Raw genomic sequence first — 1,103,071 nt, 5'->3', positions numbered from 1 at the left:
CACTTGCAATCTCTGCAATCCACTTGCCTTCTCTTTGGTGGTACCCAAAATGTAGTGTACCCCCCTCTAACTGCTATACCACACTGACTGAACCAGAGAATTCCCTTTCATAGCCTATGTTTCATTCCTCAATTTACACTGTTGGACAGATCATGCTTCTGAACACCACTAGCTGCAAACCACAAGAGGGGAGAGCTCTGTTGTACACAGGTCTTGTTCGTGGGCTTCCTGTGGGCCACTAGTTGGCCACTGTGAAAACAGGAAGCTGGACTAGATGGTCCTTTGGCCTGAGCCAGCAGGCTTGTCCTATAGTCTTACAAGGAGAGAAAAAACTTGCATGGATGCCTGTTCAGTGATATTTAGCAACACAATAGTTTAATGGCCTTAGGTTGTTTCAGTGAAGTCTACAGTTTGCTGCCTAATCTGATGCATTGCCTAAAACACACATACTTGGTATTCAGGTCTCTAAGGAACACTTCTGCTTTTATGGGTGGAAAGCCTTGGGAAAATTCATGCCCAGGAGACACAAAATGGGAGTGGTGGCTGTGATAACCCCAGTGACATCAGCCCTAGGTCCTTAGCTTGTTCGTCAAGGAGTTTCCCAAAGAATCTTTGAACAAAGGACAGCACAACTATCATCTTCCTGCTTCTGCCTAAATCTCTTGTATTGCTACAAGAATTTATCCCTGCTCTGATCACCTCAGCTGTCAAGAGAGGAAGCCAAAAACAGTAAATGATAATAGTGTCCCCACATGGCCCTTTGTGTCCTATCATAATGGGCTGCTTCAGATATAACATCAAACCTTGGCTTGTGCTAACTATAGCTTAGACACCCAACCAGGACGTCATGTTTCAGGCACACAAATTTAAAATATTAAGTGGTTTATCGTTGCCTTAGAATAAAATAAATGCAGGCAAACCATGGCTTGCTCGGTTTCCCAAAGTTGGTGCTGTGTGGTGGTGAGGAGACTGAGCTAAGAATCGGGAAGTCACAGGTTCACTTTGAAGACTTGAAAACACTGTAAAAAGGTCTTGTTATTTTATTGTTGTTGCTATTATTAATGTATTATTTTACGTACTATCTTCTGGCTGAATCCTAGCAGCACCAGGAGGAATAGCCCACCCCACAAATCAGGATTCCTCCACCTTATTATGTTGCATGTGTAAGACTAGGCCTCAGGCAGAATCTACCAAGCAGCTTATCAGCAAAGAAAGATGCAAAAACAATAAACTTCATTGTAATCCATTTAATACATTCTGCGCCTGTTCTGACTTCCAGCAAGGAATGAAGATAAGGCTGGGGGCTTAACTCTGTCATTTGCCTCTGCCGGGAAGGCTGGGAGGGGGGCATGTCTGGGTGAAACTGTCATTTTCAGTTTCTCCTTATTCCATCCTTAAATTCCCCCAGCAGTTTGTAGTTGGCTGGGTTGGTTGTTTTTTTTAAGTCCTCTTGAAAATTCATTTATCAGCATATAACTACAATTTTCTCCTAATATACACAAATTTGTACAAAGCAATCTTGCATAATATAGTGCAATTTTGTATGTTATTTGCACTAATACTAACATTTTTATCCACAAACACACCCTACTATGTGCAACTTCATACACGTTTGTTGGCATTACAAGATTCAGAGAAATGCAAATTTCAAAGGGTGGTTCATGTATTATTTCAAAAAGTGCAAATTAGGGAGGTTCGCCTTTAAACGTGAACTGAATTCTCCTGAGGCAGGGGGGAGCAAAACAGTTTTCAGGAGTTTCCCCACTCTTGCCCCTTCTGGTGCTACCATAAGTTTTGTATCTCTTTTGTAGGGAAGGTATACTTTTTTGTGCATTCCGTAATGCATATAGTAGGATGCATTTGTGCATAAAAATGCTTATATTAGTGAAAAAATGTACAAAATTGCACTATATTATGGAAGATTGCTTTGTGGAAATAGAGAAGTGTGTGCTCTCTGTTTGCTATCTTTATTTCCTTGATCACAGGTAGCACACGTGCCTCCATTGCCACAAACACGCAATCTCACATTAGAAGAACACACGAGCCCTTAAAAAACCAGAAGCTTTCTTGTTGGGTATAATAGGACAGGAACTACCAAAAGAGCAGAATAACTAGTTTACATATGCTACAACAGCAGCTCAGGTTCTACTAGCCCCAAAATGGAAGGACGACAAAATACCAACGAAAGAAGAATGACAAGTTAAGCTTATGGAATATGCAGAAATGGTGAAACTGATGGAAAGAATCAGAGACAATGATAATGAAAAATTTAAAACAGACTGGGAACCTTTTATGTTTTTTTTTACAGAAATACTGTAAAGATATGGACTCACTAGCAGGGGTTGATTAAACACTTACAAGTAATAAAATAAGATAAAAGGACAACATGGAATGAAATGGACTGTAAGATGTACTCATCAAGGAAAATTTGGTATACAACTGATAAGAAGATAAGAGCATTAAGGTGTAAGATTATCAAAATAAGATAATAATTAAGCAGAAGTAGTAAATATTAAAGAACCAGAAGGGGAAGTTGAGGAAAGCTATTTTCTTGTATATGACAAATGTTATATTGTGTTTTTTGATTGAATATAAAACTGTAAACATCCAGTAAAATATTTTTTTAAAAGAAGAAGAAGAAGAAGAAGAAGAAGAAGAAGAAGAAGAAGAAGAAGAACAACAACAACAACAACAACAACAACAACAACAACAACATAAGAGCCCTGCTAGATCAGACTATTGGCCCATCTAGTCTAGCACACTATCCTCTCAGGGGCCAAGCAGACGCTGATGGGAAGCCCAACAAGCAGAACTTGAATGCAACAGCAGTCTCCCCGCCTGTCTTCCACTGCACCTGTTGTCTCAAGGGAAGTGCTACTAGGAAATCTGCATAGGAATCTCCTTTTGACAATGGGCCGTGCTGCAGAACCAGCCCGTCATTTTTTTGGCAGAGAGGAAGGAATCAATTCAGCCATGACCTCATGTCACCACCCAGAGGAGGAGATCCCTTTTATTTTCAATTCGCAATGATGTCTCAGCCACTCTGCCTGCCTAGCAGGATCTAAGGAGTCACCGCAGCCCTTTTCAGGAATAACCTGCTGCCATTAGGAAGAAAGGGAGGACCTCTGGTATAGGACTGGCAGTGACTAATGTCAATATTTATAGCTCTTCTTCCTTTCCTTTGGGAAGTTCTTATGGAGAAGTCAGCCTGAGAACTTGATTTGTGACGACAAAAGACGGAGCCTTCATTCATGGCGAGGTTGACTTTGGCATAAGTTATCACCAACAGAAGATGAGATGATTAAAAACTGTGACTCGAATGCACCACTTCAGAATGGGGATAGGGAACTCACATGGTGGAACAGTCTCCTGGGAGGAAACCTGTACACAGAAAACCAGTATGTCATGGAGAAGAATATGCACACCATCCCTTCTCTCTGACATCAGATTCATTATAAGCTGGGATCTTGTTATTTATGTATTGGGTGTGGAAGATCATCCAGTAATGTAAACCCTCACCTGCAGTTTAAGTGGTACAATCCAGGCAGAGGCTTACCACTTTATCTGATTTGTGGGAACTAGGACTAGAGAGAGAATTCTGCTGTTGTTGCTGCTGCTGCTTTTAAGCAGAATAACCTTTGTTGGGTTGTTGAGAAAGGACTAAATTAACCAGTCGTCTGGAAGTGCCCTTGGTCCAGAATGGTGGCTTATGAAGATGTAGATCAACAAACAAACAAACAAACAAACAAACAAACAAACAACAGGTTTGGGGGTCACACAAAGCTAAAACGTCTCCTTCTGTCTCAGGCATGCTGAAACTTTTCGCTGATAATGATGAGGATTAATGGGCCCATTTTCCCCAGAAGGCAATAGAACTTCCTTGGAGATTCACACCCATCCTGAACAGGTGGAAGCTGGGAACATTTGCGTGATGTGACTGGGAACCGGGAAAAGGGATTGCCAAGAAGCAGATGGGGAATAGAGTAGAGGGTAAGGTAGGCAGGAACTTGGATCGTCCTGTTCTTGCTGGGTTTTCACAAACCTGGAGTGATGTTGCTTGGGATTTAGCACTGACTGTCCTTATTGCCCAAACCCTGTGATACCTGTTTAACCCGTACATTTGCAAACCAAGAGATTACACGTTTGGAAGCAAAGCTGATTTTCCTGCGCATCTGTCTCATGTACAGTTTCATTTTACATACATGAAGTACATCTGTATAACCCTGGTAAGTGCTCTGACATCGTTTTCATTGCCAGAGCACAACATTTCAAATTCAGAAACAGGAAGTGGGTTAACAAAGGTTCCGTGAGTCTTCTGCGTTCTCTGTTCTTGTGGAAATTGATTCTCTGTAAAGGCTGTCCTGGATTTCCCATCATTCAGAAAAAGAAAAATAATATTCTTTGGAAATTAGATGCCCATAAATGTGGGTGCTGACTCATGCCTGCCTGGAGGTTGCATCCTCTGAACTGAAAGCCCTTCCTTTGGATAGTGGGAAATGGGGTGTGGCTACCCAGTGGCAAGGGAAATGCAATCAACATGTGCTCAGAGGGAGTGGGTGGCATTCAACTAAGTGCTATGCAGAGTAGGCCCCTTGAAATCAGTCACACTCATTAATTTCATTGGGGCTATTCTGCGTAAAACAAACTCCAATACCATACATTGTCTCCTTTGCAATTTAATATGGCCATGCCAACCCTGAAACTGAGGCGCTGTGGCTAAATCCTAGCTCGTGTTATAAATGTTATAGCAGCAAAGAATCCAGTGGCACCTTAAAAGCTAACAGATTTGTTATGTCATAAGCTGTTATAAGGCTGTGCACACGCTAATCCATTTGTAGTGCTCAAATGTAGTTCTTCCCCCCATCTAAAATCATTCGTGCTGATCCTCAACACACTGCTTTCAATCTAGATTGATTCTAGATCCTGCCACCCACAAGATGGGGTGAGGATACTTGATAGGTTTTTGAAAACCCTCCCCTTGATTAGGTTCTCCACATCTTTTCCTCTCTGCACATGCTCCAGGCAAACAAAGAAGTAAGTGGTAATTGCATTCCTGGTCTAGGTAGGTAAAGGTAAAGCACACCTGGACGGTTAAGTCCAGTCAAGGGCAACTATGGGGTTGCAGCACTCATCTCGCTTTCAGGGTGAGGGAGTCAGCATTTGTCCATAGACAGCTTTCCGGGACATGTGGCCAGCATGACTAAACCACTTCTGACACAACGGAACAATGGAAACCAGAGTGCATGGAAACGCCATTTACCTTCCTGCCGCAGCAGTACCTGTTTATCTACTTGCATTGGCATGCTTTCAAACTGCTAGGTTGGCAGGAGTTGCGACAGAGCAACGGGAGCTCACTCCATCACGGGGATTCAAACTGCCAACCTTCTGATTGGCAAGCCCAAGAGGCTCAGTAGTTTAGACCACAGCACCACCTGTGTCCCGCATTCATGGTCTATACCCACCCACTCACCATGTCACTGGGCACGAAAATCATGGAAGTGTGGAAGAGCCCTTATAAATTTTATAAAAGCAAAGAATCTGATGGCACCTTAAAAAATAACAGATTTATTATGTACAGTGGTACCCCGGGTTACATACGCTTCAGGTTACATACGCTTCAGGTTACAGACTCCGCTAACCCAGAAATATTACCTCGGGGTTAAGAACTTTGCTTCAGGATGAGAACAGAAATCGTGCTCTGGCTTGCGGCGGCAGCAGGAGGCCCCATTAACTAAAGTGGTGCTTCAGGTTAAGAACAGTTTCAGGTTAAGAATGGACCTCCGGAACAAATTAAGTACTTAACCCGAGGTACCACTGTATTAGGTTTTCATGCCATAACATATCAGCTAGTCTTTAATTGATCACAAGACTCTGCTGTTTCTATTGCAACAGCCTACCATAGCTACAGATGCTTTCAGGCAAGTGTTTATCGTGGGATGGGTGCTCTTCATGCATATTTCTTTTGCGGCATCCATGCTGTCATTGGCAACAAAATGCCAACCCTCTGTAAGTTATTTCCACGTTAGGTGATCACAGGTCTTAAGATTGAGTTGCAGAAAACGTTTTGCAGCTGTGACTAGCCCTTTGTGCAAGGGGAAAGCCCCCTCTCTCTGCAGACTCCTACAAGCATATCTGTGCAGAAGTTGATGTTGGCACAATATGTAAGAGGGTGTCCTGTGTTGTCAATATAAATGCATGTGAATCATGTGCTTCCTCACATTTGATATCAAACAATGAAAAATATGTGTCCCAAATCTCTCTCGATAGCTTGTTTACTTGAGTTCTTAGACGTGCCCGAGCACACAGCTTCCAGATCCGTAAGGAAATCCTTCAGTGTGAAACTTAAACAAAAACACCATGCTCAACAACTGCTGCCTTTGCGGCTACCTGATAGTGAGCCCGTCACAGCACAGCACATTGCGGTCAGTACTAAGGAAAGAAACATGTTCTTGAATGCAGGCAAGTTCCCTTCTGTTAAGGCCCGGATTGCACAAACAACAAGCTGTGTTTAAACTCTACATGGGACAAAACTAGGGGGGATGGAAATGTACCATATTTTTCGCTCTATAACACGCACCAGACCATAACACGCACGTAGTTTTTAAGAGGAGGAAAAGAAGAAAAAAATATTCTAAACGAAACAGTGGATGTATGATTTTTGTTGTTCATGCTGTGGCCACAGACATGTGATCTGACGGTGAGTTTGGGGTAGCCCAATGCAAAAATCTTGAGGATCCATGTAAATCCATGCTAAAGTCGCCCTAAAGTCGCAGGGGCGCTGGGGGAGTGAACGGGAAGCAAGAGAAGGAGAACGATGCCTCACACACACACACACAGACACACAGAGTATCAATCCTAAAGTCGCAGGAGAGCGCAGGGGCACTGGGAGTGTGAAGCAAGAGAAGGAGAACGACCACACACACACAGACACACACACAGAGAGAGTGAACGGGAAGCAGGAGGAGGAGAACGATAGCTCAAGCACACACACACACAGCCCCTACAGTGGCTAATCCAAAATCGGACAGCAAAAAACTGCGGGCAGGGACAGAGAGCACGGGGTTGTTTTAAAGCAGCCAACCCCGCTCTGCTTCTCTCCCTCCTCCCCGGCTCGGCTCGCTGACAGGAGCCGCTTACACCCGCTTTGCAGTTTCAAAGCGAGCCACGGACTGCTCACAACTGCAGCAGATTCCCCTGCCATCCGTAGGCATTCGCTCCATAACACGCACAGACATTTCCACTTACTTTCTAGGAGGAAAAAACTGTGTGTTATGGAGCGAAAATTACGGTAATAAAAGCAGCCCTGGAACAGCAGGAAGTGTTGCAATTTGGGACTAAACACAATGAATTGGCTGTCCTATGTGATGCGGGGAGAAGGCGAGGCTGGTACAGCAGCCGGTGTTGCAATCTGGGGCTGAGGTTTATTGATTCAGTTGCTGCATCATTTAACAATTATGCAGACACACCACTTGACTGCAGCCATGCCTTTGCTCTTTGCAAGAAGCAGGAGCTCAGTTACCTGCATCCTTAGCACCTGCAACACCCATGAACAGGTGCTGAGCTTTAACTGCTGAGTACTGGATTTTATGCATTGATTTTTGTGATTTTGTGGTTTAGGTTATACTGAAACCCATCCCCAAGATAATATTATATAGGGTTGCCATATTTCAAGAAGTGAAAATCTGGAAGCAAACGTTTTCAAGCTTTTTGGCAAAATCACAAAAAAATGACGTCTTTGAGCTACATTTTGCCGATTTCCGCCCCGACACTGCTTCAGGCTGCAGTATTCTGGATATGGTAACCCTATCTTATATTCATAATAATAATGCAGTCATAGTAGTAGCAGCTGTAGAGAAATAAAGAACAGAGGGTAACTATCCTACCAAGGTTTTGCCCTTTCCAGAATTAGGATGCAAAGCAAGAAAACTTTCTGGCTGAGCCAGTTTTTCCTGTCCCTGCACATGCACAGCTGTTGGACTGTCCTAGAGCATGCATGCATGCACATTAAGGCATCTTGCTGCATTTTTATTCTCTTACGCATCCTTGTTTACTGTTAGCTCGATCCATCATCTATCCTGCCTCCTCATCTCAGCGTGAAACATTCTAGGTCCAAGTCCTAGACTCTAGGAAGCCTATGATTTCCAGAGGGAAACTGCAGGGTTTGTTTAGTTGGTGAGAGTTAAAGAATCTCACTGTCACTTGGAAGATGCCTTTGCATACTGCTTGCTGGGAACTGCTGGAGGGGAGGATGCTGTTGCTCTCGGGTCCCACGGGCATCTGGATGGCTGCTGCGAGAGCACAGGATGCTGGACTAGAGTGGGCCTGTGGTCTGATCCAGCAGAGCTCCTCAGGTCCGCAGCAGCTCTTTCCTTTTGCTTGATGGATGGTGTACACGGCTGCCCTGCTCACGGGGGCTGCTTATTTTCTGAGCCCGTGGCAGCCACCTGTTTGTGGTGAGTGGGTCGCCTGACTCATCCGCCATAAGCAGAAGCTTAATTTTGCATCCTGCCACAAGATTCCTTAATGTGGGCTGAGAGATGGCTTGCAAAATATCAGCTTCTGCTCACGGCAAATGCCTTAGACAACTACGTTGTTGAAGCTGCCACATACACACACAGGCTGGGGGTGGAGGGAAAGCAGCTGCTCTGAGCAGTGTGGCAACCTCGCGAAAAGCCTCAGGGGATGTTTGGGAAAGGGCCATAGCTCAGAGGTAGAGCATCTGCCTTCCATGCCAAAGGTCTCAGGTTCACTGCGAGGGAGTGCTTTGTCATTGTCAGCATTTGCACTGATGTGCATGCGTCTACATGTTTTTTTAAAAAAGTATTTTTTTATACATGCAGTTGTTTTAACTGTTTTTATATATGTAACTGGTTGTTGTTGTTGTTTTTTAATAATTGTATTGTAAATCACTTTGGGATGCCTCCTGGGAAGCAATTCATAAATGAATGAAATAAGTAAATAATAAACGCAGGGGAGGCAGAGCCATGTAGGTAGCTTGATCACCTTTGATGGAAAGGTGCAAGAAATGAAATAAATGGAATGGAAATGTTTGAAGGCAGAAGTCTGCTGATGTCACATAGAGTCCCACCCTCGTAGGAACAGGCATCCTGTTCCTTTTTGCAATCGCTGCCACCTAAATTCCTTTGAAGCTAAAAAAAACCGAGGCAGCAAGGGCTAGTTTTGAGAACCTTCTCTACTGACAAAATACTTAAAAGTCTTGGGATGTTTGCTTCCTCACCCCTTCTCTCCCCAAAGCACATTTTTTTAGCACCTCTGGGAGACGGGCAGATACACCACCAGAGGGATTATTAAGGGACAGGAAAAGCTTTATAGTACAGTTCTAATTAGACATGTTTTTACTAGTGAGTAAGTTCCATTGAACTCAGCAAGACTTACTTCTGAGTAGAGTCTACTGTACAGAAGTGACACACACATACACTATTTTTCTGGCATTTCCCGTAGCTGTAATTCAACTGTTAAATCTATGTTGACAAGGATGTTATGTTCGGTTATGAAATAAGCCTCTCCCAGGCATCATCCAGGTGGCTATGCAAGTCTTGCAGCTTTGCATCATGCATTAAGCCATGTCCACAGGTAAGCTATTGCTGGTGAAAAGACATATGAACAGCCCAATAATACATGTTTACCCAGAAGATTGATTCACTGTGCTCTGTGGGGCTTACTCTCAGGGAGGCATGCTTAGGATTGCCATCTAAGGCTGCTTCCACAATGCGGAATGATCAGTAGTGCAGTGGGGGAGGGGAAGGAGGACTTACGTCGTTAACACCGGTCTTGAAAGACCTACACTGGCTCCCAGTACGTTTCCAAGCACAATTCAAAGTGTTGGTGCTGACCTTTAAAGCCCTAAACGGCCTCGGTCCTGTATACCTGAAGGAGTGTCTCCACCTACATCGTTCTGCCCGGACACTGAGGTCCAGCTCCAAGGGCCTTCTGGCGGTTCCCTCGCTGCGAGAAGCCAAGTTGCAGGGAACCAAGCAGAGGGCCTTCTCGGTAGTGGCACCCGCCCTGTGGAACGCCCTCCCACCAGATGTCAAAGAGAAAAATAACTACCAAACTTTTAGAAGACATCTAAAGGCAGCCCTGTTTAGGGAAGCTTTTAATGTTTAATAGGTTATTGTATTTTAGTGTTTTGTTGGAAGCCGCCCAGAGTGGCTGGGGAATTATTATTATTATTATTATTATTATTATTATTATTATTATTATTATTAACCCTTCGTCTTCCACACCATGGGCCAAATGAAAATCACCCCCCATCAACACTTGGGGGGCAGGGGCGGGAAAGGGGGCTGCCTATAGAGTATTAGGAACAGAGTTTCTTTTCCACTTACAGCAGAACAGCAATTATTGGCTACTAAACGGTTCACATTTCAAAGCAACCTAAATGTCACTTGTGAAAATGCCCTTCATTTATTTTCACATGAGTCATTACTGGTTACAAGCAGCAGCTTGGAGAAGAGAGATTTTCATGGGCGGGGGGGATTGGAATGACAGAATGATTAACCCCTTCATATACACAGACATGTTCCAGATCAGGGTGCAGCTGCTGTTAGCTTTTAAGAAAAGAAAGAGAAGGAGAATTTTTAATATGGGATTCAAAGACACATTTAACACTGTATATTGTACGAGACGTACTGAGCAAACTGCAACCATCAGACAAGATGAGGCGACCGCCGCAGGTGGCAGAAGCCACATGGGCAGCAAATCTGGCCTCCGAGGAAAACATTGCCCATTGCTGTTGCCACAGGGGCAGCAACAGCTGCCGTGTGCTCCCTGGAAGCCAGATCTGCTGCCACAATGCCACTTCTACAATTGACTCTTGGCAAATGGGAGGTGCCTCTGGTTTCCTCCTAACCCTAGGGAGGAAATAGCAGGGACTGGCTTCTGGGGTCTCCTGGGCATGATGGTGGATCTCTTCCTGCCCCCCAAAAGCCTTTGATTCCCACTTCAACCATCAGGTAGGGTTGATTTGATTCTTCCCCTCTGTTCCTGGTTTAGATTTTCATTCACCCCTTCTTCCCTGGCATGTGTGTGCCATTTTGAGGTTCACCTCAGGTACCAAAATGTCTTTGCCCAGCCCTGATCTACTATGATCTTTATTTTAAAAATACTTATTTTATTTTATTAGCCTCCTTTGTACTATCCGTGTCACATTCAAACGTCTGCAGAAGAGAAAGCAAATGTACCCTGTGGTCAATGTAAGGACTGGTTCTTACCCATGTGGCAGCACGTAGAAGCAAACCACAGGCTTACACGCCCTCCCATGCCACGCAACTTGCGGTGAGAAACAGGTCATACATGTGGCTGGGGAATTAAAGTTTGCTCCTCTGCCTCGTGGTGTGGGTTGCATAGGTAAAACTGCCCTAGGTTACAACTTCACAGTATCTAGGCCAATTTAAGGAAAAGCCAGTGTGACTAAAAAATAAAAACCCACAGCAAGATCTGCCATGGACTTGACAGGAAGCAACATCGAGTCAAAACTGCGTGAATGAGGGTTACCTGCTAGGCTGGAGCTCTGCAGCACAACTTCATTCATCAGCTTGTAATTGTCTCAATTGTTCTCAAATTCAAGGAAACACATCTCTGTCCTTTAAGTTCCTGTTCAGTGGGGAGATAAATCAGGGCGGGTGCCCTCATTCTGAGAACAGCAACACACCTAGGGGAGTAGCTAGAAACTGGCTTGACGATGGAGTATAATTATTAACTACAGGACACAGAGTGCCCCAGCGTTGCACAAGCAACTTCAGCCCTATTGCGACGTCACACATTTCTTTTAGGTTCTGAAATACAAGCACAAGGCATGTTTGGAAATACATCCATTCAGATTGTTCCCACGGAAGCCGTTGAAAGCTTCACCAACTGAGTGGTCTCCTGATTATTTTGGACTACAACTACCATCAGCCCCAGACAGCATTGGCAAAGGCCAATTTAGTGTATGGGGCCATTCGGAAAGCTAATGTTTCCTGAAGTCTTCACCCCAGCAGCTTCTCTTGTCTTCTGGCCAGATGAGTCAAGATGTTTACTTAGTTATTACATCCACGTTCCAGAAGGGTAGCCATGTCAGTCTGCTGCAGCACAAACACCAAAATGTCTTGTGGCACCTTAAAGACCAACGTATTTTATTATGGCACAAGATGGACTTTTTAAATGGAGTCCACTTTGCCAGCTGCATCCGATGATGTGGACTTTACACCACAAAAGTGTATTCCACAAGAAAGTTTGCTCGTTTTTATGGTGCCCCATATTACTTATCATTATTCATATTCCGCTATTCCCACCAGAAGCCCAATATGGTATGTATGGTTCTTCCCTCCTTTAATCCCCACAACAACTGTGTGGTGTGGGTTATACTAATAGTTCCTGCTTCAAGGTTTCCTAGTGAGGTTCATGGATGACTGCGGAGTGGAATCTGGGTCACCCCAGTCTTTGTCCCTCACTCTTCCCACCACACCTTATGGGTATCACACAGGAGTGGCGTAGGAGTTGGTTGCCCAGAGTCAAACACCTTTCTCTTCACCTGATCTAGAAGTGAGGAGGCTGAATAGGAATCTTTATAGGGTCATACCTGGAGCCCAGTGATGTCTGGTGCCCATTAGAACCAGTAGGGTGGAAGGCAGGCAGCCAAACAGTAGGTTGCGCTGAAGCCACTGACAGGCAGAGCTAACTACTTCTAATGTTGTGCCCCTCCTCCCTGCTGAGTTCTACAAGGGCAAAATGGAGATTAAGGTGGAAAAAGTAAGTGGGAGGCTGGTTGAGGGGAGACTGGGTTGGCTGGTGGGGCAGTGCCCCATTGACCTCAAGGGACTAGCCTAGAGCCTTTTAGCTCCTTGTGTTGTCAGATCTCTCCTGGTGTGGAAACGGCATTAACACTCACAGCCCTCTGTAATGGTGGCTTTGAAAAATAGCTGAGATCAAATCTGCATTTCCCTTCAGCTGCAACAGCAGCAATAACAACAACACAATCTATTACAAAGGCTGCCCCTGGCCCTTCCCTTCCTTCTGTTCGTAATTTTTCACCACGCCTAATTGGGTAATATATATTTAGAATCATAGAATTGTAGATTTGGAAGGGACCATGAGGATCATTTAGTCCAACCCTCTGCAATGCAGAAATCTTTCACCCAACTTGGGGCTCGAACTCATGACCCTGAGATTAAGAGTCTCATGCTCTACCGACTGAACTATCCCTCATGAATATTCAAATGCAAACGAGTGGGGGAAGGGCTGTCCCTCAGTATGTTGATGCTCTGCTGGGGTAAAAAAACACAGTAATTGGGCCAGTGGTGGCTGTTTCCTGTTTGTTTGAAGGTGGAAGTGGAATGCTCCTGAGGCCCTTGGGGGCTATTAAGGAGGCACATTTCACGATACTTTTTCAGCCAGATTGCCATTACAACGACACAGCTAGAAGAAGGTTAGGAAAGGGTGCTAAGAGCCTATGGAAGGCAAAATCATGAATGCGCCACTCAGTGCGTGCCACTCAAAGCATGCTTTCATTCACAATGGCTTTTTTCATTTCAAAGACAAAGTGAAACCAAATAAGTTATGGTTGAATGGTCTGAGCACTATATGCACACTCTGTTCTGGTGTTTGATGCTGAGTTTCATTGTTGGTTAACACTACCAGGCTGGTAAAAGCACCTTGGCTAAACTCCAAGGGTTTAGCCCAGGCATAGGCAAACTCTGGCTCTCCAGATGTTTGGGACTACAGTTCCCATCATCCCTAGCTAGCAGGACCAGTGGTCAGGGATGATGGGAACTGTAATCCCAAACATCTGGGGGGCTGGAGTTTGCTTATGCCTGTTTTAGCCATATGATCAGTTGAAGTGTTTCCCACCTTTGCAACACTCATTCTGCTATTCCCACATACCTGTACTCACACATGATAGTAAGCTTTCTGTAACAATAGTAACCTGGTTCAAATGACCACCAAAACCATGGCTTGAGTGGTCAGGATTGAGTCTCTGCAAGCCTCAAGCTCTCGTACTCCTCTCCTTTGTACATGAGTAGAGTTGCCATATTTCCCAAAATGAAAATCCGGACAAGGTTGTTATGGGGTTTTTGGGGGGACGGGGGTCATTTTAAAAAAAATACAAATAGAGCCCTACTTGATATATGTCTGGGTTTTCCTGGACATTTTGCCAATTCAGCAAAAATCTGCCTGGACGCCATTTTGCTGACCAATTCCTGGACGTCGTATGGTAGCCCTGTACATGAGAAGGGGAGAGTGAAAACTTTGTCTTTCCTTTACAACAAACCACAGTTCTGTATTACAGTCAAATCCAGGAAACTCATGTTTGTTCTAACTAAAGTTTAAACAAAACAGGACCTGAAACTGTGATTTGTAAGCTACCTTTGGTTAGAACAAATCAAATGTAAAGTGAAACTGGTTTGTTTTAAAGAATACGTGGAAGCTTTCACTCTCCTCATGCGTGAAGGAAGAGAAGCATGCGCAACCCAGAGACTCACTATAGCCATATTGCCATAGCAATATTGTAGCACAATTTTTATAGCACTATGGCACCATAATAACATTATACCAGTATGGTACCAGAGAACTATACTTATCTTCCATTAACACACACATACATACTTCTATTTACATAGGAATGTGTTTTGGCAAAAATAAACAAGGCTCTTAAAATGGCACCCGCCACAAAGGCTATAATGAATCTGTGCTAAATTTTAAATGGCCCCACCCACACCTGCTATGTCACATGCCATGCCCATTGGGGTGGAGACAACATAGCAGATGTACACATAGAAAGAAAGCTCAATGCTCCCAACACTGTACAAAGCCAATTGCAATGGAAGAGCAATGACTAACCAGCCATTGCTATGAATCACCCATCAGGAAGCTATCTGAGAGCCCTTGTGGCGTAATGGTTAGAGTGTTGGGCTATGCCCTGGGAGACCAGGGTTCGAATCCCCAATCAGCCATGAAGCTCACTGGGTGACCATGGGCCAGTCACCATCTCTTAGCCTAACCTACCTCGCAGGATTGTTGTGAGGAGGAATGGGGAGGAGGAGAACCATGTACAGCACTTTGAGATCCTTGGAAGACAAAGGTGGTATATAATAAATGTAATAAATAAAACAAATAAGCACCGTATTTTTCGCTCCATAAGACGCACCCAACCATAAGACACACCTAGTTTTTGGAGGGGGAATGCAAGGGGGGGGGATTCTTTAAAGGGAGCGCTGAGCAGAGCCTATATGCATCCCAGGCTCTGCTTAGCGCTCCCTTTCACAAGCCATGTGGAGTGGGTGCGGCGCTTGCAGGCTTTTCCTTGAGGAGGGAGAAGGGCAGCCCATCACTGACGGGTTGCCCATCTCCCTCCTCGGGTAAAAGCCCCCAAGAGCCGCACATATGCTCCGCGCGGCTCTTTAAAGGGAGCGCGGCTCTTGGGGGCTTTTCTGGGAGGTGGCTCGCTGTTCTGGTTTCTGGGATAGCTGTGCAGCCTCTTCAGGGCAGCGGGATGAAGGCTCCCCACTGCCCTGAAGAGGCTGTGCCCGGCTAAGCCAGGAGCTTGTACAGCGAGAGGGAGAGCTGCGCAGCGATCCCTCTCACTGTTCTGGCTTCTGTGATAGCTGCACAGCCTGCATTCGCTCCATAAGACGCACACACATTTCCCCTTACTTTTTAGGAGGGAAAAAGTGCGTCTTATAGAGCGAAAAATACGGTAACCTCTAGTGATTGCACCAGTATAATATAAGGGTAGTAAGTGAGTTATTTCCTCTAGAAGTGGCGCTGAGCCTTGATGCCTTCTTTTTCCTCCAACACAGACCATGAAATGTGCCCTCAAATGCCCAAGTTGGTGCAGGGAAGTGTTTTACATATAAGCTATTTAATGTGTATTCAGAACAAAAAATATAATTCAGAAAGAAACATAGAATTGGGATTAGGCTCTTGGAAAATAGACACTCTTGCATCATCACTCTCAAATGATGAGGCCACAGAGAAGCACGTCCAAGCAACACGTCAGCAGTTAAATGCTTGAGCACATAACATGCAAATTTGAATGAAATACTGTGGTTGCATTAGGAAGCCTGGAAAAGGCAGCAGAAGGGAAATGAGTTGCTGTGGTGTCTGAAAATGCACATTACATCCTAAATGACAAACCCAGAAGCAAATCAAAGCGATGCCTGGGAAATAAGAGTGTCAGAGCGCTTGAATGCCAAGCTATTCAAGCCCACAAACTTGTGTCAAATATGGAAATCTCAGGTGCATGGAGGAGCCAGAAAGCACACCAAATTCTGAGCAACTTTTAAAGGTTTTTTTTTATTTAAAAAATGGTCTAGTGGGCAGACTATCCGTTTGAGCAAGTAATGGAATGTCATTAAGCCTGGGGTGGGGTAGATTGCTGCATGCTTCTACAACATGAACGGCGTTCCTAACCGTGACATAACCCAAAAATACCGATAATATTTATGCAACTGTGATCCACGCTGCCACAACAAAGACTAAAATTGCATGGTCTGCACATTTCTTTCCTATACATCACATGCCTTCAGTGGTTTGGAAAATACAAATTCTCTAGCAAAATGTGTGCAGGCTCTGCACTCAAAATGGCGGCAAAGTTCTGTATCCTTTGTGCTGGGCTGGGATGTTTTGCTGCCTGAGGCAAAACAGAAAACGCTATGCGCCTCCTACCTGCTGCATTCTATTCTTCTGCAGCCCTTCTCCTCTTCCACACACCCCTACCACTGCCACCTCCTCCTCCACAGCCCCCCAGTCTCCTCCACTTCCTCCTCTTCAGCAGCCCCTCCATGCTGAAGGAGGTGGAGGGTAAAAGGAGGCCAGAGAGAAGTCAGCGGTCACAGACAGCAGATCACTCCTCAGAAGCCATCAAATCTGCCATCTGAGGCAGCCACTTTACCTTGCCTCATGAACAGGACAGCCCTGTTCTGCCCCCTTCTGAAGCAAATAACTCATTAATTCCCCTTATACAGTGGTACCTTGGGTTAAGAACTTAATTCGTTCTGGAGGTTCGTTCTTAACCTGAAACTGTTCTTAACCTGAAGCACCACTTTAGCTAATGGGGCCTCCCGCTGCCGATGTGCAATTTCTGTTCTCATCCTGAAGCAAAGTTCTTAACCCGAGGTACTATTTCAGGGTTAGCGGAGTCTGTAACCTGAAGCATCTGTAACCTGAAGCGTCTGTAACCCGAGGTACCACTGTATTATGATGGTACAAGGCAGGTGGTCCACAGGTGGCGCTGTGGTCTAAACCACTGAGCCTCTTGGGCTTGCTGATCGGAAGGTTGGTGGTTTGAATCCACATGACGGGGTGAGCTCCCATTGCTCTTTCCCAGCTTCTGCCAACCTAGCAGTTTGAAAGCACGCCAGTGCAAGTAGATAAATGCCGTATTTTTCACTCTATAAGATGCACAAGACGCACCTAGTTTTTGGAGGAGGAAAACAAGAAAACAAATATTTTGAATCTCAGCAGTGAAAACAGCAATCCCTCTTGCTGTTCTGGCTTCTGTGATAGCTGTGCAGCCTGCATTCGCTCAATAAGACGCACACACATTTCCCCTTACTTTTTAGGAGGGAAAAAGTGAGTCTTATAGAGCAAAAAATATGGTAGATACCGCTGCAGCAGGAAGGTAAACGGCGTTTCCATGCGCTCTGGCACTCGTTGCGCCAGAAGCGGTTTAGTCATGCTGGCCACATGACCCGGAAAGCTGTCTGTGGACAAACGCCGGGTCCCTTGGCACCCCATAGTCACCTTTGAGTGGACTCAACCATCCAGGACCTTTACCTTTTACCTTTTACAGGTTGGCACACTATCACCATGGAAAGATCACTTTCACGTTGGAGCACAGGTACTTGGGAATTATGCAATGGATAAAGTGTGGGTTGCAAACATATTTCATCATCATCCAACATTAGTTTATCCGAAATAATAATGTTGAAAGTTTCTGGTCCTCATTTGGGTAGCTAAGTACCATTGACTCAGCACTTCCTCCAAGAAGCAAATGGGTGGAAGCCACTGAGTAGCACATGTGCCCACATCTCCTTACCGGCATACTAGTTTTACATGAACAGAAGTGTATTTTGGAAAAGGGGAAGAAATTACTACAGCTCTGAGCATTAGTAACCCCTTATTTTCTCCCTTTCTCATATAAAGCTCAGAAAACTGGATGGTGGTAATCTGCCAGCTGGGGTAACAGGGATGGTGGAGGTGTCCTTGTGCATGAAGTAAGTCCCCCCACACAAGGAGGGAATCTGCCTGCTGATTTATTGAGAGGACCCATCTATTGATGCAGCATGGCACACTGGACAGCACTGCTTGCTGGTGCTGCTTGCTGTGAGCTCTGCGATGTAGCTTCCATTCTCCCATGTACATGTGTCTCCCCACCCCACCCCCTCCCCTGCAAAATGTATTCGTTCATGGTCCAAATGCAGGTCTTGCTCCCAGCTCTCCTTGGGGAGCCTCTGGGTTCTTCAAGCAGGCCTCCTACCCACTGCACCATGGATGGTGGCTTGTGGGTGGGAAGGTGCTATGGCCTCTTTCTGGCTGCCTGGTCACGAGGGCAGCTAGGCAACAATAGATTCTGGACTTGAATATCTTATGAAAGCTCCCTGCTTTCAACTGTAGATGGGCACTCTCAGGCCCTGGGGCCAAATGAAGCCTATCTGTCCAGCCTGAGGGACTCTCCTCATGCCATAGCCTCTTCCCAGCCACACACCCCTCTTCCCAGACTTTGTCCCCCACTTGAGTGTTGCTGCCTGGATAGATTTTTTTTTTTTGAACTTTGATAATCCTTCATGTTTGCCTGGATGGAGGGTTGGGAGGGCTGTGTGTAGCCTGCTTTACACAAGTAAAATTCACATACGTTGTTCTTCCCACTTTTACCTTTGGGGCCGCCCAGCAATGGCTTGTGGCCCTTGGAAGGTTGTCAAGGAGGGACTGTGGCCCTCAGGCTCAAAACGGTTCCCTGTTGCACTGAGGAGCAGCCTCATGGCCATTCTGCTGAGTAGGCCCAAGCCAAGGGCCTACCTGGATGACACCACCACAACTGGTGCCCCTTAGGTGTGGAGGGCATGACCATAGGGTTGATGTGCTAATGTACCTGCACCTCAGTTTCTCATTTTATGAACTGAAGGAAGTGCTCCCCAACCACAGAGGCTTAAATCACATGGTCTGCAGAAGCCTCAAGTGCTAACTTTGCCAAAGTGGGGATGGGGAGAGAATATTATCCTGTACAGCTCAGACGAAAGAATGTAAGGAATTTTGGAGCAATGATCGGAATGGAGACAGACGTAACGCTTCTCCTCCTTGGGCTCTCAAACACACAGGCCCACCCTCTCTGTGAACCCTGATCTGTGGACAGATGAACTCATGCACCCCGCCTTGCAGCAGACTGCCGATGACGTACAAAAGGCATGACTCACCCATTCGACATTACTTGTCTTTCCAGAAGTATGAGCAACAAGGGAAGAGAAATTCCACCAAAAAGGGAAGTGTGTTCAGAAGGCAAGTTGGGATGTGTAGAGATCTCATTATTGCTGCTGATATTGCAATGCAGGGTGATGTACGATGGCACACAGGGAAGTCACTGGTCTGTACGTGCTCAGGGGCAGGGAAGAGCTCCGCAGAATATTCTCAAAGAAGTCAAGCGCAGGATTTTGTGCTGCAAAAATGTTCGTAAGCAAGGCCCCATCTGCATTAGACATTTAAAGCAGTATCATACCACTTTAAACAGTCATGGCTTCCCCCGAAGAATTAAATCTTCTTTATTGGCATAAAGAGAGTATGTCATATGCATGGATGAGAACATAACACATCCCCCCAGAGGATTCTGGGAACTGTAGTCTGTTAAGGCTACTGAGAGTTGTTAGGAGACACCTCCTGCGCTCATGTAACTACGGTTCCCAGAGTTCCCCAGGAAGAGGGATTGACTGTTAAACCATTCTGATAATTGCATCTCTGAGAGAGGAGCAGGGGTCTCCTAAGAACTCCCAGCACTCTTAACAAACTACAGTTCCCAGGATTCTTTTGGGGGAATCCATGGCTGCTTAAAGTGATAAAATACTCCTTTAAATGTATTGTGCAGATGGGCTTCATTTCACAAAAGACAGCTGCAGGGTACAGACATCGCACACCTAATGTTGATTTGTAAAATTGAATGGAAATGCTGACCTCACACACACATGCACACTCACACCCATCCCTCCAACTAGACCTACTCATAGTTCTCTCTCACTCATGGCTTAGGGGCAAGATTTGATGTGATATGAGAGATCCAGACACAGTTTGGGTGGGGAAAACGAATTTTAATTAGAAAACATGGTGTGTAAGGAAAGTTAAACCACCCCTCTCTCATCACCTAGTGCTGTGGTCCCAATTCAATTTGGATACTCACGTGGGTACCATTTTACTTATAAATGGTATTACAATGGCCTGCTGGTTCCTCCCACATCTGTCGCCATTTCTGTCACCTTCAGACTTGCAGAAGGTGAACTGCAGCACCTCTCTGTATCCACGGAGCACCCTGATTTCCAGTGTTCCAAAATGAGCAAGGAGCCACCACAGGTACAAAAGGCTCCATGCTTCATGCTCACCACCTGGAAGAATATGTTCTACCAGCAGCACCAGAGGCAGTAGGCTGGCACATGCTGGGAATCACAGATGGGCAGAGGACTGTTGTGCTCTGGTCCTGCTTGCTTGTACTTCAGTTTGTCAATCAGTTCCTCCCTGTTGGTGAGGACCAGGTCCAAGAGAGATGACCCCCTTCTTGCTTCTTCTACCTTCTGGGAAGTGAAATTGTCAAGGAGGAAATGGAGGTATTTGTTGGACCTTACATTCTTGGCAGAGTTCCAACAGATATCAGGGTAGTTGAAGTCTCCCATGACTACTATATCTCTCCTTTTTTTAATGTTTGCTAATCTGCTCTGGGACGCGGGTGGCGCTGTGGGTAAAACCTCAGCGACTAGGACTTGCCGATCGTATGGTCGGCGGTTCGAATCCCCGCGACGGGGTGAGCTCCTGTCGTTCGGTCCCAGCTCCTGCCCACCTAGCAGTTTGAAAGCACTCTTAAGTGCAAGTAGATAAATAGGTACCACTTTATAGCGGGAAGGTAAACGGCGTTTCCGTGTGCTGCGCTGGTGCAGGCTCGCCAGAGCAGCTTCGTCACGCTGGCCACGTGACCCGGAAGTGTCTCTGGACAGCGCTGGCCCCCGGCCTCTTAAGCGAGATGGGCGCGCAACCCCAGAGTCGGTCACGACTGGCCCGTACGGGCAGGGGTACCTTTACCTTTACCTAATCTGCTCCAGGAAGCCCTCATCCATGCTGCCACCCCCCCCCATGTTTACTTTTCATGCCTCAGTCCTTATCAGAATACCCAGCGATCCATGCACCCTGGCTTATCAGTGACAATTCTAGACCAGGAGGCAGATCTGGATCTTTTGATAGATCTTTGTGTGCAAATTGTCAAGAATTTACGACTCCCAATTGTTTAACAACAGCAGCAATACAATGACTCACCCTAAATTATAGTGCTGAGATGAAGTTAGCTTGGGGTAATCAGCAATGGATTTTTGTGTGTGGAAGTAACATGAGATCAGTTCAGTGATGATACTTGAAACGAATCCCTGGGATAAGAATGATTTAATCCTAAATTAATGTATTTTGCATCAGGCTGCAGGTGATGGATCTCAGGGTACTGATAAAAAACACAAGACAAAATAAATCCTGCAAGTCTGAAGTCTGCTCTCCTGTATTCTAAACTACTTAAGTGAGCTGTGTTTTGTTTTACTTTGTACTTTGTTTAATTTCTCTCTGCATCATCTTATTCATTGAAATAAAACTTGATTTGGAATTTGGAAGACTGCAGCTTGGCTGATTACTTCAGACCACCCTTCACTTTAACTCTCCTAAACTGGGCAGCTTTGGTAACATGCTCCAAGATTGAGGGAAACAGGAGATGAAAGGACTGCCAGACTCTTCCTCCCAGAAGCTCCTTTTAAGGATCTGCTGCAAGTTTCCTATTTCACAGGAAAGAACCCAAGGGCTGTGCAATCTCCCAGCCAATGAGTTTATATGCAGGGTGCTGACACAACTACCAAAGGGTAGGGAAGTGTGAATCTGTCAATTTCCAGTTCTCTCAGCGTCTAATTTCCTCAGACTTAAATTCATCTTTCCATGTCAGTTTGGAAAGGTGTTTTTTTAACCTCGTGAAAATTAGTGCACATTATTGCACATATTAATGCAAAGCTCTCCCAATAATCACTATTGCAAATTTCCCCAATGTACACATTTTGTTTTGCAAATCGTGTTTCCCTTAATGTTTGTCCCCATCATATACTTCCCCTGACAGTTGTCCCCAACTTGATATCAAGAAGAACGCTAAGCTAGACCAACTGTGTTTGTTTGTGCAGGGATTGTTTTCTATGGATGTAATTTGATCCTATAAGCTTCCATCTTCAGCCTGAAATGGTACAAGATGGAAGTTTCAGCATTCTGGCTTTTGAGCCTGGAAAGCCTTGGAGACCACCAGGACAGGGCGAGGACTGGGAGGATCCCACTGAACACCATAGTTTCAATGCACAAGCCCAAGATACTGACCTAGGCAGACTGATCCAATGCATCATTACTTAGAAATAATGCTCATTGTACTCAATGAGCCTTACTCCCAAGTTAAAAGACTGCACAGGGGTGCAGTGTTAGGCTAGCTTGTCCTTTAGCCCCTTCTGTTCTGAATGGAACATGGCGGAACCAAGATGAGGGACTATGATAGATGAGGGGATGAGGGACTATGATATCCTTGATAGTGTAGGAAAGGCAACTGCAATTCCACTTGTAGCTTACAGCAGATCAAGGAGCATATGCAAATGTTCTGCAAATTTGTGACATGGCCCTTTAGGTACCTATTAATGCCCTTACTTTCAGAGTACTTTGCTTTGATTGCTGTGATTGGCTGTGCTAAGTACCCCAGCACACAATGGACTTTGAGAAGTTTTACTGGATGGAGGAAACCATTTATCAATGGACTCCAAAAACAACCTCCATAACTGTCCATTTCATGCATGTGATTAAAGTCTTGATTTAGTGGTAAACACGTTCTCAGAATAAAATAAATAAATCATTTTCCTATTACTGTTCCATTATCTGAACATCTGCTATAGATAATTTGTGGTTAGTTAAACTGATTGTGGACTTTGCATGCACCACACTCACTTGTGCATGTACAGCCGCAGGCCCATGTGAATGTAAACAGGATTCCCATTGGTCCAAACTTCTGAGTATCCCAATGTTCCCCAAGGCTGTTTGACAAAGTGAATTTATACCAAGCACATTTAAATTTAGACACACGCTCACGTCCAGTTGATTTCAGCAGGGCCAATGCCCCGTGCTGAGATGCACAGGCTAAAGGGCTTTGCTAGGATGCTGAGCCCTGGCTGAAATGTTTTGCTGAATGAGGCCCCACACAAATGTCAGGCAACTTGCAAGCTTAACACCCCTAGGGGACGAAGGCCTTCCCATCTTTTTATAGATCGAACGAGGGGAGAAGCGGATGTGCCGCCATCCTCATTCCTGACTGCAGATCGAAGTTTGAATGCAGACCTCCACAGTCAACGATCCATTGCTACCTTGTGGAAAATTAATCATTTTCGGCAATGTAGTTCAAGCAGGAAAAAGTGTGTGGTGTGTTTGTGTGTATATATGTATGCTCCTGTGTGCCATGCATGATGTTACATCTGGTTGACCATCCGTGACCTGACAGCACAGTGTCAAGCTGTCATTGTGAGTCATGTCAGATTAGCAACAGGCTCTCAACAATTATCCAGCCATGTGAGCGATTCCAGCCCAACTCCCATCACTACAGAAATGTGAATGTTACACTAAGATGAGATCAAATGCCAAGCCAACACTGATTTTAATGTCCCACACCAGTTATGACTAGAACAAGACCGGGGGGGGGGGGAGATATCACCGAGGGTGTTTCCAGGGCAGAGAGAAAGGGCATACTGCATTTCTTGAGCCCATCAGGGGAGGACTTCAGGACAAAGCCTAGGGCCCCACTCAGCAGAATGAGCATGAAGGTCCTCACAATTTATTCTTTTCGAAGTAAATGAAGTAACACACATTACTATCCCAAGAACTTCCTCCCTGTAAGAACATTACAACCAGAGTCTAGGATTATCTAAGTGTGCTGCTGCATATATATGATCTATGATAGCTCACCAGACTAGGTTGCAGCCTCAGACCACAAAGCCGCTGGTTGAAAATCATAATTCTCTGAATGATGAGACACAAGGGGAAAAAACCCCCAAAGAGACTGAACTCCATAGAAACAATATAAACACAAGGCAAGATTTGCCCTCATTTGTTGGGGTGGGGCAGGGCTTTCCTCATGGCTACAAGCTTATGTACTAGGCAGAGGGGAATGAATCAACCCTGATTATTATTATTATTTCCCTTTCTCTTTGATACCTATTATTTATTTCTCCCCTCCCATCCTACCAGCAAGCACAATCCCTTGCAAACCAGCCTTCCATGGGTCCGGCCACATAAATTTAGCGCAGGGTGTACCACAAGCAGACAGGAAGGTGGAATAAAGGTCCAGCTCAACAAGAGATACCTGCAGAGCAGATCATCTCTGGGCGGCTCAGCAAGAAAGGCAAGCACCGGGCAGAAGGCAAAGATCCTCAGAGGTACATTCAGTCTGCCTTGTCAGGAATCACTCATGAGGTGGAGCCACTTTTGTGACGAAGGAATGGCCAACCTAACTCCTGAAAGACCGTTGACAGCAGGTATAGCGCAATGGTTGCCCTGTGGCACATTTACCAAGGCACAATCACTCAATGCTTCTCTCTGGAACCAGCCCACAAAGTGAAGGGTAAAATAGTGCCTCCAACTTCATACGCACAGAGTTGGCCCAGGAAAACACCTCTGACAGATTCAGAGCTGGCCCCGTGGGGGGAGGAGATGGTTCAGCTGGAACGGGACCAGGATGTGTCTTCTTTGTTGTCTGCCTCCCTTGATTGTCTGAGATCCTTCTTAGAAGGACAGTGCATAGCTAAATGATGGGATTCAGTGTGGGGATGGCCAACAACTTGGTTGGCTTTATAAAGGAAGATTAGACAAATTCCTGGAGGATCAGACTATCAGACTGTCTCCACCATAGTAGGCAGTAGACCGCTGAATGGCAGTGGCTGGGAATCACAGGAAGGAGGAATGCTCTCTGTCAGATAAGAATGCTGGACTAGATGGGCTCTTCTCAAGCTCTTACATTAACCTTGAATATATCTAGTTGTAGGGATGAGAGACACCAACCTTCATGTTATATATATACTGCATAGCAGGGCTGGAAGTTAAGTCTAGCTGAATAGAAGGCAACTTGTACATAAATATGTATGTATAGAAACAAACAAACAAATCCAGATCTTTGTGGCTTGTTAATGTACTCTATTAGTGGCGTTTTTAAAATATGAAGTTGATTGCTTTTTTAAAAACTGAGTGTGAATTTTGGGGAAAGTGGTACGAAAATGATTTCATAGAAGAAATAATAAGTTACTATTTTCCTGTAAAGTTTGGACTCTGCAAATCCCAGCACTCAGCTGATGGTTGGCGCTTGCAAAGCGTTGAGCAGATAGGGGGCTTTGCAGATGCCCACAATCAGATGATTGGTGTTTTCTGCAATTCCTCTTTCAGCCCACTCATGTCTTTACCAGCCATGGTGTCAGACATATGATCCCAGGTGTAGGGCAGGTAGGCCTGGCTTGGCCGAAATGGTCTTGTGGGCCAAATACAGAGGCCTGGCCACCCATGGGTTAGGCCCATGGGTCAGAGATTTCCCCAGTGCTGGTGTGGACCCCTCTTTGGGCAAAGGGGAGAAAAAGGGCTGGGCAGCCACTGTGATTGCCAGGCAGACTTGGGTTGGTGTAAATTTGAGGAGCCATCGGCCTTTGCCTGGGCAAGAGAGCAGTGCATGCTGTTGGTTACTTGGACTCCAGGTTTCAGCTTAGACCATCAACTTCAGGTTCCTAAGCTTAGTGGTGAGCTGGAAGACGAAGCCTAAATTGGGGGGTACCTTAAAGATCTGGATTTGGGGCTGCTGCTGTCCACTGTCCTAGCCCAATACTGATTATTTCCACACAAGCATCATGCAGTCAGGGGGGATCTAAAAAAAAAGTGACCATGATTGATAAATGAGCCCCCACCTAAAAAACCAAACCAAACCCTGGCTGTGTTAAAGCTTGTTAGGAACGCTTATTCTTTCTGTTTTGAGAGTTGCTATTTGACTTCAGCAGGGAGCGTGATTTGGAAATCAAACACAGCAATGCAGCAATTATCTGGTGACCTCTAGTGGAAACAAGCTGTCTTTCAAAGATGCAAAAATTGTTAGAAACTCTGCAGGCCTTTTCAAGAAAACAACCAATTAGCGGTAGTTCCACTATTTTGTGAGAGGAATTCAGGTGCATACCAGAAATTTGGGTTTGTGCAATTAAAGAGCTCTGTCACCCCAGTAGAACACATAAAGTGGATTAAATATCTAAGCTGTGTACAGCAAATATAAAATTGCACTAAAGAAAAATATAAAATCAGAAATGTCACAGAGAATTGGCCAATCACAGAAAATGCATCTAACCAGAAAGGGCTGTCAGCACAATGAATAACAATAATAATACATCATCACAATCACCACCACCATCATCACAATCACCACCATAAGATGATGATGATGATTATTATTATATCTTGCACACAAGTGAGCTGCATCTTTGAGGTCACGTAATTTTGCTCCTTCTTGTCAGAGAGAAAACAGTAGCTGATTTCCTAAGCAACCCTGCACAAGATTGCTCCCACATAAGTATATTCCTATCTACACGTTTATGCCAAAATAATACTGCCCAGGATTTCATCTATGGTTGCTTTTGCTTAAGTGATACCTCAAGGAGCGCAACACACATCCCTGCCTCCCTCAAAAACAGGTTGGTTTAGATTACTATGATTAAGTCCCATTGAAATAAGAATAATTTATTTCGTTTATGAATTGCTTCCTATGAGGCGTCGCGAGGCAATTTACAGTTAAACTGATGGAGGAAATTGGTTGAGAATCAACCCATCCAAGTGTTCTCGGGATCAGAGTCACTTGCTAGGAGCTGGGTCACAATGATTTCTACGCAGTTGCAGAGGCGGAAGTATATTAAGGGCTCCTCCACACAAGCAGTTTATTCAGTATTCACCCTTCTTTTCTTTTCTTCTTCTATTAATAACGAATGCAAATATAAAAAGTAATAAGGGTACAGAACCATGAGTAACACGGGTCATGATACAAAGGATCCAAGGAAAACTGGGCAAGAATGGGATTATTCATCGATGATATAGTAGCATACAGCTGGTGTATTAAATCTGTCTATAAGCAAGACTGAAACACAAAGATAGAACTCAATAGGAAGGGGAAATCATAAATAAGTAGGGAGATAAGTTACATGTGATTCCAAACATCCAGGGGCTTCGGTACATATGTGTGGTTTTTTTGGATCATGAGACATATAAGTAATAAATGGCCACCAAATAGCTGCAGAGTCTTCCAGGTTGGCCATGCCTCATTGTACTTTCAAATTAATTCAATGTTCATCCTGATTTACTTGCACAAAGTGCATGTGTTCGCAAATCTATGGCTGGTCTTTATTGAGCATTCATTCTGATTGCGTGTTGCTGCTTCCCTCACACCCTCCAACATTTCTCTGATGAAAATAGGGATGTCCCATTCCGTAGTGAACATTTTACTATTTATACCCCACACATCTTACTGGGTTGCCCCAGCCACTCTGGGCAGCATCCAACATATATTAAAACACATAAAAAACCTCCCTATACAGGGCTGCCTTTAGATGGCTCAGGAGTCGATTCGAATCCCCGCGACGGGGTGAGCTCCTGTTGCTCGGTCCCTGCTCCTGCCAACCTAGCAGTTCGGAAGCACGTCAAAGTGCAAGTAGACGTTTACTTCCGGCGGGAAGGCAAACAGCGTTTTTATACGCTGCTCTGGTTTGCCAGAAGTGGCTTAGTCATGCTGGCCACATGACCTGGAAGCTGTACGCCAGCTCCCTCGGCCAGTAAAGCGAGATGAGCACCGCAGCCCCAGAGTCATCTGCGACTGGACCTAATGGTCAGGGGTCCCTTTACCTTTACCAAACCCTGCAACATTTATCTGGTGAAAACAGGGACATTCTTTTACTCTGCAAGCTTGGAAAATCTTTACCATTGTTCTGCCTCCCACTCCACCCAGCTCTCCACTCCAGAAAACATAGGTGTTTGCAATCAGATAGATGCAATGTGTGAGATTCAACTTGGTGCGCATAGGCCCTGAGGTGAATAATATATAATACAGTGGTACCTCGGGATACAGACGCTTCAGGTTACATATGCTTCAGGTTACACACTCCGCTAACCCAGAAATAGTACCTTGGGTTAAGAACTTTGCTTCAGGATGAGAACAGAAATGATGCGGCGGTGGCACGGTGGCAGCGGGAGGCCCCATTAGCTAAAGTGGTACTTCAGGTTAAGAACGGACCTCTGGAACGAATTAAGTTCTTAACCAGAGGTACTACTGTAATAATAAAACTTGTTGGAGGTGCATAGAATTCTGTCATTGTGTCCAGCAGATGGCAGTAAAGTTCTTATGATTTCACTTCTGTTGGGTTACTGGAGGATATTTTCCTTCGCAGTTAAAATAAAAATAAGCCCGATAGAAATTAGTTTCTAGAGTGAAGATATTAAGGACGGAGCTACCATTTTTACATTTAGCTGCCACAGATCTACGGGGGAGAAAACGTTACTGGACTAAATCGGCCTTTGGCGTGATCCAGCAAGGCTCCTCTTGTACTGCCAGCCAGGACAAGGGCCTGTCTATGTTTTTATTTTCCAGTTGTTTTTCGTTTCCACGAGAGCTCCGCTTAAGCCAAGAGTGAGGTGGTGTAAAAAATAAATCCAAAATAAATAACTTGAGCCATGGAGACACAAACAGGGCCTCGACTTGACCTATCTACCATGACAACCTAAGCTTAGCAAAGCACGCAGAACCTTCCAGATCTGCTTTCTTTTATGTGTCCTGAACTGTTGTTGTTGTTGTTAAAAAATTTATACTGTCCTTCATCTGAGGATCACAGAGCCGTTTACAATATAAAAGCACAAAAATACATACCATAATAACAAACAAAAGCAATACCAACGCAGTTTAAAAGGCCATGGGTTGTTTAATTAGCCAAAGGCCAAAGAGAAAAGGAATGTTTTTGCCTGGCGCAATTCAGCTTCATTGGAGTTCTAATGTTATAAGAACGAGGGAGAAAAATACTTTTCTCTTTCCATGCCATGAATAATTCTATAAACTTCTATCATGTCACTTCTTACATTTCCTCTAAAACAAGAAGTCCCAAATGGTGCAACTTTTCTGCATTGGGAGGAGTTGCTTCATCACGTTAGCCATTCCCACCCACCCCTTTTAAGTTAAACAAAAACCACTGCAGAGGTGGAAAGATGGAAATGGGGAGAGGTTGTGATGTGGAATGAACCACAAACAGTATTCCTGCATGGTGGGGACTAAGAGATGTATAGCAAAAGTGGGGAAGGGCCATAAGCTCAGAGGGCTGAGAGAGAACACTGTCTGTAAAACCCTGGAGAACAGCTGCCAGTCAGGGTAGAAAAAATATTGCACTCTTGGATTCATAGAATTCTAGAGTTGGAAGGGACCCTGAGGATCATCTAGTCCAACCCCCTGGAATGCAGGAATATGTAGCTGTCCCATACAGGGATTGAACCTGCAACCTTGGTGTTATCAGCACCACACCCTAACCAGCTGAGCTATCAAGATGGACCCAAGAGTCTGAGTCAGTTTAAGGCAGCTTCCTAGGTTCCTATTGCTCCTGTGAGCCGTCAAGGCTGGAAGAATATAACCACTCAGGCGTCTCAAGATTTCCCTGTCCTTTCTACATCTTATAATCAACTATCTTGTTTGAATAGCTATTTGGATGTCTTAAAGGTAAAGATAAAGGGACCCCTGACCATTAGGTCCAGTCGTGACCGACTCTGGGGTTGCGGCGCTCATCTCACTTTATTGGCCGAGGGAGCCAGTGTACAGCTTCCGGGTCATATGGCCAGATGACTAAGCTGCTTCTGGCGAACCAGAGCAGCACACGGAAATGCCGTTTACCTTCCCGCCGGAGCAGTACCTATTTATCTACTTGCATTTTGACGTGCTTTCGCACTGCTAGGTTGGCATGAGCAAGGACTGAGCAACGGTAGCTCACCCTGTCACAGGGATTCGAACTGCCAACCTTCTGATCGGCAAGTCCTAGGCTCTGTGGTTTAACCCACAGTGCCACCCACGTCCCTTTTTGGATGTCTTATATGTGTTTAAATTAGGATTTATGGATTTTTCTTATTTTTAATGGGAGCTCGTTGTTGTTTTTCCTCTCACCCCTCTCACTTTCTTCTTTCGCATTTGCAATTTTCAAAAGGGGTTGTGGTGTAAGGCCTTGGGGCTGTTTAATCCCTTCTTGTACCTGCCATGCTGCTGTACTGTTGTTAAGGGAAAGGAAACTCATATATATATTTTATGCCACAAGATTGAATTAAGGGATCAAAAGCTTCTAACGTTCACTGGGTTATAGAATCCCATCTGGGTTTATTATATTTAAGCCCCTGAGTGTGTTTACACTGCCTTGATATTTGGTCCCTGGAATTCTAATTTTACAGCAGACCTTTTGCTTTGAAATACTGCTCTGCCCTTCTTTTTCTTGCCACCTAAATTGTGCTGTCTTCTTTTTTTCTTGTAGTAGTTATGGGAAAGGAAATGACAGAACAGTTATTGGGCCATATCCATCATGTTGCTAAAGCCCTTGTCATTTCCTCTTGGCTTAATTTGCCCTCGCCACCTGCATACTGGGAACGATACGGATCTCAGGTGGGTGCTGTGGGGAACCTGCTGTTCTAACAGATTGACTGGGAAGGAAATGTTTCCAGCTGGTGGCATAGTCTGTGGGCTGTCTCAGGCATCGCCTGTAAAGGAAGCAAAGGCCTGCCGATGGGAGAAGGTCTCCTTTAACATGCACAGAGAGAACATCAGGCAACACTTTGGTGTTCCTTCAGGAAGATCTGGAGCCTAGCTGCCCAGTGGGGTTGAGGAGCAGGCCTTTTTAAAGGATCAGAAATATAGAAGCTGAAAGTAAGGAGGGGAGTAGGTAAGGCAACTCTATGATTCTATGATTCTAAGGCAGATCTAGAGCTAGATTCAGGGAAGACTGGCATGGCCAGCCCTACCATTGGACAGAGTGCTTCTTCTCCCCTTTCTCCCCATTCTTTAAGCTTTAAGCTTAAAATTGCATTTTTACTTTGCTTATATAAGGCAACTAGGCAGGCCACAAAATATGGTGCTAGTGAGACCCCACCAATCTTTAAGTTGCCCAGGGATACTCGCTTTGGTTTCAGTATGCACATAAACAGCAGTCTGATTGTTGCTTTCTGTTGGCTGTATGTCTTTCTATTTTTCCTTTTCCCTCACTGGAGCACTTAAGACCCAAGATTGTATGATGTGCCTATAGAAAACAAATCTGTGTTGTGAATTGTCCTAAGGCACTTCATTTTAAATCCATTTACTCCCCAGCTTGCACTGAAAGCTTTTACTAGCTCCAAAGCAGCACACTGCATGGATAGACCGTATTACCACAGCAGGGGGCAGAGGGAGGTGGGTGGGTCAGGGCGGCGGGATGACCCTCCAGCTTTCCCCTGAGATGTTCTGTATAATCTCCACTTCTGTTGAGCATGTTGGCCCTCCCAATGTCCATCAAGGCAAAACAGACTTGAATCTTCCCATGATGACCCAAAAAGCAATGGTGCAAGAAGACGAAGAAGCTGGGTAAATGACATGGCTCCAGCTTCCTATGCTACACAGCTGAGGCAGTGCATTTCATTGCATCCTTGGGAGAAGAGTTCAGAAGACGGCGAATGACCCATTGGATGGAAATGCTGAAATGTAAGTACCACCTCCACTTCCTCCGCCTTCCAGCCACAAGGCTGGCCCCACCATTAGGCAGAGTGTGGAAGCTTGGGTGGGGGAGACATGTCCCCCATCAGTTGTTCCCATCCTCCTAGCAGCAGTGATGCTTGCTTGTTGCTAGCCTGGGCAGGCCAGCTGCCTGTGTTGCCCAGTTATTGTCTTCTAGTACAGTATTCTTTAATGCTGGGTCTTCAGATGTTGATAGACTACAACTCCCATCATCCATGCCACTGGCTGAGCTGGAAGCTACCTTGAGTCCCATCAGGGCAAAAGGAGGGGTATCATCTTCATCTTCATCTTCATCTTCATCTTCATCTTCATCTTCATCTTCATCTTCATGTGAGGGATTATGGGAGTTGTAGTCCAATAACATCTGGGCACCCAAGGACGAAGAACACTGTCTGCTACATTGCAGACAGCACTGTTGGGAAAGTAAGTGGACATGCATCTCAGAAGGAATTCTGGGTGTACATTAGGGATGGGGGAGAAATTAAACCAAGTTCACTTTTAAAGGTAATGTCAAGGAACTGCCATCGGGGCCAGAGGGAGAGAGGGGGCTCCAGAGGGATTCTGGAGAGCGTCCCGGGATGGGGAGAAGCAGCCCATCTTTTGGGGAAGGAAATCAGCGTAACACCAGTGGAGAAGGGGGGCAGATGGGGGAATCGGCAAGGCGGTCCCATGGCTCCTCACCGGGGACCAGTGGGGTGAGCACGGGTCCTCCGCTGCCCACACCCTCCTTGCGCAGAAGGCTTCCGCGCAGAGAGAGTAGGCGGAGACTAGGCGTCAAAGAGCTTCTTTGCTGGAAGAAGTTCAAGAAACACCCAATGACGGATTCTGCCAGCGATTGAGACAGCCACGGGCGAGTGGCTGTCCGGACGGAAAAGGTTCACTCAGGCAACCCAGCCAGGTGTGGCGCCGGTTTATGCACAAGCAACCCCTAGAACCATTACAGGTAAGCTTACCTAATTTGTGCTTACTGGAACAATACAAGAAACAAAACAGTTGTTCTTCAAAATTCGCAGTTCTCTGAATTTTCAGTGCTGTTTTCCAGCCAGATAATGCATTGACTGGGGTAAAGTATGCCTAGAAATGAATATATATTAGTGAAAATGACATGCAAAAATGCATATTCTAGAGGAAATTGCTTTGCAAAAATATGTAGCATTGTGAGTTGGGGATGGGGTTAGGCTGTATGCCTGAGTCCCTTCTAATTCCTGAATCCAGCAAGGGCTAAAACCGAATGGAGGATTCAATTGCTAGAATAGCCGGGCCAGCTTTTTGGTAATGGCCCCCTAAGCATGGGCCATCAAGGTAACAAAGGACGTGGCCCTGTGCCAGAGGAAAAATGAGTGGGGGGCCCCTCTCTCCAGTGTCTGGACTTTTCTTTAAAAAATTGCAAATGGATGTAGAAGTATGCAGAACTTAAGACTGGGAAAATGAAAAACTGAGGGAAAGTGAAGCTGATAAAGTCACCCATCCCTAGTGCATCTGCAATGCTTTGCTCTTATGATGCACTCTGGTGCTGCTGCTGCTGCATGGAGCATTTGTTTGAGTGTGCAGCAAGCAGGCACTGAGCAAGCTCTGGTGAGGTAGTGGAGGATGGAAAGATTTGTGTGTCCTGCCCTGTGCAGGGATGTTGTCTGGTTGTCAGTGCTGAAGTAAGATTCGACTGCCTGTTGTGTTTTGGCTTCTGCGCATTGAATGGGATGGGGGCCCGCACACCCCCTACTGCACTTTTCCGCAGGTGTCAAATGCCCTGAGCTAGTCCCTTATTTGTAGATGATCTCAGGGAATATTAAGACGAACTTTTATGGCAATGCAGCTGTGCCACCAAGTCCTCTGGCTTCTCTGCATTGAGTTAATGTTTTAAAACCTTAACCTAGTGGTTAACTTAGCAGTGGCGCCTACTTAGGTTATGCTTGTGGTTAAGAACTCTTGAAACAACCTGATCAACGTAGAAATAATTTTGCAGTTGTGAAGCATTCCTGTAACCTTTTTTTTGCAATTGGCTTGCTAGCACATTTTTATTGTTAACATTTATTCTTAATGTCATACTTTTGGTATATTGAATACATATAAGTGTTCACCCTACCACTGTATGATTCTGGGTTATATTAAGACACGGCAGGCATTGTTGCATCTGAGCCAGTATGCGGTATTAATTAGAATAGGGGTGCGGGTGGAACTGTAGTCTAAACCACAGAGCCTCTTAGGCTGGCAGTTCGAATCCCTGTGACGGCGTGAGCTCCTGTTGCTCTGTCCCAGCTCCTGCCAACCTAGCAGGTCAAAAGCACACCAGTTCCAGTAGATAAATAGGCACTGCTGCGATGGGAAGGTAAATGGCGTTTCTGTGCACTCTGGTTTCTGTCCCGTTGCGCCAGAAGCAGTTTAGTCATGCTGGCCACATGACCCAGAAAGCTGTCTGTGGACAAATGCCAGCTCACTTGGCTTGAAAGCGAGATGAGCGCCACATCCCCATAGTCGCCTTTGACTGGACTTAACCGTCCAGGAGTCCTTTACCTTTTACCTTTATTAGAGTGTCGGACTAGGACTTGGGAGATTTGGGTTCCAATCCCTGCTCAGCAATAATAATAATAATAATAATAATAATAATAATAATAATAATGAAAAAAATTAAATTTATACCCCACCCATCTGGTAGGGTTTCCCAGCCACTCTGGGTGACTTACAACACATTAAACAATGGTAAAACATTAGACATTAAAAATTTCCCAATAGAGGGTTGCCTTCAGATGTCTTCTAAAAGTCAGATAGTTGTTAATTTCCTTGACATCTGATGTGAGGGTGTTCCACAGGGCGGGAGCCACTACTGAGAAGGCCATGAAGCTCACTGGGTGATCAGGGCCAGTTGTTGTCTCTCAGCCTCACCTACCTTGAAGGGTTGTTGTGAAAGACACACTGGGGAGTGGGAAAGCCATTAGCAATATCCTGAGCTCCTTGGTGGAAAGGTGGGATAAATAAAAACGATGAATAAAATCGAGTAAATAAATAATTCGCATGGCAGAACTATTACTGGTCTCCTTTGGCAAGCACAGCGCTGTTGCTGCTGATAAAACAGGCCCTCCCTTCTGCTTAAGTGCTGTTAAACCCTGCAGGACTGCCATGCAAAGGAGACTTCCTGGCAAGAGCTCACTTCCTTTACCTCATTAAGATAAGCAAGGCAGACTTTTCAAGAGTTCACTTTTATATCTGTGCCTGGGGATTTACAAATCCTGTATAGGGTTTATCTTTCTTTTAACATCTAATGAGATATGCAAATGCAGCTTGGCATCAAACAGCTTGGTACCATTACGAAGAAGTTTTCAAATACAGGTGAGCAGAGGAGTGTAATGAATGCAGCATGTGTGGATTTATTGGATGGGCATATTATGGGATACTGACACACAGAAAAATGGAATTTGCAAAGCAGTTCCTGCCTGCATTTGAAGGGCAAATTAGTCTCAGTCTCTCTCTCTCTCTCTCTCTCTCTCTCTCTCTCTCTCTCTCTTCTTCTTCTTCTTCTTCTTCTTCTTCTTCTTCTTCTTTTTCTTCTTCTTCTTCTTCTTCTTCTTCTTCTTCTTCTTCTTCTTCTTCTTCTTTTCTCCTCCTCCTCCTCCTTCTAGGATGTAACAATGTGTAAAGTACATTAAGCAGTGGCATTGAAATGTTAATATTTTATCATTTTGCTCCCATAGTCTTCTTTCTCAATGGCGAAAAGGGCAATAAAATTTATGACAGCTGAGTTATCTGCTCACCAAGGTATAAAAAGCAGTCAGAAGACGAGACCGTTTCATGACCACGCATAGGTTGCTGTAAATCAAAACTCACACCTTTCCAGGAGCGTTCATTCATAAAGGAAGGAACGAAGCATGAAGAAGCTGGCATTCTCCCTCCTGTTGGTTTTTGTCTTAGGTAAGGCCCTTATCACCTGTAAATGTTCTAGATATGATGCCTTGGTCACCTCCAGACTTGCTATTTTGCAGGAGGGATTCACTCGCATATCACGTTTAGGGGGTCCTCCAGACTGAGGTAGGGTTTTCAGTGGGCAGGTGCATTCTATAAGATTTCTCTCTCTCTCTCTCTCTCTCTCTCTCTCTCTCTCTCGGCAATCACTTGTGACTGGGTAAGATTGTTTTCCATGTACACAGTCTTAGTGGTGTGTCTGTAAATGACTGTGGAGGCCAATTCTGGATCCACACATCCTTCTACAGTGGGGACAAAGGTTTATGAGCAGGAGTTGATCACAAGGAGGATTTGATGTGATAATAGTGCATTAGCAGTGAATTGATACTAGACTGACCACTCATCATTTTGCTTTGTCTCTTTACCCTGAATCTGACACTTGATATGCATATTTTTAGGACCCAGCTTATTTCTGTGATTACAAATTGTTTTAAACCATTTTTAACAGGGTGGCTTAATTGTTGCAACGCACACTGGGACCTTGGATGAAGGGTGCATAAGTACTACGACTACACTAATTCTGCAATGCTTCTTCAGTGTTACACATTTCTGCTGTCTAGAAGGACACTGTGGTGCTATAGTACAACAAGGGTGGAACAAAAAAGCAAACAAAATTTGGAATGTTTGCAGTGTGAAAAGTTACAGAATTTCAGCAGGGAGTTAAGAGACATGCATTGATTGGAAATGAAACTGTATGTCTGCTCTGAAACCTTTGCAGGTTCAGACAATACTGAAAGTAGGACTGAGTATCACCCCCCCATACCATCATGAGCACAAATCATCATGCACAATAAAAAGGATGTCTGGGGCGAGGGGCTATGTTTCTGCAAATAAGGTAGATGACAGTGCTCTGGTAGAACACAATTGTTTTTAAATTTTGGTGGGTTTGCAGTTAGGAAAGTGGTGGGGAACTATCTGCACAACAAGGTGTAGAACAGTGACTGATTGACAGGGGGACATATAACCTCCGTGTAAACAAATCAGGATGAATGCTCAATAAGCAGGTTGTCTGGAGGAACCACTTGTATTAGGACCTCCAATAATCAATTGAAAAAGACAGAACAAAAAGCAAAGCCTCTGGAACCAAGAAGATGAATGGCAATTTAGGATCTGTGGACAAGGGCCGTATCAGACATTGGAGGTGCAGGGGAAGAGATCTATGATTAGGATCTCCCACTTCCCTTCTTTCTTGGAACTAATTTGATGTATGCTGTAGCTACTTTGAAGCCTGAGGAAGTGATGCTTTGGGAATAAGGTATTTTACCCTTTCCTCCTTTGTCATTCCTTAACCTAAATCTTACCACTCCCCCCCCAAAAAAAAAAATTCTCCAAGATGGATGTCTGAGCAGGGACATGTTCCCTGTGACCATGGGGGCAGATTGCTGATAGCTGCTTTCCCCATCAGGAGTTTGAATTACCACTGGATTTGAAGTGTGGATATACTCAAATAAATAGCACCATGTAGACCAAATCATCTAAGCAATTTTGCTATTAAAAGTTCAAAATCAGAGTTACCTGACAGAATTATAACGTTTTTCTTTAGACTAGGAATGAGGAACTTACGGTTCTGCAGATTTTGCTGGACTCCACCAGTTCCCATCAGTCCAAGCCAAAGATGATGACTGGGCAGCTGGTTCCCTATCTCTGGGTTAGACAAATTATTCTTTCTAGGTCCAATTTTTACAGCACAACTGTCCTTTTTCCTTCTTCAGATAATAGTTTGCAGTGGAATCCTATGCATGTCCAGTCATACGTTAGCCTCATTAAGTTCAATGGAGCTTACTCCAAGGAAATGATTGAAATCTTAGGGTCGTATTCATCTCTACTAGAAATACAGTGAAAAATACGCAGGCTGTTATTTAGCTATATGCACATGTTTACCCTCTCTGTTTGCATCCTGTGATTTACTAGTGTTAAAAATGCCTCTGACATTAGCAAATGAATGCATAAATTCACAAAAATAAAGCAGCCATATGCATCAACAGCCATAGATTGCGGGGGGGGGGGGGGGCAAGGAAATAAAACAAAACTTATATTTCTTCGTCTTCTAGGTACTGCAGCTCATGTTCTGACACCCAAGAATGATACGAAGGAAGAAATGGAAACTGAGGCAAGTACCTGTTTCTGCATGATGGCAGGAAGAAAGGAGTAATTGATGTTTCTCAGACTTTACGAACTTAGGCTTTCTTAAAACTTAGTTTTCCACTTGAGGCCCCAGCCCAGCAATAACTACAGGTGAATGCATGGAGGCTCTTGCCTGCAATTCTGTCTTAGGTTATGCATGCAGTCTTAGGTTTGCATGCATAGATGACAGCCCCTCTGTCGAGACCTCTTCAGAGCTACAATACCAAGCCTCAGCTGCTGAAAGGGAATGAGGAAATGTTACAGGATCATCTCTTATCATAGAACTTCATGTTCTAAGAACGTGAAGTTCTACGACATGTTCCACGAGACCCACCCACACCAGGGTCTTAGGGTTGTGTGCTGTCTCTTCTTTTCATTGGATGCAGATATAGCTATAGTGCAAGGCCTTGACTGGAGGGAGAAGGATCCATCTTGACTCAGAGAAAGATGTTCCAGGGAAGGAGAGGGTCCTCAGAACAGCTGAGGATCCCATTCCACCACGAGACATCATTCCTTGACTCTACATGTCTCCCAATGACCAGGAAGGTCCACCCCACAGTCTGGTGGCTGGAGAGTTTTCAAAGCTTCTTATTTTCTTTCCTCACCACTGAATGGAACCTCAGAGAGACCACACAGCTTTTCTAAAGCATAGCTGGAAAAGACGTGGGTCTTATGGGAGACAGAACTTCCAAATTCAGACTGGAAAGAGAGAGTACCTTTTTAAAATGTGTGTGGAAAGTAACAGCAAATATTTGACTTACAGAGTGTGGGCGGCCATATTGCTGCCTCTTACTTTCCAAAAATGATATTGTATTTCATAATGATGTGGTCTTCTTTTTTTATTTCGGGGAAAGAGAGCTCTCAGAAAGCTCCTCTATAACCATGTCTTGGTTCCTTTTACTGCCTTACCTAGGCAGTAAATTTTGTTTCTAAAATGCTTGTTTCGTCTTTCAGCCTTTGCATTTCTCCTGCAAGACGCTAAGTTCCCCTCACTCATCTTCATCTTCAGGTATCTGTCTTTGAAATACATATTTAGAGCAGAAGAAGACATTCACTGAGTTGAATACGAAATTTGGGAGTTATGCTTACTTTCCCCTCCCAAGTCTGTATACACAGCATGCATTTAAACAGCCCCCCCCCCCATTATAAAATCCTAGGAACTGTAGTTTGTTAAGGGTGCTGGGGAGGTCTATTAGGAATACAGTTACTAGGGTGTTTTTTTGGGGGGTGATGTGCTTTAAACGTATGGTGTGTATGGAAGCTTGGACAAACTTTTTAAACTGTTATGCTACAGTCCTTCACATGTGTACCTGAGAATATGTTCCATTTAACTTAATAGGGCTTATTTCTGAGTAGACATGTGCAGGACTGCACTGTATATAATGTACAACAGTCAGACCATATGAAAATAAGACATAATGGAACCTTATTTCTCAACAATTTGGTGGTGGGGGGGGGGAGAGAATTTGGTAATATATTTCAGAGTTCTTGTTTCACTTTTCTGGATGTCAAAGAAATGGATACTTTGAGTGTGGGATTAATATATGTGTGTACTTGTGTATTAATTAATTGATTTATGGATAACCTCTTCCATGATGTGTCTCAAGGCAATTTACAAACAGCATAAAAGCAGCTAAAAATAGTTACCACTTCATTCATTTAAGTAGTCTTCAGTGCTAGTCATAAGGTCAGCAAGCAAGCAAGCATGTGCACACACACACTTAGACTTAAAGAATAAGTGCAATGCTAAAGATCTACCAAGCTCTTACAGTTTTGTGAAAAACCTTTTCAAAAAACCCGATACAAATGCTAAATATGAATTGTGGCTTCTTACACATTGCTTCCAATTTGTTTAATGCAAATAGACATTTGGAAAACTGTTATTTTTCTAACCTGCAGTCCACATTTATCTCTACAGTTCATACTTTGAGTCCATCAGACATTAAAGCAGTTGCTGCTATTGGAGGTTTTGGAAATGTGAGTATAACGTTGAGCGCTATTGGAAAAGGGATCAAAGGTAACATGCTCTTCAGCAAAACTGTATTTAATTTGAATGATGTTGACTGTGGTGTGAGGTTATAGTTTAGTATAGAAAATAAAATTTTAAAGTGCCCCCCCATGTTCCATGGGTGGTTTGTTCCACCTCCTGTCCCCAGTACTAGGGTTGCCAACTTCTGAGCTGGCTCCTGTAACTGTGCCTTCAATAGCTGCTTGATCTGCAGCAAGCATTTCTGTATCTCTGCCTATCTTTTCCATCAGCTTCTCAAACCAAATACATCTGAACGCCCTGACTTTCTTCCCAAGCCCTTCTAATATGCTCATTTTTTCCATTGCCAAAAGTGGCATTCACACCTGTGCAAAAAAAGTGGAGCTGCACATTCATGTGCCATATTCAACAAGAACACTGTCTGTGTGCCTCTGCATGCAGCGGTTGAGTATGCAAATCAATGGGCGTACATTCTTTTCCCACAAAGACTTGTACATGTGTAGAGAAGCAGGCTGCACATGAGTTCCATGCAATGTGTGAACAGGTCGATTATGGTGATGGAACCTGTTGAATGGACATGAAGCCTTGTATTTATTGTCTCCTTCGTTCCATAGTCAGTCCGTCACTAAGTTGCGCAGCATCTCCCTTTACCACTGATCATCTGGCTGTAGTCAGATGGGCCACCCAGCTGATCTGCACCAACCAGTTGGTTATAAGTGGATCGGCTGGTTGGACTGAGACGTGGCAGTGGGCAGAAGTTTTAACAACAACAACAATAACTTATTATTATTACCCCGCCCATCTGGCTGTGCTTCCCCAGCCACTCTGGGCAGCTTCCAACAAAAGAATGCTAAAAGCCATGAAGCTCCAAGCCCCATGCCTCCTTCCTCTCAAACCGTGCAAACATAAAGAGGGTGAGTGGGCAGAGTGGCCTTGAATCTTGGACAGCCTACCCTACCCCTAACTGGGCATCCCAGTCCTGGTGCCAGCTACCCCTTTCCTGGGAGACACCAACTTGCGTGGGTGGGGGGAACTTGTCCCAGTCGAAGACAGGAATACCATCACCAAGTTTGTAGCAGCCTCCCCCTTTACATTGCATATATATATATATATATATATATATATATATATATATATATACATACATATATATACACACACACACATATATATACACACACACATATATATATGTGGCTCTTTCCCTCTGCCCCTCATTCTGGCTACTGCTGTGCTCTCCTTTCTGATGGTTTCACTTCAGCCTCCTTGCCTCTGTCCAGAAAGAATACTGTGGCAAAAATCTGAGTCATCTTCTAGCCCAGAGGCCACCTTAATCCAGAATCCTCTTCACACTGTGGCAAAAGCAAATTCCTCTGGGACATGAGCGCAAGAGTCCTCTCTCCAATGATGTTTCCCTGCGACTGGTTTTAAGAGGCATATTCTGCTTCTGACAATAGGCTTTGCATGCACATCAGATATTCTGCCACTGAGCTATGGCCCTTCCGCTCAGTATTTGATGACCTGTTACAGAACCAGGAAAACTGGCAGAGCAAAACACAAAATCCACACGTAAACCCCAAATCAGTTATTCTCAGGACTTCATAGAATCGTAGAGTGGAAGGGACCACAAGGGTCATTGAGTCCAAACCCCTTCAATGCAGGGATCTTTTGACCCTGAGATTAAGAGTCTCATGCTGAGTTACAATCTCCTGTAACATTCAGCTGCAGTAAATAGTTCAGGGTTGGATTAGCAGGGCGACCAGTTGTCCCTGCCTGCTAGTCAGCTAAATTGTCTCAGGAAGGCTCCCTGCATATTCTCTGGTTTGTTTTCTGAGATCGATGGCTGTAGCAGACTTCTTGCACTTGCCATCTGTCACTGATTCTTAAAAGGGCACGATAATTCATGTTGACACTTGATAGCAAAGACCATCCAAGCGTCACCTACTTTATTAAGGAGAGATATCAGCCAGTTAATCAATAGTGGTTGGCAGGGTGGCTTGGGCAGCAGGGTGGCATCACTCACCTCGCTTCCCAATGCCAGGGTTGCTAAGGAGAGTGGTGAGGCAGTAGGAAGGTCAGGCGCAGGTGATGTAATTCCACACACTGGATTTGGCATTGAATGTCTAAGTGCATATCAATATATTGTATGAACATGCCAACTTTCAAAGAAGGTTAGAGAAATTGAACCTAAGCACTGTTGAGTTTTTACAGAATCCCTTTCCTGCATCAGTGTCCTGTTTTCCCCACCCTCATTTTCCTCAGTCTGCTTCTCCACCTTCCTCAGATTCCTCTTACAGTGGTACCTTGGGTTACAAACGCTTCAGGTTACAAAATGCTTCAGGTTACAGACTCTGCTAACCCGGAAGTAGTTCTTCGGGTTAAGAACTTTGCCTCAGGATGAGAACAGAAATCGTGTGGCGGCAGTGGGAGGCCCCATTAGCTAAAGTGGTACCTCAGGTTAAGAATGGCTTCAGGTTAAGAACAGACCTCCAGAAAGAATTAAGTTCTTAACCAGAGGTACCACTGTATTCCATTGCCTACTCTCCACCATTCATTTGATCTCTTGTCCCTGAACACCCAATCCCTTCAATTCACTAAACTCCAGGATCTTTGCCCATTTGTTAGCTTCCCAGTGTCTTCCCTCGCAGAAGGTAGCCTGCAAACATCTTTGTTCAATTAACACACCAAGCCACTGCACCAGCTTAGCCAAACAATGCCCAAAACTCCATTTGTTGGAGCACAATCCAATATGGAGGACTGAATTATACACATGCTCACATTTGTCTGTTTTGTAATACTAAAGCTTCACACGCACACTGAACAATAGGTCATAGCAAAACTTCACAGAACTACAGACAGGGCAGGCAGCCTTATTAAAATCACATTTGACTTATTCCTGTACTAGATCTTAAAATTACTCAGCTCAGCAAAGCTTCCTACCCTTTTTTATAAAAAGGCTTTTGGTTTTACAGGCAATCTCACAGGTCCCGTCCCCCCCCCCCCCCCCGTTCCCACAGCTATAGACAAAGTAAGAAAGGGTTACAGGAAAAGATGCCAAGTTCTGATGCATTTATCATTGTATATTTATTTACAGATGGGGGACACCAAGCTGGAGCAGCCAGACCTCCAAAGGTACAACTTTTCATCATGTCCATAAAACATGTTTATTACTAACACAGATGTGTTTCACAGTTGCTAGCTGTGAAAAAAGCATGACGGTGACAGGCTGGAGTCAGTGCAGAGGGAAACCCTAAAGATGTGGTTTTAGTAGCCAAGAGAAAAGTGTCTTGCCGTTAGACCAAAGAGGAATTCCTTCTACTTTACAATGAAGTCATGATCCAGAGACACTGGTGGGTCAGATTCAAGAGTTAAAAGAACAACAACAATAACAACAACAATAACAAGAGAGTCACCTTTACAGTCCAGAAAGCATGGCACACAAGGCGAAAGGGATGGGGGGAGAGAAGAGGAAAAAAGCAAATTCAAATGAAAACACCTTGCGTTTCATGCCATGACTCTTTCCGATACGAAAACATGAATTATTTCTGTTTATAGCACAGAGAGGGATCTTATCACGGCAAGCATGAAAATACCAACAGGTACGACTTATTGTTTAAACTTTCCCTGTTCTGTTGATTGTTTGACTTTACAGATGAGATCTCTCTTTAATTTAATCTATTGCCCAACACTTTATCAATAAAAATATGTATTATTTCTTGGCAACCAAAGGCCCCTATTCCCTGCTTTCTACCAACCCCAAACAAAGAAACAGGTTGATGGTTGCCCATTGTCATCTCATGTTCCTACAAGCAAATCCAAAGCCCACAAATTTACTGAACTGGGTGTATGTCTTGCAGCTCTTATTAGCAGGTGTAATCCTTCCGTGCAGTATTATTCCTCCCTTCGAAACAGCAGCGCAGTGCCAAGAAATGGGACCCTGTAAGTTCTATTTTTATTTGCTACTTCATATTGAACTGGAAGGCTTATTGGGTGATAAAATACACAGCAAATGAAAACTTTCTAGTTTCACACAACCAAGGAATGTACAAAAAAACACTCCACCTTTACTAGATCATTCCAGTGACCTAATTATTTTATAGACCGAATGCCTGGTCTCCTGCCTTCTGCTCAGTACATGCCAGGACCATATTCTGCATAGGAACTACATAGAAAACAGTCCTCTAGCTTTCTGCACTAAACAAACTTCTGCCATAGGTACCTAAAGAAAAGCAGAACCCCATTCTGTTCAAATTTAAAATGTATGATGGGTACATTGGCTTTCCTTGTAGCCTCTCGGGTGGGGAGGTGGGGCAGATTGTCGTCCCAGTCACAGATGGGGAGGTTTTACTGTGCTGTGTTCCAATAAAATAATGATGCCTATAATTAACAAATGCTGTTGTACACTTTGGCTGAAGTGTAACATTCAGTTCGGCCTGAGATTTTACTTTTAAAAGCATTACTGCCCCTAAGTACTTGCAGGATCAAGCCACATGACCTCATCAAAAACGATTAGGAAGGCGTTATAGATTTTTTATGCTGTTAGCATTTCATCTTTGTGCCTATAAAGAATAAAGGCTTGTTTGACGATTTCCCCTTTCCATTTGCGGTGCAGAGATCTCTTAGATCAAGCTAAAGAAATTGTGAAGAACATGAAAGGGAGCCAGGTATGTATACCAATGCCAGGGCCGTCTTACCCATAGGCGCTAGGGGTGCAGACCTGTCAGGGGCACAAGGCCAGGAGTCCGGGGCCTGAGAGTTGAGTCCAGGAGGAGCCCGCCCGTCGGTCGGAGTGCTGCGGCGGGCTCTTCTGCTGCAGGCGGCTCTGTGCCGCAAGTTCAGGGGTGACCGAGCCAGTGAATGGGCAACCAGGGCAGATCTTTACCAGGCAGATCTTTGCACTCTGGTGCCACATATGCTTAAGACAGCCCTAACGAACGCTATAGACCAGTGAGCAGTTGTGGCTCACAAAGATTTATTTATGTTTGCAATTGCCTCTCGAATTGATTTCGCTGTTGCTGACGCAGGGTGTGTGTTTTTTGTAGCAAAGTCAAAATGGTGCTGCTCCCCCGCAAGGGCTAATACTTTATAAAAACCTCCCTGAAGCATTCAGACACCAGTAATTTCTCACATCTACCTCCCCACCTCCAAAGTGAAGATGATACCACCTGAAGAAAGGTAGTTTGCAGGGCAGATATCACTGTGTGTTCTTAGTTGGAAAAATAGCACACACCAAATCTGGGAAACAGGGGTGGGCAGGTTTCATACCTGCGGGGTCTACTTCGGGGTTTTTTTTTAACTAGAAACCTGAGATCCAGTAAGTGGCATTAAATGTAAAACAGTGGCTAGCGGGGGTCAAGCAAGATGCAAAATGGTGGCTCAGTGGGCAGAGTCTATTGCCAGCTGCATTTGGACTTCCATAATATATGTTCAAATCTATTAGTAGTAGTAGTACTAGCATTTACCTATCCTTCACCCTACATTAAAACCCAATATTAAAAATAGTTTAAAACAACTTAGAATAAAAAGAATAAGGTGAGTCCTAAAAAGAGACATGGATACCACATTATTTGTGTCAGAGCTGAAGTGAATAAGCTTCCTATTGTACGTCCTCGTTTTGCTGGAATCCTCCACTCATACGCACCTTGATTCCTATTCCCTTATTAATCTGCAGTGTGACAGTTGTTTTTCCTTGTGCTCTTACCATGCAGCAGACAGATTACCAACATGACTGGAAGCTCATCACAATTTTCCATCCATGTCCTTTCCAAGCGTCCATCTCTCAGGTAAGAGTCCCATGTCTTGGCTTGGCAAATGGACCAAGGAATTAGGTTCAATAATATGGTTTAAAATGTTGATGTTATCATGGATAACAGCTCCACAGCAGATCATATCATTAAAATGTGAGTCTTTAAGGTGCTACAATATATTTACTTTTCTTCCAGCTTTGCCTAGAATGTACAAGACTCTTTCTTTTTAAATCTAGTCCTCTTTCCCTATTTCTTACCTTGTTTCTGATACCTCTGTATTCTCTCCTTTGCTTGCCCCACTGAGCCATTCAAGCATTCAGGGGGATTTATTTATTTATTTGCTCTGCTCTTGATACTTGAACATTTCTGCTTTTCTGCATACTGTTAATCAACTTCACGAATACCCCCATTTGGACATTGTTCAAATCAATTGAAGGTGTGCGTTATTTTAATTTCTGGTTTGCTTTTTCCTCCCTGACAATGCCACACACTTATCCTTAGTCCATACAACTCCTTCCAAAGAACAAAGTACAATTTTCATTTTGGGTCTTTTACCTTTGTGTGCATATTGCACCAAACAGCCTGTGTTATACGGCAGGCTCTGCAACATTCCCTCCTCAGGGCTTTAATCAACTCTCTGCAAATTACTTTGTTTGAAGTCTGCAGAGGTGATAACTGTATATGAATATTTGAAAGGCAATAGTTGCTCCCCGCTCCCCTCTCTCATTCTCTAAAATTCATAAGAATGCAATCCTCAAACTATTAGCTAAGGGCTACTCATCCAGTGATTAATCAGTCTTGGGAAAAGCCTAGTTCAAATTGGATTGTCTGCTCACCTCTTGATTGCTTCCTTTCAAAGTGCTGGAAGAATATAGATCAATATATTGCCCCTGGGTTCTTCCATTTGGTGCCATTCTAGGGACCTCTTTATGATACGTAAAAACATTAGATTCTCACTGCAGAGTTGATGGGCATATTTCAATTCTATGTAAGGTCAGAGGCCTTTCATTTTTGAAAATTGTGATTCTACCTCTTGCACTAATTGTTTAGTCTGTAGTTCCCAACCTTGATTCATTCACATATTGGTGAATGCTGGGGGACAGCTATTTTGTCAACCTTTTGTTTGGCATAAAAATAAACCATCACCTCCTCAACCACTCTCTAACACAAATCCTTTCACTTCCAACAGACAACTTCCCACCTTGACAGCATAAAACAACTTGAAGAAGTCTTGGATTTTTTATATGAAGAAGTAAGAGCTATTTCATAGATTTCAACACCTTTCCTCCCCCCCTCCTTTTTTTTGGTAGAGATTTTATTTCATTTTATAATGTCTATAAAACAGAGAGAACCATTATAACAGATGAAATTTAAAAGAGGAAAACAAACTACAAAATAGGCTTGTAGAATGAGTGAGTATGGCTGCACATGGTTTAAAATAACAAGGACCACATAAAACCCCCTTCCAATACCTGATTCAGATCGTAGAATCATAGAATGGTAGAGTTGGACTAGATGGGTCATCTAGTCCAACTCCCTAAATTGCAGAAAACTCAGCTCAATGTATTAGTTTGTTTATGTAAGGCATTTATATATTGCTCTTTATAATATCCATCTCCTATTTTAGTTTGCATTGCGGTATAAAACAACTCCCATAACACACACACACACACACACACACAGAGAGAGAGAGAGAGAGAGAGAGAGAGAGAGAGGTACCTCGGTTTCCGAATGTCTCAGTTGATGAACATTTCGGTTTACGAATGCTGTAAACCCAGAAGTAAATGCTTTGGTTTTCAAACACGCCTCAGAAGTCAGACATGCCATGTGGCTTCTGCTTGCGTGCAAGATCCTGAGGCCTAGCTGTTGGCTGTTGAGTTTTTGAACGTTTCAGAACTCGAACAGTCTTCCAGAACGGATTATGTTAAAAAACCGAGGTACCACTGTGTGTGTGTGTGTGTGTGTGTGTGTGTGTGTGTCCAAATCAAATTCAAATCAATAAGCAAATAAAACAGCGGACTGGTAATGTTGGAGAATACCAGTGGAAATGGGAGCAGAAACTGCCAATGTTCATTTATTTGTCCCTTGTCCAGGAGAGAAATCAATTGAGAGCCCATCCATATCTTGGCTTTATGTGGTCTGCGAACCCTTGTGTGTCGTTCATTCCCCCCTCAACTATGATGCATGATACAGCTACTGCCGTCCTGTACTTTCTGCTCTCCAAATCTGGAGATTCCTATTTGCAATTCCAAAGCATAGGGAGTCTCCAGATTTAGAGGGGAGAAAATGTGGGGCAGCAGTAGTTGAGGGAGAACACTGCATGGAGAAAGGGGCATTAAGAGAGGCACAAGGGAGTCACACTCTACACTGAGATATGGATGGACCCTGATGAATACAAGTGGTGCAGCCATTTAAGAGAAAATATTATGGTGAATGTGAACAGCCTACAACTGCTAGCTTTTCCTAATCATTTTTTTTTATCACTATAGATGCCCAAAGTTTTTGTAAACCTGGTGGATTCTCCTCTGCTCACAGTCTCACCTCTTCCACACAATGATCAGAATTATGTCAGGTAAATCCCATTTTATTGCAGCTGTTGATGAGCCAAGAGCTCTCATTGTGTTCCTTGCTGAGGAGCGTTCATTTTTCTCCAGAGGTGTTTTGTGACAGGGATATAAAAAGATTGTTGTACTGCATACCAAATCAATAGTCATCCTGACTGCGCTTCTGAAAGGGTTCACCGGTTCACCTTGGTCTGCCAAATATCCGTCACCTCAACTAATCAAAACTTCCAAAGCAAGCTGCTTTCTCTATGCTGGAAATTAGGACCAACTGTGGGAAACCTTCCCCTTTGACCCTACTCAGGCCATTTTGCCAAACTTTAAAGTCATTTGGTGAATCAGCTTTCTTCCACTACCCACATTTTACGTCATCATCAAATAACAGATTCTAGTTATTTATTTGGATATACCTGTGATGGTCTGTCTTCCTTTTGGAGTGCTGGAAGTTATTTCTGCAGACCTCTGAGAACTTTTCGCCATAGTTAGGGGAAAACACACCACATTATGTCTGATTTGGAAATGTTTTGATATGGGTGACTGAAAACTGTTTTTTGTATGTCAAATTCTAAGCTAGAGAAGGAGGGAGTGAGACTCCATGGAATTGCAATGAGTGCTTGTAGGTCATGTAGTCTGTCCACCTGCTCAGTCAATACAAGAACCACAGAGCTAGAGGCATCCCCAAGAGAATTTTTGAGAGAACCTCAGCAGCTATGACAGAGTTGCAGTTAAGGAGATGCTGGTCATGTTCTTTCCAGCACAATGCAATAGCTTCTTTATCTTTTAGAAGTGTGGTACTGTCTGTTGAGCCTATGGGGCATATGCCATGATTCATTGTGCTCAGAAGGCTAGCAAGGAAGTTCCACATTCCACATACCCAGTGCCACATTCAATAGAGTTTGTGCCTGCAGAAGTTTTGAAGGGGTGGTTCATTTCCAATCAATGTGTATAATTGCTGATATCGTGTAACTTTTTATACCATAAATGCTTCGATTTGATTTTGTCCTATATTCACTCTGATCTTATATTCTTCTTATTTTAATTCAAACAGCAGAAAGGCCTTTTCTACTGTGCAATAAAAAATTGTTATGGTTTATCCCCCTTCTCCCCATTTTGTTTGCCCTATGGCCCCTCTGGATATTAATCATGTGGTAGCATTGAGGAAGCATCACACAGCAAATTCTAGCAGAATAAACCCATCACGCAGGCACTGTTATTGTGTCAACAACATGTTGCTGAATACCCTCACAGTAAGACACCAGTCTGGAGAAGCCCTATGAAACATATACATTTCTAAAATGTGTAGAATCACTGCACAAATCTCTCCTCTCTATGTTTCAAAAGATTGCATGTTTATGAAAAGCTACAGCAATTTTTATTTCATTTTTGAATGTTTTGGCTTGGCTTGGCTTTTGCCAACTTCCAGGGATATTCTCCTCGAGCCATGCCTTTGTCCCAACGATTGTTCCAGTCTGGAGGTGGCTGTGTGGAGATGGTCCTATCAGGTGAGCACTGTGCAAGGGAGAACTCGCATTCATCTGTGTATATCTGTCCAAAAATTAATTTGAAATGACATCTAAATAGTTTTAGAATCTCGGATCCCTTTAATCTTTTTAGGATCATGTATGTATCCCTTTCATGTTTGTATTGCATTCTTCCTCCAAGGAAGTTATGGCGGCAGGGAATTGATGAATAAATTTGGTTTCCCCTCTTCAAGCAACAGAGTTGGCCCAGGATCAACTCTCTCCAGCTCAGGAATCTCAGTGCAGATGCCAGTGTGTCTACAGCTCTTGCGCATTATGGGCCTCCAAACACAAATAATATACAACCTTTCCTCTTTGTTTTCAACATAAATCTATCAGTTATGCAAACTGAGTAAAGCTGTCTAGTTTGCATAATGCATTTGCATAAGGTATGCTGCCTTCATTATTTCATAAGAATTTTGTGTCAGCAACCGGGGGGAGGCAGGTGGGAGTATATTTAGGAAGCTGCCTTATACAGAGTGTAACTGTTCGTCCGTCTAGTTCAACATTGCCTATGCTGACCATCAGAAAAGGTTCTTTCCCAGCACTGGAGGTGCCAGTGATGGAGCAAGCTTTCAAAAATGCCCTGTATATTCTAGTGATACATGACAACTGAAATCCCAAATTTTGTGTTACAACAACTGCAGAGGGGAGAATTGAGGATCTGTGCTATCCCAGCTGTAGCTAATGAAAGCTCTGTTTGCCAAGCTGGTTAATTATGTTGTCTCTACTGCAAAAGCATGTCAGAATATTTAGCAGGTGGCAAAAGCTGCCCATATCCTGTACTGTTAGCTAGCTGGGATGCTCCTGTCCCTGAGCTTTATGCAGGGTATGGAGGGCCAACCACGTGATCTAATTACTAGGTTTCTGCTCTTTCTAAGAAAACGGCCTTATGCAATTCACCTCGCAGCCACTGAGTCGTTTTCTAATGGTTGCATAAGATGCTTTTTCATGGAATTACTTTTGTGTTTTGACTGTATAATTTGATTATTCTGGTTTATTAGCAGTAGAGATGGCTCTGAAACTCATTTAAGCCATGGGCAAATCTGTGCATTGTGCTATGTTCTCTGTGGTTCGGGGACAGAGTTCATCCTGTTAACTGTTTGTTTATCCTTATATGCAGAATTCTTTGGAAAATCTGCTGGCATCAAGGAAGTATGGCCAGAAGGATGATTTCGCCGTGGTTCTCCAGACTTCTCTGCAAGAAGCAAATATGCCTCTTGCAAAAGTGAGTGTCAGCTATGGTTGAGGTGTTCCTTCTGGGCAATACCTGGTGGTCCTAGAAAAATAACTGTACCTTGAAGAGAGTAATCAGGCGATATGTTTTTTGGCCTGCAAGGGAAATCAGTTTTCCATGTGTCAGGGAAGACAATCCATGCAATCTAGATGATTTTTATTTTCTTCATATGAAAAAGGGAACATGAAAAACAGCAAACTATTTCCCCCTTTTGATATATATATATATATAAAAAAATTGTCCAGTAGCACCTTAGAGACTAACTAAGTTTGTTCTTGGTATGAGTTTTCGTGTGTATACACACTTCTTCAGATACCTGAAGAAGTGTGCATGCATGGTATCTGAAGAAGGGTGCATGCACATGAAAGCTCATACCAAGAACAAACTTAGTTGGTCTCTAAGGTGCTACTGGACAATTTTTTTATTTTTATATTTCTACTGCGTCAGACCAACACGGCTACCTACCTGAATCTATTTCCCTCTTTTGTTACTTTGACATTCTTTGAATACAAGAAGTTATTTTGTATTGTACAGCCCTTCTGTAAACTACAGCCCTTCTTTTTGTGAGAGCTTATAAAGTATTGAAAACAAGACTGCTAACTCCCAGGTGCCATGTTGTCAAATATTTGCTGGGTCGCAAGTGAATAATCATGACATGTGACTATTGGCGATGATGACAAAGGCTGATGTGAGATGGAGTCCAACAACATAGACCGATTGCCATTCTCAGTGGCATTTGCAGAGCAGCGCAGGTCCGGGAAGGCCAGGGTGGGTGGGCAAAACCCTCCTGTGCGAACAGCTGACCGCTTCATCAGCCTCAGCTGGTCACGATGGGTTTGGGATGGAGCAGGAAATTTGAAATTCAGTTGTGACCAACCTAAAAGGTAAAGGTGGTGATTGGACCTGGGCACACCTGGCTTCAGTCAGATCTGTGGCCAGTCCCTTTAAATCAACTACACTCAGAGGCAGCAGGGCAGTCAGTCTTCAGACATCCCACCTACCCTTCCCATATATTTGGCCCTGCCTGATGGCAAGTGGGCAGCACATGTACTATGGAACTAATTGGTCATCAGATTTGGGACCAGGGAGGAATTTGCCTGCAGACCAGTTAGGCCAATCTGAGGTTTTTGCCCACCTCATAACAATTGTCACAACTTGCTGGTGAAAGAAGGCATTGGGTTGGATCCTTAGTCTAAACAAGGGAGATGGGGGTGGGAACGAGCCCTACCCCCTTTTCAGGATCAAGTATCAGGGTACCCCGGTAAAGGGGTCCAGGGGGAAGGATTCTGTCTGAATGCCCCGATGGGGGCTAACGGCCCATAGAACTTCCCAAATGGTGTCCTGGAGGGATCACTCCATTTGTTGTGTGTCATGGTGGGATCCTTAACCCAGGATCGACTAGCAGTTGGGTTGGTTGATTCAGGATACATACCCAGTGCATAAGCCAAAACCTACTTACATCTGTAATCAATAAAGTTATGGCCCCAATTTGATTCCAAGATTCGTCATGTCATTTTTGTCTGCTTCCCGACCCCAGTAACCCCAGGTTCACTGGACATGGGCCCACAGCTAGAGGGAACGGGCAATGAATTCAAAACTGTTCTGTAATATTCTCACCAGAATTTTTTTTCTCTTCCAGGGCAGGCAAGATAATGACTATTCCGCAAAAAAGACTTCCGTGAAAAACAAATTTGCTGTTCTCGGAGTTGGACTATGGAACAATATGGTAAGAGGCACCAGAGACATTGGGATTGCTCAATAGGTTGCAGAGCATGGCTGTATGACCACACTGGCCCATGGGGGGGTCTACCGTTGGAGAGGGTATTATTGCTTTAACAGTACCGTGAAGGAATCAGGGCAACAATGAGAGGATGAAATTAGCTGGCAACTGCTTCTTTCACTGAGAAGAGCAAAGCTGAAATATCCAATGCCAAATAACACTTTCCTTTCCAGTTGCAAGTTTTGAGTTTAGCACCCTCCTTTCCCAGGATATTCCATTCCTCTACATCCCTACCAACACGCACACTAATTTCCCACCTCAGCTGACAGTTAGCATTCTGTGGACACTGAATAGGCTCAATCTTTACTGGACTGCTTTTGGCCCTTCCCTTCTTAAGGTATTTTGTTGCTGTTTTGCTTATCCCTGCCTCCCGGTCCTCCTGTAAAACTCTGGGTCAGGCATGCTATCCAAGACATGGACTCCTCAGAAGGCTGTAAAGAACTTTGTCGGCTCTGTGATCAGATTGACTATTTGTCTTTCTGTCATGGCTGCATCTTGCTTTTCCTGAGAAGAGGCACAAGGTAGATCACAAGGGTGTGTATCCCATTTCTTATCTTCATGGTGATGATCCTCTGAGATAGCGATTAGGCAAAGGTAACTCAGAGAGATTCGTGACAAAGCAGGAATTTGAACCCAGGTTCTCCCAGCCCCAAGTCTGATGTTCAATCTGCAACATCACCATTAACAGCCATTCATTTATTTCTGCCCATTTCTGAGGTTCAGGCATGGGTGCCATAGCTTATGCTCTTCCTCCATGGTTGGGGGGCATCAAAGCTTCTGAATACCAGTTGCTGGAGACTGCAGGAGAGGAGAGTGCTCTCGCATTCAGGTCCTGCACAGGTCACCAAAGGAGAGGATACCCTATCCCCACCCCCCCAAAAAAGCCCAATGAAGAATGAGTATGCTCAATGGCAATGAGATACTGACTGACTGTTGGGGGAGGGGTGGAATAAAAAACTGGTTGGGAAGGAAGAATGGAATAGAGCAAGGTTTCCCAAACTTGGATCTCCAACTGTTTTTGGACTACAACTCCAATCATCCCTGACCACCGGTCCTGCTAGCTATGGAGTGTCCTGGAGGATAGCAGAAGCACTCTGCACCAGTTCTAAAGGATCTTCATTGGCTCCCAGTACATTTCTGAGCACAGTTCAAAGTGTTGGTGCTGACCTTTAAAGCCCTAAATGGCCTCAGCCCAGTATACCCCCATTGCTCAGCCCGGACACTGAGATCCGGCACTAAGCACCTTCTGGTGGTTCCCTCACTGTGAGAAGTGAGGTTACAGGGAATCAGGCAGAGGGCCTTCTTGGGAGTGGCGACTGCCCTGTGGAACACCCTCCCATCAGGTGTCAAAGGAATAAACAACTATTTGACATTTAGAAGACATCTGAAATCAGCCCTGTATACGAAAGTTTTTAATGTTTGGTGTTTTATTGTGTTTTTAATACTTTGTTGGGAGCTGCCCAGTGTGGCTGGGACAGCATATAAATAATGTTGTTGCTGTTGTTGTTGTTGGTGGTGGTGGTGGTGTTGCTATGGGTCCCACTTGTAGACTATAACATCCAAAGTACTGCGGGAACATTCTCACCTTCTTCCTGTTCCCATTGTTCAAGACCACGTCCTGCACAGAACAACAGACGGGGAAAAAATTAATTGGAGGGTGGGTGGGTTGGTGTGTAGGTGTGTTGGAGCCTTGCTAAATTGGAAGGACCCCCTGGTGCAGTGGAAAGTGCTGTTTGCCCTGTTATGAAACAACTGAAAGCATTGGATGTACGTGGGCATCTATCCTGGAAAGAGGAAGCAAAACCATGTGATACAGCCATTAGCGGCACCTACAGCTAAAGCCCCAGGATGATCATTGTCAGGGGTTCAGGAGCAGAAGCACAGGGAAGAGGGGAGATGGAGAGCGAAGGGGAAGAATCTGAGGGCAGCGTAGGAGAAGATGACAGTGGCCCGAGAGATTCCATGAGCCTCTCCAGCGAATCGGAAGATTCACAGAAGGGGGCGCCGGTGGCCAGGGCAAGGGGGGTCCCAAGGGGGACACCCCAGAAGCAAGGGGCCAGCGGGGACTCCCAGAGCAGCAGTTGGAAATCAGGACCAGCTTCCCCACCGGAGCATAGTGAGGGGGAAGAGTCACAGGTATCGGGAGTAGCGTCTCCCCCAGCAGGGAGAGGAGAGGAGTCAGGGCTGACCACGCCTCCATCGGAGAGTCAGGCAACAGAGGGGAGGTCAGATCCGGCCAGTATCCCGGAAGAGGGAAGCAGTGACAGAAGTAGTGTAACGGTCAGGAGGAAGGTCACTGGGTTGGCGCGAGAGGCAAGTTCAAATGTACAGGAGCGCGGGACAGCAGAGAGTGAGGATTGGGAACCGGGTCCTAAAGCCCGCCGGAGGGAGGGGGAGGAGCTAAGCGACTCAGCGTCTGAGGAGTCCAGAAAGGGGAATGCCCCAGCGGGCAGGAGGACCCAGAGGAGGAGAGAGCAGCGGAAAAGGTGGAGCAGGGCTAGGATCTTAAACTGGTGTCATAGGGGAGGAGACTCAGACGGGACTTCGCCGATCTAGGGTTTAAGACGTAGGGCTGCACGCTGTGGCTTTGAAATGGAAACTGAACTTCAATAAAGACTTTTGTACATTACGACAGCCTAGCGTTGGTCCTCTGTGAGCTGGGACCTAGAGGCAGCTCTGACAATCATCAACTCCTATTTGCATACAGTTTACTCTAGTGCCATGGGCATTTTGCCCGGTTGGCCAAGAGATAAAGACTGGAATCAAGGTTGCAACCTTAGATGAAAAGAACTGCTTGCAGTTATCTTGATCTTCCTCTCATTTATAAACACCTGCAAGGATAACGTCAAAGTTCTTGTCTCAGCCCTCCTTTTATTGCAGGTTGGATGCCCTGATAAGATACAGGAGTGGGTTCTCCTCCTGGGTTATTTGGTTTGCATTTGATTTCTTTAATCAGGAAGGGGGATTGTGAGCTGATCATGCCTGAATTCTAATTTAAAGTTAGTTATGCAGATTGATAGACACGGCAAACAAGTGGCTGACTTTCTCTCTTGTGTTTTAGCCTTGAAATATCAGCCACTGTTCAGCTGAGCAGAGAAACTTGGATTAACCCTTTCCCCCAAAAAATGCTGTGGGTGCCCCCTTTCCAATGGTGGAGGAAGGAGGGTGTGTGGTGTGTGGTCTGCCCCAGGTGTCATCACTGAGGGGTGTGTGTGACAAAAAGAGGTTTTTTTAATGAAAAAAATTGCACTCATAAAACTTTTTAGGAGTGACGTGGTGGCTTAGGTGCCTGCAGGTTCTGTGCTGCCTGAAACTTCTGCCTACTGCCTCTCCCTCAGCCGCCCTACAGCCGAGGGGCAGAGAGGCTCCAAGCGTCGGAGAGGCTCGCCCCGCCCCCACAGGTGAATCGCCCCGCCCGCAGCTGCAGGAATCACCTCCGCACGAGGCACTGAAGAGGCTAGCTACGCCACTGCCCCTTTCCCCTGTCTTTTTCTTAAAGAGCCTTGCAACTGTGTGCATGTGTGCAGAAGACCATTTACCGAATGGTCACTTCTCACCAGGGTTCATGTTACCACTTGGCAATCTAGCCGTCTTCCAAGGAGGATGAATGCAGCCTTCTCCTTCCAAAGACCTCCAAAATCCACTATTTGGCAGGATGATGCTGTTGACTGACTTAAGAGGGGATGGTTACATGGAAAGGTAGCACTTTGTAACCAACCCTCCCTTATAAGCTACCCTACCTTTATTATTTTGATGCCCTATGAGCTCTTTGTATCCTTTGTATCCTTTTTGAAAATTACACTAATATTAGTAGCACCCTAGCATGAAAACGTAAGGTTTCCTTTACCAGGGCTGAAGGCCACCTTTCATATTTGCATGTAACACTAAACCATATTATGGCTTTGTGTGAACAAGCAAGCAAGCTGGTTGCACGAAGGGGAAATCATAGTCGATTCATTCCTCCCCTACTCCTGCTGTTGTTGTGCTGCTGGGACCTAAGCCATGGTTTGGCTTAGCATTATTCCCAAGCCAGACTCATGGTTTGTCTCCGCCAAACAAACAATGAGTGGTAAGCCAAGAACAATGCTTGCTTACTCTGTGTGGTTTGTCTGGAGCAAGACAAGCCATGAGCCTGGGATGTAATGTCAAGCCAAACAGATTTTCTCAAGCATGGTTGCTTGTTTAGGAGGAGTTTGGGTCTTCTACAGAGTTTTAGTGCCCACACTTTTAAAGAAACAAAGAGCCACTTCGCTGCCAACATCTTGGCTCTCGTGCTTCCAGGAGAAGTTAACAGAGGTTTGCATTAAGTTATTTCCCCTGGGTAATTTCTTTATCACTAATCTCTGTTGGATGGTTGGCTGCAATCTGTGCAAGGTCAGATGACATGCAAGATACTGTCAGTATTTAAAAAGCACAGGGCGAGTTTATCTGATCGCCATCTCTGACAAGGAGACTCTATTGCTCCCATCAGAACAGCATAACAAAGCCCACAAGCTAATGCAAAACTACCTCGGCCCATCAGAATGAGAACTAGTGTAACATAAAGGTCAAGAACTTTAAATAAGGTGACTTACGGCAATGAATGCTTTTCACGTTTGCACAACTGGTGTTTTAGCTGTGTTTTAAAAGGTCCATTTGATCAATGCTTTGCAAATTATCTGCACTGCTGATTCCCATCTTTGAAGTCTTGGTCTCTCTTGTCTTATTGGACTGGCAATGAGCCATACATTGATAACAGCACTACTCCTGGGGAAGCTGCCAGATCCTGGAGCAGCTTGGACTTGGGTGTCATTCTGCTAAGTCAGGGGTGGGAAATCTGTGACCCTCCAAATGTTGTTGCACTACAAATCCAGTCAACCCTGGCCATCACGCAGTCAGCAGAGAGCAGATCTCTGCCTTTGACTTATTCAAACCCTTGCACATGGTTGTACACAAATGTATTCAGAAGCTTATTTGCATACTGCAGTCATCACCACCGGATGTTTAATGCAGACAGTCTGATTATTTCTTAAAATGTATCTTTCATTTTTATTTAGAGAAAGAGTTAAGTTATAGTGATTTGGGAAGATGAATTCTATGCATACTGATGCTATTCTGTATGAATTACTGAAACAGTAATTGGGAGAAAGCCTGCTTATATTCAAGGGCTGTGCAGGTGGCTGGGACAGTGTAGTTGGCTTATTTTAGACTCTGGGCTTAATTGTTTTGTGGGGCCTTCCTCTCTAGACGGGAACACTTCATTAAGTTCATATTGTAAGCCATTCTTTGGTAGAGTTTCTGAGAAACTGAATCCTTGATTTAGACCTTCTGCAGAGTATAAATGAATTTGCTCTCCACCATAAAAATGAGTCTCAAAGCTTTGCTGCAGAACAGTCTTAAAATTGTTAAAATTAAATGTTACAAAATACAAATCAACTCATTGCTCTTAAACAGCAAACAGTGTGGTTCCAGTCTTCTTTTTAGTCTTTAATACAGTTCAGTAAACTTTCCTCTCTCTGGTCCCAGAAAGAGAGTTTATACATATACAAGCATATTGCTTGTTCAGGATTGCTGAGCTGCGCTTCTGCTGCTGATGGCTCCAGCACTAATATTCTGAGTTTTCAGGTTTCATCTTCCTGTTGTGAGAGATCTCTGCTTGGGTTCCTGGGATGAGTCATCAATTAGCCTTTAGCACTCCCCTTGCTGCATTTGCTATAGTTAAACCTTCTGCCTAATGCAAACCGCTGTGCATAGCATTTTAAATATGTAAAATTTAATGCATATTAAACAGCCCTTGCATCAGGAGCCTTCCTGCTCATTTTGCTCATTGGGCTCCTGTCCTATAGTCCTGCTAATATGGCATCAGGGAGGCACTATTCTCTAGAAGATCCTCAAAGTACCACTCTCCATTTCATTTCAGAACAATCAGTGCCCCACAACTCATATTTTCCCAGCCAGAGCCCCTTCCCCTGCTTCGTTCTCTTACAGGGCACATGGAAGGGCCTGTAATCAAGCAAAGCACTGGGCTGGTAGCACCACCCTCCAGCAAACAACAATAGCAAGATGCATTTTTCCTTGTGGGCAGCATTATAGTTTGAGCTGGTTGCGGCTGGCATGGAAGTGCTTAGTGATTGCTTTTCTCTTGGCCTGAGCAATTTAGATATCAGTCATCTCAGCAGGGTTTTGAGATGTTTTCTGTACCTGGCTGTAAAGACATTGTCCCTCTGGATGTGCCCCCATTTAATATAGTTAAGATTTCATCAATGCTACAAACATGCCCCTGCCAGATGGTGCCCAGTGCTACTCATGTCTCAAAGGAAGATGGAAAAAGCTTTAGTGACCCACAAGACATGATTCAGTTTTTTTGCAAGCCCCTTTTAGAAATTAGCCTATGCTTTTGTTTTAAAAGGAAAAAGTTTTTCTCTGGTGTGGCTGAATCTTTGTTCCTTAATTATTTAAGTATTTTTTATTTAAGTATAGTATAGTAGTTTTAATCTTAAACTTGTGGAAATGACTGCCGGTATTAACAGCTTGCAAATGCATCATTTTAATTGGCTATCCATTCATTTTCAGTTTCATGAAATTTTCATTTGCCCATGAGGTCTTATTTCTCAATTTTCAGTTTTTCTTCATTATATCCCTGTTCTATTCTCAATCATTATTTTGTGTGCCAGCCAAGCATGCACTTTTCACTTTTTTAACGTATCGATTCCCTAAATCTACAACGCTCCTCACAGCTCCATGATGTTAGCTTCCTTGAATCAAAGACAAAAAGTTGAGAAAAGTTGGAAAGCAAAACTCTTAGGGCAACTTCGAATGGTCATCCATTGCTGGAAGTGATCTGTTCTTTGTCTGGTTTTGCCTTCTGACTGACATGCTAGTTTTCTAAATGCAAGGAGTGGCTGGTTTTTGTTTTTGTTTTTAATTTTTTTTGGGGGGTGGCATTTTGTTGCCTGCATGAGCCGTCATCTACAGTCTCAAGGGCTTTAGTCAAGAAATAGGTTTACCTCCTCATCAGATGTAGTGGTAATTACTTTGAATTAGAACTTGCAGGTCTAGCCTACAAGAGGCTAAAATGCACCTTTTGAACTGATCTGCTGCCTGAGCCTCACAGTGCTCACATCTTGTCTTCCAGCTGTTACCAGATGGACAGAAGCAGCCCTATTATCTTGCAGAGATGCCCGAGGTGCGATGTCCTTCTCAGGTAGGAGCAGTTTTCTTTTATACATGCATTTTTGCATTTTATCTGTGTGTGTCCCCCCCCCCCCATCCCCAAGGGACCTCTTTCTCTAACAAATGCAATCCCCTTCTCAAGTCTTCTCAACCATTTCTAAATATTGCAGAATCACAGACTTCCTACCTCCAAAATGCCCATTTGACCGACATATTTTAATATCACTGCAGTAGAGGCACAGCTAATAAACTGTGGCTATTAGTCATGATGGCTGCATGATGACACCTCACTTTCAGAGACAGTATAATACGGAATGCCAATCACTGGATGGCAACAGCCGGAGAGGGCCATTCCCTTAATCCCCTGGTTGCAGGTTGGTGGGTTCTTGAAGCAGTTGGTTGTCCACTGTGGGAGCAGAATGGACCTTTAATTGGCAGACCTTTGTGTCAGTTTGCATTTCTTAGTGCAGAAAGTATTGATCTGATGTGTAGAGATCTTTTCTATTCTACTTAATTCAAGAGGGTTCTGGAAGCTTCTCAGTGTGAAAGAAACAAGCAGGAGGTTCATGATGTTTGGCTTATTCCTTCAGAGAAGTTGAGCACAGCTCGCTTAAAGTGGTTCTCTTATCTCTTTCCGTCAAGGTCATGCTGGCTATAAAAATAGGCTAGAAGGAGCCTGGGTTTCACTCTCTCTTTCTATCTCTTTTCCTTCCGGTGTAGTGTTCTGTATATAGTGTTAAGGTTTAGACTTGCTGTAAGTATTGTAAGTTTAAGTTAAGTCTGCTGCAACTGGATTTCTTATGGACAGTGCCAATCCTGAACGTATTGGATTTGTGACCATATGCTCATTTGCCTTCAGTAGCAGCAAAGCTCTGTTGGATAGAAGACAATTGCCTCCGGTCTATTTTTTGGGAATCCTGCAACTTGCTTTAAGATTTTACTCTGCTAACTGTATGTTGGAATCTGCTCTGGATCAATATTGAGTAGAATTTCATGACACTTTGATCTGATCCGGCAAAGTTCTTCTGATGTTCTTCTGAACCTGGCGAGAAGACTATACATTAAAAAAATAATCTTCCTTTATGAGCACCTTTACAGGAGATAAAGGCATTCCTCAAGAGTAGCCTGAGTGCCTTCACATTAGTAGTACTCAAGACATTTTGCTTGTCTGCACTGCATCAATCCTGAATGATGTTCATACTGTACTGGTAATGAGAGGAGAGAGACATTTCAAAATCAAATGTACTTTTCAGCCAATGTAAATTTTTCATTTAACGTTGTTCAGAAAGGGGAAATGAAAAAAGAGATTCAAAGGTCATTTGTGAAAATGGCTTTAGAGATGCCATTTCTCCCAGAAAAGAAAAATGCCATCATTGCTCATTTGCATTTATAATTATTCCTCTTTATGATTTATTTCTAGAATGCCTGCTCTAACTAGGTGCTATACATAAATCAATATGCAAGACATAGAAGGGAAGGCACGAGCTAGCAAGAGGCCTTCCCACTCAGAAAATTTCCAGACATCATGGCAATTTATCAGTGACCACCCATTCACACATAGTGTTGTATTCAAAGCAGTGTTAACTAAATTATTCCATCAGTGCAATGATTTCTTCCTGTGCATGGAACATTCTCCCCACCCCCACTCCATCCCTACACCCTTTAACTCTGTTCTGGGTTTCCCCCAAATGCTTCAGGACAAATTTAGAGATGCAATTATTTAGTTGAAAATTGCCCTTGTGTACTCAAGAGAATTCTGACTGAACTTGTCTGGACTGCGTGAAGTTGGAGAAGACAAAGGGAATGTTGCAGGATATCAAACCTGCACAATGATCATTTACAAAAAACCCCAAACAAACCCCTGTTGTTTAGATTATCTGGCAGCACACAAAGCAATGTGATATTTATTAAAAATTAGTGCTGACCCTTCTGAATTTTAACCAAGTTATGGCAAATAAAATTCATCCAGTTTCACGCATAAGGGGTGGGTGGGGAATTTCTTGTGTGGGTAAGATGGCTTTACTTGAGTTTTATCTGCTAAAGTAATTTCTTTATCATAGATAGATAGATGATAGATAGATAGATAGATAGATAGATAGATAGATGATAGATGATAGATAGATAGATAGATGGATAGATAGATAGATAGATGATAGATAGATGATGATGATGATGATAGATAGATAGATAGATAGATAGATAGAGATAGATAGATAGATAGATAGATAGATAGATAGATAGATAGATGATAGATAGATAGATATAGCTAGATAGCTAGATAGCTAGATGATAGATGATAGATAGATAGATAGATGATAGATAGATGATAGATATAGATAGATAGATAGATAGATAGATGATAGATAGATAGATAGATAGATAGATAGATAGATAGGCACACACACAGAGAGAGGGGGTGGTGGTTAATTAGTGTGATTCTATCTTGTATTTTTATCTTGTGAATTGCCCTGAGATCTTCAGGTGAAGGTCAGTATTTAAACAAACAAACAAAGCCTTCACCAACCAGGTGCTCTCCCGATGTTTTGTACAGCAACTATCAGTCCCAGCCAGCTGTAGTCCAAAGCATCTGGAAGGCACCAGGTTGGTGAAAGTTTCTCTCTGTCTTTGCCATGCTAAAGCACATGTGCCCTTCTTCATAGAGCAGGTGTGGGGAATCTTTAGTTCTCTAGATGTTGCTGAACTACATCAGTCCCAATGGCCAGGAATCATGGGAGTTGAGGTTCAGCAACAACTGGAGGGCCAAAGGTTCACCCTACCTGTCTTAGAGTCTGGCAGTCCATAAGCAGGCCATGGCCTCTGGAGATTAGAATGGTCCCTTTAAATCCAGAATTTGAAATGATTAACTCTGGTTGCTGAATCTGCCCTTCTGACTTCAACCATGGTGCGAAATGATGATTCCCCTCCCCGCCCTAATTGTTTTCATCACCTTGTCTCTGCAGGAGAACCCATACTTCTTCACATTCAAGAATAGCAACTACTCATCTTTCCCTGTGGAGCCACGAACCAAAACAATATCTCAAGTAGGGAAAGCTCCAACTGCATAATATTTTATTATTGCTTGCCTTTGGGTGGAGAAGACTGGGCATTTGACATAAGAACATTGTCTATCCCTTGCAGTTATTTTCTAGGGGGTGATGCTCTTTCTCTAGTCTGTTGAAGAAGTATGCATTTCTTTCTACTGGAACTGCTAAAGGCCATTTGTAACGTATTGTTCTCTGTCCTTTGTCAGCAAAGGAGCTTTGGGACGGACATTCCATGTACTGACCGCAACCCCTCAGACACAATTCCTGCCTCAGGTACAGATTTTTATCTCTGAATTTGCTCAATCATCATAGGTCCTGTCTTACCATAGCTGTCATTTTTTTAAGGGAAATTCCCCTAATCCGAATAGGATTCCTCACAAGAAAAGGGAAAAGTTGACAGCTATGTGTCTTATGTAGCTAATAGCTGGTTAATTGCCAATGTTGAAATAAGATTCAGCTAGTAGTTTGGTTCGATTCTGCTGTCTTGTCTTTTGCCTCAGGCAGCAAAATATATTGGGCCCTCCTAGCTACTTCAGAGGACTATTGCAAGGAGATAATATGATAACACCCCTCCAATGCCTGCCTTACGCTCATTGGGTAAAGTGGAAGATGACTGTGATTTTTTTTAATTGGTCAAGGTTGTTAATTTCATTTACAAGTGGGAACATCTCTGGGATGAGTGGGAGAAAATGATGGCATAGTAAGCCTTGGGAGGTATACTCTGCAAGATTCCAGGCAGAAGCTACCTTAGATATCAGGGATTGAACCCACTGGACCTTCTACATGAAAACCTGGTGGTCTGTCACTGAATAATGGCTCTTCCATCATGGCTAGGGACTGGGAACACGTGGGCATGGAATTTAGGAAGCTGTGGTACTGTAGTTCAGTGTTATCTAAACTGCTTGGCTGTGGCTCTCTGGGATTTCAAGCAGGTGCCTTTCCCAACCTTACCTGTAGATGCTGGAAATCAAACCAGAAACCTTCTGCGTGCAACCACTGAACTATAGCCCTTCCTCAAAGAACCTTGGTTACAGTCCTGTTTGGGGATAATCCACAGCCAGTATAGAATCTGCAATCTATTTTCTGAATAGTCTAAAAGCGGTACAATGGTGATTCCAGGGTCACTGGAATGTGGTCCTCCATTCATTCTCCAGTTGACTTATGTGCTTTTCATAGTGTGAATTATTGGCTTGGTATTAAAGAGTTTTCTCCTTGCTCACATGCAAACCCAATTTTCCTAAAGCCCAGTTTTTCAAAACTACGAAGTGTGCATCTTTGGGGGAATAAAAGTTTCCTTCTTATAACATCAAAGCACTAGCATAGTTGACTTAACCCCCCTCCAAGTTCTTTGGCAATGCTTCAGAAAAGTATTGCTAACCAAAGAAAGGATTATGAGCACATAGGAATGCAGGTGCTCAAGGCATTCTGCAAACAATGTTGTGGAAACTTGGTTACAGAGCAGCCTATAAGGCCTGAAATAAGTATTGTGGCTATCGTCCCAATAGTTTGGTTTAAGGGACTTGCACATTTGAGCTGTAACAGAGTATGGCAATGCCAGTCTTTGAGGGGCATCCTGGCCTTCATCTAAAATGACCCTACAACACTTGAGACTCATCAGACCACTGCTGGGAACCCTCAGGCCTGTGGGTCAAATGTGGGCCTCTGGACTTCTCTATCTGGCCTTTGAAATTCTCTTCAGGCCAGGCTGCTTACTGGCCCTACATTGCACCCCAAACATTTTTGCCTGGCTGAAATGTGGCCTTGAATTCTTCTAAAGCTTGTCTGGCTGGAGAACAGAGAGGGCTGTGTGAGTGTGAATGGAAACAGCACAGTGTACAAAGGGGAAAAGAAACCACATTAATGCTGTTGCCTCTCGCTCCACCCACCACCAACGTGTGGCCCTCAGAAACTTGCCCAGAAAGAAATGTGGCCCTCTCTGGGTGAAAATTATTCCCCACTGCTGACTGAAGATTGTCAGATACCAGTTCCTTGGATTTTATTTCAGCATAATAATTTTGTGGGAGAAAAATCCTAGCTTCTAGGGAAGAATAGTTGCAAGAGAATTAGGTATTCTGGTAAGTATCACATATTTGCCTCCGGGGACTAACAAGAGTTACGGCAATTTGGCAGAATATGAGTTTTAAATAAGATCTCAAGTTCTTTCAATTTCTTCTGAAGAAATATGTTCCGAATGTCAAAGATCTTCTTAAGAGTCCCATCACTCTCTCTCTCTCTCCCTTTCTTTTTTATAGTTCATAACTTGAGGCCAGCAGACATTAAAGTTATAGGCGCCCTTGGGGACTCAATAACTGTAAGTGCAGATCACCAAAATGTGCTCTATTAAAATGAGTGGTGTCAAAGCTGTTTCTGAATTCTGATCTGAAAAAGGAGGGATCTTCATGGCGAACTGAATTTCCCATTCTTTCTTCCGCTTTGTTCCCATTATGCTGCAGTCTTAATCTGGGATTGCCACCTCCATGGGCCATTGCGCATTTGCAAATGCTAATCGATACAAATGTATATATATATTTCAAACATTTTCCTACCACATGTCGACATTTCTTTGCAGAGGAGAACTTGACTAAAGGCCATTTTAAACATGTGACTTCTAACCTGAAAATCCCTTACTTGTGGAAGCTCCATGAAGGTGCTATAATTTGGGGGGGGGGGTGTCTTACCACATATGCAGTGCCTATGTGCTAGCAATGTACCATATTTTTTGCCCTATAGGACGTACCTTTTCCCCTCCAAAAATGAAGGGGAAATGTGTGTGCGTCCTATGGGGCGAATACAGGCTTTCGCTGAAGCCTGGAGAGCGAGAGGGGTCAGTGCCCACCGACCCCTCTCGCTCTCCAGGCTTCAGGAAGCTCTGCGCAACCCTCGGGAGCCCAGCGCCAAGCCGCGCCAGGCTCCGGAGGGTTGCGCAGAGCTGCCTGCGCTCCTGGGCTCCGTGCAGCTCTGCGCAACCCTCGGGAGTCCGGCGCCAAGCCGCGCTGGGCTCCCAAAGGTTGCACAGAGCTGCCTGCATTCCGAAGCCTGGGGCACACTGAAGAGTGCGCCCGGGCTTCGCGCAGCTCTCCGCAAGCCTGGGGAGACCGGCGCGGCTCCCTAGGCTTGCAGATAGCAGGCTGTTCTGGGGGCTGGGGTCGGGGGTTCCCCTGCGCTCGGGCTTCCCCCGCGCCAGCTCCGTGCCTGGGGGGGAAATAATTTTTTTTTGTTTATTCCCCCCCCCCCCAAAAAAAAGTAGGTGCGTCCTATAGGGCAGTGCGTCCTATGGGGCGAAAAATACGGTATAACTCAGTCAACAGCAATAACAAATTAATGTTATTTCTATCCCCCCCCTTCATAACCCTATGTTGCTTTGTTGCAATATGCTATGTTATTTATTGCTTCTGTACCCATCAGTATTCTTGAAATAAGTATTAATGGAAGGGCAATTATTGGTTTATTATTCTTTGATCAGCAACCATCAGTTTATGGATTTTAAATTTAGCCCTGGCCAATGACAGTCCTCCACTGCTTGCTTATCCCCATGATAAGGTAGACAGGATGCCAATGCTATTTTTAGGCAGAACTAAAATACTGTCAAGGTTCCTCAGAGTGAAAGTGGGGGATAATTCCAGGGGGAGTCATCTAAAGTGGCTTCTTTCCAACCATCCCATTCCAAATCAGTGAGCAACTTATTCTAAAAGGACTTTCCCAAACCCCTTTGTCCTCTTTGATATCAGGCAGGAAATGGAGCGGGTTCTTCACCAAACAATGTCCTAGATGTTCTGACACAGTATCGAGGCCTTTCATGGAGGTGAGTGCCACAAATCAAAATCTTTAGATATTCTGCAGTCTGTTCTTATTCTTTTCTTTTTGCTGGCTTTCGAAACCAATTCCAGTCTCCTCCTTGCTGACCTCAATTGCTACTTCAGAGGCATCTTGAGGTTGGCACTCTTAAAACTTGCACAAGCTGTAACTAGAGTCATGGCTCTGGCAGATGTGGCCTCAGGCTTCTCTGATGATATAGGAGTCTTCCTCTTGTTTATGCATGGCTTTGTCTTTTTTCAAGTTCCTGTGGATTGACTTATCTATTTCTTCAAATTAACGAAAGTACCTTTTTCTACAAATGTTCTGACTTTTCATATTCCCATCTTATTCATTTTTCGCTACAATGAGGACAAGTACTTGAAAGCAGCATTCAAATGGAGTGCGATGAGGCGACTAGAAATAGGATATACGCGTGAGAAACCTTGTGTCTCTAGATAATTTATTTTCTATCTTCTTACACAATATTAGTCACAAGCAGATAGCAGTTCCTTTCTTCCCTGTACAAAACTCGGGTGAATGGTGAAAGTAACAGTCCATTTACTGGTTCTATTAAACATGCTAGCTCAATTTGCCTGTAGCATACATTGCCTACTACCAAGGAATATTTGACTGGCAAGCACAAGAAACAGGGCCTTTTCAGTGGTTGCCCCATGCCTATGAACTCTTTTCCTAGATCATTGCATAAGGTTCCTCTACTGATGACTTTTAAATGAGTAGTAAAGAGTTATTATTTTTCTCTTTTGCCGGTGTTTTACTTTGCTATTTTTGCTGCATATATAATTTTAGTCTCCTAGTGTTGCTTTTAACTGCTGCTAAATCAGTAGGCACCAACATTTGTAACACATACTAATATAGGCTTGCTATATGTCTGGATTTCCCTGGACATTACTGGGATTTCAAAGGCGGAATTGACCTCCAAAGGGGGGGGGGATTTCTGAAAGGCAGCGTTTTGTCTTGGATCTTTCGGGGTGTCCTGGTTTTTACTTTTTGAAATATGGCAACCCTATACTAATATATGTCACACAGTCAAAAATCAGAAATGACAGACTAAGGACAGTCCTGCTTATTTGTCACTATTACAGTGAAAGCTTCTGACTTCAATTGCATTCAGACTCGGCATATATGGATATATTTGATGATTGCTTACTGGTGCATGTACATAAATGAAACTAATGCATAGAGTCTTCAAGAGGAATATTCTTAGGCCAAATTATAACTACCCCCTCCCCATTTATTAAATTGCAAGTCTATAACAGAAATCAAAACACAGCACATCAACCATGCATTGTTGTTTTTTAGCTGCTTGATACCCCTGTTGGCATTTTGCTGTTCTGGGCTGGCCGCAAAACCAGGACATTTACTATCATAGGGACTCTGCTCATTATATAGTTAACACAAGTTTCACAGGCATGTGGAGCTGTTATAAAACCCCACAATACCTATGAACAAAGACAACAGTGCAGTGTGTGGGCATATCATTAGCAATAAAGCCTCTGCCATATCATAGGCTCTGCAACCTGAGTTATTAACCATAGTCTTGAGAAGGATCCTGTGAATGGACTGGAAGCATTACAAAGACTTAGGAGGTAGGCAGCTGGTGATTACTGCCATAGATAGATAGATAGATAGATAGATAGATAGATAGATAGATAGATAGATAGATTGCCTTATAGAATACCATTGGGAGCCCCATTTCAATGCATGATACAAGTAAAATAAATAAAACAAACATTCAAACCAGCAGTTCAAGAAAGCGATAGCTGAGGATCGGAAACATCACCAGGGGGCACTCTGTGACTTGTTCCAAGCAAATCTTCTCTAACTTTGTTTGCTTTCTCCTCCCTCCCCTCCCTGCACACTCCCCCCCCCCAATTCTGCAGTGTTGGTGGAAATGAAAACATAAGCACAGTCACAACATTAGCAAGTAAGTGCCCATTTCCCTAAGGTTAGTGCATTTGTGAAGCTCTTTCATAATTTATGGAGCAAACTTGAGGAAATGTTCAGCAGGCTTGACAGACTTAAACCTCTTTGTATTCAGCATCCCAGACTGATGGGGGTGGAGGAGGGGCGGGGAAAGCCACCTCACAGCCAACACTGTAATTTGCTGTGCATGACTTAACAGTGTGTGTTTTATAATTTCCCAGGGTCTTAGTTGCTTCGAAATTCTCTGTGACTTTATATATATATATATATATATATATATATATATATATGTGTGTGTGTGTGTGTGTGTGTGTGTGTGTGTACCATAATTATTATTCAGCTCCTTGTGCAAGTTTTTATGGGGAAAAGAAAGGTGTCTTGGAACTCTTTTACAGGCAACCAATGGACACCAAACCACAGGCAGCTCATGGAACCAAGCAGTTACTTTAGTTGGGGGGGGGGGAAGCACTTACAGAACAGAGTGAAAGGCAGGGGCAGCCCTTCTCCCCCTCCCTCCACAGTGGCCTTTTGCCGAATCTCATTGATGCTTTTGACAGTGGAGATCCAGATGCCTCTGGAAGCTAAAACAGGGTGCTATGATGACAGCCATCTCCCATTGTTTACCCCAACACCTGACATTCATATTGCTTTTAAGCATATGTTTTTTATGTTGAGAACATAAGAGGAGACATAAAACATAAAAGAACATAAACAAGAACAGCATCCTGTTCTCACACTAGGTTCCTCTGGGAAGCCTGCAATGGGGCTTCAGACCACGTTCAGATGAATGTAGTTAGAAGCCTCCACAAGATCAATAGTCCTGCATAAACTATCATCACTACTACTACTACTATCATTTATTAATACCCCTTCCCATCTGATTGGGTATTAAAGTTTTGGATGGTGTAGAGACTTACAACAGTGTTTGTCCAAACATGCTTAGAAGAAAAGTTCAGGGCAGTGCAAAAGAGACATTGAGGGTGAAGTTTGTAGTTGTTGTTATTACATCCATCCATCCATCCATACATACATGAAACATCACTCCTCCAACATGTTCCCTTCCCAACACGTTGCTTGGATGTCTAAATTCATCCACAGAGCCACAGGTGTTCCATTTTGCTGTCGTGACTAATGGCTATGCTACATATTTGTCTCATGCCTTTTATGACCATCTAAGGCCACCCTTAGGGACCCTGTAGGGACGCGGGTGGCACTGTGGGTAAACCTCAGCGCCTAGGACTTGCCGATTGCATGGTTAGTGGTTCGAATCACCGCAGCGGGGTGCGCTCCCGTTGCTCGGTCCCAGCGCCTGCCAACCTAGCAGTTCGAAAGCACCCCTGAATGCAAGTAGATAAATAGGGACCGCTTACTAGCGGGAAGGTAAATGGCGTTTCCATGTGCGGCTCTGGCTCGCCAGAGTAGCTTCGTCACGCTGGCCACGTGACCCAGAAGTGTCTGCGGACAGCGCTGGCTCCCGGCCTCTAGAGTGAGATGAGTGCACAACCCTAGAGTCTGTCAAGACTGGCCCGTACAGGCAGGGGTACCTTTACCTTTAAGGCCACCCTAAATTAATGCTGTCAGGTGAAAAGGTGTTGCCTTTTGTTTGTCTTGAACCAGCTGCCGACCATTATTAGAAAACAGAAATATCTATGCTATTCATTCATCGTTTGGTACACCTCTATGATATCCCACCTTTCTTTTTCAGATATTCTTCGTGAGTTCAACCCTTCTCTGTTAGGCTATTCCAGTGGCAAAGGAAGCCAGAGCACATCTAATGCCTACCTGAACCAGGCTGTGGCAGGAGCCCGTGCAGAGTAAGACTAGATGTTGGGCATGTTTGTTTGTCTGTGCAGACCTGTCTGTTGCAGATGTGTTAAGCCTTTTTAGCATTTATCTGTAATGGTACTGTTGCAGAATGATAATTGGGAAGAAAAAAAGAAAATGCACTATCCTTTTATCCTGAGATGCTAAATCCTATTTTGAGAGAAGTTGATCAGTGACTGAAAGAGCATTATCTCCACATTCTGAGGCCTCATCCATCCTGTCATTTAATGTGGTACAGCTTCCTATACCTCCACTGATTCTCCATTGTCCATATGGTATTCTCCTACAAATTGCTCCTTTCTCACGTGTTTCCCTCCTTCAGTCCAGGTTTTCAGACACCAGGGAGAGGGTATGAGGAAATCCACATTGAGGGAGGGCAAAGTATGGGAAGGCAGTGATTTGGAGAATGTCATATGGACAACAGAGAAATGGGAAGTGGCACAAGAAGCTTACTATCCACATTAAACTGCCTTGAATCCCAACTTGGGAGAAAGGTGGGATATAAATACATCAAAGAAATAAAGAAAACAAAATGGCAGTGTGGGTGAACCCTCACTTCTCCACAAGTTAAGTCGAGTCTCTGATTATTTATCTCGTTCCTACTCCTGTCAAAAAAAAGGAAAAGGTTTCAGCAAGGCTGTCCTCCTTGGTTATTGGGTGACTGGAGTAAATGGAGCAAATAATCACACATCATTTAGGCACTTTCTCCAAGATGCTGGCAAAGGCTCTTTGACCACATCCCAACTCCAGTGTGAACAGAAACAGGAGCTCCATCAGAGAGTTCCCCCCTTCAGGACCTCAGCTATGCATGAGACACTTGCAAATGGGAATGAGCAGCTGAAAAACTCTGGCTGAGTTTTCTGTTTCTGCTTTCTCACTGAAAGTTGCATCTTCAACAATGTTTGTTGAGTAGATATCCAACTGGAAATGAAAATGTGAGGTGTTTCTCTTAGAGCTGCAATGCTTAGCTGATTAATTGGTGAGAGCAACTGGTGAAAACATTTTTTTATCCTCCCACCCAAAAAAAAAAGTTGCCCGGATTTAACCAGACAGCAGATTGTAAATCAAATCCTACATTCAACTCAAGTGCTTTAAAAAACAGCAACGGCAAGCATTTTGGTGGTACCCAATGGAGTGAATCTGCCCTCACGCCTTCCTAAATCTGTTGTGGGTTTCCCCCTAACCCTTCCGAGTTGATTTGGGGAGGGGCATGGGGGGAAAGGAGAGGAAGGGGAAGTTCTGTTGTGCAAATAGTGCATCTACTTTGCGGGATACCACTTATTTCCTCCTGCAGGACAACTGCAGTAACACACGTGCGCATCATCAAAAAACAAGGGATGCATGCTTTCCCCACTTTCGAACAATGATGTTTTCCTCATTTGCAGATTTAACAGATCAATATAAATGGGTTAAAAATCATTGGGAGTATGTGATTTCTGGTGCAGCGGCAGCTCTGACTCATCCCCATATCAATTAGCCCTGTGTGAATGTGGCCCTTCATGTCAGAAGTGGACCTCCCCACTTCTGATAATCCCCCCCCCCCCCGTAGCCACTTGAACCTTCCGCACAGAGATGCTCTTTTTCTGCAGAGTTAAATGTTATCTAGGGGTGGCAACATTTGAACTCGCCCTAGGTTGATTTGTCTCGAGTGTTTCTAAACGTATGTAGTCATGCACAGTTTGGTTTCTTTCTGACAAGGTGCTTGGCTCTTCTCCAGTGCTTCCACCCACAGAAAATAAGAGCCCCCTCTCACCTTGGAAAAACAGGGAATCCTTGTATGTCAGTCACAGTTTGTACCATATGCATTGATGCCACATAATAACAGTAATTTCACCGAGGTGATAGCACACAATAACAGAGCGCTGAGCTGATCACTCCAGCAGTTATCACCACCACCGTTGCTTTTTGAAAGTCATTATCTCTGCCGGCAGAATCCTTGCAGCTATCTGTTCCACTGGCACACAATATCATTCACACATCAAGGGTTTAGCTCCCTCCCTCCATCCCTGTGAAGGGAGATTATTAAGTAACAAAGCTGTCCATCCTGAACAGGCTGCACACTCCCTTCCCTTGACCTGCTTCATTGCAACCCTTCAGGATAGAATCGTAGAGTCAGAATCCAACCACCGGCAATGCAGGAATCTCAACTAAAGCACCCAGTGCAACTTTGCACTGTGGCAAACATAGCAAAAACGGATAACTCACTGCTGGGTTATCCATTACAAGGGCCAGCTCCAGGTTTGGGGGAGAGCCCTTGGTAAAATGGTGCCCAAAGAAACCCACAAACAGATACTGCTGCAAGTGGCCCAGTGCTGCAGAAAGGACCCAATCCTCCTGTGAGTGGTTAAGCTTGATGCCCCAGGGCTGCCACTTTTCCTCCCTAGCAGCAGCAGGTCTGCAGTGGCTCCTTTCAGCTGTCCTGATGCATAGTGATCCTGGAGAAGAGGCAACAGTCCAAACAGGCCCAGGACCGTCTTGGCTGGCTTCATGCCAGGCTGAGGTCATGACCGTGGGACAAAATTCTTCATTTATTTCATAAAATTTAGGCACCACTCGATTGCTTTTTTAAAAATAATAATAAAACATACATCAAAGCGGTTTACCAAAAGAATTAAACCATAGAATTATTGGTGAAAACAGTTAAAAGTCATTTGAAACATTCAAAAATCAAATCAAATCAGTGATAAACTAAAAGCAGATTAAAGCACACACCATCATTCTGCATATCTGGGTGGACTTGTCTAAACAAAAATGTTTAACCCCCACAACATGCTGAGTATGCCACATGTTCAAAGATGACAAAACAGGGTGCTAGTTTGAGAACCAGGCAAAACTGACTTGTACCACAGAGTTAGTGACCTGCATGCCTTCTTGAATCGCAGCCAGAAGAAGCATTCCCTGTGTGCTGCTTCTACCACAGAACTGTTATTAAAAGAGGCATAGTATCTCAGGATGCTACAAGCTTAGCTTAGCTGCTGCTCCCTCTAACAACCTGGAGGAAGGAGTTGGTGCAAGTTGGTGCAAGATTTGCACATTACAGAAAACTAGGACTCCAAATACCACAGGGGACGGGATGAAAATTCAAAATGTCCTTGATAAATTGGAGCACTGGTTGTTTGCAAAATTATACATAAGATTTAACCTGTTTCTTTTTCTAAAAGTGTAATGTATTACAAATTAGGGGGGGATAACCAAATGCATAAATTTAAAATGGGCCTGGTCAAAGTGGAATGGCTAGGACAGGGATCATTAAACATGATGTCCTCTAGGTATTGTTGATCTCCAGCTCCCATCAGCCTCAGCCAGCATAGCCAGTGGTGAGGATGATAGGAACTGTAGCCCAACAACAGGAAGGTCAAAGGTTAGCTACCCCTGGGTTAGCCTATAATGCTGCTGAGAAGCATTGTGAGGCTATGCTGAATCACGAGGGCAGATTCCCACATCTGAGCCAGTAACACAATGCATAGGGTCACATTTACTTTTTGCATGCTCAGAAAAGCTTGACGTGGAGTGATATGCAAAAAGACATGCAAAGCTCTGTGGGTTGTGTCAGCCCACCCAGGCCTGCCTCTGCACATAGCAATGGCTATTTTAGCTAGAGATCAGTCACAGGTGTGGCTCATGCCAGTGGTGGCTGCAAAAATAAACTCTGAGTCATCAGTGCAGCACTGCTGTAAGTGAGGCAAAGGCCATTTTTGATAGCACGAACAGAAGTGTTGCATGCAAGCCACTGGATTTAATTGTGCCGTTAGATTACTGTTATCATCTCTCCCAGCTCAGTTAGATGACAATAGCTGGGGATAATATTTTATGCCTACAGCTGATACCATGCAACCCTGAATTTATCCCGATAGAAGCTGTTTTCTGTTCCTGGCCCCAGGCCAGCGATCCACTTTTGCATATGGCAGGGAATTGCATGCACGGTAGAGCTGCTGTTCTATGGGCACATCCCATTGTGGGAATCCTACTGCACACAGAAAAGCAGAGCAGTTCCACGGCTCGGCATTCCTTGTGTGCCAACACATGTGGGATCATTCTCAGAAAGATTAGCATTGCACAAATTGGCAGGCCAGAGCTGTTGATGCGATCCTGCCTGTGCAAGGTGTCCCATATGCAGAAACAGGCACAGTAGTCATGACCTGTCTGCCCTCTGAGACTGGCTATTTGTACATTAAAGCAAGTTTAAAGATGTTTTCAAAGTTCTTTGTACACTGTTGAATGAAGTGGCTTTGGGGGGTGGAATTTATGGACACAGGCCAGTATCATTTGAATTAGTTTTCCTGTTACCATATTCGTTGGAACGACACTCCCAATGGCTGTACTGATCACAAAATTCTAATCACTTGCCTTATGTTTTTTATATTTAGAGGCCTCCTATCTCAAGCTAGAAAGCTAATAGACTTGATGAAGACTGATTCTGTGAGTTTCTGTTAATGCGAGCCTTTCTTTTCTTTTCTTAATGGGTTGCATTATCTTACGCGATTTCGCAAGGGATGGGAAGGGGAGGTTAAGGTCTTAAGGATGGAATGAAGGGTTCACTTTTTAATCAAATAGAAATGAAAAACACATAGAAATGGCTCACAAGGGATCCTTGACTAATTGTGTAATACTGTTTTTTTCTTTTTTCTTTAAAAAAAGTTGATTTGAATATAAATACCCAGAAAAACTACAGATAAAAGCCATATTCGTAGAAGAGGCACCCCCTCCTACTCTCACACAAGAGGGAATGCTTTTTTATTTTTATTTTTTTAAAAACCTATGGTGCCTGTTGTGATATATGCAGCCACCATCTAAAACTGGGATGGCAAACCTACGGTCTTCCAGACATGATTGAACTCAAACTCCCATCATCTCTGTTCAGCATGGCTGATGGTCAAGAATGATGGGAATTCTGGAGGGCCACAGAATCTCTTTCCCTGATTTAAAAACATAGAAAATATGCTTCCCCACCCCTTTAAAATTATTGTCTTTAATTTTTCCATAAAATTTTAGTCATGAAGATATGATGTATGAAGATATAATCCGGGAAGGGTTTGCTATTTCTTGAACCTGCCTACCATGCATTGCTGCAGCAACACAACATCTTCCAAACAGGGTAGACTTTTTTTTTAAAAAAAGGATGCAGATGCTGATGCAGGTCATTAATACTGCCAGAAGCTGCAGTGGCAAAGGTCTGGGCCGGCACGCAGGAGTGAGAGAAGAGCTCTGACGGGTACGATTGATAGGAGTGGTGGTGGTCAGATTTCTGAACCCTTTTTGAATATGGATCTTAGGATTTACATATCTGAATTAGCATGCTTTGGGCTGCTACGGTACTGCTTCAAGAGGGTGCCCAGAATGTCACTACTTTGCAGGAGAAATTCAGGAGCATACCAGAACTATAGTTTATTGCAGTGAATAAAGCACTCTGTTGCCTGAGCATGACCATTTTTTTAAAAAACACACAACAGAAAACAAAAAACAAAGGACTTTTTGCAGTTAGGAAAGTGACAGGGAAATGCCCTGAAGCGTGTGGGATGAGCAAATGATTAACAGGAAGACATGTAAACACCCTGCAAGCAGTTCAGGCTGAATGCTCATTGTTGTATAACTGCCCCACAAAGAAATCAGAATGATTGCTAAATAAAAAGAAGACAGGACATAATCTAACCACCACCTAAGTGTTGTGTATGCAAATCAGGATAAATGCTCGATAAACAGGATGTCTGGTGGAGTCCCTAGTGGCTCAGCAGTACACATCAGGAAAAACAGTAAACCAACTATTAAAACAGATGGGATGCCAGATGCTTCAACATGTAACTATTTAACAAGACATATAAACTTAGATTAGTTATATACCAGTTTAATCATTCTACTATCCTGCAAAGAACCCTGGGAATTTTAGTTTTGTTCTGAAGCTTAGAATTCATACATCTCCTGGGAAAAGGGGAGTGCTGCTAAACCAATTATGTAAATATGTACTATATAGGATCCCTGGATGGTTAAGTCCAGTCAAAGGCGACTATGGGGTGCGGTGCTCATTTCACTATATCTGTTAAGTAACTCATATAGTTGCCAGTTTGGGCCACTCAAGAAGGACCAAGCATCACTGTGATCCAGCGTTGCAGCTTCCAGGTGTGTGCCTGCAAATCATTTGTGCATTTAATAAGATGCATGAGAAAAGTTAAAAGCGACCCATCAAACTCCCCTGAACCTTCTGAGGTTGCATTAAATCACTGCAGAGAAACTGGGCTGACAGATTTCTGTTTTCGTTCCAATGTTCTGTTTCTACAGTACAAGGTGCTGAAGCGTAACCAATGATGCCGTTGCCCCAGGAGGTCAGCCTGGCGACTAGTAGCTCTCTAAAGACCTTGCAACCTGTGATCCTTTAGCTGGCAGCCCTGGAGATTGATCCTAAAACTTTATACATGCAGGCAATATCCCTTGTTACTGAGCTACAGCTCTTTGGCAGTGGTGTGCCTAGCATGCTTCTTCCCTAAGAGCAATTGTGCTTCTTAAAAATGGAGATCTAGAGCCCAGTTCCTAATGTGACAGTATACAACTAGGCATGTAGGTGACACTATAGTATCATTAGTGATTTGAAATAGGCCACTGCAAAGTGAACCTGTAATTTTTTGTTTTGTTTTATATAACCATGTGGCGCATAAAGACCTAATTTAAGATTGCTGCCCTGGTTTCCTAGGTTCTATAAAAGTCCAAAGGAATAAGCTGACTGTGCCCCTAAAAGAGCAATTTAATTAATCCTTTCTAGGCTGTCAACGCAAGTATTTTTCCTTCTTGCTTTTCATTATGTTTCATCTTCTTTATCTTTAATGTAGAAAATAAATTTCCAAGAAGACTGGAAACTTGTAACACTTTTCATAGGAGGAAATGACTTGTGTGACCATTGCAAAGATCCTGTAAGTTTCCAAGACATTATTTTAAAAGTGTTTTTCTCTGTTCATCCCATACAACACCCAGCAAGAAAATCTTACTTGTTTATCTGAGTGCTCATCCATAAATATTCCTAAGTGGTAATGGTGCAGATTGCCCTGGGGATACATCTACACAGGATCTGTCCTTCACATTGTTTAATATAATATTGGAATGACTCCATGTTATCTCTGTCCCGCTGAGTAATGTTCGGGTTTAGATCCGGTCCTACCATGAGGCAGAGTTAGGCTATCACCTCAGGTGGCAGATGTTGAGGAGCAAGTGGTGGCAGCTCCTCTGGCTGCTCCTTCTGAGCTCCCCAGGCCTTTCTTCCTATTGGAGTACAGAGCTGTGTTACGCCACATGGCTTGTATCGCACCTCTAAGAGCCTACTGTGTCAGGCTTGGTAGCAGACTCTGTTCAGTTACTAGTAATGAAATAAGATTGCCACTTGCTAGTCTATTCAGCTTCTGCCCAAACATTCCTGGTTTGCTTTCTCTACGGGGCAGGTGAGAGCAACAAGCCATCTGAACTGGGATTGTTTCTCCCGAACAAATCACGATCATGAGCCAATGTGAAATCATATTTTGTTGTTGACTTGCTGATCACAATTTGTTAGGGAGAACAAGACACAGTCAAGGTTTGGACACCATGACAAACCAAAGCTTCATGGCTAACTGAAGAAGAGCAATTATACACTGTGAGCTGGCTTGGCTTATCATCTTGTGATAGTGGAGTTAATGTCAGATGGGTTTAAGCATCTAGTCATGTCATCTTCTCTGTGGTGGGACCTAGAGGTCATTGAACCTGAAGATGATATCACACAAAAGCATATCTTTGAGAATTTTATTGTTGTGACTTCATCTTAAAGATAACTTTCTCTTGATAAAGTCAAAAGTTTAGATAACAGATATATAGATAATTTAATAATAGAACACTTATCGTGCCATGGATCCAGCAAATCTGAAAATCTGCCACTTCCTCTAAGCCCTGCTGCAATCTTTCAGATCAACCAGGAGTGGCAGGTTAGCATGCCAGATTAGCATAGGGAGAAAGAAGGTGGCTGTTCCACAGCTGTGAAAGTCTCTTCCCTTTTATGGGCACCACAACCTTTAGAAATATTGTCAAAATATTCAAGGCGGCTTGGACTGCAACTGTGGATGGCACCTTAAGAATAATCAGGTTATTTGCAGGTTACTTGCAAGCAGGTTATTTGCAACATTATCAGGCTATTTACACGTGAAAGAGCTTCTAGAAGAAGAAGAAGAGTTTGGATTTGATATCCCGCTTTATCACTACCCAAAGGAGTCTCAAAGTGGCTAACATTCTCCTTTCCCTTCCTCCCCCACAACAAACACTCTGTGAGGTGAGTGGGGCTGAGAGACTTCAGAGAAGTGTGACTGGCCCAAGGTCACCCAGCAGCTGCATGTGGAGGAGCGGAGACGCGAACCCGGTTCACCAGATTACGAGTCTATCGCTCTTAACCACTACACCACACTGGCTCTATGTGGTCTTAGGGCTCCCAGTCTCTTCATGTGCAGCATTGACTTCCTCATTCACTTCTGTGGCCAAGGCAGCTCCATCATACACATGTTCCGTTGTTCATACAATTGTTCATGCAATGTAAGTGGCAGAGTTAGCAAATGGAGCTCTGCGTGACTCTTTGCCATTACCAGTCATTATCCACCTTTAGGACTGAGTGGATTGAAGTTTAGTTCTGAATGCCTACCTGGAACCCTTATCCTAAATGTTTGCAATGCAACACAAGTGTTGCGCTGATGCACTGATAGTTTTGCCCCAAACAGCTCCATGCTCAGTTTGCCAGTGCAGCAAATCTTACATCTGCTTCTCACGTGATGCTTTGTTCTCAAGTTCCTAATCTCAAAATTTCTTACTTATTATGTCACTTTTAATCGGTGTGCACTCTCATATAAATTTTCCCTTAAAAATATGAATGAATAATGAAGTTACTGGGAAATAACTGAAGCAGGCTATGAGCAGGTCATTGTGAACACAACTCACCTCCCCCCTTTTTTCTTTCATACTATAGGTACTTTATTCCGCTGAAAATTTTGTAAGCAATATACAGGCTGCTTTGGACATACTCCATAAAGAGGTATGAAAGAATGCTTTGCCAATGGGGCTGGTAGGGGGAAGTAATGAGATGTTGATTTACTAGTAGTTGAATAGGTCACTCTAGAACATGAAATTATTTTATTTATTTATTATGGCAATTCAAAACTGGAGGATTCTCAAGACCCCAGGAGGTTGCCAAATTTGACTATTGGGCTATATTTGGCTTTAGGGGGGGGGGGTCACACATTGTTAGGTAAGGGACGCAGGTGGCGCTGTGGTCTAAACCACAGAGCCTAGGACTTGCCGATCAGACTTGTTCGAATCCCCACAACGGGGTGAGCTCCCATTGTTTGGTCCCAGCTCCTGCCCACCTAGCAGTTTGAAAGCACGTCAAAGTGCAAGTAGATAAATAGGTACTGCTCCGGCGGGAAGGTAAATGGTGTTTTTGTGCACTGCTCTGGTTCACCAGAAGTGACTTAGTCATGCTGGCCACATGAGCCGGAAGCTGTCTGCGAACAAACACCGGCTCCCTTGGCGAGTAAAGCGAGATGAGCACCGCAACCCCAGAGTCGTCCGCGACTGGACCTAACGGTCAGGGGTACCTTTACCTTTACCTTTTACACATCGTTAGAGAACTTACTTAAATGACATTTTGCCACAGACTGAATGATACACAGGTGATTGTGCATTGTGAACACACCATTTAAAGGATGTTTCTCCATTGCAAGAGTGTGGTGTATCACACCTCAGTTTTATGCATCCAGGCACCCATCTAATTCTTGGTAACACACAATAACATCAAACCACTGAAATGAAGCTCTTCTCATTCTTGGCTTGGACCATTGTCTATGAATTGCATAGTACAGCCCCTTCCATTACAGTTTAGGACCTAGCTTTGACAATCTTCCTCCCTATGACTTCAATGGCACTTAAGCTTTTAAGAACTAACGTATCAAGGAAGAGCGCTTCAGCCTGAATTAGGGATCCCTGAATGATTGGAGGCAGGGGGTGGCAGCCAATAATTTCCTCAGTTTAGTGTGTACTGTGCAGGCTGGGTCAGTGGACAATGAATATGTTATATTGATCAAAAGGCCAAATGTACTAAGAAGCTGGTACTACCTATTGCATTTTGCACCTACCTTTTGGCAGGTTCCTCGTACATTTGTGAACCTGGTCTCCATCCTTCACATAGCAACTCTGAGGAAATTGTATCAAGACAAGAGAGTTTACTGCCCGAGACTCCTCATGAGGTAGGGAATTGACTTCTCATTTTCATACAGTTCAGGAAACCCTGCAATATATCTGATTGAGGCAACTAGTTTCCATGTTCCATCTGTGGGTGAACTGCATTACACATGTGTAAAAGAAGAAGAAGGTGCACCTGCTATCAACGCTATTATTTTACTTCTTGAGGCACTTTCAATTATTTTACTTCAAGTGTGGTTGGATGGTCATTGTCAATGTACTGTTGCTTAATATTTTATCTTATTTTAATATTGTATTCCAGATTTTAATTTTTTTATGTATGCCACACTGAAATCCATAAAACTGTGGTGTCTGTTTGTCTATCTATCTGTCTATCTATAGGTGTGTGTTCTATATTCTAGAGTTACTGGCAGTCATGGAATTACTACTATAGCTATATAGACACACACACACATGCAGATATAAAATATTATCTTGACTTCCAGATATAAAGAACCGTGCCCATCAGTTTACATCCTAGATTACTGTTCATAATGAATAGCAACCACTGTACAGAGAAAGTAGTTAGTGCCAAATACAGTTCTGCAGCTCAGAGTGTTTGAGAAACATGTGAAATTTTATTGGCTTGCAAATTGAAATGCATTGCAATGGCAGTGAAGCTAGTATCCACCAAGAAGGAGTCTGCATAAATCACTGTGTGCTTGGCTTGAAGCCAGGCTGATTACTCTTCTTGCCTTCCTAACCCCTGCATTCCTGCACATAATGAATCAGGGCATTCGGGAAGGATAGAAAAGGTCACAGATATCTTCAGATAATCGTTTTTCTAAGGGATCAGAGGAACTCATCTTTAATCTCTTAGGCTCTCGTCCCAGTCCTTGTCTAGTTATTAGAATCTTGCGATAAGCCTGTGCTTGCAGCAAATGACATTTGTTAAAGAGAAGCTGTAAAGGAAACACACACAAAGGCAGTACACACAGATTGCATCCAGCCTTTCTGAAACAATGAAATGCCCTGCATTCATCAAAAGGGAATGCTGATTGCACTCCAGTGTGAAAGTTGCAGAAGAAGAGACAGGGGAGATCAGTGTTTGTGGAGAGACAAATAAATGCCCTGGTTGATTTAAACTATAATTCCTTTTTACATGATCAGAAGCCCAGGTAGGCTGAAATGGTGGAAAGTGAGTGGGTTCACTGCCTCCCATGAATGTAGCTAGGATTTTTGTGTGTGGGAGGGGTGGCTTTTGGGGGGGGCATAACCTCAGTTAGCTATGTATTTATTTTTTATTGATTTAGGTGGAGCAGCTGCCCCTCCCTGCCCCCCCTTGGCTATGCCCATTCCTCCAACCCTACTCTCAGCCTCCGTGTGTTGATCAGCACTGTGTCCACATACATGACATATGTGTACACAGAGCCAACACATGGAGATCAGGAATAGCAACAAGCAACACAATCCTGTCCCCACTCTGTATGTTCAGGCTTTGTGGACCTTACCATATGGAAAGGACTATAGTTGTTTGGAAATCTGCAAGTCTGAAGCAAGTTCAGGGATGAATTTTCTAAAATGAGAGGTTCTGCTGCTCGAGTTTTCCTGGCCTTCTGACTTAGAATCACAGAATTGTGGAGTTGGAAGGGACCCCAAGGGTCATCTAGTCCAACCCCCTGCAATGCAGGCATCTCAGCTAAAGCATCCAGGATAGATGGTCATTCAACCTCTGCTTAAAAACAACTGAGGAAGGAGAGTCCACAGCCTCCCCAGACATACCGTTCCACTGCTGAACTGCTCTTACTGTCAAAAAGTTTTTCCTGATGTTTAGTTGGAATCTCCTTTTTTGTAACTTGAAGTCATTGGTTCGATTCCTACCCTCCAGAGCCGGGGAAGACAAGCTTGCTCCATCTTCCCTTAAGATATTTAGGGGATGCGTTACTGTTTGAAGAGCCATGTACCATTTTCCTCCTTTCTAGATCTCTTTGTACCTGTGTTTTGAACCCCAATGATAACTCTACTGAAATTGAGACACTGGAGTTGTTTAACAAAAGGTATCAGGTAAGGAAACTTAATAATCTTCCCTTTCATCACATTTAGAAGCAGGTTGCCAGACCCAACTCCTCAAGTAATAGTTGCAAGCAAGCATCAAATAGATGAAACTTTCATAATAGGTTACCGTATTTTTCACTCTATTGGACGCAGTTTTTCCCCTCCAAAAATTGAGGGGAAATGTGTGTGCATCCTATGGAGCGAATGCAGGCTTCTGCCATAGCCGCGCGCAACCCCTCCGGCAGGGAGAGGCTGCACGGGGCTATGGCTTCTTTAGCCCTGCGCAGCGTCTCCCTGCAAGGAGAGGCTGCACGGGGCTAAAGGGGAAGCCAGAACAGCGAGAGGGATGCATCCCGCTCGCTGCCTTGCCTTCTTCCATAGCTGCGCGCAACCCCTCTGGCAGGGAGAGCTTGTGTGCAGCCTGTACACTGCTTTTTGGGGCTGGAGGGGGGATATTTTTTTCCTTGATTTCCCCCCCTCCCTAAAAACTGGGTGCGCCCTATGGTCCGGTGCACCCTATGGTGCGAAAAATACGGTACCTCTTACTTCATTCTTACCTCATGGCCACAGCATTTTCCTGCCCCCCGCCACTGTCCAGGCAATTGGTAGCGACATCAGTCACAGTATGGAGAACAGGGGCGGGTAACACCAACTGCTCCTGCCCCAGTAGGCAATGGTAGTGCAAATACTCAAACTTGGGCCAATCGTTGTTGTTTTACCTACTCTGTATAACCTTTTGACAGCAGGTTATATAGAAAAATCTAAGGGAGGTAGAAGAGCAGCAGCAGGTAAATGACCTTCATAAAGTTCTGCTAGGTGGAAGTTTCTGAGTTCTGAATTATTTATCCATGCAGTGACATTTGCTGAATAAATTTATACCTGAATTTTATGTCACATTCTCTCCCCCCCTTCTTTTTCAGTGGAAACTAGATGAGGCATGCTTGCCTGGCCAATTTTAATATTTTAAAAATGTCACTTTTCCTTTCCTCACCCTCCCTTTAGTGTTTCCCTACAGTACTGGGCATGTATTCACAGAGGTTTGTGGTAGCAACTGAGGGATGTTGATTACTTGGCAATGTATGAGACTTCTCAGTTGCACTACAACAGAAAACAGAAGCACCAAGACATAAGAAAGGATCAAGCATTTAATGTCTTGCGTCAGTTTCCACTGACCATGTGGAATCATAACTAAGGCCTATTATTGATCATGTTGGTATATTTCAGCAGGATCCTTCTCAATTTTTGGTTTGTAAGCTTTTCTGGGTTGACACTTTCCTCAGTTACTGACCCCATAGTCTCTGCTGAGCATCTGTCCCTGATGTGTCACATGTTCCTTCCAATCAACCTCTGCTGGAGAAAGGAAGTCTATTGCCTCTTTATCAGGTCTTTCGCGACACAACAGAACTAACTTTAGAAGGTTAATCCAACATATTTAGTCACAAGCCATGTTCTAACGCCATCTTATTATCCTATTTTGCCATGTTGTCTTGGTGCTTACCACAGTCTTCCTAAGCCTTAAGCTTAGGATGCCCAGAATACAAAATCTCTGGTATAATATTGAAAAGAATTATATGTCACCTTCTCTACTAAATACTGCAGAAAGGACAAATAGACTTGAAAAGACAGAGGAGCTGCTGTGTGCTCAAATAAGTATTAGGTGACCTGGTTAGAGGCAAATGAAGATTCAGGAAGGACATGTGTTTGGGGGCTTTGAAATGTGGTTTAGTAGGACAGTGAACAAAGGCAGTGCGGAGGGAGGAAGGGGAGCTGCAGGAGAATAGAAAATGGATTGAAACAGTCTGCAATTAATAAAAAGGGAATCTTTTTTTACCAGGGATTTCAATGGGAGAACTCTGATACCATAAGAGAGAGCTGCCATAGTGCAGCAGCTGAGAGTGTGAACTGTGAGCCTGAGGAAATCTGTATAGGAAATCTGTAATTAGATCTTCCACCTTGGTTATTAGCTAAAAGTCACCTATGGTGGGCTGGCTCCCCCCCCCCAAGAGCATCCACATCCCCTCTTCTCTCTCTCTCTCTCTCTCTCTCTCTCTCTCTCTCTCTTCCTGCTGCTCTTGGGAGGGGGACTATTGTAATATGTTGTACCTGGGATTGCCCTTGAAGATGGTCCAGAAGCCACAGCTAGTGCTGAATGCCACCCTGGTTTTCCACCCCCTACCCTGCAACAGTCAGCCAACATTACTTGGCCACTGAATGCATTCCTTGACCACTGTCTAGAGATTTTTCTTTGGGGTGGAGGTATCTTTCTGCAAACACTGACATCTCCCTAAGTCTGAAGAACTGAGTTCACTGGCAAAGTACCCGTATTTTTCGCTCTATAACATGCACCAGACCATAACACGCACATAGTTTTTAGAGGAGGAAAACAAGGGGGGGAAATTCTAAACGAAATAGTGGATATATGATTTTTGTGGTTCATGCTGTGGCCACAGACATGTGATCTGACAGTGAGTTTGGAGTAGCCCAATGCAAAAATCCTGAGGATCCATGTGGATCCATGTTTTGTAAACATGGAGGAGGGAAGGAAGGGGAACCATGGATCCTCTGCTCATGACTGCAGCAGATCCCCCCTGCCACTTGCAGGCATTCGCTCCATAACACGCACAGACATTTCCCCTTACTTTCTAGGAGGGAAAAAGTGAGTGTTATGGTGCAAAAAATACGGTATATATACACTAAGAGTTCCCCATCCCCATGTCCTAGACAATGTGCTTGCACCCTGCGTTGGCTATATCTCATTTTTAAAGCTGTGTCTTTGTCACACAGTAGTCTGTGTATTAGGCTTACATCTCAATAAGGCCCTGAGTGATGGTAGGAGCTAGTTCTGCTGCCTGCTGTGATGTTCCTCCCTGTTGCTCTGCATCTAAAAAGAAGCCAGGCGCAGCTTCAGGGAGAATAAACAAGCAAGCTGTTATGTACTGAGTTGAATAGGATCCAAAATGCAGCAGTCTGATTGGTCCTAGATCAATAGGATTCAGAATGCAACAGTCTGATTGGTCCACAGGAGCCACCCAATCCAGCTCCAGGTGGAAGTGAATCTGCAACCTGATTGGCCTACAGGAGAATCCCAGAATTAGCCAATCACGTGGGGCGCATTGTGTAAATAATGTATATAAAGCAGTCATTCTGAGGGAACTTCCATTCCTCCTCACCACTATGAGCTGAATAAAGAGCATGAAATCAACTCTCGACGCCGAGTATATTTCACAAGCACTGCTCAGAGAGGCTCAGAAGGAGGCTCTCTCCAATGGTGGTTTTAGCAGCTGCCAGAATGTTGGCTGCTATAGCCACCCAGGGCTTTCTCACCACATGGAGGCTCAGTGCACTAAACCTTTTCTCTACCCAATATTTCTTCATTGAGGTGTCTGGCTTCCATTTCTGGTTTAGCAGCCCTACTGTGGTGCAATGACTGTGGGTTTTGCTTTGCTAGGAGGGAATTCATGGCTTAGTCGAGAGTGGAAGGTATGACGCGAGGGAAGATTTCACAGTGGTTGTGCAACCGTTTTTTGAAGAAGTGAGAATGCCGGAGACTCCGGTAAAGTACAAAATTGCATGTATGCATGTGTTTTGCTTTAAACCGTTAATTTACTGTCCATGTTCCCAACATTTATAGCTCATTTAAATAGGAATAAGTTGTCAGGGTACATATTTCCACATGACTACGTGTCATAGGACCCTTTCGCCACATAACATTGGTCTGTGAACAGCTTGTAGTCACACTAACTTGGTGAATTTACACACACACACACACACACACACACACACACACACTCCTGTGTGAAATGGGGAGGGGTTTGGACAAGACCAAGTTAATAGTCTCAGGATGCCTGCAAATGTTTCCTGACAGAGGCACATCCTTTGTTGATGAAAGTACTGGATGGCCCAATAAAATTGTTTTGGAGGAGATGATTCATTCTGATTTCCCACTCTAGTCAGAGCAAGGGAGCCAGCTAGCTAGGTGTGAGTAAAGAACAGTGGACTGCCATTTGAGTAAAAGACTAAGAAAGGACCAGAGACAAAACAGAGACAGAAAGCTGAATTCAGAGCCATAAGCTAATAGCATTTTCAGGTACCTGCTACCTTTCTCTGCCCATTGGATGTGGAAACTTTCCATTGCAGTGTTTAAGCTGCTTTCTTCCAAAGGAAAAAAAACCAAACCTGGCTAAGTGCTGCATCCCTAGAACTTATCTGGAAAATGGAGTGAGGGTAACAATATATTCCTGGGTATGGGCAATCATTGTTCTTTTCCCACATATTGTCTCCAGTCTTAGATGCTGCGATGGAATCACAACAACAACAACAACAAATTTATTATTTATACCCCGCCCATCTGGCAGCCACTCTGGGCGGCTTCTAACAGAAAATTAAAATACAACGATTCAACAAATATTAAAAGCGATATAGTACAGTGGTACCTCGGGTTACAAACACTTCAGGTTACAGACTCCACTAACCCGGAAGTAGTACCTCGGGTTAAGAACTTTGTCCCAAGATGAGAACAGATATTGTGCGGCGGCAGCAGGAGGCCCCATTAGCTAAAGTGGTACCTCAGGTTAAGAACAGTTTCAGGTTAAGAACAGACCTCTGGAACAAATTAAGTTTGTAACCAGAGGTACCACTGTATGTAGAGAACAGCAGTGGAATGAGATGATGCAGATATTATTCAAACTATAATGTGAATGGCCACTGGGCTTCTCTAAGCTTTACACAGAATTATGTCACAGACCATGTCACTTGCATATCTTTGCCATTTGGTCCCACTGTTTATTTTCTTCATGCATCATGGCCTCTGATTACTGAAAGCTTAACCCACCAGAAATGTTAGTCTTTGAGGTACTAAAAAGGTAAAGGTACCGCTGCCCGTACGGGCCAGTCTTGACAGACTCTGGGGTTGTGCGCCCATCTCACTTAAGAGGCCGGGGGCCAGCGCTGTCCGGAAACACTTCCGGGTCACGTGGCCAGCGTGACATCGCTGCTCTGGCGAGCCAGAGCCGCACACGGAAACGCCGTTTACCTTCCCGCTGGTAAGCGGTCCCTATTTATCTACTTGCACCCGGAGGTGCTTTCGAACTGCTAGGTTGGCAGGCGCTGGGACCGAGCAGCGGGAGCGCACCCCGCCGCAGGGATTCGAACCGCCGACCTTTCGATCGGCAAGCCCTAGGCGCTGAGGCTTTAACCCACAGCGCCACCTGCGTCCCGTCTTTGAGGTACTACAAGGCTCTTAATTTTCCCCACCTTCCTGTCACCTTTTGAAAGCCCCATCATAAAGTGGTTGTCTCTTTCTTTAGGAAGGGTTGCCGGATTCCTCCTATTTTGCCCCAGACTGCTTCCACTTCAGCCAGAAGGGTCATTCCCAAGGTGCTCGGGCTCTGTGGAATAACATGGTAAGAAAAGTCTCTCTCAATGCAATCATCAGACCTCTAAAATCTTCCAGTGAATGTGATTTGCACCAAAAGAACCCTCCGAGAATTGCATCAGCTTGGCTGAAGTTCAATGATTTTAAAAAAAATATTTATTAAGTTTCTATTTTATCAAATTTAAACAAATCCTTATTATATTCATTACATATTTGTCTCATGGTTTCCATAATTCATTATTACTTCATAGCATTTATACATTTTCCCATTTACATTTCATTCCTTCCATTAATCACAATTTTTTAAATAAATATAAAAAGGTACAAATCCTTAACATTGCAAGTTTTCTTACAACCCTACTAGTGTTGTTAATTGTTTACAATTGTCTGTCAAATATTGTGCTGAACTTCAATGATGCTCCTGGCAGATTAGGGCTAATTGAATTGTTCTCTGTGGTAGATGTTTTTACATCAGACATATTTTAAAAATTACTCACGGGAACTAGCTCTGTAAACTCCTGAAATGTGCTTAAAGAAACTGATTGGATTGGGGCTAGAGCAGCGGTTCTCAAATTTTGTTCTCTAAGCCACATTTTCAGAATAGTTTTTTTTATCACGCAACACCACTTTTTTTTAATTGCAAAGAAATACATTGGAAAACACAACTAGGGTTGTCCTCCATATCACTTGAGGCTCTTGCTCTCATTTTGAAAGGATATTTATCCATATTCTGCAAATAAAAATAAAAAATATTTCTACATTGCACTGAAATGTTTAAATGTTTCTTTGGGTGTCCTGGAATCTTCTTGCCATACTTGCCATCCTCTCCTGCCATGCCAGCGTGACACTTCACGCCATTTGAGAATATAGGCAAAAATCTTGCAAATATGGCATTGGTTCTACCACTTGTATTCACTCCATTACTTCTAAAACAAAAGATCAGGTTTGCTTGAGTTTTTATTTCTCATTCTCAACTGTAGTCCAGTTACACATTCCCAAAGAGAAGCAAGCTACCGTATTTTTCGCTCTATAAGACGAAAGTTTTCGCTCTAGTTTTTAGAGGAGGAATACAAGAAAAAAAATATTCTGTTGTTGAAGAGGAAGGAGGAAGGAGGATAAGGCTAAGGCATCACAAGAGGCACTGCACAGCTCTCCCTCTTGCTGTTCTGGCTTCAGCGATAGCTGCGCATCCTGCATTCGCTCCATAAGACGCACACACATTTCCCCTTACTTTTTAGGAGGGAAAAAGTGCATCTTACAGAGCGAAAAATACGGTACTTCATAATAATCCAAATGCATGTGGGGAAAAGGTGCTATTCTCACCTGGCAGAGAAGCAGACACCTAGGCCTCATCCGTACTATACATTTAAAGCAGCATTAGACCACTTTAAACAGTCATGGCTTCCCCCAAAGAAACCTGGGAACTTTATTTTTTGTTAAGGCTGCCAAGAGTTCTTAGGAGACCCTTGTTGCCCTCACAGAGCAATAATTCTCAGGACGGTTTAACAGTCGATCAGTCTTCCTTCCTTCCTTCATCATTTTATTTGTATGCTGCCTTTCCATAGTTAAAACCATGTTCAAGGCAGCTTACAGCTTGGAGGGGGGAAATTACATACTGTAACTGCAAGGAACTCTGAAAATTGTAACTCTGTGAAGGGTAGGGGGTCTCCTCATATCTTTCAGCACCTGTAACGAACTACATTTCCGAGGATTCTTTGTGGGGGGCAGTAAGCTGCAGGGGTTTAACGTTGTATAATACTGCTTGAAATATATGGTGCAGGTGGAGCCTTAGAAACAAATCTGCTCTGTGACTATAAATGTGATGAATTTGATGAACGAGCAAACTGACCTGCAGGAGACATGGCCTGTGTGTTGACTCTTTGCCAAAGTCCTGTCTATTGCATTCTTCTCTCCCTTGTAATTTGCATCTTTTGCATCCTAAAGCGAAAGATGCAGCAGGATCAAATGGTGTTTTAGTTCAGAAGTCAATGTAACGATGAATCTGCAATTATGCATCGGCTTCTTCCTTCCCCCAAAGGTTATGCAGCTTATAGTGACTGACTCTCCCCTCCCTGCATGTTTTATTCCTCATCCCATGCTGACTCTTCTTCTTTGATACAGCTAGAACCCCTTGGGGAGAAGTCAAAACTGCAAGCGCTTGAAATGATGATAACCCTCAAATGTCCAGATCAGGTAAAGTGAATATTTAACAGTGTTGCTCTTATTAACTAGCTGATGCCCAGCATCATTTGATAGGTGTGTTTTTCCTTCATTCCTCGCTCTGTCCGTTGAAGAGACAAACTAGCATTGCTGCCATCTTGTTTCTTCTCTGGGGCCTATGAATTGCAGAAACTCACAAAGTGGGAAGGAAGCGCACCAGGCAGCTAGTTCTCTGGTGGAGCACATGCAGCAGTGGCTTAATTCACACAAACAGTAGGATGCTGTCACAAACTGATGGAGTTGGGAAGGGGATGTTCTTATTTTGATGGAGAAAGAGCATTTGCTGTTTTCCAGACAGGCCTGAACAGCAGAGGTTGGTCCATTTTTGAGGGTGCACTGCCCCACCAACCTCAGCCGATCCCCACCTTTCTGCCTTCTTACGTACGTTGGTTTATTTATTTATAAAAATATTTATATGCCGCTGTATATACACAGCAGTTTACAACAATATAAAACTTCCTCCTCCACTGTATCAGCTTCGTAGACATAGCTATCTCTGCACTCTAGGGCAATGTTTTTATTTTGACTTGGGTTATCCCGGTTTCATAGGCCCAGCCATACTTAATGACATACCGAAACAGCAACTATACCTACACCAGTGAGACCACTGCAGATTATGGAAGCCAGATGCTGTGTGAGGATAGAGCTCCATCCATCAACTTCCCTACTTCAGGTAATGCTTGACATCAAAGCCAGCCAAGGGAAAGTCCATCACTGTACTGAGTTCAGTGGGATGGCATTCTTTAAGGCAAGCAGAAATACTTGGTTTGCACAAAAGATAGGAGCCCTGTTTAAGCATTCACACCAGGAGTCGGACTGTGCTTCTACTCTGTCCCCGGTGTTGCATTTCTCTTGTCATGCAGCACTCAAGTTTTGCGAGTTGAGCACATGGATCTGAAAAGGGTTTTCTTCGTGTAGGCAGCTGCTCACACATAGGGGCTCCACATAAGCAGGACACCCAAATTTGTGGCTGTCTTGCTTGAATGGAGCCCTACAGGCAAGCAGCTGCTTGTTCAAGTGGCTACTTTTCCAGGTCTGTGCTCAACACATAGCGATGAAGCTGCAATGTCGTGGCTAGAGCTAGAAGCCCAGGCCCTGCTTCTCCAGTTACAAGTGAGTGCCCTTCATATAAATAGCGAATAGGGGTAAAGTTGTGCCTTAAAAGTAAGCAGCCTGATCCTTTGTGTGCTTATGTGGAAGCAACTTTCACTACGTTCCATAGGACTTGCTCCCAGAGAAGTGCATATAGGATTGCAGTCTAATTTATTTGCTTTTGAAAGCAAAATGATTAGCAAATATCTCAGCAATGGAAGAGCCAGACTGAAATACCCCTAAACTTATGGGAAAGTAGTATCTGGGATACAGCAATGTCTGAGCATCTCACCAGACCATAGTTGTCAACGTTTCCCTTTTTTTAAGGGAAATTCCCTTATTCCAAATAAGATTCCTTGCAAGAAAAGGGAAAAGTTGACAGCTATGCACCACACACAGGAGGGCAATTAAAGGCATAATGAATAGAGACACCTTCCAAGTAACGTGGGCTCCATTTTTTAATTATGTTAATGGCCCAAATCAAGAGCTGGTTATACCAACCACTCAATATTCTCAGTGGAGGGGTTATGTAAGGTAATAGGTTTGAACGTTGAATGTGTAAGTGTATGTCTAGAGACAGCGGATAAAACAAACATCATTAGCTGTACTGCTGGATAAGTGTTTAATGGTTATTGTATTTGTATTGGTTTAAAAACCAATAAAAATTAGTTTTTAAAAAAATCCTACTTCATGCATTTGCACAGCTGCTGAAGTAGGTTCTTATTTACAAAAGCATTTTTTGCAATGAGGGTATCTGCAGCACAGGGGTAGCCAATATTGTACCTTCCAGATGCTTTGGACTACAGTTCCTACCATCTCTGACCACTGGCCAAACTGACTAGAGCTGATGGGACTTACAGTCCACAAGAGCCCTACGGTGGTGATCCCTGAGTTAGTCTTTAAGGTGCCACAGGTCTCTTTGTCTTCCTGACCCTGCGGTGTGTTAGAACAGCTCCTCTCTTTCTGCAATTTGTTTGCATAACTTGCCGAAATATGATGATGTGACGCTTGCTCAGCTAGTTCATCAGCTTGCTTGCTCAGCTAGTTAGAAGGAATCATCCTTTCAGGTAATTTGCAGGCTGACTTGCTGTAAATAATTCGTTGCAACTTCAAGGCCTCATATACATTTCAGAACTTGGCTATACTTTTATAATGCTGTTAGTAGTAAACAAAGCTTGGCACCCCCTTAAATGCTATTAGAAGATGCATCCTCTCCAACTCATAGTTGACGTTTCATCCTACATGAAGCTTGGCTTGCTTTGTGTTGGAATACAGGTCTCCTGTGAGGTAAACTTCCAGTCCTGTGTTTTGCCCACCAGATGCAAAATAAACCCAATCCATTTTCACCCTTTCCTAGAAACCTGTGTACCTTCAGATGTTAAATGGGCATAAAATAAGAGCAGGATGCGGAGTGCGGTAACACTTCAGATACCCAGTCTAAATCATTATTAAGAATTAGTGCAGTTCAGGGTTAGCCATGATGGCACCCTTAAGATGATAACTTCCATCATCCCTGACCATGGGCCAAGCTGGCTGGCTCTGTTGGGAGTTGTACTGGAGGGCACCATGTTGCCTATCCTATACTGGGGTAGGATATCAGTCTTGGTGCCCTGGTTACCCCACCCACAAAAGAATTAAAATCCATATGGGCTGAATACTCTGTCTCAGCACTATTTAAAATGGGTATCCCCTAAACCTCCCAGCAACTTGAAAAAGTTTGGAGCACCCATATCAGTATTATAACCCTTTGGTGCATCCTTAACCATTTTAGAATTATATTCCAGTGCTGTAGTATTTTTAACATTGTTCCACTTATAGAGCTGGTATCTAATAATGCATAGGAGTGCCAGATATATATGGAACACCAACTCCTTGTGTTGTGCAAAGATTCAGTGCCGAACAGAATTAAACAGCCCGATCCTATCCTTTGGATTTTTTGATAATCAAAATCCTTAATGGTAGCTTAGGCATTCAGCCTCTTCACTGATAGATTGATCAGTATGTTTCTATCTTGCCCTACACGGCCATTGTTTTATTTTATACAAAACTGCTAAATTTTGTGAATCGGAGCACGTTTGATGTTTCTCAGCACTGGAGTATAAACATTCACTAATTCACATCCTATGATTAACATAATTCTCCTTCCTGTTGCAAATTTAACTACATCTTTTTCTTTCTTTCTTTCTTTTTCCTTATAGTGCATAGCTTGAAACCAGCTGACGTGCAAGTAATTGCTGCCCTGGGGGATTCCATGACTGTAAGAAACATTGCTCCTTTTGCCATCCCCCAAAGCGAACTGCATCACAGTTTGCTTGCTTAGATGGAGGAGGCTATTTGGCTTACATACTGGCTTGTGGCATGCAGAATACTTTAGCATGCCAAGCAGATGGAACATTTGCTACAGCCGGGGTGTGTGTCATCACTGATGGGAGATAGTGGCCACCACATTTATATGTAAGATGGCTGCATGCACCGCTCCGCACATAGATTTCCTTACTCCCAATCATCCACATAGCTAGCCAGAGTTCTTAGTGATGGTTCCAAGCAGTGCCAGATTTACATATAAGCTAAACAAGCTATAGCTTAGGGCCCCACTCTCTTGGGGGCCCAAATTTTTTTTTAAGGAAAAGAAAACTGGATGTACATTTTCAAAATATAAGATAAAAAACAAATAAAATAAAACCTACATACAGCAACAGTGTTTTGTGTTGTGTAGGCTCCTCTGATGTAAGTAGTGGGCCCCACCTACTAGCCTGCTCCCTAAAATATCACTGGTTTGCTCATTTCTATATATAGGGTACCATATAACATATATTCAACACACAAAAAGCGACAATTTGTTGTTGACAAAGGACAGCTGGACATATAAAGAGCCCCATTACCTTCAGTAGCTAAGGGCCTCATCAAACCTAAATCCAGCCCTGGTTCCAAGGCTCTAGAACTCCTTGCCAGTTGAGGTCCAGCTTCAAATACCTTCTGGCAGACCAATCAAGGGCAGCAGTTGCAGCGCAGTGTGGAAACCCCTCACACCCCAGAGGGCGAAATGACTTCACCATGGTGACCAGCCATTGCAACGCCTCCTTGGCCAGCTGCCATCGCAAAGTTTGAAATTGCCCTATCAGGTGCAAGCTGAGGAGTGGAGCCAAGATGGGGATGAAGGCTGACTGCGTCCAGTTGGCCCCATCTTCAAAGACCTTTCACCGTCCGGTCAATAAAGTTTTCTTTAAATAGGCCATTCCCCTATGTTATAAATGTGTTGAAATAAGTTTTAGCTGGTGTTTTTATTGAAGTTTTTCCTACCTGATATTTTCTGGGGATTCTTTGATATCATTGCTGTTTTATTGTATTTTATTATGTGTTTTATAATATTCTGATTATCATTAGGCAGGACAAAAAACCCCTAAAAATAGTCAAAACTCTTCCCCCAAATGCCACATTATGTAAAGTGCCAAATTATCATCTAATCCAGCCAGTCATTTGCGCACATGCACCAACTCCATTTCACATTCTCTGTATTATCCTGTACAGAGTGAATATGGGACAGGGTGTTGTAAAAGTTCATTGGCCTGATTGGGTGCCACTTCTCGATTAATTGCCCCATTTATTGTCCAGTTATCTCGAGTCATGCTGATAATGTTTCTAAACCCGGCTTCACGCAGCCATAAATCCTGTTGATGGAACACAGTGTACATAGCAACTGCTTTAGAGCTTTCAAAATGCCATGGAGCATCTGACAAAAAGGGTCAGCTGCCCTTGTTCTAGGAGCCCGAAGCCTTAAAAGTACACTTTTCATTATGAACAACAACAAAACAAAATACGTGAGTTGCCAACTTCATCTATCTCTTTGGTCTCTCTGAGGCAGGCTGGTAATGGCATTGGAGCAAAACCAAATGACCTGATGGATATGAATACGCAGTATTGGGGGCTGGCTTGGAGGTAGGTAACTATCCTTGTGATTTGGTCCACAAATAGCCACTGACTTGCATTTGTGGATATTTCCTCCCACATACAGTAGGCAGTTTTAGAGCATTGTGTCTGGTTTCGTCGCACTGGGCACTGAGCCTAGGGGGCACTGCAGGGCGTCACATCTATGATGTAGTGAATTGAGCAGAACGAATGGCAAGAGGTGGGGTGGGTGTCGAATCTGGGCCTCACACAGGGCACCACTGAAATTTGAAAGACCGAAGTCTGCCTCCCACCTAAATAAAAGGGGTAGGAAGTAAACAAAAGGAAACGCCACAATTATTCTGATAGGGAGACTAGCTTGTGAATGTTGAATTTTGAAACTCTTCAGCGCCAAGGTTAGTCAAGATATTTTGGCCCCCGAGGCAGAAAATCCCACAGGCACCTCTCTACATTATCTCCCTTGCAAAAGCATGAAATGTACTTTTTGGTGTTTGTCATTGTTCCTCTTACTGGCTAAAACTTGACTAAGAGGCTCTTTCTTTCTTTCTTTCTTTCTTTCTTTCTTTCTTTCTGACTCTTATTGCAGCATTGGAGGAGATGCTTCATTAAGGAATGTAACAACTTTGCCCAGTAAGTAAAAGTCAAGGGGTTGGATCCAGATTTACAAAGCAATCCTAAGAACAGGAAGCTGGCGGAATTTATGATGGCTTAAATTAAACATGCACAAATTATCCCTATTTCAAACTCCTTTCAGGAGTGGGACTACTGCGGCTGACCTGGCCTAAGCCTGGCAGAGGGAAAGCAAGCCTTTAAAAGGCAGTTTACTTACCGTACATCTCCCTTTTTGCCGGCATAAGTTCCACCAGGTTGCCAGGTCACATGACTAAGCTGAATGGAGTTAGGCTCCAGCCTAAATCCATTCTGCCTGGTGCCATCCTGCCACTCCCCCAGGGCTTGACATCCTCCAACATTTCCCCTACTTTGTCATCCTATTGTCTTCTCCAGCCACCCAGCCAAGATCTTCTCAGGTTCCTGACTCCGCATCAATTATTTCACTGATATACTTCCAAGCTACTTGCTCATTTACTAGAATAATACATGCTTTCTGCTTTCTGCTTACGAGAATAGTGCTCAAAGTGCTAACAACATTGAAACAACAATAAAACAATAACCAGTAAAGAATTTGAACAACAAGAAAACAAGAGGTTTTTTAAACCACCAACGTTATTATTTTCTTTCTTTCAGATATCCTCCGTGAGTTCAATGCTAACCTCACGGGATATTCAACTGGCACAGGAGACCTAAGAAAGCCAACTGCCTTTCTCAACCAAGCAGTTCCAAGAGCACCAGCTGAGTAGGTCTATCCACAGAATAGTGTCATGTGGAAATTGTTCAGCTCACGGCGGTGGTGTGGTGCATGCCCATCGCGTCATCCTCATGCAGCCCCTGCAGCATCACAAAGTGGCAGTGGACTAGCAGGGCTTGCTTGTTGTGCCTGCCAAGGGCTGCGGGCGGGCAGCAGCAGCACAGCACTACAGAGCTGGCAGAGCAGCAAGGAGCAGAATGCACCCCCAAAAATGCGCGTGGGGCCACTGCCCCTCTGCCCCCCCCCAGGTCACATCCATAGCCCATGTTTAACTCACTTATATCGCTTTGACAGCCATGGCTTCCTCTGAAGAATCCTGGGTACTATAGTTTGCTAAGGGAACTGTAAAGGTAAAAAAATAAAGGACCTCTGGACGGTTAAGTCCAGTCAAAGGCGACTATCTCATCTCGCTTTCAGGCTGATGGAGCTGGTGTTTGTCCACAGACAGCTTTCTGGGTCATGTGGCCAACATGACTAAACTGATTCTGGCACAATGGAACACCATGATGGGAGCCAGAGCACACGGAAACACTCTTTACCTTCCCGCCACAGTGGTACCTATGTATCTACTTGCACTGGCGTGCTTTCGAACTGTAACTCCATGAGGACTCTCAAGGGAAACCATGTCTTTTAAAGTGGTACCAATTAAAGTGGCTTTAAATACGTAGCATGGATGTGATCCCAGCCTAACTATGCCTTGATAGAAAGGAGGTGAGTCCTAAGTATTACCCAGCTTCTTTGTCTTGCAGTCATTCTGTGAAAACATGAAGGAAGTTGCTTTCATAGATATTTATCCATATGGTTCATATTTAGTACAGTGAGAGAAGGCAGGTGCTCCCCTTTCCCATGGTCTCATTTATTGTCTTTATGTGCTCAGATACTATGGTGATGTCCCTGAACTCTCAAAGACACACATATTAGAAGTCATTTCTACCACATAGTATTTACAGCCTTATCTGGCAGAGATAAAGTAAACTTGATATGGTTCCTGGAATACCATACAGCAACAAAAGGAAGAAAGGAATTACCTTACCTAATCCGACTATACCTCTCTGCTGATATGAAACCATTTTTTATTTTCATTTTCATTGTCGAAGAATGTAAATCAAAACCAAGAACCCAAAGTAGCATTTGGAATGTCACACAATCCTAATCATGGGAAAGAAATGAAATGTGTTTCAGCTCATTCCAAGCCCTGGAGCTTCCTTAAAAGCCTAATGTTTCCATTAGTCTTCTGGGTTGTTTTTTGCAGACTGCTTTTTCATGCACTTGTTTCAGTCAGGGACTATAGAGCAAAACTAGGAGCTGAAAAAAAGTAACTCAAAGAAGGAGCAGTTTTCGCTTGGAGGCCCCCATTCCTGGTTTTGATTAAGGTTTTGAAAGGAAATTTCAAATGTTCTTTCTGCTTTTGTGTGTTTTCACTAAAGTACCCCAGCGGAAGTGAGAATCTCTGCTTATGGGGACCAAAAGGGTGGAAACACAAAAAAAGAGGGCAAAGAAAGAGGACACCTTTGCATAAACTGTCCAGATGCTGTCCACACGCTAACTTTTGAGGAGCACCTTCAAGGCTCCTGCTCTCCCTTCTTCTGGTCCAGGACTGCCAGAGGACTAATTTAGGATAGGGGCTCCCTTGCTGTTAGAAATGAGTCATCAGGCACTTTCACAGATGACTCATTTTTCCTTGGTCCTGTTTTCCCAGTCCAGTTGTAAACAAAGACAATATAGTCTTAAAGTGCCCCCCCTGGGCCTCAGGAAATCCAAATTCCATTTTAGCCAATGATTTACCAGGTTAGATTGGGCAAGTCGTTTCCCTTTCTGGGACTGAAGTTCTCTCTTGGTAAAATGGGAATAGCCGCTTCTTACTGTACATACCTGTTTTTAAGGATGAGTCTACAGATATATTCAGGCATCCAATATATGCCCCGTGTCATTTTACCTTGTCCCCTCTTTCCTAGGAAATTACCAGACCAAGTAAAGCACCTTGTGAAATTAATGAAAAATGACTCGGTAGGTTGACAACATTCAAGAAACTTGCTTACTTGTTACATTATATGAAGGGTCGCCGATAATTGCTTCATGTCGGTTGGCAACCATGCATTATATACCTGTGTGAATAAGCCAGCAATGGTAACACGTGCATTCTTTTTTCTTTGCTTAGAGAATCAATTTTGACACAGACTGGAAGGTCATAACTGTATTCATTGGAGTCCATGATCTGTGCAACTATTGCAAAGACATGGTGAGTTATGGGGATGTTCTCAAAGCTCTGAGATGTTGGATGAAAGCCAGAATGGTGGTTTGCAGGGAATCAGTAAAGGCTTTGCTTTGTGATGGTAAAAGATGAAAACTCATGGCTTGGAGACCCTAATGCAGCCTAGATGGCTTGGGTGGAGGCTCTAGCTATTATTAGCACCAGAGCAAAGGTAGTTGTGCTGCCTAAAGGATCATTCTGGGTTTAAAAAATGGCTTTATGTGGAAGCTGGAAGGAGACTGACTCTCTTACCTGCTCTGGCCACAGTTTGCAGTGTTTTCTAAAGACACAAGTTGATAAACTCCACACTTCCGTGTGGTTCATTTTGGCTGCTTAATATTACAAAAGCCCTAGACTAGCCACACGTAAAAAAATTCTGAACAGCCTTAGCAGCCCACAACCTGAGTGTCAGAACTGTTAGACCAAGGAAATTCAAATTTTAGGGAGTCCCCATAGCTTTTTTGAAGTTGAAGATGTAGCTTCAGGTATCAAATCAACTCTTAGGATGCTGGTTTTGGTTAAAGATGGTTATGAAAAGAGGGTGGTCTGCCTCGCTTCCCCAACCACAAGATGTTCCAAATGTGACCTTCCTGTAGGGTTTGTTTCTTTGAGATGAAAGAAAGCGTTGGAGACTTAATGGTGCATTTGCTATACAAACAGATCATGTTGGAAATTTGTAGACCACTGAACATCCATTTCATTCTCTACTTTCTGACTCCTTCGCTGTCTTAAGAATATTCAGTATGTTATTTCTATCCCTCTCCCAAGAGCTAAAGGATGTGACGTATCACAGGCAGGGAAACATCCAGTCATCAGGGGTCCAAGATTGTGCAGATGTCAGATTATGCAAAAACAGTATAATTATTGTCCTGTCCACAATGATCGAGACAGCCAGATTCAGAGCATCTTGTATTTTGTCTTTTTTATCTTATATTTTTATGTTGTGAACCACCCTGAGATCTATGAATGAAGAGTGGTATACACATTTAATTAATTAATTAATTTTTTGGGAAAGGTTTTATTTGTTCATTGTAACTCTTAATTGGGACGCACAAATTCACTAGCATCATATTTTTTTTTTTAGCTACATCATGAATTCCATGTTATGTTTCCTAGTAAGGAGTGACTTGCATGATTAATCTCATGTCTTTATGAGCTTTGCAAAGGTCACTTTTACCTTTTTTAGGACTAGTAACTGTCTCTTTCTGCCTCCTACTTGTATCAGGATCACTATTCAGCTGTAAACTTTTCAAGCCGTGTTCAAAAAGCACTTGACCTTCTTCATGCAGAGGTAGGTGGCTGCTGCCTGGAGAGCATCTTTTCATTTTATTTTAGGATGTTGCTGCATAATCGCACAGTGGTTGTTTTTTAGGAGATTTTCAGAGCCATCGCTTGAAATGGTCTGAGGCTGACTACAATTTCATACTACCCACCCAACCTCAAGTGAGGTCCCATTTTACCACATTCGTACAATTTCTCAGTACTAAAGTGGTATTGTTTGGTTGGTGGAGAAATGCAATTCTCCCCTTCCTATACATGGACTCAAATAATGCACATACAAATCTACTATTGCTATGTAGGATTCAGTTAAATAGGGGTCATGGGACCCCTTCAAATAGCACATAGAATATGTCTAGTAATATGTGGCAAAGTCCTCCCTCTTCTCCCTGCCTAATCCGTGTTATCCCATTTTTTCTATATGAACCTAGCAGCAGGGGCAGAGCAAGGTGGGTGCGGCAGGTGCGGTCCCCCCCGGGTGTCACCTCCGAGATGCCAAAATTTTTGCAGGCAAAAAATAATAATTTGGGGGGTGGTGACAAGAAATTTTCTGCACCGGGTACCACCTGACCTTGCTATGCCACTGCCTACCAGGACCCTGAGATAATCTTCTGAGGCCCTTCTTCATTTGCCTCCTCCTCGAGAGGTACGGAGGGTGGCAACACGAGAACGGGCCTTCTCTTCAGTGGCTCCCCATCTGTGGAATGCTCTCCCCAGGGAAGTTCACCTGGCGCCTTTATTATACACCCTTAGGTGTCAGGCAATTACATTCCTTTTTAACCAGGCTTTTGGTTGATCTGATTTACATCCTATGCCCTTTTAACATGTGCTCTTTTGGGGGGGTGCTATTGGGTTGTTGTTGTTTTTTTATTATGTATTCTGTGATTTTATATATGGATTTTATTCTGTGAACTGACCTGAGACCCCCGGGTATAGGGAGGTTATATAAATTCAAATACCAATAATAATAATAATAATAATAATAATAATAATAATAAGGTCCTAGGTCTTCACATGATTTAGTTAGAAAATGTGTGGATATCCTGGAAAGGATAATATACACTTGGAGTGTTCTGTGCTTGATTGTGCAGGGAAGCCTTTAGCTATGGTATAAAACTCTCCAAAGGGATGTTTCAGTGACTATAGAAGGACATCCTACAAGCATTATTGCAAAGCCACAAGGGAGCCATGTGCCTGAATGAGTAATATAATGTGACTGGGTAGGGGGTGGTGGACTTGTGCCACCATATCACTAATTACTGTCACCAACTATATTCTGTAGGTGACCATGACACACTCACATTAACATTAATCACCATTATCTAATCTTCCTGGAAAGCTTCCATGTGGAGGGATATGGGGGAAAGTGGGTCAAACAAGATGAGCAATGAATCAGGCTCGATAGCTGTTTGACATAGAAACGACGTAAGTCCTGTGTTTCACACACTGTTGTCTCTTATAACTTAGTGCTTCCTTTCCCACCAGGTGCCAAAAGCTTTGGTGAATCTTGTGAATGCAATGGACCTTCTTCCTCTGAGACAACTGTTTCTGGATAGCAGATTGCCCTGTCCTGCTCATTTAGCAGTGTAAGCCAGCTTTGGTTTCTTCTTGTATCCATGTTATCCAAGTATATCTGGGCCATTCTGCTTGGCACCCACACCATCAGGTACTGAAGGCACATGGCTTCCCCCAGTGAATCCTAGGAGCTGTAGTTTCCCCCTCACAGAACTGCAATTCACAGCGTTCTTTGGGAGCAGCCATGTGCTTTAAATGTACAGTGGTGGATGGTGAGCAAGTGATCTGCTCACTGAGTGTTAGGTGAGATCCCAGTATAATGGTATGTCTAGGGATGGCTTTACTCTAGCACAGAGGAAGGGCTTGAAATGGAAGCATCTCTCAGACTGCAAATTCTTAATCGGCCAAAATGAGAAAAAAGCCCATGATGGAACAAATATAGGAAAACTTTCTGAAATGCCTTTGTGTTAGACATTTTGAGAAAGCTAATTACAAGCCAGCAGGATCTGTCATAACAAGCCATGTGTGGTAGCCTCAATATGTCATATTGTGCAGGTTGTGTTTTCCCTACCAAGTCACGATTTAGCAGATTTCCATGGAAAACAAAACACAGATGTAGAATAAATAGATTATATTTAGTCTGTCTTCGTTCCTTAGTATCCGATGAAGTGGACTGCAGTCCTCAAAAACCTTATTCATTGGTAAATTATTCTTTAAGGTCCTATAAGTTTCTTGGTTGCTTCCCCCCCCCCCAATTAGAGTAGTAGTAATCGCTCTGGATGATGCGACATGGGTGGCGCTGTGGGTTAAACCACAGAGCCTAGGACTTGCCGATCAGAAGATCAGCAGTTCAAATCCCTGCGACGGGGTGAGCTCCTGTTGCTTGGTCCCAGCTCCTGCCCACCTAGCAGTTTGAAAGCACGTCAAAGTGCAAGTAGATAAATAGGTATCGCTACGGCGGGAAGGTAAACGGCGTTTCCATGCACTGCTCTGGTTCTCCAGAAGCAGCTTAGTCATGCTGGCCACAGGACCCGGAAGCTGTACGCCGGCTCCCTCGGCCAATAACGCAAGATGAGTGCCGCAACACCAGAGTCGGTCATGACTGGACCTAATGGTCAGGGGTCCCTTTACCTTTACTAATTGCTCTGGGTATCCTTGGTTTCTTGCAATGGCAAAAGTGAAACATTAAAATTGTATTTGAGTCCTTGGATCCAGTATAATCCCCTACCATCACTTCTATAATTCTGATTTCTTTTATGTTTCCAATTCTGATTTTCAGTGACTTTTGACTTTCTACATGTCCTTATCTATATCTATCTATCATCTATCTATCTATCTATCTATATCTATCTATCATCTATCTATCATCTATCATCTATCTATCTATCATCTATCTATCATCTATCTATCATCTATCTATCATCTATCTATCTTATTTCAAATACAATCTCTAAGCAGTTTATGACATCCTAAAAATATAAAAATAAAAGGAAAACCCAAAAATACAGAAAAAATGTGTACTTTATAGCATAGATAACAATGAGATAATGTATCCTCTTAAACATCAGTATAACCTGAAACAGCCAACAGACAGTGACCATGATAACTACTCGTAGTTCCAAAATATGGCTTTATCTATATATGCTGTTTTTGTCCTGCACTCCCTTTAATTTCATATGCAGAGAGAATTGTGAGTGTGTTCTCACCATTCAAGAAGGCTCACCAGAGCTGGCGAGGATGAAAGAAGCAGTCCAAGCTTATCAGGTATATCTGCAAAGAATCAATATTGCCATTTTGCATGTTACCTGCTGTCTTTGTATGAATGTTGTTACATTATACCCCAAAGCAACCATATATTGTTCTTCTGGAACATCCTGCGACATGATTTAAAACTAGCACACTCTAGAGACAAAAATTGGATAACTGTCTCAAGTGAACCCCACCAACATTTCATGATTTGTTATAATCTGGACCATGTATATTATGTGTGTTGTTTCTGTGATGTTCTTGGCACAGAAATTAGTTTCCTAACAGTACCCTGGCCCACACTTTCTGCTAAATCATGGTTCAACATTATACCATAGTTTAGTGTGCCTTGAACTGTGGTTTGTTTACATCTTGCAAATCATAATATGAAACCATGGTCTGTTCTGTTTATTTTTATTCCACAGAGCAGTCTGCAAAGCCTAGTGGAGACTGGCAAGTATGACACCCAAGATGATTTTACAGTAGTACTGCAGCCTTTCCTGCAAAGCATCACACCGCCTCTTCTACAGGTGTGTCTTGGCTGGAGTGAATGTGGATGTTGCTTACCATATAAGAAAGCCTGCAGAGCTTTCAGGACATTCTGTAGGATCTTGAAATTTTAACATAAAGCTGTTATGATGCAATTTGGATTGAGTCTTGGACTCTGGGGGTGGCTTGATTATTCAGCATTCATCCTGCCTTGCTCATGCAGTGGTTAGACTGTGTCTGATCCTTACTGAGCATAGCGTGTGGTCTGTGAACACTGACCTATATTGAGGTGATGAGAAGGACTTCCTGCACAGCAGCCAGCACTTCCATGTGGGTTCACAGAACACTCAAACCAGTGGCCTAGTGTTCCATATTAGACTGCTCACAGAAGTTAAAATATGTAATGAGTTCCATTCCTGCACCTTTGCAGTGTTTGTGAGCTGAGATTACTAGTATGAAGACCCAGTACCCTTTAGTTTAGACCTGCACCAGCATTTCTTAATTTTCTCTGGAATTGGGAACATATATATATATATATACCAAAATACAAAGCACAATACAAAGCAAAAATAAGAAGAAGCTTTGTTAGCAAGGACAAAACCTGTCCTGCCATAAAAGAACCTTTCAGACTGAGATACCATGCAACTGTTTTCAAAAGAGGAACTGAAATGACCAGGGCTTATTAAAACTATAGATGAAGGCTGAGTATTCACTGTGACTGACAGTTGCTTTATTTGTCACTCTTAAAGAAACACCAGCAAGGTTACATCAGCTTTGAAAATGTTGACTGATTTCCACATTTTACATTTGTTGCAGCAAGTTGTAATTTGTCAGTTTACATAAATTGCTGTTTTGCAGTTTATAAATGTGACCTATCGTTCTGTTGTGCATCCTTTTAATTCATGTTTCCTAGTTCTTTCAGGCTTGAAGTAACTTTTTAAAAAGCAATTTATGCTGCAAGTAAAGTTAAGAAAAACTGTTGTGGCAACGCAAGAACTTTATTGACCTGAAAGAGCTCACATCAAATTTGACAGAATTGACACATACAGTGTAATGCCTCCACCCCCTGATATTGACTTGAATGGAATATTAGTTTCTAAAGAATTCAGGCAGTATCTGATAGTTTCAGACTAGACACTAAAGAATTCAAACATTTTCACTGGATTGAATTTTTGGGATTGTCTCTTTGAACCCCCCACTCTCTCAACCTTTTTTCAACCTTTTCAGGATGGACGTCCAGACATCTCTTTCTTTGCACCTGATTGCTTTCATCTGAGTCAAAAGTCACATTCCCAGCTTTCTCGGGCCCTCTGGAACAATATGGTAGGGCATGGGATTTGATAATTTTGCTAATGTCCTCTTATTTGTACAGTGTATATCTCCTGGATAGCAAAGACCTTTATGCCATAAAAGTATATTTTGCATATTCAGATTTTCTTCTATTGTCTTCAGATTATGCATTTATTTGTTTACTACCAAATAGAATTGCTCGGGAATTCTAAGAAACTAAAAAAATCTGTGCTACTTTGAAATTAGTGCGTAAAACTAGCCCAGTTTTGAAAGGTTTAGGCCACCATTTTGATTCAAGGTGGTGTCCAATCTTATCCAGACATAGACAAAGTTCATTGAACCATCATACAAAAATTGGTTGCAATTTCTTAAGGGATGTTCAAATTCATAGTGAACAAACAACTTCTAAAAATATATATAGTAGATATAGTAACACCTACGTACATGAGGCCTTCTAAGGAGCAGACATAACAATTATTCCCAAGGGGCTTACAGACTTGAGAGAAACAAGGAAACAACAGGAAGGTACATATGGAAACAACGGTAGACAGGAGAAGAATATATGATTATTTCAATTACATGTGTTTTGGATAAGTTACCATAAGAGCATAGGGAAAGGAGGGGTGACCCAAAGGCTTCCAGGAAAAGGTGAGATAATCCTTGCTCTCACTGCTGTGAAATTATTGTCCTGTAGACAGTTGCTGTGTCACTCACTTAGAATTTTAGTTAAATTTCAGTGGCAATAAAACTGAGAACCCTTGAGAAAATGAGTTTGCAAAGTGCCTCGGGGATCAAATTATGGAACAAATGCATCATAGTATTTATTAGTTTTTATTTTGAAAGACAATTATTAGGGGGGGAGGAGAAGAAACACTGTTATATAACCATTTGTTTTGTTTTGCAGCTTCAACCTTTAGGGAAGAAATCCATTTCCTTCAACTTTACAGATAATGTAGCCCTGAGCTGCCCAACTCTGGTAAATAGAGCATCATCTTTCAGGGCAAAAGGTGTCAAATGTGGGTCTCAGCAATCTAACACTCAAAGGATAAGCCACTGTCTTATGTGATCAATTATTTTTCCAACTAAGCCCTCTTTTTAGAATACAGGTGTCCCCCTACCTACGCACAACTGACTCACATTCAACTCTATGTGCGCGGTGCTGGGAAGTAATTAAATAATTCAGTTCAAACCAAGAAATGGCAGGAGAGAGCTGGAGAGTCCTTGTGGCTCATGAGGAGCCCCTCCCCGGAGCCCAAAGAGGACATCAGTGAGGGTGGAGGAAACCTCAAAGAGACCAGAGGTACAGCAGGGCTTTGTTTATGCTGCTAAGCCTCCCTGTCTAACAGCTGGTGTGTGGGGTAGCGCAGCAGCAGCAGCTGTTTTCCTGCACCTCCTCCAGCCGCCTGCTGGCCTCAGAGCTTCAATTCTAGTTGTTGGATATTTTTGGATGCAGTATTTTTAGTCTGGGTTGGTGAGAGAGCAGCAGAGAGGGTGTTTAAAGGGTGTCCCCACTTTACGTGATTTCCCTTACTATTATATATATATATATATATATATATATATATATATATATATAAAATATTTTTTTTTTTGAGTTTACATTATTTTGACCATAATCACAATCCATTAAGATCATAACATCACCTATAGCCTTGCTCAAACTGAGCCTTGACCCCCCCCCACTCCTTGGCTTTCATAAATATTCACTTACAATTTAGCATTTCTATATCAACCTATTTACCTTCTTTCATGCTTATAAAATTTACCATGATAATTGTAAAGAGGTTCCAAAAATTAACATTGCAAAATATTTTAACTCAAACCTGCAAACGTTTTCAAATGTTTACAATGTTCTCTCATATATTGTATAAATTTACTCAAGTCCTTTTCGAACAGCTCGTTGCGCTGCTTTCGGATCTTCCCCATCAGCTTCGCCAATTCTGCATATTCCATCATTTTAGTCTGCCATTCTTCCAATGTTGGAAGCTCCTGCTGCTTCCATTTATGGGCTAAAAGTATCCTCGCGGCTGTGGTAGCATACATAAAAAAAATTATATATTTTGGGGGAATTTCTTCTCCAATTATATCCAACAAAATCGCCTCTGGTTTTTTTATAAAGGTATTTTTAAAAACCTTTTTCAGTTCATTGTATATCATATCCCAGTAGGCTTTAACCTTAGTACAGGTCCACCACATATGGTACGTGCACAGGGGCCCAGAACACAATCCCTGCCTAAGGGGGGGGGGTACCTGTACTGAGTTTCATAGAAACTGCCCCCTCCCCCACACACACATAAGCTTTCTCTGTCAGAGATGGGAGCTTTCTGTCCCAGTTTACAACAATGAGTTCATTTGTGTATCTGTATGTACATTTGTTATGGCCCAGGGGTTACTAAGCCACATAGCAGAGAAAACAAATAGAAAGCTTCACCTTTCCACAATATGCCTCCAGTTTTCTTACTGCCCTTGCCAGTTGCTTGTGCTTCTCATCTCTCCAAGCAGAACTAGTACATTTCACTTGGCTCAGTTCCATAAACTTGCAGGTCTATTTACATAGACTAGGAGTGCAAGCATATGCACATTTACTCAGAAGTCCTTCCCAATTATGTGCAAAAGTTAGATTTTCCAATTTTATTATATTTTAATATTTATTTGAAAAATGTACAGATTGCTACACAGCTGAATGCAACAATAAAATTTCAATTAATAGGAGAGATAGAAACAGTTTTCCAAAGGAACTGTGATACTGCCCTGATTTGATGTCCTGATTTGATGTCCTTCAGGGTAAAGGTTTTCCATCCTTAAATTCTGGGCTAGGTCCACTTCCTGGTCTCTCTCTAATGGGTTCCTAAAGCCAAACTCTTCTTTCTTTCTGAGAATCATGATTGCAGAACTAAATTGAATTCATATTGGCAAGCCCCACAGACCTCAACTCTAATAAATGCATCCTTCTGGTGCTGGCACAAATTCTGCAGTATTTGGAGCTTGAAATGTTCTTCCTTTCTTTTAGCACCAACCATTCCTGGGAACCTACAAGAACAGCAATGGTTCACATTCGCCTCTGGAGCCCACACAGAAGCCAAGCCAGGTGATTCCTTTCTCATTTACTGTGCCTTATACATGTGAGCATAGTACTGAACATCTGTTGTCTACAGGATCTTTTCACACTTCACATAAGCACCCTGCAGTGACTGTTAAGGGAGGTGAGCTCTCTTTAGATGGATGCACCTGCAAGAGATAAACTTGACTTTTGAATCCTGCCTTATGGATTTAATTGTGCAAATGCAGCCAGCACCTCTTGCAATGAGCTGTTTGAAGACCAAACAAAATGAAGATTGTAAATCTATGTGCAAATGCTAAAGGTGTGATATGAATTATAAGTAACAGTACACTAGTGGCCAAAATTGTGGAAACCTATTGGGAAAAGTGTATTGCAGAGATTTGATGGCTCATAACACCACTTTTATTTGGAGTAATAAAATTATATATGAATGGAATGATAATTTAATGAAGAATGTAATGCAACAAAGTTTGTTCAGTTATCTGTATTCTATCAAAAGGTATAGCCAAATAACCAGGAAAATGAAGCACAACTTACTTAGGTTGATATACAGTAGCTTTCCTTCATTTGAATGTAGCCAATGAGCATGAGTGTTTAGAGAGCCAATTAGGTGTCATCTTGCTTTGGCAATGATCCAATCAGGTCACAGTAGGATTCAGCTATTGATGTTATATATTGGAGCTGAGAGAACATCTGTCAGTGTGTTATGTGATTGCTATGAAGTTGGTGGTTGTTTTTTATGTTCTTTCATTTAGTGAGCTTATGAAACATAATAAAATTAAAGAAATGGTGCAAAGAGTTTACTGGTTGCCCAGAAAGCGATGTAAAACTAGGACTACATGGTCGCATGCTATCTCTAGTATGAAGCCTGGGGATGAGGGCAATAAATGGAGGCTGCTTAGTATGGACCCCCAAAGGCTGGAAGTGGGGCTTTCTTGGGCTTCTGAACCATGACTTGAAGTTCTTGCATGTTCAATATATTTTCATTTCATTTGAAAAGCTTCTAATGATGTGTTGATTGCATTTGTCTTTAAGAGCTGGGGTAGTGATCTGTCATGCCCTGGACAGGCTGCATCCAAAAAAGCCCCAACATCAGGTGAGAAATAAGGAGATACAGAAAGAACACATAATGCAGAGTTTTACTATCTCTTTCTTTTACATTTTTTAAAGTCTCAGGGGGGGTGTTACTGCGACATTACCAGCGGGGAGGGAAACTGGTAGATAAACGTGGTCTTCTTTTTCATTTTTTATTTATTTCTAAGATTCTAGCATTTTTGTCCATTGCATTTTTCTGCTCTTGCAAATTCTGCATCTGTGAAGGCTGTAGACTTGTTTTGAAATTAAAACCAGTATTCTCAGAGCTCTGAAAAGAGTATCTTATCACAACCGTAAGTACCTTTAGGGCTGCTGTGGGTATAGATAAGGGTGGAAATGCTGTACGCAATGAATATTCTGTTCACTTCAGTGGAATTTAAGCTTCCTAACTGCTTGCAGGATTGCCCCCCAAAGAGAGAATTAAACTCAGAATATGGCAACCAAGATAATTCAGGATTTAGAAAATGCGTCCCGTAAGGAATATTTGTGCCATTGCTTAGTGAGAATGTTTTAATGTTTAGCATTGTTGATCTGCTTGTTACAATCCTATGCATGTTTACTTAGAAGAAAGCCCCAAATGGGTTTAATAAAGCTTGTTCCCACGTAAGCGTACATAGGATTGCAACTTAAAAGTAGCTTCCATCTCTTTAGTTTCCAAGTTCAGCCCATTCAGCATATCATTTCTGGTCCGTGTAGAATTTTAAGGACCCTTACCGATTGCTTGATTGGACTTTGTTTAAATGTATTTGTATCAAGCAGTTCGTGAATATCTTAACAAACAAACAAACAGAACCATACCAGTGACACCCTTCCCTTATGATGTCCTCCTTCCACCACCCCCTTATCCAGTCCACAGGCTACAACCTTCTGACATCAAAGTGATAGCTGCCCTCGGTGATTCTTTGACGGTAGGTCTACGGGATGCAGCACCCGGGGAAATTCTGCTCTCCACAAGGATGCTGTGGTATCAATCGACACCCAGTAATAAGGTTAAACTTAGCAAAGGAGAATTCATGCCCAGCACACTTGGTCCAATAAAAGGTATCATCTAAACGCTTTGGAATATTGTATGCTTAGCAGGACATTTCAGTTTGCAGCAGGGTGCTTATTATGAAAAGAACCCTGGGCATGGGTTTAGCCATCGTGGAAACCTGGTGCAAGTTGTAAAGATCACATCTGTACCATACATTTAAAGCACGTTGGGTGCATTCAACCGAACGCCATGACAGTTGTTCCATCAGCTTGCCAGACAGAATGATTCCCTCTCTCCTCTCCTGAACATTGTTCTGGGGGTTATCCCCACCCACTGAGCCAATTTTGGGGGGCTGCAGAGGGTGTGAGAAGGGGGAAGCCCCAATGTGCTAGCAGAAGTCCTTGCATGGGCTTTCGCTAGTGGGACTCATTAATTGAATCCCAGCCATGGCTTCCCCAAAAGAAACATGGGAACTATAGTTTTCCCCAGAGAGCTACAATTTCCAGAGAGAGAGAGAGGGAGAGATTCACATTTCAGATTGCATGATCCCCTTGGCTAATTCTGCTTAACATTATTCATGGCCTCATAAACCAGCAGCAATCATTAAAACTCCTTTCTCGTCATATCATCCCTTGCAATGTATATAATTTATATATATTTCATTTACAGGCTGCTGTAGGAGCCAAATCAACTGGTTTGGATGATCTAACCACAGCTTGGAGGGGCATTTCCTGGAGGTACAGCATTTGCTAGAATTTATCCCAGATGCTGCTGGAGCAAAGAATTTCATGCACCTTTTTGAAGAGTGCCATTATATAGATGAAAATGAGAACAGAAAGTGTATGTGACAATTACATGTCTGAGCATATCCTCATGCCCAGACATGCAATCTGTTCTTTTTCCAATAACAAGAAGCCTTATTAGTACCCTTATAAGAATATGCTGCCATCAAGCAATCTTGAGGGCTGCATATTGCACTTCTTCCCAAGCTGTACCTCAACAAATAATTTCTGAACTGATCAAGGTTTGAGATTACTTTCAAGTGAACAAGCTTGCACTAGGAGTGGCACAATGGAGTGGGAGGTTATGAAACAGCAACACACAGCTTGCTTCATGCTTATGTGCATTGATTTGGATCTGTTCAACTCAGTCACTTGGTGCAGATTTCCTTCCTTACACAGATTTTTGTGCAAGAATGGACATTTTACTAAAAAAAATTAAAGTCAGACAGTGGTCATTATTGCACAAAAATGTGGAAGAAGAATAAGATGGTAATTATCACACATTATCTGGAAACTTCTGACAATTGCTCAGTTGTCATCTTGCCCCGTATGCAATGAATGCACATAAATGAACATGTCTGAAAGGTGAATTTTGAGGCTACCTTGCTTTTTCAGAAATCAGAGTAATCTGCTTCTATTAGATCTTGGATCAATATGGGATTATATAGAAAGGAAAACTAAACGCGTGTGCAACCACTGAACTGCACTAAAAGGTTTAATGCGCAAGTGTGCCCTGACATTTAACACACACTCCTAAAACTTTAGAACCCCAAATATCTATTGGGCACCAACACAGTCTGGCCTCTCAGTGAACAAATGTTAACAAATCTAGTTTATTATCAGCAAGATCAGATTAAAGGAGGTCAGATCTCAATATGTACTACATATATCAGCATAAAGGGGAGCATTTCTAAGTTCTTAGCTGTGTGTTCTTGCTAGAGGCTTACATCTGTTTTAGCTGCAGGCCTATTTTACTTGATTTGAAAACTTTCCCTTCATTCACACTTGTTCCTATCCTTTTATCCTTAAAGGCTGGATGGCTTTCCCCCCATGGAGGTTTCTGTAGTTTTGAGGGACTTTTGTTCCTAATTCATCTCTACCCTACTCCTTGCTAATACAACTGTGTTTCTCGGACAGATGGTAGATGCCCTTTGATACAGTGTTAATTCCAGTGACCGATTTGGTATTATCCTTTTTTCTAGTGCTGGAGGTGATGAAACCTTGGAGACTCACACAACCTTATCTAGTGAGTATCTTTTGACATACCATGGCATGAAAGAGAAACATTCATGATGATATTAATCCTCTCAAAGCCATAATTTGAAGGTTTGTGAACAAGCACTGTGTTTACATGCTTTCCCCTCTTACGTGTGGGCCTTAATTGCTCACTTGCTGCTTGAATGAAACCATAGTTTGTGATGATGTCCAGATTGGCAAACCATTGTTTGAGTGATCCTGCCAACCGCTCCGCCACCCATGTTTTCATCCTGTGTTGCAATCCTGATTTGGAGAGATGACTTAAACCACCGTTTGCCAGCTTGGATGTCAGGGCAAACTGGTTTGATGCCAACAGAACAGAATGAATGAAGCCCTACGTGAGAGGAGAGGAGCACACAAGCACAGTGCTTGCTCAAAATACAAACGCAGTCAAAGCCTGTCTGATCTTGTATCGATGTGAGTGTTAAGTAATCACACACTGAACAGAGCAAGAACAGCTACAGAAGAAAACCAGGCAGCCGCTTGGGTGTAAAAATTCCATGGCTGTGTGCCTTACTTGTGTAAATAGCTTTGAGAAAGAGTCCTTGCCTGTACACCCTGAGATTTCCACTTTCCCAGTACATGACTTAAAGTGAAATGGAGATACTAATCAGTTAGTGATAATGTCCAGTAAATTGGCAGGCTGATCTACTCATAGAGAGAACGACAGGGTGATAGCTAAATCACTGGGATTAAAATTAAAAATAAAAAGCTCGCATCCCAGTCAACTCAGCAACCTGGTGCTCTCCAGATGCTTTGGACTACAACTCCCATCATCCTTGGCCAGCAGGGATGTGCTTGGAGTACACCAGGTTGGGGAAGGATGCATTGAAGATGGAGCTTGTTTTGCTGCTCAGCATATAAGAAGACAAGGGTAGTCAAAACAACAACACCTGGGCTAACCCTGATATTGGATCCCTACTTACGTTAAAACCACTTCACATGCTATATTCTTACAATCCCTGTATAGGAAAATTAGTGCTTCCTACCAATTCAACCCCAGAGTTGTCCGCGACTGGACCTAACAGTCAGGGGTACCTTTACCTTTACCATTTGAATTCAGTGAGCTACAGTGACTTCAAAGTATTTGTGTGGTGTTGGTGGGGGGTCCACTTTGAACAAAACAAATTGCACTCTTATTCCCATGCAAAATAAATTTCTGTGGGTGGTATTCAACTCAGTTTAACTCATGGTAGACCCAAAGAGCCCCCTGGTGAGGGGGTGTGGCCTGGGGGAGAATCTTCGCTTGGCCCCCACACCTGAGCCAGATGAGCCTCTGTTCTCACTCTGCATAAGGTACTGCACAGACATTTTGAACTGCAACAACAGCTCTGTTGAGGGTAATAGAACCAAAAAAACTTGATGGGGAAGACTTGGCTCTATTTTCTACAGTTTCCCCTATGCTAGTTAATGGGTTGTAATTTCGGGAGCATTCATGAAATGTGAGGTGGTTCTTACAGATTTAGCCCAACCGCAGCGTGGCTTTTGGGAGTTTGCAGTGGCTCTCGCTCACCATACCTTGCATTTTTTCCTTCTCTGCCAGATATTTTGAAAAAGTTTAATCCAAACCTCTCTGGCTTCTCTACTGGCACCCAGAATGAAGCGGCCGGATTCAACGTAGCAGTAGGAGGAGCCACCGCACAGTAAGACACACTGGGACAAGGAAAAACTGCCGCATTAAGCCTAAACTGTTGCCCCAAAGCTGAGGGTTTTTGCCTGCGTTTCACCTCATCCCCTTCTGGGGTGTAAATCTGGTTAAGAATCCAAGGATAAAGTCTTGCTATAAAATCTTTTTTGCAATATTGTACCTGTCTAAATACATTTGGCAACTCTAGCCTCTGAGGTCCTTAATCGATCACCTTTTGCCAAGCACTAAATTAACTGCAGAGGGAGTTATAGGTGAGGTGGCACGGCTGTGAAATAGTGCAGAGCTTCCAAGTGCAGCCTTGAAAATTTAGAGCTTTAGCTCCGAATGCACTCTGTCAGAGCCAACAAAAATAATCGATCTGAACTTCTCTGCTGTTTGGCTCGCATGCTAGCTGGTTGGCAGGCAAGTTGGCTGGTAGTGTCTTGAAGTTTGTGGTAGTCACCTGTGCAGACATTTTTTTAGGGAACTTAGGCTGTGACACACCATACAATTAAAGCACACACCCCCCTCCAAGATTCCTGGGAACTGCAGTTTGTTGCGAGTGCTGGGAATTGTGGCCTCAGTGAGAAGTCAACTACAATCCCCATGATTCCTGGGGAGATTGCTTTAAATGCCTTATACTGCATTTGCTGTTCTTGATCATTCCTTTCCTTGTGCAGCTCTTACTGGTCGTGAAGTAGCATTTTATAAAGCAAGAGGGGGAGAGAAGCCTCCCAATTCCAAGTCTTAAATGAAGGATGCTGGAGGAACTTAGACTTTGCAAATTCCGAGATGACATTACCTGATCTTGCTCGCCACTAGATTTCTGCCCTTCCCCAGACAGAACTGGGACAGAGCTCTCAGCAGCTTAAAGATATCAAAACACTCATTCAAATATGTATTTTGAGAGAAACTGCACATTTAAACATGTATTAATACAGTAATAATAATAATAATAATAATAATAATAATAATAATAATAATATAATATATTATTTGTACCCTGCCCATCTGGCTGGGTTTCCCCAGCCACTCTGGACGGCTTCCACAAAGACAATAAATACACTAAAATATCACACATTAAAAACTTCCCTGAACAGAGCTGCCTTCAGATGTCTTCTGAATGTCAGGTAGTTGTTTATCTCTTTGACATCTGATGGGAGGGCGTTCCACAGGGCATTGCAGCTCTATGTATGTTCCACATTGCAGCTCTATGTAGGTAGGATAAAAACCACATGGAAATGACACAGATCTGTCTTGCATATCTAACCCTCGACTTCCAAATACAATGGCACAATTGCCTAGTGGGCTAGGGTGGTACCCTTAGTGGTACAGCTATTACTGATGCTCCTTTTCAAACTGAGAGCCAGGGCAGTGCAGCCTAGTCTACTTCCTGGAGCTTCTGTGAGGATAAGCCAGGGTTAAATAAAGCATACACACCACCCTGGGGTCCTTGAGGAAGTGCAGGATAAATAAATACATGTGTACACTTAACAGTAGGGAATCTGAGAGAGAGCTTACTTGAATTTTGCACAAGAGCTCAGAGTAAGTTTTGATTACATGCTGGCAATGGACAAGTTCAATGAAAAGGACTCACGCAACTGGTCTGCTTACATGAAGAGTTCAATGTTAAAACGGAGAACTCATGCAAAATCACTGCTCATATTTTTCTGAAAGAAAAATAGCGACCTGTGGTGTTTCGTTTCATGGTAGTGCTGACACAATATTTGTGGTTCCTCATCTACATTGCTCATGAGAGTAAATGGGTGTTTTTTGCTCATTTGTTTCGTCCTACTTGGCAGCTGGTGACTGATCAGAAATGACTCTCTAGGTCACAGCGTGAACATCAACCAAGGACTCTCAGATCCTAGTTCTGTCCCGCAATGATGCTCCTTCTGTTCGTTGACTCCACTGAGCTTGCCATGTTTGAATGCTCTCCTTTTCTCTTTCCACAGGAATCTCCCAGCCCAAGCAAGAGGATTGGTAGCACTAATGAAAAACAGCCCAGTAAGTATCTGCATTACAGAAAATGAATGAAAAATCTCGCAGCTTGTAGAAACCACTGGGTAAGGAAGATACCTATAATATTGCTGAATGCAAGAATACAATAGTTGTGTTTAAGATGTTGGGTTATTATAAAAAAAAAACAGTCATCCTCTCTTGGTTAATGTATTGCAATATATGTGTTTAAGCAGTGAGGGTAGGCATGAAAAAATTTCATCCTCTAGCCACCTAAACCAACTTATGCTATTTGTGCTATTTTAAAATATTGATGCTGAAAATATTTAGCCTTGTGAACTGCCCCACCGTACCCCAAGGACTGGGATCCAAATCTTCCCCATCACAAGACATTGTATACAACCCATGTTGCAATGGTACCAAAATCAGAGATTATAGCACTGCTGCAAAATGCCCACAGAGCAAGTAGCTCATGACGAGTCCAGCAAAATGATCCAAGTTGCATGATAACAGGTCACACAAAGCCATCCCCTGATCAAACTGGTGTGACACAAGGGATGTTCCTGTCCAAATACAAAATACCAAGATCAAGCAGTCTCTGAATGAGAGTAAAGCCCATCCATAGGAGCCAACTCTTAGAGGCCAAGAGGGCTTCGCCCCCCCATAAAATATTTGAGGTGGCTGCCCCCCGCCAAATTGATGGCCATTGCCATTCAAATGGTGTGCATGCACCATGCCATGTGATTGATTTTGCAGGGGAGGGCTTACCTGCGCCACCCCGCCCCCAATATTTTATTCAAGTTGGCACCTCTGAGCCCATCCGTTACACCTTCAGTGCAGTGCCAGGGGCTGGATGCAGGCATCCTGCCACATGAATGGAAGGCACTAGGGTTGGGAGAGAAATCTGATTGCGTTGCCATCAGGCAAACTTACCTAAGTCACGCTTTCCAAAGAATGACCGCTCCCCACTTAAAACGGGGACGCGTGCAGCCCTGGATCTGGAGTGCCCCATCAGCATAGGCTTTGCCTTCCCTCAGGTGGGATACCTGGAGGTCCCCGCCTACCCCAGTGAGTTGTCCAATCCCACCTGGGGGAAGCATTGCCAGGGAAACCAGGCCAGGTAGGGGGAGGGATTACCTGCCCACACAATAGAGGGTGGATCTTAATTGGCAATCCTCACTTGGCTCCAGAGCTTCTCCAACCCTACCCACCCTCAGTTAATGTCTTCTTTTGCAGGTTAACTTTTCTTCATAGGTTTTGCAGGTTAACCTGTCTCCACAGGTATGCGGGCGCTGCTACGATAAGGTCGCTGTTAAAGGGCCGGAAAGGAATTTCCTTGCATTGGCAGGTTTCGCCTTTCCCGTAGCAAAACGTCACAACTTTGGCAGTATCAGGCCTTGGGCGGAATCCTTTAGTCCATCTTCCTCTTTGCGGCGGCGATACCAGGGTTCCCGTTAAAGGGGTTTTTGAAGGGAGGCTTTGGCCGTACGCCGAAAGGTCGTCATTGCTCTCCCCTGCGGCGGCGTAATGGGGGCGGCTATCTCTGCTTGAACATATGTTCTCCAGAGCTGGCCCATCCCCCACACACACACTGGATAACCCTGATGCTCCCTAGGTTCCTGGCTGGGGACTAGGGAGGGAGAACGCCCAATGCCTGAGCCAAGGTCTACCCACATTTGAAATTTAATAAAGTTGTGGCCAATTTAATCCCATAGCATGTTGTCTAGAGTCGTTATTCCACATGACGGGGGGGACCACTCGGGATCTGGGGACTCCGCCTGTCCACGCAATGAACCAGAACGCATCCGTCCTTCCAAATTCACACTTTCCCACATTTTGCAATCTTTTTCTTCAGTCAAGTAATGTGTACAAACATCCAGTATATTAGGGGGGAAAGCTTTGGGAAATCTGGATATTAGGCAAAGTTGCATACAAAAATGTGTCTAGGAGGAGAAATTTGCACCAAAATGCTGATGAATTTTCATGTGGACTTTTTAATTTATTCTTTTTTTAAAGCCACCTTTGCTTGGCTATCTCCACTGGTTGCCTATTTGCTACCAGCCCATGTTCAAGCTGTTGCTATTAGTATATATAGCCCTTAACAACTTGGGATGAGTGTTGTTTTTTTTTTGTGGGATTCACTTTACCCCATATATACCCACTTGACAGCTTCAACCTGTGGAAATGGCACCTTTGCAGGTACCACATAACACCCATTCCACATTTGTAAGAAATCCATCTTTCAGTGCAGCAGCAAACTGTGCTTTGGAACTCCCTGCCTGTTGACATCAGGCAGGCAGGAACATTCACTGTCTTCCTCTTGGTGCCTGCTTAAAGCAAGTTTGCTTAGGCAAGCCTCCTGAGACAGCTAGTGTTGATTTTAATCTTTTACAATATCTTAATACCCGTTTTAGGGGGACGCAGGTGGCGCTGTGGGTTAAAGCCTCAGCGCCTAGGGCTTGCCGATCGAAAGGTCGGCGGTTCGAATCCCTGCGGCGGGGTGCGCTCCCGCTGCTCGGTCCCAGCGCCTGCCAACCTAGCAGTTCGAAAGCACCTCCGGGTGCAAGTAGATAAATAGGGACCGCTTACCAGCGGGAAGGTAAACGGCGTTTCCGTGTGCGGCTCTGGCTCTGGCTCTGACTCTGGCCAGAGCAGCGATGTCACGCTGGCCACGTGACCCGGAAGTGTCTCCGGACAGCGCTGGCCCCTGGCCTCTTAAGTGAGATGGGCGCACAACCCCAGAGTCTGTCAAGACTGGCCCGTACGGGCAGGGGTACCTTTACCTTTTTAATACCCGTTTTAACTCTCTCTATATGTAATGTTAATATTTTGTTTTATATTGTTGCAAAGAGCTTTGGGTTGTTTGCCTGTTTACAGTCCAGCAGTATATGCATTTTTGCTAAATAAGTAAATAGAATAACAGTGGAGCAGAGAATGCAGACCTGTACTGTGATGAGTGTTCAGTAGCTTCAAGACATGCAAAATGAGATGGCTCACCTCTGGAGGGGAGTCGGCTTCCAAGAGCACATTGAGGAAATGTTTTTACCATGTGCATTTGTGCCCCATCTGGGTCCAATTCAAGTTAAGTGGTTATGACCAGGCAAGCCCTTTCTGGTTAGGGGCTTAATATACCTGTGAGGTTGCCTTTGTCTTTCTGTGGCATTAAACCTTCTTGGATAGACAAAAAACACCTTCTTAATATGATCTGTGCACCAAGGAAGGGCATGAAATGCATGTGATGACAGGTGTTCTCGGTGGCTGCCCCACATTTCTGGAACTTGTTCTCCCTGTAGGTCTGCCCGAGTGTCTTTTGGAAGCATTGCAAAACCTTTTTATGTTATTGAGGTTAGCTTTTGGTGGCTGAGCTCAGATGCAGAGGGAAAATGCAACCAGGGTGTCTTAACTGTGTTATTACCAACCTGAGTACTTTGGCTTTGGGAGACGAGCCATTGCAGGGAAGAAAGAGGAACCAGTGGCATCTATTGATGGATTGTTTGGTGGGGGCTGGAAGACAAACAAAAACCACTGCTTTCCCAAACCTAGGCCTGTGTGACAGGTGCTGAGTGAGGACTGACTTTGCTGTCAGTTGTTCTGTTCTTATTAGTTGCATTTAGTTGCATGTTCTTATTAGCTGCATTAGCTGCATACTGTGATAAGCAGAAAGAAGAATCCATTTCCTCTCTGCGTTTCTGCATTTTTCCTGCTTGCTCTCTCTCTTACACACACACAAACACCAGCCGAGTGGAAGCACTGACATTTAAGCAAAAGTCAGAGCAGCTCCTAGGTTTCAGAGCCCATGATCCTGGCCTTCTGAAATCAGAGAGGGAATGATGTCAAACACCCCCGGGCACCTCTTTGAAGCAAACGTGAACTGAAGTCAAGGGCCAGGAAAACAAATCCTATTAATGAAGAGAATTCAGCCCTGTTTGTGATTCCCAGGCCTTTGGTTTCCTTAGGACACATTCACCAATGCTTGTTATGTAAACTTGCTGCTCTAAAAATAGCCACCATCCATTCCTTTCTTTGTACTGCATGTTACAGAATGTTTTCCACTGAGTTACAGCTCTCAGCAGCCCCTATTGTTGGCTGGCAATGACGTAGGTTGAAGCAGCTGCCGGCCTTGGCTAAGCACAGCGAAGGCACCTATCTGAGGGCTCCTTCTCTCTATCTAAATGTCCACTCTTCTGGGCATTCCCTTCCCGTTTTTTCAACAGTCCTGGTAACGTGTCGCTGTCAGGGATTCTCAGTGACTCCAGCTACTAACAACTAGCATTCGGTGCATCATTGTGGAAAATGTTCTTTGTTTCTCATGCTTGCCTCTGTACAAGTGCCAAGGGCTTGCGGTCCCAGTTACACCCCTCAGCGCCAAAGTCCATTAGGAATAGAAAGCCTCCTGTGTCACAGAAGCCCAGATGCAGCTTAGATGATCACACTCCAGGGCAGCTGCCAATTTCTCCCCTGGCTTTTATTCCTTCTCTCTCTCTCTCTCTCTCTCTCTCTCTCTCTCTCTCTCTCCTCTCTGTTATTCAGTCTGACCCACCAATGAAAGACTTTGGATTTCAGACAGCAAAGGGGGACTGTGTGTGTGAGAGAGAGAGGGGGGGGAGGAGAGAGAGACAGTGCTGCTATTCTCTAGTATCTGTCCCATTAGACAAACCCTTTCATGTGGTAATGATCATGCAACAAGTTCAGCTCAAATACCTAATACCCTCCGTTGGGCATGCAATACTTTCATGCCCTTGAAAAAAGCTGTCACAAAGACAGCATAGGCATGGTGGCATTTCAAACAATGTGGATAGCATGCCATTGCAATTGCTATGTGCGACATGAGAAATATGGGATTGTGAATTTACTCTCAAATGGCCTTTTCCCATGGAGATGGACTGAGTGTGTACGTGCTTTGGCTTGACTTTCTTCAGCCCCAAGCAATGTCTGTAAAAATTCCGCAGCAGGTGAGCAGGGAGACAATTCCAGCAGTTCCGGAGAGTGGAATCGATGGGATCCTGAGCAAGTCACATCACTCATTACTCTCTTTGCTCCTCTGAACATCCGTGAACTACTCTGATATTGTAGTGTTTTTGTTTCTCACCAGAGCATCAACTATCAGGAGGACTGGAAGCTAGTCACCATTTTCATTGGAGGCAATGACCTTTGTAACTATTGCTTAGACAAGGTATGAAAGCTGTAGCTGGCTTGGTTTGAAAACGATAGTATTTCCTGTCACTTTTTATTTGAAATGAGCATTTTTGTCCTGATTGCAGCCCCAGTCCTCAAAGGTGGTGATTGGCTCTAGTGACCTTCCAAAAAAGAGGTTTGCCATCCAAATGGAAAACAACTAAGCCAGCCATTGGGGGAATAATAATAATAATCCATGTGCCGAGCTAATAAGTATTAAAACTATAGTTCTCAGTGGCCCCAGAAATACAATGGAGTATTTTGGAAATACAAAATACTTCTGGAGACACATTTTTTTATTGGGAGTTGGGACATAGTGAGGTAGATTTGGAGGAGGAGGGAATACCAGTCTTTTCTGAGAATTCTATTCAATTTTTTGAAAGACTCAGTCCCATTCTGAATTAAGTTTACTTGTGACATCAATAAAAATGAGTGAAACCAATACACCACTATGCCCTCACAATGTTGTGCCACTATAACCCCCCCCCCTTCCCCATTTATGAATTCCCCAATATGAATTCCAATTATAACATTCAAGATTATGAACTTGAATTCAAAATTCTGAGTGATTTCCCCTTTTTTAAAAAAATCACATTTCTGGATGAAAGTTTTGAAGCTGCATTTTGAATCTTGTTGCAAATAGTGGGCTTGATTTCAGCTCTTGAATTATGTCTACATCCAGTGTTTGGACGCAGAGAATCAAAACCGGCTCTCCCAATCCAGCTTTTCCTGATTAACTGATTCAGGCATCAGTTGTTTGTTTTTAATTCAGCTGGACTAGTAATTTAAGAATCGCGTCCAAACGCCGTGTGTGCTGAGTAAGTCAAATGCATGCTGCAACTGGGAAACAATTCTGCAATACTTCTTTCTAAATATATCAAGACTTTGCTAGTGCAAATTATATCCTCATATCAGTCTCCTTCAAGTCAAGCTATTCCATAGACCTCTCTGGTTTTGGGTGTGTGGGGATGGATTTATCTGCAACTTTTCATGCAATACTGAAAATGGATGACTGAGTGTTTCATTTTCTTCAGGAGACCTATTCAGTGGACAGATATGTTGAACACCTCCAGGACACCCTTGATATCCTTTACAAGGAGGTAAGACTTTAAGACACTCTAGAAGGCTGAGTTCTTGGCAACTGCACTTAAACATTTCTCACCCCTCGCCGAGTTTCCATCATCATGTTTCATTCAGGACCTTCTTTCAGATAGCTGGCACTGGTGCAGTCATATTTGAAGGGTAATCCAATGACCTTGATAGCTAATGACCAGGAAAGCGGTGAGATTCTACTATGGCGAACATGGTTGTATTTTATATGGTTTTCTTCACTTTTCTCAACGTGGAGCTAGCCCCTAAAGCCCTCTGCAGCAGGAAGATGCTGCTTCCTCAACAGCAGGCAGCAGCTTTGTCTACCGTGCTTATGGATGTACTCTCCAGCCTCCCCAATTCTATATTTGCCCTGACTTAGGGATATTTGTGCAGCAGAGGAGGAAAGGAGATGGGTGGACAAACATGATAACAAGCTTACCTAGCGTCTGCAACACTCCCAACTTCTTTCTTTTTCTTTCTTTCTTTCTTTCTTTCTTTTGTTACTCACTTTATTTTGCCCAAGACAACCCAAAGCAACTTATAAGTAAACAACCTCCCCACCCCATGTAGATACATTAATACCAAGGAGGAAAAGCAACACATTAAAAACATATCACCCACTTCTAAAAAGCCATATGTAGTTAATGGCTAAAGGCCTGGTTATAAGGGAAACTTTTTGCCTGGCGCATAAAGATAGGCAGTGAAGGTGCCAGGCAGGCCTCCCTGGGTAGAACATTCCACAAATGGGGAGCTGCTCCATGGCGCCTTCTGGACTTTTCATGGAAGGGGCACACGAAAAAGAGCTTCAGATGATGATTGCACAGTCCAGGTTGGTTCATGCTGAGCAAAATCACCGATTAATTTTCAGTCTGAGAGGAGGCAACTCCCAGCGTAACCGTAAGTTGCTACAAAGTGAAGTTGCTCTGTTTTCCCCTTACATTGCCTCGGACACAATATGTAGTGTCAAAGTTTGGAATAAAGATCTGTGGGTTGCCACAAGTATACAGTCAAACCCTGGCTCTCAAATGATGAAGCTTTATTGAGATGAAGGATGAAGATAAAACGAATGAAAGGGGAAAGGTAGAATGAAAGAAACAAAACCATTTGTGGGGGCTGGGAGGGCAGAAGGCAGCAGGTAGAAATAGTGCCAATGCAAGCAGTGGCAGTTAATTCTACTTTTGTCACACACACACACACACACACACACACACACACACACACTTTTGTGCTGAGTTCTACAAGGGCAACACTGAGGCTAAGGGGAAGGAAGCTGCCAGGCAGTCCCACCCCCTGAACTAGTTGTGAGTAAGCAGACAAGGCATGTGGGGGCTGTTTGAGGGCAGGCTGAAGTGACACAGCCCAAATGAAAAAGCCTCCACTGGTCTGCGCTGTTAAGTAACCTCAGCTAGTTATTGAAATTGGTGGCCCAGAGTCTCCTGGGTATTTTATTCGTTTTTTACTTAATAAATCGGTTTGCTGCCTGTCAAAATGAGGCAGTTTCCGAAGGTGGCATGCAAGTCTTATCAAAGAAGCTAAAGGCATACGATAAAACACAATGCTGCGATAAGCAGGAAAAATTAAACGGTGACATCCACTTCAGCCACCCAACAGAGAGTAAAACACACCTAATCTACACCTTCAGAAATATTGTTTTAAGACAATAAGAAGGCCGCCAATCCTATTTCACAACAGGAGGAGTGCCACCATTTGGGAACCACCACTGAAAGACCACTGTCTCTCAGGCCTGCCGACCTAATCTCGCTTCAGGAAGGGCACTTGAGGGTTAGTTCCACAGCAGCTAGCAAAGGCTCATGGGAGGGTGGGGGGTGGGGGGTGCAGGAGGGGCCGGCCGCACTGGGCGCAACATCTGGGGGTTAGGGTTAGGGGGCGCAAATTACTTGCCTTGCCCCGGGTGCTGACAACCCACGCTACGCCACTGGTTGTAGTCCAAAGCATCTGGAGGGGTTCAAGGTTAGAGAAGGCTGCTCTGGAGCAAAGGTGAGCAACCTTTTCTGCCCCTGAGGCCCACAAGGAGCAGTGGGTGAGTGCTTTTGGGCCGCATGCCAGCAGTCTGGGCATACACATATATATGCAAACAAATATATGCAAACCCACCTTTTGAAATCAGGGAAAGGTGGCTGTCACCAGTGTGGTCCTTGCTCTCAGAAGAGCCTTTCAGAGCTCAACTTTTAGGGGGATAAAAGGCCCCTTGGAAGCAGGATGGTGCAGACTATCACCTGCCAAGCAGCTGTTAAGTGGGTTGAGGATGGCATAATTTACATTCTGGAGGGGGGGAGGGAAGGTGTACAGGGAGGGTCATCTCCAAACCCCCACTTCTTGTATATTGTGCCCCCTGCAGCCTCCCAAATAGCTGTCTAGTCGTCTGAAGGAAGCACAAGACACAAGGTGATTTTAGTAGTGGCAGAGGTGACAGCAACTCCTGGTGGACCACACAGAACTTCTGTGGTCTGCAGGCTGTTGATTTCCCACCTGTGGTAGAGGCTTGTGGCAAAGTCATGCACATTTCTTTGCTTGCCATAAACAATTACTGCACAAACGCCATTGAACATCTAGCTCAACGTTGCATCAAGCTGGCTAATGGTGCCAGCCTGCAGTTATAGCTATAAAGTTTATCGCACCGACATAATATTTTTCGTTCATTGCCACTGGCCCTCTGTACATTTCCTTTCCTATTGCATGAAAACCAGATGTTCTCACGACTACTGATCTGTGCATAACCTCTCTGTGTTGCTGTTTGGCTCTGCCTTGTGCTCTGTGCATCAATATACCTGGTTACTGTAATCCCTGCAGCTCCCTCGGGCTTTTGTCAACATGGTGGAGATAATGGAACTCACTGGACTGCGTCAGATAGAAAGGGAAGCATCCGGATGTGTTCTTTCAGGGGCGTAAGTGAGCGGATCGCGCAGCAATCTGTATTGTATGCTATTTTTAGGGCCGATCTATACTTTTGTTATTCATAAAGCAACCGCAAAGAGCTTAAAAAACCTGTTCCCTGCAAGATGCTATTGGACCTGGGAGCTGTGAGGCAGCAGATGCTCTAATTATAATGAGGATATTGGGTCTGGTTTTTCCCTTTACTCATATGAGAGCAATCTTCATTGATTTCCATTAGAGCTGCAGCCATTTAAGAGAGTAGCTTTGGGCTTCTTGTTTTCTGTACGGATATTTATAACAAGGTAGACAGTGATTCACAAAGTCTGGCTGATGCTGGATCTCTTGTGTTAAGCCAATTTGAGACGTGTGTTAACCTGGAATCCATTTGTGTGTGCTAAACATGTCACAAAAATCCCTTTCCACTGTATGAAAGTGTGGGTGTCTTTCCCATCTGGACAGTGCCACTGTCTACCCAACTATAAAGAGGGTTTGGAACAGCAGAATCCAAAGGTCCAAACTGTTGAATCCAGGAGTTCTTATATCCCAAATAAGAACCATGCCTCTAGGCCAGCCTTCCCCAACTTGGTGCCCTCCAGATGTTTTGGGCTACAGTTTCCATCAGCCCCTGCCATCATGGCCAATGCTGGCTAGGGCTGCAGTCCAAAAATTCTAGAGGGCTCCAGGCTGGGGGAGGTTTCTGTAAACCAACAAGCAAGGCAAAAGTCCCGGGCAGCAGTGGGATTAGAACTTAAGGCCACATTGACATCATATATCTAAAGCACATTTATACGACACCTTAGCAGCCTTTGAGAAAGAATCCTGGAAACTGTAGCTTATGCCTAAGAGAGCTACAATTCCCAGCACCCTTAGCAAACTACAGATCCCAGAATTATTTTGAGTAACCCATGTGCACATGTGTGTATGCACACACCACAGGCTTGAGCACATTATTCTGATGTGTCCATTATTAAGCCATGGAAGAAATGTATTTTTAAAATCCAAGGCATAGGCTTTTGTATTCTCTGGTTCCACAAACATAATCACAAGGGTGGTGAACCCATGGGTCTCCAGATGTTGTTGGACTCTAGTTCCTTTTAGTATCCACAGCCAGTATGGCCAATGGTCAGGGATGATGGGAATCATAGTCCAACAACATTTGGAGTTTCCCAAGCCCTAATCTAATACTTTACATTCTTTCTAAGCTATTTTAAATCAAACCATCTTGTTACCTGCACTATTGCAGGGGGTTGGGCTAGGATCCGTGCTATCTAGGATCTGTGTTTATTTTAGCATCTCTCTCTTTCAGGAGCCTTTGCCCGTGTTTTCTAAACCCCCAGGAAAACTCCCCTGAACTACAGGAAATGAAAAGAATTAACAGAGATTTTCAGGTAAAGCAAGCACTTCCTTTCTTACTGATTTCAAGGGGAGGAATTTAACATCATGCTCTTCCGATCATTCTGCCAGCCCAAGCATTTTGGCTTGTCGGACAGAACGATCCCTCCTCTCCCCCCTCCCCACTTTTCCAGAGGTTTCTTCCAACCCACCCCCAACAATCTCCTTGCAGGGCTTCCACTGACGAGACTCATTAGCTAAATCCCACTCAAGATCATTGCACCCCTCCTGTAGAAGTCAAGCCTACATATTAATAGTGGACTAATAGTGTGGATCCATATGTAGCTAAAGCAGCATCACCCACAAGAAAAAAAAAGTGTCAGCAGGCTTGGAGAAACCCCAAGGTCTGCAGAACCACACACACACACACACACACACACACACACACACACACACACACACTCCAAGGGAAGGAACCTGAAACAGCCCAATGAGGACCAAGTGTGTTCAGATGCTACAGAATGTTGGCTGGGTATTTGAGGTTGTGTGGAGCGGAAAATGCAGTGGTTGACTGATGCCCAAAGGAACTAGTAGGGCAGAAAGGAGGGAGGCCATCAGTAGGTGGAGCCAGGGTCAATGACAGGCCGAGCCAACTAGTTTTGTTCTATCCTCCTTCCTGTAGAGTTTTTTTTACAAGGGCAAGACGAAGGAGGAGGGAACTGACAGGAAAAGCCACTCCTTGGACTAGATACAAGGGAGAAGGCAGGACATGTGGTGGGCTGCCTGAAGGCAGGCGGAGAGTTGGTGGGGCCTAACAGACCAGCCTCCCCTGAGAAAATGGCAAAGCTGACTGGAACCCTGAAGAGGAAGGTTCCGCGCTGCCACATTTTGTTGGCTTGATTTGGTGCTGAGAGTACCTGAGAGTGATTGCTTGTTTCAGCTGGCGTTGGTGATGTCATCTGTTTTCCCACATAAATCCACTCTCTTGCATTTCACGTTGTGCCTGGAGCTCAGTGACTCATCCTTGCCTCTTCTTCACCTCTTCTGTCTTAAGTATTTATTTGTGTTCTGTGTTTATCTGTTATGTGTTCCCCCACTGTCTGAGGCACAGTGGGAAGCAGTGAAGTCTTTTAGCCTTCTTGATGCTCATGCCCTCCTAATGGGAATCCCTGCTCAGGGAAACTCAGCCTCTGCCTCTCTGCTTTTCCATTTTTAGGAGTTCTTTTCTGGGCAGTTCTTTCTTGGGAGCCATCTGGCATTCCTGGTTACAGCTGGAAAAAGCTCCTGAGCTGAACTGGAGCAGTTTTACTCCCTGCCAACTAATTTCTCTTGATTGCTTTACTAGTTGACAGTGCTGCGGTTTTTTAGTTTTATAAGGATGGCTTTATTATTTTAATGATTTAATTTTTTTGTAAATTAAGAACATAACAGAGTCTGCTCAATCAAAAAGGCCTATTTAGTCCAGTATCCTGTTCTTACAGTGGCCAACCAGATGCCTGTGGGAAGCCTGAAAACAGGACCCGAGTGCAACATCACTCCCCTCACTTGTAATTCCCAGGAGTATTTCAGACTCATACAGTGGTACCTCTGGTTGCAAACGGGATCCATTCCGGAGCTCCGTTCGCAACCTGAGCAGAACGCAACCCGCGTCTGCACGTGTGCGGGTTGCGATTCGCCACTTCTGCGCATGAGCGTGACGTCATTTTGAGCGTCTGCGTGAGCGGCGAAACCCAGAAGTAACCCGTTCCGTTACTTCCGGGTCGCTGCGGGACGCAACCTGAAAAGATTTAACCTGAAGCAAACGTAACAAGAGGTATGACTGTACTGACAATGTGGTTTGTGGGGGGTAGTACATGGTCATTGTGGCTGATAGCCAATGATAGCCTTAATTTCCTTCAGAAGGCTTGCTGGGAACTAGTATAGAGATTTGAGAAATGGTGGCGATAATAGCAAGTTGGGTTTCTAAGCCTACCCTATGATTTGTAAGGATCTATCTCCTTTTCTTCTTTATCCTTGCAAGAGCTCTATGAAGTGGGTATTCCTGCCATCTGACTATCTCAGGACATAAGTTCAGCTAGTGTGACTTCCACAATGACCTTTAATGGGGTAGCTGTGTTGCCCTTACTGTACTTTGTCGCTTCTTCTCCTGTGACACCACCCCTGCATTTGGTACTCGTCCCTTTTAGTCCGTCTGGTCTGAGTCAGTACTTGTAAACTGGAGGGGAAAGAGCTAAAGGAGTCCACATGTCAACACTGACCTTGCCGTTGTGTACTTCCCAAACAGGAGAGAAGCGCAAAGATGGTCAACAGCTATGCGGAGCGGGAGGATTTTGCCGTTGTTGTGCAGCCGTTTTTCCGAAACACCATCATGCCACTAGACAGTGTGAGTCACCGTTTGCTACCTGCAGCATTCAAAGCAGTGTTCCAGGATTTGTTCTAGATGACAAGATATACAGGCTGAGGATTACATCATCCTTACAACCATGTAGCGTTGCAAGGGAAACTGAAAAATAGGCAGACAGATAGAACAGTCAGTTCCCACCATCCTGGCTCTGTGTACCATCCTAGAGGCAATTGGGAGCCAATACTGCTGATAGGATTACAGGCCCCCAGAACATATATCAATAAATGAATTGGACCACTTCTGGTTTTCAACATGCATACAAGAACTGGCACCAGATCCAGACCCCAGAGTGTCTAAAGGCCATTTGTTACTCACATATAACTGATATGATACATGCTACACGTCCACATATGACTATTCACACAAGCAGAAACAAATAAATCATTCCTCTAATTCATGGGTAGGCAAACTAAGGCCCGGGGGCCAGATCCAGCCCAATGGCCTTCTAAATCCGGTCCACAGAGTATTTTTACATGAGTAGAATGTGTCCTTTTACTCAAAATGCATGGGTTATTTGTGGGGCATAGGAATTTGTTTATTTTATTTTTTTCAAAATATAGTCCAGCCCCCCACATGGTCTGAGGGACAGTGGACTGGCCCTCTGCTGAAAAAGTTTGCTGACTCCTGGTCTAATTGTTCAAAACAGAAAAGGCCTTTAGGGGGAAAGGGAAAGGAGACCTGTGTAAAAGGTTGGTGCCAAGTCCAGAGAAATGATGGGCACGTATCAAAAGTAACTTTTTGAAATTGTTGCAGCACTGACATTGTCTTAGGACTGCTTCCTGTATGCATCTCTATCTCAACATCTCATCGCCGCACAATCTATCAACCGATGAATCAGAGCTGAAAATGTGAACGGCCTCTAAAATTTGAGGAGACAGCAAATGTTATGAAAGCACTGCTTTGGTGATTAATCTGTGATTCCGCACACCATTTTGCATGCTAGTCTTCACTCGAGGCTGCAGGCATTGAGAGATGAAGGAGGAAAGGAGATTTCAAAAGTGCACACACACCAGTTTATTGGGGCCCAAGGCTACTTAACCAGATAAAACAATGAAGAGTCATATGGCCCAATAAATATTACTGTATAAGCTTCTGTAGACTGGAGTCCACCATCAGAGTCCACTTCTTGAAGAAGCATATAAGACTATATAAGCAGCTTGTCTGAAGAAACTGGTTTAGCTTCTCCTGCAGAAGAAACTATGGACTAAGTCCTACTTAACTGGTTTCTATACACCCTTGAAGTCTCCCCATCTTTTCATTTATGTATAGATGCCTTCTCTTCATCTCTTCTTTGGTCACATGTATGTGTGAACTAACCATTATGGCTTGTGCTTCCAGAACATCATTTGATAATGTTTCCCATTCTAAGGAAGAGGCTGCTTCGCTCTCCAGTCTAGAACTCTGTGTATGTCACAGTGCACTCAGTCCATGTAATTACTGCTTTTGCAGGCCTCCCTGTTTGCAGCAAAGGATTATGCCCATTCACTGAAACAAATAGCTTATTTGCAGGTTGGAGAATTATGTCCTTGCATCAGAGTCACTGTGTCCTCCTCCCAAAGGCATCAGCATGTTGAAAGGACCTGGAGGCGAGATGCTCCGTTGATATTGCTGATTGCTGCTTATATGAGGCATAAAAGTAACCATTTATCATAAATACCACTTGGAAAAAGGCTTATTATACTGCCTTTTCAATCTAACAGCATTTAAAGTTGTAGAAAGCATGTACTGACATCCCTGTCGATAGTTGACTTAGTCGATTTTTACACATTATGCCAAAAAAATCAAAAAAAATCTATACCTAGCTGGTGGTTGCTGCAGAAGTGTATTAAACACAAAAACAAACCATGTGACTTCTTTTGAGAGGCAGGATTTGACTGTTGATTGGCTCAGCGCCAGGAGACAATGAGCCAAAAAAATACATGTGAAATGCCAGAACCTGACTAGTGAGCCATAAAATCTTTTCTGAAGATTAATAATTGTATTTTGTACTAAATCACAGGACGGGAAGCCAGACCTGAGTTTCTTTGCAGTGGATTGCTTTCATTTCTCGGAGAGAGGCCATGCAGAGATGGCCGTAGCACTCTGGAATAATATGGTAAGAGGATGGCTGTATGAATTCAAACATACTTGGTGGTACAGAAACCTCATATATAGGAGTGGATGGACGAACATCCTATTTACTTTCCCTATCAGTTTCACATGGGCTCATAGTCATAAGTCCATTCTGTCCTGTTTTACTAAAGATTGAAAAACACACATGGAAAAACTGTGTGTGAATTATGCACATTTTGTAATAACAACAATAATAATTTTATTATTTATACCCCGCCCATCTGGCTGAGTTGCCACAGCCACACTTGCATGCATTTTCCTTCCTAAAATATGCATTTGTGTATTTTCCTCAATGCATTTTCCAGTACAATGCAATTTTTTTTCCACATTTTGTGGAACCAAAAAGGTCCCAGAACCTCCAGAGGCAGCAGTTTGCTTTAAAAAGTGATCTGGATTAATTTCTCCTCTATCCTAGAGACACAGCTGTCCACTTTTCCCTTTTCTTGCGAGGAATCCTATTCGGAATAAGGGAATTTCCCTTTAAAAAAGGGAAATGTTGACAGCTATGCCTAGAGATGGCAACTAGCTGTAGTTACTGACTGATAATGGAATACATTCTGCACATGCTTGCAGGATTGTGCAGAGTTTAAAGATTATTATGATTTTATAATCGGTTTATTATTCGGAACAAGTTCAGTGGCTGCTGTTTGGCTCGCATTCGTCCTTTAACATATATAATACACTTATCGCTGTTGCTGCATCAACAAGGACCCACTTTTCTGTGTGATTTGTCTCAAGGCACCATTCATAATTCTGGAAATAGAATGTTGATGCCTTCCTGCTGAAACGATGTAATGTTTAGAAGTCCTCTTTATGTTTTCCTATGAGTTCTAGCCTATTAGAACCTGAAGCTGTTCCATCCCAGGATTGGTTAATTGTTTCTGTGCTTGCTGCGATCCCAGTAACAGCAGCTGTATAGATGGACACTATACAATAAGCACAGTGTGTAGCTGAGGCTTCCCCAGCCTGGTGCCTTCAGATGTTTTGAACAGCTACTGCCACCAGCTCCAGCCAACATGGCCTATTTCAGGTTGGGGGGAGGCAGGTGTGGTTTGACCCTCAGCCTCCCCAGGAGGTGGCAACACCTTACAGCCTCCTCGGCACTTACTCCACTACAGCAACAATAGCAGCAATAACAAACATTATTCTAGAACAGGGTTTCCCAAACTTGGCTCTCCAACTGGTTTTGGACTACAACTCCCATCATCCCTAGCTAGCAGGACCCATTGGTCAGGGATGATGGGAGTTGTAGTGCAAAACCAACTGGAGACCCAAGTTAGGGAAACCCTGCTCTACAATGCTGAACCCAAGAAAGAGAGACAGAAATCAGCCCAAACTCACATCCAACATCATAACCCAGCCTGCTCCAAGCCCTTTAAGGCTCCTATGACTTCCTGGAGATTTTTGCTGCGGTTTCTTCTGGTACTCAGAAACAGCTCCCCGCCACCCATAATACTCCAAAATACGTACGCAGCTTAGGAGGTGGGGCTTTGCAGATGAAGGTGGTCTCAGGAAAGACACCCATTCTCCTTACCTGCCACTAGGTGGCAAAATCCAATAAGGCTAAACTGAACGCTTGCGATGGTTTTGCAAAGTTACAAATCCCTATATGGTCCTTAGGGGTGAGATAACGGTGCTGTTTTTCTCCTACAAACCCCAAACAACTTGGGACCAGAGTACCTTAGTCTAGGAATGTCATATGACGGACTGATAGCCCCTGGCAAGTTATTTCCTCCATTGCCTATAAAAGAGCGGCCTGAGCGTTACCCTCATTTAAAAAAAATTAAGAGATGGCCTAGCAGGTGATCATAGCAAGAGCAATGTCATGACTCTCCAGCAAGCTTCATTCCAGGCATGACTGGTGGAAAGTGTTGCCTTGAACAGGAGGAAAATGGTACGTGGCCTCTTTAACCAGCACTTGAGGCCAAATTGCCCCTCAAACAAATCTGGTTGCTATGTCACCTCGGCTTTTGCCAAACTGGTTCCTTCCAGATGTTGAACTACAACTCCCATCATCCCTGCCTATTGGCCATGCTGGCTGAGGCGGGTGGGAGCTGGGATCAGGGCCACAAAAGAACTATAAGCAGAGTTTTTTATTTGCTTTTTGAGGAAGCCACGCTACCAGAAACAGAGTGTGTTTTCCCACCAGATGTGGAATAACAAAGTCATATTCCTAGTTCCTGGGTTTTATAATTGCCTCGCAGCTAGCAATCTCATACAGTTCTGGCCTTAGGTCAGAAGAGTTGTTGTGATCTCCTTTCTGTTTCAGGGTTCTTATTTTGTAACTTTCTTGATTTACCAGCATGGTTCACTTTCCTAGAGTAGCGAGGACCTTTTTCTTTGCTGGAGTAGAGGAATGAGAGCTCAGAGCGCTTTTAATTTATCTGCCTCCTCGCCTGAGGTTTTTCTGGGTCAGGGAATGTTGGAGTCTCCAGTGGAATTCTTGTCATCGCCCTGCCAGCAAAGGCTGCAAAGGGAGGGTGCCAAATCAGCGCATTCTCAGCTGCTCCAGCCAGCCACTTTTCTGGCCTTCCCAGGATTTTTAAGCTGTTCTGTTCTCTGTCAATGTACCATGTTGTCTCCCCTGGGAAGGGTTTGTGCCTGCAGGAGTCCTCTGTGCCAAAAAAACACAGGGTGTGCATGCCAGTATGCTTTGCTCAGCTACGTTCAAAATAAAGATGAGACCTACTGTGATCTAATGGATGCAGAGGCAGGGAAATCTGAATTGGGAAGCTGCTTTATATTGAGTAAGGATATTGGTCCATTTGTTTCAATATATTAGCTCGGTATTTTATACAGTGACTGGAAGCAGCTCTCCAGAGTTTCAAACAGGAATCATCCCAGTTATGTCTGGAAATCTCATGGATTGGCTGTGGACATTTTTTTTTATACAAAGCATGAACTGTGTACAGTCTTACCTTGGAAGTCGAACATTTTGGCTCCTGAATGTCGCAAGCCCAGAAGAGAGTGTTCTAGTTTGTGAACTATTTTTGGAAACCAAATGTCCAATGGGCCTTCTGCGGCTTTCGATTAGTTGCAGGAGCTTCCTGCAGCCAATCAGAAGCCGCGCTTTGGTTTTTGAACTTTTTGGATGTCAAACGGACTTCTGGAATGGATTCCGTTTGACTTCCAAGGTACAACTGTACTGAACTATTGAGCTCAGGCACTTTCAAACTGCCACTATTTTGCAGGTGGGATCAAATCACATACTTGAAAATTCAGGTTGTGCAATTAATGTGGATTTGGCACTCTCACTCGACAAACCTGCTTTTTAAAAAAGTCGGTTTTTAAAATATGGAAAGCGATAGGGAAATGCACTGGAATGAGCAACAACAATTGCTTGATGCAATGCTGTGCAGTAAATCCTCCAAAGAAATCAGTATGAATGTGTGTTGCCTTAAGTGACCAAGTCTCTGTTCACCTAAGAAATCACTGAGTAGTCTAGACCAGGGGTCAGCAACCCGCAGCTCCGGAGCCACATGTGGCTCTTTTACACCTTTGCCGTGGCTCTGGGGCGGATACTAGCGAGGGGAGGAGGCGCATTGTGCGCCCCGACACTCCCCACTGTGGCGGGCGCTGTACTGGCTTTGACGTCGCATGGGGGCGATGCGTGCATTAGTCACGCACCGTCCCGACGTCACCTTCCCGCCCGCCCGCCCGCTACATTGTAAGGGGCATGTACACTGGTCACTGTTTTGAAGGGGAGTGAAGAACACATACACACACACAATAGGTAACTTGTTAATTTAACATTTATTTCTATGAGGAGGAGTAATTCTGAGGGGTCAAACAAAGAAATAATAAAAATGTGACAAAAAAGTTATTTTTATAATGACGAGTTTTGTGGCTCCCAGTTGTTTTTTCTTCGGAAACGGGTCCAAGTGGCTCTTTTTGTCTTAAAGGTTGCAGACCCCTGATCTAGACCTATTGGTCTAGAGCAAGGGTGAGCAACCTGGGTGGGCCCTCCAGGCATTGCTGGACTACAACTCTCATCATCTCTGACCCATGGGGCTAGAAAGGGCTGATGGGAGTTGGAGTCCAAGAATATCTGAGGGACCACTGGTTGTCCATCCCGGAGATAGAGCAACTTGGAGGAGGAGCAAAAACTCTACCCTGCTGTGCAATTTCTTATAGTACTACAGTGCAGTCAGGCTTCAAGTCAAGTCCACAGGCTCCAATGAAAACGTGCTAAATGGTTCTTGGAGAGGAAGAAGCAAATAGATGGGTGGGAAGCAGGTCTCCCAACTAGGGTTCTTGCAGCATGCGTTTCCTATGTGCCTGGGAGTACTCTTAGCAGCACTCTGTGTGTTCAGGCAACTTAGAACTGCGCCCTAAAAAGGGCAGATAAAACTGGCTATATCCCCGTGCTTGGCATGGTTAATTTAATCTCCCATTTACAGCGCAACCCTGTTGGACAGGCTGTCCAAACATTGTGGCTTGCACACAGCATAAATGTGTAACTTCTGGATTACAGATCTATCCAGAATAACCTTCTGGATAACAGCCAGCACACCCCTACATTTCTGGCCAGCTCTGAAAGGCTAGGAATAACACTGCAATCCTTGCCTGGAAGCAAATCCCATTGAAATGAGAATCAGGTTGCACAGATCTAATCTTTTCTCATCCCTCTTGAGTCCATTAGGTTTCACCTGCATAAAATTCGCTTCCAGAGGACTACATTAGCTGCCACGTATTGAGGCCCTTCACTATACATTTGATATTTCATCCTATTAATTTGCCACTTCCCATGAACTCTATAGAAGCTATAAAAGGCTGCTTTTATGCATTGGAACTTAAGACATAGATTACATTTCCGCAGGGTTTTTATAGCCTCCTGTCATGACCTTAAGACAGGGTGCTTAACATTTTTAAAAAATCTTATTCTGTACCTGTAGAAAGAACACTTTCCAAGCTATAATTGTATAATATAGCAGAATACAGAGCAGTAATATATACAATACTATAATAATGCAGTAGGTATAATGATTGAGCATTGCAATTTAATGGTGATATTTTATTAGTGTGGTTCTTGTGGTGTATTATAACATACCCAGTCCCATGAAAATATAGAATTACGATTCGGGGTGAATTATTTGTCCTTTTTTCTTTCAGCTGGAGCCAGTTGATCATAAGCAGTCATACAATAACTTCACATATGATAGGTCGAAACTCAAGTGCCCAACCTCGGTAAGTAACAAAGGTCTGCAGAAACATATTGCCCCATAGCACCGACATAGGAAGAGCCCTCCTGAATCAAGAGATGGGGCCTATGCAATCCCATATCTGGTTTCCCCACAACAAAATAAACTTCTCACTTTTGATTCGTTGCATTCCTTCTGAAATAACTTTTAAATGGCTTAAAATGTGCCATCCCCCATTATAGGCTTTTTGTAGCATGAAAGGAATCTGGTTGCCCAAACAGAACTAGATAGTAAAAGAGGCAAGAGCCCAGGACATGAAGCGAGATTCTTTGGGATTCAGAATTGCACCAGTCCTGCTGCTGCTGCTAATGATGCTAATGGCTAGATTAAGACTTTAGAGGCCCTAAGTGTTTTGGTGCCCTCATATATATCTAATTCAAAATATAAACAATGATTAACTGTATATTATTAACAAAATAAAAAATTCCTTCCAGCAGCACCTTAGAGACCAACTAAGTTTGTTATCGGTATGAGCTTTTGTGTGCATGCACACGAAAGCTCAAACCAATAACAAACTTAGTTGGTCTCTAAGGTGCTACTGGAAGGAATTTTTTTATTTTGTTTCAACTACAAGCAGACGAACACAGCTACCTACCTGTAACTGTATACTGTATTATTAATTTCTATTATTACTATTTTATCATTTCAATTATTATTATATTATTATTACATATATATGTATGTATTTTTTTCATTTATTGTGGGAGCTAGCGCCATATGGTCCATGGTAAATCTGGCAATGGAAACATTCTGTGGTGCCCCTCTTCCCTTGATGCCCTAAGCCCATTCTTATTATGCTTACTGGTTAACCCAGCTCTGGGCAAGTGTGTAGGCATATAGGGAGCTACCTCATTGTGCCACTGGTCTTTCTAACTCAGTATTGTTTACACTGGTCGGAAGCAGGACCCAAGGTTTCAGACCCAGCTCTTTCCCAGCCATACCAAGCATTGAAGAGCATGATAATTAGAGCTTGCAATGGATTTTGCTTGTAAGCAGAACACAAATCAGGCCAGAAGGGTGAAAAGAAGGGGGAGGACTTGTCCTTGCCCTGCCAGTTTCCCATGGGGAAACTCAGTCTTTCCCGCTGAATCAGAGCAAACATCAGTTGGGCTGTCTCCAGACAAACATTTGCTCCGATTTATTGCAAAAGAGCCACTTTTCCAGGGAGAAAGTGGTGGGACCAAGGGCAAAACCACTCAGACCCAAGCCTAGAAGGTGCAGAACAAGCGGAAAATCACTTGGACCCACGCTTTCCAAGTGTGGGATGAGCCCTGAACCCTGCTGCTGTTATTTATAAGACAGGTGAAGAATAGAGCTCTTGTTCCTAAATGGGTTTAATTTATTAAACTGAAATAGTAGGTGCATTTAGGAAAAAATATGTTGACCTGGATTTAATCCCTAAACTTTTCAGCCTCTTTATTAAAAAAAAAAAAAAAAGTTTTATTTCACCAGGGTTTGTTAGAGTTGCATACCCCCAGTTGGAGGTTTAAAATAAATGTGCTAAAAGCAGTGTTGATCCACCGGAGGCCAAATGCAGAGGCTTCAAGGGAACATGTTGGTTTATAGTTCAGGAAAAGGTTAAGATGGTAAATCTTTCTGCTATAGCAGATGGGAAAATATTATTTTGTTGCTTCTGTAATTCATGGGTGGGCGGGTCCCCTCTTACATCTTTAGGTGGTGTAAGGACTGAATACTGTTCTGTAATCTGTGCCTTTCTGCTGCAGGAAAATCCCTTTCTTTTCACCTCAAGCAACAGCAAAGCGCAGGGTTCAGGGATCGACGCAGAGAACAATGGAGGCAAGGTGCCCTACTGGGCTGCGATTGTGGCGGCAACAGCAGGAATCTTGGCAGGAGCTCTCATTGCCTGGGTGATCACCACTCAGAGAGCCAGCAAACGCCCATATTCAGGAAACACAGCGACTGGAGAGAAAGTAACAACATTTTGAATTTTCACCTGCACCAAGGAGATCTAACACACCATCTACCTCCAGTAACACGAGGAAAGCAGTATGGGAGCTTAGCAGCAGCTTTTCACATACTATTTTTAAACCAAAAAAATTTCCAGCTAAAAGTGGGAGAAGAAATATTGGCTCAGACATCATGGTAACTGTTTGCAGACCAGAGCTTAGAAGATGAGATACATAGGGAGAGCTTATTAAAGTGAGAGCGTTCCAAATATATCAGCCTTCCCTGATTTTAAATAGGATATTTGTTATTGTAATGGAAACGCCAAGATAAAGAATGCTTCTATACGGTGATTAAATGGTCCGTGCATTTTGCATTCCCACTGAAGATTCATCCGCAAATGTCAGGTTTGCTCTCTTAATCCTGGCCTCTTAAATGGCATCTGGGAGCATTTAGTGAATACAATAATCAACAGTGTTACAAATGAAGAGCTATCAATTCTTAGAGTTGAGCCAAATAAAAGCCTTTCAAGAAGCCAACTTTTGCCAGTTTATTTGTATAGGCGGAGATAGAATCTCTTAGGTTTAAATTCTCACAGAAAATATATAGGAGAGCTACTTCCAAGAGGAAGATAAAAAGGTTAACCCAATTAATATGTCTGTTTTCATATGATGAGAGCATGGATTGAATAGATATGTGCAGTGTTAAGCATAGACATGGGATTGCATCAGCACATGCCCAGCTTGAGGTTCTAAGGCTGCATGTGCAGTAATCTGCTTCTATCACACACAAAATGTAGTTTTTCTTCAACTCAGAATTATTCATGCTTGTCCACAACATGCTGCTTTTTAATCTAGAATGATTCTAGATCCTGCCATCCATGAAGGCACGTGTGGTTACTTGATACACATTTGAAAACCCTCCCCTTGATTAGGTTTTTGCTCTCTGCACAGGCTCCCCACCCCATGAATGAAGAAAGAAATGGTGGTTGCAATCTTGCTATATGCCCACCCACAACATCAATGGCTAGGTGCACACACACACACACAATAGCTAGGACCACCTACATTTGTTTTCAGGTGAACACACTGTGGCATAATGCAGAATCAATCTGCAATGAACTTTTATTTTTGAAATGAAACCAGTTCCTTAAGAAGAGCTTTTCGGGGGCAAAAATAAATAAAAATTTGCAATAGTTCTAGATTGTGTGTGAACTACAGAGAAAAAACAAAATCTCCATTGATTTTTAAATAAAATGTGGTTTGTATGCAGCCTATATCAGGACCAGGGTCAGCACAATACACCCTCCAGCAGCCGCTTGGGCCTTAGTAGTCCAGCAGGACCCATGGTAGTGGAGCCAGCCTTGGCTCCCTTTCACAGGCAGCTACAAACCATGTTTACAATTTCCCACAATGCTCTGCAGCAACAAGGGCTCTGAAGGAATTTTCAAATTGTGGCTGTCTGGAGCCAATAGGAGGGGCAGGGACCTAGCATGTTCCAAGTAGCACCATTGGGGGGTGGGGGAACAGGAGAGAGCCCATAGGGGGGACCGTGTCAAGGCCTGAATCCAACCAATCCAGAGTTGTCACCATGATACCAATAGGCACCAGTCCACCCACCAATACCTTCCTATGGTGCTCACAAAAGATGTCAGTAAATAACCCCTCAAAAATCCACAAAGCCCAAAAGACTCTTTGCTCTCAATACTCAGTTCTTGTTTGCACTAGGTCGCCTTCTCTTACATACGCTTCATGGCAGCCATTTTGTGACCAGCTCCCATTGCACTTTCTCAAATTCCAAATGTGCACACTGGCACCAAAAGGACGATGAGCAGATATGCAGCTGCAGGAAGCAGGGTTGAACTCTCCATGTATCTGCCGATGTACAGGGTGTTCGGTCCTGCTTAGTAAAGGGAACTGGCTGGTACTCCCAAACCCTGCGGAAATCAGGGCTGAACTCCCTACAGATCAGATTTCTGAAGCTGGCCATTATGATGTCAGATGACTGGCGGATGGTCCTGCCCACCTGTCATAGTTGGCTTCCTGGGGTGGGGGTGATGAAGATCTGGCCCAGCAGGGCAAAGAGGTTCCCCACCCCTACAGCTCTCCAAGGCTACAGACAATAACCTTTCCCAACCTTCCTACCTGGTGGTAGGAACTTGGTACATTTTGTATACAAATGTGCTGTACCAAAGTGCCAACCCTTTTCATTCATAGCATAGATATGTGTGCTACATTAGAAATGCAGTTCTCCAGTGTGATGCCATCCATATCCATCCATGCCTGAGCAACAGCAACAAAAACAGCCCATTAGGATTCCACACACCACTGGTTCTGCAGTCTCCAACTCTGTCCAACCATCCAGGAAGGCCTGACTCTGACCAGGCCTATAAAATTATGCCTGGTTGACAGCTCTAGCATCAGAGGATGAATGTTCAAACCCCACGATTGCCCTCAAATGGCACGAGTTAAAAACAGTGCCGTTGATATTTTTCCTTTGTCTTTTGGTTTAGTGTGAGACAGCAGAACGCACAATTCAGCTGATCACAAGGGCTGCTAGTGATGCTCTCCTCAGGGGACAGGCTCAGCTGTCCAGCCAGGCCATACCATATGGCTCTCCTCCAGGAGCCTGTCAGCCTCTAGCAAGATCCAGTTAACGTCCAATTTTCCCAACCTCTGTGGCACGAGCTGAATTGTTGCTGCTCTCCCTACTGTGGCCACCGAACTGCTTTCCCCTATTAGTTCAAAGCCGCGTGTGATACCCTCCCTCTGTGAGGCTGGCAGTAATCGTTCTTGCAAAATAATGAAATGAGTCAGCCTGGCAATTAGGCTGTGTAGCTGAGCCACATTCCTTAGGCTGCCTCTTGTTTACATTAAACAATTAACAATGTAATAACACTTTGCCCTTCTGTCCAGCCTTTGTCGAGAGAATCTCAAAAACACTTTGCAAATGTTGTTGACATTTCCCTGACATTTCTCAACACCCTACAGAGTGGATTGGCATTGTCTGTTGCATTCAAACAAAGGCGAAGGGATGCGCTGAGGAATCTATGGCAGTGTAAAACCCTTACTGCCTGCTGTGGAATCACTATGAAATTTACTCTGATACAGAAGCTAAGTTCTCCTAAGCTGGGAGGCGCAAACTGTTAGGAGCCAGCAAGCACACTTGGAGTTTTGAGGAAATGCTGTGGGGGCATCATAAAATGGTTGCCAGAACACAAAATGGCTGCTATGGGAGGGTGGCATAACCAAAAATGGCTGTCGCATCTAAAAGAGCAGAAAAAGAGTCAGGAACACATAAGCCACCACTGTACAGAGAAGAAACTATTTCCACCTTCCCTCTGTCCAGAATGGAACAGAGGGCAGCTGTCTACCCCTGGCATTCAATGAGATGTAGGCGTGTTTAAGGGTGTGTGTTTGATTTAGGAGAAGCCCAGCCAGTACAACAGGAACTGGGCAGGAAGAGTAAACAATCTCTCGGGTATTGTGGCTCTTTAATGAGACATTTATGGAGACTTTCCATGGGTGTCACAGACGGTATTTGTGGGTGCGTTGGTGCCAGTGGGCACCATGTTGGTGATCCCTCCATGTTGGTGATCACTCCACTTAAACTCTTCTCTTCCTTGCCACTCACTCAGGGGGGACGCCACAAACCAAATTTCCCCTCTACCAGGTGTTTCCCCTAGGTGAAGGTCACAGGTCTATCTTCCACAGTGCCTGGCCTACAATTCCATATACTGAGTGAGTGGTACCTCTGCTCAAGTGACAACTCAAAGTGATGGCATCCTTCAGCAATGACCCCAGCGTGGTCAACCATGCTTTCCACAGAACCTCCTGGTGCTGCTAAGGTTCCTGCCACATTGCCAGAAACTTGGCATCTGATCATGGTCTGGTTTGGATCCAGATCCACTGCAATGATCACTAAGGAGGGTGAGGGGATAGCAGCCACCTGTTGACAACCCCATTTGTATGACAGACAGACAGACAGACAAACACACACACACACACAAACAGTTCCTTTACCATTACCATTTCCCTCACCAAGCCAGCAAAGCTCTCAAAGCCTTGAGAGACTCACAACGCAGCAGCCTCACGATGCAGCGGAACGGAGGGGATTTGATCAAAAGCTTGTTATTGTGTGCACAGTAAATGCGACGTCAGAGTTGCACAAACATCGCATTCACTGCAGGCAACTTGTCCTCCAGGAAGCTGCTGCTAGTCATGGCCTCAGTCTTCTCACCAAGTGCAAGAAACACTGTGAAACCAAGACATGTTGCCACTTCAGACGTTAAATTGCTAGCATCACTTGTGGAAATCAGGGCTACAATGTTTAATCAATTACTCAGTTCAGTTAATTAATTTTACACCTTCCATCAACTAAAAAGGTGTCATGATTAATAGGAAAGGTTATATACATACACACACACACACACACAAACAAACATAGTAGTTGTGTGAATGCATTGTGAATGCACTTATAAAAACTGCAGGTTGCTGTTGGCGATTTTCGTCCCTCACTCCCAGTTTATTTTGGGATTCTGTCTTCCCTCCCTTCCTCTCTCTCTGGAATGCCTCTTCTAAGAAAAAGACGGTGATTTATTAAATTTATATGACATCCCTTCACCAGAAGACCACAGAGAAGTTTGCAACATGCAACGCAAAGGTGCGACGTGATGCATCTATACTATATTTTAAAAATCAAAACAATGATCTAAATTCAATAATAATAAGGAATACATAATAAAATGCAAATTCTTATAGCAGCAATAGCATAAAAAGAGAAAATTGGCAACTCTGTGTCGAAAATACAAAGACGGCGAAACAATTCAAAAGATGCCTGCTATGACATATGTGTGCATTATTCTGCTTCAGAAATATTGTTTTTATCGTTATACACATTGATGCAAATTAATCACGATATTAAATGATTAAACCTCATATGATGGATGGATTAATATTTGAATAACTGAGTTGCCATCCTAGCGGAAGTGTACCATGGAACTGTCACTTCTAATCTGCCATGAACAGAGAGGCTGGAAGAGTGTACCTATAACGCTGGAAAATCTGGATTTCCTTTAGCATCTCAACAGCACCAAAGGACACTTAAGAGCATAATCCTATACATGTCTACTCAAAAGTAAGTTTCACTGAGTTCAGCGGGACTTTCTCAGGGGCAAATGTGTATAGAATTGTAGCCCTAAATGTCCCACATCCAGCCTATCCATATCTTATTAGGGAGTTCCTAGCACTCTGAGCTCTCCTGAAAAGCTGCTTGAGATGACCTACTTAGAGGTGTCACCGGAAGATAATCCCACAACCTGCAAGGATGCCAGAAACTTGAACTACTTGCTGCATTGGGGGAAAGTCACTTCCTATCATTGCTGACCCATCGTGTCCTTTGACCTCAGGCTGAGATTTAGTTAGGACTCCTGCCTCTGCGTTCTCTAATATCCCCCCAGCAGTATGCTTCAGTTTATATACTGACCGTAAACTCATTCTCCAAGTGTGGGTCCTTATGGAGCCAAAACAGCATCACCCATCAGAATCGGCAAGCTGCAACTTTTGCAAATATATGGGGGGGGGTGACCCTTTAGTGAGTTTAAAATGAATAAATGGAGGGGTGTGGGGAGATCTTGAAAACAACCCCATGCAGACAGCATGTTCTGTGGCAATGCAGTGCTGACTGACTGTTGTGGGGCAGGGAGAATGGACAGTAGTTTCCTGGAAGTGTGCAATGCTGGAACCTTGAACGGCTGCACATCACACTGCAACATTTTGTCGCAGCCCCCTACTTGTAGAAACCAAATACTTAACAGGAAATACTCTTCTGGAGGGGAAGATTCATCTGCTGTGCTTCATTGGTCACGTGGGATCTAGATCACCGGAGCCATCGCTACTTGTGTAAATTATTAAATCGTCACGCTTCCCTTACGAGCCAGAGTCCTTTCATGCAGTCATTTTCTGGAGCTGTACCACCGTTCCCATTCATTATGAGATTCTAATTATAGTTTAGCTTGACTGCAAGCGCAGGCTGCCTTTAGTTCCCTTTTCAAAATTGAACCGGGTAATTGAAAGTTAGGTCACTCTGGACTGTTTGCTTGCATAAAGCCAGGGGTGTCCAAAAGCTATTGGAAATGCATTAGTTCCTCTCCTCCCCCCCTCCCTCCCGCCTGGAATACATCCAGATGGAACACAAAGAAGGAGAGGATGGACGAAGCCTTCTGTCACCCTAGGAGCATGTGCTGACGTCAGCTTCTATGAACCAGCACTTTAATCATCGCACAAAGATTTTCCAGCCCTCTACCCTTACTTAGACATTTTCGGTACTCCAGTGTTAGAGTTCATGGGAGAGAAAACAGACAAGCTAGTTGCGTTTTGAATGCCTTTTTCATCAAAACTGCAATAGCAACCTGTGTTAGTTCTCCTGAAATGTGCAGTTCTGCTGGCAGATCAGCCTTGAAGGTTCATCCTACTCTTATGGGTACAGATACTGCAACTGTGGTCACAAGCTGACCCCCAAAGGGGGAAGGAGGGGCCCTGAATGAGGCTGCAATCCTAACCCCACTTACCTGTGAGTAAGTCCCATTGAATCCAAAAGTATTTTCTTCTGATCTGAATAGACATGGTTAGGACTGTGCTGTTTGGTTAGGTAGAGGTAGAGGGACCCCTGACCATTAGGTCTAGTCGTGGCTGACTCTGGGGTTGTGGCGGTCATCTCGCTTTATTGGCCGAAGGAGCTGGCTTACAGCTTCTGGGTCAAGTGGCCAGCATGACTAAGCCGCTTCTGGCGAACCAGAGCAGTGCACGGTAACGCCATTTGCCTTCCCGCCGGAGCAGTACCTATTTATCTACTTGCACTTTGATGTGCTTTCAAACTGCTAGGTTGGCAGGAGCTGGGACCGAGCAACGGGAGCTCACCTCGTCGCAGGGATTTGAACCGCCAACCTTCTGATCAGCAAGCCCTAGGCTCTGTGGTTTAACCCACAAATTGACAAAATTCTGAAGTGGTCGTGACTAAGGATATAAAATGCCCAGGGGAGACGGATGACGGGACACCAGCCTCACCTAACCTTCTGCCCCCCCAGCAAAAGTTTGATCTGCAAAAGCAGCATTGCTTTTCATGACATGGAGATAAGCATTAGCACCTGCTAGCAGGCAAAGCTGCACTTAAAGACACAAGAGTCCTTTCGAAACCATTCAGACCTACACATTTTAAAACACAGCTGAAACCAAATCAGTCCCCCTAGGTCACTTTGGTCCACACCGACAGGCAGAAGCTCTTCAAGATTCCAAGCACGGGTCTTTCCTGAATCCCAGCCTTGCCAAGGATTGAACCTATGCCCTTTTGCATTCAAAACACGTGCCCTATGAGTGGCATGACTTGCCATGTGACTTCCCTGAGGCTGGATTTCATGCTGTTCCAATAAAGTCTGACAGAGGGATGAAAACACATGTCACCAGCAGGATCATGCAGGCAGTCTCTCTCCACCCCAATATCAGTAGCAGGACGCTGATGGCATGCTCCACCTGGTTTATGTGATGCCATCTTTCAAATCCTGCTAAAGTGGTATGATAGGATTCAGATCGAGCACAGATGAAGGTGCAGCTTAGCTCCAACAGGTACCCCATGTTTGTTTACTTCCCCTTAGATTTCCTGGGGAACACCCTCAGATTTTCTTACCAAGAGCAATTCAGTCTCTGTCTGTCTGTCTGTCTGTCTGTCTGTCTCTCTCTCTCTCTCTCTGTGTGTGTGTGTGTGTGTGTGTTTCTCCCAGTCTGTCCCAGCTGCAGTCTCAGTTTGCACAAACACAGTTGGATGACATCATCCGCTGGGAATCAAAACATGCTCCATTCCAGGAGGAATCTCTGGACATTTCCTTGCTTATCTAAGCTCCCAGGTGCCAATCCTACCAGCAAAAGATAATCTACCAGGCTACACTGGTCCAACTAGTTTGGCCCACTCTAGCAATCTCTTTTTAACAATTAGAGTTACAGGGATGAGGTGGGGGGGATGGTGAATCTGTCCATTTTGGATTTTCTCAGTTTCACATTTTTACAAACTTCAGTTCAGTTCCCCACATTTCTGTATCCAAAAAGTTCTCGTGAAGATTCACCTGCATTTTAGTGTAAACTTCTCCTAATATACACATTTTTGAAGAAAATTTCCCCAAATATTTTAATTTCCCCTATGACAACACATTTTTGTATATCTTTTACATGAACATATGCACATTTTACCTTAGTATATGCCTTTTTGTACACATTACTTGCCTGGATAACTACATTGCAAAATTCAGAGACGTGGGAATTTTGAAGGATGGCTGCGTTTCATTTCACATATTGTTCCAGGTCGTGAGAATTAGGTGGGTTTGCCTTCACATGCAAACTGATTTTAATTTCTTCCCAATTTTTAGGAGGATGGATCCTTGAGAAATCATTCAAGGCAGCTGCCACTCCATATCTTGTCACAACACATACTGAACCTTGAATAACTTGTGGGAAAGAAGCCACCACAGAAAAGAATTGCTGCTAGGACCCAGGTGTTCCCTGTAACAGAAAGCCTTGTCCACCTAACCTTGACAGGAGGTCAGCTCTTAGGCCTCGGCTGGAGGAAAAGGACGGCCCTCAACATCAGTTGTGGGGGGGGGGAGAGCCTAAAGCTGTTGTCCTCATGCCCAGCTTATGAGGCATTTGGTTGGTCACTGTGGGAAATGGGGGGTGGGGTTAGACTAGAGTGGCACATTTGGAAACTGTCACTGTTACCACAAAATACCAATTTCACAGAAGAGAAACTGACAACGACATCTCCCCACCAACAAATAAAACACAAACCAAAAGAAAAAGTAGAAAACGTCACGCACTCCAACAGGCAACCCTGCTAAAAAAAGAGCATACCTGTCAAGTGTCCCTATTTTCCCAGGACAGAGTTACAGAGCCATAAGTGTGTGTGAGAGAGCAGCAGGGGACTTTGATGGATGTCAAGAATGGCGTCTGAGGGCTCTGTTGTGCTCACAGACATCATTTTGGACACATGGCCTTAGGCAAATCACTTAAACCATTTAAAAATAAAAATCTGAATTTGCTCACTTGTACAATGTGGCTGCTTTTATCAGCCAAATGCATTTCAGGGAGTTATGGATTCCTTTCTAAAGTTATTGTTTTCAGCTTTAAAAGGTAATGCAGAAATAACCAGGAACTATTGGGAGCTGGGTCAGGCAGTTCTCTTTCAGATTTAATCCCTTGCCACATTGTTTATTTGTTTTTCCATTTCCCTCTTTAAAAAAAAAAGGAAGATATGAGGAACTCTCTCAGGCTGTGTGCAATGGCTGTGCCCTTGGGTTAAAAAAAGAAAAAGCAATTGTGTGCAATGGCTGCAGAATGGGCAGACTCTGAGGCCAGGACTTGGTGGAACAAGTGAAAGATGAATTTAATTCTCTACAGTGCCAAGAAATTGCCTCGCTGCACACACTCCGAAGCGCACCAGAGAGAGAGAAGACAGGGAAATCAATAATAAAAATGATAGTAATTACAAGCGGACTACAGCTGATGTAAATGCTGTCAGTTGAGCCTGACAGCTGCTCTGGTAAGGGAGCCTGGCATACAAAATGGAAGTGTCTCCTCTACTGCTACCTCAGCAGAATATTTTCCCTGGATCACAGTACAGTGCCATATCATCATCAGTTGCTGCCATTTCCCTCACAGAGGGGGCTGAGGCAGATCGCAACAAAGAACTATGTCAGCATTCGTGTCTTATTTGTGGCAGGCGGTGTAATTAAAGAAGGATTACAAAGCAGACTCACCAGAGTTCCATATTCTTCCCTTCTTTTGTAGTTGCTTCTATTGCTTGGGATAGGAGAGAATCGTAGAAGGGACCCCAAGGGCCATCTAGTCCAACCCCCCCCCCCCCGCAATGCAGGAATCTCAGCTAAAGCATCCATAACAGATGGCCATCAAACCTTTGCTTAAGTACTTCTAAGGAAGGAGAGTCTACAACCTCCCGAGGGAAACTGAGGGAGAAATTTGCACCTCTAGGAGGAAACAAAAAAACCCCACATGAACTAGAACACAGTTCTTTGAAATTGGCACTTCTCTGAGTTTTGCGGTGCAGTTCTCCAACCAAAAAATAATGAGTTGTGAGTGCCAGATTCCCCTAAATTCCTGGGTCTGATAGGTGTTAGAAGACACATAGTATCTAAGGGTAGCCACATGTGGCAAAAATGCTCACAGTGCCTCTCCTTGAGAGAGAAGATAAAATGACAACAACAACAACAACAACAAACTATCCATTTCCTGCTGGGGTCAACCACCTCATGCTTTTGAATGACAGGGCCAACCATATCTTTTGCTCATCTTTTTCCAGTCTGATCTGAAACTGGCTTAAGAGTAATTCCCTCTCCCAAGGGAACCTTGAAAACTATATTTATATGAGGGGTGTTTAGGGCCTTTTAACAGAGGATTCCAGGTCTCCCCCTCAAACACTGATTCCTAGGAATGCTGCACAGAGCAATGATAATTTGTAGCTATGCCACATGAAGACCATCACTGTGCTTCCTGGGACTGATCAGAGTTGGACTCCAAGAGCATCTGAAGAGCCACAGCTTCTCTATCCTTCCCTTAGTGCACCCCCCCTAACATTTCAATTTAAATGCTTACGAAACTGCACTCTCCAACATAAATTTCAGGTTTTGCTCATCTGCAAAGCCTGGGACACCCTGCTTAGTCAGTGAACCTAAAGCACCTGTCCTATCCATATGAAGGAGGGAGAACACACAAGGATTCACCTCTTCAACAGAAATGGGGAATCATTCATTCATTCTCCAGGGACCACCAGCCTCTACATCTCTTGCGGCTAAAGAAATGCAAGAAGAATGGAAAACTAATTACTATCTGAGCTTCTCTGCAAAGCTTTAAAGTGTTAATTCCTTTCTGGTGATCTCTTCTAATTGGATCAAATTTAAAAGGCACTGAGCTGACTAGGGCTAGATATTTTGTGAGTGATCCACTGGGCAGTGGGGAGAGAAAGATTAGGTTTAATCAGGGTCAGCTCAAGGTTTTCTGATTTTGCTGCCCTGGGTGAATTATTGAGTGTACACCTTTTTGCAGGCTGCAGAAAGGTGTCTAATTAATGTTAGCTGATCTACAGTATGGTGTTCCAGATGCCCCAGTAGACTAAGTAAATACAAAGGCCTTAGAATTGGTCCTGAAAGCTTTGTCTGCTGGGCAATTTGTGAGAGTGGAAGGAGAAGGCAGTTCTGAAACTGTGGGGCCCTGGGCAGCCACCTGATCTCAATATACAACTGGAGCAAACAACTGGGTTTGATGGCAACCAAGAGATACTAACAGCACAATCTTTCTGTGTTTAATTCTCACCATGTTCAATGGGGCTTATTCTCTCAGTCAAGCGTGCAGAGGCTTACTGCAGTAAACTTACTTCTGAAAAGAGATGGGGAACATGTGATGACCTCCAGCTGTTATTAGACTCCCAACAGCCCTGGTCATAATGGCCAACAGTGAGGGATGATGGGAGTTGTAATCCAACAATATCTGAAGGGTCGTTGGTTGCTCCTTGCTGCTATAAAGCAGAGAGAACTTAAGGTAAGGTTACCAGACGTCCCCGTTTCCTGGGGACAGTCCCCAGATTTACAAATCGGTCCCCATACAAAATCCACTGAAGTTGAAAAGTGTCCCCGGATTCATTGAAAAAATCTGGTAACCTTAACTTAAGGGAAACGTATGGCATAAAATGCAAGTGATAGGTTATATTTGATATAAAATATACTGAACTGAAATGCTTTTAGTATGGATTGAGACAATTGTCTTCAGCTCTGGGTTCAGCTCTTTGTGGTCTCCAGACATTTATTTGACTTATAGTATGTCTAAATTTGCAGTTTTACAAATTTATAAATCCAATAAAAAGGATAAACATAACTTAGTCATGTTTATTGATTTCAGTGGGTGCACTCTGCGTGAAACTTAGTTGCATACTACCTAGTGTTTGCTTTCATGGTTATACATTTCCTAGAGTAGCATAAAAAGGTAAAGGTACCCCTGCCCGTACGGGCCAGTCTTGACAGACTCTGGGGTTGTGCGCCCATCTCACTTAAGAGGCCAGGGGCCAGCGCTGTCCGGAGACACTTCCGGGTCACGTGGCCAGCATGACATCGCTGCTCTGGCAAGCCAGAGCCGCACACGGAAACGCCGTTTACCTTCCCGCTGGTAAGCGGTCCCTATTTATCTACTTGCACCCGGAGGTGCTTTCGAACTGCTAGGTTGGCAGGCGCTGGGACCGAGCAGCGGGAGCGCACCCCGCCGCAGGGATTCGAACCGCCGACCTTTCGATCGGCAAGCCCTAGGCGCTGAGGCTTTAACCCACAGCGCCACCTGCGTCCCTTATCTAGAGTAGCATATGACCACTCTAGTTCAGCTGTGTCATCAGGGCAAGACTTGAGGACAAATGTCCAGTGGCCCACCTAGCAAAATAAGCAGGATGTCCCACAGCACAGCAGGGCTGCCTTACCACATTTTAAAATAGCTGAAGGAATATACATTACCTTGATGCCCCCACCCACTTAATACCATTAAGTCCAGAGTCTAAAATTACCTAAACTGCAGCACTGTTTTGTCACTATTTTGTGATGTGAAAAACTGGACAATTACTACTACTACTACTAATAATAATAATAATGCTCTCCAACACCCTTCATCTGTCTTGACTGTGCAATAGGCAAAAAGAGCTGAGTGATCCCAGCAGAAGAATGCAGATGAGGTCAATGCACAGTTGGAACTGCAAACCTTGCTTTACAAGCTATTTAAAGCTTCAAAACGCAAGAGCATCCTGAAAGTTGCATGCACAGCTCTGCAAAAATGCAGACTATTTGTTGCATATTTGCAAGGAACACAACTCTACCGAGACATTTCCCCCTCGGCTTTGATCTTCTTCCAAGAGATCCATCTGGCAAAGAAAAGTTCTGAAACTGAACATATTTCACAATATCGAAAACCTTTTGCTCCCCTGAGGATGTTGCCTGCTAGCCAGGGGTTCCCAGCCCATGAGTTAAAGTGAGGTGGCTATGCAGGCAGTTGGTTAACAGTGTCATGAAAGGTTAGCAAAGTGTTAATGTGTTATTGCAAATGCATTCTTGTTTTTACTCCTAAGGAGATAAAGGTTGGCCAGCTGTGGGTGCAAGGCAACTTGATTTGCAAGAGTTGCAGCTAAATCACTCACATCTGGAAACATCACAAGTAGTCAATATCTGCAAGAACAACCTGGAGAAACTTGCATGCCTCCAGCATTTTGAATCCCTTAGTACAGTCTATGTGGGAGGCACGTTTGCAACCCGCAGCGTTCGTAGCCTGAAGCGCCACGTCTGTGCACACGCGTGACATGATTCGGTGCTTCCGTTCCGGTACTTCCAGGTTCGGCGTGGTCCACAACCCGAAAACGTGCAACCCGCAGCGTTCATAACCCAAGGTATGATTGTACTTCTGGCACTCTGGGATTGATCTGATGGCTCTTTATAATGCTAATGGGATAGAATACATCAAATGGTTCATAAGGTTGATGTAAGGGGAGTAAAATGGAAATGGTCCTTCAAAGATGGACACAGAAACAATTAGAACTCAAGCGCTCATCCATGGCAGCTTGCCTCCAGCTCGTTAATGTTCTATTTCCATCATGAAAAGCAAGAACAAAATGTTCTCTCTTTGCTCTGAGACAAGGTTGTCACACAGGGAGGAAAATGGACTGCAGGGCCCTTGTTGCCTGTTCAGTAGATCACACCTTTGTCATAATCCAAATTTACACTTCTTATCTTTTGTCTCAACAGAAAAGTCTTGGGAGCAAGCCAATATGCCAATAAGCCAATATGAAAGCTGAGCTCCCTTTTTTTTTATTGACCTAAAATAAGACAGATGAGGGGTGGAATATGGGAGAGGGTGGAATAGGTAGAATGTTATATATGTTGGTGTTGGTCAGTTAATTACACAGTTTATACATCAGTTGGTCAAGAATTCTGCAGAAAATTTAGCACAGATTCTGCAGCCAGAAAATTCACACTTATTGATCTGCCCACGTTTGCTTCTGGTCCTGCACACCTCTGGCCTTTGGAAGGATCTCCAGAATGGAACCATTGTTGTTGTTGTTGTTGTTTAGTCATTTAGTCATGTCCGACTCTTCGTAACCCCATGGACCAGAGCACGCCAGGCACTTCTGTCTTCCACTGCCTCCCGCAGTTTGGTCAGACTCATGTTTGTAGCTTCGAGAACACTGTCCAACCATCTCGTCCTCTGTCGTCCCCTTCTCCTTGTGCCCTCCATCTTTCCCAACATCAGGGTCTTTTCCAGGGAGTCTTCTCTTCTCCATAGAATGGAACCATAGAATCACAGAATCATAGAGTTGGAAGAGATCCTGATGGTCATCTGTTCCAACCCCCCGCAATGCAGGAATCTCAACTAAAACACCCATGACAGATGGCCATCCAACCTCTGCTTAAAAACCTCCAGTAAAGGAGAGTCCATAACCTGCTGAGGGAGTCCGTTCCACTGTCTTATCATCATAGCACAGCTCTTACCATCATAAAGTTCTTCCTGATGTTTAGCCGAATACATTTAGGGAAGATGGCCCTCGGGCTGTTAAAAGTTCACCATCCCTGTCCTGACCCGCCCCCCTAAACTAGTCTGTTAGCCACAGATTCAGTAGGAAGATGCTATCAGTGTTGAAGGAAGTTTAACTTCCTGTTTGGTTGGCTTTGGTATGTGGAATGGGGGTGGGCGAGGTCTGTGCCTTCTTCCCTTTTGCCTTGGGTTGACCCAGCCTCCCATGGTGGAAAACAGTGCAAGGCTCATAGGTCCTTGATATGCAATGTCTCAGTCCTAAATTAAGTGCTGCTATGGCATGGCTGGCATGTTGCTACAGGGAAATGCTGTGCTCCAGTGGTTCTGCTGCTGTTGTGTTGGGAGGGGCAGTGCTCTGTTACCAAGATAAACACCCGAGATTACTTTACCTGTTGTCTTGGGAGACAGTAGTACAGAAATGCTTAATAATTCATTGCTCGTTCCATGAGACAATGAACCTCAAGTAACACCGCAGCTTGTGGACGGCCACAGGGCAGCAGAAAGACACAGCTCAAGCAAAGGCGATGGTTTCGGTGCTTGACAAATCCTTACCATTTCCAAAGGAAGTGGGAAACCATGACGACATCAGGATTATCACTCATGAGACTTGGTTGCAAACTCATAGGTGGGGAGAAACTACAGTCAAGTGGTTTTTAGCTCATTTATTTGCTATTTTGACAATTCATATTGTCAAATTGTCTCTAAGCAGTGCACAATGAGCTTAATAAATACAACAGAGATGAAACCAATGAAAAAATTGAATGCCTTAAAATGCCTGTTGAAATAAAAAGGTCTTCACTAGCCACTGGAAGTTCAACAGGGGGTGGGGGGGGAGGAGGAGGAGGAAGGTAGTACAAAAAGGCAGAGAAGGGGAGAAAGTAAAAAAGTGGGGAAGACTTGAAGGGGAATAGATAAATGGAATGATGGGCAACGAAGACTCCAACAGGTTTTCACTGAGAAATGCAGACAGGTTCCACACCTTATCAGTGGTAGTTCCCCATTTTTTTTCAATTTGCTTCCTCAGGAAATAAGTATTCTTCCCGCACGCACACACCCCATTGGTAGCTTTCTACAACTTTTTTTCTTCCTCTTTCCATTGTATTGGTGGTTTTATGCTGGCTTCATGTTTGAGTCACTACTATTTTAGTTCCCTTCTCAGACAAAACTGGGTGACCTAGGGCTTGTCACTGTTGTGCAGCCTACTTCACAGGGTCTCTGTCATGGGGAGGGCTGCGTTACACACCCTTAGCTGCTTGGAGGATGAGCAGGATAGAAACATAATAAATAAATAATAGTTGTTTGGTTTACTGGCTTGATTTCGAAGTTTTTGTTGTTTTTGTATATTCCATTTATTCATTGCTGTAAAGTGCCTTGCAAGAGTAATATCCAAACAAGGCAATTTTATATATGGAGATAAAAAGGTAAAGGTACCCCTGCCCGTACGGGCCAGTCATGTCCGACTCTAGGGTTGTGCGCCCATCTCGCTTAAGAGGCCGGGGGCCAGCGCTGTCCGGAGACACTTCCGGGTCACGTGGCCAGCGTGACGAAGCTGCTCTGGCGAGCCAGCACCAGCGCAGCACACGGAAACGCCGTTTACCTTCCCGCTAGAAAGTGGTACCTGTTTATCTACTTGCACTTAGGGGTGCTTTCGAACTGCTAGGTGGGCAGGAGATATATGGAGATAGATAGACAGATATAGATGTAATAGACAATAAATGCTGAGAAGTGTCTGCCCTTACTGAATACCTGCCTGTCCTGCAGCTGTACAGAGGCCTCTACCATAAACAAAAAATGAATTATCACTGGATGTTTCCAGGCTGGTGTGTGTTGTGGGATCGTGGCTCTAGATGCACCCAAGATTTCTGCAGCATACATACAACAACACTGACATCAAAATCTCAGCCTGTATTCCACCCGCCAGCACCATTTAATCTGGATTTACATGACCCAGGGGAAATCTGATGAACTGAAAAGAAAACTGTAGCCCATGAGCAGCCTACAATGTAAAGCGCTTGTCTGGAGGCCCCCATTTTGGTTTGCTATAAATGTGGTGTTAATCTGAATGCCAAAGCTGAGTTCTCCAGGAAACACTTCAGCTGAGACAAATGAGGAAGTTCTCAAACACATTGAGCATGAATCTAAATATTTATCAGGGGATTAAAGAAAAGCACTCTTTGTTCCAGCTCTGGCTAAGAAAAGAATAAGCGGCACTTGTTAATAACCAGCAATATTTAGAGTTTCAATAGACCTTTAAACTTTGAAATAGCTTTCTAGGCTTTTCTTTACATGGAGGGCAAAGTGAGCAGCTGTTGTGTTGCTCTTTGTATTCTTCTCCCTTCCATTAAAGCAACTTCATGCTCAAGAAAACTCTAAGATGTGCCTTCTGCTACCTCCCTTCCAGACATGATACTCTCTTCATCTCCAAACTAGGAGGTACCTCTGGTGCCTTCCCTTGCTACACAAGATCCTCCCTGATCAGGGGAGGCAGCTGGGAGGAGATCTGATGCTGAGTCCTGCCTCCAACACCTAAGCCATGTGGACACCAGCACTAAAGGTAAAGGTAAAGGTACCCCTGCCCGTACGGGCCAGTCTTGACAGACTCTGGGGTTGTGCGCCCATCTCACTCAAGAGGCCAGGGGCCAGCGCTGTCCGGAGACACTTCCGGGTCACGTGGCCAGCGTGACAAAGCTGCATCTGGCCAGAGCCAGAGCCACACACGGAAACGCCGTTTACCTTCCCGCTGGTAAGCGGTCCCTATTTATCTACTTGCACCCGGAGGTGCTTTCGAACTGCTAGGTTGGCAGGCGCTGGGACCGAGCAGCGGGAGCGCACCCCGCCGCAGGGATTCGAACCGCCGACCTTTCAATCGGCAAGTCCTAGGCGCTGAGGCTTTAACCCACAGCGCCACCTGTGTCCCATGGACACCAGCACTAGTGCGATACAAATGTCACCTAGCCAGCCCACCAGAAGGAGTGCTTGTTTGCATGCCCAGTCTCAGGACTCCAGCCATTTGCCATGCTTAATAGTGTGCCTACTCCCATCCTTCAAAAGGAACATGCAGGGAGCATGTTGCTATGTCTTATCTCGTGCTTAGCTCATGTAGCCTCTGAACCTTGCAACCTCCGACTTGTCTTATGTACCACTCTAATCTGAAAACAAAAGCTTCTGCCAGAAGCAGAGTTGTGAGTTCCATTCCTCACCAGATGGGGAGAGCCGGGATGAGGGAAATATGGGCTGTCATTTCGACATCTTGTGGATGCTACTCAAAGATCCAGAAGGACATCATGGATGCCAAAAAAAAGCTTGCATGCATGAAGCGTATCCATCCCATAATAAAAACCTATCTGGAAACACTGTCAAATTTGAAAGCCACCTGGAGGCTGCCAGTGCTGATCCAAACGTTAGAGCAGGATCTCTAGCAGGATTATCATAGCTATCATATGCCCCCCAAAAATCCCCATGTCCAGTTTTTGAGCCTTCACTAAATACCCAAGGCTGAAATTGCCAGGTTTTTGTGGGAGAGGACTTAGTGATGGCTGGAAGAGGCCAGCACACCATAGGAACTAAGAGAATATCTCAGAGGCTTTTGCACCATTGCTGGGTTTTCTGACACCTGTGGCACAAAAGGGGTTCAACATATCAGAAACTGTTCACGTGGCCTCTCACTAGGCAAGGGTCTATGTCAAATAAGAAACACTGTCAAATTTGAAAGCCACCTGGAGGCTGCCAGTGCTGATCCAAACGTTAGAGCAGGATCTATAGCAGGATCATCACAGCTATCATATGCCCAAATAAGAAACAAAATGGAGGCGCTGGTTCTCATCAACAGGGCCCGGCAGCTGATCTGGACCGGCCCGACAGGTGCTTGGGATTACCTGAAATTTTCAGCCATGATCAATCCTATACTTGGATAGCAACCCCCCCAAATATGCAGAGATCATATCACAAGCATGGGCATAAGGACTCCTGCCTAATAGGGGCTTCCAACCTTATTGTTATATTATCCAGCCAATGGTACAACATATTGGTTCTTTTCATGCTGCCGGCAGATCCATGCAATATCATATTGCTATCAATCTCCATTGTGCAGTCTGACAAAAAAACAGAGCAGTTTCTGAAGCCAACCTGTATTTCCTTTTTTCATAGCATCTGCAGCTTGTTCATATGCCTCAGGGTTATATCGTGCTACCATTTCTCACAATGAGTAATAACTGACTTCATAAATAGTGCCACTGAAATCAATAAGCATAGTAAGGTAGGAAATTAATGGTAGGAGAATCTGAGCATTAACACTCAGGCCCTTAATTTACTGTTGGCATCCTGCACATTGCAAAACAGGGTTATAATACATGCGGTGCTTCATGAGAAAAGCAAGGCTAGATTTTGTAGGGAGTGGGAAAGTGGTGAGAGACTGGGGAGAGTCAAATAAGGGTACCCTTGAGTAGGAGTGAGTAAACCTTTCAATTTCAGTTTCTCTCGGTTTCTCGTTTTTCCAATTTTAAGTTCAGTTCTCCACCTTTCCACAGCAGTTTGAGATGTATTAATGATGTATTAATTAATTAAATGACTTCATGCAAGTTCATCAGCAAATTTTTCCTAATACACTGTATACGTATCTAGGCAATTTTGCACAATATACACATTTTAAGCTATTTCCCTAATATGGTACATTTTAATGTTATTTTTACTAATATATTATGAACAGCTTGCCTTAATATATGCATGTTTATACAGATTGGCTAGAGAACTGCATTGCAAAATTCAAAGAATTGTGACTTTTGATGGATAGATGTGTTTTGGTTCATGCATTATTTCAGAAAGTGGAAATTGGATTGGTTCACCTTTAAAGGTGAACTGAATCAAATTTCTCTTCTATCCCGAAGCTTGAGGCATGAACCAGCATCATTCAGCATTTAGCCCGTACAGATAATGTTGCCTCCAAACTGACTCTGAAGTCAGTTAACCTGGGTGAGCCACGGGGCCAGCCCAAAACATTTTTCTGCCTGAGGCAAAGGACAAAATGCCCCCTGTCCCCTCGTTCCACACACTAGATCCAACTGGAGTGGATCCAACTGGCAATTGGACAACATCCGCCACTGCACCTGAGTCAACAAGGCAGCTTAGAAGGAGCAGAGCAGTGTAGCTTGGGTGGGAAAGATTGAGGGACTGTAGCTGCTTTCCGCCTCCCCATCGCCAAGCATCTTCAGTCTGAGGCAGCTGCCTCACTCTGTCTAATAGTAGGGCCAGCCCTGGAGAACTATAGCCATTAAGATCACACTAGTTTTGAAGTTTGATTGTAATTATTAGAGAATCTAGGTGCTTGAATCAGAAAAGCTGTCCAACTGGTTTCCCATTGTGAGTGCAGGGATTTCCTGGGAGTGGCAGGAGCACCCCTGTTTATTTTTCCCTTTCCAATTTGTCATATCCTCCCACCATGGTAGCCAAATGGCAGTGCGGAAAACCTTTAGACGTGCCCTACTCCGTAGTATGGTTCTACAGCAAGCAAAGGATCCTGTTGCAAACCGAGACAGCCAGACCAAAGCTGCAGTTGTTTGAAAGGAACCTATATCATTGGATAGGGTGACTTGGGGTTAGAGGATGCTGTTGGATGAGCCACTAGCTCCACTTTTCTTAGAGGTGATAACTGTGAGGCTGTTGGGGAAGGCCTTTGGAGCAGATCGAGCAGGAAGGCTGCCAAATGCAGAAGGGTATACGCATTACCATCTAAAAGCCGCCCTTGCGAAGCCAGAGTCTAAAATTGCCTCGTTGAGCAAATGGCTCGTAAGATAGTGCAGGTTGTCGTTAGCATGACCATGCTGGATATTATTGTTATTCTGCTAGCGTACAGGTCTCTTCAAGATAAGCAGTGGATTTCTATGCATCTGCATGCACCTTAGACAGATACACGCAGCAACCCCTCAACGGCTGCTGGTCTGAATGTATCCAGCAAGAAATTGTTTTTTCAAAGTTGATGGCAAGTTCAAAGTCATGTATGTTTTCCATCTAACCTTTTGAAGTGATTCATTCTCTGGTCCATTTGATCCCAATGAGAAAATATAATCCTTAGAGGGGTTTTTTTTTTCTTTTCTTTTGCTACGCTGTTCAGATTTTGGGGAGCTGGACCTTGGATGATTGATTTTATTAGAACAATAAATGAAGAGAAAGCACCAAGTCATTCTCTTTCAGCCATGTTTCTTCTTGAGGTGACAGCACAGCAGATTACAGGCATATGGTAAATTCCTAAATGCAACGAGCCAGCTTGGCTCACTTGGAACATAGCACTGATTCAGCAGTTGCTAATAAACTGAAGGCATACTTGCTTGGAAGAAAGCTTTGTGAGAATCACCCCAAAATATCTTAAGTTCAAGGGGATAATCAATGAAGGTGTGTGTATGTAGAAAGTGGGCGCAGATCCATTAACACAAATGGAACACTATTCCAATTTCAGGCAGCCTTTAACCAGAAGCATGCACACAAACAGCTGCCCTTCTTGCTCACAACCAGTTTAGGGGGTGCCATTGGTTGCAAGTGTCCTCCTCCTTAGCCTCAGTAGAACTTCAACGGGGAGGAGGATAGAGACAAAACTAGAACTGGTTGGTTCTATTTGTCATTCCCACCGGCTCCGCCTACCGTTTGTCTCCTGCCTTCTGCCCAGTGAGTACCGGCCACCCTTGTCCTGATACCATATTTAGTTCCTGCCCTTTAGATCAGAAGGGCTCAAGGACAAGAGTAGGCAGCTCTCCTTCCTCAGCGAAACTGAATTGCCCTATAAAAAGGAACCTTTTTATAGGCAGTAGGTAAAAGGCGGTGGAGGCAGTAGCATGGTGGTGGAGGAAATATCTCTGTGTTTGATGACCAGCCCTTAAGAGATCCTGCTCCCCCCAAGTGTAGAGGTGTAAACTCTTCCCCAATATTTAAGGAAGGCTCCACAGCCAATCTGGTTAGCTACTGTACATGGAATAAAGAGGCATCAACTTATTCTTTATCTCAGGCAGCAAAATGTATTGGGCTGGTTCTGATGAAGATCAGTCTCAGATGCTGAGCTACAACTGTTTGGAGCAATGTTTTTCAGAGTTTTGATACCTGTGGTACAGTGTGTTGCTTGTCTGAGTTCAACAGGAGCTGTACTTTGCTCTAGGGTCAAAAAGCTCTATAATTTTGTGGGAGCTGAGTGACTATTTGTGAGGCAGATTGCTGGATAATTATCCCAAATTAATGGCTGGCTGTCCTTTGTTGATAGATGCTAATGCTTAGCTCCTGGTAGCAGAGATCTCCTGGTTGCGGATAATCTTTCTGTGTTTTTAAAATGAGCTACTCATCAGAGTTCAATGAAGGTAGTAACTCTCTGCTAAAGGGATGGAAGAAGGTAGTGTGTGTGTAAGAGAGGTTGGGGCAGAAGAAAGAGAGAGGACTTAACACTTTTGAAAGCGATGCAGGCAGACGGATGTGAGAAAGCAGATCATTCTAGTTGGAGCTAGCTAAAACTGGGTTACAGCCTGGCCAAAGTTGTTCTCTGGAGGATCCTGCTTTGTAGGAGTGGCTGTAAGCCTCTAATGATGCAAATAAAAGAAATGGTATAAATATTCCATGTTGTTCTCTCGTCTGAAGGAAACCATACCCAGATTCTGCTGCTGGAACCTCTCACTCCTTGGGAATGGGAGAGTGTGCAACTTAAGGAACGAAGAAGAACTGTGTGCTGCTTCTGAAAAATGCAGAGGACTCCTGATCATATTGTAGGCTGTAAAATGTGACCTTTAAATGTGGGCCACAGGAAAGCTGCTTAATGGATTAAATATTTTTGAAGCTTCTCTAGTAAATATATAGGGCTATACATTGTAATATACATTGTAGTATACATTGTATACTTGCGTCCCACCAACCCCGGCATGTGGTCCCTTGAAGGTTGTGGGGAAGGAGACCCAGTCCTCCAACTGAAAATTGTCCCCCCACTCCGGTTATACACCCTGTCCTGGGAGGGGAGGAGGTGCTGGAGGAGACTCTTGGTGCTGGAGGAGACTCTTGAGAGTCCCATGGACTGCAAGAAGATCAAACCTATCCATTCTTAAGGAAATCAGCCCTGAGTGCTCATTGGAAGGACAGATCCTCAAGCTGAGGCTCCAATACTTTGGCCACCTCATGAGAAGAGAAGACTCCCTGGAAAAGACCCTGATGTTGGGAAAGATTGAGGGCACAAGGAGAAGGGGACGACAGAGGATGAGATGGTTCTCGAAGCTACCAGCATGAGTCTGACCAAACTGCAGGAGGCAGTGGAAGACAGGAGTGCCTGGTGTGCTCTGGTCCATGGGGTCATGAAGAGTCGGACACGACTAAACAACTAAACAACAACAACAAGGCCAAAAGACCACGAAATGCAAAGGGTTGTAGGGGTCTGTCAAGAAAAAGGTGGCTTCTGAAGAGACCGCATTTGCAATGCAACATGGGGTGGAATCTCAGCACGTACTTCACGTACTTACAAGTACCATTTGATAATTGTGACCAGCAAATGCTCATGTAAACAGTGCATGAACAGGAGTGACTCGCATCAAGTTACAACAGTCTCTACCAAACATGGCTTGGTATATGGCCTCTCTCCATTCTCCTATTTATTATTTCTTTCTGCTTCAGTGCAGGGTAGACCGTCCTTGCCTTAGCATCTTCCCCAGCTTCCTTTTGCTTGGCACTCTGCCTCAGAGCTTAATAAATGCATTCGTCTCATTCAACCGAGTTAAGAATACTTGGCATCTGTGAAAATCACCCCAGCCCGGTTGCCCAAGATAAACATTCCACAAAAGGAGAAATGCTATACTCAAGACCGTTTCGGAAAATGTTGCTGGGAACATTTGTTGAGGACATGAGAAGCATTCATCAAGGCTGGAAAACAGGCAAGGGACACAGGATGCAACCAAACCAGATTTTGTTGTTGCTGTTGTTTGACTAATAGAGATTGCTTTTTATAATTTTGTGCTAAGGGCAAGTCCTGCATTGAGCAAGAAATACAGCTAGTTTAAATTAAATGCAAATTACACGTAGATAGATAATTGCATGTAGGTAGATAAGTTGTAGGTAGATAAGCATGTAGGTAGATAAGTTGTATCTAATGTAGGTATATAAGTGTCAGCCCGGACACTGAGATCCAGTGCCGAGGGTCCTCTGGTGGTTCCCTCATTGCAAAAAGTGAGGTTACAGGGAACCAGACAGAGGGCCTTCTCAGTAGTGACGCCCGCCCTGTGGAACGCCCTCCCTTCAGATGTGAAGGAAATAAGCAGCTATCTTCTCTTTAAAAGACCTGAAGGCAGCTGTGTTTAGGGAAGTTTTTAATATTTAATGCTGTATTGTTTTTAACACTTGATTGGAAGCCACCCAGAGTGGCTGGAGAAACTCAGTCAGATGGGCGGGGTATAAATAAATAAATAATAATAATAATAATAATAATAATAATAATAATAATTTATTACAGTGGTACCTCGGGTTACATACGCTTCAGGTTACATACGCTTCAGGTTACAGATTCTGCTAACCCAGAAATAGTGCTTCAGGTTAAGAACTTTGCTTCAGGATGAGAACAGAAATCGTGCTCCGGCGGCACAGCAGCAGCAGGAGGCCCCATTAGCTAAAGTGGTGCTTCAGGTTAAGAACAGTTTCAGGTTAAGTACGGACCTCCGGAACGAATTAAGTACTTAACCTGAGGTACCACTGTATATAAGTTGCTTTGCATGCAAAAGGTTTCAGGTTCAATTGCCAGAATCTCCAAGCTGGAAAGGTGCTGTTGTCATTGTAGGCGCTACTGAGCCAGGCAGCTCCCAATGTTCCTGAACTACAAAAGTTTAGGCAGGGGTGGTTTTAGGGTAGCACAACTGGTGTAGTCACAATGGGTGCCACCCTGCAGGGAGTACCAAAACAAAGCTGAAGAACAGAGCAGGAGAGGTGAGGGGCACCAAATTTTAGCATTGCATAGGACACCACAGAAATTTGAGAGCCCAAATTCCACCACTGGTTTAGGCTGCAATGCTGGGGATTCATGACTTGGGTGCTTCCCAATACAAAACAAATGAACAAACTTCACTTTACTGCACATTTTACAAAAAAACAACAACCCAAGAAAATAAATTGAAGGTGCTCCCAGATGAAACACTTAGTGTTGGATTGTGTTGTTCCATTCCTTCACTTTTCATGGATCATCTGCATGACACTGTCATCCAGTTAGTGTCATTTGTATTTTCTCTGTGGTCCCCCCCTTTACTAGACCACAGAAAGAGTAGGGATGACATCGTGCCCAAATCATTTTGATCACTGTCATTTTAACAATGTGGTTAATGGCCATGACTGGAATGGGTTTGCTTCCAACAGTTTCCCCCCAAAAAATAAATACATACAGTTATAGTGCTACACCATTTAAAATATTATAGCCAGAAGCACATTTTAGCACTACCTAAAATGTGACACACCCTGCAGATGCCGTTGGGCTTCCATCAGTTCCAGTCAGCATGGCCAAAGCTGGGAATGATGAGAGGAGGATGGGAGCTGTCATTCAGAAACACCTGGAGGGCCATAGATTAACTACCCCTGACTTTAAGTATAAATTTGTTTAAAAGTAAATGGGGGCTGACGGGACACTGTGGCGCTGTGGGTTAAACCACAGAGCCTAGGACTTCCTGATCAGAAGGTTGGTGGTTTGAATCCCCACGACGGGGTGAGCTCCCGTTGCTCGGTCCCTGCTCCTGCCAACCTAGCAGTTTGAAAGCACGCCAAAGTGCAAGTAGATAAATAGGTACCACTCTGGCGGGAAGGTAAACAGTGTTTCCGTGTGCTGCTCTGGTTCGCCAGAAGCGGCTTAGTCATGCTGGCCACATGACCCAGAAGCTGGACACCGGCTCCCTTGGCCAATAAAGCGAGATGAGCACTGCATCCGCAGAGTCGGCCACGACTGGACCTAATGGTCAGGGGTCCCTTTACCTTTTTAAATGGGGGCTGAGATTCAGACAGCTTAAGTGAAATGGACCTTCTCCTTCCCCAAGCACAGTGGCTATATATGTCACACCCACTGATGAAACGTAGCAGGAACTTACATATGGAAAAAGTACAGTATCTGCAACAGTGTAGAAAGTCCTTTACAGTGTAGAAAGTCATTAGCACTTGGAACCTCGCAGCCAGAAGCACCCTTTACACAGATTGTGTGTGTTTTCCTCTCTGCCCGCCACAAACGTTAGAGCATTCACACATGCAGCCAGCCACCCTCCTACAGTCAGAATGGATGCAGCAAGCCAAAGTCTTAGCATATGATTTGCTTTCAGTGCTGGGTGGGCATATTCATTTAGCATCAGAAGAGTGGCATGAAGATGGATATTTGACACAAAGTTAGGACAGCTTATTTGCACAGAACTCTGCCGTAGATAGCTCAACGCCTCACTGAAAGGTGCAAAAGAGAACTGATTGTGCATAAGGAAGGGGAAGAAATTAAATTCAGTTCACATTTAAAGGTGGCCCTACCTAATTTGCATTTTGTTAAACTATACATGAACCGAAACACAGCCATCCTTTGACATTTGCACTGCTTTGAATTTTGCAGTGCTGTTCTCCAGCTAAGTAGTGTGTATAGAAATGCATGCACTGGACCAAAGTGTGTATAAAAATGCACATAATAGTGAAGATAACATACAAAAATTCATCATCTTAGGGGAAATTTGTTTTTCAAACATGGGCATATTATGCAAAATTTCATACAAACATGTATACTTGCAGAAATTCACACAAGAATGCTGGTGATTTTTCTTTTTTAAAAAATGAAATAAAATTGCACAGTGATGTGGAACTGAGCTTTAGATGGGAAGAATGAGAAATGCACAGAAACCGAAATTGACAGATTCACCCATTCCAAGTTCTGCATAATTGAGCCAACTAGTTTATTAAAAGAAATATGCCAAATGCTGCTTGGCACACTATTCTGCAGTGAAAAAGCTAAGACGCTGTGAGATTTTTGCTTCCTTGTCTTCACCCTCCAAGACAGTAAAGAATGTAATGTGCTTTTGAAGATCACTGTTTCTTCTAGGAACAAACTATTGATTTTACTCAGTGGTATGGCTATGTATCAGCAGCAAAGTCCTGTGCTCACAAGAAACTAACGTTCTTCAGAGCTCGGTTTGGCCAGAGCCTCATTTTAACCCACCTTTGGGAACTGGAACAAGCAACGTTTTGTTATTATTTTCTGTGAGCACTGAAAAGCATGCGGGGTGTGTGTGAAAAGCTAAGCTTGCCACCCACTATAGCAGAAAGGCACATTTATTTCTGTGCAACCAGGATCTGTACACTCACAAAAGTCAGCTCTGTTTCTCTTTTTCATGTAATCTAGGTACAGCCTGTAATATTTGAAAGAAGCTGGATACTTATTGAAGATAAAAGTCACTTCTATCACTCATTCTCCCAACACACATGTAGGGAAGTGGTCGGTAGATGCAAATCTGAGACTTGGAATGTCAATGTTCCTCTCAAAAAGAGTGATGCTCCCACAGTTTTGTTTTCTTTCTTGGGCAGATAAACAAACAATTAACATAGTGGTCTCATCCTCAAGTCACACAGGTTAGGTGGAACAGAATGACTTCTGAGAAACCCTGCACTGGCGCATTGTGCTGGTGGGGAAATAATTGAGGCTAGCTTAGCAATACAGGTAGGGTTGCCACCCATATGGCGGAAAGCCATATCGTCCTTCAACTCAGGCTGCAAAATGTCTTGAGCTGGCTCTGGAAGGGTGGAGCTAACATACTCATCCTCACTCTCCCTCATGCGCTTCTAACAATGTGGGGCATTAGACTATCGAAATAGGATTCAGACTTTCAAGATCCAGTTGGTACCATGTATCTCATGCCATTTTTTCTGATATGACCCCAACCTGAGATAATTATCTGGTGGGACAGTTGGTGGCTTTGTATTCACATATCTTTCCTTGGTAAAAAATCTGTTTTTCTGAGGACTGATCATCCTTCCCTGCAAATTTTCACAGCAGTGAATTGAGGAAGAGGAGCCATACTAAAATTCAGGTCAGGCAGCAGAGGTCAACGGCAACATTTAAGGTTGAACCAGCCCAACATTTTTCCTTCAATAATTGACGCAACACTGTCAAGGTTACATAATTTTGATCTTAATAGGTTACCTGACATTCCTTCCCTTTCCTGAGTCTCTATCAACCTCACCCAGCTGTGTTGATTGGGTAACATTAAATCCAGTTCTTCTGGAATATGTATTTTTTAACAACTTAAATCCCGCCCTTCCTCTCAACGGAGCTTGACTACAATGTGTGGCCTACTATTTCATCAAGACATAACACCACCTCAAAATTGTGTCAGGTTGCTGGCAGGTTGGGCAACCTGACCCAATGACATACGGCAAGGAGGCTGCAACCTTTGATTTATCATTTCGCTATGTAACTAAATCTGAAGTTTCATTCTGGGTCAAAAGGTGATGTCCCCAGGATTGTAGTGTAGTCCAGTGAGCCTGCACAGAATAGTCTCAGGTGTCATGTTTCCTTTTATCAGCAATTCCTCACCTGTAAAATGGGAATAATTTGTTTCCAATTTACAGGGGTGCTGTGAGGACAACTGTGCATATATGTGTTGTTGGAAATGGTTGGAGAATAAAATAAATATAATCAGTATATTGCAGCTTCCTTTCCCTAGTTCTCATGGAGTGTTTTCTGACTTGGTCCTGGAAATGTTGAATGTTACAGGAACTCACTTATATGCTTCTTCCCATTATGAACTCTATTTTAACTCAGATATACACCTTTCCAACAATTGTGCTTTCCCCTGACAATTCAAGACTAAGCAGGGCTTAGCCTGATGGAACAAAACAAATTTATTTTGCTTGAACCAAGATAAACAAATACTTTATTTTCTTACTCAGCCATGTGCTTATCTTCAGCTGCAAGTTTCATTGTTACAGGATATGAAATTAATGGTCAACAGTTATAACTTTTTCCTCACTTTGAATGGATCTTTGCCTTATGTATAATGTAGCATAATCATGTACAAAAGGCTAAGTTGACCATTCCTTTTCCTGCCTCTTGACATTCAGCAGTACATAGACTGGGGAGGCCGATGTTCAGATCTAAGTTCAGCCATGATGCTCACTGGGTGGCCTTGAGGTACTCAGATCTTCTTAGGCTAACCACCATCACAGGACAGTTGTGAAGATAAAAGTGTGTGGGACAGGGAGAACCGTGTATCTTGAAGAGAAAGGCGGGGTATTAATAAACTGGTAAATGTAATATATAGATAGATATGAGCCATATGGAGAATTCAATGATGTTTGCACCATTGCATAAAGAAACATTTCCTTTCATTTTAACTCTGCCTTGGTTATTGGCTGTATTTTATTCAGTGTGGTGGTTTTAATATTGGTGTTGTTTAAATTGTTGCACGCCATCTCAGGGCAAAAGTAGTAGGCGGTATAGAAATAAACGAATAATAAAACATTTCAACTTACTGCATACAGCCTAATTTCACCTAATTTTCTCTATGCTTTCCTATTTGTTCTCTTGAGGAAGGCCAGTATTAGTGGGATTCTCACACACACACACCTCTGTGTGTTGGATGAATTCTTAGGGCTGGGGACTGGGGGGCTACGTTTGCCCCCCCCCCAGCATATTACAGCCCCGCCCCCTTGCCATCAATGCACACTGCAGTCATGGCCTCCACTGTCCGCCACTTTTTATATTTGCATATTTTGAATGAGTGTAGCGATCCAAAGACTATCAGATCATGCCTTTACTAAATCACCTATTCATTCTAACTTTTAATTGCATTTAATTAATTGCAGTAATTTCCACTGCTGTGCAGAATGAAAAGGAAAATATACTGCTGTGATTAGCAACGTGTCAAAGTAAGATTGGAGAACGCTTAATGTTCTCTCCTCTTTCACCAACAACCTGGTTATTATGCTAGTTATTATGTATTATGAGCATATTGCCAAACAACAGAAAGAATTATTACTTTTCCACAGCATTGCAGTATTATCCAATTACAGGAGAGTTTGGAAAATGATGTCCTGCGTGTGTCACATTTTAATGACATATACAGCTCCTTAGTGGGGATAGGGATGATTTATTGAACACCACAGTTTCCATAAACAACATCTCCATTGGATTACAAAATCAAACATTTATATAAAAATTCACTCGATAATATAATATAATAAGGCTTTTCCAGTCTAATGGTGGTATGCATTCAGTTAAATAAGAATACTTTGGACATTACAATTAATTATGTTCTGATCTACCAAAGAGCAAAAAGTGTGACAGTTATAGATGTGGGAATACACTTTCATTTCCACATATAAAAACTATGAATTATTAAAAATAATGTGGTATACAGACAATGCCTACTGTACTCAAATAAGCTGAAAAGATTCAGAGGCCATAGAATATGGGACTAAGGGTATTCATGACAAAAGTAGTAATAATGATCATTACTATAATTATTATCTGTGTCATACACCCCTAGTTTCATATTCTAATTACTGTAATTATCACACTTCAGATGTACTGTATTGTGCAGGTTCGTCAGGCTTATAATCCGAAAAGAAAAGAAAATAGGGAGCAGTTTTTCCTGTTTTACACAATAGCAAAAATTAATGGATGCCCAATTAAAATTAAACCCAAATGAAATGTAAATTAACATCTATATATATATATATATATATGCACAGTACATATTTGATCTTGGCAACTAACATTTCCAAATGTTAATGCTAATAATCAAAATGTGGTTTCCAGGAAGAAAAGCAAGAAAAAATAATGAAACAAGCACCATTAAATGGCTATTATCTAAGGGGTCAGTGTATGCATCCTCTTGCTGGTTGGATGGACAAATATTAGACTAGTGGAAATGGTTGATGTGGGTTGATGTGCACTGTTAGTGCCCTGTGCCATTACAAACCTTTTCTGTAAGATTCAGGCTGTTCTCAGATAGCTGTTGCTCTAATCTTGTGTGGCTGCTGTTTTAGAAGCTTCTGTTGAAGTGAAATCCTGAGAAATGCGTTATTATGAAAAAGATGGATTATTGAAAATTACAAAACATATCCCTCTGTCACTTTATGAGACGGGTAAGAGAGGGAGAGGGAGAGGAAAGTATTTCTGCTATGGTGGCAGGAACTCATGGGCACAAAAAAGGAGGCAATTGTCCTGCAGTAATACCAATCAATACATGTTGCTTTGTCCCACAGTAACCTAGCGAAATGGACTTTAAATAAACAGTGCATGCAGAACTAACAATGTGATGGATTTTTATTTTTATTTTAATCTGAAAAGCGGGTGACTCAAGCAGGCAGGTAGGAAGCTGTGCATGCGTGTTGTTAAAATAATTAAAATTCCAACTTTCTTTTCTGAAAAGGGTCTTTACTCCTTTCCTTCTGGTAGATATCCTGAGTAATTTAATAATTGTGTGAGGGAAAGAATGTCCAAACATGCTGGAAAAGCTGTACTTGTTCAGTTTCAGCTTGCCATTGGGATATTAGAAGAAAAAGGTGGCAATCCTAATGTAGAAAGCAGTTTTCTTAAGTAAAGTAAATATTTTAGTCACTTCGGGAAGATAGACACAAAACTATACATTTCAAGTACACACAGCTCTTATGTACCAACATCCTTTTCTGACCCGGGTGGCAGTGGTTTGGTAACAGTGTTCCTAGACACCTCACACAAATTGCAGTAATAAAATCAAAAGCCAAAAACTAACTGCAAGATATCAAAATACAACAAAACATTAATAAAACATTAAAGCAGAAATATTGAACATTTGATCAGAAATTTAAGAGCTTGGCAGAACAAGCAAGCTTTCATGAGACTCAGTGCCACCACAAATAAGACCTGCTTTTGTGATATCAGGAGGTGATAATCTGCCGCTTGCTATACGGCCATCAAGGCCTCCTCTGAAGATCACTGGCACTTCACTGTTGGTAGGATCTGAGGTCTGAGTCAGTGATAGGCAGGTGGGATCCAACCTAGGAGCTCGCTCTTCAAAGTCAGAGAGGGAGAGAGGGATCTGGTGTATCCTATGACACTTGGGACAGTCTCCCAGGGCAGTGCCAGATTTACATATAAGCTAAACAAGCTATAGTTTAGGGCCCCACTCTCTTGAGGGGCCCCAAAAAAATTAAAGGGAAAAAAACTAGATGTACATTTCCAAAATATAGCATAAAAAACAAATAAAATAAAACCTACATACAGCAGCAGTGTTTTGTGTTGTGTAGGCTCCTATGTCCCAGAGTGTGGGTCGGACATAGGATTGCAGCCTATGTAATTGAAACATTATGTTATAGGAACTTAAAGCGACCAGAGTTGGTAATTTGGCCACCAGCTAGCTGAAGTGAATAAAAATACTTGAGCCTGACTATTTTGCTATGCAATACCCCGTTCCATTCTGCCTTATGAAGAGTTCTGTGTAACACAAAGACTGGCTCTTGAGATCAGCTCAATTAAATTTTCACAATTCATTTTTCATATTGCTTATTCTGAGTAAAAATATGAAGGCATAGAATATCACTAAAATGGGAAGGAAGTTTGTTTGACTTCAGCTTCAATCACCTTTCATTTCAGCTGCTTGCCTAGTCATTGTGGCTCATTACAGTGAATGGATCTCAGAGGAAAACACAAAAGGTGCTGGGTGCGATTTGTTAGTGTAAAAAGCCTTGCATTCCTGACATCATTAAATAAAATAGTGGCATGATGAATTTGGTTAAGTGGCTTCATTATGGCCCAATGTGGGGCACGCCAGAAAATAACTGTATTTTAATTTCATTGTAGCAATGAGTATAGAGAGGGGCAGAACGACTCTGGGGCTGAAAATATTGGGCTTTATTAACATCCCCTCACCCATGCAAAGAAACTCACACCTAATTGGATTAGAAGTAGTGCTGCGCTAAAAGAAATACCCTGCATTTTCCTACCCATTCCTTATCCATTAATAAGAAAAGAAATAACATGTGAAATACGAGAAAACAAATTGGTGAAATTCTCATGGATGGGGTGCAGAATTTTTGTTGTACTTAGCTTACTTTTAAGGTGGGTAAGGGGTGTTTGTGAATGTACGTACTTTCTTTCATTCCATAAGTTCTGGCTTCCCAGTTGTGGAATGTTCTTCACAGTGAAGTCTGCCTGGCCTTCAGTGAAATCTTTTCAGCACCAGGTAAGGACCTATCTTGCCCCCACCCCCCACCCGTGCCCTGCCAGGACTTTGCTGAACTGAGCTGATTTTGGTATATTGTCAGTGTGATCGTTATGGGGCTTGTTTCTGTGTTGCTCTGTGTGTTATATGTATGTGCGTCTTCCAGATGCACTGGAAGAAGCAAAGATCACCAGTGTCAAAGCAATGATTCTTCAACATCAACTCCATTGGACTTGTCATGTTGTGCGGATGCCTGATTATTGTTGTCCAAAGCAATTACTCTATTCCGAACTTAAAAATGGTAAGCGTAATGGTGGTCAACAAAAGAGGTTTAAAGACTCTGAAGGCAAATATTTAAAAACGTAGTATAAACACCGACAACTGGGAAACACTTGCCTGCGAGTGTTCCAATTGGAGAACAGCCTTTACCAAAGGTGTCATGGACTTTGAAGATACTCAAACTCAGGGAGAAAGGGAGAAAAGTGCTAAGAGGAAGGCATGTTTGGCAAATACACACCGTGATCAACTCCAGCCCAGAAATCTATGTCCTCACTGTGGAAGGACATGTGGATCCAGAATTGGCCTCCACAGTCACTTATGGACTCACTGTTAAGACTGTGTTCATGGAAGACAATCTTACTCGGCTACGAGTGATTGCCAAAGAAGATTTATGTGCATATATATGAATTGTAGGTTTTTTATGAAAACGTTTATAATTTATATGATTCTCGCCCCCCATTGTATAATGGATTTATGTAAGTCACTTGAATATCTTTCAGGTAACAAATGACTAATAAATCCAAATAACAACAACGTCTCCAGTGGTCCGCACTCTTTAGCAATTTTAGGAACTGATGCTTCCTGGAAATCCAATAATGTCCTTGACTGGGGTTTCCTGTAAGTGCAGAAGGCAGGAATGCTTCCTACTGCTTGCATGGCCTTGTTAAATTATTTTTAATGTATTTTTATTTTTAAAGAAATCAATACAATTTTTTAAAAGGTAAAAAGCAGGACTTCCCTCAAAAACAAAATCAGCAAGCACACCAATATCAGGCAATTAGTAGTCACCTTCCCTGGCTTCCTACACTTAAATTAAAACCTTAGGGAAGGTATCCTGATGTAACTCCTGCCATGGGACTTTTCAAGATCAGGAAGTGTAAGCAGCTCAGGATGTTGCAGAGCAGTGAAGAAATTACTCTTAAGGGGGGAAATATGAAAATGCCCCCTTGCAGTGATAAAGAGAGCTCAGTCTTGCACCCACTGAAAATTCTAAAGCGTCTTGCAAGAAAAACACAAGGAAACTTTTGAGAAATTGGAGGGCAGGTTTCCACACAGCACTAGTCCGAACTGTTCTTGGTTCTGCGTGTCTATCAACTGTGCTAGAGTTGCCCCTAAGAACAAGAAACAATCTTAAAATTATGATCAGTGGTACCAAATACATAGTGAAGCTAAAACTGGCATAGTTAAGGTAGTCTAGTAATAACAGAAATGCAAGCATCTGTTAAGTGGGCTCTGGGGCACAATTAGCTGAAGAATCAACAGATGAAATCTACAAGCTATAACCTCTCAGCTATCAGATAAGAATGCAAGCCTAATCAGAAAAAAAAATGTTGGTTCCACAATGGTGACTTAGTGAGAAAGCAGTGACATAAGAAGTTTTTGGGCAGCGGGGGAGGGGGCGTTGAGTGGTGTTAGTAGCCTACATTTCCTTATTTGGAACTGAGGGCCCTAGGATGATGATCCTCCCCATCTCTGTGGGATAAGAAGCATCATATAACCAACATGCTTAAATCTAATTAATGCATGAAGGGGTTAATGCCATAGAGTAAACTCTCCTGCCAGGCTTAGCTAAGTCACTCCTTGTCAGTTTGGGAGGAAGGGTTATCAGGCTTTAGTTGTCCTATTCCACCATGTGAACTCTGTCAGTAAGGAGGTGTGAGCAGGATGCTCCAAGCTTAGACCACATGGCTTAAGAAAGCCATCTTTGTTTGTATACAAATAATTTAGAAACATTTACCACTTTGGAACCTAGGTTTTACTGCCTGTGTTTTCTTACCACTGTGTGGGGAAAGCACATGAATTTGACCTTTGAAGAGTTTGTAAGTAAACTATTTTAACTTACCAAACATATTCTCTTCCTGTGCTAAGGGAGGAGGGAACTTTGGAAGCAATTAAGAAGGGGATTTTTTAAATGTCTAACAGCCTGTATTTCCATGCTTTACTTTGCTGCATATTTTGTTATTTTAAATCTCTGCTGAAGCTCTCTAATCAAAGAGTACTTGTCCCAAACCTGGATCTTGCCATCCAGAGAATTCTCTTTTTATCACATATCAGTGCATTTTTTTCCTTTAACCAAATATACAAAAACCAACAACCTCCACTTCTTAACATTTTATTCCCAGCATCATATTAAAATGTTTTAGGCACAAGCAGATGCAAGGAAGAAAAAGCTGATTATGTCAAGAGTATTATTATTTTTTGCATTTGTAATATGCTCTGTTTTGTGTGCAGTAGAAAAGAAAGGCATTATCCCTGTAATCCCCTGCTTCTCTTTGTCTTCACTAAAATCTAGGCTTTGCATGAAGCTCTGCCCTAGGAAAGCCATGAGCAAGCATGGAACAATTTGTGTTTCTTTGTTAGCCTTTCAATAACCCATTTCCATTGAGTGCCTGCCTGCCTCTCTCGCTCTCTCTGATACAAAACCAGTCTAAATAGCATAATGAAACCCATCAACCCACTGCCAAAGGCTTTCCTAGGAAGATTAACAGTAATATTATAATTGTTCTTAATTGTATTATTTATAAAACTATTACAACTGCAAGAGCATAGTGTGTATCCCCTTTTCTTAAAAAAAAAATTAAGTGACAAAGCTTATTTAAATTTTACTGGATTCTTTTTACACTATCGATGACACACTGTAGGGTTTTTCTTTAATTGCAATACATAAATTAGGACTCTGGGTAGTATGACAAAGTTAAGTACTTTGAGTTCCACTGAAATCAATGAGATTCATAAACAAGATATACCTTTGAGTTCAGTAGGGCTTAATCCCAGAAAAGTGCAGCCTTAGAACAGCACCATAAATAAATCCCACCAGTTTCGATGATAAGGTTAAACTCACATTTGAACAGCTCACACTCAAATCACAGGGACTTAAAGGGATTTAACTTTAGCCAGGTTATATTTAAAATTATTTGGCCCAGGACAGAACAAAACAAATGGCATTCTAAACACAGGCAACTGTTGCACACCAAATCAGGCAACTGGACAATCTAGCTCTGTGTTTCCAGCACCTGCTGCTACCTGATACTTTTAACTGATACCAGGAACTGGATGTGGGGGTGGAGCTAGCTTGTACAGCCCTCTCACAATTGTACCTTATTTCAAAGTATGGGGGTGTAGATCATCTGAACCCCCTCCCTCCAAAGTAACTACCATACAGCCACGTAACATGGCCTTTGACTTAAAAAGAGGGGCAAAACGGTTTCCATGCATCACAAGATGGTAAGCAGAGACAGCTGAAGCACATGGAACTGCCACGAGCCCTGTGAAGACCTCTTGGTGGGACTGGTCAGAGGGAGAGGGAGAATGGAAGTGTTGAGCTGGGTGCTGGGAAGGAGAAGAGTAATAATACTGAGAGTGTCGGGAAGGGGCCCAGTAGTCTGGCAGGACTAGTACCCGCCCTGATGGTGTCAAACAACTCAGAAGAGAAGGCAGAGGTCCCAGCGCACCTCCTAGAAGTGGGACCTAAGCAATTGGGGAGGCACCAGGACCCAGATTGGATAATGAACTGGTTGGTCAGACCCTGCCCCTGTCTCCAAGTTTGCATCCATTTGCTTGCCGAGTTCGGTCACTCACAAACCAAATCATGCAAATGACTATGCCTGCCTTGCTCTTCGAAAGGAAGGCAAAGTGGGCATGTCAGGTGTGGAGAAGATGTCTTGGTTTGTGCCTAGTCATGTCTCCCAGAGCTCTGTTTTGAACCACTGAACCATGTAACCCAGGGGTAGGCAAACTAAGGCCCAGGGGCCAGATCTGGCTCAGTCCAGTGGCGTAGTGTGGGGGGTGCAGGGGGGGCCAGCCGCACCGGGCACAACATCTGGGGGTAAGGGTTAGGGGGCGCAAATCCACGGGTTAGGGGGCGCAAATTACTTGCCTTGCCCCAGGTGCTGACAACCCACGCTACGCCACTGGCTCAGTCGCCTTCTAAATCTGGCCCGTGGACGGTCCGGGAATCAGCGTGTTTTTACATGAGTAGAATGTGTCCTTTTATTTAAAATGCATCTCTGGGTTATTTGTGGGGCATAGGAATTCATTCATTTCCCTGCCCCCCAAATATAGTCCAGCCCACCACATGGTCTGAGCGATGGTGGACCGGCTCGCGGCTGAAAAGTGTTGCTGACCCTGGTGTAACCTGTAACCTGATCTATGTTTACGCTGCATAGTGATTTTTTGAATAAAGCCTTCAGTAATAATTGAGCCAAGTGCCTGAGTTCTGTGCCTACAAGTTTGAGAGCCAGGAACTATGGTTACATTGGCCTTGTGTGACTGTAGTTTGGAGTGAAATAATCAACCAGGATGTTCACTTGCAAAATTATTTATCTCCTGCTCCACAATAGTGTTGTATTTCTGCTTTATTCTCCATGATGAAAAAATAATAATAATCAAATTTCACACGTATCTGCTTACTGCAGTTTCAGATGCATGATTGAAATTAGCTGTCAGCTTGTGGACCCACAGGAGTTTCGGCTAAAGACATATTTCTTAAATGTTAAATTTAGGCTAATCGGAGGTGCTATCCTTTAATTTAGCAGACTGGAGCTCCTAATACAGTTGATGAGATAAAGTGTGGCACTGGAGAAGATGAATACTAAGCCCCTAAGTGATATTATAACCTACAATTATGCAAGTTCTGCTAATGATGAATAATTCAAGTCTTAAGAGATTTTGGTAGTCTAGGGGGCTGCAGTTATTTCCAATTTACATTACCGTTGCTAGGTTTCATTGGCTCCCTAGTGTTGCAGCATAAAATAAATGCATGAAGTTAACAGACAGGATTCAAAATACAGAATTTATATTAAATGCAAGCAAACCCAGTGAGCGCACCAAAATATAGGCCCCTTGACTGATGTTGAGATGCCTGTAAGCACCTCCTCCTCATTAATAAACATGGACTTATTGGTCCTCCTTCTCAATAATAAATATAAGCGATTGATCTTGGCTACAGGGCATTGTCTTTTTCAGTTATGTCTGTTCAAGGCAAAGGTCACCACAGAATCAGGCAACACCGCATTGCGATTGCTCTGTGTTTCACCCTCCCACGCTACAGACTTGAGCTGAGCTGAAATTTCTCAAAGACATTTTTCTGAGAAAAAGACTGATATTCTTTATTTTTTTACCACTCCCCTCTAAGGGCCACTTTGCAGACTTTTCTCTACACAAAGCATAATTAAACTTCAGAATTCACTGTCACAGGATATAGTGGTAGCCATCAATCCAGATGGCTTTAGAAGGTGGTTACACATATTTGTGAAGATTCAAGCTATCAGTGGCTACTAGTCACGATGGTTATGTACAACTTCCAGTACCACTACTTTGAGAACAGGATGGGCCTGAACTATATGGGCCTTTATTCTGATCCAGCGTCACCCTTCTAATGGTCTTTTGGAATAAATATACCTAACTATTTAATGAATTTGGAACAAATATGGAATTGTTCCGTACTTTCACCTATTGGTATCACTTCTTATTTGGACCAGTTAGTAGAGTATCCTGGTATTTTAGTAAAGCATCTATCATTTGCATCAACATAAGAGGTTTAGAAATAAACAAAAGAATATCATTGGCAAATAAAACCAGTTTATATCTAACTGAATTATGTATTGCTCCATATATTGTTGTTTAATAGTGCAAGCCAAGGGTTTCACGCAAGTATTGAAAAGCAAGTGGACATCCTTGTCTGGTTTCTCCAAACAGTGATAAAGTGGCAGAAAACGTGCCATTTACTTACTCTAGATGTGGCGAATTATATAATGTCTTAACCCATTTCATGAATTCCAAAGGAAATCTGAACTCATTTAGTATAGCTACCATTTAATGCATGGGTAGGCAAACTAAGGCCCGGGGGCTGGATCCAGCCTAATCGCCTTCCAAATCTAGCCCACATATGGTCCAGGAATCAACGTGTTTTTACATGAGTAGAATGTGTGCTTTTATTTAAAATGCATCTCTGGGTTATTTGTGGTATATAGGAATTCGTTCATTCCCCCCCCCAAAAAAAAAATATAGTCCGGCCCCCCACAAGGTCTGAATGACAGTGGACCGGCCCCATGCTGAAAAAGTTTGCTGACCCTTGATTTAATGTTGATATATTTTGTGCTTCTTGTGTTCTTATCTTCCACAGCATATGTGTGTCTACCATGTACAACCCACGATGCCCCTGAAATATGTTGGGTCCAGATCACCACGAGATGTACGACATGGCAGCAAGACTATAAACTCCAGACCATATTCCTTTCTTATTGCCTCTATCTTATTCCACTCTTCTTGTCACTGTTTCCAGAAACACCACCGCGGGGTCCCACCATGTGGGAGCCTGTTAAAATAGCACACCTTTAAAAATCAACGTTTATACCAAGCAAGCCGACAAATTACCAAGAGAGCACACTGAGGAGTGGCACCTGCAACAAAATATTCAGTGTAGAGTTCAGTATTTTAGCCAACCAGATATAGCCTTTTCTAGGAGTTGGGGTATTTTATCCATTTTTGATTATGATTATGATTATTATTAAATTAAATTTGCCCTTCCTCCCATAGAAGTCCAAGGTGGCAAACATCAAAATGTTAAAACAACACAATTTAAAATACAATAAGAACATGTTTAAAATCTTTAAAAACAATTAAAAACCATTTTGAACATCTAACAACATTTCAAAGCAATCGTATACCCTCACAATTACTAATTTCAAGGTTGGGATGATCAGTATCTACCAGCCATTGAATCCCTGGCTAAACAAGAATATCTTTAAATTTCTCATGAAAGTTAATAATGAGGATGACAGATATACTTCATCAGGGGGGGTATTTCACAAAAAAAGTGAACCACCACCAAGAAGGCCCTGTTATGGGGCAGTGCTAACTGGGGAATATATAGAGGTGGCACCTCCAGCACACTCTCCACAAGATGGCTGATATTGTGGGAGCCACTCCCTTAAGTACTTGGGCCCCAAAACACCTAGGGTATTGTGTGCCAGCACTAACACCTTGAATTGGACTTGGTATCATAACTCTGCACCCAGCATGCACCATCCTAAGATTATTTCCAAGTGGAATACCTACCTTGAAGTAGAGACAGTCAGTAGGGATCTGATACAGTGACGCAAATCCATGATAAATCCTCAGAGGCAGAGGCTTTTGCCTGACCTCAGAAGACCCAGAAGGAGAGGGGTCAGTCTCCCCCAGTAGAGCAGGTTTGTGATAATGTCCGCCACATGGGCAGGACTGAGTTAATGGGATCTTTCACATCCAATCATTGCCCAGCTGGGAAACAGGGCAATGTATCCCATCTATGAGATCACTTCATTCATACTCTCCAGCAATGTAGGATCTCAGTATGGGAGCCACGATATCTCTGAAGAGTCTGTGCAAATGAAGTTATGCGCGCATGAAGTGTGACATAATTGGGGCACTTTTGGATGGAGAGTTTCTTGAATGTCAAATGCCCTGGCTGCCACACATTCCTCAGTGTTTTATTCTGACTATCCCTGTGTTGATCACTGCTAGTACAGAGGACAGCAATGTGAAGATTCATGGGGGAGCATTCTAAACTAGCTTGGCCTCTTAAACACTGTCAAAAGAAGAAAATATTGGCATAAAATTATATACCACAAACAAAGTATTTTTTTTTAAAGGAAGTTACCATAGTCAAATAAAAATACATCTCATCACAGTGGAAGAGACTGATCTTTGTCCCTGCTCTGTTTGTTGCTCAGATGCTAACTTTAATGCCCCTCTTCTTCCTTTTTAGGGTTCTTCATTCTGAAATAGGTTTGGACTGGGCAGCCCTTCAAACAAACAAAGAACTGTCCTCTGGCAGTCCTTCTATTCGAGGAATATCATCTGCAAAGCTGGACACATGGTCACCCTAAACAGGGCCAATAAAACATGATAATTGCTGTTTCTAGCTGAGGGTCTTCCCCCCTCCCCCGGGGCTTCCAGTTTAGATATATAGCTCCCTCCAGAGAGTACATTTGCTGCTCCTGAATTGGACTGAATGAATGCCCTGTGTTGTTCACTGTTTTTTAGGACTCCTAGACTTTTGTTTTATCACTGTTTTTAACTGTTGTGTTATAACGTTTTATTGTATATTGTTTTGCAGATTGCAGATTAAGTTTTACTGGGAGCCACTTCAAGAGGTTTTGGCAAAGAAACAGGATAAGAATTGAATGAGCAAATGAGATTAATAAAAAGGCTGGGATGGGAGAATCTGCTGTCTGGATACAGCTTTGATTTGGTCTGTAAGAAACAAGGAAACAGTAGTTCTCAGTCTTTGCAAAATGGCCATTCCAGTCTCTCTCTGTCTCTGTCTCTGCCTCTCTCTCTCTCATCCTATTTACATCCCACCTATCCTTCAAGGAACTCAAGCTGGCACACATTCCCCCCCCCCATTTTGTCTTCACAACAGTCCTGTGAGGTAGGTAACTGGCCCAAGAACACCCAGTGAGTTTGATGGCTGAGCAGGGATTTGAACCCTGGTCTCCCAGGTCCTAGCCTGACACTTTAACAACTAGTCACACTGGCTCCCCCTTGGGCTCAACTGCCTGATCCTTGTGTGGCAAGCAGACACCACTGAAGCTTATCTGAAGCACATACTTTCCCTCAAATAATTCTTTCAAGGGAAGAATGTGCATTGGATGTTCTTTAAAGGTACAGTGGTACCTCGGGTTACATACGCTTCAGGTTACAGACGCCGCTAACCCAGAAATAGTACCTCGGGTTAACAACTTTGCTTCAGGATGAGAACAGAAATCGTGCTCCGGCAGCGCAGCAGCAGCAGGAGGCCCCATTAGCTAAAGTGGTGCTTCAGGTTAAGAACAGTTTCAGGTTAAGAACAGACCTCCAGAACGAATTAAGTACTTAACCCGAGGTACCACTGTATCTTGTGTACACAGCCAAAGAGATCTCTCTCCTTCATTTCTCACCTGACACCCCAAGGCAACCAGAATAATTTGGGTTTGTATGAGAAGCAGCTTTGGCTATAAAACCATCAATATGATTTCCCAAGCACACAATTGCAATACCATTGCATTCGCTTTAGTAGGAGTGGGGACGAACGGATGCCTGAGAAATCTGATGGGGAACAGGCTCTGCTAGTGTTAATTCTTTGGACCTTCCATCTGATGTTCAGCCTGTACCATTGGTGAACTTTGGGCTTTCAGATATCAGCGGCACCCTGTGTGATGCTAAAACTCAGCGCCGCCCCCTGCCTTCCATTGTTTGTCACTGTTGCAGCACCCCCTGAAGTCCTCCCCTAAATCCGCCTCTGCCTGTACATACAGTGGTACCTCAGGTTAAGTACTTAATTCGTTCCGGAGGTCTGTTCTTAACCTGAAACTGTTCTTGACCTGAAGTACCGCTTTAGCTAATGGGGCTTCCTGCTGCTGCCGCGCCGCCGGAGCACAATTTCTGTTCTCATCCTGAAGCAAAGTTCTTAACCTGAAGCACTATTTCTGGGTTAGTGGAGTCTGTAACCTGAAGCGTATGTAACCTGAAGCATATGTAACCTGAGGTACTACTGTACCTGGAAATGAAACCTTGAACCACAGAAGCACCATCAATGGCTGTCATCCCAAGGAAACAGAACCCAAGATACATGCTGGGATGTCTGAAGCCTCTCACCATTTGGATATCGGATCATGCATAATGGTATATTTACCAATGCCAAATATGAATTTACTGTAGAGACAGATGTTAGGCCACACTTGGTAGAATACATATTGTTATGAAGTATAATACCAGACATTTCCTAGTTTTTGTGTACAGTGATTTCAGATACAAAGTTCCATTTGACATTGTAGGTTTATACATCAATAAGTTGTCAGAGTCCTTAAACACTCCTGTATGTCAGTGGGCAGGCTGGTACGGATCCACAAACAATGCACTCTGGTGTTGTTGGTGGGGTGTGGTTTTTTTTCCAAATAAGGAGGCCTTGAACTTTGCAGTTTTGTATGCTGTAAATGCCCTCTTGAATGCAGAATTAAACAAAAGGATAGCATAACCAAATCCCCTCGGTTAAAGAACATAAAAGTGAGATAACCAGAATGTGTTAGCATTCACTTACATCTCTGCAAGAGTCGAGTTATTTGATTAATTTGTTGCTTTCATGTTTGGCTTTTAAAAATCCTTTTGATTTTATTTCAAAGTGTAACTTAAAATTTAAAGTTTACGGAGACAGAACACATTTGTCAGAATTAAAAACCAAAACATGGTATAAAAATATTAGATATAGTGTCACCTACTTTATTCCAATGATTCATCTTCTTTATCTACATTCACCCTTTATCCCGCTTTTTGTGTGTTTTGTTTCAATTGTTGAATCTTAATGAAGCGTTTAATTTGCTCTATAAAAGCATAAAAAGTTATAAACATTGTGATCTTCCAGTTTCAAAGCTTGTGGCAGTGTCACCTGCATACTAATTGATAGCCTCATTTGTTTTCAGACAAAATAGTTTTTCTTCGGTATTTTATGAATATACGTGCATTTTGCTTTTCCTAATTTTAAGCCTTACATACTGCTCTTTGACAAGTCACTGATTTTAGGATCAACAGCCTAAATTGCTGTGTCACAAACAGTTGATGCTCAATAGTTGGATATGCTGTAGCACTGCTGGTGTTAATCACTGTGCATCCTTGGGTGATGGACAAGTCATTTCAACATCTCTTGTTCAGTGTGATATGTATGAAAAAACTTGCCTCTTTTGACTGTAAGTCGTAATTAACCAATCATGCTTGCAAATCATCTCAGAGTTTCAAATGACTTGGGTCTGTGGAGTGAGTATGTTATTAAAATGCATAATAATTCTATATCCCAATATTCATATTCCAATTTGTTCATGCTTCCTATGTATTCATAGTGGGCCTTTTTTTGTTTCTCAAGCATATCTTCAGTTCAGTTTTTTTTTTTAAATGCAAACCTTGGTTCTCAAAGTATTTGAGAAAATCAGGTGGGAGTGAAGAATTTTGGCTAAGCTGGAAGGATATGACCAGCCCAAGGTCACTCAGTGACCTTCAAAGGCTAAGCTGGGATTTGAACCAGAGTTTCCCTTGCCCTCTCAAACCACATCACACTGGCTCTACAGAAGTGCACCCCTCTTCTTACTTGGGGAAGAAGTCATTGTATTGTTGGGCAAGAGATTGTATCATTCTCTATTAAAAACCCTCATCACACTTTTAAACACCTTAGTCATGGCAAATTGAGAAGTCAATGATTTTCACAAATGTACACAACTTACTTGAGAGCTTTTCATTGTTTATGAGGTCTCCTGGAGAGCTTTTTTTTACATTCCTGTGAAATTAGTACTACTTGTTGTGCTCAGGTAACACAGAAACTGGAAAGTAGGGTTGTGACATCAAAAGTTTGACAAACAAGTGAGGCTTTGGAAACAAGAGGTATCACCCATTATTTTGTTAGGAACAATGAGGCTCTGGGTTAGGTCTCAAATTTTATCATGCAGAGGTTCCACAAGGCAAACATACACATAAAAGTTTAAGGCTTCCCAAGTGTGTTGTGGTTTTTTACCTTTTACCATGGTTATTATTTCGTATTTAGTCTATTCATTTCACAGGACCCTTCTTGTCCTGAGTGGGTGAGCTGGTAATTAGAAAATGAAATAAATGGGGAGCAAAGACAAGAGGGAATTAAAAAAAAACATTAAAACTGATAATTTACTATTTATAATTGTTTTTACCATCTAACAGCCAATTCCCCATTCCCACCACCCTTCTGAGTAATACCCCTCCCCACCCTCTCACTATATATAAGGGTCTGGTGACTTCTGTTTCAGTGTATCTGAAGAAGTGTGTATGCACATGAAAGCTCATACCAATAACAAACTTAGTTGGTCTCTAAAGTGCTACTGGAAGGATTTTTTTTTATTTTGTTACCATCTAACAGGTTGTGGTAGATGGCCCTGGGCTACTACAGCCAGTACTATTTTTCTAGAGGTGCCAAAACCCATGAACACCTCCCTCGTTCTCTTAGAATGCCAATGGCACCCACCTGAGAGGTGCTGTAACAGAGTTGCAGTGAGTTAGCTGAAAAAAACCCTGACTACAATTGCTGTGTCTTGTAGCTTCTGGCCTCTAACAACAGATGCAAGAGGCACTGGAGGAATAAAGATGCGTACAGTGGTACCTCGCAAGACGAATGCCTCGTAAGACGAAAAACTCGCAAAACGAAAGAGTTTTTCGTTTTTTGAGTTGCTTCGCAAGACGGATTTCCCTATGGGCTTGCTTCGCAAGACGGAAACGTCTTGCAAGTTTGTTTCCTTTGTCTTGCAAGTTTGTTTCCTTCTTCTTAAAACCGTGCATTCACTTCGAGGAGCAACTCATAGCACGCGGTGTGGTAGCCTTTTTTGAGGTTTTTGAAGACTTTGGTGATTTTTGAAGCTTTTCCAAAGTCCGTGCTTCGCAAGACGAAAAAATCGCAAGACGAAAAAACTCGCGGAACGAATTAATTTCGTCTTGTGAGGCACCACTGTATAAGTCAGCCCTAGTCCTCAGGTGTTGATAATCAGTGTAGAATAGCTTCAACAAGTGATTCATGGGGTCATTTCTATGCCAACCCTTGTGATGGATAAAGAAGTAGAAAACCATGTCCTCCTTTGCTTTGTAACTTAACAGTTGTGTAGAAGATGGAACTTAATTAGGTGCAGCTTATCACGCAGAGGTGAGGAAAGCTGTGCCTTCTGAAACCCATCCCTGCTACCCAATTATTTCAAGTCCAGAAACCCTGTCTTCTTGGTCATCCTATTAGCAGTATGCCAGCAATGTTATATCAAAAATGGCAATGTATAGGAAGCAGCAGGAGGACTTGCAATGTCCTGGCCTAAGGAACCTTTGCTTTCATCCATGACAAGCCAGGCTTAAGAGAAAGAGAAAGGATGATATTGGGGGAAAAGAACAAAGATGCAGAAGGAAAAGAAATAAGGAAAAGCAGAGACAGCTGGGGGGGATGCTAAATTATGGTCAGATGGCCAATTGCGTCAGCAGCACTCGCAGCAAGAGAAACAGACAGCACACAGCAACAGACCAAATATATTACAGGGGCTACTGTGGCTGGTAGAGTTGAGCTGAGCAGGGCGGGGGGAGTTCAGATTTTAGCTGCTTAGCATGGAGAGCAATACTTTTGTATGAGTGAAAGCCTGCAATTCAAGGGACAAAATAAATCAACCATCTCAGGCACACCTTTCCTCAAGTATACCCCATTTCATTTTCTTCTTCAACCTGCCTCTTCCTCAGCTAAGTTTATTTGGTAGTTTTCTTGGAGAAAAGCTTATTTATTTGGTAGGCAGATGATTGGCAAATAGCACCTCTGGAGATGGTCATTGCCCCTGCTGAGAGATAAACGATGGTGGTGCTTTGTCCCCACAGTCCCTGCCTCACTGCACTACTGCAGGAGCAGTCAGAAGACAGATTAAGAATGGGGCCACTGTACTCTTCCAGCCCATGACATGTGGTCATTAGAACAATACAAACATAGGAAGCCTCTTTCTGCACTGCAGTTTCTATTCGCCTGTTCCATGTGCCCTGGCTTTGGTTCTGCAAGGAATAATAAATCAAAACGTTTGGCTTGCAGTGGCAATAAGTGGACTGGAGCGATTGTATTCATAAAAAATAATGGCCATGTGTCTCATTGCCTTCCCTGGTTATAACTGGAACTTATCTGAAATTGGGAGCTTATAGCCACCCAGGTTACAGTCTAGTTTGCATATTTGCCAGGTATTTCCTCTGTGGAAGACACTGCTGCCACTTGTGACAAAAGAGAAGGTTGTTAAGCCAACACACAGAGGTGGGCAATCTTTTTGTGTGTGTATGGAGGACTGCATTTCCTCAGGGATAAACTGTTAGGTACCACTCTGATGAAGAGTGGGACGAGAGAAAAAGGTGGGCAAGGGATACCCACTTTTCTCTGTTATGTTTTTGCTACTCCTTCCTCTCTCTTTCTGCCACTCCTTTCTCCCCATCCCCTCATTACCTGCATGAAATAAGGAAAAAAGCTGCACCAAATTTAATTTTTATGCCACCTCTATCTACATTACAGTACTCAGGATGGTTTACAACCCACAGAAATGTCAAAATATACAGAAGAAATCCCATTGTCATCCGGTAACAATTCAACCAAAATTAATTAACAAAATTCAAACATTTTTTTCACACATAGCATTGCAACATAAAAGGTAAAGGTAAAGGTACCCCTGCCCGTACGGGCCAGTCTTGACAGACTCTGGGGTTGTGCGCCCATCTCACTTAAGAGGCCAGGGGCCAGCGCTGTCCGAAGACACTTCCGGGTCACGTGGCCAGCGTGACATCGCTGCTCTGGCGAGCCAGAGCCGCACACGGAAACGCCGTTTACCTTCCCGCTGGTAAGCGGTCCCTATTTATCTACTTGCACCTGGAGGTGCTTTCGAACTGCTAGGTTGGCAGGCGCTGGGACCGAGCAGCGGGAGCGCACCCCGCCGCAGGGATTCGAACCGCCGACCTTTCGATCGGCAAGTCCTAGGCGCTGAGGCTTTAACCCACAGCGCCACCTGCGTCCCTTGCATTGCAACATAGTACCAACAAAATATCAACAAACAATAAAACAAAATGCATCAATTACAAAAGAATTAAACAGTTGTGAAACAGAATTTTATTTCTCCAAGATATCATTTCATTTGGAAGTATTTGTAACCCTGCATCTTGGTTATATGTTTCGCAGACGACACAGTCTATTCTCATTTTTTTGTATCTGCTTTATGCTCTGGCATCTTATTTGTATCAGTGGCTTAATCTATGGTTCTGTTGAATTATGTCTTCAATTTTATTTTTTGTGGGGGTACAGCTGCACGAGCTGGAAGGCACTAATTTGAAGGTTGCACCCAGTGCGCGCTTTACTCAGAAGTAAACCCTCCTTAAGTCAATGTCCCTTACTCTCTGGGGTAAACATGCGTCATGCCCTGGAAATTAACATGGTGAGAAAGAAACCAGGCATAAGCAACTTGGCTGTGGCTGTGCTAAATTAAGAGCCTCACGTGAGTTTCTCAGCCACAGCAGCTGAAAGGCCACTCTTGGGGCACACAGGGAGAGCAGAGAGATGGAGGGCCAAGCAGCAGTGACCTCATAGGGAGACTGCTGCACAAAAATAACTGCCAGCCCCCCTGCCGGCGGACTTGGGAGGGGATAGGCCTCTGCAGGGCTGCTGTCACAGCCAAGGCACTGAAAGAGATGCAATCTTGGGGGGGGGGGGACTGTTGAGGGGGCCTAGTTACCACCACACTTTTGGTGGTGGTGAAAGGGTTAAAAAACCTCACCCAGGACTGCAGCATAATCTATAGGCTTTCTGATATTCCAGACTTACCCAAAAGAACACTCAAAATGAACTTTAAAATATGTATATTCCTCCAAGCCAAGCAAGTGTCTCTTGCATAAAGGGCTGCCACCTTTTTTCCTTTTCAGCAACAAGCATGGCCAGCAACTAGGGATGATGGGAGTTGTCGTTCAGCAACACATGGAGGGCCAAAGGTTCCCCACACCTGATTTATAGCTCAGTATTGTGTACATCTGACTAGCCGCAGCATCTCCAGGATCTCTGGCATCCTGCTTGGAAATGCCGGAGACGGAACTTGGGCCCTTCTGCATGCAAATCATAGGCTCTACCGCTGAGCCAGGGCCCTGTTCAAAGTACTCTGTTATTATAATTATATGAAATTATCTGCAGAAGGTAGAAAACAATACGCACGTTGACTGCACGCCCCTTTTCCACACTTGTCGATCACCTTCCATTCCGACAGCAGGCTGCACAAATACAGTGAACCCTAAGCAGAATGCCCAAATCCATGCTGGGGAATACCTTTATTGGTACCAACAAAACTTGTCACAAAAATAGTAAGCAACTTTTGGAAATGAGAACTGGGAAATTCAGGACAGGGCAACACCATACATGGAAACCACAGTTAATGCACGTTCAATTCCCCCCAAAGGATACTGGTCTCTGTAGCCTAGGGGTCGGCTACAGACCCTCAGACATTGGGGGGGGGGCGGACTATATTTTTTTGGAAATGAACGAATTCCTATGCCCCACAAATAACCAAGAGGTGTATTTTAAATAAAAGCACACATTCTACTCATGTCAAAACACCAGGCAGGCCCCACAAATAACCCAGAGATGTATTTTAAATAAAAGGACACATTCTACTCATGTCAAAACATGCCGATTCCCTGGACTGTCTGCGGGCCGGATTTAGAAGGCGAATGGGCTGGATCCAGCCCCCCCCCCCCGGGCCTTAGTTTACCTACCCATGCTGTAGCCTGTTAAAGGTGATGGGAATCACAGTTCTGTGTGGGACGGGGGTGTTGTAAACAAAAACTGCCCTTTTCCCTTATGGGGTATCCAGGAGCCCATATAGAGTCCTTATGTTAGGTTCCCTACTGGTAGGAGAAAATAACAGAGGCCAACCAGAGAATATTGAGAAGCAAAGAAGCTAGTAAGCTTGATCTTTATTGATCTGTTGCAACAGGGTGCTCCCCTCACCTGCAGAAAAGGAGGAGGAACCCAGAACAATGGCACGCAAGACCTTATATTTTTGAAATTGCCACCCTGTAGATCAAGACCACCCCAGAAACATCATACCTACATCACAGAAAAGGCGGTCTAAAACAGAAATTTGAATGTTGTTTTTCCTGTTTGCCAGGTTATCTGTTTGCCTTTCCTGATAGTCTGTCACCCATTAAAATGTTGATTACTCAGTTCCTGAGACAATGGGAAGGCTCCCTCCCCCCCCCCCCGCTCCTTCCTTGCAGGGAAAACATTTGGTCAGTTTGGGAATCAAAATGGTTTCAGGTCGGTCTTCCTGTGCTGATCTATCTACGTGCTTGGTTGGTACACTTATGAACATTACCATATATCTAAGGCGTCAAAATTCCTACCACGGGGGGCCTACAGTTCCCAGGATTCTTTTCGGGGAAGCCGTGTTCTTTAAATGCGTGGTGTAGCCCTTGCTTATTGTTCTGTGAATTTGGGAAGGTTTTCACTCCTCCCCCTTTAGGGAGTAACAAGGCTGCCTTTCCGCGCGAACTAAAACAGTCGATGAGGAAAGAGCAGAAATGAGTCTGGCCCTGTGGGGGCTTCTCTTTCCTATTATACGCGGCGCTCGAGGAAAGCTGCACGGTGTTCTGCGCGCAGCAGGCGTAGAGGCGCCACTTTGCATTTAAGCACTAGGCCCCAGCCCGGTTACCAGGAGACACAAGCGGGATGGAAAAGGGGAGGGGGGGAGGGAGAGAGAGAGCGAAGAGAAAGAAAGGCAGGCAAGCCGGGTGAAGCGCGTGCGCGCCCACGTGAGCGCCCGGGCGTACGAGCGAGAGGCAACAAGCGCGAGCCCGTCGCGCCTGCGCGCTTGTTGCCTCGGCCGGCGCCGCTCCGCAGCCCTCTCTCAGAGCCGAACCCGATACTCCCGCGCAGTTGTTGGAGTATAAGCAACAGCGGCAAGAGGCGCGGGAGGAAGGATCGTGGAAAGGAACTCGCGGCGCATGCGCGGCGGGGCCTAAGGCAGGCAGGAGGGTGGGGAGGAGGAGGAGGATTGGCGGACTCGGTTTCGTGCCTCTTTCTCTCCCTCCCTCTTCAGCGGAGCCGGAAAGCGAGTGAGCGTTGAGGGAAGACCCCCCTCCCTCCCCGCAACGCTCGCTGGGCCGGGCGCTTTGAGGTCCCGCGCTCGGGCGAGTTGCCGCCGGCGGCGGGAGGAGGGTCCTTGACGAGACGCTGTTGCTTTCGTTGCCGCCACCGCCTCCTCGCCGAAGCGCCGTCTCTCTCCGTCCCCGCCCGGGACTGAGTCCATTAGCTACAAAATGGCGGACGGGGAGCTGAATGTGGATAGTCTTATCACCAGGCTGCTGGAAGGTGAGCGCGCAACCCTCCTCCTCCTCCTCCTTGGAGGCAGCGGGGTGCGGAGGCCCGAGCGGGGAGGCCGGGGACAGGGGCATTTCTGAACCGGGGCGAGCGAAGTTTTTCCTCCTAAACGGGAGTCTTGCGGGCTTGGTGGGGCGGACTCCGCGGGCGTCTGAGAAAAGGGTGTATTGGGGCTCTTCTTTGGTCGTGTGAATCCCGTGTCGCGAGAATAGCCGCCTGCCTCCCTCTTCTGCCCCCCCCCCTCGCCGCCGCCGACTAATAACCTCATTTAATAAGCTCATTTAGGCGTTTGTTATCCTTGCCCTAATTGGGGGTGTGGAAGAAAGCGGTGGTAATCGCTGGGTACTTTAATTAAAGTTGGGTGCCTTTATCTTTTCCCTCCATATCCCACCCCCCACCCGTCTCCGGAGGAATAAACGCTCTCGCCGCCAGTACCTCTCGCTCCCATAACTTACTACGGCGGGAGAGGTAGAAAAGCGTAGGTAGAAGTACGAGGTTTCCCTTTGCAGTCTCATCCTTCCCACCCCCATTGCTTCAGTCGCTGTCAGTCTCTTAGCACTCCCCTGCCCTTGTGGATATATATATGTACTATAACTTCAGATTTATAAACTACAGGTTAACCCAAAACCCGGGATTCTCATTCTAAGGCTGCTTTTTGTTTAAAAATTCCACCTCGCTTTACTGCTTGATGGACAAAGATAATCCAGTGTCCTACGACTGCTTTCTGTCATAGTGTTAGTATGGGTTTGTTTGTTTTTTGTGCTTTGTCAGTGCTTTGTGATATTAAATAAGGGCTTGAATCTAAACTTTTTTCTTTCTTCTGCAGCTGTTGAGGTATATTTATAAATCAAATCCATGTGTCTTTCCTACTTCCCCCTCACAAAACACTCAAGCATTATCTAGTTCTGTCTCCCCCCCCCCAAAAAAAAATCTTGCTTATTGTTTCTGTGGTTATAAAGATGTCTATGAAACTTGGTGGTTTTCACAGTGTGTGAAAGCACAAGCTTGGTTTCTGTACGTGAGAAGGAATTGTGTGCAGGACAGTGAGCTGGCTAGTCGGGGAGGGACTCTGTCCCTCCTAGGTGCCTTGCATAGAAATGCATTAGACTGCTGCAGGGAAGAAGGAATTATCTGTCCTCCTTGTGCCAGGCCTCACCAGTGTAGTAACTTTTGTGGGTATGTTTTCAAGACTGTAACATTATTTAAAATAGTTTTTAAAACATATAGTGAAGAAACCTGCAGACATCCAATTCATTTTGTATTTTTATGTTGTGAACCTCCCTGTGATCTTTGGATGAAAGGCAACATACAAATTTAATACATAATAATAATAATCTGAATCCTGTTTGAAATATCTATCAAGTACAGTAAGTCAGTCTTGCAGTTTAGTTTTAGTACAGATAAGCTGACACTATATTGTGTTAACATTACTGAAACAGCAAAACTGAGAACTGTTGAAAATGTAGTGTAACTATAGGATTGTGAAATTTAATGTCACTTTTGTACAGGCAGCTTTGTCTCACATCCACTGATAGTTATCTCCATGTGAAAAGAGTTTTCCACACATGTATCTACTCTAATGGTAGAGTGCCTGCTGTACAGGAGCGAAATCTTTGAAATCTGCAATGAGTCTGTTTAGCAGTGGGCAGCATCACTGTATTGGCACCACCCATATTTTTTATTATTGCAAGGGGCTCCGCTAAGAATCCGGTCACAACTGTTCGGTGTGCAAGCAAGGGCAAGACATGCAGGGGTAAGGCTCGCTGAGGTGAGACATTTTAATAATAATTAACTATAATGGGAAAGGGGAGTAGAGAGAGGAAGCCAGAACTGGGACTAAATCAAGACATACCATCTTGACAACTCTTGCCTGAGAACTTAGTGGGGTTGCAAAGGTTTCTGCTCTTCAGCTCTGTGACTATACTACCAGACAGGCAGTGTTCTGAACACTTGTAATTTTCTGGATTGATGCCAGTATACTTATGATTTGGTTGCCAGTTGTATGTATCAGATAAACTGGAGGGTGACTATACTAACATTTCAGGTTTTGGATTTACTTGTGAGCTATAACTGCAAACTGTAGACAGTGCAGCCTTGCTTCAACATAGATACTGCTGTTTCAAAGCTTGGTTTTGATAGAACCATTTCTGAGTTTTCAAAATACTGGATGGGCTTCCTTTGTCTAAATTTTGTTTACTTTTCACATTTAACTTCCTGTCTCGCTGATACACTATACTGTGAGGAGCAGCCTGGATAAAGAGGATTTTTAGTTTTAAGGATTTGCTTTATGTAATTCAGACTGGTGATGGCATTTTAATTCATGTTATTTGACAATGCTGTTATGGTGAGATGAGCTTCAAAGTAAGACGACTATGTTGATTATTAGCTGGAAAATGCATTTTCAGTATTTCTGAGGCATGGTTTGTGGCAACCAGAACTGTAAACTACCATATCTTAGAAAAGCTAGTGTAGAGCAGGAAAAAGTGCAAGAAAAGGCCAGCCAAAACCTATAGAGAGGTTGGTTGGAGCATCATTTGTGAGGAAAAACTGAAGTGGGGCTTCTTAGTTTAGAAAAACAACTGAGCAGGATATGACTTGATTCTTGACCAGCATCCAGACCTGAAACTGAATATTTCATTATATTGGAGGGGGGGGTGTGTGTGCATGTGAGAGAGAATTTGTTATTGATTCAGTTCTAGAGAGCTGGAATAGGAAAATGGTTTATTCCTGGGGGGAGGGGGGAAGCTGCATCCCAAGGTACCACTGTATAGCCTTGTGTTTAAACAGTAGCCTGGTAGCCATACTGCTACTGCTGTAGTCGCAGCGGAATTCCTTAATCATTCTCTGCCTTCGCCCCTAAAAGTTTGTGCAGCCTAGTAACTGTTGTAATTGTATACCTACAATTTATATACATAATTTATAGGTATATACCTAAATTCATAGGATTTTAATATTTCTATACAAGCTTTATTGTCATTTCTATAAAGAAACTGCTGTAGCATTTCATCTCAAAATGAGGAAGCAGAATATAAACTATTTTAATGATAATAATTAATAAAGAAGCATCAATAAAGCTGTTTCCCAATGTGGTATTGTAATTGTTACTATTAATATATTTTGTATACTGCCCTTCATCCAACGATGATAGATCTGTTTACAATATAAAAACACAGAAATACATACCATAGCCAAAAACAAAAAGAATACACCCCCTTACTGTTTAAAGGGCCATTGATTGGCTAATTAAAGAAAGGCCTGGGAGAGGAGGACTGGCATCTAAAGATATGTAAACAAAGGCACCAGGTGAGCCTCCTTGGGGGAGAGCATTCCACAAGTGGGGAGGCACAGCTGAAAAGGCCCATTCTCCTGTTGTTGCTCTACAGACCTCTTGCAGAGCAAGCACAGTAGTGCATGTTAAAGTGTTATCTACCTCAGACTCACAGTGATGCTTAAAATCAAAACAAAATTTGAAGTGGGATCATTGAAGGAGACTTAGGTTTGCAAACTGGACACTCAAGCTGGGTATCTTTGCAATCAGTTATGTATGCATTTAATATGTGTTAATTGTGGTGCCAACAAGATATGTTTATATGAAGGAAAGGGGGTGTAGGGTAAATCCAGGGCCTGTTCAGAGTGGAAGGAAAGGGGGACCTTTTTCTGCCTCCACTTCTAACCACTCTCTGAAGACTGCAGAAGGGACCCTCTTAAGAATATGAGTGGGGGATGCATGGCTGTTTTTTGAAGCCTTCAGACTAGACCACATGAAAAATGAACATAAGGTTTTTAGCTGCAGTTCATTCATTTTCATCTTTGTATTCTTGTTATAAAAAGTGCGCCTAGACATTCCGATGTTGTGCGCATAACCTAGGTTTAATATGCTGTTTAGCTCCTAGCTTTCATATCTCAGTTTCTAACAATGACACTCACACACCAATCTCCATCCTCCATCCAGAAAAGCCAGAGTTCATAACAGAAATACTCAATGAGGGTGCAAAGCAGGACCAGTGAGGGGTGTGGGCTGGAGAGAATAGTGGGGTGGTAGTGAGGCCTGGAGGGCTATGTTCTGCCCATGGCCTTGAGGTTCCCTATCCCTGATGCATACAAATGTGTCAAATCTATGCTGGGAATGTGGAAATATTAGAACAGCCTTCCCTAACCTGGTGTTTTCCAGAACAGTGTTGTACTGCAATTCCTGTCAGCCTCAGTCGGCATGGGCAGCCACAAGGAATGCTGAGAGATGTAGTCCAAAATATCCAGAGTACACCTAGTTGGGAAAGGCTGCATTAGAAGAACCATGGCTTACATAGGAATGTAGGTATCTTAAAAATGAATGGAAAAGATTATTTAAAAATATTATTGTTGGCTTTAAGCTTTAATTGGATCATTTAATTGTACTGAAGGGAAAGCAAGTGAATATGACCCATTAGTAGTGATCCATATGTTAAGAGCTCAAATGTTGTTGGCAGAAACCTGGAGATTGGTTCAGTTTCTATCACGCTAATGAATAAACATTTATTATAAAAAAAATGAGTCAGAAAAGTGAGGCAATAGACTTTTAGGAGAAAATGAACTAGGAATAGGAGACCTAGATAATTTGTAGTACATGATGTTTTAATGTGGTTTGAAATATAAAGCTGTTTCAGCTTCAGGTGCCTAATTACCATATTTTTTGCACCATAACACTCACTTTTTTCCTCCTAGAAAGTAAGGGGAAATCTCTGTGCGTGTTATGGAGGGAATGCCTATGGGTGGCATGCCTACAGATTTTCCTCCTCTAAAAACTACGTGTGTGTTATGGTTGGGTGCGTGTTATAGAGCGAAAAATACGGTAACTGTCTCCCCTCCCACCCCCAACACCCAGTTTCCCTTTTCCCCTGAAATAAGTACCTTGACATTCTCTGTTTTAGTGTGTTTAACACACATGGTTGTGTTAATCTAAGTTCTACTTAGAGTAAGCCAAAGTTTGACACAAACATTAACTTCAGGTAGTCTACTCTGAGCATGGCTAACATTGGATACCACTTTTTCTTTTAATTTACCAATTTATGTGCATCTGCATCCCTAGAAATCCCCCATTGATGTAGAAGCTAGGTAAAGGTAAAGGTACCCCTGCCCGTACGGGCCAGTCTTGACAGACTCTGGGGTTGTGCGCCCATCTCACTTAAGAGGCCAGGGGCCAGCGCTGTCCGGAGACACTTCCGGGTCACGTGGCCAGCGTGACATCGCTGCTCTGGCGAGCCAGAGCCGCACACGGAAACGCCGTTTACCTTCCCACTGGTAAGCGGTCCCTATTTATCTACTTGCACCCGGAGGTGCTTTCGAACTGTTAGGTTGGCAGGCGCTGGGACCGAGCAGCGGGAGCGCACCCCGCCGCAGGGATTCGAACCACCGACCTTTCGATCGGCAAGCCCTAGGCGCTGAGGCTTTAACCCACAGCGCCACCTGCGTCCAGGTGTAGAAGCTACTACCTTATTTATCGTGGCTCCAAAATACTTTACAGCCTGATTTTTGTTACTAGAGGGAATGATCTTAAAGTTTTCACAAATAAAATATCCAGAACATTTTTTTAGTTTGAAACCACAGGTGTTTCCTTTACCATAGTGATAATTTCTCTCCCTCCCTTCTCTGTGAGCTGAGCTAAAACTCATTTTCAGTTTTCAAGTTGTGTAATTTTTACCCTCTTACAAGTATCTATTTTACTCTCTTACAAGTATCTGTATGATGCAGCAAGAAGCCACTTGCCTGTACAATACTGAATATACATTGGATTTCCACATTCTGAGATGCAGTAACATGGTTTAATAATCATACTAGATTCTTAAAACTGTAACTAACAGAGTGAATCACTTCTAGGACGTGCTTATAACTTTACTACTATCTTTTAGTAATGTCTTCCTGTTAAAACATTATCTGAAGTCATTGAAAACAGACGTTGATGACCAACTTACAGTACAATCCTTATACAATTCAGTATACCGAAGTATACCATGCATACACACACCTCATTGGGACTTTCTCCTATGGGTTAGGATTGTGCTTTTAATCTCTTGAGTTCTGTTTCCAAGCAACTTTTCCTAGCTGTCCTTCCTGCTGCTATGTCAGACTTGTTATCCTTAAGAAGTTGTAAAGCTGCCCTTACCAGTATTCACTCCATAAATTGTATCCTCTGCAACAGAACTGTGATAATCTCTGTGGTAAATAAATGAACAGGGGGCATAACTCTTGAAGACAAAAACAAGTTCAAGGTTCTAACCTTTGAATGCTTTTCTTTAAGAGTTTAGAACATGGGTAGGCAAACTAAGGCCTAGGGGCCGGATCCAGCCCAATCGCCTTCTAAATCTGGCCCATGGACAGTCCTGGAATCAGTGTGTTTTTACATGAGTAGAATGTGCCCTTTTATTTAAAATGCATCTCTGGGTTATTTGTGGTGCATAGGAATTCATTCATATTTCCCCCCCAAAATATAGTCCGGCCCCCCACAAGGTCTGAGGGACAGTGGACTGGCCCCCTGCTGTGAAAAAGTTTGCTGACCCCTGGTTTAGAGGTTCTGCTGTCACTTCTGAGTATCCTTTCCTAGAGAACTTACCGGTAACTGTACAAAATAATAAGTTTCTTTCCTCAACCCAACTTGGAAGCTAGCAGGGTGCCCAAGAGCTAGTATAGACTAGCAGCTGCTGGATGCAAGAGCTGTGAACCAGGAAGTCACCTGTTCACACGTTGCCTCTCCAATAACTCTTGGCAAGTCACTCCTTTACCAGTGCATGACCACTTGTTTATTTTGACTTATCTATACCCTAGCAGTTTGAAAGTACGTCAAAGTGCAAGTAGATAAATAGGTACTGCTCCGGCGGGAAGGTAAACGGCGTTTCCGTGCGCTGCTCTGGTTCGCCAGAAGTGGCTTAGTCATGCTGGCCACGTCACCCAGAAGCTGTATGCCAGCTCCCTCAGCCAGTAAAGCAAGATGAGCTCCGCAACCCCAGAGTCGTCCGCGACTGGACCTAACGGTCAGGGATCGCTTTACCTTTAGACCCTGTCTACTAATTGAAGTATTCACAGTATATCCGTATATATTTTATTTGTATATGTTTGTGCTCTGTATTCAGTGTACTCTCTCTGTTGAAACAGCCAAATGTTAGTCGCTCGCATGCCAGGCCTTCTCAGTGGATTGTTGCTGCTGTCTCTCACAAGCTGGAGGAGTAAAATGTTAGAAGCCAGTACAGTGGTACCTCCGGTTGCAGACAGGATCCGTTCCGGAGGACCGGCCGGATCCCGAGGTTTTCGCAACCGGAGGACCGTTTTTGCATGTGTGTGCGCGGCAAAACCTGGTAAAATACTTCCAGGTTTGCCGCTTTCACATCCCGAAGTTTACATAACCAGAGGTACTATTGTAATTAGATTTCTAAAATCTGCTTCAGTACCTGCCATGAGTCAGCAGCTGTTTTGGATCCATGGCCATATTGTGAATTTTGAGTAAGTGCTATCACAAATGGCTGTCATGTGGGGCATGACATTCACAAAATGACAGCTGCAATGGTTCTGACCAGTCACAAAAACACAAATTTCCTTTTAGAAGGAATCCTTCTCTCCTAGGACACAGAAAAGGAAACAAAAACAGACCCAGAGGAGGAAGAGAGGGAAATGCACAGCATAGACATAGCCAGGATTTATTGGGGTGAGGGGACGATGGAACCAAGCTATCTGCGACTTGATTGGTCAGTTAGTTAAACATTTTTATTTATTTTCTTGATTTAGGGGGCAGCTGCCCCCCTCCTCCCTCCTGGCTATGCCCATGATGCACAGTCAGAGAAATAAACATGCTCCTTCTTTCTCCCCCTCCCCATGTCACTTCATTTTACCGTTTGGTCTCATTGCTCTCCCTTGCCCTTTTCTGTCTTTTACAAGATACACTCTATCTCAGTCTTTCTTTACTTTCTGCTTGGGTACTAAAGTCAGCCTAGAAAGGTTCATGGAGTTAAAAGAGGAAGTGAGCACTTCACCTCTATGCACACTTCCAGGCAGTGATTGCGAGCTCTAGGGAGTCATCTTGGGTGCAGTTGCATCTACAAACACCACATTGTGAACACCAAGTATGTAGCAATATAAAGAGAGGAAGTAGTTATGGAGTGGGAGGGAATTCTTTGCACATGTGAATGTATTCTATACCTGGGTCAGTTATTGACCTTCTGTGGTTAGGAAAGACATGGCTCTCTTGAGCATTTGAGGGAGGTCTTGTTTGATGGTTCCATAATATGATTAATATACTATTTTTCTGCTGAGCAGTGTTCTGTTTGCTTGTGGTTTTTTTTTAAAGTGGATTGTTTGCTGTATTGGGGTTTTCTTACAGACTAAATTATGAGGTACAGCTATTTTATTAAATACCTAAAGTACTGCTGCTTTAGTTCCATCTGGCATAAATTATCTGTCTCATAATAAATTATCGAACATCTAGCCTGTGAATCAGCAGCCATACTTGAGATAGTTCATTGAAGATGTCTGGTCACTTTTGTAAAGCTGGTTATTTGAGATTGGGATCTACACAGTTTTATCTGACTTGGCTCTGACAAAATCTTCAGTTTTGAGGAAATATTTTAGAACTGCTACAAGTGAGCGATTGTTGGTTTTCATGAAGGAATCATTTTGTTTTTCAAAGAGAAACTCCATTGTGAAACTGCTGAATCACAACATATCAAAAAGTTACATTATGTTCATTGGGGGTTCTGAATAGAGTGGTGGTTCACTGAGACCAGCGGTCATCAACATGCTGCCGTGGGTACTGTGGTGCTCTTGGGGTTATCACCTGGTGCCCACAAATCCTTGAGCCCCGCCCCCTCTGCCCTTTCGGTCATGAGAAGATACAGTGGTACCTCGGGTTAAGAACTTAATTCGTTCTGGAGGTCTGTTTTTAACCTGAAATTGTTCTTAACCTGAAGCACCACTTTGGCTAATAGGGCCTGCCACGCCGCTGTTGCGCGGTTTCTGTTCTCATCCTGAAGCAAAGTTCTTAACCTGAGGTACTATTTCTGGGTTAGCGGAGTCTGTAACCTGAAGCATCTGTAACCCGAGGTACCCCGGTAGTTACCTTTTTCTTCCTTGAAAATACATAGAGCTGAAGGATAGAGTTGGAAGAAGCTTTCCCACTTCTTCTTTCAGCTCTATGAGCTTTTCAAAGCCAGATTACTTTCTCTGGATTTGACTTTTACCCAGATTGTGTGTACATGAATCTCTTTGTGTCTGGAAGAAAGAAGGGAGTGGCGCCCATGACACTTGCTGGAGAATCCAAATGTGCCCACAGGCTTAAAATGTTGGTAACCTCTCCCAAGACAATTACTGGTGTTTTGAAGTATCATTTTGGATATTTTAAGTTGTCATTGTATTGTCGGTGTACTGTTGTATACAATTGCCATTTAACTTCAACCTTTACCTCATAACTGAGAATCCCACTCCTTGTATCTGATGGAAATTTCAATTCTATAAAAGACATAGAAAGCTTATGCCATAATAAATTTTGTTAAATTTGAAGGTGTTACAAGATACTTTGTGTTATTTACTGCAGGAAAAAAACAACCAGATACTCATTTTGAAGTTGGTTTTTGTGCTTGTAGTTCAGAATCTGACCTTTTCCTTTGCGGTTTCATTTGTCCCACTGCAACTATTTTTGCATCTAGAAGTATGAAAATCTTATGCCAATGTGCAAGATGAAGGAATCTATGTTTAGGTTATGTATAATTTTTACTAAAAGTTTTTACGATTTTTTTTTTTTTGCTAACATTTACATGAGCATGGATCTCAGAGGTGAATGGATGAGCTCCTGTTAGAGAGGACAGAGAAGCTCTTCAGCTTCCTCTGTTTTTGCTTCATCAGAGCCTGTCTATAGAGGGGCAAAGGCATCACTGAGACTATCTTGTCTATACTTTGGGAAGTTGGCAAAGATAGCAAAAACTCAAGCCGAGTTTCCTTCTGACCTGTAGAGGTAGTAGAAATTAAATCCATTAATGCATGCAACCAGAATGCATGTAGAACTGTGTGTTTAGTCTTTAGTAGAAGAAAGGCATCACAGTTTTTTGAGCTGTTTGAGATACAGGTTGAGGAACTAAAATAGTGTTTCTCAATTTGAAGACCTTTAGATGTTTTAGTCTATAACCAGTGATGTGGGGTGGAAATTTTTCTGTACAATATATTCCATTTCTTGTTAATTCGTAGCAATGAATGAACGCCAGTTGAATAAATATCAGTCAAGCATGGCAGCTCCAAAGTTTTTTGCTTTGTTTACTAAATACAAGTAAAATGCTAAACTAGAGCATCAGAAAACTTTCTGGTGCAAACTGAACATTTTCTGATGTGAATTAACTCCTATGCAAATCACCCTGATTTGCATAGGAACATTTTCCAATTCTAAATGTTCTGGAAAACCCACATCACTAGCTACAACTTTGTCAGCTTTGGCTAGCATGGCCATCTTAGTAAAAAGGTAACTGGAAGGCACCACGTTGGGAAAGCCTAGTTTTTCAGATTAAATTGGGCTTCCTCATTTGCTTGAGCTGCCTGAGAGGGCTGAAAGCAGATAAGTGCCTCTCTGGATGAGCTCCTCTGTGAGATTCTAGATTTACCTGGGAACAGGCTAGGCATCTTGGGCTTTAAAAGCAAGTAGCTCAGAAAATGCCCTCCAAGGGCCATAATCTAGCTTCTCCCATTTGCTTATAAAAGAGGATTTGCTAGGGCATTCGTTTGCTAAGGGCACCTTGAAAAGCGATCATGACAAGTGCTGTTTCTGTTTCCTGATTTCCCTAAGGATGTTGTAGATTAGTGTTGTGGAATTAAGAGAGCAAAAAGCCTTGGCCAAAGTGAAATTTGAGAATATTATTACAAGTGCCCCATGGTGTTACACATTGAACATGGGGTTGCCAATCTGGTACTTTCTTTTAACATTTATGGGCAGGGCCCCCAGACTCTTTGGTATCATCCATGCATCCTAGGAATTTGTGAAGCAAAATGTACCTGTAGCTTTCTAAGCTATTTCTGTGAAATAAGCTAGCCTACCTTCTCCCACCTGTCAGTGTGAAGTAAAGTGAGTAAAGTCAGAGCTAAAACAAAATAAAAAAATTCCTTCCAGTAGCACCTTAAAGACCAACTAGGTTAGTACTTGGTATGAGCTTTCTTGGTATGAGCAGTCTGGAAAGAGAAGCTGCTGAATTGCAACTTATTACCAAACTTAAAACCATGGAGAGACCTGGTCTGAACAAAGACATTGGATTCTTATCTCATTATACATGACAAAGCCATTTTTCACCTTCTCACCCCTTGCTTTTTCCTGTAAGACCTATTGCAGTCGTTAAGAGTCGTCAACAGGCTCATCACAGCTATCTGCCAATCACCCAATCCCACCACCCTTCTGAGTAATACCCCTCCCCACCTTCTCACTATATAGAAGGGTCTGGTGACTTCTGTTTCAGTGTATCTGAAGAAGTGTGCATGCACACGAAAGCTCATACCAAGTACTAACCTAGTTGGTCTTTAAGGTGCTACTGGAAGGAATTTTTTTATTTTGTTTTGACTATGGCAGACCAACACGGCTACCTATCTGTAACTAAAGTCAGAGCTGTGATTGATAAGTGAGATGTTTGGACACAAAGCAATGGGAATCCCTGAGGATCCGAAAGAGCTTCTATTTTCCTTTTTTCCTTTAGTGTACTTTCCCAGCTTCTGGCTTATTTTCCAGTCCTTGGAATCTTTGTCATTTGCCCTTCTCCCCCCCCCCCCCAGGGTTCAGGATGCATCCACTCTGTGGTGGGGTCCTCTGAGAACAAGTAGTCAGTAGAGGGTTTTTTGTTTTTTTTTCAAATGCTGCTACATGATGTGTAAGGTAAAGGTAAAGGTACCCCTGCCCGTACGGGCCAGTCTTGACAGACTCTGGGGTTGTGCGCCCATCTCACTTAAGAGGCCAGGGGCCAGCGCTGTCCGCAGACACTTCCGGGTCACGTGGCCAGCGTGACATCGCTGCTCTGGCGAGCCAGAGCCGCACACGGAAACGCCGTTTACCTTCCCGCTGGTAAGCGGTCCCTATTTATCTACTTGCACCCGGAGGTGCTTTCGAACTGCTAGGTTGGCAGGCGCTGGGACCGAGCAGCGGGAGCGCACCCCGCCGCAGGGATTCGAACCACCGACCTTTCGATCGGCAAGCCCTAGGCGCTGAGGCTTTAACCCACAGCGCCACCTGCGTCCCTACTAGGTGGATGTAAACTAATCCCCCTGCTACCACAAAAGGCAAATGTGAAAACTTGGCAAAGAGGCTTAGGCATGTTTCCTGCTGTGCCGGAGCTAAAAACCAGGGACTTTTTAAGAATTCACTCTATAGTTAACTTATACAATGTTACACATGTCCACTCAGAAGTAAGTTTTGTGTTTAATGGACTTTGGTTTACAGTTTGTCTTGGGGGAAAACAGAATTCTTGCACCTCTAATGATCATCTGTCAGGCAGAAATTCAACAGACTATGCTTTTTCTTGCATTGCTGCTGTGCTGGACGTTAAAAATACTGGAGGGTGTGTGTTTTGACAATAAATTTTAGACTTTTCAGTTCTATTCCCCTGTGTTGTTAAATGTTTTCCCGTGCTCTTTCTCCTAGTACCTGTGCTCCCTTCTAAACTTATTAATGTGCTGCTATTTCATATCCTTGTCCTGGGCAAGAAGAGGAGACAGAGAATTTTGCATTGCCTTTAGGCCACTGCATAGCTTTGCTATGGAAGCTGGGGCTCAAATGAGTATGAGAGCCTTTATGCTGTATTAAAATGGGGCAATATTAGAGAAATCTGTGTAACTGCTGTTATGTCAGTGGCAATAGAGGTGAGCCGCATCATCACAAGTAGTCAGGTGAGAGATGTTTTTACAAATTTAGTATATAGTTTAGCAATGAGAAGCTGATTCATTTGTGAGATTCCTATGATGGTTCATAATAGAGTTAACAAACCGGCAAGTTTTGCCAATACAGCAGTTTTCAGTAAGTACAGGGGGAGGTTCATACAGAATCTGGAGCAAATTATGGTAATTCACAGAAACAAAAATGTACTACTATGTGGAGAAGTTGGTATTAGTTTCTTTTGATCAACATATAGACTAAACAGTATTGTTTTCTACGGGTTATTTTTATGAGACCTTTTAAATGGGATCATTTCGTTAAGGAAACAGAATATAATTTGCTTAAAATTGTATTTCTGTACCCACTTTTTTCCAGGTAAGTCCCACTGAACTCACTGGAGTTTACTGTTCAGAAGGATTTCACTGTAGATTCTAGATTCATAGAACTGTAGAGTTGGAAAGACCACCAAGGGTCATCTAGTCCACCTCTTAAATGCAGGAATCTCAACTAAAGCATCCATGACAGATGGCCATCCAACCTATGCTTCAAAATTTCCAAGGAAGGAGAGTCCACCACCTCTGTTCCACTGTCAAGCAGATCATTTCTTGGGAATTAAATAGTGGCCCTGAATTGCATATATTTTGTAGTTGGTTAGTATTTTTTTTTTTCAAATTCAGATTTTAAACTTTTGAACAAATGACATGCCCTCCAACTTTCACTGTGACTTTGTACTCAGTGTGAAATGTTTTGGTTCAGTTTATGGGGCTCTTGATAGATCTTAGAAAATTGTGATAGATCCCATATGGATCTACAATGTGCTTACTAGGTTGCCATTGGCTAGTGATGGGGGATAGAAAATTTTCTGTTGGTACATTTTTCCATGGAAAACTGAAGACTTTCTAAAAATGCATATAATAAATTACTGTAGTGCTAGTCAAAATAGATAGTTACATGTAATCAAGTTTTGGAGAGTGTGCATCCATATATGTGTAATGAGTGTGCTCAAAATGTCATACTTGCATTTTCAGTGTCTTTATTCTTCCCCAAAATAAAAACAGTGTAAGGAAATGTAAGCTATTGATTTGACAAATCTTAAAATATTTGCATTAAAATACTGTATTACAGCAACGGTTTTCCAGTTGAGTCTTTGATTTTGAAGATAACATTTAAACTACATAATATGTTATTCCCCCTGCCGTGAAATATTTCAGTTTAAATACCTCAGGTTATTAGAAAGTTCTTGAGATACTGAGGAAGTCAAATTAGTATGGAATACTTCTTAAAATTTTGCTTACAAAATAAAATGTAACCATGATCATTCAGATCCCAATCAACTTAGGAATTTAGTAAATCTAAACCAGAACTTTCTGGAAAACCCACACCATTGCTAGTAGTAACTGCATACTGTGATCTGGCAAGTGCCTGCCCTTCTCATAAAGAGATGAGATGGGTGGGACTCTTCATTTCAGCTGTTTTGCTGGGCTGGCATTTGGAAGCACTGGTTCGGGCTAGGGAAGCAATTTAGGTAGAACTGCATACAATAGTTCCCATAGGAAAATGTTCTGATGCCCTAGATTGATTTGCCTTAGCATTTTCATTTTATATATGTTTAGTAAATTAAGCTAAAAACTTTGAAGCAGCCGAATTTGTTTCAAGCGGCATCCGTTGATTGTGAAATAATGGTAGACTGAACCTGGGTCCATGCGGCTCTTTTTCGTTCTCCCCAGTGCTGATCTGTGATTCATGGGAATTTATTGTTACTACCAAACTTACAAAACTGACAATTTTCTAGAGAAAATTTTCTGCCCCACGTCACTGCTTGAAAGCAGTAAGAATTTCTTAAGAGGCCCCTACTTGTGGGTGCCTATTTAGAGGGATTGAATTTCATATCAAACTCACAGCCTGAAAGAACAGTTTATTTACTGTTTTGTAGCTATAGCCACCAGAGCTTTTGGTAACAGCCATCTCAAAGTTTTTCTGATTAATTATAAATACATAGTTGAGAAGCGGGGAGACTGCTGAACCACACACTATGGTAATGCTCCTTAAGAAAAGTCTCATTTTTTTTCTACAAAAGCTGCAATTACAGGGTCTGTGGATATGGCTGTGTAAACCCTTACCTTCCATTCTTTTGTGCAATTTTTCATGCCTATCACATCCATTATTCCCTAGTCAGCTGCGGCTGCTGCTTTAGGGGGTTGGGATGAGGGAATATATTGTAGTTGTCCAGGCAACCAGGCTGAAGCTCCTTGCCGCACTGGAAATTTCATTAACTGACATTGCCAGGTGGCAAGATTTTTGCCCTGTTCAGCAATGAACACATATAGTTACACGTGATTAGTTGGAGCTGGGTAGGGATTGGGATGTCACAGTGTTACTATGAATGAGATATGCTTTCCCATCCATGTTCTGCTGTATATAGTGAGTTTTACAGAACAGCATCGAACTTGTTCCATCAGTGCAATGATTTTTCCTTGCACAATGCAACACCACCACCCCAGCAAAAATAAAAAATAAAAAAATTACTCTGGTTTCCGTCACCCCTCTGAAGCATTTCTGCAATGAGGAGAAAGAAGGAAGTTCTGTTGTACAAGTGGAAATCCTTGTGCTGATGGAATACCTACATTCTTTTGGGAAGGTGTGTGCATAACTTCTGCCAGGTGCGAAAAGTGCACCACATTTCTGCTTTAGTCTTTACAGACAGAAAAAAAGCCATGACATAAAACCCAGCTAGTTTACTGTGTTGAGCTTTTACAAAAAAGTAAGTTTCTTTGATACAACATAAGTACAGTGGTACCTCGGGTTACATACGCTTCAGGTTACAGACTCCTCTAACCCAGATATAGTGCTTCAGGTTAAGAACTTTGCTTCAGGATGAGAACAGAAATCGTGCTCCGGCAGCACGGTAGCAGCAGGAGGCCCCATTAGCTAAAGTGGTGCTTCAGGTTAAGTATAGTTTCAGGTTAAGTACGGACCTCTGGAACGAATTAAGTACTTAACCCGAGGTACCACTGTATTTACTTTTTTGATAAACTCTTTTTGAACTTGAGGCCCAATTCTTTTCTTAACTTAAAGAGTAAGCCACCCTATTTTGTTTTCCACGGATTAATCTGGATATGTGACTCTTCATATTATGTAAAAGAAGAATTTGAAACTGGTAAAGTGAACTAAAGTGAATTAGTTTTAGGAAGGATCTTCCTCTTTGGTAAATGTTTTGTTACCTTGTTCTAACAAATGCATGCGTAGCTCCTTAAAATAATAATAATAAATAGTAATAGTCATAATAGGTTTTTTGTTTTCTTTCTGTTTCTTAGTGGGGAGGAAAATATGATTTATCTCTCACTGCCAAGAAAAAGAATGACTACTCTATGCCTCCCACCAACATGCTTGACTTGTGTTGTCTTTGCCATTTACGCTTATATCACCTGTAGCCTAGTACTGGATTTTTATGTAAAAAATATTGAGCACAGGAGGGCCTATGTTCATACAGCTTTTCAGTAAATACTAGCTTTTGCTTCGTATGATAATTTAGTAGCTTTAGTTTGCTTTCCACTATTACTGTTCTTACCCTTGGTTTGCCCTTAATTTTCTCTTGGTTTGCCCTTTGGGGATTGGCTTATTCGTAATATATATATAGAGAGAGGGGGGGGTTCTATTCTTGTTTGGGCATCCATTTCCTTATGGTGTTTTGTATTTTGAGAGACTGTGTGTGCCTGAATAAACTCTTGGTTTTTTTGTATCTTGTTGCATCTTGATATTCTCACTGTTTTGTGTGTGTGTGCTATAGCATCTTATATGGGATTTATATTCTTTGATTGTAATAGGCCAATATATTGTCCTTGTATGTGTTATTTCTATATTTTGCTTCCAATTCATTCCCTTTTGGTGGGCAGGGGGAGTAGGTGTAATTGTAGTTTTGTTTTTATTTTTATTCACCTGTGGGTTTTTTGAGCTGATTCACCCTATCTCTTTTGTTTCGGATGTCATTTATTTCTATCAGCCATATGACTTCATGTGGAGTATGTTTTATTAGAACTTTTAGCATCATTGTTATAGTTTGGGTTATTTCTTGACTAGGTGAGAACTGTTGGCAAATAAATGAAGTATTCAGAAGACAAAATGAGGTAGTTATTTCAGTAAAATTATAATCTCATGCAAGGCAGTCTAGTAGTGGTGCTGCTTGCCAGCATTGTCAAATATGTGAAGCAGTTATCAATAATTTATCACTTAAGTTCACTTCATATGACTGAACTACTGCTGTATTTCAGATGATAAGGACAGGAATCTTGAATTGTGCCAGCTTTGAAGTGCTTATGATGCAAACAGAAATAGAATTTTAAAACTGCCTTTGTGATAGACAATTGGATTATTTTAATAGTTGAGATTACAGTATATCGGTTAAGTTAGCTATCCGTTTAAGATGGGGACAGGCTTCACATGTATAAGTCTTTTTTGGAGGGGGGCGTCATTGATCTTCCCCATCAGTAATTTGAGATGCCATCTCACTGGGCCATATCAAAGATAGCATGCTAGGATATTGAAGGTTAGGTGACCTAACATTTCTGGTTTAATGGTAGTTTTGGGAATTAATGTGACAAGCTTCCTTTACTATACAGTTTTTTCCCTTATCTTGCATCTGTCTCCTCAGAGTATGCTATGGGGTAGTTTCCTAAGATTTTTGGCTAGCCAAATGAACATTTATGGCAGCCAGGACCCTATTCCTCTCCTGCAGTGCAATCCTTGGAACGTTTGCTATGCTTAGATGCAGTTATAGCATAGGATTGGGTTCTTGCTCCCAGCGTGATGGATAATTCTCCCTCTCCTCTTCAGATTTGAAGCTGCAGTAGTTGATAACATCCGTACAGTTGGGCTTGGCATTTGAGAACATTAGAAGCCAGCACAGCTATGGGATTCAAGTTCGTACAGAGCTTGTCTGAGACCCAGGGTTGGGAGTCTTGTTAGAATAAAGTTATAAGCTTGAACAGCATAAGTCTGGCAGGCTGCTCCCTGCCCAGCATGGGCCTAGTGGACATGACCCTTGCCTCCCTGCCAGCTCCAGACATGGAGCTTTTGGGGGGGGGGAGCAGGGACTTGTTTTAATTGTAGGGAATGTATCTGCTGCCCATTTCCCAAATGGCTAGCTACATCTTACTTTCCAGCTTGGTCCCGCAGAGGTAAATAGATATTCTGTATGCAAAGAGGAACTTAGTATTTTCATTCCTCCCTCCACCCCTCCCACAGATTTCATTCCCGACACTGGCAAGTGAAATAATGGTGCACAGAATGTGTCCATGTGGCTCCATTTCATTTTTTTTCCTAGTGATGATCCCTTCTTCTGAGATATACGCAAGTAAACCAGCTGTCAGCTTTTGCTTGATGGCAGTAATTCTTGCCAATAGGTGGCCAATTCACTATCAGTTTGGAAGTGAAAAAGAGCCATCCAAAAGTAGTAGTTTCTAAGGTAAAGGTAAAGGTACCCCTGCCCGTATGGGCCAGTCTTGACAGACTCTGGGGTTGTGCGCCCATCTCACTTAAGAGGCCAGGGGCCAGCGCTGTCCGGAGACACTTCCGGGTCACGTGGCCAGCGTGACATTGCTGCTCTGGCCAGAGCCAGAGCCGCACACGGAAACGCCGTTTACCTTCCCGCTGGTAAGCGGTCCCTATTTATCTACTTGCACCCGGAGGTGCTTTCGAACTGCTAGGTTGGCAGGCGCTGGGACCGAGCAGCGGGAGCGCACCCCGCCGCAGGGATTCGAACCGCCGACCTTTCGATCGGCAAGCCCTAGGCGCTGAGGCTTTAACCCACAGCGCAGTTTCTACATAGGTGTTAAATATGTAGAAGAATATACCTTTGCAGATACTTAAAAAACAAACAAAAAACAAAATAGTCTTGCAGGGACCTGTAAACTTCTTCCAGCATATCCAGGAAGGGGAAAGAAGGTTAGTCAAGAGGACACTTAGAACAGAATAGAAAAATTGTCTCCTAACAACTCTTAGTAAGTATTCAAGGGAAGGGACTTGAACCTATGGTTGAGGGTGGATGCATGCCATGTGGTTTAAACAACAAAAACAACAACAACATTTCACCACCACCACCACTACATTTCCACCCTGTACTATACAGGGATGTTTTAGTAGGAATGAAAGCGGGGGGGGGGATAATCCCCCCTTCCTCAATCTCCAGTGCCTCCCCCCAACTCTTCTGGATTACAGCTATTAAATACTCTGATTTGCAGGTGGCAGCCCCCAAGTTAAGCTTTTAACACTATAGGATGATGACTAGTGGCTCTTAGGTCTTGTCCAGAGAGTCCTCTGCTATCAGATCACTTTTAACACATCGGGAGAAGGACTTTCTTTCCGTCCTGAATAATACACATAGGATTTACCAGTTCTTTTTTTTCAAGCTGTCTGAAGTCCTGAGCTGGAAAGCTCGTCTTTGGAACTGGCACTACACTGCCAGCAAAAGAGAAATGTTTACACTTGCAACCATTAGTCCTAAAATACACTTCATAAGTTTTTTTTTCTGATTTCAATGGTATTTCAAAGTGAGTGTTCTCCAGAGTGCCCGAGTAAACCTGTGAGTTTAAAGGATAGATATACAATTTCTGAAAAGTCTTGAAGCCAGAGTACAATATAATTTTTTTTACTCCTGTTGCAAAAAAACAGAAATATGTGCAATGGTTAAAGTTTATTTAAGAATATATTATGTAGAACTTAAATTGTTAGTATTAAAGTTAAAAGTCTAAGTATCTGTTTAAAGTATAATGTTAGAGATAATGCCGCAAGCTGCAGTAGCTGTAAGGTACCTAAGAGTTTTGCCACTTGGAGAAATGAAAAAAAAACACCTTTGATCAATTAGGGATGCTTTAATTAATTAACATATATCTAACCTGTCCTTCATCAAAATCAATGTTATGCAACTTAAAACCATAAATATATAAAGTTCTGTACTCAATTTAAGTGCTGAAAGCACTTGCTACCTGCAGTTTTATCTTAGAGGCATTTGACCTTCAGGAATGTGCCTTCCAAAATAGTAGCTACAGCAATATGTACATACTTAAAACATAGTATGTTTTTCTCTAGAAATATTATCATATGCAAATCTATATAGATTCAAAACTTGAGATTTTCTGTTTAGTTCTTTGTTTGAACTATATGATGCTATAGGGAGCACTTAATTCATCAAAGCCGTTCATATTCATTTGTTAGTTCAATCCTGCTTTTCCATTTTTTAAAAAAGCAACCAGTTGAAAACATAATTAAGTTTTCAGATTAAAATACAGAGTTGGCCATAGGACCCCCAAAATGGGTTATGAATAGGACATCATGATTCAAATCCAGGATTGAAAACAGTGTCAACGTTATGCAGACACCTAAGAAGAACCATACTGAATTGGATCAAAGGCCCATCTAGTCCATTGCTCTGTTCTCACAGTGGTTAACCAGATGCCTGTGAGAAGCACATAAGCAGGATATGAACAGCCAGTGCTCAGAGGCATCCTGCCATTGATCCTAGAGGGTTGTACATTTCCATCATGACTAGCATCCATTGATAGCCTTCTCCTATATGAATGTGTATACCTGTTGAGTCTATGTGATATGGTAGACATTGCTACATCTGGTGCTAGCAGATTCCATGGCTCAGCTATGTGCCATGCGAAGAAGTACTTATTTTGTCATCAGCAAAATTGTTTACCTTACTGTTCACCCTTCAGTCCAGATCATTTATGGACAAATTTAAAATGCTGGTCACAATACAGGCCTTGAAGGGACCCCGCTTCTTGTATCCCTCCATTGTTATAGCTGCCTTCTACTGCTTGCTCCTTAACCAGTTTCTAATCCTGAAGAGAACCTTTTCTCATATCCCAAGATTTTTAAACCTACTCAGGATTATTTGGTGAAGTTCTAAGTACTGATGTCATCTGTTGAAGTGATGAACAGGATTCTTTCACATGCCTTCAGATGTTGGTCCTGATATTTCCTCAACAAGCAAATCCCTTCCACATTTATGAGTAGATAGGTTCTCTGGTGGGAGACTCCTTAGCCTCCTTGCTCCATGAAGAAGAGGAATTTTTTGTCAAGTAAGTACCTGCAGCACTTACTTGACACAAAATTATGGACCCCCTAAAGCATTTGGGCCAACGGTGAGGGGTAGTATCAGCAGTTGGAGCTATGCAGAAAGGCCCCTTTCTCCATGTGAGATAAATGTGGCTCAGATAGAACTTGCCCCCCTGGTTCTTGGGTCATCAAGCAATCCTAGTCAAGCTTGGAATGGAGAAGCATGCAAGGATGTTTCCTGTTCCATTGCTCTCAATCTTTGCTTGCAGTGTTCTGATGGGGTTGCCAAAATGAAACCGGGGAGGCTCATTAGTATAACAGTTTTCAAACCAATAAGGTCATACGACAGATCTGTACTCTTAAAGCTTATTCTCTTTTATTTGGACACCCGGTAAGTTCTTGATGGCAAACATTGTACATTGAGCACATTTTTATACCCTCTGCAGATAATAACAGAATGATGAACCATAGTGTGCATTAAAAGTGAATGCCTACTTTATTATGACTCTATCGATCAATGGATATGGCCCAATTCAGACAAAGCATTTTACTATAAACTTAATATCTGGATAAATGTTAACCTGGGAAAGGTGCAGAGAGAAGAAATGGCATGGCGCATTTGAAACAGCACAACCGGACACCTTCATCTGCCCCAGCTGCAACAAGATATGTCTCTCACATATCAGTCTTTACAGCTACAACAGGCACTGTAACCTTTGAACCATTTGACTTCATCCCAAAAGGCACACTCCTCCATTGCCTCCCAAGACGGACGGATGCCAACCATATGCTTAAACACATTTTGGTTTAATGTGCTTTATAAATGCTGAGGAAGGCAAGGGCTTACTATTTGAAACACACTGTTTTCCTTGACAGATTTTCATAGACCTGAATTTATCATTTGTATTTCAGTGCGAGGATGTCGTCCAGGAAAGATTGTGCAGATGACAGAGGCCGAAGTTCGGGGCTTGTGTATAAAATCACGAGAAATCTTTCTTAGCCAGCCCATACTTCTGGAGCTAGAGGCACCGCTGAAGATCTGTGGTATGTGGTGATTAATGTTGTATACTAAAGAACCAAAGCTTTTAACCTGCAAAATAATATTTGCCGAATGTTGCTATGTATTCAAAACATGTAAACAGTAAAGAGAAGCAAAACCATTTAACATGAAAAGATAGCCTGCTTATCCTACTAAAATGTGGTAATTTGGTACACTTTTACTACATTGAGTGATTTATATCCTAAATACTCCTGCCAAGTCTTAAGCTAATTCAAAACCTGCTGTACAAAGAAATTCTGTATTTAATATATAGTAAATACTAATCTTGGGTTTAATTTAGTTCCTATATTATTAAAGTAATTTAGGAGACAAGACTTAAGTGCTAAAACACTTCATATTTTCACAGTTATTTTTCAGCCTACTTGTGCATTCTTTTTTGGGTAAGACCCAAAAAGGGAGTGTCTTGCCTTTTGATGTGAAGGTCAAGAATGCTTGCTAAACAACTTTAGGCTTTGGGAGGAATGGCAACATGCCACTGCAGTTGCACTCTGAATGCCTTCATTTGCCTGAATCAGCATTCAACAGGAAGAGTTCTGCCATCACTAGCTGAGCTTCAACTCTTTGAGAGGCTGGAAGATTTCAGAGGGACAGTACAGACTAGAAAAGCAAATGCAGTTGCATCTGGGCTTAGTTTAGTTTAAATAGTACTTTATTAGCAGGTTTAAAAGCATTTGAGTGTTTCTAAGTGCATTCAAATGATAGGTTAAAAACATCTGTTTAAAAACATCTGTTTTTAACCTATCATTTGAATGCACTTAGAAACACTCACAAACTGATTTGTAATTGAAGTATTTTTTTACTGTTATTTGATATTTTTATCCTGCCCTTCCTCCCCAAAAGAGCTCATCAAAATAATAACACAATATAATTAAACATTACAATTAAACGGCTAAAACACTTTTTAAAGAATATGTACGATTCCTAGCTCCTTTTCAGACCAGTGGTATGTTTACTGTAGAGCTAAGTCCTAGAAAAAGGCATTGCCATTTATTTTTAAGGCACCAGCATGCTGCTCCTATTTCATTTATTTTAGTTGCTTATGGTGCTGTTCTGTGAAGTATAAATCTATTTTTGTATTTGATTTTTTAATATGTAATGCTTTTATGTTTAAGAGAACATTTTGTTCCTCTGTTAATTATTCTGTTTTTAATGCGTACTTGGTATTAGATCTTAATTTGTAATATTTTATTTTGTAATGTTTTGGTGGTTGCTTTTAAGGTAGATTGTAGAGCACTTAGCAATTTAAAAAACTGGTATAAAAATGATTTTAAATAGTAATAAAGCCCTATTCTTTGCAAAATCTTGGTAATATTAAAGCCTGCAATATAGCAATAACTTTTTGTGTGCAGCATGATAAAAACTAGTAGTTATTGCTTCTACATCTTTGCATACTAACAGCTGTCCACATGGAGATTACAAGATAGTAGGAAGTCAGTACAATTTCCTGACTGTTAGTAGCGGCATAGGAATGTGGGAGTGGTACTATTATAAAAAGTGTCTACAACAAGCATATGAAAAATGTAGCATGCCTTGAGGCCAAGAAGGTATCCGTGATTTATTTAAATACTTCAGGTTGTATCCAGCTAACTTCTACTTAGAATAGACCCATTGGAATTGATGGTCCTAAATTAGTCAAGTCCATTAATTTCAATGGGCCTACTCTAAGTAGGCTATCCTTGGATACAACTGTTAAACTTCTTAAAGTGCAACAGTATAAAATATTCCATTTTCAAGGTGAAAAGTAAACTAGGAGAAGGCTTGCCACCACCCAAAAAAATGTGGCAGCAAGCCTGTTAAACGGTACATCTTTAATAACTGTATTGCACTGATCCTATAGGATCTGAACTGGCTTCCTGTACATAACTGTTTGGATTTCAGAGTGTTAATAATATCTTGCAAAGACCTAAAAGCTTGGTGCGAGGGTATGTGAGAGAATGTTTTCCCCATTTTGTCCTGACTGGTCATTAAAATCTACCTAGAAGTGTGTGTTGGTGTCCATCCTCCCTGTCTCCCCTTTGGAAGCTGGTGGGGGGATGTTGGGGAGGGCCTTTTTCACTGCAGCACCCTAGTTATTGAACAACTTCCCCTCAGAGGCTTGGGAGGTAATAGTGGCGGGGTCTTTTTGATGACCAGTTAAAACCTGACTGTTTGCATAGGTTTTTGGCTCATATAATTTTAGCTTGCAGATCTGCCTGGTGGTTTACTCATTGTTGATGTTTATTTTATGATATATTATATTGTATTAAAAGGTTTATGTAATGTATACTCTGCCCTAAGAACTTATAATAGAGGTTGGAAGAGAAATATTTTCATAAACTTAGGTTGTATCAAATGTTAGTCACATACAGTGGTACCTCGGGTTACAGATGCTTCTGGTTACAGACGCTTCAGGTTACAGATTCCGCTAACCCAGAAATAGTACCTCAGGTTAAGAACTTTGCACAGCAGCGGCGCGGTGGCAGTGGGAGGCCCCATTAGCTGAAGTGTTGCTTCAGGTTAAGAACAGTTTCAGGTTAAGAACGGACCTCCAGAACGAATTAAGTTCTTAACCCGAAGTACTACTGCACAGAGTAGGCCTATTGAAATTAATGGACATAACGAAGTGGAATTGAGGAGGAAACAACCCCCTTAGTATTTTACCACCAAAGCAGAGTATATGTTTTGGTTTTTACTACCAACTGTGGGTTTTCTTCTAATAATAATTTCTTCTAATAATTGTTTCATAAATATATCTTCAATCTTAATTTTCGTAGGTGACATCCACGGTCAATATACAGATTTGCTTCGATTGTTTGAGTATGGGGGATTTCCACCTGAAGCCAACTATCTATTTCTGGGGGATTATGTGGATAGAGGCAAACAATCCTTGGAAACCATCTGCTTATTACTTGCATATAAAATCAAATATCCAGAGAATTTTTTCCTCCTGAGGGGAAACCATGAGTGTGCTAGTATTAATCGCATCTATGGATTCTATGATGAATGTAAGTAGAGTCTTATATAAATGTTTCTAGTAGTTACCCTTTTTATGAGATGCTTTGAAACTTGTAGAAAAATTCACTTAACAATATTGAATTAATACTATTTTATGTTTCTCTTTAAACTTGTGAAATAACCTCTGAATTGCCTTTGCATTCAGCAGTTACTTAAATAAAGATGGCACTCTTTTTGAATGGTCAGACTACTGTATGTAATGTGATTAAATAAATTGCTGCTCTTCTAATACCACCAGGTAAACGGCGGTTTAATATCAAGCTCTGGAAGACATTTACAGACTGTTTTAATTGCCTGCCTATTGCAGCCATTGTAGATGAGAAGATTTTCTGCTGCCATGGAGGTAAGCAGAACACACCTTTCATAACAGTTAAATTACTTGTTTCTTCAAAGTTTGGACAAAAGTCCAACCAATGAGTTTTCTTGTCCCTTACCTCTTAACTAATATCAAATAAAGTGAATTTGAAATGCATTATAATGCCAGCATCTAGAATATCATTGGTTTCCTATAATCTAGCCAGAGAAATCTTGATGAATGAGCATATACAGCTTGCCAGCAGGGTATAGCAGTTTGATTAATTTTTTATAGTCCTGAAGAAGGCAGAGGTTATAGATTTGAAGTGATGGGTATGTTGACCTCTGGGTCTTTTGACTGATTTTAGTGTTCAGTTTTAAATACTGGTCCTTTATCATTTGGCCTTCCCTCATTCTTCAGGCTCATTACAAAGATTGTGGTGATCTTAGCATTTTCAAGGCAACAGAGCATACATCCGTACCTCTTGGCTATCATTAAGGACATCAGCATAGGAAAATAGCCTACAGAGGAATTGATGAAGGATGTGAGAAGCCTCAAGGAAGCAAAACTTCCTGCTGAGCAGGAATTTTAAGTTACTTAATTCCATCTCAGGGATTTGCAGCACCCACATGACCACATCACTAAGTGGTCCTGCCCTTCAAGAAGGAAGTGCATTTACTAGCCCAGCTCAACCGTATTGGAGCCTACTATGGATAGTGCCTCTGGTCATCTTCCTGGGTCCTCGGAGGATTCTCAACCATTGGATAGAATGCAACGGTCATCTCTGAAAGAGAAACGGTATCCCTATTTCAGTCTGTTAACCGCAAAAATAGAACCATATCCTCAAGAGATCATGCTTCTATTCTGCTAGGTAGAAAGGTGCATCTCTTTGAGACAATAATATATTGGTATGAACAATCAGGAAGCCAGCTGGCTCAAAGGGAAACGAACTTTGGAGAGTAAACCATAACCCAATATTTCATTCAGAGTTTGAGCATTTGGTCTCTGGTCAGGCCTCCACATTTGACCCACCAGGCCATTTTCAGAAAGCCAAACCCACATGAGCATTGGGCAAGGGTGGGACTCCAAAGGAACAAATCAGAAACTTAAAGGTCCCAGTTGTTCTTGGATCTAGTATGGCATGCTTCCACTCACCCATCAGCTGTGATGGGCAGATTATCGTGCACCTTCAGCCCCCTCACCCATGGTTCACTTGCTTTGAAATCCCAAGAATCAGGGCTTTAAAGGGAATCTTTAAAGGGAATAGTGACATCAGGTGATAGACAGGTGGGTGGCCTTGCCCACCTATCAACTTTGGTCCACCAGGCATGGGGAAGGTAAAGAACTGGCCCTCTGGCCAGAAACGATTCCCAGCCCTTTTTCCTGAAAAGAGTGCTGATCAAGATGGGATAAATTGTGATATTCTTGGAATAAATTGCTGAAGTGTTGAAGAAGCCAAATTCAGAAGAAATTATCAGGACTCCCATTCTAGAAATAATCACAATGTGGATAAATCGGAACACTCAGCCATTATTGAAGCGCCTCACAAATACTTGGTTTGCTTCCTAATACATTTGCAAAACACATGTGTCACATGGTTGTTTCTGTTCTGTATCTTTTTTTGATAGTTGTACTAGCTTAAAGTCTTAAAAGAAATTAACCCTTTTAGTTTATGTGTTACAATGATATGGATAGATTGCTTGCAGGGACGTGCCTGACTATGTGCCGTCTGGATCCTTGCCCATTACAGCTGGTGAAATTGAGCCTGGGGGGAGGGTTATTTCCTGGTTGTGGGTGACAGCGTCATTATGTATGGGAGTGGTGCCTGCCACTTTGGTGGTGCAATCATTAGCGGGGGAAAGCCAGCCTGGTCACTAATACTCTCCATTGGAGGAGAGTATTTGAGAGGGTCAGGCTAGAACAACTACAGATACTTTTGGATAAGAATGATTTATCTGGATCGATACTAGTCTAGATTCAGAAACAAATTAGTATTGGACATCATGATGACCTTTATGGCAATAGGAGCAGTGAAAGTGCAAGCATACTCCTGCTGCTGTATCTCTTAGTGGTCTTTGATATTATTATTATTAGTAGTAATTATGTGTCCTTCACCAGCAGATCCCAGGGCAGGTTAAAATAGTTATATTATTAAAATAGTTATTTATTCCTGCCCTGTGGAACTCCTTGCCAATAGAAGTTCAGCAGGAGTCATCCCTGCTTGCTTTCACATATCTTTTGAAAACGCTGCTGTTCAGACAGGCTTGTAACATGACTCTTGCTACCAGCCAGTTTTCATTGATATCTTGATGTTTTGCTATTATTGTAATGTTGTGTTTTTATGTTTGCACACTGCCTATGAAAGTGTAGTTTGTAAATATTTCAACAAACTTGGCTCAGATATTTTCTCCATCATAGCTTAAGCTGGAGAACCACCCCTTAAAAATAATTGGTTTAGTAAACTTTTACAGCTTGGTATAGAATAAAAATAATTTTGTAACCTATATTGACAGAGGGAAATATCCAAGTAGAAGTCATCATTGAGGGAGGTGTTTCAGTATGCCTGCTACTTGAATTCAATTCTTTTTAGTGAAATAGTTGTCCTCAGATGTAAATTATTTTGCATTTGTTTAACAATGAAATTATTCCAAGTAAGGATCACTTAATTTAAAATTAAAGTTTCTTCATTATGAAGAATAAGTGTTCCTTGGGCATCTTGTACACCTTCAGCAATTTTATAAAAAGAAACAAACCCCACACTTGTGAAATGGGGAGCTCTTTATGCTTCCAATAAAGAATGGATGTTTTGTGCAGTTTATTCTTAAATGTTTAGAACACAATTGCATGCCCTCTGTTAGCAATTTTTTGTGATAAAAAATACTTTTATATCCATTTGCAAAATCTTAGAGATGGCCCTGTCTCAGTGTAATAGCTATTGAGCCATGAGGTGGGGTAAGAGCATAAAAAAATCAAATGGATATGGCTACCAATTGGATGGCATTACATTGGAAAATAAAGGAGTCTATTATTGTCTAAATTCTTTTCATTGACATCTTCTATGAACAATGAAAATGAGTTTTCTCATTCATGTTGTCAGGACTGTCACCAGATCTGCAATCAATGGAACAGATTCGAAGAATTATGAGACCCACAGATGTTCCTGACACAGGTAAGGCCCACCTGCACAAATTGCTGCTCACTGTAAATTATTTTAAAATTGTATTGTGGCATATATCAGTAGTGTGTTCAAAGAGGTAGTGAAACTTCCATAAGGATTTGCTGAGCTAATAATTTAAATTGGAATACAAGAAGGGGAGGTGTGAGGAGGTCTGAGAAACAAGTTAAAGGAAAATAAGCAATTGAAATTCTATGTGTTTTTAAATTGTTTTTAAGTTTTGTATTTTTGTATTTTTTTTTGGTCTATTTTTGTATTTGTTTTGTTATTGAAAATCCTAATAAATATTCATTAAAAAAACAACAACAAAGAGGTAGTGAAACTTCCCATCTGAAGGGTTTTGAGGAGCGCTATTATACTTGTGCTGTTTGGAAGCTAAAAGTCCTTGTTTTCATCATTTGAGGTACAGATTGAAAAGGGCCATGTGGAAGTTACCTAGTTTTGAACATAAGGGATTAGATCCAGACTTAGTTGCACTATTATTCCCTTGATTTCACCCAAACCTATATTAAATTGATTTTTGGATTCTGAAGAAGGTAGAGGGTGTGGGTGTGTGTGGGTGTGTAATAGAGAAGCAGCATAGCTTGTTAATTAGAACTTTTATGTTCTCTCTTTTAAAATCCATATTACATTCTAGAGTGTGACTTGAAACAATTTGGTTGTAAGACAGTAGTTGTAGGTAGTAGCCTTGGAAACTAAACTTAGTAAAGTAAAAATAAACATGTGTATCTGTATAGTACTTTATAGAAGCAGAAATTCAAATAGAGGATTTCCTGATTTCAAGTTCAACCCGAGTCCCTATGCAAGGTGGCTGAAATTTTGGCATATAGGAAAACCTTAGTCTTCTGTTGCAGCGCTAATGCTACTCCAGCATTAAACAGGAAACAGACATTTTTGGAGAGTGAGGTTCATACTAAATCCGTAAACATGAGGCATGCCTGAGCTACGATTTCAGGATTTTTTGGATCTATGGACATTCATTGATTTGCTTTCATTCAAAACAACTTGATTTTTCTTGCTGGAAGAAAGTTAAAGATACTGGCTCAGTTTGCACATCATATAAAGCTGTAGTTTAAAACAAGCTATGGTTTAATGTGATGTGCACATCAGACCACAGACCATAGAAAAAGTTTGCACTGTTGTCTCCAGTAGGAGTGCATTGCAAATCTATAACTGTTACACTTGTATAGCCTCATGTGTACAAAGTATGCATACCAAAATCTCAATCATGAGAGGTAAATATTTTGTACCTAAAAGAACACATTAGGCTCCTGTTTCTAAGACTTGTGCTCTTACTTTCAAGGCTTGCTCTGTGACCTGCTGTGGTCTGATCCCGACAAAGATGTGCAGGGCTGGGGTGAAAATGATCGTGGTGTTTCCTTCACTTTTGGAGCTGATGTGGTCAGCAAGTTCTTGAATCGTCATGATTTGGATTTGATTTGTCGAGCTCATCAGGTATGAATTTGCTTCTTTCTAATTTGGGATCTTTACCTTCTAGTTTCCAGAGCTCTATGTCATTTACACATACAAATATGGTGACAAGTAGGTGAGCTAGTGCAGATCAGGCTACAAAGTTAGCTATATCTAGTTTGTAGAACTGCCCTGAGATCTACAGATATAGGGGCAGTATACAGATTTAATAAATAATCTTAAATAATATTGAACACAAAGCTGCCCAAGCTGTCACATCCTCTCTGCACACATATTTCTGGATTTTGAGTCCTTTGTTTCAAAAATGTTGCAGAAAAACTGGAGGTCTTTGTGTAACTAGTCTACAGCACAAAGAATAATTTGCTTAAATTTATTTGTATTCTGTACCTGATTTCTGTACTTCAAATTACTTTTTTTACCTACTTCAAATTAGTTTCCTTCCCACCATGGAGCAGGCTTTCATTGGTGCAATTTACCTTGGTGCTTCTCTTGGAGCCCTCCATATACCCCTAAAATTGCTTTTGGGGAGGCAGTGGGGAGCTGAGAAGAAAGAGAATTCCCATTGTGTTTGGAGAAGCCAACTTGCATGATAATGGATCTTGCATAGAATCTTAAGTTGTGGTGCATTCATTTTGCTATGTGTTCTCTGAAAACTCTTAGACTGCAGGTTATGGGATAAACATTTTGGCTCAGATTACAGAAATATTTTAAGTTACATCAATATTGGTTATGTGTTTTTCTCACTGACAGGTAGTTGAAGATGGCTATGAATTCTTTGCTAAACGACAGCTGGTTACCCTATTTTCTGCTCCTAATTACTGTGGAGAATTTGACAATGCTGGTGGCATGATGAGTGTGGATGAAACTTTGATGTGCTCTTTTCAGGTATGATAAACATGGATTATAACCTCTATATTGAGAGGATAGGTCAAAAAGTTACTAGGATTGTATAGCTTGAATAAAACTAGAGTTAGCCGGGGCAACCCAGCCAATTAAGTGAGGTATAAATAATAAAATTATTTATTTATTATTAAACTTTTAAGGTGCACAGTAGCTTGTATCTCCGTTGTTGAAGGCTAGCATTCTCAGCAAATGTTACCATCTTCCTTTAGTTCACAACTAATCTTCTAATACCTCATTGCCATAGTATTACTAAGCTAAGGTGAATATTTGCCTGAATAAAATGGGATCAAGCCACTCTGTTGATGGAGTCTCTTGAAAAATAATTAATAAAATGGATTCCTCTGAACTGGCTAGGGGTGTCTGGTTCTCTGAGACTGCCTTAGACGGAGTCAGACCATTGGTTCATCTAGCCCAGTATTTTCTACTGCAGCTGCTTAAAGTCTTCCCTAGATCTTTTAACTGGAAGTTGCTGGGGATTACTGTATTTACACAAATCTAATGTGCCATCAAATCTAATGCGCACCCTAATTTTTGTGAACGTTATTTGGCCAAGGAAGGTGCGCATTACATTTGAGTAAATATGGGACCATCTGTATACAAAGTATTATGCTTTGACAGTTTGCTATCATCCCTACCTGGTTAGATGAGTCCACAGAATGGGTAGCCCTAGCTGTTAAATAATTCTTTTTGTACTTTGCAAATGCATATTCAATAGTTGTTGTAAATAGAAAGCCACCTCAAATGTAGACAGCAAGTTATACATTCATTGTAAGGCTGGTTTAATGGATATGTTGTGTTGGTTGGAAGAGAAGTTTATTCATCTTCTTAATTCATCCTCTTAAGATTCTGAAACCATCTGAGAAGAAAGCAAAGTACCAGTATGGTGGACTGAACTCTGGACGTCCCGTTACTCCACCTCGCACAGCTAATCCTCCGAAGAAGAGGTGAAGAAAGGAATATCATAGAAAACCCATCAGATCTATTAAGGACAAAACTCCATATATACAGTATATAATAAGTGTGCACTGTAAAACCATCCAGCCATTTGACACCCTTTATGATGTCACATCTTTAACTTAAAGAGACGGGTAAAGGATCTTTAATATTTTCTAGTTGACAGATGTGCAACACTGTATTGTAACAAGTATACTCCAAGCTCTAATAACCAACATAGAGTAAAATCAAATCTAAACAAATTATTTTGGTTGCATATTCACATCACAGTTTTAAAGTTGACCAACATCCCAATTTAAGCTTGATGTAATAGTTAAATCAGATGAGAGCATGATGTTTCATTTGTGTAATGTAGTCTTACTGTTGCTTGATTGCTTTTATTTCTCTTATTTTGTAGCTAGAATGATGGCAAAGTATCTAGTCATGTTTCCTGGCTGAAAATGATTTGTGGAAGGGATTTTTGGGGCAGCTGCTGTTCTCCCTCTTCCCAGTATTCTTGCTAACTAAATGTGTGCCCCTATAATAGGAGTTTAAAGACACAAACCAGTCTCAAGCTCATAACTTCAGTAATGCTCCTTATCCAGACAACCCAACAGTCAGTATTTCTCATGACAAAAAACTTATTACTTTTTATCTTAGATTGCCACAGGATGACTTTGTTCATTGCACCATTTTAAACTAACATTACACTCACAATGACACTTCATTTAACTTAAATAGGGCAAGAATGGTATTACTTATTAGTCGATAACTTGATTATGTGGTACCTTGCATTAGATTTTATTAGCATGAAACACCTTTTGGCATGCTTAGCTTCCTGATAATGTCATATTTGCATTAAAGTGCATTCTGCATAGCTCACCAAACATGAAGATCTTTCTCTGATATGCCTGGAAAAGCTAGCTCTCTTCTTCCTCTCCTCTTCCCCGCCCAACTGTGCACTCTGCCCCACCCTCCAGGAGGGTATATTTAAATGGATGTTGATCATTGAGCAGTAGGTTAACTATGGCTAGTGGTGGTTGGACTGTCTAATATTGCCATGTGAATGTTCTACATGATTGTAAGGCTTATGTCACTAAAGATTTATATCCTCTGGATTTTCATGATCAAGGTTCATATACTATTGTAGAAACTTCTGCTTTGTAGTGTACTATAGTAGCAATAATTTCTGTACATGATCAAGAGTTGATGCAGTATTTCTTTTCCTGTTTTCCTTAAAGGGTTCATATTGGCAAATGGCAAAGTGTAAAGAAATGTGCAAAGATTGTAAACAGATAAAAATTGAAAGGCAGCGACTTGATTGGAAATTAATACAATGTTTTTTTTATTGAACACTGTCAAATGTGCAAAGATTGTAAACGGATAAAAACTGAAAGGCAGGGACTTGATTGGATATTAATACAATGTTTTTTATTGAACACGGTCAAATTTATAAGATTACTTAGTAGGGAAGCTTCCAATTTAAATTATTCTAAATGTGCAACAATGTAGAACTCTTTAATATTGTCTTTGCAAATGTTAAATCGAGAATTCTAGCAACTTGCATTTAATGAACTGACACTTATTATGCAAGGGATTTCTGGCAAAGTGAAAAGTTCTTACATGGATTTAAGTCTCTTTTCTAATTCCATTTTGTTTTAAAACACATATTAAATGTAGGATTTTTCATTTAGTAAAGTTGTTTAATTGATTTGAAGTCTGACTGGTTATTCCAATCTTTGTTATGAAATAATTTGCCCTTGATGGCATACATTAATGAGATGCAGACAAAAGCTTAATATTGACACTAATATAGATTTGTGTTGGTGGATATTTAAAAATACAGCAGCTCTGTATACGTCACCTGTAGATCAATGGATAACCAACCATAGTTGCTCCCTAGCACTGTGGTGTCTATCATATTATCTGACGATGAAATGATGAACTTCTTGGGTCATTACTGTATGAAAAAAAATCACCTCAAAGAAGGTAAATGGAATGTGACAAGATGGAAGCAAAGCTTTGCCATATCCAGCTCTATTTTTTTTATTTTTTTGTAAAGTGGGTAACTTTGTCATTTTTACATTGCAAGAGCACCTTCATTTCAGATAATATAAAGGAGCCCAAAATGTGTTTAAGGGCAGTAGTTTAATATGTATGATTGGGTTTAACAAATTACTTTGGGAAATTGCTTTTACAACATTGCCCATGTATGCAGGCGTGCATGTGAAGCCATCTTGAAAGACAGAAACATTTACTTGCGCTGTAATTTGTATTCTTTATCTGTCCTCCACCTCACTTGTCACTACTTAATGTCTGATAACATACTGCAAATTTACAAATACCAATGAAACCAACAAAGAATGTAATGGCTAAAACCACTAGTTATAATAATTACCTGTAAACAACTTTTCTGGAAGCGTAGTCTTTGAAGCTACTTAAGACTGCTCATGATCAGTTTTTAGATCCTGCCCATGAATTACAAATGCTGGTCTCTGTAGGCTTGAGGGTGAGCTCTAGCCCTTACTAACAGATGTCACCGGGGAATCAAGTGAGATGTGTCATTTTCTTGGCTTTGCGATTTGTGTTAAGTATTTTGGCCAAGGGTGTGTAGCCTTTCTGTGTAACCAGAATGGAACTAGTGATGTATTTCAGCATGGTTCTAACTATTACTTTACTGTCCTCTCCCCTTTTTATCTTTCCTTAATAAAAGGAAACATAGACACCTTTTATTGCCCCCCTTAAAGCTTCTATGTCTTTTTTTTGTTTGTAGCATTCTCCTATAATTTACTTGTAAGTAACCTTTATTTACCGTAGTAACCTTTCGTTCCTACCATTGTTCCATCAGAATGTGTCATGTAAGCAGCTTATTCAAAGACAACCTTGTGCAAATGAGTCTAGGCTGCCGGATTCCTAAATAAAATTAGTTCACATGATAGTTTTTGAACAAATTTTACAATTGACCTGCTTTTTTCACATGTGTGACTGCACATAAATTGTTTGAAACCCATCGTGTGGATGCACAACATGACATCTGAGTTGGTTGTGTCTTGCTGGCTTGGAAGGAAATTTGAGTTTTAGGAATAAACTTTACTAAACCTCTTGATTCTGTATTCAAGTCTTGTTTTGCACACTGTAGCTGACTCAATCTCAGACCACCACATTATTTTGTAGACTGTTTCCCCAAACAGTCATGTTCCCCAAACGGTTGCATGTACCATTTAAATCCATTATAGATTTCACTGAAGGTTTCAATGCTGTTGATTTCATTAGGACTTCGTTGAGACATATTAAAACCATTTGAAGTATCTAGGGATGTGGAGAAGAGTTAGATAATGAAATGAGGGCAGGGACCCCACATCATCATTTAGGAGGAGATACAAAAGTGCAACAGAACCTTAAAGAGATGTTCAAATGGTACTGTTGCTCCAGAAACTTGCAAGATAGTGCTATTGAAAAGAGATTATGTGTAGAAGTGTTTCTTCCCAAAGATGAAAAATCCCTCTTGGAACCAAAACAACAAACATACATGAAAAAAAGAGCCCCCAGATTTAGGAAATTGTAGGACTGTTTTACAGATTGATATTGAGGTGTATTGATAAAAATCTGTTGGAACATTTCATTTTTTGATCTCCTTCCCAACAGTACTAATGGATGAACTGTAACTGGTTGTCGTTTGAGGTCATAAAATTTACTTGATTATGCTGGGGAATCTTTTATGTAGCATCATCATGGTACATGGCCTTGGTTGCATTTAGCTAATCTGCTTTCAGTTCTCTCTATGGAGCTAGTGGAAAAATCAATATGTTGCTCAAAGGTTTAACAAATTCTGTGACCAACCAGTTGAATGCTGTAATTTGTCTAAATTATGCAAATTTGCTTGCATAATTTAAGTGCTTTCTTGTTTTGCACAGTCTTGCTTTTGCTTGTCAACACCTCTTCCTCTCCTTTTCTTTTCTCCACTGGTCTCCTGTTAGGTATCTGTTTTCAGCTTTCTGTTATTCTCTTGCTACATACTGTAGCTGGGTGACCTTATCAGATCCCATGGCTTTAATGCCATTTATATGTTGATGACAACCAGCCCTACCTCTCTATTACCAGAACATATTCTTTTGTCCAATCTTGCATGTACCTGATATTTCTGCCCTGCCCGATCAGATCCAGCATCCTGTTTTTCACAGTGGCCAACCACACGTCTTCATGCTCTGCTTTTAGGCTTTCTAAAAGCAACAGTCTTCTGCTATACCAGGTTACAAGCCATTGCATCCAGTCTGCATGGCCTATGAGCTTACATGATGGGAGTTGTGCTCAGCATCTGGAGGCCATAATGTTGGCTATTCCAGTTCTATAAAATTGTCATGATGAATAGACCACACACCGTTAATTGGTCTGACTTCCTTTTAAAGGTATCTAAGCTGGAGGCCATCATAATATCTTGTACCTATAAAGTTTGGTTTGGTTGAAGTACTTCTTACAAGTTGTGAAACTAATGCCAATTACTGACATTGGGTGACCCAGCACTTCTACACATGATGCATAATTTGATAAACATGCTGTGACTTCTTTTGTGAACCACCCTGAAATCTGCAGATGGACTGTATACAAATTTAACATTTTTTTTTAATAAAAAATATATTCTTTATGGAAAAATAAAAAAGTACAAAATTACAAGTGCACAGAATAAGATAAGGCACGAGAAAGAAGAAATAAGAAATAGTACCCATGTAGAAAACAAAACACAAAAAAGACATTGTGTACATTGTAAAAGGTGGGGGGGGGGGGGGCTTGTAGTTAACCAGACCTTCATCTAATATGGTATTTATAAAAAATTAATTCCAAATATCTTTAAATTTGTCTATTGCAGGTCTATGTTTGTACACAACTCATTCATGTGTAGTGAGTATGTCCATATCTCCAATCATTATAGGGCGCCATTTTTTATTTTTCCAGTTCATCAATACCAGTCAGCATCATCAATCATCATCATCATTACTAAATGAAGAAAAACAAAACAAAATGCTGTGGCCTTTCCACTGCCTTCTCTCCCTTGTTTTACTTTCAAATTCTGATACATTGCTGCCTATGATTTTCTTCTAACTCTGCCACCTTCAGATGTCATCCTTTAAACAATTGAATTACTGCTGTCATTTAAAACTTAAACTCCTCCTTTAGAACGACTGCTTAGTGGTGACTGCATCATCAAATCCCTTCTCAAACTGACTGCTTCTAAGGTTTTTAAGTCAAAGGCTGTATAGATCTCATTCCCCTAATTCCCCCTTGACCAACTACATTCTTTCTGCAGCTCCCCTGTGGGGCTCAGGACCCCAGTTATGTCACCTGCAGAACTGGTAGCCCCTCACACCTTTTCGAACACCCTCCCTTGCGTAGTGTTCCCTCAGCCTCCTCTCTCTTCTCCTTGGGAGTTCTCTGGGCAGCTGTAGCTGCCATCCCTGGTCTCTGAGCTGCCCCCCTTGCCCCAAAGAGAGGTGCCGCCTCACACTGCCCCACTCCCTGGCCAGCACCATTCTCCTGGGGAGCGTGTAGCCAGGGCTGCTGCAACAAACAGCCGTGCAAGCCTTTGGGAGGCAGAAATGTAAGGGAATCCAAGAAGAGAGAGAAGGAAAGAGGGACAGAGGCCAGTGTTCTCCGCAGCACCCCTGACCATCATTCAAGGCACCCTAGGGTGCCATGGCACACTGGTTGAAAACCACTGCCCTAATGAAACAGTCACACTCTTCCTGAAAGCCTTGCCTGATTTTTCCTCGCATCAAAATTTTGATAGTTCGCCTCTCAAGGCAGAGACCTATAAGGTGCAACACACCTTGATGGTGCTATTAGAATAACAAAATTAAAGCCTGCTACATGGACCACTGACACAGGTATCATTTTACTATGCCTTCATTTTGAAACTTGTCTTCAAGTGGAAGAAACATGAGCCAGACCTATAAAAATTATGTGGAGTATACTGGGGGAGGCAGGCACCCGCTGTTCCTTTAGGAATCATGCTATTTAAGTATTAACACTTTTCGTAAGAAGGGATTTCCTGCATTCTAATAATTAGCTACCAGGTTCCACCCATCTCACCCTGGAAAGCATTTCCACCGCTAGGGTGCTATGTATAGACCTGCTCCTTCAGTAGTGTTGTAAAAGTACCCCTTCAAGTTTTCTGAGCTGTCGCTTCAATTTTTAATGTTCCTAACCATAGATAGCCGGATTGTCTTAGATTGACTGTTAAAACTTGCTCAGTTTTGAACAGGATTTGTAGCCATGTTGGCTTCATCCAGGGGCCGATTCCAAGTTAAGATGTATGCAAAAGAATCCCCATTAAGCTATTAGGTACATCACCATTTACTTTTCTCTTTAACCTGCTACTGAGTTAGTGCAAGTAACAGTGTAGTCCAGGCATGGCCAAACTTGGCCCTCCAGATGTTTTGGGACTACAACTCCCATCATCCCTAGCTAACAGGACCAGTGGTCAGGGATGATGGGAACCCTCCCTTGCGTAGTGTTCCCTCAGCCTCCTCTCTCTTCTCCTTGGGAGTTCTCTGGGCAGCTGTAGCTGCCATCCCTGGTCTCTGAGCTGCCCCCCTTGCCCCAAAGAGAGGTGCCGCCTCACACTGCCCCACTCCCTGGCCAGCACCATTCTCCTGGGGAGCGTGTAGCCAGGGCTGCTGCAACAAACAGCCGTGCAAGCCTTTGGGAGGCAGAAATGTAAGAGGGAATCCAAGAAGAGAGAGAAGGAAAGAGGGACAGAGGCCAGTGTTCTCCGCAGCACCCCTGACCATCATTCAAGGCACCCTAGGGTGCCATGGCACACTGGTTGAAAACCACTGCCCTAATGAAACAGTCACACTCTTCCTGAAAGCCTTGCCTGATTTTTCCTCGCATCAAAATTTTGATAGTTCGCCTCTCAAGGCAGAGACCTATAAGGTGCAACACACCTTGATGGTGCTATTAGAATAACAAAATTAAAGCCTGCTACATGGACCACTGACACAGGTATCATTTTACTATGCCTTCATTTTGAAACTTGTCTTCAAGTGGAAGAAACATGAGCCAGACCTATAAAAATTATGTGGAGTATACTGGGGGAGGCAGGCACCCGCTGTTCCTTTAGGAATCATGCTATTTAAGTATTAACACTTTTCGTAAGAAGGGATTTCCTGCATTCTAATAATTAGCTACCAGGTTCCACCCATCTCACCCTGGAAAGCATTTCCACCGCTAGGGTGCTATGTATAGACCTGCTCCTTCAGTAGTGTTGTAAAAGTACCCCTTCAAGTTTTCTGAGCTGTCGCTTCAATTTTTAATGTTCCTAACCATAGATAGCCGGATTGTCTTAGATTGACTGTTAAAATTTGCTCAGTTTTGAACAGGATTTGTAGCCATGTTGGCTTCATCCAGGGGCCGATTCCAAGTTAAGATGTATGCAAAAGAATCCCCATTAAGCTATTAGGTACATCACCATTTACTTTTCTCTTTAACCTGCTACTGAGTTAGTGCAAGTAACAGTGTAGTCCAGGCATGGCCAAACTTGGCCCTCCAGATGTTTTGGGACTACAACTCCCATCATCCCTAGCTAACAGGACCAGTGGTCAGGGATGATGGGAACTGTAGTCCCAAAACATCTGGAAGGCCAAGTTTGGCCATGCCTGGTATAGTCCTTTCTGCTTTTACTCAGGTGCTCCATGTATGTAAGGTTGCAACATCTGAGATATATAAGAGGGCTCAGTCCACCCCTGTTGCAGTGCATGTTGAGAACTACAGGATTGGAAGAAATGACCAAAGTGCACCAGGAAAGGAATGATGGTGGTGCTCTACTGGAAACCTGGGTTGACAACAAAGAATCGTGTGTTTGGGGTCAGACTGCCCCTTTTAAAATATTCTGCCCTACAATGTTCTTCCAACACTTGACTTGCCAGTTTGCTTCTGGCATGAAAAGCTGATTAAGGGTTGTCTTGTCCTTGTGTTGGTTAGATGCACTTGAAAATTGTGATGGAATAAGCATTCTAAAGCTTAGGTGAACCATAGGGACACGTTCCTATCCTGCACTACAACTTGGAAGAAAGGTTGGAGCTACTCCCTTTGATTGTGCTGAGCCCCGAAGGTGCTTCTCCTGTGCTTCTTATTACCCCCAGAGCTTAGCAAGATGTCAGACAAGAGCCTTCCTTTTCCTGATCAGAGACAACTACATGCTTTGACGGTGCTAAGGCCAGACAAAAACTAAGGACCTCTGTTCTTTGCAGAACCAAGTGGACACCAGCAGCGATAGGTAAAGGTAAAGGTAAAGGTACCCCTGCCCATATGGGCCAGTCTTGACAGACTCTGGGGTTGTGCGCCCATCTCACTTAAGAGGCCAGGGGCCAGCGCTGTCCGGAGACACTTCCGGGTCACGTGGCCAGCGTGGCATCGCTGCTCTGGCCAGAGCCAGAGCCGCACACGGAAACGCCGTTTACCTTCCCGCTGGTAAGCGGTCCCTATTTATCTACTTGCACCCGGAGGTGCTTTCGAACTGCTAGGTTGGCAGGTGCTGGGACCGAGCAGCGGGAGCGCACCCCGCCGCAGGGATTCGAACCGCCGACCTTTCGATCGGCAAGTCCTAGGCGCTGAGGCTTTAACCCACAGCGCCACCTGCGTCCTCCAGCAGCGGTACTTGGTAATAAATATTTCCAAGATGACAGTATCTCATGGCTAAAAATATGGGCAAAGATCCAAGGAGCTCCATGCACGTACACCAAATATCTTTTGTGCAAAGGACGTTTTGCTTCTGGCTGTATGCTGTATCTGATGCCAGTTAGAAATGTTTAAGGGTTTTTTAGTCAAAGACCTTGGCAAAATGTGCAATGCAGAAAAAAATGCAAAATATGAAGTCGTCCTGTGGGCAATTAAAAGGTGTCTCTAAAGAAATAAATATATTTTCATTGTTTTCTTAGGAGTAGTAATAAAGAGCTACACACTAAGTCATATATTTATCCATATCTATTACCAACTCAAAGGGACACAAGTGGTGCTGTGGATTAAACCACAGAGCCTAGGGCTTGCCGATCAGAAGGTCGGCAGTTCGAATCCTCACGATAGGGTGAGCTCCCGTTGTACGGTTCCTGCTCCTGCCTACCTAGCAGTTCGAAAGCACGTCAAAGTGCAATAGGTACCACTCCAGTGGGAAGGTAAATGGCGTTTCCGTGCACTGCTCTGGTTTGTCAGAAACGGCTTAGTCATGCTGGCCACATGACCTGGAAGCTGTACGCCAGCTCCCTCGGCCAATAAAGTGAGATGAGCACCGCAACCCCAGAGTTGGTCACGACTGGACCTAATGGTCAGGGATCCCTTTACCTATTAGCAACTCAGGTGCAAAAAACAGCTCCTTTAGTATTCTTCTACAAGTCACATTGGTAAACAATAAGGTCCTTATGGTAAGAGCAATCCCAAGCAGTATTGTGAATAGTCCTGTTCAACACAAAATCTGCATCCATTTTTTGTGCTTGGTACTATCCCTTGAAAATGTCTCCACCACACCCTATTTAGATCATATACAGCCCTACTATTTTCAATGGACTTGCACCACATCATTTTATAGATGTAGAAACTGAGCCTTGGTAATATTGCCTTGTCAGTTAGAATCCAGCAAATCCCTTTCTTCACTGAAATATTTATTTCCAGGATCACATTTATTTTCAAATTATTCTTCATCCCTTAATTAAATAGAAAAAAAACCAATGCATTAAAACAGTAAACATTGCTTATGGCATAAAAATCGGCCTCTGTCTATAAATGCAGAATGCTTAAAAGGGATAGAAAGCACAAATATCTGATCAGAGACAGAAGGATAAAAGTAATACTAAAGCATCATGTTGGCAGTGCAAGCTAGCCATGCATTTTTTTGTCCTGATAATGGACATGATTGTGGGTGCTCTTCCTACAGGGGAAAACATCTGTGAGGTCAACAGATAGTCAAGGCACCAAATTCCCCCTATATTTCACTTATTTTTACGATTTATATGCCACTTAATTACGATGTTAGAGAGAGAGAGAGAGAGAGAGAGAGAGAGAAGAGAGAGATAGATAGCCTGGAAGTGTCCTTGGTTTGTTTGGAATCAGGGCCTCAATACACTTACGGTAAAGGGAAATGGAGTTAAGTTTCAGTCCACCTAGTTTGATCTGTGAAAACAGCTGAACTATCAAGGCTTGCCTTCAATGTTGACTGTGGTCTAATAGTGCCCCCTGGCGTACAGCTAACTGTCTAAAGTTCACCGCTAAGATTTTTTTTTTCTATTTATTTAGTCTATTGAATTCTACAAACTAGAGAGAAATACACATTCAGTAATAGATCAGTTTGAGATTACATATATGAGTGCATTAAAATGTTGGCAGCTGTTTTTTTTCTAAGTAATAGCAGCTTGGGAGGTACTTTAAACAGAGAAATGACCATGTAGAGTGAAAAGAGTGCTTAACCCATGCCAGTGGAGAGGGGAATCTGCAAAATCCCAATCCCGCAGGGATACCACTCCAGACACCATAAGTTTGAACCCTTGGGCTTTTTCTATCACTCCAAACCCTTCTCAGATCTCTCCTCCCTCCCTCCTCTCTCGGTGCACCTCTAATCAATCAATCAATCAATCAATCAATCTTTATTATGATCAGAGATTAGCCACAAAACATAGCTTCTCTATTTTTACATTTTAAAATATGAGAGTCTAGCTGCTGTGGAAGATATATTTTACATACTGTGCTACTTTTGTGGTCAAATTCCTACATTCCAAAGTATGTCTCACACAATCAGCTTTGGAATCGTTCCCCATTCTCCATAAACACAACAACCTTTCTTTTGCTTTAGAGCCAGTTAGTTCTTTGCTAGACTTCATCAGTCCAGGAAAACCAAGGAACAGATACGTTCACTGCCTCTATCAGTCTATGGACCAAGCGAAGCACCGCAATAGGCAGAAGGAAGGGTTTTGTTTTGTTTTTTAGTTGATGAACAAACTTTCTTAAATTTCCTTTGCATTCATCCTCTTTCTGTGTATGAGACTTCAGATAATATTTGGGTTGCCATACGTCCAGAATTTCCTGGACATAGCCAGGATTCAGTTGTTGGAAACCGTGTCTGGGCAGAAATTGCTGTAATGTCTGGGAAAATCCGGACGTATGGCAGCCCATTTCGGAAGTGTAGATTTTTGAGAATTTAATTAAAAATAGCTCAAAAACTTCATTTTTTCCTTTGAGATTTTGCAAGAAAAGCTCAACAACTTTTGTGTCCAGATCTTCACTTTTTGAAAAATGGAAACCCTAGATAATCTGGTTTTAATTATTTTATCTGCAATCATTTTTTCTACTGTGTTTTCTTCTTGTATTGTCATTACTGGTGTGGATTATATATTTACATATTAAATTTATTAGTCGCTTGTCAACAAACATTCAGGGAGGTAGCTGTGTTGGTCTGATGCAGTCGAAATAAAAAATGACCGCTCCCCGCTTAAAACGGGGGGCGCCCTTTGCGTGGACGCGTGCAGCCCTGGATCTGGAGTGGCCCCATCAGCATAGGCTTTGCCTTCCCTCAGGTGGGATACCTGGAGGTCCCCGCCTACCCCAGTGAGTTGTCCAATCCCACCTGGGGGAAGCGTTGCCAGGGAAACCAGACCAGGTAGGGGGAGGGATTACCTGCCCACACAATAGAGGGTGGATCTTACCTGGTAATCCTCACTTGGCTCCAGAGCTTCTCCCACCCTACCCACCCTCATTAATGTCTTCTTTTGCAGGTTAACTTTTCTTCATAGGTTTTGCAGGTTAACCTTTCTCCACAGGTATGCGGGCGCTGCTACGATAAGGTCGCTGTTAAAGGGCCGGAAAGGAATTTCCCTGCATTGGCAGGTTTCGCCTTTCCCGTAGCAAAACGTCACAACTTTGGCGGTATCAGGCCTTGGGCGGAATCCTTTAGTCCATCTTCCTCTTTGCGGCGGCGATACCAGGGTTCCCCGTTAAAGGGGTTTCTGAAGGGAGGCTTTGACCGTACGCCGAAAGGTCATTGCTCTCCCCTGCGGCGGCGGCTATCTCTGCTTGAACATATGTTCTCCAGAGCCGGCCCATCCCCCCCACACACACTGGATAACCCTGATGCTCCCTAGGTCCCCGGCTGGGGACTGGGGAGGGAGAACGCCCAATGCCTGAGCCAAGGTCTACCCACATTTGAAATTTAATAAAGTTGTGGTCAATTTAATCCCATAGCACGTTGTCTAGAGTCGTTATTCCACATGACGGGTGGGGGGGGGAACCACTCGGGATCTGGGGACTCCGCCTGTCCACGCAAATAATAATTGTCCAGTAGCACCTTAGAGACTAACTAAGTTTATTCTGGGTATAAGCTTTCATGTACATGCATATCTGAAGAAGTGTACATGCTTATACTCAGAACAAACTTAGTTGGTCTCTAAGGTGCTACTGGACAATTTTTTAATTTTTTAATTTATTGTCAACTAACAGGTCTCCAAGTGACTTACAATGAAGAACATATACATAAATACCCTATAAAACAGAGTAGAATGCTGCTGGGCTAATGACATTGTGGTTTTTGGAATTCTATTCTTAATGTTGTAGTTACAGTGTTTTAGGGTTATTGTTGATTACTGTTATATACATTCTAAGTTTATATGCTGGAAGCCATCTTGAGAGGGGATGACCTGAAAGGTAGCCTGTAAATACTTCAAGTAAAAAACAACAGCACATTTATTACATATCAGTAGGATGGCTCTATGTGATTTCCAGACTTCCTCACTCACGTGTCTCCAAAAGGGAAGCTTTTGAGAGTCTTAGCAACAAGGCTCGCTTCCCCCTGATTGGCTGGTGCCTTTTCACCCTCTGGCCTAGCGCTTTAGGGCATCCTTTGCTTACCAGAGCGGATTGTTCAGTCCCTTGCGTTTTAATTGGCCAAGGCTTCTTGTGCCTGCGTCCTGATTGGATGTAGTGGGGGTGGCTCCTTGCCCTGGGTGACGCTGAGATCCTTTCTTACGGCAAATGAAAATGTCAGTGTGAGGAGATTATTTGATTGGTGGCGAGAGGTTGTGATCCAGCCTGTTTTCTTTCCCCATGCAGGTTGCATATAACCTGAGGTAATTGTCGCGCTTTCCTGATAGCTCATGTTTCTGGGTGCCACTAGCCGCAAATCCTAGTTCAGTCTTTGGCTCACGGATTTTCATGAAGGGAAACAAAAGGCCTGGACTGACTTTGTCAATCCTTTGTCTATGACAAATCTGGATAGTTCTCTTGGGAATGCCACAATGATACTGCTTCTTTTCAGGGAGCAACAGGCCGCTCTTAAGTACTTTCTGTCCCTTCACAGCATTGCTGCCTCCGTCAACCGCAGCAGCAGAAGCAGCAAGGTGGCAGCAGGGATAATCTTTTATTTATTACAGCAGATAGGGCTTCTTCAAACAAGCACAACATACAACAAGTTTCTTGTAGAGGAAATTCTGCAGTGATACTGCATTATAAATGGCACTGATATCCTTCGGCCAGAGGGAGAGAGCTGTGTCTAGCTCCACCCTCTGGGCCAAAGGATCCTGCTCCTGAAAATAAATAAAAGACGCAAAACATATACCCTCAAAAAAGGAGGGCACTGAATCCACAGAAGTACTTATAAGCACTGAAGGATACAAGGTAACACTTTTTGATATGTCCTTTATATGAAAGGATGTTTGTGGGTGGTTTTGCTTTTGTAAAAAAAAACAAAAACAAAAAACATGACCGCTATCACTATCCTCACAGCTCCTGGCAGCCATTTTAAATATAATCATAATAATATGAGTTTGCAGGTGGCTTACATAACATGACTCTTCCCCCCCCCTTTATTCCTCCCCACCCATACCCCTACCCCTGCTGAAAGGTCCAAAAGGTTGAATGGAGCTGGTTCATGTAAAATGGTAAGGCCACTATACAAATGGCTGCCATATTCCCACTTCTACTCATGCAGTTCTCTGTTGGAGCACCATTAAGGGATGTTGTGCAGAAAGGGTGGGGATCTCCCTGTGAGGATTTTTATCTCCATGTGAGGCTCTGTTTGTGCTGTTGACAGACACCTGTGCCTATACCACTTCCTCATTTCTAAGCTTTCCAAACATTTGTTTTTGGAAGGGAGGAGGGCAACCAAGTTTTGAACTTTTCAGATAGAGGGGTGTGGTTTTTTTCCAGGGGGGAGGCGATGGTGAAAAAAATAATAATGAATTTCCCTGATAATCCCCAGCACTGATAACTAGTACAAGGAGTGAGAGATACAGACTCCTGCTGCACACTGGCAAGGAATGTCCAGCTCCATCACACGAAAGGGTATGTGGGTGGGAAAAGGTTATATTTGGGCAGGAACACCTCAATTGAGTCAGGCAAGCTGAAATTCCTCCCCTTTTGCCAGTCCTTAGAAATCTAAGGGAGAAGTGTGCAAGGTGGGGGGTGGGGGACGACTCACAGGAGTAATAGATTCAAATGCTATGGTTCATGTTTACCAGTTTCGCATGTCGTGATACTGCTTTCAGGAGTCGCTGTTATGTGACATTTTTGCAGTGTGTGAATAACCAATTTAATCATTTTTCAAATGTGAATATTTAGATTCCATCCAATAAACATGGAGATTCATTTTCACTCAATTTAGACTACCCTCGTGACTCTGCTCAGGAACAATCGGACCTTGTTCTGATCTGTCGGTTATGGCCACTCCATATTTATTTGCTGTGTAGGTTTGCAAAAGGGGCTGGGGCAGAGTAGAGTGAAGCAGAAAGGAGAAACTCCGTAAAGAAAAGAAGGCAAATTGCCAAGTGCACAGGTTCCATACTTAACCTCACAAACTGTCATGGGTGCTGGTTGTAAGAAATAAAAATATTTTAAAGGCATTCCCTCTATAGGTAGAAAAGGGAAGCATGTGACATCAAAAGGGATGCAAGGCCTGGTTGTAAGAATGAAATAGTACCATTTACACTATCTTAGGGTTGCCATATTGCAGAAAGTAAAATTCCTGACACCCGCAAAGTTGTTGATAGCAAGTGCTTGGGAAAGTGGGGCTAATGCCTGTACAGTACTATTACATAGTACAACTTGCAGGAAGTAATATAAAAATTAATGGGAAAGAATATAAAAATCTGTTAAATAAAATTTCTCATAATACTGAAAGTAAAACTGGAGAAGAGAGATTAATGCCTCTCATGCATTATCAATTCAGCTAATAATTTAATTTTTATTTTAACAGGTAACTTCATCTAGAAAAATGAAACATAATCAGAGCTGCTGTCAGACACCTCCCAGTGTCACTGTTCGTATAAAATCAAGTGCATCCAGATCTTATCAGCAAAAAAAAGCTCTTAGCCTTAAACGACCGAAATTTAAAGATAACCAGGAGACCTATGGGGAAAACATTAATAATAAGAAGCCAAAACGGCCAAAAGGTTCATGTCTTGTAATTCAGCGTCAGGAAATGACAGCTTTCTTTAAGCTATTTGGTAGGTTCCTTTATAAATCATTTTGTAAAATGCACCAAGTATATGTGTGTAGAACTTCACATTCAAAAGCAGTTGTGTCCAGAATGCCTTTATGTGAGACATTTCGTCAAGACTAACCTGAAATTACCCTATAAGCTAGAAGGGGTATATGGGAACTTAAAACTGTATCTTACTGAGCCATACTCAAGACTGACTTCACTACATCATGATGGTCATCATGAGATACTGGCATGCATAATGTACTATAAACTAGACTATTTGGGTAGTATCCAGTGGTGATTGCCTACAGATGTCTTTGTAGATGGAAGAAAAAGTCAGTGGAATGATGATGAGACCATTTTTGGCACACAATTGTACCCCTTGCACTGCAGAGTGACCCCTTTCTAAATCTGCTCCAGAAGGTTGGGGAACCCTTCAGAGAACATTTAGGGGGAGCCTAGGGCACAGCAGGGGAGGGTGCACAAAATCGCCATTAGAGAATGGAGAGAGTGCTTCTATTGAATCTGTTAATTTAATATGCCTCCAGATGGGGTCTAAATATTGTAATAACACAAATAAGTCATTGGATTTTTTTAAAAAAACTTACTGGATTTTCCCCAGAAAGGTACGGTAAATTTAGACTAAAGGTGTAGGACAGGGAATATGTGCTGATATGTTGCTATGATGTAAAAAATTTGCATGCATGAGGAGTACCCATCACACAATAAACTCCCATCTGAAAGCAGCCTGGTCAGAATAACCTCTGCACTCAAATGTAATTCTCAAATGCAAGTAATTCTTTAGGTCACTAGTGAGAAACAGTTCTGCTTCCATTTGCCTGGAAGGGGAAGAGCAAATTATTTTACAGTGGTACCTCGGGTTAAGTACTTAATTCGTTCCGGAGGTCCGTTCTTAACGTGAAACTGTTCTTAACCTGAAGCACCACTTCACCTAATGGGGCCTCCTGCTGCCGCCACGCCGCCGGAGCACGATTTCTGTTCTCATCCTGAAGCAAAGTTCTTAACCTGAAGCACTATTTCTGGGTTAGCGGAGTCTGTAACCTGAAGCGTATGTAACCTGAAGCGTATGTAACCCGAGGTACCACTGTAATTTGTTAAAGGTTTGTCTTGAATTAATGCTTCTTGAGCGTTGCATATAATTGTATATGTCACAGCTGGCTTATTTTACAGATGATGACTTGATTCAAGATTTCTTGTGGATGGATTGTTGCTGTAAAATTTCAGACAAGGTAAAACTGGGTGTTGTCTTGAAAGTCTGTGGAACTTTAAGGGTGAGGAAATTGAGGATTTTGTTTCAATTACAGGCCAGCGCATTTGGGGTTGTATTCAGTCTTGTGCTCAGCAAATCATTTCCTCAGCATAACTTCTTCCTGCGCAATGGAATGACTTCCCTTTATCCTCTCTTCACATGCTCTCTATTTTGTTCTGGGAGTTCCTCCAATCCTCCAGAGCAGATTTGCGGATGGTGTAGGGCACATGCGGAAGAGAAAGGGGAATCATTGAATACCACCCATTGTGGCCCTCTGAACTGTACATATCTTGCAGATGCAACTATAAGTCCCTGTTTTTCCAGTCTGTGGCAGCCAAAACTAGAAGCTCCGGAGGCTGGGTTCCAGTTCATATATAATATGCAGGCTGTCCTTTGAAACATTTGTTTCAGATTAACCTCATGTTCCATTTCTCTTAATACCTATGCTGTTGTTTTAAACAACATTATTCACTTAAAGCTTTTTTGATTAAATAAAATTGTTTACTAGGAAGCTCCAAATGAATTCAGTGGGGCCAGCTTCCTAGATGAGCAAGGCATTTTTAAAAACTATGCTTCCAAAAATGTTTGATCACACTTAATCTGCTGAGACTGTGAGCTTCATGAATCTCTGCTGTTTTTCTGGTCAGATGTATGGAATACAAGGTGTACTAGAAAATGTTTTTGAAGGAAAGACCTATTTCCCCTTGTTAAGAAGCCATTCACAGACTTTGGCTCACCATTCTGCCTCGTTGTCAGAGGATACAACTATGTATTTTCTACTAGTTGTTATGCTCACAATCCCGCTTTCACTATACATATTGCAGCTAAAATATGAGGACCATACTGTTAATGCCAGATTCAATTAATGAAAATGAAGTATATGCTTTTCCCTACTGGTGAAAATATTTTTTAGGGAAATGTTAAGTCATTTTAAGAAAAAATAATAGCCAGAAATTGATATTTTACCTTTTCCAACAGTACCTTTTGGCAATGACTTTTGTTTATTTCAAGCGAGCTGGCTACAGTATAAACGAACACACCAGGCTTAATTTCTTTGTAGCTCTGTAAGTATTTTCCAAATATTATGATTACAGTTAAAATGTGTCAGAGGTTTCTTAAGAGTTTAGTATTTGAGATAACAGTGAAGTTAGAAATAAACCTTAGTGCACCATCAATTACTTATTTAGGATGGGGTCTTGACTCTTGAAGGTTTATAGCATGTTGGAGATTAATACGCAGGTGCCAAGACTATGGTGTTAAATTACCCGTTGAACCTAGTTTATTAGTTGTTAAACTGTCATTGATTTCTGCAGATAAAGACTTTTGTCTCCCAAAGCATCCTCCTTATTTGAAAAGCCCCGCCCCGCCCCGCCCCGCCCCGCCCAATAAAGGCTGCTGAGGGAGAAAAGCCCGCCACAGCACAAAGCCTTCATAAGAATCAACTGGGCTTTTATTTCCCAGGTGCCACCTTTGAATGTATCCCCTATGCTTCTACTTTGGCGATCACTCGTAGCCGAGTAAGATTGTTTTCCATAAACACGGTTTAAACAATGAGTCCGTAAGTGACTGTGGAGGCCAATTCTGGATCCACACGTCCTTCCACAGTGGGGACATAGGTTTCTGGGCGGGAGTTGATCGTGGTGTGGATTTGCCAAGTGTGCCTTCCTCTTAGCATGTTTCTCCCTTGTGTCCTGAGTTTGAGTGATGCAGATAGATTTCAAAAGGTTCATTCTGGGCAGTTTAACAATGAAACTGCATTCACCTGTACTTCCTACTGAAATTAATGAGAATATGATGAACGTAAATTAATATAAGACTAGACTCTTCAGCTGGGGTGTTGTTTGGAGAGTTTGGTTGCCATGGATTGTTGTTGTTGGGTTTTTTAAATCTTTATTTTAGATATTATTGTGATTTACATATGTTGAAATAGTTTGCTTTGGTTGGGAATTTTTTTAATTATTTATTGTTTATGACTACTTTTGTTATGTTGTAGTTATGTATTTTTTCATATAGTAAGCTTCCTTGAGCATGGTTTGAACTGTGGAAATGTGGCATGCACATAAAAGTATGTATGTATGTAATATTATTTAATACTTGAACATTTTTGAATCAATAAAACTGAAATTCTACAACCATAGCAGTCATGCTGCTCAACCATGTTGTGGAAATATTACATCAAGAAAAAAGGCATGAGATCTCCAGGAAATCTTTGCAAGTTTCTAGCAAAGTTTACATTTCATGTTCAATAGATTTGCTTGGAGTTTTGTTTTATATTTTTAAAACAATATTTTATATTGTTTTATATTGCAAACACATATGTTCCCCAATGTATAAAGCCATATGTTATAGCTATATAAAACATTATACGTTGCATGCAATTACTGTCCTGATATGTGTACAAAATAGTCCAAACAAAACACCTTCCTAAATGTTCACTCTTTATTTTCATTGAGCTGTTCACAATTCAGTGCTTTAAACTTTTGGCAAGCCTCTGCACCATGCTAAAAAAAATGTGTATCAAAATTCTCTACCATGGTAGTTTGAAATTCTATGCTGAGAGAGGCTGACCTGTATAAATTATGCAAAATTGGCAATTTTCTTGTATTCTTTTGATTTGCCTCATTTGCTCTGTTTCTGTTAGCCATGAGGGACAAGAATCCCGCCCACTGCATAATAGAAAAAATGATATTCTGCATACACTCTGGCTTATGATACTTTATTAAGCACTGCCCACACACTTTCAAACCTTTTAAGAAGTAGAAACATGCTTTCTGTATGCTAAACTTGAGATTTTCAGCATTCTTAATTGTGTGCCTATCTTTTCATCTGGTGAAAAATCATTTGGTAACATTTGTCCAAACTAAATTACTTCAGCACTTTGGAATGTATATAATTCCAAAGAAAAGTAGGAGGGAGAATCAACTTAGCAGTACGTATACAAATGAGATCAAAACCATATTTAAGTGAGTCATAGTCCTCATCATTGTAGGTACCTGGCAAATACAGTTGAAGAAGATGATGAAGAGTCAAAATATGAGATTTTCCCATGGGCTTTAGGAAAATCCTGGAGAAAGCTTTTCCCTGATTTCTTAATTCGAAGGGATGAACTTTGGAGCAAGATGGATTATAGGGCTATTGTAAGCAGACGCTGCTGTGAGGAGGTAAGGCGGGTATATTTTATATGCATCAAGAAAGAGCAAATGAATTTTAATAGGCAGATTCTGTTTTGTAAAAAGCTTCTTTCTGTTTTTTTACCAAGCTATATAAAGGAACTGTTTGTAAACATTATCCACCCAGTTATAATGAGTGGCTCAATTTAACTGCTGATTGATACTTTGCTTTCAAAACATTCCAACAAATTATTTACCTTCAGACAAAGCCCTTATCAGAAATAATGGCATTAGTAAATATTGGAAAATATGAAACCATTCATAGAGAATGTTTACACTGGTAAATTAAACAGAAAAAATACATTAAAATTGACCAAGTCTGCAGTTGTATTCACACTTATTTGGGAGTAAGCACCTTTAGAATCAGTGAACTTACTTTTGGCTAACAATGCAAAGTGCAAGAAAGCAGTTATCAAACAGCATACTTTGCTTTTATTACTAATGTGAATTAAGGATATAGTCAGACCATTGGTAAGGAAATGCTAATGCTGTTTTTTTCACGAAAAAGACCTTTATGGTACCGTACAGCCAGCTTTCCCATTAATGGATTACCATCAAACTGAGGTGAAAAGGGTTGCTACTTAGTAGAATAATCAGGATTGTGAATAAAAAAAATAGTTTGGGGGCAGGGCAATGGTAAACACATTTACAAAAAAAGCTTCCTGATTTTTACTCAGGAAAATGGGAGAAAATTAAAATAAAACCATAGAATGGAGACTTTCATAGTACCAACTGAGGTAATTGCAATGCATCAGATCCCCTTCAAAGAAAAGTTACAGTATTTGGGGTTCTCTGTGAATTTCCCAGAGGTACCTAGCTGGCCAGTGTGGGAAACAGGATGCTAGACCAAATAGGCCTTTGATCAGCAGGCCTGTTCTTTTGCCTGTCTGCTTTACCCATCATAAAACTAATTTCACCACTAAGAAATTGGCCTAGTACAGATGCAATGACAAACTGTAGTTTATTCTTACAATCATGGGCCTTGAGTTCACATGCTCCCCCTATCCTCTTTATATGCGAAGAGAGATTCAAATTTACTGGTTTTAAACCCATGTTTCCCAAGTTTGGACGAAACAATAAAAGACATTTAAATGAACAAGGGATAGAAGCCTTAAATCTTCTTCCTTCATGCATAAACCCGAAGCCATAGACTTAGAAGCTTCACTATCTCAAATGAGATTTTCTGTTACAGAATAGTTCACGGGTTTTTTTGGATGTAAAGTAGTACAGTAGTCTGCTTTCCCCACAGTTCAAGACAGGAGCCGCGTTTCATTTTCATGGAAGTTAAATGACGAACCAAATGTGTATGTAAAAATGCTAAAATACTAATGTATTAGTATTATCTCTCAAATGTTACATTATTTATCAAGTCGCACATTGTTTATACATGTATTAAAATAGATAATCAAAATTTGAAAAAATTAACAACTTTAATTATGTGTAATTTATTAGTCTTTTGTATACAGTGGTGCCCCGCAAGACGAATGCCTCGCAAGACGAAAAACCCGCTAGACGAAAGGGTTTTCCATTTTTCGAGGTGCTTCGCAAAACAAATTTCCCTATGGGCTTGCTTCGCAAGACGAAAACATCTTGCGGGTTTGCTTCCTTTTTCGTAAAACCGTTAATACCCGGGGAATCCGCGCTCCGCAAGACGAAGCAACTCGCGGAACGAATTAATTTCGTCTTGTTAGTAAATGAAAAAAATGTGTCTTTGTTCTAAGTTAATTAACATTCCCAGGAGTGGAAAAGTGGTTTGTTCAGGATCTTAAAAAGTAGTCCAATAAATAGCAGCTCATTCCTGCTCCCTGCTCTGTAACTGTTTTACTAGCAATTAAGAAAGCTAACAACACCAACTAATGATCCTTTGTGATTTTTATGCATTATTTGCTTGTTCTGATAGCAGTTCCATTTCAGTTTTTTTGGTTTTTTAAACACAGGTAATGGCTATAGCTTCGACACATTATATATGGCAGCGGGAGCGTTCTATTCATCATAGTGGAGCTACAAGAAACAATAGCAGAGATGGAGTACAGTTTCCTCGAGGACCCAATGCCACACCTACAGACTGTTTGCTTTGTGGGAAAAAGACAAGATACATACGTCTGGGATTATCCTCCTCTTCCTCCAATGGCACACTGGAAATGATGGAACAACATATACCTCAGGGATTGCATGACTCTCTTCCAGCTGGTAAAATACCTGAGCCATCTCTGTACTGCTATTCACAAGGTATGGTATGGTAAATGCTGAAGTAACTTTATTTATGCTACCTTCACAGCCCAACCTTAGCTGTGTCACTCAGAAGTCAATACCCTTGATTTAATGAAACTTGCTTAGGTATACTCAATATTCTCAGCAATGTTATTGCTATTGGTGTATAGGTTGAATCTACATCCTTTAAACCTCGTAGGTGGGTCATAGTTACTTACAGCCTCCTTGACGGAGAAAGGCCATTGTCATATGTGCAACATGTGCATAAATCACAGTTCTGGGCATAATGTTTTGCTCACACCTGCATCATTTGGTGGTGGTGTTCACAATCCAGCTTTTTCCTGGATGGAAGCTTCTCTCTGTCCCTGGTCCTTATGATTGTTCTATCTCTCCTTCTCAGTCATTTATAGAATGCTTCCCTTCCCTTCTAAATTGTGAATTTGGTTAATGATAGATTTTGTAAAATGAACTACAAGAAAAATCTAAGCCTAGCTACTTTATAGCCCCTTCTCAAAGCCACTCAACTCAGTTTTCCAGCAAATTACATCAAATATGAGCTGAGTTTTGTAAGTTCAATTAAAAGCGAAGCTGACTCTCCTACAAACATTAGTCCTGGGAAAGTGAAAAGAAATGTTAAAAGCATGTGTGTTTTTTCTGGATATACTTTTTTAAAATAAAAAAAATGATGAACACTGTCCCTGGAACCTACATGCTTGGTAAGATATGTGGTGTTACATGGAGTAATCAAGCAGTGTCTATCAAAAGTGATCAACTTTTTGCTTTAAAGCGATCCCCTCTAGTTCTAAGATAGCAATTCTACACTCCTCGTTGATTTCTTGGTGACTCCTTTAATTCAGATTTATGTTTATAGTGCTAAACAAATGTAGGGTGACACCTTCTGTTGTTAGTATAAAAGCACTGCTGTAAGAGGATCCTGATTTGTCAGTTCTTTATGTACAAATGATGGGATGAACTCAGCAGTTGGCAATGAAGTAGCATCTGTCACTCACAGTGAGTATGTGGGGCAATACAGCAGTTACTAAGTAAGGATTCAACTACCCAGCTGTAGAGAAGAACAACAGATAGCTCCCAAACAAGCGTAGCATTTCATTGGCAAGCCACTTTACAACTTTTTCTTTTTTATAGATGGAGAACAGATATTTTTCATCCTACATTAATTATCCATTGCTCCTATAGGTGTAACCCATCCTATAGAACACAATAAGCACGTCACGTTACCTGGGACAAACTGCACTGTAATCCCATTTGCATTCAATGTGAATTTCTTCCCTAATTTTTCATAGATTGCAAACATCTACCCAACAAAGGAAGAAAAAGTAGCTGCACATGTCAAGATAAAGCCATGGACTGGTTTACTGGAAATGAAGAATAAAAAACCACACTTCAGCCAACAACTTAAGAAATTATCAGGAAGCACAATTAATTGTCTGAATGAAATACATTTCACAATATATGATTTATTCCTTTAAGTTTTATATTTTGCTGAAACTTTTAGTATCAAAAATATTGTCAACATAAATCAAAGTTGTGGATTCCTAAATTGCATAAACAACAATGATATAATTTACAATTTAAATCCTGGTGAAGTGCAATCTTCAAATCAGCATATACCATTTGAAATAGTATTTGGATATGCCGGGTTAAATTTCCGCAGCTTGACAAGAAAGGCTAGTTTGGAAGGAAAATAAAACATCAGCATTAGTGATACAACACATAAGTAGCCAGAAAGCATAAGTATTTATTCATTAATTCCATTTTTCTTTGAAAAAGTAATAGTGCTTATGAAAAAATAGTAGTAATAAATGTATATCTTATAAAATATTTGCCAAGCCATTCTTACCTGTGTGCCCCACTTGCCAAGGGTAAGGTCTAGCAATATATGGTGGTTTTGTCTCATGAGAAATGAGAGCTGTTAAAATAAAATTTAGAAAGTTGTTGTGCAACACTCTTAATTCCAATTTCTGCTTTAAATAATTCTACCTCAGGACATTCTTTTCCACGTTGAACCCATTTGTTGTTCCTCTCCCTCCCACTTCTGGAAAACACCTTCTCTATTTCTTTTCTCTAGATAGATATTTGCTCTCTCATATGTCCTCACTCCTCAGAGACAATACAGTAGTGGTAAAGGTACTAGAAAGGTAGGCTAGAAATCTCAATGGACAATATTCAGTTGTGCCCATTCACGAGTGAAACAGATTTCTACTCTCCTCCTTTCTGCAGCCCGCCAGATATGCGCCAGAGATCCTGGTGATTCCCTGGAGCAAATTTGGGGGGCCCCATAGAGGCTGCAGGACAGAGGAGAGGAAGGGAAATTTCACTTGCTCAACACTGAATATCACCATCATAAAGAAGAATCCAATGCCAGGCCCTTACGGACATAAGTACAGTAGCAGATTGCGTACCCAGCAAGAGTCTGCTGGTGGTCAGCTCAGGCTGCATTTTACATGAAGGTTCACATCTCGACACAGCATGTGGGACTGCAACATTCTAGTGACTGCTACAAAATAAGATCTCATTAGAACTTGGTCCATACCATCATCTTCATTGTTCTGTTCAGCAGGAGTCTCCTCATTTTCATCATGGCAAGCTGATTCATTGTTCTTGTTCTGATTGGATTTCATATTGTGGAAAACGCCACCAATTTTCCAGGAAGCTGGGAGTACTATCCAATCTCTGTGTGTCACCTCAACTATCCTTTCACAAAAAAGGTTTATCTTGCTGGTCCGGATGGCTTCCACCAGATCAATAACCTGGGTGATACTTTTAGAAGAATTCAAATAATATATATTGCCAGTGAATAAATCTACACACATGCATAAATGCATAAAATATAATAGTTTGTACAGTGGTACCTCGGGTTACATACGCTTCAGGTTACAGACTCCGCTAACCCAGAAATAATACCTCGGGTTAAGAACTTTGCTTCAGGATGAGAACAGAAATGACAGCGTGGCAGCAGCGGGAGGCCCCATTAGCTAAAGTGGTGCTTCAGGTTAGGAACAGTTTCAGGTTAAGAACGGACCTCTGGAACGAGTTAAGTACGTAACCAGAGGTACCACTGTATTGTAAACCTATCCTATGCTTGTTCACTCAGAGGTTAGTCCCACTTCCAAGTAAGTGTGCATAGGACTGCAGTATTTCACTTGGTTAAAGAGCTATATTTAAATTTGACTGTAGCCAGCCCAAACATTTTTACTAAACTAGCTCTCTTGCCTGAACTACAAGTCCGTTTATCCCAAAGAGCAACGAAACTATAAAACATGACAAACGGCCATCAGTTATCACTTATTAGTAACTAGGACACACTGATGATGTAACTGACTAGCCCCAATGCTATCTAAACATTAATATTTTGCCTTTCCTCTTCAACTTAGAAGCACACAAGGCAGCATATCAAAAGTCTATTACAATAACATTTATACTAAAACCAGATCAGATGCAATGATTTCAGTCAAAACAACTTAACGAAGAGCCTTAGATCTGTATTTTCCCTTCTTGGGTGCCTGGCTTAGAGGAATATATTGCAGTTTGTTAAGTCACAGTTTCCCCAGTTTGGATGCCACAGGAAGCTGTTTTAATAAACCACATTCTTTTCATTGAAGCTTGATATGCAAAGGGAGATAGGAAAAGGAGGGAGGACAAGGAGGAGGGTTCAGTCTCAGTCCACTATAAATAACAGTATATCGGACCAAGATAATTGTGTCTATCAGTTATTATAGCTTTTTGGAAATCTGAAGTTAGGATAAATGTACTTTATAATAATCTTTAAGACCATTTATAAACAAACTGCATGAAGCCATTGCAAGTTTAATGAAGCTATCACTCCATGTAGCAGAAAGGAGCATGTAAATAGGCAGGATCAATACTTACTTTGCAAGGTATACTGCACAAACGCCCCCCATTTTAAGATTCGGGATAACCACAGATAAAACGTTCTGGGGCACAAGCATATCCAAAGCTATCTATGGAAGAAACATACATTTTTAAAAACTTTAAAAGGAGAATATAAAGGATGTGTTTTCTGTGCAAATCTATGAGGATATTAGAATATTAATTTGGATAAATTACATTAAAAGGTGAAAAGAAAGTGATCAGGGTAATGGAAAAGTCATGGTGAGTTGCAGTAATACAAAACAGCATTAATACTAACAGTAATAATATTATTATTTTTATTTGCCTTCCAGCAAACACTGAAATCTCGATATACCTTCTCTGTACTCACTAGAAGTAACTGCCCTCCCACCACCACCAAAAAACACAGCTAAAAACTGAAGCAGAAATTATCAGGATTTCAATCAAAAACCCTCACAAGTTTCTTTCTAATGGAGAACTATGGGCAACACAGAAGCCTTTTCTACTCATTGTTTCAAAGAATGAATTGGGTTGGAGAACAGAACTTACTCTGTTTTTAAAAACTTTAAAGGAGAATATAAAAGATGTGTTTTCTGTGCAAATCTATGAGGATATTAGACCAGCAGTAACACCACTGCTGAATAAAGTTTGAATCTAGTGTTACTTTATACCACCTTAACTTAAACCGGCTTCTTTTACATCAGCTTTTTGCTCCCTAACTGTACCATTACTAAGTACTTGCTTTCTAGCTTTGAAAAAAGATCAATCCACTTTTCTCATATCTCTCTTTTCTCAGGGGGAGATGTGATAATTCCAGAAACAGGATGCCTGTTTTGTTTCTTTGTTGTTGTTGTTTTTTAAAAGATACTTACTGCATCAAATGTTACATTTTTCAAAGCCTCAGCTGCTGTTAAAATGTCTTCATTAATGAAATCCACATTATCTGGCCACTCTAAAGGATGACTTATTTTCCATGCATCACGCCACCTCTTATAATTCTTTTTCGCCACTCTGTAGTGGTCTCTCCGGACTTCATAACTTACAACACGTCCCTGTGGCCCAACTGAAAACAAATAAAATCGAACCAAAATTAGTTCCTGCTCTCTTCATTTCTGCCAAGTTGAATAAATGACACAGGAAATGAAACACTAGCCTACCAGATATGATAACTTATTTCCTAATATTACAACCACTCAGAGCATAATGGCTAACAGGGCTATAAGCTTACATGACAGTAGGGCATTTATTATTATTATTATTATTATTATTATTATTATTATTATTATTATTATTAACATTTCTATACTGCCTTTGATCCAAGGATCATAGAGCAGTTTACAATATAAAATTGCAATACTATTATGGCACTCACCTACTTGAGTCATTGTTTATCCCCCACTGGCTGTTTTCAGGAGCTACCAAATTTTAAGTTGTAACATACAGCAATGCAATGTGCTTTAGCTGAAGGTCCATAGCTCAGTGGTGGAGCATCTGCTTTGCATGCAGAAGCTCCTGGATTCTATCCCTGGCATCTCCAGTTAGGGCTGAGAAACACTCCTGCCCGAAACCCTCAAGAGCTGCTGCCTTGTAGTGTAGTAGAATACTGAGCTTATATGGCCCAAGGGTCTGATTTAGTATAAGGCAAATTTGGTATAAGGCAAATTCCTATGCACCTGCAGAGAAGGAAGAGACGTGTGGTGGTGGCAGGTGACTCTCTACAGAGTGGGGCAGAAGCAGCAGTGTGTGGAAGAATGACTCATGGTTTCAGTTGTTTCTAGACAAATACACAGAGGATGGGAAACAAGCAAGAAGAAATTGAGCTCTTAATACAGGAAGGCAAATATGACCTAATAGACATTACTGTGGATATCTGCTATAGATCTCCAAGCCAGAATGAGGACTTGGATGTCTTCACCTGAAAGGAAAGCTCAACCTGACGATAACAGAATAAACAATGCAAGGCATGAACTGCACTTCAAGATAGCAGATTGTGTTGGTCACAGAAGTATGTCTGCACATTTATGCAATTACTTTGTGATAATAGCTAGGTGTAGTTACCAGAGTGCTGGTCCTGGCCTGGGACAGGAAGATAAAGGTAAAGGGACCCCTGACCATTAGGTCTAGTCGTGACCGACTCTGGGGTTGCGGCGTTCATCTCGCTTTATTGGCCGAGGGAGCCGGCGTACAGCTTCTGGGTCATGTGGCCAGCATGACTAAGCCGCTTCTGGCGAACCAGAGCAGTGCACGGAAACGCCGTTTACCTTCCCGCCTATTTATCTACTTACACTTTGATGTGCTTTCGAACTGCTAGGTTGGCAGGAGCAGGGACCAAGCAACGGGAGCTCACCCCGTCGTGGGGATTCGAACCACCGACCTTCTGATCGGCAAGTCCTAGGCTCTGTGGTTTAACCCACAGCGCCACCCATGTCCCTGGGACAGGAAGGCCCATGATTAAATCTACAAGCAGCTGTGATGCTGACTGGGCAATCTAAGGCTAATCGAAAGCTATTCCTGGTGCCTTTGTGATGTTTTTGTATTACAACCCCCATCAGCCCCAACCAGCATGCAGTGATGACCGGGACCTGCAGTCCAACACCACCAGGAAGGTAGCACATTGGCTCCCGTGAACTAATCACTCACTTAGTCCAATGCACTTTCCTGTGTTGTTTGTGGTTTTAAAAAATGGCATAGCCCCATGTTTGAGACCTCCAGGTACAGGGCAGTATATAAATTCAATAAATAATAATAATGTACAGCACCTTGAACTTCTTAGTGAAAGGCAGGATGTAATTTTAAAGGAGGGCACAGTACACCAAGGCTTGATTCTCACATTTAGTGTCCAAAGTGTCAAGTGTCAAGGTGCCTAAAGAGTGTTCCTATGCCCCAAAGTGCATCCATTCTCACATGCCAACATTTCCTCTGACTTCAGCCCTGTGTGATGAAATGAGAGCTCTGCCATTTTCTGGAAAGCAGCTAAAGTTCCCAGCACGTAGGACTGAATTTGAATAAATGAGAGTAATTCAAGAGTAATTCAGGGCATGATAATGACAAGGGGGACAATGAGAGAGCACATGTTTTGCGTACAGAAAGTTTTGGGTTTAAATCCTAAGCATACCAATTAAAAGAGACATATAGCATAAGATGAAGAACCCTGGAAAGCCACTGCCAATCAGAGTAAGCAATATTGGGCTAGGCAGGCAAGCAATCTGACCCGATACAAGGCAGCTTCCTGTGTTCTTAAAATGTGTGGGAGAGCTGGGATTCTGTCAACAGACAATATTTTACCTGCTCGTGATAGAAATAAACTCATACCACCAGACCCAGAACCTGCTTCCAGCACTGTGTCGCCTTGACTGATGTCCATTAGCAGCAGCATTGCATTAATATCCTACATGTTAAAAGAGCAAAGAACATAAATGTTTAGCTTAGCCCTTGTGCTTTATAGCAAATTTGTGCTTTTTAAGCAAATTGATAACCGCTGGCTAAGACTTATGGGGAAATAAGAATACTACTCAGCACTTATATACCATTTTACAGTGTTCAAAGTGTTTCACTTATATATCTTAGTAAACCCTTCAAACAGTGGGGCTATTAGGTAATTTTAGATTCTGAACCTAATGGTGGTGGTGGCTTAAGACGGGAAATCTCCAGATTTACTGCTCTAAAACCAGGGCAATCAGTGTTTCAGGTTTCTCTCTCTCTCACTGGCCTTTGTTCTGGGACCTGCCATCTGACCTGTAACCCCATTCATCACTTAGATTTTGCAACACTGTACTAGTAACCTTAATTCCGGGAGCCATCGGAGAAAAAGTGGTCCAAGCCATCATCAGGTTCCCCCTTAAGGCGCCTCCATCGCTATTGCTGGATCAACCCAGGCTGTCCCTGGAATTACAACTCCCGCCATCCCTGCCCATTGGCCAAGTCGACTGGGGTTGAAGGGAGCGGGAGTCCAACGACAGCTTGGGGGCGGCGGCGGCGGCGGCAAAGCTCTCCCACCTTGGGATAGGAGATGGTGGGTCCTCTCTCCATCAGCAACACAAACTCTTCCAGCGAAGGCCTCCGAATCAGGAAGGTGTGGCCCGTGGATGTCCGGAACATCTGCCCGGGGAGCTTGCCCACGATGTTGGCGTACTTCACCGCCCCCCAGGTGCTAGTCAGTACTCCGTCGGCGGCGAGTTTACACAGTTTCTTGAACTCGGCGTCGCGCCTCCGTCGGCTCTCCGCCAGGAACAGATCCCCGACCTGGAAGGGCGCGTTTTTGGAAGGCGCGTCCCGGAGCTCCTCGGAGGGAGAGTCCCGATCCGGCTGGAGTTCCTCCTGGGGAACGACGTCGGCGAAAGGAGGGGAGGAGGATTCCTCTACCACGGGCGGGGAAAGGAGCTCCCCGTGCTGGACCAGCTGGCTCAGCCTCTCCGAGGGAGAGAGCGACCTGTGCCACGCGCGCCTCCGAGCGACCGCCGGCCCCGGAGCCGCAGCAGAGCCGGCCGGCGGTCCCTCGGGCTCGTCCCGTCCATCCTTGTCCCCGGCGGAGCTAGAAAGCGCTCTGCGGCTCGAGCCTATGGAGCCGATCCCCGCGCGCAGCAGCGGCGCCCCTTGCAGCTCCCTCAGGTGGGCGCTCCAGAGACCTGCAGCGGCCACCCGAGGGAAGCCCAGCGTGTCCCTCGAGGGCGGCCGCGGCTGCTTGCCCGCGAGAGCAGCCCGACTCTCCCAGCTCGAAGCGCGCACCTCCAGCAGGCTTCCGAGGCGCCAGCACCTCATCGTCGCTTGCATACACGGCCGCCTCTTCCTGGACAAGGCGCCCCGCGGACCCTCCTCTCCTCTAGGTCTCTCCGACGGCCACCGCAGCGTTTGCACCGCTGCAGGTTCCCCCGGGCCGGAGGGCGGCTTGCATCGCTACGCACCGCGGTGCAGGAGCCACCGTGGATCCTGAGGACGTCGGCGAAAGTGCGGGCGTCTAGTAGGTTTCTAGTAGGAGCCTTGCAGGCGCCCGGGCTGAACAGCGCCAGGAGGGGTCAAAGGGACGGAGAAAGCGAACGGAACTCCGCGCGGCTCCCACCTCCGGTTCCGATTAGGCTCCTCGAGGGGCGGGGCCAGAGGGGGACACGCGTATTGGGAAAACGGAGCAGGCTGGGTTGGAAATGGGTGTAGGAAATGATTGTGCTTTCCCCCACCTTTAAAAAGAAAAACTGAAGAGGCGCACTACTGCGTTTCCGTGATAGGGAAGGCTGTACCTGTTGAACCTCGGTCCGCTGGTCTTGAAGGGTCCGTTCTCTTTCCCTCCCATATTTCTTCTTTTTAAATGGAGAAAAGCGCTAGCAACCCCCGGCAGCAAACAGAAGCTTGTCACTGGCACTCTTGAGTCTTCTAAATCGAGGCAGCTTCGAGCGGCACAGGTTCAACAGGCTCGTTCCTGCATTTTCATCGATTTCTACCTTTAGTAGACAAAGCTGCCGTATCAGGAAAACAAAAAGCCATGGTCGCCTGGCTTCTTTTGTACCCCCCCTTCTCCCCAAGAAAGGAGGCATGGTTCATTTAAAGCACCGCAATGGAAGAGAGCCTTTAAACTCTCCCATTGTATTCATAAATGCACATATTTCAATCTGGATATTGCGCTTTATATTTTTTTATACCCTCATGCCCCGCAAATGGAGGACTTTATCCGCTGCCAATGGAAAGCGGACGTTTTACTATAGGACAATGAGATCGTAGTCCCTTTGGGGAGAGGGAGCGCAAGCGTGACGTCAATGCCGTGCGCCGATCTAGCGCCACATGGCTGCCCACATGTCTCCCAGCGTCTGCAGCCTCTCTTCAGCGTTCCTGTGGATGCTCAGAATACCTACTTATTAGGTGTAGCATGATAGAATTATAAGTTTCTAATAATTCTAGAGTCTGTACGGGGAGTGTGTACGGTTGTCACAATGCACAAGTGTCAATCGAGTAATCATTTACGGCAGCGAGCCTATGCGCACTTATTCGGACACTTACCTGGAGCAGAGTGAGACTTCGGGGTGAATGTCTGGATTGCACTGTAAATCTCGATCAACTGTCATACAGCCAAATCAATACTTCTAAAGGGGAAAGAACAGTTCTTCAAAGAGACAAGTGCATGAACTAGGAGTGTCCTTACTGAGATGGTGCAGTGCTTGCAATGCTTTTTTTAAAAACAGATCATTGAATTAAAATACATTAAAAATAAAAAAAAGTTTTTCAGTCAACTACATACTGCAGCTCAAAAATCAATGGGGATAATATAAACAGTTTGTGAGCAATATTTTTGTGTTTTGTTTCTTTTTTGTTCTAAATAATTAACTTTTTTTAGTGGTATGATGTACCAATCTATTCTTAATAATGGGTGAGAATTCATCTAGTGGAGGATAGGAGTCGGAAACTCCTTGGCAGCAGCCAAGTGGAGACAACCTTCCTTCATCTGACATGAGTCCAAGCAGTTTGAGTCTTTCAACATAGCTTACTTGGTATTGCCATACAACAGCTGCTCCTTTTGCTGTCCCTCATTGAAGTGATACAAAATTAGAAGCCACATGAAACACTGTAAAAGAGTTGATTTAGATAAACTGGAGCATTCAGAGCAAATATAAGTGGAGAATACACCTCTGAGATGAAAAAAACATATGAAATTAAATGCAAAAGGGGCTTTAAAAGGTAAAGGTACCCCTGACCATTAGGTCCAGTCGCGGATGACTCTGGGGTTGCAGCGCTCATCTTGCTCTATGGGCCGAGGGAGCCGGCATTTGTTCGCAGACAGCTTCCAGGTCATGAGGCCAGCATGACTAAGCCACTTCTGGCGAACAGAGCAGCGCACGGAAATGCCGTTTTACCTTCCCGCCAGCGCACTACGTGCTTTTGAACTGTTAGGTGGGCAGGAGCTGGGACCCAACAACGGGAGCTCATCCCATTGTGGGGATTCGAACCACCAACCTTCTGATCGGCAAGCCCAATCACAAGCAAAGCCTGGTTTTAAAGCTATCTTAATTTCAAATAACCTGTTCAAATATGTGATTGGTACTCCAGTTAGACATTAAAAATTCCACCCATAAGGTTACAGGGGAACCAAGTATCTTTAGTTTGGAGCACAGCATTTCTTCGTTTTGGGGGTGTAATTCCATTTTAAGCCTGAATGTGTGGGGGGGAAATGTTTCAGTGAGCATGTTAGCCATTTTGAAACTGTTCAGAATTTCCAATCTGTTTGTAGCAACCAAATCAGGGCCCTGCCATGAACAGGTAAAGTTCTCTGCAGCAGAACCTTTGTCCCCCATTTCAGAACACAGCCACTTCACATGTGATTAATGTCTATCCTGCGCGTGCGAAGAAGATAAAAGGAGTTTTTTTTTTCTCCGTCACTCAGCTCCTTAGAGGAAAGACGGGAGTACGTGAAGAGGGATGAATAAGTGCAACAAGCACAGCCTCAGGCATGTCTACTCAGAGGCTAGTTGAGCGCCGCATCCCATAGTCGCCTTTGAATAGACTTCAACTAGCCAGAGGTCTTTTACTGCGCTCACTGAGGCTTACTCCCGGGTTGCAGCTTCAAGTCAGCCATAGCGATCGCCTAGCTTTCCTTTGTTCCACATTGCCGGCGCGTAACCGGTATGATGATTATTATTTTTTTAATAACTGGGTGGAGACGACGAAGTGCCTCAAGGGCCGCTATGACAGAATAGCGGTGTGCCAAACATGACAACTAGTTGCTTCCCAAGCTCAACCCCTAAGCATTGGATCCCGCGTTACAGATCCTGCTGCGGATCCCCACGGGCTTGCGAGCAAACCACACCATAGCTGTCAACGTTTCCCTTTTATTTAAGGGACATTCCCTTATTCCCAATTGGATTCCTTGCAAGCAGTGGCGTAGCGTGGGTTGTCAGCACCCGGGGCAAGGCAAGTAATTTGCGCCCCCTAACCCGTGGATTTGCGCCCCCTAACCCTAACCCCCAGATGTTGCGCCCGGTGCGGCGGCCCCCCCTACACCCCCCACGCTACGCCACTGCTTGCAAGAAAAGGGAAAAGTGGACAGCTATGAACCACCCGCTGGAGGAGCCAAGCCGCTGTGCCCACCCCTCGACCGACTGAGCGAAGCCCCTGCCTGCGCGCGCGCTTCCCCAGGCGAGAGGAGACGCCTCGCACCCCGTCAGCGCGTCCGAGCCGCGCGAGGCGGGTCGAGGCTAGCGCGCGTGCGCGGGGAGCAAGGGGGGGGGGGTTCCGGACCACGTGGCTGCCGCGGGGCCGCCCGCTTGCCTGCTGGGAGCAGAGAGGGCCGGGCCTCGAGTGAGGGAGCGAGCGAGCGCCATGGCGTCGGCGTCAGCGGCAGGAGCATGCTCGAGAGAAGAGGCCTCGGCCGTGGCGGCGGCGGCGGCGGCCCCCACCGGCGCGCTGCCGGTCTTCGCGGCGGCGGCCCCGTGCGCCTTCTCCCCCGGCGGGCGGCGCTTGGTGGCTCTGTCGGGGCCCGACGGGCGGCTCCGCGTGTGGGAGACGGGCAGCAGCCGCCTGCACCACGAGTACGTGCCCTCTGCCCACCTCAGCGCCGCCTGCACCTGCCTGGCCTGGGCGCCGCCGGGAGCAGGAGGAGGAGGCCGCCCGTCGCCCAGCAAGGTATCCCCGTCCCCCCGGGGCTGGAGGGGGTCGGAGCGGGACGGGAAGGGAAGGCTGGGCCTCCTTCGCCTCCCCCGACGGGAGGGAGCCTGTCAGTCCTCGCGGGGAGGGAACGAGGGGGAAGGCAGGAAAGGAGAGGTCTCCCCCACCCCCACCCCCCCAGAAAAAAAACCGAAGCAGCAGCGAGCCTTGCTGCTTCCTCACGTGCGACTGGGCCTCGGGTGCCCAGGAGGAAAAAGCAGCGCTTTTTGGCCTGGCCGCGTAGGGGGTGTAGTGGTTTTGCAATAGTGGGTGAGTGGGGGGTTTTCCTCCTCTTTCCCCGGTTCTTTTTTTGGGGGGGGGAGGGTTGAGGATTTCTGCTCTAGCGGGCCCCGTCCACCTCCACCACCACCAGGGCTCCCTTGGGCCGCAGCTGCAGCACATGTGTTCCGCTGTGGCTCCGCCCCGAGGCCGTCGCATGGTGGCTGGCAGAGAGGAGTTTGCGCCCCGTGCGAGTGGAATCTGCGCCACCAGGGCGAAACCGCATCCTGGCCTTGACTAGGTAGCCTAGCTTCGGTCTGTAAAGAAGCTCTGGGTGGTCGTTCTCTCCCCCCCCCCCCCAAGCTCTAAACAAGATCTCAAGTTAGGAACTCATGGAGTTACTTTATTCCATTTAAAAAAGCAAAAAACTATCATCTGCACTCTCTGGGAGTATAGTAGCTTTTCAGGTTTCACGCAGGAGGGCTGAATTTGGGGTGGTTTGCATAAAAAGCAAGCAGTGGTACTACTGAGATATGGCCCTCCTCCCCTTTCCCAATCCAATCCCTGAGTCCAGAGATGATGCTGAGGACTCAGCCTTGGGTGGTGTGTGTAAGTCTCTCCCTCTCTGTGTATAGGAAGCCAGTCTATTCCACTCCAGTGATACTAAGAAATAAATCCACCCCCCCCCCAGATCAAGGTAGGAGTGGGCTGCATCCTTGATAGCTTGGTAACAGAGGATGTGGGGCAGCCTTGGTTATGGTGGCGACCTTGGTTATGTTCTTCAGTGCACCCCTTTACTTCATCCTGTGCAAATGAATTCACTCCAGTGGGTGATCACTGTAGGGGTGTCAAAACTAGTTCCTGTACATCTCAATTTCTTTAGTGAGAGTAAGGATAAATGGCAAGGGAGCCGTGTAAGAGATACAGAAGCTAATTGCCAAATGGCACCTTAAACCTAGGTTTTGGCAATGAGATTTCTTATTGTTAATATTTTCATTCCTATACTGCTTTATGTTTTAAAGGAAAAAAGTCTCAAATCTCAAAACAATCGAGAATAAGACAAATTCATGCTTCAAGGAAAATATTTCAGATCCTTCTCTGACGTTTTGCTTTCCCCATATTTATTTATTTATTTATTTACCTACCTACCTACCTACCTACCTAATTTATATAGCTGCCCCATAGCAGAAGTACTCTAGGAAGCCAGTGTGGTGTAGTAGTTAAAGTGTCAGATTAGGACTTAGGAGATCAGGGTTCAAATCCCCATTCAGCTCATGAAGCTCACGGGGGGGGGGGGGGGACCCTTGGCCAGTCACAGCCTCTTAACCTACCTCCCAGGGTTGTTGTAAGGATTGCTTCAAAGTTTGCTTTTGAAGGCTGTAGCCTTGTGCTGCAACAGTTGTCCTCATTTGGCACATGGATGTTCTTCAGCAAAATCCCATCCCTGTTTATTCAAATGCAAGTCCTATTAAATGTGTATAGAAGGTTACCTTGGTGTCCTAATTTACTATTTTATTTATAACCTGCTTTTTCTGTTAGTTCAGATATTTTCTGCACAGTCCATCAGTTGCTCAGTATTGATCCCAATGGAACAGTGGCCTTGTGAGCTCTTTGTACTAAATCTGATATGTGAACAAATAAATAGGGGCAGCCTTCTCTATATCACCACATCATTCACAAACTTAGAAGAGTTTCCTTTTTATCTTGGTTTTCCAAGGAACGCGGCAAAGTTACTGCTAGTCTTGTAGCAAGTGGGAGTGCGATTTTGAAAGAATAAATTTAGTGTACATTTTTTCCTATGGTCACATATAAGTCAGTGTAAAGTACAGACATAAACTTTGTTTCTATAGGCACATTTGTTAGCCAATTCTGTTCAAAATGTTGCAGAACTAAAACACCCTTGATTGAACCATTCATGTTGCTCATGTTATTTAATAATACATAAAAATCATTACAGTTGTACCTTGGATCCCGAACGCCTTGGTACTTGGACATTTTGGCTCCCAAACACTGCAAACCTGGAAGTGAGTGTTCCTGTTTGCGTACGTACTTTGGAACCCAAACATCCGACGGGGCTTCCAATTGATTGGCTGCACCCTGCAGCCAATCAGAAGCTGCACTTTGGTTTCCGAACGTTTTGGAAGTCGAATGCGTTTCCGGAACAGATTCCGTTCAACTTTCAGCGTAGGACTGTATTCTTGATCAGAAGAATTCATGTGCTAAAATACCTCTAGTCACATGAAGCTTGTAACATCATGCATTCCTCAACACCTTTTAACGTATTAAAAAGGGCTACACATTTTTGAGAGGGAAGGCTTGCTACCAAGACTAAGAATGTCCTGGAGATGAGTATAAAACAGAATGCAGATTTCCTGGCAGCATTCAACTCAACCTGGGCAGTCTGTATTTCAGGGTACTTTCTTTCTTCTGTCCATGCCCAGTCCAAAAAGCCTCAACATCTCTAAAACTGACAGTGTTGGCTTTTGAAATCAGTACTTCATTCAATATGATTTACTTGTAACCTTAAAATTAAGAACCCAAATGCTTACTAAATTTGTTGACAAATCTTCTAGTATGGATAAATCTGAATTTATGCATGGAAAGGTATAATCATTTAGTGGAGAGCTGCTTTGTGTGTAGTTGGGGGTTTTTTTGTATTAAATAAAATTACTGTAGCAATTGTTAAAGCTACACACACATACTCAGACCACACACTCTGATTCCTTTCCCCACATCCTGATTCAGACATGCTGTGATTCACTGCAGTGTCTGAAGCAGGCAAAAATGGTTTGTATGAATTGTAATAAGATTCTAAAACAGAATCAGAAGCTGAGCTGTAAATGTTTCTAATTCTGATTTGGAAGCAAACAACCATTTATGTCACAGATGGTCAACCTAGGCCCTCCAGATGTTGTTGGATTACTCAGCCCCAACTAGGATGGATGGTGGTCAGGGATCATGGGACTTGTAGTCCAACAAGCTTAGTGTGGTTGTAGATGTTAATTTATAAGTAAGATTTTAAATGGGATGTGTGTGTGTGTGTGTGTGTGTGTGTGTGTGTATAGATATAGATATATAGACACACACACACACGTACAGACATATAAGTGATATGTATATGTTTTTGGTTTTCCTTTCTACTTTAGGTGCCAGAAACCAAAGTTTGTTCTTATGGCTTGTGCAGAGCTTAATTCAAAACAGTACAAACCTAAAATAAGTTTAAGAAAGTAGACTTCAGGTTTTCATGCTAGCAGTTCAAAGAGAATCAGCTTAGTGAGTTTATAGGTGAGAAATCAAATATGCTCTTTGTGTGGTGGTCTAGTTCACAGTATTGTCCAGACTGACACCTGCCATTCATGCTGTGTGTCTTGCCTATGCCTGAGACTCCTTCACTGGTGTCACTTGTGGGAAGGGTGAAAATCTTGGGTAACATTACTGCCAAACCTGGAAGGCAGATGTTGGTCTGGGGGCAGGGGATCCGGCCTGCAGAAAAACAGCAAAATAGAAACTGAAAGCAGAGAGGAGGGAATTGCGATTTATGTGGAACAAAACGGAAAAAAAGGTTTAATTTTATAAACAAATAGGGCACCAGAAGCCTTTGGGCAGGGAAATAGAAAAGAGAGGGAGTAATGGAGGGTGGGGCTCACATCCATGGTGGCAAGGAGTAAAACCCAGTTTGCAAGTAACACTAAACCAAATCTTGACTTACTGTGTGAGCATGTGGATTCCCAGTGAGGAGACCACAGCCGCTGCACTCATGCCCTTGTCCTGCTGCTGTGCTGCCGAGAGCTATGCCATGGTTTGGCTTAGTATGTTGTCAAAACTCACATTTGTGGTTTGTCTCATTCCAGGCAAATTGCAAGCTGTTTTTTTAAAAAAAAAAAAATTAAGGGAAAAATACCTTGGTTATTGGTTACAAGCTTGTGGTTTGGATGATGAACTAAGTCAAACCATTTCTTTACCCTGGGTAGCATGGTGGCAGCAGAATTGGGAGAGGAATGCAGCAGTGACAGTTTCCTCTCTGGGAACACCACACTAAGCCATGGTTTGGCTTAGTGTTATGAACGAACTGAAGCAGAGAGGGAAGGCTACATGCATACTACAAAGAGGATGGCGAGAGTAGAGCACACTGGGGGAGAGGATTAATAAAGAGATTCGGAGAAACAAGTTAAAAAAGAGAGGAGGGGTTCCTACAGGCTGCTGGAAGAAAAAGGAAGATAGAAAATCAGTTAAAATAATGAAGCTATAGCAAAAATGGTTGTCCATTGTTTACTTAGTGAGACAATCCTCCTGAGTTAATAGAAGCATAACTGGATCGGAATGATTTGAGTTGTGGCCCAATATTTTTTAAAGGTGGCAGTTAAGAACAACATTTCCTGTTAATTCATATTAGCTCTTTTTGTAGCCATAGGTGAATAACATACTTTTGGCATAGTCTTTTTAAATGAATAAATTGAAGATGATGCCTTCCTCTTTATGTGGCTGGGAGAGAGATTTTGCAGAGTATTTTTAGCTTGTTTTGGAGACAAGGAAAAAAAGAGCAAAATTGTGCTTTTAAACATGCTCTTGAACATGGCCCTTACTGGAATAAAGGCAACACTTAATACTGAGTATAGGTTGTCTCATTTGGGGAATAAAGCATTTAAAGCAGGAGCTTGGTTTTGTTCTGGGTTTTCTTTAAAATATACAACTAAGGCTCTAAGTTTATCCCCTTCAATGTGTGAATAAACTTTGTTTCGTTTTGCCCAAGGATAGCAAACATGGAGCCCTCCAGGTGTTGGAACTGCAACTCCCATTAGCCCAACCCAGTATGATCAGGAAAGATGCAAATTGGACTACAGCTTAACCTGGAGGGCACAATATTGGTTATCCCTGACCTTGCCTGTAAAACTGTAATTTAATATAGCCAACCAGACTATTTCTTCTGTCTTCATTTGATCGCTTTACAGGAAGGCCCTCAGAGAAAGAAGAGGAAATCTGAAGCTGCAGAAGCAGGTGAACAGTTAGATCTTTTGGCTATTGGTACTGCAGTTGGCAGCATTTTGTTATACAGCACAATAAGAGGAGAATTACAGAGTAAACTAGTAAGTATTACTTGCAACAACGTTCATTGTTTTTCTACGACTAAAATAAATTGTATTTTTCTTAACATAGGTTTTATTAGACTAGCTTAATCATAGCTCACATACAATGGTTCAAGCATTGATGCAGTTAGAAATGGAATTTGTAAAACCTGCAGGGTGTCATGGGAACTTGAAATGCCTGTGTTTTTGGTGAAATACATGACAAGATAAGAGAACAAATTACCCAAATTTCATGCAGCTGCTTATATGAATTTTACAGTGTGCTGCTTATACAGTGTGCTGACAGTGTGCTGCTTATATGAATTTTACTTGAAATTAACAAAGTCCTTCATAAGTAACTTATTTAGGTTTTGTAAAAGAATGTACAGTGGTGCCCCGCAAGATGAACGCCTCACAAGACGGAAAACCCGCTAGACGAAAGGGTTTTCCGTTTTGGAGGCGCTTCACAAAACAAATTTCCCTATGGGCTTGCTTCGCAAGACGAAATGTCTTGCGAGTTCCTGCGAGTTTCCCCCCCTTTTTTCCCCTTTTCCTAAGCCGCTTATCAGCTGATCTGCTAAAAGCCGCTAAACCGCTAATAGCACTAATCCGCTAAGCTGTCAATGAGCTTGCTTCGCAAGACGAAAAAACCGCTATACGAAGAGCCTCACGGAATGGATTAATTTCGTCTTGCGAGGCACCACTGTACTTCCCTGTCTGTGACTGAAAAGATGGGAAGTTAATATTTGGGTAAATTACAGTGTATATCTCTCTTGGTGGACCTGTGGTTTTTTAACATGTATATTAGTGTCCGGGTAAGTGGACTTAAAGGAATAGCAAGATGTATAAAGAATTCAAGGGGGATAATTCAAGTTAAGCCAGAAGCAGGCTGAAATGCCAGAAGGGTCTCATGACGCAGATGGACAAATTTTGCTTCCTTGATATTCTGGAAGTATTCCCTGATATTTGGGTAGTAAGTCAGTGGCCTGCTTCATGCATTTCCGCTGGGCTGCAGTTACCAAAAAGGTAAACAACTTCGGAGGGTGATTATAAATGTTATACAAATGCATAAAATATTCATACCTCCTCAATATGTCAGTAATAAGCAAGTTCAGGTACCCCTAATGGGGAACCTTTGGCCTGCTGGGCTGTTTCTAGCCATCTTTGCCTGCATGCCAATGATGTAATTTGATGTTACTTGTTAGTCATTTTAATCTGCCCCACCACTTTTCACAGTTTTCCTAGGGTTACATTGAAGTCACAGTTTGTAGTTCTTTGCTGTGGTTTTTATTGTACAATTTTTAAAGATACATTTGAAAATGGTACATTTTCTGCATCTTCTGTCCAGTTGCTAGAGGAGTTTCTGCAGATCCTCATATCTATGGTAATACTGAGGAGCCCCTTTCTTAAAATGATTCATTCAGGGAGAACTTGAAAAGTAGAAGAGCATGATAGAGTGGACACATCTCTTGTATGACTAGATGTAGTGATTATGGGACAGCTCAGGAAAGAGGTACTCAAACAATTAAAAACAAGGATATAATCATGTTGGTCCATAAGAGAGAGAAAAAACCCTCCAACGCCCACTCTTAGATAGCACCTTTATTAGTACCAACCCAAAAAGTCAGAAGAATGTGGCAAGCTGTTGGGCTCTTCAGGATTTTTCATTGGGCATGGTGTTACCTGGGATGGAGACAGTAGTTGGATGAGGAAAATTACTGTATTTTTTGCTCTGTAAGACTCACCTTTTTTCTCCTAAAAAGTAAGGGGGAATGTGTGTGTGTCTTATGGAGCGAATGCAGGCTGCGCAGCTATCACAGAAGCCAGAACAGCAAGGGGGATTGCAGCTTTCACTGCGCAGCGATCCCTCTTGCTGTTCTGGCTTCTGAGATTCAGAATGTATTTTTTTCTTGTTTTCCTCCTCCAAAAACTAGTTGTGTCTTGTGGTCTGGTGTGTCTTATAGAACGAAAAATACAGTAACTGCTTCTCAATCTAACCTACCTCACAGGGTTATTGTGGGGATTAAATTAGGAATGGGAGAACCATGTTTGTCACCTTGAGCTTCTTGGAGAATAAGGTGAGATATAAATGCAACAACAACAACAACAAATGACAACGATGATGCTACTACTAATAATAACAATCCATCTGTGTTCAAACTGCCTGCTGCTGCTATGTCTAGTTCAACCCTGGCTAACAAAGCCATGTGTTTTCCACTACTTTGTCCTGAAGAAGTTTGTCCTAAGCATGAAGTTACTGGGCGTGAATGATAGAGCACAGAGTAATCCACAAGCACCCCAGTGACAAATGTTTTTGCAAAAGTACTGAAGTGGCCACAGAAGGGTAGCAGAGATTGATCAAACCCCACTAAGGAAGTGATGTTACTTGCTAATAACCTTTTCTTTTCATCTAGAGTGGTCATGACCGTAAAATAAACTGTGTACGGTGGCACCAGGACAATGGCTGCTTATATAGCTGTTCAGATGACAAACACATTGTGGAATGGAACACACAGACGTGCAAAGTGAAATGGTGAGTCTGGTTTTAAAAACAACACAAAACAGCTACAGAGAATTTATTGCTGGAGTAGATGCCATACATGGAGGTTTAAGACATTTGGGGCGGGGGGGGGGGGGAATGGCATATTTTCTGCAGCAAATTATTTCCTCTATATTATGATGTGCGTGCAGTAAGAATTCTCATTCAAGTTGGGGAGCTTAAGGCCTTTACTTTATGTAGCAATTAAATTGGTGGCTGCTGTGTGGACGATAGGTTGTTTTGCTGCTAAAAGGATTTATTTGCGAGTTATTTTAGTTGCAATCAGGGAGCACATTCAGTGTAGAGAACATGAGATAAAAATCATAGGTATAGGAGAGATGAGATGTTGCAGGTGCCTGGAGGTGTTTATAGCTGTACAGTGATAATATCACCACTGATGTTATTACAGGAGTGAATCTGATTTATTTCAGATAGCTGCATTTAAACTCTGTCTTTGGGAGTATTTCCTGGATTCAGAAGAAGCTCAGCATTTTAAAGTTTCTTAAAGGGGGACGGGCAGGATAAAGCACAAGGTCTATTTATCTGTTTTGGTTATTAAAGCATATTTCCTGAAGATTAAAGCATGCAAACTTAATAGAAGACTTCCTGTGTTGATCAAGTTGTCCATTTGCAAAAAAGGGAATGTTTCTTCCTCACTTATTTTTTTCTGGCTTCTCTGAAGTTATTGAGCTTCTGCAAGGAATGGCTAAACCAAAATATGTATGATTTGGAATACCGGAAGACTTATGGAATAACGGAAGCCTTATGCAGATTTACAGACCTTACACATAATTGCGTTGCCTTCCCTGCTCAGCCTAACATTTACATGTTGCACTTGGCATACAGGCTACAACCAGTTGATGCATGTCCAATTGATGCGTGGCCATGCACCCACACATCATGGCAACTTGGAAGTGGCCAGAAAAGGGGGCGGGTCTGATTTATGCACACTTCACCATCACACACAATTACCTGGGATACAACCCACATGCAAATCGGAGCTTGCCTGTATATGTTAGCATACAAATGCCCAGACTACTGTTGTGTAGGTCTCTTAAGCTGTTACAAATGAGGCCAGTATTTGAGTGGGCAAATAAAACCCATAACAGCTTGGGACCAGTTCCAGGATTACCATACCAATTCGACTGCTTTGATCTGTGGACCCGGTTCTGTTACAGGTGCCACGTAATACTCATTCTACAGTTGTAAGATACTGTGGCAGCACCTGCACTTTGCAACTCCCTGCCTGTTGATAACAGGCAGGTTCCCTCACTGTATTCTTTTCACTGTATTCTTTTTGGTGCCTGCTTAAAATATTTTTGTTTACGCAAGCCTGTCCAGATATATAGATGCTGATGTGTTTTGATCTTTTAAATGTTTTAATTACTTGATTTTAACTGTTTTTATTGGTAATTTTAATACTTCTTGTAAATCACTTCCCATGGCACATTTAACACTCTTGAAACAAATGTTTTGAGGCTACAGAATTCTATTATTTTAAATGCCCCTCCCTTTATTTTTGCCATGGTATGTACTCTTGCCAGAGCTGTGCTCACTGTTCTTCCCATTCTTCTCAAACTTTCTAGCAAATGGAAAGGAGATAACAGCAGTGTGAGCTCACTATGCATCAGTCCTGATGGAAAGATGCTTCTGTCAGCTGGTCGATCTATCAAATTGTGGGACCTGGAGACCAAGGAAGTCTACAGAGTAAGTATTCACTTGGGGTAAATAAGAACATAGGGAAGATTGCTAACTTCTTATGTTGAACTGAGTTGCTTCACTTCATCCTGTTTAAGTAATATAATTTAAGATAGAGGTTTGCTGGAAGGTTTGCTGTGATGATACTGTCAATGTGGTTTCTACTGGCTGACAGTTGAATGAGGACATGAGATTCCTTGGCTGTGTCTGAGCACTGCCAGCAGCCTGTTCACCAAATTACATCTGCATTATGCAAAAGCATAGAGTTGTGTCCAGGGGTTTCCCTAAGCAGACAAAAGGCTCTTTGATCCAGAAGAAGACTCTTGTCTACTCTCAATCTCAGCTGTTACGTTTGCTTGATTATGTGGGGTCTCCCAACCTTTGGAAGAGTCTTTTTGGTGTGCTGCCATGGGAAAGAGTGGGTAGCCTCATCACACACACGCTTTTCTAGATTTTTAGTTAAACATAACATAAGTGTAATGCTAGAGTAGACCAAAATCCTGTCTTGTCCAGGGTTCTGTTTCCCATAGAGACCAACCAGGTACCTATGGGAAGTTTATAAGCAGGAGATGAGAAAAATAGCTGTTGATTGCCTTATACAACAATAGTTTGTCTAAAGCTTTCTAAGGTGGTTCCCAGTATAACACAACAATTTATGCTGATGAGCTGATGAGCTCGAAGCCTTTTTTCCCACTTAGCTATGTCTTAGTTCCTAAGGTAGATTTGGATATATCAAATGACAGATATACCCAGACCTATAAGTTTGTTTCTTTTGAAGCACACTGACCAATGCTTACCCTGTGCTTATTTTTCCACTAACTCTGGAAAAATGATTCCATTACATGCAGAAATACAGTACCTTTGAGCACATGAGGATGACAAGCTGCCTGTCCCTCCCACCCCAAGACACTGAAATGCATTATTATGCAAAACCAATTTGTAATAGGTTTCCTGCTATTCTAAGGAGCCTCTTTGATTGTTGAACCTGACATTTTTTATATTCCCTTTCTGGGAAGCTCTACAGAAAGATGGAATAGATTAACTCTTATGGAAAGAATAATGATTGGAGAAATAGAAAGCAATAACATCATGAGATAATGATCTGATTACTGAAATGCATTCTTAAAATGACTTGCTCAAGCTCACAAAAGAACATCATTTCTTTTTTGGATAAAGAACATCGTTACCAGTTTACCTCTTCATTTATCCCAAACACAAGACTTACAACTTCTGTTGCAATACATATAATCTTATTGTTATTGGATTTAAAAGTGGTTTTCTTTAATACTTGCCTTTCATACTAATCCTAAATTCATTTTCTTGTAAGAAAATCCCATTGATTTTGGTAGAACTGGTGTGTAGAACAGATCTTTTATCTTACATTTTTTAATTGGGTTTCATTTCTAAAATTTCTTCTCTAGCATTTCACAGGACATGCTACAGCAGTTTCAACTCTTATGTTCGTCACAGTACGGCCTCCCAATGAAAATCAACCCTTCGATGGAATTACAGGGCTATATTTCTTATCTGGAGCAGTGCACGACCGGTTACTCAATGTTTGGTATGTAGCTTTCCCCCTAACAATCAGTGTTGTCAGTTTGTACCCCAAAATATGAAATGTACTTAGAAACACAAAAAGCTCCATGATCAGAAATGTGGATTTTGGATAGTTGCTGTGAACAGATGTAATGAAAAACGTGGCTTCTATTCCTTCACAGTTCAGTGCAGAAATGAATTTCCAGGGTTCTCTGAGCATGTGCTTACGTTACACTATGGTGTCATTGTTTGGTTATTTTTGCCTCATTTTTGTCACTATTATATCTCAAGGCAGGTGAGATCAGACAGGAAAGAAAGGAATGCTGTAATGAGTTTCATGGCTACAGATGAGCCAATTCATATCGACCTGACAATGTCAGAAAGCAAAGAGGAGGTAAGGAAATTAACTCACCTATTGATTTTCTGATGCCACTGTGTAGAAACATTTTGGCTCAGTTCTGATCTATTTTGTATAACTGGAGAACTTAAAAAGCAGCCATTAAAAAGAAACTTTGTGATTTTAAATAATTAAGTTGTATTTATAGTAAATGTGTCTGATGAACATTTCATAGAATCATAGAGTTGGAAATGGACCCTGAGGATCATCTAGTCCAACCCCCTGCAATGCGGGAATATGCAGCTGTCCCATAGAGGGATCGACCTGCAACCTTGGCGTTATCAGCACTATACTCTAACCAACTAATCTATTTGACCACATTTATAGAAGTAGAGAAAATATCTGAATTATTGATATGGTAGTTGTTTTGTGATCTGATGATGTATTATTTCTTTTCAGCCAGTTAAATTAGCGGTTGTATGCAGAGATGGACAGTTGCACTTATTTGAACAAGTCTTGAATGGGTAAGTTGGTATTTAAACATACACACATCTCTATTTCAATATTGTGTTACCAAAGCATTGAAGAGAGTAGTGGGACAAATCTCTGTTGGCAGCAAGGTTCAGTTTGGATGTATCTGAAACACTGAATACTCTTTTTAATAGAGCCCAATATTTGTGTTTGTCTTATAATTTGATCTTTAATAGAAGTCATTTCAGCTGTACTTTTTGAATTGTTTTTAATGACTGAAGCAGAGAACTGTGAAATTGAGGGGGGCGATATTCAGGTTTGCCTCTGATTATCACTGTAGGCAAATATAACTTGCCTTTGTTAACCTGTCAGCAAAATGGCAAACTTGAGGCTTATTCTCCTTGCCATCTCAGCACATGGTAGCTGTAGTTCTCTACAGCATTCAAACTCTGAGGTAGTTGTGTTGATGGCATACTACAAAGAATTTGATTGGCTACTTGATGGTCTTTGGTTGGTTCTGTCAAGGCAAGCCAACCTGGGATAATTTTTTTTATGAAGGATTGTATACAGATTAATGCCTAACTTCATTCATTATGGAGCTTGAGCTTTGATTGGCAGTAAAAAGTAGCTTTGGAAGGTTGTGAGGCTTGCTCCCATGTTTGACTGTGAAGAGATTTTAAAACTGCGGAGACAGGCGTGCAGAATATAATATTTAACAGACTTATTTCCTTGCAGTTCCTGCAAAAAACCATTGACATCAAAATGTACAATCCAGGTAGCAACATCTGGAGAGGGAAGTGATACCACGCCAAAGCCAATCCCTATTCTAGCAGCTGCATTTTGTTCCGATAAGGAATCATTGCTACTTATGTATGGAAACTCCTTACAGCCTGTCATTGAGAGAGTGGTATGTGATGTCTTTTTGAAACTCAAAAGTTGATGCCTTGATACAGAATCTGAATCTTAAGTTGAGATTATTACTATTTCATGCTGAGTTTTATCTGATGCTCCTTGAAATATTTCAGGAAAGCTTTGATTTTGCTTCATAATTAAAAATTCATTAATTAAAAGTTCATATAGCCTCTTGTTTTTGCAATTCAGTTGCAATTAAAACTTTGTTAGCTTAGTTTAAACATAGGTTACATGATTGGGGGAAGTGGACAGCCTAAAAAGCTTTCATTCAAGTGTCTTCCCTGTTACTAAAACTACTTGGATACTGTGACTAAAAACTGTTACTGACCTGTGAAAGTATCGACATCTATTTTTGTGTCTCCCTATGTTGTAGCCTGTGAATACTACAGAGTCACATATGTGCTTAGTAAGAGACATTCAGAAGACCTTGATGCTTAAAACAGAAATGGCTGTGACAAAGGTAAGATTGAAATCTGTTTTTAAGTAATCCTTTTCATAATGAAGATGTTGGTTTCTTTGATATAATACATAGAGTAAAAAAGTTCATGGTGGCATCCCAGAATGTATTTTTAAATACACTGGTGTTTTTGTCTATGAAGGTGATTTGAACCTAAGATACAGTTCTGCTATGGATATGTTTAAAATGATGGATTTGCGAGTATATTCATGATGATAAGTGTGTTGTCTTTAAGAACACCTACAAAACTATTTCGTCTTCAGTTTCTTGATATTTTATCCACTTGCGTATTGGCATAGATGGGCGAATGTAAGCTTTCTAACAGTGAACTTACAGGGCTTCTTCTGCTACGCTAGCCACAAAGGAAGGGAAAGTTTAAGGTCCTTGAGTATGCTGTGATGACTTTGATCTTGGTTTCGCTTTTTGCTGAATTCCAATGATGACACATTTCTCTTGGCTGTCTGAGCATACCTAAAGGATGGAAAGCAATTTGTATATCTCACAGGGGCATGCCTCTCTGTTCTAGGAGCCCTTATAATTAGGATCCAAACAAAGCCCACCAAAATAGTAGACTCATTGTAAGCAGGATAGTTCCTTAATGAGCCAAATGAGTGTTGCTTAACGAGCCAAAATAATGCTGCAATCTAATCATCTTTGGGAATAAGCCCCAGGGAAATAGGTGTGGCTTACTTCTGAGTAGACATGCATAGAGCATTGTCCTGTAATTACTGAAAATATGTAAGTTCTGTTTTTGTCATGCATCTGGTGCTATTAGCTGTTGCTTATTTTGATATTTATCCGTGTACAAATTGAGCATGGATGGTTCCAGTGGTTTAGTTTATGACCTTTGGCGAAAACTCAGATTTCCAAAATGCAGACTTTTCTTGCAAACAAATTCATGTTAAAGTAACCATATCATTCAAAAGTTGTACCCAATTAAGTTCTACTCAAAGAAGGCCCACGGACCCACTATTGTGCATAAGGATTTTCATTGCATAAGTGGGGGGGGACAGACACTTCCACAGGTCTCAGTACAGGCAGAATAAAAGAAAATGTGGGAAGGCCATTTGAGCTTCTGCTACCTTGCTGTAAGAATGCAAACGGAAATCCCATGGGAAATTGCCATGCTTTTACTGACCTTTGATACCCTCCACCCACATACATGACTTAAGGAGTGATCAGTCTACCTACCCTGTATCTCCTGTTAATATGCTTCCTGGAAGGAGGGACTGGAGAGCTTGCCTTTCCCTAGCAGCTGCCCTTTGAATCTTAGGATGGTCTAGTGTTCCAAGCAATCAGTATAGTTTAAGTCACTAATAAAGGTGTGTTGTTGTTGTTGTTGTTGTTGTTTTTAAAAAAGTACTGAGGCAACTGAGAACTGGCATATGGCAGCATTAGCCGTTCTGCCATTGCAGCAATAATGGGTTTCAGTTCCTAAGGCACAAGAGATTTCAACAGGTTATTAGGATTTTTTTAAAAAGTGCATTTTAAAGATCATAAAATTTAAATTCTGGGTATTAACCTAGAATTTCTGTTATTTTTCTTACCGTTTAAATTGTTTAAATAATGAACTAGCTGCCAGGTATGTTTTCTCTTAAAAGAACAGTTTTGGTTTCAAGTGAAATATCTGTTGTGCAAATTAAATTGGAACAAGATCAAAATTATTGTGTAAAATAGGGGGGCAGTTGTACTCGTACAAACGCAGATATCTTTTCTTCTTCTTTTTTAAAAGGTGAAAACTCCCATAATCAACTCGGAAGTCAAAACGCTAATGCCTGGACTTCCTGGCCATAGTGCAGCTATCAAACCTTCATTTCGTGGAGAGAAAATGGAGACCAAAAGAAAGTCTACTGCAGCTGGTAGAGAGGTGAATTGATGTTTGGCCTAGAATAAATGCACAGCACAATCATCCATGTACAGTACACACTGTGGAGGAGAACGCACTTTAGATATTTCTTGAGTACACTAACTTTCACGTTGTGTTCTGGGATCCCTGTGGTTTCTCAACAAGAAGGCCAAATACAGTGGATAAGCTTCCTTGAAGTACAATTCTTTGCTTTCTCTTTTGCTTTTCTTTATAGTGTACATTTGTGGGGCAGTGTCGGGGCACATTCTCAGTTCACATGGGGCAGTGTTGAGGCACAGTGTGTCTGGCCAGTATGCCATATCAATGGCATATATACCTGTGAAGGTATTGCCACTTCGTGTGTATGTTTTGTGGTGGTGATGGGGAAATGATTGCTATTTGTTTTTAAGTGATTATTCTAACCAGACAGTTCAGAGGTTCACAAGAAGTGGTCAAAAGTTCAACCCAGGGAATTGAAACTAAATCATTTTATTTGTATGCTGCCTTTCCAAGGATGGCTTAGAATATATTTTTTAAAAAAACATATGTAACTACAAACATAAAAAGTCATAAACAATAAGCAAACATCAAAAAGTACAAAAACAAATTGAACAGTTTCCGCATAAATCATAAGATACAAGCTAAAGATACAAAGAATTAACATCCACCACAGTAACAACAGCCCCCCAAGCAAAAACTGCTAAAGAATACCCCACTTCCTGGTCATCAATTATCTCTTGATTGTGTTCTGTCCTTAAGCTTAATGAATGGCTGGTCTTTCAACATGCAACTGTAGTGCTGTGAAGAGGGATTTGGCTTATTGGTGGGTGGCATAAAAAGCACCACAAAACTTAATTATGGGGATACTGTCCTGTATGTAGTGCCCCTTGCTGCGCAAATAAGAATGACTTTTTCCTTGCTGTATAGGAGAGCATTGAAGACCGCCTTGGTGCAATGGATATTGATGTGATGAAAATGAAACAGTCAACAGGAGGCCTTCCACAGACGGACAATTTTGCAGTGCTTTTAGTTCAGGGTTTGGAAAGCAGTGATCCTGAAATACTAAATGTAAGAGTAAAGAGCGTTGTGGATAGGGAAGACTCCCTCTTGTACCAAATAGCCATATTTAGTATTTTATTTATTAGGTTTTATGTATTGCTTATGTGTAAGTCAACCTGGAAGCTTTATTGAATGGTAGCATAGAAATAATTAAATGAGGGGTTTGCTTTGGTTACTGCATGCCTGTTCATGCAGCAGGCTACCCACACTCCAGGGCTGCATGTTCCATGTGTTCCCTCTATTTTCAATGTTGTGGCTGTGAGTTCCGTTGCTTAAATGGTAGCACATGTTTTCAAGAGGGGGGGAGATACTGTAAACTTGGGGAACCCCAACATTTGCAGAAGTACCAAAAGAAGTCTTCATGAGGACTAATTTTGCTCAATCACCACAGAATGCTGTCAGAGCGTTTCATCCAGTACTGTATTGTGCACACGCAGAATGGAATTTCACTTGTACAAAGGGACCACCCTCCCTTGTGCACCCTCAAGATCCGCTCGGGAGAGTTGGGAGATACTTCGGAGCAGATTTGGGGTGTGCATGGGGGGAAGAGGGGAAGGTGAAGTCCTGTTGCGTGAGTGGAAGTGCATTCATGCAGTAGCTGTTTGGAATGAGCTGAAAACCTGGTGGGAGGGTGGCTGGACCTAAGGTGTTGTTGAGGAAAGCATGGCTGACAAGTTTAATAGTGGGCATGACCACTCCACGTTGAAACATTTTGTTGTAGGTCCCACTTGTTTTTGCATTATTTTCACAGAATTGTAGAGTTGGAAGGGACCACGAGGGTCATCTAGTCCAACCCCCTGCCCAGTATGGGGCTTGAATCCATGACCCTGAGATTTAAGTCTCATGCTCTACCAAATGAGCTGAGGGCTGTGTGTCTATGTCTGTCTGTCTGTCTGTCTGTCTGTCTGTCTGACTAGTCCAAGGCCATCTGATGAGTGGGACTTTGAACTTTGGCTTTACCAGTTGAATTACAGTGCACTACCCAATATGCCACACTGGCTTCTGATACAGGGCATTTTTGGTGCCAAGCATAAGCTAGTAACATGGTTCTTTCACTGATTTGCTTTCCCCTCTTTTAACAGAAAGTGCTTCAAACCAAGAAGGAAGCAATAATAAAGAAAACAGTAGCCAGAATGCCTGTGTACTCTGTCATTCCTCTGCTGCATGAGGTAAGAAATATTTTATTATAAGTCACTACAATACCAACATTACACCAGACTCTTAGTTTAAGCAAGGCAGACACAAGCTTTGTCATAAACTGGAATGGTATGTCTCTTTCATATGAAATGGGGTAGCCTTTAGTTCTCAAGATTCTGTGCCTTGTCAAGCTGAAAGCCAGTTATGAAAACAAGGTTAGTTTCTTGTCACATAAAACCTGATGCAGCACCAGAAGTGAAAATAAATGGTTGTTCTGAAAAATGGAAACAGACAGCACTGTATCTTAGTAATATCTGCATAGAATGCATTTCACCACAAGTGAACGTAGTTCATTGCATTATTCCAAGCGGAATGGCTGCCATGACATATTCAGAGGAGAATATTGCCGCTGTGCTACTTGACAGAAGTTAAGCTGTTCAGACTATCCAAATAATTTTTATTGGTTTTCATGTAAATACTAGAACTACATATAAAGAAAGAGACTTAGGGATCATAATTGCAGATAATAAATGGCAATCAATTTGGCACAACCCATCCCTATGAACCATCTCTGCTCGTTTGCAGGAGGCTTCTCTTTAAATTATATTTTGCTGTTCAGACTAGTAAACAGCTGTGTGTAGAAACCAAACCGATTTGTACACAAACCACAGCATGTTGTCTTGAATTCTCCCATTGGCTTTTATTCTGATGGCAGCTGAACACTGAAACATCACATTATGTTGTAACTTGTGGTTAAAAATGAGTGCAGTGCATGATTTTGAATTTTATATCAAGTTCCATTCTGCTTTCTCAGTGTTCAACAGAGCTGTCACACTATAATCAAACTTGCTGAATGATCCCTGGTTAAACCAAGGACTCACTTTGTGCAGCCCTTTGTGTAAAAATAAAAAACCAAGTCTGAAACCAGCATTTAACCAATGGACCAATATTTTAATAAGCTGATGTTGATAGATAAGGTCTTGCAATCTGGTTTGCCATGTAGTACACTGTTTTCTTGGTTTTTTTGTGCTCCAGTAACAAAACTGTGCTATAAAAAATACTTTATGATGACGATGAATAAAATATCAAATGGGACAGAAAGCTGAGTTACAAACCTATTTGGAAGCAAGGTTTTGAACACTTGAGAATTTATATTTGCCTTACTGAAGAAAACTGTTTATATCAGTCTTGTTTTAGCTGTGCCTGCTTTCTCTATTCCATTTTAGCTCACAAAAAGGCTGCAAGGGCACCCATATAGGTAAGCAGAGATTACATATTTTTCTTCATTAAAATGTGGAAGCACAACTCAGGGCGGCGGTCAACATATATGACATAATTCTGTAAAAGAATTACTATCAAAGGAGACATAACCAGCAGTTAAAGATCATAAAAACATCTGAAACTGTACTAATCGATATTTAAAAGGGAGGAAAGTTCCATATAACAGCTCTGATACATCCTTCTGTTAGACAGTGATAAATGATAGTCTCCCGATCCAGCAGTAGTGGTGCTTAAAAGAGCATTAATGTTCAGTTAGTAGCACCAGATGTGCATTTTGAGTGTGTATCCATTTTAAAGGAATGCAGCGTGGCTGGGTGACATCCACAGACAGATGTGCATCTGATTTACTTATCTTTCAGGCAAACTGATAGTTATTGCTATTTCAAATTCATCAATTATTAAAGATGACGGAATGGCTAAATCTGTCATAATAACTTAGAGCTGTCCTGGTTGATCTTTGCCTGACACCCTGGGGATCCAGGTGATTCTGGGTTAGATGGTCGTAATTCTGCATTGAGGTAGCTTTCTATGTGCACTTTCATCTGCTTTGGGGAGAAAAAATGTGAGCGAGGCCATGCTGCACTTTGGGCTGATGTAAATGCTACTGCTGTGAACTGTACTGCTTAGATGGTGCATTGTGCACATCATGATTTCTGACAGTTTCTTCATTTGTATCCCTTTGTGAAGTGGGCTGGGTTCTTCATCTTGAGATATGAAGCATGCTTTGTATTGTTTTTCTAACCCATGTCAGTAAATGCAGGTCACTCTCTTTACTCCTTGTTTTCCAGCGCCTCACAAATGGTTCGATGGCTAAAGGCCGTTTTAACTATACATGCATCTTACCTTTCAACAGTAAGTACTCTTAAACGCTCTCCTGTATCCCAACTTTGTGCTTCAATGATCCCATTTGTGTGACCTGAATTCTTTGCCTGTCCCAAAGCTCATGGTTCTGAATTGTGCTGATATTGAGACTATGGGCAGATCCACACCTTCACAAATTGAAACCCCACTGCAGCAGTCCAGTGACAAATAACAATGGTGTCTCTCATTGATTAACTTAGTGGTGTTAATCCAACCTGTGTGCCTATTCGGGCCTCCCTGTTTGGTCCAAATATGCCCACCTGCCCATCATCTAACATCAGGTGGGGAGAAAGGAAGAATTGGACACTAATTCTTAGTACCTGTAATACTTTTGCTTCATGGGAGAAAACCATTACTGATGCTGCTGGTCTCATGCCCATGGAATGGAATTTCAAAACTGGGGAGTCACCACAGAGAAGGCCATATTCCAGAAGATGAGACCCAATAATTGGTTGTCTCTTTGACATCTGATGGGAAGGCATTCCACAGGATGAGCGTCACTACCAAGAAAGCCCTCAGAGCTGGACCTCAGTGTCTGGGCTGAACAATGTGGGTGGAGACGCTCCTTCAGGTATACTGAGCATGAGGCTGTTTAAGGCTTTAAAAGTCAACACCGATACTTTGAATTGTGTTCGGAAACATACTGGGAGCCAATGTAGATATTTTAGGACAAGGAGTTACATCGTCCCAGCGGCTGCTCCCAGACACCAGTCTAGCTGCCGCATTCTGTATTAATTGTAGTTTCCAAGTCACCTTCAAAGGTAGCCCCACATAGAGCTTATTGCAGTAATCAAAGTGGGAGATAACCATGTACCACTCTTGTGTATATGTGTATATTTAATATTTATATTTAATATTTATAATATTGTAGCTGGCTTGGTGTTATAATAAAATGTTGACTATTCCCATGTATCTTGTTAAGAGACAAATGCTTTCTCCCTCTCCTTCTCCTCAGTTGCCAGATCTGGTCCCTCAGCTGGGAATGCTATATCAGTTAATGGAGAGCAGAGTGAAGACTTTGCAGAAGCTCTCTCGCTTACATGGGAAACTCTACCTTATTGTCACCCAGGTGAGTTGAAGTGGGTTGTAGGGCACAGGAAAACTATGAATGTAAGAATGGAGGGATGTTACATCTTACAAGAATCATGGCTTATACTCTCCTGGGTGTAATAATTGATTTTAATAGTACTGTACAGTATTTCTCACAGTCCTGTTGCTCCTTAAAAGCTAATAGTCGTGACATAAGCAGTTAAGAACTAAATCCCACATTGTCATCTTGATGACAATATATCCTGCAGTATGTATATTGGTTCAGCCTACTGTGAAGAATACACCTGAGCAGCTAACAAAGTTCTAGCCAATGGACGTTTTTGTCACAATAATGTTTTGAGTCTTTCAGATGCTAGAAGGCTCCTCATGATCTATTACAGAGAAACGAGGATATTTCTTTGGAAATATTTTGAAAGACGTATATGTCTCTGTGTGATTATTTTTATATTACAATAACATACTATTCTGGATAACTTTCTGGCATTCATTAAGTCTTACAATTTTCAAGAAGTGTTTCTGAGCATATGGGTAGAATCAGGTGTTAGAGATGCAAACATTTAATGTAACCGTCTGAAACGTCCACATGCTTTTAGTTGTATTGTAAACTTTTCTCATCCAACAGGAACACAACAAGCTCTCCGAGCAGCACTGCTTTTTAATTGCATGCAGTTCATTTTACTTTCTATGAAGTAATGCAAGTTCTACACATGTGGTAGAATGGCATCGTTTTATAAAATATTGCTACAGCCCCTGTTAATGCCATACATTTCTTTTCAGGTTGCTGCATTGGAACAGACTCAGGATGTGCCTGATGTCAACCAGACTGCAAAGCTGGTGTATGAAGAAGGTAAGGAAAAGGACTTAAGTGGAGGTGCCTTGGGAGCTATCAGGGAACAAGATGGGCTCTGTTAAGGCCATGGCCCCTTTGTTTCAGATTTAGATTTGTGCGTGTAGCATTTTGGTCTTATAGACTGCAATTGGTAAGGAAGAGAATGATTCCACATCGCTGAAATAAGCCTCAAATAGTTGAATCAGTTTTATTGCTGTGTTCATGTCAGGCTCTCAAAAGTTGCTTCCAGTATTAGTCTCTGCATGGAAGGGAGAGTTGGACTGAGCCTGCTGCCCCATGTTCAGCATTGCATGTCCAGTCCCCTATACTCATGAGTTCAGCAAAACATCTGAAAAGGCCGTTTCCATCCAGGCATACAATTATAGCCATGTAGGGGCCCTTTTCAGGTGTACCCTTGAACAAGCAGATGTTTGGGTTAGTGGGGACAGGTGACATGGTATAGACTAAAAAGGGGGAGGAGATTTTATATGAATCCTTAAGACTGCATGCATTTAAGGCTTTATATAAAATCTATATAAAATATATATATCCCATCAGAAATTGAAACGCTACTGCCGCAGTCCAGAGATCAAAAACAATGGTGTCATTGATTAACCTGATGGGGACTCAAGGTGGCTTGCAGATAATAAAGAAGCAGCTAAAACCCCCCAACAACAATTAAACATTAATATAATTAAAACACAATCTCACTCGTATGCGTGTATGTTTCATATATAAAATATCTATTTAAAAACATTATTAACCATGCCTAATTGTAGTGCCAGAGTGTTTGGTCAGAATAATTCTAGAAGTTGGCTGGCTAGTTTACTGGTCCTGAGTGACTAGAGGATTTGGTGAGGGTTAGAACCAAATGAGAAGCATAAAGGGGTTTTTGCTTCCACGTTACAGGCTGAAACCAGCTTGTTAGTCTTCTTTAAGAGGGCTTGGGGACTACTGTTAAACTTTGAACCCTACTGAACCTGTTTTTTTCTGCCAGCAAAATTGCTTTGGATCTTCCAAACTAATATAGCAATAGGTTAAATGAAAGAGTCTTTTAGCATATAGTAGTGCACGCTCATAGTATCTCTTTGAAGTAAGGTCTGTCTCAAACCTCGTGCATTCTGTCCTGACAGAATCATCAGAGGAAGGTTCGGATGATGAGATGGCTGGAGAAAATGATTCAGATGTAAGTAAAAGCTCCCAATTAGTTCCTTTCCCCACGCTTGGAGGTCAGGCTCTTAAAAGTGATCACAGTAGTCACGTGTCTCGTCACTTTCTCCTGCAGGAGAACTGGGATGAAGAGGATGAGAAAGAGGAAAGCGATGAGAACGATGAAAGAGATGAACTTTCAGGCGACGAACAAGAAATGGCTATAGAAAAAGAAATCAATGGGGAATCAGATTTGGATCCAGAAAATGAAAGTGAAGAAGAATAGCATATGCTTTAAAAGGGGGCGAAAACTCCTATTAACTGGCCTCCAAAACTTTCTGGACTGCCACGCTGAAAACCGCTTACAACACACAAGGGATACTTGGCCCCAACGGCTGTGATGGCATATTGGGACACTGTATTTCCAAGCCCAGAATGTGTAACAATGCCAGCCTTCTTATTCCTTTACCGCCTGTCCTATACTTCCTGGGATCACAGTGAAAGATTTTTCTTCTACATAGTAGGCAAAGATTACCCCCCATTTTCTGGACATTTCATTTTGCATCTTGAATGAAATAGTTTTACCAAGGCTCTTTGGATGATAAACTTGTTGCAGCTCAGTTTCAACAGTTCCAAATTCTGACGGAATGAAGACCACTTCTACCTTAGCCCTCTTTAGTTAAGTACTTTTCCAGTTGGCACCTTGCTGCATTTTTTGGAAGAGAATAAATATTTTTGTAAGACCTTAATGTTGATTGTTCTTCCTCTTCTCTCTCTCCGCCCATGTCCGTTCGCTCATAACCGAATTACTTAGGCCTTGGCAGTGGTACAATGCCAATCAGGCTGAGCAAAGTGTTTTCTTTTTGAAACCAAACTTTTTATATGTGTGTGTAAAATCAGTCACTTGTACTTCAGAAAAACAAAAGAAAATTAGGTTCATTGGTGGTTCCTGACCTCTTAATTTTAATTGAGCTTGTATATAAGTTTAATGCTGACCCAGATACAAGAGTCCATTTTTGGAAGGATAAGGATAAAAAAAAAATGAAAAGAGGGGGCAGATGCTTGTGAATAATGTAACACAACGCGTATACGTTTATTAGGAATTTTTAATCTTCGGGGCAGAACAGGGGTTGCCATTAGTTCAATTAAACTGAAGTGGTATGAACAATTTTTGAGAGCAAGGTTGGGTAAAGGTTTTGAGCCATTAACCAGTATAATGTACAGTTATTTGTCTATAATTGGAGCTGTTGCAACCAAATACTGCCCTCCTTTGTAAAGTGAATAAATATACATTGCCTTTATCATGTACTAGTCCTGTCATGTGTTGGGTTATAGTTGAGTGCATGCAAGCTGAATTTTGTACTAATGATGATTTATCAATTCTGTAGATTTATCACATATTCTTCCACTAGTGTTCACTCTTAGGTTTGAAATTACTTTTACAGAGACTCCTTTTTATGGAGTTTCTTGCAGGGGTGGGAGGCTCAGTAAGTTCTGCAGCTAATTATTTATTATTTATTAAATTTGCACACTGCCTTTCGCAGATCTTAGGGCAGTTCACAACAATAATGTGAATTATTGGAAATCTCAAGTATCACCTCTAAGTATATGGGTTGTATTAAAAGTTTTAGAGAGGCAGACATAGCTAAAACAAATACAGTCCCACAACAATTACTATATTCTGTATTTCCGTATCAATAACTTAAACATTCTTATTACATTGTTTATTCTATAAATTTAAGCAACTCAGTCCAAGTATTTAGATGTAACTTGCTTTGTTACTTCAATTTTGGCGGGATGTGTTTTTTGTGTTTTTTTAAAATTCATTACTGTGCACTCCTTTTCCCTCAAAATTAATTTAATATTATATGACAGAATTCTGACTCCACAAGAGTTAGGAGAATAGGTGTCCGGCACTATATGTGTTCACTGTGTCAGTCTGAACTACCTGCCATTTTTAAAACTGCAGTGAACAAGGCCACCTGTCAAAAACGAAAGAAAAAAGGTGGAAAATAGCAATTGTCGAAGCCACCACTACCACAGATAACAGTGCTTTCCACATAATGAAAGTATTACACAACCATTATAGATCTTTTGGCAAATGGTGCAACTTTGGCAACAGGCGAAAAAGTGGTTTGAGGACTGCAATATTCCAGGGTAGCTATGAAATGGTAATGTCATGTGGAAGTATTCAGAGGGGAAAACAGAGCAGGAACCTCCCTTGTTTCCGAATCCAATAGATCTGCTGGGCCCCATATCTGTATTTGAACAACCAAGTGATTGAGGAAATCATGGAAGCAGTTTTTGGACCACATTGAAATGATGTTATTAAATTTGTATACTGCCCTTCATCTGTAATGGTTCACAACACAAAATGGTGGCAATTCCTTTCAAATATGTCATGGACGCTTTTGTGGAAGCTTAATTTAGCCCATCCTCTACTACTGTATTGTGACTTTAAAAGGGTTTGGGTTATTCGTACACGTCTGAATCATTCTGACCAAGAGGTGCTACCCCATCTTGAAGGGCAAATTCCAGCCAGGCAAAAGCACTTTAGGGGGCAGAACAGAAACCATTGGGGCAAGACCTAGGTAGAGTCCCCAGGCATGGCAATTTTTCTGATGGCACAATAAACCTGCCTATTTTTTAAAACATACCACATGACGCACTGTTTCCTTACTGTTTCCTTGTTTATTCTTAACCTAAATAACATAAGAGCCTGCTGGATCAGGTCTGTGGCCTATCGAGTCCAGCAAGCTGTTCTCACAGTGGCTAACAGTGGCCTGTGTCAAAATGTCAAAAGATCTAGCATTTTTATTTCATTGCTTCCTCAAACTTAGTTTAAATGTATCACAGTTTGTTTATTGCTAAGGGTTTCGATGTCCAAGAACACTTCATTAATTCCCGGCAAACCCCACATAATTTTGAGTTCAGTGCAAAAGTTTCTTGTTCTGCTAGAAAGCTAGTTCCAAAGATGGCCAGTGGGTGTCAGATTAGTGCCACAGAATGGTGGGAAGTTTCTGGTCAGAAGTGATTGCAAGGTACTGTGGTGTACTTTGGAAAGACTTGCTTTTTAACATTTGAATTAGAGCTTTGTCTTAGATTTCCACTTCTGGGTTACCTTCTGCGTAGTGCAAAGCCCATGGGAGAAACTGATAGGCTCTCTGTGCTGGAAGCCAGTGGTTAAGTGGTTAAGCCCTATCACTTGGAAGTTCTGACTTGTTAACATTAGCCTGGAAAAATTCCACCACCATCCAAAGGCTTGATGTGTAGACCTTGTACCTCTACTAGTACCATACGATGTTCATTCATTGAGGCATCAGTCCAAAACTGGCATCAGAAGAGGAGCAGACCAGGGCATCTGAGCACCCAAGATTATGAAACTCCTTGCCTAGGGAGGGAGGGCTGTTTGGCACCTTAATTCTTTGCCTTCTCTCATGTACTCAGTACACTTCCTGGCAGGCATTTCTCCTGTTGCAGTGATAATTTTTAGAGAACTAACATCTCTTGCTAAACTGCGTTTATCTGTTACTGCTTCCCCCTAATTTTTACAAATGCAAATTGTAATCCTTGTTAGCCACGTATAGAAGAGCAGGTTAGTAAATTTAAGGAAATAAAAAATCTCTTACCACGTCTATGTGGCTAATGGGCAGTTTAGCCTGAAACGTGGATCAGTGAGCTCTCTTCCCTCCAGTTATTTTGGGATTAAGGCTGTCTTGTCTCTTCGCTGGGAGCACTGGTGAATGCAATGCACAAAACTGAGCACAGGGATGGGAACCTGTGGCCCTCCAGAAGTTGATGGGCTTCAACTTCCATCAGGAACTTATTGCAGGGGAGAGCACCAAAAAGCCTCTTTAGCATACAGAAATTACCATTAGGTCAACTTGGAGGTGACTGAGGCTATAGCTGACAAACCAGTTTTCTTGTGGCAGCATTTAATTGTGGCAGCCCTGATATTTGTTGCAACAATTTCACCCATTAGGCAATTTTTTTATCTTTTGCAGGGATGTCTGCAGTTTTTGTTACGTGTTCTATTCAGTTAACTAACGCATTGTGGTAGCTGTGGGTGGAAGAACCTTAATTTTATCTAGTCTTTTCACAGGTAATTTAATTTCTTACGTGGTTTAGATCCCACCTACTCTTAACGGTTCCAAAACTTTGCTGTTTCCACACCCAACAAAGCCACCAAACAAACAAAAACGTAGAGAGTAGCCTGGGTAACAAGCTTTGGCTTCTATTCCCAGCATCTGAATAGGCATGGTACTTCATGCAACTGCCTAATTCCCCAGCGATGCTCTTCACGCCAGTAATACAAACAAGACTCCTGGGGGTGCGCATAGCTGGACCTCATGGGAGGTGCTGGTGCAGTGGAATCTGTGGTCAGATATGGAAACTTTTCACAGGTCTTCTAAACTTATGAGCTGAGGTCACACAGAACTGCTTTTGCTTAAACAGCAAGCAGTGTGAACAGTCATATTCTTAAACAGAGCAGTGTTGCCTTTTCCTAGGGAAAACCGTTCGCTTGAGCTGAAGGTTTATAATTCTCTGCGAATTATCCCAAATATTTGCAATTCACATCGAGATGTGTATGGTGCCCTTGCACAACTGAACTCTTTTTAAGAAAGGGGGAGGTGGCAAGTTAATATCTCAAACCTGCCCCACATCTGCCTGCCACTTGCCCATCCATCCACTGTAACGTAAAGGATGGTGTAGAGTCTGGTAGCATTGGGGTAGATAGCAAACGAGTAAGAATCAGGAAGATGAACAATCCACCCTCAGAGTACAGAAAGGCCAGGCTAGATCTGCTCTGATGTCTAAATCACTACCAGAAAGTACACATTTTAAAAGTTTGTATGAAACATTAGATCTAGAAACTTTAAAAATAATAATTAAATGTTTCATTTACCGGAACTTTGGTTCAATGGTATTCTGTTCTAGAAACAATATTTTCTTCTCAGTATTAGCTTCATGCTATGCAAATATAAAACCTAATATGGAATTTGACACCCTGAGAATCTCAACTTTCCTTTCTTTCCTGACAAAGTGCTTGGAAATGTCAGTGTGCATTCTTCCATTCCTTTTGGTCATGTTTGTCTTACCATAATTTCCAGGTGTTTGTTTTTTTAAAGAAATCAGAGTCACAAAAGTGTAATTTTTTTTTAAAAAAGGTTTAAAAATATGAAAATATGTATTGCTTAATTTAGTCTGCCCAAAACCTCTCGGTAGAAGAAAAACACAATTGAGCACTGAACACATATGCTCTGGCTGAGCTCCAGATCACAGCTTTCTGGGACCAGGGGTCCATAGACAGTACTTTGCTTCTCTTCCACCTCTGTCCTTGCTATGATGCCTCTACTCTCCCCCTCTCTCTTACTATAAGCCATTAGTTGCAGTTACCATACAAGAGATGCAAGGGGGGCAGTAAGATTGGCTGATGGGGCCCTCTTAGTAATTGAAATTTTTGCATCTGTTTTTCAGAAAGTGCTATATCCCAAATTGCATTATACCAATGCTTCCGATTGTGCATTTTTAAATTGATAATACACTGTATTTTATTTTGTTTTAATCCACCATGGAAACCTGGTAAGAAATTAATAATAATAATAACAAAAACAATAACAACAACAACAACAACAAGAATAATATTAAAGTATGGTGTGAATTTATCCTGCAGATCACAAAGCCGCCCAATTCACATACTGGTAGCAAACAATCTATTCTGTACTTCATACAGAATGGCATTGATGCTTCCTACCCCTTCCTTTGCTCAGAAAAAGAAAAAAACCCCACCCCATTTTCATTTGTACATGGATGTGGAAAGGTTGCTCTGTTTTAATCTCTCTGCTTGTGACTTTAAAAACTCTCTTTATTATCTGGGTCTCATCCAGAGATTTCTCTCTCTAACCTGGCTTTCTGAAGTGCAGGCAATGAAACTGACAGCATCTATTGCTGGCTGGTATCACACTTCTGAGAGAGGAACCAGTCCATGCACATTGGATTTGCTCCTACCTAGTAAGCCCATTCTTTATATTCTGTCGCTGACCATTGGGGGGCAAAAAGAAATGATTTATAACCATGGCAACAGTTGCTGCGAGAGACTGGGATCAACAAGAATCTCTTTCATGCCCACATCAATGAGTTGAAGATGAAGAACCTCTCACATCCATTTGGACAAGACGACTAGTGCCACTTTTTAATTTTGATTGAGGTAAGTTCGCTTGAAATGTTAGACACACACACTCGGTAACTTGCTTAAGGGAACTTGTTGCTCTGAGCTATCTTTCTGAATTGGAGTTGAGTATTCCCAGGGGACTATCTCACCCTCTTACCTGCGAACAGACCCTCTTCTCTCTTCCTCATCCCACCACCACAAGTTGAATGGGCTTTTCTTCAACTGATTTAGAGTGCTTGCCAGAACCCATAGGAATCAATCGATGCTCTGGCTCTTAGCTTCAGAACTTTCTCTGCAACACAGGATGATTTTTAGGAAGAATGTTCCCTTAAGCTGTGCTTGTTTCATATCCAATAGTCATCCTGTGTATTCTGCCGCCTCTAGGGCACATGGAAAGCTTGGATTTGTTTAAATCTTTACATTTGAAAATACTTGCTGAGAACACTTCACGTACTTCTCTAAAAATCGTAGGAAATATCTGTATATCAGGGTTGAGTGATAGTAAGGGAGAAAACAGGAAAAACTTATTCATGCTACCCTCCCCCCACCTTGAGCCCCTTGAAAAAAAGCTTTAATAGTTAATGGTTAATAACCTACAGTGTAGCAATACAATTCATAGGCAAGACTATGGTATTACTTGAGAAGTTTTACTTTCGCTTGCAGTTCATGTGCTAAGGGGTGAGGAGGGACGACCATGCTATCAAGTGACAGCTGTAGCTATCTCTAGGACAATGCACACTTCCCAATAGTAATTAAATAGTACAGTGGGACCTCGGGTTACAGACGCTTCAGGTTACAGACGCTTCAGGTTAAAGACTCCGCTAACCCAGAAATAATATCTCAGGTTAAGAACTTTGCTTCAGGATGAGAACAGAAATCGTGTGGAGGTGGCGTGGCGGCAGTGGGAGGCCTCATTAGCTAAAGTGGTACCTCAGGTTAAGAACAATTTCAGGTTAAGAACAGACCTCCAGAACAAATTAAGTTCTTAACCCAAGGTACCACTGTATTGAGGGTCACGGGTGGCGCTGTGGGTTAAACCACAGAGCCTAGGACTTGCCGATCAGAAGGTCAGCGGTTCGAATCCCCATGATGGGGTGAGCTCCCGTTGCTCGGTCCCTGCTCCTGCCAACCTAGCAGTTTGAAAGCACATCAAAGTGCAAGTAGATAAATAGGTACCGCTCTGGCAGGAAGGTAAACGGCGTTTCCGTGTGCTGCTCTGGTTTGCCAGAAGCGGCTTAGTCATGCTGGCCACATGACCCGGAAGCTGTACGCTGGCTCGATCAGCCAGTAAAGTGAGATGAGCGCTGCAACCCCAGAGTTGGCCACAACTGGACCTAATGGTCAGGGGTCCCTTTACCTTTATCACTGTATTAGCATTTTGTTCATTCATTTATATGAATATTTATATACAGCTGACTCCCCGTTTACACGGGGGATACATTCCGTACCCCCACATGCATATGCAAAAGCGCGTAAAATGGGGCACTCACCAGTATCAGCTCAGCTGATGGGTGGGGAAAAACCTTCTCTGCCCTTCAGCTGTGCCAATCCATGGAGCCGTGCCATTCCTCCACTCATGAGAGCTGGAGGGACAGCGTGGGTCCATGGACTGGCACAGCTGATGGGTCCACAGAGTCATGTTGGAGGGACAACCCAGCTCTCACACAGCAGAGGGGAGGGGTAGATGCTGCTGCCATGCTACCCTGCACAGCAGCTGTTAGGTGGGGAGGCCTCCTGCTCACAAGGAGACCCTCCCCAGTGCGTGAAGGGGACGCCCTCTTTGGGCTCTGGGAAGGGTCTCCTTGCGAGCCAGGACTCCTCCCCAGGGTGCTCCCCATTTCCAGGATCCTGGCACCATGTGTGTGTTCGGTTGTGCACAAATACGGTGTGTGTAAAAGACCTTCACCTTACAGTCACTTGTTGTAGAAACTTAATAATACAGACATGAAATTTAAAATTACAATGTCAAAGAGCAACGCCATGAAACGGCAGAACAATAGCTAACAAAGGCAATCCTTTCTAACAGCACTGTTGTTCGTGATGGGGAACTTGTGACCCTCCAGATATTGCTGAATTAAAGTTCTCAGCATCTGTGACCACTAGCCATGCTGGCTGTGACTGATGCTGGTTGCCGTCTAACAACATTGGGAAGAGCCGCAAGTTCCTCCTCTGTTTCAGGTGCTGTGTTGTTAGACAGGGTATCCACGCTGCACCTTAAAATGAAGGTTTGGCTGCTGCTTCCCAGTGCTGTTGGTATTATACCACTTTAACAGCAGTGGCTTTCCCCCAAAGAATCCTGGGATCTGTAGACTGTTAAGAGGTGTTGAGAGTTGACAGGGGAACCTGTATTGCCCTCACAGAACTACAATTCCCAGAGCTCTATGGGAACAAGGATTGATCATGAACAGTAGCTCTATGAAGGGAATAGGTGGCAGTGGAAGACAGGAGTGCCTGGTGTGCTCTGGTCCATGGGGTCACAAAGTTGGACACGACTAAACGACTAAACAACAACAACAACAACAACACTCGGCACCCTTAACAAACAGTGCAGATGAGGCCTTAATGGATTTAAGTTCCCCTTCCGCAATGCCCACTCCACCATCTCTGTATGGTGGAACATTTATTGGGTTTTCATTTCCAGATAATTGGCTAGTTCCCAAATATACACCATCATTGTTCTCAAGCCATAGACATTTTCACAGTCACCTGACACTTATTTGAACAATCATGATGCACTTGATGAATTGAGCTATTTGTGTTGGTAAGAGCGGGAAAGCTTGGCAGAATGGACAGGAAATGAACCTGCTTTTCATCTCCTGAGCGGTTTTGCCATTTACATGTACAGCGCTCCCCACTGTGTTTCCTCTGTAAATGTCCCCTCATGGTTGCTCCCACCCGCACACCCTCTATAGAAACCTATGCTCCTTTGTTTCCATTTTCCATCTCCTCTCATCTTCTGTGAACAGGTTCGGTCTTTCCACCCATTGTGGAAACCCAGAGAATGAAAACCTGAATAGGGCTAACACGTCTGTCACTTTAAGCAATGTAAACTCTTCTCACACAGGAAATGAATTTACCATAAAGCCGAATGAAAATGGCAGCCCAAAATTCTGCCTCTTATTTAGGGGCAGAAAAAAGGAGGGGTTTTGTGTCTCATTTTGCCAAATATTATCCAGACGGAGGAGAATTTCTTCAGCAGTTTCTTGGCGATGGGGATTAACATGAACACTGGCAGCAGAAACAACACAGCTTGTTGCTTTTTCCCCCCTTTCCATTTTTCGTGGTGGGCTATTTTGTTTTGGTTTTATTGCTGCTACTCTTTGTATTGTCTGTGGTGGTGGCTGAAACTGTGGCAGGATTTTGCATTCTCCCCAATGCCCTGGAATTAGTGTCGTTATGAGGTATTGTGGGTAAAAAATGGCAGCAGCCAAACAAAGAAGGAGAAGGAGACTATTCAGTAAAATGGCTCTCATTACTAGACAAGGGTGAACTGAATAAAATTATCTGATTCCCGCCCCCCAAAAAACCCTCTCCTGAGGAATACAGGCTCGGCCCTACTTTTAAAGTATGATACGTGACTCACTGTGCCTGTTCCACTGACTTATTAGTATTTGAAGGAGCTAAAAGTGTCAGAATAGTTCTTCATGAGCAAAAGAAGAAAAAGCACTTCGGTATAGGAAGGAGAAGAAAAATGATACCTCACATATGGGTTCTAGAAAAACCTTGTAACCTCCCAACCACATTGTAATTTAAACTCTTATGTGCTGCCCGTGTGTAAATTTCTACACAGAATTCTTTGCTTGTAGATAGTTACTTGGTTTTCCAGGCCAGCCCTTGGCATTTTGCTGCCTGAGGTGAAGGACAAGATGGTGCCCTTCTATTCCACATACAAAATGTGACCAGGTGGGCAGTTGACTCTGCTTTAGTGCTGATGATGGGAAAACATCCTCCACTGCACCTGAGGGCAGCAAATGAGGGTAGGAGATGCAGAACAGGCTAGCTTGGGGGGCTCAGGGGGAATGGGGGTAGTGTTGACACGCTATTGACACCTCCAGCATCTGCTACCTGAGACAGCTGCCTCATTCTGCCCAATGGTAGGGCCAGCCCTGGCGCTGTGTGAAGCATCCCTAGAAAGAGGTTTGTAGTCCTTCTTTCCTTTCCAATTAGTCCTTGAATAGTCTCTGCCCTGACATCTAATGTTTTACAGCTCTGGGAATGTAATGATTTGTGGAGACCTCCCTGTCTAATTCCTGGTTATATACTGTTGGGCTTGTCATTACTCGAGGTGTATTACTGATTGCCGCTGCAGCTGGAATGTATATCTACCCACGTCTGTGTTTGGGGTGTTTATCTGATCTTGGAGCTGCTCCTGCTATTACTTGTCAGCATTGTTTATGAAGCCTGGTGGAATTAAATGTTATTGATTACAAGGCCAGGAGTAACTGCGAGATCAGCAAGTGGAAATTTAGGTAGAGATTTGTCAAAGGATGGGATTGCAGCAGCTAAAACTTTTAATTGGCTGTGCCAGGAATCTTTCCCACTAAGGCCAACCATCATGTGTTCCATTTTTGTGTGCAAGAATAATGGCCAAACACTGGGATCGTTTTCTCTACCCCACCCCCCACCCCAAAAATGCTTTGAGTGTCAATCTTTTGTATGATTCAAATGGGCAAATCTGTCAATTTTGGTTTCTCTTTTTCCCATTAATGAGTGCAGTTATTCACACTTCCGCCTCAGTTTGCATTTGACTATAAGTGTCTGTGTGTTCCACATGAATATTCATCAACATTTTTGTACGAATTTCTCCCAGTGTACGTGCTTACATTCAGTTTTGCCTAATATAAAGCAATCTCCCCCTTAAAATAGTGCATCTGTGTATGTTATTTTTATGAATATATGCATTTTTATGGATACTTTACTGCACTATGTGCATTTTTTTTAACCCATTACTTGGGAGGAGAACTGCATTGCAAAATTCAGAGATGTGTACAGTACATAGAATTGTACAGTTGGAAAGGACCCTTCCACGATTATTAAACCAAGAATGGATAGAAAAAGAATTTCCTCCCAAATCAGATTGCTTCCCCCTCCCCTTTAGTGTGTGCTGTGTCTTGTTTCTTCATTTTATAACGCAGATGTGCATTTACTCTAGTTGTCCAATGGTTGTGCAGGACAGTGGCCCCTACAGGAAGGAAAGCAGACCCCAATTTCCTATCACAATGTCTCAGCAAAACTGCTGTTCCATGTGCAATTGATAATGTTTCTTTTTACTTTCCATCAATACTGGCCAGTATTGGTTAAAAAGCACTTCAGAAGGTGAGGAGGAAATTAAGAATGGTAGGAAGGAATTCATTTTCAGTGGTACAGAGGCTCTAATGTGGTTTTCCCATGGAAAGGGAGAGGGAAGCTTCTGCTTGTTGGTTTTATGAGCATCAGTGATCTGACTTTTGACTGAAAATTCTTTAACACTCAGGAACTGGTGCTGACTTTCTTTCTCCTTTTTAAAGCTAGCATGTTGGCAGGTCGCCTGGTCTCCCCTGACACCCAGGTCCCACAGATCTGTTTGCATCCCATGTGCCAAATGCCTAAAAAAAGGAGCCAATCAAATCACGCCTGTCTAATGCATTAATGAATCTCCTTATGTGCTGCTTGCAAGCTTAATTCCTTAGCAAGTGGTAATGGTGCTTTTGTATCCAGCAAAACAAATCCAAGGAAGGGTTCAGAGGGGCAGGGGCAAATGATGTTTTGGGGAGTGCAGAACCCCAACATTAAATCTGCCTCACTGTGGAAATTCTGAAGCAATTCCCCCAAGTGTTAATTTGGGGCATCTAGTTGAGAATGGAGGTAGGTTGCTTTTCTTTCTGTCGTTGTTGCAGCAAATGTTCCCTTTGCTTTGTGGTTTCTGCCATTTGCCAAGTAGCTTTCAGCTGATTTGGGGGAAGCAGAGCTGAATAGGATTTATTTACTGCTCTAAAGTGAGCTGTTTCTTAGGGGACTCTTTAAGTGTTGTAAAAGCTAGTAGCCTGCTAGGCAGAGTGCACACAAAATGCACAGAAATGCATTGCTACGATCTGTTCTGCAATGGCACTGAAAAAGTGTGGAGGCAGTAAATTTAAACGTCTCAGAGTTAAAAGGATCACTTTCTTTGTGGCAAGTATAGGAAAGTGGGCAGTTGAGATTAGTGAGAATCCACTCACAGTTCAGATAAAAAGTTGCTCTAGTCAAGAACGTCTCTCTCTCTCTATGTCTGCCTTCCCTATCCTGGAGTATGTCTCTTTCCTGTGCTTCTCAGTTTGAACCAAATTTACCAAAGGAGTCATGAATAAAGACACTTTAAAATGCTGCAATAAATTAAAAAAAAACCCAGATGGCAGTAGGCTGGAAGACTAAACAACAATAATTTAACAATTAAACCAACCTGTGTGCTGAGTTTTCATCATATAGTTGTTTGCCACTGAAGGTCTTAACTTGGCATCTAAAACTGAAGTTAAGAAGGCACCAGGTGAACCTCTCTGTGAAGGCAATTCCAGAAGCTGAGGACCACCACTGAAAAGCCCATCTCCCTGGCTGCCACCCACTTGCCTCACTTCTGAAGGCGGAAGCAGCTGGAGAAGAACACCTCACCACAATCTGAACTTGTAGACAGGATTGGATGGGAGAAGGTTGCCCTTCAGATCAGTTTACGAAATTTAGAAGTAGAATTCAATTAAGTGTGGTTACACTGATCAGAGATGCCCCCTCTTTATTTTTTAAACACACATATTAATTATATTAATGGGCCAGATTTAAGACAACTCTGCTGATCTCTGAGGTCGGGCATTCTGGCCTATCTTCCTTGGCATTTAAACTGTCCTAATCTTATTTTTTTCATTCCACACATAGCAGAGTTATTTTGCCATTGAATATATTACCGGTTATGTGAGCAGACTGTTTGCTCTCCAGGTCCTGACCTGGCCATACATTGCTTGTGATTATGTCTTTTAGTGTTCCTGGTCTTGAATACTGTTCTCTTTTTGTAGCGCTGGGCACCCATTCCTTCTGCATATGAATGATGCTAATTAGTATATTAACCTTTTGCTTTATGCTGACTTGCTTGCTTTTGTATGAAAGGGGGGACTATTGAGGGGGTTTCTCAGTCTTTGGGTCATGACCTGTAATGACACGAAGTATTTTCTTTGCTAGTGCTGTTGATTTGGGTCATGACAAGCCCAGCAGACTCCAAATGAGTCTGAATAGTCTTGATGCTTTCCCCTTTAAAATACATTGAAGCTGCCGTATATTTTTAAATGGAATGCTCTGTCACAAGAGACCAGGGCCCTGCGGGATCTGACATCTTTCTCCAGGGCCTGCAAGACGGAGCTGTTCCGCCAGGCCTTTGGCCGGCAGGGTCCAGTCTGACCCCCTTCCTTCTTCCCTCTTTCTATGGTGGTATGTAAGTGGCCTCTTGGCTCCTTCTATCGGCCCACATGGGACCAGCATGGGTGGCCGGGCCTGGTGAACATTTAATATTCCTTACCCTATGGTTGTGATTCATGGGTTCCCACATAATTTTATTTTCATTTTAAATGTGATTTTGAATTGTATTTTAATCAGTCGTTTGATTTTGTGTTTTTAATGTATTATATATTTGGTGTTAGCCGCCCTGAGCCCGGTCTTGGCCGGGGAGGGCAGGGTATAAATAAATTTAATTTATTATTATTATTAATGAAAAGCTCTGTGTGAATTCTGCGAGGACGTGCCCTTCATCACACATATACCATACACACATAGATTTTTAGGAAGAGATCTTGGTGGAGATCTCTTGCTGTAGGAAATGAATGGATGCTTAGGGGCCTGTCTAATTCCAAGTTGGACCATTGGTCCATCTCAGTATTGCTTATACTGGCTTTTAGCTCCAGTGTTTCAGGCATGAGTCTTCCCTAGCCCTACCCAGAGATGCAAACGATTGAACCTGGAACCTTCTGCTAACCTACAACCCTTCCCGTGCCAGTTTATATTATAGTGGAGGTAATGAGGACCTCTCATTCCAGAGGGGCTTACAACAATTTCAGTAAAATTATCAGGAAGTACACAGTGTAATCATTAGACACCTTCCCCCATCCACTTCCTGTATTGGACCATCCATAGGTAAAGGTAAAGGGACCTCTGACCATTAGGTCCAGTCGTGGCCGACTCTGGGGTTGCGGCGCTCATCTTGCTTTATTGGCCAAGGGAGCCGGCGTACAGCTTCTGGGTCATGTGGCCAGCATGACTAAGCCACTTCTGGTGAACCAGAGCAGCGCACGGAAACACCATTTACCTTCCCACTGGAGCGGTACCTATTTATCTACTTGCACTTTGATGTGCTTTCGAACTGCTAGGTTGGCAGGAGCAGGGACTGAGCAACGGGAGCTCACCCCATCGTGGGGATTCAAACCGCTGACCTTCTGATCGGCAAGTCCTAGGCTCTGTGGTTTAACCCACAGCACCACCCGCAGACCATCCATAGGGAGCCATATATCTGGTTTTTGAAACATCATATTTTGTTCTAGCTTTAGTAATATTTCTTTTTCTGAGTTTCTATGTAAATAATAAAAGAATTTTAATATATTATGGATAAATCTATATATCCAAAGGAATAGTTCATGAATATTATAGAATGGTAGAAGGGCTAGGCATTGAATGTCCAGGGCTCACCTGTTCACTCTGAGCCTTAAGACTCTGCTGATTAGTGAGGAGTTAATCTCTGATGCTAAGCCATCGGAAGTGAAAGCTCTGTAGGAAGTTGGCTGCTGAGTCCAAGAGGAGAGTTGCACCTCTTCTCCTCCATTATGGATTAGCATTGACTACAACAGCAGCCAGTGTATTCTGTCAAATTATCCTTGAGGAGGCTGAGGCTGAGGTGCTTGGCCAATACTGGCGGCTGGACAGCTCTAGATATCTCCCCTTCTTTCCTTCCATACTGTTCAAAGGTTCTGGCCCTGCATGCGGATTGGATAGAAAAATTCTAGCCCATAATTCTAGTCTCCCCCAATACCTTAACTTAAGAGAAGACAAGTTTCTTTTTCAATTTACTTTTCGTTCTTACTAAGAAAAAATCACCGGCATCCCTTGATTTTTCTCAGGATATAACAAAAAAGCATTAAGTGCTGCTCATGTTCCTCTTGCAATCAGGCAGCAGCATCTACTCAGAGTGATATGAAGGAGCCTGCCAAAGGCCATCAAAAGTGTGTCTTATTTTGTTAAAGCAGTTTGCCTTTCTAATGTTTCTCAAAGCTTTGTAGCCTGAAAGCTGCTTAACTACTTCAGGGTGGATTGTTGCTGAACGAAACTTGGGTCCAGTAAAATGAAGGACTGCTACTGCCTTGAAGAATTAAAATATCAAAGATTCCCTACTATTAATTCTGCTGGGGCTTGATGCCGCTGTATTTTGCAAAATCCACAGCTTCCATCCCTGACTTCCTCTCACTCCAGCCACATTATGGTCCCCACATAGCGTTCTTAACAGAGCCAGTAAAACAGGTAAGAGAGCTGGGCCTGCTTCTGGCTCCTATAATTCAAGCACGGCCAACTTGGCTTTCTCTCCTGAAAATTCTTCTTATTCAAAATACTTTCTACTGTTAGCTCAAACTTTAAGATATTCATCTGAAGCATTGCTTTCTGACCTTCCAGTGAGAGCTGTTAAATTGGCAGGGCTAGGCTTTTGTGGTGGTGGCTGCAAACCTTTGGAACTCATTTCCTAGGGAAACATGCATGGTTTCATCGCTGCTAGCTTTTAAGGAAACTCTTAATTCAATCTGCATTTGGTTAATTTTTAACATGATGCGCTTTTAAAACAGTTTATTGATGCTGCTCATAAATTGACGGTATTGATGGGGGTAGGTTGTTGTTGTTTATTGTGTTGTATTTTAACTTTTTGTAAATTGCCTTGGGACTGCAGTGTGCCCTGAAACATGGGTTAGAAATCTTTTTAATCTTTTTCCTTCCTTTTTTGCTGTGAGACACCAGTTTGCCCTGATTACAGCTTCTTAAAGAACAGAGAAGGAGAGTAACCTTTAAGGAAGTGGAACATGTAATGATAGAGGCATCTTATTATTTCTATCCCTCTATCATCTCTGAACACAGATTTTTCAGGGTTTGGGAATACAGTACAATGCAAACCTGTGGGATGTGTGTGCATGCCATGGGCATGGAATGGAGCGGCCTCTCCTGTATAGCTCCTTCAGCTCTCTCTGCAATCTCTCTGCAAAAAATAAAATAAAACACACACACACACACACACACACACACACACACACACACTACCACCATGCCAAGTAAAAGCTGATTGTAATGCATGTACAGTGTGTAATCTTCCTTTTCTCTCTTTTTTTCTGCCTAGAACGATATCCCCTAGTTAAAGTTTGGAACTCTTGGGACTATTACAGTTACAAATAATATTCTGCAAGTGTATATCACTTGCAGACTTCAAGCCTAAATTCAAGACAAGAGCATGTCTCTTGCCTTAAATTTGTCATTAGTGGAGGAAAGCCATTTCATGTTTCAATGTAATAAAGTGCTATATAAATGACTGTTTTAGGCCAAATCCTTGCAGCCACTCTAAAAAATTCATGTGGGAGTCCATTTTTTAAAAATGTTTTATTCACAGTCTCATCTTAACCCTGTGTAGAGCCCATTAAGAGCTTATGTTTTCTTGCCCTCATCTTTTCCTCAGCTGAAGGAGCTTCATCTGGAGCTCTGGGCCAAAGTCAAAGTATACTGTTAAGCCACAAGAAGCCTAGTGAGGCTATCTTCAGATCACATGATTTTCATGCACGTAAGCAGTTCATAAAGGTATAGCTGGAGGAGGATGCATGGGTTTATTTTACAAGCCCCTGAGTACAGCATTCCAGGAATTAGCTCCTACCACTGAGTTTCCCATACTGCATTTCTGCTGTTTAGTTTTCGGTTAATGCTCCACGTGGAATAAGGCACGACAAGCACATTCTGTCACTAGCAAAAGCCACCTATACCAGGCTTCCTCAACCTTGGCCCTCCAGATGTTTTGAGACTACAATTCCTATCATCCCTGACCACTGGTCCTGCTAGCTAGGGATCATTGGAGTTGTAGGTCAAAAACATCTGGAGGGCAGAGGTTAAGGAAGCCTGACTATACATTAAAAATTCCCATTAACCTCCTCATTGTCCCTATGGCTCAGGTATTTGTTTTAGCTCAGGAGGCTTTCAAACGATGAATTGACTTTAGCTATTTGCCTTAATTCCTGAGCTACTACAGCCATGTCTATTTACACTCCAGAGGGGGTCTCTTTAATACTCAGGATGCGCTTTCCCCCAGAGCCAATTATTTGGCTCCTGGAGTGTCTCCCTCTACCACTTTATAAATTCTTGATTAAGAATCAATGCCTCCTTCTTGGGAGAATGCACGATTAATTCTTGAGTTGCCTAACAAGTGGAAGAGCAAGTCTTTTGAAAGAATTCAGCACGTATTCTGCAAAAGGAAGTCTTGCCGCATTCGCTTATTAGTGAGCTGGAATTATCAGCATTAATTCAATGATGTTCACTTTGACATCCATGAATGACATCTGCGCCAGCAGCTGCTAACACCAGTTCATGGTGGTTCTTAAGAAGAGATTGCTGGATCAGGCCATTGGCTCGTCTAGTCCAGCATCCTGTTCCCACAGTGGCCAACCAGATGCTTGTGAGAAACCCACAAGCAGGACCTGAGCACAAAAGGATTCTCCTTTCCTGTTATTTCCAGGAGGTGGTATTCAGAAGCATTAGCGTCTCTGACTACAAAGGCAGAGCATAGTCGTCATGGCCAGTAGCCACTGAGAGCCCTTTCCTCCATGAATTTGTCTAATCCTCTTTTAAAGCCATCCAAGTTGGTGGCCGCCATTGCCTCGTGCCATGCCTTGAAACCAAAGAAAGAAAGAGAGCCAATGGCTTTGATTTCATTGAATGTTGTAATTAACATTTAGGTCACAAAGCTTAAACAAACTCCATTTGGGATTGATTTAGGCCACATCCACACCATTCATTTAAAGCACTATTATACAGTGATACCTCGGGTACTTAATTCGTTCTGGAGGTCTGTTCTTAACCTGAAACTGTTCTTAACCTGAGGTACCACTTTAGCTAATGGGGCCTCCCGCTGCCGCCGCGCCGCAGCCACACCATTTCTGTTCTCATCCTGAAGCAAAGTTCTTAACCTGAGGTGCTATTTCTGGGTTAGTAGAGTCTGTAACCTGAAGCGTATGTAACCTGAAGTGTATGTAACCCGAGGTACCACTGTATACAGAAAGATGTTCAATAAAATATACAGCATTATAAGAACAATATAGGATGATAATTAAAGTGACTGGCTGATGGGGGGAAAACCCATAAAGAGTTGCAAAGGTCTTCAAGAGAAGCCTGAAAATCACAGGGTTGCAGAATATATTCTGGAAGAGTGTCCCATAGCATGGGGCCAGTGACACTAAATGCCTGACTTCTAGGGAAGGCCAGTTAGGCCTCTGTAACATGGAGGACAACTATTGCCTTTGAGCCATTCCCACTGTTCCACCCAACATCACCCAACAGCAACCATTTCCAAGCCCAACTCTCGGTACTGCTTCTCAATGATATGACAACAGATTCTTGTTTGCCCCTATTGGTGTCTTTCCTCTCTCTATCCAACAAGAGACAATGCCCACTTGGCACGTATTCCAGAGACTGAATATACTTGAGCCATGAATCTGCTTCCAGCAGCCTACAATCACAGCAGCATTTGACCTGGTATCTTGTCCAACTGCATAGCTGCTGGACATCATTGCAGGGTGAGAATGTGGCAGTATACAATTTTCTAGAGGGGGAAAAGGTACCATTTTGACCATCCTAAACATCCTAGGAACTGTTAAGTGTGCTGAGAACTGTTAAAAGACCTTTATTGCCATCATAGAGCTACAATTGATTACTGAACCACTCTTGGTATTGTAGCTTAACAGCTCTCAGCACCATTAGCAGACTACAATTCCCAGGATGTTTTGGGGGAGCTATAAGCGTTAAAGTGGCATCATAGTGCTTTTAAATGTAAGGGGGAGTTGTGGCCTCAAAATAAGAAGCAGAAGCAGAATTGGAACGGATTAACCAATCTGGCACTATCTCTCATGGTTTATAAATGGACTGTGGCTACTTCTCCCACAGCAAAAATAATATGCAATATTCATGCTTTGATTCTCCAGGACATACCAATTATATTTGGATTGCATGTTCTATCCATGCTTTACACTCCAGCTGTCAGAATGTAGTGTTTGCAGGTGCTCTGTGCCTGTGGGCAGATAGTGTATATATATATATATATATATATATATATATATATATATATACACACACACACACACACACACACACATACATACACAAGCCCCGAAACTTCCTAATACTGCAGGACAATTCCGCTTGTGAGGGGGAAGGGGGAGGGGGAAGGAAATGAAAAACAGCATGGGGAGTTTTTGCAAATGAGTGACTATCATGTAATCATCTTTCCTAGAATCTTGCTTCTATCAATAGTTTATTTCATTTCTCTTTAGCACTGTAGGCTACTTTAGAAGTCAGCATGCTCTTGCAGCTAGGACTGCAGAGTTTGCCTTCTGTGTCTCTGCAGGACCCTGTTCAGATTTTTGGTGGTGAATTATTAATCCCCTTCTGTTGCTCTAGGTCGGGTAGTAAGTGGCAGTTCTGTATGAAAAGTGGTCCTCTTTGTTGGGCTCTAATTGATGCTTATGTAATCTCCTTCTCCCTCTCTTTCCCCCCTCCTGTCTCTTGTGTGTGTGTGTGTTTACGTCCTTCCTGGGTGCAGTTTGAATGAGGCAGTCCTGTGCAGTGAGATTCCTTTTTTGCAGTTCACAGACTTGAAATTAAATAAACACAGGAATGGTTTCAAAGTGTGAGGGGAAAAGAAATTAGACTGGTAAGTCAGTTATGGTAGCTTCTGGATGACCTGTTTGTTGAGCATTCACCCTGATTTGTCTGCACAAAGTTTGCAGGAAGGTTAGATGTGCGGGCTATTTATTGAGCATCAGTTCTGATTTATTTGGAGGGTGTGTATACATTGCATTGAACGAATGTTATTCCATCCCACACTTTCCAGTGTATTACCCTGTCACTTTACTTTTACCCTGTACAGTGTTTTTTTGTTGGCTGGGGGCAGACTTATTGCACAAGAAATGTGATTCTATCCCACCCCAAAATAGTGGCAGTCTGGGATCAAAATATGTTTGCTGGAGAAGAAGTAGAACAGTTATGGATTCACCTGAAAAGAAGTGCAAGCAAGGCCTTTTTTTTTCAGCTGGAGCTCACCGGAGCTCAGTTCTGGCACCTCTCAGCAGGGCACCACTGCCATTCTAAGACAACAAGGGAAAAGTTGACGATGATCTCCAGCACCTCTTTCTCTGGAAAAATAGCACTGAGTGTAAGCATCCTCATTCATCACTGGTGGTGCCTACCTCACAAGGTTGTTTGGAGGATATATGGCATAAGAGTTGCAAGGCAATTTGAACCCTCAACCCTCAATTATTCCTTCATGAAGGAATACCCAATTTAGGGAAGGGTGTAACAAAGATATTATATCCTGCCATCAACAGAAGTTTGTTTTCTCCTCTCATTCATAAATAGAGCTTTCAAAATATGTGTGTGCGGGTGTGGGGATGTTTGCTGTTTTGTGAATGCTTATCGGATCTGGTTACAGGCGTGTAGAATCCCGGAATATCCAACCCTTTTCCATTGTTGTTTGAAACCCGTGGCTTCCTAATTGTCTGGTTGCAGTCAAGGTCACTCAAACAGCCAGGGAGACGCCTACCAGGAAAATCTCTTCCTCACTCCTGCATCTTAATACTTCTTTGAAGAAGTTGTTGCTATGCAGCCTTGTTTGTTCACGGTATGTGACACTGTTTGCCTGCTCTGTATGTATAACTTGTTAAGGGTGAGTCAAGGGTTGGCCTGAGACAGAGATCCCTGTAGCTTTCCAAAACTGCCATCTGACCTACAGGTGAAGGCAAGATCGCTAAGGGGGAAGACCCTCACAGCCAAGTTCTGCGGCTGTCCCAAGAGATGGCAAATTTAAAAATGTGAGGATCTGGTTCCTGAAGTATAGAGGAGTTTGCAAAGCAGGTGAGTGACCAGAACGGCATTCTCTTCTGGCTGCTCTCTGAGGACTAGGCTGTCCCTTAGAAGGCTGTTTACATTGACTGCACAGGAAATACATGAGTCGGTCGCACAGTATTCTGCTAGGGAGTTTGTTATGTAACTGTCATGTCATTTGTTGTTCATCCTTGAATTAGAGAGGTATATTTTGCTTCAAACCACTGTAGAACTCCCCAGAATCGAGGGTCAGTGCAAATATTATGAGGAGAGGGGGGGGGGGACTCCAGAGAAGGTTTCCTACCAGCTGAAGCCCCAGTGATTGTCTACCAACCCTTGGAGAACTGAGAACAGGCTGTTGAAGTGACCTTTGTCCAAAATATGACAAGAGTGTTCAAATGTGATGAGGAAATTGTGAGGGCAAGGAGCTACTTGACTGGTTCCCCTACCTTTAATTTTAAAAAATATATATCAAGGAGGGGTGAGGAGAAGAACCAGAGAGCTACATTTACCTCAGTGAAAGTGAGGTAAAGTTGCAAGAAAACAACATCATTCATTCCTCAACCCTTCAACAAAGCCACACAGAGTTGTATACATGGTCTCTGCTTTATCTTCACAGCAACCCTGTGAAGTAGGTTAAGCAGAGAGGCAGACAAGAGAAAGAGAGTATACTCTGTCAACCTACCACACTGTAGCCATTGTGCCTTTTTGGAGGTGAGTGACAAAAGGTGCCGCAAGTACTGTTGTATGATTGTAGGCATTTCTTGCACAATGTTGAGTGAGCTGCATGGAAGCTTAATTCTGCCATTAAGGATGAGCCTACACGGCCTGTCAAGTAGCCCAAACTGTACCATTTTTGGACAGGCTTTGGAATTGTACAGTGTACAGTGTCAGGGAAAAAACAATCTAGTAGGGGCATTTTGGTGCTGTGGTCTAAACCACTAAGCCTCTTGGGCTTGCCGATCAGAAGGTCAGGGGTTCGAATCTCTGTGACGGGGTGAGCTCCAGTTGCTCTGTCCCAGCTTCTGCCAACCTAGCAGTTCAGAAACACACCAATGCCAGTAGATAAACAGGTACCGCTGTGGCGGGAAGGTAAATGGCATTTCCGTGTGCTCTGGTTTCTCTCATGCTGCACCAGAAGTGGTTTAGTCATGCTGGCCACATTTTGCGGACAAACGCCAGCTCCCTTGGCCTGAAAAGTGAGATGAGCGGCTCACCCCATAGTCGCCTTTGACGGGACTTAACCGTCCAGGGGTTCCTTTACCTTTTACTTTTTGTGGTTAGTTAGCATAACACACATGAACACACATGCGGAGTAATGGTGGTTCCATTTGTTGTGTTCTATGCATTTGTTTTCTGTGAATAGTGTGCTCTTGTGAACCCAATGGCCACTCACCGCTTTACCCGGGGGGCGGGCGGTTGCGGCCCCTTGCTTTCTGCCTCCTTCCCTGGCAGCCAGGATACACAAGTGAAATTGAGGGATGGTTTTCCCGCCAAAATGGTCTGCTTCAAACGGCCAATCCGAGGCTCCTCCTGGAGGGCAGTGCCTTTCTCACGTACATGCTGCATTGCAATGTGGAGGTCCACCCCTTTCTAGGAGACATATGGTGGTGGCTGGGGTTATTTTACAGGGTGTATTTGGCGAGAGTGCATGTGTTTGTGTCTCAGGTACTGCATATACTTTCCCCCACCCCCGAGCAGAACCTAAAGCTGTCTCAGCTGAAATGGTCTGTCCTAGCTGTGCAGCATCAGTGGAGCTCTCACTGTCTTAGTTAGATGAGCTGAGGGTGAGGTGGCAATCCTGGGCAGACTCCTTAAAAAGAGGACAGTGTTATCTTCACAGAGGAAGAAGTTTTGCACATGTCTGAACCCTTCTGTTGGAAATGTGTGTCTCTAGAAAAGGGAATTCTACATGTGCTTGGGAGCACTCAGTCCAAGGTACCAAAATTCTTTTTAAAAAGTTGACAACCTCAGCTCTGGGTGAGACACCCCCGACTTCAATTCTAGCATCCCAGAATCAGGCACATTAGCAAGATGTGTTTCGTGACAATAGTTCACTGAGAGTTAATAAGTAGACGATTCCACTTTTCAGGTTATAATACAGCTCAGTTCATGCTTCTTTGGGGTACCAGAAACAGGAAGCACAGGTCTCCGTACACATTCAGCCCCAACTGAAGCCTTTATTTATTTGAATCTCTTTCAACAGTGAAAATAAAGCTTGGCCCTTGAACCCCTATACAGTGGTACCTCGGGTTACAAATACCTCGGGTTACAAACACTTCGGGTTACAGACTCCGCTAACCCAGAAGCAGTATCTCGGGTTAAGAACTTTACCTCAGGGTGATAACAGAAATCGTGTGCCAGCAGCGTGGCAGCAGCAGGAGGCCCCATTAGCTAAAGTGGTACCTCAGGTTAAGAACAGTTTCAGGTTAAGAACGGACCTCAGGAAGGAATTAAGTTCATAACCAGAGGTACCACTGTAGTAATTGCTCAACCGTTCCTGTTAAATGGTTCAGAAATTTCCCAAAATGGGTACCCATGACTACTCAAGCAGTAACTGTGGAGCCATCAAAGTGCAATGGCTTTCTGATGGCCGTTTAACTAAAAGTGTAATTTTAAGTACTTTATTGGGGAAGGGGAAAGCAAATTCTGAATTTGAAGCTTTAAAAAAATAAATCTGGATGTTTACTCAGTATGCCTCATGCTACTGATTGAGAAAAGGTTTTTCAAAGACTTCCTAGCTATTCATGTAAATCTGTTTTATTGACAGGAACAGTCTTCATTATGCGTTTTGGAAGCAAGCTGAAATATTTCCTGTTTCAGCAGGCCTATCGGGACACAGAAGAATCGAATCATTGTAGCATTGTAGGGACTCCAAGGGTCATCTAGTCCAACCCCCTGCAGTGCAGGAATCCTTTGCCTAATGTGGGTCTGTAACTTCCTGTTGAAGCAACAACTGCTTTTTATACCACAAATGCTCTGGCTTACTTTTGTCCCACTTTTGTCCTACATCACTCTTCCTGACAGCAATAATATAGCAACCTGGAGGGAGCATTGCAGAACAAGCATTGTATGCAGGGGGGTTGGACTAGATGATCCTCGGGGTCCCTTCCAACTCTACAATTATATGATTCTATGAGCAAACTAAAGCAGAATAAATTTGCCACTAATGCACTATTGATGTATCAAGAACGTGCTACAGAATACACTTGCAGGAAAACACCAGGAGGGGTCCTCTGTTTCCTCTTTGTTGAACGTTAGGACTGTAAGCTTTCCTAGGCAAGCACCAATCTTGTACTTAGTAATGAATTATGCACAGTGAGGGAACTATATCAATCAATAAAAATTAGTGACTGGAGCGGGGAGCAGAGAGAGAATTCTAAGGTGTCACTGAGTAGATGGATCTTGGTCCACTTTGTACGCAGATAGCAAATCCCAAGACTGTGCAAGAGTTAGTTTGCTGAAGTGTCATTTGCCTCTCCTTGCCAAATGGGTACAGTCTGAAGAAGCAGAGCTCTGCAAAAGCACAACTGGTGGGAACAACGAATGCTCAACACTGGCTCCTCCTGGCTTTTGAGAATTCCTGAGAATGTTTTCAGCGATGCCATCCTCCTGTCATTGACAAGCAGTTTCAGGGACTCTCAGCTCCTCTAAGGGATATGAGGCGGGCACTCCCTTAGCTCATTATTAGAGATGTTTGCTGGTTACTCTCTTCCCTCTCTAGAGAGGAATCCTTTTCTTGCTGTTACTTCGGGAGATGCTGTCTCATCTCTGACTTGGCAAGAGGAAACTTGCCGGGGGATGTAGAGAAGCTTCTTGGTGCTTGCAAAGACGGTTTTGCCCTGAAAGTGTCAACAGGCAGGTAAGGATCTCATCCATCTTGAAGATAGCGTCAGGTGTGGTGCAAAAGAGTCAAAGTGACACAAGAGTTGCAGCCTCCTATTTGGTGGCATGTGGAACTATAGAATTATCTGAGTCATTTAGCATTGCCAGCTTTGGCTTCCATGCCTTGTAGCATCTGTTTGTTTGCAGACAGCAGCAGCTCATAATGCTTTAATCAGCTCAAGAAATTGGAATGACTCTGGAGGGTTTCTGGTCAGCTGTGGTTACCCTATAGTAATTTCTTCTGGCCTTATAATCTGTTTGGACTAAATCTCCCTTCAGTTCCTGGCACCCAGCAGTCAGATAAGGATCTGAAGAAGTGGAGGCAGGTGAATCTTTGGTGAAGTTCCAAAATGGGTGGATAATGTGGGGACAAGATACATATCCCCAAGGACCAGTTGCTCAAGTTCAGGAACCATGGCTGGAGCAGCAGTTATATCGAGCCAGCCAAGTCCCCTGGGGGTTGATAAATGGGGTTTGTAAATGGCCATAGTAGCCCCTGATAAGCTGCAGGGAGCAAGGCATTGGACCCTGCCCCCGGAGTCCTCAGCTCATGGGGTGCCTTAGCAATGACATACTGGAGGCTACCATTCATTTACTCTGCAATAGCATGTCCTGCACGGGCTGCTGAAATATAAGAATGTTAAAAAGAATGCCCAATCTCACAATGGATCTGATCGTAAGTCTTTCAAAAGAGTTGTAACTGGAGAACATTCAGCCATGTGTACTGTACTATCCAAATAATATGTATCCAGAGTATACTAGTTATGAGGGCAGGAAGGATGGAAGAGAATCTGCTGCTCTCTGAACATCTTTGTAAAAGCATCTTCCAAGTCTGGGATGGGGAATCTGTGATGCTCTGGATGTTTTGGGGACCACAGCTCCCACAATCCAAGACCATTTGCCATGCTGGCTGGGGCTAATGGGAGCTAAAGTCCAACAACATGCAAGAGGGCCGTGGATTCCACACTTCTGCTCCAAGTATTTCCAAGCAAAATAAGGATAGCGATTGGCTAGGTACCACAAAAGAGAAATCGTATTGGGTAAACAGGGCAGATAGAACCAAGCAGACAGTGGTTTTTTATATCTAAACTTATTCACACATGCAAATCATCAGTGGATGTTGCAGCTATAGTATCACAGAACTGTAGAGTTGGAAAGGGACCCTGAGGGTCACCTGGTCCAATCTAGTGCCAAGAAGAAATCCTGCCCACAGCAGTCCCTGGGAGAGCTCAAACCACCAACCTTCTGGTTAACAGCCAGATACACTGAACCATTATGCCACTCAAGGGATGAACATGCTTGTATGAATCAGCCCTCTTTTTGATGAAGAACTGAAGAATTCTCACAGATTTGTTTTTGAATCCAGCAACAACAGTACCTGCAGAGCGATTATCTGGAAACTAGCTTTCTGGTTTTAGCTTTTGAGCAACTTCTGCATAAGATCCTGATCTAGAATTCATTGAAGTCAACAAGAAGTATTTTTGTTGACTTCGATGCCCACTAGGTCAGTCCCCCAGGAAGCACAAATGAAAAGAAACCTTCTGTTCTCTCCTCTTTGTTTTCCTTAAATTGTTCTGCAACTTTTTGCAGTCAATCAGCCAACCTTTCAGAAATTAGTATATCTTGGCCACAAGTGTAGTGGAGACTGTAACAATATGTACTCTGAAAACACTGGGCACAATGCTTGAATAATTTGTTGTGTCTGAGTCTTGGCACTCATTATTGGTGTTTAATTGCTCCTGAAGTTTGGATTCAGAATTAATCTCTCGTGCTCTCACTCTTGTTCCTACTCATGCTTCTGCTTGTGATCAAAGAGGCTGGTTACTTTGTGATGAATCTGATTTATGCAACCTTTTGACAAATTACTGCGGCCTCCATCCCGTTTGAAGAACCTTTTGGTAACAGAAGTAGCATATAAAGAGATGGCAACAACAGCAAGTTAGGGTTAGCATTGAGGGGAGCCCCAGATGACTACTGTGGAAATGGCATTTATTTGCAGAAGTACAATTTTCCCCCAGAGTGGCTGGGGAAACCCTGTCAGACAGGCAGGGTATAAATAAATTATTATTGTTGTTGTTGTTGTTGTTGTTGTTGTTGTTGTTATTATTAAAAACATATAACAAATGCACACACTCATCCATTGAGAACTGAGCATGCTCAGTAGTCATGCAAAGAAGAGTAACCATTGAAAACAAAAAATGAAACACATGGACGAGAAGTCCAATGTCATGCTTGGAGGGATTGGCTGTCTGGAAGTTTGAACAGGAACATTCTTTTTAGGAGGGAGGAGACACTCATTCCCTGATTCTGTTGCAGGTTCTGCTTTATTATCTATCTCCAGTTTGAAGGGTGCTTTCAGATGGGTGACAATGCTGCATCAGTGCTCTGCATGCATGCAAGGTTTCTTTTTGCTGTGTCCACACAATGTTCACATCAAAATGTTAGTCCATATGCTCCCATTAGAAATCTGTTGGTTTTTATTTACTTTGCTGTTTTGAGATAATCACCAAATGGGGGCTGTTCAGACATCAGCGTGAACCTTTTTTTCAGGAAGAGAAGAGAATGGAGCCAGGCACACTGTCCTTGCTCCTGATCTTCCTGATCTCACTTGAAGACTGGAGCTTGTGCACGTACAATAAATATGCAGGCAGGGCTTTATCCACACAGCCAGGAAGCCTGCTCTTCCCACTGTTATCTGCATACAGATATCTATGCATATGTTCTATTGAGCAGAATCTTTTCCAGCGTTCAAATAGCCATGGGGGGGGGGAGGTTGGGAGCAGGGACAGCGGATGGGATCGGGGATGTTGAATACTGTATCTTTATAAAAAGCACATAGGGCGCAAAGGAATGCATATGGAGAGGGCTGGAACCCAACGGCTCCTACCTTGACAGCCATACATTCAAGGGTCCTGCATACAAGTTTCTGTGTGTATGGTCTGGGGCCCTTGAGTATGTATAAATAGGAACCAAATAATGTATGTGCATGTAGGCTCCTTGCAGACATGACCTTCTGAGTATGTGGAGATCAAGGCTGCCTGGAAAGGGCTTCTGTGTTAGTATTTTTATAGCTGTTTTCATTGTGAGCTGAACACAGCCTTTCTGGAAGAAGTGGCAGGATATAAATTTTAAAAACAAATTGTTATAAGAAAGACTGAGTTCTCCCCCTCCTAGCAGCCTTATGCAAGGCTAGCGTGCCTCTTTGCTGCATCAGGGCAGATAAGCCAATGAAAGCCAGAATCGCTACGGTGACTTTAGAGCTGATTATCCATCAAGGAAGAGGTCAGGAGAGGAGAGGAGATTGTTAAGAATGAAGGGGGGGGGGCACCATCCACAGCTTCAACTCACTTAGCTAGTTCATAAAGATGCCCTTTATCTCATCCAGTCACAAGTTTTATGGAGAGAGAAAGGAATTCCTATGATTTTGCATGATAGAAACCCACGGCTATAAGAATACAAAGGAAGTGCAAGAGCTTATATATGTGTGTGTGTGTGTGTGTGTGTGTGTGTGTGTATTGTTGTTTGACACACTTGCTGCCAAATGGTTTTCCTACACTGCATGCTCTCCTTGCTAAGATGGGATTTTTGTTCAGCATGAAAAATCCAAATTGTCTCCACTCTTGAAACTTTCCTGCACCTCCATGTGATTAAATTTAGGAATTCATGTAGCAGAGCACAATACCGAGGAGAAACAAATGTAAATATATTGCTGCACGGGGAAGATGCCTGAGAAATGGTTGGCAGGCTGCAGGCATGATAAATGGATCAATAAATTAATAAATGGTCAACTCATCTAAATTTACAGTTAATTGGCTAGTATTTTATCCTTGCACATTTATTTTGTGTTGAGGCGTATACAGAGGTATTCTCAATATTTCATTTTTATTGGAAGAATGAATAAATACTTCTGGCCGCTCCATCCTAGGCTCACGCTCTCATGTCTTATGGCTTAACCAAGCATGAGGCATCCAATTTCTCCCCCTCACAAATCAATCGCTCTGGGTCCTCACCACTGTTGGTTTATTATGGGGATGACTCTTCCCTCACTCAGATCCTGTCTGTGGAATTGTCAAAGGTGTTTATCATCATAATCGTGCTTGCCTGTCAGTGAAATTAATGTGAATTTTACCATAAGCTGCAATATCTGCAGACCTAGGTTAGGTGTTTACTGTTGGATAGCCAGGCTTTACTCTCTTGAGCTACATGGTGTCGTCATCACCAGATGCTTGTTCTGTGCTTTCCTCAGAGTTCTTCCATCTCTCTGTTCAGATCACGGAAGATTTGAGTGGTGGTTTTTTTTTTTTTTTTTGCCTTGCCTTGCTTTGTTTTGCTAAGAGCGCAACAGTAGCACCATCTTCTCGGGTGACAATTGTGTTCCTACTACTCTTAGGACTTGCTTAAAGATATATTATTTTAACATATTTAGTGCAGGAATGGGAAATATGTAGGTCTCCAGATGTTGTGGTACTAGAACTTCTGTCCTCCCCAACCATTGGCCATGATGGGTGGTTCTGATGGGAGTTCATAGAATCAAAGAATTGTGGAGTTGGAAGGGGCAACAAGGACCATCTGGTCCAACCCCCTGCAATGCAGGAATATTTTGTAGAGCTCAAGTCCATGAGCCTGAGATTAAGAGTCTCATGTTCTACCAACTGAGCTATAACAGTGGCCCAACAGCACCTAGAGCTCTACAGGTTCCCAATCCCTGATGTGCATTGAAAGGCTTACTCACAACATCTCGGAACTTTGGGACACCTTTAGTATGACCTTTTCCAGTGACACCATTTTTTAAAGTGATCTTTTAATTTAATCCACTTATTTTTTTTTTAAGTGATCTTTTAATTTGTGTGTCTGTGTTGCCTTTTACAATATTTGTACTTTAGTCCTTAACTAATAACTGTACATTTTTTTGGCCTCCTCATAAGGAAATGATCCATGCATCTGCTAACATCAGGCATTCCTGCCATTGTATTGCAAGTCTCCGATGTGCAAGCAGCTGCCAGTTATAGGTTGGGGCTTGGATAGGGGTCACTCCTCACAGGAAGCCATGGATTACTATTAACATCTTGGCATGCATTTGTAGCAACACCAGAACTCATGGTGTTATGTTTGCTTTTCTTCCTCTAACGTGGAGATTATCTCTGTGTAGGAAATTGTTAATGTAAGTCCATTCACCCTCTGTTGTGGGCAGGTGGCTTTGTGGGTGGGCCCTGGACCTCCCTGGAAAACTGTCCTATTGTCAGCCAGATCATATTTCCGCCACCAATTGAGCCAATGGCAGCGGGAGGTAGTGGGCATTCCCCTGGGCCAACCAACCAATTGCGGCCCTTGGCGCCGCGCCCAGGGTTTTCCCCACTTGGCTAACTGGCTTTTTGGGTTTTTGCCTACCTCATAGCAATCATCACAACTTTGTGAGGCAGTTAGGCATTGGGTAAGCCTAGTCTTGTTTGGAGAGGAGGTTGTAGCCTCTGCTGCCCCTCCATGGGTAAGGGTAGCCTGTTAAAAGGATCCGGAAGAAGTGACTCCTGTCTGACACCTAGACAGGGGCTAGGGCCATACCACTCCTCCAAAGGAAACCACTTGGGGGATGCTCCGATTTGACATAGGTCACAGGGCATCCCCCTACCAGCTTCACCCGGCAGACGTAACCTCACATCTGTAACTAATAAAGTTGTGGCCTTATTTGACCCCAAACCAATATCCTGTGTGGTGTCTACTTATTTACACTTTAGGCTACAGGGTGGTCCCGGGGCCTCAAGACACAAGAAGCAGCCTATAGCTGAGAGTTCAGGACTTCCATTAGCTGATAAAGTGTAAGAATGTAGAGAATGCATCACCTGGGTTGCTTTGTCTTTGTTGTTGTTTTGTGCAGACCTTTGGATGTTCTGGGAGAGAAACAACAGCAGCTGTGGAGCCAGTAACAAGAAAGCCAACCAGTAGCCTCTTAGTTGTAGAAGTATCCTGGGTCCTGCCTTACACACATGGCAACACATGATGAGTTCACAGCAGGTAAAGATCTTTCTTTCTATCTTCCCGTATTTGAAACTTTCTGCTAGGTTATCACATATCGTGTATCTAGAGAATGCTCTTGCTTAAGATTTGTGTCTGGCTTCATCAGTGTGCCAGAATATACCATGAAAATCTCTCCATAAATACTTTTACTCGTTACAATACACCAGGAATGGGTAACCTGATGTTGGCCTACAATCCCCATCATCCCTGACTGAGGCTGATTAGAGTTAAGCAGCATCTACAGGGTGCCGCAAGTAAGGACATAAGAATGCTGCAGTTTCCGTCCTGACGTGTTCATTACAATCAGCTCTCTTTCTGTTACGCTGTACTTTCCACCAAATATTGTGCTACTGCTGCCAGCTGTTTAAAGTAGGTGATATAGTTTTTGTGTAACTTACTTAGCATGCAATCTTTTCAGTGTAAAGCAAATGCCAAATATAAAGGAAATGCCAAAAAACAACAACAGAAAACCCTACCAGGAGGTACACACAATCTCAAGATGATTAGCTTCCATGCAAATTTGGAGGAGCAGAAGGCCACTCACACAATGGGACTTTCTCAATTCCTTCCCAGCTCATGTTGACCTAGAGTCTGAGTGCGTGCTGAACCACTCACAAGGATATAAAATATGCAGTTCAAGCAAAACAAAACAAAAAATGTATTTATCCAAAACCCCTGCCCAAATCAGCCATGTGAAACTAACCCTGAGTATGGAATAGCAGTTTCTTTAGCAAACTCTGGGCATATCCAGACTGGCGCTTTTCCCATGTCTAGAAAGCATGAGTTTCAGTGGTTTTTTGCTTGTCCTTTTTTAAAAAAATAATTTTTATTAACCGGCCAATCAAATCAAATTAAATCACATCACATAAATTCCGAATTACAAAGCCGAATTTTAAATTTTGTTGGGGGGACCCATATTTCAAGATCCGAAGGGGGATTCTGATCATCTTCTTGCTACTGCGTTAATGTCCAAATCAGTCCAAATCAATCCAAACAGAGTTCATAATTCTATCCAGTCTTATCTTGCTGTTTCCACATCACATCTTGTTCATATATTTTCTCTTTTTTCTTTATGATCTCTTCTGATAGTCTCCATAAGCCAATAAACACCAATAATAATCCTGTGTGAATTTTTCCATTCTTCCAAAAAAAAAGCTTGTCCTGTGCTTTCTAGGCATGGGTCCAAGTGGTTCTGCCCTTGCCATGTTGCTTTCCCTTTAGTGATAAATTGGAGCAAATGTTGATGTTTGCTCCGATTCAGCAGTAAAGATGGGATTTCCTTGGGTGAAAGTTGTGGGGCAAGGGCAAGAGTGGATGAGCCCTCTTTTGTTTATCTACTCTGTACTTGGGTGTATTGTCCAACAAGAACATAAGACAGTAACAAGGGGTAGATTTACTATGAAACTGATGAAGCTTAAGCTTCAGGGACCCTAATCTTGGAGGGCCCCAGAAGCGACTTTAGTCCACATTGCTTAAATTATTTGGGTCTAGTTGACCAAATTTGAGTCACACAACTCAAATTAATTATTTTTGTTGCTGTATATATATCAACAATTCCAAAGTCTGAGAGTCAGTTCAAGCTTCAGGGCCCCATAAACATAGGTCTGCCACTGGACAGAAACATTTTTTTTGGGGGGGGGCACAGTTACAGACATATACATCCACTACTCTTTTGTTGTACACCTTCTTGCAGGGGGAGGGTATTGCAAAATGTTGGCATAGTACTGCATGAAGGTGGGACCTTATGATTATATTCTGCTTTTTCAATGACTGCAAGTGCTCTATTCCTGCTGGTCATGAGACATTTGTGCTGGCCATTCCTCCTGCTAACACAGTCTTCCATTGTGTCCCCTTCTGTACCTCTGCTGAAACTAGGCTTGAAATAAGCATTCTGTTGCAGCTAATTTAATAGGTTGATGTCTCTGTGTTTGTGTGGTGCCCTGTGCAAACGACAGTTTCTTCATTTTGCAAATGGGCCTTGAGGCCAAAAAGGTTGGTGACCTCTGCACTGCAGTCTGAACTTTAGTGAAACACAGTCTTCTTAAAGCAGGAGCACTTCCAAGAGGGAAGAGTGTCTGTGCAAGCAACTTAGGAAACAACCACGCACTTGCTGCTTCATAGACTTACTAATCCTTTGAATAGGCCTTTATACATGGAAGACTAGCAAGTGATTGCTCTGGCCCTCCTCTTTCATTTCATTCCTGTTGTTTTTGTTTTTAAAGCCAAGCACCGAGCTCCTGTTGCGATATATTGCGGGAGCATTCCCAAAGCGAAGCCTGGATGCAGGTCACTGAGAGGAGGGAGCATCGATTCCAATTTGCAGCTCTGTGGGAACGGATGGACGACAGCAGATGATGGTTAGGCTGGGGAAGACTAGGTGGGATTTGTGACCTGGGGGCCATTCCACACATCCTCCACAGTGTGCATTCAAGATAGTTTGTGTTCAGGATGGTATTGGGGCAGCTATATGCAACCTTTATTTCAGTACTGTTTGTCCCTGTAAGAGTTTCAGGGTGGACACACTAATCTCCAATTGGTGCATGTCCCATAATGTCTTGCTAAAATCTCATAACTTTTGACACCACAAAAGTTTTTTCAGGGTTGTGGGGGTGTTCGTTTTGTTTTGGTTGCAGTAACTTGGTAACCTTGGGGGAGCATTGGGGAACAACTAATAAAGCAGAACAATGTATGGACTGCCCTGTCCACTACTGACGCACCATTACTGCATCAGTAGGGTATTGCAGAATACAAACACAGAACTACACCAGTCTGGATGGGTCCTGTTCCTGTAAAATTAAAGCCCAGTTTGCAAGTGGGAAAATGAGATGCAGGCTGAAATTGCCTAATATCTAGCTGAGATTTTTATTCATCTTACAAGAGGTATATAGCTGTTACGACATGAACAAATAAAATAAAATAAATATAGCAGTAAGTTCCATAGAGTTCACTGGCTTTTATGCTTGTGTAAGTGTCCAAGGGATAGGCACACTGCCTTTGGTCACTTTAGCAAGAGTGACAATTTTTGAGGATCTCCAAGCATGGGGACCGTTTGACTTTTATCGTAGAGGAAGGATATATTTGGCCAATGTGCTGCAAATGTGGGGAGAGAGACAGGCCTACTCTGCTTCACATTCATGGCTTTCAAATAAACCCCTAGCGAAACTCTGCCCATTCCTTCAAGCAGAGCTGGTCAAAGACATTTGCTGCCTAAGGTAAAGGATGTATAGTATACAAAAGCCCAGCCATTGGCTGTGGTTCTGTTTAGCCTTCCATTTGGCAACTAGCTGGTGAGGGAAGTTCTAGCCAAACCAGCTGGCCACTGTGACCTTCTTGTTCTCTGCAGAAATAAGCAGGAGGGCTAAACCTGATTCCCCAATATGTGGGCCTGGTTGAGTAACCGAATGCCTCTCGTTAAATTCCCCTGCAGCTTCTCTTCATTCAGTTCTAAAGAAGCAGGCATGTTTGTGGGGAGGCAAAGGAGAACCTCTGGATATTAGGAATGGCCTTCTGAAGAAGAATACAGACAGAGCAGCCATGGCTGACCTTTCTCAGCTGCCTAGCCCTCTTCCAAGGCAAGATCCTAGTGAACTGGAGGTGAGCAGTGCAGCCGTGGAAACTGCACAAATCAAGGACAAGCTTAAGAAGAGGAGAATGTCTGAGGGGATCCATGCATCAAGCAAAGGTATGATGGATGCTTGCCTACTGATTCCGATAAGAAGCATTGGTCTTATTTGCAGTGATGTATAACAGCTCTTTGTGCGAAGCATTTCAAGTCCTTACAGCTTTCAGCCTTGCAACAATCCCTTGAGACAGATTTGCCATTGTTCTCATTTTACAGATGGAGAATGGAAACTGAGCCATAGTAAATAGCCCAGTGAGACTTATGGGTTCTGTTCCATTCCTAGTTCTAAAGCTCAACACTCTGTTAAACCACAGTGTTGAAAGCTGAACAAATGAAGGGTGGGCAAAATCTGCCACTGACACACACACACAAAAACTAGGAACCAACCTGGCAACGCATGTCTGCAAAGTGTTAGCACTGAAAACTGCAGTATGTTTGTTTAAAATAGAATAGTTAAAGTAAAAAAATAAAATAAAACCTGTTCTTAATGAAATTGTTGTGGATAAACTTGGGCTCCTTTGGGAGGAAGGGCAAGATAGAAATTGAATAAATAACAACTTTTTTATTTATTGATAGAAGTATTCATATACTGCCATTTTATTCAATATTACAAGGTGGTACAGTGGTACCTCGGGTTAAGTACTTAATTCGTTCTGGAGGTCTGTTCTTAACCTGAAACTGTTCTTAAGCTGAAGCACCACTTTAGCTAATGGGGCCTCCTGCTGCCGCTGCACCGCCGGAGCACGATTTCTGTTCTCATCCTGAAGCAAAGTCTTAACCCGAGGTACTGTTTCTGGGTTAGCAGAGTCTGTAACCTGAAGCGTATGTAACCTGAAGCGTATGTAACCCGAGATACCACTGTATACAGAAAGATGTTCAATAAAATATACAGCATTATAAGAACAATATAGGATGATAATTAAAGTGACTGGCTGATGGGGGGAAAACCCATAAAGAGTTGCAAAGGTCTTCAAGAGAAGCCTGAAAATCACAGGGTTGCAGAATGTATTCTGGAAGAGTGTCCCTTAGCATGGGGCCAGTGACACTAAATGCCTGACTTCTAGGGAAGGCCAGTTAGGCCTCTGTAGCATGGAGGACAACTATTGCCTTTGAGCCATTTCCACTGTTCCACCCAACATCACCCAACAGCAACCATTTCCAAGCCCAACTCTCGGTACTGCTTCTCAATGATATGACAACAGATTCTTGTTTGCCCCTATTGGTGTCTTTCCTCTCTCTATCCAACAAGAGACAATGCCCACTTGGCACGTATTCCAGAGACTGAATATACTTGAGCCATGAATCTGCTTCCAGCAGCCTACAATCACAGCAGCATTTGACCTGGTATCTTGTCCAACTGCATAGCTGCTGGACATCATTGCAGGGTGAGAATGTGGCAGTATACAATTTTCTAGAGGGGGAAAAGGTACCTGGCTTTTCTAATGACATTTTCAAGTTTTTCAGGCTGTTCACAACAACACCAAGCTGCTGTACGAGGAGCTCATTGTCCTTTGGGTGATGTACTCAGTGTATGCACAGACATTCAGGGGGAAAATGTCACATCCATTGTGTTTTGCATTTCCAGGCTTATTGAACTCTGTGGGTCCTCAGGGACTTGCCCTGAAACCAACCATTTCCAGATCTGCCTCTCAAAGACTGCTGGTCGCTTCCAAGCCCATGCCTCCTATTCAGAGCATCCCCACTACCCCAGAGGCTGACGGAGCTCGTGAAAGACAGCAGAAAGTGTTGGGAAACTGCTTGGAAGTTAGAGCGGACAACCGGGAGTCAATAGCAGACACTCAAGAGGTAGAGTCAAATGAAGATGCTGAAATGCGGTGGTGTTTCTGCCTGAGAAGATTTATGCTTCTAGAAGCATTTGGGTTCGCTTTATTGTTTCTGTTATTAAAAACTGAGGAGCTAATGTTTGCCGGCATGGCGAGGTTATGATGTTGGGTCAATTGCACCAAATCACATTTGATTTAGTCTGCAGCTGAATTGCAGAGTCTGTTGTACAAGCATAATCAAATTGGTATGAATGCGCTGTCTGTTGTGCAAATTGTATTTCTTTGAAGAGGGGCAGAAAATTACATGCAAAGGGATAAAATGTGTACTAGGAAAGAAAATGAATCTATGAAGCTACCTTATACTGAATCAAATCAGTGATCCTGCCTACTCAGCTGGGCAGAGGAATCAAGAGGCCAATCTGTTGGCAGTCGAGGCCAACAAGCCCTCACTAGTTCCAAAGTGACATTAAGGAAACATCAGTTCAGTGAGATACCTGGCATTAGAAATCTCTTCCTGATATGGGGAGATCCTCTGTGTTATACTGCACAGTCTGTGAGATATGAAGCGCCTCTGGAGTTAATAACTTGCAGTTAGATATGACAAATTGTTAAGTGGCATTTGCAGAGGACCAAGGATCCGGTGATCACACCTTATCATCCAGGAGCTGAGAAGCTGATGAGGGCCGGCAGGAGGAGCACTAATGTAAAAAATTAATAGACTTCTGAGAAGCAGATTTTGATGGAAGGTCGAAGGAGTTGCAAAATTGGCCGGAGCTCAAGGCTGTCTGGCAGGAATAATAGATACATCCTGGAGAGTGTGATCGAAATTTATTCCAGTAAAATATATAAGAAAAGAAAAAGGGAATAGAGTGTTGAAATTCTCCTGCCAAAGACAGGAGGAGGACAAGCAGAGGGCGCTATCACACTGCAGGTGACGCAGAGAGACCAAGATGTTGGAAAATGTGGTACTTCAGCTGAAATAGTCTATCTTTCATGCCACACAGAACTTCCCACATTTTTTCCCCTTGAAAAGTTCTGTGCAGCTCAAGTGCTTATTTTTCTGCATCAGTAGAATTTGGTTTAGAGAGTCTTCTTTTTTTAAAAAAAAGGGCTGATCTGTTCCTCTCTTATTCTTAGGGATTGATGCAGCAACTGTTGTTTATAAAAATATGTGAAGGAAAATGCGGTTAGTCTCAGGGTTTATCCACACTTCCACTGCTTACCCCGAGGAAAACTACTCTTTAGTGCTCAGTCAGAGCAAATGGCAATTTGGGTTTTCTCCAGATTGACGTTTTCTCTGATTTAGAGCTAAAGAGTGGGTTTTCCCTGGGAAAGGAGTGGGACAAGAGGACAGCCTCTCAGGCAAGTGCTTTCTAAGCAAGGGACCAGCCAAAGTGTTGATGAGCCATTAGTTTCCCCTGTACCACCTTGTTTCCACTGTGCCACATTATTCTTTACCACTTTCCAGGACTAATCCCAGTCCCACTTTATTTTTTGCTTAGAGGACTTCAGGTTTCCAAGGGCATGGAGGCTTTTTGTAGAACAGCAGAATTCACCTAGAAGTCCTACTGCCTCACGTGTGTTTTTTCTGATTGTTTTGACCAACCCTTAGTGAAGTGACTTTCCATGTCGCATTTTAGTTCATGCATTAAAGTGACATTGTTCAGGCAGTAGCAGCCTTGTCTGAGGACACATTACTACCAGCAGGTCAAAGTAGATTGGAAGTCCTGCTCAGGAGGTAGGAACAAATTCTAAGTGATTTTATATATATATATATATATATATATATATATATATATATATATATATGGGTCAAACCAGTTGCTGACTCTTGCACTCCATGAGCCTCAACACAGAGGTGTCTTTTGGCTACCTGCAAATACTGAGTGATAATGTCATTGTCCCGTGTCTTTTAAACCATGCTTTCATGCAGATCTTACATAGCCATGGTGAGAATCTGAGGAGGTCTTTAGGTACCGCTTTGATCCCACCTATCCCCAAATCAGCAAAGGCACTTGAAGAAGAAAATTCTCAGAATTTTCAAGAACTTCTTCCAGGCTCATCACAGTTCTTGCTGCAATCTGCTCCTCTTGTTACAGAAGATTCCTCTGAAACAAGGTAGATGGCTCCTGCTTTCATTTCCTTTGTTTATCAGACCTCTTGCACTGCCTTTGTTTCCTCTCTCTTTCAAAGCCTCGCCTGCAGTATCCTGCTTCCCCGAAGCTCAGAGGATACAACTTTCCCCTTTTATGTGAGCTCCAGCTCTCCATTGCATGACTGTGGCTTTCTGAGGCATCTCTGAACATAAAAAGACCCCTACTGGGTCAGATCACTGGTACATCTCTCCCAGAATCCTGTTTCCCATAATGGCCAATCAGGTGTGTCTGGGAAGCCCCATAGCAGACTGAAGGCAATAACCACCCCTTGCTCTAGCTCTCAGCAGCTACTCAAAGCCATAGTGCCTCTGGTGTAGCATAGTGGCTGAGCTACGCTTTAAGAAGTACCTGGTTCAAACCTCAACTCTGCCCTGGATTTGTTAGGTAGTCTTAAGCACGTCACTGGCCTCATTTACACAGAATGCTGGTCGCAAGCCATAGCTACTGTAGTGAAATTAGCCTGTGCATGAGCTTTGTGCTGGTGCATACAGCTTGTGCGCTTCCCACTTTGCTCCTTCCTTCCTAAATCAGGGAAATGAGCCATGGACCATCTGACATAGCATTAGGCGTGAGCCTCCATTCCAAACAGGGAGTGGAAGCCAAGATTTCTTCTTGACTATGCTTGCTATGCTTGGTTTGGGGAAAAGAATCAGGAGTCCTGGCTTGCGGAGTCGTGTTAAAAAGGGGAGAGACAAAGCAGGAGAGTGCCTGAGATCCATGCAGCTTTGTGCACTGGCCAAGCTGACTAAGCATGGTTTGTGTCAATTTTACATATGAGCATGGCCACTGTCTTCAAGCTTCCCTCCTCCCCATTAATTTCTAATATGGGGGCGATACTGACCTACTTTTTCAGATTGTTGAAGATAGTGTGTTTGTATGCATGTTGAATAATCTAAAGCACCATATAAGTGCTATAATATTATCTCTCTGGCAGAAACCTGGGTTCCCTCCTCCCACTTTGTTATATTCATATTTTTCTTTTTCTCCCAATTGTTTTAAGGTCGGGGACAGGGCCTTTCAATGCCGAGGACAGCACCCTCAATACTGTGGGTAGGTACAGGTCGCATATATGTTCTATCAGAAAATGTGGATGTGACTTTTAGGAGACATTAATGCTGAAAGCGGGACGCAGGTGGCGCTGTGGGTTAAAGCCTCAGCACCTAGGACTTGCCGATTGAAAGGTCGGCGGTTCGAATCCCTGCGGCGGGGTGCGCTCCCGCTGCTCGGTCCCAGCGCCTGCCAACCTAGCAGTTCGAAAGCACCCCTGGGTGCAAGTAGATAAATAGGGACCGCTTACTAGCGGGAAGGTAAACGGCGTTTCCGTGTGCGGCTCTGGCTCTGGCTCTGGCTCTGGCCAGAGCAGCGATGTCACGCTGGCCACGTGACCCGGAAGTGTCTCTGGACAGCGCTGGCCCCTGGCCTCTTAAGTGAGATGGGCGCACAACCCCAGAGTCTGGCAAGACTGGCACGTACGGGCAGGGGTACCTTTACCTTTACCTTTTTTAATGCTGAAAGCATCTTCCTAAAAACAACAACAATCCACTAGGTGGTGGTGTTAGAGATGCTCACAATGCTACTTCTATTAGAGAAAGGTTTGTGCATCCATGTTTCAAGATGCATACAAGAAGGCTTGCAAATGCTGTACTTCCCAGCATAAAACTGCAAACCAGTCTGGAGAGCACACATCTTGGCAGAGAATGTCCTTTTACCCTCTCAATGTGACATTTACATACATAGTAGCTTGGAGCAGCCTTTGGACAGGAAGGTGCTCAAGCAAAGTGAATGCATTCAGAAGTCTGAAGGAGCGATGTGGTCTTGCTGCTTGTCAGCAGGTAAGGCATATGAATTCATGTGCCCACAGAGAAAAAATGGAATTGAAAAGCTCCTCATGATTAAAAAGGATCGCAAGGGCTGGCAGGGACTGTTCATGTTCATCAAACCTGATCTTGCCGTGTTGACACAGGAGTTGCTAGACTTAACCAACCCTGGCAGATGTTTACCCAGTGTAGGAAGAAAGTAATTTCTCTGAGACAGAATTTGGGGGCAGGCCAATGTCGGGGTAGCAAATAAAACTGGATGATCAATCAATAAGGAAAGCTGCAATGTGGCAGCAGAAGGGAGGGCAGAACCAGGAAGCAAACGGAAGCTTCTAGGCCAGGCTGCGAGTGGAGCAGAGTTCTTGAACCAGAGGGGTCAGGATTAGAAAATAGGGAAATAAATAATACTTATTGGAATGAAAGCACCAGACAGAGAGTCTTCCTTTCAGATATATTCCAGTCAGAGTCATGGTAAGAAGCAGACAAGAGGCATGGGAGGACATAGGGGGCAGTCACTGTGATGTACATGTCAATGCCACATTCCTATGTCAGCTGTAAAATAAAAAAACACTGGAGAAAAGTTTTACTAATGCAACTTCTCCCCACACCCAAAAATTCTCAGTCTGTCTAGCTTTTGGGAGGAAGAGGCAGCCTTGAGAGCATGCATGGTGTAGCTTGCAGTCAAAGTGCAGACTTGGGTTCAAATCTCTGCTCAGATATGAATTGCTCTCCCCCACCCCTCTCTCTGTGTCTAATCTACTGCAAAGGGATTTTGTGAGGCTATAATATAGTCACGTGTACTGCCTTAAGCTCCTAGGGGGCACGACAGGATGTAAACGTGATAAAAGCATAAAATAAATAATAAAATAGACTGAACCTCTTTCTGTTGCCACCCTGCTGGGCTTTGTGGCATTGGAGAAAGCAGCCATGTGAAGATGTATTGCTGATCTGCTGAGCAAGGAAGGTGATTGTTTTTGTGTGGCAGCTTTAGTAGTAAAAGCACTCAGTAGGCTGGTAAGAACAGAATAAGAGAAAACGCTATTGATTTTTAAGCAGCATTGTTGTGTAAATTCCGATTAGTTTCTGGAGTGACTTCATTGCTTTTTAAAGCATGGCCTCTCTTAGTTCCCTGTGCCACAAGAAGCTCATCTGGAGAGCAAGTCCTGGGTTGTGTGTTAAGATGGAGGCTTTCACATTCTGCTCTCTGGGGTGATTGCCTAGTCAAAGGTGCTAATATCAAGGTGGCTGAGCTGCTAGCTTTGGTAATTATCCCACTTCAGGGGATGTGTCAGGAAGGGATTTATTGAGGCAACCGCTTCAAAGAACTGAATTCTGTTAAAATACCTCTTAATTCCCTATCCAAGAGAAAGGGGCATTTTCCTCACAGCACAAGAGAAAACATCATTTCATGAACAAAATCCTGATGCTCTCCAATGCATATTGTTATGTATGCAATGCAAACCTGAAAAAGTAGGAGATGAAATAATATTTTAAATAAGGTCAGAAGTGGGATGCTTCAGGCTACAGGGCCCAAAGCAGCCACCCCACTCTCTTTATTTTTCATCTGGGCCTTTGTGTTTTCCTTGTGGTCCTTGTTCGTTTTCCCACTTCCACTGACTCCTCCAAATCGGGCTTTTTGAATGCACACTCTGCTCAGCAATCTCACACAGCCAGGTGCCCATGGACTCCTAGATATGTAAGCAGTGAGATTCCTGTGGAGTGTATCTTCATAAACAGACAGAGATTCATTTAACACATTAAACCAAAGATGTTCCTGTATAGGAGATTCACTTCCTTTCCCATGGCCTACTCTAATTTGTCCATCCTTGTTCATGTCTATTATGTGGTTGGGTTGGGAGAGAGGGAATATCTTGGCTGGGTGGGGGAAATGGAATCTGGTTTATTAATTATTAAGGGGTGCACACACACACACACACACACACATGCATGTGCCTATCCGTATATATGTGAGAAGCATAATCTACATGGACATACACTCCAACATTTCTCCAATGAAAAATAGGGATGTCCTAAGGAAAAGTGGGTTTAAATCAGAAACTGGGACAGCTTCTGTAAATCCAGGACACTCCCTGGATGGGATGAGAGAAAAAGCACATACCTATTCATTTTGGCAGTGTGGCCATTAGAGCTTTCTCCATCTGACCTAAGCATTAAATATCCATATCAATTGTAAATTGTACAGAGCACCTGCCACAGTGTCTATGTTAAATAAAAGGCTAACATGACCACCTCTCTGAACAGGGCCAGCCCACCCATGAGTCAAGATGAGGCAACAGCCTCAGATGGCAGTGTCTACAGGGGCAGCAGATCCAACCTCCAAGAAATGTATCACCTGTTGTTCCCTGGTAGCAGTTACAGCTGTGGCATACTCCTTGGAGGCTGGATCTTCTGTCTCCTCAGCAGCCCCCTGCCCGCTGCCTCTAAAGTGACTTCTTGGCAAATAGGAGGTGCAATGGTCTCCTCCCATCTTTGTTCCTGATGTAGATCTTTATCCCCCTCCCTTGTTCTTGATGTAGATCTTCAATCATCCCTTCTTGCCTGGTTGAGGGGACACCATTTTGTGGTTTGCCTCAGGTGTCAAAATGCTTTGGACCAGCCCTGCCTCTGAAAATAGTTTAAGTGAATATGGAGTCATAGGGAAGTTAAGGAAGACTACACGTATTAATGCAAGACATATTATGGGTTGTTGGGTTGAAATAAATGACAGACGAGTGGTGGGTGTCATATGGGAGGCATCTCCTGAGCATGTGTTGGGGAGTCTCTTTTATTGAATATTACAGCATTGCCACATATGTGCTTGTTGCTGGTTGGTTAACACAAGTACAAAGCAAAGGTTGCATATAGGCATCAATGATCAATAGATTAAAGGCTGGGAAAGGGAACACAGAATTGGACAGGCGTGAAAACCTCCTTATTAAATTATAACTAGTGATTAATATAGCAAGACTTAAACAATTACTAATGATTAATATATAGCATTCATCCGTAGATGTGGTCAACCAAGCACTAAGAACAGGTCAGGATGCAATGTCTCATGAACTCATGGTGAACTGAACATAACTCAATATAGCTGGCCCAGGCAAGGACTAGCCCGGTATCAAAGTCTGACAGCTTTTGCCCTCCAGATGTTTTGGACTACAGCTCCCATCAGCTGCAGCCAGCACTGGCCAAGGCTGATTGGACTTGTAGTCCAAAATATCTAGAGGGCACCAGGTTGGTGAAGGCTTCTGTATACAATACTATTGAAGTGTTCTTGACAGGACAAAGGAAGAGGCTACTTGCAGTTGTTAGTCTGTGGGGATGGGCATCAAGAAAGAGCAAATACTTGAGGAACCGTAAGTAGGAGTATGACTGATATCTTCAAGGTACTGTCTCCTCAAAGGGATTATCTCAGGAGAGAGAGAGAGAGAGAGAGAGAGATAGCTGAAAGAAATAATTATCCTCAGGAACAAACAGCTGAAAGGTGTGAGCTTGAGCTCTCTGCCTCAAAAAGGAAAATAACCAATTTACCTAAGCTGATGAGTCACTATTCCTAAATGAGGGCTCATTTTAACTCCAGTTGATGGAATCAGAAGTAGCTCATATGGAACCAAGTTCAATCACAAAATCAGAGAAAGAGTGAAAGAAAAAGCTTGATGGATAAGTTCAAGGGTCCTTCTACCCCGGCATTCTTCTTCTCACAGCAGCCAGCCTCAGGGAGCTCATGATTAATGTGTGAAGGCAACAGCCTGTACCCAGTATCTGTTGTTCAAAGGAAACTGCTTCTGAACATGGAGTTTACAATAGCCATGGAAAGCCCTGTCCTCAATCACCAGTAGTAGAGATTGATTCACACCACGTATTTAAAGTGCTTTTACACCATTTTAGCAGCCACAGCTCCTCTGCCCCAAGGATTCCTGGTTTGTTAAGGGTTCTAAAAGGTGTTACAAGACACCTCACTGAGCAATAATTCCCAGCACCCTTAACAAACCACATTTCCCATGATTATTTTTTTTTTTTTGGGGGGGGGAGCTGTGAAGTGGTATAAGAGTGCTTGCATGGTGACCTAACATAATTATGCTACACGGAGTGCTATCTTTTATACTGACAGTCAGTTTTATTCACAAATGTTATGAGTGAGTGCATACTAGTGAGCGAGTGACAACTGCTCCTCACATCTTGTTGCTCGCTCTCCACACCATTAATACTTTTATAAACCTCTATCATGCGCCCACATCCTTCTCTCCTGCCCCCTGCAAGGTGACTCACGCACACACAAAAACTTTTAGTCTTTTCGCACAGGGAAGCTGCTTCATCCCCTTGTTTGGATTGCCAGATAAACATCATGTCTTTTTTTGAGTTGGGGTGAGCAGAACTCTTTGCACAACACCATCCCTCTGGTAGCAAACTCACGTGGTGAGTGCTGGTAGAAATGGAGTCAAATCAGGGCAACTGAGAAACAGCAGGTTGCTATTGGCCTGCTTGGGGACTCCTGAGGTTTTATAGTAAGCCCTTGCAAACTAAAGGGGATGGTGCATGCTCAGGGTTAGTTGGAAAAGAAAACCAGGGAAACCAAGGTAGGGGAAGTGCCGTAGCTCAGTGGTAGAAGGTTCTCACGTTCAATCCCTGACATCTCCAGCAAGGACTAGGAGAGAACCCTGACTGTAAAATCCTGGGGACCTGCTGCCAGTCGGAACAGACAACACTGAGCTCGATAAATGTTCTGACTCAGTATAAAGCAGCTTCCTATGTTCTCTATGTTCCTAATAGCTTGCTGTAGGAGGGCATGGCTGGTTGATTGGCTGGAGCCCCGAAAAAGGAGCAGGCTTTTCCAGAGGTGAGGATACACTGCAACATATTTTGTTACAGGTCCCACTTGACTACTACAATTTATTTACAAAGGTAATACAGTGGTACATCGGGTTACATACACTTCAGGTTACATACCCTTCATACAGACTCTGCTAACCCAGAAATAGTACCTCGGGTTAAGAACTTTGCTTCAGGATGAGAACAGAAATTGTGCTCCGGCGGTGTGGCAGCAGCAGGAGGCCCCATTAGCTAAAGTAGTGCTTCAGGTTAAGAACAGTTTCAGGTTAAGAACGGACCTCTGGGACTTCCGGTCGGCGCCAGCGTTTAATGGCGGTCCGAGCCTCGAGCTCCGAGGCAGGACTGCTTCGCTAGTTCGGGTCCTACCCGCTACGGCAAGCGGGGGACCCCTAAAATCACAGGCGCGGAGCCTGTGAACAAAGGAGATTCGGTGGGCACCTTTTGCGCCCCCCGGCACTGTGAGGGAGCCTTTTTAAAGGCTTCTGAGCGGCATCGGGGTAAGCGCGGTGCTGAGAGTCGTCACCCAGCTAGCGGAGTGAAGCCGCGTCGCCATGAACGGAGAGCGCCGATTCCTTCCTGCAATTGGAATTTGACCATAGCACCCGTGAGTAAGACTGAAAAATTAACGGGACATTAAATAAGAAATTTGGCTGAAAACGGGAAAGGCATAAATTAAGGAAGTCTGCCTTCCCGGAGCTGCATGAGAGACAAAGCAACGAAAATCAAGCTGCATTTGAAGGGAACTTTTCTATTTTTTTTTAAGCTGTCAAACTGACATCGGACTTAAACTTCCCCCCCGATAGGCAGGAGAAGGGGGGAAGGGATTGGGACATTGTTAACCTGCTGGAAAATTACTGGAAAATTAAGACCTTCCATTGCCAAACCCCCCCAGGTCGGGCTGCCCAAATAAGACACCGGGATGTGAACTGTCAAACTCTGCAGTGGGGGTTTGTTTGTAACAAAGTTACTGGACCTTAGATTTACCCTGTTGCATTTTGGCTACATAGAAGATAGAGACGTTACGGATTGGATATTGGAAACTACTGGCTACTGTTATACTTCCTTGCTTCTTTGTTTTTCTTTTTCCTTGCCATTTGGATACAAATGAATGCTCCCTCTAGAGGGTCTTAAGTGAAACTGTTGCACTTGGAAAAGTAACAGTGGGATTTTCCACTTGGAAATCAACTCTGTGAAAACGACCTTGAGGATATGAGTGCCCCTACAGAAGAGATAGTAACAAGGCAGAAAGCAAAACAATCCCACAAGAAAAGGGGCTCTATATCAGGAACTGTACCAGCTGCACAGGAAAAAACACCAGCTTCTATGGATCCTATGACTCAGGCACTACTTAAGATAAATCAATCCCTGGAAGCACTGACAAAGCTATCGACAGAGAATTCTAAAAAATTAACAGAGTTGACAACAAGACTGGACGTGAATACAGCTAGTGTAAAATCTAACACAGATTCTATAAATAGATTAATCCAGGAGAGTTCAGAAACACGAAAGATTGCAGAAAGTGCAAAAACAACGGCTGAAGAGACAAGGGAAAAGTTTGGGCCTATTATTAAAAAAGTGAATGAGCATGATGCAGCCCTCTCCTTATTGGAACTTCAGCGGAAAGAGAAGAATTTAAAATTTAGATTGGTTCCTGAAAGGGAAGGGGACAACCTTGTGCAATTCCTTACAGAGAACATTATAGCTTTCTGGCAAGAGGAATGGGATGAAGATGATGAATTTGAGATAACAACAGCGTTTCGACTGGGCAGAAGGCAGGATAAAAAACCAAGGGATTGTCTAATTACATTGAGATCAAAAGAAGAAAGAGATAAAATATTGAACTTGCACTATCAAAAGGCACTGGTGATCCAAAACTGTCAAATACAGATTTTTAAGGACATTCCCAAATATATTTTAGAGGTGAGAACATATTACAAAAGCCTAGCAGATCTGCTGAAGAAAAACACCATACCATTCAGATGGGAGTTCCCACAAGGACTGTCCTTTAACTTTAAAGGAAGAAAGATCAAAATAAAAACAATTCAGGACAAAGAACAATTTCTGGAGAGATACCTGGAGGATTTGCAGAAAGGAACTGTAGAGGAGAAAGAACCACCTGATATAGCAAATCTATCATTTGGACTTTTACCACCACCATCGGAGGAAGAACAGAAGCTTGGAGCAGTTGGAGGAACAGCTACTTAAATACAAAATGTCTCTGCAACTCCTTAGTTGGAATTGTAACGGCTTGAACCTTCCTCGGAAAAGACGACAAGTTTTTCACATTTTGAAGAGAGAACAATTGGATATAATATGTTTGCAAGAAACCCATATTGCCAGGATACATAGGAAATTACTGATAAATAAGAGACTTGGTCAAGAATTTATCTCATCAGACAAAGTGAAGAAAAGAGGTGTGGTGATCTATGCAAAGGAAAAATTGGCTCCAAAATTGATATTTAAAGATGAACAAGGAAGATACCTGGCAATTGAAATACAAATTCAAGGAGAAAAGATTTTGATTGTTGGAGTATATGCCCCAAATGAGGGGAAGGCCGAATTCTTTAGGAAGTTGCATGAGACATTAGTTGACTTTTTAGACTATAAAATCCTAATGATGGGAGATATGAATGGAGTTGTCTCAACAAACATGGATAAAGCACAGAGACAAGTGATTTCAAAAGAAGGGAGACTACCAAAGACCTTTTTTGAAATGACTGAAACAATGGACTTGATTGATATTTGGAGAACAAGGAATCCTCTAGAGAGAGAGGGAACTTTCTTCTCTGAAGCAAAAATGACATGGACAAGAATAGACCAAATCTGGATTTCTAGCAGTCTGGCGTTAAGAACAAAAAAAGTAGAAATATGTCCAAAAACGTGCTCCGACCATAATGCGGTGAAGATGGAGATGAAACTAACAACAACTGGATCCTTTAGATGGAGAATGAATGACACCCTATTTAAGGATGAAGAGATCCACAAGAAGGCCCTTAAAACATTAAAAGATTACTTTGAGATCAACAGGAAAACAGATGTGGAAAAAAGAATAATTTGGGACGCAAGCAAAGCCGTGATGCGAGGTTTCCTAATTCAACAGAATTCTATAAAGAGGAAGCAACAAAATGAGAAGAAGGAAATTTTTTTAGAAAAAATAAAAGAAGGAGAGAAGAAGCTGAGGTCCAAACCAAAGTCCCATGAGATTTTGAGAGAAATAAAGTTTTACCAGATGCAGTACATGGAGCTCATGAACCAACAAATAGAATGGAAGATAAAGCAAATGAGACAAAGAACCTTTGAATCAGCGGATAAATGTGGGAAACTTTTGTCATGGCAACTGAAAAAAAGGCAGAGAATGAACACTGTAACAAGTCTAGAAGTGGATGGAAAAACTATCCACAAACCTAATGAGATAAACAATTGTTTTCAAAGTTTTTTTAAGAAATTGTATGCACAAGGGCCAATCAATGAACAAGAAATAGAAGAATTCATCAGAAAATACGGTCTACCAAAAATTCCAGAACAAAGTAAAAGGATCTTAAATGAGGAAATAACAGAACAAGAAATAGAGGGTGCCATCCAAAATATGAAATTGGGAAAATCACCAGGACCAGATGGCCTGACGGCCAAATACTACAAAATGCTGAAAGAATGGCTGATACAACCATTGAAGGAAGTTTCCAATGAAATTTTGAAGGGGAAAAAGGCACCTGAATCGTGGAAAGAGGCTTTCATCTCACTTATACCAAAAACAGAGACTGAGAAGAATCAGGTCAAAAACTACCGCCCTATATCTTTACTCAATGTGGATTACAAAATTTTTGCAGACATTTTGGCAAAAAGATTGAAAAGAGTGTTGATAGAAGAGATTCATAAGGACCAAACAGGCTTTCTCCCAGGTAGACATATGTCAGACAACGTGAGGAACATTATAGACATTTTGGAGTTGTTAGATGTTGACATTAACAGGAAAGCAGTTCTGATTTTTGTGGATGCGGAGAAAGCCTTTGACAATATCTGTTGGACTTTTATGAAAAAGAATCTCCAAGGGATGGGGGTAGGTCAAGGTTTTGAAAACGGTATAGGTGCAATATATTCCCAACAAAAGGCCAAGTTAATTGTAAACAATGTGGTAACAGAAGAAATACCCATAGAAAAAGGTACACGGCAGGGATGCCCAATATCCCCCTTGCTTTTTATATCAGTCCTGGAGGTTTTGTTAAACATGATTAGAAAGGACCAGTTGGTTAAAGGAGTTCAGGTCGGAGTTAGACATTACAAATTAAGAGCATTTGCAGACGACCTAGTATTGACCTTGCAACAGCCAGACACTAGTACTAAAAGAGTATTAGAACTAATTGAAATATTTGGTCGAGTAGCAGGTTTTAAATTGAATAAACAAAAAACGAAGGTGTTGGAAAAAAATTTAACAATGGAAGAAAGAGAGAGTTTTCAGAATGAAACAGGCTTGGAAATAACAAAAAGGGTAAAATACCTGGGGGTAAACTTAACATCCAAGAATGTGAACTTATTTAAGGATAATTATGAAAAATGTTGGTCAGATGTTAAAAAGGATCTGGAAATATGGTCAAGGTTGAAACTTTCCTTGTTAGGCCGAATTGCTACTATTAAGATGAATGTATTGCCTAGAATGCTGTTTTTATTCCAGACGTTGCAGATTGTGGACAAGATGGACTGTTTCAAGAAGTGGCAGAAAGACATATCAAAATTTGTCTGGCAGGGCAAAAAGCCCAGAATTAAATTTAAGATTTTAACTGATGCAAAGGATAGAGGGGGGTTTGCCCTGCCGGACTTAAGACTTTATTATGAATCAGCAGCTTTCTGCTGGTTGAAACACTGGCTACTTCTTGAGAACACCAACATTTTGGATCTGGAAGGGTACGACAATAGTTTTGGTTGGCATGCATACTTATGGTACGACAAGGTAAAGGTGTATAAAAGCTTTAAAAACCATATTGTAAGGAAAGCATTGTATAACGTTTGGATTAGATACAAAGATTTGTTGGAAAGTAAAACCCCTAGGTGGGTGTCACCAATGGAAGCTAGGGAAGTAAAAAAGCTTAATATGGATTCTAAATGGCCAAAATATCATGAGATTTTAGAATATGATGGCGAAAGGGTGAAACTTCAGAGTTATGAGAAACTAAAGCCTAAGGTTCGAGATTGGTTGCATTACCATCAGATAAATGAGACGTTTAAACAGGACAGGAAAATAGGATTTCAGAAAGAGAAGTCAAAACTAGAAACAGAATTGTTGGAACCCAATACTAAGAACTTATCAAAAATGTATAACTTGCTGTTAAAATGGAATACACAGGATGAAACGGTGAAATCAGCTATGATTAAATGGGCACAAGATATCGGTCATGATATTATGTTTGCTGACTGGGAACAGTTATGGACCACCGGTATTAAATTTACTGCATGTAATGCCTTAAAAGAAAATATTATGAAAATGATCTACCGGTGGTACATGACCCCAGTCAAGCTTGCAAAAATTTATCATTTGCCTAATAATAAGTGTTGGAAATGTAATGAGACTGAAGGCACTTTCTACCACCTTTGGTGGACCTGCCCAAAGGTTAAAGCTTTCTGGGAAATGATCTATAATGAAATTAAGAAGGTCCTTAAGTGGACTTTTCCTAAGAAACCAGAGGCTTTCCTCTTGGGCATGGTGGGCCAAGTGGTGCTAAGGAAGGATAGGATTTTCTTTATGTATGCCACTACAGCAGCAAGAATTCTACTGGCAAAGTATTGGAAGACGCAAGAACTACCTACTCTGGAAGAATGGCAAACAAAGGTGATTGACTTTATGGGACTGGCCGAGATGACGGGCAGAATCCGGGACCAGGGGAAAGAGACAGTGGAAGAGGACTGGAAGAAATTCAAAATATATCTTAAAAATAATTGTAAAATTGAGGAATGTTAAGATGTCAGGGGGTAAGAAGTAAAGAATTGCAGCAGTAAACAAAAAAAACTTAAGAAATTTTTATGAAAGGGAATTAAGACAATGGACCTAAGGGTTGCTAAAGAATTATTAAACAAGGATGCAGGGATGGGGAGGTATGGGGGAGTCAAAGAAAAAAGGGTATGAACTGATGAGCTTGAAGTCATACTGTTTTATACTGTTTTTATTATTTGTTTGGAAAATTAATAAAAATTATTATAAAAAAAAAAAAAGAACGGACCTCCGGAACGAATTAAGTACATAACCAGAGGTACCACTGTAATAGCATAACCCACAGCTGACAGGAAATGGGAACAAGGAGGACAGCGCTTTCATTTGGCCTTTCTCTCTCTCTCTCTCTCTCTCTCTCTCTCTCTCTCTCTCTCTCTCTCACACACACACACACACACACACACACACCCCACACACAGCTCTCTGAGTCCATCTACACAGGGAGTGATTCAATCTAGTGGAGTATCTCCTTGGCACAGCCTCTCGATTTACATTAATACATTGTGTAATTTCTTGGCTCATGCTCTCCACAGTAACACTTGTTATTTCATACATGCTCGCTGCCCGTGCTAACGTGTTTCTTATGCTTTATTGGCTCATCAGAAACCAGTGCACCGGAACCTGCTTTCAGAAATGGCCTGTCTGCAACCTTGAAGGTTACTGGGTGTCCACTAGAATCCGTACTGCCATTAACCGCATCCTCTCCCGGTCTGGCTAAGGAAGGGGGCCAGCTCTCAAGTCCTTACCTTTTGAAAGATGACGAGTGGAAGGAGAGCAATGGAAGGGTATGCGCCTTCTATCCCCTTTCTAGTTCTAATGAGGGCACGTTGGTGCGGTGATGTGTATTTAACTAAGCCAAGGGAAAGGTATGGTAAGTTAGCAAGCAGTAGCGAGGGTGACTGTGAGTGACATTTGATTATTGCTTTTTAAATGATGCCACTGCAGTTAAGCATGCTGGTTTGGAATTGTAGGGATCAGACCCATACTTCAATGACTTGAATTGTCAGGTACCTGGGGATGTTTTCCAGTGAGAATCCCTCATCTGTAATCACCTTTAGGGCCACACAGACTCATGCAACAGAGCAAGCCTGATAAATTAATACTCCTATTGCCAGTGACCCATGTGTGATATCTCCATGACCCATTTGCAATATTAAGCACCTCCCTGGAAGCGCTAAACTCCATCTAAATTATCTCATGGGATTCCTTATAAGATTAAAAGTGAGAACCTTGTGCACATTGCCCTGAGATCTTTGGAAGAAGGGTGGGAAACAAATGTAGTAAACTAAAAGAATACAAAGGAAGATGTACAAATTGTATGCAGCTAGAAGAAATCAAGTGTGTTTTTATTGCATTAATCTAATTTGCAGAAAGAGCCTCGGAAACTTCCTTAATTTCTTGCATGTTTTCCTGCAGTGGCAAAATGATACATAAACCACAGAAGGGGCATTCAAAGTGAAGTTTAGGGATAAAGGAATTCATTAACAATTTCTGAGGATCTAGTCTCAAGTAATGCTGCCCTTCTACATTCCTGCTAATATAAATTGCTTGCCTTTTTTTACATAGCTCAAGCCAGATTCTTTTATCATCTGTTCAGAATAGTGCTTGCTAAAACTTTTCTCTTTCTTGGACTGAAAAAGCATTGGTTCAGCATTTTTTAAAATATCAGCCTGAAACTATATGTGAAATCAATTATATAAATAATATAAGCCACATGCCCTCCTTTTTCTGAAATTCTCTTGCTTCTCATCTTATATAATAGTCCCCAATCCCACCTCAAGTCTTCTGCCTAATATCTGCCTACACTTGTACTTTCTCTTTCAGCTGCATCCAACAAATTACAAGCAATCCTCATTTTGCGCAGGGGTTCCATTTTGGACCCCCACAAGCATTAGCAGAGCATGCAGAAGCTGTGCATGTGTGCATGATCATAAGTCATTCAGATGTACCTAAATTGGAACTTGCCTTGTGGGAAATCTGCAATCAGGTTCCCAATGTTGTTTCATCCCTGATAAATGCATTTGGGGCTGTGGGGCAAACTACTGTACAAGGGGAAGAACTGTAGCTCAGCAGTAGAACATTTGATTTGCATGCAGAAGGTTCTGGGTTCAATTAATGACAATAAGAATGTGTGCAGAGAAGGGTGACCAAGATGGTCAAGGGTCTGGAAACCAAGCCTTATAAAGAATGGTTGAGAGTGTTGGGTATGTTTAGACTGAGGAGACTGAGAGGAACTATGATAGCCACCTTCAAATATCTGAAGGGATGTCAAATGGAAGATGGAGCAAACTTGTTTTCTCCTGCTCTGGAGGGTAGGACCTGGACCAATGGATTCAAATAACACGTAAGGAGATTCCAACTAAACACCAGAAAAAACTTTCTGGCAGTAAGAGCTGTTTGACAGTGGAATGGTCTCCCTTGGGAGGCTGTGGACTCTCCTTCCTTGGAGGTTTTTAAGCAGAGGTCAGATGGCCATCTGCCATGGATGCTTTAGCTAAGATGCCTGCGTTGCAGGGGGTTGGACTAGATGACCCTTGCGATCCCTTCCAACTCTACAATTTTATGATTCTATGAAGTCATGTGCTTTAAATGCCCCAGGTGACCTGTGTGCCTGCAATGCCTGCTGCTCAGGTCCTCACAGTTGATGGTCAACTTGAAGACCCCTGCTTCTCTCCCTTCATATGGGTCTTTATCTCTTAACAGGTACCCCATGTAGCTCTCTGTGGCTAAAACCAGCACCAGGAAGGAGCTTTAAGTTGGGGGTGGAAGTATTTGGGGGAATGGAGTTAAATGCCCCATCTCCAACATTGCATTTCTGATTCAATCTCTTGGCCACTGCAGGAGCAGCCACTTTTAAAGAAAGAAAACAATGTGAGATCTAATCTAGATGATCCTCAGGGTCCCTTCCAACTTTATGATTCTATGATCTGTGATCTTCTATGGACTAGCCAGGAGCTCATAAGGAGGGCATTATCTTTTTATTGGCCACACAGCAGCAAATACATCTACTGAACACATCAGACATGCTTTTATTTTGACTATGTTTCCAGCTGAAACCCACAGCATTCCTATGTACTCAATTTAAGAAGAAAAAAGAAGACAAAACAAGAAAATTAACACATCCTCCATTTTGATGAAATATTTATCTTAGTTTCTAATAAATAAGGTTTCAAGAAAATGGATGAGTTCTGTTTGGGTTTGTGGAATCACATTACGCCAAGAGATTCCTCACTTGTGTGTAGAGTAGGGATGGAATTTTATGAAATTCTTGGTGTTGAGCTTATCTGTGCAATATTTTTTCCTGACTCCTGTCTTCTCCTTGATCTTGATCAGAAGTGAGGGTTTTTTTTACTAGCTCCACTAAATAATACAAACAACGTTCACATATGATACACATTATTATAAATATAACATTACATGAATGTTTATATGTGTATACAGTCCATGTTTCCTAAGGGAACCAACACATAAGCCAATAAATTCAACTACTGATATATCGTATCAAGAAACTTAAGTAAGAATACTTATACCATAATACAGCAAAAATCCAGTACTGCGTGAGGCTTGACTCTTTTATGCATGTTATATATACATAATATATACATACTTTTGTTTATAAATTTAAATATAATTTTGTGTATAAATATGCAGGCTTTTTAGAAAAAGAAAAAGAAAAAGATAATGTGCAAGCAGCTCAGACAGAAGCAAATGTTCAGTGTAAGAGGTGGTCCTTTGTGGTCAAAGCTTGATCAGGTTGGAAGCACCAAATTCCATGTATAGATACGTTTAAAATAGAGTCCTCTTCCATCCCTAATGTAGAACAACACACGTGTCCCTTATTTTTAATGCACTGTGTTTTGCTTTCGTTGTGTCCAGATCCACGTGACCATATCAAAGTCGGCTCAGGAGAAACTGCGCCAGAAGCAGTTAAAGGAGATAGAGATTTTGCGCAAAGAAAGAGAAAAGGAAAGAGAGAGAGAGAAGGAAAGGCTGACGAAGTTCGAAGAGCATCTACAGAAAACTGCTCGTGAAGGTATGTGGCGACTTGAGAAATAAAAAGGGCTCGTTATGCAGATTTCGTATGCATTTTGCATCACCCTGAATTTCATTTGCCTTCATTTAACGCGCCTTGCAGAGATCAGATGCACACTGTGTAAGTCAGGAGAAGAAGAAAAAGGTGACCTACCGGGTTGCTACCTTCTCCTGTCTATGACAGCTGCCTGAAAAGCTAACATCCCAGAGGTCCCCTTTGTGAGTGGAGGTTATGGAGGAGCATTCACATGTCTGCTCAGGAGTAAGTCCCACTGAGTTCAGTGGGGCTTATTCCCAGGGAAGTGTGGCTGTCTAGATGTTGTTGGAAGACATCTCCCAGAACCCCTGACTGGGATGGCCGGGGTTGATGGGCGTTTGACTCTAAGAACCTTTGGAGCGTCTATGTTCTCCATCCCTGGTGTATTGAGTGGCAGTCATGTGAGCCTCCTCTGTCTTCCACTGCAGCCTGCAGTGATATAGTCTACATACAGACTTGTCTCCTCACCTCCTATGTGAGAACTGGGCCAGTGCTGCAGCACTGTGTGAACTCTGAAATACTCCCACAACCCCGTCGTCTTCATTGAACATGACCCTTTTCTTAGTGAAAAGGTGAGATGTGTCCTTGTGTACTTTGCTTGACATGAACAGTATTGGAATAATGCACTTATAATGCTGGACAATCTGTGACTTTGACACTTATGCAGTGTATTTCATCAACGATTTCATTGCACTTCACAAAAGGTATGCTTAAAAACGGAGCTACCCTAGCAATGGAGAGACTGTCTAAGAAGGCAGACTGTAATAATATTATTTAAAAAAATTCCTTCCAGTAGCACCTTAGAGACCAACTAAGTTTGTTATTGGTATGAGCTTTCGTGTGCATGCACACTTCTTCATAATATTCTAGTTCCTGGACCATGTTGAATGGAGATCTATTCTCATCACTATGAAACACACCCATATTTCAGTATACCTGCAGCAATTACAGTCAAGCAACGCAGATGCTCTTGGCCAAAATTTATAATTTTATTAAATAAACTATAGCCAGGAGGAAATTTTCATGCGCAGGAAGCACTTAGCCATACAGTAAGAATCTCCCTGATTTAAACACCCTCCACACCCTTGAGATGTGATGCTTTTCAGATGAAATATCCAAGCTGTTACAATAGGAGTGCATATTTAAGATGGGGGAGGAGGAAGGTTTATGGCAGAGCTCCCTAAGTGATCTGATTGCAACTGACATGCAGTGATTGTGCTGCAGTATAAACTCCACAAAGGTCTGCAGCAGCAGCAGAGAAAGTGGCAGAGTCAGCACTCTGGCGGAACAAGGCTCTGGTGCAAGGTCACTTGCTCTTGCTCTTTACTGTGGGTGGGAGATGGAGGAATGTCAGTCCCAGAGAGCTGGGTTTATGTGGTGAGGCTATTTTTGCATACCATTCTTCAAAGTCCCATAGTGCCTACTATTGCTACTATTACAGCTGTAGGGGCACGGGTGGTGCTGTGGTCTAAACCACTGAGCCTCTTGGGCTTGCCGATCGGAAGGTTGGTGGTTTGAATCCCCACGACGGGGTGAGCTCCTGTCACTCTGTCCCAGCTCCTGCCAACCTAGCAGTTCGAAAGCACGCCTGTGCAAGTTGATAAATAGGTACTACTGTGGCAGGAAGGTAAACGGCATTTCCGTGCAATCTGGATCCTGTCCCGTTGTTCCATTCAGCCAGAAGCGGTTTAGTCATGGTGGCCACATGACCTGGAAAGCTGTCTGTGGACAAACACAGGCTCCCTCAGCCTGAAAGCGAGATGAGTGCCCCAACCCCATAGTCACCTTTGACTGGACTTAACCGCCCAGGGGTCCTTGTAATATTACTGCTACTACTTCTATTAGTACTTAAGCTCCTTGGAGAAAACGGTGGGTCATAAATGCAATTACTATTACTATTATTTCTCCAAATTTGCAGAGCACACTTCACCATGTCAATATGATTCCAAGGCGGTTTCAATCAATGCACTGAAATTAATATTTGTGGAGTGCCCTCCTTCTTCCCCATCAAGTGATGTGTTGTGGTTTACAGAAATGCATAAAATTACTATGAGCAAATAATATATACAAATGTTAAAAACACTCAGTTAACAAAAAACAGAGCAACAACAGGAGGCCATGCAACCTCTTGTTGGGGAGGCACACAAAGAAGGGCCTCAGATTATGATAAAAAGGTAAAGGTAAAGGTACCCCTGCCCGTACGGGCCAGTCTTGACAGACTCTGGGGTTGTGCACCCATCTCACTTAAGAGGCCAGGGGCCAGCGCTGTCCGGAGACACTTCCGGGTCACGTGGCCAGCGTGACATCGCTGCTCTGGCCAGAGCCAGAGCCAGAGCCGCACACGGAAACGCCGTTTACCTTCCCGCTGGTAAGCGGTCCCTATTTATCTACTTGCACCCGGAGGTGCTTTCGAACTGCTAGGTTGGCAGGCGCTGGGACCGAGCAGCGGGAGCGCACCCCGCCGCAGGGATTCGAACCGCTGACCTTTCGATCGGCAAGTCCTAGGCGCTGAGGCTTTAACCCACAGCGCCACCTGCGTCCCTCAGATTATGATAGTTAACTCCAAAAGCCTGAAAGACTAAAAAAGTACTTACTTGCTGGTGGAAACCAATTGTAGCCTCCGCTGTCCAGGCTTTCAGGGGAATGAAGTTTAAAGAGTGGGCTCCAGCATCTCAGGATTTGCTTGGAGTCATGCTGCTGTTCATACTGCTACCAGGTAAGCCCACCAGGGCCCACCACCAGAGAAGGGGACTCACCTGAGTACACATTTTACCTAGGCACCTCTCAAACCTGGAACTGGCCCTATGTTTTTTCAGCTGCTAGTTCCCTTCACTCTCTGCTGACTGCCCTGAATTACTTTCTGCAGGTTCCGGGCCACTTAAAAGCAACGGAACCACATCTGTTGGCCTCAGTCTGAGCAATCCCTGCAGAGCTCCTGTTGGGACATCCCTGAAGAAACGGGTGAACAGGCCCTCTCTGCCCAGCATCCCCGTCATCAACCATGACAGTAGCTTCCTCAGACATGCTTCAGGTGAGGCACAAAACAGGCTAGCAACAAATGCAGCTTTTATGGTTGTCAACAGCACTGGATAGAAGTATCAGGCACAAGCAAAGGCTCCCCCATAACCACAATGCATACTGGGAAAATAACTGGGAAAAGAAACTTCTTGCTTCAAGTATTATACCGGTAATCTCAGCCAAGCTGGCAATATCACTTTTTCCTTTCACTGGCGTTTTTCAGATCATCTTTTCTTGAAACATTTTTTTTTAAAAAATGAAAGTTGTATTGAGTTTTTTCCAATATTACATAAAACAGAATAAAGAAATCACAAACAACAAATATAGGACTGGCCCGCTTGTGGAGGATCGTGCCTTGAAACTTCTTGGGTAGCTCAGAAGAACTTAGTGTGTAAGAACTTGGTGTGTAAAAACTTGGTGTGTAAGATTCCAAATGTGGACGATAAAATGAGGTGCAAAATTATAAAACCATCTCTGTTGCTGAACCAACATGCATTGGTTCATGTTGCAGATATGGAAAACTGACAGGTTGCCTTAGGAACTCCCTATCTATTATGCTACTACAAAAAGCCAACGGGTTGATTGCAGCCACTTCTCTATTTGCACCCCCTCATTTTGTTTGTGGCCCTTTCCTTTTGGGATCGTGTAAGGCATGGCCGGGACACGGGTGGCGAGATGAGTGCTGCAACCCCAGAGTCGGTCACGACTGGACCTAATGGTCAGGGGTCCCCTTTACCTTTAAGGCATGGCCAGAGAAATTCTTTCAGCACGAGGGCCACATTTGCTTCTGGGCTTCCTTCCAAGGGCCACAAGAGAGTCTTCGGCAGGGCCAAAGTGAATGCAAAATTTGCCTTTGTACAGTGGACTGCTCCCTATCTCTTCCATTTTCCCCATCTTCTACTGAGTCATCTGGTACTAAAGAAATAATTACCCTCTATTTATTTACCTCTGGAGTTCTCCCTGCTTCTCCTGCCCTTTCAAGGTCCCTGTGCAAATAGCATATGACTCAGCATTCTCCTCTGTCCATAGAAAACTTTATAGTGATTATTATTGTTTGGCTTCGGCCTGCCGCTGTATCACCTTGTCTCGTGAAATGGTTTAGATTTTGCAGTCAAAGCAGGCTGCCAGGATGATTTGATATTAATGCCATGTCGGCACTTCACTGGGTCCTACTGGAAAGTTATACCTCTCTAAAAACAGATATGGTATTGTGTGGTATAATTGTTAGGCGAACAACAAGCCCTAATGTGAGATGCCTCTTCAATGTTGCAGATCAGCCAGATGTCACCAATAGGACATAGTGCAAAGGTGGGATGGTGCAGAGTGGGCTTCCACTGCCTGGTGCAACTCTGCCCCCACCAGAGAAGCCACTCATGGGACTTGGAGTAAATGGGATGTTCAGCCCAATACACACTTCGGTGAAAATGGTCTATTCTCACTGCAGTCCTTTCAATGGAATGCAATTCAAATAGGCATCTACAACTCCATGGGAACAGTAAAATGAAATATGACTCCTTATAACACCAACTTATTTGTAGCGTTAATTGTAATTTCCTGACTGCCAGTGTTAATTGCATTTATATGCCTGGCTGTTGTTGCTTCATACTTACAGCTAACTCCCTGCCAGCAAACCTCCAGGGTTCTCCGGAATGGGAAGAGGACCTCATAAATAGAGATGCCTTAGAAATAAGACCCTTGTCTTACCCAGAGCAGGGGCTGGTCGATGCTCTGAAGTGGCTCAATAGCAACGATTGGTAAGGAAAGAGAAAACTGTACCTTTCCCCTGTGCCTCATGCCATAAAGTTAGGTGAGTGGCCTTGTGGCTGCATGAAGGCTACAGTATAAAGTGAGATTCAAACTCACTTCCTCTGGTTTCCAGACAGCACACACTCCATCTGTTTTTGTCTCATTCCTTCCTTCCCACAAACCCAGAGAGGATACCAAATTGATGGTGGACTTTCACAAGCCCAGTTTGGGAAAACGGTGAGCTTGTTTCAAAAGGTTGTGGGCAATGTCAAGGCAGCCCAACTTGGGCCTTCCTTCCTATTTTTTCACCCAGCCCCATTAAGCCCCACACCCTAAATTCAACTCCATGGACGGTGTCCAGCTAAAAAGTTCTGCTAGGGAAACGAGGTGTAGTTGGAACTTCTCTGTCCTCCTTGTGCTGCCCCTAACCCTGTTCCAGGGTCTTCCCCAATCCTTGGGAGCTGATCTACGGGTCTCACAGGGGACATATGGGGAGAGGAGAGGGCAGGGAAATCCCATTGGGCAGCTGAAAGTCCTTGCAGTTGTGGAACTGTTCAGTCAAATACTGTCCCACAAGCTTCTTATAGCTAACACCCCTGTGGAGTTGTCCTGCTTTGAGTGGCTTTCTTGACAGCATGAAATCTATGTGTGAGACAAGAGCAATGCCAGCGTTTAGCTCTTGATTAGAATTTGGCTGCCAAGCAGCCACTTCCACTGAATAAACCTTTTTCAGAGACAGCTAACTGTAATTTCCCCTGATTTATCTGTACAGTACAATTTAGAGTACAGGACTTAGAAAACATGACCAAAAAGCCTTTTAAGACTTGAGTCTGGAACACGATAATAAGACCACATCATTGGCCAATAAAATAAAACTCAATTGCCTCTGCTGTCAAGTTTTGGAGAGTGGCGTTAAGGGCATTGTCAAGTTCATTTAGATACAAAATAAACACCAAGGGGCAAGAATACAATCTTGCCCAAAGCAGGTCCAAGAGATGTTGCTGCCTGAGGCAGAGTAGCACTAGTATTCCCACCTCATACACATTAAGCACAAGGGCAGGCAAGTTAAATTGGCACCTGAGGAAGAAACTCCCCAAAGCACCTCTCCTACTTGCAGGCAGTAAGTATCTAATAATAATTAAATAACAATTAGCTGCCATTTTGTGACACCCCAAATCAGTTACCTCAGGTGGCTTCCCCACTTTGTCTAATAGTAGCGCTGGCCATGACCCTGCTTAACACCCCCAGACATTGTAATAATGCACAGTGTTACCACATTTAATTTGAAATGTGTTATTCCCATAGATAATCCTACTTTTTTAAATATACAACTTGAAAAAAGCCTTTCCTAAGACACACCATTAGTTTTCTATGAAAATATAAAAGCTGTGCTTTCAAAAAGATATGGAAGATTCAGTCTTCGTTGCCGCTGGACCTCACAGTTAACATGATTTTTTTCTTTTTCATTGGATATATCTGCCAACCAGTGACAACAATTCACATGTCTCATGATGTGAGCGGTCGTCCACAAAGCTTATGCTATAATCCATCTGTTAGTCTTTAAGGTGCCATGATATTGTTTCTTGTTGCTAAGAGTACAAACAAATCTACCTTTCTGGCAGCTGTTGCTCTGGAATTTGTCACCTGTGCTCATTTTTGTCACCAGATCACCTGCAGATGGTGCTGTTAATTCAGAAAGGCAGAGTTGTGAGGGATTATTGGCCTTTAAAAAAAAGGGGGGGGGGGGACTCCACAAGCTTCACCTCTTGAGCCTCGCAAGAGAAAAACTTGCCATGCAGGTTTCAGCCCTTTCCAAGGATGGAGCCTATCATGTGGAACTAGTAAATCAATCACACTCTTTTATTCAGCTTAATTCATAGGAGATTCTGTCTAGCGCACAGTGGAATGTATTTTCCCCCAATAGTAGTTTTAAAACCATAGTGTATATGAGCTTCTGCTAAAATTCAGCATCTTTGCTTTTCTGTATTCCCAATGTGTGGCTTCTGTGACACGACTCATTTTCAGACTCTTTTACTGCAGTGAGAAATCCTGTTTCTGCAAAATGCCAGGCGAGACCAATAATTTCCCTTCTCTTCTCTCCCCCCATCTTTCTGATAATTGCCTCTCAGGCATCTGAAGGAGAAAGGACTCTTCAGCATCCGATGCTTGGCTACCTGCCATTCAGAAGTTCTCCAGTGTAGACTTCATGATGTTTCCTTGGCAGCCACAAAGGAGGTGGGAAATGTGCATTTAACATATGTCCAATCTATCTTCTCTTGTGGCTTACCTGACACTTTCCAATCTGTTTTTATTTAGCCAATGGGTCTCTGAGCAGCTTTTATACCTGTCTATACCTATTGCTGCCCAATATGCTCCTTATCTCTACTGGAAAAATAAGCAATTAATAAGCTGTGTATAACCTGCGTGGGGGAGGGGGGAATTCAGCACAAAATAAATCCATGCAAATTAATTAAATTTGCATGCATTTACTCACTTTCCACAAAGATGTCTGCTTCTGAAACTTAAGCTTTCAGTGACTTTTTACTCTATTTTAGCAAGGAGAATGGCAATGGAGTGAAAGAATAAAAGTTGAGTTAGTATCCATGGAAGAGCTGAGGTCCCACTTTCCAGTCCACTGGGAGCCTGGCCCACTGAGTCGATTTAGAAGCCATCCTCAGATGCTTAATAGCTATCGTGACCTAGAAGGTCACTTTAAAAAAATTACTAAGTTTCTCTGGATGTCTAGAGTGAAAGCCAGATAACGCAACCTGTAGTTAGCAATCTTCAGAGGCTTTTTTCCTGTCCACCCTGCACCATACTTCTGTAGGGGTGCTTCCCCATGGCTTTCTATTATCTGTTCAGTGCTGCTGAGGCATGCAAGTTTTGTCCAGAAAACGTCATCCTTATCAAAACACTGTCCCATATTATTTTCCCATACAATCCGGATTTACTGTTTCAATGGAAAATCCAATAAGTAAAAACAAAAAAGCAAAACCGCCGAAACAGCAAATCTGAAGTACCGTATTTTTCGCTCCATAAGACGCACCCGACCATAAGACGCACCTAGTTTTTAGAGGAGGAAAACAAGAAACAAGAAAGCAATGCAAAGCCTCTTGAGCAAAGAGGCAGGAGCGCTCCGACTGCGCTCAAGAGGCTTTGCATGGCTATCACTGAAGTCAGGAGAGCAAGAGGGATTGGTGCACATCGATCCCTTTTGCTCTCTTGGCTTCAGTGATAGCTGTGCAGCCTGCATTCCCTCCATAAGACGCACACACATTTCCCCTTACTTTTTAGGAGAGGAAAAGTGCGTCTTATAGAGCGAAAAATACGGTAAATGGAGGAAATATATGGGGTGGCCTTTTGAAGAGGACAGGCATCATGTGGACCTTCTGAGAAACTTGCATACATGAGCAATGCACTGATAATGCCTCTTGTGTGTCTCCATGGAGAATATAGAGATGTGTACGCAGAAACTATCCTACTAAGGTAGGAAAGGTAAATGTGCAAAGGTAAATTTTATATCCATTGCTTCAAGTACTTTTGCCTCTGGCCCCTCACACTACCGTCATGAGGCCCTTGGAAAGTTTTTCAGAAGGGAATGCAGTCTTGGGCTGAAAAAGTTTCCTCATTCCTGAGTTATGGCCTCTGCATCTTGGATTCTGCCATGGTTTTATATAATAAATATATTTTATGTATAAATGTAAGTGGCAAATATCTGTCTAAAATAAAGGAATGAAGAAGATAGAGAAATGTACTTGGGTTCTTGTACTCAAATATCCGTGAAGCATGTCAGTTACTGAGGACCCAAATGTGTATACTTCACTTAAAGCAGTGATTAGGAAAGGACTAGGGCCTTTCTGATGTATATCGGAGGTGGGTTGAAAGATACAGTTTAGTCATATATGTAGCTTTCGTATCTGACCTGATGTACATGCATTTTGTACATAGTTGTTGAAACCCAAATTCAGTATGTCTCACAGAAGAACCTGCAAGTCCAACCATGTTGATTCTGTCTCTTCTATCAACTGCATCTCTTTGTCTGAAATGCTTCCTCTATTTCCACCCAGAAAAAGGAAGAACAAAAGCTGATCTGAGCTACCTACATTTCCCCAAACCCAAATACGTTATGTGCTGGACTCTGTGAGGCAGCCAATTCTTGGATTCTAGGAGCTTATTTACCCAACGGCCACTCTTAACAGCTTTGCTGTTTATTTGATCGCTTAATGGAGAGGTTTTTATTGTTCTCATTTTAAACCCTTCTAATAAAAAGCAGGAGGTAAAAGAAGCCACAGGGGCCATTTCTACACTTGCTCATTGTTTGATCAGCCGACTGGGCTGTTAACATAGCAAAGTTGGCAAGACCATTAAGCTTTCTGTCATCTGCAGCAAATAATGGTTGGCCATTTGTGTAATTTGTGGTCTCTGGCTTCTCTCTGAAATTATCATGGATGTAGACTTGATTCCCTGTTAATGGGAAGGTTGGAGCATCTTCAAACTTTAATTATCTGAATGTGGGATTCAGTTCTGTGGGATTCAAACCCTCCCACTTTGCAAAAAGCAAAGTGTTAACGACAGGGTGTCTGTTTATACATAGAAAGAAAAATGGATGGCTTACTTCCCTTCCAGAAATCCCCCCTTTTTCCGGTTCATAGTTTTAAAAAGTAATATAAGAAATTAGGACTGATAAATATTTACAGCTCTTTTCAGGCATTGGTCGCTCACCCCCATCTGTCAGGACATTCAGCTCCTGTTAAGTATTGTGTGTGTAAAAGTGAGGAAAGCTGCCCAGAGTGGCTGGGGCAACCCAGTCAGATGGGTGGGGTACAAATAATGATTTTTTGTTGTTGTTTTCTCTCATGTGGAGCACAGCAGCAAAAAGTTCGTTAGTTGCTCAAACCAGTGAGCAAGCCTGACTTTATTATTTATTTTATTTATATTAAGCATTTATGCATGCATATGTTTTAAATGATGGTTAGATGCTCCTGATTTAGTACTCTCCTTCCTTAGGTTAGATCTGCAGGTCGTGGTGCCCATTCAGATGGAGCCATTATCAAAACTGAAATAATTCCATGTTTCTCCTATTCCTGATAGGAAGGCAATGCAGATGTACACTGCGAGTGACTCAACTTGATTGGCACATCCTGGTTTATTATCCACACTTTGATAAGAAGTGTGGCATTTTGTGGAAAATTACAAATAATTTGTCTTGCCTTTGGTTGGCGTGTCAGCATTTGCTGCAGCAAACAGGATCACATGAATGCGCAAACATTTCAGCTTGTAACGTTTTCATTGCCAGGTTAGCAACCTCCGGTCGAAAGTATCTCGGTTTGCTATCGGGACCTTAGCTGACCTCTTCAAGGCCATGAAGAAGCATATGGACCAAGAGGTTGAAGAGATTTCTCGGGTCCTTCTCCAGAAGGCAGGCGATTCTAGTGAATTCATCCAGAAAGCAGCTGATCAGTGCTTGGGCGTCATGGCGCAGAATGTGACTCCCTCACGAGTGATGGCTGCCCTCATGGCCAATGGAGTGAAGTACGTGAAGGGCCTTTTCCTCTGCATGCTTGTACTTCCTCAGTTATATCTGGACCAATTTCTCTAGATTTTTTTTCTGGGCCCTCACACCTCTTCTTCTTACCCATGACTTGTTCTTTTGAAGGAGAGTAGGGCTGCAATCATGCTGGATAATAAGGCACCAGGGTCATATCCCTGGGAGGTAAACTTTCAGGGGATGCATGACAATGATGGGTGGGGCTGGAGTCCAAAATGGGTGTGGTCACCCCATGCGCTCCCCCTCCTCCTCTACATCTTCTTCCTTGCCTATGGTTTGCCAGAGCTGAGGCAAAACACTCTCGCCAGAGATCTGAACTGATGGCTTACAGAGGGCTACTCCCCCTCCTTCAACCATTCCGTCTGTTTCAGCTGCCCCCTTTCCATTTTCCTGCTCCCACCCTCCTTTTCCGCCCACATGAAGTTAAGCCAAATTTCACAATCAGGTTTCACACCCCTGCAAGCCAGTTTGCCAGTTAGGGTCAGAACTAGCTGGGTTGGGATATCTTGGCTGAGGCAAGCTGGGGTAGCTTTGCAGTATAAGAAAAGTAGAGGTCTCATTCTTAGGACCACTGTGTTTGCAGCCACCGTAACCCCCTCATCCGGAAATGTGCGGCTGAACATTTGCTGACCATCGTGGAGCAGATTGGGGCAGAAAAACTGCTCTCGGGCAACCGGGAGGGTACAGAGCTTCTGGTGCAGACGCTGGTTAAGCTTGCTCAAGACTGCAATCAAGACACAAGGTAAACTGTCAGGCAAACAGCTGAGAGTCTTTGAGTGCATTTCATTGCAAGATGAGATGGACCAACCTATTGCCCTCCAAATGTTTTGGCCTTCCATTCCATTCAGCCCCAGCTAGCAAGGCCAATGGCCAGGTATGACGGGAGTGGTTTATTTATTCATTTATTCATTCATTTCATGAAATTCATATGCCACTCCATTGTAAAAACAAAAACAAAACCAACAACAACAGCTACACCAAAGAGGTTTGCAAAAAGAATCTGAACCCTGATCTCCCAGGTCTGATCTAGTCCAATACTCTCATCGCTAGAGCACATTGGTATATACATTCATTTTTATTATGAATGAGTGCTGGCAATGAAAAGCATTCTTGATGTCTTGAATTATGGTATACTTCCTTCAGAATTTGTGGTGGTTCTATTTTTCCGAATTATTTTGTGATTTGTCTTTTGAAGACATTTATATTTTACTCATTAATTGTGTATTTAATTATATTAATCGTATGTGTTAAATAATATTAACTATATTGTGAATGCTTTGATTTACAATATGGAAAAATTCAGTGTGTGGCTCACGGGTTCTGTATCAAAGTACTATCGTTGCCCACTTGGCCTGAGAGGTTGGACCACCCTGAACCAGACAAATGGCACTTTCTGAAACAGAGTCAAAATTTTGCCATCAAATGTTCTTAATTAACTTTTCCCTCCCTGTGCTAGATTTTATGGCCGGAAGATGCTGAACATCCTTATGTCCCATTCAAAATTTGATGGGTATTTGAAGCAGTGTCTACCATCACATGACTTGCGCGATGTCATGGCTGCAATTAAGCAGAAAGTGAGTATAGAGGGGCACAGAATGTGTTGGAAAGATTTGGTGTTTTATTTCCTCGTTCTCTCTGTTTTTGTTTTTATTTAGATTATTATTTTTTATCTTACTGTATTATGAAAAAGCTTTAATAAAATCTTTTCATAAGAAATATTTGCGCTGAAAGTGGAATCAGAAGATCAAATATATTTCATTCTTTGGTAAATAAAAATTAAGGGCTGGATCCAAGCTCAATCATGTTCAGAGCAAGACGTATAAAATCTCTCAGACTTGTTAGGACCAGCAGCAAAGCTCTGCAGAATGCCTCTCCTCTCACCAAGTTGGCAAGAGGGGAGGCATTCCACCATCCAGATTTGCTACTGGGCGGGAAGGAAGCTTTGGAAACTGATTCTCCTTCAAGAGAAGTGCTTTCTGAAGCTCCCCTCCCCACTGTAATCTGGTGGGCTGGCAAGGCTTGATGAGGCCTTCTCTGAACCTCATGCCCCCCTCCACTGTGGGGGTGGCAGGGGGTGTTTTGTCTCCAGTGCTGAAATGTCTCAGGCCACCCCTGCGCACTCACATCCCGCTTGCAGGCTTCCCACAGGCATCCGATTGACCGCTGTGGGAAAACACGATGCTGGAATAGATAGGCCATTGGCATGATCCAGAAAAGATTTTCTTCTGATCTTAAGCATATGCTTGTGCCCATACATCTCCTCTTCAAATGTTACAGGAAAAGTTTGAAAATACTGCAACTTGTCTATGTGTAATTTCACTCTTTGTTAAAATGCCTATATCAGGGGTCACACAACTTCCCAAGCGCCCCTGATTTTGATGGCAGCCATAGTGAAACGAAAGCATATTTAAAGCAGGCACAGTGTGGGGTGGATTGCTCCCTCCCAAGTCATCACTTTGATCAAGTGCAGAGGGGGCTATAACCCTCCCAATCCAGCTCCTTTCTATGGAGAAGAAGAAGAAGAGTTTGGATTTGATATCCCGCTTTATCATTACCTGAAGGAGTCTCAAAGTGGCTAACATTCTCCTTTCCCTTCCTCCCCCACAACAAACACTCTGTGAGGTGAGTGGGGCTGAGAGACTTCAGAGAAGTGTGACTGGCCCAAGGTCACCCAGCAGCTGCATGTGGAGGAGCAGAGACGCGAACCCGGTTCCCCAGATTACAAGACTACCACTCTTAACCACTACACCACACTGGCTCTCTGGAGGGTGTGTGTGCGTGCCTGTGTGTTTGAATAAGAGAGCGGGGCCAGAAACAACCACTGGGGCCACACCGACTGCTGGCATGTAGTGCTTGGAGGGTTGACCAAAGGCCAGTGTGGCCTTTGACTCAAGAAAGCTTAACCACTCCTGGCCTGTGCATTTCTCTATGCAGGGATTAGAAGACCAATCTTCTCAAGCTCCTTCTGCCAAAAGCCACAGAGGGTCGAAGAGCAGCAGTCTGACAACCTCACTGGACAGCCTGCCTTCAGAGGAAAGGTATGGAGCACCCCTTGGCTCTACTAAACTACTCTGCATGCTCAGAGCTGTTTTTCTTTTTGCTATCTTTTAGCATGATATGTTTTCATGGGATCCATTGTGGTTTCCTTCATTCAATAAAAATGACTGCTGAAAAGGCCCTTGATTGTGTTATTGAATGAAATTACCAGAAGCATGTGCTGCCCATCCCCATGAATCCTAACTCCTTGCTCTCTATACCTTAGGCAGGACCTTCCTGATTTCCTCCACCTCAGCCTTCTTTCACTTTCCCCACTTCCATTTTTTTGGCAGTCATCTTCCAGTTTGGCACATCCGATAACTTTACAGCCAAAGTGAATTATGTGGGTTCAGTAAATTAAAACATTTTGCTTCAGTGCATTATACATTTTGAATTTCAAAAATTGTATTGGTGCTGAGTTAGGGATGGAGGAAAAATTCATTTCAGTTTGCATTCAAAGGTGAACCTGCCCAATTGGCCCTTCCCAAAACAATTGAAGAACTGAAACATAGCTGACTTTCAGCATATGCAGTTATTAATGTTTTGCAGGACAGTTCTCCAATTGAGTAATGTGTACCAAAAATGCAGATACTAAAATGTGCATAACATGCATATATTCAAGAAAATAACATACAAAAAGCCATTAAATTATGAAAATTATGTACAAATATATAGCAGGCAAAACTGCATATAAAAGTGTGTGTATTAGGATAAATTCACACTAAGACATGTATGAATTTTCATGAGGATTTTTTTTTAACAACCACAAACTGATGTGGAAACGTGGACGAACAGAAGCTATGATTGAAAAAAATGAGAAACAGAAACAGACATTTCCCCCACTCCTATTCATGAGAACAATGTAATTGGGCAATGTAACCGAGTGCTGTCATTTAAGTACTATGAATGCATAACACAATGAATAAACCTTTGGTTCTCAATGCTAGCTCTGTCCCAGATGTCCTAAGCATCCCGCAGGTAGTGGCTCGCCGCTCGTCCCTTCGCAGCATCGAAATGATGGAGCTGCTCAAGGAGCTGAACAAGATGCTGGTGGCGAAGGAATTCCAGATGCGAATGGAGGGAGTGGCGTTGCTAATGGAGCACTGCAAGAACAACCCCCAGCTTGTGTCCTCAAATATCATACAGGTACTTGGATGCCATACATTTGGGTGCCAGTAGCCTAATACAGGTGACCCATTCATTGAGATTAGGTTGGGCCATCTTAATCCTGATTCCTTACTCAGTTTAACTGATGGGTGAACTATGCATTATGTGAGATACATGGCTGTGCCTTTAAGCACAGATTGGTAGTGTAATGGGGGAAGGAGGTTTAATCCTTGGCCCTACTGTGGTTGTGATCCAGATTTGGGGGCTCTGTACCTGCAAGTACAATAAAAGAGATCCAAATGGAAAGATCCCCTCTCCCAATTCAAATTGCACAATTTGGATTATGGCTACAGTGGGGAGTAAAGTTTCTGAGCCTCCCCCCTGTTGGGAAACTGTGTACGTGCAGCTACCCACACAGAGCCAATTAAGGTTTGGCAGACAGCCAGAAGGCCATGTGAAGGAGTAAGTCTGCCTGGTGATAACAGAGACATGGAGACAGCTCCCTGATTGATCAAGCTCTCTCAAGGGAATGATAATTAATGGCCTACTAACTGGAATGTGTTAGTTCTGGAGTTCAGTGTTCAGAGGTTCAGAGTTCTGTGTGTCAGTGTAGGAGTTGTGAGTCGTGTATGAGAGAGCTTGCTAAAGATCTGTGTTCTGTTCCTGTAAATAGTCCACTGCATATTATAAACACCTAACTACAAGTTCCTGGTTCCTGCTTCGTCTATCCTGTCTGCAGCCAAGTCGCCAATTGCTTCTGTGGATTCTGCGTTTACTCTGCTAGGTCTGGCTAAGGTCCTGCAACTAGTCAGAAAGTTGCGAAAAACCAAATAGGTTTTGCCATGCTAATATTCCATTTTGAGTTACAGCCCCATGCCAAGATCCCAGTGTGGATTGCTAGCTCTTAAATGCACAACTACATAGCTAATATAGCATATATTTTGCCCTTATGTAAGGGCAATGTTCAATGTGCTGCTGTTTCTGAAGAACCTTCGTAGCAGTTGCTGCTTCTTGGTCTCCATCTCTCTGTAAACTGTGGAAAGAAGAGATCTTGGTTTGTTTAAAGGTTGTATAGAGGAGTTAAAAACAAAACAAAACTGCTTACTTTCAAGAGGGCAGGGAGGTAACTATAGAGTACCACATCCTATTAATGACCCAAAGAATCAATCAATCAATCAATCAATCAATCAATCAATCAATCAATCAATCAGTGAGTGCCCTCCCTTAACTACATGTTGCTGATCCTGGCTTGATTATTCCTTCATCATCATAGAGCTAACTTTTGTAAAAATTCCTCAACATGATGCAAAAAATTAGACAAGGATATCACCCTATGTCAAACCAAAATTATCCCCAGTTTTTTAGTTTGGTTTGTTCGGAGCTATCTCTCCACTATAAGTTGAGAAATGGTAGCACATACAAAAGAGGTTCTGTTGGCTGTAAAGACACTGTATTAAAATGTTTTGCTTCTATATGTAGACTTATAACTGACTCTGTTTCCCCACTTTTCTGTGCTAACAGAGCAGTATGCTATTTACAGTAGGATTTACTTGTTCTTTTTTGTGTTAATAGATCTTTGATGCTTTTACTCCGAGACTTCAGGACTCAAACAAGAAAGTGAACCAGTATGCATTAGAGTCAGTTGCTTCCATGATCCCACTCCTCAAAGATGGTTTAAATCCAGTCCTGGTCTCTGTGGTGACTGTAGTCACTGACAACCTAAACTCAAAGAATTCTGGGATCTACAACGCTGCAGTAAAAGTGCTGGACAAAATGATTATTCATCTAGGTATTTATTAATTTATGTTTACCTTTCTATCACACCTTTATATTGCTTCCCACCAGAGATCAAGGCTGGACCCCATATGCCTCCATAGAAGGCTCTCTTATGAAGCTGCTTGTAGGGTAGGCACTTCTAAGGCTAAAATGAAACATTTTAAAATAGTTTTTAAGTGTTATAAAAATTATCTGAGACGAGGAGCAGCCATTGCTTGTTTATCTCAGAATCCAAGTTGTGTAGCTTGAGATCTGAGTCTATAAGCTGACCTCATGGCTACAGCCTAATTTGGTTTTTTGAGGGTTTTAATTTTCTTCATCTGCCTTACCCAGGGTTGGCTCAATACATTTTGCTGCCTGAGGAAGAAATGGAATTCTGTGTGCTGCCCCCTCTCAGGATACATTGAACCCATGGCCAGCCATGTTCCTTTGGCATCTGATGCAGAAAATCCTACTTCCACAAGCATTCCCCTTCTGAAGAGTAAAAATACAGTAACAAACTCACAGAGCAACTCTAATGAAAGAAAACCAACATAATTTATGACAGCTTAAGTTTAATATTTTAGCCCTTTTTTTGGTTTACAGCTTATGGGGAGATATGCTGGTTGTTTTTTTAAAACTGCTACTTTGGTTCTACTTTTCTCTACACAGAGTAAACCTGTTTTTGGAGCTGTAAATCTGCCACCTTTCCCCTGTGCAAAATTCTTACAAGAAAAGAAATGTTATGCATGTGGAATGAAGGCAGACTCAGAGCTGAAATGAGAGATGACCTTTCAGTGAGGGTCACTAGGGGAAAATGTTGTGCTGCTGTCAGGGAATAATGCCTCATTAAAAGCTTGTACAGTGTGGTTAAAGTGACTTGTCCTGGGTGATCTGTACAGTGGTACCTCAGGTTAAGTACTTAATTCGTTCCAGAGGTCCGTACTTAACCTGAAACTGTTCTTAACCTGAAGCACCACTTTAGCTAATGGGGCCTCCTGCTGCTGCCGCACCGCCGGAGCACGATTTCTGTTCCCATCCTGAAGCAAAGTTCTTAACTTGAAGCACTATTTCTTGGTTAGCGGAGTCTGTAACTTGAAGCGTATGTAACCTGAAGCGTATGTAACCCAAGGTACCACTGTACTCAGTAGGAGCAGATACATTTGTGTATTGCTCTTGGTACTAGGGTGTTCAGAAAATATTGATTTCAAATAGAATTTGGGTGTTATAAAATTAGCTTTATGTTGAAGGCTGGACCAACATATGCATTACAACTGTGACTAAGATGCAAGGGTAAAGCTATAATTTCAGATTTCAGGTGTGGATCCACATTTTTCATTGTTCACCGCATAAAAAATTCCATGCATGTAGAAATTTAGGACATCAAGGGGAGAGGTTCTGGTCCTGCCATCTCCCTGCCATGCTGGTTTTCTACTTGCAGGAAATATGTTGGAGAATATTAAGAAATGTGATGTTTCAGACCTGCGGTTTGAACCTGAACATTCTGCCACCACAATCCCATCTCACTCTGCAGCATGTGGAGAGATACAGCCCAAAAAGAGTCCTGAACATGCTTATTAGAAGGCAGGACTAAAGCCAGGACAGAAGCAAAGTATTGAACACTATGTAACTTACTTCTGAGCAAACATGTATAGGCTTACATAGTTAGGAGACTTTGACCTGGACTAATGAGCATGTTTGAAAGGTAGAATCAAGTAGAACTATGGGCTGGGAGCGTGGGATGGGTTTAGAAGGTTAGAACAAACCAATGGAAAACACTTGAGACACGTAGCTTGGGTCTCAGTAGCATTTTCCATCACAGCAGTTCTTCATGTTAGCCTGCTAAACATGGATTGGGATTGCTGGTGACTTTCAGCATGTTGAACCAGTCTTGTGAATGCTCTGCATGTGCTCAGATTGTAAATTGCTATATCCTGGAAGTCCTTTACAAAGCATATTGGATGTGGAGAATGTTGAAATCCATGGAAATAGTTGACTTCTATGAATATTGTCATGAAGCAGTTTTATGTTATAAAGGTAAAGGGACCCCTGACCATTAGGTCCAGTCGCGGATGACTCTGGGATTGTGGTGCTCAACTTGGTACCAAATCCGATTTCTAACAAATGTACAGCTGAGAACACTTAGAGTCAGAGGCATAAATAGATAATAATAATAATAATAATAATAATAATAAGAAGAAGAAGAAGAAGAAGAAGAAGAAGAAATTTTATTTATACCCCTCCCCAGCCAAGGCCAGGCTCAGGGCGGCTAACAACCAATAATAAAACAAGTTGAATGAATACAACTTAAAAACAAGATTAAAATACAACATTAAAATGCAGCCTCATCACAGGAGGAGAAAGGAAAAAAGAAAGAGGGGGAGGGAATCAAATTGACTCCAAGCCAAAGGCCAGGCGGAACAACTCTGTCTTACATGGAAAGAAATCAGATCCTACAGGGCCCTGGTCTCATGAGGCAGAGCATTCCACCAGGCTGGAGCCGGTGTTGGAAAAGCCCTGGCTCTGGTTGAGGCTAATCTAACTTCCTTAGGGCCCGGGACCTCTAGGGTGTTGCTATTTATGGACCTTAAGGTCCTCCATGGGGCATACCAGGAGAGGCGGTCTCGTAGGTACGAGGGTCCTAGGCAGTGAAGTGACCACTTGTCATTTCAAGTATGAGCATGAAATGAATGAATGAATGAATAGGGATATCAGTTGTTCATAGGAAGGTCACATGATGAGATTTGTTTACTAAGCCCCAGCATCTGGTGAAAAATATAGTGTACTAGGGTGATGATAGCACCTGGTCACATGATAAAGCTAGTTTCTATCAGTTTCCCACATTCTTCCACTTACCCTTTGGTAATTGTACAAATGGACTTCTCCTGGTAAAAAGTCATGTGTCTCCATCCCCCAAAATATTTTGTTCTTGTAGCTATATGGACATCCTAGTGAGTTATTTTGCTCTTGAAGTGGGGGATAGTCCCACAAATAAGCTTCTTCTGCACAGGTTCCATGGGAAGCCTTAAGTTATGAGTCTCAGCTAGCTCCTTCTCCTGTCTGTAGTCCATAAATATTCCCAGGCTGCACTCTTCTTTTGCAAAGGAAATTTATGGTTTGCTGAGTTCATTTCTGAAGAACAAACAAGCATAAATCCAGGTCTAAATGACGGCTTGTTCCAAATGTTGTTCTCCGTAGGCTGAAATTGCTGTTGCCAATAACTACACAACCAAGGACTGCTATAAATCCCAGGCCACGTGGATTTATGTTGGCAGTGGAAATGCAGTGTTGGGTGGGTAGGCAAGACATACTATAGGGTGATCAAGAGTCAGGACTGAAGTTGGAGCTAGCATACATGTTTCCTAGTCGGTTTGCTAATTTTCTTATAGGACAGATTTTCTAAGGACAGATTGTGCGTGTGTGAAGGAGAATGGCCACTGTGTTTGAGGTCAGAAATGAATTTGCTCCATGTTCTGATTTCTTGGAGACGGTGGAGCATATGGGCAGTCATCTAGACTCTTGAATTCTTTGCGTCCAGTCCAGACAAAGACAGTTCCAACCAACAGTCAGAGGCAATATGCTTTTGAATACCAGTACAAGTGGAGAGGGTGCTGTTGCGCTCAGGATCTGCTTGTGGCCATCCCATGGCCATCAGGTTGGTCAGTGTTAAAACAGGATGCTGGACTAGATAGACCTTTGGGCTCCTCTTACATTCTTACGTTATGTTCTTAATTTCCACAGAAATTAAAAGGATTTAAGTGCAACATGTGTTGTCTTCACACATTACTCATGGGGAGAAGGTTAAAATGGTGACAGTGGCTATGGGGGCCATGCATCCCAAAGCCACACTGTTCCTCCTGCCCTTCCTGTGTTCATCATGACTTGTGTAGTGAGGGGCCTTCCTTAACTTGAGGAGGCTCCCTGTGCAACTTAGAAAACGGAGTTCCCAAGGATTGGTTTTGGGACGTGTGCTTTTTAATTTGTTCATCATACATCTAGAGCTAGTGGTGAGCAGTGAAGGTGGCCATGTTTGCTGATGATACCAAAATGTTCTGGAAACCCAAAGCCAAAAAAAGATTGTGAAGAGTGACAAAAGGACCTCTCCAAACTAATTGAAAGGGTAATAAAATGGCAAATGCAATTCAGCGTAAATAAGTGTAAAATGATGCATGTCAGGGCAAAATAATAATAATAATAATAATAATAATAATAATAATAATAATAATAATAATAATAATTAATAATAATAATTTCACCATGGAACTGTAGCAGATAGCTTGATATTGATGGTTGAACCAGTGTGCAGCAGTCGTGAAAAAGGCAAATTCCATGTTTGGGATGATTAGGAAAGGAAGTGAAAAAAAGAACTGCTAGTATCATAACAAACAAAACTGTGGTACAACCACATTTGGAATTCTGTATACCATTCTGGTCACCTCACTTTAAAAAAAGATACAGTGGTACCTCGGGTTAAGTACTTAATTCATTCCGGAGGTCCGTTCTTAACCTGAAACTGTTCTTAACCTGAAGCACCACTTTAGCTAATGGGGCCTCCTGCTGCTGCCGCGCTGCCGGAGCACGATTTCTGTTCTCATCCTGAAGCAAAGTTCTTAACCCGAGGTAATATTTCTGGGTTAGTGGAGTCTGTAACCTGAAGCGTATGTAACCTGAAACGTATGTAACCCGAGGTACTACTGTATTGTGAAACTGGAAAAGTTCAGAAAAGGACAACCAGAATAATCAAGGGTAGATCAACTTCCCTATGTAGAAAGGTTGCAGAGTTGGGGGCTTTTTTGTTTAGAGAAAATAAAGTAAGAGGTGACATAAATTTATAAAACTATGCCTAGATGGAGAAAATGGATAAAGTTCTTCTCCCTGCCTCATAACACACCAGAGCATATTGATAGCCAATGAAGCTGAACGCTGGAAGATTTAGGACAGAGAAAAGGAAGTACTTTTCCAAACAGTGAATAGTTAAACTGTGAAATTCGCTCCCACATGAGGCAGTGATGGCCACCAAGTTGGAAGGCTTTAGAAGAGGAACAGACAGATTCATGGAGGAATAAGGCTATATGAGTGGCTACTGACCTTGAGGGATGTGTTCTGCCTCCACAACTGGAGGTAGCAAGCTTCTGAATACCAGTTGCTGTAAACTGCAGGAGGGGAGAGTGTGGTTGCACTCAGATCTTTCTTGTGGGCTTCCCATAGGCATATGGTTGGCCAATGTGAGAACAGGATGCTGGTCTAGACGAGTCACTTGCGTGATCCGGTAGGCTGTTCTTAAGACAGCTGTTTCAGAAAAGTTGCAGTTCCTGGAAACTCAGCTGACATAAGATAGAAGGATGTCTCATACTGTCTCATACGGAGGTCCACTTAGAGCGGTATGGCTTATTCATTTCTGAACGTCGTCATCGGCTGTGAAGGTAACAGACAGAACGTATTTACCTGCCTCTTAATCAGAATCACCAGATTTTAAAGCTGGGACCTTAAACATGCAAATCATGTGCAATGCCATTGAGTTCTGGCTCATCCTCTCTAGAATGCCATCTTAATTGCTGCATGTGTCTGTCAAAATCAGTGAACAAGGGCATACATAGTGACATGCATTTATTGTGCTGCCTCTAGATTATGAATCTCCCTTCCCCCAGGCAGTCACTTTTACAGTTATCTTTTGGAAGCCGTGTAAAGTATTTCTATTTGGACTAGCTTTTAACAGCCAGGGTGATGCTTTTAGCACATTTTATAATGTGTTTCCTTTTGCTTGGTGTTGATATTATTATTATTATTATTATTATTATTATTATTATTATTCAATTCTTGAATATATAGTTGTCCACTTGTCTATTTTAATTTGCAATCCACTTTTAGCTCAGTGATGAGTATGATGGAGTTTTAAGTAAATACAAAAAGAATGTGGAATGTTTTTGGTTTGTTTTTTTCAAAAAGAGTTTACCTCCCAGGTCCCTTAAACATTTGCCCCTTCACAATTCATGGCAGTCAAGAATCAACTGGAAAAAAGCAAAGCTAAGAAAACAGAAAACAGAAAATCAATTTTTTGTTTGACACTCTCTGTTTTCTGATGGTGATGATGTGTGTGCGGAGCCAGACAACATTGTTATTTCAGTGATGAATGAAAAGAATAGTTGCTGGCTTCAGAGGGATGAAAAAGTGCTTTGAAATGCTAATATAAGAAATAGAAGAGATGTGCAAAGTATTCATTATTGATGATCATTCACTTATTAGTACAGTATCCATAAAGACTTTACTTCACCTTTAAAACTGCCTTTGAAATTCATTTTAAACCAAGCACAATACATGTGTACTCCCCCTTTTCCCTTTGTCGTTCTGAAAAGAGCACCAACATGTGATTGAAAGGTGTTTAACCAGATCTATTTTCAGTAGAGGCAAAGAAAAGGGATGTGCTGTAGGGAAGCAATGCTTACCTTTACCTGCACCTAGGGATGGGATAGAAACTTGATTCAATTCACACTTAAAGGCGAATCTACCCAATTCACAATTCCTGAGGCAATAAAACAAACCGAAACACATCTAGTTTGGGAGATCTGCTCATCTTGGGATTTTGCAGTGCAATTCTACAAGCAAGTCATGTGTACAGTTATGCATATACTAGGGTAAAGTGTACATAAAAATGCATATAAGTGAAAATAGCATATCTTAGGGAAAGCTGCATACAAAAATGTGTTAGGAAAAACCCACACTAAACTGCTAGTGAATTTTCATGAGGACTTTAAAAAAAAAATGGGGGAAAGGTGGAGAACTGGATTTGAGATTGAAAAAATGAGAATTTGAGAGATCCGCTTTTCTCTAGATACAGATAACTTTCTGTCTCTTTCTGAAGGTAGCCCTGTATAGGGAATATTTCATTGTTTGATGTTTGATGAATCTTTTATATTTGTTTGAAGCCACATGGAGTAGCTGGGGCAACCCAGTCAGATGGGGGCGGGGGAGAAATATTAAAGTTGTTGTTGTTTATTTTCTTGGTTTATAACAATGTTCAAACAATGTGTTTCTGTCCCTTTCAGATAACCTTCTTCTGCTTCAAACATTTGCCAGCAGGGTGCGCTTCACCAGTGGTCGAGCTCTGCAGGGGATCACAGACCACCTGTCAGGTAACAAATGACTTCACTAAACTGCGGTACCCATGGCAATGAACAAAGCAATAGCTTGTATAACAGCAGGAGGCAAAGGGCTTCTTTCTTCACAGCACAATTTCTTTTACTGTCGTTTACACCTTTTTGAAGTGGAAGTGAGGGCTGCTTCTTGTCTTGTCTTTAGAGTGTGTGTGTGTGTGTGTGTGTATATATATATATATATATAATCACTATACAGTTTACTGTTACATATGAAGCAGAAAACTGGTTTAATCATAAACTACCAACAAGGATATCAAATAAGAATTTGTTTGCAAAGCCACATTAAATCACAGTTTCCTAGTTCCATTGTAATGAGAAACTGGTTTAAGAAACTGGAAGTTTTCTATTGTGGGTCATGAGGGAGGTAAAAGGCAAAGGTAAAGGACACCTGGAGGGGCCCAGGTGGCGCTGTGGGTTAAAGCCTCAGCGCCTAGGACTTGCCGATCGAAAGGTCGGCGGTTCGAATCCCTGCGGCGGGGTGCGCTCCCGCTGCTCGGTCCCAGCGCCTGCCAACCTAGCAGTTCGAAAGCACCTCCGGGTGCAAGTAGATAAATAGGGACCGCTTACCAGCGGGAAGGTAAACGGTGTTTCCGTGTGCGGCTCTGGCTCGCCAGAGCAGCGATGTCACGCTGGCCACGTGACCCAGAAGTGTCTCCGGACAGCGCTGGCCCCTGGCCTCTTAAGTGAGATGGGCGCACAACCCCAGAGTCTCTCAAGACTGGCCCGTACGGGCAGGGGTACCTTTACCTTTACCTTTTAAAGGACACCTGGACAGTTACCAGTAAGTCCAATCAAAGGTGACTATGGGGTGCTGCACTCATCTTGCTTCAGGTCGAGGGAGCCGGTGTTTGTCCACAGACAGTTTTCTGGGTCATGTGGCCAGCATGACTAAACTGCTTCTGGCACAACAGGACAGCATGACGAGTGCCATAGCGCACGGAAATGCCTTTTACCTTCCTGCCACAGTGATACCTATTTATCTACTTGTACTGGCATGCTTTTGAACTGCTAGGTTGGCAGGAGCTGGGAGAGAGCAAAGTGAGTTCAGTCCATTGCACGATTCTAACCACTGACCTTCTGATCTACAAGCCCAAGAGGCTCAGTGGGTACATTCATTCTCAATCAAACAAACCATTGTTTATTAGTTTCTTACATTCAAACTGGGTCACTTTTATGCACACACATGACAGAATAACCATTTCAGAAAGCACACCCATGCCTTTTAAATGTAAACTACAAAGCCACTTGCCACAGAAGCAGAAATTGTGACCACATTCCCAATGAATTTCTGATACTAGACCTGAGATCAGACTTTTTGTATTGTGACCCCACAGAACAGACTCAAGCCCCCAGACATGAAAGCAGCTCTCCTAATATCAAAGGTTTCAGTAAATTTTCCATCAGACATTTTGATTTTTGCAATCAACCTTTGACTCAAAAACTTGTTAAATCATTCTTTGTGAGCCACTGACCACATGGCAGGACTCATAGAGCGCTTGTCGCTTCCTCATCAGATATCACCCAAAGGTCATTGGTGTCACGGGAGTTTGACCCATCATGTACCCATTAAGAGTTGCAGTCTGGGAATTTGATATGGCCATTTTAGACAGCTCAATACACGAAATAAAAAACCAAGCCATCTATCATGGCATAGGTCACTAAAACCCAACAGCGTTCTAGAGCTATATATTTCCTGAGGAAATGTAGCATCGAAGTCTCTGGTTTCTAAGAATGATGGTCACTTAAGACCAGGAGCTCTTCCATTTAGTAACATTTACCTAATGAGAAAAGTCATCTATTCTATCTATCATTTTCTGTACTCTGCTTCCGTAGACTATAGCCAAATGCATTTTTTATACAGTAAAAATGAACGGTAGTGGAAAAATTGAAGAGTTATCAGTCATTGGGGTGTAGGATGTATGTGTTTATGCTTATCTTATTAATTGTGAGAGGTGGAAAAAGCATCGTAAGAGTAGCACAATTCTCCATGCACACAGGTCAGTAAGGAATGCCCATGGGCCTATGCAATATTCTGGGGTCTCCTGAGTGTCCCAGGAAGTGTTGCTGGGCTAGAAACCTGCATGTAGAGAGCCTGGTGCTATCAGAAGGTGCAGCCCCCTGACCTTCACTTCTGAAAAATTATTCTAAGTTTTCCTACCCCTGCCCTCTGGTGGGACATCTTTTATTTACCCGCCCCCCTCAAATGGCCAAAAATAGTTCTGACAAAAGGTTCACCCCCGCCCTAACTCCTTGCACAAGACGGCTATGCTTCTTGGATAACTAAAACAACACTGGTACTGAGGCTCTGTGTATATTTAGGACAGTTTTCAGTGGGTATGTGCAGAGCCAGCGTCAAACGTCAGCATGATTGAGCATTGGCCAAGAGTCCACATCACAGAAAGGGGTCCCACTAACAAACGCCCCCTGGACCCCCACTGAAAGAGGTGGCACATGGAGGGTATCTTGCCCAAGGGCCCTCCAAAACCCAGAACCAATGCTGGACATGTGTGATGGATTCCTTTGTATGTAGAGACACAGATTCTTCTTCTTAACAAACTTCTGCCTCCTGATTGTGTGACTATGTTCAAAGAAGTGAGCAACTCGTTATCTTTCATCTGCATTGCAGTTCTTGTGGCTTTTGCTTATCCACGGAAACCCCAGGCTGTGGAGCGTCACGTCCTTCCCATTCTCTGGTATTTCCTGAGCAACATGATTGGCAATGGCGTGCTACCTGGAAAGAGTGGAAACGTCAGAGCAGTGGTCTCCAAACTTGCTAAGAGCCTGCACAAGCAAATGGGACCCAAGCTTGAGGAGTGTGCCTCCAGCCAACCACAAAACGTGATCAGAATCCTCCAGGACCTCCTAGATGCGAAACTCCCATGAAGGAGACACAGTACCATCTCTGGGACAATCTACTGTTTGCCACTTCAAGAGAGATCAGAAAAAGAAGTTGCGGATAATGATACAGTGCTTGCCATTATTTATGTTATTTTTGAATATAATAACTAACTATGAAGAGTTTATAGTAATATTCCACTATGGAAAGTGTATATAATATATTTTGCAGTAGAATTAAATCCCGTATTTTTCTAAATCTTAATTTCCGCAACTTTTGTCTCGTAGAGACTTACAAGTTATTATTTTAAAAAATCTGTGTACAGTTGTAATTTTTATCTGTATAAAGCAAAGCACTTTATTTATGTAATAAATATGTGTCAAAGGAGGGAGCAAGGGTGACAGAGATGAACTTCAGTGGGCAACATGTTATACCATAGGGGGTTTGCCAATGCAATTGGGCATGTTTTTGTCTTTTGGATTACATAGTGATCTGCGATTGATGGCCTGGGTGTTTCCTGTTTGTGTTCCTATTGCACCAGGTGCACATCCACCCCATACATTTACAGCACATGGCTACCCTCAAAGAACACTGGGAACTGTGATTTACCCCTCACAGAGCTACAGCTCCCAGCACTCATGTCAAACTATAGTAGGAGGGCTTTCAAATGCAGTGGGCCTGACTTACCACATAAAGCAAGTGATTTAATATATAATATTATATGTCCCTATAGGTAGAGTAGTGCCCGGTCTTGAAATCTGCCATCTACAGGATTCACACCCCATGAGCTCTCATAATTTGTGTGTTATGCCTGAGGCCTAATTCCCTCTGTGGTGGTAAACCCATACTTTGCAGACGGCAGGAGAGGCCTCATGTGACTAGATGTGTCTTCAAAGAAAAAAATATAGCAAATAATAATAATAATAATAATAATAATAATAATAATAATATAAATAAATAAATAATTTATTTGTACCCCACCCATCTGACTGGGTTTCCCCAGCCATTCTGGGCAGCTTCCAACAAAGATTAGAAATACGTTAAAATGAAGCAGTAAGGAGAAGTGCCTAGCCAGTTCTCCATGTGCATGTTTTTGCTTTTGTTATGGAGAACATTTCAGTCATGCGCTTTCAGGAGTGCATGCAGGAGCCGGGCCCTGTGACTGGTAGAGCCTCGCAGGATTGGGGCCTTCCTGAGTTTGGCCTGGAAGGGCAAGGTGCAGCCGCACAGGTGAGGCTTGACAGAAGACTTGTAGCACCTATGGCAAGGGCCGGGAGGGATATATAAGACCAGCATTTCCCCTTGGCTCTTCACCACGGCAACATGCTACCCACCTAGCTGTGCTTCGGCTTCCTGACGCCTGGTATCCTGACTCTTGGACCCTTGGCTTCCTGACCCCTGGACTGCTGATTCCTGCTTCCCGACCTCTACCCCGGTCCCAACGTACCAAGCCGGGACTCCGACTGCCCGTAACCCGGACCGTGACATGCGCGCTCTCCAGCCTGAAGTTTGAAATGGTACCAGTTTATCACCTTGGTGAGAACTTGGCCTTTGGCAAGGAACTCGGGGAAACCTTTATAATCTGATGCCAGTTGGGTAGAATATGTGGTGTCAGATGGCAGTTGACTCATTGTACTATTGGGACCAGATTCTCATACCTACTTCTGATAAGGTCTAATTGCCACAGACTATTCTTCTTTTTTTTTTTTTTAGGGGACGCAGGTGGCGCTGTGGGTTAAAGCCTCAGCGCCTAGGGCTTGCCGATCGAAAGGTCGGCGGTTCGAATCCCTGCGGCGGGGTGCGCTCCCGCTGCTCGGTCCCAGCGCCTGCCAACCTAGCAGTTCGAAAGCACCTCCGGGTGCAAGTAGATAAATAGGGACCGCTTACCAGCGGGAAGGTAAACGGCGTTTCCGTGTGCGGCTCTGGCTCGCCAGAGCAGCGATGTCACGCTGGCCACGTGACCCGGAAGTGTCTCCGGACAGCGCTGGCCCCTGGCCTCTTAAGTGAGATGGGCGCACAACCCCAGAGTCTGTCAAGACTGGCCCGTACGGGCAGGGGTACCTTTACCTTTACCTTTTATTCTTCTTTTTATCCTTCAGGTACAGATTAGAAGCACTGTCACAATCCTAGTGTGGTTGACTGGTGGTGGAACCAGCAGCTCCATTCCTGTTCATCTTGTGATGCTCCAGCATGCAATTCATGTGTGATGTGAGGGGATGTTGGATACTTTTTTGTAATACTACATTCACATGGCATAATGAAAAAACAAACACCAAGTCAATAAAACTGCTAGCACATTTGGAAAGCTAAGCAGGGTCTGGTATGGTTTCAAACTGGATGGGGGATGAGATTCCTGCATCGCAGGGGGTTGGACTGGATGACCCTTGGGATCTCTCCCAACTCTACAGTTCAATGATTCTAAGTCCTGAAAATAAGTTCAGTGAACTAGGTAGCTCACTTGAAAAGTTTGCATTTGAAAGTGGTAGCTTTGCAGTGTAAGACCAAAGGAACAGCATTCCAGGAGCACTCTAGTCACATGAAACTGAGGAGCAGAAGCCACCTCATGATGATGTTAACACATCAGAAGTAGCTATTGCCACTAGGCCTCGCATGACTGTTTTGAGGTGGGTGTTGAAGTTCTGGCAAAGCTACTGCTAACTTCTTTATTTGTTTGATTATTTGTGTTGTGACCAGTTATACAACAGAGACTTCACCTCCCCACTCAGCTCACTTCACCATGCCAAGCTGAGGTATTTAGCTGTCACTTCAAAGCAGTTCTGTCAGCCTTGGACAAAAACTGTCCAAAGAAATCATTCCTAAGTAGAGAGGAGGAAGGGAAATAAATTAGAGGGCTAGAGCACAGGAAGTCAGCTTATATCAAGTCAGGCATTTACTCCATCTAGCTCAATATTGTTTACACCGACTGGCAGCTGGTCTCTAGGGTTTCAGTCAAAAGTCTTTTCCAGTCCTACTTGGGGATACTGGCGATTGAAACTGAGATCTTTTGCATGCAAAGTTTCTACTGTGACCCTTTCTGCAGGCTGTGATACCCTGTTTTCCCGAAAATAAGACAGTGTCTTATATTATTTTTTGCTCCCAAAGATGCGCTAGGTCTTATTTTCAGGGGATGTCTTATTTTTCCATGAAGAAGAATACAGTACACATTTATTGTCTAATTGTGAGTCAGCCAGACTCTGTCAGGGCAGAGTGAGCAGCAGGTGGCAACTTGTCCTGGCGGCAGCACGGGCTCTCTGATTTAAAGAGACCTCGCACTGCCTGAACAGCTCCATCTGCGCTGCGGCCAATCAGTGAGCTGTGCGGCGGCGCCCGCTGCTATGGTCCAGAGGAGTCAGAAGACGCCTTACGGTAGCTTTGGGGGCCTTATATTTCAGGGAGGCCTTATGTTCAAGGGAGGCTTTATTATTGGGGAGGTCTTATTTTGGGGGGATGCCTTATATTACAGCGAGAGGCAAAACTGGAAGTAGGTCTTATTTTCGAGGGATGTATTCCTTTCGGGGAAACAGGGTATGTATGGCCATCTGAAAATACAAATAAATATATTTTAAAGAAGTATTTGGACCTAAAAATAGTCTGTGAGAGGAGAGAACCTGGAATATTATATTACACACACAGTGCTTTTTTCTGGGGGGCTGCAGGAGGTGCACATACCTCTAAACATTTTGTGAATCTTTGTACTTTTGTCCATTTACTGTATTTATTTTCCCTGATTTGAACTATAAAATAGTGATTTTCTTGAGTCAAAATGAGAGTACCCCTAAAGCACACACACGAATCAAGTCACTCAAAGACAAGCATGAGTCTCCATAGTTTTTGTTTTCATCTGATATGATGCAGTATGTTGCTGTTTTCTTTGTAGTCCTCTCAACTCACCACTGCTCCCTTAACAGTGAAGTCATCATTGCATAACTTTCTTTGGTAATGTGGCAAAGAGGTTTGGAAAACATGGAATTCTCTGAGGTTCCCTCCACCTTGAAACAGCAGCATTCTGCAAGGACTCTGGAACTTCCAGGGACTCGTTCCAATACACTATTGTAAACAAGACCATTGTGGAATATAGTGATTGCGGTGATTTTCCGAAATGCTCTGGAGCAGTAAGAGCTGTGGAACAGACTCCTTTGGGAAGTGGTGGACTCTCATTTCTTGGAAGTCTTTAAGCAGAGGTTGGATGGCCATCTGCCATGGATGCTTGAGTTGAGATTCCTGCCTTGCAGGGGGTTGGACTAGATGACTCTTGGGGTCCCTTCCAACTCTACAATTTTATGATTCTATGGTCTACATTGGGATCTGCTGCCTGAGATGGTTGCCTCCTTTTGGAATGTGCCATGGGCTATATACATACCTTACTTTTAAAACACATCCTCTGCAGCAATCCCAGTAACTATAATTTACCTCTCACCGAGCTACCATTCTCAGCAACCGTGACAATCTACAGCTCCCATGATTCTTTTGTGTATGTGTGCACTTTAAACCTTTTCTGGAATAATAATAATAATAATAATAATAATAATAATAATAATAATAATAATTTATATCCCGCCCTCCCCGGCCAAAGCTGGGCTCGAAGCAGCTAACAACAAGTAAAAATAGCAGTCTACATAAAATCACACAGTCAATTAACTAAAATACATTCTAAAATCAATTCAGAATCAAATTAATGGCAACCATTGAACTAGAGTTCTATGAAGATTACAGAAGCAGAAGGGGGGGATTAAGAGATGTGCCTTGCCTTAATTATTCTACAAAGCAGGGATGAGAAACCTGTGACCCTCCATATAATGTTTGACTACAGCTCCCTTCATCCCTGATCATTGTCCATGCTGGCTGTGACTGATGGGAAATGGAGTCCACCAGCATTTGGAAAGATTGTTGAAATTACTGATTGGGGTATTAAAAAGCCGGCATGCAACTGACGGAAGGGGGAATAAATTTGGTTCATCTTGCATATCTACACCTCCCAAAGCAGCAAGGAGCCTCAGTTAAATCTGGTACACAGCCCTAATAAATGAGAACACTCTCATTATAGCTCATTATAGTCATAGTACCAGAACTCAAGGAAAAAGAAAAGAGAGCAGGAAACTGGGATAAAAACTCAGCTGAGAGTTCTCATTTTAGGTTGTCGTATAAAGTGAACCTTGGAGCTTCATGATAAACACAGAGGAGTATTTTACAGAGAAAGCACTTCTATTTTTCTCTTTAATTAAATAGGGATGCTGGTGGCAAGAGCAGTATTTGCTAATTCCTGACCAGCTGACTCTGAATTTGGATACCTTAATCCAGGCATAGATGTCAATTTGTTTGGGTCACAGCTTGGAAAAGGCCTACAAATAAAACGGCAGGTCGTTTGAATGTTTGGTACTTTGCCACATACTTGAAAAGCTCCCTATATTGGCAGCATCACCTTTCTAGAGCCCTGAGGTAATCAGGTTAGAAATAAAGAACATTTCAAGTGCCTGAGCCTGATCTAATATACCTGTTCTGGGAATAATAAATTAAAGACTTTATTGTGCTCCATATACTTTAATGGATAGGCATAGCTGTTGTTACATCATATCCTCAGGGATTTCCATACACCGTGTTCCTAACTGCATTCCATCCTTTGAGAATATCTGGCAAGGCACGATCCAATACCCTTCCTCTTAAATTCAACATACATATGCAGTTCTACTTTTCTAGAAAAAGAGGTGCCGGAACTCACCATGAACGCCTCCCCTGTTCTCTTATAATGGCAATGGCACCTGAGAGTTGCTAGAACAGAGATCCAGCGAGTTCCAGCTGAAAAAAAGCCCTGCATATATGTACAGGTAGGAAGAAGCATGGGAGTCCACAGGAGCTTTTTCCCCAGAGAGCTGCAATATAAATATTCCAAATAAATAAACACACAAGGCATATCAAGTCTACTATTTCTGGGTCACCTGGTGACAGAGCAGTGGCAAGGCCTAGGTAGACCTAGCCTCTAAGAAACTTGTATTCCAGGTTTCTTCATCCATGGTTCCTCGGTGGGCAAAGCTGTTGTCTATCGGCAAGTAGACCTGGCCTCTAGATGTCCTTTCCTGCTAAAACCCCCAATTATTTCCCCTTGTCTCCCTTCATCAGCCACTGCAGCACTCTCAGAGAGAAGTTTATTTCCATCTCCCCTCTGTTCAGAATAGATGGGATGGCAGGTGCGTAACCTTGGCATCCAGTTAATGTGGGCATGTTGTTCAATGTAGGAGAAGCTGAACCAGGGCAGACAGGAAATGAGCAGGAAGAGCAGGTCTTTAGTGCACCGTCAATTTCTGAAGCAATACGTATTGAGATTTTTTGCAGGTGCCATAGGATGTACTGGTGGGTACACTACTGATTCTTATGATGGTTTGTAAGTAGCCATTAAATAATATATAAATACAAGTGGGGCCTGTAATAAAATGGTGCAGTGTGAAGTGCTCCTGTTCAGGATGCCAGCCAGCCACCAGAGCTTCTTCAGAATACTCCATTCCATCCCCACATTCCCCAACAAACACTCAGAGTTCTGTGGTTGCTGAGCAGTCTTTGGGCCAATTGGGTCCTTTTTTCAAAGTATTTTTTTCTACTTGTGCAAACTTTGGGGTTCTCCAGAGCATAGGAGCCAACTTCCAAGGGACCATGTGGGCTTCGGCCCCCACAATAAAATATTTGAGGGGACTCCCCCCCCCAAGTTGATGGGCATTCCCATTCAAATGGTGTGTGTGTGCACTGCATTATGTGGTCGATTATGCAGGACAGGGCTTACCTGGGCCCCCCACAATATTTTATTCAAGTTCCAGATAATGTCTACATCCCTCTTGTTTCCCAGTGGCTCGTCACAGCTCAACGCGTGATATATATGGTGTTTTAATTTTGTTTGTCTGAGGTTCTGTTATGCCTGCTTCAGTATCCACGAAAAAAGCAATGCTTTGTGCAGGTTGGATTTTCAACTTTTTAAAAGTATAATAAATCCATGTATTTTAAAAAGGACTTTTGAAAATGTAAATAATAATAATAATAATAATAATAATAATAATTTATTATTTATACCCCGCCCATCTGGCTGAGTTTCCCCAGCCACTCTGGGCGGCTCCCAATCAGTGTTAAAAACAGTACAGCATTACATATTAAAAACTTCCCTGAACAGGGCTGCCTTAAGATGTCTTCTGAATGTCAGGTAATTCTTTATCTCTTTGACATCTGATGGGAGGGCATTCCACAGGGCGGGCGCCACTACCGAGAAGGCCCTTTGTCTGGTTCCCTGTAGCCTCACTTCTCGCAATGAGGGAACCGCCAGAAGGCCCTCGGTGCTGGATCTCAGTGTCCGGGCTGAACGATGGGGGTGGAGACGCTCCTTCAGGTATACAGGACCGAGGCCGTTTAGGGCTTTAAAGGTCAGCACCAACACTTTGAATCGTGCTCGGAAACGTACTGGGAGCCAGTGCAGATCTCTCAGAACCGGTGTTATGTGGTCCCGGCGGCCACTCCCAGTCACCAGTCTAGCTGCCGCATTCTGGATTAATTGCAGTTTCCAGGTCACCTTCAAAGGTAGCCCCACGTAGAGCGCGTTGCAGTAGTCCAAGCGTGAGATAACCAGAGCATGCACCACTCTGGCGAGACAGTCCGCGGGGAGGTAGGGTCTTAGCCTGCGTACCAGGTGGAGCTGGTAGACAGCTGCCCTGGACACAGAGTTAACCTGCGCCTCCATGGACAGCTGTGAGTCCAAAATGACTCCCAGGCTGCGCACCTGGTCCTTCAGGGGCACAGTTACCCCATTCAGGACCAGGGAATCCTCCACACCTGCCTGCCTCCTGTCCCCCCAAAACAGTAAAGTCTTCCCTCTAACTTGCACTCATAAAATGTTCTCTCTCTCTCTCTCATTGTGCTCCTTTGACCTGGATAGTCAGTTTAATATAGAGTCATAATCTACTGCTTGCTCTGCAGCAGACCCAGTATGAACTACGACCCCAGTTATCAAGCATTACCAGAAAAAGATCAGTCAGTGACAGTCGGGGCAGTTGTTGGCTGGCAAGAGTTCTGAACCATCTCAAGTTGCATCTGCCTCTACTGGAGTCAAGGCTGTTGACAAACAGAGTGTTCCACTTTCCACTCCATCTCACTAGTTTGACCTTTGCGAGGCCAGAGGGAGCAGCACTTGGTATATATACACAGAACATAGAAAAATCCACTGTCGGAGAAGCTAAGAGGCCCTTGAGTTTGCAGCCTGTCCTAAATTCTCCGAGGTTTTCTTCTTGTGCCACTACATCCCTTGTTATTTTTTAATACAAGCGAAAGGGAATTAAACATTCCTTTACAGTGAGTTCCCTAAAAATAGAACAGAACAGAACCTCCTGTGTAGTTTTAAATTGCCAGTACAAAGGACTTTGTGTGCTGTCTTGAATTCTTTGCCTTGAATTCTGTGCATGGACGGTGGGATATGATTTATTTATTTTTAATGCAGATCATAAAGCTGTTGATAAATGTAGAGCAATGGTTGCCATTCTGGTGCCTACTGGTGCCAGCGTGCCCACCAATAGCTCTTGTGGTACCCATGAAAGGTCTCAGTAAATGCCTCCTCAAAAACCCACGATGTAAGGGAGACCTTTTGCTCTTTCTGCTCAGTTTCTGTTTTCACTGGCTCAGTATTGGATACCAGGATTGGACACTCACCCTCCCTAGTGCTCTGAACAGAAGAGAGGTGCAAAGAGCTGCTCTCTGTGAATGAGCATGGCAGTGGCTGATGCAGAGGCCTTTTTTTCCTAATCATGGGGGTGGCTGATATGAGCGAATGTTTGCACCATCCTATTGCTTTCTGTCTTTCAAAAGATTTCAAAATTTAATTTTTAAATAGCATCTCTTCCTTTGCAATACATTGTTTTTTAAACAATGATACACAAGCAGCCATATCCAGCACCATCATAGATCTACAAATAAATTACAAACACCATTACTGATTCACTTGTTCTGTTGTCCAACATCTGCCTGCTTTTTTCTTCTCACTTTTATTGTGACTATTAAATTAGAATTGCATACATAAAGGGGGGGGGACAGTTCAGCTGAAAGAAAAAAAAAATCTAATCCTGTTTGGGCTTGGGAAAGACAATAATTCTCATGGCAATATTGTATAAAGAGGGATCAACTTCCCCAGAATCCATTCCTTCTGTCTCCTGATGCTTTCCCCCTTAAATAAGAAGTAAATTTAGCCAGCTTAACAAAGTGTCCCCCCCCCAATTCACCCAATCTTTCTGCTCTTTTAGATGTCGCTGGTGCTCACAGCACTTCTCAAAATTCCAGATGTACCCACTGGGCAAAAGGTTGGAGACCCATGCTATAGAAGGCAGGTACCTAGGATGAATTACACTGAGAGGCTGGCCAAGTGGACCATGTGAAGATCACAAGTGAGATTGATGCCGGAGAGGAGGGATGGAGTTTATTTTATATCACACACACACACCCACACCCCAAATGTGCAAGGCAATGCTTTGTGTAGTAAGAGAAACGGCACTATTTCTCATTTGGACCCTGAGAAATTCAACTGAAATTGCATAGTACTTTCTACAGTCCTTCACCTACACTGTCTGTTGATGTGGTTTGTTTTGAACCTTGAGAGCCCTTTTCAAATGCTCAGTAACACATAGATGGGAGGCACATTGTTATGTATTGAAGTTCTCACCCTGGCCACCAGGAGTATCGTGTATATAGTTTTCACTCAGGTCCACGTCAGTTACTTTAGGCGGGAAACCCTGGGTTGTTGTTACAATGTTGACAGCCGGCTGCCTATAAAAGCAGGCCGGCTGAGCCGTTTGCTGTTCAGTTCTGTTCCAGCTTACAAATAAAGAGCTGCTTTGGAGAAATCGCTGCGTCGTCTGCTATGTCTACCCACTATTTAACACACATGGTTGTTGTTGTTCTGTTGTGAGTGCTGTGCAGGAAGGAGCAGACACACACTCTGAGGTTGCTGAGTAACCAAGAATATTTTGCTTGTACAGCGCTGTTATTGCTGGCACCAACTAGTGGCATTAACTGTAACCGACTTTACAGTGACTATATCAGTAATGACTGTGTTCTACTTTCTCTTTGGAGGTAGTTTGCCTCTGAATACCATTTTCTGGGAATCACAGGTGGAGTGAGTACTGTTGCGCTCAGGCTTGTGGGCTTCCCATAGATGTTTGTGGTTGGCCACTATGAGAACAGGATGCTAAACTAGATAGGCCATTGACCTGATCCAGCAGTCTCTTCTTAAATCCTCTTGGAAATTAACTCTACATAGATTTAACATCTGAGAAACACCTGTTCGCACCATCAGCTTTGTCCATGTGCTCATGCGAGGAAAGGCTGCTCTGTGGACTGCTCACCTGGGGAGCTGTTTCGCTGATCACAGATGCTGGAAAAAGTTCAGTGACTGTTATAAATATGGCTGTCATCTCCCCAAGCATACAGTTAGGGTTTTACATGCCCGTCTTTGTCCTTTCAGAATTCAAGAATGGGAACTGGCTCAAAGTGTTCAGGGAACCACAAACTTCTCTCTCCTGTTTGCGGGATGCTATTGCTGGGGTTCGTGAAATTCTGCTCATGTGAGTAATTTTTGCCATGTTGGTGTTTTGATAAGTTTTGTAGTTCTTTGGTTGACAACATGAGACTGTCAAGGCATATTTGGACACTGGCAGCATGGCATCACATTCCAGATGCTTACTGTTTCAAGATAAAGCTGACCTCATGCCAGCGAAAACAAGGGATTCGCTAAACTAGCAAAGGTTTATGTCGTGCCTTTCCCTCTTTCTATTCCTTTATACCAGCAGAGGAAAAGATTCAAACATGCCCATCCCACCCGCCTCTCAGTCAATATTAATGGGTAAGTGTTGCCAATGCATAAGATGAGAGGCATTACAAATGTCTAACCTTGTTCTCCCTGCAGCCACAGGAAGCAGCCATTCCTGCAGAATTAATCTCTGAGCTGTTGCTGTTCACACCACGTCTGCCTTGCCACCCTTTGAAGATGACGATAAAGCTCAGCAGCAGGCTTAAAACTCCTGCAAATGTAAATATCTACTAACAGAGTTCTCCGAATCGGATGCCTTCCCCATTCACATCAGAGGGAAACAAATGCAGTACATTTCGATCCTATCCTTAGCTCAGAAATGTAAAATAAAACCTCAAAGGATCAACAGTTAGCAGTATTTTATTATTATTGTTTTCCTTTCTAGCTCCGAAGATGTCAATTCAACCTCAACAGAAAGGTATGGCCAGGAAAGGAATTACTAGCTCAGCTCTACCCATGATCATTTACCTCTGAGCTAAGCAGCCACTTGAGAAGGTGATAGATATTTATAGATCCAAACAATCCTTCTCCAGCTGTTGCCAAACACACAGCCAACTCTCGGTTTAGGGTGTCCACACTGTGGATGGGGGAAGAAATTCAGTTCAGTGAGTGTTTTAAATGTGAGCCTACCTAATTCACGCTTCCTGCAACAAGGAGTAAACTGAAACACAGCTATCCTTCACAATTTCCCGAATTTTGTGACAAACGTCTCCACTCCGAGACACGCATGCATTAGTGGAAAGTGTGCATTTAAAAAAGCTTGGACCCAAGTTTGCTGAAGCTATGAGAGGGGCAATGAGAGACACTACTGGGGCATAATCTTTCGCACCCACTCCATTCCGCAGACTCTTTGGCTGATTTAGATTCTCAGCATTGGAATTTCACACTGTCCAGAGTTTAAGGTTTAAGCTGTGCACATGCCAGCACAGCTGTTGTTCAGGTAATGGGCTGCAAATGAAAGGCTACATGAAGTCCTTGCCTTGTGGCTACGCCAACGGCAGCTCCTGGCTGGGAAGCTGACACCGCTGGAACTTTCTTGCAAGGTAATGTGGTGAGAAGCACACAGGAAACTTCGCAGTGTGTTAAGCTTCCTGCCAGGCCACTATCTGTGCGTTTAGAAACTAAGCTGGTTAGCCTTGCAAAGTGGATCTGCTCATGATAATCCAGGTTTAACCCTTGGGCTGAGGCCATGACAGTAGCAATAGTGAATCCAGGGCAGTGCGTGTTCAATCGAGAAAATATTTTTGAAAAGGCAGTTTAAAAATAAAAGACAATCTCTTAAAAACAACAACACGGGTATAAAATGAGATTGAATGCTGCTAATTCTTGGGAATTTAACTTCAACACATGGTTACATCCCCAGCTGATTGATTGATATCTACCAGGAGGGGGTAGCACACTAGTATATATAAACCTGCAAATATAGATCTAATGACTGGAGCCAACTCCAGGGGGCGGTGGGTGCTTCGGCACCCACAATAATATATTTGGGGGGGCTGGGCCTCCTCAAAGTCAATGGGCAAAGTTGAAGCCCTTTGTTGCGGGCACCTAGTCTTTGTTGCGAGATGGCACCTGTGGATCTCATAATGATGCAGAGTTGGTCTGCAGAGGGTGGGCTTATATATGCTGATTCACTTCTTTGTCTCCCAGCACCTTGACTAATGTGTCCGTCTTTTTCCTGGCCTGTTGATCCTACTTTGCCTCCTCACCTCTGTCCAGCACTCTGCTGCTTGAATCATCCAGCATTCACATGGCTCAGACCGTGTGATTGTCATTCAATCCCTGTGCTGGCTTCCTGCCTACTCCCAGAACCAGTACAGGATCCTTGCTTTAAATCCCAGTGTATCTTTGCCTCAGTTGCCTGTGGCAATTGCTTACCTGGTTGCAACGCTCTCAGCCAGCAGTGGCCCCCCAGTCATGGTGGCACTGCATGGGGCAGGAGAAGGCAGTGGTGAGGTCAGGGCAGTTCTGCCTTGCCTGCATTGGCGTCCTGCAAGTGTACACACAACCTTGGGACCCCAATGTCACCAGCTTGGAGCTCCCCTACTCTTGCCATGCCCTACCTTATCCTGATGAACACGGGCAGCTGCCTCCAAGAGAGTACTACTGCTTTTTGATCACCCCTTACATGCTACTGCTGCCCTCAGTCATATGAAGTTCTCTTCTCCATCAATAAATTTCACCTGTCCTCCTTTGCCGCTCCTTATGCTTTCAACCTGCACCTATCTACACGGGCTCACCTCTCTGGCTTAAAAAATGTTGCCCTGTTTTCTGTTTCTTGGTAACACAACAGCGTGATGATAGGGATGTGACAGAAACATGGGAAATTGCTTTTCAGTATATTGTTGCTCCATTTAGTAGCATATATAGGAATTGACAGAAATCTGACCAACATAGGGCCACTGAGAAACACGAGGAAGGTATTGTCATGTTTGGGGAACCGCAAGATTTGCAGATGTACAAAGATCTATTATGAAACCCAAAAAGGCAAATCTTTCCAAAATCAGTCCAATGAAGAAGACCCATGTTCAGCTATCTCCAGGAGTTTGCAACTGGAGACTATGTACAACTAAACAGTTGCACTAGCAGAAGTTAGATCAACAATTCCAGCTAGTGCAAAGGGACTCCCCCCCCTCTTTTCCCCACTATGCACCCTCCCCAAATCTGAGAACCCCCAGAGCAGTGCATAACGGGGTGGGAGAGGAGATTGTTCCATCAGTGCAAGCAATCTTCTTAACACTACTTTGAATATAATCCTATGATCTTAACTTCAAGATTACGTTTATTTTAACAATTTCTTGGTAGAAAACCACAAAAGTACAAATGCAATATAAAACTCTGCAACTAAAAAAGAAAGAGAGAGATAATTTATTCCATGGCAAGGCTTCTCACCGTGGCTTATAAAGCGAAGAAATGTAAGTTTTGAATATACATCACTGTGTAATTCATATTCACAAATATACAGACTTGGTGAAAAATGGAAATGGTATTTACACAAATATACATAGCAGTGTAACATAACTTTAAAAAAATACAGAAACTTTTAAAAAGCCAATAACCAATATAGAGTCATATAAAGCTGGTTGGTAGCAGAAATGTGGAACTGATGTGCTTATGTAATTATTCTTTAAAAAATACTTCATAAATAAATTGATGGTCTGCCTTCAATCTCAAGTGTAGCCTTATATTTAAGCCAGCCTTCCCCTACCTGCTGTCCGCCAGACTTTTTGGACTACATCTCCCATCAGCCCCAGTCAACGCCTGTGATTGGGGATGGGGAATGGGAGTTGTAGCCAAAAACATCTGTACAGCAGCAGGCTGGGGAGAGCCATTTTAATCCATATTAATGCAGGAGCAAATAAAGGACTCCTTTCTCTGGTGCCACCTTATGAACCAAATGAACATTATCACAATGAGAGAAAAACTTGGTTGATTGGGCCCGTGATCCCGTTCCATGAAATATGCAGATGCTTTTTGAGTGCTACTAAAAAGACCTGATTGGGCATGACACATTTGCTCTCATCAGGAATCAAGATGAAGCTTTTCTGTGATATAGAAGCAATGAGATTACACAGTGGCTAAGGCTACATCATCTGGGGGGGGGGGGGAACCCCAGACCTTGGAAAGAGAGCCTTATCTAAATCATTATTAAATTTCATTGATATTATTGTGCATTGGCTGCCTGCCTTTCGTTCTCTTTTTGAGTGAGCCCATGCAAAACTGAAATTCAGAATCCATTAGAATTCCCTGAGATGCCACCTAGTTTTATAGTCTACCTGCACTGTCCAAACACGGAGTGGCTAGCAGGTGAAATATCTGCTCATTGCAGCTGCCTATGCCATACCTTCTGCTCTGTTATGTTCATTTGCTCTGTAGACAAAAGTTATTCCTGATATTGAGAGACAGTCCATACTGGGGCAGGAATAAAGTGGGCTACCTTTTTTTTTTTAACTGCTCCTGGAAGAATAGTTCTTCATGCTTCCATTTCCTTCTAGGCACGAAAGAGTGGGAATTCTTATGGTGCAAACATGCCTTTTAGTGTGATCCTATACATGTGGGATGCGGGTGGTGCTGTGGTCTAAACCACTGAGCCTCTTGGGCTTGCTGATGGGAAGGTTGGCAGTTTGAATCCCTGTGAGAGGGTGAGCTCCTGTTGCTCTGTCCCAGCTCTTCCCAACCTAGGAGTTCGAAAGCACGCCAGTGCAAGTAGATAAATAGGTACCACTGCGGAGGGCGGGAAGGTAAATGGCATTTCCGTGCACTCTGGCACTCATCCCGGTGTCCTGCTGTGCCAGAAGCGGTTTAGTCATGCTGGCCACAAGACCCGGAAAGCTGTTTGTGGACAAACACAGGCTCCCTCAGCCTCAAAGCGAGATGAGCACCGTAACCCCATAGTTGCCTTTGACAGGACTTAACCGTCCAGGGGGCCTTTACCTTTACCTTTTTATACCTGTGTACTTGGAAGTAAGGCCTATTGAACTCAACGGGGCTTACTTTCAGGAGAGTGTTATAGGGGTAGCCTGCTGTACAGAGGTAAAAATCACATTCATTGCTCTGGCTGTGCTTGTTTTTGCCTCTGGCCCCACCCAATGCTGGCATGTGGTGCCCAGGAAGGTGGCCTTGGGGTGATCTGCCACTATCTGCTCTGTAAGTACTTCCTTGCAGTTCTCATACACTCTGTAGCTCACAGTGGTCCGGTCTGTGACCATGCAGGTTGGGGGATGATCTCTCCTCTTGGAGGTGAAAGCCGGTCAGGATGACCTTCAGAACTCAAGTTCCAAAGGTCTGTGATGCTAAACCAGGAACCAGTATTCATTCTTCTTTGACATGGTGAAGAAAGTGAAACATTGCAGCTTGGGGCTACACATGAAAATATTCTAGGTCCTGGGCCACAGCTTTCCAGATGCCAGCATTATCACTTCCACTCAGTCCTTCTGGAGTCCTTGGCCCACAATGTAGAGTTCAGGGTGGGAAGATGACTTGCCTGCTTTTCTGCCCTCAGAGGAACATTGACTGTTCCAAGAGTCCACCTCTTTCCTATGGCTCTCTTCCATTCTGCAAAAAGAGAAGACATTTAAGACCAAAGGCTAATGATGTATGACCTTTTAAAAGCGAAAGAATGGATATAACTTGTAAACTCATGATAGAACACCATCAGCAGCTATTTAGGTGTTTATTATTCTGTACAATCCAGTTTTAAATTCTAATTGCCTCATACCAAAATGAAGCTCCATTACATAAAAATCTATCACCATTTGGGAGCTAAGAATTATTAGCACAAGTCGTCAAAGGTAACCCAAATTCTGCATCAAGAAAAGTACACTTCTGTCATCTGTGTAAAGTATGCAAATAAAAAAAATAAAGCGAGGAGGACTATTGGTTTGTTTTAATTTTTGTTTTATTGTGTATTTTGTGTTCTCAATTTGTATTTTTATGTTGTGAAGGAAAGTATATAAATTTAATAAATAATAACAGTAATACTTGTAAAAAATTAAGCAAATGTGCACATGGTTTCATAACTGAAAGCTGAGATTTTCAGAATGCTGAATATTCACATGAAATTCACATTCACATGTGTTTCTTCATAGGTATATGTTTTATCACAGACTTTACCAACCTAGCACCCTCCAGATGTTTTGGACTACATCTCCCATCAGCCCCAGGAAGCACCTCTGGGTAAAGGACCTGTCTGTAGTGCTTCTCACACTGATGACACGAGTATATAATGTAACATATATCTGACTACTTCCCATAAATTAAGTAATTGCTGGACAAGGTAAAAAATAGATTGTGCTATCTGCATCAATATTTCATGTTCAAACAATAAAAGATAACATGATTTGGTACAAATGCAATTAATGAAAGAGCACCAATATACATATTGTTATGAGTTGTGGGTGGCCAGGGTTTGCGGGTGCCAGTTTCCCCTAAATTCCTGGGTCTGGTAGGTGTTAGAATTTAATCATTGCTTGGAGTGTTAAAATGGGCTACCAGACAGTTCTATGATTCTGTATTACATAAGAGGTGGGCCATTAACAGAAAATAAAGACTGTGGAAACTGGCAAATAGGTGGAGCCTCTCCTTGAGTTCTGAAATAGCTAGCAAAGATAAAGCAGAGTAGAGTTTAGGATTGCAGTGATAAGAGAAAATAATGGCCATCTGTAAAGCGCAGCAGGCTGAGGAGAGGGGCAGAGAGCACATTTGAGAGCAATGGTTGGGGTCAGCTTAAATCCAAGGCTGCTGTGGCAACTGGAGCGGCGAGAACCTCTTGGGGTATTGAAGCTGTGAACCCCTCCATTGTACGCTCAGAATGTATATTTGTGCAAATAAACCATATATCATAAAGACACCTGTGCCTCATTTTCCAAAAGGAAGCACAGACCCTGGTTAAACATTCCTGGAAACCGTGGCATCTTGCACCTTTCAGAGTTTGGGGTAGCGTTTATCAACAGAGAGTTAAATTTAAGTACTTGAATATACAAAATCTGTACCTGGATTTTGTGTGTGTCCTTGATCTTATCCTCTTTTAAATTTTGTCCTCTATTTCTGTGTATGTTATGTGGCTCCGTTAATGGAAAAATAATGTGGAGTGTGTGATAGGAATTTTATGGTCTTAGATATATGTCAATGTTCATAACCGCACATACATAGATCAACACAGGAAGGCCAACCTGGAACCATTTTGATTCCTAAACTGACCAAATGTTTTCTCTGCAAGGTCAAACTGGAAAAGTCTCCCCATTGTCTCTTTCCTCACAAATCCTGTCTTAAGGACACATTTAAGATATGATTAAGGTGTGAGCCTGTGACCTGGCCCAGAAAATAAGTATTTTACCACTACAAAAGAATGGCCAGGCTCCCCAGGCAATCCAATCAAGTAACTTGCCAGACAGGAGATAAACAACAACAGGAGAAAAACAATATTAAAATTTCTGTGATGTATGTGGGATGTATCTGAGGGGTGGTCTTAGGTTACACCCCTTCTGTAATGTATGCATAATGTTTCTGGGGGTGGTCTTGATCTAGAGGATGGGAATTTCAAAAGTCTTTATAAACCCTTGCACAGCATTTTTGTGGGTCCTCCGCCTTTCCTGCGAGTGAGGGGGAGCACCCTGTTGCAACAGATCAATAAAGATCAAGCTTACTAGCTGCTTTGCTTCTCAATATTCTCTGGTTGGCCTCTGTTATTCTCTCCTACCAATAGGGAACCTATGTAAGGACTCTATATGGGCTCTTGGATACCCCATAAGGGAAAAGGGCATATTTTTTATTTTACAAGTGTTTGGTACACCGTACAATCCTACACATGCCTACTCACACGTAAGTACCAGGGAGTTCAGTGAGTATAGGGTTGCTGTCTTATACCCTTAAAAGAAGAGTAAGAATAATATCCTGATGAGGTCCTGATCCAGTACAAATTTACCCTGTATCTGGAAAGATGACCCTAGGCTTTGCTTGGGGTCTGAGTCATTAAACCAGCTTTGTGGCCCTGAGTTAAGTGGAATATTTGAACAGTATTTGTTCAAAGCTCCTCTCCCAGCTGTTACCCCATGGAAAGGCCTTTAATCTGATAGCCATCATTGGACTAAAATAAACTTTTTTTTCTATTACACATGCACAAATCCTATTATGGATTAGCGGGATTTGTACGAGCAGAGCATCCGTGCTGTGAAAACGTGCCCCTCAGCTAAATTCCAGCAAAAGGCCAGCCTCATAAGAGCAAAGTAACTCCCTAACCCCCTCCTATTATGTGAGCAGATGGTTTCTGGTTCCCATAGCTTAAAACACCGACAGGCCATTCCCCTGGTACTTATGAAGCTACAACAGACGCCAGAGCTCTCTAATTGGGGCCAGTGACACATCTCTCTCAAGAGAGAGCCCAGAGTACAGGGAAAGAGCAAACGCTTCATTGGAAACTGATCCTGGGCGTTTACATAATCAGTTATTCTAGGATAACAACCCCCGGGCACTCTTCTGCCTCTTTATTGTTTTGTTTACAAGTTGAAAGGCTGAACCCAAGGTTGAAGAGAGCTGGTTAAACACAGAAACAAAACAAGGGATTAGAAGATCAGAGGTGCTCGGATAGCTTCTTTTTCTTCCCAGAATACATATTCCTGAGGTAAATCAGCAGGACTGCAATCTCTGCTGGTTTGAGGGCTTAACTGGACTCTTGCAGAAGGTTTAATGTTACAGGACAGGAAAGCAACAGTCCCATACCACTTCTTTCTCTTTTCTTTGTAATGCAAGGAAAATAAAATTATTCCAGGAAAGGTAAATGATGCCTTTAGCAATACGAATCCTGTAACGTCAAGTTAAAACCTGAGAATTGTTGGACAAATGTCTCAAACTGTTCCCAAGTTGCAATGTACCATGGCATGTTCATAACCACCTGAGAAACAGAATGTACCATCCTGTCAAGTGGTGAGGGGGGGGGGGAATCTACCATTTGGTATGCAGTTGTGGTAAAATTCTTCCCACCAGGAAGGCCTCAGTGCAAAAGGCACTAAATTCAATCCCTGGCATCTCTAGGTGGGTTTGGAAGTGTCTCCTTTCTGAAATCCCATGCTCAGTCAACGTACAGGATACTGACCTAGATGGACCAATGGTCTCACTCAGTATAGGACAGCTTCCTATATCCCTGGCCGATACATGTAAGTTTTAAAAACTTTTTTTAAAACATTGTATTTATGGTCGCCAGATTCTGCGCGCAGATTTGCAGGCGCAGACCACCCACCGAAATAAATTAGTTTGCTAGGAAAACAGCTGAAATTGGCCTCCAGGGTGTTAGGGCCAATTTGTATGGTAGCCCAAATTTGTATGGTAGCTTATCTTAGATTTTAATCGTTAAGCTGTTGTTGTACACTGCTTTAAATGTATATTTTATTCTTTTGAAAGCTGTCCCAGTTGTGCTTTTCGAGCTGGTCTTTGACCGTAATAAATTATGATGATGACATTGTATTTTAAATTGTTGTAACCTGCCCTGGAATCATAGGGTGAAGGGCAAGTAATAAATTTAATAATAATAATAATAATAATAATAATAATAATAATAATAATGTTCTGTCAAAACGCCCAGTGTATGATCAGGACACAACTGAAAACTGAAGGATGCTTCTGAATTCTCATACTTCATGCTATGAGCTAGTTCTATAAACAAATCATTGCAGTAGGTAACTCATGGAAAGGCACATAGGCTTTTAAACTGCAGTGTGAAAAGTAGCCCATCATGCATTTCTTACATCTGCATCCTACACTTTGCAGGGTGGGAAAGGGTCGCCGTTCAGTGGCAGAGGACCTGGGCAGAAAGTCCCAGGTTCCATCCCTGGCATCTCCAGGTGGGGCTGGTAGAAACCCCTGCCTGAAAAACTGGAGAGTTCAGAGAGCCTGACAGCGTCACTGTAACTTTGTGAAATAAGATATTCGAGGCATAAGGGCACTTAGTCAGGTGTCACAGGTGAGCAGGGTTTTAGAATCCTGGGTTTCCCACACCCACGCCCAGCATGGACTCACATGACAGTACTACGTGGAAAGCCAGTCAAGTTGGCAGCATGGCTGGTGGTGCTGATGTTGGGGTGGTTCCCCAGCTGTCATATGGGCAAATATGGGCAAGAGAGGAATGGGGGAAGGATTTGCTTCACTTCACTGTGCATTTTCAAAACCCATGTGCAGATGTAACACAAGGGAACAGGTGTTGTTTCTTTTTTTACCTATTCCTCACTCACACAAATCCTACTTGTAGGAAAGAGATATTAGCGACAGATATTGGTGCAACGTTACTTGCCTGGACTATAAGGCTGACTATACATCTAAATGCAACTTAAAGGCTTTGAAAATATTGGCTCTTACCTTGTTTGAATTAGCACAGGTTCACTACCAGATGTGGCAAAGAATGGCAGCGGACGCTGAAATCCTGGCCTGCGATCAGAGGAACTCCTCCGCACAAAAGGTTGGGGATTGGCAGCACTGAGGGACACCCTCCTCTGTTGATCCCCACATTGCCTGAGGTGTTTGCTGTTTCTCTGCACAAATGCCGACCCTTCGGGATGGTCCGCCGTAGCCTCTGTTGTGGAGCTGTTAGGTGGCAACACCGGCTTGGCTTCAAATAACGAGGAAGTGGCTGGACAAAATATTGAGCGTGTATTGCTGACAATCTTCAGGATGGGCGTCTGCTGCTCATTCCCAGAGTCCAGGTGATTTCGTAATCCTTTGTGCAACCAAGATGGGGAAGTTGGTGGTGATGGGGTTGTTGAGAAAGGAGGTGGGCTTGCTTCTCTGCGGAGTGCTGGTGGGCTGGACACTTTCCGGTGGGTTGGTGAGCTCTGCTGTTTGCGTCCCAATGGTGGGCTAGACAGGTTTTGTTGGGTTGGTGGGGAAGGCTGCTTCCTTTGTGTTGGAGAGCTTGATGCCCTGGGATTAGCAGGGGGGCTTGGCTGCCGGTGGGTAGTGGGGGAAGAAGCTTGGTTTATGTGCCTGTGATGTAGTGGTGGGCTTAGGAGCCTTTTCTCACTGGGGGGTGATGAAGGTGGTGTTCTTGCGGGGGACACCCGTTTGGTAAAGCCAGTCATTTTCTCACTTCCGCTGGGTGAATCAGGAGAGCCTCGCTTTTGAGCTGAAGGTGTGCTACAGTCTTTATTTCCTGGCTCAGGTGCATCCTGTTCTGGCATTTCTTTAGGATTTTGAAGAGCTATGAGCTTACATGTCTGCTTATACAGATCTGTAGTTTCTTCTACTTCATGTTCCTCTGGGGATGCTGATGACATGTCTTGGTTGTTATCAGACACATAGCTGGAATTCAACTCCAGGGAATATTTTCTTGGTCTGAAGTCCACCCTAGCACTTTTTGTTGCTTTGTTAGTAATGAGACTGGGACTGTTCAGATTCTTACTTGGTAACAAGTCAATGGAACACAGAGAAGCTTTCATTCGCTCAGAAATGTGAGTAACTTTTTTAGCGGTGAAATGCTCGTTTGTTTTAGCAATTTCTGAATAGTTTTCTCCTGTTGTTGCATCTTTTGGAGATGTAGCTGAATCAGGTGAGATGTCCATCAACATTTCAGGAGGTGGTGGGGGCAGGTCTTCCATGTCATCACTGTCATCGCCATCATCATCAGAATCCCCATTTGTGCCACTTCTGCTTGCAAATACAGGTGACCCAGTGGTACCCAAGGTACAGTGTGCTGGATTGATGTTTCGACAATTTATGTCTCCTATTGGTGAAACTCTATGTTTGTGATTTAAAGGCGCAAGTCCTCTAGGAAGTGGGAGACTGGGAGTGATGCTTGGAAGTCCAAACTTTCTGATGCATTTTATTGGGCCCAAAATTCTTACACTTGGAGGTTTCACAAGACTTTCAGCGGTGCTGAATGTTTCAATTAACTTCTTTACAGATTTGCGGGGTGGAGCACAACCAACACTGTTCAGCTTCTGTGTTCCAGGAAGCTCGTTTTCTTTCTTAGATGTTGGATCCATTGGGGGGGTGGTGCTTGTGACAGGCTTTCGACATTTCCTTTCACCAGTTTGTTGGCCGAAAGCATTTTGATCACACCTAAACAAAGGGACTTTATCTTGATTAGGCAATATGCTGAAGTTTTTAGCAAGAGATGCTTTCAGTTTCTTAGTGGACGATCTATGAATAACATGCTCAGAATCTTGCAAGTTAGATGGCTCTTTTGGGTTCAGTGATGCTGTCTTATCGTTTAGATCCTTGTTTCCATTAAGTGTGTAAAACATTTCCAGCCTTTTGTCAAGCCCCTTCTGAGTCCTTTGAAGTTCTAAAAGGGTTGGGTCCTCGGCACGACTTTTCAGAGACTCCTCTGACCTAGACCTTTTCTTTTTAACTGGTGCCTTCTGGCTTCCAGCTGCTGTGCTAGGCCGCCGCAGCATCTTCCCATTTTCATCTTCCACCCAATCCCTCTTCCCAGATTTAGCAGGGACAAACTTGATCTTTTCACTAATGGCATCTTTCATCTTGAGTGTAATTTCCTCATTCTCTGGGCTCTCTATCCGTTTGGTGGAAGGCCTCCGTTTACTATAGGTTGCTGCAGGCGAAGATGTGGGCTGTTCTTTAGTTTCCTTTTCAGACAGACTTAAATTGTCACCTTCTTCTTCAGACAAGCTACTATCATCACTGTCTTCATTTGTGGTTGACTCACAGTCTTTGAAACAACCACCCTCATGAATGACACCACAATTCATAGAGTTAGGAGAAGAGGTTTTGGAGATGTTTTGATACTGCAGAACAGTGCTTCCTGGAGCTACAGCTGAAGTAGGCATTACACTCTTGGTCGGTGCAGGTGGGTAAAATATATCCTTAAATTGTCTTTCCAGGGCACAGTCGTGGGATCTGCCTGTGGCATGTACTGATGTGCATGACCACTGGACTTCACCTGATGGCCTGGCTGGATTAAAGGATGGGTGGTCATGCAAAGAAGAATCACAATTTTTTTGCATTCCCTGTTTATCAAGAAGGTTCAGGTCTTTGACCGATTCGCTGTCAATCCCAATCCCACTGTCTTCAGAATAAAGAGTCATATCATCAGGGTGAGAGTGAGAGGGTTTGACTGCAGATGCTTCAAGGAGTTTTATTGTCCTGAGCAAGCGCTCATCAAAAGCTTGTTTTGCTTTCAGTTTTTCCTCCAAGCTGCTACCTGCAGATTGTAGAAAGCTACAGGACTCCTGCAGGGCATCAGATGTTAAAGAGGCCACAGTGCCATTTAACAGCTGCATCTTATTGACTGTGTACTGTAGCAACTGCTGCAAGAGATCTGGCTGTTCTTTCAGGTTCCCTTTGCCAGCTGGCCAAGCAAGATTCCCTCCCACATCTCTTAGTAGGCCTTCTCCATCTTGGGCAATTTCTCCCAAAAGATGGTTGATTTCATCAAAACGAAGGAGTAAAAAGCTCACCATCTGCTGCATAATTAGTTGCGTTTCCGTGGCCTGGTTGGCCATGCACAAGATAACCTCGTATTTGGAGAGGTTGGGGTTTAAATAGGCATAAGCATTTTGATGGGCTTTAACAAGCAACTCTGGGAAATCCACCTTCTCCTCTGCCTTGCATTCGGGTGGGTTGGGTTTTTCTTTAATTTTGCAATGACGGCCTTGTTTTCTCTGCCTGCTGCTCTTTTGCTTTTTCCCTTTCTTTGGATTTTGCTTTTCACTGTTTGCATCGTTGTCTTCCAAAGCAAAGCCAATTTCTTCCGATGCAGAAGAGTTTTGCTTTTTGACCTTAATAACCTCAACCATATGGGTGGGAGACACCGTCAGTTCAGATATGGCTATCTCAGTCTCTGAGATTACCCTTTCCATTTCCTTCTCTTCCTGGTCAATCTCAGGCAGAGAAGGATCCTCAGAGGAGGAGCGGAAATTAACATTTTTGTCCTCATCTGATGAATTTTCAAAGAAGTGATCTTTACTTTGAGTTTCTCCCTGGCACAACTCCTCAAGATCAAATGAAGAGGAGCATTTGATCAGCATTGGGAGCTGGGAACCTTCACCCTCTGGATCAACTGGCAGGATACCCCTGTTTAGTGACTTGATTCCATGGGCCACATTATGGTTAGCAATATCACTATGTGAAGGAGTGCAGCCCATTGTGCTCCTCTTCCTATCCTTCTGTACTCCTGAAAATATCCAACTGATCTAGGAAGGAATAAAAAGGCAGAAAAAACTTACAAGTTCAGTTGATGTTAGGATCTTATGCTTCTGATGAAGCTTTCATCTTGAACAGCCCACAGTTTGGTAGGTTGCCTTCTTAGCTATTACAGACTTCAGCGTTCCCAGTGCATCTCTCCACAAATGTGCACAGTGCATTCTTCGCCTTTGCAATCTCCCCTTTGGATGCAAAGCAGCAGCGCACAAGCTCCATCGCCTTTAGCCTGAGCTAGTGGATTAAGCGTGCTTGTGTTGTGTGTATCTTGCTTTTGCCTTGACAGATGTCTACGAGAAATAAGATTTTAAGCTTATTAGGCTAAGTAGCCCTCAGCTAGTTTGTTGCATTTATAAAAGGACTTTCTTGTTACATGCTGCATTTGACAAATTAGGTACTTACACATTACAATACATTTCCCCACGATGTCTCATCGCTAAGGTGCACTTGCTGCTTTTGCAATCCTAAAAAAAAAAAAGGGTCAGTTGTAAGGCAGTTCTTCCAGGAAATACCCATTTGAATGGCAAAGTACCACTGCATGGACACGTGCAAGGGCAAAGCATGACGTTGGGAGGATAATGTCAATCAGGAAGAAAGCACAGCACTTCAAGTCAAAAGAGGTAAGCGATGGAAAAGCCTATTTAGGTCATGCATTCGAGAGTGTCTCCAACCTTTCTGACCTGCAACGTCAAAGCAGTTTTCCTTCTGATGCGTCTCACACGTGCTTCAGCCACCCTTTCCTTCCCCAAACCTATGGTGCTACATTGCACAAGATTGTAAATGTCAAGAGTTTGATTCAGAGAAGATCTCTTGAAATTAGTGTACCAAAGGTAGTCATGCCTGTGTGAGCCCACTCACAGTAGGAATAACATTAGATGCAACCCTAAATAATTATTCAAAAGCAGTACCCGACTGAAGTTATAAAATTATGTGGTAAGTAATACAATCTTGTTGTGCTTCTGTGGCATTGATTTCAGGTTTTAGGTGGTGCGCCAGCCCCCCACTTCACACCGTTGCTTGGCTGTGGCCAAGTCACTATCGCTCAGTCTAACCAACCCCACACGACTGCTGTAAGATTAAAATAAAACAACTAATGGTTTAGGATACTGTTGTGATGATTAAAGGCTAAAGCTTTGTTGCAGCAAACAGAGGAGCAGACAGAAGAATGGAAATTTTGAAGGAGGGCTGAAGTGGGGCAGAAATTTTAAAGGAGAGGATGAAATGGTGCAGAAGGAAATGAAATGTTTGTTTGCTCACCTGTGCAAAAAAATACAAGAACATATTTATGCAACAGATCTTCTCCTTGTTTTTCAGATTAAATTTTGATGAGTTTATAACTTCACATCTACCAAGAGATGCACTGATGAGTTCTTTGAATGATACATGGATGACAGTTTGTCTGTCTGAATACTAATGAGGAAGATGACGAGGCTATATTTTTGAAGAAAAAATTGGAATAGCCATGGTTATCCACAGGCAGTTGGTATCTGCTTAATAATCTGCAAATATGACTTTTGCACATGTCATGCTGCCTTTTCTGGTGCCATTGAACATAATTTGAAAGAACGCTATTAATTTCAAAACAGTGAGGAATGCGCTGGTGAAGCTGATCCCTTCCCACAGGTCAACTCTGACAGATGGGTGGGATCACTCACTTTTCAGTCACCTGGCATCATCATGACATCAGATGATTGACAGATGGGTAGGGCCAGTGAATCGTCAATTCCGTTGCTACCCCCGATGGCAGCCTCATTTCCTGTCATGGTGTTTCCTGAGTCTCAGATGGAGGTGAGCGTTTAATGTGTGAAGTAGGAGTTGGAAGTAGGAGGGAAGATGTTAGTGCACACAACTTCATGCCAGTGTGGAAGTTACTGTGAGCTGCCAGCTGTGTGATATGAGGTAATGCATGTTCTTTGTACTTTTGTCCATTTACTGTATTTATTTTTCCTGATTTGAACTATAAAATGGTGATTTTCTTAAGTCAAGAGGAGAGTACCCCTAAACATTTTTTTTAAAGAAAAAAGGCAATGGGTAGGGCTGCCTACCAGTCAAAGTTGACTTGCAGGGTGGGAGGAGATAAGAATATAGACCATTGGGCCAGAAATATTTCCTGCCTTTGGTCTTGCATCTTCCCAACACAAACTTAATATGAATGTTTGTCAAATACCTAACATCCTCAAAAATAAAAAGTTATGCAACAGCAAAGTAATATTTTGTTTAATCCTTTAATCTTCTTTTTGTCTTCTTCACTCCTATAGTCTGGCTACAATATCTTCTTTTTGCCTTTAACTTTGACTTGGCGTACAAGAATACCTGCAGCAGTTCTTGGGTGGCCTATGAATTATTCACCAGAATTGCATATCTCGGCATCATGGTTGCATTTACTAATCTGTTCTGTGCCAAGAACTGGATGAAGACAAGCTGGTGCAGCTGATTAGTCTAATGAAAATTCCCTTTAGGTAATTTTGGATGGGTTCCATCTACTTTACATCCAATACAATCCAGAAATGTAATCTGTTTACATATTCTAGTCTCATGAACATTTTCACAGGGCATGGGAGATTTGGTATTGTGTTTTTTTACAACATTTATATACCACCTTTATGAATTATGCATCTATCACTTTTTCAACGTATGCATTATTTTTTACAGTTCTCATCCCATGTAACCTTACAATAACCTTGTGAGGAAAATTTCCAGTGTGAGAGAGTATATTATCAAACACTTACTGGGTTGGAAGAGAATCCACAGCTCATATATCTAATCTAAGTCCCCATTTGCACCATATATTTAAAGCAGCAGGGCTCCCCCCAAGGATTCCTGGGAACTGTAGTTTTTAAGAGTGCTGAGAGTTGTTAGGAGATCCCTATTCCCCTCACAGAGCTACGATTCCCAGAATTCCCTGGGAAGAGGAATTGGCTGAGGAGAATAAGGGTTTCATAAGAACTCTCAGCTCCCTTAACAAACCACAGTTCCCAGGATTGTTTAAGGAAAGTCATCCTTGTTTAAAGGTGTATGTTTAAATGTGTAGTTCAGATGGGGTCTAACACACTTATGTGCTGTGCAAAATAGCATTCTCAAATGGAGAGGCAGGTATCTTTCTGGTGCAATATGCAGGCAGTTGTTAAGGAGAGAACAACTTTCCTGATCACTCTCTCCCTATGCAGGTTGTGTCTTTGTGTTGATACACAATATCCACTTTTTCCTTTTTTGTACAGGACAATGATAGTTGGTGTTGAAGCAAATTTTACACACCCTACTTTCTTAGGATCTCTCCCTTTTGGACCTTAAAACATACTTCAGAATCAAATCAGATGGAGTCTCTTTCCTCCTTATCTGCTTCCTCTGTGTCTTCCAATATAATTGGGTCACTTTTGTCCGCTCCATTACAGGTACACCGCTTGTCTGCAGTACGAAGTGAAATAGATTATCTATAAAACCCCCTGGGATGAAGACTATTAGAATGGCGATATGTTTTAGTGGTGTTATAAAGTGTGCTGAAAGCAGTAGGAGCCTCATGTTCTCTTCATGCAGGTCAGTAAAGGTCTGCAATACTAGTCTTTAACTAGACAAAATCGAATGAGGTATGCTGAGATGTTTTACTGTGAAACACCTTCACGGTGTGTACAAGTACACATTTAGAGGCTGATTCAGGGCATCCAGCCAATTAATTCGGCATCCCACTTCCATTAGTTTTGCATGGAGTGGAAGTGAGAGGAACTTAGCAGCTGCAAGCTCATGTACAAGAGTTTGCTTCACTTAAAAGCAAATCAGCAAATCAATGTCAATGTAGATTGCGTGGAACAAGGAAAACAGCTGTGTTTTTTCTATTTCTCATGTGTTAAACCCGTAATTATCTGATGATTCATCACAGCACAAAAGAGCCTCCCTGACAATGGAACTTGAGCAATATCTTGAACACTAAATTTGCCGCTTTTTACATAAATAAAGGGTGAATCACAGCTGAGTGACAATCTGGTTAGGGGGCTTAATGGGACACCCAGCTTTATACATTACACCAGTGTTGAGAGATCTACACTGGCTGCCTCTTAGCCACTGAGCCAAGTTCAAGGTGTTGTTGTTGACATTGAAAGCCCTGAACAACTTAAGGCTTGGACATCTAACAGACCACCTCCCTGGGCAGAGACCAGGATGATCTTTAGAATCTCCCAAGGAAACCTTGCTGGTAAACCACAACCAACAGACTGTCACTTGGTGACAATGCAGAAGCAAGCCTTCTCAGTGATAGCACCCACCCTCTGGAAAGACCTTCCTCATGAGGCTGAGACAGCAATTACCTTTAGGTGCCTCTTTGAAAAGTATATCTTTACCGAAGCTTTCCTGGATTTCAGTTTTTAATTTTTAATTATCTGTTTTGTACGCTGCTCAATTTTCTTTGTGATGTATAGTTTCGATCTCGTTTTTAGGAAATTTTACAGAATGTCACTGTTGTGTTTTTATTGCTTTTATGTAAACTATTAGATATTTGTATTAAATTTTTTAAAATAAATAAATACTCTAGTGTGATGTAAGTATTCAGATTACAGAATCCTACCATTAGCCTCCAAGTATTTTAAAATTCTCTCATGTTCCCTAGTCTGGTGCTACTGCTTATTTAGCTGTTCATGTCTAAACACCCTACCATAAAACTTAGTTTCAGAATTAGCAGTAGATTTTGCTAAGTGTGGGGGCCCAACCCTTGTTTTCTTACAAAACAGTGCAAACAGAAGTCAACACTATTTCCAAACACTGTTCTGCTCTAACAAGCTATGCAAGTTACCAGTCTCATCTTGCCTTTCTTGGGGCGCCCAATAAAAAAATCTTGGCTGGGGAGGTAATTTTATAATAACTACCTGGCATTAAGGCTTCTTTCTCATGGGTGAGATGGTAAAATCTGTCTGACTATACCACTTCAGACTAAGACTGGAGCTCCTGCTGTTAATTATTAGGTTTTTATCTCACCCTTTTCTCCAAAGAATTCCAAACAGTTCCCTGAACACAGAAAACTTGAACGTCAGGGTGTTCTTTTAAAAACTCAGCTGCCTCCCTGTGGATGGTGGTGTCTCAGCTGGAGGTATTCAATCATATGATGTCCGTGCTTACAATCTGCGGTGGTGCGTTCAAGACCCAGGGTTGCCATTCCCATCTGCTGTACTCGTGCAAAGTATTACTTCTGGGATAGGCTTCATTTAAATCTAACATAGTCTGATTCTTAACCTCAGTTTTATTTGTGCACACACCCCTTATCAAATGTAAATAGATACCTTGGTAATGCAACACTCAGGAGGTTGTGGACTCTCCTTCATCAGAGGTTTTTAAGCAAATGTTGGATGGCCACCTGTCATGGATGCTTTAGATGATATTTCTAAATTTCAGGTGTTTGGACTAGATGACCCTCGGGATCCCTTCTAACTCTACAATCCTATGCACATTTACCCATAAATGCCAATGTTGTCAAGGGACTTAGATCCACACCACACATTTAAAGCAAATGTCCTCTCCCAAAGAATCCTGGGAACTGTAGTTTAAGGGTGCTGGAGACAGTAGCCCTACTAGGGGAAAGCCAAAGTTCCTAGGATTATTTTAGGGAAGTAATGTACTTAGACCTAACTTCTGAAACTCACATCATGCATATAAAGCACAACCAATGCACGTTTGGTTTCAGAAGTTAGGTCTTACTGAATTCATCTTATTGAAGATTCTTACTCCCAGGGAAGTTGGGTTGTAGCCTGTTTGCATATATGGCTGTAGTTCAAGGATAAAAATTTAAAATTAGCTGAGAGAAAGCACCATTAATCTGAATAAATATGCACATGCACTATGGAAACTTACTCATTTTTTTGTATTGTTTGTAGCTTTCAAGGCCAGTATTTTACTTTTCATTGCAATTCTGCACTTACTAGGGAGCAAGATCCAATGGCAGATTCTGCTAGAAAGGTGTATCGCAGCACCAACACTGATATGCGTAATTTAATAATGAAAAGTCAAAATGACTTGCTTTAAAATCAGTTTGTTTTTCAGAAAAAGACACTGCAGTATTATGTAAACATTCCACTGTCAGCTTTTTAGGCCACAAGTGCTGGGCACCACGAACAACTGTGGACATTTCCTTACACACCGCTGGCTGCTTTGAGCAAATGAACCATTACTTGCAGCGTTCTAAGGGACTGCTAGTGAACACACACAACACACACCTATATTGCTTTTTGTATTTGTTGCACAGGATGTCATTCTCTCTTGCCGGTTTTATCTGCGTTAGATTTTAAGTTTTCCTTTCGGTATGACTAACTGAACAAAAAAATAAATAATTTGCGGTGCTTCAAGGCGCTTTTTGCACTGCTTCTGTGACTGCGACCCTGTGCACTTTGCGACGTTTGTGACGCCTTTGAAGCGGTTTCCAAGCCGGGCTTGCTGCTTTCACCCAACCCGCCGCATTGTCATTTTTGCAGAAAACCACCAAACTGCGGAGAACGCGGCAACGGTGGCCGCGCGAAGCGGCGCGCGCTGAGCTCCGAGCCACTGCGGGCTGCGCGAGACTCCCGCCCCCACTCGCCTCTCATCCGCTTCATTAGCGAGGAGAAGCGGAGGAAGAAGAAGAAGAGAGGTGATGCTCGCAGGCGCAGGCGCACGAGGCCCGCGTGGGGAGGGAAGGGGGGGAAAGAGAGCCAAAGACCACACACACACAAACACACACCGAATGTGGGCGTGGCCTGACGCGCCGTTTCCTAGGAGCCGAAAGTGGAAGAAGGTCGAGTATGTAAAGCAGAGGGGCGGAGCCAAGGCCGCTCACTGGCTGAGAGCGAGGGTGAAGGGGCGGGGCCTAACGCCTCGACCTCTTGCTGCGCCTCAGGGATGGCGGGGGGGGGGGGGGGCGGCGCCTGGAGGGAACGGGGATTCATCCTTCCCCTCGCTCCTCTCCCTTGTCTCAGGGAGCCTCCGTTGGGCGGAGAGGACAGGTAAAGGCGCGCGGGGGGGGGGCGTGTGAAGGAGCCGCTGTCACCTTGGCTTGCTTTCCTTTCCGGCTGTCTCTGGGGAGGGGGGAGGCCGGTGTGTTGCTGGGGGGGGGAGGAAGGGGGCTGGGCAGGCGGTGCTGCTGCTCAGCCCCAAAGGCGAGGGGGGGGGGGAGATGCTGGAGGGGGCGGCCTAGGTAAGCCTACCTTTGTGATGTGATGTGGGGGGGGGGCGTGGCGCGGTGAGGGGGCCGGGGAACGTCTGAACGGAGCACTTTCTGGCACGCCCACGTGGAGTTTGTAGGCATGGTCCTTGGTGGGGGGAAATAGCGCTGCCGGTGGATTTGTGGAGAGGTTTTTTTGGGGGGGTGGGGAGTCAAGCGGCTCTGAAAAGGTGACTTCTAGTGGGGGGAGAAATGAAGGGCAAAGGTGTGTGGGTTGCAGCTGACGGGAAGGACGCGAGAATCCTCCGAGAAGTGCAGAGAGAGGGGCTTGCGTTGCTGTGCGCGTGGGCTCCGGAGGGACCCATTGGGGCCTGAGCTTGCAAAAAAGGCATTGGCATAAGATACACATGCTTAGGGAGAGGGGAGGTTGAAATGTATCCCTTGCTCTAAGGGAGGTCACCCCTCCAATCTCTGTATTTTTTGTCGCATAGAACTGCTGCATTCTTTTGGTGAACGTTCCCCTTCAGAGTCTCTCCCCCCCCCCTTTCCCACCTTCCTCAAAGCAATTTTGCAGGCAGTGTTACTTGTTTTGACTTAGTTAATTGTGAGCTTGGAGTAATGCCAGTTTGTATGTGTCAGGTCTCTCTCTCTTTCGGACCCCCCCCCCCCCACCTCTTGTTCTTTGCAGCAGCAGGGATAAAAGTCACACTTTAGCATAATCTAGAGGCTGGCTTGCATAGAGGGGCTTGCATTTAAGCACCACTTTAAAAAACAACATCAGCTTCTCAGAACTTCTGAATCGGAGTGGAAGTACTGTAAGAGGAAAAGAGTGACACTGCAGTTGCTTGTAGTTTACTATTGAAGGGAAGTAGACTAGGTGGGAATGTTACTATTTATATTAAAAAATAAAAACAAAATAAGGCAGCAATAACAATTTTTAGCATAAATGGCTAGGATTTCATGGAGATACTATCCATATATTCACAATATAATCCCAATACCAGTTAGTTTCTCTCATGGACTACCAAGTTTGGCTAATTACAGTATTCCGGAACACAACAGTTTTCAGTCGGTAGTATCTCTAACTCTTCTCTATACTATAAAATCACTTTACTTACTGTGTATGCTTTTACTGTGGTACGACTGCTCTCTAAACATGCACAAATATCACATGTTCATTAGTAGAACAAGAAGCCTCCTTTAATCTGTCAGGTGAAAACTAATTAACACTTTCCATGTCAAATTAGACTTCTAATTTTAAAGGACATATTAATCTGTGCTGCTCATGGCTCTGTAGATTACATGTGGTTGCCTTCTCGTGTTTACTTAGATTACTATGCAGTGTAATGTAAGTGCTATTTAGTTTTGATATTAAATCACATTTGGCAGATACATTTGACATTTGAAACTGTAGTGCTGAAACTTCTATGTGGAAAAGTTCGTTGTGGGTTGTACTGCATTCAGTGGTACATAATAACCCAATGTTTTTCTTTCATAATTTATTCAGAAAGCTAAGTTTTTGTTTCTAATAGCATTGACTTCTGCAGTCACCAAGTCATAGAAATTGATTCAGGCTACGTAGTTTGAGGGAATCCAGGAAATGGAATCTGTGATCACCACTTATTGAGCAAGCCAAATAACTGAAACTCATCCAGTAAGTGCTGGCTATATGCTTGCTTACTTTTTCGGCATCTTCAATAACATGCTTTCAGGTGGTGATTATGAAAATCAAAACTTATTCTAAAAGATGGCCAAGGGATTGGGGAGCAGGACTGGCTGTTACTTACTTGTCTTTGAGATTCAATACAGTTATCCTCAGTTCATCTTATGGATCCAAAGTAAGCAGTTCTGTACTGAGAAAAAAAAAGGGAGCTTCAGATCCCCTTTGAAGTTTCTCTGCGATATAGTCAATTTCCAATCTCGCCATCATTTTTCTTTATTTGTAAAATATGTAAATTGTTAGCATAGGACCTCTTGATAATGAATGTTCTTATTACAATTACTTCATGCTTCATGCTCAGGTAACTTTCTGTTCATGAATTTCATGGCTGAATAATGTTCCATGGCCTTTTAAATGTGTTCGTGGGACAGGGATTATTCATTTGTTTTTGTTTTATTATGTATTTTGTGTGCTCATTTTGTATTTTATGTTGGCAACTACACTGTGATCTTCAGATGAAGGGCAGTTATTTCCAGATAAATAAATGTGGTGCTTTTTCAAGAATTCTGAAAAAGATGGAAGACCTATGAGTAGGCATGCTGTACCACAGTCTATAGATGGATGGATACTCCAATCCCATAATATATGAAGTCCTTCCCATTCTATCCATAATCAGTTGGTAATAAATCAATCTCCTTCTACTATAGTAAATGGAAACAAGCATTCCTGCGAGGTAGTTGTGTCTGCAGTGAGGATGGGGTTTACTGGCAGAAATAAATGAGGCCATCAGACATGTCTATCTTTTACCTACTGAGTGATGGTTTAGGTAGTATCACAAGGTGAAGCAAGTGAGAACTTTATGGCCTACCCTGCCTCTTCCTGTCTTCATGGCTGAACTATCCATTTCCACTATGCTTGTGGCAACATTTTTCTGTAGGTTGTTCTAGCCACTCCTCAGGACCTCTCTTTAGTTGTTCCCATATCTAGGTGAAAGATGCCAAGGAAACAGCAAAGCTATAGTTGTCATAAAAAAGTATTTAATTTTGTTTTAGCATTTGCACTGTTTGCATGTTTTGCAAATGTTTGCAAGGTATACAGTGGTACCTTGGGTTACAAACACTTCGGGTTACAAACTCCGCTAACCCGGAAGTAGTACCTTGGGTTGAGAACTTTGCCCCCAGATAAGAACGGAAATCGTGCAGCAGCTGAGCGGCGGCAGCGGGGGGCCCCATTAGCAAAAGTGCGCCTCAGGTTAAGAACAGTTTCGGGTTAAGAATGGACCTCCGGAACAAATTAAGTTCATAACCCGAAGTACCATTGTACTTTATACTTCATAGCTGATGTACGTTGACTTCATTTTCCTTAAATGCTATTTACTTTCCTGTCCTTTTTTCTTACAAGTTCACAAGTTCCTGACTGTTATCTACATGCATGTCTTTCTGATATTCTTAATGAATAGGTTGTTAGGCTCCTTCCAGCATTGAATGTGATTTCATTTGACATGATACTTCCTAATTGGGGAATGATTTGTGGATGCGGGTACTGACTAGAGACAGAGCCAACCTATAGGCTGCTGAATACGCTCCTCATTATGACAACACTTAAATTGTTTCCTCAAGCTTTGTCCTAAGCAGAGAAGTAGCAATGATAAGTTCTGTAACATCTTCTGCTATAATATCAAATTTCCCCTCTCACTTTTTCAGTAGTACAGTAGTAAGGTAAAGGTAAAAGGACCCCTGACCATTAGTTCCAGTCGTGGACAACTCTGGGGTTGTGGTGCTCATCTCGCTTTATTGGCCTAGGGAGCTGGCGTACAGCTTCCGGGTCATGTGGCCAGCATGACTAAGCCACTTCTGGTGAACCAGAGCAGCACACGGAAACGCCGTTTACCTTCCCGCCGGAGCGGTACCTATTTATTTACTTGCATTTTGACGTGCTTTCGGACTGCTAGGTTGGCATGAGCAAGGACCGAGCAACGGGAACTCACTCTGTCATGGGGATTCAAACTGCCAACCTTCTGATTGGCAAGTCCTAGGGTCTGTGGTTTAACCCACAGCGCCACCCGTGTCCTACTTGTTCTCACTTCTCATTTGGGTTTGAGGGCTAGTGATACTGAATATATACCGTGTTAATCTAGGGCCATGACATTTGCAGCATGATGCTAAAGCTGAAAAGTGTGTTTTAAAAATATAATTATTGCATATTTCCCATGTCCATCTTCAAGAGGTCAGGGTAGTTGGACACTATTAAAAATATGCCCAAAATCTGTAGAATAAATATAAAAGCAAAATCAATCACTCTAAAGAAAGAACAATTCAGCCCAATTTCAAGGTTTCACCACCCAGGCAGTTCTAAAAATGGTATACATATTAAAAGTCTTCAAAGATAGATTCTGGAAGCCTACCTTTGGTTCCATCCACATGGGGCTACCACTGTGTTCTTCCTTTCTGACTTAACCTGGCTGTTGTTGTTTAGTCGTGTCCGACTTCGTGATCCCATGGTCCAGAGCACGCCAGGCACTCGTGTCTTCCACTGCCTCCCGCAGTTTGGTCAAACTCATGTTTGTAGCTTCGAGAACACTGTCCAACCATCTCGCCCTCTGTCGTCCCCATCTCCTTGTGCCCTCAATCTTTCCCAACATCAGGGTCTTTTCCAGGGAGTCTTCTCTTCTCATGAGGTGGCCGAAGTACTGGAGCCCCTTCCAGTGAGCACTCAGGGCTGATTTCCTTAAGAATGGATTGGTTTGATCTTCTTGCAGTCCATGGGACTCTCAAGAGTCTCGTCCAGCACCATAATTCAAAAGCATCAATTCTTTGGCGATCAGCCTTCTTTATGGTCCAGCTCTCACTTCCATACATCACTACTGGGAAAACCATAGCTTTAACTATATGGACCTTTGTTGGCAAGGTGATGTCTCTGCTTTTTAAGATGCTAAAATGTTCCAATAATTCCTTATGATACTTCAGATTGCACATGAGAAGAACCATGCAAAGCATGCAGGACTCAAGCCATTTAGAGTTTTAAAGGCACAATTGTTGCTTTGCAGAATTCCAAAACACACTCAGGCTGTGAGTCTGAGTGACAGGCAAGCCCTTTTCAGTTTAACTATGATTTTGAATTTGAAGGGGTGGCTAAGGTAGGCTAGGAATAAATGGAATAATAAGGGCAAATATGCCCTGAAGTTAAATGCAAACCAGGGAGAAACAATTTTCAAAGTCAATATCTCACAAAGTGTGCCCTCCAGTCAACCTTCAGCTACGTGCGCTGAAATAGCTTAGTTTTTGCGTGGGTTTACTTTTTGAAATATGTGGTATAAATAATTGTGCACACACATTCTTAATTAAAGAATTGTGACCTAAACGGCGTTTCCGTGTGCGGCTCTGGCTCGCCAGAGCAGCGATGTCACGCTGGCCACGTGACCCGGAAGTGTCTCCGGACAGCGCTGGCCCCTGGCCTCTTAAGTGAGATGGGCGCACAACCCCAGAGTCTGTCAAGACTGGCCCGTACGGGCAGGGGTACCTTTACCTTTATATTCTTCCAGTGGGAACTTGACCCAAATAAGTTATGTAAGAGCTGATTTGTCTTCCTCAAATTTCAAAGTATTACTGGGATCCGAATCTACCAGAAATAGTAAGATGAAGACTAGCTTATTTGTGTTTAATGGAAATTTTATAGAAATTTTAGGGGCTTGATTACTGTGCTCAGTAGTAAACAGTGATATTTGGTAACCCTACTAGATAATGTGTGAAGCTGTGCCATTCATTTACATGAGAACTTCAGGTTGTGTTCTGAATTTTTACATACATATTCTACCCCCCCCCCCCAATATCCTAGAATGACAAAACCACCTGCTATATATTAAAGAAAAATTCCTATAGGGTACTTTGCTTCAGAACATTTTCTGATACAAAGCTAAAAACTTTGAAATTGCCAGACTTTGAAATGGTAATGTATTTACAGCTGATTACGAATTAACGTACGAAATGATTTATTTATTTTTTGCAGGCAAAAAATGGCTTAGAAAATTTCGGAATATTTTCCACCCATCCCTAGTTAGTCAATTAAGACTGCTCTCTGGAAACACAGAATATATGGTGGTTCTGAACATACATCCTAGTATGTTTTCCATGCTTAATTGGCATTACTTTGAGCAAGTGCTACTCAAATGCACTGAAATTCTCTGGGTTTGTAAGACCTAATGTAACTTTTGTGTTTAAAGGAAAAGAATTGCAAGTAAACCAATTTAACACCAGGCGTATATCAATGTGTGGACATACTGAATAAGATAAAAAAACCCTGTCTGCTGATGGTTCTGCAGTACCATTATTTCCATTATTCCTATCCTACTTCACTGCCCCCTTTTCTGTCTCCTCACAAATTTTGTTGCAGAATTCTAGTGACCTAGATCACACCTGCACCATCCATTTGAAATGCTATTATACCACTTGAACAGTCAAGGACAATAATGGGAACTGTAGTTTGAGGGTGACCCCACAGAGCTGCAGTTCTCAGCACTGCTAACAAACTAGCTTTCTGTGGATTCTCCATGACTATTGAAGAGGTATAATAGTGCTTTAAATGTATGGTGTGGATGTGACCTTGGAGTGGTGAAATAATTCCTGAGCTGATACAATTATTTTGGACTTCAGAATATTTTCCATATATGTGGAATGTCTTAATTTTTGCAACCCCTGAGCTCATTGTGGGGGGGGGGGTGAAAAAGGGGCCTTTCCCACCATTGTCCTACATTCTGGAATGTGCTTTTTCCTTTCCATACCTGAAATTTCTGTTGTTTTAGCGTTTTGGGGTTTTGTATTGCTATATAGGACTTGGAGATTTTAAAAATTATATGTGGTTTAAACAAATAATAAATTGTACTCAGTATTTTAGCAAGTAGTAGTAGTTAGTGCTGTATTGCTAGAAAGAGTCTTTAGTGATTACAATCTTGTGCATATTTGGCAATAGAAGTATAAACTGCATTGTTGAATAGACGTTATAACACACCGTTGAGGGAACTCTCCTTTTTGTTTGTTAAAGGTGGCTTTCTAGAAGATGACCATAGAGGATCTTCCAGACCCTTCCATAGAAGGAGATCCTTTGACTAAAAGATACCAGTATCTTATTCCGGGTTCTGAAGATTCAATCACCTATTCTGTTTCTGCAGCACCAATGCCTTCTGAATGTGGTAAGCATAATTATAAAAAGGAATAACTTGTAACAACTGTTTTCAGAATGTTAAGTTGCGGAAGATGCATGCAGATGGATTTCAGAATGATGCACTCAACTCGGAAAACAAAGTTCATTTCGAAATGGTCTCATCTGTCTCCCGTATCTAAAATGTGTCAAATCCGCATCAAATCAATGTGCTAGATGCTGTAGAATACAATCAATTTTACAGTCTCCCCAAGCAATCAATTTATTATTCAAATAATGCATAAACGATGAAGATTTCATCTCCCAAAGTAACACTTATTCCAAAATGACATTTTCCCAGCACTCACCAGACAGCAATATTTTGGTGTGAGGCATCTATATTATTTGGAGTGCTGTGTGAAATAATTGTGGAAATATCACAGGAGCCTATTGGCTAGCATTCATGACAATGTATGTGTGAAGGAGTTGTGTGATGTAGTGAATAGAGAGACTGGGGAGATGGCTACTCAGGAAAAAAGTGCAGTGGGGTGACTGCTTCAGCCAGAGCCCATTCATTAAGTTAAAATTTGAGTAGGGGCACATTGGAAACTGCATATGCCTCAACATTTTACAGTTGGGGCACTTTTGTACAGTAGTACCTCGGGTTACATACACTTCAGGTTACATACCCTTCAGGTTACAGACTCCCCTAACCCAGAAATAGTACCTTGGTTTAAGAACTTTGCTTCAGGATGAGAACACAAATCATGCTCCGGTGGTGCAGCGGCAGCGGGAGGCGCCATTAGCTAAAGTGGTGCTTCAGGTTAAGAACAGTTTCAGGTTAAGAACGGACCTCTGGAACGAATTAAGTACTTAACCTGAGGTATCACTGTATACTTATTGGCTCGTCATAGCCTGCATTAAGGGTATGTGTGTATTTTTCATGTGAGCGCACATGAATTAAGAATGCTTCAAGCTGGCCCTGTATGTGTTCATTTTAATCCTTACCACAAATACAGCTCTGTGATAGCCTGAGGAAAAACAGAAATTCACTGACCTTCAGTTTCCATCACTTGGCCAAGTGAGGCATCTAGTTTCCATGCCTTCTAAAAATAGCCCCAGCAGGCTTTATTTCCCCCCGCCTTTCCCCTATTTCCCAAGGTTTTGTTAGTATTCTCTTAATGGGGAGGACGCCACTGGTGCCTTCTGTGTCATCGTCCTAATTATATTTTTCTCTTCTCCAGCTTCTGCATCCTTGTTTACCCACATCAAAGTGAAATGTGCACACAGGGCCTGAACCCTTTTCTTATGCACACATTCCTTCCTGCAGTGCAAGTTATGTACATGTTTCTGGCCCTGCGTGTCACAGGTTCATGCCCAAACATACTTTTCCTTTTCCTAGGTGCTGCAGGAGACACAATATCATCATTTGGGCCAGCCCCATTTCAAGCAGGGTTGATGATGCAGGGTTATTTGAATTACCCATGAGCACAACAGCTATCTTTGCAGTATGCTGCTAAATTTTAATCCCTTCTTAAACCCACCACTTGGGAAGAATGTGTTCAGTCCCCACTGGGAATGCTTGTTTGCTGCTTGGATTTCTTTAGAATTAAATCTCTCCTGTAGCGTCAGAAACTATGGCCGGTAACATTGCTTTAGTAATGAACTCTCCTTCATGTTAGTCTAGGTGGCCTCCTAGGACTTGCTACTTCCTTACCCAGCTTTTGTGGGCTATGATTGCTGTATATGACAGCAGCAACTGCATTATGATCCATACCTCAGCAATTATGGCATGACTTTTACAGGTGGCTCCAATTCACAAGGCTGTGTGGGAAAACAATAAGTATGAGACGGACCTCTCTGGTGTAAAGAAAGCTGCTCTCAGGCACCAATGTTTACTTTAAAACTTCTTGCAAAGATCTCTGACTGTGCATAGTATTAAATTCTTGGATTTGGAAGAAATAGTAATTCTTGGAATCTGTTGCTAGTGCCAGTCCTAAACATGCTTGCGCAGACACGAGCTTGAGTGCCCACAGGTTGTGCTTCAGTCTCATTCGAAATTCAGCACACATTGTCTCTATTTAGCTAGAGACTCTTTATTATAGAGTTGCCTTATTTTTTTTTGTCAGTTCCTGAATATGTTTCAGTGAACTGACAGATCAGGCTGATAAGATGGCGAACCACCTTGGCAATTCATCACACAAAGGTCTTGTTTAGTGATTTTACCCTGTTCTTCAAAATCTTAATTGAAGGCTGTATAGCAAGAACTGTGGGGAAGCCAGAGCACTAACATGCTCAGACTAATATTTCATGCATGGCCAAATTCATCCATCAAGAACTTGCAAGCCAAAAGTTTTCATGGTTTGGTTAAGGATTGTACCCACCTGAAATAAATAGCATGCTGCCAGGTAGATTTTCACTTTGAAAAGTACAAGCGTTAATCAGCGGTGACAAAGTGACATGTTAGAACAAGTGATCCAGCTCTTAATTATTGTAGAAATATCAAGTAGTGACTAAAAAACAAAACAAAACAAAAAAACATTTCTCCAAATTATATACATTGTGCTTGCTTGACAGTTGAATAGCCTGCTTGCTTTCAAGTGAATGTTTGTAATGCTCCCTATTTTCTATGTTGTACAGTCACTCCACAGTTCTAAGAACTCTCCAGTGCAAGGCTCTCTGTGAGAGGCAGTTCGACTCTAGCTCATCCTGAAGGAGATGTCTTACTCATGAGCACATTAACGGTAGAATGCCTTTAGTCAGGCTAGTAAGAGAAACTATATAAAAGGGCTTGTCAGTCAGCTCAGTATTTATTTCACTGATCCTCTGCAGTGTGCAGGGCTTTCCCAGTAGGCACAGCAGTATATCTCAATGTTGTTTCAATTCAGCATATGTTCCTTGAATGTCACTTTTTTAAAACATCAATTTCTCTCCACAAGCCCGCTTGATCTTCAGCATATGAAACTTCTTTCGTTTGTTGGCAAATACACTGATTGGCACACTATTAATGCATTTTTAAAGCTAATTCTCCTTCAAGTTCTTGTGGGAATAAATGCCTTAGTCCTGAAAAGAAAGTTGTGCATCCTGAGTTTATCCTGATTTGCTTGCACAGTGGTTGTATGTTGCCTTGTTAATCATTCATCCCATACTTTTCAGTGCATTTCCCTGTCATCTCCCTACCTGTGGAGAGTCCTAGTTTTTTTTAATAAAGTATATTTGTTGTACCAGGGTGACAGAGTGCTTTGATACACTTTCACTGTGCAAATCTTAATTTCCGGTATGTGCCTGAATGCGTCCCACAAAATACTGCCAGTTTGGAGGCAACCTCTTCCTTCACAAGTAGCATGGAAATGCAGTGGGCCAGCAGAGAGCCGATCCTTTTTGCACCAGTCTGCTTAGTGGACGGGACGCAGGTGGCGCTGTGGGTTAAAGCCTCAGCGCCTAGGGCTTGCCGATCGAAAGGTCGGCGGTTCGAATCCCTGTGGCGGGGTGCGCTCCCGCTGCTCGGTCCCAGCGCCTGCCAACCTAGCAGCTCGAAAGCACCTCCAGGTGCAAGTAGATAAATAGGGATCGCTTACCAGCGGGAAGGTAAACGGCGTTTCCGTGTGCAGCTCTGGCTCTGGCTCTGGCTCCGGCCAGAGCAGCGATGTCACGCTGGCCACGTGACCCGGAAGTGTCTCCGGACAGCGCTGGCCCCTGGCCTCTTAAGTGAGATGGGCGCACAACCCCAGAGTCTGTCAAGACTGGCCCGTACGGGCAGGGGTACCTTTACCTTTTTTACTGCTTAGTGGAAGGCTTTCCACCCTCTCAGCCTGTATTTCCATTCTGCCCATTGAAAAGGAGACTCCCCCCCTCCCCTTGTGGGAATCGTGGAAGTGCAAGCCACTAATAGAGACATGTTGAAAAATGAAAGAGAAGCAGGCTAGTACCGTATTTTTCCGTGTATAAGACGATGCTTTTTGCTAAAAAAGAATTAGGCAAAAATTGGGTGTCATCTTATACACGGATAGTGAATGCAGAGGGGGGACGTGTGATTAATGGCAGCAGCAAGAAGAAGATTGGCAGTGGCAATTGGGCAGGCAATTGGCGGCTACGGCAAGTGGGCAGATGGGCTGTTGGTGGTGGCGGGCAAGCAGACAATTGGCTGCAGTGAGGTGTGCGATCGGCAGTGACTGTGGCAAGCAATCGGCAGTGGCGGGCAGGTGGGTGAGCGATTGGCGGAAGTGACCTCCCCCACCCCCTAAAAAAGCTAAACAACCTTAATTTCTTAATTTTGGGTTAAAAAAATTAGGGGTCGTCTTATACATGGGGGCGTCTTATAGACAGAAAAATATGATAATTTTCATAGACTTGTTTACAAGGCTGTGATATATGTGAGTTTTAGAATCATAGAATCATAGAATCATAGAGTTGGAAGAGACCACAAGGGCCATCGAGTCCAACCCCCTGCCAAGCAGGAAACACCATCATAGCACTCCTGACATATGGTTGTCAAGCCTCTGCTTAAAGACCTCCAAAGAAGGAGACTCCACCACACACCTTGGCAGCAAATTCCACTGTCGAACAGCTCTTACTGTCAGGAAGTTCTTCCTAATGTTTAGGTGGAATCTTTTTTCTTGTAGTTTGGAACCATTGCTCCGTGTCCGCTTCTCTGGAGCAGCAGAAAACAACCTTTCTCCCTCCTCTATGTGACATCCTTTTATGTGACAGAATTGGGCAAACCAGAGCTTGAATCAACGTGGTCAACTTGCCACTGCTCCATACAAATCCTCATCTGCTTCCCTGCCCGTGTCAACCAGGGACATGTGCTCTTTTCTGTAATGCAGATGCATATACCCCATGTTGCTCATCATTCCTGGTCTTGTCACTGCTTGGTCTGTCCTCATGCTTGCAAAGAGATTTTAATATGAGCCAGCAGTTGCTGTTTTCTCCTCTATTATTGCTCATGCCCCTCTTCTTTTCTATTTCTTCTTCCCTAAGCTGACCACATTTGGGAAACTGCATATTATAAACTGGGGTCGTTCTTTCTCTTCTTGTATCCTCAGCACCTTACCAATGTATGAAGCTCTGCTTCATGTTGGGAAGAAGGCAATTGTCAAAGCTAATCTGTTTTAATTAGAAAAACCTTCCTTGCGTGGCCAAGGATAAGGGTGGTTAGCTCTCAAACTTTACCTGTTAATAGCCTTCCTGATGACTGACCTAACTGTGCAGTCACTAAAAATGTTTAATTGTGCCATAAATAAAACCAATTCCAACTGTACAGCTCTCTTAGTGCCAATAAATTGATCTGTTTATCCACTCCAACGCTGCATACATCAATAGGTTTTTATTTAACCCACATCCTTAAATTTTCTTAACTGACAAACAGATGCAGTTAACTAAGAAGTAAGGAACTGCTACTGCTTATTCCTTATGCAAACTCTGTAAATTCTCAATAGCTAGCAAAATGTTGATTAATTAGGCTAAGCTAGGTTTCTGATGAGTGGCTTCATTTCTGATGCTAATTATTCTGGGTTATATAAGTTAACTTTGTGTGTTAGATTTCCTCCTCCCCGCTCTGCTGCTGTAGCCCAGTATTCCAGAATGATTGCTGAATTAAACTTCACATTTTGCAGAGAGGCACACAACTCTTATGAGGACCAAACTACTTGTTACACGCAATTTCATATATATATGTTCCTGAAAAGATTCAAAACAAAACAGCTGCTTGAGACTAAAGCCCAGAGCAAAAAAAATTGGGAGTAGTGCTTAACGCTTTCACTGCAAGTTATATTTCATCTTAGAACTGCCTACCCCAAAACTTTTTGCTTTTCTTCCTAGATAGGAAGAACTACGTTAAGGGCTATTTTTAGAGGAAATAATGTCCACAAGAGACATCATCATTGCCTCAAAGAGTTACTTTTTCATTAAGCAAAAATCTGTTCAAGGGAATATTACACAGAACTCTGCCCAACAGTAGTTTGGTCCAGAGTTTATTCTTCCTGTGAAGTAATTTCTTTTTTCCTGAACTATGCTGTATAGAACAATTATGTGTTGATATTTGAGGCTTCTATTTTGTGGATATTCTTTATATTTTGTCTTTTCAATAATAAAGCTATAGTGTTTGCCATCAAGTCAGAGAATTTGTAACTGTTTGTTTATATGTACATCATGTTCACAAATTTGTTGGGCATTTCTTACTGCAAAGTACTTTAGAAACTCAACCTACTTTTTCTTATTCCCATAGAGTTCTCCTTTTTTGATCCTAATGATGCGGCATGTCAGGAGATTCTGTTCAACCCCAAAACATCTGTGTCTGAACTATTTGCTATCTTAAGACAATGGGTCCCCCAAGTTCAACAGAACATTGATGTCATTGGGAGTGAGGTGAGAAATATATGATGATTTATAAAGAAAGGTATTTTTTGTGTGTGTGCCTTGACTTCTTTGTGGAACTAACTAACTCACTCTGCTTTTATTTGAGAGCTAATGTTATCAAAATAGCATCACCTCTGCGGTGCTTTGGGCTTAGAAATTCAGCTGTTAAAATAAAACTTGAATTCTTGGTATTATATTAAAAGTGAGTGAGCACCACAAAAGTGGATTTTATCTTGTATTTTTATGCTGTGAACTGCCCTTAGATCTACAGATGAACTTTATGCTGTGAACTGCCCTGAGATCTACAGAGATCTATAGATTTCATAAAAAATAAAATAAAAAGTGTATTGGGTGTTAGCATATATTCCTAGGCTTTCATAAGCCTAGCAGATAACAAAGTTCCCTGCTGAAACCCTGGAGAGCTACTGCTATTCAGTATAGACAATGTTGAACTTGATGGACCCAAGAGTCTGGCATTGTGTAAAGCAGCTTTCTGTTCCCAAGATAGTGTTAACAGAAGCATAACGTGAATGCATTAAAGGAGAATATTTTGTTAATGTTGATGTTGTGAACCACCCTGTGATCTTTGGATGAAGGGCAATATAGAAATGTAATAAATGATAATAATGACAACAACAACATGACAATAAGCCATTAACTATCCCTTTGTTGCTGTGAAATGTATAACCAAATTGGTCTGATAATGTAATGAGATGAAATTTGTTGGCAGGCATTGCCGTGAGACTGAGATCTTTTTAGGTTAAATAGCTGAATCATATATGGTTCTGTTCTATTGTTTCTGCAGATCATTAAGAGAGGCTGCAATGTGAATGACAGAGATGGATTGACTGACATGACTCTCTTGCATTACACATGCAAGTCAGGGGCTCATGGTATTGGTGAGTGAATCAATTTGAGACCTTCACTGCCAGCTGTCTTTCTAGCAGAAGGAGAGGTTTCTCTACCTTTTCCACTGGCTGTGCTGCCACCGTGCTTAGATTGACGGGTTGAGGAGGGCTGTATCCTTGAGGCTATCCATGTACCCAGTGGGAATATTCTTTAGCTATATTAAAACTGCTAAGCTGCTTCTTGATCACAGAAGAGTTCTCAAAGATGCATAAGAAGTACAATCTCATGAACTTGTCAAGTAATGGTTAAGCAATAACCTTTTAGCAGCTGAGAAAAGCATGTACTGAATCGGCAGAAAGTCCAAGCAACAGCCTTTTGAAAACAGCAATGAACAATGCTGTTGAAGGCTTGCCATAAAAGGGATGGTTTTCATTAGTTAATGAAAGATTATTAAGGAAATGTGCCTGATTCCTCTTTCCATTCCTAAGTCTCTAGAGATTATTGAGTATCTGCATAATCACCCAATCTTCCATAAAAGTGGAGCCTGGAAGCTATATGGTCACGTCTCTTTGATTGTACTCAGTAGTGTGCTTGTTTGTGGTTTCTTCTTGCCAAGTCTTCTAAAGATAGCAGACTCTAAGATGAAAGCATCAGATTTTCACCTCCAGGGTTGTTGTTTTTTGCCTGTTCTATGTCTCTGTAAGTTTTGTGACCTTCTACATAGCACTTTTTGATACACATTTTCCCCTAGCAACACTGTGCAGGTGATTAAACACAATGCAAGTGATATCATTTGAATTGGAATTTGATTCTTAATCTTGAAACATGATTAATAAAACTATTGGAAGGATGCAGTGTGGAAACATGCTTTCTAAAATCACCTGACATTCAAAAACGAATGCTTTAAATTCTAACCCGGTCTCTGTTGGCTTTGTGTATGTGTGTCTATACATGCTTTAGAGCTGCGACTCATGATCCACTTGAGGTAGAGCATTTGCTTTAAACCTGTCTTACTCATATTCAAGCCAACAAGCATATCTCCCTTGGCACAAGTGTTCTGGTTTGATGTGCTTTGGCATTGTGCCGCTGAGTAAATGACCCACTCTGCCTGGGGTGGTTGTGCATCAGCCCTGTGCCATCATACCCAGTGCAGGGTAGGGAATATGATTCATTGTGAGTCAGCTCATGTCCCATCATTCCTGTTTTAAGATACAAAGGATATTTCAGCCCCTTCTCTTACTTCTGCAAACCAAGACTTAATTAAGCCTTAAATCAAAGCATTTTGAGCTGCCTGACGTGTCATAAAAATCCTACAGAGAAGCCACTTCTATGTAGAACTGAATGCAAAAGCCACATATAGGCTTTCCCCCTGCAAGTGCACATAGGAAGTCCTGTAAAGCTTACTTTCACTTTATTTTCCTAACTGTGTTCAAAGGCAATAACTGCCTGACTAGTCCTTAAATCTGTCTTGTCAAAGAACATCTTGCTTCAAATGCCTTGGCTTCATAACTGTTGCTGTAAAGTTGCCAACAATCTTTGGACATGATGTCCAATTACCTAACATATTGATACAGCCTGTTAAATAACCACAAAGCCAGTTATAAAGTGCCGTTTTTAAAAATCTGCTTTGCAGGGGATGTTGATACTGCCGCCAAATTTGCCTCCCAACTTATTGACTTGGGTGCAGATATCAATTTGAGGAGCCGTTGGACAAACATGAATGCTTTGCACTATGCTGCCTACTTTGATGTTCCAGAACTCATTAGCGTCATTTTGAAAAATGCAAAGTCAAAAGGTAAATATTGCCAAATGTAATAGCAATAGATGCTGTATTTCTTACCTGTGTTGATACCTTCAGTGTCACAAAACGGCTTCCCCCCATGTTATTTTTCTTGACACGTGTATGAAACTGACTGAAAAATGGAGCGTGATTTGCATCTTAAGGCATCTGTTGTGAGAACATGGTCCAACAGTCCAAAATGGCATTGCTGGTCCAGTTTGTCTCTTCCCCATCTGTGCTATGCAGTGAATCTTAGCTGTGTCTTGATGCAGCTCTGTCTTTTCCAACTTTGGTTCATCATCATTGACCGTTACATCATTGGTTGTGGGTAGGGGCATGGAGAACTTTACATGTCCACAGTTTGTCCTTTACAGTGTCCAGATAGTCAGATGCATATTTACCATCCATGTCCATCTGAATATGCTGACATTGTTAAAAAGCACATTTCTGCCATTCAAAGCTGCATATTTTGAACCTTACAAAGGTAATGCATCTTATGACAAAGTATGGAAAGCAACGTCAGAAGTGAACATGTATGATGTGCAAACTTTTCTCTATTCTAAATTTTTGTATCTTTGTTTGGAATTCTTCTTTCACTTTGTCATTTTTGTAGCTCAGTAGTAACATTCCATGTCAATTGCATTCCACGTTTTAATATTTTGTTGGAAGCCGGCTTGAGTGGCTGGGGCAACCCAATCAGATAGTTGGGTGCTATTGTTAATCTTTTTTTTTTAGCCAAGTAATATTTAAGAGAGCGAAGCCTTTATAAATTGCTACTGGGATGGGTGGGAAAATGCACATGTTTTGACTTGGTTCTCTGAGAATGCTGATTAAGTAATGGAAGAGTGAACAAAGGCAAACTTGTTTCAGTCACTGTTTCCTGACTTTTTGATCCCTCTTGTAGGAGAAGTAGTGTTGGAAAATCTAGCAAATTCATTCTGGAGAATGTAGGAAAATTTGTAGCACTTTTCATCTTGCCCTTTGGAGCAGAATCAGAGAGAATTTGAGGCTGTAACTAAATACTGTCACTAAAAAGGGTGTTGCTTATAATGGTGTTCCTGTGTTGCGTTGGTCTTTCTTTCCCTGATAATGCATCACTTACCCCTTTTGTGACACCCCCCCCCCCATTGTGTGCATTTCCTTGTTCACATTCCATATTGTTACCAGCTGCTGGCTTGAAAATAGAGTGCAATGCAGGGAGGAGAAGGAAACACCTGACATTTCTCCCCCCCCCCCAAAAAAAGCATTGTATTACATGCAATGTTTAGTTCTTGCTTGAATGTAAATGAACACATTTCTTCACTGGTACTGTTCATATAACTGTGCTGCTGACAAGCAACTCTATTTGAGTCAGAAGAGGCTGTGCAGGTTGTGGATCAGAGTCTGGATGCAGTGGAGGGATGAATGAAGGCCAATATGCTGATGCTGAATTGTAACAAGATGGAGGCTTGGTGGTTCCTTTGACTGGGAAATGGAGAGAAAGCATGTTTTTTATGGTGTTGTATTCCCCCTTAAGCAGTGGCTTTGTATTCTACGTGTACTCTTTGAACCATTTGTAGCGATGGAGCAACTCCTCTATGAAAAAAGGTTGCAGCGGTTTGCGCTTTTTAATTTAGAGAAAAGGCGCATAAGAGATGACAAGCTAGAACTTTATAAAATGATGTATGGTGGGGAAAGAGCCCCTCCACCCAATAACACTAGAAATCCTGAATATTCAGTGAAGGCGAGTGTTGGAAGATTCTGAAGAACGTCCTTCACGCAGCGGATTGTTAAATCATGGAACTCTCTCCCACATGAGGCAGTTTTGGCCATCAACCTGACTGGCTTTAAAAGTGGATTAGAGAAATTTGTGGAGGAGAGGGTTATTGATGGCTACTAACCATGATGGCTATGCTCTGCCTCCACATAAGGGGCAATGCATCTGAACGCCAGTGACTGGAAAACACAGGAAGATTTAGTGTTCTTGGGCTTGTATCCTGCTTATGGGTTTCCCACAGGCATCTGGTTGGCCACTGTGAGAACAGGATGCTGGACTAGACGGCCCATTGTCCTGATCCAACAGGCTCTTCTCACATTCTTGTGACCATTTTGACAGGGCAGAATCCTTTCTTCCCTGTTCCTTACCCTTGTTTTGATTTCAGCGTGACAGGTGAAAGGCATGTTTCTGTTTCAAAACAAGTTCCCAAAGAGATTTCTCCACCCACGCTGAGCCTGATCCAGGGATGGCAGCTGTTTGCCTGCTTATCTTCAGGGTGCAGTGATTTATGCAGTTAGCATCTCATAGCGCATTTCACCAGTTTGCCGGGCAGGGGTGTGATGAGGACTCGAGAGGCTTTCTGTCCCTCCCTCAATGGACGATCAGAAATTCTTTCCCCCTCTGGAAACAGATGAGCTGGACAGTGAGAGGCTGATAGCATGAGTCAACCATGAGATGGCATTCACATAATTCGGGAATACTGCACATGAAACTTGACTGCTGGACATTCTAACCTTGTTGCTAGGATCTTTTTTTCCCTTTCCCCTGAAACATCTTTATGCATACAGAGATAATCAGGGTGATTGCCAAAAAGATGGACAAACAGCTTCTGTTCAGATTGGCAGTCGAATGTTATATGATACTCCTAGCCATTAGGATCTGCAGCAACATGTTCTGTTCTCTTTGGTGCTAGGCAAACTTGTCTGCAGCTTGTTGGATATCACATGCCCGTTGTAATCTACTTCAGGAAAGTGAAGGGTTTACATAACCCTGAAAGGGAACTTTACTTGGTTGACTCCCAGAAGACTGAAACTCTCAGTTAAGGAAACTGAGATCGGGACAGTGTTGCAACAGCTGATTTGATTTGGCTCATGACATGTATTCCAAAATTTTCAGGGGTTTGATCTACAAATGGAATGCAGTTTGTGGAGCAACATCTCTCTCTGCTAATTAATCCATTGGAGTGCAGTTGTCAAGTTGCGTTGCTGCTTACAGGCAGGGATTTGCAACTGTCAGCTACATGGAATCATCATATTTGATAAATCTTCATGGGCGACTGTGGATGCCTTATTTTGTTTATTAATTTACATGTGTGTCAAGGTGACTTGCAAACATTTAACAAAAACAGCCGAAAGACAGTTTCTAAAAATGTAACAGAAAATAACTGGCAATAAATAGGTGTTTATTTTCTATTGTTTTTAAATCCTAAGACAGAAACCTTCTCATCCAGCTGGAAAAGCTTGTTAAAATGAAATGTCTTCAATTGTTTCCGGAAAGTACAAATAGTGGTCGCTTGTCATATCTCAACAGGCACCTTGATATTTTTTTTAAAAAAATTTGCTTTCATAATTGCATCCAATTTGGAATGCAAGTTGTAGATGTGGGAATTGACATTTGGATATGTAAATCCTTGGGTTGTTTCACCAGATGTCCAAGGGCTCTGTTCTTTCAATGTAGGCTAACATTTCCTTATATAGAAGCATCTGGAAGCTGGCCAGTACTGGAAGCAAAACAAACCACTTGCCCTCACTGGAAAATTGGTAACTCAGTATGTGGTAAAACAATTCATCAGTTTCTGCCCAGACGTCTGCACACTCCTATCCTATTTTGTAGCACACTTTCAAGTCCAGCTGAACTGTCCTTAAGAAAGAAAGGGTCTGGGTTGGTTTATACTTTTCTCTAATCAAAAAACACTGTTTTGATTTTCAAAGCACTTAATTTAAATATTGTCAAGTGTGTCTTTTTATAAAATTTGGTTATTTGTGTTGGTACAGGTATGCATTCACTTGTGCATTAAACCATTGAGATAGTTGAAGCACGTGATATAGCTGGGAAGGGCCAAACTAGATGTAACTCTAATTGTGTACAGGCATACATATGTGTAAATAGCAGCTGTAGCAGAGCCTGAATAGCATTGAGGTAACATGGGTGGGGAGGAAAAGTTTAACCCTTTCCCTACCATAGTCCCAATGAAAATCCCTTTCCTCAAAGCTGCTTCTGCACTTTCCTCCTAACGCAAATAGCCACTTGGGTTTTTTACCCTGCTTGGAACCAAGGTAGGGGAGAAAGGGTTAAACTCTCCCCACCCCCCACAAGCACCCTGCAGCCCTGATGCTGCTTTAAGTCCCTGTGGCTGCTATTTTGTATTTTAAAGCACATGCCAATTGCCTTCATGCATCAAATTGTTGCATCAAATTTGGCTATAAACACTGCTACTCTGGGACTGGTTAGTGCCTGAATGGGAGAATGAATGAATCCTATGTGTACTCCTTGACTTCTAACACAGAAGAAACATGGGATATAAATTATGCAGTTACTACTACTATAGCATTGACTGTATCATAAATTTAAAATATAACATTAAGACTAATAATTGTATTTATCATTGGAATTCAGATTTTGAATGAAAACAAAACATGGTACTAATCTAGAATGTTCAAAATGGACAAATGTTTCTCAATCCTCATATCTATCTGGTTCTTAATTATAGATGTGGATGCCACCTGCAGTGACTTTGATTTTGGAACAGCCTTGCATATTGCTGCCTTCAACTTGTGTACAGGAGCTGTAAAGCGTTTATTGGAACATGGAGCCAACCCGGCCTTTAGGGTGAGGTTTTGATTTGCAACCAATTTTGGTTCATCTGACTATATTTAACTCCCTCTTACAGGGAGATTGTCAAAATGTATTTTTCTCTAGTTAGATATTGACAAGTGAAAACTGCTTTTTATTTTTTTTTGCATGGGGGGGGGGGACAAATACTCTTATCTCTCACTCCATTTTAGGCTTGAACATATATTAGTCTTCAGGAAGAATTCAGATTCCTAGATGCCAGAATTGACTTTTTCTGAGCTGCACGACCAATTGCCTTGTATTTTTAAGTTTCCTGTGCTTTAGACGTTTAGCCGGAAAACAATTTAACTCCTGACCGCGGGTTATTTAATACCCAATTATCAATGTCACAGCTCTGTTTTTGAATCCTGTTCATCCTGTATCTCATTATCATAATCAAACTTGTTCATATTCTGCTTTTCCAGTTAATGCTCCAAGTAGCTTATATTGTAAGCTGCCCCTGTGATTCCCAGATAAAGGGTGGTATAGAAATTTAATAAATAATAATTATTATATGTCAGAAAAGCAGTTAATCAATATATAGACACATCAAAGCTAGTAATAAATATATCAAACACATTACATAAATTTTGGTTGATATCTGGCATTGAATTATGCAAGTGGAAGAAATGGGAATTCCTCTCCCCGCACCTGGGTGCTCCCCCATGTGCTCTGCAAATCTCTTCTGGAGGGTTGCCCAAACATCTGCAGCAGATTTGGAAGCTGCAGAGGAGAAAGGAAGGAGAAATCCTTTGCAAGTGGAAGTCCGTTCTTCTGTGAACAGACACAACTGGAAGTTACCTGCAGTATTTTATACCTATATTAGGTATAAAATACCTAATAAAATAAGAAAATGTTCACATTAACATTCCCTTAAGCACCTAAATCCACTCCCTTACTACTACGTGTTTTGTTCTACAGAATGACAAGGGACAGACTCCAGCAGATGTGGTTCCTGACCCGGTGGACATGCCACTAGAGATGGCAGATGCAGCAGCCAGTGCTAAAGAAATTAAGCAGATGCTCTTAGATGCAGTGCCTCTGTCTTGTGACATTTCCAAGGCCCTGCTTCCAAACTATGATAATGTCACTGGCAAAGATATGCTTGGATCCCTTGGCCTGAAGCTTGGAGATCGGGTTGTCATTGCAGGACAGAAGGTATGTCTAAAAACAAGCTGCAGAAGGGAAGCAGTACGATGGGTATGAGGAAGGGCCTACTGTAGATAGCAGTACTGGCATGGTATGTATCTATAGGGGGAAGCTTCCTAAGCTTTTCACTCTTGCAAAAAGGTTCAGTAGCAAAGGGTTCTGCAGGTTTTAACTCAGGGGTCTTATTCAGCTTGTTGGGTATATTGTCCTGATTATATCTTGGCCCACAGTTATTGCTCTTCACAGTTGATTCTGTTGTAACTCAGCCATACACACACACACACACACACACACACACATATATATGTTATACATATATATAACACATTTATTTTAGTGCCAGTAAGATTCACAGTAATTCTGTGCAAGTGGGATTTTTAGATGATGACAAACCCTGCTTCTGCTCTGAAATGTAATAACGTATAAAGTCATTTCCACAGCTGTCTAAGCAAACAGGAAATGAAAGCTGTACATAAAGCTTTGTTTCCACTGTGAATCTTTTCCACACATGATGCAGGAGGAAAAATCAACACTGGTTAGTGAAGTCTTCATTTGATTCTGGAAAAGTTTCTCAGCCATTTGCTGTAATGAGCCAGTGGAGATTAGTTTTTAAAGGGCATTCATAACTCTGCATCCCGTGGATAGGTCAGAGGATCACACCCACATATAAAAGTCATAAGCCTTGCCTACACAAGGGAGATGCAGCTGTTCTGTGTCCTAAAACCAATCAACACAACACTCTGTCGGAGTGACTTACTGGGGCTTTCAAAAAGTTGTTTTCCCACATTGTTGCTCATGTAAAACTGAAGAACCCTTTGCATTGGAAGAACAATTTTACAGACTATATGGATCTACCCTTGCTAGCAGAAACTTCCTGAAATTCATTTAAATGACTAATACTGGAATATGGGAATCTGCAAGTTACAAGTGCAATTGGTTTATTACCTTTTAATATAAAAAATGGAGTGGAATGTCCTGTGTGATTTTGCTCTTGAGGCACTTGTGATTTGTTGGAAAATACCTGTGTTGTATAACTGCTCCGGTTCATATTTCCAACAAATGAGTAAAAGACAGATTAATTCTTAGCCTCTCAATAAGTTAACTACTTTCAGAGTAGCACAGTTAGTTTTTCTTGGAGGAAAATAAATCTTTAGCTTTTTACTAATTAAGAGTGTTACATTTCTGATCATTTGTAAGTGGGTTTTTTATAGTTGATGGAATTTTTGTAAAATAACTAATAAATGTTCAGAAATCTCTGGTTTGTGTATTACATTCTTTACAAGTATGCTTAATTTAGCAGGAAGTTTGAATGAGCAAGGACTACATTTGGGAAGCTGGGTATCTCTACATCTTAGACTCTGGATGTTAAAACATTGTAAGCATCCATCTCTACATAGAATCAGAGTTCAAGGGGTCTTAAAGGCCATTTGGTCTGTGACCTGCTCAGTATAGGTGTATCCCCAATAAATTGCTGCCTAGCCTGTGCTTGAAGTCCTTCTGTGACAGAGAATCCACCATCCTCTTGATAACTGGTTCCACTGTTGAGCTGTTCTTACAAATGTTAAACCAAAAACCTACCCTCCTGTGATGCAAGCCTGTTGGAATAGCAGCAGACAAGTCTTTGCTGTGTTCAAATATCTGAAGGGTTGTCTCTTAGAAGAGTGCTTGTGTTGGGGTGGGTCAGATCCATGACATAAAAAATACTGCACTTGAACTCTTCCCCTCCCCCAGATACCTGTATTGTCTTCACACTGCTGCTCCTTTTTTCTTTTTAAAATAACCCATTACAAAGGTTGATGCATACTTTTTTACTCCCTCCCCTCTTAGGTTGGCACATTAAGATTTTGTGGCACAACAGAGTTTGCCAGTGGACAGTGGGCTGGCATAGAATTGGATGAACCTGAAGGAAAAAACAATGGAAGTGTTGGCAAAGTACAGTACTTCAAGTGTGCACCAAAACATGGTATAACTTTTTTTTTATTTGAGATGCATTGCCTTGCAGATGCTTTAATGGAATGCCTTTTTACTTGGCCACATATATATCATGTTAAGCAGTTTCCCCCACTTGCTGGATGTTTCTCTGATTGGAAATTGGACTTTTGGGCTTAAAATAAAATGCATGGTTCCTGTCAACAATTTTCAACAACAATAGTTTTGCTAAGTTGTTAGTTATCAGTAGTGTCCCCTTCTTTGCTTGCCATAGAGATAGTAATTTAGATGGATGTTTGCTGTGGATGTTACTAGTGATAATGTAAGCAGTATACTCTATCCCTCTGTTAGCTGTGATAGCCCTATTTCTTAAGAAAGATAATTGAAGGCTATAGTTAGGAAAGATGGCAGCGATGGCAAAATGGCTAGGACACAAGTCGTGAGGCCAGTTCTCATCTTAGTCGCAAGCTTGTTTGTGCAAAAGCTTAAGTATTCATTTTAGTGTGCTTCAACTCCTATCCACAAGAGGAAAGTAGAATACTTGAAGCAGCATTTAAGACTGCCTACAAAAGTGTCAGGTACTTGGCCGTTATTTAAATACTTGAACAGTCATAAATACTTGAATAAGGTTATCAAGGAGTAGCTGAGCTCTGCAGTTAATATCTTATATTTCTCTTGTGTGTCTTCTCTGCCAGGCATCTTTGCACCTCTCTCTAAAATAAGTAAAGCTTCAGAACACAAAAAGAATGCAAAGGTTTCTTCCTCGCGACCTTCTCCCACTGTCAAGTCCAAGAAAATTGATGTAACACATATAACGTCCAAAGTGAATTCAGGTAAGCATGATAGCATTAACGCCAAAGAACATATTAGGAAGATGACCTATTTTTCGGTCCAAAATCACTACCCATTGTTTGTAGGCAAGTGCTGTGTTGTGTCAGAGGCTAAATAATTAAAAATTGTATAATATTTGGTAGGTTTAGGTAAGATCAGGGATAAACTTGCTTTCCCAAGATGGTTTTTAAGATCTTTTCCACATGTTGTTGTTTTGAGTGTGTGTATTGTGGTACTTGTTTTACTTTTGGAAACCGCCTTGAAATCTAGTTACACTTACCTTTGTATCTGCAAGCCCGTTGATGTACCTGGGCTCCTGTGCTGAGGAAGAGTCAGCCCTAGCCCCCCACCTGCTGGAGCAAATAGGACTTGCAGATGAGGAGGAGATGCAACTGCGCTGGCCTCTGCGGATTTGAGAAGGCAGGAATTGTGACTCCTCCCCTGAAGTACCAGCAGCATCTTTTGTTGTGGTGGGCTCTTGTTTGTGAGCTGCGAAATCCTTTATAGATCATGTCCTCATAGAACATAGACAGCTGCCTTATACCAAGTCAAATGTTTGGACATGTGGCTTAGTGCTGTCTGCACTATCAGTGGCCTTCCATTGTTCCAGGTAGGAGTCTTGGAGTTGCTATGGACTCAGTTGGTGTGCATTGCATGTGCTTCACTCACTGAGCTAGGATCCCATCCTTCTCATATGTTTCTGTACACCCTCTTCTGTTTTGATATTCTGTTAGTGGTGCAGATTTTAAAAGATTTTTTTAAAACATTTAAATTGTGGATTCCTCAACCTCTCACCACCTGTTCAACACTGTCCTTTAAAATTTCCATAAAACCTGTCCCCTCTTACAAAGACTTTGGCTCTAGGACTCTAATAGTTAAGCCTGTCCATATCTCAGGAGGTGGGGGGGTTTGTAGTTATTTTGCTTGATGGGGAAACTGTTCCCCACCTAACCTTGACTCAGTAGAGCCACTGGTGAGAGAGACTGTTCTAATAGATGTGGGAACTAAGCATAGCTTTTAAAAATACTGTTTTTTCCTGTTGATAATCTTTTTAAAAGGAATGACATGGTTTGGGGCATTGGGTTAAATTTTAAAATTCAAATTCTCTGAGTAATGGCTGTTTTGTCAGATTTTCTTCTGGAAAAGTATTCATAAATTGATATGTAAACATGTTTGTTCTTGCTCGTCATGCTGGTCTTATTGAGGCAGGTCTGATAAACATCTAATAATAGAGTACATTCATGAATTAGTACAAAAAGCAGCTCAGCTGCCAGATGAAGCCAATAGATAGGCATTTAGTTGATAAATAATAAATTTCTGCCCTTTATGTTTTCTGCCAGAAAAATCAGCTGCAGACTTGTTCTCTGATATTAGTAGCATGTCTATCAATGTGGAATAGAAGACCCATGGAACATTACTAAGGCTGTTTACTATTTTCCATGCATAGATTATGAGGGATGCTACTGTTCTGACATAGGCTATTCTCTTAGATTCTATTGTAAAATACTTCTATAGGTAAATGTATTCAAAAGTGCTTCAAAAATTGTTGGTGCTAGTACAAATAAATTTGGGGGCATAACTTTATGTGATATTGGAAATCTGTGATTAGAATACCTTTGTGATTGAATAAATAGTAGTCATGCTGTTTTGGGGTATTTTCACATCCTTTGGTCTCATGAGTCTGGCATGTCAGCTTTTCAGCTAGGGCTGTTGTCCATGCTCTGGAGGTACCTTGTTTCCATGTTCAAGCCCAAGGCAGTGTGCCCTCGCATGACTATTTCCATACATGCTGATGTCAGGAGGAATGTTAAAAGTTCTTTAGGAGCAATTGGTGGAGTAGACAGGTGCTTTGTTCCAAGTAAAGCAAGTTGAGGACCGGGTTGTAGGTCTGTTTTGTATATTAAACTGAATACTTTAAATTCCAAAACCCAAAATGGGTAAAGAGATTCGCAAAACCACCACATATGTATGTAATATCCAGTCTCCCCACATGCTTTCCAATAGGTTGATGTTGCTCCTGGTATCATGTGGGATATTTGCACATACATAGCATTTTAAAGAAGTTCTGTAACCCTATTGATGGGTGATAAAAAAACTAAATAAAAAAAATAGCAATTAAGTACTTTTTTCAATCCTGTGCTGAAAAGGGGCAAGAAATAAGAAAGACACCTTAGTTCTGAATATTCATGTTTGTTCAGATTGTTATTGTTTAAATCAGGTCTGCTGAGCCCACAGTCCACATCTGGCCCACAAAACAGTTTCTAGTAGCTTAATAGCCCACTGCCCAAAATAGGCACTACTTCTTCCCATAGAAAAGTGCCTCTTCTCCCTCTGGTGCAGTACCATTTGAGTCAATGCCTTCTGAGTTTCCGTTAGAGGTTTTCTCAAAGTCTGATGCCTGAGATCGCTTAACTGGGAATGAACTTGGGAATCTTCTCATCCATTCAAGGCATAAGTTGTACCACTGAGCTTTTCATTATTTTGTCTTCTTGTGGGGAAAATAAGACTTGGTATTCGTGTTTTACTCATAGGTGTAAAAGGATGAGGGAAATCTCTTGATACGACTCACAAATTTTGTAGTAGTAGTTGGATTTTTAGGTGATCTTGTTCTGCTGCCTGTTTGCTCTCTGGAAGGTAGAAGAAGTATTACTAGACTACGATGGTTTCATTGATTTGGTTTGGCTCACAGGCTTATCTGCACTGAAAAAAGACAGCACCCCAGATTCCACATTTTTGGGCAGCAAAGAAGGAATGAAAACTCCACCTGGTAAAGAAGGTATGCGTTCTTTAGATATTTTTGGCTTCTGTACTTGGCGTGACTTAAGAGAAATTCCATAACAGTCTCTCCCAAAGAGAACCGTAGAACTATGCCACTTAAAACTATTTTGTTCCTGTATTCTGGCTCCATAAAGCCCTGTGATCACTTCACTAAGGTCTTATCCACACTTACCTTTCCTCCACTCTTTCTAGGCATGGCCTGTAATTTAAACTTCCATGTCCGAGTGCCCCCTCCCTCTGGAGCTTTAACAGAATAAACCCCAAAATCAGTGCAAACGTCAATCTGCGCAAAACCCCGAGTTGACATTTGCTCTGATCCAGCTTTGGAGAGTGAGTTTTCACAGAGAAAGCTCTGGCAGGGGTGGGGAGCCTGCTCTGCCTGGAAAAAGCGGGGCAAAAAGTAAATGTGGATCAACCCTAACAAGGAGGAATGTGGTGCATGTATGGGGTGTAGGGAATGGAATAGAGCAGAACTGGGGGGGGGGGGAGCTCAACTCCTTTGATGCTTAGTCCCTCTCTGCTGGCCACCCTTCCAGGTCACATCTCTAGATGCTGCATCCCACAGACCGCATTGCCACTTCAATCAGTTGCATTCCTTAACATGGGAGTCTCATTGTTATTGGCCGGAAGGGGATTTTTATAATGAACATGTGCAATCCTTCTTTGCAAGTTGCACTGCTTATGGCAATCTTGATAGGCCTTGCAAAATTCAAGGGCTCCCCCCCCCCGCCCCCATATGATAGCCATGGACACGCTAAGGTCACACATTGTAAGATGCTGTAGCAATTTAGGAGCTCTTTGTGATGTCATGATACAGGTCCACGCTAAAGCTTAGTACATGCAGCTGCCCCCCCCCCAACTCTCAGAGTTTCCAATACAGGTAAAAGGCTGCAATCCAACCTCCTCCCCTCCGCTGCTGTGGCTTTGCAGAGCAATAGCTCCACTGTCGCACCTGCAGCCCTGCAGCACGTGATAGATGGAGTCAAAGATGTTTGGGGCTACGCCATCCTGGAGCTGGTGCAGTGATTGGATCTGATGCCTTCATGTGATAAGCAGTGAGACAGGCTTGGGGTCAGACTCAGGCCAGGCTGGATCAGTCCTTCTGTGCGGCTGGAGCAGCCCATTTCAGGGGCCTTCCAATGGCTGTGACCTGCCAGCATCCCACCAGCAGCACTCCCACTTGCAGGTTTGGTGGGTGGAGGGGAAGGGCAGCACGGACGGAGTGAGGCTTGTGCTGGCTGGTGGGAGGCCAGCTTAGATGGGAGATCTGAGCAGAGCGATATCTTCACCCAATCCAGCCCTCTCCCTCCCCTGCCAGCCTGGCACAAGGGGGATTTCGACTGCTCTGTTGCCAAGATATCCAGTTTCATGGTTGAGATACACCAAGGGTCAAGATCTTAACTTAGAATAGGGCAGGAGAGGAAGCTATATGAAGAGAAAAGCTAGAGATAAATCTCTTTAGGCAGCTTGAACATCAAGATTTCACAAATTGAAATGAAAGTGATTTACCTCCCAATCTTATTTTATAGACTGGATTTTAATATTAATACGGTGCATAATAGCATGCAGTAGGCACTAATCCACGCACTTCATAATTCACCCGCAAAATGTCACACTCCCTGTTTCTCATCAAAGATTTAATAGATTGGCTATCAAAAGCAAAAGGCTGATGTCTTTTATTACTTGAGGCGGCATTATTTTTACAATTATGCTCGCTGCTTACAAGTATTACACAATATTAAAGTGGGTTTGAAAGACTGTTAAGTGGTGTCCATCATGAAAAGTTAGCTTTATGCAGATGGTTTCTTTTCTTCTCTTACTTGGGTGAATGACATCTTTGACATCTCCTGTCTTGTATGCATCTTTTTCTTTATTTTGTGTGTCTGAATAATTATTTGGTTTCTTCTTCTTTTTTTTTAGAAAAAGCAACTTCCCTTGGATCCAACAGCTCTTCCTCTTCCACTACATCTTTAGACAGCAAGCAGAATTGCTCAAAGAAGTGGAATACTGCAAGGAAAAATAAGAAGGAAGACTTGAAAAGCCATTCTGCTGCAACGAAAGGTATGCTTTCTCCACAGTTGCTTTTTAAATAGTAATGTGAAGACAGTGGTGGCACTAAGAGGTCCATTTCCTTTAAGTGTAAATCTGGGCTTTTCTTTCTGCAGCTATTAAGATAAAAACAAGTCATCTGCAGACTTCTAGATGAGTTTTTTGTAGTTGGAATATGGGTGGGATTACAAGGCTGAATTAACCATTTTGGTAAGTGCCACCTTGTGAACAGCATGAACAGGTCCTGTTGTGGCCAGATCTTCCTAATGTGGAAACTGCCTCTCCTGTTCATGCATCATCACATGGTGGTAGGAGAGTCCGTGTTCCTACCTGTATGTGTTTTCATACCTCGAGGATACTCAGATACTTGCCACTCATAAAACTACTATGATGTGACTTTCTATAGTACTTATTTGAGTAGGCTAACACCTTTCATACAGTTCTTAAGGTGTGTGTATAGACATGCCTAAAAATGAGAAGTGAAGCTGCTGTGGAAGTGGACCTGAAGTGTTTAGGTCAGATATAGACCTCTCTCCAGCATTCAGCTTAGGGGAAGCCACCTCTACCACTTGTCAGAAGAAACCAGCTGTACACAGCACTGATTGGCTAGCATTTGTGTCAGTAAGAACTGCCTCTCACAACTATCCCTGGAATACTTTTTCAACTTTTAGAAACACTGGCCTGATTTTCTATAATAGAAAGTGCTGAATGAACTTTTCAATACCCATATATGTGGCATTTTAAACAGTTGGTTAGAAAGGTAGACAGCCCAGCTCAACCACTGAGTGTGAGTGAAAAATGCACACTTGAGAGTAAGCCCCATTTAATTCAGTGGGACTTATTTCTAAGTAAACCTGCATATGTTTGGCTGTCTATTAATTAAAAATCCAAAGCAAGTGCATCTGTCATTTGCAGTGGGAAGCTGAATTCACCCTGCAGGAGAAAAAAAAATGCATCATCTTCTTGATTTGAAGTAATGTCTATACTTGGCCGTGAGTACTCCATGTAGCTTTCTAAATTATTATTCAGTCTTCCCTTGTATTATACTAAAATTAATTTAGAGACTCCTTTTCCAAGATGCTAGCTTTTTGTGGCTTCATGAATTAACCCCACAAGTGAAAGAAGGAAATAAATTTCCCATTGCAAATGGGAGCAGAGATCTGATTCCCATAGCCTGCTACAATTTTGCTCCTAGTTCTTAGTTTCTAAAACTTTTTGGGTATGCCCATCTTGATTCCATATAATTTGTGTATTTTAACTTAGCCTGAAGACCGCATAGGCATATTTGATTAGCTCTCTGGACTTGCTGCTGAGATCTTCTTTAGTTTTATTTGAGGCACCGACTATATTGGTTCAATACAAATAAATATTAATGGTCCTTTTCTCTTACATTATTCAAATATCTTCTCCATTTCCTTAAATCTGGTTGAACAGGAAGAAACAACACTTTTCCATCTTCAAGAAGAAATCCTTTTGATGAAGGGGAGATTCAGATTGGCGACAGAGTACTGGTGGTAGGACAGAGAACTGGAATAGTTAGATTTTATGGGACAACTAAGTTTGCACCAGGTAAGCTTTCTGCGTGAACATTTAGGGCAAATCTAGGATTGCCTAGTATATTTTAGATCTGTGACTGAAGCTAATACTTTTGTCAGAGAAAATAAAGCATTTAATTTGTTTCCTGGGCTTCATTTTTCAGAAGAATTCACATTATAGCTTCCAGTAAGAAACAATGTAAAATGTTAGTTAAATACTATAAAATACCAATTCAAAACAAATAAAGTGAACAATCCATGTAAAATAAAATCGGAAAGCAGATTCTAGTAAACAGAGATGCCAGAGATGAAGTTGGAATTTGAACCTGGAACCATCTGCATGCAAAGCATTGCTGAGCTATGTGTCCTTTCAAAAGCAGTTGTGTTGGCATTATAAAAGTATCAGCCAGCATAAAACCAAAGATTTCATTTTTTGCTGAAGAAGTCTGACCTCTGATAACTACATACACAAATTCAACTGCATTTGTTCAGCCCCCTCAGTCAAGTGTATAGTGCTTGCAGATAAATAATCTGAGTAATTTCAAAACTGTACTTTAGTATGCAAGGAGCAGGAAGCATAAGTGATCTGCACTTCCTGTTTTGGATATTTCCATGCTGAACTACCAGTCAACAGATGGTGCAAAGCTCATTAACTATTGTATGCGACTCTAAAAACGGAACACATTTTACTTGTCCACAGGGCATTTAGGGACTATTAAACTTTGCCTCTGCACACTGCACACACACACACGCACACACACACACCAATTATCACCCTGAACTTGCTTGGATTCGGGGGGTGTATGTGGCATTTATAGTTTATTCAGAACTGAAAACAATTATCCAAATAGCACCACTATTTGACACTGGGATTATAGGTATAGTGCTTATTTTGGTGTGTGAGACTTACCTTTACTACGTATGGTGCTTATTCTGTTAAAATAAATGGTATGGGTGGCTGGGGAGGGAGGAATCTATCTCAGAAAACCTCTGATGTGTGTTTTGACCTCAGGGAAAGCTTGCTCTTTTGCAGAAAAACTCCTCCCTGTAGCATCTTACTTCAGATGACAGCTTTCAGTAGTGAGCCAAGGCATATTTAGTTGCATAAGTGTTGCTGCTGATAAACTGGCAGAGAATCTGTCGCTATTTCTTTTGAAGGCAGGAAGAAAACAACTCTTCCCCAGCCGAGCCTTTTAAATGCATGATGGAGTTCTGGCTGCTTCAGCTTGTAATTAGCATTGCCCTTAAAAACTGCACCCTAAGCGCCAAATGACTTGAATTTTAATGTTGAGTCTTAATGGAGTTGGATAGCATGAGAAATAGGGCATTATGGAACTTTCTTCAGAATTAGCAAATGCAACACAGACTGTAGTGTTTAAATGAAAGTGTTGCTGTCTGATGACTTTCTCGGTGCCCTGTGAGGAAATAACTTTTCAAGAAAGCTCCATCAAACAATTTATTTGCTTCTTGCAGTGCACACTAGAAGGTTCTTATATCTTGGAAGACAAGTGAATGAAAGCAGCAGCAGTTCAAAGTATTGCTTGCACACTTTTGGATCAGGACGAAGAAGGCAGCCTTGACCGTGTACATTTAGAGACCCACAGTTCTGAAAGCTTTATTGCACTGTCTTACTTGGATGCACGGGACGTGGGTGGTGCTGTGGGTTAAACCACAGAGCCTAGGACTTGCTGATCAGAAGGTCAGCGGTTCAAATCCCCGCGACGGGGTGAGCTCCCGTTGCTCGGTCCCTGCTCCTGCCAACCTAGCAGTTCAAAAGCACGTCAAAGTGCAAGTAGATCAATAGGTACCACTCCAGCAGGAAGGTAAACGGCGTTTCCATGCGCTGCTCTGGTTCGCCAGAAGCAGCTTAGTCATGCTGGCCACATGACCCGGAAGCTGTACGCCGGCTTCCTTGGCCAATAAAGTGAGATGAGCGCCGCAACCCCAGAGTCGGTCACGACTGGACCTAATGGTCAGGGGTCCCTTTACCTTTACCTTACTTGGTTGCACAACACTTTAGAAGCCTCTCCTTCTCTGCTTTCCTTGCCTTTCTAAAATCTTTATATAGAGGAATGAGATTAAGTACTACTTCAAAAGTTGAAGCAAGATTTGGAGAGAATGCTTATTCATCTTGATCACTTCTTCAAGCTGATCTATTTAAGAGGCGTTCTTTTTTCTCTGCTCTCAATTCCTACTTCTTATTTGCTAATTGTAGATTTAAATTTGCCAAGAGCAGAATGCTTCTTTGGCATACAGGTAGATAGCTGTAGTGAGCAACAGCAAAACTGGAAAGAGTGCATCTTTGCCCTACCCGTGACTCTCTTAAAACATCTGGTTTTGCAGGGGTTTGGTGTGGAATAGAACTGGACAAACCTCATGGCAAGAATGATGGTTCAGTTGCAGGAATGCAGTACTTCAGCTGCCTCCCCAGATATGGTGTCTTTGCACCACCATCGAGAGTGCAGAGGTAAGTGCAGAGTTCATGACAGCGGGACAAAACGGGTTTGGCTTCACAGTTTGACCCAGACTACTTCCATCCATTTGGAGGGAAACCCAGAGGAGTGCCAGCACAAGTCTGCTACCAAATTATAGATCATCTCTGTTCTTTGACTAGATTAGTTGAGGGGAGCAATCTGTCTTTGGAAGGCAAAACAACATATATGCAAAGGAGATTAGATGAGAGCACACAGGCCAGAGGAAATAGGAAGTTGAATTACAGCAGGTGATGTGTGGGGAGTGTCCTGGAGATTGTGAAGTGGAAAGAAAATGAGCTGGAAGCTGATGGGGAGAAGCATAGAAGAGTGGCGCGATCGTAGCAGAAGAAATGGAAGGAGACTTTGGCAGTGCATTCTAAATTTCCAGAGCAGGGAATGGAACAAAGGGAGAAACAATACTAAATAAGAATTGGACTGTTCTTTTTCTTCTTCTTCACCGCCTTGAGAGAGAGAAGTGTTAAACATATTATTTCATTTGCAGGCTAGTGGGATCGCTAGACTCCCTCACAGATGTTTCATCAAGTAAAATGAATCATTCTCTCCCCGGTAAGAATTTGACAAGTACCTGATTTCATTGCTTCATATTACCTGTGCAAATTGCAGCAACTGTAGCTACTTGGGGATGGTGAGAGTGAAATGGGAAGGCCTCAGGGCAGGAGCTTTTTCCATTTCTCTCTTCCCTCCCATTTCACCTTGTTTTTCTTTAAAGTCTGTAACCCCTCCTTTTTGAAACAAACACAAAATGACATTTTAAAAGGCATTTTATTATTATTTTCAATATTCCTGCTCGGTTCTCAGAACTTCCTAGTGTGATTGCAAGGGGTTGCACTAGGTGGTCCTTAGGATCCTTTCCAATGCCAAAATTCTATGATCTTTCTCAGTGAAATATGGGCATAACCTTGCCTACCTGTTGTGTGGTTTTACTGCTGTGTTAAGTTGCCTTTGTTTCCTAAGACCCAGGCTCTGGGGCTGACTTGGCAAGATTTTGAGCTAGTCATTCTAGACACACCTCGGCAATGCTGTGCAGTGTCCATTACTTTCAGTGGGACAGATCACAGCTGAATGGAGCCTGAGAAAACAGCACTGTAAAAAAGGAACTGAATAAATGGGTGTTGAGGAAAGGTGAAAGACTTTGATTTTTGTGTGCTCTATGGATATTGAGGGGAAATAGGCTTAGATATTTATATATGTATGCCACTTAATAGACTGAATTGAAGTTTGTTTTTCTTATCATGTTCAGGTTTCCGACGAAGTTTTAGCACAACCTCTGCGTCTTCCCAAAAGGAATTAAACAGGAGAAACTCCTTTGTCAAGTGAGTGGCTCTTAGAAAAGGGAATACATGTGTTGTCTGCTATGATTAGATGAATTCAGCACTCTTTTTGTCTCTGGAGGCATGCATCTTAGTGATTAACAGTGCAATCCTATGCATGTTTAGCCAGAAGTATGTCTACTGTATTCACTGGAGATTACTCCCTTTCCAGTGTCTTTAGGGTCGTAGCCCACAGAGTCATTTTGATATTGTTGAATAACTCCCAACACTAATCCTGAATGGTTGTAGGAAGTCTCAATGGCAGTGATGCTTTTTTGCTTGCCTGCAAGTCTTGTTCCTGCACAGTGATGGCTGTCAGGAAAAGCTGGCTGTACATTTTAGAATTAATAACTGAAATCAGAATGGTAAAGAAATAGGTCTGCGCTAGGATCCCAGTTCTGAGAATTATTGTGCACATTCCTTGCCAGCTCAGCAGCTAGGCCAAAATGCTCCAACTGATACACACCAATTTTCCCACTACCTTTTAACAGGAGCTGGCTTAGGGCCAAACTAGACAGGACATCAAATGTGTTTTTGCATTTAACGCATTCTTTTAAAAATGAAAATGGTAGGTGAGTTGGGTTAATAATTATTGGGATCACAGCAGGCAAAGAGGAGACTCTTAACCCTTTCTTCCCATGCTGCAACCCTGCCAAAAAATAACTCTTTCGGAGCTGCTATTTGCATTGGTAGGAAAACTTCACCATCTTATCCTTTTGAAAAGCTTGTTGACCTTGTGGTACAAGGATACGCAGGCTTTTCTCTTGGGTTGATGATGAGCCTGTCATGTGGCCTTTAACTGAAGGCATGTTTTACCAGAAAGGGAGTTTTACTGCCATTGCCAGATCAGAAGCAATCTGGTCCATATCAGGAGGCCCTGAAGTCTTTGTCTTAGTAAGTCAGTGGCAGATTTCCTCTGTGTGCTATGCAATCTTTAGTATCTTGTGCATTTCACAAATGGTCCACCTGTTGCCTTCTTTTATCTGCCCAGGTCAAAAAATGCCTCCCTGCGACGCAGCTGGAGCAGCACCACTGCGGCCAGTGCTGAGGGGCCCGTCAAGCTTCACGAAGGCTCCCAGGTCCTCCTGAGCAGCTCCAGTGAGATGGGCATCATTCGCTACATTGGGCCCACAGACTTTGCTCCAGGCATCTGGCTTGGCCTGGAACTCCGAAGTGCCAAAGGCAAGAATGACGGCTCTGTGGGTGACAAGCGGTACTTTACTTGCAAGCCAAATTATGGAGTCTTGGTGCGGCCGAGCCGAGTCACTTACCGAGGGATCAACGGTGCAAAACTTGTGGATGATATCTGCTGAAAGCAAACTCCTCTAGCTCTTGAGATGAGGGCGTAAGAAATAAAGCACACAAGACAATCCTGCCATTGCCTGCATGAAGTTCTGCCTTACCCAAAGTCCTAAAACTGCATTTGTATAACACTTGCACAGCTCTAGCCAGATTGGAGTTGCATTATGACTCTTGAGGAATGAAATCTTAATAGCTTCCCCTACAGAACGGTCCTCACCTGAAAGCTGCTTACATACTAAAAAAACAACTTGGGGTTGAGCAGTCCTGTTATTTGAATAATCTGTTTTTTATCTGGCTCCATGTTGACATGCTTTGCTACTTTACAAATGATGTTTCCATCCCACATTCTAATGAAGCTGTAAAGTGACTTGAGATCGCAGAGCTTGTTAAACAAGCAGCAGGATTTGTCAACCTGCTAAACAGTCTTCACTTTCTTTGGGGAAAAAATAGCAATAAAAAGGGAGGGAAGTGACAGTATTTAGGGGGAAAATGTTGTGAGACAGGTAGCTTATTATCCAGACAGATCCTCCAAGCACAAAGCAACCAGTTGAAAAGAGAAAAAAATGTGCTCCTTCCATGCTACATACAGAAGCATCCTGAATAGAAGAAAGGGAAAAAAGAATAAAGCAGCACAAATATTTTCAGGTAAATAGTAAAAGCACTTTTTGTTACAGTATATAGAGATATACTGTATAATGGACATGCGTGTGTATTTTAAAGGCAGCAGCATGCCAGAAGCACTTTCCAAAAATGCCATTGGAACAAGTATTAATGCACTTTTATTTCTCCTTTCTGAAGAGTTTCCCCACTCAAGTTCTGGAGAAATTATTTTGTTAGTCAAGACTGAAGCCTGTAACACTGCAATGTTTTGCATGCATCAAATGCCCTTCAGCAAAGCTCTCCAGCCAGCAATCAGATTGGTCAACGGGTCATTTTAAGGTGAGGTAGCAATATTGGGTTTAAGATAATGTGTGCATGGATTTGCACCACCTCCTCTAGGAAACGTGCCCACTCATGGGTAGGTGATGAGGGAGCCTTTCTTCCTTCTGATTTTTGACAGTGTTCTTAACCTTGGTTAAAACACCCTAGTTTAGTCTTCTGGGAGGAGAAGCTTGTAGAAAGCCTATGGGAGATTCCATGATTGTTGCAGGTTCAAGTTTCCTCTTCCTCTAGAACCGCCACCTGGTTGACCTGGAACCTTTAGCTTGCCTTAATATGCCAAGCCACTGCTGGCTGAGTTAGGCCATATGGCAGCTGACCATCTCACCCGCAGGCCACCAGTTCCTGGCTCTGGGCAGAACATTTAAGAGAGACCTATATTTCGGTGCTTGAATCCCAAATATCCCATGTGCAATAAGAATTCTGTATCACTGTAGACGCCAACCTTAGGAAAAGCTTGTCACAGTGCTAGGTGTTGAAGCCCTTGCCATTTTTATATAATGTAGTTGCTACATTGTTGCCTAGAAGCATGATGTACCTTGAAATAAAAAAAAAAAACTTTTAAACATGATTATTTTACTGCACTATGCTTCTCTTTAAATAAGTGAGTGATTATAAATTTATAAATTGTATTGTTAAAAAATATATCTTATTTTAATTGTCATGGCATATTTTAACCCTTATTAAATGGATTCAGATAATTTAAAAGCCACAGAAGCCACTAAGTGGCTTCATCCTTGAAAATAAGGGGAAGAATTCAGTGTAGTGTTATGGTAACTGCCTCCCTTGTGCTAACAGCAGTCCTTGCACAGCCTTCCAGTAGTGGGACTCATTAGTTGAATCCTGGCCCAAGGTATCTTGTCAAATTGCACTCAAAAGTAAAACTACATTCTAGCTGTCTATAAAAGTGTATAGATAATATTTTTAAACATTGCTAGAACCATTTCCCCCTGATCTACATTAAGCACGACGAAGCTGCAATATTGCTTTATAGCTAATGGGTATTTTTAAACTAAGGGCAATGGTTGTAAACTGTGATTATAAACTTGTTCTTAATTAAAAGCCATCTGAAAACTGCAGAAATGCATTTGAGGATCCAGATGCACCTTGATGCACTGAATCTTGCCATGTCTGACATCTGTTTCCTTGGGTGTTTAAATGTATTTTTAAATGAGAGTGCTGTTAATGGTCGTTTGGTTTTAACGATGCCTGTTGCTTCTAAGAAAACTGAGCTATCACTGACCGAATATCCTTTTTTTGAATCGCTTTCTTATAATGTTAACTTGCACATTATGCATTTAGGATAGAAAGCAGCAGCTGTAATATAACAAAACAGATGTTTTAAACACCTTTTATGTTTGTAATATATTGATGTACTCTACAGACATGCTGATTTTGAACATAAAAATGTTTTGTGCATTCCCTATGTATTGGTCGGATGGTATCTTTCTTTTGCCCTCCTCTTCCTCTAGGGATTGTGACTTACAAGGTAAACATTGGTACTATTGAAAGAAAAATTCTTGCGCTAATATGAACTGCCTCATTTTTCCTATTTGCTCTTGCAGGTGTGTCTTAAGATCATGTCTGCCCAAACTATCAGCATAAAATCTACATGGCTTCAGTATTAAGAAGGACTGCTTGCAGAATGAGTTCTGCTGTATATTAGAAAGGAAATGAATATACCAGTAGGCCATGCATAGTCACCAAGGGATAAAATGAACTGAATATAGAAAAAGGTAACTACTTTATTAACCCAGTAACCCGGTGCCAGTATAATGTAGGGCTGTTTGTTGACAGGGCCCTCTCAGTGGCAGCTCCCCGTTTGCGGAATGCCATCCCTAGTGAGGTGTGGTCTCCCTCATAATTAACTTTCAGGATGATCTTAAAAACACCCCTGTTCACCCAGGTATTTGATGGGTTAAAGATACTGTTCCTGGCAACCTTGAAATTATTGCCTGTGAAGCTTTGTGGCTTTTTAAATGTTTTTAGATAACAATGTTTTATTTTTGATTGAATTCCTTTACCACTTTGGGGGTTGATGTGCTGGGCTCCTTTATTAGGAAGGGTAGACAGAAATATTAAGAAGAAGAGCTTCTCTGGAGTGAAATCCAACTTACCCTAATGATCAGCCAGGCCTTAAAAGGACATTAGTGGTGCATTTAGAAGAGCTGTACCTCCCCATTTCAATTAATTGTTCTGTAACCTGTATAGGAAATTTGTCACCTCCGCCAGGTAGCCTGGGTAACTTTCATTCTAGTTCAACAAGAACTTTGCATGACTTGGGGAGTCAAAATGGGACTTTATTGTTAATACAGTGGTGCCTCGCAAGACGAAATTAATCCGTTCCGTGAGGCTCTTCGTATAGCGGTTTTTCGTCTTGCGAAGCAAGCCCATTGACAGCTTAGCGGATTAGCGCTATTAGCGGCTTTTAGCGATTAGCTGTTAAGCGGCTTAGCGGCTTAGGAAAAGGGGGGGGGGGGAGGGAAAAAACCCGCAGGAACTCGCAAGACATTTTCGTCTTGCGAAGCAAGCCCATAGGGAAATTTGTTTTGCGAAGCGCCTCCAAAACGGAAAACCCTTTCGTCTAGCGGGTTTTCCGTCTTGCGAGGCGTTCGTCTTGCGGGGCACCACTGTATTGTCATGCTAAATTATCACTTGCATTTTACCCCCTGGCCAAGCTTAGCAGTTCATGTGCTGAATTAAAAGCCTCCTTGGTTTGGTGAGCCATTGTAGAGAGAATACACAGCCAGGCGCATGCTTTCCTTTACAGTCATTTTATTTTGTCTTCATGCCTTTAGCTTCACTACACTTGATTACAATACAAATACAATACAAAATACTTAATGATCATATATTAGCATTTTATCTTGAGAAGGATCCCTGAAACGCATAGGCCCTTGATTTATGAGCAATGTTGCATAAGCTTCTGTACAGATGTGACACACATTCCTAATGACAAAGCCTTGATACAGAAGGAGAGGCTGGGTACAGAAGGTTTAGACATAACTCCGTTGAGACTTCTGTGGGTGAGGTTACGGAGCTGTGAAAGGACATTGAAAAGGTAGTACTTGCTCAAGGTTTAGACGTATCTGGTGGCCTCACCTATATGAGCAGACACATAAAAGGAAAGTCTTGGCATACAGCTGCCGTACCTAGTCATGCACTGAAAAATGACTGGGAAATGCTCCACCAAAACCACTTCATTTTGAACTTCTGCATCCTTATGGGGAAAGGAAACAAGTGTGAGGGACGTTCGGTGGTGCTGCACTCCTATGCTCACTTGGAGGCAAGCCCCACAAAAGCTGAGCTGGGGGATGCTTTTGAGTCCTCCTGCACTGGATTGGGTGAGAAAATGCACTCATTGGCTACTCAAATCAACAGTATTTTGCACTTGAGCATATGGGACTCTTCCCACATGCCTAATGTCACACGAAGCAGAGTCAATTCTTAGATGAGAGTTGTCCTAAAACCTCTCAGAGAAAATAATTTTCTGACAGGTTTGTGGAGAGTTGTCTTTTGCCAGACTCCCCTAAACCATGACACTTGAAGGAAGTAATGGGCTATCTTCCAGTCCTTCTCTTAGGGTTAGGGAATGAACCAAACCAAACCTTTTCCTTGCATACCCTTTGATACCTTCTGGGCCAATTCTACCCCCCTGCCCCAATTGCTTTAGGATAAATGACCTTCCTACATTTAGTGCCCACAAATAGGGTAAATAACTTTGGGAGGCTGTTTTTGCTCATAGTTTTCTTGTATCAAAAGCTCCATTGTGTCTCCTGGCTAATCTCTGGTGCTATAAAAGGCCAAACGCAGACACTGAAGTGAACGTTGCACTGGAATTCCTGAAAGCCTGTGATTTTGCTCTCCTGTATAGTCTCTATTAAGATTTTAATGCTGTAGAATCAATGTGAGTCTCTGATGAGGTACTGGGAAATAAAAATACATTTGGAAAGCAGTGATGGTGCTCCAGCTGTTTCATACTCCTTGCTGCCTAACTCATGATAAAGTCATGGAAACGGCTTCTGCCTAGGTGGTGTCGTTAAAGGAGCAAAGCCTGCCTCTGCCAGTGTTTCCATTTATTTCTGGTGATACGGAAACCTCTGTCTGTGCCTCAGCTAACAAAGCATATGTGTTGATAAGCTTTATCTCACCAAGTATAAATACTACGAGCTGTTTTACAGTATTGTGACTGAAATCCTTTATTGCACACCTCCGCTGGGTGTGTAACAGGATTTAGTTTCATTTCCCTAATGAAAGACCCTGGATAAGTAGTTCTGCTGCTGAGAGTTGTGACATGCTACAAATGTGGCGTAGAACCTTCACAAACAAGTAATGGTATAAAACACAGCTCATTCTATACTTCTGAGGTTGCCATTCATATTTCTCTACTTTGGGTGGTGGTGATGGGGGGGGGAGGCCTGTTTTTAAGGAAGTTTTTCATGAGCTTTCTCCCACAACTGCAACACAAAAGGATGCTGTGCTGGAGAAGCTCCTGGCTAGTGCTTTTTCTCCCAGGAGTGGGTTGGACTGTGAGGCTCTTCAGTGTGCCTTGATGTTAATCACGCCCATGAACCAGCCAATCTGCAGTGGATTGTAATAACAGCACAGGAACGTGGCGGTCATCTGAGACAGTATAACATGCTCCCTGCTGTGAGCAAGTGGGACTTTCAAGCACAGCATCCACCAAACTATAATGAACTGAACACTGCCTCTGATTCGGTGAGTAGGCACACTTTTTTCAAATGAAGCATTTTTTATAGCTGCCTTATGAACTCAAGAAAAAAAATATAAATACCTTCAGTGGCTGTGATGGCTGGAAGTAGGCCCAGTACTTTTATCTGTTTGAGCTGCACTTCAAAGTTCTTGGTGGTTGTCCCGTGATGGGAGCAAGACACATTACTGTACAATGGGGATCCATGATTAGATTTGTCCAACTGTAATTTGCAGCTAAGGATTCAAGGCCATTCCCCATTGATTTACTGCTCCTCCAGAAAACAAGTATCTGTGGAAAGTGGATCTCTTTTCTTTATCACTCAGGAAGGTCAGATTTCTTCATTTATACATCAATTCCAATTGAATCGATGAGCCTTATGCAGTGCAATCGTGCACAGGATTGCGCCTGCATTTATTTAGTAGCTATAAGTTCTTGAGCTACGCAAGAGACACAAACCAATCTTCCTCTTCCTTTGCTCTGCTCATGGAAATGAATGTGGGTGCTAGGTTTGTATGCCCATATATACAGCTTCCATGGGGGTGATCCATTGCCTCAAAGTGTCAGTGGGGAAACAAGGATTATTAGTGGTCAACATGAAACTGCAATAGTGGTGTGGTCTCCTAATTTGTAGCACCATGGTTATGCAATAGAATCACAGGCATTACCATCTCCACTACTGCTTTTCTTTCTGCTGCCTGTGCTCATGCAAGAGCAATTCTGGGCCCCAGTTCATTGCAGGATATTTTGACAGATTGTTTCAGTTCCGATAGTATGATAAGATAAGCTGTGAAATATGCTGGATTGATGGTATGTTTGAGTCTGAGAATGCACTGAAGTTGGCAAGTAATTTTTACATCATATGCTCAAGTCCTGATTTTTCTGTGTGTGGATATTGACTCTTGTCAAAACAATGACTTAGAGAGCTGGCTACTGTGGTTGTTCTAAAACGTTTGTTAAAACACACTTTCTTTGGCGCATCTCCTACAGTGCCATGTTCGGCGCTGCAATTGTAATACTAAATAAAATCATATCCTTATTCACTGGGGAAAAACGGGAGTCAGCACACACCACGGCAATCAACTACTTTCTGTTTGTCTAAACTCTGCCCCATAGTATTAACTGAAGCATAATAGCAGTGATTTTATTGTTGAACAACCTGACTCTTACCACCTCAATAATCTTATTCTCTAGCATGTGGCATAACCAACTACAACACGAAGGATTAAGTATTAGTTGCAACTATTTGACCCTTGGTGTCCCACAACCACAACAGAGAAAAGGGGGAGAGGGCATCACCTTTTCAATCAAACTAAATCGCTGACTTTCACCATGTTCCTTAAATTCCTTCAATTTCCATCTTGTAGACCAAAGGCGTGAAAGCAAATGTGTTTCTGCTACCCTTAAGAGTACCACAATGGTTGTGCATGCTTGTGCAAGGGCCATGCTGCAGCTGAGTTGCTGTTTGGGTACGTGCCCCCTGGGAGTCCACGTTTTATCTGATTTTGGATTTTGGTGGGAGTGCAACATTTCCCCATCCTCTCCTCAAATCTCTGGCAGCAAGAGGGATTTCCCTGACGCTGCATCTGGCAGTACAGGGAAATCCCTGGACATTAAACTCTCTGATAGTGAGTCTCGAAACGGCACATAAACAACAGAGAAGGAAGCAGCGCACAGGGAAGGGCACAGAGAACAACCATGCAGATGACTTTATGCAACTGAGAGCGGGGCCTTGCAGATAATACTGTTGTCCTTGGGTGTTTTGAGTGTGTGTGTAAGGGGTGCGCGCGCTCTGACAAACGGAAGCTTCTTGCAGGTTTGAAAAGCAGAGCTTCCAAGGGTGGCACTTCAGAGCGCATTGGCACATTACAGAAGGGCATCTCGTTCTGCGCTCGTGCTTGTTTGGGTGATGCCGATGTTTGCACCAAGGCTTACGAGTCCCACAGGAAGAGAGTCAAAAGGATGGGATGTTTTCCGGGGGCCCTGGTGGGGGGAGTTGGCCTTGTTCCTAAGGGGAGGGCCCTCGCAGCTGCTGGCACAAGGGTGGGGCCGAAGTTTCCAAGGGCAAGCCCTGCTGTTGGTATCCATAGTTAACATTTCCACAAGGGAAATGGCGGAGCCTGAACAGAGGCACTTCCTTAACACTGGCTGTCAGCGAAGATGGTTCTAGAAGAAGGGAGGAGCTTGGCAGCCTTCCAGTCACAATGCTGGGCCCCAAAGTACAGTTCCCTTCATGCCCCGGACCTTCCCTCTCAGTTGCCTCTTTCTCCGCCTGTGAAGTGTTTTTGACAATGGGCTTCTCTGAAAACCAGGAGCCGTAGGTCGGGTTCCAGAGGTTGGTAGGCTTGTTTCTGGACCCTCGGCCTTTGTGGAGCTCAGTGGCCGGATTGGACTGAGTGTACGCCATGTTGACATGTCCCCCTTCCAGGGGGGCCTGTGTAGTAGCGCAGACTGATGGATCGACACTGGCTGCTTTCACCAGTGCCTTCCCTGTAGCGATGGCTAAGGCCAAGGATGGTGGTGAAGGCAGGAGCTGCTCAACACCTTTTTTCTCTTTCTGCGGCAAGACTAGCAACGGAGGGATTGCTTCGGGGTCTTCAGGGCGCACGGGGACCTTTTCTTCCTCCTCAATGCAGGGGCCATATTCCACTGGCAGAACTGTGTTGATCACATCAGGATCCTACAGTAAAAAAACAAGGGATTCAAAACATGCTGCTGCTTGCTTTAACTGCTTGACGCTACAGAGTGCTGCTGGAGTAATCTACCATTGCTTCGTGAAAAGATTTTCTCTCTCTACTAATGGAAGCATGCCCAATCACCCAATAAAATTGACTTTCAGGACAGCTATGAGGAACAACTACTTCCACACAGCGTGCAATTAATTAATGGACTTCACTGCCAGAAAGCAATTGGACAAATCTACAGAGGGCAAGTGCATCTATATACCTGTTAGGCCAGGTAACCTCCATACTTGGGTAGAGATGGTTGAATCGGTCAGTTTTGGTTTCTCTTAATTTCTCATTTTTCCAATCTTAAGTTCAGCTTGCCACATTTTCAGATCAGTTTGCAGTTTTCTTAAAACCCTCATGAAATTTCACCAGCATTTCACACTCTTTGGGGCAGGAGTCAGCTATTGAGTCCTGTCAACAGCAGCCTTGTGTCTGCTTCCTCCCCCTTTCTTCCTCCCCTGTGCCTCCATGCCTCCCAAAAGGGGCTCTGGGGAGGTTGGGAGAACCCCCAGAATAGCGTACAGGGTGAGGAAAAGGGAGGAAAGCAATCGGAAATGTTTTCCATGACAAAATGCTTCTAACAGCAAGCCATTGAATTCCACCCTTGTATGCAATCTTGCCTACATGTTTTTGCAAAGCAATTTCCCCTAAAAAAACTATGCACTAAAAAACCCAAGAATATATGCATTTTTACTGACATTTTATCCCAGCATATAGATCTTGATGCACATTACTTACCTGGAGAACTACATTACAAAATTCAGAGAAGTGCACATTTAAAAGGGTATATGTGTTTCAGTTCTCATTGTTTGGGAAACTGTGAATTAGGTACGTTCACCTTTAAATGTGGACTGAATTGAATCTCAGTGGCTCTAGTTGCTAGAGGGCCGGTGCAGGCGGGGGCAATTGCCTCCGTGCTCTGCTTGTGGTTTCCCATAGGCATCTGGTTAGCCACTGTGGAAAAGAGGTAGCTGGACTAGGTGGACTCATGACCTGATCCAGCAAGCCTCTTTGAATGGTCTTATAACAAACCTACTATTGAATAATATCTGTTATTATGCAGCAGAGCACTTAAATGTCTTGCAGATCTGGTGCAAAATGATGACCTCATTCAGACATGTTAGGGTGGGGCAGAATATAAATTTCTTGAGAGCAAAATTATTTTTTGCTCCCAGTAGCAGTGGACAAAGATAAGGAGCTGCTATCAGCTCATACTTGGATGGAAACATCTTACAATTCAACAATTCTGGCATTATTGCATTGATTGCTTTTCTGTTGGCCACTTTGACTGTCGTTTAGGGAAGAAAAGTGGGTTATAAATATTAAATGAGTGGAAAATTTCTTCATGTATCTGATTCTGGGATGTATTTCTTCAATGCAGGGTATTCTAAAGAAGTGTGGATTTACTGGACAGCACTAATGGCCAAGAGATTGGTTTTGAAAGCACTGAAGGCTCTGCTGCCCCTGGATTTGCTGCAATAAATCACAGAGCAGTGTCAGCTGGATGTGTGTAGAAAGGATAGATTAGAAGGACAGGAACAGCACCAGCAGTGAGGATCATGGGGCACTTGCTACTACCACAACAATGCAGCAGGTGCACAGTTTATTTGGCCACCTGCTGTTGCTGTTGCTCCTTCTCCTTGCTGTTGCTGCCTATTCAGCTACCCTATAAGGGACGCAGGTGGCGCTGTGGGTTAAAGCCTCAGCGCCTAGGACTTGCTGATCGAAAGGTCGGCGGTTCGAATCCCTGCGGCGGGGTGCGCTCCTGCTGCTCGGTCCCAGCGCCTGCCAACCTAGTAGTTCGAAAGCACCTCCGGGTGCAAGTAGATAAATAGGGACCGCTTACCAGCGGGAAGGTAAACGGCATTTCCGTGTGCGGCTCTGGCTCGCCAGAGCAGCGATGTCACGCTGGCCACGTGACCCGGAAGTGTCTCCGGACAGCGCTGGCCCCTGGCCTCTTGAGTGAGATGGGCGCACAACCCCAGAGTCTGTCAAGACTGGCCCGTATGGGCAGGGGTACCTTTACCTTTACCTATAAGCATGCAGACAGTAACCAGAATGAGAAGGCAGAAGAACACAGCCTCTTCCCCTTGCCTTCCTTGCACTCTCTTCTTCTGGATGATCATGTGGATTGGACCCAGAAGAAGAGGGCAAGCAAATGGGCACTGTAGATAGTGACAAAAAGGAGATGCTGTCCCACCGGTTTGGTCTTTGGACCTGCTGGCACGTGGCTTTCCTCTTCCTTTCCCTCTAGTGGGGAAAGAGAGCAAGCAGATGAGCCTGGAGCAGCTAATGCGTGGTTTCTTGTTGCCATGCACTTTGCACAGAGTAGAGCAAGATCCCCCGAGAGCAACGGGACTTGAGATCATTCCACCACTCTCAAGGGAATTGGACGGGGGAGAGCAAGGACGTGTCACCAAGTCCCATGTGCCAGCCAAGCCAGGCCTTGGGTGCCTGGAAGACTCAAAAGGAAATAAAAAAATTATTATCCGAGCCCTCAGGCTCCTTGTAGCAAGGACTGCAGCTTTTGAAATGGATTCATGATCTGATCCAATTCAGAATCTACCTGGATCAAATCATGTGAGGAGTCTGCTTTGCAGTCCCACCTATGGATCCACACACCCACACCCATCCCTAAACACCATCACACCCTGCGTCAAGGCAAGTTCTGAAAGGAACACAGGCTTGTTTTCTGGCTGGGCACTTCGTATTTGATCCATAATGGCTCCCAGATATGGCTTGCATTGCAACTGAATTCACTTCTTCAGGTGGTCTGGGGAAGGGGTTGGGCAAGAGTCAGAGACATTGGCACCAGGTTGTGCTCTGGTTGTCTTAGTTCACCCATTGTTTCTTTTCCATGTGCCCCTTCCGGTATTTCTTAGAAGAAACAGCATAAAATAATTGCCCTGAGAAGTTATAGATACCTGAGTGCAGTATTCAATCCTCTCCAATATTATGGCAAAGTTTGGCCGGTCTTCGGGCTGGTGTTGCCAGCATTGTGTCATTATTCGATACCTGCAGTGGGAGCAGAAGACCAAATGGTGAATGGCAGGAGAGTGGGTTAGGACAGTCTTATTTATTATACAGAATCAAACCGACTGGTCTAGTAGCTCAGTATTCTCGACACTGACTGGCAGCAGCTCTTCAGGGTTTCAAGCAACAGTCCTTTCTGTAGATGGCGGGGCTTGAATCTGCAAGCCCTCTCATGCAAGAAATGCACTCAGCCACTGAGCGATGACCCTTCCCAGGCTAAGGGACTGAGGCAAACAAGACTAAGCTGCTATAGGACACTCCTGGCCATAGAGGACACTATTGTGAGTTAGCATTTGGATAGGCATTGCTAAACATAGAATGTCTGAAGCTGGTGTTTTCTCAGTGATTATTTTATCCCACTATCAAATCAAAAGTAACATTGGGGGAGGGGGCTTAGTTCATAAATGGAACTCTGATTGTGTCCCTGGGATTAACATAGGTGAAATTTGGCTAAACTTAGTTCAAATGAGCTACACAAAAAATGAGCTAAAAGTGCTTGAAATGGAGCAGGTTACCTATTAGCTTGTTACTCAAATAATGCCCACCTACGTAAGGGGGAACACTGCAGGGTCCTTGATTCATTTCCTGGAAGCATGAGGACACACATTGTTATGTGAATTAAATTTAATTTGAGGCCCTTAGGCCATTTGTAAGAGAAGCGAAGGTGAAGACTCCTGAATTTTTACAAGAGGATGAGGACTCTGAACACGACATCAGCTGGAAGTCAGTACCCACCAAAATGGCAGTGACTGCAAAGTTAAACCATTACAGCTAATGAAAGAATTTATCCTACAGATAAACAGTGAAGCAAATTTTTATGAGGCTAATGGCACCATCCATGATAAAGAGGGACATATCAGAGGCTTGGGGGGACTTCAGGGTTTGCAGAACTCTCCCACTCTCCAAAGCAATCATCAGGGGGAAAACCTGAGAAGCATGGTCTGTGGTTATAGAATGCTGGGGGTTTGTTGTGGGTTGTGGTGTGCAAGATGGAATACAGGGATGGGGGGTGGCGGGATGCAATGGAATGGCACATCCTGGAAAACAACTTGGCTGGCTGGAACTCTGAATATGCTGCTCTACAGCATTTCGTTGGAGGTTCCAGTCGTTATAGCAGATTGGTGAAATATATGATACTGGAAAACAATCTTTGCAGAGTAAACATGATGAGAAGAGATGACAAGCTGAACCCATGAAGTAAGCAGATCCTTAAAAGTTTCCTACACAGGGCCGGGGCAGTTTTTGGGTGGATCCATCCTTCCTCCACTTGTTACGAACTCCAAGACCTCCTGGTTACTTTTGCTGGGATAGGGCATATATCCGAGAGAGAATATTTCCCACAGCAACACTCCAAATGACCTGGACACAAAAGAGAAAGAAATACGGTCACAGATAGATACACTGAAAACTACGCAGATATACTTGGATTGGGGCCAGTACTGGCAAAAAGCCTGTCATGTGGTACATCCATTAACGACTGATTTTGTTGACTATGAAATCCTTCTGCAGCATCAGAGTTGTTATGCTGTCTCTTCTTTCCATGTAGTATCAGAAGTCTCAGGTCACATGAGAAGAGTTTGTAACACATCGTGATTACTGTCTAAGTGCTTCAATTCCTGGGAAGGGCAATGCTGGCATTGGAAAGGAGTCGTGATATGGTGTCCTTCCATATGACTTCTGATACTACTTAGCACTGCAGGAAAGAGCCAACCTGCAGAACCCACATGGTTAAATGTAATGTTGGAAGGATCCTTGTGTTTTTGAAGAAAGGACATAGGTTGCTGCAGAAGAAACGTGGTTGCTACAGTACATTTAACCAACTGGCAGCAGGAGGCTTGAAAGATGGGTGGAAAATATGGAGCAGGCTTACCAGGTATCCGTTTTGGACGTAAATATCCCTTCCATGAAGGCCTCGGGGGGCATCCACTTGACAGGGAGCATTGCACACCCTCCTTTTCTGTAGTAACTGGCTCTGTTGAGAAAGTGGGGGGAATTTAGAAGATGAAATCAGACATGAATGCACAATCATGTGACCATGGAGGCTGATCCTCATTGTTCTGGAATTGACTGACAGGGTGAACTTATATGCCACTTCTCCACAATGAGCAATGCTCAAAGTGGCTTACAGCAAACATTTAAAACATCTAAACATATGAATTACACAGCATGGCAGTAAATTAAAAAATGACCAGCATCCAACAATTTAACAAACACAATTAATTCAATATTTACCAAAAAAATCTCAACAATCTAGGTTTAAATACAAAGCACAAAACTAGAGTTAACTGACATTAAAGTTTCTGATACTGGTTCTTCCTGCACTCCAAGAAGAAGAAGAAGAGGAGTTTGGATTTGATATCCCACTTTATCACTACCCTAAGGAGTCTCAAAGCAGCTAACATTCTCCTTTCCCTTCCTCCCCCACAACAAACACTCTGTGAGGTGAGTGGGGCTGAGAGACTTCAGAGAAGTGTGACTGGCCCAAGGTCACCCAGCTGCTGCATGTGGAGGAGCAGAGACGCGAACCCGGTTCCCCAGATTACGCGTCCACCGCTCTTAACCACTACACCACACTGGCCTGGCTTAAATACAGTTCAGAGGGCAGGAATTTTCTCACCAGGCTAAATGACATACAGTTGGCTCCCATATCCTTTCTCCAGAGGAGGCTGGCAACAGCAAAAGGCAGTGATGGTCAGTCTCTATTCCAGCCTCCTGGAAGCACCAAGTGCTGATGCAGGGATGTTTGGGGTAATGTGATCCCGCAAGTAAACTGGTTCCCACCCCGTTGGCTGTTTTTAAAAAGGCAGTGCTCCCCCCCCCCAAAAAAAAATGTTTAGAGGTACTCTCATTTTCCTACTCATATTGAAATACTGCGCCTCAATGAGGCCAAGCTTAGATTCACAAAACGTTTAGTGATATGCATACCCCTGTGTCCCCCCAGAAAAAAATCACTGTATAAAGGTATGAAATGTTCAAACCTTATGCCACATTTTTACTATAGCGAAAAATGTTCTTAAACAGCTAAGTTAAGTAAAAGGCCAAAGGGTAGGTCATCTGTCAAAACTGTTGAGTGGCCCTTCATTGCGTCATGTGATGAAGCAGTTCTCCAGCCTGACATTAGAGGGCACTGTGAGTGTTGATTTTCAGATGAGATGTAAGCAGATATCCACACACACAGTCATTAAAGTCTTCCTGGCACTTTCTGTAACTGCAGAATCATTAATCCCAACCGCCCTGGATAAATTCCAGGTTGGGTAATTACATTTTCCTGACCTTTCCCCCTCTTTTATATGCTGTAAACTAGAGAGATTTACTAATGACGCTGACATAGAGACTGAAAGTGACAGGGTCAACACCAAGGAGTATAAAGCAGAACACAAGAGTGGAGGGGGAAAGAGGGAGAAATGGGAGCGTGGCTGAGGATGCATTCACAACAGAATGCAGGATGATGGACTCTGAACGTGAATGGCGGAAGTTGGGGTTAGTCCCCAGTGTCACAGCAAATGCTAATACTGTCTGCAAGTTAGGATCTGGAAACATTACAAGTCCCCTGACCAGGGCAAAAATATAAGATCCTGCAAAGAAGTTTAGCCAGATAAACCTACCTTTTTTATGGAGTAGGCTTCCACTCAATGGGGCTAATAATAAACTGCGTTCTCTTACCTGTATATGTCCCGGGCCATCCCAAAATCTCCAATTTTAGCTATTCTTCCAGGGCCTTTACATGTAAGGAGGCAATTTCGAGCAGCGATGTCTCTAAGAAACAAAATGGAAAGGAGAATAAGCATGTGAAACTGCCCTTGGAGGAGCAACAGCTCAACTCATTGGAAAAACTAAGGACAAAACTAATTGACTATTGAACATTTTCATTCTTCTTATTTTTTTTGGAGAAAACCAGTACGGGAGACTCAGCAGCACAAGATTTAAAGCTCCACAAATCACTCCAGTTGATGAATTTAAGAGTCAGTGGGGCTAGCTTTAAAGCACACACCCACCCACCCACATACACACCCACCAGTAGTGCATCATCATCATTAATTTATTACTTCTACCCCGCCCATCTGGCCAAGCTTCCTCAGCCACTCTGGGCAGCTTTCAACAGAACATTACAAACAGAATAAGACTTCTAACATTAAAAACTTCCCTAAACAGGGCTGCCTTCAGATGTCTTGTAAAAGTCAGATAGTAGTTTATTTCCTTGACATCTGATGGGAGGGCGTTCCACAGGGCAGGCACCACTACCAAGAAGGCCCTCTTCCTGGTTCCCTGAGACCTCACTTCTCACAGTAAGGGAACCGCCAGAAGGCCCTCAGCACTAAGACCCTGGTCTTAATGGTCTGGTGGGGGACAGACAGCCATCTTTAGACAACCATGTATATTGCTCCTTTTGTGAAGCACGCAACTAACATTTCTCATCTCTCCCTCTCTCTCCTCCCCACCATCAGAGGCATCCCTCTGCTCACTTCTGCTGGCTCAGCCACCGCCACTCCACCACTTCAGACCTTCTGCCTGCTTGTGGTACCTCTGCCAGCAGAGCCTGATGGATACCACTGACTGAGGCATCCCAAGGGTCGGGAGGGGCTGACCCAGCCCAGGGTCTGCTGCATCCCAAGCCAGCATTGGCCAGCACTGGGTCTGATCCAGGCCCGATTGCCACACAAGCCTGAAGCTAACACAGGGATTGGGCACCCAATCTGCCTGCCCCCCTCCCACCTTCTGCCATGCAAGTGGCCAGGCTGTGGATGCGGTGGTAGCTCCACTGCTTTGCAAAGCCTGGTGCTGTCAGTGGCAAGTCTGAAGTCTAACTTGGGAGGAGGCATTGTTTTGTATGCAGAGAAGGACAATGTATTTTTAAAACGAACACCTGTAACCATGCCCTTGCTTGGCCAGCTTATGTTCCCTGATTCTGTTTTAAAAAGAGGATGCTGTGCCAATCAGCATCAGCCCTAGTGACCCACAATGTCCCCATATTAGCTAGGTCTGATGCTGGGCCTGTCTGATACCACCTCCATTGTCTGCTGCTCTCTGTGGGGGCATTTGGTCGACCCCTTGGAACTGGACCTGCACCACTTTGACTTTAGCTGCATCACTGACCCCAGAAGCTGAAGTAGAAGGTATGTCTTTAACTTTTCTTCTCCACCAACTGGTTTAAACACACACACACACACACACACACACACACAGCCCACCTTGGCTGGGCTCTACCCTCCCACCTTGGTTGAACAGCGAGATAAGGGCTACAGTTATTCAAACAGTCCTGGAAATGCCATATATGAAAATACTTTCAAAACCTTGTTATGCCGCAGCGAAAATATAATACCTAATTTGCTCCTCAAACTTCCCTTTTTTATATATATAAAAAATGTTCTGAACCTCTAGGGGGCAGTAGTGCACAACCATCCTCGCCCGTTTCCTGCTCCTATTCTCCCGTTAGTCCTTTTGCAAGTTAAGTCAGTCACACAGGGCGTTTGGAAGTGGTCCCTCAGCAACAAATGCTTCTGCTACTTACCTGTGAATGAAGTGATTTTCTTCCAGATATTGACAGCCGCAAGCAATGTCGCGAGCCACATGTAGCAAGTCCAGCATGCCTAGAGAAGAGGGGTGGCTCTAAAGAAATAATGCAAAGTATGACGCTTCAGAGGATTATCTTCAAAACCTGATAACTTTAAGCAAAGAGCTGCGTGGCTACAATAATATGTGCTGAATTGTTTCCTAATCCTTTTGGAAACTCCAGTTTGCATTTATTTTAAAGGCATACATTGAAGCTCGCATTGTTGCAAACATAGTGCTGCTTTTTCAATAGTTGGAGCACGATCACAGTGCCCTCAGCACCTCCACAGACCATCCTCTTGTGTCCTGGGCGCCCATTTAAACCTTTTCTCCACCATCCCTCACCATTTGCAACCTGCATGAAAAGCATTTTTAAAGAGGGAAATTATCCTAATTGAGACAATTCATATCAAATGTACTAATAATGGCACTATGCTGGAACTAAGCATGAAAGTGAATGAGGGCTGCTATTCTCCGATTCTGCTTGTGGGCGGGCATCTTACAGGCATCTGTTTGGCCTTTGTATGAACAGGATGTTGGACTAGATGTAAGGATGTCAGAGAATTCTGACAAAAAGTTTCACGCGTTTGTCTATGGCCAGGAACAGAAATCAGTCAAGTGAATACGATCAGGATTCAATCACATTGTTTGTGCTTAAATCAGCAAACATGACTTTTCATCACTGTTTTGATGTTTCCTTTACATTGAAATGAATGTAAGTTGCATAAAGTATGTAGAATAGTGGGCAGCAAGTATTGGGTGGAAACCAAATTGCAGTGGAACAGAAACAGCACTGATTGTGGTGAATACAGGCCAGAACAGAAACTGCTGTCCAACTAAGATGGGCTTCTGGCCTCTTCCAGCAGGACGTTTCTTGTTTTCTAAGTTGGTGAGAGGGAGATTTGAAGTGCATATTGTCTTCTAATCTGCGTTTATGTCCAGGGGAGAGGGACCGCACTGATTACAGCGAAAATCAGGTAAGACAGGCTTCCGAGAACCTAATCCCAATCTAGTGCAGCAGCAGAGATATATTGTATAGGCACTTCTGTAAGAAGTCAGAAAGCTTTGTGCCAAACATTGGCTTTCCCTTCCAGAGTGCTTGAGAGGGAAATTCTATAGCTGAAAGTTGTAACAATCCCCAGCTTCGTCCAACTAATGATACCCAAGAAAAGCAAAATACGAACAGATGTGACACAACACTCCTGTCATTGTTGTTGTTGTTGTTTAGTCGTTTAGTCGTGTCTGACTCTTCGTGACCCCATGGACCAGAGAACGCCACGCACTCCTGTCCTCCACTGCCCCCCGCAGCTTGGTCAGACTCATGCTGGTAACCTCGAAAACACTATCCAACCATCTCATCCTCTGTCGCCCCCTTCTCCTTGTGCCCTCCATCTTTCCCAACATCAGGGTCTTCTCCAGGGAGTCTTCTCTTCTCATGAGGTGGCCAAAGTACTGGAGCCTCAGCTTCACAATCTGTCCTTCCAGTGAGCACTCAGGGCTGATTTCCTTCAGAATGGAGAGGTTTGATCTTCTTGCAGTCCATGGGACTCTCAAGAGTCTCCTCCAGCACCATAATTCAAAAGCATCAATTCTTCGGCGATCAGCCTTCTTTATGGTCCAGCTCTCACTTCCATACATCACTACTGGGAAAACCATAGCTTTAACTATACGGACCTTTGTTGGCAAGGTGATGTCTCTACTTCTCAAGATGCTGTCTAGGCCTGTCATTGCCCTTCTCCCAAGAAGCAGGCGTCTTTTAATTTCGTGGCTGCTGTCACCATCTGCAGTGATCATGGAGCCCAAGAAAGTAAAATCTCTCACTGCCTCCATTTCTTCCCCTTCTATTTGCCAGGAGGTGATGGGACCAGTAGCCATGATCTTCGTTTTTTTGATGTTGAGCTTCAGACCATTTTTTGATGTTGAGCTTCAGACTCCTGTCATAAGCACCATCTTTTGCTCTTCTTCCTTACCTGCCCTACTCTTTGAGTATGTAAGATTGGAGAGAGCAGAATCCATGGACCTGTGTAAATCTTTGTTCTGTCCCTTTGTGGATCTCTGTGCAATCTTGGTACAACAGACCCAGGTGATGACATTAGAATTGCCCTTGCCAGGTAGGCAAGGCTACTGCTAAGTTTTATATAAAACTCTTAGTTGAAGAAGAAAAGCGCCTCTGCTGCCTTTTATTTGGTCTCCGCTAAAGTAGAGGCTCTTCTTTTGCCAAGGGCAATTTAACAGGGTAATTTGTTTGAGACATGAAGCATTTGGGCCCATTTTGTACAGAGATGCAGAGCACTGGGGTAGCCTTGAAATGCCAAGGAAATTCACTTTGCAGCTCCTTGCCACTCTTGCTCCCCAGATGAAGGGATGATGCAGCCAGCTGGAAACTGTGTGGTTGTGGCTCGGAGGGAGGGAAGGGCTGGGAGCATTAAAGCGACGCATCCCCTTGTTAGGTCAAACCTTCCGAAAGGTGACCGCAAAACAAACTGACTCCATTGTTCAGCATAATCACTGCTTTGAGCAACATGCTGCAGGACACAAAGAAGGGAAATTACTGCTTATCTACCAAAAACCTCTCCTGATTGCTTTTCTATGTGAAAAACCCTTGAGCAGGGAAGTCTTTTAACACCTTAGGAGTTTGTTATGTTCAGAGTATTTGCACATTTCAATTTCAAGAATCTGGACAGCTTTGGGTCTCTGCCTTTATCAGTCTTATGTCATTATTGGAGAAATAATGACCTTCCAACGGAGAATTTTCTGAATTAAGGTGAAATGCAAGTGAAGGAAATCATATTCAATGAGTATAAAATATAATAAAACATAAAATAAAATAAAATACAGTCTTAGACTATGTCGATTCAGATTGCTGGTGCAGGTTTACACAGTCAAAGAAGTCTCTCTTATCTGTATTCCACAAGGGTCTGTGTTTGTATTAAAACCCACATGGATGCACATTTTTCCTGCCAGAGCTTTGAGGTCTCATTTATTTCTCCAAAGATCTTGTCATGTGTTTGTTTTTTTCTAGTTTCCTCCATGGTGCTTGCTTTTGTACATTATAGCAGCAGGAACTGCTATGGTCTGACTTACCCTATCATATTTGTGTTAAGAGAGCTAATGCAGTGCTCTATGACTAGCCGCCACTCTTTGTAGCTCAGGTTGGCTAATGCTACATTCTGTCACTATGTGTGTCCCTGTTTCCTGCCACGTGTTTGGCTGTAAGGACTCATGCTGCAACAACTGCGTTGTGACCCGCAACAACCAACAATACAAAGCATCTTGCGCTCCTAGCTAGAGAGCATGAACGTTTAAAAATGACATCTACAGGCCTGCTTCTCAATCCAAGAAACCAACCACAGAAAAACAGCCACATATTGATTGTGTAAACTCACTATGAATAATTCTAGAGGGATAACTGTGTTAGTTTGCTGCAGAAAAAACATTGTGGCTTTTTTCTTGCATGGGAAGGGAGTGGACAAGGTGACCTATGAGCCCACTTTCAACTCCGATTCTATGGCCCTGTTTTTGTGTAACATTAAACCACGGTTTATCACTACATGGAGGAGTGTTGGACTCTCATGTTTCTACCTCCCCTTCTTCTGCCCAGGAGGGCTTTGGCCGAGTTTAGTTTTGCTGTCAAAGAATCTTCATCTAGCATTACGTACAAGCCAGGAATCCTGGTTTACAACAAACAATAGTTGATAAACAAGCCAACTTCAAGCTACAGAAAAGAGGAGAACTAGCCCCGCTGTACATCGGGGAGGGCTGTGTGGAGAGAGTCTCTTCCTTTAAATTCCTAGGAGTTTATCTCAGTGAAGACCTTACTTGGAAAATAAATACAACCCAGGTGGTTAAGAAAGCCCAACAGAAACTCCATCTCCTCAGAGTATTGCGGAAGAATGATGTCAATCAACATCTGATGATCTCCTTCTACTGGTCAACAATAGAAAGTGTCCTTTCATACTGCATCACGGTGTGGTACGCTGGTTTGACATCATCTGATAGGAAGTGCCTACAGAGGGTGGTGAATACCGCACAATATATTATGGGCTGTCTCGTGAATCCACTGGATGACATTGCGGAAGAACGTCGCCTCAGGAGAGTGAGGAAAATTCTCAGGGATGATTCACACCCTGGCCGGCACTTTCTTAATCTCCTGCCCTCGGGCAGAAGATATAGAAGCATGATTAGTTGCACCAACAGGGTAAAGAACAGCTTCTATCCATGGGCTGTTAGGCTGCTGAATGAAAAGATAACAACAGGGCAACTGACTTTCAGGTTTGGTGTGTGTGTGTGTGTGTGTGTGTGTGTGTGTGTCAGTAAATGAGGGGAATTAAGACTAAGAGAGCTGAGTGGGGGCTGCTCATGTAATCTCACTGGATACAAGTGACAATAAAGTATTTCAATTATTTAACTAACTGTTGCAAACCAGGATTCCTGATTCTTCTGGCCATGTAAGAGGTCGAACACACAAGCCCCATGCTTTGCTCAGGCCTATGGAGGCTATGGAAGTGAGAGCTGGACCATAAAGAAGGCTGATCGCTGAAGAATTGATGCTTTTGAATTATGGTGCTGGAGGAGACTCTTGAGAGTCCCATGGACTGCAAGAAGATCAAACCTCTCCATTCTGAAGGAAATCAGCCCTGAGTGCTCACTGGAAGGACAGATTGTGAAGCTGAGGCTCCAGTACTTTGGCCACCTCATGAGAAGAGAAGACTCCCTGGAGAAGACCCTGATGTTGGGAAAGATGGAGGGCACAAGGAGAAGGGGGCGACAGAGGACGAGATGGTTGGATAGTGTTTTCGAGGTTACCAGCATGAGTCTGACCAAGCTGCGGGGGGCAGTGGAGGACAGGAGTGCCTGGCGTTCTCTGGTCCATGGGGTCACGAAGAGTCGGACACGACTAAACGACTAAACAACAACAACATGGAGGCTCATCACCATCTCCCTAGCTGCTAAATCATACTGTAAAGTTTTATGCAGATGTCACCAACGAGTCCTTGAAAGCTAGCACATTTGTTGAGCCACAAGCTTTTGTGAGCCAGATTTCTCTTTTTCAGATGCGCGAAGTATCATTGTCAGTTGTTATGCGGACCATGAAAGCTCATTTTGAGCAGCTACAGGGATAGCTTTGAGTAGCCAAATGTTAAAAAGCAGAATATTGGGTGACATTTTGTACTCAGTGTTGGAAACAAGTGTTGAAACTACATCAAATATAATACTGTAAGCATTCAGAAGAAAAAAATAAAATACTATACACAGCCTTGATTCCCTATGGTGTGCATTGGTTGACTTAATCTGAGGTGGCTATTTTTGCTGGTGGCACCAATTATTCAGGGTGGTAAAAACAAAACAAAAAGGGATTGCTAGTAGATTAAAAAGGATGTCTCTAAAGTGAGTGAATGGGGATTAAAATGGCAAATGCAAGCAAGTGCAAAGTGATACATGCTGGGGAGAAAAATATACATTAATTGAGATAAATAACTGGCAGGGAGAGAGGGCTCATGGAGAATAGCTCAGCGAAAAGGTTGACCCAATATGCAGCTGTAAAAAATAGCTGAATTTCATGTTCAGGACTGTTAAGAGAGGGATTGAAAATAATATATCCAATATCATAATGCCTTTTTACAAATCTAAAAAATGACATTTGGGGTACCTTGTTTAATTCTGTTTGTTGCACCTCAAAAATGATAGTTGTGCAACTGGGAAAAGCAAACCAAGCAGATTAAGGAAGGGTTCCAATATTTTGGGTGTTTTGTTTTGTTTTTAAAAATGTGAGTTTGTGTGGGGATGTAATACAGTTATACAAAATTGGGCTTGGTGCGGAGAAAGTGGAGACAAAGAGGTTTTCCTCACATATTAGCACCTAAGGTCATAAAATGAAGCTGAAGACTGGGAGATCTAGGACAGGTAAAAAGAAGTAATTCTCCAAATAGTGCAAAGTTGAATTACAGAATTTGCTTCCACAAGATGTAATGATGGTGGCCACCAACTTTAAAGGAGAATTTTAAAACTGATGGAGGCTATCAGTCTGTGCTACAAATGGTGGCTATATTACATCATGCACAGGAGAGAGCTATTGTGCTCAGGTCCAGCTTGGGATCTTAGCAAAGCAGAATGCTGAACTAGACGGCATTCATCTGATCAGGCAGGCCTCTTCTTATATTCTTCAGTTCCTTTAAATCAGCTTTTATTTAAAACGGATTGTGTCTTTAAAAATAATAATAATAATAATAATTTCAGCTCCCCTAAAGTTGTGTGCTATGTGAGTTCATTACGCCCTGGATCTGTTCTGACATGACAGTCACTATTTAGCAGTGGCTGCAATTTCTCTGCATGACAGGAGAAAAAGCAATTATACAAAGTTATCTTTTTCATGAAGTCGGCCCTGGTCAGTAAAATGGGAAGACACTCTAGTAATTTGAAAAACACGTTTTAAAATGAAAGAACTACGTATGCTGATACCTGAGTGTCATTACTGGGGAACCCAGGGGAATGAGACTCACTGGGGTCAACACAGCAGACAGGCATTTCTGAACATACATTGCTTTCACAGCACTATTATTTCTGCTTTGAGTCAGTTCCTACTGAACAACAGCTTACAGTCTGCTATCAGCAGCTAGCAGGACACCAAGAAGAGGTTTTGCCGATTTGAAACGCAGGAGAGCTGACATGTTCCTTCAGGCTAGCTGGAAGGTGAAGTACAGAATACCCCTATACTGACATGCTCTCACCCTGTGTCACAGAACATGCTTCTGATATGCAGCTGACCTCAGCCTGCTAAGTGCTGAGCCTGCATTAACATGTTCTCAGTCACAACCAAAATGTATCGGTGCCATTGTCCTGCATAAAAGTATATACCTAGCTAAGCAGAGATTTTTTATGTACCTCAACCTGTCTTTTTGCTAACAAGCAGGGCGTCGCTTATCAGCTTCACATACCAGAAAGGCAAAGTGGCCTTGAAGAGACTAGAAGCTCCAAACTGACCGCTTCATGTAACAGACTACCAAAAATGCAACATTTTGCATGTGACAGAAGAAGAGTGAATTTATAAACTATCTGATGCCATGGTACAGATAGTAGAGCATATTTTTTGTAAACCAGTTAGAATAATAATAATAATAATAATAATAATAATAATAATAATAATAATTTATTATTTATATCCCGCCCATCTGGCTGGGCCTTCCCAGCCACTCTGGGCGGCTTCCATAAAAACCAAAAATACAGTAAAAAATACAGAAGTGAACATGAGGAGTCCACAAGCTGTACACACATTCTGTTATCAAATCATGCTGCTGAAAGGGATCATTCATGAGCTAAGCATGTAAACAGAATGTTATAAAGGTTTCTTGAATTTTGTATTCAGGGTCCAGAATTTGGAGAATTCCTCTGGATCATTTATTCTTAATGCAGTCTGCAATAAATTTGAACTCTTTCCACGACGCTGCTTTCTTTCTTTGGCTAAAGAGAACCAGCATATTTCCAGACCACCTTTATAGGGTAACAATGCTATTAGCATCCTCAAACAAAGACTCAGACTTCTTGATGCCCTTTTCAATCAGTTCCTTCCTGTAACACCAGTTCCTTGTTCAATATTTCTAGCAAGAATTCTATTCTCAAAATTATGCAGCAGCACTCCAAAAAATGAATGCGTAAATGTTATTTATTCATGACTGAGGAAGAGTGTTATATACCTTGAAAACTTGCAAATTTTGAAACAGTAGGAACAGTCTGATCCAAGAGATCTGTACCTTTCATCCAGTCCAGAACTGAGAAACAGGTAGAGTAACAACTGCAGCTTTATTATGCTGATATTTAGAATGGTAGTAGATTCTCTCTTCATACAGACTCCCCTACGTTCAAGTGAAACAGAAGATCACTTCAAAGATCTCGCTAGGAGTGCCAGCTTGGTCCCCTGACCGTGGGTGCCTGGCACCAAAATTTGTGGGTGCCTGGCCCCTTCATGGGGAATTTTGTGGGTGATCGGGCACCCAGGGCCCCAGGGAGTTGGCACCTATGGATCCTGGTGCAAGCTGGTTGCATGGTGAAGTGTTGCTCAGCTACCCCATCAGCACAAGACCTGCTCCGTGTTCATATATCTCCCCTAACAGTTCTAAAGTTCAAGAAAGGGTGGGAGAGGAAGAGCCACAAAACCCCCACAAAGATTCTTTTAAAGGAAGCAGTTGAGATATGTGAAGAAAATTAGGCTACATTTAACCAAGGGAGACCTACTTGTAGACAAGGACCTCAGATCCCAGCATTAAGCAACTGTTTCCTCCTTACCGGCCTAGGCCGTGTCTCCCTCAGGAAAGATTTCAAGTCTCCTCCAGCCATGAGTTCCAGCAGAATAAAGCGTGGCAGAGCCTGCAAGCTCACCCCAATGCAGCGCACGATATTCTGATGGTTGAACTTGCTGAAAAGGAGATGAAGAAACAGCTTTTAAATCAAACGGTAAATACTTGCTTGGGCAGATTTGAGAACCTGACAGCTTCAGTTATTGGTCTAGTCCAGGCATTCCCAAACTCGGCCCTCCAGATATTTTGGGACTACACCTCCCATCATCCCTAGTTAACAGGACTAGTGGTAAGGGATGATGGGAATTGTAGTCCCAAAACATCTGGAGGGCTGAGTTTGGGGATGCCTGATTTAGTCCATTTGCCAAAGCGTATCTACTCTTAAGGTATGGTTGCATTAGATATGGCAAGGTAGGAAAAGCATTTGGCTAGTGAAAAATTCACACTGGAGAACCACAGAATTGAACCCTTTAAATAATAATAATAATAAGCAAGCAAGCAAGCAAGCAAGCAAACAAACAAACAAACAAACAAACAAACAGGGGAAGCAACTGAGTGTGGAGGAAGATACTCAGATAGGGCTGGGAAAGACTCCTTTCTGGAACTCTGGAGAGCTGCTGCTGGTCACCGTAGGCAATGCACCGTAGATGAACCAATGGTCTGAACTTGGTTATAAGGCAACTTCCTCTGTTGCCACCTTCTCCCTTGACAAATGGTGAAGGGAGGTGGCAATGGGCTTACTCATTGCTACCGCTGAAAGTGAGCATTTGCTTTGGAAAACGTTATCCCTTTCGAAGTGGTGTTGTTCTTGTAAAACAAGGTAAAAACATGATTGTGTAGACAAGCCTAGCCAGACACTTAGAAAGCTGGTGTGAATACCTGTTTTAATATTGTAACGTTTTGAACGCTTCAAGCTATTGCTGTAATTTTTCTTCTTGATTTTCTTCTTTTATCTTTTTGTAAACCGCTTTGTTTGTTTGTTTGTTTACAGTCAAGCATGTATAAATTTTATGAACTAAATAAACTTAGCGGCCAAAGAGACATTGTGGGAGAATCTTGTTCCTGCCATAAACTCACTGGCTAGGCAACCCAGTCAGATGGGTAGGGTACAAACAAAACAACAACAACAACAACAACAATTCCTAGGCAATGCCCTCTGTCTCTCAGCTTCAGTCCCACCTCAGGTAATTTGGGGGTAATAATGCTGACCTACCTTAAAAAGTTGTTGTAAGAAATACAACAAGAAAAACCACTTTGAACACTCTTAAAGCATTATATAAATGTTATGTATTATTGAAATGGATTTCACCTGCATAAAAGCAGTCCAACAATCCCCCCCCCCACTGCTTTCAATTCTGCTGAGGTTGAAAGGCCATTGATCAACTTGAATTAACACACCTGATTATTAGAGCTTCCATGAGGAAATCCAGCTCGTCTTGCTCTGAACAAACCTCTGGCAAAGTCTAGACAAGAAAGAAGTAAGAGGAGAAACGTGAACAAACTGTCCTTCTCATGGACCTGCACGGACCTATTATAGACTCCATTCCTCTCACAAGGAAATTTTACAGTTGCTGCCTTTCTTATCGACAGAGGCACTCTGTATTTAAGAGCTGTAAAACAGGCAGAAACCTGTTTTCCCATCACTCTGTCTCCAAGCAAGAAAAAAACTCCAGTTGTCTGTTGATGGAACCACCCACAATAACGGCTGTAAACCTAGAAAGCATCAGAATGCAGAAGGGGAAGGCAACAGGAGATCATGCTATTACTTAGAGCAGGCATGGCCAAACTTGCCCTCCAGATGTTTCGGAACTACAATTCCCATCATCCCTGACCACTGCTCCTGTTAGCTAGGGATGATGGAAGTTGTAGTCCCAAAACATCTGGAGGGCCAAGTTTGGCCATGCCTGGCTTAGAGGATCCTTTCTAGCACCCAGAAATTCTTCAACTAACTGGAGTCTTTAAAGATGTGCCTGGGAATTAAAAATCTGCCATTGTGCTGAACTAAAAGTGATACTGATTTCTGAAGAGACATTCTAGATTCTTCAGTTTCCCCAACCTGCCATAATCAGGAGAAACCAAGATAGTGAACTCAGACATGCTGCTTTCATTTGATGAAATATGGCACCTAACAACCACCATGGACACTCGTCACTGGTTTTTCCACTTACTTTTACAGCCACTTGCAAGGGACTGGGGTCGCTGGGGATCCCAACCACCTGACCTTCGTACACCTCCCCAAAGGCTCCATGGCCTAAACCCCTAGACAAATCAGAAAAGGGAAGGAGGATTAAAATACCACACATATCTCAATATGTCAATTTCATACAAAACGGAGAAAGGTTAGGCCTATGTAAATCCATTGAATGCACACTGTCAAATGTTCATTTAGTGAAAATTCATTTAGGGAAAGAGAAAGAAGTTCTGCACCCCTGACATTTTGTGTTGTTCATTCCTGCTTCCCGCTTTATGGCAAGTTACAAACTGGTTACATGGAGTACTGTTAATGTAATGTTACCATTGGCACTAATCGACACTCCACAGAGGAACTTGTCACTAGCAACACCCTCAACTCCCTTGTTCAGTGGCACGGATGCTGATGAAATATTCAGAATTTGTATTTATGCATAAATTTGTGATGTTCCAACACCCTGAAGTCCACCCCAGAACTAAATTACATTGTATATGTTTTCACTGTGAATTAATCATTTTTGGCTCCTAGAAAAAGGAAAGGTTTTTTAAAAATAAAAAGAATAATCGCATAATGACACATTATACATTATGTTGACTTGCTGCTTCCAAACAACATCTCTGCCCATTAGCTACTATGGCAATAAATCACCTGTACTTGGCCAACCCCTTAGTTACGCAAAGGCCTCATTAGTGCAACTTACCCATAAAAATTACTGCTTCAAAAAAACATCCCCCAAAACCCCAACCATCTCTAACTATGGTGTCTACTATGGCAGCTGATCACTTATACTTGAGTTATGGGAAGGTCCATTCTCCCAACAAAAGGGGAATATGCTGGGCTGCCTTGACTAAGACTAAAATAGCCACGGCTTGATCGGGATTCTTTCTGTAATGAAACTGTAATGTTGTGGGCAGGATTCCTGCATCGCAGCGGGTTGGACTGGATGATCCCTGGGGTCCCATTCAACTGACTCTAAATGTAAGCAAGATGAACCGTGCCCCCCATCCCCACTGGTAGAATACATTGTGCGGGGAGCAGGGAAGCAAAATGGGCAAAATCCTGCTTTCATATGCAGTACAGGACAAAGTGAGGGGAAATTTGTAACAGCCCTGCTGGATCAGCCAAAGGCCTATGCTATTCTAAGGTCCTGTTCTCAAAGTGACCAGCCAGGTACCAATGGAAGCCAGCAAGCAGGACTTGAGTGATCTCCCCACTTGTGACTCCCAGCAAAAGGCAATAAGAGGCATTCTTCCTCTGACAGTAGAGGTAGAAGACAAGTCATCAGCTTCCGACAACTACTCTTCCCAGTTTCCCCCCTCTTTTTCCTCTGACCACTCACTGTTGCCCCACCAACACTCCCCGGACTCTGAGCCTTCTTCCCTTGGTGATTCCCCAGCTGGTTCCTCCCACCATTCATCTCCATCCAACCAGTCCATGACACTGGTTGACTGCTTCTACTGCCCACGAGAATGAGATGAAAAGGGATGCAGAGTTGGGTGCCATCTCAGTCCGCATCTTCAGATGACCTCATTCAACAGCTTTGAGTTGATGTTGACAAGCATGGGGGACAAGATGGAATTATTCTAGGGGGCCAATACCACAAACATTGCAGTCCTTTCTGGAACTGACCATCCAGCTAAAAATTAAACAACTACAGCATGGTGCTCCCAGTTCCCACCCACATAGTCCAATCAGAAGGATTATATGTTTGATGGACTCATAAGGATAACATGGATGATGGTATCGAAGGATGCTGAATGGTCCAAAAGAATCAACAATATCATACCCATCCATCTTTATTCTGGCATAAGTCATCTACTGGGGATATTAAGGTGGTTTGCAACTGCTGACTACAGACCGTGGCCTTAGCATGTTGGAAGTGTACAATGGGAGTAACAAATTCTGCATGGCACCCCAGACTCACAGCAGAGTAATTGTGTGCCAAAGCTAAGCATGATTACTGTAGATGTTGAACAATTTTTATAAAGTGGGTTTCGGGATTAATTATTTAAAAGAATACAGAAAAAGAGCAAATAAATAAATCATGCACCCTGTTAAGATAGATTTTCTCCTGTGTGCTCATTACACAAGTTTTGTGTCACTGCTCATTCCAGCCTTTGATTAATAAAAATATAAAAACGTTATACGTGCAGCAGAGAAGCAGGCAAATCTCAGGAGGGCTTTGGGCGTCCAGAGGCAGAACACGGCCACCGGGGCTCATTGAGTTGAAGGCTCAGCGTGTTTGTGGAGGTAGGTAGAGGAAGAAGAGGGAAAGGCAGCTATCACCCAATGTCTCACATGCACAGAGAGTTGCAACTGATTGGGTATATTTGTGCAGAAAGGAAAATATTGAAAGCAGGCTTGAAACACCACAGGAAACAGCAAGAAAAGTAAGCAATAAACACGAAGCACAGAACAATGCAGACAGTCTTCTCCTAGGGAAAAGACTGCATCAATAAAACAATTTCATCTCAAAGAACATCGCCAATTACTATTCTAGAAATCAACATAAAAAAGTAACTAAGAGATGGATTTTATTTTATTTTTTTGCACCTTAAGGGGCCATTAGGAGGAGATGACAGATTTCTGACAAGTGTGATGGACTGACTGTCTCAGAAGGAGGGGCCTTGCAAAACCTGTCTAGCTGAATTTTATACTGATAACTTAAAAACCAATACTGTACACAATAGTGGAGTCATCAAATTGCCAACAGACTTGCTTAGGACTTTTCCAGGAAGCTAATTTAAAACCATAGGTAGGTTTTGCACAGGATTTTCTTTCAATAGCAGTACTTGGGTCCTGGAATATTATGTTTTCCCAGGACCCAAACCATGATGAGGAAAGAAAGACAGCCCCCTACCAATTGCTCTTGCAACAGCTGGTTGCAAACTCATATTATACAGAACAACTGTCCGGGTTGGGGGTCTGACGGAAATCAGCGACGGGGAGTCTCATGCAGAGAAGCCAGGGAGAGGACAGCAACCTTATAGAATCAGCTGGAACCATATGAGCCTCTTGCTTTGCCTAATCCTTATAGGACTGATAGCAGCAATGCCTCCTGCAAGTCATCACCTGTGGTGGTGTCTCTGTAGAGACAAAAGTTCTCTTTCTTCTCCATGAAGCTTCTATGGCAGCACAGGCGATCAGAGTCAAGCAGACATGGCGTGGGAGATAGGTGGTTGCATCCCCCCTGAGTTTTTCTTTTTACCTCTGTTTTCTCATGGTCTAAAATGCACAATTCCAGCTGGGACTAGCCTGGGGTGGAGGTAAGAGCTTGGCACTTGGATCCTGCTACATTATTAGACCTTTGGTGCCTGAGCAGCAGCAGTAGCAGTACATCTAAGCCAACAATCGTTGCTATAAATTTTATTTTTTGGCTCTTTAATGGATATTGTCTGGTTCGAGTAAATGTTAGATGGCCTGTATTCTGTTCAGTTGGTAGCTTTATTTCAAGAGTGCCACAGCATGTACTGTGAGGAAGACTGCCTCACACTAGGGAATCTGAACCGACAATTTAGAGATTTGCCCCCTCAAACATGGGAACAAGATCCACGGCAAAGCTGTCCCCCCCCCCAATGTGCCCTCTGTGCAGATATAATAAATTAGGAGCTGCTTCTGCCTTGTGTTTTTCAGATGCTTGATTAAGGCTCCTAGCTAGTTCCTTGGCTTTTTGTACTGCGCTATAATTTCTTACTACACTAGGATCACACAGCATGCCATGCTCTCCAGCGAACAGGCATCATCACCACATAGCTTTACAAGCTGAAATGACATTGTCATGATAGCAGCTACCAATTACTCTTGACACAGGAAAGTCATTCTTACTGGCACAGGGCCACCATTTTTTAAAAAGCCGAATGTAAAGTGCAGCACACAATACCCTCCCCATTACTTCCTTCTTTCGCTTCCCTGGGTTCCCTGTCATGCTCCAGATGGATTAAAACTTGGTGATTTCCTCACTGCCAGTGTAGGGCAATGCCAGAATGCAGTGCTCCCTGGGGCCCATCTGGGCCTAAGATTCCTTATTGCAGACGGTGTACTCTTGTTCTTATTTTTATGTTATTTATTGAATTTATATACCACCCTATACTAAGAAATCTCAGGGCGCTTCATAGAACAAAATCAAAATATCAAACCACAATATAATCAAAATAAAAACAACAACCCAATAACACCCTCCTCGTCAAAGGGATGGGTGCAACACATGCTTCCAAAGTCAGACTTTTACAGGAAATAGACTGGGCCCTCTTCAGTTTGGCATGCTCACCGAGCATGAACAGTCCGGAGCTAAAACTCAAAACAGTGTGAACCTATTTCCTACAACAAATGTCAGAGCTGCCTCCAGGTCCCAGCTCACAGAGGACCAACGCTAGGCTGTAGTTATGTACAAAAGTCTTTATTGAGATTCAGTCTCCATTTTAAAGCCGCAGCGTGCAGCTCTACGTCCCGACCTTAGACCGGCGAAGTCCTGTCTGAGTCTCCTCCCCCTCCACACCAGTTTAAGACTCTCGCTTTGCTCCACCTCTTCCTAAATTCCTTTCTCCTCTGGGCCCTCCTGCCCGCTAGGGTCTCATCCTTCCTGGACTCCTCTGACGCTGACCCTGACGATTCTTGCCCCTCCTTCCGGCGGGCTTTAGGACCTGGTTCCCTATCCGGGCTACCTTCTGTGCCGCTCGCCTGTACCTTTGAACTTGGCGCGCGCGCCCAGCCTGCAACTTTCCTCTTAACCGTTAACTCGCTCTCCGATGGAGGCGTGGTCCACCCTGACTCATCTTCTCTCGCTGGTGGTGCATATGTGGGCTCTGACACCTGGGACTCCTCCCCCCCACTACGCTCTGGTGGGGAAGCTGGTCCTGATTTGCAACTGCTGCTCTGGGAGTCCCCGCTGGCCCCTTGCTTCTGGGGTGTCCCCCTTGGGTCGCCCCTTGCCCTGCCCATCGGCGCCCCCTTCTGTGAATCTTCCGATTCGCTGGAGAGGCTCATGGAATCTATCGGGCTGCTGTCATATTCTCCTACGCTGCCCTCGGATTGCTCCCCCTCGCTTTCCATCTCCTCTCCTCCCTGCGCTCCCGCTGAGTCCCTGACATCCATCCCCCCCTCGAAGCCCCCCCTTCCCCCCTCCCCCTCTTCTGGCGTGGGTTCCGGGTGCTCCAATGCTGTGGGGGTGCATGCCGGATACCGGTCTTCCCCCCTGGCATGCTGCCAGTCCGTGACGGGTACATCGACGTCGCTCTCCTCCGCTTCCATCTCGTTGCCGGCGTGCTCGAAACCAGGATCCTCCCCCAACCCGTCCATGCCCCCTTGTTCCCCCATTTCCTCTGGGTAGTCTGCGTGCCAGGGCCCTCTGAGCAGTCTCCTGCGCCACTCCTCCTCGGGTTGAGTGTCCCACCAATAAGAGCGCTCCGCACCCAAGTCTGAGACCGACCCCTCCGGCGAGGTAGTCTCTGGAACCATCTCCTCAGCCGAGGAGAACCCCTGAAACGTACTGGCTGAGAGTGTGGGGGTGAAAAGATATTCGTCAAAATAATCCTCCGGCATGGGCCTGTGTGGGAAGAGTGCGTGGAACTCGTCTTTGAGGTAGTGCTCCTCCACCGCATAGTACGGCACCCAGCTGTTGGCGCTGGCCGGGGCACCTTCCCTTGCGATGAGATATTCGACTCCCTCTTCCCCCCATCTCGAGTCCAAAATCTCCGTCACCTCGTTGAGTGGCCCCGCCCTCGGCGACCCCCCTGTCATGGGTGCATCTCTAAGCGGACTGGGAGCTGTTCCTGGCTCCTGAAACCTGTGAGGTGCCTTGTAGGGCGTTAGCACCGATCTATGAAAGACCGGGTGCATTCTGGAACCCTCCGGTAGTGTCAAACGGAAAGCCACTGGGTTGATCTGTGCCTCGACTAGGTAAGGGCCCAACTGCTTGTGTCCTAGCTTCTTCTTAGCTAAGGATCTGGCCGGCACTGCCTGGGCCGCTAACCAGACCCAGTCCCCTACCCCTATGTCCTCCCCCACTCTTCTGTGTTTGTCTGCTTGCATCTTGTATACGTGTTTTGCTAGGTCTAACTGTCTACGGAGCTGTTCATGGACCTCCTGTAACTCCTCTGCCAATGCCTCTGCTCCCTGTGGCTCCCCCTCCCCCTCCTTCTCTAAGCCCGGGAAGGTCCTGGGATGTCGCCCGTGGTTGGCAAAAAACGGTGTCACCCCCGTGGACACGTGTTGTGTGTTGTTGTAGGCAAACTCGGCCAGGGGCAGATAGTCCACCCAGGTCGAGGGCTGCTGGTTGGCGTAACATCTCAGGTACTGCTGCATGACGGCGTTGACCCTCTCCGCTTGTCCGTTGGTCTGCGGGTGTCTTGCCGACGCTAGGTTGACCTTGACGTTCAGGATCCCCATCAGCTTCCGCCAGAAACTCGAGATGAACTGACGCCCCCTGTCGGACAGGATAGACCGTGGCAGGCCGTGTACCTTGAACACGTGGTCTATGAACAGCTTGGCTGTCTGTTCCGCTGTGGCCACCTTCGCGCAAGGAATGAAGTGCGCCATCTTGGTGAACATGTCGACTACCACGAGTACTGCTGTTTTGCCCCTCGAGCTGGGCAGGTCAGTGACAAAGTCCAAGGCTACCCTCTCCCACGGTTCGGACGGGGTCTGTAGCGGTTCTAACAGTCCCGCCGGCGGTCTGTGTACTGGCTTGGCCCTTTGGCAGGTGTCGCACCTCGTGACGTATTCCGCGACTTCTCCCCGCATCTTGGGCCACCAAAAGTCTCTGGCTACTAATTCCACCGTCTTTTCCTTGCCGAAATGTCCGGCGCTGGGTGCGTCGTGTAGCTGTTGCAGTACTGTCGCGCGGAGTTCATCTCCCGGTACGTAGATGGCCCCCTTGCGGAGGAGCAGTCCGTCGCGTATCTGGAACTCGTCGTCCTTTGCCGTGCCGCTGCGCACCTCCTCCATCTTGGAGCGCGCGAAGGAATCTGTTCGCAGCTCGCGCCGTATCGCTTCCAGGTCTACTGTGGCAGAAGCGCATGCCCACGCCTTGGGTGCGAAAATGTGTTTGGCCGCTACCGGTGCTGCTTCCTCCAGATACTGCGGCTTCCTGGATAGCGCATCAGCCATGACGTTGTTGTCTCCAGGGATATATTCTATCCTGAAGTCGAAATCCGCAAAGAACTCCGCCCAGCGGATGTGTCTCTGGTTCAGGAACCGCGCAGTGCGCCAGTACTCCAGGTTCTTATGGTCCGTGCGAACTTGCACCGTGTGTTTGGCTCCGATGAGGAAGTGCCGCCACGCCTTGAATGCTGCATGAATGGCCAGCAACTCTCTGTCCCAGATGGTGTAGTTCTGCTCCGACTTGCTGAGCTTCCTGGAGTAGAAAGCACACGGCCTCCAATCCCCTTGCGGGTCTCGCTGCAACAGGACTGCCCCCACGGCTCTGTCGGAGGCATCCGTCTCCACCCTCATGGGCTTGCTGGGGTTCACATGCAGCAGTTGTTCCTCGGAAGCGAAAAGACGCTTGAGTTTCTGAAAGGACTGCTCCGCCTGCTCCGTCCAGATGAACTTCTTCTTCTTGGAGCTGAGGGTGTCCGTGATGGCCGCCGTCTGCATAGCGAAACCCTTGATGAACTTGCGATAAAAGTTAGCAAAGCCGACAAACCTCTGGACCTCCTTCCGATTGCGCGGGCCCTTCCAGTCCAGTACTGATCGTACCTTGGCGCTGTCCATGGCGATTCCCTTGTCGGACAGCTTGTAGCCCAGGAAATCCACCTCCGTCATGTCGAACTGGCATTTCTCCAGCTTGGCGTAAAGCCTGTGCTCCCGTAGTCTTTGCAGGACTTCCTTGACATCTCTCTCGTGAGCCTCCTGCGATTCCGAGAAGATCAGAATGTCGTCCAGGAAGCAGACACACTTCTTGTAGAGGAGCCCCGCTAACACGTGATGCATGAAGGCTTGGAAGCAGTGGGAGCCATTTTGTAAACCGAAAGGCATAACCCTATACTCATAGGTGCCCAAGGGCGTGAACATGGCCGTCTTCCACTCGTCGCCCTCTCGCATGCGTATAAGATTGTACGCCCCTCGTAGATCCAGCTTGGTGAAGATGCGTCCCTTCCTCACCGTCGCGAGCAAGTCGTCGATCTTGGGCATCGGGAAAGCCGTGGGCTTGGTTTTCGAATTTAAAATTCTGAAATCAACTACAAGCCTCTTCTGGGGCGTGTCTTTTTTCTTCACAAAGAACACAGGACTGCCCCCCACTGCTTTGGATTCTCGGATGAATCCCCGCTTCAAATTGTGATCTATGAACTCCCTGAGCTCTTGCAGTTCGTCTTCAGACATGGAGTACAGTTTTCCGGTCGGCAGCGTTGCCCCCGGCAGGAGGTCAATCTTGCAGTCGTAGGGTCTGTGGGGAGGCAGCTTGTCCGCTTCCTTCTCGCAGAAGACCTCCAAAAACGCCTTGTATTTGTCGGGTACAGCTTGCAGCATGCCCAGTTGTAGCTGTGGGTCATCCTCTTGCCCCTCGTCCTCCTGGTTAGTCATGATGCAATGTTCTGCGCAGTAGGAGGAGCAGAAGGTCAATTTACGCTGGTACCATGCCAATGCCGGGCTGTGCCTGTCCAACCAGCTCATGCCCAACACTATGGGCGTGTCTGACAGTTGGGTGACGTTGAAGCTGATGACTTCGCGGTGATTTCCAATGCGCATCACCATTGGCGGCGTTTGCTGTACCACCTGTCCCCCCAGCAATTCTCTTCCATCGACTGTCACTACTTTCAGGGGCATCGTGGCAGGCAGGAGCGCTATGCTATGTTGCTTGATGAAATCCACCCCCATAAAGTCTGCATTGCTACCAGAGTCAATGGTAATAGGCACTTCCATGGTGAGCCCATTGGGAAGCTGGAGTGTTGCGGTGAGCTGCACCACTGGTTTGGGCGGGAGGGGGTCTGTGGGCTGTAAGATTCCTGGGGACTGCTTCACTGATTCGTCTGGCTGGGCCCCAGCGGCTCTGCTTCCAGCCAGACTTCGTCGTTTCCCTGCTGCGGTTCCCTCTGCTGAGCTGCTTCTGTTACTTTTGCTGAGGCTGCATTGTGCTTGTGGAGCCTCTGGGGGCACTCTTTTGCCATATGCTGAGCACTTTCGCAGATGTAACACTTCCTGTTCCCTCTAGGAGGCTTCACCTTGGCTGCTCCTGGTGTGAGGGCTCTGGTCGCTGACTGAGCCTTGGCACCACCTATCTCCATCGGCTCCTCTCCCCCTCCCAGTGGAGGCGTGGATTGAGCGCGCGCTGAGTCTCTGGGGAAGAAAGGAGGTGCCCTTGCTGGCGTGCGTCCCCAACGCCCTTCATCTTTGCTCCAGGGACGTTCTTCCAGCCGCACACCAATCGTCAACGCCTTCTGGACCACTTCTTGAGTGCTCCGTGGCCTCTCCCCCCTTGCGATTTCGTCTTTCACAGCCCCGTTGAGCCCCTCCCAGAACAGGTCCCTCACGGACGCTGAGTCCTTTTCCCATCCCAGCGCGTTGACCAATGCAAAAAAGCGGGAATGATATTGCCTTACAGTGGCTCTGCCTTGTTTCAGACCGTGAATCTCTTTTCTAGCGACATCCACATCTATCTCCGATAAAAAACAATCGTCCATCGCCTTAATGAAGGCTTTTGCGTTTTGGAGGGCTGGATCATTATCTCTCCACAGATTGCGCAACCACGCTTTAGCTTCTCCATGGAGATGCGTTAGTATGAAGCCTACTTTCTCCTGCTCATCTCTAAAGTCCTTCTCCAGCAACTTTAGCGCAAAAACTACGTCTGCTCTGAAGTTAGGATATTGCTGCAGACTCCCATCGAAATGCGACACCAGGCTCCCCCCTCTCTTCCCGAGCCCGATCCCTTCTGATTTGGCTGCCGGTGGCCCCTGTTTAGTCAACATTTCCAACCTGTTTTGCAGATCCTTGCAGACAGCATCTGATTCCTCTTCTCTCCTCCTTGCCGCTCGTATTTCTGCGTTAAGTTGTACCACGGCTTCTTGCAAAGCTGCCAGTCGTTCTTCTGTAGTCATCTTGTGCTGCTTTTGTGAGCTCGCGAAGCACCAATCTTCGCCCCTCGCTGCGTCCTCTCACGTTGCGAGGTTCTTTGAAATTTGAGACAGGACTTACTGTCAGAGCTGCCTCCAGGTCCCAGCTCACAGAGGACCAACGCTAGGCTGTAGTTATGTACAAAAGTCTTTATTGAGATTCAGTCTCCATTTTAAAGCCGCAGCGTGCAGCTCTACGTCCCGACCTTAGACCGGCGAAGTCCTGTCTGAGTCTCCTCCCCCTCCACACCAGTTTAAGACTCTCGCTTTGCTCCACCTCTTCCTAAATTCCTTTCTCCTCTGGGCCCTCCTGCCCGCTAGGGTCTCATCCTTCCTGGACTCCTCTGACGCTGACCCTGACGATTCTTGCCCCTCCTTCCGGCGGGCTTTAGGACCTGGTTCCCTATCCGGGCTACCTTCTGTGCCGCTCGCCTGTACCTTTGAACTTGGCGCGCGCGCCCAGCCTGCAACTTTCCTCTTAACCGTTAACTCGCTCTCCGATGGAGGCGTGGTCCACCCTGACTCATCTTCTCTCGCTGGTGGTGCATATGTGGGCTCTGACACCTGGGACTCCTCCCCCCCACTACGCTCTGGTGGGGAAGCTGGTCCTGATTTGCAACTGCTGCTCTGGGAGTCCCCGCTGGCCCCTTGCTTCTGGGGTGTCCCCCTTGGGTCGCCCCTTGCCCTGCCCATCGGCGCCCCCTTCTGTGAATCTTCCGATTCGCTGGAGAGGCTCATGGAATCTATCGGGCTGCTGTCATATTCTCCTACGCTGCCCTCGGATTGCTCCCCCTCGCTTTCCATCTCCTCTCCTCCCTGCGCTCCCGCTGAGTCCCTGACAACAAACCATTAACTGAAAGCCAACCATGCAAACAGTGGCAAGTGAAATTTAGGCTCCCCCATCCTCCTCGAGGTTGGAACACCATTTGAGCATTTTAATTAGTTAGACCCAATTAATTCACAGTTCAAACATATGTGTTGGACACATAAAGCTTCATTAAGGATTGTTATTTATAACTCAGAAGTGCAAGAGAGATAGTGTACCCATAGACTGTAATGACTCTCATGTAAAGCATAAAGTTCAGAAATCTTTCTTCCCCACCTTCCCTGGCCTCCCCTGCCACTCAAATCCTTTGGGATGTATGTATTAAAATGTTAACAACTTTTAATTCTAACTGCTTCTTTGGTATGAATCAGCTGTTGTATTAAGTGTGAAATCTGACCATATTTGAGATCTTTTCGACCCCAACATATTTGACGGGCTTAATTTTTCTGCCTCTCAGTGAGGAATAGCCTTTTAGTGAAATCTTCAATTTGCATGTGTATTATTATTATTATTTAATGTACACAGGGGTTTGAGCATATGAAGCAACAACTGAATGTGAGGGGGTACACAAAGTTAGGGGGGGAAATATACACCCTCCTTTCTATACCCTTACAGGGTCAGCTACAACTCTAAATACACAGAGAAGGGTTAAAATTAACTTTCTCATACTGGAATTTACCTTAACTTGCTAATGCTTTCCCCCCAAATCGAGATCCATGTTAGACTGGCGCTGCTATATCTGGGTTTTCTAGTGCCTAGCACAGCAGGTGCCTTTGCTGATGTCACTTTTATTGCCAGAGACCCAGTCACAAGCACTGGCAGAACCTCCAAAAGGTCACTGCGCCAGATGTCGGTGCTGTCTAAGAGAGCCTGGGCAAATTATAGCCAGTGCCTGAGGAATTACAGAGCTTTATATATGATAGCTCTTTGGATCATCCATAGGAAGCAGGTGCCGAACTTTTCTCCCTTTCTGTCAGGCTGAACAACCTGAGGGGAGGGCAGAGATCCAGCTTCCATCCATTCTCCACTATCTTCACACCCAGAAGACCATTGCCACAGCAGCAGTCTTGTGAATAATGATGAGTGTGTGATACTGCCAGACAAAAGTAGAAGGCGCATGTGTGGATCGGCTTGTGCACATTTGCCGCAGAGCGCATCCGAGCATAAAAAAGTCAGCGAGGCTGGTTTACCTTATCAAAGAGATATTTTTCCGGGGCACCTCTTTGAGGTCACTAATGGATGTGGTCTTCCCTGCAAAGCAATAATTGGGGTTGTAGTCAGTCATAATGGTGGAGGTTCGCAGCTTGCTCAGTTTATACTCAGGGCTCTGTAACTCCATCTGCATAGCTTGAAGTTCCTGGTGTTTCCGACGGTACACTAGAAACAGAGCACAGTAAGTTAGGGGTTTGGGCTTTCATCTGAGTGCACCTTGAAAAGCAATTTGCACTAAGAGCTCTGGTTACTTCTACGCCGCTCAGTCTGAAGCTGGGGTTTCTTTTCAGCTTTGAAATTAAGATAGGAGGCGATGTAATACTTGTAGTTCATATGAGGCAGACAATCAAGTGCTGATGGATGGTTAGGGCCCACGGAGGTCTGTGCTGTGCTGTTTAGGCAGACCACCACAGAGTGACTGTCAAGGCAAGGTGTATGGGAGGGGTGCTGTGCACATACCAACAGTCGGTGATTGGCCAAGTGTCAGTCAGGCTGGAATCCACTCTCCAGGCCAGCACGAGGCCAATTTGATGTTGCGCTGGCCTGGGAAAACACATGTCAGAGGTCCCATGTCCATGTCAGATCACGGGGCACAGCAGGCACCATCCCACAAAGGCGCCCAACCTCAGAGATAAGTGTCACTGTTGAATGATATCACAGCTTGCCACAACTAGAGGCACCCATTCACCCTGTGGAAGATTGGAACTGCCTCACTCCTTGGTGCACCATCATGGATGTTATTTGTTACCACATTTATTTTGGAATGCATGTGCTTCTTCTTCCTCATATCTCTCTCTATCCACACACACACACACACACACACACACACACACACAGGCCCAGTGTCAGCACCCAACTTTCTCAGAGAGCTGCTAGGGCCACAGCAGGGCCCACACTAGCGCCAACCCTGGGTGCTGGGTCTGAGAGCCTCCCACCATGTAAAACTTCCTCCAGTACCCCAGAGTGCATGATGGCCTATTTAGTTGTAAAAGATTTTAAATTGCAACCAGGAGCCCATAAATGTAGGTAGTGGCACCTGCCCTGTGGAACGCCCTCCCATCAGATGTCAAGCAACTATCTTACTTTTAAAAGACATCTGAAGGCAGCCCTGTATAGGAAAGCTTTTAATGTTTAATGCTGTATTATGTTTTTCATATTTGGTTGGGAGCCGCCCAGAGCGGCTGGGGAAACCCAGCCAAATAGGTGGGGTATAAATAATAAATTATTATTATTATAGGTACCAAGAAAAGAAAAGAAGAAGTAACCATCACAAATACTCTTACAATGTATTTCTCTTTATACCCCACAGGGCCAAAACAGATGTGGCATTTGTCAGGTACTTTGGGCTTCATGTAAAGCTGTTGCTTGTTATACAATGCGCCCTCCTCTGAGCTGGATCAAGACCATGACATGGGGGGGGGCTTTAACCCTTTCCCCCTGCAATGAACCTGATTAGATCCAGCCCTCCCTTGAAGTTCGCAAGTGAAGGAAAGGCCCCATAAGGGATTTCCTCCCATTGAAAATACCTGGTGCAAGGCTATAGACTCAGGTCCCTATCAGACTCAGGGTGTGGTTTTTGCCAGCTGTCTGCAGAAGAAAACAACAACAACAACAACGCAGGACCAAACTGTGTGAAAGTCATGTCTAGCCCTTAATTTGCCTTCCACAGAAATGCCTTTGTTCTCCCCAGTGTAGAAAACTGAAATGGGGCTCTTGCAGAATGTGTGGCTCTTGTGCCCATCAATATTAGTGATGCATGTGATCTGATTCACATGGAGCACAGAATAAATAAATATTTGTGAGAAGAATTTTGGAAGGGTTTTAGACCTAGTTTTCTTTACTAATTTTCTGGTCCTTTCCTGCCCTTGAGAGTGTTTTAAAGGGGGCAACTAACATTTTGTGGATTCCAAACTCATCCATCAAGTCCTTGTTTTAACCTTTCAAGTTCCTGTGGGAGCATTACATGCCTAGGGGGGGAAAGTACAAGACTAGAATTAATTGGACATGCAAAAAGTTACTTTGAAAAAGTAATTGGAGCTGGGCATGAGAGTTCCCACAGCATGTTCTTGACTCTGGGCAGATTAACACAGTACTGCAGTACTTGTACTATAGTTTCAGCTCTATATCTATTCCAACAGATAAGTTACTTTGCTGTGTGCAAGGGGTGGAGGGAAAGCTGATGGAGTGAACCTGTTGTAGTAATAGGAGCAGGGATTTGAGAGCCTATTATCACGCCTCCACCTTTCTCCTATCGCAAGACTCTTGCTTTTAAGAACTATGCAAAAGACTCCTTCAGGATTCCGAGGCAGAAGTGCAAGATGTGTGTGTCCAAGAGGGGAACTTAGTCCTGCAACACAAACATGCAGCTTCTTTGTAATTTTTAACAAAGTAATGAAATTTAATGTGTGCTTGATTAGTTGGTTTGTTAAGATGAGGAATGGCCATTTTGTTGCTTGTGGGCCTGATCCAGTCCTTGTTGTTGTTTAGTCGTTTAGTCATGTCCGACTCTTCGTGACCCATGGACCAGAGCACGCCAGGCACCCCTGTCTTCCACTGCCTCCCGCAGTTTGGTCAAACTCATGCTGGTAGCTTCGAGAACACTATCCAACCATCTCGTCCTCTGTCGTCCCCTTCTCCTTGTGCCCTCCATCTTTCCCAACATCAGGGTCTTTTCCAGGGAGTCTTCTCTTCTCATGAGGTGGCCAAAGTATTGGAGCCTCAGCTTCACGATCTGTCCTTCCAGTGAGCACTCAGGGCTGATTTCCTTAAGAATGGATAGGTTTGATCTTCTTGCAGTCCATGGGACTCTCAAGAGTCTACTCCAGCACCATAATTCAAAAGCATCAATTTTTTGGCGATCAGCCTTCTTTATGGTCCAGCTCTCACTTCCATACATCACTACTGGGAAAACCAAAGCTTTAACTATATGGACCTTTGTTGGCAAGGTGATGTCTCTGCTTTTAAGATGCTGTCTAGGTCCTAGGTCCTAGATCTAGTCCTAGAGGTTCCTTATCTAGTCCCTAGAAGCAAGACCAAATTTCATTACTGTGATGAACTCAGCTAGATGGCCTTAGGCCAGATACTCTCTCTCACCCTCAGCTCCCCATCTATAATAATAATAATAATAATAATAATAACTTTATTGTACTCAGCCCATCTGATTGGGTTGCCCCAGCCACTCTGGGTGGCTTCCAACAGAATATAAAAAACATATGATGCATCAGACTTTAAAAGCTTCCCGATACAGGGCTGCCTTCAGATGTCTATGGAAGGTTGTATACTTGTTTATTTCTATGACATCTGGCAGGATGGTGTTCCACAGGGCAGGTGCCACTACCAAGAAGGCCCTCTGCCTGGTTGCATGTAACTTCACTTCTTGCAATGAGGGAACTGCCAGAAGGCCCTTGGAGCTGGACCTTAGGCTGAAGCCCTGTATACAATACAGTGTACTATAGTGCTGGCCTTCTTTGCAGGGTTATTTTTTAATGATTACAAGCAGCACAATGTATTTGAAGGATGTATTTGTTGTTGTTGTTTTTGCACTTTTAATTATGAGGGAAACTGGCATCACCACTTCCGGGTTGGCGCCTCCAGCAATGGCTGAATTCCTCTGATCGGGAGGAATTTGCTTCGTGGAAATTAGGGTGTGGCCGCCACGGCGAAGGCGGGGACCCACCAAAAATCACAGGCGGGAGAAGCCTGTGAACGTGGGATTTGGCTGGCACCTTTTGCGCCTCCCCTACTCGCGGGGAAACCCAGTTTCGGGGATCTGGAGCGACGTGGGGTGAGTGGTGCGGTGCTTCAAATTGACTGCTTCTTTCATGGAGTGAAGCCGCATAGCTGTTGTCGGAGAGCGCTGACTTTTTCCTGTGGACAATTTGATCTTAAAACAACTACCCGTGAGTAGAATGGAAATTGGATACAGACAAGACTTTTGGAAAAATTTTAAAGTTTATTTATAGAAATATTGTAAAATTAATGAGTGTTAGAAAAATGTTGGAATGAAATTATATGGCTTTAGTAGAAATGTTATAAGGAGTTAAGTATAAATAAGTATTATGGTATTAATGGAAGATAAGGTTAAAATAAGTTAAGTTAATTATATGACAGAAAATAGAGAAAGAGGGAAAGGAATTGCTGAAATAATTAATAGAAGTGGAATACAAAAAGGGAGGTGAGAGGAGGTCGATGAAACAAGGGAATGAAAGATAGGGCATTGAAACGGTATGATGCATGTTTTTTTTTAAACTTTTTTATGTTTAGTTTAATGTGTTAATGTTGTGTTGTGTATTGTATATTGTATTGTATTTTATTTTATTCCTTTTGCCTTTTTTCTCCTTTTTTCTTTTCTTCTTCTTTTCTTCTTTTTTTTGGTAAGATTTAAAAGTAATAAATATTATTTTTTTTAAAAAAGGAACTGGCATCACCCACCAACTAGCATACCCAGGGGTGTGATTTGAACATACACACCAATATCTTTGAAGTAATGATAATGATAGAGATTATGATCACACCAGGAATGGTCCATAACCAAGAATGTTTAGCTGTCTATAATTTGACCCAGAGAGACAAAGGAGAGCCTTTTAGGGAAGCAGAGGCAGGGATAAACCGGATGGGGTGCGAGAATTATAGCAATTTGCCAAAGCCTGCTCAAGTGATTTTCTAGCTGAAGCGGGATTTTAACACAGGTCATATACAAACAGCCTACTTAAGTAATCTATAAGGAGACAGCCAGAACACAACATGTGTGCTATTAATAACTTTTAAAAAACCTGAGGACTGCAATAAATCACTCCATCTGTCAATAAGCCAACCAATCAATACATTTCTCACTCCTTAATTTACTCCATTCCCTTAATTCAGCCCACTATGTGCTGCGTTGGTTGTATGTGAAACTAGAATATTCTGCAGCCCAGATAAAGCTCACTTCTATAACTGGGCTCCTCTGCTGCATCAACAGCCATTTAAAATGGTCACAACGGCAATCATTCTTGCTATGCCATTCTGGTGATTAAGGCCGGAGGATGCACCACATTCAGTGAGTATTGCTGATTTCAGCATGTTTTGGGTCAAGAAGGAACTCACCTATCATGATCCCAGAAAAGGCTAGAATCAGAGCAGCAACGAGGGCAGATGTCACTACAGACAAGACCAAGGAGAGGGAAGGATTCTTCGTAGGCAGTACAGGCTCAGCTGGAACAGATGTGCAAAGACAGAAGGCATTAAGTTGTTCTCAGCAGCCTGCTGTAGTTGCAAAATACCTTAAAAGAGATATAGACTATTAAGGTCTCTTCGTACATTACATTTTTGGAGTGTAACAAGGAGGTTTTTGGTTTTTTAAAAAGAAGCTTACACCTAAAAATACAATGTGCGAATGCAACAAACAGGTGTTTGAAAACACACAATTCATACAGGAATGGGTATTGGCTGCAGCGCCTACTGAGTGCACATTCAGTTGCAAATCCAGCTCTGTTATTGTATCATGCATGAAATTGTTTGGTTCATACGTCGTGTTAAGCCAAACCATGGCTCAGTGCAGCACACGAGCATGCATACTGCTGGGGAGAAGATCGCCGCTGCTTCACTCCTGCCTGGTCGTTTTGCTGTTGAGCCACATTGAGCTAGACCATGGTTTGGCTTGGTGTGCCATCCAAATCGAACCTCAGGGTTGGCCTGCTCATGAAATGGTCAACTCAGGTGGCAGATCTGGGCCCCAGAAGTGTGCTGCTCATCACTGCTGCCTTCCTACACGAGTGTGCCCCCACCTCCTCCTCTTCTGCCGTGGGTGCACCCCCACTGCTGCTGCTGCTGCAAATGCACTCTGCTGCAGACACGCCCCCCCCTATGGTGGTGGTGGTCAGTGCCAGATTTAGGTATAAGCTAAACAAGCTATAGCTTAGGGCCCCACTCTCTTGGGGCCCCCCAAAAAATTTAAAGGGAAAAAACCTGGATGTACATTTCCAAAATATAAGATAAAAGACAAATAAAATAAAACCTACATACAGCAACAGTGGCAAATGGCTTTAGTATATATCAGGTCCGTAAATTACCATATAGCATATATTCAACACAAAAATCAGCAACAATTTGTTGTTGGCAAAGGACAGCTGGACATATAAAGGGCCCCATTACCTTCAGTAGCTTAGGGTCTCATCAAACCTAAATCCAGCCCTGGTGGTGGGTATGTACCCACAGCAGAGGCAGTAGAGGTAGCAGTGGCAGTGGTGATGGGCAGTGGCGTAGCGTGGGGGTTGCAGGGGGGGGGGCGGCCGCACCGGGCGCAACATCTGGGGTTAGGGCAAATCCACGGGTTAGGGGGCGCAAATCCATGGGTTAGGGGGCGCAAATCCACGGGTTAGGGGGCGCAAATGCCTTGCCTTGCCCTGGGTGCTGACAACCCACGCTACGCCACTGGTGATGGGACATTTTGCCTCAAGTCTGCTGTTATTGTTGCTATTGTGTTATTTTGTATTTAAATTGTTTTACATTTCTTTATTGCAAACTGCCCTGGGAACTTTATGTGATGGGGTGGTACACAAATATCAATCAATCAATCAATCAATCAATCAATCGGAGGGGTTTTTTTAAAAAAAAAATTTAAAAAAAATAGTGAACAATCTTCCACTTCCAGTGCTGTATTATCTAATTTAACTCAGAGCTGAAACTGGCAGCTGCTTTGCATTTTGGGCCTGCCAATTTAACATTTTCTCCCTCTCAGCTTTTATGGCTTTTCTTTCATATCCATTGAGTGCCAATGTTAATTTCCTGATAGAAAACCATCTGTTTCAATGGCTTGAACTTAATTGAGGAAAGTGGAACAACGGGCCATTGGAGGGTCACAGATCCAGGAGAGCTGATTGAGGCAGAGGTTCACCCTGCTTTCTGCACAATGCAAAGATAGCAGATGGAATGAATGGGAGGGGCGGAGACAAAATACAGAGCCATGTGGCGGGAAGGCAAAGTTCGCTGTGGTATCTTAGGAGCTTATTGGCTTATTATGGAGCGTTGGGTACACAAGCAGGGTTATTTTTCATCCAGAACTCACTGGAACTCAGTTCCTTCACCTCTCAGGTGGGCACCATGGCCATTACAAGAAAACAAGGGAGGCAATCATGATGAGTTCTGGTGCCTCTTTTTCTAGAAAACTAGCACTGAGTACAAGAGTTTAGAAGCAGAGGCAGATTTCACTGGACAGCACTGATGAAATGAAGTGAAATTTTAGCAAGTGGCATATAGGTTGTGAGGGGACATAATATTCTGACAGGTAGAGAATTTTAAAGGAACCCATTGCAGGAAGCAGAATAGGTACGCTCTCATACTGAGATATTTTCAAATAATGTCAAATAATTGCACCACAGTAGAGGTAATGTATGTAGCACGATGGTTAATCTAACCTTCTTGAGGATTTTTTGATGATTTGCAGCCCACCTGCAGATTGAAGAGTCTTATAGAACAAGTATACATTTGAAAACGCAACCCCCCCACACACATTGACCACATGCAACAGATTCATATTACCAAAGGGATATGGGGCTGTGCTGCTGGCCCTTCCCCCAACGACATGCCCACCCACCCACTCCTCTCTCAACTCCACTCCTATGGAATGAGAATAGGTCTGAAGGGGGAAATGTCTCATGGAGGCTCCTCCACGGAGTCACCAATGGGTGCAGAGCTCCCAGTCACATGGAGGAAACTTCACAAGCACAGCTGCCTCCCTCTTCAAACTTCTGCTCAACACACAAGAGAAGGAATGGTGAGGAAGCCCAGAAGATGGTGCGAAATCAGTGCGGCGGCCAGTAGCACAACCCTGCTTCCCATCTGAGCTAAAGGAGGCCTTTCCTGTCCAGCTTCTTACCTATGCAAGAGACACCATCATCAGCCAACACATACCCGAAAACACATATGCAAATAACCTCCTGTGTCTTCATATCAATGTGGCACATATCGTGATCACAGTGGCTACAGTTCACATGCACTTTGATTTCGACTTCGCCATGCCCATCTGTCACTAGGGAACGGATGAAAGAAATATTACTAATTTGTGATCTAAATCACCCAAAACAGGGCACAGGCATACCCATAAAAGATTTGTAAGCAAGACAATGGTAGACTATCAGCTGACCTGAGGTGGAATGAGCTGAGGGGCCTTTGCTATTGTGTATTAGGCAGCCTATTATCAAGATGTTCATACAAATATTATTACCCCGTTGCTTAGAATAATGTCCAGTACTTCTAGTTTGGAATCATCCAGTTTACTAGAAGGCGGAAAACTAGAGATTATAGCAAAAGTCGCAAAATTTTGCAGGACAGTCTTCAAAATACATCAGTCGTGTTTACCCATTGGGTCTATATAGGTTTTTCATCTTTCCTTTAAATTACTTTTCAGTTAAAAAAAAATTCTCTGTCCTGGCTGCCTTCCAGACGAGTTCCTCTGAGGTAATTTTTTATTTTGGGGGGGCTGAAAGCAAGTGACTACCCCAATATGATCTCTATTACAGCAGCCTCCTCACTCTGAATCTCTTCCCTCATCATTGCAGAGTAAGATGGGGGTGTCTGTAAAGGGAAGACAGCTTCACATACAAACTTCTGGACTCACTGATTCAAGAAAAGAAATGCTATGCTATATCAAGAGCAAGATCTGCTGTTGTTTGGCCTGAGGTATGTACAAGTTATTGTCTTCTTTAAAGGCTTTCGCCATGCCCAATTTAGCACCTTAAGAACTTTCAGACTATTCCAGACATGTTGTCCATATTCAATCTAATACAGCCCTTCAAAAGTATTCAGATATTTTACAAACACATCATAACAATCACTCTCGCTGGCTGATTAAAATACCTTTTAATGCAGGGGTGTACAATGAACCATAATAATTATTAATAAAAGATACACCATCTTCTCCATCCATCTCAGGGTCATTGTTTTCTGCTGCATTGCCACCTACAGAAAACATGAAAACACCTTAAAATATCATTGTGATGCCAAGGTTTTAGAAGAAAAAAACACCACAACACATATAAAAGAACAACAAAGAGTCTTGTGGCACCTTAAAGACTAACTAATATATAGTAGCATAAGCTTTTGTGGGCCCCAGATTCCACTTCATCAGATGTGGGTAAGTAGATATATATATACCCTGAGTACAGAGAGAAGAAAAATACACACACCACATTTTAGCAAACTTTAGCCCCCAAAGCCAAGCAATACAAGAGACTGTCGCAGATCTATCACAGTTCCACACAGAGGACAAATGAATACAGAATCAAATACATGGCTGCGATCCATTCCTGACTGTCCCACTCTTATTTAATCTCTTTTCTATGCAAGAGAATAGGCACAAACAACACTTGTAAAATGACAGAGAGTCTTGTTGCACTTAACAAGGTTTACATATTTTGTTATGGCATAAGCTTTTGTGGGCTATAGACCACACCATCAGATCAGTGTAACTTTTTTATTTTGGAAGGCACCATATTTAGTCATACGGAAAGGAAATAACAGAATCGTCGAATCACAGAATTGTAGAGTTGGAAGGGACCCTGTGGGAAATTTCTCCATGTATTTAGGATCCTACCCCATGCATCTGACGAACTGGGCTCTAGTCCACAAAAGCACACGTCGTAAGAAAATGTGTTAGACTTTAAAGTAGCACAAGGCTCTTTGTTTTTGTGGCAACAGATTAACACAGCTAAGCCTCTGAAAATTTAAAATGGGAACACTCAGAAAAGAGTAGGGGGCCATTTTTATCTCTCAGGACATTCAATAGTAAGACGTCAGAGCTGCCATTTTCCCAAATACTTTTCAAGATGGATTCCAGCAATAATATGCTGAGCTGGAATTCATTAGTAAATCTGACTCTGAAGAATTTCAGCTGTACAGAACTTGGAGTGGCTAGCACACTATGGAAAGTCGCTGCCATTTTTAGGCTTTTTTTTTTTTTTAACCCAATTGATTGTGCTATGCCAATTGCTTACCAGTGGGAGTGCATCTCATGAAGTGGACTCTAACCCCCAAAAGTTTGTGCCACAATATTTGTGTTCCTTTAAGGTGCTACAAAACCCTTTGGGACAGAGCCAGATTAAGTTAGTTGAGCTTTGGTTCCACTGAAATCACTAGGCAAATTGATCATGTCTAAAGCCCCCGTTGATTTCAATGGGAATGAAGTTCAACTAACTTAGTCAGGATATAAGACATGGTGGTTGTTTTCTGCAGCAGACTAGCATGGCTACCCTTCTGGAATGTGTCACTATAGCAGGTAAAGGAAAAATACTAATTACCAACTCTACAAAATAAAGAACATCTGGCAGAAAACAGGACAACCATCTGGCAAAATATTAAGTGACTACTGGGTCATTTCAAGAATTTCAGTTTAATAAGTGGTTTGAATGATGCAAATGAGTATTTCAGCACAATCCTGAGGAGATCGACTGAGCAAAAAGATTACAATTGTGGGGGGTGGTAAACTGCTTTCAGGTTGTTGCTTTGTGACAATCAAGCGGTGTGTAGTTTTAATGAAATAAATAAAAATCTTCACAGTGTTGTTTGAGTGACAGATTGAAAATGCTGGTGTGTGCAAAAGTCAACCTGCTGTTCAAGGCATAGCAATAATCAGACAGGTTTTCTCTTTTATCATGTTGAGTCTATGGTAACTCATCTTTGGCAGATGCCATATATCAGGTATAGCCAAGGTGATGCTCTCCAGAGATGGTTGGGCTCTAACTCCCATCAGCCCCATCAAGAATGACCAGTGATCAGGGATGATTGGAGCTGAAGTACAACATCTGGAATGCACCACATTTGCTATTCCTGTCATGCAGATCCTGGGTTATTATCATGTACAGTACAGATTCCTTTCTTGTTACCCATTCTTAAGCCTGCCTAAACCAAATAACCAATCAGTCTACCAGTACCAAGAGTGCTATTTAATTTTAATCTCCTCTGAAGAAAGGCAGGAAATGAATAGGAAAACACATTTGAAAATTTAAATAATCGTACAAGGTTATTTTCAATTCTATTTTTCAGAAGCAGCATATATAATACACATGCAGTTCAGTAAGATTTTGAAATCAACTATCATTTGCTTCCTCCAGAGTTCTCACACATATAGGTGGGTTCCCCCCAACCATTTTGAAGTGGCAAACAATAGGATGGAGTCATCACAAGATGATTTTTGTTCTTGCATGAGGGATCATCTGAATGCTTCAGTACCTCTCAGCCATGTGTCAAGAGCAAGACATGCCACATTCTGGTCTAAACAACATTTCACGTTTCCCAGGATTTAGCACATCCAACATGTATCTGAGATGTGCCAGCATTCAAATAACCAACCAGCATGCACAAAACAACATTACCTCATGGAGATTTCTCCACAGCTGACACCACATCCATCACATGTTGTACCCAAATAGGAAACTAGTAGCATAAGGTGTAAGAGACCACCACAGATGAGAAGATTCAGGATGGCCCAAAAGATTGGAAGACAGGTAGTGAAAATTATTGTCCACCTGGTGATTTGAATTTAGGCTCTGACAGCTGTCATAATAGGCCTTCAATATTACTGTTGCAATTGACCTGTCTGGCAACTGGCAACCATCTGCAATGGAGTCAAGGACTGATTGTGAAGACTGAATTACTTGCTTTGTCTTGAGAGGTCAGTGCCTCTAGAGATCAAAGCCAATGCATATTTGTGGCACAACAGTCTTCAGGCAAAAGTTCCTTGATGCCATAAAGCACAGCAAATGCCTCCTGTTACTATTTCATCATTCATAAACACAAAACATCAAGAGGACACCATCATTATTCAAAATTCACAGCAAGATCTTGAAGGTTGATGGCATGTCCTTTTGAAAGAACTTCCACCATTCAGGACTGGTGCTTTTGGTTGCTTTTGCCAAGTTATTCAACATGCACTATCCCACCAGCATTTACTGGTGCATAGGCTAATAAGTACCAGAGCAGTTTGGCACAGCTGCAGTGTAAATTGCAGAGACTTGATGCCAAGTAAATCAATGCCAAGCCAAACACCATAACCCGCCCCCCCCAATTGATAGGGGCGCCCCTGTCGTTGTGCAATTCTCTCTCGCTCTGCATGTGTCCAGGGCAAACGTATGCAGCTGGAAGTGTGCTGTACTCATGCAAGTTCTCTGTGTGATCTAGAACCCTGTATGATCCGGGTTCTAAATCGTGTTGGGAGCCTGCGCTAGTGCAGCAGGAAGCCAACTTGCCCTGAACAGGTAGGAAGCCAGAAGGAGTTGTGCAATGGCAGGGTGGAGGCAAAAGCACGGTCCTACAGCCCCTTTGTCCTTGTGTTGACCCTCTAGGCAAGTAACACCTGAATAGAGCTTGCATCATGTTAATGTTCATCTAGCATTAAAAGGCAACATATACACAGGGGGTCAAGAATGCTACAGAAGCCTCCCGCCTCATCAGCATCTATAGCTGGAAATACTAAACTTCATATTCTAAATAAACAAGACCAATCTGCATAAGTTGTGCAGTTCAATGCTGCACAACTCGATTTCATGGAATAATTTGCTTTTTTAAAGAAGTAAAAAAAAAACCCAAACCCAGACCAAACAACAAGGTGAGAAAAGAACACCAGGGGCATTGTGCAGGGAAATTAAGTGTGCTCGTAATGAGGTCTGAAAGCTGCAGAGGCACCAGCAGAGGTAACCAGCTGAAGCCCTTCAGACTACCTCCTCTCTGCCCTCTGATCCTTTAGCACACCTTTAAACTCTTTTTCTATAGGTATGAGGGCTAGAAACTATGGGGAAGAGGGCACATATGAATTGGGATGCCCAGAATTCCAAAAAAGGGCCCCATTATAGCAAAGAATAGATTGGTACAACCTTGGCCATGCAGATTCTTAGACCCCCCATGCGTCAACACTTAGCACTACATGACATTCAAATATACAGATAGCTATTGATGCAAATAGAGATATGCCAGGTATAGGGAAATTTTGTTTCAGCAAAATTTTGCTGAGCATTAGCACTAAGGGAGGGGAAGGGACACCTTGAACACGAAGCCACTTTACCTATATATCCTCCGCCTCCTCCACCTGAGGAGCACCCCCCTCCACCCCCTCCGAAACCCCCTCTTGTCTCCCACCCCCACTTCTTCATGGCCTGGGGGCAGGATTTTCCTCCGGTAGCGCCTTCCAGCAAGGATTTTCCCGACCAGAGGAAGGAAGTGTTATCATTCCAGCCACCTCCACCACCTGCAGTTTAAAAAAAAGAAGAAGAGTTTGGATTTGACATCCCACTTTATCACTACCTGAAGGAGTTTCAAAGTGGCTAACATTCTCCTTTCCCTTCCTCCCCCACAACAAACACTCTGTGAGGTGAGTGGGGCTGAGAGACTTCAAAGAAGTGTGACTGGCCCAAGGTCACCCAGCAGCTGCATGTGGAGGAGCGGAGACGCGAACCCGGTTCACCAGATTACGAGTCCACCGCTCTTAACCACTACACCATGCTGGCTCTCCAAAAGGGAAAATAGTTCCAGTAAGTTCCCACTGAATCCATAAAATGCAGGAGAAACTCAGCTAGGGTATAGGTTCCTTACTGGAAAGTACAGAATTTGTAGAGCACAAGTCTCATCTATACTATGTATATACTTTTTTTAAAAAGCGTTTAAGTGCTATAACAATAATTTATTTCTTTTACTCCTCTCCCCCATCTGGCTGGGTTGCCCCAGCCACTCTGGGTGGCTTCTACAAAAATACAGAGGGAAAGGTGCGGGAAGGGAGGGAAGAACTACATCAAACATTAAAAGCTTCTCAAAACAGGGCTGCTTCAGATGACTACAACATTTTTTATAGTTGTTTAACTCTTTGCCACAGGGTGGGTGTGACTATCAAAAAGACCTTCTGCCTGGTTCCCTGTAATTTCACTTCTCACAGTAAGGGAACCACCAGAAGACCCTCAGAGCTGGACCTCAGTGTCTGAGCTGAACAATAGAGGTGGAGATGCTCTTTCAGGTACACAGGGGTGAAGCTACAGCTTCCTCTGAAGTAGTATGTATCAGAGCGAACGAGCGGGGGAGTTAGTTGCTAGAAATTCATTGCCTCTCTTTCAATGGAGGCTCAATGGAAACCTGACACACTTAAACCTGTTTTTGTGCAGTATCAGTCAAAGTGTACACATGCCTTTGATGCTGGATTGTGGAAAGTCAACATGACATTATGGTGCCAATAGGGCTGGACCTGCCATGTACCAGGATGATGAGGAAACAGATGAAAGCAGAAATTGTGCCTGAATGCTGCACCAAGGCTTTTAAGTGTCAAATCTAGTGTATCTTTTGCTTTAGGTAGCAAAATGTCTTGGTCCAATACTGGCTAACAAAGACTTTCTTTATATCATAACAGTAATATGGGAACACATATAGTATAGTCTCCGCAAATGATGGGTTAATCCAGAAGTTGGGCTAACAAGGGGAGAAACCAAAGCTTACTTGCAAAGCACATGCTTTTGTGTTCAGAAAGTGCCAGGTTTGAGCCCTGCCCCCTCCAATGAAAAGGATTGGGGAATAGCCCTCTGAGACTGGTGGGCTGCTACCAGTCAGAGTAGACGATACTAGGCTAGATAGTATAATAACCTGACCTTCTAAAGGGCAGCTTTCTATATTCCTGATTATTGTTCTTGCACTGGGTCTTTTGGAAAAGCAGCACAGAAATGGATCTATGAAACACAAAATTCACCTAGAAAACGGGATCTCAAAGAAGGCATTTACTTGAAAGTTTCAGAACCTAGGTCAGCAATGAAAGGACAGGGGCTGTTACAATGAACCCTATGTTAGGGTTTGACATTCCTTTGGTTTCTGTGTCACACTCCATTTCCTTCCTGAACTCTTTGAGGCATATTGTCAGGAGCTGGACTGAGGAGGAATGGTGAGGACCGCCCCCCTTCTCCTGAACCTTCCTGAGAACAGGAGGACAGTATAGATTTACAACAGTGGTTTGCAGAAGGTCATAGTTCAGAGGCTGCAGAGAGAAGAAGCTGGGAAATATTGGGAAAAGAGCAATAGGAAGAAACACCAGGGGAGAGACAGCTGACAGACTCGGTGTCTTTGGAGAGCATTCCTGACCCCCACCTCCCAGAACCAGGCGAGCATTGAAGGTAGTAGAATAGAAAGCTTAGAGGCAGAAAACTCAGATCAGCTGATGCAGGGATGACATAGAATAGGAGAGACGGAAGGGGTGGGACTTTACTCGGAGCAACGCCATTATCAAAGAGAGACTGCATTCCTTCATGTCTCTCTCTCTCTGTGAATATTGAATAAAGTACTTGGTAAGAACTCTTCTTGTTCATCTGCTCTTGGCATCTGCTTCTTGGCACCGTGGGAGGGATCGGATTCCCTGAAGCCTCATATATATTGAGGCAGCTGTTCTGATACTAGATATTCTCTTTTCCCTATCTCAGCAACCCCCAGCTGGAATCCACTATACAGTTGAGAGGGAATAGGCCCAGTTCACTCTAGAGAGAGCCTTTGCGTGGTTGGAAGAGGGTGTGGGCACCCTCTGTTTTGGACCACATAGATCATGGATGCAGACACCCTGTGCTACTGCATAATTGGCCCTCTATCTGAGCAATCTCTCTCCCTTTTAAGGATGGAGAATCACATAAATCAGGTGGGGCATCCACATCACATGTGACATTACCTGTGATGTGTGGGGGAGGAGTCTATTTCTGCTTCTGATCCATTTGGAGACACTGTTTGAACTGGGCCAATAGTCATTCTCCTCCACCAGTGTTTTAAAATTTCCAATGGCTAGGCTAAAGAGAGTGCAGGAAGCAGTCTATCATTGTGAAAGGCTGCTTGTTCTACAAAAATGACAGAGATCTTCCGTTTTTGATTCCATCTCATCAAGAGATGGATGAATCAAGCCTTTGGGAATTCAAAAGCTATTTTGGCTGGATTAATATAATTTAGTTTGGGTTGGTAAATAACTACATAAATATATTGACTTTTTAACATTTTGGGGAAATTTCCAATAAACTTATTAAAAGAAAGAGAAAAGTTGTATTATAATAATTAAAAATGATTGCCAAGTACTTGCAGTAATAATATAATATAATATAATATAATAATATAATATAATATAATATAATATAATAATACTGTAACCAGTGGGAATTGACCTACAATGGCTTCTAAAAAGAGAACAAGAGCTGGAGACATTCATGCACATTAGCAAACTAATTGGAACTGGCAGATAGTTGCTGCCCTTTGAACTCCCAACTCTGTGAGACATTCTTGGGTATGGGCTGCTGCTAAGAGAACAAAGTGATGAGGATGTCAGAAACTACCTAGCAGCCAGTCTTGCAAAGGACATTTACCCTAAAGTGCTTGAAAAGTGGGAACAAGCAAACAGTTCTTTTGTTGCCCCCACTGTAAATTCACAAGCCACAATCCTACAAAAAATCAAAGAGAACCGGGAGAAGGCCAAAAACATATGTCTTGATAGAGGAAAGCTAGATGTTGAAGAGGTTTTCACTTTAAAACTTGACAAGCTTTGTGACATCCTCAAATGCAAGTGTATCCCCCCCACCTATGCTCTGAATTTTGCTGCCCTGCAGATGCTAATTGCAAAGATGAAGCTCACATTAAGTGTACATGCCCTAAGAAGATGAAGATCTCTGTGAAGGAACTTGCCTTCATTAAAGGTCAGAGAGAGAAGACTGGTTCTATTGGACCACATCAGACTGGCTTGCCAGATCTGCCTCAGCATAACAGACAAGTTAAATAGCGAAATCGGCAAGATGAGAGAAGGAAGCTTGCTGAATATAAGCAAAGAAGAAAGCAGAATGCTTCAATAACATCAAATGAAATAATTTTCTCTGCTGAGGAAAATGAACAACAAATAGCTGATGCCCAAGATGGAAATGATGGAAGTTAGGAATTAGGAAAACCAAGCAGGCCTTCCACTTCTAATAAAAAGACAGATTAAAAATACACAGTGTTGCTATGAAGAGCATCAGATATAATGTTGGCCTGCGTGCCACAGTTGCAATCCCCACTGCTTCCTTTATGGATGGTGTAGCTGATCACAATAAAGTCAAGAAGGACCAAAGAAAAAGTTATGATAACCCTGTATCAGGAATTTGATTATCTTTGTCCGAAGGGTGAAATTGACTGCATCTTCTTGGACGGCTGTAAAGAGACAACTAAAGGTTGAAAGCATACATTTCAGATCAGCAGTTCCCCATCAACACCACAGAACAGCATTATTATGTGTGCAGTGAACCAGATGAAAGATCTCTACTGCTTCACTCAAAGAGAGAAAAACCAGCAGAAGCTATTGCTAATAATCTTGTAGATTTCACGAAGAAGTGCATGGATAAGAGCCTGCAGGCCATTGGAGGTGATTCTACAAATGTGAACACTGGCTGGGAGGGTAGTGACATGCATTGGGTAGAGGTCAAGCTTGGTTGTAAGCTGATCTGGTTGGTTTGTCCCCTCCACACCAATGAGTTACCCCTGCAACACTTGATCACAGCACTTGATGTGAAGACCTTGTCCGACAGCAAGTGGACAGGTAACACTGGCAAGATGCTAGACACTGTGACAGAACTTGAAGCTGATCTTTCATTCACCAAACTCTCCATTGAGGAGCCTCTTACTTCATGGAGTGACAATGTCATAAAGGATATGTCTACTGATCAAGTGTACGGGTATCAGATCACACACGTCATAAGGTCAGGTAAACGTCTCACCAATCTGGCCCAGTGAGCCTTTCAAGGTGGTTAACAACAGCAAACAGGCTATGTCACATATGAATGTAGACACGTGAGAGATTTGAGGGCTGCATCAGTGGCCAAGGAGAAAACTGGAAGCTGATGTCCACGAGCCATTCAGAGCAAGACTTAATGAAACTTCTTGTTTAAATTTCTTATTAACTGATGTCATTACTTTCTAATGTTGTTTTATGATTACAAGGTAATGTTGTATGCTTAGTAGGACATATTTTATGCAGAGAAACTAAATTATTAATAGGCATTACCTGACCTTTTCAGAAGGTAAAATTAAAATTCTGTGGTTTTTTCCTAGAGCAGCGTATGTGCTTTTTAATCAGACATAGATTTACCAAGCCAAATGTTGTCCAGCCACAAATAATAATAGCAGATTTGAATTCATCACACTGAAAAACATATTTTTAAGACCCCTCACTGAATAAATGTTTAAAAATTAAACGCCCTGCCCTAAAATGACATGCCCTAGTGTGGTGGTATCTACTCTTCAGAACCACTATCTTTTTGATGCTTATTGAAGACCTTCTTTTTTTTCCAACTAACATTTTAGGTGGAGATTTTTATCCCAGTCTGTATCTTTATTGGAGCTAAATGGCTTTTAAATAGGTTCTTACTGTTGATGTTTTTATTGTTAAGTATCCTCAGGACATTTTATGGGAAGCAATTCATAAATGAATCAATCAAACAAACAAATAAACAAACTATGGTTTATTAAGCCGGGAGAACCGTGTCTGAAAAGGATATAGAAGCACAAAAACATCAGAATTTTAAAAAAGGAAGCAGAACTGAAAAGAGACCTCTGTGGTAAATATTGGTGCATATGGATATATGCAAAATAAGACTGCAGAAAAAGTTAATGATCTGTGTGGAGGAAGAGAAAGTGCCTCAGCAATGGCCAGAATGGGAAGCATCCATAAAATGGTTTTTTTTTTTCCAAAGGAGCCCTGCTGGTGCTAAGGGGTATTGTACTAAGTAAGGTGGGCATCTCCTTTTTGAGGTAGTACTTTTAGCAATTAAGAGACACTGAGAAAGAGAGAACACTGGCCAGAATAGGGCAAGCATTAGGTATACCCTGTGTTAATAAAAAGCAGCAGATACTAGAAATTTGAACTATGCATAAATGGCATCTCAAAACTCTCCACCATATTTTCAGGTAGAGAAATCAGAGATACTACTTCCATGAATTATCTGACAGTTTCTCTAGTGGGGAGGCTGTGCTCACCATTAGCAAATGGCAGCAACCAAATTTCCCTCTTTTCTCCTCAGGTTTCTTTCTTTCTTTCTTTCTTTCTTTCTTTCTTTCTTTCTTTCTTCCCCCCCCCCTCTCTCTCTCGGGGTGAGGGGGATGTTGGTAGCCTGGTCACCATTTTGCATTGTCCACAACAACCAGACTTTGTCATGTACTGGGTCTTTGGTAGGAATAAATAGTGGCTGCCGCAATGAATGAATAAACATTAGAGAATATTAAGGGAAAATAAAGCGGCCTTCTTTTTCTAGTAGGCTGAGAAAGAAAAATATCTGATGTTTTCCTCAGAAAAATGTATTCTCTTCAGCTCTACTCAGAATAAACCACATAAAAATTGGATGAACATCTGGTAGTGTTCATAAATCCATTCTCCTTCAGTCTAGAATGATGTAGAACAAATACTGCATCTTGGTTCTACTCTCACAATCAGTACCGGACAGCATAATAATGGATCTTAAAGCCACACAGATAAACGCATCAGCAACGTGTTATAACTAACCTTTGTAATTTATAATAACAATGGTTAAAATAATAAAAGGGCTAGATTTCCCAATGTATGTAATGAATGTTTGCAGTAATATTCTGTATGAAATCTCCAGGGGCAAATAAAAAACCATTTTATTTTATTTTGGATTGGCATCAGTCTGCAATTGCTACCATTTTCTGATTCCATAGAAAATATGGCATTAAAATAATTTCCCCAAACTACTAATTGCAAGTACAAAAGATGGTTATATGTTATATAAGAGGTCGCTAATCTGGGTTAAGTGATCTCAACTTTATGTCTTGTTTGAGATTAATTTATATTCAAGAGTTCTCAGAAGCAGCAGATTATGCAGCAGAATTCCCAGTCCACTCGTTAAAAAATAATTATTTGGTGCGGGGGGGGGGGGGGGGAGAATAGATGATGGGTGAACTGGTCAAACAGTTGTACCTTTTCTACTTCTTAACCACCATTTCAACATAAATGTATTAAGGGGTAAATAGCTCACTTTTAATAAATGCCATGAACATTTGTGATCTGGTCAAGGTAATACAGGCCCTCTGGTTCAGCGGGGAAATAAAGTGACAGCTGTGGGCTCTAAGCTAACACCCATAACTCCTGAGCTATTCTTCTTTGCTAATGATAATGGCTGTGATCCAAAGAAGTTATATGAATGTACAGGGGAGAACCATATGGGCAGCCGGAGCTTTGTGTGATAAATTGTCACTGCAGCAGTTCCCAGGCTGAAGAGACAAGCTGCTGCTTTTTAAACTATAACAACTGCTTGTTTCTCTGGCGGGAGATGCTGATGCGGCAAATGCATCAAACAATGCTCTAGCCCATTGGGTGCTGCTTCTTTGGCTCAGAACCAAATGGCTTTTGCCAACCATCTTGTTATGCCTGGCAAGGCACTTGGAGTGAGTTAGTGGACGTTCCTTACCTGCGGCTCCTGGTTTCCCACTGAGCCCTGGAACAGATGTGTCATTCTCCAGTTTTTCTTGGTGAAATGTATATGCTTTGTCCCTGTAGGCCTTGCCACCACCTCCTGCTGCAACAATCAAGGGGACTGCCTTTCCATTTTCCATCTTGACAGGTGGAATCGAGAAACAAAGCTGGATTTTAGATGTGTCGGACATGTAAATAACAAGTTCGTTGCACTAAGCCAGCAACCCCCAGGCTTGTGGAGTAGCCCAGATTACTGCTGCATTATTTATCTGCCTGCATCCCAAAGATTAATTGTGACCATTAGGTTTCTCATGTACTGTAGGAGTAAAGAGCAGCAGTAAACAGTATTTGGCAATGGCGTGCACACAGGGATGTCAACAGCACCAGGAATATACAACATTTTGTGTAGTAGAACACAGTGGATCTTCTCCACAGGGTTTTGTTGCAACATACTGCTATTGCTTGCTAAACTGTGTGTTCTGGCATGTTAAAAAAAATATTATATCTCTTTTTAATTCCAATAAAAGTCCCTAGACATCTATCAAGTGGACATAGCCTTCAGAAGGACAAGTAGACATTAATAGGGGCGTCACTTCATCCCCTTGTTCATGTCGGCTGCCCTCTTCTGAACCTTTTCCAACTCTACAATATCCCTTTTTGAGGTGTCATGACCAGAACTATACAGAGTTTTCCAAATGCGGTCACAGCAGAACTTTCCATTCTTGATTAACCACAGCTTGTCATTTCAGCTGACCTTGAGAAACTTTTTAATAATCTGAGCTGTGGTTTGTTTGAAACAGGGCAACTTCAAATACTGGTTTATGAAAACCTTGGGCTTTTTCAACCAATCACAGCTAGGATTAACTAAAGTTTGTATTTTGGAAGTCATACTAAATGGGGGTTAATAGAGAATGAAAATGAAAGCTTCCAATCTTATTGCAGCCATATTGGAAGCCAAGGGGAGAAGGAGATGATACATGAACTCAAAGGTCACTGGTTTAGCACGATATTTAATCTGGCCCACAAACGTAAGCATATGTGTTATTTCCACACTAGTCAGCTCCTTTACCCAACTGTGAATTCCCGAAGCTTAGGAAAAGGTTGTAATAGTGGCAGAGAACACACTCTGCAGGTAGGGCTAGAAAAAGCCTCTGCTTGGGACCCTGGGGAGCCACCACCAGTCAGGATAGTGAAACAATGAGCTAGACAGACCATTGGTAATTTCTGTGTTTCTGTGGTCTGACTGTCTCACATAAGAAAAAGTGAGTTGGTGTGATGTCATCAAACAGATATGAGATAATTAAACAGCAACCTATATAAGCGCATGTACTGCAATTACCAGGCTCATTTGAGGGCAGGGGAGATCATACTCCCCCTAGTTCAAGCTGAAAAGGACCAAAAGGAAGGAAGCATAAGTAAACCGAGTGCCTCAAGCTGAAATTACAAAGCTTAATATTTGTATGGATGGTGGATATTTGCGTACCTTAAATATATAAGTTGCTCCTCCACCTCCACCACCACCTCCAGCCCATTCATAGACACTCTTATTTACTTTAATTTCATCTTCAACGACATTATTCTCTCCAATGCAGACCTTCTGTATAACTTGGTTGGTCAGAGTCTGTAAATAAAAATGTCCAGAATTATACCGTGGACCTGACATAAGACTTCACCTATCAAAAGCACCTCTGATTATGCCTCTACTGACTCTTACCCTTATTTAATATTCACAAAGCAACGGGCATCAGAGCAGATGTAAGTGTGGCCATGTCAATATAAGGGTTAGCCTAAGCATGCAGCAGAATGAGGTGGTAATGCAGAGGAAGAGCCCTGTGGTGGTAAAGTAGGCTGTATCATTCCAGTCTGTACATGGGGAGGATCCCATTACTGAAAGCTCTCCTACACAGAAAACACACAGAGAATGGGATGGGAAGAGAACCTTTCTCACTGATGTGCTAGATAATGCTGCACTGGCTCCCGGTGGAGTACAGGATCAGGTTTAAGGTGCTGGTTTTAACCTTTAAAGCCCTATATGGCCTAGGACCCTCGTACCTACGGGACCGCCTCTCCTGGTATGCCCCACAGAGAAACCTACGGTCTGCAAATAATAACATCCTCAAGGTCCCAGGCCTCAGAGAGGTTAGGCTGGCCTCAACTAGAGCCAGGGCCTTCTCGGCTGCGGCTCCAATCTGGTGGAACGCTCTGTCACAAGAGACTAGGGCCCTGCGGGACCTGACATCTTTCCGCAGGGCCTGCAAGACAGAGTTGTTCCACCAGGCCTTTGGCCAGGGCGCAGCCTGACTCCCTCCTCTGGCAACCTGCACAGAATCTTGCTTAATCGGTTGCCATTAATTTGATTTTAATTAATTTTTATAATGAAATATTTTAAATGTGTGACTATTTGATTGATTGATTATTTGATTATTGTTAGCCGCCCTGAGCCCGGCTTCGGCTGGGGAGGGCGGGATATAAATAAAATTTATTATTATTATTATTATTATTATTATTATTGCTGCTGTTTTTCCTGTAGGATGTTGGTTACATGAGAAAGCATTGAAAAGTGACAACCCCACTTGCTGATTGAAGTGGAACAGTCCACTCTAGCTCATTGGGACTCTGTTACTTTATTCTGCTCCATGTGTAGATCATGCCCTGGTCAATTGGCAAGGAACTGATAATGAGGCTAAAGATTCTGTGAAGAAGAACCTATTCTCTTGCCTATCTTAATTTGCTGCTTAATGCAATCATAAAAAAGTGTTAGGCAGCCCCATAAAGTGATAGCATTTTTTTTTTATCTGCAAAGAGATTATCGGAAAAGAACCCTTTCTTCCTGCCAATAATTAGGACATTTGGCCTTCATGTATATTTCAAGGGATTTTTCAATGAAGATTAATGATTGGAACCACCTGACAAGCAGGAAGAAACAAAGGCACTCAATTTGGAGAAAAGGTCAGTGGTAAAATGAAGAATACAGAGTCTGCTCCCAGCCCACCTAGAAGATCTTCCTACAGTGTGCTTCAGCTCAGCTTCAGAAATATGTAACTGGGGATGGACAGACCCATGAAAGTGTCGTCCATCCCAGTTCTGCACAGGGATGGAACTAAGCCCCCTCATTTTGTTTAAAATCAGAACAAAAACACAAAAGTAAAAAACCAACCTTCATTAGAATAAAATAAAAGTGCTTAAGATGCGCGTAAGGGCTGCCTCAATTTGGTAAGTTGGTAACATTTTTTCCTTCCTTCAAAGAAGCTCAGTTGTCTAGGTGTCCACAGCCTGGAACAGCTCGTGTGTGAGAGGCTTTGAATAGAGAAGATCAAAGGGAGTGCCAGGACCTGATGTGGATTCATGATCTGATCTAGGTCATGATCCACCGAGATTGAATCAGGTAAGTCTGCTTTGGAATTCGACTTCTGTACATTCCTCCCCCATCAACTAGGTGCAACAGAAATTGCACTACCCTGTGTGCTTGGCTGCAACAGCAGCAGCATCTGCTCCCCTGTACTAAGTACAGAACAATGTATTCATTAGGAGGAGTGGATAAATGCACATAAATGCTAAATCTGAAATATGCTGCCGTAGGTCCTGTAGACTGCCAGAGAAGACGCAAAGGGAGGAAAAGGAAAGGCTCTGAGATACATTGCAGAAGGTGTTGACTCCACTCGCTCTAGAGACTACTCAGATGCTGGCATAAAATGAGGCTGCTTCAGAAGACAAGAGTTGCATTGCTGTATTACTTACTTATTTATTGTATTTATATCCCACAATGTCTCCAAGGAGTCTGGTGGGTTTACATGGTTGACTCCCTTTCTATTTTATCCTCGCAGCATACCTGTGAGGTAGGTTAGCTTGAGAAACAGCAGCCCAAGGTCACCCATTGAGCTGAATGGGAAGTTGAACCAGGACCCCCCCACTGATGGTTCAATACTTTAGTCACTGTGCTATGCTGGATTAGACCAAAGGTCAATGCAGTCCTTCAACCTGGTGCTAAATAGTGGCCCGCCATCAGAGATGGAACTTTTAGTTTAATATTAGCTCAAATGCAATGTTTTTCAATAGGCCACTTCAGACATTCATCAAGGTCTGCTGTACACATGGCTATCTTATGATTTCTCAGCAGTTGTCTGCGGTATGCTACACTTGATGGTTGGCAACTGAGTGTGTAAAACCAACTCCACTGAAAACCATTTTATGTGAAATGTGGAAAGATGTTGAATTTCTTGCTATGGCTTTGTATCTGTTTTGGCACCCCACTGATGCTGTAATTTCCAAGCGATATGCATGCAGGCCAAGGCTTGGCCCTCCTCCCCATGTTGTTCAGATCAATTTGACCTACAATATTGAAATAAGAGGGAAGGTGGCCTTGGTCCCTCTCATGATTTATAGGCCAAAGCTCAGCCAAGGAACATGAAAAACAACATAGGCCTAGAAAGAAACTATATTTACAAAATTGCACATGCTGATGATTAACCAAATACAGTCCTGCTTTGAGGTGCTTTACCTTCATACGGAAATACTTTGCGAGGGAAACAGAACCTGATCTACAGCAACTTAATCTTAAATTTATGCCTCTAAAGTTAAGCTTGTTGATCAATAGCAGGCTCTCAGAGCTGGTCCACAGAAGGCTGTGGGTGCTATAAAAATCCCAACACCTGCTAACTCTAATTCACAGTTGGAGAAGGGATGGTTAATCAAATGACTTAGTGCAATGACCCAGAGAAACCAATAGATCACAAATGGATTTTTTTTTAAAAAAAAGAAAGACGACTTCATGGCAAAGACATAACTGATTACAATCCAATCAAGTTAAAGCCACTTCCACAAGTCAATGCAATCTCTTTGCCTCGATGAAAGAATTACATTAGCACTCAATAAATCTTTGCTAAGATTACAGTGCCCTGTAATTTAATGACTTCGTATATTATCGTGTGCTGCAATGCTCAGATTATGGATACAAAAAAGGAGACTGAATCTAGATAGACCACAATCCAAAAAATATTAACCTCTTGCATTTATGTGCATGGTGAGCGTGGATGTGAAAGGGGATGCACTATCCCCGCCTAAGGATTTTTTTCTGGTATCGCTAGGACCTTTGTAATGGAGTCCCCCACTTTCTTTCTTCATCCTGCAATAACAGCATAAGAATCTGGTGTCCAGACCCTAGTCATCTGAAATATACTCAAGGAAAGAACCCTGCTGAATTCTTAATGCTCAGTGGAAAAAGCACTGTGCAGTTCCAAAAAGAATCAGTTGTCTTGGAGTTTTCACGTAAGGGACACAAGCTAAGCTAAAAAAAAAAAAAATGTATTAGGAAAAAAAGGAACACACAACCTGAATTCATTCCCCCCCCCCCCAAACTCAGTAACATGAGAACTTAATTCAATGGTCTTGCGATCCCTTTCTTCCATTCCATTAATGTTCACTGAGTGTTATGACACAGAGAAGTGGAAACTACTGAAAGTAGCTCTCAGATTATTTAAATTCCTCTTCACAGAGATGCTACTACCTTCTAAAATTTCACCTCTGTGTTAAGTTCCCATGTACCATGTAGGAACACTCACCTCACAATGTAACATCATCACATCGTGTATTTCTCTACCTTTGGCAGTAGCAGCCAATAATACACAGGGGGGGGGGGACCCAGGAAGTGATGATGCTACACTGGTGGTTGAATGTTTTTACATGTAGCTCAGTGTTAGACCATGTGTTTTGCATACAAAAGGTCCCAAACTGAGCTAGATGGACCAATGGCCAGTCTTGGTATTAAGCAACTTCTTATGGTCCTAACTCCATCTAGGGATGCCATTTTGGTCCTACTTCTGACTACTGTCCTGCGTGTAGATGTGTCATTCCAGTCTCATTGCCAGGGCCATCTTGAATTTAAATTTATTTTGTTTAAGATGCACAGCCTTCTCTCATTGGCTCCTCAAAATGATCCCTGCTTAAAACTTTTGTTTTTGTTTCCTCTGCTTCAGTTGAAAGCCTCCAATTGATTAAGGAATCTTTAGTTGATTAACCATCTGCTTCTCACTGATTAATTTATAACATGTACATAAAAACAGCAAATTACCAAAAACTCCCCTAGTGGTCTATCTAAATCTGAGCCTACATCTCTCCACTATGGATGTGGGGAGAAATTTGATTCAGTTTGCATTTAAAGGTAGGCAAACCAAAGCAATTAATATATATATTAGCCAAAACTGCATACAAGCATGTGCTTATTAGGAGAAATTTGCATTGAAATACTGATGAATTATCATCAGTATTTAAAATAAAATAAAAATCTATATTGTAAATTACTGTAGAAATGTGGAAAACTGTACTAAGAACCCCTCCTCATTAGAACCATTGGTTGAACTGACCCAAGCAGGATGATTAAGGTCTGTGTGGAGATAAACTTTAACCAAAAGTATGCTTTATGGAGATCGAGAAGCAATAAGAGCTTTTGGAATGGCGCAGCAGTTAATTCAGAGTCACCATCTTGCCAAAGGATTTATAGCCGGGAGGAGGAACGGACTTGTTTTCAGGCTGCATTCCTGGTGAATCTCCTCAGAGGTTTTGAGAAAGGAGGCATATTGGTGAAGATTAATGACGCTAAGACTGTTCTGATGTATGGAAGTGATGTTATATGGAAAATGTCTGGATAGGGCTACTGGATAAAAAATAATATCCACGCAGGATTACAAACGGTTTTAACCAGCTTGTGGAGACTATCAGAGGTCACAAAGAGAAAGGAAAAATATATGAAAATAACAACAAGAGATGTGGAAAAACAATAAGAAAGGACTGGATAGTACTGTGAACATCATATGGTTAGATTTGTAGACATTAAAACAGCAGCAAGAAGCAAGAAGTTGATTGGACCCCCTTCGGAACTTGAAATATGGGTACCCCCAACAAAAAATTAAAATTCGGCTGTGTAATTTGGAATTTATGTAATTTGGTTTGATTTGATGTGATTGGTCGGTTAATAAAAAAATATTCTTAAAAAAAAAGAAATGTGGAAAACTGAATTTGAAGTAGGAAAAATGAGAAACAGTGAGAACTGAAATTGACGGATCTGTCCATTCCTAATCCACTCTTAATAAATAAGTGTGCCTTAACTCTCAAGGCCCAGATATTTCAATCCAAACAGAGTGTCTCAATGTGTTCATGGATGGGGGTGGGGGGATGGCCTTCATCAGGATGGATGATAACTTACACTAGGGCAGGCATCTTCTCCTTGTTGTCCCACCAAAATATACAAGTTATCATTCTTCTGGAGTTTAAATATTCCAACCACAGAAACGCCATGTGACCTCATGATACTGTTCTTCCCTTTGCCACCAGATGCCCCATAGCCTGAGACTCTGCAAGTAAAAGAAGAGAAGGAATAAGCCAAGGAGTGCCAATGGAATAAAATCTACACAACACGTACCATTGGTATCATTTATTCTGAGCACAGAATAACCTGGCCTTCCCCTGGGGCAGAAGTAGGATTTTTCAGATTTTTCCTCCCCCCAACTTTCCTTCCGTTCATCTTGGCTCTGCTGCAGTGAGGATACCTAGACTCTATGCTCTTTCCAAAACAGACAGATACAAGCAAAGGCTTGGCTGTCAGACTGAATACAGAGCTCCAAGCAGATCACAAAGCAGAGGGGATTCTTGGACTCTGACCCAATGATGTTCGTGTCACTTTCTGCGACCCAAGCAATCATTCTTCCATAAGGCAGGAATGGACGCAAGAGAGAAAGCAATGGCACAGGATAGGGTCCCCTGAACAGATGCTACGAGGAACAGGAATCATTGAGCTGATTTTCAGCAGGAAGCTATAATGGCTAATGAGGTGCACTATTGAGCAAGGCAAGCTGGCAGGGCTAATTGGCTGCAATTAGGAGCCATATTTTTCTGTGTATGAGTAGATTTTGCATATAAGCTATAAAGCTGGGAACCCAGAGAGACATGGTTAGTGCCTCATTCACCAGCTGTGAAGGATGAGGAGCGGCAAACCCTGGGTCACGGTTAATCCAGATTTGTCAAAGCCAATGGCTACAAAGAGGTTATTGGCCCGGCCATTGATAATAGGCTGCAAATTTGCAGAGCTCCTATGAATGCCAATGACCATCTTGTCAGAATGAGTAAAAGTTGCTAAAGTAATAGAAATGCATGAAAAATCACCAGAGTCAGAAATAGGGACTCACTTTTGCAAAACAGACATAGGTAAAAAGGTAAAGGTACCCCTGCCCGTACGGGCCAGTCTTGACAGACTCTGGGGTTGTGCGCCCATCTCACTTAAGAGGCCAGGGGCCAGCGCTGTCCGGAGACACTTCCGGGTCACGTGGCCAGCGTGACATCGCTGCTCTGGCGAGCCAGAGCCGCACACGGAAACGCCGTTTACCTTCCCGCTGGTAAGCGGTCCCTATTTATCTACTTGCACCCGGAGGTGCTTTCGAACTGCTAGGTTGGCAGGCGCTGGGACCGAGCAGCGGGAGCGCACCCCGCCACAGGGATTCGAACCGCCAACCTTTCGATCGGCAAGTCCTAGGCGCTGAGGCTTTAACCCACAGCGCCACCTGCGTCCCCACTGAACTTGGCTATAAAAAGCAGGGAGAAATTTTCAAACATATTGTGTTATTAGGAGTGTTGAAGGTTGGGGAGAGAAATCAAAGTGAATCCTGCTGATTCTTTTTCAAACTTCTGTTAATAGTAAAAGAGAGTTCCTTTTGTTTAAAACAGAACACCATTGCATTTGCAGAAGGCTGAGGATCTGAGGCGAGTATGTTGAGTTTCTTACATGACATTTGTATTTGCTCCAATACGCAAATATAAAACACACACATAACGGGTCAGTTATGAGGTGCTCACACATATTCCTTAGAAACATACGGACGGGACAAACATAGGGAGTAACAGATTGCTTCTCCCATGTAGTTTGGCAGAACGAAACCACACAGAATAATTGACAGGATAAGAATGCATTTTTGTTTTCTGGAAATGGAAGCAGAATTAAACATTTTCTAAGAAGGAACCTTTTAAAGGAGCTATTGTGTTTTCAGCAGCAGGAGCATTGCTTGCATGTATGTAGATTCTCTCTCTCTCTCTCTCTCTCTCTCTTTCTCTCTCTCTTTCTCTCTCTCTCCCCCCTCCTCCCTCTCTTCCTCTGGGATACAACTGAGGGGAGAAAATGGCTTTGCACACTGAAGAGATGATCCACAACGATTCACTTGGACCTGAAGATGCACAATCTCCACTTGCCTTTTTCTTGCAATTGCTGCTGTCTTCTCTTCTTCCTCACCAGCCTCCAGCCAGTTAAGACAAGTAAACCTTTGGAACCAAAGAGAACTTTGGTCCCACTTCACAGTAGATGCGGGAGAAAGCTGCAATCCTAAACCTACTCACATGAAAACAGTGGGACTTTTGCGTGGACATGCATACGATTGCACTATACAGCAATGGAATGGGGGCCGCTGTTTTAAAATACTTGCTGTTCCAGTTTCTGGGTCTGCTGGCAACAGTGCACAGGACTAGACACTGCGACTAGACACTTTCACTAGGCCTAAGTCAGGACAGGGCAATTTTGCTGCAACGGTAGAAGCAGCTTAGCACCCTCCACCAGAACTTCAACGCCAGAGTGGTGTTACTGCTCTGGCAAAAAGGAGAAACCTCATCAGGTCTCGGTACAAGGGGCAAGTGGTGTTCATGGGCTGGCAAAATAGGGTATGTAGTAAGGATTTTTCAAGGGTTTCGGAGGCATGGCAGGCAGAATGGCATGAGGGTAGCAACAATCAATGGTCAAATTGGCCTAGGCCCCTGTGGATGCCAACCATTTTAAGTAGAGACCATTTCTGGAATTTTGAGAATGTGCTATGGGTGCCAGTCAAAACAATGGCTGCCATATCCACAAGAGACAGGAACACACAATGGCCCAGACAGACTGAGATCTTTAGTGGACATGCTAAGAGGTACTGATGGCACCCACAGGCACTCAGCTAGAGACCCCCCAGGGAAACCCCTTTGCAATACTGAAATAAGGCATTAATAGTGGCTGCTTTCAGAACTGGGATGTCAACTCAAATTATTGTGCCTGCCTGATGTCCCAAGTAAGCTTGTGTTACTGGAACTGCGCAACAGGTTGTGATGTCTCACCGGCGCTGAGGATCTTGTGAATGACCCACCACAACTTTTAAATGACTGGCACTAATTATTCAAACATGGACATACAATACGCAACATCCCATAAAAATCTGTCAGTATATCAATGGCCTGCAACTTTTGATCTGCTTGCGAATGTATCATAGAACAAAGTCAGCCCAGGGTTGCTGGTGAATTTTGCTTCTTCCCCAGGCATTAACATTAAAGAAATGAGACTTCTGTGCATATAATTTACTGCTCCTCTATTTTGCTTCAGGGTTATATTTTAGATGCTTACATACTATATGCCAGTCTTGAAAAATTCTTCTCACCCGTTCCCCCACAGGCAAGTCATTCTTTTCTGGATGGCTGAGTGAAACATCATTAGTTTTTTCATTATCATCAATCGCCCTGAAAATGGGTAGGCGAGCAGATTTGGAACCTCTCTTAGTCCATTTTCCTAGACTCTTGCTCTTTGTTATTTTGTATGGCTGTAATACTGAGTCAAGGAGGGTGGTTCAGAACCCAACATTTCTTTTTAATATTATTAAAAATGTTATTAGGTTTCAATTACAAAAATCCAATATATACCACATTGTATCAATACCAGATTACCCCACACATTACTCATTAACATCAAAAAATAACCAAAAACACACACATTTTTACCTTCCCCCCCCCCGCCCAAATCCCCGGACTTCCCTCCACCCCCTCTTCTGGTTCTTTAAATAAACCAAATCATCTTACATTCCAGATCCCTTTACCCAATTTTCCAACTACTAAACAATTAAACTTGTCGACCCCTCCACACAAACCAAAACAGAAAAAGCACACATAAAGGCAACACAAGCTCTCAATCATACCTCAGATATTTTAAGCCATCACCATGGTTTTTCAGTAAGGACTTCTGCATTAAAATCAGTGGCACACTCAAAGGGTTTCAATTTAAAATGTATGGAATTCAGTGCCTGGGCTTCTCAGTGGCAGTGGAGAAAGTTATTGCTTCAACAGGGATATTTGTGTGAATGGTTATTGGCTGATTAACATCCTATATCCTTTTGGTCCATGGGGTCACGAAGAGTCGGACACGACTAAACGACTAAACAACAACAACAATCCTTTTAAATGTCATTGTGGGTGGGCTGGGTTTATTGGGTTTATTTTTGTTCTTGTTTTCATTATTTATTTTGTGTTTCTATATTGTATTTTTATGCTGTGAACTGACCTGAGATTTTGAAGAGTGGCACACAAATTTAATACTAAATAAATAAATAAAATAAACAAATTATTTAGGTACAAAATGTTATTGGTAACATACCCATTTCATTTAACATAATCATGTGGATTGTTATAACAAGCTGATTAAAATTAAGATTCTCAGGGCTTGACTAAATTCTTGTTTCATAACATGTGATATGATCAGGTGATTGGTTTTTGGAGTCCAAAATTCAGCACTGTTTTGTGCTTTAGATATATCAGAAAATTCTGTCTCAAAGTAATCACATATTAGGTACTGAAGGTGGCATATAAGAGGGGAAGAGGAGTGATGGGGAGCTTGTAGGTTTAAGGCTTGCTCCTGGCTTAATAAATACAGTAGTGGCTTATTAAGTTGGAATTGTTATGCCTGAACAAGGTATTAGTGATCCTTTTGAACTACTTTGGGTAAGATTTCTATTTCTGAATGAATCCTACTAGCATTTTAAAGTTTCTCAACTTAACCAAATTCTCTGTCTTTTTGGTACCTATCAATTCGGGACATGCTTGTGTGTGCAAAATGTGTCCCAAAGTGACTTACAGCAAAAACAAAAAAACAAACAAACATTGAAACCCCATATAAAATGACAATACAGCATACTTAAACATTATTCATCCAAGAATATATAGAAAAGACAAATCCAACCCATCCCACTAAAAAATGACAGGTGACCCCCCTAAAAAACACAACTCACTACCCTCTAAATTACATCCCAGTTAAACATCTATCATTGTGGTTTTAAATTGCCGCCAAACATCTTGAAAATATTTTACCTTCCTGGTTTTCCCTTTCAACTTCCTTTTAAAAACTTCATTCGCTTTTCTCTCTTTTAAAATCAACTGCAGCCATGCTGACCTGTCTTGGCAACTTTCTAATTACATATATATTGAATTTGATGGTACTGTGGTCATTCCATCTCAAGCCTTATGATTGTCAGGGGAGGCCCTGCTGGTGGTGCTAATACTGGGTGCTGTGTGGTTGGCATTGACCCATGACATGGTCTTTTTGGTGGTGGTTCCCCATCTATGGACTCCCCTCCCTGGTGAGCTGCACCTGTCTCTTTCATTACAGTTGTACCTTGGATCTCAAATGCCTTGGCTCCCAAACAAATCAGCTCCCGAACGATCGAAACCCAGAAGTTAGTGTTCTGGTTTTCAAACTATTTTTGGAAGCCAAATGTCCGACGGGGCTTCCACGGCTTCCAATTGGCTGCAAGAGTTTCCTGTGGCTAATCAGAAGCCACACTTTGGTTTCTGAACGTTTTGGAAGTCAAACGGACTTCTAGAATGGATTCCGTTCAACTTCCAAGGTACAACTGTATTTACGTCCAGGAGGAACTTACAAATATTCCACTTTACCCAGAAATTTGATTGCTGAAATATACTCATCCTGACACACTTGTCATTAGGTGTGAGGATATTTTTAGATGTTTTTGATTTCTTTTTAAAAACAGTTTTTAGATTTCTAAATGGGTTTTTTATTTTGTTTTCAATTGCCTTTGGAGAGGGCGCAAGGCATTGGGGAAGGGATTGATCTCACAGAGGTCTGCAAAGGTACATCCACAGGTCTTGTCAGAATACTCGGCAAGAGGGGGTGTTGGGATTCAGAACTTACTGGGTTAATTTGTTCTGAGTTGTGCCTCCCATTCTGACGTTTGGAAGGAGGGAGGAGCTCTACTTGTTGTTCTCTCTTTGTCTCTGAGAGAGACGGCCGCCATGAATGCTAGCAGTCCAGGAGAATCTGAGAAATGCTGAGCTGTAAATATTTTGCTGCAATAAAGAACTGATAAATTTGGACACACAGGTGCTTGGTGTGTTTGTCTGGATCTGAAGCAGACTGCAACAGTTTTGTTCCGCTGTGTTTTTACTCTGCAAGGCGAAACCGGAGAGAAGCAGGTCTGCGCAGCTTGCTCTGCTGGGAAGTGTGCCGGACCGCAGTAAACTGAGGCTAATTGGGGCTATAAAGTAATTAGCCAATAAAGATCTCGTCACATGCTGTCCCAGGCAACTTTGAGAAAGGGAGGAATAGAAATTGAATAAACACACATATGCATCTCACGCCAGAACCTGGGCACCACTCAATATTACTCTCTCCTTTGTCCATTTTTATGATCAAGTATTCTGATGGACAATCATTTGCTACATCTAGGAATATTCCAGGCAATCTTTATTTAATTCCTTGAGCAACTGCATGCCCTTAAGCCAGTCACTGTGGCAGGAACAATATGGTATAGATTGCAGATGTGTGCCTCTTTAAAACTTGGCAAACTCTAGCTCCAGTCCTTGGTGATAATGGGAAGGCAGTTTAGACACACTCCTTGATGCTCTCTTCATTACTACTTTTCATGCTCAAGAGATGAGCCCTGGCTTGGATAATAGGTTTCAGAGAAAAGGCTTGGAAAGTCCTCTGGAACTAATGAAAATAATAGAACTCTTACCTGTAAGTATTGGTTGCAGGCACTCTCCACACTTGTACACCTGGAAAATTATCCTCCGTCCCTACCACTACACTGAGATTGGAGTTCCTATAGGCATCATTGCATTGGGTCTGGGTGGGCCCTTGAGGTCCATTAGCACCACAAGTATTGAAGAGCCAATGATCTGAAAGAGACATAGAAATATACACTGAGTAGCAAATACAATCTTCTCTGGCTGTTGGTTCCTTTGTCTCACATTAATGGCAGTGAAGTGTAGAATCTGCAACGGTGAGGAAATACACCACGACTCTGTTTTCCAGTTCAATCCAGATCTGGATCCATAATTCTGAATCTTGTACTCTCATGGCCATGAACAGTGTACTGGACTCTGTGCAATGTATTCACAAGGCTTACACACACACACACACACACACACACACACACACACCAAAATACCAATAAAGATGGATAGAGAAACAGACTCAGCTATAAATCAAATGCAAACCTAAGCTGAAAAACTAGGGCCAAAATTGGGAGCAGAGAGAATAAGGGAAAGTAACACTGCCTATGTAACAATGGTTAAGACACAGACAACAAACTTTTTTTTGGGGGGGGGGCGTATAAGGATGGGGGTGGGATTGAATTGGAAAGGATGGGAAACAAACAGCTTTAAGGCCAGGTAGGGAACTGAACAAATGCCACCAAACTATTTCAAAGACGGTATTTACAAAAGTGTAGGGGAAGTGTGAGCTTGCTGCATCTTGAAGCTTTGCCTTTGCTCTTCCTAAACACTGTGTTTGAGAGTAGTGAATGAAATTCTACAACTCTACAATGAGCCAATTCCTGTCTTTGCCTAACCCTGGTGTTCTCCTTAAATGGTGTTGTAATTAATTGAAACACCTTGGAGACAGTCATTGCGGCTTTAGAGAGGCTGGTGTTTTGTTTCTGTTTTTAGTTCTGGATCGGCACAAATCAGCACAAATTGATTTGAAACGCCCCCCCCCCCCCCCGCTCTGTAGCAATTTGTAGCTGCCACAACCTAATCCAGATCTGGCACAAGTCGGCTACACAGCCCTAATTATTAGCTACTATTTGTAGAGATGAAGAGAGTGGATGCAATTAAACCTAATGACAATTGAGATTTATTAGCTGTTATTGCTTTTAGCTCCGCTTGGGCTTATGTTTTTCCGTGCAATCCAATGCATATTTATTTAAAACTAACTTATGCTGCATACAATGGGGCTTACTCCCTGGAAAGTACCGGTAAGTGTGCACAGGTTTGCAGTCTTCACTTGTTCTTATACTGGGTATTTTTATGCTGTTTTAATTGCTTCTGAAATGCTCCTTGTGGGCTTTTATAGCAGAAAGCCAGAGTGTAAAATGCCTTCATTCCCTTAAATTGCAATCAAATAATGTCTACTCAGAAGAAAATCCCTTTGGGGACAATGGGACTTATTCCTAGGTAATGAGCAAAGGGTTACAATCTTATAGTAATATAACATGTTAATGGCAAACATTCCACCATGTGCATATACAGCACAATCATATATAAATATCTGCATTCAACAGAAATAAACATTCAATTGGTCTACTTCCAAGTAAGTGGGTACAGGATGGGTGACAGCCATTTTACATCAAAGCTCACCATATACATTGAGCAGACACTGAAGTCAGAAAGGTGGGCAATCCAAAATGTTACCAACCAGAACAGTTATTATTATTAAAATCTCTTTCTCAATGGAACACATGAAAATTTCTAACATTTATAGAAATCTTTATATGGCATAATAGCTTTGCCAGCTTTTTTCTGAAACACCTTTGTTCAAATAATGGAAAAGGCTAACGTACTGTAATATAAATCACTAGTGTTCATAAATCATGAAATGAGTATTATCACTCAGTAGAAGCTTAGCCATAATAGATATTGGCTGCAACCCAAGCAAAGACATGAAGGTAGCATTATGTTGCAACCTTGCTAAAAGGATGCAGGCCTGAGTCTGATCATTGTCTTAGAACCACATGTATGTCATATTGGGTGAAAGCAGCATATAAACATAATAATTTGAATTTTTTTATTATTTTGAGAAAGACTTTGTAGACAGTTAACCACGTCTGTTCTGCAAGACAGTTGGTTCTGATGTGAAACCCTGGAGCAAAGGCAGACAGAATCTCCTGATTCTGCCCTAGATGGACCTACATGTTCCAGCATATGTCTGCTAAACTTTTGTGCCTCTCTTCAGGAATTTGTTTTGTATTCTGGAATCTATAGTTCCACTAAATATTCTATAATCTAATGGGGTGGTTGCAGTTTAGGTGGTCCTTGGACAAACCTATCCATAAATGCTCAGAGGCCTTCTGCAGTGGCTTGGCATGATGACATCATTAGTAAGGTACGGTGTATCACAAAAGTACCTGAAATGGTAACTGACCCTTGGAGTCCCTTTCAACTCTACAATTCTATTTATTATTCTATATTTCCAGCCCCTGTATAGACCTGTAAGCTCACTTAAATCATTTGGGGAAATTCCACTCCAGGCACCGCACCCTACAAAATATTATAGTGGGGTGGCATTTTCTGCTGTTTCCTCTGTACTGCGAAGCGCTATTTCCTTTGCCATATGTGAAGCTGCAACCTTCAGCTGTCTCACTGGAGACTTATCCTTTTTCTCAGGCCTTCCCTGATACGTAAGACTGGACATTGTTTTACATGTCTGAATCTTCTGAATTTGCTTTATTAGCTTTTGTAAATATTGTTATTTTCCTGGTTTTAGGTTGTATTTTCGTTTTAACATTATATTGTTTGTTTTTTTAGACTGTACACTGCTTAAAGATTTTTTTTTTGAAATATTGAGTGGCATATAAAAAATGCTTTTAAATAAATAACATTCATACAGCACAGTTCCTGTTAAGTCAAATCTGCTTTGGTGTGGCTTTGCCAGCAGCAGAACCACAGGCTCAACAACCTCTCTCCCCTGAATACAGCTCAGCATTCCACAACACAGTGACCACTGGAGCCCTAGAGCAGGAGTGGCTAACCTTTGATCCTCCAGAAGTTGCTGGGCCACATCTCCCATCTCTCCTGGCTACTGGCCATGCTGACTGGAGCTGGAGGGAGTTGAAGTCCAGCAATGGCAGGAGGGCGATGGGTTAGCCTCTCCTACCCTAGAGGCAATTAGTAATGCCACAGAGTAGCTGAACTTGTTTTAGTAATTCATCTCTAAAGTAGGTGCTAGGACTCAAGGGAATGAGTTATCCCTTTGTTCTGATGTTAGCCAGGTAGCTCATAACGCCAAGCCATAAAGGATGTAATCCCAATCTATAATATAAATGGCAGATTCACATTAACTTTAGTGGGATGTCAAAGGTGCTCACATAGTTCCTATTTTCACAATGCCTTGAGGAAAATAAGTGTGAAACCATACATGAGAATCTACAGAATTTCAAACTAATGGGGTAAAGGTTTCTAAATAGAGTGCTGCATAGGCTTCCAACATAAACCATTCCTGAGCCATTTTGATTGTTCTGAAAATGATGGATCTCGCACAGAAATTGATGTTCATCAGCTTAATTGCTAATAAGAAAACAGAGGGCCATCTTGCCGGCAGTCTTGGTGTCTTAACACTTTGTGATCCCAGTAGGCTTGGGCCAGATGCAACCGAGCATATGTTGAATAAAATGAGCAGGCAAAAACCTTATACCAGGAATAATAAGACACACTTCTGATATCTCTGGTGAAAAATTAAATGTACTCCTGCAGGTGGGAGCAGGCGACCTTGAAAGAAGTAAAAAGAAAGAGAGAGAGAGGGAGGGAGGGAAGAGAAAAAAACACCACATAGCAAGGGAGAAGATTAAAACAGGAAAAATGAAGGCATGAAGAAAAATCCCCACATCTGGTTGAAAAATAATGGCAATTTAGTAGTTGTTTCATATACCAAGTACCGGTATACCAAACTATTTTCTATATCAAGAGCCCATCCTTCATGTTGATTTCATTTCTGACATTGATGAAAACCGTCTCTGGACAAAGGAGGCATAAAGTGCACTTGGGTGCACATTAATGAGATAATAGGTGCACAGTGCCCTCCATATTCATGAACTTGTATTGATCAAGAGGCACATGACCTTCAGACTGAGAAAGCTTAAGCTTCTTTCCAGCCAAGGTTATGAAGGTGAAAATTACAAGGAACCTGACAATCTTTGACCTCTTTGGATGATGATGGAGAATCCAGCAACAGCAGTCCTATCCCTCTAGCCACCCAGAATGAATAAGAGGTGGGCTGCTCCTATTTGAGTGTTGGGTCTGGCGTATGACCAGGTCCTGGTGTCAGAGCATCATCCCCTTGTACCATTGTTGGAAAAGTGGCTCCGTATCTAATTAGCTGCTGCCCCTTCACGATGGGTTCATAGGATCAGGCAAGTATTTCTTACCCCTTTGACTTGCCAGTGTGCAACAGCCTATGTTGTTGTTTTTTCCTTCTGAAGATGTAATGTAAGCAATGTAATATGAGAAAAATACCCATTCTTCTTGACTCTGTTTTTACCTCCCCGCCACCTCCCGCCAAAAGGCAGATGATATTCAACATTTAACAAGCTAAACATCATGAATATAATAGAGAAGCAGAGGGAGATGGCAGGATCACACATATACTTAAGAACAGGCTGGCATACTTGATAAGGGGGAAAAGACAGGAAGAAAATAGTGTTTTGGGTAACTGCACTTTTAGAAAAAGGCAGCAGAGTTCAGATTGCCAAAACTAATCTAGGTGTAACAAAGAATTCACTTCTGTTTTTCCAGATGCATCAGGTTTCTATGGCGTATTTTATATAATCTCTCTCTAATATATATTTGTGTATGACTGTCATCATGCTGCAGTTTGTGCGGCAGCCTATAGGTGGCCATGCCAACTGCAGCATAACAATGGACCAGAGCGCAGCCCAGGTGAGCTGTTGAGGAAGGAGAAAAGTTTAAGTGATGGTGGAAGATGCTTTGGACAGCGATTTAGCAAATGGGTCTCTGAATCATGGCCTCCTCCCATTAAATGTTGCTGGAGGAGCATTTAAAGCAAGGTGGGAAGCACTTCAGAAAATGGTCTGGCAAAGTGCTCTCTGAAGCATCTCCCACCCTCCTCTAAAAGGGTTAGGGCTGGGCAAGCTGTGAGGGGAAAGGTGAGTGGGTGGGTAAGGTGTAAAGAGTAGGGGGGTTGGCGAGAGGAAAAGAGAGTGGGTTGGCCAGGTGTGGGAGAAGGGGGCTTGCAAAGGAGTGCAGATTTGGCAGGAAGGCGCATTGGGGAGAGAAGAGAGCAGGGGTGGCATATATTTTTACATTCACAGCCCCTGCCAAGGAGTCAAAGGTGACATACTTGGTTCTTCCTCCCTCTCCATTTGATCCAAAACACAGTGAAGTAACGTATTCTGAGAGACCGGCTGCCCCAACGTCACCCAGTGAGCTTCATAGCTTCAGTACGGGGAGGAGTTTCATCCCTAGTCTCCCAAGTTCCAAATCAACACGGTAGGCACCACACCATATATGTAGGGCAGGGATGGCCAACAGGTAGATCACAATCTACTGGTAGATTGCAGGGTGCCTGTGGTAGATTACGGTAGATCTTGGGACCCCTCCCACCCACCCCTAGAGACAACTTTGATCTCCCAATAAAAGCTTAACAACTTTGGTCAATCCAGTGGGTAATCACTGCCAGTTTTTTTAATAGTGCGAGTAGATTGCAGTCTCTTGTAAGTTGGACAAGCCTGAAACTGTATAGAGTATAACCCTCATAAGGTACATAGTTGTTGACATTCAAGTCCTGTTCATTTCAACCCAACTAAACTGTGCGACAAAGTAAATGTGATGTTAATGATTTGGCAGTGCTACCGCAGTCTGTGAAAAAGAAGCTAGTCAAAAGAAGAAGAAAGAAGAAGCTAGCTGAGAAAGAAGATGCATTACAATGTGAGCGGTACAGGCTAATCCTAGTAACAGTAGCTTGAGCCAAGAAAGGGGAGCAGTGAAGACAATTCAAAATGTTGTTAATGTGAACCATTTGCTGGGTGTGGTAACTTCACTTAGTAAAGAACTGCAAGTGGAGCGAGGTTAATTACCTTATCCAGTCAGAGTTATATGCAAAGGTTATCTTGTGGTGACTGTTGTGGGTGGGTGAAATTGCTGCCTTGTTGCATCCCTGCATTGGACCAAACATGGTTATGATTGTGCTGCCATATCAAAAGTGGCAGTGAGAATCTGAAAATCTGGAATCTAGAATCTGAAGTTAAGAATGTAAGAAAAGCCTGCTGGCCTATCTAGTCCAGCATCCTGTTCTCACAGTGGCTGAACAGTTGCCTCTGGGAAACCACCAAGTAGGATTCGAACACAAGAGGACTCTCCCCTCCTGAGGTTTCCAGCAACTGGTGTTCTGAAGGACTGCAGCCTCTTAACTGTGGAGGCAGAGCATAGCTATTGTGACCAGTAGTCATCAATAGCCCTCAACTCTATGAAATAAAATAATGATTTTTTAAAAAAATATTTGGATGTGATTCAGACATAAGGATGAAAGAATTTGGAAGCCAGTGTGCTGTCGTGGTTACAGCATCATACCAGGAGAAGGGAGGCCTGGGTTCAAATCCCCACTTAGGTGTGAAGCTCACTCAAGCGATTTTCGGCTCAGCCTAACCGGTTTCACAGGATTGCTGTGAGAACACAAGGTGGGAGGGAGAACCATGCAATAAATATTCCCCCTTCCCTTCCATGGCTTCACTCTGTCCCTTTGTTCTACTTCTCCTAGATCCTGGTTAAGCTAAAATAATTTTTAAACTAAATTTCAGGATGGAAGCATATGTTATTTTCTATCACTTCCACTTTCTTCAGTTCATTTGCATCTTCATTGATACAAACAACCGTTTAAAAAGCTACCTTTGTGTGTGTGTGTGTGTGTGTGTGTGTGTGTGTGTGATTGCATCTAGATTCCTTGTGGGTATGTTACTAGTGGTATTTTAATGATGTGCAAATTCAAATCCTGCACATTGCTAAAAGTCCTGCACACTGATAAACTCTAGGCAAACGCACAAAATAGCAATCTTAATACAATCATGATATGCTTGATCACACTGAAACAGGTACAAGCACTGCCAAAACAAAACAAAAGCAATTTGTACATGTAGCTTTGTTTATGTAGAAAAGTGTGCGTGTGTGTGGAGATGCAAATGAAGGAACTGACGGAGGTGGCAAACTGCATCCAAAATTCAGCAATATGAAATGGAAGGAGAAAGGATTCTGTACGCTGTGTTTTCACTTTAGAAGCGAAATCAGGGTAACTCACAACACCCAGAATGGGGAATAACTTCCAGGAAGGTGATTAGGGGTACACAGAAGAACCCCTAATCAGAAAGGGGAATTAGGAATAAACGCTGGAGCCAAGAGCTGGCCTTTTGAGTAGGTGACATTATTCTCCATTCCAATTTTTCATCCCCTTAGTTTATCACACCACTAAATGTATATGAAGATGCCATTTATATAGTCTGAATCTGAATATAAATATGAAAGAACTGAGTCACAGACTGATCTAATTCTCCTACCCACTCTGGGTAATTTCCATGAAACTCACATTGATCTAAAATCTGTATGTAACATTTGCCCGAAGCCTTAAGAATATCAAAACAGGTATTCAAAGCTCTTTTAAACACTGACTACATTGCCTCAGAGGAGGGCATTTCCATAAAAAAACATGAATGTTTCTCCTTTGTATATTATTGATTCCCCTTCCCCTCTCTTCCCTCCATGGACCGAGGAAAAGAAATCTTCTGGGTGTCACACATATGCCATTAAAACGTCATACAGATTGGTTTCTACAGGTTGCCACATGTTATGGTAGTTTTGAGTAATTCAATTTGGAGCACAGCTTTTGATCTCCACAGATGAAAGTAGCGGCGCTGAAATGGAACCCCTTTAACTAGCTCGAGAGACTGCAGTGTAGCATTTTCCATCTGCAAACAACCGTAATGCTGTTGTGCATTGTACTGGCAAATGCATGGCTCTCTCTTTGTTCTGCAGTGCAGAACACAGAGATACAACGTTGGTTGGATAATCTTATTACCCAGAGCACGCCGCATGCTGCAAGCCTCAGTCTTGTTTTTTTAAACAAAGTTGCTGAACAAAATCTCAGTTGCTCAAATTTTAAAAAGCAGCAAACTATTCCCTGAACTACTAGTATCATATCTGAGCTCTTAACTCTGAAAAATCAAGGTACAGACTGGGCCAGAGTTGGACCAGAAGGCAACCTCAGGCAAGGCACATCTTCAGCTTCCCAACCATTGTTTCCAACTTCTAAATACCTTGTTTTTATTGCACTTGCATTACTTTTTATGACTTTGAATTATACACAGTAGAGATGGGCAAATATACCAATTTTGGTTTCTCTCAGTTTCTCTTTTTCCAGAAGGTTCAGTTCTCCACATTTTCACATCGTTTTGTGTGTGCCTTTTTGAAGTACACATGAAGATATTTCAGCATGATTTTCTCCCAATATACACACTTTTGTGTGAGATTCCGCTTAACATACACATCTTTGCAAAGCAATTTCCCCATATATAATGCATTTTTAATGTTATTTTCACTATTGAAATGCATTCATATGCACACTTTACACTATCATGTGCATTTCTGTGCACACCACTGCTAAATTTGGAGAAGTCCACGTTCTGTACTATGCGTTTTTGTTTTGGAAATTGAAAATTAGGTAAGTTCACGTTTAATTGTGAACTGATCCCAATATCTCCCCTGCCCCATAGTCTACTTCAAACTGTTGGTGAAGATTCACATGACTGAATGCTCTGCAGGAATCAGAGCAATATATATTGGTTACCTAATTTGATAGTAAATAATGTACTGACTGAGAATTGTAAAATAACTAAAGGAACAAGACAAGGCTGCCCATTGTCACCCTTGTTGTTTATATTAGTTTTAGAAGTATTGGTGCAAAGAATAAGATGTAATCAAGAAATTAAAGGTATATGAGTGGGACAGACACAATATAAACTGAAAGCATTCACAGATGACATGGTGATATCTGTAGAACCAATAGAGTCAATCTCAAAAGTATTACAAGAGATAATTTTTTTTGCGGATGTATCAGGTCTTAAGATTAATAAAAATAAAACCAAACTCTTGGTAAAAATATGAATGATGAGAGTAAAAATAAATTACAAGATGTGTCAGGTCTAAAGACTGAAAGGAAGGTCAAGTATCTAGGTCTATGGTTAACAGCAAATAATATAAATCTATATAAAGATAATTATTTAAAAACCTGTGAAGATATTAAAAGAAATCTGCAAATTTGGAGTAGAATGAAACTTTCACGGTTAGGCAGAGTGTTTACTATAAAAATGAATGTATTGCCAAGAATGTTATTGTTGTTTCAATCAGTTCCGTTGATTGGCAAGATAGATTGTTTCAATGTATGGCAAAAAGATACTTCTAAATATATCTGGCAAGGAAAAAACCTGAGAATAAAATCTAAAATATTGATAGATGCAAAAGAGAAAGGAGGTTTCTCCCTGCCAGATATGAGATTATATTACGAAGCATTTTGTTTTTGTTGATTGAAGGAATGGATGACACAGGAGAATCCAGATATCTTAGATTTAGAAGGTCATGATAATATTTTTGGTTGCCACACCTATCTGTGGTAGAAAAAGGTGAAAGTAAAGGAAGGTTTTACAAATCATATAATCAGGAAAAATTGTATAGAATATGGGATAAATATAAAAACTTATTGGAGACAAAAACTTTGGCTCTCACTGTTGGAAGCCATAGCAGTAAAGAAAAAGAATAAGATAGAAGGTTGGGCAACTTAATAGAACTTTATTAAAGCAAGAGGGAGGTAAGTTTAAATTGAAAGAATTTAAGGATTTATCAGGAAAGTTAACAACATGGATACAGTATCATCAACTGAATGAAGCATTTAAGAAAGATAGGAAACTAGGGTTTGGGGAACAAATATCAAAAATGGAGAGATCTGTTGGAATGTAATGTTAAAGTGCTGTCTAAAATGTATAAGATATTATTAGACTGTCAAACAAAGGATGAGCAAGTAAAATCTTCAGTGATACACTGGGCAATAGAGATTGGTTAAGAAAGATATGGACACATGGGAAAGATTGTGGAATACAGATATAAAATTTATAGCATGTTGAAGCGAAAGGAAAGTCCAATGCTGTAAAGAAAAATATTGCATAGGAACCTGGAATGTAAGATGAGATGGTTAGACAGTGTTCTCGAAGCTACAAACATGAGTTTGACCAAACGGTGGGAAGCAGTGGAAGACAGAAGTGCCTGGCGTGCTCTGGTCCATGGGGTCACGAAGAGTCAGACACGACTAAACGACTAAACAACAACAACATGCTTTAAGAGAAACTATATGAAAATGTTATATAGATTGCATCTAACACCGAGTAAACTAGCAAAAATGTGTAAATCAAAATTGAACAAGTGTTGGAAATGCAAAGAGAAAGAAGGTACTTTATATCCTATGTGGTGGCCTTATAAAGCTTACTGGGAAATCATAGAATCATAGAATCATAGAGTTGGAAGAGACCACAAGGGCCATCGAGTCCAACCCCCTGCCAAGCAGGAAACACCATCAGAGCACTCCTGACATATGGTTGTCAAGCCTCTGCTTAAAGACCTCCAAAGAAGGAGACTCCACCACACTCCTTGGCAGCAAATTCCACTGTCGAACAGCTCTTACTGTCAGGAAGTTCTTCCTAATGTTTAGGTGGAATCTTCTTTCTTGTAGTTTGGATCCATTGCTCCGTGTCCGCTTCTCTGGAGCAGCAGAAAACAACCTTTCTCCCTCCTCTATGTGACATCCTTTTATATATTTGAACATGGCTATCATATCACCCCTTAACCTCCTCTTCTCCAGGCTAAACATGCCCAGCTCCCTTAGCCGTTCCTCATAAGGCATCGTTTCCAGGCCTTTGACCATTTTGGTTGCCCTCCTCTGGACACGTTCCAGTTTGTCAGTGTCCTTCTTGAACTGTGGTGCCCAGAACTGGACACAGTACTCCAGGTGAGGTCTGACCAGAGCAGAATACAGTGGCACAATTACTTCCCTTGATCTAGATGCTATACTCCTATTGATGCAGCCCAATGATATACAATGAATTGAAAATGATATTTAAAATAACATTTGTAAAAAAAACCCTTCCTTCTGGGAATTTTAGGGGTATACCTAAACAGTATAGAAATTAATTCATGCATGTGACTACAGCAACAAGAATATTATTGGTTCAAAAATGGAAAGAAGTCCCGACAAAAGAAGACTGGATACAAAAACTCATGGATTATGCAGAAATCACGAAACTTACCAGAAAAATAAAAGAATAGAAATGGTTTACTGAATATGTACAAATAAATCATAAACAGATAAGGACATTGGCAGGATTATTGTAATAACCTGTAGTTTCTTTAGAGTAAATAATTAAAGTAGATGAATAAAAGAATAAGTTAAGTTAATTCAGAATATGCAGGAAATAATAAATATAAATTTAAGGAACCGCAGAAAGAGAAGGAAGGAAGTCAAGTTTTGAAATGTTAAAATGATTGTAAAACTATTGAAATGTATATAACTGAAAATTACAAAAAAAGAGCATCTGAGTAGTAGTAACTCCCTGCTTCAGTGCCAGATTTACATATAAGCTAAACAAGCTATAGCTTAGGGCCCCACTTTCTTGGGCCCCCCAAAAAATTTAAAGGAAAAAAAAACCCTGGATGTACATTTCCAAAATATAAAATTAAAAAAAAAACAAATAAAATAAAACCTACATACAGCAACAGTGGCAAATGGCTTTAGATACCTATTAGGTCCTTAAATTACCATACAGTGGTACCTCGCAAGACGAATGCCTCGTAAGACGAAAAACTCGCAAAACGAAAGAGTTTTTCGTTTTTTGAGTTGCTTCGCAAGACGGATTTCCCTATGGGCTTGCTTCGCAAGACAAAAACGTCTTGCAAGTTTGTTTCCTTTGTCTTGAAACCGTGCATTCACTTCGAGGAGCAACTCATAGCACTCATAGTGTGGTAGCCTTTTTTGAGGTTTTTGAAGACTTTGGTGATTTTTGAAGCTTTTCCAAAGTCCATGCTTCACAAGACGAAAAAATCGCAAGACGAAAAAACTCGCGGAACGAATTAATTTCGTCTTGCGAGGCACCACTGTATAGCATATATTCAACACAAAAAACAGCGACAATTTGTTGTTGACAAAGGACAGCAGGACATATAAAGGGCCCCATTACCTTCAGTAGCTTAGGGCCTCATCAAACCTAAATCTGGCCCTACCCTCCTTCTTAGCTTCCCGACTTTCTACAGTGGTGTCTTTGTTCTCATTCAGCCTGCCCACCTTGCCAGCACAGCTCATTTTGTCCCTAAGCTTTAGTCCCAGCCAAACTGATATTTTGCTTCCCTCAGAGGAGACTATGCCAAACATCCCAAGCTCCCTGATTCAGTCTCTCACAATTAAGCGTGTTTATGGTCATTCTATAAACATCCCAACAGCTCAGCTGATAAAATCCAAAAGCTGTGTTGCCTCCATTACAAAAAAGAAAAGAAAAGAATGTCTAAATGATTTATAGTATATATAACAGAATGCCTGCATCTGGTTTGCAGAATTTGCTCTCCTCATTTCAGAGGCTGGAATAAAGAATTCATAAGACCCTGAACATAGTGACTCGCACATCCCTACGCAGTGAGGAACGTTGTCAGTGTGAGTCATTCTGAAGCTGAACTTTTCTGCTCTTGTATAGCCAAAGTTCAGTCTGTAGGTCTTCCATAGCCACTGTAAAGACTAGCCTATGCAACTGTGAGCATCTCAGAGGTAATTTTAGAAAACGCAGTCAGGTCTGCAGAGAGAAAAGGCACACATATTCTGCTGGAATGGAAAGCAATTTTGCAGTTCACAAATGTGAGCAAGCAAGTGTAAGGAGAATGGCAACAAGCATGTTAGCTGTGCCTCACAGGTCTAAGTGCATTAACATAAGTAGTTCTGAGCCAATGCTTAATTAAGCAGATTTGCTCAAGAAAAGCTTTTATTAAGATTGGAGAAGATAAAAGCATCACAACCTTACATGCACCATAAATGTAGCCGTAACTGGCCTAAAACATTCTCTCCACACACTAAGCAATGCATAATATAACTTTGGAACTTTCCCCCCAAAGAGGTAGCTGTATTAATTTTTTGTTGTTGTTTGGGGGAGGGGACATGCAAGAGTATTGTGCCACTTTAAGGACAGATTTATTGTGGCATAAGCTCTCATGGACTAGAGCCATGGTCATCAGATGCATGAAGAGTGATCCTCACTTGGCAGATATCCATCCCATTCCATCCCTCCATCACTTTTGTCCTGAACTTGGATGATCCAATGCCTATCCGACTGGAAATTGGGGCCACCCAAAAATAAGGTAGTCATATTGACATACTTTGGAGACTCCCTGGATATGCAGAAGTATATTAAATCAAAAGAAATAAGCAATGTAATATCCCCACAAGAACATGTGCTCAAGGAGCTTTCAGGATCTGTATGGAATACTGAGAAGAAATAAGCCATGGGATGTTGAGAGTTCCTGGTTAAAAGAAAAAGGAAAGGGCATAAATTGGCCTGCTTGAGTCCCTGGCAGCTTAAAGGGGAAATATGAGGTTGAATAAGGCCTATAAAATAACAGTCAGCCCATCCCCACATACAGAGAAGTATCTGGAGTGAGGAAAAGGGCATCTCCTCCATTTCCCACTCTTCAGAAACTTCTGCCCCCTATATAGTAATATTACCAGAGTTGAGGATGCAAAAGCACACATCATTCTAATAAGTCCGTGAATATTAAAAATTACTGAATGCTATAAACTACTAAATGCTTCGAGTCTTCTCCTGGGATAGAAGTCTTTAAGCATGACAAAGGTGTTGGTGGCCCATCAAAGGAAAATGCTTGGGTCTGTGAAATGGAGGTTGCCAGGGTAATGTGGGTGTTATACACACAGGAAAAATGTTGTCCTTTGCACCATCTTTTCAGTGTTTTTGCCTGGCTAGAATGTGTCCTCAAATTCTGATAAGGACTCTTATCTACCTGGATGGAGGGCAGAGAGAGGGATGTGAGTGTGTGGAGACTAGCCTACTGTACAAAGGTAAAATTTATATTAATCAGCTTACTTTTCCCTCTGTCCCTACATACCTCTGGCATGTTACTTTTTTGGTTGCCAAGACAGGAGTGCAGTGTATCAATCCTGCCCTATAGTCCTGAGCATGGGTAGGCAACCTAAGGCCCATGGGCCTGATGCAGCTCAATTGCCTTCTCAATCCGGCCCACAGACGGTCCAGAAATCAGCGTGTTTTTACATGAGTAGAATGTGTCCTTTTATTTAAAATGCATCTCTGGTTAATTTGTGGGGCTTAGGAATTTGTTTGTTCACCCCCCACCACATGGTCTGAGGGATGGTGGACTGGCCAACAGCTGAAAAAGGTTTGATTCTGTTAGCTTGTTTGCTTGGTCTCTAATCCCTATTGATGCCAGAGATGACATAATACCAGGAGGTATATATTTGCCACTCAATTTCAGGGAAGGAAGAATGATTCAAATTCACTATCCCAAATGTGCACTGAAGGCAGCCAGACAAAACACACCACCAATATCTTCCAAGAAACAGTACGGAAGGAAACTTTTCATTTCTGTTGTTTCTGCTTAATAGTGTCCCTGTGTGCAATGGAGTGGGACCTATAGCCATTACCTCCCTCAGCAATGAGAGGGACAAAGGTTAATGGTGGAGGGAAATGTAAAAGATGGCCTTCAAGCTAGCAGTGGATCTTCACAGAATCCAGGCTGTATATATATATACAGCTAAGTACAGAAACTGAAAGGATGTAGAATAATGAAAGGGGTAATGGGCCTTTCTGCTCTGTGGAAATTATTAAATGGCCTTCCCAGCAGTGCAAAAGGAGTACTGAAGGAAGACAGGGAAATTGCAGAGAAGCTAAATGAATCATGCATGGCAGCTTTCACTGTGCAGGATATTAGAGACACCCACATCTGAGCCGTTGTTTGAGGGGGAATGAAATCTAGACCACTCTGTTAGGGAGAAGTGACAATTGGATTAAAATTCTGGATGCCAAACTAAAAAGAAACAGCCAAGGAAAGGAGCATGTGAAAGCTTGCTTCTACGTGTGCGGCTGAAAGGGTTGGAGGCTGCATTGAACCAGCTGGGGACAGCCATGCAACCATGTGTGTGTGAGTGGGAGTGTGTGTGTGTGTGCCTGTGCCTGAACTCCCTCCCTCCTTGCTCTGCTCAAATAGGTTCCTACTCCTCTGGCCTCAGTGGCCTCAGTGGCCTGCTATACAACCTGTGTCCCATCTCTGTAGTGGCCATAATGGTTGCAGGCCCTTGTGCAAAATACATTTTGCTCCTCTCCTAATTTACTTCCATAGCACAGCTATATCCTTCTGAGTGAAGATGAAACATTGACCCAGTTCACACATAACATTAAGCCAAACCACAGTTTAGTGTGAATGTACTAGTGTGAATGCTCTCAGAGAGAGATTGTGGCCATTCTCCTCCTTCTCTAGTCCTCTTCCTGTACCATGGTGAGCTAAGCCATGGTTTGACTTAGCATGTTGTTGCAACCTAGGCTTGTGGTTTGCTCACTTCAGACAACCATAAGCTCTAGTCACTGTTTGCTCTATGGTTTACTGCTTGTGCTTTGCCGGGGTGGGGTGGGGAGGGGAGGAAGTGCCTAGGGAAGTGCAACTCCGGAACCATTTTTTAAAGCAGCAGACAGAATTTAGACCATCAGTATTATTGACAGAACTCCCTAACAAGGTTTTAGTGTTTTATTATTATTGCATATTTGTATGATCTTAGAATGTTGTACAGACTTAGAAGTGGCTTGGCTGTGAGTGTGAGTGGCTGTGACTATCATGAAGGGACCCTGCACTCCTGAATTTGCCATTTGCCTCGGCCCAGTATACCTGAAGGAGCATCTCCACCCCCATCGTTCAGCTCGGACACTGAGGTCCAGCTCTGAGGGTCTTCTGGCGGTTCCCTCACTGCAAGATGTGAGGTTACAGGGAACTAGGCAGAGGGCCTTCTCGGTAGTGGCGCCCACCCTGTGGAACACCCTCCCATCAGATGTCAAGGAAATAAACAACTATATGACTTTTAGAAGACATCTGAAGGCAGCCCTGTTTAGGGAAGTTTTCATACTTGATGCTTTATTCTGTTTTTAATCTGTTGAGAGCCACCCAGAGTGGATTGGGAAACCCAGCCGGATGGGTGGAGTATTAATAATAATAATAATAATAATAATAATAATAATAATAATATTACACCCAACGTGAGAGGCAGTTGGGAGACTGGGATAGTATAAATGTACTGTCAGGAGTATAGTCTTCTGACTATACTCTCCTAGTCACTCTTATGAACAGGGTGTGGAGTGTTGTTCTTGAGGATATTATAGCAGCAAGGGCAAAACCTGCCTTCCACTGGGTAGCCCAGCCAAGGGCCTACTGTATGTGTCCATGAAGAGCAAGCAGAGATGTACCACACATATGCACACCCAAGGCCCTTGAAATGCAAGAGCTGCCTCTTCTTGCAGAGAGACTTTGCTCATTACAATTATGGGCATTTTGCAGACAATAAATATTGACAAAACACTCTCCTTTACTTTGGCAGTCACCATAGAGGGTATCTAATCCCATCACCTATCCCAACACATCCGCCGTGAATGTATGGGAAACCAATCTTTTCGGGGTTGGAGCTGTTCACTCAGTGAGTTAACTGCCACTTAATATAGAAATACTATTCTGCAGACATCTTTATTGCATTATGCCAACAGTTCAGTTAGTATAATTGCATGTGAAGAGCCAACATATGTAATTTTCTTGTACTTAGTATTTGCTCCACTGTTCCTTTCAGCTCCTTCATCTGATTAACTAACGTGACTCAGAGGCCTTCCGAGAATCAGCCACATGGCCCTTGAAGCAGGACCTCCTCTAGCGCTAGACTCTAAAGGGCCTGTGAAAACCAGCTGTCATGGAGAGGGCAGAAGATGGAGCTGGGGTGTATGGGTGGGGAGAGAAACAACAGACGGTCCCATCTGAAAAACAAAGCAATGTGTCAAAATCTGATGTTGGCCACAGGAGGAAAATGCATTAATGAAGATGATGCAGACGTTGACAAGTTGACAAGAGATTTGAGAGAGAACTGGGGACAGGGGGAGGGGAAGAAGTTACTTCTTAACTGCTTAATGAGACAGGTCTTTTATCAACAGAGTTTGGAACTAGCAGGGTGCAATTCAGGGGGAAAAATGAGGCTTAAGCATTGAATATTTGAGAGCTATATTTATGAATATGCCTAGGTGAGCTAGGAACCTACCAATGTTACATACAGCCTTTCTTATTTGCCGTGTATGTAACAACGTCCCTCATTACAACTGGAGGGTGAGGTCTGCCCACAGTGGTCCTGCATCCATGAATTTGATTTACTTTGATTGTGTACAAGGGAAATCCAAACTGGGAGTCCAGGAAAAGCCAGAGATCAGAGGATGAGCCAAGAAACTGGTCTAGGTAGAGTAAAGAGGGTACAGGACAGAAACAATGTCCAGGAGAGGTGGAAGTAACAAACCACACAAGCTACATGAAGGCCATATGACGGGGGAGATACTGACAGCGATAGACTAAACTCTCAACCACAGAATAACCTTGTTGCTCAAACTGCTGAGCAGAATTGCAATTAAATTATCAACATTCCTGGGTCTCATGCCTCATTGGTCACCACACAAACACTATTCTTGCAACATTTTGAAGCAAGTGGTTATCAGTGCCTTTTTAGCACTTTGGGAGTGAAGGCTGTATTTTTTTTTAACAGCACTTGAAGCAGTACAATAGCAAAAATGACACAAAGTAATATTCAAAAGGAGTGCCTACAACAGCACAGGGGAATAAGAATGCAGCTATATTTACATTTCAGTAAGTAGGCTGTGGATTTCACCTCAGAATACGTGATATGTAGCCTAGTTGATTTCACAGCCATATGTGATAAGAGGACCCTATCTAGTGAGTTACATAACCAGCTAGAAAACTTGTCTGCTTCATTTTTCCTACTTGTTGTGCTACTGTAAAGGTAAAGGTAAAGGGACCCCTGACCGTTAGGTCCAATCGTGGACGACTCTGGGGTTGCGGCGCTCATCTCGCTTTACTGGCCAAGGGAGCTGGCATTTGTCTGCAGACAGCTTCTGGGTCATGTGGCCAGCATGACTAAGCCGCTTCTGGCAAACCAGAGCAGTGCACGGAAATGCTGTTTAACTTCCCACCGGAGTGGTACCTATCTACTTGTACTTCGTGCTTTCGAAATGCTAGGTTGGCAGGAGCAGGGACCTAGCAATGGGAGCTCACCCCGTCGTGGGGATTCGAACCGCCGACCTTCTGATCAGGAAGCCCTAGGCTCTGTGGTTTAACCCACAGTGCCACCCGCATCCCTGTTGTGCTACTGTACCATAGTGCAATTGTGAAAGAAAAAAGTGTCCATAGAAAAGGGCCTGAGGATTTCAGCTTTACAGGATTACAGCCAGAATATGCACAGATTTAAGCACTGCTATTTTTAATGTAATCTGCTGATTAAATAGCTAATTAAAGTATGCTGGTTGAGGAAACCTCACTCCTGGAAGCAAGTAATTTTGGTTACATGTACACTGTATGTTTAAAGCACATCTATACCACTTCAACAGTCATGGCTTCTCCCCAAAGTTTCCTGGGAACTGTAAGTTTACTCATCAGAGAGCTACATTTCTTAGAACCCTTAAATCGTGTCCTCCCTAAAAGAGGGCATGTGTTGCGGTGAGACCTGGAGACTGACCACTGAGAGGGGGTTGTACCCATGCCTGAGTCTGGGGGGGGGGCATCTGGAAGGTGAACATAGTCTGTTCCCGGCTTTTCGCCTACCCAGGTGTTCACCCTTGGCTGACCTATGCTGGTGCCCTGGGTCAGCGCTGCCTGCAAGGGTGCAGGGAGCTAGTTGAACCAGAGCCTATGCAACCACTCACCTACTGTAATCAATAAAGTTGTGGCCTAAATTCTGCCAAAAACCAAAACTAAAATTTGAGTCAAGTGTGACTTTATTTAGGGGGGTGGTCTCTGGGTCCGAACACACAAAAGCAACAGTTCCAACGATACTTTGGGGAAAGTGTGCTTTAAAAGCATGATGTGGATGAAAGAAGGGCGAGAGCCAGTAGATTCAGGAAAAGGACTTGCAGTGCAGGACATGAAGTGGGCCTGAGACCAGAAGCTCTGCTGGTAAACAACAGAGAATAGAAGGCATCCCCAGCATGTGGTGCCCTTTCCTCACTGTGCCTCAATAAGGCATTTTTGTATCCACCTCAGCAAAGAGACTGTGCTGCTGTGCTTCACTTTCACTCCTTAATGGACTTTCCGTGTCAAGAAAAAAGAGAAGCAGTACAGTGGTACCTCAGGTTACATACGCTTCAGGTTACAGACTCTGCTAACCCAGAAATAGTGCTTCAGGTTAAGAACTTTGCTTCAGGATGAGAACAGAAATTGTGCTGCGGCGGCAGCGGGAGGCCCCATTAGCTAAAGTGGTGCTTCAGGTTAAGAACAGTTTCAGGTTAAGAACGGACCTCCGGAACGAATTAAGTACTTAACCCGAGGTACCATTGTAAGCTCTGGAGCCAAGTGAGGATTAACAATTAAGATCCACCCTCTATTGTGTGGGCAGGTAATCCCTCCCCTTACCTGGCCTGGTTTCCCTGGCAACGCTTCCCCCAGGTGGGATTGGACAACTCACTGGGGTAGGCGGGGACCTCCAGGTATCCCACCTGAGGGAAGGCAAAGCCTATGCTGATGGGGCCACTCCAGATCCAGGGCTGCACGCGTCCACGCAAAAGGCGCCCCCCGTTTTAAGTGGGGAGCGGTCATTGTCGTACACCACCTGGTTCCCTGTAAAATTGTGTGAAGGAGACAATTTTAATGGTGATTGCATATTGAAAACCTCATCTGGAAGCCAAGTGTCAGAAGAAAGGGTATAGCACATGCTTGGCATGCAGAAAGTCCCAAGTTCAATCCTTGATGTATCCAGTAGGACTGGGCTTGGGTCTTGTTTGAAACCCTGGAAAAATGCTGCCTTCTAGTGTCAACAACACTAATGAGCCAGATGGACTTGTGGTTTGGATTTCTGTAAGGTAGCTTCCTATGTTCTCATGTAAGAGGAAAAGTGTGTTGAATGGAAAGTACTTACTACAAGACAGATCTATCTGGACAAAGGAGATGTGCAGCAAAGGAAGAGAAATGGTTGCAAATACTAAGGATGACACATATTAAAGGTAAAGTAAAGGTAAAGGTACCCCTGCCCGTACGGGCCAGTCGTGTCCGACTCTGGGGTTGCGCGCCCATCTCGCTTAAGAGGCCGGGGGCCAGTGCTGTCTGAGGACACTTCCGGGTCACTTGCCCAGCGTGACGAAGCTGCTCTGGCGAGCCAGCGCAGCACACGGAAACGCCGTTTACCTTCCCACTATAAAGCGGTACCTATTTATCTACTTGCACTTAAGAGTGCTTTCGAACTGCTAGGTGGGCAGGAGCTGGGACCGAAAGACGGGAGCTCACCCCGCCGCGGGGATTCGAACCGCCAACCATGCGATCGGCAAGCCCTAGGCGCTGAGGTTTTACCCACAGCGCCACCCGCGTCCCTGACACATATTAAAACTCTTCTTATATTTCTGTTTTTCACCTTCCAACCTTTATCAGGTACATTGGGGGTATTTATGACCAACTCTACATGTTCTCAGAAAGTTGTCACCTGTCTGCCTCACGGTCCTTTGTTCCCAAAGTCATGTCTTTCCCTACTTCACACTTTTATAGATCCTTAGTTGTCATAACTGTCTTTTACTTCTCTCATGCTGAACATCTCTGCCTTCTCCTGTGCTTCCTTTTCTTTCTCTCTCATTTATTTTCAGGAAACACACTTTCCCTCTCAAACCACTCAGCAAAGGATCTACCGGACTATAAAAGCATGCACTACCATGCTTCTTTTTATGGTGAAATCTCTACAGGATCTGCTGCCTCAGGGTAGGTTAGCATAGGCTACAGAGAGTATTTTCAGTACCAGAAGTAGATGGATTCGGGTACTGGCAGGGAGGAAAGTGGGAATTTCCAGAGAAGACTCACAGGCATTTGAGGATGCTAGAAGAGAAATCATTACAGGGCTTGTTGATAGCAGAGATTTCAGGGCTGACTATCCAGGTTCCTACTCAAGACATGCAGACAGAGGCTGTTATGTGGAAGTAAGAAAGAGATCTTTATTCAAACAAGCAATGGTGCAGGTTGGGAAGCAGACATAATGTTCAGGCGTCACAATTCATAGTTCAGGAACAAGGCAAGAAGTTCTGAACTGGACAGAAGCAATGGAGATGTCCCAACAGTTTTCACGCCCCGCCCATCAAGCTTTTACAGATGAGATGCAACACACTCACAAGACTCACTTTGTGGGTATGTCTGGAAAATCCTCCTGATTTCTCCAGCCCTCCTGATACAGCCTCTTGCATGGATGCTATCTTACAAATATATCATGAGGTTCACAAGAGGGCAATATCTCCTATGAATCTGGGGTTTATAAGTGGAATGTCAAATATTGACATGAGCCACCTCCAGCAAGTAAGTCAACCAAGCTACTCAGATGCATGTGTAAGTTGTCCTTTGTCACAGTGTTCTGCACACATTCTCAGTATCATCTCAATGCTCAATCATTATGAAGGTATGGGAATTTAATTAGTGAATATGATGTAGAAAAGCAACACCATTCAGTGGAAGAACTAGTATGTTTTCCTGGGTGGACCAGTCACTAAAGATGAGTTCATATATTAAGCATTTGTTACAAAGTGCAAGTGCAGAATCACACCCTCAGCTAGTTCCAGAGTCCAGAGTCCAATATATAGAGGAGTTCTCGGCACAATTAAAAGGAGCAGTGCTAAAAAGGGGTTTGCTCTGAACTGGTCTGAAAATAGATGAGTCTGAAAAGAATGAATATTCAACACTTTTTCTGGAATTATCTGACCTACCCATTAGGGAGATCAACAGGAGACTGCCAATCCCAAGCTGGTCATAGATATAGCATAAATTCCATTGAGGAACAATTAAGACAATGGAACTTCTCCAGATGTATGCCTACATCATCTAATGTGGTGCATTTTAGCTGGTTCTTCGGTTGTGTGGGCTGAATAAGTCTGGCCCAACCCATAGCCGCGGACATGCCTTGGACCTGGTGTTTACCTCTATGGATGTTGGTGATCTGACACTAAGTAAAAGTGAAACAAAAGAAGTGCCATGGTCAGATCACTTCCTGGTGCAACTGGACTTCTCTGCGACCCATCCCCTCTGCAGGGAGGTGGGACCAATTCGGATGGTCCGCCCCCGCCACTTAATGGATCCAAATGGTTTCCAGAGAGTGGTAGGGGATGCTTTATCCCATGTTGATGGCCTTTCAGCTGATTCCCTGGTGGCCCGCTGGAATGCGGAGTTAACCAGGGCTATTGACTGTTTGGCTCCGAAGCGCCCTCTCCGATTGCATGGAGCCCGGAGAGCCCCGTGGTTTTCCACGGATCTGAGGGCAATGAAACAATCTTTGAGACGGCTAGAGCGCCGGTGGCGGATAACTCATTCCGAATCTGATCGGACACAGGTTAGAGCTCAAGGTCGAGCCTACCAAGTGGCGATAGCGACGGCGAAGAAGAATTTCTTCACCGCCTCTATTGCATCTGCAGAAAACAGCAGCAGGAGACTTTTTCAGGTGGTTCACAATTTAGCGGAACCACCTGTAACATCGGGGCCCAGTACGGGCCACATGGTCTCCTGCAATGATTTTGCAAAGTTTTTTGCAGATAAAATCGCTCAGATTCGGGAAGAAGTAGACTCCACCGTGGGAGCAGGGCCAGGGCGGGAGAGTGCTAGAGTTCTGTCTAGTCAAGTTGAGTGGGATCAATTCCAATCTGTTACCTCCGAGGATGTGGACAGGCTGCTTGGACGAGTGAAACCAACCACCTGTCTCCTGGATCCTTGCCCATCCTGGCTTATAAAAGCTAGCCGGGAAGGACTGGGCGATGGGCTTCGTGGGGTGGTGAATGCTTCCCTCCGTGAGGGAGCCTTCCCAGACCCGCTGAAAGAGGCAGTTATTAAACCGCTTCTTAAAAAACCATCTTTAGATGCGGCCACAATGGCCAACTATCGCCCAGTCTCAAATCTTCCATTCTTGGGCAAGGTGATAGAGCGAGCGGTTGCCGAACAACTCCAGGCACGCCTGGAAGAAGCGGACCATTTGGATCCCTTCCAGTCGGGATTCAGGCCTCATCATGGGACTGAAACTGCCTTGGTCGCACTGGTTGATGATCTCCGGCGGGCTAGGGACAAAGGTGAGAGCTGTTTCCTAGTTCTGCTGGATCTCTCAGCGGCGTTTGATACCATCGACCATAACATCCTTCTGGACCGTCTTGAGGGGCTGGGAGCTGGGGGCACTGTCCTACAGTGGTTCCGCTCCTTCCTCCTGGGCCATGTTCAGAAAGTGGTGGTGGGGGATGAGTGTTCAGACCCCTGGGCTCTCATTTGTGGGGTGCCTCAGGGTTCTGTCCTCTCCCCCATGCTTTTTAACATCTACATGCAGCCGCTGGGAGAGATCATCAGGAGGTTTGGGCTGGGTGTTCATCAGTATGCGGATGATACCCAGCTCTACCTCTCTTTTAAATCAGAACCAGTGAGGGCAGTGAAGGTCCTGTGTGAGTGTCTGGAGGCGGTTGGAGGATGGATGGCGGCTAACAGATTGAGGTTGAATCCTGACAAGACAGAAGTACTGTTTCTGGGGGATAGGAGGCGGGCAGGTGTGGAGGATTCCCTGGTCCTGAATGGGGTAACTGTGCCCCTGAAGGACCAGGTGCGCAGCCTGGGAGTCACTTTGGACTCACAGCTGTCCATGGAGGCACAGGTCAAATCTGTTGGGGTTCAGAACTTACTGGGTTAATGTTTGTTCTGAGTGTGCCTCCCATTCTGACGTTTGAAAGGAGGGAGGAGCTCTACTTGTTGTTCTCTCTGTGTCTCTGAGAGAGACGGACATCATGAATGCTAGCAGTCCAGGAGAATCTGAGAAATGCTGAGCTGTAAATATTTGCTGCAATAAAGAACTGATGAATTTGGACATACACAGTGCTTGGTGTGTTTGGATCTGAAGCAGACTGCAACGGTTTTGATCCGCTGTGTTTTTACTCTGCAAGGCGAAACCGGAGAAGAGGAAGGTCTGAGAGCAGCTTGGCTGGGAAGCGTGCCGGACCACATTATACTGGGGCTAATTGGGGCCATAAAGCAATTAGCTGGCCAGTGGCAATTAAGATCTTATCAGATCTTCACAGGTTATGGAGGACCTAATTACCGCTAATAAAACTGTTGCTAAGAGTCTGCCGGTGAGCTTTGAAGTCTTGAAGTCAGCTTGGCAATAGCTGGAAGACGCTACTGAAGCGGCAGAGGTCTGCGTTCTGTGTTTTGCCTGCTGCAGAGAGGCAAGAGTTGCTGAGGCAGAAAGCTGGGAAAGCAGCTGAGAAATCGGGTGCCGGAGAGCTGACTGGTGAAACGTGAGTACAGCAGCTGGGGCCCCGGGAAAGAGGAGAGAATGGCAGACAGCCAGGTCTTTGAGGACGTTCCGCTTGAAAAGCTCACTTTAAGAAGTTGGGCAACCTGGTCCAGAAGAGTAAGGGGTTGGTTCCTGGTTACTGGGCTTTGGGATGTAAGCCAGAGAGAACCACTTCCCCTGAATCCAGGTCCTGAAGGGACAGACACTACAGGCTTTGAGGCTGCGTTGCCTGAAGAAAGCCAGCAGAGAATGCAAAGAGAGCTTGCTATGCTAAAAGCATGCGTACATGCATCACTTTTGCCCAGTTTGGAGGGCGTAAAGTCAGCAAGGGCTGCCTGGGAGGTGCTGAGAAGTTTGTGTGAAACTTCAGCAGGATGCCAGGGCCCTGGAGGAGTCATGCAGAGCCTGGAAATGGCTGAAGCCCCAGTCCCTGAGGTGCAAGTCGGGGGGGCTGAGAATTCCAAAAGCAAGTTTCAAAAGTTTTCCACTGTGAGTGCTGAAGTGAAACGCAGTTTCAGCGAGGGCAGGGCTGGCACAGAGTGCTCTTCCGGAAGAAGGGGGGCCAGGCCAGCTGAAAGGAGCCCTGGGCAGTATTTTTCCACTGGGGATCGTCGTCATGCAAAGTCTGGAAAGCGGCGGAGAGCTAGACGCTTCAAGGCCGGCCACCTGGACAAAGTGAAGATAAGGCCTAAAGAGTCGCGTGGGAACGCAGAGGCCAGGCCGGTCTCCATGGCAACGGAGGAGGCTACTTCTACGGAAGCTGCCAAGGTCCTGAGCAAGGGGGAGTTGGTTGCCAAGACAACCAGACAGAACTGCTGCAGAAGCCCAGAGAGAGGGGGCAGCGATACATTTGTTGCCAGTATGGCGTTGTTTGAGAACAGCTCTGAGAGACACACTGATTTTCGCTTTCTAATCGACTCAGCAGCTAACTGCAACCTGATCCCAGAGACCCCTGCAGTCGAGATGTGGAATTGCAAGGCAATTCCGGCTGGGAAAACTGTTCAGTTTGCAAATGGGGAAAAGAAAAATGTGACTAACATTGCAAATGCTTTGTTTTCTGTTTTGCAGGAGCAGATGGAAGTTTGCATTGTACCAGGAGTGCAACACTGTATTTTATCTGTGCCTTATTTGTTGAAAAAGGGGTTTAAGGTTTGCTTTGAACACGATGTTTGTACAATCTCCAAAGGAGGGAAGCAACTGGTCAGAGTTGCAAAGGGGCAGAATGATCTCTTCATTCTTAAAACGTCTCTGGAGGGTGAGGGGAAGGTTGAGAAAGCACAAGCCCTGCGTGCTACAGTTCCCACTCATGTTTCATGTTCTTGTGTGTGGCATAAGAAGACAGCCCATGCTTGTCTTGAAGAACTACAGGTGCTACCTGAGGTTTCCAAAGGCTGTAGGATTGAAGAATGTGCAAGAGTCCTAGATTGTCAGGCTTGCAGACAGGCAAAGGTAAGAGGGTGCAGTTACCCCAGGGTGGAGAGGGTAACCACAAAACCTTTTGATCTTGTGCACATAGATCTGTTGGGTCCCATGAAGGAACCAAGTTTGGGAGGGGCCAGGTTTCTGCTGACGATGCAGGATGATTTTTCGCAGAACACCTGGACACATGGTCTCAAATCCAAGGAAGATGCAGCACAGCTGATTAGGTGTTGGATTGAGGAGGTGGAACTAATGTTCTCCACCAGAGTCAGGGAAATTGCTAGTGACAGATACGCACAGTTTACTGGGTCTGCTTTGCAGAAGTTCTTTCACAAGAAAGGGATAAGTCACACAGTGACTTCTCCTCAACAGAGGGGGGTGGCAGAGCTCAGAAGTGAGGCTCTGGTTAAAGCTGCACAGGTGATGCTGTTAGATTCCGGGTTATCTCCGAAGTTTTGGATGGAGGCAGTTAAATATGTGAGCTTCACCTGGAATCGGTCCTACAATTCAGTGGTAGGAGACACACCGTTTTTCATGCTTCACGGGAGGAAGCCTCAGGTACACTTCCTCCGTGCGTTCGGATCAACGGCCTTGCTGCCGGTGCCTGAAGCTCTGCGAGGGCCAGGTGAACCCAAGTTCCAGAAAATGATCTTCTGTGGGTATGAGCCAACGGCTCGTGCATGGAGGTTTGCATATCCGTCAGGTGATCAGAGTAAGCTGCTGATCAGTAAACACGCTGAGTTCTGTAAGCAGGAGGAAAAGTCAAGGACCCCTGCCAGACGCGATATTCTTTCAGAATGTCTTTCTGATTCAGAGCAGGAAGGTTCTGATGAGGAGGAAGGAGAGCCAGGGGCTGAGTCTGCTGATGACGATCAGCTCACTGACCAAAGTCAGGAGCAGGATGGGGCATCTCCGCAAGTTGTAAAAAGAGAGCCCAAGAGTGAGCCTAGTTCTCCTGTGAGGGTAATTCCAAGGGTTCGAAGACGCGTTAAGTCAGAGGGGGAATCCCAGGATGCAAGGGACACACCTGCTGACCACAGTGAGTCAGAGGAAGTGCCTGAGTTTGTGCCCAGGCGGTCCAGTCGCACAACGAAGGGAATTCCACCTGAGAGGTATCAGGCCACAGGTGCGTGGGTAAGTTTCGCACAGTGCGAATCTGAGAGTTGTGAGGATGTTCCACAGATGCCTGACAGGAACGCCAGGAGAGGGCGCAAGGCATTGGGGAAGGGATTGATCTCACAGAGGTCTGCAAAGGTACATCCACAGGTCTTGTCAGAATGCTCGACAAGAGGGGGTGTTGGGGTTCAGAACTTACTGGGTTAATGTTTGTTCTGAGTGTGCCTCCCATTCTGACGTTTGAAAGGAGGGAGGAGCTCTACTTGTTGTTCTCTCTGTGTCTCTGAGAGAGACGGACATCATGAATGCTAGCAGTCCAGGAGAATCTGAGAAATGCTGAGCTGTAAATATTTGCTGCAATAAAGAACTGATGAATTTGGACATACACAGTGCTTGGTGTGTTTGGATCTGAAGCAGACTGCAACGGTTTTGATCCGCTGTGTTTTTACTCTGCAAGGCGAAACCGGAGAAGAGGAAGGTCTGAGAGCAGCTTGGCTGGGAAGCGTGCCGGACCACATTATACTGGGGCTAATTGGGGCCATAAAGCAATTAGCTGGCCAGTGGCAATTAAGATCTTATCAAGATTTCGTCACAAAATCTGTGTCCAGGGCAGCTGTTTACCAGCTCCATCTGGTACGTAGGCTGAGACCCTATCTGCCTGCGGACTGTCTCGCCAGAGTGGTGCATGCTCTGGTTATCTCCCGCTTGGACTACTGCAATGCACTCTACGTGGGGCTACCTTTGAAGGTGACTCGGAAACTACAACTAATCCAGAATGCGGCAGCTAGACTGGTGACTGGGAGCGGCCGCCGAGACCATATAACACCGGTCTTGAAAGACCTACATTGGCTCCCAGTATGTTTCCGAGCACAATTCAAAGTGTTGGTGCTGACCTTTAAAGCCCTAAACGGCCTCGGTCCAGTATACCTGAAGGAGCGTCTCCACCCCCATCATTTTGCCCGGACGCTGAGGTCCAGCGCCGAGGGCCTTCTGGCAGTTCCCTCATTGCGAGAAGCAAAGCTACAGGGAACCAGGCAGAGGGCCTTCTCGGTAGTGGCGCCCACCCTGTGGAACGCCCTTCCAGCAGATGTCAAAGCGATAAACAACTACCTGACATTCAGAAGACATCTTAAGGCAGCCCTGTTCAGGGAAGTTTTTAACGTGTGATTTTACTGTATTTTTGGTTTTTATGGAAGCCGCCCAGAGTGGCTGGGAAGGCCCAGCCAGATGGGCAGGATATAAATAATAAATTATTATTATTATTATTATTATTATTATTATTATTATTCAGGTCAGTTCAGGGACTCAGCAGAGGGAAGCAAGATTTTATCACTCTCTCTCAGTTGCAACAGAAACTGTGGCTCTTTGTTTTAATCTGATTTGCTAAGAAGGAAATGCTACAGCCTGTGAGCTATCAAAGAAGCCAAAGATCACATTAGTTGTAATTACTTTTTGCTGGCTCCGATTGATCATTGCCCTCCAAAGGATTTCACCGTGGTGCTGATGCTGCCAGTTCACCTGCCAGAAGCATATAGACAGCCATGAAACTTTCAACCCTGGCAGGATCAGGCCTTTGCTTCTTGAACTTGTAGCTGGGACTCAAAAAGGACAAGATTTAGTCATGCCTTATCTAAGGTTCAGGAACATACTTCTCATATTTATTTATGCCTTCTTTTCTGGCGTGTTCTTTTTGTACATTGCACTTTTGTTCCAAGGACTTTGAGGTGGCTTACAAGGTGTGTGTCCCCCTTCCCCCATTTTATCCCCACAAGAACCTTGTGATGTAGCTTTGGCTATGACCCACTAAGCTTCATGGCTGTGCAGTGGGGATGAGAACCCTGGTCTCCCTAGTCTTATTGCAACATTTCCACATTACGACTTGTGACTGAACACTGGGCTTCAGCCACAGAAAGGGTTAAAGAAAACAAGTAGGTTAAAGTGGTGATGAGTGACGGAGTTGAGCATCTAATTTAATTATAAAAAAATATTTATGTACTACTGTGACATTTAAAATATCAAAGTGGTTTACAACAAGAAGGTTTATATGCAATAAAAACCGTGTGAGCATTGAAAATCAGAGATCATCAACCAACACTTATGAAAAGACGCTTTCTTAATTGCCTACAGAAGCTTTGCAGTATAGAAAAGTTTTCAGCAATCATTTAGAGGTAAAACTGAAGGTGGTTTCTGAATCTCTATTGGCAGAGCATCCTACAGATCCAGGCCAATGACATTGAAGGCTCGGCTTCTTGTTGCTATCAAATTAGCCTCGCTAACTTGCAGGAGGACCAACAACGATCTCCACAATCAAATTGTAATATAAGCATTTACGAGGTCCTTACAGCACCCTGGGGACGCAGGTGGCACTGTGGGTTAAACCACAGAGCCTAGGACTTGCCGATCAGAAATCCCTGTGACGGGGTGAGCACCCGTTGCTCGGTCCCTGCTCCTGCCAACCTAGCAGTTCAAAAGCACGTCAAAGTGCAAGTAGATAAATAGGTACCGCTCCGGCGGGAAGGTAAACGGCGTTTCCGTGCGCTGCTCATTCACCAGAAGTGACTTAGTCATGTTGGCCGCATGACCTGGAAGCTGTACGCCGGCTCCCTCGGCCAATAAAGCGAGATGAGCGCCGCAACCTCAGAGTCGGTCATGACTGGACCTAATGGTCAGGGGTCCCTTTACCTTTTTACAGCACCCTGGACCTAAGTTGTTTGGGGCTTTGTAAATTAATACAAAGACCTTGAACCTATCTTGGCTGTAGATGAGCAGCTGGTGCAGATGCTTTAACAGCAGTGTCCCAAGGTGGACCATCCTATTTTGCCCCCTGAGGCAAAATGGGAAGCTGGCGTTGCCATTGCCCACCTCCCAAAGCCTTGCTTACCGGGATCACATGGCTGTGACATCACTGGAACCCAGAAGCTGCTTTTCCAGTAGTGGCAGCAGCAGGACAAGTGGGTGAGGTGCCCCCTGCCATGGGGAAGGTTAGGAGAAGCTGTGGCGGCAGTGAGATCTCACATGAGCTCCACAAGATCCCACCCAAAGCTACCACTTCTCCCCCTTCTCTGGTGGCAGGGGCAGGGGAGGGGCCCGCAGGGGTGCCACCCCTTGGGATTCGGCTAACTCAGTCCACTTCATAGACTCTGATGGTGTCATATCATGATCCCCAACCAGCAGTTTATGCACTTAAATTAATACACTTAGGATTTGGTTGAACTACTGAACTCAGATATTCAAATTAGACTCAAAGTCAGTAACATACACCAATTTACATTTTAATCATCATAAAAAAGAGAGGGATTTCATAATAAGGGTTAGAGAGATGGATTAATATCAAAGACGTCCAGCTTCTACACTCAGCCATGAAGTTTACTGAGTGTGTTTGTGACCTTGGCCAACCATTCAGCCTAACCTACTTATCAGGATTGTTGTGAGAATAAAATGAGGGCGGTGGGGTGGGGGGAACCCTGTACACCCTGTTGAAGTCAGAGGAGGAGAGGTGGGCTTAAAAGGTAATAGCATAAACTTTAAAATGCATTGTGAGAATTTGAAATTTCTGCCTCAGTACACTTTGAAATTAAACTCAAAGTGCATTTAATTTTGAGCTGATGATGCAGGATATTTCAGGTTGATGATGCACAACATACAGATTGCATCATTTATATCACAGATTACAGTAACTCGGGGGCCATACATAAAGTATTGTAGTAGAAATTTAGGGGGGAACTATGGACCTTTGTAAGAAATCAAAGAAAAGTTCTCTAAACTTCAGCTGTGCTTTTAAAATATGTATTCCTAATACTGATGCAGCAACTCAGAGCATGGTATAAAGTTAATCAAGTCTGAAAGGTGCTTTTGGTTATAGCACCGGACATTTCCATTCATCGCATGCAGCAATGACAGTAGTGCTGGGTGCCATATTGAAGAGGTACTTCTGATACCTTCTATACTGGTCCTGTTAGTAGACACGGATTAGTTGTTTGGTGGGTGGATCATCTCTTCCCCTCCAGAGCAGGCATGGGCAAACTCGGCATGGTGCTCTGGAGCAGGCGTGGGCAAACTAAGCCCTCCAGATGTTTTGGGACTACAATTCCCATCATCCCTGACCACTGGTCCTGTTAGCTAGGGATGAGGGGAGTTGTAGTCCCAAAACATCTGGAGGGCTGAGTTTGCCCACGCCTGCTCCAGAGCACCAATGAAATGCAAAAATCTGATGTATAGAGATGGCCAAAGCTAACAGGTACTAGAGATTAGAAGGTTCAGTTAAGGCCAGTACACAGGAGGCAATACTAGGTCCTGCTTAACAAGTGGTGGGGAGAACTGGGGAGGAGTGACAGGGACTTCTTTCTCTTGCAAATGATGTCGGGTATGGAACAGGAAGGAGTGTTGGGTTAATACACAGAGGGGGTCAAGCTCTCCTGTGATTGGGAATCTATGCAAACAGCTCTATGTGTGGAGGACCCTTATGCAGTGAATGCATGCCAGGGGGAGGAGTGCAGCCTCCTGCCCTCTCTCCATAAGATGCTTATTCCTATAAAATGTAATAAGCCCTAACACAAGAAAAGAAAAGAAGTCTGAATCAATATTTTCAGCCAATTTCTTTTTCTTTTATGGACGTTCATTTGTGGGAGGGATGGGGGGAGAATTGGTTCAGTTCGCATTTTGCTGTGAAACTACCTAATGAGTGCTGTCTGAAGCAACATGCAAAATGATCCTTCGGAATTCACATTTCTCTGAATTTTAGGGTGCAATTCTACAGCCAAAGAAACTGTGTGCGTAAAGAGTGTGCATAAAGATGCACAGTAAAAAAAAAAAGTAAAAATAGCATACACTTTTTGTAATATTGGAATTTATTCTGTGTTTGCCAAATTCTTTTATTTTTGTCATTTCTGAATTCACTGACACATTCTGTACATTGCATATTTGTATTTCTAAAAATCTGCATTTTGATGTTTTGAATGTTTGCTGTAAGCCTCCTTGGGCACAACTCACTGTAGAAAAGCAGCAGTCAGCCAGCCAGCCAATCAATCAATCAATCAATCAGTCAGTCAATACCAAAATGCATTATATTAGAGGTAATTGCTCTGTGTGAAAGGCAACACTGAATGCAAAAAATGTGTAAATTCATAGAAACGTGCATTTAAATGCTGACAAACTCTTGCGAAGACTTTTTTAAAAAAGCAAACTCATGCAGAAATGTTGTCCATCCCTACGGGGTTGTTGGGGAAAATGTGAGGACTTTTGTGTGGTGTTTACGCTTATAACATTATGAGGTTGAGTGCTGTTCTTCATTTTAACTTGCTTCCTGGAATGCCCATTGAAATATGTCATATCATGTTGTCTTCCCATGGACATTCTTGAAAGTGTGGCCAGACAGGGAGGCTGCCTACAGAGCACCAGAGAGCAGCATGAGCATTACTTTTTAATTAGGAAAAACCAAAACTTCACACCAGTCCCTTACAACCCAAAGGCAGACTCCCTTGCCATCTGTACTTCCTGGAAGACATTCTAAAAAGCGTGGAAGTCTGTGGAAGTCTGTAAAGCAGCACAAAGCTTTAAAGAATTTTAAGAAAGAGAACAGAACTTGACCAAGTTAGTAATGCCATCAATGTATACTTCAAGGAAAAAGCCAACCCCTTGCAACCTCTGAATTTCTCCCAAGATTGCATAAGCTGCAGGGGAGGAAAAAAAGCTCCATTCTTTCATATGGAACAAAGAAGTCCATGAAACTGGGGGTGAGGATCTGGCACAATTCTAAAAGATATTTAGAAAGCTGATGAAATACTGCACACCATGGTTTTATTTATTAACATTACTAGGGGCAGGAGGGACCTAAGAACAGGACAGAAGGCAATGGGAAAGATGAGGAGGGAAAAAGAAATCATTTGCAGAAATGTTCAGAGTGGAACACTTTCCAATTCAAAGGCCGATATTGATGTGTAAAGTTGTTCAGGTACCAAGCAAGAGAAATCAGAGCCCTGGTCTGCAGCCCAGCTGGTAGACTCGTAAACGCACAACGGGGTACTTTCACTTATTTCTGGTGGTTGTGTTCTCTTCCTTGATGGCTGGATGCCCCTCATCATAGAAGTGACAGTTCTGCATTCCTGCCGGGGAGCAAGGGAATCGGATTCTGCTACCACTCTGCAGGGGTTGTCTGTCTCTGGTTTGAAAATAAAGCTAAAAGGGACGACAGGGGGTGGACCGTTTCTTCAGCACGGAATGATCAGGTATTTACTTCCTCAGCACAGCCTAATTACACACCTGAAGCACAACACCAGACACCAACAAGAAGATGTAAGGAGCAAAGCAACACCAGTTATTTTGTGTTTATTTATACAAGTGATTTACTAGTTGCTCTTCAGCCCAAGCTGCCAGTTTTTCAGAGAATTAAAAATAAAAAGTACAGCATAACAGATACCAAAGCAGTAGAACACACCACAAGCAGAATTGATCAAATTCCAGTATGATCAAATTAAAAACAAATCAAAGAGCCTACAAGGCTAGGACAAATAGAGACGCTTTCACTTGGTGCTAAGGGAAAACAAAAACAGTGCCAGATGAACTGCCCTAGGAAGGGAATTCCAAATATGAGGTGCCACTGGTGAGAAGGCCCTGACTCCAGCCACCACCTGCCTCACCTCAAGTACTAGGATGACTCAGAGCAGAGCTTTAGATGCCAGTTTCAGTATCTGGGCAGATTCATACAGGAGAAGGTGATCCTTCAGGTGCCCTCATCCCAAGCTATTTAGGGCTTTAGGTCAAAACTGGAACTTTGCATTGTGCTTGGAAACCACCTGGAAGCAAGTGTGTTTCAAAACTGGCATAACATCCAGTCCCAGTTATAAACATGCTGCTGGGCTTTGCACTACTTTTCAAACAGTTCTCAAACGCAGCCCAATGTTCACATTGAAATAGCCTAAGTGAGGTGAAACCAGTGCATGGATAATTGTGAGCAGGCGATCTCTGTACAGGATTAGCCAGAACAGGAGAATTAGGCTCAGCTAGTGGAATATGTCTTGAGCCCCAGAATCTATTGGCACCTCTGCAGATGGGGCCAGTTATTGCCATTGTTATCAATGGACACTGGTGCTAATCCGTCCACAACACACAAAGACCTGATTGTGCTGCTCCTGGCAGCAGCTAGACTTGAAATTAACAAGTGCTGGAAGTCAGCCAATGGGTCCCTCCAATGGGTGTGTGTCTGAATAATATTCAGGATGTAGACTTTTCTGAGCATATTACGGAACATCAGAGAATAATAAAGGATGAAACAAAACATGACTGATTTGACAGAGTATGGTTCACGTTGCATTGCTACATGAATAAGAAAAGAGAAGGTCACCCATCCGTTAACACTTTAGAGAGGTAATCTGACTGTGGTTTGCTCTATAATGCTGGGTCAGTGTTTTTCAGGGTCAGTGTTTTTACACACTGTTGAATAGATCTGTCCAGAACAGGTGGAACACCACATCCCAGTCCAGGCAAAGCACCCACCTACCCATTTCTGTGTAATTTGTATGGAGCATTAATTTATTGGCTCCTATTCAAGCCATTACTGACTACAGAAACAAATCTACACTTCCACAGTTTCACCTGAATTTGATGAAAAGAGGAAACAGCTAGGTGTCATCAGCATACTGATGACAACTCATCCAAATCTTTCAGTAACCTCACTTAGTGAGTTTAATACAATAGTTCTCTAGCCCACCTTAATAAAAGAGTTAAGAAAACAAAACAGGAATGGAATCACTGCATAACCCTTATGGAGTCTCATTGGAATGATTGTTATGTCCATCCAGATTCCATCTTAAGAGCACACCATATGGCTTTAATGCTAGCCAACTTTTCCCTCTCTTCCCTGCCCCTTCTTGAATTTGCTTATTATCAAAAGATGGTACACATTTTATGATATTTTAGTTGGCCTAATAAAGGCATTGTCCTAATATGGAGGTGGAGGGACACGTGGTGATCTACGGAGTGAAGCTATTGGTGAGTTTTGCTTATCATGAAACCAACTGAAATACTAAATGAAGCTGAATTCTCTTTGTCTGCCCACTCATTTGTGAACTCTATGCCCTCCTCTGGAAGCCAATAAATTAAGAAAATGCCAGCCAGTTTTGATTTGGCTACAAAGTTTGGTATATATTTGCATATAGTTAATCTGCAAAGGCCTTCCATCAATTACCACACAACTGAGATTGCAAATGTTTGAATGCCAGACTAGATGGGATATTAATTGTACGATGACAATTAACATGTCTAGTTTTTAAAATTTAACAACAGGAGCAGCCAAAAGCAGGGGATGGGGCAGCAGCAATCAGATGAGGATCAGGAATATGATACGCAGGGAGGGGGAGTTAACACTTTCCTGCACATCACAGCTCCCCAGCTGCTATTCACCAAGGAGAGAAGTTTCCATCAGCATCAGATCAAACCTTACTGGCTCCTTGGATCACCTTCTCTTTCTACACCCTCTAGACATTTGCAGCAGTGGAGTTATAAAGGAGCAGAGTTCAGAGAAGCAGATATCTCTATCTGCAATCTGTCTGCTGCAACAAGGAATAAGATACCTGAGACCAGCTGTTATCAGAGTCCCTTGTTCAAAGCAGTACTTTACTGATCCGGCTCATAGTAAGTCAAGCATAAATAAAACTATGATTGTCACAAAATGGTTCCCTGATATTCATGCTACATCAATTCCCACCACCAACACTACTAAACATTCTGGGTCAATTCTATGACCTTTTCTGAGTGCGACACCCACAGCTTTTGACAGTAAGGGCTGACTAGAAGCTGCATCTTCTGGCTACAGTTGTGAGAATCAGCTCTCCAGAGAACCAATAACACCATCCTTGTAAGTTTTCCAAGGTAGCTTGCCTTCCTCACCCCCCTCCATTTCCCCAATGTTTGGCACAGTAAATATAAATAAATTTGAGCACTTTAGGAACGAATAATGCCTTGACCTGCTTTATTGCCTCTCGTATTGGGGAATGGCAACTCAAGTGCAAGCTTTCTTGCTGTACTATGCATGTTTTATACAGGACACGTTATAAAACCCACTCAGTGCAAGATGTACAGCCGTTGCGAGCTAATGTCAGAAAATCAAGCGCAGGACCAAGAATCTCCCTTCTTGTCAGCTCCATTGCAAACTGATTCATGGAACAACATTTCAGAAGTGCCTTTTATCTTTGAAAGTGCTGTACAAACACTCTAACTAATGAAAACAGCAGTGGGTGTTGTTAATATCTATGTTTACAGCATTTATCACGGCATTAATACATTTCCTCTGATATGCTAGGTCTATTTTTTTTATTAAAAAAAAGATGCAGAGTGCAGCCTGGCTACAGTAGGTCTACAAATTACTGGCAGCCCTCATCAGTCACCTGTATCTGCAGCCATCAGTTGCTTTCAGAAGCATCACAGAACATCAGAAAAGCCACTACTACTATCACCACCCATCGGCACTGCAACTTTTCCATATAAAAGACCCAGATGAGTCACCTTTGGACACAAGCCTGGCCAGCTCTTTCTGGGTGTCAAAGAAAACCAAGCCTTCACATTGTGATTAGGGTAAAAGTCTGCTCAACATCCCATTGATTAAGGCAAGGCAGTTGCATAGGTGAAGATGCTCCCATCAGCCAGACTCTCATCTGAGCTGATCCAATAAGGTGTTCTGCTTACATATATAACTTAACAGTTTTTATAGGAAAAAACAAAGCTATCAGAACCCGGTTAATATGAAACAACAAGAAACTAGTTTTGCAGGAAAACGGCATTGCTAGTCAAAAACACTCAAAGGTTCCATGCTTCATCTTTTCACGTTTCGCCCGCCTTCATGCTGACTCTGTTTTTCCATGCTAAGGGAGATGTGACCTCAGAGTGGAAACTCGAGCCCTGCAGACTCCATGTCCATGCATTCTGCTTCCACATGGGAAAAATACTGGGAAACTCCCAGTGGCTGACAGCAGTGCTGCACCAAGGGGACGGACTACTGTACCACACACCAGAAAAGGCAATAAACAAAGGGAAAGCACATGTGCCTTTCAGAGGCATTATGGGTTAGAGAAATGTATGCCAAGTCCATGGCAGATTGGATTAGTTATAGCAAGGATACAGACTTTTGATTTGCCATTGACTTTCCCACAGTGATCAGTTTGCCTTCCTTCAATGCATTCTTTTTAAAATAATAAGAATAAGAATAGGCATTAGGACACTTTTTTCTAATCATTTCTTTTCCAAAATGGCAACATTCCTGGTTTTGTGAAAAGCCTTGCCCTAGCTGTCCAAATAAATACAAGAGACATTTCACAGCCCAAACATGCCAAATTTGCTGAAAAAAATGTCACATTGTTTCTCTTTTCATCACCCAATAATCAATAAAGCACTTTACTGTATTTAATGGAAGCTTGCCCTTGTGAAGACTTCTGTCCACTTGGAATGATGATTCTCAGCAAGAAACCATTTCCCTACCTCCAAGGCCAACTGGTGCAGGATCCTGTGTTGGCCTTTCTGTAATCTGCCCTTCCCCCCTGCCTCTTTCAGTGAGCAGATTGCCTGCGTCCGGGCTGTTGTCTCGAGATGTCTTCTCTTCATTGACTGGAACACACAAAAAAACAGCCTGGTTTATGACTGTGCAGATATGGCGTGTTGGCCTGGCAAAGGGAGGACAACAACAGCTGGTGGTGGATCAAACTGGGCCAAAGGGTTTGCAACCATAACGCGTGATGGCGTTAAAAGGAAGGGCAGGCTGGCATCCATTGCTGCTGTGGGATCTGAAACAAATGGAGAGGAAAAAACAGGAGGGAAGCAGGGAAGAATACTTAAGATGCTAACAAGTGAAAGGAGATCAGCATGATTGGGGGTGGGCGGCGAATGCAGTGGCTGCTGTTTAATTGTCTACTTCCAACATGCATATTTAGCCTTTAAAACAGTGGAGTGCAATTCTTCTGCAGTTACAATGCAACAGCTACAAATAATTAAAAAATATATTCCCTTGTAGCTGCAGAAGCTCAAATTCAACTGTAGAGGCACTTGGCATTAGGACACCAGCAAATGGAATGCATTAGAAATAAGGGGTAGATTCACAGATGGCAGACGCTATAGAGAGTGGTTGTAAAACAGCGACAGAGATGCAGTGAGTTTACATCAGAGGAGAAACTGGATAAAGGGATATTTAACACACAGCATTACTGATTATCTCAATGGTTGGAAGATCAGGGGCAAGAAAAGAGAGCTTAAGCCTAATGTCCAAGAACAAGGAAATGAGACAAAAGCACAGTAGTTCATGCACTGCTGTCACTAAACAGCCATAAATGTTTAAATATGGTGGCAATACAAGTAATATGATAACCCCAGTGCAAAAGGCAGTGGAGTATTTCAACTTTACAAACGTGCTTAGTGTAGTGCAACATTTCTGATAGGAACCAGCTCCCAAAGATTCATAAAAGCAATGGTCTTTCCAGTCTGGAGGCAAAGGATCTTAGTAAATTGTCGAGCCTGAAAGCCTTGAAGGTTAATCCTAGAGTTAAACTACCCTGGCCAGAGAGGGGTAGGATTTGGTGTAAGTCCAGTGCTAATGGATATTGGAGATAAATCACTCTTGGGGATACGACCCCAGTGTAATAATACCAGGTATATGCAGGCACAGTGTTACACTGCTATATTTTTTATTTATTTAACTTATTAGATTTTTATACCGCCCTTCATCAAAAGATCTCAGGGCAGTTCACAAGATAAATCCAGACTAAATAATCTGAAGTAACCGCAGATCAGGTTCCAAAGCGCTCTTGTAAAACTGCCCAGCACTCCTGTACAAAAAGGCAACCCATTAAGACTCCCATTTTACAGATGAAAGGCACTGAGGCTGAGATCATTAGACCTAAGTAGCAAGGGACAACAAAACTGTTGCCTGAGCGACCACTTCAGTTTATTGAGAAAGCACGGCAGCAGCATCAGAGCCCAGAAGAGTCACCGTCTGGACGAGACAAGCCATTGCCCTGACTCAAGGCGATGCAGACAAACTGAGATGGGGGTGCCAGACTCCAGGCAGCAGTTTCTGAAATGTATGTGTCTCTTCTCCTACAAGCACAAAGTGAAATGGCACCATTCTACACCCACCTATATTATTATTCGCACTACTGATACAACTCTGATGGCAATGAGGCCAAAAGTAGGTAGCATCAGGGGTGTGGGGCAGGAAGAGAAATCTAACAGTGCAATCCTATATATCCATACACAGAAGCAAGCCCACTAAGTTCAATGAGCCTTACTCCCAGATAACTATGCATAGGATTGCAACAATTCTCTGAATTCTAAATCCTTTCCCGCCACTCCTCTCCTGGCTCCCAAACTAGCATGGCACTGCACTGGCAAAACAGATGGTGTAGATTAAACACTCCCATTGAACACCCCACCTTTGCCTGCTTTGTCCACACTGCAGCAATATTCTGGCTAACTCTGCTCTCAATCAAAACACAACCAGAGTGGTATATAATCTCCTGGGAAAATCATAGCAAGAATACATATGGCGCTACTGAAATTTCATAAATGTATGTTCATGATATCAGATTAACATTTGGCAAAATGGACATATATTTTCCTTAAATACAATGAAAAACTTCACTGCATGACATTCTATATATACTGAAATCTCCCTTCTGTGATGAGCTAAGATAAAACTTCTTTGGAAACGTTTTGCCTGGATTAACAGTTATCAGGATGGTTAGTATAGGAAGGAGACTTCTAGGCAGATGAGAGCTTCCAGACTGCTATTTTGTGAGTAAAGATTCCATCACATCCCAACAAAAACACCAAGTTTGTTTGTTTTTTAGCAAGGAAAGCGACAGGAAGATACACAGGAAAGTGTGGGAGAACAATTGTTTGTCATAACATTATATAACCTCCCTGCAAACAAATCAGAATAAATTTTCAGAAAATAACTGACCCTATATAATCTCCCTGCAAACGTTGTACAAACAGTTCAACAAACAGGTAACCAGGAAGGGACCAACAGCTCTTTTTTAGTTTAGTTGATGTTGGGATTTTAAAATTCTGGTTCTGGTTTAAAAACCTTTCTTTTTTCATTGTAGCTTGCGTAATGGAAATTTTATATTGAATTTTTTGCCTGACAGCTGCCAAGGCTGAAAACTAGTAAAATAAAGTTGATGACTGACTGATACAGTGCTCAACATTTTGGGGGCAACACCATGACTTGTACTGCTCTCACCTTGACCTGCTTTTCTCAGGGCCTCTTTGCACATGGTGTAGAAGTGCCAAAACAGGAAGCATGAATGAGCTGCACCTACTTCCACACTTCTAGTGTAACAAGTGAAGACTTTAGTCAAAAAGATATGTATTTGCAGTACCCATTGTACTGTAGCAGGCTACACATTAAAAAGCTAATCATAGGCTCGCTCACTTGTAAGATAGCAGTCCAGGCTGAGTGACACATTATCAAAAGCAATGATGGCTTCCGATCCAACTTTCCAGGATGTAACAATCTGAAGCCAAAACCTGTAAAGAAGAAGAGAAGTTATCAAATTCTGGCAGATGGAAATACTGCTTACCACAAATGCATTTGCTTTTGATATACCCAGCCCAACCTTTCAAAGACAGGGAAACAGTATTGACGCATAATGGGCATCCTGGTGTCAAACCAACCAACTGCTCCAAGGGGAGAGGAGAAGGAACATTCATCCAAACATGATGTATCAAAATAAGCAGTGGCATTATGTGGAAGTATGATGGTTCATATAATTCACCATGGGCAAAGAGTTCTTCATGGTGATATCCCTCAAACCAGCAGTGCAACAGGTGCTCTAACTCTGAATGCAATGGTGATAAATTGCTAATTTGCCGATTTTCCTGGTGGACTATTGCTTCACTGGGAACTTTCGCTGTGTAAAGATAAGTATTTCAAAGCCAAGTTTGGAGGAGGCAAAATTACATCATGTTGGTCTCTGTAGTCTGTAAGCCTCACTTATTTATAGTAGGAAACAGTTAGATTGAGAATTGTGGTCTGACTGAGTAGTTCTTGGATCAATTAAAATGCCACTGATTAATCGGGCAGCAGTCTTTTTAAATAAGAAGTGTAACTAGTTTTTAATGCAAGTACTTACAAAACCACAGCTACTTTGTTTCTGCTGTAATATGCCTTCCCAAAAGCATGGAATAATTGCTTGATGTTGGAATTAAATATGGGTCACAAAGACTAGAAGGAGACCATGGAAATGATGCTCCGGGCAGTGATCAATCAGGATGAATCTATGAAACAACTCTTTATGGTCAAAGGCACAACTCAGATGGAATATATAGCTGCTGAGGGTAGGCTTTGTGTGCTCATTAAAAGAATATGCAACCTTTGAGCTGAAAGGGAATGGTAGGGTAGCCAATGTTTGCATAAGTGCTTAAAAATGGTGCCAACAAATTTAATCCTGATGAACAATGACCTATAGAAAGATCATGACACTTTTTTTTATCCATAGAAAATATGGAGCCTTTATACTGGTGATAAGCCAAAGACATGAAGCTGTAAGATTATAGATAAGACGGAGCCATATATTTCAGGTCTGCGTCAATTTCACGTGTTCCATTTTTATTTAAATAATTGTTTTTACTAAGCATGTGTGTGTGTGTCTGTAGAACTTTTTTCTGGGGGTACACAGGGGTACACATATCCCTAAACATTCTGTGAATCTTTGTACTTCTATCCATTTACTGTATTTATTTTCCCCAATTTGAACTATAAAATGGTGCATTTCTTGAGTCAAAATGAGAGTACCTCTAAACATTTTTTTAAGAAAAAAGCACTGTATGTGTGTGCCTTAATGTACTGATTTATAAAAGCATTTTATCATAAAATATATTTTAATGCATTTTGATAAACCCTTTTTGAACTGAAAAGTGCACTGCAAAAATTCAGAGAAGTGCAAAATCCAAAGCATAAATATTCTGAATCACACATTAGTTCAGGAGGTCCTGATCAGGTCAAATCCATTCAGAATTCAAAGAAAATGGATTTCTCAAGCAGCCCTAGTAAGGATATGCATTCATCTCTGATACCAGAGCCAATTAAGATCTACCAGAATATTACCTTTGTAAAGGAGAGTTTGTTCAAAACAGAAATCCATGCCATTGGACATACTGGATAGTTTTCTCCCCACCCCTTGCCAATTTACATGCCAATTTGGCACAGTGGAGAGCTTCCAAGATCCCAAATATGCTTAAGAATCTTGGAGTAACTCCTGCAACTTATTCTTAGCTGTGTACTAGTGGTGGTTTTCCCCCTCTTCTGCGCTATTTTAATCCATCCATCTTCCCTGTTGTTGCAAGACTGATCCCCTTATGAGAAGTCAAGAGGCGCATAGGACTGGGGGGGGACGGACTAGAAGCATAACAATCCTGCTAAATGATAAATGGAGGCAAGCTTAAGAAAAGCTGGTCATACAAATTGCCTGCTAAATGTGATGGGTTAATACCTGCCCTCTGTTATATCTCTACAATCCCCATCAAACTGATGGACTAGCCTCATTAATTCCAGCTGAGCAGCTGAGATGTAGCAGATTGCACAATTTGTTCATCTTGTATTTAGCAGATTTCTTATGTGGTCAATTGGGGAGCAGTGCAAGGGACTCTGGCTTTCATTCCTCAAGACAGAAACACAGGATTCCTTTTCTATTCTTGCTTTGGACTGAAAGATCCAAAAACTACACGGAACTGTGCGAAATCGATAAGTATAAATCTGCACCACTGATTTCAAATGGGACTCTATTTTTCCTCAACGGGACTACTAGACCAAACTAAGCATGACATTAAAGACACTTGTGCTTGTAATGTGTACATTTTTAAAAAATGCGAACAGCTACCTCATGAAAGTCTAAGCAAGGTCATCGCCATGTTGGGTGGAGAGCGAGACCTTAACCAATTCCTATTTGCCATGATCTCAATGAATACCCCCTGCATGACAGAAACCTCCCTCCAAATGCTGCTACTTGCACTGAGCAGAATATTCTTATTGGCACCAATGGAATATTTCCTCTTAGTGCAAATAACAGCACCCACGGGGCAATTTTCACCAAGGGTTAACCACCCATCCCCAGCTACCATGCCCCCAGTCTTGCTCAGGCCTTCCTGGTGGTGACTACTTGCATTTCAAAAATATATACATTAACTGCAAAGTCACATTTAACATCAAATTTAGTTTGGCCATTGGGCTTTAGCTACATCCCCACCCCCAAAGAATCAAAGCTTCATATTACAGGGGCTACTAGGACTAAGTGCACCTGTAGCATATAGAACAAGACTGAAACCAGTTTCCAACAGTATTCTACTTTTGCATGAGACCTGTCAAACTTTATCTTGCAGCAGCTGCCTGCCCTTCAAGTCCTCTAAGGATAGGGGCCTTACAATAAGCAGCTCTTGAAACACATGAGGCTAGTGTTAGAAGGAAACACCCCCATCCCCACCCCCACCCCAGGTTTGGCGTTGCTAAATTTAAAATTATACTATGAAGCAGAATGCCTTGTATGGCTGAAAGAATGGATCACTTTGGAAAAAGCAGATTTATTAGAACTGGAGGGCTATAACAACAGGTATGGATGGCACTCCTACCTCGCATATGGTAAGATCAAAGTTCATAAAGACTTCAGTAGCCACGTAATTAGAAACACGTTATTTAAAGACTGGAGCAAGTACAAAACAAGACTGGAGCCAATGACACCATGGAGGCTCTCACCTCTAGAAGCCTATGCCATGAAAAAATTAAACATGAATAAGGAATGGGCAACATATAGAGATTTGATAAGGGAAGATCAAGGTAAACTTAGAAGAAGACCATATGAGGAAATAAGGCATTATGTCTCCGACAGATGGCAATACAGTGGTGCCCCGCAAGACGAATGCCTCGCAAGACGAAAAACCCGCTAGACGAAAGGGTTTTCCATTTTTCGAGGCGCTTCACAAGACGAATTTCCCTATGGGCTTGCTTTGCAAGATGAAAACGTCTTGCGAGTCTTGCGAGTTTTTTCCCTTCCCCCCTTTTTCTAAGCCGCTAAGCCGCTAATAGCGCTAATCCGCTAATCGGGATGCTTCACAAGACGAAAAAACCGCAAGACGAAGAGACTCATGGAACGAATTATTTTTGTCTTGCGAGGCACCACTGTATATACAACTTGGAAGTGCCTTTAACTCGGACTCGAAGAAAGGCTTTGCTAAAGAGAATTCATTAATGCATGAAACATTATTTAAAAAACAACAAAAAATTACTATCTAAAATATATAACCTTTTGCTAGATTTGGATATGATTGATGAGGAAGTGAAAGAGACAATGATTAAATGGGCGCGAGACTTCAGCCACACAATATATTTAAAGCAATGGGAGAAACTTTGGCAGGAAGATATAAAGTTGACCACCTGTAGTACAATAAAAGAAAATTTCATCAAAATGTTCTACAGGTTGTATTTAACACCAGTCAAATTAGCAAAAATCTGTAAACAGAAATCCAGCCTCTGTTGGAAATGCAACAAGGAAGCTGGGACAACAATGCATATGTGGTGGAGTTGCACCCCAATTAAGTACCTCTGGGGAGAAATACATGAGGAGTTGAAAAAATGCTTAAAATCCCATTAACAAAAAAAACAGAGGCTTACCTACTGGGCCTTTTAGGAAAAGAAATACTGTACTGAAATAATAAAAAAAGAACTTTCTTATATGTGACCACCGCAACTAGGATAGTAATAGCATCTAAATGGAAAGCTAAAGAACTACCTACCAAGGAGGAACAGATTCTCAAATATTTAAAATTGGCTAAATTAACAGCATCCATACGACAGCAGTCAAAAACAAAAAAACGAATGGCAATGCTTTGATGATTATATGACAAAATATTGCTCTAAAGAAGACATGCTAATATGCTTAGATTAAGAATGTAAAAGCATCAAAACAATAAATTATCAATGACATATGTATGTATGCATATAGAGAAAATAAAAAACAACCAGAATGCAATGATAAGGGTAAAATTGATTCTAGAGAAAACGAGTAGCGGTGGAGGGAAGTTAAACAGGGTGGTGGGTTTATTTTATTTTGTTTATGTTCTTTTTCTTTTTTGGATATTGTATAATAATTTAATGTATAATGATTTAATGTTTCTTTTCTGTTATGTATTATTTCTTTTTTTAAATTAAATTGTATGATGGAAAATCTAAATAAAAATACAAAAAAAGAAAAAAAGAAATACACCCCTTCCCCCGTGCAATACTTGCACACTGAGTGGGCTTGGGTTCTCTGGCCCATTTTTTTCTATTTAATTTGTATGTATGTGTGTCTGCATCCATTCTTTAAAATCACATTAATTTTTTTTTAAATTACAAATCTTTGGATTTCACTGAAGCAAGTCAATAAAATTGCTAGTAACAGCTTCAGTAGTTTTCTCTTACGGGGCTGATCTAAGAAATTTGTAATTATGTTCATCATGTGCAGGGGGTGGGGAAGGGTAGCTTCAATATGACACAGAGCAGCTGAATTTCTCCTGATCCACTCACTAAGGATGCCCTTAAGACTTCCAGATAGTGTTACCTGGCCTCACCTGGAGTCGCTGCCTATATTTTGAAATGTACTGAGGCTCGGCCTCCAAGGCCTCTAATCTGTCTGATCGGTTACCAAATGATGACAGGGTGGGATAAGAATTCTGGCCATTAAAAAATTATTATATTAAAATCAGCAAGAAAAAGCACAGTACCGAAATCCCTACATGGGACAGAAAAGAAGGCAGGTAATTTCAACAGCCAACGCCCCTACCCTCAGCTTTTGCTCATAAAACAAAAAAAGCATGGAGGGGGCTGTACTGTTCTATCTCTCTTGATGAAGAGTTCCAGAACAGCGGGACCACTTATGAGAAGTCCCTGGTAGAAGCTAACCTAGCCTTCTCCCAAGAAGGATTTGGAACAGGAGCTAATCTGTAGATCTTAGATGTGTGCATGTATTTGGAGGGATCATGGGACTGGAAGGGGAGGAACATGGGTAAGAGGAAGTTCTGGAACAGGACAGGAACCCCAGTAATTAGACCGTAGCCTTTGCTCAGAGCTTTGGTGCAATTGTAAGCACAATCTCCAAGAAATAACTTTGCCTCTTGGAAAAAGAAGGGATAAAGCCTGCAACCCTGGTTTTCTCACTCTCACTCATTCAGGGAGTGTTTGCATGCCTTTTTGGTACAGTATTGTCATAGGGTACCAGAGTGTTAGCAAATGGAGGCAATAAATAGTAGTATTTAGATCGTATTGGGGATATGAAGGGAAAATGCAAGCTGCAGAACTGTGCCAGGCAATAAATTCCTGGGTTAATTTATGTAAACCACCGTGGCAGGCTAGCTAAGCACAGTGCCATTAAGGAATAATGGGCAACCAAGTACTGAGCCGTTAAGGGCCATTGGCGATGCAAAAAACTTTCTGTCCCTGTCCCCCACTGAGGAGTGGACAGAGACAGGAGAACTGGCGGGTTGCCAAGGTGAAGGGGGCGTGATGTCACAGAAAAATGCATCCTTTTTGAAATCTAAAGGTTGTTCTGGGAACAAGGAGGAGGAAGTAGACAGAACCATATTGGCAATGGCTGGAGGAGGCTGCATCAAGAGCCATGACTGACTACTGCTTTGGACCTGAGCTTACTGAAGGTATGAGAGGGTGACAAGAAACACTCTTAGGGGGACTTCCGAGTTGGCGCCATCGCCGAATGGCGGACTCCCTCCGAGCTCCGGAGGGAGCCTGCTCGGCAGGGGCTGGGTCCTACCGCGTCGGCGTCGCGGGGACCCTCAAAAACCATGGGCGCTGAAACCCATGGGCATGGTGACTCGGCGGGCACCGTTTGCGCCCCCCCAGCCCGTGAAGGAGCCTTTTTAAAGGCTGCGGAGCGGGTGCCGGGGGGGGGTGGTGGTGCTATGAGTCCTCCGCTTCCCCTGCCGAGCGAAGCCGCATGCCATTTGGCGGAGAGCGCTGACTTCTTCAATTGAAAATTCGGATTAAAAGAACAACCCGTGAGTAATTGGAAACTGGACTTAAAAAAGGAAAAAAAATTTAAATTAGGAGCGAGCGGGGGAGGTGCAAAAAGGAAGTCAGCCTCCCCCCTGTTGTAGAGGATTTAAAGCAAAGGATTTAACAACTAAGATCGAGTGCTACCTAAGTTTGATAAAGCTATTAATTTCACGATGGAAAGCTATAAGATTGGGCTGGAGGAGAAAAGTAGATGTGAGCTAAAATGCAACCCCCCCCCCCCCGGGACCGGGAGCGATCCGCGAGAGCGCCGGGAGAGGAGAAACAGAGGCTTTGACAGCTGTCAAAGGAGCTGTCAAAGCTGAAGAGTAAAAAGAGAACTTTGTTAGGAGGACTTTGCCGGTTACATTTGTTACAAATTAGATACAAATTGTTTAAAATAAGGAATAACAAGTTACTTTGACTGTTGGGTGGATCTGGAAGGAAACTGAGTAACTATAACCCCCCTAGAGGGGCTATGGGACACTACAAGTATTGTTGCCATGGAATTTGAACTGGATTTTTTATCTCCTGGGAAACTGCAGAAATGGAATACTATTTTGTCTACAGAGGTCTCTACACTAAAGGAGACAATAGACTTATCTATTGAAGAATGGAAGGGACTTGACGTAAAGTTTTGTTCCTGAATAACAAAGCCTCTGTAGGAGATTTTAGAAGCTTTTGGAATTGGAACATTTTTGCAGGAGAGCAGGAAATGAAACTAGAGAAAAATGAGGAGAGAGAACAACAAGAACAACATGAACAATAAGAATCGGACAAAAAAAAAATGGACTTTTTTGAGATAGAATTTCTTCCAAGACTGGACGCTTGAAACCAAAGATGATTAAAAAGATGGCAAAGACTATTTAAAAAGACGGCAAAGTGGATTTCTGATGGATTTCGGCCTAGATGTGGGATCTCCAGGATGACAACAGGCATTGATGGACATTGGGGAACGCAACCGGGAAAGGGGGGAGGGAAATTTGGAATCCAAAGGGTGTTAAACTATACTTTATTCTTTTTTCTATCTTTTTTAAATTTTAATCTGTTCTGCATACTAAAGTGGGGAACTCGTGGAAGGGAGCGAGGTCGATTTTAGGGGAGGGAAAAACATTCTTAATATTGGGTTAATTGTAATAAGTTTAAAACTTGGGGTAAGAACTTGTTGAATTTATTTGAAAGAATTGGAATACAAAAGGGGGTGGGGTGGGGAAGTCCTGGAAAAATGTTAATGAAAATAAGATTATAGAATGGATGTTCTATTTTTTCATTTTTCTTTTTTGTCATATTTGAAAATGCTTAATAAATATTATTAAAAAAAAAAAAAGAAACACTCTTGGGGTATACTGTTCTGTATCACCTCCATGGAAAACTCTAGGTGTAAATATGTGTACAATAAACCATATTTCTTAAAGCCTCTGCTGTGCCTCAATTTTCCCAATGGAAATAACCTTGGGGGAGTGTCCGGAATCCCCTGGAAACTTGCTACAGCCTGGCAGAGATTGGCGGTGGGGTGGGGTGCACAATCTTTGTAACAATATGCTTGAAAAGCGAGGATTCCACAGGCATAATAGCTCCCAGGGTAAATTTTTAAAATCAGTGGAGAAGAATGGTGAATGATAAGCTGTTACATAGCTCTGGAGCGCTGCCAGTTTATAAAATGGCAGTGTGGTTCCTTGCGTTCTGTAGATTCCGGGAAGTGAGACGCTGAGCTACTCAGGCTGTGGCTTTGGGGATCTCACCATCGTCAGCTGTTAAGTTGGCAGCCTAACGGAGGATTTGGAAGCTGTGGTGAACGCTGAAAGTGCTGAGAGATGAGGCAGGAGTGGCAGAGTTACAAAACATACATGGCAGCACTTTGGAAAAGAGCCTTCCATTCAACATTGATAGTTCAGTGTGAGTGCATGCAGGAAAACGTAATCCCGGAGGCTACAGAAACTCCTTTCCCCTCTATCCACAGTGCATCAATGTCCTTGGATCTGACTTTGATTGTTTTTATTGAAATGGCTCCTAAGAAAGAAAAGGGAGTCGTGCCCCAAAGGCCCAGAATCAGCATAGCTTCATGTGATCAGTAGTATAATGACAGGGCTCCTGCAGGGATTTGCTTTCTTTCTAGGCAGACAGCAAATGTCTTACTAGGCAGAAAGGGGAAAAAGGAGGGGGGAGAATATTCAAACTACCTGCTGAATAATTGTAGAACCGGGGAAAGCTTAATATTTAAGCTTGAAATTGGCCTTGGGTGAAATCCGGCAACTGTTCAAATACTGAAGAGCAAAGGATGAATAAAACCAGTTAGTGTTTTTCCCTCCCTTCCTTTTTTGCTGTTGCTTGTTCAGCATCAAGTCACAATTTCCTCAAGCAGTCAGGGAGCCTTATCAGGGATACTTTTTGTTTGGCCTGTTATTTAAAGAGGTTTCCATCCATGAGGTTTGTGTACAGGTTTGTAACTTCCTTTATTCTCGGTTTATTTTAGTTGTCTATGCTGAAAGGTCAATTTGCAAGGTTTTGCAATGTGCTAACTGTGGGAATGTTCTGGGGTGCAGGAGAGGATATACCTGTATTGACTAATTATATCCTTATCCAACTTGTGCTAATAAGTTCCCAAAATATCAGCAGAGTTTATATACATTCCCCTTTAAGTTCGCAACGGTAACGTCTGCACAGGTTCGCTAGAACCTCTATAATAATTACTCTGGTAATTTCCCCTTTTGTTCCCTCTTAAAATACAAGACACGACACAGTCTTTATAAAAGTATAAAAGAGTTTACTCACGTTCTGTTCACAATATGATCCCAGAAGGCAGACAGCTTTAAAAAGGTTACATACACTTAGAATCTATCTTATAGGAAGATACTACTGTCCTCGCTTGGCTGAGAGCCAAGAGGGCATGTTGCTCCTTCAGAAGATGAAGATGAGAGAGAGAGAGAGAGATATGGCTGCCTGCCCTGTGCTTTTATCGTTTACCTGCACAGGTGAGGCCACACCCACCTCTGGTCACATGCAGAGGAAGTCCGTCCCCAGGAAGTTTACCTACTTGCTAGACAGACAGCCCTCCCCATGTTCTAACATGTACACTCTAGGAATGTTGTCATTGACTGCTCCTGTGTTTACATCCCACACTAACTGCTGAATTCAAATTTTACATACATCTAAAATTTCAAAATTTGATCAAAAGCGTGTTTTTTTAAGCCCATAACTCTATGCCCACTTATCTAGGAGTAAATGGCATTGCACTGAATAGGACTTAATTCTGAGTAGACATATATAGGATTGCACAGTAAGCTAGTCAATCCAAGTAGTAGTAAAAAAAAAGTTTTTAATTACCCTAAAAGCGCCTAATTAAAATACTTAAAATTAATAAAAATACCAAAAGCTTAAAACATATCCTCTATCAGTATAACTCCCTGCTGTTAAATGTCAATCCATGATATGAATTTCAGTACTGAAACTCATACTGCTCCCATCATATGGTCTGAAGGAACATGCAACCACCACCTTGCTGAAACTAAGCAAGTCTGGATCTGGCAGGTGCCTGGATGGATCTGCCTGGGAGCCACATTTATGCTACCATGAGTTCCATGATGAAAGAACGATGGGGTACAAATGCAATAAAATAAATAAAAGCGTTTCCTAAAGTATGTTTCTGAATCACCAGTCTGGGTCAAGAACTGGAGTCACCACAATGACTGCCTTAGCTGAGATTCTGTTTAGCAGTCAGAATTTCAGAAAGTAGTGCTGAGACAGCCATCAACTGAGAGTGTATGTGTGCATGGATTTTTTCTGCATGCAAGTGAGAGAAAGCAAGCCTGTCTCCCCGAGCTGCCAGTTTGAGAAGGTGCTGGAGGGGACGACAACGTTGCGTGCATGATGTCACGATGTCCCAACATCACATGCATGACATCAGGATGACGGGAGGAGCCAGGGGTGGAGCTGAACACAGTGGCCACATGGTTTCAATGGGCAGTGGCACCTCCTCCTCCTCCTCTTTCTCTTGGTGCTGCCACCAGAGGGAGGCTTCTTCATTCCTCCTTCCCCTCCATGGTAGCAGGAGGAGACAGTCACTGCAGCAGCAGCATGGTAGGCTCTGTGCTTTGTCTTCACACTCTTTGGACATGGGGGGGGGCAAAATGGATTAAGCCCCCTGGAACTGGCACCCCTGCCTCCACAAAATACAGTGGAACCCCTGTTCTCGAACCGCTCCATTCCTGAACGTTTCAGCTCCAGAACATTGAAAATCTGGAAGTGTTCTGGTTTTCTAACATTTCTCGGAACCCAAACGTCCGATTTGGCTTCCGATCTGCAATAAGCCTAGCTGTCAGCCAATTGGAAGCTGTGCCTTGGAATTCAAATGTTTTGGAAGTTGAACGTCCTTCCGGAACGGATTATGTTCAAATTTCAAGGTTCCACTGTACATAGAACCATAGAATTGTAGACTTGGAAGGGACCCCAAGGGTCATCTGGTCTCACCCCCTCTGCAAGGCAGGAATCTCAACTAAACATGCACATGTTCCCCACGTGTCTACCTTTTCCATTCATTTCAAGAGAAGGGACGGCAATGTATTCACAAAGGAATGCTTATGCGGAGGTGTCGGATAAATGAGGAAGCTCTTGCATATATGGGTTGGGGTTCAAAGAGCCACTTTGGCTCATGTAAGGGGCTTAGTGCAATTTCTTATTCCCCCCTCCTAAACAGTCAACACTTGCCTCTGTCCCATCCCATGCTATCTTACAAAACAGGGTCTTCTGTTTTCAGAAAAGCAAGTTTTGAGAACCACAGAATTCACCAACTAGGCTTCATGATTCTCTGAATCCTGGCCTCAGTGCATACCGAGACTCAGTGTTCAGGGGAGGTTGCTGAATTTGGCTGGTGAAAGTCTGTAACACTAAAGAAACATATGAATTTTATTTTAGAACTGTTGTTTACAGTCTGTATTTAGTAGTTCATTTGCTCCTAGCTGTGGGCTGGCAGGGAACTTTTCCTCCAGAGTGGAGACCTCAGCTGGTAGTTTTTTGTGTGTATAACCTTTTGGCACCTTTCCTTTAATAAGAGTTTAGGCCCTGAGGCTTAGGGTATCTTTAGAGCAATTTAATGCTGGCTTGCAGGCACATCAGTCAGGATCATGCAGCTCTCCTTAAACTACAACCCAAGAATGGCTCCATAATCATTACAATCAAAAATCCATTAAAGTCAAGGATGGCTATCAAAAGGGAAACATGAGAGTCACTCACATACACTCAGAGTGAGATAATCAAGAGAGACTCAGAGACCTACAGAGATAAAGAGAGAGTCCTGCACACACTGTTCCCCAACTTTTAAATGATATTTCCCTGAATGACAAGGACTGTTGCTATCTTGTGTGATTATTCTCAGCCTAGCTCTGGCCTAAAGTGCCTTGGCTTGATCAACAAACTTTATGAGCTCTGACTGCAGTCTGGCTGGAAATTCCTATTTGCTACTGAAGCACACATACAAATGAGAAGTGACACCCGTATACCTAGCTGAAGTGAATACAGTGAATAGAGATGTCAGAGTCAAGTTCTGTCACAGATGGAGGGCTTTCATTCAGAAGTGAAATTAAGTAGGCCTTTACAATCCTAACAAGCTTAGAGTTAAGGCCGAGCCAAAAGAGGGAGGCTGAGCGATTCCCAAAAAACTTCATACCCCACCTCCCATGAAACAAAATGTAACCCCAAGTTCAGCAACTGGGACAGGCCCATGTAGATGGGGCAGCTGGGTACATTTGCTCTGGGCCCCAGAAGGCTAAGTCAGCCAGTGGGGGCACACCAGGGGCCTGCCAGATTTATACTGCTATGCCAAGAACAAGACTGCCACCCCGGGCCTCACGCGGGCCTGAATTGGGGGCTGTAAAACAAGACAGTGCTTCTTATTGATTCAAAGTAAGGCCAGAAGGGATTGAATTCAGTGATTTAAAACCACCTCACTTTTTCACCAGACTAAATTGACCCTAGTCAAAGCAGAGACTGGACCAACCCAAAGTGCGTCCAGGTAACACCTGCCTTGCTGCCCAGCAGTTTCCCTGCCTGGACTGACGGAGCTTGTCTCATAGGTGGTGCTGAAGACTGATTTTGAGGAACTTCAACATCCATGCCAAGGTGACTGGTTCAGGGGTGGATCAGGACTTCATGGCTGCAATGACGACCATGGGGCTATCCCAACATGTCACTGGCCCAACACATGTGGCAGGCCACACACTGGACTTTGTTTTCTCAACTGAGCAAGAGAGGATGATCTGAAAGTGGGGGATATTGACATAAGTACCTTGTCATGGTCAGATCCTGTTAAGATTGAGTACATACCACCTAGTATTTCTCTGTCTCGCCACCATTCCCCAGGATTTTAAATCTAATGTAAGCTACCTTGTAGAGTCAATGAGGTATCTGTATATATACAATGTCAGTATATATATGATGCGTTCAACAGTTTGTGTGTGTGTCTCCAAGTCCACCTCCTCCATAGCCCCTGGAACTGTGTACCCTCTTATCCAATTCCTTCCTTTCATCTTCAGCTAGCTTTATCTTAGCCCAGCTAAGCTTCAGACACATTTCTAAGAGTGATCAATCCAGTAAATTCCCAGATCCAAGGACCATCTAAAGTTTCCCCTCTAAAGACCAAGTAGACTTACCCTCCCACACAACAAAGACAACCTGATACAATACAAAACCCCTAAAATCACACACATCAAACTTCACAACCACAATGTTGCAATTATCTTAGAAATGCCAGTGATAAAAAAATAATGCAGGAGTTTGAAACAGACTAGCCATATGGGAATTTTGTGGTTCAGAGCCATGTCTCACTTTTATAGGCTTTCTTTAATTCCAGCTATAGGAAATGATTCCATTTGAATTCCATTTGCCTTAAGGGTAATGAGTGGCGATATGCCCCAGTTCCTGCTAGTTTCATGCTACGCTAGGCTATTAATGGAAAGCATTAAACAATGACTTTTATTTCTCCTCACTTCTGAGCAAAATGTGAGTCCAGAAAAGCTGCTGTTGCTGCTGCAGCACTAATGCTCACCAGGAATAGAAGTAAAAGAGCATTAGTGATGCACCTGCATGCAATGGAATCAATTCCAACTGGACTGCTGTCACTGATGTGGGAAATAAGACCATTAAAAACAAAGGAAGCCCATCAATTTTGCACATATATTGTTTTTGCCTTGATAAAAAGGATGCAGATATTGCCAATGTGTATTCCCCTGGGTTTGCTCCATGGGAATCTGCATTGAAACTGAATTCAGGGAACTGCTTCACTTGTTATGATTTTCACAGGGAGTAATGTGATTCTATGCAGGAAAAAGCAACAGCTACTATGAAGAAAAGGAGAATCTGTCTGATTCCAACAGGCTCTGCATGTTGAAATAGACAGAGTATAAGGATGACAACTAATCCACTCATCCTCCTTGCCCCAACGAGACTGCTGTTATGCAAGGGGGAGAGCAGGGACAAGGCTGTTGGCCCTGCCTCCATCCGTCACATGCCCCTCTCACTGCTTCAGCAGACCCCCATGCACTGGGGGCCGAATGCCTGCAGCAGGAAGGCTGCTCTACTTGAGTTGGCTCCCCAAGTGATACCAAACTCTGATCTTCCAGGATCTACACGGTGGAAGCCTACCAGAGTACTGGGCTGCAGGAATGGAGAAAGAGATATGCAGGAGGGGATGGGAACAAAGGACTCCTCCTGGTTGTGCCACTCATGTAATAGTAATCACATGGGAGTGGGAGGGGTGCAAGTAAATAGGACTCATAAATTTCCAGTGCTATCCTCCATCTCTCTCCTCCAAAGCAAAGGAAGCACCGTAGCCTTGCCCTGGACTTCGCACCAGGGTCAACGGCTTAATAGCAGTGTGCCTTAGTTTCCCAAACTAATTGATTGTCTCCATATTAGCCAAAATGAATGCAACAACTGAAACCTAAGGAAGAAATGAATTCACGTGGGCACCTTCATTTCAGTTCTTTCATTTTTGTTTTAGCTTTCACTAAGGTGGTTGTTTCAAGTACGAAGCCTTGCATACACCAATACAATAGCTCTTATTCAGGCATTAAAAACCCCAAATAATTAGAATCATGGGGGGGGGGGGAGGTGCTAGCTGGCCCACTCTCTCTGACTCATCTCTGTCATCCAGCCCCACTGCCCCATGAGTTGGAGGAGAAGGTCTGCAGTGGAGAGCTTTGGGGTTAGGGTTTTTAATTACATGATGCAAACTTGAGGATTAAAACTTGCCAATCCAAGGTACTTTCCTCTAATCTTCTATTCAGATACCAACATGTATATAATTTATTGCAATGTGACAAAACCACCCTTATCTAAACTTATTTTAGTTAAATTTTGTATCTTTAGTAAATTGCAAGACTTGACCTGTGCTGGTATTTTCAGTGCGATTCCTAGAAGACCAAAATCTAAGCTGCTTCTGCAGTAGGTCAATTTAATTAAAGTGTAATTTAATTAACTTTGGCATGGGTAAATAATTTACTTTATTTCAGAGCAGCCAAGTGAGAAGTTCCCAAATGTTAATGTGTGTATCACATGGAGTCCAGCACTCTCTCTCTCTCTCTTTCTGCAACCACATGTCCATAGAAAGATAGCATGTGGCTATCTACTGCAGATATTGTTTTTCTGTATATCTACATATAGAAAATCACAGCAACCTACATTATAGCTTCCCAGTTCTATTGCTATATGCACTTACAACAACCCTTTGTATGTTTGCAATGTTTGCTTGATTCACAAATATCGAACCAGGGCCTATTGAAAGCAAGCTGACTTCTGAAAACAAGCAGCAAAACCTCTGATCCTTCATGAGATGTCCAGATAACCACTGTGTCCAGTCCTCCAAAAATGGACCAAGTTTTTCCTGCGTCCAGCTACAATTCTTTGCCTGACGCTCTTAGAATCCAAATTTAAAACTGGCTCCAAATTTGTCTACTTCTCCCACTAGCTGGAAGATGTTACATTTCCAAAAGGCTAGAAAGAAATTCCTAGTTATGAAGGGACATTACTTTGTTAAAGTCAGTTCCTGGCAACTATCTGTTTCTCTTCAAAGTCATCAAGGCAGAATGATCTCATAGCAACACTTACTATCATTAATTCAGATTAAGCACCATACTTCACCAGTAAGAATGTACTGAATGCAGTGCTCAGAATGAACCAATTCACTGAATTAATTAAAAAAAAATCTCTTTAATACATGTGAAAGTAGTTCCTATAATTTCTATGTGAGTAGAATGTAGTAGTAGTAGTAATAATAATAATAATAATTTTATTATTTATAGCCCGCCCATCTAGCTGGGTTTCCCTAGCCACTCTGGGCGGCTCACAGCACATATCAGAACATACTAAAACATCAAACACTAAAAACTTCACAATACAGGACTGCCTTCAGGTGTCTTCTAAAAGTCAGATAGTTGTTTACTTCCTTGACATCTGAAGGGAGGGTGTTCCATAGGGAGGGTGCCACTACTGAGAAGCCCTCTGCCTGGTTCCCTGTAACCAGCAGAAGACCCTCAGAGGAGGAACTCAGGGCTGAACGATGTGGGAGGAGATGCTGCTTCAGATATAATGGGCCGAGGCCATTTAGTTCTGCTGTGGAGGAACTTTGGGCTATTTTAAAAATTCAATTCCATTTTAATTCAATAATTTATATATATAGGCGTTTCACTGCACTTAACTCAGTTTGATTGTGGCCATTGCACTTACCATTTTTATCTATCTGAAAAGTGATGCTTCTGTTTAAGCTTAAAGGTCATAATTGTTGGGGGAAATTAATAAAATGATTACTCCTATTATACCGTGTGATGTTTTTTCAGTTCTTAAGTATATTTTACACTTTAGCAAAGCAGCTTGTAAAATTCTGAAGGCTAGAAAAAACGCTGAGGACCACATGAATCAATTGTGTGTGAGTGAGCGAAGCTTCTATTTTAACTACAGTCGTATCTTGGAAGTCAAATGGAATCTGTTCCGGAAGTCCGTTCGACTTCCAAAACGTTTGGAAACCAAAGTGCGGCTTCTGATTGGCTGCAGGAAGCTCCTGCAGCCAACCACAAGCTGTGGAAGCCCCATCAGACGTTCAGCTACCAAAAATAGTCCGCAAACTGGAACAGTCACTTCTGGGTTTGCAGTGTTCGGGAGCCAAAACGTTCGAGAACTAAGCTGTTCAAAAACCAAGGTATGACTGTATTCTGATATAGGAATGTATATAGTATAGTTAAAAATTAGGGGGTAGTTAATCCACATTAAGGAATCCTGCATATACATTAATGATAGGCAAAATCCTCTAAGCTTGATTGGAAATCAGTTCAGTACAGTGGTACCTCGGGTTAAGTACTTAATTTGTTCCGGAGGTCCGTTCTTAACCTGAAACGGTTCTTAACCTGAAGCACCACTTTAGCTAATGGGGCCTCCTGCTGTCGCCGCGCCGCTGAAGCATGATTTCTGTTCTTATCCTGAAGCAAAGTTCTTAACCCGAGGTACTATTTCTGGGTTAGTGGAGTCTGTAACCTGAAGCGTATGTAACCTGAAGTGTATGTAACCTGAGGTATCACTGTACTTGTGAACTTCTTTGCTTTGAAAACTTAGAAAAAGCTTGCCTATTTTGCTAAGAGTTTGTTCCCAGCTCCTAATGTTGGCTCTTAATGACTTGTCACACTTCCGCTTGTCCCATGCTTTCTAGGCATGAGTCTGAGCCATTTTCGGTTTGCACTGCTGCTTTTCCTGGGAAATCAGCTCTTTACAACTGAATCAGAGCAAATATCATCCTGCGGAAAACCCAAGTGATGTTTGCTGCAGTTCAGTGGTAAAGAGAGAGGAGAATTCTTTACCACTGACCTGGAGGCAGTGGCATAGCATGGGTTGCCAGTGTCCAGGGCTACACGGAGGAATGGAAACATTCTTCTTCCTGGGGAGAAGCGGTGGGATGAGTGGAAGTCTGGATGAGCCTGTTTTGCTTTCACTTTTGCTATTATAAAACGCTTTTTAGTGAATTATCAACTGCCTCTAGAAATCATCTATTTTTCATCCACATTCCGGATACTAATCACAGTTCAGATAGAGATATGCAAAAGCTTCCAAAGGGTGGTTTTTCAGGCTCAAGAGAACTACATTTAGAACTTCCCAGCCTAAATATGGATTGTAAGTGACTTGAGGCAGAGATTTGTGTTTTGCTTACGTTACTCTGCAAATAACTATTTCACACACCATATTTCTTATAGACTAAATATCGGACTTTGCACAACCTGATCTCTCTCTCTCTCTCTCTCTCTCTCTCTCTCTCTCCACCATATGTGTGTATACATTTTAGAGCCACTTTTGTTATAAACTGTTACCATTTAATTTCTTTAGCACATACCTAAGGGAACAGGATATGACTTTAGCTCTTCCACATACTTTTGTTTTTGAACATATTTTTAAAGCACTCCTGATTAACTGAATGCACTGACTGCTTCCATATATTGTTTTATTTCCCCTGAGATCACACAGAGTATATACATTATAGGAACAGGGTAAGTGCGCCATCCGAGGAAAACATCAATGTGATTATCATTCACAAACGTGCACAGATGTGCACCTGACCATATAAAAAAAGAAAGCAGTAAAATTATGTGTAGAAAGTTAATGTTAAGACAAGCTATGCAAGCATATACCACACGTATACAAGCATGGATGCAGTTAAAGGGGGAAATGTTACCATGGCAACACATAAATAAATTATTACTCCTAAATGATGCTAGCAAAATACTAAAGCTGTCTTCAAAGAAGAGCGTAGATAAATGGAACACAGCTAAATGAAATGAAGCAACTATGTCTTCCTATGGAGAGAGGAATGACTAAATAAGACAAATGTTGATATTTTTATCTTATATATTAATTATGCATCCCATGTCAGTGTCCCCTTTGTATTAGCAGCCTTTGTGTTCCTTCAAGAGTCAGAAAGATGAAAGACACTTTCTGCATAATATCCCAGGAGACAAGGTAGCCCATATAATGAAATCCATTTTTTCCCTAGGGCTTTAAGTTGAACAAAGAGATAAGGCTTGGGCCCTAACAATGCAACAAACAGTAAATGTATCCTTTGCAACAAGGGCTTATCAAGACTGCGACCTCCCATATTTCTATATCAGGCACAACCAGGAGTGTGGGAAAGGCCCTGAGATGAATAGAAACCCTTGTGGCTTCCAGCCAATTCTTTCTTTATTAGACAGATTTCCAGTTAATAGTCCCAAATGGTTAGATGATGCATGCCGTCAATGAAAGCAGTAAGATGAAGGTTTTCTGATAGGTAAGGAAAGCTATGTGTTTGAATGCTACACTCATCAGAGTGTGCAAAAACTGGTGAGACTGTTTTAGATGAAGAGGGGCACCTGTTTGTGTGTGTGTGAGAGAGAGAGACAGAAAGTTTGCTAAAGATGAAGTCACTGGGATAGTGGTTCCACTGACCTGGAGGCAGTGGCATAAGGCCACATGGAGGGATGGAAATGGATGGAGTAGGCATGCACATTCAACTGCCTAACGGCGTCCACATCATCAAGGAAATCATAGGCACAGAGATTAGAAGAGTTATTCTGTTGTCTGGAGAGGTCACTTCCTGGTTCGCATGGAGAAGCCATTTTCAATGGAGCCCAGCAATGGAAGCATGCAGCCGTATTGAGGCAGCATTGGGTGTTGAAATCTGGCACCCTTAACAATTTGTTTTTAAATATTCTTTATTAAGTTTTGCATTGATTAATTATATACATTTTCCATTCTTTCTTCAAAATAAGTTAACTTATATGTGAATATAAACCAAAATAAATCAATACTTCTTCGCAAGTGACTTCTCTCCATCTTATTGCGGCTTATCTTCCTTATCTTTTTAACTGTGTTGTTTTCCTTATTTCACTTCTGCAAACTTCAGTCTAAACACATCCTAGATTTTGTTTAAGAAGAATGTTTTTCCAGGTACTCTTTAAAACAGTCCCACTCATTTTTAAACCTTTGTGTAATGGGTTAAGGGGCTGCTTGTGCGTAAATGGTTGAGTTCTCAACTCATGCAATCAGTTTCTAAACTCTCCCAGTCCGCGGAGCCATGGATGCATGGCTACCTCAATCGCTGGCAGAATCCGTCAGTGGGCGCTTCCGGAATTTACACCAACATAAGAGTTCCTTAACGGAAACTCTCCTTCTGGATTCTCTGCGTGACAGTTTCCTGCGCGGAGTAGGCGTCCCCAGCGGAGGTCCTGAAACCTCTCCGCTGTTCTCACTGGAAGTATCTCGGAGCCATCCCTCCGACTGAGTTTCTGCGGGAACTCTCTCGCTCCCCCTGCTGGTTCCTTCCTCAGCATCCAAGGGTCTCCTAGCCTCCTTGAGCCCTTCCACCACCTGACTCTCCGATGGCAGTTCCCTGACATCCACCTCCCCTCCAGGACCCCCCTCACCCCCCGTTTCCCCCTCTTCTCTGGGTGGTGAGGCTGGGAACCCCCTGAAAGAATCCTCCTCATCTTCGGATGACTCGAAAACCGCCCTCCACCTACTACTGTCCCTTCTTCCCGAATAGTCTTCCCCATCTGATTCTTCTTCCTGTTCTTGTCCTGATTCTGGGAACCCCTTGAACTCCCCTTCTTCGTCAGTGGTGCCGAAGTGTTCCTCCCAGAACCTAGCCAAGGGCTGAGGCTTCCTTGGGTACCGGAGATGAAACGTTCCTACTAAAACCTCATCATCAACCGTTTCTGCTGGTACCCAGGTATTTTCGGACTCTGGTTCCCCTTCCCATGCCACTAAGTACTCCACCTGTTTACCCTTCCACCGAGAGTCGAGTATTTCTGCTACATGACTGCTGCTTTCCCTCTCTTCTACTTCTGGTGCCGCGGGAACCTCACCTTCACGTCCCAAAAATTCCCGCCCCTCCCGGTATGGTGACAGTAATGACCTATGGAATACTGGATGCAGTTTCATGTTGTCTGGCAACCTGAGTCTGAAGGCCACCGGATTGACCTGTTGTATAACTTCGAAGGGTCCCAGTCGTTTCGGCCTCAATTTCTTGCACCCGCCCTTGAATGGCAACCCTTGTGTTGACAACCACACCCGGTCCCCCACCCTTATGGTCTCTCCTTCCCTTCTGCTCCTATCTGCCTGCTTCTTGTATTCTTCCTTGGCCCTATCCAAATTCATCTTGAGCTGTTGATGTATGGCTTCCATTTCTTCCACGAAATGTTCCGCTGCCGGTACGCTCCATCTTTCCCCTCCTTCCCCTGGAAAGGCCCTAGGGTGACACCCGTAATTGGCCATAAATGGACTCATGCCCGTGGACACATTTTCCGCGTTATTGTAGGCGAATTCGGCCAGGGCCAATTTCTCTACCCAATCATTCTCTCTGTCATTTACATAACACCTCAGATATTGTTGCAGAATACTGTTTGCCCTTTCCGCCTGCCCATTTGTTTCTGGGTGTCTGGCGGTCGAGAAATTGACCTCTACGTGCAGTAAGCTCATGAGCTTCCTCCAGAACCTGGACGTAAATTGTTTCCCTCTGTCTGAGACCACCCTCAAGGGGGCGCCATGCAACCTAAAAACGTGTTCTATAAACAACCTGGCGGTTTCTTCCGCTGTCACCACATGTGAGCAAGCTATAAAGTGGCACATCTTGGTTAACAGGTCTCCCACTACCATTACCGCAGTCTTCCCCTTGGATTTTGGTAAATCCGTCATAAAATCTATGGAAACTGCCTCCCATGGCCGTTCGGGTGTGGGTAATGGTTCCAGCAACCCCGCCGGTGCCGCCCTCTCCCCCTTTGCTCGCTGGTAGCGGTCGCACACCCTTACATACTCTCGTACATCTTCCCTCACCTTGGGCCACCAGAACTGCCTGGTAACTAACCACATGGTTTTGTGTTGCCCAAAGTGCCCTGCGGTGGGGCTGTCGTGTAGTTGTTTGAGTACTCTACCCCTCAATTCCCCTTCCGGTATGTACAATGCCCCTTTGTAATACAATGCCCCGTTCCTTTCTTCAAACCCCCCTGTGTTCTCCCCGGCTCTCCTGAGCCCTCTGAGCTTATCTTGGGCGTATTCATCGTTCTCTGTCCCTTCTACCAGTTCCCTTTGCCCCACCAATGCTGCCCCACAAACCCAGTGGTCCTCTGGGATAATATGCCTTTCCTTGGGCGCTCCCTCCCCCTCCATATACTCTGGCTTTCGAGAGAGAGCGTCCGCCCTGACGTTCTCTGGTCCCGGTACGTAGCGAATCTCAAAATGGAATTTGGAGAACTCCTGTGCCCATCTCACTTGTCTCTGGTTCAGTACTCGGGCCGTTCTCCAATATTCCAGATTTTTGTGGTCCGTGCACACCTGGACCTTGTGCTGCGCTCCAATCAGCAGGTGTCGCCACCACCGAAACGCTTCATGAATGGCGAGCAGTTCCCGGTCGTACACTGTGTAGTTCCTTTCGGATTTATTCAACTTCCGCGAGAAGAAGGCACACGGTCTCCAGTCCGACGCATCTTTTCCCGGCTGGAGAAGCACCGCCCCTACCGCTCGATCAGATGCGTCCGTCTCTACCCTCATCGGCTTCTGTAGATCTACGTGCAAGAGCTGTTCCTCCGGCGCAAACACTTTCTTTAGCTGTTCAAACGCTCGCTGCGCCTCTTCCGTCCAGGCGAATTTCTTCTTACTACTGAGACAATCGGTGATGGGCGCCGTTAAGTGGGCAAAGTTTTTGATGAACTTCCGATAGAAGTTTCCAAACCCCAGGAATCTCTGCACGTCCTTCCTGGTTCTGGGTGTCTTCCATTCCAGTACCGCTTGGACTTTACTGGGATCCATGGCCAATCCCTTGTCTGACAAACGGTACCCCAGGAACTCCACCTCTCTGGTATGGAACTGGCACTTCTCCAGTTTTACCCACAGCTGGTTTGCTTGCAGCCTGCTTAGGACCTCCCGGGCATCTCGGACATGCTGCTCCTCGTCCTCTGAGTAGACTAACACATCGTCTAAGAAGGCCACACAGTTCTTATAGAGCAGAGGTCCCAGGACGTGATGCATGAAGGATTGGAAGCAGGCTGAGCCCGCCTGTAATCTGAAGGGCATAACGAGATACTCAAAGGCCCCCAAGGGGTGAACATGGTGGTCTTCCATTCATCCCCCTTCCTCATCCGTATCAGGTTATACGCCCCCCTCAGGTCCAGCTTGGTAAAAATCTTTCCCTTCCTCACCCTGGTCAGAATGTCGTCAATCCTGGGCATGGGAAAGGCCACTGGTTCTGACACTGAATTGACGGCCCGGAAGTCCACGACCAACCTGGGTTTTTTCGAGTCCTTTTTGTCCACAAAAAACACTGGGCTGCCCCCCACCGCTCTTGACTCCCTGATGAACCCTCGTTTCAGGTTCTTGTCTATGAACTCCCTTAACTCCTGCATCTCCCTGTCCGACATAGCGTACAGTTTGCCCACTGGTAGCTGGGCTCCCGGGAGTAGGTTAATTTGACAATCAAAGGGTCTATGCGGGGGCAGTCTATCTGCTTCCTTCTCGCTGAAAACATCACTCAGGTCTGCGTATTGTGGTGGTATTTCTCCCTTTTCTCCCACCACCATCCCTGCCAGACTTGCCCTAGCCAACCCCTGAGTTTCTCTTCCCTTGCAGTGTTCTAGGCAATGAGCTGACCCAAAAGAGACTGTCCGCTGGTGCCATCCCACTAGCAGGTCATGTAACGCCAGCCAGCTCATTCCTAATATGATGGGCGGCCCCGCCAGGGTGGCTACGTGAAATGCAATGACTTCCGTGTGCCTTGCCACCCTCACTGTCATGGGGACCGTTTGTTGGCTCACTTCCCCTCCCAGAAGTTCCCTCCCATCAATCGTGGTCACCTGCAAGGAATTCCTTAAGGGCAGCGTCTGTATCTGGTGCTCTGATGCAAACTCCTTACTCATGAAATTGCAGGAGCTGCCTGTGTCTAACAGGGCTTTTATCGTGAGTGGATGTCCATTGGGTAGCTCTAGCAGCACCTCTACGACTAGAGCCGCTCTTGGGGGTTCAGGCTTGGGCACGTTCACTGATCCTTGGCCTGGCTGCTGTGCCCTGTCGTTGGCAGCCAGGCGTTGGCTTTTACCTGCTCCTTAACCCCCTCCTCCTCACTCCCAACAGCTCCCACCATTCCTTGCCATCCCTTCCTTTGTGGGCACACTCTGGCAAAATGTCCTGGCTGTTGACAGAGGAAGCATCTTTTGGCGCTCTTCCCCTCCTTCTTCCGCCCTTTGTTGACGTTTGAAATTCCGCGCGCGCGCGCAGTCCCAATCTCCATTGGTTCCACTAGCGGGGAAGGTTGCTCCGGCATCTCAGGAATGCGGAAATCACTCCAACGCTCTCCTCTCCCCTCCCGCTTCTCCAGAGCCCTTGCCTCCTGGCGTGCTCCAATCGCAAGAGCCGATTTGGTCAGCTGATCCATAGACTCCGGACGGGGCGCGCGGGAAAGTTCATCTTTCACTGCCGGGGCTAGCCCTTCTTCAAACAGCATTTGAATCGGGTCCGAAGACAGGTCCCACCCCAATTTATGTATGAGCATGGTAAACTGTGTCCAATACTCTCGGACGGACTGATTCCCCTGTTTGCATGCCATTAACTGTCTGCGTACCATGCCCTGTTCAATCTGGCTGGAAAACATCAAGTCCATCGCGATAAAGAATTTCCTCAAGTCTTTTAGGGCATCATTATTCGATGCCATCAGGGGCCTCACCCATTCTCTAGCTCCCCCCTCGAGGTGCCCAATCACAAAAGCCACTCTCGATTCCTCATCGGCAAAGTCATCAAACTGCAGGTTCAGTGCGTACTGCATTTCTGTCTTAAAGGCTTGGTAGCTTCTTGGGTCACCCCCGAATTTCTGTACCAACCCCGGTACCTTCCTTGCGATGGGGGTGGGCTTCCCCTGTGCATCCTGAGCTCTCCTCTCCTCGAGACGCGCCGTTAGCAGTGCCAGCTGGTGTTCCAACGCTCTGTTTCTCTCCTCCAGAGTTGGTCCCGCTCCAGCTCCTCCCGCTGCTCCGTCTCCAGTTGGGTTGCTCATGATGCCTCTCTTTCGCACACGCAGCGTCGAAGACTGACGGATTGCTGTAATGGGTTAAGGGGCTGCTTGTGCGTAAATGGTTGAGTTCTCAACTCATGCAATCAGTTTCTAAACTCTCCCAGTCTGCAGAGCCATGGATGCATGGCTACCTCAATCGCTGGCAGAATCCGTCAGTGGGTGCTTCCGGAATTTACGCCAACATAAGAGTTCCTTAACGGAAACTCTCCTTCTGGATTCTCTGCGTGACAGTTTCCTGCGCGGAGTAGGCGTCCCCAGCAGAGGTCCTGAAACCTCTCCGCTGTTCTCACTGGAAGTATCTCGGAGCCATCCCTCCGACTGAGTTTCTGCGGGAACTCTCTCGCTCCCCCTGCTGGTTCCTTCCTCAGCATCCAAGGGTCTCCTAGCCTCCTTGAGCCCTTCCACCACCTGACTCTCCGATGGCAGTTCCCTGACACTTTGGTTTGGTTGATTTCTAATTACTTCTGTCATTTTTGCTATTTCCAAATATTCACACAATTTGATTTGCCATTCTTCCTTTGTAAGTGTTCTATCCCTTTTCCAATTTTTAGCGATCAGCATTCTTGCTGCAGCTGTAGCATATAGGAGCACCCTCCTTTTATCATTTGAGATATCAGTTGTCAGACTACCTAGAAGAAAGGCTTCTAAATATTTGTCTAAACATTTTTTTAAATTCCTCATAGACAATGTCCCATTTTTTAAAAAAAATTATCACAACCCCGCCACTTATGGTACATTGTTCCTTACATTTGCTTACACCTCCAGCATGCTTTTGAGTTTGTTTTATATATTTTTGCCAATTTGCTGGGGGTCATGCATCATCTATATAGCATTTTCATAAAATTTTTCTTTATTGTGTAGCAAGCTATGAATTTTTGCCATCATTTTTCCCAATCATCCATCTGGATGGAATAACCAAAGTCCTTTGACCATTTGATCATTGCTTCTTTGACCTATTCATCCTTAACCTCCCAGTCCAGCAGTAATCTATATATTTTGGATAGTATTTTCTTTTTATTTTGAAGTAAATATTTTTCCAACTTTGATATTTCTGTGTCAAACCCAATTTTCCTATCTGCTTGAAAACATTGTTGGTGGCATTGTAGCCAATTCGAAAAGCGATGTTTGATTTCTTCAATTTTTTTTAGCTTAAGTTGGTTTTGCTCTTCCTCTAGAATTTCTTTGTAAGTTACCTATTTTTTCCCCATGTTCTTCCTTTATACTAAAATGGCCTCTAGAGGTGATAACTACCAGGGTGTCTTGGGTTCCAGCAAATTTTTATACCTGTCCCATACTGTATATAATGATTTTTGAATTATATGATTTAGAAAGCCCTTATGAACTTTAACTTTTTCGTAGCCTAAATAGGCATGCCACCCAAATCTATTGTCCCATCCTTCAGTGACCAATATATAGTATTTTGCAGAGTCGTCCATTATTTTAACCAACAAAGGCATGAAGCCTCATAATAGAGCTTTAGGTCTGGGAGCACAAAACCCCCTTTCCCCTTAATATCCGTTAGTAATTTATGTTTAATTCGGGGTTTCTTCCCGTACCAATTAAATTTCGATAACTCCTTTTGCCAATCCCTAAAGCACCCAGCCTGCCCCCCCCCCCAATTGGGATCATCTGAAATAGAAAGAACATTTTTGAAAGCAGATTCATCTTAATTGTTGAGATTCTCCCCCAAAGCAACAGTTTTAACGTGTTCCAAATTTCTAAATCTTTTTAAAAATCTCTTTCCATATCTTATTATAGTTATCATTAAATAAATTTTATTTTATTTTATTTTTTCGTTATCATCAAACCAGACTTTGTTTGTAATTCCTGTTTTTCTTGGTCCTGCATATTTTTTACCAGCAATTTTGTTTTGCTTTTGTTCAGTTTAAATCCTGACACCTGACGGAATTCATACATTCTTTTCAGAGTTTTTGATATGCTTTCTAATGGATTTTCTGTTGTTATTATAAGATCGTCCGCAAATGCTTTTAACTTAAAGGATTTATTTCCTAGTGTAATCCCTTTTATTTTGAAGTCCGTTCTTATTGCCTTTGTCAGTGATTCCAGAACCATGATAAACAATAATGGAGAGAGTGGGCAACTTTGTCAGGTTCCTTTTCTTATTTTGAAGCTCTCTGATAATTCATTATTTATAATCAATTTAGCTTTTTGGTTCTTTATTCCCCCTTCGAATATTTCTGCTAACCACATTGATTCTATAGTTCTTTCCATAAATTTCCATGAAACATTGTCAAATGCTTTTTCGGCGCCTACAAACATAAATGCTGCTTGCTTGCTGAGTCTCATTTCTAAATATTCTAGAATATCGATCACCATTCTCATGTTTCTAGATTTAGGTAGGTAGCCGTGTTGGTCTGACGCAGTTGAAATAAATAAAAAAATTGTTCAGTAGCACCTTAGAGACCAACTAAGTTTCTTCTGAGTATAAGCTTTCGTGTGCATGCATACTTCTTCAGATACACTGAAACAGAAGTCACCAGAACCTTATATATAGTGGGAGGGTGGGGTGGGGTTTTTCTCAGAAGGGCAGTAGGAGATGGCTGATTGACTCAATGGGTATGGTAAACCTGTTGACGACTGTTAGCAACTGCAATTAATCCTATAGGACTAATTTGTCCTCCCACTATATATAAGGGTCTGGTGACTTCTTTTTCAGTGTATCTGAAGAAGTGTGCATGCACACAAAAGCTTATACTCAGAACATTCTCATGTTGTTGCTCATTTGTCTACCCTGTAGAAAACCTGCTTGGTCTTCGTTTATAACACCTTTCAATATTTTCTTTAACCTGTTTGCCATCACATCTGCAAATAGTTTATAAACATTGTTCAAGAGAGATATAAGTCTATAGTTTTTGATTGATGTCAAATCTGTTTCCTGCTTTGGAATGAACATTATAAACACTTCTTGCCATGACTCTGGTATCTACCCCTCCTTTAGGATCTTATTCATGACTGTCTTAAGTGGTGCTGAAAGCACGTCTTCCAACTTCTTATAGTAAATTGTTGAGAGTCCGTCCGATCTGGGAGATTTTCCTAGCTTCACCTTTGTAATTGCTTGATGAATTTCCATCATTGTTATGGGATAGTTTAAATATTCAATTTTATCATTTGTGATTTTTGGAAATTTACTTTGACTTAAGTATTTTTCTATTTTCTCATCAGCTTCCTTACTTGCTTGGTAGAGATCTTTAAAACATTTTGGAAAACTTTTGCTTATTTTCTCGGGTTCATCAATTATTTCCCCTCCTTCTATGAGTTTTTGTATCATCTTTTCTTTTCGTTTCTTCTTTAACCGCCAAGCCAGCATTCTATCTGATTTGTTAGCAAATTCAAAACTTTTGTTTTAGCCATTTTAATTTATGTTCAATTTTGTGGTTTAAAAATATGGAGAACTGGGTTTGCAACATTTTGATATTTTGTTCTGCGGTCTCGTTTTTTTGTGTTTTTCAGCCTTTCTAATTTGTACTTATCTCTTTCCTAATTTGCTCCATTTTGTTTTCTCTAATTTTCTTCTGGATGGCACTTTGTTGGATACAGAAACCTCTCATAACAGCCGTGCTAGCATCCCATATTACTTTGATGTCAGTTTCCTGATTTATATTTATTTCAAAAAATTATTTTAAGGCCTCTTGTGCTTTTTTTTTATTGTTGAAAATATTTTCATTCATTCTCCATCTCCATCTTAATTTTCTACTGTTTCTCAGCTCTAAGGTGACTGGATTGTGGTCCGAGATCAGTCTTAGTTGGATTTCTGCTTTTTTTGTTTTCAATATTAGGTTACTTGATAGCCATATTGCATCAATTCTCCCTGCTGACTGTTTTGTATCTGAGAAGTGAGTAAATTCTTTCTCGTTTGGGTGTTTAAGTCTCCATACATCCTGTAGATTGAAGTTCTCAACCAGTTGGAAGAAGGTCATTGGTAATCTTCCTCCATTAGATTCTTTTTCTCTAACCCTTAACAATTTTGTGCCCAGGGCAATCACTCCTGAGGTTCCCCCCACACTATGCCACTGCCTGGAGGTTACTTTTATGTCCTAATTTATACTCTGCTTGGAAATCTGCAAATAAAGTACATATTACCAGCAGTGCAGTAGTTCCCTCTGGAGTGCAGAAGCACATCATGACAGCTTCCATGCCTACAAGCTTTTGCCATGACCTCCAGTACAGCCCATAAATACAGGGAGTTGTGCTGATCATATAGAAAGAATTCATTTTTGTGCTAATGCAAATGTTATGTCAGTGCAAGAATTTCAGTTTACCAGATGGAAAGATCCACCTCCTCCCAAAACATGCTGTTCTGTGGATTCTCTTGATTCCCACTAGACAATTTTAGGGGGCGCAGGAGGTGCATGAGGAAAGAGAGGGGGGAAATCCCCAATGCACAAGCACAGGGCTTCCGCTGACAGTGCCAATTTGGTGAATCCCACCCTGTATCTATAGAAGTAACACAGCTGACTACAGTCATTTCCTTGTTTCCTCTAAGTATGTTCCAATGAATGTATGGGTGCTTTTGCCTGCAAAGGTTCCCTGTACAAAACACACTGAGCTTTAACAAATAAATCACGAGCCAACTGAAATGTCATCATTTAGTTTTAAACTGCTAGAGCAAAGTAGGAACCCTATTAAAAAAACCCCGTATAGCCCTGCTTTATTATTTCCTTCACTCTACAACTTCCCAGAGCTGCACTACCCTGCATTCCTCTTCCAGTGCACCAGTGAATGACTATTTTCTCCTAGAATGCCTAGAGTAGGAATCTAGGCCTTGCTGACTGCTTCGAAAGCCATCTTTCTTAGTCATCATGTGGAAGTGCAAGAGGTGAAGGGACTAGTGTTTAAGTTACCAGTTGAAAGTTAATTCTTTGCACACAGTTGGTTGGTGAAAGCCAGTGAGGAGAAAAGGGGTGTTCAGCTGGCTCAGGCTTTCAATACCTCCCCCAGAAAAGAAATATATGGTGGCTGCTCTGCCCACAAGTTAAAAGCAAGTTGAGAAGGGGGTTTGGCTCTTGTTGGTTGCTCCAATATGGGCAATTTTCTGTCCTTCTCTCAAGAAATCCAGACATCCATTAAATTGAAAAGGGCAAAGAATGAAAAAGAAGCATGATGTCTCCTACCTGTCTGATACATCCGTGAGAGGCCTGAGCATCTTCTGCCACACCCCCAATCCTTTTCTATTTTCCAAGTGCCAGAGTTTCCTGCTCTGTTCCTTCCCAGTCTTGTTCTCGACAAGGACCAGGGAAACATCTCCAAGAAAGATGCCTTGGAGGAGCCATGACAACCGGAGCTACAAGTAAAAGATTGGTACAAAGCAAATTAAAACAGGGTAATCACAACTAACAACCTCTTCTCTTCCACTTCCACCCATGTGGCCACCAAATTCCTTCTTTCCACCGTTCTCCTTAAGGATGAACCGCACTGCAATACACTGGCAGTGGAAAACTTATGGTCCATGGAGTTCCCCCATTGCAGAAAATATTTTACTCACTCTCCTCTTAGCAAGTGCTGTGCAGGTTTGTTTCCACATAGCAGCAGCTTGGGACTGCATAGAACATAAGAAGAGCCTGCTGGCTCAGGCCCATGACCCAGCAACTGATCTCAACCAGATGCTTATGGGAAGCCCCAAAGGAGGAGCTGAACACAACAGCACTCTCCCTGCTTGTAATTTCCCTGCAACCGGCAGCCAGAAGCATATTGACTCTGACAGTGGAGACAGAATATAAACATTGTAGCTGGTAGCCACTGATAGCCTTATCCTCAATCAGTTTGTCTAATCCTCTTATAAAGCCATGCAAGTTGGTGGCCATCAATACTTCTTGCAGGAGCAAATTCTACAGTTTAACTACGTGCTGTTAGAAGAAAATATTTGCTGCCTGGATGTTGCCTGTGGACATCACCTCTCCTTGCCATGCCATATACACCATGCAGTGTTCTACGGGAGCTGCTGTGCAAAACAATGGATATGGCAGAGATATTTAGGGGGCCATTTCAGAGAAGGGGCTTTTAGCCCATCTTTAAGCATTGGCCTCACCTCTCAAGTTCCGCTGTCACCCCCTTTGCTTACGACAGAGTGCTTTGCTTTCTGTATAACGTAAGTGGTCCAGGAACAAAAGTCCTGAATTTCCTTCAGTGCAGCGCAAGCATTTGTTCATCTTATTCCAACTTGTCTTATGGCCACTTCCCACATTATATTGTTTACATAAATATTTAACAGGGTGCTATTCATTCAAGTGTCATCGTGGTTTACAGCACTAAAATAATACAATACAAACTTCTTATTTTAAGATCCGAACCCCCAAAAGCAATGACAGTGAGCGGAAGTGAAGCTAAAAAGAAACCAAAGAAGTACAAAACAGCAATTAATGCCCCCAAACCAACTGATACAGAAAGCATTTCACTTGTTTGCACAAGAGGCTATCCAAATTGCACTTGAAACAGAATTCCGTAATCCTGCAGCTGCTGCAGAAAATGTCTGTTTCTGGTGGAGATTTCTGTAGTCTCTCCATGAGACAGAATACAGAGAAAGGGCTTATGAGAAAATCTTAAGTGCTGGGGAGAGGGTCATATGGGAGGAGACTTTCCTAAGATCAGTGCTTTTTTCCAGGGGGACACAAGGATATGCATACCCCTAAACATTTTGTGAATCTAAGGGGCGAAGAAATTATTATTATTTTTTTTTAAAAAATAGTTTCTTCCCTAGCATGGTGAATCGTCAGTTTCATTGCTACCCCCGATGGTGGCCTCATTTCCTGTCATGGTGTTTCCTGAGTCTCAGGAGGAAGCGAGCGTTTAATGTATGAAGCAGGAATTGGAACCTAGCATGGTGATTGGTCAGTTTCTTTATATTTACTGCAACCGCCCACCCCGATTTGAACTATAAAATGGTGATTTTCTTGAGTTAAAATGAGAATACCCCTAAACACTTTTTAAAGAAAAAAAGCACTGCCTCACTGCCTAAGATAATCCATTTAGGGCTTTAAAGGTAGGAATGAACACTTTTACGCAGCACCCTCCATGCCACAGTACAGACCCCTGTGCTGCCCCCTCCCCTAGGCTAGTTATGCTACTGCTTTTACCTCTCCCAGAAGCAAATTTGCAGCCTCTGCAAGATAGGTATTTGGTCTCATCCAGCATGAACCTCTTTATATTATGTTCTTCAAAACAGGTGATAGATATGAATACCAATCTGCACCTGTAAACAGGCAGCCTACCACGTTCTATATTAGTTGAAGTTTCCAAACTGTCTTCAAATTGGGCCCCACACAGAGTGTGCCATAATAGACTCATACAAAAGAAATCCAAGCATGAATGACAGTGCCTTAGCCTCTATCCTCTAGCAGCAGGCAAAACCAGCATGTTAGCCAAACTTGATTACAGGCACTCTGGGTGCCACCTGCCACCTGGGACTCCAAGGATTCCCAGCCTGCAAAACTGGTCCTTACAGGAGAGTCTGACTCTGTTCAGAACAGGCATATCCCTAGGCTGCCAATTCAGTTTATTCCCCTCTACAATCAGTTTCATTTTATCTGGATTGATCTTAACTTTATTCCTCTTCATCCAGTTCACCACTGATTGCAGGTGAGCATTGAAGCACTGCAGTGCTTCAGCTGGATGTGATGAAAAGGAAAAACAGAGCTGGGTTTCATCAGCATACCGATGCCACTAAACTTCCTATCCCCTGGCAACCTTTCCCAGTGTTTTCGTGGTGTTGGGCAGCATGGGAGACATTACTGAACTCTTAGAGAGGGAGGACTCTGAGGGCCCTGCTCTTGCCACTTACCATCTGGCCTGGGGCGGGGCCTGAAGCCTCAAAAGGTCTGCTCTGCTGCCCAGGAGGACTCCCCTGTGAGTGTCTGAGGGCCCTGCTCTTGCCACTTACCATCTGGCCTGGGGCGGGGCCTGAAGCCTCAAAAGGTCTGCTCTGCTGCCCAGGAGGACTCCCCTGTATGAGTGCCTGAGGGCCCTGCTCCTTCCTGCCACTTACCACCTGGCCCAGGGACGGTTGTTGCCACTGATGCTGCTACTGCCCAGGAGGACCCGGAGGGGTGCAGAGTTCTTTTTAACATGTTTTAAAATGTTCCTTTCCCTTTAGATTTTTTATATATGGGGTGGGATGCATGTTTGGGTGGGCTTGGGAATTCATTAGATTTTGATGAATTTGTAATTTTTGCAGTTTTTATTTGTATTGTTTTATTGTTTTCTGGGTTGTTTTTGTTTTTTGTTTTTATTGTTTTAAGGTTTTATTGTTTTAGGCTGCGAAAGAATAACATTAATTGCCATCAATGGAGGCTACTATGAGGCTTGGGATTGCTACCGTGGAGGGGTGAGGGAGGTATGGCGGTGGGGGCAGATGTTATAGGGGAAGGGGATCGAGATATGGATATGCTCGTACCCCTTCCAATCTGCGCCTCATCCCGAGGGACGAGGGTAGGGTGAGCAAGGACTACTCACATCCGTCACTGGTGCTGTGCAATGCCAGGTCTATAGGCAACAAAACCGCCACCCTATGAGATTTCTTTATCTCGCAGGGGGTCAACCTGGCTTGTGTGACGGAGACCTGGGTGCGCGAAGGGGCAACAGTTACCTTACGAGAGATGGCGCCCCCGGGTTTCTCCGTCCTCCCCCAGTCCCGGACTGTGGGCCGGGGGGAAGGGTGGCATTATTAATCCAGGAAGATTGTCCTTTCAGGGCTCTACCATCGCCATCGATCCCCAGCATTGAATGTGTTGGCCTAGTGTGGGGCTCCAAGGAGAGCTTGGCTGTCTGGCTGGTGTACCGGCCACCTAGCGCACCAGCAGCCACCCTGTCAGCCCTATTGGAGGCAGTGGCTGGCTGGGCCTTGGAGTTCCCTAACCTATTGGTATTGGGGGACTTCAACATCCATGCTGATGCCACTCCCTCCTCACAGGCTCTGGACCTGGTGTCTTCCATGGCAACACTAGGGCTCTCCCAGTTTGTTTCAGGCCCCACACATCAAGCAGGCCACACCCTGGATTTGATCTTTGGCGTAGGTATAGATATGATCATGTCTCCTTCGATGAAGGTGCCATGGTCTGATCACTACGCTCTGAAAGCCAGGATTGACTTTCCACCCCCACCCTGCTTAGGTGGCGAGCCGATTTGGGCTTGCCCGCAGAGGCTGATGGACCCTGATAGATTCTGCCAAGCCTTGCGGGACCTTGCTCCCCCTGGCGACTCATTGACTGAGCTTGTTGAGGGCTGGAATATCCAGCTCCTTTTTTTTTTTTAATGATATTTATTAGAGTTTCACATAATACACAAAAGTAAAAAACAACAAAACAATTTCCCAGAAAAGATAAACTAGAAAAGAAGAAAAAAAAGAAAGAAAAAGCAAAATTAAAAGACATTCAACATTTACAGTCCTTATTTTCAATAACTTTTTTCCGCGACTTCCCCTCGCCTCCCCTTCTTGTATTCCATGTCCAATTATTTGTTCAACAAGTTCTTATCCCTAATTTTTAACCTTAATTTATTATTATATTTAATTCAATTTATATATCAAATTTTAACTTATATACATCAATCATTATACTTAAAGACTTTTTCTAAAATCGACCCAATTTCCCTTCCACGAATTCCCCATTTTTATACTAATCACAAAGCAAAAAACGAAAAAATAGAAAGAATCAGAGTATATTTGTACACCCTTTGGACTCCCAAATCCCACCCTCCCTTTCCCGGTTTCGATCCCTGAACCATTGTCCATTAGTCCATCTGCTATCAGCCTGGAGACCTCACGTCTGAGGCTCTTAAATCTCTCTCAGTTCCTCTCTGCCGGTTTTTTTGATAGTCCTTTGTATTAAACACCAAGTCTCGGAGGGGCTCTGTCCCGATAATGTCCATGTTCCTTCCAGCCAGACCTCCATATTTAAAGGTGGAGCTCAAATCTTGTTTCTTAATCCTTTTAATTCCAAATGTCCCAAAAGCTCCAACTTCCACCTTAATATTTTCTTTTTTTATCAATCTTGACAGGCCTCCAGCTCTTCTTTGCCTTCTGCAACATTACAGCCCCTCCTTCCTGCTCCTCCTGTTCAGCATATATCTCTTTCTCCACTTCCTCAAATTTCTCAAATTTCTTTTCTTGTTCAGCTGCCTGGACTTTGTACATCAAGTCCTTATCCAACTCAGTAGATTTATTTACTTTTGGCTTCAAAGTTGTGACACTTGTAGACAAAACATGACTTTGCTCTTGCAACTTTCCCAAGAGAAAAAAAACCTCGTCCAGATCAGCTAGTATTTTTCGACCTATATCCATTCTTGTAATGTCCCTGAACCCCCTCTAGAGGGATTCTGGTTATTCAGTATCCTTCCACTTCCAACCCAAAAGTCAAATTAACTTGTTTCAATTCTTCTTTATTTTCAACAATTTATAACTATATTGTAACTAATGTAACCAGCCAGAACATCAGAAACAAAGTTCTCTATTTTTTCCAACTTTGACAGCTGATTTGACAGCTGTCAAAATCTTCTGTGTCTCCTCAACAGGCTCCTCTCGCGGATCACTCCGGGTCCCGGGGGGGGGGTGGCACTTTAGCTCTCAAAGTTAGCTCTTATCCTCCAGCACAATTACTTATACTATCAATCCGTGCAATTAATAGCTTTGTCCAATAAAAAGGAGATGTTCTCTCGACCTTAGTTATTTAGTCCTTGCTTCAAATTGTTTACAAGGCGGGGAGACGGACTTCCTCTTTGCGCCTTCCCCGATCGTGCTGAATTCAGACAAAAAAAATCCTTCTTTTATAAATCCAATTTCCATATTACTCACGGGCTTTTACTTTGGGTCTAAATGTTCAAAGGAAGAAGTCAGCGCTCTCCGACCATGGCATGCGGCTTCCCTCAGTAGGAGTAGCAGTCGACTCTCAGCACTGCGCCTCTCCCCGCCCCCCGTTCCGAAGCCTTTAAAAGGGCTCCTTCTCGGGTCGGGGAGGGCGCAAATGGTGCCCGCCGATTCACCAGGTCCACAGGCTTCAGCGCCCGTGGTTTCCGAGGGTCCCCGTGTCGCCGCGGCGGCAGGACCCATCTCCTACTGAGCCGATTTCCTCCGGAGCTCGGAGGATGGCGCTAGCCCGGAAGTCTCTGGAATATCCAGCTCCTGGCAGCCATCAATGAGATCGCATCGAAGCGCCCTCTGCGACCCCGCAGAAACCGGGACCTCAGACGGCTAGAGCGAGTATGGTGGGGTGTCCGTGACGGAGCCTCAAGAACATCTTATAGGGCTTTTATGAAAACCTACGAGATGGCGGTGAAGGCTGCTAAGAAGTCTTACTTCTCGGCCTCCATTGCATCCGCTAGCTCTTGCCCGGCACAATTATTTAGTATAATCAGGTCTTTAACGTCCCTTGAGGGACAGCCAAATTTAAATAACAATTTGACACATAGCTGTGAGGCATTTGCGAGCTTTTTTGTGGAGAAGGTCGTGTTGCTCCGCCATGACCTCCCTGCCAATTTGGATACAATAAAGGAACTGGAGGCCCCTCAACTGTCCTCGGGTCCAGTATTGGACCACTTCGACCGGATATCCCCAGCCGATGTGGACAGACTCCTCCGAGCTGGAAAGCCCACCACCTGTCCTCTCGACCCGTGCCTGTCTTGGCTGATTAGAGCGTGTCCAGACGAGGTGCGGGCCCTCCTGGGGGATAGCATCAATTTGTCCCTTGGCACGGGGACATTCCCAGGGGAACTGAAGGAGGCAGTGGTGCGCCCGCTCTTAAAGAAAACATCATTAGATCCTTTAGATCTATCCAATTGCCATCAGTATGCCGATGACACCCAACTCTATCTGTTGATGGATGGCCATCCTGACTCGGCCCCAGACACACTGACCAGATGCTTGGAAGCTGTGGCTGGATGGTTACGTGGGAGCCGGTTGAAGCTAAATCCTTCGAAGACAGAGGTCCTGTGGCTGGGACGGGACGATATGGGATTGGGGGGGGGCAACTCCCATCTCTTGCGGGGGTGCAATTAGTGCCAGCATCGTCCGTTAAGAGTTTGGGTGTAATCTTCGACACCTCCCTTTCCATGGAGGCGCAGATTGCAGCTATAACAAAGGCGGCATTTTTTCATCTCCGCCAAGCTAAGCAGTTGGCTCCTTACCTCTCTCGCCCTGACCTAGCCACTGTGATCCAGGTTTAAGGTGCTGGTTTTAACCTTTAAAGCCCTATACGGCCTAGGACCCTCGTACCTACGGGACCGCCTCTCCTGGTATGCCCCACAGAGAAACTTACGGTCTTCAAATAAAAACATCTTGAAGGTCCCAGGCCACAGAGAAGTTAGGCTGGCCTCAACTAGAGCCAGGGCTTTTTCAGCTGTGGCTCCGACCTGGTGGAACACTCTGTCACAAGAGACTAGGGCCCTGCGGGACTTGACATCTTTCCGCAGGGCCTGCAAGACAGAGCTGTTCCACCAGGCCTTTGGACAGGGCACAGCCTGACTCCCTCCCTTGGCAATCTTCGCGGAGCTCTGGCCCAATGGTGGCCAGTGGCTTGAATTTAATTAATTTTATAATGAATGATTTTAGAGTGTTGTTTGTGCTGTACATTTGTACTGTTTTATTGTTGTTAGCCACCCTGAGCCCGGCTTCGGCTGGGGAGGGCGGGATATAAATAAAATTTATTATTATTATTAGAGCAGCGGTGGGAAAGCTCTGGCCCACAGGCCTAATTAGCAGCACAGTTTTTCCAAATGCCCACCAGCCCCACACCTAACATTAGGTGTGACTTCAGTCAGGTAAAGATGCAGCTGCAAAAGAACAAATGGGTGCCTAAAGCACACTCCCAACTATTTCTTGGGAAGCAGGGCTTGCTGACAGCACCTATCATAGAACCATAAAGTTGTAGAGTTTTAAGGGACTCCAAGGGTAATCTAATCCAGCCTCCTGCAATGCAGTAATCTCAACGAGATCATACATGACTGGTGGCCACCCAACCTCTGCTTAAAAACCTCCAAGGAAGGAGAGTCCAAAACCTCCCAAAGCAGGGGTGAAATGAGGCTTTAATCCACCAAGGTCAAAGACCACCCAAGTGCATTTGCACACACAAAGGCTGGGAGCCTCAATGGTGCCCCTCTGGAGGCCTCACCCGGTGCAAAAAAGCCAGCTAGGTCCCCCTCCCGGCTGCAGCTTTGCCTAAAGGAGACTGTTCCACTGTTGAACAGTTCTTACTGTCATGAAGTTCTTCCTGATGTTTAGTTGGAATCTCCTTTCTTGTAACTTGATTCCATTGGTTCGAGTCCTACCCTCCAGAGCTGGAGAAAGCAAGTTTGTTCCATCTTCCATGTGACAGCCTTTGAGATATTTGAAGATGATTGGTGATGACAACAAACCTCTCTGAAGCTGCCCACCTTCAAGTATGGTTTAGGTTCAAACTGTGCTTGCAAATGGACATTTTCCTTCTGCAGACCAGCTTCGAATGCTGCTTTGTTGTTCTGTGTTGGAAAAAATATATCCATTTGCAGGCATGGTTTGAATCCAAGCGGTATCTGCAAATAGACAGAGCAAGCGTTCACTGACAGCCACCAATAAATTGATCAGCGCTAACAGTGACCCTCTTTTATTGTGGAAAGCAATAAAATGTTTTGTTTTTCTTTTTTAAAAAGAAAATAATAATCAGCTGCCATCATAATGCCACCAAGTAATGGACAGGTGGGTTGCCCCACCCACCAATCTAAAAATGTCCTTAGAGAGTGGGCCAGTTCTGGATCCAGTCCTCAGGATGAAAAATATTCTCTGCACTTGTCCAGAATGTTAGTTGGTGGCAAGTCCAGGTTATATATAATTTACAGTTCTGAGGGCTTATAGAACAACCAATTTGTCACTTTTATTAATTTATTTTTGCCTAGAGGGATGGGTGCACTGAGAAATCCTATCAATTATGCTTATTTTCATGGCTGAAACTAGTTTCTTCTACTGATCTTTCTCTTGTCCCCAGTCCCAACTTTCAGTTCCCATTACATGTTTTAGCTGTTGAGATTCCCTCCCCATTTTCTTCCTGTGATCACATGCATTGCCAAAAAGCCAGGTATTGAATATTTAGCAGTTCTTATTCCCCATTAAATACTTTGCCAGAGTTGTCCACTCAGTTCCCCCTTAAATGCACATCCTCCTATAAAATGGGAGAATGTTAATGCCTGTGTTATCCAAAAGAGCAAGAATCCCTCTCTCCCTTTAGACATGGCCTAATAGATACAAGTTAAAATTGACAGCCTTTTCAGTAATGAACTCTTTTATATTCAGGCAAGCAGTAGAGATGAGCGGAAAGTCTGCAATAAGAGGGTGTTGCCAGCAATTACACCATCATCCCCCTTGATATTCCTTTCAAAAATTAGGTTTTTTCCACTCCTCTCTGCAGGTTATTATAGACTTTCCAATTATGATCCAGAGGTATTTGGATTTTTATTAATTAAAGTACCATACCCCAAAGTGGTCCCAAGGATTTCACTTGGGTTTAGTATAACCAAGTCCCTCTGTGACCCTTTATTCCTGCATAGAAAATTATTTCCTGGTGTTTTCTCATTTTAGAACTTGCTGGCTCTCATTGTCAGGTACAAAATGTAATCCTTTACAGTTTGGGCCAGTCTCAACACCTCTGCATTATGAACACTGCAGTGTACAGCTTTAAAAGCAGCAAATTCTCTGCTAATAAGAAACAGCAAATGAGGTGTGGGTGAGCACACAGATTTAAGCAACTTCAAACTAAATGCAACTTGTGAATACTAAAAGGAGTAACTTACTGAGGCTACAATAAATAATAGACTTTTTGGCATCAAATGGATAATAAGAGAACTGAGCCTTTTATCAAAGCAGTAGTTGTGTTGTTTTTTAATCTCTATTTTTAATTGTTTCATATGCAATAACTATCTCTTAGAGAAGCTTTTGCCAGATATTTTGGGTCAACCTCAGCTCCAGCTACCACAGCTGTGCTGGCTGGGGTTGATAAACACTGTAACCTAAAACATCTGAAGGACATCAGGTTGGTGAAGTCTGCATTATGTGCAGGATCAGTCCTGCTACCCACTGACTTCTACTTGGCATTTTTGTGTGTGGTGTGCGTGTAAAAATAAGGTGCTGGTACGCGTATCTTCATAAAAGAACAATGGATGCCAGCACAAAATGGCTGCCATGGGCAATACAAAATGGCTGCCAAGGCCAGCAACAAAAATGGTGCTGGTACTCCATACTGTTGACGACCATCATACACAAAAAGTACTGCTGCTACTTTCCCCCAGAAGTCTCTGGTGAGGAATTTGTTCTTTTCTGGTATAATAGTAAGGCCATGTGCATGCATAGACCAAGAAAAGGGCACCTCTCTAATTTGACAGTATAGCTTTTGATATTAAGTCCATTTCAGATGTTACAGAAACCCTATAACTATGCATGGAAAATGTGTGAATGTAATTGCAACAGCAGGCTCCTTCCCTGACCCACATGTTCATTATAACATGTAAAGCTATGCATGGAGGTATTTACACTTATTCTATTCAATCTTGGCTGGTTATGGGAGGAGCTAGCTGTTGCGATTCCACTCCCACCTTCCCATGCACTTTCAGATGTTATAAAAAAGGACAAACGTTGAAAGCTTTTTAAAAGCACAAGGAAACATGTGGCCTTCCTGACCATTGTGGCATGACATAGTACAGCAACTTTCCCCGACTCCTAGGCTTTATCTCACCATTCAGACACATGATACCACTGCTATCAGCAACATGAGAATTGATATGTTATGGTTTGGCAGGACTCATGGTAAGAGCTCCAGAAGAACAATGACCCTAACTGTACATTACACAGAAACATATAACCATACCTGGACAGCTGAAAAGCTGCTTTGGGATGCTATTTTTTGGAGCAGAACATTGCCCAACCTTTGGATTGAGCAATGAATGCTGATGCACCTTGTGCTCCTGTGCATTAGTGCACAAAGAGTAGTTCGACCCCAATTCATCTTACATTTTAGTACTATAAATATGTCACTTAAATCTACCCTGAATACCTTGATTGATTTCCCATCTTCCTACAATCAATCATGGTAAAAAATCAAATCAACTTGGACCATCCACATCAATGCTTTTAAAACCACAGCTTCTGAAAGTGTAACTTGGGCTGAAGGTGTACAAGCGGCATGAAGAGAGCCAGGGTCTCAGATTTGTTTATTTTTGTTTCTTTTAATTCAGAAAGCAGAGAGCTGACTGACTCCTGCCAACTGAACACAATGTAGGTGGCCTCTCAAATTATGCTGGCAGATAGTACTGAAGGCAAATGATGCCAATTGCCTTTTGTTCACCCTGCACACAACCAAATGAGTATTTTACTCTCTCTGTGTGTATTTGCTCTCAACAGGAAGAATGTAGAATGTATTGCTAGGGTAGGTCAATTTGCACAACCAAATGAAGTAATCCCCCCTCCCACCATCAAGTATTTACCAAAGTGCCAGATTAATAATAATAATAATAATAATAATAATAATAATAATACCACCTTTATTGTCAATGTACAACCTGTGTACAATGAAGTTAACCAAAATTAATCTAGCAACCCCGGGGAGGTTAAACTCCTTAAACTGATAGGCCAGAATTGGGTCAGGAGCAACTCCTAATCCCTACAAAACCTTATTTGACAGTCTTGCTCAGTCATCTGAACAACTAGGAGACCTATTCCTTCTGTCTATTTGGGCCCCGCCTGATCTCGACAAGAGCCCCATGGGGTGTGGTAAAGCAAGGTAGTGCTATGAGAAGGTCCGGGGAATAACTTGCTTCAAGATTTAAGAAAGGTCTGAAGCCTTTTGGTCTCATCCAGCCTTTTGGCCAAATTATTATTCCTTGCCTCAACCCCTTCCTGGGAGGTCTTAAATAGGCAGGACTCTGGCTTGGAGGCTAGTCCTCCTCCTCCTCTTGGACAATTCCCTCCAGGACTGTTGCCTGAGAATTGAAGGTGAAGAGCATAAACTTCTGGTGGACGTGGATCTCAGAGGTTATGATTCAGAAGCTTCTGTCTCAAGGGTTCACCCAATCTGATAGGCCTGGACTCTGGCCCAGTCACAATGCTGGCACTTGGATTGATTTCCACCTCCTTTGCCTCTAGTGCTGTTGCTTCTACAAATTTGGTTATCCCTTCTTTATTTGGGTCAGAGCCCCGGCTGCTGCATGGGGTGGGAGTCCTCACAACCTTGCCCCCAGTTGCCCAGGAGCCAATATTAGGCAACAGAGATGCCTGTCTCTCGAAGCTTGTTATCAAACATATTAGACTGAAAGCATTTGGTAAATTGGAATGGATGCTGCAGTTTGCACACACGTCAGCTGCTTGGATGAAAGGAGTTATTGGCATCATACATGGGAGCTCAGCATATCTGCAAAGAGTAAATACACAGGCTGTAATGAACTGGCTCAGATTGAATTAGCTGGCATGCTGCCTGAATGGATGCCTTTGGCTTTCATTTCCACAGTTCCTAAGCTCTGTAGTAGGACATTCCAAGGCCTTTAACACCTGCTGAAGTGAACAAGAGCAGGCAATGATCTGGATGCCCCAAGCCATGATGCTCCAATGAGGCTGGCGTTCATTTTTCAGATGATGGCAGATGGCACTCTCTGTGTGCAATGGAGCCTAAAGCAGACTCTGGGCATGTTTAAAAAGATATGAATCTAGGATCTCATTGTTATTGTTTCTGGGTTCTCCCTCCCCTCCCAACCACTCCCTTGATATATATTTCCAGTAGGTTATTCAGAAGCCAGAAACACCATTAAAGAATGTAATCAACCATCCTGGCCTGACATTGTCTCATCAGTGCTTTGAAAGCCTTACTGATTCACTAAACAGAAAGCTGTACAATGAATTAGGAGAACTCTCTTGTTGGTTTAGTCCAGGGGTTAAAATAAATTGCACTCAGGCATAACTAGAGCAGCAACGATGCCTGTGTTGAACTGTGATTACCTCCCTGGGCAGCCTATCAGGCATGAGATGCTCCTAAACATCACTCTAAACTACAAGATCAGATCAGATCAGATCAGATGGGTTCTTGATCCTATCGGTTCCTTTGAAATTGCATAGAATGAATCAGAATTCATTTCCAGGGCATGTGGTAATAATTACTCAAGACAAGCATGCAAGTTGCTGGCATCTTTCACATGGAAGAAATAAGGACATAAGCTATCACTGGACATTCCATATCCTTGGTATGAAGTTTGAGTCCATTTATATTTGCTTGAATGAGAACAAGCTCTGCTTTTATAACACCGGAGCTCTGAAGAGTAAAATATGAGTAACCTTGGATGGATACATTATGTTTTCATCCATCATATATCGCTGGCATAATTAATCCTAGTGTAGAGGAAATTCAGCAACAAAAGTGGTTCAGGCAGTTTACAAGATTAGAGTCGCCACCTGGACCATTTGAAACCTTTCTGTCAGATTTCTGCTACCTGGCCTGACACACTTTCTCGCTGATATTAGGCTATGCATAATCTGAAGCCAGCACTCCTGTGTACTTAACATATGCAAAAGAGCAATGGCCTTATTCTTCCTACTCTAGTAGAGGTGGCAACCTAAGCAGGAAGGTCGCCTATGACAGCTGCTTAGTAATTAAAGTTTTATCATGCTGGAGGCTTCTGACTTCTCCATTATCTATTGCATGGCTCAGGCAGGCAGATTGAAGAAGAGATTTGTGAGTAGAGAAGTTTGAAATTTTGTCCTCTAATGTGAATGCCCTGATTTGGCAAACGGAAGCTCCATATTCAGAAAACTCAGAGGAAACTTAATCATACAGTAGCTGCATGGAAGGGGAGATAGCAGCTGCAGAAGAATATATTTCAACACTGATCTAGCAAAGATTTAGATGGGTCTAATCCTCCTGTGACTTGTGACATCTCTACAAGGTCAAAACATGTTTTATGGGTGGATAGATGGATACATCATTAGGGGCATGTAGTTTACTATCACTTGCAATGGAAACAACTTTTGCCTGCTGGAGTAGAGGGAGACTCTTTAAAAGAGGCATATATAAAATATGAAGGTTTGACATGCAGGGAAGTGCTTATCTGAAATATTCACACCTCTGCACAAATTGGGTTGGGGCTCCTTTGAGTTAGGGAAGTCTCTGAACATTTTATTTTCAGAAAGGACGAGTAGTGCTATGAGAGCAGTATTTTACCACCCTGCTTCTGGTCACAGGAGCAAAGTGAATAATGGAAATCTAATCCCTTCTGGTCTTTCCAATGAAAAGACATGAATCTGCATAGGGCAGGAGTGGCCAACATTTTGGGCAAATGGATCACAAGTCCAAGATATCAGACAGGGCTTCTATACTGCCTGCTAACTAGCGTGTGTGTGTGTGTGGGGGGGGGGACATACATATAAGGCTAAAGGACTGGTACAGTTATCAAAAGCCAAGAGTTTAGTGTGGACTGTGGCACTTGTCCTTTTGCCTATAAGATCTAAACTGCAATAATGTGCCACAACAAAAAGCATCACCATGTTGCCTACATCATAGGTACTTCCAGGTAGTTAGGACACATGATTTGCATGCAGAAGGTCCCAGGTTCAATCCTTGGCATGCCTAGGTTGTTGTTTTTTCCAATGAACAGGTGATGGGAAAGGACTCTGTCTGAGAACTTGGAAAGCTGCTGTAAGTCAAAGTATGCAAAACCAGGTTAGATATACAAGCAGCTTCCTGTGTTTCTCATGGTGCAGGTGGGGACACCATTTCTCAAAACCCCATACTATCGTAACAGTAGACATGAGGATTGTCCACACTAGAGCAAAATCTGGATTTGCACCAGCCTGTCTCCCCATCAATGTTGGCCATCCACAAGATGCCCTCCCCATCTCAGTGTCGTCTTGGACTCTTCTCCCTTTAAGTGTGAGGTTCTTCAATCCTTGGAAAGTCTGAAATGGCAAGGATTTAAAAAAATGTAATGGGGGGGGGGCAGAGTTCAGGGCAGCACTAGGATGGGGTCTACATTTTGCTCCATGGTGGACAAGTCCATAGTGTTTTGGGGCAAAACTACTTTCCCAATCTCATATATGTTGGTTAGCTACATTCTGAACATGAAGCAAACTTTATCTGCTGAGGTAACGACATAGAAGTCCAGCTGTGGTAGCTCCTGTTTGAAAGAGTGCTGGACAGGTGCAGACTCACCACAGACACTTAGGCATAGCCAAGAACCCACATCCCTGGACATCATTGAGGATTAGGGGGCATGGAGTGCTCCTACATACACGGGACCAAGATCTGAAGTTTCCCCCACTCATATCCTTACAGGAAAAGTGAAGGGGTTTATGTGGGAGACTTGGTGAGACAGGGCTCCAAGGTGAAAACTTCCCTGAGACACTGAGTTCGGTTCAACATCTTTCTGAAATCTACTATAAAATTCCAATTGCTGGCCTGATTGTGAAATGCCCATTTGAGCTGTCAAAGCTAAAAGAGGTTGAGGGGAGGAGAAAAATTTTAACACGTAAATCCAAGCCAGTCCGACTGGGAAATGCTGGAGAGGAAATAAATATGGGAAAGCAGAATTTTAATTTCGCCATCATATTTTCCAGCTATAACTCCATTATGAGGATGATCACTTGCTCCTATCCTCCGGGATAATTAGGGGGCAAGGACTTGCTCCTCTCCTTGCAATAGGCTTGGAATGATGTTGAATTATTCTGGTCACATAGATTGATTGCTCCAGTAAAATAGTCTTCGAAGCCTCAAGCCAGGGCTTGTTCAGAGCCGAGGCTTCTGCACAGTGTGAAAAGAAGCAAGAACCATTGCCAAAATCTGTTGAGTCTTTATTACCAACAGCTGCAATGCTGGATCTGCATGGGCGACTTTTAAGTGTCACTGGGAGTGACAGAGGTGGGGCAGTAATAGATTGCAACTTTCTCTTCCCCTCCTCAACGCACTTTCAAACACAAGTTTAATTATTCACCCTGTTTATGGACGGGGGAGGGGGGACTAACACACCTTGGGAAATTATTCACCCGGCTTCTGACAGCAGGCAGATTATGAGAAATATTCACACTTGCTGGTCTGTGACAAAATGGAGTTTTAAAATATTTACATTTTGCATGTGCTGCAGGCATGAAGGAAGGAAAGGAGAGAGTCTTGTAAAGGAAGAAGCAATGGTAAGAGAGGAAATTGAATAGGAGTGTGTCAATATGTCAATCGAAATTGAGGTAGCAAGTGTCTAATTGTCTGAAGAAAGACGTCCACTAGGAATAAATGCAATCAAATAATACAACATAAAAGTCTCCTAACCTAAGCTCAGGAAGAAAAATCACTATAGCAGAGGGATGTTGTCAGAGAAAAGGGGAGCCAAGGGATGGTGCAGACAGTGTGGGCATGCATTAAACACAGGGTTACTAGTTTGGATAAAGTGCGGAAAAAGGGTCACCTTTTTCAACATGAAGTGGAGTGCGCAGAGGATGGGAACAAAACCTGCTTCCTCCCCTGCTATATGTTCCTGCTTTAAGGTATCCCCCCCCCCCCCAGCCTGGCTCCAATACTGGAAGTAAGCAAGTCTCAGGGAAAAGGCCTTAAGGAAGTGTATCACGGGAAGTTTTGAAGGAGGGGAGGGAAAAGTTTCACTCCTCCCTGTGTTTTATTTATTTTGTAATGGGAAGGTGTAGGTGTGTTGCCTGTTTGGGGAATGGTGGCCCGAGCATCATCAATTTGCCGTCTGTGAAATGGGCATTTTGTGCTACCGATTTGATTTTCAAAGGCCAAGGCCAAAAAAGGTTACGAAACCCTGGCTCATGCTCATTTTGCCCTTTTCCATTACGACTACTCCATTCTTTTCATTCTGTTTTCTTCCATTAACTTCTCTAGTTATAGAGATTTCCCCAGCTGCCTGGAGCAGATTTGGGGGAGGGTATGAGGCATGGGGGGGGGGAGCCCTACTGCACCAACAAAAGTCTTTCCCTGTGCACAAGGAATTAGCTAAATAGTTCCTTATGTATTCTCTCTGCTCTCATAGCAAAATGTTGACCCCAAGGTGACAGCTGAGGGAAGGAGGGTTCACCTAGAAACACAGGAAGCTGCTGTGGTCAGACCATTGGTCCATCTAGCTCAGAATCGTCCTCACTAACAGCCAATGACTCTCCAGGGTTTCAGACAGGAATCTCTCCCACAGCTACCAAGAGACACCAGAGACCAAAACCAAAAAAGTGTAACTTCTTGCATGCAAAGCAGATGCACTATTGCTGAGCTTTCTCACCTCAGCTGGAATAACTGAGGACAGTGGGCACACCATCAAGCTAGTCTATTGAGCAAGTTCATCTTATGTTGAGTTACACTGCAAGAACTGGATTTGCCACCCTTCCATAAATACTTGTTTCCATTCATATCTCTGGTGAATGTTAGACAAACACTTGATCCTGACAACCTCCCAATTACTGTGGCCATTCATGCTGTGTGTATGCCTCGGTTTTGCAATTATGCACCTAAAACAGCAAGAGGAGAAACTCTGCAAACCAGGTCAAACCCACCCCCAAACAAACTCTATTCTTATTAGAGTTTCTTATTAGAGAGTCTCTTCTGAAATCTGAAATGTTGTTTTCCAGGAGTGGGGAAAGAGAGGGGACAAGGATACAGGTGCCTTTGCTTGCCTGTTGCAACACTGTTTTTATATGGATTTCACTCCCAACACATAGTTATTTGTCCTCAACAATCTTCCTTTACCACAACCTTCACCAACCTGGGGTGCTCCAGATGTTGGTTTTTTGACTACAGTTCACATCAGCATTGGATGCGGCTGGGGGATTTGGAGTCCAAAGCATCTGGAGGGCACCAGGATGGCGAAGGCTGCTTTACAGAGTTTGCACTGAGACTTAAGTCTCTCAGAACTGTGGCTCTAAATGGGCATCTATAAGAATTCACTGAGCTCCACTTTCTATTTGAAAATGTAGAAAATGTTAGCATTACTAATACAAGTATAGAAAAATCAAACTTCAGATATATGGATGCAATGAATCTGAACTCTTTGGGTACTTATCCAGGATGCTTTTGTATGACCTAGCAGTTCCTATTTGCACAATTCTGCTGTAATTATTCCAACGCACTCTGCAGCACTAGTGGCAAAGCGGTTTCCAATTTTAATTTTATACGCCTCTTGGGTATGTAATTTTCCTGCCGCTGCTAAAGAGCACCAGTGATTTACATCAGCGATGTTAATTACTTCTAAAGGCCAAACATGACAGTTTTCATTCCCTCCTTACTTGAGTGAATTTATCATTCACAGAAGTACAATAGTCATTCTAAGGAATGGGCAGTTCTGGCTGTCCCCTAACCTACGATGCTCCTGTCCCTGTACAAATTAAAAAAGAAATCTTAAGGGGAGCTTTAAGTCTGGCACACATTGATCTATCATCCTTTCCCATTGGTCTAGGGATGAGTGAATGTGTCAATTTGGTTTCTCTCCATTTTTCACTTTTTCTAGCCTTAAGTTCAGTTCTTTACATTTCCATATTCATCTGTGTGTCTTTTTTAATAAAAAAACTTTATGAAAATTAATTAGCATTTTAATGTGAATAATGCCCAATATACATATTTTTGCAAGCTATTTCCCTAATATAATGCATTATTTGTGGGGTTTTTACTAATATATGCTTTTTTATGCATATTTTATCCTAGTACAAACATTTCTGTCAACATTACTTAGCTGGAAAACATTTCAGATTTCAGAAAACTGCAAATTTTGAAGTTGTGCTTCAGTTCATGTATTATTTGGGGAAGTGTGATTAGGTAGGTCTGCATTTAAATGTGAACTGAACCCAATTCTTTCACCAAGTTTCTTACACAGGACTCTCCCACTTCAAACCCAGTTTTGAATGGCGCTTTTTGTGAGTCTTCTTTTTCTTTAGTCAATAACTCCAGTTCACCAGTGGAGGCGCTATTTCTCACAGCTGGTTTCAAACTCAGGGTCCCAAAGATCAGTTTCTAAAGGTGAGAGAAGAGTGGAGATAATGGGTCCTCCACTCTTTGCTTGATAAACACAATTGCTGTGTATTTCACTTGGTTCCTTGCACGTACACATTCACAAAGGAATTCACCATGCTGCCCACAGTAAACGGAAACATTGGTGAACATGTAGTAACGATTGTCTTTGCTACTTAAAGTACAGAGATGCTCTACACCACTGAAAGCAGCAGCCCTTGGAATGGAATACCCGACTTGTTTGGAGGTTCTAGCAGGGGAGCGCAGCTATCGTATACCCTTGACCGAAGAACGGTACATTCCTTCTATCTGGGATGGTCATCTTCTTCCACCGAGCGCGCAGCTTTGGGAGGGATGCACATGGAGCGGTGAGGGAGGAAGGGGACACCTGCCTAGCCAGCCAGATCAGCCGAATCAACCCTGGCGATCAATGGGGTGACAGATGTTGCAGCCAGATTGCCCTCACATTTTGGAAGATAAAAGGGGAAAAATATTTACTTTCATTATTATCATTCTGTGTGCAGGTGTGGGTGTGTGGGTGTCTGCACATATGTGTGTTGTTGTATGCAATGTTTGGGAGGAAATAAGACGGTAAACAACAAATAACAAACTGGGGACTTCCGGTTGGCGCCGGCGCTAATGGCGGCTCGCTCTCCGTTCTCCGGAGAGAGAGCTGCTCCGCGAGTTCGGGTCTGACCGCTACGGCGAAGCGGGGACCCCTAAAATCACAGGCGCGGAAGCCTGTGAGCAAGGAGACTCGGTGGGCATCGTTTGCGCCCCCTTTTACTGCGAAAGAGCCTTTTTAAAGGCTCCGGAGGAGCATCGGGGGAGCGCAGAGCTGAGAGTCGCTACCCAGCTCGTGGAGTGAAGCCGCATCGCCATTAGCGGAGAGCGCCGACTTCTTCCTGTTATTCGGACTGAAAGAGATTCCCGTGAGTAGGATTGGCAACCCTTTCGGGACTTTAAATTCAATTTCTTTTAAAATTTGGCCGAAAGTGGGGACGGTAAACAAAGGAAGTCTGCCTTCCCCAGATTGCATGACTGCTAAAGCAACGGACTTAGTAAGCTGCAATTGACATCTTTTAAGGGACTTTTTTAAAAAAAGGATTAACCCCAGCATTGACTTAAGTCCTCCCCCCTAGGGAGCAGGAACGGGGGGGGGGGGTGAAAAAGAAAGGAAACCTGCAGGAAAACCTTTTAAGAGACAATCTACCGCAGACTCTATCTCTGGGAACGGACTGCCTGAGTGATACACTTTGACAGGGAGCTGTCAAAGACATTGCAAAGAGGAGACTTTATTTGCTACAATTTATTGAGACTTTGTAAAAATTATATGGTTGCAACTAAAAGACTGAGAGAAGTTTTTTAGTAACTTTTCCCTCTGAGGGCTTTTGGATTCATTGTTTCCTTGCTATATTGAAGGTCTCAGCTCCCTCTAGAGGATTGGAAGTAACAGTTGCAACACGATTGTTAGTCACTGGCTTTTTCCATTCAAACCGGTTCCTGTGAGAACGACCTTGGGACATGAGCGGCCCTGGAGACGAGATTGCAACAAGATCCAAGTCCAAGGCAGCACATAAGAAAAGGGGCTCCTTATCAGGACTATTGCCAACAGGCCCAGGTGGACAGGAAAAGGGAATAAGTGCATTCATGGAGTCAGTGACGCAGGCATTATTGAAGATAAATGAATCTTTAGAAAGGTTGAACAAACAGAGTACAGAAAATACCAAGCAATTGGCAGATCTAACGGCAAAATTGGAATTGAACACGAAGAGCGTAACGTCTAATACACAGATTATACAACAGCTGGTAGAGGAGAACGCCACAATAAGGAAAATTGCAGAAGAGGCTAAATCTACTGCGGAATCTACACAGGAAAATTTAGTTCCTGTTTGTAGGAGGCTTGACCAGCATGAGGCGACCCTTTCTTTATGGGACATGCAGCGTAAGGAGAAGAACTTAAGACTTAGGTTGGTTCCTGAGAGTGAGGGGGACAACCTAGTGGACTTTCTCACAAAAGAAATTTCAGGCTTTTGGCAGGAAAATCTAGAGGGAACAGAATTTGAGATTACAACCGCCTTCAGATTGGGTAGAAGGCAAGGCAGGAAGATTCCAAGGGACTGCCTGATTACATTGAGGTCGAAAGAGGAGAGAGACAAGATACTTAGTCTGCATTACCAGAAAACACTCCAGATTCAAAACGTCTCTGTGCAAATCTACAGGGATATCCCAAAATATATTTTGGAGGTGAGAACTCAGTTCAAGACTCTGGTGGACCTGCTGAAGAAGAACAACATACCTTTCAGGTGGGAATTTCCACAGGGTTTGTCTTTCAACTTCCAAGGAAAGAAAGTTAAGATAAAGACTGTACAAGATAAAGAACAGTTCCTACACAAACACGGAGAAGACCTGGTGAAAGGGGTCCTCAACTCAACTGCAGATACAGACTTGGGGAATTTGACATTTGGACTCAAATCACCAACGGACGAAGAACAGCTGCAGGGTGCAGTTGGAGGTAACTAATTTACAATGTCTCTGAGAATTTTAACTTGGAACTGTAATGGACTGAACCTTCCCAGGAAAAGGCGTGAGGTTTTTCATATTTTGAAGAAAGAACAATTGGATCTGATTTGCTTGCAAGAAACCCACGTGACAAGAGCACATAGAAGATTACTTATAAATAAAAGATTGGGACAAGAATTTATTTCATCAGATAAAGTTAAGAAAAGAGGAGTGGTGATATACGCAAAAGAGAAATTGGCTCCAAGACAGATTTTTAAAGATGAACAGGGCAGAATCTTGGCAATTGAGATACAGATCCAAGGAGAAAAAATTTTGATACTTGGAATCTATGCACCAAATGAAGGGAAGGCAGAATTTTATAAGAAATTACATGAGACATTAACAAATTATCTGGATTACAAAGTGATTTTATTAGGCGATATGAATGGGGTTGTATCTACAAATATGGACAAAGCGCAAAGACAGGTGATCTCCAAGGACGGGAGACTACCTAGGACTTTCTTTGAAATGACTGATAACTTGGACTTGATCGACATTTGGAGAATAAGAAACCCCCTTGAGAGGGAGGGAACATTCTTTTCAGAATCACAGATGACCTGGACAAGAATAGATCAAATATGGATTACTAGTGGGATGGCTCCTAAGATAAAGAAAGTGGAAATCTGCCCAAAGACATGCTCCGACCACAATGCAGTAAAGATGGAAATGAAAACAACAACAGCTGGCTCTTTTAGATGGAGAATGAATGACACCCTATTTAAAGATCCAGAGGTGTACCAAAAGGCCCAAAAGACTTTGAAGGACTATTTTGAGATAAATCTAAGGACAGAAGTGGAGAAACGTGTGATCTGGGACGCAAGCAAGGCCGTGATGAGGGGTTTCTTGATACAGCAGAACTCCTTGAAAAGGAGGAAACAACAGGAGAAGAAAGACAAAATTTTGGAAAGGATAAAAGACAGTGAAAAGAAACTGAGATCCAATCCAAAGTCACATGAGATTTTGAGACAAATCAAATTGTATCAGAAGCAATATATGGAATTGATGAACCAGGAGATTGAATGGAAAATTAAACGAATGAGACAAAAGACATTTGAATCGGCAGATAAATGTGGGAAACTCCTGTCATGGCAATTGAAGAAGAGACTGAAATTGAACACAGTTACAAGTTTGGAGGTAGATGGAAAGAATATTTCGAAACCAAATGAGATCAGTAACTGCTTTCAGAGCTATTTCAGAAGACTGTATGCACAAGGGCCGGAAAACGAAAGAGACATTGAAGAATTTCTTAAGAAATATGGATTACAAAAAATTTCGCAACAAAGTATGGCGTTTTTAAATGAGAAAATAACTGAACAAGAAATTGAGGGTGCCATTCAAAACATGCAACTGGGGAAATCTCCAGGGCCAGATGGACTAACCTCCAGATATTACAAAGCCTTGAAAGACTGGATAATTCAGCCACTTAAGGAGGTTTGCAACGAGATATTAGAGGGGAAAAGGGCACCTGAGACGTGGAAAGAAGCCTTCATCACACTTATACCAAAGACTGAGGTTGATAAAAAACAGATCAAGAACTACCGCCCTATATCACTACTTAATGTGGATTACAAAATTTTTGCAGACATTTTGGCAAAAAGACTAAAGAAGGTGCTGATGGAGGAGATTCATAAAGACCAGGCAGGCTTTCTCCCGGGTAGGCATATATCTACTAATGTAAGGAATATAATTGACATTATAGAAATGCTGACAGTGAACATTAATACGAAGGCAGTTTTAATTTTTGTGGACGCGGAGAAAGCCTTTGACAATATATCTTGGAAATTTATGAAAAAGAATCTCCATGGGATGGGGGTAGGCCAAAGGTTTGAAAATGGTATAAGTGCAATTTATTCTGAGCAAAAGGCGAAGTTAATTGTAAATAATGTGGTTATGGATGAACTACCTATAGAAAAAGGGACACGTCAGGGGTGCCCAATATCCCCATTACTTTTTATATCGGTCCTGGAGGTCCTGTTAAATATGATTAGGGGAGATCAGCTGGTAAAAGGGATTCAGGTCGGAGCCAGACATTACAAATTAAAGGCTTTTGCAGATGACTTAGTACTGACCTTGCAAGAGCCAGACACTAGTACCAAAAGAGCTTTGGAATTAATTCAAGTATTTGGCCAGGTTGCAGGATTTAAGTTGAATAAACAAAAAACCAAGGTATTGGAAAAGAACTTAACAAATGTTGAAAGGGAAAGATTCCAAGAGGAAACTGGGTTAGGGGTGGCAAAGAGTGTAAAATACCTGGGGATTAACATGACATCTAAGAATGTGAACTTATTTAAGGACAACTATGACAAGTGCTGGACTGAGATAAAGAAAGATTTAGAAATATGGTCAAACCTGAAGCTTTCCTTGTTAGGTCGAATAGCAGTGATCAAAATGAATGTATTGCCTAGAATGTTGTTTTTGTTTCAGACACTACAAATTGTTGATAAACTGGACTGTTTCAAGAAGTGGCAGAAAGACATATCTAAATTTGTCTGGCAGGGCAAAAAGCCCAGAATTAAGTTTAAGATACTTACTGATTCTAAAGAAAGAGGGGGGTTTGCCCTGCCGGACTTAAGACTTTACTATGAATCGGCAGCTTTCTGCTGGTTAAAAGATTGGCTACTTCTTGAAAATGCAGACATTCTAGATTTGGAAGGATTTGACAATAATTTTGGTTGGCATGCATATATCTGGTATGACAAGGCTAAAGTGTATAAGGGTTTCAAAAATCATATTGTCAGGAAAGCACTACATAATGTATGGATACGGTATAAAGATTTACTGGAAAACAGAACTCCCAGGTGGCTTTCACCTATGGAGGCTAAGGAAGTAAAGAAACTTAATATGACAACCAATTGGCCGAAATACTCTGAGATTTTAGAACAAGAAGGTGGTGAATTTAAATTACAAAGTTATGAGAAAATAAAGTCCAAGGTACGAGATTGGCTCCATTATTTTCAAATAATGGAGGCTTTCAAACAAGACAGGAAAATTGGTTTCCAGGTGGAGAAATCGAAATTGGAAACAGAATTGTTAGAACCCAATACTAAGAATTTATCAAGAATGTACAACTTGCTGTTGAAGTGGAATACAATAGATGAGACAGTGAAGTCTGCTATGGTTAAATGGGCACAGGACATAGGTCATGACATTATGTTTGCTGACTGGGAGCAGTTATGGACCACAGGTATTAAATTTACGGCATGCAATGCCTTACGAGAAAACATTATGAAAATGATTTATAGGTGGTACATGACCCCAGTCAAGCTTGCGAAGATTTACCATTTGCCCAATAACAAATGCTGGAAATGTAAAGAGACTGAGGGTACCTTTTTCCACCTTTGGTGGACCTGCCCAAAGATTAAGGCCTTCTGGGAAATGATTTATAATGAAATTAAGAAAGTGCTTAAGTGCACCTTTAACAAGAAACCAGAGGCATTTCTCTTGGGTATGGTCGGCCAGTTGGTGCCGAAGAAGGATAAGAATTTCTTTTTGTACGCTACTACGGCAGCAAGGATTCTTCTAGCAAAGTATTGGAAGACACAAGAACTACCCACGTTGGAGGAATGGCAGGCGAAAGTGATTGACTTTATGGGACTGGCAGAAATGACCGGCAGAATCCGCGACCAAGAGAAAGAGACTGTGGAAGAAGATTGGAAGAAATTTAAGATGTATCTTAAGAACTATTATAAAACTGAGGAGTGTTAAAATGCTGAGGGAAAAGAAGACGTAGAATTGCAGCGATAATTGGGTTTAAAAATTTAGGGTGGAATAGAGAAAGAGGACAAATTTATATTTAATTGGGTAAGATAGGTTGCTGAATAATGGTACTAAACTAAGGATGCAAAAAGGGAAAGGTATGGGGAAGTCCGGGAAAAGAGGGTTATGAAAATAAGGTCAAGAAAATATGAGTTTGTTGTTTGTTTGGTTTTATGTTGTTTTTTTGTTTGTGATAAAAAATTGGAAATTAATAAAAATCATTTAAAAAAAAAAAAAAACAAATAACAAACTGGAATGGAATACCCAACACTGCCCAAGCCATTAGTATTTGTAGCTCATGTCATTCAAATAAAAGGGTGATGTGAAGGGCCTGATAATAGCCAGACATACATCTTTTTTGACAATCTAAGCACCTTGCACACTTTTCCAGTTTGCAGCTAAGCAAGTATACTTACCTCACAGGGTGAGTTTTTCATGGGAGCTGGAAAAACAGCACTAGTCACCACAACTGTTTCTGCAGCTGGCATCTCACTGGTGTTAAGCAAAAGTGCACATTCTGGGAGGGGGCAAAAGGAGGGGAGAGAAGAAGGAGAAGTAAATTTGTTACTACTTTGATGGAACATTTGTGCAGCAGAACAGACTATTTGGTTGTGGGTGGGTGTGCACACACAGACATGCAAATGTCAGGTAGACCCTTATTATAGAGGGATAACACTGCTGAAGTCATTTTTCAGTATTCTTTGGATGTAGTAATGCAGTTTCATATACCCCAGGGCCTCACCTTCAGAATTATACGCAAGCGACCTGCCAGCTTCTCTCACAAACAATGTTTATCCCTGACTTGGGATTTGTTTTCTTCACTTGCTCCGAATCAAAAAGCATCCAACTTTAAAAAAAAATTGATTTTGAGTGAACCTCTGCCATTATGAAACATGCAAAAGTAATATTTCACTGAAGCTTGAGGCTGAAGGTCACTTCTACCATCATCACGGCAACATGAAGAGAACTCCAAAAGAACGGAAATCTTGGCGCTGTGAATTGCTCAGGGCCAGCCTGACACATTTTGCTGCCTGAGGTGAAAGACAAGATGCCTCTCGTCCTCCTGCATTCCATCTGCTGGAGCTGACTGGACGGGCAATTCAGTCTTACTTCAATCCTGGTGATGGGGCTAGTGCCTTGCCACCACTTCCTGCCGTCAACATCTGCCATGTCAGATAGCCACCTCACTCTCCCTAATGGCAGGGTATTGGAAATAAATAAACCTTGGAAATTTTATTCTCTTTTCAGTGACCTAAGACAGTGGTTCCCAATTAGCTAAGAACTGCGGACCCCCAGTTTTTCAAAAGCCAAGCCATGGACCCCCGACTTTTGAATTTTTTTATATCTCTATGCAGCGCTATTTTTCTAGAAAAAGAGGTGCCAGAACTCACCATGGACTCACCCTTGCTCTCTTATAATGGCAATAGCACCCACCTGAGAGGTGCCACAACTTGGTTCCGGTGAGTTCTGTCTGAAAAAAAGCACTGTCTCTATAGAAGTTTTTGTTTTGTGAATGGTGCCACAGGTGGGTTATGTGGACCTCCTGTGGCCCGTGGAACCACTGGCCTAAGACAATTAAATTAGGTCTATCCCCTTCCCCCTGTAGTTTGGTACAACTCTGACATACCTTTCAAACAAAAATGGCTATGTTGTGGATTTCCAATATGCCACAGATGGGCCTCTTGGGAAGTTGATGAACTTTGAGTCCAGCCACAGTCTTCATCTTCAAAGGAGCAGTAGAAGCCAGAGGGAAGTTTTTCTGCAAGGAAAATTGCGGGAGACAAAGATCTGACCAGCAATTCCTGAGCACAGAATAAAGGGAAGTGTTTCTATGGTTCTTCTTGGGTGAGCAGATTGTTCCTTCACAGTGCTGCACCAGCAATGATATATGGTGCTTTTCCCAAGGACTCCAAGAGGTTCAACAGCCATTACTTAGATTACCCTGCAAGGTAGGGTAATGCTATTGTTATCTATAGGTTATAGATGGAATCAGGGCTCAGGTTGAGAGATGGTGCCATTCTCTGAATTTTGCAGTGCAGTGCTCCAGCCAAGTGGACAAAAATTCATATACCATGGTAATATATGCACCAAATGTATATTTCACATTCAAATTTACATTATGTTAGGAAAAATCACTTTCCAAAAATATATTAGGCAAAAATGTGTGCATTACTAAAAAATAAATAAGAAAAAAATCACACTACAATGCTGATTAATTTTTATAACTATAAAAACCCACAAATTTCTGCAGAAATGTGAAGAACTGAATTCAGGTTTGGGAAAATGAGAAACTGGGAGAATGGACAGTGACAGATCCATCTATCTCTGTACGTAAAGTTCCCTGTTACTGTGTGTGTTGAAATTAATGCGGAGCAATTCCTGATATCGACAGCACTTCTTGATTACGTGCCATCACTCTATGGGGGAATTTTTACACATTTAATGTATTTTACATACTTCAAGGTGGAACTGAATGTAAAATATGTAAAATGTACATAAAATATATTGAATACTTAAAATTCCCCAGGATAGTGACAGCACATCACCATGATCCACAGCACCCAGTGGGACTTGCAACATTAATTACAACACGCTTAATGGCACTTGTAGGAATCTGGAAGTACTTTTAAAAACAGCAGCAGCAACAACAAAAAATCTAAAATAGTTACTGGAAACATGGTGAATGCTCAGCCAAGCTTATACTGTGAGTTTCTGTAAATAACAAGGGAAATTATGAGCTCAAACACAGTCAGTTCGTGCACCCCTAGTTTATTTCAGGTGATGTAGATTGCATATGAGAGCAGCTTCATCCACCTGGCCAAACAAGACTGCTTCTGTACCAGTCATGAAAGCCAGATTAGAATGCATATATGACCGTTTATTTATCATTTCTCTATCCTGAACAATCAGTTTACTTTTAAGAGGAATTTTCAGCTTCCCATAAATATTTAATGTACCTAGCACACGCATACACATATTTTTTTTTCCTTTAAAGGGATGTCATTGTATCAATAACTGAGAGTAACTTGAAGTACAATGATATTCCATGTGAAATAGAAAACTGACATACATACTTTTATTTTTGGAGGCTGAATTCATTTTCACAATCAGCATATTCTTAGTGCATTTAAGATCTTTTGCCCAGTTCTTGTTCCTCATTCTTGGTTTTCAATCTGTATACATTCTGATACAGGTTTTATTCCATTTCAGATTCTATGCTTATGTTTTATTACAATTTTAGGTTTGGCTTCGTTTTCCTTGTTTTGGTGTAAATGACCCAGAGAATGTTTGTTACTTGAGTGGTATATAAACAAACACATATGAGGGTAACAAAGATGAGACCTTATCCAGTCGAGTCAACCATTTGCTATGGGTGCAAGCGCTTGATAAAGGCCCTGTCTACATAGACACCTTTATTCACTGCAATGCAGCCAGTGGTCCATATTGAAGTAAGTTTATATATGTAGATAGGCCCTATCCATTGACATGAATGGCAGAGATGGGTGGATCTGTCGATTTCAGTTTCTCTCAATTTCTCATTTTTCTAGTCAACTAAAGTTCTCCACATTTCCACATAAGTTTGCCATAAAAAAGTAAAAAAAAAGTGCCATCAACAGGATTTTTGTGTGGTTTTTTTCTTAAGCACATACATTTGGGTATGCAATGTTGCCTAATATACTTTTAGGTAAAGGTAAAGGACGCCTGGACGCTTAAGTCTAGTCAAAGGTGACTATGGGGTTGCAACGCTCACCTTGCTTTCAGGCCGAGGGAGCGGGTGTTTGTCCACAGACAGCTTTCTGGGTCATGTGGCCAGCATGACTAAACAGCTTCTGGTGGCGGTGTAGTCTAAACCACTGAGCCTCTTGGGCTTGCTGATCAGAAGGTTGGCAGTTTGAATCCCCACGATGGAGTGCGACAGGGTGAGCTGCCAACCTAGCAGTTCAAAAGCATGCCAATGCAAGTAGATAAATAGGTACCACTGCGGTAGGAAGGTAAACAGTGTTTCTGTGTGCTCTGGTTTCCATCACAGTGCACCATTGCACCAGAAGCGGTTTAGTCATGCTGGCCAAATGACCCGGAAAGCTGTCTGTGAACAAATGCCCACCGCAACCCCATAGTTGCCTTTGACTGGATTTAACCGTCCAGGGGTCCTTTACCTTTTTAATATACTTTTATTACTTCAAAATAATTACCCCAAATATAATGCATTTTTGAATGTTATTTGCACTAAAAAGTGGATTTTATGCATGCTTTGCCCCTGTATGTGCATTTCTCTACACATCACTTCGCTGGAGAACTGCTTTGCAAAATTTGGAGACATGCACATCTTGAAAGATGGCTTTGTTTCGGTCCGTATATTGTTTCAGGAAGTGTCAGTTATGTAGGTTTACCTTTACATGTGAACTGAACTGAATTCCTTCCCCCATCCTTAATGAAGGAGCCACTCACATAGTAAGGCAGCCATCACCAAACCATTGTCACCCAGTGCTTTTGGGCTGCAACTCTCACCAGCCCCATCCAGCATTGTGGAGAGCGCCAGCCTGTCAAATACTTCAGTAGGACCTCCCAGTTTGCACACACAGGGCTGTGAATCAGAGCGGCTAAATTCATCGTTGCTACTGCATACCCTTGTACTTTTATTCTTTCTTTTGTAGAGACTCTGTTACTTCTAAAATTCTGCTTTGGTAAGAATCATGTGACACATTCAACCTTTTTTTTAGACCTGGAGGTATTTCTTTTTTTAAAAAAAAAATCAATGCGTTTTAGTGCTTGCAATTTTGAAACTCATATTTATTCAATTACTGTCTTGTCATATTAAGAAAGCTTCTATGCAGAAAGTAATATGGATTTTTTTAAGACATTGGATTCCTCGCTAAATCAATATTAAGTCTAATATACTCATGCTCAAAGTGTTAGAGAGGTTTGTGGCTCTGCAAAACTCCTCTCTTCTTTTTTACACTGTTTCCTCTCATTCTTGCCATGGTCCTGTTAAATGAACATTTTATTGTAGCCTGCCCTATTCTTAAAGCTCAGAGTGGGAAACAAGATTTTCTTATGTTGCTGTTGTTAATTTATTTAACATGAAAACATTTACCCTTTTAACAAGTGCCCAATGTCACTTAAAATATAAAACAATAAAATTAACCAACTATAGTACTAATTGTTTGTTTGTTTGTTTGTTTGGTTGGTTGCTGCTGTTCCCATTTTCACCTTTGAAGACAATGAGATGGACATGACAGTACTAAATAAAACTCATGAGTGGCGATGAACTGATTTGCTTACACCAGAGGCTACCTATATATTTGCCTATCCATCTACCCTAACATTCAAGTCGTCTGCCCCTGAAGTTTTGCTGAGCATTCCTTCTCCTCAGTCCAGACAGCCATCTGAACTCAGCTGCACACAAGGATCTCTTGCACAACAATTCCAATGGGGGGGGAGGGGAGAGAGAGTTATTCTGCATGCACAAACAGAAGTGTGTACAAATCAGCTATGTTAACAGAAATGAATGGAGAAAGCAATCAGGCCAGACACCTCCATGAGCACATCAGAGCAATTGTGCATGGAGGGAATTTTCAAATTAGGGCAGATGTGGTTTTGTTGCTAGATACAGTACTTGCAGGCTTATTCTTCTAAAATAAAGAGTTCACATTCCTTCTCCACTCTACTCCATTCAGAGAAAGCAAGGGCAATGAAAAGCCACTACTCAATGATGTGAACTCTCAATGGCAATGAAGTGCCACATCAACACCACACTAGGTACGTGATCTCTTGTTGACTTGAGATTATTTAGTAGGAAGAAGACATGGTTTTAAATGATCTCAAGCAGCTCATTTTGAGGTTCACCAACCACCCCTCTTCTGCCAAATGGTTTGCCTGAAAATTTTTTGCATAGTTCTAGAAAAGTATTTTATTATAAAGTTCTTCCATGTTGTCCCTTTATAGAAATAAAATGGCACATTCATTCTACTTCCATTGGGATTTTGAACTCCGAAACACAGAAGATTCCATCCCCACTTTGTGATTATTTTTACTTCCCCTCCTCAGGCTAAGTTCTGAATAAAATGTCACAAGTAAGTATACCCAGAATTCTCCTTGAAACAGCTCAGCATGCAGTCCAGCTGAATTCACTTTAGTGCCTGCTATACAGTATACAGAATGGTGTAAACAAGCCAGAGCAGTCAGAAGAAGACATCTAAGCATCAAACACTGCCTAGGGCCTGGGAGGTGGGGAAGCGGCAGGAAAGCTTATTGTGGAGCGAGAAATAGTGATGTATAAAAAGAGCAATTGCTAGCCCAGTGTACCACTTTCTTCTGTCATAAATATGTCTTTATGAACCTCTGGCTGTCTTGTACTATGAATGCACAGACTTCTTCACTTATTGTAATGCCTCCTACATGTGGCAAACCAATGACAGCTATTTATTGCAATTCCACTGCAAGCTTTGTAGTTTCTAGCTCATGTGTCAGATTACATTGTCTGGATTCTTTTTTTGGTTTGCACAGATTAGACTCTTATTAGCACAATCCTGATTAGCAAAGGCCTTGCACAGAGCTCACAAAAACACTTTCTGTGGTTATCATTTACATGTCTTGGTATGTTTGCATGTGCATTAAATATCAGATGCATGAAAGAACCACCATGGCTCCATTGCTACCGACCATGACCTTATTCTGTTGAGAATTTAAGGATAATTCAGGCGATAGAAAGAGTTTTGAAAAGTGAAGATATACAGGGCCAATCTTGACGCTCATAGACCACTTAAGGAACAATTGAGCACTGGGATGATATTCGGAAATATGGCTCTGAATTTTCATAAAAACACCTCCCTATAAACTGAGACTATAAATATTATAGTGATGACCATAACACCAAGGTTAGTTGCTAATTATGTTTGCCATTCCAGCAATGTACAGATAAATGAGCATAATTTTGGATGAATCATTTCTAATGTGGCTTTTACCTTTTTTTTTTTTTTTGCTTCATTTATGGATTTATTTTGGTCATCTGTGGATTTTTATCCAATTGATTGCAACATTCATATTTGCTGCACGTAATGTATCTACAAACTCCAAGTCACATTCCTTCACCTTCCTCTATAAATCACATAAGTAGCTAAGTCAAAGCTGCTAAAAGATCCTCAGAAAGTTCATATCCTGCAGTATCTTTTAGGAATGAAATTAATCCCCCATACATTTGGGTAGAACCACTAAAAGTGAATAAAACTTGATAGATTTGCCCCATGCCCCCAGAAGGTTAAGTGGTCCTCCTTATTATACATCTTCTCAGAACCAGCCAACCAATGATGTGAGCTGAGGCAGCTGCTTCTGGCAGCACTTGAGAGAAGAGCCACCAAGGATGAAGAAGAAGCTGCTTCCTGCTGCTGCTTTGCATGGCAGGGTTGCCATAGCTACTGTGTATGGCAGCAGTGGCAGCGGCTTCTCTTCCTCTTCTTCCAGGTACCACCTCTCACAGGGCAGCTTGGGTGAATAGGCATGCTGCTTTCATAGTCTATGTACTAGAGCAGAAAACCTATTCACTGTGTGCCCAGAAAGCAGCAAGGGACTGCCTCACTGCTGGCATCCCTTCACACAGTGACTATGAGGACTCTGCCTTTTAAAGCAGCAGCGGGGCAGAGGCTTCCTCTTCCACCTTTTCACCCTCCTTCTCCTTCCTTGCTCACTCATTTCCTTGCTAACTTGCCCTCCCTCTATGTGGTGGCAAGTAAAGGTAAAGGGACCCCTGACCATTAGGTCCAGTCGTGACCGATTCTGGGGTTGCGGCGCTCATCTCGCTTTACTGGCCGAGGGAGCCGGCGTACAGCTTCCAGGTCATGTGGCCAGCACGACTAAGCCGCTTCTGGCGAACCAGAGCAGCGCACGGAAACACCGTTTACCTTCCCACTGGAGCAGTACCTATTTATCTACTTGCACTTTGACGTGCTTTCGAACTGCTAGGTTGGCAGGAGCAGGGACTGAGCAACGGGAGCTCAGCCCGTCACAGAGATTCGAACCGCCGACCTTCTGATCGGCAAGTCCTAGGCTCTGTGGTTTAACTCACAGCACCACCCGCGTCCCTCTATGTGGTGGTACACACACTTAATTACTTATAACTGATACAATGCAATACACATTCAGGGGGTGCGAACTTAAAATATTGGCGGGGGGCAGGTAAGCCACACCCTGCATAATCAATCACAAAACATGGTGCATGCACACTATTTGAATGGCAATGCCCATCAACTTGGGGGGGTAGGTACCCTCAAATATTTTAGGGGGAGCCTGAAGGGACCTCTGCCCCTAGGAGTTGGCTTCTATGTTCAGGGGCTATATATGAAGTTGTGAACTAGTCTTAGACAAATTTCACACTCTGGCTAAAGATGGGAACTGTCTATCGACACTATGGGAGGTACCCTGGCTTGAAGCCTGTAGTTTTGCTATGTGTGTTGGTGATGATGAAGTGGATTTCTGACACACCCTTCACCATAAGGTCTGGCCGCAGATTACAACAACAAAACCAGCACAATTTAAAACAAAACCAATCAACCATGCACAACAATCAGCAGGTTAATTTACAGCTTTGTGGCATGTCACAAAACTTACTTTTCAGCTGTCAAAGGCCAGAGTAAAGATGCAGATGAATAATGACGATGTTAGGCACAGTTCTGCAGGGAGGGAGTTCCACAGTTTTAAGGCTACCACAGAGGAAGCTCTCTCCCATGCGATTACTCAAACTTCTAAGGGTGATGGTGATGATCATTATGCAGGCCTCTGCACTTTTAAGGTTGGAGAGCAGAAGTTTCGAGATATGAAAGAAAACCCCAAGTCTCGAAATATCACCCTGCCCATATTCTAGGCTGTTCTTGTCCCTCTGGGCAAGGTACTGGTCTCAAATTTCCTCCACCCAGTAGAGTTTTCTCACAGATGTGTTTTCAGGCACATTAGTGACACATTTTGAGAAAGTGGGAGAATACAGCCAGCCAATCATGAAATTGCTGCAGGAGAAAGAATACCTGCTTTGCACATTATATCCAGCAGCACTTTGAGTAATCCAGAAATGACTGTGCAGATAAGTCCTCAATTTGCAGAAAACTTTTTGTATTTATGTGGAGGAAGAACACTGCAATATTACAGAAATGTTATATTGCTATTTCCTTTGTGGGTAGTTTTGTGCTGGTTCGCATCTACCAGCAAAGTTCAAATGAATCAGCCTTTTTCATCATAAAATGGCCTCCACAGAACTGTCAGGAGAACATTGCAGTCACCTGCTCGTGTTTCATCTAAAACTCACACTACTCATTTCCTGTCTCAACAAGAGGATACGGCAGGAAAACTCATTCCCTAAATCTCATTCTGCACACTTCCACCTCCCACACACAGTGAGTGAAGCTTGAATCACCATGTTTGATGGTGTTTCAGCTGCGCAATTCATGTTTGCTGTGCCGATTCATGTTATAACCTGGGCATGTCTATCCTTCTTTCCATTCCCTTTTTGTCACAGTAACTTTTCCAGATGTCAGAGTGCTCCCATTTGCAACCCTTGGACAAACTTTTAATTGACAAAAGCCTATTTCTATGAAATGCCACCTCTTTGCCTCTTTGCACAGGCTGTCCATGTACAGCTCTGATATCATCCCCTCCAACATTTCTCTGATGAAAATAGGGATATCCTATTCAATTATTATTATTATTATTATTATTATTATTATTATTATTATTACGCTGCTCATCTGACTGGGCTGCCCCAGCCACTCTGGGTGGCTTCCAACATATATAAAACATTAAACATTAAAAACCTTCCCTATACAGGGCTGCCTTCCAATGTGTTCTAGAGGTTGTAGAGCTACTTATCTCCTTGGCTTGGTGGTCGCATAACTCCATACCCTCCAACATTTCTCTGATGAAAATGGGACGTCCTAAGGAAAAGTGGGACATTCCGGGATCAAATCAGAAACCAGGACAGCTTCTGTTAATATGGGACTGTCCTTGAAAAATAGGGACACTTGGAGGGTCTTTTACATGTCCTTGAAACTTCCCCCTCTTATTCATCATGAGCTTGATTGCTTTGTGTCCCCACCCCAAAGTGACCAATTTGCCTCTCATTTTACACCTACTATCTATATGTTGCACTTTAGCACCAGAAATTATAGGCATGCACTGGAGTTCTGAGTACTTCCTGAGTTACGAGGCAAATGGTGTCATTTGGGCGGGGCTTTTACATTCCAGAGTCAGATTCGGTTTTTTATTTGTTTTATTTATTAAATGTATACACCACCTTTCATCTGAGGATCACAGGGCGGTTTACAGTATAACAGTAGAGATTGTATTATTGATGAGGTGTCTCAGGTAAGATCAGGAGTTTCCAAGTCACTCTGTAGATTCGAGTTTCCCCAAAATATTGCTGTTTTACCCTATTTGTTTATTTATTCATTCATGTATTTCTGAAGCAAAACTAAGCCGACTAGGGAAACAGCATGAGCAAAAAGGGTGGAGAGGCATATGCCTTGTCAGGGTGGATTCTTTCAGTGTGACAGGCAGGTCTAGGCTTTAATCACAGTGAATTATTTTCTCAGTGGACTCCAATTCCTGTGTACATATTGTTAAAGCATATTTCTGCAGTTCCATGCTGGGGTCCCCACCCCGCCCCCACCATTACTCTTCCCCTATGCAAGTTGAAGGAGAGATCTGACTCTCTCCCAGGGAGAAGAGGCAGTATCACAAAAAAACAAACAAACAACTGGTCGCAGCAGCCTGTTCCCATCAACAACCTTTGAGGTAACAAGATCTGAGTCGGGAGGCTGACATATACCTCATTGTTTCCTGGGGATCCATGTTATCCTCCACCCCATGATTCCTGTTATACCCACCCCAAAATGTTGAACTTTGCCCATATGGAAGAACCATTGACACCTGACAGGCTTCATCCCTTCAGAAGGGGTGACCATGCCTGCAAATTGCATCTAAGCCTGCAGAAAGCAAAACACACTTTCTTATTTTTTAAAGAAAGGTTCGCTGCACAAAGGACCCCTGGATGTATCTCCCTACAACTGGGATTAACCTTCGATTAATCATGAAAATTCCACCCACTTCTGGATGGGGTGGGAATTATAGCTATTGTTAAAATCCTCATTATAGTGAATGGGAGGTGGGCAGAAATTTGTTTTTACTGTAATTCGCTCTACGCGGGGCTGCCCTTGAAGCTGTCCCAGAAATTCCAGTGGGTGCAGAATGCTGCAGCGAGGCTCCTCACGGGGTCTCTGCCATGGGAGCATATTCCCCAGTGCTTTTCAAACTGCACCGGCTCCCGGTAAAGGGTCAGATTTAAGGTGCTGCTTTTGACCTTTAAAGCCCTTCACGGCCTAGGACCCTCGTACCTACGAGACCGCCTCTCCCGGTATGCCCCATGGAGAGCCTCAAGGTCCATAAATAGCAACACCCTAGTGGTCCTGGGCCCTGAGGAAGTTGGATTGGCTTCAACCAGAGCCAGGGCCTTTTCAACTCTGGCTCCGGCATGGTGGAACACTCTGCCTCATGAGACCAGGGCCCTACAGGATCTGATTTCTTTCCGCAGGGCCTGTAAGACAGAGTTGTTCTGCCTGGCCTTTGGCTTGGAGCCACTTTGATTCCCTCCCCCTCTTTCTTTTTCCTTTCTCCTTTCTCCTCCTGTGATGAGGCTGCATTTTAATATTTTAATGTTTCAATATTTTAATTGTTGTATTTTAATCTTGTTTTTAAGTTGTATTCATTCAACTTGTTTTTATTATTGCTTGTTAGCCACCCTGAGCCCAGCCTTGGCTGGGGAGGGCAGGGTATAAATAATTTTTTTTAATTATTATTATTATTATTATTATTATTATTATTATTATTATCCAGATCTAAGCAGTTCCGAAACAGGCTGGGCTGCTGCTCAGAGCTACAGATACAAAGAAAATCTCGTGACTAGCGTACAAGAGATACAGCTAGAGCAAAACGAACACCTGGAAATTCTCAGGTCTTGATGCACTGCTTGGGTAAAATGGCATAACCTGTACTGAGCCACAGGTCATTGATTTCAGCTTTAGCCAAAAGACTACAGGAACATTGACTGGCCGTCTATGCTTTCAGAAGTTATCTTAGTTCTTGCCCATATTCCTTTGCACTAGGAAGCATTATCCAGAATGTACAAGAGAGGCAAGAATATTCCTTTTTTAGGAGACACTCAATGATTGAGCTATGCTTCCCCCACAGGGATAAAGCTAGATATCACATTTGAAGCTAGAGGCGAAAAGCATCCTAAGTCAGACAAGGTAGTGACCTCGATTTATTTGAATGCAGTCCATGTATAGCATGTGCAAGCATTCTAAGCATCAATTCAGATTCCCTGATGTGTTTAGGAAGGCATTATGTCATTCCCATTGGTTTAAGATATTAGGAAATAGTGTTGATTTTTAATTTACTTACTGCACAGCTGTCCCTCGTCCTCTCCCTCTGTACAGTCTCTGATGAAGTCACACACCTGTCCCAGCTTGATCACAGTTCCATTCCAGCAGCTGAAGGAACTCTGCAGAGCCATTTTAGGACCAGAAGGAGAACCTGTGTAAAAGAAGAGAGATCCGCTGAAATTTCTCCACAGCAATTTGTGCTGCAGTATGCTTTGCAGCTCCACACTGTCCACGAAACAGGCCACAATAATCCAGAAAACTCTAAGGCCAATTTAGGAAGGGCAAAAATTCAACCTACATTTCCTATACTCCCAAGCTAACATAATAACTGAAGTGATCAAGGTGCCGTTGTTCTTTGATTGTGGGTGTCTTTGCAGTCCTGGGCTCATTTGAGAGAAAGGGCAGGATAGAAATTCAATAAATAAATAAGATCAAAACTTAAGACAAACCTAGATGTTAAATATGTCTTATCATTTAATATGCAATTTTCATAGAGTAACCAATGGGGCAATGGGGAATGTGTGTAGGGTACATGTAAGTCTTTCCTTCCATGCTGTGTATAAGAATGTGATGAATTAACAAAAGGGGACATAATGCATTTAATAAGAATTTGGATAATACGTATTATAAGATGGTTAAGCATTAAGCTCATTGTTTGCAACAAGCAATTAATTCATTTGCAATCAATTACGATTTTCAATTAGTTAATTTATAAATTGCTTCCCTTGAGGCAATTCAAAGCAGTTTAAAATACAATGACACATGTAAGACAGTTAAAAATAGCTGCATATAAAAAACATTTAAGAAACAACTATAAATGTTAAAAACAGTTTTTAAAAGCATCAGATACATGAAATCAATTGAAAATTGAAGCCAGATATCAACTGGGATAAGGTTTATAGAAGGTTTGTTGATAGAGGAATGTCTTTAGCAGGCGCTGAAAAGGCAACAGAGAAGGTGCTTGTCTGGTTTGCCATGGGAGGGAGTTCCAAAAGGTTGATGCCACCATACCAAAGGCCCAATTCTGAAATCGTGCCCGCAGGATGCCCACTCCTGCAGAATGATGATTGATTGGGTATGAGGTGAGCTTTTAGATATCCTGGTCTCTGTCCAATACCAGCACCTTGAATCTAGTTAACTGGAAGCCAGTGCAATTATTGCACCAGCAACATAACATGCTGTCAATATTCTTCCCTGGCGAACAGCTGAGCAGCTGCATTTTGCACTAGCTGCAGCTTTTGGGTCAGCTCAGCTTACAGCCATTACAGTAAACCAGTTCCTTTCTAGAATGAACCTTCCGTGCCTGAATGGGAACTTTTGGGTCTCACTGCAGCTCCCCCCCATTCATCTCACTGCTTTTGTAGTCCAAGGCAGGTAGCCAAACAGGTCTAAAAAGCACCTGGTGGGCCACCATGCCAGGTTATTAGGATTGCATTCAGCTTGATATGTCACATATTTTGAAATCCTGCTTTGAAGCAGGCAGATTGTGAGAAGGAACAAATATGCCCCAGCCCAAATAGCGTTGTGCCAATGTATGAGCCACAGGCTTTATGTTCCCTCCTTTTATGAAAGCAGTCGTCTCAGGGTCCAGTCAGTGGTCTGGGAGTGTTGCAGAAATACCAGAGCTAAATAGGCATGGATTCACTGGCAACCTGCACTACCAACCCCCCCACTGCTTTATCTCTGGACATGCTGGCTCCTAACCTGCGAGAAATGTTGGATGTGGCTTCTAGAGGAAGGCAAAGGGAAACGCTGCTGCTTCACATAAAGAAACTCCAATAAACACATGGAAGAAGTGAACTTCAAGTGGTTCCGTAAATCGCAACCTAATAATGCATTTCCTTCACCACCTCCGGGACTATTGCACTATTGAGAGAACTCATTGCTTTGAAAAAAAAGACAAAAAGCTGGTGTGCTACTGTTTTCTTTGTTCTTGCTTTTATGTGGATGAATAGAGTTCAATCAGCAACATAGTCTCTTTTCATGGAAACTACTAAATCCCTTAAAATTCTTCTAGAAAGTTAAACGAACGGGAGATGCCAAAAGTAAGCCATGAGCTCCATAGAATTGTAAAAGTATATAAATAAAATATTTTTATAGACTTGGCCCTTCTCCAGATGTTAAACCCTTTCCCTCCAGTGCTTCCCCCAGAGAAAGAGATAAAGAGATGCATAAATGCAACCCAAAGGATGGATCTGGCCAATGTAACAAATAGAGAAAATGAGTTCTGTGATTAATAGTAGTAGAGGATAGTTTGCACATGCATTTTCTCTATACATAGGCAGGTGTTTACAGGCCTGGTAAAAACTTTTTTTTTTTTAAATGCATTTTTATTAAAGATTTTATTGGTTTACAAAAGTATGTGCAAGGTCTCTTTTTTTAAGTAACATTTTTACAGATCAGTTTCATTTGTTGAGACATTAGTGTTACTTTAGGAAGAAAAGGGGGAAAGAGGTAGAGGGGGGAATGGTGAGTGGAGTTGGGGTTGGGTGGCAATGTTTCAGTTTTACTTAATAGATGTGTGGGGTTTTGCGTCAGTGTCACTTGTGCAGGTTCTCTGCTATTCACTTGTGTTCCTTTGGTGGTGAGAGAGGTTGGGGTTGGCCTAGGGTGTGGTTGCTCGTTTGTGATGAGCTTTGTTTTTGTGTGTGAGTAGGGTGGGTGAGTGTTTTGGATCAGGTTAGCCATATAGATTCATATGCTGTCGGTGGATTCTTGTCATTGTCTTGTTGGGCTGTGTATGTGATAAAGGGAAGCCATAGCGGAGTGAACGCATCTTCTATTTGTCCCTACCCAGACATGTAAAGCCAATATATTCTAATGTATGTCTTAAGCTGCTGGTTTTATTTATATTCTGATTTTTTAAATAAAAGTTACTTTTAATTTTGACATTTGCTGACAATATATGTGCCAGGGAACTGCCATCGGAGCCAGAGGGAGAGAGAGGGCTCCAGAGGGATTCCGGAGAGCGTCCCGGGATGAGGAGAAGCAGCCCATCTTCTGGGGAAGGAAATCAGCGTAGCACCAGTGGAGAAGGGGGGCAGATGGGGGAATCGGCAAGGCGGTCCCATGGCTCCTCACCGGGGACCAGCGGGGTGAGCACGGGTCCTCCGCTGCCCACACCCTCCTTGCGCAGAAGGCTTCCGCGCAGGGAGAGTAGGAGGAGACTAGGCGTCAAAGAGCTTCTTTGCTGGAAGAAGTTCAAGAAACGCCCACTGACAGATTCTGCCAGCGATTGAGACAGCCACGGACGAGTGGCTGTCCGGACAGAAAAGGTTCACTCAGGCAACCCAGTCAGGTGTTGCACCGGTTTACGCACGAGCAACCCCTAGAACCATCACAATATGTTTTATAGCTTTGCAGAACTGCTTAAGGTTTTATTTACAATTAAGCAGCATACAAATTCTGTTAAATAAAAACTTGATCATTATACAGTTGAGCCCAGTCTGCACATGATGTACAGAATGAATACATCATAGAGAAAGATTCTGCCTGTTGTCCCTACACTCAATATCTGCACATCCATCGCCTCCTCTGTGCACAAAGCCTAAGTGCACACAAAATGGGTGGACATTTGAAGGCCAAGGGCAGCCAGCTACCTTTCCACACGTAATCATTTTGCTTATTTGGTAAACATGTGCAAAGGGCTTGGAATGGCTGGAAGCTAAATGTGTGAGCTGACTTGCTTGAAAACTATTAGACTAGAACCAGAGAGCTCCTTATGGAGCAGAAAGCACTTCCAATCATGCAAGAGAACTGTCTCTAGTCTCAGCTGATTTCTGCCCCACCACATCATCAAATGCCCTTCCACAAGGTTTTGGGGAAAGGGACAAGGGGCTGCAGTGGAAAGGTGGAGGCAGGCATGGTCCATTGCACAAGCAGAACTCACCTCATGGTTCACTGGATCTAAGTCATTGTGCTGGAGGTGATGCGAGGAAATATGGTTGAGAGTCCTAGAAGACCTGCTCTCTGCCTTGAAAGCCTTTTCCAACCTGGCCTGGGCGAGTGGGGCCCTGACTGACTCCAACTACAAAAGCTGAGGCTGCTGAACAGAATCTTGGGCTGGGGTATTGTTTGGGGGATTCTTTTGTCTGTAGGATTGTTGTGACTTTTTTAAAAAAATCTTTATTTTGGATCTTGTGGTTTATGTGGAACTTGTTCAGTTTGGTTGTGTACATTTTGATGTTTTGTTTATTGTTTAGGACTACTTTTGATATGGGGACGCAGGTGGCGCTGTGGGTTAAAGCCTCAGCGCCTAGGACTTGCCGATCGAAAGGTCGGCGGTTCGAATCCCTGCGGCGGGGTGCGCTCCCGCTGCTCGGTCCCAGCGCCTGCCAACCTAGCAGTTCGAAAGCACCTCCGGGTGCAAGTAGATAAATAGGGACCGCTTACCAGCGGGAAGGTAAACGGCGTTTCCGTGTGCGGCTCTGGCTCGCCAGAGCAGCGATGTCACGCTGGCCACGTGACCTGGAAGTGTCTCCGGACAGCGCTGGCCCCTGGCCTCTTGAGTGAGATGGGCGCACAACCCCAGAGTCTGTCAAGACTGGCCCGTATGGGCAGGGGTACCTTTACCTTTACCTTTACCTTACTTTTGATATGTGTGTAGTTATGTACTTTTTTGTTAGTTGTAAGCTGCACTGAGGTTTTAACTTTGAGAAGGTGCCATGCAAATAAAATGACTGAGTGATTGATTCTGACTATGATGTTACATCTTTAATGACCGATTTAGTAATACAGATCTTCCCCTGATCTTGCACGCTGTATGTGCACAGCATACTTTCAAGACAACGCTGACGCAAGCAATGAAGACAGATACTTAGCACTCCCGTTTTTAACTACTGGGAATATGGCATAAGGCAGCACAGGACTGAGACAAATCTAGACACTAGGAAAGAACATGGCCCACCTGGGGGAAGCGTTTGTGTTCCACGTGTAAAGAATGGGCTACCTCATATGTTTCATATGTTTCACTGTATGGATATCCTATGGGGAGGGAGGGATGGTTCTACATATATATCAGCATTTTTGTACCCAGAGATTTGGGGCAGTCTATTATGTGCAGGTTCAAGGTATATGAGAATGGGCTGAGAGGCTGGGCATATTTGCCGCTTAAGAACTTCCTTCATATGTAATGATCATTCACACTATAGATATCCATGTCATGAAAAAGTAATGTAGGAATAACAGGGATGTTGGAAGATTCTAACAGAAATGGAAGTGAAAATTACTGCTGTTTGCATTTCCCTCTGTGGTCAGGAATGGAAATAAGTCCAGCAAATGCAAACATCGTTGTGCTTGTTTTTTAAGTCCACAAATGATACATAATTAATTAGTTTTTTACATTGTTTTTTTTATTGGGGTAACAGAGTCAATTGCTTACTGAAACCCTTTAGTACACAGAGCAAGCAGAATTTGGTTAGTGAATCTGGTTAGAGAGCAGATTTTACTTGTTCCAGTCACACAAAGAGAGATTCTTGTAGAGTAAGAAAAATAACAGCATAGTTTATTGTAGGAAGTACCGGTACATAACTTGGATAGAAAAGTTTCTAGTTCTCACCTAATTAAGTAATCTAAAGAAGAACAAGGCAGCTATGCTCTCAGAGGATAGCTCCAACAAGACCTCTAATCTTGAAGTACTAAGAGTGAAGTGTGAGGAGGAAGCTGTAAACTAAAAACTATGGTTTACTTTGAATGAGCAGTGTGCTGGTGCACACTGTTGAAAAGCTCTTGCTACACTCCTCTCCTGTTCCACAGAAAAAATAAATCAAAATATTGACATGACAACTTAACACTGGCTCATGGTTTGTTTCTTGCCAAACAAACCACAAGTGGTAACAAAGCTTCGTTCTTGGCCTATTGCTAATGGATTGTTCAAGGGAAACAAATCACAAGCCCAGGTTCCAACTTCATGAAAAAACCAGATTCTGGCTTGTCCCTTGCTGTGTGGTGGGACCTGTGGAGTGTGAACTGTTCAGCAGGATGCACTGTCATGCCTCCTTCCTTATTAATCTGTAGCATGCAAACTGGGCCATTATAAGTTAGTATCTGTTTTACAATGTACTAACCATAGCCTGTGGGTTAAACCACAGAGCCTAGGGCTTGCCGATCAGAAGGTCGGCAGTTCAAATCCCTGCAACGGGGTGAGCTCCAGTTGCTTGGTCCCAGCTCCTGCCAACCTAGAAGTTCGAAAGCACGTCAAAGTGCAAGTAGATAAATAGGTACCACTCTGGCGGGAAGGTAAACGGCGTTTCCGTGTTCTGCTCTGGTTCACCAGAAGCGGCTTAGTCATGCTGGCCACATGAGCTGTATGCCGGCTCCCTTGGCCAATAAAGCGAGATGAGCGCCGCAACCCCAGAGTCGGTCATGACTGGACCTAATGGTCAGGGGTCCCTTTACCTTTTAACCATAGCCCTAAATAACCAGAAAACAGGCTGTTTTTATCAGAATAGGGCACAGGATTTGCTGCAGATTGGATTTTTTACTGGAACAAAAAATACCCTGTGCACCTTCGGAAACCTTAGGGAGAAACACTTATTCTTGGTCACACTGTGCTAACTATCCAATTATAAATTTCTCTCAGTTGAAAAACAGCAACAAAATCATATTCCTTAAAATGTTGCCTCAATCAAGGGGGTTGATTTGAGTACTGTACCATTCCATCGGAATATTGATGTAAACCACCAAAGTTGCATTTCAACTTGGGTCAAATAAAGGCACTAATTTCCTGATAAGGACTTCCAGCCTCCAGAGAGATCCATCACACTTGCAAGCAACAGTGACAACTGAAGCTCCATTAATTGTAATAGAAAGAGGTGCCAGTACGAGGATAATAAAACTATCAAGAGAGTATAAAAGCCACCATGTTGGAGAAATCCATTCTTGAGAAAGAAGAACAGAGCAACTTACAGTGCAATTTTATACCTGCCAACTCAGAAGGAGGTCCCAATGAATTTGGAGGCTTACTCCCAAGTAAGCAAGCACAGGATTGCAGCCTTCGGCAGCAGAATCGAACGGGACTTACTTAGTTCTATTTCACCTCATTCTCTTAGAATAGTAATGGCACCCAACTGAGAGGTGCCGGAACTGAGTTGCAAAAAGGCCCTGGTCTTACTGTTGATTAGACATGTACGAGATTGTATTGTTAATGTACATGTTCTCACCACTCAGAGAAGGATGTACAAAGTATGAAAGGCACGATGTCCTTGCCTTCCTTGTTTCCCACTTGCAGCTCTGCTTCTCCCTGGGCTCTTTCCTTGTACGAAACTGTGTTTGAATGATGCCACATCAGTAGCCCATCAGGGCTGCAAATCCTTCACGATGACAACTCTGATTTCTGTTTATACAATAAAAGATAAAACGCAGAGGCAGTACCTGAACCCCCCTTGGCAGAATGAGCCATTGTTTGCCTGACTCATCCAACCTTGCTAAACAACACAGCTACATCATGTTTCCTCAGTACTACAGGGAGTCGGGAATCACTAGTGATTCAATTAGAGGCGCACTTGATACTTTTATTTATATTGCCTGACAAAACTAAAAATTAATGAAGCGTGAGGGAAAACAACCACTATTTTCCCCCAAGATGATTTTGCAGTGTAAATCGGTTCAGGAGGGGGCTTTTTTAAAAAATAAAGGGCTCTGGTTTCTAAACAGGGTACTCTGTATTACAGGCAGCTTTTTATATTTATTTATTTCCTGTAAGTTGCTCTGTTTCACTGAGCACTGCCCTTGTGTTTTGATGAGGGTCACTCACATCATTGCTTAAAAGATCTGATCTGAAAGCTGCAGGAGGGGAGGGGAGCTATGAATTGCCCCTCCTACTGTCACTGCCTTGCCGTGGCGAAGGGGCTTGAAGAACTCAGAGAAGCTATGAACTATGCCAAGCAGGGCACCCAAGATGAACAGGTCATAGTGGAGTTTTGACCAAACGTGATCCACCTGGAGAAGGAACCGGCAAGCCACTCCAGTATCCCTGCTAAGAAAACTCCATGGACAGAGACAACAGGCATATAAAAGTATGACGCTGGAAGATGAGCCCCTCAGGTCGGAAGGCATCCAACATGCTACTGGGGAAGAGCGGAGGACAAGTACAAGTAGATCCAGAGCTGATGAAGCGGCTGGGCCAAAGCTGAAACGACGCTCAGTTGCGGATATGCCTGTAAGCGAAAGGGAAGCGAAAGGAAAGTCCAATGCTGTAAAGAAAAATATTGCATAGGAACCTGGAATGTAAGAACCATGAACCTGGGTAAGTTGGATGTGGTCAAAAGTGAGATGGCAAGAATAAATATTGACATCCTGGGCATCAGTGAACTAAAATGGACGGGAATGGGCGAATTCAGTTCAGATGACCATCATATCTACTACTGTGGGCAAGAAACCCGCAAAAGAAATGGAGTGGCCATCATAGTCAACAAAAGAGTGACAAAAGCTGTACTGGGATGCAATCTCAAAAATGATAGAATGATCTCGATACGAATCCAAGGCAGACCTTTTAACATCACAGTAATCCAAGTTTATGCACCAACTACTGGTGCTGAAGAAACTGAAATTGACCAATTCTATGAAGACTTACAACACCTTATTGAAGTGACACCAAAGAAGGATGTTCTTCTCATTATAGGGGATTGGAATGCTAAAGTAGGGAATCAAGAGATAAAAGGAACAACTGGCAAGTTTGGCCTTGGAGAGCAAAACGAAGCAGGGCAAAGGCTAATAGAGTTCTGTCAAGAGAACAAGCTGGTCATCACAAACACACTTTTCCAACAACACAAGAGACGACTCTACACGTGGACATCACCAGATGGGCAGCATCAAAATCAGATTGATTATATTCTCTGCAGCCAAAGATGGAGAAGCTCTATACAGTCAGCAAAAACAAGACCTGGAGCTGACTGTGGCTCAGATCATCAGCTTCTTATAGCAAAATTCAAGCTTAAACTGAAGAAAGTAGGAAAAACCACTGGGCCGGTAAGATACAATCTAAATCAAATCCCTTATGAATACTCAGTGGAAGTGAGGAACAGGTTTAAGAATTTAGATTTGCTGGACAGAACTATGGATGGAGGCTCACAACATTATACAGGAGGCAGCAACGAAAACCATCCCAATGAAAAGGAAATGCAAGAAAGCAAAGTGGCTGTCCAATGAGGCCTTACAAATAGCGGGAGAAAGAAGGCAAGCAAAATGCAAGGGAGATAGAGAAAGATACTGGAAATTGAATGCAGATTTCCAAAAAATAGCAAGGAGAGACAAGAAGGCCTTCTTAAACGAGCAATGCAAAGAAACAGAGGAAAACAACAGAATGGGAAGAACCAGAGATCTGTTCAAGAAAATTGGAGATATGAAAGGAACATTTCGTTCAAAGATTACCATAATAAAGGACAAAAGTGGTAAGGACCTAACAGAAGCAGAAGACATCAAGAAGAGGTGGCAAGAATACACAGAGGAATTATACCAGAAAGATATGGATGTCTCGTACAACCCAGGTAGTGTGGTTGCTGACCTTGAGCCAGACATCCTGGAGAGTGAAGTCAAATGGGCCTTAGAAAGCACTGCAAATAACAAGGCCAGTGGAAGTGATGGTATTCCAGCTGAACTATTTAAAATTTTAAAAGATGATGCTGTTAAGGTGCTACACTCAGTATGCCAGCAAGTTTGGAAAACTCAGCAGTGGCCAGAGGGCTGGAGAAGATTAGTCTACATCCCAATCCCAAAGAAGGGCAGTGCTAAAGAATGCTCCAACTACCGCACATTTGCACTCATTTCACATGCTAGCAAGGTTATGCTTAAAATTCTACAAGGAAGGCTCAAGCAGTATGTGGACCGAGAACTCCCAGAAGTGCAAGCTGGATTTAGAAGAGGCAGAGGAACCAGAGACCAAATTGCAAACATGCGCTGGATTATGGAGAGAGCTAGAGAGTTCCAGAAAAACATCTACTTCTGCTTCATTGACTACGCAAAAGCCTTTGACTGTGTCGACCACAGCAAACTATGGCAAGTTCTTAAAGAAATGGGAGTGCCTGATCACCTCATCTGTCTCCTGAGAAATCTCTATGTGGGACAGTTAGAACTGGATATGGAACAACTGATTGGTTCAAAATTGGGAAAGGAGTACGACAAGGCTGTATTTTGTTTCCTTGTTTATTTAACTTATATGCAGAATTCATCATGCGAAAGGCTGGGCTGGATGAATCCCTAGCCGGAATTAAGATTGCTGGAAGAAATATCAACAACCTCAGATATGCAGATGACACAACCTTGATGGCAGAAAGTGAGGAGGAATTAAAGAACCTTTTATTGAGGGTGAAAGAGGAGAGCGCAAAATATGGTCTGAAGCTGAACATCAAAAAAACGAAGATCATGGCCACTGGGCCCATCACCTCCTGGCAAACAGAAGGGGAAGAAATGGAGGCAGTGAGAGATTTTACTTTCTTGGGCTCCATGATCACTGCAGATGGTGACAGCAGCCATGAAATTAAGAGATGCCTGCTTCTTGGGAGGAAAGCATTGACAAACCTAGACAGCATCTTAAAAAGTAGAGACATCACCTTGCCAACAAAGGTTCATATAGTAAAAGCTATGGTTTTCCCAGTAGTGATGTATGGAAGTGAGAGCTGGACCATAAAGAAGGCTGATCGCCGAAGAATTGATGCTTTTGAATTATGGTGCTGGAGGAGACTCTTGAGAGTCCCATGGACTGCAAGAAGATCAAACCTACCCATTCTGAAGGAAATCAGCCCTGAGTGCTCACTGGAAGGACAGATCGTGAAGCTGAGGCTCCAATTCTTTGGCCACCTCATGAGAAGAGAAGACTCCCTGGAAAAGACCCTGATGTTGGGAAAGATGGAGGGCACAAGGAGAAGGGGACGACAGAGGATGAGATGGTTGGATAGTGTCTTTGAAGCTACAAACATGAGTCTGACCAAACTGCGGGAGGCAGTGGAAGACAGAAGTGCCTGGCGTGCTCTGGTCCATGGGGTCACGAAGAGTCGGACACGACTAAACGACTAAACAACAACAACAACTTTTTTTTAGTGGTTGACATATACAATTTAGGGGGCTGCAACACTATACATTCATGGGAGTGTCCATTACATAAATCTGGGAAATATACACTTATGTAAACAGATGTATACAGTGGAACCTTGAGTTGCGGACGTAATCCGTCCTGAAGGCACGTCCGAAACCTGACGCGTTCACATCTAGAAGTGCCACATCTGCACACACGCACGGTGCAATTTAGTGCTTCTGCATATGCGCGAGCAGCGAAACCCGGAAGTAACCCTTCTGGTACTTCTGGGATGCTGCGGGACGTAACCCGAAGCGGATGCAACATGAGGTATGACTGTACTGCAGAATGGGAAAGGAACCACCAAGTCCAAGAGGATGTCAGTGTGGTTTATGAGCAGAATCGAGGAAACTCTTGGAAACAAGGTTTCTTTCAGAAAATGGAAGTCTTGCTGAAATGTGGAGGACAAAAAGAATCATGAACTTGCAAAATAAAAGATAGAGTGCAAGAAAAAAAAAAGGATTTGAGGAGCACGTTACTATAAACAATTTTAAAATGTGTAAATACATTAGAAGCATGAAATTAACTAGGAAATTGATTGGGCCTTTGGATGACAGGGCAATTAAAGGTGTGATAATGGAGGAAAAAATGGAGCTTCCAGAAAGACTGAATAAATTATTTCAGCTGTTTTCACTATGGAAGAAGTAGAACGTAACCTTGGACCTGAACTAACTTTCTCAGGAAGGGAGCCTGAAGAACTGAAGCAAATAGTGAAAGGAAATTATATTCTATGTCTCATTAACAAATTAAAAGCACTAGGTTCTCGTGGTATACACCCAAGTTCTTAAAGATCTCAAATGTGAAATGTACAGATATTCTAGGAAAAATATGTACCATATACCTAAGATAGGCCTCTATATCTGAGGACTGAAAAAGAGGCCAATGAAATGCCCTTTTAAAAACGTATCCGGGGAAATCTGGGAATTTACAGGCCAATTAATTTATGGGAGAAAGCATGGTTAAATATATAATTGCCAAGCACATAAAATAACAAGTTTTCCTGAAGAAGAATAAGCAGAGTTCCTCTAATGGTAAGTTCCATCTAACTAACCATTGAGAGTTCTTTGACAGTATCAATAACCATAACTTCACATATACACTAATGGGGTCTGAACTGATGGTGGCTGACAAGAAAACACACCTGGAATTCATGGTGCTGCATACTGACTCAATTAAAATGTTGGCCATCAAGGCCCACTGGTGTTTACCATGTTTTTTGTGGTGGCTATCATGCGTTCTCTGCCTGGGTAATTTTGGAGTTAAGAACATGTTGGCTGGGCAGCCAGGGGCAGACTTGTGCTGTGGTAAAAAATGGAAGAAGTGTTGTCCATCAACCCTGCTGAAAGTAAGCCTCTGATAAACAGAAACCTATGAGGCTGCCTTATACAGAGTCAGACCTCTGGCCTAACTCAGTAGTGTCTGCTCTAATTATCTCCCCAGGCTTTCAGATGGGACCCTTTCCCCGTCTTAGCTGGAGAAGCCAAGGAGTGAACCTGGGACCTGTTCCATACAATATATGTGCTCTATCACTGAGCTCATTGGTGAGATGAGCACGGGGGGGGGGGGGGGAGCTAAATTCACTCTCCCACTTCCACAAGGATGCATGAAGTGGCTGACAGTAAAACGCTTCAACAAAATAGAAATTATTGTCAGAACAGTTCATGACTGCAGCAAATGGAGCCACATCTAAAACAGTAATTTGAAACAAAACAAAACAGCACAGCAAATGCTAGAAACCCAAGGGCCAAAGGCTTGCAGCAACAAAGTAAGTTTCCAGTAAACACCTGAAAGTTAAGAGATACTTGGGCTGAGCACACAATACCAGCACAAAAATGCAGCTAGGCTGTTCTTTTTCTTTAGTTTGCAGGAAAACTCAGCCAAATGCAGCATTCCATTATAAATGACTGGATAGGCACAAGACAGGATATGGATTGTGGATAACGGCGTTATCCAGCAGTGGGGGCACACTGGATGCAGAGAAAATGGGAGCGTGTACAGAGCCTTAAACAAAGAAACTTCACATCCATTTGACCAATGAAAATATTTCGTACAAATGCTGAACTTGGAGCAGACTGCTCTTTCAATAAAAGACTTACTCTAATACAGGACTATCCTCTGGTAGTCCTCCCTATACTGGACTGCCCTCTGTAAAGTAGGGCACAGGGCCACGCTAGCACTGAACGAATCCCCATGTACACAGATGCTACCTAACTAGAGGAACACTAGGTAAAGGTAAAGGAACCCCTGACCATTAGGTCCAGTCATGACCGACTACGGGGCTGCGGCGCTCATCTCGCTCCACTGGCCGAGGGAGCCAGTGTACAGCCTCCGGGTCATGTGGCCAGCATGACTATGCCACTTCTGACGAACCAGAACAGCACACGGAAACACCGTTTACCTTCCCGCCGGAGCGGTATCTATTTATCTACTTGCACTTTGATGTGCTTTCGAACTGCTAGGTAAGTCCTAGGCTCTGTGGTTTAACCCACAGCGCCACCCGCGTCCCTAGAGGAACACTAGTCCTGCTCAAACATTTTTCTCATGCAATGAAGGGAAGGGAACAGGGGTCAACTAGCTTGCTCTGCTCTTCCTCCATCTTGGCCTCACTGCTGCTTCCATTGCCCTCCTTTTGCTGCTCTGTACTCGTAGAGGCTCCCTGTCCAGTTTAGAACCCCAATGGTGCAGGGCTCTCTGTTACTCTGGGAAGCTCTGAAAGTTCAGCAGGATCCCTGCTGAGAATATTTGTCTTCCAATGCAAGGAGAGCGACAGCGATGGGTGATGTGGATGGAAGTGAACCAGTAGGTTCGGCTAGGGTGCCCCCCACCCTCCCTCATGCAATTCTAATCATGTGGGGGAATTAAATGCCTGAATAGGGTTGTTGAAACAGACAATCCAGAGCCTCCTTTGCTTTCTGCACTTCCCTCCTGGAATGCAGAGCTTTTGAGTCTCCCAATGGCCATTGATCGCAATCATTTAAAAACCATCATTCTCAATCAGCCGTCAGGAAATTTCTACCAGCTACTGCTGTGAAACAACATACCGCATTTGTCTGCTCATTTATCACAGTTGACAAGGAGCTTGAATGAGCTTAGATATGCATTACACACACATACACACTTGTATTATATAGGTCAGTGTACACAAGCAGCAGCAACGTACACTGTGTGAGTTATTGGGGGTTTATGTCACCAGATAAATTGCTGTTCGGCTCTCCTGGTTACATATTCAGAGCATGCCTGCAGAAGGGGTGATTCAGACAGAAAAAGATTAGATGGCAAAATATGTATGAAAAGAAAAGCTCAAAACAAATTCCACTTTGTTTTAAACACTTGAACATTCAAATAAATGCATTTGTATTCCAGCTCAGAGGCTGGGGCATTTAATTAATTTTTAATTAGAATGATTTATTTGATATTAAAAAATGGACATTTAATTTTCCATTCCCAACTAGTAGAGCCTAGGAGACAAAAACTGTGTGCTCTTGTCCAGATCCTGTCACATGCAAAAATAGACAATGGAGAAAGGGGTGGGGGGGTGGGAGGATGAATTATTTTGAATAAGGATCAAAGTAAAAATTTGTGGGAGACATCCTTTATATTTACAACTGTGTTTACATAGCCTGTGGTATCCATAAATTGCATCAGTCATTAAGCTGTAGAATGGCTGGCTAGCTGTCTTATAAATTATTATTTAAACAGTAGCATTAAACAAATGGCACTTCAAGCTGCAACTTGACAGCAGAAACAAACTACTGCATGGAGGCCCTACGGATTTATTAAGAATCCATTCCTTGATCCTAGCCAAGATTTTAGAAGACTGCAGCTGTAAGCTAGTCTTTGACTGGATTAGCAGGATGGAAAGCAGATTGGGAGGAACAACCAGAGAATATAATAATAATAATAATAATAATAATAATAATAATAATAATAATTTATACCCCAGCCACTCTGGGCGGCTCCCACCCAAATATTAAAAACACAATACAGCATTAAACATTAAAAACTTCCCTAAACAGGGCTGCCTTCAGATGTGTTTTAAAAGTAAGATAGTTGCTTATTGCTTTGACATCTGATGGGAGGACGTTCCACAGGACAGGCGCCACTACCAAGAAGGCCCTCTGCCTGGTTCCCTGTAACCTCACTTTTCACAGTGAGGGAACCACAGAAGGCCCTCGGTACTAACAGCTGTGTGCGTCTCTGTATGTTAACCGGATATATTAAAAATGTCATTCTGCAGGAATTTCTCCCTTGTCCCTCATTCTCTGCAGAAGGTCCAGGATGTCTCTTATATCCCTGCTTCGCCAAACAAAATCTGATCATATCGTTGCACACCATCCCAATCTCTGAGCAGTGTAATAGTCAAGGTGCGCTTAACCGAGGTACTGTGATGAGAAAGCAGTTAGGACCATTGTTCTGCCTCACAAAACTGCTGCACCATAAGAGTGAACTTCTGAAGTCCTGAGCAAGCAGATGAGAAACAGCTCTAAACTATGGTTTGTATCTTGCAAAGCTGGAGCCTCAAACTATGGTGTGAGCTCTTCTCTTATTAGCACATAAAACATGGTTTTATGTTATGTCTGAACCCAGCCAGTAGCAATCGCAAGCCAGAGCTATTGTGAGAGTAAGCAGTTTTTTGATTTTAAAAAAAATGATTATTAGTTTAAGGGAAATGCTAGGATCCTTCCGCAAAAGCCAGCACAGCGCAGGTATTGCAGAGCAAATGAACGTGGAATACAGTGGGTGAAGAAGAGATTTCAGCAATGTGTTCCATCTAGTGGGAGGGGTTCTTGGTGCTGGGGTTAAGTATGCAAGTGACCCTAGTTTAATATAGTAAATTTCGGAGTATGTATTTGCATGCCCCTTGCTACATTTACCAGGACTGATATTCAATTAATTTTAACACAGAGTAGACCCACTGAATAATAGTTGAATACTACCCTAGGGGCAAAGCCAACCTGACTCCCTGCTATGTTAACCCCCTAGAGCTTCCTCTTCTCACCCCCATACAACTATCAAACTTCCTTTTCACCTTCCCAACCCCATTTCTGAAGCCACTTCTCTTCCATCCCGCAGCTCCACTTTGCACCCATTTTTAGCTGCTTCTTCCTCTTCCCACACATTTCAAAACAGCACTGAATTGCAATCAATGACATCCAAATGATCCTAAACACAGATGAAAACCTGCTCCTTGATATCAGGAAACATGTTAAATTTGGCTAGGATACCTTAAGAGGTTTCCAAATGTATAGCCAACAAACTACCTTCCAAAGTATACGGTAGGTTTAAACAGCCTGGGTGAATAGGTACCAGCTGGCACACACACAAAGATAAAGGCAACTGGGAAGGCTATTCTACAACATGGGTGCCACTACTGAAAAGGCCCTTTATCATCTGGCTATACAGAAAGAATGGTCTTACTTACACTGAGTAATCACCTGAGTGACATTCCACAACAGGAATGCACAAGGTAGCTAATAAGATGGTGAATAACACAGATTTTTCATAAGACACAGGCTCTAATCAGGTATCCTGTAACATTCCAGAAAAAAACCAAATTATTTACATATTTCTCTCTTATCACTGAACACTGACCAACCAAACAGAAGAAGGCATCTAATAAAGAACAAATAATTGAGAAGTCCCTGATTGCTAGGATAATGTAACAAAATGCGGTATCAGCAGAAACTCTTTAGCTTGCCCTTCTTGTGATAACTTTCTGTGTGGCCTTCCTAGTGTTTTAGGGCCTGTCATTGATAATGCTCTGCCTCCAGTTACCTTAAGCTACTTTTATTACCATCCCCCTTGAAAAGATTTGGGGAATGGGAAGTGCAGAGTGATAAAAGAGGTCTGCTCAAGGTCATCCCATGAGTCAATAGCACCACCTGGTAATAGAAAAACAAGAGCCTTAACTCCCAAGTCACTCTAAGCACCATGTTTAATAGAACCAATAAAATCTCTTTGTGCTCAGTCTTTAAACACCTCTGATTCAGAGACACCTGGATGCTGACAACAAAACGGAACAAATGAAATTGAACAACAGTAATGAATCCCCCCTGAGATACAAGGAGGATCAAGGAGGGCTTCACTTTTAATTACCAGATTATGGGTTTCCAGGATCCAGGTTATCTTTTTAATGCCACATTTTGGCCAAGGCGATGCAAATTAGAGCACAGCGCCAGGCTCCGAGACACCTTAATTAATTAAATATTGTAGAAATACGCCTTTGTTTTGAAAGAATACAGGGAGTGCTCATGAGGCAAAGCTTTGCGAACAGCTATTTCCGGCGGCTACTTGTATACAAATATAATTAAAACGCTATTCTCAGTGCATGCTAATGCCAAATGCCACACTGGGGGCTAATTTCGCTTCTACTGAAGCTCTTTCTGCTTTAATGATGGGAGTGGGCTCCGTGCTCGGCAGAATGAGTTATAGAGGCATGGAATGGGGAGAGAGGAAGGGAGGCGATCGCTTTTTATTGGACCCAACAATTGTTAGGAGGTGCCGCAAGGTCTTGAGCTTCACTGAACTCTTCAGCAGAGCATAAAAAGCAGAGGATTCTGAGCACAAAAGTGCCCCAAAACCTTAACCTGCTCGTTTGTGTTTCAGAGACAACAGAGAAAAAACCCTCCCTTCTTGCTTGCCTCCTGTCTTCTTATGTACAAGTTCTACTGGTTTAGGTGGCAGCACCAGTGGCAGTAACTGGGAGGTTTTTTGAGGGTGGTTCTGGCAAGAGCTCCCTGCATCTGTTATGGATGTTGCTTCCACAAAGTGACATGGCAGGCTACAGGTTGTAGGTTGGGTAGGGTAGGTTGGGTGGGTGCAAGTTCTGGGTCCTATTTTGCTCCCTTTGATGTTTCAGGCAAATGAAGGTGTTGGGACTCGTTGTTGGAGGCGAGGGGAATGAAGATAGAAAGCTTCCTGGTTACTATTTTGCTCCATGCTTGGTATAATCTGGCTGAAGAACAGAAAGTGACATGCAGCTGCTGTGGGCTTGTGTGAATGGAGCCAAAGAGAAGCCCTGTTTGAAATGTCACACAATGCATCACTTTCTAAAATGACTTGCTTTCTAATGCGGAACCTTTCCTCCCCAGTATTTGGAATATGGATCCAAATCGTGCAGCTTGATTGTATCGGTAATTTGAACCACTAAGCTAAAAGATTTGGAGAATTTTGCAAAGGTACCTCCTAATAAGGTGTGGAAATTGTTGGCAGCATGATATTACACTGCAGATAACTCCCTTAAAACTATAATTAAATAAAGATTTAGAGCACAAAGCTGCCCATGTTTCACTCTCTCCCTTTTTTCAATTATAATAGTTGATATTGGATTAATATTTATCTTCATTGTTCTATGAGAAAAACAAACAGGGGAAAAAAATAACTGTTTGGTTGTAACAAACTACCTTGAAACGCTATTCCCTATTAATCTTGCACAGAAATGAGGTGGATTTTACTGTTTTTTGCTAGGGTGCCCATAAAACGTGTCATTTTCTCCTGTGATTTGCTTAGTAATCAATGAACAGCTCCTAACAACACATTGTTGAATTAACAGCAATCAGCAGCGGAAGGAGAGCTCTGCACTGAACGTAATGAGACCCTCTAGCATACATTATAAATCACTTACACAGATTGCGGATCTGGGAAAACTTGTTCTCTCACCTTCACCCCTGTCCCCCACACTGGGAAAATGGGACACATGAATCACAAATTTCATTCTGTGATGATCACCTCCCCATCCCACCCATGCCAGGAATTCATCAAATATTTTACATCTTCACTACTGCAGATACTATCCAGGTAAGAGGATAGTGACTATTGTATTATATGGAGTGGGGAGTGCTCCTGTGGGAGAGCCATTGAGAAGGGAAATGTGACTCTGTGTGGTTTACACTACGAAGCAGGCTTGCAATTCCTTTAATATTGTGCAAGTAACAATGGGACTATTGTCATGTGTCCCGTGAAAATATCATGGAGGGGATGACTGGATCATGAGGAGGGAGCTTGGGAAGCTGCAGCTGGATGACCCTAGCAGGATGGGGGAGGTGAAAGTGGGACCCTAATAAGTGTCTGAGTCCAGGGACAGAGCCAGAAGTCCAGGGAGTGAACAGCTGGAGCCAGGGAAGGGACCAAAAGGGTTGGCAGAGGAGTGTTTCGCCCTTGGGATATTGAAAACAAAAAAAATCCTTCCAGTAGCACCTTAAAGACCAACTAAGTCAGTTCTTGGTATGAGCTTTCGTGTGCATGCACACTTCTTCAGATACACAGGATATTGGGATATTGGCTACCCCTGGTCAGATACCTCCTCCTGTCAAAGATAAGCCTTTGTGGTGTAGTGGTTAAGAGCGGTAGTCTCGTAATCTGGGGAACCGGGTTCGTGTCTCCGCTCCTCCACATGCAGCTGCTGGGTGACCTTGGGCTAGTCACACTTCTCTGAAGTCTCTCAGCCCCACTCACCTCACAGAGTGTTTATTGTGGGGGAGGAAGGGAAAGGAGAATGTTAGCCGCTTTGAGACTCCTGAAGGGGAGTGAAAGGCGGGATATCAAATCCAAACTCTTCTTCTTCTCTTTCCAGGTGACAGAGATTAAACTGGGTACAAAGCTGATGCCAGCACCACCTCCACCTACAAGGGCATAGAGATGCCAGCATGAACAAATCTTATAGACCCAACTCACTTGAAGGAGTACCTAGTTGTTTGCCTAGTCCTGGAATTCTGGCCACTTGTGCTAAGAGCTGTGCCTGCCCCATTCTTCAAAAGTAAGGTACAAAGAGCCTATTGCTTGTTGGATCAACATCTTAGCTTTTACTTAGCCATGTATCTATACTTTTTATGTACCGTACTTGCTGCATCTTGTAACCTGTGGACTGCCTATGCATTAACAACATTAAAGCCTTTGGCAGAAAGGCAGAGTTCAAGTTCTTCCTTCGGCAGTAAGGACCAGGATGATGATCCATTAGAGTGGCTGAACCAAAATGCTCTCCCTACTGCATGCCAGCTTCAGTCCACTGTCTTAAATCTTAAATTAACCAATTGAATTGGTTAATTTAATCTGATGTCATAGTCACACTTATTTCGGAAACAAAGACATGACTCTTCTGGCTGAGGAATGAACTAACATCTAAAAATCAATGGTGCTTCCAAACATATTTTAAACAGTTTAGAAGATGAAAATCTTCTCTAGCTCAGGTTAAAATTCAAGATGGTGAGAAATCTAAGCCTTTCCTTCATTCCTTCTCCCACTTTCCTTGCCTCACAACCATCTACAGATACACTTCCAAATTCACCCTGGACTCAGTGGGTGGTATCCAGTAAATCTGTTCAGTCTGTGAACAGATTTCCACTTGTGCAGTAGTACAGGTGCCTTGCACCCTGCCCAAATCTTCTCTGGAGGGTTGGGAAACCCCAAAACAAATTTTGGGGGTTCACAGTGGGGGAGGAGACAATAATTACATTGTACAAGTGGAAGTAATTGCACTGATGGAACAAGTTAGTGGGATCCTGCCTATAGAGAGGGATAGAACCTTGTAGTGCCTACATTGACATCATTGAGAGGGACAGGGTATGAAACAGGCTTGGCATTGGATTTAAACCACTGAGCTGTTTCCCAAATTGGGGAAAAATGGTGTGTGTGTGTGCGTGCGTGCGCTTTTTAAATAACCTAATTCTGAGCCTGATTTGGGGTGGGGATTTACCTATCACTAGGTAATATCTGTATTTTGATCATCCTATGTGAAATTAAACTTCTTTCATCCATAGCAATAGCCAGTGGCTTTGATGTTGCTTTCATGGGGCTGATCTGTCGAATAGTATGGGGATTTTGTCAGAAAGTCCTTAGCATAGGGACATAAATGGAAAATGAATACACAAATGAATTCTGGAGGCAGCCTAAAAGACATCTGTGACAAGCCTCTCACTACAACGCTCTCAAAATTCTGCTTCTCCTATCCCACACTTGTTAAGAGTAAACACAAATGAACAAGAACAGGTGTGAATAAAATTCCCAGTTCCAGCTGTATCTGCATAACAGCAAGCTGTATGAGATTAAAGCGGGAGAGCTAAGGCATAACCTACAGAGGATTGCAAACCTGTCTTCTGTTTCCCCATGTACTTACTGTGGGATTATTATTATTATTTTTCTATTCTAAAGTATAGCTATGACATGACATGAATGTTTTCTTTGTAAAAAAGGCACTCATAACAGTGAGTGTCTCTGATCATGGATAGATGTGGATTGAGCAGGGCCTTGCTGCCAACAAATTGAGCAGGCGTACCCACATAGAGGAGCAACCTTGATTTGAATTAGCATGGCACATTGGGCTGAAAGTGGGAGGGACATATTGCTACCAATATGTATATAAGCTTTGTTTGCATGCCATGGAAGGCTAAACTATGGCTTTGTACATGGGCAGGCTCCCAGAGAGAAGCTCACAGCCCCATTGCTTCTTCCCAGTATGTTTACTCTTGTGCTAGGCTAAACCAATGCTTGGCTTTTGTGATTATAAGCTGTCTCCTCACAAACCGTGAGCAGCAGCCAAGAACAAACCTCTCCTCTCTGGGAACCCCCACATTTATATGGTCCCAACATCATTAGTTTGGCTTACCGTTTCAGGTGAAATATGGATACAGAGTGTGGTCCCAGACTCCCCTATTTTCATTTAATGCAGTCCATCCCTTAGCTCTATAATCTATACTTGCAGTCACTTCACGGGTAGTTTGCTTGAAACACGTAGCTGTTGTTTCAGCTGTAACTTCAACAGAAGCCCTTGCTACTGCAATGTGAAGTACACCACTTCCAACTTGATGTAGGAACCTAACTTTGCTCACTATCTCGGTCACTTCTTGCAATTCATCTGGCATTCCCTTTGTAACAGTAACCACCATATTTTATACAAGCAATAACGGAGCACAGCTAGATTAAAGTTAAAAATCCTATGCACATTTCTCCCTGGGAGTAAGACTCATTGAACACAATGGGGCTTCTGAGTAAATATTATACATAGGGCTGCGCTATGAAACTCCCTGCTTCAACCTTCTATGCTGTTTACTCACACCAGCCTCTAAATTAATTGTGCAAACTAGTTGTGCAAACAAACCACAAGGCTTCCCCCTCCTAGTTTCCCCCAATATTTGATTCCCATCTCCAATACCAATATCCGCCTTGTCAAGAAATCAGCCTCAATGTCTCCACACTGGGCCAATTTATGGCATAGCAAATGTGTCTAAAACTCAGGAGGAAACAAGGCAGCAGCTGCTACTGCCTTTGGTTCCTGGTAAGCGTGTTTAAGTTTGTAATGAATGTGGCTTCTGGAGGTCGCCTACTACTAACATGACAGCCTAACACAGCAATGGGAGTCCCAATACCAACAATAAAAAGTAATAAAACTTTATGTGCTTTTGAAGATTTTCTTCCAAAGCCCTGACAGGGAGGCAGTGCACAGGCATGTGATATGATTTCCCTCCTGCTGTGCTTTGAGATGGCAGAAGAAAAAAGAACAGAACCCTAGCAGTCTCATGGATCCAGCCACAGATCCAGGTTTTATCTCCTTACAGGTCTTAAGCAGAAAGTTACAGAGAAAGCTGCTTTATTTAATCCAGAGGATCTATGCTGGACATAACTTATTAATGAATCCTATAGCAAAGCAAGCAAACCAGGCATCCCTTGAGAATACACACTGTAGTAGAAAAGAGCTTCACTTATTTTAAAGGTGCAAAGTAGGGAAATTATGGGTGCATAGCAAGTGTGACGCTTTCTCAGTAAACAGCGGATAATCAGGTAACTATGAAGAAGGTTAGCCTACTTATTGAAGGAAAATGGCTTCTTATGTCCTTTATCTTGGAGGAAAGTGGCACATGTGTGCATCATGGGTTGAACCTATACATTAAACTGCCTTGCAGGATGCTCTTGCACAGAGTAGAAGCAATGGTGTGATAAGTAAGACCCAGAACATACAATGGAATAATAGCCAGCAATCTGTCTTTCTGCCATTGGTTGTATTAGTTGTGGGTTTGTTTTTACAGATTTTTTAAAAATTACAGTACAATTAAAGTAACATACAAACCAAAAATAAAAAGGCAAGTAAAAACAGAAATGGAGGGCATGGTGTTTTGACACGCCACATTACAGTTCATGATGCGTAAGTCTCAGGGAAAGCTGACCAGACACATTCCCTTGTATTTTTCTTCTTTAGCATGTTCACATTAATATACTGCCAGCTCAAATAAGGCCAGAGAGTGCAAAATTACTAATCCATTGTTGTATGGAAGGTGATGATTTCTTCTTCCAGTGCCGAAGGACCAAGAGCTTGGCTGACCCTCGTACCTGTATCACCTATAGCTTCCAAATAGTGGGGATGAGATTCAGAAAAACATGTACAGTACATATTTGAAATATGGTGAAATTTCCAGGGCTAAAATTAAAAGTTATCAAGATTCCTGCCCCCCCCCCCAAGGTGCTTTCCTTTGGACACCTCTGCACCATGTGGATAAGGGATCAGATTTATGTCCCACATCATTAGCACCTCAGGTATTAGTTATTGAAGAACTGCTCTGCACCAATCTGCCTTGCATATGCTCCCTTGTAAACAGCTTATCCAAAGCCACCAAGCAGATGAATGTGGGAGGCACAGACTACCTAAAACAAGGGAGAAGGCACGGAACCAGTGAAACAGGAGCCAGTGGAACATGACAGAGGCTGAATGGGTGAGTTATTTACCTTCTGAACTGGAATGAGTAACGTATATGCACACAAACACACTTTCTTGCATCATCATCATCATAATAATAATAATAATAATAATAATTTTTAATTATATTCTGCCCTCCCCAGCCAGAGCCAGGCTCAGGGCGGCTAACATCAAAATATATAATACATTAAAACAAAAATTCAGCAATCAACTGAAATACAGCTTAAAATCAGATTAAAGATCAGATGGCTACCCACAAATTATAACTATAGGGGTTGGGAACCTTAAGTACTCACCAGGCTCAGCTATTGTATGAGCTGGTGAGAATAGTTAAAGAGGCCACTTATATGCAGGGTCTTGTAAGAAGGGGGGGGGGGGTATCAGACTGGGCCCGGACCAAAGGCCTGGTGGAACAGCTTCTTCTTGTCAAGTCCCACAGGGCCCTGGTCTCTTGCGACAGAGCGTTTCACCAGATCGGGGCCATGGCCAAAAAAGCCTTGGCTCTGGTCAAGGGCAGTCTAACCTCCTTGAGGCCTGGGACCTCCAAGATGTTATTGTTTGCATACAGTAAGGTCCTCCGTGGGGCATACCAGGAGAGGTGGTCCTGCAGGTACAAGGGTCCCAGGTCATATAGGGGTTTAAAGGTTAAACCTGCACCCGCTGGAGTTTCTGGGTGAATTCACCTGTAAAAATGTGGGAGGGGAGGTAACCATAAACTTGAAAAAAATTAACTATCTTGCCTTTCCCCAGGGTTCTCAGTAGACTACAATAAATCTTTATATCTTTTAAAGCACAGCAACCTAGCAGTCTTGCATGCAGAAGGCCCCAGGTTCAGTCCCTAGGTAGGGCTGGGACAGACCCATCCATCAATGTAGACAATATTGAGCTAGATGGTCTAAGGGAGCTCCCTATGTTCCTGTTAAGTTGAACTGAAGGGTTCAGCCAGCCTGCTTATATAGAGCTCCACTACAACGCAACAGTAACCACTTTCTGTAACTATCCAATCATTGAACGTCACTTTCAATCCCTTATTTGCATATGTGGACCTGAGTGAAAATTTTCTACATGATCCCCCTGTTGGCCCAAGGTGAAAACTTCAGTACATAACAGTTCCACCTTGCCCAGGGCCACTCTGTACATTTTAATAGGGAAGAAAAGATTTTACCCGGGTTTCCTACACCCAGAACTCAAAACCACTGTGTACTGTATTACCACACTAGCCGGTTTAACATTACCTTGGGGGGTGGGCAAGTCTCGGGTGGCTGTAGTTAATACTATGGTGGCTTAAGCACAATGAGGGGAACGAATCACTTTCACCTTGGACCCAATTTCAGTGTCACGTATAATGGAGTGGCAGCTACCAGAAAGACTCAAACATGAGTGGAATGAAATTGTGCATGAATGTTTTCTGGCAGGGGGAATAGATCTGCACCAGCCATGCATGGTGGGTTTGCTGCCAGATGGATTTATGGCTGTTGTTGCAGAATGCCTGGCTTTCAGCTTGGTTTCTGAGAAAGAAAATCAGTGCTGGCCCAACCTGGCTTCGGCGCATGCTGCCATCGGTGAGCATAACTGTGCACTATTTATGCTTCCAGCCAAGTGCTCTGAGCACTGATTATACCTTTGCGCTCCCAAGGGAGATGCTGCTTGTCAACCTTACACACCATGTTGAGCTCCAGGGGCTTATTGTGCACGACCCTGAACACCCAAGAAGCGAGGCTGCTGAATGCTGGTGACCTCATCCATCAGTCCAAAGCCATTTTTCTACATGTGCACTGACTGAGACAACCTGCCATATGTGCTGAGTGAACATGACGGCACCTCAAACCATGAGTCTCAAGGGTTAGAAAAAGCTATTAAAACACAACTTGTGGTTTGGGCTATATATAATTAGGAGCTTCTGAGAAACTTCTGATATTGAGCTAGGACTCCGCATGTGCAGAAATGGAAGGAAGAAGAAGTTCCAGCAAAAGAAGACTGGGTAAATAAGATAATGGACTATGCAGAACTTGCAAAATTAAGAGAATCTAATGAGGAGTGTTTTATGGAAGAATGGATGCTGTTAAGTTGTGGGTGAACATATCAGACGACACAGCGATTCTTCAAACAGCTCTTCTTTATTCAGATGCCAGAACAGAACTGAACTGAAGGCCTTAGTCAGCCTGCTTATATAGAGCTCCAGTACTTTGTTACTGTAACAACTTTCTAAAACTATCCAATCACTGAACGTCACTTTCCATCCTTCATTTGCAAAACTATCTACAGTATCCCCCTGCTGGCCCAGGGTGAGAACTTCAGTACATAACAGATGCCTTTTTCAGACTACTTAAAGAAATATTATAATATGATGAACTTGCGAGCAGGATTTGAGCTACGAACAACAGAAGCTTATAATTATACAATATTATCACTATAACCACCATTATAATATTCTGGTTATGATTAGATAGCTAGAAGATAGGGTGCAGCCGAAGGGGACAAACAACAACTCCATAGAAAAAGGGGTCGACAAATATAAGAGAAAAGATGAAATTGTGTTTAAAACGTTGAATCATAATTTTTTTAAAAAGAAACTTCAAATATTGAATTTGAAACACAAAATAGGGGGGAAAGAAGGGGGACACATGCATTATATAAAAACAGCCCTGTGACCGACCTCTGCATATTTGCAAGCCCTTTATATGTAAAAGGAACAGAACTTCAGTAAGAATTCAGTGAAAATTCACATTGCCTCATGATTGTACAAAGAAAGCAAACAAAGAACAGTCCAAATACTTGGGATTTCTTACCTACTTACACAAGATGTGTGTTTTTTTAAAAAAGGATAACAGCTGCCTCTGAATATCTCTGATCATGTAAAAAGTTATTTTAAACAATCTAGCACTTTGTGTAACCTGTCTTGAGGGATAGAATGAACTGGAATTGCCCTCGTATAAGTACTGACTAATTGCCTCATTAATAACATATTGCCAAGCACACGTATTTTGAGCAATGAACAATGAAGATTTATGAGAGAGCATTCAAAACAGCTCCCTTACATTCCTAAGGCTGAGAATGGAAGAGTGGGCATCCCATTAATAATAATAATAATAATAATAATAATAATAATTTATACCCCGCCCATCTGGCTGGGTTTCCCCAGCCACTCTGGGTGGCTTCCAACAGAACACTAAAATACAATAACCATTGCATGGACCAATCTAGGAACAAATCCCAGAGAACAAACTGCTTCACCAAAAGCCATAGAGTTGGATAGGGTTTAATGCACTCTTCCCCAACATGGTGCCATTCAGATGTTTTGGCCTCCAGCTCCAAACAGTTGGCTGGGGCTGAAAACAGTTGTAGTCCAAAACATCTGGTGGGTACCAGGTAGGGAAAGGCAGGTTTACCGGGTAATAGGTCAATCAAACCGAATTTGGCTTTTGACACTTGAAATGTATATTTTTAGGACCTACTTTCTCCTTTTTCCAGTAATTTTAAGTTGTTTAAAATTGTTTTTAATATTGTGTAGTACAGTCACAACTCGGGTTACATACACTTCGGGTTGCGTGATTTCGGGTTGCGCACCGCGCCGAACCTGGAAACACCGGAACTTCTGGGTTTCGGCGCATGCACAGAAATGCCGAATCACAACCCGCGTGTGCGCAGACACGGCGCAGCGGGTTGCGAACATGCTTCCCACATGGATCATGTTCGCAACCCGAGCGTCCACTGTATTGTATTTTAATATTAATGTTGTGTTTTAATTGTTGTAACCTGCCCTATGACCTTAGGGTGAAGGGAAGGTAATAAAATGTTAATAATAATAATAATAATAATACTTTTACAGAATTTGGGTAACAGAGCTTAGCGGTGCAAGAGGAATGCAAAACTGCTAGCGTTAGTGAATGTTATAAAATAGTCAAATGGTAGGAGTTAGATAACACTGGAAGGTAAGGAAGCAGCCAGAATACATTCCAGATATCATGATATATTAGCATATCTTGGTATTTAACTGCTGATATATCACAATGCTGAAAACCAGATATTGCCCAGCCCTACTAATGATCTTCTGTTGCCCTCCTCTGTGAAGTCACTTTAATTTGTCTACTTCCTTCTTGAACCGTGGTGCTCAGACCTGGACACAGTACTTCAGATGAAGTCTGACTAACGCAGAATAAAGTGGAAGAACTATTACTCATTTCTTGGAAACTATAGTTCTATCAATCACTATAGTCAATCACGTTTGACTTTTTTGGAGCGGAGCCACAATTTTTTTTTTTTTTTTTAAATTGAGATGTATGATGGGGGGGATGTGTGCCTGCTTCCTATTTCACCACCAAGGCCATAGATGTGTGGAAAGTGGAGGAGGGAGGGGGGGTAGGGCATGCATGAGGGATGCTGGAAGGGTAAGAGATTGTTCCACAGTTCAGTGATGTGCTTCACACTTTAGCTGCCAAAATGTTCACTGAAGGTCTAACAGTTCTTAAGGTAACTGAACTGTTTGGATAGATCCATCACTTCTCTTGGATGCACTCAACTCCCCCCCACTGCGGCCAAATTGCAAAGCAACAACAAAAAGTTTATTGAGATTGTAGTGTTATGAATGTGCATATTTCTGATAATATTTAGGTAATTTATGCTGGAGGGAGTTGTCAAAGTGTTGACACTATTTTTGAGAACTGTCTCATGATAGGTTGGATGAAGATCTTAGTCAAAGCTGAAGATACAACCCTAGCATTCAATTGTTACCTCTCTTTTAACAGGTTATGAAACTTGTGTAGCAACGAAATGGAAAACTCCAATTTCTCTTCTGTGTTAGACTGGTTTTGTAAAATACGGGCAATAGCTGGTGTGTGTAAATATAATATAAAATGTAAATGCAAGTGTGTGTAAATAGACAAAAAAGAAAAAAGAAAGGAAAAGCTAGAACAACAGATATTTGTGGGAAATTGGATTTTGTTTACAGTATTCATTACTCATATTTGCAAGATAACATGCATTGATATACTTTGTTCTCCCTTCTTTGTGCTTTATGCCATATTATATATTGATAAGTAGTCAACTTTTATCTTCTTACTCTTTGCATTTTGTATATCTATTTTCTTTTCTTTTCGTACAAGTACAAAAAGGCTGCTAACAATGCCTCTTTCATACCACGTGCAACTATTTGCAACAACTGCCAACCGTCTCCAGGCATTGATCTACACAGTTGAACGAGTCCAATATGAATCCACAATGAAGTATACAATCTGAAGAGATGGAAATGTCCAGGTAAAGAGATGTGCCTCTCCTGCAAAATATCTATGTCAGGAACCACAGCTTCAAAAGTGTGACTCTACAAGCTTGTACTTGTTTGACCTCAAGCTGCTTAAATTTCTTCCTGTGCCAGTTTCCTGTACATTTTCACTTGGCTTTCCTGGCCAAGAAGCAGTCACCAACTGTGTGTGTGTGACTTAGTTTCCTGAGGCTTAGCCTCATCTCCCAGTGCCGTGCTCACTTAACACAATGTGGAAGCACTGCACCAACTATAATGAATGTCTCTAGACCAATATTAACACACCTGCTGCATCTCAGAGCCGCAGTCCTTAATCCATAATGCATAGAAAATCTACATTTAGAAAGTTCAGTGAAATAGCAGCGGCAAAAATTAACTGCCCTGAAATCTGTACCTGAACCAAAGAAATGACTCTTAAATTGGCCATCCAACTTTGCAAAGTGTTTCTTTGAGCAGCAGCAAGAGGCAGGTTTCCATGCGGTGGCATTTGCACTCAATGCCCTGAGCTCCACTTTGATGGAATCTTCCCTAACCTCCTCCCTCCAGATGTAATTACTGCTGTTTTTTAGTGAGCCATATAATTTTTGAAGAGCCTGTCACCGAGGTGTCGCAAAAATGATAGAAGTGCCTTGCCCCAGCATCTAATAGGGATGGAATCAATGAGCCCCCGTCCCAGAGGCAGCAACACATCACAAAACGTGGGGCCCACTGAGATTCAATACTAGCAAGTTCTTCACGGATAATAGTCATTATGTTAGCAAAAGTGACAGGACTGCAGCAGACCTTTGCAAAAAGTTAAGGGTTTTTTTTAAGAACCAGCAGAAAAGGCATATTGGATTTATAATCTTGTGGACCAGAGTCTCACAACTAGAAGGCAGCCACAGAGCAGGCAGCTGCAGAAGAATAAGCCTTGAAGCTTCTTGCTTGAAATTAATAGCAGATCAACACTACTAGAGGCAGTGGGAGACTGAAGAACCCTGTGTGTACAGGGGCTTTCTTGTCACTCAGGCAGAAGCACACTGCATGCGCAGTGGGGAATGCCTCTGACAAGGTATCATATAATCAAAGTGCCCTGTACAAATGCATCATTCCAAACCTGCTTCCCTCCCCTTAATGGTATCACAAAGCATATGGGAAGAGCTCAGAGTAACTCAGTGGCTGGGTGCTTATTGTTTTTTATTGTATCCCCTGGATAATCGAACTGGAGATGGATGCAGGTAGAGACAGGATTTGGAACTGTAGCACTACATGGGTGGTAGGGTACATGCTTTGCATACAAAAGGTCCCAGGTCCAATCTCTGGGTTGGCAAAGACTCCTGTAGAGATGCTTGAAGATTTTGATTTTTTTGTGATGAACTGACCTGATCTGACCTGGGAGAGTTCTGTTGCACAAGCAGAATGGCAGCACTGGATACAACCCCTATGTTCAACTCCTAAGTGGAATTTGCTGCCAAGGAGTGTGGTGGAGTCTCCTTCTTTGGAGGTCTTTAAGCAGAGGCTTGACAACCATATGTCAGGAGTGCTCTGATGGTGTTTCCTGCTTGGCAGGGGGTTGGACTCGATGGCCCTTGTGGTCTCTTCCAACTCTATGATTCTATGATTCTATGATTCTATGATTCAAGCAAACTGGGTCAATTGAAGCAAACTGGGTCAATTGGGGTGTGTGTTTGTGTGTGACGATAATGAAGACTTATGGCAGTTTACATTCTTATGTTAACTGCAGTTTTGACCATTTGCACCACTTAACATAAAACACTTCTCCCCTTAAACCGATTTCTGCAGCAACTTAAATGACTACTTAATGTTTGTTAAGCACTACGCAAGTGTTAAGTTGATGTTGCTTTCTCAACTGTTAATGGTATGGAAATTAAAGTTAATGCCAAGTTTACATTAAAAATTACATTGGCTATTAAGCTGACAAATTAATCTGATTTACATGAATTTGCAAACTGATTTGATGTTCACTGATTAATGCAGTAAATTAGATGCTTACAAATCCCATGAGTGACGATATGAATCACAAAGTCCCATATTCCATGTCAAGACTTCAGCGTTGGATGCAATAAGAGAAGAGTGAGACTTTCGTACTTTCAGATCTCATGGACCAGAGAATCTCACCGTGGGATCAGAATTAGGTTCTGCACTGATGAGAGAGGACTTGGAGACATCAAAATTGCTCTCCCATATCAAACACCCCAATACCATATGCGCAAACTTTCTGAACTCTATTTAGGTCTATGTTACACCATTTTACTGATTTAGGGAAATGACAACTATTTCTTCTGAACATTTCACAGATGGCAATAGTAATCACACTCCTCTCACACCCAGGATTACTGCCTGAAGTTGCCTACTTTTACTATTACATAGAGGCTCAAAACATCTGCACTTGGAACCCTTGGTCAACCACCAAGACACCCGGGGCACTGACAGGGCCCACAGATGAGTTGGCACTCATACAATTTCCTCAGTGCAGGTATTGTAAGCAATATTTAATGGCAGCTTGTAGCCATCTGACCTTGGCTGGTGTGGCCAAGTAAGGCTACATATACACTGCAATTTTAAAGCACACACAAAACACATTTACCCCCTCAAAGAACATGCTGTAAAGGTACAGCCTAATTGGGGCTGGGGCTGTCATTAGCCCAACCAGGCAGCTGCCTAGGGAGCAGGCCTGAAAGGGGCTCAGTATTGACCTTTGAGGGGCACAGTTTTATACAGATTACAGTGGTGCCTCACAAGACGAAATTAATTCGTTCCGCGAGTTTTTTCGTTTAGCAATTTTTTCGTCTTGCGGAGCGCGGATTCCCCGGGTATTAATGGTTTTACGAAAAAGGAAGCAAACTCACAAGACGTTTTGATGGCGGCTAACAGATTGAGATTGAATCCTGACAAGACAGAAGTACTGTTTCTGGGGGACAGGAGGCGGGCAGGTGTGGAGGACTCCCTGGTCCTGAATGGGGTAACTGTGCCCCTGAAGGACCAGGTGCACAGCCTGGGAGTCATTTTGGACTCACAGCTGTCCATGGAGGCACAGGTTAAATCCGTGTCCAGGGCAGCTGTGTACCAGCTCCATCTGGTACGCAGGCTGAGACCCTATCTGCCTGTGGACTGCCTCGCCAGAGTGGTGCATGCTCTGGTTATCTCCCGCTTGGATTACTGCAATGCACTCTACGTGGGGCTACCTTTGAAGGTGACCCGGAAACTACAACTAATCCAGAACGCAGCAGCCAGACTGGTGACAGGGAGCGGCCACTGAGACCATAGAACACCGGTCTTGAAAGACCTACATTGGCTCCCAGTATGTTTCCGAGCACAATTCAAAGTGTTGGTGCTGACCTTTAAAGCCCTAAACGGCCTCGGTCCAGTATACCTGAAGGAGAGTCTCCACCCCCATCGTTCTACCCGGACACTGAGGTCCAGCACCAAGGGCCTTCTGGCGGTTCCCTCACTGCGAGAAGCCAAGTTACAGGGAACCAGGCAGAGGGCCTTCTCGGTAGTGGCGCCCTCCTTGTGGAATGCCCTCCCACCAGATGTCAAAGAGAACAACAACTACCAGACTTTTAGAAGACATCTGAAGGCAGCCCTGTTCAGGGATGCTTTTAATGTTTGATGTATCATAGTATTTTAATATTCTTTTGGAAGCCGCCCAGAGTGGCTGGGGAGGCCCAGCCAGATGGGCGGGGTATAAATAATAAATTATTATTATTATTATTATTATTATTGATCTTGCGAAGCAAGCCCATCGGGAAATTCGTCTTGCGAAGCACCTCGGAAAACGGAAAACCCTTTCGTCTAGCGAGTTTTTCGTCTTGCGAGGCATTCATCTTGCGGGGCACCACTGTATTGTTTGTTCTATCTTGTAAATTGATAATACAGTCATACCTCGAGTTGAATGTGCTTCGGGTTGAGCATGTTCGAGTTGTGCTCCGCGACAACCCGGAAGTAACGGAGCACGTTACTTCCAGGTTTCACCGCTCGCGCAGACGCTCAAAATGACGTCACGCGCATGTGCAGAAGTGGCGAAACGCAACCTGCGCATGCGTAGACGCGCCGTCGCATCTTGCATTCCGTTCGGGATGCGAACGGGGCTCCGGAATGGATCCCGTTCGCATCCTGAGGTACCACTGTATTTTACTTTTATATTTTGATTTTGTCATTTTTGAAGTAATTCATACTTTTTATGTCTATAAGAAACAGGCTGTAGAGTTGATTGGAGGTTATGTAACACACACAGAGTGAGAGAAGGGGGAAATGCGCCTAATTTTAAATCTTCCAGTAACATTTTAATCTTATTTAGAAAATATATTCATTTTTCTAATGAGCTATGGCTGATTATAAAATGAACATCTGGAGCTCAGTACTGCAAATGAAAGGCAGAAAAAGCTTAGGAGCAAGAAAGCAAGGTGGGTTCTTCACAAAATACCTTTGTACACAGAAAGCATTTGAAGAACAGGATTCTTGTTGGAACTAGCACTGAGGGAGCTGGATGTGGTGCTTCTACTTCAAATGATATAAACTAAGATAGAAGTTTTACAAACTGAATTGGAGTTATTTCTGGAAAACATACAGAGGAAAAAGAGGGTGCAGTCAGAGTACTGCAAAGTCTGCAAAAGATGGTACTGTGCCTGACTTGAATTACAGTGACCCTACTAGCTGGCCTATTGCAATGATAATTTGCAAGAACTTATAATAAAATATGAATGACAGCAGGTTGTATCACATGCTTTTCCCAGAGACTAAAAAGAAGAGTTTCTCCTACACATTACAAAATATGGTGCACCAACCCTACAAGAAGAAGGTTCAAAAGACTGGAAGAACACTCGAGCAATTCTGTCTTCACATGAGAGGAATACTGACCATTTAGAAAGCTATCAGACCTGAAGAGAACTTGAATTGCACTTACCTGAAAACAGTATTGGCAACAAATCTTGGAACACCTGATTGGTTTGGTCAGAGTTCTTTGCATGCAAAACCTGACATTCTGTGGAACAAGTGAAAGGTTGTACAGTCCTAGCAATTGATTTTTTAAAAAAGTTGCAGAATATCTAGCCCTTTTTGAGCCTCTCGTAAACGAACATTTGCAGAGATTTAAAGTTCAAGAAACAATGGGGGAAATATCCAAAACGAGCTTGCACAGCTTCTGACAGGTGCTGTAAAGCAGAAAATTTTAGCGCATACAAACTCAGCCAAATACTACTCAATTATTCTGCATTGCACACCTGATGTTAGTCATATTGAACAAATGATCATGATTGTATGTTACGTTGATGTAATCAAACTGTCAAATTAATGAGATGTCTGAGCCTGAGGTTATCATAATAGAACATTTCTTGGGATTTGTTCCACTAAAGGTAGCTTTATGACAGAAACTCTTCTTGGACGCTTAAGCAAATTGGATTACCAATTGAGAATCTGCATGGTCAGGGTTATGCTAATGGGAGCAACATGGAAAGCAAAGAAAAGGGTGCACAAAAAAGTCCTGGACATAAACCCACTTGTCTTCTTGTGCCCTGCTATGTAGAAACTACAATGATGCCACATAGCGTTGTCTAGAAACAATTAGTTGCTTCCATTTGGTTCAACAGATCTATAATTATTTCTCTGCATCGACTCAGCATCGGCAAATTCTAACTAGCCATGTATCAGACAGACATAACTGTTAAGCCATTGAGCATAACAAGATGGGATTGTCGGATCAATGCTTTGAAACTACCGAGATATCACCTTGGTAGTATATATGATGCTTTAATATAGATCTTTGATGACACATATCAAAGAGATGACACATATCTAAAAGGTTTATCTGGAAATATTTCTTGAACTGACGCTAAAGCCCTTACTGATGCATTTGTAAGTTCAAGTTTGTGGTATCTCTCGTTACATCCTTTTCGAAGCCATCTTGCAAGCAAGCCACTACAAAATAAGGAAGCTAATGTAAATTCAACCACAAGCAAACTGCAAGTGACCAAGATTTACACCTTGTGGACTGCAGGTGTGATGATGGTTTTCATCAAGTTTCAATAGATGCTACTAAGATTGCAAGCAGCTAGAAATGCTACAAAACCTTGAGACAGAACAAGTTGGAAAAAGGAGAAAGAAATAGCAGTTTAAGTATGAGGGCCAAGAAGAAGCACCACAAGACCTAAAGCAGAAATTCAAAGCGGCGACTCAGCTACATTAGTAAAGATGAAGCGCTTTATATGCATTATGGCACTGTGGAGTCCTGTTTTTTGCCAACGGAATTTCCCTGTATGAAGTTTACAATGCGTTTAACTGAATTGCTTCTTTGATGTATCTAGATCCAGCCCAGGTTTCTACTATATGTCTTAGACATGCCGTTCAATCTGTTGAAGAGCAATTCCAACAGCTACAGCAATATAGTTACCTATTTGGTTTGCTGTATCAAGATATATATATCTACTGAAGATGTACTTAAGACCTACAAGGATACTAGTTAACTTGGCAACTATATCAATTGAACATGCCCAAGCATCAACACTTGACCTGAAGGAATCGGTGACAAAATTTGCAAAGGAAAAAGAATGCAAAGTGAGATTTTGATGTGCTCGAAATTGAAACATTTAAGAGACTAACATTTTTGCAATTCACAAGATCATTCAAAATGATTTGTGTGCTAAAACAATCTCTTTTGTATTCGAGAATGATAATCAAAGATTGTTGTATTACTTACTCTTGCAGTTTAAAATAATTTAGCAGCTTCAAGTTTTGTGTTTTCCATTTTTTCTACAAGACATCTGTTTCCGAAATTCTAAGTTAGCAGTTTTTTTGGCAGGGGGTTCAAGTATTTAGCTTTGTATAGGGTGCAAAATAGCCTGGAATCTGTATTGAGCCTAAGTGTGGGAAAGCCACTAATAGAGGATGGGGTCCACCTCTGTTCATTTTGCCAAAGACTCCCTCAAACCTCAAGCTGGACCTGATTGTGCATTTTTACAATCTCTTCTCTTCCCACTTCACGTGATATTGATTTACTCCATCTGTTCTGCACTGTTTTAGAAGCATAAGAAGGCTTTTACTCTACAAAACAGAGTTGCCCTATTGTAATGTGTTAACACCAGCTCAAAATAAAAACTGTTAGGCTATATACTTCATTGTTGCCTTGGTGATCATGCTTAAGATTTTGCATGGCTGTGTACTAGACCTAGGATGTGTCTTTCCCCCTAGCCTCAGGGTATTCTTCCAAATTCCCTCAGGGCAAAGGAGGTGGGGTAGAAACCTGAAGAACAAAAATTCTAGCAACTTTCAATAAAACATTAAAAATCATACCCCAAATCTTTGTCAAATGGAAATAGAAACAATGATACACCAGTGACAGGTATAGAAAAATCAGCGATTATCTGAAATAATACACCCCTCGTGTGTGCACAAGATAGAGACTGGCTAGCTTATCTGAGAGCATGCTGATAGTATTATATTCCTTCAAATTTTGCTCTGGATTTCAGGGTTCCAGATTATCTGATCTTTCTTCCAGAGCAACACCAAAAATGAAAGAATGGTGGGTTGCTAATGTTTTGATTTTCAGACTTTTTAAAGATGGCTGCTTGTAATTTGCTGCAAGCTTACATACAGACTACAGATTGGTAATATCCAATGTTAGTCTAAGACAGAGTAGACCCACTGAAATTGAAAGTCAAAGTATTTAGGCGATTCCAGTGGTTTACTCCGAGTCTTACTAATATAGACTATGAGTAGGAGTGAATGAATCTGTCAGTTTCGATTTCTCAGTTTCTCATTCTTCCAGACTTAATTTGGTTCTCCACATTTCCACAAATTTTTTTATTTTTTTAAAAAAGGTTCTTATGAAAATTTGGCAGCATTTTTGTGTGAATTTCTCCCGATTCACTAATTTTTGTGTGTAGTACTGCATATCTTCTCCAACGTAATGCATTTTTAATGCATTACTATGTCCATGTTATGCACATTTTACTTTGGTATATATATTTTTGTATGCAATACCTGGCTGGAGAACTACATCAAACTTTGGAAAGTGAATTTGGAAAGATGGCTGTGCTTCAGTTCACATATTGTTTCAGAAAGGGCAAATCAGATATTTTCATATTTAAATGTGAGCAGAATCAAATTTCTTCCCCACACCTAGCTTTCACCCACTGTTTAAATCACAGCACCAATATCCTGATCTGATTACAACAATATTCCTTTTATAAAAATTGATTAAAAGTGATTTAATCAGTGTTCACATGCACTACAGTTGATGAGCTAAGTTGTAAATAGGGAAGGTGAAATTTAAAACTGCAGCAGATATGTACCACTTCCAAAAATAATTCTCTCAATTAAACTGGAGGGCATGTGGAGAAGAATGCAAGCCTGAGTGCATTCAGGGAACAACAGAACCATACCACCATGCAATTGACTTCATACATGATTTTTATTGTTTTTAAATCATAACAAACGAAAAATAAAACAATTTACATCTTATTGTCACAGATTCCTTTCATTGAGACTTCCTTCAACTTCCATCCATGCCCTTATTTAACAAATTCACGCAAATCCTAGTTTATATTGATATTATTTTCTCTTTCCTTTTCTTTTTCTCTTTAGATAATATTCCAACCTTTTCACAGAGCCTTTTTAAACCCAACTAGCGTTATCTGACCCTCACTTATATTATCCACATACTCCACAAATTTCCCCCAGTCATCAATGAACCTTTGGTCTTTTAAATATCTAATTTCCCCCGTCAATCTGTCCATCTCCGCGTAGTCTAACAGTTTTGCTCTCCATTCCTCCAGCGTCGGTATGTACTGTTGTTTCCAATTTTGAGCTAATAGGACCCTTGCGGCCGTTATTGCATATTGAAAGAATTTACCGTCCTTGTTCTTTATATCACTTCCTGCTAGTCCTAACAAAAAGGCCTCCGGGTTTTTTTCAAAGTTGTATCTTAATATACTCTTCATTTCATTATATACGCTTTCCCAAAAACCTTTGACCTTTCTGCAGTCCCACCACATGTGGAAAAAGGATCCCTCTTTTTCCCTGCATTTCCAGCATTTGTTGCAAGTTTTATATATTTTTGCTAATTTTGCAGGTGTTATATACCATCGGTAAAACATCTTCATGAGGTTCTCCTTTAATGTTATACAAGCTGTAAATTTGAGGGTTTTTTCCCAAAGTTTCTCCCATTCTTCATAATATATGTTATGACCGATGTCCCTTGCCCAATGAATCATCACCGACTTCACTTCCTCATCTATCAAATTACACTCTAATAGCAGATTGTACATTTTAGAAAGGATTTTATAGTCATTATTTATTATTTCAGTCTGGAATTTAGATTCTTTATCCGCATAACCTCTCTCTTTAATGTCTTGTTTAAACATTTCGTTTATTTGGAAATAGTGTAGCCAATCAAATACTTTTTCTTTAACCTGATCGTACGGTTTCAGTTTCCATGTCCCCCCTACTTTTGTTAGCAATTGTTCATAAGTTATCCAGTCACCTCTCATATTTACTTTTTTCACGCTCATAACTTCCAATGGGGATAGCCAGTGTGGTACTTTAGGTTCTAATAAAAATCTATTCCTCTCCCAAACTTCCATCAGAGGGCCTTTAAAGATGTGTGTTTCGAAACCCTTGTGTTTCCTCTTCCCTTGCCATAAGTACGCGTGCCATCCTGCTCTGTTGTCGAATCCCTCCAGATCTAATAGTTCCTTATTTTCCAATTTTATCCACGTTTTCACCCAGCAAAGACACGATGCCTCATAATATAGTTTCAAATCTGGCATACCGCCATGCAATTGAACACCAGCCACTGGGAAACAACATCAGGAGAAGGCTATGGTGCTCATATCCTGCTTTTGGGCTTCTAAACCACAGAGCCTAGGGCTTGCCGATTAGAAGGTCAGTTGTTTGAATCCTTGTGATGGGGTGAGCTTCTGTTGCTCGGTCCCTGCTCCTGCCAACCTAGCAGTTCGAAAGCACATCAAAGTGCAAATAGATAAATAGGTACCGCTCCGGCAGGAAGCTAAATGGTGTTTCCGTGCACTGCTCTGGTTCGCCAAAAGCGGCTTAGTCATTCTGGCCACATGACCTGGAAGCTGTCTGCGGACAAATGCCGGCTCCCTCGGCCAGTAAAGCGAGATGAACACCACAACCTCAGAGTCATCCGCGACTGGACTTAACGGTCAGGGGTCCCTTTACCTAGGTACCAGGTTGTGTATAGCTGGGACTATACAGGTCTTTGGACAGATCCAGAAAGCTTCTTCCTTTATTCTTAAAAGGATGGGAGAAATCTGCTTAGTAATTTTGTGTTACCAACCAAAAAAAATCAAGTATCAAGGGAAATGTTAGAGTAGATGACCATCCTTCATGTGAAAAATTCAAGCATCCGTTCACACAAAATTAACGGTTTGGTTTGACAGCACTAAGCCGAAGAATGTAAGACCAACTGGAGTTAAACCAATACTACAGACGGCATGGCAGTAAACCCTAATAGCAGCCATAACAATAAAAATAGTCATTACAAGTACCTACTTACGTTGCAGAAATATACTAACTTACATGGGTGCAAGTCGCTTCTGAGTAGGCATACACAGATCCCACTGTTAATCTATGAGCTAATGAATCTACAGTAGTTGCACCCTGCAGACCAGAGGTGTGCTGCAATCTGGGGAAAGTCATTGAAAGTTATTTCATTGCCAAATGGTCCCATTTAGGAGGAGTTACCCAATAGTAAAAAAGCAGCTAGGTCCAATTCAGAGTAGACCCACTGAAATCAGTGGAATTAAGTCACAGAATCATAGAATTGGAAGGGACCCCAAGAGACATCTAGTCCACCCCTGCAATGCAGGAATCTCAGCTAAAGCATCCATGGCAGGTGGCCATATACAATATTGGTTGCTGAGTGAGAGGTTAGATCAGTAAGGTTGTTGTGCAGGGATTCTGGGGGCAAATTTACCCCACACCTGCTGCCAGAGGCAATTATCTCATTTTATTTAACAATAGAGCCAGTTCTGTGCCTGGTTTTTGTTTCATTTGCTTTAAAATGTATTCTTCCTCTCCCAATCTCAATTCAAACTTTTCAACTACAAGCGTAAAATAAACTCACTCTCCTTCCAAAGAAAATACAAATTGAGATTTGTAGGATTCTGTGAATGTAGCCAATTCTACCTTGGAATTCCATCTGGCGTGGTTTATACATGCCTATTCCAGACCTCAAGGCTTCCTACAGTACATATATCATGCCACCATTTTATATAAATAAACTGTCAAAAAGTATCATGATTTTCTGATCCTCTAAAATGACTTCTTTTGATCTGGAGTCGAGTATGGACACAAATTGCATACACTACTGGTCTAACGCTGTCCTGAACCCCAGCCTACCTGGAAGCGAGTCAGTATGTCAAGTCCCCATTTTAGGGTCATTCCACATGTCCAAAGTCCCACAGAGATCCTAGGGCATCTAAGCTAAGGTCCCTCAACATGGGCAGTTGAGCAGACACAGCCCCTCACCTCTGCTGCCCTTTTATACTTTGCATGTTGATTGCCGCATCTGGGCTTGATGAGGCAGGTGAGGAATCACCTGCCTCCTCCCAGAGCTAGCGAGCCCCACCTGGCCAGCTGGAGAGCTGGGCTGTGGGCCCTTGCCTCCTGGAATGGCCCTCCCTCTGTTCCCTATACCTCAGAGCCCACTATGTTTGTGGAGACAGGGGCCCTTCTGGCTCTGGTGATTATGGGTCCTGCTACTCTGGTTCTTGTGCACTGAACCCCATTCCCTCGTCCTCCTTTGTCACCCCATGACAAAGTACTCACCCCATGAGTACTTCCTACACCAACCGCTCCTTCCCTATCCCCAGCTTGACCCAGTGTGTCCCAGTCCTGGCTACACCCCTCGCTGGGGTCCTCTTCCTCCTCCCCATTGTCCTGCCAGTTCATGACAAATGTAGGCTCAGCTGAAAGAAGGTCATAAAAGATATAATGATAATGCCATGTCACATATACAAATATGATGCAGGAAATGTCTGGTGTGTAGCGAGACAGTGGGAGTTTGGCAAGTTTCCATGGCTAATCTCATGCTTTCCCACAATCCACCTTAGGACATGTTGGGGCCAAGCCATCCTTGCAGATGGCTACCAAGTGATAACCGCTAAAGTTTGCCTAACAGTTAGTAGAAGCAATTGTGTGACTGCCCCATAAGTGACAACCATTGGATAATAATTGCTAGATGTGTGGTAGAAGGCGCATCACTTGCCCATTTGACTTTTATTGTTGGGCCTCATGCTATAAAAAGCAACATCCATGACAAATTCCTAGCATGTAAACAGATTACAGCAGCTTCAAAAGTTCAAAGTAACAAGTGATAGCTGCAATTAGCATACAAATAACATAACAGATGATCTCGCTGTAAATTAGAACATCGCAAACTAAGGGCCATTTCTAATTAAAGCTGGACATAATGAAAGATGTGCATAGCAAATTCTAGCAGCATTTCTCCAATTAGCTGTTTAAAATTATTAAAGTGTGACAAGCCTATAACCAAGAAACTTGCACTGATTTTATATTTAGATAAACAACATTTAGTGTTAACTGCTTCTAATAAAGATGACATATTGACTTACATAATGTAAGAAAATACCATTTGGCTGCTGTTACTCTTAGGAGCTTATTGCATGTAAAACATCTTGCCTGTTAAAAACCACACTAACACTGGGTGATCTTAAACAACTGGATTTGAAATGAGACTTAACTGTAAGTGGATATGCAGACATGAATCAAAGTCCAGGGCAAAGGCTGAGATTAGTATAGATCTTAACACTATTTCCATCAATGCAGCCTACGGAATACACAGTGAAGTCAGAACTACAAACAGATGGCTTTCTAAAGATATTAGGCACACCCACCAGCCTCTTTCCTTGGGAAAACTCCATTAAAATGAATTATCTTATGCAACCTCCATTCCTCTCAAATCCTTTTAAATCACAGCAGAGGCTCCTGGGGGATGGTGTCCATTGTTACTTATGTATGTATGTGTTGTATGCAATGTTGCACTTGCAGTGATTTAACAAAATGATACAGCTCATACTCATGGATACAGAAAACAAAGCAAAGTAAGATAAATGTGTGAATCATGCTTGTTAAGGGAATAACTAGACTGTGACATAGCTGTTAGTGCACTTACAATAGGAGAGTTGGAGCTAATATTTAAAGACAACTCGATTTGTTTCTCCCCCCTCCCCCCGATAAAAGCTTTGCCAAAGCATTTCCCCTGAAGCAACTAGAGGGGTGGTGTTGAAGAATAAGAATGAATTGGGATCTAGGAGAAGATGCAGAGACTCTAGAATTAGAATTTCTCTTGGAATTTCAAGGAAACAGCCTGGTAGGAATCTAGTTCCACTAATAGCTCAGCTACTTTTTTGGGCTAGGATTTCCAAATGCCACCCAAAAATCTGCTTGATCTATGGAAATCTGGCAGAAAAACGCTTTTCCCTGGCATAGGTACTGTATATATGCAATGTCACTTGCTAACCCCTGCAGATTAAGCTATGGCAAAAGGGACACACATAAGCACTACTAAAAACTTTGTTACTGAAGATCCATCTACAGTGGTACCTCGAGTTACAGACGCTTCAGGTTACAGACTCTGCTAACCCAGAAATTGTACCTCGGGTTAAGAACTTTGCTTCAGGATGAGAACAGAAATCACGCGGCGGCAGCAGGAGGCCCCATTAGCTAAAGTGGTACCTCAGGTTAAGAACAGTTTCAGGTTAAGAACAGACCTCCAGAACGAATTACGTTCTTAACCCGAGGTAAAGGTAAAGGTACCCCTGACCATTAGGTCCAGTCGTGACGGACTCTGGGGTTGCGGCGCTCATCTCGCTTTATTGGCCGAGGGAGCCGGCGTACAGCTTCCGGGTCATGTGGCCTGCATGACTGAGCCACTTCTGGCAAACCAGAGCAGCGCATGGAAACACCGTTTACCTTCCTGCCGGAGCGGTACCTATTTATCTACTTGCACTTTGACGTGCTTTCGAACTGCTAGGTTGGCAGGAGCAAGGACAGAGCAATGGGAGCTCACCCTGTCGTGGGGATTCGAACCACCAACCTTCTGATCGGCAAGTCCTAAGCTCTGTGGTTTAACCCACAGTGCCACCCGCGTCCCTAACCCAAGGTACCACTGTACATAAATCTTCCAACCTCTAAACAATAATGCTATAGGTTCCACACCACTTATGCCCAGAACAATTCTACAGTACTCCATGGCACTTTCAATTAATTAAGGACTTGCATTTGCTAGTTGCCTCACAGCATGCCTCTAGGTTACATTCAATAATTAAGGTTTAAATGAATATAAAACATAGCACTGAATATTCTAAACAATTCAATGAAAAGAACTCACTGCAAACAAACAGAGTAAAGTTGCACACCTGCACTAAAATATCCTGATCACATAAAAAGAGATAAGCCAAGGCCGATTCAAGCCAGCCAAAGATAAGCAAAGTATTTGCTGCAAATTTGTGCAAAGCTTTGCATCTAAGAAAAAATATAGAGGTAGGTGGAATGTGCAAGTCATGTCTCAATCAGATGCTGAAAAGTCAGAATTTGAACTAAACTATGAAAGGCTCTACAGAGATGTCTTAGCAGGCAGCACTGCAGTTGTTGGGCAAAGATCAGGAGAATGGTGGAAGGGTATCCCACCTGGCTAGTTAAGTAAGATGAGCGCCGCACCCCATAGTCGCCTTTGGACTTAACCATCCAGGGATCCTTCACCTTTTACTTTTATTAAAGAAGTAGGTTCAACAACCATAGCTTTGTTGCATATTTAAGGGAAACCTCCCAGATGCTTTCAACTACATTTTCTGCAAGTATCAAGCCACTAAAGAAATAATGTAGGGATATTATGAGATGACCAGCCAATTTTTGAAATCACAAGGGATGGAAAATTCAAGCATAAAGGAGAGGGTGAGATTTATAAACAGGAGAAAGAAAAAGTAAAATGTACGGTAAGTATCCAACTCTGATAAGACAAGGATTTGAAGAATTACTCCCTGGACAACACTGGTAGGCACTGCTAGCCATTGGTAGGCATTTTTTTTAAAAAATGAGTTTGGTTTCACAAATCCTATCCATGCCATCTAAGATAGTGGCTGCCACCATATCGAAAGGCATTTAACTCCATAATTTAATTATGGACTGTGCTGAATAAGTACTTTATTTTGTACATCCAGTTCTACAGTATTTAGTAATTTTGGCAATCTTCGGTAGATGACAAAAACTCACACGTCTACCATCTAGATGTGTGCAAAGGGGCAGAAAGAATACATAAGTGACTGCCAAATATCCAGAGATTTGCTATCCATCACTGGAGACCTTTTCCTCCTGATATTTGGACTACAAGTTCCATGAGCTCCAGCAAGCACATCTCATCAGGGATGATGGGAATTATAGTGCAAAACATCTGCAGGGAATCAGGCAAGGGACTTTGCTAAAGATATGCTATCATGACACTGAGGAATCGTTAATGAAGAGCCAATAGGAGTAAATAAAAGAAGAGAAGGCAAGATGAGGAAGGGGAAAACACAGTCAGAGGTATAATGTGAGGGAGCTACCTGCATGAGATTATTAGGGCTGCAATCCTATGAACTTGAGTTGAGTAGGATTTATTTCCAAGGAGATAGAATTGCAGTGCAAGATAGCAAAGCAAGGTAGAGGAATCTATTTCCTCTACCTTGTTTTGCTCACTGGAGAAAAATCTGCTTTATTTTCACTTGTTGTCTCTTCCACACAGATGACATGAACATCTGTAGCTATAAAAGTAAGTGCAGATCTAGACAGATGCCTTGAAAAAAATAGTGCTACCTGCTGCGGACCAGCTTTTCTGCTCAGAAGAGCAACTGGAACATTGAGAGAATTTTAAAGGAAAGAAAAGCCAAGGACAAAAGACCCCGGTTATATTTAAAACACTGCTGGCCCAGTCAAGCCTTACTATTGAGCCAAAAACCCCCCCTCATATTTTCCTTCCCTCCTCTTGAATTGAGTCCCCGAATTCATATTTTTTTTCCTATATATACCAAGCATGCCTGGTATGTAATTTCACTACTGAAATCTCATATGTTTCTGGACTGGTTTCATTAGTTTTCTCCAAAACAGAAGGCAAGTGAATACCGAACAGTCAAAATAAATTTGTGCCTGCCTTTTTCATTATCTGTATCCCTTATCGGTACGGATACTGAATCTTCCTTTCATAGAATCATAGAATTGTAGAGTTGGAAAGGGTCATCTACTCCAACCCCCTGCAATGCAGGAATCTCAGCTAAAGCATCCATGACAGGTGGCCACCCAACCTTGTTTAAAAACCTCTAAGGAAAGAGAGTCTACCACCTCTCGTGGGATGGAAAGTGGAGAGGCAGTGATGGCAGTGATACAATACTGGTTGCTGAGTGAGAGGTTGGATCAGTAAGGTGGTTGTGCAGGGAGTCTGGGGGCAAATTTACCCCAAACCTGCTGCCAGAGGCAATTATCTCATTTTACTTAACAATAGAACCAGTTCTGTGTCTGGTTTTTGTTTCATTTGCTTTAAAATGTATTCTTCCTCTCCCAATCTCTGCTTAAAGAACTCCGATGAAGGAGAGTCCACAGCCTCCCAAGAGAGTCCAGTCCACTGTTGAACAGCTCTTAAAGACACTACCCTCTAACTTCTCCTGCTTTTTCCTGTTCTGATAGGGACGACTCTTGAGCCCCAGGTGGGAGTGAGTCAACATTCTTTCTGATGGTTTAACAACAGTGATTCAGGGTCTTTAGTAAATGATGCTATCTACAGAGTGCTGAAGCAACAGAGCTGCCTTCATGCTTTGCACTCTTTCTTCAGGAATGTCTGACTGACTTACTTTTTAAAATTAAAGCTAAGAGTCTGGGGGCCCTGCTGACCCTGTCCTCCTGCAAAGCCGGTCCGTCTATTCATCTGTCTGCAGCTTAGGCTGGAACCCATGCACAAATCACACGCATCCTCAGTGGGCCACTTCCCACAGACGTTTTCTTGGTGGGCCACACATAACTGAAGAACCACCTATTGAGAGCCTTCCACATGTACCTGCACATACACTCAGTTCACCATCAGAGGCTCTGCTCTGTGTTTCCCTGCCAACAGGACCTTTTCAGTCATGGCACCTAAACTGCAGAATGGGCTTCTGCAAGAGGTCCAGCTGTTTCTCTTTCTGTGAATTGGGGGAATGTGGCTATTTCAGCAGGCATTTAGGATATATGTTTATTGATTCAGGAGTCAGTTTTCTATTGTTGTGGGTTTTGTTGTCCACAATTGCTGTTTTGTGGTGGGCTTTGTTGTTTTGTTGTTGTGTTAGTGACTTTGAAAGTCTTTAAACAAATAAATACATGTTGCAATCCCTAGGAGACAACAAAGACAGGCAAGTGGAGCTACCTTTTCCCTAGAGGCTGCAAGTTATATCAACCTGCTTTACACACCTTCCCCACAGCATGCACATGAGAACTTCGTTTTTGACTACTTTCCCTGTGGCACAATCCTCTTCCCTTTGTTCAGATGAAAGAGAACCTACATACAGGCCTTTCTTTTATTGTTTTCTTGGATAAAAGACCTCGATCAATAAGCAGAAGGTAGCCACTGCCTTAGGTTTCATCTTCAATCCCAAGGTACATTTTGGCTGCCACTCATTTGCTGCTTTCATGAATTCTACATGTTTCAGGAACTGTGCCCATAATAAACAGAACTCTTAGTCCCATCCATCCAGCTTTCAAGGTGCTGGAATGACAAATAACTTTGGAAACAGCAAAGAGAAACAACAAGAATGTTTTCCCCTCCCCATTTGAACACCCTAATAATGTTAAGTTGCTTTGCTGAAATATATTTCCTAATGCTATATTATTTATCATACGTGCACTGAAAACTCAAATTGCAATGCAGAACAAACAAAATGTAATCATGGTCATTAGGCATGTGACAAGTTTCCAACTCAATAATATTAATTAAGCACAGTTCCAGTTCCACATTGGAAAAACACTACCTCTGAGTTTTGTTTTTTACAATGTTTAGCCCCCTTCTCCCCCCGCAAAAAAATTAAGAGCGATTTTGCCAGGGCCAACACTGGAAAATTCCATAGTCTTCTTTGGTGAGTCCACAGTGTCAATGCTGAATGGATGGAATTGTCTTTAAAGCACCAACTTTCCAAATTGGTCAGTGAAACGTCCTGCCTTGTTGTAGGGCAAATCAAATCCCTCCAACAAGCCCCCTCTTAATCCTTGACCAAGGATCTTACCCAACGTCTTAACCACCAAAGTTGTGACGATTGCTATGAGGTAGGCGAAACCTTTAGGAAGGGCCATTTAGTCTGAAGGAGAAATTCCTCCCTGGCCCCGAATGTGGCGAATGAAAGCTCCATAGCAAGGTTCCATACTAAAGGCACCAACCCCTCTGGTGGGTGGCTGTGAGCCATGCAACAAGAGAGGGTGGGTGGGAGATACAAAGGCGACTACTGTGCCCGGGTGAGGAAATGGACCTTATTTAAGCCAAAGAAGCAGACCTGCTTGAAGACTCTGGCAGGAGTCCCAGTCAGCTCCACCCAACCAAGGCTCGCCATCAGGGGCACTTGTGATTGGCTGTTTCGCAGACAGGCCAAATTCAAATCCTTATGGATGGTAGAAGATGATGTGATGTCTCCTGCTGGCCGTTGAGAACTGCCCCAAGGAGCTTGGCAATGGCGGAGCAACACTGCCGTGTCACACAACTGCTGTGTCATGTAGGAGGGGGAGCAGACATAGTTGAAATCTAAGCACACACTTTAGGGGATAAGCCCCACTAAAAACCACAGACAACTCATTTCTGAGTAAACATATTTAGTACCATTGTGGGATTCTAATGGAGAATATAGCACTGTACTGTATTAAGTTCGCTGTGCAACCATTGTTCACTCCACTGCCAGCTAATTCAAGAATAAATTGTAGAGTAATTCAAGAGTAATTCAAGAGTAAAGTGTGGAAAGGAGTTGCATACGAAGCACTGCTACTCTGCTGCTAATTAAATTGCTATTTCCTCTTTACTGTACATGTAAGAAGATAGCAGAGACACATCCATCCAACCTGCCATTTTGAAGGGTGCTTTGTGATGTAGCCAGACCTTCAAAAGCCAATAAATAGGAGAGAGAGAGGCTGCTTTGCAGCAATGTATGGTTGCCTTGAGGGTTCTGTGATGTGATTAGGACAGTCAATGGAGTTTTATGACTAACAACAAAAAGGAAGGGTGCCCATCATGAGCAAGAAGAACAGCCTGACCCAAACTAAGATGGAATGAGCAAAAGACAGCATCTGCCAAGGAGAATAAGCCACTATGAGACCACAAAAGCTACGCAGGTTCCTCGAGGCAACCGTTTGCTGAGAGAGCAATACAGCATAGAAAAGCGTATCATTGTGGAATCCTTCTGTTAATTTATAGCTCAGGAAGTACTAAAATAAATTGCCATAGTACATGTTCTGCATAGTTAGCCTTTATGAATTACGAATGCATTATTAAGATTGGAGCTTTTTGATCTGTATTGATATTTCTGGAGCAACATCACTCTTTACTCCATGCAAAAAAAGAAAGAAAGAAAAGAAGTGTTTAGTGCTTACCAAAGTCAGTACTGCACAGAGAAGTATGCACTGATCATCTGCAGAGAGACCACATTTTATCACCATTCATTAACGAACCCAAATGTGAGACCAAATGGATGGTTGGAGAGGTGTGTTAAAAGTAATTAATCCATGCTAAATGACTTGGATGTGCGCACCATTGGGAATGTTCAGCCATGGAATGAAGATATTTGCATGGCTACACAACTTGGTAGAGTAGCTACCAATCACACATTTGTTTTAGCCAAATAGCAACTGCAAATTTGCAACTAGACAAGCAGTGCCTTCATCTTCTTCAAGCTTGCACACTGCTGAAACACTATCCTAGTTCCCTGCCTTGTTCTTTAATAGTTGGCAATTTCCCTAAATGGGGGACGCAATGAATACTATGGCAGTTGCTTAAGTGTGCTCTTTTCTCTCTCTTATTCTTTAATAGTAGGAGTTACAGATAGGTAGCCGTGTTGGTCTGCCATAGTCAAAACAAAATAAAAAAATTCCTTCCAGTAGCACCTTAAAGACCAACTAAGTTAGTTCTTGGTATGAGCTTTCGTGTGCATGCACACTTCTTCACCTTCTCACCCCTTGCTTTTTCCTGTAAGACCTATTGCAGTCATTAAGAGTCATCAACAGGCTCATCACAGCTATCTGCCAATCACCCGATCCCACCACCCTTCTGAGTAATACCCCTCCCCACTTTCTCAATATATAGAAGGGTCTGGTGACTTCTGTTTCAGTGTATCTGAAGAAGTGTGCATGTACACGAAAGCTCATACCAAGAACTAACTTAGTTGGTCTTTAAGGTGCTACTGGAAGGAATTTTTTTATTTTGTTTTTAATAGTAGGAGACACAGGATGAACTTCAAAAGCAGTGGTCGCAGTAAGCGTTTGGACTTGATACCCCGCCTTTCACTCCCCTTAAGGAGTCTCAAAACGGCTCACAATCACCTTTCCCTTCCTCCCCCACAACAAACACTCTGTGAGGTGAGTGAGGCTGAGAGACTACAGAGAAGTGTGACTAGCCCAAGGTCACCCAGCAGCTGCATGTGGAGGAGCGGGGAAGCAAACCCGGTTCACCAGATTACGAGTTTACTGCTCTTAACCACTACACCACACTGGCTCTCCATCCATGACCACATGAGACTCTGCTATCTTCTTAGCTGCCAGACTCTGCTGCCTTCTGGAAGGGATGCTGAATCCCACTCCCCAATTCAGCAGCACTCAGTGGTAGTCGCCTAGCAAACTATTGCTGCCAGCAAACCATTGCACAAACCACCATTGTGCTCCACACTAGCCAAGATGCCTGTCCTGGGATATTAAACCTGGGAACTGCATAGCAACTGCCAAGAAGGGACAGCTGCATATACTGTCAACACAGTTCCATCCTATAGCAGATGCCTGTCTGAGGTTCAAAAAAAGTATGTCTAAAAAAATAATAATAGAAGAGCAGTGAGAATGGAAAGCAAGTGCCAGAGATAAACAGTGTAGGAGCCACTACCAGAAAGTCAATTAAATTGTTGAGGAGCTGGTAGAGGAGGAGCATTTAGTATGCTTCTAAACAGGTATGTTTCCAACTCCAGAATAATAACATGAGTACTGCACTCTCACTAGCTAGGCGAAAGAAAGCTAATCATTTTTGTAGGGCACTTGACAACCATTTTAAAGAGTAGGCTACTATATTATAGTATGTTACTAAAGGGCATTACAGAAAATATGAGCTGTTTGACTCCATGATAGAAATTTAATGCCTTAGATTTCCCTGATCTTTCAGAGCTCAAATTCTCTGGCTTAATGTTTCATTAATGCAAGTACATGAACATAATGCACATTTTCTTATTCTACACCTCAGGGGTTACTAGTGGCTACATATAAATCAATAACAGCAGTAATGGTAACACTACAGGAGCAATGAACTTGAATATTCCATTACTTCTTATTTATCTGCGTAGTAAGGGTAACAGAATCAATATATGAAACCATGAATACAGTTGGAAAGGTTCGGGGGCGGGGGGATAGAATAGAGTAGTGAAGAATATAAGAAGAGGCTTCTGGATCAGGCCAATGGCCCATCTAGTCCAGCATCCTGTTCTCAGATGCCAATCAGATGCCTGTGGGTTTATGGGAACCCCATAAACAGGACCTGAGCTTCTTGCCTCTCGTAGCTTCTTTGACTCTGCTTAACTATGTTTCCACGCTTTTGGTCCTGACAGTACCTCTATTGATCTGAAGCATATATAATACTGTAGTTTTAAACAAGTCCTGGGCATTGGGAAGAGAATTCGCTCTCTTGACTTTACTATTCAACTTCCCTTTTACCTATCGCCTCATTTGGGGAAAGTGTATTAACTTAGGGTCTCTGTGTGTGGTTTGGGAGCTGCACAGTCAGGGAAATAACAATACTGTCCAGGGTTGTAAAGACTGCGGGAAGAATAATTGGGTGTACTCTTCCCACCTTGGATCAAATCTATGCTTCCAGGAGTCATAAGAAAGCTGCAGAGATAGAGCAGGATAGTGCGCAGCCCGGAAATGATCTCTTTCAGCTTCTGCCTTCTGGAAGAAGGTAAAGGTAAAGTAAAGGGACCCCTGACCATTAGGTCCAATCATGACCGACTCTGGGGTAGTGGCACTCATCTTACTTTACTGGCCAAGGGAACCGGCGTACAGTTTCCAGGTCATGTGGCCAGCATGACTAAGCCGCTTCTGGAGAACCAGAGTAGCACACGGAAACACCGTTTACCTTCCTGCTGGAGCGGTACCTATTTATCTACTTGCACTTTGACATGCTTTCGAACTGCTAGGTTGGCAGGAGCAGGGACCGAGCAATGGGAGCTCACCCCATCGTGGGGATTCAAACCGCAGACCTTCTGATCGGCAAGTCCTAGGCTCTGTGGTTTAACCCACAGTGCCACCCGCATCCCTTCCTCTGGAAGAAGGTACAGGGTTATAAAGACTAGGACTAGCCGCCTGAGAAACATTTTCTATCCAAATAAGATTTTGGTTTTAAACGCAGTGAAAGGTAGTCTCTATGGGAGTATATTGTATTTAATTATGGGGTATCAGAGTTTTTAGGGGGCTAACCAGGCTGGGATAGCTAGGATTGCAGGCTTGTTGGTTTTGAATGGCTGATATAGATTTTTTCAATTTTGTTGTTCTGTATGGGACAATGACAATAAAGTTTATCGTATCATATCTTTCTCTTTGTTCTACAACCAATGCTGCTTTGTTCCTCCACAATCATTCTAGTAATCACCACCACCCCTTACATTTATAGGGCTTATTCGATCTTTCTGCCATTGCTCTTTGTAATGACCCTCATTCACTCTACTATAATTTAAGTGAACTGTTCCAAACATAATGGGCCAATTTTGATCTGATCATCTAGTTCCTCTGTCTTTGTATTTAGTCTTTCATTTAATCATTTTTATGAACTGATTGATTGCCATTGTATTTAATCATTTTACTTAATTAACCGAGAGAACTATTTGTTTACATGGGCTCTCTGTCTGTTCAGTCAGCTATGTATTTGTTTATGAATTCTTCCTCGGGCTTGCCTATTTGATTATCCCCAGTCAGTTAAATTTACTTCATTAATAAATATAATTCTTGCCTACCTTAAAACCCACTAACTTGTCCACCTTTCACATGTAACTGTTCTGCAATTACTTGATTCTCATAGCTCATTTTTACTTTCCCCCTCCTCCTTGTTTATTTCTATCTCAACCCAATTCTTCACGTGCCTTGATTTTATATTCCCAATTAATCCATTCAGTTCTCCTCTTATTTTCCTTTCCATATTGCAAGCATTTATTATCGAGGGTGTAGTAGAAATTTGTATGACTGCATATATGGGAGGGAGTATATATGCTGACTCCTACAAATTTGCAATTCTTAAAATTAGGATCTGGAGCACCACAGGGGATGCCATTTACAAAGCATTGTTGGAGAAGATTAAAGAACATAGTTGCTGCGGAGACAGAGTCAGTATTATTCCTAAACTGCCCTCTTTTCAAGGATTTCTTTGGAAAAATGTTTTAGGATAATATGCTTTTGAAAGAAAATAGTCTGGAATTATAATGCTGGTCTTGGAACATTAGGCAAAGGTAAAAGGTAAATGACACCTGGATGATTAAGCACAGACAAAGGCGACTATGGGGTGCAGCGCTCATCTCGCTTTCAGGCCAAGGTAGCCAGTGTTTGTCCACAGACAGCTTTCCAGGTCATGTGGCCAGCATGACTAAACCGCTTCTGGCACAATGGAACACTGTGATGGGAGCCAGAATGCATGGAAATGTCATGGAATATTACTGCTCCCTCTTCCCTCTTCATACCCTTCCTTAGTTTTCCCTTTCTTGCTTTGATCTTTCTATTTCCTCTTTATTGTGGTTGTTATTGCTTCATGTGTATTAGAAAATAAAGAAATTATATAAAAAAGTCTTACTTGCCAGTATTAATAATTCAACCAGACTTTAGAAGGTGTGTCTTTTTGGGTCATCTACTACACTTTCATAACATTTTAGGGATATTTCCATAAATAAATCTGAGAGCTTAAGTCTGACAACTACTCTGGGATTTTGCTTTGTTAAAAGTGATATTTGGATCCAAAACAGGCTCATGAGGAAAAGAGTTTATTTGGGGTGTGTGTGTCATTTTTCACATATGCTCAGATATGGAAATAACATGTCTGAATGTTATGAATATGGAAAGAGCATATTGGACTTATGCCCTGCTTTTGAGCTTCCCATTGGTAACTGTTTGGCCACTGTGGGAACAGAATGCTGGTCTGATCCAGAAAAATCTCATCTTACTTTCTTACAGTTTGGATTCTAAGTCACTTCTTTATGTGACATTATGTCTAAAGTACACCAGTTTTGCTGAACATGATTCCAGCTGAAATCCTGTTCTGTAGGAGTATATATCTCCCAGCTCCGCTTACTTGGAAATATTCAATTCAGTGGGACATAGAGTCATGCATAGGACTGCACTGCTGTAAATTAGGATCCTAGTGTACTATGTAAAACTATTAGTTTTCAGACACACAAAAACTGAGACCAGACAGCAATCCACTAACAAACTGGTTTAGTGCACAGAGCTCTCTCATTAAGTTAGAGAAACATTTGGGTCTTAAAATAGCCTCTCTTTTTTGGTGAGGTATTACTGGTCTACAATTTCAGTAAATCCGAGCAGTTAAAATGCCACAGAAACTAAATGACCCCAATTAATGGTAATAAAAATAAATTTGATGCCGAGAAAGAAGATAACGGAGTTCATCTCCTTACACTGAATCAACAGCTTTTCTCTTAGGATTGGCTTTAATTTAAGGGCAAGGGCAAAATTAAAATCATATGTAGTGATTTAAAAAAAGGATACTTTATGGCTCTGATCACTCTTCATTTCCAGCTGTGGCAAAGTAGGAGTGGAAGAATTCTCTTAGTACCTCATAGATTCAAGACTGCTGTGGGTCATTAATATTTTGAATTTTAAGTAGTATTTTATTTGAATCCATGCACTGATGTAACATAGAAATGTCAATTATCACCTCTCCTTTTAATGACACGGATACACCCTGTGAGCCACATTTATGTTTAAAGAAGAACAGTGCAAATATAATGATGGGGTTACAATGCATGTTTCAAAAACTCATAAAGCAGCCTTAAATGAAATTCAGATTTATTATACCTAAAGAAAATAAGGGTTCTTTTCAGTTACGATGTTTCCACATTTCAGCAGCATTTTGGATTTCGTTTTTTGTAGTCCTCATGAAAAATTTGTCATCATTTTAGTGCAGATTCTTTCCTACTAAACACATTTTTTCTATGCAACTATGCCTAACACATTTGTTGTTGTTGTTGTTGTTTAGTCATTTAGTTGTGTCCCCATGGACCAGAGCACTCCAGGCACTCCTGTCTTCCACTGCCTCCCGCAGTTTGATCAAACTCATGTTGGTAGCTTCAGGAACACTGTCCAACCATCTCATTCTCTGTCGTCCCCTTCTCCTTGTGCCCTCAATCTTTCCCAGCATCAGGGTCTTTTCCAGGGAGTCTTCTCTTCTCATGAGGTGGCCAAAGTATTGGAGCCTCAGCTTCACGATCTGTCCTTCCAGTGAGCACTCAGGGCTGATTTCCTTCAGAATGGATACGTTTGATCTTCTTGCAGTCCATGGGACTCTCAAGAGTCTCCTCCAGCACCATAATTCAAAAGCATCAATTCTTCAGTGATCAGCCTTCTTTATGGTCCAGCTCTCACTTCCATACATCACTACTGGGAAAACCATAGCTTTAACTATACAGACTATCGCACAATTGCACTCATTTCACACACTAGCAAGGTTATGCTTATAATTATACAAGGCAGGCTTAAGCAATTTGTGGGCCGAGAACTCCCAGAAGTGCAAGCTGGATTTGGAAGGGGCAGAGGAACCAGAGACCAAATTGTAAACATGAGCTGGATTATGGAGAAAGCTAGAGAGTTCCAGAAAAACATCTACATCTGCTTCATTGACTATGCAAAAACCTTTGACTGTGTTGACCACAGCAAACTATGGCAAGTTCTTAAAGAAATGGGAGTGCCTGATCACCTCATCTGTCTCCTGAGAAATCTCTATGTGGGACAGTTAGAACGGGATATGGAACAACTGATTGGTTCAAAATTGGGAAAGGAGTACGACAAGGCTGTATATTGTCTGCCTGTTTATTTAATTTATATGCAGAATTCATCATGCAAAAGGTTGGGCTGGAAGAATCCCAAACTGGAATTAAGATTGCCAGAAGAAATATCAACAACCTCAGACATGCAGATGACACAACCTTGATGGCAGAAAGTAAGGAGGAATTAAAGAACCTTTTAATGAGGGTGAAAGAGGAGAGCTCAAAATATGGTCTGAAGCTCAACATCAAAAAACCTAAGATCACGGCCACTGGTCCCATCACCTCCTGGCAAATAGAAGGGGAAGAAATGGAGGCAGTGAGAGATTTTACTTTCTTGGGCTCCATGATCACTGCAGATGGTGACAGCAGTCACGAAATTAAAAGATGCCTGCTTCTTGGGAGAAAAGCAATGACAAACTTAGCATCTTAAAAAGCAGAGACATCACCTTACCTAACACATACATTTATGCAAAGCAATGTTCCTAAAAGTGCATTTTTGTAATTCTTTTTTACCTAATATATTCATTTTTTGTATACTTTACTTGGCTGGGAAAACTGCACTGAAAATTCAGGTAAAGTGCACTTTTCAAAGGGTGGCCTGTGTGTTTCAATTTACACGGGGTTTCGAAAAGCGAAAATTAGGTGGGTTCACCTTCAAATGTGAACTGAGTCAAATTTCTTCCCCATCTGCACTCAAGGTGCACCGATAGACTAAAGAGTTGAGGAATCTGATGGGATATAAAAGCATAACCCACCTACCTCATGCTGCACAACAAGCATTGAATTGACCTATAAAATCTCCTTCAAAGCCATTTTAGTGGCACTTATTGAACAAATGGCTTATATTATTGTAACTAAAATGACGTCCCATGCATGACAAGTGGGACTACGTAGTACAGAAGAAAACACACACACACACACACACAAATGGGGCACACGATCCTCAGTGGCTATGTAGGGGGCTGTTAAAGGCTTCCCCAGCTTCATATGCTGTGCTGATGTGAGACTCTTCCAACAAAACAACCCTGACAGCTGCTGCTGAGCTTCTGGAGAGAGCTTTGCTTGCTCGCAGATACCTTGAAAGCAATTAATAGGATCACTGCTGAGGAACTTCAGATGTTAACTTTTTTTAAAAAAAAAAAAGGCTCAAAAATATGCCTTTCCAGTTACACTTCTAAGCGTGAGATCCTAAAGCTAATTGCTTCCTCTCAGGCCTGCTGAGCTTGAGAAAAGATGCTTTTATCAGACATGCCATACCATAAACGCTCACATATTTTAAAAGCATTGTGCTCTTTTCTCCATTCTTAGACGAAAAAATCCCCTGCTTAGCCACGTTCAATTTACTGATGTTAACTAAAAACAATTACTTGTCACTTAGTTGTGCTTATTACTGAGTGCTTTAATTTAATTAAGTTTTTTGTGAAATGATTTAGTAAATTAATTACTCAAAAATGAAAGAAAGTATTAGTAAGAAAACTATTAAATGCCATTAATAAGTCAATACATTACTCAGGAAATGAACTCAGCTTTTATTACTAGGAATTGCCATCAATTACTAAATATTGCTGTACCAATTACTGTACTTGTGGAATGGAAAAATTATTGGGTGACTGTTAATAATGTCACTTACAAATTACAATGGCAGAAAAGTGGTTAGTAAATTATTTGCTCTGGGTTCACATATTAGTGGGTAACTTGTCACAAAACAATTATTCCTTTTAAAAAGAACCTTGAAGTGAATAATGTCATGCATTTTACTGGGCTCCCGTCTGCCAGAGCAAAAGGATGAAAGCTTATCCTTTTTAAGAAAAACGGAAATCAGAATGGTCAATGAATTAAGAAACTTAAAGCTACTGATATTTGGCCGCAGTTTATGCTTGTAGAAGACTCTTATGAGACCTGTATGCAATAGCTACCATTGGTTCAGTAAAACATATTGTACTTTTGACACTACATTACTGATACCACATAGTGCTTTTTCAAAAGGATAAATTTTAGTTCTGGCCTTACAAAGATGAAAAACACAGCTCATAGAAGTCCAGGCTAGCTTTTGAGCTGATGTCAGTGGGCTACTTACAAAATTCACAAATGCTATTAAATCATAGAAACATCCCATGAGGCAGAGTCAGTTCAGACACAACCGCTTACAGGTCTGCCACCCACCTCTGAAAAGTGGTGTTGTGAGTAAATAAAGTGTGATACAGTATGCATTCAGGGCAAGTACCCAAATTACTATTATTAAGGCAGCTTTGCATGGAAACTTCTTGTAGTAAAGCAGCTGTTTGCAGTTGGCTCTTTCAACAAAAAGCAGAAAAGCTGTAATGACAGGAAGCAGCCAATCTGATAGTTGCAACACCAAGACCCTTTAGGATGCAAAGAAGGAAGAGAAAATGGTCAGAAACACACCAGAGGTCCAAAGCATTGGGCCAAATGGAACAAGCAAATGGCAAATCCTAAACTAGACCACACATCCAATCCAGGGAACAAATGCAAAGCCAGGGGGCAGGGGACACAAAGGAGCACGGCCAGCTCCAACGAGCCATACCCTTCCAACAGGGTGGGTATTATTACTGATATAGATATTATTATTACCTTAGATCAAGTTAGATGGATCATGACTTACTCCGGTTATCATAACAATAAAGGAAATAAAAAGGAAATAAAAGGAAATAAAAAAATGAGCAAAGAAAAGCATAATTTTAGAGGAAGTAACTGCAAAGCAAAATTCCAGCAAAGGATCCAGAGACTTTCGCTGTGTTCACACACCCATTTATTCAGCATTCACTGCGTTTCTAGTGCTGGGTTTTCAATCTGTGTTCACATGGCATTAGGCAAGACCATGAGTAGGCAAACTATGGCCCGGGGGCTGGATCTGGCCCAATCGCCTTCTAAATCCGGCCTGCGGACAGTCCGGGAATCAGCGTCTTTTTACATGAGTAGAATGTGTCCTTTTATTTAAAATGCATCTCTGGGTTATTTGTGGGACATAGGAATTCAAGCATATATTTTTTTCAAAATATAGTCTGGCCCCCCACAAGGTCTGAGGGACAGTGGACCAGCCCCCTGTTGAAAAAGTTTGCTGACCCCTGGGCAGGACACTATGTATCCTGTACTTTTTCGTAAGATTCTACTGTTTCATGTGTTGTTTCTCAAACCAGCTTCACACGGATTGAAGTCCTTAAGCTGTTCTTAATTTATCTCTAGCCTTTGAATAGGATAATTGCATCCCCACTGGTCAAAGCTTCCTGTTGTGTGTGTGTGTCTGTGTGTGTGTGTGTGTGTGTGTGTGTGTAGAACTGAACTGAAGCTATGCTGATGTGAACAAATAGGGAAATAGGTGAACTCATCTTTAATTTAATTACATAGGTGGGACTCCATTTTAAGAACTTTAAATGGTGGGCTTGTCTCCCCCTCTTGCTTTTTATTCCCCTCCTCCATTTCTGAAAAGGCAGCATTTGAAAGCAACATAGAGATTCATTTGTCCCCTTATTGCCCTTTTGTTGAAACTTTGATGGCCCAAAATGAGACATCACTTGAACACCACACACCTCCATTTCAAAAGGTCAGTGCCTGGGTTGTATCCAGTGAAATAATTGTGCACATAGGATGACTTCTGTGAGCTCAGTGGGTTTTTCCCTCCCCATAAGTGCTGCCCACAATAACCCCATATCTTCTCTGGAAGGTTGGAGGAGAAACCCCAAAGCAGATCTGAGTGGGTGGGTTTCTACCTACAAAATTCATTTAGGCTGTGTTCACGCTCTGTTTGCTGTGCACTCACTGCATTTCTAGGGCTGAGTTTTTAATCTGTGTCTGCACAATGCTATGCAAAATGCGTATGTATCCTGTACTTCGTTGTGAAATACTACTGTTAGAGAATGTTGTTTCTCAAAGTTGCTTCACACCAGTTGGTCCTTAAGCCTTTCCTGATTCATCTCCAGCCTAGGTGTGACAAACTGATACACATCAGACATTAATTGCTCTGTTGTTGTGAGCAGTTAGGGGAAAGTGCTATGAAATGCAGGGGGGGGGGGGAGGACAACTTCACTGAGCTCTAAAGACTGTAATATGAACACCCCCGTAGTTTAATTCAGCTCTCTGCTCCAGGTTCTGCTTCCTAGAAGGTGGGTTCCTACAGCTCTGCTTCTTTAGCTATTTAGACAGCATTAACTGGCAGGCACTGAGTCATTCTTCTGCCAGGCAAAGAAACAGAACCTACTAGTCTTTTAATACTTTTATGTTTCTCCTTATACATTTCCATTCTAGATTTAAGTTGTTGCCAGCAGAAATTGCAAAACTGTCCATCTGGTCCTTCACAGCGCCCATAGATATGAATTAAGTTACCTAAACACAGCTGGATAACAACTCCCACTAGGCTTTAAAGTACATCATACTTCACAGATTGCTTTTACAGTTTTTAATTTATCCTAAAACCACCACAGTGGTAGAAGGAAGTATTGTTATTTTTCTTTGAAAAGGAGAAACCTAGAGTAAAAAAAATAAAGCTTTGTTCTAGCAAACGGCATCAAAAGAAATTGGAAACAACTTCAAAAGATTTATTCAGAGCTAGAACTGCAACTTCGGCAACTGTCTTAATATCACGTAACAAATATGTGGTACAACAGGAATATAGAGCCTCTTAAGTTCCTAAACCAAGGTTACCTCTTATCCTCTCACACACAAACATTCTGTGTAATAAGAAGAATGCCTCACTATAAGGCATGAAACATACTGTGGTAACTATAGAGTTAAACATTATCTCCAGGTACTATGAGTTGGAGCTATCTTGCTTCATATGAAATCAGTAAGAACTTAGCACATACCTACTGCAAGTTTTGAAATTACAGCAACTAGTCAGTGTTGAAACCTGTTAACATGCTTCCCCCCTGCTAGAGTTCCACCAGGTTCTCCTTGTATTGTGTACCTGTTCATTCTTACCACATTCACATTAGTCCCAGGGTCAGATTACAACCTGCTGAGATTCTAAAATGTGTCAAGTTTAAGTGGTTCCCACAGCATTGACAAAAAATGTGTATTTATCTAACAGAAGGGACAATGAAAATATAAATAATCCATAGTCTGTCCTAGCCACCCATCTTCAGATACCCACACCTGAACCCAGCAGTCTTGAACCCAGCAGACTGTGGGAGAGGGCACCTGGTCAAGGGGATGCTATCACAATAGACCACTGCAACTCTGCCTTGCATAACCCTCCCAGAGCCTGGCAAGCAAGGCGGAAGTGCTGAAAAAGTTGTGGTTGTGGAAGTGAAGTCTGTGTAAGATCAGTGGCGTAGCGTGGGGGGTGCAGGGGGGGGGCAGGCCGCACCGGGGGCAACATCTGGGGGTTAGGGTTAGGGGGCGCAAATCCACGGGTTAGGGGGTGCAAATCCACGGGTTAGGGGGTGCAAATCCACGGGTTAGGGGTGCAAATGACTTGCCTTGCCCCGGGTGCTGACAACCCACGCTACGCCACTGTGTAAGATGCGTTCAACCTGTACAACTTTGGTGGCTCCCTAAAAGAATCTCAACAACCTAGGGAGTTTTTGAACCTCTTTTTCTAGCAAAAAAGCACTGGTTACTGAAAGACCAAAACCCAAGCCTTGCAGCATCCAGAATGCCAAATTTTTCACATTCATGAGCCAAGAAATATTATGCACAAGTAATTCAGATCACCAAATCAATCAAGTTTGATTGATTAGAGACAACATTGAATTTCATTTGACATCAGTAAGAGTAACAACCTATTCAAAACAGAGTCACAGACTGCTGTGTTAAATAATGAATACTAATGACAGGATAGGGCAGAAAAGAAGAAGGAAGACTCATTGGATATCACTAGGTTGTAGGGAAAAGTAGGGGACTGGGATTCAAGAGGAGAGATGGAGCTTTAGGTAGATAGAAAGTGGAAAGGACCCCCCCCCCCCAGTTCTAAATATGGCAGGCATTGGTTTCATTCATTTAAAATTTCACTGAAGGTAAAATCATAATTATTCTTAACTTATCGATTTGCAGACCCTTTTGAGAAACTTTTCTTGTCTGATTTTGGCTTTATCTCAAACAGACCCCCAGATTTGATTTGGATTTCTACACAGGCAGTATTTTGGTGTCATCTCCACCTCCAACCCATCTGAAACCTTTTCTTATGTGTTTCTTATTTTCCTTATATCCCACCCTTCATTTAGGGAGTCAAAATGGTCTCTTGCTTTATCCTTGCAATAGCTCTGTAAGGTAGAACAGGCAGAGGCACACAGAGTGGGTGCCTGGCCCGAGATCCCTCACAGTATATTATGGATGAGATGAGATTTGGACAAAGATCTCTTTGGAATCCAGTATGCTAAGCACTACACCACATTGGCTTGGGAACACCTACCATGGGAATGAGTTGACAACAGCAGCATATTGCCATAAAGAGACAGACCATGCTCAGACATAAACTTCATTATGTTCAGTGGGGCCCTGGGCCCCTACTCCTTGATCACTGAGGATAAGACTGGAACCTGAGACTCCAATCTCGCACACACTTACCAGAGAACAAACCCCACTGAACACAGCAGGGCTTGCTTCTGAGTAAATATGCATATAATTGCACTGCATGTAAATAAAGATAAAATTCTATCCAATTTTTGTAGGAAACAACAACTGAGCTGCTTTATTTACTCTATTATGAGCACTTGAACAAAACAATTGGTCATGCCATTAATAGTTTTCTTTTCTATTCAGTGCCCAAAGCAGCACCGTCTTTCTATTAGTGCAGACACTAGTGGATTTGAGATTAGGATGAAAGCACTGAATGGAAAAAAATATATTCCCCAAAACATTTCCATAGGCAGAATTTTTACAAAATAAAGCATATATGTGTATGTGTGCTACTGTGCCCACAACCTTGTAAGTGGAATACATTAGAATTAGGGTAGGGAGAAAGACAGAATCTTTACCTGTGCTGCAGTTCTTCATTGCAAAGGAATCAATGACAGCTACACTTCTGTTCCCACTAGCAATATATTCCAAGGAGATCCGAAAAGGTTTCTCGAGGTGTCCAACCCTTTTCTGGAGAAGCACCCATCTGTTTTCATTGCACACCAAGAAGAAAGAACAGAAGAAAATCATGGTAAGGAAAAGAGCTAGTTTGCAAGAAGTGCAGTTGAAAAAGCAACTGTTCCACATCTGCCTCATCATATTGGCTCTCTACTAGTCTGCTTTTCCATTACTTTTCCCCAACACAAGCCCTTGCTTTGTTCCTTTTTTTTTTTTTTTTTTTAAAAAAGAATTTAAAGAGCAAAGATTTCTGGAGAGCCAAGATGTTACTAGTAGTATTCAGCTAATGACACTCCCCCCACCCCCCACCCCTTCTGATCTGTCACAGTTCTGTGCTTGGAGATCTCTTGCAGATGTCTATGCATGCTTTAAAAGAAACACAACTTTTGTGTGTATGTTTGCCCCCCCCTTCCCCGCATGAATGAAGCTGTGAAATATGTAACACATAGGAATGCTTTAAATACCATCTCCCCATCTCAATCTGTTATTCAGATTGAGAGCAGTAAGTTTCTCTCAAGGGGTTGTTGAGTAGCTGTAATTCCCAGCCTTACATCCCTAAATTACAGATAGGTAGCCGTGTTGGTCTGCCATAGTCAAAACAAAAAAATATCCTTCCAGTAGCACCTTAAAGACCAACTAAGTTAGTTCTTGGTATGAGCTTTCGTGTGCATGCACACTTGGTATCTGAAGAAGTGTGCATGCACACGAAAGCTCATACCAAGAACTAACTTAGTTCGTCTTTAAGGTGCTACTGGAATGAATTTTTTTTGTTTTATCTCTAAATTATTTTGCTTCACTCGGTCAAAATGCATCTCCTTCCCAACACTACTATAAGCTTTAAAATTAAAACAGGCCATTTTCCCTTTTAGTTTTATTCTGCCTTTGGTTTTTTAAAAAGGGAATTAATGGGTTTGGAAACCAAGGTCATGAACCAAGGCACCACACTCTACACAGGTAAGCATCAATTCCTGCCTTTCTTAAGCTGCTTAAAGGCTATTTATTGATCTCAATGGAATGGCACAGAAATAATAGGAGTGTACAGGCTTGTCCATGTCACTGTAAATCAACCCACATAGTGGAGGGCTCAACTACACCGGAGTTTAATGTGTATTTGTAGCTGCCTCAGGTTTCTTCGGCATTGCCCACAAGATGTCCTCTTCATCCAACTCGCAGCCTGCACTTTTGTCCCATTAAATCAAGATTTTTCCAGTCCAGGTTAAATCTGGTAGACTTTTTTTTCTAAAACAGTGTGCATGCACAGGTAGACAAATACCTGTGTGCGTTCCCACAACATGGGCCTCAAGTTTCTGGGACTTGCAGAGTGTGGGGGAGTACTAAATGAGGGGAGGGGACGACAACACAGAGCACAGATACACCCCAGCAAGCTCCACCCACTAATATGGACTGGAAACGTCAAGAGAGATTGCAGAGGCATTAAACCAAAAGCACTGTTGCATGGGCAACAGCACACAAACATACACACACATTGGAAAAAGGCCCATGTATGCATTAGTGCCCTTGTGTAGTCACAGTCTGGGTTGTTCATGCACAGCATTTTAATATATTTGTAACATGTTGTTGTAGAGGTGTTGTTGTTGTTTTAAAAAACAATATAAGGCTAGAGATAATTGCTTTGCATGGAAATCAGATCAGTTTGAAAGTAGGCCTGGGAAAGTTGTGGCCCTCCAGATATTACACTACAACTCCCATCAGCCCCAGCCATGATGAGAGAGAGAGAGAGAGAGAGAGAGAGAGATGGATTGGGAGGGGGAGGAAATCAATACTTCCTAAGTTATATACAGTGGACCCCCCGGATACAAATTAAATTCATTCTGGGGGTCCGTCCGCAACCCAAAAAGTCCGTAGGCAGAGGCGCCGCTTCTGTGCGCATGTGCAGCAAAACCTGGAATTATACACTCCCAGCTTTGCTACATTCGTAACCCAAAAGTTACATATCCAGAGCGGTACGTACCTAGAGGGTCCACTGTAATAGGGGTAACTAGACTACACTTCATTCAATTGGAGGAGAAGAGGTTCATTTCAATACTGAACATTTTCATATGCATGTGGCAGCCGTTAACAACCCCTCATTTTTTAAATGCATTATTTAACAGAATTTTTATACCACTTATACCATCATCAATGCCTCTAAATGGTTTACATAAAATATAAATAAAAATGATTGATAAAATACAATGTTAAGAATTTGGTCTAATTTAAACAATAAAATTAGGTTTTAAAATATTCTATTCTATTAAAAGTATATTGCCACATGTCTCTTGAAATAGTGGGACCATTATTCTATAAATGTCTAAATACTGCTGTTTTTGTGGAAAACACAATTGAGTTTTTTGTTCTCTTCTGTTTTAATTGCAGCTGGAGTTGTTTTGAGAATGTTTCTAATGGGCCTTTTCAGGCACCTGTTCTTTTGTTTCCTTACTGATGACCAACTGCAATAAAGCTAAACAAGAAAATCTTACTAGCTTTTATATGGTTTTCTTTTCTCTTTTTGGTGACCCAGAGGAATCTGTGAAGAGAAATTAAAAGTGCCCAAAGAAGAGGCCTGAAAAAAAAGTTCCAAAACTTCACCAACAAATATTTCTCCTCATGTCTACCCATTACAAAATAGTCATGTTGAGGCATCTAATCATAAGCCTGCATTTTTATTAAAGCTTATATGTTTAATCAGGGCCTGTATCTTAAAAGACCAGTCTTAGAAGACCAGTTGCCTAAAAACCTTGGCAAGATATTTTTACTCCTAGACAAGGGGCCCCCCTGATTTATAGCAGAAAACAATTCTCAAAGTCGTAAAAAGGGAATTACAGGCTGACAGCCAAGGTTACACTGACCCTACAAATTAAGGGTGGATAAATAGTAAAATGAGCCATATCTTCTTCCTAAGGTTAAGAAGGTCAAGAGCAGTGAAAAAGCATCTAGCTGGCAGAAACAGAACATTTTCTGGGAAATCTTTTCTAAAGCTGTTTGTTTCTTAAACTAAGATCCTTTTAAGATTTCTTTTCATTTTAAAAGGTTATTTATGTATTAAATATATTAGTTTAAATATAATTATGCAAAGGATTTAAGAAATGCTAGATTCTTATTTCATATAGTTGTAAGAGTTGTAACTATCCTGAAATTAAGTCAGCCACTAGCCAAGCCCCTTGCCAGACAGAAGACGCCAATCGAGCACTCCTGATATATGGTTGTCAGGCCTTTTGTTTAGAAACCTTCAAATGAAGGAGATCTCAATGTTGATGTGAACTCAATCTTTGACATATGCATAAGATAAAAATTCAAGATTAATTATCTGTTTTGGAAGGCAATAGGGCAAGGAGGGCAAGAGGTGAGCTGGTAATTAAGATTCCTTGTTGAGACACATGTAAGATATATTACTACTTATTTGTCATTTATAGATAGAAGAATATATAGCTTTTTATTTTCCATAAAAGGGCAAGAAGGAAATGGGTGTATCTTTTGTGATTGGCTCTAGCAAACAGCCAATAGGAATTTCAACCAGGCTGATTGGACAGAGGCAGCCACAGGAGGAGCAAGGGGGCTGGATTAAGGAAATATAAGTGCTGGCCAGAATGGCAAGAGGCCAGGCCAGAGCTTGGTAACCATATACCACTGTGCCTCATATTTATTTGTCTGACAAATAAATTACTATTTTAATTTCTCTATTGCTGCGTTGAATATTTCATTCCAGCTAAGCGTTAACCACAAGCAGGGTGCTACAATGTTTCCGGTTCCTTAGCCGCTTATTAAGCCAGTACTGTCATATGGCTAGAAGAGAGGGAGGGAGGGATACAGGAGCCACTACAGGAGTTTCTCAGCTTAGACTCCTCCCTCCGCCATCTTGTTCACTATTCCATCAGGCTGAGAAGGGATGCAGGGCCCCTCCATTTGTGTAGCTGAGGGACTAGAAACATTGGGCTCTTCCTCTCCCATGTGGTCATTTGCAAAAGTTGTTGTTAGCCAAGCCACTTATATAACACAAACAGAGTCCAGAGAGAAAAGGTCTCGTAAAACTGTACTGGGAAAGATAGGGGGAAAACAGTGTATAATTTGAGAGGAAAGGATCAGGGAGGATTTGTCTTCCTTTGCTCAGGCCTTGTACCTAAGCTGGAAGACATTGAATTAAACATATGGAGGAAAGCTTCTGCAGAACTACACAACCAATGAGAGCACATGCTGCCTCAGCGACAATCATGCCACTTTGCCTGGTTGCTAAGCAACATCTACACACACAAACACACACGCCTTGGCTAATGTTAACAGAAATAACTCTTAAGTTGCAAACTAAGTGATCCCTGCTGTTGCACTCCCAACACATAACTATGCCTGAGGTCACTAGATATCAGTGTTCTTAGTTATCCAGAAAAAAAGCCCTCTGAAATATTTTATCCCCATTTTGCAGACTTAATAACATTAAGTTTGCAAAAAAGTGGGACCTGTAACAAAATATTGCAGTGAGGAATGTGCTCAGGGTGCCATGCATTCTTCAAGGAAACTCTGTTGCATCCATTCCCCCTTTCCATGCTTTTCTTGTGCTTGAATTCTGCTTGCTGGTTTCCCTTGCTTGCTGAGAACAGGATGCTGGACTAGACAGGCCCTTGGCTGATCCAGCAGGCTCTTCTTGTATTCCCTAATTTGCACTATCATTAGTTGCCATTTGGACTGGGGAGTTCCATTTTGCTCTATGATTCCTATTCCCTCAAGAGTAATATGACTACCCTGTGGAGTGGTGTTCTCTAAATCTTCAATGACATTCAGTTTCTCAAAGCTTCTAATCCTGTGCAAACCCTGGACCTCTGGTGTATAGCACCAAGAATTTAATATAAATTAAAGAACAAAGATAAAGAGGAATGACAAACTGTAAGCATTTAAAAGATGCATTTTTTAAAAATGAACATAAGAGTCAAGAAGGCAGGGCAAGGAAACCAAAAGACATTATCATATTTATGAGCCTGAAAAATGAGAGAAAACGAAGATACCATTCTTTGTATTATTATGGATAAAGGAAGACCAATGAGCAGCTAATTGCAATCATCAGACCTGCATACAGTAAGGAATAAATGAGAATTTTAGTGGTATCTTCAGAAAGAGGGGAAATAATTCAGAAATATTTAGAAGTCAATAATAGCATGATTTTGAAAGGGCCTGAACATGCAATAAAGAAGACAAACTTTTATCCTTGTTACAAGACTGGGAAGCAAAAGATCCAACCCCAACTGGTGCAAAATTTGCAATGCAGTATTCTCTAAATCATTACCAATAACAGAATGTGAAACTTATCCAGCAACACTGATTTCCACAAGCTGGAAGCCTCTCTGTGTGCAGATGTGCTAGCAGATATAAGAGTATGATTTACAGGCAAGAGACATGAGGAGTCCCAAATACAGTTCAGCATGAGGCTTCCCCATGCTCTTTACCCCAGTCTTGCCTGAGTCTCTTAAAACTCTGGCAACAAAAACAGCTGGACCCATGTCACATGAAGCCCTCATAGAGAATTATTCCTTCAGAAGCACGGGGATATGATTTACACTGAAATGCGGGAGCATCTGTGTGTCATGCGAATCATTCCTTACTGTTTCCAAGACAGATGGATTTTAATTCCAGGTACATGGTAGCCCTCAACAAAATGATTTCTGTTTCTCTGCTACTACTAACCCCCTGGCTAAAAGTGTCATGAGTTTTAGGAATTGCTTCTCTGAGTTACTAGTGCAATAAACTTTACTTTCAAATTCTCCGGTCTCCCATAGTTTACCGCGGAAACTATATTAAATTTTCGGTGCTGATGCTGGGCAGGTATTTTATGCTGCTGGAATTCAAGACGGTGGAAGGCTCATTTGGGGCCAGATTAATTTAAAAATCTGCAACCTGAGTGCCTTGAAACTGCTTTGTTTCTGAAGTGAGTGATTCACATGAGGAAAGTGGCAGTGGGGTGGGGTGGAGTTCAGGCCAGTTATTGCAAAGTAGTTTCCCCGCATTGGAAACGAAAACCCCTGAAGCACAAATGCATCACTAATTGCCTTTTTTCTTTTTAAAGCAGCTGTCTTGGCAGAGGTGACAGACTGAAAACCCCACAGAGAACGATTTGTCTTCGATCCTGGCAATGAGGCTGGGCTTACCCACATTTCAGCATTATGTAGCTGTTAATGCACTCTTTTGCCACTTGAATTGCCACTTGAGTGTGGAGTGGTCCGCACTCACACATATTTAAATTTGAATATGAGGAGCAACTTTGGTCTTTCCCATTCCTACCAGTAGGCATTCCTTTTTGTGCATTCCTTATGTCATTGGTTCTGTTATGCTACCTATTCTGTTATGACATGGCACTCACACAGCTCTTTGCATGCTCACCTTGCTGTTATTGCTTTTTAAATCCCACTTAGGAGTATGAAAAGGCAATTGTGAAGATGTTAGTACAGTTTTCTGGTTTTGTGCAAAACCGAGGGATCAAAAGAAATATATACACTATAGCCTAAGCTCCTGATACAGTTGTAAATTCTGAGCACACATTTTTCAGATTGCTGCCCAATGTATATAGTGTATAATTTTTAATGTAATTTGCATGTGCAGTTTTCTGGTTTTGTGCAAATATCAGGAGGGCTTCACTTCATAGCTCAGAAAACCTGGCACTTTTGACTAGCAGTATGTTGCCTTCGAAACTAGAATGCCAAAGGAATGGAAAACACCTTGTCTTGTAGCTTCATGTGGTACAGGACAATTCTTTCAGCTGCTGTGTTAACTATTCATATTTCCATCAGATTTCTATTAGACATATTTCACCACTTTTGATGGGATAACTTGTTTTATAAAATACCCTGCTGCTGAGCAAAGGGTTTTAAAACACTGTATTATATATTCAGTTAGTTTATATCCTACTTTCCTTCCATGGAACTTGAATTGAAGTAGTGCACATAAACTTCTCTGGACATGTTGAAACAATTGAAGGTGTGAGGGAATTACGTATTAATATATCTTCTTTGCTGCAAGACAGTTCTACATACAGACTATACTTCCAATGACAAGAGAGGGAGTAAAATTTATTCCAGTGGTTTACCTTTGATATGTGCATTTTATGTTTACTTCTAAATTATATGTCTCTTAAGTTCTAGCTCTGAGAGTACAATTTTATATACATGTTTACTCAGATCCAGTGAGTTTAGTGGGACTTCTCCCAGGTAAGAGTGCATAGGATCTGCTAGGATGTGATACAATTTGTGTGGGGTTTCTTTCTTTCTTTCTTTCTTTCTTTCTTTCTTTCTTTCTTTCTTTCGACCTGAACCAGCTTTTCATTATTCATTCCCTCTCTTCTCTCCTTGAACTAAAATGTGGGCAAAGAGAAAGTTGAATCTATTTGCTCTTAATCTAGAACTGATTGATGTTCATCTCCAAAGGCATAAGGAAAAAGTTAATACTTTGAGTATTTCTAGAAGTCGACCTAAGAATGGGTTTCCATTAAAGGTTCCAAAAGGCAAATATCCTGTATCTCAGACCTAACACATGGGAATGGGAACCCCAATGCATATTTATAAGACTCTTGAACTCTGATATACTCCGATTTTGCTTAAGGTTCCCATAAACATTTATTTTAAGATATCCACTTATTATTTAAAGCCTGAATCTTATTTCTAAGTGCTATGGCTTCCCATAAGTTTTTTGCTAAATCGAAAATGTCGAAAGCCTTATACAGTTACCATCTGCTGCAAAGACTATCATGAAGAAAGGCCCAGTTAGAAATCTGCCCCAGTGACAGAAACCACTTGAGTATAGTGCCAAAGGTATGAATACAACAAAATCACATACCCCAAGTCCTTTGGGTCTAATGACAGAGGAAAACTTTTGATTCCACTTTCTTTTCAATGACCTGACAGGGATATATGAGACTACTGAAGTGACAAATTTTACAAGGACTTTCGTAGCCCCTTAATGGCAAAATGGACTCAGCTAGACTGGTAAAGAAAAAGCGATTTATATGTGTTGTATGTGCGATATAACATTGTGCCGAAGGTACACGGGTGGCACTGTGGTATAAACCACTGAGCCTCTTGGGCTTGCCGATCAGAAGGTCTATGGTTCGAATCCACATGACAGGGTGAGCTCCCGTTCCTCTGTCTCAGCTCCTGCCAACCTAGCAGTTCAAAAGCACACCAGTGCAAGTAGATAAAAAGGTACCGCTGTGGCGGGAAGGTAAACAGCATTTTTGTGCGCTCTGGCTTCCGTCACAGTGTTCCATTGTGCCAGAAGCAGTTTAGTCAGGCTGCCCACATGACTCGGAAAGCTGCCTTTGGACAAACCATGAGCGCCGCAATCCCATAGCCATCTTTGAATAGACTTAACCGTCTGAGGTCCTTTACCTTTTTAAGAACATTGTGCCACCAGATGACGACATGGAGTCCCGTTTTTCTCTACTTGTTTTCCCTGTTTACATTTACAACGTTTTAAAGTGAAAGGCTTCTTTGATGTGTCTAGATCCAGCCAATGTATGTTACTGGAAGAGTCAGTAAAAAGTTGATGGAAAACAAGCGATAATGGATGAAGCAGTGAACTCTTTGAAAACAGACGTTCAGGACATTCTCTTTGAAACTGCTAGTTCTGAGAATGATGAACTGGGGCCCATAGGTGGAACAAGGCACTTCCTCCTCCAGTGCTCAGCCTCATTTGCCACCTGATAGGTATAGAGGAATAAATTGCTCCCTCAAATTAATGTGTAGCCTCTTGAAACAAAAGCCTAAGAGGTGCAACAAAATATAGTATTTCTTTTTATTTAGAATATTTGTTATATCCTGGCTTCTGGCTACAAGAGTCTTCAGAATGGCTTCTCGGCCATGGCACTTTCCTGTGGAATGCCTTCCCATCAGATGTCAAGGAGATAAAGAACTACAGTGGTACCTAGGTTAAGTACTTGATTCGTTCTGGAGGTCCGTACTTAACCTGAAACTGTTCCGAACCTGAAGCACCACTTTAGCTAATGGGGCCTCCCGCTGCTGCCGCGCCGCTAGAGCACAATTTCTGTTCTCATCCTGAAGCAAAGTTCTTAATCTGAGGTACTATTTCTGGGTTAGCGGGGTCTGTAACCTGAAGCGTATGTAACCTGAAGCGTATGTAACCCGAGGTACCACTGTACACAAGTTTTAGAAGACATCTGAAGGCAGTCCTGTATTGGGAAGGTTTTAAAGTTTGGTGTTTTATTGCGTTTTTATATGTGCTGGAAGCTGCCCAGGGTGGCTGGGGAAATCCAGCCAGATAGGCAGGGTATAAATACAACAACAACAACAACAACAACAACAACAGCAACAACAGCAACAGCAACAACAACAACAACAACAACACAGATTTAAAAGCAAATGCAATAAAAGAACAATAATAGCACAATAAAATACAGAAGAAATGAAAGTTTAAAAACAGAGCAATTCTTAAAACCATGCGCAGCAACAGGATGCAAAATTAAAACAACCCAAAATATTGGTCAAGTAAGACTGTCTTGACCACTTGCCAAAAGACTACAAGAGGGAGCCAGTGGCTGTGGCTATGAAGGAAATAAGATGGCCACTTAAACTCTAAGCTGTGCTCCAAGGCCCAGAAAAACAGCTTGGAGCTAAAGCCATTGCTGCCTTAAAAAATTCAAAAGAATTCAAAAAATTCAAAGAAAGGAGAGAGGAATGCAAAAGCATTCAGAAAAGCTGAAAATGAAAGTCCTCACTCAATTCTTCCTGCCCAGTGATAGAAGGCTCACTTCAATAAGGACATTAATGCAGGCAACAGCCAAAGATGGCACCACTCTTAAAAGAGGCCTCTTCCTTGCAGGAGAAAGAAAATGCTAACAATATCTTAAGAGTTTGCAGCACAAGAAACCATAAAGGAGCTTATTAAAAATACTTGGAAAGAGCTAATGCTTCTAGTGGGAACAAAACTGACAGAACTTAGCACGATGCTTGACTCTTTAATAGAAATAACTACAGCAACAAAAGAATTAAGCCAAATCCATGACAAAAAGATCAAAGAATTACAAAAAAGGGAAATATACAGATATACACAACAAGCTGGAAGATGAAGAAAATCGACAAAGAATAATTAATTTACATTTCTTATTCTTTTGAAGAAAGAGCAGAAGAAATTGATGCTGTACAATTCATTGCCTCATGGCTTGAACCACTGCTTGTAGTCCTGATTTTCAGTGGGCCCACAGAGTACAGTGGATGCTCGGGTTGCAAACGTGATCTGTGCGGGATGCATGTTTGCAACCTGCAGTGTTTGAAACCTGCGTCTGCGCACGCGCGGGTTGCGATTCCGCACGTCTGCGCATGAGCAACCGCCAAAACCCGGAAGTAACCTGTTCCTGTACTTCTGGGTTTCGGCAGTCCGTAACCCAAAAAAATGCAACCTGAAGCAGCTGTAACCTGAGGTATGACTGTACTTGGACCCAAACAGAGAGGGAGCAACCCTTTGATATCATTGTCTGTTTTGCTCGTTGCAAAAAGGAGGAAATGTAGAACAAACTGAGGAACCTAATATATTCATAACTTATAAAAACAGCCCAGTTATGGTGATGCAGGATCTGGCTTCTGAAACACTGGGGAAACCAGAGCACACAGAGCACCGCAGCGGTATCTATCTATCTACTTGCACTGGTGTGCTTGCTCTGGTTTCCGTCACAGTCCTCCGTGCGCCAGAAGCTGTTTAGTCATGCTGGCCACATGACCCAGAAAGCTGTCTGTGAACAAACGCTGGCTCCCTTGGCCTGAAAGCGAGAGGAGCGCAGCAACCCCATAGTTGCCTTTGTCTGAACTTAACCATCCAGGGGTCCTTTATCTTTACCTTTTTTACCTTCAATAGTACAAGGAAAGAAGTTGCTCGGTGCCAGAGGGCAAATGGGTAGGACTCCCACACCCCCACCTCACCTGCCAGGAAGTTAGAAGGACAATAGTCAAGGTGGCCTTTTGTGAGCTGAGCTGAAAAGCAGGCTGAGAAAGAGACATGATTGATCTGGACCTGGATCCAAAGCTGTGATTTAACGGAGGAGCAGGACCTTTTGGGGGTATTAATGCTGTGAGCTGCTCCATCCTAGGCTCAGGTTGTATATACTGTATGTGTAAATAACCCACATATCAAAAAGAAAGAATTCCTAAAAGTCCTGACCTTTAGGGGCTGCAATCCACAAGATCTGGAGGGGACTATATTGGCTACCTTTGTGACATGGAGTATGTTCCAGTAATCCAGCCTGGATGTGTCTAAGGCATGTGTGAATGTGCTTTTCCCAGGAGAGCGCACATATTATTATTATTTCCATTTATATCTTGTCTTTCATCTCAAAGGACCACATGAGCTGAAGCTGTGCAAAGGCACTCCTGGCCATAGCAGCAACCTGAGCTTGAAACATGGAATCCTTATTTCCACATCTAGCTGATATAAAAATATTGGGGAAATCAACATAGATTTTTGTGGGTGGCTGGTTTTTTTTTTACTTTGTGTAGAGATTGTAAAGAGCCTATTCCAATGTTCCATGAAGGGCTCAGATGTCAATTAGTTTAATTAGTTAGATTAATGATCTTTTGGAAGCATTTGCAGCACCTGGACCTACTGTGGAGCATTCAGATAACAACCACGCGTTCTGTATTCTACCTTGGTCTTACAAATCAAAGCACTCATGATGCATGGGAAATAAGTCCAAAAAGAAACTGAGTGAATTTCTCCAAAATAAGATCATATGAAGGGGTTTTATCCAGGGAATTAATAAATGAGTTTGTTCTGAATTCAGTTTCTCTTGAAACGGAGTCCCCTGCATTACCTTGCTCACAAGTTCTTTTTGTAAAATAGACTTCCTAAAATAGACTTCTGTGTGTGGGAGGTAACATTTGGACTTGTTGACAGACGTAGAACAAAAACCAAAGGAATGATAATCATTTCACACCTTTGCTGCACGAAGAACATCACAGCCATTATCGTGTTCACTCTATGACACTCATGTATGATCCTACTATTTAATCCCAATTTTACACATTGAGAAAGCTGCTTACTCACAACTACACAGCGGGTTAACGCTCGTCTATGATTTAAACCCCAGACCAGAGGTATAGCTAGGAGGGGTGGGGGCACTGGGCGCCACACCGCAGGGAGCGGCACTTATCAGCCTGCAGTGCGCCCAACCCAAGCGTCTCTCCTGGGACCTGCAGCCTCCACCCTGCCCCGCCAGGAGCTGCAGGCTCTGCCCCATGGGTGGCTCACCCCGGCCTTCAGCGCAGGACAGGTGTGCTACCCCAGGTGCCCAAGCAGCTAGCTATGCTGCTGCCCCAGTTTCCAACAACATACTTTAACTCATTAAGAGTGATGAATACCTTGAAAAAGACTGTCCATCTCTTGGAAGACAAAAGGCCTGCTATAAATGTTATACCAGGTAGATAAAAATCTCTGACAAGTTAGATGTACATTAGCCACACAGCTGATAACATATTTAAACCAAGTCACAGGTACACGTCAGGGGTGTACCACTAATGCTGGTCATACATAGGCTTCAGTGACCCATTTTAAATTTAATGTCTGCACAAAGTCGCACATGACTGAAGTTTTTACCCTAGTACTCAGATTTAATGAAATCTACAAGCCATTCCATAGGGACGCGGGTGGTGCTGTGGGTTAAACCACAGAGCCTAGGACTTGCTGATCACCCCGCGATGGGGTGAGCTCCCGTTGCTCGGTCCCTGCTCCTGCCAACCTAGCAGTTCGAAAACACATGAAAGTGCAAGTACCGTAGATAAATAGATACTGCTCTGGCGGGAAGGTAAACAGCGTTTCCGTGCACTGCTCTGGTTTGCCAGAAGCGGCTTAGTCATGCTGGCCACATGACCCAGAAGCTGTATGCTGGCTCCCTCGGCCAATAAAGCGCGATGAGCACCGCAACCCCAGAGTCGGCCACGAATGGACCTAATGGTCAGGGGTTTGTTTACCTTTACTTTACAAGCCATTCCACACACCCCTCCCTATTTTAGCTTTAATATTATAGCCCGCATTGTAGCGACACAATCAGTAGCTAGTCTAAGCGGGACATCATAAAATGTTCAGTTTGTAATATTTCTTTTCAATTGTTTTATGTATGGGACAGAGCCCCCTGCAGTTGGTCACTGTTATTTTTTTTTACAGTTTGTATAATCTTTACACCAGGCCTTAAAGATTCACTTGAATTGGGGTGGGGTGGGGACCAGCAACAGTCGCTTGAGCCTCTTAATTAATTTTGAATATAAAATTGTGTAATGTCCACTTGTCAAGCTGAACAAGAATGCCACAACAAACAAAAATAATAATATCCAGGTTGAGGAAAAAGAAAAAAGAAACAAAAGCTAAGCGACGTCCTTATCATTCTACCCATGACTCAAGAGAGTGTCCTTGTCACAAATGCATTGAAGTGTGTGAATGGGGACCTCGCATCTATCCCTAATGCTCTCTTGCTTATAAATGTGTGGCGACAATAGTTGTGTCAAAGTACTTCAGATCAGCCTTCCCACTCCTCCTTAATTCCTTGCAGTTCCAAAGAAATGAAGAAACGATGAAAGCCAGTTTCATAGAAAAGGCAACGTGTTAATGAGAGATAAAAAAATGGGTGGGCTGGGGTGGGGGAGAGGAATATTGCCAGGATTCTGACAGACTTCTTTGCTCTCAGACTAAGGAATGGATCTGTGACAGAAAATCCAAATATAATCCCTCTCCCTCCACAGATATTGTTCTGTATTTACAGCTGGTGAAACGGCTCCTCCATAACAATGCTGCTCGATCAAGTCGAGCAGAAGGAACTATCAACAGATGCTGTATGAGGTGTGAACAAATGACATCCATTCCTAGTTGCAGCAACAAGGAAATGAAAATGGGGGGGGGGGGGGAATACTTGCCTCGGCTGGCCATCCCTGTTGAGGGAAAAGAGGGGAGGGGGAGTGTGAAATGAGCCATAGGAAGGCTGTCAGGTCCTTTCCTCATTAGATCAGATAGTATGTATGTGGCATTTCACTATGATTATTTTTAATTATCCTTGTTAAGTTTATTGCTCTTTATTGATCTTCAAATTACCAGGAAGGAATGATAGCAGTTGGGTTGTGTTATTGAGGCTGGTTATCTGCTTTTTTTGACAGGATCTATTTTTGACAGAAGCTAATTAAACTTTAAATTAGTTTGTTTCAGTGGTTCTCAAGGCATGAGCTAGGGCACCCTAGTGAGGAAATGATGGTAGTCAAGAGAAGTCTAGCTTTTATCTGATGTCTTCCAGTGCACACTCTAACAATAGACAGAGTGCCTCAATTCTTATGTCATCGAGGCTGCAATCCTGTGCTAACTTATCTGGGAGTAAGTCCCACTGGGACACACTTCAGAACAGATATGCATAAGATTACTTAGTAAGGAGTGTTTTCAAGCCTCAGTTTTTCACAATATGCTTGCTTTTGTGCATAAGGCCCTTCAAGGGCTTCAAGCTTGCAAGGGGCCCATGAAACAGTGGGTGACTTCCGCAAGATTAGAATCAGGATTATTTAGTACCATAGAACCTTCCACCAGCCTGAAAGAAATCAGAACAAATACCCAGTTCTGCACAGTCCATTATAAGCGTCTTAACAGAAACTCCAGTTACAGATAGGTAGCCGTGTTGGTCTGCCATAGTCAAAACAAAAAAAATTCCTTCCAGTAGCACCTTAAAGACCAACTAAGTTAGTTCTTGGTATGAGCTTTCGTGTGCATGCACACTTCTTCAGATACCTGGTATCTGAAGAAGTGTGCATGCACACGAAAGCTCATACCAAGAACTAACTTAGTTGGTCTTTAAGGTGCTACTGGAAGGAATTTTTTTTGTTTTAACAGAAACTGCCTCTCCTGCCTTTTCCAACTGCAAATGCAATTCATTCTTACCTGTTTCTTATCATACTGATAAAACTGCTTCATCAGTTTTTTTATTGGCAGGTTCTGTTCACCCAATGTATGAAATTAGATTTGGTCTGCCCCGCCTGTGATCTCACCTGGCTACAAGCCCATCTGGTAGGGGAATTTCTGCCTCTCAGCCTAACTCCTTCCTGACAAGCAATTTGTATTTTGTTCTGATTATGTTTGGTAAGGATTAAATAGCTATTACCTTGACGTATCCATTGACATAGATAGTTTAATTGACAAAGATATTTTAAGTGTTAACATAATGGGATATCCACTGTATATAAATCAGTTTCAACACTTTAACTTTTGTATGTTATAAAGTATGGTTGTGTCCCCCCCCCCCTTGATTTTACTGTTTTATCTTTTGTAAACCACTTTGAGGTTTTGAGGTTTAATGGGGGGGGGGTTACGATCAAGCAGTGTATACATTTTACGAAATAAAGAAACAAAATAAATAGATATATCAGAAAGCACTTCTGTTCTTACATTTGGCACTTTTAAGAGTCCAAAACAAACTGATAGTGACATGGGGACAAATAGAAGACGATACCTTCACCCTGGTATGGCTCCCCTTTATCACATACGCAGCCCAACAAGCCAACGACAAGAATCCACCAACAGCATATGAATCAATATGGCTAACCTGATTCAAAAACACCCACCCACCCCACTCACACACGAAAACAAAGTTCAACACAGCCAATCAAAAACAAGCAACTGCACCATAGGCCAACCACAATTTCTCTCACCACTAAAGAAACACAAGTGAATAGCAAAGAGAACCTGCACAAACGATACTGACACAAAAACCCACACATACATTAAGCAAAATAGAAATATTGCCTCGCGACCCCACCCCCACCCACCAAGGCCCCCTCTACCTCTTCTCCCCCTCTTTTATCTTCCTAATGTAACTCTAATGTCTCAACAAATGAAACTGACCTATGAAAAATGTAACTTGAAAAAAGAGACATTGCGCGTACCTTTGTAAACCAATAAAACTTTAATATTTTTTTTTATATAAAAACACTTGATGTGCATCGAGGTAGGTCCATGTTAATGTCTCCATATTGCAAATGGCGACTGAGTCTGAAAATGTAAAAACTTGTGAAAACTGAATTCATGGCAAAGGTGATATTTGAACCAGGGGATTTCTGGTTCACAACTCATTTTTACATGCCTTTACATGCCACACTAGGGGAGACTATGTAGTAGAGGCTGTAACACAACCTCTTTACTCCAAGCTTAATTCAAAGAGCTAGCTAAATGGTTTGAGTCCAGAATCCCTGGCACCTGCCTACACTCCTATCATCCTGCTGGCTCTGTAATGTATGTTGGAAAGGTTATTATCCAGGTCTGGTTGGTTGGAATGTGGGTGTGATTGGTTGGGATACAATGAATCATTCTCCAGGTTTGCTTGGTTGGTTGCACTTAGGTTATGGAACATCCTATCCTGAGAGGTTCATTTGGTCTCCTCCCTCTTGTTCTTCTGTTCTCACTTTAATACATTTTTTCCCCAGCAGGCATTTGGCCTGCAATGGAATAATGAAATGTATTGATCTGTTTTAAGTAATTTTAATGTGTCCGCTCTCTCCCTTTCATCAATATTTTTCCTTTGCAGTTTACAAATATTTATGCTTCTTTTTCTTTTTTCTCTGTTGTAAGCTGGGTGTTATAGTAGTGGAAGGGCAGGGTATAAATATATAAGCATATAGTAGTCTGTAGACTTTATTTTCTAGCTGGTTTCTCCTAACATCCAAGGATGCACCAACAGTGCATGGAACAACCTATAAGACAGAAAAATCAAGGCTGTGATCAATAGGTGCCAACTCCCTAGGACCCTGGGTGCCCAAACACCAACAAATTTGGTGCCAGGGCCATGCACACTGCATGGCACCCACGGCCCCAGGGATTCACAGTCTTGGGGCCAAGTTGGCACTACTGCCGTGATCTATATAGTCTCTTATCATAGAATCACAGAATAGTAGACTTGGAAGGGACCCCAATGGTCATCTTTCTAGTGCAACCCACTGCAATGTAGGAATCTCAACTAAAACTTCCATGACAGACGGACTTTCAAACTCTGCTTAAAAACCTCCAAAGGAGAGTCCACCACCTTTCAAGGGAGTCTGCCCCACTGTCAAACATCTCTTCCTACCAGTAAGTTTTTCCAAATGATTAGTTGGAATCTCCTTTCTTGTAAATTGGAATTGATTGGTTTGAGTCGTACCCTCCAGGACAGGAGAAAACAAGCTTGTTCCCTCTTCTACATGACAGCCCTTTAGATCATGGTAGGCAAACTAAGGCCCGGGGCTGGATTTGGCCCAATCGCCTTCTCAATCCGGCCCGTGGATGGTCTGGGAATCAGCATGTTTTTACATGAGTAGAATGTGTCCTTTTATTAAAAATGCATCTCTGGGTTATTTGTGGGGCATAGGAATTTGTTCATCCCCCCTCCAATATAGTCTGGCCCCCCACAAGGTCTGAGGGACAGTGGAAAAAGTCTGAGGGACTGCTGAAAAAGTTGCTGACCCCTGCTTTAGATATTATATCTTATCTAAGTCTCATCTTTTCCAGGTTAAACATCCCTGATTCAGCCAACTGTTCTTCCTAAGGCTTTCCAGTCCCTTGACCTTCTTGGTTGCCCTCCTTTGTTTTTTTTTTTTTTAAATATTTTTATTAAATTTTCACATTTTATCAAAACAAACATACAAACACATAGACAAAGACAACACATATAAAATTTCATAACCTTACTTTCCTAACCCCAGTTCTTGACCTCCTCCCACCCCCCCTTCATACATCCTAATTCAATTAAATTAACTCAGCAAATTCATATCTCTCATCCTTTGCATATTATTATTGTATATATATATATATATATATATATATATATATATATTTTAAAAAAACCATTTACTTGGCCAGATTTTACTTATCCAATTTTCTTATAAATATTAAAGCCTTTTCTAAGGTCGACTCGAGTTCCTTCCACAAATTTCCCTTTAATCTTAAAAATAGGTCATAGTAATCAAACACCAAAGTCATAAAGATTTTAAAACAAGTTCTCCTCCCCCCCCCCCCCAGCCCCGGTTTCTGTCCCTTCCAAATGTCCCCAAACAACAGTTTTTAGCCTGGGTTCCTCACATCTGAGGCCTTTAAGTCCTTGTCAGTCTCTCTTTGCCGATCTTGTTGATAGCCCTCCTCATTGGTCCTCAGGTTTCGGGGAAGTTCCAGTTCGGTCTCATCAGAATTTCTTCCATCCAAAGTGCTTGACACCAGCTGCTGCAGAAAATCAACCAATCCATACTCCAATAGGAAGCCCCAGTCATATTTCTTATTTCTTTTAAATTCAAATATTCCAGATATTCCAGGGGCTTCCTCCCTCCTCATTCGCATCTTTCGCAGATTTGTAGTCCAAGGGTCTTCTTCTTTGTATTCTAACAATGTAGGCTTGTGGTTGGTAGTCTCCATCTGTACTGGCCCTTGTTCACTCTCCCCCTGTTTCAAAGCTATCTCTTCTGATTCAGCTGCAGATTTTTCCCCAGTCAAGTCCATTGTACCTTCAGCAGAGTCATTTATTTTAGAGTTCAAGGTTATGAGTTGTTTACTCATGACCGTAGTCTGCTCCTCAGTTTTCCCACAAGGAAAAACATTCTTTCTAACTCTGCCTGTAATTTTCCATCTGCAGCCATTGCCATGTTTCAATGCTTCCCCTAGGGGGATTCTGGTTACTTAATAGTCTTTTCCAATAGCCCTTTACTTTGTTACTTCCCTACTTTATTTCCAACCACCTTAGTCCAAATGTAACAAATTAAGTCCAAAAAATGTTAAATAATAAAGTTTTTAACTTCCGCTGCCCGTTTGACAGCTCCTTTGACAGCTGTCAAACTCCTCGTTCCTTTTTCTCCAGCTCACATAAAGGACACCCCCGGGTCTGGGGAGGTTCAAACAAAAACTTCTAGAAATCCACTCTTACTCTCCAGCACACGTCTTCTTCTGTCAAATTTGTGCAAATATTATCTTTTACAAAACACCAAAGAAAGAACTCTCCACCTTAGTTCTCCGATCTTTGCTTTAAGTTTTCTGTAGGCAGGGGGGTGCGGACTTCCCTTTAGCACATCCCCCGATCGTACCGAATTCAAGAGTAAAATTTTTAGAGTCCAAATTCCAATCTACTCACGGATTAATTAAAGTCCAAATTTCAGGGAAGAAAGTCAGCGGTCTCCGGCAATGGCTCGCGGCTTCGCTCCACTGCAGTAGCGGTCTACTCACAGCACCACGCCACTCCCCGTACCCTCTCCGCAGCCTTTAAAAAGGTCGGGGGGGGCGCTTTAGGTGCCCGCCGAGTCACCAGGTCCGCAGGCTTCCGCGCCTGCGGTTTCTAAGGGTCCCCGCGTCGCCGTCGCGGTAAGACCCGTCTGCAATGGAGCCGATTCCCTCCGGAGCTCGGAGGGAATCCGCCATTACTCGGATCGCGCTAACCCGGAAGTCCCCCTTGGTTGCCCTCCTTTGCACACATTCCAGCTTGTCAATATTCTTCTTAAATTGTTTTAAGAACAGATCCTTCTCAACAAAAAATACAGTTGGAAATGATTTCAGTTTAAACTCTGATGAAAAGAATAAGCCATTTGACAGCTTCCAGTTGCCTATCTATTTAATTCTACAGTGGGAATCTTGTATTATGAGATTCTGCAACTTCTTCAGAGCTTTAGTTAGTGCTGCTCTAAAGCCAATGTAATTTTGTCGATTGACTTCAATCGTTTCCCTTCAAAACTTTAATTTCTATATTAACCACTGATCCAATTGCCGTCATCTCTGCCCTGACCCTGTAAAGGCTTTATTCTATGAGCAGATTTGATGGAATCAAGTTCAGAAGGCCTGATGCAATGCTCATTAAAGTATAGTGAAGTCTTGTAACAAAGATTAATGACAGTTGGACAAGATCCTGAATGGGATCAAAGAGTACCTGAATGGCCTTGAAGGGATGACGGGATGCACACGGAATGATGGGTCATCTGTCAATATAAGATCAGCTTTACTGAGCTACAATGAAAGAACATCAATCCAAATGTCCTGTATCCTACAATGGCCAATAAGGGAATCTACCAAAGAAGAATGAGTCATGCCCTTATTTACTGCCAACTTCAATTTCATCATTTATTGGCACCCTTGGTCAGCAGAAATTGATAACCTATAGATAGTTATTTTGCTCATGGATGCCTAACGTGGTGTGTGTCTATGCATAAGAGAAAGAGAAAATTAGTGACTGACAAGACAAACAGAGGCTTCACATTTAGCTAAATGTTTTACTTTCCACCTAAGTTATTAACACAGTTTTTTTTTTTAAAAAAAAAAAAAACCCAGACACTAGGAGCAAAAGTGATAAATCCAGGAATTCTAAAGAGGAAAAGGAAAATCAGGATTAGGGCTGGCCTTCAATCCTTTTTAAATCCTTGCTTATACAGTACATACTTACCGGTATATGGCAGATATCACCATCTGCAGAATACTCTTCATCCACAGAATTCCTTGGCTCCCAAAGTCTGATTTAAAATCTGACTTTGTCACTGCAAAAGGCAAAGCTGTGACACAGGTCTCCCCATCCACAAGCCCCATGCACATCAGCCTAAGCAATTCCTAAACACATTGTGCCATAAGCAGAGAACAAACACATTGCTGAAAGATGCCCGTTGGCTGACTGTTCCAGACAACTCATGTCTTTGCTAAAGTGAGCTGCATGGTTCTTCTGCAATGGCTCATTTCAAGATTGTGTGTGTGTGTGTGTGTGTGTGCGCGCGAGCGCGCGTAAGGTAAAGGACCCCTGGATGGTTAAGTCCAGTCAAAGGAGACTATGGGGTTGCAGGGCTCATCTCGCTTTCAGGCCAAGGGAGCAGGTGTTTGTCCACAGACATATATCTATATATATATATCTATATATATCTATATATATATAAATATTAGGGACGCGGGTGGCACTGTGGTCTAAACCACTGAGCCTCTTGGGCTTGCTGATCGTAAGGTTGGCGGTTCGAATCCCCACGATGGGTGAGCTCCGGTTGCTCTGTCCCAGCTCCTGCCAACCTAGCAGTTTGAAAACATGCCACTGCAAGTAGATAAATAGGTACCACTGTGGTGGGAAGGTAAATGGCGTTTCCGTGTACTCTAGCACTCATCTCAGTCCTCCGTGCGCCAGTAGTGGTTTAGTCATGCTGGCCACATGACCTGGAAATCTGTCTGTGGACAAATGCTGGCTCCCTTGGCCTGAAAGCGAGATGAGCGCTGCAAACCCATAGTCGCCTTTGACTGGACTTAACCGTCCAGGGGTCCTTTACCTTTACCTATACACACACACACGAGAGAGAGAGAGAGAGAGAGAGAGAGAGAGAGAGAAAGTGTACCAAATGCCTTCCTAGCATTCTATCTCCAACCTTTCATATAAGATGAGATATTTCACTAGGCAAAAGTTAAACCATATTGTTTCTAGTGGCTAACCATTCTTGCTTTACAGAAGTGTTACATAACATAGACTTTCTTCTTGAGACACACCAGTGCACAGACTAGTCAGTTGCCTCCACAGGACACAATAGCCAAGTTAACTAAAGACAGTAACATTTACTATCGTATTTTGTGGAATATTTCCTTTTTTGCCATTCTATACCAGAGAATGTCTACCAAGATAACCCTCTGTGCAAGTAATCTTGGGATTTACACTTTTTGCACATAAGGGTTTGCTGTACGAGCTAGTCTATACGCCTCCAGAAGTAAAGCTGTAGAAGATGGAGAATATGTTCCTTTCATTTCATGTTGGAGATGGATACCAACAGTGCAATTCATGCTGATGCATTTTTGTAATTATGCTGTAGGTGGAGTTTCACATCTCTGATGTACAAATAAATTAGATTTTTTTGTATAATGCTTCCTTAACGCCTGATTGCTTTTCAGTTTCACCTCCTTCACACTCCTCTTCTTATTGTATATACACGAGCCTAATTACAATTAATTTTACTAAGTGAACTTCACTAGAATAGAATTTGTATTCTATGAAATCAGAAGGCAACAAGCTGCTAGGAGAATAACAAGTAAAATCTTTACTTCCAGAATGCTTTCAAACGTAAGAGCATTGTGATGATATGAGGCAGCTAATACTCCAGACAATGCTACAAAGAAAATCATTCTTATTTCATTTTACCAACGGGAGAACTGCAACACAGAGAGTTAATGTGACTTGCTCAAGACTGGACAGAGGAGTCTACGTGCATGCAACACTAAAGGCATGGTTTGCAATCACACGAATGGCTTTTTCAAATTAAAATTAAATACCAGGTGTGTAGGGAAGAATACTCCTAGACAAATGTGGAACTGCTGGACATGTTAACAACCCAAACCAGGACAGTGAGTATTCCAGCTAGCAATAACTCTGATTCTTCTGAATGCCCAGGTTCTCCCAAGTGGATTTTCATTATAATCCATTTTGGTCCCCTACATTTCCCCCATTCTGCATCTCCAAGACAACTCTCACACACCAATATCTGATTTCTCTATGAGACTACCAATCACAACGAGGTGTCCCCATTTGGCTGTTGGGATACTGCCAGGGAGACAAAGGCCATCATGCTTCCACGTCGTCTCTGGACAATCATCGGTCTCCCGTGGAAACAGCATCAGTCAATTAGCGACATGAGCCTCAGACGCATTCCAAGACTCATGCACGGCCTTTTCGCAGAGTTTGCACAACGGAAGATTCACCCAGAAGAGCATATTTACAGCTTTATTCAATGTTGGTCAGAACAAAGGAAAAACATGACTGCTTGCTTCCATGTTGAGGAAAACAGCCAGAACAAAAGCTATATACAAAACAGAAACTCCCTGTGAGCAGGAAGTACGCAGGCTTAACACACACAACAGCCTGTTCCCTTTTTAAGGAGGAATGGAAATATCCTAACATCCTCCCCCTTTCCGTGGAACCTGTACTACCTGTGGTTCAACCCAATTGCAACCTCTGTACATAAACCACAAGTTGTTCTCTACTAACAACCTTACATAACAGATCAGCAGGAATTTCATTTCCTGGCATGTAGGACACCTGAATGAGTCCTTTCTGAATGCACTCTCTTGCATGATGTAACTTAATCTGCAAGTACTTGGTTCCTTGCTTGCAACTCTCATATGAATCAGCCTGTATTTTAAGATAACCTTGGAGTTGCTGTTCCAGGTGCTTTTGTCCTTTGAAGTATAATGGGAGGTTGCCCAGGATGAGGCCTTTTCTGTGCATTTGGTTTTATTGTTAGCTGCTTAGCAGAGCCTCTTTGGTTCAAAAGCCTGGATAAAAATATTTGTACAACCAAGCAACAACTTGAGGATAGATTCAATCGAGAGATCATTTTATTTTGTACAAAGAACAATTTGGAATTGCATTATTTTTGCAAAATATGAGTCATAAGAAAAAAACCTCTCTACATGAAAGAAATATTAAGGTTGCAATCCTAACCCCACTTACATGGGAGTAAGCCCCAATGAATTTAACAGAACTTGTTTCTGAGTAGACATGGTTAGGATTGCTCCCTAGGACTGCAATTCTATACCCACTTACCTAAACCTTATGGAACTCCGCGGGTACTGTAAAGTATAGGATTGCACTATCTGACTAAGGTGGCATGAACAACAGAGATTCCTGTGGGGAAAAGGCTAACCAAACAATTACCCAAAGAAGAATGTAGAGTAGTCACCACAAAGTCTGAAAATGGGAATATTTTGAATTAATTGAACTGTTTAATGGCATCATCAAGGAGACCCACTGAAATTAAATTGCTATTACAGAGTGCAGAGGTAACGATTCACAGTAAGGCTGAAGAGGACAGTAAATGTCAAATTAGCTTTGCATTTATGGTCCAACTAACTATGTTGTTAAAAAAAACCAACCACCCCCCAAACACTAACCCCTTTTAATGTTACAAAGAGGAGATACTGCATGACGTTTATTTCACAGTTCTTTGAAATACTATTCTTAATATAGCCTGGTGGGTTTTATGATAACATATTTCAGAACAGCATGTCAATTAATTAGATTAGTGATTAACTGAAGTACACTTTGGGTCAGAGAATAGTTAAAGGGATATGTATGTGTCTTCTGGAGCAATGACTCTAATCCTACCTGACTCTGAAACTATGTGAAAATGCGCAGTTAAGAAATGAAGGGCAGCTTTATATGACCTACAATTTCTTGTTTGAATTTGGAAAACCTCAGCTCACATTTTAGTGCAACTGAGGGCTGAGTCAAGTCACCTGAAGTTTTGCCCTGTGCATGCAGCAAAATTAATGGGAACAATGGGTGCATGGTTCACTGGTGTCAGAAAAGTGTTTCCTCCACTGCATTACTTTAGTTGTATTGAAACTTCTGAAACAAGAAACTATGTGAATGCCTAATCATTGATATGATGCACTTCTCATCTAGTTCAGAGCATTTCATTTTAGCAGCAAAAAAGAAAAGAAAAGAAAAGAAAGAAAGAGCTCTCTGTTGGCACTTTAAAGCAGTGCACATTTTCAACATTTCTGCATCCCCTCCTAAATATTTTATTTTTATGCATATGAACGTTTTTATCCCACTCTTCTGGAGCCTACATATCACTCAGGGCAACCAACAATTAAAAGCAACCATAAAATATAATAAAAATTTAAAAATACAATATAATAAAAACAGAGATAATTGCAGCAGATAAAGTAGAGACATCAGATAAAATGTATCAGATAAAACCAACAAATGCCTAAACAGTTTTGCTACGTGGCAAAAAATGGATTTTGCAAAAGATGTTGTGTGCATGTATTCATAGGCATCCACATAGAGAGAGAGAGACACCATTTCAGCTTAACCCTAGTATTAGTCCATGTTTCAGTAATTCCTAAGCTTCTAAGTAAGGAATGAGAAAGCTGTGGGCCTCCACATGTTGGTGGAATACCACCCCTGACCATTGGCCATGCTAGCTGGGACTGTTAGGGATTGGAGTACATAACATCTGGAAAGGCACTAAGCTGGTTTTGGCTGCTCCAACAGAGTTTTAGGTGACTTGTTCCATTAGCACAAATATTTACACTTATGCAGTAGAACTTGCCTTCCACAATCTCCTCCCTCTGTGTGTCTTCTATATTAGTAATGGGCTTCCCCTCAACTCTGCGGATCAAATTTTGGGCAGGGCATTGGGGGGGGGAGAAGAAAGTTCCAATGCACAAGCACATATCCTTGCACTGACAGAACAAGTGTACTGGATAGGGCCCTTAGTGTTTAAGAGTGAACAGCAGCAATTCCATAGAGCTATAGGAGAGGGAGAGAGATAGGACTCCATCAGCTCTGCCAAAATACCTACTTCATCTAGTTCTCCCCTCAGCAGTCATCTACAGTAGCCATTCATCAAGCTACAGGAGAGGAATCTCTCCATCAGCTTCATCTGGCTCCCCCCCCCTTGAAATCTTCCCATTTCAGCCATAGCTTTGTGGCCAAATTCGCTCCCCCTTTCTCCCTCTCAATCTATTTTCCTTTCGTGTTGCAATCTTCCAAATTACGAGCCTAAGGATAGGGACTTTCTTATCACCAGCATTTATGAACTGCTTTGGAAGCCTTTTTGCAGGGAAGGCGCTAAAGGGTGGTATAAACATGTTTCAAACAAACATAGTTTGTGTGGGCTGACGTTTTCATTCACTGTGTGCTCAATGAATTGCACTGCGATGTGATCAGTGTCATGATGACCCAAAGAGGTCTGATGTCCACAGGTGCCCCAAGGAGATATTTACACCTTTTGTCTAGACTACCCAAGCAATATGCCCGCCCCTCTTTCTTTGACTCGGGGGGGGGAGGGGCTTCACTTCCAAACATTTGACAGAGGACATTCCTTAGCAATTCACACACAATGCCTGAATAATTGACTGTTGCCTAATATCTTTCTTGGGTGGCACTGTGATCTTCAGCATATTTAAACCCATAGTCAGTTACAGGTCTTTGCATTTTTTCATTCTTTGTAGATCTCATTTTGAATATCCCTTCGAACCTATTACATCAGCAAGGTCTGGATGACATCATCTGCCCATCTGAAACTGCAGTATAGCATTCCGGTTGCTTTTGTGATCTGGTTAATATATCCTGGGCATGGAGGACTTCAGCAGCACCAACCTTACAGGTTTTTTTTTCCCTTTTGTTTTTCAGGAAACTCTCGAGCACATGCACTTTGCCTTTTTCATCAAAATTAAGATTTATTGACTCTTAAGGCCTCTTGCTCTGACTTCAAAGTTTCTTTAACAAACGTGCCAAAAAAGCTACCAGATTGTGTTTGTCTGCCAGGAAGATCAATCAATACTGCTGAATAAAATTTCACCTGTGGATCACAGCTACCTTTGTATCTACCCAGCTCAAAGGTTTTGTGAGTTTTCAGCTTGTTACTCGGTGTTCAAACTCCTGGATGATAGAAAGTTCAGAAGTGCCTGCACTAGCACTAATACATTTTGCATGAATGTATAGTGTTGGGAAATAGGAAATCCCAGCTATAGGGGGAGAAAAAAACCTGGATGCTGATGGAGTCAGCATAGTGTAGCAGCCAGAAGAAAGGTGCATGAAGAGAGAGGCCCCTGGGCCATGTCTACATCGCCACAGTTGATTGTGTTTGTCAGCTACTCTGCCTCCGCAGAATGGAGAACTCGCTATTCAGAGTCTCTGCATCCCTCAAGTGCCCTGAGATTATGGTTTTGCCAGGCATCCTAATTAAAGGTACTGTTGCACACCACCCCAGCCTCCAAGTGGCGAGAGATTCCAGGCGCTTACACAGGGTCCGTGTTTACTTTTGGGAATGAGGCACAGCATTCATGGTTTATTTACAAATGTATAGAACTTGAGCCTGCTATGGAGGGGTTCACAGCATTAACACCCAGTGAGGGTCTTGCTTCTCCCATAGCTGCAGCCGTGGATCCAAATAGACATCAGCCATCAGGATCTGACCCTCTCTCCAGCTTGCTGCCTTTCATAGCCCGAAACCTCCCCCCCCCCGGGTCAAATCACAGCTAACGTGAAAGCTCTAATTCAAAATTTGCCTTTGTCTTCTAACTAAAATAATAATAATTCCTTCCAGTAGCACCTTAGAGACCAACTAAGTTTGTTGTCAACTTTCAATAAAAAGGTAAAGGTAAAGGTACCCCTGCCCGTACGGGCCAGTCTTGACAGACTCTGGGGTTGTGCACCCATCTCACTTAAGAGGCCAGGGGCCAGTGCTGTCCGGAGACACTTCCGGGTCACGTGGCCAGCGTGACATCGCTGCTCTGGCGAGCCAGAGCCGCACACGGAAACGCCGTTTACCTTCCCGCTGGTAAGCGGTCCCTATTTATCTACTTGCACCCGGAGGTGCTTTCGAACTGCTAGGTTGGCAGGCGCTGGGACCGAGCAGCGGGAGCGCACCCCGCCGCAGGGATTCGAACCGCCGACCTTTCGATCGGCAAGTCCTAGGCGCTGAGGCTTTAACCCACAGCGCCACCTGCGTCCCTTAAGCAACTTTCAATAGTGTATATCTAAAAAAGGGGAAAATATATATCTATTTTTGGAACATCCATCCATCTATCAACTTTATCCAATACTTCTCTCCCACACTTTTCTGTATTTTACTGATATGCCGATACACCCACCCACATTTTGTGTGTCTGCTGAAACACAAATTAATTAAGCATGAATAATTGTGAGGCCATTGGAAGCAGGGAAACTATTTTTAATGTATATTAACATCACAAATCCTAAGTATTCAGTAGCAGGAAGCAGCCACAGGTAATGAGGAATCAAGCCATATCAGTAAATTACAAATAATTGGACAGCAGGTTTAGAAGAAAGGACATGGGCAAATCTTAGGGCTGAACGCTGTCCTTTTGGCGTTACAGAGTTCCGGACATAAATTTTGCTTGCAGACATGAATGAGCAAGTCCTTAGCCAGTGGATGCCTAATGGTAATAATTACACCAGTGGTGAATTTGGCTGTGTTCCTATGGAGATTCATGACCTTCTGTTTAGCAAAGGAGCTTTTAAACGTCTACTCCTCTTACTGAGAGGACTTGGCATCCTGATGAGATAAGTGGACATAAAACAACCATATGTAGTAGGTAATGCCCCATTTAAACAGTCACATTGTCACAGCTAGAGAAACCATGAGTGCCTGGAGTTAATGGCATAAGTTACATTTCTTGCTTACTGAAGTGGACCGTGGCAATTCCAGAATTTGTCTAGTAAATTTGGGATCTGCGAGGGATCAAAGATTTTCAGCAAGAAACAATACGCAGGAAAATAAATGGACTTCTTGAGGGTTTATAAGGACATGATGATGTAAAACAACAGGCACGTCAACAGAAAATCTAGCAGATTAGTGAACTGAAGATCACTTAGCTGCATTCAGTCAGATCGTGTTGATAAGCTTATTCAGCATAATGAAGTTGCTTTTATTTTATTAGTCCTAGTTAACACTGTCCCCCCCCCATAAATCAGTCCCAACCAGTAAGCAAAATCACTGAAACAGCAAAGACAAAAATGCTGTAATAACCCAAACAGCAGGTATCGATCCTGTGCAACCTACATTAATTATTTAAGCCGTGGTTTCCCTCAGTGGTAGTAAAATCAGCCTTACAGATGTTTGTCACTTCATAGCAAAGTCATAAATTAACCTATAGAGTTTGAGTAACATCACTGATCCATAGTAGCTCTTAGGTGTTTTCTTGTTTTCCGTATCTTCTTTGTTGTCTGTAGATAAGAACGAACCTGGAAAACATTTCTCGTTTAGGCTTAGCAAGAGGAGATGTGGTAAAACCTAGGGGTTATATCCAGTGGTGACTTCTGCTATGTCCAGATGGGACACCTGCTTTTTGTGTGGACACCCCAGCTACCCCCTTAAAAGTTGCTCCCCAGAATGGAAGGATCCTCTGAAGCAGTATTAGGTATGATACAGAAGATGGTGGTAGGTAAGGGAAATCGGGGGGGGGGGGAGAGATTGGTGTGTGAGAAGTATTTTCAACTAGTACTAACCCACCACTGGATAAAACCCTTTGTGGGTGTATGTGGGATGACCACAAACTAGAGAAAAGCATCCAGGTATTCCTGTCCCACTGCTGCCTTCTTCTTATGACCTGCCTTACTACTGCTCTTTTGTTGCCTATGCAAGCCCTGGGTGTGAAAGGAACCATTGCTTTATAATGTCTGTATTGTATTGCATGGCGAGGCCCTGAGCCTCACCTCATTTCTTAGATAATGAAACCCATAGACACCAATATTTTGGGTTAGTGGGATAAATAAGGCCACAACTTTATTGGTTACAGATGTGAGGGGTATTGGCTTAGGCATTGGAACTGAACCGACTACATCTGACTCTTGACTGTCATGTAGGTAGTCTCATAAGGGTCAACCACCAGTAGGGGAGCCCTGTTGATATACATCAACTGCGAGTTCCCCCAGGGTCAGTGATGGGGGCGTGGCATGGTCCTAGCCCATACCCGGGCTTTGGACAGGATCCACACCCCTGGATCCCTTTAACGGAATACACTTAAAGAGGAGAGGCAGCTGAAGGCCACAACCTCCCCTCCCACAAACCAGGTTTACCAATGCCTAACCGCAAAGTTGTGACGATTGCTACAAGGTAGGCGAAAACCACCTGGCTAGTGCCAATTTTACAAGTGGGAAAATTACTACCTGGTCCCCTCAACAGGTGACCAACTGTGGTCCATAGCAAGGCCAAGATAGAGAAAACAGGGCGGGAGATCCGACGCAGGAGGAGAAAAGGAGACTGAGCCCCCGGCCGTGTGGATGTTTAAATCAGGTAAGCCACGCCCCTGGTAGACCAGATTGGTTGGCCGTGGGGCGCGATGCAGCCGAGACTCCCAATGACGTGGGCGGCATCGCCACGCCCCCCGCTGCACACAGGGAGTGCTCGTGGCCAGCTTGCAACTCTGTCCCCCTGGGAAGGTGAGTGGTTCTACCATACAAATTCTATTCAGCTTGAGCACTGAACAAAAGCATAAGTTTTACCTTCAGGGAGATTATTTATTTCCTTCGTCCTGCTTCCACGAAGGCTCCATGGTGAAGCTGTAAAAAATGCTTTCACAAATACACAAGTTGACAAAACTGTCAGGATTTAAAGTCAAGTCTTAAGTGCCATTGACTGCAGCAGAGGAAGGAAATCCTGCACATTTTGAGAATTTTTGAATTTTGTTTTTGAAACTCATAGTGGCGGAATTGGGCTTTTTTCTTTATTTTAAGGACATGAATGCCTCTCTGAGATCACCTCTCTTTCAAATCCCTCTTCTGTGTCTACCTTCTCGGTGAAGTTTTTGGCGCGAGCACCTAGTCCCCATGCTCTACTGTAATGATGCCTAACAATGTGTAGCTAAAATAACCTAATATTATGAGAATAGTGCTGAAAATTAAAACATTACATGCAGTTGCCTCCAGCAAAAAGATAAATAGTATGACTATAACATAGTTACAATCTTATTTAGACTGCAACATATGAAATCATTTACAAATATTTTTGTTTCGTCTTTCAAAAATAAGTTCCATCTCTTGCTCAACAAATTCATATTTGATTTAACCTCTTTAGGTCAACCTCAGCATGCTAACTTGGATGAAACTGCTGAATGCTATAATTTAGCTTGCCAGACACCATACAATTTTATACTTTCAGCCCCAACACATAAATTCAATAGCATCCAGAATTTTTTTAAAAAATATACATTCTCTCCCCCCCTCCTAAAAAATAAATTGAAGCAACATCCTGAGAACTCCCTAAAACCAGTTTCCTTTACTAAATATATCAATATAAAAATACTACATTCACCAATAGTTTAATTACTAGAATTAAACAACTCGGCGATAGAAAGTGTTATGTGGAAACAGACTAGTTTTACCATATATTATTTCTTTGAGTACCTGTCCCTCTATCAGTTTATTTTTCCATGCTCAGAGCTGAATTATTGATAATTCAGGATCAATGATAGCAAAAGCTCAGCAGTATCCCTTTGTCACCCCACATGAACGAACATCTCTTAGAGATGAAAATATCAAGTCTATTTCTGTCCCATGTCAGTTTGACAGGTGCTCATTCATAAATCAGTTCTGTTCCATTTCTACAATTAATCTGAGATTTATTTATTAAAACCTGAATTAATTTACATAGTATTTTATTACAAAACAAATATTGAAAGATAGTTGGTGTTGTTGCTGCTGTTATTAAATTTATTACCTGTCCTCCCAAGGTTGGTTACAACAATTTCAAATTCTAGAGATGGAGATGGCAGACTGAACATCTTCTTTCAACAGTTTGTCAACAGAGATAATTATGTGCAGGTTAATGATAGCCAAGCCATAATCCGTGGTTATCAAATTGCTTTGGATAAATAGAGTGAACAAGGGATTAAACACTGATGCGCCAAAAAAGCTGCTTTCCATGCCAGGAGACCGAGGGGGCTTGGGACATTTGGTTATTGGCCTAGAGAGGGGAGCTATCTGTAAGACTTGGAGGCCTGCCACATATGCCTTCATTGGCCAAGTGGACCGATGAGAGGTTCTGGCCAAACTGAGGTATGCTGATTTTTGTATAAGTACTACTACCACCACCACCACTACTAGCCCGTATTGGCATAAATTAAAACAGTAAAATCATAAAATCATACAAAGTCATCCAAAGACATCAATAATCTAAACACATACATACAATAGATAAAAGACTAGATTGAATAAATCAGGCAACTTTAGATTTAGCTTGAAAGATAAGTACCCCGAAACAATCTTGGTAGTTTCGGGAGTATCATCCTTCAGCAAATATCGCATTACAGACTCTTTGTAAATCAATATTTTGAGCTGCAAGGGAGTCACTAGGAGATCTCTGCGATGGGTGTCGAGAAGAGGGAAACCCAAAATTATGTGATATATTGTATCTGGTGTTTACTTATTACAGGAACAGAATCTGTTCTGGAAGGGGATTTTTTGAAACCTTCCAAACAATACAGATGAGGGGAATGCATTTAGATGAGCTAGCATAAAAGCTCTGCGATGCGATAGAGCAGGGATGTCCAAGTCCCAAGAGACTGCGATCTATTCCTGGGAAAAAATTAGCAGTGATCTACCCATTTTTTTGGGGGGGGGCACAAAGTTGTTGAGCTTTTTTTTAGGGGGGCAGCGATAACTCCATCTTCGAAATGAAGGACAGAGAGAGGGGCCGAGGCCGGATGATGATCTTTTCCCCATCGCTAACACCAGGGGATCAACCTGCTGATTGCGGTTGACTGGTTGGACATCCCTGCAATAGAGTATCTAAATTATAAAAGTAATTAGGCATTACTCCATGGTGGGGCTGCAATCCTGAGTAAACAGATGACTACACAAAAAAGGCTGGGAGGGGTAGAGTTTTTGGATTTCATGATCTAGCAGCCTCTGCTTGATGAGGGAGAAGATTTGTGACTCATCCAATAGAAGAAGGGAATCTACAGTATTGCAATCCCTATTTGCCTGAGTTTGAGGGTAATATCAGAAAACCATGTAGAATTATGTGTATCTCTCAAGAAAGAAGTTAGTAAACTTTCCAGGTCTGTATTAAAATGAATTTTTAGATAGTATTTGAAAGTCAAAATCCAGCCCCTAGATTCTAGGAGATGCTGGCCTAACTCTGCACACACAGCCAGATAGGAGACACATTTGGAGCTCCCAGAATTTGTCGGAAGAAGGATGCCTGTACGTCCTTGACTTTGTTGTTAAAGTCAGTTATCCATAAGGGAATCCCATAAAGGAGTTGTGAAATTTTTTGAGCTATAGGCCCTAACCACTGAAGGCACATTCTGATTACCATCGAGAAAACAGAATCATTTCATTCATGCTGCGGAGCATTTAGCTAAGTTGATTATCCTGTTACGATGGGTCTCCTATTTTAGATTGAAATAAAAGGTGATCCCTAAGTATTTAAAGCTTTTATCTTGGTTCGATTTCTTGATCACCAATACACCATTTAGATGGATGCCAACTCTTTGAAAAGACCAAGATCTTGGATTTTGAGTAATTAATTGCTAGGTGATTTCCTTGACAGTAATGAAAGAATGCTTTTAGATACCTTTGGAGCCCAACATTTTCCTAGGTGTGGACAAGTCACGATCAACGCTTGCTGTTTGGGTGTCCGTCCTGAGTCTGTAACAGCAGCAAAGCTCTGTAGGCTGTATTGTAACTTTGTACTTTCTTCTGATAAAGCATAAGAATTGGCCATTTTGTCATTTTTGACATCCTTCTTTGGTATCCTTGCATCAAACCACTCGCACATGGATCAGGACGGTCATCTGTATCTGGGTCGTTCTCAAATGTTCATCTGCTTTGTTTCCAAATATCAGAATATGTGTTTGTAGCTGGTTACTGCGTCTTCAGTCCACTTGCTATTATATTTATTATAGTTGTATCCCCTGGGAGCCTCAATCGTAGACCAAGCCGCCTTTCTGATCAGTACAGTGCAAAATACTGTTTTCCCCTCCAAAGGGCTTGTAAACTTACAGGATGTGTAAACCTTTGCTGTCAATCAGAAAAAGAAATAACTAAATGTGCTGAACACTGTAATAAAGAATGTGGGATCCTTTAGAATTTTCCCAGAGGCTGACCTAGTAGATGCACATTGCTGATTCTATGTTGTTGGCTTCGCTTGTACTTAGGTTTAGCACTGCAAAACTCCACTTTTTGTTAACAGAAAGAAGGAGGAAAACTCATTGATTTAAAAGGTAACTAAAAAACAACACTCAAGTGTTGGGAAGTTGATTTATCATTTGAAACAAAAATCCTCCGAGACTTCCGGTTGGCGCCAGCGCTAATGGCGGCTCGCTCTCCGATCTCCGGAGAGGGAGCTACTCCACGAGTTCGGGTCTGACCGCTACGGCGAAGCGGGGACCCCTAAAATCACAGGCGCGGAAGCCTGTGAACAAGGAGACTCGGTGGGCATCGTTTGCGCCCCCTTTTACTGCAAAAGAGCCTTTTTAAAGGCTCCGGAGGAGCATCGGGGGTGCGCAGAGCTGAGAGTCGCTACCCAGCCCGTGGAGTGAAGCCGCATCGCCATTAACGGAGAGCGCCGATTCCTTCCTGAAATTTGGACTGAAAGAAACTCCCGTGAGTAGGATTGGCAACCTTATCGGGACTTTAAATTATATTCTTTAAAAATTCGGCCGAAAGTGGGGAGGGTAAATAAAGGAAGTCTGCCTTCCCCAGATTGCATGACTGCTAAAGCAACGGATCCAGCAAGCTGTAATTGATATATTTAAGGATAAATTTTTAAAAGGACTAACCCTAGCATTGAGCTTAAGTCCCCCCCCCCCTAGTAAGCAGGAACAGGGAGGGGGAAGAAGAAGAAAGGAAACCTGCGGGAAAAGTTTTAAAGGGACAATTTACTGCAGACTCTGACTCTGGGAACGGACTGCCAGGGTGAAGCACTTTGACAGGGAACTGTCAGATGTGTTGCAAAGTGGGGACTTTATTGACACAATTTATTGAGACTTTGTAGAAATAATATGGTTGCAACTAAAAAGACTGAGAGATGTTTTTAGCAACTTTTTCCCTCTGAGGGTTTTTGGACTCATTGAACATCTTGGCTCCCTCTAGAGGGCTGAAGGCAACAGTTGCAACACTGACTGTTAAAAACAAAGTCACTGGATTTTTCCATTCAAGACCTGTTCCTGTGAGAACGACCTTGGGACATGAGTGGCCCTGCAGATGAGATAGCAACAAGATCTAAGTCTAAGGCAGCACAAAAGAAAAGGGGCTCTTTATCAGGACTATTGCCAACAGGTCCAGGCGGACAGGAAAAAGGAATAAGTGCATTCATGGAGTCAGTGACGCAGGCATTACTGAAAATAAATGAATCTTTAGAAAAATTGAATAAACAGAGTACAGAAAATACTAAACAACTGGCAGATTTAACGGCAAAATTAGACTTGAACACCAAGAGTGTGACATCTAACACACAGATTATACACAAATTGGTCGAGGAAAACGCCACAATAAGGAAGATTGCAGAAGAAGCTAAATCCACTGCGGAATCTACACAGGAAAATTTAGTACCGGTTTGCAGGAGGCTTGACCAACATGAGGCGACCCTGTCTTTATGGGACATGCAGCGTAAGGAGAAGAACTTAAGACTCAGGCTGGTTCCAGAAAGTGAAGGGGACAACCTAGTGGACTTTCTCACAAAAGAAATTTCAGACTTTTGGCAGGAAAACCTAGAGGGAACAGAATTTGAGATAACAACTGCCTTCAGACTGGGCAGAAGGCAAGGCAGGAAGATTCCAAGGGACTGCCTGATAACATTGAGATCCAAAGAGGAAAGAGACAAGATACTAAGTTTGCATTATCAGAAAACACTTCAGATTCAAAACGTCTCTGTGCAAATCTACAGGGATATCCCAAAATACATTCTGGAGGTGAGAACTCAGTTCAAGACTTTGGTGGACCTGCTGAAGAAGAACAACATACCTTTCAGGTGGGAATTTCCACAGGGTTTGTCTTTTAATTTTAGAGGAAAGAAAGTTAAGATAAGAACAGTACAAGATAAAGAACAATTTCTGCACAAGTACGGAGAGGATTTGGTGAAAGGGGTTTTAAACTCAACCTCGGATACAGATTTGGGGAACTTGACATTTGGACTTAAATCACCAACGGACGAAGAACAGCTGCAGGGTGCAGTTGGAGGCAACTAATTAACAATGTCTCTGAGATTCTTAACTTGGAATTGTAATGGACTGAACCTTCCCAGAAAAAGGCATGAGGTTTTCCACATTTTGAAAAGAGAACAATTGGATCTGATTTGTTTACAAGAAACCCACGTGACAAGGGCACAGAGAAGACTACTTATAAATAAAAGATTGGGACATGAATTTATTTCATCAGATAAAGTCAAGAAAAGAGGAGTGGTGATCTATGCAAAAGAGAAGCTGGCTCCAAAACAGATTTTCAAAGATGAACAGGGTAGAATTTTGGCAATTGAGATACAGATTCAAGGAGAAAAAATTCTGATATTTGGAATTTATGCACCGAATGAAGGGAAGGCAGAATTTTACAAGAAACTGCACGAGACATTAATGGACTATTTGGATTATAAGGTGATCCTTTTAGGCGATATGAATGGTGTCGTCTCTACAAATATGGACAAAGCACAAAGACAGGTGATCTCCAAGGAAGGGAGATTACCTAAGACTTTCTTTGAAATGACTGACAACTTGGACCTGATTGACATTTGGAGAACAAGAAATCCTCTCGAGAGGGAGGGAACATTCTTTTCAGAATCACAGATGACCTGGACAAGAATAGATCAAATATGGATTACTAGTGGAATGGCTCCAAAGATAAAGAAAGTGGAAATCTGCCCAAAGACATGCTCCGACCATAATGCGGTAAAGATGGAAATGAAAATAACAACAGCTGGTTCCTTCAGATGGAGAATGAATGACACCTTATTCAGAGATCCAGAGGTGTACCAAAAGGCCCAAAAGACTTTGAAGGACTACTTTGAGATAAATCTGAGGACAGAAGTGGAGAAACGAATGATCTGGGACGCAAGCAAGGCCGTGATGAGGGGTTTCCTGATACAGCAGAATTCCTTGAAAAGGAGGAAACAGCAGGAGAAGAAAGATAAAATTTTGGAAAAGATAAAAGACAGTGAAAAGAAATTGAGATCTAACCCAAAGTCACATGAGATCTTGAGAGAAATTAAACTGTATCAGAAGCAATATATGGAATTGATGAATCAGGAGATCGAATGGAAAATTAAACGAATGAGACAAAAAACATTCGAATCGGCAGATAAATGTGGAAAACTCCTATCATGGCAATTGAAGAAGAGACAGAAATTGAACACAGTCACAAGTTTGGAGGTAGACGGAAAGAACATTTCTAAACCAAATGAGATCAGTAATTGCTTTCAGAGTTATTTCAGAAGACTGTACGCACAAGGGCCGGAAAACGAAAGAGAAATGGAAGAATTTCTCAAGAAACATGGATTACAAAAAATTTCGCAACAAAGTATGTTGCTTTTAAATGAGAAAATAACTGAACAAGAAATTGAGGGTGCCATTCAAAATATGCAACTGGGGAAATCTCCAGGGCCAGATGGATTAACCTCCAGATATTACAAAGCTTTGAAAGACTGGATAATACAGCCGCTTAAGGAGGTTTGTAACGAGATATTAGAGGGGAAAAGGGCACCTGAGACGTGGAAAGAAGCTTTCATCACACTTATACCAAAGACTGAGGTTGATAAAAAACAGATCAAGAACTACCGCCCTATATCACTACTTAATGTGGATTATAAAATTTTTGCAGACATTTTGGCAAAAAGATTAAAGAAGGTGTTGGTGGAGGAGATCCATAAAGATCAGGCAGGCTTTCTCCCGGGCAGGCATATATCTACCAATGTAAGGAATATAATTGACATTATAGAAATGTTGACAGTGAACATTAATACAAAGGCAGTTTTAATTTTTGTGGACACGGAGAAAGCCTTTGACAATATATCTTGGAAATTTATGAAAAAGAATCTCCATGGGATGGGGGTAGGCCAAAGGTTTGAAAATGGTATAAGTGCAATTTATTCTGAGCAAAAGGCAAAGTTAATTGTAAATAATGTGGTCATGGATGAATTACCTATAGAAAAAGGGACACGTCAGGGGTGCCCAATATCCCCATTACTTTTTATATCGGTCCTGGAGGTTCTGCTAAATATGATTAGGGGGGACCAGCTGGTAAAAGGGATTCAGGTCAGAGCCAGACACTACAAATTGAAGGCCTTTGCAGATGACTTAGTATTGACTTTGCAAGAGCCAGACACTAGTACCAAAAGAGCTCTAGAACTAATTCAAGTATTCGGCCAGGTCGCAGGATTTAAGTTGAATAAACAAAAACCAAGGTACTGGAAAAAAACTTAACAAATGTTGAAAGAGAGAGATTCCAAGTGGAAACTGGGTTAGTGGTGGCAAAGAGTGTAAAATACCTGGGGATTAACATGACATCTAAGAATGTAAATTTATTTAAGGATAACTATGATAAGTGCTGGACTGAGATAAAGAAACATTTAGAAATATGGTCAAACCTGAAGCTTTCCTTGTTAGGTCGAATCGCAGTAATTAAAATGAATGTATTGCCTAGAATGTTATTTTTGTTTCAGACATTACAAATTGTTGACAAACTGGACTGTTTCAAGAAGTGGCAGAAAGATATATCTAAATTTGTCTGGCAGGGCAAAAAGCCCAGAATTAAGTTTAAGATACTTACCGATTCTAAAGAAAGAGGGGGGTTTGCCCTGCCGGACTTAAGACTCTACTATGAATCGGCAGCTTTCTGCTGGTTAAAAGATTGGCTACTTCTTGAAAACGCAGACATTCTAGATTTGGAAGGATTTGATAATAACTTTGGTTGGCATGCATATATCTGGTATGACAAGGTTAAAGTGTATAAGGGTTTTAAAAATCACATTGTCAGGAAAGCACTATATAATGTTTGGATACGGTACAAAGATTTACTGGAAAATAAAACTCCCAGGTGGCTCTCACCTATGGAGGCCAAGGAGGTAAAGAAACTTAATATGAGAACTAATTGGCCGAAATATTCTGAAATTTTAGAACAAGAAGGGGGTGAATTTAAATTGCAAAGTTATGAGAAAATAAAGTCCAAGGTACGAGATTGGCTCCATTATTTTCAAATATTGGAGGCCTACAAACAAGACAGGAAAATTGGTTTCCAGGTGGAGAAATCGAAACTAGAAACAGAACTGTTAGAACCCAATACTAAGAATTTATCAAGAATGTATAACTTGATGTTGAAGTGGAATACATTAGATGAGACAGTGAAGTCTGCTATGGTTAAATGGGCACAGGACATAGGTCATGACATTATGTTTGCTGACTGGGAGCAGTTATGGACCACAGGTATTAAATTCACGGCATGTAATGCCTTACGAGAAAACATTATGAAAATGATTTACAGGTGGTACATGACCCCAGTCAAGCTTGCGAAGATTTATCATCTGCCCAATAACAAATGTTGGAAATGTAAAGAGACTGAAGGTACCTTTTTCCACCTTTGGTGGACCTGCCCAAAGATTAAGGCCTTCTGGGAAATGATTTATAATGAAATTAAGAAAGTGCTTAAGTGCACCTTTAACAAGAAACCAGAGGCATTTCTCTTGGGTATGGTCGGCCAGCTGGTGCCGAAGAAGGATAAGAATTTTTTTTTTGTACGCTACTACGGCAGCAAGGATTCTTCTAGCAAAGTATTGGAAGACACAAGAGCTACCCACGCTGGAGGAATGGCAGGCGAAAGTGATTGACTTTATGGGACTGGCAGAAATGACCGGCAGAATCCGCGACCAAGAGAAAGAGACTGTGGAAGAAGATTGGAAGAAATTTAAGATGTATCTTAAGAACTATTATAAAACTGAGGAGTGCTAAAATGCTGAGGGAAAAGAAGACGTAGAATTGCAGCGGAAAATTGTATTTTAGGGTGGAATTGAAAAGGAGAATGAATTTACATTTAATTGGTTAAGAAGGGTTGCTGAATAATGGTTTAAAATTAAGGATGCAAAAAGGGAAAGGTATGGGGAAGTCCGGGAAAAGAGGGTTATGGAAATAAGGTTAAGAAAAATATGATTTTTTGTGTTTGTTTTTATGTTGTTTTTGTTTATGTTAAAAAATCTGGAAATTAATAAAAAAATTATTAAAAAAAATAATGAAACAAAAATCCTCCTTTCTGTTATTGGCTCTCTGGAGACAATGCCAAGTATTTTTATTTTTATTTTAAAGCAAGAGTAAACTTGAAATACCAAGTAAGTAAAATAATATCACCCGGGATGGGGTAGGAAAAGCAAGAGACAGACAGAGTATTCATATTTACATAGGGCACAAAGCGGAATAGTAAGAGGGCCTGCCATTTTTCACAGTTCTCTCTAATTTGGTGGCTTGTGGTATGCAAACATATTGCATACAAAATGGCATGGTAGTAGATCTGGAACTGACTGAAGAGGTAATAAGGCTGGGAAACAGCAGGAACTCCCGATTCCTGAAAACTTACATTACTCGTTAATGGAGCAACTGGCTTTATTTACTGGCCCATTTATTCTTATTTTGCTTTTCCAGTTACTGTTCAAGGTGGCTACATGAGGCCATTGCCATTTGTTTCTTAACTCAGAAGTTTCTTATGTGTTGGGTTCAGAAAGGAGAAGGGGGGGGGAATGGCTGGTCCCTTCTTTTATTCCCCCCCCCAACCGCCATTAGAAAGGAAGTTCTGAATTATTTGCTTTGAAAAATCAAACCATGCAACAAGGGAGCACCAACACTGTAAATGCAATGATTCACACAAAGTATACTTTGCACAAAGCACGTGCACCAATTTCCTTTCATTTTTATGATATATTTCAGTCAGCAGTCTTCCTCCATCTGTTCCAGACCATCATGCCCCACAGTGCATCTGGGGAAGGAAGGAAGAATCCTTAGATGCACTGTGGGATACAACAAAAGAGACAGAGGATTATTGCTGTGACCACAGATAACTGGTGTAGAATAACTGTTTAAATATGAGGGAAGGGAAAGGATTGGAAAGGAGAAGCTGATAGTGTGTCTCATAGGTTGTTTTGGTTTTTTTAAGGTAAATCTACCTTGCCAACAAAGGTCCGTATAGTTAAAGCCATGGTTTCCCCAGTAGTGATGTATGGAAGTGAGAGCTGGACCATAAAGAAGGCTGATCGCCGAAGAATTGATGCTTTTGAATTATGGTGCTGGAGGAGGCTCTTGAGAGTCCCATGGACTGCAAGAAGATCAAACGTATCCATTCTGAAGGAAATCAGCCCTGAGTGCTCACTGGAAGGACAGATCCTGAAGCTGAGGCTCCAATACTTTGGCCACCTCATGAGAAGAGAAGACTCCCTGGAAAAGACCCTGATGTTGGGAAAGATTGAGGGCACAAGGAGAAGGGGACGACAGAGGACGAGATGGTTGGACAGTATTCTCAAAGCTACAAACATGAGTCTGACCAAACTGCGGGAGGCAATGGAAGACAGGAGTGCCTGGCATGCTCTGGTCCATGGGGTCACGAAGAGTCGGACACGACTAAACGACTAAACAACAACAACAAAGGTAAATCTGCTGCCTGCTGAAAAGTGCCAGAACTTTATGCCCATTTCTCTGTGCCAATTTTATCTCTCTCTCAATGTGCCAAAATAGATCTCAGAAATTCATTTTGCATGACCCTAAGAAAAATGGTGATTTCCATATTCGATATGGTATAAAATGATTCATAATTACTCCTTGACTACTGAAAGTCCCACTTAAACTACCTCTGGTTTAGACTTTGGCAAGATCTGTCTGGGTTTGCCTTCTTCGTCTTGAAGTCTAGAAATAAGGTTTCCTCCTTTGGTGTTTTTTTGCTTTTTAAATGAGATGGCTCCTAGGATTCAATGGGAGCTCCCAGGCTGAATGTTAAAAGTCCATATTCTGCAAATTGCCAAAGACCTTTTGCCTGCACGGACTCAAACATACTGCTTCTCCCCACCTCTGTGCATCAGATCCCATCTGTTAAGTGAAGATAACAGCCATTCCCTGTCTCTCAGGGATGAGGATAATCACATTACCGTTTGCAAGGTACTGCTATAATCAGTATTTTATTACCAGAAAGGTAAGAGGGCACAATATGAACAAATGGGTCCAAGGCACTGAAGCAAGGAGAGAGAAACAAATTGCTCTGGGTTGATTTTCTCTACATCTTTCAACTCTCCACTCACCTTTCTCTGACACTCAATCCTACTGCATTTCAGCCGTAGCAAATCCAGAACTGGAGACAGTCCTGTTTCCTTTGCATTCAGTAAAAAGCACTAGCACATCTGTGAAGTTGATCATCATGAATGACGCCACCAGGAGTGGGGGGAAAGAGACACAGGAACCCGTCTATGTGGGTGTACAACCAAGCTGTATAAATGACCAACCAGATGAGATGGCAGCTCCTCTTTTGCTTAATCAACCTTGATTATCTGTCTTACATTTCCCTGTAACCTTCAGAAGAAGTCCCATCCATTTTGTACCATAGAGGGAAAACATCCATGGAGTTTGTTTCTTCTTCACTTGTCCTTTAAACACACCATCCAATAGGGAAATGTTTTAAAAGGCTGATACCATGACACATAAGATAAGGAAAACTCCCTAAATGATGTTCATTTACACAGGTAAAAGAAGAATACTGAACAAGAATAAGTTCACAGCACACGGCTTCTTCCAAAGAATCCTATGAACTCTAGTTTGTTAAGGGTGCTGGGAACTGTGTGTAGTGTTCTTGAGACCTTAGTTGTCCTGCATGCTAAGTCCTTGGTCATAAATGAGAAGCGCTTCAAAAGGGATGTGGGGATCTCCAAAGAACTGCAAGAATGGACAACTGTTCAGTGAATGTTTGATTTCAATGGCCATTTCTTTTGATTTAATGTATTTGTAACTTTTCTATCCCAATGCTCATCGCACATGATTTCGGGGTGGTTCAGATTTTTTTTAAAAAAACAACAACAACAAAATAAAATAAATATATTTTAAAATACAACCACCCTCCCATCTGTTCAATATTTCAGCCAAAGTAATCAAATGCCTTGATGCACAAAATAAACATCTCAAAGGCATATAATGGCCAGTTGAAAACACTGACCTTGAGAGACAGTCGGTTCAGAGAGGAGAGTGATTTGTAGCTGGGGTCTTACTGCAAGGAAGTCCTCTTGGCAAGCCACAAATATAACCTCAAGGAGCAATGAAACTACCAGAAGAATCTCTTCAGGTGACCTCAAGGCCTGGGCAATAGTATATGGGGTGAGATGCTCCTTCAGGTATCTAGTCATTTAGGGCTTTGCTCTGGACCTGGCAGCCAGTACAAATCACTGAGCAATGGTGTCATATGTTTCCATACCCACGTCCACTAGCTCACATATATGCACAACTGTGTTCATCTGCATGCCATAAAAGCTTCTGTATTGTCCTATAGTCAGCTATGCTAAATCTTCCACCTCCAATACTCTAGACAAAAGATTTGGTTTTGCTTACGACGTTCAGTAAATGAAACAATTGTTCTATGTTTGGTGTGATGCATAAGGAAAAATGTATGCCCATACTTAATTAAAGGTCGGAGACAAAGTAGGTAAGAGCTTCAAGAGAGATAGGAAACAAATGAAGCAAATTATAGTTAACAACTTACACTGTATGAAAACAGATTTAGCCCAGGGACACTCTCATACTTTTTGCTACTGGAAATGAAATTAATATTGATTATAGTTCTGATAAATGATTTAATTGACCGAAAACTATGAAAACTCATAATTTAAACGGTATTTCTAATGCATTTTCTTTCTTGCTTGGTGCATATAAGCATGTAAGTGACTTGAAAGCAGCACAGCACTGAAGCATCATAAATATTACAAATGTGAATGGTTATGACCTGTCTTTTTGGCTCAGCTCTAAATCACGGAAAAAGTAATAACAAAGGGGTTTAAAGCTTTAAAGTTTGCAGAATGCTGGTGAAAAACATGATTAAAAGTCTAAAATGGGTATTTATCAAAATACCACTTAGAATATGAGGAAATGCATTGATATGAGTCTGCTATTGCACATTAAACTTTGCCTCAAAGGCTCTTGTACAGCCTCAAAGGTGCTAAACAGACATTTCAAATGGAGCTGAAAACCTTAACAGCATGGAACATGCATTAGGGAGCGAAAAATACATACCTAGGCAGGTGCTGAGCTGGGACTGAACTTTGGCTGAGCACTATAGGTACTCCTAAACATGGCCACTACTGCAAGCTGTGCAAGAAACAGCCATTAAAAACAACTCCAGAACACCCCTTGGGTGAAGGCACTGGTGGAAGAAGAGGAATGCGGGGGGAGCACACCGCCCCTGGCAGCACGATCCCAGGGGTGCCATCGCGGCTGCCCCCCCCCGCCCGTGCTGGGCGCCCCACCCCTGCAGACATCACGTCACGCCCCCAGGATGCGCGCCACACTCCTGTGAGCGGCATGCCCTGCCCTCAGAACGCGCATCAGCTCCGCCCCGCCTACTCTTCACCCCCAGTGCTGGTGCATGAAGCTCCGCCACTGGGTGGAGGTGGGAAAATGTGTTATTTGCTCTTTGCACTGTCCAGTAAGGTATATGTATTTTTATTTATTTTAAAATGGATATCTTTCATGGGTGAAGCCAAGATTTATGTTTGTGGGGGGGGGGCAGGACACCCACCTGTCATCATCCTCTGTCTGGCTCCGTCTAGCAGATTCAGAATGAAATGTCTCAACAACAGTTGCTTTGAATTACTTTCTTTTGAACCCAAGCGCTCAGAAAAATCTCAAAATCTTCAGTCATTTGAAAACTAGGAAGTTAAATTAAAAAATTAACATCAAGGAGTACCTTTCATGTAGTTAACGATTATATTTTGCAAAATTAGAAAGAATGTGTCTTTTTTCATCTTATTTTTTTAAAAAAAATCTAAACTAAAATAAGTTTTAGTTGGATTTGCTGAAATAGGATTTGCTCCCATCCTTCTGTGAAGTGTGCCTTTGGCCCATATCATTCCTTTATTGGCAGTGCTTGGCCTTCCTGCACATGTAAACATTACTGGTTATTAGGAGGACTGTATTATAAACTTTATTAAAGCATAAATAATATTTATACTGGAAACCTCTTTCAGAAATCTGTTAGGTCTCTTAGGCTAGAAGTAAGAAGTTACAAGAGAACAAAATAACTTTGAGTCACACTGCATGGCATTGGCACAAATCACTTCTAAACAAGCTAAATTAGGTCTAATTGAGCAGCAGATGTCCAATCCCTTGTCTGGAGCTGGTTTACGCTCATTATTCTAATCATTTAAGTCATCGTTAAAGAGCCACTTCAAAGTCCTCTAGAACTAGCCCTGTGTTATACTTTGACTGTCAATAGGGGGGTGAGCATAAGCACTCCCTGTGGAACAAAAATTAACAATTTATCTTTTTTTCTCCTTTATGAAGGAGACCACCTCTGGGGGGGGAGTGATTCAAGTGGCTGAGCCCCTGTGCCCTACGAAGCTTCAGGTGCTAATCAGGGCAAATTATCAAAGCCTTTGTTGATTTCATTCCCCTAGGGAAACAAAGACAATGCATACTCTCGCTGAAATACAGGTGGTGCTACATCAAAATGTAGCACCACCTGAATAAGAAGGGAGGGGAGGTGTACACATTTGCATTTCCAAAGAGGAAGAGGATAAAAATGTTTGGGAGAAAACACCTTTATGTTGTTTTTTTTAAAGATATTTATTAAGATTTTGTATAATAAAACAAGCATCACAATCAAACAAAACAGAAAAATACAATAAAAAAACAGCACAATCAAGCAAAACAGAACAATACAATAAAAAACATAGAAAAAATAAGGGAAAAAGAAAAAAAAAGAAAAGAAGAAAATCTAGTTTTTTACTTATTTATCTTTATAACCCTCTTTCCTGACTTCCTCACATCTCCCTTTTCTGTGTTCCCCTTTACACAATCAAATTCAGCAATTCCTTACCATCTTTCAAATCTTATTCAATATTATACATTTCAACCTATTATGTCTCCGGTTTTTCCTTTCTTTTTAAATCCATTTTTACATGTTCTTTATAACTTAATCCCTTGTATCATTTTGTTTAAATTTGACATAATATTACTCTGGTCTTTTCACCCTTTTCTTTTAAAACATTTTTGCATATTCCTTTTAACTATGTCACTGATGCCATATTATCTTTATATCCAACCTCATTTTAGCATTCAAACATTTTACAATGTTTTTGGAGATAGTCTTTGAACTTTTTCCAGTCCTCTTCCACTGACTCTTCTCCCAGGTCTCGGGAGAAAACACCTTTATGAAAAGGAACCGCACGATATATATTTGTTCTGCTGTTTGATGCAATGAGCGCTCACGCTTTATATTGTAGGTGTCCTTTGCGGGGTCGCGCGCGGTGCTACAGTTCTCAGGGAACTTACTGGCAAACAGAGACTGGCTTGCCTCTCAGTGTTAATTTTGGGAGGTTCACGCCCAGCCTCAGTAGTCAAGTTTCTTGCTGGGAGGTGGGGCTAGCCCCATTTGTAAATAGGGGGTAGAGCCGACAATAGCCAGGCAGTCGGCTCTGGCGATTCACCCTCCCTACCCTCCCTTTGTTTAATGTTTCTTGTTTGCAGGTTAACTTTTTCTTCCTGTTTAGCGGGCGCTGCTACGGTCTTTGACTGGTTGCTGTTGAAGGACCAGGAAGAAATTTTTCTGCATTGGCAGGTTTTATCTTCCCTGTAGCAATTCATCACAGTTATGGCTGGCTTGGGTGGAATCCTTTAGTCTTTTCTTCCCTATAATAGGGGTAGGGTGTGGGGTGTGGGGTGAAGTGGTGACTCACCCCCCTGAGGCGGTAATTCCAGGGTCCCCTCTTAAAGGGGTTATATATAATGGGTGTCACTGGCCATACACCGAAAGGTAGTCAATGAACTGCTCTGTGTGCAGGGATATGGGCTGGGCTGCCTGCATACACTTGCATATCACAGAGCACCCCCATATCCTATTTACCCTGATGTGCCCCAGTTCCCTTGGCTGGGGGGCTGGGAGGGATACATGCCCAAGGCCTAAGCCAAGGTCTTCCTACATTCGGAAGTTTAATAAAGTTGTGGCTTAATTTTAATTCCATATAACGTTGGCAGAGACTTTATTCCTTACTTATGATCCCTGGGGGCTGGGGCTGTCGCCGCCTAGTCACACAATTACTAGGGTCTGTTTTTGTTTTTGTTTTGTTTTTCTATTAAAGAAAACTAATTTCTATTAAAGAAAATTAATTTCTTAGTTTACAAAAATATGTGCATTGTCTCTTTTTTCAAGTTGTGTTTTCTACTGATCAGTTTCATTTGTTGCGAGACATTAGTGTTGCATGCAGTATGTGTTGAAGGTTAGGCAAATGGAAGCTGTTGTGATTAAAGCCTGAGGAATCACAGTTGGAGCTGTAGGAGACAGGTCAGGCAGACTGTAGCTTGAGACATCCTGGCTGATATTGGCTGTGACTAAGACTCAGGTCCCCTGGATTTGTTGTGAACACTTATAGGTCTTTCAATCAACAAGATGACCCTTCAAAACTTACTTAGTGCGTTGAAAAGATCATTAGGTTTGAAATGATTGCAGGGTGTTGTTTTTTTTTTTTTAAAAAAAATGATAATCTCTAGAGAGCAGAGATGAGAACTTCAAGAAAATACAGACTTCTGGCACATTTAATGATAGCAACAACAAAAAAGTCTTATGGCACTGTAAAGAATAATATATATATATTATGGCATAAGCTTTAAAGCCTACTTCATCAGAAAAATGACGTATTTACCTGTGTTGCTGGTATACAGATTGTATGTAACCTGTAATCAAGGGGCTACAGCCCATCCTAGACAATGATACGTCCCTTTCACAGGCCTTGAGTGGTAAGCCACTGCTGGCTTAAACAACCCCCTAACCTGGAACAGCTACTCACTAGCAACAATAAGCCACAGCAAACAAAGACAGTACCCTGCAGCAGACCCAGATGCTAACTTTGCCCCCCATATCTACTGAGGAAACACTAATACAGGTCCTGATGATGCCAGCCCCAATGCCACCTGTGCATCTTCCAATAGGATGGCCATGTGTACTACTTTGCCAAGGACAGCCCTCTATTTGACAGGCTGTCAGAAGACAATTCTCTGAAGGAGTCCACAATCTGAAGGGCTTTCTGTGTGATGTGTGGCTTAAAGATTTTTGAAAAAGCAACACAGAGAGATAGAGACCTTGAAGTTGGCACCTGGGTGGCCGAGTGAGGAGGTACACAGGGCACCCAGTCACAGCCTTTCCCACTATGGTAAGTTGTGCTGCGCTACTTTTACAGTCTAGAAATTGTTATTAATTTGCACCATGCACACCTTACCCTATGTTGTGTTTTATGCTAATCAATGTCCTCTGTTGTGTTAGGTTGATGCATGCCAGAATTGGCCAGCAATGCCCTTCTTCACTCAACAGAGGTCAAACAGGCCAGCTTCTATTCAAAAGGATAACTGGACACAAATCCGACATTAGAAATGGAAATATTCAAAAACCAGTGGGGGAACATTGCAGTTCTCCCGGACACTGCACCACTGACCTTCAAGCAGCTAATCTTGAACAAAGGAATTTAAACGAAAGACTGCAATGGAAAGCCACTGAATGACAATTTTTCAAGAAGTTCAGTCTTATCACTTGTGGGTCATGATTTTTAATCACAGTACATGTGTTAACTAACTTACCAACCCCCGCATGTTTGTGCTATCACCTGCAAATAACTTTTTGCTACAGCAGGCTAAAATGGGTACCCACCACTGGAAATCTGATGATAGGTTAATTGTAAAATGTGTAAAACATTATATTTCCTAGATTTGAGAAGGCTACTAGAATGCACATTTTCTCTCTCTGGATAGACCAAGGCACTATGAAAATACTGCCCGCCCCCCTTTCTAGTAGTATTTAAGTGTTTGGGCAAGGCTGACAGTTTTACATTTTTCCAAGATATATACTGAATATACCGATAGTTATTTAAAGATGTGCTGCTTAGAAAAATACAAATCTTTTTCCTAGGTTTTTTTTTTAAAAAAAGAATAAAAATGAAGAACTGGAAAAGAATGTCAAGAAAAGAATACATATTTTCTAAAACTGGGATGGAGAAACCCATCCTGGGAACATAAAAGAGAAAAATAAAATTGGATATTATTGGCTTTTTAAGAATGTGGGAGCAGATGCTGTAATTTAATGCTGAGTATCTTTTCCTGTGGCTGCTAAAATTTGTCGGGTGGATGCTGAATTGCCTTTGACTGTGAAAGGATGAGAACAAGTACAAAGTGTGCACCAAATATGTAACAAATAGTTGCTTCTAGGGAGAGGCAGCTGCTTTGAAAAACAAATAGCTTAGATTTTTCAGAAAGTTACTGGAAGTATAGGAACACCTGTTGTCTGTAGAACAAATGTAAAACCAAAGCATATTTTACACAGTTGGACATACTGGGACATTGGTGTGATGGGAACAGCTCAACTGTCAGAAAAGACTAAAAAATGGTGCTGTGATACAGCTCAGAGCTTGCTGAATGAGTGCTTGCTATTGTCTTCCATAGTGGTGGTGGTTTGAATGATTTTCCCTGTAATTTTTGGGTGTCATTTTTAAGATAAAGCATCTTAAGAGCCATTTGTCTGAGTATCAGTATAGCAATATTTCTACTCCTGCATTATGAATTGTTGCTAGATTTGGTAGTGGAAGGAAATTATTATACAGGAAGGTGTGATGTGGAATGTGAGAGACCCATGCTGATGTCTCCCATGAAACAAAACATCCTGCATTCACAATGCTGCCATTGAAATTGTCCCTGAATACAAACAGCAAACTGCAGGTGAATTTTAGATCTCTTATTTATTTTTCCCACTGTGATCCGATTTATGACATAATGGCATTATTGTCTCTATTTATCATGCTATCATCGGATTGCGTGCAACACTTTGAGGCAGAATGGCCCCAGGTGGGTGAAAGAAGTAGTCACCAAAGGTGCAATTTTCAAAGAGGCTTGGAAAGTTCAGTCCATAGACTTTCTGAAGATGGAATGAAACCAAACAGTACCATACATAATAAGAAAGCAATTTAGTGTGTGTCATAAATCTAGGAAAAAAGCATAGATAAGAAGCTGTACTTTATACCTGTGAGCTTTGTTATTGCAGCAGGTGAGGAAGAAAATTGGAGCAGATAAAGGTAGTGCATAATATACCGTAATAATAATAATAGTAGTAATATTTATAGGGTTGTATTCAGTGGTAGCTTTCACTCGTGAAGAGAATTTTGGCTCATGCAAGATTTTGTTGAGCGCTTCGTATTTGCTGGAGGCCCTTGCATTCATCCTGAATGTGTATGTGTAGGGCTATAGCTGTTGTTGTTGTTGTTTAGTCATTTAGTCGTGTCCGACTCTTCGAGACCCCATGGACCAGAGCACGCCAGGCACTTCTGTCTTCCACTGCCTCCCGCAGTTTGGTCAAACTCATGTTGGGAGCTTCAAGAACACTGTCCAACCATCTCGTCCTCTGTCATCCCCTTCTCCTTGTGCCCTCAGTCTTTCCCAACATCAGGGTCTTTTCCAGGAAGTCTTCTCTTCTCATGAGGTGGCCAAAGTACTGGAGCCTCAGCTTCAGGATCTGTCCTTCCAGTGAGCACTCAGGGCTGATTTCCTTCAGAATGGATAGGTTTGATCTTCTTGCAGTCCATGGGACTCTCAAGAGTCTCCTCCAGCACCATAATTCAAATGCATCAATTCTCACTTCCATACACCACTACTGGGAAAACCACAGCTTTAACTATATGTAGCTTTGTTGGCAAGGTGACGTCTCTGCTATAGTAGCTAGGCAGGATTAACAAAAACTGGGAGACATACCTTGTATCCGCCAAACTACTTTCCACTAGTGAAATCCACCACTGGATATAGTCCATTATATCTAAACGCCTTATTCAACAGCACACTATGACAAATGTTCTGTCCATGTAAGCATTTCAGCTTGTCAGATGGAATTATTCCCCTCTCCTCCCCCTGCATGCAGCTCAGGGTGTGTGTGTGTGTGTGTGTGTGTGTGTGTGTGTGTGTGTGTGTGTGTCCTGACCTTCCTTGAGCTATTTGGGGGGGCAGGGAAGAGAGGGTGGAAAGTCCTGTTGCACAGGTGGAAGTCCTTGTGCAGGGTTTCCACTGACAGGACTCCTTAGGTGAATCTCATTCCAGGTGCTGTACAGAACGGGCCTTTGAAAATGACACATCCTGTCCACAAGCCTGCAGTCTAAGGAGCAGGGAATGGGCACAGGAGAGAAGAAAAGATGCAGAGATTGTTGTGAGTTGCATAATTCATTCATTACATATCCCTTTGCCAAGTAAGAATATACCTGTGTGTCCAGGGCAGGATGGGTGTTGTTAGGGAATGCAAATGTGATCACATTATCAGACCACTCATTTGGCTATTCAGAATGTTTCTTTGGGATTCAAAGTTTTATAAGTGGGCATACAAAACAGCTGCATAATGTACAGATACCCTATCTTCCCAGCACTTTTCTCTTGCAATTCTTTCCCTTTTCTCTTTCATGCTCATCTTTAGTGGGATTTTAACAATCTGACAAGGGAGTTTGGTCCCACTATTTATCCATGTCTACTGAAAACTCTGGTTATTTTTAAAACAAACAAGATGCAGACATGCAGAGAAATAGTGTCCTTTGTTGACATCTGGAGGGCAGACTATGGGCCAAACCACATGTGGAATTAAAGGTATTTAAGTGTCCCTCCCTAGGGCTAATAGCATCTTTGGGGGATGTTTGGCAGTGTTTTGGTGTGCAAGGCAAGGATTAGCCCCCCGTCTCCATTTTCTGCTCCCAATACTGCCCCTCCATGCCTGCTATTTAAACTAAGGAAAGCAAATAACAATGACCTGTATAGTTCAGCTCTACATTAAGGTGACCCACTAAGGATAGCAAAAAAGAAATGCTTTCCCCCCAATTATTGCACCTGATTGCCTGGGATACTTAGGGGTACATTCAAACTGGCCCCTAGAAGCAGCATTGTATTGAGACACATTGCAAAGAGAACAAGAAGAGGACTGCAAAGAGGAGGGGTTTAATAATTGCAAAAGAAATGATTGACAAGGAAGACTCATGTCACCTGCCAAGTTGTCAATTGTGGTGATTAAAATTCACGAGACACAAAATTATTAATGAAATCTCCCAAGTGTTTCCTATATGAAAAGGCATCCATTATATATATAAAAATACTGTGTAGTGCTAACTGCTAAGGTACTTAAGCGGGTCAGACACATCAATCATCTTAGCAGACTGAAGCTGGCAGGCAGCAGAATACTGCCCTAGCTGGCAGTAGTAACCAGTATGGCGGGGAAAGAGCTGTAGAGTTACCCTACTAAAACGTACATCCCTGCAGCTCACCTAGACAACATACCTGGTTCCACCCCACCAAACCAGCCACTACTGCTGGCTAGACCAGCAATAAGGCTTCCTCTTTCTTCATTTAACATTCAGATGCAGTTTGTTCTTAGTATGACATGTGGCTGTCATTTTCTGTCCTGTTTCCAGTCCCAGCCCATCATTAATTTGTATGCCATGGAATATAAGAACAATACACAAACACAGGAAGATTCCTGCTGGATCGGACTGAAAGCTTCTTTAGTCCATCTGTTTTTCACAGGTGACTATGGGAAGCCCACAAGCAGAACTTGAGTGCAACAGCCTCACCTGATGCTGTTTCCCAGTGACTGATGCCATTGTACCTGGCATCATGACTGGAACAGTACAACCTTCCAGCTCTGCTGCAGTGATGGGGCAATTTGGATCAACTCATGGTGCATGCTGTTCCAAGCTCCAAGCAGTGCAAGATTCCAGGGATTCCAGGCACACTTACCCAAGCTAAGCTTCTCACTTTTCTCCCCTAAGCCTTGGCTTTCTCTGTAGACTGAAGGGGGCCCCACCAGTTTGCCACATCACACCTTGGCTTATCCCCCAGGCTATCACCTCCCAAGGAAGTTAACCTTGATTTATTAGCTTTCAACACTTCCAGTGGGTTAGCATTGTCTAGCACACAGCTTAATACTCTTGGGCCTGGATTAATATGCAGGAGTCTTACACCCAGTTTTAACACTCCAAGCATTGATTAAATTCTAACCTTCCCTCGATCTGGAGATTATAGTGGTCTAGCACCCACAAGCTCAGAACAGTATTATCTCTTCAGTCATCTTCCTTTTGCAGGCCTGAATAGTTGGAGGAGACAAGATGGTTGATGACTGCAATGCTCAGATAGTGACAGCTTTGATTCTCTTTGAGTGCCTTTACAGCTTAAATGATACTCGTTATTTCAGCATTTCCTCAAGTTTGTATTGATTTTCTTGTTCTCTTTGTTGTTGTCTTACTAAAAGGCATGCAGGGCAAATTCAAGTATTCATTTTCCTGTGGCCTTGGAACAGTATCACATTGTAAGTGTTGAACTTAAGATAATTTTTCCATGATCCACAGGCACACAATGCAGAAGGGACAGAATCTCTCTTAATTTGATATAGTTTATTTGTGCTGACCTTGCACAGTGAGCTGTTCCCAGCATTGTGCTTTTTAAGAAGTTTGGATTCCTTTTCATTTGCTAAGTGCACTCTGTTGTTTAAATAAAGAAAAAAAAATCCAGATTGCATGCTTCTGTATCCAGAACAAAAAACATTTCTGGCATGGCTTATTGCAGGATGCTAACATGAATTATACAGGATACAGTGGAACCTCGGTTTTCGAACGTAATCCGTTCTGTAAGACCATTCGACTTCCGAAACAGTTGAAAACCAAGGCGCAAAGGGTGGTCTGCCAATTCAATAGAGAAAATTGTAAAAACAGCAGATATACGCAGCAAAAGTTGTTCAACTTCTGAGGCGCGTTTGAAAACAGAAGCATTTACTTCTGGGTTTTCAGTATTCAAAAACCAAAACGTTCAGCAATGGAGACGTCCAAAAACTGAGGTACCACTGTATTAAGCATGTTGAACATATAGGATTTAGAATTGTATGGGCTCCTTTTGTATGTCTGCTCCCTCATCAGAGCATCTGTTCTTTGGTTTCAAAGGCAAAATCTGAGATCAGTCTGAATGAGGGCTGATTCATATAGGCACCAGAGTACATGTGGGTCTCAAATTGTGCACCGCACATTGGATCTTATCATAGTGAACCTATCAGTGTGCACAGATATGTTGACCATCCCCATGGATCTACATGATTATGTGAACTGCACTGGAGTTTGAGAAAAAAGTAAACAAACTTCTTTTCTTCTTCGGCAAGCACTCGGAGCCAAATAAGAGTGACTTCCATGAACACAGTCTTAATGGTGTGTCTGTGGGTGACTGTGGAGGCCAATTCTGGATCCACATGTCCTTCCACAGTGGGGACAGAGGATTACGGGCAGGAGTTGACCATGGTGAGGGTTTGCCAAGCATGCCTTCATCTTAGCACATTTCTCCCTAACGAGGAAGCCGTTTACAAACCAGCCTGTCTTTGCTGAGTGCTGATCTGAGAGCAGACCCTATTAGGGCAACAAGCCTGAGTACAGGCAATGACTGATTGGTGTGCATCCAATTAATGCATGATCATGCAAATGCACACAGTGCTAAACCTGGAAGTGACCTGAAAACATCACTAAAATATGGGTGGAATGGGGGTGGAGTGGAATGCTTTACACAGGCTCTGCCAATGTGCAGAGGGATCAGGAATGTAACCCCTGCGCAAAACGAGGACTTCCTGTACTCTAGTCCTGGGGCCCACAGCAAAAAGGAATTATTATTGCAAGGTTCAATACAGTCCCAGGTGTGCATTCTATTTTTAAAAACTAGGGACACATGAATATAATAGCTTTCAGGGTGCAAGGAGCCATATCTGTAAATGAGGGACTGGAAATATCAGTTTTGAGGGCTTAATGTCGCCTTCTTGCCTGGTTCTCAGAACTCACACTAGGCCACTTCCTCACTGGCTCAAGTGTTTCTGCCTGGCTGGAATGCATCCTTGGTTTATGACAATTTGTCTGGCTTGTCTGGATGGAAGATAGAGAGGTGTGCGAGAGTGCATGTAGAAACTAGCAATGCAAGGAATGGAGAGCAAGGACCAGCCTTAGGGCTACATTAAGAATGAGGTTACATATGAAGGAAGTAGAGAGGATGAAGCAGAACCGTAGAGGCAGATACCTGTGCTGCTGGATGGAGGTATGGAAGGTTGATCTTCCCCAGTGCAGACTTGTACATAGCTGAAAAAGTTGTGTCTGTTTATTTAAATCCACATATAGTGTCTTACATCACCATTCCTGGTTGGCGGGGTGTCAATGAGATGACTGCAGATTTGTAGCTATGTAAATGAATGTAGAGTTTTACCCAAATGTCATTATTCTCTTCCTCTCCAAAGCACACATTTACTGATGTCAAAAACTATAGTGCAAAGAAAACTGTAATTGCAAAGCTATCTTTGTCCTTTGAAACACAAACTTCAAATTAAACATCTTTAATTTTCTGTCAGTTTTCTTTGTTTAGCCAATGCAATTGTTTACCTGAGAAGAATTTATAAAACAGCCGAAGGTAGATTTCCTTCACTCAGGAAAGTGTCAGCAGATCCCTGTGAGACATCAATCTCTAATGGGGTTAAAACAGGTGTTATGCCTGGATGGGAACTACAGTATTTGGGGCCATTTTTTTTTAAGGGGGGGGGGTAAATAAAACATAGCCCTCTGGGTATCCTGAGGGACAGTTCTTGTTGCTTGTGACATTATGAAATAAAAGGTTAAAGCCTATTTGCATGACCTACAGTAGCAAAAGAAATAAGAAAGCAGCTGTACATAATTGTCAAAAGGCTGACATTTTCAGATTGTACAAAAACCTCAGGTAGTACACTTTTCTTCCCACTTTAATCCCAAGCATCTGTTTCAGAAAAAAATAGCCTTTTCTAGTCTACTGCAGATGGAAGGTTTTCATCAAGTAAGAGTCAGTAAATTCTCTCTCTGTGTGTGTTCTACATAGATTATATCTCCATGACAGTGTGGCCACATTACAAAGGGTTATTTTAAGAGTTTTTTTTCAGGAACATTATTTTCAGGAACATTATTTATCCACTTTTTTTCCTGCCACTTGACACAAATCACAACTTACAATTAAAACAGCATACAACACTACAAAGTACCATTTTTAAAAACACATCAATCAAGAACAACAAAAACCATTTTAAACAAGAAGGCTAATGAAACACAAAATAAATCCCTATTCAAAATATTAAACCCACCAGCTGAGAAGGATAGAATCATAGAACCATAGAACTGTAGAGTTGGAAGGGACCCTGAGGATCATCTAGTCCAACCCCTGCAATGCAGGAATATGCAGCTGGTCCATACAGGGATCGAACCTGCAGCCTTGGTGTTATCAGCACCATGGTCTAACCAACTGAGCTATCCAGGCTGATGCTCTAAAATCTGTTACTACTCCAGCTAAAACTGGTAAAATACTTAAAAACAAGCAAAAACACAAACTGATGAAAAGGAGGACTCCCCTGTGTGAGTGCCTGAGGGCCCTGCTCCTACCACTCATGACCTGGCCCAGGGCGGATCCTGACAGACCTCATAAGGACTGCTGCTGGCCAGGAGGACTCGGAGCGGGGTAGTGTTCTTTTTAAAATGTTTTAAAATTCTCTTTTTTCCCTTTTGATTTTTTTTTTTTGTGTGGTGGGTGGGTGTGGGATGGATGTTTGGTTGAGTTCAGGAATTTGTTTTGATTTGTTTGTATTTTTGGTTTGTATTGTTTTATTGTGGGTTTTTTTTTTTAAGGTTTTACTTTGTTCTTAAGGGGAGGGGTCAGAGTTGTCGGGGAGTGGGTCCCAGCCAACTGCCTTGGTCGCACTGGTCGATGATCTCTGGCGGGCTAGGGACAAAGGTGAGAGCTGTATCCTAGTTCTGCTGGATCTCTCAGCGGCTTTTGACACCATCGACCATAACATCCTTCTGGACCGCCTAGAGGGGCTGGGAGCTGGGGGCACTGTCATACAGTGGTTCTGCTCCTTCCTCCTGGCCGTGTTCAGAAAGTGGTGGGGGGGATGAGTGTTCAGACCCCTGGGCTCTCACCTGTGGGGTGCCTCAGGGTTCTGTCCTCTCCCCCATTCTTTTCAATGTCTACATGCAGCAGCTGGGAGAGATCATCAGGGGGTTTGGGCTGGGTGTTCACCAGTGTGCAGATGATACCCAGCTCTACCTCTTTTTCAAATCGGAACCAGTGAAGGCAGTGAAGGTCCTGTGTGAGTGTCTGGGGGCGGTTGGAGGATGGATGGTGGCTAAGAGATTAAGGATGAATCCTGACAAGACAGAAGTACTGTTTTGGGGGGACAGGAGATGGGCAGGTGTGGAGGACTCCATGGTCCTGAATGGGGTAACTGTGCCCCTGAAGGACCAGGTGCGCAGCCTGGGAGTCATTCTGGACTCACAGCTGTCCATGGAGGCACAGGTCAATTCTGTGTCAACGGCAGCTGTTTATCAGCTCCATCTGGTACACAGGCTGAGACCCTACCTGCCCGCAGACTGTCTCACTAGAGCGGTGCATGCTCTAGTTATCTCTCGCTTGGACTACTGCAATGCGCTCTATGTGGGGCTACCTTTCAAGGTGACCCGGAAACTACAACTAATCCAGAATGCGGCAGCTAGATTGGTGACTGAGACCATATAACACTGGTCTTGAAAGACCTACACTGGCTCCCAGTACGTTTCCAAGCACAATGCAAAGTGTTGGTGCTGACCTTTAAAGCCCTAAACGGCCTCAGTCCAGTATACATGAAGGAGCGTCTCCACCTCTATCGTTCTGCCCAGACATTGAGGTCCAGCGCCGAGGGCCTTCTGGTGGTTCCCTCGCTGCGAGAAGCCAAGTTACAGGGAACCAGGCAGAGGGCCTTCTTGGTAGTGGCACCCGCCCTGTGGAACGCCCTCCCACCAGATGTCAAAGAGAAAAATAACTACCAAACTTTTAGAAGACATCTGAAGGCAGCCCTGTTTAGGGAAGCTTTTAATGTTTAATAGGTTATTGTATTTTAGTGTTTTGTTGGAAGCCGCCCAGAGTGGCTGGGGAAACCCAGCCAAATGGGTGGGGTATAAATAATAAATTATTATTATTATTATTATTATTATTATTATTATTACTACTATAATTATCACCTGATGCCAATCACCTGATTGCCCCATCTGTATCATTCCATGACACCCCAATCTCTGAGTGGTGTGAGATTCTAGGGGTTCCAGGCACTCAGCCAGGGTCCGTGTTTTCTTTTGGAAATGTGGCACAGTAGAGACAGTGTTGTCCTTATGATATATGGTTTATTTACACATATATACAACCAGAGCCTGTGTTCGAGGGGTTCATAGCATTAACACCCCAAGAGGGTCTTATTTCATCCAGAGCCACAGCCTTGGGTTCCAACAGAAAACAACCATTGTGCTCTGACCTTCTCTCTAGCTTGCTGCCAATACCAGTCTGCAACCTTATCTTTCCTCCCCCTTCTAGTTCACATCACAGCCAGTTCTCGACTATGAACTCTGGCTTTTGTTGTTCTGTCTCAGACGTGGAGAGGGGCCCCACCCATTTGCCTTCTGTCACAGAGCCCTGTCTCCTTGACTTCAGTAATGGCTCATTGTCTTTCTTTTGTTTTCTTATCGGTTCATCTCCCAGGTGATTACCTCATGAGGAAACTGTACTGGCTTATATTTTAACCCTTGCTGGATCCAAGGGTTCAGGAGGGTTGATTAAATTCTATTACTTATTGGGTCCAGTAATTTAGAAGTGCCTGGCATCCACAACCTCATAACATTATTCTCTGGCAATGACTCTCTAGGGGGTACTATCTAGCCGTATCTGGAGATGCCCCAGATTTAACTTGGAACTGAACCTGGAACTTTCTGCAAGCACTCTACCACTGAGCTATGGCTCTCCCCCTATTTTGATGCCAATTAAAAAGAAAATCTTCCAAGTTTTTATATCAAGGAAACAAACACTGTGCATTCAAAATAAATTATGCAAGTCAGTAAGAATAATCTTGCCTTGGGCTTTCATTCCCGCCAGTGTAAATAAATGCAAAGACAAACAAACAAATCAGGCAACTGAAGAAATCTGTAATAACCAAATGATTACAAACAATTGCTTCACTTTTTGATTCCAATTTGTGACTACTATGTTGCTGTATCACACTAGAACTACACGTCTTTAAGGTGGTGCAATCCCCCAGTCAGTCAGGCGGCTGTGCAGATCTGCCACTGAGTCATCACGCTCAATTTAAAGTATCAACCTGATACACATTTGCCACAGCAGATAAATGGCAACAGTAGGATATCCATTCCTACAGGACCACAGAACACTGGCAAGACTTTTCCTGTCTGTTGATTCACCACAGTAACTAAAAATCAATTCATTCTGTAATAGTTGGGTCATACTGCAGAGAAAAATACCTGCTTGTTCTTAATTAGAAATGGAACCCACTTTCAAAAGAAAGATACTTAGAATGCCATATGATGAAGGATAGTAAATAAAAATTACTTACTTTCTATAACAACGTTTTCTGTTCCCCCCAAATCCCTGAGTGGCTTAAGTGCAGCTTTCCTCCCTGAATTATGTTTTCTGTCATTGATTCACATCAGCCCTTTTGCACAAGTAATTCTATACAAAATACCTTTAAGGCAGGGGTGGCTAACCTGTGCACTTCTAGATGCAGTTGGACTACAACTCCTACCATCCCTGACCACTGGCCGTGCTAACTGGGGCTGATCGGTATTGGAGTCCAAGAGCATATGAGAGCTATTAGGTTCGGCATTCTGCTTTGAAGGAAGTGAGAGGCAAGTTCTTTAATTATAGTCCCGTGAGACTTTGCAATTATTGAGCAAGGAATTGAGTCATAAGGTCATTAGATAATGTGAAGAACAGCAGGATTAGGAAGGTAAGCTACCAGACAGTTGGGCTTGATACATCAGGAATGGAACATCAAAGTGCTGAAATAGATATTTAACAGCAGACATGTGTGGGAAGTCCTATTCACAGCTGAGAAGCAGTATGGAAGAATGGTTACATTTGCAGGGGAGAGGCAAAGCTTTTCTCTGTTATGTAAGTACATATCTGGGGCAGATGACTGGGGAAAGAGTTTCAGGGGAAAGCAATCACTAGGCATCATAGCAACCTTACATAAGGAAATATCTCTTCCTTTGTCCAGTTTCTTTTCTGCAAATTTCCCATTGTGTTACAGTGACCATGATCCCAAACACTGTGTTTGCAACTCCTAGACTTATAGTGTATTTTTGTTTAAATATATATTTGTTTATATAAAATATCACAGGGCAAGATATAGCCTAAAAACACATATTACAGTAAAAATGTCTAACACCAGTGAAAGGTAGCTGGCAAAGAATCTCAGGTTTTAAAGGCCTGGCTGAATAATACAGTTTTTAGAAGATGCTGAAAAATAAGCAGAGATGATTCCTGCCAAACCTCTATTCCACAGGCCTGGCACACTAAAGAGCTAGCCCTGGTAAAGTCTAGTCAAACCCCAGAGACATGTGGGACCACCAAAAGTGCTCCAGCAGAAGACCTTAGCCATCAAGGTGGAGTGTAAGAAATCAGGTGGTCATTAAGGTAAATTGGGGCTTTGGGCCCAAGTTGTTTCGGGCTTTGGGAATTAACTCAAGAACCTTGAACCTGGCCCAGAGGAAAATCGGTAACCAGTGCAGCCATGGTAGCATAGTCTAGACCAGAGATCTCAAACCTTTCCAGACCCAGGACTAACTTTTGGCCCAAGAATGCATTTGGGGACCCATTTCTTAATCTTTTACCATATATTTGCATGGTGGGAGTGCTCCTGTTGTGACCCACCTTGATCAGGCTGCAACCCATGAGGCAGTCCCAGTCTACCAGCTGAAGACCAATGGTCTTCAAGTTTAGACAGAGCAGAAAGTCAAGGGGCAAATCCAAGGAAGCAGTTCAGTAGTTAGTAAGCAACAGCTAGTAAACAAATTGGACTAAGGTATCTGAGAGATCTCCTTGCCCCTATAAACCTGCCTGTTCAATGCAGTCATCTACAGGGGCCCTCGCTGTGGTGATGCTTGTTCCACAAGTTCATGCCATGGCAGGTTGCAGTATGTTCTTCAGTGCAGTATCACATGCCTTGTGGAACACATTGCCACTAGACAGGCTTTGCAGTTCTGCACATCTTGTTGGATGCTTTAAAACTCTACAGCAGAGCTTTCCAAACTGTGTGTTGCGACACGTTAGCATGTCAGCTGCAGTGTGTAGGTGTGTCGTGTGAAGGCTCCCTAAATTCCTCCTGGGGCTGGAAAGGGGTTAGTTTAACCTCTGGTTTGCTAGTAAAACTGAATTACTGTGTCACAAAATGATGCATGTCTAAACTGTGTGTCACCAACATGAAAAGTTTCGAAAACTCTGCTCTACAGGCTTTTTCCAGAAAGATGAGCTGATGTGGGCAGTATCGGATTTCTCTTTGGAAAACTGTTTTTATTTGTTGCACTTTTATTACAATGATATTTGGTAATATTCCAAACATATAATTATGCAAACCTGCCACAGGCAGAATACAGAACTGCTGCAATGGTCAAGCAGCCTTCCTGCTTCCTTATGTAGGGTTGCTAGAAAACAGGGATTCAGTCAGATACAACAAAGCTGAATGCCATGTCAATCCTCCTAGCACAGGTGTAAGCTAGCCAGAATAAAACTGAAAATAAGTCTTCCTAGTAGCAGATCTCACCTTGCTTCCCCCATATGTGCATACAAATCGACATCTAGATTTCAGACACACCAAGAAACCCAAACTGACCTGGTTACCCTGGTAATTGTTATGACTGCTGGCCAACCTTCCTTTATTAGCAACATCACTTGTTTTGTTTTTTTTTAATATATTTTATTAAGGGTTTTCTTGTTTTACAGTGTAAGTGTAATGCCTCGTTTTTTTTTTTTTTCCCGTGCAACATTTTTACAAATCCATTTCATTTGTTGAGGCATTAGGGGGAGAAGAAAAAAGAAAAGAAAAAAAAAAAAGAAGAAAGGAGGGTGGAAGGAGGGGAGATGGATGGGGGTGGGGTGGGGTAGCGGTGTTTCTATTATGCTTAATGTATGTAGTTTGGTGTCAGCGTGCTTGTGTTGTTCACTTGTGTTCCTTTGGTGGTGAGAGAGATTGGGGTTGGCCTAGGATGTGATTGTTTGTTTGTGATTGGCTGTGGTGGTCTTTGTTTTCGTGTGTGAGTGAGGTGGGTGGGTGTTTTGGATCAAGTTAGCCATATTGATTTGTATGCTGTTGGTGGATTATTGTCATTGTCCTGTTGGGCTGTGTATGTGATAAAGGGGAGCCATACCGGGGTGAAGGTGTCTTCTTCTGTTTGTCCCCGTGTCAGTTTCAGTTTGTTAGTTAATTTTTCTAGTAGGGCTGTTTCCCATACTATTTGGTACCATTGGTCCATGCTTACTCCTGACAGGTCTCTCCAGTGTCTGGTTATGGTGTTTCTGGCTGCTGAAAGTAGGTGGGTTATGAGTTCTTTGTGGAGTAAATGGGCATTGTTGTCTTGGAAGATGTTTAGTAGGGCCAATTCTGGGGTGAAGTCTAATACTTGCTTTGTTATTTTACATATTTCTTGCATGGCTGTTGTCCAGAATAGTTGGATTTTGGGACACTCCCACCACATGTGGAGGTATGTGCCTGTGGAGGTGCACCCTCTCCAGCATTTTGGTGAGGTTCCTGGGTGTATTAGCGCTAGTTTCCTTGGTGTTAGGTACCACCTGTAGGTGAGTTTCAGTGTGAGTTCTTTTCTTTTCATTGATATGGATTTAAAGGGGGGTTTAGACCACATTCTGGTCCATTGAGTGGGGTTAATCTCATAGCCTATGTCATTCTCCCATTGTTTTTTGATTGCATCTAGGGGATTTGCGGGGACGCAGGTGGCGCTGTGGGTTAAAGCCTCAGCGCCTAGGACTTGCCGATCGAAAGGTCGGCGGTTTGAATCCCTGCGGCGGGGTGCGCTCCCGCTGCTCGGTCCCAGCGCCTGCCAACCTAGCAGTTCGAAAGCACCTCCGGGTGCAAGTAGATAAATAGGGACCGCTTACCAGCGGGAAGGTAAACGGCGTTTCCGTGTGCGGCTCTGGCTCGCCAGAGCAGCGATGTCACGCTGGCCACGTGACCCGGAAGTGTCTCCGGACAGCGCTGGCCCCTGGCCTCTTAAGTGAGATGGGCGCACAACCCCAGAGTCTGTCAAGACTGGCCCGTACGGGCTGGGGTACCTTAGGGGATTTGCGGGATTTTGGAGTAGTATTTTGTATATTGCGGATACCGTCCCTTTACCATTTCCCTTTGTTGTTAGGAGGAGGTTTTCAAAGGTTGTCAGGGGCCTAGTTGCTGCTGATTTTACTGTTGGGTTGTTTAAGAGGGCATGTAGTTGGTGTTGTGTTAACCAGGGCATTTGGGTGTCTTCTAGTTTGTCTTGTATTTCTTGTGTTGACAAGGGTTTGTTATTTTTATAAAAGTCTATTAGGCGATATAAGCCTTTGGTTCGCCAGGCTTTTATCTGGAGGTTTTGTGCTGCATGGTGGAATAATGGGTGGTACGCCAGGGGGATTAGTGGGGATGGGGTTGGGGATAGTTTGCCTATTTGTGTTTTCCATGCTTTGAGCATGGTCTGTGTGTACCTGTTAAGTGTTGTGGGAATTTTCTTTAGTTTGTTTGGGAGGAGTGGGTATGTTGTGGTGCAGGTATTTTCAATTGTGTCCCTCTCTAGGTGTACCCATTGTTTTGTCTCATCTTCTAGTATGTATGGAATTATATGACATATTTGGTTGGCAATGTAATATGCTTCTATGTTGCGGATTCCCCATCCTCCTTCTGAGGTGGGGAGGTGCAGGTATTTGGGGCTTATTCTTGGTTTTTTATGTGAGAAGATGAAAGAGTATAGTTTTCTCTGCCAACTGCGGAGTTGGGTTGAGGGGATCCAGATTGGGAGGGTTTGGAATAGGTAGGTTAGTTTTGGGAGTGTGATCATTTTGATCATGGCTATTTTGTCTGAGAGAGTGAAATTCGTGTTATTCCATCTCTTTAGGTCTTTGTTAATTTGCCGCCACAGGGGCTTGTAGTTGTGGAGGTACAATTTGTTGAGGTTTCTGGTTATTTGTACCCCTAGGTATCTGAACTTGGTGTGGCAGAGTTTTATTTTGGTGACCTTCGTGAGCTCTTTTTGGGTGTGAGGAGGGGTGTTGAAGCACATAGCTTCTGACTTTGTAAAATTTACCTGTAGGCCCGACACCATTGCAAATTTGTTGAGTTCTCTGATTAGGGAGGTTGCTGTGCTTATGGGGTCTGGTGTTGTCACCATTAGGTCATCTGCAAAGAGCCCTAATTTATAGGTTCTGCCTTTTATTTCCACTCCCTTGATGTCTGTGGCTGCTCGGATGCGGATTGCTAAGGGTTCCAGAGCCAGGATAAATAAGAAGGGAGACAGTGGGCATCCTTGTTTCGTGCCTCTTTGGATAGCTATAGTATTAGAATCCATATTGTTAATTCTGCATTTTGCTGAGGCTTGGGAGTATATTTGTTTGAGGATTTGTAGGACGTTGGGGCCAAATTTCATGTTAGTTAGTACTGCTAATATGTATTTCCACTCTAAGCAATCAAAGGCTTTGAGGATGTCTAGGGACATAATTGTCAATGGGAGTTTCGTTGCCTTGCTGTGTTCGATCAGGTTCAGTAGTTTCCTGATGGGGTCTGTTATATTGCGGCCAGGGACAAAGCCAGCGTGGTCTGGGGCTATTAACTTGTGTAGGAAGATTTTTAGGCGGTTGGCCAAGATTGATGTGAATATCTTGTAGTCTTGGTTTATTAATGAGATTGGGCGGTATGATTCTACTTTGAGGCTGTCTTTTAGTGGTTTTGGGATGGAGACTATTTTGGAGTGGGTCCAGGTTTTGGGGATGGGGCACCCTTTTATGATGTCGTTGAATAGGCGGGTCATGTAGGGCATCAAGGGTTCTTTGAATTTCCTATAGAATTCTGCTGTGAAGCCGTCTGGGCCTGGGGCTTTGTGTGGTTTCAGGTTTTTGAGGACCACATCTATTTCCTCTGGGGTGATAGAGCTGTCCATGAATTCCTGTTCCTCATCAGTTAGGGTAGGCATGGTCAGTCCTGCTAGAAATGTTCTGATTTCCTTCTCTGGTGGGTTATGGGAGGTGTATAGGTTGGAGTAGAATTCTGCAAATTCTGAGGTTATTTCTTCAGGGGAGGATGTTATGTTGCCGTCTTTTTTGGTGATGCAGTGTATTCTTGTTTTGAGTGCTTTTTTCCTACATCTATTTGCTAGTAATCTGGAGTTTTTCCCTCCATATTCATAGAAACGTTGTTTAGAATATAGAATGCTGATCATTGTTTTGTTAATTTCTAGGGAGTCTAGTTCTCTCCTTTTTTGTTCTATAAGTTTGAGGAGTTTTTTAGATCCTGTTTGTTTGTAGCGTGTTGAGAGGGCTGTGATGTCTTGTTCTATTTTGCTAATTTTTGAGGAGGTTTGTTTTTTAAGGAATGTTTTCTCTTTTATGCAAGCTCCTCTGGTGACCGCTTTCATTGTGTCCCATAGGAGGGGGGTTGTTATATTGTCTACATCGTTTTCCTTGAAGTAGTTTTGGAGGGTTTTTGTGAGACTCTCTCTAATTTGTTTGTTTGTAGTTAGGATGGGACTGAAGGACCATGATGGGGTGGTTTGTGTTCCTTCTCCTATTTTAACGATGACTTCTACTGGGGCGTGATCTGTGATTTTAATGTTACCGATGTTTGTTGATTCCACTGAGGGGATCAGACCCTGTGTGAGTAGAATGCTGTCCAGTCTGGACACTGTATCATGACGTCCCGATTGGAATGTATGGCTGATGTCTCCCGGGTTTTGCTCACTCCAAATGTCGTAGAGACCCCTGTTTTTTAGCATTTTTAGTAACTTGTAAGAGTTCCTAGTTGTTGGGGGTTTCCTTCGGAGGAAGGTTGCCCATGGGGTTGTAGGGTGGATATCTTTCAGGGATATGCCTTTCATATTTAGATTGAGGTCCCCTCCTAGGATTGCTTCCCCTTCAGAGAAGGAGAGGAATTTGTTTAGTGTCTTCTGGAAGAATTCTAATTGTTTCACGTTTGGGGCATATATGGAGCCAATTGTCAGTTTGATTTTACCATCTAGTGTCCCTTTAGCGAAAATGAATCTGCCTTTTTTGTCCCTGAGGACTGTTGTGGCAGTGAAGTTCAGGTCTCTACTGAGTATTATGGCTACACCGCGAGCTTTCCCTGAGCCTCGTGTGACCCACTGCTGACTGAAGCGGGGGTCGCTCAGGAGTTTGCTGCCTTTGGGTGGGTTGTGTATTTCTTGTAGGAAGGTGATGTGTGGTTTCATGGTGTTTATGTATGAGGTGATGCGTTTTCTTTTGATGGGGTTTCCCAGCCCCCTCACGTTTAATGTAATTGCTTTTAGGTTAGCCATCTTGCTTATCTATTATGTGGGGCGATTCCCTGCCAACCCGTTCGGGTTGCCTTGTGTCTCTCTCTTCATGTTGTTTAAAGAACCAGTGGGGTTGCACTGACCTAGGGTGTGGTGGGTGGGGGGCTAATGGGATTAGAGTAAGATTTGGGTTAAAGAGTAGGGGGTAAGTTGTAGAGAGTTTCCTATATGTAGTCATATAGGTGTTTGTTTGGGGTATTTTGGGCCATCTGGCATTTAGCCGGTTGGTCCTAGGTCTCAGCTGGTGTGGAAGGCCGTGTTCAAGGACAGGCCGTCCCCCCTGTTGTTTGCGAGAGGGGGAGATCAGTGAGACAGTGTGAAGTGACTTTGTAACGTCGCTGTCAAGTATAAGGTTCATGAGCAATGTTGCCAATGTTGTGAGCAACATTGTTGGTGTGTTGGTGTGTGGGTGTGGGTGCTGGTACGCTCTGGTGCCACCATAGTGCTGGTTGGGTATCAGATTTTAGCCTGATTGTGGGTTGTGTTATTGAGGTTGGAGGAGTTGTTTTTCCTTAGTATGGAGTATGGGAATGTTGAAGGTGTGGGTGGTGGGGAATGTGGTTGAGGTCGTCTGGGCTGGTGTTGGGGTGGGGATTTCTGTGGGGGTGTGGGGCTGGGGGGATGTTGATGGTGTTAAGTAAATCTATGTTTTGGGGGGGGGAGAGAGGGGGAACGGGGGGGGAATCACCAGTCCTTCAGTTTGTGGCTTCATTCAGCTGCGGTTGTTGTTGTTGTATGGTTGTCCATCTGCGATGAATTGGTTTGGTTAATCTTGGTCTGGTTTCTTGTGTCGTATGGCCGGCGGGGTGGTTCTGAGCATGATGCTTGTCTGTATTGGTTTGCGTTGTTGTGCCGCTTCTGTTGTTTCCTTTTCTTCTTCTCTACCGTCGTCCAGTTGTTTGCTGTTGTTTCCTCGTGGTTGGGGCTGTCACTTGGTGGGTTTGTCGGTTGCCATTCCGGTGGGAGGTCGAGTTCAAGGTTCTTTAGTAGTTGTAGGGCCTCAGATATGTTGGTGGCCGTGTGTTGTGTTGTATTAGTTGTTACAATGAGGCGGAAGGGGAAGCCCCATCGGTATTTGATCCCGGCTTGTTGGAGACGCTGGGTGAATGGGCGCAGGCTTTTCCTCCGGTTTAGGGTATCCTGGGATAGGTCCTGTAGGGCCAGAATGGGGGTTTCTCCATATCGAAGGTTGGTTGAGTTTCTGAGGTTGTTCCATACCTCTTCCTTCTTTTTGTAGCGCGTGAAGCATACAATGATGTCTCTTGGGGGGGCGCTGGGTTTTGGCATGGGTTTTAGGGCTCTGTGAGCCCTCTCCAAGTCATCTGCCTCAAGTTTCAGGCCTGGGATTGTGTTTTTCAGCCAGCGTATAATTAGGTCTGCTGGGCTTTTCTCCTCTGTTTTTTCAGGAAAGTTGCGGAAGCGGATGTTACAGCGTCTATTGCGACCTTCAAGGTCGGCTTGCTTAATTTTCATCTCTCTGTGTTCTGCTTCCATTTGGTTTACCAGTTCGTCCAGTTTCTTGTTCACACGTGCGTTCTCCTCCCGGTATTGCTCTATTATTCTTTCTTGCATTTGGTTCTTGTTCTCTAGAGCTTCCACTTTGGAGGTTAGATTGTTGATTAGTGCCTGCATGGGAGCCATTGTGGCCTTCAGTGTTTCTTCTAATCGTGCTTCTAATCTTGCTTCCATTTCCCTCAGATCTCGTTTCGTTACTGGGTGGTCGTCATCTTGAAGGGGAGTTACGGTATTGGCATTGTTTGCCATCTCCCTGGTTGGTGTCATCTCAGTCTCCCTAATGGTTTTGGTTTGAGGTTGGCTTGGCATCCTCTTGGAGTAGGGCGTGTGGTGGTTAGGAGTTGTGGCAGTGGTGATTCCTGGGTATTGTTGGGTTGCTGGGCTGATCAGGCGTTGCCGGTGGCTTTTACAGAGCGTTTGGATTAGGTGGTCATTTGTGTCACTTCTAGCCTGTGTTTTAAGAACTTGTCTAGAGTTTCTGTGGTTGCCTCAGCGTTGCCGCCAAAGCGGGGGGGGGGGGGGGGGCGGGCAGGTAAGTAGAGATGGGTAGACTAACGGACAGACAGTTCATATAAGGGGGAGGGGTTAGCAGGTAGAGATGCAAGAGATTAGAGGGGTGGGGCCAGGGAAAATATGTGTTTAGGAGGGGGTTGTATATACCCAAAAAGGGTATTGGGGTCCGGTTAAGGTGGAGGTTGGGGTTGGGGGTGCGCTCAGAAACAGAGACAGACAAATAGGCTATATGTAAAGGGTGGAGGGAGAAAAAGGAAGAAGAAGAAAGAAAGAAGAAGGGGGGAGACGGGGGGAGAGGGGAGATTGGAGTAAAAGAGAAGAGAGTGAGAGAGACAAAAAGAGAGTTGAAAGAGAGAGGAGAGATAGTACAGTAATATCGGCGGCATTAGATTGCCGCAGTAGTTTTAGCTATAGTTTGAGGGGGGCAAAGTAGGATATGGTGATATGAATGTGTGTATGTGTTTCCTTTAGGGGAAGGGGGGGGATGGAGAGAGGGAGGAGGAAGAGAAAAGGAGAGGAGGAGGGGGAAGGGTGGGAAAAGGAGGGAGAAGAAAAGAGAGGGGGAGAGAAGGGAGGGGGAGGGAGGGAGGGTGAGCTGTGGCAATGGTATGGGGGGGAAGTCTTATTTTAAAAGAGGGGGTGGGGGAAAAGGGCTCCCCCCTCAAAAACAAGCTGACGAACAGGCTAAAAAGGGGGTGTTGATTTTAAAAGATAAAGGGGATAGAGAACAAAATTGGGGATGGAGAAAGGTGGGATAAAAGGAAAAAATAAAGGGGGTGAAGGGAGAGAGAGAGGAGAGAAAAAAGGGAGAGAAAAATAAACGGGGGGGAGTATCAATAGCAATAGCAGTGATATGGAGGAAATTTTTGTTTAAAAAGAGAGTGGTGGTCGTGGATGGGGGTGAAAGATCCCCCCCTCAAGAACAAGCTAACAAATAGAATAGAAATAGAAATAGAATAGAGGGGGGGGATTGTGTGTTTTTTTTAATATATATAAAAAAAGAAACCTATTTTCCCCTAATTATTATTATTATTTTCTGTTTGAAAAAAGTAAGGGTGGCTGCTGCAGCAGTGGCCCCTCTTTTAAAAAGAAAAATGATCAAAGTAGGTATATGGGGGGGGGGGAATAAAAAAAAGGACTTTTTTTTTAAACAAAAAAAAAAGGGAGAGGGGGAGGAAGGGGTTAAAAAAGGATATATATATTTTTTTAAAAAAAGGGGGGGAAAGAGGGTAGTTTCTTCCTTTCTGCGATCTCCTTTGTCATGCGGTTTTCCTCTGTTTTCCGGAGGGGTAGGCTCCCGTCGGCTCAGCCACGTGTTTTTTCGGAGCCTGTTTTTTCGGAGCCGTGCTCACCTACCTCTCCTCTTCTTTCCCGTCGGCAGAAATGGGGGGCAGCAGCGGTAAAGCTGGGGCTCTTTTTTCTTTCTTTCCTTTTCTCCTTCTTTCCCCCTTTTCTCTTCTTTTTCTCCCTCTCTGCGTTGGCTGCACTGTCCTCCTGGTTTTGGAGCTCCTCTTAGCTGTTGGGGGGGGGTCGGGTGCCTTTCCGGGTGCCTTTCCGGCTCAATCTCAGTCCTGGGGGGGTGTTTTGGCTCCTTTGATGGACCCCCGGGCACCCCCAATTCCTCTCTGCTGGCAGTGCTGGCGGCAGCAGTCCTGGGAGTCCGGGAGTCGGCCAGACAGAGCCTTTTACTCTGGCTGGCTTCAGGAGCTCTTTTCTGCTGTTGCAGCCGCCATGCTGCCTCGCCGGAAGTCCCCAGCAACATCACTTGTTAATAGCCTTGATAGTTGATTGATGTTTCCTTAATGGGAGTTAATGTTTGGGAGATAGTAGAAACCAATCTGTGTGTCTAAATGAGATACCTATCAAAACCTTGAAAAGCTGAGGGGCGGGGGCTGATGAAAAAGAGGGCTGGCAGTTTTGAGTGAGTGAATGAAAGTGTTGACTGAAGGCACTCTGGGATGCAGGATCAATATCTCTCTCTCTCCCTCCCTCCCTCCCTCCCTGGGGATCTGGTATGAGAAGCAGATCTCCTGCCTGGAAAGAGCACATGCTGCCTGTTTCCTATTATGCTAAGCAGAAACTACAAAAATACCATTAAGTCTTCCTCACCACTTCCTTTAGCCATGTTGAGTTGCATTGTCCCTGGAATTTGTTATAACCCCCTAGTTCGTATTTAATGGGGCCTTGTAAGCATGCAGAATAAATAAACAAACAAAAGACATGGTCCTTGAATACTTTATTTCAGTTGCTGTCTCTTCTTCCACTTTAGAGATTTCTCATAAAACCATAGAATGGAACAGTTGGAAGGGACCCAGAGGGTCATCTAGTCCAACTCCCTGCAATGCAAGAATCCTGCCCACAGCCATCCCTGTGTGGGCTCAAACCACCAACCTTCTGGTTAACCACCAGATACACTGACCCACTGTGCCACAGAAAGCTATAACTTTTCAACTGCACCTCAGGTCAAGTTGTACTCCTGATTGCGTTCCACAGATGTGGGGCCACCACTGAGCTGGTCCTGTCCCTGATAAACACCAGGTGACTTTTAACGGCGTGCAAGAAAGAGAAGACTGCCTTTGAGACCAATCTTAAGATCATAGCTGTCAACTTTTCCCTTTTCTTGCGAGGAATCCTATTCGGAATAAGGGAATTTCCCTTAAAAAAAGGGAAACTTTGACAGCTATGCTTAAGATCAAGTAGGCTCATAAGGGTGTAGATAACCCTTCAAATACCCTCACCCTAACTATTAGGGGCTTTAAGGATTAAAAACCAGAACTCTGAAATGAGCTTGTGTTATATGTGCAGGCTACCTGGTTTCCATAAGCAGTCTGGGAGCTCCCTGCATCCCTGCATCAGCTAAAGCTTCTGGGCTATCTACAAAGGCAGCCCAATATCAAGATTCAATGTGAAACAAAACTAAATCCTTTCCATAAGGGAAAATAAACATTCCTGTTCCCCTTCTCAGAAAATAAAGATTCTAGTCCGAGCAGGGTCATTGCCATTGTTCTTAATCGCAGAGTCACCAAAACCAGTTCCCACTGCTCCAGATACCTAAATTAAATTTCAAGTCCGGGGGCATGACTTCAAGGCTTGCTTGATCCCAGACAACTCTACCAGAAGAATCAAAGGAAGGAACAGAAAAAGGAACAAGGTATGCGAATGAAGCATTTGTGCAGAGTCTGGGATTTTAAATGCCAGATGAAGAGAGATCTGGCATTCATTTGAAGACGGGGGTCATGGGGGTTATGTTGCTTTCAATTTGGCTTCATAGCACCTTTGGAGAAGTTAGTGACTTTCACAATACTCTAGGGATAAAGTGAACTCTTTCCCAACCTCTATATCACAGCCTCTGGTTACTATAATTGTAAGGGCTTGTGAGATGTGATGGTTCTTCTAGCTGCTCGGTAGACATTTGAGTTGGTTTTATAAAGCGTACCTTAGCCGTGTAGCATTTAAAAAAAATTATTTCTAATGGAAAGCTTCAGTGTTGTGTGACCTGTGGCTAACGATACTTGCATGAAGATACAGCTCTGTAAGGAGGAGAGTGATAAGGTGGGAATCTGAGATGAGAAGCTATTGCTTTGACCATGTGTGACCAGAAGATAATGGATAGCCCTACCTTTAGGCAGAATCAAGCAGCTGATTTTGGGGGCAGAGGTGTTCATGAAAGGACAGCAAATAGTCTGTTATTTAATGTACTGTATTATTATTGTTATTAGGCAAAAGATTCATCCCCTTTCCAAGAATGGAAGCATGCCTTCCAATGATCAGGCCTGGGCAGATTTTTAAACAAACAAGTCCTTTTAATATCACCTCATGTTAGGACAGTTACTGCTTTTTCCTGCTTCTTGTGGTCAGCTTGTCTGTAACCTGTGGTCCCTGCTAATTTTTAGGCTAAGTTCTCAGGATAGAACTAAATGTTAAGCCTTTTCCACCGAGCCCTCTCATTGTGTAAAACAGCTATGAAAGATCAGAAGGATGTGTGTGATGGGGTGTAACCCCTTCCTTCCTTTACCTGCTCAAAATTCCTGCCCCACCTACAAGCTTCTCATTTCACAGCATGTAAAAATATTGTTATAGTAAAGGTAAAGGTAAAGGTAAAGGACCCCTGGACTGTTAACTATGGGGTTGCAGTATTCATCTTGCTTTCAGGCTGAGAAAGCCGGCGTTTGTCCACCGACAGCTTTCCAGGTCTCATGTGGCCAGCATGACTAAACTGCTTCTGGTGCAATGGACACCGTGATGGAAACCAGAGCTCACGGAAACATGGTTTACCTTCCCGCCGCAGTGGTACTTGTTCATCTACTTGCACTGGTGTGCTTTCAAACTGCTAGGTTGGCAGGAGCTGGTACAGAGCAATGGGAGCTCACCCCATCATGAGGATTCGAACCGTCAACCTTCTGATCGGCAAGCCCAAGAGGCTCAGTGGTTTAGACCACAGTGCCACCCACGTCCCTACATATTGTTATAGATTGGGGGGGAACCCCCTAAATCCTATATTAATAAATAGTAGGATTTTGATTATTAGGGATGTGAAGGGAGAAATACAAGCTGCAGAGGAACTGTTAAACTACCCTATGCAATGCAGCAAAACTAGGGCCAGTAAGAAACAATACAGGGCCATCGAGGGCCATTGGCAGTAAAAGACAACTGTCTTCCTGCCTTGCACCAAGGTGTGAACAGAGACTGGGGATATAGATGGTTGCCAGGGTAACTGGGTGTGAGGTGACAGGAAAAGAGACTTTTTAGCATGTTGTTCGAAGAAGAGGAGAGATGGGGATTCATCTTGGGCAGGTTGGCTGAAGGCTGGCTGGGACTCCAGGGCTGCACTGCTGTGGGGTACAAGCCCCTCTTGAAATGACCATGCGGTAAGATCTGGACTTCCTCAATGCAGAATGAAGGTGTAAGTATGTAAATGAATCATATTTCTTAAAGCCATGACAGTATCTGCTGTGTCTTAATTCTCCAAAGGAACACAGACCCTAGGCAAGGGCCTGGAACTCTTGCTACCATTTGGCAGAGATTGGGGGGGGGGGAGGTCAGCCAACTTTTGTAACAATATATTCCAATATATTTTATCTCAAGAGGAGAAAAGCAGCTGGGTGTTTTGTATGTGGAATTTTGAGTAAACAACAGCTGAGAAGGAAAGGTTTAGACAGCTGCTTTCTTCCCTCACCCTACTGGTCCTCAGCTCAACCTTAAGCTACTGCTTTACATAATAAAAGAAAGGCTTCAGGAAAAACAATAATGGAATTGCAATTAACTTATAGTTCCATTTGCAGGCTGCAGGGGGTGGGAGTTATGAGTGACTGAATGCCGACTGAAGTGGTAGTGCAGCCCTGACATAGCTTTACTACCTCAATGAGCAATAGGACGTGTGTGTGTGTATAAAGTTTTAATTTAGGGAACAACTATCACATGTTATTGTAAATGTGACTGCAATTCAGAGATAATAAGGACACTTAACATTTCCATAGTGCATTAGAATATTCAAAGCACTTTAGCTGGAGCTGAACTAATAGGAAAATGGGAGGAAGTTAATGTTTGACAGTATATGGGGGAAATCCTTTAAATTTGGAGGCTGAAAGGCTGTGCAGGCTTCAATTTGAGAGGCTTGTTTGTTCTTGGTTTTGTTGTTGCTGTTTTGTGGATCCCATGCAGAATCATGCAAATTGACGAGAATCTGTTTTGCTTCTACTGGATTCAACTTTTACACAGTTGAAAAGCAAAGAATGTGTGTGGGGTTCGTTCTTTCTTTCTCTCTCTCTCTCTCTCTCTCTCTCTCTCTCTCTCTCTCTCTTTCTTTCTTTCTTTCTTATCATCTGGGGGGTGAGGCTGACACATGGGAGGGTGGAGTGGAGAAACCACTGCTAGAGGTACCTGCAGGGCTGGTCCAATGCATTTTCACACCTGAGGCAAACCATAAAATGGCACCCTCTGTCCCCACCAGGGATGAAAGGGTAAGTGAACAAGGGGGGTGATGAAGATCTACATTGGGATCTCATGCCCCAGTGGATCCTGCTGCTTGGGGTGGTTGCCTCACCTTGTCTCATAGGTGGGCCGGCATGAGGTGCCTGCAACACTCTCTCAAGATTCAGTCTGTGACCAAAGAGCTCAGGAAGTGGGTGAGCCAATTTCCATTATGATGGAACACCAATTTGCTGGAGAAGTCCATCTGCAAAACCTAGTCAGAGGCAAAAATGTACCAATGGTGCCTTTCAATAACTCAGCCGTAGTGATTTGTAGTCATAGGCAGAAACAAATTAATTATAACTACTGAGCTTTTGCATATATACAACTATGTACTGTAAAAGGCTTTCTAATCCAGGATACATCTTTTTTCTGTCATAAAAATAATAATATTTAATTATCAATATTCTGACTTAGTGAAAACAAAAGATTTTCCCCTTCAATTGCAATTCCATAGCATCACAGTCCTAAAACTAATCCCGTTGTGGAATATCCCGAAGAGAGTTCATACATTTGTAATTGCTTAAATTGCTCTTATTGCCTTGGGATTCTTGTATGATTGAAAATGGATGTCCTAAAACACACCAGATGATGGAGCAAAAGTCCAGTCCAATTTGGCTTCATTTATTTTATAGCAAAAGGGCTCCAGTAAGCTAGTTCCATCGATATTAATAATACCCCCAAAGAAATTTAGAAATGCAATGACTCGTTTTTTTCTTAATGTTGAAAACATTTATTATTATTATTATTTGCAGGGGCTGAAAATAATAATAATATCAGTCTTCATCAAACCTTTTCTGAATATGTGTTATAACGAAGTAAGTAAAATGTGCCAGTTTGGTTATTCATATAATAGTTCCACAGCCTCACTTCCTTTAATAATAATTTAACAACGAAAGTTTCAGAAGTCTGGATGGGCTATAAGAGTAAAGTAGACACTGACTCTGCAGAACCATGAAGAATTTTTTTATGAGAGAAAGCTCTCTGAGGATTTTGAATAGTTCAGGTTTGGGGGTTTTTAAAGTTAAGAAAAAGCATCCTTTTTTTAACAAGGCCTAGAGGGAAGGAACCATATATAATAAATAAATAAATAAATTTGATGGCGGGAGAGAATATTGAATCAAACTTTTGACAAGTCACCCAAAAATATTTTGGTGTGAAACTGAGTTGCAGTTTTGAAGAAAGGTCAAATGTGTCCAAACATTCTGATCAGTCACGGCTCCCAGCAATACTCAACTCAAGCCATCTCATTATTATAGAGTCCAGTGTCTTTAGTGCAAGTAAACAGAGTTGCACAAGAAGTTCCCATTCTTAACTGGTGAAAGCTTGTGAAGGTAGGCAAACAGAACTTCTAGTTGAAGCATCAGGAAGTTGTCACTTCAGAGCTCTCTTTTCACCCCCTCCTAGCTAAATGGAAAAAATGTAAATGAGAAATACAGGACACAGAGCACTTTGATATCCTGCCATAAATCCATTTTGCCATTTTACGATTCTGCTAAGATATATTATACAAATAATGCATTTGCATTTCCTCTGGGTTCTATCACACGTTTTAAGTCATGGCTCTTTTGTATATCATGTCCCAGCAGGTGAAGATCAGCATTACATAGTAGAAAGAGTCTAATTTTCTGCTGCAAAAACTGATGCTTTCTAGATCAGAAAAAGAGATCTGTTTAAAGCTATACAGCCACTGAAATGGAAACCCTGATTTAATAGAATTATAAAATCACTGAATTGCAGAGTTGGAAGAGACCCCGAGGGTCAGCTATTCTGACCCCACTGTACTTCTGTAGAATAGCATTAGTGGGGTCCCCCCCCCCGGCTGCATCACACTGTTGACTCATGTTAAGCTTGTGTTCTACCCCTAGATCATTTTCACATGTACAGTGGTACTTCGGGTTACAGACACTTCAGGTTACAGATGCTTCAGGTTACAGACTCCGCTAACCCAGAAATAGTTAAGAACTTTGCTTCAGGATGAGAACAGAAATCGCACGGTGGTGGTGGTGGGAGGCCCCATTAGTTAAGTGGTACCTCAGGTTAAGAACAGTTTCAGGTTAAGAACGGACCTCCAGAACGAATTAAGTTCTTAACCCGAGGTACCACTGTACTGAAGGCAACCCTGGTGCCCTCTAACGTATATTTGTGCAGCTTCTTGCCTATGTGCAGAACCTCACATTTGTCCCTATTGAAATTATTCCCAGTATGGATATGTAAAGAAGGGCAGATAATAAAAAAGTCAAAGTTGGCAAATTGGCTTCATGTTGGCATTATCAGTAATATGGCTGAAGGTTGGCCAGACGTAGCCAGGTGGTGGTGTTGCCTTTGCTCCTATGGCCAGAATGTGAAAAAGCTGCCACGCTAAGGTGGCAACACCCATGAGATATCCTTTCTCTCCCAAGAGATTTTTTTTTTGGGGGGGGGTTCCTCCCCCTGGAGGGTGTGTGTGTCATCATCTGAGCTCTTTTCCTTTCTGTTCGGGAGCAAACAGAGGTGGGGTGGAACTCCGATTCCAGTCCAGGTTTTCCTTCCCACTACTCTCCTGCAAACCACTGTTTCAATGTGTAGCACATTTCTCATAAAACCATAGAGCTGAATAGCTCGAAGGGACCCTGCTGCATCTTGTTTCATCCACATCAGTTTTCCAGCACTTGGAATGTTTGTTATGCATTAATGTGCATGTGACTAAGCTGTATCTCATGTCATTGACTTTCATCTTTCAGCATTTGGAATGCTATCTATGTCTTAAATAATACCCATCAATTCCTGTTTTTGGATGGCATTGCACTGCCCGTAAAGCAGAAACAGGTTCTTAGTTTGGAGGTATTTCTGGATTTGCTGCTGCTCTTTGGTGGAGGTGGCCAGGAGTGGTTTTATCAATGAGCGCAAGTGCCAGGAAAGTCCCTTTGCAGAAAACATTGTAAAGGCAGGGCGCCATAGCTGAAAGGGCACTGTCCCCATTAATCAACTACCTCACCTCCCAGGAAACTGAATATAGTTCCCATTCACTCAGTCCTTGATAGCCAGTCACAGTTAGGATGTGAAAGGCTGAAGTTCTCTCTTGCATTTCCCCCATAGCCAGCACTAGGCTCAAGGGAGAGCTTGACCCTGAGGTGCTTTATGATGTGCAAACAGCGGTGCCCTGGTGTCTCCTGCCAGCAAGCTTCTTAGGATATGGCAGAGTGGATGGCAGAACAATGGCAGGGATGGATGGCTACACTCTGTACTCCTTAATTCCCCCAGAATGCTTCTAGGCTTTAATTCAGGGCTTAGAGGCATTTTAGGGAAGTGGTGAATTCTTTTCAGAACGCTAGGCCACATTTCTGAATATACAAATAAAGACAGGCACCTCCAGTGGTGGGCCCATAAACTTTGCTGCACCCTGCCAGATGCTGATGGCAGGCCTGATCCTCCCTGCACCATGGAAGGGGGAAGCTGGGAGCCCACTCTTGTTATGCTATTTCTACTTTATATTCCCCACTATTTACGTTCACCATCATTCTCTAGCACAGGGATGGAGCACCTGTGACCCTCCAGATGGATCCCAACTCCCATAAGACCAAGCCAGCAAGGTCAATGGCTCTCATGAATTGTGGAAGCAGCAGCCCATCAACATCTGGACAGCCCCAGGTTCCCCACCCCTGCTCTCGCATGACAAGATTGTCCTTGTTGAAAATATGGGACAAAGTGTTCACTAAATATGTGATATACATGGACCGTCTCAAGTCTCTTATCTGTTATTTATGCAATTATAAAATTGCTTGTCGTTTTTCTTTAGGCGTTTCGGGGTTGTTTTGTGGTATCTGATAACACCCACAAGCACTGCAATGCAAATTCTCTACCCAGAGATCTCATATCACTTTGGGGCTCAACTCAGCCAAGTCCTAATTTGTAGAGCTTGGCCCAGTCTTGTGCTTATTAATGACTCTGGAATAGCCAAGATGCTTGAAAGTTAAGACCACAGTCTCTAAGGGGCAATTAAAATCACTGTGCTTCTAAGCCTTGTTACAGGGTGGTCCAGTTCAGTAAAGCACATAGTTTTCACACTGAAAAATTATAGCAGCTTTGCCTTGGGGATAATTAAACTCATATCGTACCCGAAAGTTACAGCACTTGGAAGCCTTTGTATATCAAGCACTGTTTTAATTAGAAGGCAGCTTGCATATTTCTTTACCTCAAACAATTTACTCCCTTGAGCATCCGGGGTGGGGTGCATGTGAACCTGGTTAAAATGCCCAATTCAGTTTGTTTCCCTACCCTGTACATTACCCACTTGTACAATAATATGGTGAAGTTGGACAGCTTTGTGGCTTGCAAGGTGCTTTGTCAGCTTTAATGAGTTATTTCTGTGACCCTCAGAGGAGAGAATTATCCCCATTTCCCTGGTGGTGATAACTTAGATACACCAAGATTATTTAGTAGCCCAAGGTCACTTCCATAAAAATCAATGGCTGAGCCACAAACAGAACATAGGTTGTGACTTCTGCTCCTTTGCTCTCACCGCAGTTTAGTTAGGAAGGACTCCATATAATTTCACACAGCCATACAATACGTTCAAAGCACATGGCTTCCCCCAAAGAACCCTGGGAGCTGTCATTTACCCCACACAGAGCTACCATTTCCAGCACTCTTAACAAACTACAGTACCTACAAGTTAAGTGTTTGCCGAATACTATTTTCAATGTTTATTACGCTGTCATTGGAGAAAGGAACTGAATGCTTCCATAATCCTCAATCTAGGTCTATGGTTCCTGAATCTATAATAACACAAAAATACACACCACAATAACAAACAAGCCCCTGCCACCACCCCCACCCCCATTTAAAAGGCCATAGTTTGTTTAATTAGCCAAAGGCCTGGGCAAAGAGTAATGTTTCTGCCTGGTGTCTAAAGATATGTAATGAAGGTGCCAGGTGAGCCTCCCTGGGGAGAGAATTCCACAAGCGGGGAGCTACTGCAGAAAAGGCCTATTCTCATGCTGCCACTCTCCAGACCTCTGGCAGTGAGGGCCTCAGATAATGACTGCAAGGTCCGGGGTGGTTCATATGGAGAGAGGAGGTCCTTGAGGTATTGCAGACCTGAGCCATTTAAGGCTTTATAGGTGAAAACTATTGGTAGCCAGTGCAGTTGGGCCAGAATTGGCTTTATATGTTCTGGCAAGCAACCCACCTATCTGACTGGGTTGCCACCCTGAGATCCTTGGAGGTGAAGTGGAGGCTATAAATGTAATTTTATTGATAAACAAATAAAATTTGTGAGTGGACAGGATGGACATTTTATTTACATTTTGGAGGATTCTATGTTTAGGTGAGGGATGCGGGTGGCGCTGTGGGTAAAACCTCAACGCCTAGGACTTGCCGATCGTTAGGTCGGCGGTTCAAATCCCCGCGGCGGGGTGCGCTCCCGTTGCTGGGTCCCAGCGCCTGCCAACCTAGCAGTTCGAAAGCACCCCCGGGTGCAAGTAGATAAATAGGGACCGCTTACTAGCGGGAAGGTAAACGGCATTTCCGTGTGCTGCGCTGGCTCGCCAGATGCAGCTTGTCACGCTGGCCACATGACCCGGAAGTGTCTTCGGACAGCGCTGGCCCCCGGCCTCTTAAGCGAGATGGGCGCGCAACCCCAGAGTCGGACACGACTGGCCCATACGGGCAGGGGTACCTTTACCTTTACCTTTATGTTTAGGTGACAAGAGGAATGAGATACCTTTGTGGTTTCTTCTGGCCTACTTATTCTGTGACTTAAAAAGCATTCTTTAACCATGTTCTCCACCACTTTCCTAACTTAACTGAGCATGAGTCATATGAGTTGTACGTAACCCGTGCTGTTGCAAAAAGATACTGCAGAGGCAATTTAATCCCGCAGCGTGTAAGCCTCAGACAGCTTCATTGATGAACGATCCAAATTGCATATTAAAACCACCAGGCACAGATCTATAAATGCCTCCAAACGAATATCCAAATGATATTGTATCTTGGCAAATGTATGAATGTTATTTACTGTGGAGAATTTACTGTACTTAATACAGGTCAGCAGTTTGCAGGCCAGTACTATATGGCACATACTATAGTCAGGCATAATAGACTTTGGCATTTAATTAAAAAAGTAAAGAGCTGTTTTCAAGGACCAAATAATAAACTTCATCTTATTCCCATTGAAGGTTAACAGAAATTAAACTTAAAATCAGTTGAACACAGAAGAGGGGATAGTATATATGCCTTTCTATATTAAACACAGAGCAAGCACCATCACTAAATAAATTCAAGGTTTTCCTATTTCAGGTACTTCTCTCTACTGCTTCCCATTCTGTTCTACTAAAGGTTTTCTAGGCTTTGCTTTGGTTGTGCTTTGAAGCAGGCTAACTGGGAACTAGGAAGAATGCTCCCTCAGCAAGACATAGCTCAGTGGCAGAGGACATGTTTTGCATGCAAAAGGTCCCAGGTTCAAGACCCAGTATCACCAGGTAGGGCACAGATAAATCTTCTCTGAAAAGCTAGCCAATAAGGGTGCCTTTGGACATGGAGTCTATTTTCCCAGTTATAATGCTAGCGCTTCCATAATGCAAGTGTTTTCTAACATTCATTTCACACGGCAATACCTGCTGCAGTATGGAACTATGCTCTTTTTGTCCCACAGACTGACATGCCACATTAAATTGCATTCACACCAGTTGGCATGGTGTAATTGGACAACATCACTGGACAAGCCCCCACCTTTTCTGCATGTGTGTGTGTTCGGTTGCCCCATGATCTACTATGAAAACAACAGGAAATAAACTGTATGCCAGTATACCACCCCAAATTTCATCACTTTACTCCTGTGATTTTCTGGGTTAATGAGGTTGAAAGCAGGTCTCCCCCCTTTCTGGAATCAATTAACACAGGAATGAGCACGAAACTTTCACCATATAGATTTCCAGAAGTGGCTTTTCTGACATGTGAAAGCTCAAATGCAACAGAGAAATTAAGTTAGGGAAACGCTGGGGAAACATAATGAACTGCTGTGTGAATGCAGCCTCTGTATGCAGCGGGTGGGGGGGGGGCGCACACATAATTCTGGCTTTTACTAGAACCCTGGGGTCCACCAATAAGAACCTGGTGCAAAATGTAAGGATTAAAAGAGCACACAAATTCACATAAAATCAGCATATGCTGTGTGCCGCATGCCGTTTGCAAATTTGTGTCCATTTTTGTGGGTGGACTGGAGGACCCAAAAATAAATCAGGGGCCATACACAAGGAATAAGATGCCTCACAGATGACATGTTGACAGATGAAGCTTTTCCTTTCATTACGGTTCCATACTAGAAAAACCTGCCACATAGCTGTTAAAGGCAAAAGAGCCCTACTACTCTCCCCTAATGCCAACCCTAAACCCTGCAAAAAAACCCCAAACAAAAGAACCCCAAGTTTCATGAGATGTAAATCACCTATGCTATTGTCTCTCGTTCACGAATTGCTGGAAATACTACATTCAGTGTGATACATGGTGTGATATTTCAGGTGTTGTGGGGTAGGATGGGGTGAAAAGGAGATTTGACATTTACAGCAGCCAAGGTTCAGATGCCCAAGCTTGGATAAATTGAAGGCAAATTGCCAAAAGAAAGCACAGTGTATTCTAAGAGCATTTGGAGTGGTTGTTTGTCTAGACCTCATAATGACAATTGCAATGTTTCCCACACAGGTCAGACAACCTTTTTTCTTTCTTTCTTTGAGCAAAGCAGATTTGGGCTTTTGACATTTAAGGGTCTACACCCAGCAGCAGCAACAATCTAGCCCTAAGGATCCTCCTATATTCCTCTGCACCCATGGGTGGGAAATCAATTCATCATACTCTCCCCTGTCAACTTTACAGCTCCCTCCCAACTGCATTTCCTTTTTGAAAAAGGTACCCCATGACAAGAAAATGGATAGCAACACTGCACTTCAGTGCCATGCTGTGCTACAGAACTTTCTCTCAGCCTTCTCCCCCAGCATCATGAGTATAACACCACTTTGCAGGGTTAACATAACCATGCTCCCCAACCACAGTGCACCCCCTGCAATAGGAATATGCTAGTAAAAGCTTTTATTTGCATTAGCATGCTAATTATGGCAATGTTTACACACTCAGTAAAAAGCAACATAAAACTAAAATAAAATGCCTGAAATGATAAAGCCTTATAAAAACATGGTTGAAAATAGTTCTAAGTTAGAAAGAGCATGAACTTTACAGCTACCGTGTGCTTTTGGGTGGGCACACTACCACACAGCATCGGATATAGTAAAATCCTTATTAGTTGTTTTCTCTGGGCAGCAATCAGTTTTCTACAAGGGAAAATGCAAGGAAAGCTTAGTCATGAACCAGAAGTCCCTCAAAATGAACCAGGCATTATCTTCTCCGGTGGCTGAGTCTGACAGAGAAATAGCTAAACTCGTATGTGCACCTTGGAGAGGTCAAAAAATGGCTTCAAATTGAAGCAGGAAGTCTTTTCTCCATTTTCTGAAGGAGAGTCTAGCTGATTCATTATAAGGTGTTATGAGCTTCTGGGAACGCTTGCTTTGCACATGGTGAGCTACTGAACTGCATATAGCAGCATCTGCCTGGGCAACTGAATACCCCCAGCTCCTTTCTGGATTAACCTCCATCTCTCTTCTAGAGGTGGATGCTGGATTTTCCAGGAAAGAAAAGTCACAGGAGCACTTACTTCTCCTTCATCCTGAGGCTGAGGAATGTGTGACCCTCCAGAAGTTGTTGGACTCAAACTCTCATATGTCTAAGTCAACATGGCCAATGGTCAGGGACGATCAGAGCTGTAGTCCAGTAACTTTTGGAAGGCCTACAGGTTCTGCATCCCACTTTTTTGTCTGCCCATTTGCTCCTGTCCCTTGGTTTGTCCTGTAGACATAGCCCAGCCCCACTGGTTCATATGCATCAGTGCCAGCCATTTCTGCTGTTCACTATTTCCCTTTCTCAAACATATCTTGTGAGAGGGTGGAGGTGGGAGAGAAGAAGGAAACTAGAAGCTGAGAAGGTTGGGAATGGTAAAGGACTGCCTTGAATCCCTCTGGGCCACTTTCTCAGCATTCAAAAAAACTCATGGGGAGAACTGAGTTGCCCTAAAAGATTGGCAAGACTGGGTCCATTCTGGAAAAAATGTGGGGTGGGTAGGGTGTTCTCTACTACAGTAAAGTTATTGGGATACTGGGCTAGGTTTTGCATGCAGAATGCAAATAACAAACTTAACAAGAAACAATTACTTTAGCAAAGTGAAGCAAGTTAGAACTTTCTTTTTTCTTTTTTTGCTTAGAAAACCCTCAATGCCAATTAACCTCAGATTCAAATGTGCACATTGAGCAATAGCAACTGCTGCTGGGATAGATTTAAAACTGAAAGAAAGGCAGGGGGAAGCCATTATGTAAAGATCAATAACAAACTTAATGAAAATTAGAACACATTTTGTGCCCCCTTGGAAATTGTTTGGGGATTAATAGCGTGCTTGTCTTTATTTCCCTTCCATCAGCTCTGTCATTCTATGGCACGTCTGCCCTGATGCAATATAGCTGTGAAACCGATAGTTTTCAACGATCCAGAGCCATGCTAATCCTCTGACATATGACATGGTTTACATACATAAGTTGTTTGAAGGAAAGAGATGGAGGGCAAAAGATTACACGATCAAGTCAGCTGTTTACACATGGATGTGTGTATTGTCCAAGTGTCAATGGAATTACATTTATACTAGCCTTCTCTGGGCAATGCTAGCTGAATTCAAGTGTAAGCCAATAATGACTCTATTTGATCTACGGTTGAAAATTGATCAAAACGAGCACAAGAGCTTTCTTCATTTCTCTGTTTATTTGTAACATTTATATATCCCCCTCAAAGTGGGGGGTTTTTTTTGGGGGGGGGAGTTCAAGTGGTTCAGTTTCATTTGGAGGAAGAGATCACAGGAGACTTATGGCATTTCTGCAGTATTTGAGTCTATTTATAAATAAACTGGTTGAGCATAGATGGAGGAGGCACAACCTAATCAACACCAGCAAATCCACAGCCCCACATTAAATCCCCAGAAAGGCACCCCTGCATCTCCAGACAGCTCACAACCCAGTCCCCCTCCCTCAAATTCTGTCCTGAAATCATAGTTTCTATACAACAGCCTTCCTCAAGCTGGTGCCCTCCAGATGCTTATAATTCCTAACTTGAATGTTCAAACCTCAACAGACCGTGTGAAAGATCAACTATGGTTTGTTTGAAACAAACAGTCAAACCAGAGTTTAGAAACCTGCCTCATTTCAACTCACCATAGTTAAGACTAACCACAGGTTAGAGCTTAAAACACAGATAAGTATACAAAGACACATAAGAGCAAACTTTTTGTGGCTTTTGTAGATCTCACATCCGCTTTTGACTCAATCTGTAGGGACAAATTATGGCAAAAACTAAATGACACAGATATTGATAGACGACTTCTCAAAATACTTAGAGAGCTACATTCAGACACCACAGTTAAAATCAGAACTGGGATGTCAGGCAACTATACTGACCCACTGCCACTGGGGAAAGGGGTTAAACAGGGCTTTTTGTTAGCGCCGTTCCTCTTTAATTTCTATATAAACGACATTTTTCAACATATGGCAAAGTATAAGTCATCAGCCCCTGCCCTGGAAGGCAAACACCTGAATATACTGCTATATGCTGATGACATGGCGGTCATGGCACTCACTCGAAGGGGCTTTCTCAGCATGCTGGAGGGACTCGCAGCTTATTGTTCCCAAAACTCTCTAAAGATAAACTATGATAAAACAAAAATTGTGGTATTTACTAGAGCTCGCCACACATTTAGATGGTCTCTAGATGAACACAAAATTGAACAATGTCTCCTCTTTAAATACCTCGGTATCACTTTCCAAGCTACATCTAGCTGGTTTGCCCACTTCAAGACTGTAGCCCTTCTAACACGTAGAACAACTGGTGCTCTGCTCAGCTTTTTTTATTCGAGGGGTGGGCAACTGGTGACCCCGGCACTAAAAACTTTTGTTGGAAAAGTGATTCCACAGATGTTATATGGAGTAGAACTCTGGGGATGGAATCAGAAGCTGTTAGAACAGCTTGAAACCTTCCAAAATTTTTATCTCAGAAGAATTCTAGGCCTCCCTCAGAGTACTCCGGCAGCTCTCCTAAGAGTGGAAGTAGGACTACCTTCTGTGTCTGCTAGGGCCCATTTAAGATTCTTGCGTTTTTTCATCAACCTTATAGATGCCCCGAACACCCTATTGGCTAAACAAGCCTTTGTATCATTACAATATAATACCACTTGGCATAAAAGTCTATTAGACATTCTATCCAGATACAACTTACCAGAGTTTAATACTCTCAAATTGTGGAGCCCTGATAAAGTTTGGGAATGGATCTTTGAAAAAGACGCCTCTTTGGACTCCACCAAGATAAAAAACTCTGGGTTTCCCTACTGGTTCCTACGAGTAAAAGCAGTTAAAATCTGTGCCAACTACTTGGTGGAGATCACTGATCCCACCCTTCGGAGAGCTTTCACCATGGCACAGTTTCAAACATTGCCAACTGCTTATCTGACCGGTAGATACACAAAAACCCCAGTTGAACATCGTTTATGTCCTTGCTTTATGAAAATTAAACAGGATCTTACACATTATTTCCTCTATTGCCCCATTTACTCGGGCTTTAGAGACGCATTGTTGCAAATTATACCCATCTCTATAACCAGTCCTGAAGATAGAGTAAAATTTTTGTTAGTTGATGCAAACCCACGCATTACCCATGTGGTAGCGGTCTTTGTGATGAAGGCCATGAAAGCCAGGGAAAGATTTATGAACGACAATGTAAAGACCCCTTCATCGTCTGTTTAACTCGCTGTTTGTTTTCCCTCCTTTTCTACTTTGTGGGAAGAAGGTTTTGCAATGAATTTTAATATTTTTAACTACTGATTTTAGTGTTGATTTTTGTGCACACGCATGGTCCTCACAATAAACGGATTTGATTTGATTTTAAAACACAGCTTAGGGTTTAGAGTAACCAAACTGCGGTTAATCTAAAAGCAAGGCAGAGGCTTCTGATCTCCTTGTGGCTGTGCTGGAGGAGGACAAATGTGAGGGCACGAACCCAAGGTTTGCTGAAGCTTATTCTTGTAACACTAAATTATGGTGTAGCACTGCATCCAAATGCAGCCGCTGATAAACAAACTACAAAATCACCTATTTGATAACACAAACATAATTAAACAATAAGCTGTCTGAAATATACTAACACTGCACAAAACCACTCCCCAAGACAGTAATGCTCATTGCCAACAAACTCTCCTAAATAGATTAGGGTTGCTGTGGAAATACCATAAACAACTATAGTGCTTAATTAAATATTATCATTTGTTCCTGTCTCAAAGATCCAGGGCAAAACCAAGGCTAGTGAAATAAAAATAAAGAAAGGCTTTATTGTCTTTCTAATCTAACTGATTCACTTTGTCCTTAATATGATGATCATGCAGAAATTCACCAATGCCTGAAAGTAGTGGGAATGCAAAAGTTTCAAAAGTCATTGAGTGGCATTCGTCTATTTCTTACATAAAGTAGACCTGCTGAAATTAATGTGCCTGACTTAGTCACAGCCATTCATTTCAGTGGGTCTGCTGTGAGTAAAACATAGTTAAATGCCATTCCTTGAACGCAGGAATGGCCTTTTGAATGAATCATACTGCCGTAAATCCTTAAAGCTGAAAAAACTGCACATCCAGTATGACACAATGCATGCATTGCTTAACAACTGGAAAGCAAGGAGCATATTACAATAGCTAATCCAACTGAGGGAGATAATGATTCCACAATTAAAACTGCCCCCACGGAGAGTGCCTTCTCACTCAGAGTCTGCATGTGTGTATTTTGCTATCTGTTTAGAAGGCCTGATAATGTTGAGATTGGCCTACTGGTGATGCTAGCTTGAGCTTTCTTTGTATTTAGCTGTTGTGGCAATGCTTCCCTCTCAGTCTTTTCACCTTTACTTTTTGTTTATTTGTTTTTTGTTCATAGTTTTCATTGATTTCCAGATATACAACTGTGACTTCTTCAATCTGTATCCACATGACACAATGTATAAGAACGAGCACTAACAAGTTCAAAAAAGGCAACAAAGAAAACCAAAAACAAAAACCAAAAACAAAATCCACATGATATTTACCATCCACCCCAAGTTACTACAAGTGGAAACAACAGTCAATAAGACTGTTAAAGTCATGGGTGACAAAACCATAAATAGCTGTTTGAAATATTAACATGAGAATTCCAGGTTTAAACAGTATTTCAAAATTGTGCTTTATTGTTGCCGGCTGCTTGCTTTCTTCCCTGTTGTTTTCCTCTCCTGAAACCTTTCCTCAGAGCAGCAGAGGGGGGATGCATATGCTTTAAATGAAAAACAACTTTAAAATATATATTTCATCTGCTATGTTGGCTTGTTTTACTTTTGTAAGCCCCCTGGGAACCATATTTGGTTGAAAGGTAGGGTATAAATAGAATCAACAGGTATTCTGACTGAACTGAAAGATCCTACAGCATGTTGAAACATGGTGGATCTGATGATACTTATAGGTAAGGGAAAGACCACTATTAAAAGGCCCCAGTTTCTGTCTGTATCAGCGTCTCCTCTCTGTCAGTCAATCTTTATTACAGTCAAAGACCAGACAACAGAAATCTACCTCAGCATAAAAGCGCAGAAGCAGTAGATAAAACTGAAAATTTCATATATACTTATTTACATTAAAAGTAAAACTTCATCAACCACAATCTGCAATACAGTGTCTAAATTCAGTATTCATTCACCAACCATCGCTGTCACCACAGCCTGTCTTGTCTTCATTGCCATAAAACAGAATTTCGCGACAGGCTTGGTGACGTTTGGGTCTTTGTCAGCAAGAAGGTATTTAACAGAAGTTTCCTCTGAGTGGCCAGGTAGGAAAAGTTGAATTAACTCTCTTTGGATATTGCCGTATAATGGGCATATAAGAGAACGTGGCCAATTGTTTTGACTTGGATGTTGTGATATCTGCCCTCTAATAGTGGAGGGCATTAAAGCGGGCTCATTTCTCTTCTCAAAGGACTGGGACTCTAAGTAAAACTACTACTTCAGCTGTCAAAAGGTGAGTCGGAAGGAGGCTGGAGGATAGGTGTGAGGGGAAAGAATCCACAGAGATTGAGAAGCAGTTTTTACTCGAGGTGGATTGGAATAAGTCATTATTTTTTTGTGGACGCGGGTGAATAGCTAATGGTATTGAGAACTCAGATGGGGTATGGGTTATGACTAACTTCTGCATTGCAACTTCAGAATCCTAACAGTGTATAACAAAAATCACCCCTATATTACACAGGCAAAATGACTACTAACTGGGAATGAAAGGATCTCCCACTGAATTAGAGCACAGCATTAGAGCACATTTAGCTAGTGAGAGATAGGAAGCTATTATATCACAACAACACACTCATATACATATCTATTCAGGCGTAATCCCCACTGAGTGCACTGGGACTAATTCCCATATGTGAGTTTAGAAAAAAGTGGGTACTACCTTGTCTTCTGTTTATGTACGGATGTCTTCTCCTGTTTATGTATGGAAACACCACAGAGTTAATGGTAAATGAAGTGACTGTTGACTGGGAGCCTGCATAGTGTAAAAGCTAACTCCTGCAGCAGCCAGGCCACACCTTGCAGTCCTCTCTCTGGGAGCTGGCCTACTGGATCATAGCTGTTTCTCTTAAAGGAGCCACGTAACAGATACTTAATTGATAATACTGCAAGTATAGGAATGCAGTCCAAATGGCGCATATTTGCATATTCTCGCACTGCCAATTTATAACCCACAAGGTCATTGGAGAACCCCATCTGTTTCCATCTTATTGGACACATGATGCCATTGTTTGCAGAGCACAAGCCTACTTTATCGCAAACACCTGCCACACTTCTTGTCAGCATGAAATCACAGGAATATGAAGAAGGCTTGTCTCATACCAGGTACACAATATGCTTCTTGGCTGCAAGCCAGGGATTAGTTCTGAGTTTCTAAAAACCCTCAGTTGATACTCTGCTTGATTTATTAATGTTGGTAAGATACAGAACACCAGCAAACAGAGCTTTGGATTTTCTTGTTAGGACCCACCTCTTCTGAACACCTTTATGTGCTTGACAGAGGCTGTTATTTTTACCTGGTCTTACATCATACAACGATGTGTCTAATGGACCACATCCTCCCTTCTCTTCCATTACAACCAAGAATATCTCTCAGATATGTCATCTACTTGCCAAGGCCAAGAATTGATACAAGAAGAAACAGTATTAATGTTTGATGCATAGCAATTCACCACACTCGAAAGCCTTTGGACCAATGCCTACACTTGAGGTTTAGCATAAGGTAGCAGCTATTCACAATGTGGTAAAAAAAATAAAAATCAAGCATAGAAAAAAATAACAGAAATCAAGTATGAAATGTTGAAACAGATACAAAGAGGGGACCAGAGACATCAGCAATACATTTAGATTTTAGATTTTGATATAATAGAAATTATAAGAAGTATATAAAAAAAATAAAAACACATGGCTACCCATTATTTTCCAGGGGGATGAGCTGCATTTCCAGTGAACCTTAGTTTGTAAAATGCTGCACACATTCCTACTTTTTTATTATTATCCACAGCCATTTACAGATTGGGGTGTCAGGGCGGGGAGACTGGTTATGTTCTGCATTATTAACACAAACAATACAAATTCGCATATTAGTTAGTCATATGGTTTGATGTTAAATGTATACAAAGAGTCAGCAGAGGAATACCAGTTCAGGCTAGGATCCTGCTGTGAGGGGGTCCTTAACCATTTGCCCACATTGCAGTCTAAGTGCAACCCTGATATCATTCCAACTGTATTATGGTTGGGAAAGTTCCCCCTGCCCCAGCAATAGATTGGGATTGTAGTGGAGAACAAAGGTGTTAAACAGTGGCGTAGCATGGGTTATCAGCACCAGGGGCAAGGCAAGTAATTTGCGCCCCCTAACCCATGGATTTGCGCCCCCTAACCCGTGGATTTGCGCCCCCTAACCCGTGGATTTCCCTAACCCCCAGATGTTGCGCCCGGTGCGGCCGGCCCCCCCTGCACCCCCCACGCTACGCCACTGGTGTTAAAGACCCCAAACCCCACCCACAAGGGTTCTATTCTGAACCAGCCTCCCTGTACCTGGTTGTAAGATAAGCACTGCATGTGAGGGAAAACCATGAGATTGGCATGATGTGTAGCTTAACACCACAGAGTCACGGAGTTATGGTCTAGGCTAGGGCGGTCCAACACATGGCCTGAAGTCCACTTGCAGCCCTCAAGGCCCTTTTTGCTGGTCCTCAGCAACATTTGATGCCCCCCACAGAAACATGCTGCCTTCCCAAAGCTGGGTAAGTGAGGTTTCTGAGCTTTGGGAAGGAGGCATGAGGGCTCTGAAAGGGTCCTTACATCCCCCAGCCTCCTTCCCAAAGCTTAATTAGTGCTTTCCCAGCTTTGGGAAGGAGGTGGGGGAGTTCTAGGACCTTGCCAGAGCCTTGCATCCTCTTCCCAAAGCCCGTTGCCTTGTTTATTTAGCTTTAGTAGGGATATGTGCAGCCCACTTGGCATGCAAAGCTAGACTGCCCTAGTCTAGGTTAAATAGGAAATAAATGACGCAGTAAAGAAAGGAAAGTGTGATTTGCTGTGCTAATTTCCCCCCAAAAATGTTCTGAGGATAAAAATTAAAATGAGAGAGTATTCATTAGTGCTCTGAGCTAATCATATTTAATTTAATTACCATACAGGTGAATTTTTGCATGCTGAGATCATTTACATAACAGTTGTACTAATATTTGCAAATGGCAGCCAGTTAAAAATCACCTGGAAGTATAATGTCTAAACAACTATACTTTCTGAATATGATTAACCATTAGTGTGTAGCACAAAGGAAAAACAATCCTTAATCAAACTGGGGGAAAAAAAATCTCATCTCCATTTCCAAAACTTAGAAGCTTTCAAGCGGAATAATGAGTTGACACACAAAGTTGATCGCATTTAAACTTTATACTCTGTGGTAGAGCATTAGCTTTGCAAGCGGAAGATCATGGGTTCAGTGACCACTGGAATCTGCAGGCAGGGTTGGTAAAGACTCCCGCCTGAAACCCTGGAGAGCTGTTGTCAATCAGTGAAGACAGAACTGAGCTAGAAGGACCAACAGTTTGCCTTGGTATGAGGAAGCTGTTCCTATGCTCCTGTGCTTCTAAGGTGGAGGGGAAATACACGCTGAAGTGTGGGCCAAATTCAGAACACAGTTGCATCTCTTTTCAGAAAGGTAATGTCAATGGATTACAAAGAAATTTGGCACAAATAACGCATGTCAGAAATAGGCCCACTAGTTAATATGAGTACACACACACACACACACACACACACACACACACACCTCCTAATGCTTTGAGCAATATTAACAATGCAGGAAATGGATGTGAGAAAGGGCTTCAAGACATCTGCAAGATATCCATTTCCTTTTCAGAAACCTGATATTTTAAAGTGACATCAGACATAATCTGTTAAGATGCCTTCAGAGGCCAACTTCTATGGAATCAGATATAAAGCTGTAGCCAAGGTTAAGATTTATGAAGGCTAATAATGATATGAAATGGAGTTTTGATCTCAAATTTCCTGAAGTGGAAAGAAATGTTGGCTTCAGCCCACGCCATTTAGAAACAGAGTTGCAGTCGACATAGTGGCTCAGGAGCTGCTATGCCTTCATGGCCCAGAACCTAAGCATGTTTTACTCAAAAGCAAGAATCCTGTTCTTAGAATTTTAGCCTTCTAAGGGTGGATGGAACTGGCTATATATTTCATCTTCTGCTGGAGAGCTGGAGTCATCAGATTAATTGTTCTTTCCCTTGTGAATTATTATTATTTATTAAATTTATATACTACTCTTTGTTTGAGGTATTACGGTAGGTAGTGTAGTGGTCAGTGTTTGAGTAGTACAGGAGACTGCATTCAGTGCTACATTCACTGCAAGACAAGCAGAAATAGCAACCATATTCCTCCATATACACTTATTCCCGATAACTGCTCTGCACACTGGTAATCATTTGGCATAGACAGCAACAACAACAGATGCTGTTTATGCCAGATACCTGTTTAAATCCAACTGGAAAAAAGCAAGAATTTGCACCAGCATATCCAGGAGTGGGGGGTGGGGAAGGAGCATATTTTATTAAGAAAGGGGATGTTATGATAAGGCATTATAGAAAAGACCTGTGTGCCATAATAACACTTTACATATTTCCATAAAATGCTATGCAACAGTGTAGCTGAGAATGGCACTCAGGGGTGTTATATTGTCTGCATTAGGCCTGGCGTTTAATTGAGCCCCTGCTTTATAAACAAACACCACAAGCTGAAAAGTGGTTTTCAGTCAATTAGTAAAGCGTTAACAAGCTAGAAAAGATACCTGAGCATAATCCAGTGTGTTAGAACAAACACACACACACAGAGTGAAGAGGGCCTTGGGGGAATTAAAATATCCGTCATGGGAAAGCTGGACGGTTACAGTAGTTGACAAATTAACTGTGGAACAGACAGCACATCACGCAGGGACCAATTCTGCTATGGGGAGTAGGAGGTCACTTATGCCAATGTTAATCAGGCAAGCTACAGAGGGAAGAGGAACTGGCAGGATAGAGGATATAGCTGAAAATGCCTCTTCCCTCTGTTCAGATTGGTCTGTATAACTAATCTGTCAACGTGAACCAGGGATGGAGAACCACCATCAGCAGAAGGGCCACATTCCCCCGTCAACATCCTTTTGAGATTCACACGCTAGTGGTAGATGGGGGCAGAGGTGAAAGTGGGTGGGGGCAGAGCCAAACATGGGAAGGGGATTGGATGTGTGACTCTGCTCAGTTGGTAGAATATGAGACTATTAATCTCAGGGTTGTGGGTCTGAGGCCCATGCTGGGCAAAAAGATTCTTGCATTACACTAGATTGTCCTTTCCAACTCTACAATTCTATGATTCTTACCTTTGCACCACTGGCTGCATTTCAGCCATGCAAAATCCAGTTATTTCCACATGCACACACTCCATGCACATCTCCCTCCTTCCTCCACTCGGGCAAGCAAGAGGCAACAGTACAGTTCGAGGACACATCTGAGACAGACAAAAGCACTCAAGGAAGGAGCGGTGGAGGGCTGGTACGAAGTGTGGCCTGGGGCAGAGGGAGGCTTGGGACTAATCTACACTGGTCGGTTATAACGTTAGAAATGTTACCACCAGAAATTAAAAAATAACTAAGAACATTGTTTATGTACGGTCTAACAGCAGCTCCTTGTAGCAAGGAACTGGAAGAATGACACGCTTCCAGAGATTACTGACTAGCAGATACTCATGTTAGAATATCTACAATTAGCAAAACTGACGGGATCAGCTAGAGGAACATCAAAACAAAAAACAACTAGAGAATGGATAATATTCAAGAACTATGTAAAACTTTATTGTACAAATAATTCCATATTAGCAGAAACTGAGTGATATTTGTAAAGAAAACGATTAGAGGAATATATACAAAGTAGAAAGAAATTATATTATACAACACAAATCTGTGTTAAAAAGAATGTTTATATTACTGTGTAATGAGAAGGATGGGAAGGATTGTGTTGATGAACACTTTTATTGTGTAAATAATGTTGTCTTGTCTTTTCTTTTCCTCTTTTGATTTTTTTACTTCGTATCTTTGTTATTTCTTTATTTTTTATTTTTCTCTTTTTTGTTCCTTTAGAAATTTTCTATTCTCTACATAATTTTCTTTTTCTTCATATGTAAAGAGATAGCATATAATGTTTGTAAATATATATATATATATATATAAATTTTTAATCAATAAAGAATTTAAAAAGTGACACCAGAGGGCGTTGCAGAGCTGCAAGTCACTGACAATGGAAAAATGAATTGAGCAATATATAATGATGGATAACATTATTTTCAATAGCGTTTTTACAGATCAATGTAGATCCAGCCTTGGTCTAGGCAGAGTGCTGAAGTCTGCATAGAGAAGGCTGCATTTGGCACCTGGGCCTGAGCATTCCCCACCACTGCTGCTCACATGATGCCTAAACCTTAGCCTGCCGCCATTTGCAAATGAAAATAAGTCAAATGGCTACACATGAACAGAGAATGTAACAAGATTGGGAACAGTTGGTTTGGGAAGAAAAGCTCTTTCACAAAAAGATATATTTCCTTGCAATCAAAACACCCACTCTTGCATTTAGACTTCAAGTCTGGCAGGTGCTGGGCCTTCAGTGTACATCTGGAGCTGCTTTTTTCACAAAACATTCTCCATTCACTTAGTGATGCATGGAGGCCAACAGATGTGCACCTGTACTGTTGTAAGCAGGAGAGGAACCTCCAGCCCCTGACCTCATCTCAAATCTTAAGGTGCCCCATTTGTGCATCCCGTCAGGTGTTTTCCACCTCTTTCTGTGTAGCTTCAAAAAGAAGCAGGATTTTTATTTCATAAAAATAAATTGCTGTGTGAGCCCCCCCCCCACTGCATGATTTAAGAACATAAGAAGAGCCCTGCTTGAACAGACCAGTGGCCCATCTAATCTGGTATCCTGTTCTCACAGTGGCCAACCAGATGCCCGAGGGAAGATCCTCAAGCAGGATCTGAGCGCAACAGCGCTCTCCTCACCTGCGATTCCCAGGCATAATGTGGAAGGAAAACATAACCATCATAACAGACACTGAGAAGCTCATCCTCCATGGATTTGCCTTATTCACAAATTTGTCTAATTCCCCTGACAATCAGTTTTACAGCTGCTCTGTCAGCTTTCAGATTTTAAGTGACAACAGTCTGGTGCTGTATACTGGTTCAAGTGGAACCCGCCCCCTGTTTGTACAAATCCAGCATGTCTCAAAATATCCCCCGGTTTATAACAAATTCAGAAGCCTCATCTCACCCATGCGCTGAGACTGCACAGCTGTTCCTGTCTTCCTAGCTCTGCACATGAAACTCGTAGCACTAGAAACTAGAATACATAGGCTAAATTTAAACCTTTTCCCATGGCTTCCTAAGCTAGGATTTACACGCCACAGATGACTGCTATGGCCATGCATTCCTTCCTTGCCACAGCCATGCTCAACTCTGGCACAGCATAATCCCATGCATGTCTACTTGGAAGTAAGCCCCATTGAGTTTAATGAGACTTCGTTCCAGGCGTTTATGTACAGGATTTCAGCCTAATAGTGTATTCATGCCTTACGTAGCACTCTGGTCTGGCCTACAATCAACTTCCCTTTCCATTTTTGGAGCAATTTTCTGAAACCGACAGCTTCTGCAAAAAAACACCAAAAAAAAAAAAAAACCACATCTGCCCATGATTTAGTGATCTCTGTATAACTGTTGAAAATTTACATGATAAAATTTACCTTCTGGTATATCATTTAGCAAAGCAGGAGAAAGGAGTGGGGTGTTAAAACTGAATAGAAATTGCACTTAGCCTGGGGCGAGATGGACATCAGCGTCTCATGTTTCTCTTCCAGACTGAAGGGGGGAAAGCGGGCCTGTATTAGGTGAAATAGCTCTACATTAGTTTCCACACTCAACCCTCCATCTGCCACATGCTGTTTACATTAAGGCTGCAGGATGTGAAAATGCTCGGCCCACACAGTCCCTGGTTCCGCATATTTCACAGCACATTAGGAAAATGAAATATCTGAAAGGATGACTGCACTTTTGGCTGGTAGCTCAGGGCCAGATCCAGGGCCTACTGAAAACTCCTGGCAGACTCCTGTTGCTTTTAACACACAATGAAGCAGACCCCTCAAGACTACCAGTGTGACAAGTCACATCTGCATAAATCCTCATGGAGTCAGTGAGACTTGCACAAGGGGTACATGGTGCAGGGTTGCTACCTTAATGAACAGTTGAAACTTTTTGGGGGGTGGAAAGTGTTGGCTATTTGCAGTTTAGTAGCGCTGCAGAGAGCTTGCTGGGGAGACCATGCATCACAAGGAACTCAAAAATAACTTTAACAAGGTTTTAATAACAAAACAAAAACTCCTTTTACACTAAAGATAACAACAACAAACATGACCCAAACACCAACCAGGGTGGTGAGAGAGCTAGGTGCTGCCTCTTATATACTATACCCAATTGCTGACACAGCTTGATTAACACAACTCAGCAGCACCTGCTATGTTTCACAGCTGTAAGACTGGGTCTCGTTATTTGCCCTGGCCCTGGCCCTTAAAGACATACACAACTTGTGAAACAATAATGAACCTTCACATTTTAAAGTGACCATTCAACAGAAAGTGGTATAAAGTATCAGGGTTGTTTCCTGACACCAGGCCCAATTCATTTCAGGGTTTTGACAGCTTTTTGCATGCTTTGGATGGAATATATCATGCCAATAAGGCAACAGCCATTGCACCTGGGTGAATGAGCTACAGAAAAGCAGCTGTACAGGCTATGCAATCTGCACTGATCCTGACAGGGGGCTAGTGCAGGCTGAAGCCTCTAGTGCAAAAGGAGTCAAGACATGCAACACTGTCTTGACTACCTGCACACTGTCAAGCACTGTGCAGGTGCGCTTTCAGACATGTTGTACACACTTGCTTGGGAATGAGAGTCATTATAATCAACAGGATTTACTCCTTAAGAATGTATGTGGAAGTTGCTAGGCTCAATATAGTACCTATGAGGACACTGCAAACAATTTGCATCCACATTTCTCAAAGATCCCTTGGGGATGCTTTGTGCATTATGATTTTCATTCAGGTGAGTGCGCTTGCATATGGGAATAATCTGTACCTCTGTTTATGTGCAAATTAGCAATAGTCATGCTTGCCTTGTGGGAGCACTGCTCTGACTAAAAATTGCTGGATGGGAAGTATGAAGAACACTGCATTTAATAGAATTGCATCAGCATGTTTGCCTTCGCATTTGATATAGAAAGGCTCTCCCAAAAGCCCTGCGGGCATAATATTTGAAAGCTCCTTATTGCATCTCTCAGGTCAATTGCACAAATTTAGTCTCTTTACCAATCCCAGATACTACTGCGGGAAAATGGGCCTTTGAAAAATATTTTTCTTTAAAATATGCATAGCCTGTTCTTCATAACCAAAAAGGCATCCAATAGCAGGTTGCAATGTTAAAGCATTTCACACACACACACACACACACACACACACACACACACTATAAAAACGTAAACAGCAATAAAAGTTGTCAAATTTCATTAGCAGCAACAACACATCCAAACACCTGGACAAATAGGTAGGTTTTAAACTGGCAGCCAATACACATGATAGTCAGTGCCATTCTTATTTGAGAGGGGAGGAAATTCTAAACTTGCAGCACTCTTCCACATTGCCACGGGAAGATGTGGCACCGCCAAAAGATATAAAATAATAGGCAGCTCTATAAGGGAGCAGGCACTCTGCCAAGCAGCTAGGCCCTAAGCTGTTGAGAGCTTTCTATGTCAATACAAGAACCTCATATCTGGCTCAGCAGCCAACAGGCAGATAGTGAAGTCATCTCAGTACAGGTGGGAAGTGTTCCTGGCAGGCTATCCCACACAACAACTGTGCTACCTCATTTTGTACCACCTGTAGCTTCCAGGCCAGCCTCCAAGGCAGAGTGCATTGTAGCACTCCAGCCTTGAGGTTACCAATATACAGTGGTACCTCTGGTTACGAACGCTTCTGGTTACGCACGCTTTGGGTTACGAGTTACGCTAACCTGGAAGTAGTTGCTCCCGGTTGCGAACTTTGCTCTGGGATGTGAGCGGAAGTTCCACGCCAGAGGCGTGCACGCACAGTGGGAGGCGACATTAGCGAAAGCGCGCTTCAAGATAAGAACCGTTTCAACTTAAGAACAGACCTCCAGAACGAATTAAGTTCATAACCAGAGGTACCACTGTATGAATCACTGTAAATTGCAGTATTTACTTCTGCGTGCAAGGCAGGGTCAATAAACATTGTGTGTGTGTGTGTGTGTGCGCGCGCACATGCGTGCGTCTGAATAACCACTCAATTTTCCATGAGTAATTCTACAACGTTACACTTCTAGATTGCTCATGATAGCAGATATTTCTGCACAAGCAAACTCTGAGGCAGAACATTAGTACTAATTGTAATATGCAACCAACTTTGGACCTGAAAAGTATGCTGCATGCTACTGCCCCCTAGTGGAAGGGATTAAACAACACAAGATGGCCATAGAGTTGGCAGGGAGCTATTCATTCATTCATTCCATCCTTCTACTAAGACATCAAAATGCTGTACTTATAGGTGGATATTATCTTATCCACCCTGTGAGATAGGGTACTCTGAAATTTTGCGAGTGGCCAAGGCTGTACCTGCCCTCCAAGAGCTGCACTAGTTAAGTTTCCAGACACAATACAAAATGTTGGAGATGGCATTTAACACCTTAGATAGCTTAGGTCAAGGATCAGTTAGGGGCACCCTCATCTCTATGCCTCAGTTATGTTGGAAGCTTGGCTGACGAAGACTAGAAAAAGGACATTCTGCAGCCAATGAGGTGTGGTTAGCCCCTTCCTTTTATGGTGTTTCAATATTGGTTAATTGTTGTTAGTCACCCTGAGTGGTGTGCAGGCACCAGAAATCCATAAAAGGGGATTTGAACCCAGTTCTCTCAAGCTGAAGTGCAATGTTCTAACCACTAGACCGCCCTGACTCTCTGGTCCAACTCTCTCTCAGATGGTAAAAGTAAGCATTCACCGGGCAGCCAGAGGTCAAGCTGCACAAAATGGAAACGTCAACGCATCTCACGATAACTAGAGAAGTGAAATCAGAGCTTAGAGCGCCACATGGCTCAAGTTAGTGAACCATCCCAACAAGCTGCATGGGAAGGCAATATAACTGAACTCTTTTTCTCCCCTAGATATAAAACCTTTGTGAACCCCAAACGTTGCCATCAGTTAGGTTCAGAACACTGGAAAAATACATTCACACTAAGTAGTCCCAAAGCTGATTTTATTGGAGGCACAATTTCACAACGTCAGTATTAGGCCCATTTGTCAACAGATGGGGGGGAGTCTTTTAGGTCAGATACAGCAGCCATTTTGAATAACTGCATTCGCTGTGACATAAGAAATCGTTCTGGAACCCCTAATAGATTTCACCAAGATGGTTAAAAAGTCAGACAACATCTCTAATCCTTATACAGGGCTTCCCAGCAAAGTGTAGTCCTGGAATTCCATATTGCGAGAGATACTTTATAATCTATGCACACAGAAGAAATGAGGGAGATTTATACTCCTGTTGTTGGAATTAATGACAATTACACATGTACCCCAAGGACAATGGACTCCTCCATCTGTAAAAGCACGAAATAAAATTTATAGTTCAGCATTGATATCATCACTCGCATAAAACCTTAATTACACTTACAGAGGAAACACTAAATACATCATTTCAGTGCTTTATGTATACAATGATCATTTGAAATAATTGCTAATGTGTAATAATAATAATGTGAAATTTGAAATACAGTTAATGCCTTTAACTCTGAGATTTTTCCCTATCCCAAGAACAGTAAGTGGTAGGGGGGGTAGTTTTACTACTTGAATTTTTCATTAAAGGAACAAAGCAATACATCTCTCTCTCTGATCCCAGGAGTACCATGTCACTGAGCGTGGCAGGATAACTATATCTGTTCCCCTCCTTCCTGAACTAATACTAAAACAGATTTACTTTTAGTATTCAGTAGTGGACATCTGGAAAAACCTCCTTTCATTTCTCATTTGCAGCCTGATTGATGGGTCTTCACTCTATAGCTGCACTATCTTGCAGTGGAACGAGATGTGGAATATCAGTGCACAGGACACCCACCAACTTTTTGTATACTTAACTAGGAGCCCCAGAACAGCTTCTTGTAGGAGAACGGGGGAAGTGGTTTCCTGAGAGAGGGAGTTTAATACAGTGGTACCTCAGTTTAAGAGAACTCCTGTTTAAGAACAATTTGGTATACAAACTCTGCAAAACCGGAAATAGTGTCCCAGTTTGAGAACTTTGCCTCGGTCTAGTAATGGAATCCGAATGGTGGAAGGGCACCAGTGGCGGGAGGCCTCGTTAGGGAAAGCACGCCTCGGTTTAAGAATGGTTTCAGTTTAAGAACGGACTTCTGGAATGCATTTAAGTTCGTAAACCGAGGTACCACTGTAAATGCTGTTACTGTATTTTTATGCTGAGATCTTATATTAGTGGGCTGGACTTTTCTTTTTTTAATGGTAGAGGAGGTAATTTACACTGGAGAAAGTCCATAGGAGGAACGGAATTAAAATCCCTCTTTCCTGATCTTCAGGCTACCTACTCGTCTTACAATGTATTTTTAATCTTTATTGGAAGCCGCCCAGAGTGGCTGGGGAAATCCAGCCAGATGGGTGGGGTACAAATAATAAAAAATTACTATTACTATTACTATTACTATTATTATTACTACTACAAAGCAGGAACTGTTCCATTATACCAAAAGTGTTGGGAGGAGGAGCAGGATTAGAGAAGTAAGTGCATGTCCACACAATGCGTTCCCTGTTCTCCAAACTATGGTTTGGAGGATCATAGAACATTGCATCTGAATGCAACCTTAGTGCATGGTCCTCGGGGACATGTACCGTATTTTTCGTCCCATAGGACGCTCCGTCCCATAGGACGCACCTAGTTTTTTTGGGGGGAAATAAAGAAAAAAATTTTTTCCTTTATTTCCCCCCCAAAAGCAGGTCGGGGAAACCGAACCAGGTCGAGGAACGGCGCTGCGCCTCCCTGCTGTCCCCCGAGTTTGTGGGGCTGGCCGATGTCTGCCTCAGGCGGCAGGCTGCTATCCGCAGCGTGGGGAGCCCTGCGGGGAACTCCTGCAGGGCTCCCCACGCTGCGGATGTCTGTCCGGCGCGCAGGGCGCTCTGCTTCAGGGCACCCCGCCAGACGGGTGGCAGGCTGCTATCCGCAGCATGGGGAGCCCTGCGGAGAACTCCCGCAGGGCTGCCTAGGCTGTGGATGTGTTCCCGAAGCGGCGGGCGCTCTGCTTTCAGGGCGCCCAACGCTCCAAGAAGCAGGCTGCTATCCGCAGCCTAGACATCCCTGCAGGACCTCCTGCAGGGCTGCCTAGGCTGCGGATGTGTTCCCGAAGCACCGGGTGCTCCGCTTTCAGCGCGCCCGGCGTTCCGGGAAGCAGGCTACTATCCGCAGCCTAGACAGCCCTGTGGGAACTCCCGCAGGGCTGCCTAGGCTGCGGATGTCTTCCTGAAGCCTGGAGAGCAAGAGGGGTCGGTGCGCACCGACCCCTCTCGCTCTGCAAGCTTCAGCGAAAGCCTGCATTCGCTCCATAGGACGCACCCAGATTTCCCCTTCATTTTTGGAGGGGAAAAAGTGCGTCCTATAGGGCGAAAAATACGGTAAATTGAACAAGGTGTAAGATCCTGCAAAACCCTGACCACATGTAGGCTAGCATGACTTGGGAGAGAGAATACTGTCAATTGAAGCTCAATTGTGCCATTGCAAAACTACTGCCGGATTGCAAAGTAAGGGAATATCCCAGAAGAGAGGTTTATGCTTTTCTCCAAAAATTGATCTGTTAACTGAGAATGTGCTTTGTAAACAATAAATCAGAGAAACTGGAAGCAATCTAATTGTTCGTCTTGTCCAGCACCCTTGCTTCATGACATGACAGAATGGGAAATAATAGAATTAATCCTGAGAAGCCTTTGCTGTGCTACTACAGTATTGTTATCCCTGCTAGCACTCCCACTTTCAAGGAAAATCATCTAATTGTAAGGCTAATCTGTACACTCCAACTATAATTTTCAGATTCTGCTTTTATTTGGTCAGTTTCACCATTATCCCAGCTTCCTAAGCAATGCTACTACTCATATGCACGGCCCAGTTTTTCAGAGGCATGAAAAGGACTGAGGACTAAAGATGGATGAATCTGTAAATTTCAGTTTCTCTCAGTTTCTAATTTTACCTCTAGTTCTCCACATTTCTACATCAGTTTGCAGGTGTTTGTTTGTTAGTTTGAAAAATAAAGTCTTCATGAAAATTCACCAGCATTTTCGTCTGAAATTCTCTCAATAAGCACAATTTTGTGTGTACTTTTGCCGAATATGCCCAATCTTACCATTTCCCCTAATATAAAGCATGTTTTGTATGCTACTTTCACTAATATCTGCATCATTATGCACACTCTGGTATCTGCATTTTTGTACATGTTACTTGGATGGAGAATGGCACTGAAAAGTTCAGAGGAGTGGGAATTCTGAAGGAGGTCTGTATTTTGGTTTGCATATTGATTCAGAAAGTGCAAACTGCATAGCTTTCCCTTTATATGTGAACTGAATTTGTCTCCCATTCCTGGAGGACCCAACTCTGTCTCCTGCAGATTTCTGCAAGCTGGTTTGCTTATTAATTAATACAACTGTCGCTGGTGGAGGAAAGAGGGTGCAAGGGCGTGGTGTGCACCGGGTGTCAGCCATGAGGGCAGGTGACATCACCGCACCACCGCCCTGCTTGCTGCATGAGCAGCGTCCCCAGACGCTCGCTGTGTGGGCAGCAGGCCACTAGAGACAATGCTGCCACGGGCAGCTAGTGGCACCCCCTGATGCTTGCCGTGCAGTCAGCAGGCAGCTAGGGAAGCTCCCCACACAGACGGCAAGTGGTGCCCCTGATGGTCACAGCAGTCGGCTAGGGATACTCGCCGTGCGGGCGGCTAGCAGCGCTCTCCACTCTCACCACACGGGAGGCGGGCGGCTAAGGACGCTCGCTGTGCAGGCAGCTACCCAAGCACCCGTGAAAAGGATCTAGGAGTCTTGGTTGACCACAAACTTGACATGAGCCAACAGTGTGACGCGGCAGCTAAAAAAGCCAATGCAATTCTGGGCTGCATCAATAGGAGTATAGCATCTAGATCAAGAGAAGTAATAGTGCCACTGTATTCTGCTCTGGTCAGACCTCACCTGGAGTACTGTGTCCAGTTCTGGGCACCACAGTTCAAGAAGGACACTGACAAACTGGAACGTGTCCAGAGGAGGGCAACCAAAATGGTCAAAGGCCTGGAAACGATGCCTTATGAGGAACGGCTAAGGGAGCTGGGCATGTTTAGCCTGGAGAAGAGGAGGTTAAGGGGTGATATGATAGCCATGTTCAAATATATAAAAGGATGTCACATAGAGGAGGGAGAAAGGTTGTTTTCTGCTGCTCCAGAGAAGCGGACACAGAGCAATGGTTCCAAACTACAAGAAAGAAGATTCCACCTAAACATTAGGAAGAACTTCCTGACAGTAAGAGCTGTTCAACAGTGGAATTTGCTGCCAAGGAGTGTGGTGGAGTCTCCTTCTTTGGAGGTCTTTAAGCAGAGGCTTGACAACCATATGTCAGGAGTGCTCTGATGGTGTTTCCTGCTTGGCAGGGGGTTGGACTCGATGGCCCTTGTGGTCTCTTCCAACTCTATGATTCTATGATTCACCAGCAGGCTGGCTAGCCCCGCCCCCACCCCGCTCCAGGTGCCGGGGCAGGTATCTCCACCCCTGACAACTGTGCCAAATCTGAGCTGCTAGATATGCTAGATCTAATGTCTACCAGCTGACATTGTAAGACTTTTAGATCTGGGGTACCTACTTTCTTGGATTTAGCAAACACCCTTAACTGCTAACTTACATTTTCATTCAGCATGACTATTGACAAAGTGCTGCCTGAAAGGACTCCTGCTTTCTCGTTGCCTTCTTTGAACTGGGCTTACTTAGTGGAAATGGGGGGCTGCCAGGATGTCACTATTTTATATTTCGTTGGGCATTCTGGGGAATGTTAAATGGCTGCCCACCGCTCCTGTTTGGTACACCAACATGTGACCGCAAGTGCACCCTACCAAAGTACTGGGGGGCCATGACAATTGTTGAAAGAAGAAGAAGAAGAAGAGTTTGGATTTGATATCCCGCTTTATCACTACCCAAAGGAGTCTTAAAGCGGCTAACATTCTCCTTTCCCTTCCTCCCCCACAACAACACTCTGCACCCAGCAGCTGCATGTGGAGGAGCGGGAGCGCAAACCCGGTTCCCCAGATTACGAGTCTGCTACTCTTAACCACTACACTACACTGGCTCATTTTTGACACTGGGGTTGCCCAAGAAGATTAGAATTTACAAGTGAGGCACTGTACACATACACCAATATGATATGGGACATTATAAAATGGGTTTTGCTTTGAGCATCTGCTTAAGAATAGGATTTGAACAAGTATGAGTACCAGAATATCCAATCTCATTCTCTGGGACCTAATCGATGTTTTCTGGGAATTAATACCGGAGTCCCAGGGTATGGTCATAACAATTGGACCATAAAAAGCAACTCACAAACATAGGCTGATATTTTTTTTAAAAAAGAAGAAAATAGCGCTAAGATATTGGTGAATTTTCATAGAGATGCTTAAAAAAATTGCAAAATCATGTGGAAATGTAGAGAATTTAATATTAGAATAATAAAAATCAGAGAGAAACCAAAATGGACACATTTATCCATCCTAGCACATAGCAACTAAGACCCTGCAACTCTTCCACTGAATCTTGTCTGGAAATGGAGTGTTTCATGGTGAAAGATTCCCCCCTGCTCCCCACAGTGGTCCTTTAAGACAGGGATAATGATTTGCTGGAAATGAAAAAAAAAGTTTAAAATCTCCTAAAGGGATGCTTAAAAATGATTTTATAGGTAGCATTCAAACCCAGGGGAAAATTTAAATAGAACTGACCTCACCATAGAAAGCTTGGCTAAGTCAGATTCTACAACAATGTCATTTAGCCTAATTTGAATTAAGCCTTATCCCCATATGGTTTACTTCCATTAAACCAAACTAACAGAAAGCTATAAGATTGAATTAACTGCTCCATCTTAAAGGACTAGGTGTCCTTTAATGATAACCCCTTAGCTATTTGCTCCTACAAACACAATTTGGACTGCCTGATTTCTTCCTTACATTCGATTTTAATCCAATAGTTGAAAATGTGAACTCTTAACTGCAAAGACACTTACTGCAGACCAAAGAAGAATAAAATATAGTATATATAAGGTACCCAAAATGAATCTAAGCATTTTGTTATGAAGCCTTTTCAGTTCTATACCATCCTTATATCACCACATTTTAGCACCGAACCAAATCCGCAGGTACAAGTGTAGCTTTATTGTTTTTTAGTTCAAAAATACGAGGAAATCTTGTTTATGCCAAAAGCGTAAGTAAGCCATTTGCTGCTTGCTTTGCTTCAGTCTAATTGATTGTAAATTATCCCTTCAGTTTCCAGTTTTAGAAAATGCATTCCCCAGATATGACTTGTTTAGTTCGGTGGTCATTAATTTTCCAAGCATGTTACCACTTCCAACAACCCCCAACAGGTCAAACAACAATGTTAATTCCAACTTTCAGGGGAGTAAAACAGGTCTGCATTTGGATCTCCTTTTAATTGTTATAATGAAGATACAACCTTATGAAATGGTGTCGAGTCCTCCGGTCCTATTGTCAATGTGAATAAATTATCTATTTCCTTTTATACAGGCGACCCAGTTCTCTAGTGTGCAGGTGAACTTGGGAGAGCTGTTGGTAGCATAATGAAGTTTGGTAAAAATGGGTTGCTGACAATAAGCTACGAAAACAAGAACTAAATTCCATTGCCTGCCAACTTCAAAACCCATAAAATAAAATTCCGTTGAATGCCAAATATAAAATGCAATATGCCATTGCTTGTTAGTTGTGAAATACCATTGAAAGTACAGTGAAATTTCAGCAAATATGAAGATAAAAATCTAGAGATATTATCAAAATTTCAAAAGATATTGCAAAAGATGAGTTTTGAGATCAGGTGTGTACCTGAAATTTACAGTGTACCCAAAAAATGTTTCACTTGTATTTATGGAATACCTATGTATTTATGGAATACCTATGTACAGTAATAACTGCGCACAGTGGCTCTAGTTATAGAATGGAGATGAACTTTCCTGTTAATATTGGGCTGCTTACTGTGGAAAAAAGCTAATATGAATGGATGCATCTCCTATATACAGTCTCTTATGAACCTGCAGTAGCTTTCTATCAGCTACTGAGCCAACTTTTAAGGTCTTGTTACTTACATATAGCCCTAAACAACTCTGCATCAGATTACCTGAATCTGGTAATCTGCACCAGATTACTTCTGTTGTCCAATAAGGGTATTAGTATCTGCAAATATCTACAAATAGATACCTACATGGTAGTCCTACCATAGCCTGTTGACAATCAGCTTCTGGCGAAGCCAAGGAAGACTTTATCACTGGTAGCACCAGAGCTGTTGAATGCACACCCTGCTGAAATATGAGAGGCCTCATTTGTATTGTAGGGACGCGGGTGGTGCTGAGCCTAGGGCTTGCTGATTGGAAGGTTGGTGGTTCGAATCCCCGCGACGGGGTGAGCTCCCATTGTTCAGTCCCAGCTCCTGCCCACCTAGCAGTTCGAAAGCACGCCAAAGTGCAAGTAGATAAATAGGTACCGCACCAGCGGGAAGGTAAACGGCGTTTCCGTGCACTGCTCTGGTTCGCCAGAAGCAGCTTAGTCATGCTGGCCACATGACCTGGAAGCTGTCTGTGGACAAACGCCAGCTCCCTCAGCCTATAGAGCAAGATGAGCGCCGCAACCCCAGAGTCGTCCGCGACTGGACCTAACGGTCAGGGGTACCTTTACCTTTACATCTGTATTAGCATTCCTGCAACTCTTGAAGACACACCTGTTCATTCAGGCATTCCCTTCAACTCTTGAACTGAGACTCTTGTTTTCATTGCTATGTTTAAATGGAATTACTTTATTGCACATCTTAACTAATGTTTTAATTAATTTGTTTTTGTGTGTGTTTCATTTAGGGTGCATTTTAACAATACAGAGTAATTGCTTTCTATATTTTGTAAACTGCTTAGAAACCTATTTAAGCCCCATAAATAATAACAATAATAAGTTCTATGCTGGATATTTATTTTTATTGTTGTGAAACAGGACAAAGGGGGAGGGACTTCAGACTGGAGCTTGTATCATCATATCCCCTGGTTTCTCTTGTTAAAATTTATTAAAGCACCTACTACTATTTTTTATTTTTTTTTACAGGAAGACTGCAAGCTACTATCTAACCCTTGTCAGATCCTAAGTATTATAAAAGTCTACAAAGCTGACTTCTCACTTCTACAAAGATCTTTTGTGAAAATGTATGCAACAATTCTAGCGGTAAAGAAAACAACAACAACACAGAAACAGGAGGACTGTTTTTTGTTTGATTCTCCAGTAAATATAGAAGGGCCTCTGCAGGGAAAAGCACCATTTATTTATTTATTTATTTATTTATTTATTTATTTATTTATTTATTTATTTTCCTTTAGCTTCAGAAATCCTTTCAGAAGCAGAAGAGATTTGAAATAATGTTGGATTTGTCACCCTTAAATTAAAAACGTTTTCTCGGTATCTGTGATTATGACAAATAATTAATAGTAGGTCCATCAAGAGGTTACAAAAAAATTGTAGATCACTTAATTGTGTTGTTTTAACCGACAGATCAAGTCAATTAATAGATTAAGAAACACAGAAGGCAAAATCCCAGGATAACTCCAAAGCCTTCTTTAATCAGATCAGGTTGTATCACCCAAAAGAGTTTTTGTTTTTGCTTTGCTTTGTTTTTGCTTCTCTCTGCACCACCAGTTATGGATTCTTTATCCCTAGAACGGAGTTGACGCCACAAAATTACATCCCTTTGCACCCCTGGGAAATTATGCAGTTTCCTCAAAAGCCAGCGGTACCACATTACAGATGCAACCAGGAATTGTAATGTGCAATCAGGAAAATCAAATGCAATGCAGCCTTGTCCCTAATTTCATGTATGCAGGGGAGCTTTTTCCATAGGTGGGTGGAAACTGCATGTGAGAGCTCTCTCCCCCTGCTATGAAGTGGTACGGTCTGGCAGTGGTTCCATTACATACAAAATTTGCAATAGAAATTAATTCTAAAAGTTGCTTCATGTGACTGGTTTATATAAGTACATAAGAGCCCTGCTGGATCAAACCAAAGGCCCACCTATTCCAGCATTCTGCTGTCACAGTGCACAACCAGATCCCTTGGGAATCCCACAATCAGGCCACGAGCATGGGGAAACTGCTGTTCTGCACATGCACTGCTTTGTGGGCTTTCCCAAGAAATCTTGTTGACCACTGTGAGAGCAGAGAGTATGATTGTATCTACCTGACGCTTTGTTTTCCATTCCCAATGAAAGGTCAGTTTTGGCTCTGCCCACAGGTTGAAGACCGGCAGCAATGCTTTGGGATGTTAAGGCTCCCAAGATTCAGTCTGCAAACTCACCAAGCTCGAAAGGTTAACCCAAGTTATAGAAGGAAAAAATAAACCCTATGTCCCAGACATATAGAGAGAAAAGAAGAAAATAGAACGAAATACAAATGTGCTGCAGCTGGTCATAAGGGCAGGGCTCTCTTTAGCAAAGAACATCTGGAAACCAAAGCGTGGCTTCTGATTGGTTGCAGCAAGCTCCTGCAGCCAATCAGAAGCCGCAGAAGCCCCTTTGGACATTCAGGTTCCAAATGAATGTTTGCAAACCAGGTTTGTGGCATTCAGGAGCAAAAACGTCCGAGTTCCAGGGCATTCAGGATCCAAGGTCTGAATGTATTGGTGAAGATAGCATACAGAAAGTGGTATATTAGGGGAAATTTGCATTAAAATGTCAATGCATTTTCATAAGGCCTAAAAAAACCCAACCTCAACAGGATGTGGAAATGTAGAGAACTGAATTTAAAATTGGGAGAATAAGAAACTTACAAAATGAAACTGACAGACTTGCTGGTCCCCCCGATTTGCTAAAACCTACTGCTCAAGCTGCTGTCAAAAGCACAGGAGCAGAAGCCAGTAAAAAGATTTGGCAACTCTACAATTAGTGCATTTTCGGTAAGTGATAAATACATAGCGTACAGGTTATTTTCTTAAGTTACCAATGTCAGATGCATTTGTCACAAATCTTGCTTGCTGTACAGGTATCAGCTTCCTTCCCATTTGGCCTCAAGAGAAATTTGTGCAGTCTCATTCTGCATAACTTGTCATTCCCTGCCTGGACACAGCCCACTAGCCACATGTGGTGTCATCAATAAATCTCCTGGTTTTGCTGGCTGCTGGAGACTTCAAAAACATGCAGCAGGCCGCAGGGTACGGGAGGGTTATATTCAGCATAGTAGGTCAGTTGTGCAGGACTGGTATTCAGCCAGAAAGCTTATGCGCTTTAACAAGACTTAAGCAATACAAAGCATTACCTCCATATGTTTGTGAGTGGTTCTTAATCTCTACAGTTGACAATACTGATTGATGGAACAGGTTAGAAAGGCTTTTAAAAAATAAAAGATTATTGTATGTGTGTTTTGTCTTTCTCTGCATTTTTATCTGCTTGCATAACTGATAAAAGTTCAAACCCAGCAAGATTAGGCAGAACTCCGCTTACTCTCAACAGAGTCAACCTTTACTGCTGTTTTTTCAGCTGGAAAATTAGGTTTGGTAAACCTATTAAACAAGGGGCAAGAAAGCAGCTGCATTTGAGAGTTCTGTTTTCATACAGAAAAATAGTCATGTGGCTTCTAGATGCTTTTTGTAAATAACTGGCAACTATGTTCAGTGACTCAGAGAGTTAAATGGTATAGAAAAGAGGCCACTGAAGACTCTCGCAAACTGTCAGCAAGGGAGCAAGAGCCTTTGAATCCTACTCTGGTGGGTCTGAAGTGCCCACTGAGCCTGTTTTGCTGAACAGTAAATCAAAATACTGCTGTGCAAGATGTGAAAATCAAGATTGTTGCACTGACCCATTTCTCAACCACGTATAAAGCAAACTGCTAAACAGCTGGGGGGGAGGGGGGACTCCAGTCATGTGGGGATGAGACAGTCCTTGGGGCAAAGTGTCATTGGTTTTGACGACACTATCTCAGATTAAGGGAGATTTTGCCAGATTGCCTTGATTTTGTCCCCAAACTGACAGACAAAGTGTTGGACTAGCCTCCACTGAAATGGAAAAGAGAGTGGCCAAGCCCCTGTGCTCTGGGCTGTGCTAAGCCAGCCTCTCAGTGTGATGTAGTGGTTAAGAGCGGTAATCTCGTAATCTGGGGAACCGGGTTCGCATCTCTGCTCCTCCACATGCAGCTGCTGGGTGACCTTGGGCTAGTCACACTTCTTTGAAGTCTCTCAGCCCCACTCACCTCACAGAGTGTTTGTTGTGGGGGAGGAAGGGAAAGGAGATTGTTAGCCGCTTTGAGACTCCTTCGGGTAGTGATAAAGCGGGATATCAAATCCAAACTCTTCTTCTTCTTCTTCCTCTCCTTCATCCTAACACAATCTGGGCAACATCCTGATGCACTCATACCTCAAGTTACGTCTGTTTCATGTTACATTCCTTCAGGTTACGCCCTGCAGCGACCCGGAAGTACTGGAAAGGGTTACTTCCGGGTTTCGCCGCTCACGCAGACGCACAAAATGACATCACACGCATGCGCAGAAGCAGCGAATCGCAACCCGCAGACGCACTGCTGAGGGTTGTGCTCTTTTCATGTTGCGAATGGGCCTCCGGAACAGATCCCGTTTGCAACTAGAGGTACCACTGTACTCATTAATGAACAGTAAATAAAATCTTTGCAGACCATTGCCACCTTAAATCTAGTATCAAACACAACTCTCCCCTTTAGTCCTTTAAAAAAGTTGGTCCCAGATTCTCAGACCCTTCCAGCAAATGGTCCAGCAGACCACGCTCGTTTGTCTTGTAATATTGTATTATGGCTGTTTTTCTGCCTTGTCCTTCCAGCAACTCCTGTAGCTACACTGGTGCCAAACGTATTGCTCTGCTTTCCTTTGGATCACATTGGTGAGGCCGAGGGGGGGGTCTTGTCATCTGGGCAGCACAGGACCTCCATGCACACTGCCCAGGCTTGCCTCCTTGACCCCTGGGGAGGTCACTTCATTGCTGCTAACACAGCAGTTTGGCTTCACCCCCAGAAGTGCACTCCATTCTCTCTCGAGACAGATGGATGCCAACAATATTTCCAGCCTCTGAACTACCTACACTTTATGAAAGTGATCCTGCAGACAGACACTCTGCCTCATTTGATCCTGGATTACCCCACCTTGGTCCTATACTTTTGCATCTAGCATTGCTGCCTGGTAAGAGTTCTACTGTGGCCTAGGATTGCCAGATCTCTGCACCTTTATGGATAGGCAAAAGCTATTCCTCCCTTCTTTCTTTTCTCATGTCTGATCCTTTAGCTTATTTCCCCCCCGCTTCTCCCCTCACCTCAGTTTGCTCTCTCTGCCTCCTTTTCTCTTTCCCGCTGTTCCTGTCTAGGTGCAGCCGTGCACGACTCATTTCCTCTTCTCCTTCCTTTCGTTTCTGGGGTAGCTTTCAAATAACTAGACTGTGATTTTGTATCACAGCCTTTTAATAAAACTCATTTCCGTCTTTGTTCTGTTTTGTCTCCCTGGAACTCTACGGGGAGTTCCACTATCTGTACCAAAGACCCTAAGTTGCCCATGCTGTGCACGAGTTAAATCGGCAGTTGTGCCACTTTCTGTGCCAACTCTATTGAACTGACAGCAGCCTGTCTTTTGGCAAGAAATGAGCCTGGGGCTGCAGATGGAGGAGTTTTCCCAGCACCAGACTTAATTTTCCATTCATCTATCTGTTGTTGCTCCTGGGGAGCTTACTCCCTGAACACGGAAAATAGGCTCAGAAGTCTGCCCATGCCTGATACATCATATTACATTCAACTCACCTACAAACTATGGAAAGCCTGCAATCTTGCTTTCTAACAGATCCTCTATATTATTGGCACTTGCTTAACATAGGGTGATGGGGATATCTGGAAAAAATGCAAGTATCAGAACCAATTCTTAGAAAATTCAGCTACCTGGATTTTACACACACACTCCTTGACCCTCAACACCTACTGTAGCAAGAGCTCCTGTAAATTTCCCATGCCTCATCTTTGCAAGAAAACACCTTAGTCAGCTTCTCTGACAAAATGCAATAAGAAAGCATGGATATCTCTCCACTCCTGGCCCATTTGAGCACCCTTGGAACTGCTGATGAATTTATCCTCTTCTGCAATATAAAACCTCTTTGTTCATCACGGTTCTTTTTAAAAACACTGATCTTATCAAAATCTTGACCCTGGATTCAGTCAAGAATAGAACTGAATCCATAGTCAATGAAATGTCTGCCAGACTTACATGCTTGTTTATTTCAGTTCTAGGAGCTTTCCCAGAGGTTTTTTTAATCAATTGGGATCTTTCAAAATCATTAGATATAAACACTACGGTATGATCTACTTAAAAAAAAATGTTTGGACACCTTGTGCATATGTACACATGACAAAACATAATGTTTTTGCTTTTGTGATTCATTGTATTTTGGTAATAATGCTTTTATTGTGAATTGTATTTTATACAGTATTTTGATGTTTATGTAAACCACCCAGAGAACTTGGTTGGATGAGTTATCTAGAAATGGAATGGAATGATTAAGTGTGGACAAATTTAACACTGGAGAACTACTTGAGCCCTCATTATAAGATTCTATTTAATATTGGGGGAAAGTTATTACATCTTCTCAATGTACTAAAACTAAACTAGGCCAATTAATCTCATTTCTTCTCAGCCATCTTGCTTTCTAAAGCATTCATTTCCCTGATATTATCAAATTCATCTGAAGCTTGCTTACATTCTTTAAAAATAGTCATGACTGCAACTTTAGTTGATGTCAAGGACAATATGCTTCTGCTCTTACAACCTAATATAGAATTGGCCTTTAAAAAAGAATAGCTATCCTGTAGCTCACTTTTTGTTTCTGAGCTAGTGCACTTTCCTTATATGCAATTAACTATTTCCTTTTAATTTTTTTAAATAGAAAACAACAACACAAAGGAATGGCACTGAAGGAAGGACACAGAAGCATGAAATATTAGAGCTATAACCTTTTCTGAACATTACCAAACCAGGATGCCCAGGCAGATGCTCCTAATGCCTGTTGGTGCTGTCACTGAATAGTAAGACTCTAACTTCCATGATTTAATGTGGTTGACGGGGCTGACTTGGTGTGTATTATCAAAGTAGATGAGCTGGGAGGCATTTATCTCACTTGGTTTTATTCATTCAGGTATTCAGTGCAGAACCAACCTAGATCAGAAGGCTGGGGAGTGGGAGTGGCTGTCATCCGATTACATCTCCCTCCCTTGCCAGATCAATATTCAGAAATAGAATTTGTACCTGGTTTTTCAGTTGCAGATTACAACCCGAGATGTCTGAGGTGGCCTCTGAGGTTTCTGGAGACCCCCACACCAGGTGTTGGTGCTTTAGATCCTCAACATCCATGCTGGGGCTTCCTCAGGATGGCCTCTGAGAGGCTATATCTGACAATTATCAGGCTGTCTCTAGCAGCACGGGACTGGGTGGGTCCAGGAGATGGTGAATTCCTCTGAGTGGCCCTTTAAGATAGTTCAGAAGCTTCCATTAGTGCAGATCATGAGTGTAAGAATGTTGACTGGGCCAGCCACCTGGGATCACATAATATTAATCATGGAAGATCTTCATTGGCTGCCTCTTTATTCCCAGGATGTATTCATGTTGCTGTTATTGACCTATAAAGCCCTTAATGACTTGGGTCCTAGGTGACTGAAGGAACACTTCTTCCTGTGTCAGAAGTGTTCTCCACTTCTTGGAGGTGGCACTGAGATAACAGAGTGTCTTCCCCCTTGATGTATGCCAGATGCAAATTATTGTGACATCCTGGCACCAGGCAAATACCTGTCTTTTTGTCTTTATGGGATAGTAATCTGCTACTAGGTTTTAAGCTGTAATTTTAATTTTATTTTTTTACCTGATCTATTCATTTAATTGAATGTCTTGTTGTTGGAGATTTTTGGATGCAAGACAGGCTAAAAATAAAGACTCATCTCTTCCTTCATATCTTTGGTGGAGGGCAGGTTTATATGCAGAGCCACCTGATTTATTCTAGGACAGGGATTTCCAACTTTTTGAGCCATGGGTATATTCACAGATTGCTGTGGGCACCACGCACACCCATGTCTATTGGCTTCTTTCAAGGCAAATTTCAACACTGCAAAGGGACTCTGTGGGCACCAGGGAGAGCTTCTGATGGTACATATTATAGGGGATAGATTAAACTCAGTGCAGTTTGTGCTGGTTTAATGCTAAATTGAGGAAATGCATTATGTACATTTCTTTTTCTTCCATGGACTGCAAGAAGATCAAACCTATCCATTCTTAAGGATAGGTGCTCTGAGTGCTCACTGGAAGGACAGATCGTAAAGCTGAGGCTCCAATACTTTGGCCACCTCATGAGAATAGAAGACTCCCTGGAAAAGACCCTGATGTTGGGAAAGATTGAGGGCACAAGGAAAAGGGGACGACAGAGGAAGAGATGGTTGGATAGTGTTCTTGAAGCTACCAGCATGAGTTTAACCAAACTGCGGGAGGCAGTGGAAGACAGGAGTGCCTGGCATGCTCTGGTCCATGGGGTCACGAAGAGTCAGACATGACTAAACGACTAAACAACAACAACAACATTTCTTTATTTGAATGTGACCCACCCTGAGACCATTTGTGGTCAATGCCTGGATACATACATACATGCATACATACAATGAGAGAACAACAGGGACTGGAAGCATTAGAGCATGTGCAGCCATGCACTTCATTGAAACTGTAGAATGGAAATATGGGTGTGTGTCTTGATAATATTTATTGATAGGTGGCCATATATTATAAATAATTAAATACATTCCCTTGTCTCTATTTTGAAGCCATCACTCAGAAGGGAAAAAATGGGGGGGGAGAGACAGAGAGATAGAAAGAACAGCAAACTACTGGGGGGAAATGCTTCAAGGAGCAACATTCAAGTCTATGTAGCCACAGCTGGCAGAAGGCCCTTCATTTATTTTTCTTGGCATCTGTCAATGAAATCAAAGTGAGTGAGTTGTGCATGCCACAAAACCACCGTATATCATGTTTAGCAGTAACCTTCAAAACTCAAGTGCTGTTTTGCTGTTTAACATGCCAAGTACAGTATTGCCTTGGTATCTAATAAATATGAGTCCTGCAGACATTTCATCTTCAGCCCACCAGTCTGCATATTTATGCTGCAGTTTTGCATTCTGGGCTTAGGAACACCTTTTTCTTTTCTTTTTTGCTATACGGCAAAATATTCAAACAATGTCTGAAGAATATACTCTGAGCAAAAAGTACAAATTGATACTATTATTAGGAAAGGCTTATAAACAGCAAGACTTGCCTCTGCTGAACCAGGCAGAAGGCCAAGGGAGATTGGGATGAATCAGCCCTGACGTAACCCATCATGTGGAAGGGAGGGAGTGGGCAAAACTCTCCCACCAACACCTGAGCACCTTCCTCACCTCCATCATACATGCATGGGCAGAGTGTCTGGATGTCACCTACGCATGTACAGTTCAACACACAGAAGCAAATATCACTGTTAATTTCCTCGGGAAACAGATTGTCCAGAACAGTCCTCTGTGGTGCTCAACTGCATGTAGGTTTTCTCCTAAATATACCCCCATCCTTCGGCAGGGGGGAGGTTGCAATCCACAGCAGAAGACTGTCATGGGAGCAGGGATGGGGAGGACAGGCTCCTTAATACTTCCCCTGCCAGCAGTTTTCATGTTAAAATTGCCCATTCCAGGTCTAGATTTATTGTGGTTTGGCCTATGAAAGGCTTTGTAAGCTGGGAGAGAATTGGCTCTGCTTTCTGTTCATTGCCACCCATGTACCACAAACAAAAAACCCGAGTGTGTGTAAGGAAGTGGGCTAATAAACATTCTTTCGTGGGCTAGAAACTTTTGTGGATTTAGCTGCAAGGCTGTACTTGAATTACCATAATATAATAACTTTATGCAATGGTTACTCCAGTCCAGAACTTTTGTACGCTACAGAAAATTAGAAGCCTGAACAGCGACTGTAGGATTGTCTCCAACTGGTGCAGAGAGAGCATAGGTCTTGACTGAAGTATGGAAGGAAAGAGTCAGTCAGTGTCTTTTTCCTTGAGACCCATTTTTTATGCGAGAGAGAAGAGGCTAGGCTAATTTAACTGACATGGACAATCCTACATCAGTTGCAGTGCTCTCTGCTTATTTCTGCCTCCCAGACAATGCTCAAGCCACACAATTGCAGTTACAATAATAGATTATGAAAAAATAATTGCCTTGCTCTTGCCTCTCTCTCTCTCTCCTCCCCCCTCCTTAGCAAAGTGATTTATAGGAACAGATTGCCCAAAGCATTCTTTAAGCAGCACAATAATACAATGCAGGAGCTATGTGACTAGTACCATTAGGGAATAATCTGACACTATTATGTACCCCGGGAGTAATTATATCAGCTCTTTTAGCAGCCAGATGGAATAATTGATTTCTTTATTACAAAAGGATCAATAAGAGTGCAGAGCCTGCCTATCATTTGCTGCAGCTTTACCTACCAAGAGACAAAGAAAACTGCAATAGATGACAGAAGCGACCAACAGGATCAGAATGCAACGGTGGTGCTGGTTCCCCTTTGCAGTTCCATCTTCTTGCAATAAATTCAATTTCAGTCACTTGCATTATCCCAATGAAAAAGTTTTGTGGAATTCAATAGGAATTAAATCAATACAGCTCTACAGCTAGAAGTTTTGCCAGCCATCTATAGAATGTAATACAGCAACCTACAGAATTCAAAAGCAGGGAGGCAGCTTTCTGTTTTAAAAAAGCCACATTTCACTGGAGAAGCTTGCTTGCTTGCTTGCTTGTGTAGGTGGAAATGAGTGAAGTGCCCTAGCTGAGGGTCCTTACAGGTCCTCAGAATTAACAGTTATTTGAAGTGTACTACAGTGCATTAAATGCCATTAACAAACACCGTCAGTGAGCTAGTCGATGAGAAGCAAGTACAAGACAGGGCTGCACTGAATATTTGCTCATTTCATTTTTCAAGGCAAAAGTACAGCTTTGATGGTGTGTGAAATGTTTCCTGCAAACACAACACTTGTACCTTCCATGTGGCAATATCAGCAGCTTTTTTCAGCCACTGGTTCTGTTCTCTGTGGCTGCTTTGGGACTATTTCTCTATCCTTTCTCCCTCCAGAGTTGATCCCAAACAACTGGGCATCATTAAATGAGCAGTGTCATAACGATACTGCATGACCCATCTGATTTGGCTCTGTGATTATCCCCTTTTGTTGTCTGCAAAGTTAAGGGGACTTCTCCACAACCCTTTTACTCTGCAGGGAGGTGGGACTGATTCAAATGGTCCACCCCCCGCCACGTAATGGATCCAAATGGTTTCCAGAGAGTGGTAGGGGATGCTTTATCCCATGTTGATGGCCTTTCAGCTGATTCTCTGGTGGCCCGCTGGAATGTGGAGTTAACCAGGGCTATTGACTGTTTGGCTCCGAAGTGTCCTCTCTGATTGCATGGAGCCTGGACAGCCCCGTGGTTTTCCACAGATCTGAGGGCAATGAAACAATCGCTGAGATGGCTAGAGTGCCAGTGGAGGATAACTCATTCTGAAGCTGACACGGGTTGGAGGTCAATGTCGAGCCTACCAAGCGGCGATAGCGACGGCGAAGAAGACTTTCTTCACTGCCTCTATTGCATCTGCAGAAAATAGCAGCAGGAGACTCTTTCAGGTGGTTCACAATTTAGTGAAACCATCTGCTCCATTGAGGCTCAGTATGGGCCACATGATCTCCTGCAATGATTTTTACAAAGTTTTTTTGCAGATAAAGTCGCCCAGAGCCAAAGTGTGTGGGCTTAATGCAGTGGACAGAGCAACACAGAAGAGCTCATAAGGGGTGTGGTTTGGGGTGTGTTGTGAGGCCTAGATGGCCACTTCCAGCCCACAAGCAGAAAGTTCCTGACTCCTGGACTGGATTAAATTTGGAAGGATTGTCTAGTTCTGCTTATATAAATGGGAATGCTGGCATTCCCCTTCTTGCCTTACTAATATGAAGGGTTGGAGTGTGTTAAAAAGTTTGCTGAGCCATAACTCTGGCCCCTGCCAGCATCTACCCAGGGTTTCCACCAGCCATAAATTTATGTGGATAGCGGAAGAAGGCAAGCACTTGCACACAGACCTCTATCTACACTATTACGTTTCTCCAGTTCCAGGAATCCTGTTTGATCAGCATTTCAGAACACAAGAAAGTTTCCATACATAGAGGTCCATCTACAAATGGCAAAGCCAGGAGAAGCCATGCATTGTTGAGGGCAGGACCAGAGGCTTGTCTTACATGGTGAGCCATGAAAACACATATCGTAGCATGTCTTATGCAAGTAACTCTATTCAGCCATAAACTGACTCTTTCCACTGAAGTTGACCACTGGACTGTCCTGCACAGGAAAGACTATACAAGTGCTTTCTGTTTGAGTTAGCTGCCAGAGATGATCTGTAGGCAGCCATAAGAATTGAACTGTGATGTGGGAATTTAAGCAAAGAAGCATGTCAGAGACCTGGGCCAAGAAACAAGTAGGAATCAGAATGGAGGAGCAAGCAGAAGTCAGATCAGTGAACAAGCAGAAACCAGCACAAAAGGCCAAGGCAGATGTTGAAGCAAGAGCCAGTGCCAAAGAACAGTTCACAAGTGTTCTGTTTCAGGAAACAGCCTCAGCCAGATGGGTTCGTAGCCAAGCATGGGGCTGCGGGCATGAGTACAGATTCCAGCAAGCAAAGTAAGACAAAATCAATCATGATCCAAGTTCAAGTAATAACAATAACAATAACAATTTTATTATTTATACCCCACCCATCTGGCTGGGTTTCCCCAGCCACTCTGGGCGGCACCCAACAGAACACTTAAAACAGAATAAAACTTCAAACATTAAAAACTTCCCTAAACAGGGCTGCCTTCAGATGTCTTATAAAAGTCAGGTAGTTGTTGATTTCCTTGACATCTGATGGGAGAGCATTCCACAGGGAGGGCGCCACTACTGAGAAGGTCCTCTGCCTGGTTCCCTGTAACTGGTTCCGAGTGAGGGAACTGCAAGAAGGCCCTTGGAGCTGGACCTCAATTTCTGGGCTGATCGATGGGGTGGAGATGCTCCTTCAGGTTATGTTATTATAAAGCAAGGTAATGTTCAGGTTCTAATAAGATGAAGTCAAGCAGAAGCAGGTAGCCCCCTGGATAGCTCCACATGGAGCTCTCATAGTCGGCAATATTCAGCAGTGTACCAAAATAAGATGAATTGCCATATTCAGTAATAAGTAAACCCAGACTGAGTCTTAAATAGAGCTACAACTCCATCTCAACAGCAACCTCTGTTTCCAGTAAGTTAATCCTTTTTTTATTTCAAGGGGCCTTGCCCATCAACTTTTACTGTGCAGGGGAGATTGTGGTTCTGCTGGGGTTTTTTAATTGGAGTCTTCAGAATCTAACAACATAATCTCTTCAGGATGGAGAACTGTTGGCAAAATGGGCTTCGGAGACATCCTCTAAATCTACCTCCACATCCTGCAAAGATGAGAAATTGGACCTAGAAGGACTTAACAGCGAAGCCAGAAGGCAGAACTGAAGATCAAGGAAAGGGATGTGTCAGAACTAAGAATATCTTGTTACTCAGGAAAGCCTTTTTACAGTCCTTCCTGTCCAGCAGCAGCTGATTGGCTACTTAACTGTTTTGGTACCTCAATTTTGCACCAAATTGGTGACAATAGAAATTCCTTATGTGCCCATGGGAGGGTTGTCAAAAGAAATACAGTAGGACTGCCATCATACTGCTCTTATCATATTGTCAAATTGCTTTGTTATGCTTTATGGAAAGTGATTTATTGTATAAATAAAATAAACAAATTATTAAATAGGATTCAAAATCAAGATACCTTAATAGATCAAAACTGCTGGTGAGAACACCTCTTGGAAAAAGGATTTATGCTCCACAACAGAAATGTTTCATGAATAATGATATCATATGAAACATTTTAGAACTTATCTTTCAGACTTTTCTCCTACAGCCTACCCTAGACTCACAGTTATTGGAGTTTTCAGAAAACGGTTGTAATCCTGTACACACTTAGGAGAAAGAGCATACGAAGATCACTGCTGGATCAGGTCCATCTGGCCTAACAACCTGTGCTCACAATGGCCAACCATATGCCTATAGGAAGAATACCAGCAAGACCCAAACACAAAAGTACTCTACCCTCCTGCAGTTTACAGCCACTTGTATTCATGTTGCACCCAACAGTGGATCTAGAACATAACTACCATAGTAGAGAATTGATCGCCTTATCCTCTATGAATTTGTCTAATCCTCTTTATAGCTTTCCAAGCTGGTAGCCATCCCTACATCTGGTGGGAGAAAATGCCATAGTTTAACTGGGTTTTGTGAAGAAATATTTTCTTTTGTCCGTCTGGAACCTTCCAACATTCTGCTTCATTGGGTCACCCTGGGTTCTAGTATTTTGAAAGGAGTACTCAAATAATGCTTACTTTTCAGGAGACCTGGCTAGACAGACATGGATAGTGTAAATGTCATGTCCAGCTGGTCTCATGTCAAAGTGACCCTCTGAAAAACACAGAACCCATTTGTCCTGGTTTTCTTTTTTTAAAGTGCCCAGTGTTTCTGGTGTCCCCCACAGCTCACGACAAATCTAATTAGATGGAGCCAATCAGTTGTAGAATACAATCATGACTGTAACATTTTTAGGCATTTCAGAAACATGTATATTAATGACAGAGGCAAGAAGAGACCCTCTTCTGTGTTCTGCTGTCTCCACACATGCAGATTATTTTATCAATTGTGTGAGAACAGCAAGCTGGATGTTTTTTCTTCTTGAAGTGCCCATTGACACAGCAAGGAGCACAGTTTCTCTTATATGGTCTTAATACAGGCTCCTGCTTTGTCGCATTACAGTTTAATCCCCCCTCCACAAGGGGCAAGCAAAAATCTTTGCTTGGCTGGCTTAACCCCAATCAAAGAGTAGTGCCTGACAGCTCTTGCTTTTTCTTCCTCCTGTAAATGGACATGAACTGTGAAGACCTTATCAGATATTAATACATGTTATTCGGGCTAACGGGGGAGAAAAAGACACTTGCTGACACAATGAGCAACTTGAGATATGAGAAAATCCGACCTGAAATTAATTTATCGCCATACTGCCTTTCAAGTGCATTAATTTCAGTGAAACACATTTTCTGCTTCCATTATGGAACCTGATTGTCAGAGGTGTCAAGTAGCCACCTCTTCCCTTTAGAAATTAGTGGGATTTGAGAATGTTCATCTCTTCTGGTAACCAGACTCATGCGCGAATGAAAATAGACTAACATTACCCCAAAGCCTCATGTTCTCAGTTCAGGTTTCAGTGCAAACCCTTTTATTCTCTCTTTCTGCTACAGAGAGAACTGGCTTGTATTCATAAGTCTGGATCTTACAGGGCCAAAGAATACTGATAGCAAGAAATGAGCCAACCTGCCAGGACAGGTGAGAAGTAGGCGATTAGATATTTGAACTGTTGTCTAGGTTAGGGATGCTAAATCTGGCCATGGGATGGGATGGAACACACAGCCACAGGCTGGAGACCAGCCAGCTTTCATGTACCCAGAGTAAGCAGGAGAAGGATTAAGAGCCTTGGCAACATATTCTCTACACCAGCCTTTATCAACCTGGTGCCCTCCAGATATTATGAACTACAATTCCCATCTGTCACAATGGAGGGCACCAGGTTGGCAAAGGATTTTCTACAAATGGTTCTAGGACAAGGACAAGTAAAGTTCATTGAGGCAAAAACTAGAATGAGTATTAAGCCAGCAGAATTTTGTAAGCCAGCTGTGGGGAATCTTTGCAGGCCAAGATCTGCATTACCCTAGTGGAAATATTTTGGGAGCCACATTTCACTAGTGAGCAGGCCCAGACACACAGACAACCACATACCCTTACCACAGAGCACCACACATCCACAGAATCACACCCACAATGTTGTCTGCCTCTGATCCTTGCTCATCTTATCTGTGCAAATCAGCTGAGGGGGGAATGATAAGTGAAAACAGTCAAAAAGTTGTTTTAATTATCCAAAACTGTTCACATAGGCTATTTCCCCTCTAAAATCCTGAGAGAACACAGCTTGCTTTTCAGTCACCTGGCAAGCAGAAAGGATCTTTTATTTTGCTAACTTAATTAGTAGTGATAAGCCATCCTTGATCCACAGCAATAATGCTACCTGTGATTGCAATTTGTTTTAATTTCACATACAGTGGTATCTCGGGTTACAAACACCTCGGGTTACGAACACTTCAGGTTACGGACTCTGCTAACCTCAGGTTAAGAACTTTACTTCAGGATGAGAAAAGAAATTGTACGGTGGCAGCGGGAGGCCCCATTAGCTAAATTGGTACCTCAGGTTAAGAATAGACCTCCGGAATGAATTAAGTTCATAACAAGAGGTACCACTGTATACACTAATGGGGTCTGAACTGGAGCTGACTGACCAGGAACAAGATAATGAGGTCATAGTAGATAGTCCTAAGAAGACTTGTTTCAGTTGTCAAGATCTTTCTAAAAATGTTGCATGAGCGTGGCTCTAGACGTGGCCACAATGTTCCAGAGATGACCTGACCATACATTAAAATAATAGCACAGGCATGGGCTACAGTTCTTTGGATATCAGCCCCTCCCTCAGCAATGTAAAAGTTCATTTCATTGGAGATACATCTCCAGAACATTTAAAGAAATCAAAAAAACCTAATGTACACTGATGTCTCAGCTGCTCATTTCCATAGTCACATTAAGAATTCTCTTTGAAGGCTGCCCATTCTCTATTAAATTATTTATAGTTTCTCATGGACACTGTATCCCAAAGACCAAAGTATTTTCACACAGAGGCAGCACTTCACATGAAGAGGGCTTTATGCAAGGGGAACAGCCCCAATCAATCAAAATTTATACTCCAGATAAAAGGCAGCAAAATCCTCATTATGCATGCTAGAAGGCCATTCATTTTTCTGTCCTGTAAATAACTGTGGGGACGGATAATGGACACTTGACACCTGCTTAGATCATCAGCTGGTGTAGTCAAAGGGATAGTCATTTATCTGCCAGATTTAACATCCATGCAAAGCAGTGTTCAACTTTAATAAGTGGTTGGTGGCGCTGTGGGTTAAAGCCTCAGCGCCTAGGACTTGCCGATCGAAAGGTCGGCGGTTCGAATCCCTGCGGCGGGGTGCGCTCCCGCTGCTTGGTCCCAGCGCCTGCCAACCTAGCAGTTCGAAAGCACCTCCGGGTGCAAGTAGATAAATAGGGACCGCTTACCAGCGGGAAGGTAAACGGCATTTCCGTGTGCGGCTCTGGCTCGCCAGAGCAGCGATGTCACGCTGGCCACGTGACCCGGAAGTGTCTCCGGACAGCGCTGGCCCCTGGCCTCTTGAGTGAGATGGGCGCACCAACCCCAGAGTCTGGCAAGACTGGCCCGTACGGGCAGGGGTACCTTTATCTTTACCTTTACTGAGGAGAAGAGAGTGATACCCCCTCCCCACTGTGGCAACCAATCATTCGTTTGAGTGAAATCCCAGCTCATGGAAAGCAGAAAGGGGATTCTCTTCATGCAGCTGGGCATTTGAATCCCATAATACTAAAGGCCTTGAGAAACACCTTCTGGACTACAGACTACAACCTCTGAGTTGGACAGTGGAAACACTGACATTGGTCAACAGTGTTCCCAATGTCCAACTCAGAGGTTGTAGTCTTTAGTCCAGAGTTAAGATTTAATGCAGTGGCAAATGCAGAAAGAAGCCTGCTAGCAAACCAAGCAAACATTTGTGGACTGATCTGCCTCCCTGCACTGGTCCCGGCCAAAGTTAGCACTTTCCACCACCACTGCTCCATTTAGCACTACTCACAAGCGGGCAAGTGAGAGTATTTAGGCCTTTTTTTGGGGGTGGGGAGCTCACCACTGAGCAGGCAAAATTTCTGTTTTGGAAAATTGGTCTGTTTTCTTTACCTTCGACATCTGCATTTTCAAAATGTGGGAAAGATCCAGGAAAACAAGATGGGCTTGATGGGTCTTATGATTCAGGATGTTGGCCTAAGTGGTGTCAATGGAAACTTCAGCTGTGGGGCTAATAGCAGCTGGGGGGAGGTGTGTGGAACAATGTTCATCAGGACTGCCATGGGGAAGGGTAGAAATCTGCCTCCCACTACACTACAGGTGGAGAACTGGATCTTAGCAGCAGGACAGATGGTTATCTACCCCACCAATTGTTGGCCATGTTTGACAGGTAGGCAGCTCTATCAACTGGCATCACAATGCCTCCCCCCCCCTTTAATTATCTGCAGGTGTCTTCAGAAGCCCTTTTCAAAGAACTACCTTGAGCTCATTGTCTTCAGAAGCCCCTTTCAATGTGCTGGGTAAGATAGTCTAAACTGTGGTCCTAATCCTGATAGAAACACCAGCTCCTGATACTTGTTTTTGTTTTAAAAAACATGCACACAACTCCATATGATATGTTTAGCATCAGACGTAGATTTCCCCTCCTAATTCAGTTTTTACTACTTTGTTTGGAGTACCTAGTATCCTTGTTTAGTGACACACACACCCTCCAATCAGTTAATCAGCTGTGTCTTCCCATACAAGAATAAGCCAGCATGGCTTACTGCTATAATCATTATCTCTGCAGCCTGCCATGTTAAACAAAACAAAAATATATGATCACTGGTTTGAATTATTGTTCGCAGTGTGTATTCTGCAGCCATGAAGGTAAACTTGGTAATCAGAACACCAGGAATTTATATTGAACATATATTCAAATTGAATTCTAAATTGAACAAAAAACATTACTTTAAAAGCATCCAGAATGAGTTTGCTCAACTGTGCCCCTGCTGTTTTGCTGCTAACCACAATCTAAGAGAACACACAGAGAGTCTGACAAATTGAGACATCACTGGCAATTAATCTTAATTACACAACTGGAAGGGGATATTTCGGCTGGCCAGAGCCCAGAAACAGCAAAACGCTTTCACTTGATAGAAAACCTGAGCATTCTTCTTGATACATACAACCTAATACTTTAAAAAAAAAATGCTGTCAGAAATAAAACCCCTCATTGATTAGAAGCCCATCGGGAGGCTGAATTAATGTTTTTCTACATGAACTAGATTGACAGATGAGTTTCTGATTTCTTTACACTTCAGAACAGATACGGTTCAGAAGAACATATCCTTAGAAAAAGGCGACTAATTTCCCAGATCTTGGAGTAAGATTTGTGTAAAAGGACATAGTCAGACATCAAGGTAGAGCTCCAGTTTGCACCCAAACCTTTCACTGGGGGGTAACATGGATATCAGGATATCGACAAGGTTTGCTACACTCCATTCAAGACAATACTCCTGTCCCTTTTAAGAGATTGCAACTGAGCCAATATTCATCAGATGTAGCTTTTACCATCACTGCATCAGTATGATGAGGAAAACTGTCCTTACGGGGGTTTGTTTTTCCCTGCAGAGCACTTAAAAGAAAAATTAAGCCCTGCCCCAGATGGATAGACTTTGCCAATGCTATTTACTACTACCTTTTAAAGATATCAGGCTATTAAGTAGTAAGAGGTGAAAGAGCACCTGCGTCTCTCAGGGCCGATCTGCATATTGTACTAACAGGACATAAATTTCAGGCACTTTGCCAACAGAGGACACAGAGAAGACAGTTGTTGGGCTGCACACTTAAGCTCCCCATTGGTCTTACAGCTGTACTTTCTCTCCAGTCAGCTACTATCCAGGGACCAGGAAAGAAGAAGGGGAGCTTCCTTTATTGGGTTATCCAGCCTGATGCTAAAGCAAAACTTTTCATAAGGAGTGGGATCAAATGCAACCCCCTTAGTTTGGATCTCCTTTAGTTTGTTTGTTTGGTTTAACACATGAATCATAGAATTGTAGAGTTGGAAGGAACCACAAGGATCATCACCTTTTGCCCCATATGGAACTCGAACCCACAACCCCAAGATTAAGAGGCTCTTTGTTTACATAGTTTTCACATTTCCATAGATATATGTATGTCTTCTTGGACCTATGTGAAATGCTGCAACTCTGTGCTGAAGCATCTGCTTTGCATACAGAAGCCCCCAGGTCCAATCCAATTGGGAGCTCTCAAGTGGAACTAATCCTAGCAAGGATTGTATCTGGTGCTGAATACAAGCCGCATTTGCAAAGAAACAAATCAGGAGTGTGTTTTAAGGCCCCCAATAGTTCATTTCCATCTGCATCTTTACCTGCTCCATGCCTGACATAATAGATAATGTCAGGTTTGGGTTAGGTGGGCACGGCTTGGCAAAAACAGCATCACAGGTCAAATTATGACCCCAGCCAGGCCTAGTTGGATGTGTAGCCCAGACTTTTCTCATGGAATGTCAGTGGGATGGGTGAGCCCATCAAACACCAAAAGATGGCAGACCACATCAGGCAGCACTTCCTGAATGTAATTTGTTGACAAGAGACACATCATGCAAACTGCTGTGATTGATTTCTAAAATGTGGGACAAATTCTGGCTAAATCCATCTCTTGGGATGGCATAGGGGAAATGATTTTAGATATCACTCTCCCAGTACAATGTAAAAAAGATTCCCCGTGAGATATGAGGCTGCTTCGCCTAACACCTCTAGTTGTTGGGTTTTAGTTTTTGCTGTTTTGATTGTGTTTGTGTATGCTGCAGCCCACCCTGGGGACCTCTGCTGAAGGGGGGTAAGAAATGCAATAAATAACCATAATACTCCTCAGCATCGCCTAGTAGGGCTAGGAAATAATCCCACCTGTAGTCAGTATATGCAATACTGAGCTAGATGGATCAATGGTCTCACTCAGAGTAGGGCAGCTTCCTGTAACCTCATGGAGCAAATGCATGAGGAAGAGGTGGGATCATGTCTTTCCTTCAGCAACACTGCATCCCAGTGGCCCAGCCCTGACCTCCATGCACATAGCTGAAGGTCTGAAAGGAGGCCTTATTTATGGAAAGCATTATGAATCAGCTTTCTGCCTTCAAAGGTGCCAAGGTAACATGCAATAAGGAAAACAGTACAACAATAAAAAACACTTTATAAAAAAGGAACAAAATCAGACAGCAGAATTTAAAAAACCATCAAAACCAGATGAAACAAAACAGCTCATCTAGCACTAGGCAAAGATGGAGCCAAACTGGCCTTCCTAAGAAGAGAGTTTCACACTCAGGATGCTTCTGTAGAGAAGGCCTTGCCCCAGGTACTCACCAACCTAGCCTCTCTTGGTTGTACATACAGGCCTCTGGTGAAGATGAAAAAATTTGTGCAGGCTCACATGGGAGGAGCTCTTTCAGATAGTTTGGCACCAAATCATCTAGGGCATTATCAGTAAGAACCAGCACCTTGAATTGTGGTCAGAAACAAATTGGAAGCCAATGCAGTTGTCATAAGACCAGTCTGACAATTTTCACACTGGTCGCTATTTCTAAACACTCGTCCACAGCAGTCCTCACTCTTTAAGCTTTATGCATGCAGGTGCTTCACATGATCTAAACACCTTGCACAAACATGGTTCCCATGAACACACCCAGCTTACATACGTGGGCAGCAGAAAGGGGCAGTGGGAACTACACTGATATGGATAGAGCCCAAAGTGCATTCGTATCTTCTGGAGTCCTCCTGTGTTGTGGCTGGTGGAAAGAGGTTTCCCTGGGACTCCAACCCAGACAACACTGGAAATACTGGGCCGTCCATCATGAAAGAAGACACCTGGGCAGGTTAATTCAAATCAACGTACTATATCACTTACACAATTGCTGAAGACAGCACAAACACTTTGAATGGCAATTTGCAACATTTGTACATTTCTCGTGCTATTGTTTGATGATTAAGATTTCAGACAGGAAAGCAACCAGCAGAACAATGTGAAAGAATTACCACTGCTAATCAGAAATAATCAAAATATAGGCATGGATAAAAAGGAAAGTGAATTATCTGAAAGTAGGATTGGATGTAAAGAGTGGGTGGTGGGAGTAAGTATGAGCGCACTGAAAGATATTAAGAACAGCTGGCATAATCATAAAAGCCCAATTTGAACTACAACTGACAGAATGGAAGTTATTTTATTGTTGCAGCAGCATTCCTTCTCCCACTTAATCCACCTAAGCTGAAGCATTTGCACAATGAAAGGTGGAGCTAGGAAACAGTCTACAGATGCTCCCACTCCTACAGATTCCAATTCTTAATTCCTTAAAAAAAAACACCCTAATCCTCTTAAAGCTAAATTCAAGTGTTATGCATATTAAAATATTATATAGTATTTATGTTGGACCTACCCGTGCTTTTCTCTGCTCGGTATCAATGGGATTTTGTTGTGGCTTTCATTGGCATGGATAACCTGAGCGACATACTCCCCACTTTGCTGGAAGTATCTGTAGACAGCCACCTGCACAGTGCAGTCTTCACTAGTGCTTTTCAGCCAAGGGCTCAAAATGAGGAAGTTCGTGCTTTCTGATGTACTGAGGTATAGGAACGAACCTGCAATGAAAGAGAAGATAAGAAGCTGATTACCCTCCCCCAAAGTGTAAATGATAACAAGGATTGTTGTCCAAACTAGGGCTAGCAGCTTCCTTTACCTTGAAAAACAACCATTCATTCTAGAGTCAGTTATTGGATTGTTCATCTAAAATGCCTCTAAAGTTTGGCAATCTGCACACAAAACCTAAATCGACATTCCAGGCTCTGAAATGGAGCCAAGAAGAGCTACTGCGTCTTGGCATGTATGAGGAAAGCTGATGGTGCCATAAACCCAAATCAGTAAGAAATCTCAGTGCCAAGACAGACTCAGGGGGCTCAGGCACAGAATACCTGGCATATACTTGGAAAGGCATTTCTGGAACCATAGCCAGATTCTCATTAGTCCTCCTGATTGTAACAAGGAATATACCAAGGTTGTAGCTATTGTCAAATTATCTTTCTTTTCTTTTCTCCTGGAACTGTCCCTAGGAATTTGGAGTAATGTGTTTACTTAAACATTTGCCTTACTTGCTGATTGAGAAATGTGAACAACCCTAACCCATGTCTACTCAGAAGGTAGTCCTATTGACTCCAGTGGGATTTATTACCAGGTTAGTGGGATTAGGATTGCAGCCCTAGTTTCCATTAGAAGAAGATCAGTGGAGGATCGTGTAGTATTTTGGTTTATTTAAAAGCATGCAAGTTCAGCAGAGACAGCTTAAACATTCTAATAGACAGTGAGATTTGCTGCCTCACATCAGTTCTTCAAATACAGACAGCCTCCAAGATGCTAACACAGCCCTAATAAGGTTGCCATATTTTGAATAGCAAAAAAAGAGGACACATTTGCTGATTTCTACTTTTAACTATAGGACGCAGGTGGCGCTGTGGGTTAAAGCCTCAGCGCCTAGGACTTGCCGATCGAAAGGTTGGCGGTTCGAATCCCTGCGGCGGGGTGCGCTCCCGCTGCTCAGTCCCAGCGCCTGCCAACCTAGCAGTTCGAAAGCACCTCCGGGTGCAAGTAGATAAATAGGGACCGCTTACCAGCGGGAAGGTAAACGGCGTTTCCGTGTGCGGCTCTGGCTTGCCAGAGCAGCGATGTCACGCTGGCCACGTGACCCGGAAGTGTCTCCGGACAGCGCTGGCCCCTGGCCTCTTAAGTGAGATGGGCGCACAACCCCAGAGTCTGTCAAGACTGGCCCGTACGGGCAGGGGTACCTTTACCTTTACTTTTAACTATGGATCACTATAACAACTCTACCCATGAAAAGGGGGACTTGTCCTGGAAAAAGAAGAAGAAAGAGGAGGAGGAGGTTGTGTTTGGATTTGATATCCCGCTTTATCACCACCCTAAGGAGTCTCAAAGCGGCTAACAATCTCCTTTCCCTTCCTCCCCCACAACAAACACTCTGTGAACTGAGTGGGGCTGAGAGACTTCAAAGAAGTGTGACTAGCCCAAGGTCTAGTCACTCAGCAGCTGCATGTGGAGGAGTGGGGGCGCAAACCCTGTTCACCAGATTACGAGTTTACCACTCTTAACCACTACACCACACTGGACAAATGGCAATCCTACAACTCACTTCCCTTCCCTTTTCTCTGTATCTACTGGTAACTCAAACTTCAGTCTCTCTCTGTCTCTGTCTCTGTCTCTGTCTCTGTCTCTCTCATTCCTTTCATAGACACTTTGCTTAGCTCATCCATACCTAGTGGGGGAAACCCCCTCCTTCAAACCCAGCTTTGAGAATACATAGGCTGTGTACCAGTTTAAAATGCAGAGAATTTCTTCTTTTTCACAGTACAGCATTTCAAATGGCATTTGCACGTCAGCATGGCTTGATTTGTACCAAAGTCCCCTGCTGTATGACCACCCCAGTGGGTGGAGACCAGACGGGCAGTTCCCAATTTGGAATGAAGTTGTTTGGGGGCAGGGAAAATGCATCAAAACACAGTATTTCACAAGAAACAACAGGCTGCAAATTGTGACTTGTTGTGTGTACATGGCTTCCCAAACAGTAATAGGTGTGTGCAGCACATATTGTTAGGATGTGCACCCAGGGATTTTTATTCATTTATTTATTTCAGTGAAGAATGGGGGGTGAGGCAACAAGACGAACAAATAAGGACAACAAAGAGGCAAAAACCTAGCAAAACAACCCTAACAAGAGTGGTCAAGAAGCCAAAAGAGGGAATTTTTCTTGCAGAGAAAAGGGCCCATGCCAAGCTGACTAGAGGCAGGGCAGATCTGGAGGGCTGCTTGTTTTTTGTTACTCATTTTGGAGAATGTTGTCTGTCAATGATAAGGCAGCCCTAATTTGCAGTAAAGGGCATTTTATATGCTAAAAGCATTTCAATATATATATGCTGTGACATTTAGCATACATATGACATCCAAGGGAGAAGTGGTGGTGGTTTCATACCAAAGTGGCAAACTGAGTTGTGAGGCAGTTTGACAACATTATTAAAGCAGTAATCTATTCATACATTGCCCAGAAGTCAGTATTACTGAATCAAATATTGCTAACTTCTGAGTAGACATAATATGTGCTGCAAAAGTGTTGCATACTGAATCGACAACCCCAGAGAGAAAAATATAATATTAACGCTAATAGAAGAAAAGAAAGAATTTTACTATTATCCACAAACACAGTCTAACATTTCTACAATATTTTGTTCAGGATGAGTGCTTAATGTAATTTCATTACTACAGCAGTTTGTTCTGACATTGTTATTTTACATGCACCTAATCCATATTAAAGAGTTTTGTTATTATCTGGTACATCAGTTCTCTTGGAACTGACTTATTCAAATAAGGTGGCAGAGATTTATCTGAAGGATAGAAATAAATTTTAAAAAATATTTATACATATTTCAAGTTGTGTTTAAGTTCAACATTTTAGTCCTCTATAGATTAAAAAAAACAAAGCTGTGTATGACACAAAACAAACAAAAGATATATACTTACTAATCAAATATATGGAAGGAATATAACTACTTCAACCATTATACAAGCTGCCTGCTTGTAGTGAGTATACCAGATGCATTTTGGGATGAAATAAGCTCTTGCCTATAAACTCATGCCACAATACAGTTGTTAATTGAGGGACCATGCTGCTTTAAGTTCTAGAAAATACTAGAAGGCAAACACCACAAAGAGACTGCATGAATATTACTTAAGGCAAGGATAGGGAACTTCGGGCTTTCAAAATGTTGATGGACTCCAACTCCAGTCAACCCAAGACAGCATGGCCAATGACCTGAGATTATGGGAGCTGTATTCCAAAACCACATGATGGTTTGCCTGCTTTCTTTGCCAGCCCATGCCCTAGGAGCTCTGTCTGCCTGCAGCCATTCAGAGGAGGCTCTTGGCAGCTTCCCCTGTCATGGTCATGGAGAACTCAAACAGGACTCTGTATCATGCACTGAAAATTACATTAGTTTCCCCAGTATCATTCAGAAAGGTTTGGCTTCTTGGACCATGGCCTCTGTTCCCTTGAGGAAGGACTTCTGGCGAAGGATGGGTAATAGCTCATAGCGGCTGGAAAGAATGAGTTTGCTAAGAGTTGCATGAACCTGATCAGGAGAGCTTTAAACTAAATCCTGAGGGGAAGGGAGACAAGATTACAAAAGACAGAACACCCAGTACTGGGGATAATAGCTTCAACTGATGCACAGGAAACTAAGGTTGTGCTTCAGAAACCTGCCAAAGGGCAGGAAACTACAAGAAGGAAGCAGCTAGAGAGAATGACTCATGATTTCAGTTGTCTCTATAATACTGCACAGCCTATAGGAAACAAGCAAGACGAACTTAAGCTCTTGATACAGGATGACAAATATGACCTGAAAGGCATTGCTGAAACCTGGTAGGATGAGACTCATGATACGAATGTAAAAATTGAGAGTCATAACCTATTCTAAAGAAGGAGAAGAGGAGGAGGAGGAGGAGGAGGAGGAGGAGAGTTTGGATTTGATATCCCGCTTTATCACTACCCTAAGGAATCTCAAAGTGGCTAACAATCTTCAGGAATAGACCAAACAGGAAGGGAGGAGTAGGAGCATTATGCGTAAAGGATGAGTACACTTATGAAGAACAGCATGGAACTTGCAGCATGGAAGGCAGATTGAGAGTATATGGGCAAAAATTGTAGGAGAGGGAAGTAACAGTGACCTTATTGTGGGTGCCTGCTATAAACCTCCAACCCAGATTGAAGACTTGGATGATCCTTTCCTACAGCAGATTACCAAACATTCAAAAATAAGAGGCATAGTAGTCTTCTGAATAATCACTTTTCTATATGAAAAAAAATTATCATTTGGATTGCCATGTTTTCCTATTGTGCAGAGGTAAAAACAGCCTCTGGCCAGCCAAGGGGCTTTTCCAGAATGCCCATCTCATGTGTGATGGGAAGGTCCTTCATATGTCAGAATGTCAGAAAATACATTTTCATTTCTGCAGAATTTACCACCAGTCAATAGCATGTTTTACAATCATGTCTTTCAACCTTCTACCGAAAACCACAAGAATTAAAGCTCTAAATCATGTAGATTTAATCATGTATCTCTCAGAGGAATGCAGAAATCACTGAGATGAGAGAGAACAAACTGATCTCAGCTGCTCGCAGACATATTTCTGAAGGCTGAAGTAATTGCAAATTATAACCTTGCTGATTCACAGGATGTTTGATCATTTTTTTGTTTCTTACAAAGAAGGGTTTCTTATATAATAAAAAACTGAAAAGAAGCTAGGCTGTTTCTTGCTCAGGTTGGGCAAAGCTATGCAATAGAATGTTACTGAACATTTCTGACTCCCTAATAGTTGGATGCCAGCTATGCCAGCTAGCTAGCATGGCACAGATTGGGCCCTCCTTGCTAATAATAATAATAATAATAATAATAATAATAATAATAATGTGGCAAATAGTTGGAGTCAAGGGTGAGCCCAGAAGTTTTGGTGGTCCACGGGCAGAGTTCAACGGCTCTGGAAAGCCAAGGGATGGATCCTGTAACAAACACTTCAGACTCGTGTCATTGCTGCTTACCTGAGTGATGGTCCCTGTAGCTCTGATTTCACTATCACCCTACCCTACCATGTCCTGGTAAGTGCTGGTGCTGGGAGGTTAACTCTGTGCTCCCACTCCACCTTCTGTCTTCTGCTGGATGGTGCTAATAGTCCAGCTAAACCAGCCTTCACAAACCTGGTATCCTCCAGACGTTTTGGACTACAACTCCCATAAAGTCCCATCAAGCACAGCCATACTTGATAGGTTCTTATATTCTATTATCCCACCAGGCCTGGCAAGCACAGCCACAGTTTTCATCCCCAAAATATGGAGGGAACAAGTTCTTGAAGGCTGAGGCACATCTTCTCCAACAATGATGGAGCATCTCAGTATTAGAAAGAAAAAACCCTGAAGATGCTACCAGTGGAGCACAGAGCCTGAAAAACACAGGGGTGGCCAACTCCCAAGAGACTGCGATCTACTCACAGAGTTAAAAACTGGCAGTGATCTGCCCCCTTTTGGGGGGTTCAGGTCTGTTGGACATGCCTGCCGTAGAACAAGAGACGGAACAGCTCCTTTATGAGAGCCTGACACAACAATGTCACTAAAACTTTCTCCTGTGCTCTCTGCAGTCCCAGATGAGGGCAACGTTCTCCAGGGCTTTTGTTTGGGGTGTGGTACTCCTGGGGTCATTTTATGAAGATAGTAATTAGAGTTTTGCCCTGAAAACCCACTTTAGATTCTTATTGCCAAGGCTGCACATTCAGATTGTTTCTCATAATGCTGGTTCAAAAGAATCCTGCACAAAACCGCTCTATTTCACAATCCAGTTGTTATTCCATTGAGGATCCTTGATAATAAATCTCTTGTAATAAATACCCTGTTCTCTAAAATAATTCATTCAAGTCAGCCAGAACTCCTGCTAAATATACATGCACTGGGGCATCTAAATCTTCCTTGTTTTCCCATTGTAAAAAGTATGACGTTGGTGATCTAACTGAGAGTTCCATGTCAGAATATGGGTTCTTTTTTCCCCTAAGAAGCAGACAGGCTTTCAACAACAACAATACTAATAATTTTATTTATGCCCCACTCATCTGGCTGGGTTGCCCCATATCTAACATATGAACCACTGAGCCTCTTGGGCTTGCTGATCGGAAGGTCGGTGGTTCGAATCCATGCCATGGGGTGAGCTCCTGTCACTCTGTTCCAGCTTCTGCCAGCCTAGCAGTGTGAAAGCTAGGTACCACTATGGCGGGAAGGTAAATGGCATTTCTGTGAACTCTAGCACTTGTCATGGTGTCCCATTGCACCAGAAGCAGTTTAACATGCTAGCCACATGATCTGGAAAGCTGTCTGTGGACAAACACCGGCTCCCTCGGCCTGAAACGAGATGAGTGTCGCACCCCATAGTTGCCTTTGACTGGACTTAACCATCCAGGGGTCCTTTATCATTTTACCATACAGGAAGGAAGCAATAGCAAGGTACAGTAGACAGGGTATTTTTTTTCTAGTGCTACATGCATAAGATATAGAATTAGATAAAGTACTATTCTGCCAAAATAGTCTCTAATTTTTCTGGGATACTAGTTAACAACAACAACAACAACAACAACAACAACAACAACAACAACAATCAACTTTTTACCAACCCCTCACCATAAGGTCCCAGGACCTTTGTTTATAGAGAACTATTCAAATGGCAAATGACCAACATTAATTTTTTTAATAATCATTCTCTATGGAATTTCCAGTCTTTATATTGTCCTCTTGGCAATCACATATTAGTAGTAGTAGTAGTAGTATTCTGTCATTTTAATATCACACATGAAAAACTCAGACTGAGAATATGGAACTTGATCAAGGCTATTCAGGGGGACTATAGCTTAAACACAGATCTTGGAAATCCAAATCCAATGATCTCACCTACTGGACCACACTTGTACACAATTCACTTGTTAGCACAGTGATGTGGGAGCTACATTTGCTAGATTCCAAAGTCCTTCAGGAACATCTGTGTGTAACTGATGAGCCTGCTACTTATTCCACCCTGCCATGGTAATATATGAACATGGTCACCAAACTGTGTTGACCCACTTCACATGAAAATATGCTTTGCTTAGGAGAAATTATTTTCTATTTCTATAAGGACTTCTAATGATTTCTGGAAAATCAACAGAGGCTTCCAATTTGGAGATGAGACAGACATAATTCCTCTTATATCATCATCCTTCTTGTTGTTGTAAATTCTAATGTTAACTACTCAGCATGGACTATAATTCTTATCTCAGTCATCTTCAGACCCCTTTGCAGTGACTGCCAGTATTCCTGATCAGTTCACAGCTTAGCTGGGATTTGGCTGAGTCCAAGTCCAGTGCAATGGACAACCTTAGTTTAATGTGTCTGGAATGCATTATCTGCCACCCCTGTGAAAATCTACTCAAAGATAAAAAGGCTCTGGAAAGTCAAAGTATCAATTTCTATGTGTTTTAGTTGTGACTCACAAGAAAAATTGGCAGCATTTTTCTGAGAACCTAGACAGCATGTTACCGTTGTTTAGCAACAACATAAAAAATACGACCCATTTATCTTTCATGGGTAAACCAGCAGACCAAATTAGAAGCTGGCTCCTAATCTCTTCAACAGTTTTTGATTTTCTTCCAGTAATATAGCCTGCGTGGAACGTTGACTGGCAGATAGTCGCATAAGTCTTTACTACAGATTTTTTAAAGCTTCATATTTAACTTCCTTGGACTTCATTATTTTTTATCTTAACTGGATACAGCTCTAATGAGGCCCTTGGGGATGATCCAGGGTGAATGAATAAGAGAGAGAGAACACTACAGCTTCAAACAGATTTCCCCCCTCTCCTGATACCTGAGCACCTTGAGAATAAAACCTTAGATGAAAGGAGCCTTCACGGAATGTGTTGCTAGCATCATGTTCTACCATGGGCACAATTAAAATGAAATGCAAACACCAGGGCACTGCAGCAGCCCATGGTAAAGGCCCCAAGGTAATGCAGACTGTGCAGCTGGTGAATCTGATTAACACGCTGAACCGGTCATCACAGGCAGAATATTTACCATGAGAGGCACTGCAATGTTTTGCCATAATCACCTCTTTAATTAAAGTGGGTATGAACCAATGTTATGCCTCCACAGCACCTGTATGAAAGAGATGAGCACTGGGAATGATTATATAATCAATTGGTTTAATTTTAAATTAATTAAAGACACACTACTGACATAGTAAAAAATCTGTTGTCAGAAACCACTGGATGCTTTTTCAGAATGCCATTCACAATGGTCATTCAATCTACCTGTAAGCAAAGCTGGGTAAGACTAGTGGTTAACCCAGCTCAGAATTCAATTTTCCTCTAGATATAATGAGGAAATTTACAAGCAGGGTGCAGAGGTGATGTGCATTGCCCATCTGTCTTAAGTATCTGCGGGTCAGGGCTTGCCATGGGCATAACTTACCAGCCATCTTGTTCCCACATATAAAGAAACATAGAGCAAATATGAGAATGGTGGTGGTTAAAGGAACAGCCAGCCTTTAACCTTGCTGGCTGTGGGAAACTGGGGTTCCCATGACAGGCTACCATTGTTTCCCCACCATTGCCCCATTTCAATATCACTTGAGAAAGCAAGGAAACCTGGGACTCAATGATGTCGCATCATGCTATGTTTGGCTTTTCTACACTTTACTGTAGAAAAAAGAATACACTCCAGCACGTGGTGTAAGAAAGAGTACTTTGACATGGAACCCATGGGGCACACACTGCTTTGTTGTGTGGGGTGTGGGGAATGAAGCCAAAATTTGGCGCACACACACACCCCATTCTGCTTTCCCAAAGCCAAATGAGCAAGACACCAGGCTTTGGGAAGGAAGCACGAGACTCTGGCAGGGTCCTATAGTGCTCCCACCTGTTTCCCAAAGCTGGGAAAGCATTAACTAGGTTTTAGGAAGGAGGATGGAGGACTCTAGGACCCTGTCAGAGCCCTTATATCTCCTTCCTGAAGCTCAGTGCCTCCTTGCTTGGCTTTGGGAAGGGGGGTGCGTGTCAAATGCTGTCAAGGGCTGCCAAAAAATGCCCCAAGGGCCACATGTAGCCTTTAGGTCATGTGTTGGACTGCCCTGATGTAGAAGAACCTCACACATTGATTGTATCCCTGAACTAACTGTGAGTAAGTCATAAAGGTAGATACTTCTCTGGGCATAGCTGCTCCTTGGGAGAAGTTGGGACACTCTGGATTAAATTTATTTGTATACTGCTTCCTAGATTGTCAATCTCTTGTTGATCCACTGTTGTTAGCTGAATAAATATCACTGCTTGCACATATTTTAGGAATGAGTGTGTATGGTGGGAAGGCTGCTATATAAATACTAAGACAGATCTGAAAAGAGAAGACAGCCCAGTCAGTAGAGCATGAGACTCAATCTCAGGTTCATGGGTTCAAGCCCCACATTGGGCAAAATATTCCTGCATGGCAGGGGGCTGGACTAGATAACCCTCATGGTCCCTTCCAACTTTAAAATTCTATGAATCTATGAGACATATTTGCAACACTGTTGCTGCATTTAACCATTATTTAAATGCACCCACTTACAGAAGGAGAGCAAATGGATATGAATTTGCTGGCAGTGTTACACAGCAGGGGTTTTACTTCAATTCACTTTTTATTTAAACCACAATGGCCTTGGTCAATAACCCTAACACAATTTCTCTCAGAACAAATAATGAGAATCCTAAATAATGCTTTTCCTAGGCCATTTATGGTTAAATCAGAAGATTCCCCCTACAATTATTTTCTTTACAATCAGCTCATAATGGTTTTCTTCATGAATTAGTTAGTTATATTGTAAGTTGCTGTTTATTAATTTGCTGTTACTCCAAGCCAGATGCAGAAAAACATATTTAATCAAAAGCTCAATGGAATTAATATAGCTGACACTAAAATATATTTAGTGGTCTCTAATTGCAGTAGCATTCAGTAGGAGACAAATGAATTAATCTTACACTCAAGGTTTTTCTCTAATAGTTGCCAGACTGTTGGCAGCATTTCAAAATTAATGGCATGAAAGTAAATGGATGTTTTAGAAAATGAGTGACAAGGCAGGATCACTCGACATCAAAAGATGTATTCTTGTTGCTATTATAGTCAATTTCATGGGGAATGTACAAGAAAAGACTAGCACAAGGTATTTAAATATCCAAGCTTTCACTGCCTGTCTTTAGAGATGGAGAAGAAATTTGATTCAGTATGCATTTAAAGCTAAATCTATCAAATTTGCACTTTCTGAAACAATATGCAAACCAAAACACAGCTATCCTTTGAAATTCACACTTATGTGAATTTTGCAATGCAGTTCAACAACCAAATTTTACAAAAATGCATATATTAGAGGGAAGTGCCTAAAATGATATTAGTGAAAATAACACAGAGAAATGCATTATATTGAAGAAAATTGCTTGCAAAAATGTGTCCATTAGTCAAAGTTGTATGTAAAAATGTATTTATTAGGAGATACTCATATTAAAATGCTGATGAATTTTCATGAGGGTTTTTTAAAAGACAAAATCGCAAATGGCTGCAAAATGTGGAAAACTGAATTTAAGATTGAAAACATGAGAAACTGAAAGAACCAAAACTGACAAATCCTGAGATTTGGGGAATTGGTGTTAAATCTGAAATAGAAGTCCTACAAAATAAATTTATGAGGCAGATTTGTGGGCTTCCCTGCGGGACACCGGCAGCCCACCTCAGAGCTGAGTTGGGCCTCCCCTCTCAAGCAGCCAGAATTGATCTAGCCTATCTGAGATACTGGAGCAGGCTAAATGCCTTTGAGGATCATATCCTTACTAAGCTCTGCTGCTTAGAACAACTAAGGACAGGGGGCTGGGCACAAAAGCTCCAAGATAAGCTTAGGCCTTATAATCTCCAAATGGAGAACTACTTAGCCCTTAGCCCACATGACCTTAGAAACTGGATTTTTGATCAGGATGCCAACCATGACAGCATCCACCATTATTCTACTTGGTGCACTCTGGTACTCACCACGGTGTCCCGTTGTGCCAGAAGCAGTTTAGTCATGCTGGCCACATGACCCAGAAAGCTGTCTGTGAACAAACACCGGCTCCTTCGGCCTAAAGTGAGATGAGTGCTGCACCTCATAGTCGGCTTTGACTGGACTTAACCGTCCAGGGGTGTTTTACTTTGTCTTTTTACCTTTTACTTGGTGTATTGTATCTTTGAGATGAAAAGAATCCCAAGAGCAAGCCTGCCAGTTAGGTTGTTCAGTTAAAGAAGCTTTAGTATAGTTGATCCATGTTGGGACAGATGTAGGTGCTTGGTCAGTGTGTACCCAATGGTACACCCCCCAAAATGGGTTTTGCCATACTAGATTCATCAGGGACCTTTTGGTACACACTGACCAAGCTTCTAGCTCTGGGACTACTCAGGAGCCATGAGGTTGTTTAGCCTGTCCTTTGCTTTGCCTGTGAAGGCGTTTTCTGACATCAACACTGGCTTTAGGTTTCAATCAAATCGTTTTTTGAATTGTGCCACCAAAAATATTATTTATGTGGTCCAGTGCCCCTGTAATTTATTGTATGTGGGCAAATGTTCTAGATCTTTAAGGACTAGGATAGGGGAGCACAGATGTTGTATGAGAAATGCTGTGACAAGTGTCCCTCTGATGGAACATTATTTCCAGAAAAAGCACAGCGACACTAACATACAATTTTTTGCCATTTGGCGATTGAAGAATTAATACTGAGAAGGTACTCTTGAGACAAGGAATTTCATTTAGTCATCTTCTTAATATAATCACACCACATGGGTTGAATACATCTTTGTTTTGGGCTTTTTCTTGTAGTAGTTCTTTAAGAAACCCTCAGTGTTTCACAGTCTCTACTCATAAATGTCCACTAGTGGGCTTCCTCTGTGCTCTGCTAGCCAGCAAGCAGCAGTTGCCTCTACTTATACCCAATGTGGGACCTTGTTCACTTCACAGGTGAGTCAGCCTCCTCATGGCCTGGCAAAGTTTACACTATATTGTTTGGCTTGGGTTGCTACCATTTTCTTTTATATTGTCAGCTGAATAAGGAGTATCTCTTTGAAATTGGGATCACCAGGCTCCAGTCTTGTTTGCTACAGCTGCTCAACTGCTCCCAATAATTCCCTTGCGCCGGAGATAATGAAAATATATTATTAATTGTAATTCTGTACTTATCTAGGTGATTCTGGAGTACCGCTTACATGTACTGCATGCCTTGTAATAGCGGGTACATTGTGACGAATACATTCATTGTACTTTGCTTGCCATATATTGTGTCTTTGTATGCTGGCCTGAACCCCTGGTTTTTTCTATTTGTGTATGTTGTTATACACAATAAGGGTTCCTTATTTTTGTGCTAGAAGCTTGAGCAAAGCAGGGGTGGTTCAACCCTGACAGAAAAATGGTGGTTTTAAACAACGCAAGAAGTTTTAGTCGTGCAGGGGTGGAGGAACACTGGAGTTTCTTTTAAAAAATAAAGAATCAAACTGGTTAGAACATAGAGAAAAAGCAGGAAAGGGTACAACACAAAAGCAAAAACCAAAAAGCTAACACAACAGAGCCTTTCCAAACACCCTTCTTGTTAAACTCAAACCATGGTTTGAACTCACCCCCTGCTCAGGCCCCCTGCTCAGTCTGACCAAACTGCGAGAGGCAGTGGAAGACAGGAGTGCCTGACATGCTCTGGTCCATGGGGTCACGAAGAGTCGGACACGACTAAACGACTAAACAACAACAACCTGCTCAGGCCAATCAAACCTCTGCCATTGTTTAAAATGGGGGGGCACATATTGCTGGACTACAACTTCTATTATCCCTGACTGCTGGCTATGCTGCCTAGAATGATGGGAGTTAGAGTCCAGCAACACCTGAAGAGCCACAGTCCACCCACCTCTGGTTTACAGTGATATAACTCATGTTGATTGTTTGGAAATGGCACCAGTCTAACACATGGAAGAACCCCCTCAGTATCAAGCACAGACATTTGATCTCTAATTGCTGGAGTTTCACATTTTCTATTAACATTGCCCAGAAAACCAAACTCAGAAACAAAGCAAGCTTAGCTACTTCAGTTGACCATACTTAGAATGCAGAGCAGGCTTCCTCAACTTCAGCCCTCCAGATGCTTTGAGACTACAATTCCCATCATCCCTGACCACTGGTCCTGCTAGCTAGGGATCATGGGAGTTGTAGGCCAAAAAGCATCTGGAGGGCTGAGGTTGAGGAAGCCTGATGTAGAATTTTAAGAGTCAACAGCAAAATAGTTATTCTAAATATGAACTTCATCTTAACACTGCAGGGGAGATGGGTTTATAGGTTGTTTGTTTTTTGTAAGAGTAAACAGCTCCGACAGATTAGAGCTGTAAAGCTCCTTAAAAGGCAACATCCACTGGGGGCCTCATGAAGAATAAATAAAGCAAACTATTTCATGTTACTGACTTTGATGAACAAGGGAAAGCATTTTCATCAGGGTTACAAAATAAAAAGCTATTAAGATGTAGTACACTTCACATTCTGCTAACAACACTTGAGGCCAAGGGTCAAACTCAAAGTGAATGTGATATAAGCTCTATGTCTCCTCTTTGAGGAAACAATACCAGCTGTCAGAGGAGATAGGTATCCCCCCCCCCCCCCGGCAGAAGCTTTTTTGGAATTATGCTATGTCATAATATAGTCACTACATTGCATGTTGTTCCAAGGGCATTCTGGGGATCAAATGCTGGCCCCCAGCTACCAAGAAGAGCAGCAATAAGTTTAAAAAGAGAGAAATCAGTGCTAGTGACCCAACACCACCAAGTGCACCCGTGAAACTTTTTTTTTTTTTGGGGGGGGAGATCATTCTCCTGAAAAATCTATGTAATTTGAACTCTGTCTGCCATTTTCACCAATCATCATATTGGGGTAGGCCATTTCATCTCAGCTCTACCTCTCCTATGTCAGATGTTCCTTGTAAAATCACATGCCTTCATGTTCCTCAAAGCACCAGGCACATGGATTGCCATATACAGTGGTACCTCTAGTTACGAACTTAATTCGTTCTGGAGGTCTGTTCTTAACCTAAAACTGTTCTTAACTAGAACAGCGTGCTTTTGCTAATGGGGCCTCTTGCTGCCACTGCACCACTGGAACACGATTTCCGTTCTCATCCTTGGGCAAAGTTCTTAACTCGAGGTAACTCTTCCAGGTTAGCGGAGTTTGTAACCTGAGGCGTTTGTAACTCAAGGTACCACTGTACTTTGCAATGTTCATCTCAGGGAGATTTACCTGCTCTCATAAACATTTGCATTTCATTGTCTGGAATCATTATTGGTACAAATATTTATATATACAAATTCTGTCAAGGCATTCCAATGAGACACTTTCAGAAGGTACATGGCAGCTGATTGCTTTTTAAGAAAGCTTCCTATGGCTGATAAGGAATTTAGCTTGTTGCTGCTTCTATGTAATTTCTATGTCAAAACAACCGCACTGATGGCTACTTTATTTTTGGGCCCACTTCAAGGTGCACACATGAAAGCTTTCAACTACTTACAGCCCAAATATCTGACTAGCATTCCACACTGACTCTCTCATGTGTTAAAATCAATAGAGGGGACCCTCTTAGTAGTCCTACCACCCTCAGAAGTTCAGGTTGTGGTGGTCTGGGAGAGGGATTTTCTTTTACAGCTATCAGGTTGTGGGATTGCTTTCCAACAAAAGTGCACCTGGCACCTTCATTATATGGTTTCCACCATATACTGAAAACACTCCTCTTTACCCAGGCTTTTGGCACCTGAGAAGTGTGTTTTCAGGACACCCCCCATTCTGGTGAGTGCAATTTGTTTTAAATGGTCCGTATAGTTAAAGCTATGGTTTTCCCAGTAGTGATGTATGGAAGTGAGAGCTGGACCATAAAGAAGGCTGCTCGTCGAAGAATTGATGCTTTTGAATTATGGTGCTGGAGGAGACTCTTGAGAGTCCCATGGACTGCAAGAAGATCAAACCTCTCCATTCTGAAGGAAATCAGCCCTGAGTGCTCACTGGAAGGCCAGATCGTGAAGCTGAGGCTCCAATACTTTGGCCACCTCATGAGAAGAGAAGACTCCCTGGAAAAGACCCTGATGTTGGGAAAGATGGAGGGCACAAGGAGAAGGGGACGACAGAGGACGAGATGGTTGGACAGTATTCTCAAAGCTACTAACATGAGTTTGATGAAACTGTGGGAGGCAGTGGAAGGCAGGAGTGCCTGGCGTGCTCTGGTCCATGGGGTCGAGTCAGACACGACTAAATGACTAAACAACAACAACAAAACCTGCCTGGATGGTGAAGGACAGGTAAATTGGAAATAAATAAATAAATAAATAAATAAATAAATAAATAAATAATATGATATTTTTATTATTGATGATGGAACCATTGAACTGCAAGGGACCTCTAAGGTCATCCATGCAGGACATCTAATATTACAGTATCATGATGGGTAGCAACCCAGCCTCTGTTTATAGCAAGATGGAGTCATCCACCTTCCACCTTTGTTCCACTGTCAAGCAACTCACAGCGTTAGAAAGGTTTTTCCAAACAATCTTAAAGGCACTTTAACTTTTGTGCTGTTGCTGCCTTGAATTTTCTTGTGAAAAAAGGTAGGATGTAAAATTTACAAATCGGTATCACAACAGCATCACGGTATCTGGAGAGAGAGGAAATTATTTTAACACAGTGGAATGATAAACCACATATGATGGTAATTACATTTTACTTGCTTTGCCCTTTTCACAAAGTTAATTTCATACTTGCGCACTGTCTTTTAATATGATGAGTGTACTGTCAGCTGTGCACTTTTCCCTCTGTGTGCCGGATTAATTAGCTGCTTGGAATGTTGGTTGCCTTTTCTTCCTCAGCAAAATACTTACATTATGATAGAGAGTTGGTGGCTGAGTATGTTTTGATTACAGTAGCCCAATGGTAATTAAGATTATAGATGTTGATTTTATGTTGGTTTTGTTAATTTCACTCTCTCTGACAGTTTCATTTCAACCTCCTTGTTCTGGAGGTTTTGCTGCCACTGAAATACTGTTTAAAGTAAGCAGAGAGGTACATGGATTCCTCTTGGAAATGGAGGGTGTCTGCTGCCATGTGAACAGTACCAGAAGGGGTCTATCTAGTGGAATCACAAGGACTTATTTCCTTCTGGAAATCAGAACAGAGGAAAATTTTGGGGTGGTTATTTGTTATTGTTTAGTCATTTAGTCGTGTCCGACTCTTTGTGACCCCATGGACCAGAGCACGCCAGGCACTCCTGCCTTCCACTGCCTCCCGCAGTTTGGTCAAACTCATGTTCATAGATTCGAGAACACTGCCCAACCATCTCGTCCTCTGTCGTCCCCTTCTCCTTGTGCCCTCCATCTTTCCCAACATCAGGGTCTTTTCCAGGGAGTCTTCTCTTCTCATGAGGTGGCCAAAATATTAGAGCCTCAGCTTCACGATCTGTCCTTCCAGTGAGCACTCAGGGCTGATTTCCTTCAGAATGGAGAGGTTTGATCTTCTTGCAGTCCATGGGACTCTCAAGAGTCTCCTCCAGCACCATAATTCAAAAGCATCAATTCTTCGTCAATCAGACTTATTTATGATCCAGCTCTTACTTCCATACATCACTACTGGGAAAACCATAGCTTTAACTATATGGACCTTTGTCGGCAGGGGTGGTTATATAACAACATGTATAAAATAATAGTTTACAAGGAATAGTCTCGCAACTTCCCCACAAGGTGGGCCACAACCTGTGAGAATGTGGAGACTTTTCTTTAAGTATTCCTTTATGTCATTCAGGAGGCCCTTGAGGAAGCAATAACTTTCTGACAGTAAGAACTGTTTGATAGTGAAACGGACTACCTCAGAAGGTGGTGGGTTCTTCTTCATTGAAGGTTTCTAAGTGGAAGTTGGGTGGCCATCTGTCAGAGATTCTTTAGCTGTGATTCCTGCATTGTAGGGGGTTGGACTAAGTGACTTTACAATTCTATGATTCTAAGAGGAGTGCCATCCCTATCACATGTGGACATAAAGTTATTAAAAGAGAAACACTGCTGCCCTTTTGGCAATGATACCCTCCAGTGCCCCCCAATTCCCCTTTCAGCCCCCATTCTGGCTGAAAGAAAGACCCTAGGCTCCATTTTGATCAGCACGATATCTCTGAGAAATTGCACCTCCTCCCACCAATCTGATCTGGGGCCTGATCCATGACTTTGGATTAGTCCCAACCTGGATCTGCCCCTAAACTGATTTGGATATAGTATTTTAAAACCACAATTACATAAAAGGTCAGTTGGGGGACAGTGGGAGGGGGAGGCATTGTGCATCTTTCCCTGCTTCCAACCACACTGCCGAGAGCACAACTGAGTCTTCCACTCACCATCTGGGGAACCAGCAGGAGAACACAGCCAAAATTAGCAGGACTGAATTTGCTGCTAACCAGTTGGTGAGCAGAGGATTCAGTCCTGCTGGATACTGCTTTACCAGGGAATGTGCTGGCAAAGCAAACCCTGGCAGTCAGCAGGACTGAATTCTCCCTTCACCAGCTGATGAGTGGATGGTTCAGTCCTGCTCATTTTGGCTCTGTGTGCATGTTTCCCTGCTGGGAACAGGTGCGCTTAGCCCAAAAACACTGCACAGCTACTTCCCAGCACTCTTGCAAACAGCTGCACTTGGTTCTTTGCAGAGGCTGTCTGCTCTTCCAGACCTATTTTTAGAAACCTAGCTGATTTGGAAATTTTAAAAATTCAGAAAAATGGATCCATTTCAGGCATGCACCAGGTATCCTGTTAGTTGCACAATTTTAAACAGGTAATTTCAGAATCATATGTGGGAGTGGGATTGCCCATCTTGACCAACAGAGCAATCAATATTTGTGAGAGGAAGACAGCACGATTAAGAAACTGCATTCATCTTTGTTTGTTTTTTTTGTGGGTCCCAGGTAGGGATGTGCATTAAAAAAGACAAATGAGAAATTTTATCACTCTTATCAAAACTGTTTGCTTCCCTCTGAATTCTTTGGATGTTTCCTCCAAGCTGAAGGCCCCAAATTAATATTTTAAACACTTGGTTTGTCAGGTACCAGCAAAATGGGCTTCATTAACACTCTAAGTAGGGCGGGTTTGGGTAATCTTTTGTAAGATGGCACTTGTGCAAGGCCAAAATCTGGTGCCCCCAAATGAATCTTCCCAATTGTGGATCTTCTCGATTTTGTGCTCCTTCAGCTCAGTACCCTTTGCAGGGGAACTGCCCAAACCACCTTAAATCCAATGCTGCTGTAAACCAAGCACCTTTCTATTTCTGCCTCCTCCATGTATTTTTTTTTTTTTTATAAATATTTATTAAGCATTTTTTAAAACAATCAAAGACATAGGTAATAACATAGTATTTTCAAATATCCATGTTTAATGCACCTCCTTGGACTTCCTCACAGCTCTTGCTCCTGCATTCTAGACTTATAAATTTTGCTAGCAAATTATTAAATTAGTTCCATTCATATGATAAAATTTCCCCAAATTAATTCTCAAATTTCGGAGTTTAAGATCACACTTATAAAGTACTTAATTATACAATACTGTTTAACCAAAATTTATCTTTTCTTCCAATTACGCTTAAATTTATGTTTTTTATGTTAGGTTTGTTTAAGCCATGTTGTTACTAATCTTACATCTTTCTTAACATTCATACAATTTACAATATTTTTGTAAATAGTCCTTAAATTTGTTCCAATCCTCCTCCACCTCTGCCTCCTCCATGTAGTCCAGTTCTGTGGAGCTGTATGATATGGTGTATCATGTGCCCCATAACACTGTGCTCCTACTGTTGGCTAATATTAGGCTGGAGGAAAAAAAAACAACAACCCCAGCAGTTGCTCTTTACAGAGATGTGTATTCAAATTGTGTACCTCCATACGTAGGTGTACTTTGTACACTGCAAGCAGTGTTATCATTGCTTTATTTGGCAAGTTGCAATTATACCCAGGGAACAAGCTTGAGAACCTCAGGTACCAGAAACACAACAAAGAGGCATGGTTTTTAGACTGTAAGCATAAAGGCGGGACTTTGTTGTTTTTTATATGGTACAGCACCTTGAGAGTTTTTTTATTATTATTATAAAGGCACATAAAGGTAAAGGTACCCCTGCCCGTACAGGCAGTCGTGACTGACTCTGGGGTTGTGCACCCATCTCGCTTAAGAGGCCGGGAGCCAGCGCTGTCTGAAGACACTTCCGGGTCACGTGGCCAGCATGACGAAGCTGCTCTGGTGAGCAAGCACCAGCGCAGCGCACGGAAACGCCGTTTACCCTCCCGCTATAAAGCGGTACCTATATATCTACTTGCACTTAGGGGTGCTTTCGAACTGCTAGGTGGGCAGGAGCTGGGACCGAACGACGGGAGCTCACCCCGCTGCGGGGATTCGAACCGCCGACCATACGATTGGCAAGTCCTAGGCACTGAGGTTTTACCCACAGCACCACCCGCGTCCACAGGCACATAAGAGACAATAAATATTATTATTACTCCATTAGGGAAATTTTTCTATGAAAAACTTATTTTGTTCTAGCAAGATTTGTATTATATGCACTGATCAAATCACTGGGGGTGGGGAATGGATATAAAGATTCCAATATTGTATTCTCTTAGAACTATATGTCGTCTTAACTCAATTCCTAAATGACTCAACTATGGTTTATAGCCCAGCTGATACTCATTGAACTGAAGTTAATTAAAACTTAAAATGCAGCAGTGAAATTAAAGCTTTACCGCTGAATTTAAATAATCCAGCACAGTTGATCAGTCAAGTTCAATGCAGCAGGACCTCAACAAAATTGTGTTCCTTCTCTACTTGTTGTTGTTGTTGTTTAGTCGTTTAGTCGTGTCCGACTCTTCGTGACCCCATGGACCAGAGCACGCCAGGCCCTCCTGTCTTCCACTGCGTCCCGCAGTTTGGTCAGACTCATGTTTGTAGCTTCGAAGACACTATCCAACCATCTCGTCCTCTGTCGTCCCCTTCTCCTTGTGCCCTCCATCTTTCCCAACATCAGGGTCTTTTCCAGGGAGTCTTCTCTTCTCATGAGGTGGCCAAAGTATTGGAGCCTCAGCTTCACGATCTGGCCTTCCAGTGAGCACTCAGGGCTGATTTCCTTAAGAATGGATCGGTTTGTTCTTCTTGCAGTCCATGGGACTCTCAAGAGTCTCCTCCAGCACCATAATTCAAAGGAATCAATTCTTCGGCGATCTGCCTTCTTTATGGTCCAGCTCTCGCTTCCATACATCACTACTGGGAAAACCATAGCTTTTACTATACGGACCTTTGTTGGCAAGGTGATGTCTCTACCTTTTAAGATGCTGTCTAGGTTTGTCATTGCTTTCCTCCCAAGAAGCAGGCGTCTCTTAATTTCGTGGCTGCTGTCACCATCTGCAGTGATCATGGAGCCCAAGAAAGTAAAATCTCTCACTGCCTCCATTTCTTCTCCTTCTATTTGCCAGGAGGTGATGGGACCAGTGGCCATGATCTTCGTTTTTTTGATGTTGAGCTTCAGACCATATTTTGCGCTCTCCTCTTTCACCCTCAATAAAAGCTTCTTTAATTCCTCCTCACTTTCTGCCATCAAGGTTGTGTCATCTGCATATCTGAGGTTGTTGATATTTCTTCCGGCAATCTTAATTCCGGCTTCGGATTCATCCAGCCCAGCCTTTCGCATGATGAATTCTGCATATAAGTTAAATAAGCAGGGAGACAATATACAGCCTTGTCGTACTCCTTTCCCAATTTTGAACCAATCAGTTGTTCCATATCCAGTTCTAACTGTAGCTTCTTGTCCCACATAGAGATTTCTCAGGAGACAGATGAGGTGATCAGGCACTCCCATTTCTTTAAGAACTTGCCATAGTTTGCTGTGGTCGACACAGTCAAAGGCTTTTGCATAGTCAATGAAGCAGAAGTAGATGTCTTTCTGGAACTCTCTAGCTTTCTCCATAATCCAGCGCATGTTTGCAATTTGGTCTCTGGTTCCTCTGCCTCTTCTAAATCCAGCTTGCACTTCTGGGAGTTCTCGGTCCACATACTGCTTGAGCCTTCCTTGTAGAATTTTAAGCATAACCTTGCTAGCATGTGAAATGAGTGAAATTGTGCGGTAGTTGGAGCATTCTTTGGCACTGCCCTTCTTTGGGATTGGGATGTAGACTGATCTTCTCCAATCCTCTGGCCACTGCTGAGTTTTCCAAACTTGCTGTTCCTTCTCTACAGTACTGCGTAATGTTGTGTGCACTTTGTGTGGAAGGCCCCAATCCTGATTCCTTCCGCAGGGTTTATTCCTCTGAGCACAGTAGGGCTCGCTTCTTCCTTAACCATAAAATAACCTCCATATGCTGGGAGAATTAAAATATCAGCAGACTTGAGCTTTATTCAACTAAAAAATTATGTGAGCAGAAAGCTTACACTTGTGCAATGGGACTTCCCTTCTTTGTGCGCCCAAATCTGTTCCAAAGGTTTGGAGTAAGCCCCAGAACAGATTTAAGGGCACATGGGGAAAGGGGAAATCCCATTGCACAAGTAGAAGTAATTCTGTTCATGCAAGGAGTTACTTATCTGGTTCTGAATTAGTGGGATAGAACTGGCAATTTAACCTCTGGCACAATTTACCTGAAAGGCCTGCTAAAACATTCCTGTGGAGCAAACATTTGTCCCTCTTTTCCATAGGCTGCCCACTGCCTGAATAGCAGCAGCTTTGGCATAACTTCACTCAGAAACTGGGCTGCTTCTATCTGGGAAGTGACCTCACTTACTCAGGGATCAGGTAGTAAACATGATTTATGTCACAACACCACACAGTCAATCACATTTGTGTATGTGATGGTGAAGTCATAAAGTCAATACAGAGTAAGTAGAATTCCTGGATCAGTATTGGCTTTGCTCTGAACAAACCATTTGTCCCCTTCTGCAATGTCGAAAAATGAAAACAAATAAACTGCTGTGTGGAGGATGCTTTTTTGGAGCTGATAAAAGTTTAGGGAAAAGCAACTCCCCTTTCAACTCAGCCCTAGTAACTAGTTGTTATGTTTATGCCAATATAAATGTATGAGAACAAAATGTATATGAATAATACAAAAGAGACAGAACAGTTCTTTTTGGCTTTTATTCAGAGCACTTTGCATAGCCCAGTACAGTCACAAAAACTGGAAAAACCAAAGCATAATATTTAAATTTGTGAGTGTTTCTGAGAGCATAAGAGAAAAACATGTCTGGTATATAGGTTGAATATAGGGGCCCAAAATATAAGGCCCCTATTTAATCTAGTGCTGGGAACCAGAATAAATATGCTCACATTTGTTCCCTAGTGCTGTTGATTCTTTTTTAACTCATTAGTGTCATGTTTTTTCTTTCTAGTTAGCTATTTGATTTCTGAAAAGCTGTGCACACTAATTCTCTTTTAAGTGAGTTCCCCCATTATGGAAATCCTGACTATCTGTTTGAATGCTATGTCCTCTATTAATCTTCCGATTCCAGTTAATAGCCTCTTAGCGCTGTGTTTGAATTAATCCACCACTTGCACAGCAGCTTGGTTGCAGAAAACTGAGCCCTGGAAGTTGACAGATTCAAAGAAGTGCCGGGGGTGTTGTATCATTAACAGTTGATTGAAAGGAGAATTCTGGCTGGCACAGTGTCTCCCGTCAAAGTTATGCATTGTGGGCCAGTATGGGCATAACACTACTGTTATGTACTGAGTTGAATAGGATCCAAAATGCAGCTGTCTGATTGGTCCTAGAACAATAGGATCCAAAATGCAGCAGTCTGATTGGTCCTAGAACAATAGGATTCAGAATGCAGCAGTCTGATTGGTCCTAGAACAATAGGATTCAGAATGCAGCAGTCTGATTGGTCCTAGAACAATAGGATTCAGAATGCAACAGTCTGATTGGTCCTAGAACAATGCAGCAGTATGATTGGTCCGCAGGAGCCACCCAATTCAGCTCCAGGTGGAAGTGAATCCACAACCTGATTGGCCTACAGGAGAATCCTGGAATTAGCCAATCACGTGCAGCCCATTGTGTAAATAATGTATACAAAGCAGATATTTTGGGGGAACTTCCATTTCCTCCTCACCACTATGAGCTGAATAAAGAGCATGAAATCCACTCTCAACTCCGAGTATATTTCAACTACCAAGTTCAGAAACTGTGGCAAGCTTCCCTAAACTGTCTGGGTCATGGATACATATAGAATTGGGAGAAAGGGCTGTGGGCACCACCCAAAAATGGCTGCCGTGTGGGTGAGTCCCATCTTAAAATGAGAAGACACACTGGATCTTCTTTGCATTATATTTATACAGGATTCCCTGCAAACCACCACCTAATTAAAGCTTATGATGGCATCTATAGATTGCTCAGTAAGGTTAACAGATCCAGGGCTTGCTAGCAACACCATGACAAAAAGGGGGTGGGGGTATCAAAAGCACTATCACAGATCTTCATGATTTTATCAGGGCATGCCCCCCAAACTGCCATCAAACAGCTGGATGTATCTGTAGATACAAGCACCATCATGAAGCTCCTTTAGGATCTGTGTGTCAGTTTTTTGTACAACCTCGGTACTGATAACCTCCATATTTGTTATGGTCCAGTCAGTGGAGGCAGAGGAAATCTGTAATTTGATGGTGGCTTGAGAGATCCTCTACTAAACCCTCAGAACAGCAGACTAGTTTAGAAGGTGGAGCCCTGGCTGCATAGGGCAAACAAGTCTGTTTTCTAACACCTCACCCCCTCCCACCCCCCAGGTATCTGCCACTTGAGGTTCTTTCCACCTGATATTAGAAGACCCACCCCACAGAGTGAGAACTTTAATGTCAATGCAGAAAAAATGATTCCAGAAATCATGTCAAAATGTTTACCGTATAGTGTCATTGTCAACTCTGCAACTCTAACCTCTCCCACCCGAGTCTCCTTTTTATTCTTCTTCACGGTGTACATCTGTATACTCTTTTAGTACTGCAGGGCAAACTGATTTGATCTGGGAAATTAATTTCATGTTTGCGCTGCTTTTTACAATTCAATAAATAAACAAATAGAAAGTGATTTCCAGGGCTTCATTTATGCATTGCAACTGGTATCAAGTTTGCCAGCAACAAGAACTTCGAGTTGCTTGTTTACTGCCTTTTAAAAGCAAGCCAAATACAAAATTAATTTCCCAAATCAAATAAAAGATAACAGCCAGGACACATTTCCTACATGTCAGGCTTTAATCTCACTTATGCATTTGTTGTTATTTTCAGTAATGTTGTATCACATATAATTAGAAAACGGAATCCTTTGGAGAGAAAACGTTTTCTGATAAATTGGACTAGTTCACAGTGTACAGGGCTGTGAGATCCCAAGCTGTGTTTCTTGATATCTGAATGCCTTTGTGAGGATATACAATATTCATTTTGTCTTGCATCCACCTTTAGGGTGACCAAAGACCAAAGAGGGCCTTTTGTAAAAGAGGTGTTACATACTATCATACAGAGAGAAAAACTGCACCTTTTGAAATTCCTCTATGTTTTTAAGGTACAAAATTGTCCTCTTGACCTCCTATTGCATCTGTTTATCCTACCTACTGCCTACCTACTTACTGCCAATGAGGTGCAGGTTTATAGGCTGTCTACTCTCCCATAGTTAGATGTCACTCCTGCCTTTGTGTCTATTTTGGCAGTACTATGACAGGACCTAATAATATGATCCACAACATCAGTGGCTCATTCACCTGGTCATCCTCCATTGTGATATCTGCCATTATCATCTCCCAGTGACACTCTTCTGCATTCTACATTGGACAAACAGGCTAGGCCCTATGCAAATTATTCATTTTATTATTTATTTAGTTACATTTATATACCACTCTTCATCTAAGGATCACAGGGCGGTTTGCATAACATAATAACAACAGTTCAAAAGGCCATAGATAGTTTAATTAGTCACCTGGGAGAAAAGGAAAGTTTTCACCTGGTGCTTAAATATATGTAATGAAGGCACCAGGGAAGCCTTCATTAATAATGGACACTAATCTGACAACAGAAATGGCAATGTTTCCAAATGCGGGGCGAGGTATTTCAACTTCCTTGGGTGCTCTATCCTAGTCCTAAAGTGGCCATTTTTGACCAAAGAAACTTCAAAGAGATGAATCCCTTAATTAGCATTCATCAATAGGTTTAATTATATTACCTGTGGCATGAATCAGGATAAAGGTTTTATTGCTCTATGTATGTTAATTAGCTCACCGATGCCAACATATCTCTGTGCTAACCCCCAACAACTGGTTTGTGAATGGCCACTGTTAATAAAATCATTGTTATGGTCTGTACCTCGTGTATTCAATTTCCCTCTGACCTTACGAGTAACAAACCCACTCAACTGTGTGTTTATATGTGTATCTGTATCTCAGGATAACACTTCATGCACCCTCTTCATGAAAGCATATGCTGTGGCAAATTTGTTAGTATTTAAGCTGCCACATGGCTCTTTTTTGTTGTTTTATATAAAGTTGAACACTTGGCACTAGTACAGAATCAAAATTTGAGACTTGAGATGCCAGTGGATGGGCCAGTATGGACATGGCCAGTGCTGGCAGGGATGTAGAGGGTTTGGCTGTTTTAAGATCAGACTTCTGTGAATATGTGAATGCTAAGCTCTTTATGAATTCTATCTCATACAAATGTTCTCCTTGATAGTTGATGAGCTGAAAAATTGTGTGTGTGAAATAGGACATACAATGAATCTTTTCTTTTTTTCTTTTTACCTTTTACCCTTTTTAAATCAATAAATCTATGGTTAAACTAGACTATAAACTCATGCAGCATCTCTATATTACTTGCTAGCCCACTATATCATCACATTGATTATTTACCCATACAAACATCATGGGAAGCCTGAAAATAAAAAGGAAGATCTCCCATTTAATAGGACTCATTGTTCCATTTTCCCCAACCTATAATCCAGGCAACATGACCAGAATTCCTATTAAACCTACCTGCCTAGGCTTTCTCCAAAGCAACTCCATTTCTACAATAGTGTTTTTAAAATATGCATTTAACATATTTTAGACAGCAAGCCAGTACACTGTAGAGCTATAGTAACTCATCATGATTTTAAATCCATAAACAGAATATGAAATATGTCATTATAGAAATCCCCCTACACCAAAGCTATGATTTCTATTTTAGAATACGAATGGGAAAGCAATGTGCATTATTATGTTGATTTTAAAGCTACTCAGTCTTCTAACTATCTTCAGTCACTTTCCAATCTTACTTAAATTATCTAATGAGAGACAGATTTGGACACTCTGACTTCTCATCATTCCACTAGCTCTCTGAACAAATTATCTTTAGTTCACTGACATTCTAATTTGCCAGAGAGAGACAGAATTGTACAAGGAAGTTTCTGATCTATAATATTTATCTTGCTTGGCTACAATTATTCCTGCCTCCATTTCAACCATTCACCACTGTACAACATGAATGAGGAAATACAATTCAATTTGTTCTGAGCTGGCTGAAGATAGCAAGGTCTTATTTAAAGGCAATCCTGTAAGGCATTAAAACTGCATTCCAAACAATGTTAATTTTAACCAGAAGCATATAAGAGAACTGTCAAAAGAATTGACTGGACAGCTGAGAAGAATGGAAATGAACTAGGAAGTAAAAGTCTGACAGCTTACTCTGAAAAACAGTACGATTCATTTCAACAGAGTTTGCTACAAAAGGGATTTTATTCAGACAATGTTTTGGGGAGTGACCATAGGAGTGGGATACTCATATCAGTTTTGGTGATCTTTGCAATTTCTCTGGGGGATGATTGAGCAGGAATGGCCAATAATTTTCACTGACAGACCATGAGTTTAAGAAATAACACAACACATGCCAAACTTCATGTCGAAAGAATCCCAAAGTGGGAATTTACCACACCTGGAAGAAATGCTGCACATTTGTGGCTATACTTTTAAAATAGAAGGTGGGTCTGATTCTCACAGTGGCCAACTGGATGCTTTGGGATGCTTATGGGAAGCCCAAAAGCAGGACATGAAGGCAATCTCCTGCTGCTGTTCCCCAGTGACTGGTATTTGGTCATGGAGGTTATATATAGGCATCGTGACTAGAAGCCATTGATAGCTTTATCCTTAATAAATTTGTTTAACCCCCCGTTAAAGCTATCTAAGTTGGTGGCCAACACGGAATTCCAGTGCTTAGCTGTACACTGTGTGAATAAGTACTTCCCTTTGTAAACTCATCTTCATCCTCTCCAGCTTGCATTCACTACTTGGTTAGGAAAGGAAATATTCAGGGGAGTGAGTTTGTTCTGTGGGATGTTCAAGCGTGTGATTCTGGAGAGCTGAATAATATTTCATGCTCTTATCACCTTGTATAAGGTAATTGATTTGATACATGGTTAATTAGCAAGAAGATACAGAATCAATATTTGTATATCAGGGACTATTTATTTTATTTGTATTTTTATTACAGGGCTATATCCTTCACAGGAGCAATTTATCGACGTGTCATTTGCTGTTGCCCTGTTGCCCTGGGACTAAAGTGAAGAATTGATGCTTTTGAATTATGGTCTGGAGGAGACTCTTGAGAGTCCCACAGACTGCAAGATCATCAAACCTCTCCATTCTGAAGAAAATCAGCCCTGAGTGCTCACTGGAAGGACAGATCCTGAAGCTGAGGCTTCAATACTTTGACCACCTCATGAGAAGAGAAGACTCCCTGGAAAAGACCCTGATGCTGGGAAAGATGGAGGGCACAAGGAGAAGGGGACGACAGAGGGCAAGATGGTTGGACAGTGTTCTCGAAGCTACGAACATGAGTTTGACCAAACTGCGGGAGGCAGTGGAAGACAGGAGTGCCTGGCGTGCTCTGGTCCATGGGGTCACGAAGAGTCAGACATGACTAAATGACTAAACGACAACAACAAAACTTTCAAATGTCCAACACCTTGGCAGATTAGAGCAGGGATAGGGAGCAGATGACATTATACTCCAGTTCCCATCACCCCTGACCACTGACCATGCTGGCTAGGACTGCTGGGAGTTGGATTCCAATAAGATCTGCAAATCCATGAGTTTCTCATTGCTGGGTTAGCAGAACACTGGAGCAGCTGACTAAAAAGTTTACAAGCAAGAATTATATATTTCCACTGTAGACTCAGAGGACTATTAGATGCATTGTTTTTTGTTTGAAAGACAAACAATGCATTTAGCTCTATGTTGGCAATTTCTCTGTTGTTCTGTATTTTATGTTTCCAACTAAAGAATTAAAGTGATTCTGTAGGTTACGTTACTATTATCACTGTCAACAGATGGGTAAAATTATGACCATGGGTGGAGAGTTATTGATCTGCAGTACCTGTTGCCCGAACCTATGAAATTCCTTGGTGTCCCTGGTCTAATCCCAGAAGCAGACTGTGTAGTGGGTGGTGTGGCAGACCTGAACTCACAACATTTGTGTCATTGCTGTTTACTTGAATGGTGCAAGGGCAGGGCAGGTTAGTGGTGAAATAAAGGCTGTGCAGATGTATTGGCTAAGCCAGTCTTCCACCTCCCCCCCCCCCCCAGGAAGATACCTGTGTTGACGGAGCCTGGAGAGCTGCACCACCCTACAAAGCCAGCCACTCCTGTGTAATCCAAAGCCAATGGCCCATAGAGCAATGGCACAATTTTGATTATATTGAAAGTCAAAGCAAATATTCAGTGCATTGTAATGCAACAAAGAATTGCACTTTTTCATTCTTTCCCCCTTTTTCGCAATCCACTTTACTGGTCTGTCACTTAAAACTTTGACTATTTGGCTTTCTTAGTTTGTTGCTTGGGAAAGACAATGATAAATTTGATCAAACCTCTGTTGTTATTGTCCTTCAAAGGAAAAAAAAAAAAAAACCTCACAGCAACCTTTCTATTGATCCCTGGGTTCAGTAAAAACGTGTTTTTACAAAGCCTTATTTCTGGGGCTAAATCGAACTGACAGGAACCCTTTATGGGAGGAAAACAAACTCCCTAAGGAATAAATGAGGAAAAAGCAGCAGGGATCTAAACTGTAATGCAGCAATGAATTGTAAACACTAGATTCTCCCACTTTTTCTGAAACACTCAACCTTTTGGGATTTGCCTCCACTGCCAATCAGCAGCTTCCCGTATGTTCAATTATAGTTACTGTGCCATGAGCTATTAGTGGGGCTGAATCTGGAAAGATTTCACAAGACGTTCACAGCTCCCTCTTTGCCCCCTACCTTTTCTTTAAGGAAAAAAATGTTCCATAGTTTACTGAAAAGAGTAACTGCATACTGGCAACATATCACCACTGAGCCACAAACTACCCCAAGGGAATAGTTCAAATTTGCTGTCCATCAGCATCAATATTTAAAAGTTGCAAGTGTAACACTGTGGCAACTGGTAGATTTTAGATTACACTCCTTTCCAGTTTTCTTTAGGAATACAGCCCTTATGGTTGCTTGTTAGAGTTACTATTATTTTTTATTTTAAAAAATGAAATTGTATTAAGATTTTTCACAATACAATAAAAAATAAACTAATCTAAACAAGAGAGAGAGATAAAGAGGTAGGAGAATGTAAAGTCCTTTCTTATAAGTATATCTTAACCTTTGTCCCAGACAGAAAAAGGTGAGCCCTCCCAGCTCTCACCTGGGAGCTTCCCTTTCTTCCCCTAGCTTCTCACCCTGGGAGATCTCTGCTTCCCTGTCTCTCACACAAGGTCCTTCACCAACTTTCCATCAACTTCATCTGCATGCAATCCAATAGCCTTACTATTCTGTGTTTCATTTATTTTTTGATAAACAATTTTCTGTTCCACCTTTCTAGTGCAGACAGCTCACTGTGATGTAAAACCACATGATCATAACATACATTAGAAATACAATACAATCACAACATTAGAAATAAAGCAGAGGAAGTGACTACAGACAAAAACCTGACTTTTACAGGAAATACTTAGCAAGCAAAAGCCCATAGGACTAGATTAATCTATCCACTAGTATGCACTAATTTGCCTTCAGTATTGTGCACTCCTAGAATCAGCATTACTTATTTGACCAAGAAAGGTTTGCCAATAGTGCTAAACAGCATTCATAATAAGGTAGATGTGCTTTCTATGACTGAATCATTGTAGCTAAGCATTAGTAGAAAAATCTCAAAGACTTGTGTCTAAGATCATGCTCTCTTTAATGCTTATCAACAGTTGATGTACTAGAATATGTGTCCTAGACGCAATCTCATTCAATTCAGAAGTTATGTTCCTTATCCTTTGACCTGCTAATTCTCCCTCTCAGGGGAAAGAAACTGCTGCTATGATGGCTTAGAGGGACCATCACAGAGCAATGGATGGAAGTCTAAGAGCACAGGCTGTGTAAAATGAAATAATGCTGAAGTACTGGGGGGGGGGGGACCACTGGAAAGATTGCTCTCTATTGTTATCTTTACAAAAACCAACCAACCAATAATCTATAAATCTAGGGTTGTCTCCAATCTGGGTTTATTCTGAGTATGGCTGATCTTAGGCAAAAAAAGCACTGGTTTCTTCCCAAATGTTTGCCTTGAGGGTAAGTGGGAGAACCTCACACCCAATACCAAAATTCAGCACTGAAATCTAGGAAGTACACGGCAAACAAAGCAAGTTAATCTATCTAGACATCCATGACTCCTGGCATTTTTGTAAGAGCACAAAGAGACTGTGGCAGATGGAGACAATCTAAGGGCTAGAAGAACATAAAAGGCCAGTCTATGGGAACAGGTTTGCACAGTTCACAATTGTATTTGGACTGAGAATGCGGACAAAACAAAAGCCAAGAGTTTTATGGATGTCATGAAGGAAGTAGTAATCTGGCTGGAATCCTAGTAATCCCCACTGAAAAACTGGCAGAGGAAGAAATCGAAACTGTTCTAAAAGCCAAGAAAGCAATGAAGAGGGACTAGTTCTAGCTATCATGGGGATTCCCCAGACTGCAAATCATAACTGTAGTTAGAAAGCTTCCACTATATATCTGCTGCTATCTTTGCAGTAAGAGACAAGAAAAGGCATTTAAATGGACAGCCAGTTCTCTCCATTTGGCACTTGAAACCCTCTTGGCAATGTCAGCAGAAAAGTAAAGGACAGAATTTGTCATGGAGGCAAGATAGCATTCTTCTGGTATAGATGTTGGCAGGACAACATACAGGAGCTTAAATGCAGATTTCCATACTAGGGCTGCGTACAGACTAATCCATTTGTAGCACAAAAATGTAGTCTCTCTCCCCCCCGCCCCTCCCCCAATCTGGAATGATTCATGCTCATCCTCAACATACTGCTTTCAAACTAGATTGATCCTAGATTTTGCTGTCCACAAGAATGGGTGCGGTTAATTGATATACATTTGAAAACCCTCCCCTTGATTAGCTTATCCACACACCTTTTCCTCTCTGCACATTCCCCGGCAAATGAAGAAGGAAGTGGTGGTTGTGATCTTGGTCTACAACAATATCATTGGTCTGGTGTGAATACACACATACCTTGCCAGGACTACCTGCAACCTGTTTTAATCTGTTTTCAAATGGACACACTGAGAGGTAATGCAGAATCTACCTGCAATGTGTATTTATTATTATTATTTGGAATGAAACCAATTTCTCAAGAAGAGCTTTTCAGAGGCAAATGAAAATATTCAATAGATTCTAGATTGTGTGCGGACTAGATTGGGGGGGGGGGACAAGTACTCTGGTCTCCATTGATTCTAGAATAAATGTCATGTGTGTGCAGCCTAGATATATATATCACAAGAAGATTAAAACAGGAAAAGATGACATCTTCATGTTCTGTCAAAAACAACCTGATAAAGAAAAAATAAGTCAGGTTTTTGGGGTACAGAACTAATGAACTGTACTATAGATGGATTCACTTCATGGCAGACATACATGAGACTAGTATTAAACAGTTCCCAAAAGATGGATAAATCTATCAATTTCAGTTTTTCAGTTTCCCAATCCTTAAAGGATAGTTTGCCATATTTCCAGTTTGCCCTGTTTTTAAATTTAAAAAAAGCTTATCAAAATTTGTCAGCATTTTAGTCTGCATTTTTCCTCATCTATTCATTTTTGCAATCCATTTCCAATAATTTAATGCATTTTTATGTTCTTTTTCACTGATATGCATTTTAATGCACATTTCCCATAATATATGCATTTTTGTACATAGTTTTCAATTGACATAGTGAATCCTAAAATTCAGATAAGTGTGCATTTTGAAGATTGTTTACATGTGAGAATGAGGTAGGTTCACATTAAAATGTGTATCAAACGAAATCATCCCCATTCCTACCCATGAAGCCAAAACCAGATAAGCAATACATGTTGTACTCTTCTCCTTAGAAATCTAAGTTGAATATGAGAAACCACTCTGTTTTCAACATTAACTTGAGTTATTTTTTGGCTCTGTGGGCATTGTGTAGGCAAGCCTCAAGGACTGAACACAATAATATAAACAAGCTACTCTGTTGTCAAATATGAATTGACCCCAACTACATATACTCAAGCAGTTGCTTGCCTGCACAGTTTGGCAATCGAACAAACACTATTCTCTGGAACTTGTGCAGGGCTATCCATCAATGTGCCCTGAACTATTGATTTTATTAAACACCTACCAAGATCAATTTGTGCGTGTGTATAGCTTTTGTCTTGCTAGCCAGCTCCAATCTTATTATGTCTGCAGTACTTATGCCAGCAGACAATTATTTTGTGCCACCTAGATAACAAGCTGATAATCCAAGACTCTGGAAGAAAGGAAGCCAGCTTTTCGTACAAGTACACTGCAGTTAATAAAGCACAGGTGCTTCTGCCTAAAGTAGGGCGACCATGAGGAAAACCACACAGTCCTGGCTGCCATGCTGTGCTGGTATCTGTCTGAGAGCATGAAAGCGGAGGAATGAAGTCGATCCCAGAAATTACAAGTGTTTACTCCAACGGCCGGGAAGTGGCTTCCACCGAAGCCACCTCAAATCCAATAAGCCTTACTGAAACTTTGATTATAAGCAGAATTATAACTCCATTACTGTAATCACTGTGGGGAGGGAAAATAAGCCAAACCGTGCACCAGGCAACACTAATTGGGAATTAGAAGACAAAGGGAGAACATATGGCTGTTCACGTAGGTGCAAAAGACTTTCTAATTTCTAAATTAAATTAAAGGAGGGGAAAGAACCAACAAAGATATTGCCATTGCTTTTGAGGTATTGGGAATTCTCAAGCCTGAAAGAAAAAAAGCCTTCACATTACCCATAAGTACTATTCAGGTTTGTTAGCTTTTTGTTCACCTGTATTGCTCCTGTACTTTTAATAGCAGCCTGAAAAAGGTGCTGGTTTGTTCAGCATTTTTTCATGCCAGGAAAAGGCTTTAGAGCCTAAATTTCTGAATGTCAGGTTGTTGTTAAAGACAGAGGAGCAGGGCCACTAAAAAAATCTGGCACCCCTACTACTGTTATCCAACATTAATTTAACACCAATAGCAGAGCTCTGATGTGTTGGTGTAATCTGGGAAAAAAAATAATGGGTGAAATTGTTGGGTCATGTCTTGAGCAGTCTGTCCCCCTTGTCTGGATTCTGTTTAGAGAAAGACTCAGCTGCACTGAGTGGTTAGAAATAATTCAAGGCTAGAGATGGAAGGGAGAGACAACCCTGACCAAAGAAGAATGGCAAATCAAGTTGATGGACTATGCTGAGATGGCAAAATTAACTGGGAAGCTCAGGAATCAAGAAGACAAGAAATTCAAAAAAGAATGGGAAATGTTTATCATGTATATGCAACATTATTGCAAACAGGTCAAAACGTTAGCAGGATTTTAAACACACTTGTAACAGAAAGTACAGATAAGTCAGGAAGATGAAAAATTGGAGAAGTATTGATATGCAGTTGAAAATAGAATTAAAAGGACCCATGGATGGGATGGAGGGAAGACAGGAGAGTCAGAGTATTCTCTGTATTTGGATTTTGTACTGTTTTTTTTAAATGTATGATTATTATTATTTTCTTTTTTCTTTTTCTTCTTTCTTTAACTTTGAAAATAAAATATAAAAATAAATAAATAAATAATTCAAAGCAAAATGCCTGAAACATAACTCATCCATCCTCCTTTTCTCTAAGCAATGTGTGCATGTACAGTGGGAGATATGAAGCCAAGGCTGGATTCAGAAGCAGTTTACAAGTGTGAGGTATTGGCAGGTATTTGCTCAGTGCAAGTTATCTTGCTGAGGGTTACATGCTAGTATAGCATGGAGAGTTAGCATGATAAAATGCTGGTGGGTATCTCTGTAAGCTTCTATCTTAACCAGGTTTAATTCTAAGACCAGAAGAACTGCACTATAGTAGATTAGTTCATGATGTACCAGCATCTCTTACTGTTTATATAGCTAGGGTATTTATGCTTGTCTTGTGCCATGAGACAATAAACCTTTCATGCTTTCATACTTTGAACTGAACTGAGTGGGTAAGGAGTTTTCTTAACCAGGAACTCTGGAAAAGGCTGACTAATGGAAAGCAAAGGAAGACTCTGGTGTTCTGCTGGAAGATGGTGCATACTCTGCTGATCACATTGGTCAAAGTGTGGTGTAGTACCAACATCAGATGGTGGGCCCAAGTCAAACAGGTTATGGGCCAACTGACTTCTGCAAGTGTAATGTGATGTTGCTTCTGCAATCATCAAACCGAGACACAGCCCTGTATAGTAGTATCAGCTGCAGTTCTATTGTTAGCTCTTGTCATGAGTCCTGTGGTGAGGCTGGTCCAATCAGGACAGGAAGTAGGAGGAGTTGGAGCCAGGTGACCCCATGAAGGGGCCAAGTCAACTGGGATGGGTTTCAGAGTCAGCGAAGGAAGAGGATGCCAACCATGATGCAGATCTTGGGAAAGGGTGCCAGCCCAACAATGCCTGGGTTCCTGTCTTGCCCCCTCTGCCACAGAGCTCCTCTGGGCTCAAAGCTCCTGTCCATGGAGATATCAGAAGCCATGGCGGACATGGAGCTACCAGTGCCAGGGTAACGGACCTCTCAGGTCCAACCCTCTAGAAGGAGTGCTCACTTGATGGCTCAGTCCCAAGACACTTCATGCTTGCCTCATTAATGCTGAACCCACATCCATATAGCATGGGCTCAAGAGCCATGTCAGCTGATGAGTAAACTTCTTAGCTTGCGAGTCATGCATTATACTTGCTGTACTTGCTGTGAACCCTTCCCTTCCTTTTGTACCCTACTGATTTAGTCAAAAACACAACTTGAGTTCCAGTTCTTCATCCAGCGGGAGCCAGGGCAGCCCTTCCTTAACTGAAAAGTGCCTTTTCACTTAAAGGGCCTAGTCCACTCCATTAGTATTCCACCCTGGTCTCACTGGGGCCTCTGTAGTAGAGTCCTCCAAGTCTGAAGACAGCAGCACTGCGCCTTCAGTCTGGAGTAGTACTTGCACCACAACTCCTCTGGGCTTCTAGGGCTGACCCTGCATGCCATTTCCCTTCTGCTTCAGAGTCCTCACCCTCATACCCTGAAGAAGGGGAATCTGACTCCAGGGTCATATGTACTTATTTGCATGTACACCATGGGTTGGCAAACTAAGGCCCGGGGGCCAGATCCAGCCTTCTAAATGCCAAATAACCCGTGGACAGTCAGCGTGTTTTTACATGAGTAGAATGTGTGCTTTTATTTAAAATGCATCTCTGGGTTATTTGTAGGGCATAGGAATTCGTTCATATTTTCCCCCAAAAATATAGTGTGGCCCCCCACAAGGTCTGAGGGACAGTGGACTGGCCCCCTGCTGTGAAAAAGTTTGCTGACCCCTGATGTACACAGTGGAAATTCTTACTGGTCACCAGCAATTTTGTTTATTTGAATTCCTTTCCTTCTGCAGTTGGGTGTGAAAGAAAGAAAGAAAGAAAGAAAGAAAGAAAGAAAGAAAGAAAGAAGATGGCACATGTTAGGTTTTAAAAATATATTTCTAGCACTTTGAGTTTGGTCAGTGCAATCCTACGCTTGTTAATTCAGAAGAAAGTAGTCAATAAAATATCTTCCCCATTCCCCGCAAATCTCCTGAAAATTTCACACACTACATGATGTGCAAAACTCAACACTCATAATTGCTTTGAGCGTAGTAAAAAAATTCTCACCTGTTCAGACAGTGGGCAATTAGGTGCTAATTTAAAGAATGCATTTCCCCATTCATTCCCAAACCTGTAATCTTTCCTCTCCCCACCCTGCAGCAATCTGGATTAATTTGAACAAAATTCAAGTAAGTTTTATATTGGTTATTAACTTTCCACCATCATTATGGGAAGTTTACACGGCTAGAAATAAATATGAAAGTCTCAGTGTACTTAAAGACTATTGGAACCCAAATCACAAACACTGAAGATCTGCTCACCATGGAGCTCTCCTACTGATAAGTCCTGTTTTGATTTGCTTTAAATTACATTCACATAAATAAATAGCTAAATAAATGCTGAATCTTGATGAAGCAAAACTGAGGTTATTAACAGGCTAATCGTTAAGCATGCCTCTAGGGCAGCAGGCTGCCTCTAGTCAAAACTTCATTATCTTTCCAAATTCTGTTAACTAAGTAAATGAGATGACCTATTTACTTAAGATATAAATTTAATTAGGAGGCTGATTTATTTATTCACCTCTCATCAATAACATCCTTCATCAATGTAGTTGCAGTCGTGAAGAGGTAAAGAGGGAGTGATAACTCCACACTGCAGGTACCAGATTATAAAGTGTCTTTTTTCGCAGCTGAATGAACTGTCTGCCGCAGTTATGACATTTCTTGGGCTTTATTGAACCAAGTATCATATTCAGGGCTTGTTTGTAACTCCTGGAAACTGCCTCATAAAGTGCAAAGGAGGAACAAGATACCCCTGGAGAAGACCTGATAACATGTATAAGTCATTTGCTTCATACAACTAGAACTACAAGGATTGACTTCTGTTCCTTCACACACCAGCAAGGCACCTCAAATTAAACCATCATACTCTCACTTTGTACACGCCTCTCCTGATCCCTAGCTGATAGTGATGGTCAGGCAGTGGGGAATACCTTTAAGCCAAGCAACAGGTAGATCAGCAAACAAATCCAAAACTAAAGCTGACCAGGAAATGCCTTAAACAGTTGTTCAAGCGCTAGCCAGAAACCTACTAAGGTTGAAATATTGCTGCAGAGAGGTGCATAGACTTAGAACTGCCTTCCTAGGGGTGTTTAGTTCCTGGGTTAAAAGGATTACACCTCTATTACCTGGGGTTGCATGGGGGCAATAAGGGCAAAGCTCATGGCATATGTACTACTGCAGTAGGTGGCTGGTGCTCATTAGGACTTGTGGGGCAGAGGACAGGGAGACCAACAGTTATGTGGAGTCAAAGCAAGTGACAGGTGGAGCTTGTGACAAGCAGGTTGGTTGTAAGCAAGAAGGCAGGCAGACCTTGCTGCAGCAGAGACCCATTCACCCTTATGAACCAGCCTCCACTGACTACTGTGTCTGGACTAGTGTGCTGAAGGCAGGATGCGGCGGTTGTCCAGCAGTTGCTTCTGAGATAGTCCAGGCAAAAGGTCTCAAGCAGTGGCAGAACCCTCAGTCTCTGTGAATTACTCTTCTGAGCCAGAGGATGAGTCTGGGTCTTGGGCCATGGCACCTCATTCAACATGCCTACCCATTCATGATTTCAACCCCCTCCATTGCTCTTCAGCTTGCTGCAGCTTTTCACCTGCTAGATGCTAATCTTCCTAGTCAAACACAATAATCTTCTCCAGAGTTTTTGACCCAACCATTCCCTGCCTCTGATGTTCATTTCACCTCTTTCATCATTTGGTTGCAATGTAAGTCTTTTTTCTAAACTGTTATGCTGTGGAGCTTTGGAAAAGCTGCCATGGCCTGACTCACATCTTCCTCTTTTGTTTTCCCTTTTGGAAAGGGGGGGGGAAATGTCTTTAAGGCAGCTTATATAGATGATGGGTGGTATTCAACAAAATTTAACTCAAGCATAGGCCCATTGAAATTAATGAGCATGGCTAAGTTAGATCCATTAATTTCAATGGTCTCCTCTGAGTAAAACCTAACTGAATGCCATCTTTTATATTTAAAATATGAGGTTATCTACAAATAAGCAATATCAGCTTAAAGGAAATGGAGTGGGATCAAATATGCTATGATATTAAAAAGTGATGACCACTCTTGTTTGCTCACTTGGATGTATAACGTGGAACATCTTAGAGTAAGGTGAAGGAGAGAACAGCAAAGGCATACTACAATCAGAGTAAGGAAAGGACGTGAAATGTTGGCCTATATCAGCATGTACATCAATGAATTGGATTTAATCACTTGAAGCGGATTTAATTTGTTTTCAAAATGGGAAGATGATGAACAGGGAAATCATTCTTGGAGAAAATTAAGCCACAGTCAAATTAAGCCCAATTGAGCCACAGTCCAGAAGTCTGCACTATAATGAACTCCTCAGTCTTAATCAGAAACAAGACTCTCCTTTGCTTATAAAAGCGTGGCTTTTAAAAATTGTAGGAAATTGTGACAGCATAACCAAAAGGATCAAAACGGCTACAGAAGCAACGAAAAGTCGGCAAGCTGTAAGATTCCCCATCCATGCCATTACCACAGTAGGTTTGTTCAGCTTCCTACACCAGCTCCTTCTCGGGAGGAGGTGCATGAGAGTACTGAATACTCCGAGGAGGGAGGGGGAGTGAGTGCCCCGCAGGAGGAGGGGCAAGTCTTGGAAACACTACCTCCATCCCCTCAACCAAGAAGGAGTGAGAAAAGCAGGCAGCAGAGGGGATAACAGCCAGTAAGGAGGAACAAATGCCCGAGATAACGGCCCTTCAATATTTAGGGCTGAGACAAAGGAACACACAAGATCTATTAAACTTTCCTAATGCTAGAGCACAGCTTGAAAGTCTGTGTAGTAAAAGGGGGGATTAGCAAAGCCTGCATTGTGTAGCAAAGAACAGAGGTTTATCTATGTGCATCATCCGAAGTGCCTCGGGGGGGGGGGGGGGGGCTAATGTACCAAAGCTTTCTTTCAAGAAAAGTGAATGGGATAACCTCTAGGAGTTGCAGCTCAGTTGCTGGAGGGCAGGACACCCTGCCTTATATTAAATAAAATTTAACATCCTCTGCTAATCTTAATATAGCCTGCTGTCATTTATCTGGTATGTATCACATTATTACGTTTTAGCATCCCACATATGTGATTTTCAGAAGCATTCCTTAAGGATGCTGGCCTGAAAAATAAAAAAATAAATAAAGATTCCTCCTGCTTGTAAAGCAAGTAAGGTGTCAACAAAAGGGTTTTCGCTTGCATGCATGCATTGTACTTCACTTAAATAGCTAATGTCAACCTTGTAGGAGGGGGAGATACAAGATGAAACACTTGTTCTAAGAGCCAGTACTTCTTCTGCACTTCAAAAACTGGAAAGAATATAAATCAAGGCATGATATAAACTGACAAAGCTAATTTACTGCTTGGCACTTTCATTTCAGTTGCGTCTTTCTCGATCTCCTCAGCAACTTAACACGGCCTTTCCTTGAAAGCCATATAACCACACACAAAAAAAACCCCCCACACATTGAAATTTATGACTGCCTAAAAGGAAAGGTGACTCATAGGAATGTTGCGTTAACAAAATGGTGGATGAGAGCGAGAGAGAGACCAAGTGCTTGCTCTGAACTGGTTCTAATGATCTAATGACTAATACCATCCATTAAGGAAAGAAGGTTAAGAACTCCCTAGTTGATTAACGTCGTTCCCTTATCTGTGTTTTTAATAAAAGTTTTAATATATATCATTCCTTGGCCATCTATGTGGTTAATTAAAACTCTAAAAGCTCCCCAAGTGTTCATTTCACTCGGTCGTAAGAAATATTAAACCTAATACTTAAGCCAGGGAAGGGTGCTGAAGTGAAGCCAAAAAGAAAGGAAGAAAAAATGCTGCTGCTGCTGTGTCTGTTTACCAAAACACATTTGCTTAGTGAAGTGAGCAAGTGATGGGGCTGCCCATGGAACTTGAAATTGTTTTGTTTTGATTTAATATATATCATTTATGCCCTGCCCTTCATCACGTGACCACAGGGTGGCTTGCAGTAATTAATTAAAGTATGTGCATACCACATATATGCAAACACATCAATCCATACAGTAGTTAGGCAGGGACCTGAACAGGTGGCAAGTTCGTTCACAAGATCAAGGTGGACATGGATCCAGCCAAGGAGTGTTTTGCTGAGGGTTGAACCTGAGACATTCTGCATGCAAAGCAGATGTTCTACTACTGAGCTATGACCCTTCCCCGATTTCTCCCTCAATTTGTGTGTGTTCAGAGCATACTTCTGGAAATATTTGCCCAAGCACTGTGAAACTTCTGCTGTTGTTTGATACAGCCACTTTTCCCATTTCAATGTCTTCCCTTCTCGCTTTACTCAAACATCTCCCTCTTCCATTCCTCTGCTACCTCATGTAAGAGAGATAAGGCATGCAGAGCCCTCAAATAATCTATAGTACCTTCACACAATGTATTTCACTTCTGGTATGAAACACTGTCCTCAACCCCTAGTAAGTACGTATTTTGAGAAGTTTAAACTGCTGAGAATTGTGTTGTAACATTCAGGCAAGTGTGAAATATGTGATAATATGTATTTACAAGTGTATTTTCTCTCAAAGTATGTATTTAAATGTGTGTCTTATCTCAAAATACTTATAATATGCATTCTGATACATCTGCAGTGCTAGGAACTGCATTGCACGTCTAGAGAAGTGTGAAATCCGGTGCATAGCTAAAATTCCAATCTGCACATTAGTCCAAGAGGTGTAGAGCAGGTCACTTCATATAGCAATTCACAAAGATTGAATTCCTGAAGCATCCCTAATGACACATGCAAAGGACCAGGCTGTGAGTCTGATAAATGTTTGCCTTCAGTTCTTACCTGATGACAAGCAGGAGGAGACCAGGAAAAATGTCTGCTTAAGGAAGGAATGTATCTGAGCTAAAATGTTTTGGTTTAATGTTTACCTCGTCTGATTTATTATGCAGTAGTAATGGCTGCTTTTTCATTTACATCATGAACTGCTTTTCAGGGAAGCTGGTGTAAATAAGCTTTTATTTCTTCCACAGTATATTTTAAGGTCTTCGGATTAAATACACTTGCACACAAGCTTAGTGTGCATACTTAAAGTGCTACTAGTGTAAGCCCGGGGTGTATTTAAAATGATCGAGAAGCTTTGAATTTCTAGCACAATGTTAATTTTTTGTTGAAGGTTTTCCAAGCAACAGAAAATACAACAATCCCTTTCCTGTTATGGTATGGTATGGAACAGTATAGTAATCACAAATCCCTGATGATTTGGATGCAATTTCTTTCTTTCGTTTTTTGCAGACATCTTCCCTTAGAAAGCATCCAGTTGTTTCATACAAGTTACAATGTATAAAAAAACTGGAAAAGCAAGCAGCTTTGCCAAGGAAATAAATACTTGCAACTGTGCGTGGGAGTAAACTCCATTTAACACAATGGGACTTACCCTCCAAGCTAACATGCATTGGTTTCTGCTGCTAATTGTTATGTCTCTGCATGGAGGCGCCATCACATGTAAGTATTTCTCAGCAGTCTCCACGTTGCTGCTGTAATGAATAAAGCAACTCTGATTCAGGAAAACGTTCATGAGAATCAACGAGGTCTTTGATAGGTATGGAATTCATTTGTAATAATTCTCTTCTCCTGGCTGTTTGCCTGGCTTCTGCTTACACTGGCCTGCTGCAATTCTACACAAAATGTGTTAATTTAGATTTGCTGTGCCTATCACAATCTCTAGGTGTTTAAAGCCTTGGATGTTAAATCAAAACTGTCAGAGACAGACAGAATCTCCTCCCTCAAAGCACCTTCCCTGTCCTAAAGCAAAACAACCAACTGTCAGATTGAAACATACCTAATAATACATCTTGGGCATTCTGCAATTAATCTCCCCAGCCATAAAGCATAAGCTTAGCTCCTTCCCGACATATAGCTCAGATATTCCCATAACAACTCCCCTGCGCTGGAAATAATTATTTGTGGCAGATATGTTTATTACGGAAATACGTCTTAGGCAACACAGCCAAGGCATGATTGCTGAAAGCTAGGAGTGAAAATGGGACGATAAGGGTGTCACAAGGCAACAGGTTTTCTCTGTAGAAGTAAAAGGGAAGCATGTGTATTGCATTGGTTTTATACTTCAGTGCCTCTAAGCATCTGCACTTATCCTACTAGACCATTTGGGCTAACCATCAGCACCATAGTATTATAAAATTATATGTGACTGCCATCTACAAAAGACTAGATAGCTCAGAAAGAAACTCTAAAGTGCAGATTGTTTCCCCAAGGCCTTCATTTCTTATTTACCAAATTCTAATAATGTATATAGCTTTTTTCTTCTTCTTTGGTGATCACTCGTAGCTGAGTAACATTGTCTTCCATGAACGCAGTCTTAATGGTGTGTCTGTAGGTGACTGTGGAGGCCAATTCTGGATCCACGCATCCTTCCACAGTGGGGCATAGGTTTCTGGGTGGGAGTTTATCATAGTGAGGGTTTGCCAAACATGCCTTCCTCTTAGCTTGTTTCTCCCTTTCATCCTGAGTTTAAGCATCTTCAAAGTCCATGACACCTTTGGTAAAGGCTGTTCTCCAACTGGAATGCTTTGCAGGCCAGTGTTTCCCAATTGTTGGTGTTTATACTACATATTTAAAGATTTGCCTTGAGAGAGTCTTCGAACCTCTTTTGTTGACCACCAGCATTACGCTTTCCATTTTTAAGTTCAGAATAGAGTAGTTGCTTTGGAAGATAATCAGGCATCCGAACAACATGACCAGTCCAATGAAGCTGATGTTGAAGAATCATTGCTTTGACACTGGTGATCTTTGCTTTTTCCAGTACACTTAACATTAGTTCACCTGTCTTCCCAAGTTGGAGTTCGAGATAGCATTTATAAGTGGTCCATGTTTCACAAGCATACAGTAGGGTTGGCAGTACTATAGCTTTGTAAACAAGCATTTCTATTTCCCTGCAAATGTCCCAGTCCTCAAACACTCTGCACTTCAGTCAGAAGAAAGCTGCACTTGCAGAGCTGAGGTGATGCTGGATTTTGGCATCAATGTCTGCCCTTGTGGGATAACTGCCCAGGCAGGAAAAGTGATAGACATTTTCCAACATTACATGGTTAAGTTGGATTTGTGGTGCTGCAAAGGGGTTGCTTTGTGCTTGTTAGTGCAGCACTTTGGTTTTCTGGATATTGAGCAATAGGCCAATCTTTTCAGAGATATTTAGGATAGTTTGGAGGTCATCCTCTGAGTGTGCACACACTACATTGTCATCAGCATATTGAAACTCTGTGACGGAAGTTATGGTAACCTTATTTTTGCTTTCTGCCTGCTCAGGTTAAAGAGCTTTCCATCTGTTTGATATAAGATTTCTACCCCGGTGGGGAGTTTCCCTTTGACAATGTGTAGGATCATGGCAATGAGAATATTAGTGTTGGGGTGATAATACTTGCAGTAGCCACATACTTGCAGTAGTGTGGCCGTTGCTGAAAGGTGCTTCCATGTGTTCATGGCTCAACACAGCCACAGGGAAGGGTAAAATCCACCTTTGGCTGTAGTGTAATAAGCTCCAGTGGTGCTGATTTGGTTGCTTACCACATGATATAACCAACCCATGTTGGACTCCAGTTCACTCATATTCGTAGCCACACTAAATTCCAAGTATTCTAAGAAGTGCTCTCTCCTAGTCATTAATCATTTATTCAGCTCCAGGTTAAAATATTCCTCTACTCTAATGTTTTTGATGAGATATGATGGATGGGTCAATTTTTAGAAGCATCAGTCTTATGCTGCTTGGCAATTCCTGATTATTTTGTCTCTTTTGTGCGAAGTCTTTTTTTATTATTTAATGGAATTTATTTTTGTATTATTTTTGCTTTTATTTTTTGTATATCTCAATTTGTTGTACAATGCCTTTAGTCATTTTTTTTAAAAAAAAGCTGTCTAGGAAATTTAATGAACTAAACTCTGCTGAAGCAATTTTCAGCAGCAATTATATTGCTGTATGTATACGAGTTTGCCCAGTGACTCCACAGCTGGCGAGACTCAAACCAATGTCTCTTGGATCAAAGTGCAGCTGCTTAGACATTGAACCAAACTAGCTACAATTGCTTTCTAAAGTATCAGTACTGGCCATGGTCAAACAAATGGGGAAAGGCATTCCCAGGAACTATTAGAAGAGATTTATAACTTTGGTTTTGCCTAGTATAGAAGAATGTCCTGGTTCTACAAAGAGTGGGGATGGAGGATATGAAGGACAGAACAGGTAGTGATTCTCCATATTATTTCCATCTGCTCCTGTCTTCTGCCATGACTTGCTGTTCTGAACACACAAGGCAGGTGTTTCAGTTTACTTTGCCTTTAAGAGGGTCCATTAACCTTCAGCAACTTCACTTCCTTCAGAGTCCTATGTCTGTCTCAGGGTTTTAGGAGAGATTGGGTGAGGCTCTTCTCCCTTTGGGAAGTCCTGACCTCTTCTCATAATCAGGAACTTAAGTTCCAAATAATATTGTTTAGCCACTTCCTTCAATCAATTCTCATACAATTCCAAAGTTTATTTATGCTTTTATTCTCTCCACATACACACGCTCACACAGTTCATGCAATTGTAAGGCCAGAGAGAACTAAAGGCTGGAGTCATCTGTCAACAGTTCCTTACAGCGGGGATTAAAATAAATAAGTAAATCAGGTTTCAGAGCTAGAGCTAGAGGACCCACAAGAGGCACAGACCTTTGCCTAGCAACGCCACAGCTGCTTCAACATGTCTAAGTATATTGTACCTAGGATGGTAGCTAATTCTGTGTTATCTAATCAAAATTGAAATGGTGTGACCTTGTATGTTTCTTATCATGATCTATTGGCTTTTATTTGTTTCTAGGTCCTTTAATTAGGGATGGGGAGAAATTAGATCATGCGTCCTACTTTATATATACAGAGCTGCTTTACTGACATCACCCTGCTAATCAAAAAGCAGCATAAAAAGATGGGACCGTAGTCAGTGTTGCAAGCCCTCTTTCTTTAAATCAACATGGTTTTGCAAACATCCCTGCTTACAGCAAATAGGCTTAAGCAAAAGGTTTTATGATGAAATGTAAAATGTTATTGAACATATATTAGAAGAAAATGAGGCTTTACGATGCTTATATTCCAAGGGCTTACATTTCAGGCTTTAGTATTCATAGAGGAAGAGGATGAAGACAGAAGAATAAAATGCAAAGCCAGCTGAATGGCATATATGTTTATAACCATTCCAATATGAGTCGTTCAGAATCTTGCTTCTGGGATAAGGCCTTATTGGCCACAACAGGTGTTGCCTTTCGGTCCTCCTTATTGTTTCCCAGAAGCATCTGGCCAACCGCTTTTAGAAATAGGATGCTGAATTAGATGAACCCTTAGCTTGCTCTTTTAGTTCTCTGTTTTACATCTTTCAGCTATAAACCTTAGTTTAAGAACGGAGAGCATTTGTACAGGTCTCTGTTGGAAACTTGCCTCCTCTTCTCAGGCATGTCGGGGCCTGTCTCCAGTGACCTACCCTGGCTGGCATCCCAGCAGACCAGGGAGATCTTGATATAGGCGACACCTCCCTGCTTGAAAGGTGCACACCCCCTTCCTCTCTGCATAGCAGCAGGAGAAAGAAGAAGCAGTCAGAAAGTCTATTTCATCTCTAGTTTATTTCTGACTGTACAACTGTACAAAAACATGACTGCTCACTCAGACTTCTCCGAGTGACCGACTCAGACTTCCTTCACACAAGCAACAGGAAGGTCTCATATTACACAAAGAACAAATCCCTGTGAAATCCCTGGAGCTTCCTGTCCCACGGTTAGCTCCATCATGTGATGTAAACATCCAGCTGCTTGTTCGCAGCTGCGTAGTAGTCATATCCCAACAGTCTCCACCCCAGTACCTGCCCCAAACAGCTGGGCTCTACCCCAGACTAGCTCTGGAATAAACTCAGTAGTCTGCCCAGATTATTTCTAAATTTTTATTTCCTGAGATTGCACACACAGGGAGCCTCAGGTTCTATTAAGTAACATAACCCTCCCATCCTTCGTTTTCTCTTTATGCCTTTTTGTTTTCCTACAGATTTTTTCCCTCTCCCATTGTCTTATCTTTCCTTTCCCTTCATTTCTGCCTTTGCTGGCATCATCTCACATCTTCATACTCCTAACTTTGAAAGTTTTGAAATTTTCAAACTTTGCCCTTTAAATATTGGAGAGACTAACTAGGGCATATGACCCAAGATCAGGTTTGTGATGGAAATTATAGACAGTTTTATACTCTAGAGGCAGATTTGAATATGTTAATGTAGATTTAACAAAGAGTTTTCCTCCAGCTAGAGAAAGCTGCACAGAGTATGGAAATGGTTGTTCTCAGGTAAGTTGCTCAGGAGTTCTCCACAAGGAAAAGTAAATAAAAGAAGATTTGGTGGAGCAAATCAAGCTAGCGGAATGCAGATTTTGCTACTTCAATATATTTCTCCTACATCAAAAATAAATCAAACACGCTGACTGCACTGTTTTTGTGACTCCAGCGAAGAATTTATTAGACATTTCTGCCACTCCATATTGATTTTACATAAAGTCATTTAGAATCTCTCACTTGCTCGGTTGGTAAGAAAAAGTGGGAAAAGATGGGGATGAATATTAAGGTTTTAGGTTTGTAAAGGAATATGAAAAATGCAAACTATATTTTTTATTAACGAAGTTTTTTTTTTATTAAAAAAGCTATGTTTTAAAATTTTTCCTTAAAAGCAGCATTTAGTAAGCATATGCATTTATATTTTATCTCTCTTGGAGCAATATTTAAATCTTCCTGTTTACCTCAGTGTTGTAAGCAAAACTCATCTGAATTTTGTACCTGAAGCTGTTAACTTTTTCCCCAAATGTCCATTTCTCCAGGATCTGAACACAAAATCACTCTCTCCTCTCATGGTCTCGAGCAACTTGTATTTAGAACCATACTGCCATTGACTGTTAAGGCAGAACATACCTAAGTTGGGGTCCAGTTCATACTGTGCCATAAGTCCTGTATACATAGATTTCAATGCACAAAGGAGTTCCAGATTTCATTCTGTGAGACAATGGCTGCCTGAGTTGGGGAGAAAGAGCAAGGGGAATGATATCTCGGTATATGTAAAGCCATAACACAGTGTATTTTCAAAGTTAGTTTTCAGATCATTTTGAGGGAGGCATGCTAACTCACTGAGAGCCAGTGTGGTGTAGTGGTTAAGAGCGGTAGATACGTAATCTGGTGAACTGGGTTCACTTCCCCGCTCCTCCACATGCAGCTGCTGGGTGACCTTGGGCTAGTCACACTTCTCTGAAGTCTCTCAGCCCCACTCACCTCACAGAGTGTTTGTTGTGGGGGAGGAAGGGAAAGGAGAATGTTAGCCGCTTTGAGACTCCTCAGGGTAGTGATAAAGTGGGATATCAAATCCAAATTCTTCTTCTTCGTCTTCACCTTATTAACCAGCCGCAATGGCTATTTTCTTCCTCCATTCTGGAAAGCAGCATGTCTCTGAATTCCAATTTCTACAAGTGGGGAGGAGGGCTATTGTGCTCACGTCCTGTTTGTGGACATCTGGTTGACCACTGTGAGAATGAGATGCTGAACTAGATGGACCTTTGGCCTATTCTGGCAGGCTCTCCTTACATTCTTATTCTATTCTTTCAAACGTAGTTTACTGAAGCTTTCTCATTCATATGCCCACAAAACAAAGCATGTGCACATGAGCGCGACCACGCACACACCAGAGGATGTGATTCAATCTGACATTATTTGTTATATGAGACAAATGCAGTTTTGTCTGTAGAGGGTGGAAAACCTAACAGATAAGGATTTATACATCAACCTGTAGTCTGTTTAATACTTAGCTTATCTAGATCATTGTTTAAAATAGTGTTAGGCTATTCATCTTTCTGTCAGCTAGCAGTATATCATTCGGTAGGAGCACTGTAGGAAACAAATGCTCCTTGTTCTTTGAATTAAAGTTTGTTTTGTTCCCGTTTGTGACATGTTCGAGCCCTTAAGTCACAACTCAGATGCTGCGCATGCACAAAACAGACCTCACTCTGGCAAAATGGATATTTTCGCAGCTGAACTTAAGAGAGCTACAGAATTCAACTTAAAAATCCCCCCTCTCTCTTTCTTCAACTTTATAGGGATGTGGAACCTGTGGCCATCCAGAAGTTGTGGGACTCCAGCTCCCATAAACAGCATGACCATTGGTGAGGGGTGATGGTAGCTGGAGTCCCAAGAATATCCAAATGGGTAAAAGCAAATTTTGAATTTGAATTTAATTGAGGTTACTCCTCAGTATGCATATATATGATTGTACTGTGTATTAGAGAATATTTAGATTCACTGAGCTGAAACATCAGCAAAGATACAGGATAAATTTATTATTATTATATTATTATTATTATTATTATTATTATTATTATTATGCTTTGCAAAGATACAGGATAAATTTATTATTATTATTATTATTATTATTATTATTATGCTTTGCATAATACCCTGTATAATTTTAAAGCCCAGTAGTTTCAACATTAGATCAATAAACAAAAGTTATAATATTGGTTGATTTGCTGTAATGGGTAATTATGGTACTGCGACCAATCTTGTTTAAAGCCTATGTAGGCCTCTAATCTGATAGTAATCTTAGATTTATAGTTCTTTAAATTCACTGATGCCTCCCCCACACAATGTAACTCTACCAATGCAACCTCACACAAAGAGCACCCCAGCCTCTTTCTTCAATGCTAAGCAAATAAATCAAGTTAGATTACACATTTGTAGATTTGCAGTTTGTTTTACATGCAGGACTGAGCCTTTAACTCAGCAAAATGAATCAGACTACTTTAGAAGGTGGAATTTAGAGGGATAGATAATTGATTGATTGCTGAATCATCAGTAGAAATTGACATCTGAATGGTGGAGAAAGACATTAAAAACATTGGTCCTAGAACAGAAGGTGACTGGTACTTGGAGTTGTGCCTCAGGCAGAAAATTTCTTGGGCCAGCAACACTGTTCACTTGAGGTACAATATGCATTTTTTGTGTTTAATAATTTGATCATCAAAACCCCCACAATTAAACTCATTAATAAATCAAATCAAACCATCAAGGGTTTTTCTAATCATAGAACTATTTACAGCTCCTATAAGACTGATAGAGATATCTCTGTCTCTATCAATATGTCTCCATTCCATGCAACTGGTCAGGCAGTTAGAACACAACATTTTTTTAAAAGCTGCGGTATTACCAAAAGCAAACTGCACATTACATACTACAACATTGTTTAGAGAGGGGACATAAAAACAATATCACTGGAGTCCATTTTAGTACACTTGTTACACTTTGACACAGCACTAGGATAACATAAGATGGCCCTTCATTTTGAAGCTAGTAAAAGCAACATACATTTCCAGGGGAAGTGCTCTACAATGAGTCCATGAAACTGTTCAAAAGACATAAATCACCATAAGGGAATTTGAAAGATACTGCAACACCCCACCCCCAGTCTCCAAGCAGTGAGAGTTTTCAGCTAGCACATACCTCAGGTTTGCTTTCTTTAGAATGAAGGTCACTGGAGTCTTTGTGATATATGCATTCATTTATGCGTATATACAGGCTGGGCGTAAGATGGAAGGGCTCTTAACATTAAGTCTCCAGAATATCCTGCTCCCCCATTAGCATTTGATTAAGCACAGAGAGCAAGTCAGCCTGCTGTGACTCTTCCCAGCCCAGTCCATTAAAGACCTTATCCTGGGTGGAAGGCTTGCCTACCTTCAGGAAGCAACTCCAGCAGGTAGTTTCCATAGTACCCTGTCACCTGTACTCTTTAGTCATGCAAAGAGATGCTTAAGAGACTTGGCTACAGCCTTTAACTAAACCAATAGACTGCTTTGACTAATTTAGCAGCCTTTATCTACTTACAGATTTAAAACCACAGGGTTGGAAGGAACCATAAAGAAAGCATCCAGACTAAATTGTGTGTGTTTGAATCAATACAGTAATTCATGCTCTTCTGATTTTCCATTTGTACATGTGATTTTGTATTTATTTATTTAGTTTTCTTTCTATTCTATTCCAAATGTTAAGAGCACTTGATATCTATAAAAGCACCCAGTACTTGGACGCTGTCTCTGTAATATTGAGCAACCTATAGATAGAATTCAGGAAGGGACTATACAGACATAGGGCTACGCAGAGAAGGCCAGTCGCTATTTGCAGTGGCTCTTGCAGAATTCTTCAACATAAAGCGAAAGCAATCTAGACATAGTGCGAGTCTGAAATCTGCTTCTTCTGGAGTCAACCACTAACAATGGATTCCATTCGTAAACATTATTGGTTCTGGGCAGGATTGCCAACTGACACCCCCCCAACCCCCCCCCCCCACATCTGCCCTGATTGTTGTAGAGATGAGCAATAATAAGAAAGCACTTTGTACGATGAAAATTATAACAATTCCTCTCACAGAAACTTACTTTTGGAAAGGGCATTAAGCATATTGCAACTTACACCATAAAAAAAAATGAAATTGCAAGTAATAAAATGAAAGTGTTCACAAAGGGCATTTGTATCTCTGCACAAGCTGCTCTTTCTAGACATCTTTGTACATGTTATTGTGACTGATACCCTAGAAACACAATCAGCAAGTAATGACTTTATTTGCCTCTGTCTTTCCTTGGATCCTGGGAGGATTAATAGCTGTAGTAATTATGCCCTGCACTGGAGAGAGGTTGTGATATAGGAGGCAGTTATAAAAGATCCATGGCTGACATTACAAATTATCAAAAGCTGGGATCAGTTGTTGCATATGATGTACACTTTGTGCAAACTATTTTTTTAAAATCACCTTTGCAACAATAGTGCCCATTCTGTAAGAGCAACTGAGTTACAAGATAACTCAAGTAGCCCGCATTCATTTAGCAGCATTGCCTATTATTTGTATGACTTTGGCGAATTGCTTCAGTTCTATACCTCTAACTTTAAATTGTATTTATTAAAAACACTCATTTATATAGTATGTTTTTATTGGGGATTAGTGGTCCTTGCCAAATCACATCATGACAGTGAGCTCATAATACACATGTGAAAATGTCACATGTTTTGGTAAGTTTACTGTTTTATACACTTGCTAACATTGCACCAATAGTTCAAGACTACAATCCTATATCCATCTGAGTGTAAATTCCATTGAATTCAGTGGAATTTACTTCTATATACAGCCCAGCTGGGGAACCCATGACGCTCCAGATGTTGCTATCCTAAAACTTCCACCATCCCTGACCATTAATCAGGACAAGAGTTAGGGGTCAACATCTGGAGGCCCCACAGGTTCCCCACCCCTGATGTACTGGATGAAGTTGCATATTTTCTGTTTCATGAAAGAAATGTACTGCTTTTCTAGGTCACAGATAAATTTGACTATTGATTAAAGCTGTTTTATAAAATGGACTTGCCAGGCCTTTATAACAGAATTAAAGTCCCTGCATTTACATCAACAAAAGACAAATCTAGACTAAACCTTGCCTCTTATACATCCTATGTAAAAGCAGTGGGTGGAATCCAACACAGGGCTAAGTGAACGTTCCATCACTTGTCTTCCATTGCAAGTGTAATGGAATGTCTCCCTCCTCTCCTCCCTCAGCACGCCTTTAAATCTGTTCTAACGGTTCCCTCATTGAATACCACTCAATCTCAATAACTTACAAGGAACAAATTTGTCACCAATGCCAATTGCCAGACCTACAATGATTATACAGGCTCCCCTGCACTTATGCAGGGGCTACGTTCCGGGCCTCTGCGTACTTAAGTGAAATCCCGCTCTCTCTCCAATCCAGACCAAAATATGTAGAGTTGAAGCTTTGGAACCAGCTGGAGAACACACAGGAAAGCAACTGCTGCTGCTGCTGCTGCTGCTATGCTACCCTGCATGTCAGTTGTTAGGCGGGGAGGCTGAGCTCGCCTAAACAAAGCCCTGCTGCACCTCAGATCTCTTCAAGGCTTCCTCTGCCCTCAATGACATCCTCTTGCAAGCCACAAGGACTCTCCAACGCTTTCCCACCATTTCCTGATATGATCCTATTTACTTCCCAGTGGTTGAGTGTGAGTTGATCGCATGTAACTGGGGTGACGGCTGTATATTATTTCAGCAGGTAGATTGAATCATTCAACAGAGCAGAGGAAATAAGGATTTGTCTATTACCTGGCAAGCAGCAGTACATGGTTGTTTGGCTGCTTCCACTTGGTGTATCATGAGCTTCAGGCGAGTCCAAATGACATCACAGGAGGATATGGAGCAGGATTGCCTAGTAGGGTGCGCTATATTATTTCTCATCTCATGTATTTGTATAACAGAGGTGGTGGTGGGGTTTTGGAGGGGGGAGTTGTAGCTCCATTTTTTAAAAATTTAACAGTAACATAATGAATAGTCAACTCCTTGCATCCTTCACAAGGTTCAGTTTAGCAGAACTGAAATTTCTGTACTTTTTGAAAACAAAAAGGTAAACCGTATGGTTATACAGAGACTGCAAATACCACAAGCTGCTGTAAATAAAATAAATCTCATCCAGGATTGTGCTGGTTCATAAAACACACACAGGAAAATAAATTTAAACCCTGTCAAATTTATGAAAAATATTTGCAAGGTATAATAAACAGTGATATTCAATTCTAACATTACATAAATTTAGCTAGTTTGAACGTCCACTATTTACTGGGGAAGGATTCAAATTTCTACTTTTTAAAGAAAACAGACTATGCTTATTGAATTCTGAAAATATTGATGCAAATTCCAGTATAGAAAGAGGACGATATATTGTGGGGTTTCCCCCCCTCTTTCTACATTTCGATTTACAGCTCACCTTAGCTCAATAATTCATGGTAGGTAACCATTCACAAAACATCAGTAGTTAGTTAGATGGATGACTCCCACTCCTCAAATAGTTCATAACCTAATATGTGAGGAAAACTAAGGAGATGAAATACTATAAAAAACACAAAACTGTATATAAAATATTTACCCTACTCACCTATAGATCCTTTTTCATGCAACACTCCATGATTAAATCTCAATTCAGCCTTCCTCTGGAGGTGAAACTGTTCCTTAATCCAAAACCTTCCTGCATCCAACAAACATTCTTCTGCGAAAATTGCAGCTAGACCTACTTTTCATTCTCTGTCTGCTATCCTATACACCAGGCTATCTAGGGCCTCTATGTTAATCATAACCATCTATGAAGAATGGTGAGCAGTTTGTGTCTATATTCAGCATAATATATATGTTCCTATTTGGTTAACTGAAAATAGTTGAAAATAAAAGCACCACTATCATAATGTCATGGCACATTTAGAATACTGTGTGCCATTCTGGTTGTATCTTATTATAACAGAGAACAGGATTTCCAAAATCCCAAGAGGTTTACATTCTAAAATCAGATAAACAACAGAAGAAGTAAGGGAAATGGAGACAGGAGCAAATGCAAAGAATGTATTATTATTTTTGTTACACTTAGTTACCATCAGGTAATATACTACTACTAATTCCTTATTCCTTGTCCATCTGACTGGGTTGTCCAAGCCACTCTGGGACTAGGGTGTTGTTCCAAGGACTCTTTCTGGAGGTTCATCAACATGTATGTCATGTTCAACCAATGTACTGGCAGGGATGCTGGGTGGACGAACCTGGGGGTAGGATACTGACCCCATTCAGTGAATTCCTTCGCATTGCAGGAGGTTGGACTAGATGATCCTCAGGGCACCTTCCAACTCTACAGTTCTATTATTCAAACTGCTAGGGAGATGGGAAGAGTCTGGAAAAGAAGAGCACCTCTTCTGTGCACCAGCACCAGAGAAGGCCAGACAAGGAACTACTGAGCTATATTTTGGGTACTAAAAGTACTATTGAGTGGGACCACTGGGCGGACAGTCAAAAAACCTAATCCATGGAGGTTACCTTAATGCCTAGGGAGAGAGACGTCTGGCATTGTTGGAGGTAACTATTAGGGTGTGCTGTGAGCACTTAATCCCTAATAAAAGTTGTGAACTAAACACTTCATTTTGGATGCCTACATAACAACAACAACAACAACAACAATTTATACCCCGCCCATCTGCCTGGGTTTCCCCAGCCACTCTGGGTGGATTTCAACAGAATATTAAAATATAATAGTCTATTAAACATTAAAAGCTTCCCCAAACATATAGGCAGAGAATGGGACAATCCACCAGTCTAATGATTCTGAAACCCCACCAGCCATCTCTGAGTCCAAAACGGTTTGTTTGCAGAGCTGAGCACATAAAGCACACCAGTCTCATATGGATCTTAAAGGCCCTCTTATTAAACATTAAGCTTAATGTACTCAATATTGGCACCATAAATAATATTCAGCACTCCCTCCAAAGTTCATATGACAGCCCAAATCAGGTATCTGAGCATTCATCTGTCGCCTGAGGATGACAGGGGAGTACTTGACACTGACAAAGCTTTTCTACTCTTCTCTTTGCCACAGCAAGCATTTATAATTATTGTACAACTAACCTTGCCTGTCAACAGTTTCCACATCATCAAGCCTAACTGACTCTGACATTTCTGCATTAGCCTTTGTATTGCGACATGCCTATCTTTCTCTCAATTTAAATTCTTGTCAATGTATTTACTGTGAATTAGAGTGGTCTGCAGTGAGACAGGTGCCATACAAACCCAGCTTGCTGACTCTTTCCCACTCAGTAGCCAGAGATCTGGAAATGAGAAGTGAAAGTTGAGTCCTCCAGAAGTGAGCCGGGTTTCAATAACTTTCTGAAGTGCATTGTAACTGGGTTACTCTTAATCTGTTCAGCAACAATTAGCTCTCTAAGCCGCAACAGCTGCATGATGCTGAGGCTTTCCAGATGCAAGCAAAGGAATTAAATCAAGAGCTAATTCAATTGGAAAATTGGGTGTAATTATGGAGAATGTGGAGTCTGTTAGGCTCCTTGTGGCAATTGCTCACTATTTTAAAAATAGCATAGTGGTCTTCTGCACAGTGTGTGCTGCATACAGATAGGTAGCCATGTTTGGAGAAATCTCATTTAGTTTCATGAAGATAAAGATTTAATGTTATTAGAAATGTACTTGACGGCATGAATATGAACCTCTGCTCACTACCCGTTTATTGGCAAGAAAAAGAATAATCCAATATCACTTGTGCATAGCATAATAATACTTTGCACTTATAGCAGCTTCCATCTGGAGAAACTCAAATTACTTTGCTTACAACAACAGAGCAATTCTCCTCTGAAGCCAGCAATGGAATTGTGAGCAGTGTCTATCCTTAAACTGAGCAGGTCCTTCTTATCAGTCTGGTGACGGGTTCATTAGATATATTGACTAACGGGCGGTATTGTTTTGTGTTTGGCTCATTCTACGAAACCAAATAAACACAAGAAGATCCTCAGTATATCTGGATATCTTCTGTTGACAATTAGTGAAGTTTATTTGCAAGTAAGGATGTTTAAGTATGGAATGTAAGCAAAAATGATCAAATTATATTTTGCAATTGCTTGGTATATTTCAATATTAGGAAACAGAAAGAACAAAAGGTCAAGTATGAGCAAACCTGAGGACTTCAGTCTAGAGCAAGTTAATTGCACTTAATTGTTACTGAAATGAAGATAAAAATTGATGTAGTAATGATTTATTAATTCACTTGTATTTATTAAATCTTATATTTATATATAGGAGTGGATGCAGCAGGCACCATTCCCTTGCACAAAGATGCATCAACCTGGACCCACCTGGTCAAGCTCTCCCTGTCCTGGCTAGTTGAAATCAGGACAAGGGTTGAGAGAGCAGGTTGTAGGCAGAAGGAAACATCTTGTCCATTTTTTCAGGACTCTGTAACTGAAACTGATTTCACAAAACTGGACAAGCTGTTGCATCTGACACTTCCTGAGTTTTACAGTAACAGTGGAATACAGGTATATGAAAACAATAGTGGCATAGGAAGAAATCCAGTTTTAATCACAATTTTCCCCAGGGCTGGGAACCTCAGGCCCAGTGCAAATGCAACCCTTCGGGCCTCTATATATGGCCTTTGGGAATCTCTCCAGGTCATGTCCTGTCTCCTCAGGCTACATGCCTCATTTGCTCTACATTATCCATCCCTTCCTGCCTGGAGAGTGTCCTTGGATTCTGATCATGCTTCTTGGATGGAAGACAGAGAGGGGTGTGTAAGCATGTGTTGACACTAGTCAGCTCTAAAAAGGTAAAATTGTAATTTATTGCTCTACCCAATTTTGCCTCTGGTCTAGTAAACCTCTGATATGTGACCCCGAAAGGCTGCCCCAAAGTGAATACAGTCCTTGGTCAAAAAGATTCCTTTTGCACGATTTGCACGCTTTAAGGTCAAGCAGCGTTGTGGGAAGAAGGGGTCCTTTGATAGCTTATCCCTTCCTTTCCCCATTAGACACATTTCCGAAATATACAGAGCTGGCATTTAAAACAATAACCCTTTTAAAAATAATTCAGTCCCATTCCCAAGAAAAACAAGAGAACCTCCACAAAAAGCTATTATAATTCACTGCAAAAGTTCACGGTGGTATAATGTGGCCTCTTAACTTCCTGTTTAATATTCATACAGACTATAATACTTTTAATAGTAGTGATTACATAATTAATAATTATAGCAATTATTATAACAATAGGCATAAATCATTTTCCAGACTAGACAAGCAGGGTGCTGGAACTGCCTTCTTTCTCAGAGGTTTTGGAGTCAGCCTTTAATAAGGTCAGTGGGCAGTTTATAGGACTGCAAGGTGCCTGGGCTTTTTATTCAAGAAGGCATTTGCAGTATGATGCCTCTGCCCACAAGATCTGCAACCCTACACACATTTATTAGAGAGTAAGGCTTGCCAACAAAGGTCCGTATAGTAAAAGCTATGGTTTTCCCAGTAGTCATATACGGAAGTGAGAGCTGGACCATAAAGAAGGCTGATTGCCGAAGAATTGATGCTTTTGAATTATGGTGCTGGAGGAGACTCTTGAGAGTCCCATGGACTGCAAGAAGATCAAACGTATCCATTCTTAAGGAAATCCCCTGAGTGCACACTGGAAGGGCAGATCGTGAAGCTGAGGCTCCAATACTTTGGCCACCTCATGAGAAGAGAAGACTCCCTGGAAAAGACCCTGATGTTGGGAAAGATGGAGGGCACAAGGAGAAGGGGACAACAGAGGATGAGATGGTTGGATAGTGTTCTCGAAGCTACCAGCATGTGTTTGACCAAACTGCAGGAGGCAGTGGAAGACAGAAGTGCCTGTCGTGCTCTGGTCCATGGGGTCACAAAGAGTCGGACACGACTAAACAACTAAACAACAACAACAAGGCCCATGGAACACAGTGGAGGCTCATTTCCCCTCCTCTTCCTACAATTTGTAAATCTGTGGAAGGAGGATGTGGGTAAAGAACAAAAGTGACAACTTTGGTGATGGCAGAGGGGGTTAAACTGAGCTGGGCCTTTCCAACCTGTAGAGATTTCTCAGAAAAAGCCAGAGCTTTCCCCAATGTTTCTTTCTGAAGGCTCACAAAGAGTTTGCCTATTACAAACTGTTGAGTTTTCCCCATTTCTAGATGGATGAGAAGGTTAGTGGAGAATAAGTCACTGTGAGGGGAAAAAGAAAAATAGAGCATATTTTTAAACGTGAAAGAGGAAGAGGAATAAGTAGTAAGGTCGTTTGAGCCAGAGAAAGGAAGAATAGTGATTTGTTGTCTTCTACACTTACCACGGTGTGTACTGTGACTAATAAGGTTATTTTAGCTACAGAGAAGTGCTCAATAACTCAGCACCGTCATGAGAAACTGTTTGGCTAGGGTGATAAAAATGGCTTATTATCAATTACACAGCAAGTTAATTAATTTTTGCCAGTCAACTTCCTCATCAAGTCTTTCTCACTATAATGTGCATTTGTTTTTCAATTAACTGAGTATTTAGTGGGGGCGGGAGGGGCACTGCATCTTCTTTAACCACATACTGAGCTGACAATAAGATGAGTACCTGGAGGACATTCTATTAGCACTGAACAACAAGCACTGTCATGTCTGGCCTTACTCATTCAACCACCTTTATCCAGAGGCAACACCAACTGGTAGCCCTCCTTACCCAGGTGTGGAGGGGTAGGCTGAACCACAGGGCTATGGGAAGTAAAGTTATTTCTCCTGACATAGTGCAGCAATGCACAGTGGCCTCCATCTACCAAACACATTGGTTACTAAAGGTAATGAGGAGGAACAAGAGATCTGAACCTACTTACTCCATGGCTAGAGAGCACTAGGGATTATTATTATTAAAAACTAATAATAATTCTGGCATCCCAAATTAAGTGTTCCACATACTGTAAAGTAATATGCTTCCCAACAGTTAACATTGATCTGCAGAGAAGGGAACATAATGCCTTGTTTTGCAATTAAGCCTAAGTGCACAGTAGAGATATGTACAACAGTACCATGCAATGTAGCATGTTGGCCAGTAATTTAAGTGGGAAACAATGCATAATTAAGTGTCGTGTCCTAATCACTTGAGAGATCTGTGATAAAACTCATTTTCAAAGAGAAGGATGTGTGTAGACCCACATGCATGTGTTGGGACTGCAAGACCCATCCTTCCACAACATTTGCTGCTACCAGCTTGGTTTAAGGAAAGGCAAAAATGGGACAGCTGCTTATTTTTTTTTTTTTTTTTTATAATAATTTTTATTAATTTTCCACACAGATAATAAACAGCAATATAACACAATATAACTTCATACTCATCGGTTCATAACCTTTTTTCTTTGACTTCCCCATACCTCCCCATCCCTGCATCCTTGTTTAATAATTCTTTAGCAACCCTTAAGTCCATTGTCTTAATTCCTTTTCGTAAATATTTCTTAAGTTTTTTTGTTTACTGCTGCAATTCTTTACTTCTTACCCCCTGACATCTTAACATTCCTCAATTTTACAATTATTTTTAAGATATATTTTGAAATTCTTCCAGTCCTCTTCCACTGTCTCTTTCCCCTGGTCCCGGATTCTGCCCGTCATCTCGGCCAGTCCCATAAAATCAATCACCTTTGTTTGCCATTCTTCCAGAGTAGGTAATTCTTGCGTCTTCCAATACTTTGCCAGTAGAATTCTTGCTGCTGTAGTGGCATACATAAAGAAAGTCCTATCCTTTCTTAACACCACTTGGCCCACCATACCCAAAAGGAAAGCCTCTGGTTTCTTAGGAAAAGTCCACTTAAGGACCTTCTTAATTTCATTATAGATCATTTCCCAGAAAGCTTTAACCTTTGGGCAGGTCCACCAAAGGTGGTAGAAAGTGCCTTCAGTCTCATTACATTTCCAACACTTATTATTAGGCAAATGATAAATCTTTGCTAGCTTGACTGGGGTCATGTACCACCGGTAGATCATTTTCATAATATTTTCTTTTAAAGCATTACATGCAGTAAATTTAATACCGGTGGTCCATAATTGTTCCCAGTCAGCAAACATGATATCATGACCTATATCTTGTGCCCATTTGATCATGGCTGATTTCACCGTTTCATCCTGTGTATTCCAAAAAATGGGACAGCTGCTTAAACTGTCCACCATAATCTAATACAGAAAAGTGGGGTTTTCATTCCAGCCTTGAGTCTAGTGCTTCTCAAGTACAGATCTCAAAACAGTTTGCAAAAAGCCAGATCCATCTCTTAAATGGACCACTGTACAGAAAAACAATCACATCTATCTGCCTCACTTAGCTGAAACTGAAGCTGGTGCTATGTGGCAGAAAATTGAGGTGGGTATCAGCTTATGCTCTCCTGAAGGGACAGAATGGAGAATATTAACTCCACAATCCTGCACCCTTACATGACTGCATAGTTGCTGCCCTATATGCTGGAACATACTCTCAAAATGTGTTTGTGATTGTGCCTTTCTTTCTCCAAATCCCTCAGCTTTTAGTGGTTTTTTGTTTTGTTTTTGCTACTGCATTTAAGTTGGATGCATATTAAGCAAATAAGAAAGGCCTGCTGGATCAGGCCAATGGCCCACCCAGTCCAGCATCCTTTTTCCACAGTGGCCAGACAGATGCCTGTAAGCAACCTTCAAGCACAAGAGTACTCTTCCTCCTGCGGTTTGCAGCAACTGGCATTCAGAAACATTACTGCCTCTGGCCATGGAAACAGAGCGTAGTCATCATAGTCAATAGCAAATCGCTAGCCTTATCCTCCATGAATTTGTCCAGTCCTTCCAAGTCCAGTCCTTTTACAGCCTTCCAAGTTGGTGGCCATCATTGCCTCCTGTGGGTATTTTGCTATTGTGAAATGTTTAGATTATAGACTCCCCAGGGCAGAGACCTTTTACCTTATCGTGGCAACACTATAATATGCCGCACATACCTGATGACACTATATAAATGCATTAGTAAGATAATAGCAACACAGTCCCAGACTGCAGGTAAGAAACACATTTCTGAAATGTTCCCCTACATTGAAAAACCATCTTTTTTTATATAGAAAGAAGAGAGATGGCTGGTCAAGAGGCCCTCTCCCTGATGTGCAAGCTTTCTTCTTGCATCAAATTTTTTAAATTTAAATTTAAACCTTCACCCCATGCTAGTTATTATCTGATTGGAAGGGACTACATTGGCAATGTATGTGAAAACAGCAACCAACATACCACAGTTAAAAGCACAGTAGCTAACTGGTTATCCAGGTGGGGGCTGTTCACATTGCCTCCATGGTGTACATGAGCGCTGCATCCCCCTTTTTGAGACACCAAAAGCAGACAAATTGCAGAAGCTGCCTGTTCTTTAAACAGCAGGTGTAGGAGGAGTCCTTCTGGGGCTACAACTCCCTTATTCCAGGCGATTAAAAAGGTTGATTTTGGAAAGAAAAAACAACAACCTCACACAATTCTAGAGGAAGACTGTTCTGGCAGATCTTGGCATTTGTTTATAAATGGGATCATTTATCATGTTCATTTACTAAGCTGTTTTTAAATAGGACCTCCGGCCTTGTTTAACAGACATTTACTTTATTATACGAGCTAAAAAAGAAAGTCATTAATTTTTAAAGAAGCCGCAGCTTTTAAACAGAAACATCTGGCAACTCATTGTATTTGCTGAGCCCATCAGAATAAACTGAAAAATCAGTTTCCTGAGCTGTTAAACCACTTGTTTGGGATTCATTTGAATGAAAAGCAGCATAGAAATATAATAAATCAAATCAAATCACTTATACACATACATTACGTGAAGGCCTCTCACTTGACTACTTGCCATTAATTATGTTTGAGGCAGGACAGGCATCAGCATTCTGGAGCAACTGCCCAAGTTTGCAGTTTTCCACAAAAAATATTATATTATATGTTTGTTTTTCTTCCTTAGCTAGCTAGCTTAGCACCAAGGTATCACAAATCACAATCTGTTTACAAGAGTCAGATGGCTCTAAGTCCATCTCAACTAGGGATAAGGGAGAAATTCATTTCAGTTTGCTTTTATAGGTGCACCCACCTAATTTACACTTTCAAAAACAATATGTGAAACAAAACATAGCCATCCTTCAAAATTCGCACTTCTCTGAATTTTGCAGTGCAATTCTGCAACCAAGTCATGTGTACAAAAATGTATATACTAGGTTAAAGTGTGCATAAGAATGCATATGTTAGTAAAAACAGCATACAAGAGGCATATGTGGAACACTAATTTGCAAAGAAGGAGAAGGAGAAGAAGGAGGAGTGTATATTAGGCAAAATTGCATAGCAAGTTGTGTACATGAGAGATTTTGACAGGAGCGAGCCAACAGTAAATCACACTGAACAAACGGATATGCACAGGATCTGTTAGGCCTAATGAGCACAGTGACTCAAATCTTGCCCAAAGCAGTTGCCGAAACTAAAGGTCCCCACTTCCCTACAGCTGGCTATGTCTCCTCCTGTCCAGGATGTGTTCCAAGCAATCAGAGACTGCGCCTGCATGTCTGCCTTTGCTCCTCCTGCTTCATGCCTCTCCTGGTTCTGGGAGACCAGAGGGGAGGGGAGCTTTTTGCAGCAGTAGGGGTAGACACCCATGACTCTTCACCAGCCTGACTCATCTCTGCCTCTTGGCCTCTCTCCTCGCCTGCTTCAGCTTCTGTCTCTGATTCCAGACTTCTCTCTGCCACAAACTCTCCCCACTGTTCAGTTTTGACATGTCCTCTTCCCAGTCTTCTCCCTCTGACCATTCTTAGCCATCCTACCACCAATCTCTGAGCCTTCTTCCCTTGGGGGTTCCCCAGCTGGTTCCTCCCACCATTCTTCTGCATCCAACCAGTCCATGACATATTTGCACTAAAATGCTGCTGAAGTTTCATGGAATTTGGCTGGGTTTTTAAAAATATTATTTGTAAACTGATGAGGAAAAGTGGAAAACTGAAGAGTGGGAAACCGAGAAAAACAAAAAAACGACAGATTTGTCCATCCCTAATCTCAACCCACCTCCAAGTGCCTCCTTCAGCAAACTGCCACCAGGTCTTGGTGCTGAAATGGCACATTGTCAATTGGATACCAAGCTAAATTCAGTGCACTGGTACTGGTGCACAAAGCCCTAGACAGCTTGAGACCAGAATACTTTAAAAAGTTTCCCTCCTTACATATCCAATCAATCACTGCAGATAACATCTTATCCAGAGGTCCATTCTATACAATATAGGAACTGGGTCTTTAGCAACTACCCTTTGGAATTCTCTCCTGTTCCAAATAAGACAGGTCCTATCTCTGTGTGTTTCTTTGGCACCTTCCTCTTTCAACAACCATTTAAAGTTGCAATCTTTATCCCAGTCTGTTTTGTATGTGGAATTATTATTTTATGAGTGTAACTGTTTTGGAGTTCTAGAACTGTACAGTGGTACCTCGGGTTACAGACACTTCAGGCTACAGATGCTTCAGGTTACAGACTCTGCTAACCCAGAAATAGTACCTCAGGTTAAGAACTTTGCTGCAGGATGAGAACAGAAATCGTGCTCCCGCAGCCCAGTGGCAGCAGGAGGCCCCATTAGCTAAAGTGGTATCTCAGGTTAAGAACAGTTTCAGGTTAAGAACAGACCTCTAGAACGAATTAAGTTCTTAACCCAAGGTACCACTGTATATTTTATTGCTGTAACCTATCCTGGGACCATGTGATAAACAGCAGGTAAGAAATACAATAGAGTAGACTTAAACCAAATGATCACAACAGGGCTACAATGCTCTAATCCAGCCAAGCTTTGACAACCAGGTTCAATCACGCCGACGCAGTGTTCTATTATTTTCATTATCATTCATTGCTTGTTAATTCCAGTAAGTGAAACGAATATCTCAATGGAGTAGTCTGATTCATCAGAGTCAGATGAATAAAAACTGTTTGGCCCTCTGCCTACATAAACTCCAATTAGCTAGTGCTTTGTAAAATAAGACCAGCCAGCACTGTTTCTAAATCATGATTTTTATGATAATTATATTCTTAAGATCCTATGGAAATGACTCAGTGATGTAGCACGCCATACACATAATAGAAAGATATCGAAGAAGACATAGGCAAATAGCTAGACATAGTTTCTTGTCATTTCATTGTGGGGGGGGGGAGCACTCCTTGCTGATCACTTTAACTGAATTAAAGCAAACGTAATAATTATCTACCTTCGAATTGAAATAAACTCTCAGAATTGAATACTGGGATGGCATCTCTCTTATCTTCTTAAATTAGAAAGCTGCCCAGCTGATGACGTCAGCCATTAGTTCATCACCCCTTCCCCTGAGGATTGTTTAACTACAGCAGGAGTTCCATGGTGATATAATACTTTCAAGATGCATTTACAATGTATCTTACTATACAACTTCTAAGCATTATGCAGCATTATGTTACATAGGGGCATTTTAGAAGTAGCACTTACCTGGTAATGAAATGTGGTATGTAAGAATATTCAGAAATTTAAGAACAGTTCAAAATCTACATCTGTGGTCCACGTATTATATTAATGACTTTAAAAAACCCAACCTCTTTCCCTATGGCATAAAGCGTTTTGCTAACATTACAGGTGACTTGGCACACATTTCAAAAGTCAGAACAGCTATGGAACCTAACAGATGTGGCAAGCACAGTGACAAGGTCCCTTGCTGGAACAAAGCCAGGAACTTTATGGAGAGAACCTTAATAGATAACATCCTTTTGTTTACTCCTGTGTCCTCACTGCTACCCCTTTCCTTCTCAACCCATAATGGACTAAGGAGCAATCCTAACTCCTGCCTGACAGCAGTGGAGCTGAATAGAGCCCCCGCCTCATCTGAAGCCCACAACGAACAGAGCAAGTGTGTGTGTGTGTGTGTGTGTGTGTTTCATCTCATTTTTTCAATGCCAGGTTCAGGCTGCTGCAGCAGAGACTCCTGGATCAGGTTCATTGCCTGTACCTGGACCACTTTTTGATCTTGACCTATTTAATGGTTTTGTTTGTTTGCTTGCGTGCTTGCTTTGCTGACTACTGGTGGCAGAAATACCACAGGTGGCAGCTTCAACCCACCAATGCAGTGCAGTGATGACTTCCGAACTAGTGGATGCCCATGCCAGCAGAGCTTCGTCAAGCTCAGGCAAGCAGAGACACATACACTATAGCCACACACACACACACAGACACACACACTGTGTGGCAAATTGGAGGTTTGGATTGGAATTGGGATGCTGGTATGGAAAATACATCAAGAGACATGGAAGGGGCAGATTTGGCAGCTTGGTTTTCTAACCTAGATGCACAGACTGGTTTTTGTTTTTGTTTTTAAATTACTAAAGTTCTGACATCAGTCATTGTCCATTTTAAAAAATGTTGCTAATTGTGCCCTAACATGCTTTAGGGTTTGCAGTCCATCTTTAATATCTATGCTATAGATTCTATGGCTTGGATTCTAAGTTCTAAGTCCTTCATGTAACGGTAGTGTTGACCCCTGCCAGTTCCCCCTCCATTCCCAAGTGTCCTCCAACTCCCAGGAACAGATTTTAAGTGGGAAGGCAAGACAAGAAAACTTTTGTTTCATGACTGAGAACTCTGTTCTGCTTACGGAGTAAAACTTAGAATCCAAGCCTGCATCTTCAAGTACTTGTCTTGCAACAAATTACCATGGCTTTATTTTCCAGTTCTGAAGTGTTTCACTGAAACCCTTTCCCCCATACTCAGTGCATATATGAAGGTTGTTGTTGTTTAGTCGTGTCCGACTCTTCATGACCCCATGGACCAGAGCACGCCAGGCACTCCTGTCTTCCACTGCCTCCCGCAGTTTGGTCAGACTCATGTTTGTAGCTTCGAGAACACTATCCAACCATCTCTTCCTCTGTCGTCCCCTTCTTCTTGTGCCCTCAATCTTTCCCAACATCAGGGTCTTTTCCAGGGAGTCTTCTCTTCTCATGAGGTGGCCAAAGTATTGGAGCCTCAGCTTCACGATCTATCCTTTCAGTGAGCACTCAGGACTGATTTCCTTAAGAATGGATACGTTTGATCTTCTTGCAGTCCATGGGACTCTCAAGAGTCTCCTCCAGCACCATAATTCAAAAGCATCAATTCTTCGGCGATCAGCCTTCTTTATGGTCCAGCTTTCACTTCCATACATCACTACTGGGAAAACCATGGCTATACATCACTACCATGGAAAACTCCATGGACAAAGACAACAGGCATATATGAAGGTGCGTTGTATAAATTATGATCATGCCCTAGGAATGTCACTGATAAGAAGAGTGGTAGCAAGTATTAGAAGGCAGAGCATGAGGTCTTTGTGCTGCTAGGACAACATCCAAAGAAAGGTACCAGTGTATCCAGGAATGGCCCAACATGTGCATCATGAAAAGGTAGAATTTCAGGGCTAGCTATACTTGACTGGACTTTGCTGATGAAATGCCTTTTCCCACCATCTCATTATATCTGATCCCAAATTCTACCTACCTAGTTGGACGAGCCCCCTACTGTGTCCAGAAACTTGTTCTAGAACCTGCTACTTGCCCTATTGGCCTGCCAGTAGATTGAGAACCTGAATATCATTGTCCTAGCATTGGTTGGAACCAAAGAAAATAGAGAAACAGGTTATAGGATGCATCTGGTTACTTGATGCATATATCACAGGTTTTGTGAATTTATGTAGACAAGGGCATTTTACTAAGCTGCGAAGCATAATATTACACATATACTAAGCCTCTACTATTAGTGCCTGGGATGGGAGCAGATTTTAACTTGAAATATATCCTCACTTGAAATACCTTTACAATCTCCAAAAGATTCCATGTTTTCCCATGAAGTTATATAGGAGAGGGTTATGGGTTACAGATAAGGGACACTGTTGAATTGAGGAAAAACCTCCTTCCTCCTTTGAAAGCAGTGGTCCAAATGCCTGAGTTATTTGCATTTATGGCAGAAAGTGTAGGGTGTGCAATTTGTGATGCTGCTAAAGTTCGTGCAACACATTGCCCTGTCTTGGACATGGGTGATCATAGCATCAAGAGAAGAGGGGAGTGGTGTTGTTGTTGTTTCTATCTCTTTGCACTCTTCTCTTCCCTATAAATCTATGGAAGCCACTCACTTATTTAAGAGACAGTAATAACTGATTCATACTGAAGGGCACATAAATAATTATTTATACATACTTATGACAGACTAGACATACTAAATGTTTTCATTTCATTCTATATAAGAAGCCATTCAGATCACAAAAATTCTAGGTAATTAAGTAACACACACACACACACACACACACCTCTCAAGAAGATTAGCAGACTAACCCACACATATCCCAGTTCTGTATTTTAAATAAACATAAACCTATTGCAAAATTAGCAGGCATATGCAAAATTAAACATGTTAATCTACGGGTACTGCCTTTTTGGCGAAAGCTCATTAGAGCATAAAGGCTGTACTAACAAAGCTTCCACTGTGTCACTAATGAGGCTAATGCCTCTGAATTAGCTAGTTTAAGAGTGAATATTTTCTTTAAGCTATAAAGGAAGTTCCTCAGTACTTTACTTCAAAAAGTCAGGTACATTTGCCATGTGTTAACACCTCTGTTATGTCCTTATTGGAGAAGCTAGTATCCTTTCAGATTTTCTTTATATAAGCTATATTGTTACATTTCTTTCTAGGTGGTCTATACTGATGTGCTGAAACATAGAAGAGACCATGAGACCATGGAGAAATCACTGGATGGGGTTCCCAGAGCAAACAATGTGACAAATGCCAAGATAAAATTTAAAATTCAGCTCTTCTGCATTTTTCTGATGCAGCTGATTGTGTGCTATGAAGACAAAGCAGAAATGTTCAGTCCTGAACAGTCTTTACTGCTAAGCAAGGCTGGCCTATCCATGAGGCATGGTGAGGCAACCATCTTGGGCAGCAGAATCCATGGGGCAGCAAGATCCATGGCCTCCAAGGAATGCATTGCCCACTGCTGCCACAGTGACAGCAACAGTTATGGTGTGCTCCTTGGAGGTCAGATCTGCTGCCTCCTCAGCAGCTTGCCCCACAATTCAGCCTCTTGGAGAACAGTCTCCTCCCACCCTTGTTCTCACTGTAGATCCTTATTCCCCGTCGTTTGTTCCTGATGCAGACTGTCACTCACCCTTTCTTCTCTGGCAGGGGAGGGACATTTTGTGGTTCATCTCAGATGCCAAAATGTCTTGGGTCAGTCTTGCTGCTAAGGCATCTCAGTGACACAGGAAAGAGTCACTTTCAAAGTCACTTAAAGTACATCCAACACACCATTAAAGTGCATGGCTTACCCCCCAAAGATTCATGGGAACTGTAGTTTCCCACTCCCAGAGCTACAATTCAAAGTAGGCTTAACAAACTACAGTGCCCAGGATTCTTTCAGTATTCCAAGAATGGTCACATCGTAGATGCGTATAACCACCGTGTGATCTTTGGCTGAAGGGTAGTATAGAAATTTAATTAATTTATTATTATTATTATTATTATTATTATTATTATTATTATTATTTAATTAATTAATTACAATAAGCCATTATTATATTTCTGGTTTTATTTTTGGTTCCTTTCCTAATTAGCTTTTGCATAGCTGTTTCACACGCTGGCACGCTGCCCATTCCTTATTTTAGCATCTTACATATCAGGGGGAATAGTCCTGAGAACGACATCTGAAAATATAGTGAGAGCTATGCAAAACTGGTTCTCAGATATGTGGCTGCTGCCTTCAGCATTGTTTCTTTTCTTTGCACTGAATACAATCAATGTTACTCATCTGACTTGAACTACCCAACTTCTATGTACACTTTTATCTTTCTATCTGGGTATTTCTTATTATATTCACTCTAGGAAGTTTGATGTTTCTTTGTTGCTTATTTTCTTGCAAGCCAATGCCTTGATTTATTCTCTCTAGTTACGTTAATATATAATATTTTGTTCAGGATTATCGCTTTATTATCCTGTAGTGTCTCCCTCATCCTTCTCTGTCAAAAGGACCATAAATTAAAGTCAGCAAGCATTTACAGTCCAATAATTCATTGTCTCTGAATGCTAATATTCTCACTGCCTAGCTAGGTCCCAGAACATTTTGTCCTGCGACCTTTTCGTCTCAGTACCTCTGTGAGAAACAAAAAGGAAGCATCTAACTAACAGAGCATGTAATTCTTTTACATTTATTGTAACTTCATCAGATTTGGAGAGCTTCAACCCCACAAAATAAATTTACATCTCAGAGAAAAAGACAATCACTGTTTAGACGAAGTATATATTTTTTCTGCTGCTCATACCAACAATATTTATATCATACAGTTACAATATGATGGCTCAGGAAATGTCCAAAACATTTGACTAATTAGAAAGTTATCACACTTTCCGCATAGCAAGTTAGTTACAAATGGTTACCCACACAGATCTGCATACATAGAGAAGGTGCAATAAATCTGGAGAACATTCCTTCTAAATAAAATTCAGTGAACGGATTTGTACAAGAGTCACATGAAGTCACATTCATCAATTTAACTGAATTCATTTAAAGCCACTAGAGAGACATATCTAGCTGAGGCCTGAATCCAGAGCCAAATCAGGATCCATGCCTCATTCGAGTCAGGATGAGACAGTAGCAGGTGTTATCCTATGCTAGGAATGTCTCCCACCAGGATCTTCAAACAGAAATAGATGGTGGGACAAATTTACTCCTCCTACTCACCATCTATGAATGGAGTTGAAACGGGAGGCAGCTAATTGGAATCACATTTTCAGGAAACAAACAGTAGGGGTTGAAAATACTATGCCTAATTATTTAAGATAGAAGCAGACCACACACAATACTTCTGTGCCAAACAGCTGTAAGCAAAATGATTTAAAACTGAATGGAAAATGCTCGCTGAAAAAGCAAATTTTTCAAGTCATCATCTACAGACAGAAAAGGAAACAGCTAGCTGTGAATCACAAGACTACAGTTCTCCTGAAGAGGCTCTGTCAGGGTTCACCTGGAGTTTTAATGGTTACTCCCAGCCTGCTTATCTGACTCCACAGCCTTCATGCAGCATTCCTAAAGCAACCCTTTTAGCGCCATTCCCCTTTTGGGGTCATCACAGCATTTTGAATTCATAACCTGCTAATGAAATGTTAGTGAGAGTGATCTTAAACCACAGTGCTCTAATTATTTACACCTTAGAGATAGTTCACAAATGTAGTCTCTTCACCAAATACCATCCTCATGATCAAATTTCAACTTGTGTGTAATGTGACTAGATACTTATTCCACAGTGGATTACAGCAAAATATCAACAAAATACAGAACAGGTCAATACCAACATTTCTTTTAAAAAACAAAAACAAATTTTGAACGCAGTAGGTGATACACCACAGTGGTAACATTACCTAACCTCTTCCAAATGTTTGCACAAAATGGTTGACTTAAACTGACACTGAAATCCAAGTAAAATTGGTGGCAGCCACACTTCTGAGTTGCAGGCTTTACAGAGGCCAAGCACTACCAATCCAAAGACTTCTTTTGTTGTCATGACACCATGTACTTCCCCTGGTGGTGAAACAACAAGAAGGGCCTCCTCCAGAGACAGGTTGGTAAAGAAAAAGGTGTTCCCTCGAATTAAAAGAGATAAATGGAAATGCTTAGTTTGAATTTTTATTCCCAGGAGTTCCTAGAGGGCAGCCCTGATACTTGGGATAGTGCCTTCTCCTGGTGCGCAGTGGGGAAGAGCTAGAAGAGCAAGGATAACCCCTTAATCCCCATAATGACACATGGCTCAATAATCCCACTACTTCCCCAAGGAGCTATCTGAAGTTTGCGAAATTGAAAACAGCCCAAGTGAACACCAAAGCTCCAAAGGCAGCTGTCTGTGCTTCAAAATCTCTGCATAATACCACTTTCACATGCTTCTCACAGGCATCCCTTTGGGTCCCTCTCTCCTTCTGAAGGGAAGACCACAGAGGAAGAAAACGCAGCCATGGGAGAATCCACTGCTAGAGTTTTCCAGTTCATTGCCCTTCTAGGGAAGTAGTAATTTTAATGTCTGCTGACCAGCTTGTTGACCTCTCCTGTCTGAATAGGTGTGAACCACCTCTGGGGATGGGATGGGGAAAAGATGGAGCAAAGGCAACGTGAGGAGGAGAATGGAGAGGTAAAGAAATTTAAGAGCAAGAGGGGGAAAGATGTGAAGAGGAAAAGCTGAGCTCTTAAGCAGCACAGCTATGTCTCAGCCTTCAAAGTGGAAGCGCTGGTCTGGAGAATGGGATGGCTCCTCCATCTAGATGAGGCCATTTGAAGAAGGACCTTGCCTGCATGCCAGGAGCAGGCACCGTCCTAAATTCTAAGACTGCCCTCTAGGATCCTCTGGGGAATAATTAGCAGTTTAATTAAGGAGCTTTTGTCAGAAGTCACAAGAAGTTTGAATGCCATTTGCATTAAGGCCCTGCAACTGAATTCAGAACACACACTTGCATGGAAATAGCATTGTTACACCATGGCCTGGTGTTGATCCTGAAGACATTTGAACAAAGAGGTTATAGCAAAATCTTAGGGCAGATTTCAATGTCTATGCTGTTTGTTTGGTGGTTGCCATTATCACACAATAGCCTGTTTGCTTAAAGTTTCGTCACATATTTGTCTTGTCACTTTCTAACATTTGTTAACAGGAAGTCTTCACATGTGTATCACAGCTTGTTAAGAGATTTTTTTGAATCTATTCATTAACATATCAGTTCTGGCTTGGGTTGTACAAGTTATACAGGTAACACATCCAGAGACTAATTGACTTAAAATGTTGTTCATAAGATTGCATGTCCTTCTTATTAGTCATGTAATTTTTTTTCTTGTAACCTTTCATAGCAAACATTTTACATCTGCCCCAACACCTGCTGAGAAACAGACCATAAGCTCAAAATAAAATCCTATTCCTTTTGGAGTAATAAGACTTCGACCATCGTGTTCAGTGAATACAGATTGTTATTCTCACCTTCTGCTGAATTTTCAGAGTAATCCCTCTCTGGGCCATCCAAAAGATGGAGCCGTGAGAATTCATCTGCACTCATTCGGTGCCAGGATCTGTTATGTCCCTCCTTCATCGGTGGGGAATATTCTAGATCACAGTGTGATTCAAAATTGCAGTCAAAAACTGGAAAAAGGAAAGGAAAACAGAAAGAGAACATTCTAAAATAAATAATACAACTAACTCTGCCAACAAACAACAGATATTTCATTGCCATTGTTATAATTATTTTGCCCATTCCACATTAGGAAAACAGACCATATCACCATATGTTGAGGATATGTATTTTCTCACTGTGATTCAACTTCAGTCTGTACTGGGAAAGAAAATAGATCTCTACACCTAGGAATAAGATTTAGGAAAAGAAGCACATATGGCTAAGCCGTGCCATCAGAGCTACTGCTCCTATACATCTATTTCTATTTCTGTTTTATTCCTTGTTGAGATGGGCAGTCCATCTGCAGAAAGAGCAGCACAGAAACAATAAGAGGAGCAAACCAAATTAACGGCACCATTTCAAACATAGCATGTTGCTCTCCTTACTCCTTTTTCTTCTTTTACTTTGTTTTCTTAAAGAAGCACTAGATGAGGTGTGTTTTTCCTTGAAATTGCAGTGGTAGTGTGTTTTAGTTCTGCTTAAATCTCCCCCCCCCTTTTTTTGTGACTCGAATTATGTTTACCCTCAGTCTACAGTTGGCCTAGAAATTTCAGAACTTTGGGGGTGGAAAACTGCTGCTCTTAGGAGATTTTCATTAACATCTATTCTTCTCGTCCCAGGATAAGATTAACCCAAATAATTGAAGTTGACACTAGCCAAACCAGCCAAGACATTTTTTAAACTTCAATTAGATTCTCTATTAAACATCTCATTTCTTTCCAGCCTGCATAGATTTATGATCTTCACCCCATTCTCTTGGAGGCATCATACCTTTTAATCCTAAGGTTAATACCCTCGCCCTTTCTCTGATCTATTTCAGATAATTCACCTGTTTAATGACAAAGTGAAATGAATGAGCCTTTTTACATTTTTCATTCTACTTTCTTTACCATACCATACTTTTGTGACATTGCTAGCACCTTGTTCACTCTGGGTACCCAGCAATAACACACCACCAAGCAGCACATCAACGAGGAGAGACATTTTCAAAGCAAGGTGGGCCATATGTGTGGCAGCAGTATGGGATGCCCGCCATACCTACTCTGAACCTCCATGTATTTATCAGCTTCATGCGCATGCAGCCCTGTTATGTGTACAACCTGCATAAGTTCTCTCCACATAAATGGGGAAAACTGGGTTCTTAGTTGCTTAGGGAGAGCCTGTGCATGTAATAAATTATATATGCATAGTCTCTGTGCACACAAAACTGAAAGACACACAGAAGTCACAACTGAGGAAAGTAGATACAATCCTGCACTCGTGCCCACACATTCAGTATACACAGTTTCTAACAGTGTGGGCTGGGTTTTCCTTAATATCAGAATTACTTCTTATGCCCTAAGCTATGGTGTCATGCTCACATTTGACTGTCTCTTTAGTCTGTGATATGTAGGCACCAGCATGTGGACAGTCCTGCTTTTGGGTGGCCTCAGCGTCCCTTCCAGCTCTATGATTCTAGGAATTGCGAGGAGGTGAAGCTAAGCAGGTAAATGAGCCCAAAAAATAAGTGAGTCAGCAGGTAACAAAGCAGCTAGGCTGATAAGTTTGAAAGGAGATGAGCAGAGAGGCAATGAAGCATGGAAAGAAAAGGGCGGTGTTAGGGAAAAGCCTGGGGGGGGCAGGGACCCAGATCTTTTGTTCCAGGCCACAGATCTCCTGCCCTTCCCCAACTCCCCTGATTTGTTTGTTTTTTTAATGTGTCTATAGGCTGGCCAGTCACAAAACATAGTGCTGGTGAGACTGCAGCCACCCACCATATTAATTTATATTTTACCTTAAAATACACATAAGCAGCAGTCCTTTTCAACAGATTTTGGGCTGAGGGGAGACTGTTTCCCAAGTTGGCTGCCACATAAAGGGCCCTCCTCTAGATCAGGCATAGGCAAACTTGGCCATCCAGATGTTTTCGGACTACAACTCCCATCATCCCTAGCTAACAGGACCAGTGGTCAGGGATGGTGGGAGCTGTAGTCCCAAAACATCTGGAGGGCCCGAGTTTGCCTATGGCTGATCTAGATCATTGCATGACTTCAGCAGACTGCGACACAACCAGGAGGGCCTCATGAAAATATCTTAGTAAGCGGACAGGTTCATAAAAGGGAAAGTGTTTGTTCAGGGACCATCCATTCCACTCTTACCAACCACCTACTAAACCTGTTTAAATAGCAGCTGTTGGGGAGGGCACTAGCTTCTCTTCCTACCCCCATCAAGGCCATTCCACAGGGGAAGAAGAGGTTCAAACTCATTCCACACCCAATGAAAATTGCCACCCCTGCACATGCATATGTTATTCTCCCCAGCAGAGAAGCCTCAATTCGCTTCTTATAAAAATACAGTAACAGGCACTTAAATTGTACTTGGTATCCATAAAATTGATGTTTCTAGGCAGGCTGCAGTAAGACAGGCTTTAATTTGGTCATGTTAGTCTTTCTCAACAGTGCTTTCAATTAATGTTCGGGCCTATACTGGAAAATCAAAAGAAGGAATGACAAAATCACTACTGCCTAATGTCTGGTACATAGTATCTCATTATTCTCATAAGATTAATACTCCATATTCCTGGTCTGGTCTATCCTCAATACACGGAACTTTGAAAGGGATTTCAAACAGGACACATTTTCCTTTGAAAGGCACTGTATTTACTTTATGTAGCTTAAAGGTACGCTCTTAATTAAAAGCTGAGATGAAGCTAAGATTAGGAACCCAATTCAGCCAAAGTGCACATTATACATACTGTATATAACCTCATTTGTAAGCTGCCCATTCTTTTGTTCCTACCATTTTTTAGTCTGCTATCACAAAAATGTACTGTAGAAAACATATGATTTCTTTTAGCACTTGTGAGTGGTGAGTTGTTCATAATTAGAATTACTATTTATACAAGTTGAGGAACATTTCTAATGCAACATCACAAAGTCCTGTTTCAGTGTATGCCAAATACTTGCTATTTAGCTTGGGTGTGGTGTGAAGCCCTTTGAAGCTGTTCATGTTTAAATAAAAGCCACCTTTTCCTCCAAGCTGAGGAAAGAAAATATGTAAGGGAAAGTAATTAAATTTAATAGAAAAACCAGGAGAGTTTTCCTTTTTATGCCACCTCTAAAAGACATGACTAGATATGGAATTTTAGGAAGTAGCTACAGTGCATACTCAGTAGCTTTGTGCAGTGAGATTTCCAAAAGATTTATATCAGTATATGTTTATGCAGCAGCTGTATGAAATCCACAGATCGTAAAGCCTTGGGAGGAATTGCTACGGTCCGGTGAATCACAAATCCAGATTCTCCATTTACACTAAAACAAAAGGCTTTCCTTTTCAAGTCTTTTGCCAAAGACACCAAAAGTTTAGGAAACTACAAAAAAGCGACAATTTATCACAAACTGTCTACCAGCACAATTCATCAGAAATCATTTTTTTTTGTCTTCGTTAGAGTTGTTCTTCAGAAATGAATATATCTCTGTATCAAACTGAAGCTGCAATCTTTAGCATAAGTCTAAGGCGTAAACCTTGTTTGTTTGTTTGTTTGTTTGTTTGTTTGATTGATTGATTAAATTTGATCTCATTTGAGATCGCAGGATGGTTCACACCATAGAAATACAAAATGAAAATACACACCCCAAAACTCAAGAACAAAAAATGTTGAGGTCTGTGGGATTTACTAAACACGTTCAGGACTCGACTGCCATGGTAAATATTGTGCAGGGGAGAGAAAAGGTGAATATCTTAAAAGAGAAATGGGTGCATAGCACAGAATGAGAAACGACACGCACAAAGCTCAAATCATCTAGTCCAGTGGTTCCTAATTAGTGGTCTGCAGATCCCAGGGGGTCTGCATAACCCACCCAGGGGTCCATGGTACTTACCCATCAACTGTCCAGGACATCCCGTTTGAGGGGGGCCTGTACTCTCACACAAGATTGCAGCACCCAAAAAACATACATTTTGGGAAACCATGCTCTTCCACAAGTCATGTGACATGTTGGAAGGCGAGGTGGCTCCATTCACATAACAAAAACTACCACAGAGATACCACTGTTTTCAAAAGTAGGGGTCCATGGTTTGACTTTTGAAAAACCAGGGGTCTACAGTACTTAGCTAATTCAGAACCACCGATGTAATCCTGTCCATTCAAGATCTGACGCTTTAGTTCTGAGGTGTTTTGAATGGACAGGCCTCTGAGCATACTGATGTGCCCGTGTTCTGGCATGCTGTTTGGTCAGCATGTCTAGACTGCAAGTATCAGGCTGTTATTTAATTTCATTTGCATTTTTATTGGCTGTTCTGGGGTATGAAGAGTTTGCTGGGAAACCACAAGCATGTGACCCATGATCAACCTCATGCTCCCATTCCAGGGGAATTCATATACTCCCTTTCAATATATAGCCCATGTTCACTACTGCAAGGAGCAAAGCTAGGCCTATAATTCACACTGGCCTGGGCAAGTGTAATCCACAAATACTTGCATAAGTACAAGCAGTATGGACAATGCTGAGACATTTTTACTACAGTAAGTCCTGCTAAATAAATATTCAAGGATATGCATTAGGGAGGAGACAGTGTTTAAATTGCTTTCTTGGGAGAAGTACTGTTTGGTGAGCCCTGGGGACCTCTATTAACACTGGCTAACCTCTGTATACTTAATTTATAATGCCCATAAGCTTTTAATTCATGACAGGGAAGTGACATATTGATTTTCCAGTTACTAATTTCAAAAGCAAAGCCAGTTTGAAAGTTTCCCTATTTGCCTTTTGACAATACCTCTCCCACCTCCCTAAGAAGGTGCATGAAGGTGCATCCTGCCCCCTGACTCTTCCCATTCTGGTAATTGAATGTATCTTCAGAGACCTAGAATGGGAAGGCAGGCATCCACACACATCTGGGAAAGGTGATCCAACTGCTAGCATTGATTTCAGTGTGGGATAATTGATACGTTTGTTCTTGGGGTCAAGGAGTAATCCTGGGGTGGGAGCTGCATGGGCAAGCTGAATACATGCAGCAAGGAATTAAGAGATGCACCTGAAGATTCACTAGGAATGGAGATGGGGCGATCTCTTCCTAGACCCTTTCAAGTAGAGGGGCTAATTTGCCCTGGCTCTAACATATATGGGACTGGAGGTTTTCACAAATAACTATTTGGGATTTAAATTTAATTGAAATTCCTGCATTGTAAGGAGTTCGACTTGATGACTCTTGGGGTCCCTTCCAACTGTACAATTCAGTGGTCCTGTGTCTTTGCTTTTCAATGAGACATTGCTAAACTAGTCCAAATAAAACACCTGTGGCCTGGTGTATCTTTGGCCAGGGTTCTTTTTCATCCTAGAATCACATTCTAATCAAGATCAGGAATTCTGATCCAGGGTACATTTGAGAAGGCTAAAAAATATTTAGGTTCACTGGTCACAAAGTGGTAGTGCAAGGGCAAAGTCAGTAAAAAAATCAATGAAATGAAATGAAATAGTGACAGATAAAAGTGGAGATTAGAATAATCAGCTGCCAATTACTGACATCATTTTCTATGGATATCTAATCTTTATTTAATAATGGCTAAATTCTTTGCCACAATAATTTTTTTTGTGGTAGGGAGTTCCAGAGTTCAGCTTTAATTCTATAGATCTGTAAAGCTGCAATGGAAGATGCTCAATAGCTTTTGTGGAGGAAGACAGCCTTGAAGTCTAAAGAGGAGCTCAGCCTTTAAAAAACCTGCACTCAATCTTTTGGGTGTTAACTGAAAATTCGAAGGTCTGGGTTGTCTGAGCACATGAGATGAACACGTCTGAAATCCTGGAAAACTGCTGTCAGTCATTGATGGACCAATGCCCTAATTTGATATAAGGCAGTTTGTTGGTGTGTGTCACTTTTGCATGGGTTCAAAGTGAGTCTACTCCATCCTGTTCCTTCCTTAACTTGTAATTTTCTTTTTAAATCCACATGTAAATTCAGTTATTTGCATATTTTCTCTCAAAATATGCTTCTCTAAACACATTGCTTCCAAATATACCTTTTTTAAAAAAATGCACGTTGATACTTTCCCTTTAGCTGAGAACTATATCAGAACGTTTGAGAAGTACAAAAGCTGGTGGATAACTATCTGCACATTAGTCTGTGATATGTAGATCAATTCAGTTCCTATAGGAATTCAAAAATATTGAGTCGCTCAACCATTCCTACATGTACTAGAGTAGATATTGGCTACAGGCCTAAAAGAGCAGGAAAGGGATTACTGCTTCTGTTTGCCTCAGTAAGTACAGGAGGGCATGAGAGTACAGTCACTGAGTCAGCTAAGCCAGGCACTATCTCTCAGATGAACCTTTTTTTAAAAAAAGAAAAGAAAAAAAGGATAAACTTTTAAGGATAAGGATAAACTGTGATACTCTCATGTGTTCCCTCTTAGGCTCTTTGAAGGTAGGGTAGGATATAAGATGTTGTGAACTGCCTTGAGATCTATGAGCCTCTTGGGCTTGCCAATTGGAAGGTCAGTGGTTCGAATCACCGCAACGGAGTGAGCTCCTGTTGCTCTGTTCCAGCTCCTGCCAACCTAGCAGTTCAAAAGCATGCCAGTGCAAGTAGATAAATAGGTACTGCTGTGGCAGGAAGGTAACCAGCGTTTCCATGCACTCTGGTTTCTGTCACGGTGTTCCGCTGCGCCAGAGCAGTTTATTCATGCTGGACACATGACCTGGAAAGCTGCCTACGGACAAACACCGGCTCCCTCGGCCTGAAAGCGAGATGAGAGCCACAACTCAAGAGTCACCTTTGACTGGAGTTAACTGTCCAGGGGTCCTTTACCTTTACCTTATAGGGTGGTATATAAATTTAATAAATAAAAATGACAAACAAACAAATACAGTATCAATTAAAAACAGCAGATAAACCACAAAAAATGGCAATGGTAAATTAATAGTAACACATTCTAAAAACAAATCAAATTGAGTAATAAGGTTAACCCGTGTCATGCAATGCAAAGTTCACCACAGTTGCAGAACACAGATATGAGAAAAGTGGCGGATGCATTCAGAAAGAAACAAATTTCACAATCTTCTCAAAAGGTTTCTCAGTACTGGGCATTGGTCCACATGTAGATACCTGAACTTGTATCATATATATGGAATGGTCAATTTGTCTTAGCTATACTAAGCACTGGCATAGCATTGCATCATTTATCATTTTATGAATAATTTCACAGCAGAGTGGATTAATAATTACCTCAGCTGAGCCAAGAAGTAAAATACAAGGCTGGGTGCTGAGCATCATGTAAGCCTCAAGTTAGAGTACTATCAGCAATGGAAACTGGAGATGCAACACTAAGTCAATACTGAGAGAATGTTTAAGAAGCTCTTGGCTTCAAGATCTCAAGCACCTGCCAATATGAGAGGGAGTAAGTGCAACAGGCCAGTGAGAAAATCATTCTAAGAACTGGGAACCTGGCCGTGAGCCAACTGAAATTAATTGAGTGCCTTTAATGACCTCAATGGAATTTGGATTGGCTTTGAAAGAAGGGGTAGGCAATAGTGGAAAATTTACTGACTATATGTTGCCTTGCCTTGAGTAAAACAAAGTGCATCCGTTATAATCTTGGGGAACGGCACAGTTTGGTCAGTCCAGATGATGCCATCACATCTCAAGTCCTAAGTATACTTACAGCAGAGTTTTCCCAGCCTTTTCATGTTGGTGACACACCTTGTTGACATGCATCATTTCGCAACACAGTAATTCAGTTTTACTAGCACACCAGAGGTTAAACTAACCCCTTTACAACCCTGGGAGTGTTTGTGCAACACACTTACACACTGCCGCAACACACAGTTTAGAAAGCTCTGACTTACAGGCAAGTTTTGTGCCTAGCCCTATATTTCTACTGGCAGTGCTTTTCTTCTAGAAAAAAAAGTGCTAGTACTCACCATGACGTTGTTACAGTAAGTGCCAGACTTTTAAACAGTGCTTTTCTTCTAGAAAAAAAAGGTATACTGCATGCCCTTGAGTACCCCCAGAAAAAGAAGAAGAATTTGGATTTGATATCCCACTTTATCACTACCCTGAGGAGTCTCAAAGCAGCTAACAATCTCCTTTTCCCTTCCTCCCCCACAACAAACACTCTGTGAGGTGAGTGAGGCTGAGAGACTTCAGAGAAGTGTGACTGGCCCAAGGTCACCCAGCAGCTGCATGTGGAGGAGCAGGGAAGCAAACCCGGTTCACCAGGTCCACTGCTCTTAACCACTACACCACACTGGCTGCTGGGCTGGGGTACACTTCTGAAGTGGTAAAGATCCCCCCCCCTCTTCCTGAAACCTCCCCTCAAAAGCTCTGACCAATGCCATAAGACTCCTGTTCCAGACTGGTTTGGGAGGAGTGTTTTTTAACTTCATGGCACACAGACCCTTGAACATAAACTTGTCCTCAAGTTTGCTTATTTCTTCTTTCCTCCTAATCCATTTTCTTTTTGTGTTGTGTATTTTTATATTGTAAAAAATAAAATAAAAATAAAATTTATATTGTGTGGGGCGTGGGTGGTGCTGTGGGTAAAACCTCAGTGCCTAGGACTTGCTGATCGTAAGGTCGGCGGTTTGAATCCCCGCGGCAGGGTGAGCTCCCGTCGTTCGGTCCCAGCTCCTGCCCACCTAGCAGTTCGAAAGCACCCTTAAGTGCAAGTAGATAAATAGGTACCGCTTTATATTGGGAAGGTAAACGGCGTTTCCGTGTGCGGCGCTGGTGCTGGCTCGCCAGCTGCAGCTTCGTCACGCTGGCCACATGACCCGGAAGTGTCTTTGGACGGCGCCGGCTCTCGGCCTCTTGAGCGAGATGAGCGCGCAACCCTAGAGTCAGACACGACTGGCCCGTATGGGCAGGGGTACCTTTAGCTTTACCTTATTTTTATATTGTAAGCCAGAGAGGAAAAATTTTAAAAAAACTTTCTGTAAACTGCTTTGGGTGGGCGTGGGGGGGATAAAAATTATTTAAATAAATAAAATAAAAGCAATCCTCCCTGTAGGTTTCTATAACATCTTAGGGGCTCAAACAGGCTAGTTCTCTCAACCCTCCATCCTTGCCCTCGAAATTCTCAGTGTTTGATGGCTCAATCATTCTCACCATTCAGATTCTGGAACTCATAGCTCTTTACTGCTCCTTCTTCCTTTTAACTTCTAAACTGATATGCTTCTGTAGAGCTACAGATGCTACTGCATATGCATAAACTACTACTTTAACTTTTGCACAGCCCTATTTCACTTCCAAACTGATAGACAATGGGCTGTTCAAGTCTGGCATTAGAAGGAAGGTGATACTGAATAAAGAAGCTGTGTTCTGACTGACATGACCAGTAATCAACATCAGTTATTCATCCACTAATGGAAATAGGTGGTATTAACAATAAACAGTGAGGAGTGCGTAAACACCTGTTACTATATCATTCCTGCTGCAGTTTCAAAGAAGCTGATGACTTTCTCTTGTGACTATAATATGCAGTTTTAGAAATGCAGTCAAGACTCAAGCATTCAACGTTTCCCTTCTCCTCTGTGTATGTGTGTGTGGGTGTGTATTGCAGGGGAGGGGGAATACTATAAAAAATAATTTATTTCAGCTTTCAATCAATTAACAGAACAAGGAAAAAAATAATTAAGAAGACTAATATTTCCTCACTTCAGCAGTGCCAGTCACTTAATTAGAAGGGTCCCATCAGACTATTAGGCAAACAAAGTTTTAATAGAAGTTTTTATTAACACACACTTGTAATCTTAATCAGGCAACAAGGCTGTGAACTGTTAGGAAATGATTTATTCATTCCTTATATGGGAGTGGGGAGATCTTTAGAAAAAGAGGCCTGTGAGGTTTGAAAGGCCTTAAACAAATAGTTTAACCGCACTTTAGCTCAGTTTTAAAATCTGCAAAATGGCAGTGTGTGCGCATTAATGGGGCAATATTCATTTATGTACATGCTAATACAACAAATGGAGTTATGTTAGGGTTTAAACTTTATTTAAACTTCTAAACCAAATATTTTATGCTGGATGAAATGATTAATATATTAGAAGGCACAAGAAGAAGAAAAATATGTTAGCCTAAGACGAAACTAGAGGGTTCTCATTGTTCAGGTGGATACAAAAGCAGGGAGCAGATATTCTCTGCCATTTGAACAAATGTGTACTGTACAACATAAAAGGCTAAGACATAAATTTAGAGAAATATGTGATGCCTTCACACACGTAGGTCAAACTTTTTCCTCAAGCAGATAATTAGAGGCTTGGGGTGAGTAAATCTTATTAGCCTTTTTCCACCTCATCTGTTCCCACAAGAGGCTGGCAATAGATTCATCCTCCTTCATCTTCCAAAAGGAATGCTGAATATAGCCTTTCCGGAAGCCACAAGGACTGCAAGAATGCCTATGCAGGACCCATATTACTCTGAAAGAAACCATTATAATAAAGTCCATACTGACTCCATAGTGAAGTCAGACGCCAAACATCAGTTAAAAGATGGCGCCAGTGACTCACATGCCCTTTTGCAGTTGGCTTACCAGACTGGTGTTTTCAACAAACCAGTGATGGCAAGTTTTGCAATAATTACATCATCATAATACCATTTGAAGTGTCTGCAATTTCTCCTGCTTTGTCCATTACAATTATGTCAGTGCAGGAACCAAGGATGCTGCCTTGTACAGAGTCAGGCAACTGGTGCATCTGCTCTGTGTTGTCTACATTGATTGGGATTTCAGGCAGGGGTCTCTCCCAGTTCCACCAAGAGTTGCCAGGGATTGAACCTAAGACTTTCTACATGCAAAGCAGATGCTCAGCCATTGAGCTATGGCCCTTCCTTTAAACACAGACAAGTGGTACCCGACCCACAAAGAGAACTAGCTATATTGCCATTTGAATAGGCTGTTCATTAGGGTTGCCTGTCCTAACACAAGATATATTTGTTTTAATTTTTATTGATTTAAAATGCTTTCATACCACCCTTTGCAAACATCTTAAGGTAGTTTCCAACATTCGGTATTTTAGTTATTTTTTTATGAATATACTGTAATGCCTTCAATATGGTACTTTGAGAGTTCCCTTCCCTAAGGATCTTACAGTCTAATAATAGACATTTAAAAAGTAACAAAGGAAGGGGAGGGAGTCAGGGGTAGGATATGGGATTGTTTCAGCTACATATACTTACAGTAGTAGCTAGGGAGGAAAAGGTTGTTCTCTGTATATATATTTATCCCACCTTTCCAGCTAACAACAAGCTTCCAAAATGGCTCACTATCAACAAAAAATAATACATAGTAAGATTCTTTTTAAGGCAGTGAAGACTAATGAAAATTCTGAAGGGAACAATTATGTGAAATGTCCATTTCCAATATTGCCATATGGAAAGCCAGGAAACTTCACAGAACAGTGAGCCAGAAAGACATTGGTTTAGAACACACCTTTCCCACTGCTGATTGCTGGTAGCTCAAACGTACAATTCAGATTCACAATTCACAATTTAGTGGCAAAAGCAGAAAACCACTGTGTCGGTTTATACTTTGGCTATGTCATGTTTTTCCACACTATAATTCCTGGGGATCTTGCCATGGCCTAATTTGATATAAACAGTCAAAAGTGCCCCACCACCATTTTTTGTTTTGATACCTAGTATTCCTTCTACAAAGTGCTAATATTGTATTGCAGTAGTAATTCTCCCAAGAAGAAACTGCAGTGAAATTAAATCACCGTATAAATCAGCAAAGGGGAACCTGTGACCCTCCAGATGCTGTTGGACTCCCAACTCCCAGCCAGCATGATGAATGGTCAGGTACGATGGGACTGTTAGGAGTGTCTTACTCTCGTGTAGGACCCAGGCAGAGACACATGCACGGCTGGCATGTTCTCTCCCTCCTGGTTGATCGTTCGGGAGCTTCAAAAGCTTTCCTCTGCCCAAGCATCACAGCGACTGATGCCAAAAGGCATTAGTGCACTCAGGGATCAGCAAAGTATTTGCGTTTTGTGTAACAGAACTCAGTAGCTCAGCATTTGGCTAATCTATGTTTATTTACATATAATACACTTGGAACATTCTGGCTTAGCTCCTTCTCATCAGACAGCAAAGAGAAAAAGAACAAAGGACAATAGTCCCACTTCACGGAACACAGTAACATCAAAACATCCTGTCTCCACCACTTCCCACACTGTGGAATGAAAACATACACCATCATGTGATAGACAACAATCCCATGACTGAAGACATGGAGAATGAATCTCCAACAGGGACTTGTAGGCCAGCAAGATATAAAAGGTCAGAAATTGCCCATCCTAATCTAAAGCAAAACAAGGAAGGTTGTATTCAGTAGCACAGCAGGTCAGAGTGTGTGTTTTGCTAACATTACCCTTTTTCTCAATGCCCAAATTTAGGTTGGGCACTGATGGATGATTGTTAGTATATGATGATAAGGTTAATCTTCTCACAATGGGGCTCCCATTTTTGGAACTGGTTTGGGGTTATGGAAGAAATGGTACAAAATGACTCATCATGGAATTGTACAGTTAGAAGGTACATCTAGTTCAACCTCCTACAATGCAGGAATAACATATGACCAGTTTCACCCATATAAACCTCCCTGTGCCTAAAGAACTGCAACTGAACCCTTGCTCATTTATCTATTTGCCAGCTGAAATCAGTAGTGCTCAGAGTAGGGCATTTTGTGGGATATCTTTTTGAAAGATGATTTCCAGGTAGAGTCACTACTTGTCTTTTGCTGGATGGTTAAGACTCTTCTATTTGTCAAGGCATTTTAACACACTACTTCGGTCACTAACTCATTTGAAGCAGCTATTTTCATGCTACTATTTTTGTGTATTTTTAAAAAAGTTTTAAAAACATATTAAACTTATTGTTTATCATTAGGGCTATGTGTTACTTTAAACTGTTAATGTTGTAATGCATAATTTCTGTATGTTACCATGCCAAAAATCTGTTGCTAATAAATTCTACAAACAAACAAACAAACAAATAAAATGGCAGTTTTTCATTTGAGTGATTAACAAGGTTATCAAATGAATGCACTAAGGTGTGAGCTCATCTTTAAGTTAACAGAACACTGGATGATCACCTGAAATCATTTATGATGTGGCATTATTTTAGGAAACACCATCTTTGAAAACTTATCTAGGTGGTCATTTATTTTAACATCGGATCATTTCCAAATTACTGGGAATGCAAGATGGATGTACTTACAGTGCCGCCCTCTGGGAACAAAGGAAGGGTAGGAATCTCTCATGACCCAGGACAAATTCCAAGCAGTAAAATCCAAAGAACGTGGAGGAATATTTGTTGGAGATTCTGGAATGTTGACACCTACCAATAAAAGAAAGAGATCATGATGCAAAAAAAAAATAAATGATATAGTAATATAAGAATAGCAGATGCCAACCAGAAAAATAACAACATTCTGTTTAGTACATCTATTTAAAATTATCCTTGCAAGTGAGCATGAATAGCAATTAACCAACATTACCCAATAGTAGCAGTATCAATAGCAGAGTAGCAGAGAAACTGATATGCAACCGTGAGCTACACATTCAGTGCCATATGCAAGACCAAATTACTGCTGATCACCTGTGGGGAGAGGGGTGAGCAGTGCTGTCAAAACTGACAGCAATGCCCCAACTGTTCAGTGGTGCACATAAAAGCAATGACACCCCAGGCACACTGGGCAGTAGTTGCCAGCTTCCTCCCATACGAAACCTTCCCAGAAGTGAATTGGGAACAGAGCAATTACAATTGTTTGAAACCTGGTCAGCTTTGTAAATACAAATTTAATTAGCAGCACAAACTTTTCACCAATCTAGGATGTGAAATGCATACCATATCTAACCAGAGAAAATGCCAACCTATGATTCTGTACTCGCAATTGCTATTGTGGGTTAAAATCAGAGCTGAGTCAAAGTGAAGTGGGCATGTTTTTCATTATGACTTTCATCCATGCCTATGGTGTTGTGAAATTGTTTTCAAAATTCTTCAGTTGGGTGCTCTCATCACCACATCCTAGGAAAGGGTTTGCTGTAAGGGCTTTATTCTCTATCCTGCTATGAAGGATATCATCATAGAACAGACATGCAATCCAAGCGTATGGCTCTCAATATGATAAAGGCTGAAACATACATGAGTGCTGACGTACAGGCACCTGTTCGTGGTAGGAAAGTGAAACACAGCAATCAAGACAAGTCACAGAACGCACACACATCTGCACAGATGTTTAGTGGCAAATATAATTCCTACTGTTAACCACTGACTTGAACTAATAGGTAAAATACTGGAAGCCCAGATTTGCAAAATATAATTGCCAGAGTATGAAATAATATTCCTCCGTTCCATTGCCATCCACAGCCAGGACTGTAAAGTTAAAAGTAATATTTACTTTTTTTCTTTCCATAGGGAAGGAAAACTAACTCCAGCACAGAACTGCAGGCAATATCATCTGGCTGAAGTAGCAGATTCTTGGCATGAGGTCTGACCTCGGAGCATTTCTCACTTGTTACTTTATTTTTAGTCTCTGGAGAGTTGGCTCATAGAGCAGGTACCTTCACACCCTGCTGAATTTCAGTGTCACAAATTAGAATGTTCGGTATAAGCCTTTGGGGATTATCATGTCCCAATGACCCCACATCAGCTGTGATGGTATATTTTCATCTCTATCCACTCCAAACACCTGCCAGGCCAGCATGATTCTGAAAGTGTGAGATTAGCACTTCTGCTGCTCTGATCAGGGAAGCAGGTAAACTCAACAGAAAACAGGGGCACAGAATGTAGGCCATGTCATGGAGGCCTTTTACTCTTAGCTCCTACATTTTAATAGCTTGTGTTTGACAGCTTAATTTTTTCTTTTCATGTGTAAGTAGGAAATTGAAACTGGTAGAAAACCAGCCTGATTGCAACAGAAGGCTAGTCCTCACTTTCTCACATAACTCCTATTGGCTTCATGAGGAAAATTGCAGCAGTCTGCCATCAGAACAATTCAACATAAAATTGTATTTTGGTCTTTCACTTCTAATCTCTTGTGTCTCCTGCTAAGCTGTTCTCTGTGCTTGGAATGACCCCTATCAAAACTGCTCTGCCTTAATATGGCTTCAGGCAGCCACCAATGTAACATACGCCCCTTACTTGCCAGAAAAACCAGGTATATACACACCAGGTATATATACACACACACACACACACACACACACACACACACACACACACAATGCCATGTACAGCAATGCCAGCCAAGTGCACGGCAAACCCAAAACTCCCACACCCCACCTCACTCCCAGTGCTAAACCTTGCTGATATATTCTGCCTAGAAAGCAGGCAAGCTGTCATAACACAGAGAGGTACAGTGATAGCACGGACTCAGAAGACCAGCAGCAATTCTTCCCCAAACACCCATGGCCTGTGTTATCATTAAGCCAACTAGACAGCCACCTAGAACAGACCTCAGAGGGGTGCAGCACTGAAATCTATAGTTTCATATAGATTAGTTTTTGCTATATCTTATAAATTTCTGATAATGTGGTTGTGAGTTTATGGGCAGGGTTAGGCTGTATGATGCCTGAGCCCCCTCTAATTCCTTGATCCAGCAAAGGTTAAAATCTAATGTTGAAACCTTATCCTACTGTTCAAGTAGCTACACAAGGGCCATAATGCCCCATAAGCATGAAAAAAAAAATGTGCAGAAGTTGTTTGCAATGAGGAATGGCAACTTGTCACAGCAAATAACAAACTTCATGAAGATTACGTGACAATATTACTCCCAGATATTCCAGGGCTTCATTGCAATAGTCCCACAAGACTGAAAGAAAATGCCTCTGAGTGCTCCCAAAATAATCCAATGAAAAATTATTTTTCTGGATATTCTGTGGTTGGAAAAATGCTTTCCCTTTTCCCCCTCACTGTGTATCCTCTGGAGATGCAGGACTCAAAGTCAAAATATACTGAGGAACTTTAACTCTGGTTGGAACATGCAACTACCCTTCCTGGCTCCCTGGTTTAAGGTGCTTTATCACTTTTCTGCAGCCATACTAACCTTTTAAATAAATGAATGAATTACAATGGGAGGCTGACGGCTCAAATTTTAGTAGCCGGGAGTTTGGCAGGGCACATTAAACCATGAAGAGAAGGCATGCTGAACCTCTCCAAGCTTTTTCATTTAAATTCTGCTTTAATAACTATGGGCATTTTTGACATTCCTGCCTAAAGGACAACTTAGAGCCAAATACTGCTCTCAGATACTCAGAGACTAGTACTAGTACTCTGGACTTGAGAGAAACCTTTCATTGGTATGCTTATATGATGCAACATATAAGCAAGGGATGTCTAAACAACAAGAGGTGTATAATTCAGGATTGCCTGCAGAATTATGTATGTCCTTTAGCTGTTACGCCACCATCCAACTGCAGCTCCCTTTCTTCTCCCCCTCATCACAGCCCACTTCATTTGTCCCCTTCCAAATGAACTACAATGCCAGAGTGGCTAAATTGAGTATGAAAAAGCCACTGCTTTGTTTTTTCAGAGTTCTTCATGCTAAGAAATGGGAGGTCCTTGTAACATCTCTGGTCAGTTTTGGGCACTGGGCCAGGTCAAGGAGCTTTGACAAGTCCCAACCCCTGCTGCTGACCACAAGACAATTAATTCAGGTCGGAGTTTCCCAAACTTTCTGAAGGAAGGCAATTTTCACTCTTCTGGCTCAAAAGGTTTAGTGTAAAGAGTAAAAGAAACCTACCCATGTTTCTGGGAGAGTTCTGAGCATGTCTGTTTCATGGGAAGCTAATTGTGCTGTATCCTTGTACTGAACGTCTTTATGTTACCTCATCACATCTAGTGCAAAGATGTGGTAGAGCTGCCTAGCCCCAGCAGGGAATGACAGGGACAGAAGCAAAGCCTGAGCACAAAACTGTGCAGAGATGCAGTGGGCAAAAGCTCCTCTGAAGGCCTATGTACTTTGAGCGCTCAGATACTTTGAGTGCTCAGATGCCTTCATTTTAAAAAGAAAAAATCATTTCTCACAGCACAACAGCAGTCTCCTTATGGCGCACTGGTGTGCTTTGGCCTGCGGTCTAAGATTTACTGATGAGGCCTAATCCTGGATTCTATATATGCAAGTAATTTGCATTTTCCTCAAGAACACAAGTGCCTTTGGAGCACAGATCCCCATGCCACCAACATCAACATGAGGATATTTCTGTGAGTAAATGATAAAACTTCAGGGGATGCAAAGCTGCCCTGAATGAGAGGGGTTTGGGAATGCAGAACATTTAAATAATTCAAACCTATTGTTAAAGCCTTTTGCATATTCACACGAATGGGTGCCTAGAATATGATGAAACTTTTCAAATGAATACTGTCAAAGAAGGAGGCGACATAAGATCATGTTTCGAAAAAATTCAGTGGTGGTTGCTGCTAGCAACCCACCAACTCCCATTGTTTCCAGAAAATGCAGGTAGTGGGTACCTGTCATATCTCGACAGGAATGCAGAAAAGGGGCAGTCACAGTCAAGGTCCTGTTCCAAGTTACTGTGGTGCTCTTGATCTTATCTCAAACACTAGATTCACTAGATGCACAGATACTGAAACAATTTAAAGGGTTTGATCCTCAACACCAACGATCATAGAAGCAAACTCTTGCAGATTTTGAAATGTGGAGACATTTATTATATGCTGTAGGTCAGAGCTCAAATTTTTTTCCTTTATCAAAACAAAAGGTCACTAGGAAGTCCCAATGAAATGAATGGCAAGGTTCTGGATGTGCTATTGCATTTACATACAGGTGAACAGGGATGCGGGTGGCGCTGTGGGTTAAACCACAGAGCCTAGGATTTGCCGATCAGAAGGTTGGCAGTTCGAATCCCCGCAACGGGGTGAGCTCCCGTTGTTCGGTCCCTGCTCCTGCCAACCTAGCAGTTCGAAAGCACGTCAAAGTGCAAGTAGATAAATAGGTACCGCTCCAGCGGGAAGGTAAACGGTGTTTCTGTGCGCTGCCCTGGTTCGCCAGAAGTGGATTAGTCATGCTGGCCACATGACCTGGAAGCTGTCTGCAGAAAAACGCCGGTTCCCTCAGCCAATAAATCGAGATGAGCACCGCAACCCCAGAGTCGGTCACGACTGGACCTAATGGTCAGGGGTCCCTTTACCTTTACAGGTGAACATACACACATGAAGTTCGCTAGTAGAAAATGTACTATACTGCAAGTTTATCTTACTACTGCACTCGAAGAACTGCCTTAGCTGTTTGTATGTTAAAGATAAAAAACAGCATAGCATGTTGAGTCCCTGGATATGAAAAGCAATTTATCCAGAATGTAGCTGCTAGACTGGTGACTGGGAGCAGCCGCTGAGACTACATAACACTGGTCCTAGAAGATCAAAATTGGCTCCCAGTATGCTTCCAAGCACATTCAAAGTGTTGGTATTGACTTTAAAAGCCCTACATGGCTTCTGCCCTGTATACCTGAAGGAGTGTCTCCACCCACATTGTTCAGCCCAGACACTGAGTCTAGCACTGAGGGCCTTCTGGCAGTTCCCTCACTACGAGAAGTTAAACTACAGGGAACCAGGCAGAAGACTTTTTTTGTAGTCATATCCTCCCTGTGGAATGCCCTCCAGGCAGATGTCAAAGAGTTAAACTATATACATTTTTGGAAACATCTGAAGGCAGCCCTGTTTCAGGAAGCTTTTAATGTTTGATGTTGTTGTTGTTTCCTGTATTTTGTGGTTTTATATTTTGATTTTAATCTGTGAACCACCCTGCGATCTCTGGTTTATTGAATATAGATTCAATAAACAATAGCAACAACAACAACAACAACATTTCTGCTGGAAGTTGCCCAGAGTGACTGGGGCAACCTGGTCAGATTGACGGGGTATAAAAATAAATTATTAGCGGGAGTAGGAGTATCATGAGTATTATGACTATTACCTCCTTGGCTCTTTGGAGAATAGCAAAAATACTTTAAGTAATAATGCTTTAGTGTACAAAGTGAGTCTGAGAGGAAACCAAGGTGCGGATCAGAGATAATAATAGCAGCTGATGGCGAACCTCACAGTCAAACCACACTTATCAATAAAGTATTTTTGTTTGCTTGTTCTGCAAGTTTAGAGAACATGTAGACAACATTTTGAAACATTGTATTCGGGAGGATGCCTATTCCCAGCTATTGAAGACCAAGAACAAAACTTTTGTAAAACAGCAAATTTGGCCAGAGCAAAACTTCACCTTATTTCTAGGCACTGCTGCAGGTTCATCCTTTGGGTAATGTGTTTCTGCCAGGTAGGATACCAAGGAAACAGGCATTTTTCAAAGCTCTAAAGTGCCATAATAGAATTGTAGTTTCAAGATTGTAGGTCAAATTCCACTCGGTTACATACTGAGCTTGGGGGATATATTGCAAAATTACTCTCAAACAGTTGTTTGAATAAAAGCCAGGAATTCATCGTAGTAGTAATTCAGGGCCTCTTTATTCATTTTCCACACGAGCGACTCTAAGAATGGATGCAGAAAGCAGAACTCTTACAAGTATACTTCAAAAAGCTCAATTACAAGAGTCTAAGTAGGTCAGGGGTACAGAGTTTCTGCCTTTGGAACAAAAAATGAGAGCCTCTAATTATTTCCTTACAAACACCCTATGGGCCATATTTAATTTAGCTCCACTGTGATTTTGGTACGACTCAGGCCCATCTCCTTGGCTAGACCTGCTATGCCAAATCCATAGATTCATTCTCAGAAGCAGTTTTCATAAGGCCCTGATTAAGCAACAGCCCAGTTACTTCCCAAATAGTTTGCTTAAAGGAGAAAGGTCTAATCCAGGAGGGAGGAACAGGCTACAGTGGTACCTCAGGTTAAGTACTTAATTCGTTCTGGAGGTCCGTTCTTAACCTGAAACTGTTCTTAACCTGAAGCACCACTTTAGCTAATGGGGCCTCCTGCTGCCGCCGTGCCACCGAAGCACTATTTCTGTTCTTATCCTGAAGCAAAGTTCTTAACCTGAAGCACTATTTCTGGGTTAGTGGAGTCTGTAACCTGAAGCGTATGTAACCTGAGGTACCACTGTATTCCTGGCTTTCTATTTTACTTTTTCCTGCCTTGTGCTCCATTTTGTCACTACTTGCTGAGAACTAATGACTCTGTGAGCCCATTTTACAGTAAGCGTGCATCTCTGTGCATGCAGCAAATAAACGCCTGTATCAACACTCGGGCCCTTCTCTGATAGTCAATGTGGAGTGATGTAATATGCATGGAGGTGAAGGACAGAACTGCATTCAGCAGACCATGAGAACAGACTCTAGAAATATACCTACTGTGTACACATGCAAGCCCAGTATTAGCTGACTCTCTGATCCTTTGCATGCATACCCATGTATGGTATGTTCTCAAAGTCTCCTGTGAGCACAGAAGGAAGGAGACAGACCCTTGTGGAGACACATAGAGCATGATGGGGGATGCACTTCTCTTTCCCAGCCTAGTTTTTCCTGCCCCTGCAGCCAAAAGAAGAGCTTTGCTGTTGGTTCAGACCAAAGACCCATTTAGTCCAGCACTGTGTTGTCACAGTGGCCAACCAGATCACAGAATCATAGAACTGTAGAGTTGGAAGGTATCCCAAGGTTCATCCAGTCCAACCCTTTGCAATGCTTATAGATATTTCCATGGACGCCCATGGAAACCCCCACAAGCATAAGATGAGCACAACAGCACTCTCCAACTGGTCATACTGGTAAGAGTAGCCATTGGTACTCTTATCTTATATGAACCTCTTTATACACCTGCAAATTTTGCAGGGTGTGTGTGTATGTGTGTCAGTTTTACAAGTTTCAGACTGGCTCTCCAATATGTTCCATGCTTTTTCTACTCTTTACCCCCTGAAGACCATGGGCCATTTCTGAGTTAATCTGAGGGGAGCTTGGGAGAGCTCATCCATCTTAATAGTCACCTGACAAACAAGCTGGCTACATGGTTGGTCTTGTCTATGAACTCCCAATGGAAAGTCACAATTCAGCCACATTTCCCCCCACTTATTTCAATGAGAGGGGTAAAAAGCATGCTTAATCCTGCTGTGTTGAAATAAATGGGGCGGAAAAGTGCTGGATTTTCCTCTAGTTTGGTTGATTCCTGTACTAGTTTGGCTTTGCCCGCTGTCCTAGCAGGGTGCATAGCCTCAGACCAAATATTCTCTTTTCCTTTTCCAAAATGCTCAGTGACAACCCATCACTTCATCTTTTCCAGTTGGAAAACATGTTAAATAATGTATTACGTTACAATGATTTTATGTCACACTCTGAAAGCTTGATGAGTGCAAATAAACAGTATTCTGGGTGTCAGAAAATCTGTATTGAACTCTTGCCGAGAAGGAGGAATACAGGTAGCAATTAGTAGGTGGTAGTAGATGCCAAGATGTTTCTTGAGGCTTGAATGGAATGTACTTTTGGAAACATTTACAGTGACTGACACTGTTGACTGACTATGATCAGCCTGAAAAATTATTTCGTTAGGCCTCGTAATGCTTAGGAGCATGCTCTCCCCTCCAGACCCCCAAGAGAATTAAACATAAAGTCTAACAGCTTGTAAATGCTTTAGTATTCCACTTGCCCAAACCCCAGTTCTTGCCAAAGCCTGGACTTCACATAAGGGAGCGTGAAACACCTTTGATCCTCTTTTTCACAATTTGTGCTGTGCTAATGTTGTTAATAATGCCAGCTACTACATGGAAGAGACAGCCAAATCTACATTTCCACCAATGTCAGCTTGATATTTTCATTACAGATGACTATAGAAAATCCAGATTAAAGGCTTTGAATCTGCTTTTAGTTTCCTTCAAAAATGGAGGAGGGAATTGAAAGCATCAGATAGTATCAGCAGTGCTGTGGAAATGTTGTAAAAGTGCATAACTATTTCCTCCCCATGCCTTTCTCCAGTCTAACTTCCCCCCAGAGACATTACTATTTGCCCTACGGAGGGAAAATAACCATAGATGCATGTTTTCCCCAAGCAGGGATAGGAATAGGATCTGGGGGGCACCATTTTAAATGGGAAAATGGTACAGGGCTAAAGGATTTACCCGCTGATCCTGGCACCATAATGCCAATCCAGTTTGAGATGTTAAACAGCATAGGTTTTAAAGATAAGGAATGTTAAGAAGAGAGTGCTTAGACACTGAAGTTGTCCATCAACAATTAACACCTGGGCAGCAGAACGAGCAGGCGCAATGGTCAACATTCCCCCCACTATGGCAAGATGTATTGCATTTATATCTGAAGTAACGAAATTGGGCAGATTCAACTAGCCTGTTCTGACAGCGGGAGCCCTGTGCAAGGTCTCCCACTTGTGGAACAGGGCTTCCCTCGTAGGTTCTGGAGGATCAGTGCATGGGAGGGGAAGGAAAAGGTAATTCCATCCAGCAAGCCGAAATGCTTGGGTTGATGGAACAATTGCCTTGGAATGACATTGCATTCCATCCATTATTTCTAAATTTGCATCCATACAAACAAAAAGCATGTGTAAAAAAAGTAAGCAGCCCTTGGTTCCTTTGGAGGAAGGGTGGGGTATAAAACAACAACAACAACAACAACTCATGCAAATCTTTATCCTGTCTGTGATGATGCATAAGTGGCTACACTTAATTGTTCATATTATTATTATTATTTTAAATGCTGGGAGGGTTTTAAAAAATATAGATTATTCCCACAACTGCCATTAATCTACAGTTTGAATTGTACAATCCCCAAAATTGCACCTAATACTTCCCATATCATGTGTTTTAGCTCTCAGTGATGTCTCCATTGGAGAATAAGCAGCTGAAGGGTGAAAGATTTCCAGGCTTCCAGGAAATATGATGGCTGCCGATGCAAAAGAAAAGCAGCCATGGGACCTTTAGAAATCAGAACAAAAATGTAACAGGCATGAACTCTCTCTCTCTCTCTCTCTCTCTCTTTATATATATATATTTGTGCACAGCAGTTCAGAACAAATCTGAACTTTTAAAAAATCCTTCAGTAGGCCCATTAAACCTAGTAGAAAGTTTAAAATGACCACCATATATATTTATTTCATATATGAGAGAGATGTTTTCTTTTATTAGCTTTGCTCCAGCACAGATCCAAAAGGGGGATTTCAGAAACTTCAGGCCTGGTCTGAGTCAGTTTATTAGGAAAGAGGTTTTTTTTTATTGCACTACTCATTGTCTCCCTGTGGATATATAGATTGATGCTGTTTTTGTCTCTTTTGTTTTCTTCCTCAGATGCAATGTATTCCGTGCTCTTATGGTGTGTGTTTTTAATCTCCAAAGTCAAAATAGCTAATTCCCCCCGCCCATGCTCATCCTACCCCCATGTGAAAATAGTGCACATCTTTTTACAATCAACAATGAATGCAGCCCATCAGGCACTGCAGTGGTGGGCCCCTATGGATTCCAGGCATGTGGAACTTACCCAGAAGCCATGCTTGCTGGATTGATTCCAACATATATCTCGTTCTTTGTTGTGGAATTGTAATCGCAAAAAGGTATCAAACAGTATTCCAGAAATCCATGAGCTTTCTATTTACTACAACACTCTTGAGTGTGCTTTAACAATTACATCTGCAAAGCAGCCCAGGTGGTTATGTACAAGGGAGCCACACAGGATGCAGGACATGGGAAATTCCAGGGAGATTAATGCACTATTGTTAATTATTATCATCATCACTTTAAGAGGTGGGACTTGTTACGGACAGCGGCTGGAATCAGCATGATCAGCAATGTTGTGATAGCTCTTTTGACCCAATACACACAAGGGGGAATGCAGTGGTACTTTTTCTGTTTTCACTTTTAGATGCTAGAGGAAGATTGGGAGGGATGAAGCACTATGGGAAAATTAAACTTAAAACTCAGAAACAGTTTTGCAATGACTCTGCCAAAAGAGCATGGACACACTGAGCACATGCACATGTTCATAATGTACGCCATGAATGCCTTGGGCCGAGGGAATATTTATGTGTTAATACAGATATGGTATATGTGGATGTCAGGGAACTGCCATTGGCTCAGAGGTGAGGAATAGAAGGGCAGTTGTGCTACAGGGAGCCTCTGAAAATCTTGCGAAGCAGTTCCTCTTCCGGGGAGGGGGAAAGCCCCACCTCTAGTGGGGGAGAGGTGCAAGGACCAGAGGATGCTGGTGGGAGCCTTGCCCTCCTGGGCAAGCCGGACAGGAGGGAAACATGCCCTTGCCATCGCCCATCCTGTGCAGTAGCCTAAGGCGCAAAGAGGGAAGGAGAAGGTTGGGGGTAATGAAACTCTTATGTTGGGGGAGGTCCAAAAAAGACCACTCCCGGATTCTGTTAGCGATTCAGCCAGAAATGAGCTTTGGAGCTCTTCATTGTAAATAGTTTGCACCAAAACAAAACCTGTAAAACACAGGTTTGGAGTCCTGCCTGGTTACTCTTGAGCAACCGCAACAGTCATCTGACAGTGGAGAAGTTTGATATAATCACTCACAAGTGCCCTGTCCTGCAACGCACAGCCTGGTCAGCTCCCTGGTTTCCTGTAGAGCTGTGGGCTATGAAGCAAGTAGGGTGATGGGTAAAACCAAGTGGCAAGTTAAATAGCAACTATGACTTAACTCAAGCAAGGAAACATTTTTGCTTCTATTTTTTGGCAATGATGGCAGCAAAGCAAGCTCACTTTTCTGCCACCACTGAATGCTCAGGGAGCTGTCCAGCAGAGCATTTTTTTTTTGGGGGGGGGGAGGTGAATGAGTTTTTAAGAACAGACACAGGAAAGGGTGTTCTGGGTGGAATCCTCGGAAGCCTGCTGTGACAAATTTGAAAGGTGCTGTGAGGGTAAAGTTGCTCATATGCCTTCTGAACTTGATGCGGGTAGTGATGGTGATACAGATCCAGTGTAGGTGTCCAGAATATCACCTAGTCATTTTGCTTGGGAATGGTTTCAGTCAACGCAGCCCAAAGATGTGGATACTGTCCTTGATGGATGGATGCCAGCTAACTGAATTCTTAACCCTTGCATTTCTTTCTTTATCTCGGTGACATTTGGTAGCATTGACCATGGAATCTTGCTGGACCAGCTTGGTGAGGTGAGAGTTGGGGGCACTTTGATAGGGTTGGTTTCAGAAAAGGGCGTTGGGTGTCTTCTGTTTGGCTTCATAGCACTCGTGCTGTGAGGTCCCTCAAGATTCCATCTTGTCCCCCATGTCCTTTGACTTCTGACATCAGAAGCTGGCTGCTTCTTGTAGCAGAGCATTTGAAGTAATAGGCCATCAATATATTAATGGCACTCAGCTCTATTCCTCATTGTCCTTTGAGTCAGGTGAGGTTATACAAGTGCTGAACTGGTGCTTGGATTTAATAACAGGCTGGATGGGACCAATACACTGAGGCTGAATCCTAACAAAGCAGAGGTGCTGGGGGTGATTGGTTTCAATTCCCAGGAATTAGTTGTGCAGCCTGTTGTGCATGGAGTTGAAGTTCCCTTGAAGCTTGGAGTTCCTCTGGTTGCAGCAGTGTCACCCAAGGCCATTGTGCCCTCAGTGGTGAGGAGTGCTTCCTGCATCAGACCAAAGTCCCAACTGGTCCAGCATTCTATTCCCACGGTGGCCTGCTAGATGCTTATGGGAAGTCTGCAAGCAGGATAAGAGCACAATAGCACTTCACTTTTTATGTTCTCTAGCAACTGGCATTCGGAAGCATAGTTCCTCTGATGCTCAAAGTATTGCATAGTCATCATAACTAGTAGCCATTGGAAGCTACTAGTGTGGTGTAGTGGTTAAGAATGGTAGTCTTGTAATCTGGGGAACCGGGTTCGCGTCTCCGCTCCTCCACATGCAGCTGCTGGGTGACCTTGGGCTAGTCACACTTCTTTGAAGTCTCTCAGCCCCACTCACCTCACAGAGTGTTTGTTGTGGGGGAGGAAGGGAAAGGAGAATCTTAGCCGCTTTGAGACTCCTTAAAGGGAGTGAAAGGCGGGATATCAAATCCAAACTCTTCTTCTTCTTCTAATCCTCTTCTGAAGCTGTTGAAGCTGGTGACCATCTCTACATCTCGTAGGTACAAAACTCAAATCTCTTTCCTTTTTCCCTGGCCAAGTTTAAACAGCAAAAATGTCCTTGCAACTCTCCTTGTCGCAGTGGCTTTATTACAAACCCCATACTGGCAGATGAGTGGGACATATTCCAGAAGTCTGAAGTAGCTGCCTAATGGTCAGCTTAACGAGCCATTGTTGCCACTGTGAATGATCCAGTTACCAAGTCTACTTACTGCAGGGGCTACGTCATTAAGAAAGCATGTCAGGAATGCTATCTGCAACCTGTTTAATTTCTAAAAACTGAAAACATTCAGACCATTAAAGCTAATGCCACAGAATGCTCCGAAGTTCCATTATATATGCACAATGGAAACAAATTATGATAGCTGTAGGGTACTGTACTTTTGAATTTCTTGCCTTTTGTGTGTATTGCCATTTATTAGAGTCATTAGGGTTTGGGGCTGAGAAATACCTTGGCACAAAGATAATGAACTCACAAGATGTTTCTAATGCAGAAAGAATACTGGGCATTTGTTAGCAGGAAAGCTGTATTACCCCTAGAAACAGCCAAAGAATGAGATTACTATTTCCATCTAAAATCCAGCTGTCTTGGCAGTAACAATAAAACCTTGTTCATATTCCCTTGACTGGGAAGGATGCCAGTGTGCTTATGTTGTCTGTTTTCACTGCAATATTTCTGCTTTGCTTAAGGTAAAGGATATCATCTCTGGCTACAACCGTAGGAAATTTAAATACATAGGAGCATTTCTCATGAAAGTTTTGTAAGTGTTCCTGAAATGAAGGCCATAAAACACCTGAGTAAAACATGAAAAGCTCTTATCTTCACACAGATAGGCACCTCGGAACTGACTGCAAATGGAAGCTGTAGACGAGAAAATTACAGTACCTCATCATTTTGTTTTCAAACTGAAAAAGGGGGTTTATAGGAGAGAGATAGGAAATATTGGGAGATCTCTCTTAGATACACTACAAAATGCAGGCCACAACATTCCTTTTCCTCAGCTTGTAGGCTGCTGCTGCCAACCCATCTTTGTGGCTCTCTAAGATAAATCTCTGCACTGGGCTTTCTTAGGGGATTAGACAGCCTCACTCATTTATCCAATTCTCATACTTCTTATACCTGGCATCTGAACCAAATACCTGCCCGGTTAAGGTAACAGTGAGGCTGGTGTTGGCATCATGCTGTGCTCATAATTCATATGGTTTTGACTGTACCTATGGTCCTTTTCTTTCTTTCTTGCATATCTCTGCCAACCTTAGATGCAGAAAAGACTCCTGTGTAGTGATGCCATAAAGGCAACACCTCACCGTGTGCAACATGTGTGTGCACAATCATGTAAAACAGAGGTGGGGAACCTAGTGCCCCCCAGGTTTTCTTGGGCAACACATCTCATCATTTCTTAACATTGGCAATTCTGCTGGAGGTTGATGGGAATGGGACAGAATCTGGAGCACAAAATGGTTCTTTTCCCCTCCAGCAGAGTGCATTGGGGATTATTTTCAGGGCTACTCTACTAGGTGTTATTCTGCCCCTTGTCAAATATTCTTATTTGGTTTCATTGACACTTACAGCTCTCCCAGAACACCAACAAAGTTTCAAGCATCTGTTGTTGTTTTTTAAAGCGAATTTTTAAACACATGTTGTTGTTGTTGTTGTTGTTGTTGTTGCAAAAAGCAAGCGTACTTTATGTGGGCTTCCTTTAAAGATAATTCAGAAACTTCAGTTAGTACAGAATAGAGATGCCAAATGATTGATTGGGTTGGGGCTAAGCATTCAGAGAATACTATGCTGATATTACATCAGCTCTATTGGTTACTTGGTTGCTTCCACGTCCAATTTAAATACTGCTGTTAAAGCACTAAACTGTTTTGGGCTTTTTGAAGGGCTGTGTGCAGCCATATGAACCTTATTAGGACTTGAGACGAAGAGGCCAGGCCCACAGGACCATGGGGACAAGGGACAGGGCCTTTTCACCAATGGCCTCAAATCATGAAATGCCTTCTCAAGGGATGTATGTTTAGCTCCTTCAATGCTTGCTTTTAAATGAACCTTACAATGCAATCCTAAGTGGGAAGGGGAGTGAAGGTGGGGAATGAAGTGCTGGACAATCTGGCCCCTCAAAAGTTCTACCCACTTCTGCAAGTCGGCAGGACATGGGAGCAGGGGAAACATGTTTCTCTCCATTCACAAATAGTTGTTTCCCCCCTTAATTTTCCCTACCCCAAGTGAAACCAGTGGGGAATCATCTACAGCAGCTCAAGTCTGCTGTTAGTGACAAGCCTGATCCTGAGGACCCTCAGAAGAATGAAGGAGCTTTGGATCCAAGAAATCCAAAGTCCCTCTTGCCCTGCCTTCATCTGACCCCTTGAATGCACTGTTTTGGAATCTAATCCTATCACAGGAAAACTACCACTGGTGGTTAGGGATGGGAGCAGTGGTGGATTTACAGGGAAGTGCAATATGCACAGAACTAAGTTCCAATTGGCTGAGGGCCCTCCAAGGATACCTTTGAAATATGACTACAAACAATGAACCGCCATTGCTGAATTTCAGTATTTTCAATTGTTGCATTGTTTATACTCTTTGCTGACCAGATTCTCTTTACAGATTCCCATTAAAGTGATTACTATCTGTTGATGCTACAGCCACTCCCCACCCCCTTTACATTTTGGTGGAAGAATAGCTGTGAGTCGATGTATCATGTGGCTGACTGGCAATGAAGCATTGTTAGCCCTACTCAGACTATAGCAATTGAAATTAATGGGCCTAAGTTAGTAATGTTCATTAATTTCAATGGGTCTACACTGAGTAAGACTAGCGTTGGATGCAAACCAATGAGTTTGTGTTTCAAACTGAAGTTACTGTTAAGGGAGCTTCTTTTGAAATACAAAGAATCCTCACTGGGTAGGCAAATGCACTCTGTGCATGCTCATGCCATTTATTTCTGAGGCTCTGTTCAGCCAAGGCTAGGTGGTTCTGGCAAGCATGATGGTTCTTTTATGGATTCAGAGGCAATTAGCATGCTTATGGGTAAGAAATACAAAATTTATTAATGCACAGCAAGCATAAACATAACAAAGCACAAAGGCATCTAATCAAACAGACACATAAAGCATATTGCTATGTAGTTAGGCAAAACTAAAAGAAACACAGTGAACAGCATACCTCATGCACTTTCTGTTGCTGCCAGGGAAAATAAACCCTTACTGGTGAATTTAGTGTAGAATATACATAACTATGCATTTAGATCATTTTGTGCAACAACTGTAATTCTCACAGCTTTGAATTTACTCGTTGGCCATTTTTGTGACTTGAAGCTAAGCATTTGATCTGCTTTACTGGAGACAAAATCTGTGTGATTAGAAAGGCAATCTTTATTTCATATTGCTACTGACAAAAGAAAAATACTGAGCCTAGATAGGATGAAGAGATAATACATTTAAAAAAACAACAACACACCACAAATTCTATTGATTCCTTTCTTCTGTTGGTATTTACTTCATAATATTTTTAACCATTTTCACTGAGGTAGCTTGAAGCATGAAGCCATTAGTCCTATTGAAGACAACAGGATAGTTGGCTTAAAATTCTGTTTGGTTTGTGAATCTAGGTGGTAGATCTCTGAGTCTTATAAAGGGCCTACAGCTAAGCTATGACTGCAGTGGGTGGCACGGGCAAAGCCTTCTTCATGTAATAATAATTATACATAAACTGTGCATATGGAGGGGATATAAACAACCCCATATTTTAACATGGTGATAAGCAATTTCAACGTACTAATTCTAAACTGCATGGAAAAAGTCTATGCACATAGGACTGGAATTACATAGCCTGTTTTCACACCTTCAATGGCAAGTGTGGATTACTGGAGTTGAGTGCAATCCTGATTCCATTTCTTATTCCCTCTCCCTGCCCCCACCCCAAAGAAACATAGTTCAACCACAAAATAGTTCAACCCATCCGTAAAATGGGATCAGTAAACTTCTGAAGTTAATGTGGTGTGGTAGTCAAAGAAATTGATGGACATTTGGTGTCTCATGGGACTCCAGATTAACAAATGTTAATCAAAATATGGTAAGAACTTTAACCAGAGTTTCACTCATCAGAACAATAAGAAAGTTAACAAGGATCGCATACAGAAGTTGGACATCCCTGGGTTTCAGTTTTTCACTTGCAGCTGTGGCTCCAGGTTCAAGTCCCTGCTTAACCACAGAGCTGATGGCCTCTGGTATGTTGCTGTTTCCCACTTGAAGTGACCTCACAGTTATGAGGCTAAAGAAGATAATGCACTTTGTGCTTTAGAAATGATTAATGATGCACCGGGGAATGTATGAGGCATGGAGTTGTGTTGATGGAATTATCTTCACTTTTATGGGTCAGCGAGGCTGCATGCAGTTGATTGACCATGCAACTCAATTTTGTACCTGCCCTGTTCAGCAGCCATTCTTCACATGTGGGTGCCTTTGATCTGTTCCCTTGAAAAAGAGCTTTAAATGAATCACTACACAAGCACTTTGACCACTAGATGCAGGAAGTAAATAGCTTTTAGCTTTGAGAAATGCGGGCCCCGCTTAGGAAAACAACTAACCAGTGTACTATTGGCAGCTGGCAGAGATTTCCTTGAGATTATTGCTTAAGAACCGTTATTTGCAAGCACCTTCCCTCATGAGGATTAGCTAGAGGAACAGCCAAGGGAGGAAGTCTCCTTAAAGAGGTTTCATCTGTCATGACAAGTTGCCTGTCCTGAAGAGACTTGTGCTGAGGCCGCATTATGATGACTGATGAGGCCGTCTGGAGCAGTTAACTCAGCCATTTGTAATCATTTCTCTTTCAGGCCTTTTGGTAATCACTTTGGGAAATTCTTTTTGAACAGCACAGAATCTAGGCGGCGGAAATGGGAGTGAAGTTATTTCACTTTTGCAGGAAGGGATTTAGACAGTCATAAACTCAAGGGGGTGAGGAAAGCAAGCTGGTTTAAAACATCCAGATATTTTGGCAAGGCCATTTATTTTCAAACTAAGTGAATGCTCTTTCTTTTTCATGCGATGGGTAGAGAGATTAGGAGGACAAATTTCATTCTTATAGATTAGAAGCATGGAGCATGGTTTATGTGGTGGGTTGCTGAGGCATTCCGACTAGTAGTTTTAAACCAGCCTTCCTCAACCTCAGCCCTTGAGATGTTTTGAGACTACAAGTCCCAGCATCCCTGACCACTGGTCCTGCTAGCTAGGGATCATGGGAGTTGTAGGCCAAAAACATCTGGAAGACCAAGATTGAGGAAGCCTGTTTTAAACTATATTTTCGATGTTCACTCTCCTCACCTCACTGTTAGTTTCAACTTCCTTAGTTCACATCTTCCTTTGGTTGGTTCACTACCAACTTCCACCCTTCCAATGGCCATAGCCCAGTTATTCTCGGCATGGTCAGTCCTACCATTAGGCAAAGTGAAGTGGCTACCTCAAAGAGCTGTTTTTGTGTGCCATAAAAGGGCAAAATGTTGTTAATTGTTAAGTTTATTTTTAATGTGTTTTACTGCCAAGGAGGGGGCGAAGCACTTGTGAGATTTTCTGTCTCATTTGCCAAAGTAACTTTGGCATCCTTGTAAACTACAGACCTGGACTCAGGAGGGGTGGGGTAGGATTTGCAGTTCCACCTCAGACAGCAAAATGTCTTTGCCTGGGTCTGGTGCCCAGTTTCTTTCCCAGTCATCTTGTTCTTGGTTCCTGTCTGTGAAATGAACCTCCCCACTCCCTTCAGATGTATCCGATACAAAAAAAATCCAGCTTTGCATTGGTTGTGTGACAGAAACAAGAGCTGTGATCTAAGGAAGCAAGGCATTTGAATGGTAGAACTGTACACTCAGGATGGAGCCATGTTTGATGTTGCCACTGTAGGATGTTTCACCACCAAAGATGCACAAGTCACCAGCATTACTGACTAGGTATTAGCTGAAATTACTCTTTGTATTTCCTTAGTGCTGAAACTGGGGTGGGGGTGGGGGTGGGGAATGTATCTTTTTTGGAAGATGGTTTCCTTTTCCTTTCCACCCCCCCTTGACTTTTGACAGGCACTACCTTTATGAAACAAAAAAAGGTTTTCCATGCAATAGATACTTTTAATACAACAGAAACCTAAACTTTCAACAGAGTATCTTCCTCAGAATATTTTTCTCAAGGACAGCATGTTAGAACTCCTTTTCTGCAAGCTTCAAAAGGATCTAATAACACTACCTATACAGGCCATAAGGTAGATATACCTGCCAGACGAACATATTTTTCTTACATTGTTTGGAATGACAGGTGTAAATAAAGATGCATATGGGAGTGTCATGTAATAATCTTTTAAGCAGCATAACATACCAAATCCAGTGTAAAACCTCTAGTTTGTTATAAATCAATTTCACATAATATTGCATTTATTAATCTAAAAAAACAAAGAAATAAAATGATGATTCAGGTTCATTATTTCAACTGAAGCTCTCTTCTAGTGTCTCAAGGCACCACTTAAAATCTTCTGTGTTAATCAATTTGCATACTACTGCTGTATCGCCCTGTATCTAGTGTTCCGCCAATATAGCATGCTGTATCTGGTGTGGTAAGATGCTGTTTGTCATCACTTAGAGCTGGAAAGATGCTTTGAAAATCTATTTATTTGCTTCTTCTGTTCAGAAGCGTGCCAGACAGTCTCCTTCTTGACCTTAAGATGCACACAGGATATAGAATTTAGACCCAAAAACAGCTGGTTCAATTCCATTCTCTTGCCAGCACTAGGCCTACCAGTGCAGCTGGCTGCCTTCTTTTGCTTGTGTTCAGCTGGAAGCCACAGCAGCACCGCAGGCTTACTACTGATGGAAATGAATACACAGTCCACATCCCTTCCAGTTTTGGTCAAGTAACCTAAAGTGAAGAAGGTGCTAAGTCCAGGCTACAGCTTCATTTCTATGGATTCAGCTGAAAAGAGCAAAGTGACAGAAAACTTGTTGCCCAATCAGAAGAAATACAAGCACATAAAACAAATATCAAGGCAGGCAGGGGTGATAATAATAATAATAAAATATGTTGTGGGTACCCTGCCATTCTGAAGGCTAAAAAGAAGCAGGCAGGCCTGGTCTACAAACATAATATAGGAGGTGGTAGTCTCCTGAGGTGGAAAAATGGACTGCTTCATTTCAGATGGGGATGCCATTTTTAAATGTTTCCTTTCAAAAAAAAATTTAAAAACCCCACTTCCTACAAATATATACCATATAACCAACTTTTACTTCACACTTTTCCCAGCAAGTGCTTACCATCACTGTTCTGAAGACTACAGCAATTATGTAGCCTCTGGGCTAATCTATGTGGTTTCTCACCCCAATTGAACTGTTTAATAAGCATTTATGTGGCCAATTCAGACTTGCTATATTGTTTTGCAGCACACTAATACATTTGGTTACATGTCATGATGTTCTCATTAGAAGTCAACATATACTTCCTGAGGAGATAATTGCAACAATGCTAAACATAAAAAAACCCCTCAGCTCTTTCAATTTAGAAACCACTAACATCAGGTAATGTCTTTCTATGAAAGAGAAGAATCCCTCACACTGCTACTGAAGCAAAAAATAGCCCAGTCCAAAATAAGACATTTATTAAATGAGATCTTGGCAGAGGAAACAATATGATGTATATTATGATCCCCACGATAATTTGATAACTATAGAAGGAATGTTGTTTTTCAAGTAAAAAAGCTTTATCAAAGCCTTTTGATGAAAACCAAAGGAACACAGAAATAAACTGAAGGCACACTAATAACTAGGCTTTTAATAAGTCTGCTGCTTGCTTAAACTAAAGAGGGGGGGGAATAAGAGCTAGGATTTTTTATGGACGCTTTTAAAGCTATATAGCTAAGATTAATCAGGATACCCTGAAGAACACTGAATAGGTTATAAATTCCCCCACCAATCCTCAATAATTCAAATAAAGTTTCTTAATGGAGTGTAGTCATTTTGAATCCATAGCCAGGACCAGTTCGAGGTTTGAGGGGGCCCAGACAAACCAATGTCTTCAGGTGGGCCCCCTCATGTCAGTGGGGGCTTGCCTGGCAGTGGTTGCAGGGTCCTGAGCAATGCTGGGCAGTTGGATCAACTTTTAAATTTTTGCATAGTTCTCCAGAGTGAGAATAGACTCAGGAAGTTAAAATTGGGGCTAGATTCAACCACCTGCAGTTGCACAGTGTGTGTGGGGAGTTAAGAGAGACTCAGGGCAGGCCCAAATATTCCAGGTATGCTTGTATTTTTTTACGTGGGAACTGATGGAAGTGCAGTTGTTACACTAAAGGGTGCACATGTATAGCCCTGTTGTGGAGGTGCTGGCCTTTACAAACACTTAGCACCCCTTAAAACATCTAATTTAATTAATTAATTTTAACTTTTTTTAAAAAAAACCAACAACACTCATGCCTCATCTGAAAAATTCAACGCAACTAACTAGTTAATATTCCAGAGGAATGTTTAAATATAAAACAATCTCCAAGTTGAACTCAGTCACAAAACTTGGGAGATTTATTTAACACAGTTTTTAACTTAATGAAACCAACTTTTAAAACACTGGAACCCTCCATAAATATTTAAATTCCAGATGATAAAAGAAAATTTAAATTATTTACACAATTCCCTAATTTTGAGTTAGAATAAAATACCAAAATAAAACCTGTCATTTTATTTCAGCAGCAGACATAATAGTTTCAAAAGGAAGAGCCATCTTACACCTTTGCATTGGAAAAATATTAATTTTAGGTGGGGTTTCAAGGGGTTATGAGGTTCTATCTGTATTGGGCCATATGACTGATAAGCTAAGCATACATCTACTAGCAAACTTATTTACTGCCCCTGCTCCTAAACCTGTAGCTAACTCCCACCGAATATCCATGCAAGTTTTGTGATGGGTAACACATATTTGGAAACAGAGGTTTAAACGGTCTTTGCCAACCTGGTGTCCTCCATATGTTTTGGACTACAACTCCCATAAGCCTCAGCTAGCATTTAGAAGTGATTTAAGGTGAAGAAAGGGTCAAGCATTCTCCCTGCTGCTTTTTCCACTATAATTATTTCCTTCCCCCAGCAAAGCTGTTTTTTTCTAGACTTGCTCCTGTTTGTTTGTTTGCTTGTGTGTAATGTGTAGTTAAGCCCTCACTCTGAGCAACAACTTTGTAGGGTGCTCTAAGGGCAATTATGCTTGGACTGATGATGTAGAGAGCTGGTTTTACTTCTTTTTTATTATTAATTTAGCAGTAGCAGGGTTTCAGATCCAGTTTTCAGGCTCTTTGGAAATCTATATCAAGACTTGTGGTTTGGAGAATGCAAAACAAGGCAGACAGGTAAGCTATAATGAGGAGACAGGGATTAATGACCATTTGCATAACCAGTCAATAGTTAGAGACTTTCTAGGGCCAAATGAAGCATAACTGATCCCTTACCATTAGCTCTTACTGAGCTTATAGCAAAATTAAGGCATTCTGATCTGTCAGTGTGGTAGTCAACTGAACAAATGCTGCAGTTCCCAAACTATAATGACACAGAGGATAGGTTTGGATGCTAGAGTTTCTGGCAATTTGCCCCATATCATAAAAACCTTTATTTATGGCACCCCTGCTTTTGCCTACAATTAGTTATGAGGAATCAGCTAGACACCCATGAAGGCTGGGCTACTTTTGTCTTTTATAATTGCAATAGTGCAAAACTGGACAGTGAGAAAACCCAAGATTGAAGTGCATGGTAGGAAAATCTGGCACTTGCATCCAGTCATGCTAGAGCTACTCCACAAAATAAAAGAAGCCATCAGTCTGCAGTGTCTATCAGACACACACCTTTCACCATGTTTTAAATTTAGTTACAGGAAATAAGTTTCTTTCAAGGAAGATTCAGCTCAGAGATGGCAGCTTTTAATCTTTGCAGTAGTGGGCAAGTCAGAGAAGATTTCAGCTCACAAGAAAGAATAAAAATCCACCCACTTCCTTCTCAAAAGTTCCCAGTATCAACCATTACAGTGCTATCTACAGCAGCATTGAAGGCCAGTTCAATTTCTTCTTGTGTCATCCTGAAATATATGAGACCTAGTTTTTTGTCTGTTACTATCTCAGAAGCACACCTGTTCACCAAGGATATGTTGATCAGAAATCCACTTCTGTGGTCGTAAGAACCCTCATTATCAGTAGCCACAGCCTGCTTGGATCACAAAAGCAACTCAATGTACTGTCTCATACATTTCTACTCAGAAGTAAGTCCCATTAAGTTTCAAAACACTTACTTCCAGGTCAGTGGGTATAGGATTGCTGCCTGACACAATCCTGCGGTATTTGCATTGCCTTTCTCACCCATTTTCTCTGAAGTGTGTATGTTAACAGAAGGTAAACACAGATGTTCTATTAGCTAACCATTCCACCCCCACCGTATCAGTGCCCTGCCTAAATTGCTTGCTCATCTGAACATACTTTGTCTGCTTAGATCTACAGCAGCTTTTCATATTCTGCAGGATATTCAGCAAAATGAAGTTGAACCCACTGGCCACCACCAGATCTCAGAAATTGTAAATCTGGATCAGATAGGTGGGAAATGCGAGCTGACAACTTGTGCCAGTAGCATTCTACAAATTACTCAGGAGTAGAGTGAATCAACATTTCGCTTAGTACCATTTTGCACAACTCTGACCATAAGCCAGCATCCTATGTGCTTCCTTCGCGAAATAAACTTTTCAACCCTGAAATTTATCTCTGTAAATATTGATTTATCTTTTTAGATACACAAATGGGACCTGCAACAAAATGTTGCAGTATGAAATCCTGCTGGTTCCAATGGCACCATTTCATCCCCCTTTCCCCTGCAGTCCATTTACTATTCCCCCACCCAGTGGTGGAGCTTCATGCTCTGGCACCGGGGGGTGGAGAGCAGGCAGGGGCGGGGCTGTTGCACATCCCGGGGGTGTGGCGCACGTCCTGGGGGCATGGCACTGTGCCTGCGGGAGCGTGGTGCCCAGCACGGACGGGGGGCACCCCAATGGCACCCCACCGGGATCATGCTGCCAGGGGCGGTGTGCTCCCCCTGCACTCCTATTCCTCCACCAGTGCCCCCACCCCAACTCAGCATTCAATGGCCACTAAACAAACACAGTGGATGTAGCCTACCTTGATTTCAGCAAGGCATTTGACAGTGGATGTAGCCTACCTTGATTTCAGCAAGGCATTTGACAAGCCTACCTTGATTTCAGCAAGGCATTTGACAAGGTGCCCCATGATATTCTTGTAAAGAAGCTGGTAAAATGTGGACTTGACTATGCTACCACTCAGTGGATTTGTAACTGGCTGACTGACCGAACCCAAAGGGTGCTCATCAATGGTTCCTCTTCATCCTGGAGAAGAGTGACTAGTGGGGTGCCACAGGGTTCTGTCTTGGGCCCGGTCTTATTCAACATCTTTATCAACGACTTGGATGATGGACTCAAGGGCATCCTGATCAAATTTGCAGATGACACCAAACTGGGAGGGGTGGCTAACACCCCAGAGGACAGGATCACACTTCAAAACGACCTTGACAGATTAGAGAACTGGGCTAAAACAAACAAGATGAATTTTAACAGGGAGAAATGTAAAGTATTGCACTTGGGCAAAAAAAATGAGAGGCACAAATACAAGATGGGTGATACCTGGCTTGAGAGCAGTACATGTGAAAAGGATCTAGGAGTCTTGGTTGACCACAAACTTGACATGAGCCAACAGTGTGACGCGGCAGCTAAAAAAGCCAATGCAATTCTGGGCTGCATCAATAGGAGTATAGCATCTAGATCAAGGGAAGTAATAGTGCCACTGTATTCTGCTCTGGTCAGACCTCACCTGGAGTACTGTGTCCAGTTCTGGGCACCACAGTTCAAGAAGGACTCTGACAAACTGGAACGTGTCCAGAGGAGGGCAACCAAAATGGTCAAAGGCCTGGAAACGATGCCTTATGAGGAACGGCTAAGGGAGCTGGGCATGTTTAGCCTGGAGAAGAGGAGGTTAAGGGGTGATATGATAGCCATGTTCAAATATATAAAAGGATGTCACATAGAGGAGGGAGAAAGGTTGTTTTCTGCTGCTCCAGAGAAGCGGACACGGAGCAATGGTTCCAAACTACAAGAAAAAAGATTCCACCTAAACATTAGGAAGAACTTCCTGACAGTAAGAGCTGTTTGACAGTGGAATTTGCTGCCAAGGAGTGTGGTGGAGTCTCCTTCTTTGGAGGTCTTTAAGCAGAGGCTTGACAACCATATGTCAGGAGTGCTCTGATGGTGTTTCCTGCTTGGCAGGGGGTTGGACTCGATGGCCCTTGTGGTCTCTTCCAACTCTATGATTCTATGATTCTATGAACTCAGTCCTCCTTTGGGAGCGGGTTCCTTTTGATGGGTTTCTGCTTAAAGAGCAATTGCTATTGAGCAGCCAATAAGTTCAGCATTTTTAAAATATTGTTATTATTATATTTCTGGAAACTCTGGGGTTCCCTCTAGCCTACTGACACCTCTTATGGATGTGATGTGATGTGTTGTGTTGCTGTTTTAGCTACGAAAATGCAAAGGCACTCGCAGTCTGAACATTGGGCTCCATGACAAACAGACTGGCTTGAAGCTCTTTAAACTTCTAGTATACACATTCCTGATTGCTCATCTCTTTGAATTAAATTCTTTCAAAAATTTCCAGAGTTAAACAAAGAAAAGAAAACATGACTGTTTCTTCATCCCACTAGACCCAGCTGCACAGGAGTTGTCTGTTCTTTCTGCACAAAGAGCAGAAGACCAAAGTCTTTTTATATTGTTGAATTTAAGCACAGATTGAGAGCCAAACAGGAACACACAAATACACACACATCACACGCCACAAGTATTTTTAACCCGCCTCTAGAAAAAGGAAGGAAAAAGCATTTGATCTTCCCAGTTGTATTAAACCAGTCAGTTATTATGGCCAAAATAACGGCTGCCTAGAGCAACTAGAGGGAAATAAGCCAAAATCTTTCTAATGAATAAAAGTCTTAATGGTTTGGCAAAACATCAGGAAGATACTTTGCTAAATAAATAAAAAAATCCTTGGTAATTTAAGTAACGTTTCTGCCAATATAACATCAGTGGCTGGGTTCCAGGCAATATTGATTAAGTATAAAAACCCATATTACGGAGATATACTCCAATACTTCCATCTCCTAACAGATTCAGAAAAGGGTAATTTCTGTGTTCTATATTGACTTTCAGACTCCAGGTTCTGGTTAGACCTAGTAACGTTAAACAAAATTAACAACAGCAAAAAATTTCATTTCAGCTTTTTAAGTTCCTTAATGTTCCAACATCACTTACTTTGAAACTTACTTCAGCAATTGTAAATCTCAAAGCTTCCCCTAACTTCTTTTATGTATTCTTGCAACGGCAAGGAAAAGACTCAATCTTCCTACTCACAAATAGGATTAGAATATCAAAAGGGAAATTGGGTTCCTGGATTGGCATTGTTATTTTGGCCAGGTAATTTAAGGAAGTGCAGTCCTTCTCACACTTGCAGGGCAAGCTGTATCTGCTAAAAATTCTCTCTGCTTCTCAGCTAGAATTGGAAGAGTCACCTCCTCCTTGGTATCTTAGGTTAAAGGTCACAGGACATGGAGAAACAATGTGCTTATTGTGCTCACATAAGTATGCTTCCAACACCCAGTCATGTTTAAAGACACTTACCATATGCAGTTAGGGACGCGGGTGGCGCTGTGGGTAAAACCTCAGCGCCTAGGACTTACTGATCGTCAGGTCAGTGGTTCGAATCCCCGCGGCGGGGTGCGCTCCCGTTGCTCGGTCCCAGCGCCTGCCAACCTAGCAGTTCGAAAGCACCCCTGGGTGCAAGTAGATAAATAGGGACCGCTTACTAGTGGGAAGGTAAACGGCGTTTCCGTGTGCTGCGCTGGCTCACCAGATGCAGCTTCGTCACGCTGGCCACGTGACCCGAAAGTGTCTGCGGACAGCGCTGGCCCCCGGTCTCTTAAGTGAGATGGGCGCACAACCCTAGAGTCTGTCAAGACTGGCCCGTTCGGGCAGGGGTACCTTTACCTTTACCTTTACCATATGCAGTGGTCCATTTGCATCAATTAGTTGCCTGGACAGGTGTGCCACTAACATGCAAACATTCCATAGTGATTTGGCACATGCATTTAAACACCACATGATGCATATGAAAAGTATGTCTGTCCCCCCCCCCCCACATACCCTGTGTAAATTATTGAAAGTAATCCTACCTTCAAACGGCATAAGCCATTCCTATCTTAAAGGTTATCTGGATTCTTTGAGATACCGGTTTTTTTCATGTATAACACGCCCCCCTGTATAGGACACCCTCTATTTTGGGGTGTCTGTCCCTTCACTGGCAAAAGCCGCCAATCACCCACCCAATTGCCACAGCAACAGCCAATCAACAACAGCCCTTGCCGCAGACACCAATAACACGCCCAATAGCCGCTGACAATCTACAGCTCACGGCAGCAACCAATCCCGTGTCACACCTATGAACTATCCGTGTATTAGACAAGGCCTCTCCTCCTTTTAATTTTAAAAAAGTCATCTTATACACAGAAAAGTATGGTATCCCCATTATCCCCATTCCATTCCCCCAACTTTTTCTAACAAAAATCTAGGATACTCCTCCCCACCATGCTGCCACCTGCTCAAACCACCTTGGTCCAACACTACCACCACCACACCCTGCTCGTCCTCCCCACCTGCTCAAGTCATCTCAGCCCACTGCTACCACTGCCACCTGCAGCAGGTGTGCTCTCTGCCTTCACTGCCACTGTGGCAAAACCTCCTCCATTGTGAGGCCTCAGCTGAGGCCTGTCATGGCCGCTGATGTACTTATGGAAGCCGATCGCGTGCTTTCAGTAGCACACTTCCAGAAGTGTGGCCCAATTTCCAGAAGAATGTCAGTGGCCTCAGAGGGCCTCGGCTGAGGTCTCACTGTGGAGACCTCATGGTGGCAGCAAAAGTTGGACACCCAGGATTTCAAAAAGAAGCCAGGACAACTTCTGTAGATCCAGGATGTCCCACTCAAACCAGGACAGTTGGTGGGTATGCCATTCTCACGCCACAAGATCCATATATTGAAGCAGGGTTCCTTTGTGTCAGTCCCAATACTTCCATACTTCCACCACTTTCATAAGTAGTATCTATTCATAAGGCTTGTAGTCAAGACCATGGACTGGAGGATGTTGGATTCCCTCAACAAATCTTATGCAGAAATGTGCCCTACTTTCAATGACACTTACTCTCAAGTATGCAGCCAACTGTAGCCTTGGAGGACAATGTAGATAGATTTATTCAATCATCATGCCTTGCTTTTCTACATGAACATGTCCTTTAGATAGTTTACATATTTTGCTTAGGGAACAGGGAACAGTAAATATATTAAAGGTGGGGGGGGACTGTAAATAACTTGCTAGGCAGAAAAACAGTGCCACTTTGGTGGGACATTATTGCAGTCAAACCAACAATTCATGTTTTGCCAGATAGGTACATAAAGGGGCTAAGACTCACAGAGCTTTCCTGTAAAATTTGCTTGAGATAAATCTGTGAGATCACTTCCCTTGTCTGCCTTGGAAGGAAGCTGTAATTCTACCTACTTCCAGCCTGCCTGGGCAGCCTCCTCTTTCTTCATCATGCTTCCAAGCTAACCACATGTGCGTGTCTGTGCTCTGCAGGTCAAACAAAATTTTTGAGCTTACATGTTCTACTTTTGTAACTAGGATAGTAGTTGTAAACCTAACAGAATAGAGACATATACATATATAAAATAAAATAAATGTCCAGTAGCACCTTAGAGACCAACTAAATTTGTTCTTGGTATGAGCTTTCGTGTGCATGCACACTTCTTCAGATACACTTCTTGGTATCTGAAGAAGTGTGCATGCACACAAAAGCTCATACCAAGAACAAATTTAGTTGGTCTCTTAGGTGCTACTGGACAATTTTATATATATATATATATTTCTACTGCATAGGACCAACACAGCTACCTACCTGAATCTAGAAGAGAGACAGTATTGCTGCTGGTTGTTTGCTTCTTTAAAAATTGCTAAGCTGATTGACGGTTACTGATGTGGACGCTTTTGGATGTTACCCTTGACATCCTTGCACTTAATTTTGATTAAGCTACTGTATTAGCATCATCCAATAAACAAAGCAGCCAAACAACAATTAGGCAGCTATAAATTAAGTATGTTTGACACCCAGGTATAAATAAAAATGCCAGCAACTCAAGCAAACTACATTAAAAACAATTTAATTTTGAGTGAAAGAGTCACCTGTTGTTTTTTTTAAAGAAATCAGATACTGTGCAGTTCTGAAGACAATTGCAGCTGTTGCCTGGTCTGATATTCAGTGCTTAGGCTCTGCTTTTAATAGACTTGCTTTGTGTTGATTTTTATTATTAAATAAAAGATGGTGAGCCTGATACCAACGAACTGAGGATACAGGGACGCAGGTGGCACTGTGGGTTAAAGCCTCAGCGCCTAGGGCTTGCCGATCGAAAGGTCGGCGGTTCGAATCCCTGCGGCGGGGTGCGCTCCCGCTGCTCGGTCCCAGCGCCTGCCAACCTAGCAGTTCGAAAGCACCTCCGGGTGCAAGTAGATAAATAGGGACCGCTTACCAGCGGGAAGGTAAACGGCGTTTCCGTGTGCGGCTCTGGCTCTGGCTCTGGCTCTGGCCAGAGCAGCGATGTCACGCTGGCCACGTGACCCGGAAGTGTCTCTGGACAGCGCTGGCCCCTGGCCTCTTAAGTGAGATGGGCGCACAACCCCAGAGTCTGTCAAGACTGGCCCGTACGGGCAGGGGTACCTTTACCTTTACCTTATGTCAGATTGATTATATTCTCTGCAGCCAAAGATGGAGATGCTCTATACAGTCAGCAAAAACAAGACCTGGAGCTGACTGTGGCTCAGATCATCAGCTTCTTATAGCAAAATTCCAGCTTAAACTGAAGAAAGTAGGAAAAACCACTGGGACAGTAAGACACAATATAAATTTAATCCCTTATGAATACACAGTGGAAGTGAGGAACAGGTTTAAGGATTTAGATTTGGTGGACAGAGTGCCTGAAGAACTATGGATGGATGCTCATAACATTATACAGGAGGCAGCAACGAACACCATCCCAATGAAAAGGAAATGCAAGAAAGCAAAGTGGCTGTCCAATGAGGCCTTAGAAATAGCAGGGGAGAGAAGGCAAGCAAAATGCGAGGGAGATAGTGAAAGATACAGGAAACTGAATGCAGATTTCCAAAAAAATAGCAAGGAGAGAAAAGAGGGCCTTCTTAAACAAGCAATGCAAAGAAATAGGGGAAAACAACAGAATGGGGGGAAACCAGAGATCTGTTCAAGAAAATTGGAGGGATTTTCTCCAATTTTCTCCAAAATACAAAGATTACCATAATAAAGGACAAAAGTGGAAAGGACGTAACAGAAGCAGAAGACATCAAGAAGAGGTGGCAAGAATACACAGAGGAATTATACCAGAAAGAAACGGATGTCTCATATACCCCAGGTAGTGTGGTTGCTGACCTTGAGCCAGACATCCTGGAGAGTGAAGTCAAATGGGCCTTAGAAAGCTCTGCAAATAACAAGGCCAGTGGAAGTGATGATATTCCAGCTGAACTATTTAAAATTTTAAAAGATGATGCTGTTAAGGGGCTACATTCAATATGCCAGCAAATTTGGAAAACTCAGCAGTGGCCAGAGGACTGGAGAAGATCAGGCTACATCCCAATCCCAAAGAAGGGCAGTGCCAAAGAATGCTCCAACTACCGCACAATTACGCTCATTTCACACACTAGCAAGGTTATGCTTAAAATTCTACAAGACAGGCTCAAGCAGTATGTGGACCGAGAACTCCCAGAAGTGCAAGCTGGATTTCGAAGGGGCAGAGGAACCAGAGACCAAATTGCAAACATGGGCTGGATTATGGAGAAAGCTAGAGAGTTCCAGAAAAACTTCTACTTCTGCTTCATTGACTACGCAAAAACCTTTGACTGTGTTGACCACAGCAAACTATGGCAAGTTCTTAAATAAATGGGAGTGCCTGATCACCTTGTCTGTCTCCTGTCTTCCTGAGAAATCTCTATGTGGGACAAGAAGCTACAGTTAGAACTGGATATGGAATAACTGATTGGTTCAAAATTAGGAAAGGAATACAACAAGTCTGTATATTGTCTCCCTGCTTATTTAACTTACATGCAGAATTCATTATGTGATAGGCTGGACTGGATGAATCCCAAGCCGGAAATAAGATTGCCAGAAGAAATATCAACAACCTCAGATATGCAGATGACACAACCTTGATAGCAGAAAGTGAGGAGGAATTAAAGAACCATTTAATGAGGGTGAAAGCGGAGAGTGCAAAATATGGTCTGAAGCGCAACATCAAAAAAACGAAGATCATGGCTACTGGTCCCATCACCTCCTGGCACATAGATGGGGAAGAAATGGAGGCAGTGAGAGATTTTACTTTCTTGGGCTCCATGGTCACTGCAGAAGGTGACAGCAGTCACAAAATTAAAAGATGCCTGGTTCTTGGGAGAAAAGTGATGAGAAACCTAGACAGTATCTTAAAAAGCAGAGACATCACCTTGCCGACAAAGGTCCGTATAGTTAAAGCTATGGTTTTCCCACTAGTGATGTATGGAAGTGAGAGCTGGACCATAAAGAAGGCTGATTGCCGAAGAATTGATGCTTTTGAATTATGGTGCTGGAGGAGACTCTTGAGAGTCCCATGGACTGCAAGAAGATCAAACCTATCCATTCTGAAGGAAATCAGCCCTGAGTCCTCACTGGAAGGACAGATCATGAAGCTGAGGCTCCAGTACTTTGGCCACCTCATGAGAAGAGAAGACTCCCTGGAAAAGACCCTGATGTCGGGAAAGATTGAGGGCACAAGGAGAAGGGGACGACAGAGGACGAGACAGTTGGACAGTGTTCTTGAAGCTACCAGCAACCAAACTGCGGGAGGCAGTGGAAGACAGGAGTGCCTGGCGTGCTCTGGTGCATGGGGTCACGAAGAGTTGGACATGACTAAACAACATGTCAGTTTGGCATTGTTCCACAACTAGAGAATAATTCTGGTCCAGCACAGAGCATTATTAAAAATATGGCTTATCAGCCACCTTAATAAGGTATCCATTCTACTTATAAACATGACAGGAAACAAGTATTACTACTAATACTAACAGAAATATCAGAGGAATCCCAGTGGTCCACTAGTTCAACAGCTGATGTGTCCAAGTGTTGGTGAGCTTTGCCATGGCTCTCATAAGTTTTATGGTAGATGAACCATTCCAAGCAACTGTTCTATTGTTCTATTCCATTTGGAATGGTTTTATGTATTTTATAATTATAACGGTTTTATGTTTTTATAACTGTAGATTCTGTTGCTTTAAACTTGTGGTGAAGGGTAGGTAAGAAATTGTATAAAGAAATGAATAAATACCATATGCCACTTTCTGCTGGGACTTTGGCACCATCCTACTTTCTCTTTGCCTGCACAGTATTTTTCCAAAACTGAAAATGGTAGGAGATAGAGTGGGGAGGGAGCCTGAGCCTAAATCTAGCTCCACATGCCAGAATAGGGCTCTCTCCGCTAGTGCTTGTCTTCTCACACAAAGAGGATAGGTGGAGAGTAAGTGGATTGCTATCCTTGCTATACTCAAAGTAAAGGAAGCTGAGGCCATGTTTTGATTCACGTTTCACTCAAAATTAGGATAGCAGTTATGTAGATCATTGCTAAACCAAAAGGCAACAAGTAGTATATTAGGAGCCTGTGTGTTATGAGTCCAATGCTGCTATATATTTTCTTTAATTCGCTGGATGAAGGAGACATTTGCATTAAGTTGCTAGATAGAAAAGAGCTGTAGCCCTATGACCATTAATGATCTCTGTCTGGCACCATGCACACACAATCACATGTGAATAAATGTCTGAAGCTGACATGGACGGCTGACTTGGAAATCTAGTTTACTGAGACAGGATGGAAAGCCATGTTGGTTAAATCCTATCTACAGTGGTACCTCGGGTTACATACGCTTCATGTTACATATGCTTCAGGTTACAGACTCCGCTAACCCAGAAATACTGCTTCAGGTTAAGAACTTTGCTTCAAGATGAGAACAGAAATCGTGCTTTGGCAGCGTGGCGGCAGCAGGAGGCCCCATTAGCTAAAGTGGTGCTTCAGGTTAAGAACAGTTTCAGGTTAAGAACGGACCTCCGGAATGAATTAAGTACTTAACCTGAGGTACCACTGTAAAAACCACTTCAGTGACAATCCAGGAAACCATGTTCAGTTTCCTGAACACGCTGATGTTATATTCTTATATGTGCTGATGAGGCTTAGAACTTTGTGTCAAACCACTGTAAGAGCATTTTGCTTCTTAGTGTGTAAACCAGCTCCACTTAAGTTAACGACAAGACTTCCCACTGGTTTCCCACATTCTTTAATATTCTACACTACATAGCTTCCAAATGTATCAAATGCAAACTATTATATTATCTCTAAGCAGGCATTTCATATCAATACAGTATCTCCTAAGTTTCTCTGATTAGCTTTAATAAATACAATGCAGTACATTCATTTTTCAGGACACGCAACCCAGAAACTTCATAACAGAGCTAGCTTAATGCAAGATTCTGATGGGTTTGTTTTGTTTTCTGCTTTTATTGCTTTCCCATTATCAGTCTGAACCCAAAAAATCAAGAGTAATTCTCTACCTGGAGCTTAATCTTAAACAATAATGAGTAAACAGCTTTCATTTGATCTGTGCAAACCTGCAGTGAGCTTGAGAAAAGCGCTAGGGGCCTCTGGCAGTATTGAGATATTGGCAGAGACTTTTCTTTGAGTTATAGAACAGAGAGAAAAGACCCCTCTTAGCAAAGGTTGTTACAGCAGATTAGGTTTAGATCAATGATGTGCTTGATTATCTAACTTTATTCTACAAATCCCTTTTCAGGTTTGGGTGTTGCCAACCATGAAAATTAAGATAGTTTACAAAGCATCAGCAGCTCCCCTTCCAGTGTTTACCTTAGGAACAATGCAACTGATTCTTAGCTTTGAGTGTCTCTTACTCAACTGCTGTGGCTGAACTACTAAGGAGTGACAGATGAGATAAAAGCTCCTACTCTTGACTCAGGACAAAGAATCCCAGTATTGCAAGCTGTTGTAAATCAAGGGGGAACTGAACTGTTCTTAGCATAACTTCCAAGCAAATGTGTTATTATTTTACAGCCATTGCATTCATTTTGATATTTCAAAAACATGGCATAATAAAGTGAATTAAAGGCAATGGGGACAGGAAGTCAGATGATATTAAGTGGTGGATGGTTAAGTTAACAAAGGTGCATGAGAGCAGCTGACAGGTCATGAATGGAGCCTGGTAATCTGAGAAAGAATCAACTGCAAGCAAATCATTGCTGAATGGGCTCTGATGTTTACTAGGGTTTGTTTTTTTTTTTCAGAAGAAAGGGCAGGTTCTTAGCTCTTAGAGCTGTCACCACCCACTTTCGAGGTCACTTACAGCCCCAGAAGAAAAAGGGGAAATGTGGATGTTCAATTAATGGCTAGATCCTGGGATCCCAGACTAGCACGCCTTGCACCTCCAGTAAATTCCTTGCAATGTGCATAGCTCTCCAGTTCTCTACTTTCCCCTGAAAACAGAGCAAATTCCTGGCTGTGCCAACTGGTCTTAGATGCCCCCCAATAGTGTGAAACCCAAAGTGATCTATGCACATGGGGATTTCCAGATTCTGAGACTGGCAAACACAGGCAGCCTCCAGTTTTGAAATTTTATTAAGAATATATGCAAGAGGACAACAAGGTTCAGCAGAAATACTGAAAGCAAAAGGAACCCAACAAACCCAAAATTCAGCTATCCTATTTATTAACAGCCCAATGATCTCAGTCTACTCAGGAACAAGCAGAAAAGGGGGTCATCTGTCGGGATCTCCACTCGGCCAAGCTGATAAAGCTCATTTTCTTCCCCCGAGTCTCGAGAATCGCCTCCCAACGTGTTTAACGACCTGAGCCTTAGGCCTCAGGCACATTCTTCAGCAGAGTTTCCAGCACAGGAAAGAGACGAGAGGTTTGGCTACATGCTATGCTTTATTTCTAAGCTGTGCAGACAGCAAAAGAAAAATACATCCTCTCTCTATGAAAGCAGAGAGCAACCGAAACAAAGGAACAAAGGAAACAGGAAACCACTAACGTCACATCCCATCTCCTTTCCCATGAGACTTCCAACAGCCTGGAAGGTCTCTGGAATGTAAACAGAGTCCTGTGACTCCAAGCAACTGCACAGTGATAAGAACAGAAACTAACATCATCTCCTCTGAGCAGTACATAGGAAGATCAGACCTGGACCTCAGATTCAGGGATAGGCCAAATGACCTAGGGCAGCCTAGCTTAAAATATTTTCTCTCCTTTCTTTTGTGGAGAATAGCCCCTAGCTCCTTCTTACAAACAAGAGCCACAGTCACATCAGTCAGGGCAGACTGCTGTTCATCTGATGTAGACAATGGTGAAGGAACAGACCACTGAGCAATCTAACAGCATTTATCAGCTAATCGATCTATACTGATCCATGTACTGTCAATGATTAGGAGATCATGAAGTTAACATACTTTGGCTGAATGTTGTTTGGTACATAGGAATGAGATTTTTCCTGAATTTTTCCTCCTCTCCAAATGTAATTTGTGCGCCTTAATTGGCACAAAAATCAGACATAGATTAAAAATCTAATTAAATAAATTAGAAATGAAATGTTTCCCTAATCAGCCCTGTACAGTCTGTAAAATATGAACAGTTGTGTGTATACATAAACACACACACACACGCTATACTGATTGACAATCACAAGGGCTATCATTTGCATACTTACACTCCCCAAGAGTTGCTCCCTCAGAGGCACTTTGCAGGATTTGATCCCTGCTTAAAGAAGATGTCAAACCAGTGCATGACAACTGTGAAAACTGTGGAAAAGATATTTTATGCTCTTATCTTTCATAAACTGTATTGCATTCATTGGTCTTCTGCTGGTGTATTTAAAATAAATATTTCCATTTCATCCTTTCCGGTCCTGTTTGGTCACCATCTTCTCGCCCATTGATGAAGATTAGGGACCTCATTTTCAGGGGTAGGTCAAATTTAAGAGGCAAAAGAGCGAGGGGAACTGAATTATTCTCCTCCCACAGCCGCTTTTCCTAGATCCGAGCACACTTCCAATACTAGAGTACTGCCAGGGAGAAAGGTGTAAGGGGAGAAGGCCATCAGAGAAGTAAGCAGTGGGAGTAGTAAGTTATTATCTTTTACACATGCATCCATCACTTTTGCCCTTTAGCTGCTCCTGCCCCAGGCCAGTTCTAAGTTATTATAGCAAGCCCACCTTTATACATTTGGATCTTCCACTACCACATTGTGATTGGTTCTTGGTACTGTATTTTGTCAGGTAGTCTTAAAACATATTCCTGTTCTCCTGTGTTTAACAGTTCTTCACTTAATTTCATCCACTGAGTAGCACAGTTTGCCACTCAGCAGACCCTGTGACAGAGTTTGGAAAATACATTTGCCTCTGCATGTTGGAGAGAAGATGCATTTAGGTTTTCTAAAACCAAGAACTGGGTCTGCATTCCATGCTGGTTAATCCTGTCCCTTAACTGCCTTCCAAACATTTACATAAACACTATGCCTTTTCCCTTTTCAGTTTTTCAAAACATTCATTATGCTCTTGAGCATATACAGGATAACTGAATTACCAAGCTAAAATACGATCACTAGCGCCCTTTCTCAAGAGCAGCTATTACCTTTACTTTAGAGACAGCTAGAACTAAAATTATAACTAAATTAACCAATTGGGCAGAGGGCAATTTGATTTGCACATGGCACAAATCCTCATTTCCAGCTAGAGTGCTGTCTGTTTAAGCATGACTCATGGAGATCTTTATTGTCTAAGACAGCCCACATTTGATTTTGGTTCAGGTTCTGGAACATAGCTGTGACTGGACCCTGTTCTCCCTTTCTTTTTCTTTTTTTTTAGACTGTAATAAGCAACCAAGTCCATAGCTGTATAAAAGCATTAGAGAATATGACGAACAGTTCTCCATATTTGTTAAACAACTCTACAAGTGAAGATCATAATATTTTATTGCCTTGTGACTAAGAGACCATTGCTACATTCATTTGGCTTCTATGACGCACTCCATGCCCATTGCTCCTCAGGGTGTAAATAAAAAGTTTAAAGGTAAAGGTAAAGGTACCCCTGCCCGTACGGGCCAGTCTTGACAGACTCTGGGGTTGTGCGCCCATCTCACTTAAGAGGCCAGGGGCCAGCGCTGTCCGGGTTTACTCAGCCATTAAAAGCAATTAGGTACAAGCAGCTGTTATCAACAACATTTTAAAGAAATAAAAAAGGGCAAAAGTAATGGTACATGACACAAAACAGAATATCTAGATTTTAAACCAAGATGAAAATGTTAACCTTCTGTCCAACTAACAGTCTGCAAACTTTAAGGGAAGTCAAAGAGTGGTGGCATCTCTCTCATTCTATAGTACATCCTCCCACATTGTTCTTTGTCATGAATTAGCTGAAGAGGAACAGAGGATTATGGTTTGAGATAAAAGGAAGAGCTTGATAGGAGCAACTACTAATCATCGGCCATTAGGCATGATGGATATGTTCTACCTCCGCTGTTGGAGGAAGTATGCCTCTGAATGTCTGCTTCTGGGAATCACAAGTGGGTAGAGTGCTGTCATGCTCAGGTCCTGCTTTTTGACTTCCCACAGGCATCTGTTTGGCCACTGAGGAAGCAGGATGCTGCACTAGGCGGTCCATTTGCCTGATCCAACAGGCTGTTCTCAGGTTCTTAGAATGAGCTTTGTCAACCGAGACCTCTGTCATTCCCCTATGTATGTGAATAACTTACTCTGAACAGGAACTTACCAATTCTGAATCTTTGCTTGTAGCATACACTCACTAGGTGGCTTAAGGCAAGCTACCATCAGTCTCACTACATTTCAAGTCTGGTGTGTGTATGTATGTATTTTGTTATATCTACATTTGTGTGAACAAATCTTCTCCATGTGCCTGCTGGAAGAGAAGGGCACATGATTGATGTGCAGGAGGCATGCGACACATGGCTCATTGTAAGGTTCTCATGTCATTCCATTACCACAATTTTGCTCCCTCATGTCATCACTGTATGAGCTGTGCAATCAGTCTGTGGAATTATGTCTTATGAATGCTCCATTACCAAGATACTGTATGGATTCAGCCACAGAGTCAACAAGTTTTCTTATTGCACTACCCATTGCTCAGATGATCTTCTTCCACCTCCCTCTGCACAATTCAGCCCTTCCATTTGAGAGAATAATATCCGCTAAGATAACATCATGCATAAAGAGCTGGATGGTTTTTTGCCTCCCTCTGTTGACAAATACATTATTTATGAGTACATTCCTCCAGTGTATCCTCTGGTCTTAAAGATCGTCTAAGAAGCATACATCAAATACATTATTCACAATTTTTTTTTTAATTCTTCATCAGCAAATGTGGTCTTTGTGAATATTTTTCACCCCATAAAATCAATCTGTTTTTACTCAGAGGACAGAATATTTCTCACAATATTTCCTTGTCATGTTTTTTTAAAAAACAAAATCAATGCAACTTAGTCAGAGAAGATATGGATAAATAACTGTCCTATGGATACTGTTTTCCCCTATATAACTATCAAAATCTGTAGGTGTTAGCTTATTAGTAAAAATAGCCCCTTGGCATTTCATAGATATAGGTGTCCTCAGCCCTACAGAACTGTGGCTCAGATATATACACATTCATTAAAAAAAAATTAAGTGCAATTTAAAATAGACACAATAGATGGAGTGTTCTGGGCTGTACACACAGTTACAGAAACAATGCAAAATCCACTGCAAAATTCTCCCCATGTGAGCAACCAAAGCCCCATCAATAAATAAATGGATTCAGGATATGCTGGCTTTGGTAGTACATGAAAACAAAAATCTATTACATCAAATTATGAAAAGAAGACAAATTGTAGGGATTCCTCAATTTCTCTATAGACTAACATGAAAACAAAGGAGCTTTTTTATATAAAGGAATACCACAGGAACCTGTGCACTAAGCATATATATTAGGTGAACATTTATTTTTCTCTCCCCTTCCCCCTCCCCCTCTCCTTTCCTTTCTTGTTCTGTCTTCCTTCTGGTTCTATCCTGGTTAACCAATCCTTTCTCCTAGCTGTTTTTTTTTAATTTGAAGCCTACATATACAGGGGTTCTCCAGACTGGGGTGGTTCTGTTGTTGTGTTTATTTTCTGCAAAAAAAGAAATTACACTATAATGGTGCATTTGTGGTGAATTTATACTTAACTGTCCACACATGTCATTCTGTTTTGTTGGTAGTTATGTTGTTGTTTTTGTTGTTTAGTCGTTTAGTCGTGTCCGACTCTTCATGACCCCATGGACCAGAGCACGCCAGGCACTTCTGTCTTCCACTGCCTCTCGCAGTTTAGTCAAACTCATGCTGGTAGCTTCGAGAACACTATCCAACCATCTCGTCCTCTGTTGTCCCCTTCTCCTTGTGCCCCCAATCTTTCCCAACATCAGGGTCTTTTCCAGGGAGTCTTCTCTTCTCATGAGGTGGCCAAAGTATTGGAGCCTCAGCTTCACGATCTGTCCTTCCAGTGAGCACTCAGGGCTGATTTCCTTCAGAATGGATAGGTTTGATCTTCTTGCAGTCCATGGGACTCTCAAGAGTCTCCTCCAGCACCATAATTCAAAAGCATCAATTCTTCAGCGATCAGCCTTCTTTATGGTCCAGCTCTCACTTCCATACATCACTACTGGGAAAACCATAGCTTTTACTATACGGACCTTTGTTGGCAAGGTGATGTCTCTGCTTTTAGTTATGTTATGTTTCCTCATTGTTAATGCATTATTGTCATCTGCAGGGGCACTCTTGAGCTACATCAGGATAAGAAAAACCCCCCAAAACCCAGAATATCTGTAGTATAAAAACCTACAGGAGTTTAGCAGGAAGCTACTTGAGATGCACCAAATGGAAAGGAAGCAATGTGACTGCCGTGAAACTTGCAGGCACAAAAGGTACAAATGGGATTATGTATAACTGCCCTGATACCATCATGAGAAACAAATCATCATAACTGCACAGTAAAAAGGATGTCTGGAGGGGCTCATAGTGTGAATGCGATAGATCAAAGAAATGCAGGGAGGGGACCAGTTAAGGAGGATGGGAATGGGAATGACGGATAGGCATGGTAACATGGGCACTGTTGTTATTTACTGAATTTTAGCACAACACTGAAAATCTCCAAATTTTATACATTGGGTGCAGGGGGAGGGGGCAACTGGAAATTGTGTATAAAAATAAAATAATAATCAATGAAATGTTTAATAATAATAACAAAGTCTGCTCTTTTATTAATTTCAATGAGGCCTGGGTGGGAAAACATTATGATGCAAGTGCGTACATACAGAGCTACATTGGCCTGATGAATCAAGCATATTTCATTTCCTACAAGCATGAAGAATGCTTATTCTGAGCTGTGAGTTGCCAGGGGTTAGTCCAGAGACCTGTTTTCATTGACAAGAAATCAGCCACCAGAGGTATGAAATACTACTAAAGAAGAGAGTGGAATTGTACTTTCACTTACCACTGAATAGGTATAATCAGCCTCTACCCATATGTGCAGTGAAGCAGTTGCACTCAATTCATTGCAGTGGGCATCAGACAGTGAAACTAGATTGACTAGTTCTATAACTTAAGCACAACGAAGCATAGGAATCAAGGACGGCAGAAACATTGCTAAGAAAATGAGATTCACAAGATGCATTTCATACGTAGTAATGTAAGGTGCATTAGTTATATATACCAGGCAGGAAATTCAATGAGGTTCATTTGCAGCAAATTCTGCATCCAGAAGCAGTGGGGACTTGCTTAGTGGTGTCAAAGAAAGCCGCATCAATATTTGCCATTCGAGATGAGCCTTACTAGATTTGTTCAGATTTTGAGTATGTGTGCAGTTGTGACAATCTTGCAAAATATCTCGCTTCGTGGAGTATCTCTACCGCATATGTGGCTGCAGGGAGAAAACTACTTGAAAATTGAACTAAACATAAGTTACTGTAGAAATAGGAACTTTTGTGTCCTCATCTCACTGCATCTCTTTCTGCTGCTCAGGAATCCCTCAAGGAGTCAAAGTTATAACACTCAGGTAGCTCTCTTGATAGTTCTTCCACCCTCAGAAGTTTGGTGGGGATGGTAGTAACCTGGCAGAGGGCATTCTAGTGGCAACCCCTAAGTTGTGGGATTCTCTCACTGCAGAGGTGTGTCCGCCACCTTCATTACAGAACTTCACCATATTTTTATGACCCATTCAAGTTGTGATTATAATTTGTTCTCAACTGCTTTTAATGTTGTATTTTACCCTGTTGTGACCCACTCTCTGGGACCTTATGGTCAGAGGTGCTGGAACTTGTTGACCTTTTTTTAAGGGGAGCACCCGGCTTTTTTTAGTATCTTCTTTGCACGCTTGTCTTCCACTGCGATGAACCATAGTATAAGAACAAAAGAAGAATCTGCTGGATCAATCCAACATCCTGTTGTGGCTGGTTTCCTGTAGGAAACTCACAAGCAGGATTTGAGTGCAAGAGCACTCTCCCCTCCTGTGGTTTCAGAGCCATTGCTTCCTCAAATTGCGGAGGCACAGCATAACCAATGGATCTACATTGGGATTTGCTGCGCCTGTGGAACCAGCTGCCTGAGGTGGTCACCTCACTTTGCCTCATGGGTGGGCTGGACCTGATAGCTATTATGGGTGGTAACCATCAATAACCATCTCCCCCTGGCCTGTCTTGTTGTGCAAACCTGTCTTCCACAAAGCAAGAGGAAATGCTTATGCTAGCACAAACTGATACAACCTCTGGTTGATTTGCTTATCTCTCTCTATTAATATTAAAATGTCAGTATCTTTCTAAGGCTTATTATATGAAGAACAGGTAGGCAGCTTTTTTAACCTCATTTGTGATTGCTGCTAATCAGAATCTTATTCCAAGATACATTCAGCTCTTCATGGTGCTCTCTGTCCCATTCTGCAAGGGGAGCAAAAAGTCCAGGAACAAGAAAGCCTTTGTATCTTCTTGATTGCTGGTTCTGTTCCAACGCTCAAACGATTCATCTTCTTCGTGGTGCTGCTTTGTGACTCCAGCTGACAATTGCAAGCAAAAGCTCATCAGAGAGCTGGCAGTCATTGTGAAAAAGGGCATTTTGCATCCAAAAGAATAACAAGATAGTGCCTGCACACAATAATGTAGCACTCCTCTGTTTCTTCTCTCTGGAATCATGGAATAGCCACAACATCTTCCTCTAGCTATCCACTATGACTCCAGGGTATCATTCCTGGTGAGTCACTGCCATTACTGTATAGGCATACCTCAGAAATATTGTGGGTTTGGTTCCAGACCACCACAGAAAAGCAAGTGACACATTATCATTTTTTGTTTCCCAGTGCATATAAAAGTTATGTCCAGTGGTTCCCAATTAGCTAAATACTGCATACTCCCTATTTTTCCAAAGCCAAGCAACGGACCCCCTACTTTTGGAATTTTTGATATATCTATGGTAGTTTTCATTGTGTGAATGGTGCCAGAGACTCTCCGCTGGGTGGGTTATGCAGACCCCCAGGGTCCTTGGACCACCAATTGGGAATCACAGTCTATTAAGTGGGCAATATCATTATGCTTTAAAAAAAAAACCAATGTGCATACCTTAATTAAACAATATTTTATTGCTTAAAAATGCTAACCATCACCTGATTTTTCAGCGAGTTGTAATCTTTTCCCTGATGGAGGGTCTTGCTTTGATGTTGATGGCTGCTGACTGATCAGGGTGGTATCTGTTGATGGTTGCGGTGGCTATGGCAATTTCTTAAAATAAGACAACAATGAAAGTGCTGCATCGATGGACACTTTCTTTCATGAAATATTTCTCTGCAGCATGAGAGAGTCAAACCTCTCAAGCTCTGCCACTGCTTTATCCAATAGGTTTATGTAATATTCTAAATCCTTCATTGTTATTTCAACCATGTTAACAGCATTGTAACCAAGAGCAGTTTCCATCTCAAGAAACCATTTCCTTTGCTCTTCCATAAGAAGCAACTCCTCATCCATTAAAGTTTTATCATGAGATTGCAGCAGTTTGGTCACATCTTCAGGCTCCACTTCTAATTCTGGTTCTCTTCCACCACACCTGCAGTTACTTCTTCCACTGAAATCTTAAGGGCTGGAATCAACTTCTTCCAAAAACTTGTTTCAAAACGTCTCCTGTGGGAGATCAGCAGTAGCTAAGCCAGTCTGGCTCCTCTCTACCTCTCTGGCTCCCTCCCTCCCCTGCCACATTACTTTTTCAAAACGCCCTGCCTCAATCTCCCATGGAAAGGTTGGAGGGAAGCTCAATGCCTAATCCTGAGAAAGCATGCTTAGCCCACCCCAGGCCCCCCTGGCTGGAGGGGGAAAAGCTGGCTCCAGCCCTACCCAGCTCCACTCCTGTGGCAGCAGTGGGCTTCCTTCCTCTGTAAGTGGCTGGGCTGCCTGCAACTTCACCAATGTCCTCATAAGGATGAGCAGGAGCCACTGCTTGGAGGGGACAGGTTCTTGTTTCTAACCCAGCAGCAGCAGCAGCTCCTCCAGTCCTTCTATTATTATCATTTTTAAAAACAATATGTGCAAAGTGCAATAAAGCGAAGTGCAATAAAATGAGATATGCCTGTGTATGTTAGCTTAGGATATTTTGCCCCAATGGCTTTCTTGCTTGTTTGACATTAAGTAAACAACTTGCTCATAGTCCAGGTACAGAACAAAACAAGTCAGACACTCCTAGAATGTTATCGAAGCCAGGTGTTGTCTCTGACGGACAGTAACAGCAACCCAGTGAGAAGGCTCTGGCCTGTCAGGGGCTTAGCATTCAGCTGTTTGGGCAGCCATGTTTAGGGCAAGATTTTTTCATGGGAGCTCTGCTGTGGCACAGCACCTCAGCAACTGAGTAGCAGTTGCAGCATCTGAAGGCTGGATGCAGCTCCCCCAGGGCCTCCTGTATCTGCCACCTGATCTAGGAACTGTGAGTGACATCAGGAGAAGCCCAGTGAGGAAGCCCTGACCCAGGCGGGACTTCATGTGCAACTGTATTGGCAGCCATTTCTGGGCTGGGTGAAGTTTCTGTATACTTTTCCCCTGCCTGAGTAAACCCTATCTATTTATTCTATTTAAAATACATTGTAAGCACCTTAAAAACATCAGTTATATAAGTAGTACTCCAGATAAAAAAATGTCCATGAGACGTTGCAGCATGGGTTGCCAAAATAATGTTTAGCTATCAAAAACACATTTCATCAGGAAACTCTACATTAATAACCCAAAAAGTCAATATTCACATCTCAAGTTGATAAAATTAGACTTGTTGTCATACAAAATCTCACCTTACTACAATTTTTGGTGTTTCGAAATTCAGGTCATGCTAACAAAGCTGTCATTTCAGTTCTCAAATAGTTCAGAAAGTATTATGTCATTGAAGCATGTACAATCTTCCGGGGGGGGGGGGGGAGAGAGACTTTAGTCTCAAATAAAAAATCAGAATACATAGTGGGTGGAATGCGATGCCAAGGCAATTGTTCCATCAGCTCAAACATTTTCGCTTGTCAGATGAAATGATCTTCTCTCTCCTCTGACCATATGCTGTTCTAAGGGTTTCCCCAACCTTCTAGAGCAGCTTTGGGGACCCAGGGGGAGCACATAGGGAGATGCTTGTGTAGGCTCCTGTTGGCAAGGCAGGTTAGTTGAATCTCGCCCACAGGATATATTTAGACTGCAAACTTGTATTGGTTTTATACCAGTTTAATTTTCATGGCTAACTACCGTTTTTTTCACTCTATAAGACGCACCAGACCACAAGACGCACCTAGTTTTTGGAGGAGGAAAACAAGGAAAAAAATATTCTGAATCTCAGAAGCCAGAACAGCAAGAGGGATCGCTGAGCAGTGAAAGCAGCAATCTCTCTTGTTGTTCTAGCTTCTGGGATAGCTGTGCAGCCTGCATTCGCTCCATAAGACGCACACACATTTCCCCTTACTTTTTAGGAGGGAAAAAGTGAGTCTTATAGACCAAAAAATACGGTAATTAGGGATCTGTTAACAGTCAACTTGAAGTATCCTCAAAAGAGCAGCAGTTCCAAGATTCTTAAGGGGAAATAATGGCAGTTAAATTAGTATAAAGCCAATGCATAAGTGAAATCCTGCTAAATTTATGTTTGTTGGGATAGTATGCAAGACAAGTAGTATGCAGGTATACACCCCTGTAGATACCGGTAGAAAGGCTAGTTGTTGTAGAGTTGGGATGCCATTCAAAAATTTCCATGCTGGTGGCCTGAGTGAATAGGAAGATACGCATCATCTACAGAATCTTAACTTATTTATCTAAATTTTCTATTAACTTCTAATGATAAAAAATACATTGCAGAATACTCAATAACAATCACCTATTTTTCTGTCTATAGGATGCCCCCTTGTATAAGACCCCCCCCCCCTATTTGGGCGGACTCAATTTTAGGAAAATGAGGAGAGATGGTCCAAAGTTGTTGAGCCTCTCCCCCCACTCAGCTGCGGGCAGGAAACACTCCCTAGATCGTTTCCCACACGCAGCGGCCTCGGGGGAAGTTGTGCTCCTGGGTGTTAAGGATTCCTGCTCCGTGTTTGCAGTCATGGGATTGTTGTCTATCACATGACGGTGTATGTTTTCATTCCACATTGTAGGAAGTGACGGAGACAGGATGTTTTGGTATTACTGTGTTCCGTGAAGTGGGACTATTGTCCTTTTTTTTTCTCTCTCTCTACTATCTGATGAGAAAGAGGAAGGAGCTAAGGCACAATGCTCAGAGTGTATTATATGTAAATAAACGTAGATTAGCCAAAATGCTGTGCTATTGGTTCTGTTACGCAAACTGCGAATACTCTGCAGATCCCTAAGTGTGCTAATGCCTTTTGGTATCAGTCGCTGTGATGTCCAGGCAGAAGAAAGCTTTTGAAGCTCCTGAACATTCGACCAGGAGGGAGAGAACATGCCAGCTGGGCATGTGTCTCTGCCAGGGCCCTACACGAGAGTAGGACACTCCTAACACTGGGAGACAACCTCCTTTGATGCCGTCACACAGGAAATGATCCAGGGAGCACCCATCATGCGCAGCAGCGAGAGAATTTGTGCCCCCACCAACGAGCTGGCTGGTGGCACCCCCTCCATCCATGCAGCTGTGGGCAGGAAACAGAACCAGGTCGCTCCCGGCTCTCTGCAGCATCAGGGTAAGCCACGCTTCCACCACTGAGCTAGCTGGCGTCACGCCGCTTCTCCCCCCACCCCCCATGCCACTATCCATGTATTGGACGACCCCAGTTTTTTGACGTGATTTTTGAGTCAAAAAACCTCGTCCAATACACAGAAAAATACGGTAAAACCGAGCTAAAAAGAACTATGAAATAATACACCCATAGCAAGAAGGAAACAAGAAAAGCTCACCAAAGTCCAAAAGCAAGACAAAATAAATGCTTTTACAATTCACTGGACAAACATTCTATGGTCATATTGGTTTTATATCAGTTTAACTATTCCAAAGAGTTCTGGAAATTGCAGTTTAGATGCTGTGAATTCTCTGACAAAGAGTCTCCCCTGAGAGGAAGAGAATGACTGTCCGCAGCCCATAGTAACAATACACATACCAAACCAATTAAACTTGTATTGTCATACAATGTGGTTACTGGTAACTAACAAATGACTCAACTTTTAAAGAGTTTAAGGACACGAAGGAAAGAGGCTGTGGGAGGAAAAGGTAAATGAAAAGAGGAAATGAGAGAGGGAGAGATTACTGAGGAAATATGATTTTAGCTGCCTGAACTGAATTTGAGCTAGTATGACACATTCCAAAACCCACAAGAAATTAAGCCAGTGATGAAAAAATCATGGCCACACCATCTCTGGTGATCAATAAACTTCAACTTTTATTCATGCTAATAGAGATGTGAATTTATAGAGCTATCTGTGATGAAATGATGTAGAATGACCTTTGAAATATTTTTTCCCTGAAGGGACCAATTGAAATGTATTATACTGTTGCATGTCACCCCAATCTCTGAGCGGTGAGAGATTCTAGGGGTTCCAGACGTTTACCCAGGTTTTGTGTTTCCTTTGGAAATGAGGCACAGTGGTGTGTTTGTGATATATGGTTTATTTACAAATATATACAACTTGAGCCTACGATGGAGGGGTTCACAGCATTAATATCCCAAGACTGTCTTGCTTCTCCCATAGTCACAGCCTTAGATTCTAGCAGAAATCAGGCATGGCTCTCTCTCTCCCTCTCTCTCTCTCTAGCTCGCTGCTTTGCTTCTGGTGCACATCACTCAACTCTCTCCTCTTGCCTTTTTCTTTCTTTCTAACAGACAGTTGAGGGAGGGAGGCCAACCCATTTAGCCTCTGGCACAGAGCCACTCCCTTTGTTCCATTAATGACCCATACTTAGCAAGCTATTACCAGGGTGGTCTGGCTATTCCAATAATTAGAAGGGGGTGCAGGTGTTAGAAGGGTCTCGGCCTACAACCTGCTCCCCTCCCCTGCCCTGAAACTCATAACAATATTTTGCAGTTGGGTGCTGGATGCCTTGGTGCAATTTTGGATGAGATATAATATTGTAAACAACCAAGCGTCAATCAAATATTTAGAAGCAGGTCCCCCTCAGAGGCAGCAGAAATGGCTTGTCTGCCATGTTCTGCCTATCATAACCATGTCTACTCAGAAGTAATCCCCACTGAATGGGTCTTAATTCAAGGTAAGCAGGGTTAAGATTACAACCAATCTCTGTAAGGTAGGGCCATAAGAGCAGGTTATACTACCCAAAGAACATTTGTAAGATTTTTTTTTATACTAGTGATGATTTCCCTGATTCTGGTTCACGCTGCCCTCCACTGAGCTCCTCTTGAGTTCTGGCCTATATTGGATAATTCTGAAAATTAATGCCAGAACTGAGGCAATAATGGTGAGTGCCAGCTCCAGGTTCCTGGGACTCTGGGGCACTGGCACTCCCATCAGGCCCCCTCAGCAAGTCTAACCCTTCTCAATCACTGCTGCCAGTGGCTGCTTTTCCTCTTTCATCATTAACACCACTCACTGGTTCTATTACAAGATAGATACCAACAAACAAATGAGAGGGTCCAAAAGATCTTTTAATCCCTGACTGACCTTTAAAAACAACAACAACAACAACAACAACACAACCCTCCTCATGCACTTGCTCAGTGTGGCTCTTATCTCAAAGTCTTACATGCCAGTAGCATTTCCTATATTGGTCATGTGATGTCAGGACAGTGACGTCAGTCACTGAATGAGGAGACATTGGAAGCTTTGTAAAACTGAAGCAAGGATCTACCTTGGGCCCAGAGCAAAATGGGTCTTGCTTGTGAAGCAGCCTCCTACCCTGAGAGCAAAAGTAGGTTCCAAATTACAACACGTGATTTCTAAGCAAACACCTAAAAAATGTAGGTGTGAGAATGTAGGCAAAGTACCGAGATATCTTGATAGGATAAATGACCATCAAACAAAGGGGAGGGGGGATAATCTGCTGAAATGAAACTAAGTTTCTTTGTAAAGTGGTTTGGGAAGATAAATAGGTGAGGAATGTAGGACTGGTGTTTGTACAAAAAGCTGTTAGGTAATGCAAAGTTATCCTAATATATGTATCTAGAGGAATAGTAACTCAGACTTTAGAAGTAAAATTCAATAATGCAGGCAGCTCAGTAGCTGCAGGAATTCTGGTCACATTACAATATGAAATGATGATCCTTATGCAATATTAAATGATGACTGACAAATGAATCACTGTGAACACAGGCTGAAATCCTCCACTCACTTACTTGTTCAATGATAAGGTCATTTGTATTGCTTTTAAGCGTTTTATGTTGTTGTACACCTTCCTGACATTTTCTGAGCGGGCAGTATATAAATATTTTTTATAAAAAACAAAAGCAAATAATGCCACTTTTGAAGTGAATCCTAATGACCATTCTGCCCCCACCCCCATATTTTGAAATGGTGTTTTGTTTTTGTTTTTTGTTTTTTTATGTAAGGTACTCTGCGTGGTAAAATTCATTTGTATTGCTTTTAAGCGTTTTATGTTGTTGTACACCTTCCTGACATTTTCTGAGAGGGCAGTATATAAATATTTTTTATAAAAAACAAAAACAAAAGCAAATAATGCCACTTTTGAAGTGAAAGAATCCTAATGACCATTCTGCCCCCACCCCCATATTTTGAAATGGTGTTTTGTTTTTGTTTTTTGTTTTTTATGTAAGGTACTCTGCGTGGTAAAATTGCCTTTAGTCAAATCCAGGAATCTTCTCTAGGATGTGATAAATCAAATCTTAATCTATGTGTTCTCAGATAATCCCTTCAAAACTGAAGGGAAGAATTAACTTTTCCAGCTCAAAATCATTTCTCTGAATTGGTGCTCCAAGTCATTAACATCAATTAGATTTTTTTCAAAATCCACTGTGCAGATTATTGTAGCCAGTGCAAAGTTTACAGTATAATCCTATACATGTTAACTCAAAAGTCAACTGAGGACAATGGGTTTGATCTCAGTTAGGTAGGTCTAGCACTGCACCTTTAGTTCTCATCAAGGTAGTAAACCTGTGTCAGAGTTGTATCACTTCATGCTGCAGGTGAAGCTGACAAGACAATTCTTCCTTGAACAGAAACAGGTAACATTAATTGCAGATAGAAAATTGCATTTCTAGTTATGCTTTCCCCTTGCCAACTAGCTTTCTATGTGCAGGATTCCCCCCCCCCAGTGATACGCATTCAGTCACCATCTGTACAGCTTCCACCTATGCAACTTTGACAGAACAAGGCCCCAGAGAAAGTGAATAAAAGCAGCCTGTCCGCTGACCTCTCAGCCCTTGCCTTAAGAATATAGCCAATCTATGCAATATTTCTAAGAAGCATGCTTGGGAATTAAAATTCATAACCATGCTGAATCCAAAGGACATTGAGTTAAATGGAAATCTTAAAGAGTCTTGGATCATTACTTGCAATTTCCTGCTGGCCAATGTATCATCCATGTTTTAAATGATAAAATGTGCTGTGGTTCAGCCACTATCCCACTTAGAATATTTGCACTTGTATCGAACTTTGTCCTACATACTGCAGAAAATAAAACTGCCATGCGGTTTTGCCCATTGAAGAGCTTTGCGTAACTTGAGGACCTGCAGTTTCATACTCCCACATGAACAATAAGCTGCGTTAAGACCTGGCTATATAGCACTGTGCAAGATAAGCTGACCCAGTAAAAAGCTACGGTATTAACTTAATTGTCACTTGCTCTCTGGGACCAATTTGGCAGCAGGTCTATACAAAGCAATATTTAACTCATTGGCTTACTCCTAGGTTCTGGGAGAAATGAAAGGTGGCCTCTACTCTGGGTTCCCATCTGCAACTGTTAAAAACACAAATGGCGGTCTAATTGTCTTGGTCTATCAATGGCTATTGGTCTTAACAGCATGATAAAACTTCCACGTTCAAAGTCAGTATACATTTGAGCACTAAATGAGCCCATTTCTGCTGCCCTGGACATGATGGCAGGCCACAGTTGAATTGTGTGAAATCAAAATGGTGGGCAGCTCCCAGTCCAAGTAACTCAGCAAAGCCCCACAGCCCTCTTCCAGGCCAGGTGGTGACATGGCAGCAGATGCTCCTAGGTTCCTGGAGCTGCCTGAAGATGTCACGTGCCTTCTTTCAGTTCAGCCCTAAAGTGAAGATCAGTTAATGACAGGCAAGCTTCCAAGGAAAGCAGCTTGACCACTGCTACTAATTTCCCCCTGCAATGAGCACAGCAATAGGGAAAGCATTGGGTATGGTCTAATATACATTCTCACTTTAACAAGGGACACACATGAAATTCATGTGCCTTCGAATCCTTTGTACTTCACAGGACTCACTGTGGCAGACAAGCTAAAATACAAATGATTTTCCAAAGGTAGGACATTTGAATGGCATTGCTTTAGTTAAAGCAGCTTGCTTTTTAAAGAAATTTGCAAAATGCAACATTAATAGCTCCTACTCAGTCCACCCCTTTAGGTTAAAATTATGCTTGATGAAAGCTATGTACAATAAAGATTTAGTGCATGCACATAAGAAATTCAAAATAATTTGGCATTTAACCATACAGTCGTACATTGGAAGTCGAACAGCTTAGTTCTCAAACGTTTTGGCTCCCAAACATCACAAATCTGGAAGTGACTGTTCTGGTTTGCGAACTATTTTTGGAAGCTGAACGTCCAGCAGGGCTTCCAATAGGCTGCAGACAATTGGAAGCCGTGCTTTGGTTTTTGAACATTTTGGAAGTCAAACAGACTTCTGGAATGGATTCCGTTTGACTTCCAAGGTACAACTGTAATATGTTTTTAACACCCCCACCCCTGTATGTTTCTACATGCCTATACTTCATATTCATCCTTTGAGGGGGGTGGGGCGGACAAATCAGAACTCTTTGGTTGAGAGAAAAAAATAGTTGTGTTCAGTAGCTCATTCTTTCCACACTACCTCCCGGAAATCTTGAATAACTCTGTTAAAGTGAAAGTTATTTTTGCTGCTATTATTGTCAGCATTAAGAGATTCCTTTGAAAACTTGTCCCGTTGTTCAAATAAACCACCCTCAGCACCAATTGACCTTAATGCTGCCTAGCTGTCTGACAGTCAATTATCTACTCATCTCCCTACCACAGAACCCCCTATGTTGAAATTACTAATCCATCAGTCAGGCAGGTTGGTTTAATAGCATTTCTTCTGTACGTAAAGTGTGTCTATAGCCAGAGAATGAGTCAAAGAAATGCTTTACTCTCCCTGCTATGAAATATCAGCGAATGATTGTACCTGTTTAAACTATGAATTACTTTGATCGGGGATCATTTCCAATCTAACTTCTTTATAAAAAGAAGAAGAAGCTTGCCATGAGCACTCTTTAAACATTTTTCTGTTTGCCCCAGGTGCTTGATGGTAGTAACTTCCTTTTATGGTGCTAGCTTCCTATTATACACATTTGTGTGTATGTAACCCTGATACTATTTTGTTCTTAAAACGCAGCTTCAAGAAGCTGAGAAGCTTTGAATGGAAAAGTAGGAGGAGGAAGGAGTGCTTAACTATTTCCCTATGACAAATTGCCTCCCTCTGACTCTCCCCATGGAATTAGAATATGGTCAGCCCACATTTCAGAAAGGGTGTGGGGGGTGTTATGGGAAGGGGAGTGCCTCTGGTGGGGGGGGGCAGGTCATGATCCTTCTGGGGTAGTTTCTCCACCTTTGGTCCCCACTCTGCATTCAGCTCTCACCTGTGGCTCCTAGAAGTTGTCCGCATGCAACAATGGCCACACCCTGGGAAACAGCTTTGACCAGCCAGCTAAACCAGATGAGGGTAGCCAATGGGTCTCAGACCCTTGGTGAGTTAGAGACTTCCCCTGCATGCAAAGGCAGGCTCTAGTGGATTGAGTGGACAAGACCAATAGTGGGTCCAATGGTCAAGAAGGCAGTTACTGACCATGCTGCAGCCAAGCTGGTGCCAGATGTATTGCTCTGCTTTTCTTTGGACCACATTAGCAAGGCTTGTCTTGTCGTTTGGGAAGCCCAGGACATCCATATGCACTGCCCAGGTTTGTACCAGGGAGGTCACTTCAGTGCTGCTAATGCAGCAAAAGCAACATGGGAGGCAGCAGTTGCGAGTTGCTGGCCTCTGCAGCCACAGCTGCAGTTTGACTTCAACCCTGCAGGTACACTTCATTGTCTCTTGAGACAGACGGGTGCCAACTGTTAAGTTGTGGGTGAACATATCAGACGACATAGCGATTCTTCAAACAGCTCTTGTTTATTCACAGGCCAGGACAGAACTGAACTGAAGGGCTCAGTCAGCCTGCTTATATAGCGTTCCAGTACCACGTTACTGTAACAACTTTCTAAAACTATCCAATCACTGAACGTCACTTTTCGATCCTTCATTTGCATAACTATCTACAGTATCCCCCTGCTGGCCCAGGGTGAGAACTTCAGTACATAACACCAACAACATTTCAAATGGATGTTGTGGGGGAAATCAGCTGAGGCACAGAAAGGGTTGTGTGGCTTCTTCACTTTTCCAAATTGCCCCCAAGTTGTTATTCTAAAAATATATTTAATATGCATGTAGCTACCTCCTATTAATGCCTCTTAGTCAATTCCTACTAGAACCCACATTTTGCCCAAAATTTTGATCAAGTTGTCTATGATCTTGGAAACTGTATTGATCCCTTGAGATTTCTGTACTATTTTGATCATCTCCTTTCCCTAAAGCTTCATTCGGGGAATAGTGGGGGTTGTTCTTTATCTGGTTCTTCTGGCAGTAGGAAGGATCAAAGTCTTAGCAATACAGGCCTTCCAACACTTCAGTCTGTGTGACAAAACTGGTTTCAGGCTACAAAGCCTGATGACAAGCTTATGCCATCTTCATAGAGCTTTGGTTTGAACTTGTGAGCTCAGCCCTCAGCTAATTTGCCTTAACTGATAAGAACTGATTTGGAAACTCAGTTAAGATGAACATCACTTGTACTTTGGCAGGTTAAAACAGTTGCATCTGAAAGTGGGAAAGACAAACTTGCCCTGGCTCAATGTGGAATTGGCTTTGTACTTATGAGCTGTCTTAGCAAGTATTCAATTTACATTTACCTGCCCAATCAGGTAATTATAAACTTTGTTGAAATCAGTATGGGTGAGTTAGATGGTCACATTTTCCTTGTTGTGATTTTTGCCCCCAAGCATAGTTCATATTTTGCTAATATGGCATCAGTGGAAAGGTGTGCTAAGAGAGGACGTTTTGTCCATCTCCTGAAAAAAGCTAGGTTACATTGCACTCTTTCCACTTGGTTGCAATGAACATGAAAGTAGCTTCATGTTACTTTCCATTTGCATCTCATTAAGATAAAACTGATGGAATCATTAAGCTCTGAAATATATGAAATCTTCCAATTTGCCGTGGTTCCCAGGCCTGTTTAAGGAATGAGCCTTGTCTGCTGCAATGTTTATTCATACCATAAATATCAGAGTACTTCTTTAGAAAGACACTTGACTTTTGGACAAACTGATTCTTTGTCAATCCAAATTCCAATTAGGAAGGAGCTATGATGTGTGTCTCCATAGGAATACTAACAGTTCTGCTGTTAGGTGCCTATCTAACCTTGAACATAGTGGCTGTCAGGAAGAGACAATAAGATTGAGAACAAACAGAATGACAACAGCTATCTCTAGACATAGAGGTAGTGTGCTGGGTAAAATGCAAGGTACAACTTTCTTGCTGTACCTTCATATCACACCAAACATCCACACTGAAAGTAGCTGTGTCGATCATACCTTGCTTACTCTAAGGAACAGGGTTATGCTCACATTTCAGTTCGATAATCTCATTCCAAACACAGGAGCTTTCTGTCCCTTGTTTTTTTCTGAAAACCTACAACAGGAATGGGGAACCTATGGAGTCTAGATGTTGTTGAACTTCAACTCTCATCAACACCATCCATCATTACAAGTGGTCAGGGATAATAGGAACTAGGAACGTAATAAACACCTGCTTAATCAGGTCCATGGCCCATTTAGTTCAGCATCCTGTTCTCATAGTGGCCAGCTAGCTAACTAATTTCAATCTGCTTTAGAGTAAATAGGGCTGGATTTTAAATTAACACTGCTCTTTTTCAAATTATGTGATGCTGTCATTTCAGTGTTGGTTTGCAGACCTGGTTGGCATTCTGCTGCTCTGTTGCTCTTTTATTTTTAAAATATTTTAGATACTGTACTGGTGGTATTTTAAAATTCTTTTACATTTACTGTGATGTCTCTTGGGAAAAGCTTTGTGTTTTGAAAGGCCACAGAGAAGTCCCTGAAATAAATAAATGCACCTTTATTGCAGGTCCCACTTAGCTCAGACTGCCTAATGAGGAGTAAGAAGGAGACTCACTGCTGCTGACAGTGAGCCCTAAAGATAGGACAGAGGCAGAGAACCTGTGTTTGTGTGCCCGCACACACAGAGAGACACAGTGGGGCACCTAGGAACACTGTGCAGAATTTTGTTGCATGCCCACCACCTGTCATGGTGCATCTGCAGCAGCACAACCAGATGCCTTCATCTGCCTCAGCTACAACAAAATATGTCTCTCCCACACAGTGGTACTTCAGGTTACATACGCTTCAGGTTACATACGCTTCAGGTTACAGATGCCGCTAACCCAGAAATAGTACCTCGGGTTAAGAACTTTGCTTCAGGATGAGAACAGAAATCGTGCTCCAGCGGTGCGGCAGCAGCAGGAGGCCCCATTAGCTAAAGTGGTGCTTCAGGTTAAGAACAGTTTCAGGTTAAGAACGGACCTCCAGAAAGAATTAAGTACTTAACCCAAGGTACCACTGTATAGGTCTCTACAGCCACAGCAGGTGCTGTAACCTTGCAACAATTTGAATTCACCCACAAAGGCACACTCTTCCATTGTCTTCCAAGACAGACCAATGCCAACAACATACATTAAAAAATGGCAACTCTTTCAAGAGGTGTACCCCTGGCAGCCTCCAGTTCAATGCTTCACTGCCCATTCAGCACTTTAGCACTTACTGAAGAAAACAGTAGTTGAAAACCACTCCAGATAGGTGTGGCTATGGGGTGGGGTTTCCACAAAATTCATGTTTGCATTGCACCCTCAGATCTGACTCAAGAGACTGCATACCCTCCAACATTTCTCCGCTGAAAATAGGGACGTCCCATTCCATAATGATAATGTTACTATTTATACCCCACACATCTTACTAGGTTGCCCCAGACACTCTGGGTGGCTTCCAACATATATAAAAACATAATAAAACATTAAACATTTTTTAAAAAAACAACTTCTGTATACAGGATTGCCTTCAGATGGCTTGGGGATTGGATGACTCCATACCTTCCAACATTTCTCCAATTAAAATAGGGACATCCTAAGGAAAAATGGGACATTCTGGAATCAAATTAAAAACTGGGATGGCTTCTCTAAATCAGGGATGTCCCTGGAAAATAGGGACACTTGGAGGGTCTGAGATTCCACAGATTAGCATGAGGCTTGGTAGGTCCAATCTCTATGCTGTATGTGAGGACTGGATATGCTGAATCAGGCCACAAGAAGCCTCTTGCAGGCATGGATGAAGTGAGTCTACTTTGCTATTCTGTAAAGTTAGTCTAAAACCTGTTCCTCAAAAGCACCAAACTTTCCCTGTACTGTACTTTTGTTTTACCTTTGAAGCGTGCAGGGCAAGTGATGCTGCTTTATTAAAATCAACCTCGACAGTACTTTTTTACCCTATGAAAATGAATGCAGACAGTACATTTTCCCTTTCTTCAGTTGCTCTCAGTCATGTCCTCCTTAACAGTTTTGGCTTGCTACACGCTTCTGACAACAGCAGACTTGATGAAAAGATATGGGCCTCCACTAAGATATCTCTGTTCCATCATAAAGGCCTAAGCTAAACTCTTCTATTATGCAGGAAGCTGCAGTGCATGAGGCTGTGCCCAGAAAGGAAAAAGATGTCCTCCAAATGGCTTGCAACATGTTGCCAACAAATCAAAAGCAAGTTCAATAAATGTCAACCAGTCTTGCTGTTAAAAGAATATATATCTTAAAGGACTCACAGGCGCGCACAGAGTTACATCAAAGGCCCACTGCAGTTAATTTGTTAGGCTGCCTACACTGAATTATTCCATGTAGGATGTTTCACACACAGCCACCAGGTGCAGCAGTAGCTTTTACACACTTACACACACACACACACACACACACACCTCTATAAATCTATGCCAAAAGACACATAGTTTTATCTATCAACTTGGATCTATAAGCATTTGAATTGCTGGCAAGAAGGAAACCAGATGTGATTCCAATGCATACAGATTAAACCCCAAAGAGTTGAGAGCAACCTAAGGCCTACCCTTTGAAATCATATCTAGTCAGTCCCTTGACTTCAGAAAGATCTGGATTAAAGCCTTGGTGAAGGCAGATAACTCAGGGGATGCATAATGATTTCACTTCTGTTAGGTGATTGCCCCGTGTCTGCTTCAGGTGGATCGAGGCAAAGTCACTGTGTTCCAACAACGTTTCTGTCTTTATAGGCATTCAGCACAAATCACGGAACCTATGAAAATAAACGTATACAGCTTGCCTTATAATCAGAACACTGGCCCATCTAGTCCATCAACAACAGTGTATATTCCAATTGTCAAGTGCACTCTGGGTTCTCAAACAGAGAGGTGCTTGGGAGTCCTGCTTTCTGAGACCTTCTCTTCTCCTTGCTAGGGACGAAACTGAGAATCTTTTGCAGGTAAGAGCAAGTGTGGTGTAATGGACTAGAAGATAGAATATCAGGATTAAATCCCTACTCAGCCATGACGCTCACTAGAAGATCTTGGGCCAATTTGTCTTTCTGTCTGCCTGTCCCTGTCTCTCCCACACACAGCCCAGCTTACCTCACAGGGGTATTGTGGTGATTAAATGAGGAAAGGGAGAGTCATGTGCATCATCACGTGCCCCTGGATTAATATATGTATAATCCATTACTTGCAGGGTTCAGTGGAATGAATATCTTCCTTAATCCAGTCACACAGATAAAGGCCTGGGTGAGGTTTTTTAAAAAAGGAAAAGATTCAAAGCACAATGGAAAAAGAATTGGTAGCTCAACGATGCTAATTTGATAATGCATGAACATGCAAAATGACCAGCATCTTTATAATGATGTGAACAACTGGGCATCCTCTCAAAAAGATAATGGAACAAGCTTTAGACCAACTCATACGAGATGATCAGATGATTGTGGGGGTGAGCAGGAAGAACTGAGAGGCAGGAGATGGGAAGAGAGAGAACTGAAGCATCCCGCAGAGATCTGATAATTTTAGTACCCAATTTCACTCTGGGAGGCAAAATTACTGAACATATAAACTGATGCAGAGGATAGGCCTCTTCATTCAGTATACCAAAAGCCAATTTTTAGCACAACACCACTGCATCAAAGCAAACAGCAAGATCACAATCATAAAATTATAATAAGAGTGGAATTGATTTTGTGTCACTCTTCCCCTATAGTTTCATTATGGCCTTTGACGAAAGAATGGATTAATTTAGTGCCATTTCCTTTTTAGCAGCTGAGATGTTTCTTTCTCCTCCTCTTTTTGTCAAGAGAATTAACTGTCAAGGGTGGACAATTTTTTGTTCTTCTCATGTATACCTCAAGCACTGCTGAAGCTATGGAATTTACTTTCGGTGTGCAAGGCCCTCAATCTGTGTTTTTCTTGCCATTCAGTCAGAATGTGCTATAAAAATGGCCAAAAGCAGAAGCCATATAGCTATATGGACCATAATATGGCTATGTTGACCAGAGAATAGTTGAGATCTCAGTAGCAACCACTGATGGCTTTTCTCTATAGCACGCAACAGACTTGTCCAATAGCTGGAATTCAACAGGCTTAAACTTTATAAATGGGAAATGGTCCATATTGTTAAAGCTATGGTTTTCCCAGTAGTGATGTATGGAAGTGAGAGCTGGACCATAAAGAAGGCTGATCACCAAAGAATTGATGCTTTTGAAATATGGTCCTGGAGGAGACTCTTAAGAGTCCCATGGACTGCAAGAAGATCAAACCTATCCATTCTGAAGGAAATCAGCCCTGAGTGCTCACTGGAAGGACAGATCCTGAAGCTGAGGCTCTAATACTTTGGCCACCTCATGAAAAGAGAAGACTCCCTGGAAAAGACCCTGATGTTGGGAAAGATTGAGGGCACAAGGAGAAGGGGACGACAGAGGATGAGATGGTTGGATAGTGTTCTCAAAGCTACCAGCATGAGTTTGACCAAACTGCGGGAGGCAGTGGAAGACAGGAGTGCCTGGCATGCTCTGGTCCATGGGGTCACAAAGAGTCAGACACGATTAATGACTAAACAACAACAACAATTAAGATCCATGTGGAGGGATGATTAGAACATTTCCTGTTTGGTTTCCCAGGGATGCTTGCATGGACAGTCAGCTGAGACACCCCAACAACACAACCCAGTTCATTCTTAAGATATTTCTGATAAATCAAACTAATTTCCTATGTTGGGAGAGGTACACATGAGGTATACTATCCTATTGGAGCAGCTTGCAACACCTGCTTGCAATTCCTTCACAGGTTGCCACAGACAACAGGACCACTTGTAGGATGCTCAGCCTCCTGGGAGTCATGTTATTCCCCATCCCAGTAGAGAGGTCCTATTCCTCACACTGCCAATGTTTTTTCCATATGAATACTGGCCCTTCTTCAAAAAGGCATGGCAAATGGACAAAACAAGTAACTACAAGCCAAAATAAACAAATAAAGCCAAAGAAGCTGAAATCAAGAAATTATCACATCACAATTAAAGCAGGCAAGCACTGCAGGCTGGGAGGGAAACAAACAACAGAAGAGGCTTCCCTGGTGAACATCCCCCAGGTGCCTGCATGGTGATGGAACACTGCTTAACCTGCATCAGGTTGATCAATTGAGGAGGGAGCATCCTTTTGGTCCTGGAGACCACTTGCAAATGCTGGAAAGAGATGAAATAATCAGATGCCCCTCAGCTCACCTTTGGACAACTAGGCAAGAAAGGGCATGGAACAGTTAACTTACTGATTTGATGCCTGCAACCAGGATGTCACTCACATGGGAGGCTGGGGAGAATTTCCAGTTAGCCTCCCCAAGGATGGATTGAGCCACATGGATTGAGTCTGCTATGGATCCTTGTTTGTCATAGTTAACTTAAGATGTGGTTATTTGCCCAAATCCCAATCTCCTGTTTTCTTTCTTTTGTTGTGGGGATAGGGAAGAGGTTTGGGAAGGGGTTATCACTGTGACAAGCCCTGCCTCTGACTAATGCACATTCAACAGACTGTGTGAACAAAGAACCCCCCTACAAATTGCACACAATTGGAATTCCTGCAAAAAAACCCCTGAGTTCCCAAGTGTATAGACAAGCCTATGCGCTTAGAGTTTGTATTCACGTAGGGTCTGTTCATACAGCTTGCACAATATGTATAAGTCAAGGGAAGGATTGCAGTCCTGCTTCTACTACTCATTTCACATTCACCCACCATGAATTGGTTACCTGAAAAAGGCCATAGATATGGATCTCTGAAATAAAAACCTCAATGGCCTTTTATAAACTGTTGGAGTCACCCAGTCCTCTGAGTCTAGGACTTAGACACACTTTTTTTTCTGGATTCTCATATCCTTCTGATTTATTCAGCAATTGGGGTTGTTTTATTTCTCTCCTCTCTCATTTACTGGTAGGAAGTTATCCTGCTGTTATCAAATTGCAAATAAAGCCAGGATATTGGATAACACTCTGCAGAATCCATCAGACGTTACAATTCCAGAACAATGATTACAAATGCATCAAACAGACCCCAGGAGCAAAATTGGTTGTGCGCTATAGTACCATACATTTTGGACGCATTTAGAAGAACACAGTCTGAAGGGAATTGAGACACGGCACAACCTTATCCAGCCGTTCACAAGCCCAGAGATCACAAAAATTTATTCACTCCTTACATCTTTCACCATGGCAGGTGTTTGTAAGGCTGAATCTCTTTACTACTCTTCTGCCATTCTTATTTCTGGGGCCAGATGGATACCTAGTAAGACGGGGGGAATCCTCCTCCTATCACTTCCTCCATTTTTTTTGGTGTTGCTTCTTCAAACCTTGGGGTTGGGGCAGAGGAAATCTAAGGCTGATGAAGCTGAGCTGCCCTGGCAATAATCAGGGCATGAGGGAGAGCAAGGGAAGAGGGTTGCTACTCCATAATCAACTGCTTCTGTTCATCACGCAAAGAGCTTGCCTGCTCTGCAAGGACTCAGGCTAAAATAAAAGGGACTGGTAATAGTGGCAATCAAATGGAGGCATGATTACACATAGAACACGAGGTCACCCTAAATGTACACCAACTGAAGTGTTGGCTATTAGGGGAGAAGAGAAATTCCTGTCCAACATTCCACATTCCGCTTCCTGAATATAGAAAAATACATTACTAGCTCCTGAGCACAGAAAAGAGTTAAGCCATTCTTACATGCCAACTCTTGCACAAAACTTAACACAAGACATTCCTCTTCCCCGATAAATGAATCTTTTAGGCTGGCAACTAGATCACTTTGTTAGAAAGTGTTACAATCTCTGTTTTCTAAACAAGCAACTGCAATCCTCTGGATAGCATAAACTTCCCCAAAACCCATAGCTGTGTGGCAAAATACCAAGGGTGCTCACTGCTTCTGCCCATGACTTCCATGGGTGAATGGACCATCAATCAATTAATAACCACTGAAATAATGTTTCTGTCACCCATGACACATTAAGTTCCATCACATCAAATGCTGACTAATCAAGTGATGAAAAAACAAATGATGAACATGGCTGTGTGAACCTGAGAAAAGACTTAATGGAAAGAAGAGTGTTTCTGGAGGGGGCAGGCTAAAAGCCCCTTCTGGCATCACCCCACAAGAAGCTTGAGAGCTGCTGTTTCATGAATCACTTGCAGTAGCTAATGACAGGAGCAAAAAGCCACATGGGGAAAATCATTTCAATGCAAGTTCTGCATTTCCTGAAAACAATGGCCAAGTTGCCTTGGGAAAGAGATGTGGTGGTAGATCCCATGTCACTCAGCAACTCGAGCGGGCCACCTATGAGACAAGGTGAGGTGACAGGATCCACAGGGGAAGCAAGTCCAGCCTGTTGCTGTTGCTGCTGCCGCTACCCCCATAGTGACAGTGAGGCTGTGGCATGCTTCTTTGAGGCTGGATCAGCCTCTTCCTTGGCAAACCCCCATGCCTCCTCTACAGCAGCCTCTTGGTGAATAGCAGACACTGCTATTCCCACCTTTGTTTCCAATGTTCATCTTCCTCTATTGTCCCGAATGGAGATCTTCACTCATTTCCTTCTTCCCCGATGGAGGCAGGGGAACACCATTTTGTGATTCATCTAAGGTGCCAGTATGTATTGGGCTGGCCCTGCACAGCAAACACCCTAAAGGGCTTTTTGTCTGTGTTGCTGCTGGGATACTGAGTACATGAGGGCCAAGTGTACAAACTAAAGCAATATCATAGCCCTCAGATAAGGATGTTAATGTTGGTTTTTCTTGATTTCTAATTTTCCAATCTTAACTTCAATTCTCCACACTCCTACATCAGTTTGGGGGGGAAAGCATTCACAAAAATAGTATTTTAGTATGCATTTCTCCTAATATATGAAATGTGGCTAATATATTTATTTTTACAAACAATTTTCCTGAATATTAAGTATTCCATACATTACTTTCACTAGTACAGGCATTTTTGTACAGACATTCCCCTAATACAGTATACAATTTTTTATACGCATATGTTGGATGGAGAATTGCATCACAGTTTGGAGGAGAATTAATTTTGAAGGGCAAGTGTGTTTTGGTTCATTATTGAGGAGGAGGTGTGAATTAGATTCAAGGTAAAGGGACCCCTGACCATTAGGTCCAGTCGTGACCAACTCTGGGGTTGCGGTGCTCATTGGCCAAGGGAGCCGGCATACAGCTTCTGGGTCATGTGGCCAGCATGACTAAGCCGCTTCTGGCGAACCAGAGCAGTGCACAGAAACACCATTTACCTTCCCACCAGAGCGGTACCTATTTATCCACTTTGACATGCTTTTGAACTGCTAGGTTGGCAGGAGCAGGGACCGAGCAACGGGAGCTCACCCCGTTGCGGGGATTTGAACCACCGACCTTCTGATCAGCAAATCCTAGGCTCTGTGGTTTAACCCACAGCACCACATGAATTAGATTAGGTCTGACCAAACTGAAATTCTCCCCCACACCTGTGCTCAGATAAAGGGGCTGGATCAGGACCTCCAGCAGCGCTGAAGCCGGGTTCATGTGCATTGACCTCCGGGAAGCCTAAGTGTTTTACATTACCATGTTGTAATGTGACTACAATATGTTAACTATCACCATTTTATTATTTTATAATGGTGAAAGTAACAAAAGAAATGCACTAGACAACTGACTGCTTTAGTAACGCTTTAACTATGTCCACATGGCTGAACTCTATAAGCTAAGTTACATCAAGCTGAAAAAGCTTATTAGGAAAACCACAAAATGTTCTTATACAAGCCAAAGTTCCATTGTCAAGAAATCTCTCAAATGCAAAATATAAAAAAATCAGAGATAACAAACTTTCTAGAACAGTGCCAGGACTCTGAAGAATTGGTAACGACATCCAACATTTGCATTCCTTCCGGATAAATACAAAATATTCTGATATGCCCACGAGGAATGTATTAGGCTCTCATCTTTTGCAAGCTCGTCGCAGTTCAGGGCAGAACACTCTATGGGGGAGTAGCTTTTTCATTACCATGTACTTCTATTTTATAGTGTGTGTGAAGCAGAACAGTGAAACCTGCTCTGTGAATTAATACTTTAACCCACACACTTCAAGTTTCCCTTCATTTGCCTTGCTATGAAACTTTAAGGACCAGAGGCTAGTTTTAGTTTAAAACAAAACAAAACACCTCAAGTGACTACAGTACAGTGGTACATCGGGTTACATACGCTTCAGGTTACAGACTCTGCTAACCCAGAAATAGTACCTCAGGTTAAGAACTTTGCTTCAGATGAGAACAGAAATCGTGCTCCGGCGGTGCGGCGGCAGCAGGAGGTCCCATTAGCTAATGTGGTGCTTCAGGTTAAGAACAGTTTCAGGTTAAGAATGGACCTCCGGAATGAATTAAGTACTTAACCCGAGGTACCACTGTACTGCCTTTTGCAAACACAGTGGTTACACTAATCTACACAACACACATGAAGTTCCTGAACCTATGAGAAGTATTTGAATATACAGGCACTGACAGTAAGTCCGCTGCAATGGGCTGTGCTACAGAGTTCTCAACAGGGAATTCCTCATAGGGAAATCTGTAGCACAGCCAATCCCTGCCCAAAACAGTTTTGCTGCAAACACCAATCTGCTAACTGGTATTTACAACAAGCCTACTGGGATCAGTGCTTACAGCAAGTCCCGAAATGGGCTTGAAGTAAGCACAAATATTCCTTTGCACCAGTGCAATGGATCTTCCTCTGCAGGTTGGGCTTAGGCTGCACCCACAATGGAAAAAAAATACTTTAGTCACCTGATGTTATTGTGACAGATGGGTGGCCTTGCCCACTAGCCAAAATGACCTTCAGGACTGGGGAGTATTCAGGAGCTGGCCCACTGGCTGGAAAAGATTCCCCTCTCCTGGTATAGATGATACTGAAGTATGTGAATCAGTGGCCTGACTGAGTAAGGCAGCTTCTCCTGTGGGACATTGTCCAACCCCTCAAAGTGTCCCTATTTTCCAGGGACAGTCCCAGATTTACAGAAGCCATCCCGGTTTCTGATTTGAACCTAGAATGTCTCACTTTTACTAAGGACCACCTTGTTTTCATTGGAGAAATGTTGGAGGGTATGGAGTAGGATGTCCCCATTTTCATTGGACCCTTCTTGGTGGGCGGTGTTGCGTCCAGACTCCAGACTTCACCAGTGATCCGGCAAATAGCAGGCCAGATGCCAGCAGCCCTATTGGCCAATGCCAGCAGCCCTTCAAATTCATATTCTGACTGCTGCTTTTGCTCAACCCAAAAGAGAATAAGCCAATTTAAAAAGCTGGAAAAGGCTGAACCTGCTTTGTTTATATATTTATTAGCAGTAAACAGTATCTTTTGGTGAGAACAATAATTTTATTGATGGAACGAATTGGATGATTTTACTTAACCAAAAGAAAAGCATAAATAAGCTTTTAAAAACATATATTGTTCAATAACCCGCAGTGTGATTTTAGTACCTCCTCAGGTATATATTATCTCCATCCTGACAGGGTTTTCTTTAACAGCACAGATGAGAATGGCATGGGGCATGGGAAATGAAAAGTAACCTCAGCGAAGTGAAATTAGCCTGGGTTAAATAAGTAATAATTGCAAATACATATGTGCTCATCTGAATGTGTAATAAATGTATTCAGCAGACATAGAAGAGGAACAAAGCAGATCATATTTCAAGGGAGAGAGAATTAGAGAATAAAGAAGAGGACAGCTGGGGAGCAATACAATGATTTTTTTATTTTTTATTTTACTACAGGACAAAGCCTTCAGGCAGTATATCAATGAAGGCAGCAGTTAGGGTTTTACAGAATGGAAATAAAATCTGTAAAATATATTCAGCATTGCTCAGATATATTTTCAAGAAGACTATTAACGGCATGCCTTCTAGCAGGAGCCACACAGCCATGATTTAGGCAACCTTAGGACTGATGAGACAAGCCTGGAAGGCACAAGGGGGGAAAGACAGAAAGCAACTGACAGGTTGTATGTCTCAATGAGGAAATCTTCATTTCACTGAGCTCAACATCTGAGAGCTTTTTTGCCACAGTAAATATAGTAGTACTGCCCTACATCACCACCAGAGGGTGGTTTCTGTGCCTACCATCCCAACATGGATCAGGTGGCAAAAGAACCAGCATGGTCCCACCTCAGCATTAGAAGAACAGCTTGCTTGGCTCCATAATTCACTAGGGAGAGAGTTCAGGGAACAGCAAACTCCCATAGGTGACAGGTGGTTAGAAGCCACACCAGTAGACAGAACCTGAGGGTCAGGCCCTGGGAGCATAAAAGAGTTCAGTCCAGACTCCTGAAAAACCTGCCTCCAACTGCCCATGATTTTTGTAAATCTGGACTGAGCCTGTTTGTATTTTGCCAGACCAGAATTCTCCTGATCCACCCAGGCCACCCATGGATTCAGAGACATCAGGGCTGGAAGGGAGTATGTGTGCATGAGGCTGATACCATAAGGACACCATAATCCACACCCAGCAGCATGACCTCTGGAGATTTTAGAGACAGGTTCCACCAGGAACTATATGGAGAAGGAGCACAGCAGACATGGATGTGAAGAGAGCAAGGAGAGCACGAGGAGGACTTTACTAAGGAGGAGGAAAAAAGTGTAGACAAAGGGAAAAGAAGGAGGTTGCCCTAGCAAGGGCAGATGAACTGGGAGGGAAAGAGAACCAAGGAAGAAAGAAGGAAGGGTCAGCCAAGACAAGAGAAAAGGGCAGGAAGAAGGATATAACAGAAGGAAACTATATTTACGTACATAGAAAGAAATTATATAATGAAAGGGCGCAGAAATTTTTGAGCCAAGGGCCCTGTCTCGGTGTCTCTGAATGTAAGAGACGACTTGGAATCCTGAGGATCCTTAGGACCTAAGTCATACTCAGAGTAGACCCACGTAAATTAATGAACCTCAGTTAGACATGCCTATTAATTTCAGTGGGTCTACTCTGACTAAAACCTAGTTGGATACAACCCATAGGCAGGACAACTATGACACTTTTACAGGCAAAGACCCCCTTCTGAGATATCTGAGGGCAGGTTTTAGCACAACATTAGATGATATGGCATGGCTCTAGCAGCTGCACATGTTGAAGCTGTAAAGTAATGATTGGAGCAACTACGGGAATAGTGTGATGTGTGAATGCCCCCTTCAGGGCACAACAAGCCAGCATGTACCGTATTTTTCGCTCTATAAGATGCACCAGACCACAAGACGCACCTAGTTTTTGGAGGAGGAAAACAAGAAACAAAATATTCTGAATCTCAGAAGCCAGAACAGCAAGAGGGATCATTGTGCAGTGAAAGCAGCAATCCCTCTTGCTGTTCTGGCTTCTGTGATAGCTGCACGGCCTGCATTCGCTCCATAAGACGCACACACATTTCCCCTTACTTTTTAGGAGGGAAAAAGTGAGTCTTAATAGAGCAAAAAATATGGTAAGTGCTTTCAGAAGGGGAGTACTAGCACAATGGCACAAAACAGAGCAGCATTCCAAAATTCAAGCCACAGAAGTCTTTCCCCTTTGTTCAACTGGGGCTAGCCCCCTTCCTCCACTGTTTAATGTTTATCTGCTGTCAGCTTCTGCTCACTGAGTTGTTTCATTTGTCAGTATGCCGAATAAAAATGCTACTACTATATATTTATCTAAGGCAGACCAGCTTCATTAATATGAGAGTATTATGAATTTTCTGAACAAAAAGTGTTGACACATATTTGAAGGATGCTAGCACAAAGGAACCAACCTGAGTACAATTATATCTGAAGAGATTCATATAGCCTTATGACTCTTCCCACTTGCAGAAGTTATGGTGCAAGACAGTCTCTCATAGCAACTGAGCACCCATCCCTGTGAAAATCGAATCCTCCCATTTGTCACCTAACTAGAAATGATAAGAAGCAATTCCCTAAGCAACAGAACAGTTGAAGACCACCTGGAGTTGCTAGTGAATCTGACAGCAGGACAAAGCTTCCAGGAAAATAGTCAAAAATAAAATAAAAGGAAATGTACCTCTCAGAGTGAAAGTGAAGAACATTACCTACAAACTCGAAATATTAAATGTCTGGAGATAGATGAGGGAAGTAAGATTGCTTCTGCAACACCTACTATAGCTAGGTGTTACACATGAATACAATAAAGACTAGCCTTACCCACTAGTTTACAAACAAAGTTCTAAAACAGACACAGTGTTAAGCTTGCTTAAGCCCACTGAAATCAACAGCTGTAAGCGTTCCTTTGTGTTGGAATTAGGCCTAAGTCATGGGATGCAAGTAGGGATGCTTGCCAAATTAGCTTTCCATATTCCTGTATTAATTGACCTAATCCCCACCTTCCTTGGAACCAATGGGGAGGAATTACCCCACACAAGGGATCCACACAGAGGAAGAACAAGATACACCCACCACTCCATCTCTTGCCCCAGGTAGTACAAGCCAGTAGGACTTCATAAGTCCACTAGTCACTTACTTTGGATTGCACTGTCAAACAACAGATCTATAAATAAAAGTTTTTAAAGAACTACAGATCAACAAAATTTAAAGGGTCTAGGAAATATAAAATATTCACCTGGTACTGTATAGATATTAAACTGGGTGCCAGGTGAGCCCCTTGGAAGACGATTCCAAACCTAGGGTACCATGGTTAAAAAGGTCCTCCCCCTGGTAGCCTCTAGGATGAAACCAGAGAGGGGGGTCTGATGAGGATCTCAAAGTAAAGACAGGCACATATGATGGGGACAGGTGATCTAAGTCCCCTTGCCCCAAACCATGAAGGGCTTTAAACATTAGGTCCAGCCCTTTGAACTGAACCCAGGTATGTTCTGAATTACATGTTTAAGTGCAAATTTCCATGTAGGAAAAAGCCTGCTGGTTAGTATGGAACTGGGATGGAACTCACACATGTGAATGTGGCACAGGCTGATTCACCCATCGCTAGACACAAGAGGGAAGGAGAAGAAGAGGAGATGCAGAGAAGGAAAGGAAAGGAAAATTCACTTGGAAGCCACAAGAAAGAAGTGGGTACTATGAAAGCATGCCCCCTCATGGGCTCACCTCCTCTTTTATAAACCAATATTTATGCATTTGGAATAACTTGTCTGAAAACTCATAACCATTATTTAAAACATTCTTGATTATGTTTATCCTTAAAAATATGAACTGAATTGTTCTGAGGTTTCCTCCCACTCCGAGAAATATGAGATTTTTAAAAACTTATTGAAGTTTATTGTGCTTATGATTAATGTTTGTTATTGTTCACATTCATTGTCGTCGTTGTTAATCCATGCACTGCTTTTTTATTCAATGAGAGCTTGTTGATGTCATTGTAGCTTTCCCCTGTGTGTTTGGGTGGTTGTTTTTTCCTCCCTCCCTCCTGCCACTCATTCTGCCAGTCTCTTGTTTTTCTACAGTACAGCTACTGTCTCAACATGAGGTTGGCTTCAATAATAGAAAGCCAGGAAATAAGTACTGTATATGTGATCTTTAGAGGTCTTCAAAGGTGTAATGAAACACTGCAGATTTTGAACATTTTAAAAACAGGACGCTTTGGGTACATTGGTCCAGCTGAGGGCTATGATATTGTGACACTACTCTACACATTCACATACTGAATATTCTCTATTCGCACATTATATTTACAGTCAGCCATGCCAGCTAATTTGAGAGCTTCCCATATAACAACACTATTTGGCTCTCAACAATCCATGTCTAGGAATGTAAGCCGGCAGTAATTTCTGTCCCAGTCAGCACCTCTTGCAATCAGTCCTGTTTCTGTTCTGCCAAAATCTACATTGTTCCTCTTGTTACCTACTATGGTCAAAACTAACATAACGGATTATGTAATTAATTATATAATCAGCTTCAATGCATTTCAATGGAAGGGAAACATCAAAAACAATATTTTAAAACTGTAATTATTTATGTATTATTCATGGAACTAATCACCAACAGCAATAATGACTACTGCTCATATTTACCTGCGTGATTTCCATTCCTGGCCATGGGCAAGCCTGCAAATTGTAACAATTCCCTTTCCCATTTCCATTTTAACCAGAATTCTCTGACATCCATGGCTATGAAATTTATATCAGCTTTAGATTCAGCTATTGGAACACCTCCTTTTAGCCTATACAATAAAACCATAGGACTGAAGGTGCCTCATTGAACATTTTGTGTTCTTTTCCTGGCCAGATTGAGAGTCCACATCCATTTAGCACCACTGTCTTTGCTCCCATTTCCTGCCACAGCCTCTCTTTACTCCGTATCATCACAACAGTGCTCAAGGGAAAGCAAGAAAAATATGTAATTTTGAAGCCATTTATTGAGGTCATAATGACAGGTATCATAGGTGTTGCATCTACATTAGAGATAGGGTCACAGCCTTTTCATATGATACAGTTAATGAGAAGCTGTCACTACACCCACAAGATCCAGGTATATCAACTAATCAGGAATCACCACAAAATTGCAAATGTGAGCAGTCAGAGGAGGTCAACCTCTCTATTTCTTGTAGAAGTGAAGTCCTTGATGGTGGAGTTTTCTTACTTTGTAGTTCCACTGCATCAATTTTTCCATCAACCACAAATAACTCTGCTCCCAGGAAATACCAGCCATACCCCATGAGTCTTGTCTACCCTGTCTCAGATGGCTATTCTGCATCCAGTTTCCAAACACAACCAGAAACCATGTCTTTCTGCAACCTTACACTACACACCTAGGCTCTGCATGCAGACATTAAGTGGAATGCTCCACCACCACACAACCATTGCAGAGTGTGGATATTACTATTGTATAAGAATTGAGACTGCAAGGTGCAGGTTGGATGAAAATGATAAATGCAATTGGTTTAGGAGAAGTGGAGTGTAAAAACTGCCATGTAAGAAGCAGTGACAAGCAATATCAGTCTGGATTCTCAACCTTTTATTATGTCAGCCTCAACATTGTGTTGCAATGACGACTTTTCAAAGAATAATAAGCTAGTGTATCTTAGCAGATTTCTACCTACATACCCATAAGGTGTCTCATTCTACTTGAAAACATATCTAGACTAGATTGGAATTTTAAAAAATATACTGGAAACTATATTCTAGAGGTAGCCTTACTGTGCTCAAACATTAAAAAAATATTCTCAGTTGACCTCCACTTGCTTTCAAACAAGATTTTTTGTTTTGTTTTGTTTTTGTTTAATAAAGGCAGACTTTTATAGCTGACACCAGTCTTCCCTTCTTAGGTTTGGTTTTGATGACTGACCCAGCAGTCCTAACCACACTTACTAAGGAGGGGTCTTACAGCTGAATAAACATAGATACAATTACTTTGTGAATAAATTTTATGGTTTAAGAAGAGTCTTTTTAAGGATTGCCTGTCTCCACATATGTGCACCCACAAGGTTAACATCTGTAGGTGTCCATAATGTGTTAGTTAAGGCAGGTGACAACCAGGAAGAGGATCTCCTTAGCAGTGATGTGCCAATTATGAAATGATTTCTCAAGATCTACTTTGTTGCTCTTTCAGCACTAGCAAAAGGCATTTTTGTTTCCCTTGGTCCTTCAGCCTGTTTTCATTTGGCTGTTAAGATATTGCTTCCTTTTTAGTCTTCAGTTTTGAGTATTCTGGTTTGTTTCACCAATATGTTTTCATATTTTCAAAGGAACATAAGAGAAGCCTGCTGGAACAAGCCACTGGCCCATCTAGTCCAGTATCCTGTTCTAGAGAGACCAACCAGCTGCCGATGGGAAGCACATGAATAGGACCTGAGCACAACAGCACTCTTTCCTTTTATGTAAACCACCCTGGAAATTTCTATTGCACTGTAGTATAGAAATTTGTATCATTAGACTGTATGCTGCAACCTGGCAATACCTGTTTGGCTGATCTGGATTCTATGTTGTTTGTTTGTTTAATAAAATGTATACACCTCAAAGTGACTTACAAAAGATAATTCTATGGATTTTAAAACAGTAAAGCATGTAAGAAATAGACCTTGCCTTCTATTTGGCCATCTTTAGGGGGAAGCATTTCTAGCTATTATACATGATTTTGATATTTTCTTTCTTAGGCGAAGGCTCACATTGTGTTGTGCATTCTACATTTATGTGTGTAATTAAACCGACGGTATTTGCTCTGGTTAGATTCTGCTGAGTTCCATCAAAATACTGCCTTCTTGATCAAACTACAGTGGTACCTTGGGATGAGAACGGGATCTGTTCCAGAGCCCCGTTCACATCCTAAAGAGAACATAAGACGTGACAGCGTGTGTCGCATTTTGCCACTTCCGCGCATGTGCGAGACATCATTTTGATCGTCTGCACATGCGCGAGCGGCAAAACCTGGAAGTAACGAGCTCCGTTACTTTCAGGTCACCACGCAGCGCAACCCAAAAGCACTCAACCTGAAGCGTATTTATCCCGAGGTATGACTGTACTCATAATGTTTTTGCTATAGAGACTGGAAAGTTGATAGGAATATCAACTCAGTAATCAGACCCAAGTCAGATATCTAATGTACATTTTCACCCACATCTCTCCATCTGGAAAAGCAGCAAGCTATTCCTCCCCCCACCATGGTGTTAGTAACTTCATTATTATGTATTTAGTAACCTATCCCCACCATTATTTACTTAGATGTTCCCATAAGCTTCACTTTTGCTACCGTGATTGATTAATTAATTAACTTTATTTATATCCCTCCTTTTTCCCAGAACCATAACTTAAGGCTGCTCAAAAAAATAAACTAGAACTCACATAGCTTTAAAACATTCAGTATTCTTAGTACAGAAGACATTTGGTAGGTTTCTAATATATGGAAGGACAAACAATATGTCTTGATTATCCCTTCCAGCCTTAAGGTCTTCAGAGCCATTAAAATGTAAACAGTGTTGCTGATGCACAATAGGGAAACATGACATTTGGAGATCAACAAGAAGATGCACAACTATTTGCAAACAGATAACGTAACAGCCAGTGACCCATCTTGCTTAGCATCATGTTCTCACAATGGACGACCAGTTGCCTATGGGAAGCACATAAGCAGAACCTGAGCCCAACAGCACTTCTCCCTCCTGTGGTTTCTAGCAACTGGTATTCAGAAGCATACTGCCTCTGACAATGGTGGTGTCAAGTTTGACACCCTTAAAAGGGGGGGGGGGGAAGAGTCTGTGAGAGGAATTGACCCTGTAAAAGTCCTCTGTGCTTCTTGCCCAAGGGCAGCTTTAGGGCAAAGCAGCATTTTACATAATTTAAAATAAGAATTCAGAAAGCTGTTAAAAAACAAACTCATGAAAATATTTTCTTCCTAAGAACTTCACCACTGCACACCCTTTAAGTGTGAATAAAGAGCAACAGCTAGAGATAATGGATCTATTCAAAACCCATCAACTGAAGCTTAAAGAGATACTGCTTTCTGTAAGTATATTACCTGGAATATCAATTACTGAATTTTTAAACAGCATCTGCAGCTTGGGATAATACACACACACACACACACACACACACACACACACACACACACACACACTGTTTGGCCTAACCCTTTTGTCTTTCCTTTTCCCAAGCAACAGTTTTTCAGGGGGATTATAATTTTGGTTGCCCTGTTTTTGTCTCCCACTATTACTCTTTGTTTCCCTCCTGCCCTATTAGCACTGTGATCACAAAGCTTAGAGAATATTGTTCACGTACCAGTTCCAACTTGAATATAGAAAGCAGCAACATTTTTTTTTTACAAGGCACTTGTCTTCGTGAGATTTATGGTACTATTGTGTACCACCGAAATTCTCGCCTCCATATTGGGCTTACACTGCGAAAAGTGCTCATAAAAATGCATTCACATTTTAAGATGAACTTGCTATGAAGGCTGATTCACACCTCTTTTCTATTTGTTTCCTATGAATAGTCTAGCAAGCATATTTACTAGCAGGAATATTTGCTGAGACAGTAAATTTAAAATATATTTGGCTAGGCAGTTGAATTGATGATCCCCGGTATTTACAGTGATCAGAAGACTTAATGCCCTTCATTCAGTTAACAGGGACTCTTCTGCCTGGGGCAGATGTTTTACTGATGCATTGTCCCAGTACATAAGTGGGGGCACTTTGAGTAGGCACACACCATACATTAATGTGTAGCAGGTAGCCCCTACCTCTTGGCATTTGCACGCACAGCGTGAACGTCTGCATGGAAAGCCTTTACATACAGTATACACCTTGCATAATGAGTGGGTAAATGCCAGTGTAGAGCTTCTGTCAAGATCACTTCCTATATTATGGCAACAATATAGAAAAAAAATGGGAAGGCACAAAACACCGGGGGGGGGGGGGTTGAAATGATGGAATGACAACTCTGGGTGCCAAAGAGAACTTTTTTTTTTACCGACCCCAGCATGTTTCAAACTGAATTCCTCCTCAGGGGCTCTGTTGCACAGCCAGTTTTAGTTGAAGTCTCTTCACACTGTTGCAAAACAATTCTGATAGAATTGGACTTGGGAAAACAAACAATTCTCTTGTGTACCCAGAAGACTTCCCAGAAAGAAGCCTGGGAACAGTATTTTCCCCCTCACAAAGCTACAATTTTCATCACCTTTAATGAATTACAGCTCCCAGAATTCTTGTTGTGTGCTTTAAATGTATGGTGTGGGCAGCTCACTAGTGAACTCCAGGGGAAAGGACTCTGTCGGAATCTCCTGGAACATCAAATGCTGTCCACAGCAGTGGGATAATGGGCCACAGAAATACCTCAGTTGCCTTTTCTAGACCCTCACTTGAGGTTCAGTCATACAATAAAGACAACTTATTTCCATTAATATTTCAATATCTCTTTATATTTGGGCCTTTAGCTGGTCACTGTAATTTCAAGTTTGTGAATCTTTATTATCAAGTTTGCGAATGTTTTCAAAAATTTCACTAAAACTTAGTCTTATTCCTTACATGCTCCACATGTGTCTTCTAAACTTATTTTATCTGCTTGGCATGGTGTTCAAATGGGGTTGCCAACAACCCCATTAAAGCCAGTGTGCTATGTCCTTCCTTCCTTCCTTCCTTCCTTCCTTCCTTCCTTCCTTCCTTCCTTTTTCTTTCTCTCTCTCTCTCTCTCTCTCTCTCTCTCTCTCTCTCCCCCACACACACAACCCATAACCAGGTTCAGATTCTAACATATTTACCATTAGTCATGACAGGGATGATTAATGGGGAGAAACAGCTTCATTTTCCAATAGCAGATTATGCTAGGTTTACTAGGAGTTAGAAAATTCCAGTTTTGATTTGTTAAGTGGAAAAGACTGATAGCAAAGCCACAGGCTTAGAATTGATCCAGGACTGTTATGAGCTATTAAATAATATATACCAGTATTCAGAAGCCCAGCCTATTTTCAAGGAGGATTCTTTAAAAACAAAACAAAACAAAAAATGCAGGCAATGCTAGCCCCAATGTTTCCATTCATCATAATAAATATTCTGAAGGTTTTGAGATACATTTTGCAAAGCACAGAAGGCAGTTATGTAACGTATACTTCTGACACTTCTTGATATAAAGGGTCTCTGTCTTTGCAAACTGGCCTTTCTCATCTAGAGCTGAGGCATACCAGAGCACCTCAACATCACTCCGGGCTACCCTCAGGAGTTTTGCCATGTTGGTCAAGAAGTAGAATGGAGTCAAAAGTAACATATTAGCTACATTATCTTGTTCACAGACTGTGACATTACACACACACACACACACACACACACACACACACACACACAAAGAGAGAGAGAGAGAGAGAGAGAGAGAGAGCGCACGCGCTTTGGCACAGGAGCAAAGTTCATTTCATGTTGCTGTCTGAACCCCAACCTTTCCTTCATTTCATTTCTTCTATGATGCTGCTATGGAAAACAGTAGCACTAGTTTCCCTAATTCCCCCCATAACCTGTAGGGTTACATACCCTCATTGTCGTCATATCATGCATTTCTCTGCCACATCAATGGCTACCACTGGCCATTTTAAAATGGCAAGTCAGTGATTCTAAACATTATGGATGACAAAGGGAAAAGCCAGCAGGCAATGCTGTTTTAGGAAACATCTCTGTTTCAAGTGTAACATGTAGTTCTGATTTTCCATAAGCTTTGGTGGGCCTTCTTAAAATTCTAGGGTAACACTGTTTCTAGAAGGGAGACTTAAAAAAAAAAAAAGTCACTTGAAGATCAGTCAGCTGGTGCTGCAAGCAGGTTAAAAAACATATTGTGGCACATAAGGGGGGCACTAAAATGGGGGGGGGGTGCACTGGGGACACTTTTGTCCCCATTTAAGTGCCTACCTTTAAAAAATGGCAAAAAACAAGACTAGTGTTCTTCCATGGTGGCTCTGCACAACTTGGGAAATGTAGCAGAGTGGTGTTTCGTTCAAAGAAAAAGAAAAGAATTAAATTCCACTGAGCTAGCAGAAGATTTTGCAAGCGCCAAACTGATTCTTTGGATCCTGACCACTGTTTTTTTTATTGTTATGCGTTCCAAGGTTAACTCTTGGAACAAAATTCAGCCCTGGCTCAAGCTAAGCCTGTTTTCTCCAACATAATCGGCTGCCTACAGGAGCCCAGACATTTGGGAGGTAATAATAATAATAATAATAATAATAATAATTTATTATTTGTTCCCCAGCCACTCTGGGCGGCTTCCATAGAAACTAAAATATCACACACTAAAATATCACACATTAAAAACTTCCCTAAACAGGGCTGCCTTAAGATGTCTTCTGAATGTCAGGTAGTTATTTATCGCTTTGACATCTGATGGGAGGGCGTTCCACAGGGCGGGCGCCACTACCGAGAAGGCCCTCTGCCTGGTTCCCTGTAGCTTTGCTTCTCGCAATGAGGGAACTGCCAGAAGTCTCTCAGCGCTGGACCTCAGCATCCGGGCAGAATGATGGGGGTGAGGACACTCCTTCAGGTATACTGGACCAAGGCCGTTTAGGGCTTTAAAGGTCAACACCAGCACTTTGAATTGTGCTCGGAAACGTACTGGGAGCCAATGTAGGTCTTTCAAGACCGGTATTATGTGGTCTCGGTGGCCGCCCCCAGTCGCCAGTCTAGCTGCCGCGTTCTGGATTAGTTGTAGTTTCTGAGTCACCTTCAAAGGCAGCCCCACGTAGAGCGCATTGCAGTAGTCCAAGCGGGCATGCACCACTCTGGTGAGACAGTCCACGGACAGGTAGGGTCTCAGCCTGCGTACCAGGTGGAGTTGGTAGACAGCTGCCCTGGATACAGAATTGACCTGCGCCTCCATGGACAGCTGTGAGTCCAAAATGACTCCCAGGCTGCGCACCTGGTCCTTCAGGGGCACAGTTACCCTATTCAGGACCAGGGAGTCCTCCACACCAGCCCGCCCCCCTCCCCCAAAAACAGTACTTCTGTCTTGTCAGGATTCAACTTCAATCCATTAGCCGCCATCCATCCTCCAACCGCCTCCAGGCACTCACACAGGACCTTCACCGCCTTCACTGATTCTGATTTGAAAGAGAGGTAGAGCTGAGTATCATCTGCATATTGATGGACACCCAATCCAAACCCCCTGATGATCTCTCCCAGCGGCTTCATATAGATGTTAAAAAGCATGGGGGAGAGGACGGAACCCTGAGGCACCCCACAAGTGAGGGCCCAGGGGTCTGAACACTCATCCCCCCCCCCCCACTTTCTGAACATGGCCCAGGAGGAAGGAGCGAAACCACTGTATAACAGTGCCCCCAGCTCCCAGCCGCTCTAGACGGTCCAGAAGGATGTTATGGTCGATTGTATCAAAGGCCGCTGAGAGATCCAGCAAAACTAGGAAACAACTATCACCTTTGTCCCTAGCTCGCCGGAGATCATCAACCAGCACGACCAAGGCAGTTTCAGTCCCATGATGAGGCCTGAATCCCGATTGGAAGGGATCCAAATGGTCCGCATCCTCCAGGCGTGCCTGGAGTTGCTCAGCAACCACGCGCTCAATCACCTTGCCCAAGAATGGAAGATTTGAGACTGGGCGATAGTTGGCCATACTGGCGGGGTCTAAAGATGTTTTTTTAAGAAGCGGTTTAATGACCGCCTCTTTCAGCGGATCTGGGAATGTTCCCTCACAGAGGGAAGCATTCACCACCCCGCAGAGCCCATCGCCCAGCCCTTCCCGGCTTGCTTTTATTAGCCAGGATGGGCAAGGATCCAGGAGACAGGTGGTTGGTTTCACGCATCCAAGCATGATGAGGCCTGAATCCCGATTGGAAGGGATCCAAATGGTCCACATCCTCGGGGGTAACGGATTGAAACTGATTCCATGCAACTTGACCAGACAGAGCTCTAGCACTCTCCCGCCCCAGCCCTGCTCCCACGGTGGTGTCTAGCTCCTTCCGAATATGAGTGATTTTATCTGCAAAAAACTTTGCAAAACGTTGCAGGAGATCTTGGGGTCTTTACAAGGCCCCGGTGGTAAAGGTGGTTCCGTTAAATTGTGAACCACCTGAAAGAGTCTCCTGCTACTATTTTCTGCAGATGCAATAGAAAGTCTTCTTTGCCGTCGCTATCGCCACTTGGTAGGCTCGACGTTGAGCTCTAACCTGTGTCCGGTCAAATTCAGAGTGAGTTTTCTGCCACCGATGCTCTAGCCGTCTCAGCGATTGTTTCATCGCCCTCAGCTCTGAAGAAAACCACGGTGCTGTCCGGGCTCTATGCAATTGGAGAGGGCGCTTCGGAGCCAGACAGTCGATAGCCCTGGTTAACTCCGCATTCCAGCGGGCCACCAGGGAATCAGCTGAAAGGCCATCAACATGGGATAAAGCATCCCCTACCACTCTCTGGAAACCATTTGGATCCATTAAGTGGCGGGGGCGGACCATCCGAATTGGTCCCACCTCCCTGCAGAGGGGATGGGTCATGGAGAAGTCCAGTTGCACCAGGAAGTGATCTGACCATGGCACTTCTTTTGTTTCACTTTTACTTAGTGTCAGATCACCCACGTCACTAGAGGTGAACACCAGGTCTAAGGCATGTCCATGATTATGAGTTGGGCCAAACTTATTCAGGGACAGCCCCATGGAGGCCATGCTTTCCACGAAGTCCCGAGCAGCCCCTTGTAAGTTCGTGTCGGCATGGATGTTAAAATCCCCTAGGACAACCAAACTAGGTGTCTCCAGGAGAAAATCCGCCACTACCTGAAGCAGCTCGGAGAGGGAATCCTTGGTGCAGCGGGGAGGTCGGTACACCAAAAGGAATCCTGTACTGCCCCTATTGCCCAACTTCCAGAACATGCACTCAGAAAACTGGATCTTCCCAGTAGGACACCTGGTGCAAGCTAGTGACTTCCTAAAAATCACTGCAACTCCCCCTCCCCGCCCACATGACCTGGGTTGCTGTGCGTAAGAGAAACCTGGTGGGCAAGCAGCGGCAAGGACAGGCCCATCTGCTTCCCCCAACCAGGTCTCTGTCACACATGCCAGGTCAAATCCTCCATCCACAATCAGGTCGTGGATGGCAGTGGTTTTATTCATCATTGACCTGGCATTACACACCAACACCTTCAGGTCATGTGGGTTTCCCCCGTGGATTCCAGTATCTATCCGGTCAAGGCCAGACCCGGAGGCAGGGATAGTCTTCAAACAATGACTAAACCTGCCTCCTCGGTAATGACATGGTCTGGTCTTAGCGTAACTCCGCCTCCTGCCCATGATCACCGAGATCGGATGTCCCAGTGCTTCTCCCCCCCCCCCCCCCCCCCGTGGAACTTGTCCCAGCCATCGTGTTGGCTGGGACCCCACTCCCAGGCAGCCCTGATCCCGCCCCTCAAAAACAAAACACAAACTATACAGAACCAATAAAACAACAACAAAAGAAACAGAAAAATTATACTAAAATTTATCTCCAACCAAATATCCATCCCACCCACCCACCCCCAACAAAGGAAAAAAGGAAATAAAGAAATAAAAATTTAAATTGCCACCGACTGCTTGAGGACATTTTAAAGCACATTAACCACCTGGAACAGGGAAGCAATGGCAGAACACTTCCCAACTTCCCCAAAAGTTTGTTCCAAATAAGGGCCTGGGCCAGTTGGAAAAGGCCCTGGAAGGGAGCAGGCCCTGCAGTCCTCACCACAGCCGATGGTCCGAGGCCTCACCGCAGCAGGAGTCCCTTTATAGCTGGGAGAGTGAGGGTCTGGGCCACGCCCCCTGGGCCAGTTGGAAAAGGCCCTGGAAGGGAGCAGGCCCTGCAGTCCTCACCCAGCCGATGGTCCAAGGCCTCACCGCAGCAGGAGTCCCTTTCATAGAATCATAGAATCATAGAGTTGGAAGAGACCACAAGGGCCACTGAGTCCAACCCCCTGCCAAGCAGGAAACACCATCAGAGCACTCCTGAGATATGGTTGTCAAGCCTCTGCTTAAAGACCTCCAAAGAAGGAGACTCCACCACACTCCTTGGCAGCAAATTCCACTGTCCAACAGCTCTTACTAAGCTGGAAAAGTGAGGGCCTGGGCCACGCCCCCTGGGCCAGTTGGAAAAGGCCCTGGAAGGGAGCAGGCCCTGCAGTCCTCACCCAGCCGATGGTCCCTGTACCATTATACCACTTTCCATTCAAGTGGGTAAAGCTGTAAATTCTAAAGAGAGGATAAAAGCTGAGCAGCAGGCTTCCAGCAAAGACGATGCCAAGACTATGCCTCTAGCCTCAGCAGCATCTTATATGCAAACCAAGTAGAGGAATCAGCAAAGAATTCCAAATGGGATTCAGCTGCATGAACAACTTTTTCCCTTCCTTGCTTATTGCTCCTGACCTTTGCTCCAAGCAAAACCACCAGCAGTAGAGAATGCACATGATTCTGCCTTCCAACAAGTAAAATGAAAATCCATTGCCATATCCCACTCTGCTATCTCCTGCTTTCATCCCAATTACCACACCTCCCAGACACTTTCTGTTCTCAAAAAAACTCAGGCCTGATTACATTCCTGCATGTTAACAGACACAAGACAGATAAGTCTCTTCCTCTTCCTCCTCACATGCTTCATAGTTTTGCTCTGTACAGCCAGGCTGCAGCTAACAGAATTTAAGATGACCTTTCTGAATCAAGACTTAAAAGCATCATTATTACACATTATGTTTTGTGGCTGGAGGGATAGTGCTGAGTTGCCTGACTGAGCTAGCTTAAAAAATATTTAAATAATATGAAAGCACCTCTGTAAAACTCCCACCCCCCCCCCCCCCGACACACATTATTTCTTTAGAAAGCCTCCACAAAGTAAATAAAATAATGAGCCAGTTGTCGATGGAACAAAAGGAAAGTTTGCACTTTGTAAATTGGATGAAACAGACTGAAAGGCTTATGAGATTTTTCGGAAGCATATAGTGTTTTGCTGCTTAGGATCAAAGCACTTAGCAAAGTGGCCTAGTGTGACCTTCTAGTTAAGTGCAAAGAAGGTACAGATTGTTCACCCAGTCATAGTATTGTGCAGGACTGTTCACCGGTTTCATTTGGGTGAGGATTGTGAAAGTAATGCTTGCAGAAAGTGAAATATTACATGAATCCACCCAATTATTGATGTGAATCTTCACTTCTCCCCACTGCCATTGCTTCCTCATTCTACTGCTACTGTTTCAGCAGCATTAAAAACCTGGTTCTTCATTTATTTATTTTTTTGGAGAATAGTCATATGGATGATGCCAGCCAGCCAGGGACCACAGAGTGAACAAGATGAAGCTATCCTAAGATTTGCCTCATATTGAATATAAAGGTAAAGGTAAAGGTACCCCTGCCCGTACGGGCCAGTCTTGACAGACTCTGGGGTTGTGCGCCCATCTCACTTAAGAGGCCAGGGGCCAGCGCTGTCCGGAGACACTTCCGGGTCACGTGGCCAGCGTGACATCGCTGCTCTGGCCAGAGCCAGAGCCGCACACGGAAACGCCGTTTACCTTCCCGCTGGTAAGCGGTACCTATTTATCTACTTGCACCCGGAGGTGCTTTCAAACTGCTAGGTTGGCAGGTGCTGGGACCGAGCAGTGGGAGCGCACCCCGCCGCAGGGATTCGAACCGCCGACCTTTCGATCGGCAAGCCCTAGGCGCTGAGGCTTTAACCCACAGCGCCACCTGCGTCCCCCCATATTGAATATAACTCCTCATTATTTCTGATCTCCAGTACAGGCTCATATTTTCCCTCATCTCTCTTCAGTTATGCTGTGAAGAGAATCCATTGCTTCATCTACTTCTTCCTGTGAAACAAAACTGGTATTTATGTGCCGTGTCCACCTTAACACGTCATTTCATAGGGGGAAATGTCACATAACATTACTCTTTTATTCTTGTAATACAGGAAGTTTTGTGTTTATGGGCAAAGAAGAGCTAAATTTAGAGCAGGGGAATGGATGGAAATCCTTCAGAAGAAATGATGTGGTGATAAATGTTGTGGGTCAGATTAGGGCGGGTATAAAACAAAAGGGACAAGACATAAAAAGAAAAGGTAGCTGGGGTGATCCTGGGATGGAGAAGATTAGTGATGAGCAAATCTCCTCTCATCTCTCTTCCCATCACAGGTTCAATTAAGAAATGTGCTCAGCAAACCAAGCTATTTTCCCAAAAGTAAGAAAATAGCTCAATTATTCCTCACACAATTGGACTCCATCATCACACACAAACCCTACCCATCTTTCTTCCATCGAATTGCCTTAACCTGGCAGTGGCAAGGAAGAAAGCCAGGTGGGGGGGGGGGAACGGAGGTGTCCCTCTCCCCAAACCCATCCCCACTGAGACTTGGTTCACTGCTATGCTGGTAACCCAGGCAACAGGTGTCTGGGGGAAATGTAATCTTCCAAAGGCATCTTATCGACCTCAAGCACTCTCAGAGAATTATATTGCCCTGGACTCCTGGCACCTGCGTCACTGTTCCAGGTTCTGGGGGAGGTGGAGAAAGTAGAGAAACCTTCCTTCCACCTGCCAACTGTCACCAGAGCAGCAACCAGGTAAGTGGGTAGGAAGGAATGGTTCTCTGGTTCAAACTGAAATCCAAGGAGAGAACATTATGAACCTAAATGAAGTTTGTAGTGCAATGCTCAATTTGTATTAAGGTGGACCTTGCAACCAAGGTTCAGAGTTGCATGGGTCATAGAGCCACAGAATCATGATTTTCAGAGAGGTCATTAGACAGAAGGCATCAGAACAGCAATGCAAGATTAGCAATGCACAAAGCATAGAAGTAGGACCTACTGTAGCCTCTCGAGGCTGCTTTTGATTTTAAAAAGTGGGAGAAAGATATACGTAACTGCATGAGCCTAACGTTTATTGGATTTATTGGGTTTTCAAAAATGTGAATGGCCTCGCCACCCTCTGCAAAACTACTCCTTCACAGAATGAACTATGAAAAACACCAGCCGCACTCTGCTGTTCACACTGCCATGAAGAGAGCGACTTCTGCTCCCTTCTGAAACAATTTAACCTATAGTAGTTTATTTTTAATAGCTTTTATGCTGCAAGTCCCCAAAAGCTACTTAATCTTAGACGCACCTGTATAATTCATAGCGAGGGCTAATAGAGTTTTAGCAAATTGGATTCCATCCATCAAAAACTGTGACTCACCATAAATAATGAACACCTGAATGAAAAGGGACAAACCAAACTGTTTTTATGAAACTATGGCAAAACAGACACTTGTTCTTGATACTGCAATATCCCTGAATGACAATATTGAAAGCGGTGGGAAAATGTATGACCACAGCAGTTTCTACAATCTCTGCTGCTGATGCCACCCTAGTTATGGTGAACAGAATAGGCTCTATTGCTATGATCGGACAAGCGATGAGTCAGTGATCAACAGTAAATTAAATAAAACAGTGGTATCACATTCCTGCAAATGATTAATATTGCCTCAGTACGATTTTAGTAGTGATAGGTAGCCTTCCTCCATGGCTCAGCTCAAAATGAAGGGTGGGTTTGTTTGTTTTTACCTTTCATGGAGAAAGCTTTGGTCTTTCTGAGTTTTCCCCCCAAGAAAGCTTAGAAAAAATAAACATTGTGGAGAGGAGAAATCACACTCCAGTCTTCTCTGCCAGAACTCCACCCTATCAAACAAGGAAGGCAGAATTGACAGTCAAAAGGGCTCTCAGAAGTCATAGAATCATAGAATTGTAGAGCTGGAACTCTGTGCCTGTGTACACACCATACTTTTAAAACACAAAGCACATTTACGCCTTGCCAATGATCTAGGAAACTGTAGTTTATTAAGGGTGCTGGGAACTGTAGCTCTGTGAGGGGTAAACTACAACTCCTAGAATCATAGCTGTCAACTTTTCCCTTTTCTTGCGAGGAATCCTATTCGGAATAAGGGAATTTCCCTTAAAAAAAAGGAAAATGTTGACAGCTATGCCTAGAATTGTTGGTTGAGGGGAATGCACTTTGAATGTGCTTGAAGGGCATGGTGTGTGTGTGTGTGTGTGTGTGTGTGTGTGTGTGTGTATGCATCCTTATTTCCATATATGTTTTTGAAGGTGATTTTGGAAAACGATCCCTAAACCATGTTCCATAACTTATTCAACATATGTTTTAACACACCTGTTCTCATAGTTGCACCTCTTGCCGAAAGGTGGTTTGGCAATGAACTCTTGGCTGGAACCGGTCCCCTGACCCTTGGCATACAGGGAAGTGTGTGAAAGATCCAAGATCAGCCCAGTTTAAAAAGCATCTTTGGGAGCAAGCCTGGGAATATCTCTTTGCTATCTGTTAGAGGCAGTGTGATTCTCAATGCCAGCTGCTGGGAACCACAGGAAGGGACGGTGCTGTTGCACTTAGGTCGCACTTGCAGACTTTCCAGAGGCATCTGATTGGTTACTGCAGGAACAGGAAGCTGGATAAGATGGGCCACTGGGTTGCCAGGCTCTTCTTCTGTTCTTAGCTTAGCTAGTGCCTCTCTCTCTTGTCTATCTCCACAAATGCTGTTATTGCATTTCTCTCATGTACCCACTAATATGCCTTTTCTATTCCTGAAAATTTGGGTTTTGAATGAGTGCCAATAGGCCTCCCTTTGCCCTCAACCAGTTTTCCACCTGTTGCTATGGAAAGTATAAGAAAAACTCTCTCTGTCTCTCTGCCTCTGCTTCCCTTTTAAGCTGTTGTTTAAGCATCTACCCTATAACCACATTTCTGTACTTTGGTTTTTACATACATATATTGTTTGTATAAGGTCATAGATTCTAACAGGTTGGGGAGGGTGGGGAAGGGTAAGGCAGAAGCTTCAATTGCTTCATTTAAAAAACAACAACAACAACACCTGAGCTATGGTCAAATGCCTTATACCTGCTAAGAAACAGGTGAGCAGCAAAATCTAGCACGCAGGTTAAGATTTTAGCTCATTAGTAGACTAAGAAGCTCTTTGTTTTGTAGCCCACAAGGAACAATTAAAAAGAAAAAGAGAGAACAACCTGCAGAATCAATGCTCATTTAAACAATATCAGGATAGTTCTTTAAGATGTGTGGAATTACAGTTTCGTGGAGACTAATTAAATGGGCTTCACACCAAGACAAATATCTTGCATAAAAGTCACCTCCATTTAAATAACTGCATATGTACCATGTGCAAACTCTCGTGTGTTATAGTATAAAAGTCTATTTTGCAGTGCCAAGATAAAGAGCAATTTAGCACAGCTGATACACCTGTGTTTCTTTTTTGTATCAAAAGGAGTTATCCTATACAATCACCTGTTATTCAGCACCAAAGCTGTCCTGAGTCACGCACACTTGTAAGGACATACCGTATTTTTCCTTCTATAACACGCAGATTTTTTCTTCTAAAAAGGAAGGGGAAATGTCTGTGCGTGTTATTGAGCAAATGTGTGGTCCCTGGAGCCAAATGGCGCGAGGGGAGGCAAAAAAAATCAAATCGCGTGTCTCCGAGAAGGGAAACCTGAAAAGAGGAAGCGGCTGCTTTCCTGCATTCTGCCTCAGGGTCTTACTGCCCACCCATCTCTGTTTCCTTGCTGTGTTTGCTCAAACGGAACAAAGAGCAGGGAAAGCCCCTCCCCTCCAGGCAAGCAGAGGGGAAAACATGCAGGAGGGAGAGAGAGAGAGAGAGAGAGAGAGAGAGAGAGAGAGAGAGTGAGCTGGCTGGCTTGGGTGGGTAGGTGAGGGAAAACTTTTGCCTTCCTTTCCTCCCTCCCAGTTATACCCCTCTCCTGCATTCTTAGCCAGCTGCTTCTCTGCACACCCCTCTCGTGCTCCTTGTCCGTTCTGTGTTTTTCCTTCCCTCCCCACTTAAAATGTGGTTAAAAAGCATGGATCGACATGGATCCTCAGGATCTTTGCATTGGGTCACCCCAAATTCACCATAAGATCACATAGCATGTCCATGGCTACAGCCTGCCCCCCCAAAATCACGCACCCACTGTTGCCTGAGGCTGCAATGGTGCAAAAACGTGGTTAAAAAGCATGGATCTACATGGATCCTCAGGATCTTTGAATTAGGTCACCCCAAATTCACCATCAGATCACATAGCATGTCCATGGCTACAGCCTGCCCCCCAAAAATCACGCACCCACTGTTGCCTGGGGCTGCAATGGTGCAAAAACGTGGTTAAAAAGCATGGATCTACATGGATCCTCAGGATCTTTGCATTAGGTCACCCCAAATTCACCATCAGATCACATGTCTGTGGCCACAGCATGAAGCACAAAAATGATACATCCACTGTTTCATTCAGAATGTTTTCCCCCTTGTTTTCCTCCTCTAAAAACGATGTGCGTATTATGGTCAGGTGCGTGTTATAGAGCGAAAAATACGGTAAGATTCCTACCCAGCCTAGCATCTGCAGAGCATCTCATTAAAATCCCAGGCATTATGAGAGTTACAGATCTACTTCAGCAGATATCATTAATTCCAAAAGGTCTTCAGCAGAAGGACTTGGAAGTAGCTGGACTGCTCTCATGGTCTGCCTAATATGTAGAAAGAGGAATATAATGGGAATGAGAGAGCCAAGATAAATTCTCCAATAAAACAAAGTTTGTTTTAAAGCACTTTCTTCAAACTTGCCTGTGCCTTCCCTCCCCAGTGTTGAAAGCAATGAAAGGTACAAGGCTTTAGCTCTATTTTTATATTCCTTTTAAAGCAGCACAGAAAAATGTGGCTGTCACTGATTGAATGCTGTTGTTAAAATGAACTGCTGTAAATTGAAGAAAAAGCACAAGAGGATTTTTTTTAAAGACCCCGGTTGTTCATTAAAGCACTTTAGTACACTCTGTTCTGATGGTCTGATCCATTTTTAATTAGCTGGGGTGCTAAGCATCCTTTGTCATGGTCTACTAAAATTGCAAGTCTGTACCACGGAAGTGACACCTGAATGTAGCTTGCACCTCTTTTGGTGTCACAACTGTGCCGGCAAACTCTATGCTAATTGCACCTCAGTGTCCCATAATGTTGCTTTAGCAACTGCCAGCTTTCAGAAGTCTAGCTATGGTGCCAACTTTGGGTAGAACTTGAATCCATGCTGACATTGTGCTATCACACAGTGGTGTTTGATGCGTATTTTACAATGGTTGTACACAACCTCAAGACAGATGTGGGAGGCGGTATAGAAAAGTTTTAATAAATGGAATGAAATAAAATAAACCCATGATCAGACAGACTCTACAAGAAGCAAGGAAGAGCAGATGCAAAAGTGCTTCAGACCACAGCTTTTTTTTTTTTTGTAAATAACATTTTATTGTATGTGAGGATATACAAAAATGAAAACAAGAACACAACAAAAGAGAAGAGCAAAACGAGAAAGGGGAGAAAGGGGGGGAACCATATAAAACAAGATTAAGCAACTTTCCCTGTTCCTAGCATGCACATTATAAAATTCAAAGTAAAGAAGCAAACATATGGATCACCACAATTTCAGCAAACATGAAGAAAAAGAAGCATGCAGAGAACATATGACAGTTGGGTGTAGTTTAGCATATGCTTTTTGAGCTTTCATTGTTGTTAAATTACACTTTCATCCCACCAATCAACATGGTATACATTTTGTTCTCCCATTTTATCTTGAGGACTTTAACTCAGGTCTCAGTGGTCCAAATGCACACTTTATCAGCCAAATTGCAATGGGATCTTCCCTGTAGAAGCTCCCCCTTGGAGACAAAAGTTGAAGTACAAAATTGGTAGTGCAGTGTAATCACTTTTAGAGCTGTTGAAAACACAGCACCCCATCCCTCATAGCAGCGTGTATGGTTGTTCTGCAGGCCCACCCATGAGGCAAGGTGAGGCAATTGCCTCAGATGGCAGGATCCACAGGGCAGTAGATCCCAAAGCCGATTTTTCTTCCCGCTTTGTTCCTGGTGTAGACCTTACTTCACCTCTTCATCCCAGGCACCATTTTGAGGTACGCCTCAGGTGCTAAAATGGTATGTGGCCAAACTTAATTGGTTGTGAAGAACCAGAAAAACCATTTGCTTAAGAAAGGCTTCCTACAGAAGGGTTGTTTGTTTGTTTGTTTTACTTAGACCCTTAAGACATGGGATATTGCTTGGCCATAGGAAGAGTAAAGCAAAAGAAAAATGTCCTTCCTAAAGAAAGAACATTATCCAAAGAGAGGCCTTCTTAAAAGCAACATTCTCCATACTGTATGGCTTTTAAAGCAAAGAGCTCAACCATTCTGTGGGTGGTGGGAGATCAAGGAATCAAAGTCCAAATTGACATGTGCAGGCTCTCAGCTTTCATGAATAAACTCCCTGGATTGTAGACAAGGTGTGTCACCTTGAGATCACTTTGAAGCCCTGGCATAGTTCTGAACTGCCACATTTATGTCCCTAATGAATTAGAAGAAACACTGCATTCTTTACTGTGAATTTTTCCATTTTGCAAAAAGAAAAGTTGTGTGTGTGTGTGTGTGTGTGTGTGTGTGTGTTGGAAAGTATAAGTATTGACTACTCAAATATATACACAAGATGTTCCTTGACTTCACTCCTCTGACTTGATGTGATTGCTTGGAGGTACCTGATAGCTTAGTCTATTTTCACTCTCCTTATTTCTCAAGGCAGCAGAAAAAGCTTTCTATAATTGGACAACTTTGCTAAATGTTTGATCATCTTGATGGATGAAAGGTGCTGTAGAAATGACAGGTAATTACTACTGCAGTGTTAATAAAGTAGGAAAATGCAGGTTTTCAGAAAGGCAATGCTTCAAGATAGGATTCTGAACTGATATGGAGATTAGAGATGACAGAGAAAATCTCTGCTTTCCAGTTTGGCACCAAAATCTCCCACAGTTCATCCCTGTCATGCCCCACTAAAGCAGTCATGGCTTCAATGAATGATGGTGACAATTCATTGGATTTTCTATACCTTGGTTCATATTTAAAATAAACAAACTCAAAATTCCATTGCTGAACTCACCAACAAACAAACAAACAAACAAACAAACAAACAAACAAACAAACAAACAAACAAACACCATGGTCCTCCTAACTCCTGGCTGCTCTTCATAGCCTAGCTACTTTTTGTAGGCTTTCTATTGTGCTACTTTGAAGAAGCATGAACTTAGGACAAAAAGGAGAAATGAGCTAAGAGGAAGGCACATTTGGCAAACCCTCACCATGATCAACTCCCACCCGGAAACCTATGTCCCCACTGTGGAAGGATGTGTGGATCCAGAATTGGCCTCCACAGTCACTTACGGACTCACTGTTAAGACCGAGTTCATGGAAGACAATCTTACTCGGCTACAAGTGATCGTTCTTATTTGAAGCACTACTGAAATGTCTTTGAAATTCTCAGTGGGGTGCTTAACAAACAATGTAATCTACAAGTATGTTGCCTATGGCAAACAGTTTTAGTCACTGTAACGCTGCAACCTGTCACTAGAAGCACAGATGAGTTGGACAGTGGAGAGGGAGGGGAGATGGAAGGAAATTTATTTGTTACCAAATCAGATCAATACTGTGTGGATGGCTGCTTCTCCACCAGCGATGGAGGCAGCAGGGCAGGCAGCGTGCCAAAGGGCCCCACCTCTGAGCTTCTGCCATCTGAGGTGGCAGCTTCACCCCACCTAATGGTGCCATCCACTCTTCCTCATCCAGCCAGTCCCTGACAGGTGGCTATTCCATCACTCCCCACTCTACTTTGCCCCCATGGACAAGGAATAACATTTCATGGTAAGTGCAGAGATGCTCAAACTCCCCTAATGAACACCTAAGGTTCTCCTTTTTCAAAAAGAAACCACTGCATTTTGTGGGTGCTAAGATTTAGGATGATATTTCAGTGGTAGACATTTATACTCCATCTCTGCTTTTTGTTCTTTTGCTTAACTGATTGTCACATATTTCCTAGAATTGCATCTATTTGCTTGATGCTAATAGCATAGTTTGTCAGCAGCTCCATTTACCTTGCAAGATAATCAGTTATGCTATTTCTCTAGGTCTGAAGTTATGGCTCTATATCTGCAGATGTGTTGGAACTTTAATGGAAAGAAGTGCCCCAAGGCAAAATATGCTCCTTTTAACATGGTATGGGACAATTCATTGCCAGCACTGTGCTAACCACCAGGGCAGGCAGAGGTACTGGAGCTAGATGTGTCCATGTGCAGTTTGGGCAGAAATACTGCATCTCTTGTGTGGACCAGGTGCCAGGATCAACACAGATAATGTGTGTCAGTTGGGTGCTGACACATCTAATACACATAAAACCCATGGGTTTGTGTGAACGCAACCACAGCCTCAGATGCCCTAACCACAATGACCCCATACAGTGCACAACAGATAAATAACCGTTGGATGCTACTTGAATATGATACTTGATGCTATCTTCAATATAACCACATTCGTTGAGTGCACTGAAAACTGAGTGTGTGTGTGTAGTAGTGTTATCTGAAATGAGATGTGACAGGGGAGAGAATGGCTAGAATATTTCTAACATTCCTTTCCTGCTACTCCTTTATTCAGAAGAACATGCAAAGAGCCCCATGTGATGAAAGTGGGCAATGCAGGGTGGTTGACCTTTGGACTCAGGAATAGTTTGTGCTCAGGAGATGGACTAAAGAGCTACATTATTCATTAGATGCTAGCCTTTCCTGCCAGTATCTGCCATGGGTATTCTGCCAGCAGGAATTATTGAAAATGTCATCAAAGCAACATTGTTTTTAGGCAAAACAAGACAGGGCATTATCAGACTGAAGTAATTAGAGGCCTGATCTTGTGAGGTGCCCATGAACATAAAATCGGTGGCATAAGCATTAAAGCTGGCAGCCCAAGCTCTGCCCTGCTTGTTACCGTAAGGACACTGCTTTAGCTTTAGCTGTGGAACCGTGTGTGTGCAATCCCATTTAAAACAAACCTAGCACTGTACCACCAAGGAGTCTCACTGTGACACACATTAGGGACCCAGCAGCCCAAGGCTCAAGCATTTTAGGAGAGTGCTGTTATTAAAATAAGACTGAAATGTAAAAAGCAAAACAAGTAAGACTGAGTCTGAATGAACCTTTAGTTAATATCTGGTCATTTTACCCAGCCTGATCCTGCGAATCTAATATCCAAAAACATTGTAATCGAGAATACAGTTAACAGGGAGGAAATCTGGTTACCCACAGATCTTGCAGTGATGTACTAAGAAATTTATCTTCCTTTCACAATTTTCTCCTGCACTCCAATTGTTGCCTTTAGGAAAGCATAATTTTACACATTGGTGTTGTATTCACTGTCAGCTAGCATTCCCACAGGGAAGCCGCTGGCCAAGATCAGGTTTTTGTGAAACATGGGATTTGTAAAACAATAAATAAATCCACCTCTTCCTTGCTAGTGATGGGGGATAAATACCTTCAGTTTCCATTTTAATGCAAATCAATCTAATTCACACTTCTCTTCTTTTTCTTTCTTTTTTTAGTTTCAGAAGCTTACAGATTTATTCAACCAACAGAAATACAGGAAAACTCCAGGAAGCTAGTCTGTACTAATGCAGTCTACCCTTATGTCTATCCTGCTTTTGGCCCTTCAAGGCTTTGGGTTGTTTCTGCCCTCTCTGGGAAGGCTGACAACCAGGTACATCTTGCTTACAGCATCCCTTTTACCTTCTTTTCTTTTTTTGAAAAATATTTATTTCCTAATTTCTTTTGTAATATGAAAAAAGGCTTCACTTAAAAAAACAAAACAAAACAAAAATGAACGGTTGTCAGATGTGTGGCAGTCAGCCTCTCTCGCTTCCTGGACAACCTAGCTGAGCAGGGTACAAGAACCTCAGGCACCCAGGAAGGCTGCAGAAAAATGATTTGTAGAATGAAAGGAAAACTCTATGGCCACTTTGACATTAAGGTAAGCTCAACAAAAAGTCCACACCCCATCCATGTCAATATATTCATTCCCCCTTTGGTAACTGCTTTTTTTTAAAAAAAAATCAGAACTTGAGAATTTGGAAAAGTACAAAAGAAAAACAAAATAGCCAAAAGAAGTGTTGTAAGTACAGGAAAGCCCAGGGGAAATAACAGAGCATAAAACAGAAATACAAAGTTTCTTGCAGATGGATTTTACAGCATCACGGAAAAATACAAAGCAGGGGAGGTTTGCCAGTGGGTATAGGAATGGAAAGGTAGGTTACGTATACCTCCAAACAAAAGCTAAATGGTTAATATGAGGTCTATGGGTTTTGCCAGACATTTGGATGGCAAACAAGCCACCAGACAGCTGCAAAGTCCTCCGGACAAGCTATGCCTCTTTGAACTTTTAAATGATGTGTGTGGTTTTTTTTCTAGGGCTGTCATTAATAAAGGGTTTCTTTAATGCCACATTTCCAGATCCAAGTTCTTAGTTTCTTTCCAATTTTGAGTTATGAGTAGATTTTCTGCCGCCAGCATGAAAACAATTGATTCTTTCAGGCAGAGAAAGGCATGTTGATTAGGAAAGAGATGGATCATAGGGAATATTTGTCTGTAATATTATACCCATTTCCTTCAATATCTGAGTCCTTTTTTAATGTCCAGGCAGAACCACTTGAAGATGGATGGATTTGCCCTGTTTCCCACAGCCTCTCCAGCAAAGGGAAACAGGTCTTTTAAAGATCTGGAACATCTGCACTGAGGGGGCACAGTAAGTACCACCAATGAATTCTCCCTTATGCTGAAGCAAACTGAAAAGAAGGGTTTGGAGGTCCCAGAACAGCTTGTTGCTCAATGGCCCTTTCATGATTGTTGAATGCAATTTGTTTGCTCATTAATTGATGAGGAATGGTTAAAAATAACTGAAGTACATTTTCATCACAGCAGTAGCTTATGTGGGAAGTGAAATGGAGAATGTTTCTAGTCTGCTAGATTGTTGCTGGAAGCTGACATTCAGAAGCTGGGATCTCAGATGATGTGAAAGGTCCATGAGTATTGGTTTCTCTCTAGGGGGCTCCTTGTATGCCAAGACTTTAACATTTGCATGATCATTCAAGCTTAGACAAGCCTCATGCAATATTAAAATGTTTACGCAAGTCCTTTCTGTGCTTAGAGCAGCAGCAGCAACAGTAGCAACAGCATGGGTTGAGGACCAGAATCTCAGGAGGAAACTACACCATGCTTCTAAGTTGGCCTCCAAGCCAGCTCCTCCATAATCAACACAATAAATCCCAGATGGTTAGCTTTGCTTGTGCTGTACAAATCCCACTCTTTGCCACCGCATTTGGGAACTTCTTTAGCATGTAAGATCTTCAATCATGGCAGAGAGCATACTTTTATTTTATTTTTTAAAAAAGATTATTCCATTTAATGTGATCCATTACTAAAGTGAGGCTGATACTCCTGTATTTCAGGGCTTTTTCACACAGCAAAAGAAGAAGCTTGGCTTGTGCTTTCTCTTTCCAGGTTTCTCTACCACTTCGTGCTAAGAAAGCAGAATGGTGGGGTGGACACACCGTCCTGTTACCTGCATCACTGGTGCTTATCTGGCCAGGGCTGAAGTGAGATGGTGGCCAGGTTGTTGCACTAGCAAAATTGCTGCCAGTCCAACACTCCTGCTGGTGCACTCACAGAACCACAGTCTTGTCACTGCCCCCAGCCCCATTCAGGTACACCACAGTGATGCTGGTTTTGGGGGGTGCCTATGCAGCTCTGCCTCACTGCATACACCCCTAATGCAAAGGGAAACTTGGACATCTCTGCAGAGAGATTTATGAGCTGTTTCTGGAATCAAATCTCACGTATCTCCTCAAAGGACTTCCTCCTTCATGTTTTATATAATGGAAGTATGTAGAGAGAAGATATAAGCCACGGCACTGCAGAGCAAATATTCAGACATCTAAAAACTCCTGTCTGAAGTGGCACAGGCTGAATTCAAGATATTGGCAGTGAACTATAAAATTATACATGCCCCCAGCTACCTGAAGGAGCACCTCTCCCTGTCCCAAGATTGGCAGCAGAGACCCTTCTCAAACCTACACTGCTGGGAGCTGCACATTATGCAGAAATTCAGGAAATTGTCTTCTTTCCAAAGATGCTTTGTCTATGGAATACCCTCCCCTTGGAAGCATGTATGGCATCAATGTTTCTTGGTTTTGCCATCAGGTAAAGACCCATTTGTTTTGTCCCAGCATTTGCAGGAAACTAGATTCTGGATACAGCTTCAAATCTGTAGAAGTTTCAGGTAAACAGAATAGGCAACTGCAATACGCTTTACTATACCTAGGTAGATACGTTTCAAGATACCAGACCCTACTCAGATTGAATTCTCACTGCTAGAACTAGAATGAAATGCATTTTCTGTTCAACCAGTTCAGTTTAATAGTAGCTCCTCTAGATAGCAGCATGGTTTATTTGTATTACTAACAGAGGTCTAGACAATATAATTGCAAAAAATGAATAAATAATCTGAAACTCATGTGGGATCCATCTCAACATCAGTTATTTTTAAAATGTTTCCCCCCCCCCGCCCGTTAACTCTTAAATCAAACAATTTGACATGCATGATTCATTAAAGATTTAGCCTACAAATAAACCAAACTTGAAAAATTCATTTCAAATGCTCAGTGTGATGAGCACACTCAGTCAATGTCTCTGTGCATTGAATCCACGTGGGTGTTGGAAGCAACACACTAGCAGAATGTACTTCCTTTGGGAGCCTCATGTACAATTAAGAATGAAAAGGATAATCTCATTTTTAAAGGGCACCACTACCTCTGAATACATCCAGATACCATACATATAAGCTAACTGATTTCCCAGTCTCTCCAAACATTCTTAGCACATATTCCATGTCATACTGGTTAAACATTGAAAAAATTTCATAAGCCAGCCTATGGAAACTTTGCTTTCTCACTTCCAGCCACTCAGCTGATGAGGTACAGCCAACCCACCAGTTGATACTGAAAGTAGAATCCAAGCAAGGAGAAAGCAGTGGAGGGAGGAGACATCACAGCTGGCCTGATAAAAATCCACAGTTCCCAGCAAGTGTGTAGCCCCTGTTCACAACACTGGCCTATATCTGCATGGGAGCTGTTGCCAGACAGCAATTGTGCATTTAAACACTGCTGACTCTGACATAGTCTACTTCCATTGCCATCGCCTGATGCTGACAGATAAAAGTCGGAAATCTCCATCCGCAAACTGTTTCAACAACCATTGCTCCTCCTGGGCCAAAACTTTCAGAACTACCTGGCTTGAACAGTATCACACACACAGAGTTGGTAACATTGCTGTAAATGGGATCAAGCAAATGTCGTTGGTAGAAAGCTGTTGCAGGGACTACAAAGAGAACACAGTTGCTGCTTATCAAAAGTAGTGCTGGATCCAGGACAAGGGTGGTGCTATGAGTGGGACCATATGGAATGGGCCCTGAACCTTTTTGTAAGAGCCTAAAGTGTTTCTGGGTGGGTAATGAATGAGGTGGTGTGTGTGTGTGTGTGTGTGTGTGTGTGTGACTAGATATTAATTTGGATAAATGCATTAATTTAAGATGACTTTTTCAGGAGGGGGCGGTCCACTGTCCCTCAGACCTTGTGGGGGGTAGGATTATTTGGGGGGGGGGATATGAATGAATTACTATGCCCCACAAATAACCCAGAGATGCATTTTAAATAAAAGGACACATTCTACTCATGTAAAAACACACTGATTCCCGGACCATCCACAGCCTGATTTAGAAGGCAATTGGGCTGGATCCGGCTCCCAGGCCTTAGTTTGCCTACCCATGATCTAGACATATAAATTTACATATGCAATCTTTAATGCACATTTATGTCTATGGGACTGTGTCCTGGATGTTTTAAGTACCTAGCAAAAGCCCCTAGTTCAGAAGAGAGTTGACAGGTGTCAACCATCCCATTACTTATTGGCATAGTTAACCCCTTTGGGCCACAAGGACTTTCTTCCAGGAATAGAAACTAACCTGTGTGGAATCAGTTTTGATGTTTTCAACTTCATCCATTTGACCAAATCTTCTTAACTTTGGTTAGGGATATGTATGACTGTCCCTTCTACTGATATTTTAAATTCACGTTTAGATTTTGTAATGGCTTTGTGCTAACCTGACACACACAAACAAATAAATGATTGACTGACTGAAGGACACCTATATGAACCCCAGATTTATTTTGCAACAACTTTTAAAAAATTTGCTGCATGCCCAGAAAACTTGAGAATGGCACTGCAGGCGGCCCTAAAGTTAAGGAAACCAATACACTGAATGTTTCTGTTTTATTATTTTTAACCTAGCAATTTGTTCTAGCATAAGCTGAGTTCTTGTAAATGCTTGGAGCTGACCATTTTCTTTCTACTTTCCAGAAAAAAAAATCTTACATAGCATTTGTAAAAGTAAATGCATATTTTTGAGAAATATAAATGAATAAACATTCTAACAGTGTATTTCTAATATAGGTATACCAGTATTGGATAAGATCAAGAGGTTAATTATCTGGTAATATATCACCTTGCAGGCCTAGAACATAATGGATCATTTTCAGTATTGTCCACTATGCTGCTTCTGCATTTTCATTGTGGCTGTTCTGTTTCGTATTAATTGTCTTGATAGCATGCAGTTGTTCCCAGAGGCTGTTGACAAATGCCTGTCTATAAATATTGCATACAGTTTTGTTCACACCTAAGTATTTATTTTATATTTGTAAGACAAGTACAAAGTGGGGGAAGGATGCCTCCTCACTTGCTGCATGAATAGGACAATTTTGGAATTCGAGGTATTTATAGTTACAAAGGACATTAACATTTCATTTGCTGTATGATGCCATTCTCTCTTTTAAATAGCTTTGCAATAAAATAAATTTTGCATTGTTCCCCCCCCCCATTGAAATTTGCAAACATTTATATTGGGGCAGGGGCTATTTTTTTTAGCTCTTTTGTGCAGGCATACTGTCCAGATCTCATAAATTCATGTACTGAATCTATATTCAACTGTATTGCCAACTAAAGCATAGGCTTTGTTCTACAGCAGCATTGCCCCATTCCAAGGGTACATGAATATTCCAATGTGCAGCCATTGTCCCCGTGGTTGCAGCATTTCCCATACACTGCAGCAGAAGAGCCATTTAATCACATTGAAGTAAATGGAATAGACTCTGTGTGTGCTTAAAGATCTTCATGTCCTCAAGTGATTACTGGATCAGGGTACATCTGTGAAGACAGTGTACAACATTTCTTTACACGCTGCCTCAGTTCACATGTTAACTATACAAAACCATGACTTAGCACATGTGTTCCTGGAAAGGAGATCATGGCTGATTTGCTCTCCCTCTGGTCCTGCTGCTGCTGTGCTACTGTGAGCTAAACCATGGTTTGGGTTCAGCGTGCTATCCAGACTCAGTTTCATGGTTTGTTTCTTCCAGACTGACATATGCAAGACAAACACTGGCACAATGTGACATCAGAACAGCCAAGGGCGCTGAGATACACAGCAGGCATAAAGAGCTCAATAGCCTAGGCTGATGGGAGTTACTATCCAAAACATATGGAGAGCACCAGAGTGGCTTGAGAAAGTAGCATTTTCATTTTTGTAGTGGGCCACCTGAGCTCCTGCTGCTGACATCCTGGCTCTAGGGGAAAGAGTGGCTAGCTGCCACACCCAACAAGTTAGCAAGCAGGTAGGCAGCCAGCCAGCCAGAAGGAGAACAGTGAGGGTGGTATGGGGTGCCCCAACAGAGCAACATGGCAGCCCCACTCTTTAACACATAACTCTCTATGAGCCACTCAACCTCTACTATATGCATTTTAGAAAGCATTTTTTTTCTCCAATTCAGGTAATGGAATTCTGTTTAATAATAACTTTTCTGGTTTATTTTAACCTGCATTAGATGCATTCTTTATAGATTTGTAGCAGTAACAGTGGTGTATACAATAGAAGTTTCTTTTCATAAATCATCATTTGGACAGTTAATTTGCTGCTGAATGAGATGGTGTTAAAAGCAGCACGACTGAATATATTGGGTATAAAGTAGAAATAAACAGATAGAAACAAGAAGCATCTGATGCCTGTAAAAAGCAAGGGCTATTTGATTTGTTTAGTTACCTTTGGGAAGTTGAATAAAGTAGAAATGTGTTTTGAATAAAGTAGGATATGCAGCATTGACTTTGTGGGTGTCTTTACTGATCATATATTGTGCAATCACTTATGGTACAGAAACCATTGTACTCATCTGTGCTCTGATAATTCTTCATTGCTGCAAAACCTGGAGAGTGTGCTTGGCAAGTGGGGCAAGCTTCTCAGTTCTTCTTCCTGCCTTTGACTGTAGCCCGACTATAAAAGCTTACTGTCAATCACAGATGAGGTTCCAATGGTACGTGGTGGCCAAAATGTCATTGACAGAGTCAATAGAATTGTAGAGTCGGAAGTGACCATGAGAGTCATCTAGTCCAACCACCTGCAATGCAGAAATCTTTTTGCCCAATGTGGGGCTCAATCCCACGACCCTGAGATGAAGAGTCAAATGCTCTACTGGCTGAGCTAATTTGTATATTTGTATACCACTTTATTATAAACGCCCCTGAACAATGGCATAAAATATAAAAGATACATAAAAATTATTGGTAAAAGTCAGATGTTAGAATCAAAACAAATCAAGATATAAATAAAACCAGCAGGTAAAATTACATTAGAAAATAGGATTGTATGTCTACTTTACATTTTGGGTAGGTCTGCCTAAACTAAAAGGTTTTCAACATATGTTGACAATGACGATGCCTGCTTAATGTCAATGGGCATGGATTTCCAGAGTGTAGGTGCAAGTGCAGAATGAAAATCATGTAGCACTGAAAAGTCCCAGTTTTGCAAACTAAATAGGTCGAGTGGGCATATATGGATTTTAAAAAGGAGGGTCCTACTGGGCGGTTGCATCTTCACTGGAAAAGATAGAGTGAATTTCCTACCAGGCCACTCCTTCTTCCTGCCAGACTTCTCCCCATCCCTGTCCTCTGAAGCAGCACTGCACAGAATCAGATCCTCTCACTGAGCTACTGCTTAGCCATGACAGTCTCTGCTTCTGCATGCAAGGAAGTCACTCTCAAAGGAGCAGCACTGTGCAAGATTACATCCTCCTGCTCATGGGGTGGGCTGAGGCAGCCACGCTGGGAACGGAAGCCCAAGTGATGCTGTCCCTGCAGGCACCCTTCCCACCCTGCTGCCTCCGCTGCCAGTGGAGCAGCACTGCCAAGATCTTGTGAAACCTCACTGAAATATCACAAGATCTCTCGTGAGAGCTCACAAGAGAGCTGCCATCATCACTGCTGCTTCACAGGCACTGCCGTGCAACCCAGATAAAAGAGGCTTTGGTGCGGGTGGGGCAGCAGTGGCAGCAGAGCGTCTGCAGCTTCCAATTCTGCCTCAGAATGTGCCACCCCTGAAAGAACAGCACTGCACAGGATTTGATGCTAAAATAGGGTTTTTAAAACCCTCAGCCCTGCCCCCTTGGTGGCACAGGACAAATCAGCCTCATCCAGAGGCCACAGACCAGGGCCATAGGGAAGATGGGTGAGGCTTTATAAGTAACATTTTGAATTTGACTTGGTAATGAATTGGCAGACAATTCTTTATTAATAACATATCTGGCTAGGATGCCTCCATCAACATTGTTTCCCAGTTGCCTCTGGGCTTCAGTAATAATAAGAGAATATTTGAGGAGACTAAAAGCATGAGACAGCAGCAATCAGTTATTTCAGTTATGTCCACTTTTGTCCCCCAAGCTGCTTCCAATGGCAGAAACATTGTGTATAAATTATCATATTCTCAATAAACCAAGTGATAAACTTCAGTTAACACACTAATATACTTATGGCATTATTTTTTGGTAGCCTTCAGTACTCTAAAGATGTGTTTTTCACAAGAGATTGTTGATTAATGGACAACATGTAACCTTTGATTAATTAGCTAATATCCTAGGATAACATCCTTGAACTTTCAGGTGAATTAGTATAAAGAGCCCCTAGAAATTAATTACCGTACATCAAAATCAGACATGACAAGAGTACGTGCAGATAAAAGAAGTGGTGCCTTGAAGAGGGAATGAGATATTTATCCATACTCTGTTCAAGAGGAACTGATGCAACAAGCAGTCTAGTTAAGGCTTCATTTCATTATACCATTCTTAGATAATCTGTGGCCTTGAGTTTGACCTTAATGGGCCAATAATATGCTAGCAATATCTGAATCCTGGTAGAGCTTGCAACAGTGTATGTCTCCTTGACCTCTCTTGCTCCAATCTTTGCCAAAACAGAATTCCGTGAAAAGACCTATTGCCAGCAGAGCGGGGAGTTGCAGTGCAATTCAAACTCCTCACTCTGTGCTGTTGGATGGGGTTAGGATGAGGTGAAGGTGACCCTTTGGTGAATTCTACTGGCAATGAGGGGACTCGACTCGACTTCCATGGAATACAGCAGAGTGCATGTTAGTTTGCTGTGTCCCTGCTAGCACTAGCCATTGGAAGGTTCTGAAACTGTGTGTTATGGGGAAGGGTTGGAGTGGAGCAGGCCTAGCAACAGAACTGCTTGTATCCCAAGCTAGTCCATTTCCTAGAGAGGGCTTCATCCAGTACCTTCTGCTGCACCAACCTAGAGTTGGCAGAACACCACATGCCTCCACCACACACACACACACACACACACACACACACACATGCACACACACACCTTTTGCGCTGGTCAGCACAGTGCCAGGGCTTCAGATGCAATGTTAGATCTGCTGCACCCCACTGCTCCCCACTTCGGATTGATTCCTTATATATGCTTGTGAATGATGTATAAGGAACATAGGAACACAGGACGCTGTCTTTGGTCCACCTAACTCAGTACTGCTTATGCTGGCTGGCAGGATGTCTGCAAGGTTTTAGGTATGTCTTTCTCCGTTGTACCTGCAGATGACAGGGATTGACCTTCTACATGCAAGGGAAGTGCTTTACCAATGAGCCACAGCCCTGCTCCAAGGGCCACTGTACGTATTATAACTACAGGTTCTTGATACGGAATTAGATTTTTTATATCAGTTTCTTCATATGCTGTGCAGTGCACACAGTACTGTGATGATAAAGATCACAATATCCTGAGATTTGTTATGTATGTATATGTTTTGCACCTCTGGCCATTAGTTAATCTATTTGGAAATATTTGAGAAACTTTTTATAGAGCCTTCCTGTAGGTGTATTATCAGGAATTTCAAGTTGTACAAATAAAGCAGGGGGTGGGAAGGAGAAAGAAATGCTAACATTATTTTTTTTCCTGAGCAGCAGTATCTATCAGAAGGGTGAATGTAAGATGAAAGATTAAATAAAAAGTTATTGGCATTTTAGAATCTCCACAGATTCCATTTGAGTAAATATTTGAGTCTTAACTTATTTAACAGCAGATGGCACATATAAGCAAGGTAACCTCTGTGACAAATTGTTCATTTCTGATTATAATGGTTGTGATTATTCTTGTTATCTGTAGATATGGAAAATGATAGGCATCACCAGAGTCATGTGAGGGGACAATGCCTCTTAACTACATATAGATTGTGTTTCCAACTGACCTACTCTCTTTCCATAGCAATGGCAGACATGGAGGCCCTTGGCCCAGGTTGGAAGCACAACAAACTTTATCCTTGTTGTTGTTGTTGTGAACTGCCTTCCATGTGAAGAAACTTATCTGTTTGAGGCCTCTCTGATATAGAGACCTATACTCAGATCTTCTGCTGTATCCTACCTAGAAGACTGGCCATGATGGAAAGCGAGTATGAATAGCTGCAAGAAATAAACTCTGTGCCCAAGCAACAGCATTGATAGGCCCTCACTGTCAAGTTGGGCTATTTCTCTTACAGTGGTGAAAATCAGAATGGAAAACAAAAAACATGAAAAGAGGATGAAAGACAAGACATAATGTTCAACCATCTGTTACAATCACTTAATAAAAAATTACGATACTGATTATTTGTTCCCTTCAGTATCTCCAGAGAGCTCATCTAAATTAAATGGGAAAGGCAGCAGTAATGACTTGTGAGGAAGCACTAATTTCCAGACCATGCAGTATTAGTACTAAGCCCTAAAATGAGGTTAGTAATTTTACATAGGTGATCTAGTCTATATCCCATAGGAGAGCTGCTACATCCCATAGGAGGGCTGCTATATTATGTATTGAGTTCATGAATTCATGTGCTGAATATTACAGTTAAGGCCTAAATAGCTGTTAGAATAATTACTTTATTGGAAAGTTGTGGGGGGATCACTGATATAATAGGTTATGAGCCAGTTCCTTCAGATACAATTCAATAGATATTGTGACATCTCTAGAAATATTGGCTAAGATCAAAACCTCCAATTGTGTGTGCAGACATGAAGATCACGAATTTTTATTTTAAAAACACATTTATTAGTTTTTTCCAAAAACCACAGAAGTAACAAACGACAAACAATATTCCGTCTTTCCTCCAAGGAGCTCAAAGTGATGTACATGGTTCTTCCCCTCCCCAATTTATTTATAAAACAACACTGTGAGGCAGATTAGGCTGAGAAATGGTGACTGGGTTAAGGTCCCAGAGAGAGCTTCATGGCTAAGTGGGGATTTAAACTCTGGTCTGAAATCCGCCGCCCCCCAACCTGCCAAAATCCCTTGTAACACATTGCATGCCACTATTAAGAATCCTTTGACCCTCTTGAGTGGCTTTTGTTGAGACGACTGAGGTAGTGCAGCTTGGGGAAATCAGTGATCCCCACCATGTGTGAGCATTAATTCTGCTCATGTAAGTGGAGGTTGGTAAAAACTAAGTTCAGAGAGAGAAAGAGCACTACTGAGATGTTGGAAGAGGTCATAGACTTCACCGCTTTTCAGTTTTGTTTTGTAAAAAAAAGAAAGAAATATTGGTGGGAATATATATTTCATGGATAAAACTGGCTTTGTCGTTCCTGCTCAAGGTTTTCTTTGATAGCATATACCACAACACAGAGACTACAATTTCGGTATATGATAAAAGTGCATTTCTGTAAATGATAGAGTAGCAAATGAGCCTTAAACCATCAGGTTGGACTTAAAACATGATCCAAGTTTTAGGACTGCTCTGTAGGATCATGGAGAGAGTTCTCATCCTGCTTTCTCAAGAAAAATCCCAAATTACTAGTGCACAAATTAAAACAACAAACTCTCAAAAATAGAATCGACTCTTTTTTAAAAAAGTGGATCACAAATATTTGAGCATAAACAGATCAGAAATGAATTTAAATTATTTTATAATTATTATGTACAAAAAAACTTGAATCTGGACTCCGTCCAACAATATATGTATAGAAATTAATATGACTGAGAAGATCACAAGAAAAGAAAAAACTATCTCTAGTGACTGGAGGATATAATTAAAGTAATTAAGAAACTCAAGCCCCACAAAGCACTAGGCATAGATGGTCTAACAGGATATTTTTATTTTAAAAATATTAAAAATTATCTCAGGCATGCAAAGTTTATTTAATAGCTTATTGGTTGGCAAGACAGTGCTTAAGTCCTGGAAAGATTCTAGAATTGTTGTGAGATTGAAACCAGGTAAAAATCCAGAAAATTCAGAATCATATAGGCTTATCTCATTAATAGGACAGGATGCGAAAAAATTCACTGACATATTGGTGGAAAGAATAGCAAATATATTACCAAATGTGAGTCACGCTGATCAGAACTTGTTACGCATGGACATTTTATGAACCCTGTACACAAAATGCTGAATGCAGTGCACTGCGGAAAAGCCTCAGGAGAACCCTGTGTCATAGCTTCCCTAGACACCCACAAGGCTTCTGATGAAAGTCATTGGAAATATTCATTCCAATTATTATCCAAAATGAACTTTGGGAACTACTAACACTAAAAATAAAATAAATGTATTGCAATAGCAGAGTAGTAGGCGAATGGACAAGACTAAAATACAAAGTGGCATCAAACAAGGATTGTTCAGACCCAGAAACCTCCCCCCGAAATAAATTCACACTTGACTCAAAATTTTGGTTTGGTTTTTGGCAGAATTTAGGCCACAACTTTATTGATTACAGAAAGTGACTGGTTGCATAGGCTCTGGTTTGACTAGCTCCCTACCATGCAGGTAGTGCTGACCCAGGGTTCCAGCATAGGTCAGCCAAGGGTGAACACCTGGATAAGCGGAAAGCCGGGAATGGGCTATCTCCGCCACCCAAATGTCCCCCTGGACTCTGGCATGGGCACAACCCCCTCACAGGTGTTGACCAAACCATTGAGTCCCTGGATTCCTTTAACGGAATACCCTTCACACAGGGATGGCGAGAGCGTTCTCCCATCCCTGTCACCTGAACCAGAGCCTATCCGCAACCTTACAAGTTGTGACGATTTGCTATGCAGCAGGCGAAACCCAAATGGCAACAGCCAATCAGCCAAGTGGGGGAAATTCCTGCTGTGCCCCTGTCCCAATGACAGACGACACACGACGGCATAGCAAGGTCAAGCGAAAAGCCCTAAATGTAGGGAGAGGTGGGCGGGTGTTCCGAATGCACACGCCGAAAAAGGAAGCTCTGGGTCACGTGCATGGGCATAAACAGGTCCTTCAAACCGTTTGGGCTGCATCCTATTGGCCAGATTGTACCCAGCTTTGAGGGACCTACCAATTGGGTGTTGTGGCTGACCAATCGTACCCACCCAGGTCTCACTGCAATACGTGCCCTCTTTAAGGGAGGACCAGATTTATCACCTCTACTATTTGTACTGTCAACAGATCCATTCTCTAATGCCATCCAAAGCAACCAGAAAATAAAAGGAATATTAAGACATCTTAACTCTTTTAAGTTAATAATTAGATGACATTTAACACCTGTAAGGGTCAGCTATATAGACAAAACATCCTCTTGACCATGCAAGTTAACTGGTACAATTTTCCATATGTCGTGGACATGAGCATTAGTGCACAACCATTTTGGGAATAAGCAAGAACATGAACCAGGACATACAATGTAATCCATCTCTAGGTTTATTTAGACTTTAAAGATACGCAGACTATTACACAAAGAACTTACCGCTTTTCTTCTGCTAGTGGCATGATTACTTATAGCAAAGAACTTGATCACGTACACATCACACAATGGAAACAGAACATAAGGACAATGGCTTTATCTGACAAACTAACTAAGAGAGTATCCTATATGGACAATTAAGCTTAAATATGGCACCCCTTTATAAAATGGTCAAACAAACATCCTGATGACTGGCACCCACCAAATATGCACATAGACTTATGGGAAATTTTGATGCATTAGTCTTCTGTTCTGCAGGGAGAGGTGAGAAGGGGGAAAGCCAGTTGTTTTGATAATGTTCCATGTTCACAGTCTTAACAAAAAATCAATAAAATATTTGAAAATGAAGAAAAATGAGGAAATGGTTCTATTCCACCATTTTACAATAACGATAAAGAAGCAAAGAAATCATATTGATAACCTATTAAGGGTAAACCTGCTTCTGAAAGTAAAGCTATTTGATACATTTGTTTGTCAGTAAATGTAATGATCTGGCAATGTCCTTGGTCTAAGACATAATTTTTATTTCCTATAAATCATGTCCTTACCAGGACCAAGAATGTGCCATAACTTGATTAAACTGATGCTGTTGAATTGGTTGGCGAATTTCTCCAAAGTGATGTCACAATAAATCCGTATCAATCATTGGAGTGCAATGATTTAGCAATCACTCTGTGATGGAGAAATATGATGCCACTTAAAGATCAGTGGTGAGAATTACTTGCTCAATAAATTATTATAATAATTATTTATATAGCACCTACTTCTATATAAACAGAAGTAAACACAAAGGAACCCTGCCAGAAGGCTCACAGAGTAAAAGATACAGAAACAGATATTGAATTCAGCAGAAAGATCAACAGTAAAAAAATAAATTTTAAAAAAAGTTGTCAGAGAAAGGCAGAGTAAAGGAGGAGGTCTTCAAAAGTTATTTAAATAAAAGCAAAGAAGGAGCAAAACAAATATCTGTAGGAACAAAACTCTAAACATAAAGGACAAAATAATAGCTAACAGAAGAACCAGTATAAGAGATAAGAGGATTGAGTTGTGGTTTAACAAAGAGAGAACAAAGAGAATGAGGAGGAATGCACAACTGAAAAGAAGATAAAAGATGTCTGTGAGCAAGGAAATTATTGCCTCCCCTGCTCATTCACTGCACAGTGGTAAAGCTAGGACTGGACTTTGGGGCTGTAGTCCAGAGCCCTGCAGACTGAGGGGTGGGGGTGGAATGTGTACATAGAGAATGGCAGATGGTGCGCCGAGTGGTATATAGGCCCAATGCCAGCACCTGGGGCATGCCAGAACCTGCATGAGCTGATGCTTGTGACTAATAATAATAATAATAAAAAAAATTTATTTGTATTCCGCCCTCCCCGGGCTCAGAGTGGTTAACAACAAGTAAAAATAGCACAGTGTACATAAAATCACACAGTGAATTAATTAAAATACATTCTAAAATCAATTCAGAATCAAATTAATGGCAACCATTGGGTTAAAGTTCTATGAGGATTACAGAAGGAGAGAAGGGGTCAGACTGTGCCTTGGCCAAAGGCCTGGTGGAACAGCTCCATCTTGCAGGCCCTGCAGAAAGATGTCAAGTCCTGCAGGGCCCTAGTCTCTTGTGACAGAGCATTCCACCAGATTGGGGCCACGGCCGAAAAAGCCCTGGCTCTGGTCGAGACCAGCCTAACCTCCCTGTGGCCCAGGATCTACAAGATGTTTTTATTTGAAGACTGTAACGTCCTCAGTGGGACATATCAGGAGAGGCAGTCCCTAGGTACATAGGCCGTATAGGGCTTTAAAGGTTAAAACCAGCACCCTAAACCTGATCCTGTACTCCCCCGAGAGCCAGTGCAGCTGGTATAGCACCAGGTGAATGTGATCCTGTGGCGAGGACCCCGTAAGGAGTCTCCCCACAGCATTCTGCAGCCGCTGGAGTTTCTGGGTCAGTCTCAAGGGCAGCCCCACATAGAGTGAGTTACAATAATCATGGATCACAGTCGCTAGGTCAAGGCGAGAGAGGTAAGGAGCCTCTCTAAGGCATTTAATCTCCTAATGTTAATCTCATTCTATGAGCTACTGATGCAAGGCATGGGTCAACTCACAAGAGGATTCCTCTAGCAATACAGGAAGGCTCAGATGCTTCTTAAGGCAATACAAGACCAGGGCAAAATCCGCTGTTCCTAGAGCACTTCTTTCATCCTGCTTGCCTGTGTTTGTGTCTGAAAGGCCAAGGAAAAGCATGGGTACATGGAGGAGATAAGTCATAAGCAAGCACAGTTTGTGACTTTTCACAGTACAGTGCAATTTGTGATCATGGGGCACATTCGTTAAGGCATTAGCCTTGGTTTCCAGGCTCATGGCTTTGTGGAACCTGAGCCAACATGAGGTAGCCTTAACTCTGATCTTCAACCAGGAAGGTATTTTTTTTAATCACTAGCATTTGAGGGATTGTATACAAGCATATGGGACGCAGGTGGCGCTGTGGGTTAAAGCCTCAGCGCCTAGGACTTGCCGATCGAAAGGTCGGCGGTTCAAATCCCTGCGGCGGGGTGCGCTCCCGCTGCTCGGTCCCAGCGCCTGCCAACCTAGCAGTTCGAAAGCCCCTCCGGGTGCAAGTAGATAAATAGGGACCGCTTACCAGCGGGAAGGTAAACGGCGTTTCCGTGTGCGGCTCTGGCTCGCCAGAGCAGCGATGTCACGCTGGCCACGTGACCCGGAAGTGTCTCCGGACAGCGCTGGCCCCTGCCCTCTTAAGTGAGATGGGCGCACAACCCCAGAGTCTGTCAAGACTGGCCCGTACGGGCAGGGGTACCTTTACCTTTACCTTTATACAAGCATATAGATGAAACCATAGGCTTCTGGCATTAAAATGTGAAATTTACAACCAAATAGAGGAAGGATATGGAGATATAAGTTGATAAGCTACAGGTTGCCTATAGATAACAATGAAAACACAAGAAATATATTTGAATATGAACAAATGATGAAAGAGTCAAAGGAAAGCCACTTCCGGCTTAGAAAGGACGTGGGGTTGTGGGCTTCACCCTCCCACCATGTGCACGGGGGCTGGCTCTCAGCTCAGCCTCCGTGTGATTGAGGGAATCCTCGACCGTGTCATCCCTTGGCCAGCCAATCGGCTGCCCGGGGGGCGTGGCCTGCTCCATTTAACGCAGGCGATCTCCCTCTTTGCCGCTTCCAGCTGCTCCAGTTTCCCACCCTCCCGCCCTTTAAGGTTTTTGTCTTTGACCTTGCTATGGACCTTGGTTGGTCACCGTTAAGGGGCCTGGTAGGAATTTTTTCCACTTGGCAAATTGGCACCAGCCACTTGGTTTTTCACCTACCTGGTAACAAATCGTCAAAACTTCCTTGGTACTGGCGGTTAGGCATTGGTATTGGTATTGTTATGTAGATGGAAGGGGGGGAGGAAGCGCCATCACCTCCCCCGCATATTGAAGGGTAGTCTGATAAAGGATTCCGGGGGGCGTGGCCCTGTCTGAAGCCTATGGAGGTGAGGGCCTAAGGCACGCACCTGAGCGGTAACCCCGGCGAGTTCCTAGTTGATGTGCATCAGCAGGACTCCCCCTACTGGTAGTTAACCCTTCCCGGACTTCAAGTGAACAGGCTGAAGCTGGATAGTCGGTTAGGACCAATGCCTAAGCCAATACCACTCATCACCTGTAACCAATAAAGTTGTGGCCATATTTAGCCCATTAACCTTAAATATCTGTGTCATGTGTCTTTATTTCCACTGGGGAGGGGGGAGGGAACTTGCCACGCAACAAAAGAAACCAAGAAATAGGAATAAACAGGATCCAAGAGGCAGATTATGGCTAATTTCTACCAATTTGCCTCTGACTACCAGTTGCTGGGAATCACAAGTGAGAAGAGTCATGTTGTGCTCGGGTCCTGTTTGCTAGCTTTTCAGGATGCTGAGCTGGGCTGTTCTCGCAGCTCTTAAGCACTTATGTTCTTCTAGCATTATTTATTTATTTAGAACATTTGTACCCTGGCCTTCAGCCAAGAAGGCTCCCAGGCTCCTTGTTTGTTTGTTTGTTTGTTTGTTTGGAATAACACACAAGAGGAAAGGGAAAGGGAGGTAAGAGGAAAAAGGCAAACTCAGACAGCAATTCTTAAATTGCATTTCTCATAATAACCAGCTGGCCCAAAAACAGCTCAGAGGTAAGCAGGTACCTGACAGAGCTGGTTTTTCTGCAAAGCTGGTGGGATAAGCCCTGGTTCTCATCTATCCCACTGAGGCAGCCTGATGAAATGGCTGCTGCCAGGAGAGGAGGCACAATTTGGAAGAGTAATGAAATGAGAGAAACATCCAAAGGGGAGATATCTCCCTTTAGGAGATGGTGACAAGTGGAGGAAGGATAGGAGAGAATGAAAAAGAATCCAGACTGATAGCAAAATAAACAAAGGTTTAGAATGAATAGCAGGCTTCCAGAAAGCCCAATGAGTAAGATGGCAGATGACCTCAGATGCCCTGTGCACAAGGCCCTATTCCTCTTTGCATTTGGTGGAATGGTGTGAATTCTCCTCGGCACCATTTTTCCAAAATAGTGTAGCTCTCATCCTGCTCTGGTGAGATGCCAACTGAGTACAGTGGACGCTCGGGTTGCGAACGTGATCTGTGCAGGATGCACGTTCGCAACCCGCAGCATTCACAACCCGCATCTGCACATCTGTGCATACACGGGTTGTGATTCAGCGCTTCTGCGCATGCGCATGTGCGACCGCCAAAACCCAGAAGTAACCTGTTCCAGTACTTCCCATTTCAGCAGTCCTCAACCCGAAAAAACGCAATCTGAAGCGTCTGTAACTCGAGGTATGACTGTACTGGTTACAGAATATCTCTCCAAGCGCACAGTCTGCATGTAAGGCACAAGAAGAAACACCTTTGCTATTCTAAACCATTGTTACAAAATGGAGGTGAAACCCACTTCCGCAAGTGGTAGGAAAGGCAGCTTGGGATCAGGATTTGGATCTGGTCTGCCCCACTGGGGGTGGTTAATTTAACCCTTCCCATCCAGACTGCATTTCCTTGACGGAAATCCTCCTGCACAGTTGCTAAGATATGGGGAAGGGGTACAACATATTTGTCTTTCACTCCATCCATGGCTAATAACATCTTGGGGTGGGGCACTTTAAATTAGGCAGTGATGCTGCCTTCTCTCTCCCAGCCTGCACCCCATTTTGGCTGTATAATTTTATTAGTTATGGCTGTTTTGACCAAAATAATAATAATAATAATAAGTAGAAGAATAGAAAAACCTCTTGATCTACCTGTGTGAAATTTGGCAGGGTTAATCCCCTCTTGGGGTGCTACTGTGTCTGCAGGTTACATGCACTTCCGTGTGTGGGGGAAACCCAAAACGTTGTGGCCATTTTGGTTTCTCAATGAAAACCAATGGGAGGACTTCAGCTGCAGTTCGGATTTGGTTTCTAGGGCAACACTGCCTCCCCCCAACCAAAAAAGAAAACCAACAACATGCCAAACAGTCCCCAAAGCACAATGATGACGTGGGGTGCTTGCACAGCACTAGTTCAATCAACCTGTTGCAGAGGTTTGACTTGATTCACATTTAACTGGTTTTAATATTATTAATTCAGTTCGGATGACCATCATATCTACTACTGTGGGCAAGAAACCCGTAAAAGAAATGGAGTGGCCCTCATAGTCAACAAAAGAGTGGCAAAAGCTGTACTGGGATGCAATCTCAAAAATTATAGAATGATCTCGATACGAATCCAAGGCAGACCTTTTAACATCACAGTAATCCAAGTTTATGCACCAACTACTGGCGCTGAAGAAACTGAAATTGACCAATTCTATGAAGACTTACAACACCTTATAGAAGTGACACCAAAGAAGGATGTTCTTCTCATTATAGGGGATTGGAATGCTAAAGTAGGGAGTCAAGAGATAAAAGGAACAACTGGCAAGTTTGGCCTTGGAGATCAAAACGAAGCAGGGCAAAGGCTAATAGAGTTCTGCCAAGAGAACAAGCTGGTCATCACAAACACGCTTTTCCAACAACACAAGAGACGACTCTACACATGGACATCACCAGATGGGCAGCATCGAAATCAGATTGATTATATTCTCTGCAGCCAAACATGGAGAAGCTCTATACAGTCAGCAAAAACAAGACCTGGAGCTGACTGTGGCTCAGATCATCAGCTTCTTATAGCAAAATTCAAGCTTAAACTGAAGAAAGTAGGAAAAACCACTGGGCCGGTAAGATACAATCTAAGTCAAATCCCTTATGAATACACAGTGGAAGTGAGGAACAGGTTTAAGGATTTCGATTTGGTGGACAGAGTGCCTGAAGAACTATGGATGGAGGCTCGTAACATTACACAGGAGGCAGCAACGAAAACCATCCCAATGAAAAGGAAATGCAAGAAAGCAAAGTGGCTGTCCAATGAGGCCTTACAAATAGCGGGGGAGAGAAGGCAAGCAAAATGCAAGGGAGATCGTGAAACATACAGGAAATTGAATGCAGATTTCCAAAGAATAGCAAGGAGAGACAAGAAGACCTTCTTAAACAAGCAATGCAAAGAAATAGAGGAAAGCAATAGAATGGGAAGAACCAGAGATCTGTTCAAGAAAATTGGAGATATGAAAGGAACATTTCGTACAAAGATTTCCATAATAAAGGACAAAAGTGGAAAGGACCTAACAGAAGCAGAAGACATCAAGAAGAGGTGGCAAGAATACACAGAGGAATTATACCAGAAAGAAACGGATGTCTCATATACCCCAGGTAGTGTGGTTGCTGACCTTGAGCCAGACATCCTGGAGAGTGAAGTCAAATGGGCCTTAGAAAGCACTGCAAATAACAAGGCCAGTGGAAGTGATGGTATTCCAGCTGAACTATTTAAAATTTTAAAAGATGATGCTGTTAAGGTGCTACACTCAATATGCCAGCAAGTTTGGAAAACTCAGCAGTGGCCAGAAGATTGGAGAAGATCAGTCTACATCCCAATCCCAAAGAAGGGCAGTGCCAAAGAATGCTCCAACTATCGCACAATTGCACTAATTTCTCACGCTAGCAAGGTTATGCTTAAAATTCTACAAGGAAGGCTCAAGCAGTATGTGGACCGAGAACTCCCAGAAGTGCAAGCTGGATTTAGAAGAGGCAGAGGAACCAGAGACCAAATTGCAAACATGCGCTGGATTATGGAGAAAGCTAGAGAGTTCCAGAAAGACATTTACTTCTGCTTCATTGACTATGCAAAAGCCTTTGACTGTGTCGACCATGGCAAACTATGGCAAGTTCTTAAAGAAATGGGAGTGCCTGATCACCTCATCTATCTCCTGAGAAATCTCTATGTGGGACAAGAAGCTACAGTTAGAACTGGATATGGAACAACTGACTGGTTCAAAATTGGGAAAGGAGTACGACAAGGCTGCATTTTGTCTCCCTGCTTATTTAACTTATATGCAGAATTCATCATGCGAAAGGCTGGGCTGGATGAATCCCTAGCCGGAATTAAGATTGCCGGAAGAAATATCAACAACCTCAGATATGCAGATGACACAACCTTGATGACAGAAAGTGAGGAGGAATTAAAGAACCTTTTATTGAGGGTGAAAGAGGAGAGTGCAAAATATGGTCTGAAGCTCAACATCAAAAAAACGAAGATCATGGCTACTGGTCCCATCACCTCCTGGCAAATAGAAGGGGAAGAAATGGAGGCAGTGAGAGATTTTACTTTCTTGGGCTCCATGATCACTGCAGATGGTGACAGCAGCCACGAAATTAAAAGACGCCTGCTTCTTGGGAGAAGGGCAATGACAGGCCTAGACAGCATCTTGAGAAGTAGAGACATCACCTTGCCAACAAAGGTCCGTATAGTTAAAGCTATGGTTTTCCCAGTAGTGATGTATGGAAGTGAGAGCTGGACCATAAAGAAGGCTGATCGCCGAAGAATTGATGCTTTTGAATTATGGTGCTGGAGGAGACTCTTGAGAGTCCCATGGACTGCAAGAAGATCAAACCTCTCCATTCTGAAGGAAATCAGCCCTGAGTGCTCACTGGAAGGACAGATTGTGAAGCTGAGGCTCCAGTACTTTGGCCACCTCATGAGAAGAGAAGGCTCCCTGGAGAAGACCCTGATGTTGGGAAAGATGGAGGGCACAAGGAGAAGGGGGTGACAGAGGACGAGATGGTTGGATAGTGTTTTCGAGGTTACCAGCATGAGTCTGACCAAGCTGCGGGGGGCAGTGGAGGACAGGAGTGCCTGGCGTTCTCTGGTCCATGGGGTCACGAAGAGTCGGACACGACTAAACGACTAAACAACAACAACAATATTATTAATAATAACAACAATAATAATAAATAACAGTAATCTCCACCATGTCCCTGCCAGTCTAGCTATGCAAGAGGGGATCTCCTGGGTTAACTGAACAATCCAAGCTGTTCAAACATCCATTCACTGCCTTGAACCAAAAACAATTTTCAGAGCTGTGTCAATCACATAGTTAAATATTTTCCATAAACCTAGACAAGACCTAAACAAGTGTGGCGCTTTCTGCCCAGGCTCAAATGCAAACTTACTACTCTTTTTTTCTGTCCCTTCTGGTTGCTCATGACTCATGAGTGTTGTCTTCCAAAGGCAGAGGAGAGGGATTTCCAGCCATCAAGGTACATTAATATTTTGATAAGAATATGACTAGGCTTAAAATATTAGTAATATTCTCTGATGGCTGGAAACTATTTGTCTAGAGATAGGCCCATTCACAGTAATGAAGATAAGACAAACTCAACACACACAAACACACACACAACCCTGTTAACTGATTGTAATGCTTCATTATGTCAGGGAAGGGGGCAAAAATGTATTTCATATTTGTAATTATGCTGTACAGTATCATTAATCTTTGGTGTGATTCTGTACTTGTCTAGCAAGGGAACACATAGTCCCATCCATCTAAAAAGACCCATTTGTGTGCAAAAATTCTGCCTTTGGAACCATTAGAAGTCATTAAATAGCAATTGGAAGGAGGGAAAAGGCATATAAGAGCCAAAACATGCTGAGTTTAATGAATATCACAGTCAACACTCCCCCACACCTGCTGATATGTGACTATACGCTTTGCCTATATCCTAGTTAAAGATTCTACTGCGATTGCAAGGGTACTTACAGAAAACTGAATGCAGCACCCAGAAGCTCATATGAGAGAGCAAAGCGGAAGTGAATTGTAATCAAGCTTGCATTATATATGGTTTTGATCCCTTTCAGCTGGAATTCCTTTTCTTTTTCCCAATCTCTGCAAGTTCGGACATTTTAGATTTGACTCAATCAGTCTTAAGGGCTGAACATTTCAAAGCAGATTTGAAATGAGAGCCAATCTACATGTTACATACAAATTCACATATTTTTAAATCTGAAGCTTTATGAATTTGGAGAGCAGACAAGTTGAAAGCAGTGCTTAGCCAAAGGCTTTCCCCATACAAGTCTACCTCCACCATCCCTGACCACTTATCCTCTCCTGTCAGTTGTTATGTGTGTGTTTGTCAATAAAAGCCTGGAACCTAATTGGCGGGGGAATAGCTTGGGGACAGGAGTGGCAAAAGCAATGGGTTAAGCACCATATCCTCACTTAATATTTCTAAACTCCAGATGTGTCTGGAGTATTTATTTTCTACCTGAAAAAGTCAAAGCATAAAATAATATGTGGGTATATTGGATTCAGGTAGCGGCTGGAGCTCAGGAAGTCATACATGGCAGGGAAAACTGTGCTTTAATATTGATTGGTTGGTTGGTTGGTTGGTTGATTTAATATTTAGATCTCAACACAGAACTGTCTGATATGCAACAGGAGGAAGTCCAAAAGAAGTCCATAGCACTACCACATTAGATATTGGTACTAGAGTCTAAATCTCATTTTTATGTATGTTTTGTCTTCAACTAATAGGATTGAAATAGATATAAAATTAAAGAGTTTTATAATACACACACCTTATGTCTATGTTTTAATACACAAATGGACAAACCAGCTTGAGGAAAATATATATTTTTCTCCAGCTAACGGATGACAAATGTTAAGGGTTCTGCTATATATGTATGCATACGTGTACTATTCTGAAAAGAAATGAGAGTAATTCCTTTCTAACTTTAATGTGATATATTCATTCCAGAATAGTATCTGTATTGCTCTGCTGAATAACAACAAAAAAATTCCCTGTATATTTATTTGAAAGGAGCCCAATTGAATACCGTGGGATGTACTTCAAAGTAAACCTTCATAGGATTGGAAAATCTAATCTGAGGCAGCCATGAAAATTGAAACCCCTTCTACTGGATCACCCAGAACACATTTCTCTTTAGCTTCACCCATGGCCCCCATGCAGCCCCAGATGGTTACCCCTGGGGGAATGCAGCCCTCAGCAGAAAGCAGGTTGCCTATTCTTGCTTGAATATATTATTGCTATTATTTTAAAAATGCTGTAATATAAAAACAAAAAAGAATAAAACACTCATGGCAATGCCTTAGAAGGCAGCATTGCACTGCTTATCTTTAACCCCCCATTTTAGGTCTCTGTTTCAAGCCCAAAGAGGTTCAGACCTCTGAAACTTCATGACGTTTCTAAATTTCTAGACCCTGCTGCTTAAAAGGAGCAAGAAATAGCTTATTACTACAAATTTAGTGCCAGAGAGTGCTGTGCAACCAACCGTAAACATTTTAAATTCAATTGCCCTTATGCAAGGAAAGTGTAGGAGACAATTAAATAAAAATCAATGGTCATACTTGGCGTGGTATTTTCCCCACAGGGTTTTGATTATAAAATGCAGCCCCGGCTAAGCAAATGTGCACCTTTGTGTTTTGTCCCCACCTCCTCCATGTTGCTGTTTTCCACTGATCTCCCTCAGATCCACTGCAATTGTGGAATAGAGCCACATGGAAGCACGTGGGCTGGAATCTGAATGACAACATGAACTTCTTTAGCAGTGCCTGCAAAACTATCTATGCAGAATAATAAGCTGGTAGGAAAGGGGTAAAGGTAAAGGTAAAGGGACCTCTGACCATTAGGTCCAGTCGTGGCCGACTCTGGGGTTGCGGCGCTCATCTCGCTTTACTGGCCGAGGGAGCCAGCGTACAGCTTCCAGGTCATGTGGCCAACATGACTAAGCCACTTCTGGCGAACCAGAGCAGTGCACGGAAATGCCATTTACCTTCCCACTGGAGCGGTACCTGTTTATCTACTTGCACTTTGACGTGCTTTTGAACTGCTAGGTTGGCAGGAGCAGGGACCAAGCAACGGGAGCTCACTCCTTCATAGGGATTTGAACTGCCAACCTTCTGATCGGCAAGTCCTAGGCTCTGTGGTTTAACCCACAGCACCACCCGGGTCCCATGGAAGGGGGTGGTTATTTTTAAAAGAAAAAAAGAAAAGAGGATGGGAGAATGGAAGACTTGCTTCTCATACATAGACCTGAACGCAGCACATAACATTTCTTACAGAGTTCCATACCTTGTAGGCAATCTAGTACAACTTTTTCACTACACATTTTGTGGAAATATTAATATGGACAACAGTAATCAGAATCCAGATCATATATATTTAGGAATATAGGTTGCTGCTTTATACTGAGTCCAACTATTGGTCCTTCTAGCTTAGTACTGTCTGACAGTAGCTCTCTAGGATTTGAGGGAGGGTTCCCTCCCAGCCCTACCTGGAGATGCTGGGGATTGAAACTGGGACTTTCGGCTTGCAAAGCAGATGCTCTGCCGAAGGGCTGTGGTCCTTAACTTGTTTTGTGCACACATGCTGATCTACCCCTGTCACAGGCTATTTCCTACCTGGAAGTGCTTTCAGTGCAAAACCTTCCCCAACCTATTGCTTCCAGGTGTTTGGGACCAAAATGTGTGTAACTATGTAACTTTGCAACTATCTGTCTGCAGGAATTTTCTGGGGTAGATACCTCAAAAGGTGAGGACAGCCGGAGGAGAGCCTCATATACAAGAGATGATGGCCTAGCAGATATCTGGATCCTAACCCTTTTGGGCTTTAATGATCAACCAGAAATGATTTGGGAGCCACTGCAGATGTTTCATGACAAGCAAGACATCTTGCAGTCTGGCTCTGTTTGGCAACCAAGTTGCCACATTCTAGACAAGCTGCACTTTTCCTCAAATAATGTTCAATAATTTCATCAGGTCCGGGGAATATGACCTAACCAGTTACTGCCAAACTTATAAATTTTGCAAAAAGCAGAGGATACTCTCAGTTCCGATCAAGACCACAGCACTGGGGAATTAATTCTTTCTCCCCCCCCCCCTGCCCCTTTTACCTGATTTAAAAAACCTGTTCTTACCCATCCCAAAGCTCTCATTAAAACATTTAAGTTTTTGGTTTTTCCTAATGGGCCAAATACTAGCTTTGAGGGGCAATTTTCATTTGGAAAACAGTGACATGAGAAAGTGCTTAAGTCCTCCTCTGATCTGCATTCCCATTCTAAACAGGGATGGTAGGGGCTGCAGCTGCTTTTTTGCAAATATGTTAAGAGACCAGGGCAATCACAGATCTCCAGTGTATAATTTAGTTTGGCCCATGTTCCATCTTAAAAACAATACCCATATCACAAGCCAGCAAGGAATGTTTCATTCACAGATATTTGTTTCTGCAACTCCCATTCATTTCAACAGGGATTGTACATGAGATTCTCTATGGTGAGTTTTGCCTTAAATCTGATGGAAGCTGGAGTCCAACAACACCTGGAGGGTATCATATTGGTTACTTGCCATGGTTTCTGAAAAACCTGATCACAATATGCTAATACTTCCTAAATATCAAGTCAATTTTTTTAGTAGCACAGAATATCAAAAATAAGATCTTTTGCATAATTCTGCTCCAATTGCTCCAATTATGCCTCTTTAATTATGTAAGCAGGCAGCACTGTTTTGAAAGATGCCATTGCATTCAGATTACAAGCACCCTGGATACCTGTCACTCCATGTGTCAGACCTACTGCACTCCCTGCAAGCCAGCTGTGAAGCAGAAGAGGAAACGACTAAAAATGAACACTAAAGCTCCTCACCAGTTGGTATCCCTCCACATTTTGTTAGATTGCTCCAGCTTTGTGCTTCCCCCCTGTGTCATCAACTGTGAATTCACATTGTTTTCAAAATTGGAAACTAATTAGCACTCCATTGTGGCAGTAGGCAAGTTACCTCATTCATTACCGTACTAAATGGCTTATTGCCAAGGGAACATTCAGAAGGGAGCCTTTCACATGCAGTCCTGCTTGCCCTCCTGCAGACATAGGACTGGAAGGGGGTGGGTGTCAGGCAGAAAGGCTAAACAATAAATTAGATTGCTTTGGCTCAGATTGAATGGATCAAAGGTGAACTGTAACCAAACTAGGTGCAGGCAGGAGAACCTCTAATTCAAATGGGACACAAACACATCCCTTGTCAGTGTGGTTAGGTCACGGGCTTTGGGCATGAGAACTCCTTCTTCCCTCTTCTTACTTGTGTTGATAGAGAAATAAAAATGCCTTCCTATTCTGGGCAATGGCTTGTGGACATGACTAGAAGAAAGGGAGGAAGCCCCCCCCCCCATGGCTCTCTGATCCCAGCACATGAGCTTCCACAGAGAAGCTATATCATGGGCCTTCATGTGATTCTTGTGATTTTCTCGGGAACATTCGCATTAGCAGGATTTTCAATTTCTACTGAATTCTCAAATATCTCTCTCATATCGGTCACTACAGCCACAGCAGGCACTGTAACTCTCCAACAGTTTGATTTTGACCGCAAAGGGGTCCCCTGGGAAAGATGGATGCCAACAACAATCTCAAATCTCATCTGCATGCCTATGTGATCACTAGACAAAAACAAAAACACTTCCTCTCATTGCTGCCAGACTTTCAGAGCAATCCTGTGTATTATTGCATATGACCTCCATCTCTCATCAGTGCGACATTCCAGGGGTTCTACGGGGTTTACCCAGGGCCTGGTTTCCATGGAATGAGGGACAGCAGAGACTGTGGAGTCTTTATGATATATGGTTTATTTAAACATATATACAACACGAGCCTCTGTGACGTGGGTGGCACTGTGGGTTAAACCACAGAGCCTAGGACTTTCCGATCAGAGGGTCGGTGGTTCGAATCCCCACGACGGGGTGAGCTCCCGTTGCTCAGTCCCAGCTCCTGCCAACCTAGCAGTTCGAAAGCACGTCAAAGTGAAAGTAGATAAATAGGTACCGCTCCGGCGGGAAGGTAAACGGCGTTTCTGTGCGCTGCTCTGGTTCGCCAGAAGCGGCTTAGTCATGCTGGCCACATGACCCGGAAGCCGTATGCCAGCTCCCTTGGCCAATAAAGCGAGATGAGCGCCTCAACCCCAGAGTCATTTACAACTGGACCTAATGGTCAGGGGTCCCTTTACCTTTACCTTTACCATTACAACCCAAGCCTATGATTAACATCTTGCTTTTCCCATAACCACACCCTTGGATTCCAGCAGAAATCAGTCATGGCTCTTTCTGCATTCCCAGCCTGCTGCCTTGCTTCCAGCTTCTGGGTTAAATAACTCAACTCTCAACTCTACCTTCGTCTTTCTAACTACCAGTGAGTTGAGGAACGGGAAGCATCCATCTGCCCTCTGACATCTGCTACCAAAATGACCCATACAGTGATACCTTGGGTTACAGACACTTCAGGTTACAGATGCTTCAGGTTACAGACTCTGCTAACCCAGAAATAGTACCTCAGGTTAAGAATTTTGCTTCAGGATAAGAACAGAAATCGTGTTCTGGCGGCATGGCAGCAGCAGCGGGAGGCCCCATTAGCTAAAGTGGTACCTCAGGTTAAGAACAGTTTCAGGTTATGAACGGATCTCCGGAATGAATTAAGTTCTTAACCTGAGGTACCACTGTACTTGGAGCCATTACCTCACCAGGAAGCTAGCCTGGCTATTCCAAGAATTTGAATTCTTGCTTAGATTTTAGCACTTGCTGGATCCAAGAATTCGAAGGGTTTCGGCATACAATCTACACCCCCCCCCCACAAAAAAACATAACTCATAACACTGTGTTGACTCACACGTCCCACTGTGTTCAATGGGGATTCCTTCCAAGTTAGTGTGTGCAGGGTTGAAGTGGTAATGTTACAAAAGGGCCCAAAAGTTGGTTTGTAGTTCATGTGTGATATTTTCTGCTGACATAGCTCCACTGAATTCAATTTCCAAGATAATACCTACCCAGGTCCCAAAGGCTCAAACCACCCATGTTTTACTCATTCAGAAATTTGTGCCAGAAATGCCTCCAAACAATGACATTTTTACTTTCACCACAGTATTCATTATGTTGTCCCTACCACTTTAGTGTAGCAATGACAAAATATAGTTTTCCTATTTCGATACCAATTTCCATTCTCACTGCTTCCTTATGGCTTCAGGCAGAATGAAAGGTATAAGTCAAGCAGCAGCACAAGCTCTAATATGATCAGGGTTCCAACTCCATACACGGGGAAATTATGAAGGCTGCTTTTAGACACCAGACTGAATTATTCACGAAGAAATTCATTGCCACCCTCTCTCTGTCCTTTGTCCCATGGTGGTATAACCCTGTACTTTTATTCAAGTACAGATTATTCTGAAATGTATTGCTTTTCATAAGAGTGACTGATTGTCAGAGGTCTTTACATTCATTGACAGTCTTTCCTTGAATTTCTTCTTCTCCATCCATCCACAACCCCATTTTCTCTAGGTGTTTAGGAAGCTCTCTTTCTAACACTCCATCTGTTTCAATCAGCTTTTTGGTGAAACTGTCCTCTAATTTTATATTCGTATGCCTGCCTGTCTGCTTTTTTTCAACTTTCAGTTGCCATTTTTTCTGCAGTTCTCCTGCTGTGATACTATCCAAAGACCCACACCCAATGACCATGTGGGGGCAGGACCAGGATACTGCCCACTGGTCCACTTCTCTGTGCTATCTTTTGAGTAAAGTGTACATGGCATAGGCTTTGTTCAGAGCTCCAGGGGAGCATGCAGGGGTCAGGCGTAGTCCATAACTACACAAGCATACACACGTTCATTGAACAGAGACAAACAGTGTTACCCATTATCAGGAGCCCAACCATGCCCAATTTCTTCCTTGCTCTCAGATGGTGCCCAAATGCCCCACCACCCCATGTTTACAAATGGAAGACATACCATGAGAGCCAATCCAACTATAGTTTTAGTCCAGTCAGGCTCAAATGCAGCACCAACTGGCCAACTTTTATATGAATAAAATTGCCTTTTTTCCAACAGCTCAGCACCACAAAGAGAAGCAAACGGGTTACCCCAAAGCCATTCTCATAGAATCGCTTGGTGCTTCTCTTTTCAGCATTGGACTGCTAGCCACATCTTGTCCCTGCTGCTGCCTGATGTGGCAGCAACATCCGCTCTGCTACACCCTGGTGAGCAGCTTGTTCACACCTGGATTCTCTTCAGTGTGAAGCCTCATTCATGGAACAGGCAAAATGTCAGATAAGAGAGTGCAGATGAGCATGAACAACATAAACTCAGTGAGGAGTTTCAGCAGCCATCTAGATTAGGGTACACGGATCAGAAAGTACAGCTTCCAGGATGACTTGTCACTTATCCCACCCTTCTCCCCCCCCCACCCCCGCCAACCAAAGAAAAAAAAAGTTAACCAGTTCCCAACGCCTTGATATAAAATGTTCTATATTTAAAGTATCCCTGCCAGAGAAGTGGCTGTCCAAGCTTTTATCCTCTAAAAGAGGATATTCTGCATTAAGCTGATCTGTAGGAACTCAGGCGGCTCCCACCCTCTATTCAGATTGGCTTTTTCAGGATGTTGTTGTCTGATTCTAGTGGTGCAGACTTAGACCTTCTGAGATACAGGGAGCATACCTATCAGGCATGAATATATTCAGTTAGCATGGAATTTCTGGCTCCTCGTGTCAAACCCAGCTTTTAACATTATTCTTCTTCACTTCAAACTGCATCTGATACTTTCTTTGTTGAGCCTTCAGCATGTTCTGCCTTAGGGTTTTGAACTCCAGAGCCCCCTTGAGGTGTGAGCCTTTGAGCTATTCCTTATATCAGTACTGGAGACTGCTGAGGCTTCCTACAATCTCTGCTTGGTAGCCCCCTGCCTTGCCCAATCCTGTCTAGTCCTAATTCCAGGCCTCATTTTATCTTAAACTCATAGGTCCTGATCTTGGCTACTTCCTTTTCCTCAGCCCTGATCATAATCCTATGTATCTGCTCCAATTGTAATTTCTTTATTAAAAAGCCTTTTTAATGTTCCTTTGCGAGCTTTCTTTGCAAAGGCTCATATTCCTTAAGCCAGCTTTGTCTTATGGATCCTTGCCAGACAGTCCCTTCCGGGAATACATATATTATTTAGCATAGGCAACAATATCATTCCTATACTTTCCAAGTGGACAAGGTAGCTCCAAGGCTTGAAACTACACTCCGCTACATCTGATGCTCTCAGTGGCATCAGATACAGCCCCACACCATGGGGGCTACAAGATTGAAAACATGTCTGGGCAACAAGTACATACTGTATATTCTGTCTTATTATTTTATATTGTGTAGCAGAGGAGTCACCAGTGCGGTAGCCTCAAGAAGTTGCTTGACTCCAGCTTCCATCATCCCTGATCACTGGCCATGCTGGCTAGGGCTGATAGGAGATGGAGTCCAGCAACTTCTGGAGGGTATTGTATTGACAACCCCTGGTGTAGTAGATAGATATTCACTAGGAAAATCAAGATTCAATCAAGATTCTTAAATGAGAAAGCCCAGTGGCTGAGTGTTGGCTAGTCATTATCTCTCAGCCCAGTCTATCTCTCAGAGTTGCTGTTAAGTATAAAAGTTGTATTGCTCTTACCTCCTTGAAGCAAGGGCAAGATAAAATTAAAATAAATATTTTGTTGTAAGCTGCCTTATGGGCCATTTTTAAAGCTGGGAATGAAAATGATAATGGCAATAACAGAACAATTTGCTGTGGCTCTTCACCATTCCCATTGGTGACATCTGCATAACATCAGAATGCTGCCATTCTTCCTGAGCAGTCAGACATGAAACAAGATATTAACAACTGGTGGCTGCTCTGGTAAAGCATGTACATATGAGAACGATGGCGAATATATATATAAGCTGAAAGAGATAGTTGAAGATTCAGCACCACCCATCTAAAACATTTTTGAGCTAGAAAGCATCGTAATAAGGTAGTTTGTATGGATTACGCCCTACTTCCAGAGCTGATGCAGTTGCTTTCACTCAAACATTTGACAGAGTGCTGAAGTCAATCATCCCAGCAAATAACCTTTTTTTCTGAATATATATGCATGTGTATAAATAGTAAGGAGGGGTTATCTACGTGCTTATATTTGGTTTTGATGTATACGAGATTTTACTTGTTTATTTATTTCGGTCCAGTGTCTATCCCAAACAAGCATAACAGATTGGAATAGGTGACAACAAACGAAAAATCTGTCCTGAGCACACACAACCCAAGAAGGACAAATGGTCAGTTGTTTAATTCTTTATTGACAAAGCACACACTTACAGTAGCTCCTAAGATGCACTAAACATGCACACACATGCTTCCGGCAACTAAATATCTGGCATCACCTCCCCAGGCCTGTGCTCCAAGCTGCACTGTTGGAGGAACAACAGGACCATGCCTTCCCACAAATTTAAGTACCCTTGTCTGACGGGGTGCATGCAAGCAATTCGTGACTTCTCTTACAAGGAGGGTGTCACTGCCTCTTCAAGTCCCTCCTGGTCTTGGGGGACAGTGGGGAAGGGGACGAAGGCAATTCTACTGCACCCTCTCTCAGGCACAGTCTTCCTCTGCTCCTGGTGTGTCCTGCCCTTCTTTCAGGCCTGGCTCCTGCCCCACACACTGCACACACACACACCCCGTCCCCGACTGCTCAGACTCTTCCAGACCTGGCTCCTGCTTCACAGGAGGCACAAAAGCCCTTAAATCACCATTCCCTTCCTCTGGATCAATCTTTGGCCTTTACCACACACTCTTAGGAGCCCTGCCAGTCCCTGGCTACACTAGGCTATTCCAAACCAGTTCTACTCCAACAGAAACCTCTCATAATTGGATGTCTTCTTACAGTATTTTGGACTTTTCAGGCCTCTGTAAGAAAGGAGCTCTACAGCTGTGGGTTCAGCCACTAATAATCATCCATTTCAGGGCTCTCTGGGATGGGAAGTTTTCATGTTTCATCAGAGTGGGCCTATTACGCGAAAAAGAAAAATTGGTTTCCCCATGCAACCAAGGAAAAGCAAATAAAGATCCTTTGCCTTGTCATGTCCATAGCTGCACAAGGCAGCAGGCTGACTAAATATTTAAAAGGGAGAGAGAGCAGGATCACATGGACACTGACATCCCCTAACATAAAATATTCAGAAAGAAGTGTATAGGAAAGAGGCTGTTACCAGCATGCATGCAAAAATCCAAGAGTAGAGTTCTCATCTCTCCCAGCAACACTTCTCACCTCTTTAGATCAGGGGTGAGGAAAGTGTGGCCTCCAGATGTTGTTCAGATCCCATTAGCCCAGCCAGCAGTCAATGGTCAGGGATTATGGGAATTGTTGTCTAACAGCATCTTAAGGGCCACAGGTTCCATAGCCTTGCTTTAAGGAGATGAGTCTCATGCTTCGAGGACTTTATGAAGTTCTCATATATGCATGTTAGTAGCTTCATGGATTTTTTAAAAATGATCCAATGAATGGATAATGGATAATAGAATCTGCCCCGCAAATAGAAACTTCTTTGTGCATTCAGTTTTTTTGCTCTATCTTGAGTTGAATGTTTAGGGGAAAACATTCCCCCTTACTGGTCCTTTAATATTACTGATGCAGAACATTCCCTTCTTAACAAGTGAGAACCCACAAGAATTTCCTTATCAGCCCTCCAGATTTTGTTGGATTATGACTTCCACCATTGCTGGCTATGCTGAATGTGGTTGATGAAGATAAAGCCTAACAACGTCTGGCAGGTCACAGGACCTTGAGTTATAATCTAGACCAGATTTAGACAATGTGGTGTCTTCCAAATGTTGTGAACTACAATGGCTATAATCCTCATCCACTGGTCATACTGGTTGGAGCCAATGGGAATTACAGCCCAAAATATCTAGAGGGCCCCACATTGGTTATCACCACAGTATTCTAGACTTTAACATTCACAGATAGAAATCCAGTTTGGAATATCAGTAGGTAAAGTAATTATGAGATGTTTTTAAGTGAGAGTGAAGCAGTTGCTGCAAGATACAGATCCAAATCTAATCTTTCTTTTGATGCTTGTGCAAATAAAGCCAAGTCCATTCTGATCTCTGGTTGCAAATCAAAACAGGAAAAATTTTTTTTACTGATTTGCACATCCATGCAAAAGGACTGATCCCATTCTTATTCAAATAGACACACCATGGGCATCATTGGATTTACCTCTACTATATTGACATTTTATGGATGATCAGATTCAGATTAGCTATCACAAACCTTTATCTCCTGATTTCATGGAAGGAAATGAAATCCAAGCTCTTGATTCCCAACGGGTAACATCTTATGATGCAGCCATGTTGCTGGGCCAGCACACAAATCTTTTTAAATTAAACTGTTGACTGATCTACACACTTGACCTCTTTAAGGAAAAGGTGTTTTGTGAGAGCATTATGGTCCTGATCTCAAAGTGCAGAAGTAGCTTTGGGGATAGTTTCATTGCAACTACCACCTTCCCCTTCCCACTATGGCTACAGCCAGAAGCAACAAAAGAGAAGGAGGTGTATAGTCTGTTGGCAAATCACATTTATAAAGTGAACAAAATGTGTATTTGAAACTGCATGTATTCTCAGGAACCCCACTGTTCAAACTAGTTCCACCTTTAAGACAGTTCACTATGGACAAAGGTGATTGAACAGTTTATTGAAAAAGCAGAGGCACACCCTAACCAGGAAATCCCACATACTTTCTGTAGTGTAAAGGTAAAGGTAAAGGTACCCCTGCCCGTACGGGCCAGTCTTGACAGACTCTGGGGTTGTGCGCCCATCTCACTTAAGAGGCCAGGGGCCAGCGCTGTCCGGAGACACTTCCGGGTCACGTGGCCAGCGTGACAAAGCTGCATCTGGCGAGCCAGAGCCGCACACAGAAACGCCGTTTACCTTCCCGCTGGTAAGCGGTCCCTATTTATCTACTTGCACCTGGAGGTGCTTTCGAACTGCTAGGTTGCCAGGCGCTGGGACCGAGCAGCGGGAGCGCACCCCGCCGCAGGGATTCGAACCGTCGACCTTTCGATCGGCAAGCCACCTGCGTCCCCTTTCTGTAGTGTACAGTGATGCTAAACTGCAATCACAGGCAATTGTCTCAGATATGGCTGTGATGCTCCAGGTGCTATCCAGGCTGATTCCTATGGAGCTGTCCACAGTGCTGAACATGCAGTTTGCAATAAATACTTGTGGTGTTGAATCCACAACTGTGTGAAGCTGGTGATATAATGTAATAATGATTCTGGCATTGCTGTTTTGAGAGTGTCCCTTTTATCATTGCATGTCTGTGGCAAATAAGGAGCAGCTGAGAAAACAAAACATGATTTTGCATGTAATCAGGAGTCAAATATATAAAAGGATGTTACATAGAGGAGGGAGAAAGGTTGTTTTCTGCTGCTCCAGAGAAGCGGACACGGAGCAATAGTTCCAAACTACAAGAAAGAAGATTCCACCTAAACATTAGGAAGAACTTCCTGACAGTAAGAGCTGTTCGACAGTGGAATTTGCTACCAAGGAGTGTGGTGGAGTCTCCTTCTTTGGAGGTCTTTAAGCAGAGGCTTGACAACCATATGTCAGGAGTGCTCTGATGGTGTTTCCTGCTTGGCAGGGGGTTGGACTCGATGGCCCTTGTGGTCTCTTCCAACTCTATGATTCTATGATTCTATGAAAATAAAATAAGTCATTCTGGTATGCACAACAGGGCAATAAGTGATAACTGTGCCAACCTGGGCAAATCAGTCTATTTCCAGTCTCTGACACTTTCACATATGAAGGTGTGGGTGAGATCAGTTCATATCAGAATTTGCAAGGACTGGATTCCATATGGAAACCTAATTGTATTTACAGGTCACTGAGCACGCCCTGTACAGCTCTAACAGGCAACACATTTTAAAAGATATTTTGAACTGATCCAGGGCTGAAAGGCAGAAACACTGGCTCCAGCCACTGGCACACAAATCAATACACAAGCAAAGGACTCTTAACCCTCTTCTTTTCCTGCATGGACAGAAACAGAGGCCTTGGTCAGGGACCTTCCTGCATTATTCAGTCCAGTCATTCTTTTCAGGACTGAATTCATGTCCAGTTCTCATGTGGACAGCAACAAGGGTATTTCCCAAGTTCTTCACTTATGTGTGCCACCTTGTCGATCCTGTTTTCTTGAAATAAACAAAAAAGGATCTTTTTCCAAGCATTTTCCACTTTTGCTCACAATAATCAGCCCAAGCCCAAATCAAGTCTGGGGAAGTTTTCACACCTCTAGTTTAAATACTAAGCTAAGGGCCAGAGATAGGCATAGATGAACACCTGCTAAGGCCCATGCCCCTAAAGGGCCCCCCACTATTTCTCTCTCCAACCTCATGGTCCTCTTGCTTCTCCTCCTCAAAATCACCATCTGTTCACCTACCATCTCCAAGCATACAAACTTGAGCACAAGCAAGGAGATGGGGCAGCATTCTCCACTTCCCCTATGCTCCCCCCCCCAAAAAAAAGAGAGAGTTGTGTAGATTGGGTTAGAGGGAGAGACACGGCAAATGAGTGAACTGTGCTGCCTTGGAGAAGGAGACATCAATGACCACACCTTGCCTAAGGGTCCTTCAAACCCTGTAGTTTGCACAGTAGCGCTGGCTGAGTCTGATGAAATTTTAGTATAAAGCAGCAGGATGAGAACAAGTTGGTGAAGGCTGGTTTGTGGCTTTGCATACAGTTATGAATTCATTGCTCTATACACATCCAATGTAAATAATGTGTGGCATATGAAACATGAACATTTTGAACTATAAGCCAACTATGTTGATCTACTGAATAGGCTACAAGCCATGGAGAAGGTGTGGTGTTCGCTCATAAAGATGGAAATGTTGCACATCAGGCTTGATGGTCTCTTGAGTGTTGATTGCTACCTGACAGTCAAAATGGAGCAATGAAAGATGTCACATTAGGTTGGTCCAACATGTAGGGTGCTGTGTTTGAAATCTCACCACAAATTATGAGCATTATGGAGTCCCTCTTAAATAATGTCTTTGAAGATAGGGCAATCCCCTCCTCTGAAGTAATTCTTAATACATTAACTATTCTATATAGGTCTAGCTAAACATAAACACAGTAGTACCTCGGTTTTTGAACGTAATCTGTTCTGGAAGACCATTCGGGTTCTGAAACGATCAAAACCCGAAAACTCAATAGCCAACAGCTAGGTCTAAGAATCTTTTGCTCAGCAGATGGCATGTTCAACTTTTGAGGCGTGTTTGAAAACCAAAGCATTTACATCCGGGTTTATGGAGTTGGAAACCAAAATGTTCAACAACAGAGACGCTCAAAAACTGAGGTACCACTGTATTCCACTTTTTATTGTCAAATTTGCTTTATTTGTTTGTCTCCCTGTCATCAATAATGCAAAAATGTGGCCAATGAATGAATTAAATAAGAATGATTCAATTTATCCAGCTGTACTCTTCCACAAATGGAAGGAGTGCTTCCAATTTCCTAAGAGTTTTTGATCTAACAGATACCACGACTAACAGGAGAAGGGGGTGATTCTCACCAATTCCCTCCTCCCCTTGCATTCCCCAGTGCCACCCTGTTCTGGCGTTTTACCTTGATATTCATCAGGAGTAGATTTTCAGGGGCCACTGCAGACTCCAAGAGGAAGAGAAAATATGAAAAATCAGATCCTCTTCTATTAACAGGGGCTTTTACTGAACCAAAAGCTCTACCGTGAATGGAAGACTGCAACTGGAACCCATCCAGCAGTTCTTAAGGAAGAAGCATACTCCTTTGTTTTTTAGCATATGCACCGACGGGGTACAAAGATCCACCCAGCATCCCCAAATTTTGACACGACTGATCTTCTGACTACTTCCCACGTTCCTGCCTGGGGAAAGGCAAGCGCCAGGCAAGCTCTGCACATGCCCTGGGTGAAAACTGTGTTGCATGCAGGATGGAGCCATGGAAAAACCATGTGGAGTGCAGCTCTGCACGCCGGGCTCCAAAGCCCAGCCCAGACCAGCCCGGGGCTGCATGGCGGGGCTCCTTACATTTCTCCTTCCTCTCTGGCTGCCTGTTTGGAGCAGCGGGTCAAGGTTGGTCATGCTGGGGGCAGCGTGGAGCATTCTCCTCTGGCACGCCTGGTGCACATGGACAGTGGCGGTGGCCCACAGATTGGCTGTGCCAGACGGAGGAGCGTTGCAAAGGTGGAGCGAGGCGAATCACCACGGGCCCCGTGGCTGAGCAGCCTGGGGAAAGCGCCATGATAGGGAGTGGCCTTGCACCGCCTTCTCCGCCAAATCAGGCCAATGCAAATTTGGAGCGATGCCGGAGTCCAGCCGCACAGCCACCGGGGTATGGTAGGAGGCAGCCTGGAATCCCCCAGAATTCGGTGCCTGGGTGCCCCGCACCCCTTGCACCCCAGGGTAAAGATGGCCCTGTAGATGAAATACACAGCAGGCATCATCCATGAAGAGGCATGTTGTGGAAGAAAGAAGATGAAATGCACCTACACCACCCACTCTTTTAAAAACACATTCATTTTTATAACCAAAAAAATAGAAGCCTGGAGCCAATAAATCAGGGTCAGTTTTTAATAAAACTGCTAACGCTAAGGGAGCAGCAAGGGATAAGAAGCTGCCCTTGTGAATGCACCCATTACTGGTTGTGTTTAGGAGCCAAACCCTTGAGACCGTTCTTCTGAGACCTCATATGTAAGTCAGAACTCAATGATCTTGTCAAGAGCTTTCCAGGACTAACTTAACAAGCCCTTGGATTTGAAAGTCATTTTATTCTGCTGACCCACATGAAGAGCAATCGTGTGTACAAGACGAAATAAATCTGAGCATCACATTCCAAGTGACAGAGGATTTTGAAAGGGGCCATGCTGCACAAAAACCGGCATTACAGAGCAAGCAGTCACTGCAGGGAAACAGCTTGCAACGTTGACCGCCCTGGGAAGCAAGCCTAAGGAATTTATCGAAGAAGCGCAAAGGCTGGGCTTATTACAGTCTTCAGTGGAGCTGGAAATTGTGTTGTGGCCTCTTTAAATTAAAGCGCACCACTATGGGAAAAAGTTATATTGCAGTAACGTGCTACAGCAGCACTCAATGCAGTTTGAGGGAAATAGATTGTGAGGAGTGAACAGAGCAGCCATCAGAGCAACCTTCTGGCCCTGGCTGCAACGTAAACTGTAGCCATTTGGAACCGTCTTGCTTTTAAATGCCTAACACTATACAAAAGCCCTCTTTAAAGTAAAAGCCTTTGTGGCAGGAGAATCCTCTGCTCGGGCCCACTGAGAGGCCTATACCTTTGGTTATTACAAGGTGTAAACAGAGAATGACAGCACATTACCTTAAAATACACTCACATATTTACAGTCTGGAGGATGGGGTGTATGTATGTATGCATGTATGTATGTATGTACTGCATTTACTGGGCTACAAGGCTCTGGGAGCAACTTACAGAATAAGTAATAGTATAATATTGTTTACATGTCAAATTGAAAATAAAGGAACCCTTGAGGAACTCTTGCATACACAACTGACAGATGGATAGTTGGAAGTCACTTTTACTTATAAATCTCTCTCTTTCTTTATTCTGTCATTATTTTTATCTTCATGTGTATGTGTGTTTTCACCTTTCTTTTCCTTTTCCTTTTTTCCTTTTCTTTTGTTTCTGTCTTGGTCATTTAGTGTATTTTGAAAAGCCTTAATAAAACCATATTAAAGAAAAAAAAATCAAAACAGCCAACAATGATCCATAACTTGTTGGGGGCATGGGGAAGAATGAGAAGGGTGCTGGACAAAGCAACTAGTTTTATCAGCAGGACACTACCTGGGGAAGAGACTGCCAGTGTGCTGGACTGGTTAAAGTGTCAGACAAGGGCTGGGGAGAACCCAGGTTCAACCCACACACTCAGACATAAAGCTCAGAAGGGTGGCTTTTGGCCAGCCACCATATTGCAACCTAATCTACCTTATGGGGTTGTTGTTAGGGGCAAATGTGGGAGAAGAACCATGCATGCCAACTTGAGCTCACTGGTGAAAATGCAGGATGTAAATATAATAAAAACAAAACAAAAATTTAAAAACTAAGGTTCCCTCTCTTTTTCAGAGTTGCCCTCTGGCACAGCTGGTGGCTGACCAGTGCTGTATAGCAAAAACACATAACGTTGGATATATAATTTAGATATACAGCTAAATTCTATGTGTGGGATCCTGCCCCAAGGGAGGATGTTGGACAACTGCTGTGACCCTCTGGCTATGCAGTTCTGTTTCTTGGTGCTTCTATTTCATCATTTTCTAAAATGTAAAATAAAAAGGCTGTTGTGTGTAAACATACCAATTTTTTTAAAAAATCATCAATATTGGCTCGATACCTTTAGTGGCAATTTATTTCTCTTTTAGGTAGTTCAGAAATACATTTTGTTGCTATTGAGGCTTGATTCTTCAGGCGCTGATGCTCATCTAGCACAAATCAAATGCTGCCAGAATCATCATCCCCTTATAGAGAGCAACAAGTTAACAACCCATTACATCGCTGCTGAACCTCTTTTCACTCAATGATTTGTCATACATTTATAACCAAAGAGTAGGCACAGCATGATAGCTTTCCTAAGGCAGGCATTTTCATCAAAAGTGAAATAATACAAAATTGCATTTTTCTTGTCATATCAGAATTGCATAGACAGGGACTGATTAGAATATCACTAAACAACAAGAGGAGAGACTATTATACCACACGTAATCACATTAAAATCCTCACCCCATCTGCCACCCCTTAGTCAACTCATAGAATAAATTATCACCCTGCAGAAGTAAAGGAAACCAATTCTGGCCTTTGACTTGCTGAAAGAAGCTAGGATTTTAACAAAATGACTCCAGTTTTGCACACTGCAGGAAATATCACAAAAGCATTTGACCTGCTTTTTGCATTTATGAGACAAAGTGGAGATAGGGAGTTCACATATCCCCATCCCAAGGATAAGGTGCATGAACTGAATCACAACTAGAATTTATGTGCCTCCCTTTAGGGAAGGTGGCTGCATTGCTCTTCACTGCAACACCCCAGAATGGCAAAACATGGAAGCAAACCTAGTGGCTTTTTTTTACCACTCCTTGAAATGTGGCTGGCTGGATCATTTGCAATCGAAAGCTTGGCTTTAGACACCAGATTGAACACCCTTAAAAAAAAATCTTTCAGCTTGTGCAGAAGATCAAAATTCACAAAGATCAAGGAGGAAAAGGAAATGAATATTGACATCCATTAGTGAAAGTATCAAAAAGGAATATGGTGTGAAATGAGATTGGGGTGAGGGAGGCTGAGAAATGAACACTTGAATCCAATTGTCTTTCACTGACACTTATAGTTGTAATGCTCAGAAAACTTGTGAGAAAGAGGGGAATGATCCAGGTTTCCTCGGGGGCAGAGTGAGCAGCAGCAATGAAGGCATTGTTTCATAGACCTCCAATGGATAAAATCAAATCCTAGCCCCTAATTTATTCTGAAGGCTGGGTCCTAAGGTCAGTTTTGAAATCTGACCTTGTGGTCAAGGCTCTAAAGCTCTGATGAGAAGCATGCACCCCATGAATCATGTCTTCACTGAGGCTCTTAATAAGAGTGGCTCCCTAGGCTGTTGTTAGAAATTTCTAATTTTTAAATATGAAAAACAGTAAGCCTACTGTGGTGCCCTGTGAATGAGTGTTTGAAGCCCTGCCTTCACCAGCAGACTCCTCCACAGCCTAGCACAGGAGTAGGGTCCTCCCAGAGCTACTGAACTACAACTCCCATCAGCCCTAGCAAGCATGGGCCAGGGATGGTGTTGTAGTTGAGCAACATCTGGGGTGCCAAAGGTTCCCCATGCCGGACTAGCCACAGAAAATATTGGCCTCATCAGGAGGGGGCAGAGCTAAAGCTGGACCCTCCCCAGTTGTCACCTAGCCAACTCACACTGTCATCTTAGCTAAATTCAGAAACATCCTTTTCAGATAATGCCAGAGCCCCACACCATGAAGTCAGAGAATGACTTGGGCTCCCCTATATCCTAATGCTGCTTCAGTGTGCCATCACCCATGGGGTGGGGAGGAGCTCCCAGTCTGGTTGGCAGTCCCCAGCTGCACCCACAAGCACTGAATAATTTGTTGCATCTACTTTAGACTTCAGTTCTGTCCAGTTCCAACACCCAACTCACACAAACAAACAGGCCAGTAGTGGTCTTTAAATCCAAATTCTGTTGAGGCTGGTGCACATAGTAAAGCAGCTGCCTAGGGTGATGGAATCCTGCTGGGTGGCAACCTTTGACTGACTGAATGTTCTATGGCCTTCCAAATGTGATTTTGGGGGGGGGGGAGTTATTGGTTTGTTTTCATTTTTTTCCTGGTGTATATTGTGTTCTCATTTCATATTTTTATGTTGTGAACTGCCCTGTGATCTTCAGATGAAGGGAGGCATACAAATTTAATTAATGATGATGATGCTGGCATGAAACATATTTTGAGGCTCCAGCATGGGCAAAACACCTGTCAGAGTTTCAATATGACTACCAAAGCTCATCAGGAGAATTTTGCACTCTTAAGTTGTCACGCAAAATGAAATTTCGGAAGACCCCAAATGTGCTCTATGGGGTCCAAAAGACACATAGGCAACTTCCTCTTTTTTTAAATACAGTGGTACCTTGGGTTAAGTACTTAATTTGTTCCGGAGGTCCGTTCTTAACCTGAAACTGTTCTTAACCTGAAGCACCACTTCAGCTAATGGGGCCCGCTGCTGCCGCTGTGCCGCCGGAGCACGATTTCTGTTCTCATCCTGAAGCAAAGTTCTTAACCCGAGGTACTATTTCTGGGTTAGCAGAGTCTGTAACCTGAAGCGTATGTAACCCGAGGTACCACTGTACAGCAAGCAAGCTTTCAAGTTATGCAGAAGTCTTCTTCAAATTTTGTTAGAGTGAAATAATTGCCATATAACCAGGGTCACGTTAACCTAGCCAAGTTTGCTCCTTTTTCAAAACTTTAGCGCAAGAGATTGGAGCACACTCTTAAATTAATTAGATTACAAAGAGACAGGCTGTACCGTAAGGGATTCAATTTGCAAAAATATTTGGAAGCAAAGTAGTGAATAAGAAATTTATATATATTGCCTCTGAGAATACAATCACAAAATATAAATAGGGTACTTTTGCATTTCCAGTACTGTTTGGGCCACACAAAATCCTTAGAAAGTAAAGAACAGGTAAGCAAAGCATAGTAGTCATTATATCAAAAAAGCTGGAGATTGCTTTTAGAAAGCACACAAGGGTAGAGAGTCAAGTGAAGTCAAATTTGATGGCGCTTACACAGTATTACCCAGAAAGCTGGTGGAAATGAACACTGCTCTCCTCAAGCACTTCACTCACCTGGACCTCACCAAATTGCATCCCATTTTTTAGCCACTTGTGCAGTAGGATGCTTAGAGACATACTGTTCTTGTTCAATTAGGCCCAGGGAGTTCTTTTGACTACAGTAAAGATTGATTCTGGAATTGTGTGTTAGCTGAGACTCCCTAATTCACTTTGGCCTCTTTTGTCTACTGGTATTATACCACTATTTGGACATTAGTATGGCTTGATCCCTAACAGCTCTTCCCACTTTTCACAAACTAAATCTTTGATTCCTGTACTCAACCAGCTTTATAGCTGTCTGCCTTTTGAAGTGTTCTGGGAACACAGATGAGGCAATCTAATTCCTTATCTTCATGGGAGCCTTGACTCTCACCTCTGGCTTCCCGTTGAGTGATTTTGGAGCAGCTAAAATATGTTATTTTCAGTCTAGTCATGAGCAGAGATGGAAAAGTTCTCTGTTTGGCCAAAGATCCTGAGTTCATTATCTTTTCTTTCTTAACAAGGTCTCATTTTGTTTCCTTCAAGTTTGAATTTCTTCAGGTCATTAATATAAAAAAACCTCACATCTTTTTACAAATAATATACTGAAAATGAATTCATTATCCTGGACAGGGACAATTTTAAACAGTGTCAGCACCAGTTACACCTCAGTTAAAAATCTTCTAAAATATATTTTAAAGTATTATTCTCTGGTGCATTGTAAAGCATGCTACATTTACAAACATATGCCCCCTTTTCTATATACTTCAATTTTGCTGGCAAGGAAAATCTGAAAAAACAGAAGACCCTTAAAAAGATTTGTAGCATGACATGTCTGTAAAATCTAGTATGTTAGGTATATATACATTAGGTAATATATTTATTAGGAAGCAAAATCAGGAGAGGTGAGAAACTGAAGCTGAAAGGGGAGTTGGGGTTCTATAAATGTTTCTGAAATTTGTTCTCTGAAAAGTTGCAATGGCCATTGGTTGAAAGCAATGAAAACTTAATACACTGTACAGTGAATATTGATGAACATGTGCACTATCCAATTTAAAAAAAAGTTTAAAATTTTCATAATGGTAAAGCAGAGAAACAAAACAATAGCCACAATCCAACTAGACCTGACATCAAATGTGTGAATGCATTAAATAGGTTTTCCCCCTCCATCCCAAGTAACAGTTGCATGGGGGAGAACAGGATTGAGACCATGGTGCACAGGTACGGATATTTGCCCTTTCCTCTGTAGTTTCAGTGAAAAGCCCCACCACCCCGATCGAAAGCTTCCATTGGCGCCAATTGGTTCTTTGTGGATCTAATAGCATCTTCAGGGAGGGAACATTTTAATCAGAACCACAGTGAGAGAAAGGGTTAACCCCTGTGCTCTTAGCACACCACAGTCCTAATTCTCATCCCAGTAGGTTCCATGGGACACATGACAATGTGTCCATTGGAATTAACTTTGCATTGAGTTATTGCCACAATAAGCTGTGGATGATGATGATGATGATGATGATTAACCAAATTAGAGATCAGCCAAAATTTCTTCAAATACATTTTCCTTAGAAACTTTCTCGGGTTTTTCTTGCTCTCATCCAGACCACTGCCCGGAAAAGAAGGTCACTAACTGAGTACTCCACACAGTTGCTGCTGCAGCCACTTGTAATGACAACCAAAACAAAACAAAACCATTAGAATGGTGCTGCATTACTGCCACTGCTAATAATAAGTCACACCCCTGAAAAATTGTTTTGGAATTTCTTCCCCTGGATAAATTTGAAAAAAATGTCCCACCCCCACTCCACTCCATTTCCCTGTCCGCAAATAGCATGGAAAAGTTTGAGAGGTCATTTGTACATAGCTCTAGTCCAAATTATATACAATTTACAACTTGTCATGCTGGTTGGTTTGTAGATAGGCATTTTGAGAAATATGACCATTAAGGCTATAAAAAAGGGCTTACCAATGAAGCACAATCAGTACATGACTCTGTACAGTCTACACAGCTTGTATTAGAACAAATCATGTGAAAATTAGCTGACATATCTTTAAAGAGAGGAGTGAGCTGATAAAGATGAAAACTATAAAGAGAACTAATAGTGACGCCTGAATTCACATTGCACAACATTTTCCATCATAATAAATTTCTATAGGCTTTTAATGCAAATTAGTTGCTCGTAATGACAGGATGGCCATGAACAATACTAGCACCCTCTACAGATTCTCCGTAGCTATTGCAGATAGGAACCAAAAAGCTTAGTTATAAGGCCACAAGAGAAAATGGGGAAGTCTAGCAATCAGACCTTACTTAAACAAAAAGCAAATACATTTCCAGAATAGCACTAAAGTTGACTTCCAGCAGAGAGGGAATGAGGAATACTGCACCTCTTTCCAGTCAATAAAACATTTTTCATAGGTCAAAATCGCAAATAGCAGTTGGTAGATCATGAAGTCGAAAGAGCTTTAAGCTGTTCGCTAAGGACAGCAATCTATCCACTTAACTTTGGGCAGCTAGTTCCTCAAACTTCCATCTGTTTGTTCTTTTTCTATTATCTAAAACCAGTTCCAGTTTCTCCTGCCACACATGCCTCTATTGACAGCATCCATCTTTACTAGAGTCCCACAGAAGCCACCACCTGACCGAGTGATTTATAGTATCCCTCATGGCAAAGTAAAACACGCAATCATGATGCATCAAGGCTTCCCACAATGAGAAAGAGCTGTCGAGCCCCAAAGGGGCAAAAGCATAAATGCAGGTGGAGGAATTTCTAAAGTCTCGGGGAAAAAATGCCTGCTGATTGCAACTAGCTTTGGCTTGACTTGCCAATAGTTCTGACCTCTTAAGCATAAAATTGAAATAATGTGGCAGAGTATACTAAAATAGATCTTAACAATAGTGTAAAAGAGCAGAAATCCTATTTAGTTAAAGCAACATAATATGGCCAACTCTGTCCCTTCGATCTCCGTGCGTCACAAGGATAGCTTCAACTTTCTCCAACACACTTTACACGTTCATATTAAGGTGAAGAGCCTTCAAGTGGGAATAATGTTACCTTCTTTGATTTATCTCTCGTATCAGTGCAGGCAAGGCCCTGACGCAATCTCACTTTCAGCTGCTGTAGGTGTCTTTCTCAAGCAATAATTCCTGCATTTCTTCACATGGGTCTTGTGCTCCAGCTCTTTACTATTTAGAGGATATTGCTCTATTCATCCTTAGCTTCATAGCCTCTTTTATGTTTATCTACCACCATTGCCATATTTCAAGCTGTGCTACTTAAAGATAAGACATTCTGCATCTGATTACCACACTGCTATTTATTTGCTGGCATCTATCCCTCTTGCCATTTGGAAATATTTTGCCTGTTTGCTGACAGCTTTCACTACTCTATTATACCAATTGCTGTCACAGAATTAAAAACAGGAACATATCAATGACTCTTGAAGCATAAGCATCTAGCCATAGCCAATAGTAGTTTATTTATCTACCAATCTGTTCAGAATTAATACACTGTCAACTATAAAGGTACAGAATAACTCCTGTTATATAGAATGTGTTGGTGGAAACTGTGGGTAAATCTACCCATTCCTTTCAACATATGTGACATTTTAAAGTCTCCTAGCATTGGAAGGAGAATCATATAATCATAGGGTGGGAAGCCCAACCTCCTGCAATGCTAAAGCATCCATGACAGATGGCCATCCAACTTCTGCCTAAAAACTTTCAATAAAGAAGAGTCCACAACCTCTCAAGGGAATCCATTCCACTGTCAAACAGATCTTACTGTCAGAAAGTTCTTCCCGATATTAAGTCAGGATCTCCTTCTTTGTAACTTGAAACCATTGGTTTGTGTCCAACCCTCCAGAGCAGGAGAAAACAAGCTTGCTCCATCTTCCATGTGACAGCCCTTAAGATATTTGAAGATGGCTATCCTATCTCCCCCCTTCATGGATCACTGCCTTGCCGTGGTGAAGGGGCTTGAAGAACTCAGAGAAGCTATGAAATATGCCAAGCAGGGCACCCAAGATGAACAGGTCATAGTGGAAAGTTTTGACCAAACGTGATCCACCTGGAGCAGGAACTAGCAAGCCACTCCAGTATCCCTGCCAAGAAAACTCCATGGACACAGGAAAATTGGTTTCCAGGTGGAGAAATCGAAATTAGAAACAGAACTGTTAGAACCCAATACTAAGAATGTATCAAGAATGTATAACTTGCTGTTGAAGTGGAATACAATAGATGAGACAGTGAAGCCGGCTATGATTAGATGGGCACAAGACATAGGTCATGACATTATGTTTGCTGACTGGGAGCAGTTATGGACCACAGGTATTAAATTTACGGCATGCAATGCCTTAAGAGAAAACATTATGAAAATGATTTACAGGTGGTACATGACTCCAGTCAAGCTTGCAAAGATTTATCATCTGCCCAATAATAAATGTTGGAAATGTAAAGAGATTGAAGGTACCTTCTTCCACCTTTGGTGGACCTGCCCAAAGATTAAGGCCTTCTGGGAAATGATTTATAATGAGATTAAGAAAGTACTTAAATGCACCTTTCATAAAAAAGCAGAGGCATTTCTCTTGGGTATGGTCGGCCAATTGGTGCCGAGGAAGGACAAAAACTTTTTTTTGTACGCTACTACGGCAGCAAGGATTCTTCTAGCAAAGTATTGGAAGACACAAGAGCTACCCACGCTGGAGGAATGGCAGGCGAAAGTGATCGACTTTATGGGACTGGCAGAAATGACCGGCAGAATCCGTGACCAAGAGAAAGAGACTGTGGAGGAAGACTGGAAGAAGTTTAAAATATATCTTAAGAACTACCATAAAATTGAGGAGTGCTAAAATGTTAAGGGAGAGGAAGACGTAGAATTACAGTGGTAAATTTTGTTTGATTTAGGGTGAAATTGAAAAGGAGAATGAATTTAAATTTAATTGGTTAAAAGGATTGTTGAATAATTGCTAAAAAAAAAAGGATGCAAAAAGGGGAAGGTATGGGGAAGTCCGAGAAAAGAGGCTTATGAAAATGAGGTTAAGAAATTATGAATTTATGTGTTTGTTTGTATGTTGTTCTTGTTGTGTCTTTTAAAAATTGGAAAACTAATAAAAAATTTAAAAAAAAAAAGAAAACTCCATGGACAAAGACAACAGGCATATAAAAGTTATGACGCTGGAAGATGAGCCCCTCAGGTCGGAAGGCGTCCAACATGCTACTGAGGAAGAGCGGAGGACAAGTACAAGTAGATTCAGAGCTGATGAAGCGGCTGGGCCAAAGCCGAAAGGACGCTCAGTTGCGAATATGCCTGGAAGCGAAAGGAAAGTCCAATGCTGTAAAGAAAAATATTGCATAGGAACCTGGAATGTAAGAACCATGAACCTTGGTAAGTTGGATGTGGTCAAAAATGAGATGGCAAGAATAAATATTGACATCCTGGGCATCAGTGAATTAAAATGGACGGGAATGGGCGAATTCAGATTGGATGACCATCATATCTACTACTGTGGGCAAGAATCCCATAAAAGAAATGGAGTGGCCCTCATAGTCAACAAAAGAGTGGCGAAGGCTGTAATGGGATGCAATCTCAAAAATGATAGAATGATCTTGATATGAATCCAAGGCAGACCTTTTAACATAACCGTAATCCAAGTTTATGCACCAACCACTAGTGCTGAAGAAACTGAAATTGACCAATTCTATGAAGACTTACAACACCTTATAGAAATGACACCAAAGAAGGATGTTCTTCTCATTATAGGGGATTGGAATGCTAAAGTAGGGAGTCAAGAGATAAAAGGAACAACTGGCAAGTTTGGCCTTGGAGAGCAAAATGAAGCAGGGCAAAGGCTAATAGAGTTCTGCCAAGAGAACAAGCTGGTCATCACAAACACTCTTTTCCAACAGCACAAGAGACGACTCTACACATGGACATCACCAGATGGGCAGCATCGAAATCAGATTGATTATATACTCTGCAGCCAAAGATGGAGAAGCTCTATACAGTCAGCAAAAACAAGACCTGGAGCTGACTGTGGCTCAGATCATCAGCTTCTTATAGCAAAATTCAAGCTTAAACTGAAGAAAGTAGGAAAAACCACTGGGACAGTAAGACACAATATAAATTTAATCCCTTATGAATACACAGTGGAAGTGAGGAACAGGTTTAAGGATTTAGATTTGGTGGACAGAGTGCCTGAAGAACTATGGATGGAGGCTCATAACATTATACAGGAGGCAGCAACTAAAACCATCCCAATGAAAAGGAAATGCAAGAAAGCAAAGTGGCTGTCCAATGAAGCCTTACAAATAGCGGGGGAGAGAAGGCAAGCAAAATGCGAGGGAGACAGTGAAAGATACAGGAAATTGAATGCAGAGTTCCAAAAAATAGCAAGGAGAGACAAGAAGGCCTTCTTAAACGAGCAGTGCAAAGAAATAGAGGAAAACAATAGAATGGGGAAAACCAGAGATCAGTTCAAGAAAATTGGATATATGAAAGGAACATTTCGTACAAAGATTACCATAATAAAAGACAAAAGTGGAAAGGACCTAACAGAAGCAGAAGACATCAAGAAGAGGTGGCAAGAATACACAGAGGAATTATACCAGAAAGATATGGATGTCTTGTTACACCCCAGGTAGTGTGGTTGCTGACCTTGAGCCAGACATCTTGGAGAGTGAAGTCAAATGGGCCTTAAAAAGCACTGCTAATAACAAGGCCAGTGGAAGTGATGATATTCCAGCTGAACTATTTAAATTTTTTTTTTAATATTTATTAAGATTTTTTTAATACAAAAGTGCAAAAATAATAGACAATAAGACATATATCATAACATATTTTCAAAACTTCTTTGGACTCCCTCATGTCCCCCGCTCCCACTTGCATCGTCACAAAACTTTTTCCAGCAATTTATCAACTTGTTTACATTCTTAAGTCTCATTCATTTAATTTAATCTAATAATTCTCCAAAAAAAAAAATTTATATTTTCCTCAATCTCATTTATCATCCAAATTACGTCTAGTTTAATGGTGCTCAATTGTTTATGATCTGGCATCCTTCTTAACATCCAATTAAATTACAATGTTTATGTAAATAAATCTTAAATTTCTTCCAGTCTTCTTCAACCCTCTCCTCTCCTAGGTCTCGGATTCTGCCGGTCATCTCAGCCAATTCCATATAGTCTATCAGTTGCATCTGCCATTCTTCCAGTGTGGGTAGATCTTGGGTTTTCCAGTGCTTAGCGATGAGTATCCTTGCTGCCGTTGTTGCATACAGGAAAAAAGTTCTGTCCTTCTTTATCACCCTCTGGCCGACAATACCCAGGAGGAAGGCCTCTGGTTTCTTGGGGAAAGTATACTTAAATACCTTTTTCAGTTCATTATAAATCATTTCCCAGAAAGCCTTCACTCTAGGGCAAGGCCACCAGAGGTGAAAAAATGTTCCTTCGGCTTCTTTACACTTCCAACATTTATTATCAGACACATGGTATATCTTTGCAAGCTTGACTGGGGTCATGTACCATCTATATATCATTTTCATTACATTTTCCTTCAAAGCATTACATGCAGTGAAGTTCAACCCAGTGGTCCACAACCTTTCCCTGAACTATTTAAAATTTTAAACGATTATGCTGTTAAGGTGCTACACTCAATATGCCAGCAAATTTGGAAAACTCAGCAGTGGCCAGAAGATTGGAGAAGATCAGTCTACATCCCAATCCCAAAGAAGGGCAGTGCCAAAGAATGCTCCAACTACCGCACAATTGCACTCATTTCACACGCTAGCAAGGTTATGCTTAAAATTCTACAAGGCAGGCTTAAGCAGTATGTGGACCGAGAACTCCCAGAAGTACAAGCTGGATTTCGAAGGGGCAGAGGAACCAGGGACCAAATTGCAAACATGCACTGGATTATGGAGAAAGCTAGAGAGTTCCAGAAAGACATCTACTTCTGCTTCATTGAATATGGAAAAGCCTTTGACTGTGTAGACCACAGCAAACTATGGCAAGTTCTTAAAGAAATGGGAGTGCCTGATCACCTCATCTGTCTCCTGAGAAATCTCTATGTGGGACAAGAAGCTACAGTTAGAACTGGATATGGAACAACTGACTGGTTCAAAATTGGGAAAGAAGTACGGCAAGGCTGTATATTGTCTCCCTGCTTATTTAATTTATATGCAGAATTCATCATGTGAAAAGCTGGGCTGGATGAATCCCAAGCTGGAATTAAGATCGCCAGAAAAATTATCAACAACCTCAGATATGCAGATGACACAACCTTGATGGCAGAAAGTGAGGAGGAATTAAAGAACCTTTTAATGAGGGTGAAAGAGGAGAGTGCAAAATATGGTCTGAAGCTCAACATCAAAAAAACGAAGATCATGGCCACTGGTCCCATCACCTCCTGGCAAATAGAAGGGGAAGAAATGGAGGCAGTGAGAGATTTTACTTTCTTGGGCTCCAGGATCACTGCAGATGGTGACAGCAGCCACAAAATTAAGAGACGCCTGCTTCTTGGGAGGAAAGCAATGACAAACCTAGACAGCATCTTAAAAAGCAGAGACATCACCTTGCCAACAAAGGTCCGTATAGTTAAAGCCATGGTTTTCCCGGTAGTAATGTATGGAAGCGAGAGCTGGACCATAAAGAAGGCTGATCACCAAAGAATTGATGCTTTTGAATTATGGTGCTGGAGGAGACTCTTGAGAGTCCCATGGACTGCAAGAAGATCAAACGCATCCATTCTTAAGGAAATTAGCCCTGAGTGCTCACTGGAAGGACAGATCGTGAAGCTGAGGCTCCAATACTTTGGCCACCTCATGAGACGAGAAGACTCCCTGGAAAAGACCCTGATGTTGGGAAAGATGGAGGGCACAAGGAGAAGGGGATGACAGAGGACGAGATGGTTGGACAGTGTTCTCGAAGCTACAAACATGAGTCTGACCAAACTGCGGGAGGCAGTGGAAGACAGGAGTGCCTGGCGTGCTCTGGTCCATGAGGTCACGAAGAGTCGGACACGACTAAACGACTAAACAACAACAACAATCCTATCTCCTCTCACTCTCCTCTTTTCCAGGCTAAACATACCCAGTTCCTTCAACTGGTCCTCATAGGGCTTGGTTTCCACATCCTTGATCATCTTGGTTGCCCTCCTCTGCATATGTTCCAGCTTGCCAACATCCTTCTTAAATTGTGGCACTCAGAACTGGACAAAGTATTCCAGATGTGGTCTGACCAAGGCATAATAGTGGTACTATGACTTCCCTTGATCTGGACACTATACTTCTGTTGATGCAGCCTAGAATAGCATTAGGGTTTTTTTGCTGCTGCATCACACTATTGACTCATGTTAAGTCTGTGGTCCACTAAGACTCCTAGATCCTTTTCATATGAACTACTGACAATCCAGGTGTCCCCCATCGTATATTTGTGCATCTGTTTCTTCCTGCCTAAGTGCAGAACCTTACATTTGTCCCTACTGAAATTCATTTTGTTAGATTGGAGAACTGGGCCTAAACCATTAAGGTAATTTTGAATCCTGATTCTGTCTTCTGCGGCATTAGCTACCCCTCCTAGTTTGGTGTCATCTCCAAATTTGATGAGCAGCCCCTCAATTCCTTCATCCAAGTGATTTAGAAAGATGTTGAACAACCAGGCCCACTTGTCACTTTTTCCAGGATGACAAGGAACCATTAATGAGTGCTCTTTGGGTTTGGTCAGTCAACCAGCTACAAGAAATGAGATTTGTCTGGCATGACTTGTTTTTGAGAAACCCATGCTGGGTTTTAGTAATCACAGCATCCTTTTCTAAGTCTCACAAACCAACTGTTCTAGGACCTTTCCTGGTATCAATGTCAAACTCTCCAAATCACCTGGGCCTTCTTTCCCCCCCTTTTTGATGATGGCAGAACATTTGCCCACCTCCAGTCAGGAGGGACCGCCGATCAAATGAGGAAAGGGAGAGTCATGTATGTCACCTTGAGTTCCGTAGAGGAAAAGGTGGGATATAAATGCAATAAAATAAATAAATAAATAACTTGGACACAGGCACCCAGTGATCTTCATGGACAAATGTAAATTTCAACCCCTCTCTTCAATGAGAAGATCCATAGTGGCAAATTTCCATGAAATATAAGTTGTCCATCAATCATCATCACCAATCTTGTCTTAAAATGCACAGCTACACAGAACATTGGGTGTGGTCTAGACAGCATTCTCAATTCCCTGGATTTCTCACTGTCTGATTGGAGCCTTGCTCACAGAAATGTCAGGATATATTCTTATTCTTATTATTTTGTGGTGCAACAATAACCAAAAATAATAATAATCCATCTTATTTCAATGGATTCAAAAGCATGCACAGTAGTACATTTTCTTAAACTTTGCTTCACCAATACATAGTAAAGGAAATCTTTTCAAATCTTCAAAGAATGTGTTGTTTTTAATAAATATGATCATCTACAGGAGACACAGCTTTCAATTTTTGTGTGTCTCTCCAGTACTTTAGCCAATTTCTCACGCCTTATATCCCAGCCAACCTTGTATATTTTCATTAGAATAAAAGTTTCCCTCCCCATTAATCTTGCTGAACAACTAGGCTTTGGGGTTTTTTTTATTGCCAGGCTCTATTGCCCATAATTTGGGGTCCCTAATTCCTGAATATCCATCACATGTAAATCGATTCTAAGCACTCCCATTACTCACATATTTGGACATGTCAAAGCAAGGCCACAAAAGAGCTGCGGTACCTCTTAGAATTCCCTTTGCTTTTCACACCAGAGAAGCCAAGGAGATACAAGTGAACAGTAGATTATTAAGGAAACTATTATTCAGGCAAGGCAGAGTGGGGGGCAGGAAAACTCATTCAGAAAAAATGGGTAAGTCAAAACAACAAAACTCCAGGGTAAGATGCGGAAACGTTTCTGAATACCATATGCTGGAATCTGCAGAAGGGGAGAATGCTCTTATGCGCAGGTCTTGTTTGCAGGTTTCCCATGGGCATCTTTCTGGCCAGCATGAGAACAGGATGCTGGACTAGGTGGGCCATTGGCCTGATCCAGGAAGGTTCTTCTTAAGTTCTTACAAATAACAAGTGTTTCCTATTGAATACATACCTAGGGTTGTATCTGACTAAGTACTATTCATAGTAGATCTGCTGAAATTAATGAAGCTAAGTTAGTCAGGTCCATTAACTCAATGGGTGCACTCTGAGTAGGACTAGCATTGGATACCATCCATTGAAATTAGTCATGGCAATTTATTTCAGATGGGGAGCCTGTGGCCCTCCAGTTGTCCTTGGACTCCAACCAGCCACAGGGAACATGGCCTGGTCAGGGCTGATGAGAACTGCAATCAAGCAACATCTGGATCACCAGAGGTTCTCCACCCATGGCGAAGCTGCTACATTGCACTGGTTTTCACTCTGCTTAGGTTCTGGTAGTTACTTCAAGTTGGCTTGACATAACAAGTATGGATAGACTGATGGCTACAAACGGACAGTGATATAAGCATAAACCACACTGTACTTCAAGATTCTCTTTCCACTTTCAGTAAGTAGCCAGCTGCACTGAGTCTTCCAAGAAGGTTTATGAAGTGTAGCTAATAGCTTTTTCATGTGGTGCAAATTCCCCAAATGATGGCATGGGCTGGTGCCTGCTTGGAATACATTTCCTTTACATTTTATCTCTTTGGAGTCTGTGTGTCAGTCATTGTTTTACAATCCCACCAAAACAAAACTCAAATAGGTTAGCTAGATTGGTAATAAACTTCAATACATTAAGTCATTCATAAGCTGGCTTTTGAAGACTTAATATCAGCCATAATAATCATCCATAAAGTGTTATTGAATCAGGTCTTAAAACTTAATGCTGCTTTCATTACCCAAGGAGGAAAAGGGTTTCAGATTGGCAGGTGCTGGGAAGAAACGTCAGGCCCCCATGACTGATCAAAATTCATTCATGTGATTTAAAACCTTAATCACTCCCAGAAAGTTTGCTATTCAAAATGTTATCATTTGCACTCCACAACGAACTCGTGTCAGTGAGCCTAATCTGTGCATACTGAGAGCAATGACATTGCACCAATAGAAAAACATCGAATTCATTTCCACTTGGAGATGATGTCATTAGTATTAGCATGAGGAGGTTATATGTGCCAGTGGTGGAAAAAGGCAAACCAATGGAACCAAAGATGACTCAACCACTCCTGAAAGAGCCTACCCTGCTTTGTGACAACTAGCACCCAATCACAAATACCCACCTTTTAGGGGAAGGTTGAAGAGACGGTTGTGGCACAACAACTGTATGTACTCTTGGATGAAACAGGCTTGATTAAGGACTTAATGGGCCTTGATCGCACTGATGTGCACTGAGAAGGAAAGATGGAGTGTGACCCTGTTATTCTTTCTTGATCTCTCAGTGGTTTTTGATTCCATTGACCATCTGAACCAGCTTAGTGGGACAAGTATTGGGGGCACTGTTTTACAGTGGCTCTGATCCTTTCTCCATGGTAGGTTTCAGAGAACAGCATTGGGTGATTGAATTTTGGGACCCTGGCACTCTCACTCCTTTAGTTCTTTCTGTTTTTATTTACATCAACTTCAAACTGCCTGGTCTCATGTTTAAGGTTATCACGTCTCTGGTCCAACTATCAAATTACAAGTTCTGTACAAGCTCATCTTTCACTGTTTTGTTCTTGCAATTTTTAAAATATAAATCTACCTGTTGTTTAATCATTTTATCGTATGCTGTTCTATAGATATAGATATAGATATAGATATAGATATAGATATAGATATAGATATAGATATAGATATAGATATAGATATAGATATAGATATAGATAACTTATTACAATAAGAAAATAAACAATAAAAGATTTACAGTTTCCATCACATTGTAGCATAGATAGTGAACACATTTGGGCACAAGTTATGGGACATAATATCCAGATGGTGGAATGGGAAAAACTATGGAATAATGATATAAAGTTTACAACATCTGTAGCGATTAAAGAAAATTATATGAAAATGATGTCTAGATGGTACCTAACTCCTGTGAAATCAGCAAAAATGTATAAATATAAGAAAAGCAAATGTTGGAAATGTAAATGTAAAATTTTTCCATATGTGGTGGGATTGTAAAATCATAAAGAAACATTGGGAAATGATTTATAATGAGATGATGTTTAAAATAAGATTTGTTAGAAAACCAGAAGCTTTCCTATTATGTATTATAGGAGGGAATCTACCAAAATTGCAAAAGAATTTATTTATGTATGCAACTAAGGCTACAGGGACATTATTAGCACAATTTGGAAAGAATAATGTGTCCCAGCCAAAGAAGATTGGCAAGTTAAACTAATGGAATATGCTGAAATGTCAAAACTTACAAGGAAATTAAGAGAAAGAGACAACAACGAATTTAAGGATGAATGGAAGATGTTTATTACATATATATTAGCAGGGTTCTAGAACTACTTGTAATTTTGTTATGAATGGATAATAAGTGATTTAAATAAGATTTTAAATTAAGCAATGGACATGCAGTACATTGATAAATAATGGAACCAAGGAAGGAACTAAAAGGGAAGTCAATTTGTTTTGCTTTGTTTTTGTATTCTTGTTGTTATTCTTTTTATTTTTTGCTATCTTTGGAAAATCAAAAAAATGCTAAAAAATCTTTTTAAAAAAAGATTATGAACACAACAAGATTGTCACTCAACAACAACAAAGATTGTAGATAGAAAGCAAAATTGAAGTGCAATACAGATCCAACCATTGTATGCTGTTCTGAGAAGTTTTGTCCTGAAGTGTGGGCATAGAAATCTTCAAAATAAATAAATGGATACTACTATTGGTCCCATTTATCTCTTTTCACACCTATCTCTGAGATAGCTTACATGACTAGAACACATGAAAACACAATCTTAAACAAAGATTTGTTGAAATATACATTACTGCAGGGAGAATATTTCAGTATTGTGCCGTGAACTCTCATGCATGTCTGCTCATAAGTAAGTCCTACTGAGCACAATGGGAATTACTCCAGATACAGGTTTTTTAAAATGCAGGCCCCCCCCTTTATTTATACATTTATATACCCAACAGATAGCTCCCATGATAAAATTGATAAAATCTATAAAAGCAACGATAAAATCAGAACAAAATTAGACACAAACAAAAAAGAATAAAGGATTTTAATTTAAAAACAACAGTTTCAATCGATTACTGCTGCTATTATCCAGAAATTATTTATTTATTTATTTATTTATTTATTTGTTTGTTTGTTTGTTTGTTTGTTTGTTTGTTCATTCATTCATTTATCCTGTCCCTCCTCCCTAAGCAGCTTTGCGTTGCAAACAACTGTTAAAATGATTTTGAAAAACCCTGAAAAACAGTTTTTAATACTGATGCATACTGGGAAAGACAGGGTGCCAGGGAATGACTCTGTGGGTGCATAGGTGCCCATGGGTGCCACATTGCTGACCCCTAAATTAAACCAATAAGCATCAATAAGTAACATCACCAGACCAGTGACCACAGAGGGCTAAATCAGTCCCTTTGCCTCCAAGACCTGACATAGCTTTCACTCTGTTTGACTTCAAGGGCCGGCTCAGAACTGAGTTCCCCCAATCAGGGAAAGTCGGTCCAACCTCAGGATGAATAAGGTGACAGTGAAAACAATAGCTGTTCAAACACTGCTGACTCAGCCAGTACTTCTAATCATCCCTAATGCAATGGCAGTCTCTGGAGGTGCCCTAATCTAACTATCATCTATCTGAGATGATAGTTGCATGCCAAAATTGACCCCAAAAGGCAGGGGTGACTCAGATACTCTGGTTTCCTGCCTTTCACACAGAAGATTGGTGCTCACCATCTTGATGGTGCAGCCTGTAGGTGTCTGCTCTTTAACACCAGTCTTTCAAGCTATGCCCATCCTTCAAGCTATCCCCATCCTTCAAGCTATGCTGTAGTTCTTCATAACTTCAAAAGCTATGCTATCTCCTCCTTTCAGTGCTTTCCTCTTGATATTTTCCCCCCCCCCTATGGCTTTAGTCCCAGAATTTGTATTCTGTCTGTCTGGTGGCAACTAGGGGTTGTAGAAGGTTTTCGTTTTATTATTGAGACTTAGTCTAGATTTATTTATTTATTTGTTTTACTTTTATGCCACCTATTTAACTGCATTCTCTAGGCAGTACCTAGCATGTAAAAATAAATAAACCAATAAAAAAACACCAACAAAACAAAACAGTTTTGCACCAGCACAGGCCGCAGGGCAACTTCAATTTAAGAACCAAAGGAGAGAGAAAATATAGTTTAAAAGCTATTTTTAAAGGCCTGGGAGAACAGAAAGTTTTTATCTGGTATCGAAAAGAAAATAACACAGGTGCCAGGCAGTAGCAGGTCGCATGATGTGGTGGTGGCACTCACCTGACTGCTGACTGGTTGTGTTGCTACTACTTGCCAGGAGGTTAAAGGAGAAGACACAGGCAGTGGCAAGGTTGGTGCAGTGCAAAAACACCAGCAGAACCAGCAGTGTGTTTGCCCTTTGCCAACTTTGCCATCAGTTTGCCCCTCCCCTTGTATATCCAATTAAACAGCAGTGGTGCAACTGACTGGAGGTCAGGTGAGTGCTGCCACCCCACCAGTCTGGTACTTACTGTTAAACTGGAAACGTTCCCATATGTCTGTCTGTCTGTCTGTCTATTTTTATTGTACTTATTTGAGCTGCATGAGAGTGGGCACAGACTATATTCCGGAGAAGGCATATCAAAAGAAGGAGAATGACACAGATCAAGTGGATCCACAACATATGGTGAAGTCTGGCATAAGTGCAATTAATCAGAGATACATGAAAGTAACCTTTGGAAATAATAGATGGTTGCACCATTGATATAAAGAGCTGACAAGCCACACAAGGGCTGGCAGTTGCTTTCTAGCCTAATCAAAATTAGTTCTGGGAAATCACTTGTGCCTCTCCTGGCAACTGGCCACACCTCCCTGGGATGACCTGCCTTGCACTTGAGAATCACTGGATTTGCATACTCAGCTTCTGTATACAGAAATATCTCTACCAGTTGATCGTGCTGTACACTTGCCATGACAACTAAGTAGTTGAATCACTTATTGTTCTGTGGTTGGGTCATTTGGGTGATGGTATAGTGGAAGAAATTATTAATTTATAAAAGCTGTGGGTGATTACAGTCAGTATTTAAATAAAATATTATTGAAGTCCTATCTGCAGGTATTCTTTCCCTAAAGGATTCTATGAACATCTCGAGAATTTGTAGGATAACATTTTATGCAGGCTGTTTAAAAAAACCACAACCTGTTTATTTGATTATGCTAATAGCTAATTAATTCATACACCTGAGTCAATAGTTGAGAGAAAAACTGACTTCTCTAAAAATTGAAACCTCCCTGCCTTTTCCTAAGTGTTTAAAAAATGTACTGTATACAACCTAGGCTTCAAAAATGAGCTTAGTTCACCAACACTCTCATTCAGGTCTGCTGAGTAAGAAAGCACAGCAGAGGCATAAAGGGCTGCCTGAGGACAGGGGCAACCTCTTTTCTTTTTTGAACCTTGAGTTGGCTTCCTGTTTAGGAGCCTAACTCCCCATCCCCTATGGTGATTGATAACCTGGCAGGTGCTGAAAGTCTAAGCACTGCTCAGATAGAAAAAGCAGAGGAAAAGGAAAGGAGAACAACTACCACATACAGAAGAAATGGCACAGTACATGTGAACCTTTTGCAGCTTTCTTTGTGTTCTCTCAAGACTCCTTTGATAAGATCATTAAAGAATCAGGGACACTGTAAACATTATGCATGGTTGGTGTGAACCCAATCACTATTAAAACGGTATACTTAACAAGTAAGCTGTAGACATGGATGAAGGTGTTCTTTCAGTTCTGAAGCTGTCAACTAGCAATGTTCAACCATTATTAAATGACTCCACCATGATAATTTAACTTGTGAAAATCTGTTGCATGTAAATTCACCATCAGAGTTTATCCTCCATGCTAAACACATATGCCAATAAACTTTTAAAAGCACATAATTTTCTATATTTTGCTTTTTAAAAAGTGATCAGAACTCTCTTCCTGAATGAATATTCCCATCCATGAACCAGGGCTCGTCCAAGACAGTTTGAGAAGGACAACATGGTGCCTCCCCCATTCCATGTCTAAAGGCCAAATAGAATTATATTTCAAACACCCTTGATAGGACGGTATCCTCTGCAGCATCTGAGGGCAAAAGGGCAGTTTAGGAAGGTGCAGGGAAAGCTGTCTGCTCCCTGCCTCTCAGCATTTGCCACCTGAGGCAGCTGCCTTACCCTACCCAATAGTAGGGCCAGCCCAGCTATGAACCAGAAACATAGTACACAGAAGGAACCATGAAATTCAAAGCAGCTCTACCACATGGTTAAAATGCAGCACCTGATAGGACTTCCGGGTTAGCGCGATCGGCTAATGGCGGATTCCCTCCGAGCTCCGGAGGGAATCGGCTCTGCTGCAGACGGGTCTCACCGCGACGGCGACGCGGGGACCCTTAGAAACCGCAGGCGCGGAAGCCTGCGGACTTGGTGACTCGGTGGGCACCTCAAGCGCCCCCCCGACCCACGAAGAGCCTTTTTAAAGGCTACGGAGAGGGTACGGAGAGTGGCGTGGTGCTGTGAGTAGACCGCTACTGCAGTGGAGCGAAGCCGCGAGCCATGGCCGGAGAGTGCTGACTTTTTCCCCTGAAATTTGGACTTGAAATAACCCGTGAGTAGAATGGAATTTGGACTTTAAAATTTTTACCTTTAAATTCGGTACAACCGGGGGATGTGCTAAAGGGAAGTCCGCACCCCCTCTATTTACAAAAGATTTAAAGCAAGGATCGGAGAACTAAGGTGGAGAGATCTTTTTTTTTTTTCCAGCCAGCTGAGTGAAGCAACTGCCCTGGTGCCTGGGACAGGTAACAGCATCCTTTAATCGGTCACTGGGTGACCTTGGGCCAGCCACTGCCTCTCAGCCTAACCTACCTCACAGAATTGTTTTGGGGATTAAATGAAGAGCAAGAGAACCATGTGCCCACATTTTGCTCCCCAAAGAAAATGGTGGGATATACCGGTGTATACCTGTCATATTTGCCAGGTCAATTTCCGTTCCAGACATGGGATGGACAAGCAAATACTCTAGTCTACGTATTTGTTGGAATTATCTTACCTCCTTAGCTGCCACCTGTCTCTGGAAATCATTGGGGGTGGGGTCACAGGCTAGAGGGCCCTGGACAAGAGCTCTGAAAACTGACCCCAGTGATGTCATTGCATTGTGCAGAAGGACCAGCAAAAACAACCTCACACTCAAGCTTTGTGTATTATACAGAATGCAAGTAGTCAAGGTACCATAAACCTTTTTGAAACCATTAGTGCAGGCTTGAAGCATTCTGCCATTAAAGCCTCTGTTGAAATATGCAGCAAAACAAAGCATCTAGCCCAGAGGTTGAATCAGGATAATGCTGTCCTCACCAGTACTGCTCTTTATAAGCAGCAATGGATGTACTCAGTGTTTTGGCACCTTTTTATTATTTAAAGTTTACCTACTGATAAGAGAAGCACAGGTGCCATTTTGGGTGAGCAGCAGGGTATGTAACGGGCTGTCTTAAGGGATTAAATAATTGGCAACTTCCCACCTGTGCTGACATCAGGCCTGACTCATAACAAATTCATCCAATTGTTTATTTTATTTATTAAATTTACATACAGCTCTTCATCTGAGGATCACAGGGCAATTTGCGGCACAGAAACACAAAAATACATAACATAACTAAACAGTACCCCCTCCAAAGACACACAGAGTTTAAAAAGGCCATAGATGATTTAATGCACCAAAGCCTTGGGTGACGAAGTGTGTTTTTGCTTGACACCTAAATATATGTAATGAAGGCACCAGGTGAGTGTCCCTGGGGAAAGCATTCTACAAATGGGGAGCTGCTACAGAACAGGCCTGTTCTCATGCTGCCATACTCTGAACCTCTCACAGAAAAGGCACAAAAAGAAGGGCCTCAGGTTATGATCACAGCGTCCGGGTCAGTTCATACGGGGAGAGGCGGTCCTTGAGGTATTGCGGTCCTGAGCTGTTTAAAGCTTTAGAAAATCCTGCCCCCTGACTTCTTTTAAAAGGTATCTGAAGCTAAATTTAGGATACCACAGAGGATTTATCATAGTAAAATTGTCATCATCTTTTACTTCAAGAGAAATGTGAGTTCTGAAAGCTTTTTGAGGAGGAGTGGAAAAATCTTTTTCCCCCTTCCTGTAATCATAAGGGCTACAGCCCTTACTTGGTTGTAAATGAAAACTGAAGAGGGCCACCAGAATTATGGGTGCCTGAACAACTACCACAAACCTAACACACCCTACTGTTATCTGTTCACGTAATACACCTAGGCCAGCTGTAGAAATTGACATTTATTATACTTTCTTGGACGGTGGTATCACAGCATAAATGATAACTTTTAAAAATAAATCACATACAACCATATATGCAAATACTGGAATTTTTTTTGGGGGGGTTAGAATCATGGAAAATTCAGCATTGCTCTGTAAACAGGTTAGAAACGATAGCTTATAAATGTTTTAAAATACTTTCACACTTACACAAACATTTGAGATTGAACTCAGAGTTTAATTGGGGATTTGAACTCTATTTGAAAGTATTAAGACAACCTGAATTACAGATTCCTTATAAATGTTCTTATGGTAGTACAAAAATTAACTGTTTCACTTCTGGATTTTTAGAAGGTTTGCATTTTTCATAGTTAAAAGGTACGCTGAAAAAGGCTTATGGGAAATATCTGCAGGGCAGACTATTCTGTATTCACCATATGCACAGCATTTCTTTCCTTAAACATTTTATTAACCTTCTGCTGATGCAAAATGATTGCTGATCAAGCAATAGATGGGGGGTCAGTCCTGCAATTATGTTTTGAATTCTATTCAAACATATCTCACCCAGCATGAAAGGGTGGGGACGGGAGTTGATAAAATGAGTTGTTCTTGAAATGGGGTCTTTTAGAAGAACAATTAACCTACAATAACTGTTCTGGCCTCCTCTTAAGCCCCTGAATAGTAATCCTTCCTCATTAACTTCAAGTCTAATTAGCACCAGTAATGAAAACTGCTTCTGAAATAATCATAAGGTCATGCTCCCTTCATCTACAAAGTCTAATAATACCAATTAGTGCACTGGCCATTTTGATTTAACCACATGGCCATCCATTTAGTCAACAGACCTGGGCTGGAGGAACCTGTGCACCTGGGATAAGTCACAGCTTGGAATTAGTGAGCAGACTCAAGTCAAGCCACAGGTATGGCCACATTTTGGCTGGATCTAGACACATCAAAGAAGCGTTTCTGTTTTGTCTTTCTTCCCTTCTCCTTGCCACCTGTTTTTTCCTCTGTTAATGCTCACAGCATTTCTTCTGTGTCATCCTAAGCATGGCATACAACTTTTCTCAAACTATACACAGCAAGTGGTCTTAGGGAGCAATGGGTAAGACAGTTGTAGCCTGTTTGTGGTGTTGTTTTTGTACCAAGCATTTTATGACTGTCAGATATCCCTAAAATTTAGCACCTGCACTATTACCTATCTGAGATTCTTGTACTCAAAAATCCATAAATAAATGTGCCTGTTTTATTTTATTTTTAAAGAAAGCTGTTGGGGGCTACTAGAATAACAGCAGAACTGGAGGCCTGGGTTCTTCTTGAGAATGTTATTTGATTTTCTAAAAGATATAGGGCAGGCATAGGCAAACTCGGCCCTCCAGATGTTTTGGGACTACAATTCCCAACATCCCTGACCACTGGTCCTGTTGGCTAGCATGGGAGTTGTAGTTCCAAAACATCTGGAGGGCCGAGTTTGCCTATACCTGATAGAGGGCCTAAAGAGGGCCCCTTTGGTGAAGTGTGAGCTCATGAAGAGCTTCTATTTTCTGTTGGTCTAATACTCCAAGTGAAGAGATATCAACTAGGTGAAATGTGACCCATTGATTGGATCGACTAATAATTTGTTGCAAGCTTCAGATTTGCAAATTTTTCTTCAGGTATGGGCAATCAGGGTGGGAAAAAAGAAATCCTACAAATGCAGCTAAACTGGAAGATACCTGGCTGAGGCTAGTGCTCCATGAACAAAGAATTATAAAATCATATTGTAGTAATTAATAAGATTACACTCAGTTAGACTTTGCCCAGAGGAACAGTTATTCTGCCTTATGGAGAATATGTGATGGAAATTTTCAATATTGCAATCACTTAGTTTGATAAAAGATATAATTCAATTTACTACATATCTCTCAGTATACGGGATACAATAGTGCCGCTGACATTTCATAGCAGACTTGAGCAGGTACTAACTGAATGGTGCTGAAGGCCAGCTCAGGAAAAGTGTGCACAGGATCGCACCCTTGGAGATGTTGGCACTGGACCTTGGATGGGCAGATCTGCCTATTCTTATTTCTATTAATTTCCTCAGTTTCCCCATCTTTCAGTACTCCACAGTTCAGTACTCCACATTTGTGGATCAGTTTGCAATTTAATTATTTATTTAAGAAGCTCTTGTGAAAATTCATCAGCAATTTATTGCAGATTTCTCCTAGTATAACACATTTTTGTATGTTAGTTTCGCTAATGTGGGCATTTTTTTGCATACTTTACCCTGGTATATGCATTTTTGTACACATTACTTGGCTTACTTGGCTGGAGGACTGCACTGCAAAATTTGGAGATGTGCAGATTTGGAAGGATCACTGTGCTTCAGGTTTAGTTCAAGTATTGTTTCAAAAAGTGCGAATTAGGTAGGTTTACCTTTAAATGCAAACTGAATCAGATTTATTCCCAATGTTTTATTTTTGTAACTAAAAGCAGCCTCCTGGAAAGAAATTATGGAGGGGAGATGCAGCTTAACTCTTCCCCTTCCAGGCATTTTTGTGCATTCAAAAGCCATATATGCATTCCTCAGTGTGCTTTTTATTTCATAGGGATAAATATATAGGTACCTGTCTCTTACCTGCTGCAGGACAAAAAGCAGCAGGAAGTTACCAATTTTCAGTAGAAAATGTCTGGAAGGGAAAAGATTTCATACCACCACCACCTGCTCATCCTTCACCGCTATTCACAGCTTCTTGTCACTGCTTTCAGTTAAAACAAGGGCATTTCTGAGAAAATACACACATAGTAACATGTAATTTGGCTCTAAAATGTAGACAGTAAAAGCTACACTTTCAGTTGCCACCAGCAATCTGTACACACAAATTGAATTCTATGGGATTATGCCCATGGTTTGTTTGTTAAAAGAAAAAAAAAGGAAAAAAACATAGATTAGGTCACATTTGTAGTCTAGGTGCATGCTAGTGCCATCTTCTGGATGTAGCCAGAACTACTCAATTAAAAGGAATGAACGGTCATTTATCAGTTTCTGTCAGCGCCTCCTTTCCGTTTTATCCCAATTTAGAGAATTACCTCTTTCTTGAACTCTCAGTTCCCAGCAATGTGTTTGTATAAGAGGTTCACCCTTCATACATACAGAAGTCTACAAGTATATGAAGTATTTAGCCAACTCATGTATTTCGGAGAAAAGCGTTTAAATAATAAGATTTTAAAGCCTCACTATCATTCAAAGCTGGTTTAGAGAAAGGCAGCATCCTGTGATATTATGAACTGATTCTGATTGCTTCCAGAGGCATGCTATGGCGCAGTGCTGCATCTGTGAACTGTTTTGCATTAGGGACAAGGGTCCCTTTCTTTGCACTTCATAATGATGAATGTGATTCCTGAAGAGTGGTTCTCCGGTTCCAACCTCAGCATTGATGTATTAGCTGCCTTCTGTGCTCTCACAACCCCACTTCAGCCCCCAAGGAAAAGGATGTGGCAAACAAAACGTCTGCACTGTTCTGAAGGTGCCCTGCTCTACCAGACCTGACGAAACCTAGGTATATATCTAGGGTGTGGTCACCACACTGACCACATTGTGTAGAAGCTAACTCAGCTGCTGTCACTGAGAAGCAAAAAAACCCCACACACCTCAGAGCAGGAGCTTCCAGTCTCTTGTGTCCTGTCCCTGGAAAGGAGCTGTTGCATGCCCCCCAACCAATTGGAAGTTCATAATAAGGTAATAAATTGCAAGGACGTAACAATGTAAGCGAGGCCTGCTGGATCAAGCCCAAGTCCTGCCTAGACCAGCATACTGCTCTGGCAGTGGCCAACCAGATGCCTCTTAAATGAGGTAAAGGTAAAGGTAAATGGACCCCTGACCATTAGGTCCAGTCGTGAACGACTCTGGGGTTGCGGCGCTCATCTCGCTTTATTGGCTGAGGGAGTTGGCGTACAGTTTCCGAGTCATGTGGCCAGCATGACTAAGCCACTATTGGCAAACCAGAGCAGTGCACGGAAACGCCGTTTACCTTCCCACCAGAGCAATACCTATTTATCTACTTGCACTTTGATGTGCTTTCGAACTGCTTGGTTGGCAGGAGCAGGGACCGAGCAACGGGAGCTCACCCCATCACGGGGATTCGAACCGCCAACCTTTTGACCGGCAAGTCCTAGGCTCTGTGGTTTAACTCACAGTGCCACCCACGTTCCATCTTAAATGAGGTACTAGCTTTCAAATGAAGTAACTAAGAAGTGGAGTGCTAATCAGATAGCTTTAAGAAAATGGGCTGAACCAGAGTTCCTTAACCCACTTTGAAATCATCAGCAGACAGCTGCCTAACATAAATCAGACGTTCCCTTTGAATTAACAGTGGATCTTTATCAACCCTAGGAGCAGTGTGCTTTCAACATACTGTGCTGAGTCTCATCAAAAAGACTCGTGTGTGTGTGTATTTTATTGGTTTTGTTTATTTACTTTGGCCAGTGCAGGTGAAATAAAATGGTGAGCATACAACATAGCTCAGCGTATCTTTAAAAGGACTCCAAGTGCATCCAAAATATTCAGATAATCATACATCAAGAGAAACAGAAGTGCTACTTGCCTAGGATTAAATGAACATGAAGAACCCCACAGACCAATAAGAGAGGCGGTTTTAGGGCAGCACAACCAGTTCCCCAGCACTTGGCACCAAGCAGAGATGATGCCTTGTAAGCACTTGTCCTGCTGTGGGAAGGAGGCATGAGGGCTCTAGGACCCTGCAAGAGCCCACGGTGCAAGAACTAGGGGAGGAGCAAATGTTGGCCTAATCCAGGGTGCCGAAGCACCAAAGTCCACCCTTGCTAGTAGGATAATTTTGATTAACAATGTTGGATTGAAAAAAGGCTTGGGGTGAGAGGAAGGTGGTTCAGTGTTTGTGTGCTGTGTGTACACTGTGTGTGTGTGTGCACGCGCATGCATGTGTATGTGTATACATGTATGTCTGTGAGCCCTATAGCAGGTGTTATTTGAAAGCAGTGTGCTGGTTGTTGTAAAACTTGTGTTGAAAGCAAGTAAAAGTAATTTATCACATATAATGTAAAGTGGGATACCAGAGTCATGCTTCTGCTGTTGCAGTGAATCTCTTCACAACCATGGTTTTCAGCATAGCAGCCATCACAGAGTTCCAGAACAGCCACCATCAAAATACTGTAGCCCTGTTGCCGTTAATGTACAGGCACAGTTTACTGGCTTCTGCCACCTCTCCCTCGCCACATCAGATAATCTTTTGATTAAGGCCTCCATTTCATGTTATGTGCATGAAGCAGGGAGGGGTTCACACAATTTATGGGCTCCAGGGTTATGCTGGTGGCCCTAGCCCTGATGTCTCATATTGAATGCTAACATCTGAAGAGGAGAAACCTGTGTATATAGATTGGCTTGCCCTTTTCAGATATCCATGCTCAACATGCAGACATCAGAAGGCATGAGTAGGAAGATGTGACTGTCAGGGTAGTTCAACATCCATTTAATCACATAGAGCCTCCTTGGTATGAGGTGGTTTTAGCTCAGGGCGCATCACCAGGGGTATAAAGCTCAGCAATGGAACATAGCTCAAGGCTATAGCCTAAAAGCATTTGACACAGCAATGTTGCTACAGCTATGCTGTGGGTATAGTCATTGCCTGGATGGAACCCTGTATAAGCTGCATTGTCTAGGGATTCTATATATGCTACATTGCGTTCTACTGAAGAAAGGCAGGATATAAATGTAAATCTATGCAGTTAGGAATATTGTGAAGTGGCTTGTTCACTCAGCAGGTTGTAGTGGTGTAGCATGCATTTTGCTTACATACTCTGGGCCATGCCCCTGCCTCAACCTAGAAAAGCTCCCACCATGTAGTAGTGAAGCACAGCCACCATTGTCATGGACTTGCCATGGACCATCATGAGCCTTCTTTGTGGATGTGAGGTTAGGACATTGCTTTCCGTTTAGCCCTGCCTCTTCTCCCTTTTTCCATCTCAACTTTTACCAGTTGGTCACCTTTCCATCCAGTTTACATCATGGTCCACTGTAAACTTATTGGTGTAGGGTGCATCATGGTGCTTAACTATGTGTCTGCTGTTCCTTACAAAACCTGTGTTACTCTCACACAGACATCCACCCAAACACACTGTGTGCAATGATATGTCCCATTTTTTGTGTGGCATCTCAGTGGGACTTAAACACTTCCCCAATGTGTGTGTGTGTGTCTGTGTGTGTCCTCTCTCTTTGTGTGAGAGAGAGGGAATGTGTTCACTGTTGCCATATGGAATACATGTGCAGGCCTTTTACCTATGGGGGTGACTTGGATGTTGAGACTGGAATGGCTGGACTGCAAGGGAAATTAAACTCTTTTCTGAGAGGAAGCCTTGAGGTTGGTGGCTTCATGCATCACTTCAGTCGCTGCCCTTCTCACTGCTAGTCACTGGCGCCTCTGATAAGGGAGGCACTGTGGACTCTTCTTGGCAACATTTTGGCAGCATCCTTCTGTATTGTGTGTGGGAGGAGGTGAGGACCAGGCTCCATAATATCATCATAGCCTCCTTACTGCTTCTGCATGTTAATTGATGTCCTCCGTGCATGAATATGATGTGCTATTGTCAATACACAATGCCATTATTGACTGGTGCTGCTGTAGTTGCCACTGTGGGAATGTCTGTCGGCGGTGCTACATTATTTCTTGTATACTACTGTTCATGGTTGGTTTTCGGCTTTTGCTGCTGTGGGTATGTATGATTGAGACTAGAGGAGGTGCACCTATAGTGTAGTGGATTGGCCTGTTATTCTCAAAATGCATTTCTTGCCTAAATATTTAAAGACATAAATAACCTCCAGCTATTCCACCTTGTCATTTTAAGCTTTCTGACATTTATTGTTCTGAAGAGAAGAAAGGTCAAACTTATCAAATCTGCATTTATGCTTCCATGACATTTTTCTCCAACCAAATTTTTCTGAATTACAGGGGCAAGACAAATGTAGCTCATTTCAGAAAGGACCTTTTTCATCTATGCATGGCCGCCTATGCCGTAGCACACATTTCTGAATATTCTTTGTATAAGGGAAGAGTAATAATTCAATCAGTTCAAGAGAAATTTGGGAAACAGTATTGTGAGGTAGAGATTGCATTCCAGTTCTGCCACTGACCCATCAACAGTGTACATGTGTACTCAGAAGTAAGCCACAGTGAGTCAATGGGATTTACACTCAGATCCGTGTGTACAGTGCATAGGGTTGTAGCCTAACTACCTTGGGGAAAGGAATTTAGACCTCATTTTCCAAACATAATGACTAGTTTTAGAGTGCCTTCCTTTCAGGTAAACAAACATACAAAGTGGTTTGAATGCAGCATTCAGATGCTTTGAGCAGTAGGTATGCATGCAGAGTTGTTGCCTCCTGTTGATTTCTAGCTATAATTATATTTCTGCTAAATATTTACATAACGCAGTGTCCCTTGAGGGACTGCAAATTTTCAGAAACAGATGTACAAAATAGCCCCAGCTAAAGTAATCACTTGAAAAGAAATCTTGTATATTTTCCTATATATTAAACACTGTTCTGACTTGGCTGGTACATTGTGCAATATATTTTTACCTATCAATATTTTAGCAGGTTGGGTTACTGTTAGGAATTCTAACAAAAGGCAGCCGAATGATAAGCAAATGTAAAATTATACTTCAGGAAGCAAACTTCAGATTCCTTGGCACAAGTCTATGTTTCCAAGTGTGATGCTCAGAGCCAGAGACAAATCCATATCACTGGCCTTCAAACAGGAGCTTGAACTTTGAATATCAAATATACGTAGTGACCTTCGCATAAGCAAGTTGCAGACCGAAAAACGTTTGCTGAAATTAGGTGGCAAATAACTCTGACAAGCCAGAGACATCCATAAGCTACAGATAGGCAGTGTGCAAACAGGGAACAAGGCTACGGTTTGTCAAATAAATTGTTTTTCATGAAAACTGCTCAGGAAGGGACGGCAGTGGGGAGGAGGGGTAAAACTCACTACATTTCAAAAGGACATTTTATTGAACAGATCAGACAAAATTCAGGCATCCTGGCTGCTGAATCTACTTGTTCTCCTAACTAAACAAGACGGAAGCATGTATTAACTGGAAACTTCTCCAGAGCCAAGTCTATTTATATGAAATGGAATTCCAACTTTTTGAAAAGTCTTGGAGGGATCATGGATAAGAACCTGCTCAGGCCAGCTCTATCTTTGGAATTGATGCTAGTTAAGCAAACGGAAGCATAATAAACAACATGCCAGCAGCAGTGCATATTATAGGTAATGACAATGGGGGAAATAATCCAATGGTCATAGTGCTGCCTTGGGAGCTTCCTTCTCTTCTGAAGACACTTTGCATCCATGAAAACGAAGCCTTTCTCTGCCACATTTCCCCAACTGTAAATGTAAATAACTGCATCTCTTTACTATACAGGAAAACAGCCTGTACCAACATTTTGGTACACCTATGACTTAAATGTTACGTTTAACTATTCCAGCAGTTTAGAGGGAGACGGACATACAAATACTTATGATAGACACCAAGATAAGTCAGAAATAGAGGTCTATACAGTTCTGCTTAGAAATTCCACCAAGCTCAGGTTATGCAGAAACTGCTCTTCATGAATAGTTCATAGTGCAGTTAAATTGTTCTCTGAACCTTACTTCTGTGGACACCGTTGAAAACCAGTGTGGTCCACTGGGTAGTTGTTGTTTCTATAATTTAAACTTGGGTTCAAATCCAAGTTGAACTCATCTGTAAATTGAGAATGTTAATTACTCACAAAAATGTGCTATGTAGAACATGAACCAACTAATGGTAGAAATACAGACATACACTGCAATTGTATACACTAACATCCTATGGAAGTTAGTGGGAACTGAGCAGGTTTGAAGGCAATAGTTGCAAAAGTCATTTGCATATTCATATGCAGGTGATTAATAACTGGGCCAACTGAGAATTTTCACACTTTAAACATTAAGCATGCCTACACATTAGACTGACATCAATGAGAATCAATGGGGGAAATATTCCTTTTGAACTACAGGAAGATTACCAGCTGAGGTTGCATTGCATCTGAAGCTATACCCCATTCAAATGAGGCAAATACAACAGAATTAAACACAAGCAAAATAATTGCACAGAGTTGATTTGTAAGAGCCATAGTGAGACAGCAGAATGAGGTAGTTATTGCCCGTAGCTTTCAGGATCTCACTCACAGTTTAAATATTTCACTCTTAGCACAATTTCTGTTGTCAGGATTACAAAATCAAACAAAAGGAATAGCAATAAATTAATTATCCATCATGATTATTATCATATGATCCAAGCCAGGGGTGGGAAATAGCCAGCCTGTTGAGACCACGGAGGGCCATGGAGCCTCACCACCTGAACTGCAGCTTCTACTTCTTAGCCCCCCATCCTACCCCATCATTTAGGTTTGAAAACCTAATTCACACCTATAGAAGACTACCTTCAAGCATAATTCCAGCACAGGAACATTTTCAGTGGAATTGCAGCTGAGGAAGGAGTTAACATTTAATAATAACTTTGCACTAGATATAAACTGATTTGATAGTTGTTTCTGTTCTCCAGGGCAGGGAATGCTGGGGAGCTCTAGCAGAGAATTCTGAGCACCTTAATCAAACTATAGTTCACTGGCTTTTTTGTGGGAGGCCATGCTAGTTAAATTGGTATAAGACCAATATATGTGGGTAAAATACGTAGCTATAGCATTAGTATCTAAAGATTTGTATACACACCACCTGTTGCAGCATTACTCTAGTGCAATTGCTATCAGCCCCGAATTGTACTGGAAGTTGGCTGAATTTACTTCCTAACAGAGTCATTTGCTCCCACCCTCTACCAGGGTGTCATAAAAATGGCCTATCCATAGCACGTGATCCATGTCCTATCCATAGCATATAGGACATAAAGATACCTAACCACAAACTAAGAGTGTCTGGTGGCTTCCAAGATTGTGTATGTTTCCTGATCCATGGGGGTCCCACCCACAAGGACAGATGATGGTCCAAGCAAGGTGGAGGTCTATAGCCCCAAGATTCAAAGCAAACAGGAAGGCAAGGCAAGGAAAGTTCAGCACCTTGGAGAGGGACCAGTGTGTGGGTTTGAAGACCACTGTTAGTGAACCTGCAGAACATCTAAGTCAGGCATAGGCAAACTCAGCCCTCCAGGTGTTTTGGGACTACAACTCCCATCATCCCTAGCTAACAGAACCAGTGGTGAGGGATGATGGGAGTTGTAGTCCCAAAACATCTGGAGGGTCGAGTTTGCCTATGCTTGATCTAAGTTGTTTAAGCAATGCCCTGAAGCAAAGGGCAAATCTTATAGCCTGGGCTAGGTAGAGGCTCCATTCCCTGAGTGCTACATATGGTCAGTTAAAGGGCCCTTTACCGCAGAAGCTGATGTCTTCTAGACCCTCATATTTCAGTTTGTGGGGATCTCAGAGCTCTCTTGATCTTCCAAGGAGTCTGTGGTCCAAACATCAGGATCTGATTCAGAGGAAGAGATGCAGACTCCAGTGTCCATGACTCCACGTGGCATAGAAAAGAGAGTTGATCCATCTCATCCTTGGGACTGCCATTGTCAGAAGACTTTCTCTCCAAGGATTCCTAGATTCTACATGGTATGGAAGAAATACTACCACCTGCCACAGTGTTAACTTTTTGGCAGCTTGTCCATACTGAATTTTAACTGTGCTATACTTCGCACTGAATATTATGTGAAGGAATATAATGTTAACAAATCCTAAGGCTAAACCCTAATGGGTAGGGCTATTGTGGAGTCTGCCAGCAGCTATTCAAAATCAGCAAGGCCTAGACATAGGAGGGCTCCTACACAGGTACAACACAAAAACATGGACATAAGGAGGAGCCCATCCTTCTAAAATTGATTACCAGGGTGGTGCCAAGAACAGAGATCTATGGAGAGGGAGCAGGGGGGCATGCAAAACCACCCTCTTTTTTCAGAATTAAAGACCATGGAGGGGGTAGCACCTGAAGGCAGTGTGGAAGACAGGGCATCAAAGGATGATTCGGGAACAAAGCATTCTGAGAGTTACTGCATAGTGAGCCACAGTGACCTACCTCAAGCTACCTAGGAGAACATTCAGGCAGAGAATTTTCTTGGTGTCAGGAGAACTGTCAACATATTCTATTTCTAGAAGTCAATTACTGTGCCTGTCCCTCTGCTTTACCCCACTAGCCCAAATAACAGTCAGCACTGGCAGCAAAGACCAAATGGAAGATTGCTGGGCAGCAGAGGAAGGTCATTTCACAACACCATGCAAAATTTCATGCTTTTTCTTTGTAAGTACAGTAGTACCTCTGGTTGCGAATGGGATCCGTTCCAGTGGCCCATTCACAACATGAAAAGCCCGCAACCTGAAGCGCCATATCTGTGCAGGTGTGCAGTGCGATTTAGCGCTTCTGCGCATGTGTGAGCTGCGAAACCCAGAAGTAACCATTTCCAGTACTTCCAGGATTGACTGTACTACTTTTGGTTTAGCACTAAATTGAGCAACCTAAATACCCAAGAACTTGCCATGGGTGTAAGATGGAAGTACTTATACATCCATGCAACTAATTCCAGCCATCCCATTTGAAGTAGTTGAATTTCATATACTTTTCATTAATATTACATTTTCTCCAAGTGTCAGATCTTGAACGTAAGGTTGATATATTTATTTTCTATGTTGCGCAAGGGTGTTTTAACATACACATTTGTTTTTTTGTTCTAATATGGCTATTTTAGCATAGGCAGTATCAAAAAGACAGATGAATCCTGCTCATGGAAGTATAAGCAATGCCCTTTCATTCCAATTTGGAAAGTTTCAGCAGGGCTTGGAGTAGAATGAAAACCATCTGCTAATACCCATGTCTGCTTGCATTCTCCAATCCACTCTACCATGATCTGAGATGAAAGTATGCGCCTACAGACATTCCCAGGCCATTCAAGATCTATCAGCATATGTTTTATAGCTTCCAGGATGTGAAAAGTCTGATGACATCATGAACTACTTGATGTGCCAAAGACCTGCTTCCAGATCTCTCTGGACATCTCCAGGTTATGTTAAACCTTACATTGCAAGTTGTTTCAGACCAAAACCCACCAAAATGCAATAGGTTCTAAGTCATAAATCACTCTGCACTAGTTGGCATCCTGGTCCGAAATCTAGTTGTAAACATCAATCAATTCCATCTATATACTGGTCTCCAACCATTTCCCATTGTTTACTTTGTTCAGGTTGGTATCTGTCTCCACCATATTTTCTTATTTCCATGCTAGTGGCCAGTTCTGACTACTTAAAACCTGAGGAACTTTGCTACTCGTGGTATGTAGAAAGTCTAAATAGGAACCTAAAGCTAGACTGAGGGAATCCTCCAGCACAACATTCCAGGTGCTTTTGAAGTGTGAGCGTAGCAGTAACTCTAACAAAAATGCAATTACACTCCCATGGCGCCAGAACAGCTTCAGACATAACCCCATATTAAATTAGTATTAGTCTACATGTTTGCTATAGATTAGGAAGAAATGCACCCTGAAGTCTCAAATGGACATACTATGCATTCCTATTAGGAACACTGTTCAACATCTCAATCTGTCTCATACATCAAAGTGGCATGACCTTCTGAATTGTCTCTAGACTGGCTTGCACTGTCTGTGCTTTAATATGCACCCCTATACACATACACCTTTGAATATATTGGTAACAATTCATCATCAATAAAAGTTAAATCCTCCTTACTATCTACAGATTACTGAAACATCCTAACAAACTTGCTTCAAGGAGCAAATGAAAACATTTCTGGCACTATAACACTATAACAAGCAGATTTGTCTACAGTATAGATGAAATACATGGACCAGTGGTTTATAGATCATTGCCTGATATAGAGCATACATTCACTGGTGCTGGGCTAGAGCTGTCCTTCCAAGGTGGAGGAGCATGCTCACCCACTCCCCTCCACCACACAGATAACATCTAATGTGAGCAGGGCACTCCATTCACAAAAATGCCCTATCACACAGACAGGCCTAGTCCAGGTTGTCCTTTCTCCCGAACAGTGTGTGTTCATGAGTGAGGAAGGAGACTGTGTGAACTTGACATCCATACGAATAGATGTTTGTGTGGAGCACGTGACTCACACGTGATGCCATTTGCATGGTGGAGGAATTAGAGCTAGCCCCCTCTTCCACCTTGCAAGAGCAGAACTGTCCCTGGCAAATGTAAGAACCAGGACTTCGTTACTAGAATTATCTAAGGTTATAACGTTTTCTGCATCTTCAGAGTTGGCCATTGCTAAATCTTAAGGACCTCCTGGCTGTAAACTGGCCCTGGAAAGCAAGAGTCAGCAAACTTTTTCAGCAGGGGGGCGGTCCACTGTCCCTCAGACTATATTTTGGGGGGGAAATAAAAATGAACGAATTCCTATGCCCCACAAATAACCCAGAGATGCATTTTAAATAAAAGGACACATTCTACTCATGTAAAAAGACGCTGATCCACAGGCTGGATTTAGAAGGCGATTGGGCCAGATCTGGCCCCTGGGCCATAGTTTGCCTACCCATCCTGTAAACTGAGAACATTACTGAAAGCTGCAAACACCCTTAGAAAAAGTCACCATGGCAAAGGTTGCAAACCCCAGCACAGAACCCCCAAAACACAAGGGATGTTATGCTTAACTGTTGAGAACTGAGCATTTCATCTAAGGACTTTTGTTGACACATTCTGCGGGGTGTTCCATAGAGCTTTTGCAGCCATCCTTTAAGATGGCTTTTCTTGCAATCTTTCACTGTCTTCTTAATAATACTTCCCACACACACTGAGGATTATCCTTCATAGAAATCTCTTCCAGAGTGATTTGTTAAATAGGGAAAGGATACAGACTTTAGCTAAGCAATTTTTTAAAATAATCTTCAGTGGGTTCTGAGCAGAGGTTGGAGTGACAGTTGAGGCAACAAGAACATTTACTGGAACTTCTTGCTCATTTGAGAGGCAGAGTTCAGCTACAGTTTGCTTCCCAGACCATCAATATTTTAATCTCAATCTACACAAAGAACAACTTTGCCAGCCTAAATAAATAAATAAAGTCAGGTTAATTATTAATCTCATCTTCTGGCAATTGTGAACTACTCACTAAACACGCAATAAGGAAAAGGCTACTGTTTACCAATGAGAGTGTAAAGGCTTTGCATTGTTGACTTTTGGATTGCATTGTTTGCAACATGTTTCCTATTAAGATGAACAACTGCTTACATGTTTTGCAAGGAAGATCTCAGCTATGCCCTTTCTGCAACAACTTGGCTCCTGCAAACAACATTGGTAGCTCTTGTGTGTAGATGAGCTGCTGCTTGTAGATTGTGTCATTAACATAGCATTGATTAAATATGCCTTCAAACTAAATGCATGGCCATACTTAATCATGGAGCAAATATAATATATCTGAAGATATAACTAACAGCAGGTCTGAACTACTGTCAATCCCAGCAACAGAATCACTCAGAAGCATGGTAGGTAGCGTATGGAAAGAATATTACCCACACGCGTCCCAAATAGTAACCAGAAGGATCTGTGGGATCTGTTTCTCTGAAAATCACATCTTTGATTGTTCTGGAATTGAGGGCAGAGCTTCAGCAACAAGTTTTTTTAAAGTGTCTACAGGAGGTCCATCACCATAGCTCAAAAAACTGAGTATAAGCCCTGCTTGTCCAATTTTTATTTCGGTTAGAATGCTTTCAATCTTGATTGTGCCCACTGAAGTCCTATCAGCAATTTTAAACTTTCTGGACCATTTATTCCTATATAAGACAGAAGGTGGATGCTTCAGCTTTCATTTCCGAACCAATCGGAATATACAACTCTCTTGAAAGATGTATTTAAGACTGCTCTGCAGGCCATTAACTATGGGGTTACTAACACTCCACTGATTAGGGTTCTGCATTATAAAATGCTAGCTTATGTCCTTATGGCACATTATAAGGGATATGAGGTTAATTTATACCATAATTTTACTTAAATGACAGGGAAAAGAAAGAGCTGCAGTCTAGATAGTAACAGCACTCAACATATGGGGAGAAGAAGGGATCTGTTGGTTTTTTTAATCAGGAAATTCAACAGGGAACAACTGGAACAAGGGGGCATGCAATTCAGTGATCTCTTGCACTGGTCTAACCTTACAGGAGTTAATGAGACTGAATCAATATATATGGTCATCAGTCAATCTCTCAGAGGAGGGACAGGCAGTTTCTTCAGTCAGAAGAGACAGGCCCTGCCTGATCAAGCTATTCATGGCCTAGAGAAATTTGGGAAATGATGGCATTGCAGCCACCAGGATATCTTGCCTATGCTTCCCTGAACAGAAGATCTCAGCAAGTGCCAATCTCATTCCAAAACAGAAGGACATGTGATGGACTTTCATACTGATTTTATCCTAGTAGTGGGAGTAGTGGGAGAATCAAAGTATAGGCTGAATGCAGCCTGCAGGCTGTCAACTGGCCACTACTGTCTTAGAATATAAAAGCATTCCCTTTGGATACAAAAATGTCCTTAAAAGAAGAATGATACTAAGAGGTTTCCCCATGTGTATGCTTCTCTTCCAAGAATGTGTCTCTTGTCCCTGTGCATTGACTTTATGCACTGTCTAGGCATTTTTCCTTAAGAAATAAATTCTGGGACTTTTCAGTATACTCTGCTTGTGCATAACACACAGTACAGTCTTCACTCCATTTACTCTAAAGTAGCCCAAGGGAGCTCAGAACTACTCTGGAATCAGTAAACTGAAAACTGGCAGTCTGGTATACAATTTAATTAAACCTAAATACTTCTGCTTTACAGCAGTTTAGTCTACTTCAATTCATTGGCTGCATAAACTTAAATCAGTAGTTCAACAAAATTGAGGAGTTAGCTGTTATCCTACTTTATATCCCCATGGTAATCCATAATGTAATTTCTGTAACCTTACAAGCAAGCTATGGGGACAAATTTTCATCTGTTTCACTGAATTAATGTGCCATACATTAAGGACTTTGAATTACATTGTATCTTACAGAAAACTTTTTAAGGCATGCTTATAACAGTCAGTAGGAATCTATTGATTGAAGGAATGTGTTTAAGACACACATACTGGAATGCAGAGATATTGATTTTAATCCAGTAATTAATGGAAGAAGAGATAAATTGAAATGAAGACTGGTCACTGGTCATTAATCAGTTGACAGCTTTAGCAGTTATAGACTTACATGAGACTAGAGAGACCAGAGAGACTTGTGAACCACAGCTAAAGAAATACATCCTGCTTATCAACCAACCACTTCATAAAGTCTTTTTTTCTAGGCTACAGTTCCTTGAAACTCAAACCGCACACAATTTTTCACAAACATGCTTGATCCAATCAAAACTTCGTTTTGTATCTCTCTTTTTCCAGGGCCAAGAGATTCAAGACCCTCTCTACTCTCTGTCTTGAATAATCCTGTAAGATGTGGTTTACTTTTACTGGGTACATTTAACGGGAAATAATTCCCACTGAAATCAGTGGAACTTTCTTCTGGGTAACAGGGCACAACAGTGATTTGTTAGCCAATGACACAGAAATTCAAGGAACCACTTGCATCTCCCAAGATAATATAAACATCTAGAACCAGAGCAGTCCACAGCCCAATTGCTTCTTAGTAGACTAACCGAAGTGCTTTGGAACCAAACTAGATGCTTTTTAGACCATAGTGATAATGATTACTCATTTATTATTTTCTACAAGAGGGAGAGGGCAACTTCCTGATCAAGGGAAGGAAGAACTTTGCCTTTGATAACAACCCTTTATGCCACTAAGTGAGAATCAAGGTTCGCAAATAGAGTACTGCAGAGCCTTATGCCCATAAGCCTGCAGTACAATATTTTTGCACTGGACACCACAAGGCCAACCAATTAAGGGAGAAGAGGAATTTAGACAAGCACAACAGGCATGTAGTTTCCATGCAACTCTTTCAGTTCCATTCAGAGATACACACCCTTTCCTGCAGTAGTGACTGGTTATTTTAAGATCTGTGCAGAAATTTCAGAGAAGATTACAAACTCTTTCCAGTGGATTTTTGTGATAAGCTACATAACTTCTCTACAAGAAGTAGAGTCGACTTTAGAGGCAGCAGCAAAATACCTCCTAGAGGTTTCTGAGATTAGGTTTCCTAATCCAAATCATCCTAGCCCGAAGGGGTGGACTCTGGGAAGTCAAAGACACCTCTGCGCCCCCCCCCACTATTTCATTCCTCGTAGAGTTCCCAAACTTTCTCCAGGGACAGATTTGACCCCCATCCCGCTAGTAAGGGAGAAGCCCTGCATCTTGTCCGGATGCAGAAGTCGCTAAGCAGCTGCTCACCTCTGGTGGCCATCTGCAAGAACAGACGGGGCTGGGAGGCTCTGATCGCCGCTGATAAACTGCCTTCTCTGCCCTGGAAGGACGCCTTCCTCTCGGGCATCAGCCGGATCCTCAGCCTGCCTTCTCCAGAGCGGATCCACCAGCTGAATTCCTCGGTCAGGGTGAACTCGATCTGGCGTGCCTCTGCCTGGGCTCCTTCCCCGGCAGGATGCCACGCGCAGTCCTCCCGCAGGTTGGCTTCTCCCACTTCCAGCACCAGCTGCTTGGCGCGGCGCAGCTTCCTCACCGAGCCGCCTTTCAGCACCTTGGACGGGGCTCTGGCGCGGCCAGCAGGCGCCGCCGACCCGCTCCTGGGGGGCCAAGAGCTGACCGCGCGCAGCAGCGGCTGGCAGGCGAGCACCAGGCTGCAGCGCGCCTTGAACCCGCCCAAGGGTTCCCCGCCGCCCAGCACCAGCTCCCGCAGGTAGGTCCGGAACAGAGAAGGCACGATGAAATCCATGGCCAGGCTTTTCCTCTGCTGCCGGGAGAAACTCGGCGCATCCCGCTGCGGCGGGCGGGAGCCCGGAGGGGAGCTCCCCGCTTCCCGGGGCGCCGCTTGGGCGGCCAAGGCGGCCAGAACGGCCAGAAAGAAGAACCGCGGCAGACCGGCGGCGTTCATCTTGCCATGGAATGGAGCGGGCGGGGAAGAGGCGAGAGTCCGAAAAGTAAGCTTCCTCCCGCTTCAGGCACCAGCGGGAACCAACTGGCCGCTGAGGCGGATCCTCCTGAAGCGGAGCCCCCAGCCGCACACGAGGCGGCTTCGCGCTCCAATCACCGCCGCCCCCAGACGCGCCCGAGACGGTCTAAACGTCCCGCCACATCCTGGTGGCAGCCTCTTCCCTGAAGAGGCAGGAGGAAGGTGGAGGCGGGGGCGCTTGCCTCGACCTCGCGCCCAGCCGCTTGCAGGCGGCGACAGGAACGCGCGCGCGCGCCCCGGACCGCCGGAGATTCGTTTTTGTTTTCGAAACAAGGGAACGGACCGCGCGTTTTCCCTCGCGCTTCGCCAAGTCTGTGGCCAAACGCCGCCGTCCGCTTGGTGTCTGTGGGGGGGGGGGGGCGGAACCTTCCCCTCGGCGGGTTCCTGGGGGCCAGAGAACCACTTCTCTCCGGATTCCTCGCGCCTCTGCAAGTCCCGCGTCGTCCAGACGTCTCGGGAAGCGACGGGGCCCCCGCTTCTGGCCCGCTGGCGTGACTCTCCCAGGCCCCGGCGAGCGCTCTCCTTTCCCTCCTCGCCCGGAGGTTCCCCCGAGTCGTTTGGCCCCGAGTCGCCCGGAGCAGGCACTGAGCTCCCTTCGCAGCCTGAGCTCTTCTTCTTCGACTTCCCTGCGCCCTGGCAGGTGACGGAGGAGCTCCTTTTTGGCGGGAACAGCGGGCCTTTCGAATTACCTCAGGACTCGCCGTCGCTTTCTTCAGACTGGCCGGTCGCCGTGGCAGGTGAGACGCTCATTCTCTCCCCGTTGCCCAGCCGCCCACCCTTCCCTCTCTCGCTGCTTTTTCTGAAGGAAAAGGGAAGAGCGTGGTGGTTTCGCGGTTTCGCTTCCAGCCGGAAAGGCAACTGCTACTTATACTATTGCCGCTGCCGCCGCCGCCGCCGCCGCCGCCGCCGCCACTACTAGTAGTCGAGACTCCTACTCCACGTTTGCTTGGCGCTTCAGCCTGGCTCTCTTCTATCTGCGGGCACCACCGCTGCGAAGATTTTTCACAGGCTCCAACTACCCGCCACAACCCTGGCATTACCCTGTGAGCGCTGACATCACGCACGAGCGCGGCTGCTGGCAGCCAATGGCCATTTCGGAGGAATTCATTATGCAAATGAACAGAAGTAGTGGGAGGGAGGCGCGAGCTGGAGAACAGCCGGCCATTGAGAAAAGCAATGAGATACTCGCTCGCTCGCTCGCTCTCGTTCTCCTCTCATTCGCTCTCTCTCTCTCTCTCTCTCTCTCTCTCGTTCATTTCGCTGATGGCAGAACAGGCTGGCTGTTTTAGGCAAATGAGAGAGCCCTGCCTTGAAGGGAAATTTGCAACTGTGCACTTTCCCTAATTATGCATTAAAAGATTAAGCGGATCAAGCGAAAGAAAAAAGAGGGGGACAAGTCCCTATGAAATAGTACAGGATGTGCATAGGAGGGCTTTAACTCAAGGCTTCTCTTGGTGCCCTAACAAGATATAAATCACCGTCTTCTAGGGAAGACGGATGGGGAAATAAAGAAGACTGTGAGGTCTAGTGTACTGGCACAGCATTGTATTATTAACTATCTCACAAACAGAGGCAGTAAGCAGACCTGCTGCTAAGTAGTGATGGAGGTGAGCACATGCAGTTCAGAATATGTCACGCCAATGTAAGGCAAGTCTAGATCATGCCAAATGTGCCCCTGAGCTCATTTTCCCCACTCGCAGGGCAGGGGACACCAAACTCTTGAGACCTGAGGGCACATTTTAAATGGCATTTGTTTATTAGATTTATATACCACCCTTCAACATAAGATCTCAGGGTGGTTCACAGAATAAAATACAGGATAAAAACAAGTAAATAAGTAAAGCAAAACGGGGGGGGGGGGCTTCCTACAAACACATTTAAAAGGCCTGGTTGAAGAGGAACGTTTTCGCCTGGTGCCTAAAAATATTTTATGAAGGTGCCGGGGGAGAGCATTCTGCAAATGGGGAGGCACTACAGATGGCAGATTCAGGGCCAAGAAGAAGAAGTACTTCATTGCACCACATACAGTGGAACTTGCAACGAAAGGATGCAGTGAAGCCACCAACTTAGATGGCTTCAAAACATTGTTTAAATAGATCAAAATTAGCTCTAGAGGCCCAGGGATCAATCATACTTTAGACTGATCCAGCAGGGTGCTTCTAATGAATGTTCTTCAGTGCTATTCTCTAGAGACCACCTAATTGATTTGCTTTTGTGATCTTCTGTCAGCATTCAAGAAGACTGGGGTCAAAGCCAAAGGCACTTAACCCATCACTAGCCCTAAGCTGAGCTTGAGTTCCTGTAGCTCAGTGGTAGAGCATCCACTTTTCATTCAGGAGGGCCCTGGTTCAATCCCCAACATTTCCAGGTAGGGCTAGGAATGTCCTGAAACTCTGGAGAGCCACTGAGAATCAGGAGAGACAATACTGAGCTACGTGTGCCAATGGTCTGATTTGGTTTAAGACAGCTCCCAGTGATCCTTTCTTTTAAAAAACCAACCCCACAGAATCTGTATTTGATGCAGTCCAGTCTCCCATGAATGTCTCCTGGGAAACAGGGCTGTCTCTACCATAGACACACAGCTGCCTAGGTCCCCAGGATGTAGAATTTAGGGAGCGTCCGTTATGCTGGAAGTATCCAGCGCTCTTCACTGCTTCTGATATGGCCAGCTCTCCACGCAATTTGGGGCATGCCTCAAGCCACTGACAGCACAAGAGGTTCTGCAGCACATGCTCAACACAAGCTCTCACTTAACTCTATACTAAAGTGCAAACAACAAACAAAACCACTTCCACCGGCCCTGTAAGCCAATGAGTTCAATAAGGCTATCTCAGAGAATCCTTGGAATAAATTATGGTTTTATACAAGTCTTTTCCAAGAAAGGGAAAAAATAAGTACAGGTGGACCACCCACTCCCACCAAACTGCTTGTGAGGCTCTCTGACCTTCCTTCAGACCCCATAAAACTCCCCTTCCCACCCACTTCTGGTGACAGAGGATGAGAGGAACTAAGGGAAAGGAGTTATCTCCCATGTCTTGCCCCCTTCTTCACCAGCACCCTTCAAGCCACTACACTCTATACCAGGTGCAACTAATCTGGGGAATGCAAATTTCCCATGGACTACTGACATCCATGGTTGTCTTTGGGTCTTGTTCTTGGCACACTTGTTCTTGAGTGCTGCAGGAGAAAATACCCTTCTGTTCTTTACTCTCTCCACGCCACCAGAACATTAGCAGATCCTTGCTAAGTGGTAGGCTGGAGGATTTTTGGTAGGTGAGATATAGCAGGAGTTCAGTTGGGAGGAGAAAAGCATTTGTATTATTTTCTTTTGCTTGGATAAAAATTTGAGACCAGCATTACATGTCCCTACAATGTCATGTAACAGAAAACATAAGTTTTCACTAGTTACAAAAAGGAAAAAGGAAATAAAATGGTGGAACCTCTACACTTGCATTTAAAGTTTTTTTATTGAGCAAAACTTTCCTGACCTTTGCAGAAACTAGTCGATCTAATCGAATCTCTTGATGCCTGAGACTACCAGATCACTATTAGGTTTAAAATTCTGAACTTCTGGAAAAATTCTGTCTATGAGTTGTGTGCACACATCCGTTTTCTCTGCACCAGGTGTGCTCCCACTGTTGGTTTGGGAAGCAGTGTACAAACAGCATTAGCTACAACCCACACTGCCCTGCCATTTCTATGAAATACAGTGTTTTGATGCATTCCCCCCACCCACCCACCCCACCCCACCACCCAAACAGCTTCAGTCCAAATTGGGGAAAAGAATGACCTAGCTACAAAAAAAGCTGGTGGTTGTGTACACAGCCACCTCTGTTCGAAAGACCAAAGTGTAATTTTTTTCCACCTCCGTTTGGCAGAGGGTTTCATGGAAGGTCACGTATGTGTGGCTTTTCCTGCCAGGTGAAGATTAATAGCCTCTGCACTGGGGTGACTTTCACACTAACATGTATTTATTCCTTTGACTTTATAAATAATAAAAAGGTGAGCATTGTTTGTAAAGCATTTCCAGTGTAGGAGGTACCATGCAAGTCAATATATCAGTGTTATTTCCAGTCTTTGGAGAAGGTTGCCCAACTTGCTAGTCAAACACCTGGTGAGCAGCATCAACATCCAGCTTTCCGTTTCATTTAAGAAAGGAAATAAAAGATGGGGGCTTTACAAGTAAATGCCTTTTACCACTGAGGCATTGCCATAACCACCAGCCACCTTTGAAGGCAACAGTTTTCTAGATAAGGCATGAACCCTGATCTAGAAAACTGTTGCCTTCGAAAGTGGCTGGTGGTTATGGCAAGGTCTCAACAGTAAAAGGAAGAGCACTCATACTATTCTCTTCCTTTCTAGCTTTCTGACATAAGGCTGATCTTTTTCAGGTATCTTTTGGAGTATGATGACTCCTTAACTGACAAATGAATGCTGTTCCTGCTTACTTTGTGTGTTTGGTTTGGCTTTTGCTGCTTTTATTAGTTTGCTGCCTTGGGTTTTATGCAATGGTTTTAATTTCTGCTCTTTTTAGTTACCCGTATGTACTTTAAGCTGCCTTGGAGATTTTCAATCAAAAGGCATCATAGATCTGTTTTAATAAACAAACTAAAACATATGCTCAAAGGCAGTATACTTTTCATGTCTAGACAAAAACAATAGAGGTTGCTGAGAAGTTGAGATTTCATCTGACACCAGCTCTGAAAATTGATTCCATCCTTGGGATTGTCAGCGTGATTTTTCCTCTTCCTCAGTGGGCTCCTGTACCTGTAATACCTGGGTGACATGCAAACATACAGCAACTGTAGGAATTGGAAATTCAGCTTGTGGTAGTTGCTATTGATTAGATGTTTCCTTGTGCATATAGTGCCATTGATGTACACAGTGTATACATGCCAGTAACAGAGAGAGTAATATGAAATATCAACTTATTTTTTAATGCACACCAACAGCAGCACAAGGTACATGAGTCCTGCTTGTTTGCCCAGAGGTATAACGTGGTAAAAAATGAGATGGGAAAGAGATTGGGGCTGGAAGATTATTATTCAGAGTTATTGCAAATGCATTCATATCATAGAATGCTTTCTGGAACCAAACCCTGGCTACCCCTGGCTCAACCTACCAATTTATTCATTAATGATATTTATTCCATTTATATCCTGTCTTTCTTCCATGATGGAAAGGCAAGGCAGTGTACATGGTATTCTTCAGCACTCTCCCAGGCTAGATGACTGCAACATACTAAATGTGGGGTTGTCCTCAAAAGTGATCCAAAAACTTCAATGGGTCAAAAATGCAATTCAAGTTACTGCCATTTAGAACACACATAACCCCAGTTTTAAAAAAGCAGCATTGGTTTGTCTCCAGGCCCAATTCAAGGTGCAGCTTGAATTGATCAAAGCAATAAACAACTGAGGCCCAAAATATCTGAAAGACTGGCTCCTTCCCTACAGACTCTTGGTAGTTCCACCACCCTCAGAAATTTGGGGAGCAGTGGCCCAGAAGAGGGAATTCTCTGTGGCTGCGCCTAAACTGTGCAATTCCCTCCCTACAGATGTGCATCTGATACCTTCATTATATAGTTTTTCCCATCAGCTGAAGAAGCACCTTTTTACCCTGGCGTTTGACACTTGAGATGTATGTTTTAGGACTCATCTTATTTTCTTGATTATAATTTGTTTTTAACAGTTCTTAATATTGTACCAGTGTGAGAGAGCCAGTGTGGTGTAGTGGTTAAGAGCGGTAGTCTTGTAATCTGGGGAACCGGGTTCGCGTCTCCACTCCTCCACATACAGCTGCTGGGTGACCTTGGGCCAGTCACACTTCTCTGAAGTCTCTCAGCCCCACTCACCTCACAGAGTGTTTGTTGTGGGGGAGGAAGGGAAAGGAGAATGTTAGCCGCTTTGAGATTCCTTCGGGTAGTGATAAAGCGGGATATCAAATCCAAACTCTTCTTCTACTACTACTACTTCTAAATTGTTGTAACCTGCCCTGGGACTTCATACTGAAGGGTGGGTAAGAAATCTAAAGAGCAACAACCACAGCCTATTGAGTTTTGCACTTCTGCACATACCAAGGACACAGGTGACCGGCAGTAGGAATGTTTATGAATACCAGTTGTTTGAAACCACAGGAGGGGAGAATGCTGCTGTGCTTGGGTTCTGCTTTCAGGTTTCTCACAGTCGTCTAGTTTGCATGAACAGGATGCTGGACTAGATGGGCCATTAACCTGATCCAGCGGACTCTTCTTAGTTTTCATTGCAACCCATTTCATTGCTTAAAAAAAACACCCAACAACCTGAAATGCTGGTACCAAAAGCCTCAAAAGCTTTCTAATCTATCGAATCCCTTTTTAATTATTCCTTTAAAAAAACCTTTTAACTCCCCAAGAGATAAGACATTTGAAAAATTAAATAACACCATAACAACACCAACAACTCCCCCCATAGATATTCATGTTTATTACATATCCAGATGGCACACCTGTGAACAGTGATTATCTTCCAATTGCATTTTTTGTTCAGTGCCTTAGGGTTGTACTCAGGGTACACCCACTGAAGTTAACAGACATGACTAATTACAGGTAGGTAGCCGTGGTGGTCTGCCGTAATCGAAACAAGATAAAAAAATTCCTTCCAGTAGCACCTTAGAGACCAACTAAGATTGTTATTGGTATGAGCTTTCGTGTGCATGCATGGTATCTGAAGAAGTGTGCATGCACACGAAAGCTCATACCAATAGCAAACTTAGTTGGTCTCTAAGGTGCTACTGAAGGAATTTTTTTATTTTGTTTAGACATGACTAACTTAGGTTCATTATTTCAGTTCATTTACTCTGAAAAGAACATAGCTAGAGCCAACCCTTAAAAACTTAAAAACAACCACCTACAATTATACACACAATATAATACTTCTTTTTAAAAGTTCATGACGGAATGGAGCGGATATGATCCCTCATTCATGAGTAGCTAAATTATTTACTTACATAAACCACATTGAGCATCATTTGAGCGAAAGTTGTGCCACAAATTTTACAATTCAATTAACACATGAATTATAGTTTTGGGCAATGCTGGCAACACCATATCAGTAATGGTATCCAATAACTGAGGCAGAACCAAGACACAAAACGCTTTATTTTAAAAGTATAAAAGATAACAACAGCAAGAGGATTGAGCACCTGGGTCTGAGTTGCCCCGCATTGCTACTTCCTTTCATAGTAGGAGGTAAGGGGCCTATGGCCCTCCAGATACTGGACTCCAACTTGAATCAACCTCAGCCAGAATAGCAAATAGCCAGAGATCATTGGAGTTGGTGCTCAGTAATATCTGGAGTTTATAGTCCCATCTGTCATAAAGGTATACTACCTACAAAATGTCTACTTCAGTAGTAGTCCTGACACCATCACCTAGCATGGCCAGTAAATTCTGAGGCTCAAAGACTCCAGTGGGCCAACTGACACCTTTGATGTGTCCACATTCCCTGCCCCCTTTTGTCTGAGTCTTGGGATTCAGCTATACAGCTGCAAATAAAATGTTTTAAGTGTGTTATAAAGTGCAATATACAAATGTGACACTAGATGGCAACAGTGAGCTATGGCAAAATCGATGTGTTTTTCAAAACTTTTTTTAAAAAAGCATTTTCACAGCGTTTTTTCAGTGTGTGTGTACATTCCACCTTGGAGTATTTGGTGCAACTTATCCTTCCGCACAGACCAACACAACACTGTCAGTGGTGCCATGATGATCTGCTACTAGTCCAATTTTGCAGACCTGGGGATCCAGCAGAAATGGCAGATTTCACATGACTGTAAGGTCTTCAACACACAAGTTGTAGTGCTAGCTGTAGGAAAACTCAGATTATAGTTTTAGCATATAATTATGTTATGGAACACTGTGCAGGGAGACATGTGTTAGGAGCTGGAGTTAAGAGCAGGTCAGCAATAAAAAAACACTGGTGTAGGTAAAATTAACTCTTTAGTCAAGGAAACCAAAACTATGCAGGCCTACTGATCCCAGCAACTCTTCCCGGTAGACCTTTCCCCAGTGAGGCAGTTGCAAGGCTCCTCCCCCAGGTCCTTCCCAAGCAATCTGAGACTTCTTCACTGTGTTTGTCTTTGCTCCTCCCTCTTCATACGTCCTCTGGTTCTGGGATACCAGGTGGGAGGGGAGCTGGTCACAGCAGAAGGGGGAGACTCCCTGGCTTATTCAGCAGCCTGCCTCATCTCTTCTCTCCTGCCTCTGAGTCTGGACTGCTCTGTGCCACAGCCTGCTCTCTGCCATAGCATCTTCCTGCTCACTAAACGCAGTTGCCTCTTCTGCTTCTGACATCTCCCTCCTCTCCTCCTCCTCCTCCCCTCATATGTTCCCTCTTCTCCCCCTGACCACACATTGTCATCCCACCAACAATCCCCTGGCTCTGAGCCTTCTTACTCTGGGAGGCCCCTTGGGGGTTCCCCAGCTGGTGCCTCCCACCACTCCTCTGTATCCAGGCAGCCCATGACAACAGGACACTTTGAGCAAGGGGATAATATTCATCTTATCATGGGGTCTGGGCAGTGGCGTAGCGTGGGGGGTGCAGGGGGGGCCGGCCGCACTGGGCGCAACATCTGGGGGTTAGGGGGTGCAAATCCACGGGTTAGGGGGCGCAAATCCACGAGTTGGGGGGCAAATTACTTGCTGACAACCCACGCTATGCCACTGGGTCTGGGTTAAGTCTACATCACTTGAAGTAGTGCTGTTCTCATCAAAGTAGAACAAGACATCCTTGGGCACACGTGCTCTTAGTGGCCACACTGTGGAAATATAGACTTACTACCTACTGTGTAATATAAGCAAATTATGAATTATTCTGTCTGTGTAGTTCCCATGAAATTATTGGGACTACACTGCTAGATGTGTGAGGGAATTGTTCCCTAAAGAATTGGCACTACATTAATTGAAGACAATGACACCGTTGCCTTTAACCTTAATGGTTCAGAATCCGAATAAACTTAAGCAGTGCAATTACACTGTGGATGAGAACTAATTGCCTTCTGGTGCTGGTGCTGCCGATTTAAATAAATTAATGCCCCTTAGTATGTGTATTTTTTTACCATGCAGGTATGCTGACTACATAGCAATTCCAGTGACATTACTCTGTTGTGTACATTACCATATCATTATGGAAAATTAGCAGTAATTACAAGTGTACAAACACAAATCAATTTTTGTTTTTATGCAACTATGCATTACGCTGAATATATGGTATAATTACAGCCAGCACATCCAAATGTATATCCAAGCATTTTTTATCTCCCTATGTTATAAAAAATAGAATGCTCATATTATTATAACGACACATCATGTAGCATTAATATATATATTGGACAAGATTGTAAAAGTTTATAGGACAAGGCTTCTACCAGCACATGCACACACACGCACACGCTACAATATTATACTATATACACTTGTATTACCTTTTGTTTTTGTATTGTACATTGCCTTGTGCACTTTTTGTGGAATTATTATTATTATTATTATTATTATTCCAACAGAATGGTAGCTCATAAAAACAATATAAAAACACAAAACAGACCCATGCCTGGAATCAGGTACAGGCAGTCTGTATCTGCTCAAAGAGAATACTCCTTTTATTTTGCATGCTTCACATTTGTGCCATGCATTGTTCCCTGCTATGCTGCTTTTTTCCCAGAGCAGTAGGTGCAATTGCAATGTGAAGCTCCTCCTGCAATATATAGCCCTGAACCAATAAGTCAGGCTGCCCTGTCTCAGTTCTGCATCCTACAAGTGTTCAGTGTACTACTTTGTCTGCTTGCAGTCCTGGGGTCAGATCTACTATAACTCCCCTATTATAATCTTTCAGCTGCACAGACTTTCAGGCTCAATACAAGATGCTGGTTTACTTGTCCCAAACAGTTTTTGACTAGATTATCTGAAGGATAAACTACATGAACCTACTTGCATGCTAAGATCATTGGGAAAAACCCTGTTGCCCATCTGTTTACGTTGGAAAGTGCAAAAGTTGGAGGAGTGGGATTAGGCTTTATCAGTGGTGGCTCCCAAACTGTGGAACCTTGTATCCAGGAGGCTCAGCTTGCACCATATGTTTTCATTTTCAGATGGAGAGTTAAAACCATTCCAATTACAGTCTAATGCTATACATGTCTATCCGAAGTAAGCTCCCAGGTAAGTGCTGTTTTGCTGGGTAATTTATGTATATTTTTTATGTGGGGGGCATTACAGGTAATGCAACAACTGATATTTTACAATGTTATTTTGTGTAGCTGTACTCTGGGAACCCTTGAGGTCAACAATTCTTATAAATATATAAATTAAATCCCTCAATGGTAACTTAATGTCCAGTCTTCTCAAACATCTTTACTGCTGCTTCTACTTCTCACTAGAAAGGTTCCATCCTCTTCAGTACACAAATGACCCATTCAGCTCAGTGGTGCCACCAGAGCAAGGCATCTGTGCAAAAGTCTGGGTCTCCACTAAAGTAGAATGAGCAGGGCAGCCTCCATATTTTGAAGTAAGCAAAGTAATACACATGGCCATATAAAGAACCCTTGCCTTTTAAGAGCCTTAAGTTAGGGTCAGCCACAGCTCAGTGGGAGAGAATTTCCCCTGCATACCTAAAGTCCCATGTTCAATCCAGGTACAGCTGGAAGAGACCCCTGTTTGTCATCCTGGAGAGCCACTGCAAGCCAGAGCGGACAGTACTCAACTAGATGGAACAATGGTCTGACTTCATATAAGGCAGCCTCCTATGTTCCTATGCTCCCAAGTCTAAAATTACCTAACTGCATCATTTGACTTTCACCCATTTGGCTCCTCTCAGAGACATCCTTTAAGGAGGGCAGGGGATGGGCATATTTCAGACTATATGTCTCTATTTCTGAGACATAAACAGCTGTAGCTATCTTAGCTTTCTAGTTATAACAAACAAGAGATAGAGAGAAGCTAGAATTATTTCATATTTTATGTAAAGTACCTTAAACAATAGGTAGGTAGGTATTGGTATTCAAAAGTAAGCACAACAAAGAGCCTTGAGGTATTGAGGCCTTTGGCCTTGTTTTCTGGAGAACCAGTGTAGTGTTATGGTTAGTGTGTCAGCCTAGCACCTGGGAGACCAGGGTTCAAATCCCCACTGGGTGACCTTGGGCCAGTTACTGTCTCTCAGTCTAATATACCTCACAGGCTTGCTGTAGGGATATTATTATTATTATAAGAATTAGAATTTATATACTGCCCTATACCCAGGGGTTTCAGGAGGAGGACAATGCATTGCACCTTGAGCTCCTTGGAGGAAAAAGGTGGAATATGCAATAAATAAATAAAAGCTTTCCCTCCGTTGGGTTTCTTTTACCTCTCCATAGAAATCTGAAAGGACACTCTGGGGAATCCCTAGTATATGTGGCCACCCACCCTTCTTTCCCCCGCACACATCCCTGCTGCCGTCTCTGTGGGTCAATTATTTGTTCACTTTTCTAGCTGGATTAAAAAAAGTGCCCTTTCTTGACCCATCTAAAATTCACAGGCACAGCACAACAGCCAAAAACAAATTATACTTCTTCCGCACAACCCCCAAACAGCCCCCAAATGGCAAATACTCGAATCTTTTCCATAGTTACTTTGGACCTGTAAAACAGTGAAAACAATCTCTCACTCTCTTTTTTTATTTTCCTCTTGACCCAAGAGCCCCCTTTGCAAAATAGAAGAACAATAACTTACGCACTTAGCTATGGCCCACTACTCATGGTATTCTCTGTCCTGCAATACTAAAGCAAACCAGTGTCTGCTTTCATGGAGATCAAGAGTTCATTGCCCAGATTGCTTCTGCATCAAATTCTTTAGGACTGCTCCTTTGCTCATGCAAAGCGTTTTCTTTTCTAGTCAGCCTCTTACAAAAATGACATTTATTGGAGAGAATGAATTGGTGGGAACGACAAGAAATTATTTTGAGTATTCTCTTTGAGGAACTGATTACAAGATGTTTGGCTGCTCGGTCAAATCTGATTTGCATCTATTTAAAGCAGCACTGGGGGGCTTCTTTTATGAGTTTCATTAATCTCTATTTCCAGATGTATTTCCAATGCATTAAATATGGAACATCATAGTCCTTGTTTTTGTGGGATAACCAGCCTCATATAACCTACATGCTTTAATTAATGCATGAAGGAGTTAATGTCATAGAGAAAGCTGTCCCATCAGACTTAGCTAGGCCATTCCCCCTCACCTTGGATTGAGGGCAATCAAGTCTTTGTCCTTTGGTCTACCATGTGAACACCAGCAAAGCCATACTTGTGTTTGTATAGCAACACAAAGCCATCCTTGTGTTGCTATACAAATAATTTAGAAACACTTTAACAACTTTGGAATTAACCTAAGTCTTACTGCCTGTGAATGCCATATAGAAAAGCACATGAATCTGACCTTTGAAAAGTTTATAAGTAAACAATTTTTAACATACCAAAGATGTAGTCTTTTTCTATGCTAGAGAAAGTGGAAAACTTTGGAAGGAACTCAGAAGGGCATATTTTAAAGGTTTAAACAGCCTACACTTTGCTTTACTGAATTTTTTTGTGATTTTAAATCTCTGCTGGGGTTCTTTCACCCAAGAGTACTAGCACCAAACCTGGATCTTGGCATCCATGAAATTTTTATACCTAAATTTTTCATTGCCAACCAACAGTTTTTAGTAATGGTCTGTTGTAGAAGGAGAAGCAAGAGAGCAAAAACTCAAGGTTGCATTTGTATTTAATGGCTTGTGGGTGCAAAAGTAGGAAAAGCTGTGAGGGGGATTGCTCTCTTAGACAGTTATTTCTTTCCCCATGCAACCACTTTGTCTTGGAATATGATTTTGTTGATGTTGTTGTTAATAATGCTACAATCTGGACCTCAATTGCTGCCTTAGCCACTGATGCACATTTGCTTTAAATGTTTTGGGGACATTCACTGTGCATACTTGGAGCCATGAAATAATACAGGTTCTCCAGGAAGAAAAAGCAAGCTAAGTAAGCCAAAGTATGATAAAAACTGCATTATGCCAAAATTCATATGTGGTCTGATTTTCAGTGTGAAAGTTGCTGGGGCTTAGCAAAAAATCAGACTCCTTTCCACTTTCAATGCATGTTATTGCACCTGTTCACAGCTCCCATCAACTGCTTCTTCAGCACCATTCTCCCCCACTTGAGATATAATCCCAGCCAATCAAGGACTAAATGGTGGACCTGACAATGTCACAGTGCCATATAACAATCAGATTAGGCTTAGTGATAAGCTCTCTGAGGGCAAATAAAACCCTTCCATGGCTTTAATTCTAAATGGAGAGGGAAAGGGGGTGCATGTCTCTTGCATAGGTAATCAGGCCATTGTCCTGTTTCTTGCCAAGCTGGGCCTCCATTATCTGCAAGCGCTGTGTGCCAAGACTTTAACCCTAAACTCTAATCTTACATAGCTATTGTGTCACTAGTTGAGTCAGAATGTGGGTTGCACATTCAGATATCCATGTCACCTATACACACTGCATTCAGGAGTTCATTCAAATGTGCATCCTCACTGAAGTATGTGACTGGATTAGGGTAAGAGGAGCATTTTTTCTTCCCTTGACATTTCCCTTTGTGAATAATTCCATACCCTTTTCACAAAAGGGTACAAAAAGGATGAAAAGGAAGGGCATGTTTCACAGGCGTAAATGTTCATGAAATACACTTTCCATATTGGCTCAGCCAAAAGTAAGCTGTAAAACTGAGATAAGAATACAGTTGATCATTGACCATGTAGGTAAAGGTAAATGACCCTTGGACAGTAAGTTCAGTCAAAGGCAACTATGGGGTGCAGCACTCATCTTGCTTTAGGCAAAGGACCTCTGGATGGTTAAGTCCAGTCCAATTTGCCTGGGTCATCATATCTGTCAGCACACTCTGAGTCAGTCATGTGTGTGTGAGCACCCTAGCTGTTCTCTGTCCCTCTCTTCTCTCCAGTCCTGTCTAAAAATATATGTGATAAAGGGAAACTTCCTGAGAACTGCAGCAAAACTTATTTGACCTTATTGTGACAGATAGGTCACATCTGCACCTTATGTTTAAAGCACATTTAAACACATGTCTTCTTCCAAAGAATCCTGGGAACTGTAGCTTACCCCTCACAGATCTACAATTACTAGCACCCTTAACAAACTTGAGTTCCCAGTATTCTTTGGGAGGTGGCATGTGCCCGAAATGTGCTTTGAATGTGTGGTGTGACTGTATGCTGCATTGGTGTGGTAAACAATGAAGGTAAGAGCAAAGAGTGGCTCTGACACTCCTTCGTGGTGTCACAGAAAAGCACTGAATGGATGCTTGCTGTGAGAATATGAAAACTTGCATGTAATTGGAAGGAAATGTAGATGGTCCTACTCAATGACAGCTCTAGGATTTGGGGTGCAGTCCAGGTTTTACCCCAGAAGCTGGGAGAAGCAGGGCATGAAAACCAATGATTATATTGCCTGACTTCCTGCAGAGTGAGAATGACGAGTCCATTGGGGCAGTAGGCCATTTGCCTGGCTCAACATTGCCACCCTCTGGACCCAGCTTTGCTTCTACAACTGTAAATGAAGAAAAAAAAACTATATGGCTTAGCATGGAAGAGGAGGCATCATGACAAAGACAAGATGCAACTTCATTTCATATTATAGCACAGAATGGAGAAACTTATTCAGTCCAAGAGCCACATTGCCTTCTGGGTTTATCCTTTTGAGGGCCACATGCCAGTGATTGGTAGGGCCAGAGGCAAAAGTGGGTGGAGCAGCAAATGTTAAGTTTTACTTTTGCACAGTAGACTCACTCACTCACTCACTCACTCATGCACACACCTTTATCCTATATCCAGACAAACAAGAAGAATTAGCAGAGTTCAAGGATGCATTCCAGCTAAGCAAAAATGTTCAATATGTGCAGTAGGGCCAAGGAGGGGTTGGGTGCTGAGAGAATTCTGAAGGCTAGATAGAGAGGTGTGGAAGTCTATCTCTCACCTTCAGGCTCAAGGTTTCCCATAGCTGGGAAAAACACTGACAGAATGTTGTAACTGGGTTGCTGAGATATTGCCAGTGGGTCTCTGACAACAGTTTTCTTTGCAACTTGTTGGAATTTTTCTGGAAAGGGTAAATTCAGATGAAATGGCATTTTTACGACAATGGCATGATGTCGACACGGCAAAGAGCTCACATGCTTAAAGAGCACAGATCTCACAATAAACACATGTCTAGAAACACCCTCTGTGTGTGAGACAGACAGAACAAGCCCTACAGGGTAATGGGCTTGTTGATGGAGGAGGAGGTGCCTTTCAATAGCAGAGACCACATAAAATGTCAGTTTTAGAAGAGAAGAGGAGGAGTTTGGACTTGATATCCCACCTTCCACTCCCCTTAAGGAGTCTCAAAGCGGCTAACAATCTCCTTTCCCTTCCTCCCCCACAACAAACACTCTGTGAGGTGAGTGAGGATGAGAGACTTCAGAGAAGTGTGACTAGCCCAAGGTCACCCAGCAGCTGCATGTGGAGGAGCGGGGAAGCAAACCCGGTTCACCAGATTATGAGTCCACCACTCTTAACCACTACACTACACCATGCTGGAACAAAGGAACAAAAAACAGCAAGTGTTTCCTTTGGGCAGAGAATGGACAATATAAATGGTTATTATACAAAGAGCCACTATAAAAGGACAGAAAATGTGCTTCTCTGCATACTTATGAATACCATAATACCAAGAGAACATGTACAAAGGATGACAGCTGCAGCACCCTTTCCATCCACAACCTGCATAGCTAAGATGTAATGCTCCAAGATCAGAAAAGTCATAGGAAGAGCTTACGGAGGAAACACTAAATCAAAGGGGTACATATCTTAGGAAGCCTTGAATCGTAGACCCATTAATAAATAAAGGAGGCAAATTTCAGATTTTGACGAATAATCTCCAGTGGCTGAGCTGCTGAAGTATTCATTTGGTTGTTTTAATTATCTTTACTAAGGAAAGTAATAATAAGTGATATGAACAACCAAACTAAGGTAACATTTAGCAAAGTGAATGCTAGTAAGGAAATATGGGGGGGGGGGGCAAGATGATGGTTGTGGGATTATACAAGCCCACTTAAAAAAATAATAAATTCATATTCTCTGACACTGGAGTACAGAAGTGAAGGAAAGCAAAAAGAGAACTCTTAAGAGATTCTAGGAAAGGATGGGTGAAGCCTAAGAATAAAATGCAGATTCTTTGTAACTCTACACATTGGCCCCCGTAGTAAATAAATGATGAGAGGAACAGCAATGTATCAGATTGTTGGGCTGCAGTCCTATGCACATTTACCTGGGAGTAAGTTCCATTGGACCAAATGGGAGTTATGTGCTTCTGAGTGGACATGTACAGGATAACATTGTTGGTGTCATGAACTACAGAATATTTGCAGTGTGATTCAATGCATGTTCAGACATTAGCAAATCCCACCAAGTTCAATTCATCCCTGATATGTGCCTTTAGGATTGCCTTTATATAGGATTATCCATATATATATATATATATATATATATATATATATATACACATATATATAGCCTTTATGCAAATAGGGTTGGGAAAGGTAGTATGGGTGTGAGGTTCTCTTTTTTTACAGTTTTAGTTGTGTTTTTATATATTGCAAGCTGCCCTGGGACCTTCTAGTAAATGTTGGGTAAGAAATACTGTTGTTGTTGTTGATGATGATGATAGTAATAGTAGTAGTAGTAGAGTAGGAAGAGGTTTACAAACCAGCATCAGATGTCCATGACTGGGCTTAGGAATCAAATTAGAAAAGAGAATGCAATGAGACTGGATGAATTAAATGCCTTAGATTTAGTAGTTTGATTGCTATGTTGATCCCAGAAAATTAGAGGTCCAAAAAAAGCATTTTGATATCTATGATTGGAACAGCTCCTGTGGGTGAATGAGACTGCAAGAGCTGAAGGTTAACAAACATCTTGCACAAGCAAATGGAAAGGTAGACTAGAAGCACACTAGACATTTTGCTTGCGGTGGTTTCCTTAATTTCATTTTGACGTAGTTCTATTCCTATTTACGTAGCTTGAATTGCCATTTTGAGAGTTCGACCATGGCTCCAGAGCGTGACTAAGAATGGGATGACAAACCTTCTGAGGGGTGTCAGTAATGACACATCCAGCCGTTATCTGAGTTCCCACAGTAGCCATCTCACGAACCTGTTTCATTGCAGTTAGAATGCAATCATCATGAGCAATTAAACAAACAGTCTAATATGAATAAAAGAATTTGTGACCATCAGCCCTAATTCTTCACTCTCTGCAAAACAGGCCTCTGACATGTGCAGACAGTTCAGCCATAGCTGGTCAAAAGGCACCAAATCACTGGTTCAGTCTCCCACAATCTGGCTAAAGCTGGTATTATTCATGAGGCATATGCTGGGTACAGCTTAGTTTGTCCACTGGCTTTTATGGGTCTTAAGCACAACTAACTCTAGCTGGCTCAGGGCCCAGTTGCTTACCCTTCTACTCCTGCTGCTTCTTTTAAAGATGCCGCATACACAGGTGGCAGAAAGTTGTGGCCAAGGAGAAGCCAGTCACAAACATGGGGAAAGGGTGGAGAGGCAAGAGGACCTGTGCCCTGTAACGGGACATGTGCAGTGCATCAACATACTAAACAGAAGAAGGCTCTGCTGCATCAGCCCAATGGCCCATCTAGCCTAGCATCCTGCTTTCCCACTGGCCACCCAGACACTTGTGGAAAACTTGCAAGCAGGACCCAAGCACAAGAGTACTCTCTCCTCCAGTGGCTTCCAGCAACTGGTATTCAGAAGCATTGCTACCTCTGATCACCTGTGTCCTCAGTATCTGGAGAAGTGCAAACCTTGCATGGCTCTTTAAAACTTGTTTGTAGAGTAGGATTGAGACCTGAATAACAAGGAATTAGTTTCACATGTTTTGACAGTGGTCCGGGCCACAACTGCCACGTTTTGGATATCGGAAGCTTCATTTTCAGTTCCTTTTCTAATGATCCCTAGCATGCAGTCTGCTTTTTTGCCATAGCTGGGTTCCTTGTTATCTCTTGAAAGGAGGGCTGGTGCTACGCAGTGTCATGGGTAGAGGGCGAGTTTTCCCCTCAACACAACAGTGCTCCCTGGATAGAATCATAGAATCATAGAGTTGGAAGAGACCACAAGGGCCATCGAGTCCAACCCCCTGCCAAGCAGGAAACACCATCAGAGCACTCCTGACATATGGTTGTCAAGCCTCTGCTTAAAGACCTCCAAAGAAGGAGACTCCACCACACTCCTTGGCAGCAAATTCCACTGTCGAACAGCTCTTACTGTCAGGAAGTTCTTCCTAATGTTTAGGTGGAATCTTCTTTCTTGTAGTTTGGAACCATTGCTCCGTGTCCGCTTCTCTGGAGCAGCAAAAAACAACCTTTCTCCCTCCTCTATGTGACATCCTTTTATATATTTGAACATGGCTATCATATCACCCCTTAACCTCCTCTTCTCCAGGCTAAACATGCCCAGCTCCCTTAGCCGTTCCTCATAAGGCATTGTTTCCAGGCCTTTGACCATTTTGGTTGCCCTCCTCTGGACACGTTCCAGTTTGTCAGTGTCCTTCTTGAACTGTGGTGCCCAGAACTGGACACAGTACTCCAGGTGAGGTCTGACCAGAGCAGAATACAGTGGCACTATTACTTCCCTTGATCTAGATGCTATACTCCTATTGATGCGGCCCAGAATTGCATTGGCTTTTTTAGCTGCCGCATCACACTGTTGGCTCATGTCAAGTTTGTGGTCAATCAAGACTCCTAGATCCTTTTCACATGTACTGCTCTCAAGCCAGGTGTCACCCATCTTGTATTTGTGCCTCTCATTTTTTTTTGCCCAAGTGCAATACTTTACATTTCTCCCTGTTAAAATTCATCTTGTTTGTTTTGGCCCAGTTCTCTAATCTGTCAAGGTCGTTTTGAAGTGTGATCCTGTCCTCTGGGGTGTTAGCCACCCCTCCCAGTTTGGTGTCATCTGCAAATTTGATCAGGATGCCCTTGAGTCCATCATCCAAGTCGTTGATAAAGATGTTGAATAAGACCGGGCCCAAGACAGAACCCTGTGGCACCCCACTAGTCACTCTTCTCCAGGATGAAGAGGAACCATTGATGAGCACCCTTTGGGTTCGGTCAGTCAGCCAGTTACAAATCCACTGAGTGGTAGCATAGTCAAGTCCGCATTTTACCAGCTTCTTTACAAGAATATCATGGGGCACCTTGTCAAATGCCTTGCTGAAATCAAGGTAGGCTACATCCACTGCATTCCCTTCATCTACCAGGGTTGTAATTCTGTCAAAAAACGAGATCAGGTTAGTCTGACATGACTTATTTTTCAGAAATCCATGCTGACTATTGGTGATCACAGCATTCCTTTCTAGGTGCTCACAGACTGTTTGCTTAATGATCTGCTCCAGAATCTTCCCTGGTATTGATGTCAGACTGACTGGGCGGTAATTATTTGGGTCCTCTTTTTTCCCCTTTTTGAAAATAGGGACAACATTTGCCCTCCTCCAGTCTGCCGGGACTTCGCCTGTTCTCCAGGAATTCTCAAAGATGACTTCCAGTGGTTCAGAGATCACATCTGCCAGTTCTTTTAATACTCTTGGATGCAGTTCATCTGGCCCTGGAGACTTGAATACATCTAAACTAGCCAAGTATTCTTGTACTATCTCCTTAGTTATTCTGGGCTGTGTTTCCTCTGCTGAATCATTTGCTCCAAATTCTTCAGGTCGGGCATTGTTTTCTTTATCGGAGAAGACTGAGGCAAAGAAGGCATTGAGGAGTTCAGCCCTTTCTGTGTCCCCTGTTTGCATTTCACCATCTGCTCCTCTGAGTGACCCCACTGTTTCTTTGTTCTTCCTTTTGCTACGAACATACCCATAAAAGCCTTTTTTGTTGCTTTTAACCTCTCTAGCAAGCCTGAGTTCATTCTGTGCTTTAGCTTTTCTGACTTTGTGTCTACACATGCTGGCTATTTGTTTGAATTCCTACTTGGTGGTTTCCCCCCTTTTCCATTTTTTGTACACATACTTTTTTAATCTTAACTCAGTTAAAAGTTCTTTAGATAGCCACCCTGGCTTCTTTAGGCACCTTCCATGTTTCCATCTCATTGGTATTGCCTGAAGTTGTGCTTTTACTATCTCCCTCTTAACAAACTCCCAGCCATCATGAACTCCCTTTCCTTTTAGTATTACTGTCCATGGGATCTCACCCAGCACTTCCCTAATTTTTATGAAGTCGGTTTTCTTAAAGTCAAGAAATTGAGTCCTAGTATGCTTGGCTGCTCCTTTCCGCTGTATAGTAAACTTCAGAAGAGCATGATCACTCGCGCCTAATGATCCTTCCACTTCTACCCCACTAACCAGGTCATCAACATTGGTTAGGACCAGATCTAAAATGGCTGTTTCTCTTGTTGCTTCTCCCACTTTCTGGACAATGAAGTTGTCTGCAAGGCCAGTGAGGAATCTGTTTCACCTTATGCTCTTGGCTGAGTTTGACATCCAACAAATATTCGGGTAACTGAAGTCCCCCATTACTACTATCTCCCTTCCTTTTGCATGCTTGGCCATCTGTTCCAGGAAGGCATCATCTATGTCCTCCGTTTGGCTTGGGGATCTATAGTAAACTCCCATAATGAGGTCACTGTTATTCTTCTCTCCCTTAATTTTGACCCAAATGCTCTCACTTTGGCTTTGAGGTTCTAAATCTTGGATCTCTTCACAGGTATACACATCCCTGACATATAACGCCACTCCTCCTCCTTTCTTGTCTGGTCTGCTTCTCTGAAATAGATTGTATCCCTCCATTATTACATTCCAATCGTGGGACTTATCCCACCAGGTTTCAGTGATGCCTATTATGTCATATTTAGTTTGCTGTACTGCATTACTTTGCTTTACCTCATAAAAAAATGAAAAGCACCTCTAATAAATGTGCAATACTATCTGTAGGCATCACAATTGTTCATGGCCAAATAACAAGTTTAAGGCGCGTTGTAACTGGCAGAGCAGCAATGTGATCATCTGATTGCTCTGTTGTCTAGCCAGATCAATTTTCAATGTGTGTGAGGAGGCAAGTTTCCACTTCTTCACTGCAGGCTGAAAATTAATCTGGCGCCACGAGATGACCACTCTGCTGCATAGCCAGCTGCAAGGCACTTTGGATTCAACATGCTGCCCGTACTGCTGCTCAGCCATGAAAATTGGCCTACATACCCACATCAGATATAGTGAAGTAACAAAGCACTTTTTCATAGTCTCTGATCATGTTAGGAACCTGCTTGCTCTTTGCATACTGCACATTTCATACACCTCCTCCTCTTATTAACCTGGGGTTTGTTGCTCCTTTCATTCATCACATCATGGTAATTAGTGTTTTCCATTTTGAACAGTGATCCTGCCTCAGAGCAATCTGGCCACTAATGTGGCACAATTAGTCTCTCGTTCTGTTGGACCAATTACAGATGCTAATGTTACAATTTGACAATGTTTATGTTCTAATTAAGAGTATGGCAGCATAGAAGGCATACCCAGCCCAGCCAAACCCTTGATCCTTTGTTTGGCATTCACACCTTACTCGCAGTTATTTCTATATGCTCCTGGCACTGTATTCGGGAAATAAAAATAGATGGGTCACTGCCTGGCTTGTTTTCAAGCAAATTCATCTCCTCGAGTCCTCAGTAGCCAATGTGATCTTGTGAGGTCGGCTTGCTGGCCGAGGACTGAGTACACTAGGGATATCAGCAGGACAGAGACTCTAAGTAACTTAATTTAATCCATTTTTAATGCAGAAACTCTCCAGTCGCAGTACCAAAGCACTAAGAAATCACTCTGCAGCAAGTCACTCCATCATAAAAGGTTTTGACCACCGTGGCAAAAACAAAAAAAAAGAAACAATAACCACATCAGGTCTCAAAATAAATGAAACTGCCATATTTACTTGAATGTAATGCATACCTTTTTTTTTTTTTTTTTTTTTTGCTAAATTATGTTGTGAAAATTAGGGTGCGCATTAGATTTGATGGTGCATTAGATTTGCATAAATACAATATCTGTGGGGGGAAATTGTGATTTTGATACATACATCCATAGTCAGATAATGTCCTTGGTGATTGGAGAATAAAACTTCTGTGAGATCTTATTCTTATCTAATATGACAATTTTTTTCCCACCCCTCTCCTCTCTCCACATGCTCCCCATAGAGTTCCCCAGCTCTCTGGAGCAGATGCTGAGGTTGTGTAGGAACTGCAGAGGAGGGGAGAAGAGGGGGAAGGTCCATTGTGCAAGCAGAAAAATGTTGTGCATATAGAATGGCAGGGTTGGATACAACCCTATGTTTCTAACTGAGTCTGCATCTGAGAACACTCTCCAGAATCCATCACAGGGTTCTGTGGTATACGGTTAGTAGGCATGTCAATTAGAAAGTGTACACAATTTGGTCTGTATACACATTTGTCAGCAGATGTGTGCTGCCAGTGTTGACTGTACAGGTCTTATTTTAGATAGAAATTTGTTGTGGGGGGAGAGAATCTAGGCTTTCTTCCCCTACCCTTCCCCTACCCACCTCCAAACAGGTCAGACTCAGAGCTAACTACACTGACCATATATTTGGCAAGTAGACATACAAAGGACCTTTTGTGCAGCCATACCTGGGCAGCTGTCTTTTCATTGGGTGGGTACAATACTTTTTGAACCATGTCCAGTCTGTGAATAAAAGTGACAAATCTCATGATGCTTCTAGGAAGCTCCATGAACCCTATATTTCTCCCACATTCTTGGGTATTTGTTTGGCAGTAATGTGGCCATGATGTGTATTCCTCCAGAACAATTCCACAGTTAGATCATTGTCGGTTTTTTGCTGGACCTTCAGTTTCATTTTCATTAACCCTCCCTCCCTTACAGAGAGGAGTTGTCTGTGTAGCCACCTCTCCTCTGTTGTTACAGAGACACATTCCTCAGCAGCATTAGCTGTGCACCATCACACCTACTTGAAAAATCAGCCAAAACACTAGAAAGTAATATGGAAGAAATTGGTTCTCCTTCTTCAGCTCATCAAATGCTATGTTTGTGGCCAGCTTTAAGAGCCCTGAATCAGCTATCAAATGCAGACTGACTAACCGTAGTAAACTTCTCTTCCTACATGATTAAATATCTCTTGCTAAAATAGACAGGTAAGCTTTTGTGTTGTGACACCTGCTGATTGCAATGACTGCTTCTGCTTGTTCACCACTGGAATCCATCAATAGTGAGGACTAAAGTCTCCTGGCTGTTAATTTTAATACAGATAGAAGAGGGTCACAGGCTTGGAAAATCAAGATGGAACATCAGCATATATTGCTGGTAACAGTTGCTTATTTTCTTGCCTGAATTAGCTGAGCAAGATTCTCAGACTTGGCTGTGGCCAATTAAACTTCTTTGCCTGTGGCCTGATGCTCACAAACGCTAACCTTGAAGCTCAGTGATTTCAGTGGCAGCTTGGAGTTCCCATTATCCCTGTGGATGAGTGCATCTTTAAATCTGTATTCCTTAAAGTGTTGTACTTAAGTAGAAAGAGCTTGATTTCCCCCCTCCCAAATATAGAGTGTGGACACCTTCATTAGCTTTCATATCCAACATTCAGCACAGATTCATCTCTACCATCCAGACTATGGGAGAAACCTGGGTCCACCACACCAAAATAATGAATTTCAGCCAAAACACATTCAACTGCTATGGTCTGCTTCACCAGCTCCTTAGGGAAAAGTGGCCTCTTGGTAGCTTATCCAGCCAGGTGTCTTATTACATCTTTATTATGAAGCATTCCTAAGCCTATACCAGTCAACTATTGCTCATCTTCACTGTTGTTGTTGTTGCTGCTGCTGCTGTTGCAGTTGTTGTTGTTTATATGCTGTCCATATGACTGGGTTGCCCCAGCCACTCTGGGAGGCTCCCAACAAAGTATTAAAAGCACAATAAAACATCAACCATTAAAAACTCTGCTCGGTGAACTTTGGCCATCCCTGCCTCACTGCACTGTCTTATCATTGACTAATTTTCTATATTACACTACTGTCTGTGGTCCTTTCACTTCCACCTAGACTGACAAGCCCACTCCTGTGTAACATACAGAATATGGGAACAAGCAACGGTAGCTATTAATTTTAGACAACAGGCTTGCAAATAGACTGTAAAAATATAATAAGAGCCCTGCTGGATTTGACCAAAATCATTTCTATTCCAGCATCCTGTTATTCATAGCGACCAACTGGATGCCTATGGGAAGTTCTGGATTCTCTCTAGATATGCTAACCAGAAACAAACAGAAACACACAATTTCTCAAGTACCACATGCAAATTGACACTTATGAATAAAGCATGAATGCATTGTTAACTGCTTTTCCCTTCTAAATACTCATGAGCACAGACCCCAACTGCTGCCAATCACATTTGCTTAAAGAGGAAAGTGGAGACATGCATACAGAATTCACACGCCACATCATCCACACATATATACCGGAATACAAAACATTGTGTGGGAATCAGTCCTGAACCCTCATAAAATATGGAATGTGGAGGACATATGTTGAATGGAGCTATACATAATTTGGCTTGTGTAATGTATTCACCATGTGCCACACTGACAACTCGGCTCTTGTTTGCCAAGTTATTGCCATTGCCCAACTTACAATTGGTTCCTCTGCAATGAATGACAAGCAGTACAGTGGTACCTCAGGTTAAGAACTTAATTCGTTCTGGAGGTCTGTTCTTAACCTGAAACTGTTCTTAACCTGAAGCACCACTTTAGCTAATGGGGCCTCCCGCTGCTGCCGCACGATTTCTGTTCTCATCCTGAAGCAAAGTTCTTAACCTGAGGTACTATTTCTGGGTTAGCGGAGTCTGTAACCTGAAGCGTCTGTAACCTGAAGTGTATGTAATCCGAGGTACCACTGTATGTCAGTTGTGAGGATGGAATGAAGCAACCATACACCATCTGCCAAGCAGCCTGGATCAGTTCAATTCTATGCACCCCTGCCTGGAATTAGGCTTCATTAAACGCAATGGGTCTCACTTGTAAACAAACATGCATAAGATTGCATTGTACGACATGTTCTCCAGCCTTCAAGCTCCTAAGTCTCATGGGTTTGCATATTTTACAGTGCATTATAAACTATGCATGGTTCATGTTTCGTTTGTACCATGAAATTTCATGGTTACCAAGGTCATTTTAGATGATGGAACTCATTCTAATCCAAGTTCCCAACTATTGTGGAATAATAATAATCAATGCCACTTCACAGGATACTGGGAGGGGAAAAAGCATGTGAAGACCATTTCTCACAGGTACTGTATTTAGCAGCCTTTTGAAAGCATGTGCTTGGGGTGTCACAATGAAGGATTCCTATGTGTGGCGATGCATAGTCGCCACAGGCTTAGCCACAGGAAAAGTGTGTTAGTTCCTAGTTCATGATAATATATGCCCATTGAGCATTCTTCTGTCCACCACATTTATACCCAACTTCTGTGGATCTCAGAGACATGTCTTTTTCCTCATTTTATCCTCAAATGAGGATACATACATACATTTTCCTAGGAGGAAAGTTGCCCTGAGAGACACAACCAGCAGCTTGCTCATGATGACCAAAGTGCTTCATGGCTGAGTGAGGATTTGAATCCAGGTCTTCTTGGTCCAAGTCCAACATAATCTCCATCATATCACGCAGGCGCAGATGAATACTTTCCTCTCATTGACTTCCCTTTCATTATCAGTGCCCTTTAGCACCTTCAGCCAGCAATTAATCTTTCAGCGATATGCTGCTACTGACATCTACAGTAACAAATAGATGAGTGTCCATTATAAACTCTGGCATCACATTACCGTTAATGCAGTCCCATCCACTGCCACATCAGCCCTTGTCTCTCCAGGAAGGCAATTAGGGTTGTTTTTCCCCGATTAAACAAGCTCTAATGGTTGCAGCCAATGGGCCATCTATTATCATGAATGAGTGCAATTACTATCCCAGTCACAATCAATATTTGCTTACATGAAGTTAAGAGAGATATTGAAAGCTTACAGTGTGTTTAAATGGCTGTTGACACCAGGACAATGCAGGAGCTCAAGAACGCAGAAGAATGTTACTTTAAACAAGGATAGCCTCTGACAATATTATTGAAGTCATCCGTGAAATGAACATTGGAAAGCATCGTATCTGGCATGGGGCCCCTCACATTGCACCAAGGAGAGGAGAGAGTCAGAGAAAAGGAAAGGATTGTCAAGGGAGGAAGTTAACTGACCATTTCTGAAATATCACTAACTTTGGAAATTGGACCACTGCCCTGCTCTCTTCCCCCATCCTATCTCATTCCCACACAAACTACCACATAGACTAAAATAGTTCGATCATTACACATTATCTGGGTTGGGCTCTGATTTGATAATCATTGTGAAGGGACTGATATCTCAATACTGATATCCTCAACTGTCATCCACAAATATTCCATAGGCATAAGGGAAGTGAATACTCAGTGGATGATAGATTACATTAAACAGATCTCTTATGAGGCAAAATAATCTGGCGGATGTTGGGCGTGAGAACCTATGCTAACTCACATAACAGTGTCTAAATCTGGAGTGAACAGTTTGCATGACTTTATGCTAAGTCCCCCTCTTGGTAATTTGCTTCTATCCCAGATTCTTTGTAGGGCTGCAATAGTGATATTAAATCCACACATTCCATAGACACCTGGTTGCATGGTCTAGGTAAGTTTGTGACAAAGTTAGTCAGACCAGTATTTGGCAAGATATAAAATTGGAAAGTGGAAGATAGGAGTGCCTGGCGTGCTCTGGTCCATGGGGTCACAAAGAGTCGGACACGACTAAACAACAACAAAATTGGAAAGTCGTCCACTGTGGCTGCAGGGAACAAATGGAAGTTTTTCTTTTCTTTGTTAGAGAACCTATTGTGCCACACTTGAAAGGCATCAGAGGCCATAAAAATAGAGGAAAGGAACCTGCAGAAGTGGGTAGGCTAACAAGGATTTGGAATTCTGTCAAGAAGTGTGAATGAGAACTGAAAAGCATATAGAACAAGGGAAGCCAACATGGTGCCCTCCAGATATTGGATGTGTCGTCCCAGATATATCTCTGTATCTTTCACGTCTAGAAAGAATCAAGGGCCCATTCTGAGCCACCGGTATTTTTCTGGTCAAATCTGACTCTGGCCAGACATTGCCTTAAGGTCTCACCCCAATAACCAGATAGTAATCCTGTAACAATGTTGTTTTGCGTTGATGGTGAAGCCTCCAACATGGATTGGCTGAGCTGGTGTACCATATAATTGTTGAGAATCAGATAACAATTCTGAGCCTCAGAATATTCAGTTGCTCAGGGAACAAGGCAGCTTGCAGTCCAGAACTTATATGGGATAGGAAAATTGTCTATATGGCTGGGATTGAAACCTCACATGGGGACATCTGGGGATTAGAAACAGGTCCTGGGAGTTAGGGGAGCTAAGGAAGTCAAGAGAGACAAGGAGACTGAAGAAAGAGTGCAGTGAGAGAGGAGTCTAAGAGAAACAGTAAGTAAAGGAAGAGGCTTTATTATAGGCAGCTCTGAAGAGGAAGCCTCACAGCACTTGAGGTTAGTAGGGGCTATATATTTTGATGGGGGTGGGAGGAGTATTGCAGGGGTGGGGGCTGGTCAAGAGACAGAGTGGCTAAAGAAATGGGAGGGAAAGGCAGGATCCTGAAAATCAGGAACTGAGAGAAGCAGTCAGTGGTGGAATAAAACTGAAGAAAGGAGGAAATAGTGAGGCCTGGAGGCAGGAGGGCTTTTGTTTGTTTCTTTCACTAGTGGCATGAATGAAACGAAGATTCCTTGTCCATTGCTGTATGGATCCTGACAGGGGAAGTCTGAAAGTACTGGAAGGGCACTTGTTCCAGTACTGAAAGTCTCAAAAATACATGATTTTGAAAAGGGATTGATATTGCCAAGCCACTTAAAATGGCATAACCTTGGAAATGGATGTACTCAAAACTGATATAACTGAAACTACACAGATGGTACAGGAAAATTTGATGCTTGGTACCAATGACAAGATCCCCTACAGCCTGGCCAATTCCACCTACAAACATCGACTTTATTTGCAACTAACTCTTACTCCAGCTGAAGACAAGATAGTGCTAGCCACCCACCAAACCTGAGGGCAGGAAGCAAGCTTTGAAGGTGCAGGGCAGGGCATGTGGCACAAAGAAATCTGTCTTCTAGTATCTCGCTGCTGCTCCCATGCATCAGCCGCCTCACTTTACCTAATGATAGGGCCTCCCTGTGAAACCATTATGGTTTTGAGGGGCTTATGGTCTCAATTTGACCTGAACACACACTATCTACATTGCCTGATTTTAATGGAGAAAATTGCTTGACTTCCACTAAAGAAGTTAATGGAAGAAAATTATGAATAAATAGCAAGTCACTTTTCAGTGCAAAGCCGGTCAATGGAAGTAAAATGAAATGCCACTCCTGGTGAAACGCAGTGGAAGGAATGCTGTCACTGGCTAAAAAGAACCTGTATTGCATCCTTATTACTGCTAAACCCTCTGATCATGCTGTTCCCTTGTGTGAATCCAGTGTGCACAACCCACTGAGAAGTGGATGTTTTTTAGAAAGCCTGAGTAAGTTGGAGGCTTAAGCAAAGTACATTCAGTAGAAATGCAAATTTTGCTGAGAGAAAATCCATAATAATTTACAGAGCCCAATTAATTCTATTAGCACCTATTAGCTTGATTTTCTTAGGTAGCAATGCATTGTTGTTCCTGTCAATGGTTCAGCTAAATGCACAGTTTGTTTGAAATATGGTGGGTCACAAGTATTGGTGGATTGCAAGGTGGTCTTACATCCTTAAAAAGAAAGCAACAGAGGCATATTTCACCCTAAAGAGTGAGCATATGGGCGAAGTGAACATGCAAACACTATAATGCCCCTTTCCACTTCCAAATAAGTCAAGTAGGATGGTAATAAACATAGAGAGAGAGTTGTTTTACCCCAAAGCAGGGCTTTCTGAGACCATGGGGAAACAGCTAAGCAAAGAGATCATAAGTGATTATAGCAAAATCAATATAATATTTTGGAACATTGCCATGTCGTAAGCCAAGTGCTGCCTTAGCATTTATTCAATCATTCGTCAATAATAAGTCAGGACAAATGAAAACAGAATTTAATCAGGAAAAAAGTGTTGATACATGTTTCATCCTAAGTATAGGAAACCTAGAAGAATCTGAAATCATCTGTATTTCTCAAATAATTGTAGCCATTATTATCCCTCCAAAACAGAAATGTTGGGTTTCCTTGGTTAACACACAATACGATCTGAATTACTGAATGTGCAGTAGTTTGCACCAGCTTTGAGTGTGATACAAGGAAAGCAAGTTAATTACTGTATGTTGCGTAGGCTACTTGCTGTTGTTCTCTAGGAACTGTCTGAAGAAATCAATAAAGCCCTATTTTCTTTCCTTTTGTTGGACTGTGAGCGATCCTGATAGCATGCATGAGAGTACAATGAGTGAACAGATTCAGATTTATTGGATCTCTGAGGAACAGTTGAAATAGATTAAATCAGAGGCCGCCTTCTCCGACCTGGTGCCCTCCGTATGTTTTAGACTACAACTATCATTCACAGGCAGCAAGGTCAATGCTCAGAAATGATGGGAGTTGTGTAGTTCACAACATCTAGAATAGGGATAGGTAATCTGTGGCCCTCCAGGTGCTGTTGGCCCATCAGCCCCAGCTAGCATGGCCAATGGTCAGGAATGAAGGGAGTTGTAATCTAACAACATATGGAGGGATACAAACTCCCTAGCAGAAGGAGGAATAGCTGGATACTATCCTGGAGTGAATACTTTGAATAATCTTTATAAATATAACTGACAGATGGAGAATTGGAAGCTGTTTTGATTTATCTCTCATATCGTTTATTTTTCATTCTTTTATTATTTTCATCATCCTCTTTCTTTTTCTTCTTTTTCCCTTGCTGATTTGTTTCTTTTGGTGTCATCTACTCTGGGTTACTGAGGGGATTGTGTGCACATGAAGGGGATGGATGGATGGATGGATAGTGAAGGACCCTGTGTGAGAGGCAGGGAAGATCTCCCAGGACAGGAGACTGGAAAAAGAAAGAGAAGGTCCCAGGTGAGAGCTGGGAGGGTCCTGCCCAGATCGTGCCACAGGATATTGACCAATAGCATCACCTCTTCAGATCTAGCCAGGTTAGGAAGGGGAACAATCCCTTCTCAATATGAAGTCATCCTTAACCTAAAGTGTAAGGGCTTTGTTTTTGAAATTTCCTTTCTTCTGAAGTGGGATTTTAGTATTACAGCTATTTTTTTCTATCCATTTAGCTGTCCAATCTTTCATCGATTAATATGCTAAAGCAATTTCTGCATATGCTAATTCAAATAATTTTCTGAATTCTAGACACATATAAAGGAAAATCTACCTTGAGTTTAGTAATCACCAGAAAGTGATAGGATATTTAAGGCTCAAGTGTTTCTTTCTCTTCATCCCTTTCTAATTGCAATACTTTCCCGCAGAGTCCAAAATTACTCCCTTTACTCACAGAGGTCAGAACATCAAGCTCTGGAAAAGCAACCTTAGAGAGCCCTTCCTTGTGTGGAAGGATTTTCATTGATCTTGATTAGAGGTCAAAATCAATATTCAAGTCAGAACAAAATGGATCAAGCAACTATTTGCTTACATTTAGAAACTTCAGTGGTGCTATTCATGAAGATGATTACTGGAGGAAAGAAGAAATAACAGAAGTCATATTCGATAGTTCATTATTCATTTACTTATCAATACATATTTTGCCAATTTATCCAATGATTGGTTTACGTTGGCTGTAAATGTATGGGTGGTAAGTAATGATGTTACATCATTCTTGTTGCTATGTAGTAATAACCAGGAACAAGCACCAGCCTCAAGATTTGGTTCAGTCCCTGATTTGGCACATTGAAAAACAGCCCACCTTGGTCTTAGATGCTTCATAGACTGCCCAATTTGGCTTAGAGTCTGTCCAGTTCCATATTGTTTCTTCCCCCAATCATTATAGGGAATTAAAATTAATATAACTTCTTAATCTTTTGACAGAAGTGGATGGAATTTGCAAGCTTAATTGCTCCACCATAGTGGATAAAGCCTGGCATATTACAAAAAAAATAGGTCCAGTGGCTTTTTTGTTAGGCACATTTAAAGTTTTATTATTTTTTAAAAGGGGATGTCTATAACTTTTTATTTTGGATAGAATTTGATGAAATTTGCAGGCTCTGTCAACCCCTTTGAAGTAATGAATGCTGCCAGATTTCAGAAGGATGGCTGCAGTGGTTTTCCTGCAAGGACAGCCATTAAGATTTTGGAATGGGTGAAATTAGGAATCAATTTCCCCATGTGTTTTGTGGGCCATTGGCCTTAACATTGCAGACATGAGAGAGCTGAGCCTGGGTAAGAAAACCTGCCAAATTGCAGACAAATAGGTTTGGGTGCTATTGTGTTAGGCTCCTTTAAAGCTAATTTTGAGAATAGGAAGAACTTAAAGACATTCCATCTGATTTCAAGCTCGCCTTGTCGGTTAAAACCTTCATCTTCTCTCTTCATCTGGGTATCTTCCTTAAGTTTAGAGACACAAGTGCTGCTGCTGTTAAACTGCTCCTTCCTCCAAGGCACCAGAATTGGAGAGCACTAGTAAAATCATTCCCTCTGACCATAAGCTACAGCTGTTAGTTGTGAAAGAACTCACCCTCCTTGATTCTGGTGTTTTCCCTAAGCTACAGACATAAGTTTCGATTCTGTTCCCTCCCCTCCATATTGTTTTTCTTGTATGGTAGGCTTAAAGACATAGTAGATGTTTGCCTGCAACATTTTTTTTCACTCTTTGGCTCCCTGGATTGCTTTAGATTTCCTTGCTAAGACATGTGCAACCTTGTACAGATCCTGCTTCACCTTGGACAAACCTAACATCCACCTGAGGCAGCCTGCCTTGGCTTGGATTCATCCAAATACACCAATAATACAAGCAAACAATACAGGAATGGATGGACTGGTCCTGCACCATCCTTACTGTGGACTAAATCATATGTACCTTGAGCCATTCCTGCAGGTGGAAGAATGGGCCTCTGGTTTCCCTTTACAATTCTAGTTGTAAATTACATGTTGTGAAGTATTCTTTGTAACACGCCAAAGGGCATTAACTTCTTCTTTTTTACACAAGGAAAAACATTCTATGCATGTGCGATTAATAGTTACAGTGGTACCTCTAGTTATGAACTTAATTTGTTCCGGATATCCGTTCTTAACCTGAAACTGTTCTTAACTAGAGGCGTGATTTCGCTAATGGGGCCTCTTGCTGCCGCTGCGCCACCAGCACACAATTTCCGTTCTCATCCTGGGGCAAAGTTCTCAACTCAAGGTAACTCTTCCAGGTTAGTGGAGTTTGTAACCTGAAGCGTTTGTAACCTGATACATTTGTAACTTGAGGTACCACTGTAATGCCTCTCTCCCCCCCCCCATCTCTTTACTTTGACGCTTCTGGGGAACTTGAAACCTTGCACACTATTTTGTGATGCTAGGTTGGCCTAGAAAAGATAATGCTCTAATGCATATTTTGGAATTTTGCATATAGGCCCACCCAGCTATCTTTAATTCAGGATACTGATACAGAGCATCGATTGCTTTGCCTGGGACAAACGCCGAAGCCGTCGTGAACAGGGAGAAAGTACAATCTTGCTTACGCTGTGACATGCTATTACAACTCACTTGCAGAATTTAGCAATGATCAATAGATGCATATTTTAGAGACGCTTGTTTAGGAGAATTATCAATAACTGCACAGTTGTAGTAGCAATGAAATGTATCTGGGGGAAAGAAATGGACGAACATCGAGCATACATAACTTCGCAGCTTGAACAAGCCATTACTGAAACCTAGACTAGTAGAATGATTTGTACTTGTATGCATACATAGGCTACAGGCCACTTGTCCCATAACTTTCGTTACCAGTATAGAGATTGAGAGCAGTAATGAGAGGTGGAGAAGAGTTGCTGAATGAGAAGCAGGAAGGGGAGACATTCCGATGCAAAGCAGCAGGGAAGCTACTCTTGCAAGAGTGGGAAATGGGCAATATTATAGAAATAATAGGAAAGGTGGAAAGTTGTAGGAGAGGAGACATGAGGTAGCTCTCTGTCGCGAATGCGGATGATGTGAAAGAAGTCTACAGAAGCAGGTCACCATAACACATTAGTCTCCTGTCACACATGTAGCCTATACTCTGACACACCCACTTCAATTAGGCAATTCTAAGAGGTTGGAATAATCTGCCCATGTGTCAGTATAGTTGGCAGTGTCCTGACATGTTGGAAGCTCTTGACTTTGTGCCTGATGTGATAAATATAATGAAAAGGGAGGAATCCGGAACCAGACACTACTACTTTGTAAAACAAAGCATTATTATTATTATTATTATTATTATTATTCCATGTCCATCATAGGAATACAGCAAAAACAGATTCAGAGTCAAGGCTGGAGCTCAGGGGTATGATCAGAACCAGTCCAGCCATTAGGCAGGGTGAGTCCACTGCTTCAGGTGGCAGAAGACCGCCCAGGAAGCAGGCCATGGGTGCCCTGCCTTCTCTGGTGCCTCCACCAGTGGAGGAAAAGCACTACCGCTATCAGTGTCAATTTGGGACAATATCATGTGCATTTTGTATGAGATCTCACCCAAAATCAGCGCAAGCTTGCTCAAAATCAGTGCCAATGGCAGTGACACTTCCTTGCCAGTGTCAGGTGCAGCAGGGTTCAAGGTGGCAGCAGCGTGGGCAGTAGCAGGGGCAGATAGGTGGTGGTGGGAGTGGCTGCAGTAGCAGCAGGGCAAAACTGCACTTCCTGTTTCGCCTCAAGCGGCAAAATGAGATGTGCCGCCCTAGGTATGATACAAAGCAAAGGATAGTAACTGAGGATTGGGCAGGGTTACTTCAAATGTTTTGGCTAACCCAATGATATATGTGATATGAAACATACTGCTAGAGGGGAACACTCTGACTTCCCTCTGTTGACCTCTGAAATACAATATGCTAGGGCTCACAAGTGGGGAGAGTGCTGTTGCACTCAGGTCGTGCTTATGGGCAGCGGCGGAGCAAGCTGCTCGGGCACCTAGGGCAGCATGCATGCCCTGTGCCCAGGGGTGGGGCCAGCCACCCGCAGGGTGGGACAAGCTGGGGCAGGACGCTCCACTGGGCCTCTGAGGAGTTTGCCTGCCTCCTCCCACTCAGCCGCCCTACAGCTGAGGGGAAGGCCGCGGGCGGACCGTTTGGGGCAGCACAGAGCCTGTGGGTGCCCCAAGCCACCGTGTCACTCTCAGGAGAGACACATGGCTCAGGCACACTGCAGGCGCCACAGTGAGTGCTGCCCAGCACACCCGGGGCAACTCACCCCCACCGCACCCCCCTTCCTCCACCCCTGCTTATGGGCTTCCCATGGGCACTTGGGAATGAAAATCCTGAGAGATGTACACCATCTCCAGTAGACCGGAGAAAGGAAATCACATTAGGTCATGCAGGAAAACAGCACTGACTACATGAACTTAGGTGAACTAATATGTATGTGTTTGCATATGCAGCTGAGCTGGAAGAAGATCAGTGATCACAACAGCAGCAGCAGACAGTGGCAGAGGCAAACAAGTGTGGCAATTCATATGTAATCATATGCATTTACAAGCAACATTATGAGCAGATGTATGTTTCAAGAATACCATATAATAGCCTGGCACAAAAATAGCGGAAATAATAAAAGAGGAGTGTGTTTGGTCTGGGTAGGATTTCAGGGTGACAACAACAACAACAACAACAACAACAACAACAACAACAACAACAACAACAACAGAAACCTACGCATTTCTGTGAATTTAGCAAATTTCCCTTACAGGCTGTAAAAATAACAGTGGTGGGCAGTACTCAACTAAATTATTGTGCTAGTGCAATTATGAGCATAAGTGCAATGAGATCTCCCCCCTTCGTCTTCCTGCACACACCCCTTGCTGTCCCCCAATCTGCTTTGTGGGGTGGGGGGGGCGAACCCAGAACAGATTTAGCAGGTGCGGGGGGGGGAGGGGCAGGGAGGAGGGAGGAGAGAACATTCCGTTGCGCAATCAGAAATCCTAGCACTCACAGAACTTTCACAGGGATGGTATAATTTTTACTGGGAGGCTTTTCAAGCTGAAAAGCAGGGTATAAATAATTTAAATAAATAAATAAATGGCTGCAGCGGAGGCTCGTAAATTGGGCACAAGGCTGTCGCATAAATTAAGTCAAAAAGTCTGGCACCGCACCTTTACTAGACTGCAAATTTTGTTGACGTTTATGTTCTTCCAGGGCACCCAGGATTCTGAACACCAGCTTCCCTCACGGAGTTGCATTCTCAAAACCGAAACATTGAAATGCAATTTAAAACAAACCGAGTCAATCCATATATGTTGATAGGCGAGATTTGCCTTTCATGCTGCTGGTAACCTCCCCACCGTCATTTTATAGAGCATCTACTATTTAGCAACTACCTGAAAGTTTATCAAAATGAGAAAAAGCAAGAACTGTGGTTATCTTCTTTAAGCTTCCTGGCTCCATCAGGTTCTGGAATGCTAAACCAATAGACTCCTTTGAAGTTTCTCAGTATCTGGTTTTCCTGGGTATAAAAGAGCAATTGATAAAGTCGCAGTCTGAAAAGTTCAACAGAAGTGGAAAGTTGCAGAGAGAAGGAGGAGGGAGAGAAAGAAGCAGTTCTGAGCCTGCAGACTGAACCCAAATGGCACTGTTCAGTCTCACTGTGCTCTTATTTTCATGTTTATCTTCAAGGACTGGATACAAATTTAGATTTTATCCTTTTAAAAAAGAAAGAAAGAAAATGCTGCTGAGCAGCAGTTTGTTTTGTTGCAATTAATATGTAGTTAGGGTAATGTAACGTAGGATAATGGAGTCAGAATCCAAAGTAAAGTACACTTTCTGATTATTTTATCACATTCTTCTTAAAACCTGCATCACCTCTGAAATGTCTCTAGAGCAGAAATCTCTAGAGACAAAATCTCAAAGCGACTTACAAGTTAAGAATGGAAGGGTACCTTTGAACAGCCAAAAAGGTAATAAAGCCATACATTGTAATAGAAGTGTTCACACACACACCCAAGCAATAATGTGAAGGAAAATATCCCTCCCTACCACACGAAGAACAGGCCCAAACTCAAACCACATCAGGATCTGAATAGCTGAGAAAACAACTGCCTTAAAGCCAATAATGTTGGTACCAGGCAAACCTCCTGGAGGAGAACATTCCACAAGTGTGAGGCCACCACTAACTGTGCTTCAGCCTTACCTGGGTTGAGCTTCAGTTTCTTAGCTCTCATCCTGTTCATTACTGAAACTAGGCTCTGGTTCAGCACATTTCCCTACCAAACCTGCCTGAGATGCTGAGCTGTATGTCATCAATACATTTATGGGAATTCATTCCAAGTATCTGGATAGTTCCCCTCGGTGGTTTCATGTAGATATTAAATGTAGATAAGATTGAACAACACAGAATCCTGAACAATACCCTGTAAGAACCACTGCTCCAGAAGATGACTGGCAAAATTGAACATGAAGGAGATGGCTAATTGGGCCAAGGAGGTGATTTATGCCTCATTGAGAGAAGATGTGGTCCTGGGCTGCCTGAAAGATGACTCCTTAAGAAAGCCTCCCTGGGACGACCATAAGATCAGAACAACTACAGACCTGTCACTTGTGTCCACTTCCTGGACAAGGTTCTCCAGTGGGTGGTCACTGACCAGCTCTAGGTATTCTTAGATAAGACTGATTTTCTGAGTCCATTTCAACAGGGTAGTTCAGCCCAGTTTTGGCACTGAGATTACCTCAGTTGCCTTGTATTATGGATTACCTGTGTCAGAAAATAGGTGGGGGAGTGAGTCGTTGTCAATACTCTTTGACATCTTAGAAGCTCTTGATACCATTGATCATCATCTCCTTTTTTGGAGCAGCTGCCCATGAGTTGGGAGAGGCGAAGTGCTAGTGGGAACTTTGTTCATGGACCATCTTCGGAAGAACTACTGGGGAACTGTTTCCTGCATAAAGACCATCACAGGTGGTTAGAAAAGACACAGGGCACCTTTTCCCAACCTAGTATCTTCCAGATCTTTGGACCACAACTCCCATCATCCCCGATCACTGCCTATGGCAGCTGGAGCTGATGGGAATCACAGTCCAAAGTATATGGAGGGTACCAGGTTGGCTTGGGGACTGTGCATCTCTCATCATTTATTCTTGGAATTGTCTGTCTCTACAAATAAGTACAGATAATTCCAGTCCCTGAATCTTCTTACCATCTGACTTTGCAATTATACCATTCCTAGATGTGATAGACCTATTAGATTCACTGGAGGCCACAACTTAGAACTAGAGTTTTACCACTTAATTGGGGGATGATATTCTCCAGGGATCGGGACGCAGGTGGCGCTGTGGGTTAAAGCCTCAGCGCCTAGGGCTTGCCGATCGAAAGGTCGGCGGTTCGAATCCCTGCGGCGGGGTGCGCTCCCGCTGCTCGGTCCCAGCGCCTGCCAACCTAGCAGTTCGAAAGCACCTCCGGGTGCAAGTAGATAAATAGGGACCGCTTACCAGCGGGAAGGTAAACGGCGTTTCCGTGTGCGGCTCTGGCTCGCCAGAGCAGCGATGTCACGCTGGCCACGTGACCCGGAAGTGTCTCCGGACAGCGCTGGCCCCTGGCCTCTTAAGTGAGATGGGCGCACAACCCCAGAGTCTGTCAAGACTGGCCCGTACGGGCAGGGGTACCTTTACCTTTACCTTTTATTCTCCAGGGAGAGCAGGTCAAGCTGGTAATCATCCTTTCTGACTACTGCTGGAGCAATACTTAATCTGTAATGAATGCTGGTGCTAATTTGCCAGCTATACTTTTTCATGACCCCCAAAATAAGCAGTGGAACTTAATAAAACAAATTTGGCTACTTATTCATTTCCTCCTGAAAATCTGAAAATGTTTGATTTTTTTTTGGAGTGAGACATTGATGATAATGCCTTTGTGGAGAAAAAGGCCTTTTCTGTGTTGGCACCCAAATTATGGATCTCTCCCCAGATGTGCATGCCTGTTGCCAATTCTCTTATCCTTTAAGCACCAGGTGAAACAAATCCTCTTTTTCTCTATGTTATTAACAGTACATATAATCTTCTGGTGTTTTATCTTCCCTTTTTAAATGTTTATCTTTTTACAGATGTGTTTTTCTCTTTTACCTGGTGTTCTTAGCATTGCACTTATTGGGTTTTATTACTGGATACCCACCTTGTAGCTATTTTATAGCCATTTTATGTAAAAAAAAAAAAAAAAAAAGTTGAGGCATGCTACTAGTACAGTGGTACCTCTGGATGCGAATGGGATCCGTTCCGGAGCCCCGTTCACATCCTGAAGCGAACACAACCCATGTCTGCACGTGTGTGCATGCACAAGTCGCGATTCACCGCTTCCAGGCATGCGCGTGACGTCATTTTGAGCGTTTGTGCATGCACGAGCGGCGAAACCTGGAAGTAACATGCTCTGTTACTTCTGGGTCACCGCAGAGCATAACCTGAAAACACTCAACCTGAAGCACATTTAACCCAAGGTATGACTGTACCTACCAAAAAGTATACTTCAAAGTGAACAATTTCAAAATTGTTTAGCAGAATATGCCTACTGCATCAGACCCCCTGGTCCATGGATTTGCTTGCGCATTGCCAATTGACCTGAAAAACAAGTATAATCAATGGAGTTAAATCCTGGAGGGTATGGATATGGTGTTTTTCATTTGCCACTCTGGGTCAGTTTTTGGCTGATCCTTCCATATTCTACTAAGGGAGCAGATCAATTTGAGTGATGGCCTAAGCATTTTTCTTCATTTGGCTCTAATGCAAAGCACTTGTGGATCCCTCGCAGTGAAAAGGCATTATACAAGCATTATTGGTATATTATTACCCAGTCATAGACAATGTCATATTGTTTCATGACTTGTTCAACAGGCATCAACATTTCAAAAATACCAGACAAATGTCTTTTTATTTGACCTTTTTAATGCACTGCTGTAGATCATTTGTGGGCTTAACAGCTTTCAAAACACTGATGTGGGTGTGCTTGCGAAACAGATATGTCCGCGCTCTCCCCCACCCTTCCTCAAATGCCATGAGAAATTATTTAAGGAAGTCTTAATGAAATGCATCTGTCACTTATGAAGATAAATGGCCAGAGTATGGCTTTCCATTACTGGAAATGGCAGAATTAAATTAGAAAATTACAATCCTCAGCATCTTCCCTGACTTGTTTTTGCATAATGTGTTAGAAAATATGCCCACATAGGCAGAATGCTGCAGTACCAGCGGAGCATGTCGTAAAACAAGACTTTTTAAAATAGATGTTTTGTTAATTTGCAATGGAGGAATTTTCTCCTGGGGGTAATTCTGGCGTTCTCCTGGCCATTCAAATTCCCAATTAGCAAAAGAGAAAGAACTAAATTAGGATTTGAAAGGGGGGGGAACCCCAATCTCAAGTGATAATCTCTTATAAAAATCAAATCATTGGTAGCAGGGAAAAGTATTAAATGTGCTAATTTACTTAGCTGGGAGTGAGGGTGGTGTTTGGGAAAGGGAGGAAGGAAAAAAGTAAAAACATGTGTCCCTCAATCTGGTGTGAGGAGGGATGTATGCTATCATTCCCCCAAACTGTGGTGGCCCCATAAAATTACAGAGGAACTCCGTGAAAACTGAGAAGTGGAAACTTGAAAATGAGATAAGAAAACAATAGTTTCTGTTCTCCTGTTGCTTGAATTATCAAGTTGGTTGTTTTTAATTCTATTTAATAAACGTGTTTGTTATAAGAGCAAATATTGTTGACTATATCTTTATGGTTGTGTTAGTTTATTTGTTTTGTTTTGAAAAGTAATACAAAATTAGTAGCTGTTATAGTAATAATAATAATAATAATAATAATAATAATAATAATAATAGACATGCGACAGATGTTATTGCTAGTAATAGAGCTTGTGCTGGCTGTTGTCGTAAATAGGGCTGCCATCCCAAGCACTTTTGCACCAGGCTGGGGGGTTTGGTTGGGCAGAGGGAGCCCTGCAGGCCTCTGCCTTCCTCTGCCCACAGAGTGATGTCAGCGCCACTCTGATGAGTTCCCCATTCTGCCTGCCAAATGTGTGGGCAGAAATACTGCTGACAGGATGCCTGCCCGCTGCAGCCCACAAAAAGAGAGCCCAGGGAGAGGTAGGGGCTGAGCTGACCTAGGATCTGCTAGATCATGGATAGGCAAACCAAGGCCCAGGGGCCGGATGCGGCTCAATCGCCTTCTTACTCCGGCCTGCAGACGGTCCGGGAATCCGTGTGTTTTTACATGAGTAGAATGTGTCCTTTTATTTAAAATGCACCCCTGGGTTAGTTGTGGGGCCTGCCTGGTGTTTTTACATGAGTAGAATGTGTGCTTTTATTTAAAATGCATCTCTGGGTTATTTGTGAGGCATGGGAATTCGTTCATTATTTTTTCAAAATATAGTCCAGCCCCCCCACAAGGTCTGAGGGACAGTGGACCAGCCCACAGCTGAAAAAGTTTGCTGACCCCTGTGCTACATCCTGAGCTGGCCCCTCTGCCGTCACATGACAGCATCTGGCCCAGCTGCTGTACCTCCCCTGCTGCCCTGCCAGGGTGAGCAGTAGTCCCTGCACACAGTTCGGCCTCACTCCTCTCCAGCCACTGTTTGATTTATAGCCTAGGCACGTTAGCTACAAATCTCATTATTCAGCATCCCCTCAAAACCTATGCCAATGGATTTGTTTGTTTGTTTTGCTTTCTTGTGATATTTGAACGATGAAAAACAATACACCTGAGGAGCTGGACTGCAGCTCACAAACCATAGTAACTTTGTTAGTCCTTAAGGTGCCACAAGGTTTTCCCAGTAGTGATGTATGGAAGTGAGAGCTGGACCATAAAGAAGGCTGATCGCCAAAGAATTGATGCTTTTGAATTATGGTGCTGGAGGAGACTCTTGAGAGTCCCATGGACTGCAAGAAGATCAAACCTATCCATTCTTAAGGAAATCAGCCCTGAGTGCTCACTGGAAGGACAGATCGTGAAGCTGAGGCTCCAATACTTTGGCCACCTCATGAGAAGAGAAGACTCCCTGGAAAAGACTCTGATGTTGGGAAAGATTGAGGGCACAAGGAGAAGGGGACGACAGAGGACGAGATGGTTGGACAGTGTTCTCGAAGCTACCAGCATGAGTTTGACTAAACTGCGGGAGGCAGTGGAAGACAGGAGTGCCTGGCATGCTCTGGTCCATGGGGTCACGAAGAGTCAGACACGACTAAATGACTAAGCAACAAAGTTTGCTGTGTGTGATTTAAGAAGGGTTGCTTTTGTGTCCTCCACCCCCACTCCCTGCCCACCGCTGCCAATAACACATATCCTAGGAATTCCCTCCCTTGCCACCCAATAGAAGCATAACCTTCTCCACTTCTGATGCCCAGCAAGTGCACTGTCTTTTAAAAAGTCATTTACCAAACTACATCCAAGCAAACTAAAGGTACGAAGGGGAAATGGCTTACAGCTTCGCAGTGGTCAGGAAAAAAAGTGTTCAAAGAGGTAATTAAAGTGATTTGCATTTGGGAGTTTGCAGAGAAGATAAAAGGTCTATCATTGCTTTGGGTTTCTTTCCCTCCCCCCAATTCTGCCCAAGCTGTCTTTCCCAGTAATACCAAGAGATCCCTTCAAAGGGGAGGCTTGAAATGAAAGGGGAGAAGATTGACAGGACGCTTTGTTTGTTTTGAAGTCTTTTCCACATTGCCTCTGATTCATAGAGGAGATTGCAATGCAATGCAATGAAATAGACTTTAAGGAGGTTGAGCAATCTCCAAATTCCCTTCAATTTGATTCGAAGATCCTTTTAGCAGCATGCAAGTGTACAGGTATTACCAGAGTATATGACAGGAGCAAACGTTAAGACCTGATTCTCATGCTAATGTTCACCGTTGGGGTGGCAAGCGTAAAGGTGGCTTTTGTTCTGTAATGCAATTCATTTAAGTGTATGCATAAAGACATACTTGTAAAGAGTATCTTACATAATGTAGTTTCCAGAGATGTAGCTGTGTTAGCCTGTTGAAGCAAGAACAACCGAGACTCTTACGGCACCTTAAAGTTGAACAAATTTATTGTGGCATAAGCTACAGGTGTACCTGTCTTTCTATCTATTGTTACTGATATAGTTACAGGTATGTAATAGAAAGTGTGATCAGAAGTAAATGAAATGCCAGAAGTACAGGTGGTGGTAATTGCATTATTAATAGTAGCTGATGACAAAAACAGTTGTTGATAGCACAGACATCCTGGCATTAGTGAGCCAATTAACACATGTAATGTGATTTTTTTTATTTAAAAAAATGTCCCAATGCAATCCACAAGTGATAGCACTGAATCTCTAGGTGAATTGCAATGGAGGTGTCATGTTGCAATTTCCATTTCAAGTCCCTTTGTTCCAGGCTGCTGCTTTAAGAAGACTATCAAAGTTACTATGCCATAAGCTTTTGTGGACACTGGCTTGTTTGTCCTATGTAGTATGTGGAAGGGTGTTGCATAGCTCACATTGGAATATGAGATTCCAGGATGTCTACATAATATAGCTGCCAACATCTAAATCACTTAGAAGCTGGTTCATGCATTTAGCTGTACAGTATATAAACCAACACATCGTCGCTGTAATTGTCATTGTTGTGAAACTGCAGGCTGCCTGCCTTTTTCCTTCTGAAAAGTTTTGCCATCATGGGCTACAGGAGAGGCACCATCTGAAAACTGAGAGGAAGGACAAGGTAATTAGGGTGGCTACTTATGCATCACCCCCAGAAAGAAGAAGAACGAGAACACAGATCTGCATAAAATTTGTGTAAGCTACTTTACATGCAAAGACGCAATTTGATAAATTACTGCTCTAGTTCAAGTAGAAATACCATAGTGAAGAAGACAGTGACCAGGTGATCTGTGGAACTGCTCAGTCTGTTTCCTAGGTGCTCACTGATAATGGGCAATTTCCAAGGCCCCGGATCTCCCTTCTTGGGGTTCCTTAACTTTAAACCCTGCTTGACCTTCAAATAGAGCCCCATTTCAAACCATAGCTGTCAAGTGTCCCTTATTTGAAGGGACAGTCCCTTATTCCAGCGCCATGTCCCACTGCTGTCCCTTATTGATGGATGTCCCTTAAATGTCCCTTAAATGATGTCCCTTAAATTTCAAAGGAAGCAGCTCCTCTCCCTCCCTCCCTGCCAGCCAGGGAGGAGGGAGGCTCCAACTGTGTTGCTTGGCTGTGTTGCTCACCCAATAAGAAGTCTAAGAACAACTGGGGGGTAGAGCTTGCATGCCTTGTGTGTGGCTAGTTAATGCAAGCTGAGGGGGTTTTTGAATGTTGGATGCCATTTTGTTGCACGTGCTGCTGCAAACTTTGCAGTGCAAAGCCAGGCCGGGGAGCCATCTTAAGTTGAGGCTGCATAGGCCTTGTGGTGCATGTGATTCAGATTCTATTCAGTTGAACCTCTGGTTACAAAGTTGGTTGGACAGTGTTCTCGAAACTACCCAGCATGAGTTTGACCAGACTGCAGGAAGACAGGAAGACTGGAGTGCCTGGAACAGGTGAGGCTGCAGGTCCCTTATTTTGGCTGCTGTTCCCTTATTTTCAAGGCTGCTGGTCGCTTATTTTCAAATCTGTAAGTTGACAGCTATGTTTCAAACAGATGACTGCCCTCTGAGAAACCTTTGTTGTTGACTATGATTAGACAACTTTCTGCAGCCTTCCACCTGGGAGAAGGCACCCTTCTCTTTCAGGGTCACGTGTCTCTTATCTGCAAGTTTCAGACCAACTGCACACAAAAACATGTGAGGAGATTAAGTTATTTCTATTTCACTCACATCAACACTTTAATGGCTGCCCTGCAGCTATCTTTCTGAAATTTGCCAGCAAATTTTATCCTATTCTGCCCCAAAGTAAAAAAAGTTATAGACATTTCCTTTCAAAAAACAAACTTTAAAGGTGTCCAGCACAAAACCCTAAGACATATTTGTCTGAAATTTGGCAAGCTTTATCCACTACAGTTGCAAATATCATCCACGTCTGCCAAATAGAAAAAAGTTATAGCATTTATATTAAAAAATCACAATAGTGAAGGGGAGGGAATAAAACAAAATTGAACAGGCCCTGAGCTGAACTAGAACCTCAGAATAAGGTGGATAATTTTCCAAAGTGCTGGAATGGGGTGTTAACTAAATTTTGTGGTTGGCTCATACTCCTAATAATTATGTTCAGATCTGCACTTTCATTCAGGAGGTGAGAATCAGGTCAGTTCACATCAGAAATCACAAATAATGAATTCCTCAAGCATCCCTGTTGGGGGTAAGTAACAGCTGGCCCAGCTACTGCCAAGAAGGACAGCTGAGTGGCAGTGAGGACTGGTAAGGATCTTAAGGGCCAAAGAGAAGTAGGAAACATCTGCCAAGAGAAGCAAAGTTTGGCAAAGCCAACTTGAAAGAGAAGCTGGAGCTGGCACTCAGAAGAAGAAGAAGAAGAGTTTGGATTTGATATCCCGCTTTATCACTACCCGAAGGAGTCTCAAAGCAGCTAACATTCTCCTTTCCCTTCCTCCCCCACAACAAACACTCTGTGAGGTGAGTGGGGCTGAGAGACTTCAGAGAAGTGTGACTGGCCCAAGGTCACCCAGCAGCTGCAAGTGGAGAAGTGGAGACGCGAACCCCATTCCCCAGATTATGAGACTCCTCTTAACCACTACACCACACTGGCTCTCACACTACACACACTCAGCCATCTATGGAGCTAGAACTCAACAGTGCAGTGGTACCTCGGGTTACGTACGCTTCAGGTTACAGACGCTTCAGGTTACAGACTCCGCTAACCCAGAAATAGTGCTTCAGGTTAAGAACTTTGCTTCAGGATGAGAACAGAAATTGTACAGTGGCGGTGCAGTGGCAGCAGGAGGCCCCATTAGCTAAAGTGGTGCTTCAGGTTAAGCTCAGTTTCAGGTTAAGTATGGACCTCTGGAACGAATTAAGTACTTAACCTGAAGTACCACTGTATGGCTAAGTGTTCAGAGTTATTCCCACCCTCCTGAGTGACACCTCGGGTTGTATTCAATGTAGCAGTAAGGTGAACGTTCTAACAGCACAAAGATTTCGTCTTGCGTGAGTGAATGTTCTCTTCTGCTTCCCTTGCACATTCGCTAAATCTGTTCTAGGTTTCCCCATAACCCTCCAGAGCAATTTGGAGGGCTGTGCAGGGCACATGTAGGGGAAAGAGGAGTAGAGAAAACCTTCTTGCACTAGCTTTAATCCTTCCACTAGTACAAAATGTGAGTTGAATGCCACATTACCACTCACATTACAGGCAGTGGATCACATGTACTATTCAAACATCTATTTATTCTGCAGTATTATGAATTGTTTCCACTGATGTCATAACATTTAGGTGGTGGAACGAAGCCCTCATTGATTCAAAATATGAAATTTTATTCCTCTCCATTAAAGTCCACTGTTTTTGACAGTCATGCATCGACTGATGGAAGAGAGTCACTGCTCTGTTTTCCGATGATATTATTCCTATCATCCATCAACAACTTGCCCATTAAATTGTAATATTCATCGGTGGGGGAGTTGGCAGGGGAGTCTATTCCATTTTTTAAAACCCAGAAAAAAGCGGTAAAAGAAATCAATTTAATAGAACATCTCACTATCATATACACCATGCCATTTAAGATCTTAGTTATGTCTTTCCAACTTGGGTTTCATTTTTATTTTTTTATGGCTCCAGAACAAAAACTTTTCCCGTTACCTAGTTCAGACAAACCCTTTTGGCTCAGGAAAGAAAAAAATGCCCCAAAGTATAACATTTTATAATCAGGTTATTTTCCAATTACAAGGGGTGGTATCCAATTCTGTCCATCCATAGGCAGAAGGAATCTGTCAGCAGAAGAGGAAAAAGAAACATTTTTTAGTCATTTGTGCTCCCTGCTCCAGCAGCCCACCCACCCCCCTAAATATTCTCCAGAGACTTGGGGAGCCTTCCAAAGCAGGCTTGCAGGACTTGAGGGAGGATAGGAAACCTGATGCTTAGTTACTTACTGGTGGGCTAAAAGGAGGAGAAGGATGGGAGAGAGGTAGTTTGTTGTCTAGCTCACCTGCCCTCCCAGCTCCCAGTAACCTTGTTCGCTTAAAGAAGAAACACCTCCAGCAAAAACCAGCTCATTGGTAAGCTAGCAAGGAAGTTCTCAGTAGCAGTGACTCTTTCTAGAACTAAGTCTATTGAGGTGTAAAACATGCAGCTCACCTTGATGGGGAAATGGAGAAGGGACACCACCAATAAGAACTGGCCCTTTGGGGTTGTCATTTTTTGCTTTTATTTTGTTGACTCGTTGTTGTTTTAAGCTAGGCTGTTATGTAGCAG

At 42.6% G+C, this 1,103,071-nt stretch overlaps 9 protein-coding genes and 2 long non-coding RNA genes across 34 annotated transcripts; 8 read left to right on the top strand and 3 right to left on the bottom strand.

Moving 5' to 3' along the window:
• The first annotated feature begins 26,740 nt into the window (after positions 1–26,740).
• PLB1 (phospholipase B1) lies at positions 26,741–138,865 on the top strand. Of its 4 annotated transcripts, none has more exons than XM_079969159.1 (58): positions 26,741–26,957; positions 35,719–35,935; positions 38,038–38,096; positions 39,065–39,119; positions 40,029–40,087; positions 43,192–43,229; positions 43,653–43,696; positions 43,955–44,036; positions 44,710–44,761; positions 45,806–45,880; positions 47,034–47,096; positions 48,334–48,416; positions 49,829–49,907; positions 51,049–51,153; positions 52,802–52,888; positions 60,057–60,125; positions 63,055–63,135; positions 63,345–63,411; positions 65,391–65,449; positions 66,867–66,940; positions 68,835–68,878; positions 70,583–70,691; positions 75,069–75,120; positions 77,520–77,600; positions 79,664–79,729; positions 80,839–80,939; positions 82,857–82,938; positions 86,378–86,482; positions 88,236–88,331; positions 90,425–90,496; positions 91,073–91,196; positions 93,814–93,872; positions 95,478–95,551; positions 96,108–96,151; positions 96,767–96,875; positions 98,843–98,894; positions 99,046–99,126; positions 100,364–100,429; positions 101,902–102,002; positions 103,614–103,695; positions 104,103–104,207; positions 105,394–105,489; positions 106,361–106,432; positions 108,467–108,544; positions 109,553–109,613; positions 110,462–110,520; positions 111,255–111,322; positions 112,570–112,613; positions 114,168–114,267; positions 116,207–116,258; positions 121,303–121,383; positions 122,420–122,485; positions 125,289–125,383; positions 126,679–126,760; positions 128,989–129,087; positions 131,108–131,203; positions 136,333–136,407; positions 138,146–138,865. In XM_079969159.1, the coding sequence occupies exons 2-58, from the start codon at positions 35,893–35,895 to the stop codon at positions 138,365–138,367; spliced, it is 4,425 nt and encodes a 1,474-aa protein (XP_079825285.1). In that variant the 5' UTR covers positions 26,741–26,957; positions 35,719–35,892; the 3' UTR covers positions 138,368–138,865. The 4 variants fall into 4 exon arrangements, with proteins under 4 accessions (XP_079825285.1, XP_079825286.1, XP_079825284.1 ...); XM_079969158.1 differs by lacking the exon at positions 26,741–26,957 and adding an exon at positions 31,785–31,999; XM_079969160.1 differs by lacking the exon at positions 35,719–35,935.
• Positions 138,866–188,763: 49,898 nt separating this feature from the next.
• PPP1CB (protein phosphatase 1 catalytic subunit beta) lies at positions 188,764–224,055 on the top strand. Its single transcript, XM_079969334.1, has 8 exons — positions 188,764–189,238; positions 211,071–211,202; positions 213,972–214,202; positions 214,451–214,555; positions 217,605–217,676; positions 218,986–219,137; positions 219,864–219,998; positions 220,860–224,055. Exons 1-8 carry the CDS (start codon positions 189,187–189,189, stop codon positions 220,962–220,964), a joined length of 984 nt encoding a protein of 327 aa, XP_079825460.1. The 5' UTR covers positions 188,764–189,186; the 3' UTR covers positions 220,965–224,055.
• A 9,453-nt stretch (positions 224,056–233,508) lies between these two features.
• On the top strand, positions 233,509–245,015 carry SPDYA (speedy/RINGO cell cycle regulator family member A). 5 transcript variants are annotated; one of them, XM_079971787.1, is made up of 8 exons: positions 233,509–234,049; positions 235,180–235,262; positions 236,173–236,422; positions 237,592–237,650; positions 238,649–238,734; positions 240,660–240,831; positions 242,778–243,069; positions 244,356–245,015. In XM_079971787.1, the coding sequence occupies exons 3-8, from the start codon at positions 236,191–236,193 to the stop codon at positions 244,442–244,444; spliced, it is 930 nt and encodes a 309-aa protein (XP_079827913.1). In that variant the 5' UTR covers positions 233,509–234,049; positions 235,180–235,262; positions 236,173–236,190; the 3' UTR covers positions 244,445–245,015. The 5 variants fall into 5 exon arrangements, with proteins under 5 accessions (XP_079827913.1, XP_079827912.1, XP_079827914.1 ...); XM_079971786.1 differs by lacking the exon at positions 235,180–235,262 and having other exon boundaries at positions 233,729–234,049; XM_079971788.1 differs by lacking the exons at positions 233,509–234,049; positions 235,180–235,262 and adding an exon at positions 234,066–234,596.
• TRMT61B (tRNA methyltransferase 61B) lies at positions 244,510–252,057 on the bottom strand. The gene is made up of 7 exons (XM_079971783.1): positions 250,921–252,057; positions 250,210–250,312; positions 247,797–247,987; positions 246,943–247,034; positions 245,606–245,832; positions 244,913–244,981; positions 244,510–244,740 (listed from the first exon to the last, which is right to left on the bottom strand). The coding sequence occupies exons 1-7, from the start codon at positions 251,692–251,694 to the stop codon at positions 244,673–244,675; spliced, it is 1,524 nt and encodes a 507-aa protein (XP_079827909.1). The 5' UTR covers positions 251,695–252,057; the 3' UTR covers positions 244,510–244,672.
• A 3,150-nt stretch (positions 252,058–255,207) lies between these two features.
• On the top strand, positions 255,208–279,291 carry WDR43 (WD repeat domain 43). The gene is made up of 18 exons (XM_079971441.1): positions 255,208–255,525; positions 260,715–260,849; positions 263,243–263,361; positions 264,954–265,074; positions 266,487–266,626; positions 266,893–266,995; positions 267,398–267,462; positions 268,145–268,316; positions 268,695–268,781; positions 270,511–270,645; positions 271,552–271,692; positions 272,766–272,852; positions 274,047–274,078; positions 274,890–274,953; positions 275,918–276,031; positions 276,790–276,859; positions 277,975–278,027; positions 278,127–279,291. The coding sequence occupies exons 1-18, from the start codon at positions 255,223–255,225 to the stop codon at positions 278,274–278,276; spliced, it is 2,091 nt and encodes a 696-aa protein (XP_079827567.1). The 5' UTR covers positions 255,208–255,222; the 3' UTR covers positions 278,277–279,291.
• A 4,835-nt stretch (positions 279,292–284,126) lies between these two features.
• TOGARAM2 (TOG array regulator of axonemal microtubules 2) lies at positions 284,127–360,111 on the top strand. Of its 8 annotated transcripts, XM_079969185.1 has the most exons (23): positions 298,056–298,089; positions 299,167–299,288; positions 299,878–299,972; positions 302,983–303,120; positions 309,016–309,152; positions 311,378–311,512; positions 312,583–312,837; positions 314,363–314,583; positions 316,495–316,679; positions 317,718–317,767; positions 329,948–330,129; positions 333,221–333,377; positions 336,280–336,444; positions 338,044–338,185; positions 340,307–340,412; positions 343,474–343,709; positions 344,309–344,467; positions 345,182–345,299; positions 346,660–346,763; positions 347,709–347,907; positions 349,441–349,657; positions 356,667–356,753; positions 359,404–360,111. In XM_079969185.1, exons 5-23 carry the CDS (start codon positions 309,125–309,127, stop codon positions 359,658–359,660), a joined length of 3,003 nt encoding a protein of 1,000 aa, XP_079825311.1. In that variant the 5' UTR covers positions 298,056–298,089; positions 299,167–299,288; positions 299,878–299,972; positions 302,983–303,120; positions 309,016–309,124; the 3' UTR covers positions 359,661–360,111. The 8 variants fall into 8 exon arrangements, with proteins under 8 accessions (XP_079825312.1, XP_079825310.1, XP_079825309.1 ...); XM_079969184.1 differs by lacking the exons at positions 298,056–298,089; positions 299,167–299,288 and adding an exon at positions 284,128–284,198; XM_079969187.1 differs by lacking the exon at positions 302,983–303,120.
• Positions 360,112–361,040: 929 nt separating this feature from the next.
• On the top strand, positions 361,041–377,030 carry LOC307212257. Of its 7 annotated transcripts, XR_013836905.1 has the most exons (6): positions 363,051–363,138; positions 368,874–369,014; positions 370,091–370,170; positions 370,413–370,468; positions 370,821–370,853; positions 376,024–377,030. It is a non-coding gene; the product is annotated as an uncharacterized lncRNA (long non-coding RNA). The 7 variants fall into 7 exon arrangements; XR_013836903.1 differs by lacking the exon at positions 370,413–370,468; XR_013836904.1 differs by lacking the exon at positions 370,821–370,853.
• PCARE (photoreceptor cilium actin regulator) lies at positions 373,185–384,024 on the bottom strand (the record flags this gene model as incomplete). The annotated part of the gene is made up of 2 exons (XM_079969170.1): positions 373,185–375,490; positions 380,282–384,024. 2 exons carry the CDS (start codon positions 384,022–384,024, stop codon positions 375,361–375,363), a joined length of 3,873 nt encoding a protein of 1,290 aa, XP_079825296.1. The 3' UTR covers positions 373,185–375,360.
• Positions 384,025–386,433: 2,409 nt separating this feature from the next.
• Positions 386,434–389,618, top strand: LOC307212270. Its single transcript, XR_013836923.1, has 3 exons — positions 386,434–386,538; positions 387,472–387,613; positions 389,056–389,618. It is a non-coding gene; the product is annotated as an uncharacterized lncRNA (long non-coding RNA).
• Positions 389,619–390,942: 1,324 nt separating this feature from the next.
• CLIP4 (CAP-Gly domain containing linker protein family member 4) lies at positions 390,943–429,303 on the top strand. Of its 2 annotated transcripts, XR_013836868.1 has the most exons (17): positions 390,943–391,035; positions 397,891–398,038; positions 404,213–404,352; positions 405,149–405,242; positions 406,826–406,987; positions 411,439–411,557; positions 412,482–412,718; positions 414,537–414,672; positions 415,334–415,471; positions 418,159–418,245; positions 420,168–420,308; positions 421,731–421,865; positions 424,175–424,298; positions 424,808–424,872; positions 425,567–425,639; positions 426,628–427,583; positions 427,737–429,303. XR_013836868.1 is itself a non-coding variant. In XM_079969248.1 (16 exons), exons 2-16 carry the CDS (start codon positions 397,906–397,908, stop codon positions 426,947–426,949), a joined length of 2,106 nt encoding a protein of 701 aa, XP_079825374.1. In that variant the 5' UTR covers positions 390,943–391,035; positions 397,891–397,905; the 3' UTR covers positions 426,950–429,303. The 2 variants fall into 2 exon arrangements, 1 of the variants encoding a protein (XP_079825374.1); XM_079969248.1 differs by having other exon boundaries at positions 426,628–429,303.
• Positions 429,304–430,635: 1,332 nt separating this feature from the next.
• Positions 430,636–1,056,887, bottom strand: ALK (ALK receptor tyrosine kinase). 3 transcript variants are annotated; one of them, XM_079969155.1, is made up of 29 exons: positions 1,055,734–1,056,887; positions 884,507–884,626; positions 871,129–871,287; positions 799,310–799,511; positions 670,794–670,921; positions 608,622–608,753; positions 597,808–597,939; positions 596,597–596,697; positions 571,056–571,225; positions 541,260–541,354; positions 538,313–538,438; positions 500,688–500,850; positions 494,087–494,234; positions 488,372–488,509; positions 486,884–487,028; positions 479,500–479,682; positions 475,302–475,403; positions 474,322–474,474; positions 471,552–471,659; positions 466,445–466,631; positions 454,360–454,450; positions 453,590–453,654; positions 452,181–452,310; positions 443,860–443,957; positions 442,014–442,106; positions 440,221–440,322; positions 439,575–439,709; positions 438,242–438,332; positions 430,636–435,268 (listed from the first exon to the last, which is right to left on the bottom strand). In XM_079969155.1, exons 1-29 carry the CDS (start codon positions 1,056,389–1,056,391, stop codon positions 434,597–434,599), a joined length of 4,827 nt encoding a protein of 1,608 aa, XP_079825281.1. In that variant the 5' UTR covers positions 1,056,392–1,056,887; the 3' UTR covers positions 430,636–434,596. The 3 variants fall into 3 exon arrangements, with proteins under 3 accessions (XP_079825281.1, XP_079825282.1, XP_079825283.1); XM_079969156.1 differs by lacking the exons at positions 486,884–487,028; positions 488,372–488,509; positions 494,087–494,234; ... (10 more) ...; positions 884,507–884,626; positions 1,055,734–1,056,887 and having other exon boundaries at positions 479,574–479,667; XM_079969157.1 differs by lacking the exons at positions 486,884–487,028; positions 488,372–488,509; positions 494,087–494,234; ... (10 more) ...; positions 884,507–884,626; positions 1,055,734–1,056,887 and having other exon boundaries at positions 479,580–479,601.
• Positions 1,056,888–1,103,071: the final 46,184 nt, after the last annotated feature.

Source organism: Podarcis cretensis (assembly GCF_951804945.1).
Source record: "Podarcis cretensis genome assembly, chromosome: 3".
NCBI classification, from domain to species: domain Eukaryota; kingdom Metazoa; phylum Chordata; class Lepidosauria; order Squamata; family Lacertidae; genus Podarcis; species Podarcis cretensis.
This window is presented reverse-complemented; position numbering and strand designations above follow the sequence as displayed.

Coding starts and splice junctions, on each gene's coding strand:
- WDR43 (XM_079971441.1), top strand. CDS start 255,223: ATGGCGTCGGCGTCAGCGGCAGGAGCATGCTCGAGAGAAGAGGCCTCG. Junction 274,954..275,917: donor ATGCATCTTACCTTTCAACA/GTAAGTACTCTT, acceptor CCTTCTCCTCAG/TTGCCAGATCTGGTCCCTCA. Junction 278,028..278,126: donor CTGGAGAAAATGATTCAGAT/GTAAGTAAAAGC, acceptor TTTCTCCTGCAG/GAGAACTGGGATGAAGAGGA.
- SPDYA (XM_079971784.1), top strand. CDS start 234,904: ATGCAGTTCTCTGTTGGAGCACCATTAAGGGATGTTGTGCAGAAAGGG. Junction 237,651..238,648: donor GCTGTAAAATTTCAGACAAG/GTAAAACTGGGT, acceptor CTTTTCCAACAG/TACCTTTTGGCAATGACTTT. Junction 243,070..244,355: donor TCTGTACTGCTATTCACAAG/GTATGGTATGGT, acceptor AATTTTTCATAG/ATTGCAAACATCTACCCAAC.
- PPP1CB (XM_079969334.1), top strand. CDS start 189,187: ATGGCGGACGGGGAGCTGAATGTGGATAGTCTTATCACCAGGCTGCTG. Junction 189,239..211,070: donor TATCACCAGGCTGCTGGAAG/GTGAGCGCGCAA, acceptor TTTGTATTTCAG/TGCGAGGATGTCGTCCAGGA. Junction 214,203..214,450: donor CTATGGATTCTATGATGAAT/GTAAGTAGAGTC, acceptor TAATACCACCAG/GTAAACGGCGGTTTAATATC.
- TOGARAM2 (XM_079969186.1), top strand. CDS start 309,125: ATGGCAACACATGATGAGTTCACAGCAG. Junction 314,584..316,494: donor CAATAGCAGACACTCAAGAG/GTAGAGTCAAAT, acceptor GCTTTCATGCAG/ATCTTACATAGCCATGGTGA. Junction 343,710..344,308: donor CTCATGGCCAATGGAGTGAA/GTACGTGAAGGG, acceptor CTGTGTTTGCAG/CCACCGTAACCCCCTCATCC.
- CLIP4 (XM_079969248.1), top strand. CDS start 397,906: ATGACCATAGAGGATCTTCCAGACCCTTCCATAGAAGGAGATCCTTTG. Junction 411,558..412,481: donor GAGCCAACCCGGCCTTTAGG/GTGAGGTTTTGA, acceptor TTTGTTCTACAG/AATGACAAGGGACAGACTCC. Junction 418,246..420,167: donor AACTCCACCTGGTAAAGAAG/GTATGCGTTCTT, acceptor CTTTTTTTTTAG/AAAAAGCAACTTCCCTTGGA.
- ALK (XM_079969155.1), bottom strand. CDS start 1,056,391: ATGAACGCCGCCGGTCTGCCGCGGTTCTTCTTTCTGGCCGTTCTGGCC. Junction 494,235..500,687: donor CCTGCAACCAATACTTACAG/GTAAGAGTTCTA, acceptor TTTTACTTGCAG/AGTCTCAGGCTATGGGGCAT. Junction 488,510..494,086: donor GAGAAGATGCCTGCCCTAGT/GTAAGTTATCAT, acceptor TTTTATTTACAG/ACTCTGACCAACCAAGTTAT.
- TRMT61B (XM_079971783.1), bottom strand. CDS start 251,694: ATGCAAGCGACGATGAGGTGCTGGCGCCTCGGAAGCCTGCTGGAGGTG. Junction 250,313..250,920: donor CCACCATCTCCTATCCCAAG/GTGGGAGAGCTT, acceptor TTTAACATGTAG/GATATTAATGCAATGCTGCT. Junction 244,741..244,912: donor TTGGCAAGTGGGGCACACAG/GTAAGAATGGCT, acceptor CTTCCAAACTAG/CCTTTCTTGTCAAGCTGCGG.
- PLB1 (XM_079969159.1), top strand. CDS start 35,893: ATGAAGAAGCTGGCATTCTCCCTCCTGTTGGTTTTTGTCTTAG. Junction 44,037..44,709: donor GTGCCAAGAAATGGGACCCT/GTAAGTTCTATT, acceptor TTTGCGGTGCAG/AGATCTCTTAGATCAAGCTA. Junction 136,408..138,145: donor AACTCAAGTGCCCAACCTCG/GTAAGTAACAAA, acceptor TTTCTGCTGCAG/GAAAATCCCTTTCTTTTCAC.